Source organism: Panthera onca, chromosome D1, assembly GCF_046562875.1.
Source record: "Panthera onca isolate mPanOnc1 chromosome D1, mPanOnc1 haplotype 2, whole genome shotgun sequence".
Taxonomy (NCBI): Eukaryota; Metazoa; Chordata; class Mammalia; order Carnivora; family Felidae; genus Panthera; species Panthera onca.
Window position 1 is genome coordinate 73961670 of NC_138348.1, and position 1005662 is coordinate 74967331.

Sequence of the window (1005662 nt, forward strand, 5' to 3'; positions counted from 1 at the left end):
CTCAGGGTCTCTATACTTCCAGCTTTAGCATTTGCCTGGTTTTAAATTCCTTCTTTGTTTCTATCATGTAAGAATTTCCACTTCTTTTGAGCTCAGATACTTTTTTTTTTTTTTTTTTTGGTCATGTTGTCTATACCATTTGTATATATTTGTAGTAGGGGTCTCTCTTGACTCAATCCACCATAATGGAGTTAAAAGATAATTTATTCATAAAATATTAGTACAAATAAGTTCTAAAAGAACTTAAAAACCCAACCCTAGCATATCAAATTAAGAATCAAATATATATGTTCTGGAGATAGTCTATCTGACACTGAATCACAGCTTTGCTTCCACTTGTCTACTCACCTTGAGTAAATTACTTGACTATCTGTGCATCCCTTTCATCAAATTTAAAATAGGCATAATAATAGCACCTACATTTTAGGGTTTCCTGAACATTAAATGATTCTGATATTGTTAGAGAACTTAAAGTAGTGCCAGGAACACACAGTGAATGCTTGGTGAGACTTAGTTGGTATCATCATCCTCTTCATCACTATTGTATTAAATTCTGCACATGGAGTCCATCCCATATATTTTTCTAAACCATTTACAATCAGATGTCATATTCTTTTTGCCTACAAATATGTCTGGAAAATAATTAATATTCCTAAGATATTTGTTGAGTAAGAGATGTTTAAAAAAAAACATTTAATCTATTCAAACTGATGGCACATTTTTGAAACGCACATTAGTAAATACCAAGATATTAGGTGTTGTTTATCAGTTGCTCAAGTCAAACTATTACAGTTCCCAGTTTTAATCATAACGAAATAATACCCTCTGGGGCAGCTGGGTGGCTCAGTCAGTTAAGCATCCGATTCTTGGTTTTGGCTCAAGTCATGACCTCACAGTTTGTAAGCTCGACCACCACATTAGGCTCTATGCTGACCATGCAGAGCTTGCTTGGGATTCTCTCTCTCCTCCTCTCTCTGCCCCTCTGCTGCTCACACACACTCTCTCTCACAAAATAAATAAACTTAAAAAATAAATACATAAAATAAAATAATACCTTCCTCAATAAATTACTCTGAGAAGTTCTACAAAAAAACCTAAAGAAGTATATAATTTAAGAACAGAGTTTGGGAACAAAGAACTGGTGGTGTTTTAATCAATTAAGTATAACAGGAATATACATTTGATATAAATATGGTTACAAACAGAATATAGATGAAAAATAGAAAGATGTATCACATACAAATAACGTATTAGTAATAATCACTGTATCTAAAATCTCATGTTATACATAAAAACAAACTCAAAATGGATTAAAGACCTAAATATAAGACCTGAAACCATAAAACTCCTAAAAGAAAACAATGGCAGTAATCTCTCTGACTTCAGCCTTAGCAACATTTTTCTAGATATGTCTTCTCATACAAGGGAAACAAAAGCAAAAATAAACCATTGGGATTACACCAGTATAAAAGGCTTTTGCAGAGGGAAAGTAACCATCAGAATGAAAAGGTGATCTCCTGAATGGGAGAAGATATTCACCAATAATAGATCCAATATGGGGTTATTATCCAAAATATATAAAGAATTTATACAACTCAAACCACAGGAACCACACACATAGTCTGATTAAAAATAGGCAGAGAACCTGAATGGACATTTCTTCAAAGAAAACACACAAATGGCCAACAGACACATGACCAACATCACTAATCATCAGGGAAATGCAAATCAAAACCACAATGAGATATCACCTTACACCTGTCAGGATGGCTAGAATCAAAAAGACAAGAAATACCAAGTGTTGGAGAGAATGTGGAGAAAAAGGAATCCTTGAATGTAAATTGGTGCAGCCACTGTGGAGAACCTTATGAATGGTCCTCAAAAAATTAAAAATAGAAATACCATATGATTCAGTAATTCCACCAGTGGGTATTACCCAAAGAAAACAAAAACACTAAGTTTTTTTAATATAATTTATTGTCAAATTGGTTTCCATACAATACTCAGTGCTCATCCCAACAGGTGCCCTCCTCAATGCCCATCACCCACTTTCCCCTCTCCCCAGTGTCCCCATCAGCCCTCAGTTCGTTCTCAGTATTTAAGAGTCTCTTATGGTTTGCCTCCTTCCCTCTCCAAAAACACTAACTGAAAAAATATATACATCCATATATTGATTGCAACATTGCTTACAACAATCAAGATATGGTAACAACCCAAGTGTTCATCTACAGATAAATGGAATATTATTCAGCCATAGAAAAGAATTAGATTTTGCCATTTGCAACAGCATGGATAGGCCTAGAAGATATTATGCTAAGTGAAATGAGTCAGATAAAGATAAATATCATATGATTTCACTTTATATGTAGAATCTAAGAAACAAAACAAAGAAACAAATAAATTAACAAACAGAAACAGTCCCATAAATACAATAAACTGGTAGTTGCCACCAGAGGGGAGAGGAGGATGGACAGAATGGGTGAAGAGGGGTGGGAGGTATAGCCTTTCTGATACAGAATGAATAAGTCAAGTGAATAAGTGGTACAGCACAAGGAATATAGTCTATATATATAGTCTCTGTGTGTGTGTGTCTCTCTCTGTCTCTCTATATATATTTATATATAAAATCAACATTGTTAGTAAGAAAAATTAGGAAGTGGATAGAGGAATGGTGGCAAGACTAAGACATATCACTCTCCTCATTTTTTTATAGAGAAAACTTAAATAGACCAGACCAATATTTTTCAAGTTGTTCTGACTTTAATCCATAGATCATGCACATTTTTCATTACTCTCCAGCACAAACCTATGCAATTTTCTTATCCAACATCGTGATGTACATATATATTGATTATAAGATAAAATGAGTTTTTAATGTGGACCATGGCTAAAAAGACTTGAAACACACTGCACTAAATTGGTTTTATGTCCTAATGCGTGGGACACATAAAATGTGGCACACATTTTAAAAAGCAGTGACTTTAACCTTGTGTTTTCTTGATCTTGATAATTAAAGTTATGTTGGTTTAAGCATTACTTATAAACACATCTTTGAAGTAGAATTTTTTCTAAGGATGTGTAGGGTATATTTAGTAAAAGATAATAGTGAAGAAGGAAGCATAAATGGAAACCATAAATGAAAATGTAAAAATCAAATAAAACACATTTGTTCAAAATAGATGAAAGTAGGTTAAATGCCCTAAGACAAATAATCTGAAACTAGGTTCAAATGACCTGACCATGTGCTGCTAACAACAATAACAAAAAATCAACAAAAGTTTGTGATTATAAGGTCTAGTAAAGATATATTAAAAAAGAAAGAAAGAAAGAAAAAATGTTAATATATCAAAAATCAGCCCTGGTAGAATTTCAGAGAAAATTCAGTTAAAAAGACAAAGGGTATGTTGTATAAATAAAGAATATAATTCACATGAGGAAAAAAAATCTTTATAACATATATGATTTTAAGCTTTTATGACTTTTATATATCATTTATATGAAATGCTTTCATAAATCAATATTGTATTAGTTATCTATTGCTGATTATCATAAACTTAACAGCTAAAGCAACAAGTATTTATTATCTCACGGTTTCTGTGGGTCAGGAATTTAAGAGCAACTTAGCAAAGTGGATTTGGCTCAAGGTCTTTCATGAGGTTGCAGTCAAGATGTTGATTAGGGCTGTAGTCCTTTGAAGCCTTTATTGGGGCTGAGGACTGACTTACAAGATGGTGCATTCACATGATACTGACAGAAGACCTCAGTGCCTTACGCTGTGAGCCTTTCTGCATGTCTGCTTGAATGTACTCAGAACATGACAGCTGGCTTCACCTAAAGAGAGTGATCTTAGAAAGAAGACAAAATTGTTTTATGACCTAGCCTTAGAGATCATATACAAACATTTCTGCCATGTTCTATTAATTGCACAGAAAAATCCTGAAACCATGTAGAAGGACACTATGTAAAGGCATGATATTTGGAAGCAGAGATTATTGGAGCTCACCTTGGAGGCTGAGGGAAAAAAACCCACAAAATGCACAATGGCTGTAAAGTTCAAATCATAAAGTAAAATATACAAAATAAACAAAAAACTCACTAATAATTTTTAAAAGCAAATATTTTAAATAATGTCTGCTAGATTGTAAAAAAAAAATATGTATGAGAAGCCAAATGTTGGTGAGGTTTAGGAGTGATGGAACTCTTAAATTTCTTGTAGAAGTATAAGTGATTTCTGCCACAGTAAAATTCAGAATTATCTACTAAAGTTACATTTCTGAGTTTCCTAAGATCTATCAAGACACCAGAGTTCATTCAGCTCTTCTGATTGCTCCATGGAACTTCTTGCTCTATACTAGAGAACTTCTTACACCTGAGGACTTATTCAAGGATATTTTTAGCCACATGATTTGTAATGAAAGAAAGAAAGAAAGAAAGAAAGAAAGAAAAGAAAAAAACCCAAAAAACTAAAAATAAGATCAGTGGTATTTGTTTCTTTAACTTTATGTATTGAATTGTGATTGACTTTAAAATTTTCTTTTTATAGTTATTTCCCAAACTTATTATTATGGAGTTATATTACAAACAAACAAAAATCCAATGCCTAACACAATCACAGTCTAGAAATAACATGAGTAAAAGGAAGACAGAGTTAAAAATAAGGATTTTATATGAATACGTTCTGATACAATGCAGAAAACATTATCCCTTAGCTTTCTGATCACGTGTTGGAATGTAAGAATAAAGATCCTAGTTTAAATCCAAGTTAATAGTGCTCAGGTGGCTACAGTGACCTCGCTTAAGTGTCAGCTCTGGGTATAAAAAGGGCAAAATTGAAATGCAGTTTTGCAATCACCCTAGACCTAATAATGGGGTTGACACTAAAGAATGAAACCTTTCCCAGAAGATATAACATTTCCAAACCCAGTAGTTCTCAGGAGCCACTTTGACTCAGAATTCCTGGAATCTAGAATACATACAACCATTATGCCAAAAATAATTTTCAAACACCTCAATGGCTTATAAAGTGTGGTACCTTAAGGCATCACACATCTGTTGCTATGGTTATCAAGTGGCTGGATGGGAAACAGCAGAGTAGGTGAAATGTTTTCAGTGTCCTTCTTCCCTTCTCAGTACCCTCACTTCCCGAGCTTTCTCCTACACTCTCTGCCCAGTTCCACCTTTCCTTGTCAGGGGCTCAAAGGGACTTACGCAGTACAGTCTTCCTACTCTGGCTGGCTTTGGCCTGGTCACCCTTGATGCTCTTGGCATAGACCCAGCAACCCAAGGACTAACATCAGGCCTTGGGCATGGTTTGGTGTTAGAGCACATCAGGCTGGAGGCTCTTTGGTTGCTGCAGGCCACTTTCAAGATACGAAATGCTTCTTCCTTCTGAGGGATGATGGGCCTTCTCTACTACTTGATGAGTTTCTACTTTCCTACAATTTCCCTAAGGACATAAATTCTTGAGTTTGATATATTCTTAAAAATAAATCAGCTTAGAGTCTAACAGTGGGTATGGCTGTACATTGTGCTGATCATTTCAAGTAACAGCTAACACATCCAAAGCACATATTCTAGATACTGTGATAAGAGGCTTATATATATTAGTTCAGTTAGGCTACACAGAAATTCAGCATTTTTTAAGTCGAAAAACTGAAGAATAGAAAGGTCTAACATCTGAGTCTCTGTTCTTACATAGTACCTGATATTGCTATGAGTGCTGTGGAAGCTGAACTCATTCCTGGGTTTCCTTCAGAAGCTATAAGAAGAAAATACAAGCAGCAGAATTTGAACACCACCTTTCACTCCATAAAACACACGGATTCAGGGGCACCCAGGTGGCTAAGTCAGTTAAGCATCTGACTTCTGCTCAGGTCATGATCTCACAGTTCATGAGTTCAAGTCTCTCACTGGGCTCTGCACTGACAGTGTGGACCCTGCTTGGGATTCTCTCTCTCTCTCTCTCTCTCTCTCTCTCTCTGCCCCTCCCCTGCTTGTTCTCTCTCTCTCTCTCTTTCTTTCTCAAGACAAATAAATAAATACAAACACACACACACACACACACACACACACACACACACACACACCAGGATGCATTCATAAAACACCAGGAATCATTCACCAGGATTCTGACAGACTAGACACAGACCCCTCTGCTGATCTCACTCATGATAAGTTACCACCCCCACAGATGGAATCGCAAAGAAAATAATCTTCTCTTAGACAAAAAGGCTATTCTTATAGCACAAAGGTGGATGACCTAGTAGGCCCTCCAAATTAGCCCTCACTGTCCATTTATGGTAAAATGGGGGAGGCAGCTTTAAACAGAAGGATGTCCTACATGGTAACAGTTCAAATACCTCACTCTCAACCAATGCTGTCATTGTGGGACATAGATCTCTTGCCATCATGCACATATGAGAGTAACAACAACAACAACACAGCATCGGCAACAACATCAATAATTATATTCCTCAGTTACTGAGCACTTTCTGTGTGCCAAGTACCAAGAACTTTACATGGATGATATCTATAAATCCTCAGAACATACAATATAGAGGCCTTGGTTATTATAATTTTACAGATGAAGAATCTTAAAGAAGATTCTTAAGAAGATCCTTAAAGAAGAGGATACTTTTTAAAAAATCAGATAGTAAATAGCAGAGCTATGTAAAGAGGTCCATCTCCAAAGCCTGTACTCATTATACAATCCCTCCCTTTTGTCCTTCTACCAACTTGGGCACTCCTTGCTTGAGAATACTGCATCTGGGGGACAGGCCCCCGCTCCAAATAAGCCCATCATTCTTGCTCACATGAGCCCTTTGAGCTTCGTGGCACCAAATCTGATAAACTCAAATCCCAAAGGAAGACACAAATTTACTTTGTGTACATTGACTCCCAAGAACTTCCCAAATAGATGGTCATATGGTTTCACAGCTTTTGGGGGGCTTTTCACATAGAGACTTCCCAGTTTTCCAGAACTAACAAATTGCTCAAACAACTAAATAAGTGATTCAAAGAAAAGGAGTTAGTACACAAACACTGATAAGAAACTGTGTATCATTCCAGACATCTATTAACTAATGGCAGGAACCCTCAGCATTCCTTCTCTTACTCCAGGGCCGCTCTTGGCCTCCAAGCCCATGTGCCATATCCCCACTCACCTCACATAGCAGGATGTTTCTCTCTGCTGTAAGTTTTTCTTGCTGTGCCCTCTAACAGGACTGCCATTCTCCCTTTGTAGATATTTTCTCTCTGTCTGAACCAACCCATTTTTTTAAAAAAAATTCTTAACGTTTATTTATTTTTGAGACAGAGAGAGACAGAGCATGAACAGGGGCGGGTCACAGAGAGAGGGAGACACAGAATCCGAAACAGGCTCCAGGCTCTGAGCTGTCAGCACAGAGCCCAACGCGGGGCTGGAACTCACAGAGATCATGACCTGAGCTGAAGTCAGATGCTCAACCAACCAAGCCACCCAGGCACCACTGAACTAACTCATTTTTAAGGCCCAGTTTGAATTCATCCTTCTCTATGCTGCCAGTCCCAATGCTCCCAATCGGGAAACCATTGCTTTCAACTTCACACAACCACTGCATTTTCTGTAAGCTTCTTTATGAGCCCTGCCACAGTGTGATATGTATGCTGGTTTAGAGTTTTTTACAAATATGCCTGTTTCTTTTACTAAATTTTAATCTTATATAAATTTCTCAATGTGTGTGTGTGTGTGTGTGTGTGTGTGTGTGATTTTTATCCCAGGACCTTCCTTGTTCACAATTTCTAGCCCATAGCAGAGACTTAAAATAGATTTGCTAAGTAAGCAAAGAGTGAATGAATGAAATTTTCTCCCCAGTGACCTTTATTAAGATTAAGAATATAAATCTTGCCTAAGGAATTGGCTAAAAGACCAAAAATTTCATCTCAAGTACACATTAAAAAAAGTACACAGAGAGAGAAAGAGAGGGAGAGGTATAAATATAAGTAGATATATATGCTTTCTTGTCAGGTAACAATAATAATAATTAATACATGATGATCAACATATTCAAGGAACTGTTCTAAATGCTTTATCTATGTTAACTCATTTAATCCTTACAAAAACCCTAAGAGAGAGATACTATTATTATTTGAACTGGGAAGATAAGAAAGATGAGGTGCAAAGAGGTTAGTAATTTGTTCAAGATCTAAAAGCTATAAAATGGTAAATTGAGGCCTGCATTACGAGCTCCTCCAGGCTGACTGCCAGTGTTGATCCACAGAACACTGAATGTATAAGCATTTAGTTAATACACTGATGAACAGAAGAAAACCATCATTTATAGTACATTTGATTTCCCATACTTGTCATAGTAGACCAGCTTGAGACTCTTGGCTCTCTTGCTAATCCCTGTCATCCACCATCGCCCAAAACAAAATACTATAAACACTCATTATAATACTATAACAGAGAAAAATAACTGAAGAGTTGATAAGGAAGATACTTCAAGACACCTCTAGGTAAAACAGACTTGTGGACAGGCCTTAGACGCTATCATGTATGATTCAGCATTGCTAAAGCATGGTTGAACTTATTCAACTGATAAGGATATTTGCCTTAACAGTAGTAATTCTCAGGGCACCTGGGTGGCTCAGTTGGTTGAACATCCAACTCTTGATTTAGGCTCAGGTCATGATTCTAAGGTCATGGGATCAAGCCCCATGTCAGGCTCTGCACCGAGCATCATGGAGACTGCTTAAGATTCTTTCTCTCTCTCTCTCTCTCTCTCTCTCTCTCTCTCCCCCTCTGCCTTTCTCCCCAACTTGCGCTCTATCTCCAAAAATATTTTTAAAAATAATAAAAATATATTTTAAATGAAGTAATTCTCTTTTTATCCCTGTTGAAGGGAGCTTTAAAGAAATTATCAACCTTGGGGCACCTGGCTGGCTCAGTCGGTTAAGCTTCCAACTTCAGCTCAGGTCATGTTCTCACAGGTCACGAGTTTGAGCCCCATATCAGGCTCTGTGCTGAATGCTTAGAGACTGGAGCCTGCTTCCGATACTATCTCTCTCTCTCTCTCTCTCTCTCCCTCTCTCTCTCTCTGCCCTTCCCCTTCTCACACTCTGTCTCAAAAATAAACATTATAAAATATTTAAAAAATTATCAGCCTTTCCTTTTGAATTTTTTTTAATGTTTATTTTTGAGAGAGAGACACACAGAGAGTGTGAACAGGGGAGGGGCGGAGAGAGAGAGGGAGACACAGAATCGGAAGCAGACTCCAGGCTCTGAGCTGTCAGCACAGAGCCTGGTGCGGGGCTTGAACACACAAACCGCGATCACGACCTGAAGATCATGATCTTGTGTGTTTGTGAAGAACACACAAACCGCGATCATGATCCTTCATGAAGTTGGACGTGCAACAGACTGAGACACCCAGGTGCCCCCCAAAATTATCAGCCTTTCCTTTTGGATCTTTCAAGAAATGTTGCTTTTCAGGGGTGCCTGGATGGCTCAGTCAGTTAAGCATCCAACTTCAGCTCAGGTCACTATCTCATGGTTCATGGGTTGGAGCCCTGTGTTGGGCTCTGTGCTGACAGCTCAGAGCCTAGAGCCTGCTTCAGATCCTGTGCCTCCCTCTCTCTCTGCCCCTCCCCTGCTCACACTCTGTCTCTCTCTGTCTCTCAAAAATGAATAAAAGTTAAAAAAAAATTAATAAAAAGATATGTGGCTTTTCAGGCCAGGAATACCTGATTATTTAGCTCATGACATCAGCTACCCAAAGAGAACTAGAAACTAGAAACTAGTATTAAATACTAAATTCAGAATCAAAGAATTATGAAAGTTCAACTCCATCAATACGTATGAGAAGTGTGTTTTTCCCTCCTGCATTTTTCTTTGAGTCTCTCTTTATCATTGTCATACACAGTAGCTGTCAGACTCCCTTTCAGCCTTTTGAGCTAAGGGACATCCTGTTTTGGGAATAGTCTGAATACACTATACAAGATAGGTTCTCACTTTTCCCAAGTGTGGTAAACTTGGGAGTGATGACTCCCAATGATCCCTGCCTCATAGCATTCTTACTCTTATGTAGCCCTTTTCCTTCACACTGAGTGGGGCTGACTTTGTACATAATAGGATATCATGGAAATGAGGTAGAATGTGACTTCCAAAGCCAGGGCATAGAAGACATTGTGGCTAACATCTTGCTCTCTTTTGAATCACTTGCTCTGGAAGAAACCAGTTGCCATGTTGTGAGGACACTCAAGCCACCCTATGGGGAGGTCTATGTAGCAAAGAACTGAGGCCTCATGCCAACAGTCATGTGAATGAGCCATGTTGGGACTAGATTTTCTAGCCCCAGTCAAGTCTTCAGACACCTGCAACTCTGGCCAACGTCATAACTTCAACCTCATTACAGACCGAAGCCAAACCACCCAGGTAAGCTATTTCTGAATTCCTGATCTCAATGTTTATTATTTTAAGCCATTAAATTTTGAGATAATTTGTTATATGGCAATAGGTAACCAACATACAATTTTAGAATTAATGATTAATTTTGTCAATGCTTTTTTTCATGCATTATTACATCCTATCCTCTCAAGAACTTAAAAGTACTATTGTAGCAAATTAAGGCAAAAAGCAATGTCACAGCTATGAAGTGCCTCAATTGGCCTTAACCCCCTATCTGTCTGCTTCCAAAGTCTATTTTCTTAAGCATTATACTGAATCATTCAATGACCTATTTTTGTTAAATGACCAAAGTAATTCTGCCAGAATAGATGCTTATCAGTCCAGCTATTGGTCTACAAGGGTCTCTCATACCAGGAAATCTAAACTTCAGGCAGAGTGTTCAGTGTTTCAAAAGATTGCTTATGGTTTTTACTAGCTTATTAACTACTGTGAAAAAAATAAGTACTTAATACAGCCAACATAAAATTCATATGGCCTGTATTACGTAGCGGGTTACTCAATAACCTTCTCTCCCCATAGTCACTATGGGGCTGTTATCTGAGGAAGTCATTATTCCAATACCATACATTAAATTAGACTAGATTTACAAGTTGAGATTTGGCTACCAATAGGAGGGTTCTTTTCATCACTGCATTTTTTTTTAACTTAGGCCAAAAGCATTACCAACTGGTTAATCATCATAAGCACTGTAACATCATCCTAAGTTAGAGGGAGAATTATCTATCAGATTGGAGAGAATTCCAGAAAGAATAACTTCTAGGGTTTTCATTTTTAGCTGACTACCATTTGTCTACAGAGTTGAGAAGTCCAGAAAGGGCTGGATAACAGAGGAACAATTTGTCCATAACACAGGAGATGAACAAATGTGGCTTTAAAATAATAATGATAATGAGTAACCTTTCTTGCCCTTTTAAGTATATAAAGTCTCTTTACATATATTTGCTTTCAGGATACTTAATAATATTTTTTGAGGGGGGGTGCAAGTGAGTAAGGGGCAGAGAGAGAGAGAGATAGAATCCCATGAGAGGGGGAGGGGAAGGGAGGGGGGGAGAGAGAGAGAGAGAGAGAGAAAGCAGGGCTCACTCAAAGCAGGGCTCAAGCTCACCCGATAGAGGGCTCAAACTAATGAACTGAAGATCATGACCTGAGCCGAAGTCAGATGCTTAACTGACTGAGCCACCCAGGCACCCCAGGATGCTTAATATTCTATAAGAAATTGTAACAATGTCAAAGATGATTAAAATGTCAACTGTTTCATAGAGGAGAAAATTGAGGCTCGTGGAAATCAAATAAGTCACTCTCAGTCATGAAGCTAATCACAGAACCTGGAACTCAAATCCTGGGCTTGATTTCATACCCAATGCTCTTTCCAGAGCCCTACTTATGTGTCAATCATCTTTGTCCATGTCGCTCAGGTGGCATGCTCCCTTACCAACAGTAGACCCTCAGTGCATTTTAGCATGTCTGAAAATGAGATGTGGCTTATTTTGCAAGCGGAGGAGGAAGGGCAAATGGGTTTTCACTGAGTCAGTTCTAGGCTCGCTTTACGTCCCTTCTTCCTTCTGTGGATATTGAACAAGCAAACAAAAGATTAAAAAGTAAATGAACTGTCATGAAACTAGATTCCAGAATGATACCCCAAAAAGAGACACATTTTCTCATCTGCTGTATTTCATTTTCCTCCTTGCAAATGGTGTGATGGTTTCGTGGAGAATAGTATGCATAATAAATGGATCATGTATTATAGGCAGGAGGGTCATCTTGATACCCGTTCCCTGGTCACCTTCCTGCACAATTTCATTTGAATAATCAGAGTGAAAGGTGGGCGATGGCAGCAGGGACATCCCTGGCTGGGTCCTTCCTTGCCGACCACTCTCATTTCCGAGCAGTACAGCTTAGTAATAAACAGCTCACAAAAGGGTTTGCTTTCACTCAAATCAGCTATATCTGAGCCCATTAATTAAAGCCAGATTCCCAGATAATCTCATGATACTTACGTGAGGATTAGGTCAAATTCTATTTTAAGAGGTAGACTGCAATTTAAATGAAGGTGTGGGTTCCTTCTTTTTCTCTCCTCCTCCCGCCCTCCCCCCTCTCCCTCTCTGTCTCCCAGAAGTAGCACAGACATTGTTTAATGCCTCACTGCTAACAGTAAAACCATTTCATTCAGGATGCTTGCTCTGGGCTTTTCCTGACAATTTGTTTACACGGGTAAAGGCTTTCTGAAGAGCTAATAAACACTTTACCTGTGTTCCCTTCGTAGAAGAGTAACATCTGAGCCTAAACACAGGGATGGTCTCATGAGTTGTGTGTAAATGCACCAACACATGCATCCATTTTGTTAATAAGGTTACTTATAGAGAGTGTTGTTTCTTTTCATTCTGTCTCACTTTAGAAGGTAATATTTAAATACATGCCCTTTTTTTTGGGATGAGCACTGGGTGTTGTATGGAAACCAATTTGACAATAAATTTCATATATTAAAAAGAAAAGAAATAGCACTTTTAACATGGAAAAAAATAAAATTTAAAATAAAAATTAAAATAATAAAATAAAATAGATTAGAGTAAAAAAAAATAAAAATAAATAAATACATGCCTTTTCTCAAAAAAGGGGAAAAAAGCACGCTGTGAGAGAGACCTTTGATTTACATTTACTTTGTGTGGATGGAAACATACACTGATAAAGAAAAAAAACACATTTCCATGAAAATATAAGCCTAGAAGCTGGTCTGAATTGCCCAGTGTCAGTATTATCTCTTACTGACCCATTTCCTTAAGCTTGCTTGCTTGCTTGCTTTTTCTTTCATAAAGTTACCTTATTCTCGCTAAAACCAAATTATGCTTTTTCTCCAAGGGAATTAGGGTTGTAGAACTATGTGTTCAAACTATTAATATCCTAAGGACTCATGGTGAACTCCACAACAGGCAGTTCTGATATAAATTGTACTCGCCCTGTAAAAATACAGTCTTCAGCTATTAAGCACAACGGATGTGGTTTCTGAGTGCATGTTCAAAATGATTTAAATGCTTCCTAATATATAACTGAATTTAGATGAATACACTTAAAATACTACAAGCACATCCATTAATTAGAGTAACCTTTAGACTTCTATTGTTAACTAGAACCCCATTTTGAAATTTGGACTGAATTTTCCATGGCTTATTATAGTCATTATAGCTTATCACTGAGATGTGATATGCTGGGATTCCATAAGCACATGCAATTCGTACAGCCTTAATTTCCTCAAAGAAGACCAGCCTCCCTCAGCATTTTCATATATTATTATACAGCCATTATGAAAGTAGAGAATTATATCAAATTTGACAAATGGTTATTTTTTAACTATAGAACAAAAACAAGACCATAACAAATGTGTTCTGTTTGTAGACACTAGCCTACATATTCTGCCCTGATGGTAAAAAGAGTCAGATTACTGCTATCAGAGTTAACTGGCATTTGGAATTGCAATCAAATGATGTTATGACTATGGAATATTCCCCCATATTGTTTTTCTGAATTTCCATTGTGTGTCAACAAATGGGTATTTGAAGAGATTCTTATAGAATTAGACTTGATCATGAGAGATAAATAGAAACTGGGACCAGAGCTCATCACAACCAGTGTACTCCTTAATTAATCCTCATTGTTTCACCTACCTCCTCACCCTTCTCCCCTCTAGTGACCATCAGTTTGTTCTCAAGAGTATATTTCTTTGTTTCTCCCTCTTTTTTCCTTTGTTCATTTTTTTTTGTTTCTTAAATTCCACATATGAGTGAATTCATATGGTGTTTGTCTTTGACTGACTTACTTCACTTAACATTATACTCACTACCTCCATCCATGTCGTTGCAAATGGCAAGTTTTCATTTTTATAACTAAATAATATTCCTGTGTGTGTGTGTGTGTGTGTGTGTGTGTGTGTGTGTGTGTATGTGTGTGTGTATCTACTCATACATAAAATGTAACCCATATTTGCCTGATTGAAATATTGGGAGAAATAAATCAAAACTGTGAGAATTTAATGAAATTGAACAATGTATGTTAAGCACTATACCTTGTTTCTATTAAACATAATCATTTGAAATTTAACAAAAAAAAAAAAAAAAAAGGAAAGAAAGAGGGACACCTGGGTGGTTTAAGCATCTGACTCTTGATTTTGGCTCAGGTCATGATCTCACAGTTCATGAGTTTGAGCTTGGGGTCCTCCTTCTCCCTCTGTTGCTGCCCCTCCCCTGGTCCCTCCCTCCCTCACTCCCTCCCTCTCTCTTTCTCGCTCTCTCTCTCTCAAAATAAATAAATAAATAACTTGTAAAAAATAGAAAGAAAAGAAGAAAGAAGAGGAAAGAGAAGAAAAAAGAAGAAAAAGAAAAAGAAAAAATGGGACCAGAATCTGTGGCAGAGTTCCAATATGGCTGGTTCTGTGACTTCACAATTATTCTCACCAAGGAACAGTAAAGGCAAAATTCACAAAGGTAAGTTATTCAGGATTTTGAAAGAATATTTCAAAAGATTAAGGATCATTCATTTGCAATACTTTACTTGAGTTGATTGACTTGAAATCAATACAACAATTTTATAAAATTGTCTTTTCAAATCTTGGCATCACGTTTTTAGAAATAGCAAGACAACTTTTTAACTTTAATAAATTGGGCATCACTCAAACATTGTATGGGGATTTTGTTTACTTAGTTACGAGGCATCTGGGTTTCACAGTTAGCCAGACCTGGTTCACATTTGAACTCTACACAGAAGGCAATAAACCTGGAGCAGCTGTTTATTCTTCCGAAGCCTTCATTTCTTCATCAAATAGGGATACAATAAACTTCATAGACTTGTCTTGAGGCTTAAATGAGTGACAGTATACAAAGGTTCTACATACAGTTCTTGGCACATAGTAAAATACCAAATAATGCAAATTATTATAATGGCAGTGAGTCTACTTCCAATTTTCAAGTGCCAATCATTAACAAATATTTAAATATGTAAAATTTAATTTTATTTCTTTTTCTCTCCAATTTTTATTTAAATTCTAATTAGTTAACATACAGTGTAATATTGGTTTAAGGAGTAGAATTCAGTGCTGAAGCACTTACATACAACACCCAGTGCTCATCATAACAAGTGCCCTCCTTAATATTGATCACCCATCTAGCCCATCTCCCAACCACCCCCTTCCCTCCATCAATCCTCAGTTTGTTCTATATCCTTTAGAGTCTCTCATGGTTTGTTTCCCTCTCACTCTTCTCCCCACCCCCATATGTTCATCTAACATCACATCAAGTATCACGTGATCTGTCACAGAACTATGAAAAGGTAATATCTGACTCGTAGAGAAGTTATCCAAAATATAAAACTAAGCAACTTCTTTCTTAGAGCAGTGCACACACACACACACAAACACACACACTCCTGCAAATAGTAATCCCTAATTTCCTGTAAGTGCATAGCTATCCTCAAAAGAAAATCTTAAGAGCCTACAATCAGGTCTTCATGAGGGGGCTAACAATTGTAGATTCATGTTTCCTACCTGCAAAAATGTAATTCAGCTGATGCGGCACAACCAGCATTGATTTCTCTTCCACTCTAAAGCTACCTCAGAACTTAAGGTAGTTTGAGGTTATTTTCTATTGTTCTTGAATACAATAGTGTTCAGAGTCAGCTCTGACTTCTAATTTTAGTTTCCACACTAGCTTGATGTGTGACTTGGGCTAGTTATTTAAACCATCGAGGCTTTGTTTTCTTATTCATAAAATGGTAATAATATTTCAAGGATTTTGTGAAAGTTAAATAAAAAGAAATTCATTTTAAAATATGCCACTGTTCTACACACAGTGAATTATAGTCTTTAAAAAGAAATAACAGCAATGACTTTGTGGTGTGTCGACTGACCAAGCTAAACTATGTTCCCAGAATCCCTGTCTAGTATGTTTCCAGATAGGGTATGCTATAAGAGAGATTTTTTCAGGGGAGTCAAAGAATGGAAAGTAGTAGCCACTTTTGTAACATACATACATACATCTTCTCCCAATTATTTAATCAGACTCTAGGTCTGCTGTGAAAATGTTATACTGATGTAATTAAAGACTCTAATCAGTTGTCTTTAAATTAGATTATCTTGGTGGGCCTCACTTAATAACTTGGAAGCCCTTTAAGAGACTGCTTTCCTCTCTGAGAGAGAAATAGACAGACACTCCTACCTGTGGAGAACAAACTCCAGCTTGTGTCCATAGAGTTCCAGTCTATTCACAATCTTCCCTTCCTGACTGTCCTATGGACTTCAAATTTCCCCCAAATTAACTGCATAATATTAATTAGATGATATATAGATAGATAGATAGATAGATATAGATGATTGATAGATAAATAGATGACAGATAGATGATAGAATGATTCACTATATATCTATATACAAAGAGTGATAGGTTGTGTGTGTGTGTGTGTTTGTGTGTACACACCTACTCTGTTTCTCTAGTTGATCTTCGACTAATACAATACCCAATTTGATGACTATCTTTTTCATTTTATTTGGATACCACCACTGTTCCAGGTATAGAGGTGCAATGCTGAATAAAGGAAGGGAGAGGAAAGGAAAATAGATTTAGATTCCAAATAGGAGAATGTCCCAAGCCAATGCCTTAGCAGTATGCAAATGTCCCAATGTCCCAATGTCTAAGCAGTTTGCAAACATAGCCAATAATTTAATCTCACATATGCAAACGTGAGTGAAATTGTCACCACATTGTCTACTGCCTAATAAAGGCACAGCAAATGTTTTCCCTTTCCTTCTTTCCCTTCGGGTCCAAGATTTAAGAGGAATAAAATGAACTATGGCATGCATTTTATTTTATTAATCTAAGGAATACCTTTTTAGAGCTTACTGTGTGCCAAGGACTGTTAAAGTGATTTACAAACATTAACTCATTTAATCTAGATATCAATCCTGTGGAGTAGATATTGTAATCATTTTATAGATGAAGAAAGCTCAGTAGAGGAATTAGGTAACTTGCCTAAGGTCACATAGGTGGTAGATTAAAACCCAGGAGGTTTGGCTTCAGAGCCAATGTGTTTGGCCAGTATGCTATATTATGTATGTGAAAACAACATAAAATTGTTGGGAGTATAAATACAATATACACAATATAAATACAAAATAGTACTGTATTCGTTTGCTTGGGCTGCTATAATAAAATACCATAGACTAGGTGGCTTAAACAACAGAAATTTATTTTATCATGGTTTTGGTAGCTAGAAGTCCAGGATCTAGATACCCACAAGTACAGTTTTTCCTGAGGACTCCTTCCTTGGCTTGCCAATGGCCACCTTCTCACTGTGTCCTCACGTGGTCTTTCCTCTGTGCCTGTGTACCCCTGGTGTCTCTCTATGAGTGTCCGAATTTTCTCTTCTTAAAAGGACACCAGTCAGATTGGATTAGGGCCCATGCTAACAGCCTCATTTTAATTTAATTATCTCTTTAAAGGCTACATCTCCAAACACAGTCACATTCTGAAACAGTAAGGGTTAAGGCTTCAACATACGAATTTGGGGGGAACATAATTCAGCCCATAACAATTACTGTTATTACTGCTCTAATAATAACCTGCCTACATTAGGCATTCACTAACAGTACACTGAGAGATTGAGCAAATGAATAGATAAATGTGGAATAGCTCATCTGAGCTGCACGAAGGCCTCTGATAATTCATCTATGATCTGAATTCTGGAAAATTGTAGATCATTTTGTTATTTCCTACATAATCAATATCATATCTTGTTCAGGGAGAATTTAAGAAAGTGGATAACTGGTTATTTATTTATTTGACTTTAAATTCTGCTGCCATTACCAGTCAAAGTGCCTTTTAACCCAGTGAAAATGTGGTCTACATAAATCTACAATTTTCAAAGTTGTCATAAGAGAAATCAGTGCCTTGAGGACCCTGAGAAATTTCTCATAAGAGAGAAGTGAGGCAAAAAAGCACTAAGAAGAAAGATAGCACCCAGAGGGTTTCTCAAAATGTGTTTGAAGCTGGACTAATAGGAGATAGGCAGGGTTACTTGTGATTTCATCAACTAGAAGACTGTACCATTTGTTACCGCTTTAAAGAAAGGAGGCTCTCCTTCAGGTTGGTGTCCCCAAGCCTCATAGTCAAAGGACAGCACTAGCTAGTTCACCCAATTGTCCCCTGTTTTGTAGGTGAGCAGCACAGGTGTAAGGATTGTCTTCTCCAATATTCTAAGAATTGTTTTGCTTAACATATTGAAGAAAAACCCTGAAAGGTTATATAAGGACCTACATGAAGAAAATGAGAGAAGCTTCCATTTACTGAATACCTACTATGTAGTGATTGAAATAGCTAATATTCACTGCACATTTCATATTATTCAGTCACTCTGTTTTTCACGAATTTGTTCATTTATCATCACAAAGCTTATAAGGTAGGTACTATTATAATTCTCATATTATGGATGAGGGAAGGAATTTAGGGAAGCCAAATATCTTGACTAGAGTATAACCAGGGTGTGGGCCCATGGAACATAACTCTAGAATACCTCTTCTTAAAGACCTTAGGATAAATGTCACCATTATCTCACTTGATGATCCCACAATACTCTTAACAACAATCATTGCCATCATACCAATGAAGACACTAAACCCAAGAGAGACTGGACAACAATTTGGCTGTGGTCACACATGAAGTATATCACAGAGCTGGAATTCGAGGTATTCGTAACCACAGACTCCTTTTCTAAGAATGCCTTTCTCTATGGTTCTCTCAGGGTGGGTGATAGAAAAAAACAACAGCAACATTAAAGCATCATTTCATTCTTTGGCTAAGAAAGCACTGTATCCTAAATAAAAGGGTATTTCTGACTAGAATATTTATAAAGGTTAATGAGAAACAAAATGAACTGAAAACCAGCAGGGAAATAGTCCCAGCTGCAAATACCAAACTTATACATATCTAACTATAAAAGAAAATATCCCAGGTAGAAAGTCAAGTTTTTTCATCAGATGCAGGTGAGTCAGCTGAACAACATTTTTACCATTTTCTGTCTGCATTTTGGAGTTAAACTGACAGAACATTGGAACACAACTCTACCTAATCAAACGTTATTATGTTACGATGTAGGTGCTCAAAAGGGGAATTGAGGACTCAACTCCTACGATGAGGAACCTTTTACAAAATCAGGGAAGATAATCTGTGCTTCCTCTCATCTTCTCTATTAAAATTATAAGGGTGTTTTATATTTTTTTATGAGAAGACAAAAAAGGATTAAAAGGAATGAAGTCACTTATACTTTTAAGTGTTTTTTTTTTTTTTTTTTTTTTGAGAGAGAGAAAGAGATAGAGAGAGAGAGGCACAGCATGAGCAGAGGAGGGACAAAGAGCGAGAGAGAGAGAATCCCATGTAGGCTCCTCACTGTCAGCTCAGAGCCTGATATGGGGCCTGAACTCACAAACCGTGAGATCATGACCTGAGCCTAAACCAAGAGTCGGATGTTAACTGACTGACCCACCCAGGCAGCCCTACTTGTACCTTTTTTAAATGGAAGTAGGCTTTTGGAAAGCTGACAGCATGCATCTGTTAGAAACCTCCTTTTTACCACGTGTATTCATGATTCATAAGCAAAGGCCCTGGTGGCATCTGTGAGCATCAGCTTGGGCAGCCTTGATGATCACAGTAACAGCAAATCTCCAAGTTTGGGGAGGGACCATAGTCACACAACAGCATTGATCCAAAGTGAGTAGAGAATCCAGGGCAAATTCCCTTGGCACATGAGAAATCTCTCAACAGGTTCCACATCACTTCTTACCTGCCGTGGTTGTTGGGTTGCATCCATCTGTTAAGCTTTCTTTTATAAAGCCAGTTTACTCTTCTACTGGCAAGGAAAGTGAAGATCAGAGAGGGTTGAATAATAACCTGCCCTAGGTCACAGAGCTAACAATTAACAGGATTCTTTGTCTATCAGACTAATGGCATCTTCTTTGTTAGCCATATCTGCTCTAATTTATTACAGCTCCCTACTTTCCAGGCCCAAGAGATTTCAGGGTCCTAAACACCTAAAAACACTGACATCCAATGTCACTATCTTTCTCCCCTTGCCACCCTATGGCATTCATCATCCTGCCTTCCCCATTCTTGTTAATGTCACCCACTTTTTTCTAAGCCATGCAGGCTCAAAATCAGAGTCTGGTTCAACTCCCCTCCTTGTCAAGTCCTGCTAATTCTGCTTCCACAATATCTTCAAAAGTAGTTTCATTCTAAGCATCCCAATTGCCAATATTAAATTTAGGATACCATCATCTACCTGCATTTAAACTGTCACAGTGGCTTCCTAATCTCTCCCTTCTCTTCTAGCCACATTGCATTCAAACTCATCCTTCCTCAAATCCATCCTGATACCACATCTAAAGTCCTTCATATGTCAACCCTAACATAACGTATCCTCCCAATATGTCATCATGTCACTCTACTGATCAAAAACCTTTTATCCAAAGTTATTCCAAGTAATTTCCAAGATATCCCACCTCATTTTAGAAGCAATTAATCAAATCTTCCCTGAATATATTCCCTGTCATAACACTGGATACGATCCTTTTAAGTTCATTGGTTTTTTTTATCACTTGGAAGTGGCACATGTGATTTCCTTTAATTTTCTTATCTCGCACCCTAATATTGGTAGTTTGATATGAGGCCACATCACATTTTCCAAGCTTTTATGATATTTAATAGTTTCTTTACTCAATAGGTAATCCATAAATATTTATTTCATCTGGGTCCAACTTAATTGAAAAGCCTGGAATTAAAGTGTCAAGGCCTGCCTAGAGCTAAATCCTTAAATTTAACACATAACACATTATAGTACATCTGCTTACTGCTAGGCACCAAACGAGCTGCTTAGGAAGCAAAGGGAGTAGACACAATATGGGTCTTGCTCTTAACCACATCCATTCTAAGGGGAAATGAGTAAGGATAAAACTACTAAACCAGGTAGAAACAATAAGTCACACTTGAGGAAAGAAAACCAAGATTGGCCGGAAGAGAGAGACATTAATGTCTTGGGAAGTGCAAGCTGACTTTCTTTAAGCTAGCTCCCTGATGACTGCCTGATCTATTATGTTTTAGAGAGCTGGGAACACATAGTACCAGATTTGTGTCTGATATTCACTTTGGAGGAAGTACATGCAGCTTACATCATCTTCCTCTACATGTTTCCTTCATGTGAACAGGGTAAAAATGGCATTCCCCACTATCACGCTGGGCAACATGCCCTCATCATGTGGGCCCTAGCCAGGAGAAATCACAGGGGGCAGACCCATTTTCTAATGTAGGGAATCTCACCCTTAACAGGTTAATACAGTAAGAGCTCGTGTGAGAGGGATAAGAAAGGGAGCACATGACAAAGGCTACAGTATTGCAAGTAATTCAAATAGTTGTGTTAAAATGGAAATCACATAAATATTAGATGTGTGCTTTTCCTGGTAAGGCTCTGCAGACCAAATTGCCAACAGGAATGAATTTTAATGACTAGTTTATAACCTCTGAGATGCTTGAAAATCTAACACAGTTGTAGTTAAAATGTAATACTATTATAGCATCAGTGCAATTAACAATTCTGCAGGGAGCATTCCCTGCTGAAAATTTAAGTTTGCCTCACACTGGGAAACTAAGCTCTTTCTGGTCATTTAAGATAGAATGTGTCTAATTTATTGATCTGTAACTGTTACCAAAATATCTGACCCCAAATATTGAATCATATTACCGAACAATTCAGTCTCTCCGTGGGATAAATGTAAATATCAACATAAAAACTGACATTTATGCTGGTTTACAGTTTCCCGTTTTTATGAACGCAGTCATTTCTTTTTAAATCACTTGGGTCTTGAAAGCACAGTTAGGAAAACATTACAGACCCAAAATGCAGGTGCCAATAGAAGCGTTAGGTCACGGAATGGCTGCTTTGCAGCCTGAGTACAGCTTCATTTTCCATGTTCTAACATGAAGTCCCTCAGCAGCACCTCTATTAAAAAGTAGGGCTTTGGTAATGGTTTGCTTATTAGTAGGAGAGCAATTCCTGATATTCTATGGACTTGCAAAGAGGTAGTCATGACCGCTCATAGCTTTCACTAAGATCAAAAACTGTATCTCATAAACCTGTGGATGAGAGGGAGCGAAAAGGAAATGGCATTTAAATCCACACCTCAAAATATTCTTTTTCCTGTTCAAAGAACACAAAATCAATGCTCCATATAAAATCAAAACTAAATTTATCCCTGAGACCTAGGGCTGTCCATGTACAAAGGAAGCAATACAGAATTGTATATATATATTCCTGGAATCTCACATTCCCACTATTCAAGTTATCCTTTAGGTTAAAGCAGCTTGTCTGAAAACGTCTCTCTTAAGATAAAATTTTATTTTCTCTGATGAGTCACCCATGTACACCCTTCTATTAACATATTTTAATGCCAATTTGATTTCTCAGTCTTATAAGACAGGAGGGCTTGAAGAGATTGGCTGAAGAATAGGTAAGTCTTGTTTCAGAGCAAAAAGGCAGAAAGCAATGAGCTGGCACATGGCATGGGGGCAGACCAAGAAGAAAGGCAGTTAAAGATCAGGCTAGAACCATTAAGAACACAAGTCCTAAATGTGGGGGACTGCTTAAGGAAAAGTGATTGCCATAGAAATATGGGGTTCATAAACAAAATGTGCCCAGTTTGTTACATTGCCCAGAGGCAACCCTGCTAAATTCTCCATGAAACCTTAAGAAGCCATACGGAGTAAAATATACATAGAATATTAGCTATTTAGTGATCTACCAGTAAAAAATGCTCCAATTAAGGTGTTTGGCATTGGTCCTAGAACCCAATGTTGGGAGAGGCGATCTGCCATGAGCTGGGTATACTAAGAATACAAAACCTGAAAGCTCTTTAGCCAGCATTTCTCAGAGTTGTTTTGCAGTGAGCAAGCAAGAAGCATGAAAAAAAAAAAAAAAATGTCTCCCTCTGGAACTCAGAGTATGCTTGTTTACTTTTAGCCACAAAATGGTGAATTCCCCAAATCTGGTGATTCTTAGCTGCCATGAAATCTGTATATGGGCACAGAATCCATGTGGGCCCTTATCACACTGTCCTGATGGGACTCGAGGGACAGGGAGAGGTCAAGGAGAACTGTTCCACATGCTGATGCTCATGATGCTTGCTGTACCGAGAGCAATAAAAAGTTTTTTGTCTCTTATCTAGCACCCTTGTGTCTTCTCAGCATCCATTAAAACAAACTAACAGTAGAGTTAAATCCCAGACCTCCACCTAGGAACTACTCACCAAAAGTAGCCATTATTATTTTTAAAAGTATACATTTCAGCAACTCTACCAGGAAAAGATATAATATAGAAGAACTAGAGATACATTCCAAGAGCTGAAATTAAGGATGAAGGTTTTAAAATGCAATCTTTACGGTACAGTATAATAAAATTCAATTAAGCAATCAGTGACTAAGGATTATTTTCTTCCCAGCAGTCTAAAAGAAAAAAATCAAGTCCACCTTTACAGTACCTAGAGCCACTAGCTACTAACATTACATTTGTGCTCAATGCTTCTGCTTTATGTATTTAAATATGAGTGTGTTTGTGTACAGGCATATAATGTGTACATGTATATATGTATACAAATATTTTCTGCGCATGTACAGTCAATTCATGTTACTTGATATAAATACATTTTATAAAGTCACTGAAAACACTCAATGAATGAATATTGAGCCATTGCTCTAAGGGAAAATACAGGATTAGGTTCCTGTGCTCCCCTGGTCATAATATTTTCATCAACCAATCAATATATAACCTTGTTTCATTAATTTTTGTTTAAAGTAACCTTATTTAATATTATTGTAAATTCAGTAACAGTGAACTCAGAGCCAAGAGCACTATAACTCATGTCTGAAGGAAGTTTATCTAACACAGGCATTTTCTCCATGAGGCATATCACAGCTTTGTGCATTCAGGAACAATAGACAGCACGTTAGTACTATGCCAGGGGGCTATTTTAAAGGTGAGCAACAAAAAGCACAAAAAATATATATAAACAACGTGGCACTAAAAAGATGGTGAAAAGGACACGTATTTACAATATGAGAGCTGAAACAAGAAGGCACAGACCTGCCTCCTTGACCTCAGCCAGGCACAACCAACTTCAGAGATAACAAATTTTTCAGCACTTGGCGCCATGTCTGCAAAATGACCATGAAAGTCCTGTGAGTATTGGTCCTAGGGTTACAAATAAATTAACCAGTAGGCAAATTTCAAATACAGAATCCATGAATAATGAGGCTCAGCTGTATATATTTAAATTGAACCATTTAAATTAAGTAGCAAACCTCATGACATTTTACACTAAATACGTCAAAGCTGGTAGATTTTGAGTAGTGTCGATCTAAAGCAAAAGTTAAAATCAATACACAAAAATATTCTGGAAATTTGTACAGCCTGAGCATTCACAAATCTCAGTTTTGAGGAATCATAACCATCCTTTATAGGTCTCTCTGGCCCCCCATAAGGCACAGCAGACCATTCTCAAATTCATGACCTTCCTAATAGGTAGGGCCAACTATAGAACATGATCTCAGATATTCCTGGAATGATCAACAGAACAGTTTAGTATCTGAATTATCTCTATGTGCCTGTGGCAGAGTTATCCATCTGCCCATCTACCAATGGGCAATGTTCTTTTTATGTCAATTTTGGATTTCATCCTCATATACACTATTTCCCTGAACCAATAATCCCCAGTGTCCACAGACCTGACATTTTACACAATTGCTCTAAAGCATGTCCCAGACATTGCAGTGAAGCAGGAAGAAACCTTCCTCTGTACCTCAGTCCTGAGCATTGTGTTTCTATTTATGCTGTATTGCCTATGTGACCACATGTCTCAGAAGCTAGAGCCAAAAGCAGGTACAAAGCATGAGCTTTAGTTTCTAATCAAGGCTATCCTTTGGTTTGGCAAGGACTATTGACCATCCCTGGTTTCAGCAGGCTTCTGGATCCTCCCCCAGGCATCATGGTGGAGGAGCGAGGTTGCTGATGACTGTGTGGAAATAAAACAGGGAGATGAAGCATTGGTCTTGATCTAGTAAACCAGGTATTAGTGAGACAGAGAGGACTTTGGGATTTTAGGTTATCCAGATCCACTGTTGATGATAACAAAAGTCTCATGATACTTATATTCCTTGTGCTTGGTTTAACTGATGTGGAGGAAGTTGCTGAGGGCCACTTGCACCATAAATAAAAACTGTCTTTGGCCAAAGACTTTAACAAGGAAAACTTAAAACAAAGCAGTTAGCAGCTGCTCCTCCAGCATCCTCTCGTGCAGTTTCCCCATTACACCCTGAGCCCTTACACAGTCTGTTTTTGCACCTGGAAGTCCTTCGTGTACCTTCTTCAGCTGCCTTTCTCATGACTATTCCTCCAAGTGACTGAACTTTCTCTCCTTTGCTCACCAGTATTCCATGCCCTTGTGCTCCCCTCCGTCACAATATCCTTCACCCTGTGTTGTGATCCTTTGTCTACCTCTCATACTAGAATGTGAACCTTTTGAAACCTGGTAAAGTCTGTGTCTTGTTCATCATTTAATCCTCTGTGGCTAGCACAGTACCTAGTGCAGAAAAGAGGTCAAAGAATATTTGATGCATGAAAGATTGAATAAATGAATGAGTGAATGTGAACTTTCACTTGCTCTAATTAGAACTGCCATATGTCCCTTTGGAATGTGTAACCTCTTATTTTTTTTTTTTTAATGGGAATTCCTACAATTAACTCATAAACTTGGTTTTCTTTAAATGGGTCCATATTTCCCCTATCTTCTTCGTTTCCCTCAGTTGCCCCGATCAGGAAGGAGGCTAGATATTAACCTAAGCCAGTTTACTTTTAATTATCTGCAAAGTGCAACTTTTCCACATTGCCATAATCCTCCTGTAGGGAAGAGATGCTCCTAACAAGTACAGCCTCTGGGGCACACAGAAAGACGAGGCAAAGAAATGGCCACTAATCAACTCACACACCCTCATCGCTCCTCACAGCTGACTGGGGAGGAGAGTGCTGTATGCTGACTTCTCCTCCTGGGAGGTCATGTTAGTCCTCTCCATCCTCTGAGCATCTGACTGCATGTGTGCCTCTTGGGGGAAGTTGACACAGGTCCTAATGAATCAATTTGAGTGAGCGAGGTCTGGGACCCATCACTTGACTTCAGCCACACTTCATCTTTCATGAATCACAAGTGAGCTGCACCAGGCTTATTTCTTTTTTTCCAAAGGAATGAAATGCCTTTAACCATTCTGAACAAATCAGTCTTGCAAGGCTCCAAAGTGCTCAAACATTCAGCTCATTTCTCATAATCCATAATTAAGCCCCAGACCTAATTGGAATGATAAAGAATTGTATTTGTACATGCTCAGCAACATTAGCATGGGAAGAGTAAACAGGGAAATTGGACACAGCAAACTCAGCTTCTCAAGGTGAATAAACATATGGAATGATTTTTCTGACCAAGCATTTAGAGCCAAGGGCATTAAAAAAAAAAAAAAAAATTCTGGTGACATTTGCCTGGTTTTCAGAAACTTTTAGGTGAGAATTAGATGAACTAAATAAAAATCATGTTAAAAAATAAGTAAGTTAGACTCAGCAAATAGCTTCTCTGCCATTGGTTTCTCCATATATATTTTCACAGGATGGATTTCAATAAATAACTGAGGATAGTCATCATCCACTTCAACTAACATGTATTCGGTGACATCCAAGTGCCGGGTGCTATGCAAGGGAACTGTATAAATGCCATCTCATGTGATCCTTAAAACAACTCTACAAAGCAAGGGTTCTTATTAATTCTCACTTTACAAATGAAGAAACAAGCTCAGAAAGGTAATTGACTTGCCCCTGATTAAAACCATCTGTACTGCTCTGTCATAACCTGCACGTGCTTTGTCAACTTTGGTTATAAATCAATCATCTTATAATTTCTAAGGATGGGAAAAGATTCAGGATAGACAGACACCAAAACAGAGAGATCCCCGGGAGATGTCCACATCTGAATGTATTAATACATAATGAGCTCAACCATTCCCAAGCATCCACCAACACCTATACACTGACCTTGCCACCAGCTACATCTCCAGCTGAGTTCTAACTGCTCATAAAACACCTTTACTTGCATGTTTGCCCATTGCCTAGAGTCTGACATCCTCAGCCAGGTGATCTTCTTAACCTCCTCACCTTGGAGGAATAGGTAATCTGCATATATAAGGATTAACCCATGAGCCAGGGTCAGGTGAAGAAAAATAGAGCACAGGGAAACAAGGGTTTAAAATGTAAGGCCTGCTTTCCCAGGCTGTAGAAGTTCCTTTTCAAACTTCCTGTTTATGCCATGTGTCTTGAAAAAATGGCAAATTACCCATATTTCCATAGTCTGATCTCCAGTGCTTCTGACCCTGGAACTGACTGTTCTTTTGTGTATTGTAACCTCATTTCAGTCTGTGGTGTCAGTTCTCATGCTAACATGATGACCTGACCATAGTTCCTGATTGTTCCCTTCCCGAATAGTTTGTTTTAAAGTTCTTAACTTGGACTTCATCCACCTCCAATTAGAACCAACGGAGTATTTCTTCTTTGACAGTTGAGCTAAAATTGTTATATATATTAGAATATTTACATTTTATATAAGATGAAATCAGGATACAAATATGTCGAGTAATTTTCCCACTGTCCCCTCACCTATGTATGAATCCAGAAATTGAACCTACCCACTCATTCTGCTGCTAGGTCTCTTAACTATTATACCACAATGCCTCCTATTAAGTAGAAAGACACCAAACCGAACCCCTGAAAACTGTGGGCTATAATAATTATTCTTATGGTGTCTCAGGCCACAATTCCCTGAGAAACTTTTGAATCACATCTCTTGTTCATCCCCTAAAGCCATTTGTCACCCAGTATTATAATTCTTTCATCCCAAATGTCACTTTATTCTTCATTCTCTCTAGTCCTCTCTGACCATCATTATTGCGATTGCCTTCTAACTAGTCTCCCCAGATTTAGTTTTTTTTTCTTCCTTCTCTAATCTATCTTACATGTTTGCCAATCTAATCCTCTTAAAATATCATTTTTATCAGATTGAAGTCTGAAGATATGTAGCCTTTCAGGAGAAGATTTAAAGCTATAATAGTTATTTTTAATCACGTGAAGGACTGTCAAGTGAAAAAAGGATTAGTTTTATTTTGTGTTTCCAAAGAACAAACTCATGATGATCCACATGGGATGGGAAGGTGAAATTAAAAAGAAAGAAAATTAGTCTTGATATGATGAAGTAATTTTTTTAGTGGTTAAAGCCATTCAACAGTGGAATAATTTGGGTATTACACTGTGATTCCCCACTAATGTGTTCATCTATGCATAGAGTAAATGACCACTTGCCAGAGGTATTGGCATGCCAGAAGGTTGGATCCAATCAGCTCAAATCTCTCTTACAACTTTGTGTGTGTGTGTGTGTGTGTGTGTGTGTGTGTGTGCGCGTTTTAATTCTGTAATGAGTCCCTGTTCAAAGGACACCAGTGGCTCTCAAATCTATATCTCACTACCCATTAACCTTGCCTCTCAATACTCACCAGCATGAACCTCCATTTCAGGACAGGAAATTAGTACCCCCACACCAAGCTTATCACCCAACTCTATGCTTTTGTTTAAACAGGTTGACCCAGTCAGAATCCCTGTCTCCAAACCTTCTACCCCATCAAATCATCTTCTTTTTGTTAATAATGTAATATTCCTCTAGAATTTCACCAAGAATACATATTATGTAATTTTGTGCCTTTTCTCCCTCCCTTCATTCAAGTCCTAATTTATCCATATGGCCTGCCTTGGACAAAGTATTCAATATTGACACATGTTTTATTTAGACATGTATTATTGTATGAGCTCCTAACTTTGGTGTCACCAATAACTTTAGAAGTTTTCCTGAAACTATATTCAAATTTTTATGTATAAATGCTCATGTGCTATTTTCTAGTGGATGTAATTAACCTTACAATTTTTAAGAGTTTATTTATTTTGAGAGACAGAGAGAGAGAGAGAGAGAGAGCGAGCGAGCGAGCACACACATGACTGGGGGATGGGGAGAGGGAGAGAAAGAATCTTCAAGCAGGCTCCGTACCATCAGCACAGAGCCTGATGCAGGCTCAATCTCACAAACCATGAGATCATGACCTGAGCCAAAACCAAGAATTAGATGCTTAACTGGCTGAGCCATCCAGGCACCCCTAGTATTTTACTAGAGATTCAAAGAGATCTTTGTACCAAAAAGGTTAAGAAACTTTTTGTCTGAACTTTTAGGCACTCCTCAAAGTATATCATTTAGTTGTTCTCTTTCATATTGTTCCACTTTTATTCTGCCCTCGAGTATAACTCTTTTGAGGATACAGACCTTTTATTTTGCTTGTTAACCATAGGCTGTGAATTCTTTTATAACAGGAGAGTATCATGTCTGCAGCCCAGGTAGCTGGTACCTAAGCAGGTATTTTAGAAATGTTTGTGAATGAAGGCCTGAAAGAAAGAATGGTATATCCCCTACTATAGGAAATTTCATTTACCTCTGGGAGCTCTCAGAATATCCCAGATTGGAGCTGGCATCTTCAAAATAATCACTAAAAAGTAGGATTCTTAATTCCTAACGTACACCTGAGATATATAAACATCTCGTTGTGTTCTGTCAAATTCATCTGCCACAGATTATCTGTTTGGGACATTTTCATACTGGCACTAACTGCATTCACTTAATTTCCTGCTTAAGTGAAGTACCTTTGATATACTTCTGATAATTACATGTCTCCCCCTCTCCTATTCTTCAGCGAAAGATCCTAAATATGGAAATATATGAAGAAAGTCAAAGGGATCTACAGTGATCACCCATCAAGACCACAAAAAGAACATCCTGGAGGCACAGCCCTAGAAAAAAATTCATTTACCACACAACGGCCGATAGGTTCACCCTGGATCTATTCTGCTCTCTCATTTACTGGATTAAAAAAAATAATAATAATGAAATGCAATTTGGTTCTCTATTCTTACAATGGCAAATCAATTACTAGGCTTGCCCTTACAGCTCCTAGGAGACTTCTGGGCACCTATTAGTTTCATTTTTAATATGGATGATGAACTAAGTAGAAACTGGCTCCTTAACATTGTCAATGGAGCTCTGTGCTAAGTACACCATCCAACATTTTAAAGTGTGCTCTCTCTTCACAGAGAACATTTAAGGCAGTGAACTCATTTTTGTAGCAATTCTTTAATAATAGTGTCTGTATGTTAACAAGAAGAGAGAAGGGCTGACTTTGGTCAAAATTTTTCTGTTTACAATAGAAGCTGCTCTAAGTAATATTAACATTCACTGAGCACTAACAGCACTAACAGCTAAAAACTATAATGCATATAGACACATTGTCCTTCTCAGTTGCTGTACTATATTGGTCAACAATAGAATTATTAAGTGGCAGACTTGCAAATTGAATTAAATAAAAAGGCACAGACCTGGGTAAGCCTGGAAATGGTCTAAAGAAAAAGCAAACTGTCTAGCATCAAAATGTACATGTTTGAGCACTGAACCTATGCCTGGGAACCTCCTGAAATTTTCTTTCTTTTCATCTGATTTTCAGCTTTTAGTACTGACTTTGCAGGTAAGGAACAGATGCTTCAAAGCAATATATACTTATTGGTGACACACTCAAGTGTTGTCTGTTATTTCAGAATGGTGACAAGAATAACTGTCATTACCAGTGGTAAACTTTGCATTATGCTTCCCTATGTATTTCGTTAACTCAAACCTCTCAACTCTGATTTGAGTTAGACTTTGTTACAGATGAGGAATCTGAAGTCCATTAAGAAGTAACGTGCTGGGATCACCAAATGGCAGAGATGGAAATTCAATTTCAGTCATATGATTCCAAACCTTATCCATTTTCCATCATTTTAAGGACCCTCAGGAAGCACATATTTGTTTTGAGCCCTTGTATGAGCAACTCACCAGTCTTGTTCTTGGGAATGGAAGGGCATAAAATTGGATAATAAATAATGGCTCCTCTCAAGAACCTTAGAATTTAGTAGGAGTAGTAAGAGAAATAAGGCATGACTGTAAATAACTAGGACACAAGGCAGTGTGAAATAAATGACACATGAGCTATTTAAACCAGCAGTCATGTGCAATTAGAAGAAGGTAGCATGGGGCAAAGGCTTCCTGGAGAAAGTGATGGATAAACTGAACAAAATACAGGAAATGCACAAACAAGATGGAATGATAAAACAAATAAAGGAGAAATCTCAGAGTAATGGAAAAATTTTGCCTTCTACTGTGGAGAGATGTAAGAAACACAAAAGCTATAATCCCTGTGCTTAAGAACCTTACAATTAAATTAAGTAGAAAAGAACTTCAAGTTCAAAATAATTGAATAACAATCTAGGGCATCACACATAGAAACTGATTGGTGAATTACATGGCACAGGCAAGAGAATAGTGATGGTGCTCAGAACAAGCTTTTCAGATTTTAAGCCAAGTCTGTCCATGAAGACAAAAGGAAGGGAGCAAATATTACCAAAGACAAAGAGAAGAGAACATGAGAATAAGGACAAAAATGCTTCGGGGATTATTTGTTTTAATACTTGTCAGTTTCAGTGTACTCAGTGTGCATAGGGTTATGTGTTCATTCAGAAGTCTCAGAGTCATAAATGTGTGACTGAAAGAAAAATAGCTAAGAAACCTTGGTGACTGCTAAGCCTAGAAAAAGGAACCAACACATTTGAGCTGAATAAGGAAGCCCTAAAGAGGAGACAGAGCTCTTTCACTAGTTGAATGGCCATGAGTAACTCTTAATCTCTGGTTCTCAGTTTTATCATCTATGAAATGGAGCTAATAGTATCTTCCTTGCCTCGATATCAAGTGAGAATATCATAAGACTTCTTGATTCCAATGACCAACCACCAAAGAAACTCAAAGCACTGCCTACACTACAAATACAATGCCAGATGCCAGGTGAAAATGCAGAAATACTAAAACACTGCAACCTATGCCCACATAGTCTAACCACACATTCCAATACATCCCATCGCTAATTCAACCAACATGTTTCGAGAATCTACTACACATCATGCTTTGTGTGGGGGGATACTAAATCAAAAGAGACAAAGTTAACAGAATACATAGGTATAAATCCTAATGACTTCTTTCTTAGCTATAGTGCCTAAAGTACAAGCATAACATATGATATACAAGTACAAGATAAATAGATAAGGTAGATTTCATCAAAGTAAAAAACTTGTTTTTCAAAGAACTCTATCATAAAATAATAGACAACCAAAAGAATGGAAGGAAATATTTGGAAATCATATATCTGATAAAGCCTAATATTCAAATATATAGTGAACTATTACAACTTAACAATAAAATGAAAAATAATCCAATTAAAAATGAGAAATGGATTTGAATAGACATTTCTCCATAGAAGATCTATAAATAGACAACAGCATAGAAAGATATTCTCAGCACTATTAATCACAGAAATGGAAGTCAAATCTGAATGAAATTCATACCACTTCTTGCCCCCTAAGACAATTATTATCAAAAAGATGGACAATAAAAATTATTGGCAAAGGGTGCCTAGGTGGCTCAATTGATTAAGCATCTGGCTTCAGCTCGGGTCATGATCTCACGGTTCATAGTTTTGGACCCACATCAGGCTCTGTGCTGACATCTCAGAGCCTAGAGCCTGCTTCGAATTCTGTCTCTCTTTCTATGCCCCTCCCCTTCTTGTACTTTGTCTCTCTCAAAAAAAAAAAAAATTAAAAAAATTATTGGCAAGAATGTGGAGAAATTGAAACCCTCATAGATTGATGGTGGGAATGTACAGTGATCTAGCCATGTTAGAAAACAGTCTGGAAGTTTCTCCAAAAGTTAAACATAGAATTATCACATGACCCAGAAACGCCATTCCTAGATATATACCCAATAGAAATGAAAACACATATTTACACAAAACATGCACTCAAATATTCTTATGAGCATTATTTGTGATAGCCAAAAAAGTGGGGGGAGAAAAGGTTCACCAACTGATGAATAGATAAATAAAATGTGGAATATTATATAGCCATTAAAAGGAATGAGGTACTTATACATGTTATAATATGGAGGAGGCTTGAAAATATTATGCAGGTGGAAAAAGTCTGTCAAAAAGGGCCACATTTTATATCATTCTGTTTACATGAAACATCCAGAATAGTCAAATCCACAGACACAGATTCTAGATTAGCAGTTGCCAGGGGCTGGAAGGAGGGAAAGTACAAGAGGATTAGGTTTCTTTTGGAGGAGGGAAGGTAGTAAAAATGTTATGGAATTATATAGTAGTGAGGTTTGCATAACTTTGTGAATATATTAAAAGCCACAGAAGTGTATACTTTCAAAGAATTAATTTAATGATATGTGAATTTTATCTCAATTTCTTAAAAGGAGTTTACAACATGGTAGGAAAGATAAACAGCCACAATGCAAAAACCATATTTGTTGTTCAATATAACAAGCTTCAGTGAGTTTGTGTCATACATCTAGAGAGATACAAAAGATTAGTTAATATTTATTGAGCACCTGTTATATGCCAGGTATTGTTCGAAGCATTTCACATGTTACCAAGTAATTTAATCCTCATGACAAACCTCGAGTTACATACTATTATTTCTTCATTTTTCAGATAAGGAAACCAAGGTAAAGAGTTGTCAAGACACTTGCCCCAGGTTATACTACATAAAGATATCAGAGGTATGCCTTGATCCCAAGAAGTCAGGCTATAGCATCCATATTCCTAACCATGAGGCAATGCCACTTTAAAAAAAAATGGAAAAAAATATTATTAACAAGTCTCAATCATGGCCTCATTAAATCTTGAAGTTAAAGTTTACCTAGCACCTCCTCCTAGTTTATGCTTGAAATTCCTATACAACACTCTGCCCAAATGATCGTCGTACCCAGCCTGTATTGTATACTTCCTGAAAGACAAAACTCTAGTACTGACTCAAACAATTTATTCCATCTTTGAGTGGCTCTGGCTATTTTGAAAGTTCTTCCTTATATTAAGATTGTATGCTTCTTAGAAGAAGAAACTCCATTGCTCAGGTTGCCCAGAAACAGAACCTGAGATGGGCATTTAGGTGGACGTGATTTATTGACAGAATGCTCTTAAGGATGAACCTGTGAGAGAGGGAAGAGAATGGAACAGGAAGTGGAAAGTAGTCCCAGTGCAGCACATTCTTGGCAATAGGCTAAGGCTTTCTGGAGTAGAAACCACAGCACAGGGTTGCCCGCCTTGAAGTGTCAGTCTGTTATGAGCCGCACCACTGGGGAGGGATGAGTAACCCTAGGCATGGCACAGGAGAAGGGGATGGGGTGGCTACAAGCCATGAACAGGTAACACAGCAGCTAGGCCTAGGGAGGGTACATGGGCCAGTTAAAGGGGATCTACGTGGGTACCCCAGTATCTCCTACCCTCCTCTGGCCTACCAAAGTGGTTCAACACAGTGGTTGGGACACATGATAGAGCCAGTTTTAAAACCTAAATTTACTCTTAAGCCTCTGCTATCTACTGCCTACTAGCTGTGTGACCCAAGCCAAATCACTTGACATCTCTAAGCCTGGTTCATTATCCGGAAAATGGGCATAATAATACCAACTTCACAGGAGTGTAATGAGAATCGAGAGAAACGAGAAACAAAATGCCTTTAGCGTTCTGCTTTGCACACAGTCAAAGCCCAAGCAGCTATTACCTTAGCAAGTATATATTAAATACTCGTCGTTAGGAAATTTTGCCCATTTCTTTCCAAAGTGAAGTGAAAGAAGTTGAACTACTTGTTTAACCCAGCAGCAATTTCAAACCTTACAGTTTCCAGCCCCTACAATATAACAGCTTAGTATTTTCTCACCATGGTTTGAATCTGCACAGTGAAAATCTGCATTTTGCCCTACAATCCTCTTGCTATTCACTGAAGCCATCACCACCAGAGGAACAGTCTTTCTCTTGGCTTTGTCTTTTTGTCCTATTTGAATTAAGTGCTCATTCTGCACTATCAGAAATCCATCAGTGTCTGAATTTCTCCATTGTGATGTGAATACCAACGTCTGACTGTGAATCCGAATCCCGCTGTAATGATTTCAAATGTATTCTAGGTCCAAGGGTTGTCCCTGTTCAAGGCGTTTTTATAAGAATCTGGTATTTTGCCAGGAAAAGTCCTGTGGTCCAGCTGCCAAAACACATGAGAGCAGCATCTGACAGAAAGCCAGTGATGGATATGCTGTCTGCCAGACTGGCAGTTCTATCAGTGACAGTGGAACTGGACAGATTGGAATGTGACCCGGGCGAGGTGAAAAACTGGTGCTATATCACAACCAATACAGAACACTGAGGAGAAAGCCTTCTCAATCACTAAGGGTAGAAAGACCCATCCCAACAAGGAATCAGCTGTACTATGCACCAGCACTGGGAGTAAATGACCAGCCATGAAGCTCTGCACTCAGTAACTCTGCAGAAGCGAGGTCTAGCAAAGAAAGTCTTTCTGCCACAACATGTCCTGGGACTCCAAGGCATGTTAGGTAGCAAACTGATGTGCCATTTTACTATCCTACCATCCCCAGAATATTTCCAATCCATACACCTGCCAAGGCATACATTCTTCACTAGTATTCTTTCTATGGAGGCCAGCCATGTTCTTTTGTTCATGTATTCATTCATTCATGTATTCATTCAATGAATAGTCATTGAGTGCCCAGCAGGTACTAGGGACACCAGGTTGAAGATGGATATAGGATAAAGGTGACCAAAGGTAGGTAACTGAGTTTAACCTCGTACACTACAAACTCTGCCCCACTCCTGGAATATATGACTATTTAAAAGAGAAATTCTGGAGAAAAACCTCCTTACTTCAAATACTAAATTACTAATGGTGAAAATGCACATAGAGTCAATTTGGGGCCTTCCTGGCCCTTCTCAAGTCATGCCATGTAAACAGCTCGGCATTCAACCCAGAGAAAGGCTAGGCCTGTCTCTGCTTGCACAATATATAAAGCAGCTTGAAATCCCAGTGCCTTGAATGAACCCTTGGCAGTGCCCATCTACATCCAAGTCACCCCGTGGAGCCAGCATCCCGTGACTCCATTTTCCATTTTGTACAATGGGGATGCTGTCACACACAAGGCTGGCAGGCACCTGGGCAAAAGGAAATACTGCTATTTGCATATCTAATGGATTCATTTCAAACTGTGTTTTTCTTGTATGTTTGAAATACCCAGCCAATAATAATGAGATGGGATGTGACAACTAAAACTCTCCAATTTAGGAAGATTCATTTTGCAAAATCATCACAGAGCATTTGAATCACTGCCTAGCAGAGTAGAACAACATCTGGCAAACAAGCGGTGATGTATTATAATGTTTTTAGCACCATATGGCAATATGTCTTCAAAGTCACCTACAGGTTGAAATGAAAACCTACATTACAACTACCTCAGGAAAATAAGGGGACAAGGAATCAAGGGGTGCACTGGAATAATACTATATGGACACCCAAAACGTGCTGCTAAATATTAAAGTAAATGTTGAAAGAGCAACACGTTGTTAAGAAGTTAAAATAACAAGTTGTCTAAAGCCTTTAACTGCTGTAAGGTACAACAAACAAAAGGCTCATCTATTAAACCAGCAGAGAGTATTATCCAGCCCAATTAAAAATGATTAATAGTCTGTGGTCAGCCTTAATTAGGATTCCTGCCCTTTGATACGAGAAATGAAATTAAGAAGTCAGTGTCAAATATGAGCTTAAGTGTTCAGTGAGTTGATTTTTTTTTTCTTATTTCTGTTAGAGAAATAGACATAGCAACTCCAACATTTTCTTTCCTTCTGATAAAGAACAGTCTTGCCCACCCTCTGGGGTGGTGAGAACAGTGTGAAGTATTGGAGGAATGTCTCTGCTCCAGCTTCTCTCCTCAACCCATTCTACCGCATGCTACTGTCTTCCTAAGCAAAGTTCTGTTCCTCCTCATCTCAGTGTAACCAATGTTATCCTACATCACACCAGCTTGAGGGGTGGGAGAGGAGGTACAGAGGGTAAAGAGGCACAAAACAGTAACTAACTAATAGTTCATGGTCTCCTACCCTAGCTTCCTGAAATTCCTTCTTAGAGTTGTCAAGTCTTCAAAGAGGTAGTTCTACATCACTTCAAGTTCTACCCTCAGCAACATACCGCCTTCCACCATTTTCCTCCCCTTCTCTTCTGGATCCTTGAAGTGATGCTGCTGTTAGGAGCCACCTATGTCCATGACATTTTCCTTGCTCCAAATGTGGTATGTGTGATCAGTGGCTCTGTCCACTGGGTGACATGTTCAGTAGGCTCCAATGGACTCCATCCTCAAGTGCCCCATCAGTCTGTTCATGGACTACAACCCTGTGCTCCCTGGTGCTCCCCAAACCTCATGAATCCACTCTTTCAATTTTTACCCATTGTACTATTGTCACATCTTTCCCTAGGTCTCAGGAATGACCCTATGGAGTTGTAATTCATAAAACACAACTGACCCTTATCTTTGCACCCTGACCCTGGCCTACTACCCTTAAATCAAGCATAAAAATAATGATAATAATAATACTCATAATTTGTTAAACTTGTGATGGTTTCCAGGCACTCTATTAAGTACTTTACATCCATTATGTCAATCATTGTCTTGATCACTTAGAGACCTTGTATTTAGAACATGTTCTTTTCCAGATAAATCTTTAGGCACTCCTGGAACTATATTTCTGGAATCAAAATACAGCAAGAAATGCATGAATAAATCCTAGGTGAGTAACACAACTTAGTTTCTCAAGCTGAGACCCTCACTGCAGAGGGAATAATGATTTTTATATGTATATTTCCTCTTACTTTACAAAGTTTTACCTCATTGGTTCCTCACACCAGCTCTCAGCTCTGTGAAGAACAAAATAATTATTCAGAACATGCTGAGGGGCTAATATCATGTCAAAATGTTAAAGAAGAACTTGAGTCCAGGTCTTCTGAGTGCGAGCACATAGCTTTTTTCAGGTTCTACATTTGCCTCCCCTATGCCAGTTGGTGGGCAAGTTCATTCAAAACTAGGTTCTCAGACTTTATTTCTATCAGTTCCCTAAATGTATCCTCTGCTACAACCAGAGGAGACCCTGCTATTCCTTTCACCCCATACCTTCCACCTCTGGGCGTATGCTCCTGTTTAAGCCATGTTCCTAGAATGTTCCCTGCTTCACCACAGATCCCTGAGGCCACCTGCGATGTGTGAAGTCTCTCATTGGCTCTACTATTTGACATTCCGTTCTTCTACTTTTTAGGATTTGTGTGTACCCCTCAGATGATAATTCTAATTTTAGGGTCATTGTGGGTTATTTCAACACTTGTTTTCTCATTTCCACATTTTAAATTGTAAATTCTCTTAAGAAAAGTACTCAGCCTTATATCCTATACCCCTTGCAGTACCTAACAGAGGTCTACATTCCTAGAAAGAACACTTAATAGCCATTTGTTAGGTTAAAATAACCTTAATATGTACTCCTTATTAACAGATTATATTTATGATCAACTACTATACATTCCATTTCCACTTGAGAGTCTCTATATTATCCCCCCAAACAAGGGCACTTTCAAGTTTTTTTCTGAGCTTTTAATTTAATCTTCCCTTAATGGAGTTTGACTCCAAGTTGGTTCAATATATCCTCTAGAAGTCTGTTCCCTTATGTATTTATTGCCTTGAAAAACTTTATTTCTCCTACCTTAAAAAATCTCTTGGATTATTTATTGTGGCTGATTCATATCTAGTACATTTATATTGTTTTCTTATCAAAAGAGAATATCCTATTACACTTCAGCCAAAATATCTTCGTTTTCTTCAAGCTCCAAGTGATTTATGATGTATAATGTATATTTGGGAAAATTAAAAGTTTTTCTATAGATCTACCAAATATATTGGGCACGACTATTTCATAAGTCTTGCATATCAGAAATTTTCCTACCCAGTTTTTGCTTTCTGTGCTGTGTTCAGTAGCAGCAGACTATGGTTCACGGCCAGGATGACTAAAGTAGCCAAATGGCAGACACTTGCCCCTGTAGCAATATTTCACCACCAACAGATTCACTGGTTATTCTGTTGAGAGTTCTTTGTTGGCCAATACATACAAAGAATTTAGAGAAGACTGTGTGGGGTGGAGGGGGGTAGGGGGGAGTACCCCCCCCCCATTTCAAAACCATATGGCCTGAGTTTTTGTTTTTCTTTTTAATACTTTTTGCTTTTATTTACAAGTTAATACAGGAGCATGGTAAGTTATTTATACCAAAGGTATACAAAGAGAAATGTGCTTCCCCCACCCCACCACCTAGCTCTCTGTCCCACACTCCAAAGACAACCATTGTTAGTGTTGTTGATACATTCTACACTAGGGATTTTGAAGAGAAAGCAGAGGAATTACAATCAGACTCAACAATAGTCAACCAATAGTTATGCGCTGAGCACCTATTAGGCTCCAGGCACAGTGCTAGTGCTGCTAATGGGCCCCACCCTGTTTCATAAGGTTTATAGCTACGGGCAGCACAATAAGAGAGGCCTCAGTACATGGTGGAATCAGTGCCATAATTGTAGGAGTGCCAGGTGCTAGGGGAAATCACAGGCTTCCCAGAGGTGGTGAAATCCTTTATGAGGGCTCCAGTAGGGAGAATCTTGTCAGGCACAGAGAAAGGAAATGGTGATCTCCGAGAATAACCTGTGTGAAGCTAGGAGGCATAAGAATGCACCGCAAGCTTGACAAACAGGAAAAAAAAAAAAAAAAAAGGTCAATTTGGTTACAACCTATGTTTGAAGTAAGATGAGGGGAGAAAAAGAGCCTAGAAAGGAAAAGTAAGCCAGTGGCCATTGACCACTGTCTTTGCTATTGTATTACAGAAAGAGTACTCCACATAAAATAATAAGAAAACCTAATTTTAAATATTGGCTAATTATCTGAGCACCTAAGTTGCCTCATGTATAAAGCAAGAGAAAGAAAAGCCATTTCAGGGGCGCCTGGGTGGCTCAGTCGGTTGAGCGTCCGGCTTCGGCTCAGGTAATGATCTCACAGTCTGTGAGTTCGAGCCCCGCGTCGGGCTCTGGGCTGACAGCTCAGAGCCTGGAGCCTGCTTCTGATTCTGTGTCTCCCTCTCTCTCTGCCCCTCCCCTGCTCATGCTCTGCCTCTCTCTGTCTCAAAAATAAATAATAAAAAAAAAAATTTTTTTAAATAAAAAATAAAAAAAATAAAAAAAAAAAGAAAAGCCATTTCACAGGGTGATTGAGAAAATTAAAGTCAATTATATAGTTCATGCAAGGGTGCCTAACATGGTGCCAGGCAAATACTAATGATAAAACCCAACAAATGTTAAAATAAAAAAGAAAAAGAATAAAAAAAATAATTATTCTAAGCCATTGAAATTTCTTCTGGCACATCTTCATCTGGACAAGCCTCAAATGCAAAGTTCTGAACTGTCAGGGCACTAATCAAGAGGGAGAATGGCCCTCTCCATCCCACAGGGTGGGAAATCCCAGAGACCACATTCTCCTATCAGCAGCCTGGTTTCACCTTGAAGACTAGGCCACTTTGAAGAATTTTTAAAGTGTATTGTAAAGTGACACATTGCCTGCCTGATATTGCTTAAGATATTACTAATTGAACAAATAAATACACTTGTGGGGTGGGAAAAAAAGGTATTATTTGGGAAGCATACTAAGATCTGAGTCATTTTTATAAATCTGCTTTTCAAGCTACAATTGTAAAACTGGTAAAGGAGTTACTTTTTAAGATTGCTTGCATTCTTGTTTACTGGAATGTTTTTGTAGCCAGGGATAAACAAGGGTCCTAGCAGAAAGGTTATTCTAAAATGCAATACCCTCAGAATGGTAGAGCACTTACATTCTTTAAATGGTGGTACTCAGTTTGGCAACTTTTTGAGAATTTCTATGCAGCAACTGATATTGTGTAGAAAACTGAAGCATCGTGTAGTTGTGTACTTTTTATTCCTAATTACTGCTTAATTTGCACTTTAGTGCTTGCAAAATGGGTGTGAAAAATGAAAACGGAGTAACAATTAGAGGGTAAGAGACACACTTGTGTGATTCTGATATCCAGAACAGAGTTTCGATATTAAGGGCAAATTAGCTATGACAGTTCAGGCATTTAACCCACTTTGGGCCTATGGCTTGAGCACTTGAAATGCCAGGAGCTATAGTTCTCAAAGACTTGAAGAGATTAGACTTGACATCGAAACATACAAACCTATTGTCAAATGTACAGGCTTCCACTGGTAGAATTCTACATAACACCTTCAAAGAATTCTGTAGGCAATATCTCGGCATACAAAAAATTAAAAATGCAGACTTCTAGTAATGTGATATATAATCTCTAGAATGCTTAAAGTCACTTGGTAACCAGTTGTGGCCATGCTACAGATGATAATCCATTCATTCATTCATTCATTCATTCACTCAATTCATTTCTTGGAAACCTACTAAAAAATCAGACAAAATACTAGACTCTACAAATTCAAAGATAAGTAAGACATGGTCCCTAACTTCAAGGAACTCATGGTGTAGTGTACCAAGTACTACAGAAAATAATAATCACTACAGAAAAATAATCGTGATATACAGAGCAGGGGAGGGTTAAAAATTTATCTGCTTTAGGGGTCAAATGCTCCAGATATGCTATTGGTAGAGATATAAAAATAAACAAATAATTACAAATGCAAATCACATGATAAAAGTATAGTTAGTATAATTTTGACTCCTTTAATTAGAAAATCAAGGTTATTTCCTACTCACATTGACCAATAGAAAAGAAAGAGCTGACTGAGGTAAATTATGTATTTAGTAGTTGTTGCAGGTTCAACAGAACCAATCTAAATTAAAGAGGAAAAACGGTATTTATTCTTACAAGATGGGGTTTGGTGTTTAAGATCTACTTTTCAGCTATACAGAATCACTTCATATGCAAAGCTTTTGACCTCTGTGACCCATGGTTGAGTCCTTTATACATATGATCACTGCTGAGGGAGTATGCTGATTTTTCAAAATCTGAGATTAAAGGAAACGAAGAGCATTTGTCCTGGGTAAACACAGAATTATTAAAATAAATAAATAAATAAAAAGGCCAGTATGATGCAATGCATGTCATTGCTCATTACCCAGACCACCAACCTTTGGCCTTTCTTTGAAACTATAAAAATGTCTCTGACCACCAGTCAAAATTCCCGTCTGGTAAAATCTTTTATACTATGCAAACAGCACATTTTCCTTTAGATTAGCAAGAAGAAAAAAAAAAAAAAAAAAACAGTCATATTTTTTCTGATTTATTTTTGCTTAATTTTCTTGGCAAAATTTGGATTCCAAAAATTCCTCTGAAGCTCTTTTAGAGTCTCCTCAAGCTCTTTTTTCCACTTTGAATCAGAATACTTCTTTTCCCAAGATGGAAGGAAATTCCTACTTCAAAAAGAAGGTTTGCAGATTCAAATCTGCCTTTCCTTCTAAACGAAAGGCCTGGTTAGAAGGATGTATCCATGGTATACATTAACAATACACAACTCAGGAAGCAATAGAGAGATTTGAAGTTGCAAAAAATGATTTCATTAACCCTTTGTTACACCATATTTTCACACTTAATCTCCCACGGTGATGCTTAGAGTTTACTAAATGTTCATTTTATGTATCTACAGATGTGTAGTTAGTGGCACATGGACAAAAAAGAGACTACAACACAAGATATCCTTTGGATGCAGAAACTACAGTGCAACTGGAAAACTAATATACACAGATGTGACATGTAAAGGAATTAAAGTCATTAGTGGCATATAGCCTTTTAACAGGAAGCTATCTTATAGACTACACAGACCTCTCATTTTAAAAATAAGAAAATTTAAACCAAGGTGGGGAAAACAACACTTTTCCCAGAGCTACACATTTAGTTCATGGCAGAGCTAAAACTAGAATAAGGTCTTCTGACTCCTTTCCCAGGACACTCTATCCTACACTACATCGTATACTTAAAGAAGAGTGATGGTTTGGGGATGATATATTTCAAAGCAACCTCTAAATTAACATGTGATGCTAAAACCACACACTAGCAACGAAGAAATTCAAAGAGAAGATCATTAAATGATGGGTATAAGGAAGCAAGATTATATAAAGAGATTGTCTTTGTGGTTCATCTTAAGGAAACTATAAAGTATGTACTAGTTAAAGGGAGAGAGAAGAATATTCTAGATAGGAACAATTCAATGCCATTCAGCAAACATTTTACTGAGTTCTTCTTATATACCAGGTAATATGCTGTGAGCTGGAAATACATAGTTAATGAAGACAAGATCTTTACCTGCAAATAACCTAGAAAGTAAGTGTATAATGGATCAAAATTCTCTTGAGGAAAAGTGGGATGCAAGACCTATTTCAGGCTATTCTAGAATCAAAAAACAGGAATAAGTAAACCAGATAGACAATCAAAGAAGATGCCCTAGAAGTAGTAATATTTGAACAAAGTTTTGAAAGACAAGTGGTATTTTAGCTGGACAAAGATGGTAAGAAGGGAATTCCTAGCAGAGGGGATACAAAGTATGAAGGCACAGAGGCTAGAAAGAGCCACACATCATTGGGAACCTCTGTGCCTGGAGCCAAGTGTCCATGTGGAGAGATGGCAAGGAGTGAAGTTGGAGAGGAACCACAAATGTGGTGATCCATGAGGGTGGCAAGGAGGAGCTCCAGGAGCAAATGGTCGTTTGTTTGAAAATCGTTACCTATACACTTTTCTCTTTCCTTGGATTCTTAGATGAGTTCAAGTCCTAAAAAGGACCTGTACCCAGTGGGGAGAGGGCTAAGTGGGAACTAGTTCATGAGGAGATGTGTGTGCTACCATGCTACTTTTGAACTCAGTTCTGAAAAGCATGAGTTACTGAAGCATCTGAAGCAGGGAAATGGTATGATCAGATTTGTGTTTTAGAAACATGAGTTTGGCAGGAGAGTGGAAGATATATTGGTAGGGAAACAGACTGGAAACAGGGGTCTAATCCGTAAACTGCAACAATAATCCAAGTCACCAGAGATTGGGACCCAACGTAAAGCAGCCACAATGCTACAGAGATTCGGGAGACAGAAGGTACAGGACTTGGTGGATAAGGAAATGTGGAATATGAGGGAAAGGACAAGGAAGAGGGAAAAGAATGAAGAATGGCATTGCCATTAACTGTGAAATGAGAAGAACTTAGCAGACAGATGGTGTTAATGCCCCGGAAGTGCCTGTGATCTTCCAAGGACTATTTTGAGGGAGAAGAGAGCTGAGTGGGGTACCCTTCTGGAATTTTAAGAGACAGAGATGCTGTAAGGAGAGGTAAAAAAGGTGTTGAGAGGAAACCAGAAACAAAACAAAGAAACAAAGTCATAAAGGTGGGGAGGAGTAAATTGTGATGTGGAAAGGAATACTGTGAGAATAGTCTAGTCAGAGCAGAGTCCAGGTAAGGGATTTGTAAGCATACCTCATAAAGTGAAATCCAGTTGAGAAAAGGACTTGGAAGCCTGGGGTAGGAGTTTGTGCTTGATACAGAAAGCACTGCTATGCTAGTGAGTCCACTGATTTTTATTAGCAGCCATGATGATAATGTCTTTCTCTTGTGCTTTATACTATTTTGAAGTTCTTTCACATTCATTAATGTTCTCATTTGGTACTCATCATCTCTTTGAGAGAGATAGGGCAGGACTAATTATCTCTCCTTTACAGATAAGGAAACCAACTCCCAGAAAAGGCTGAGTGATTAGACCTTCCTTACATAGCAATTAAAGGCAGAGCTAGGACTGGAATCCTGATTTCTTGTTCCTTCATCAAGGACTCTTTATAATTTGCAATCCTGCCCAACCTCAGGCTTCTGAAGCTCAGAAGAATGCATGGGAGAGTGGTGGGTCCCAAGGAGAGGTACCTTCCCTCTGCCATTTTCCTAACTCTTCCATGGTAGTAAGAACTATGTGAAGCCATAACCCCCACTTGGCATCTTGAGAGAAATCTAATAGAATCTCCACCCTAACTCTGTGCTCCCTTCCAGCTGCTCTGGATCCCCTCCAGAAGGGCTGAGTTAGCAGCCACTGCTGCTGGTTTTCACATCCTGCCTTATAAATGGCAAACAGCCACTAAACTAGACATGTGGTGAGCAGGTCTGTTTTAGAGATCACTTCAGGCCGACTCACAATTCTGCCTAGTCCAATTAACAAGGTGAAAACAAAGCTTAATTCTTCAACACAATCTTGCATGGGCCAGTTATGATAGCTCTGCCCTATGGCTGCACTCTCAAGCCAACCCCTATTTGCTCAAATGCACACGCTTGGTCAGAAATGTTGATAGGTGAGGGACTGAGCAAAGGTTGTTATGCACGTGGAAATCCACTCCTACCACTTTAAAAAAAAGTGCATAACTTTTTTAAAGTGTCGGGACTGTTGGAAGGAATCCAGAGCTCTCTACTATCAAGTGTTTGAATCTGGAGCTAAAACTCTGAATTGTACCTTCTCTATGTTGAAACCACAATGAAGTAACTCAAAATCTGGACAAGAACTCTCCAGTATTCCGGTTTATGCTGTGTGTGATTCGGGGGCTAATAAATCTAGAGTACCAAATGGATTGCATTCTTGAGTCTCCAATTAAAACTTTTAATGACTTAAAACTACATCTACCACATCCAACTCAATTTTAAAAAATAACCAATAAAATACAACCACAGCTTTAGCTGCAAAGTAAATGAAAAATATAGAAAAATACTAGCTGGAAATGCAAGCAATCTTAATCTATGTCCCGCCTAACTAGAATTGGCCAGACGAGGAAAAGGTAGAATCTAGAGAGCAGGCTCACTGAAACAGGATGAATACAGATCTATTCTGAGACCCAAGAGCAAGCAGGGGGATGAAATTCAGAGCAACCGATAAGGCCTACTTGCAAGAAGATACAGGGAAGGATCTGATAGGAAAGTGAGGCTCATTCCTGCATGTGCCTTACAGGTCCATTGGAACAGGGTAGCTAACTTCGTTGTCTTTCTCAAAAGTGAGGGTAACTGCTACCTATAGCCTTGGTCCGAGCAGGTCCCTGAACCAAACTTAACTAGAAAAACAGCATTTTAGCAGTGTCAACCCTCCACCAAGGGGTGTCAGAAATTAATCTTGTAGTCATAGACTCACTGCTGTAAATCAGTTTGCCTGAAGGTAAAACCTGAACACAAAATTGCTAACTAATGCTCACAGCATTCACCAGTTACTGCTGGATTCGTTCAGTCTATATAACTGGGCTTCCAATTCAATTTCCTGTTTCTGATTCCAGCTTCTTGTAGAGTAGGGGTATGCAAACTATGGCCTTGGCCCAAATCCTGTTCTTAACCTACTTTTATAAATAAGGTTTTATAGGAACCCAGTCACATCATGTGTTTAGGGGTTGTCTATGGCTGCTTTTGCACTATGATGAGAGTTAAGTAATTGTGAGAAAGACCGTATAGCCTGCAAAATCTAAAATATTTATTATCTGGCACTTTGTGGAAAATTTGCCAGCCCATGCTATAGTGACTAAAACTGTCTCAAACTTGAGAACAGAGCAAATGCCTGAACACACTAGGGATTGCTCTTTGACACACTTTCCACCAGGAGTTGGCTCAACTTTCTATCCCTCTAGCCTCTCTCAAGGTGACAGCACTAAATGGATAGATTGCCAGGGTCAGGTTGCAGATTTATCATTTTTAGAAAGCAAGCCCAGCCCAAATCAAACTGGAATATACAAGGCACAAACTGAGACCTTCCATATCCACCCAAGAAAATTCCCTTGCACTCCAGAATGCTGACTTGTAAGGACCACATCACTGAACTCCTAGTCATCTTTTAGTTAAGTTTGCTTCCCGAGGAGCACCTATAGGAGGAGATCAAAGCAAGAGATGAACATGAGACAAGGATATGTATTTGCCTGCCTTTATCAGTAGTCCTGGCAGTCAGCTATGTCCCTGAACCAAAGGTCCCAGATTTGGTTAAATAGTCCTCTCCACAAAGCTCTCTGTCTCCAGGATCTGCTAATTGTTCCCTCTCCATACCCCTTCAGGCCTGGACATAGTAATGGCCTCTACTATTACCAGTTCTGTGAACTGCTTAATCCCTCATTTCCCCCACACTTTATTAGTAGTCCCCCCATATCTTTATTAGTAGTCTCTTTATCAAATTATTCTCAAACTAAATTTTAGGTAATTTACACTAGGGTACTATTTTAGGGTGGAAATTTTAGGGTGTCATTTATTTCCTCTTAGGATCCAACTGGTATAGTAATTGGGATCAGGGTCTCATGAAACAGACCAAAAATATGGTATTTGGGGATTGGGGTGCTTACATAATTCAGGAGAACATCGACAACCTCCAGCTGGAGCAACTGGGACTTGAATAATATACAACATTGGTGGCAAGAAAATTACTCATATTATCTCCAGTGGTGGCATGGGATGAAATGCAAATAGAGGGCAAGGCTTTGGGATATCAACAGGCCCCTAATTTAGTTACTATGGTGATCATAAAAATTATGGAGTCACCCATCTTCTGCTTGTCGCCCTAGACAGCCAAAGGAATAAATAGAGAAAGTAAGAAATTGAAAGCTATACAAATGTAACACGGTGAGGAAGATCATATAGCTTATGGTGGCATAGAAAGATTCTTTCTCCTCCTAAATGTGAACACAAAGGAGCTATGACTAATAATCCAGGGCTTAACTGTAAGAGGTACAAAATAGTATTCCAACTGAGAGCTGAATTCCACCAAATCTTATACTGGTTGGGGAAAAGTAGGATTCTGAGACTGAGAACTCAGGACTCTTAAATACATTTGAATCATTTTTACTGGCAAAAGAGCCCCCCCCCCCCCAATATACGAAGGAACCTGATTTGCCTACAAAAAAACCTGTTCAATGATGAAAGCTAAGACAGTGACTCACCAACTAATGCCAAATTTTTCTGAAGCCACTCCACACAGCATCCATTACTACCTCTAGGTCCATATTTAACCCCTAATTCCAATAGAGTTCAGACTGAGAAATACATGACTTTCTATGGGATAAGACAGCCATAAACAGAAAGATTTATAGAACCATGACATTCTGTATCACCTTAAGTGTGGAATTTGTGTTATGGTAGTGAATTCTAAGTTCATTAAATGGCAGACAAATTAAAGTCATAACTAGCCCAAATTCACTGAGATGTATCTATTAATCTAACATTGGCTGCTATTCACCTAACCTAACTGCTAGCTGGTCTGCTGTTAATGAGATCAAAACACCAGAACTTTGTTGGCATATTATAGAGGAAAATGACTGTATTAATCATGTTTTTAAATTTTTAATATTTTTTCATGCTTTGGCATCGTAGAGCCTTGCAGACCCAGGGAAAGACTATCCCCTCCCAAAGTTAAGTGATTCCTAGAGCAAACAAGTTGCTTTTCAAGCATAGCTTTGATAAAGAAGCCAACTAATACATAGGATCTACTCCAGACACCTTCTTTATCAAAATCATACAGCAAGTCACTATTGTCCCTGCCCTAAATCATCTGAGAGCTAGGTACCTGACAACTAGGAACCACCCAGATATCCCAGAGCCCACAGAAAGTATTCAAGCTATCCAAGCGTAAGCTTACTCAGCATACCTCCCCATGTTGCCCATTTCTTCCCTTAAAAAAAAATGCAGTAAAGGCTCTGTACAATGCTTTTCCTTTACTCCTTCTGCCTCTTGACTGAGCCAGGTCCTTCCTCATGTGGCCCTACATAGCATTGCATGCCCTTCCTCTTGTGAACTGTGAGTAATAAAGTCATCCTTTAATGCCGTTAAAGGATGTTTCATGTCTGTCATCTCATATTTGATTAAAACAAAATCCTGGGTCCATTTTAGAACAAAGACCAAATCTTCAGGGAAAAGGGGGGCAACAGAATGAATCAGTTTTGTGCTCATCCTCTCCCTAAACTATATCTCACTGGATGATCCAGAAGATACTTCTTTCCTATTATGAATATTATTGGTGGGAGGAGAGGGGAGTGCCTGGAAGAACTCTATGTAGTTGTGCTCTGAAGACTGGGGAAGATGATAGACAGTCCCTGACTTCAAAGGAAATGATGGGATGCTACAGCAGTAAACCAGATAGTGGCATTTAATTCTCAGAATGAAGGTTAAGTGTAATTACTAGAATAAGATGTGGAAAAGTGATAATCAGAGTGTTTTGACCTAAAGGGATCTGTGGCAATGGTTAATTGACCACAGGTGTCCCAGAAACAAAACAGATAAGCAGCCCTCTAAAATACAGCTTGACACATAGAGGTCTGGTGGACAGAAACCTAATTTCAGTATCAGTAGTGAGGATTCATAGTCTATAAAAAAACAACTTCCAGATACAAGCCAGTTCATACACCTAGGTACATCCAACTCAGGGAAAGCTGGATGCTTTACTCAAGAGGTTATGCCAATTACAGGTGTGTTTTTGAATGTTAAATTTTCATTGAGTAAATCAACACAATCTTTTAAATCCGATACGTAACTTTCAACTTAATGAATGCCATTTATCCTCATTCCCATCAGAGTTGTTAAAAATTCAAGTTCCCATCTGATTGTTAAAAAAAAATCAGAAACAATTCTCATTCACATGGCACGAATAACAGTACATGTCCATTATCTTGCCTCAGGGCTCTATCAACTTTCCTGTTTCCTGTCATGTAGGTTGAAGGGAACTTTATTATCTTAATAACCAACAAAACATCAAGCTGGTCAGCCACATCAATAGCATTATACTCATTGGACTCGTGGAAATGACTACATACTTTTTAGAGTGCAACTTGGCCATATATACCAAAAGCTAAAATACTAAAAGGTATTATAATCATAAGTAATCCTAATATTTTATATTCAATTTTACACAAATGCAATAATTGAGTACATGCTATTATATATACAACCAAAAATGTTTATTGTATCACTACTCATAAATGTGAAAAATAGTATTAACCTAAATATGCTAAAACATGAAGTCATTTAACCACAATATGGCATATTCATTGTCTGTAAAGCTATATAGGCATGATAAAAGAATAGAGAAAATACATACTTAATGACATGAAGAGGATTTCTCAATATACCAAATGGAAAAGTATGTTATCAAATAGTATCTGTATTATGATACTACTTTGTCATAAAATGCTTATTTTTTTTTAAGTTCATAAAGATATATACCAAAATGTTAACAAAGGTAATCTTCAGGTGGATATGGGGTGATTTTACTTCTTTCCTTCGCATTTTCTGTCTTATGTGATTTTTTTATAATAAATATATTTGACATTTATAATTAAAAAAACAAAACTAATTCCAATTTGGAAAAACTAAAGAGCTACCTTCCATAAGTTGAGTGATATCTGAGAAAGGCTTGCATCAAAGCTGAGCATGCTGAACCCCCAGAAAATCTGACCAAGCTTTATGTAATCTCCCTAGAAAAAGATGTAGGTCAGGTGCCTGGGTGGCTCAGTCGGTTAGGCATCCGACTTCAGCTCAGGTCATGATCTCATGGTCTGTGAGTTCAAGCCCTCTGTGCTGACAGCTCAGAGCCTGGAGTCTGCTTTGGATTCTGTCTTCCTCTCTCTCTGTCCCTCCCCTGCTCACACTCTGTCTCCCTCAGAAATAAATGTTAAAAATTAAAAAAAAAAGACGTAGGTCAACATCTAGGGGTGGACTGAACTGCAGGTAATGACCCAGGGGATCTGTCAGGGATGACTGGAGGCATGCAGGAGCAAGGATGGAGGAAGGCCATTGTAAGTCCTCCCTTTACAATCCCTAGAGTGTATACTTAGGCCAATGTACCAACAAAGTGAACAGAATCATGAGGAATTGAAAACTGTGGATAAAAATAAGGAGGAAAATAGATGTGTCTCTCTGATTTAATGACTCCTGGTTCCCAAAGAAATGAAATGTAAAGCTATTTGTACACACTTCATTAAGATTAATATGATCGTTCCATGTGACAGGCACCGTACTAGACATCAGGTATAAAAAGATGGACATGATAGAACTAGTCCTTGGCTCCATAAAGCTTGTAACCTCGTGGAGAAGAGTCTGACAAAAGGGCAATTACATGAAGGGAAAGTCAGATGGCTCTAAGAGGCATAAACAAACAATACTTTATTGGGATGAGTAGTTGAAGAACAATTCCAGGAAGGAGTAACATTTAGCTTGACATCTGAAAAGTAGGTAGGAGTAACGAACTGAAATGAGAAAGGGTGTGGAAGGTGATGTGGGGGAGGAGGAGGAAGTGAGGCTTCTCAGCAGAGGAAATTTACAGTTAACCAATCAAGGTCTTACTCTGCATTATGAATTTTTCTATAAGTACTTACGCTTGAGTATTTTTAGCCATAGGGAATTGCTTCTTCCCAAAGCAGTCAATTCCATTTTGGACAGCTCTACTTGTGCGAAAGTACTTCTTTAAATAGAGTCCCACATTGCCTTTCTATAAATTCCATCTATTGGTCTATTTCTGCACTTAGAAGTTGTGTAGAATGAGTCAAATCACTTTTCCCCATGATATTCCTTTCAGTGTTTGAAGGCCATTATCAAATCCTTTGCTGGCTAATACTCCAACAGTTCTTTCCTCTTGCTTTTTCATGATTTAATTCCAAATTCCTCAATATCCTAGTCATTCTCATCTAGACGTGCTGTAAGATGCCAAGGTCCTTTGTAAATATTAAAAAATAATAATAGTTTAATAAATATTTATTGATCACGTACTACATGACAGGCATTTTTCTAGGTCCAAGTAAAAGCACAGGGAGTTAAACAGAGTCCCCTGACCTTGCGGAGCTTATATTCTAGTGAGGAAGAGAAAGAGAGATTGAAATATGAATATATATATAATATTATATTGGAATGTGAATTCCAGTATATGTAACATTCTACTGGAATAAGTATAATATCTTAGGGTATATTCCTAAAAGTAAGATTCTCGGGTCAAATGGTAAGCAGGTTTTTAAGCCTTCCAGCACACTTTGCCAAATCACCTTCAAGAATTTTTTTCCAGTTCCAATCCTCACCAGCAATATACAGGATTTTTAATTTGCCACTACCTCAGCCTCCTACTTAATCATTTTAAAGTATTTCAATGTGGTTGATGAGTAATTATATCTCATTTCAATTTACAACTTTTATTACTAGTGAACCTAAATATCTTTTTTCCATTTTGCGAGCTGCTTATGTATATCCTTTGCCCATTATTCTAAAAGTAGTTTTCTTTCGGTCAAATACTTGTAAATACTTTATCATATAATTAAGATACTAACCTCTTCACTATCCTATATGGTAAAAATAGTTTACCATTATTTCATAATTTTCTTATTGGTATATTTTTGTCAGAAATGGTGCTTTTAAGTGTGAGTTGTTTAGTAATCAAATCCATCCATCATTTTCTTTGTGCTTTCTCATTCTGGCTTTGACAGAGTTCTTAGAGAAAGTTTTCCCACTCTGTCACGTAAATCTTCAATTATAATAATTCCGGGTCCAGGGAGCCTGTGTGGCTCACCCGATTAAGCATTGGACTCTTGATTTTGGTTCAGGTCATGATCTCACGGTTCGTGGGATTGAGTTTTACTTCAGGCTCTACGCTGAAAGCATGGAGCCTGCTTGGGAGGCCTCTCTATGCCCCTCCCCTGCTCACACTCAAGCTCTCTCAAAATAAATAAATAAACATTAAAAAAAAATTCCTGGGGCGCCTGGGTGGCTCAGTCGGTTAAACGTCCGACTTCAGCTCAGGTCATGATCTCACGGTCCGTGAGTTCAAGCCCCACATCGGGCTCTGTGCTGACAGCTCAGAGCCTGGAGCCTGTTTCAGATTCTGTGTCTCCCTCTCTCTCTGACCCTCCCCCGTTCATGCTCTGTCTCTGTCTCAAAAATAAATAAACGTTAAAAAAAATTATAAATTATAAAAAAAAATTCCTGATCCTTCTATGAATTTTAGAACCTAATATTTAATTATAATTTAATTAATAACAATATTTGGGTACCTATCATTATTTTGATGAAAATAAGAAGCTAGGAATCTTTACACTTTTCTCTTAGAAAAATCCAGGCATTTTAATAACATAACCCCATTTGTTTTTAAATGCCACTGATCCTTCTACCTAGCATTCCATATGAACAGATCACATGTAAATCCAAAGGACTGTCCATACTGGGTTCTCATTCCTCTACAGCTTCTCTGAGTAGCTGTTGCTGTGTTAGAGGAAGCACAGCTCTCTAATTTGCCAAGTGCTTCTCTTGCTGTATTCTGGCTCCATGTAAGCATATGAGTTTAGAATTCTGTCCTAGGACATTCTCTTAATTATCAAGTCTTGTAACTCTATTAAGTATCCATTTAGCACTCCCCCTTCCCCCAGTAACACCTGCATTTCCTAAATAGCTCACTGGTATTAGTAAGAGTGCCAACAGCTCTGACAACAGCAGCGGCAACATCTATAAATCTAGGGAAGAGCCCCTCAAGTCTCATGTCATACAGCTTGGTCTCATACAGAAGTGAATGCCCCAATGTTCAGAAGTCTTCTGAACCAAAGGGAGGAGTCCACAGCTTCTGAAATGCCGTGCAGGTGTCTAATTTGGTTTTACAGAACAAAATGGAGAATACCACTAGATAACAATTGCAAGTTGGCATTTTTTCTCCCTTATTTGTTTATGTATTTTCCCTGTGCATGTACCCAGAGGCTGTTGCTGTGATGCATTCTTCATCAGCCCAGTCAGAAAAGCGGCACACTGATGTACGCAAACATTTCCAAGTTATAGAGACCCAGAGAGCCATCAAAGAAAGTTAGATTGTGGCCCACACAATGATAGTCAGCTATCAATTATGGGGATTGAGGAAATAAACAAGGAAGTAAATGGAAAACTACCCTCTGTCTTCAGGATCAGCAGCCTAGGCACATCGCATATTTGCTAAGAGTCATGTGAACTTGGCACTGTTCCTTACATACCCACTTTAAGGATAAAATAAATGACACTTTTAGATTACAGATGCTTTAGAAAGATGCCTCCAAACAGCCAACTCTCATAAAATAGAAGCAAAGGCTTCTATTTTTGTACAGTAGATGAGTGGGAAGGAGTTACAGAAAATCCCTTACTCAAAAAACCCTCTTTTAACTTGCCAATAGGTCAACAATTATACTATTTAAATGCATTATCCAAGGGGCATCTGGGTGGCTCAGTCATTTAAGTGTCGGACTTCGGCTCAGGTCATGATCTCGCAGTTCATGGGTTCAAGCCCTGCATCGGGTTCTGTGCTGACAGCTCAGAGCCTGGAACCTGCTTCCGAATCTGTGTCTCCCTCTCTCTCTGCCCCTCCCCCACTCATTCATTCATTCATACACACTCTGTCTCTCAAATAAACATTAAAATTTTTTTAATGAATTATCTAAGAATATCTGGTAAAAGGATACAATGGTTACTATTATGAATCAACTTGGAGGGTGGTTTGGGATGAGATTAACATTTGTATCAGTAAACCTTGAGCAAACAGATTGCTCTTCTTAATGTAGGTGGTCCTCATCCAATCAGTTAAAGGCCTGAATCAAACAAAAAAGACCAGTCTCCCTGAGCAGGAGGAAATTCTCAAGCCAACTGCTTTCAGTCGTCATCTGCACCATTGGCTATCCTGGGTCTGTACCTGCAATCCTTCAGACTGGAAACTGCACCATTCACTCTCCTGGGTCTTTAGGCTGCCAGCCAACACTGCAGGTTTGGACTTTCCAGGCTCCATAATTTCATGAGCCAATTCTTTAGAACAAATCTCTTTATAGAGATTTTAAAATATATTCTATATTTTATATTTAAATACACACACACACACACACACACACACACGTATACACATCCCTTTGGTTCTATTTCTCTGGAGAACCATGACTAATATGGGCAATTTTTACTAGGAAAAGAAAAAATCCTTTTCATCATATTTCATTACCAAATTAGCTATTCATATCTCTAGGTTATGAAAAAATGGGACACAAGATAAATAAGTTTAATGGAGAAGACCAAAAACACAAACAAAAAATAAAATAAAACTGATTCGCCCTGAGTATAGATTTCTGAGCATCTGAAAGCCATCAAGGAAATGACGGTCATGGCCAACGAAAAGGAAGAGATGGACAAAAACAAGGACTTCAAAGGCAAGCTATTTTATATTATTTTTCCAGGAGCAAAGCCTTAAGGTGGTAAATAGAAAGCTGAAATGCCTCAGAGGCGAGCACTACTAGACTGTGCCCGGCCCAAAGATAAGAGTTGTATGAGTCACAGACCAGAAAATTCATAGATGTTTGGTCTGTGTTAGAGTGAGACCACTGGACAAGAACAGGTTGCCAAAGGAACCAGGGAGAATGCTCAATCTTCGTGAAATCTTGTTTTTTAAAAAACTAGAAAAGAAGAAGGTAGAGAAAAAATCAATGTTGGCCTCTTTGGTGCTCTAAAATGCACTGAAATTATAGTAAAAAGATGGTTCTGTCATTTACCATCCGTGTGGCCATGGGCAAAGGACTGCTTTCATCTATATATGATAACAGGAAAATGATTCTTCCTCAGGTAAATAAATACTATAAATTAAATAAATTTATTGAATACTATAGACTCTCAATAAACATCAGATTCCTTCCTAAGAAAAAAGTCATTTTGAGCCTTTCAATAATCAAATGCCTCGCACATTCTGCCCTTCCTGGAGAAAGTAGTCTGGCGTATGCCAACCCACACAAACTCAAAGGTACCAACTCAACTGGCTGGTAGAGATTAGTTTATAAATACAAATCCCTATTATTCTTTCAGTTCCCTAGGTTTAAAAGCCCAAGAAGAGTTGGTAACTGCCCCCACCTGTCACCCATATTTTGTTAGTTACCAAGTTCTACAGATGTTACTTACCTCCACAATGTTGCCCACATCTGTCCCCCTGCCCTCTACCTCATCCCAAACTCATTCAGACCTTTATTACCTTTTGTGCTGAATATGTGTTGACACTTGAGATCCAGATAAACCTTTCTGTAGCATAAATCACATAATGTCACTGTGCTGCTCAATTTCCTCCTCTGCAAGAAGGACATAATATTAGTGCTAGCTCATGGGGTTTTTGTGAGGATTAATTGAGATAATACATATAAGAGTTCTTAAGACATTGCCTACTTAGGACTCATGAACTCTTGGCTCTCATTTTTTTGGTGGTATCACCATCATCATCATTGTCATTATCATCATTATTGCTATTACGAAGTAAACAGTAAAATAGCAAAGCCCTTTATTTAAAAACTTCCAAAAGCTAGTCACAGCCCATCTTCTCACCTGGGAAACCAGAGGCAGGGACCCACACACCCATCTGTAGGAGCAGCATTGATAGAGATGCGAAGAGGAGTTCCAGGTACCCTAGAGACCCATGCAGAACAGTATCAGGTGTCCGGTAGGTCAGAAAGAAGGACACACAAGTGTCAAAATTTCTGCATTCAGAAAGAATCTGATCCCCCTTACCAGTCCAGTGAAATTGGTGTGCTGGTGCTGTTCTGATCATGGCTCCTATCATTAGATAGAAGAGGAGGTGGGGCAGCCTTCTGAGTGCCTGGACCCTTCAACACCATGACATTCTGCCTATTTGTACAAGAAGATAATAAAGGCGGGTACACATAAGTAGCTCTAGAGCCAAACTGCCAGGAGTTGAATCTGATTTCTGTAGCTCATTAGTAGTGTGGCCTTGGACAAATACTTAACCTCTCTATGACTCAATTTTCTCATGTTTACAAGCTGGATAACAACATAAACTAGCTTATAGAATTTTGTGAAAAGTAGATGACTTAGTGTCTGTAAAGGGTATAAAGTAGTATCTGGTACATGGTCAGAGCTCAAAAATATTAGGTATTACTGGGAGGATGATAAATAGCTAGAAGGAAGAACACTGGATCCAAGAGCATGTGTCATTGCCAAATTGATCCCAGTATTTCTCATTCCCTTTTTAGTACTAAATGACAGCAATTCTTGTAATTTTTGTAAATCTGATAAGAAAAAATGCAACATTGTTTTAGTCATTTGAGCTGGGCATTTTGGCATGTTTACAGATGCCTCCTTTTATGTGTGTGAATTTACTGTTCAAGTTTCTTATTTTTTAATTTATAAAATTTTTTGCTCTCAGTTGTGCGCATTTTCACTACACGAAAGTGGACTCCGTGTTCATGCCCCCTCTTGCACTTTCCCATCACTGCAGCCTGAGGAAAATGAAAGGACACACAGAGCATGCCATCAGACTATTTTCATGCTGGTAGAACAGAGAAGTCCTCTGGCCTATGCCAACTAAGGATTAAAGGCTGAGCTCTAGCCAGTGATGGAGTGTGTGTTTATCAGACCTGTGTGCAAGAATCAAGCAAGGCAGCAAGGCAGTAGTCGGAACCAGACAAGAATTCTAGGTCCTTGCCACCTTTTTCAGAAACACCAGCAACACCCAATAAATGTGTGGCACATGTGCCTAAGCAAATGAGTACTGAAGAAATAGATTGAGTTCATATGTTTATTTGGCCAGTTATCTGTTGATTTATTTCTTGAGCAAGCATTTACCAACTAAATACTGAAATAACAGTATAGTGTTGGGCATCATTCAAGAAATGAGAAAAGTATGCAAATAAATGCTCTCAAAGGAAATTACAATAGCAACCTGGACAGAAACAATCAGCATACAAGTCTCACTGTGACCTCCCATGATGGTAGCCATGATGGATCACAGAGCTTGCATTTTGCTCAACTCCAGGTCATGTGTGACAATCTTACTTTTATGGTATGCTGCCAAGGCCCCTTCAAAGGTCATGAACTCTATGGGCAGCGTTATTCGGAGGAGAATAAAGTAAAAAATAGCACAGATGTTTGGCTCCTGATCAGATGACAATGAAGAGGCAGGCTGGTGAACGTTTTGTGATGCCTTCCTTTCCTCTTAATTCCCCACTAGGGGTATCATCTATCATGTGACATTTCCTCCTGAGTATCTCCAACACGTTTTAGACTAACATGTCCCAAATCAGATCATTACCAGATCCCATCTTGGGATCCCAAGATCCCATTACCAGATCCCCCTGGCTGCCAGCCACTGTTTCCTACCACCTGGGATGACACCACCATCTGGCCAGTCATGATACAAACAAATCAAGAGTCAACTTTGATTCCACTCTCCCTCAGCCCCACATCTACTCCATCATCTAATTCACTTCTGGAATAATGTTTCTCCATCCCTGCCCCCATCACCCTCTGTTTCAAGGCAACTTCCTCTCTTGTCCCTCTGCTTCTCTTATCTTTAGAACATTCTAATTTGTATATCTGCATCCATTCAGGACTTTCTCAGATGTGTCTTCCACAAGATAGTCAGAATAACCTTTCCAAAAGGCAAATCATTCATACCTATGCTTTCAAGTGTCCAAAGCTTCCCACTGGAAGGCTTAAAACAAAACTTAGGTTGGACTTCCAGCCCCTGCACACCCATGGCTCACACCGACCTCTGAAACCATAATCCCCTTACTTGCCACACTCTAGCCACAGAGGCCTTCTCTTCCTCCATCATGCTCCCTGGGCCCCTCCCTCCACAGGCTCTCTGCACCCATCCTAATTCTCTCTTATGGGCTCTGTGGCTCTTGTGTTTATACTTTTTAATTTGTATGTGTAATTATAGTATTATGCATATCCCCAAAAAGACTGGAAGCTTCATTAAGGCAGGAACTGACTTTTTCTCCCCAGCCTACTGAGATATAATTGACATATAACATTGTATAAGTTTAAGGTATATAACATGTTGGTTTGATACACTTGTATATTGCAAAATTATTATCACCATAGCATTAGCACCTTCATCACATCACATAATTATCATTTCTTTTTCTGTGGTGAGAATGTTTAAGATGTACTCTCTTAGCAACTTTCAAGTATATAACACAGTATTAATAACTGCAATCACTATGCTGTACATTATATCCCCAAAGAGTACATACTTCTTTGTTCACTGTTGTATACTCAGTGCCTGACCCATAGTGGAACTCAGAAAATAATGCTACCAAAACAGATAAATGAATAAATGAGCAAATTATAAAAAGGAGATAATTCTAAAATGGGCTACACCCTTTCCTATTATTTTTTATTTAGAATATGCTCATATAATTGGAGTCTTTCTCCTTAATGCTTTCCTTAGAAAATATAGAATTTCTTGAACAGTTTTTTTGTTATTTTTTTAAACATTTATTCCATGTCGGTACATAAGTAGCATGTACTTTCATTGAAAAGGAAAAAAAGTGAGTATAAAAAATGTAAAAGCCAACTATAATCCAGTACTGAAAGATTATTAGTGGTATTTTGGTATTTTTCTTTTTATATGTGTTTTTAAACAAATGAAGATGTTCTGGTAATTTTTGTAACTTACTTGGTTTTTCCAATTAATTTATCAGAAATATCTCTTCACACCAACAAATGGTTTCTACATCATATTTAGTGACTATGTTACATTATTTTACATGGCTTAGTTATAGTTTGCCTTTAGAATATCACATAATTTTTTCTTTGACAACTCAAAATTCTTTGCTAACAATCCTTGAAGTTAAATCTTTATGTTATGACTTTCTTAGATTAACAATTGTTAAGTGGGCTCCATGGTGCTGGGTGGTGAGCGCTTTTTCAATGAAAGACTGTAGAGAAATTGAAACAGAGAAGATGACCACTCACAGATCCTGAAGGAAGCACATGGCCTTCTCAGTGGCCACATAAGAAGGCTGAGACAGGCTACAGGAAGAGTGAGAGGCAGGACCTGGGGTACCTGCCTTTATTAGGGTCCATGGGTGAGACCTTGGACTTCCCAGGCTAAGGCTGAATTGGTAAATTCAAACCCAAAAGAGCAAGGTTTTGGTAAGCTCCACAGGGAGCTGACCTAAGCAGAACTCAAGGAGAAGGCCTTGGGAGGTGGGAGGGACTGGTGATGAAAGGGCTCTTGGGGCAGTCTGTGGGGAACTTACATTTGCTCATGGCTCTGTGGGCTGCTACCTAGGGTACAAGCTTGCATATAGGGAGTAGTGTCAGTTGGAACCCCCCAACCCCCACCCTCACTCCACTTGGCCAAACAAAATGGATGCTGAAGCAGCAATAACACAGAGTTATCTCAGCTAAACTCTTGACATCTTATGAACACAATGTTTTCCTTGAAATGCTGGGTCAAAAGATGCACAAATTTTTAAAGCATCTTATATGTACTGCCAAAGCACCCGTTAAAAACTTGTACCAATTAATGTCCCCTCCCAAGACAGCTGCGGATGCCTGCTTCTTGCCCCTTGGCAACACTAGATATCACCTGGTTTTTAAATCTTTGCCAGTTTGACAGATAAATAAATATTGCTTTCATATTTCATTCACATTTCTTAATTACTTGTGGTTAAACATTTTTTTCATTTCTTCATTGGCTATTTGCAGTTCTTTTATGAATTAACTTGATTCTGTGATTCTGTTATTTTTTTATTTTTTAATGTTTATTTGAGAGGGAGAAAGAGAGCACAAGCAGGAGAGGAGCAGACACAAGAAGAGAGAGAAACCCAGGCAGGCTCCGAGCTGTTAGTGCAGAGTCTGGCATGGAGCTCCATCCGACCAACCGAGAGACCATGACTTGCGTCAAAATCAAGAGTCTGACACTTAACTGACTCAGCCACTCAGGCGTCCCTACACTTGTTAGAGTTTTGTCAAACAAACTATAAAACTAACTCTGGGCACCCATTTGGCTGCTCAGAGAACTTCAGGTTCTGCTCCTGGGTGTGGTCTGTGCTACACATAGTGGATATTCCCAGGTAAATTCATCTAAATGACTGAGAAATTGCTGCTTATGCAAATTTTTGTTTTGTTTTGTTTTGTTTTTTTCTTTGCCAATGGGAACTATCTGAGCTCTTAAGCACCACAAAACTCTGGGAAGTTTTGAGTCAACAATTGTTGGGCAACAGGCCCAATTAGAGCCAAGAAGTCCTGGGAATCCCCTGACAGCTTGTCCACCAGAACCATCTGGCCAAACCTGAGAAAATCAAAATAACTCCTCTCTGTCTTCATCATGAGCCCAGATTAGCAAAGAAGAAACAATTTCCTTCTCAGGAGGACTTACCACTAAATTTAGTCACTGACTTTCAGACACCTTCACTGCATAAATAGGCTAAGACAGATTGTTCTGAGAGCTTCCGAAAAAGTCAGATAAACTGTAACGAATTTGAAAACGAGCCAAAATAATTAATAGAAACTGTTTCATTGCTGTCTTGTTTCTCTTCCTAATTAATATTTATATGCACACATTCCAGAGACATTGCTGTTTGTTTAAGAATACACTATTGCAATATTGTTGGCCACAGCTGTTTTTGCAATAAGAATTCATTGAGCAGCCTAAAATTGACAGATTAATACCCTGGTAATTAAATTTCCTAAATGGGCGGAGCAGTTTCTCTCTCCCTAAAAAATAAACGAACCAAGTATAGTGGCAATTATAGGTGGAGAAATACCAAAGATCCTAAAATTGTCAAAGGAGTTTGGGGAATCAGAAAGTATGTTAAGCTGTACCCTTCAAAAAGCTGTCACAGGGTAAGGAATGACCAGACTGTGAGGTCTTGTTCCTAGGAGAAGGTAGGGCAGGTGTCTATGGGAAACTCAAGCCGTTTGCAGGAGGTAGCATTTGTGTTGGTAGTAAATGCTAGATGTCTTTACAATGATTTGTCATGACAGCTCTACACTAGAATCACATCTAGGGCAGCCCCTAATCAGGAAGTTTCATTCATACCAGTGGGTCATGTGAGCTTGTCCCTCAGCAGGCCAGTTTTAATGCAGTGGCAAAGAATCCAGAAGAGTCAGGAGTGCCCTCTGGACTGCAATACCCCTAAAACTGCACAGGTCAACTGTATCGGACCCCCACCACCACCCAACACCACTCCCGGCCACATATTCGGGGAATTCAGTTGTGGTTTGCAGTGAAGGTCCTAGAGTGACCCCAGATCCTTCTCCAAATGAATAAACTTCCCAGTTTTCTGCTGGCAAGCTAGATTTGGCTGCAATCCTGAACCAAATTCTAGCATTTTTGTTATTTAGCATTTATATAAAACTTACTACTTTCCAAGTGCTTTGCAATCATTGATTAGTTATTAGCCAGCTTGTGATAGATGAGTATGCAGTTCCTAAATTATACTCTGCACCAAATAAAGCAGTGCATATCTCTCTCCTTCCCTCCTCTCTCCCTTCCTGTCTTTCTCTCTCTTTCCCTCTCCCTTACCCTCTCCCTCTCACCCAACCCCCAACCCCGCCCCCCAACCAGTCCACCCTAATCATTCCAGTTGGGATCTCGCTCCTGTGAGAAGGTCTCCATCCTGCCAAAGTGGGAGCTCTGTGACCACCTCCCTTCTGCTGCTCCCTGATGCTACACAGTAAAGTCCCTTCTCATCACCAGGTCTGTCAGTCACACTAAATCCGTAAATCATTTCTCTTGTCTGAGGTTTCAGCTTGGCCTCCCCTGCCCTCCCAGACTGATAGTTGGGAACAAATAGTGCTCTAACCGCCTGTTTATTAATAAAACATTTGCCTCCTCTAACACAAGCAGTAAGTAATTTGAAGTGACATTGCTGTTATGTTCCCAGTTATTTTTCAGTGCTGCTGAGAAATGCACGCATTTCTCTCTGTTTTGGGAAGCTCTAATTTACACCTTCCCTTAAAGGCCCTTGCCTCCCCTTTGTAGTTTGCCTGCCTTTCTCAGCTGCCTCTTTTGGTTTGTGTAAAGTCTATAGGTACCTGTCACTGGGGAGACTTGAGGCAAGCCAGAGAGAAAACACTGGGCATTTTGAGATTCTGCCAAAGGCACTGAGCCATCTTTCACTCCCTGTTCAAACGGGATTTCTTAGTCACATAAAGGTGCCAAGTCCTAGTCAAGGCATTATTTTGTTATGTACCCTGAATGATCCTTGATCTAATTTTACTCTTTGTCTAAAAACTGGTTTAGTACCGATTACAGTTGCTCGTAGCAGTATCAAGGGAACCCACTGGCTTCAACCCCGTCCTCTGGGCTCAGAATGATTGGTCTTAGCACCGTGTCAGGTAACCCGCCCTCTCCTTCCTCATCCATCTCCTCCTCCGGGTTTCCTCCCTGCCCCCCGCCCAGCTGGGCCTAATACCAAAATTAATTACTTTTTACTAAATTGTCAGGCTTTAATTTTTCCCCTCCTTTGCTAGATAATGCCACGAGTTTAATTCAGGGAAGCATTCCTGCAGTATTCCCACTGACTCCAATTAACATGCAACCATAAGGGTCTTACTTTCTGGCATCCTGAGTAATTGCTTATACACAGTTTCCACTTGAACCAGGCCAAAGACACAAAACAAAGAATAAAACAGCAACGACCAAAAAAAAAAAAAAAAAAAAAAAAAAAGCCATATCATAAGGGAAACTTCATCAGTGCTTTCTGTTTGAAGATTTTAGCATATTGAAGCTTCTGAATGCTCTTTTCCCAGGATTCCAGACCAAAGGGAATCCGTTAAAGCAGAGGGCAGTTGCATCCATAATACTGCCAATAATACGTGCATTAGCAATGCTGCCCACTAATTAGCCAGGACTGTACAGCAAGAGCACATCTTGTCGCTTCAACTGCACACCAAATAAGCATCCCTCCTCCTCTGGGAAAACTGATTAACCTTTATCTCCCAATTTAAGAATCTAGAATGATGTTGCAAACAATTACCTCTTGAATCAATCATTATTAGTCCATTTGTGTGCAGTGCAACAACACCTCCAAATTCTGTTGTTTTTGTATATTTATTAATTTGCTAAAAAACATTTATTGAGTGTTCGCCATATTGAGGAATGGATCAGGTGCTGGAAATAACACAAAGTTCATGAGGCAAAACTATTACATGGCGTAACAATAAGTTTATGGAAACAGAATAAAAACGAGGGGCGTTAAGCAGAATAATACCCCCCAGATATTTATATCCTAATCCTAGGAACTTATGAATATGTATTTTACATGGCAAAAGGGACTCCACACTTCAAAGTTTGAAGTATAGAGTTTATCTTGGGTCCAATCTACTGACATGGGTCCTTAAAAACTGAGAACCTTTCTGAGATGTAGAGAGAAAGAGATGTGATTATGGAATCAGGGGAGGAGAGATGCTGTGTTGTTAGCTCTGAAGATGGTAGAAGGGGGCCACAGGCAAGGAATGCAGGTAGTCTCCAGAGAGTGGAAAAGGAGGGAAACTAATTCTCTGATAAAGCCTCCAGAAAGTTAAGAAGCTCTGTAGATAGCTTGGTTTTTAGCTCAAAGGAGTCCACGTTGCATTCCTGACCTATAGCACTGTGAGATAATAAATTGTGTTATTTTAAGCCACTAAGTTTGTGTTATTTGTTATGACAGCACTGGACGGTAATACAGGAGTTTGTCTGTGATGAAGTACAACTGTGCTACTCATTAGCTGTGTGACTTGAGCATATTACTTAACCTTCTTAGTGCCTTCGCTTCTTTATTGGCTTACTGAATATAAAAATGCCTACTTTACAGATTAATGATGAGAAAAAAAGATAAGATGAAGCAGGTAAAGCCTCTGCACCATGCCAGAAGCCAATGGGAATTCAGTAAATAGTTGCTAAATATACTGTTGATACGTAACTCTGAAATTCATCTATACCAAGTCATCAGGGTTTAATGTCACTTGCTGTTGGGTAGACTAAGAACCCCAAAGGGTCAAAGTAGGCAGGAGAGGGGAGGTAATACATAGGTAGGAGAAGAGAAACCTATGTGAGTCCAACAGAGATTATTATTTCAACATTCTGCCTCATTAATCCTGTTGTTGCTTTTCTCATTTTACTGAAGGTCCTAGGGTGCCCTGGTGCTTGAACTAGGGGTATGACTACCATGGGGGCTCCCAGTCCACATTCAGTGGCATTCTTGAGCACTCAGCATTGTTAAAGCATTTATCAAGCTACACTGTGATTAATGATTTCTTTCCACTCACATTAATTCTGAAAACCATAGAGATGTGATTGAGGCAGCATCCCAAACACAGAATCCCATAATAACAAAAGGGCTCTGGATCTCTCAATAGCCCATAACTACCTCCCAATATCACTTCATCTGCTCACATAGCTACAGCAGAGATATGGTGACACCAACGTTTGAGCCTGACTACAGACTACAGACTTCCAAATAACTAGAAAGCTTCTAAGCTGGCACAGATCTTAGAAGTCATGGGGTTGAACTTCTACGAAAAGGGGGAGGGGGTTCATAGTTGTTCAGAAGAAACTGGTGAATCTCTAAAGGGTGCAAGATAGTGGTAAAACTTTACCAGGACCTTCTCTGTGGGTAATTTGAAGGTTAACAGCTTAAACTTCAGAACGTTCATAACCTTTAGGTGGCTATGAAAGTTAAATTTTACTAAAGTTGTCCCAGATGGAATATATTACTTACAAGATATCAGAAGTGGAACATTTAAACAGGAGAAACATAAGAGATAATGCAGAAAATATTCCTGAATGGTTAAGGGGATCAGACTAAGATAACTTCCAAAGCTTAAATTTTATATGTATCTTCAGCCATTTCAGCTTCTATACTGAGAAGAGAGCCAATATAAATAAGAGGTTTAACATAGTGAGATATTTCTTTAAGGAACGATATGGAACTTTAACTTATCTTTGTAATTCTCTGATGGTTTAATGTTAAATCCTAGAAGTAAAAGGTGGCTAACATCCGATGCTTTTGCACATTCAAAAGTTCTAACAAAAATGTTTATTTCAAGCTCTGTTGGAAAGAGAGGAAAATAATCAATATTGGCCAAACAAAGCAGTACATACTTGCTGGAGAAATACTATCACATGGGCTGGAAAATAAACTGTTTAAGGGAGAATGAACAAATTTTGCTTTTCATAACTGATATTAATTATGCAGCTCAGATGCTTCAAGCATGTACTTTCTCTTCAGATCAAAAACCTTTGCAAACTGTTTTCTGTGACCTTCACCGAAGTACTGCTCTGGAATTTCCTCTCCCTAAAGTTCCCATGCTCCCTGTATAGAAATAAAAGTCTTATAATTCCATTTCTTCCATCTCTTCTTTTCACTCCAACTTTTTATCCAATTTCCTAATCTGGAAAATCATTTATTTTTCCTAATGGCAAGGTATTACAAATCTTTATAACCTTGCTTAAAATATGTCACTTCCAAGATTAACATAAAATTGCCTATAATTGAATTATTTGAGTTCTTAATTCTTTCCATAAATGTTAAAATGTTCATTCAAAATAGCCTATGAATAAATTATATTTAGCCAATGTATAATTCAAGCTCCAAAACTAAGAGCTTCCACTGCCTTCCTTGCCTATAATTAGACCCTCGAATATGTGTACAGTTTTGTCAGAGGGATTTCTAGGCCACCATCTTTAGAATAATTTCCCTGTGTTCTTCTGACCCAGATCTCCCCTTCTTGGTGGGCCACCACTGATTACCTTTGTTGCCAACAACCACTGAGGGCTCACCGCTTTGACGTGCCCAGCTGTCCTTGCTGGTTACCATAGCTGCCACTGTAGCCTCAGGACAGATGATGTAGCTCTTTCTTTTTATGCTATTCCAATGATAGAACATGACCTTCCCCTTAATCCCTCACAAAATAGGAAAGATCCTCCTGTAACTCTTAATGGTTAATGGATGGTCCAGGAATAATGGAAGAGCAACAAGACACAGAATGGTTTACAACAAACTACATGATTCCAGACAATCCCAGTGTTCCTTAAAGAACCTTATTCCTGCCCCACCATGGCTGCCTCCCTGCAGCCCAGTGCGTTTCCCATCCCCATGGCCAGAAAGGCTCAGGTCATCTCTATGGCTCAATATCTAGACCAAACTATCCCTCAGCCCTCGAGAAGGGAAAAAATCTTTCTCTCTTATTGGCTCTTATGTCTTTATTTCCCATACTAAAATTCACTTCCTTTTAGAATGATTAACAATAGTTTGCCTCTTTGGAACTCAAAAAAAAGTCACAATAATCTCAAACTTGCACATTTACTAAGGTACTTATTAAAATGATTTAAATTATTATTTGTATTATTAGCCTTGGGGCACCTGGATGGCTCAGTCTCTTGAGCGACTGACTCTTGATTTGGGCTCAGGTCATGAACCCAGGATCATGGGATCAAGACCCACATCAGGCTCTGTGATGAGCATGGAGCCTGCTTAAGATTCTCTCTCCCTTTCCCTCTGCGTCTCTCCCCTGCTCTCTCTCTGTCTCTCTCTCTCTATATATATATGTGTGTACATATATATGTGTGTGTGTACATATATATGTGTGTACATATATACATGTATATATACATATATGTGTGTGTGTATACACACACACACACATATATATATATACATGTACACATATAAATACACTTGCCATTAGGCAAATATGTGTGTGTGTATATGTATGTATATATATACATACATATATACATATATACATACACACATACATATATTTGCCTAATGGCAAGCGTGTTGCCCTACTATCCACCCATTTCTTTTCAGTCTCTCCTCTGGTCTCTCCACATAATCGATTTAAAAACACTGAACCTCTTGGGAATGCAAGCTGGTGCAGCCACTCTGAAAAACAGTATGGAGGTTCCTCAAAAACTCAAAATAGAACTACCCTATGACCCAGCAATTGCACTAACTAGCCATTTATCCACGGAATACAGGTGTGCTGTTTCAAAGGGACACATGCACCCCCATGTTTATAGCAGCACTATCAACAACGGCCAAAGTATGGAAAGAGCCCAAATGTCCCTCAATGGATGAATGGATAAAGAAGATGTGGTATATATATACAATGGAGTATTACTCGGCAATCAAAAAGAATGAAATCTTGCCATTTGCAACTATGTGGATGCAACTGGAGGGTATTATGCTAAGTGAAATTAGTCAGAGAAAGAAAAAAATCAAATGAATTCCCTCATATGAGGACTTTAAGAGACAAAACAGATGAAGATAAGGAAAGGGAAACAAAAATAATATAAAAACAGGGAGGGGGACAAAACAGAAGAGACTCATAAATATGGAGAACAAACAGGGTTACAAGAGGGGTTGTGGGAAGGGGGATGGGCTAAATGGGTAAGGGGAACTAAGAAATCTACTCCTGAAATCATTGTTATACTATATGCTAACTAATTTGGATGTAAATTTAAAAAAAAAATTAAAAATTTAAAAAAAATTAAAAAATTAAAAAAAAAACATTGAATCTCTAATGTCATGCATATCACACAGGGTCATCTTGGTACATGAGTAAAGATCTAGGTATGACATGGATTATCCCAGGTTTGTGACCAAACTGAGTGTAGAAATCATGTTGGGCTTCATAATGTTGCCAATGAAAGTATTCCCTTTAATAATATTAAGAGAGAGATGTCAAATGGTTTAAAATTATTCTATCTGCACAATTTCAATCACATGTATATTCTCTTTATTTCTGAGAAAACTCTTTAATGTAAAATTGAGATTCAGAAATTTTATGGCTTGTTAGACCAAAACAGGTGACCAAGTTACAAACTTGTGTTTCAATTATAAGATTGAATAATTTGGGGCACCTGGGTGGCTCAGTCGGTTAAGTGTCCAACTTTGGCTCAGGTCATGATCTCACGGACTGTGAGTTCGAGCCCAACATTGGGCTCTATTGCTGACAGCTCAGAGCCTGGAGCCTGCTTCGGATTCTGTGTCTCCCTCTCTCTCTGCCCCTCCCACACTCATACTCTGTCTCTCTTTCTCTCAAAAATAAACACTAAGTAAAAAAAAAAAAAAGACTGAATAAGTTGGCTTCTAAAATCCAGTAGATTTTAAAGTCATTATTCAGCAGCATATATCAGAGTCAAATGGAAAGGGAGTTAATAATTTGATGTCAACCAAAGGTGGACATTTTTATGAAAGCTATCTCATTTAATCATGACAAACAACCTAAAAGGTAAGTGTTGTTATTCCCATTTAATAAGAAAGATGAGACTCATTAAGCATATGCAACCTGAGCACTGTCATGCAGCTAGGAAGTAGAAACTTTGAAATTTTTATTCAGTTCTCTTTTGTTTCAGGGCCTGTGGTCTATCTTTAAAAATGGATTAACAAAAAAATAAAAATAAAATAAAATAAAAATTAAATGGATTAACAAAAACCTAGTAAGACATGAACTTTAAATGATATCTACAGCAGAGGGTAATGAATTTAAACTTTTTGCAAAACTATTTTCTTTTCCTCTGAGAAACATCCATTGTCAGGTGAGGCAAAAATAACTTATGCTCCCATGTGACTTGGTTCATATGGGACAGACTGCTGGCTCCAGGAGCCTAAAGGGTGGTGTGGGCTCTCAAGATGAGATGAATTAATTACAAAAAAAAACTTTAATTGTTTTATAAATTAACTCCAGTGAAAAAAGAACCCACTGCTTGCAGGTTTCCTGACAGTTAAGTGACTAGAATTTATATCAAATTAGAAACACTACACACTTACTAAGCACTCCTACTTCGGCCCATAAATCTTGCAAGATACCTACCTATGAGATACATCTAAATGATATTTATGATTTGAATTTTACATGTGATGAAGGTACGGTTCAGAGAGGTTGCACAGCTTCCAAGCAATGAAGCCAAGAATCAAATCAGGTTTATCTGATTCCATGTTCAGTGCACTTTCTACTGTACCTTACAGAATCAGAAATTTTAAGCACCATCTAAAAATTTGATACGACCAGGATATGGCTGAGGATAGGAGCTGTATACATGTATGAGAGAAAAATTTAGTTATACAGTGCTGAGTCAGTGTACCACGAATGGATTTTTTTCTAAGAATGTTTGAAGACAGAAAGGTTTACTGACAGGTTAGTTGGTGGACCCTAGCATCATTTATCTTCTAGAAATGGGGAAGAGGAGGACAACAGGTTGAATAGTATGCTAAGTAATCAGAGGCAAAAGAGTTATATTAAAAACGAGGGGTGCCTGGGTGGCTCAGTCGATTAAACGTCTGACTTCAGCTCAGGTCATGGTCTCGTGGTTTGTGAGTTTGAGCCCCACATCGGGCTCTGTGCTGTCATCTCAGAGCCTGGAGCCTACTTTGGATTCTGTGTCTCCCTCTCTCTCTGCCCCTGCCCCACTCACACTCTGTCTCTCTCTCTCAAAAAGAAATAAACATTAAAAAAAGAGTTATATTAAAAATGTTTTTAAAAATGCAAATTAGTGGGGCACCTGGGTGGCTCAATCTGTTAAGCGTCCGACTTCGGCTCATGTCATGATCTCGCAGTCCGTGAGTTCAAGCCCCGCGTCAGGCTCTGGGCTGACAGCTCAGAGCCTGGAGCCTGTTTCAGATTCTGTGTCTCCCTCTCTCTGACCCTGCCCCGTTCATGCTGTCTCTCCCTGTCTCAAAAATAAATAAACGTTAAAAAAAAATGCAAATTAGTAATTCATGACTTTTGCTTTTCAATGCTTCCTTGCCCAGAGATTTATGGGCAAAGATACAAAGAACTGGAATATGAAATAATAAATACTACACTCAAAAAGAGCAAAATTTTATGTAAATTATCAAAAGAAACAGACCAAAACGACAAATAGGTATCCTGTGCTATGCCTTGAAAGTCAATTGCATAGACTTGCTTGATTTAATATTTAAAAATACACAGACATTTTTCTTTTTTCGGGCACTGCTCTTCAAGATCTGATTTAGAGGCTTAACTAGATGGATCCTTCAAATAACTTGTCAGAAGGAAAAACATTTTACAGTTGATTTAGAAACTGATTCAGAAGCGTTAAAATTTCTTTAGTTATATCCGTTAGATATAAGGAATATAAAGCAAGGAGAAATAGAGCAAATTCTATGCCAGTGTGTTTCCCATGATTGATATTAAAGGTAGATCAAAAGAAAAATAAACACATATAACAAAGAGAAGAATTAAAGGGGAAGAATAGAGGTGAGGAAAGGATCAGTTCATACAGGTTGGAAGTTTAAAGTTTAAAACTAACATTTCTCTTTCTTATTTCTTTCCTTAATCACTCATAATGAGCACAATGAAGTAAGTTTTCCTATGACAGGTGACAAAAATGTAGTGGCCATTTCCTGGCTTGATCCTGAATTGTGTGTGTAAAAAATCTCTGTCATAGAATGAAGACAATTGTATAATGTGGAAATAAAAGAGAAAGGATCTGAATTTGAAAAAAATTCCTATCAACTATGAAAAAATCCATTCCGTTGGTCACAAATACTGTTGAGCACTGACTATGTGCCACAGACTCACATCTTTGCTTTTTACCTTGCTCAAGGCTCACATAAAACAAAGTGGCACATGAAGTGATGTTTATGTGAATTCCTATCATCACAAATAGTACTTACTTGAAGGATTTCCCTTTCCTGCTATGTACCTCCCTGCCATAAACAAACAAAAACTGGACAAAATATATAAGGCTACTGTTTTCAAGCATTGGATAATGGACAACTTAGTACCACGATTCTTGAGAGAAAGGAAACAAAAGAGGTAACCCCATGGTCTACACTGCTCTCTGCCCGGGGAGATACCATTTCCCAGCCATAGCACAGAGAAGCAGAGCCCAAGCACAGCCCAGTGGTTGCTCTACACTGAGGAGCTCAAGACCAGAGTGCAGGGCTTTGGAAGCACCTGGAAGGTCCAGCCCAGATTAGCACAGAGGAAGAAGCTCTGCCGGAGGGGAATACCACAGTTGGGTGAAGGTAGACGGACACAGCATTGCTACAGAGCCCTGGACGATGTTCAGTGTAAGACTCTGTAAGCCTATCAGAGAGTGGCTGCTATAAGCTTGATATGGTATGGAGCTAATTTAGGAGAGTTTGAAACACTGGTCCAGTCAGAGTGGAAACACCACAATGGCCACATTTCAGGAATAAGAGCAACGTTCTAGTGTAAAGCTACCTTAGACCTGTCCTAACAAATACTAAACAGAGCTTCAGTAGGATAAAGGAAACCAGAATTCCAGTAATCAGTTGCCTCTCAGAACAAAACTCAATGCTCTTTTAAGGAAGACAACATATCCAAACTCTGGACAATTATCCATGATGTCCAGCATACCATAAAAAAAAACAAAAAACTTCTATACATGCACGTAATTAGAGTATATATTCTTTAAAATTTTTTTAATGTTTATTTATTTTTGAGAGAGAAAGACACAGAACGTGAGTGGGAGAAGGGCAGAGAGAGAGGGAGACACAGAATCCGAAACAGGCTCTAGGCTCTGAGCTGTCAGCACAGAGCCTGATGTGGGGCTTGAACTCACAAACCGTAAGATCATGACCTGAGCCAAAGTCTGACGCTTAACCAACTGAGCCACCCAGGCACCCATGGAACTAGGGTATTTCATGCTAAGTGAAATAAGTCCATCAGGGAAAGACAAATATGATTTCACTCACATGTGGAATTTAAGAAACACAACAGATGAACATAGGGAAAGGGAAGGAAAAATAAGATAAAAAATGAAGGAGGAGGCAAATAATAAGAGACTCTTAAATACAGAGAACAAACTGAGAGTTGCTGGAGGGGGAGTTGGTGAAGGAATAGGCTAAATGGGTGATGGACCTTAAGAAGGGCACTTGTCAGGATGAGCACTGGGTGTTATATATACGTAATGAATCACTGGGTTCTACTCCTAAAACCAATACTACATTGTATGCTAACTAACTTGAATTTAAATAAATTTAAATTAAAAATTTTAAAAACCTTATCCATGCAAAAATGAAGGAAGATGTGATCTATAATTAAGAAAAATATCAATCAAAAGATAAAGACTTTGAAATATCCCAGATGTTATAATTAATAGACAATGACTTTAAAGTAGCCATTAAATATGTTGAAGGGTTAAAACAAAAAGAAGGCCTTAATAAAAGACCTGATAGGGAAATCTCAGCCAAGAAATAGAAATTATTTTTGAAAGCTGAATAGAAATACTAATGCTAAAAAATACAGTGTCTGAAATTTTAAAATATTCGCTTCTTGGCATTAATAAATTATTAGACATAGCAGTAGGAAGAGTCAATAAACTTTAAGACATATTCATAGACATTAATCATTCTGATTAAAAACAGAGAAACAGAAAAGAAAAAAGAGAGCCTCACTGATCTGTGGAAAGACATCAAGGAGTTTATATATGTGTAGAGTTTCATAATACAAGAAAAGAGAAAATGAGGCAGAAAAAATATTTAAAGGAGTTGTGGTACAATTTTTCCTAAATTTGGTAAAAAAAAAATCAGTGTATAAATTCAAAAAGCTTACCACCTAGCTTCCAGCGATATTCACATCACAGTCATATCACTGAAAATCAAAAATAAAGAGAAAAATCTTAAAAGCACCTAGAGGAAATGGCACACTACATACAAGAGTAAAAAAAAAATAGTAACAATGGACTCCTACTGGAAACAACGCAGGTCAGAAGACAAAGGAATGGTATCTTTAAAGAACTGGAATTTGGGGAAGGGGATAGAGAATGGAGGGAAGGATAGTCCACCCAGAATTATATGTCCAGTGAACATATCCCACAAAAGTGAGAATAAAATAAAGACATTTTCATATGAATGAAAGTTGAGAAAATGTATTGCCAACATATCTGTACCATAAGAAAGACCAAAGGAAGTTTTTTAGGCTGAAAGAAAATGACAGAAGATGGAAACTGATCTACATAAAGAAAAGAAGAACTCAGACAAGAGTAATTTGTGCCTAAATAAATGATCAGCATTTTTATTTTAATTTCTTTTAAAGGCAAATAGCTGTTTGAAATAAAAATAACATTGCATTATGTGTCTATAACGTATGAAGAACTAAAGTATAGGGAAATAATAGCACAAAGGATAGGATAAGTGGAATTAAACTGTTGCAAGATTTATACATTCATGAAATATGATTTTTGAAGAGTGAAGTGTAAAATATTTCAATGTAAATTTCCAAGGAGACTGTGAAAATTTAAGATTTTATATTGTGATCTTTAGAGAAACTAATTAAAAACCTAGAAACAATCCAAACATCCTTTGATAGGTGAATGGATAAACCATGATATATTCATATAATTGAATGCTAGTTTGAAATTAAAAATAAATGAATTTCTGGTACACAAAACAGCATGGATAACTTAATAAATACTATTCACCCAAAGAAGCCAAACACAAATTATGTAAAGTCTCTGGTGATAAAAATCAGATCTATATTTGCTTGGGGCAGAGAGGAACTTTAAAAGAACACAAGTGAATATTCTAGGATGCTGATACAAGTGGCCCTTTCATGGGTATATATGTTTGTCAAAACTGATTGAACTGTGCACCTAAACTCTCTGCACTTCATTATATGTAAACTGTATCTCAATAAAGTTTACTTTTTTTGAGAAACACTTTTTAAATATAGGGGAAACTAAGAGAATCATAGAGGAGAAGGAAAAATTACTCATAATCCCATCACCTACAGGTAATAATTCAAATTCGGACGTATAATATTTTTGTACCCCTTTTTTACACAAATTTTCACACTATACATAGCAGTCTGTGGCCTTCTTTTTATTTTAAACTTTAGCAATGGTAAAAGTTTTGTATCAATAAGTGTTCTGTTCTAATAACTTATAAATGATTACAGAGTATAAATTACAGCTGGATTAAAGGTTTATGCAAATGTACAAAAACATTAAATATAGCAATGAGTATCAGAAAGACTTCTATCCCACCACTGCCACCAAAAAAAAAAGACTTCCTTTAGTTTCCATTGCATATCACTTTGTATTGTTCAGTTCTCATTCCCACTGAAGATTAAACATTAAATCTGCGAAGTGCAAGTATTGTTGTCTTTCTGCTTAAAACACTCACTTCAAGGTAATTCCTTTGTCTCTCAGGGTTTCTTCCACCTTTCTGGTGTTCTCCTTCCTAAGATGGTGCCTCAGTGCGTTGATGGCATTCTTGTAGCATTACATGAGGGGCATCTGTGTTTCATGGTGTCTTTCAGATGCATGCAGTATTCATTCACTAGAGTGAAGCTTAGCCTGACTGGTCACTAGTTGTTCTTCACCTGTATCTGCTTGAGTGTGGCTGATGCCATCTGACCTTTTGGGAATCATGTTATGACCCACTGCCAGTAACTGTAGACCTTGCCCTTAGCTTCACTCTCAACCACATCATTGTGCCTTTCTCATCCTAAATCTCAAATTCTTAAATTCCATTGGTCTTCTTAGCAAAACTACATCTTGCTTAGAAAGCCTGAGAATTCTCAGCTGTTCATTCTACTTTATGCTAGAGTGTTCATGACACTGTGAGTTTCCTCAGCCCCACATGTCTAGGCACCTCCCATAGTCATTGTTGTTTTATCATTCTGATGGCATGTTGGAAAAGAACTGCAATGAACTGGGAACACCTCTGAGAAGTTTTCATCCTCCCCAGACTATGCCAGACGATTTAGGATACCAGCCCTGAAATTCTTCAAATTTTTTTTAAATTTGCAAGTGTTTCTTCCTCTACCACAAGGTGTCAACTACAAAGATTTAGAAAAAAAAAAAAAAAGCCATAACATTTGCTTCTCTATTTTTCACCTTCTCTATTTATACTCTTCTTCTCTCTTTTGGCTTTATCCTACCCACCTCCAATTCCAGGAAGCAGGTGGCAGAAGGATGCCTGGGTGGCTCAGTTGGTTAAGCATCTGACTCTTGATTTTGGCTCAGGTCATGATCTCATGGTATGTGAGATCGAGCCCTGCATCAGGCTCTGTGCTCACAGTGTGGAACCTGCTTGGGATTCATTCTCATTCTCATTCTCATTTTCATTCTCATTCTCATTCTCATTCTCTCTCCCTCTCCCTCTCCCTCCCTCTCTAAATGAGTGAATAAACTTAAAAAAAAAATACATGGCAGAAATCTCCTTTATATCGCATCCTCCTCTTAGCTTCTCTTTGAATTTCTTTAGAATCAACCTTATAGGCATTGGTTCTTCATATATAAAATTCTGAGTTGAAAGTCTAGCTAGTATTTTAAAAGAGAATTGTTTGAAACCCAAAGAAATGACTTATGTCTGTTTTAAGGATCCATAAGCTCAACCTGAAGGCAGAGTAGTAATGGAGAAAAGACAGGCAGAAAGAGCCAAGAAGAGACAATGTATTTGATCATATGTCAAAGAGCTTCTAGCTTGAAGTATTCCATTGTTTCCATGTACCAAAATGTGTTTAACCAATCTCCTATTGTTGGACATGTAAGCTTCTACCCATTTTTTAAATTATTATTTTTTAAGCTCAAAAAGGAAATTTTAAGAGGACTAGAAATCAGGGCTTATATAGAAGATACAAAGATACAGGTAGGAGAAAAAGTCTGTGATACTGCTCAGCCTCCTTTCTCTTCCAGATGACTCATTGTCCCTACTATTTGAGCCTTGATCTGCAGCATAATTAAGAATTCAGGGGAGAGAGGCACCTGGGTAACTCAGTTGAGCGTCTGACTTCGGCTCTGGTCATGATCTTGCAGTTCATGAGTTCGAGCCTCAAACCAGGATCGCTGCTATCAGCCTGCCAGTCTGTCAGCACAGAGCCTGCTTCAGTTCCTCTGTCCCCCTCTCTCTGCCCCTCCCCCGCCTACGCTCTTCCCGCCCCCCCCCCACACACACAAAATAAATATTGGGGTGCCTGGGTGGCTCAGTCAGTTAAGCATCTAACTCGACTTCAGCTCAGGTGATGATCTAACGGCTCATGGGTTTGAGCCCCACATCGAGTTCTACACTGATAGCATGGAGCCTGCTTGGGATTCTCTCTCCTCATCTCTCTGCCCCTTCCCTTCTTGCTATTTCCCTCTTGAAATAAATAAAAATAAACTTAAAAAAAAGAATTCAGGGTATAAATGCATTCTTTCTGGATTCCATCAGAATTTCCTCTAATGTGCTCATGAGTGTTCCTGGTATGTGCCCACTTCCTCAAACAATGCCTGAACTATCTTGCAGCTTAAGTCAGCAGTTTCCTATCTAGGAATAAATAAATAAATATGCTATCCATGATGACTTACTATTTTTAATAAACTAAATGTCAGGCATAGAACCAAGAGGTATTTTTTAAAGCATTTCAATCATTTATACCTCTTTTATTGAACATCTAATTCCTACTGAATACACTCTTCCCCTAATCACCACACCTAATCCATCACCAAGTCCTATAAGCTCCACTTTTAAACTCTTCAAATCTTGCCCAGTGCTCTTCATATACAATTGCATTACACTAAGGTCAGCCACATCCATTTTTTTCCTGAACTTCTGCAAAGCCTGATGTCAACTTTTATTCTTACCCTCTCCAACCTTTCACATAGCAGCCAGTCATCTTTTCAAACATAAAGTAGGTGACTCCCCTCTTCTGCTTAAACTTGTTGTACTCTGAATAAAATCCAAATGCCTTATAGTCTGTAAGACAGTAGGTGATCTTCCTCCTGCCCAACTCACTTTATCTTGTATTTCCTTTGCACATACTATCCTGAAGCCAAATAGGATTCCTTCATGTTTCTTGAACAATCCAGGCTCTTTTCCCTTCTAAGACTCTATACTTGCTTTCCTCTTTTCTACACTCTCATAGTAGATTCCTTCCTATCCACCTACTTAAGATAAGCCTATCCTCACCAATATCTAAAGACTACTCAAGAAGCTATCTTATCACTCTTATGTTGATCACCATTTGAGGTATTCTTGTTGGTTTTATTGTTCTATTTATTTATTGTTTTATTGTTTATTTATTGTTTTACATCTGTTTCCAACAGAGATTTTTAAGGTCCCTGAGGAAATAAACTTTGACTTATCCCTAATGCCTATCCACAACTCAAAATACAAAGATATTTAAGAAATATGTGTTTAATGAACATATGTATCACTTTGTTGTGAATCTCAAACCACCATGATTCGTACAGCCTGGGAAGGAATATATTAGAAATGTAATTCCTGGGTCGCCTGGGTGGCTTAGTTGGTTGAGTGCCTGACTCTTGGTTTTGGCTCAGGTTATGATCTCATGGTTCGTGAGTTTGAGCTCTACGTCAGGCTTTGCACTGACACCATGGAGCCTGCTTGGGATTCTCTCTCTCCTCTCTCTGGCTCAGTCTCTATTCTCTCTCTCTCTCTCTCTCTCTCTCTCTCTCTCTCTCTCTCAAAATAAATAAACTTAAAAGAATGTAATTCCTTTACCCCACCTCACCCAGATCTACTGAATCTGAAATTCTGGTGTGGCCCAGCTATTTGTGTTTTAATAAGCCCTCCAGTCACTATTTACTCTATTGTCCCATTTTACAGATAAAGAAATTAATAAAGGTTGTGTAATTTGCCCAAGTTAATAAGTGATAGATCTAGGTGCTAATTCTAAAGCCTTACACCTTAACCATTAAATCACACTTCCCCAGAGTCCAGGAAACTAAATAACAAGAAAATGAAGTTTTTGCCTTTAGGTTCAATACAATGAGTCAGAATTGTAGAATTGTATAGAAATAGATCTTATTTGAGTTATGTACAAGGTTCTAAAAGAACACAGGGGCAAGATACTAGGACTCGGCCTGGAGTGGGAGGGAAAGCTTCTACTGCAAGTTGCATTTCAGGTTTCCCTTTCATAATAAGTGAGAATGAGCTAAATAGAAAAGGAGTAGCATGGGTGAATCCAGCTATGAGGGAGTGGGGTTTTGGGTGAATAAGCGAGGGAAAGAGGATAAGTTTCAAAACTACAGAAGTAGCTAGATCCTGAATAGTCCCAATTTGTATTAGCCATCTCAGGTGGCTTAAACAAAAAGCAAAGAACAAAAAAAATTTTTTTCTCAGAAATGGAAGTTAGAATTCTGAGATCAAAGTGTTGGCATATAGGTTTTATTTGGAGCAATCTATGGTGTCTCTTCTTACAAGGACATGAATCTCACTAGATTAAGACTCCCCTTCCACCTTGTGACTTTATTTAATTTTAATAACCTATTAAGGATACTATCTTCAAATACTTTCACACTGGGAGTTAGAGCTTAAATATATGAATTTGGGGAGGATAAAATTCAGTCCATAACACCTCTGTATAGATTTTGTCTCTTAACCTAAAGGAAATAGGGGATTGTTGAAAGATGTTAATAAAAGGGCAATGACCAATGATCCTCTTCTTATTCCCACCAAGGATATAACATTTGAATATTTTGAAGGAGGGTTCAGTATAATTTCAAAGAAAAAAGGTAAGTCAGCAATGCAGCCAAGGGCATTCTTATCCAACTGGAGGGTGAAGCAAAATTCTCTCCACCTGTCAGCAGCATCTTCAGTCACTTGGATTTTGCTTTGACTCCTCTATAAATTTTTTATGGTGCCCTGCCCCTAATTGGGGTCTGTGTGTTATTTTGGCATTAAGGTTGAATTAAATATCATTTCACACACACACACAAATTGACAACTGTTGATAAAGGGAAAGCTACCATTGTAAATTATCTGGCACTTATAAGGTAAGATAGATCCTAGGAGTTGACTTTTCCAACTGGGTTGAGTACAGATTCAGAATTTTTGCCTTGCAGCTATGGAATGATATTGTGAAAGGTACATGCATACAGAATTACATGTTTTTTTGCAAATAATTTGACATATACTTAAGAGCTTGTACACAGAGCAAAACCTTGAAGTGCTTATTCCTATTTCTTAATATTCATTCTATATAAGAAGTTATCTCATCAGCATATGTTTTATGCTCCCTAAATTAAAGAAATATCACATTATCCATAAAATGGCTTGAAAAGAATCCAGAGAAACATTAAACATACAAAGGTTTTTAATATCAGGCATTTCTGTACTCAACATCATCTTCATAGATCACAGATCCCTTTGATGCACTATGATTATGGCTCTGTGCAAGTTGAGAAGAGGAATCATATCATTGGACACTATGAACATCTAATTTATGGATGGATATTTAATTCAGTTGTAGAGAGAAAGCAATGAAAGACATTAATGAGCTCTGATACTCAGGACTGCATTGCAAACTAGAACACAACCATGGAACTACATAAAATTAAAACCAGTTTAACCATGAAACACTGAAAAATGTGTGGTTTATCAAGGGCCATTCTCTTATAAGAAGAAGTTCTTCAGGTTCGTGCTGGGTTTCCATGAAGCATGCTCCCAAACTGAGTAGCATGAAGTTTAAATCAATTTGTGTGCAGACATTCTTAGGAATTTACTGTGAAAAACTGCTAGTCTCTTGCACTGATTTGTTGTGCCAGCTATACAGCTTGGTACATTGAGCACATATACACTTGCTAAAAAAAGACTGCGAGGGCAAATTATTGATTTTCAAATAGTTTTCACCTAATTGAGTGGGGATGTACTGAAGAAAATAGGCTTTTGCCCCACTAAAATTAAAATGAATGTAGCATTAGTTTAAAGAAGAAAAAAAAAAAAAAAATAAACGTGCTGAGACAGGCTTGAAAGACTGACAATGCCCAGGGTAGGAAATAAAGACAGTGCAATTTCAAGAATAAGCAGTCCCGCCTTTACTTTCCTATCAGGGTTTTTCATCAGTCCTGAAGCTTAATTTTCTTTCTTCTATCACCTTGCCTTAACTTTTTTTTTTTTTGTCTCCCTAAGTTTCTAATAATAAGAGCTATAATATTAGTAACATGAGTTAAAATTGAATAAGAACTTGCTATGTGCCAACTCCGTGCTAAACTCATTTAGTCCTTAAAACAATCTGAAGAAGTTGGTGCTAATATTTTGGTATTTAACTGAATCTAAGATGCCATAAATTAATGTACATGCCTCTATGCTGGACCCAGTCATGTTCTTCATCAGCTATGCTGAGTCTCACTGTTGCCCAAGCCTTGGCTGCTTGTCCTGCTTCCAGTCCAGTGACATCTCCAGCGGTGGCCTGGTTATAAAGATGTGACCACCTAAGCCTCGTGGGGTTTGCAGGCAGAAAAGCAAATCCACTCTCCAATGTGCAAACACCCAGGTTCAGCATGGCCTCCATCATGTTCACTGTGATGGGGCCTCCATAGCTCTAGCACTGAAGTCTGATCCACTCAGATAGATCCCTGCAAGCTCTCCTGCCCCCAGTGGAGACACCAGATAACACATCCCAGGCATGGTGGGAATCAAACCAAACTTAGACCAACAAAAAACAGGAGAAAGGAAGGAAATTGTTCACTCTTCCCTTCCACATATTGAAATGTAAGATGCAGTGGTTCCATATGGCTTTTCTAGTCACATCCTTTCTGATCTAGAACTTTCTGGGTGTTTTGTGAAGCTCTCCCAGTGTGGTAATGGATTCCCTATTTTTGTTTTTACTTCTTTCCTGACTGACTTTACTTTCTCTCACTCTTTGGGACCGCAAGCTACACGTCTCACCCCCACCCTACCCAAAAGAAAATGCATACTTTTGGCCTCACGCTCTGTTTTCTAAGATACTCCAGCTAATAGAACTGATCATGCTATTGATTATAAAGTGCATTCTGAGTTCAGAGATATTAATATACACTGATGCTTACACAGTGCCTGTCAAGCTCTGTTCTGAGCACATTATATATAATTGTTTTACTTCTCACAGTCTCCCACTGAGGTAGTTACCATTATCCCACTTAATAGGTGAAGTATCTGATGCTCAGAGAGTTTATGTAACTTCCCTGAGATCACACAGCAAGTAACTGATGGAGCCAAGGGAAGAACACAGTTCTTTCTGATGCCAAAGCACAGGCCTTTTAGTCACTATACTACATTTTCCACACCTGCCTTTTTCCTCTGCAAAGCTGCATTGGCTTATCCATGGAAGAAAGTGTCAATGTCTGGTCATTGGGGACCTCTCTTGTTTTAAAGATCTATTCCAAAAATGTATGATATTGAGGTCATCTTTCTCTTCTTAAAGTCCCATATCTTTAGCAAAGCTATTTCTCTATTTCATTACACTAAAACCTTTTCCTTCTGAGTAATTTTAACAATTACCACGTACTGTCACATAGTGTCATTTAAAGGAGAGAGGAGAGTTTAGATTTATGGAGTGCTTACTTGGTATAGGGCATTGCATGAGTATATAGACATATTGCAAAATTAATTGCAAGAAAAAAATCTTTTTTTTGGCCGACACTATTTTTCCATTTACAGATGAAGACGCTGAATCTTGGAGAGGTTAAATAATTTGCTACGGTCAGAGTGTTTAACAAACAGTAGCAATCCACTGGTGGGCACATCATTTTACCACTCTTTCTTTTTTCTTCCAGAGTATAAAAAATCCAGGTTTTATACTTTTCTATATTCAGCCCAGTGTCTAGTACATCAACATCACTTACGTGAAAGACACCCAACAAATGGAGCAATAAACGAATGCAATGTAAGTGTGCCATAAAACACAGCGAGAAGGGGAAGAAACGTTATTTTACTGCAAAGATGATTCCCCTACCAACATTTTTTGGGTTCTATTGTTTTTTTAAATTTTTTTAATGTTTATTTTATTTTTGAGAGAGAGAGAGACAGAGGGTAAGACAGAGAGGAGCACAGAGAGAGGGAAACATGGAACCCAAAGCCGGTTCCAGGCTCTGAGCTGTCAGCACAGAGCCCAATGCAGAGTCAAACCCATGAACTCTGAGATCATGACCTGAGCTGAAGATGGACGCTTAACCAACTGAGCCACCCAGGCGCCCCTCTATTGTTTTTTTAAAAGAACCCTTGAGATAAAGGGAGGCTTAGAGACTTTTTTTTTTTAGAGAGTAAGAGCACATGTGAGAGGGGAGGGGAGGAACAGGAGAGAGAGAATCATAAGCAGGCTCCATGTTCAGTGCAGAGCATAATGTGGGGCTCAATCCCACAACTCTGGGATCATGACCTCAGCTGAAATCAAGAGTCTGATGCTCAAGGGACTGAGCCACCCAGGCACCCTGTTTCTATTGTTTTTTAAATTATCTAAAACTCAATCTCTGCAGTCACTTTTCTTGAATAAATAGAAATCCTTTAAAAGATTCAGTATATAATTGCTTCATTACTTTTACCCTCCTATGGAAGCTTTGCTCAGAATTCTTATACTTAAATATAGTAGTCAATCATTTAGCCTTTGGAGAACAATTTCTACACTTATTACTGCACATATATACACTAGAAAGGGTCCAATAAAGAATCATTTATAAGCAATCCATTATCAAAAACAACATGTGGATGTCAGGGTACAGCAGACAAATGAATTACTTGGATCTTTTTAGTCAAATCAGAATTTGCACTTTCAACTTTTTAAATCCAGTCATTAATTCCTTAAGACAGGCAAGAGCACTAGATAAACCATTTAAATGCCCTTTGGTCTTGGCCACTAACACAAAATCCTAAACCTACTTTACCTGTCAACTGGCATTCAGATGTATGTGCAATGCTGGATGGGCTCATGTTGAGTCTTCTATAGAATTTGATCTTTTCTTACCCAGAATAAGGTAATCTCTTCTTATCTAATTAGTAAGGAAATGGAAATGACTTACTTTAGAAAAGATGGATCTGCTTCCTTTTATTTCATTTTCGTTACCTATGAAGCCATTTATACCACATTAAATGCTCTACGTAGCTGCGGAATGAGATGTCCCAGAAATAAAACCCCATGCTCTGTAGACCTGGCTCCCCTGCCAAGCTAGCAACATTTCCAACACTATAGAAAAATCCAGGGGAGGTGGGCTTCATAAATTAAGGAAAAGGGAATAGCAAGAAAGGAATAATCGTTTAAAAAAAAAAAAAAAGATACGAGATTTATGTCTCAAATAACATGGTATTTGACTTAGTCTCCATTGCCAACAATAGCATGAGCTTATTTTGCTTGCCCATTACAAATCCAAATCTAATTTATCATCCACTAGCAAGACTTCAAGGTCTTTTTCACCATTAGTACTTTCCAGGTTTTTCTAATCCATTGAATACCTGTACTGCACATTATTTCACCCCAGATGTATCAAATTGCATTTGCTACAACTGAATCCCATTCTGTTAATTCCTACTCCTGTTACTAACCTTTTTAGGTTCCTTTATAAGACTTTTCCATATAAAGCCCCCACCGCACTTCAGCACAAAGCCCTGTTCTTTTTGAGGCACTGCAATATATTTGATGAACACTGACCATGTATAATAGGAAATATAATAATCATTCAGCCTCCATACACTCAGTAGGTCCCTGGTCACACATCACACATACAGAAATCCATGCCAGGCTATTTCCTTCTGAAGGTATGTATGGGTATGCTCCCTGGAATGAATTCTCTGCCAAACCATGGGGATTATCAGAAATTGCAGCTCTCAATAACAATCATTGACCTTGCAGACACATTTAGCTGAAAAATAAAATGACTTTATTATAAGTTCCCAAATCCTGAAATTAAATATTCTACAAGCCTTCCAATTCAAGTCTCAATTAACACTCAATGTTCTGAGCTTGGGTACAAATAAGCATTGACTGAAATATTTTCTTCCCAACCCAAACCTCATATTAACTATATAATCCTATATAAACCAAATGATACACTGACTACAATAATTTGTAAGTGTAATAGAATTATTCAGGTGATCTGACAGACTGGTACTCTGCAAGAGCCCTCAACACAGTAAGTGATGCTGAATCTTCCAATTACAGAAATGTATACGTCCACTGTTAATTTTCTAGTTGCTAATAATTATATTAAGTATAGGACATATTTCATGACTAACAGGCATCTTGACAGATGGAGAAGAGACCATCACTTACATGAAAAAGAATAGTATCAGGGGGCGCCTGTGTGCCTCAGTTGGTTAAGTGTCTGACTTTAGCTCAACTCATGATCTCAGAGTTGGTGAGTACCAGCCCTGTGTCGGGCTCTGTGCTCACAGATTGGAGCCTGGAGGCTGCTTCGGATTCTGTGTCTCCCTCTCTATGTCCCTCCTCCACTCGTGCTCTGTCCCTGTCTCCCAAAAATGAATAAATGTTTAAAAATATTTAAAAAAAAAAAAAGGATAGCATCAGAATTCAGGAAATGTGGGCTATGTTCCCACCCCTAATATGAACTTTCCGACTTGCTGAGAAGATTAACATTTCTCTGGGCTGCATGTTTACTGCTAACTACAGAGTGGGGCTAGATCATTTTAAAAACAGACAATAGTGTGGCATTCTAAAATATACTTTGTATCTACTGATTTCCAGAATAACTCAGTAATACTGGATAATTAATTGTTCATGCATATAACCAATGAGAAAAGTAACTTCAGAAATGTAGGTCTATGCCTTTTTTAAAAGGTTTTTCGGGGGCGCTTGGGTGGCTCAGTCAGTTGGGCGTCCGACTTCAGCTCAGGTCATGATCTCGCGGTCCGTGAGTTCGAGCCCCGCGTCGGGCTCTGTGCTGACAGCTCAGAGCCTGTAGCCTGTTTCAGATTCTGTGTTTCCCTCTCTCTCTGACCTTCCCCCATTCATGCTCTGTCTCTGTCTCAAAAATGAATAAACGTTAAAAAAATTTTTTTTTAAGTTTTTTGGCTTTTTATAAATGAAATTTATAATGATAAATAATACTAATCTTATAACCACAGGGTAATGAGCCTGTGTTATATAGACATAAACCTTAAAAGTGAAATGTTTCTACTGAAATTTTTCATGTAAAACACTTACTACAGTTGATTCTATGTTCAAGAGTACATATACTGAGTAAATGTATCTGGCTCATTTTAGTTAATGACAACAAAAATACTCTAATTATGCTATCTGTGAATTGAATAAAATGAAATCAATTAACTTATAAGATTCATATTATATTCTAAATCTCTAGTATATTATATTAACAATTACGGCCTACCACATTTTAAATTGAGCCACTATATAGTCCTTTAACAGAATAATACTAAAAGAGACAAAATAATATTTGGTAGAGAGAGATGAAAACATCTTGCTGTTGTTCTGGATCTGCAAAGTGGACTCAATGGAAGCAGATCAACTTGGATGTGATCCATTTGTGTTTCCAGGATGTGTGGACAGACAGGCAAATCTAGTGGTTGATGTGTCGACATTCCATATTGCCAGTGGAGAACAGTGCTGCATCAGGGACAACCCTTTGTAGAGCAAACTCTTGGGGAGATTAGTCATCACCTTCCACAATAGGGGAAGGACAGGATATTCTCTTCCCACGGACTTCCTCCTGGAAAACTCTTCTACATCTGACCTCTGACTGGAGAACAGCATGGAGAATCAGAGCCTGTGCCAGCTGCTCCCCTGTGAAATGACAGGGTTGAATCAAAGGAAGCTGTTGAACTTCTGCCTCATGAGGAGCACGGAGACAAGCCCCACCTTTCTCTTGTGGAGGTCCTGCTAACTCAGGGTGAAGCTGGTCAGACTGGAGGCAGATGATGGATCCTGGGCACCGGACCCTTCATGTCCACACCATGTCAGCCTGATGCGCCTCCTTCCTTGGAGATCTGGTCATCCAGAAGATTCCTGATGTTTATTTCGGGCCTCTCCCAAATGTGCCATTTGGAACAGCAAGAATGGAAGAATATTTTTCAGTGCCTTTATGTTCTCCTTCAACCAGTTTTTGAATGATGTATATATCTTCTTTGGGTATGCCCTCAAATGTTTCTTAACTGATAGCTGTCATCCGAATATCATGATCTTTCCCTCTTGAGGAGTCAGAAGGATTTGATATTAATTACTGAGTTATTCTTCCCAATTTTCCTGAAACAATTTCAAGTGGAATTTTATAAGTGTGCAAGTCTTCACATGAACTTACTGATGTTTCATCTTTTTTGGAAACATCCTCCTTCCCTTTATAGGGTAAATTATCTGTAAATTGAGTATGAGATACATAATTGTTTTTCTGGATTCAGTAGGACTTGGTGTTTTTTCTGGAACTTTTACCTCTCCCTTTCTAACTGGGTGTTTTCTAACTGAAGCCAACATTCTTGGCTTGAAAACTTTTCATATGATGTTTCAGTACATAGATTATTTCAGCTACTCCAGTTAATTTCTTGTGCATTTGGTTACTTTTGTTTTCAAGATGATGTAAATAAATATGTAACTCTACCACATTCAAAAACTCCCTAGATTTAGATGCCTGCAATATATCCAGTTCCACATTCCCATGATTCATGTTGTATTCCCCCAAAATAGCAGCCCAGCTACTCATGTTTCACAAGGTTCACCTAGAAGCTTGATCTGACTTTATCTATTATTAGGAACTTGTTCCTCAGGCAGCGAAGGATTTTATGAAACTTTTTTTCCCCTCTTTAATAAGTTTTCCTGATCTTCCCTTCCATTTTTGAAGTTCTTATGAAAGCACCTTTATGCTTCTCTGAAGATTAGAAATTCCTTCCAAAGCTTCTGTTAGTGCTATCCAAATCACTTTGCCTTTTTCTTGATGGGTTTTAAGGGATATTTTGATTGCAAATACTTGATGTTGGTTTTGCTTTATTGAGTCTTCTGAGGACTGATTCTTACCTGTAATGTCGGTCACCAGCCAAACTTGTAAACATGTAGATTCCTCTTCTTTCCATGCTTTATATTAAGAATTTATTCTAAGACAAAGTAAAAAGGTTTTACTTTTAAGCTCTTTATCCATGATCTCTATGTTTGCTAGACCCGAGACTTGGTTCTCAGGCTAACTTCTAGTATCTGGATTTAATGTCTTCAAATTCTTTTTCAGTGTGGCTAAGCCTATCAAAAAATTGTTGTTTTTCCTTAAGGGCAGTTTCCAGTAGCCGGTTATTTGTCCTTCCTTGTATAGTAATAAAAAGCCTTAAGCACAAAACCTCCACTATGACTATAACAGCCACCATCTTCCAAAGTATTCTTTGCAGACCTGGGCCTGGATTAGGATACCTGGGCAGTGTCACTATCACCTAGCACAGGATCTCCAGGATTAGTATCTTAGCCCTCAGTTGGACCTCCTATGGCTTCCAAGGCCAATACTAAGTCATCTCATGTTTCCAGAATCCTGTGGCTAGCAATGACAACAGAGTGCTAAGGAGAATATTCTTCCCAGAGCCTCCCTAGTACCTAACTACCATGATAGATTTCAGTGGAGGTGAGTAAGGGGACAAGACAGACAAAAGCAGTACTTATCATGTCTTTTTCTCATCCAAATCCACAAAGACTGTGATCATATCCCATGACACAGGGATATGGACTAGACTCTGTGGGCCAGAGGGGATGGCCTGTGGCTCTGGCCATCTTAGGCCCTTCTTGGTTACCTCAAGAACAGAGGAAGTCAATGTCTTTATATACCTGTCACCGTACTGGGTCACTGGTTGGGAAGCTCCATGGTGGAGGATTTGCAGGCCTGCAACACTGGCCACTACTCTCTTTCTCTCCAATATACTTTTTACTCTGTGGCCTTGGAGACCTCACCTAGCCCATGAGATCAGAGAAGACTTCTTGGTTTGTGTCTGGCTTGCCTTGAATTTGTTTGGGCAAGAGTATAAGGGACTATAAGGAGCCCTGCATGAAGTTTCAACACACTTCACTAATTTTACCTTCAAAAGAAATAAGGAAGATATAATAAGAATTTTTTAATTTATTGCCTTTTTTCTCTAATAGACTATTTTTTAGAATACTTTCAGGTTTATAGCAATATTGAACAGAAGACACAGAAATTTCCCATAGACTCTCTGCTTCCACACACGCATTGCTTCCCTTGTCAACATCCCCCACCAGAGTAGTACATTTGTTACAGCTGATGAACTGACATTGACACACCATAATCATCCAAAGTCCACAGTGTACATTAAGGTCCACTCTTAGTATTGTCCATTCTATGTATTTGGACAAATGTAGAATGACATGTGCCATATAATTACAGAGTAGTTTCATTGCCCTAAAAATCCTCTGTGATCTACAGATTCATTCCTTCCCCTTACTAACCCATGGCTACTACTGATCTTTTCACTGTTGTCATAGTTTTGCTTTTTCTAGAATGTCTCATCATTGGAATCATCTAGTATGTAGCCTTTTCACATTGTTCTTTTGCTTAGTATTATGCATTTAAGTTTCCTCCATCTCTTTTCATGGTTTGATAACTCACTTCTTTTCAGTGAACAGTAATACTCCATTGTGTGAATGTATTACAGTTTGTTTATCCATTCACCTACTGAAGGACATCTTAGTTGCTTCTGAGTTTTGGCAGTTATGAACAAAGCTACTAATAAATATCTACACGCAGGGTTTTATTTGTAGTCTATTGCCTTTTTACAGATGAGGAATGGAAGGCTTAGAGATGGTATGTGGCTTGCCTAAGACCACCTGGGTGATGGGTAACAAGAACAGATTCTGTGTGCACATCTGGCTCCCAGGCCTCTGCTCAGTCAGGTGACTACCCTCTATCAACTGTAATATACTTCAGCTGTGTGATAATGGAGATAGAGCAATTAATGCTTTATAATGTTTACCTGGTTGCTTCTTGCAGGGCTTACTCCAGAACTTAACGAGAGAAGCAAATTCTGAACTGAATTCAAGCTCCAGGTCACAAAATTAGCTTAGAAAGGATGGAACCCAAGCTTAGAAGAAACTGCACTTACTAAAATTTAAAGTCCCTGCATCAGAATTCCAGCTCCATCATATACTACTCTAGACCCTTGAACCCCTCAGTTTGCTCACCGATAAAATGGGAATTGAAAGACACTGGGCATGTGATTGAACTAAAACAGCATTTAACTTCATTCCATCATTAATTTTTATCCAGAAAGAGTCTGCACAAGATAAAATTTTATGGGATAAAATACAGTTTCACAGTAGTTCTCATCCTTGGTCACACATTAGAATCACCAAGGGAGACTTTAAAAATTGCTGATACCCAACACAAGAGATTCATTATTGATCGACTTGGGGCTGTGGCCTGGGCACTGGCATTTTTAGAAGTTCCCCAGACAATTCTAACATGCAGCTCATGTTAAGACTATAGTATGTTAAAAAAAAGAAAGTATTAATGAGCACTTGTAGATGCTAAACATTGTCACATTATGAAGCATTTAATCCTCACAGTGCTACATGGTAAGTGCTATTATTTTACCCATGGAGAACTTGATACTCAAAAAGATAAGTAATTTCTCCAAAGTCATAAAGCTATAAAATGAGAATGTAGAGATTTGAATTTGGGTCTCTACCTTTAAAGACCAAGCTGGCACGAAGGCACAGGGTCCACAGTCCAGTCTCATCATACCATATGGCATTTCCACTGCTCTTATGAATTGTTAGCATCACACTCACACTACAATGTCAATGGTCATCCCACATTGTTCCTAAAAGGAGCTAAGCCAGATAAAAGAGATCAAAATCCCAGGTCAGCTAAGAGTTGGAGGTAACAAAATTCTCAGGCGTTTCACTAGCAGACACCCAAACAGACTAGATTTCCTCCTCCTCTTCTCAGACTGTGCTTGCTCATCACCTTTGACCACCACTTCATTCCTCTTTCAACCACACTGCCCAACGGATCACTAAAAAATTATCATTTGGAATCACTCAATGTCATTCCAAATATACTTGGCAGGAGGAAGGGCAAAGGGAAGGGAACTGGCAGCAAATGAGAGGGCATAAGAGTCTCCATGTCAGAGACACTCAGACCCTGGAGGCAACTGATTGATGTCCAACCCTGGCAAGAAGCTGAGGGTAGAAGACACATTGCCTGACAGCATGCAATAGATCCACATTATTTCTATCACCTGTCATTAAGCATCTGAGTCTCCTGCCTGGTGCACTCTAGTTCCTGTTTGTTGTCTAACACAGATATGGTCAGAGAAAAAAAGGTTAAGGACTCAGCTACATTGAGAAAACTTCTCTTTGAGCTTCGTCTCAGAAGGTTCTCTTTATATTTCTGTGTCTTTACTCCCCATCATAATGCTAAGTTAAAAACTTGCTGAGAGACAAAGGGCTACACATCAGAAACCTTGGAGTGGTCACATAGGAGAGGAAGCCCTACGTTACCCTGGCTTCCTGCTCATTAACATTTGTATCCATCAATGGGAGGGAGAAGGAAGACCCTGGTCCATCCAGAGTACTTAATCCACCAGAATACTGGCATTCTTCAGTAACTTTTATTGGGGAAGGGAGTGTAATTTGTGAAATAATCTTTATCTTTGTCATTAGGAAATACTGGTACGCATTCCAGCTATATGTTTAGTTCTATGAGCTTGGACAAGTCACTTAAACTTTCTGGGCCTCAGCTTCCACACATAAATTAAGGATAAAATAACCCTGTGACAGAATTACTGGTTGGAGCAAATAGACTAATGTACACGAAGGTTCATGTAACGCACTTGCCATCATACAGATTAGCTGGCTGTCTCCTGCTGCTGGAAAGACTCTTTTTAACTACCTGCAATTATATTAAAAATCCCTACTGCTAGTCACCCTGGAGAAAGCAACACAGAGATGCCCAAATGAGAAGCGGCCTCGACAGAAATCAATGCTGACTATTCAAAGCATCTACCCTAGTGACTTTCACTTTGGGGCTCTGTTTGAAAGCACTATATGTTTTCTCATGCATATGCCATGCCTCTCGGGGTCCAAAATCCTATGGGCTCTTCACTGTTTCTCAGTTTCAACCACTCGAGTGAATGACTCTTTGAGTTGTTTCCTGGGACTCCTCCAAAAATAAATCTTGCATGTGCTACTTATCTTTTTAAATTCCTATCATACAATTCTAAACACACTGGCAAAAACTGGCAATAATCCATCTAGCCATTTCTTACATGCTGTGGCAACTGTCAAAGATATAATAAAATTAACTTCCATTATGTAGATATTCACTTAGTTTTAATAAACTTTAATTGATTATCTATTCTGTGTCAGACACTCTGATATGTGCTAGGAATATCACAAGACATAGTTTCCATCTTCAGGTGCTCCTAATATAGTAGGGGACACTTACACAAAAAAGATGATTCCACGCACTATGATATATTCTGCACTGATACTTACCCGAGATGCTATGGGGACACTTTGGTAGATGGAAAACACAGGGATAGCCAAGGATTCATCCTGGATTAGTAGGTTTTGAGTAACCTAGCTTTGAATTCTAGAGTGAATCTAGGTACATAATATAAATAGTTGGGTACATCTAGATTCTGAGGAAGTCATCTCCTTACAAAATAGCAGTTTTTTTGTTTTTTTTTTTTTGCTATTTAATTCATTCATTTAATAAATAATCCTGAAGACTCACTAGGTGCCAGGCACTGTGCTAAGAATTGAAGATATAAAGAAACATAACACTTTCCTTGCCCTCAAAGGGCTTGCTGTCAAAGGGTAGAGTCTAACGTAGTATAGTAACAAATATGGTGACATCAGTGAAATAATAGAGAAATGTACAAAGTGCACAAGTGGCCCAAATAATTTTAAGATTAGGTCTACTTTAGGTAGTCAGGAAAAGAATCCCTGAGAAACAGACTTTTGACTTGATCTCCAGAGGCCTGGGGTGAAGTAGGGTGGAGGTTGGGGCAGAAAGCATAGAAAACAGCCCAGGCAGGACACAGAAATAAAGTCACAGTGTTTCTGAACTCCAACAAGGGAGCTTTCTTTCCCTCACCTCATTCTTGGGAGCACTTTCCACTCTGAGTGTGTAACAGTAGGTTCTTCTACAAAGCCGAGAAAATCATCACAAGCACTAAAACATGTGAGATGCCGTCCCTGTTTTAACCCACCCAGTTAAGTAGTATACCTAAGTCCCCTTCTGCTAAGTCTTACTGGCTAATGAACAACTTCTAAAGTTTTAAAAAGAATATGATTTTTTGAAAGATTGAAAAATGAAACCCAGAGATAACAAAGTTTATAGATAGCTGACGACAGAAAGGCTAGAATCCAAGTCTCCTTACTCTTGAGCCAATAAATTTTTGCCATCCTGAAGTGACCAAGCTGGAGTACAGATATTATGCTGGATATTTTCTGTTCATCCTTGTCCATCCTGTTGTGCTCCATACCCTCCAGGGAGGCTGATCTCTATGAATGGCATTAACCAGGCTGCCCTATTCCAACTGGGTTCAATGGGAGTCACAGAAGTAAGAAGAAATAGGGAAGCGGAGGCCTGGGTATTCACATCCCTGGCTCCTTCCAGTTGGGAATATGCCTCTTCCAAAGGCCACAGCACTTGTCAAGGGGCTCTCTGCTGGGGCTACAGCCAGGCCCACAGTACAGTTCTCCCGAAGTGCTGGTAGCCACTCCCTCCCCTGACAGTCCAGACCTAGTGATGCTCTATCACCACAACACTGGGTGGCTTAAAACAACAGAAATGTGTTTCCTCACAGTTTCAGAGGCTACAGTCTGAAGTCAAAGGTATCAGCAATTTTACACTCCAGAGGCTCTAGGGGAAAATAGGTTTTTTGCCTTATAGAGCTTTAGTTGACTGTCTACATTCCTTGGCTTACGGCCTCAGCACTCCAAGCTCTGCCTCCATCTTCACACTGCCTCTGCCTCTCCTGTCCAGTGTTATTTACCCCCCACTGCCTCTTTCTTATAAGCACACTTGTGAAGGCCTTTAGGGCCCACCTGAATAATCCCAGATAACATCCTCATCTCAACATCCCTGACATAACCACATATGTTACCTTACAAAGTATTATTCAGTCTTCTCTCTAAGACAATCTTTAGTTACAGGGATTAGGATACAATATTTGAAGGTACCATTCAACCCACTGTGGTGGGTTTGTTTTCCTTAACTCTGCCTGTCCTGGGTAAAAATAATGCCTTGTAAAAACTGAGAATAAACTGAGGGTTGATGGAGGGTGGGAGGGAGGGGAGCATGGGTGATGGGCATTGAGGAGGGCACCTGTTGGGATGAGCACTGGGTGTTGTATGGAAACCAATTTGACCATAAATTTCATATTAAAAAAAATAATAATGCCTTCAGCGCACATGGGTGGCTCAGTCAGTTGAGCATCCAGCTTCAGCTCAGGTCATGATCTCGCGATTAGTGAGTTTGAGCACCGCATCAGGCTCACTGTTGTTAGCATGGAGCCCACTTCTGATCCTCTGTCCCCCTCTCTCTGTCCTTCCCCTGCTTGTACTCTCTCAAAAATAAACAAACATTTTTAAAAAATAAAATAATGCCTTCACAAAAATAATAACACCTTTATTGGACTCTCAATTACTCTTCATGTCTCTGCCATCTTTTTGATCCAATCGAATACAAATGTGCTTTGGTAACTTTGCAGCATACATGGGATTATGTGTATAGGAAGCCACGAGACAAAAATAATACATAAATCTTACTTTATAGAAAATAATTTAAGATATAACTTTTCCATTTTAAAAAAGCATAGAAATAATGTGGAGTAGATACAAAATTCACATGCATTTTACAGACAACACATGATTTGGAGGAAGTTTATAAACCACCTTAGGTCATTTTTAGCTTCACTCCCTGATTCTTGTATCCAGCGACTGGGAGTAAGAGTTTTTAACACTAACTATCCTATAATAGCTCACGTTAATTTCTTAATTTGATTCTGTTTTTAATGATTAGCCTCTAGGTTTGAAGGATATTGTCCGTGGAAAAACCAGAGGTTTTGTGTTGCTCTGACCCTATTCCCTCAGGACCTAGAAAACTCATTTCAGCTCTGTCTCCAGTTTACCATCTGTGCCGTGGTAAGATGATCGGGTAGTGGAATGATGTTATGTTGATCAGGTTAATGCGATTTGCAGTATTGGACCATGAGTGCACCTTCATTAGAGACACTCCAAATGCGTACTCATTCTAATATTACAGCCATAGCTCTGGTCCCCATTGATGGCTCTGGGTGATGTGTGAAAGGCAAAAGTGAAGAACCTTCTACTTAGCTGACTACTGACAAACAATGGCATATCTTTGCAAAACCTGACTTCGGATCCACCTCCCTGCCAAGAAATCATTACAAAAGAATCACAGTGTGTGAGAACACTGCCTCAGAGAAGCTTAATGCCTAATTTTGCTATTCTTGACTAATGTTTTTTTTTTTTTTATCATTTGCACATGAAATTCATTAACAAATCTTGTTTCATCTATTATATACATATTATAACATATATACATACATATATATGTGTGTGTATATATATATATATATATATATATATATCCAGAATCCAACCCAGCTCCTTCTTACCAACACCTTGAGCTAGAGCCACCTTGGCTGATGGCAGAGCCTCCTAAGAAATCTCTGGCTTCTGCCCTTCCTCACTAGAGCCTATTTTCAACACAAGTATTCTTTTAAAACACGAGTTGGATATAATTCCTCTGATAAAAATCTTTCAGTGTCTTTGCATATCACTCCCTACTCAATGTCAAAAACTCTTAAAATAGATTTCAAGACCTTCGGTCAGTGTTTCTCCATGGGGGTGTTTGTGTACTGAAGAGGGCCTTTTATAAAATTCTCCAGGGGAATCTTACTGTTCCCACGAGTGGCACTCTTAACATCTAGTGAGCAGGGCAGCTGCTAGATGTTCCACCATGCACAGCACAGAGAGGAATCTCCCTGCCTCCTGCATGACTTTCTGGCATCCTCTCTGAACGTTATACATCGCTTCATTTGGAACTTTATCAAGAATTGTTCTTTTCACAAAGTCATGCCATCAATGACAATGTCACTCATTATACTTGAGTTACTCATGATATCCTATTTGTATCAATCTACAATTTTATGTCATGTTTATAGTGATTCTGACTATAGTTAAAGCATTTACTTCATTATATCTTCTGGTGCAATCATACACTAGGGTTTACATATATTTTTAGAATTTTCTCACCTAATTTTACTCTTAGGAAATTACATGAGTCTTTTAGAAATTATACGTATTAGTATATCCTATTATCTACGGATTTAGCTTCAGAAAAGTATAGAAAGCATTGCAGAACATTTTCTATTGTATGGGACACTGTGTCTGACAGGTTCACTTTACATGATCTGACCTATGTCACTTCTGATGTCCCAAAGCCCCATCATCTCCATCTCTAGGTGTATGTCAGTGTGAGGTGATCTGGTGGCCAGCTCCTTTCTCAACTGGGATGGCTACAGTTTGCTAGTCTTTTCTCTGTGGCAATACCAGTTTTCCAGGAAAGTGTCCTCTCAGCTCTTCCTGAGAAATATCATCCTGGCTACTAAGCTCTGGAACTGGGTGCTGTGCAACAAGAAGACCTGCACTTAGTCGATCTATTTGCTAGATCAGTCCCAGGTCCCCATTTCTCCAGGCCTGCCATTCCTTCTAGCCTCTCTGGTTCCCTTCCACCACAATCACTAGCTTATTCTATGTCAGGAGTAAACATCCAGGGATCTAAGATCTAGATAGATAAGATCTAGATAGATAAGATCTAGATAGATAAGATCTAGAGATCTAAGATATCTCCCCTAGAGAAGGAATGGGGAGGGAGAGTGATTCTGGGTAACAATGGAGAATTAGGCAGAGACCAGAGAATCTCTCAAACTGAATTAAAAACTTAAGACTTTGAGGGGCGCCTGGGTGGCGCAGTCGGTTAAGCGTCCGACTTCAGCCAGGTCACGATCTCACGGTCCGTGAGTTCGAGCCCCGCGTCAGGCTCTGGGCTGATGGCTCGGAGCCTGGAGCCTGTTTCCGATTCTGTGTCTCCCTCTCTCTCTGCCCCTCCCCCATTCATGCTCTGTCTCTCTCTGTCCCAAAAATAAATAAAAAAACGTTGAAAAAAAATTTAAAAAAAAAAAAAAAACAAAAAAACTTAAGACTTTGATCTAAGAGCAATGGGAAGTCATCTCTCTAACCAAAGAGTAAGTATTTGGTTATGTTTGTTATCTCTGTGTGTATTTAACATTTAAATCTTAATCCATAAGCATTTTTCCATGGGCTTTCAAAAGGAGATACATGTTAATTTCCTTTCAAAATAGCTAATTTCCTAACACAGTGTAATACAGAGTCTGTTCTTTTTGTATTAATTTGTGATGCCTTCTTTATTATATATAAAGTTTTTCTATAAACTGAAGTTGCCTCTGAATTATTTATTCTATTCATTGATCTAACTATTTTTCCACGAATATCTCAAGCTTTAAATTATATCTCTTCATACTGACAAAGCAAGTTCCCCTGAATTAGTCTCCCATACGGCTTTGAATTGAATTAGAAAATCCTGATTTGAAAAAAAAAATTACAAATTTCATACTATTGCCACAATACCTTGATCTAAATATAAAGTAAAATTCTATCACAGTCTGTACAATTACAGAAAATAGAGGTGCATTATACACTCCAAAGAATCATCTCATTATTAGATAACAGCAGCGATAGCAAATATTTACTCAACATTACCACTGTGCTATGTGTTCTACATTGCATTAGCTTATGTATCCAGTTCTCTTACTGCTTAGTGATCCTTCATATGGTTCCAGTCAACTCCATCCACAGAGACAAATACTTTAATGATCCCCATTTTGCAGTTGAGGAAATCAAGGCTTAGATAGGTTAATTCATCTACTTAAGATTACTTGGCCAAGAAGAAATAGAGCCAGATGATGTTTCTACTTTGCCATTTATCTAATACATAACAACTGTTAATTGTCCTTACTCTATATTCCCAAAGCAATCTGTATAAACTTATGTCACTGCCTTTATAGCACTCTCTTGCAATTTTGTTTGTCCATCTTTCCTGCCATACAAGAGAAGTTGGCCATTTCTTATTTATGTCTATGCCCCGTTGCCTAACATAGTGGCACCATCTTCCATGGAATAAGTAAACATTTGTTCATTAAATTAACTGTTTGCCTTTGCTTAAACTGTACCAGAAAACTAAGAAGATGTGGATGGAAGTCAAGGACAGGCATACTAAACAGCAAGAAAAAACCAAAATTTAAACTTTCTACACAATCTTATCATACTTAAAACTGATTGACCTAATACCAGCAATGTTGACCTCAACCCAACTTCCGCTTTATCTGAAGGAAGTTAAGGAATGAGCATTAGCACAGAGACAAGCTTTTTGGGGCTAATGCAGATGTGCCTCTAAGGACCAAACCCGAGGAGCAAAAGGAGAACTCAAGTGACAGCTCTGCTCTGACCAATACTAAGAATGTTCAGTGATTGGCGGCTGCACACTTGAAGTTTATCTAAGTTTAAATCCTGGGTAACTGTACACCCTTCATGAATTAGCTGGTGCCCTACACAGCTGTGACCCACAATGAAAAAGGAACTTATCTTCAGTTTAGATGTGTCGGTTATATTAGTTTCAGTGGCTTTTTATAAAATTTCCATCGCCTGGCAATCATAGACACTTTATCTTCTCCTCAGGGCCCATAATTGTCCTATTAAAACTAATTATGAGTTTTAATATCTCAGGAAATATCCATCAGCTCAATAAATGTTTAAGAGGAAACTCAAAGCTGACACCATACTTTTTATTTCTAAGGAGTGTCCAGACCAGAAAAACAATCCAACAAGCTGTCCTCTGGAAGAGATCTCAACCTCTCATGCTACAGAGAAATGAATGTGTTCATTTCTTATACAGTAAAGATATACTGAGCACTCACCATGTCCAGTTAATGTGTAGTGCATAATGAGTGATACCTACATAAATAGATAAGGCCCCTGCATGTGGGGGCTCATCATCTACAGGAAAATGAAAACACAAAAATACTTATTATAATGTGATAAGGGATTTTATAAAAGATTAATCAACTTCTACAAAAGAACAGAGGAAGAACAGATTCATATGCACTTGGTTGGGACGGATGAAGGCTTCACAGAGAAGATACTCTATGAGATGTGTATCAAGGATGGATAGGGGCGCCTGGGTGGCTCAGTCGGTTAAGTGTCCGACTTCGGCTCAGGTCATGATCTCACGGTCCATGAGTTTGAGCCCTGTGTCAGGCTCTGTGCTAACAGCTCTGAGCCTGGAGCCTGCTTTGGATTCTGTGTCTCTCTCTCTCTGACCCTCCCCTGTTCATGCTCTGTCTCTCTCTGTCTCAAAAATAAATAAACACTTAAAAAAAAAAATAAAAAAAAAAAAGGATGGATAAAAGTTTGGCCAGCAGACATGAAAAGAAAATGTCTATTGAATATGTTGTGTCCAGACACTATCTAATAACAGTAATGGCTAATTTTTTTGGAGAGATTCTATGTGCCATACACCGTGCTAAGGGCTTTACATGCATTATTTCATTCAACCTTCAAATCATCCCCTATGAAAAATACTTTGATTCATTTAATAAATGACTTTTGAATACCTTCTAATTATTAATATTATTCTCAAGATGAAGACGCTGAGGCTTAGGGAATCAGCAGAGGTGGTATTTGGACCCACATGCTCTCCAGTCTGATAGTAGAGTGCTATATAACTTCCCACAGTGTTCTAAAGTCAGGCTGTCCAATATGGTAGACATTAGCCACATGTGGCTACTGAGCACTTGAAGTCTGGCTTGTCGGAATGGAAATGTACCACGAATATAAATACATAGGAGATGTTAACTTCATATTTTTTAAAATATAAAATATATCTCATAATTTTTTATATCATTTATATATAAAAATGATAATTACTTGGGAGTAAGTAAATAATCCGGCTTAAATAATTATGTTATTAAAATTAATTTCATCTGGTTTTCTGATTTTAATGTGGCTACTAGAAAGCTACAAATTACAAATTTGTCTGGCATTAAGTTTTATTGGACTGCTCTGGAGATGACAAAGATGAGTACAAAGATGCTCTCAAGGTGACTGAATTGTAGTCTAATGGGGGAGATGGGACGGTATACACAAAGCAGTATGATGCAAGGCATGTGATAATTGCCAAAGTGGGGGGGGGGGGAGACAAATACTATTATTTAAGAGCTCACAGAAGACAAAAATTTCTTCTAAGATAATTGCGTGTATTTACTGGTTTAGTTAAAATTGACTTTTTACAAAATTTCAAATCTGAATATTTTCTCTCACCTATAGGCTGTCATGTAAATACAAAGAAGTGCTGAAGCCCAAAAGAAAACCTCTAAGTATGACTTTTGATGGTTCAATCAGCTACCTACATAGAAAGTGAGAATAAAAATGGATTAACAAAATCTATGGCAGCTCTGGAACTCAATTAGCTCAGAACTGTTTAATAAGTAGATTTCCTTCATCTAGTAAACATTTCTTAAGTGCCTATATAATGCTGAGATTAAGATAATAGATTCCACTCATAGTTAACCTATTGGATCCCTTTTGCCTTCTCACTCATACATTACAGAAGAAATGGCTAGGAAGAGAATTGACCATCAGGTAGATAATTTGGGTGGGTGTGAGTGGGGAAAGCAAGAGTCCTACAACATTCACAAATTAGGAAGTAGCCTCTGAATAAAGAGACTTAATTAGATCAACATAGTAGCTCCACTGGGATTTCACCTGTTTTTCATTTTTGAATAATTTGAAAAATCTCCATCTAATTTATGAACCAGCAGGATGTTGTGAAAGATAAACAAAGCTGTCTGCAATTTGAATTTCTCCTGACTTTGTCCAGCTCCAATTTCACATTTACCTCATTCTCTCAATTGTTATGGACTACTTGCTCTTTGACAACTCAAAGGACCAGATGTGCTTCAAACCAAGAGGCCAAATTCTTCTCCTGAGAATTCTTCTCCATGGGAATTCCTATAAAAAGTGCCATAAAAAGTGAATCTTCCTGGCAGCATTTTGAAGGCGAGCTCTTTGTTCCACATGGCATCATGTTACCTGGAGACCATTCAGCATTTGTAGTTCTGGAGCTGTAACTTTCAAATGCACATGTGATACAAGCAAGACTCCTTGAGACATGAGAACATATTGAGATGTCATTGTAATTACACAGGACGTAGACCTGGCCAGAAAGCCAGAACTATGTGTGTGTAGGGGTAGTTTGCTTCAAGCCAGTTCTTCTCTCTCCTCAACTCCCTGAGGCCCAGCCAAAAATCAAGACAAACCAAAATTATGTGAGCACCTTCCTAGAATTGCAAACACTGACAACAAACTCTCCAGTTTATGAGCCAATGCTGAGTCTCTACCATATAGTAGGCACACTACTGACTTTATTTCTTACAATGGTGCTAACTAGACATTATTCATTCCCATTTCAAAAATTAGGAAACCGGGGTATGTAGCAACTAGGATCAATGTTTAGCAACAATGATCAAAACCAGAAGAGTTAAGATGCTTTCCCATAGTAGAACAAAGTTTGAAAGACAGGCTTATCTGAACCTATTTCCATGCTCCCAACTACAGGACATAGTTCCTACCACAATATTTCTTATTTTAACAATGTATGAATGCATCCTGCCCATAAGTGTGTGAACTATTTGATATAATTGGGCAAATCAAGACATGACTGTTAGCCATGTTTTCTCATCTGTAAAATGGATTAATGATAAAAGTTCCATCATTACATCTGGCTGTGATGTGGTCGTTTCTGCATATGTTTTATTTTGCCTAACTATTCCCCATTTCGTTCAACAAAGTTTTTGAAATGGCTTGACAAATGCTCTAACTGCTCTAGGCCTCTATTTTCCATCTACAGATGGGAATAATAATACCAGCCTTGTGCTGGCACATAGGGTTGATGGAATGAAATAATGAATCTGAAAACACTTTATTGTTAGGTGCTATACCAATATGACTTTGCAGGTGACTACCGAAGCTGAGTAGGAGTTTAAGAATCTAGAGTTTTATTTTATTTCTTCTCTTCATGCATAAGAGAGTAAAGTGAAGGCTAATAAAACACTTCGTTTCCTTGTTTCTAACTTTTAGTTACCCACAAACTTGGGATGTGCTTATTTTAATTAATTCATCATGTTCCTAGTGCTCACAGCTTCAAGAGTCCAGAAAAATAAATAAATAAATAAATAGATAAATAAATAAATAAATAAGATAGCAGATTTCATCTGCTGTCAGAATCTGCTACCTGAAAGAAACTTTCTGGACAGATGGGTGAATACTGAGTGGTGTGCTTTGGGGATACTTAATAACAATCCCCAAGGTATCATTTTCTGGACAGCTCCATTCTGTGAATAAGGTCAGAGAGTAAAGTGAAGCCCTCACAGGTAAATATTGAACCAGGTGTTAAAACACCACCAGACACCATACATAAATAGCAGCTGCTGGAAGGAATGTGGAGATCTCATCACCTGGCAACAGCTCAGATTAAGGCTTCCTCGTGAGAGATGTTGGGAGAAGGAGAAGGAAAATCAAACATCCATGGTGTGTGGCCAGGCCTCCATGTCTGCACACAACAAACTTCCCTCAAAAATGCAAAAGAAATTACTCAGAGACTGTTAGAAAATAGAAAGACCAGGGAAAGGGATTCTTCTGGAACAGGAAGTGGGAATGGAGTCAGTCTAGACTCTTCTGTAACTCTGATCTTCCTATAAATGTTTGATGATCCAGAGATGTCCTATGGGGAACTTGGTGCTGACGTGGCCCAGTTTTTTACTCTGCACAGTTTGTGCCAGTCACCCCCATACAGAGAAGAGAAGGAAGCTGGCACTTATTGAGCACCATCCATAGAACCACGTTCTAGGTCATGTGCTGGGTAGTTAGTTCTCATTCTCACTCCATTCTCTCAAGAGCATCACAATTACTCCCAGGTTACAGAGGAGGAAACTGAAGCTCAGAATCATGCTTAAACTATGTAACTAATCATTGATCAAATTAGGATTCAGTTCAGGTATCTGTTATTCCAAATCCCATACTTTTTCTGCTTTATCAAGTCCAACACTGTCCCAGCTGTACTTACTCCTAATGGAACTTACCTCATAGTGCTACTCACCCACCATTAAGCACATGGTGCTCCACATGGACTTGGCTAGTTTAAACCTAATTAAGCCATGAACTATGCTCCCTAAAGATTTTCACTGGTGTTGCTCAATTCTCTACTCTTATTTTTTTCGTTTGGTACCTAAAGAGAATTTAAAGTAGAATTTCTTATACTTAAGCTTTATTTATTTAAAAATTTTTTTTTTTAATGTTTATTTATTTTTGAGAGATAGAGAGACAGAGCAAGAGTCGGGGAGGGGCAGAGAGAGCAGGAAACAAAGAATCCGAAGCAAGCTCCAGGCTCTGAACTGTCAGCACAGAGCCCGATGAAGGGCTCAAACCCACGAGATCATGACCTGAGCTGAAATCGGACACTTAACTGACTGACCCACCAAGGCTCCCCTATACTTAAGTTTTATTTATACACACTATTAGTGCTTGAAATGGTTACTAAAAGCAAATGGTCCAAGTCCTCTAATTTTACAGATTAGGAAAATGAGTCACTAAAGGGTTAAGAGTATTTGTTTAAAGTCACATAGCAGTGAAGATAATAAGAGTCTAAGCCTATGTCTGTATCAGGATATCTTGAGATTCTGGGTCCTGTAATGTAAGAGTTATAGAAACAAATAGAATAGGGCGCCTGGGTGGCTCAGTCAGTTAAGCGTCCAACTTCGGCTCAGGTCACGATCTCGCAGTATGTGAGTTCGAGCCCCGCGCCGGGCCTTGTGCTGCCAGCTCAGAGCCTGGAGCCTGCTTCTGATTCTGTGTCTCCCTCTCTCTCTGACCCTCCCCCACTCATGCTCTCTCTCTGCCTCAGAAATAAATAAACATTAAAAAAAATTAAAAAAAATAGAATATATATTCTATATTCTATATATATAGAGAGAGTGTATATATATAGAGAGAGAGAAAGAGTTCAATTAGATAATGTTATGTTTCCATCTAAAGGGATGACAAAATTAAGCAAACACCTATAATAACCTAAAATAACAAGCAAAGGCCTAGAATTTAAAGCCAGATGATCTGGATTTCAATCTTACCTTTGCTTACTTTGTGATCCTGAAAAATATTATTCAACTCCTTCAAACTTTGGTTTCCTTATTTACAAAATGGGAATGTTAATCCCTACCTTAATGATTTTGAGTATTTAATGAAACAACCTAGGCAAAATACCTGGCACAGCCAGGCATATAGTTTCTACGCAATAAGAATCCAATTTTTCCCTTCACTTCTTACAAATTTAAGAAAAAAAACACAAAAGAGGTAACATCACTGCTGCCATGTTTATTAGCTTATTTTTTCTCCTGCACACTTAAATCCTAGAATTGTGGGTCACGCTTGAAAGAAACAAAAGACTCAAAACAATGTTAGGCGTCTAAACACAATATACAACCTGGTTACTACTCTAGCATAAAAAATTCATATAAAAACATCCACAGTTACCACATTATTTATTCATGTTGTCATCTGCCCATCAGCACTGTGTCCCCCTATGAGTAAAGCTGTTTGCAGTCCTAATTATACTCATCACACACTCACAATATCATGTTTTAATGTGATTCAGTCAACACCACTCTTCCTTTGGCACAGCTTGGCTTCATACTCTTCCTCTTGCTTTTTTCTTACAAAAAATTCCACTTAATCCTATGCCATATTCCCTGACTCCCTAAAACAGTATATATAGTCAGGTGCAGCAAAAGTTAATGTGCATGAATTCAAATGTGGCAGTACATCTCTGAAAGCAACCTGGTACAGGCTATGACCAGACTGCTGTTGAGCTCAGTCTGCTGCTAGGATCCTTGCTCTTCCACTCCCAAATCCTGGAGTCTGTCTGAGTCCTAAGTACCCAGGCTGGAAGCCAAGAAATGCACCTCTTCCCACTTCCTAAAATGAATAATAATTTTCTGTATGATAAGAAAGTGTTCCAAGACTGAAGTCTTCTCAGGACACATGTTAGGAATTAAGACTTAATATTTATTTATTTATTATTATGTGGATTTTGTCTCCAATTTAACACTGTCCTCTTCAATCAGAATCACAGATTTTGACTCATAGAAAGTGGCAGGCCATTCTTTCCTTTCTAGAATATTAGTTCAAATCTGTCTGTGCTGATAATGACAGGCAATCGTCTCCAACTGTGTATGTTCTGTCTGTTGGTTTTAATTGAGTGTATACTGAGCAAATATTCATTGTCGCTAAACTAATTCTGCTCGGTCTTTCTGGAATTTTCAGCAGGGAGAATGAAGAGGAGACAGAGAGGAAGGGGGGAGGAGGGAAGGAAAGAAGAAAAGCAGGAAGAGAGAAAGAGGAAGGAAGGAATGAACGAAGGAAGGAAAGGAGAAAGGACAAATGACCTCACATATTAAGACCCACAAAATTCTGGATGCCATCAGAGAAGACAGTAAAGACAAAATGGAAATCATGCTCCCACACTTTATATGGGTGACTATAAGTCACTTTATAGGGACATGGTTTCTTAAGCTCTGCATCACCTGTGCCCACCCTCTTGTGGTCACTGGGTCAATCCTCAACAACTCTAGGCCAGGGAACTCAACAATAAGGTAGGTCACTATGAACCCTCTAATCTTATCATAGTTCTAATTATTGGGCTTCTTTCTTCTTCCCATGATGAACCTTCCCTCTTGCCTTCCTATCCTAGAATTTAAATTCATATCACTTTCCATAGTTAAATCCCTGCCCTTCCTTGATGACCACCCAATATACCATTTCCTTCTACCATAAAGTTATTATTATGAACTAAACATCATGTAAACCAAACCTTTCATATTTTACTTTAATCCTTACAAAATCCATTCAACACAGGTATAATTATAAACAAGGAAACTGAAGAGAGAGATAACTCATTAGAGGCACGCAGTGGTAAGGAAAGAATGGAATTTTATATCAGTTTTCCAGAACCTATTCTTTTGAACGAAGCACTAGTAATGTCTCTCTTATTCTTGCCTTGAAGAGACTCATAATCTAGCAGTATATGGAGACAAGAAAATAAGTATCTAGCAGTATATGGAGACAAGAAAATGACACATACTCGTAAACTGTTACATTCGCTGAGGAAGAAACAATCCATTCTTCCTGGGAAGGCTGTGCACAACTTTACTTTTATGATGAATTTAGAAAGACAAATGAGGAGGAAGCATGAGGATGAGCTTTCAAGACAAAAGAAATACACAAATGGCCAGTAGTAGTTTATGGTTAGAATTAAGGTGTGTGGTAGGAATGAGAAAACAGAAGAAGCTAAAAGGTTATTGGAGACTAATTAGAGAAGAACGTGAATTCACACTAGTAAGTTAGGACACAGACCTAGAACAATGCTTTCAATAAAAATTACCTTTTCCCATAGCTGGAGAATGAATGAGAGCTGAGAGAAACCAGAGGCAGAAAGGCCATAATTACAGCCCAGATTGAATGATGGAGCCTGATTCAGGTCTGTATGGCAGGTGGAAGAGAAACAATTTGGAGGCGGGATTAAAAGGTCTATAACTGATGGCCAATTCGGTTATGATGCTTGACAGTAAAGGATGAGTTGAAAATTCTAGTTAGGCAATAGTTCCAGAAAGCTCACTAACTGAAAACTAAGAGATACATCTTGAAGCACTAAAAAGTATAATTAAACCAATGTGAGAAAGTACTAAACCATACAGTATGTTTATAAAATGTGTAAGATCATGAGCAGGTAGTCTAAAAGAGTGCTTCTCAAATTTTAATGTGCATACAATTCACAGGAATTTTATTAAAATGTGGATTCTGGTTGAGTGGGCCTGGTTGAGGCCCAAGAACTTGCGTTTCTAACAAGCTCCAGGGATGCTGACACTGATGCTGGTCCACAGACCACACCTTGAATAGCAAGGGTATAAAATGCAAAATGGAGATCTTCAAGATGCTTCCAGGCAGATGGTGACTATGTAATAGATCAATAAACCAAACTGCCTGTGGAAGATTTGAGGGTGTGTGGGGTGGGGGGAGGGATAGGATGGATATATCTTATCTTTTGTGAGTGCTGAAGGAAAGCCAACCTTACCTTCCACAAAGTGTCCTGAGTGCTGCTTGCAGAGGCCACAGGGACCTGGATGTCTTGGCAGCTGTCCTGGGAGGTCTTTTCAATGTGTGAGATGGAAAGAATGAGGCCCATGAAACTGCCGGGTTACTTCCATCACAGCCAAGAACATTCACCTTCTACAGAGTAAAGGTTCCCCTGGCTTCTTCCTTTGCCAAGACTCAAAGACTTGTCCTGGAGATGAAGATGAAAACATTCTGCAGTCAGCTCCTTAAAGAATGCTAAAAACACACACAAGAGATCTTTGTCCAAAAGTAAATAATTATTGGTTGGCAAGTGCTTAAAACAGTGGATGGGACAATACATGCATTCTGTTCTCTCTTAACCAACAAATGCCTGCCAGCTTTTAACCTGCAGGTGTTGTTGTTGCTGGTTCCAGTTTTAATCTAGTTTCATAATGAAGGTATTCAACAAAATTACTTTTTAAGAAATGCATGCTAGCTTCCACCCAGTTAATTTACTGCTGTTTCTATAAAATTAAACTCCAGGAACTTGAAAAGTCAGCTGAGACTGCCAGCGATTCCATGCTGATAGCTATCTAAGTGATCGACTCCCCTCTGCTTGAACGCTTCCAGTGCTGGACAGCTCACCACCATTCCAAGATCTGAGTACACCTGCCAACTCTCCTGCAAAATACTAACTTATGTTATCCCAATCTGGCTTCGTGATTCTTTCATTTAGTAGTCCTAGTTCTACTTTGTAGAGTCACAAAGAAAAATGTAACCTCTCTTTCAGATAAGAGTTCTTCAAATGTTGAAGACAACCACCATGGGCCAACACCATCCACAGCTATCCAGGTCAAAAATCCTTAGTTCTTCTGACTACTCCTCATGTAAAATGAATTTAAAGCTCTATGATTGTCTGTACTCTAAAAGTACTTTAGCTTTCCTCTTAAACTGTAGTGTTCTTAAAGGGAAAAACCCAAATGTGACTTTGAATAGCGTGAATTAAAACGTGCCTAAAATCCTTTCTTTATGTTACTTATTTCTTTTCACCTTAGTGTATATTAAGATCATACTAACAACAAGGCAGAAACAGAAAAAGACTATGAATATTGTGAATGAAGGATCTGATATCAGTAATCTAGTTCCAACTCTTACTAGCTGTGTGACCAAGTTATTTAACCTAAGTTTAAATTTAAATTTATAAAATAGAAAAAAATCAAACTTAAAAATTAAAGATGGACATGATATTTATAGATAAATGTATGCTAAGTTCCTAACAATGCCTGGCACATAGTAGACATTCAATAAACTGTAGTAATTATTATTAATTTTGGCGTTTAGGTGAGACATGTCAATGGTTAATCTACACTCCATTTACAATCACCTTAAAATCCTTAAATCCTTTTATGTATCACATTTCATTAGCACAATTATTTTATGGTAAAACTGGTGACATAAATTTACCTTTACCTATTTAAAACCTTTATTTCTTCAAAACATTTATATGTTATTTCAATCATTTGAATTCTTTATGGATAATAATTCTAGCATCAAATATTTTAACTAATATTTTTCTCAACTTTGAACTGTATAAAATTATGATCATTAACTGAATGGCATGTCATGTTTAAAATGTTTTCAAAGAATGCAAGAACTTGTTTTAAACAACAACAACAACAACATGGCATTGTTTAAAATGTAAAAAAACAAACAAAAAAAAAAAACACAGAAACTATACAAACACACACTCACATACACAAGGTTGAAGGAAGCATCCTACGCCTCATAGAAATATCCTTCAGATAAACACTGACTCTTTGAATCTAGCCCTTATACCTCCCGTCAATCACTCTGTTTATACTAAATCATCCTATGATGTTCACAAAGATATCACAGGAGACTCTGACATCATAATAAAATCAAAACAGGTATCATATTATACCTAACCCACCAAAGAAGGAAATGATTCTACCTTGAATGATTTCTTCTTGGTGAACCCATGAAGTCTAATAAAAACCTCTCCTTCCACTTCTAAATGCTTACAACATTTCTCCTTTCCTTTTAAAGATTATATTTGTTTAGAGCAGTTTAGGTTCATAACAGAACTAAGAGGAAAGTACAGAGTTTTCCCACATACCTCCAGCCCTCACACAAGCATAGCCTGCCTTATTATCACTACCCCCCACCAGGGTGGTACACTTATTACAACTATTGTCTGTAACAACTTATAACTGACACATCCTAATAACCCAAAGTCCATAGTTTTTCTCAGGAATCACTCTTGCTGTTGTACATTCCATGAATGTGGACAATGTCACTGTACAGTGACATGTAACCACCATTATAGTGTCCTACAGAGTATTTTACTGCACTAAAAATCTTCCATGCTCTACCTGTTCATCCCTTCCCTCTCCCCAGCCCCTGGCAACCACTGACCTTTTTACTGCCTCCATAGTTTTGACATTTTCAGAATGTCATATGGTTGGAATTATACAGTATGTAGCCTTTTCACACTGGTTTCTTTCACTTAGTGATATGAATTTAAGTTTCCTCCAAGTCTTTTCATGACTTGATAGCTCATTTCTTTTTAGCACATAATACCCCATTGTCTGGATGTACCACAGTATTTTTGTCCGTTTACCTACATTTCTTCCTAATCATCCCTTTTCAAATCTTGACCAGAATCGTTAAAAAAAAGACAACAACAACAACAACAACAACAAAACAGTCTTTCTATCACTAACACGAAACTAAGGATGATAAGAAAAAATTACTTCACATACCCCTTCCACATAATGTCTGGTTAAAATAGAGAAGTATTTTTCAAACATATTTTACAGAGAAAATTATTCCAGGAAGATGCTCCATTAACAGCTTGGGAATGGCTAAAAACATGAGAATGTCTTTGAGATTTTACATTAAAAAAATTTTTTTAATGTTTTTATTTATTTATTTTGAGATAGAGACAGAGCATGAGCAGAGGAGGGGCAGAGAGAGGGGGAGACACAGAATCTGAAGCAGGCTCCAGGCTCTGAGCTGCCAGCACAGAACCCGACGCAGGGCTCAAACTCACATAGTGTGAGATCATCACCTGAGCTGAAGTCGGATGCTCAACAGACTGAGTCACCCAGGTGCCCCAAGATTTTACATTATAAAAGCTACTAGGGTGCCTGAATGGTCTACTTGGATGGGTGTCCAACCCTCAATTTCAGCTCAAGTCATGATCTCACAGTTACTGAGTTTGAGCCCCCTGTGGGACTCTGTACTGACAATGTGGAGTCTGCTTGAGATTCTCTCTCTTTCTCTCTCTCTCTGCCTATTCCCTGCTCACTCTCTCTCCAAAAATAGATAAACTTAGGAAAAACTGAGAGCTTTTTCCCTGAGATCAGGAACACCACACGGATGCCCACTCTCACTGCTGTTGTTTAACATAGTGCTGGAAGTTCTAGCATCAGCAATCAGACAACAAAAGGAAATCAAAGGCATCAAAATTGGCAAAGATGAACTCAAGCTTTCGCTTTTTGCAGATGACATGATATTATACATGGAAAATCCGATAGACTCCATCAAAAGTCTGCTAGAACTGCTACATGAATTCAGCAAAGTTGCAGGATACAAAATCAATGTACAGAAATCAGTTGCATTCTTATACACTAACAATGAAGCAACAGAACGACAAATAAAGAAACTGATCCCATTCACAATTGCACCAAGAAGCATAAAATACCTAGGAATACATCTAACCAAAGATGTAAAAGATCTGTATGCTGAAAACTATAGAAAGCTTATGAAGGTAATTGAAGAAGATATAAAGAAATGGAAAGACATTCCCTGCTCATGGATTGGAAGAATAAATATTGTCAAAACGTCAATACTATCCAAAGCTATCTACACATTCAATGCAATCCCAATCAAAATTGCACCAGCATTCTTCTCGAAACTAGAACAAGCAATCCTAAAATTCATATGGAACCACAAAAGGCCCCGAATAGCCAAAGTAATTTTGAAGAAGACCAAAGCAGGAGGCATCACAATCCCAGACTTTAGCCTCTACTACAAAGCTGTCATCATCAAGACAGCATGGTATTGGCACAAAAACAGACACATAGACCAATGGAATAGAATAGAAACCCCAGAACTAGACCCACAAACGTATGGCCAACTCATCTTTGACAAAGCAGGAAAGAACATCCAATGGAAAAAAGACAGTCTCTTTAACAAATGGTGCTGGGAGAACTGGACGGCAACATGCAGAAGGTTGAAACTAGACCACTTTCTCACACCATTCACAAAAATAAACTCAAAATGGATAAAGGACCTGAATGTGAGACAGGAAACCATCAAAACCTTAGAGGAGAAAGCAGGAAAAGACCTCTCTGACCTCAGCCGTAGCAATCTCTTACTCGACACATCCTCAAAGGCAAGGGAATTAAAAGCAAAAGTGAATTACTGGGACCTTATGAAGATAAAAAGCTTCTGCACAGCAAAGGAAACAACCAACAAAACTAAAAGGCAACCAACGGAATGGGAAAAGATATTTGCAAATGACATATCGGACAAAGGGCTAGTATCCAAAATCTATAAAGAGCTCACCAAACTCCACACCCGAAAAACAAATAACCCAGTGAAGAAATGGGCAGAAAACATGAATAGACACTTCTCTAAAGAAGACATCCGGATGGCCAACAGGCACATGAAAAGATGTTCAACGTCGCTCCTCATCAGGGAAATACAAATCAAAACCACACTCAGATATCACCTCACGCCAGTCAGAGTGGCCAAAATGAACAAATCAGGAGACTATAGATGCTGGAGAGGATGTGGAGAAACGGGAACCCTCTTGCACTGTTGGTGGGAATGCAAATTGGTGCAGCCGCTCTGGAAAGCAGTGTGGAGGTTCCTCAGAAAATTAAAAATAGACCTACCCTATGACCCAGCTAGGGTCATAGCACTGCTAGGAATTTACCCAAGGGATACAGGAGTACTGATGCATAGGGGCACTTGTACCCCAATGTTTATAGCAGCACTCTCAACAATAGCCAAATTATGGAAAGAGCCTAAATGTCCATCAACTGATGAATGGATAAAGACATTGTGGTTTATATACACAATGGAATACTACATGGCAATGAGAAAGAATGAAATATGGCCTTTTGTAGCAACGTGGATGGAACTGGAGAGTGTGATGCTAAGTGAAATAAGCCATACAGAGAAAGATAGATACCATATGGTTTCACTCTTATGTGGATCCTGAGAAACTTAACAGAAACCCATGGGGGAGGGGAAGGAAAAAAAAAAAAAGAGGTTAGAGTGGGAGAGAGCCAAAGCATAAGAGACTGTTAAAAACTGAGAACAAACTGAGGGTTGATGGGGGTGGGGGATGGGTATTGAGGAGGGCACCTTTTGGGATGAGCACTGGGTGTTGTATGGAAACCAATTTGACAATAAATTTCATATATTAAAAAAAATAAACTTAAAAAAATAATAATAATAAACCTACTAAATAAGAATTCCTATAGAAAAAAAATCCAATTTGTTGAAATTGAAAGTTCCTCAATATATTTGGTCACAAAATTATTCTCCTTAGACCACACATGGAAACATCCCTTATAAGTTTTTCAAATCTCTTTCTTTAATCAAAGGTATTGAGGAATAAACTTCCCTCATATAACAAGAGATAGCTGTTTTTTATTATAAAGTTTGATTAATTCTTTTTTTAAATTTTTAAATTTTTAATTTTTATTTTAGAAAGAGCACACAAGAAGGGGAGTGGGGCAGAGGGAGAGAGAGAATCTTAAGCAGGCTCTATGTGCTGAGAGCACAGAGCCCCATGAAGAGCTCAATCCAACAACCCAGGAATCATCACCTGAGCCAAGGTCAAGAGATGGACACTCAACCAGCGGAGCCACCCAAATGCACTAAAGTTTGATTAGTTCTTACAAATATATACACTCATGTGTAAACACCACCACAATAAAGACAGAATATTTGTATCACCTAAAAAATTTGTCTTGTGCCCCTTTATTATCAGTCCCTGAAAGAACTACAACTTTAGGCAACTATTGATTAGATTTCCCTTTTCTATAATTCCATGTAAATTATAACATATGGTATATACATTTTTGTTTCTTGTATCTTTGCTTAGCATAATGTTTTCAAGATTCAGTCATGATTTTACACTTATTGGTGGGTCATTCCTTCCTTTGCGGCTGAATAGTCTTTAGGAATCCATCGTACGGATATATCAGAATTTGTTTATCTGTTCCCCTCTAAATACACATTTGCATTGTCTTCATTTTCAGATTATTATTAATAAACCTGCTATGTATATTCGTGTATAAGATTTTGTGTAGACATATGCTTTCACTTTCTTGAGTAAATACCAGGGAGTAGAATTACTGAGTCATATATTAGGTGTGTTTAACTTCAAAGAAATTGTTGATTTGTTGTCTAAAGTGTGTTGAACCATTTAACACTCCTTTACATTTTACACAGATGAGTGTTCTAGTTGCTTCACATATTTACCAATGACTGGTGTTGCCCAGAATATGTGTTCCGTTCTCACTAGGTGGAATGTTCTCTGTCAAGTCCTATTGGTTAATAGTTACAGTTGATATTCTTCCTGAGTGTATCTCTACTTTTAATTTATCAGTTTCTGAGAGAGGATTTTGAAATCTTTAAATGTAATGTTAGCTCTAATTCATTTCTACTTTTACCTCTGTCCATTTTTGCATCATGCATTTTGAAGCTCTATTATTAGGTGCACTGAAATTTGTTAGGTCTGCATGATGATTTAACTTCTCAATCATTAGGAAAATTTCTCTCATTATCTTGAGTAATATTATCTGTTTTGGAGAATATTTTGTCTAATACTAATATGGCTATTCCTACTTTCTTTTGACAGCTTTTATTTACTTTTAAGCCATCTATGCATTCATATTTAAGTGTTATTGCAAATAGTATGTTTTTTTATGGTCTGATAATCTCTGCTTTTAAATGTTATGTTTACACAACATATAGTTAATATAATTATCAATACGGTTGATTTCAATATATTGTTATTTGTTTTCCATTTATCCCTTCTATTTTTATTCCTTTTATTCCCTTTCTGTCTTCTTTTGTATGAAGTGAACATTTTTATGATTTATTTTCTCTCTGCTGGTTTATTAGTTATATGTCCTTTTTTAGAGGATGTTGCAGACTTTACATTTATATCCTTAGTTTATCAAATATTATGCCATTTCACATATAATGTTAAAATGGTCATCTCCCCATCCTGCTATTCTTTGTGTTATTACCATCATATATTTTACTTTTGCTTTTCTTATAAACCCTATGATATATTTGTGTTTTTTTGTAGTAAACAATGAATTATCTTTTAAAAAAAGAAGCCCTAATATTTACTATTTCTGTTGTCCTTTTTTTTCTCTACATCTATGGTTCCATATGGTATTATTTTCCATCTGTCTGAAGAACTTCCTTTAATATTTTTTTATAGTGCAGGTCTGCCAACAATGGATTCTCTCAGCTTCAGTTGTCTAAAAAAGTTTTTATTTTGTGCTCATTTTTGAAATATAGTTTCATTGGATATAGATTTCTAGGTTGAAATTGTTTTCCCTTAATAGCTTTAAAAATAGCTTTTTATTATTTTCTGGCTTCCTTTGTTTGGGATAGGAAATATGAACACATTCTTATCTTTTTTTTCCTTTATGTAATTTTTCATTGGTTTTCTGGTATATATCCTGCTAGAAGTTCAATGAAATTTTTGGATTTGTGGTTTATAGTTTTCATCAGATATGGAAAACTTTTCAACTGTTTTTTACTAGATTTTTTTCTACACCCTCCTCCTTGAATTTCAATTACACATTGGCAAAGCTAAACTCCTTGGTATTGTCTATCAGATGACTGAGACTCTCTTAAAATTTGTAAATCTGGGGCACCTGGATGGCTCAGTCTGTTGCGTGTCCGATTTGGCTCAGGTCATGATCTCACTGTTGGTGAGTTTGAGCCCCACATGGGGCTCACTACTACCAGCACAAAGCTACTTCAGATCCTCTGCCCACCCCCTCTCTCTCTGCCCCTCTCTTGTTCATGCTTTCTTTCAAAAATAAATAAACATTTAAAAACAAGTTAAAAAAACATTTTTAATTCTTTTTTCTCACTATGCTACCTTTGGGGTTTTTTGTTACTGATTTCCAGTTCAGCAATCTTTTCTACTGTAGAATCTAATCTTTTAGTAAGTCCACCCAGTAAATTTCTCATTTCACAACTCAGCAAGATACCATGCTGTGCCTTACTTCTTTGCCCATGCCATGGCTCTTAAACGGCCTCCAGGCAGAAAACCAAAGCAATCACAGTATATACCTCATGTGTCTCCCTTTTCTTAGGGGTCGCAGCCTGCAAAGCCTCTTTCTTGTCCAATGTCTGAACACAATTGTTTCATGGATTTTGTCCAATGTTCTCATTGTTCACAGTCTCAGATTAGTTTCTCCTCCATGGCCAGCAGCAAAAATCTCATCCTGTGCAATTTTGGGAAATGCTAAACTAGAAAATTTATGTAGATACTTTAGACCTGTTTTTATATTTCTGAGTCATTACTTTCCAATAATTTATTAAGAGAATGATAATTAATTCATAAGAGTTTAAAAATGAGAAGTTTCTAACTTAAATTGGTATTTAATAGCCAGAAGACAAATTGCATGCATATCATTTGAGGAAGAAAAAGCTTAAATTAAGTCAGAATATTTTAAGTACAGTGATATAGGACACACAATGAGTTATATCATATTGTGTTTAATTTATCAGAAACTCTTACTTCTATATTAAAGAAATGGTTCTTTCCTAGTTCCCCAATTAAAACACTAAATTCAGGTATCAAAAAGATCATCCAATATTAGAACTAGAAGGAAAGTATGTACCATTCCTTCTACACCTCACATTTTGCAGCTTTGGAATGTAGAGTTAGAGAAGGTAAATAACTTTTTCATTCACCCAAAGCAATGTAGCTTGTTACTGAAAGAGCTGATGATACCTGATTCCCAGTCCCATGTGCCACACAAGCTTTGTTCCCTCCTCCCTCAGAATTTAGAGTATACTGAAAGTAATCAGTATAAACAAATAGTCTGTTATCTTTCTAAAAATTAGAATTATTTTTCAATTATCATTATGCTATATTATCATCAAACTTTTTTAATTACGCAAATACTAGATTAAATTCTGCCACATCCTGTATAGACAATTACTGCTTTTATAAAAATCAAGTAGCCATGGTCAGTTAAGCATCCAACTTCAGCTCAGGTTAAGATCTCATGGCCCGTGAGTTCAAGCCCCACGTTGGGCTCTGTGCTGACAGCTCAGAGCCCGGAGCCTGCTTCAGATTCTGTGTCTCCCTCTCTCTCTGACCCTCCCCCATTCATGCTCTGTCTCTCTCTGTCTCAAAAATAAATAAACATTAAAAAAAAAATTTTTTTTTAAATCAAGTAGCCAAATTATGGTCTAAAGGAAGTGAGAAAGATATATCTTTCAAAAACCATTTGTTTGCCCTGTACACTCTTTAGCACTACACAGTATTATACGGAGTTGAAGTCTTAGAAGATAGTTATTATTTGAGCCCACGGAGAATTTGCAAAGAATTACATTTTTATCAAGAATCTTAAGTCCTTATAAAATATCTGATCTCCTCAAGAGGTCCCTTAAGGTTTTATTTTTACAATCTTACTTAGCAAGCTAAGCAAATAATTCATCTGACTGAGTTGTCTACATAGTTGAATTAAATCTTTGGCAAGCTTGTGTTAGACAGATTAAATAATGACCTGAATGATGTTCAAACAGTTCGGAATTAGCTATCATAAAATAAGTTTATAATTCCCTTCGCTTTTTACTAACACTATATTACCTCATCTGCTTGAAAAAAAAAATGGACACTGAGTTCAAAAAGAAAAGGTGCCACAATAAATGTAAGCTAAAAGGTGACCCACAGCTTTTGATCCCCAAACAACTTCCCATTGGTTTTACCAATGCTCCATGTCAGTGTTTTTTTCTGGTCCAGAATTAACAATGACAACAACAAAAACATTATTAAAATGCATCTTTGAGATAAAACATATTAGCTCAAGATTGTTATCAGTTGAAAAAAGCAGAATATTAAACTCAGAGGAAATGATTTTTCAAATGTGCATTTACACATTTTAGTCAGCAGATAATTACTGAGAACCTACTAAATGCCAGACATTGTTTCAGGAAATATATTAATGTACCAGGTATAGTGATGATTAGTAATCTATAGTGTCTTGCCCATTTGTCTATTTGTTTGTTGCCTGTTGCCCCCACTCAGCACTAGCAAACACTGGAATGGAAACTCAATCAACACTCTGCAAATCTTGCTCATTGATGTATCCCTAGCCACGAGATTGGTTCCTGCCATACAGTGGGCACTAAATCAATATTTGTTGATTGATTACATGAGTGGCACTGCCCTGCCCTCATGAGAGTCTGATGTTAGGAGATGGTTGGGAAAGTTGATTACATGAGACAGAGTTCAAGTGAGAAAGTTGCTGGAAATTTTCAGAATGTTTTACTGCAGTCTATCTATATTTTATGATTCTGAATTTTCTGGGTCTTCAGGTAAGTACTAAAGGAGAAGTATTTATTTACATATATTAATCAATTTATATTTCAGTGGCTTCTGTAGATCTCTATTTCATCCTATTCTTCCAGTAATCCATATGCCAGAACAGATATAGAATCTCAGAACCCCCAAATTAGAAGGAATTAGTGCAATCTGGGTTGGAACCCAGACCCCTGGGCAATCTCTCCTCTTAATTACTGGTGCACATTGAAAGCAGACTCACTGGTGTGTTCCTTCTCAATCAAAAGAATTAGTGAATAATGGGGATGTTATGGGCTATTTCTTTGGAAATCAAGAGAAAGTTACACCACGTAGCAAAACGTTATTACCATCACTACTTAATACCTCTTCCCTCTCCCAAGTACATCCTCATTCAAGATCCTCATCTCCCTGACACTGCTCTCCACCCCTCACCCTTGCTCAGTCTCTAGAATATACCCTCTCTATTGTACCAAACCATCCATTTCTCACCCTCAATTTGCATGTCTCACTAAACAAAGCAGAGGTCACCAACAAACACCTGTGTTCCTTGGTCATGCCCTTGGAAGACATCCAAGTCATCCAGCCCACAAGCATACTCTGAGTGCAGGGACAGGTTCAATCTGTTTTTATGCTTCTTCCTCTAAACAACCTTTCACAATAATAGATAGTATGCTTATTTTACACCTAAGGATACTGAGGCTTAGAAAGCACATGCAACTTGACTAAAATGGGATAGCTGGCAAATAGTAGTAGAAATTAAAAACCACATGTGTCTGTCTCCAAATCCTGTGTTATTTACTAGTTTCTATATGCTTAATAATGGCTACTCTTAATTGAACACCTGCCTGTGTGAAGCATTTGTGCTACACATTTCATACAGATCACGGAATTATTCCTCACTCTGACCCAACTATGGGTGAAGTTATTATCGCCATTTTACAAATGAGAAATCTGAGGCTCAGCAAAGATAGGGCACTTGCCCAAGATCACAGAGCAAGAAAGTAATAGAGGGAAGATACAATCAGATCAATTTGGCTCTTTCATTTGTTACATTCCATCATACCACACTGTTGAAGGGGAACATAGTGATGCCCAGTTCAACATTCTACATCAATATATTAAGTTCCATGCAGGCATTAGTGAATTTCAACTTTCTGTGTAAACCTTTGCAGTGAAAAGATGTGCTATAGGTGTGCTCAATGCTGTGAATGTAATGGTGAGAACATAGATACAATCTCTTATAGCTTACTGATTTAAGCAGACACTAATAAAATAATTACACAAATTGATACATAACTGCAAAATATGATAAGTTTAAGGAAAATTACAGGAGCTTATGAAGGTGTATTCTAAGGGGATATTAGTCTAATTGGGTTGAAATGGGTGTTTTGGAAGCACTCCCTAAAAGGGGGATATTTAAAGAGTAAGCAGGAATTAACGAGGCAAAGATACTTAAGAAGTAAAGCAAGTCAGTAAGATTTAGTACAGAGAACAGTATACAAGTCACTGTGGCTGGAAGAAGCACTGGGCCTTCCAATAATGACAGGACGGCCAGTGAGGCTGAACCTAAGGATTAACAGAGAGGATCAATGAAGTTAAGGCTGGAGAGGAATATAAGATCCAGTTCACACACGAAAGTCCATACAAACGGCAGTAATAATTTTGTTCTTCAGTAGCAATAAGTATATTTAACACAGAGGTCTTAGTTTCAAATTCCATTCTCCAATAAAAGGAACCAGGGCTCCTTGGAGAAAGGATTGGGATAGGAAATATACTGGGTGAATCAGTAGCACAAGGTAGTGCCAGGAAGTAAGGAAATGCTCAAAACAAACAAACAAACCAACAAAAAATGATGGAGGTATGTCAAAGGGACATAGGAACCCACTGAAAGAGCTTCTAATAGCCAAAAGGGAAACAGTTTCAGCAAAACAACAAAGTGGTATTGGACTATAACTCAAAGAATAAAATAAATATCCATTAATTCATGCTGATATGAATAATAAATAATAAATAAATAAATAAATAAATAAATAAATAAATAAATAGGAGAGAATAGACACATATCCCTGTGCAGAATTCCAAGAGTGCCTGGGTGGCTCAGTCAGTTAAGCATCTAACTCTTGATTTCTGCTCAGGTCATGATCTCATGGTTAGTAAGTTCAAGCCCTGCATCAGGCTCTGTGCTGTTGGCACAGAGCCTGCCTGAGATTCTCTGTCTCCCCCTTCTCTCTGCCCCTAACCTGATTCCCCCTCTCTCTCTCTCAAAATAAATGAATAAACTTTAACAAAAAGGATTCCAGATAATTTATACAGATACTCTGCTCTCCCAGAAGTGGAACATAACTTCCATTACTTAAGAGTGAGCTGAGTTATTTCCTTCCAAAGAGTTGAGTGTGGAAACCGGGGCAGGGGGGGAATTTACAGAATAGAAACTTGACAAAAACTACCTCAGGATCAACCATGACACACATAGGACATACTGATAGCATGCACCTTTGATATGATGTGTTGACAATGGCACTTAAATTCTGTCGAATTCCTTGCAAAGCCCAAATCCTCACTCTCATAATGAAAAAAAAAAAAAAAAATCAGACAAATCCCAGTAGTGGGACAGTAGACAAAATACATGACCAGTAGCCTCCACAAATGTCAGGGTCATTAGAAACAAGGAAAGTCAGGGGCGCCTGGGTGGCGCAGTCGGTTAAGCGTCCGACTTCAGCCAGGTCACGATCTCGCGGTCCGTGAGTTCGAGCCCCGCGTCAGGCTCTGGGCTGACAGCTCGGAGCCTGGAGCCTCTTTCCGATTCTGTGTCTCCTTCTCTCTCTGCCCCTCCCCCGTTCATGCTCTGTCTCTCTCTGTCCCAAAAATAAATAAAAAAAAAATAAAATAAAATAAATAAAAAAAAAAAAAAAAGAAACATGGAAAGTCAGAGAAACTCACAGCCAAGAGGAACCTAAGGAAACAGGATGATTAAATGTAATGTATTATCCTGCATAGAATCCTGGAACAGGAAAAAAAAAAAGACATAAGATATGAGCTAAGAAAATTGGAATAAAGTATGGACTTTAGTTAATAATGATGTATCAAAATCAGATCAGAATTGTGACAAATATATTATGTAATGTAATATAAGATGTAAATTTGACATGAGTATATGAAAACTGCATCATCTTTTAAATTTTTCTGAAAATTTAAAAGTATTCAAAAATAAAACATTTTCAAAAAAACAGAAGAAGGAAGGAGGAAAGGAAGGGAGAGAGGGAGAGAGGGAGGGAGGGAAGAAAGGAATGAAGCAAAGGAAAAGAAAGCAAATAAAGGAGAAAAAAAAAAAGGCCTTTATCTGAAGTCACAGGCTTGGTCTATGGTACAATCAGGACTCTGGTTTAAAAGTGTTTCCACAAGATCACTCTGCAGTAGAAAGAAGATGTCCATTTGTCTCTTTATAATGCCAGCCACCTGAGCAACCTCAGCATCCCTGTAAATGATCCTCTAAAGGCACCCTAGGCTCACAATTCATGAACTTGCTGAACCTCAGAGATCTCCATATCCACGTCATGCCAGCACCCACACATGCCCCCTTCAGACAGGAAATGTCTGCTGTAAATCCCCCCAACATCCTGTTCTATTTCTCCTACTCTCTGAACCCAACCTCTACCATCATAGGAAATTCCTATTTCTTGTCACCTCCCTGTCATTTCACTCTACCAACTCTCTTCTCATACCATGCCTCTCCAGAACTTGGAGTTCCTGCAAATATTCCGCTTTACCCCAGATTCTCTTACACTCTTAGCATTAAGCAACTGTTCCTTCCCCAGGCCCCAGGCAGCTGACCTTCTAGTCCTTCTCCCAGAATGCTCAGGGTTGTTGACAAAACTCAAAGTACTCAGTTGATTGGCTTCAGAATAATAGCCCATCTCTGCTAGACTCCTAATGGGGTCCACTGATCCCTTTTCTTTTCCCTAAATGCTCGTGTACCAAGTCTGTCAACAAGCTTCCTAGACTGTGTCCGTTGGTTTTGAGTCCCTAGCCTACACCCTTCCTCCTTCATTTTCTCAAATAGAATTGCTTCTGGCCTGAGGAGATTGTGGCTATCTGACTCTAACCTCCTCAGTGTCCCTCTCCCTGCCCTAGGAGGAACACCCTCCCTAACTCCCATCCTTACCACTTCGTCACTCTCATCCTGACAACATGCTTCTCTCTCTCCACCATCTTCTCATTTTTCCCAAAGGATCACCTCTCAGAGATCTTTACTGTGCCACCTCCAACCATTGTATAGAATCCCCCTCATTTCCTGAGGGCTCTTATCTCCTTAAATACCCTTTCTCTCTCTCCTCATGACTTCACTGTCTTCCATGTCCACTTACTCTCCTTGGCCATCAAATATTCCCCCCATCCTATAAACAAGTTTTGCTTAGCTGTATTTGATTGCCAAGCAATGATACTGCATTCATTAATCATTTGTTAATTAATCTGCTTGATAGGCAAGTTTTTTTTTTTTTTTTAATGTGAGCTGAGGAAAAAAAATATAATAAAGTGCATCACTGGCAGTGAAAATATGGTCACTACTAATCAAAATGTTCTCTAGACATCAAGATGGTTTCCATTTTCTATGGCTCTCTAATTCATCTGTCATGTTTCTGTCTTTCTGGAGACTCTGGGAAGGGATTCTAACAAAACCTACTTCATCCTGTCTTCTATTGTACTAGTTTGCTGGCTTGCCTAAAACTTTCTTGTGGGAAGATTTCACATTTTATGTATCTGTAACATAGTGTTTTGTGAATAATAGGTATTAATTAATTTTTAATGCTCTAGTCCTGAAAGCATTTGAAGCTGCTGTTTTCATTGTTAAGTATAAAGAAACAAAAATAAGGAACAGAGCCTTAGGACCTAGATGATATGGAAAATGATCTCTGCAATTTATTTGATATAGATTCTACATGCTGCCAAGGTAGGTCCTTGAGAACAAGGTCCCATTTTGATGTATGTTTTGTATAGTGCCTATATCAATGGGAATTGATGGTGAATAAACTGAGGGTGAAAGCAATGTGGTTAATGGTGAGGAACTAGAGTCCTATAATCTATTATCAGCTCTAGAATTACATAGATAGCCTTTAGCCTCTAACATAGGGCTTTCAAAGTTAAATTCTTCAGCCTTAGAATCAGAAATAATACTTGTACACCTAGCTGGTTTCAAAAGGGTTTTGCTTAGGGTAATGGCCACAAAAGAACAAAGTATTGCTCTTCACTGAGTAGAATAAATCAATAGCCAGTACTCCAGAGAGGTCTGTATGATTATGACAAAATCACATTCTATCCATTCTCCTAGGTTCTTTCAATCCAAATCATTGCATTTGTACTCCTCCTTAATTAGAGTTGCTGGGATTTCATAGTTGCTTAATTAAATTGAAGGAATAGCAATTCTGTGATGCCTTTAGGAAAGTGATTCCAATTATAGGGCCAATCTGTCAGTAAAAGTTAAGAGGCCAAAACATTTTAATAGCAAAGTTTCAGGGAACAAATGATGAATATAATAAGTAGGAGGTATACTTAGTAATTAGTCTTGCTATTAGCTAAGTTTTATAGAAAATGCTCATAGTCTTTGACTTAAAAACTCTGAATGCAAGGCATAGGCATGTAATTCAGCACTCTCAACTCAAATGGCTTGAGTAGCTGTTTGGCGTCCCTTAGGGACAGTACCATATGAAGGCTCAGCTTCACCTCTGCTGTGACAGGTCAGACATCAAGCACCAGTAGTGTTAGGTGAGCTGTGATGAGAGAGAGCATATTCTCCATCTGTAGCACTCTATCACTGACCCATTGTGCACTTTTGGGTGGCTAAGGACAGAAGCTGGCTGGCATTACCAGGAAGAGTCATCCTATCCACACAGTTTTTCAATGTTTCAAGTGATATATGTTCTCTGTATTAGTTATTGATTGCTGTGTAACAAATTATCCCCCAAACTTCGCAATTTAAAACAATATACATTTATTATTTCAGCTTCTGTGAGTTAGGTATTTGGACACTGCTTACATGGGTCCTCCGCAACAAGGTCTCTGCCAGGGCAGGAAGCTCATGTGAAGGCACAAATAGGGAAGGGTATGTCTCCAAGCCCTAGTGGTTGTTGGTAGGACTCAATTCCTTGCAGTAGTCACACAGATGGTCTTGATTCCTTGTTGGCTGTTGGTGAGAGACTGCCTTCAGTTTCTTGCCACATGCCCCCCCCCCCCACTATGGTAGTTTGCTTTATCAAAACCAGCAAGATAGAGAGAAACTGCTAGTAAGATGGAAGTAATTTTCTTATGTGACATAATCTTTAAGTGACACTGTATCACCTTTGCCACAATATACTAGCTAGATATAGTAGCCAGGCCAGCCCACAGTAAAGACAAGGGGATTATACAGGACATTGATAACAGGAGACAGATATCACTGGGGCCATCTTAGAATCTGCCTGCACAATCTCCAATGGACATTTTCATGAAACACAAAGATCCACACATTTTGTGTCCACTCCTATAGGTCCATGCATTCACCTCTTCCCTAGATCTGCTTGACATGTATCTTCCTCTTTCTAGGCTGCTGACCAACTAGCTGAGTCATTTGCTACTTCCCATGAATATGTTATTATTTCCATACCTTGGACCATCCCTCAACAGAAAGGTGATGGCCAGGTAACTTCAATGCTCTGCCCACTAAGAGAAGTTCCCTTCACCATTGTTTTTCACATCTGAGTGGGTGCAGAGCACTCTGTTTCTCACTCGCATGTTCTCTCTCTCTTTTTTAACAAATTCTCTCTTTTTAATTAAAAAGAACTTTTAAAAGAAGTATACTTATTGCTTTATTCTTGATTCCAAATAATATGTCAATTGTGAAAATAAAATAAGACTAAAATGATGGAAATTAATACTTGTGACATTATAATCTAGAGATAATCATGTCTGTGTATATACATATATACAAATACTTATTACATATATTTGCAAATATGTAGGTACACATACACACATTACATATATATTATTATATATATTATATATTATAACATACATTATATAATATATTATATTATATATTATATATATTATTGGATCTAGTATTTGATTTGACTTCTGCTGCAGTTTCATAGATATAGGTAGAAGATCTAACTCCTGGGCCACAAATAAGGAAATTTATTGCACAAGGCAAGGAATAATGTGTAAAGCCCAGATTGTTTACTTTGCCTTCAGGCCATAGAGAGCCTGACAGGCTACAAACATAAGCTAAGGGAGAGATGTCAATGTAACAGATGCAGATAGCTATGGATTCTATGCTACCTATTCAAGTAAATCACCACATTTTCCGGACCTGCTTAGGCCTGAGCACTAATTATCACTTGTGTCAGACAATGGACTCTGCCTATCCAAACTCATGATTTGTTCTGACAATATTCTTAACAGGAAACTCCAGCTACAGAGTCACTTAACATTCAATGATCAAGTATTTGGTCTCTATTAAGACCCAACAGCACAACAGGAACCACATTTTGAACAGTGATTAGTTCTTGCCATAAATGACATGCTCTTGCTCTAGAACTCATCAGTGTGTGCTATGAATTTCCTCAGACATTGCCAAAAATTGCACTCAGCCTCCTCATCTGAGGCCAATACCTTTAGTACCATTGGATCTACTAGGTCTTGTGGTCCAAAAGGCAGAACTTCTCTTACCTTGTTGGAAAGCCATCTGTTGCTCTGGATAGGACTCAAAACTGACACTCTTCTGAGTTACTTCATAAATGAGCTGGAACAGTATTTTCAAGTATGACATGGGCTGTTTCTAAAATTCAAAAAATGCTATCAGCTTGACACTTCTGGGGAAGATGGCAAAGTAGAAGGCCCCTAAGCTCATATTATTCCATGGATATACTTAGATAACAGCCACATCCGTGTAAATAACCCAGAAAATGACCCAAAGACTGGCAGAAGAAACTCTCCACAGCTAAATGCAGACAAGAGGCTACATCCAAAAGAATAGGAAGGGTGGGTACACATCAGGAGCTAAATGGACCACCAGCACTGTTCCTGGGAGGAAGAAACACTGCAGGCATACAGATGGGAGAGAAACACACTCTCACACCAGGAAGCCTACACAGGGAGGATGAATCCTCATAACATTTCACTTTTAAAACCAGAGGGGCCAAGTTTCTTGAGTTCTTGCAATCATCAGGGCTTAAAATCTGACACTTGAAAAATCAGCAGGCTCATGGGAAAGCAGGGAGGGCAAGAGAAAACTGAGTCCCTTCACTTAAAGAGACAGCATAATAAACAGCCTCACAGAAACACAGCATAGAAACAGCAGTTTGAAAAATATCTGGGGAATACAGGAGGGAGATTTGTGTGCTAATCTCAGAGCTCATCTGGAGGGGCAGAGGTCATTGGGAGACTTCTCTAGGAAAAAGGAGCTTGTAGGTACTGTTTCCACCCTCCGCCTTCCAAGCCTACATACATGGACACCTGCAGGTACCAACACAGTGCCAAAACCCCCTACCAAACTTGCTAACAGCTCAAACCCACCCCCATGTTCTCCTGTGGACACATCCCCTCCAGTTGAGCCTCAGATCCAGTCCCATTCCATGGCAGACCCTGGTAAATCTTGTTAACATCCAGCCCCTGCGTGCTTCTGTGGATCCACCCCTCCAACGTAGCCTACCTTGGTCCCTGCAGCTACAGGTCCCCTCCCTCCACCTCAGACCTTGCTATAGCAGCATGCCTACCCACATATTCTCCTGCAGTTCTGTGATACCACAACTCTGGCAAAACACCTGGTCTAACTCAACTTAGCCCCAAGGTGGCTCCAGACTGACCTGCTAACAACACAGGAACCTCAAAACAGGTAAAGAGGGCCATTGCAGATGACTGCACTGAAGGAGAAAGTAGCTCAGGCACAACAACTGGACACATGGAACACACATAGACGACTCCCCTGAAGCATCAGGTTTTGATGAATAGAAGACATTGCACTATGGACACTACAGGACCTACTCTTCATAAAGCCACTACTTTCAAGAGCATGAAACATAGCTGACTTTCCTAACAAATAGAAAAGGGTGGGGGGTCCTGGGTGGCTTAGTCAGTTAAGTGTCTGACTCTTGATTTTGGCTCAGGTCATGATCTCATGGTTTTCACAGTTCTGCTTAGGATTTTCTCTCTCCCTCTCTCTCGGCCCCTTCTCCCAATTTCTCTCTCCCTCCGTCCCTCCCTCTTTCTCTCTCTCTCTCTCAAAATAAAATTTAAAACAAAAAAAGAAACTGACACAGAAAGTTAGATGAAGTGAGTACATAGAGAAATATGGCCCACATGAAAGAACAGAACAAAATTACAGCAGGAGAACTAAACAAAACAGTACAAGACAAGTAATATTCCTGACAGAGATTTAAAGTAATGGTCATAGGGCTGTCTGGGTAGTTCAGTTGGTTGAGCATCCAACTCTTGATTTTGGCTCAGGTCATTATCCCAGGATTGTGGAATTGAGCCCCACAATGGGCTCCATATTGAGCATGGAGCCTATTTGAGATTCTCTCTCCCTCCCTCTGTCCATCTCCCCGGCTTGCTCTCTCTCGCTCTCTCTCTCTCTCTCTCTCGCTCTCTCTCCCTCTCTCCCTAAAACAAAAGAAAAAAAAGTAATGGTCATATAGATACTCACTGGAACTAAGAAAAGAGTGGAGGACCTCACTGAGACTCTTAACAAAGAGAACACATAAAAATGAACCAGAGATGAAGAAGTCAATAAATGAAATTAAAAATACACTATATGAAATAAATACTAGACTAGAGAAAGCACAAGAACAGATCATTACCTGGGAACAAACTAATGGAAAGCAATCAGTCTGAAGAAGAGAGAGAAAAAATAATAATAAATGAAAATAGACTTAGAGAACTCAGCAACACCATCGAGCTTAATAACAGTTGCATCAAGGAATCACAGAAGAAATAGAGAGAGAAAAAGGGCCACAAAATATATTTAAAGACATAACCGAAAATTTCCTGAATCTTGGGAAGGAAACAGAAATCTAGATCCAAGAGGCACAGAGATCCTCTAACAAAATCAACCCAAAGAGGCCCACATTAAGACACGAAGTAATTAAAATTGCAAATGTAATGATAAAGAAAAATTTAAAAGCAGCAAGAGAAAAGAAAAGAGTTGGGGCACCTGGGTGGCTCAGTCTGTTGAGTGTCTGACTTCAGCTCAGGTCATGATCTCACGGTTCGTGAGTTCAAGCCTTGCATCAGGCTCTGTGCTGACAGCTTGGAGCCTGGAGCTGCTTCGGATTCTGTGTGTGTGGGTGTGTGTGTGTGTCTGCCCCTCCCTGTTCATGCTCTGCCTCTGTCTCTCAAAAAATAAACAATAAAACATTTTTTAAAAAGAAAAAAGAAAACAGTTACATACAAGGGAAACCTCATATGCCTATAAGCTGATTTTACAAAAGAAACTTTGTAGGCCAAAGGGAGTGGCATGATATATTCAAAGTGCCAAAAGTTTAAAAAAAAAAAAAAAAAGTGGAGCCAAGAATAGTATATCAAACAAGGCTATCTGTCAGAATAGATGGAGAGATAAATAGTTTTCCAGGCAAACAATATTTAAAGGAATTCATGACCATTAGGGCAACACTACAAGAAATGTTAATGGGGACTCTTTGAGTGGAAAGGGAAGATCATAAGTAGGAGTAAGAAAAGTAGGAAACACAAAACTGTGTATCTATAAAAATCAGTTAAGAGTTTCACAACATAAAAGGATATAAACTATGATAACATATGCCTAAAATGTGAGGGGAAGAGGAGTAAAGAATGGGTTCAAACCTAAGCAAACATCAACTTAACATAGACTGTTATATGCAGAAGATATTATATACAAACCTAATGGTAACCACAAATCAAAAACCAGCAATAGATATGCAAAGAATAAACAGAAAGGAATGGAAGTATATCATTAAAGAAATCCAGCAAACTGTGAGAGAAGAACAAGAAGGTACAGAAAAGAACTATAAAAACAATTATAAAACAAATAAAATGTCAATAAGGACATAACTATCAAATGATTACTGTCAATGTAAATGGACAAATCTTTCAATCAAAAGATAGGGTGATGGAAAGAATAAAAAAAAATAAAATAAGGCCAAGAACCATCGATATGCTGCCTACAAGAGACACATTTCATATCAAAAGACACAAGCAGATTGAAAGTAAAGGGATGGGAAAGCATTTATCATGCAAATAGATGTGAAAAGAAAGCCAGGGTAGCAACATTTATACGATATAAAATAGACTTTAAAACAAAGACTGTAATAAGAGATAAAGAAGGACACTATATAATCATAAAGGGAACAATCCAACAATAAGATATAATAATTGCAAATACTTATGCTGCCAACATGGGAGCACCCAAATACATAAAGCAGCTAATAACAAACATAAAGGCATTAATTGATAGTAATTCAATAATACTAGGGGACTTTAATACCCCACTTACATCAATAGATAGATCATCCAAACAGAAAATCAAGTAAGGGAAGAGTGGTTTTGAATGACACATTGAACCAGATGAATTTAACAGATATATTCAGAACATTCCATCTAAAAACAGCACTATACAAATTCTCCTCAAGTGCAAATGGAACATTCTCCGGGAAAGACCACATATTAGGCCACAAAACAAGTCTTAATAAATTCAAAAAGATTGAAGTCATCATTTCTTACCACAATTATGTGAAAATAGAAATCAACCACAAGACAGACTCTGGAAAACACACAAATACATGGAGGTTAAATAACATGCTACTAAACAATGAGTGGGTCAACTTAGAAATCAAAGAGGCAATCAAAAAATACATGAGGACATGGGCACCTGGGTGGCTCAGTTGGTTAAGCGGCCGACTTCGGCTCAGGTCATGATCTCGTGGTCCATGAGTTCAAGCCCCGTGTTGGGCTCTGTGCTGACAGCTCAGAGCCTGGAGCCTGATTCAGATTCTGTGCCTCCCTCTCTCTCTGTCCCTCCCCTGTTCATGCTCTGTCTCTCCCTGTCTCAAAAATAAATAAAACGTTAAAAAAAAATTTTTAAAAATACATGAGGACAAATGGAAATTAAAACATAGTGGTCCAAAACCTTTGAGATGCCACAAAAGTTGTTATAAGAGGGAAGTTTATAGCAATACAGGCCTACCTCAGGAAACAATACTCAAATAACCTAACTTTATGCCTAAGAAGCTAGAAAAAGAACAAACAAAACCCAAAAGCAGAAGAAGAAAGGAAATAATAATTGTGGGAGCAAAAATAAATGATACAGAAACTAAAATAATAGAACAAATCAATGAAACCAGGAACTGTTTCTTTGAAAAGATCACCAAAATTGATAGACATTTATTCAAACTCATCAAAGAGAGACAGAGAGACAGAGAGAAAGGACTCAATTAAACAATATCAGAAATGAAAGAGGAGAAATAACTAACACCACATAAATGCAAAAGATTCTAACTGAATATTAAGAAAAATTATATGCCAACAAATTGGACAACCTAGAAGAAACAGATAAATTTATAAAACTATATAACTTTACAAAACTAAGTTAGGAATAAGTAGAAAATTTGAACAGACTGATTACCAGCAATAAACTGAATCAGTAATCAAAAACTTCCCAACAAACAAAAGTCCAGGACCAGATGGCTTCACAAGTGAATTCTACTAAACTTTTAAAGAAGAATTAACATCTATTCTTCTCAAACTATTCCAAAAATATAAGAGGGATAAAAGCAACAGAAATCATTCTATGAGGACAGCATTACCCTATACCAAAACCAGAAGGACACTCCAACAAAAGGAAACTACAGGTCAGTATGTCTGATTAACACAGATGTAAAAATCCTCAACAAAATATTAGCAAACTAAATCCAACAACACATTAAAAAAAATCATTCACCACAATCAAGTGGGATTTATTCCTGGGATGCAAAAGTGGTTCAAAATTCATAAATCAATCAACGTGACACATTGTATCAACAAAAGAAAGGATAAAAACCATATCATCGTTTCAATAGATGCAGAAAAAGCATTTAACATCCATTCATGTTAAAAACTCTTAACAAAGTAGGAATACAGGGAACATACATCAACATTTTAGAGGCCATATACGAAAATCTCATGGCTATCATATACTCAATGGTGAAAAACTGAGAGCCTTTCTCCTAAGGTCAGGAACAAGACAAAGATGTTCACTCTCACCAGTTTCCTTTCAACACGGTACTGGAAGTCTTAGCCACAGGAATCAGACAACAAAAAGAAATAGAAGGCATCCAAATTGGTAATAAAGATGTAAAATATTCACTATTTGCAGATGATATGAAACTATATATAGAAAACCCTAAAGAGTCTATAAAAAAACTACTATAACATATCAATGAATTCAGTAATGTCATAAAATACAAAATCAATATACAGAAATCTGTTGCATTTCTATACACCAATAATCAAGCAGCAGAATGAGAAATTAAGAAAACAATTCCATTTATAATAGCACTAAAGATAATAAAATACCTAGGAATTAACTCAACCAAGGAGGTGAAAGACCTATCCTCTGTAAGCCATAGAACATTGATGAGGGATGCCTGGGTGGCTCAATAGGTTAAGCATCCAACTCTTGGTTTCAGCTCAGGTCATGATCTCACAGATCTCACTGGGCTCCGTGCTGACAGTGCAGAGCCTGCTTGGGATTCTCTCTCTCCCTCTCTCTCTCTCTCTGCCCCTCCTATGCTTGTGCTCTCTCTCTCATAATAATAAATAAATTAAAAAATTAAAAATAAAATAAAACATTGGTGAGAGAAATTGAAGGCAACACAAACAAATGTAAAGACATTCCATAGTCATGGATTGAAAAAGCAAATATTGTGAAAATGTCCATACTACTCAAAGCAACCTGTAGATTTAATGCAATCCTTATCAAAATAGCAACAACATTCTTCACATAACTAAAACAAACAATCCTAAAATTTGTATGGAACCACAAAAGACCTTGAAAAGCCAAAGGAATCTTGAGAAAGAAGAACAAAACTGAAGGGATCACACTCCCAGATTTCAAAATATACTACAAAGCTATAGTAAACAAAACAGTATGGAACTAGCACAAAAACAGATGCATAGATCAATGGAAGAGAACATAGACCCAGAAATAGATGCAAGATTATATGGTCAATTAATCTCCAACAAAGGAGGCAAAAATATGCAATGGGACTAAGAGAGTCTCTTCAACAAATGGTGCTAGGAAAACTGGACAGCAACATGCAAAAGAATAAAACTGGACCACTTTTTTACACCATACACAAAAACAAACAAATAAATAAATAAAACTCAAATAGATTAAAGAACTAAATGTGAGACCCAAAACTATAAAAATCCTAGAGGAGAGTACAGGTAGTAATTTCTCTGATATCAGCTATAGCAACATTTTTCTAGATATGTCCCCTGAGGGAAGGGAAACAAAAGCAAAATTAAACTACTTGAACTACATCAAAATAAAAAGCTTCTGTACACAATGGAAATAACCAGCAAATACAAAAGACAACCAACTGAACGGGAAAGGATATTTGGAAATGACATATCTGATAAAGGATTAGTATCCAACATACATAAAGAACTTACACACACACACACACACACACACACACACACACACACGAATAATAAAGAACTTACACAACTCAACACCCCCAAAAGTAAACAATGAAATTAAAAATGGGCAGAAAACATGAACAGACATGTCTCCAAAGAAGACATACAGTTGCCAACAGACACATGAAAATCTGGTCAATGTCACTCATCACCTGGGAAATGCAAATCAAAACTACCATGAGATATCACCTCACACCTATCGGAATGACTAAAATTAAAAAAAAAAAAAAGATAATAAACAACAAGTGTGGTAAGAATGTAGAGAAAAAGAAAAAGGTACCTTTGTGCACTGATGGTGGGAATCCAAATAGAAATAAACTGGTGCAGCCACTGTGGAAAACAGTAGAGATTCCTCAAAAAGTTAAAGATAGAACTACCCTATGATCCAGTAATTTAACTGCTGAGTATTTACCCAAGGAATACAAAAAAAGACTAATTTGAAAAGATATATGCACTCGTATGTTTACTGTAGCATTATTTACAATATCCAAATAATAGAAAGAGCCCAAGTGTTCACCAACAGATGAATAGATAAAGAAAACATGGTGTATATATTCAATGGAATACTACACAGCCATAAAAAAAGAATGGAATCTTGCCATTTGCAACAATATGGATGGAGCTACAGTGTACAATGCTAAGGGAATAAGTCAGTCAGAGGAAGACAAATACTATGTGACTTCACTCCTATGTGGAATTTAAGAAACAAAACAAGTGAACAAAGAAAGAGAAATCAAAAAACAGACTCTTAACTATAGAGAACAAACTCATGGTTACCAGTGGGGAGGTGGTGGAGGGATGGGTTAAATAGGTGAAAAGGAAAAGGATTAAGAGTACACTTGTCAGGATGAGTACTGTATAATGTATAGAACTGTTGAATCATTATATTGTACACCTGAAACTAATGTAATACTGTATACTGGGATTAAAGGTATAAGCTTTTATACCTCATTCCTAATGGCTGAAGGTAAAGAACAATAAGTTTATCTTTTAAAAGATGTTTTCATTTGTTCTAGACCACTTTATTATTGTACAGGTTTCTAAAAGATTATAAAGTGTACTCTCTACTCTCCAAGTCACGTTGACTTGATGTTCTCAATATAGTAGACCAGCATGATATTGGATGGAATGAACAGTAATGGTAAATGCCATAAGGCACTAGAGATAGTCTCTAGTCCTAAGTCACTTTGATTAGAGAGAAAAGAAATATAAAAATCAAATACCATCAGAAAATTGTATGTTGTACCTATCAACTTCACTGTAGGGGCAAAAAAAAAAAATGGAATACAAGTTTAGAGACAGGCAAGAGCATTGTAATTCAGACAGTTACTATATACCAACACATAAAGCCAGAATTATACACAGACTAAAACACAAATGAATGTGTTTATTATTCATGTATACTATGAATACAATCCAAAGAGTTTCCATATCAGCTGGAAGACTTGATACCACACAGCCATTTAGGAATCCAGACAAACAGATGCTTTGTCATCATCAACACATGCTTTCCTAGGTCTCCTCAGACTTTGATAAGCCATTAGGGGAAATTAATGTTTCATGTGTGCAAGTTCTATGAGTCTAAAGTGGCACACATCCCTTTCTCTCATATTGTATTGGCTGGGACTCAGTCACTTGCTATACCTATTATCAAGACTGAGAAATAAATTCTAGCCACAGGACTGATTACATAATTAACAGAACCCTGTTCAAAATGAAAATGGGGAATCCTTGTTTAAGAAGCAGGGAAAAAAGTGCTGTTAAAGAAACTAAAATATGAAGCGTTTACCCTTCTCTTATGGTCTCTGTCTCAATTTGCCATGGTGTTTTTTATTTGATTTTGAATGTCATTCTAAGTAAAGAATGAACATTTTCAATTATTAACATGAGTTTTGTCATTCATCCTTGTATTATGCATCTTGTGATGCAAATATGAGTATTTAAAATTCATATGTGAAATCACTAAATGCACTAAATTTGTTTTTTATAGCTTGTATAATTATATATATTTTGGTCTGAGCATAACAATGGAAATATTGTGCAAAACAAACTCAACTCCTTTTATTTCACTTCTTGATACATTCTGCCAACACTATCTTTAGCTTACTAGTGAGTAAGAAGAATCAAAAGGAAAAGTCATCCTGGGTCACCCTATCTTTCCCTTTCCTTTCACATCATCATTTTCAGTGTAAGTGGTTAGGTAATGTAAGGAAGTAACATGAGTAAGAAATGATATGGTAGTGTTTCTTTGCCATTTATGTTTCTTAGAACATCACTGCCTTCTGCTTTCAAAGCAAGTTCAGGTTCAAAGGGTACCCCAAGGTGGTCTCTTAAGGTTGTCAGTGACCCCATCCCTTCGTCATAGATGTAACCCATTTGCCTTGTACTTGCTCTGAGTCTCACTGAATTCCTACACATGGAGGATGCATTGGAATTCTGTGCTCATGAGGCAATGCAAACACTATATGCAAATGGTCAGTAAGGGACAGTGAATGTACATTATTGTGTATAGTTCTCCTGTACATCCTTGCTTTACCGTCCCACTGGACTTCAGCTATAAAACACATGGTCAAGAATAAAATTATTAAGAAATTTTAGGATGATGACAGCAGAGCATTAAACCAAGCACAGGGCCCTCTGAGGATGGTGTCCAATGAAACTGCACAGGTTGCACAGTCCTGAAGCCAGCCTTGTGTTGAGTACCCAGAAAAAAGAAGAATTTGGTTTTCTGAAAGGAAAGTTTTGTGAAAGAATTAATGCTTGAGAAAATCTAGGTCATAAGAAGTACGGTTTCTGTGGTTTATTTGTCATTTACAATTATGGTAATCATACACCAATATATATGCTAATATATACAATATATATGCCAGAGTTTTGTTTTGTTTTCCTAATCTGTATGAATCAAAGACAACCTCAGTAAACCTTATGGAAATGACCTATGGTCTAATCAAACCTAACTACAGACATGATACATTACTCCTTTCTATCACATCACTATGTGGTTACCTATCCATTGTTTGATTATTCCAAGCAGTGGGGAACTTGTTTATTCTCAAGCAGGCATTTCATTTGCAGAAAGTCCTCAACAAAGCAATCAGCATCAAATCCAGTGTTATAAAAGTGTTAGACTCATATTTTCATGGCATAAAGCACTATTCTCTGATAAAAATTAGACTAAGACATAAAAATATTGTCTTCCATTCATGATTACTGATACACAATTTAATAATTTCCCAATGAGGAGGTATCCTGGCCAGGAGACAGCTGGGGACAGGCGAATGAGCCTGCAAAGCCTGTGGTCTCTGGTATATCATGTCTTGCATTTTGATGGGCTGGTGAGAGACAATGTCAGCAAAAGAAAATGAACACTGTAGAGTTTAAAAACATCTAAATTCAAATCTCAGTTACACAGCTTGTTCCAGGCCACTAGCTACATGATGGTAAAGTAGAAACTTAAGCTCTCTGAGTCTCTATTTCCTCATCGGGAAACTAAGAACAATAGCTACTTCACAGGAATGTTAAAAGAATCAGACAAATCAGGTGAGTTGACATAGATCAATGTTCTTTATAAATACAAGGTGTTATACAAATATAAATATCATTGGACCTTCCAGTACTTAAAGTACACGAGTGAATATAAAATCAGCTGGAGATGAGAGAATAATTGACTAAAAGCAGTGCAAGATATACAAAGAATGAAGAAAACAGTGAAACAAACATCATGAGGAGAAAATGTTCTGCCGTCTACATTTATTAAGAGTAATATCTTTATACCCAATTTTATGCTACATGTTGTCAGAATTTAGAAAGTAATAATAAAACAATAGAAAAACTGATCCTAACCTTACCAAGTGCTTCCTATTACAATTTTGAGGCAGAAGACCTGGTGGCCTTATTATTTATGTGACTTGTTCTGTGATTTTGGTTAAGGATATGGCCAATTTGAGCCTCATTTTCCTCCTCTGTAAAATGGGAATGATAAATTTCTATCTTCCCAGACTTTCCGGACTAATGCAAATTAATTGAGGAAGCATCTATGAAAATATACTATGAACATGTGAGCTATTAGGGTGATTCTGTTCACAGATGGGCTGGTACAAATATCGATAGGGTAACAATTCATAGGCTCCATCCACCAGGAGTTGGAAAGCTGTGTTACTACCTATTGATGAATGAGGGAGCAGCAGAGCAATAATCAGGATAAAGTATCTTTGGGAAACCATATTTGTTTCCCTATAGAAATTACAATTTAGGCTTTAGCTCAAGAAGAGAGTCTGAGATCTGATGCCATCAGGCTACATTAGAGAGTTTCAGATCCCCCATAGAAGCTTGGAACTCATCATTTCTATTTGACAAATGCAGCCATAAACCTGAAACAGGAGAGGCAGACATAATTAAAGACTAAATGACTGTTCTTTAATGAGAAACAATTTCTGTTTTGACTCCAACAGCCTTGAATGTTGCCTTGAATGTTAAACTCCTTGAGTCGCCAAGGAGTTTAATTTGGAAATACAATTCAGGTAGAGAAATGGTGATTTCAATAGAAGCATTATCACCCTTTAGGTTCCTTTTAAATCTAATTCTTAAACCTCCCCCCAGTGAATGGGATGATGATAACAGCAAATTCACAGTACATGGACTCTTGGGTTGTTTGTTTGTTTGCTTGTTTACATGTTCATTGTGTTTGTTTGCTGCATAGCATGCTCCCTTTCCCTGGAAACACCACACCTATTTCCTTTAATAGAATTGCCTCTGTGCAGCCTTGGTGAATCTTATATAAATTATTATTTCTTTCATGAAGGGAAGGGTGGGCAGTTCATGATTCAAGCTTGGCCAATAAGACATTGAGTGTAAAGACAAAGGGTTCTTAAAGATGGCTGGACCTGACTCCTCCTGCAGTGTTATCTGATGAGACTGTGATTAACTCTTGCTACCTGATTTCCCAAAAGCTCTCGTTTATAAACTCTTCCCACTGTGGTTCCTCAAATGTTCCTTTGGTTCTGTGAGTCAACTCATACATTTTCATTAAACAACCTCTGTTTCAATTAACTAGAATGGGTTTCTGTTGCTGGAAACCAAAACCAAAACAAACACTCAAAAATAAACAAAAACAAAAATGCAATGATATCCCAACCTTGTAGAGCTCAGAGCGAATTATTTCATTCAACTATAAGACTTGTGGGAATAAGCAAGTTGTTCAGATTTATTTTCCATTGTGCCTTTAACAAAGGAGACAATTTGAAAGTAAATCTACCCACCTTTACAAGGCAGAAACTCCATCTCTTCTCAGTTTCACAAAGGAAAAAGCACTCCTTGATGGCATTTAGACCTGCCAAAAACAGGAATTTTGGTGTAGTCCATTTATCTATCTTTTTATTACTGTTTCATTGCTTGTGCTTTTAATGTCATATTGAATAAATCATTGCTAAATCGACTGATCCACTGTCATGAAGCTTTCTCTTTTTTCTTCTAAGATTTTTATAGTTTTAAGTCTTGCATTTAGGTCTTTGATTCACTTCAAGTTAGTTTCTGTACAGGATGTAAGGTCACAAACAGAAATTTAAACTTTATTATCCAAGAAATCTTGGCATCACTTGGTGGAAGTTCTAACCAAGGTAGTTTACAGAATCAGAATCTCTGAATGGGAGAGAAGAGTGTAAAGGAATAACTAAAGGCATAATGTAAGGAAAACTATGGGTTTGGTAAAGTGTGCTTTGGGTACCATCCCACTTTGTTTATGGCAACTCTTTCTGCCCATCTAGCACTCAAAGCCAGTCCTCATCCATATCCTTCAAGATACTACTCTTTTCAAACTTCCAACCAAATACCACCAAGGTATATGCTGGGAAAGAGAGCTGGCCTTTGTGGAGTACCTACTGCATGCCAGAAACTACTGTATGATCTCATTTCACAGCATCTGAACAAAGTTTGCTCATGTCTATCCTATATATGGTTCCATCTGCACTCAAATGAGGAATTCAAGACTAAAAACCTTTCAAATCCATTTATTCCTTCACTCATTCATTCATTTAGTCTTGCTTCCTGATAACTATTGAGCACCAACTATGCACCAGGCACCATGCTAAAATTTAGAAATATAGCTATTAACAAGCCCACAAAGAACTCAATACCTAATGTGGAAAGCTGAGATAATGCAAGTGATTCATTTAATAACTTCAAAGAAATCCTTGAGAACAGCAGGTTTGCAAATTGATATCTGGGAGTAAGCAACTCCTTAGCCAAAACACCTTGGGTCTATACCTCATAAGATCTTATTCATGAGGTCATTCCACATTCTTCTTAGGTCACTTATGATACATATAATGCGATTTGAAGCCATAGTGTTTTGAATTTTGATCAGATGAGAGACCAGCTGGTATAAGGACAGGAGAAATGATAGCACATTGTCCCCTCTGGTATCTAGCGGCAATTCAATTGTGTCTCATTCTCACCTCCTCTCTCTCATCAAAAGATAACTGTCCATTAAAGTCCAATAAAAACAAATACAAAAGTCCATTTTTTTGCTAACTTCAAACAGGGCCACAGATGTTACTTGCATGAATGCCTAATAAATTGCTGACTTTCCACAATTTTGCCACCCTGACTTTGTCCACACGTTTTCCAGTTGCAATCTCAGGCATTATAAGAACATGTCCTGATTCCCATATTTTAAAGCAATTGTATATTTACGATGTAGGTTGCATATGGTTTCATGAAAATTTTTGCCTGTGGTAGAGGATGAAAATTGCCCTTTATTGAGGTTTTAATTTTTTTTTAATTGAGATTTCTGTTGTTGTTGTTGTTGTTGTTGTTGTTGTTGTTGTTGTTGTTCCTGTTCCTCTGTTTCTTTCTGTTATGGTAAGTTTTTGATTAGGAGATTTGGTTTGGTTTGCTGAGGGCTTTTCTCAGAAATTTCACAGTCCACCTCCAGGAGGTGGTGTCTTTCAGCATTTCCCATATGTCAATCCTCTGTCAACTTAGGACAAAAAATTAAAATTGAACCAGATGACTCACTTTTATCAGAAAATGAGCTACACTTTAAGCCTAACTTCTGTTAACTCCACTGGGAAGGGGGAGGTAAAAGTCTGTGAAGAAAGGTTTCTTAGAGACAATGAAAGATATCTAAAGTGGATCAACAGGACAAGCACACCCATACCTCGTGTTTTCTGACACGAACAGACACTTTTGCAGCACAATAGCTTATATTCACAAGATGTCGGGCTATTGAAAGATTTCTTCAGACTTTTTGAAATCTCTCTCTAATGAGAAATTAAAGCTAAAAGAGTGATAGTATCAGAGAGATTTTTTTTCCCCTCATTTCTTTAGCTTGAGAAACAAAATCCCTGAATACTCTTTTGTGATTGGACTTATTGACCATTTCTGGAGGCTCAGGGGAATTTCTTTACATGGCTGTTTAGAAGACTCAATTCAGGTGGGGAAGGTTGAGACCTGTCAGCTAACCCATCCTCCCTCAGGGAGCGTTCAAAAGGAAGAAGAGAGTGAACACTGATACCCAGCACTTAGGAAGTGCTATTCACCTGGGTTCAGAGGTTGCTTTACCTCGACAATACCTATTTTCATTTATTGAGCAACTGCACTCCATGAGGCACCTGATCAAGCACTGACCCAACTGAGATTTCAGCTCCTAAATCATAAAAAGGAGGCAGAAAGCACAAAGGTAGAGATAGATGAGAACATGCAAATGTAATTCACCTAATCATCCAGGAGTCCTAGGTAAGCCATAGGGAGCCCACATTTTGTCTCCTTCTCAAAGATGCAAGTATAAATGACCCACTGTAGAAATTCAGCTTACTTTTCTTCCAAGTAGATAAGCAGGCAACCATGCAGCAGCCTGATTTGTGGAAATCTAACATATTACAACTCAAATTCATGCATGCCCTCAGAATACATTTACAATTCTAAGGCTTCTTGTCTTCGAATCAGTGATATGACCTAGTGTCTGGGGCCTACTGTGTGACCGGGAAAGACCCTGACTGTCTCATTCATCATTATGTCCCCATACCTGGCACTGTGCCTAAAACACAGTAGAGTCTTGATAAGTGGGTGATGAATGAAGGAAAGAAAAAGGGAAAGTAAATTAACCCCAAATTATTAACAATATGTGCTGTATGTCACTTTTTTCTACTTAATCAGGATTCTGTTGGTTTCTGTTTTGACTTACCATTTTGTCTAATATGATAAAATGGAAGTTTGGATGTTAAGGAGTGTTTCTCTGTTTTGATTTTTAGATTAGGGCTGAGGGCAGACATCATAAATGTGGTATTTTTGTCCCTCCCGCTGTTAGCCTCCAGCAGGACTTTCAGCTTCCCTCTATTCCTCTTCTCATGTTATCTCTTCTTTCTGCCCCAACAATGTAAACAGGCCCATTTTTTTCAGAAGGAAAAACCTTATATAAGAACACAGCTATCAGCACCTATTGGGCAAACACCTCCATGGGCCAAAGCAGTAACAGAACACAGGTGATGTTCTGGCCACCTCTCTTCTTCCACTGCTTCGGCACTCTGGGGACTCACCTGTTTATCTCAGGGGAGTAAGGCAACTACCAGAGCCTGCTTCCCCTTTTTCTCATTCCATGTCCCCTACCTTTCCCCTCCCTCCTCTACTTTTTCATGCTCTTTCCTTTCTTTCTCCTTCTTCCTCTTGGCCAGAGTGATTGCATCTGTTCTCAGGCATTCCTCTTCTCCCAGGAGGCTAGGTAGCACAGGCTGGTGCAGCTATCTTTCCTAATCTCTGTTGCTCACCTCCCCTAAGTTGTTTACCTCATTCACATCAAAGCATGAGAGACTTAGGTGGCTATCCTAAAGATGAAATTTAGATTTCCTTAAGCCTCTCCTTCACAAAAATCTCTGCCCATCAAGCTGCCATGATAGCATGCTCTCTTCTTAACTTGCTCAATATTCTATCATTTCTTCCCTGAAGCAACACTGTAGAAGCCGATTATAGAAAGGTCCATGCGATCTGTGATGGAAGGATGGACTGCTTAATAGATTACTTCAGTGTCAACCAATATAGTATACTGGTAAATAGAACAGACTATGGAGTCAGACTGCCTGACTTTTAATCTCAGATCTTTATTTATTAGTATTAATATTTTGAGCACATCCCTCTTTATTTATTAGCATTAAGACTTTGAGCACATTTCTAGGGGTGCCTTGATGGCTCAGTAGGTTAAGTGTCTGACTTAGCTCAGGTCATGATCTCAGGTCATGATCTCACAGTTTGTGCGTTTGAGCCCCGAGTCAGGTTCTGTGCTGACAGTTTGGAGCCTGGAGCCTGCTTCAGATTCTATGTCTCCCACTCTCTCTGCCTCTCCCCTGCCCCCACCTCTGAAAAATAAATAAACATTAAAAAAAAATTTAAAAAGGACTTTGAGCATATTTCTCAGGTTCATCATTTGTAAAAGGAAGATAACTATAATACCTATCCTAAAGAGTTGTTGTGATCATTAAATAAGCAGTTAGATAGAAGATAGATAGATAAATAGATACATAGATACACAGATAATAAAGAATAGTCCTTCACATTTGGAAGCTGACTTGGCACTCACAGGTAAGACCTGTTACTGTCCTGTTGGGCATAAAAAATCTCAAAGAATACTAACTTCAGACAAAGTTATTCTGAGACCATGAGAGAGTAAGACAGAGCATAGCCACTTCATAATTTTGTCTAAGAAAAGACAAAAACAAGGTCACTGTGCTGCTCATAAAATGCTAAATATCCCCTACACACACCACCCTTGGCTAAAATGAGTGACTGCTACTTCTTTACCAATGACAGCTTTACTCTGGCTCCAGTCTCCACTCCCCAAAGACAAGATTTAATGAGATACTCGATCATAAAATTGCCCCTGCTTTTTGACAGCATTCAATTTAGCAGAAATTCCAGCTTTCTTAGACCTTCTCCCAAATCTCTCAATTGGATCCTAAATTCTTTAAATTTTTTCTAACACCCTAGTGTTGAGACATCCTACCGTTCCCTTCTCATGTTCTCGCATGTTCTCCCTTTTTGGCAACTAGTAATAAACTCAACTTGTTCAGCTTCTGGTGTTCCTGTGGTCTTTGGCTGAAGGGCACTGATGATAGGTGGATGAGAGGCACAGAGAAGGATAGCGCCTGCTCGGCCTGGTAGGCATATCACACGAAGTGTTTTAAAGTCTTTCCTAGCACTATCATTATCCATACCTTGAGAATATTAAGTACAGGACAGGGAAATCATGTGCAACATAAGAACCAAGAAGGAGATTCGGAAGGTCAGGCCTATCAATCAAATAATAAGAATAAAGCATGTGTCTAGGACAGAAAGTCAGTACCAAGGCAATGAGACAACTGGGTAAGCACCGAAGAGCAGAGAGGCATTTTTGGTCAATAAACAGAGCATACTAGAAGTGGTAACACAATGCCTCGCACATAGAAAGCACACAGAAATGTAGCTATTTTTTTCATCATTTTCATCAAATGTTCAGGAAACCACTTGGAAATAAGATGATGCTGGCCCTCTGTTTATATGGTAGGAGTCCATAAAGGACAAGAACACTCTTTCTACCCGAAACAGTACATGACTAAGTACCTGGAGGTTCTCCTTTCAGAAAGCTCTTGGCATTTATGTCTGTAACTGGAAAGCACAAATATGTTTTTGCACAGCAACCATATCACTGTCATTTGGCATTCTGTGGTACGGCCCGTGACAGCCATTTGCAGTGTAAATTCGAGTCACATCCCAGCAATTTTGCTATCACTCTTACTGTAAAGTCACCTTGCAGGTTTCCTCTATGAGGCTCTGCTTATTTTTCAACTTTATTGCTAAGCTGATTTGTTTTCCATTTGCTTATTGATGAATTGCACTGTTAACCAGAAATATTTGTTCACTGGCTAGTAGCAAGCCCAGGGAATCTTTGCAGGACAAACCTTACCAGCTGGCAGGAGTAACAGGCAAAACTCATGTGGATCCAGCTCACATCGTTCATTCCACAGCCTGTGTTCCAGGCACTTATCAATTTATTCCACTGATAAGAATGGCAAGCTCACAACAGTCATGGGGAGAGGAAAACAATATATCTCTGTCCATTATTTATTCATGCCCAAGCCACATGGATGAAAAATACTAGCCATTAACACCAGAACAGCAATCTTTTATGATAATTGTGCCATTGCTTTCTGTACCATTCATTCCATAGTGTACTGCATACAGCAAAAAATGGTAGTTTGGTAATTAGTTCTCAGCGACTCCTCCAGAGCGTAGGAGTAGAGATCAGAGTTTCTGGCTTCTCATGTCAATATTGTTGGTCTCAAATAAACACATAGGGTAACTCACTTCACATTAGTTGCCAAGATTAACAGGAAAAAAAAATTCTATTGCTTTCGCATCCCTCCAAAAAATACTCACTGTTAATATCTTAATGTATTTTAAATATTTTTAACGTCCATGGTTTGTTTCACACGTAAACATTTTTTTTTCAACGTTTTTTTATTTATTTTTGGGACAGAGAGAGACAGAGCATGAACGGGGGAGGGGCAGAGAGAGAGGGAGACACAGAATCAGAAGCAGGCTCCAGGCTCTGAACCATCAGCCCAGAGCCTGACTCGGGGCTCGAACTCACGGACCGCGAAATCGTGACCTGGCTGAAGTCGGACGCTTAACCGACTGAGCCACCCAGGCGCCCCACACATAAACATTTATATATACATATGTGTGTATATGTACGTGTAGTTGTATTTTCATCATACATACAATTTTAAGAAAAACGTTTTCCCCATCTAATATATATATTCTGGCCATATCTTCCAAGTGTTTGGCTGGAAACTCAGGGATTTGCTTTTTCTTCATATGCTTATTCCTCTTTTGTATTAAAAATGCAAAAGAGGGGCACCTGGGTGGCTCAATCAGTTAAGCGTCCAACTCCAGCTTGGGTCATGATCTCATGGTTCACGGGTTTGAGCCCCACACCAGGCTCTCTGTTGTCAGCACAGAGCCAGCTTTGGATCCTCTCTCCTCCTCTCCCTATCCCTTCCCCACTTGTGAGCCTGTGCATGTGCTCTCTCTCTCTCTCTCTCTCTCTCAAAAATAAACATTAAAAATATATATTTTTTTAAAACGCAGAATTTTACTCTGCCCCTTTCATAATGTGTTATATCCCCAAAATACATGCAGTTTTGTTTCATTGTTTTTGTTTGTTTGCTTGTTTGTTTGTTTGGTTTGTTAGTAGATCTCATCCTTACATCAGCGATAGCTCCTGTTTCTCAAAAGACATTACTTAACGACATCCCGGAGAAAAATCACTCACATAATTGCCAACACAGCAGTAGCAATTTCAGTACTGAAATCTTGTATTTTTGTGTGTGCCATTGTTTAAAGGAGGATAGTGTTGGCTAAATTTCCACATGGGTAGGCAAGACCTGGAGAGATCCTGTAAGGGACACATGGAGAAACACTTATATCAAATAAGGTAGAGATCACAGTGGGAGATAATGTGCAAAGACTGGAGGGTTGGGGGGGATGTGCAAGGAAAAAGGTAGAACTGAAGAATAATTTATCAAAAAGAAATCTAACAACCCAAAGGAACACTGTAGCTTGTTACACAGGTTCCCATGACTGGAAAGGATTAGAAAAGTTCCTGTATAATGAAGGGGCAATTAGAGTGAGTTTAAGGCAGCCTTCTTATTTATGATTGAGCAAGGTCAACGTGATTAAGTCTCTTCCATTATTTATAAGTTTGTATGTAATTACTATAAATTCTAGGTGTTTTGTATATTATAATAGACCTCAAAGTAATGTTATTTTAGATCCTCTTGATGTGTGCATCTGTTCCCCCCAAAATTTCAGTCATTAAACCAAAAATACACACAGTATACTCTGACACTAATCAACAGAAAGAGCAAATAATTTTTGGCAGACTCAAATTTTTTCAAAAAGTGTATAGGATAATGAAAAGCATAGTCACTTTCATTCTCTATCCTTTGCTTATGGAAAACAATTTATATATTTATTTTTAGAGAGAAAGAAAGAGAAAGTGCAAGTGGGGGATGGGCAGAGGGAGAGAGAGAATCTCAAGCAGACTCCATGCCCACTGCAGAGCTAGATGCTGGCTCGAACTCACAACTGTTAGATCATGACCTGAGCCAAAATCAAGAGTCGAAAGTTCAAGCAACTGAGCCACCCAGGCGTCCCTGGAAAACAAATTTAAAAGCAGTTTACATCAAACTCTTGACTTGAATCTTTTTTGGAAATGTCTCTCTTGGTGGCCACTTATAATTTAACACACAACTCTTAAGATTATTGTCAATGTTTGTGACTAAATGAGTCAATTGTTCAATCAGCTACAGCACTGAAATGTAGGCATGAACAATGAAGGAGCGCTCTCCTCCAAATTTGCATGACTAACATTTCCACTTTGATGGGAGAGTTAGCTTATAGCATCTGTTTCAGACACATGAAAATTCAATTAAACTATCAGCTATCAGAACTGCCGTGGAGCAAATATCAACATAGGAAACCATGACCTAATTATATTATGAATTTTAAACCAGAGATTAAAGCTACATTCCAAGTTAAGTCACACTGACTGACTCATTTCCCAGAAAGCTAACAAATATTTTTGAAATAAAATATTCTCTGGAAATATAGGCAAAGGAGAATCTTCTGTAATATATTACTAGTTTTTTTACCAGTTTTTTACCAGATCCTTCTAAAAATACAATTTATTATTATTTATTACTATTATTATTTTGAGAGAGAGAGCGTGCAGGCAGGCATGAACGAGGTTGGGAGGAGGGTGGGGAGGGGCTGTGGAGCAGAGAAAGAAAAAGACTATTTTAAGAAGGCTCCAAGCCCAGCACAGAGCCCAAAGCAGGGTTTGATCCCACAACCCTGGGATCATGACCTGAGCTGAAATCATGAGTTGGACCCTCAAGCGACTGAGCCACCCAGGCACCTCTAAAATACAATTTATTATTAACAAATTTAAAGCTTTAGTAAAAGAAGCTCAGACATTGGAGCAAGAGACAAGAGGTTAAATTGGAAGACTGAGCAAAAATTTCTACAGTTTTGCCCTAGCTAATAAGAAGGACATTGAATCAAGACTTTGACAGCCTTGAAACTCTATTCACACTAGCTCTGACTACAAAGGAAAGCAGATGTGCTATGTGTGAGATCAGAGAAATGGTAGATCCTAGCATGAGGGAATCTACCCAGGCAGAGCTAAAACTAGACAGTCTGTGTGAAGACATGCCACCATACTGGGAGTTTCTTCCATTGGAACTTAGCTAAGGAGTTCAAAAGAGGTTACCTGTCACTCTTCCTATTTAAATTATACATGTAGTTTGGTCACAGAGGCATTCAGCCAACACCAGGAAGTGGAAGCCTTAGAACAAGACAGAGCACCAGAGGCCGGCCACCATGCTCACTGAATATACCAAGTAGAGTCTTGCCTACCAAGTCTCAGACGTGGAGTCCTCTCATCTTCCCTGACCTACAGTACTTATGAATTCTACCTTATTTACTGATTGATGTTCAAAATTGTTTAGTCTCTTCCTAAAACAAATGACTAAAATAGTTACCTAAGGACAAAAGATTTTATGAAGTGACAAGTCTCAACCAGACAGAGTCTTATTCAGTATTAATCAAGCAATAAGACCACGAGTGTCACTATTGTACATACTCATCTTATGTCCCCAGTGTTCCAGCCACACTGGACATTTTACATTGCTCAAGCACATATGTTTGTCTCCATCCCCAAGCCTTTGCTCATGCTGGCTGCTCGTCCTATGCCAGATATGCCCCTGTGCATCTTGTGTAGCCGGTCAATTCCCAATCTCGCTTTAATATCTAATTAAAATGTCTAACAGCACACTGTTACCTCACAAACTCTCTTATAGCCCCTCGTATACTGTATTTTGACATATATTTGTCCCTGTGCTTTTTTGATTGTGAACTCAGTGACAAAAGAGATCTAAGAAAGATGAATTAATTCATGTGATAAGGTCCTCTACAGAAGAATCTTTAATTGCTCTGGCCCTTAATTAGGGTAGGAGTATCTGGGGGAAGAAAAAGGACTTACTTCTATTTCCTTGCCTAGACCCTTTTCTTAAGAATGAGGAGATCAAGCTCCCATTCCACCAAGGAATAGGAGCAAATACACAGGACAGTCCATTATACAAACTGGATACATGTGAGGGGGAAAGCACAGTTAATACTCACAGAAGTACTCATGTGTTCAGTTTACTTCCAAGGACACAACACCATGGAAATGAAGACTGCAGACTAAATCCAGACTATTCACTCTGGGGAGTTTATCAGAGCTATAACAGACACCGGTTGATACCTATAACAATAACCTAAGGATGAAGTCTGAGCCCTGGGTCAAACAGAATCTTTAAACTTTGTGATCATGGCACACAGAACTGGATAATAAAAGTTGGTGCCTACTTCAGAACTGTTAACAAGAGCTAATGAAAACTTTTAGCATTTTTCCATTCCTGTATCATTCCATATTGTCCCATCTAGTATTTGTAAGTCATTAAAAGAGTTGAACTGACAGAACAAAGCAGTTACCAGATTTCAATGGAAATAGATTAGGGAAAGTGAGAGACCTACCATCTTCATAGAGACACTAATATTTTTTTCTGCCTACATGTTCATGGCAAATCCTATTTGAAATAAGATCCCTGTAGCCAGCAAGCTTGTAGGTGGGTTGTGGGAATCTTAGCAATCATTAAACTCCATATGCTTCCTCACTGCTGCTCATGTACATTGTATTTTTGTTACTAGGCAATTTTTTTTCATTGAAGGAAAAGTGACTCTAGCTCCATGCAATTTTTAATATGTAAAAACCCAGAAAAAAGATCATTAAGAATTTGATAAAAATTCTTGTAAATATATGATATCCTGGGGCACCTGGGTGGCTCAGTTGGTTAAGTGCCCGACTCTTGATTCTGGCTCAGGACATGATCTCAGAGTTCATGAGATCAAGCACTGACAGCACAGAGCCTGCTCGGAATTCTCACTCCCTTTCTCTCTACCCCTCCCCTGCTTGCTCTCTCTCAAAACTAAAATAAATAAACATTTAGAAAAAATAAATGAATAAACATATGATATCCTGGTTTTTTTCTTATATATCTTTGATTACAGAGAGTTGTCTACATTCTCAGTCTATTATCCCTTTCCTCCCAATCTCTCTTAAACCCCACTCTACTCAGGGTTTTGCTCTGTCTTCCTCCATTCTTCTCAAAGTAACCAATGTGACCTCCATGTTTCTATGGAGCTAGTGGGCAATTCTTAGTCTTTATCTTATGGATTTGCCAACAATGTTAGATACAGCTGATCCCTTTCTCCTCCTTGATATACTTCCCTCACCTTGCTTCCCGAATGCCACCCTTCCCTTGTGTTCCTTCTTTTTCTCCTTTGCTAGCTACTTTTCCTCACCAGCCTTTATCATTGGAGTGGTTCAGGTGTTTATCAGCCTTTGCTCCTCTTCCCCTCTCTATTTGCACTCATTCCTTTGGCGATCTTACCTAGTCTCTTGAGTTCTATGTACCCTCTGCATGCCAATGAGTCTCAAACATGCACAAACATTGCAATCATGGCACAAAATTCTTTCCCAAAGTCCAGACTCATTTATCCCCTGCCTATTCAACATCCCCCCTACATGTGTCTAATAAAAACGTCATGTTTAACATGTCTGCAGCTAAATCTTTGATCTTCTCCCCCAAATCTATTTTATCTTCAGCCTTCTCTCTCCCTGTTGTTAGCAATGCCATCTGTCCATCTGCTCAGGCCAGAACTTAGAGGCGTCTTTGACTGATTTCTTTCTCTGGCTCCCACATTCAATTAATCAGCCAATCTTTTTGGCTCTACCTTCAAAATATTAATCCAGAGAAACAATCATTCTAGAAATATCTACAGGGAACAAAAACATTGTTCATGGGACTGAAATATAATTTAAGAATCACTCCATGCCCATGCTTGCATGGATTTCTATGCCATGTAATGAACCTAGTAAACAAACTGCATATGGCACCTGAAACTATTGTTTTTGTTTCTTCTCTGAACATACTAAGCAAAAGAAAATTAAGTTTTGGTTTAATCTCTGCTTTATTTTTTTCTAAATATCTTTCTTCACTGATGCTAATGTACCACAGCTAGTTCATTATTAGAAATTGACTATTTTTTTCTCCCAGAAGAGCATAACACTATTCATTTGGAACTCCAGAGAGCCTATTAATACAATTTAAGGTATGTGAGGATAATCAAGGGCATATCATTTTTAGCTTAGTGTGCTTGCCAGGTAATTAGTAAGAAAGAAATCATTCGTTTCCATCTCTTACTACTGATGTATTTCTCCTTTCTCTCTTTCTTGTTTCCTGTTTTCCCTGTATATATAAAACACATTTTTCATCAGATAGGGGTACACAATTAAAAACAGTGGATAGTAACAAATTCACCTCCATGTTCTAATCTATTCAGCTAACATACACGATATGCCAGGCACTTTGCTAGGCACTGGAGATTCAACAGTGGTCAAGGCAGATGTAGCTTCAGTCTCTCAGTACAACTTAGTCTAGGGACAGCTACAGTCAGAGAAATAGTCTATTTACTACAATTGAAGATCTGCTGAGATAGGTGAGGACCAGAGTGTCACAGGAATGCTGACTTGAGCATTTCAGCAATGGCCTCTAAGAGAAAGCAACTTGCAAGGTATGGTCTGAAGGATGAGTAGGAAGAGTCCGTTTGTCAGGGAGGAGAGACTACTGTTTTAAGGAAAAGGAATGTCACATGCAAAGACCCAGAGGTGAAAGAACACTAAAACACACTGGAAGTTCAGAGTGTTCAAAGAAGCGGTAAGGAAAAGAAACAAACTTGGGCCAATTCTAAGAGAAGGCAAAGGGCCTGCACTTGATAGTAAGAACTGCAGAGAAACCATCTCAGTCTGCTCAGTCTGCTGTAACAAAACTACCAGAGACTGGGGGCTTAAACAACAAGCACTTACTTCTCATAGTTCTAGAAGCCAGGAAGTTCAAGATGGACGCACCTACAGATTTGGTGTTTGGTGAGGGCCCATTTCCCATTTCAGAGATGACCATCTTCCCTTTGTACTCTTACGTGGAAGAAGCTTCAGGGGAGCTCTCTCCCTTTTTATAAGGGCCCTCATTCTATTCATGTGGGTTCCACCCTCATGGCCTAATCACCTCCCAGAGGCCCTAGCTCCAAATATCACCACGTGGGGTCAGGATTTCAACATACGAATTTGGGGGACACACAAACACTCAGTCTCTGGAAGAAACCTTAAGCCTGAAAGTGAACAACCCAGTTGTGTTTCAGAAAGATAACTCTCACGTCACTGTGAAGAAGACACAAACAAAGGGGCAAGATTAGAAGTAGGAAAACAGGTAACAGCTAACATAATCTTGGAGAGAAATGATGGTGGTCCGAACAAAATGAATGAGAATACAGATAGAGATAACAAACAAGAGAGACCCCACAAATTTGGATCATTGCCAAATAAAAGTGTGGCTATCTAGGGGATTTTAAATTCTAGCACATTCCCTCAGCAGCACTTGTGGAGCACCTATTATCAAAACAGGCATACCATTATCTGGAAACTAAGACCCAAGGAAATTAATGAAATTAATTAAAGTCACACAGATAATTACTGGTATAATAGAGTCTAGTATAGGTCTTCCAGTCCAGTGATTACAGCTCAATGTTTTATATGTAACAATGCTCAAGCTATCTCAATAAAATGAATTCGTATCTATCCATCCAAAATGATACAAAAGCAAGGTTAGGAACTACAATGTTTAAAGTGAGTTTAATTCTGATCCTTATAATTCGCATTTTAGAAATGTAATTTGGTTGCACACCTTCCCTCAAACAGTTTAAGTCCCTTTGAATTAGGCTGTATGTACAACTGTATCTCCAACCAAGAAGAGCCTAATATTGTTTGCCAGAGACTGCCTCCAGCCATGCCACTCAATTTGGTACAGCCATCAGCAGACAAATTTATCACATACATTAACCTGCTGCCTTGAGTGGAAGGTTACTGAAATAATGACTAGGAGTATCAAAATCATGAATAAAATATGGGAATTGGGATTGCAAGTTATAAAGTTCTCTTATCAAGTCTGCAGACTAAATGTGCTCTCAGAGGTGGTGCTCCCACCTCGGGTGACATAGATGAATGATGACACTTATTTTAAAAAGAGAGAAGAGCAGATTCGCACCTTAGGTTGAATTTTGTTGGCGTTGTTATCAGTTGGATCCAAATAAAATGTGTTAATTTTTCTGTGTTTTCTCAGAGTTCACTTGTGAAAATGGAGATGTCTCATGGAGAAGAAAATAAGAAAAAAGTGAAGATAAAATAGGTCTTTTCAAGAGACAGAAGCATGGCAAGTAAAAAGAGAGGGTATTTGGGCTAAAATCAAATTCTTCTTTGGACCAAGATATAGTCTTAGTTTTCTTAGACAGAGTGAGGCATGGAAAATACAAGGTAATTTGTTGGGATTATAAGTGGTAGGTGGAGAAGAAACTGGAGTATTGCCCTGTACAAAGTGGTGGGGCGGGGGTGGGGGTGGGGGTTAAGTTTAACATATAGAATGTATGTTTAGACTCCTGGGTTGAATTACCTAGATAAGCTTTGACAAAGCTGTTAAGTATTTTTTAACAATTCTGCCAAATCTCTCCAAATTCAGTCATGATTTAAACACTACAGAGAAGCTAGCAATTTCATACGGCACCAAGTCTTACCGAAAGAGTCCAAAGTAAGCCAAATTTGACTGACCCTTGCCAAGAACCTCGCAGAGGTTTTAATCACAAGAAGGTCTACTGGAGATCAGCCCGACTTCCTGAGCAATTCTGTAGTGTTTCACCTGGGAATCGTCTTTTGTTTGCAAGTCAGTGCTGGGTAAATTTCTATTTGGGGGGGGGGGGAATTCACCAATCCTTACTTATTTTGAAAGTGTGATTATTCATCTTTGAATTTGGATCTTTGTACTTAGTAAAGAAAACAATCAGGCAGGTACAATAATCACGTGCATAAAATGAGAAAGAATGTTTGTATTTCTCTAGGGAACTAAATGCTTGCAAGCACTTTAAAAGCACCCCTTTGTACATTAACATAAGAATGTCAGAGTCAACTCAAAGAGAAATGTCCAGTTTTACTCCACATTACTCAGAACAGACTGTAAAAAGATACTTGCTCCTTCTGATATCTACCTCAAAGTTTATGGATTGAGAAAAAAGGTCCTAGCTCCTGTTTTTAATTCAGGAGGAATTTGTTTCATCCCTTTAACAGTCTTATTATATTTTCATCTATAACTCATCGTTTAATGTTTCATTTAATCCTTATAGAAACACTAAAAAATAGGGATTAACTTATCCTCAGGATGGAAAACCAGATAGCTTCATCTGGGAATTTATTCATTCAACAACTATTCATTTGTCTGGTTTTTTGGAGGTCATACAATGAATAGATGAAATTGTTGCCAGATCTAGTTTGGAAAGTTCTGGAGTCAGACTGACTTGTGTTACAGTCTCCCGGGTTTACTAACTTGGTGAATTGAACAATTTCCTAAATCCTTTGAGTCTCAGTTTAATAATCTATAAAATGGGTTTAATAATAGTACTCACTACCTACCTGGTGACAAAATGTTTATAAATTGTTCTAGTAATGGCCTTCAGGCGCCCTTCAATTCTAGGAGCCCTTCAATTAATTGCACCCCAAGAGGAAAGAGACCCACTGTTGTTAGATCAGTGTTTATAAGATTTTTTTGTTTGTTTGTTTTTGGCATTGAGCCATTGAAAGGAGTCATTTAGCATTAAATGATCCTTGTTCCTAGTTTGACCTCATTTTCTTCTTTATTTCTTCCTTTGGGGAAAATACCCAGGGTTTACTTGTTCTTATTATCATTCTCGCTTTGCCGTCTCTCCCTCTCTCCCACCACCACCACCGCATTCTCCTGAATGCTGCAACAGTGAGGGAATGAGCCTAGGCCAGTTCAGCTCTAAGATCAAGGGATGCCAACTCTCTTGGTTTGTCTCTAGCACCACTTCCTGTGCCTAATTTGTTTTTGGATGTTCTTTCCTCCCACTAGTGAGAAAGATAGAAAGCGCTGGTTTGGGCTTGGGGAAAGTATCAAGAACAAGTCTTGCATTGTTTTCTTTCTGGGCTACTTAATCTTAAGTAGTTTAGGGAAAAAACAGCCCTCTTTATGGTCCAGCTTAACTTATTGGACCAAAGTCCTAAATAATAAAGGGTTAGTGTGCCCTGCTTTGACTTCTTCGTGCATGGACCTCCCTCAAAGACTTCATTCATATCAAGGAAGCAAGGCTGCACCAAAGCTGAAGTCTTGTGATCCTTAGTGTTTAGCCTAAGAACACCATAACCTTCACTATTATTTCAATCCCTGCTACAATTATTAATCAACTATTTGTCTCCTATTCTTAAGTTCTGTGATATGGAGGGAAACTCAGGAATTTAGTTTGTCTACATGTTTTACGATTTTAATGACTACTCTCACTTATAGGAGCAATGTTGTATAAAAACAAATTAATTTTATTCTTTTAAAATTTGTTTTAAGTTTATTTATTTTGAGAGACAGAAAGAGCAGAGGAGGGGCAGAGAGAGAGGTAGAGAGAGAATCCAAAGCAGGCTCTGCGCTGTCAGTGCAGAGCCTGATGCAGGGTGCAAACTCACAAACCATGAGATCATGACCTAAGCCGAAACCATGAGTTAGACGCTTAACTGACTGAGCCACCCAGGCACCCCAAAACAAATTAATTTTAAATCCCTCTTTCTAATTATCAGATAATTTACAATGTCGAACATATTAAGAAAGACTTTTCTCTGTATAATTATATGTCATTGGAAATAATAATACTGTATTTTTATAATACATATTCAGACTTTTCACTTATTTACATGGGCCTTTCCCTAGTTAATCCTAAATAACATTGTATTGATTCATAGGCTTTTCTTTGACTTATACTCATTCTAATCTCAGCCTCAGTTTTCTTATCCCTAAAATAGGAATAACAGAAGAGTGCTTATTTCCTGGTCACTTGGAACTCACTAAATAAGAAAAAAAAAAATGCTGTGTTTGAATAAGATGCTTTACAGTAAGTTTAACGTGACTGAATGAGGCATGAAGTAACAGCCATACACTTAGACCTTGAGTAAACAAAATAATACAGACATTTCAGCTAAAATTACCTTCTCATTAAAGACACTCTGCTGACATAAGCCGTGTTCCAATTGTGGCAAACTTGATTTTATAATCAAGTATTAGCCTTATGGGTTTTCCCAGCAAGCTATAAGATTTCAGAGTATCACTTCTAGGTGTATAATCAAATGCTATAACCCAAGACAGTCAAGCGGTTTTAAAAGGCATTCATAATACAAAGTCTTTCTAAATTGCTGTTTTTAAAAGATAACAGCTCTGAAAATGAAAGAGGCTCAAGAGATAAGATCTAATCTGATGGTGAAGAGATCCAAATGTCTTTCTAAAGATCAAGTCATTGAGGTACCAGGCATATAGCAGTGGTATTCTGAGATTGAGATATCCTTTAATTTAACAAGCATTTATTGAATGCCTAAACACGGCAGGCCAGAACTGAACTAGACTCCAGGGATACAAGAACCAACTCACTGTGACTCCAGGCCTCAAGAACTCCTAGTCTGGTGGACAGGGTTGTGTACAGTACAGTGGGGTAGGGACAACTATTCACTGTCTATGCCTGAGGACGGAGAATAAACTGGGCCTAGTTCAGGAGAAGTTTTATAGCATGAGTCATATATTTCCAAATATGCTTTCCCAGGTAGTAAGAGAACTGATGTAAAATTGAGTGATTTCTTGAGGTGTGGGGAAACAAACATTCATATAATTTATCTCATTTAATTCTCCCAGCAAACCTCAGAGGCAGAATTGTTACCCCTTTCTATAGAGGAAGTGACAGAGATTCTGTGGCTAAAAGACTGTCCCTCACAATGTGCTAATATGTGGCAGGCCCAGGTGCTTACCCAGATACAGCTGATTTCAAAGCTTTGTTCCTTCTGTTGTACCACGTGGCTCCTCTGCAAGGGTGTGAATATCAAGCTGTGTCTGAATAGTGTCTGAGCTTCCAGAAAGGAAAACTCTGACTCCTGCTTCAGAGGACAGACCTAGTAAGTTGCTCAAATTGGCTACAGCAGAAAAGACAGTCAAAACCTTAACATAGGACGACACACTAAGAGGTGTATGAAAGAAGTTGGCTGCCAACAGATGGACCATGTGCACTAATTTGCCATCCTTCCTTGTCCAGAGTGTTGTAACACACTGGGGCAACTCTAATTACACAAAGGGGTAGAGCAATGGTGATCACAGTTATGCATAAGATTGTCCATCACATGAGTCACAACAGATGTAAAGGTGATGAAATACTGCATCTCAACTGTTAGCTATGTATATAAGCCCTGGGTCTGTGTCCCATTCACTGGTATAAGCTCAGCACCTATCACAGTGTCTTCATACAATAGAGTTTCAATACTTGTTGGAGGAATTAATGAATGAATGATAGTAGCAGACAAAACTCCATATACTTTAGTGCAAATTATAAGTCAGGTTTTTCTTTCTCAGTCTGATGATCTGAGGCCAGAAGGTGGGCCTCCAAGTAAGCCCTGGACTCTGATTGAGGAGCTCCTATTTACCTCCTGGGAATACCCACAATCTTCCAGGTGAATTCAGTGTCTTCATATAATTTCCCCAGAGCTCAGCTGCAGCACCTGTTCAAAGGGCAGCCTCGATGCCTGCCTCAGAATTTAAATACCTAGTGGCCCTGAGTATGCTCTGTAAGCTCATCTGTTTTTTTTTTTTTTACAAGGAGTCACTGCTTTCTGTCTATGCAACCTAGTCCGCAGATCAGCATAGGTGAATTAATGATGTAGTGCATTAGTGCAGAGATTCAGAATCTCCATCAGTACATGCTGTCTCTCTGCCTCATCAATTCCTAAAAAATAAATCTGTCATGGTGAAGAAGCAGAGGACTCATCATAGGACCCACCTGATGTAAAAGAGAAGCGGGGTAAGGGAAAGCTGACAGGCAGGGTGCACATGTGTGGGGAGAGGTTTATGTATGCATTAGGAAGTGTGAATCTCCATATATTTAGAAGAGGTAAAAATAAACATGTCAGTAAGGTAGTGTGTGATATGGGAGAAGCATGGACCTTGGTGACCAACAGGCTTAAGTTCAAATCTTACCTCTAACATTTACTTTGTCATGTGACCTTGGACAGGTTATTTCACATCTCTGGGCTTGAGTGAAGTTATCTTCACATCTCTGGGCTTAAGTGATCAACTGCATATACCTTCATGGGTTATGGTAAAATTTAATTGAGAGAATTATGTAAATCTAATGACAAAGTGCCTTGCACTTCACAAATACTAGTGACTTTCCTTATTCTCTCTCCTGAAAGGGGAAACATCCCTTACTAGTATGCTCCTTAATTTGGGAGCCTTCTCCTCTCCATTCATCCAGAGCCATTTTCACCATTACCTAGTCATTAAGAACCATATTAACAACCCCAACCACCAGAGTGACTTTTCTTGTTCGCTATTAGAGACATCACTCATCCTGTCTTGACTGTATCAGAGATACTGAAAAAGCCTCCACCATAAAGCAATGCCATTATTATTTAGATTGTCAGAGTACTTTCCTATGAGGCTGATCATGAGAGGAGTGGCTTCCATGTATGGAGTTCTGATGAGGGAGGTAGAATTTCACAGTAATTAGGAATGTGGAATTTGGGGTCAGAACCCCTCTAAAATTTCACTCTACCACATTCTAACCATATGACTCTGGAAAATTTATTTGACTTTTTTTTAAGACTTTTTATTTATTTAAGTAATCTCTACACCTAATGTGAGGCTCAAACTCACAAAACGCTGAGATCAAGAGTCACACGCTCCACCAACTGAGCCGCCTTCTTTAAGCTTAAGCTTAAGTTTCTTTTAAGCTTCTTTAAGCTTTATAATCTCTATAATATAGGAATAATGATAGTATCTATTTTGCAGAGTTGTTGTGACGATTAAATGAGATATTTATGTAAAATAGCATTAGAGTCATACCCAACCCATGTTCGTTTTTATTGTTATGTAGCTGATGCTCCATGGAGACTTTTCTAATGCAATCCTTTCAGCCCAGGGCAGTTGAGGCAACTGAAACTCAGAGAAGTTAAGGAAGTGTTCCAAATTCTCACACTCTTTTCATTTTATTGATTGCCCCTCCCTCCATAAGGCAATTCTGTCAAAGTTGCCTAGAGCAGGGAGGCTCCTGCAGCGTGGACAGAGAGCAGGTCTAGGAGCTGTGAGAGACCATTTAAGCAGTGGTTACTCCACTTATCAGCTGCACAAGGGGGCAATTCACTTCACCACTCTGTAAATGAGAAGGTTTGACAAGGTGTTTGCTAAGGTCACCCCTGGCTCTGACACACAGATTCCATGTGACAGGTTTGGAGACAAAGAAGCACACTCATCTCATGGGACCTCAGTGGGCCTAACCGATAGTGATGACATTACTGGGATCATCACCCTGCTTCCCTCACTATTCCATTCACCAGGATGGCCCTGTCATCCCTCTTCCCACAGGGAACTAAATGAGGTTCTCATTATAATTCAACTTCCTCATCTGGAAAAGTATATTCCCAAACACCAATCATGTTTCCATATGTACAAAGAATAATTCATTTCCTCTTTTTGCTTCCTTTGATTTGTCATCTTCAGTCTGGGTTGTCACAAGGTAGACTTCCTTGAATATTTTCAGGCCATATCCACTAAAAATGATCACAAGAGTCAGAGGTTGTAAATATTGAAATCATAAATAACATTTTGAATCCTAATTCTAAGGACAGACTTGAATTTCACTGTTTCTGGGAAAGGGTTCCCACATTTATACTGAAATGGCATGCATAAAAATAATATTCGATGGGGGATGGGCTAAATAAGTGAGGGGTTAAGGAGGGCACTTGTGATGAGCACTGGGTGTTGTATGTCAGTGATGAATCACTGAATTCTACTCCCAAAACCAATATTGCACTATATGTTAACTAACTAGAATTTAAATAAAAACTTGAAAAAAATAGCATTCAAGATATTTTGTTTAAATTAAAATGCTGATAATCTCATTACACTGGCACAAATATATCTATTCCTTTGCTATATTTAATATGTATCGATCCCTCACCATGTCAGGCACTGTGCTAAGAACTTCATAGGACCTATCTCATTTAATCCTTAGAGCATCCTGGGGATACTAGAACTATAATTAATTCCATTTTGCAAATAGGGAAACTGAGGCTTCAACTGGTTAAGGGAAAAAAAATACCCCAGATCACACAGAGATAACGGAGATAATTAGATTCCTAATTCCACGGAGATAACGTGGGCCAAGTTTTGAACGCAGGTGTGTCATATTCTAAAGACCGAGGTCTAAATGGTTAAGCTATTCTGCCCCCATCTGTAGTCTTTCATATTTTTATATAGTGTCAATAACAGTGGACATGAGGTTCTTTTCTGGAATCACTTGAATTAGTATTTAAAAATGAAAATAACAATGAACGTCAACATTGCCAGCACCGGGCTAAGTGCTTTACCATCACTCTTATTTGACCTTCAAAATACTGGTGTAAGGTAAAGAACTACGCATGTCTCCATTTTGTAGATAAAGGAACAAGCTCCAAGAGGTTATACACCCGACATGGTCACAGCACTTAGACATGGCAGAACCACAATTTAAACTCAGATCTGCCTGACTGTAAAGCCCAAGCTCTTAACTCGAGCAATACACTGAATAACATTCTGATAACACTAAAATATTCTCTGCTTTCTAAAAGGTGCAGAGATAGCAAGAAGTAGTGGGACTTCCTCCAGAAGTGGTATTTCTTTCCATTTTCACCTGTCATTATTCAGGGACTCTGAGCTTTCAATAAAGGCCTAGGACCTCTGCAAACCACAGACGAGATTACAAGAAGCTCTGGTGAGAAAGGGGCTTGCAATGGAAGCCACGCACAGCACTGCTTCAAATGACAAGGCCACCAAGAACTGTCCACATGGAAGCCCCATGGAACTCAAGAGGAAGGCACAGAAAGTGATTCCCTCAGTTTGGTTCCTCAGTGACATCTTCTACCACTAGGCAAGCCAGAAGCTGCCCCCTGTGGATTTCCATGTGGGCTCTCTATTCATACCAGTTCTCTCCATTGGCAGAGATGGTCTTCCAACTATTTTTTCCAGAAGTTTAGGAGAAGGAAAAATTCAACAAATGCCCACTGATAGAGTCTTGAGCTCCCGAGACAATGTTTGTGAAAGAAATGATAAAGAAAGTTGTAGATGTGGGCTTCCATCTCTGTTTTACCACTTTCTAAGCATGTCACTTCACCCTTTGAATAGCAGGTTTGTCATCTATAAATATGGGCAGTAATGTCCCTCTGAAGACCTTGTAGGGAATGAGATAACTGACACAAGACAGTTGGAGCACTCTTTTCCCACCTTAACAAAGAACACAAATTCTGGGCCCTCATGCAATGGCTACCTTTCCTCACGGACACACATCTCTGAAATCAGAAGACATTCTAGTCCGAAAGACCACAAAAGCTGACTCACAGCCATGAAAGCTGCCGAGCTATCCAGTGGTACTATACACTCTACATGATTTTATGGCAAGGAATATAGCCATATTCCTTGTAAAATCATCGGCTTAGAGCCTCCTGTCCAGCCCCTATTAATTTTCCTGCGCAGACGATAAAACGGAAGAGAGCTCGATAGTGCCAAGGCTTCAGACAGCAAAGGCAAACTCCCCCTCAGCTGAATTCACTTACACACAGATTATGCTTAAACACTGGTCATTATGCAGGCCTAGATAAGATTTCCAGATGTGCACATTTGGGAGACCAATCCTGTGTGTTGGAAGACTGAAGTGAACTGTGTTTTCACTGATGATAAATGATCTCTTCACCCATGGAATAACTCTCAGGAAGATAGGGACGAGCATGTCTGGCCACCACAGGGCTAATCCCCAGTTTTTAGGTACATGCGAGGCTCCTTTCTTGGCTAAGGCAAGACCCTCATCCATCAATGGAGGGAAATCTGTGTTTTTCAATACTTGAAGTTACTTCTGAAGCTTGGAATGCAGGATGGTGGGACTGCTAGAATTCTGCATCAGACCCTAGTGTTGCCTCTTGTTATGCAGGCTCTGAATCATTCAAGAAACAAAACACTACCCTTTATCTCCTCTGCTACTTTTTATCCCACTAATAAAACTGGAGTTGTAATAGTGATACCTGTGTCTAATTATAGCAAGGGCTAGGGTTATGGAGCACAGTTCAGCCAGGATGGTAAAAGCATTTTTCAAAATATAGTTCATCCATTCTCTCAACCTTCTTCCACTCTCATAAGCCAATTCCTGAATGCTCAAATTATTTGAACAGGCACAGAGCATGGTGCATTAATAAATGATCAAAGGGTGTGCATTTTCTAATGTCCCTTTGGCCTCAATAAAGAAACTGGCAAATATTCCATTAACCACAACCCATGAAGTCATTTTTTAAACTTGAAATATATTTCCCCAATCTCATGCTGGAGGTGGGTCACCAGGATTGCTTACTTTATGCACTTGAAAAGTGGATCCTTAAAGAAAAAGGTTGAGATGGATTATTTATGAACATGTGTAAATTATGTAGTGACTTCATTGAGATTTCTGGGACTTCTATGAAGTGGAATGTCCCCTGTGGTGGCCACATCTCATTTAAGCCATCCGTTTCATCTTTTCCTCCACTTCAGAGAGTTCTCATATTTTAAGGTTCACTTCGAAACAATAGCTCATTTTGAAATGTAATTTAGAAATATATTTATTATTATGTGTTTCTGTGTAGCATTAAATATTGCTATATATATATATATATATATATATATATATATATATATATATATATAAAAAGAATCCCACACAACAGGAACCAGGAAAAACGAAGTCATACCCAAGAGTCACCTTTCATTTACGATAAGATGGGCAGGGGTTGGGGGGTGGGGCATGGGGATAAGAATATCAAACGAAATCACAATACGGAAAAACAATGAGAAAATTTGGAAAATAATAGCCACGAAAACTATATGTGGCATCATTCTTCTCAGTGCTTTAAGGCACTTATTATCTTCCACAAAATCAGAGTATTACTAGTACTATAATACTAGTAAGTACTACTAGTATTACAGAGTATTACCATTTCTACTCATTAGCCATTTCATGAGTAGAACACTGAGGAACATAAACTCACACATCGTACCAATCTTACATAAGTGAATCACTTACAAATCAGCACTAGAGATCTGCAAAAAATAAACGTATTATTTTCATCTCAGCTGCAGAATTGGAAAACAGGAAGTCACTGTGGCCTTTGGTCAGTATTCCAAGGGACACAATCCACATAAACAAGAGAACATTCTAAAATCTATTTGTGTGGTTAAACTCCATACTTAATATATGCATATCGGTACCCTATTACACAAATAATATCTACATAGGTAATATATCAAAAATATTGTGTAAAATTAGTCATCACAATTTTTGGAAATGATTTTAATATTTAATAATAAAGGAGTATATCCATATAGTAAAATACCAAGTAGAAAATTAAAAATAGCATTAGAGGCAAATCTTTATTAACATGGAAAAATGTTTTTCTTATATTGCTAAGAGAAAAATAAAACAGGCCTCAAACAGTACTTAAATTGTAGTATTTTTATAAAGAAAAAGCATGGAAAACACTGACAGATCATACATCAAACTTTAACAGTAGTTACCTTTGGTGGTAGAATTATAGCTGATTTTTGTTTCCTTTGTAAATCTCCATGTTTTATAATATTATCATGTTGAGCTTTACTATAGTTGTAATTAGGGAAAATTTACAAACCACTTTTTAAAAGTAAAAATAAAAATACTTTGTAAAGAGACCACGCCCAGTAGTGATTAAATGAATTATACAGATTCTAGGTACTCTCTTCTTGAACCAGTCAAATTTTTCACCAAGTTAAATATGCATTTTGATGCCTTGATGGTCAAGTTCAAATTGGGAATATCATCATCTGAAGAAGCCTTTTCCTTAATTTTCAAAATGAACAGGGACTCTAATATGAACATTTAATGAAGGTTTATCTATAGTTCTATAACTCAAAAGAATTGAGATCTGAAACATATGAGGAGGCACAGCATAAGGTTTTGAGGTTATCACTCAATGTCTAAGTTGAATCAACAGTCTAGTTTAATCCAACCAATATTTGCTGAATACACAATATATGCCGGGTACTCTGCTATGTGAAAGGAAAACAAACATGAATAAGACATGGTCCTTGAAACTCACAGTCTAGTGTAGAAGGCTGTGTGTGCTACAGGAAAGAAGACAGTATATGAAATCAGAGAACAGGTATCCAAACCATACTAAGGACTGAGAGGCAATGAAGATTCCCTGAAGGACTTGACGTTGAAGTGAAGAATAAATACAAAATGAAGCACATAAAGAAAAAAGGGAAGATCACTCCAGGCATAGAGAACTGCACCAAAAAAAAAGGAGAGAGAAAGAGGGAATTAAAAAAAAGACAAATATTTGAGTTATGTTCTAGCAGGACTCGTGATGCAGGTAGTGGTGGGGATAAAGGCTGGACAAGTAGGCACAGGCCAGATCTTATACTTACTTGGTTATGAAGGAGAAGGAAGGGCTTGGGATGGAGGGTGAGATTTATGGTGACTTTCAATTTTTTTTTTAACGTTTATTTATTTTTGAGACAGAGAGAGACAGAGCATGAACAGGGGAGGGTCAGAGAGAGAGAGGGAGACACAGAATCTGAAACAGGCTCCAGGCTCTGAGCTGTCAGCACAGAGCCCGACGCAGGGCTTGAACTCACGAACCGCGAGATCATGACCTGAGCCGAAGTCGGACACTTAACTGACTGAGCCACCCAGGCGCCCCTATGATGACTTTCAATATGTTGGCTTGGATAGGTGGTTCCATGACACCTCTCACTGAGATAAGAATAATAATAGTGATAATAGTGTACACTTCTTGAGATCTAAAAACTTGATAGGACCTGTGCTAAACACGTTCACATATTGGCTCACTGAAACTTCCTAAGAAGCTTATGAGCCAGGGTGATGCTGAGATGCTGGGAGATAGTAAATAGAGGCAGGTGAACAGGCTGGGTGGGAGGAGCAGACATTGAAATCAGGTTTAAACACACTGAGGGGTGCCTGGGTGGCTCAGTCAGTTAAGCATCTGAATTCAGCTCAGGTCATAATCTCACAGACCATGATCTCAGAGATGGTCACCATCTGGCATCAGTAAGGAATGGCTGTAGAAAAAGGCAAAGGGCATTTATAAACAGTGCTGTGCTCTTACTAGTGACCTTAAATTGTTTCCACAAAGTACATAAGCTATTTTGAAGGATGTGTGCTTTAGAAATAGTACTTTGATGGGGCACTGGATGGCTCAGTCAGTTAAGCATTCAACTCTTGGTTTCAGCTCAGGTCATGATTCCTTGGTTCATGGATTCGAGCCCCACATCAGGCTCTGTGCTGATGGTGCAGAGCCTGCTTGGGATTCTCTCTCTCCCTCTCTCTGCTCCTCCCCCGCTCATGCTCTCTTTCTCAAAACAAACAAACTTAAAAAAAAAAAAAAAGAAATACTATTTTGTCAATTTTGTAGAGAACAGACTGGGGGAAAGCCTAAAATGTAGACAGGTAGACCCCTGTGAGTACCTAATGTAATAATTCAAGGTTGGCTAATGAGGCTTGACCTAAAGAGATGAAGATGACTTAAAGTGAAGGTAAAGATTGGGAGGAATGGACATTTTAACATTATATAAAATTAGCAAAAAAGGAGAGAAATATGGAGTGGGCAACATGGTTCCTAAACATCTGATAATACCATTCATTAAGAGAAGGGAAACAAAATAAAGAGAAGAAGTCAGGGTGGAGTTGGAACAAGAATCGAGTATTAGCTCATATATGATTAGTTTACATGTCTTTGGGTCATCTCACTGGAGATTTGCAATGAGAGGTATGCACAACTAGATTTCAGGAGACCATTATGGACAAAAGATGCTGGAAGCTATCAGAGTAATGGTTGATAAATCTACTGCTAGGCCTGTAAATGGTAGAACCGGAATTCAAAGACAGATGGATTTGACTCCAAATGTTCCATTCTTCCTTCCAAACACTCTCGCTCCCAGTCATGCTGTCATGACCAAGAGTAACTCTAAGCCTGATTTAATCATTTAAGAAATCTACACAAATGGGAAAAGAGAAGGCCTAAATGAGAATCCCGAAGAACATCAATATTTAAAGCTAAGTGGAGTAAGGAAATACAGAAAAGAAAAGAAGGAAGACCAGAAAATGTGGTTTCACAGCCACAAAGAGCTTAGGGTTTCAACAAGGACTACTGCCATAGAAAGCAGTAACATAAGGACTGATAAGTTTCCATTGGATGGAGTTAAATGAAGGCATTTGTGACCTGGGGATGGCCTTTTCCATGGAGAAAAGGGATGAAAGGCAGATTGCTTCCTGTTGAAGATTAAACATGTGAGGAGAAAAAAGATAGCTTAGAGGTGAAGAGAGGGCAAGAGACAATTAGCAAAATAAGGTAAAGGAAAGATTTTCTTATGATTTTGTTTTATACTCACAGAGGGACATGAGATTTTTACTGAGAGAAAAGGAATGGCAGAAGTTGGAGAAACAGTCCAGAGGAATTAACTGATGAGTTGAGTCTCTCAGGGAAAACAGGTGCCAGAACAAAAATGGTGGGATTAGTTTCCACTTCTTGGAGCCACCTTTCATCTACCAAGATGAGAATGAGACAAAGAAGGGGAAGAGGCAGATAAGACTCTTCCCCCATATACAAGTTAACCACCACTAATGCCACATGAATTATACTACACTCACCAGACCCCATGGGCTTAAAGATTACTTAAAAGAGAAAAAGGAAGAGACCTTAGGCATTATAATTTTCTAAAGCCCGTAACATGCATAAATAAACTTGTTAAATTATTTCCTAACCACAGCATATTATTCTAATTGCTAATAGTCTAAGGAAAGAATCAAGAAATCAACAAGTCAACATATCAACTCTCTCATGAACCCTGCTGATCTTTAAAAAAACAGACATTTTCTGAGGCCAAAACAATAATTAAAATCATAAATATGTATTGCTACATCAAGTCAAACAATTGGAAAAGGCAAACTCATTAAGAACATTTTAATCATCTCATTACTTCTGTGTCATAGTTGTATATAAATAATTTTAATTGTTCTACAGTTTAAGTGAAACATTTCAAAAACACAACTTGTTTTTTGTGTGTCTTTTTCCCCAAGGCAAAAGCAGAACTTCATTGAAACTGGGGTACTTTCTATGGGATAAACCTTTCACAAGGAAATAGGATATGGAAAGGCATATGGATGAAGTGACATTTTGGTTTAATTATTGAGACCACTGTACAAACAAATGCTGTGAATAACAAAACAAGTCTAATTCCAGGTTGCTATAAACAGAGAAATGAAAATCCCATCCACAGATGATACCTCTAATACATGATGCTGAAAGTGGCCTTGGAGATTCACTTCTCGTTACCTTCACCTCACAGAGTCACAGGCCTCTGAGAAAGGGATGGGAAATATACTCATTCATCCACAGTGCATCAGCAATCAAAGGAATGGATGGAGGCAGCCATACAAGGCATCCATACATCACCCCTCTCTCCATCTCTCTTCTCCCTCCTCATTGCCCCTCTCTAGGCCGGTCATCAGTCTTTGTTCCCGACCTCAGACACAGAAAAAAGGAGTGGTTTTCCAAAATGACAAATAAATATTCACACTGAGATTCAGTCTTTAGCTTTACAATGTACTGCATTATGTTGCACCACTGGCCTCCAGCCCGGTGCGACAAGATGTATTTTCAGAGGTGGTGGGCAGTGGGGATAATGGGAATGAGGCCTTGATTCACATTCACCAGAGAAACAAGCAAGACACTTCTCTTTCGGTGAACCCAAAAGGGTCACTGCCACAAATCAGCAGAACTCTCATCCCATGCAGAGCAAGGCAAGTATTCATAGGAGACGAGTAGTTGATATTTCTCTGTGCACACTGCAAGCCCAGATAAAGGCTTCTTGCTTTCATATATTTTTTAAAAAATTCCAGTCTTCTCAGCAGCCCAAGGACTGTTTAAGAAATATGCAGATTTTAAGTTTTCTTTTTATAGACTTAGAGAATAAATTCTATGTACATTAAAAACATATGTGGCCATCACTTCCCACCCCATCCCACCAACCATGCCTTTACTAATAAGCCAACACAAAGGCTAACCTAACCTATGACCAGACCAGGGAGTTATTTTGCATGGAAAAATATGTTCAAGAATTAAAATTCACTGCTTCCTAAGGCAAGAAACCCGAAGGTGACAAAGGAGTTTAGCTTCCGATGGCAAAACAAAACATGCTTGTGCCAGGTGGGGAACAAAGGAACAATTTTTTTATTCGGTAGCCAAAGTTGCTGAAGCGCCCTATGGAAGAGATGGCAGTTCTATTCAAACGTGCTAGTAGGCCCAACTTTGGCAGAAAGCTAGGCCATCCTGACCACCCTCTCAGAGCCATCTCACCCTCACACCTATGATCAGAGGACACTCACCCATTAACCTGAGACGACCTGCCCAGCAAGTGCTCTTCATTCCCAAGACAGGGCAGGGTCACTGTCAGCCCAGAATTGTTTACAACACCTAAGGAAAGCCAGAGGAAACCTGAACAGTGCCTTAACACTTGCTCATTCATTCAATCAGCCAGTTAGCAGACAATTCATCTGAAAACATTTACCAAATACTCATTACGTGCTTGTCACTGTACCGAAAACTGGTGAGAAGAAGAGGCACAACTGCTCCCCCCAAGGCTTACAGCTTAGTGAGATCAACAGGTTCTGATGTAGTAAAATAATTCAGGAGCTCTGCATGCTCAAGGCTGTGGGCTCTGCTTTTACCTGGGATGGAGTGTGGGGGTAGAGTGGTTTGTCAGCAAACATAGCTCTGAAAAAGTTAAATGTGAACTGAGATCTCAAAAAAGAAATAGGAGTGAAGTAGGATGAGTGTCCCAGGCAGACAAAAGAGAGCATGGAAAAGCCCTGAGATAGGAAGGAGCGTGGGATAGGCAAGGAACTGACCCAAGGGACTGGAGAGCAGAAAGGCAGAAAGGAATTCAGAGTGGACACTCAGTAAATGTTTCCAGTGAGCAAATAATGGATGAGAGAACACATGAATGAACAGGTGTCTGGTTACATAAGCATCCAGCATTCCAGCCATTCATTCACATAAGGATACTCAGGCAAATTCCACCTGCTTATTTTCTTTTGACTTCTCCCAGTCTACCTTTTCAAAATTCAAGTTTAACGAAAGTAGAAAAATTAGAGAAAGGAAAAAAGAAGTAAAGCAGAGTCATCCTTTCCAATATCTCCAAACCAAGATCTACCACCATCATACCACAGGAGAGAAGTGTGCCAGGCACCTTGTTAGGGGCTTTTAATGCACATTATATTATTTAATCTCTACAACAACCTCATAAGGTAGCTATTATTCCTCCTATTTTTTAAGATAAAGAACAGAAAGGTTTATCTACCTTGCCAAAGTCCTGAAACATAAGCATATGCTCTAACCTTTAGATCAGTGATTCTCATCCAGGGCCAATTTTGCCCTCAGGGGAATATTTGGCAATGTCTGAAGACACTTTCAGATACCATTGACATCTAGCAAGTAGGGGCCCAAGATGCTAATAAATGTTCCGTAATGCATATGGCACCCCTCACAACAAAGAATTATCAGACCCAAAGTATCAGTATCACTGAAACTGAAAAACTCGGCTTTACACCATTCTGTCTTTGAAAAAAAATATATACTTTTGCATCTCAATTCTTGCACTTACCAGCACACGTGGGGAACTGTAACATCATTAAATGGTGGTTTTATGTCAAACTGTTTACTCTCCCCAAGAGTAAGTACAGTACATGGCACAAAGTAGATGCCTAGTTATCATATGTTCTTATTGCTTTTGAAGTTAGGTAGTTCAAATATGGTAAAGGGAATTAGTGACTTCCACTGGAGAACGGGTATGGGCAATAATTTCAAGGCTGAGGGGCGCCTGGGTGGCGCAGTCGGTTAAGCGTCCGACTTCAGCCAGGTCACGATCTCGCGGTCCGTGAGTTCGAGCCCCGCGTCAGGCTCTGGGCTGATGGCTCGGAGCCTGGAGCCTGTTTCCGATTCTGTGTCTCCCTCTCTCTCTGCCCCTCCCCCGTTCATGCTCTGTCTCTCTCTGTCCCCAAAATAAATAAAAAATGTTGAAAAAAAAAAAAAATAATTTCAAGGCTGAGTGTCATGCAGTAGCCAAAGGCCTCGTCTCACCCTCTGGCACAGACCTTTCCTCCTTATGATCAGACTGCCTATAAACATTCACGAGAGGGACCTTGCCAAGACAGAAGGAAGAAAGCCAGGATGGTAAGATTTAATATCCTCAAAAGGTAATGGATTTTTCAAAAATACACCTATAGAGACAACATGGTCTCCAGGGCAGAATCAACTTCTTCATCTACACTGGAGATTAAAAAGACATTATGTAAAATGGCACAGACACTTGGAAAAGCAGTTTTTCAGTTGACCCAGTATATACCCAAGAGAATTGAAAAGATATGTCCACACGAAAACCTGTACATAAATTGTCACAGCAGAACTATTCAAATGGCCAAAAAGTGGGGGCGGATATTTTCAACTGATAGATGATTTTTTAATGTGGTATATCCATACAATGATATATTTTTCAGTGAAAATGTACTACATATGCAACAACATTGATGAACCTTGATATCATTATGCAAATTGAAAAAAGCCAGACATAAAAAGACATATATTGGATGATGCCATTTATATGAGATTTCCAGAATAGTAAGCCCACAGAGACAGAAAATAGATTCACAGGTGCTAAGGGCTGGGGCAGAGGAAATGGGGAATGACTATAAATAGATATATGTTTCTTTTGGGGGTAATGAAAAGGTCCTAAAATTAGATAGTGCTAATGGTTGCACAATTTTGTAAATATACCAGAAAACACTGAATTGTACACCTTAAAAGGGTGAATTTTGTGGCATGTGAATTATATCTCAGTAAAGCTATTACTAGCAAAAGGCATTTAAAGTATTTTACTTGCTTCAGTGATAGGATCCACCATTATTCATGCTATTCTTGGCACTGTATCTTAAAAAGTATTATTGTTTACCTTTGAATAGGTAATTGAGTGATTACAAATTCATTTGGAGATTTCGTGACTAAAGGGCACTGCTTCTGAAGGTGACTTTGCCTGCCCACTTAAGAATGCAATGTTCTTCAAGATTTCCCTTTCTGGTATTTACAAAGTTAGGTATTCATTTGCTTTCCTCAAGAGTCCACCTCTTCAGCAATATCACCCATTATAAACTTGGCCTGGAGATGTTACAGGATCAGATTAGACAGAACTGAAAGCTAAAAAGGGGGAACTTTATGTTATTTGATCAAATATCTCTAACATTTCCTTGCAATTTTTTAAACACTTTGCCTACAGTGAGAGTACCTGTTTTATTTTCTTTCTACATCAATGCTCAAATCCTTCAGGATTACCAGGAAAATTGTATTTTGAAAAAAACACATCTACTGTCAATTTCAAACTAATTCTAATCTCCTAATGTTACCATCCTAGTTTTCATTAACCACATCAGTGGGGAGAGCTTTAAAGATTAAAATTTGAAGGACACTAAGATCCTTCCAACCTTCACTCTTTCTCAGGAACCAGAGCCTTCCCTTCATCCTCCACCTCACACCCTCATCAGTCAAAACCCTCCAGGGAGGGAACAAAGAAGAAATAGACCATTTGATTTCCTTAAGGTCCTTTTCTGAGCACAAAATGTCCACTTCTTCCATCCATTCAGCAGAAAAAGGAAAGACTAGCACAGAGCAGGTAAGTGGATTCCAAGATTCTAATTTACTTCCATAGCCACAATAAGGACTACAGGCAGACACCAGGGCCAATGGATTTTGTGGACCCTTGGGCAGTTCCATGATACCACCTGGAGCTCTAGAGTGCTTATGGCATCTGTAGGCTCTGTGGTGCTTGAAGATGTAGGAGCTCATGGGGCATCTTTTCACGAAAATACAGAATCTCATAGTTGTGAAAAAACTAAATATGAAGTTTTGAATTTCTCCTCCAAAAGTAATTATCTAGCCCTCATTTGCACTGCACCATTAATGAGAAGCTCATGACATGGAAGATAATAATTTGAACTTCATTCCCTGTTTTGGGATTAATGAAACCAAAATGAAGAGCATATTCTGGTCTAGACTATAATTGTAGTTTTATCTTTTATCGTGTGATTATTATCACTATTATTTTCCCCCGACTGCCTTTCTGTCATTATTCCCATCTTCCCTCCCAGCAAAGCATCATGGATCAGACAAAAAGATAGAAATGCTGTGTTAGATCCTCTTTCCACCTCGAGCCCTGAATTTAAGTGCCCAAACAACAAAGCAGGGCAGCTGGTTAGCAAACACTAAAGAGTGCCACACATCCTTAAGGAAACTAAGCAGAGAGCTTGCTGCCCCCTAACATTTATCCAAGAAACAGAAAGCACCAAGCTATGATTGCCTGATGGTTTGAGTGCCACAACTCAGAAGCCTGAGTGCAATCCAGCCTCTCTCCTTGAGAGAAGGCCTTAAGTAGGTATGGGACAGAACACACATGAGCACATAGAGATGACCCTGAGCTATGGCGCCAATGCATGTTATCGTGTTTCAGGATTTCATTTAGATTTAGGGAGAGGGAGATTATTTAATTATACCTTATATTAAATGGCCCTAAACTGGATGAGTGGAAGGAAAGAAAAATCAATCTCATTTTTACTGAGAAACTACAATATGCCAGCCCTGGTGCGAGACATAGAACCATTCATTCCTCAGAAAAGCAATGACTACACCTAGAGATGGAACTGAAGCCTGGGAATTGAGCCAAAACCCAAGAACCTGCTTAGTTACTGAAGTGCTCTCCAGTGCTCATTGTCCCCAGAGGGAGCAGTCAGACCAACTGGTGTCAGCTGCCCCATGGCTCCCTGGAAGTCTCTTGTTTTAAAGCCCGTTGCAAGTAAAATGACTTATGTAAACATCCTAAAAAAAGCCCTAATTCTGAGATGAACAAATCCAAGAGGAATTCCTTCTACATGCTTCTAACACCAAAATGAAGCACAGAACCCCAAATTAGCCACTCCTTGAAACCAGTAAATTGAGCACCACATCAAGAGTCACTACTCTATCCCTGGGACAGTCTATGTTCTCTATATCCTTGAGTTAATATTTATTGAGTTTTACCATGTGTCACTCATTGTGATACAAATAGGGCATTTTATAATAGATAAAAATTAGTTTTGTGTCTTTAGGAATGTATACTCTTTTAAGGAGGTACGAACACACAGCCAGCTCTGCAGGTTAAGATGTTGCTGAGGGTTTTAATGGAATGCAAATGGCAACCTAAAGAATGGAAAGATTAATTACTATTTTGAAGCATCCAGAAAAGCTTCCCAGATCTGGACATTATTAAAAGCCCAAGATTTTTTTAAATCTTTTTCTTTTAAGTTTATTTATTCCAAGAAAGGAAAGTGGAAAAGAGAGAATCTCAAGCAGTCTCTGCTCTGTCAGCACAGAGCCTGATGCAGGCAGGGCTCGATCCCATGAACTGTGAGATCGTGACCTGAGTTGAAATCAAGAGTCAGACGTTTAACTGACTGAGCCACCAGGCACCCCAAAAGCCAAATATTTTAAGGCAGTGTAGTACATCCCCTGTAGACAACATAGCATAATAATGGCACAAAAGTATATTGTATGTTTGAAAAAATCATGTGGATGAGTTATTTAGGAAGGGAATGTCATCCTAAAATGTTCAGCCTTGATTTGTGAGGGGACAAAAAGCCAACAAAGCCCTTGAGCAGTGTGTTAACATAATCAACACTATATTCAAAGCTAATGAGCCAGGAGAACAAGGGAGGGCTTAACAGAGGAGGTGACTTTTCAGGTAGGTCTTGAATACTACTTCAGAAAATAAGAATACTGATCAAAAGAAAGGCAAAGACCCTTCCCTCGAAGATGAGTAAAGACACAAAGGCAGCAGAGCCCAGGGCACATTTTAACAACATCCTGGAATCTAGTTTATCCAGGTGTTAGACAGTACACATGACAGGAGAGTTAGAAGCAGATCATGAAACACCTTGAATACAAAAGCAAAGTTTTCAGAATTTTTCAAGAGATGCTGAAAAGCTACCAGTGTTTTTGCTTGGATTTTGTTCATTAAAGTTTTGCTTAATGAGACTGAAACTGACAGCCTGAGATAGAAAAATTTAGAGAAAGACAATGGAAGAGAGGCGATCAAAGGAATGTTGTAATAACAATGGCTAACTTTTATCGAACACATAATTACCTTTATGTGCATTATTTCATTCTTCACCTATGGGGGTCAAAGCTTATTTTATCTGAGTTAAGGGAACTAAGCATTTGAGAGACTGAATAACTTTTACTATGGCTCACAGATAGAAAATAGCAGAGCTGGAACACAATCCCATTCCATCTGAAACTGTATCTCCAGTACTTAGGACAGCTCCTGACATAACGGTAAGTAACAAAAAATGGGTGAACTACTTTTGTTGAACCATCTCAACTCTGAGGCCTAGATCCAATACCATCTATTAAAAAAAATATTTTCAGCTCAAAAACGATATATTTTTCGGCATCCCAACTCTATGGATTATACTAATTTGGGAGTATGTCCCACTCAAAGTTTGGGTAGGTAGGCAAGACATGTACTTCATTTATCCTTGCGGTTCTCACAAGATGTTCACCACACTGTCTACTATAGACAAGAGGCTTGATAAATATAGAATTAATGAAGGGATGGATGAATGAGTGAGTAGCATTTGCTAAGTGGTCTCCTCTCCATTTTAGCACAGGTAAATTTCAATGACGTTTCATGAAACACCCAAGGCATATAATTGACTCAGGATTCTCAATCAGATAATTCCTTCCATTTTCTTTTCTGATGAAAATCTTTATTGGTTGTGACTTAATTTAATCATTGCATTCATATTCTCTTTATAGAAGCCCAGGGGCTCTAAGGTGGTGGGTTCTGTTTAATTAAATTTAATCAAATAATAATGATCTTTAATTTCCTAAAATCAGGATCATTGAGCATATAAGAGGCCTTTATTTAATGCAATTTTATGACGATGTTCTCATTTCTGTGTTAACAGATACATGGATCAACTAGGTGTCCTCACTGTGAGATTTAGTGGAACTAGGAAGTCTCTTTATTTAAAAATAACTCTCATACTAGCCCGCTCCACTCACTAAAATTCCAGCACTGATATCTTATTTCTTTGGGTCAGCAAGGGATTCCTTTTAAAATGCAAATGATTCATGTCAGGGAAAGCAAAACCTTAAGTGACCCTTTGCATCTCTTTTATCTTTTCTGTGCAGGGACAAAGCAAACTAGTATTTATAGATGAACATCTACACACCAGGCACTGTACAAGGCACTTTACAGACATTACTTCATTTAGTATTCACATCTCTGTGAAATATTTCTTCATTTGCAGATGAGAAACCCAAAACTCAAATGGCGATGAGAAATTGGACAAAATCAAACAGAAAACAGTAGAACTGGGATTCTGGATTTGCTATTTCTAATTCAATAGTTCTTTCTTCTTTTTTATGCTGCCTCATCTTTGAGAGAATGAAGTTGTGAAAGGAAAAGGGGGGTATTATGTTGTAATGCAGTAATATGGTAGGGCTATACCAAGAGACTGAACTGCCAGTGGGCAACAGGAGAGATCAAGGGGATTCTAAGAGAAAGAGGAGTGGTTATAAAACTTATTGGCCATAGAATGCTCTAGGCCAACTGACTATAGAGGATGGCTTATAGGTAACTAATTTCAAAGAAAATACTTGCTGATAAATGTCAGCATTTGTCCAATAAATCATATATTAGAAATATACAAATAAAAAGGTACTATTTTCTTTCCATTTAACCTTTGCTTTTAAACCAATAAACTGAGAGATTTTCCCAAAATGTTAACATTTTTGCACACCATCCATTATGAACTAAGTGTTTATGAGGGGAAAAAAAAACTTTAGAAATCTACAGCGTGGATTATGAAGGCAGAATTGGAAAGTCTCCAGCCATATGAAAAATTCACCAGGCTTTTTATCTGATTCAGAATCACAGACCTCTTAACCTGTTTCTGAATGATATGTGACATTTGGTCTGAGTCTTATGGATCAAACATGCCCCAAAAAAGACTGGCCTGGGTAAAACACACACAATGTTACAGCTATATGTTCAACTTTAATGCCTTTATAGAGATGAATCAAATCAGTGTGCATTTCTGCCAACTGCAGTTTCTTGGCGGCTTTTCACCTTTAATTTTAGAAAAACTCACCTTGAAAAAAACTGTGATTTTTTTTATTTTTCACTGCAAATTAATTCTTCACTCTTAATTTTTATGCTCACTAATAATTGTTGTAGGATTTGGGGGAGGAGAGGGATTGTCAAGAAACTAGTGAAATCAACAAATTTAGAGAGAAAGAAAAACCTAGAATATAATTTCATCCCCGACTTGTATTTTACATCTGGATGAATTGCCTCAACTCAAGTCCTCCTGAAATGTACCCCAATGAGTGGGAGGTGGCTCTATTGAAACACATACATCTTTTTATGGCCAATGTACTGCGAGTTGTTGCTTATAGAGACACCACAGGATCAATATTGCAGGGTACCCCAGTGTACTATATTATTGTTAACATCCTGCTAGATTTCCATTTAATTGTGTTCTTATTTAAAATGTCTGCTGCACCTGCAGCTGACTTGATCAGTATTAGCTATTTGCCTGGTGTCGTGCACATTCATGAACAATGAAAACTTTAGAAAAAACGTCAGGAAAGATACACAGATCATAAATCACAAGATGATAACATCTCACATGAAAAGAAAGTCTCTGAGAAAACAGCTCCAGTGATGTAAATATTGAATTTACCAGCCATGCCATATCCCTATGGAGGCTGGACAATAGGCTGTTTCTTAAATGGCAAAAGGGATGAGCTCTCTCCTTTATCTGTATTCACTTTTCCTTTTATTTCATTCCTGGGAAAGAGAAATGCCAGAGGAGAAGCTTAAAACAGATTAGACTGTGAGTACTGTATATAGGCTATTACATCATAACTGTCTTTGAAAACTCTCAAACAGCTGACCTGTTTATATTACAAGACAGGGTCAATTTCCATTCTAGCGACTCTTTTGAAGTTTGTGAATACTAATGGTCTCCCCAGAATGCTGGCTTTAGAATAACAGCAATTGAACCATTCAGCCTTCTCTGATGCAATCTTTCTGCAGCTAGATAGGATTCTATACATGGATTTCATTGAGCCACACAGCTTGGCATGATCAAAAGCTTTGCTGGAGCCATCAGTAAATGATGTTTCAAATAATAAAGTCACAATGATGCCTACAGTTTCTACTCTAGTCACTGAGGCTGTACGTATGAGCATGGATGTGTGTATGTATGTAACAACAATGCTACAGTTTTGCTTCTGTTGGAATGCAGAATGATTAAACATCAAAATGAAATAACAGGGTCATTTTCATCGTAAATGTCTGAGAAAGAGAGAGCTCCACAGCCACACAGAATGCTAAAGAAACTGGTATAGCTGCGGTGTGAGCAGGACATGGATTTGACTTCCATTGCTACATCTTTCCAACAATGGGAACTCAAGCAATTTATTTGACCTAGGCCTCTGATGCCTTATTTCTAAAATGCAAATGACATCATCAACCTGAAAGGTCGTAATGTAGAAGGGATTTATATACAGCAGCAACAACAATAATAATAGTGATTAACACTCTTTGGGAAATTATCACATGCCAGGCACTCAACCCTTGACATACACCATCTCAAACCAGTCTTCACAAGAGCCTCATGAAGTAGGTACCATATTTATCCCCTTCCACATATGAAGAATCTGAGACTTAGAAGTAAGATTTGTAGAGATGAGTAAAAGGCCATGAATACACACTTCTTAAGACAAATCAAATAAGCAAGTTGGCGCATATTTTTAATGGAAAGGCTGTTCTAATCAACATTTTACCTTTGAATATTAGCAATAGAAGAGACCTTAAATTATGTGCAGTCCAACACTCTAAAGTAGGAATTCAGACATCCGCATCCCTTGTCACCATCCTGGTCAACACCTTTAGCACCACGAAGCCCAGCCCCACAAACCAGCCTATTCCACGTATGGACAGCATTCCCTGTTACAAAGAATTTTCATCTACTTCCCTTTATACTCCACCCAATGGCCCTGTAAAGCTAAACACTGACCCTTCAAATATTGAAAAGTAGCTTCTTATTTCTTCTAATCCTTCATCAGGCTGAGCATCCCCAGATTCTCAACTGTTTCTCCTTAATCTCCTCACAATCCTAAACTTCTCTGGTTTGTCAATGCCCCCCTGAAAACATGACAACCGAACTCTGGGCACTTTAAATTAGTTTGTAAGGGTAGTTAGTTTACAGTTTTATAAAGGAAAGATATCAACTCCTCTTATTTGCCACAATCTATACCGAAAATCAGATTCCAGATATTCGTCCCTTCATAACTCAGCCTTCTATTGAAGATTTTACCACCACTTCCATTTGCAATAGAGAGGCCTTGCTATTCAGAGGGCGGCAAATTATGAATTATTTAAATTTTATTTAAATACTTTCCGAGTTTAATCTCCTTCAGCCAGCTGGGCACCAAATGCTTGATAGCTTCAGTTTTGTACTGGCAGGTGAATCAGACACAGAGTCTTCCAATGGAAATACTGACTCTAAAAGCTTAATCACTGAAATTATAATTTTCTCCCTTTAGGGCAGGAAGGGGACCTGAATTAAAGACATTTCTTCCTGCAAAGTAAGGGATTCATTTTTTTATGGCAATGGTCTCAGGGTTCAAATTGATTAAAATTTTATAGCATTTTTTTCTTTCACTTTGATACAGTGAAATAATGCTCCAGCTCTATTGTTATCTGGCCACATTACTTTGGGCAATTCCTCTACATGTCAAGTCCTCACCTGTGAAATGGGTATAATATTTATCTAGCCAGGTGTGCTCTGATGATTAAATAAGAGAATACAAAGGTGTTAGTATGATTACCACTGAAAGGGAGAAGGGGCCATGGGGGGAAGAAATGGAGCAAGAGGAAGAGGAATAAATTAATACTCAGGAAGGGGAAAGCCTATCCCTTTCTGTGGGAAAAGTCATGAAGTTAATTTTTACTTAACAATGAATTATATCTGTATGGTTGTTTTGCTTTCACTTACTCCATTCAACCTCAAAACAATCCTATGATGTATATAGGTCAAGATCCATTGTTACCACACTTGACACTTAAGGAAAGAGAGGTTGAGGGCGGGTGAGTACCAAACCTCCAAGATCACGCAACCCAATGAGGCAGAGCTCAACTAGAAAGATTTTCTAACTCCAGAAAGAGCTGTGGAGTAGAAAGAGCATGCACAGTCTGTCTACAGACCTGGTCTGCCACATACCAGCTGCATGTCCTGAGATAAGCTATTTGCTAACCTTGTTTACTTTCATAAACTGCTGATAATTACTACCTTTCCCAGTCAGGCTACTTCAGAGAATCACAGTCAACAGGATAAGAAGATGCAGTGGGTAGGGAGGATACAGATGCACATGTTCAAAGAATGAAAGATTTATTTTAATGAATAGGCTCATACAACTGTGGGGGCCTGCAAATCCTAAATCCACAAGGGAGCCCAGTGGGCTGAAAAACCAGGTAGAATTTCTATGTCATTCTCTTGGGGCAGAATTCCTTCATCTCCAGGAAATCTCAGTTTTGCTCTTAAAGCATTCAGTTGATTGGATGAAGTCCACTCACATTACTGAGTGCATTCTCCTTTACTTAAAATTAACTGATTGTAGATGCTAAGCACATCTACAAAATAACTTCACAGTAACATCTAGACTGCTATCTGACCAAGCAATTGGGCACCAAATCCTAACCAAGCTGACACATAAAACTGATTATCATGCTATTTCACAGAGTTTTTGTAAGTTTTAAAAGATAAAACTACGCATCTCGTTCAAGGTGGTAAGCTCTATAGATCGGCACAGGGTGAATGGGAATCCAGGGGTTGCTTGATTCAGACACAGGATATCGAGACAGAATTCCCATAAGAAGTGAAGCTTCATTAGGTCCATTCACCTCTTCCCAACATCTACTCGGGAATGAATCCAGGTATGTGAGGTTTGAAGCTTCTACAATTTGGATGTCCTTCTTTAATGGCCATAAAAATAGTCACAATCATTACAAATTTAAAGTGTTAAAGCAAGTGAGAAATTATACACAATTTGGCCAACATGGAAGCATATCTTCTTTGTTGTCTTATGTCTACTTATTAAAGAATGGAGAAAATCAAATTAAAAGTTAATGAAATATAAAAGGAAAGCACACAAGATAAGCACTGAAATCAATAGAAACTGGTTTGACATGAAGAAAATTGAAACTGTATTTTTCAGATCATACCCAAGGCAATAATTTATTAAAAGGAAGAGATGAATTTTGAATAGCAACCATAAATAGACTTCTGGGTTGTTTGATAATCCAATTAATGAAAAGGAGTGAATCATATGAAAACATTGGCAAAAGATTTTAATTTCCTGCTGATTTGATACTTAAATAACAAAACTACCATGCTATTTTTTTTTCTGGATTTTGTAATGCTTCAGCTATTTTTCAGCTTTTAGTCATTTGTGTTTAAAACTGTATACACTGCAGGGGCGCCTGGGTGGCTCAGTCGGTTACGTGTCCAACTCTTGATTTTATCTCAGGCCATGATCTCTTGGTTTCGTGGGATAGAGCCCTGCGTCCACCTCTGCACTGGCAGAGAAGCCTGCTTAGGATTCTCTCTCTCTCTCTCTCTCTCTCTCTCTCTCTCTCTCTCTCTGCCCCTGCCTCGCTTGTTTGCATGCCCTCCCATTCTCTCAAAATAAACTTTAAAAAATAAAAATAAAAAAAAATTTGTATACGCTGCATTATTAAGAAACTTTCTGATAGTAAAGGACTTCTTTTTTGACCAGGTATCACTGAAAAATCCTCACATGGCTCATGTTTAGAAGGATTTTCCACAGACCACCTCTCAGCTCCACACATATGAAATCTTGCTTCTTTTCCACTACCCATGTATTTCTAGTGGGTGCTGGGTGTACAGGGTGTGCTTTTACCACAAGACCATTTGTAGTTCTGAACTTTGGTTTCATGACACCAGCTGGACCAGCACAGTGGGAAACAGGAGTGTTCCTGGAAACTGTTCCCACACCAGGGTGACTAGTAATTACTTAACTTTACAGAGAATTAACTGTGAGCCACATATATATGACCCACTAAATTGAAACCAAAAGCATCCTCAACTTAGCCTCCTCTTAGCTAGATACCAAAAATGCCATGGCCTCTCCAACATCTCTGGACAAGAGGGGAAGATGGGGGGTAGCTGGAGCAGAAATCCTTTTAGTTAAAATATCTTACCCTTCAAAATTATACTATATATAGTATAGTATATAAAAGATAGAACACCTGTGGAGTCCCAGGTGCTTTAATTAGAAGGCTGACATGACATTTAAGTGCTGCCTTTTTTTTTTTTTTCATTTTGTTTAAAACTTTTAAGCCTAACCGTTTTGTTACAAAAATAAAATATTTATTGGGCGCCTACTCATTGCTCAAAACTGATCTAGTTGCAAAGGGTACAGAGTGAGCAGTTAACAGTCCCTGACTTCATGAGGTTTATAAAAGGTGTGTTACAACCAGGTGATTGCAACCAGGCCATTGAAAGTAAAGGGCTCTGAAGCTTAAGCTTCATTAGCTTAATGTAAATCAGCCTCTGCCTAGTGCAAAAATAATTTTTCCCCAAATGGAGAAGATTTTTGAAAAAGTGTGTGACATCTCTGCAACACACATTAGCTGGACTCTTAGTCCCCTGTCCTTGCTTCTTTTCATATACAGGTAGCCCCCCAACCCTCAACTGAGCTCTAAACCTCATGAAGTCACGTACTGCTCACTCTGTACCTCTTACAGCTACATCAGTTTTGAGTAAGGAGTAGGTACCCAATAAATATCTTACTAACAACATGACTAGGTTTGAAAGTTTTAAACAAAATGAAAGGAAGGGCAACACTTGAAATGACTGTCATGACAGCCTTCTACTGAAACCTGGGGTTCCACAGATGCTGCAGTTTTTTATAACTGCAAACAAATTACTCTAAAACTTAGCAGCTTAAAACAATAATCATTTATTTTCACTCAAGGTTTCTATGGGCTGGGAATCTGGTGCAGTCAGATGGTTACTGGGGCTGGGTCATCTCAAAGACTTCTCCATTCATGTGTCTGGTACCTGGGCTGGAAGAACCCAACAGCTAGGGCTGACAGCTGCAGCAATTTGGGCATCTCTCTCCATCTCCCTCTCTCCTTCTCTCCACCCCCCTTCCTCTCTCTCCCCTCCCTTCCTTTCCCTCTCCCTCTCTCTCCCGTCCTTCCCTCCATCATTCCCTCTCTCTTTCTCTCCCTGCCTTAGTGTCTTCCCCGCTCTTCCTCACTCCCTCTCCCTCCCTTTCACAGGCAGACTCAAGTACTCACTCGTGTTCTCTGGTTTCTCTGCATAATCTCTCCAAGTAGGCAGCTGCTAGGGAGCTGGACTTAATGTTACCTTATGTTCTCAAGGTGTATGGCCCAAGGAGAAGGGCCAGGTGGAAGCTATTTTGCCTTTTATAAGCTTTTCCAAGACTGTGTCATACACAGTCTTGGAAAACATGCAGCCTCACTTCCATTCCATTCTATTGGCTGAGAGGGTTACCAAGATCCCCCCAGTTTCAAGGGGTAAGAACATAGACTCAACCTCCTTACAGAGGCATATTAATGTCAGGCATATTAATTGTAAGTAGATCATCTGGGATAAGATATATACTGGTATGGCTATTTTAGGAAATATAAACTGTCCTATAGGAGATAGAGGTTTCTAAATTTATAAGCATTTTTTAAATAATGGAAAATTTTTGGGCTCTTGCTACTAGCTACCAGCTATTGTTCCTTTGGGGCCAGATCACTGGGTGCCCCTGCTAAGGAAACAAAGCATTGCACATAAACATTGAAATGGCCTTCCTTTCAGGATGCACACTGGTAGATGATGTTACATCTCAGAGTAGATGAAACATGTGATTTACTCTGGTTTTCGAAGTGCCTTCTAGAGTTCCACACAGCAGCCCTCTCTCTCTCTCTGTTGCTACCGCTATTCAATACAGGGTGGCCAAAGTGAGTAACTAATATAAATACAACACAGCTGTATACTGTATTGTTTGTGTCTCCTCCAAATTCATTTGCTGGAATCCAATCTCCTATGTGATTAGGAGGTGTACTAGGAGGTGGGGCTGTTTGAAGGTGAATATGTCACAGGTTGAACCTTCATGAATGGAAATGGCACCCATTTGGAGACCCCAGAACACTCCCTTGACTCTCCTGCCATGTGAGCGCATAAGGAGAAGTCAGAAGTCTATGAACCAGGAAATAGGCCCTCACCAAATAACAAACCTATCAGACACTTGCTCTTGGACTTCTCAGCATCCAAAATGGTGAAAAATAAGTTTGTGTGGTTTATAAAACGTCCAGGCTGTTGGTGGCAGCTCAAACTAAGACAAGCCCTATATTCTATTTCACCCTCTGAGGATATAATAGGCACATCTTATGGACCTCCTCAGATTCCTGGACTCATCTCCTTTGTTGTCACCTTGCACTGCTGAGGCAAAAACAACTATGCAGATCTGGGAGGTTCTGCCTCCACAAGCTGACGAACCTCTTTCCTCTAGTTGCTAACACCTCCCACCACTTCTACTTCAGACTCCAATAAATGGCCACGCAACAGGATATGGGATCTGACTTTGGGAGCAGCTACCAGTTAATGCCCTGTGGGACAAACTGTGACCAACTGCAGACAGGATACAGAAGGGAACCAGCAGATAAATTCCCTCTTCTCTCTTCTCACTGATGGTCAGTCTGTAACCACAGTATTATTTGTCTGGAGAAATTCTGCAAGGCCAGACTGGTGCACCTGCCGTAGATCATGCTGTAGTGCCTGGCACAGTACTGCATTCTGTTACATAAATTCTCTTTCTTACCTGCTACACTTCCTTTTTCACTCTCAATGCTCTGGGATGACATCCCCCCCAAAAAACACAGCAACTAATCCTTTACTCAGGCTCTGTATTTTAAAGAACCTAGGCTAAGACTGAAACCATTCTCATTATCATCATTGTCTTCATTTTAAATACAAGAAAACTAAGACTCATAGAATTTTCTAACATCTTGCTGAGTGAAAAACAGTATTTGTAATAAGCATTTTTCCCCCAACTACAAAGTTCACATTTTATTTCCTTTTCCACCATGCTACTTTTTCAAGAAGTATAGCACATAGGAAAGCTGGAAAACAGGGTTGTAGTCATAACTGCAATGGTGGATCAAATAAACACTGGAAGTAATATAAGAATAATATTAATAATTAGTAAATAATAATAGCTAACAATTGTTAAGTCATTACTAAGTGCCAGACTCTGTTCTACCTAATTTATACATAATTCCTTTAATTATAGAAGTTACTTTATGATTTAAGTAGTATAATCATCACTACTTTATAGATGAAAAATCTGAGACACAGAGGTTTTCTACCAAAGGTTCCACAGGTACTAAGTGACGGAGTCTTTGTATGTCTGTCTGCCTATCTGTTAAATGTAGACATAACTCCTCTCATGCTTACCTCACAGCACTCTCATAAAGATTTGACAATGACATAAAAATGCTTAGAAAAGTACAAATATGAAGCCGCTTTAATATCTTATCTGTCCTTTTGATAAATGGAGTAAAATATCCATGTACATGCAGCATCAGAAAGCAGGTCTTCAGGCATGATCTTCAGCCAACAAAAGGCTCTACCTGGCATGCCATCTGGCTCAGTCAGTAGTGCATAGGACTCCTGATCTCAGGGTTTTAAGTTCAAGCCCCACGTTGGGTGCAGACATCACTTAAAAATAAAATCGTACACAAACAGGCTGTATCAAGTAGAACCACATTCCCCAGTAGGCATTAACCAGGCATCCATACTCCTGTGAGGAAAGGCACTCACTCTCTCTCCTATCTTAAGATCTCAAGTACACACAGAGAGCTTTCTGTTCCTCCTCTGAGTTCAGCATACCCATTTCCTTTTGATTTCTATGTATTCTAAAGATCACATTATATCAATAAAGATCACTTAGAAGGAATCATAAATCACCCTCAATGTCATCACCCTCTCAATACCTAGGAGATTAGGTATTTTCATACGTGTGATTTCCCTTTGTCCTTACGCATGAACATTTTTTACACAGTTGTAACTATAATGCAGGAAAAATAGTTTTATTCTACTTAATATTATAGGATAATTTTTAACCTATCTCTAAAGAATTGTTGTTACCAACATTGAGTAGTTAGTAGAAAAGAATTTCATCATTAATTAGTCTATTTTCACCATGAATCTGGCAACAGACAAAATCAAGGCAATGGGCAATCTCTTACCAACCCATTTTCTAACTCCACTGAATCTGACCTCACCACCATCTTAATTCCCAACCCTACAAGTGCATCACTGCCTAATCAAACCTCACCCTAATTTCTATGTGGGCAGGGACCATACCTGTGTCATTCATCTGTGCTTTAATAAATCACCTGAAAGTGTTAGACACTCAAAATTTCCCTTCCCTATACTTCAGAAATTGCTCAAAATCCCATTACCACAGCATTTTACATGGAATTTCCCTATCAGCTGCATCACCCAAAAGCACACAGCAGAATGCTCGATTCACATTAGAAGTACACATCATGGGCTGACTATATTTGAAAAGAAATTAACTTTGAGATCACTGTTTAATTATACCTGCAACCTCATGATCTGGCTTAGGTGGCAATCACTATAGTTTCCTTCTAAAAATTGAAAATGTAACATGCAAATAAAATGTAAATTGTTAAGCTCTCTGAGGGCAGAGACTGTTTCTTTGGTCTAAAATCTGATAGTAGTACTGCTCCTGCTTTTCTTTTTTTTCAGCAATGTTTTCATGGTGTAACTTTTCTTTCTTTCTCTTATAACATACCTATGTTATAATACTTGAAGTGAATTTCTTGTAGCCAGTGTATTGTTGGGTCATGTTTTTTATCCACTCTGGCAATTTCTGTCTTTTAAATTAATTAACTTTAAACTATTCACATCAATTAGTGATATGGTAGAGTTGAAGTCTGTCAGCCATTTTTTTCCTTGTTGTTGTCTATCTATTTCTTCCATTCTTCATTCCTGTCTTCATTTTCTTCTTTCCTGTGGGTTTCAAACTTTTTTTTTCAGGATTCCATCTTGACTCATATTTAGTGTTTTTGATATATCCCCTGGTTTAGTTTTCCTCGTGGCAGTTTTAGGTATCACAATATGCATACATAATTTCTCTTGGTCTACTGGTATCCACATTTTACCACTGCAGTGACACAGAAATCTATTTTCAAACTTCCTTCTTGTTAAATATAATTATTTTAAGTATTTCCCCTATATACATTGAGAACCACAACAGATGTTTATAATGTTTGCTTCAATCATTAAACACTATTTAAGAAAATCTCATGAAGATAGTCTATTATATTTTGGTTTATTTGTACCCATGCTGATGGTCTTTTTTTCCTTTCTGAAGCTCCCAGCCTTCTTTTGCTATCATTTTCTTTCTGTTTAGAGAACTCTCTTAACCATTCTTCAAAGACAGATTTTCTAGCAACAAATTCTGTTTTCCTTCACCCAAAATTTTCTTTCTTTCCCCTTCTTCCAGAGGACATTTTCACTGAATACAGCACTCACGCATGACTATTCTTTTCTTTCATTACTTGAAGACTGTTGCACTACTTCCTTCTGGCATTCAAGGCTCCAGATGAGTGACATACTGTCACTCTAATTTGTCCTCCCCTATAAGCAATGAATGCATCTTTTCTCTCTGCTGCTTTCATTTTTTCTTTATTTTTTAGAAGTTTAATCATGATGTGCCTTGGCATAGGTTTCTTTGCGTTTATCCTATTTGAGGGTTGTTCACCTTGAATCTATAGGTTTTTGTCTTTTGCCAAACCTGGGAAATTTTCATCCATTATTTATTTAAATTAATACCACTCTTGTCTCTCCTTCTGGAACTCCATAATATAAATGGATATTACACCACAGGTTCCCTGAGACTGTTCATTTTTATTCAGTCTACTTTCTGCCTTCAGATTGGGTAAATTCTATTGACCTGTCTTCAAACTCACTGATTCTGTCCTGTCATCTCCATTCTACTTTCTGATCTCATCCAGTGATTTTTTTTTTTCTTGATTATTTCAGTGTTGTATTTTTCAGTTCTCTAATTTCCATTTGGTTCTTTTTTAGAATATTTCTTTCTTTGCTAGGTTTTATATTTTCTTAATATGCTTCAAAATAATGATTGAGACTTTTTTTTAGTTGAAGTATGGCTGACACACAATGCTACATTATTATTATTTCTGAATGCACACTATAGTGATTCAACTCTATAAGTTATGTTGAGTTCAGCACACATGTAGCTACCATCTTCCAGCATACACTATTACAGGACCATTGACTATATTCCCTATGCTATACTTTCATCTCCATGACTTATGCATTCCGTAACTGGAAACCTGTACTTCCCACTCTCCTTCACTTGTCATACCTATCTCCCCTACAAGGCAACCCCTCTTGGAACCACCAGTTTGTTCTCTGTATTTATGGGTCTGTTTCTGCTTTTTGTTTGTTTGTTGAAGCATTTTTTGATGGCTGCTTTAAAATCCCTGTCAGGTAATTCTGACATCTGATTCACATTGGTATTGGTGTCTATTGGTTGTCTTTTCTCATTCATGCTGTGATTTTCCTGGTTCTTGGTATGACAAGTGATTTCCTATTCTGACATATTGGATATTATATTATGGGATTCTGGGTTCATTTAATCTTTTGTTTTAGTACTCAGTCCCTCTATTAAGGTGTAGCATGAGGACCAAATGGGCCCCACCATTACCATCTAGCAAAATAGGGGTACTGATTCACAATACCCCATAACAGAACAGTGGAGTGAACATTCAGCTCTCCCTTAGTCTCTGCTGACTCCTTTCCTTTAAAAATGAGGCACTAATAGTCAACTGCCTTATTGTTTCCAAGTGGAAGTGAAGATTAAGACCCCAATTGGGCCCAGCTTCCATCAAGTAGGAGTAGAGGGCTGACTCACACTTTGTTGCAGCAGAGTGGGGATGAGTCTCAGCTCCCCAGTGTATCCCACTGACATGGGGTGGGGGAAAAAGGGAGAATGAAGTCCTTACTACCCTCAATTTGCACCACCATGTTCATTGATGTCATATAGGGGTAGAGACTCAACTCAGCAATAGACCCAATGACACCAACCTGGTGGGAGAGCCAGAGTCCTACCTGGGTCTGCTGGATTGGGGATGGAAGACCAGTTCACCAATACCATCTGGCGCGGGGGAGGTGGAGTACTGACACCTGCTCCTTCCAAGTAAGGAATGGAAGAGAAGGTCTCTGCTCCACTCAGCTGATATCAGCCAGTGGGAAATTGGTGCACAATATTTGCTTCCATGGGGAAGGGACTGAGAGGTAGAAAGAAAGATCAGTTCCTCTCTGGCAGGCTGAAACTATGGAGAAGAAATAGTACGGTTTTTCTGCTAGCATTTGACTGGAGTAAGGTTAAGTACTGCCAAAAAGAGTTCCTATTGTTAGGCTACCCTTTTCTTGGTCCTTTAGCTAAGGGAAAGCTAAGGCCTTTCCTGGAGATTTTTGTCTGTGCTTATTGGTGGTTCTGGAATGGAGGTTTCTGCAGCACCCTGTTGAGGATATGTTGGAGGCAATAAGGAAACCCAGGGAACTTATCAAAGTTTTGTTCCTCAAGTCCTAATGTCCCAAGGCAGTCCACCTTCTTCTTTCCACTTTGAGAGTCTTCCTGACCTTCTTTGTCATGTTATAGTCAGGGCTTTTAGTTGTAAGAGGGAGTACCTGTGAGGAATAAGCTACTCCACCTTGACAGGACCCAAGAGACTATTTCTTATTCTGCAAGTATCTTTGTATGTTATGAAAGTGCCTGGCACACAGTAGATATTTTGACAAATATTTAGCCTACAATGAAGGAGTCACTAATGCAAAGATGGATATAGTACAGTCCTTCCCTATAGTAGTTTAGAGCTGGATTCTCTCGGTTCTAAGTTTATGTTTTACACCTGCCACTTACCAGTTTGGGCAAGGTCGTAAACTCTTTAAGATGTACTACCTCTAAAATGGATATTCTAATCATTTCTGTTGGAAGTAAATGGTTTTCCCCAATTCTTATGTTTCTTTCCATGTCAAAGTGGCTTCATTAACATGTCAGTCCTGGCCTCTCTTCCCAGTTTCTTTCTCTACCCCAAGCAAGTGGGGTGACTGCTTGATTGGTGAGTTTGGAAGGAGAGACTAAAAATATATACTGAACTTCTAAATTATTCTAACTTATCTACACAGGCATCAACAGCACTGGTTGGGGGCATGTCTCACAGGGAGGATCATAGAGGATTGTATGTCTCCACTGGGCATCTCATGTCCAGGGAGACAGAAGGATGTGCTCTGCATACCCAGTGTCATTAAAATGGATTATAAACTTCTGTCTCTCCTAATTCATTGTAAGGTTCTTGAAACTAGCAAGGAATATTCAATAAATACCTCTTAAGCAATGACCAAGGGCCAGAGATTGTGTCGCTAAACAAAGATGAATTATTTAAGGTGCCTGCCTTTGTGTAGCACATTGACTATTTGGGAAACTGAAAATATAAATAGTAACAAGCAAACAACCTCTTAAGTGCTACAACAGAATTATGAAAATATGGTGAATTGAAACAAAAGTGTGGAGAGCAGGTAAGCTTTCACAAACATGGTCTAATTAACCTAGCATCAGAAAAAAAAGAAAAAAACACCTGGGAAGTTAATCATAGTAATAATCACAATAGTAATAGTATTGGGCACTTACCATGATGAAGTGCTGAGTGCTTTACATGGACTATCTCCTTAATATCAAAGTAACCCTTTAAAGAACATACATCCCTACCCTCATTCAGGGAAGAGAAAACTAAAGCATAAAGGAGTGAACAAGCTTTCTTGAGATCACACAGGTAGTTAATGATGAGTCCACTCACCCCAAAGTCTATAATCCTAACCAACAGAAGACATTCTCCACTCTTAAAATGAAGAAATTAAGGCTTAATTTTATTTAGTTTTACATCTCCAGCACTTTACCGCATGCATGGCACTCAATAACTACCAAGCACTCAATAACTACCAGGGGATAAAAATAAGATAGGAAAGGAGAAAAGAAGGGAGGCTCTTTGACTTAGAAAAAAATCATCCATCAGAAAAACAGAATGATATATTATTGTGGCTCCTGGTAGTGGTACGACTGTTGTCACCAGGAAGCAGTCATTGAAGGACAATATATTTGTAAATATTTTGAGTTCTGATTTATTGTAAAAAGGGCAGGCTGAATACACAGCTGTGTGCACTCCTATATATTTGTTTGGTCTATAAATAATAGCAATGTGGTGACAGTCCAGAGGCTACTCAGAAAAAGCACTCCTGGGTGACTTATCTCACCCTAAACAGCCAGGCTTCTGAGACCAGTCTACATGACAAAGCAAGGGCTTTCCATTCTAGCTGACCTTAGCCAGAGAGTCAGGGCAACACAGACGACACAGGTCAGAGGAATGACCAAAGAGTTGGAAAATAGAAACAGTGGTCAGTATTTGATTACCGTTTTTTGTTTTTGTTTTAAACCATTTTAACTCTCTGGAGTTATATTCTCTATTTCTTCAGAAATATTTCTATTTCTTCTTCTATTCTAAATCTTCTTCTATTTCTTCAAATTCTACAAATTTGAATTGTTAACACCAATTAGAATTAATTCTACCTCTCAGAGAAAATGTAAAAATAGTTTCATTATTTCTCAGGGCATTTCTTCTGCCATGCACTATATAGGTGTATTCTGGCATGTGCCTGTCTGATGTTCTAAATACACACACGTTATAGGTAAAGGCATGTTGTTTTTTAAATTTTATTTATTTTCTTCACTCCTAGTTTCTTGCATAATAAAGATATAAAATGACACATGAAAACTCTCAGTAAATGACTGAGAAATTGGTAAGTAGTCATTAAGCAGTCCATTTTTCCTCATGCTACCAAATCTAGAGACTGAGTATTTTAGTCAGAAGAGAAAATAGGATTTAACCTGTTGGCAGCTTCCTCCCTGCTTCTCTCCTCCCAATCCATCCAATCTTCTCCACCTATTTCCTGTTTATCTTCTTAAAAGCACATTGGGCTGCTTATTTTCTAAAGCTGCGCTTTCCCATACAGTAGCCTCTGGTCACGAATGTCTGTTTACATTTAAACCAGTTAACATTAAATTAAAAATTCAACACTTCCTCCCCACTTGCTGCATTTCAGTGGCCAAAAGTCCCAAGGGGCTAGTGGCCACTCTACAGACAACACAGAGAACATTTGCATCTTCCCAGATAGTTCCCTTGGATAACACTGCTTGAAAGACTTCCTTCTGCCCCCAGCTCTTAAGGTAACACCTTTATTAAGAGTCTGACTCCTGCTTCCCCCGGCATACATCTATGTTTTAAAATGCACACACATATCTGCTGTGATTTCTCAGAATAATCTCGAGGCAGGCACAGAGCTGGTAGGAAATATCTAGAGGACTGTTGGTAAAGGGGTTGACTGATGTAAGTGTCTAAAATGTGACTACGCCCCACATGAGAATAGGCTCCCCAGGACTTGTGCTATTTGAGCAATTACATGTCCAGGGTTAGATGATTTGCATTCTGATGGGGTTGAGGGGTCAGGTCAAAAAAACAGTGCATCTCTCAATTCTTCTCCTAGGATGTGAGGGATTGTGTGTGAATCATTTATATGCTCCCCATAAATATTTATAGAAGATAATATATATGTATAGATATATGTATATATTTACTCTATGCATATGGTTAAAATTCATCTACATTAGACTTGAAAGACCTAATGTTTGCCATACTAGAACAACTGTTATGCAACTAGAAATCATTCTGCAGGAATGAGAGCAGGGAGGATGCCTTTGCCGAGGCAGAGCAGCCAGGGGTGTGCATCTAGTGAACAATATGGCTTTTCTCCAGCCATTTTTTTTTTTTTTTCCATCCAGCCACTGCTGATGCAGAGATTCATTGCTGTGACACTGTAAGTCTTGCTGTCTACTTCATCGGGGGGATCTCTCTGATTGTCAGGCTGTTCCATCCTCTCCATTCCCATTGTAGGAATGAACCACACCATTGTTTTTATCAACCCACTTAAATACCAGTGTAATGACAAGAAAAAAAATCCTCATTGAAATAGGTTGATTTTCAATGTGCTTTTATCCGCCTGAAATGGAAATCTTGCTTCATTATTATTAATTTGTTGAATGCTTACTGTATACGAGACTCACTCTATCCTTTACCTTATCTGATCATGACAATGCCCTACAAGAGCAGCACCAGTAACATATCCATTTTAGAGATGAAGATATTAAAGCTGAACTAAGTTAAGCTCTTTTCAAAGATCACACAGCAGGTAAGTCTTAAGATTCTGGCTCAATATGAAGCACATCATTCTAAGAAGCTGGGAACGTGGGTGAATTAGGATGGAGGGAAGGGAACCTGATGTTGTACATCTTAGTGATTTATGTTTGCAGCAGAACTGCCACTGTCTTGGGATACTTGTCTATGTGGAAAGGCCATTCGTGCTCTAAACTTGACACTCACTCAGGAGCACACATTCCTGCTCTGTTATTTCCCCACGGACATGTTCATTTCCCAACTAGTCTTCCTTTTTGGCTCCAAAACTAGGATTGCGCACAGTAGCAGGGCTGGACACTAGGTTTTTAGATTGGTGAATTCCCTGTGTGCTTCCCTTAATTTCTTCAGCTTTCATTTTCACACCCTTTGAAAGAGGCACTCACAAATACTCAAACAGAGCAACCAAGAATTGAACCATCTATGGCTTCAGATAAGATTATTCACAAAGACAAAAGCCTGGAACAGTTAACAAATGCAAGTGTAAGCAGCCAGTTCAGTCTACGAGGGGCGGAGAAAATAGATTGCAGTGTCAACTTAATCAATGGTTCATCGCTGTACTTTTTCAGTGCTTGAACCTTATTAGGATTGAGGCTGCATTGCTCAGTTGAAAATCAATCTGGAATTTTTCAAACAGCTACAAACTGTAGAAATAAAATTGCAAATAATTTGGTGACTTCTCCCAGTACCTTGGGAAAATCCATGCAGAACTAAGTGGGCGTGGTACATGGATGTGCCTCTGGCTGAGGCTCAAGGGCAGGAAAAGGATGAGGAAGCCAGTGGAATCCATGTTGGGGTTCCAAATCCAGGGCAAATTGACTGAACTCCTGTCTGAGCTCAGTTTTGAAGATGCAGTGACTAAACATAGTGGTATGAATATTAGACTCTCTCAATACAAAAACTGACTTCAGGCTAAGGTCAGAACAACAGAACATACACAAGATCATAGAGTTTCTCTTTGGAACCTGACCTAGCATTTAGAAAGGCTTCAGGGATGATATGGATTGCCAGGACCAAGGGAAAGAAGAGAAGAGACACTGAGAGATGAAAGGTGAGATAGTCTTAGTGAACCTAAGCAGGACACAGTGTATATAGACTTATATGTCTGGCCCCAATTAGCTTGTGGCTGAATATATGATAGAATGATGCTCAATGCAGACATTAGAAAATAATTTCTAAAGTTTTAAGATACAGGGAATCCCAAAATGGCTAATAGGCTCATAAGTATAAAAATAGACATACTTGCATTGTGGCTAAGAAAATGAACCTTCATATAAGTGAAATCTGGATTAAATCCTGCTCCACCATTTAGTATAGGACCTGGCAAGAAGTACTCAACCTCTCTGAGTCTCAATTTCATAGTTAACAATGCTAGCACTTCCCACCTCTAAGGCTTGATAAGAAGATAAAACGAAATCATTAAATGTCTAGGACCATGATTGGCATGTAATGCATGGTTCCAAAGGGTACAAGTTGATGCTATTACTGTGAGGAAAAGAAAAAATACAATTTTAGACTAGGTCATTGTTATGAGTTGAATTGTACCCCTCCCCCCAAAAAATATGCTGAAGTCCTAACCCCTTATATTTGTGAATGTGATCTTAATTCTAAATAGAGTATTTGCAGATATAATCAAGTTAACATGAGATCATTAAGGGAGGCCCTAATCCACTATAGCTGGAGTCCTTATGAGAAGAAACAGACATGCACAAAGGGAAGATAGAAGAGACACACAGAGAAAATGACCGTGTGAACCCAGAGACAGAGATTGGAATTATGAAGTCCTTGAGGATTCCAGCAGCTAGAAGAGGCAAAGTTTCACCCCACAGAGGTTTCAGAGGGAGCGCAATCCAGCTAACATATTGATTTCAGACACCTGGCCTCTAGAATTATGAAAGAGTAAGTTTCTCTTACCTTAAGTTACCTGTTTTGTGGCACTTAGTTATGGCAGCTACAAGAAACTAATACTGTCATAATTCATACCCAAAGAAAGTCTGTTTAGAGGACATTTAATTAACTCTCAGTCTTAACTAACTAGAGTCACTTTGGTGCAGTAGGAAAGCTCACAGAAATACAGAAAGACTGCAAAGTTTTGAATGCTGTAATTTTGAAAAAAATTGTGATTTTTAATATAGTTATAAGTTTAAAAATATGGTACAGTTTATTGCATTAGTTAGCTCAGGCTACCAAAACAAAATACAAAAGATTGGGTGGCTTAAACAACAGAAATTTATTTTCTCACAGTTGTGGAGACTGGAAGTCTGAGATCAGGGAACCAATAAGGTCAGGTTCTGGTGGAGACTCTTCCTGGCTTATAGATGGCCACCTTCTTCTTTTTTTTTTTTTTTAATTTAAATTCTAGTTAGTTAACATATGGTGTAGTACTGGTTTCAGGAGTCGAATTTAGTTATTCATCACTTACATATAACACCCAGTGCTTGGGGCACATGGGTGGCTCAGTCGGTTAAGTATCCAACTCTCAATTTTGCTCAGGTCATGATCTCACGGTTCATGGGATCAAGCTCCTCATCAGGCTCCTTGCTGAAAGCATGGAGACTGCTTGAGATTCTCTCTCCCCCTCTCTCTCTGCCTCTGCCCTGCTCTTTCTCTCCCTCTCTCAAAATAAACATTAAAAAAAATAATTAACACCCAGTGCTCATTCCAACAAGTGCCTTCTTTAATCCCCATCACCCATTTAGCCCATCCCTCCACCTACTTCCCCTCCAACAACCCCTTCTTGCTGTGTCCTCACATGGCTTTTTCTTGATGCCATGTGAGAGAGGAAGAGCAAGCTCTCTGTTGTTTCTTCTTATAAAGCCGTTAATACCATCAGACCAGGGCCTCATCCTCATGACCTTACCTAATCCTAATTGCCTCCTAATGGCCCTATCTCCAAATAAATATCATCACATTAGGACTTAGGGCTTCAACATATGAATTTGGGAAGGGATGCAATTATTTACTTCATAACATAAGTGTTGAACCAGCATGCTATATATTATTCACTTTCTCCCTCAAATATATCATGAGATCAGGTTCACATACCACTTTGGGTGAGAGGGGACAGAATATGCCCAGTGGTTAATAAGACATGGTCTCTGCCCTCAAGCATCTTACAGACTAATGGAAAAGATAGTTTCTTAATAGAACACTACAATCTAATATGGAAGATACAGTGCTGGAGGTGAGCCTGTGGGACAGCAGAAGAGGTTCAGGGAAATGTTCCTGCAGTGGACCCCTAAGTCCAGGGAAGGGGTATGCCTCATTCCTTCTCATCCATTCAGAGCACAGCATATTGCAAGTGATATGACTAGTGTTTAATAAATACTCATTGAAGAATAAAGAATAAATGAAGCATATTGCCATTAACTAGAATACAAAAATTCCTTACCACCAAGGATGGTATGTTAGAATTTCATTATAAATTCTAAAATGTAAGTTGAGTTGTCGTATAGGAAAAAACATAGAACTAGGAATCTAAAGAATAGGTTTTATTCCTCACTGCCTTAAACTAGCCCAGGAACCTTGGGTAAGAGACTGGAAAGGATACATTGGAGAACAAAGGGATTCATTCAGCTCCTGTTAGCTCTAAAACTATAATTCTGGGATTCTCTTCTTAGATTTCATCTGAGGAACATTATGAATAACATCAGGATTTCTAAAAGTAACTCATTACTCTCTGTATGGTAAGAAAGGACTCAACGATCCAGATAATAGCCACAGACATCTGCTGAATAACAAACATTCAAATGTTGGTTGAATGTTTGTAAGTAGTATAATGCAGAGGTGCCAATGGATTTTATTCATTCATTTGAAAGTATTTATTCAACTACTACTAAGCATCACTCTAGGTACCAGGTAATGGTATATGAAATATATGTAAGTATATGTATATATTATATTTATATATATATATATATATATATAAATTTTCAAAAATACTAAAATATATTTCTCCTGAGCAACTTTCTAAAAGGCTTTTTAAACTTTTCAACCTGACTGCTCTGTTGCCACAATCTCACGTTAGCAGTGCTCTGTGGAAAGGAATTTCCTCTAATGCTTTTAGTGTTTGGCTCTTATATCTGAACCATGAGGTTATTGTAGTTGATAAAAGCCAAAAATAGTTTTATAAAATGCAGCCTCTTTATTCCCCTTATAAGTTGAAAATTCTTAATAAAGTTTCATTCATTTCCAGTTTTTTGGGAAGAATATTTTTAAATTCTTCCTGAAGTCAAGTCCATCCCAGTATCAATGAAGGATCGCTTCCCAGCCTTTCCTACACCCTAAAGAGATAATGAAGTTTAAATATACAAAGAAAATGACAGCCCGAGTCTTGCTCCTCTCTGCCCTTGCCTTAGGTTCCAAAGAATCATAGAATGTTAGTGGTAGAGTGACCAGAGGGCTGATTTAATCTGACTCCTTCATTCTGCAGATAAAGAATACCTAGAGGAATGAATTGATTACCCAAGGTCTTTCAGCTAACTACTTTGTGAGGTTGAGACCATCTCCCAAGTCTCCTTATTTTAAGTTACAGTCGCTCCACTAAACCATGCAGCCCCATTGCCCAGTTTCCTTTTTGTCCTTCACATGGCTTAGCTCATAAATGTGGGCATTCTGACATCTTTGTCATGCATTCAACTGGTTCATATCTGTTTAGATCAAGGGCCAGAAAACTTTTTCTATAAAAGGCCAGATAGCAAATACTTTAGGCTTTGAAGGCCATATGGTCTCAGTTGACATTCTCAGCTGTCAGTGTAGTGAAAAAGCAGCCATAGACAAAATGTAAACAAATAACAGTACCTGTGTTCCAATAAAACTGTATTTACAAAAACAGGCAGTGAGCTGCATTTGGCCAGTGGGCCATAGTTTTCCAAACTCTGGTTTAGATAGATTTGTCTTCCCTACTCCTGATCCTAGAAGGCTACTTGTCAGGATGAGAATGAAAGATACCATCTTTCTTCCCTTATTGTAAAAACAAGATCTTATGAATTTTATACATTAGCTCTACAGAAATCTATTGAATACCTACTTTATGGGAAAAGAACAAGTGGTAAAATACACTGCAATAATAATAATAAGGTATGATATCTGTTGAGCACTTACTATGTCCCAGCTGCCAGGCAAAGTACTTTATGCACATGCTTCTCATTATCCTTACAAAACCCCATGTTACTGCTAAGGAAAGTAAGGCCTAGCAGGAGTAGGAAACTCATCCACAGGCATACAACTAGAGAGTTGTAGAAGTAGGATTTGGGTCCAGATATGCATGGCTCTTATCACTGTCACTGTCTGACTTCCTGAGATGTTGGGGAACCTGGTCTCATGTAACAAAGGCGGCATAGCTCTAACCTGGGGTCCATTACTTAGGAGCAGGAATCCCCTCCCCCATCTATTCTTCCACCTCTGCTCTCATTTGGCAATAATTTGTGTTCCCAGAGATAGCTGTGAATGGCGTGAGTTGTTGAATCAAAAGAACAACAGCAAACTATGGTGATATATTAGTCTAGGTTTCAAAAAAAAAAAATGGTTAAAAGCCTAATTATAGACCTTTTATTTTTTTAAAGGTTTATTTTTCTTCTGACAGTTTATTTATTTTGAGAGAGAGAGAGCAAGCGAGTGAGCAAGGGAGGGACAGAGAGGGAAAGAAAGAATCCCAAACAAGCTCCATGCTATCCGTGTGGAGCCCAATGTGGGGCTTGAACCCATGAACCAGGAGATCATAACCTGAGCCGAAATCAAAAGTCAGATGCTTAACCAACTGAGCCACCCAACCAACCCCAAATTATAGACCTTTTATAAATATATATCAATCAGTCTTTCAGTTTCTCCATATGTATGATTTGTCCACTCACTCTGCCGCACACAGTGCTAGGCACGGCTAGTCCCTCACACAAGCAAGACTTTGAAGTCCTAAGGTTTAGCCCTTACTCTTCAGCTATTTAGTCAAGAGAACTTGGTCCAATACCTGTGATCCTTACATTCCCCTTAAGTAAAATGAGGGAGTTTTATTTAACACTGACCAAGGCTCAGATCGTCTTCTTACTGAGTCTACAAAGAAGGTAAAGTGCCACACATGCAGCCCTCCGGATTTGACTGTTCTTCAAAGAACTATCTTTGCTCCATAAGGTTCATGTGAAGGATGTTTCTAGGGACCAAAATTTAACTAGGAGCACCGACTTAATACAAATGCAACTGCATTTGTGTGAGCACACATCTGCATGTGTTTGCCCAACACTGTAATGCGATAGTTAAGAACCCTGGCTTGGGCGTCAAACACCCCTGGTATCATGTCTTGATTTTACTGCTTTTTGATTGCATGGGCCCCTGCAAAGGGAGGGTTAAAGTGGACTGGACAACAGGTCTTCTCTAGCTAAGACATGAGAAGGGAAAGAAATGGAGGTGAGGGCACTGGAAGCTTCACAGTGTAATAAATTGAAACACTGGTGACTATAGGGGAGATGTCAGATCCAGATAAATAAAAAAAGGAAATGAAATGAGTAGGAAGGCTGTGAGCTCTCTGTCCATGGGAGGACTCAAATAGCAGCTGGACAATCACTTTTTGAAAATTATAAAAAAGGAATTGAGTTACCAGATAAGAGTACAGCCCAATAGACTCCAAGATCCCTTCTCTGAAATTCTGTGACACTAGGGTGTATGAAATGGATTTGTTTGCTTATCCTCTGTCAAATATATAAGTAGTCCAAGGATCATTTGGGTTTAGTTTCCATTCTCTTGGAGTATCATGAAGAGCACTCAGCAGACATAGCCTTTCAGCATGCCCAAAGGGCATTTTCTTCCTTCCTTAGAACCCAAATGACCCCTCAAGTTATTTGTCCAGCATGTATGCAGTGACCTTGAATTCACTCTTTTCAGGCAAAACAGACTGACTGAGAGCTGTCTAAGTGGCTCCATGGAGTTCTCAGTTCAATGTTCCCTAACTTCATGGTCACAATTGACAAAAGTTTACATTGCTATTTAGAGCTTTCCAGTCACTAATCAGAACCCTCAGTGGAATGAGCTGCCTCTACAAGGTGTGGGCCCTCCTCACTGCAATGTAGTAGTTGGATAAATACTCTTTCATTCAATTAACAAATCATACTGTTGCACTTTCTAAATGACAGGCACCATACAAACCACTGGAAATACAGGAGCCACTTGCCATTAGCCCTTTGTACCCCTAGTTCCCAGCATTAGTGCTGTGATTGATAATACCTTGTGTCTGGATCTCTGTGTAGGCAATGCCAGCACTGAATGCAACAGAGAGAAGCATCACTATTGGAGCCAAGTGTGATGTGATGAAATGGGATGCAGGGTCAGCAGTAAAAGTACATGAGATGATGTTCTCTCCAACAGGCGCATCTCTATTTCTGACTTTTTTTAGCTGCTTTGAGAGGCTTAGCAATAAATTGTCCAAGAACGTATGTGTCCAAGCTTTTGCCATGTCCTTATCAAAGTCTGCCATTTGAGCTCTGTTTTGGAATTTGTCCATTCCTCCCTACAGATCATCCAACTAAGTAACTCAAAATTCTTGAGGAAGTGTGTGGGGCTCACCTCCAGCTATCGTATCCTCTGACTTCCTTCTCAGATTTCCCTTTACATGATTCCTAACAGAACAGAGCTGGAATAGCAATCATAATAATAGCAACAATAGTAACTGTGGCGTATGTTGCTGACTGATACTCAGTACCATCCCTGCATTTCTCAAGGACCGAAAGCCTAGAACCTGTATTTTTGATATTCTTCTTCCTCCAAGATGTATGCTTAACCAATAAGGCACTTTCACAAGATCTATAAAACATAAAAAAAGAAATACGGGCATGGACAACACAGCCCTTCTCCAAATGCTTTCTAGAAAATCCCTGATCATCACCCATTTCCATGATGCTGGCAGCTGAGATCACAGGTAGTGGCTTCTCTGTGAATCCTGAATATCAGTGTGTTCTGAAACCCAACAGCAGCCGTCCTAATCTTCTTGCCCCAGTTCCTCCAAGTCATGTAAACCTCTCTCTGGACCAAAACTATAGATCCTAGTGGGGCTCATCTAAACTTTGACAAGTCTCAGTCTTGAAGGAACCTAAGTGCCAGAAAGGACAGCATAGCAGGAACTCAAGTATGGGCAATAAGACTGGGATACAGTGACCATTTGAAGTGGTCAGAGTAGAACAATGACTGATAGAAAGTAAGAACCCTCAAAATATGAAATGTGATGGCATGCTCTAGCAGCTTCTTGGCTACCCCTTTTCACACCGTCCTAGAATCACACTGGGATTGTTCTCAGAGACTAGTGAGGAGATAAACTTTGATGTGGGTGTCAGGAGGCCTCAGTTTTAGAATTTGAAAAAGTGAGAAGACAGAATTTAGACAGTTTATCATTAACATGCCATGCTTTATTCTTTTCCCTTATCATTGAGCCATTGTGTTGTACAAAGAACCACAGGCTACAAAAAAAATAAGCAATAAAAGCTATAGGGTGTGTTAGGTAGGGTTCCCTAAAAATTTATTCAAGCGATTTATTCAGGATGCATTCTTAGGAGAAGGATTAAAAACTGAGGATTAAGGATCAAGGATTAAGTCCTTTCTGATGTCACAGGGAAGCTCTGGAGAAGAAACTGCACCACATAGTTAGCCCCACCTTAAAGCAAGTGAGATGGCCTCTTAAATGACCATGCCAATGAGATTTCTGCCCCAAAAGAGGGAAGGAGGGATAGCCTCCAAGGTGAAGTGCTCCATGTTAGTCTAAGGTGATTCTTTAAAGAAGGGGATAGCCGTGAACTATTGCCAGCCAACACTCTCAGCAGGTGGGTTATGGGTACCCATGGTGATTAAAAATATCTGGGCAAGGCCCCAACAGCATCCACTTCAGTTCACTGCTTACAGCACTTCGATCCATTTGTTTCCTACATTAAGTTCACTCCTTCTGAGTATAGATTCTTGAATTCTCTTGTGTCTCAATTTCTTAGAGAACTTACAGGAAGATGGTGAATTGAGATGAACAACATCTGCTGCTGCTGCTGCTAAGGCATAACTGATACTCATTATCTCTAATTTCTGATGTCTGTGTTAGATTTTGCTCCCCTTGGGCCACAGTTCTACTGGTCTAGGTGACTTGTCTGATGCCTTACCATGAATTCTCATCCCTAGGGCTCTAAAATCCTGGTTACTATGCTCTGATTAGACAATGGTTGCTCTATTTGTTAATTTGAAATTACAAGTGGGCATAAAGTACCAAGAGATGCCTAAGTGGATTAGCTCTGTTAGGCATATTCCTCCTTGCCTTCATTATGTATAAGGAATCCTACCACCTCATGATAATCAGGGTTAAACACCTCTGCCACTATGGTAGCTCCTTTCTTTGGCTGATGGTCAGCTGGCTTGAGGATCCCAAGGTGACCATGAGGCCGCCATAACTTTAGATTAGGAGTACTCTTACTATGTCTCCTGGTAGAAACAATCCCTTCTGGGACTTAAGACCTTTAAACCCACAGAGCCTAAATTTGCAGGAAAAGTTTGCAAAAATTCCACAAATCGTTTACAGGGAGTAAAAATGAATGGTGCCATTTTTTTAAGCTTATTTATTCATTTTGAGAGACACACACACACAGCGGGGGAGGGGGGGATGAAGGGAGAGCACGCACAAGTGGAAGAGGGTCAGAGAGAGAGGAAGAGAATTCCAAGCAGGCGACAGCACAGAGCCTGATGCAGGGCTCAAACCCACAAACTGTGAGATCATGACCTGAGCCGAAACTGAGTCAGATGCTTAACCAACTGAGCCACCCAGGTGCCCCAAGAATGGTGCCATTTCTACTTCAACTCTTTGCTTCTCAGTCCCATGTATTCTACCTATTGGGAACATAATAACATATAATACCATTAAGGTATATACTGATAACACTCCATCTTTGCAGGTGTCTTCTCAAAGCTGATGTTCCAGCTATGACATTAGGAGCTTATTTTCATTGTTCTCCCAAGCTGTAATCTTCTGGATGCTATAGTACAAGGTAGGAGCAGTGGATGCCACAGCCATGGGCTGCTTATGTCCAAGCTTTTGCAAGCCATCCCAGCACTCAAGGTCCTATGCCAAGGTGCTAAGTGCTATGTCACAAGAGAGTGCCCCCAGTACAGATAGACTCTCCTTATCTAGCTTTATATTCTATTCCCCATGATCTAGCATTGATTCATTCACAGGTATACTCTCCAGTTCCTGCCAGTACATGTGAGCCTAGTCCTACAGCTATTTCAGCATACAGTCCTGTCCTGTCTTAGTAGGATGGTTAGGTTATGCTGCAATTTGACTTTAATTATGCATATGGAACCAGAGGAGGTAGGACAGATCCCAAAGTGTCTTATAAGCCTCCTGCTTCCTTTGAAGTCTCTCATAGTCTTCATTCAAGGGGGTTAGGGGGGCAGGATTCCATTTCTAGAAGCTACTTCTGCCAGCCCAGATGGTTCCAAGGAATTTGGTGATTCCAGGTTCTCAAGTGCATCTACCAGCTATCCCCATCCCAAGGCTCAGAGTCTGACTCATTCCCTAAGAGGGCCTTGTCTTTTTCATAAAAGACTTGCCTAGGCTGAGGTTTCAGGCCTCTTTCAAGTTCTGCTCTCTTTTGATAAGTCTTATTCCTGACCCTCAGCTGTGGTTCCCCTCTAGCTGTTGGAGATGAGGGCTTTTTTTGAAAACTTCCAATAACATTCCCTGTCTCTCACTTGGCTTTAAATTGCTGATAACTACATCCAAGACTGTCACTTCTCTCTTGAATGAACTGATGATGCTAAGAACAACTACCTACTTCCATAGTCTTTGGACTGCTATTTCCCTGCACATCTCAAATGCCTAATATAATGCATCAGCTAAAGCAACTCTTCCAACCCCAGCTCACCTCAGGCAACCTATACCAACCTATACCAACGCCAGCTCACTTCAGGCAAAGGTGAGCTACCTTTGTCAGAGGTTATCCTAGCTACCTCATGCCAGAGATTATCAAGACCCCACTTACTACCAGTGACAGGAGTCCTCATTGCCATCCAGCCAGTGAGTGATCCAACTCCAGAAGCCCAACCCAGGACCATCTGCGGTGCAAACTGACTCAGGTCTAGAAGCAGAGCCCAAGAACAAAAATTGGAGCGCTCTCAAGAGAAGTGCCAGGGAAGCAGGGTCAGGAACAGGACAATTTCTAAGCAAGAATGTTATCGCATCTAAAGATTAGCATAGATTTGATCCCACAGGCACACTCTGGAACACGAACTGTACCACAGAATCAATCCTATCCTGGGGCAAGTGGACCAGCCTCTTAAGCACCTATGCCAGTCTATCCCTGTCTGCAGTTTGCAGCAGGTGAGCAGGGGAGCACAAAGCAATTGCAGCTTACATTTAGCCAATGGTACTTCTCTAGAGGGAGAAGAGCTGTAAACAGTGATCAGCCAACCCTCACAGCAGTTGGGGAATGAGGTAAAGGGGATCTAGGCTGGGCCCAACAGCATCCACTACACAGGAAAGGATCCTGCTCAAGAAAATGTAAAAGCTTATAACTGAATTAGTTATTGTTTCTAAATTTTAATAAGCAGTCACCAGTATAGGGTGAATTCCTTATCACTAGAGAGGTATGATCTGAGCTGGCTGGCCATTTGGAACTGGTAAGGAATCAGTCCACTGGGCTCTGAGGTCCCTTCCACATCTGAGATGCTATTATTGCACTTCAGTGGGGAGAAAAGGAGTTGGAAAAATGAATGAGGAAAAAAGGGAGGTTAGAAGAAAAAAAAAGAAAGCAGAATCAAAGCCCTAGAAAAGAGGTCATTTAGCTGGAGCCATTGAGCATGGACAATTTAGGATTGCTCAGGAACCCCTGAATTTGTATGCAAACTTCTGTGTGAATGGGAGTGTGCTTTTTGCTAGGAAAATAGTCTATAGCTTTCATCATATTCTCCAAAGGGTCTGTGCTATAAACAGAATTAAGTGAGAGAGAAAGGCTCCTTCTTAGAGAAGCAGAAATCCCTCACTGGAACTCCCTACATACTCCATGGCTGAGTTTTCCTTGTACTGTTTTGAAAATGCATTAATTGAATTTCTACAAGAGGAGATTGAAATCAAAACACCAGAGAGTAAAGACTGTACCTGATGTTCTGCCGCATAGCTTACAAGTTTTGGACCGATATTTTTTCAGGACTAGTCTTCCAGTGGAGAAAAGGAAACCAAAGTAACTAAAGACATTTCATTTGTGCTGAACTAAAACAAGGCCCTTCCTGGTGAGTGTCACAACCCTACCATAACCCGTGCCTTTGCCACATATATTTTGATTCTGACTCTAGTGAGAGAAAGTTCAAGTTTGGGAAGAAAATTACAAGAGGAATAAGGAGGAATCGCCTCAGAGGACAGAAAAGTCCTACTGTAGAGATAACATATTTCTCCGGAATCCAATAAACCTCAGCTCTGTGTCAACAGCTCACAAAACCGGGAAAAGACACGTAGTCCCTGTTACTCAGTGAGCAGCCCCCCCCCCCTCATGATTCAGCGGTGAGGATGGGTCTGACCTGCAGGACTTGCCCTTATGAGATTTTTATTATGACAGCATTGATTCGCTCTACTGGATAGACTCATGGAAGGGATTTTATGGTTTATCTCAACGACTTCCTCATTTTACCAATTAACAAGCTGAGGCCCAGAGCAGAGAAGTGTCATGCTTGAGAGTGGCAAAGGTGAACCTAGCCCCAGATAATATTGTACAGAGAAGACAGCTGAGATTCTTAAACTAAGTTGCCTCAGGCCAAATCCTGACTCTGCTGCTTATTTGCTGACCTGCAGCAAGCCAGGTAACCTCAGTCTACTTGCCTATAAAATGGGGACCAGGTTATTGCAGATGGAACGAATTAGTTCTTGAAATTACTTAGCACAGATCTGGTATATGGTGAAGGCATAATTAACATTAGCTCTAGTATTGTCATTTAAACAAAAGTCACCTGACTCTGAATCCAGTTTTCTGTTCAATAAAGAACAACAGGATTCAAATTTGGAATATTTCACCTATGAAATGGGACTTTTTGGACACGTGACTTAATCTCTCTATAGACTCATTCCCTTATCTGGAAGGTGACAATAATAACATGCATATTGCATGCAACTGTGTGAGGACAAAACAAAATAATGAGTGTAAAGCACTTCACATTTAAGAAACACGTCACTTCCCTGAAAGCCTTTGATTTAGGACTTCATATTGTGAGAGAGAAGAGGGTCAATGGTAGAGAACTCAGAGACAATTAATGATTGTATCATTTTTATGCAGTGGGTTTGCTTTTACCTGTATCATCTTCATTACCTTCAATCCAAAACCGTGTCTACTATTAACCCAACTTTACAGATGAGGACAAGAGCGTCAGGAAGCTTAAGGAACTTACTGGTAAGTCTGCAGTGTTAATGTGCACCAGCGTCGGGAGTCCTGCTGAGGTGCCAGGTCACAGAGTTTGTCCACCCCACTCACCAACGCTGGGGAAATGGGGAGTTACCACCACACCCCCAAGCCCCTTCCATATGCACTGCTCTGTGCTAGGCTCTGAGGGGAATACAGACACAGGAGGAGTGAGAACTACCATTGTCAGGTGCTCCTAGATCCAGGTTTTAACAATGTTATTCCATTTAGGAAGACATGACATCCTGTGAGCCTGGAAACCAGTTCCAAGAGGACAGCACAGCATCTCACTGTCTTGTGTTTCAAGTCAGCACTGTCTGATTTTTTTTTTTTTTTTTTTTTTTTAAATACTAAGGTAAGCAACAGTGGTGAAGAGGCTCCTGGGTCTGTCCACACAAATGTTGACTCAGTCACCATCCCTCAAACAATTGTATTAAGTAAACTTCGAGGTGAGGAATGAACAGCCAAAATCAATTGGAGTTGCACAGTCCACATAGGTTATCTGCACAAATATTAAAATGCCTTCCATGGATTTGGAATTAACTTCTAATCCTATGAAGAGTGATGTCTGGAATTCATTGGCCACCAGTCCAGAAGCCATGAGCTGGATGTACCAGCACCAACCCGGATCTGGCTGTGGACAAGTTGGGCTTAGAAAATCAGCTTATCTGAGCTGTGAAAGCATTGTTAATTTAGCCATTTCTTGAAGAAACCACAGTTGTTATAACTGTGATGATTAGGCTGATGTGCTCCTAGCGAGCTCCTTTCATATCATTGTCTACGTATTGCCAACACATCATTTTAAAGAGTAAAAAAATAATTATACCCACATCATTGGTGATTATTTTAGCTACACACATCCATATAAATGGCTTATTACCATATTAATAATAATCAGTACATGCATGTTACTTTTCCAAAGGACATTGAAATGTTTTCTTTTATCCTGACAACTCTGGAAATTGCACTTGAGTTGTTATTCCCAATTAACAGATGAGAATGGAGAGAAATTCAGTGATTTTACCCAATATTACACAGCTGAAAATTCAGACATACTTAAGGTGGTCCTGAGTGTTTTTACCTAAAAGCTACTGCTATGCTAAGATACCAGATGTTAATGTTCAAATATCAGTTTGCTCATCTGTAAAATGGGGACATAATACTATTAAATCATAATATTATGAGGATTAAATGAGATCATTCAACTAAATCACTTAGAACAGTGCTGGAAACATTATAAGGACTCAGAAATTCTAAATGCATTATTAACAGTTCACAGATGTAGCAATGGACTCAAAAAGCACGAAGGTTCAGGTCCTGACCTAATACTTTATAACTGCATGAGTTGCAGATATGCCTAAATATAATATATTAAATAGGATTAGGTTATTCTTGCACTACTAATTTCACAAGGTGTGTGACATTAAGTGGAAACGCTTTGAAATTTGCAAGGTCCTATGAAAATATCAGAAGTTATTATATTAGTGCAATAAAAGCTCATCAGGCAGCAGAAATAATACTAGTTAACAAATACTGGCTCCTTGCACACATGCGAGACACTGTGCTCAGTGCTTTATAAGCTGACTCCTTTGTCATTCTCACGAAGACCTCAAAGGGCAGATACTAACATCCCCATCCAATGGATGAACATGCCAAGGCTCAAAGCAATTAAGTAATTTGCCCAAAGTCACTCAACAATAAGTGATGGATGGGATAAGACCTAAAATGAAATCCAAATCTTAAGTTTAAGCTCTTAAGCACTATACTATAAAGATGAGCTGGTGAACTTTATAATGGTGAAGAAAGGCTCAACAATAAAAGAATAGCATTCTTTTATAAATGCAAGGATCATTTACAACATACCAGTGAGACTGAGTAGATAGGCTTTGTCTGGCCCTGAATGCATTGTCAGAAAACAATAAATTACATTTAGCTAAATAGCTTTGTCATCTTCACATATGGACATTCTCCCCACTTGGGGGTTCTACTGGGGAATCCCAAACTGATTTCTTTAAAAAACCTACCTAAGTATTTGTACCTCTTTCAACTAGAACCCACCACTTTAAAATGAAAACAAGAAAGTATTTAAACAGTGCCTCTCTCCCTCTCTGACCAGGGTATTCTAGAGAAGGAAATTAAAATGCCATTTCAATGGGGAAAAAATTTGAATATTTAATCTTGGGTATTTCAATCTGTTCTTTTGGAGCTTGGCAGTATTACAAACTTATTGGCATGTTTTTTAAGGAAAATACTGTGGGAGGTCCGATTGGATTTATTTTTACATAGCCATACCCCATCACCCCTATTTAGATGAGGTCATTTTGGAGGGATATTTATCTTTTAAAACTCAAAAACAAATCAGAATATTTTTTCTTTAAAAAAAAAGTTTTCAGTACATTTTAATAAGGCTCAAACTGTCTCCCTGTGAGTTTCCCTCAAGTTATCCATTTTTAATTGTCTTTAGATCTTGGCATCTTGACGCCATGGATAGGAATTGTGGCTCTGTTCTGCCAGTCTCTCCCACCCCCTTCCTTGTATGCTCACTGAAATAAGCTTAGCAGCCATCTGCATCTCCGTGTGGAGGCAGACTGAATGTCAGCCCTCCCGCAGGCTCCGCACATAAGAGAGCTTCAGAGGACCTGCTGGTCTTGCACCCAAACTGCCGTCCCCTTGCCTCGCTGTCTTTTCCTATGAATATTTCAGCGCTTGGGTTGCCTGGGCTTCGGAAGCCCTTTTGTCTCAGTAGGGAGCAGAAGACAAGCTCCATAGAGGGTCTTTTTCTTGCAGTTTGAGAACTAGTATTTAGATCTGACTAAAGAGCAGGCTCCATTATTGTCTCCTTGTAGGCTAGAGAAACTAGATATTCATGCTAACCTTTAGGAAAAGCAGAGGAGAAAAGTACAGGTTGGGCTGAATGTTAAGTAGAAGAGAAGGATAGAAAAGGGAGAGAGGACAGGGTGAAGAAGGAGGCTTATGGAGAAACGGTTCAGAAAAAGGGGAGAATCTGAAGGAGGAATGAAAGTAGACAAAAAGAATGTAGGCACTGTGCCTAGTGTTGAGATTGCAGTTGTAGGTATATCTACAGTCAGGAGAAGAGAAGTCTCTGAGAAGAGACATGGAGGAAGGAGAAGAAAAATAAAGATACCTGTAATGCCTACTATGTACATACCAAGCAGGTGTTTGGGCTTTTATATCCTCTCTCATTTAATCTTTACTGCAGTCCTATCTGGTAGGTATAAAGAAAATTAGGTTCAGAGTAATTTTGAAAGTTGCTTAAATTTTCAAAGCTAATAATAGAATCCAATCCTTACTGGTCATTATGTCATCAAGCAAATATTTGTTGAGTACCTTATGAAGAGATTCCCTAGGCTATGACAGTTGTCCAAGAAAGTGATGTACAGTTTCTGCTCTCCAGAACCTCACAACAAATTGTAACAGACTTATCTGACAATAGGATGAAGCCTAGCCTCAGGTTGACTTGGCAGGGCTCACAGTCTGAAGAAGTCCATATAATAGAAACCAGTCTCTGTGTTTCAGAATCAAGTTAGGAGCTTGTTCTAGGTTGGCTAGAATGTCTCTCTTTAGATTGTTGATGGAAGTTGCTTGGATGTAGGGCTCACGTGTTACTCAGTTTTCTCTTAATCTAGAGATATTTTATTGAGGTCAATGTGTCCCACACATACGAGGGCAAACATCAGCAAGATGATGGGCCAGGATGCCCTAATTCTTATCTCCCCTACAAAAACAACAAAAACAATAAATAAACTACAAACTGACAAAAAAAAAAAAAGGCTTTGGCAAAGCTCTGGACTATGAAAGAGTAGGAGAAATCCTGCAAAGCTCAAAAACTTAGGATAGCTGCATAGACAAGTATGGGAAATGGTTTACCTGAACCACGGCAGCCCTGAGTCCAGAGCAGCTCAGTATCCAGAAGGATTTCCACGGGGAGATTTAACCCCAAAAGGAAAAAGGAAAGCAGGAGAAACACAGCAAACCTCATCACCACTATGAATGCTTGTAGCCCTTGCTACTGAGGACCTCCATGGTCTTTACCAATGCAGAATCCAACTGATGGAGCCACCCAGAGTCCCCATCACTGCATTCCCACCCCAAGGCTGGAGTTGTTGTTACAGTGAGACCTGCTCCCAGAGACTCTAGTCGCTGTTGTGAACCACTTGTCAGGTTCAGGACACCACAGCACCTCGCCATCTATAGGACCAGAGTGGCCACTGCTTGGCACCCCACCCTTTGAGCCCTAAGTCAAGGCTTTAACCTGCCCAAACTGGGTCCAAGCTGCCAATGCTCTGTATCTTGCCCTCTGGCTCCAGACATGAGGCTTCAATGGACCATTGCTAGGGCCATGCTGCTGCTATTCTATGACTGCCTCCTGGGTCCTAAGTCACAGCTTGGACACAACATCACCAAGCTGCACTGCCGCAGTTCAGTGCCCCACCCCCAGAGGTGTAAGTTGCAGCTTTGACCCGTCATCACCAGGGAAAGCCGACATTGCCCTGTGCCCCACCCCCTGGGTGTAGCTTTGACCCTCCAGCTTAAAGACTGTGCTGCTTTGCTGGTGCCCTGTCCCCAACTCACTGGGTTTTAAGTTCTGGCACTGACCCACTCTCACTGATCTGTGCTATTCCATCTTTGTGTTCATCTTCCTGGGTCCTGAAGTGAAGCTGGGCCTAGCAACAATGGCCTGTGTTGTTGCTGCTCTGAGACTTACTTTCTGAGTCCTGAGCTGGGGCTTTGTCCAGTATCACTAGGGCCATACTGCTGATGCTCTGCACCCTGCCCATAGGCCTAAGCCACCACCACACTCTGTCATTCCAGGGTCCACGCTGCTGCTGCACCTCTCGTCCCCAGCCTGAATCACTGCAGAAAGCCCCAAAGACCCAGACCCCAGCTCCGAGGAGATGTGCGCATGCCTGCACTTCTGGCACCAGCACCACCACTGCAGCACATGTACATGTACCCCTTCTCCAGACACCATGGTAGTTCCACATGTTCCTGATGCCAGGCCACTGGCTCCACTGCTACCTTGAGTACCAGCACACTAGACCTGGCACCAAGAGAGATGTCCTCATCCAGAACTTCCTCCCATGGACAATAAAGAAGAAGAGGCTAACCCACAAGCCTTTACCACTGAAGACACCGATACCCTTAAGCTACCACTGCCATTCACAGGACCTCCACAGTCTTGGACACTGAAAAGACCCATCGTCTTTGCCAACACTGACCTAAGCTGACAGAGCTACATGAAGACTCTGATGCTATACTCTCCCCAGAACCAGAAACACTGCACTCCAGCCAGCCAGCACCCTCTCAGCCACTTTCAGGTGAAAATCTTTCCCCACTGAAGCCAGTCCAAAAACACTGCACTCAAATGTGCAGACATCAACACAAAGTCACTAGGAACATAAAAAAAAAGTAAAAAAAAAAAAATGACAGCCCCAAAATGCCAAAACAATTTTCCAGTTAATTGACCCCAAAGAAATTGAGGCCCGTGAGTTACCAGAAAAAGAATTCAAAATACTTATGTTATGGAAGCTCAGTGACATTCAAGAGAACACAGACAATTCAATGAACTCAAGAAAATAATGTATTAAAAATTTGAAAATTTCAAAATACAGAGAAATTATAAAGAAGAATTAAACATATCCTGCACATGAAGAATACAATAAATGAAATTTAAAATGCAATGCAGAGCTTTAATAGTAGGCTCAATCAAGCATTAGAAAAACTCTGCAAACTTGAACACAGGTATCTTGAGATTACCCAGAGGGGGATGGAGAGAAAGAACAATGAAAAAGAGTGAAGAAGGGGAGCCTGGGTGACTCAGTTGGTTAAATATCTGACTTTGGCTCAAGTCATAATCTCACAATTTGTGAGTTCAAGCCCTGCATGAGGCTCTGTGCTGACAACTCAGAGCCTGGAGACTGCTTTGCATTCTGTGTCTCCCTCTTTATCTGCCCCTCCCCTAATCACACTCTGTCTCTCTCTCTCTCTCAAAAATAAATAAACATTAAAAAAAAAAAAAAGGAAAAGAGTGAAGAAAGCCTACATGAGTTATGGGACACCATCAAAAGAAATGATATTTGCATCATGGAAGTCCCCAAAGGAGAAAACAGAGAAGGGAACAGAAAACTTATTTAAAAAAATAATGGCTGAAAACTTTTCAAAGCTGGGGATAGATATGGCCTTCCAGATACAGGAAGCTTGGAGAATCCCCAAAAACATTCAACCCAAAGAATTTTTCACTGAGACACATCATAATTAAACTCAAAAATCAAAGACTAAGAGATTTTTGAAAGCAGTAAGAGAAAAAAAAAATACTTATCATGTACTAGAAACCTGAGTAAGACTATCAGCAGACTTCTTAGCAGAAACCTTACAGGCCAAGAGAGAGTAGGATAATATATTCCAAGTGCTCAAAGAAAAAACTGCCAACATAAAATATTTTACCCAGCAAAGCTGTCCTTTAGAATCAAAAGAGAGTTAAAGACTTGCCCAAAGTTGAGGGAATTTATCACTACTAGACCTGCCTTACAAGAAACAGAATTTCTTCAAGCTGAAATGAAGGGACACTAATTAGTAACATAAAAATATATGAGAGTATAAAATTTGCTGGTAAAGGTAAGTAGTGATATTCAAAATACTCTGGTACTGCAGTGGTAATGTACAAAACACTTTGAACTCTAGCATAAGTTAAATGACAGAATAGTTAAAAATAACTACAACTGCTATATTTTATTCATAGGCACACAATATAAAAAGATGTAAATTGTGACATCAACAACATAAGTGTGGAGAGTGGGGCAAGTAATGTGCAGAACTTCTGGTTGTTTTCTGCTTAAAATATGCTCATGACTATAAGATGTATTATGAAATCCTCATGATAACTACAAAGAAAAAAATCTATATGAGACACACAAATGAAAAACAAAAAAGAACAAAAGCCTACCACCACTACAAAAAAAATCATCAATACATAAATACAGCAAAAGAGGAAGAAAGACCCAAAAGACTACAAAACAATCAGAAAACAATAAAATAGTATAGTAAGTCCTTACCTAGCAAAATTACTCTAAATGAAAATTGTTTAATTTCTCCAATTAAAAGATATAGAGTGGCTGTTTTTTGTTTTTGTTTTTGTTTTTTTTTTTTAAAAAAAAGACCCAACTATATGCTGCCTACAAAAGACTTGCTTAAGCTTTAAGGATATTCATAGGCTGAAAGTGAAGAGATGGAAAAATACAGTTTGTTCAAATGGAAACCAAAAGAGAGCATGCATAGCTACAGTTATATCAGACAAAATAGTCTCCAAGTCAAAAGCTGTAACAAGAGACAAACTTCACTATAAAATGACAACGGGGTCAATTCATCAAAAGTATATAACAAAAATATAAATATATACATACCCAATATCACAGCACATAAAGATATTAAACAGATCTGAAGGCAGAAAGAGACAGCAATAAAATAATAGTAGAGGACTTCAATACCACACTCTCAACAATAGGCAGATTGTCCAGACAGAAAATCAATACAGAAACAATGGACTTGAATAACACCATAGGCCAAACGGACCTCACAGACATACAGAATATTCCAACCAAGAGTAGCAAAATACACACTCTTCTCAAGCATACCCAAAACATTCTCAAGGACATCACAAAATAAGTCTTAACAAATTTCTGAAGATTGGAATCAGATCTAGTATCTTTTTCTGACCACCTGCATGGCACTAGAAATCAATAACAGGAAGAAAGCTTAAAAAATCATGGATATGTGGAAATTAAACAACATGGTTCTGAACAAAACGGGCCAAAAAAGGTATAAAAACGGACATCAAAAATAACTTGAGGCAGACAAAATTAGAAACACAACATACTAAAATTTATGGAATGCAGCAAAAGAAGTTCTAAGATGAAAATTTATAGTAGTAAATGCCTACATTAAGAAAAAAGAAAGACCTCAAACAATCTAACCTTAAACCTCAAGGAACTAGAAAAAAAGAAGAACTAAGCCCAAAGTTAACAAAAGGGAGGAAAAATAAAGATCAGAGTAGAAGTAAATTAAATGGGTACTAGAAAGACAATAAGAAAGGTCAAGAAAACTAGGAGTTTTTTTAAAAGTTAAACAAGTATGATAAACTTTTAGCTAAACTGAGAAAGAGAGATGAGGCAAATTACTAAAATTATAAGCAAAAGTCAAGACAACTGATATCACAGAAATACAAGGGGTCATAAAATACTGCTATAAAAATGATATGCCAAAAAATTAGCTAATTTGTAGAAGTAGATAAATTCCTGGAGGCATAAAACTTAGCAAGACTGAATCATGAAGTAATAGAAAATCTGAACAGACCAATAACTAGCAAAGAAATTGAATCAGTAATCAAAACTTTCCCAAAAAATAAAAGCCCGGGACCAGATGCCTTCACTGACGAATTGTACCAAATATTAATATGAAATGAATTGTACCAAAGAATGAATATTAATCCTTCTCAAACTCTCCCAAAAACTTGAAGAGGAAGGAACACTTCCAAACTCCTTTTTAGAGGATCAGCATTACTCTGATACCAAAGCCAGACAAGGGCACTACAAGAAAAGAAAATTATGAGCCAATATCCCTGATGAACACACATGCAAAAATACTCAATGAAATGCCAAGAAACTAAATGCAAGAACTTCAAGAGCACATTAAAAGGATCATACACCATGATCAAGTGGGATTTATCCCTGGTATGCAAGAGTGGTTTCAATCAATAAATATGATTTACCACATTAACAGAATGAAGGATAAAAATCATATAATCATTTTAATAGATGCAGCATTTGACCAAAACAAATTTAAATAAAAAAAAAAAGCATTTGACAAAATTGAACATCCTTTCATGTTAAAAACCCTGAACAAATTAGGTATGGAAGGAATGTACCTCACTCTAATGAAGGCCATACATGACAAGCTCATAGATAACATCATACTCTATGGCAAAAAGATAAAGCCTTTCCTCTAAAATCAGGAAAAGACAGGGATGTCCACTCTTGCCACTTCTATTTAACAGAGTACTCGAAGTTCTAGACACAGAAATTATGCAAGGAAAAGAAATAAAAGATATCCAAAGTAGAAAGAAAGAAAGAAAGAAAGAAAAGAAAGAAAGAAAGAAAGAAAGAAAGAAAGAAAGAAAGAAAATTATCTGTTTGCAGATGACATGATCCCATACATAGAAAACCGTAATGTCTCCACCAAAAAAAGAAAAAAAAACACCTGTTAGAATAATTCAGTAGAGTTGCAGATACAAAATTAACATACAAAAATCAGTTGTGTTTCTATACACTAACAATGAACTATCCAAAAGAGAAATTCAGAAAGTAATCACATTTACAATAGCATCAAAAACAATAAAATACTTAGGAATAGATTTAACCATGGAGGTAAAATTGACTTCAAACTGTATTACAAAGCTATAATACCCAAGACAGTATTATACAGGCATAAAAACAGAACCATGGACCTGTAAAACAAAATACATACACCAGAAATTAACCCACTCATATATGGTCAACTAATCTTTCACAAGGGCACCAGGAACACACAATGGGGAAAGGATAGTCTTATATAAATGGTATTAGGGAAACTGAAAATCCACATGCAAAAAAATAAAGCTGGACTTCTGTCTTACACCACTCACAGAAACTAACTCAAATGGATCAAAAAATTTAAATGTAACACCTAAAGCCATAAAAGTTCTAGAAGAAAACATAGGGGAAAAGCTCCTTGATATTGGTCTTGACAATTATTTCCTAGGTAAAAACACCAAAAGCACAGGCAACAAAGTTAAAGTAGGACTACTTCAAACTGAGGAGCTTCTGGGGCGCCTGGGTGGCTCAGTCGGTTGAGCGTCCGACTTCCGCTCAGGTCATGATCTCGTGGTCCGTGGGTTCAAGCCCCGCGTCAGGCTCTGTGCTGACAGCTCAGAGCCTGGAGCCTGTTTCAGATTCTGTGTCTCCCTCTTTCTCTGACCCTCCCCTGTTCATGCTCTCTCTCTGTCTCAAAAATAAATAAATGTTAAAAATAAAATAAAAAATAAAATAAATAAATAAATAAATAAATAAACTAAAGAGCTTCTGTACAGCAAAACCTGAGAAGAGGTTAATGTCCAAAATACATAAAGAATCCATACAACTCTTGAAGGGATACATGCACCCCAACATTTGTAGCAGCATTATCAACAATAGCCATAGCCATATTATGGAAACAGCCCAAATGTCCATAAACTGATGAATAAAGATGTGGAATGGAATATTACTCAGTCATCAAAAAAGAATGAAATCTTGCCATTTGCAATGACGTGAATGGAGTTATGGTGTATCATGCTAAGTAAAATAAGTCAGTCAGGGAGAGACAAATATCGTATGATTTCGCTCACATGTGGAATTTAAGAAACAAAAGAAATGAATATAGGAGAAATAAAAAAACAAGAGACAAACCATGAAAACAGTCTCTTAACCACAGAGAACAAACTGATGGTTATCAGAGGGGAGGTGTGTGGGGGCTGGGTTAAACAGCTGATAAGGATTAAGGAGGGCACATGTTATGATGAGCACCAGGTGTTGTATGTAAGTGATGAATTACTAAATTCTACATCTAAATTCTACTAAATTCTACACTAAATTCTACAACCAATATCACACTGTATGTGAAATAACTGGAATTAAAGTTAAAACTTAATTAAAAGGGCACCTGGGTGGCTCAGTCACTTAAGCATCTGACTCTTGGTATCAGCTCAGGCCATGATCTCAAGGTTCAGGAGTTCAAGCCACGCATCAGGCTCTGCACTGACAGTGTGGAACCTGCTTGGGATTCTTTCTTTCTTTCTTTCTTTCTTTCTTTCTTTCTTTCTTTCTTTCTTTCTCTCTCTCTCTCTGCCCCTCCCACATGCACATACTCTTTCAAAGTAAATAAACAAACTTTTAAAAAATGTAATTAAAAAAAAGAACTCATACATCTCAATAGCAAAAAAAGCAAATAATTCATTTTTTTAATGGGCAAAGACCTGAATAGACATTTTTCCAAAGACATACAAATGGCCAATAGGTACATGAAAAATTGCTCAACATCACTAACCATCAGGTAAATCCAAATCAAAACCATATAAGATATTACCTGTTAGTATGACTATCATCAAAAATACAAGAGCTAACCAATGTTGACAAAGATGTGAGGAAAGTGGTAGTATTACACACTATTGCTGGGAATGTAAATTGGGATAGCATTATGGAAAACAATATGACAGTTCTTTCAAAAATTAAAAATAGAACTACCATATGACCCAGCCACCCCACTCCCCGGTATGTATCTGAAGGAAATGAAATTGGTATCCAAATGACATCTGCACTCCCATGTTCATTGCAGCATTATTCACAATAGTCAAAATATGGAAACGACCTTAATGCCCTTCGACAGATGAGTGGATAAAGAAAAAAATGGATAAAAGAATAGATAAAATGAAATACTCTTTAGCTACTAGAAAGAAAGAAATTTTGACGCTTGCAACAACAGGGGTGAAAGTGGAGGGGATTACACTAGGTGAGATAAGCTGGGCAGAGAAAGACAAACAAATGCATGGTATCACTTATAAGTGGGATCTACCAGAAAAAAAAAGTCAATTTCATAGAGACAGAGAATAGAATGGAAATTGTCAGGGGCTGGGGGGACAGGGAAGTCAGAGATGTGAGCTAAAAGTTATAAACTTACAGTTATAAGAATGAATTCTGAGGCTCTAATGTACAACATGGTGACTATAGTTAATAATATTGTGTTGTATATTTGAAAACCGCTGAGAGAAGATATTTAGTGTTCTCACTGTAAAATAAAAAAAAAAGTGAACCATGTGAGGTCATGGATGTATTAATTATCTTTTTTTAAAGTGTATTTATTTGTTTTGAGGCAGAGAGAGGGAGCGAGTGGGAAAGGGGCAGAGAGAGGGAGAGAAAGAGAATTCCAAGCAGGCTTCGCACTGTCAGCGCAGAGCCTGATTCAGGGCTCAAACTCACGAACTGCGAGAGATCATGATCTGAGCCAAAACCAGGAGTTAGAGGCTTAACTGACTGAACCACCCAAGAGCCCCAATTATCTTAATCTTGGTAACCATCACAACAGATATGTACATCAAATCATGATGTTGTACACCTTAAATACATAAAATTATTACTCAAATATGCCCCCATAAAATTGGAAAAACAGAAATTTTAAAAAAGAATAGGAACTGAGTTTAGCTACAAAAAAATAAAGAGATCTATTTCATGCAAAAATGAAGAAAAGAGAGGTACCTGGGTGGCTCAGTCAGTTAAGCAACCAACTCCTGGTTTCAGCTCAGGTCATGATCTCACGGTTCATGGGATCGAGCCCCGTGTCCGGCTCTGTGCAGAACCTGCTTGTGATTATCTCTCTGTTCTTCTCCTTACCCTTCCACTCGTGCTCTCTGTCTCAAATAAATAAACTAAAAAAAAAAAAAAAAAAAAAAAAAAAACGAAGAAGAAAAGCCAAGGGCTTTGGTATGCAGAAAGAAGAGCCACAAGCTCGACACTCTAGCACTTGTCATGTGCTAGCAAAGACAGAGGTCTGCAATGGCTGAATCTAAGAAAAGGGAAGAATCAGAAGGAAAATTATAGTAAGGATTTTAGATTTTTATCCTAAAAAGAAGCCTTGCGGAGTTGTAAGCAGGAGAATTATGTGATCTCATCATTCATAGGTGTTCAAAGGATGATCTAGGCAGGTGGGGAGAAGGGTAGACAGAGGAGGCGAGAGACTAGTTAGTTGACCAAGTCAGTAGTCCAGGTGATAAAAAATGACAGCTGGGACTGGTGGTGGCAATGGAGATGAGGAGAAGCTCAGATAAAGAACGTATTGTAGTGGCATAGTTAGTGGAACTGTCTCATCAATTAGATATGGCAGGGTGGGCAGAACAGAGAAATAGATGATTGCTCAGTCTCTGGTTTGAACAATATAGCGGAAAGTGTTGTATTCACTAAGACCAGGAGGAGAGGTAAGAAACACAATTTTTCATTAAGTTATTGGCATGTAGAAACAATAGTTCTTTTTGGGATTTTTTACTTTGAGATACATTAATTAAATACACTAGTGGAGACGTCTAATAGACAGGTGGGTATATAAGTTAAAATTTAATGGAGAAACTGGGGCAAGAAGCACAAGTTTTCAGCACATACAGCGAGAAGCGTAAATAGATGAAAGAAGTCATCCAAGAACTAAGCCATGATGTATTTCAACATATAATAGGCCAAACAGAGAAGAGGGAGCAAGCTCAAAAGTCAGGAAGGAATGACCTATAAGGTAAGAAGAAAATTAGGAGAGTGTGATGTCAGGAAAGCCAAGAAAAGAGAGCATCTCTATTGGAAGGGTCAGATGAGTGATCTACTGCTGAGAATTTGTGGAAAATGAGATCAAGAGGTAGAGCTATTGAATTTGGCCAGATAGAGGTCACTGGTGATATTGAAAAGAGCAGTTTCCATGGAGTGTTAGGTATAGAGGACTAATTAGAATAGTTTGAGGAAGGAAACAGAGAAGAATGAGAGGCACAACATGACTCTTTTGAGACATTCTGCTTTGAAAGGGGGCAGAGAAATGGGGCAGTTTTTAGAGATGGACCTCAGTCAAGAGTAGGCTTTTCTCCCCCCTCATAATGTGGCAAGTCTGAAGTTAGGTTTCCCTGACACGAGAATTCATGCGCAAGGACATTATGAAGGAAGTGTCCCCAAAGATAATAGTAAGGGAGTCAGGGAAACGAAATGGGGAGGAGAGGAGGCCCAGCAAAGGTGGGATCTCTGACACAGTCCTGCTGAGTACAGCTTCAGCCTAAGGCACCAGGGGAGCTGTGTGGTGTAAGGTACCTTCAGAGCTCTCCATACCAGAAGCAGGGAATGCTGGACTCTCACAATCATTCCCCACCATCTGCCCCCTCACATTGCTAATAACTTCTAAGTACTTTGGATTTCTGAGAAGACATTAGAAATGAACGAACAGGGAAGTGAGTAAGGAGCTTACTGAAGAAAAAGGAAAGAAAGGTGGAAGGGAGGAAGGGAGGAAGGGAGGGAGGGAGGGAGGAAGGAGAGGAAGGAAGGGAAGGAGAGGAAGGAAGGGAAGGAGAGGAAGGAAGGGAAGGAGAGGAAGCAGAGCTGAGAAGTGTACCATCTAAGAGATGGCTGTTCTCTCTTGAAAGAAGTTAAGTGGAGACCTGACATAGACTCTGTGGGAACCTGTCTCCGTTTTGCAGCATGAAATTTCATTCCAAAGATATTTACTGACCACCTACTTACTACCTGCTTGTCATGAATCCTCAGTGTTGATTTGTAAGCAAGGATGGAGCCTGGGCCTTTCTGCAATAAGCTGTGTGGTTTCCATAACGGACAGAAACTTATTATATACCATCCAAAGACAAAAACCTGTAAGTATTGAAGGGCTTTAATTATGCTTTCAATATCCATTCAACAGTTATTTTTTTCAACCTCATCCCCTGAGTACTTGCCTGGAGTTCACTAGAAAGTAAATTGTTTTCTTCCCGCCTCTGACCGGAAATAAAGATTTTGCAATGCAGACTCTGATGACAGCTTAGTTGTTGGCATGAGCGAGATAATGGATTTCTCTGCTCCCACTGTTCTATTGATGGAAGAAGAATATAGCTAACACTCACAACTTGCAGGAAGAAGACAAAGGCATTACGTAGGCTGATTTCATATACTCCCCAGCTCTAAACACATATTCAGTCCCCAGAATTGTCCATCCTGCTTGGTGCTGAGAATACAGAGATGAATAAGACAGCCCCTACCTTTGGTAGGCTGGACAAAATCCAAAAGTAATACAGAAACATAGAGCACCAGCAAACATCAATCTAAAATTATGTGAATTCATCCCCATTTCTCTTCCATCCTGACAGAATTGCTCAGCCCAGTAAATTAGCATTTACTCTGAGCCATATTGTGACATAAAAATTCCTTAGTGTCAGTTTTTGATACCTTCTTCCTTCTCCATAGCCAGGACTGTTGTTATATTTTAAAATCCCATTTCCTTAAACAGGCCTGTCAAGCTGACAATGCACGAGCAGTATAAGGCCCAGAACAGTTCGAGCCTACCTTGAGACCCAGCTCCGTAAATATACATGGTTTCTAAGGCACCTAAGATTCAGTGTTTTCTGAGCACGTGCAGATCCCTCTTTCTTTGTCAGTTTCTGGACACAGCCTCAGGCAGCTTTACAGGACCAGACATTTCATCACAGTGATATGTGGACATCATGAGAGGGAAGGACAAGTCCATTGCCTACTTCATAGAACTCTTTCAGTGAGAAACATGGCCCCACATTGGTCAAAGCTGGAACAGGAAGGCTCCTTCATCCCACAAACATCATGGAGTTCTGTTAGTAACACTGTGATGTGCACGCCCTCCCCCCCCCCACTTCAGAACTCAGGTATACACAGTCCCGCTGTCAGAGCACTGGCAACTACAATTGTTTCCCAGGACTCTTGTGACACAGTGTACCACAAACAACAGAATTGCCTTGTCTCAGAGCTCTGGAGTTTGGGAGTCCAAAATCAAGATGTGTGTGGATTGGTTCCTTCTGAGGGCTGTGAAGGAAAATCTGGTCCTGGCCTCTCCCCCGATTTGCAGATGGCAATCTGGCTGGGTGTTCACATGGCCTTCCCTCTACACCTGTCTGTGTAAAAATGTCCCCCTTTTTATAAGGACGTAGTCATACTGGATTAGGACCCACCCTAATCATATCTTAACTTGATCATCTTGACCTCTGCAAAGACCGTATTTCCAAATAAGGTCACATTTACAGGTATCAGGGGTTAGGACTTTGACAACTTTTGGAGGGACACAATTCTAACCATAACAGCAACTGAGCACCTGCCGCTAAAACGCCTCCTGAGATTGCCCTCAGCTAAAGACAGGGACCTCTCCTCCCAAGTCACTCTCCCTTCCCTGCTTCAAGCCCACATCCTATGACTGATCAATGCAGAGAGTAAAAAGGCCTGAATCCCCTGCCCCAATTCAGGGCAACTGCAGGGTCATCCCAGCTCCAAGACTCCCTGTAGTGGTGGCAGAGATCTCTGCCTGGCCCTTCTTCCTTCATTTCTCCTACAGGCAGTAAACTGGAAAATACACCCCACTAAATTTCCTGCATGCAAATAACCAAATCAGTGCCCACTTCCCAGGTCATACCTCTTGTAGCAGGGACTCTCTGAGCCTGCCCTGGGCCAGTGATGCTGTCGAATCAAAGGCAACAAGACAAATCGCCGCCCTCCAAGACTTTCCTCGATGGCAGAAAATGTTATAAGGTACAGAACCAAAGGCTTACCTCAAACACGTCCTGCCTTTGGGACCTCCATTCTCTGTTTTGTGATTTGTCTCCCTTATCTGCTCCTCTCCCAAATCTCAAACAATGGTCACATTCTTCTCTTCATGAACTGTGCTTCTATAAGAAAAAAATAAAGAGGAAAAATAATTGTTAATTAAGTAGGATTCAAAGCTAGGTATTTTGCATATGTGATTCCATTTAACTCTTTCAACAACCCTGCACCTTGACATTACAAATGGAGAAGGTGAGATTCTTGGAGGACCAGTGACGACCAGCTCTTCTGCCTTGTAGTAGAACTAGAAGGAAGGAAATTCAGGGACTTCCAATGTCAAAGCTTGTGCTCTTTCTACCACACTAGTGGTTCCCAAACTTGCATTACACAGGTCAGTAAATTAAAAACAAAAAATTGGCAAACAGAAATAGAGCTGGCAACTTTGGATGATGCCAAAAACATTTATTAAATGTAGAAACTACCGTTTCATAATCAAAGGGACATTCCAACACAGAAACTTTTGCAAAGACTGAATCACAAAATAGAGGATAAGCACTTATAATTAAATGAATTTAGCTTCATGCAAAATACACCACATTACCCTTCATTTTCATTTAGCTAAAGATTCGTGAAAATTTTCTCAAGAACCAGTACAAATCCTGAACAAAGAAAAAAAGGGATTAGAAATCACTTCTAATAGATTTGGAATTTGTTTACACTTAAGTGAAAATGACTGCTCTGGGTTACTTAGCAAAATATTTTGAGTGTTTCAGAAGATGTATCTAACCTAGCTTTGATGTGATCAAACATAACTAAGGACTACATGGGAATGTTACATTTGAAGAAACAAAGTGAAAGCAAAAGGAAATGATATTTTATAACTTGGCTATTTTTCCCCAGGTCTCAGAGCTCCATCAGAACTCAAGAGCTGGCAAGGGTCCAGTTTTCAATCAGATTTTCTTTCGGCTCTGTCCATTCACATTTGAATGCTGAAGTTACATTCGACAATTTTTATTCTGCCATCAGTTATCTCTGACAGGGAACAATAGTTAAAATTCACATGTTAGTAACTGAAAGCTTGTAACATGACAGCTTGGGTTTGAAATGTATACATTCTATAATGCTTGCTGCACATTCTTTCTAATTATTTGGAGGCAGTGTAATGAGCTAATATATTTAGCAGCAGCAACAAACATGTCGTGTGTAGAAACACCACGGGCTTGCATTCACGAGTGTCCTTCATTCTGGGTGCTCTCGAAGCACCTCATAGATGTCGTAAGGATCAGCCTCCCACCAGCAGATGCCTCAAGGGTAAAAACCCTTGTGTCTGAGGTTTTAGCAGCGCAGAGAGCACACTGCAGCATTACATGGGATGAGGCCCTAATTCCCCAAGTATTACAGATTTAGAACTGACGTGAGGTATTTCGTTTGAAGAACAGAAGTATTTTAAGAAGGCTGAGTGCAATTCTGAAGTGGCAATCATTCCTTACAGGCAGCTTGTCATAGCAGAAAGAATGAAGTCTCAGGAGTTCATCAGAACGAAGCATGCATCCCAGCTTCACTCCTTATCCAGCAGAGTGACCCTGAATATAACCTGCTTCCTCTTCGTAAAAGTGGGAGTGATAATGATACCTTCCCACAAACTTGCTGTAAATATCGAATGAAAGACTGCACCCAATACATGATAGTCATTGTATTTTATCTATAAAATGGAGGTATCCTCAATCTCAGATATTGTGAAAATAAAAATAATAAAGAACAGGTAGTGAGGAGGTACAATGTGCTGGGAAATGTGCACGGCGCTTTACACACATTATCTCACCGAATCTTGACGATAAACATATCATTTTAACAGGCGAAAAAAGTGAAATCTCCGAGAGAAAGTGACACATCCAAAGTCACTGTGCAGTGAGGGTCAGGTGGTACCCAAATTTGTATTAAGTGCATAGATGGACCAAACAAATGGTATTCAGCTGATCTCTTTAGAGAATCTCATCTCATCTCCCTACACCCATTCATGTCTCTGGCAAATTATTCTGAAGGGATTCAAAGTCCAAGTACACACTGCACCCTTAAATTTGCCCTCTCCAGAATAGCTCCAATTCCATACAATAGCTCCACCAAATCATCATGGAGCTCGGGCAGAGTGCAAACACTGTTGCAGGCACCACAGGCGTACCAATGTTTTTGAGAAGCGGGTCCAGTGCTGTCTTGTACCAAGGCTATAATCACAGCTAATTAACACACAGGTTAGACTGAGCTAAACATGATAAAAGAAGTATTACCAAAATTTTATGGACTCAAAGGAAAAGCAATTAATTCTGCTTGGGAAGAGAGGGAAATCTACAGAGTGGGAGGAGCATTTCAGCAAGCCTCAGATAGTACCCTCTCTAAGCCATCCCTGATTGCGGGTGAGGAGTTCATTCCTTCAGCTAAGCAGTGCCCTCTTCTAAAATGTAAACGCCTCTTCCTGGAAGAGGAAGGTATTACATCTCTTACACAGGCACTTTTTTTAGATCATTTTCAGCTGTGTCAGCAGGCTCTGGGAAGGTCAGCACACAGGGCCCTGAGAGAAAAGGAGCACCAGGGCAGGAAGGAAACAGGAAACCACACACAGGTGAGAGGCACAGTGGGCAACCTTCAGTGAGTTCGCCAACGTGCAGGACTATTAACGTGGAGCAGTGACCGCTGCTTTCTTGGCAGAGGCACAACACCCTTCCCAAAAGTCATGGGCTGGAATATCAGAAGCAGAAGTGTATGTTAGAAATGTGATGGGACATTTCCAAACGGCATCTAAGTTTTCAGTTCCAGAGTCCATTTACAGGAGTTTAACTGGAGTCATCTGATTTCTGCACAGGATGCAAGAAACTGGGGCAATGCCCTGTTCGGGGTCTTCTCAGCTCTCCTTAGCATCTTGTTGCATAAAGGCTGTACTCTAGGAAATTTACTTCATTTTCAGAGGGTAACCAACATATCCAGGGGGAGGGAGGTCATTTTTTATAAAAAAATCTGCCTGAAGCTACAATAATGTCATAAAAAAATATGAGTTTGGAAGCCAAACAGGTGTGGGAATCTATTTCCTTTCTACAGCTAAACCTTGCAGATTCCTAGCCGTCTGGTCTCTCGCAAATTAACTTTTCCAAGCTCCAGTTTCTTATCTGTAAAGTGTGAATTGTACTGTCTACCTAATAAGGCTAAATACAAGATATAAAATAACATGCAACACTAGAATATAAGTCACATGAGGGCAGAGATTTTTTTTTTTTCTTTAGTGCTGCATTCCTGGTGTCTAGAACATTGCCTAACATTTACTAAATGAATGAATCAATAATAACATCCACTCAAAACCCACTTGTGCTAGGTTTTGTTCTAGTAACTGGATTCCTGTAAACAATAAATGAGATGGTACCTACAAAGCATTAGGTAGGCTAAATAAATGTTGTTTCTCTTTACATCTCGAACAAGAGCAGTGGATAGGGAAGGGAGAATCAACCCAAACTTTATTAGTGCCTGCCCTACACTCTCACTAATGTTCTGAATTGATCTGGAGGAGGTTCTCACCCTGATCCCAACCCTTTGATTCCACCAGCTGCTGTCCCTTTATCAACAACTGAAAATCCTTAGATCCTGATTCGAGCACCGCCCCACTTGCAAATCAAAGTGAGCCTTACTTAAAGCAAATTCTAAACGTCTTTCCCATAAAAGGCTCACCTTGAAATAGAACTGATTTCCTGCCAATGCCTATTTTGAACAGACATATATTTTAAGCTCCTCAGGTATGTCTTTAAGTCTCCAGCATTCAGCAAGGCATTTAGCAGTGTTTTGTACACAGCGAGTGCTCAGTGAGTGGATTTTTTCTTAGGAAAGAAAGAGGGGAGGAGGAGGAGCAAAACATGGAGAGTGAGGAGAGATGGGGAGAAAGAAAAGAAGATGAGGGGGAAGGAAAGGCAGGAAGGAAGGATCTTACCCTTGCTTGTGTGCCTATCTGTCCATTTAAGTTGCTCAGGGCAGTAGTTCTTGAACCTCAGTGCACAGAATCACTCAGGTAACCTGTTGAAAATGCAGATTCCTGGGGCGCCTGGGTGGCGCAGTCGGTTAAGCGTCCGACTTCAGCCAGGTCACGATCTCGCGGTCCGTGAGTTCGAGCCCCGCGTCAGGCTCTGGGCTGATGGCTCGGAGCCTGGAGCCTGTTTCCGATTCTGTGTCTCCCTCTCTCTCTGCCCCTCCCCCGTTCATGCTCTGTCTCTCTCTGTCCCAAAAATAAATAAAAAACGTTGAAAAAAAAAATTAAAAAAAAAAAAAAAAAAAAAAAAAGAAAATGCAGATTCCTGCCCCCGCTCCCAAATATTCTAATTCAGCAAGGCAAATCTCCCCAGTCATTTCTGATGCAGGTAGCCTGGGGACATTCTTTTGAGAAGCATTGCCCTAGGAAAGGCATGATAAAGGCTGCTGCAAAGAAAGGAAGTCGTTAAGGAATAGACACCCCATAGACTGAATTCAAAAACCTCAGGGACAAGGAAGGGAGTGGCTATTTTCTTTGAAATTTCACCACTGCAAAGAACAGAGTTAAAACATTGCTATTATTACCACACTATATTCTTGCTAAACATTACAAAGTGTTCTCCACTGCCAGTAAGATAATTTTAGGAAGACACTCCATAATCTGGGTGCCACTACTTTGCTAGCTGATCCCTTTCCTCATGCATTGTTCATTGCAGGCAGAAGGATTCATGCATTATCCCTAGCATACTACAAACACCCCCTCTACATCTACGGTAGAATATTAAAGAGTTGACAAATAATTTCCACAATTGGGAGTGACTTAACACTTAGAATTTCTTCAAATCCAAGGACTGATGGCACCTCAGACTTTTGGACAGCTCCTGATATCCTGTCTCCTAAGGCCTCTGAGCCAGACTCTCAGGACTTCCCGGCAAGCCTATGAGTCCTAAAAGTCTTCAAATAAATTCTCCTTTGCTCAAGTGATTGAGAGTATTATTGTTGATTTCAATCAAAGAACCCTGACTCATACATATTCTTCCCTTTAACCTTTATTTTCTGTACCTTTCACTGGGCACCTTACATATACTGCGTTATCCCATTAATTTTTCATACACCTCTGAATTCTTCTGCAACTAAATGCAAGCTCTTTTGGAACAGAGGCTGTATGTTATAATTCTTTATGTGCCCCCACGAAAGGCCTAGGATAGTGTGTTGAATAAAACATCTGTGGTTTGGTTGGGTAATTGACTACCCCCAGAGGTACAAAGTCACCTTTCTGGCCTCAGCATAAAGTGTCCCTAATATTCTGACATCAAACTAGTTCTGGAATTTTCCAAGTCATTAGTAATCCTTTGCCAAGCCAATCTAAACTGTGATGGACAGAAAGCATTCCTGTCTGTAACATTTCCCTGGTGCTGTTGCTTAATAAAGATTGCAGCCCTGTGAACATCTGCTTAAAAACAAAAACAAAATGCCTCTAGGGTAACTTGATTTCTGATCTTCATCAAGATGTCTTGGATTCCAGCACTCAAGGGAGCATTAGCAAACCCCACACTATAATTACAGAATGCTAAGCTACCCTTTTCCCTCTGTTTGGGAGGTAAAGGGTGGGTTTTCAGTGACACACCCTCTTGGCAGTTCTCCAGGCTCCATTCTCTTGCCCTTTTCTAATTACCCAAAATATGTACTCTTCTGTACCCAGAGTACAGAATGCGTACCAAGGCTGCTTTTCATGAGTGAAAGGACACTGTTAAGTCAAATGGATTTACTGTGAACGTTGCCTTTCTAATTTCCACATGGAAAGCCCACAAAAACACAGTCTATAACTAAAATACTGTTAGTTTGCCCTTGGCAATACAGACAGTCCCCAACGTACATTGGTTTCACTTAGAAACTTTTCAACTTTACAATGATGCAAAGTGATACGCATTCAGTAGAAACGGTATTTCTAGTTCTGAATTTTTATCTTTTCTCAGGCTGGCAATATGCTGGGCAGTGGCAGCTAGATCCAGTGCACCGTCAGCCCCATGACCAGGACGGCCAACACCTGATACACTTAGAACCATTCTGCACCCATACAGTTTTTCACTTTCTCTATGGTATTCAATAAATTACATGAGACAGTCAACACTTTATTACAAAGTTGACTTTTTGTCCAATGATTTAAAGTACTGTGAGTGTTCCGAGCACATTTAAGGTAAGCTAGGTGAAGCTGTGCTGTTTGGTAAGTTAGATGTACTAAATGTATGTTCGACTTATGGTATTTTATTGGAGTATAACCCCACCGTAAGTCAAGGAAGATCTGTAATTTCAGGTATTACGTAAAAAGCTATTTCTTAAGTAATTTCATGTGTACTTTAAAAGTACCCATTTTGGGGGTGCCTAGGTGGCTCAGTCAGTTAAGCATCTGACTCATGATTTTGGCTCAGGTCATGATCTTGCAGTTTGTGGGACTGAGCCCCATGTTAGGTCTCTGCACTGATAGCATGGAGCCTGCTTGGGATATTCATTCTCTCTCTCTCTCTCTCTCTCTCTCTCTCTCTCTCTCTCTCTCTCTCCCCCCCCCTCCCCTGCTTGCACACACACTCTCAAAATAAATATTTTTTTTAAATGTACCCATTCCTTAATATAAACTGATATTTGGGGAGGAAATGGTGAAAAGATTTGGATATAAGCAATTGCTTTGGAATCCTGTTCATACACCCAAACGCTTACACCCTTTCTTTGCAGAGACTCAGGGATATAACAAGAAGATACATAGATATCTTTGCTATATTCAGTCTTGGAATATACTTTCAAACATTTTTTAGTATTTTTCAGTGTAAGAATAATCCCCTTTCCTCCCACTTCTCGTCATTTTGTCCTTTAATCCCTGGGAACCCAAAAGAAGGGAGTCTATATGCTATACTAATAACTTTCAAGATTGGATTTAATTTTTTGACAAGAAAAATTAGCCTGAAGAAAAAAAGCCTGAAGCAATCTCAGGGATATTTTCCACTTTCAGGTGACATTTCTTCTATGATAACCTAAGAGAATTCAGCCTGGGGTTACATTAAGAATAAACAAAATATCTTCTAAAGATCTTAATGCTAAAACTCAGACAGTGACACAATTTAGACTTCATAAGAAATCTGTCTCTATCAAGAATTCCTTAGACAACCAAGTACTACATTTAGAGCTCTTATTCTCTCAACACAATGGAAAGTGTCACATGCACAAGAAAGCCAAAGTTTTTTAAAATCCTAAGAAAACAATGTGACAATGTCTTGCCTTCTACTTCTCCTCACTGCTTATTACTACTATTAATAAGCATTTCTGTTCCACTAAAATATTCACATTACCCCTTACAGTCATTCTATCTATAAGCTGCCATTCAACCCCTACATGAGGTGAATTAGTTTTATCCTGATTTTATTAACAATAAAACAAAGACCTCAAGTAAATAAGTAAGCTGCTCCTTCTGAAATGCTTTTACTTAGAAGAAATCAAAATTCATATTTTTATCATATATTAATACTCTAAAAACACGATGTAGATAAAAGCACAAAAAATTCCACTGATAGTGGGATAATGATTTTTCTGCAAATATCCTCAAAGGTAGTCTCATAAATCTAGAGCTTTAATTTCTTTGCAATTGTATTCAAGGAAACAAATATTAAGCTTGTATCCAGGCTTAATTTAACCTTCTTCAAGCAATTGTCAGAAACCTCCTTGGAAATGCTGGGGTTTATTTCTAGAAATTATGACAGCCGAAGTCATGTGTGACAGAAACTTTGTTTTACTAAGAACAAGGTAGAATTCTAACTATGAAGTCAACTGTCCCACCAACGTATCACCAAAACACAGCCACTAGCCACAGATGGTAGGTCAGTAATATATGGGGTGCAATTTTCAAACCTGTATATTTATTAATACATATTCCTAATGAAGCCCCTAATGCTAAGAGCAGAGCTACTGGGTTATACCCTCCCCCCTCCCCACCTTTTCAATGTCAGTTCATAATTGAGTGAAATACAAACCTTTGGAGAGGAGCTGGGGAAGAGGGCAGAACAGGAGGACCCAAAGATCAACCCACACCCATGTTAAACTAGATATCACTCATATCTATGAAAAAAACAAAAACAGAGAGCAATCCGAAGACTGACACAATAAATTCCACAACTAAATGTACAGAAGAATCTACATTCGGAGAGGTTAGGAAGGGCAGAGACAGTGGTTAGGAGCTGCCTGGAGGTGGGAAGGAGCTGAAAGCATAGAGAAAGGAAGGAAACGGTCCCTTGTGCCAGGGAGATCACAGAGGGAAGACAAACCCCCGTAACACCTGGCTTTGAAAATCAGAGGGGCTGAATTCCATGAGGAAATGCATAAGGAGCAGGACAAGGAGCTTGGAGATTTAAAAGTCAGCTGACTCTGCACTGGGTAAGCTAGTAAGGCAAGTGATAGCTAAGTTTCCACCCTTAAAAGGACAGCAAACCACAGAGATGCAACACAGAAGGGATAGTTTGCACGCCTGGGGCAAATGGAAGGAAGATCTATTTATACTGATTTTGGAGCATGTTGGGGGACTTCTCTCAGAACAGAGGAACTAGTTGGCAGGTGCTGTTTTCCTGCCCCACCCCACAACATAAATACAGAGCCACCAGCAGGAGGCAGCACTACACAGACACTTGCTATCCGAACTGCTCACAGTGCATCCAATCCATGCATTCTCCTGGAGACCCTCTCACTCCAAGCCTGCTGGCCTTGGCCCTGGGCTAAGCACAGAATTTGCTAATGCCATGTTTCCAAGCACCCTGCCCAGCCACTGTGCACAGAGACACCACGGGACCCCACCTGCCAATGCTGTGACTCCAGCTTCAATGTTTCCCAGGAACCCAGACTAGGACTAGTAGCTCAATGTAAGTTTTGCTAACACCACTGCCCTGCTCCCGAGTCCTCTTGTGGTCACACCCTCTCAGAGCTGACCTGCCTGGATCTCACTAACACCACAGACAAAGCACAACCCACAACAGGCAGAGAGTCAATGAACACATCTGGACTGAAAGAAATAGTGAATCAGACAACAGCAGGACACAAGCAACACACACTACTCAAGTGCCAGGTTCTGGCGAACAGGGGGTACTACACTGCAAAGCACTACAGGACCTCTTCTTCATAAAGCCACTACTTTCTAAAGCAGAAGATATAGCTGATTTCCCTAACGCACAGACAGACAGAGAGAGACAAAATGAGACAGAGAAACATATCCCAAATGAAAGGACAGGACAAAATCACAGCAGGAGATCTAAGCAAAACCAGTAATAAGTAATATGCCCAGTAGAGATTTTAAAGTAATGAACTTAAAGATACTCGCTGGACATCAGAAAATGGTGGAGCACATCAGTGAGATCCTTACAAAGAAATATTAAAAAAAAAAAAAAAAAAAAAAAAAAAAACACATCAGAGATGAAAACTCAATAAAAGAAATTAAAAATATAATAGATGGAATAAATGTATGCTACAAGAAGCAGAGGAACATATATGGGACCTGGAAGATAGAGTAATGGAAAGCAATCAAACTGAACAGGTAAGAGACAAACACTATATAATGAGAACAGACTTAGAGAACTGAGCAACACCATCAAGCATAATAACATTCACATTATAGGGATCCCAGAAAGAGAAGAGAAACAGGAACAGAAAATTAAATAATTACAATTAATTAAATTAAAAATACAAAAGTAAATTAAATATAAATATAAGATGGCAAAAAAAATTGTGATAAAGCAAGAATTTTAAAGGTTGCAAGAGAAAAGAAGGCAGTTACATACGAAAGAAACTCTATAAGCCTATCAGCTGCTTTTTCAGCATAAACCTTGCAGGCCAGAAGGCAGTAGTAAGGTATATTCAAAGTACTGAAAAGGAAAAATCCACAGCCAAGAATAATATATCCAGCAAGGCTACCATTCAGAATAGAAGGACAGCTAAAGAGTTTCCCAGGCAAAAAAAAAAAAAAAAAAAAAGAAAAAAGTTAAAAGAATTCACGACCACTAAGCCAGCCACATAAGAAAGGGGAACTCAGGAGTGGAAAACAAAAACCATAAGTACGAAAAAGAAAAAAACGTGAAGCAAAAAAGGGGAAAAAGTAAGTATTTCTGTAAAAATCAGCTAAAATAAGCACACAATAAAATGATGTCAAAGATGTTCTCAAATGGTGAGGGCACAGGAGTAAAGAATGGGTTCAAAATCAAGCAACTATCAGCTTTATGTAGGTGGCTACATGCAGAAGATAATATAAATAAACTTTATGGTAACCACAAATTAAAAACCAGTAATAGATACACAAAAAAATAGGGGCACCTGGGTGGTTCAGTCTGTTAAGTGACCAGCTCTTGGTTTCAGCTAGTTTATAAGTTTGAGCCCTATGTCAAGTTCTGTGCTGACAGTGTGGGGCCTGCTTGGAATTCTCTCTCCTCCCCTCTTTTTTTTTTTTTTTTTTTTTTGCCCCTCCCCCATCTCTCTCTTCCTCAAAATAAATAAACAACTTCAAAAAATATGTGCAAAAAATAAAGAGTAAGAAATCCAAGTATTTCATTAAATAAAGTCAACTTATGACACAAGAGAACAAGAAAGGAACAGAGATGAAATAAAAAAACAACCATAAAAAAGTAACAAAACGGCAATAAGGACACACATATCAATAATTACTTTGAATGTAAATGGACTAAATGGTGCAATCAAAAGATACATACAGAATGGATTAAAGAAAAAAAAAAAAAAAACAATACCCATCTCTATGTTGCCTACAAGCGACTTATTCCGGAACTAAAGATACATGCAGACTGAAAGTCAAGGGATGGAGAAATATTTATCATGCAAATGGAAGTGAAAAGAAAGCCAGAGTAGCAATACTTACATTAGACAAAATAGACCTTAAAACAAAGACTATAACAAGGAACAAAAAAGGACACTATACAATCATAAAGGGAACTATCCAACAAGAGAATATAGCAATTGTAAATGTACATGTGCCCAAAATGGGAGCATCCAAATACATAAAGCAGCTAATAACAAACAAAAAGGCACTAACTGATAGCAATACAATAACATTAGAGGACTTTAACACCCCATTTACATCAATGGATAAATTGTGCAAACAGAAAATCAACAAGGAGAGAGTGGCTTTGAATGACATATTGGACTAGGTGGATTTAAAAGATATATTCAGGACATTCCATCCTAAAACAGCAGAATACACATTCTTTTCAAAGGTACATGGAATATTCACCAGAACAGATCATGTATTAGGCCACAAAACAAACCTCAACAAATTCAAGAAGATCAAAGTCATACCATGCATTTTTCTGACCACAAAACTAACAAACTAGAAGCTAACCACAAGAAAAAACCTGGAAAGCACACAACTACATGGAGGTTAAATAACATGCTACTAAACAATGAGTGGGTCAACCAAGAAATCAAAGACAAAATCAAAAAATGCATGGAGACCAATGAACATGAAAACACAGTGGTCCAAAATCTTTGGTTTACAGCAAAAGCTGTTCTAAGATGGAAGTTTATACAGGCCTACCTTATGCAGCAGGAATATTCTCAAATAAACAATCTAAACTTAAATCTAAAGGAAATAGAAAAAGGACAACAAACAAAATCCAAAAACATTAGAAGGAAAAAAGAAATACTAGAAAGAGAAACCAAAAAACACAAAAAACAAAAAACAACAGAATGGATCAATGAAAACAGAAGCTGGTTCTTTGAAAAGATCAACAAAATTGATAAACCCTTAGCCAGACTCATCAGAAGAAAGAAAGAAAGAAAGAAAGAAAGAAAGAAAGAAAGAAAGAAAGAAAGGAAGGAAGGAAGGAGAGGTCTCATATGAACAAAATCAGAAGTGAAAAGGGAGAAGTAACAACCAACACTACAGAAATACAAAAGATTATAAGAGATTATGAAAAATTATATGCCAACAAATTGGATAACCTAGAAGAAATGGATAAATTCCTAGAAACAAATAACCTCTCAAAACTGAATAGCCTAAACAATCTTGAAAAAGAAAAACATAGAGGAGGTATTACAAATCCAGATTTCAGATTATAAAACAAAGTTATAATAATCAAAGCAGTATGGGACTGACACAAAAATGGGTAGATCAATGGAATAGAATAGAAAGCCCAGAAATAAACTCATGTTTACATGATCAATTAATCTTTGACAAGGGAAGAAAGAATATGCAATGGGGAAAATACAGCCTCTTCAACATATGGTGTTGGGAAAATTGGGCAGCAATATGCAAAAAAATGAAATTGGGCCACTGCTTACACCATACACAAAGATAAATTCAAAATGATTAAGCACCTAAATGTGAAATCTGAAGCCATAAAAATCCTAGAAGAGAACATAGGCAGTAATCGCTCCTACATTGGATGTAGCCACTTTTCTCTAGATAATGTCTCCTAAGGCAAGAGAAACAAAAGCAAAAATAAACTATTAGGACTACATCAAAATAAAAAGCTTCTGCACAGCAAAGGAAACAATGAATAAAACTAAAAGATAGCCTATGGAATGAGAGGAGATATTTGCAAATGACATATCCCGTAAAGGGTTAGTACCCAAACTATATAAAAAACTTAAAACACTCAACACCCAAAAACAAATAATTCACTGAAAAAAATGGACAGAAGACATGAACATATATTTCTCCAAAGAAGAAGTATAGATGGCCACCAGACACATGAAAAGAATGGTCAACATCACTCATCAGGGAGATGCAAACAAAACTACAATGAGATATCGCCTCACAACTGTCAGAATGACTAAAATTGAAAACACAAGAAACAACAGTTGTTGGAAAGGATGTGAAGAAATAGGAACACTCATGCACTGTTGGAAGGAGTGCAAACTGGTGCAGCCACTGTGAAAAACAGTATGTAGTTACCTAAAAAAGTTAAAAGTGAAACTAGCCTATGATTGCAGTAATCACACTACTGGGTATTTATCCAAAAACATACAAAAACACGGATTCAAAGGAATACATGCACCCTGAAGTTTATAGCACCATTATTTACAACAGCCAAGATATGGAAGCAGCCCAATTGTCCATTGACAGATGACTGGATAAAGAAGATGTGGTATATAAATGCAATGGAATATTATTTAGCCACAAACACACACATACACAAAAATTAAATCTTGCCATTTGCATTGACATGGATGGAGTTAGAAAATATAATACTAAATAAGTCAGAGTAAGACAAATACCATATGATTTCACTCAAATGTGAAATTTAAGAAACAAAACAAACAAGCAAAGAAAAAAAAGAGAGACAAACTAAAATACAGATTCTTAAATATAGAGAGCAAACTGATGGTTACCAGAGGGCAGGTGGGTGAGGGGACAGGTGAAATAGGTGAAGGGGATTAAGAGTCCACTTATCTTGATGGGTACTGAGTAATGTATGTAATATATGGAATTGTTGAATCACTATATTGTACATGTGAAACTAATATAACAGTATACGTTAACTATACTGGAATTAAAATCAAAAACTTAGGCAAAGTAAAAAAGAATAAAATAAAGACAAAACTTTGAGAGAGAAAGAAGTGGTGAAGCAAGCTTTGTTCTGGATATCTCTTGTAGTGATGGTGAGCACTTTCCACTAGCAAGAGGTAATATATTAAGCATTTACACAGTGCATGACTTAAAGAGAGTACTAAATAATTGATAGGTAATTGAAATAAAGTTGAATAGAATCTCAGAAAGTCTACTGTACCAGATTGAGTTATTTACAGTCTTTTCTGTTGTCTCTACCTGTTTCATGTCATGTAATCATTATACCAAGTATATTTGCATTTGTGAACAAAGAGAGGAGTCATACCACCTCTGCAGCCCCCATGTATCTAGTCCTATTTCCAGTATAGACGACCAGGGCCACCCCATGACCACACTGCTCACTGCACAACTCCAGGCAACCCTCCAATGGTCACCAATAGGAGTGGCCCTTCCTGGAGGCTCACCACATGATAACCCTACAAAATTCCTTTCAAGCATGAGGCCCTCAGGACAGATGCAGCTTTGATGACTCCTTCTGGACTAGGGTTCAGAGTCTGTCTGGCTTTTCCTGTCCTGAGGAGAAAAGGAGATGTAGTGTTAGGTCTTTGCGGATCATCTGAATGAATGTAGTGACAAATGTGAATGTCAGTCCCAGGCTGTGACAAGGGCTTAAAGCTTCATAGAGGACTCACTGACCACTTCCTGACTTAACTGGTCCCTTTCCCCGAGGCTATTATGCCTGCCATAGGGGTCTTCCCCTTACTGTTATCTCCTCCAAAACCTAGGGCAAAAGGTTAAGTAGGATCTTACTACTATTAGCTTAACTGCTCAGTCTTAAGAAATACAATAAGCTAATCATCATTTTGGTTAGGTCATGCTGTCCAACATGAACAAATCTGGGGGGGGGGGGGGGCGGGGTGGTGGTGTTCTATTCATCTGAAGTGAAGACACACTATTTGAACCCTAAATACAGTGTTTATGACTTCTGTTACTCTGTTACTAAGGAAAGATCATAAGAATACTGTATGAGAACATTCTCAATATATAGACTGATACTTATATTACTTTTTCTCATCCTCTAAGTTTAAATTCTTGCAAATAGAATTTTAAAAATATCTTTAAAAAAATGTTTTTATATAACACCATACAGGAAACATTTGCTCACTCCACAAATAATGAATACTTTCATAAGTGCCAAGGAAATAAAGATGAACAAGACAGACACAGCCACTGCCTCAAGCTGATAATAGTTTGTCTCCAGGATCTTGAAAGGAATAAAAGATTTTTCCAACCTGCATACTTCCTGTAAGGAAAACCATCTCATCCAGTGTTAATCCCATAGTAGGAGCTCAGCAATGGTTCATTTATGATAAAGAATAATCAGTCCCTCATGAAACTGATTCAGTACTCCAGAAATGTCACTATTTAAACGTGTCCTCCATTTTTCCATCTCTTCATATCAAAGTGACAATTGGTCTCAGCACCTGCAAGGTGCACACAGGTCACTTACTAAAAGTGTAAACATGCACTGATCAGCATGCAGAAGATCTAGATGCTGACATTTATTTTGTCTCTTCTTTCTGGGTGGCATTAAAGTCCCATAGAGAAGGAAAAGCAAAAGTCTGGGTTGGATTATAGACAAATGGGAGCCTAAAAGTCATGAGCAAGCAATTGATCTCTCATCTACAACATTAACCCTAGCACTTAAGTTACTTAAGTAAAAACTAGGGACGTCTTTTAGGCTTCACTGTGGAGCCCCAGCACTCTAAGATCCCAGATATTTGAGATTCAGAGGTCTGTTGTAGCTTAAAATATTTCTCAGTAAAGGGATGCCTGGGTGACTCAGTCAGTTAAACGTCTGACTCTTGGTTTTGGCTCAGATCATAATCTCATGGTTCATGAGTTCGAGCCCCACTTCAGGCTCTGTGCTGCACTCTCTCTCCCTCCCTCCCTCCCTCCCTCTCCCCTCCAAAGCATTCTCTTTCTCTCTCTCAAAATGAAGAAACTTAAAAAAATAATATTGCTCAGTAAGTTATAACCCCACATATAGGAAATTACCCTAGGCCTTCCAGTAGGACTCCAAGAGTTGAAATTCATTGAGGTCCAACTGTTCTGTTAAACTTAACAAGGGTGGCCTGTTTCTATGGCCAAATACCCTTTGTTCCAATAGGACTTATCTTCTCAATATATCATGCCCTTTTGTAATTCAGGATACATTTGAGATTTATCAAACCCGATTCCATCACCACCACCATGAATACAAACATATGCACACACACCCCACACACACATTTTTCTTCCTATAGGAAATCCTTAATTATCCGTAAGGGCTCAGACCAAATATTCCTTCTTCTGTATCAGTGTCCTACAGGCAGAGCTCCAATATAATGCTGTTCATATTTCCAGTTTGAAATTTAACACATGATATTGTAAGATAAATATTTACATCCAGGTTCCCCAACTAATCAATGAATTCCTTAAGGATAGAGACTGAGACCTATTTATCTTCTTGCCACAAAGCCTAGAACACAGTAAGTGCTTAATAAATACTGAATAAATAAAAACATGGTTGAATGCGACAAACCTACCCTATCCTAGAATATTTCATAGGCCCACCACCACAAGGGTCACCTGTCAGGACAACCATCCTCAAGTGGAGCAGTTTACTTTGGATCTAAAGTTAATCCTTAAAGGGTCACTCTGAGAACATCTAACTCTCTATGGGTTTAGGGATATTAGTAGAAAGTGTAATTTTTTTTTTTAATTATGATAGATGAAAGATAGATAGATAGATAGATAGATGATAGATATTCCAAGAAGCTCTGGGGCTTTGCAGAGAAATATGTGGATTTAAAGGAAAAGAAATATTCCATCTTCGGCACAACCTCAAGTACCAAGAGCTGATTTTTCTTAATGAAGTGTTAACAAAGTGTCAGCACAGACCAGAACACTGCTGATTTGCATACTCCTTGGTTAATAGTATTAAACTAGGATTGCATGGATGTTAAATCCTGTTTATGTTAAAGAACTAAAATGCCTGTTAAGATTATTGATTCTTTTTGGAGACTCTTCGTGCAGAGTAGACTAGTAAATTAAAGGTGGATTCATTTGATTGCTCTGGAATGGTTACAATTCTAATTTTCCTTTTTTTTTTTTTTTTAATTTTTTAATGTTTATTCATTTTTGAGAGAAAGAGAAACAGAGTATGAGCGGGGGAGGGGCAGAGAGAGAGGGAGACACAGAATCTGAAGCAGGTTCCAGGCTCTGAGCTGTCAGCACAGAGCCCCACATGGGGCTTGAACTCGTTAACTGCAAGATCATGACCTGAGCCAAAGTCAGACGCGTAACCGACTGAGCCACCCAGGCAGGCGCCCCTGCAATTCTAATTTTCAAATAATATTTCTTCATTGTATCTTCATTGGATACATTTCTTCATTGTATCCAGAAACTAAAAGGTTGACTGGCCTTGAATTTTACAGACAACCTCTTGGTCCTGAAAATTTGAGATTTTGTGTACACCAGAGAAAGAGTTAATAAGCACTGGACCCAAAGTCACTGAACCCAGCCATTCACTCTTGACCACAGAAGTACTGGGAGGCATAAGTGCTAATGAACATACTGCATCACTGTTTTTTAAAATACAGTGTAATTACCTTCTGGAACATGCCGTATCAGCAAAGTACCTTAAACAGAAATGCAAATGTACAAATAGTTATATATATTAATTTAATACATATTTACATAATATTATATAAAATCATATAATATATTTATTTAATATTGATATCTGACATTTAAATATGTAAACATATTTATATAACTTATAAATAATATATATAAGTTATATATTAGCTTAATATAAGTATATATTAAATTATATATTGTATATAAATATTTATAATACATATAAATATATAAATACTTGATACATGCATTTAACACAATGTACAATGAGGTTTCAAGCTATACTGATGATAAATACAAATTCCTATGTGCATTTTATTTTCCACCTATTAGTATTACACCCATATATTCATCTGGAACTTCAAACTTATCAACTCAACAGCCACAAAAGTTACTTTTCATCTTCTTTTTCCTTCTCCCATAGCCCTCTCCCTGTTCGGATCAATAGCTACCCAGTGAACCTGCAAAAGTCATCCATACTTCTCTACGTCCCTCATTTCCCCACACTGCAATGAATTACTAAGTAATTCCAACTTGACTTCTTTAATGTTTCCCAGAAGATACCTTTTGTTCTGTTCCTACAACTACTTCCCTGGTTTAAACCCTCCTCGTATCTCCTGAACATCACTTTCTCTCCAGAATCTGTCCTCCAACTAGTTACCACCATGGTTCATCCAAAATCCTGATGTTTCCTTGGTTTAAAACCCTTCAAGGGGCCCCTGGGTGGCTCAGTCCAGTTAAGCACCCTCCTCTTGGTTTTGGCTCGGATCGTGATCTCCAGGTTGGTGAAATTCAGCCCCTGTCAGGCTCCATCCACACTGAGTGGGGAGCCTGCTTGGGATTCTCTCTCTCCTTCCCTCCCTCCCTCACGCACAGGTGCTCTCTCTAAAATAAAACGAAATAGAGTAAAATAAAATAAAATAAAATAACCACACAGAACCTTCAATGACAGCACATTACTTACATGACAGGTTCAAGCTCCCTAACAAACCAGGAAAGAAGCGTCTCTGCTCACCTTTCAATCTCATCTCCAGGAACCGCATGCCTTGCTCTTTACATTCCAAAACACCTAAGTATTTATACTCCTTTACACAGAGCATGACGGTTTTTGTTTGTTTTACTTTTCTGGATTTTTTTTTTTTTTTTTTTTTAATTCTGAGCTGTTCCTCGGCGTTCTTTCCTCATCTTGGCCTTGGGGATTTCAAGACGGAACTCAGATGTGTTCTCTATCAAGCCTTCTCTTACCTCTCAGGTTTCCCTTCTAGGTATTCTTTTCCTCTTCGTGCTTGGGTCTGGCGTCGTTCTTCTCCCTTACTGCTTCCTGGCGTGGTGAGGGGGAGGTCAGACCCCGGATCAGGATGAGCCCTCGGAGGCCCCTCTCCCACCCCTCTGCCCTCGGGGTGACCTTTCCGCTCACGTGTCGCACAGCCAGAGCCATTCTCCAGGAGGCGGCCGGGAGCCTGGGGACTGCAGCTTGCTATTGACACCACCTGGACAGGACACGTGACTCAGCCCCCTTAAGGCCTCCTTATAAGCGTTGAAGACTCTGGCGCGCAGGCGCAGAGGTTTACGCAAGTTGCGTCGGCCCAAGACAAGCCCGCAGGTAAGTTCCCTTAGTAAACCTGCCACGGGCCTATCCAGGAGCAGCCTCTTTCCTTAGCGTGTCCTCGCCCTGTGGGTACGTGTCCAGTTTGCAAACCAGCAATTGGTGAGCCAGCCGGGGTCGGCGGAAACGAGTCTTGGGGAAGAGGCCTCTGTGGGGGGAAATCCCGAGCTGGCCACCCACCTCTGTGTGGGGAGAGGTGGCCCGTACGCTAGAAGCTGTGGACCACCCTGGGACACCCTCAAAAACGCGCTTGTCTGAGGAACTGGGCCGAGCCCACTGCCGCAGAGAAGGGAAGCGCGTGGCGGCCACGGTGGGCTGGCCTCTAAGGGGGCAGCTTTGCGGTCTCTAGGTGCCCCACTCGGGGCTGGAGCTCGCGTTAGAAAGGAGTAAGCGCTGAGGTTGGAGTAGGGCGGGTGCCCCCTACTCCGCTGGCTTTGGGGCCAGCAGACAAGGTGGGAGAGCAAGATAATCATCTGGGCAATTTAGCGTGCAGTTTTGCAAAGCTCGGCGGGCCCACGGTGGATTAAAGCCTGTGCATTTGGGACAAAGCCTGATTGAGCGGCCAAGACGAAGATCCCAGGCAAAGTGAAGAGAACCAAAGGAAGGATGTTGTGTTGATTGACAGCGAAAGGGAGGAAGTACCCTGTGCTATCGGACCCCTACTGCAAAGAAAATGTTTAAATAGGCATTATCCTTGACTTCTGACAACAGAGAAACATACCCCAAAACTCCTAGAAGACTTGCATTCTTTCTCTGTCCCTTGAAGATATAAATCTTACCAGGTCTTTGAAAGGTAAATACTCCAGGAGATAACTAAAAACACTGCCCACTGTTGCCTGAGACTAGACCATGAGCTTCATGAAAGTAAGAACTATATTTGTTTGTTGATCACATCCCCTAAACCTAACATGTGGCCTGGGAGACACTTGTTGAATGAATGAATGAAGCCATTCTTGTTCACTTCTAACTTCCCTTAAGAATTTTTTTCAGGTCTTGAGGCACCTGGGTGGCACAGTCTATTAAGTCTCTGACTCTAGATCTTGGCTCAGATGAGGATCTCACGGTTGGTGAGTTCGAGCCCCGCCTGGGGCTCTGAGCTGAAGGTGCAGAATTGGGAGTCTATCTCTCCTTCTCTGCCCCTCCCCTGCTTTTGTGTGTACACGCACGCTCGCTCGTTCTCACACACTCTGAAAAATAAATATTTTAAAAAAAAATAATTTTTTCAATTCTTAGGTAGGAGTGACCAAAGTTCTCAGAGCTGTTCTTGCCTCATTCTTTTCTACACTATTCATCTACTTCACAAATGCTTCTCTTATACCTTTCCCCTCCCTGCTATTTTATGGTTTTTAAAACTAATTTCAGAAATTAACTTCAGGATGGTCTCTATTCCCTCTATTTCATTAGCTCTAAACATGGCTGCACTTAATTTCCTACTGGATAGGTCTGTGCAATCCTAGAATATACTGCTCACCTCTCTCACACGTACATGGTGAAACTACTTGCTTTAATTTTCTCTCTCTCTGCTTAGTTGTGGAGGAAAAGGACCAAAAAAACATTCTTGGCTTCCTGATCTTTCTGACATGACTTCCAACTTGAGTACATCCTGAGAAACTCCCCCACAAAGCAGAAATAATTACCTCCTCCTTAATTCTTGTATTGCATTATGTGACACAACAATGAACAAGATACAATCCTGCCTTCAAAGGGTATAGATGTGTGAAGACATAAGACAAGAAACCAGACAACTGCAGCCCAGTTGTGGAAAACATTGTAACTCTCACCGGGGAGTTACTTTGAGAACTGGAGCCCCAAGGACAGGGAGTTGAGGTGCAGGAGACCTGCCCATCTCCCCCAGAAGTGGAATTCTGCCCCTGCAGTGCTGTTCTCCGCCTTGTGCCCAGCGCAGGGGTGTCTGCAGGTGCTCTGGCAGTGACCAGCAGGTGTGTTTCAGCCCTTCAACCACAAAGCAAAATAAGCAAGTTGCAGGCACTGCCTTAACGAGATTGCCAGTTAGGAGGGTGGTTAGTTCTTGGGATAGAATTTTAGGCTACTCAAAAGGGATGCACGTCCTCAAACTCCTAAATGTACTTGTTTGGGAGAGTGTCAAAGTTATCAGACCTTGGTTCAACTCAGTGCCCGGCTCAGAACAATAGCTCTCTTCTCTAAGAATCGTAAAAGCGGTCACAACTGAGCCATGCCTCAGAAAAGAGCAGGCTCACTTTCTTAAGTGTGTTAACCAACTAGTGTTGCAGTTAATAAAACCTTGAAGCTGTTGCTTAGAAGCCTTTGATGGGAATGGAGAATTTAGTAAACATTAATACCTTTATGTATTCATGCATTCGATAAACACTTATGGAGAAACCACTGTGTGTCAGGAAATGTACTAGGACATAGGGAGACAATCATGAATAAAACATAACCCCTACCACCAAAGGGTTTACCGTTTAGAAATTCGGGTAACCTTCAATTATAATATGCACATGGAACATGTGGGAGGGTTTGAGAGATCCCCAGGTTTGAGAGATCATGGAAAGCTTCCCAGTCAAGTCAGCTTCCACACCCAATCTTGAAGAGATTAAAAAAGGGGCTTAGGACCCAACCTCGCATTTGCTCTCAGTTAACTCAGACTTGTGGGACACACCCCTCTGCCTTAACTCTGTACTGCAGAAGTTCTGGCCATCCTCTCCTGAGATGAATGGAGACGTGTGGTAGAGGCACAGGACAGGGCTGGATTCGTTGGCTCACATGTGTGATAGTCTTGCTAAAGGAGTCCCAACTGCAGTGTTTACTGAACATATTCTTCATTGAGACAACAAACGTCTTCTCTAAACTTGAGGCATAAAAGTCTTTGTTTCACCTCTGGAAATCTGGGTCTACTTGTGCATGATTGAGTGAACCCAGAACAACAGAGAATAAAAGTACTTATCAATAATCTTACTGATTGGTTCTGAAATGGAGACTATTCTATGTTCTGGAATGAATATACTTCATGTTTTTCTTTAAAAAAATTTTTTTTAATGTTTTTACTTATTTTTGAGAGAGAGACAGAGCAAGGGACAGAGAGTGAGAGGGAGACACAGAATCTGAAGCAGGCTCCAGGCTCTGAGCTGTCAACACAGAGCCCGATGCGGGGCTTCAACTCACAAACTGCAAGATCATGACCTGAGTCGCAGTTGGACGCTCAACCGACCAAGCCACCCAGGCGTACCTATGTTTTTCCATAGGAGGGTTTCAGTGTTGTTTTATTTGATCTGTTTCATTGGCTTTAAGTCACAGCTTAAAAACCAGACATGTACATTTAAAAGTACTTCACCAAACAGCTGCCTTCTTTCCCAGCACAAAATCTTTCTGTAACCATTTGAGTCAATACAATTATGGATATATTTTGTTTGTGATGGAACTTTAAATTGTTGAGACTAGAGGAGCCCAGGTGGCTCAGTCGGTTAAGCCTCTGACTTTGGATCAGGTCATGATCTAGAGGTTCCACCCCATGTCCTGCTCTGTGCTGACAGCTCAGCTCCTTTGGGTTTTGTCTCCCTCTATCTCTGCCCCTCCCCCACTGTACCCTGTGTGTCTCTCTCTTAAAAATAAATATTAAGTTGTTGAGACTAAACATTAACCAAAATTCTTCAAAACGGATGCCTCACAGGGTGCCTGGGTGGCTCCACTGGTTAAGTGGCCAACTTTTGTCTGCTCAGGTCATGATCTCATGGTGGTGAGATTGAGCCCAACATTGGGCTCTGTGCTGAGAGTGGAGCCTACTTAAGATTCTCGCCCTCTCCCTCCCTCTGTCCCTACCCCACTTGCATGTGCGCGCATTCTCTCTCTCTCTCTCTCTCTCTCTCTCTCTCTCTCTCCCCTTGCTCTCAAAAAAAAAGGGGGGAGGGGAGATGCCCCACAAAGTGATTACTTGGGTTATCCCCAAGGGAATAGTATTGAGGTAAGGGCGAGCTCTGTTTTTTACTTTGAACATTTCAGAAGTGAGGGTTTCATTTTTGTAATACAAAATACAGTAAAGATGGAGGCTATAACTGCCAAATTTTGATTCTGTGATGAGACCAGGAGAAAATAATATATTTCTCATGCCTGGGAACATTTCTCTTACAAAAGATAGAATGATAAAGATATTCTACATTAACTAAGATTCCAGGTGCAACATTGGATTAAAAATTAAGCTCATGTTATTATCATAATCCCCCTTCGCCATGGGTGTCAGAGGGATAGCACATGGAAGCTGCTACATCGTCAGCAAGACAATCTTAAAAATAAGTGAGCAGATATTGTACAAACATCAATTTAATCTCCCAAGCAAATGCCACCTGCACAGACATCACTCCATTTATGAGTCAAATAGGTGAACCTACAAAGTACATTCTGTTCTCCAAATCTTGGAACTATGGGCTCTTAAAAGAAGAACCATAAAAATTCATGGAAATATTTGTAAGAGCAACATAAATCATGTGACATAGGTATTGTTTTTAAATCAAGTCTACTCTCCATGACTGGGCCAAAGTCCTTGAAAACCTATATTGATATCAGGGAAACCAGCTGAGTTTGTGGAAACAGACATCCAAAATGGGACTTTGTGACAGCAACAAGATTATTGATAATTTAATCTGTAATGGATTGAACCGGAAGGAATGGCAGAAGCAACATGCTGAAATAGAATCATGATTAGGTTGGTTAGGGGCTTAGGCAGTGCATACTACCATAAACAATGCTGGTCCAGGGAATCCAAGAGTGAAAGTTCTAGTAGTGCCTTTGTCGCTAACTACAGACTCAGGAAAGACCCTTCACTCTGTTATAGGAGGATGTGCTTGTCCTTGTTTTTATAAGGCACAGAACTTGAGGGATTCAACCAAGGAGTTCTTGGCAAGCACTTGAGAAAAGTCAGAGCTCTGTTGGAAGGGAAATAGCATCCCAACCTAAAAATACTCCTGCTTCCCAAGCCTCTGCTGAAATGGGTTGGCCCTCTGACTTGGCAAACGTATAAGTGAAGCTCTTTACTTCCGTAACATAATGATGACTCTGCCTCTTTCATGTCTAGTGTCTAAAGCATAAGGGTTTCACATTAGCCAATATCGTGGAATAGTTGTTAGGGAGGTCAATCATGAATGGTCTATGAGCCAGCACCTGCCTGCCGACAGCTGGCTTAAGCCATCTGATATTTGAAAAAGATGGTCTAATGGGTATGCTAAATACCCTTTCTCCTAGATTCTCCAAGCTCGCTGCATTTTAAGTTAGACCACCAAGAAACAATGTGCTTGGACCAAATTATCTCAGTTCTCCATAGAAATGCCTTTGCTGATTGATGATGTAAGATTTTGCCCTGAGCCTTTACAGAGGGTCGATATGAAAACTGTCTCATCAGTATTTCTGTTGTTTTTGTAAAGCTGTAGCCAGGCAATGTCCTCTGTGCTTGCAAATATCAGTTTTTAAAGGCCCCACAGAAATTCACCTCATTTAACTTAATTCCAAGAAAAGATTTGTTTCTGTCTGTAAATGTGTATGCTTTCATTTGTCTGTAGTGAACATTGGGTAACTAATGAGGTTTCTTTTTAGAGCTACATTCAGACTTACTTTAGAGATTAACTCACCCTAGGTTTATGGCACTATCTATTTTTGGGGGGAGGGCAGGGTTTAGATAGCATTTCTTCTGTTGCAGTCACCAACTATCCATTTTACATGATGTTTAACTTGGGAGCTGCTTTCTATCTTTTTCAAATTTTGGAGGCATATAGCTGAGAGGGTAAATACAAAAAGAACCACAATGCGCTGAACACTTACCCCGTGCCGGGTAGTTACATATATAACCTTGGGTGATATTAAGTAACACCATAATCTTTTTTTTTTTTTTAACTTTTTTTTAACGTTTATTTATTTTTGAGGCAGAGAGAGACAGAGCATGAACGGGGGAGGGTCAGAGAGAGGGAGACACAGAATCCGAAACAGGCTCCAGGCTCTGACCGTCAGCACAGAGCCCGACGCGGGGCTTGAACTCACGGACCACGAGATCGTGACCTGAGCCGAAGTCGGCCGCTTAACCGACTGAGCCACCCAGGCGCCCCACCATAATCTTTTTTAAAGATAAAGTTAGGGTATGTCAAATAACATAATCAATGTTAGAAAGCTAGTAAGAGTAGAGCTGATATTTAGACCCAGATCTTTTCTAGGTTTGTTCAAAGTATGTGCTCCTATTGAAGACTCTACTGTATATTTATTAAATATAAATTCTTAAGCTTATTTTGAGCATGATTATTAAATTAAGTATCTAGTCTCCTTTGCAGTACTGTTGTGAGAGTAAAATAAAATTTAAGTATGAAAGTACTTTGAAAGAATTTTAAAATGGTACACAAATGTGAAATGTTTTATTGTCTGTTACTCCATTATACATATCATTGTAAGATTTGAATTTCTATATTAAAATCTAAGGGTCACGTGTGAGTATGCAACTCTTCATCGTGAAGCTCCCCATTTCATTACAGTTGACCCTTGGACAGCACAGATTTGAATCAAGCAGATCATCTTATACATGGATTTTTTTCAATAAATACAGTACCGTAAATGGATTTCTTCTTCCTTATGATTTTCGTAAGGACATTTTCTTTAGCTAACTTTATCGTAAGACTATAGCACATAATATATATGACTTACAAACTATGTGTTAACCGATTATTTATGTTATAGGCAAGGCTTCTAGTCGACAGTAAGCTATTAGTAGCTAAGTTTGGGGGGCCAAAAGTTATGTGTGGATTTTCAGCTGCACTGGGGTTGGCATTCCTAATTCCCACATTGTTCAAAAGTCAACTTAACATTCAACAATGATTTTTAATCAAGGGGAAAGCCAAAAAGTGCTTTGATAAAAGTCCCTCAGATGTAAAACACTTTACCGAAATTCATTAACAAATGACATTCTAAATTAAACTTGAGCTCATAACATTCCTATCCTAGTATAAGAAATTATTCTTATACCATACATATAGCACCTTCCTGTTAGCTATGTGAAACCATCCATTTGGAGATCCTACAGTGGTCTTGTGGTGTTGTGACCTGCAAACAGGTATTTCAAAGAAGACACATAGAGAAAATAGTTTTTTCCTATGTCTTTTTTATTTATTTATTTTTTAATGTTTATTTATTTTTGAGACAGAGACATAGCATGAATGGGGGAGGGTCAGAGAGAAAGGGAGACACAGAATCCAAAACAGGCTCCAGGCTCTGAGCGGTCAGCACAGAGCCCGACGTGGGGCTCGAACTCACGGACCGCGAGATCATGACCTGAGCTGAAGTCGGACGCCCAACCGACTGAGCCACCCAGGCACCCAGGTTTTTTCCTATGTCTTAAGAAACAGCCTCAGACTTTATGAATTGATCAGCCACCTCCAAACACAGATAAGAACAGTCCCTTCATTCGTTACCCCAGCCTGAATCCTCAGCCAATAAAGTACAGCCTCATCATGCTTGATCCTATTTCATTAATGCCTCTCTCTCCGTCTCTCTCTCTCCTCATTTCAGCACTTTATCCTTCCAGAAAATGACTTTTGCTATTTCAACACTTGATACTAATTATATTTTTCATGTTGTGTTAGTTCTACTTCCTCTGGCTTGTCAGTGAGAAACTATTTTAAAACATACTGCGTTATAAACCATGAATATTTTTCTAAGCATCAACTGCCAGTATAGCACAATGAAAACATCACTATAATGGGAAGAGTCTAGTACTCTTTCATTATTAAGAAGGTAAACAACTCAGGAAGTCGAATGCAGTACTGAGGAATATTTAAGTAAAGCTTAATTCCTTCAGTAGGATGTTTAGCAAACTGCAGACAAATTATCTTCTCTATCTTATTTTTAACTTAATGATTTGCAAGGATATTCTCACCTAACTCTTGCCCATACTTTGTCCTCACTGGTGGTTGGGGTGTTCATCTTACTTTTGTTTGTATTTTTAGAGGTGCTTGGACACCTGCAGAGCCTTTTTTATTTATTTATTTATTTTATTACATGGTGAGATGTGTCATGGAGGCTTCTGGTGCTCTATAAATTATAAATACAAAGGAAATAATAATAATATGTGACCCTTATATCAGAATAACAAAGGCAGTTCTCTTGCTGACACTCTGTTAAAGTGGTAGAAACAAAGTTGGGGTTGCAGAGATGAGAAGTGCCACCTCTTTCTGAGGAGTATGTCTAATCCAAAAGACCTATTGAGGGACTACCTGTTGAGCAATGTTGGCATATTGGTCTGGGAAACTTCACGACTCCCTTGAAGCCAATGCAAATGCAGAAAAATAGCAAAGAAAAATAAGGGAAAACGTGACTATACCTGACAGTTCTCTTGTCAGGAAGTAGAGCCTGAGGCACAGATTTGGATGCAATCTGTAAGTCAGAGAAGGAAGCAGAATGGAAGAGAGAAGCAAGCAAGGACACGGTGTCAAGTGAAGTCTAGCAATGGCCTGATGTGTTAGGGTTAGGCGAGACTCTAGAACAAAACCTGGCAGGATTTTTCAGTAAAGGGCCAGTTAGCCTTTCTTGCAACTACTCAGCTCTGCCATTGTAGCATGAGAGCAGCCACAGACAATAAAACAAATGAGCCTGGCTTTGTTCTAATAAAACTTTATTTACAAAAACAGTCAGTGGGCCAGATTTGGCCCCAGAGACCATAGTTTGATGATTCATTCTCTGAAGTATAAATCACACCACAGAATTGTCTGACCACCCCAGAGGAAGGAGTGTGGCCCTTACTACTCTGTACCCACCGGTCATCAGCTGTGGAGCCAGGGCAGGGGTGCTGCCTCACCCCCCAAGGTGGTTATCTCAACTAGGATAGTAGTTCCCAAACTTCACTCTGAATCAGAATCACATGCAGTTCTTTAGAAAACACATTTCTGGGCCTCACACATTAGAGTGATTCAGCAGTTCTGGATGAGAGTCTGAGAATTTGCATTCTGTAGCAAGTTTCCCAGGGAGGTTAATGCTACTTTTTGGGAACCACTGAGATCACCAAGTTCAGACAGTTCTCCAGACAAGGGGCAGTTGTGAGCTGTTTTCAACCAATACTCAAAACAGCTAGAGGCCTGATGCACTGAGAGTAGCACAGTAGGACATCAACAGCATCTGGAACAACACTTTGACAACTTCGCATCAGGAAAGATACAGGCCTTTTAAAATGTACCTCTGATAAGGAAATGTTTATTCATGTCCGTTCTCTTTTTGATGAGGCTGCTCACTCTCAAGCTGCCTTTGCCTAGCCTATTCTGACCCAGTTATTTCTTACTACTAAGTTATATCCGTCTGACTATGTTACTTATTTATGTGTGTTTTCCACCATGTGTTTACTGATGCACTCACTGATATTGGTTGGCATACTGATCTTTGTTAAATTCTAATCTCCTTGAGAGCACAGACCATGTTTTCTCCTAATTTTATAGCTATCAAGGGAAAAGAATTCTATGCACTTCACGGCTGCTTTGAATCAATATTTCCCTAGGGAAAATGAAACTCGTAGCACATAGAAAATAAGAATTTCTCTATTTAATTCGTCTCCAAACTTCTTATTCTTAACCTATATTTCTGTTATCATAAAATATTTTCCCAGGGGTGCCTGGGTAGCTCAGTCGGTTACGTGCCTGACTCTTGATTTCTGCTCAGGTCATGATAATCATGGTCATGAGATTGAGCCCCATGTCAGATTCCACACTGAGCATAGAGCCTGCTGAAGATTTTTTCCCTCCTTGTCCCTCCACCCCTCCCCTACTGGCATGAGCATGCATGCTTACTGGCTCAAAAAATTAAAATTAAAATAAATTAAAATATATTACCAGACAATTTACATGAAGATTATAAACATTGACTCTCTCACTAAATTTGTCCTTATACGTAATATGGCCCAAGGACTAATGCCTGCCTGTGAGTACTCTAAGTGGCTCATGGTTTCATTGTTAGAAGACCAAAGCAGAAAAAAAAAAAACAAAAAAAAAAAACTCTTAATTTGTGCCTTATGAAGTCAGTTGTCTGAAACACATGATTTTGAGGGCAAAGAATAGATCACTGTGTGGTGAACTGTGTATCTAAATCTCGATTTTATCTTTCTTGCTATCCTTGAAGACAAAGTCGAGAAATGAGGCTTGCAGTTCTGACTAGTTAACTACTTACCCAGTTTCTAGAGTGAAGTTAAGTCTACCTAAAGGATAATGATTGATGGAGTTATTTCAACCTTAAGTGTTCAAATAATAACACACAAACACAGTAGGCCAAGAAGTAAATACTGAGGCAGGATGCTGGCTCATTTGGCCAGAGCAAGAGATGGGGAGTTGAGGGGCTAAATAAAATGTGGAATATTATATTCTATCAATCAAAGCAATAAAAACTACAGTAGCAGATCCAAACCAAAATGGTTTGAGAAGCACTGAGGGTCAAAAATCAGGCAAATGAACTAAAAACATCAAGTGAGTAAGAGCTATATCATAAGCCACAGGTGAAGCCAAGATTCAAATAAAAAACCAGTAGAATTAGAACTCAAGAGGTCATAAAGAAAGGAAGGTTAGACATAAGGAGGTCATAAAGAAAGGAAGGTCAAAAATCAGGCAAATGAACTAAAAGCATCAAGTGAGTAAGAGCTAGATCATAAGCCACAGGTGAAGCCAAGATTCAAATAAAAAACCAATAGAATTAGAACTCAAGAGGTTGTAAAGAAAGGAAGGCTAGACATAAGTGATGACCAAAAGAAAATAAGATAAGTACTTGTGACATGTGCAGCTTTTCTTCAGGTGTGAAGGCCTAAATGAAAAGCCAAGCCAAAGGCATTATTTGTAATGCTGAACATCAGCATATATACTTTACAATCCAGCAATACCACTTACAGATGTATAAGCTAGAGAAACTTACCAAGGTGCACCAACAGGTATGATTAAGAGTGTTCAAAGCAAGGTTATTCGTAAAAATAAATAACTAGAAACAACCTGAATGCCTATTTACAGGAAAATGGATAAATGATGCTATATTCACATAACAGAATATTATACATCAGGGGAAATAAATGAACTGCAGCTACATGCAATAATATAAATGAATCTTAAAAATATAATGCTGAGTAAAGAAAGCATATAAATCCTGCTTCCACTTAAGCTGTTGTTCCTGTCCTGATGACAATAACAAAAACCAGATAGTATACAAAATCATAACTTTTCTTGAACCCTTCAGGGAGCTGAGGTCACGAGGCAACCACAAGAACTGAATTTCAGAAAGAGACAAGCCCTTCCAAGGAGAAATAAGACATGGAAATTATTTTACCTTTGCCAGAGCACAAGCAAAACACAGAGCTGCTACAAAAAAAGGTAAGAAGAAATTAGCTAAAGTATTAACAAATTTCTAAAGGCCACATATGGGCAGCATATAAATTTAGAATAAGTAATTAAAAGAAAGTAATCTGCTTGGATTAAGGCACAAAGCACCATCCATTTCCCTTGACCTGTCTTTTATAAAAAGTAAAAGCCTGGGACACCTGGATGGCTGAGTTGGTTAAGGGTCCAATTCTTGATTTTGACTCAGGTCACAATCTCAATGGTTTGTGAGATCGAGCCCCATGTTGGGTTGACAGCGTGGTGCCTGCTTGGGATTCTCTCTCTCCCTCTGTCTCTGCCCCTCCCAATTCATGCGCTCGCTCTCTCTCTCTCTCTCTCTCTCTCTCTCAATAAATAAATAAACATTTTAAAAAAGGTAAAAACTTTAAACCACTTGGGGAAGGGCAGCAAACCCTCTGTTCCTTGGGGTCACAAGGGAAGAGATAGAAGCAAAACCCATCCTTCTTTGAAGGAAGAATATAACACTTCCCTTCCTGCCACCAGAAACCTGCTTGGGGAAGAGGAGAAACAAGTTGTCTTCCCAGGAGAGAGAAAGGAAAATCTTTATGTCCAGGGTCCTGCACCAATATATAGCAGAGGTCTGCTACCCTAGGGAAAGGTCAGGAAACCCTTCTGCCTAAAACCTGCCACAGACACAAGACAGAGTGTAGTTGCCACAAGTGGAATTGGCAGGCACACTATACACACCCCATCCTCAAGGTCCAGGCACATAGATCCTGGCTAAAGATGAGACTGGCCCAAGAAAACCAAAATATCCCCCAGTCCCACAGCAAACCTAGCAACAAGTAACAAGCAACAGCAATCTACCCCTAAGGAAGGGAAAAGAGAGTAGAAAGAGAACTTTGTAATATAAGCATACAGGGACTGCTAAAAGGTGAGAGTAGAGATGAGGCACAGGAAATAACCCTCCAGTACTCCAGGCCACACAGTAAGATGAAGGTAATGGCTGTTCACTACTGGAGGAACTCAAAGCCTATGGTGTGCTAATAGTAACTATAGCAGCCATGGCACAGAAACCCAATTGAACTAGTGACTAGATTGACTCAACCCCCAACACTAATAGTCTGAGAAGATCCAAGTCCATTTCCAGGAATAAATGCTATTGACTCCAGTCTCTGCTGTCTACAAATGATGTAGCACATTCAATCAAAAATTATTGGCTGGCTGTGGGTAGAGCATGCGACTACTCTCGATCTTGGGGTTGTGACTTCGAGCCCCACATTGGCTATAGAGATTACTTAAAAAGAAAATATATATATATTAAAAAAATTATGAGACAGACCAAAACAACAACAAAAAAGAACTATTGTCAAGAGATAAAGTAATAAATAGGATCAGAGAAAATTCAGGTGTGAGAACTCCTAGACAACAACTTTGATTAATATGCTAAAAAATCTAACAGGTTGAGAACATAGATTTAAAAATGAGGGATTGTAGGGGCACCTGGGTAGCTCAGTCAGTTAGGTGTCTGACTAAGGCTCAGGTCATGGTCTCGCAGTTTGTGAGTTTGAGCCCCACGTCAGGCTCTGTGCTGATAGCTCAGATCCTGGAGTCTGCTTTGGATTCTGTGTCTCCCTCTCTCTCTGCCCCCGCCTCCCCACCTTGTGCTCTGTCTCTCACTCAAAAATAAATAAATGTTAGAAATGGGGGATTGTATGTACCAGAGAGATGGAACTATTAAAAATGTCAAATATAAAAGCTATAAATAAAATTTTGATATCAGAGATAATTCTTTCAACAGACATATCAGGACATGGTATATGGCTGAGGGAAGAACCAGTGAACTTGGAGATAAGTCAAGAGAAATTAGCCAAACTTAAGACAAAGATGAGAGGGAGAGAATCAGAGCAGAATATCTAAGAGCACTGGTAGAATATCAAATAGTCTAACATATATGTAGTTGGAGTTCTGAATGACGATTGCAAACTTCTCTTCAGAAATATTGTGACCTAGAGAATATTGAGACCTATAATAGAATATCATAATTAAAGTGCTGAAAGAAAACAATCTGTCAGCCCAGAATTCTACACTCAGCAAAGTACCCATCAAAAAGGAAGGTGCCTGGCTGGCTCAGTCAGAAGAGCATGACACTCTTGATCTCAGGGTCATGAGGTCAAGCCCCACATTGGGTTTAGAGATCACTTAAATAAAAACTTTAAAAAAAAGGAAGGCAATGGGGCGCCTGGGTGGCGCAGTCGGTTAAGCGTCCGACTTCAGCCAGGTCACAATCTCGCAGTCCGTGAGTTCGAGCTCTGCGTCAGGCTCTGGGCTGATGGCTCGGAGCCTGGAGCCTGTTTCCGATTCTGTGTCTCCCTCTCTCTCTGCCCCTCCCCCGTTCATGCTCTGTCTCTCTCTGTCCCAAAATAAATAAAAAACGTTGAAAAAAAAAAAAAAAAAGGAAGACAAAACAAAGACTTTTCCAGAAAACCAAAAGCTAAAATAACGCCAGTAGATTTGGATGGCAGTAATTTTAAACAAAGTTCTTTAGGCAGAAGGAAGATGGTATCGGATGCAAATTTGGATCTGTGTGAAGAAATGTAAAGCATCAGAAATGGTAAAAATGAGAGTAAATATAAAGACTTTTTTCCTTATTTTTAATAACTTTACATATATATTGTTTAAAGCATGAAAAGTAGCAATATACTGAAGGGTTTGCAGCACATGAGAACTAAAATGTATGACAACAATAGTGCAAAGAGTGGGAGGGAAGAAATTGTTACACGGTTCATACACTCAATGTGAAGTAATATAATATTATGTAAAGATACACTATAATGAGTTAAAGACTTATATTTTAAACCTTACAATTATCACCAAACACATTATAAAGGTGACTTAACTAAAAAAAAGTGGAAGGGAAGTACAATCCAAAAAATGTTTGATTAATCCAAAAGAAGTCAGGAAAATGAATGGATAAAGAAGATGTGGTTTATATATACAATGGAATACTACTTGACAATGAGAAGGAATGAAATCTGGCCATTCGCAGCAACATGGATGGAACTGGACGGTATTATGCTAAATGAAGTAAGCCAGGCAGAGAAAGACAGATACCATATGTTTTCACTCATGTGGATCTTGAGAACCATAACAGAAGACATCGTGGGAGGGGAAGGGGAAAAAAAAAGTTACAAAGAGGGAGGGAGGCAAACCATAAGAGACTCTTAAGGACTGAAAACAAACCAAGGGTAGATGGGGGTGGGGGAGAGGGGAAAGTCAGTGATGGGCAGGGAGGAGGGCACTTGTTGGGATGAGGACTGGGTGTTGTATGGAAACCAATTTGACAATAATATTAAAAAAAAAAAAAGTGAGGAAAAGCAGAAAAAAAAAAGAACAAAGAACAGATCAGACAAATAGAAAGTAAGATAGTTTATTTAAGTCAAACCATACCAGTAATTACATAATGTAAATTGAATGCTATAAGAATAATGTACAGAAATTTAACTCTAACATGATAGCATTTTTATAAACCTCAAAAATGAGCCAAACTAAATAATACCATTTCTAAGGATATATTTATATGTATAAGTATTTATTTATTTATTTTAATTTTTTTAACGTTTATTTATTATTGAGACAGAGAGAGGCAGAGCATGAACGGGGGAGGGGCAGAGAGAGAGGGAGACACAGAATCAGAAGCAGGCTCCAGGCTCTGAGCCATCAGCCCAGAGCCTGACGTGGGGCTCAAACTCACGGACCCTGTATAAGTATTTAAAATATAGGGTCAACTGAGTGGCTCAGTCAGTTAAGCATCCAACTCTTGATTTTGGCACAGGTCATGATCCCACAGTTTTGGGATTAGGCCCATAACCGAGCTCTGTGCTGAGCATGGAGTCTGTTTAAGATATTCTCTCTCTCTCTCTCTCTCTCTCTCTCTCTCTCTCTCTCCCCCTCTCTCCCCCCCTCCCTCCCTCCCTCCCCCTCCCTCTCTCCTTCTGCCTCTCTCCCCAGCTTATGCTCTCTCTCTAAAAAAATAAAATAAAATAAAATAAAATAAAATAAAATAAAATAAAATAAAATAAAATAAGAATAACAAAATTCACAGCAGAGATTACTTACAGAAAGAGACCAAGAACACAGAATTTGAAGGAATAATAGCAGCTTCAGTGTTACGATAAAATTCTGGTTCTTAAATTCGGTGTTGAGTATAGATTACATTATTATGCTTTGATACTCATATGCTTTCTTATATTTTGTAATGTGTATTAAATAAAATATTTTCAAACAGAAGATTGCATAAACTAAATATAGGAAGGGACCTCAAAGTAAGGTAGACTGATTTTCAAAAAGTAAAAAAAGAAAGTGTTTTTAAAACTATACTAAAGTGACAGGTCCCATAAGAATTTAGTTCAACAAAAAAATTTTTGAACATATATTCTGTCTGCAGGATGCTGAGCTATGCAGTGGATATAAAATTATGAGTAAGACAGCATTCCCAATTTGGACCGCTTACAGCATAGTGAACAGTTTGTTGTCAAATCTCTATCTGAATATAATATGTGGTTTGAACATACCTTAAAATGCCCCAGTGGTGGGAGCACAAAGAGGGAGTCAGTGAAGATACAGATGAGATAAATTGGCCATGAGTTGATAATTTTTGAAACTCTGTAATAGGTATGAGGTGTTAATCTATTTTTCCACATCTATATATTTTTGAAATTTTTCCTAAAAAATGGTTTTATTTTGTTTGTTTTACAAAACTATCTGGTTCCATACTTCTAAACTAAAAATAAGATGAGGAATTGGTGAACTTTTTGATCAACAAAGAAAAAACGAGGTGACAGTTTCATGATTCCAAAGTTCTTGACAGGCTAGAACAATAGGCTAAATAAAAAAAGAAGAAACGTAATAGAGATGCAAGAAAAAGAAACAAAAGACATACTCATTGGAAAGGAAGACATAAAACTGTCTCTACTTGCAAATTACATGATTATCTATGTAAAAAATCTCAAAGAAGCCTCAAAAAAGCTATTAATTAGAGAGTAGCAAAGTTGAAGAATACAGTGTTAACATAAAATGTAATCATTTCTGCATACTAGCAGTGAATAATCAGAAATTTAAGTGTTTTGAATTACCATTTTCAATAACACCCCAAAAATGAAATATTTATGTACAAATCTTGCAAAATAAGTGCAAGATCTATTTGCTGAAAACTGCAAAAGATTGTTGAAAGAAATCAGAGAAGATCTAAATAAATGGAGAGATACACCAGTTCACAGATTGAAAGATTTGAAATTGTTAATAAGCCAATCCTCCACAATCTGATCTGTAGATTCAAACATAATCCTAGACAAAATCCCATAATTTTTTTTTTTTTTTTAGAAATTGACAAACTCATTCTAAAACTTTTATAGATAGGCAAATAAACTAGAATACTCAAAAACAGTTTTGAGAAAAGAGAACAAAGTTGGAAGTTTCATGTTACCCGAATTCCAAACTTACTATAAGAGTATATCTTTAGGTTCCGGTACCAATTCCAATGTGGGTGTCGAGGGTCCCCACACATACAGCTAGCAGTGTTCTAACACCAGCTGAGTAGCCTACAATTTAACCCAACTCTGACAGTCTCTACCCAGAGATAGCATCAGACCCCACAGATTGAGAGGTCAGTCCTACAAGACTGCCCCACACATGCACTTCAGACACCAGTCACAAGCCCAGATTGCTACCTATACTTCTGACTAACTGGCTATAAATAAGAGAGTCTCAAGACCCCCTCCTAAGGTTTGATTAATTTACTGGAATGGTTTACAGAATTCAAAGAAACATTTTTCTTACTAGAAATATCAGAGAGACATTTTACTTATGTCTTACTTTACTAGATCATTAGATCAGATGCATAGGGCAAGGTGTGGGGAAAGGGTATGGAGCTGGAGGTGTGACACTATCCCAGCTCCACGTGTTCACCAACTCAGAACATCTCCAAGTCCAGTCCTTTGGGCTTTTTTGAAGGTTTCATTACATAGGCATGATTGATTGAATAATTGGCCATTGGCAACTAATTGAACTTCCAGCCTCTCCCCTCCCTGGAGGTGTCTGGGGCGGGACTGAAAATTCTAACTCTCTAAATGATATGATTGGTTTCTGTGGTGACCAGCCTTCATCCTCAGGTGACCTAGGGGCATTCCACAAGCCACCTCATTAACATAACAAAAGACACCTTTATCATTCCCAACACTTAGGAAATTCCAAGGATTTGGGAAGCTGTGAGCCAAGAACTATGGAGGAAAACAAAACATGCATAAGAAATATGTTTTAGTCCTCTAAATGACCAAATATATGTTTTTATAAATCAAAATATCACACTATCAAAGTCAAGAGAGTCTGATGAGAGAGTACAGACATAGTATAAATAAATGGAACAGAAGAGTCCAGAAATAGAAGCACACACATAGTATCAATTTTTTATGAAGGTGTAAAGACAATTCAGTGGAGAAGGGAAAGTCATTTCAACAAATGGTGCTCACGAGACAATTGGATAATAATGGGGAAAAATTGGATAAAAATGCGTTATGTTTTAAATGAACCTCAATCCATACTTCTCACTCTACATAAAAATTAACTCAAAATGGATCATGACCTAAATGTCAAACCTAAAACTATAAAATTTCTACAGGAACACATAAAGGAAAAGCTTTGCATTCTTGAAGTTAAACATGAATTTCTTAGATATCACACCCCAAGCACAGCTCATAAAAGAAAACATTTGAAAAATTGGAACTTCATCAAAATTAAGAACATTTACTCTTCAAAAGAAAATATCAGGAGAATGAAAAGATAAGCCACAGAAAGGGAGAAACTGTTTATAAATCACATTTCTAATAAAGAGCATATCCAAATTATGTAAAGAACTTTTAAAATCCAATAATAAATGGAGGAGATATTTGAACAGGCACTTCATCAAAGAAGAGATAAAGATTTCAAATAAATACATGAAAAGATGCTCAATATCAGTAGTCACTAGAGACAAAATAAAAACCATAGTAAGATACAACTATATACCTATTAGAATCAAATTGAATTTTTTAAAAAATCTGAAAATACCAAGTGCTGACATGGATGTAGATAGACTAACAGGAACTCTCATACATTGCAGAGAGGAATGCAAAAGAGTTCAGCCACTTTCTGGAAACATTTTGGCAATTCCTTGCAAATTCAACATACACTTAACAAGTAACATAGAAATCCCACTACAAGATATTTCTCCAAGTGAATGAAAACCTATGTTCAAACAAAAAGAAGGGCAAAAATGGTTATAACAGCTTTATCTGTAATTGCCAAAATCTAGAAATAGCACAAGTGTCTCTCTACTGGGGAATGGATACACTTGATTATAGTATATCTGTATGATGGGATAATAGCAATGAAAAGGAACAAACACTGGGTACATTCAACAAGCTGTAACTGAGTGTCCAATGCATTATACTGAATGAGAGAAGCCATAGTCAAAAGCCTTTATACTAAATGATTTCACTGAAATGACATTCTTGCAAAGGCAAAACTATAGGGGCAGAAAACAGCAGTGGTTGCCAGAGGTGGGAGTGGGAGGCTGGTTGGCTACATAACTGTGGTGGGGAATGTTTTGGAGCAATTAAAGTTTTCTTTATCTAGATTGTGGTAGTGGTTACATGGCTACATAAATTTGTCAAAACGTGCAGAACTGTACCATAAAAACAGCAACCTTTACTATAATGAAATTATGCCTAATTTTTTTTCTGTAAAAAAATCCCCCTCCCAAAATATAGTAGGGATAACTATAAAATATTTAGATTCACAAAATTCATAAATACAACATGAAGAAGATATGATTTAATGTACATCCATGTAGAAAAGCACAAGAAATAATTGTAAAATCTATATGGATAAACACCTGGCATGGTTGACCAAGAGTCAGTTAACTCTTAAGAGATACACAGATTTCAAAATAAGGCAGGGACAAGTACCCTATTATTCTGTACTACTGAGACTCATCTGAGGCATTAATTCAAATCTAGGCCCAGGTGGTAGGAGGGATATGAACCAAATACCACTATCTACAATAGAATGGCCTTTTTCCAGCCAGTGTGAATTCACCATCACTGTGTTCAAGTAGAGAACACTGAAATCAATTTCCAAGTGACTTAATAAGCCAGAACTTTAGGAATTGTTTGCTCCCTCCTCCCCAAAAAGTATCAATAAAGCACCTACTGTGGGCCAAGGACTGTATAGTCATGGTAATACGACAGTAAACAGATAGATGTGTTTCCATCTTAGCAAAGACCTAGTTAAAGTTATGAAACTAAGTACTCTTTTCTCCAAACTGCAAAACCTATAGCTAGGAAAGTAGAAATGCAGAGAACAATGCTTCCTATTTTATTTTAATTATGTCCAGGAAATTCTCAGGTGTTTTTGGTGGGAGGTGTAGGAGAACCACTAGGGATAGTGCCAGATACTACTCAGGATTAGTAATTTCAGAGCTGTTACCACTCCTAAGCTCAGAGAAAAGGAAAGACAGGATCACCAGGGAGTCCTGCAGAAGACCATCTTAAGAGCAGCAGTGACTTGTGTTTGAGAGGGATAATGAGCCCAAAGAGACTCCTCAGACAGACCTGGGGGAATAAACACCCTGAGCCCACCCTTCTGCCTGCTTCCCATCTCTAACTAGGACTCTCATTGGCCAAACCAACTCAAAGGCCCAGGGAATGGGGAGCAGATGATATTATCTATCTTAGAAAATGGTAAATGGCGGAGAGTTAAGGTAGAGAGCAAAGAAAAGGTAGCCAGCACACCAACTATGATGCTTTTCATTTCTCTTGGTTAACACTGCATGAGCTCTTTCCATCAAAAGACTTGATGCATCTCAGCTCTGGGAAGTTTTATTCTATTTCTTTTATACCTTCCTCCCTTTCTTACTTTTCCCTTTGCTTTCTGAATGCTTTATTTTCTCATTCTGCAGCACTTCACTTGTTATCTTCACCAAACTGTAAACGTCTTGAGGGCAGAATCCACAAATTACTTACCTTTCTGTCTCCTACAGTACCCAGCACAATAGCTTGAACATGAATGATACTGGGAAAATGAGTTCTAAATTGAATTAAGTCTAAGCAATTTTCAGTTTCAGTGTTGGTTGCTGTACAATATTTTATCATGAGACTTTAGAAGAGAAAGGCTTGCAACAGCATTTACTTTTCTCTCTCTTCTGCAGTTTTGCTTTGATATCTGCACTGATACAGGGAAAAAAAACAAACGGAGTTTTGTTAGATTTTTAATTAGGATTAGGAATGAATGTATATTCCCTTTATTCACTTAAAATGTACAATACATTAAAACATCTAGCTCTTTAATAAGAAAGTAGTAAACAAACAGTAATGACTAACAAGGTATTGAATTTACACCTAATTTTCAATATACTGGAATTTTTTTAAAAGACACTGCTGAGATTCTGTGTTACAATTTTAGGTTATCATGGTGCAATCCATGGGTAGAACCCTTCATCATCATTTTGTTGCTGTTGTTTACAATTTTGAGTTTTTCAATGCCAAGATATATTTAGTCGAGTTATTTCTATCAGAGGAAAATGGAACATGTAAATTCCCATACTGCTTGGAGTCAGAAAGACCAACTCCAACCCAAGCTGTGCATTCTAACTCTACCAACCACCAGCTGATTGAATATAGGCACAATATTACCCACAAACTTTACATTCCTTACCCACAAAATAATACCTTAGATTATTATGACAATTAATTGAGATAATTTTGAAAATACCTTACTAACAGTCACCATGCCAGGAAGACCTATCCTCACATATTTTACAGACTAATGGAGAAGATAGCCAATTAAAAAAGGAATTAAACTAAAATCTATAGAACATGCTAGATTGGGGAAGTCTATGGATGTATGGGAGCAGAAAGTAAGAGAATATTATTTCAATGGAGATAGAATGTATAATAATGAATATAACAAGTAGCCTAGGTCAGGAAAAGTATATTGGAGGCAGATGGAATCTAATGTGTCTGGCACTTGGTGGGTGCTCAAAAAATGGTAGTAAATATTATTCAAACACTTGATGCACTACTGGGTGCCAATGCAACCAGTAGATTGGCTAAATGATACTCAGAAGCAATGAAGGAGCCCCTGTCCTCCAACTGGGCATTCAAAGCCATTCTGTGGGGGGTTGTTCTTCCCCTGCCCATTAGATGAAATCTAGGCAGTCTCCATAACTTGTTCATTCCCTCTTAAATGATATGTACATACATACATACGTACATACTACATGCACTGGTTACTATAATCTCAAAAAATAGTCTTATTTCAGTAATTAATATGTCTGTTTCACTATAATAAAGTCATCCAAAGTCAAAACTTCTCTCTTCCTCATTCAGAAGGATGGGTGTTGGTTCACAACCTAGGGAGTTCCAGGGTAAAATTGGAAACCAAGCAACCCCTGTGTACTTAGGGCAAGGAAACACCAAAGAAAACCGTAGGCCACTCCAGACTGGTAGGTGGCAGGGTTGGCAATTGGGAGAACTTACTTAAGAGACTTGTCCTGGGTGGCTGCAAGATGAGTAGATGTTCACACCCACCAGCCAGAATCTGAAAAGTTTATATAAAGACCTCAGTGGGGTTCAGTCAGGTATACCATCCAGAGGGTCTCAATAGCACATTGCTCTCTCAAGTCCTTCAAAATGGCTCCAGTGGAATGGTGGGTGGAGCATACATGCCAGGGACATGGGAGGGAGGAGGAGCCTCCAGTTGCCAGGGCCACTCGAGGGTCTGGCAGTCATGTCCTCTTAATAAGCGACAATGAGGGGAGCACTTTTTACCCCTCCCCCCCCCCCCCCCCCCCCCCCCCCGCCTTCTACCAACCCTGGGCTGCACATGCTTTTCCAAGTTAGAAGCCAAGGAAGAGAAAAGAGGTAGGGAGTAGGAAAGGTGTTACTTTCTCACATTACTAATCTACTTTTGGTTTGCTCTGGACTTGTTGCAAGTCTAAAATTAAGTCTCTTTGGGGTTGGCAGACATTTAGACTGGATTCCTTGCAGACAGTGTCATTGCTGGGATCTTTCACTTCAGTTCTCACAACTGAGGCAACGCTTCATCTGCTTGTTCCCATAAAATCCCCCATCTGCATGATCTATGCCACGCAGACTCTCCCTTTTGAGGACACATCACTCTTCCTTCTTCAAGTCATTTCAGAACATCTCTGGGTGGATTTTGTCTCATATTGTCCCACATCTGCTCATCAAGCAGTCATCACGCATCCTTTTGCCAAAGGATCCTTTTGACAAACTGAGAGTTCAGGCTTCCCTAACACAGCTGCCTCTCCTCTGCTGTGAACGCAACTAACCAGCTACAACCTCATAACTGTGGGCCTCTCTACGCTTGGCCCAGGGCCTACAGAAGACTCAGGTCAGTTAGTCTGCATGGTTTCCTCAAAGCAATTCTCACTCAACGTGGGGTGAGTGTGTACAGAGTGGGGGTGTCCCAGCCTCGGTGCTGCCATAGCCTTTCTACCTACATTCTCTAATTGCTACCTTATTATTCTTCTTCTAAAGGTGGGTGTTGATTCAAGGGCTATATAGCTGGAGTTGGAAAACTCTTTTGTGGATCTTGAATAGGTGGCCTGGTACTTCACTCCATTATAGAAATAGAACGCAGCTGTTTGCCTCTGCCAATTTGGGGCCTCAGCCAAAACCAAGGCAGGAATTCTCCTTTGTAAAAGTCCTGCAAACCATAGTAGGGACTCAGTTAAATGATTGTCCAGCAGCAGTTTGTGTGGGCAAAATCCTCAGAGCAAGATAAGCAGATACTATGAAATAAAGTGACAAGAAGATAAAAATCTAACAAGCACAGAAAATAAGTATTTCAACAAACCCTACTGGGGAAGACTTGAGATAATAACGGGATGATGAACCTGACCCTAGTAAATAAAATAATAATAGTTACTAGTTATTAAGGGTTTAGTCCTTTCCAAGCATGGTGAAAAATACTTTATAAACAGGATCTCTCTTACTGCTCAAGCAACCCTATATATTAAGTATTATTGTCTTTACAATTCATGTAAGCAAATCAAGGCTGAGTAACCTTTCCAAGGACAAACATCTATGATATTATGTGTAGTTTGTTGTTGACAAGTATGTATTTAAGCTTATGTATTGGATGCCCTCCTGAGGTTCCCATAAAGAATATTTTAAGATATTTTTAGAGGGAAGATTGCATTTGTGAGACCCAAATGGCACTTACAATCCAGGTTCTGGAGCTCAGAGAGCACAGGTCAGGTTAGAGGCACAGTAACCAGAGAGTAACTAAATCAGGTCTATCCATATTTGAGGTGTCCCATTGCAAAAGGACTTTTATTTTTAGAAAAGAAACTGAAAGTTATCTTTACAACTTATTCAGAGGTCTCATAACTCAGATCATCTAAGATATAACTTCAATATAAGCTAAATCACTTATAACCAGGTTTTTCCCCATTTATAACACTATTTAACCCCTAGCCTCATTCATGGTTTAAGCAAAAGCCATTTTTAATAAGTAGGGGGAAAAATCACATACAGGAAACTTATAAGCTTCTAATAATTTTATGCCAATAACTAGCTAGTCCTTGAAGAATTTCATAACGTGGTGTTTCCAATGATTCCTTGTGACTTGTCAGAAACCCTGAATTTTCCTTCTTTCCTCCCTCTAGTACTTTCCAAGTCTCTTTTGATTTTCACGTATCATGCTGGCTATCAGATATATTCTTTAATTTGCTCTCTGAGATTTCAAATTTGCTTTTTATGTTAGTTACCAGAAAATATGCAGAGAGATTCACCTCATCTTACCACACTTTGAAGTACTGAATATGTATAAACAAATTAAAAACAAAAACAGAAACAAAACCCGACATCCTGAAGCCTAGTCCTCCAAGGCCAAGCACCTGCCAGTCCCTCCAGTGAATGCATCCTCTTTGAAGAAGGAAGAGCTCCATCCACCTAATGGTTCAAGTCATTCCATCCACACCAAAGGACACCTCAGATATCTCCACCTACCTCTATCATCACAGAAAACACCCCGGTTCAAACCACCAGCGTCTTCCCAATCCTCAAAGTGATCCCTTCACTTGTGTCCCTGCCCCGTCCAACCCTTTCTGCAAATAACAGCCACACAAGGGCTATTAAAAATATAAATGGCATTCCATGCACCCCTATTTGGAACCTTCAAAGGCTTCTCATTACAATCAGAATAAAATCTAATCTTCTTAAAATTGCCTATAAAATCGTACATGGACCTGCCTCTGCTAATCCCTCCAATCATATGCTGACCATTCCACCCAGCTTTTATCCCAATTTTCAGTGTTTTCTGTGTAATGTTTCTCTCTCCCACTAGACTATGTGTTGCATGAAGGGGGCCCATGATGGTTTTATGCACCACTGATCATTTGACTGTCCCAAAATACCACATGTAGGTTCTCCATAACTTTTTGTTAAATAAATAAATAAACTTAAGTAAAAATTGCTATAATCAGTAGGAAGTATTCTATTACATGCAGCCAGTAAAATGGAAATTACAAACACAATAGAGAAATGTTTACAATGATATTATGTGGGGAAAGCAGAATAGGAAACATTATGTAAAATACAGTTGCACATACCATTTACAGTATGACTAACATAATATTTACAACATGTATATGTTGTAGATATGTATCATATTTATAATACAATTGAGCCCATTAGAACATAGAGTACACTTGCATAGTTTTTAAACTAATCCTGCTTTTAAAGAGAGGGAGATCTATTTAAACAATTATAAGAAGGGTCTGCATTCTGAGGTGGAAACTAGAGTTTATCTTTAGAGCAGATGATTCCTTTTTGGAAGGAAATATTTTGGTGGCCCTTTTGGTTACACTCAATGAGGCAAAAGTCCTCTGAAATAAGAAGGTGTGTGGAACGTAACTGCTCTGCATAATAATGAGTTTGCCTTTGATGTAGGTAGAGGTGTATCTCTGTGGATTGCCTTTCCTTTTTGAAAAACCTCCTGAGCCTACGCTCCCCTCCTCCCCTGTGGGTAGCAGTGAGTGGAGGGGGGCAGTCTTTCGAAGATGCTGGAACATGAAACTGTGTAGAAACACGGCCTAGGAAATAGTATGCTAAGGCAGCTCATGACAGCTTCTAAGACCCAGCTGTTTAATTTTCAGGGATTTTGTGAGATCATTGTAAAGTGCAGACGTTATTAAAAACTCATTATAAAAGCTTACAATTAAAAAAATTTTACTAACAATGAAGGTAACAAATATTCAAAACCCACCACTTCCTGTTTTATTATATTGTACTTATGCTTTTCAAGTTACTTACACCTCTTGTATCAGGAGGGTGGAAATATTGTACAATGTTTGTTTTCGTTGTTTCACTTTTGCTATATTCCTTTATGCAAACCAAAATATCAACCAACATTTATGTCAGGACCACACGTTTTGTCAGTCACAACCATATGTGTTCTATGGGCACAAAAGTTCTGCAAAAAACAGTGAAATCAGGGGCACTTGGGTGTCTCAGCTGGTTGAGCATTCGACTCTTGATTTCAGCTCAGGTCATGATCCCAGGGTCGTGGGATCAAGCCCTGAGTTGGGCTCTGCACTGAGCATGGAGCCTGCTTGGGATTGTCTCCCTCTGCCCCCTCCCCCACTCACACACTCTGTCTCTAAAAATAAAATAAAATAAATAATAAATCAGTGACATCCTTATGTAAGAATCAATTGCTATTTGGAATTTACTATAAAAACAATTATATATTTCACTATAATGGTAAATTGTATTACACATCCTTTATATCAGTAAATTTAATGATAAACTTGATATATGAGTTTATATATATGCACATCCTTTTTTTTTCCTGGAGAGCCAGTTGTTGAACCAGCTGGGTCGAAGCCACTTCTGTCACAGAATGGAATATGTGAAAGACTAAGCCTTCTTTGGGATACATAGAAACTTTTTAGAAGGGGACCAAAACAACACACTGCCCTCCCGACAACAGGGGTGAGAACTCCAACTATTGATATTTGGGGATTAAAGGTGAAATTAAGTCCTGAAGCCTGAGACTATCTGGTTCACTTGTATTACTTATACATAACACGTATGTGCATATAGACAGGGACTAGGCTATGATTGGAATCATGGCCTATAGCATGGTGGGCTGGTGAGTGATTCTGTCTTATTTGAAAGTTTGTTTAATTATCTTGAAAATATATGAAACACAGTCACATGATTTTCAGAGAATCATTTGTCTCAAATCAAAATCTCAAAGATTTAAGAGATATGCAAATTAAGATTTGAAGTCTAGCTTCCCACTTATAACTAATATGGGTTAAATAGTTGGCCACACTGATCCTGTGGCCCATCTCCAAGGAGTAAAATCACAGCCTGGCTCACCAGGTAATTATGGGGAATAAGCAATGCAGTAGCTTCGTACCATAACTTCTTAAAAGAATGACATATGGGGCAAAGAACACTCTACATTATAGAAATAACTAGAGGTAAAGCTAAAGTGTACTTAAATCTATTATGTTTCCTTGTGCTCAGTTGACATTCTTTATCAAACCTGATGCTTTGAAATATCTATGATCTGTCTCTGGACAATCCTTCACTAATTCTCCCAAGTGTAATCTCTGCCATTAACTTTGAAAGTAAGAAATGTATTCTAATGAGAGTGTTAATTATAGAAAGTGCCTTATGTCCTAACGTGGCAACCTTATAAATCAAATGCTTTGTACTCTATGGCAACAAAGCTACAAATTTGCTCATTTCACAAGGCCAAAATTAGCAAGCAAAATCTCCAGAAGTGACACCAGGGGATGTGGGTCCTATCACTGCTCTGAGAAATCCGGAAGAGCTCTCCTAGCGTAATGACACTTGATTTCTCATATACAATTTTTACAGAAAATAAATTTGTGGCAATGTTTTAAAATAATTGCATTTTCTAGATGAAGATAGTGTCAAATTGACATTCCTATAGGTAAAGGAAGGTTACAACTCACCAGGGAAACTGTTATTTCTTTTAATAAGTGGCCTTTTACCCTCTCATTATTTTTGTTACCTCTAACTGGTGTCAAAATGAGATCAGTAGCACATCCTTACCTCATAGGACTCTTGTAACTATTAAGTGGTATATGGAGTGCTTAGTATAGGCACACAATACATACTATAGAGATGTTGCTATATTATTATTATTATTATCATTATTACTATTATGATAGTAGGAGGAGGAGGAGGAGTATACATGTTGGCTATGAAAATTTGATGTCAGCTCTATACTGCCTGATGTTTTCCCAAAGTACATTTTTACTATCCATCTCATAACTTTATGGCAGGCCATCTTCCCTAGCTGTGTTCTCTTGTCTGACTTCTTTCTTTTTTTTTTTTTTTAATTTTTTTAATGTTTATTATTTATTTTAGAGAGAGAGAGAGACAGAGACAGACAGAGTGAGGGTGGGGGAGGGGTAGACAGAGAGGGAGACACAGAATCTGAAGCAGGATCCAGGCTCTGAGCTGTCACCACAGAGCCCGACATGGGGCTCAAACCCATGAACTATGAGATCATGACCTTAGCTGAAATCAGATGCTTAACTGACTGAACCACCCAGGTGCCCCTGACTTCTTTCTTGTTACTTCATCTAGACTTCTCCAGGATTCACTGGGCACCTCATAGAAATTAGAAATAGATATTGAGGGGCCCCTGGGTGGCTCAGTCAGTTGAGCAGCTGACTCTTGATTTTGGCTCAGGTCATCATCCCAGGGTCGTGGGATCAAGCCCCTCATGGGGCTCTGTGCTGAGCATGGTGCCTGCTTGGGATTTCCTCACTCTCTGTCTCTCTCTCCCTCTCTCTCTTTCCACCCTCCCCACCCTTCCTTGTGCTCTCTATTTCTAAATTAAAAAAAAAAAGAGAGCGTTTGAGTTCACTAGTGGTATCCAGGTAGCAGATCTTCCAGGATTTTGTGCAGTTAGATTTTTCTAAAGCTCTATAGTATGCACCTGATTGTTTCTCAGGTTATTGTGTAATGGCCACCTAGAGAATGTTATTTTTGATAATTTTCTTTCCCTTATTTTGTTTCTTTATTCATTCTTCTTAACTCTAAATATATATTACTGTTTTTACTTGGTGTAATTTTAGAACAAACGGCAAATTGTTTTAGAATTGTGGAATGAAATGAGAAGAACCTGACACATTGAGATGTCAAGACTCTCACTGTGGCATTGCAAAGCTTCCATTGTGAATCTCTCCCAGCTCTCCACCACTTTATGTCATTTATACTCAAGTAATGGCCACATCTGTATCGTTGCTATTTTTATCTGTCTACTCTTCCCACTTGCAAAGGGTCAAGTGGCATAAGCTGTTGAACTATCCCATCACTCTGGATGCTGTCATGGTCTGAGGGTGGACATGTGACCCAAACAGAGCTGATCTGTGTTCTCTGAAGATTGAAATTGATGCTAAGGGAGATTGTCTTCTTATCTATGGGATCACTAGCAGTGAGAATAGTTCAGGTCTAGAGTCCTCTTCCTCCATGCAAAGAAAGCCTTGCCAGGGAATTCAGTAACTTTTAATTAAATGAAGAAATTATCATTTGTTGTATTGGTAGGATATGCCAGGCACTGTGCCTGGTACTTCAGTCTTATTCAATCTTTGCAGCAATCTTTTGAAATGAATAATATCTTTTCACTGGTAGATGAGATATTCTGGATTCAGAGAAGTTGCTTGCCCCACACCGAATTATGCTAACTGTCCATCACATCACATGATGATAAACAATCTCCATGAAAGTGAAAATTACCCAGTGGCTGGAGCAGCCTTCTTTCCCCCAGCAAAGAAGATGGGTGTTCCTACGGTGAGAGCAGCACTGGGAAGAGACCAAGTCTAGCCCTGTTGTTGCCTGGAAGAGATGGAGTACTGCCTTGAAATGTGCCCACTCCACAGCTGTGACGAGAGCTGCCACAGTCTAATTGCTAGGCTGTGTCACCAGATATGCTAGTAGGGGGAAGAGAGCCTGAATGTTGCATACAAGGATTTAAAGCAAATCCAGGCCAGCGCATAACCCCTGTATTCTTCAGTCCTCTAGAGCTACCAACACCATGGTCAAGACAGTCCTGTGGATAAAAAAAGCAGTGACGCAAGGAACCTGACAGATGCTGTGAATGAGTTACAATATGCTATGGGTTTCCCATGAAGTTGAAAACTGCCTCCTATTCTGATTTCTGTAATGTCATTCTCTTGGTTTGGGTTTTCCTGAGATAAAATGAGTGAATTCTCTTTTAATGAATTCTTCAAAATATAAAAATAAAACATCTTCCCCTCTAAACATGTACACGTGCTATGTGTGTGTATACACTACCCCCCTACATACACATACCTCTATTTCTCCTTTGTTCCTCTTTCATTGCTTGGTAATTGAAATTCTTCCAGACATTGCTTTGGATTCTACATTGCTAAGATTCTACTTGTTGTGCTTCCTTGCCTGACTTGGAGCATTGCTGAAGGCACAACTGGAGTAAACCAGTGGAAAACTTTGCCTGTCCCTTTCCTCAGCTCCATGCAAGCCCTGACCATAGAGCATGGCAGTGGTTTACGCTAGATAGTTCTTCCAAAGGGAAGGGTCATTCCTTTTCCCCTGCTCAGAATTCTCCTTTCAAAAGCGCTTTCCGCTGGGAGTTTCTCTAAACATCTCTCACCTACTTCAATTTTGTCCCATTTCAAGAGGACTCATTCTAAAGGTCTCTTCCTTACCTCTCATTTTCTTCATCTGCTGCCTCACCGTACTGAAGCCTTCTTTCTATTGCCATTCAAGTTTCAGTGAGGAATATGCAAACAAAATGTATCCTCACTTGCAATGCTGTTAGCAGGCTGCCCATGGTGGCTCTGGAAGAATGCTGCCCCTGAACTAATCTTTCCTAGAAAATCCTTACCTTACAGCATTCATCATAGGCCAGCTGCTGTGCTAAGTACAGCAGGCCAACTAGGGTGAACCTCAAATGATCCTATCTGATAGTTATCATTTGCAGATTAAGGACCCATGGTTATAAAAGAGAAGCATCTTAATCAAGGTCACAGAACAAATGACTTTGTTTGGATCCTAACCTCAGTCTGTCTGATTCCAAAGCCCACATTGGGGTGTATGTGTGTGTGTGTGTGTGTGTGTGTGTGTTTCTTTTATCTCTTTGTTAACCTGGGCATCTTGTGACTTCCCAAGGGAAATACTGGAAATTTGATATCGGAAGGCCTGAGTTAAAATCTCTGGTTTGCACTGTGGACTTGGATTTCATTCACCCTTTCTGAGTCACCATTAACCTCCTATACCACCTACAGTTCTCTGAGTCTGCCATGTCCTCTTTGTCTTTGCTCCTTCTCCCTGGAATGCCCTCCCACACATTCCATGCTTAGCTAAGGACTACTGCCCTTCAGCCTTCCACCCTGATTTCCTCTAGGCTAGATTATCTCCACCTCAAAGAAGCTCTGTATGCCTCTATGCTCACCTCTGTCAGGTGCCCCATCAAAATGCACTGTAAGCCTCTCCTCCCTTGCATCATGTCCACATTTATTTGGTACCAGCATCTTATCAGTAAACCATGTTTTGATGTAGATCAAATGTGTTCTACCAATATATGTACATATATATGTATTGTATTTATATATATGTATTTATAAATCATTTGCAGTATTATCTTTCTGACATTTAATGCATATTGTAAATTCATACAGAAAATACAAACTTTAATATGAGAAAAATGTTAATGATGTGTTCAATATTTTGGTAATTATAATGTCTTCAGACTACCAATTTGCTAATAGTTTAGGACACAATTTATACTTGGGGCAAAGTTCATCATTAAGAGAGTGGAAATAAATCAGTATTTCAAATAGTCATCTTGGTATTGTATTTTTATGTGGCTTCTCAACACATCAGAATAGTTTGGCATTATTTTTAGCTCCTAATGTGGCTGACAAGAAAAAATGTCTGCCTTGCCATTTTTTACTCTTTGCTTATGTTTGTGTTATTAGTACTGTCTTCAATCCATTCTTTCTTTGAAGGGATCTTTTTAATCCAGTCATAAATCCACTTGGCAACACCCATTTGACACAGTAAATGGAAGCAATAGTAAATAAGTAAGGAAAGAACCTCTCCTGGCTCCTTACAGGTGTAGAACTACTACTCTTCCCACAGCACACTCCCACCTATCCATGGAACAGACTGAGGGCCCAGGAAGAGTCCCCACAGCAACTGGGACAACCTGATGCATGTCCTTCTTTAGACAAAAAATAACAATAAACGGCACCTGGTGGGTCAGTGGGTTAAGTGTCTTGACTTCAGTTTAGGTCATAATCTCATGGTTCATGAGTTCAAGCCTGGCACTGGGTTCTGTGCTGTCAGTGCAGAGCCTGCTTCAGATCCTCTGACCCCTGTCTCTTTTCCCCTTCCCCCCCTCCTCTCTCTCTTTCAAAAATAAATAAACATTAATAATAATAATAAGCACCTGCCTCCACCTTCAGAAGACCACTGCTCTGGACAAGGTCCTAGAGGGCAAGAGCCGTGTTTTCTTCAATCAGAGTTATTATTATTATGATAATCATAAATAGCCAAATTCTGTTACCCTTATTAGTTAATCTGTACAAGAAAACTACCACTTGGATATTGTTATGACTCCCAATTTACAGATGAAGAATGTGAGGTATTGAAAAGTTAATTAACTCGGCTAAGGTCACACTGCTAGCAAGTGATAGATTTGGAATCTGAACCCAGTTATGAGGCCTTCCAATCCCCTTTTATTCTTTTTTTTTTGTAATGTTTATTTATTTATTTTGAGAGAGTGAGAGTGAACAAGCAGGGGAGGAGCAGAGAGTGAAGGAGAGAGAGAATCCCAAGCAGGCTCCACACCACCAGCACAGAGCCCAGTGTGGGGCTGTATCCCATGAACCATGAGATCATGACCTGAGCTGAAATCAAGAGTTGGACACTTAACTGACTGAGCCACCAAGGCACCCTCGAACCCATTTTATTCTTAATGATTTTATTCTGCGTCATCTGTGTGTGTGTGTTATAATGCCTTACATATATAATGTATATAATGTCTTACATATTATATGTGTGTGTGTGTGTGTGTGTGTATCCATCCATCCAATCTTCCATCCATCTATCCATACATCTACTCATTTATTCACATATTCAACAAATAATTATTCAGAACCAAGCAGGGACAAGGTGTTGTTCTAGGCACCGAGGATACACCAGTGAATAAAGCAGACAAACATTCCTGCCCTTAGTGGGGAGAGACAACACATTTAATAGATAATTAACTATATTATGTTCAAAGGTGACAAATGCTATAGGGGGAAAAATCAGGAAAATAGGGATTTTGGAATATTATGGAGGTATAATTTTAAGTAAGATAGGTAAGGAAGGCCTTGCAGACAAGGAACATTTGAACAAAGACTAGGAACGAGTTGAGTGAGTGAGTCACAGGATATTTCACAGGAAAGCATTCTGAGTAGAAGGAATAGCCAAAAGTGACAAGGCAGGAGCATGACCAGAATGTCTGAGGAAGAGTAAGAAGTCCACATGGTTGCAGCATGGTGAGTGTGGAAGACAGAATCATGAACCCCTAAAGACGTCCACATTCTAATCCCAGGAACTTGTAAATATGTTAATTTACACAGCAAAAGTGGTTTTGCAGATGTGATTAAGTATTTTGAGATTGGGAAATTATCCTGGATTAGCTGAGTGGGTCCAATGTAATAATAAGGGTCCTTGAAAGGGAAAGAGGGAGGCGGGAAAGTCAAGAAGGAGCTGTGGAGGGGCATGATTTAAGATACATGGGCAGCCTCAGAAGCTCAAAAAGGTGAAGAATGGATTCTAGAGCCTCTAGAAGGATGTTGGCTCTGCCCAGAGAGACCTCAGATGCCCAGAACTATAAAATAATTTGTATTGCTGAAGCCACTAAGTTTGTGGTAATTTGCTAGAGCAGCAATAGGAAACTAATACAGTGAAGAAGAGGGAGTACAGTAGATGAGATCAAGGACATCACTAGGGTCAGATCCTGTAGGGCCAGTTGGGCCATTTTAGAAACTTTAAGTTTTATTCCAGGTGAGAAGATGACCATTGGAGGCTTTCCACGCAGAAGGTATGTGATCTGAGTTACATCTTAAAGGATTCTTATGCCTGGCTTTGTAAGAAAGTCTAAGGGGAAAAGAGCCTAAGAGACTAAGGGCAGTGAGGGAGGAAGGATGTCTAATTTGGAAGCAGGAAACCAATTGGGAAACCATTGAAATAATCCAGACAACAAATGATGGTAGCTTGTCCCAAGGTGGTAACAATGAAGAGGATGAGAAGTAATCACATATTGGAAATATTTTTAACATAGAGCCCAAAGGATTTGCTAATGCATTGGATATGGAATATGGGATATAAGAAGGAATCAAAGATGATTTTAAGGTTTGGATCGAGCAACTGGAAGGATGGAGTTGCCATAAATAAGCTGAAGAACACCTTAGGTATAGGTTTAGAGTGGGAGTAGGAAGGTGCAGTGAAGATCAGGAATCCATTTTTGGATATAAAAAATTTCTCATTTGCAGTAGGCAGGTGGAACATTATACATTTATATTTACGGTGATTCCTGATACGATTGAAACTATTCCTATCATCTTCTGGTTTTGATAATTTTCACTTACTGTATTTTTCCTTTGTTGTTCTTGTTGTTTAGCCATTCTGCCTTCCATTTGAAGTGATACTTTTTCTACATCCTTTTTAAAATTCTCCTGTTGTTATGGATAGTGTAGAAGACTTTTTTTCTTTTTTCTTTTATTAGACTTTTATTGTTTACTGTCTACCCTCAAAATTTTAGCATGTGTTTCTAAATACTTCTAAGAATGTCTTACTATTTCTTTCTCCCAGCCAACTTGGGGACCTCGGTATGTTTTCTGTTTTAACTATATACTGAAGATCTTCTCTCATCTTGGCACTGCTCACCTTTCTTATTGTAGTTATCTAGAGTTTTCATTTCAATGTAAAAAAATTCAGTTATATTATAACTTCTAAATTTCCCAACAGTTTATCAGTCTGTGTTTGTCAGTGTTTCTGGCTTTTCATTTCTTCCTTCTAGTTTCATTTTTCTTCTTTCTGGGATGTCGTTTTGATGAAAGTCTTAGAGTAATAAACCCAGAGTCTTTTTATATTCGGACGTATCTCTTTTTTGCTTTTATTCTGAAGTGGTAGTTTATCTGGGTATATAAATCAGGGTAGATAGTTATTTTCCTTTAGAACTTTGGGTTAATGTTCCATTAGACTTTTGGCAAATAATTTAGCTGATGAAAAGTATTTTTTCAATTTGGTTATTGTTCCTTCTAGGTAATCTGTCTTCTTCTTGGATAGCTTTACAGATATTCTCCTCATCCTTAAAATTGTGCTGAGGTGCATATTTTAATTTTTATTCATCCTTGTCATCATTCAAAGTATACTTCAAATCTGAGGACTCCTGTAATTTTTCTGACACAGGAAATTTCTCCCCATCATCTTTCCAAATACTGCCTGTAAGGCACACCCCCAGGGTCTCCTTTCCTCTCTGGCTCCATTCCATTACACAACAGGAATTGATTACCTGGAATTACAGAACATAGACAATTTCCTTCCGTTCTCTTTAGTCTCTTCTTCTGCAATTTCTATTAGGCATATTTTTGTTAAAGATTTAATTTTTAAGTAATCTCTATACCCTATGTGGGGCTTAAACTCACAACCCTGAGATCGAAAGTCACCTGCTCCTCTGACTGAGCCAGCCACCAACCATTAGACACAGTTTGGAGCTTTGTGATCTATCCTCTATCTTCCTTACATGTTTTCTTTCATTCACTTATTTTTATTATGAATGTCATACATACAAACGAATATTACTATGGTACATAATTTATAATATATTGGTACTCATGTATTAAATAATCTGCTTCAAAATATAAGAAATAGGGGTGCCTGGATGGTTCAGTGGGTTCAGCATCCAACTCTTGATTTTGGCTCAGGTCGTGATCCCAGGGTCATGAGATTGAGTCCTGCGTCAGACTCTGTACTGAGCATGGAGCCTGCTTAACATTCTCTCTTCCCCTGCTCTGCCCCTTTCCCCTGCCTGTACTCTGTCTCTGTCTTTCAAACAAAAATAACTAATTAATTAACTACTTAATTAATTAAAAAATAAGTCATAAACCTTTAAAACCTTCTATTACAATATTTTCCAGTTTTATTGCATCTCCCACAAGAAGTTAACTCGTATTATGAATTTTGTATGTATAAGTTCTTGGTTTTTCTTTACAATTTTACTGTAGATTTATATATCCCTAAAATAGTTTTGCACATTTCAAAAATGCATACAAATGGTATACCCTGTGTAGTAGTCTTCTGTATCTTGCTTTTTTTTTTTTACTTAATATAATTATTTGTGACATGTATTCACATTGATGAGTGTATCTTTAGTTTATTCATTCTCACTGCTGTATAATATTTCATTATGTAAACATATCACAATTTATTCATTTTCCCATCAATGTACATTTGGTCATATGCTATTGCAAACAGTGCTGCTGTAAGTATTATTGTATAAGCCACCTAGTGAACATGTGCAGGAGTTTTTCTAAGGGGTATACCTTAGAATTGAAGTATCTCTTAGTGTATTAGAATTTCCAGTGATCTATATCCTCACCCACACTTCGTATCATAAGCCATTTTAATTATTACTAATACGATAGGTCTGAAATCACATATTTTTCATTTTCCTGAATTACTGCTAATGTTGACGTCTCTTTGTATACATGCCCCTCATAGGTTTCTTCTTCTGTGAAGCCTATTATGACTTTTGTTTATGTTCTGTTGATTTGTTGCAGTTTTCTTGTTTATTTGTACAAGTTCCTTTAATAGTGTCAGTTTTAGACCTTTGTGGATTTGTTGCTCATACTTCCTCCCAGTTCATGATTTCTCTTTTCACTTTTTAAATATTGCCTTTGAATTTTAAAAGGAAGCTTTTAATTTCAATATTTGTTTAATCTCATTTCACTGGCTACTCTCTTCAATAAAATATCGAAGAGAATTCATGACAGTGGCACCTTTTTCTATTCCATATGTTTAAAAGAATGCCTATTTTACTATAAAGTATGGTATTTTCTGTAAATTATTTTTATATCCACTTAGTTTTGTTTTATTTCTACTGTGCTTTAAAAATATCATCCTGGCGGTGCCTGGGTGGCTCAGTCGGTTAAGTGTCCAACTTCAGCTTAGGTCATCATCTCACGGTTCGTGGGTTCGAGACCCGCTTTGGACTCTGTGCTGACAGCTCAGAGCCTGGAGCCTCGTTCAGATTCTGTGTCTCCCTCTCTTTGTCCCTCCCCAGCTTGTGCTCTCTCTCTCTCTCTCCCCCAAATATAAACATTAATTCTTTTTTTAAAAATATCATCCTGATCTTTTCTTCATAATAGGGATTTTTTTTTTCATTTTCTCCTTTAAAAACCATGAGCACACTTATTATATAATCTTTATTCAAATTCTTTATTCAAATTCTTATTCCTATTTATCCTGTGGTAAATCCCTCCTCCATTTGTAAACTTTTGGATGTCCTTGTTAATTGTTCTGTTTGTTTTAAGTGTATTTTAGATTTGGGGTTGCAGCTTAATCTCAGTAGAGATGTTTCTGTTACTCTCTCCCTCTCTTTCTCCCTCTCATTCTTCTACTCCCTTTCTTGTTCCTTCTCCCTTCTCCTTTTCCTACCCTACCCTGTCAAACCTTTGAGTTTGCTTTCTGCCAACCCTTTGGCAGGACTGGTAGCCAGCTTGACTCCCTTCTTGGTCCTGAGGCTGCGACAATGTCTTCCAGCTTCCATAGCTGTGTAGCTACATATAAACTCCATCTTAGAAGACAGATGACATACTTTTTCAACATTATTTCACCAGTGGCAGAGGCACCTCTGCCACTAGTTTTAAGCAGTGAGCTTGGGGGCACCTGAACCACTCAGTCAGTTAAGTGTCAGACTCTTGATTTCAGATCAAGTCATGATCTCACAATTTATGAGTTCGAACCCTGCTTTGGGCTCCATGCTGATAGTGGGCGGAGACTTCTTCTAATTCTCTCTCTCCCTATCTCTCTCTCTGCCTCTCCCCCCTCAAGCTGCTTTCTCTCAAAATAAATAAGTAAACTTAAAAAAAAAAAAAAAAAAAAAAAAAAAAAGGCACTGAGCCTGGCTTAGGTCTCCACTTCTCTGAGAAACATTTTCAGTACAGCTTCCTGCATAAACTGGATTCCTGACTGACTCTGCCTATTTCTGAACCAGAGGCTGGGAGGCCAACAGGACACCCTCTCCGCTTTACTTTTCATTTATTTTGCTTATTTCATTTGTGGCTATGGGCTTACCTTGTTTTCAAGCACAAAAATCTCTTTAAAAATTTCTCATTATATGTGGGTTGTTTTTGTTTTTATTCCTCTCTGGGGGAGAAGGTAGTATTTAAGTGCACAAATTACAACATTATATTGACATAAGTTCTCTTATCTTTGTCTTCCTAGTAATGAGCACAATTCTCCACAAATGATTGATGCATCAACACAGACATGCAGGATTCCCTTCAAGGAGAAAATAATGCCTATCTTACAACACTGTCTTGAGGCTTAGAAGTAGTCGGCTCTGACTCTTGCCTTTGGTTTTTGTATTTTTCAGCTAGCTTTATACTATCTGAGTTAGTACTCTGAGGAATGTCTGATTGTTAGACAGGAGTTTGTGGGAGGAAAAAGATTGCACAAAACCTTCCTAATCTGAGCTGGCTTCTGCCTGAGGGCAGATTTTGGGAGAGGAGTCAAGTGACTTCATAATTGGAAGAGAGGCGTGAATACCAGACTTATAAAGGAAGCCTCCTGGCTCTGGAAATGGGAGAAGGCTGTGTGGGAAGGTTAAAGCCAGATCTTCTGGGCTAGAATAAAGTGACATGTACTGTGTAAAAGAATTTGAAAAAGTATAACCCTAACCCTGTAATATGGGGATTAACAATCTGGAGACTTCCCTAACCTCTCTGTGGTCTGGTCTACTCATACTCAAATCAGGGGGAGAAAGTTTGTGCCGTCCACAACCCCATAGCGCATGTTAAAGAGTGGCTGAGAGTACCTGCAAAGCATTCTCAGCTTCCTGGAGGGAAAAAGGGCAGCAGAGGGTATATTAATTTTTAAGTGTTTTTATATTAATATTATTAGTAAAAGGTTCAAAATATTCTTTTTATGAGCCCTCCTGATTTAGAGGTGTTTATTACACGTGCTCTACAATTCGGTTATTTATATTGCTTTTCTCTAATTTTATTTTTCTCATATGTAACTTAAAGAATTTAATAGGAGAACTTGGTTAGGAAAGGCACTAAAACTCACATTCTCTTTTTTACACATAGTAAAACTTAATCCTCCGGGGGTAAATATATTTTAAATATATTTGTATTCACCATAAGGCAAAGCTCTGTATTTGTCTCTACTCACTCTTTGAGCCTGCGAGGAATCCCCATCTATGAGGTGTCTTTGGGGTGTTCTGAGCAGAGGCTGACCCAAGGCTGTAAGGACAGCCATGTCGAGCACCTGGCGTACCTGCCAACCTGTTGCTAAACCTATGTTTGGCTGCCAGAACCCTCTTCCAATAAATAAAAATAAATGCATACATGGAGGAACCAGACACTGTGGAAATAATCTTGCTCAGTTTGAAGGGGATTTTCATGAACTGCAATTTTCAAGAACAAGAATTTGCCTCTGAACCGGCTTTAATAATGGAAATTGAAATAGTTCTAAAGACGAGAGGAAGATTAGTGTGTTTGAATACTCACAGAAAGATGTATTTCCTAATGGGAGGTGACAGGTATGAAATGAGGCCACAAAATTGTTGGCATCTATAAATATATTATTTATATTCCTTCCTGAATCCAGGTACCATACTGTGATTTTTATCCAACAGTTAAAAAGCTGTGAACCCTGATAAATTTAACCAAGAGCTATTATACTTCTATCATTACAAAAAGAGACCCCTTTTATTGCTTGAGTTAAGGGTCTGTCCACTGTCATTTTCACCCTGATTTCTGTGAGGTTTTCATCTGTAAAACCATATAAAGGGTTGAACTTGACATATATTCTTCAGAGTTGTAGGCTTTGTACCATTTTTCTTTTCCCGCCCTTTAATCACTTTCATATATTTTACCGTGATTCCCGCAGAATAAGCCAGTATGATCTGAAGATCAGACTGTTCTAACCACTTGCTTGTGTTGCAGGAGAGGCAACATTCCCATTGTGGGTTGAATTGTTAGTTGATTGGGCCTAAAGCAGGGGAGCCGGCTGTTAGGAATGTCTAGCACACAGCACTCTTTCTCAGGTTGTGTGTATCATTTGATCTTTACCACGGCCTTAGGAAATGGGAAGCGTCATCTCCGTCTTAATAAATGAGGAACCACAGGCTCAGAGAGGTGAGAGAACTTGCCCAAGGTTGCACAGTAAACAAGTGGTACGAAGGAAATCCCAACCCACATCTTCTCGACTTCAAAGACCCCCCCCCCACCCAGCCGATATCTTCATTTTCCAGTATGAGGGCTCAGAGTGGGGCAGCTAGAAGGAGGCTTTCAGCTCTCTTTGTTCTTTTCCTTTCAAGTTCCTTGGACTTCCAAAGACAAAGAGCAGATGCTCAGTGTGTGGACTAGACCCAGAAGTGCACTTTAACTCACATCTTTGCCATGGGAAGAGTTGGACACTGCGAAAGAGCTTAAGTAGCCACTCTATCTCCTCCTGATGGTCCATTTCACCAGCCCTGTGAAATGCTCTCTCCCCACAACAGCAGTGCTCTCTTGCCACCATTCGGGTGTCCCGCTGGCCACCCCTCAGTTTTTTATTCTCAAAGAAAAGCCTCATCCTTTAAACCTCTATGGTCAGTCAACAGATACTTACCAAAGGCCTATACCAGCCAGAAACCGTAGCAGAAAAGGAAGATGTAAGGACAGATAAATAATACACAGTTCCTGTCCTCCAGAAGTTTACAGCCTTGGCGGTGGGGTGGGAGGGAAGTGTCCAAACAGGTAATCAACTACAATGTGACAAATACCTTAGGAGGGCCATGAAACAGGGAAGATGAGAACACGGTACAGTGAGAAATGCACTCTCCCTATGGTATTTGGATCAGGCTTCTCAGAGGAGGCGAGATTTCTATTGAGGTTGGAGGGTTGTATAAGAAGTTAAATCACTGAGAAAGGGAAAGGAGAGAATTCCAAACAGAGGAGTTGTATAAATAAGGGGAGAGAGGAGTAAACGGGCATGGGAGTGGCGTGGCTGAGGTAGAGAGTGAGGAGCAGAGCAGAGGGCTGGATTGGTTTCTAATGACCCTTGTAACTGAGCACCAAACACTGGGGCAGCCCACATAGCAGAAATGCACCGTCTCACAGCTCTGAAGGCTAGAAGTCTAAAATCGAGGGGTTGCCAGGGCTACACCCTGTATAGTCTCTAGGGAGGATCTCTCCTTGCATCTTCCTAGCTTTTGATGGTTGCAGGTAACCTTTGGTGTTCCTTAACTTGTAGTTTCTTCAGCCCAGTGACATGGCCACCTTCCTTGTTGTGTCTTCAGATCATTTCCCTCTGTGTGCGTCTGTCTCTGTGTCCAAACTCCCCCTTTTTATTAGGACGTCAGTCATACTGGGTTACAATCTACCCTAATGATTTTATTTTAACTTGATCACTATTGCAAAGACCCTTTTTCTGAATAAGTTTATGTTCTGAAGTACTAGGGGGTTGGTTAGGACTTCAACATATCTTTTGCGGGGGTATCCAGTTTAACCTATAACATAGATTTAAGACTGGAAAGGGAGGTTGGGAATCATTCATTCAGTAAACATTACCAGTCACAGACCATGTGCTAAATATTTTTCTGGAGAAAAAATAGTTCCTGTAAACAAGATGCTCAAACTTATTTGAGCTATGATACAATGAACTTATAGAAATTCAAAGAGCATTGTGTCACTCAGCTATGTAATTGATCACTCCAAACTTGGCGGTTTAAAATAGGAATCATTAGGGGCACCTGGTTGGCTCATTCGGTTGAGCATCTGACTCTTGATTTCAGCTCAGGTCATGATCTCATGGTTCATGAGTTCAAGCTGACAGCACAGAGCCTGCTTGGAATTCTGTCTCCCCCTCTCTGCCCCTCCCTCACTTGTGCTTTCTTTCTCTTTCTCAAAAATAAATAAATATTTTTTAATTAAAAATAAATAAACATTTTAAAACAAAAACAAAAAATGGAGATTTCTAAAAAATAAACATAAAATAGGAATCATTAATTATTGATTATGCATCTGGAGCTCTCCTGGGGGTCAGCTGATCTAGTCTGCATTCATTTGGGGAAGCTGTTTCAAGTATCTCCCATCTTCCTTGGATCAGTGGGCCAGTTGGGACTTGCTCTTCTCCTGACAATGGTGTGGAACAAATGGAAATAAGCAGGGGCTTCACTTCTATTCATACGCCATTGGTCTAAGTAAGACTTGTAGCTGAGCTCAAAGCTTAGAGGGGACAACTGTAAAGTCACATGGCAAAGGAAACAAATAGAGAAAAGGTGAAGAATCGGGGGTGATTTACCATATGGACTCTGCAGTCAAATAGACCCGAAGTCATGTTTGATAAATGGAGATTAGGTAGATGGATAGACAGAGAGATAGGAAGGTAGGTGGATAGATATTAAATCCTTATTTTGGTAGCTGGTACATATCCATTTTAACTTCCTTTATACTAGGCAGTAACTTGCTTTTGTAGAGTGTTTGATGTCAAATTCTGTCCTTTCTTTACTCCTTGTCCTCTTAATCTGTTGTTAATTTGTTGTCAAAGAAGTAAAAATATGACATTTAATTTAAATGATAAGGACTGATAATGGTATAATATTTTCCCAGGAGTATGCTGAGGGACTCTGCCTAACCTGGTGGTGGGTATCACTTAATCCATCACAGTGAGGTAATAATGGTGGAATTTCAGGCATGTCTGACAGACTGGGGGCTAGCCATAATCTTCTCACTAACCTAGATAGGCAGTCACCTACTGCTCCTGTATATAAAGCAATTATGATGCTAAGGATACAAAAAACTCTCTGTGCTTATTTCTCCTTATCAATCATCACCCATTGAGGGTGATGCTAAGGGCTGCCAGGATGCCTTACAGAAATGGAGATTAAATCTAGGCTTTGGGGCCATGTCTACCTCTGTGCTCTGACAACAGCTTTATGTATGCTGTTAGGACTCACTCAGTGTTCTTCCCCCATCATAATAGTCATTAATGTCATCCTCCCACCAGGTGAATGTGTGCTCAGCCTCACTGCCATGGCACCTCCCACAGACCCAAAGTATGAAGACATCTCTGGGCTTCTATTGGCAATTGAATTACGGCATAAAACATACCAATTCTTGATCTGTGAAAAAGGTGAGGATCTGGATGCCACTGTGCTTCATCAGGCAGAAAAACACTTTTGCTTTTATGGAGAAAAAAATTTAAAAGAAGGAATAAATGACTCTTTGTGTTCGCTTCTAATAACTGGCAATTTTTTCCTTTAACTTTAAAAGTAAAGTATGGTCATAGACAATTAGGAAAACTCCAGAAAGATATATAAAAAGAATAAAGACCATCCATAATACCACCACCTGGAGATAATCACAATTAACATGTTAGTGGGTGGGGCACCTGGGTGGCTCAGTCAGTTGAGCATCTGACTTCAGCTCAGGTCATGATCTCACAGCTCATGAGTTCGAACCCCGCGTCCGGCTCTGTGCTGACAGCTCGGAGCCTGGAGCGTGCTTCAGATTCTGTGTCTCCCTCTCTCTCTGCCCCGAACCCACTTGCATTCTGTCTCTGTCCCTCTCAAAAATAAATAAACATTAAAAACAAAAACATTTAAAGGGTTTTTTTCATGTCACCCTTACATGTACATAAATACACATTTTACATAAAATTAGTTCACAGAGAATAAATGGATTATTTTTATTCATCTTTAATATTGTGGACATGAACCCAGGTCATTTTCATTAAATATCTTTGAAGAATGTGATTTTTAAGTGTGTAGGCTAGTCCAACAAATAAATTGATGCCTTTTCACTTTATATTTCAGGTTATGACATTTGCTATCCATGAGTCAAAACTCAAGGCCTAATTTTAAGGATATTCATTGCTAAGATGTTAAGCTTCCACTTTCAATGTTTGCCATAACCTATGTCCCTCAGGAAGTGGAGCCTGTGGCAGAGGGTATGTGTGCTATTAATTTATTGGGAACACAATTCAAGGAAGCAAGAGTTGGGGGGGGGGGCAGGGACGGGGACAAGGAGAGAGAAGCAGAGAAGGAAGGAGAGCCCACACAAATGCATTATCAGGCTGATCCCCACAGTACTGTCCAGGAAGCTGTATAACCAGACCCTCAAGATCATCCGTAGGAAGATGGGAAAGAAGAGACTTTATCCACAGGTACCCATCTCCCGTTGGACAAAGATTCACAAGAGAGTGTTCATTCTCCTGTACGTCGGGGCTGCACCCACATGGACACCAGGTGGAGTGTCTTGTCTCTGGCCTGAGGCAGTCTGCATGAAGTCGTGGGAGCTGGTACAGAGTGGCAGCTGGAAAACACACAGGCAGATCTCAAGTGGTGTAGAAGAGGTGTCTGCCATAATGCCTCATCTACTCTGCACTTGCAAATTTATAACTATTTAACACACAAAACAAGATATAAAAAAAAACAATAAATGTTATTTAAAAGAAATATTTTACTGTTAGTCTTATGATGTTAGGAGACCAAGGGAAGAGGGAAGAAAACCAGAGGAGAGGGCTGGTGTATCATATCCTGGTAGGGCATTTACAGCCACCTGCCATTTCTTTCCTTGAAAATCCTCCCCAGAATAACCTCTCTGGGATGCCTTTCTCTATTTATTCTCCCTGAATGAGCACTGTCTGCTTGGTGCTCCCCTGGCATTTTTGCACTGTCTTCATACCGTAGTCATGACAGTATTGTAGGGTAGAAATTCCCTAGGATGTTTAACAGGGTAGAAATTTAACAGGGTAGAAATTCCCAAGGATGACTGTTTAGTCTTTTACATATCTGTGTGCACTTAAAATTGTGAAGTGATCGAAAAACAGAAGTTTAGAGCTAAGGGTACTTCATTTCAATACGTAAATCGTATCAAATCCCCATCCTGTAAATAGCAACAGTTGGGACAGTTCCGTGGTCATGGAGATAAATTTGATGTGGCAGTAGGGCCGGGAATAAGGTAGCACAGGTATACAAATGTTTTATCCAATAAATGCTGCTTGATCACCTGCTCATTCATGCTAAGCATGAGCAAGGTATACACAAGAATCAGATACAACTCTTTGTTTCAAAGGTTTAACAGTGGAAAAAGTATTCTCTACATTTGTTAAGAACTCAGAGTGCTCTTTAATAGATACTAATTAGATGTTTACAATAATTTTTTTTTTAATGTTCAGGTATTTTTGAGAAAGAGAGAGAAAGAGAGAAAGTGAGAGGCACACGTAGGGGAGGGGCAGAGAGAGAGGGAGACACAGAACTCAAAGCAGGCTCCGAGCTGTTAGCACAGAGCCTGAGGTGGGGCTTGAACCCGCGAACCGTGAGACCGTGACCTGAGCCCAAGTTGGGTGCTTAAACAACTGAACCACCCAGGCACCCCAATTAGGTGTTTATAATAAACAACTCTGGGGAATGAAGGCTAAGCCTCAGGGCTCCAGAGTAAGATGTAGCTTCAACTTTGGTTTTTCCAGCAGCGGTAGTGGGGTGGGGGGCATTCCAAGCTTCACTTCACTTACATAAAAAGGAGAATAGTGATAAAATGAACAACATTCACTGGGTTGCTCTGAGGATAAAATAATATATGTAAAGCACTTAGCACATTGCCAAACATATAGTAACTCCATGAATGTTAACTGTTTTTATATTGTTCTGGTTTCCCATTGAATTTAAATGCATTGTTCAGGATCATATGCCACAGCCAAGACTGGAACTCCTGTTTTCTGCTTCCTAGTCTAGTGATATTTCCTCTGATATATAACAGGGAGGAGCATGGATGCTGGCTCCAGACTTTCAGCCCTAACATCTAGCACAGCATTTTGCGTGTAATGGATAGTCAGTAAATACTGGTGAATAAGGGACTGGCAGCAGTCTCCAAGTAAAGATTACAGAGTTGCTAATGTATAAATAAAAATAAAATGTATTTCAGTGCTTTGCTTGGCATTGCTTGGGAGCATATTAAAGACACCAAACATAGTTTGTTCTCTTGGTCAGCCATCTGGTGACAAAAAATGTAGGTGCTCAGATCACGAACAATTCCTTCAAGGACACATTTTGCTTGAGCAGAGTGGACCTGTGCACAGAAGTGTTGAGGACATAATTCTAGTTCTCATCATCTAATCAGGTAGAAAGCATGAGGTGATGGGAGTGGCTAAAGGAAGAAAAGGCTTTTTGCTTTGGGCTAAGGAGAGACCTATGGCTGACTCTGGAGCCCAGGCATCTGGGGAGGAGAAGTGGTTCCTGGATCACCAGGGTCTGACTCATGCAGGCAGGAAAGGTGCAAGTTATTGAAGTCCAGCCCAACTGGAACAGAGGGACAGATGCTTCTCTGAGAAAGAGCCAGTGGGATGGAATCCACATCCTGAAAGGTTTACCTGTGCTTATTTTCTGGAAAATAATGGTTCTGGAAAAGCACATTGTTGGAATTTTTTTCTATTTCATAACCTAAGTATGAAATAGAAATATAAGTATAGAATATAAATACCTACAGGGGACTTTCTAGTCACCATTTATTATCTGCTGTATGCCGTGGACTGTATATATATTACCTCATTTAATCCTCAATTCTCTTACTTTCTTGGGGCATTGGAGCTCAGGGTAGGGGATTTGTTTGTTTTGCTCACCACTATATCCCTGGTGCCTAAAACAGTGCCTGGAAGAGAAGGTTCTCAACAGTTTTTGCTGAATGTCTGAAAAGAATAGAGAACACCATCCAAACCTAGAGCTCAGAAGGGTTAAGTGACTCACACGTGCTTGACAGTAGGGGGCGGAGGCTGGAACCCAGATCCACCAGCAAGTCCTGCCCTCTCAGCCACTGCCCAGTGTTGCCCAGCCTTCCCGTTTCAAAGCGGATCACACACCGCCACCATTGGTGCCCTCAACACTACCTTCATCTTGTCACTTCTGAATTAAAAATCCTCAATGTCTCTCAGCTGCCTTAATGTGACATTCAGACTCCCTTGCCTAGCATCTTGCCCAGGACCTTGAAAATCTGGCTATCTGTCACAGAAAAGTAGCCCAATAGTCTCGCTACCCCTGGAACACGGTTTATGCATTTCTTCTCAATCTTACTCCCTTTATATATGTCATTGGACATTACCAATTCCTCCTGCCCACCTCTCTGGATCCCCTCCTGTCCTTCAGGGTTCAGCAAAAGTTGAACCTCTTCCATGAAGCTTTTCTGACTATCTCCGTGTGCAGTAATTTCTCATTTCCCAGAAATTAAAAATTGCTCATCATGCGCCCTACTCTCTGGGCAGTTGGATAATGTTCCTTATGATTCTGGTCTTGGTTGTGTTCCTAACTGGTCTTTGTTATACTGCTATGTCACTACAACTCAAGTGTAAGCATACTGAGAGCAAGGAACTTGGCCAGAAGCAAGCAAAGCAAATACTATATCTAACATATAAGAATTATAGGTTGAATGGTTAATGCAACTAAATATTTTAGGTTATGCTAGCTAGATGGCATATGTTTATATATACTTATATATATATATGTAATATATATGTTATGTATGCTATGATATGTTTTATCATGTTACATGTATGTTATATGTGTGTAAGGTTATTGATTTAGAACAAAAAAGGGCTCTCTTATCCTGATACTGTAAAATATCCCTTCCCTTTCCCGTTCCTTTGCTTCCTCATCCTTTTTGGTTGGGAGGGTCCTTATGGGTCCCTGTCACAAGGCAGAGACTGCCAATGTTGGACGATAGCATGCAGGGTCAGAGACTTTGTGAGACAAATGCAGGTTTGAGGCTGGACTGGAGTTCAAAGATTCTGGCCAAGATTTCAGGCGGGCTCCCTTAAGAACTATGGACATTTGAGTAGCAGATTATGCTGCAAGATGACTGCTGATGCAGTTTCTCAGTGACTTCAACAGGGACATGAAGGAGTGCCACTCAACATGCCAAGCCAAATTAGGGATTGGCACTGTGAAAAGCAAGGGTTAGAAAAGATTGTTATTTCTCAACCCTTGTTAATGCAAAACCACAATGATATGCTTCTTATACTTAAGATGGAAGGACCATTCAGACTAAATACGACTGTTTCTTCCAAGTTAATCAATTGCTAGGCAAATGCTAATAAATCTGACGAAATACATGCTGTGTTAGAGGGGTGGTAGGGAGAAGCCATCTCATTCCTGCACTGGTGCAGGCTGCCACAATATGTAAAAAGCCTGCCCAAGTCTGTTCTCAGAAGGGCCATTTCTAACCCCTTTGGGGTAAGAGAATGATTTGTGCTGAGCAATCGCTCAGCAGCTCTTTCTATTCCCAGAGGAATCCAGTTGCTAGCACCAAGGGAAAACACATACCACGGGGAAAAAAAAAAAAACCCTGAAGACTGCTCAGGAAGCAGACTGGGGCCCCTACACCCTGAGAGACAGAGACAAACTCCTGAGATCCTAGGCTGTTCTGGAAAGGTCCTTTATTAGTTGTTCACTTAAAAAAAAATGGTCCCCCTTTCTCTGAACAACAAAGGCAAGTTAGGGACCTAGAGACTCTCTGACAGGGAAAGCCCCTCTGGAAAGGCAGCAGGGTAAGTATTCGGCTACATCAAATTACTGCTGACTTGTGTTCTCCAGCACGGTAGAGGTGACTAGATACAAATAGCGCGGGTGTAGGCTCTTTGAGGCAGGACTGTGTTGCATTAACCTGTATGCCCTCTGCTTCTGGAACATAATAGGCACTCATGAGTGTTTATGGAATGCATTTATGCTTGCGCAAGTCAACAAATGGGCTAATAAATGAACAAAGGTAGTTGTCTTTTTCTATCTTGGATCTTATTGAGTATTAGTCCAAGATTATCAGAATGTTGTTACAAATCCTCTACTGTAGCACTCAAATTTACAGTAATTAAAGACTAATGCTTCCAGAATTCTCTATAGCTTCCAAATATTCTAACCATAATGGACTAAAAGCATGCATGTTTACTCAAAGTTTTAGAATAAAACACTGCACTCCCTGCTAAAAAAAAAAAAAAAAAAAAAAAAAAAAAGAAAAAAAAAACAACTATGCAATTATGATGTGACCTCTAAGTGTTATTTGTCAATATCGAGACCGGGCCAGCTTCCTTGACTGTGACCACTAATAAAAACACACTGTGTGCTACTACCTCTGGGAGCTGAAGGATGTTCAACAGATTTGCAGGAGATTTTCACACTGCTGTGGCCTCTCTGCTAGCTTCCAGGAGCAGCGCTCCAATACCTTGTAATGCCATTACTGTCACTCCCAGACAAGCTCAGAAATATGTACTGAGAAATGAAATTTTCTTCAGACATTCCTTCACCGAAGCCTTCCAACTCAGAGAGATAGAAGGTTCTATCAGGCGAGTCGATTTTGTCTTAAAGGCAAATAAAAAGTTATTGGCACGAGGTTTCAAATATCGCAGGGAAAGTAATACTTGTAGCATGGCTTAAAAAAAAAAAGGTTACTAGTTTGTTTTAGGCGAAACCTGGAGAAAATGAAAATACTTTCTGTGTAACTCCTTAAGCATTCTTTCATTTTTGGAGATGCCTAATCCATGTAAGTAATCTGATTACTTCTTAAAACCCAAAGGATTACTTGTAATCACTTGCCTCAAAATTCCCGTCTGAAGGTTTCAGAAATTGTGTGCCCCGGTGACTCCGACGGCAACAATATACGTGAAAGCAACACACTTAAATCGTGCACAACTGCACTTGATGTTGACAGGAAAATCAAAGGTGCTGAGGTGACCTGCCCCACATCCCCTGCTGTGATTCCAACAATGGGGAAAGACACCCAAAGTGGACCCAATGCTGGGCTGGAAAGCACTTCCTTCTCTCACTCACATGCCACGTCATAGTAGCATCAATTGTAGTAATGAGGGTGTAGGAAAGAACCCTGTGAAAGGGCCAAGTAGATGCAGGTACCGATTCTGTTTCCTTCCTGAGTGGTTCATTTCCCCTCCCTGGCAGGTCTCTGGTTGGCTTCAACCTGAGGGGAACAGACTAGAATGCTTTTAGGATACTTTGGATGGTTTTGCCACCAGCTGTGCTTACCTAAGCAAAATGAATTGGTTAATTGAAGCAATTACCTGGCAATTCAAGTCCAAACACCTCCCCATGAGAAGCAAAGGAGGATAATTTGGAGTATTTGCCAAATTAGGCTAACTGAATACATCCTGAGCACCCATTTAAAGGTTGAGTTAAAGAAGTGTGGCATTTCTGTCTTTGGGGACACAAAATCAGGCTTCACATGGGCTTACTCAGAACTGTGAGCACACGTGTATATGTTAAGAGTAATACAGGAATTAAAATTCAAAAACTTTTAAAAAGTACACCTGAAACTAATATAACACTATATGTTCACTATAGTGGAATTAATTTTTTTTTAATTAAAAAAACAAAAAAAAGAGGCGCGCCTGGGTGACTCCATCAGCTGAGGTCTGACTCTTGATTTCGACTGAGGTCATGATCCCAGGTCGTGGGATTGAGCCCCATGTTGGGCTCTGTGCTGAGCATGGAGTCTGCTTGGGATATTCTCTCTCTCTCTCTCTCTCTCTCTCTCTCTGTCTCTCTCTGCCCCCCTCCCTGCCCCTCTCCTCTCCCTCACTCTCACTCTCTCTCTCTCAAATTAAAAAAAATAATGAAATAAAATGTTTTTTGAAAAAAGAAAGAGTGAGGAAGATCTAGGCTAATGGCTCTCAAATTTTAGTGAGCATCAGAGTCACCAGAAGAATTTGTGAAAACTCAAATTGCTGGGCTCCACCTCCAGAATTTCTGAGTCACCAGGTCTCGTGTAAGGCCTGGGACTGTGCATTTCTAAAAAGTTCCCAATTGATGCAAATACAGTAGGTTCAGGGACCACATTTTGAGAACCACTGAATTAGGCTTCTCTCTTTCTCTCTCTCTCTCCCCCACTGCTCAATAAGATGAAAGCAATGTGAGCCTTCCTATGGAAATTCCATTCTCTCCCATCTCTTGAAAATCCAAACTACTACTAAGATGTAATTATTCATTCAACAAGTAAGTGTTTTGTTGAACATCCATCCTAGGATGCTTGGTGATAAAGAATTAAAGACCAGTCTGTATCCTTAAGAGGTTTCCAGTCTGGTGGAGAGAGGGACAACACCAGATGAAGATAAGAATGAAGTAGTGTGAAAAGTGATACAGAAGTAAAGACCGGGTACCACTGGGAACACAGAGCTCCACTTGGACTGGAGGTCATCTGCCTCTCTGCACATAGTAGGCTTTCAGTGTATGAACGAATTATGTGTCAATTCAGCAATTGTACAAATACTATATAGTGACCCAATCTGCACAGTGGGAAATGTACTGAAGAAGTAGCTTGTTTCAAATTGACTCCTGAATCAGAGCCAAAAGCAAAGAACTTTTAATCACTGCAAATCTGGTTTGAATTGAGGCTGGTAGATTTTGAAATGAAAAAAAAACTGAATCCTATTATCGACTCCTTGAACCTGCTACTTCCTGATAATCAGTATTTTTTTTTCACTTTACTGAAAAGCAACTGTATTTGGTAAGTAGTTGTTTTTGGGTGAACAAAGTTATCAGGTATGAAAATAGATGATGTTCTTCCAGCTTCCTTTGACAAAAGCCCTGGGCAGGAGAGAGGCTGGTTCTCAGTGGCATTTTTGTTATGCAAATAGTCTGATGCAGCTCATTTCTTAAAAACTACACTGACATTCATGGCTAACATTTGGCCTGGTGAAATGGAACAGGCACTAGCTTGCTTAGCTGAAGTATTCAAAAAATAAGGGTAAATAGACCTTTTTGTGAATTCAAAATGAAAAGGGGGGGGTCTGTGTTCCTTAATTTAAGGCAGTATGACAATATTTATATTTAATAATACTTAGCTGATTCAATTAAGATCAAGTTAAAAAAAATCAATTGCTACTATTTGTTCATCGGCCTCTTAGAAAGGCTTTTTTCCTTTTCTTTGGTTTTGGGGCTCCTTAGTTTAGGTGGATTTCTTTTTAACTTTCCTTTCTGCATTAGTCAATGAGTAAGTTAGAAGACCATGTATTTCTTCCTTTTAGCAAGTAGAGAAAAGTCTCCATGTTGTGCCCAGATGATTTTTTGAAGGTATACTAGGGAAGTAAATAAAGACTGAAATAATAAGGAGCTGTGACATGTAGGCAAATTAAAAGACAGTGAGGCAGATAAATTCTACTTTTCTAAGATTTTATGGAACTTACAATAAATGATTACCTCATTTTTATATTACATAGCAACTTTCCCTTTTCCTTAAATTAAGACGTAAAGGAATGTCTTAATTTACAAACAAATAATGTTCCAAATGTCTGTAAGCCAGTTGTTTTAAACTTGGAATGCTTTTCCCAACAGAAATATGTTATAAATTGTGGTTAACTTGATTAGCCACATAAGCATATTTCATTCATAACCTATCTAATGTACTGAAATATAGGGGCAGATAATAAGTACCCATAACTAATAATTTTAAAAGCAGTGATTTGTAAAACATTTTTCAAAATTGTATTTTAGAGAGAGAGCTTGTGCAGTGAAGAGAGAGAGAGAGAGAGAGAGAGAGAATCATAAGCAGGCTCCACGCTCAGTGCATAGCCAGATGTGGGTCTCGATCTCACAACCATGAGATCATAACCTGAGCAGAAATCAGGAGTCTGATGGTCAAATGACTAAGCCATCCAGGTGCCCCTAAAAACAGTGATTTTGAATAAAAAACTCTAAAGTTTCCTCAGGATATTTGAGGAAAAGGTTTAATGAGAGGTCAAAAGGATAGATGAAAGGATGTTGAAGTGAGATCCTGAAACTATTAATAGCTTAGTATTTGATGACATTCGTCATTTATAGGATTATGTCAAAACATGTATCAGGTGTAGCATTAGATATCCTGTTTACATATTGACCATGGTTAGTGTTGAACTTCAGTTTAGTATAGTTTATAAGTATAGCTTATAGAGAGAGGAATGGGAAGTCCTCCTTTCTGAAGTGGTGGTAATCATTAAACAAACAACTTGAAGGGTGCCATGGTGACTTAGTCCATTAAGCATCCGACTTTGGCTCAGGTCATGATCTTGCAGTTTGTGAGTTTGAGCCCTGCATCGGACTCTGTGCTGACAGCTTGGAGCCTGGAGCCTGCTTCAGATTCTATGTCTCCCTCTCTCTGCCCCTCTCCCGCTCACACTCTGTCTCTCTGTCTCTCAAAATAATAATAAAAACATTAAAAAAATTTAAGCAAACATCTTGAAGCATTCATTTGTAGCCCTGTGTCTGTTACGTTTCTTTATATGATCATTTAATAAATGGTGATTCCCATTGGTTTCAAGATCCAAGAGAGCAGATATCTTCTACATTTTTGATAACCAATATGTCCCCAGCACATAGCAAAAAGCCAATTACATAGCTATTTGAGAGTATTTTTTGAGTGAATGAATGAATGAATTGAAAAGAAAAAAACGATTGGCCTAAAGAATATACAATTGTGTTAAAAATATAGATGTGTTGGGGGCGCTAGATGGCTCAGTTGGTTAAGCGTCTGACTTCGGCTCAGGTCATGATCTCGCGGTTCCTGAGACAGCCCTGCGTGGGGCTCTGTACTGAGCATGGAGCCAGCACTGCTTGGGATTCTTTGTCTCTCCCTCATTCTCTGCCTGTTCCTTGCTCACTCGCTCTCTCTCCCTCAAATAAATAAATAAACATTTTAAAAATATAGATGTGTTAAAAGTGAGTGTCTGAAACTACATTTATTATTACTCTCTCTGTTGTCAAAGAGGGGAGAATCATAGGGCCAAAGATAGGGATATAAAAATAAATTTCCCCAAGGATGAGAACAGTTGGTAAGACAGTTTTATTTGGTGAAAATCAAGTAGTTACGTCTGTCCAATTATGTTTGGTTGTTGTTTTAAAATAAGGGGGATTGGGATGGATCAGCCTTAGGATAGTTCAGGAGCAAAGAAGGCCCCATGCAGCGGTGTGCCTACCAACGGCAGGACAGCAGGAGAATTCTGTATGGTATGCAGGTGATAGGTGGGGTGGAAACATTAACTGTAGAGAATTAAAAGAGAAAATTTAAAGAGAAAAGTCAGTCTGCTTCTTGGTATGACTATATTCCTGCAATTCTAAAAGATGTCCGTGATAAAATATTCCTCTGCAACAAGATATTTTTTTGGTGTAATTACTAAAAAATCCTGAAGTTACTGTTGTTTTAATTTGGTTACTGTTGAGTTTTAGTTTGGAGTCTGTAAGCTCCAAATTAGCACATTTTAATTACTTATCTTTTAATAAGCTTTGTAATCTAAGTGGAAGTTAATTCAAAGTACTTCTGGTTGTATACTGGGTCCCCCACAAAGGTGGCCTTGCCGGCAAATGCTTGTTTTAACAGTGAGTTCTTAAGAGTTTGGAATTATCCAAGTTCATTTCAGGTACAATTTGTACTCCTAACCCCGGAGGTACTCCATATTCCTTCCTTTAAATAGCAGACTTAAAAAAGCAATGTTAACTCAGTAAGTAAAAACTTGAGGAAACAGAATTTGAGCTCTGGACTAAATTTTTTCATGCACAACATTTTCCTTAATCTGGATTTTATGGAGGGACTTTGGAGGGACTTGAAACCTACTGAAACAGATGCAAAAACGTATGCATATGTGTGTGTGTATTTTTAAAACAAGGTTCCGTAAGTTTAATCAAAGAGATCTGTGACCCCCCCCACAAAATAAGAGCCACTGGGATAAAGGGTATCCAATCTATCTTTTAGATTCTTCCATGTTTTATAAGGAGGAGGAATAAGCATAGTCAAATGAAGAAACATTTTTCTATAAAAGTATTTAAGTTACAATTATGGCTATATATGAAGTATATGGTATATGTTATCTTAATTATATGGTGTAATTTTGAAGGTGAATTTGAAATCTAAGGAGACTTATTTATTAAGGAAGAGCAGAAAAAGGACAAATAAATGTTCCCATCCAGTTAATATACAGATATAATGGATTGCATGAGGCTGAATATCTAGAACATCGTTATTTTGCTGTATTTGAATAAAAGTCTGCCCTGCAGCTATGTGGATAAGAAGATGTCATATCACAATCATAAAATTTTAGCATGGAAGGTATAGTGATAGACTCTGAACTTTTTTCTGGCTTCTAGCACTGACTTTAAGCTCAGAAAAAACAAAACAAAACAAAAAAAACCCAGGTGGTTTCTTTGTCTCTAAAAGAATAATAATAGCTAAAATTTGTTGGGTGCTTAGTATATGTTGAGCACATGCTTTTATGAATTATCTCATTTATTCTATTGTTATTTTTTTAATGTTTATTTTATTTTTTTATTTTTTAATGTTTTATTTATTTTTGAGACAGAGAGACAGAGCATGAGCAGGGGAGGGGCAGAGAGAGAGGGAGACATAGAATCCGAAGCAGTCTCCAGGCTCTGAGCTGTCAGCACAGAGCCTGACGCGGGGCCGGAACTCACAAACCGCGAGATCATGACCTGAGCAAAAGTCAGATGCTTAACCAACTGAGCCACCCAGGAGCCCCTTTAATGTTTATTTTTGAGAGAGAGAGAGAGAGTGTGTGTGTGTGGGGGGGGGGGTAGGGGCAGAGAGAGGGAGACACAGAATCTGAAGCAGGCTCCAGGTTCTGAGCTGTCAGCACAAAGCCCCACGTGGGGATTGAACCCATAAACTGTGAGATCATGACCTGAGCTGAAGTCAGACCCTTAACTGACTGAGCCACCCAGGCACCCCCTTGTTTATTCTTATAATACTGTTACCGGATAGATACAGTTATAGGTCCTAGATTACATTTAAGGAACTGAAACTTAGGGAAGGTGACTTATCCAAGACAATGCAGGCTGAAGGTGTAAAATGAGAATTCTAACTCAGTCTCCCTCCCTCCAGGGCCTGCTCACTTAATGATCACCCTAAACTGACTCCTTGTTATGATATAACTCGAGTTTATCTGTTTTCAGAAAATTGTATTACCAGAGTTTTTTGACAGAAGCACTCAAGTTGATAAACACCTATCCTTTCACTGAATACTTCCAGGGAAGGAAATTCTACCACTTTCCTCAGTGGACCACTGTGGTAACAAACTCGTCTGTGAAGGAAACCAGTATTGAATGTTTGTAGAAAGTTAACAATAAAGTGGGCATTGCCTCAGATATCCTGCTGGACAATTACTTCCCAGATCATTGATTTTATGAACACAAAAACAAAATGATTGGGATTAATAAGAAGAAATCTGGGCAGAATGTAAGTGATCACCAAGAGGAGCCAGTGTGTGTGTGTGTGTGTGTGTGTGTGTGTGTGTGTGTGTGTGTGTTTGCACGCGCTATGGGGCATTTTGAAAAATCATTTGACTATCCCTTGATATAAATATTTCAATTGGTGGCAGATGTTTAGCTTGGGATTGCCAGAAAATAGAGCCTGCCTGATACAAAGACTTACTGAACATACTTTCTTGGGGGGGTGTGATCCCAGGGATGGAACCAGCAAAGGATAAAGAACCGATACAAGGTTGTGTTACCACGCTGGCCACTGCCTTAGGTGACTGGCTGCTTAATTCAGCAAGACCATTTGAGAAGATCTATGTAACACACTTCAGGATCCTTTGTCAGAGGATAAAAGGGGGAGCATTTATCCATGGGCCCCCATCTCCCATTAGTCAAAGATTTACCATAGGGTGTTTAGTCTCTCATGCTTCTTTCTGGATTTTAGTCTACACCAAAGCTTCAATCAAGAAGCCTCTGGGTGGGAGGAGAGATGTAAGAGAGGTCTAGGGCGAGGCACTGTCAGACTGTATTTGTGTGAAGCTGGCTGGAACCCACTTAGAACTGACTGCTTTTGCAGTGCCTAAAATAGACAGGTAGACTCAGGATTTGAAATGGTACATACGAGGTGTGATCTAGAAAGTAACATTATTTTTTCAAAGATTCACAGTTTTTCACTTGCTGGCCTCCTTTCCACATCTGATATGTCATACTCATTGGGCCTAGCAGAAGAGTCTCAAGCTTTCTTTCTGTGTTCATTCTTATAATATTTACTCATGTTGATTGTGTCAGAGCTTGTGTAGGGAACTGGCAATAGAAATGTAATTATGATCAAGAGATTCTCTGCTATCATAAAGCCTACTGTATTCTCAAGTCTGTGCCTACCACAGTACTAGCACCCAGTAGGCATTTTTTAAGGAAATAAAAGAGTCTCCTAATACAATCAGTATTAAATGAGTATTAAGTACTATGGAAGTCTTAAAGGACCGGAGGGATGGCCCACTAGATAAACCACTCTATCATCCTGGTAGGAAATCTCTTACCCACTGGCTATAATGGCTTATGTCTGCCCTGGGAGTAAAGACTGTTTACTTTATTATCAATGTACTGCCTTGGGATAGGGAGGCTGAAATTTAGACAGATTTCTGTAGTTATCTGTAAGGTGCCTCCTAGGCATAAGAGAACATTCTGAGGAGCTGGAATCCGGGAGCATCACCAGCAGCAGCAGCAGCAGCAGAAAGCGGTGGCGCCCACACCTACACATACCTGGCAGTGTTCCCAGGCAGAAGGTGGAAGATGTCCTGTCTCGTTGCCAGATCTCCTTCAACATCCCACTGGCCAAAGAACCAGCTGACTCCTACCCAAGATGCCTGGTTTCGGGAGCCAACATGTCCTCGCATTCCACAGAAGCACTCAGGTGGGAAAGACACCGATTCATTAAAATTTCTGCTACACAGTTAGCTGCATTCTGTGGTCCAGGGGAAAATGCCATGCCAGAGACATATTTGTATGATAATGAAGTTTTCAATGCCTTAGGAAGATGCTGCAATAAAAATAAAATCAGAATAAAATTATTCAAATGATAACATTTGGGAGGGCAGGTAAGTCCTTCTGGCCTTGGAAGTGGTTCCCCTTCACTGCAGACCCATCTTCTGGCCCTCTGTGACAATGAAGCCCGAGGTTACATCATGCCGATTACCTCCGCGAATTAGCTGATGTATGGGGACCTGTCAGTGTTCTTTAGTATTCACATTAAACTCTCAGGGCAGAGTGACCAGAGCATGCCAGTGCTTTATGGAGCAGTCAAGGCAGCGAGGCTGCTGGAGGCTTTCAAGAGGAACTTTCCACCTGTGGGGAGTAGCGGGGCCATTGTGTAGTGGCATCAGGGCAGAGGCCCCAGGCTGGGAGCTGGAAGGAAGGACAGATAAACTCAATTGGCTCTTCAAATGAAAGGGCTCACTCTAGTGACTGAGCACAAAGCGCCCCCCCCCCCACAACCCCTACCTCGCTCCCCAAAGGGAATTTCATGGTTCAAAAGGAGTAAGGATATCTTGTGGAGAATGGATCTGCAGGCCCAGCGCGCCTCTCCCCCAGGTACCAATGGTAGTGGAGTCGAAGAGAAATCGCCTGGGAGAGAGCATCTGAGGCAACTCGCCTGCTGGTGTGCTGCTTTAGGGACAGATGTGCATTGCTGTGTGTGTGGGGGAGTAGGTGGGGAGGGGAGGCTGGTGCTAAGACTGCCTCTCTGCTTTCAGGGGAAGAAAGGCAGAAGTGCGAGGATACACAGAGCGGGAGAGCTTGGGCTCCAGGGCAGCCGCGCGTGGACGTGTGGATGTGGTCTGGGAGTACTAGGAGAGGTGCGGGCGCAGAAGTTACTGGAACAGGCGTACTGGCAGGTTGAGTTGCAACTCAAGCCCCAGATCAATCACTCATTCTCTTCAAAGTACTTTTTCTGTTCGACAAAAATGTTGATAAACGCTTTGGAGTCAGAGAAGGAGGTTAAAGAATGCTCCTCGTTACCTTTTTAGTCCAATCCTACTCGCTTCTCCACAGGGAATCAGAGGACCCCAGGATTCAAAAAGGTGCAAAGTAGTAAGTAGGAGCCCTGTCTGGGAAGCACATTTGGAATCAAGAGGCACAACCTTTGATGGTTTAATCCTCACGTTACAAACTAACCTTGGGATCTTAGATAAGCCATTGTAACCTCCTTGTGCCTCAGTTTCCCCATCTGCCCTCTGAGTATGGTGAGCTCCATCCCCGCGCCTGGCTGGGCCACTGATTGGGCTGAAAGCGGTGTGTGTGCTCTCCCCGAAGCCGGCACCACGCTCCAGGCGAAGCAGGGAGGCACGTTGGTGTTCTCCTCGAGCCCCGAGAGACTGGTGGGGAAGACTCGAGCTCTAAAATTAGTCCAGCTTCCAGGCCCTGCGCCGGGAGCGCCCTCCAGCTCGCCGCGCCTCTCCCACAGCCCCCTCCCCGCCCGCCCCCTCTCCCCCCTGCGCGGCGCTCCGAGATCGCGAGTCAGCCCGGACGCCGAGGCTTCTCTCCCCTTCGCCCTTTTCGCTCGCGGTTTGGGAGGAGGAGACAGCGAGAGAAAAGCGAGAGGGGGCGACGAGAGAGGGGCTTGGCTGTGCGTCGGCGTCGGCCGTGATGGGGAGCTGGGAGCAGCGAGGCGGCGAGCAGTAGCGGCGGCGGGGCGGCGGCGGCGGCGGCGGCACGGAGCAGACAGGAGAGCCCGCACTGCTCCCGGCAGGCTGCGCTGTGATCTGGGCTTCGGATTGGGAACTCGCGCCCCGTCCCCCTCCTCCCGCTGCCGCTCTCCTCCTCCCGGCTCCCCTCCTCCGCCAGCGAGCCCCCCGAACGCCTAGCGCCTCTGCCCGCGGCTCCAGTCCCAGAGCGCGCGCGGCGGGCACTGCGGCGGCGGCGGCGGCGGCAGCCGGGTGGCCGGCTCGCTCTGGGCTGGAGCGCTCGGAGCGGAAGACCACGGAGGCAGCGCCTAGTGGAGCCGTGGATCGCCGGCGCAGGCAAGGGTGCGTGGGGATTTTAGTGTGATTATTTGGCTGCCGGGTGCACCGGCTGAAGCGCGCCTCCGGGAGCAAGCTCCAACTACAGGGTGCAAATGGGCTGCGAGGTGGGCTCGGGGAGGCGAGAGCCGGCGGAGCGCGTGGGGGAAACTTTTCACCTTGTAAAGTTCCTGCCTCGGCACGGCTCCGAGCCGCCGCCGCTGCCGCCGCCAGGAGGGAAGAGAGGTTCGGTCCTGCGGCAGTAGCCGGGAGGTTGGCATGGAGAGTTGGCTAAGTTTGGGGGTGAGGATTTGGGGAGGGCCGCGAGGGGGCTTGCGGATCGGTGCACCTATCCCTGAGTCCCCCAAGCCCCGGCTGCCGGTTGCAGGTGGATGGATGAGAGGATCCAGGCGGCTAGCCTATTAGTTAGCCGGTAGCTTTCGGGCGCAGTGGGGAGGTTCAGATGCCGATGGATGTACTTGGGCGACCCGGAGGCCAAGTTGGGTCGTTGCTTGGCAAGGTGCAGTGCGGAGCCGGGGGGCGGGGTGTGTGTGTGTGTGTGTGTGTGTGTGTGTGTGTGCGCGCGCGCTCAGACTCCACTTTCTCCGGGGAGAGGAAGGGGTTTCTTGGACAGTTCACAGGTCGGCTCCACGCTTGACTCCGGCTTGCGGGGGGTAGTGGGCAGGGTGAAATGTTACGAAAGGCAGCGGCTTTCGGACTAGGGCGACAGCTTTTTAACAGAGTGGCTGGGTGGGAGGATTTTTCCTGCTACCTTCACAGGGAGAGGGAAACAGAGCGCCTGGGGAGAGTGCATGCTTTTTGGCGGGCGGGCGGGCTTGCACGCGTGAAGGTTGCTTGTCTTTGAAAAGAAAGCTGCGCGGGTCTGAGGGTACTGGGGGTGCGTTGCCTCCTTCCCTGGGTCGGCAGGCGGGAACGCGACGGCGCGCCAGCTCCGCGCTGGGGGCCCCTTGCCGGGCTGGTGTGGACGGCCCCCTAAACCAGGACGAGAGTGGGTGAGGGGGCCGGCGTAGGGGCGGAGGGGAGCGGCCGCGAGGCGGCGGAGACGACGGCCGGGACTGTCTTCGCGCGGCGAGCCATGCGCGCCAGGATTCCGCCAGTGGGGGTCGCTGAGCTAAAGTGCATCAGGCCCCCGGGCGTGCGCAGGGCTGCGAGCCCGGGTATTTTTAGCGGTGCCGTGGGCTAGTCCTCCCTCCTCTCTCCCGCTGACTTTTGTCGCGCGTGTTTTCCGAAATGGTTAAACATTGACCTCGATTAGGCTTCGCGGAAAGCAACTTTTATTGTGCAGTTTCCCCTGCTCCGCTGTCGTGGGCGGCGGCGCGCTTGGGGCTGAGATGCGGGGGTGGCGGGAGTTTGTCTGAGAGCTGGGGGAGCCTCTAGGGGAGCCTGCGACAAGAGGAAAGGGGGACGCCCCGGACGTGTGTGTGGTGGTGGTGGCGGCATTCTGCGGCTGCAGCTCCTCGCAATAATGGGGGCCAACTAGGCAGTGGAAGGGTTCCCTGAATGGATATGAGGAGAGAGCGAGGCTGCGGTGACCGGGTGAGGTCGCCTTTGGGGGGGCTACGAGAGGCTTCCCGGCGGGAGAGGCGCCTGCGGCCCGGAGCGTGGGCGGTCGGCGGCGGTGGTCGGTAGTGGCGGCGGCGGCCGGCGCCTGGCGAACTCGGCCCGCCTTGGTCCCCAGCCCGGTCTCCCGCCGCCGCGCGCCGACCGGGACTCCGCTTCTGGTTTGGGCGAACCTGCAGCAGCCCCGGCGGGAGGAAGGGAAGCGCGGACCGCGCAAATGATTGAAGACTCTTTTCTCCTCCCCGGCCCTCCTCCGGCTCCTCCCCGCCCCCAGACTCCGGCGCGTTTGTTTTCCAAGTTGGATCCCACTTCCATTTACAAGTGTCAGACGAACCCGCGCGAACCTCCCCCACTCACCCCGGCCCCAGCCAGACGGGAGAAGGGGCGGGGGGCGAGCTGTCTCCTCAGCGCTGGGGGCTGCTCGGTTCTCCTACCGAGGGCTTGACCAGCCCGGGTTCACATCGGAGGGTCCTTGGTTAAGAAAATACACATAAACACGAAACCCAGACCGTTCCTGGCCACTTTGTATTCCGTCGCTTTTCTCTTCCTAGCTTCGGACGTATTAATTTTCTGGCCCCAACGCTTGTTTTTTCAAAGGCGAGTCGCGGGCGGTGGGAGGAAGGGGGCGGGGGAGCAGGCCGACCAGTTCATCACGGTGGATTTGTGCTTCTGGCTTTGTTGCTAGGATTAGATTCTCTGATTGCGCCCAGGCCGAGTTAAAATAGATGCGGAGACTGAGAACCGGCCAGAAAGACTGCAGACGACTTTGCCTGTGATCCAGGCGGCAAGTTCAGGTGGTGGAACGGGGAAGCCCGCCATCTAGGAATTGAGGACTGAGGTGCCCCCTTACCGGTGTCGATCAAAGAGAGCCCAGATTTTGGCCCTACCTTCAGGCACTGAACTTCTCTTAACGTTTACCAAATGCTTGAATGATGTTATGGTTTGTGACGTGAAGATTTGAATCTGAGAAGCGTAGGAAGGGAGGGAGGGGCTGGAGGTGAAAGAAAGGGGGAGAAGAGATTGAGAGATGGAGATTCTGCAGAATCCTGGAAATTGCACAGAGCCAACTGCTTCTGCTTGCCTTTCTTTTCTTTCTTTTCTTTTCTTTTCTTTTCTTTCTTTTCTTTCTTTCTTTCTTTCTTTCTTTCTTTCTTTCTTTCTTTCTCTTTCCTTTTCTCTTATTCCTAAATTGGAGCAGTTAAGCATCGAGAGAATAAAGAACAGCCAAGAAAACCAGGGCGCCAAGAGACAAAGACAAAAAATGCATAATAACTTTAGCTTTGATGTGTCTTTTTCCCCCCTAATAGGATTCCGGTGGGGGAAGGGTTTTTTAACATTTTACAAGGAGAAAAGTTGTCTCTTAGAATTAAACCGAATGCTGATATTTAATCATGAATCCTTGTGGTTGTCTTTTTGTAACTTAGACAATGAATAGTGCTGGGGCCAGTTTCTATGCACAGTGCACTGGGATGAGAAAGTTCCCAGAACTGTCCAGTTATAATGTCTTCATATCTTAACCACACAGAGAACTCCACGTGAACGGCAGGCAGCTGGCTCAGAGATCAGAAATCAGTCGCTGCTGGGCTGGGTCCATCTCTTGTAGCTGCAGGATTTTCACAGCCAGTGTTTGTTGACCAGTGACTGGCTGTCAGCCCCCCACCCCGCTTTTTTCTCCCACATTTTATTTATTTTGGTTCTTGGCGGAGTCATTTTGGGAATTCTTTTAAATAGGACCCAGTGTATCTGTTAACTAGCAATTACAGTTATGCTGAGCTCCTCAGAAATGAAATGAGTAGCAATAAGCAGGGTGGATGCCCACTGACCTGTATGCTCTATGGTTATTTTGCCAGCTCACAGCTTTTTGTAAAGCGGCAGCTCTTCAGGCTGCTCACAGAAGAACATTTTGATGTGTCAGGTTATGTTATCCTTGCTTTCTTCATATGCTGCAGAATGACCTGCTGTAATCTGGCTGATGAATTATGTCAAATAGAAAGAAGTAGGCAATTATTGGTGAGGAGAGGAAATTTAGTCATTACCAGCTGGTCCTAGGAGTGCTCCCAGTGGCTCTTGTTGTGTTGTGCTGCTATATTTATAGCTCACAATGCAAATAGGACCATTTGTGGAGTTGGGTGTGGCATTCGATGATACCCCACATCTGTCCGGTTAACTAGTGGGTGGGCTTTACCTCTGGGCCAAGAGGGAAAGGATAGTATTTGGGGTGTTTGATTTCTTCCATTGTGGGTCATTCTTAGGCTCCTTCCTTGGGCAGGAGCTTTGAGTGGGGATCATCTGATGGGATCAGGTGGGCTGGGCCATTTGGATTGATTTCCTTTGATTGCTGGGGAAGGGCTATTGATGAATCTTTGTCTTTGCTGATTGTGAGAAACACCAAGGAGGAATAGAAATTTAAAAGAAGGGATGTGACAGACCTAGAAGGAGGGGCTTGTCTCCTGTCCAGTCCTTCCTGCAGAGAAGAGAGCCCCTGATTTCCACTAATGTTAAAAGTGTTAAAGGAAGAAACATGTGTATATTGCTTTGCGTATTGATTAAATTTTCTGAAATAGTTTTCAGTCTCTAAATGTTGAAGATATCATTATGAGCATTTTTCTGCCCAGTTATGGGGGTTGGGTCTTTGTTTTGTGTTTGTCCTTTTGATAGATACTTGCTGCTTAGGTGACTTCCTGGGCAAAGACCTTGAGGGTACATATCTTTTCTAGGTTTGGCCAATTTCATTCTACAAGCTTCTTAAACTCACTGATTTTCAGTCAGTTGAAGAATATCTACTTCTTTAATAAAGCTCTTCTCTTTCTTTGTTTACATTGCCTCCTTTTCCCCAAATTTCTTTCTTTCTTCCTAAAATTTCTAATAATTTTAGGACAGCTTGCCTTTCCTTAAAGAAATAAAAATAAAAAGATTCAGTGTAATGCCACAAGTTGAATTTACTGAGAACATATTTGACACTTGTCTAGTGGCTTCCAGCCAGTTTCTGGTCTACCAAAATAGTCTGTCAGTTACGTGTAACAGTGACAAATGACCATTCTAGTGGCTCTGGATTGGAATGGCACTCCCAGGTTAGTCTTCATTTTAGCTTGTTCTAGGATTGAGATATATTTGTATGAAATAGAAGGGTCGGAATTTGAGAATGGATTTACTGGCATGATGCTGGTCAGAGAAAATAGAGAACACATTTCAAGACGGAATGATCCAACTCCTTGTATAATCAAAGTGTGTTACTTCCCTCACTGGGTGGATGTGTGTGATTTTACAGGCCTGGGAGGAGGCCTGGGGAGGGTTGCGGGGTTGTCCTCCCTTAGATTATGTTTTATGAGAGTGTTGCCTTGTCTGGGCAGAAAAGTCTTGCAGGGGACATTGAGAGGGACCTAGAAGAGATTTTGGTATTTCACCTTTTTGAACTTTCAGGCTTCCCAGACTGGATGACAGCCTCTATTTAATAAAGGAAATTTGTTTAATTAACTTTTGCTCTTATATATCTTATATTTTACCCCTTTGTGTTTATTCTGTGAAGTCACATAGAATTTAAAGTCCTTTCCTTTATTTTTCCTTCACTTTTCTTTTTTCTTTTTCCTATTTTCTTTTTCTTTTTTTCTTTTCTCTCTTCAAAAAGTTCATTTCTTTTGCGTCTGAGTCTTGATTTTGGTTCAGGTCATGATCTGAGGATCCTGAAGTTCCTGAGATCAGCCCCATGTTTGTGGGGGCTCGTGCTGACAGTGGGCAGCCTGCTTGGCATTCTCTCTCTCTCTCTCTCTCTCTTTCTCTTTCTTTGCCCCTCCCCCGCTTGAACTCTGTCTCAAAATAAATAAATAAACATTAAAAAATACATTTGTTTTAACTTTCTTTTCAGTATATTTACTCAATCTACCTCCCTTTACAAGGCAGTGGGCAGGATTCAGATATATCCTTCGTAAAAGTAAAATATATCCTTTGCCTCCAAAGGATAGATACCCATGTATGCAAACTAGAAATCAACACATGGCCATGTTTGTTAATTGACAAAAGAGTGTCACTGAACAGGGTCCTAGAGGACGAGGGAGAGATTAATATGAGCTGAAGTAAACTTTTAGGAGGAATATAAAATGAATATAATCCAATTTAGTAATTCTTAGTGAAGCCTAATATGGGCAAGATATTACAAAATTAATTCTTTCATTTCTTTAGGACAGGGCTCCTTCTCTGGAAGAGCATACTAACAGAATAGGTCAAATAGGCTGTTGGAATGTTATTCAGTATTTTGGGAAGGTACCGGGAATTTATTCAGGCCCTTTTCTTCATTATCCTTTTGTGCCCCCCCCTCAACTTCAAAGAGGACCCTTAGGTGTTTTAATTGTGTCTGGGAACCTGCCTGCAGGTGCATGGGCATGCCCCCACTTCCTCTCCTGCATATACACACACGGGCTCTCTAGTGGTTATATCACCAATTCTGGGATTTTTAGTGGACTATTGGCAGTATCTAAAAAGTATCCATGTAAATAAGCTACCTTTTAGGAGACCCTTTAAAGAAGCATTCATTTTTGCTGTTTTCATAAAATTTAATGGGTTGTTTATGGCACTACCTATTATTATTCATAGGTGACTCCTTGAGGCCTCTCACACCACCCAGCGCTCCCCAAAGTAGTCCTAAAGCAGTTCTCAGCCTTGACTGCACTTTAGAATCCCCCAAAAGCTCTGACAACCACTGTGCACAAGCTGCATGCAGGCCATTTAAATCAGAATCTTTAGGGGTAGGGTCCAGGCATCAGTATCTTTTACAGCCTCCCAGCAGATTTCATGGGGTAGCCTCCCTGGAGAAACTCCACTCTAAAGGTTGTGTCTCAGGTATGGAGTTCGACTCTTGGCCAGAGCTCCTGGACCTCAGGGAATTTGAATGAAAACCAAGAACACTTGTGGTCTTCATTCTCCTGCTGGGAATGTAGCCCCTGAGAATCTATGCTGAGCAGAAGTGGAGCAGGCCTGGCCCTGAAGGAAGTAGCTAGAGGTTCAGGGCCTCCACCCTCCACAATGTTTTGGTTCCCAGTTTGCCCGTGGGTAACACTCCTGTTGCTAATGTGGGTTTATCCTCCATTTCACTCTGCTTTGTCTCAGTTCCTTCTCCGGATGGTAATCACAGCTGGTCCAGGAGCTGATAAATGACATTTTGAAGGCTTCACACATCTCCAGGAATAAAAATTCTTCCTCCTTCCATATTGGACTCTGGCTCTGGGGTCTGCTTTTATGTACTTCTGAATTCAGGGAATGAATTTAATGTAATCCATTGATGTTTGCTCAATTCTCTTTTTATTTGTAGGGATTACAAGAGATGCGTTGCATTAAAATAAAAAAAATGAATCCTGTCCTCCAGGAACTTACAGTCTACTTGTGGCTAAAGATGTGTACACCTAAGGAACAAACATTTTTAATGTGGGAGGTTGAAGGAAACCTACCAAGTTTAGCAGGCATGCTCCTGGCACATGCTCGGAAGAAACTTCATTCCTACAGGCTGATGTACTTGGCATATTCTTAGTTCTCTGTTTTCCTCTGAGGCTTCGTTAGGAATCTCAGAGTTAGCTTTGGCACAGAGAACTCTGAGGTGTTCTGTTCTTTAGGAATTCAGCATTCAGCTCTGTTACTCACTTTATAACATTAAAAAAAAAAAAAAAAAAGGTAAATAGTATGCATGCTAATGCTGGCTTCCAGAACGTGAGTGAAAAGGCTAGAGCCTTGGATGTTCAGCATGACTTGCTGATATCTGTACTTCGCAGGGCAGTTGCAGATAATATTTCGGTTATTCTTTATTTCTTTTCTTTTGTTGAGATGTCAGAGATAAGCCCAGCCGTTGAATGAGGCACAGATATGAAAGGTTAACTGGAAGTTTAATTGTAACTTCAGGACTTCAACTAGATGAAATTCCAAATAATCTGATAAAAATTATAGCCTTTCAGGACCGGGGAAGGTTAAAAAGTGAGCACGATGGAGCAGAGATTATGTTTCACATTTTGAAAGAAACCCCAAATTATTAATGCTACTAAATATCGTTGAACATTACTTAACACTTATGAACATCTGAAAGCATGCCAGATAATACAGATTAAATCTAGTGGCAAATGTGCTTAATGACAGTGTAAATATCATTTTTTTTCTACCAGATAAACATGGCGTGTGTGTGCCCACGTGTGTGTGTGTTGTTCTTCAAAGGCAGAATGAGACTGTATCTTTTTTTTTTTTAAGTTTACTTATTTATTTTGAGAGAGACAAAGATAGTGCAAGTTGGAGAAGGGCAGAGAGAGAGAGAGAACCCCAAGCAAGCTCTGCACCACCAGCACAGAGCCTGACGTGGGGCTCACACCCATGAAGCCATGAGATGATGACCCCGGCTGAAAACAAGGGTCGGACACTCAACCGACTGAGCCACCTAGGCACCCCAGTAGATTATATCTTGGAAGAAGTGGTAGAGGGGTACGTTGATCTTTTCTGAAACCTAGACCATCTATTACAAATGACATTTTGTTGATTTTTTTAAGTCTCTAAGTGTATGATTAATAGTTTGGACATCTGAAAAAAACTATTTTGGGCATCTGAAATCTGTTTCTAAAGCTGCAGTTTAAAATGTTGTGTTTGGCTCTAAGTGGTGGCCAAATGATAGCAGTTGGTTCTGTGATTGGTTGAGGAGAGTGTTGTGTGATTCATGTGGTTATAGTTCCATGCCAGGCCAGGGTTTATGGCTACGGTTTCATAAGATTGGCCTGGGTGTAGAGACTCTTAGTGGAAAGAAATGTACACAGGAAAGTGAGCCACATACAGATAGATGACCTTAATGTTGCTAGAGTTATGGACACAGTGGGGTGTGCATGTTTCTACATTTCCAAAAAAAAAAAAGTTTCATAATAACAGTTTCAATCAGATGAATCAGAATTCAGAAGTGTGTAGTAATCTCCTTTGAGAATTTGGTACCTATCTGATAGGACTGTAAAGGCATTTCAGAATGTCAATTAAATGGAAAAATATGCCTGGAATTGAATATAATTAAGAAATGTTGAAGTCTGGTGTCTACATATTCAGACACTGTAGTAGATGGTTTAATTAGTGAACCAGGATTTGGATTTATTGACAGAAGGTCTCTTTCTCATGGCATGTTTCACTCATTAAAAGCTCATAATGTCTTGGATCTTTTTAGCTGTTGGAACTTGATCATTTGCCATTTTGTGCTTCTTGACTTCAGTGATGTGTGCTTTTTTTTGACTTTGCAACTGATTAGGATGATTTCGCTTCTCCCATTGATACCCATCCCCATGGAGTGAGCCCATGATATTTTCTAACGTTATGAAGTGTCACCAAAACATCAGGCAGGGCTTTGTACCTATGAAAAACAAGGAATGGGAAGTGAAACTAATAGTGGAATTTTTGCTCTAGCAGTTTAAAAGTAGTTTGTGAGATTAATTTCTTCTTTGTAACTGTTAGTCCTTCATTGTATTTATCTGATTGCAGAGTTTACAACCTACATTTCTCAGTGTGCTTTTCAGTTTTATGGTTGATGGGTTACTGGTAAAATGATTTTTACTCCAGATTGTTGGCATGGAAAAGTTTCTAATCATATAAGAGATTGGGAATTGTTTTTTTTTATTTACTTTTTTATTATGAGAGGGAGAGAGAGTACACACGCAAGCGGGGGAGTGGGGTAGAGAGAGAGAGAGAGAGAGAGAGAGAGACAGAGGGAGAGAGAGTCTCAAACAGGCTCCATGCTCAGGTGGGGCCTGATGTGGGGCTCAATCCCATGATGCTGGGATCATGACCTGAGCCGAAATCAGGAGTAAGACACTCAACTGACTGAGCCACCCTGGTGCCCCATTTCTTTTTAAATATACTTGTAGGATATATTTCTTTTGGAACTGCATTTGATAATTATAAATGCTTGCAAGTACCACAATTAGTAAAGAAATAACTTGGGAATGTTAACAAGGGAAGATGCGAGAAACACAGCTCACCAAATCCTTGAGGATTTGTCACTACCTGTTTACAATTTTAATTTTAGCTGTCTCTTGTAATGGTCTTAATGTGAACAGCTAGTTTCATAAGATTGCTTAATTCCTTGTCTTCCTAGGTACATTTCCGTAACTAGGAGCTTAAAAATACCCTGTCATTCCATCTTTCTTGTAGATGTAGCAGCACATTAGTTGTCTGGGTGATCTAAGTACACGTTACGCTGTTAGTCTTTCTGAAGGCCTATGTCAGTTCTTCAAGTCCACAATGTTGTTGGCAAGAATGTATTGAGTGCTCTAATGACCTGGGACTGATTTTGTCTGAAGCATATTTAAAAAAGTGTGGTGCCTGACCCTTGAAAAGTTGGCTTTCTCAACTGGATGATGTTTACCCAGGTAGGCCCAGAAATGGACAGAACACATGGGTGCTCTAAGTCAGAAAGACCACACAGCATCTTTTATTAGGTTGAAGTGACCTCATCTGCTTGGAACAGCCTGGATTAACAATGAGACATAATCCCTCATTTACATTCAGAAGGCAACTCCCACAATGAGGAAATTATGCAATGTAGGCAATTGATTGGGAAGTGTAAGATGAAAACATATTATATTGCCAAATCAATTTCCTAGATCTTCCTGAATTATCCAATAATTGGATAATCTTCTTTTCCTTTGGAAGGTGTAGATTTCTGTCTGGGTAATTATTTATGTTCGTCACTTTATAGCCAAGTTTTATTCAGTAGTGCACACAGTCTGTTCAGTTTATACTCTCTATATTTCTGTTAAGTAGGTAGGATTAATAACATATTATACTCCCTCTACAAAGAGAGAGAGGGAGATACAGGTATTTTATGAGATATGCCATTTTCCTACAGCTCATCAGTGGTTATTATAATAATCAAGGTGAATAAGCCTAGATTGCTCTTATACAATAGATACATTTTTAAACATGAGTGCAAATCATATTTTTCAAAGCAAATCACATTTTAAATGCATTCAATTAGGGAAAACTCACTATTTAAGCAGATCCCGGGGCACATTATCTTATATGAACATTTTGTTTCTCCTTAATTTGCCTTTTTTTTTACTTTAAATTTTTGTATATCAAATTCCTTGGAGGCAGGAGTGTCCACGTATGAGAAGTATATTTTATTTCAAATATGTGACGGTCTGAAAATTATAGTGTGACCTTTTCCTTCAACACTACTTTGAGGTGAGGGATCCAATGAGAAGCCAGAGGGACAAGAGAGGAATGGGACAGAGTTAGGATAGAAAAGCCCACCTCATTTATGGAGAGGTTGAGGAAATGGTAAGCTGAAGAGTTCTGGGGCCATTCCTACCCAGTATTACACTTCTGATAGTATCAGCTGTTTCATGAAGATACGAAATAAGGATCACTCCTTGTCCCAGACTTTGCAACGTCCAGAAAAGTATCCCCTTGTTGCTCAGGGCTTGTAACTTTCTACTGTCCGCCTTCTTACCTTGTGCTCTCCTTGGTGCTTGTCGGCCCCTTTATATGTGCCCACCCTGCCCAACCTGTGTAGTCACTAGTCGGAGCCCTGTGAGCCCACTGCCATCTTGCAGATTGGATTAAACCTTACCTCCTGTATTGCTTTTCCACATCTCTGCACTCAGGTCCCCACTACAGTTTGTATTACTGTTGTGGCACCTAATACCGTCTGCCTTGTGATGAAATTACCTGTGGTGGTATCTCTTCCCAACTATATACCATCATTCCCTGGGCTGAGGAGCATAACATAGTCTTTAACCCCCACTCTTATTATTGCTGGATGTTTGAGGTCCATATGTTTGAGGTCCACATTTTCTACTGAAAAGAAAGATCGTCCAGGCATAGACACCCAGGTTCTTGGTTGGCTGACCTGTCAAAGCTGTGGCTCTTTCCTGTGTCTGTCTCTCTTGTCTCTCTTCCCTTCCCTTCCCTCCCCTCCTCTCCTTTCCTCTCCTCCCCTCCCCTCTCCTGTCTTTATATTGAGAGAGAGAGAGTGTACACAGCAGTGGCAGAGAGAGAGAGAGGGTGAGAGAGCACTGTGAGCATGGAGACTGATATGGTGCTCGAACCCACAAACTGTGAGATCATTACCTGAGCTGAAACCAAGAATCTGCTGCTCAACTGCCCAAGCCACCCAGGTGCCCCTCTTTCCTGTACGTTTTTAATGAGTGTGGCAAATACACCAAAAAGGCATGTTAGATACATCCAGATACTGGTCACCTTTCAGTAGCACCACTTTGTTTTCAAGGAGGTCTTGATAGAGGAATTTTTACGTAATGATACATACGCATGGAAATTAATGTTCACAAAGGTAAAATACACTGGGAGGTGTGAGCACATTTCAGTTTTGAGCCTTTTCTGTCTTAGAAAAGCATAAAATACATACATATATAAGAATGTTGTTATTACAGGGATCCTTGGAGTCTTTCTAATTTATATTTAAAAAATCAAGTCATTTGCTATATCAAGTCATGTGCTATAAATATTGTGCTAAAAAATCAAGTCATGTGCTATAAATATCGTTATACTAAACTACAGTTAACACACTATTCTGGTGTATACTGAGACATGAAGGTTCCCAAGGGTACTGTTTACTCAGTTCTGACCTTTGTGGGCAAGAGAATCTTGCTTTAAAGCATTGGATTTACAGTGTCAGGCACATAGTGTGTATAAATGAATGTATGAAATTACCTGGCACATAGTAATAAAATAGATTAAAATGCAAGTCTTGTTAAATTTCAAATACCGGGGCACCTGGGTGTCTCAGTCAGTTGAGCGTCTGACTTTGGCTCAGGTCATGATCTCACAGTTCATGAGTTTGAGCCCCGCGTAGGGCTCTGTGCTTACAGCTCAGAGCCTGGAGACTGTTTCAGATTCTGTGTCTCTGTCTCTCTCTGCCCCTCCCCCACTCGTGCTCTGTCTCCCTCTGTCTTAAAAATAAATAAACATTAAAAAAAATTACATTAAAATAAATAAATAAATAAATAAATAAATAAATAAATAAATAAATAAATTCCAAATACCTACTTTTTGTTTTTGTTTTTTCCCCCTGTTATATTGCAGTAAAGCATTATTTGAGGGGCAGGCTGGTAAAATCAGCAGGTGAACAGGTGTGTGTTTTGGGATTGTCACATATAAAAAATGCTCAATTACTATTTCTTGAATGAATGGAAATTGGAAAAGGCCGTGTCTGTCTTTTAGACACTTTGTCATTCTGTGAGCTTAACAAACAAAATCTCATTAACACCAAATCCACGGGAGCATGAGAAGTGTGTAATGCTCTTAATTTCTTATTAAGTGATTTGTGTTTATTGAAAATTGGCTTGAAGGTACACTGAACATAATTCATAATATTGCATATAGGTGGGCCTAGATTCTTGAATCTTTTCCACACTTAGAATGTGCTCTCACAGTTCAGTATTGAAATAGAGGGTGAGAAGAGTGATATCTTATTTCTGGAAGGATTTACTGAAATGAGAAGGTGACGAGTTAGACTTTGGAGACCCTTTTCTTATGCTCCTGTGTCTTTTAGGTTTGTGTGATTATTCCAGGCCTTTATTTCTCCAGGCACACTTTGTACGTACGTGTCTACAAGCAGATGAGAGAGAGCGAGGGCACTCAGGGGCTGGTGGAGGCAAATGTGAATCCCGTTTTTTCCCTATTAACTCATGAGGCCTGCTGGGTAGCAGCAGGCATTACCAGACATTTAATTGTGTGCTAGGTAAGGCTGGCGCAACTCCAGCATCATGGTGGAGCAAGAATTACACTAATCAGCTGGGATATACTGCATATATTGATTAGAGTTGGATTTTGTTATGCAAAAAAAAAAAAAAAAAATCCTTACAAATAGTGGGAAAGTAATTGAGAGTAATTAAAAAGGCAGAGAGTTAATTCACAGTTCTTTAGTTGAAAAGGCATTTTGATCCTTTGCTTCCATGCAGATTTCTGGGCAGGCCGGAGCAGTCTGAGCGCTGAGTCTAAATGGTGTGATCGCTGTCACCACTGAACTGGAAAGAGAGTAAATGGGCAGGCTGCAGAGATGAATCACTGGCGACCAGGTTCCAGCAGTTTCTTCGTGGTGGCTCTTTGCTGCTGGAAGCCTTCTTCTTTGTGTGGGTCTGGGGGCTTTTCATTTCCTTTTCTTGGCCTCACTAATAGCTTTTGGTTATTATTAATATCCCTGATGGGAACTGAATTGGGACCCCAGTATCCTTGTGAACACTGGTGAGAACATTAAACCGTGCTGGAATTACCTGGGACACCAGCATGTTTTGTCAGTGGCTTCTGTCCTTCCCCCAACTGAGAAGGCTTTGTAGCCATTTGCTGTCATGGAAAACGCTTCATCTGTGAAATGATGACCTAGATGGAACGGTATATTTTCACACTCTTTCTTGCCTCCTGGACCCTTGAACTCATGGACAGTGCCTGCCACACAACATTTGCTTCATGTATATTTGCTGAATGGATAAATGAATGAGATGCGTAGATTTTCGATGCTGGACTGATTTAGCATCTTTGGGTGAAGTTCTAGGTGGTGGCTGGTAGAGTTCCAAGAATCATTATGATCTGAGATCCTAAATAACCCATAGGAAAGGGGAAATGTCAGGGGGAGAAGAAAATGGCTAAGATCTAGTAAACATCTACTGCATCAGGCTTTTTGTGTATATACTTTTATCCCAGCGTTGACTGTGTCCTAACAGGTGGATGTTAGCATCAATATTTCATAGGCGACAAAGATATGGTTAGGAATTGAACCAAGGTCATGGAGCTTAATTGGCAAGACCGGGATTGGAACCCACAGCTCTTGTCCTCAACCAGGGTTCCTCAAATGTAGCCACACAAATCCTTGTACTAAAAGAGGAGGATGGTCTCCTACTCTCAGAGCTTGGTAGTAGGGTGCAAAGATAGACCATAGATATCAGTCAGATTTCTTTGAGGGCGAGTATTTTTTCTAACAATTTATGTGACTTTTACAGTCTGTTCATAATGTCTTTATTTCAACGTGAAATAATATTTTAAATCACTTAGTTATCAATATACTTAAATTTTCTACCCCAAATCTTTAATCAAAATTGATACACCTAAAAGTTGCTCCAAGTATATCCTCTGGGACATCCTTAGAATTTCCATGTAGAGAGAACCAGAGGTGGTAAGTGTATTGGAAGAGGGACTGGGGAACCTATTGTGAAGTTTTGTTTCCATAGCAAGTAGAGATTTTACTTCCATTGCATGCTTATTTGCCAGGGCCTAGGCTGTTAGAGATGGGAAGGTGCTAAAACTCCCCGTTTATTCAGGAACTTGAGGACCAGTGATGTAACTGCTCTTAATCCAAGTTTGAGGAGAAGCCCAGAGCCTTATTGCCCTGCATTATTTGGGTAATAATACGGATGACAATGACAAATACTATGCATATGGTTAACTACAAAGGGCTGTTTTATGATCCCAGTTTTACTGTAGGGATAATCAAGTGTATGGGAGAAACTTGAAAAAAGGAAAATGTGGATAAAGAATCCTGAAAAACAGAACACTTCCAGGCTTCCTGGTGGTCAGTAAGCATTGAGTCGATAGAGTATTGAAAAGAAGTTCTTGACAATGTTAGTAACTTACATTTGTTTATTTACAGTTCCTTCATGCGTTTTTGTATTTGTTAATAACTAACATTGAGGAGAGGCTTATGCATATTACCTCATTTATCCCCAACAACTCTATGAGGCAAGAGCCATTATTATTATTATTTTTTTAAATAAAGTTTACTTATTTATTTTGAGAGGGAGAGAGCAAGTGGGGGAGGGACAGAGAGAGAGAGAGAGAGGGAGAGCGAGAATCCCAAGCAGGCTCCTCACTGTCTGTGCAGAGCCTGATGCGGGGCTCGAAGTCCTGAATCCTGAGCTCATGACAGGAGCAAAAATCTAGAGTCAGACGCTTAACCAGCTGAGCCACCCAGGCACCCCAAGGCAAGTACTATTATTATCTCTATAGATGAAGAAATTGAGGCACAGAGCTGGTAAGTGACTTGACCAAGGTGACATGGCTTTTACAACATGTGCTCTTTACTCCTCTGCTGACCCGACAGCTGTTTCTCTCCCTGGTGGAACTCTGAGTTCCTGGCCTGTCCCAGCCTTACTCAAAGTTACAGTGACCCCATAGTGATCCTGCTGGAAGCTTGGAGTCTTCTCAAGACTACGCTGCCCCTGAAAACACCTGCCAGTCCATGGCAAATATGGTTTCATTTTTTAAAAGTTGAGTGTGTACCCAGGTCAGCAGGAAGCAAATTGAATGCATCCAGAGAGTCATGGCAACGATATGGATTCTCCTTCTTAGAAATGACTTTTCCCTTCCAGGCAAGTCTGATAACACAAAAGAAGATGGAAATGTTAACCAATGCTCAGTAAATGCGGGTTATTACGATGCTCTGCCTGAGTCATTTGCCACTTGCTGGAACTAACTTCAGAATAGTCGTCGGGATGTCCTAAGTTCTGTTACGTTATTTCTTGGAGTGGGCTGTCAGATTTCCAGTGACTGCCAGTCAGGCGGGTTTCCAGCGCTGTTCTTGAACAGGACAGGTTGGATCAAAAAGCCGGAAATCTGCTCTTTTCTGATTTTGGCTTCTCAGCTGAATGTAAATACAAAGATGGAAGATAAAATGTAGAAAATTGCATTAGCATGATTAGGGGTCTTATTTGCATAAAAGAGTCTTTGAATCACAATTACCCTCTGGCTTTGGACCCTGCTTTTCTCTCCTTTCCTATTATCCCGTCCAAGGTCATTACTAAAAGGCTTCCTATTTCATGGAAGAAGACTCACTGAAATATTAATTTCATTGCCTGAAGTAGATTCATATGGTTTGGTGAACAACTTGAGGTTCTCTTAAAATCACAAAATAAGAGAGTTATCTTTTATGCCTTTGGAAAGGTGGTTCAGGAGTTTGAGTAACAGGCAGCTAAAACTTTATTTTGCCTGTCTTTGTGATAGAAATGAGTAAAAATGTCTATGTTCTTTGGCAATTAATGCAGGTAAACAACCATAACTGGGTAACTTGCATGTTCAAGGCATCAGGGAGGAGGTTTTTTGTTTTATTTTGTTTTTGTTTAATTGCACTGTGACTGGGTTTGAATTTGGTGTGTAGCACTCTGGGAGAGAAATGAACTGGTGACACGTGTCCCCCCCCCCCCCCCTTTTTTTAAAAAAATATAGATAGAGCTTGAGTCTTCAAGATTTTGTTGAATGCCTTTTTCATTTTGTAAATCCTTTAACACAAACGCTTGATTTCAATTCTGTTTCATTGTTTTCTTTGCAGCCTCAGCTGTATGTGTAATTTAATCCAGTATATTAAGAAGTTGCATTCCTTCAATGGTAGAGGGAAAAAGCCCCCAATTTCTCTTAGTGTTAGCTAGCGATAATAATACTTGCAAGCACAATTCCTTAAAACAAAATAAGACAAAACAAAAACAGACCCCAAACTGTAACTGAAGGCTTTTGCATCATTATAGGCAACAGCCTAAGGCTGTTGTAACAGATACACTTTGATGAGAGAGTTTGGCTCATTTTATTGATGTTTTGTCTGTTGTGAGTAGACATGCATTATTCTTGGCCCAAGTAACATCTGTCAGTTGACAAAAACCAGCAACCTACTTACCTGGTCTCACTTTGGAAATATCCTTGAAAGTTGTTATTTTACTGTTGTTGTTGTTGTTGTTGTTGTTGTTTTCAGATGGTTTTGTTCCCAGAGTGACTTAGTAGCTCTTTGCACAGCTACTTTCCAGTCTGTTTTATAATCTATACTTGTTCCCCCTTCCCCGCGCCCTCCCCCACGCCTGAATTGCTGGAATCGTTTCTGTTTTACTTTAAAACGCAGTTTGCTTAATGTCACAACAACATAAAGCATGGATTAGAAACAGCATTGCAGTTTCAGACTTAATGCCTTTGTGACATCTCATTGCTATGCAAATGAGATTCAAGGAGGTCATCCCTTTAGCAGTAGCTCTAGCCCTGGTATCTACTTGATATTCGTTGGCCAAACTTACTAAGCATTCATTACAGAACTAGCCTAGGTGTTTAACTCCTTGCTGGCTTTGAACCTGCTATTCTGAGGCCACTGAGCTGAACAGCTCCTCCCTCCGGGTGTGTTTTCATTTCAGGGACCTCCTTGCTTCTCCCCTCTGCACTGTGGGTACCTCAGGAAATCTAGTAACTCATATTTGCAAGATACGCTTGTTTGTATGCCAAGACGTGTTGGAAAAGCTCGTTTGTGATGTTTCCCTTGCTGTCTCAAGTATTTTTATCACTGTTAAATGTTGTATTTTTAGTTAGATGTTTTATTCACTTGCATCTGGGACAAGTTCCTGCAGGTATTTCGTAGAAAATGGGGGTCTGTGCTGCTAAGTGTTCATGTAATACTTATTTTAAAATTAATTGTCTGCAATTCAAATTTGATTTCATCTGATTTAACAGCTGTGTTAATAGTAAGTAGTTACTGAAGGTGGAGGAACCTGATTTTAATTCAGTAAGAACCAGCTATCTCTAATGAGTACAGATTATTGCTGGTGTTTCATTTGCTCAGGTAAAAGATTTTTTTTTAACTCACTAGTTTGCTAGGTTGTTTTTTTTTTTAATGTGGTTATAAAAATATCCATTTCTTTTATAATGGCAGTTATGAATGAGCCTTTTGTGGTTTGAGCAACTGGCCATATATATTTTTTAATGTTTATTTATTTATTTTGAGACAGTGAGAGAGCAAGAGAGAGTGCGTGCAAGCCAGGGAGGGGCCGATGGGGGGGGCAGAGAGAGAGAGAGAGAGAGAGAGAGAGAGAGAGGGAGAGAGGATCCCAAGCAGGTTGTGTGCTGCCAGATTATGACCCGAGCCAAAATCAAGAGTTGGACAATTAGCTTAATGAGTCACCTAGGCGCCCCACAACTGGCCATATTTAAATGGTTAACTCATTACATAATTATTCTTTTAGTGATTATTTCAGTACAGTGGATTTTCTTTACACACCTGCATATGCAGTGCTCTTTAGACACTGAGTTTGTTCTGAGATTTTGGCTAAAATAACCACTGACTTAAAGAGAAACACGTTACACTTGGGGTAGAGGCTTAGGAACTATGGAGAAGAATATTGATCGTACTCATTAAGGAAGATCTCCTCCACATTAAGAATTGAAACGATGGCATTGCTGGAAGGGATGATTCGAGCAACTTTGTGTTTTGGTACTGAGAATTCTAGAATGAGGTTTGACCCTTTTCAAGGATTAAGAAGGTGTCTCTGGATTAAGGTATTGCATCAAATACAGATATTTTTAAAAGATGCTCCTTTGGCCTTTTATAAACCAGCACCTGACTAGAAGTGCCTTATCTGACTGCCTACTGGTGTGAAGGACTGCTCAGACATCTGATAATGACAGGTTATCTTGAATTGTGCTGAGAGAGGCATTACTCCTTATGATTTTGATCAAGGGCAGTAGAAAACTATGAGTGTTAAAATAGTGGAACAGTATTTGCAGGGCCAGTTAAGTGCAACTTCAAAGGGAAGGCTTAGAACCACCCTTTTATGTGGTTTCCCACCTCTTGTCCTTTTCTTTACTGGCTCTTAAGTATTCACGGAGACCCTGTTATCCCGTGACCTCTTGCTGGCTGCTGGGAGGGTCAAGGAGATAAATACAACACTGTTCTTGACCTCAGGGAATTTAAGGTGTGAGGATGAGGTAAGGCCTACTGACAACCGTTGAGGAGTAGAGAGTGATTTTGCTGTAGTGGGTGTGTTCTGCTGGTTTGGGCACAGAAGTGTCCTCTCTGAAGTCACCAGGGACTTGGTTTGTGACCTGAGTCTTCCAGTCAGCTCCCGGAAAGCAGGACTCTCCGTTCACAGTAGCACATCCCGGTACAGGAGCCGAGGGTGGCTTGTTATCCAGTAATTACTACTTCAAGAGCCAAGGTTCTCAACTTTATGCTTCTGATATATGCTGGCAATTCTTATTTATTCACAGAACAAGTAGTAGAAGGAAATCTTATTGTATTTAGTAGATGTGTTCTGAGAAACAATGTGTGGTTTGTGATGAAGTCTTTTCACTTAAAAAAGCCTTACAGGTTATACTTTTGCAGAGAAGCAAATATAATTTCTGAGTTGTAAATTTGGATTTACTGAAACAATGCTGGAATTTAAAGTCAAGGGTAGTTAGTGGTATTCGATTTGCAGATTATCTTGGTACCTGGCAGCTGCCTTTTTGCTCTTGTCTTCCTTTTTCCACCTCAGCCAGATGTTGAGTGCAGGACTGGTTGAATTGAAATCAACCAGTATTGATTAAAACGAGGAGAGGAGACAGAGGTAGAGTATGTATTAACAAACATGAGAGAAAGTCTGAATTTCATTTGTCTCTGCTGTCATTGTTTCCGTCACCACAGTTGATTCCATGGACTGTGTTCAAGCGTGGGTGAATTATAATAGCAGTAAGTTTTCTTTGGGCGATTTTGGAGAAAGTTTTAAAAATGAGTTTGCTCAGAGTTAGATGGAAATGTTCTCTGATGGAAGTCTTGATAAAAAAATGTTCATGCTCTATGTCTTAAGAAATTGTCTTCTTCTTTTTTTTTTCTTTTTCCTAATTAGTAAGCTGTTAGAATTTTTTTTGTTTTTAATTGGTAGGTCAGACATTTTGCATCCTACCCAACTCATTGTTTTAAAAGACTACTTTCTTGTTACAAAGGTTGCTGGTTAATAGAATACTCTACACTCACTTTTGTCATCAGAGTTCACAGACTCAACGTGGAAGAGTTCTTCCTGGAATCTTGGCTGGCTAATGGGGTAAAATACTACCAGATGAGCCTCAGTGCTTTGGTTTGTGGTCTGGACCATGAGCCAAGGACGTTAATTTTAGGTCCAGATTCCAAACCATGAACTTTTTTACTACGTATCGTTTTTTAAAAAATGGACCCAATTTTTATTAAAATACCTTTCAATAGTAAACTTCAACCATGTTACTGCTCAGTGTATATAAAGGTTGATAAAGATCACAGTTTAAAGAAATGAGCATCCATGTATATTTAATGTTTTTCTTATTCTATTGTGATTCATATCGCAGACTGTTTCTTATACACACACTAGATTAGAATGTTCCTGTCTGCCTTACAACTTTTCCCTCGGTTCCACGCCAGGGTCAGAATCCCCTTTTCTGGGTACTTAGAAGAGGCTTTTGAAGTAGCTCAGCCCCCAAAGACTTTGCAGCTGTTAACTGACATGAGAGGAGGGAGAGAGATTTTTGAAATGTGAGATTTTGAGGTGATCATATTGTTTTTCACTGTGTTTATACCATTGGCTTCCTGAATGAACTCTGCTACTTCTGGGTAAAAACTCCTTCGTGTTCACTATATGGCGTGCATAGCATTGCTAGATTGAATAAATAAATACAGATCTCTAGTTAAATTTGAATTTCAGATAAACAGTGAACAATTCTTTAGTATAAATGTGTCCCAAATATTGCATAATATACATTTTTATCTGGCACCTTGACTCCTGTACAGATCATAGCTTATCCTATAATATAGAGAAAGGGTTTGTTGACTGAACAGGAAGGGGCCTCCAGGTGGAGGTATCAGGTAGTTGAAAATGCTAATTTCGAACACAGTAGAGCTTGCTTCAAGAGTCACCATCTCATGCATGGGTGGTACTTGAAGCCCTGGAGATTGTCCAGTGTCATCATGTGGACCGGTGGTTCTTAAACGGGAGTTCAGCATCAGTCACTTGGAGGGTTTGTAAAACATATATTCCTTTGCCTCCCTCCATTATTTCTCATTTATTAAGCTTCAGGTGGAACTCAAGGACTATATTTCTAACACGTTCCCAGCTAATGTCAGTGCTGCTGGTCTGGGACCACACTTTGGGAGTCCCTATGTAGACTGTCTAGAGAGGTATCGGCAGATGTTTTATGTAAAGGACGGGATGGTACGTATTTGAGGCTGTGGAGGGCATACCGTCTCTGTTACCACTACTCACCTCTGCCTTGGTAGCTTGAAAACAGCCATAGGAGATATGTAAATGAATGGGGTGCAGCTCTGTTTCAACAAAACTTTATAAAAACATGCTACTGGCCCCATTTGGCCCATAAGCCAGCGATGGTTTGCAGTCCCTGCTCTAGGGTGAGAATTGGTGAGAGTTGAGGTCGTTCAATTTTAAGATTGGGGCAGAGGAAAAGGAACCAGAGAAAGAGCAATCTGAGTACTGGTGGGATACCCAGGGGAGGGGAGCCACAAAGCCAAGGAATCCGATTTTCAAGAATGAAAGCACGAGTCACTCTCATCTTCTGTTGCGGGGCAATCGCGGATGCAGCAGTGGCTGGCTGCTGAAAAAGGCCCTTAGATTTGGCAGTTAGGATGTGATGCTGACTGCTGAATGGAGTGGTGTAGGGGGGATGCCTGCCAGATGGCAGTGGGCTGAAGTGAGGGAAGAGGTGGAGGCCACATATTGGGAATATTCTTTCAACAAGTGTGGCAGTGGAGGAAAGGAAGGAGTTGGAGCTGAATGAAGCCTAAGAAGAAAGCTGGGTCTGGGAAGGTGTGTGTCTTTTTTTGTTGTTGTTTTTTTTTTCTTTTTAGTATGAACATAAGTGGAAAATGAGTACAGTAAAACCTTGGATTGCGGGTAACTTATTCTGCGAGTGTTCTGCAAGATGAACAAACATTTCTAATAAATTTTAACTTGATAGATGAGCAGTATCTTGCAATATGAGTAGTTCGTGATGCTGAATGTCACATGATCACAACTGAGCCCATGGTTCCTCTCTCTCTCTCACTGTGGGATTGTGAGCGATCATCTCCCGTGCCCAGATGCTCAGTCTCAAGCTGCGGTGTTTGACAGAAATCAGTGATTTTTCAGAACGTTGGAAGGTGCCCACAATTGGCACTAGTGTATTTTTTTTTGTCACTTTAAAGCACCTATGGACAGTCCTTTGCTTTTCCATACAAGGGTAAGCTTAGGAATGCTTTGATTCATTCTAGGTGAGACTGCCTGTAGATATAGACCGTTTCCTCTGCTGCCTTATTGCCAGTTACATTAAATACAGTATATGACAAGAGTTTATTAATACTGTGCTGCAGTCAACATCTGTGCAGGCATGTACAATGGTCCCCATGCAGAAATAGAGTCCACTGAGCCAAATAGTAGTGGTTCTGTCAATGATAGTCAAAGTCGTCCTACCCAATAACCCTTTTCTCTCTGGTCTTCCTCGTAGCAGCTACAAAGGTTTTCAAAGGTAACTGCAGGTTAGTTTGTTTATTTTTCTTTATATTTTATATTTTCTTTATTTGTATTATGCTACAGTGTTATAATCTTTTTTATATGAATATTTTTGGGTTGTGGAACAAATCATGAGAAATTTCCCCATAAATAAATAAGAAATAATGGAATCTTATTATTTCTTATGGGGAAATTCGCTTTGATACACAAATGCTTTGGATTACAAGCATGTTTGCAGAATGAATTATGCTCACAAACCAAGGTTTTGCTGTGTATTTAGAGGTAGAGAGGAAAGAGCCAGTAGAAACAGAAGCCTGGGCACCTGCTGTCTTCTAAGAAAATGGTGCCCCAGGAGTTGTGCAGGGTGCATTGAAAAGGGAACAGATGAAAATACAGGAGAGTGGGGAGAATTAATGAAGAAAAGTTCTCAAAAGACACAAGATGGGAAGGGATTAAGCCAGCCTTGCAGGGATTGCACCTTGGACTGCAAAAGGGGAAGTTCTTCTAAGACAAGAGAGGGTGAGGATCACTCCATGCAGAGGAAGGAAACTAAGAGCGTTCCCAGAGGACTACCTCTGTTCCTTTGGGGAAGTTGGAAGGCTAGAGTAAAGAGATCATGGGAAAAGTAGGGATCTTAAGGAAATTAGTGAAGTAGACAATGAGGCAGAGTGTGCCAAATCGAAGTATCAAGTTTGCCAGGTAGCATTGAGGGCTCTACTGGGGTTGAAGCTCATTGATCAGTGCACGTACATCACCCTGTTATACAAAACTCTCCTCTGAAGCTCTCCTCTGGTCAGTGGCAGCCTAGGAGGCCGTAGAAAACAAAATGGATGGAGGGGTTATTCAGAATGGCAGGTTGGCTAAAGATATGGGTCAGAATGACATGGAGTGAAGAATTTTAGATGCTCGTGAATGGGAATATTAAGAAAAACTAGGGGTACAAGGGAATGAAAGTAAGAGTGGCTCCTGTGTCACAGGCTGAAGTCCTGATAGAGATGAAGGACAGGTTTAGAGAGAGATGTGAGGGGGTTGGAGAAGATTGGAAATTATGAGAGATGTTGGGATTTCTTACTGGTTTCAGAGATGGGGCATCTCCAAGGAATGACAGAGACCAGGCTGTGGCTGTGGAGTTAGACTTTGAAGGAGAGTTGAAGGCTGTGTTGTTTGGAATTGAGGTGAGTATGTTGGGTAGTTTAGCAGAGTGACCTCGAAATCATGGAAGGTGAAAGTAGGAGAGGAGAAAGCTCTTGCCACAGTAGAGAGACCTACTCCTCCACCTGCCTTAACCTTTGCTACCTAGTTGAGCCTCGAAACCTTATCTTGTATTTTGATTTTTTAAAAAAATATTTGTAATGGTTATTTTTGAGAGAGCAAGTGAGGGAGGGGCAGAGAGAGGGGGACAGTGGTTCCGAAGTGGGCTCCACACTGACAACAGAGAGCCCGATGTGGGACTCCGATCCACGAACCATGAGATCATGACCTGAGTCGAAGTTGGATGCTTAACTGACTGAGCCACCCAGGCACCCCTTCTCTTGTGATTGTTATAAGGCTCCTAATTTTTGCACGATTTTGTCTGCTTTCGCCATTGCTTGGTGTGACCTACCTCTTTCTGTGACTACCGAAGCAATTCGCCACACATTTTCACTCTCTCTTCATTGTTTCTACCTGGCAGAAGCATGAAGAAATAGTTAGACATATAGGGGACCCTTCTGTTGGTAACTTGAACTTCTGTGACTGTCCTTTCCAGATCAGAAGGGAGTCATTTTCCAGTCACCGCTATAGAAGAGAGAGTAAGTCTTCCTGTCTACCAACGGTTACTGGTTATTAGGTGTTGCTGAACATTTGCTATCAACTTCGAGTCCGTTATTATAGCTGACTTCTTTGAAGAAGTCTTTCTGTCCTAAAGTATTTGGACTCTTCTGTCTTTATATTCAAGCTTCTGATTTCAGATTACCTTCTAAAAACGAGATGGATCCCATTCCATGAAAAAATTCAAGCTCATGTAGATGACAACTTTAATAAATGAAATAAGAATAGCATTCAAATGAACATTTAAGAAGAGTTTACAACAAATGGTTAAAATGGTTTCACCCAAGAGGACCCATGCTTCAAAAGAATTGGATTCTCCCCATTGCTCTGGTCCTTTCTTCTTTTCCTCTCTCTCTTACCATACAACCATTTTCTTTTTACCTACAGGAAAGGGGACTAGGTTTTAAATTTGTCTTTGTCTTTGAAGCTTTCCTTTTTTTACAAGAATGGCTTGATTTATATCTGATATGCTGCTGTATCAGTTGGAAAATCACAGAAAACGAATTGGAAGAGTGTATCATTTTTTTGTATTTGAATCAACACATCTCACGCTAGATTTCATATCTCATGCAGATGGCATTACCCTCCGCATATATTCCTTCCAGTTTGGAATTGCCAAAGGAGAGATGTAAATATGAAAGGTAATGGATGTTGGAGAAAGATTATTAGAATAGCTGTCAGATGTTATGAATACCCTATCTGTTTTGCTGGAATATATACAAGTTTACCTTTTGACTAAATCTGTGCAGAAAAGTTTACCATGTGCTTGACATCCATCATTATTTTTGAGAGCTAAAACATTAAAAACAAACCTAAACTTAAAGAAGAAAAAGCCCCAAAAACCTCTAGTCAACTTTGTTTTTTAAATTGTCATTGTGGGAACTGATAGATATTGGTAAGAGAGGCACAGCGCATGGGGTAGTACTTGGCAGTCTGATGTAAGATCTCAAACCCTACTGTGTGCAAGGACATTTCCATGTACATTTTGGTAAGGCGTAGAGTTTGGTATTTAAATAACCTGTCATAGATAGTTTCTAAGGGGCAGAATGAATTTCAATAATATAACTACATTAATGATCCTGAAAAGATACAAGAATCATGGAGTGTTAGGGCTGGAAGAAACTTTAGAGTGAATCTGATTTAAGCCCTTGCTTTACAGATGAGCTGAGGTTCAGAAAGGGCAGATGAATCGCCCAGGATCAACATAGCTAACTAGGGACCTAGCGAGGGGCTAGAATTCAATATTCTAAAATCCGAATTCTGTGCTCCATCACCAAATGGCTACCTGGATTTAAACATATCCGGCGTTTTCAGCATCTAAGGCTGGATTTTAAGGTTGTGGCGGGCATTTTGGAAGACTTGTTTGTGGTTTAAAAGTAAGTTAAAATACTTGCATTTTGCTTGTGAAACATGGAAACATTTTGGCAGCTGCGTCACTTTGGAAACAAACATTATCACCTCGGGTGAACTTGCAGGGAGTAATTTAGATAAAAATGATGAGCTGAGGGGGGGAATGGGAGGTCGTAACAAGGCAGCCTGTGTGTGTAAGTACAGACACACCACCTGTGACTCAGAAGTGAAAGCGCAGAGGCACATGCAATCTGAAATGTGTCTCTCACTCATCAATCAGTGTTTATCAGAATTGGAGGTCTTAGTAAGTGAACTGAATGCTTTCAATCCAGGCATGTCAGTAATTGCCATCGACCAAGCGTTCTGTCACACCTGCCTGCTTTTCTTTCTTTTTCTCTTTACTTCATTACATATTGATTGACTTCTTGGGTTTTACAAGTTCATAAATCACCTTCTTTTAAGAGGCTTTTTGGCTTTTGTGTGTGTAGACTGAGAGTGCTGGAAAAGATGGATACTCGAATTGCAGTAACAAAGAACTTCATCTTCCCTCCTTCAGATTCATATGCAAGAGTAAAGCATCAAAAGATAGTGTCATTATGATGAAACCGATTTAAAAGCGGTGCAAACACCTTGCAAAAACCTGGGGCACTGGCAGCAGCTCTCCTGTCCTCTTGCCTTGCACGCATGGAAGCCATTGGAGAGGGCTGGAGAGACTTTACAACCAAGAAGAGGTTTTAATATTCATTACATAATGAGAGGCCACCCTTGCTAATAATGGCAGATTATTACCCAATTGCAAATCTATAATCCCGGTACAGAATAGAATAGATTTTCATCTGTTTTGGGGGTTTACGTTTTATATTGCCTGCAAAAGAATAATACGTGAGTTGGTACCTATGATCTCTTTTCCTAAAATTTTCTGAATGCATAAATCCTAGGAAATGAAGTTTTGTTATCATCATTTTCATGAAAAAGTTCATTATTTTCTCTGCTTATAAACATTTTAAATTCCTGGTTCCTGGAACATTCCTTACTTGCTGTTTTGGGATACAAACTGATATACGAATCCTATTTTTAGTATCTAAGTGTTTTTGGTTATAATATAAACCAGTTGTAGGGCATTTTAAATTCTTGTTTTATAGATGAATCCTAAAACATTTGTTTTTTTCCTGTTTACAAAGCAGACTTATATATGAACATTGAAGGGATGGTTTTCTATTTTCGACATCTAAGCATTTTTATTATAATATAAACCAGTTATATGAGACTTTTTTCTGGCAAGACCTATGCAGTTATACAATATTAATGCCCATTGTCCTCTTAAATAACAAGGAAGTCAACTTTGTAGGTTGGTAAGTCTAGTATTAGCAACAAAAAAAATCATATTCCAGGCAGTTTATAACAGTTGATTTAATTTGGAGATATTCAGTCATTCCTTTCTGAATTAATTTAATTTCTGACAGCCAGTTTAATACATCAAAAGGGAAAAAAGAAAGAAAAACTGCATTTGAGGATGTCTGTAATTAATAGAGCTGACTTCTGAAGAATGCCAGACTGTTAAACCCTTACATGTGAGAAGTGGCTTATTCTGAAGGGAGAGTGCTTTGAAAGAACAAAACAATCGAAGCTTGAGGAGAGGGTCTCTGAACCGATTTCCACTTTGGTGATTCAGAGTCATTGCTTCTATGTTCTCTGTGGGGATGAGGCAGGGAGGAGGCCAGGAGAGGCTCTGAGAATAGCTGTCATTTCTTAACAGAGTTTGCAAACAGAATTTATGGGCATAAGTGTGTCTTTTGCACTAGTTTAGTAGAGTGACATTAACTTTCACAATGTTGCTACATAAAGTCAAATCAAACAAAGTGATGTGATAAAGCTAGCCATATTTACTGTGTATCAGTCAATTTCTACAGTACATGTGGTGTTTTCTTGAGACAGTTTTAGTAAACACACAGATCCAGAGAAATTCCATTTTATTAAAAAAAAAGTTTTTTTATGTTTATTTTTGAGAGAGAGACACACACACAGAGCAGGAGCAGGGAAGGGGCAGAGAAAGAGGGAGACACAGAATCCGAAGTAGGTTCCAGGCTCCAAGCTGTCAGCACAGAGCCCGATGCGGGGCTCAAACTCACAAACCTTGAGATCATGACCTGAATTGAAGTGGGACGCTCAACCGACTGAGCCACCTAGGCACTCCAGAGAAATTCCCTTTAAAGCACAATCTAAACAAACCCAAATGAAATATATTTCAAATACTTAATTTTAGTTTACTTATTTATTGAGAGAGAACATGAACGGGGAAGGGGCAGAGGGAGAGGGAGAGAGAGAATCCTAAGCAGGCTCCACGCTGATGTGGGGCTCGATCCCACAACCCTGGGATCATGACCTGAGATGATATCAAGAGTCAGATGCTCAACCAACTGAGCTACCCAGGTGCCCATTTTTCCAGTACGTTAGTTAGTAGCAGGCAGCATGAGTGTTTACTGAGCGCCACTACTGTGCTAAGTGCTGCATAGATGGTCTCATGTAAGCTTCCTCACCTCTGGCTTCTGAGGTAGGTACAGACGAGCAACCTGAGCCTCAGGGAGGCTAAGTAACTTGTTGATGGTTGCACACACAATTAGTAATAGAACTCAAGTATGTCAGAGACAATAGCTTTCCTTTACCAACTGTGCTGTATGTCATATTACACTAATTGAATTCATCCAGGTATTTTTCTTAATTTCTTCAGGAACATTTAGAATGGTACATTTAGACAAAAAAGCAGGTGCTTAGTTCCTACATCAATGAAAGTTAGTTGATGAAATTATTGAACTAAAATGACCTCGTGGTGATCTGATTGTAGATCTTCCACAACCAGGTATTTTTCCTATCCTAGTTACCTTACCTCTTACTTCTCCAGTAACGTGCTGAAGGAATTCATATTTATAGTAGTATTAATTGAAATCTAACTTAACAAAGATAAGTCTGCTGGATTAAGGCCCACAAGTTATATTTAATAATTGCAAATTACTTTTTTCATTAATTTGTTGAATAAATAAGCAAGGAGTGCCTGTTCTGTGTCAGACTTTTTGAAGAAGCAGGAGATACGTGGGAGACAAAGACAGGCAAGGTCCTGCCCTCATGAAACTTATATTTTTTGCAGGGGAAAGATAGCTAATAAACAAGATCTGATTTGCTTTTATCCATTTTTGAATTCTCGATGACCTAGAAAGACCCTATGAACAAACTTAGGCATCGAAAGTGCTGTTGGTGTACTTGTCCTCACCCATTTTGCTTTAACAAACTTGAAAGTTCCACACAAAGAACTCACTGATCACTTTCAACGATGTGGCTAGGTTATCTGGGGTTTTATATTATTCCATTTTTAACGTTTATCACCTTATGAAATATGAAGGCTCTCAGGGCCTTGACCTGATCAGAAACGTGTAAAGGGATCAGAAGCCACTTGGCTGGAGGAAGCTTCCAGAGAGGCCCCAAGGAGTCCAGAACCACAGATCTGGGGAGAATGAAGTGCCAGAAGGAAGAATGAAGAAAAACATTTATTGACTTTGCCTAAAACCAGTTTTCATGTGCCATCCTTGGGACTGAGAGCTCGATCTACTACGTTGTATATCTGAGTTGGTGTTGGGTAAGTGAAATGGCATCAGATGGGCTGAAATCCTTTAGGCTCAGCTGCCCTTGTGACCATTTCAACCACATTAGCCAACCGTGTTGCCCCAAAGTGACATCATTAAACAGCAGCAGAGTGAGGACTAGAACTTTATGACCATTTTTCAGGAATCCTGTGCTTGTGGATGTCTCTCCTTTGAGGTGACATCAAGGAGAGAACAGTCTACCTCTAAATCATGTCAGCTGAACACCTCGATGAATTTACTTGGCCGCAAGCACTGCATTGGGACCATGTATCATTTTCTTTCCTTCCTGCTGATGTTTCTGGACTCCATCCACTTTAGTCTCTACCAGTCTCATGCTGTGAAAGCCGTTTCCTAAGCCATGGCTCCCAAACCTGGCTGTGCCTTAGGACCAGGGGAGTTTTTATACACAGATTTCTGGGTCCTGCTGACTTAGGCCACTCATTTGGCTGAGAAGAAGCAAGTAAGTGCTGATAAACCTTCCTCCAGTAGCTATCTGTAGTAATTTTCTCTGAACTCCCCACCAAGAATCTGCCGGGAACACCTCTCTTCACCAGCCCCCTTCCTCCCCTCCTGTCCTGTAGAACTTTAGGTGGGGAGGAGTAAGTTAACAATATTCCATTGTGCTTTTCTCAGGGACTTGACTGTCACCCAGACATCAGCAGTCAAGCCTGAGTATCTCCTGCTCTTTCTGTAATTGTTGCCACACTTTTCTTCTACCACTGCTTTTTTGTCTGGGTCAAGCAGTGGTTTTGCAGGAACCTGGGCTCCTTGTAGACTCTCACCTCTCCCCCATTGCCCAGGGAACAGCCTTGCAGTGTATCTTTTATTCTCTTTAGGCAGTGTGGGGAGGCCCTGAGCAAGACCTTCATAAGTTTGGCCAAGCTTCTCTCTGTAATGCTGAAGCTGGTCCTCCCTGTCCCCTGTTGCTAAGTGATCTGAGTAATGTATACACACTCAGTGGGGAGCACAGTTGGTCCTTCACACAAGTATAGGGCTGTATTCCTTCCTATCCTCTCTCACCCTCTGGACAGCTTCTGCTTCCCTGTCTCCTACTAAAGCACTTCAGATTTGGTCTCTCCTCTTTTTTTCGGTTGGTCTCGTTAGTTGATCTATCTTCTCCTTGGTACATTTAAACATGTCATGCAAAACACTGACTTCATGGTTGACAGCATTGTCCTTCATTCTTATTCATTCTTCCTGCTTATTTCCTTGGTTTCTGCTCTGAGTTTTTCCTCTTTGGAATGGGCCTCATTTGCCAAGGGCACCTAGGACATATTTATTGGCTCTTTGGAAAGGAAACCAACTGGAAAGCTTAAGCATAATTATCAGTACTTGGGATTTATAGAGAGTTATTTCTTCACAGTAACTCACGTTTCTTTTAATGTGAGGTAATTCTGTTCTTAGACACAATTGTAACCATGATTTAGCCATATTTTTTTCCTCCCAGTTCTTGTTTAAGAGGTAAGTCTTAACAATTCCTTTGTGAGGAATTTGTTTACTGCACAGATGTCCAGGTGGTGGTCCAGGCTGACAGCAGATTCACTGAATTATAGAATCTCAAGTTGGAAGAGATTTAGAAAAGATTTCCAGTCTTTAATATCGATGAAGTCTGGACTGAAAAAGATCACATTGCAGATTTCTAGATCGCTCTGAGAGTTAATTCATTTGGGTTTGGATACTTAGACTGATTCAAATCAGGTATTAGTGATTCTCTAACCTTTAAAGCAGTGGCATCTTTTCTTGACATTGAAATCCCCCATGGAAGGTCCAGATTTGAAATAGATAAAAAAATGAAGCTTCTCTGGTTGCAGGGGGAACGGGCTTCGTACCCTGGTGGGCTCTGGGTTAAAGGTTTTTACATTATCTCCTCATCCTTTTATCTGGCATACTGCGCTTCTTTCTGAGAGATAGAAGGTGGGGGAGGCAAAGTAGAAATCCATTGACTCTGCCCTCTCTCTGTCATCTCTTAAAACTATACTGCGTTGTCCACACCCAGGGCCCTATTCTCCACATCCAAACATGGACAATGCAATGAAACAAGATTAAAGAAATGTTAATATCCTGAGAAATCTCACAGAAGGATCCAAGAGCCTGAATTTTATTTTATTTGCCAGACTGTTACTAAGATAAAACATTGTATTAATGCATTTTAGAAAGATTTTAAAGGACAAAGTATAAAAAAAGAAATTTCAAATAATTAAGTTCCTGTTGGCTGGAAATACTAACCCCTGCCACTGAGCATTTGAGAAAAATAAGGCATTCCTTTATATTAGAAATTCATATATGAAAACTTTTAAATTATTAGGCAAGGAGGAGTCTTAGGTAAACTCCAAGGCAATGTTGGATGCCAGGTTAGAAGATAGCTGTTTAAAATTTGGGGGCCAGGGAAAGCATTTTATGACATGTTACCCTATTAAAATTTTGTAGGAACTTATCTAATTTCTAGACATACAGAGACAGCCAGGGAGAGGTAGAAGGAAGGTTGGCATTTTGAAACTTTATTGGCAGCCATCTTGAATATTAAAAATGCGGGCAGTTGGCTGAACAGTTTCACTGGGCAGGACTTGGGAATCCAAATGTTATAGAAACAAATCCAGTGACCACTTTGTGTTTATAATTTTTTTTCAATGTTTATTTATTTTTTATTTTTGAGAGAAAGACAGAGTGCAAGTGGGGGAGTCACTTTGTGTTTATAGATGCCACGGCTAAAGTTAACCCTGGCTAATAGCCCTGTTAGCAACACCAGAGATCTGTGTTTCCTTGCCCTCCAGATCAGGATGGGTCCCTTGCTGTATCCTTTCACAGGTTCCTTCAAGAGGTTGCAGCACTAATCCTGACTTTATTTAACTAATTATTCATATAATTTAAAATTTTAGGATTTCTTTGGTAAACTTTATTTAATTATGTGGATAATTTTTAATTTTGGATTTTTTAAAGTATATTTGTTTATTTTTGAGACAGAGAGAGGGAGGGAGGGGACAGAAAGAGAGACAGAGGGAGAATCCCAAGCAGGCTCTATACTGTCAACACAAAACCTGATGCAGGGCCTGAACCCATGATCCGTGAGATCATGACATGAGCTCAAACCAAGAGTTGGACACTTAACCAACTGAGCCACCCAGGCACCCCAACTTTAGGGTTTTTTAAATAAAAATTTCTCATTAGCTTATAAACATCTTGTGGGCAGATACAATGTCTTCATGACTGAATTCCTACTACCTAGCACAGTCCTTGCCAATTAAAAAGGATATTGAATGAATGAATGAATGAATGAATGCTGAAACAATCAGATTTTTACATTTTCATTAGTGAAGAGGAGCTATTTTGGGCACTTTGGATATTAAGGAGGAAGTTTAGTGGAGTAATTAAGTATATGCTGCTCTGGGTTGAGTGAGGCTCTGCAACTCCCCGAATCTTAGGAGACTGGGAATTTACTTAACCTTTCTGTGCTTTAATGTCCTTTTCTGTAAAGAGGTGATAATAATAGCACCTACCTTTTAGACTTTTATGATTATGGGGCGCCTGGGTGGCTCAGTCAGTTAAGCGTCTGACTTCGACTTCAGCTCAGGTCATGATCTCACAACTCGTGAGTTCGAGCCCCGCTTCGGACTCCATACTGACAGTTCAGAGCCTGGAGCTTGCTTCAGATTCTGTGTCTACCCGCTGTCTCTGCCCCTCCCCCACTCACACTTGGTCTCAGTCTCTCAAAAATAAATAAACATTAAAATTTTTTTTAAATAAAGAAGGAATTTTTTTGACTATGAATGAGGGATCTGGCATATAGTGGGTGTTCAACATTTGAGGAGTGGGTTTAAGTATGAATGAACCTCCTTTAAAACTAGCTCTTGTCAAACACTGATCTAAAAAAATATAAAAATCTATTATTTTTTTCCTAGATACTGATGTGTGATAATGGATATATTTTTGTTGTTGAGCCTAAATGACACTGAGTATCTTTGGTGGTTTTGTTTTACCTTCTTTCGTCATTCTGCTTTGAAAAGATTTGGCATCTGTTGGTGTAGCAAATAATTCCTTTGTGGAGTAGGGTGTGTTGCTTCAGGAGGAATGTGGGTATCTGGTAGAGACTACTCTAGGATGAGTGTATGTTTAATTCACACTTAGTGTTAAAATGGTCATGGTTTCCCTTAGCTACAGAGGCAATGCCTTAAATATTTGGAATTTATAGTCAGGAAATTTATAAGCGAGCAAGATTATATATGACTCATTTGTAAGCTTTATATAAAGCATTTGGGGTCATAAGATAAAAGATGTCCTCCAAATTTATGGTTGTTAACATTATAAACAAGTGAGGAGATAAATAAAAAAGGAATAGAGAATAAGAAAACTCAGTATAAAATTAAAACAAAACAAAACAAAAGTCAAAAAAAACAGCAACTAGGGCATCACTTGGCATGTGTGAATTGAGCCTTTTCTAAATACAAGGTACTGTGGCTCTATTAGGTTTAATAGTAATTTAAGTGCATTTAATACCATTAACATTTACTATGGATTTACTCTGGGCTACAGGATGTTTTGTGCTAAGTATTTTGAAAACAAATTTTTAAAGCTTTTTAAAATTTTTAATTGAAAAACTTTTTAAAGTTTATTTATTTTTACATTTTATTTATTTTTAAAAAAAATTTTTTTTTTTTTAACGTTTATTTATTTTTGGGACAGAGAGAGACAGAGCATGAATGGGGGAGGGGCAGAGAGAGAGGGAGACACAGAATCGGAAGCAGGCTCCAGGCTCTGAGCCATCAGCCCAGAGCCTGACGCGGGGCTCGAACTCACGGACCGCGAGATCGTGACCTGAGCTGAAGTCGGACACTTAACCGACGGAGCCACCCAGGCGCCCCTATTTTTACATTTTAAAAAAATCTTTATTTATTTTTGAGAGAGAGAGAGAGAAAGAGAGAGACAGAGCATGAACAGGGGAGGGTCAGAGAGAGAGGGAGACACAGAATCCGAAGCAGGCTCCAGGCTGTCAACACAGAGCCTGACACGGGGCTCTAACTCACGGACCGCCAGATCATGACCTGAGCCGAAGTCAGACGCCCAACTGACTCAGCCACCCAGGCGCCCTTTTTTAAGTTTATTTATTTATTTTGAGAGAGATAGAGAGCACACAAATGAGGGAGGGGCAGAGACAGAGAGACAGAGAGAGAGAGAATCCCAAGAAGGCTCTGCACTAACAGGAATGCAGGAACTGAACTTGGGAACCTTGAGATCATGACCTGAGTCGAAGTCAGATGCTTAAACGACTGAGCCACCCAGGCGCCCCGTGCTAAGTATTTTTTGTATGTGTTGTGTCAAGATCATCAGAGTTCTATGAGGTAGGTATTATGATGCCTGTTTTATGGTTCAGAAACAGGTTTACAGACATCACTTAATTTGTCTGAGATTATAAAGCTAATAAGTTGTGGGGCCAGAATTGGAACCCAGATCTGCCCTGATTCCAGTGCTGTTCTCTTGACTACAGTTAAGCTCTAAATCACACAGTCTCAAACTTTGGGCAATTTGGATTCTTTGTAACACTAGCAGTAGGTTACCTAGGTTGCTGATCAAACCTTGCTCTTTTACCTTACTAATTTGTTGAGAATTTTAGAAGTTGGCAGCCTGCTTTTGAGCATTCTGGTGGTGAAGAGAAATTCCAAATGAAAATCTCAGGCCCTAGCTCAGAAGTTGTGACTTCTGAGAACGACGATACCAAAATTCGTGCGTGTTGAGGCTTGCTGGGGGAGAACAGCTCTGGCAAGGTTCACTCAGAAATGCATACAAACCTGATGTGCTCTTTTCCATTTGTGCCTAGGATTATTTTACCCCATTGCAAAAAGCAGAGATCCTGGTTTTCATAGCTGTTTGCAATTTCAGCTCAGGTCTTGTTATAAAGTTTACATTTAAAGCTTTACAGTGGTACCAGGTTCAGGCTAAATTTGAAAGTAGCTGTGGAGGAGGCCACTTTAACATTTCCCCAGGGAAGTGGACTGGAAAATTGCTGGAGAGTGAACTGTAGGGAACAGCCTTGAATTGGTCTCTTGGGTTGGTCATAATTACCTAATGGATTTTCCATCTCTCAAAATTTTAGGAAGGAAAAAAATTCCCTTTAAAAAGTAACAACAAGAAAGTGAAACCTACATGCTCATCCATTTCTCCTTAGAACTGTGAACTTCTGCCCTCCTGACTAGCCTTTGAAGAATGAGTGTGTACAGGGATAGACAAGTCAGGAAGGACAGGTGGAAGAGAAATCAGATTGATATGATTGAAAACTCACGAATACGTAGCCCCATTTCCCCCCTCTGAATCATTGTTGAATGCTAAGATTCAGCTCCTTTCAGGCTTGCTTTGGGTGTAGCTGGAACTGTATTTTAATGAACAATATAACCTAATTATGACTGAGCATTTTATTTTTCCATGGTCTCTAAAGGTATCGGTTGAGTGACTTAACTGTTTGCATATCAGGGTTTCCTGGTCAAAGGGGCCTATTATGTAATCAGTTTTCACCCAGAGCACTCCCCTCTCTCTACCCCCATCTCGCTTAGAAATTGTATATGGAACCAGGAACAGTGAAGCCAGCCCCCTCCACCTGTCCCGGATATGTCCCAATACCTTTTCTATTTTAGTGTGGTTTTTCTTTTCTATTATTATTCAGACTGCCCCAGGATGACAAAGTATCTCCTCCCTCTTCTGCTTCTCTGACTTTCATTATTATCGGCTCGTGTGTGTATGTCTGTGCTTGGTGCCAGGAATAAATATACTCCTATGGAGGAAGCCAGCCTCTGGGATCCCAGATGCATCCATTGGAATGGTGCATGTGAGTGCTTGCTGTGTGCCTGATGTTTTGTTAAGTCTGAGATGGACCCACAGTGAAACAAACACTGACTCGCTGCTTTCCTGATTGGGGGAAGTAAGTGAGTTAGAGAAGAAATGAAAACACCAGGTATACTATGGTAAGAGCTGTAAGGGATCAAAATGCTATGAAGTTCAGACAAGGGAGATTTCACCCTGGCTTGAAGGGTCTTGGGTGAGATCATTTCAATTAGCTCCGGTCCTGGTTGTGCCAAGAGATGTCCCAGCTGGGCACCACAGCGTGAGCAGAGGCCCAGGACTGGGGAGCACAGAGGTGACTGGCAGGGAGCAGGCATGGTTTCATTCGATTAGACTATTGGTTGCATGGAGGATGGCATGGGGGAGAAAATTGGAGCCAGATTTTGAAGAGTCCTGGATGTCAGAGAGGGAGCCTGGACTTTATTCATTAGACAGTAGAGCTTCACTGAAAGAATGTGAGCATTTTGGCATCATTATGAGAACCATGATCAGTGTAGAGTTATCTGGAGGTAGTGCGGTGTAAACAGTGTATTTGAGGGACATGGGGGTAGAAGGAAACAGACACAGAAGAGGCAGGTGTGTTTTGATGAGGAGTATAAGGAATGGACCTAGATCAGGTGAGATGGAGATGGGGATCAGAGTACCAAGGACATTTGGAGGGAGAGTGAACAGTTGAGCCACTGATGAGGTGTAGGGGAGGAGGATTAGAGTTTGGATGTCAAAGAGAACAATGGTGGTGTTAACAGAATTAGGTGAGAAAAGAGGAATGCAGTTGGGATGTGTGTGTGTGTGTGTGTGTGTGTGTGTGTGTGTGGCGTTGGGCGATGTTGGGCAGGAAAGAACTGTGGCCGTGTGATCTGACTTTCCCTTAGCTGGTGTCATCTTGGGCAAGCAGTGTCACCCTTCCTAGCATTCTCCTGCATCTTTAATTCATATGACTCACTATTCCAAATAGTATCTGTTTGAGGAAAGTAGAGAATGGAATTGTTCAAGTAGTTCTCAGAAAGTAAGAAAAGGGAAGAACAGGAAATACAGTATGGAAATCTTCTGAACTTTCTGCTGCTGCGTAAGATTTAGACTCTTGACATTTAAAGCGGAAAAATACAATTTAAATGAATGACAGAAGGGTCTGTTAATTAGTGAAGAGGAAGTTTTCCCCTTTGACGCTGAAGATGGCAATAATTGGGGGTAGCACCTATACTGGCCATATTTATAATCAAGGCTAATTGTTCAGTGGGTAATAAATAGAAGATGGGTTGAAATTTCTAAAGAGACCACACCGATGGCCATGTAGTGAACATTACAAACTATAAAAAGAGAACTATAGGTCGTGTTCCTGTCTTACCTTTACATATGGTAGATGACACAAGAAGTCTACCTTGCAGTGGTGGGATAGGTGTATTTGGTTCTCAGAACTCGGCACTTCAGGAAGAACCAAAATCTTTCTCTACATCTCATAGCTTGCAAATTATCTTACGGTGTCTACATTACTTGAAATTTTGTTGATTTGAAATGAATTGGAAAGGAACCAGACCTATCATTGAAAACTAATGGACTGAGCCTTCCTAAATGCTGGAGGAGACCGGAATGGCCTGCCCAGTCTTTAAAGGAGAAGGTTTTCAGCGTGCTTTCATCTCTTCTTCCTTAGGCTATTTTTCTTTTTTCTTTTCTTTTTGTTCCTTGGGCTATTTTTCATGTACGGGATGGAGAGCAGAAGATGTGGTCAGGGTGTTTTTAAGGTGGACTTCAGTTTGCCCTCAAGTTTTTCAAGCATAAGACAGTTTTCCTTAACCAGGGATAGGATCTATTACACCCCGAGCTGCTACTATTTTTGAGTCAGGAAAGTGAAGCTGAAGTTGAAGAGGTTTGTACAGCTGTCATGCAGAATTCTAAGCACTCATTTTATAAAACCTGTCAGTGTCACCCGGTTTCTTGGGCAGATGCAGCCTTGGGCTATGGCCTCTTTTCCTGCTACCCCTCTTCCATCAGTTTTGTTTTGTTTCCTGTTAGGAATGTTTCAGATTTAGCTTAGAAGCCGTGTGTGTGTGTGTGTGTGTGTGTGTGTGTGTGTGTGTGTGTGTGTATTTTAAACATATTCATTTATGTGCTTGGACTTTGACTCCTATTTGTCTTCCAGGAGTCAAATACCAAAAAACAAAACAAAACAAAACAAAAAAGATCCAGGGCTCTGGAAATTTTGTCCTACAGGGAAAAGGAAGAGCAAAAATCCTTATCAGCTTTCGTATTTGGTTATAAAAGTGGTAAGGCATGAAATTGGAACAGATGGCATAAAAATAGCTAGACTTCTCTCCTTTAGTTGAGTTTTGCTGACAATTAAAGAAAAAAATCTTTGTAAACTCCCACTTGCAATGGTTCTTTTAAGGGCCTTTAAGGCCCTGTGGGTAAATGCATCAGTGTAACACGCTCTTATCCAGGTATGTTACAAGAAGAAGGCCATAAACTCCTTCAGGACCCAAGATCTACACTGGAAAGGATTTTTTATGTATCTGTAATAAACAGATGGTAAAGGTAATGTATCACCTGGTCCCTTATCTGTCCCAAATTTGAGACAGTATAGTTCCCATCTTAGGTTGTACCTGAGGGAGTAGAGGCAATAAATGGCCTATCTTTGATGAGTTAAAGTGGACACTAGAATATCCTTTAACAGAAGAGGAGAGAAGATTTGCGAATTGCAGGCTGAGTGTGCCAGCATATAGGACATCAGATAGACAGCAAAATAACTTAAGTAGTGGGTATCCTATTTGCTTTTTGTCTGCACATATTAAGTAGTATGAATAGCTGGGAAAAATTGTTATATCATTATCTGTGGGTAGTGTGGTGATAGTTTATTATAGGGCCGAGTTACTGAAAGAGAAAGAGCTGTATCATTACTCATATTAAAAAATGCTGTGACAGTGTACTACTTCAGATGAGTGTTGTTTCCATAAATCATTTCAAATCCCCATACTCAGGGGATTTTTGAAAAGATAGTATTTTCAGAGACAAAATTACTTCACTTTCATCATGGGAGGAATTTCAGAATGTAAGGAGGAATTCACCCAAGCAAGAAAGCCATTTAATGAGTTCATATCATTAAATAGGAAAGGTAAGGAGGAATATGTCCTGTTTAAAGATGTCTTTTTTTTTTTAAATTTTTTTTTTTTACATTTATTTATTTTTGAGAGACAGTGTGAGACAAAGTGAGAGAGGGGGAGAGGCAGAGAGAGGGAGACACAACCTGAAGCAGGCTCTGAGCTGTCAGCACAGAGCCCGACGCAGGGCTCGAACCCACAGACAGTGAGATCATGACCTGAGCCGAAGTCGGACGCTCAACCGACTGAGCCACTCAGGCGCCCCTAAAGATGTCTTAAAGTAACTCTCCCCAACCTGGATCCTCAGACCTCTGAGTAATTGGAATGTGTGACAGACCTGCTTATTTGTAGACTGAAGGCATAAAAACTGGATTCTTCTCTATTTTTTTTTTTAGTTTATTTTCGAGAGAGAGAGAGAGAGAGAGAGAAAGCACGAGTTGAGGAGGGGCAGAGAGAGAGGGAAACACAGAACCCGAAGCAGTCTCCAGGCTCTGAGTTGTCAGCACAGAGCCCAACATGGGGCTTGAACCCAGGAACTGTAAGATCATGACCTGAGCTGAAGTCAGACACTTAACTGACAGAGCCACCCAGGCACCCCAATATTTTGGCTGTTAAAATGACCTCATACCCACAGGGTTGAGAATTGTTCTCTAAGGTGAGGTATTTTAAGAACAAAGCTTTTGTTCGTTCTCACTCTGTTTGTCTTTTAATTTGGCTGTTTTCTTATTTGTGGAATTTACCTTCAAGAATCTTACGACGTGACATTCCAGTCCAGCTGAGCATAGCACGGCCAAATTACAGCCACTGATTGGACCCAGTTCAGTGCAACATATAACCTAAGAGCCTTGTAACTTCCAAGTGTTTGTGTTATTCCAACACCTTGGTGGCTTACACATTAATACTTGATTCCTCAGGATATTTCTTTCTAAAAGTGGAAACGCCACAACTAAGAGTTAAGTGCAGTGTACTTTGAATCTCCAAACCATTAGCTCTTTGACCTGCTCATGCTGGCTGGATGCCAAGATATCTTAGCCATTCCTTTTATTAAGGATTCTTCAAATTAATGCCTTCTAATTAATATCCTGTTAAATTTATTTTTTCCTTTCCCCCCTGAATCCCAGGTTTTCTTATTCCTATATTGCTTCTTTTTAATGTATATTGACTTTTTTTTCCTTTGCCTTTTTTAAATTAAAAAAAAAAAAACTTTTTAAATGCCTAAGTCTCTGGAAGGCTAAATGGACTCAGGCATTAATTTGCTTCTGTGTAACCGGAAGAAACTTGGACAAAGGCCACCATGTTAGATTAGCTTTTGCTTACCAGAGGCATCTGAAATGATGGAATAGTGATAAGAACCTTCTGAGAAGGAGCATTTAATTGGAAATTCTACTACTGAACAGATTATAAAATAGGAGACCTCTTTAGCTGCCTTCTATAGGTAATAACTGCTCATGGGTGGTTTTAATAGCCTTCAGAATTCCTTGTCTCTCCTTCTCTTGTATTTTTCTGAAAGTAGGCAGTCTAGAAGTAGTTTCAATGGAAGAACAAGTATACACCCACTTTTACCTGAGTTTAGAGACGTCTCTTCACATATCAAGCTCTTTCTATCAGCTGATGAAACCTTAGCTCAGAATTTGGGGAATCAAGCCCTAAATGGTTATGAGATACTTTTTTTTTTTTTTTTTTTTTTCAACGTTTTTTATTTATTTTTGGGACAGAGAGAGACAGAGCATGAACGGGGGAGGGACAGAGAGAGAGGGAGACACAGAATCGGAAACAGGCTCCAGGCTCCGAGCCATCAGCCCAGAGCCTGACGCGGGGCTCGAACTCACAGACCGCGAGATCGTGACCTGGCTGAAGTCGGACGCTTAACCGACTGCGCCACCCAGGCGCCCCGGTTATGAGATACTTTTAAGGCATTCTTGGTGTGGCCCTTGTCAGAGCTCAGAAAAGGTCATCAGACCCTTTAATGATACATGGAGAATCTCAGGAAATCAAACAAACCTCTTTTTCCATCTAGTGGAATTTTTGCTGGTCCTAAATGAGTAGGGCAGAGCATGATATGTTTGAAATAATTTAAATGTTAAATAATTTAGTGAAATAATTGAAACAAATTTTATTTTTATAATTATTTGGGAATTTAGTACATAACCCTTCTTGAGAAAATTATAGATGATTCCACATGGGACTGTGATAAGACCAGGATTAGAAAACATCTCCATAAAAAGGGTTTGGGTGGTGATATCCGTGTCTCTGAAGCTACAATACCTGGCCAAAAGGCAAATTATGTAAATGCTTCTGAAGGAGGACTGCCATTTCTGTCCCATAAGCAACAGAATAATAGAGGTATAGAGAAGTAGGGACAGTCACTGTGGTCAGAGTAGCTACTAAAATGCAAGTATTCCTCTTTGAGCCCTTCTACGCCCATAGCAATGTCTTTTATCTTCCTCTTCTTTTCCTTCTTTATTCCTCCTTACTTCGTAGCTGGTTGCTATGCCCCACATTGTCTATTGTGATAAATGGAATATTAGTCACATGCACCTGGGAATCCTTGGTGGCCTTGTTCCCAGTATTCCCAGTGCAGTGCTGAGGGGCTGATCATTTGTGTGGTGGATGGAGCACCTCTGTGTTAACTCTGCCAGGTTTCCTGTGCTCCACCTTTCCCCAGGTTCTGTCCATCATTTTCTTTTTAATTCATTTAACTTGGTCTTTCTCAGGGTTTTGGGGTCATATAAGAGCCTGGAATTTTATATATCTTTATCTATACACATACATACATAGACACACACACTGTGTGTGTGTGTGTGTGTGTGTGTGTATATATGTATATATACATATATATATTTATATGTATGTATATATGTATATATATACATATATATAATTAATTTGTTGAAAAATATTTCATATCACCAATACTGTGGTAGTAGTAACCATATCACTGCATATAAAGCTTTTAAACTATTTAGCCTTCCTCTAAAATTTCCTTCCTCATGTCTGCACAAGATATGAAGTTTGGATCTGCTAAATCAAATTCCATTTATTCTAAAATGTTGTGTGATAAGAGTGGTTGGTATTTGAATATAAGTCTATACACATGTTATAATTTTAATTTTTAATTCTAAATGCTTGAAAGTGAACAAATCATGAAACATTTCCCCAGTGTGTCACCTATTAGTATTGATCATTTCCTACTTTGTATTGCTTTTAATCTTCTCTCTCTCTCTCTCTCTCTTTTTTTTTTCATCTTGACTTAACTTTTCTAATGACATTTCTCAAGCTCCCAAGAGCAGGGGTCTGCGTTTGATATTAGCTTTTAGAATGAAAGGAAGCTGACATATACTGACTGAACAGCCACTGTCTTCTGGGCATTGTGCTAGGAGGCAGTGTTCAGGGAAGTGCTGCAAGGCTGGTATCATTACCTCCATTTTACAGATAGAGAAGCTGACCAGCAGAGTAATTAAGTACCAGAGACACATAGTTGTGTTTGAGCTACTGACCAGTCACTGCCAAGCCCACAGTCTCATTTTACCATTATGAGATTTTACCATTATGCCACTTTATCTTGTGTGTTCTAGGTGTCATTTTGTTGACTTTAGCTAATTTAATTATACAAATGATAAGTAATAGAAACTTAGGTGTCATTTAATTATACAAATGATAAGTAATAGAAACCAGGGTACTTTGACATTTACCCCTGTCTCATGACAAGCCGAGGGACATTATATTAATGCAGGTATTTACTTTAGATTTGAACGTGGAACAACTTGAGACTTATATTTTGAGCCTTGTTTTCTTTTTTAAAATTGAAGGGTAATTGACATAGAGTATTATGTTAGTTTCAGGTGGGAAACATAGTGGTTTGACATTTACATACGTTATGAAATGACCACTATAATTTTAGTTACTATTTGTCACTATACAAAGTTAGTACAGTGTTATTTGCCCATATTCCCTGTGCTGTGCATTACATCCATGACTTACTCATTTTATAACTGGAAGTTTACACCTCTTGATCCGCTTCACCCTTTCACCTACCCCCCAATACCTCTCTTCTCTGGCAACTACCAGTCTGTTCTCTGTATCTGTGAGTCTGGTTTTGTTTTGCTGGTTTCTTTTGTTTTTTTAGATTCTACAAAGAAGTGAAATCACATAGTATTTGCATTTCTCTGTCTGATTTATTTTACTTACCCTCAAGGTCCATCCATGGTGTCGCAAATAGCAAGATTTCATTCTTTTTTATGGCTGACCAATATTCCATTGCATATATATGCCGCATCCTTATCCAGTCATCTCTTGATGGATACTTAAGTTATTTCCATGTCTTGGGTATTGTATATAATGCTGCAGTGTATGTAAGGATGCATATGTATCTTTTTGCATTAGTGTTTTGTTTTCTTGGGGAGAAAAAAATATCCATAAGTGGAATTTCTGGATTGTATGTGGTTCTGTTTAAGATTTTGAGGAATCGCCATGCTGTTTCACATAATGCTGCACCACTCACTTTACATTCCCACCGAGAGCGCATGAGAGTTTTCTTTTCTTCATGGTCTCGCCAACAGTTATTTCCAAACCTTGTTTTCTTTTTGTATGTGTTCCAGGAATTCCACATATGAATACAACATGAAATATGGTTATTTATAGCATAAGTAAAATGTGTATTGAAATGGTTAAATTGTAGAAACCAATCTTGGGTTGTTTTAAGGACATTAAAGTGCTTTCTGCCCCTTGCCCTATGGAACAAATTGTACCTTTAGAAGGAGCTTAACCAGTAATTCAGCAGACCCTATCACATACCATACACTTACTGTGGGTGAATCCAGGTTGCTATGACAATGGAAATATTTTTCATTTTCTTTTTTTCAGAATATAAACACATGAAACTTGAATATTGCTTAAGTTTGCAATTTTATATTTATCTTTTCTGACTTCGTGTGACAAAGACAAAGAAATGAGGAAGACACAAGCCATTCATCTTCAGAGTTATGCAATTGTCTCTCCCTCCCACTCCCAGCTCCTAGTGGAGGTCCTGGCACTAAATGTGGCTGTCACTAGGCTATGCTGACATCTTAAGGGCAGTTATGGAGAGAGATCAGATGTCTTTCCTTACTGTTATTATTCAGAGATTAACGTGTGTTTATTTCAACTTCGATTTGAAACCCCACTCTCCTTGAGTAAAGAGGGTTCAGAGTCAGAGATGTTCCATGACCCTTTTAGATTGTTGGGACTTAATTCTGTGAGTATTCTGTGGAGAAGAAAAAGTAGAAGACAGGAGAAACAAAACAATTGCTAAGCCGAGAGTCTAGAAATTACCACTGGCTCCCTGGAGGTTTTGGTCTTGGGATCCCTTCTTGGGGACCCACAATGCTACTGAAGATGACCACTCAGGAGTCAGAGAACTATAGATGGCTCAGCATGTTTTGGGGTGTCCAGGAGCTGAAACCCCATATTTACTTAAAAGATAGAAAACTTAGTGCCTTCTCCTTCACTAGGCTAACAACAAAAACTGTTGGAGATTTTAAAAAGAAACAACTCTGCCTTGTGCTTTCATGCATCCTCTCCCTCCAGTACACCCTCTCTTCTTTTCCTCCTTCCTTCTCCACCCTCCTGTTTTAACTGAGAGCCAGGCACTGTACTGGGCACCACAGATACAATGGTGAATGGGGTTGGCCTTTTTCTCTGTCTTCATAGGGCCCCAGTCTCATGGGGAAGACACATGAGTAAACAGGAGGTTACAACCTGAGACCGAGATTTGTTGGAGAGGGCAAGGGGTGCACCACCTCTGGGGAACACCTATGGTCCTGAGAAGACTTCCCAAGGGATGGCTAAGGTCTTGGGAAAGGGCAGGAGGCTCCAGCGTCTCTTCCCTCCTTCTTTCCCCTTTCCCTCCATCAATTCTCCCTGTTTGGGGGCATTAACTTTAGCAGTTGTCCCAGCTGAAATTATGGCTTTAATAACTACTTTTTATTATTAAACATAAGACATGGTTTGTAATATTCTCCTCCAAATCTTTAACTTGGAAGGAGATTTATCTCCGGTTCTAAACGTCTCTTTTAAGGAAATACTGACTAGTTTTTCATTAAGAGAAAGGGGTAATAAATAAGGTACATTTCTTTTCAAAATTTATCAAAGTAGCTCCCTGAGCAATTCATGCTGTTTATTTCATTCTCTAGTTTGGGAATCTGGCCTCATAATGAAAAATTATGTCCAAATATCCTTGAAACTGTATTTTCTCTTTAGTATGGGCAGCAGCTAAAGAAGTGTCTTCAGAACCAAAATGCTATTTATTCCCTGTTTGACACGTACAAATCCTCCTTGTTAAAATGTCATTAGGGAGGCATATGGAGCTGTATGGTCTTGGTTGATAGATATTTTTCAGCTTTTATCACTGTCTCTGTCAGAAAATTAAGTGCAATCGAGGGTGCTTTCATTTCTTTTTAACTCTAGTGGGTATATTTTGTATTAGGGAATATAGTACAACTTTTTGCCGTGGAGAAATGCATGTCCCTTTCCACTCCAACAACTTCAGCTCTCTGGTGGTTGTGGCTGAAAAAGCCTCTTTTGCCCGCCCTCTGGTTGAAAGCAAGAATTGTCTCAAAGACTCACCTCATTTCTGTTGTACAGAGATACTGTATCTTCTATTAGTCGGGTGGTTATTTCCAAGAAGGTTTATGGAAACCCCATTTGAAAATTTGGGGATGCTTTTTGGGTGCCTCTTCCTGATTTCACCCTGATGATTTTCATTCTCTGTGATTCATGCTCATAATTCTCTGTTAATGCTGGCACCCACAGAGCTGTATGCCAATGGCAAATGGCCCATCAGCACGGTCTGTGTGCCGCCCTATGCTGATATAAAGCTGCTGGGAGGACCTTGGACCTTGCCAGTGCCCCAATCTGGTGTGGAAGGGCATGGAAAGGCTGCCTGCCTACAATGCCATACCTGTCACCCGCCACTGCTCCCTGAATTCCCACCGTGCTGATTCTTTATATGACTCATTTATTGAAAACATCTACTGGAGAGGAGATCTACTTGGCACCTGTGAGTTTATCATAATATTTGTTACTCAAGAAGGAAGAACTGGGACAGAAAACAAATCCTATTTTATTTATTTATTTTTTGTATGTGCCTACACTTCTCAAAGATGAAAATGGTGTAGAGGTTGCTCATTGTAGGGACATTCCTTCAGGTGTGTAAAAAATTTCTAATCACATACCAGAAATCTAAATAGTTAATTAGTTCTAATGAGTTAACCTTAAGTATAAAAAAGAAATGGTAGGTTTCTTTGGACTGGGGACCGGGGAGAGAACACAGAGCTGGAGGTCTCCTTAGCAGCTCAGAACGTGCACAGAGTTTGGGGAGGGTCCTTGGGCTGAGAGTGGCAGCTTGGGAGCCATCATCACTTTGAGGAATGAACAGCCAAAGGGTTTGAATGTAGGGAAGAAAGCAGTGATGGTGATGGGGAGGGAAATGATCCCAAAGAAATAGATGTACCAGTTAGCCCTCTCACTTGCTGCCCATTTCTTATATCTTCTGATTAAGTGGCTAAAACATAGTTTTACCTAGAACTATATTAAAAGAAAGTAAAAAAGTCATGTACAATTCTGACACTTCTCAACAGAAGCCATTGGTTAACATTACTTATTTGGAGATATTCCTTTTTTAGGCTAGCATCCTGAAATTCTTAAGGAATCTGAATCTGTGAAAATCCTTTTTGGGACTGCACAAGTGTATGTGCCTTGCAGAATGACACATATGGGCATTTCTTTGTTAGGCTCTGGGGAGCTAGGTCTTCAGATGTTGTGCAGTTGCTTAGATGACTGAAAATTGTGGTCCTTCCCCCTTCCGTGTACATTACCACCGGTATAGGCTTTTAGAGTATAAAGAGAATTTAGTTGTCTGCCCTAAATCCCTCATTTCAAAAAAAAAAAAAAAAAAAAAAAAAAAGAATCAGTTCAGAGAAAGAAAGGGACCAGGAAGAAACCCTGGTAATAAGCTCTGTTCAGGTCATTAATTTACTTAATCCTAGCCCTGAGGGATACCTGGTATCCCCATTTCACATGTGGGGACACATATTCACAGAGTTAAGGAGCTTGCCTGGGGAGATGTGGAACTAGGCAGAGCAGTGTTTAAGTTTAGATCTTCCTTGGGGTGCCTGGGTGGCTCAGTCAGTTAAGCAGCCAACTGTGGCTCAGGTCATGATCTCATGGTTCCTGGGTTCGAGCCCTGTGTCAAGCTCTGTGCTGACAGCTCGGAGTCTGGAGCCTGCTTCAGATTCTGTGTCTCCCTCTCTCTCTGCCCCTCCCCCACATGCACTGTTTCTTTCTCAAAAACAAGTAAACATTAAAAAAAAAATTCAATTTAGATCTGCCTAGTGCTAACGTTCCTGCTCTTTCCACTACCAAAATTAAGGCCATTCTGCTAATTAGTGATCAAGAGAACGGACTGGAACCCAGGCATCTTAATCCCCTAAGCAGTGATCTTTTCAATACTTTGTAATACTTACTTGTAATACTTGGAAGAGTTTGAACATACATGCCAATTGTCAAAGAGATTCGTATGGAATTCCTTTTCTTAATTTTATAAAAAACAAAAAATAATTTCCTTGAGACTGTTAATTCCACAATTCCCTCTCCTCTTTTTAAAAAAGTTTGGTTCTTTGCATAGAAGCTAATTGAACTTTCAGACGCATCAGGAACTCAATTTTAATCTCTGGTCACTCTTCAGTGTATATTTCTTTTCCGTTCAGATGGTAAGTATGCAATTGCGGTTACCCTGATTAATGTTTTACATATTTCCCCAGGCATTCATAGAGAATTGACTAAAATATAAGTTACCCTTGGCTTCAGAAACTTCTGGCATTTAGAAGCATGCACAAACTATACCCCTTGGTGAACAGTGTTCCAACTTACAATTTTCTTCCTTTTAAGGAAGAGTTGGGGGGCGGAGAAAGAGAAGACATTTTCAGGGGAGATTTTGGTTACAATAAAGAGAGACTGTGGTTTAAAACCATTACTTTTTTTCCACCTCAGCCTTTTACTCTGTGTGGGAAAAATAAAAACTGGTTGTGTTCAGGTGTTTTTAACATGACGAGCTGGAAGGGGAAGCAGAATCAGCTCTTTTCTCCTCTTCATCTCACAGCAAAAATATCACCATATCTTAAATTGCCTTGGGTCAGAACACTGTTTGTTGAATTATTCAACAGTTGGAACTGGTAGAATTAGAAGATTCATTAGACTGAAGGTCAGAAGTTAAGTTAAAAACATTTCCTTATCGTTATGATATGACTCGCAATGTTGACAGATTCCAGAAGGGCCGCGGGAGCTGAGAGATGTGTGGTCTTAATGAGCAGGAAATACTCTCTTGCCTGGCCAGTTAGCCCCCATCCATGAGAAGGTGCCCTGAATTCAAATCATTTCAGTCGGTGTTCGGATCTGCAGTCAAGTGTGTGCTGGGTGAGGTTCCTCCTGGTTCTTTTCATGGAACATTAGTTAAGAGTGAAAATATCCCATTGATTTATTTTCATTTTCTTGATTTTATCCACATCCCATGAAAACATGAATCTGGGTCATATAATTTGGACAAACAGAGCTTGTTGCTGTTCAGTTAATCTTCAGGTTATTTTTCAGAAGAGCCTATGGCTTGAAGTCATCAGATGGGAATTAGATTGAGTGGGATTTATCCTTAGAAGTGACGGCAGGGTCGCCTGGGTGGCTCAGTTGGTTAAGTGTCTGACTCTTGATTTCGACTCAGGTCACGATCACACAGTTTGTGGGATTGAGCCATGTGTCAGGCTCTGTGCTCATAGCACAGAGCCTGCTTGAGATTCTCTCTTTCCCTCTCTCTCTGCCCTTCTTGTGTGCTCTCTCTCTCTCTCTCAAAATAAATAAACTTAAAAAAAAAAGTTCTGGCAAAAGAAAGGATATCAGTTCTGTGCACGTGCAGAGTACCAGGAGCTCTTGGGTAATGAAATATTTACCTACCTTCTTCCTCATTCATGTGTATGTAGTCGGTACTTAGTGTTGAGTATCCTCATATGGGCAATGGAGAAGATGATTTTCAGAAAAGAACACATGCACTCTGCTCTCTTGACTTGTCTATCCATGGTACCCCACTTTCCCTTCCCATTTGGCAGCCCACCAGGGAGGTTGGGCTTTGGGGGGCATTCTACCCCACAGCCTCTAGTGCCACCCGAGTATTCACTTCTTGCGGTTTGTTGACATCACTTCTTTTTAACATGTTAAATTATTAGTTTGAACGCTTCAGAAATAATTGATGGTGAAGCCATCTGAGGAGCAAGATGTTCACTTACCACTTTGGCTGTGGCCACTTTTTTCTCCATTAAGACTCTTTTTCCACAGATGATTGATGACATCTTGTTGATTCTAAGCTGCCAGAGGGGGTGAGATTTCTCGGCAGCATTTGGTATAGATGACCGCTTCCTTCATCTTAAAACACTTTGATTTCCGGTCTTCACTTACTTTATCCTCCCCTGGTTTTTCTCCCACCTTACTGGCCATTCTGAGAAGGCCTTTATTGAGTTCTTTTTTGACCCTCCTCCCCATCTGTAAATATTGAGAGTATCTCAGGACTTGAACTTGGATCTTGTTCTCTTTTTATCTACATTCTTTTTCTTTACCCTTAGTGACATCATTTATTCCACTGGTTTTAATACCATCTATAGGTTAATTACTCTTAAGTTTATATATCAAATTGACCTCCCATTTGGATGTCTAAGGGGTATCATCTACATACATGTCTACAGAGAACTAATGTTCTCTCCGTCACCGTCCTGAAACCTGCTTTCACCCGTCTTTCCAATCTCCATAAATGGTACCGCTATCCATGCAGTTGTTCAGGCTAAAACCCTAGGAGTCATCCTTGGTTTCTCTCATTTCCTTATTTCCCATATCTAACCCATTAGCAAGTCCTGTAAGTTTTACTTTCAAAATATATCCCAAACCTAACCACTTCTCACTGTCTCTGTTGTAACAACCCTTGTTCAAGCCATCTGTATCTCTCTCCTAGACTATTGCAGTGGCTCCAGTCCAGATGTGCACCACCTGCCTCCAGTCTTGCACTTTTGTAGCCCATCTTCCACCCCGAGCCAGAATGCCTATCAGGCCGCATCACTATCTTGCTTAAAGCGTTTCGGTGGCTTCCTGTTGCTATCAGCCTAAGATTTAAATTGTTACCATAGCCATGAGGTCTCACATGACCCGGTTCCTGTGTGTCTCTCTGATTTCATTTCTCTCCACTGTCCTACTGGTTATTGTGACACACTGGTCTTCTCTCTGTACCTTAAACCTCTGGAATGGCCTGCCCCCTGACCTTTGGCTCTGTTATTTCTGCTTCCTTTTCCTTAGCATGATCCTATTCCATTTTCTTCATATACATTTCAGTACTTTAAGTGATCATGTTTATGCACTCTACCTTCAGTCTTCCATCACAAGAACTTCCTGTCCTTGGGGGCAGGGAATCTGTCTGTTGGATTCACTGCTGTACTCTTAGTGTCTGCAACAGTGCCTGGAAAATAGTTGCTGCTCAATAAACAGTGGCTGACTATATTTGCCTCTGTAAATTCTGGAACTCTTTTGACTTATCCTTTAAAGAGAGAGGTAACGATTCCTTTGATATGCTGGACTGAGTGAATTGGATTTGCCCCATTCATCTGAATAAACTATCTTGCCAGATCCCATTAATCTTTTCAATGTGAGTTGGCTCTTTCTGTCTTCCTCTAGGTACCCATTTTGGAAGTAGATTTACTTTGATGTTGCAAAACTCTTGTCCCATTTTTAACCCTTGAGTGACAACTCTTGGAAGAAGTGTATACTGATTCCTTGCACTTCTTTCTTGGATTGGGAGTGGTTTGTCATGAGGCTGTGTTTTTTTGTTTGTTTTTGTTTTTGTTTTTGTTTTTTGTTTTTTCTTTTTTCACTATATGGCTGTATGAGAATTAAGAACAGCTCTCCCAAGCAATAATTGGTCTCCACCTTACTTCTGCAGGGTTACAGAAGGAAAAATCCGTGGCTTATTCATCAAAGAGAGACCTCTTTTGATGTTTTTCTAAATTCCTGCCCGTGTCAGATGTGTAGGTAATGATGGGAAGGAATAGCGAAGCCACTGAAACGGCATTAGAGGAGAAATTGGTGGGGCGATTAGTGTTGTACATTGTGCCCTGCGAAGTTTATGCTCCCATAGAAATGAGAGTCTCACCTGGTTGCAGATCACCAGGCAGTGTAGAAATCAAGTAAGTAAGTCTGTGCCAACTTTCTGGTTAAGGATTCTCTGTTCCAGCATAAACTTCGCATTCCCATGGCATGATTAAACTACTTTCCAAGTCCCTAATACGTGTGTGACATTTTGTGAGTTATTGAGTAGTGGTGGAAACAGTGACTGGGAAGATGAATGAGATGTGGATCATGTGCTCAGGGAGCTCTTAATAAATATGAAGATAGCTAGCATAAAAATCAGAATACAGTTTGGGCCAGAAGAAGAAGAAAGAAATGCAGTGGCCACAGTGCAGCGGGTTTTTAAGGTGTGTGTGTGTGTGTGTGTGTGTGTGTGTGTGATCACATGTAGGTTGGAGGGGGATGGGAGAGAATGAAGAAGGAGAGCTGCATGGAAGACGGGTTATTAGAAAAGCACATGTCATATGGGGTTGGATAACCCAGGGAAAATGTGCTCCAGATGACTGAAATGTTAAAGGAAGGGTAATCCCCAGGCCTCCTTCACTTCTGTTCTTGTCCATGACCTTGGACAACCTTGTTAAGGAAAGGATCGCCAAGGAAGCCTGCTTAGACTTTTTGTAGAAGTAAGGTCTGTTGAGCCGAATGAGATATTCATCTGCAAACCTGCTGTCCGACTGCCAGATGGAGATCTGACCCTGTATCTTGTCCAGTGTTGTGTTTATCCCAGGGAAACTGGAGGAAGCCCACCCCGTGGGACCTGGGGGGCTGGTTTCCTGTACATCAGATTTTCACATCTCACTTTCTATCAACATGCCATCGCTTGGATCCCCCTGTACCACAATTATCTCATACCTATTTTTTAATGTTAATTTATTTTTGAGAGAGAGAGACAGAGAGAGGGAGGGGGAAGAGAGAGGGAGACAGGATCCAAAGTGGGCTCTGGGCTGATAGCAGAGAACCCGATGTGGGGCCTGAACTCACAAATTGTGAGCTCATCACCTGAGCTGAAGTCACACGCTCACCTGAGTGAGCCATCTAGGTGCCCCATCATACATATTTTTTAAATTGATCCTCTGTTTTACTTAAACAAATCAATTCCCATCCCAAACAGTAGTATCTGTGAAATCACAAGTCTGATGTCTAGTGTTATGTTTTCCCAAATTATATACTACCTCTATTTACCTCATGTATTTTATGCTGTTGCATTATACTAACGTGTTGTGTTTGTTTATAGAGAACTTGTGTCTTCTGCCTTTTGAAACCATTTCAGTTTTTGGAGAAAAATAAAATTACTTCTTCAACATCTTTGTAGCAATCCTATTAAGACCTTCTCCTTCATCTCCCTCCCAGCTCATCCCCCGCCCCAGCTTCCAGATTCTGTAACATTCTGAGCCTGCAGGGATTGTAGAGGACATAATAAAAAAAGATCTTGGGTATTTTAGGATTTGAAGTGCAATGAAAGGAAATTACCGACACACTGAATCACCATTTAATGGGAGATGGTGATATCGATCTGGTAATGTTTCTTGCGGTCGTAGTTGTAATAACTGTATAATATCGTACACTTTATCAAAATAATTTAAAAGCCGGCAAATGAAGTTGTTATGGAGCCTCTGTGTAAAATGAAATGCAAGTCAGAGGGTCTAGAAGTTGGTGCAGGAGGAAGAACAGAAAGGCCTAGTGGACAAAATTAGGAGAAGACTAAAGCTCTGTAGCCAGATTATATTTCTGAGGATTCAGTAAATGCTTACATGGGGCTTGGAGTCAAGGACCCTGTTATTCTACAGAGGGCAAAAAACAATGCCTTCATCCCCTCATTTGTTTTAACCATTATTATTCTTTTGAGCTGACGGAAGTTAGCACACAAAGTTGCTTGATTTGTAGGATATGATTATGTTTATTAGAACATTTCTGGTATAATAAACCGACTTTATGAGGGGTCTGCTATCAGCAGGTTGCAAGTTAGTGCGTAGCTCGACACATTGGTTTTTATAGCCCATAATGAAATGTCTACTGTTATCAAAATTTTAATGAAAATTATGATGGTATTTCTCAGCTTCCTTATTAAAAAATCAGGTCTCAGTATTTCTAAAACTTTCATTATTACTTTAATCAGTTTGTACTCCCATTATCTTTCTTGGGCACTAAAATTCTTGAAATTTCAAATCTCTTTTAATATCCTTTCTTCACATGCATAATCTAGATCATGATTATAGATAGAGAAATGGTTGGGCATAATTAAAATTTGTCTTTCTTTTTTTGGAAAATTAGCATAAGTTGGAGAAAACACTCTCCCTGTGTTCCTTTACTCACACACGACTGCCCTGCCACCCTTCACTTTGTTTCTGACACCAGATGTGTGGGTTTTCTGCACACCAAGCAATTCTGACACCAGTTGGGTGGCCTCCAATTCAATTCCTGTAGGTTAAGGGCTCAGTCCCACAAGACAGCCCCCACTTGCCAATTACAAGTCTCGGATTGTCATCTGTCACCTTGGGTTCAATAATTTGTTAGAATGACTCAAAGAACACAGGGAAATATTTACTTATGTTTGTTTATGGGTTTATTCTATCATAAAGGATACAGATGAACATCCAGATGGGAGAGATGCATGGGCAGGTATGTGGGAAGGGATGTGGAGCTTCCTTGCCCTCTCTGGGTATGCCACCTTCTCAGCACCTCCACATGTTCACCAAGCTGGGGGCTCTCTGCACCCCATACTTGCGGGGGGGGCGGTTTATGGAGGCTTAATAACGTAATCAGTTATTAACTCAGTTTCTAATCCTTCTCTCCTTCCTTGAGTGTGGGAAGGGGGGTTGTGAATTGCAAGCTTCTAATCACGGCTTGGTTTTTCTGGTGACCAGCCAGAAGCTATCCAGGAACCCACCAAGATTTGCCTCATTAGAACAAAAAACACCCCATCACCTAGGAAATTATAAGGGATTTAGGGATTCTGTGTCAGGAACTGGGGCCAAAGACCAGATATTAGAACAAAAGATATTCTTAGTGCTCTTATCACTTAGGAAAATTACAAGGGTTTTAGGGGCTCTGTGCTAGGGACCAGCGACAGAGACCAATATATATATTTTCTATTATTTCACAAAGCAGCTACTCTTGTTATTACTGTAACAATACTGCACAATCTTGATTTGGGACACCTAAGTGGCTCATTCTGTTGAGCTCCCGACTCCTGATTTCAGCTCAGGTCATAATCCCAGGGTTGTGGGATGGAGCCCAGTGTCAGGCTCCACGCTCAGTGTAGAGCCTGCCTAAGATTCTCTCTCTCTCCCTCTGTCCCTCTCCCTGGCTCACGCTCTCTCTCTCTCTCTCTCTCAAAGCAAAGCAAAACAAAACAAAACAAAACAAAACAAAAAACCCTTGACAAAACCCTTGATTTGGTTTCCAATTAAAATTTTCTGATAACTTGGAGGTCCACTAATGTTTGATTTTGAATTATTGATACAAAGGGGGGGGGGATTTGTCAGAATTGCTTGGTGTGCAGAAAACCCACTTCAGGTTTGACCACTTCAGGTTTGCTTTCAAATCTTAGCTTTTGTGAATGTGATACATTTGTTACAAAGTATTCTTAAATAATTAAGCTATCGAGGATTTATTCTTCTAGAAAACATTTTGGCCAAAAGTGGACATACATTTTTAAATTTTAAAAAACATTTTACACTTAGTGGAAAGCTTTATGTTATTTCATTAGATCTCTGTGCTTTTTTTTTCCCCCAGTTTAGGGACAGAGCTATGTAGTATATTGATCTTAATATTACCTTACCAGTCTAATTTTACTCATGTTTTTAAACCCAGAGGAAAACAGAATGCTGAGTTCTTGACCTTTCCTGTGACTCTGTCAGTACCCACATTTTTCTAGCCTTTCTTATACATTTATTTTGCTGTGCTATTTGCTTTTATGAATGTTTAATAGAGCTTTTCACAGCTGTTGGAAGCCCTTACCTCGATATGAAAGAACAGCGACTTTGTAATTGGGATTGTTAGGAGACATTTTTCCAACAGGGGCCCATTTGCACACGAACGTGATGGTTACTTGCATATTTTAGTGTGTATGTCAAGTATTTAATGCAATATACATAAAGACAGCAACAATAACAGGAAATTGTGCTGCAGTATGGGCCATGATTTCTTTAAAAAAAAAATTATTTTGAGACACAGAGAGAAAACGAGCAGGGGAGGGGCAGAGAGGGAATCCATCCTAAGCAGGCTCCACACCATTAGTGCAGAGCCCGACGCGAGGCTCAGTCCCACAAACTGTGAGATCATGACCTGAGCTGAAATCAAGATTCAGACACTTAACTGACCGAGCCACACAGGCGCCCCAGATGGGCCATGATTTCTAAGCCCTTGCTGCTCCAGTCTTCCTTCCGGGCGCCACCCTGCAAACAAGAGCCTCTCCACTCTCCATCTGTCCATGCGGCGTGCTGTAATCCGGTACCAGACCCTCTTTCCTTGTCTCATACTGCACTGGGGCCATCACCCTCCCCAAGATTTACCTTCTTTCTTTCTCCCTAGCAATCCTTCCAAGTAACTTTTCAGTTTCAGCCACTTTCAATATTTAACTTTCTCACCATATCAAATTCAAACTTTTGTGTATGGATTTCAAATGATGCCATAATGCTCAATCTCCTTTTCAACCTTTTTTTTTTTTTTTTTTTTTTTTTTTTCTAAATACCTACAAGCCTCCCTGTTCATCTCTGGTTCCACTGATTGGCAAACATGCTATGCTTCTTCTTTTCATGCCATTTAGTTATGACTCCCTTTCCCCAGCTTTTCCAGAGTGTGTTTCTTTATTGTTCTTCATTTCATCAAAACCTGTGTATTTTCCAAAGTCTGACTTGATTCCTCTCTTCATCATGTATCCTAAATCACTGCTTTTCCTCACTTTGGAAGACAGCATGTCTGTGCCACCAATTTAACATTTATCTACTAATTGATTACTTTTCGGGAGTACACATGCTGTGTAAAATAACTAATACCTCTGAATGTTCATTTTGATGATAATGATTCTTAAAATTGAGACTTAAGTACATTTATGCTTATGAATCACAGCCTTTTATAAAGTTTCCTAATTCCACTTTTCCAGTAACCTTCCTAACTTGTAAAATGAAGGAGTTGGATTGGGTGCCTCATCTTTAGAATATTTTCATAATTAAAATTTGAACCAAAACGGGGCACCTGGGTGGCTCAGTCGGTTGGGCCTCCAACTTCGGCTCAGGTCATGATCTCATGTCTCATGGGTTCAAGCCCTGCATCAGGCTCTGTGCTGACAGCTCAGAGCCTGGAGTCTGCTTTGAATTCTGTGCCTCCCTCTCTCTCTCTGCCTCTCCTGCTTGCACTTTGCCTCTCTCTCTCTCAAAAATAAATAAACATTAAAATATAAAAAAATGAATCAAATTTAAGAGTGCATTGTTTGTCATATGTTTATGATATCATATGTATAATAATACCTATAAAATAGCAGTATTTTCAAAAAGAACCCATATGTCATTAAATCAAGTTTTAAATGCTAAAAGAAGGCTACTTTGCTGTCATACTTCTTCTGCTAAATTGTAGTTCTCCGTGCTCAAATCTGCAGGGGCAGTAGTCCTGAGCAAAAATGTTTTCTTTAGCGCAATCTGTTCAACAAAACAATATCTGAAACACTAATCATTTTTATTTCTATTAACATTCTCATAGTCTGCCAATACATTTTTATCAAAGTAGTCACAAAATTGTAATGCCATAGAAAGAGCTGAAAGTGACTTTGAATATCAGTTTTAACCAGAATTTTGACATATTCAAGACCCTAAGTAAGCATTTTGCTTTGGTCTGTGTGGTATAGCAGATTATTGCTGAAAATATTCACTCCCTTCCCTCATCTCCACAGTAGTGTATTTTCTCATTTTGGGATCTTGGAATTGGCCATTTGACTTGCTTTGACCTCAAGGTTGGTGAAGTTGGCTACCTGTCCTTGAGGACTGGTATGGTCATGTGACTCCCTTTGACCAGTGGGACATTAGCATTCATGACACAAGAAAGGGCTTGGATGCTGTCTTATGCTTTGCCGTGGCCATGAGCAGAACTTCCCCTTGGATAGCTAATTCCTCTTGGTGCTTGGATGCCTGAATATGTATGCGTAGAGCAGACACAGCCCAATCTACAATGAGGAATGAAGCTTAGTTGACCCACAGCTTAAACCAGAGGTGCTCACCTGCGTCGATCAGAGCTGACTTGGGGACTCATGAGCACGAGAATAAGATGCTTATTAAGTGTCACTGGATTTGGGTGGTTTGTTATGTAGCATTATTGCAGCCATAATTAATATAGTCTCATAGGACAACCATATTTGTTATTAAATAATTTCTATTTGTGACAGAAACTTTCTTAACTAACCCACTGAAATTCCTTTCTGGGTTCATAGACACTCCCTTCCCAATATGAAATATTCAGACTGGTGCCCGTGACTCACTGATTGCCTGCAGCTGGTAGCTTACTCTTTGGTGTGCCCACCAGCTGTTAGGTGCTTGTAAGAATAGGTTTTAATTGTGCTCAAACTGGCTGATACCATTTGGACTTAAATGTTTTAATTAAATATAATGTAAATTAGTGTACTGCATCTTCATAAAGAAGTTGTTTCTGGGAAACTAAGTGAAATGCTGGGAAAAAGATAGTTTCCAAAATATTTCTGTCAAATTAGACAGGTGAGATAACTGTATGAGAAGGGAAAAGACTGTAACATTTAGAAGTTGCTGTATAAGTTCAATTTACATTAAAGAATGGCTATGGGGTGTCTGGGTGGCTGAGTTGTCTGAACATCTGACTTTTGATTTCAGCTCGGATTATGATCTCACGATTGGTAAGATTGAGCCCCATGTTGGGCTTTGTGCCTGCTTCGGATTCTGTCTCCCTCTCTCTCTGCTCCTCCCCAACTCTCTCTCTCAAAATAAATAAAGAAGCTTAATAAAAAGAAAAAAAGAGAAAAAAAAGAATGCCTAACTGGGAATCATAAGGAATGACCTATGTGTGTCATTTAACAGCTGAAACAGGTCTTGGTTCTTGTCAAATGATTGGTGAATAGAGATATTTATGTATTTTATGTTAGAATTGTATGTTAAAGACATTATTTTTTACTTTAATCACTTTTTTGGATTAATTGACCAACTATTGAATTAGAGAGCATCTTTGGGATATTCCCTTAGAGTTTCTTCCATGTGAAAAAATGTTGGTACATTCATGAAATGTTTTGACTATATTCCTCATGTTTGTGCTTCACTGTTTTCCTGGTAGGTCTTACAGGTCAACATATATTAGGATGTTCTGCACATTTAGAATTTGCTGATTCTCTTTGGATTTCTCATATTCAGTATTAAGGGTCATATTTTTTTGATTGTCAAATCTAACAATGCTCATATCATCTGACTAATGGAAACTGTTAGGGGTGGACAACTTTATAAATATATTCTCTGTATATTCTTCATGAAGTACATAGTATGTGTATGAATGTATACATGGTATATATATATATGTTATGTAATATATATGTATATATGTTAACATATATACACTTAAACACATACTATGTACTTCATAAATTTCATTTGTCTATTTATATATACATATGCACATTTTCCCTATATAAGCAAATTATAAGCAATGGTGAAAATAAATGGAAGAATAAAAACAAAATGTGACTCAACTCTTTAGTTTTGAATCCTGCTTGCACAGAGTTTATTTGTAACATGCAATGATTCATGTTAGGTCCATCCACCCCTTCTCCCTCCACCCCCACACCTCACCACAAGTGCCAATTAGAAAAGAGGGGCGCCTGGGTGGCTCAGTTGGTTAAGCGGCCGACTTCGGCTCAGGTCATGATCTCGTGGTCTGTGAGTTTGAGCCCCGCGTCGGGCTCTGTGCTGACAGCTCAGAGCCTGGAGCCTGTTTCAGATTCTGTGTCTCCCTCTCTCTGACCCTCCCCTGTTCATGCTCTGTTTCTCCCTGTCTCAAAAATAAATAAAAAGTTAAAAAAAAATTAAAAAAAAAAAAAAAAGAAAAGATGGAGAGAGTTGCCTGGGTAGCTCAGTCTGTTGAGTGTCTGACTCTTGATTTTGGCTCAGGTCATGATCTTATGGTTCATGAGATCGAGCCCCTCGTCAAGCTCATGCTGACAGCACGGAGACTGCTTGGGATTATTTCTCTCCTTCTCTCTCTGCCCCTCTCCCCTGCAAAAAGATATGGAGATAGAATGAGGGACTTTTTCTGGAGAACAGCCCATCTCAAAAGATAGTCTATCTCAAATAGGATAAATATCGTGTTTGTTGATTCAGTGTTCCCTTTTTACTCCTGTGTATTCACACTGTGGATGGCTTCCTGTCCTCTGGTGGGTACTATTGGATGCTAAGAACAACGGGAATGCTTGGAGAAGAGGTCTGAATTCAGAAATGTGCTTACCAGGCAGATGAAATCCTAGCATGAGTGGTGTAGAGGTGGGTCCAAGGAAAAGTAATATCATTTAAAATCATACTACTGGGGCGCCTGGGTGGCTCAGTTGGTTAAGCATCTGACTTCGGCTCAGGTCATGATCTCACAGTCTGTGAGTTCGAGCCCTGCGTCGGGCTCTGTGCTGACAGCTCAGAGCCTGGAGCCTGTTTCAGATTCTGTGTCTCCCTCTCTCTCTGACCCTCCCCTGTTTGTGCTCTGTCTCTCTCTGTCTCAAAAATAAATAAACGTTAAAAAAAAAAATTAAAAAAAAAATAAAATCATACTACTGTATCCTTTACCTGAGACTTTATAAGCCCTTTATACTGTGGATAAGATGACCTTAGGGCGTGCAGGGCCCATCTGCCTGCTGTCCAGGTATGACCCGTCCCAGTGTGTGGCTCAGGCTCTCCCTTTACTGACTGCTGGTGAGGCCATCATGGCCTCCATAGGTACAAGGGAGGATGTACATTCATTCAGAGAAAAATCTTTAAGGTACTGAAGACATTTATTCTGTCAGAAGTAAGTGGGAGCGTTGATAATTGTTGACATTTTTGGAGAGAACCTGAAGAGCGTATTTGACATGAAGGACATGTATATTCCCCCTATAACTTACATCAATCCATCTCAAATGGAAAGGGTCAATTATACTTCTCCCTGATAGGAGTACTTCACTGTCTTTGAAATCAGTGATCACAGTTTGTACATTCCAACAGTTTAATATCCTTTGTGTGTATCCCTTTTTGTACATTACCATTGCCTTGCTTTGGGCCATTCTTAGTATGCTCCTTGATTATTACAGAAACTCTCAAGGGCGTCTTTTCTGCTTCAGTGTATCCCCATCTGTCATTGCCATAAATGTGGCCTCTTTATATCACAGATATGATCATGTCCTTCTTTTCCTTAAAGTATTTCAGTTTCTCATAACTTACCCCATGATGGAGTCAAATCCCCACAACACTGATTTCAAGACTATTTATGTTTATGATTTGGTTCTTGTCCATCTCTTGAGCCTCATCTCTGTTCAGCCACTCCCTTACCCTAACGTACACACCTCTTTGATCTACCTTTACTAAATTACTTGACGTTCCTGGAGGCTGTCATGCTGTTTCATGACCATGAATCTTCATACACACTATTCCTTATGCCAACACTGCCCTCCCTTTCCATTACTTTACTTCTTTTGGTTCTTCAAAACTCAAGCCTATTTGAAATAAGCATGTTCTCTTTGACCTAATAACTCCACTTGTACGAGTTTCTTTTAATGAAACAATTTATGTGTAAATATGTTTATTGTAACTAGCAATAATTGTACTAGCAAAAATACTGTATTTGGAGTAACTTAAATTCCAATAGTAGGGCAATGGCTTAGTAAATACTATTCAATATTGCATAGCCATTAGAGTGATACTTCTGTAGATTATTGATAACATAAGAGAAGATCTATAAAATAATATTAAATTAAAAGCATATGAAGCACAAACATGTATATGTATTCTCATTTATATGTTTTAGTATATATTTCATGAGGAAGACAAGAGAGAGATTTTAAAATATCATTGGCAGGAGGGGTGCCTGGCTGGCTCAGTTAGTAGAGCATATGGCTTTTTATCTCACGGTTGTGAGTTCAAGCTCCACATTGGGACTAGAGATTACTTAAAAAAAAAAAAGAAAAGAAAAAAATCACTGGAAGGAAATACCTTAAAAATGATAGAAGCTCTTCGGGTGGTAGGATTATTTTATTTTGTCTTTATATTATAAGTTTTTTGTATTCTAAGTTTCTATAAGTGTATGTGTAGTTTACAGTCAAGAGAACATTTCTGATTAAACACATGCAAGTGGATTCACGGATCCACCCACCTGGGAAGTCTTCCATGAACTACTGATTGGGATGCCTCTCTTCATATTCTGAGGGCAAGGATAAGTCTTAAATGACTTTTTCTCAGTGCCAAGCACAGTAATTGCTTTGTGGTAAGTGCTCAGTCAAAGGTAAATGAATCAATAAACAAGAAATGAAGCCTCTTCTGGAGTTAGGCAGACACCCTAATCACTCACTGGCCCCCTGTGTGATAATAGGAGCCCTGGAGAGCACAGAGACCTGTGGAAAGTGCTTGCTTGTCTGGATTACTCCTTTTCCTAGAATTTAAACTAGAGTCTTTATATTCAAGGGTCCTACCGTTCTTTTTTTTTTTTTTAATTTAAAATGTTTTATTTATTTTAGAGAGAGAGAGAGACAGAGAGACAGAGCACAAGCATGGGGAGGGACAGAGGTGGAGACAGAATCTGAAGCAGGCTCCAGGCTCTGAGCTGTCAGCACAGACTGATGTGGGACTCGAACCCAGGGACTGTGAGATCATGAGCTGAAGTTGGTTGCCTAACCACACAGGTGCCCCAATGGTCCTACCGTTGTAGTCCCTATCCCCCACCCTCTGACCCGTCCAAACTGCCCCTTTTCTCAGGTCTGTTTCAAATGCCGTCAGCTCCTTGAAGTTCTTCCTGATATCTCTCTTCTAGTGAGAGATTTTAAGTCTCTTTGGTTTGTCTCCTACCCTGTATCAGTTGTTTTTGTCTGCACCTTCTATGTCAGAAGTCTGGAAGGATCCTAAGGATAGGAAGCATGCTTTGTTTAGATTTCAGCATTTTACAGTGCCTAATGATATTTTTGCATACAGCTGATGCTCTGTAAATGATGGTTACCTTGTGTCACCAATTCTGCCTTATGAATTTTTCTCACTTGGGCTTTCCCTGACCAGTCAATGTAAAATTGAACACTTTGCCCTGGAACTGCACATGTCTCAGATCTGGTTTTTATTTTATTTTGCTGTATAGTGATCATCACCATCAGATACACCAAGTAGTTTACTTACTGATTTCTTTGTTGCCTCCAATCGATAATAGAGATGAATATTAGTTTTGTTCACACTGTATCCTGAAAGCCTATGATTGTGTCTGGCCCATAGAAGGTATCCAGTAAATATTTGTGGAATGAATAGTTGAAGGATAAATAAGTTCAGTTCCATTAACTTCAACAAGCAGGTACCAAATGCTTACTGTTTTGTAAAGCGCGACAAAAAGAGCTGCGGATAAATCAAAGATGCTTCCGTCCACAGAATTATTTTTCAGTCTCATATGAGAGAAGGTTTCAGAGACATGATACAGCATGAACTTTGATAAGTGCGATGATAAAAATGTTGATGGTGTCCAGGGGGAGTCTGAGGAATAGGAGACCTGATTCCCACTAACTCTACGTATAGAGACTTATTGAAAGCTGTAAAACACGAGTTGAGTCTTGAAACATGGGTAAGATCTGAAGAGTAGTAGAGAAGATTGTGGACATGTGCATGGCTGGAGTGAGAAACAAAAGAAGGAGCTGGCAAAATGAATTCTGAAGACAGTAAAGGGGTCATTTGTCTTCCTTATAAAGAAGGGGATGGCAAAGAAAACAGTTTGAAATTTTACTTAAACTCAGGCACATCCTTGTGGATATTGAGCAAGGCAATGTTGTAAAGCCTTGGGAAAGGTACTCTGTAGTGAGGGAAGAACCAGGGATAGGAAGAAGTACAGAAAGTAGAGATCCCTTGGGAAGCTACTGAAATCCGCCTCATGTTCCTTAGTAAAGGGCTGGATTCCGTGGTGGTGGGTATTGTATCTGTGAAGCTTGAGAGTTTACGATGTGAAGTGCTGCAAACACACGTTTTGAGGATAGAACCAGTACAACTCAGCTTCTTACTCTGTTTCTTCATTTATAGAACAAGAATAGTAATTCTGTTTGGCTGACTCTAATGAGGCTGTTTAGAAAATATAAATTAAACCTTGTTCAATATTAACTTTTGCTATGAATGTAGGTAATCTCAGCACTGGACAGGACTTCAATAACCAGCTGTACCTTTTACCCGCTGCATTTACCTGAAATTTACAATCCTGTTTAACTTCTACAAGTTAAGCCTTTGAGGTCAACATGCCTATTCCTGTTTTATAGATGAGAAAACTAAGGTATAGAGGTTGAATGATTTCTCCATAGTCACATACCAGTGAAGTTATAGGGCTGGTACTCGAACATGATCTTTGGAAACCTACTCCTGTGGAAATCCCAGCTCAGTGCTCTGTCTGTACAACCCAGACCAATTCTCTGGAAAATCTTGGTGTTATCTCCCCAGAAAATATCACACCGCTCATCATTTTATTTCCATTAAAGCAAAGTCACATCTGAGACCTCCTTATCAGTGGCAAGTTTGCCCCCTGAGTTGGGAGGCGGTCAGGTTTTCTACTTGACTTGTAGTTTGGAGTATTATAAAGTTCATCAGTCAAAAGTTTGGACATGAAACCACCACCTCAAGCATTAAATCTTAAATCATTCTCTAAAGCATCCTCGGTGCTGTGACAGTCAGGGAAGCCTGTTTCTATCAGGACACTGGCTCTGTTAACACCTCCTAGATTCTCCAGTCATTAGTTTTCACGGGTTTGGGTTTCAGAGAGTTTTTAGCCAGCAGTCAGTGAATGCCCCAAAGAGTTGAATACAGTTTCTTTTGCGGCTTTTACACTTAATGATGGCCTATTCACTTGAATAAGCTTCTGGTCTCACCTTCAATTCAGGAACAGCTAAGTGATATACTTCTCCTATCCCTTCTTACTGAGATCGGAATCCTGGTGCTTTCTGGAAGTTTTTGTTGAAATGGGCTTGCATAAAGTGAGAGCCGCAGGGTGAGTTTGATATGTCATTCATTCATCCATGCCTTCATTCCTTTATTTCACGGACTGCTTTTTGGGCTAGTCCTCCTTGAGGGGCAGGAACTAGATACTGACCTTGCCTTAAAGTAGCTTAAAGACCAGAAGGGGTGCTAAGACCTCTTCCTTGAAGCCGTTGCTGACCCATCGAAGCAGATGATATTCTTTCTTTTGTGTCTTGGGACACAAAAGGGTTTTTGGGACTTTAATAAATCTCTCACCCTATTGTATTGCATTACTCTACTTCCATGTCTCTGTGAGTGTCCTGAGGGCTTGGAGCAAAGTCTATCCATTTATCTCTACCTCCCTAGTATCAGACACAGCACAGGATAGGTTTTTAATAACTGTGTGGTGGATAAATAAATAAATAGGAAGTTTAGGTGCAGAATAACCCTGGGAGGATGGGAAGGAGGTGGCAGTTTGGCTTTCAGGGATAGATATATAGAAAAGGGGCGGGGGGGGAAGTCTTCACAGCAATGGGTGCAGTGTATCAACGATATGGAGACGGAGGTTAAGGCCTCTGTGATTCCAGAAGTGATTCCTTTCGGATGGACTGTGGGGTTCACAAAAGCGGGGACATGGAAATAATGTTGGAAAAGGAATATCTCATTTGTTTCTATTTCTAGATAGATTTCATTGCAAGGACAAACTATAATTTGTGTATCCACTCACATGACAGTGGACATTATTTGGTTGTTTATAGTTTTTTTTTTTTTTTTTCAACATTTATTTTTATTTTTGGGACAGAGAGAGACAGAGCATGAACGGGGGAGGGGCAGAGAGAGAGGGAGACACAGAATCGGAAACAGGCTCCAGGCTCCGAGCCATCAGCCCAGAGCCTGACGCGGGGCTCGAACTCACGGACCGCGAGATCGTGACCCGGCTGAAGTCAGACGCCCAACCGACTGCGCCACCCAGGCGCCCCAATATAGTTTTGACTGTTACAAATAAAGCTGCTATGAACATCAAAAGAAAAAAACGTAGGAAATAATGCTGGAGAAGGTGGTTGGGGTCCAATATGGGTTTTGCAGAGGAGGCAATGAATAGCCAATAATGTTACTGCTCACAGGCCTTTGTGCCACTTCTAAAGATTCCATCTCTTGGGTTTTAAGGGAAAGAAAGGTAAGGGGAAGAATGAGAATATCATGTTATGAGGATTCAGGCCTGAAAAAATTTGACGGAGCTCGGGGCTGGGGATGGCTAAGATGGAAAGGTAGCCAGGGCTCTTGGAATGGGCCCATCTTACCCTGGGGTTGTGTGTGTTGTTTTCAGTTGTCAGTCTTTAGGCATGCTATGTTTGGACAAACCTGTATTGGATGTTTTTTAGCTGAACTTTGCAGAGGATGAGTGCTAGGAGGACGTCACTGCTCTACCCCTTATTAGCTCTTTGCACATGCCCCCAGCATAGTACCTCAGCTGTTGTCCCAGGAATGACTGCAGGTCAGTCTTGGTGGCAGACGGCTGCCACTGGCTGATACTTCTTCGTTTCCCCACTTGGAGTGCATTGTTGGCACATGGAAGAGCCTCTACAAATATCCCCTGAGTGGAATTGAACTGCTGAAGTAGAGCCAAAGATAGTTTTACTCAACCTCGGGGACATCAGAAACAGGAGATTTGTCTAGACTCGAGTTAAATGCACACGGCTCATGGGTGATAGAATTTTCTGTTAGGAAAATAACATTACAGGTATTATCTTCCTGGTTTCTTTATGCAACGGGAATGGGATGGAGCAGAAATAGGAGGGTAGCGGACTCTCATCAAATTAGTAGTTATCTCTGGGACATGAATTAAGGAGTGTCCAGGAAAGTTGAGGTTGTCTGGTGGAGTCAGAGACTGATGTCTTCCATTTTTAATAGAGTAGGAATGGGAGAGTGCAGAGTATTCAAGTCAGCTCTGTGGGCTCTGCTGGGAATTGCATGTGCACAGCTGAGATTACAACTTCTGAAAACACATGCAGTCTGTTTGTCTTTCCAATTAGGCACACACTTGTATGCATGCCCAGCTTTTAGGAAGGAGAAGCTGCTATCTATTAACAAGGTGGTATTATTGTTATTGTTATTGTTATTATTATCATTATTATTATTTTGCCAAATGGTTAGGCTTCCTAGAGTGGAAGTAAATTGACTATGCTGCCTGAGCTTTTATGTGTGGTGGGATGTGAAGGGGCTAGGAGACTGGGTAGAAATAGTACACCTTACAGATTGAGAAGGGCTGGCCATGTTCTGTTCAGAGGCTTCGCCCTTTTCTTGCCACTGCACTGCAGCTCATTTGAGGTATCTAGTCAAGTGGCTGATCATCTGTGTGACATCTGGGGACCGGCAGTTAGGTCTCCTCTGTTTTTATGAAATTATCTATCTTAGCCAAATTTGAAATTATTTCCTTTATACTTAGAGGAAAGCAGTCATCTTGGCAGAAGACTCCTATCTGGTTCCGTTGTGCGTGTCAGTGTTTTGTCTCCTAGAGGAGGCATTTGCATAGTTATAATTCAGTGCCAAAATTAAGAAAAAAATCTTTTTAACCAGTTATATATTTGTGTATGTGTGTTTAATTGAGGCAGTTGAGGATGGAAATGGCAGTGTCACTTATTTGGGTGCTTCTATGTTTTGTTTTCTAGAATGTTCCACCTTGCTTCTCCCTGCCCCTTCTCAGAAGATAATGGGTGTGGTGGGCAGGGTGGCAGGCAGTGGGTAAACAGCTTGGCAGCACTCTTGAGTGCCACTGCTAATGCTCTTCCCCGAGATGAGAGTGTTGGCAAAAATTGCTGCTTAACAACAGCGTGACTCCCCTCTTCTCCCTGGAGACTGACTGCTTCCCTTTGCTGTTGGCTCGGGGCTTTAGATCAGAGACGGTTCCTAATGGGAAACTCTCCCCAGTTTTGGCAGCGGGGATACACATCGCTGGTGATGCTTTGTCATTCTAGCAGCTGATTTATTGTAGAGATTCAGTATGCGGTGCCTGTGGATTGGAAAAATTCAGAGTTCAAGTCTGTTTTATTGACTCCTAGGCAGGCAATCACTGCCAGTGACAGGATCAGTCCAGGGTTTTTGATTATTCTAAATCTCATGTCGCAGAAGCCTGGATAATCTAGCAGTGAGTAATGGATGTGAGTGCCCAGATCCTGGAAATAGCTTTGAGAAGCCTTCCCTTATACACACGGAGGGAACTTATTACTCCATTTGCTCATGGAGTCCTTTGAGTAATCAGCAAATAGTTACTGGAGTGGAATGGGTCATGTTATTCAAATATAGAATGTGTTTGGGGGTAGCCGTTTTCCTGAATGACCACACTTGAATTAGCGATAGTCTCTGAAAACTAGTTCATTTAGAAAAGCCTCCCTATGCCTTTGTCTTAATAATACATAAAACACTTAGGACACGGTGATGAGCGTTTTGGTATCGTCATAGCATAGAAGAAAAAAATCAGTCACTTTTTGGTTCTGCTCTAAGAGCTCATTTGCCATTTGCTATTAAGGCTTGTGGCATCTGTTAGAGAGAAGAAGCTGCTTCGTGGTTTGGGCTGTACGAGGGATGTCGCCTCAAGTACTCAATGCATCAGACTGTGACTTCCAGTTGCCTTGTTACTCCCTCTTGAGCGAGAGACAATATGTGAAGAATTCTGATTACAGCTCAGATCTTCAGCTTTAAGAAGTTGCCCTTTGAGCTTGCTCAGTAAATACTGATTAGTTGCAAACCTTCAATTTTGGCCCTTCATCACCCAGAATGGTGCCTAGGTAGTGAAGAAAAGTGCTTTTCCCACCGCAGAAGCACTTTAAACAGTAGATTCTTTTGCGGGGAGACGAAAATAGGTTTCCTATTGTTCAAATGGGTGTTTTAAGTGCTTTGCAGGTGTATCTTAGAGAATGGAGGTATTTATTTTTAATGAGAAGAACTGAAGAATAAAAACAATCACAGCCTTGGAGAATTGCAGATCAAAGCTTTTTTCATTATAAAACAAATGAGGGCCTCCGTCCTAGGAGCTAGTAAATTCATTAATTTTTAATAGAGGAATAGGCTATAAATGGTAATTTAATTCTTGTGGGAGAAGATCATTTAAGTGGTGTTTAAAAATCTACATACTTAGGTGGTCTAGAGTGAAAACCTGCTGTGATATCGAAGGTAGTAAATGTATGGTGCAGCTAAGCAACTTGTTCAGAAACACTAAGGGTCCTTTCTAACTGTTCTCTTCCTACTCTGTGTACAGTATAATATGGTGTACTATAAGTCATATTTAGCTCTTGTTTTGGACCTGGGTTTCCTGTCTTGCTGTTTGAATCAGAAATGCCTCTATCAAGAAGTAGAATGGTGTGCAGAAATAATAAGCAAATCCCAAACCTTCCAAATCTTACGCATTTTTTTTTTTTTTTTTTTTTTGCAATTGGGCGAGATCCCTCCTCACCCTTCCGATACTTGCGCTCCTCTCTGAGTGATCCACATGCATTCTTTCTTTTAATCTTCAACTAACTAACAGCCATGATATTTATTTAAGAAGCAAGCCCTGCTCTCCACGAGTGGCCTTGTTGAGTTGAATTCTGTAAGCTGCTTGTTTTTGCGACCATGGACTCACCTCCTTATCTTCGTCAACGTTGTGATGCTGACTTGGAAAGAGTCTGTTGGCTCCGAAGTCCCACATGTGCCAGGGGGCAGTGGTATTTGGGGACAGTTGTTAAAGTGAACTGACTTTGGAGCCATCTGGCAGGCACAGAAAAGTTGCAGAGCAAAGGAGCTGTCTATGATATAGACATGTTCATGGAGGCATGCATTGTAAGACTGAAGGCGCTGCTGGTCTGAGAAAGGACTTTGGGGAGATAAGATGAATTGCGAAGTCATTCCTCTGTCGAGGCAGAGGAAGCCCTGAGATCCTCTGGTTCGGTACCCTGTTTTGGAGATGAGGAGACTGTGGCTCGGAGTGTGTCAGAGCATCCCCGGAGCCTACGGCTAATCAGTACCCAAGTCTCCTGTCCTTTAGCTTTGCTGCTGGCTTATTTATGCATTTCCTCATCTAAAGTCTTCCCCGGAACAAGGCAGCACATAAAGAAGTGAATGAATTCATACGTTGTGTGTTTTAACATGCTCATCCTTATCAATCTGTTTGTTTATCCGTATTATAGACCTGCACGTGTTTGCCTATCCCGTTTGCCTTTCCTTTTCTACCCCTCAGATGTGGAGTTGCAGGAAGACGAGAACCTTGTTTAAACTAAAACAAACTTACAGCATTGGCGATGCCATCATGTGCCCAAGAATTCTCAAAAAGTGTTCCTAAGGGATGAGTCTCATCCGTCAAATATTTGCATGTTTTATTTTCTAGGTTTGCTGGACCACACCGGGCTAGCTCTTTGGTGAGGGGTAGTTGGTGTCCTAGGTTACTGCCTTCTTTTCTGTTCTTGCGAATGTACTGACAACTCCACCTCAGAACCGCTGAAGCCTGAACAATTATCTGCAGTTAGCTTCAGCTGTGCTCGCAGGGCTCAGGAGTCAGAGGGCAAGGTCAGGCCCCAACACAGAGGTGCAGGGTTGTGGAAACGATCATCGATAACCCTTCTGGCGTCCATCCGAGAGCCTGTGTTCTCTAAATGATCTCTATGGCCGTTTTAGTCACACATGTTGGATGGCAGTCTGGAAACTTCCACTGTTTGAAGGGTTAATCCTGCAGGTCTGACTCCTAGGTTTGTCCAGGTGGGGGCAGTCAGTTTTCCCTGCCTCTTACCTGTGTTTGGCTCCAGGCTCAGGTTTGGGGGCCCATTTCTGACTCTCTTAAATCTTAGTAGAAACTTCTATTGCACTGTCTCCCTCCTGCATTCTTCTCTGCTTTCTCTTACTTCCTAATGGCATGCACATGTGTTGTAATCCCTCTTATCATTAAAAAACATCTTTCATTTGATTTTACGTCTCCCTGCAGACATTGTACCATTTTATACACCCCTTTTCAGCAAAACTGCTTGAAAGAATTGCTTATCCTTAATTCTTTCACTTCCTTTCCATCCAGTTTCTCCTAGCTCCCAGCCAATCAGATTTGTAGCCTTGTCACTCCACTGGAACTGTCCTTGGCTGTGTCCTCAGTGACCCTCATTGCCATATCCAGTGGTCAGAATGCAGCCCTCTTCATTTGAGCCGTCAGTAGCATTTGGCACAACTGACCATTCCTTCCCTCTTCCACAAGACACATTCTTCATTGGAAGACATACTGGTTTCCTTTTTGACATTCTGCAGGGACCTTCTTGGCCTACTTGGCTGGTGTCTCCTGGTCCCCTTATCATTGACCATTGGAGTGCCCTGGGATCAGTCCTCTAACCCCTTCTCTTCTAAAACAAGACACACTCACATAGTGATCTCTTCCAGTCTCATGTGTTTTTTTTTAAAGACGATTATTATTTTTTAAGTTTATTTATTTATTTTGAGGGGCAGAGACAGCACAAGTGGGGGAGGGGCAGAGAGTGAGGGAGAGGGAGAGAGAATCCCAAGCTGACTCCGAGCTGCCAGTACAGAGCCCGATGTGGGACTCGAACCCACAAAAATGTGAGATCATGACCCGAGTCAAAACCAGGAGTTGGATGCTTAACCCAGGCACCCCAGTCTCATGGCTTTTAATCTCATCTGTGCATCCTAAATGTAGAGCTCCAGCCTGACTCTCTCATGCTCTAGACTCCTGTACTCAGTAGTTTATTCAACATTCAAATAGGATCCCTAAAGAGCATCTGAATCTTCACATACCAGTATGGGTCTCCAGGTCTTTACCCCAAATGCTTGACTTTTTCTGCCACCTTCTTTGTCTCATCTCAACAATGGAAGTGCTAGCTTTCTTCCAACTCAGCGTCTCCATGATATAGACATACTATAATACATTGTAAATTTCTAATCATATAATAGTTAACTGTATACGATTGTAATATATTGCAAATATAATTAACTGGTTTTCTTGCTTCATCACTTCTTTGCTGTGGTCTATTTTTAACACTTCACTCAGTAATATTGCTAAACACTGGTTCGATTGTATCTTCCCTCTGCTCCAAACACTAATGGCTTCCTATCTAACTTCACAAGGCCTCTGCAGAATCTGGTCCCTTGTTTTTCGCAGATTTTACCTTTGCCGTTCTGTAGCTCATTGACTCTCGCCACACTGCCCTTCTTCTTATTCCTTGAGTGCACCAGCCTGTTCCCACTGGAGGGCCGTTTGCTAAATCAGCCTGATGTGTTCTTCCCTCACATGTGTACATGCTCACTCCCTTACCTCCTTCATATATTGATTCCATGTGGCTTTCTCCATGACGACTTATCTGAATGGCCTGTTGAAAATTGTTACCTGCCCACAGTGCTGCCTATCGCTTTTTACTGCCCTCTTTCCATGCTCCTTATTAGCATATATTTTTGGTTATTATCTTCCTTTTCATTCTCCCTCTACTAGAATGGAAACACCTTGGGGACAAAGATTATCATCTATTGTTTGTCTGATCCTGTATCACTAGCTCCTTAATGGTGCTTGACCCATAATAAGCCATCAGTATATTCAATAAATGAACCAATACTTTCCAGCAAAATCTGCCTTTTCGTGGCCCAAAGGTTCTGTTTTCTGTGGCGTTAGTATTTAATGGGAGATACTCTAAGCTTACCAGCACAAGGAATGGATTTAGTTTATATGGCTTTCTTTAGCTGCACACCAGCCACGTTGGAACACCAATGTGATTTCTCTCGTGCAACTTATCAGAGAATTTTCACATAATTACTGTAGTGACGTTATAAATGCTCACTTGAAAGGCTTGGACTTGCAAAGATATATGAGAAGCTGAACCCCCTCAGCTGTCTTTTTAAGGGACCCGAGAAAAAATATCTAACATCTACTGAGAATTTACTCTGGGTTATGCTTTGCTAAATGCTTTTTATTATCTCTGTCTGTGTCTGTCTTTCTGTCTCTGTTTCTGCCTCTCTCTCTCTCACACCACACACCTGTGAGGTAGGTGAATATTTTCTCCATTTTGTACATGAAGACCCTGAAGTTCAAAGGTTTAAGTAACTCGTCAAGTTCAAAGGTTAGTAGGTAGCAAAGTCAGGAGGCATCCGAACCACTCTGCTCTGTTGGAGGGATTGACTTTTCAGGTGTTCACTGAGGGGAGCTTTCCTTTCTTGTCAGGCGTGTGCTTCTGTGTTTTTAGGGAAGCCTGATGCTTGCACTTGGGAAATCAGACCCAGCCAGAAGAGTAGAGAGATGGCAAGGAGAGAATAGTGTGTCCTTAAGTTAAGTTAGAATGTCATCCAATCTGTACCCTCAGTCTTGGGGCCTACCTGTGTGCTTCAGGCTGGGGAGGGGAGGAACATTAGCTAGTTAGAAACCCAGATGGAAAAAGGAACGCAGAGTCTCTGTGTTTCCTGGACAGGGATATAGCGTGTGCAGACTACCTCTGTCTGGACAAAGAAATCTGGTCTAAATGCATATTCTACTCTGATGGCCAAAAATTATTTCTGCGTTCCTGGTCTGAGCCACAGAGAAAACCCCAGTGTATTCAGGTCTCCGAAATCACAGGAATTCAGAGCTGAAATGCATTTTAGAGATTGCGTAGCACTTCTCTTACCATGAGTGCTCCTGCCATGAAGAAGACATATGAATTCTCTACCACATTGTTCTCTTCCTCTCCCTGGACCTTTGCATGCTCTGCCGTCTCTCCCGTTAAACTTTCCCTCCGTGCTCCATGGCAAAGTCTATTTGCACTCTAAGATTCAGGCCTAGCAGAGGGGCTCCTGGGTGACTCAGTTGGTTAAGCATCTGACTTCGTTTCAGGCCGTGATCTCGCAGTTTGTGGGTTTGAGCCCCATGTAGGGCTCTGTGCTGACAGCTCAGAGCCTGCTGCATGCTTTGGATTCTGTGACTCCCTCTCTCTGCCCCTCCCCTGCTCATGCTCTCTCTGTCTCTCAAAAATAAATAAACATTAAAAAATTTAAAAAAACAAAACAAAAGAATCAGCCCAGCAGAGAGAATACAATTGAAAATTTGCAGTTATTTTTTTCAAGAGAAAGGAAGGACAGTTAAACATTAGCATGGTTTGGGCTCAGGTCATGATCTTGCGGTTTGTTAGTTCGAGCTCCATGTCAGGCTCTGTACTGACAGCTCGGAGCCTGGAGCCTGCTTAGGATTCTGTGTCTCCCTCTCTCTCTGTCCCTCCCTCACTTGCACTCTGTCTCTCTCTCTCTCAAAAATAAACACTAAAAACAACAACAACAAACCAGAAGCATGGTTTGCTTTTATGTTTACGGCTTATTCCCTGAAGCAAAATGTTAATTTATGTAAGTAATAGTTTATGTGGATGCTGTCATACAAAAGTTTGGTCCAACTTTTAATCCCTTTTGTTTATTACAAGGCAGAATTTAACCAGGGATGTGAAACCCAAACAAGTGTATTTATGAATAGATATCGATGGCCTGTAATCAAAGCAGAGCCTGTTGGTTAAACATATTTTTAGATTAATAATAAACAGAATAATAGTTGTTAAATATGCTAAGTGTGTATGTTTAGCATAAGTGTGTGACTATATCGTATGGGTTTATCAATATTATCCTTAGGGAGAGAGGGGATTAGGTTATTTTTTAATGAATCCAGATGTCCAGCAGTGTATTTTCCCTCAAATTTTAAACATACCTCCAGTGGTAGGACTAAAGCCAGGGCTGTTGAACATGACCATGGGGATGGTAAGTGAGGTGAAACAGCTGCTTTTGTCTGTGAGGAAACTTAATTTGTGTGACACTTATTTTCTGCCTTCTAGAAAATTAGCATGCATAGTTTTAAAACACAGTGTGGAGATGCTACAGTATTTATTAAGCAAACCTAGTTTATGTCCATGCATATCTGTGTGTATAAGAGATTTTAGACTGTACTACATATGGCAAACATTTATGCACTTGAGATGACACTTTTATTTAAAAGGGACATGTAGGGGCACCTGGGTGGTTCATTCAGTTGAGTGTTCAACTCTTGATATCAGCTCAAGTCATGGTCTCATGGTTCATGGGATCGAGCCCCTCATCAGGCTCTGTGCTGATAGCAGAGACTGCTTGGGATTCTCTCTCCCTCTCTCTGTGTCTGTCTACTGCTTGCCCTCACTTTCTCTCTCAAAATAAATAAGTAAACATTTAAAAGGGACCTGTAAGTGGTAGGGAGGCGGTAGGGAGGAAGGGCACTGGCATTTATGGTATCCATTGTGTACCTGGCAATGGATTAGATGCATGCTTTGTGCACAGGCCAGCATTTCCTACTGTGCTCTGAAATCAGAGGTATTTTAAGAAGGGCACAGTGATGGGCCTGGGATGTCCTCAACTCTTCTCAGTTAAATCAGTTTCCAGTGACCTGAACTGATGGAAGAGAGAAACACTTTGGGAACTGTGGCAGGTGATTTCTCAGGACCTTTCTGGTTTTCTGAGAGAGGGGATGGAGAGCAGAGATGAAGGGAAGGCCTTGGAGGAGGGATGAGGGCTTCCACTTGCACTGTGGCCCACCCTCCTCTCTGTTCTTGCCTCTGGGAGGTTGCTGGGCAGGATTTCAGCCTTTTCTTTTGGAATGGCAAGAGTCTTTACCCTGTGTGTTTTTTTTTTCTTTCTTTGAATTCAAAAGTAATGCAATTATTTGTTGAAAATTCAGAGTAGATGAAGCAGATTTTAATTATACACATAACCACCTGACCCTCATATCACCCTGTTACCATTTTGAATTGGAGACTGAGATGTTACAGAATTCTTTCCTTATCAAATTTGAAAATACGGTACATACCCTTTTACTTAACATATTAGCTATCAGTTTTCTTAATTGAGTAATTGAAAAATAATGGCCAGAGGGGCGCCTGGGTGGCTCGGTCGGTTAAGCATCCGACTTCGGCTCAGGTCATGATCTCACGGTCTGTGAGTTCGAGCCCCGCGTCAGGCTCTGTGCTGACCGCTCAGAGCCTGGAGCCTGTTTCAGATTCTGTGTCTCCCTCTCTCTCTGCCCCTCCCCTGTTCATGCTCTGTCTCTCTCTGTCTCAAAAATAAAAAAATAAAAACATTAAAAAAAAAAAAAAAAGAAAAATAATGGCCAGAGAGTGATGTCACCAAAATGGTGAACTACATTGTTCCTGACTTCATTCCCCATCTTACGAACAACTAACAAGAACAACTTTCGAACAAGTTCCTGTTCAGGAACAGGATGTCATGGAAAGAATCCTAGGGCACGGGGTCAGTCTGCAGCATTCTCTGCACTACTGAGACCCAGACAGAGTGCATTAGAAGGGTAAGAGAAGCAGCTTCACATTGATCTCTTCCTCCCCAGACCAGTGCAGCACCTTGCAAAGAGATGTCCCCTGAATCTCCAGCTCCTCCAGTAAGAAAAGAGAACCCAGGGGGACAACCAACCCCTGTCCCCAAGTATTGGGTTTGCTTTGTGGGAGCCACTACTCTGATCTAGCACCATGGGGATTGCAGGGGAATCTCTAGGAACCACCACTGGGCATCTGACTGTGACAGAGAGGTGGGGAGAGGCTTATAACAACCAGCACTTGGATCTTGGCAAACTGAGTTCATGCCTGAAGTACTCAAGTAGGAATTCCAACCAGTGGCTTTGCTCATTTGCAGAACCAAATTGGGGGCTCACTCTGACCAGGGAACTTGGCGGGGTGCAGATCTGCCTGATTCTGATCCTTAATAAGATGAGTTTTACAAGCCCTATATCTTGGTGTGTCCACACCCAGACAAGGAACTGAATCACAGCCCTACTCCCTGTAGAGAGTGCCTTCCAGCCCCATCTGACAAGAAGGACTGGTGACAACTTCTTGCAGCTGTGGAGTCTGGCAGTTTTTGAGCCCAGAGAAGGGCAGGCAGAATTGATAACTTGCAAAGCAACCCAGTGACCCTGTTCAGCCCAGGAACTTGGGGTATGGATTGGCTTGACCTTTACTGGCTTCAGAGTGGCTTCTCCCAACTGCACGAGGGCAGGGATTCTAATTCATAGCTCCACTCATTGCTGAACACAGCCTCTCTGACCATAGAACCTAACCAGACCACCTGGGAAGCTGCTCATTCATCGCCTGATGTACAGTGGCACTTGAACAGAGAGCAAAACTTATGACTTCCCTCATCTGGAAAGCAAAATCAGTGGCCTCATCTGTACTTAATTCCCTAATTAAGTGCACTCCCTGGCCTGATTTGGGCTCCCAAACAGGCTTTGGGTCCCATCATGTTGCCTGCCAGGGCAGAGAAGCTAATGCACAGACCTAACTATTACTAAATATAGTACCCAGTTCTGACCATCTAGTAAGCCTGACCAGAGAATCCATCCTACTGTAGAGCCCATCCTACAGCCTCACTTGGGTAGGGAACCAAGCCAGCATCCAACCAGCTGTTCTCAGCCAGATGTGCACTCCACCATCCCCAACCTCAGAGTTCAAACCGTTGTCTCACCCCAAAATAGACCATAGTGGCATGTCCCAAAGATATTACCAACAGACACACTGAGAAACCCAAACTGAATTGACTGGTAGAAAGTTGTCTCTGCCAAAGCAAACCTACAAAGACTGAAAGAGGAGGCCAATTACTCAAATGTGCATGTATCAATGCAAGGAATCAATGATCACAAAAAATTAGGTAAATGTGACAGCACCAAAAGAAGCGAATGAAACTCCAATAACCTTTAAGAAATGGAGATCAGACAGAGAATTCAAAATAATCCCCTAAAGGACGTTTAAGGAACTATAAGAAAACACAGATAATTAAAAGAAATCAGGAAAACAATGCATGAACAAAACAGGAAGTTTGACAAGGAAATAGCAACCATCCATCAAACAAACACTAAAAAGGAAATCCTAGAGTTGAAAAATACAATAAATGAACTGAAGAATTCAATAGAGTTTCAAAGGTAGAGTCAACTCTGCAGAAAAAGAATTGGTGACTTGGAGGATAAGACATGAGAAATAACCCTTGGAGGACTCCATACACTCAGAGAAACAAACAGAGAAAACAACAACAACAAAAAGAGTGAAGAGGGGCTCCTGAGTGGCTCAGTCAGTTAAGGGTCTAGCTCTTGACTTTGGCTCAGGTTGTGATCTCACAGTTCGTGGGTTCAAGCCCCACACTGGGCTCCGTGCTGACAGCACAGAGCCTGATCAGGATTCTCTCTCTCTCCCCTCTTCTCTCTGTCTCTTCCCTGCTTGTGCCCTCTCTCTCTCTCTCTCTCTCTCTCTCTCTCTCTCAGAATAAGTAAACAAACAAAAAAAAAGGTGAAGAAAGCCTACAAGAATTATGGGCCAAAATAAAAAGAAACAATATTTGTGTTATGGGAATTGCAGAAAGAGAAGAGGAAGAAAAGGGACAGAAATTCTATGTGAAGCATATGGACATGGAAATCCATATCCTTGAGGCCCAAAGGATGCCAAATAGATTGAACCTGAATAAGGCTACACCAAACACATTATAATTCAGTCATGAAAAGTCAAAGACAAAGAGTTTTAAGACCAGGAAGACAAAAGAGAGAAGTTATATATGAGAGAATCCCCATAAGAAATTGGCAGATTTCTCAACAGAAACTTTTCAGGCCAGGAGAAAATGGGATGACATATTCAAAATATTGAAAGAAAATAATTGCAACCAAGAATTCAATTTCTGGCAAAGCTGTCCTTCAGAAATGGAGGGATAAAGACTTTCGTAAATGATGGAAGCTGAGGGAGTTTATTACCACAGACTTGCCTTACAAGAAATGCTAAAGCTAATTCTTTGAGTGGAAGTAAAGAGCACCAGCTAACGTCATAAAAATATTTCAAAAAGTAGTGTAAGTCTCATTGGTGATGGTAAATATATAGTCATAGTTAGATTCTGAAATATGGCAGTAGTGGTGCAAAATTTACTTACAAGTCTAGCTTAAAAGTAAAAAAAAAAAAAGCAAAAATAATCATAAATACAATAATCTGTTATTAGATGTACAATGTAAAAACATGTAAAATTTAGAAACATGAGGAAGAGGAGAAGTAAAAGTATAAAGTATATGAATTCTATTGAAGTTGCTACCAGTTTAAAATAGGGTGTTATAAGTTATTTTATGTAAGCCTATTTTATGTAAGATATTTCCCACAAGGGAGAATCCTGTAGTAATCACAGAAAAGAACATGATAAAGAAGTCAGTGCATACTGATACCCAAAGACATCAAAACACACAAAAAAGACAATAGGATAAGAAACAAGGAACAAGGAGTCTACAAAACAACCAGAAAAAAAAAAAAAATAACAAATGGCAATAGTAAGTGCTTACCTATCAATAATTACTTTAAACATAAACAAATTAGGGACGCCTGGGTGGCTCAGTTGGTTAGGCATCCACCTTCGGCTCAGGTCATCTCGTGCTTCTTGAGTTCGAGCCCCCTGTCAGGCTGTGTGCTGATAGCTCAGAGCCTGGAGGCTGCTTCAGAACTGTGTCTCCCTCTCTCTCTGCCCCTCCCCTGCTTATGCTCTGTCTCTCCCTCTTTCAAAAATAAACAAACATTAAAAAAATTTAAAAAAATAAGCAGATTAAATTATCTAATTAAAAGATGGTTGAATGGATATAAAAATCAAGATCCAACAGTATTCAGCTTACAAGATACTCACTTTAGCCTTAAAGACACGCATTGACTTAGAGTAAAGGGATGGAAAAAAAAAAAACATTTCAAACAAATGGTAACTAAAGAAAAGCAGGGGTAGCTATACTTATATCACACAAAATAGACATTAAAAATGGTGGGAAAAAAAGGGACAACAAAGGTTATTATGTAATGATATAGAAGTCAATACATCAAGAAGATATAATAGTTGTAAATATTTATGCACTCACCACCAGAGCACCTGAATATATAAAGCAGAAACTCCAAAAAGAGAAATAAGCAGTAATACAATAATAGTTTGGAACTTTAATACCCTGCTCTCAACAGTGGATAGATAATCCAGACAGTGAATTAATAAGAAACAGTGGATTTGAACAACAGTATAGACCAAATGGACCTAATAGACATTTCCAGAACATTCTGTCTAGCAACAGAATATACATTCTTCTCAAATGCACATGGAACATTTTCTAGGATATCATGTTAGGCACAAAATAAGTTTTAGCAAATTCCAGAAAATTGAAATCATACGAAGCATCTTCTCTGACTACAGTGGCGTGAAACTAGAAATCAACAAGAGAAAAACTGGAAAATTCACCCATGCATGGAAATTAAACAATATTCTACTGAACAGCCCATAGATCAGAGAAGAAGCTAGCATAGAAATAAAAATGTTTCTTGAAATAAAAATGGAGACACAAGATACCAGAACTTAAGGGATCCAGCAAAAGCAGTTATTAAAGGGATGTTCATAACCTACATTAAGAAGCAAGAAAAGATCCCAATTAAACAGTTTAACTGTATGCTTTAGGAACTAGAGAAAGAACAAACTGAGTAGAAGAAAGGAAATAATACAAAGTAGAGCAGAAATAAATGGACTAGAGAACAAAAAGACGTTAGAACAGTTTAACCAAACTAAGAGTTGATTCTTTGAATTAAAAAAAAAAAATTTAATGTTTATTTTTGAGAGAGACAGAGAGAGAGTCAGAGTGTGAGGATGGGAGGGGCAGAGAGAGAGGGAGACACAAGAATCTAAAGCAGGCTCAAGGTTCCAAGATGTCAGCACAGAGCCCAGCACGGGGCTCAAACTCATGAGCTGTGAGATCATGACTTGAGCCCAATTTGATGCTTAACCCATTGAACCACCCAGGTGCCCCTAGGGTTGATTCTTTGAAATGATAAACAAAATTGACAAACCCTTAGGTAGGCTAGCCACAGAAAAAGGAGAAAGGGCCCAAATTAACAAAATTATAAATGAAAAAGGAGACATTACAACTGATATCACAGATATTCAAAGGATCATAAGAGGCTACTATGAACAACTATATGACAACAAACTAGACAACCTAGAAGAAATGGAAATTCTTTTAGAAATATACAACTACCAAGACTAAATCAGGAACAAATAGAAAATATGATTAGATTGATCACTGGTAAGGAGATTGAGTCAGTAAAAATCTCCCAATAAAGAAAAGCCCGGGACCAGATGGTTTCATTGATAAATTTTACCAAACATTTAAAGAATTAACATCAGTCTTAAATCAAGGAGAAAGGAACATTCCCAAACTCATTTTACAAGGCCAGCATTATCCTGACAGTAAAGTCAGTAAAGGACATTACTAGAAGAGAAAACTACACGCCAATATTCCTGATGAATATAGATGCAAATTTCTCAATAAAATACTAGGAAACTGAATACAGCACGTTAAAAAGATCACTCACTGTGGTTAAGTAGGATTTATTCTGGGGATGCGAAGATGGTTCAACATACAAAAATCAATCAATATCACATTAATAGAATGAAAGAAAGGAACCATATGATCATCCTAATAGATATAGAAAAAGCATTTGATAAAATTCAACATCCATTCATGATAAAAACTCAAATTAGGTATTAAAAGAATACATGTCAACATAAAAAAGGCATATGTGACAAGCCCACAGCTAACATCATACTCATTGTTGAAAGGTTGCAAGCTTTTCCTCTACAATCAGGAAGAAAGCATAGGTACGTACCCATTCTCACCACTCCTATTCAACATAGTACTGGAAGTCCTAGCTAGAGCAATCAGGCAAGAACAAAAAATAAAAGGTATCAAAACTGGAAAGGAAGAAATAAAATTGTCTATATTTGTAGATGGCATGATTTCATATAGAGAAAATCTTAAAGACTCAACCAAAAACTGTTAAATCTATTCAATGAATTGAATTGTTTTAGGGTACAAAATTAACATACAAAAATCAGTAGTTTTTCTGTACACTAACAATGAATTTTCTGAAAGAGAAATAAAGAACTTGATCCCATTTACAGTAGCATCAAAAACAACAAAATACTTAGGAATGAATTGAAGTAAGTAAGTGAAAGATCTCTATTCTAAAAACTATAAGACAATGATGAAGGAAAGCAAAGAAGACACATATAAATGAATGATATCTTTTGTTCAGGGATTTGAAGAGTTTATATTGTTTTAATGTCAACACTACGAAAAGCCATCTATAGAATCAATTGTATAGATATAATCCCTATTAAGATTCCAATGGCAGTTTTTATAGAAGTAGGAAAAACACTCCAAAAATTTATATGGAACCACAAAAGACCCTGAATAGCCAAAGAAATCCTGAGAAAGAAGAACAAGGAAGGAGGCATCATACTCCCTGATTTCAAGCTAGTACTATAAAGCTTTAGTCATCAAACAATATGGCACTGGCATAAAAACAGACACATAGGCCAATGGAACAGAATGTAGGGCCCAGAAATAAACTGAAGCATGTAAGGTCAACTAATTTTGACAAGAGAGATAAGAATAATCAATGGAGAAAAGACAGTCTCTTTATGAATAATGATGGAATAGTTGGATATTCATATGTAAAAGAATGAAACTGGAACAATATCTTATACCACTAACAAAATTAATGCAAAATGGATTAAAGACTTAAATGTAAGACCTGAAACCATGAAGTTTTTAGAAGAAAATGAAGGAATAAAGCTCCTTGACATGGGTCTTAGTAATGATTTTTTGGATATAACCCCTAAAGTCCAAGCAACAAAATAAAAAATTAACCAATGGGATAATTTGACAGCGGGTTAAGATCCAAAACATAGAAAGAGTACATACAATTCAACATCAAAATAAAACAATTAAAAAATGGGCAGGTTGTCTGGCTGGCTCAGTTGGTAGAACATGTGACTCTTAATCTCAGGGTTGTGAGTTCAAGCCCCACATTGGACATGGAGCCTACTTAAAATTAAAAGAAAAGTAAAGAAAAGGAAAAGGAAAAAAAAAAGGCAAAGGACTTGAACAGACATTTCTCCAAAGTAGATATACGAAAGGCCAATAGGTGCATGAAAAGATGCTGAACATCACTAGTCATTATGGAAATTGAAATTAAAATCATAATGATATACTACCTCACACCTGTTAGAACAGCCATCACCAAAAAGTCAAGAGATAACAAATGCTGGTGTGGATATGGAGAAAAGGGAACCTTGTGCATTGTTGGTGGATTTATAAATTGGGATAGCCACTGTGGAAAACAGTATGGAGGATCCTCAAAAAATTAAAAATGGAACTACCATATTCTCTAGGATTTCCACTTCTGGGACTATATCCAGAGGAAATGAAACACTGACTTTATTATTTTTTTTCAATATATCAAGTTTATTGTCAAATTGGTTTCCATACAACACCCAGTGCTCATCCCAACAGGTGCCCTCCTCAATACCCATCAGCCACCCTCCCCTCCCTCCCACCCTCCATCAACCCTCAGTTTGTTCTCAGTTTTTAAGAGTCTCTTATGCTTTGGCTCTCTCCCACTCTAACCTCTTTTTTTTTCCCTTCCCTTCCCCCATGGGTTTCTGTTAAGTTTCTCAGGATCCACATAAGAGTGAAAATATATGGTATCTGTCTTTCTGTATGGCTTATTTCACTTAGCATCACACTCTCCAGTTCCATCCACGTTGCTACAAAGGGCCATATTTCATTCTTTCTCATTGCCATGTAGTATTCCATTGTGTATATAAACCACAATTTCTTTATCCATTCATCAGTTGATGGACATTTAGGCTCTTTCCATAATTGGGCTATTGTTGAAAGTGCTGCTATAAACATTGGGGTACAAGTGCCCCTATGCATCAGCACCCCTGTATCCCTTGGGTAAATTCCTAGCAGTGCTATTGCTGGGTCATAGGGTAGGTCTATTTTTAATTTTTTGAGGAACCTCCACACTGTTTTCCAGAGCGGCTGCACCAATTTGCATTCCCCCCAACAGTGCAAGAGGGTTCCCGTTTTTCCACATCCTCTCCAGCATCTATAGTCTCCTGATTTGTTCATTTTGGCCACTCTGACTGGCGTGACGTGATATCTGAGTGTGGTTTTGATTTGTATTTCCCTGATGAGGCACTACGTTGAACATCTTTTCATGTGCCTGTTGGCCATCCGGATGTCTTCTTTAGAGAAGTGTCTATTCATGTTTTCTGCCCATTTCTTCACTGGGTTATTTGTTTTTCAGGTGTGGAGTTTGATGAGCTCTTTATAGATTTTGGATACTAGCCGTTTGTCTGATATGTCATTTGCAAATATCTTTTCCCATTCCGTTGGTTGCCTTTTAGTTTTGTTGGTTGTTTCCTTTGCTGAAACACTGACTTTAAAAGATGTCTGTACCCCCAAGTTCATAGCAGCATTATTTACAGTAGCCAAGACATGAAAACAGCCTAGGTGTCCATCAGTAGATGAATGGATAAAGAAATTGATACACACACACACACACACACACACACGCACGCACGCACACACACTGGAATGCTATTTAGCCATAAAGAAAGGATTTTGTGACAATATGGATGGACCCCAAAGGCATTATGCTAAGTGAAGTAAGTCAGACAAAGACAAATACTATATGATCTTACTTGTATGTAGAATCTAAAAAAGGAAAGGACCAAACTCATAGACAAAAATAGATCAGACTCTGATTGCTAGAGGTAGAGAGTGGGGAGGAGGGTCAAATGATACAAACTTCCACTTTTACAATAAATAAGTACAAGAGATGTAATGTACAATATGATGACTATAGTTAACAGAGCTATAGGATATATAGGGAAGTTAAGAGAGTAAATACTGTGAGTTCTTATCACATGGAAAAATTTCTTTTTTTCTTCTTAATTTTCTTTTTATTTTATATGTATGAGAATATGGATGTTAGCTGAACCTATTGTGACAATTGGACAATATATGTACATCAAATCTTCATGTTTTGAGGCATCTTTATGCCTTAAATTTATAAAGCGATTTATGTCAACTATTTCTCAAAAGTGTGGAAAAATGAAGAACCTTGTTATTAAACATTTATAGTTCTTAGGAAAGAAATAATGACTATGTGGGTAGAGAGAAGCCTCAAGAAGAGGATTGGGAGCCATTCTAGTGCTCACAGCCACTGGAGACCGAGTATCAGAGCATGTAGGAGAGAACCCCAGCTCTTTTGATAACAATAGTGCCACACAGCCCTGTGTTCATATAGCTGTTTAATCCTTCAGAAAGTCCCTGATTCTTGTAGTGTTACTAACAGTATATAAAGGAGATTCTCTCTTGTCCATGTTAGAGATGAGGAAATGAGGCACTGGACTATAACCACTTATTTTTAAATTTAGTTATTTATTTTGAGGGGGCTCTCAGAGAGGGAGAGAGAGAATCCCAAGCAGACTCCGTGCTGTCGGTGCAGAGCTGACTCTGGGCTCGAACTTACAAACCATGAGATCATGACCTGAGCCGAAATCAAGAGTTGGACACTGAACCAACTTAACCACAGCCCCTTACTTCAAAGTACCTAGTTGGATAGAGATCCATATTTCTAATGAAGTAGCTTTTCTATGACATTATTACGTTCATCAGTTTCTTGCTGTCTTAGCTTGAGCTGTCATAACAGAATACCATAGACAACAGAAATTAATTCTGTCACATGTCTAGAGAGCTAGAAGTCAAGATAAAGGTTTTGATAAATCAGTTTCTGGTGAGAGCCGTTTTCCTTGCTTGCAGATGGTTGTTTCTTCCTTGGTTCTCCCGGGGGCCTTTTCTTGATGAGTGTACATGGAGAGGACAGAAGGGTGAGGGAAGAGAAATCGTGAGTTCTCTGGTGTTTCTTACAAGGACACTAATTCTACTGGACTAGGGCCCCACACTTATGATATCATTTAACCTTATTTACTTACTTATAGACTCCATCTCCAAATATGACCACACTGAGGATTAGGGCTTCAGCATATGAATTTGAGGAAATACAACATTCAGTCCATAACGCCTGTTGAACAAACATTATTAGGTATCTACTGCTGTTGTGCTAAGTGGTCTAAGGGATGACACAATATCCACAAGCAATTGCCACATCATGCTATAGTGGAATTAAGTGTGAACCCACATAGGACTATATATTAGGTAGAATATCCATTGGGAAGAGATGTGTGAATTACACCTTGAGAGATGAGTATATCTCAGGCAAAAGAGGGTATCGTAATCGAGCGTTGATTCTATGTTGCTGTCTACCGCTAGCACAAAGAAACAGAACTTTGTTTTGTCTTTGCCTCTTTTTTATTTTGTTCTATTTAACATCATTTTGCTGGATTATATGAAATTTTGCGAATCATACAGATGCTCTACATTGTCCCCCCCCACCCGTTTTGGAAAGGTGAAATATGAATAAATAAAATGCAGAGCCTGGAGTCCGGTGGTCATGATGATGTTAATTCCAGGCATGTACTCCTGTCTGTATCTCTCTTCTAAATTCAAGTATTTAGTAGAGTTTGCATAATCTCTGTCAATCCCTATTGATCCCTCGTACTTTAGTTTGCTTGCTTTATTCAGGGGCCATAAGCATGGCTTCTTCTCTCAAGGTCTTTCTGATCACCTTGTGAGAGCAAACCTGAAATCTTAGCTTGCTAAGAAAAGAACATCACAGTGCCAGAGATTTTCTGTAAAATGCATTTCTTGGGTCACTGTCTCATTTACTCATTCAACTCACATTTACTGAGCATTTACTACTTGACATAAACTCTTCTAGGTGGAAATAGTGGGTACAAGGTAGAATGAAATAATTCTTCACTTGGAGATGTGTGTAAGCTAGCACAGGGATGGAAAATACTGTTCAGCTCATACACAAACTTGGTTCTAAGGCTGTTAGGAGTACCTCCATTAAAGGTTTCTACGGCTGCCTTCAGACTTAGCCGGGAGGCTGTACTAGATTAGTGGTGTCACTGTGGGCCAGGGGCAGGAGTTGAGCAATGGACAGTAGTGTTATATGTTTGCCATCCCGGGCTGGGCAGTATGTAAAAACAGTTTTTTCACTGTATTATGGATGCAGAGTCAAGCAAAATGCATCTTCTCAGTTGGAAAAAGCATCTCCCAACATGACCAGTTATTTTAGTCTTCTGAAAAGAAGACTCTTTGTCTCCTTCCTGTTTAAATTTTGGGTTACAGTTGGGAAATTGTTCTCGTCTTGAGAGAGCAATCCATTGTCAGCGGAGATATATATTAATATGTTCCACAAAAGTAGGAGATGAAGCCAGCTGTTGTGCTGCCTGTGGAAAGAAGGGGCCTCTCAAACCCTTGACTTTGTTTCTTTCAACACAATAATTACCATTCTTGGATGCACAAGAGAATTACGTTAGATATTTTTAAAAACCCAGGTCCCACCCTGGACTGGTAGACTTTCTGAGGCATGAGATTCTAATGGGCAGTCACGGTTGAGAGCTACCAACCTATCAGATCAAGTTCAGGTTTGGTTGCTTGGATGTTGGTCTGGTGCAGTTGCTCCTGGCAAATGTGGGGTTAGGAAGGAAGGAGTAGAGGGAGAAGGCCATGTCAGTGGAAGGAAGGAGTAGAGGGAGAAGGCCATGTCAGTGGTTCTCCTGGTTCAGTGGTCAGAGGCAGATGCAGAGTATATAGATGTAATCGAGATATTTTTGTTCAGCTCTAGACCCACAGTTTTGACAGTATCTGCTGAGTTAAAAATTCAGAATTGTAGTCTTTGGGAAGTAGCACAGAGCTGTGGTTAAGACCATAGGCTGTGGATTGGAAAGAAGTGAATTCAGATCCTGACTTTTATACTTAGCAGGTGCATGGCCTAAGCAAGCTACTAAATGTTATCCTGGCTTAGTTTCTACCTCTAAGAAATGGTGGAATAAGATATGCATTTAAGGATTGCATAATGGTTACAATGAGACTGTGCCTAAAGCACTTTATCCTACCAAGTACACAGAGAGGGCTCACTAAACATTGGTTTTTGTGGTAGCTGCATATCTAGTGGAGGGTCAATCAGAGATCTTGGTCCCTGAGTATCTCCACAGCACCAGCAATGCTGGGGTGCACAATCTATCTAATGACCAAGGGACGGGAAGCAAGTTTAAGAACGTGCTATTGGTTGACTGCTATCAGGCCCAACTTGTCATAGCCCATGTATTTCATGGGCCTTTAACAATCAGTGGTGTAAATGGATGAAATAGTTAATAGATGTTTTGAAGCCCAGCATGAAATGGAGGTGATCTCAGTGGTTAGCGTGCTTTCTGTACTTTGTCAGTGACCTCCTTGTTTGTTAGGATGGTGTGCAAAGGGATAGCTCCATTACACATACTGTCCTGAATAATGACAGTCCCAAGGCCATAGGATTCTCCAGGTTCAGAACCTAGAAAGAAGGTTCTGACTTCTTTCTTGGATTTGAATGTGCTTCCTATGCTAAATATTTAGACCACTCAATGATCCAGAGCAGTGCATACTAAGTGGTCCCTCGCTTTTGTTTTAGTAATGGAATATTCTGTATGCATCAAAATTACCCAGACTTCAAATGGGCAACAAAATTGGAGCTTGAATTTTAGTGATCTTGTTTCTGACCTGTTCTCCAGAAACAAGCAACACCAAGTATGAGGAGCAACCAAAGACTGGATGGTCTACAGCACTGGAAGAGTAGTTGACCAAATGTAGTTTACCAGTGGCAAATCCTTCTCCTCCATGAAGCTCTCCTTGAATCCCTGTCCCTTCTTCAGGCAGATGCAACATCTTGTCCCTGAAGTCTCATGATATTTTGCTGATATTTTGATGCCAGTTTTTTCTTTTATTGAAAGTATTTATGTACATATCTCTACAAACGTTTTATAGGAGAGGAGTTGTATTATTTTTGTATCCCCCTTAGCATGTAATACAGAGCCTTTTACATTGTAAGTATTCAGTGTTTATCAACTAAAGTATATGCTTTGGGTGCAATCACAAGAAATGAATTTGTACCATCAAGACTCATCACTATAATCCTGACCATTGAATGACAACTCTCACTTATTCTCTGTCACTTATTCTTCACGTGTGTGTGTTGTGTGTGTTTAAGTAGGCTTCATGCACAGTGTGGAGCCCAGTGCAGGCTTGACCCAATGATCCTGAGATCAAGACCTGAGCTGAGATCAAAAGTCGGACACTTAACCAACTGAGCCACCCAAGTGCCCCTATTCTTCAGATATTTAATGGCATTACTGATGATGAGACATTTTAGATTCTTAGAGTCTTTGATACTTTACTTTTTAAATGTCCACTCTCTAGACAAAACCTGTGGCTAAGAGCAGTGGAGAGCATCCACCATTATTTTTTTTCCTTCCAAATTCGCAACGGGTATGTAAGCATGCATTTGCAAACATACTGTTTTCTGTGTTCTGCTGGCATTGGAGTGTAGTTATCATTTAGAATTCTCCCACCTGCTTCCAGATGTCAAAGGGGGGAGGTGGATTGCTCTTGAGAGCTCATCAATTCTGCTTCAGTGGACGCTGGAAAGATGCATGATGTAAATTTTCTTTTGAAATCTTAAATTGTTCACAATCTGTGGTAACGCTTGCTTTATTTGAATATGTTGGAATGATGGGATGGCAGTGATTTGAGTTAGAAATTCTGTCCAGCAGAAGCTGGACATAAAAAATGAGCATATGCCTGCCTGGTGGTAAGCTCTTTTTGGAAGAGTAAGCTTGTTTTTGTGTGCACAACAAGGAAATGGGGGTGGTGAAGACATCCAGGATAAGACAAGTGGTGATTGACAGCCCAGCTGGTGGAGATGGGTAATTGGAAATTCATGGCACATAAATCTCCCAACACTTATCTTGAAGCACAGGAAGAGAGGAGATCTGAGCATGGGAACGTTTAACTCTTTCAAAAGGATCTAATAATGTAGCAGATCTTTAAGTTTTTCATTTTAACTTTAATTAAATTATGGTTTTCTGTCTTACAGAGATAAATGCATTCTGCTTAAGGAAATGACTCTGGGTGCAGTAAATGGAAATCTGTAGAAATGTTGGAGAACTTCTTCATTTGTTAGTTTCCCAAGAATATGCAGCCTTGTCCCATGGGTCCCCTTCCTTTAGAGAGCTGTGGCTTCCCCTCTCTTGATGGGTTTCTGATTTCTCTGTGTACAGTGATGTCTTTTTTATGTGTCTTAGCTCTCTGATTTCCAAACTAGTGTTTTATGAAATGAGGTGGTATTAAATCATTAGCAAATAACATGAATTAAAAATAGCATAGTGTAAGGGACCTTTGCTATGCTTGTTGACGTCTCTTGCTTTTTCTGATGATTTAATTTTTGGTTTGACATCTTTGAGCTGGACAACTACTTTTCATTATCTTCCTCATGATAACCCATTAGACTATTAAAGATGGTGATTAAGTTACCTCTTCTAATTTTCTTTTTCAAAGGGGGACAACCCCTTATAGCATACATAATTAAACTTTGTAAATCCAACAAAGTTGAGTGCTTTGGATTTATCAGGATATGACTGAGATTGGCAATCTCAAGAATGTCCAGTTCATATCTGAACTTACTCCTTTCTGTACTTGGGATGGATCTTTTAAACGAATGGATCTATTTTATTGGCTGGGCTTCCACTGTCTCTGCTCCATTTTTGTTAATATAAAGACACTTATCTAATCTCAGTGTCTTGTATGCTTAAAGTTGTGTGGCCACATCTGTGTTATTTCTGGCTGCCAAAGTGTTGCATCTGTTGCAATGCCAGAGTTCCTGCTGGTGAACAGAGCTCCTCTGTAGGGGGCTGGCTCTCTAGATGGCTTCCACGCTTCCATGAACATACTGCCCTGACATCTGGCTGAGGCCTGAAAAGGGAGTAAAGATTGGAGAGGTACACTTGGGTACACAAACAGAAATGAAAGTAGTTACAATGGTGGGGTATAGAATGGGTTAATTAATCTGAAGGAATGGATTGAGTTTTAGAAGTGTTGGATACTTGTGTTAGGCATCCTTGGAAATAAGGACGAAGTATGGTAGCCTGATGACCTGAAGCCAGGAAACCCAGGTTATCATCTGAGCGCTTCCAGCAGCAACCTCGTTACCTGGATTGAACTAGGTTTTTAAGATGAGTTGAGAAAAAGTTGGACTAGATAATAAAGTATAGTAGGGACAAAAATGCCATAAACTTTCTTCCCCTATTCAAAGCGACTTTATGATTCTGATGTGTGAAGAATATGTTATCTCACACAATGCTCCTTGCTGTGCACAGAGGAAGAAGACAATAGATACATATGGATTGACTGATTCAATGTGGAAGAGGTAATGGCAGGGGGGTGGGTAACAAGGAATGGGTGAAGACTTATATTTGACAATCACAGCAGGAAACCTTTAGTAGAAGTGATTATCAAGCTTTTAAAACCGTGTTTCATGTCTTAAAAAGCACTGTAATTAATATATGTCTCCTCAGCGAAGGAAACAAAAAGCCACATCTTCATTTAAACAACATCAGCAGCAGCTGTCAGCGCTACCAATATAGGCTTTATATGGGAAGGCTTCCGGGTTCAATGGTAGGTTAAGTTCATTTTTGTCATCCTTAAGGTTTGTTGTGAATTGTAAAACCTTTGATGGTCCCCATACCTACAGAAATAAGTCCAGTTCCATAGCCTTGTCCATTCCAACCTTCACAAACTGTCATTAACCTGTCTGTCTACTCCTCATCCCATTCATTCAACAGATATTAATGGGCTCTATGTGCCAGGCCTTGTACAAGAAGCTCAAGATTCAGATTCAAACAGATTAAGTTTCCTGTTGTCAATGAATGAACGTTCTAACCATGGATGAAAACATGAAACAAATATGTGCAATTAAGTGCTTAGATGTGATGAGAGTAATTTCTGCAGGGTGCAAATGTGAATCATGGATGTGTCAGACATTTTCTTATTCCGTCGCTTATTATATGTCCTGTCCCCAGAACGTTGCTTCCCACACTCAAGTACGAAGGGGACTTTATAGAAATCGTCATGGACTCTTCCCATCGGTGTTTGCGTGGGTGTTTGGGGGTGCCCTTGCTGTGTCACCATGTCGGTGCTGCCTGCTACACGTGGAAGTTTAAAGGCAGAGGATTTGTGTTGTTGGCTTTTGTGAAGAGTGGGAGCTTAATGAGAGTTTACAGGAATGCGGGCAGGCTGTTATGGCAGACTCTTCAAGTGTCCTGCCCTCTGTCTTGATTCTTCGCAAATCTTTGAATTAATGACTCAGTCTCAGAGAGGCCTCCGACTATGTTATCTAAAATAGAGACTTCTCCTTATCCAAGTGTCTATTTATCACTCTGTCATGTTGGTGCATAGCACACATCACTCTATGAAACCATCTCTTATTTGCTTTTTTTTTTTTTTTTTGCAACTAAACTTCAGCTTTCTAAGAGTGGAGATCTTGTTACTCTGGTTCCTCTGCTGGATTATGTGCACCCAGAACAGTGTCTGACCCAGAGAAAGGCTTCAGTATGTATTTGTCTAATACGTGAAAGACATTTTGTTTCCTTTTTTACCTGGTTTGTGTTTCTGATAAAGCACATGTTTTTATTATTAAAAAATAAGCTGTTTATAGTTTTTCACAGTGTTTTCTTCTCTCTCTGGGCTTGAGTTCTTCTGCTTCCTTATAGATAACGGTGGCCAGATGACACATTTGGCATGTTCAGCTCTGTGTCGCTCACCTTTCGTGGAGTTTTCCTCAACAGGTGCCACACAAAAATGAGTTTTTTCTGAATCATGGAGTCCCTAACCCTCTCTTCCTGTGCTTTGGGTGTCAGGGCTGGGCTTCTGATTGCATTTGTCTTTCTTGACTGTTTGTCTCCATCAAGGCAGCTGGCTAACCCTGATATATGAATTATATTTGAGAGGGAAGAGAGTGAGTTTCTTCTTTCCTCAAGAACTGCTGACCATTCCTTAAGGAAAAAGGACTTGGAATTGAAGGGAGTAGATTGGGTAGATGGCAAAGGAGAGAATGCTGTAGTGGATAAGCATGTGACTGAGAAATTCTGAGGTTCTAACCACTTGAGCGTCATGAGTACCAAGGGCCCTGCTCACCTGACTGGAGTTCTCTCCTGACCCCTGTAGAACCTGCTTCTCCTCACATAAGGAGGAAGCAACATAGGAACAGAATGCCCCACTTCTGGGCCTGCAACTCTCTGCCAACCTGTCACCCTACTTTGATAGACTACATCTAGGGATGGACAGTGGGGTAAGGGTGAAGAACTAGCTTTGCTAGATGCTGAGTCCAGCACCATTCTCAGTGTGGTCAGTTGTACCTACTGTTCTCAGCTTTGGGACTCACAACAAGCAGTTAAGCTATTATTATTTTGTCTCCCTCTGCTGAGTGAGCTTATAGTGTGTTGCACAGTTCTTACACTGGAACAGGAAATCACAATGATTAAAATGTCAGATGTCATGACCGGATCATCTTTTTAGGCCTCATATTATGTGTGTGTGTGTGTGTGTGTGTGTGTGTGTGTGTGTGTGTGTACGCACGTATTTTAGGTTAACATGAAAGTACGAGAATACACAAAATCTCCCACCTCTTTCCATAGAGCCCAAAGAAGCGCTGAATCATTCAGTGTACAGCCTAACTCTGTAGAACCTCCTAGAATTCCACTGGCACATCCTAATGAAATGTCAGTGTTAACCTTTCTAGTCTGCTCCTGGGATGGAGATGCATGCAAACACACACACACACACACACACACACACACACACACACACACACATCTATACCATAATCCCCTTACATAAGAAAATATCTTTGCCTTAGTTTTCACTGGTGATCATTAGCATAAGTGGTACAGACTTCCAGACACAAGATGAAAGTATTTTTCTACAAAGTTTTAAAATACTATTGGATAACATTCAAATCTCCTGGTGGTTTTATGTCACAGAAACTGAAATTCTGAGGAAAAAAAATGGCCTTTGTCTGTAGCATGGCTATATAATGAACTAGAGTAGCATTTAGTCGGCTGAAAAACTCTGGCAGTTTATTGTGCAGATGTAAATTGTAATTATCCACCTAGCCTTTTCCCATGTTAAGCTTGGTATTGAAAAGGTTGTTTTGTTTCCTAAGTTTTTTTTTTTCTTTCAGTCTTGGCACCATTTATGTGTATATTAAGTTTAATTTAGGGAAAAGATGGAAAAAATGGAAAAACCAATTGGTAGAAATCACTCCTTTGTGGAATATTATCTAACCTCTATAGTAGAATAGAAGGTACTGCATTTATAAACAGTCTCTACATTTATAAACATTTTTTTTTATGCTGGCAGGAAAATCCAAACAGAACTCATAGACCTGTTTTGAATGAGAAATAGTCTCAAGTTGGAATTTATTATTATGATCACTGTTTTTATTAATCATTTAACAAATGTATAGTGTTGATTAATTTTCTGGCAGCGTTATGTTAATAAGATTTCAGGGAAGGAAAAGAAGTCATTTCAAGAATGTGGGTTTAGTTTAATTTTATTCACCAAAATGGTATTTACTTAGTAACAACTATGGAAATCAGTACAGACTCGGGCGTTGTTGTCTTCTGTTTTAGTGCAGAGCTAATGAACAGAGCGGGTGCTTGTGGAAAAATAGGTTGGTAGAGCTATCCGGGGTGTGAGTCACAGGGGTGCGTTCCGACCTCATTAGAGTGTTTGCAGTTTGGATCAAAGATGTTTAGTTTCTACCGTAGTGTGATGTGTCCATGGATGCTTGGTCGAAGTGAATTAATGAGGAGGATTGAGAGCCCCTGTATAATTTCAAATTTGTGCTGATTCTTAATGCACAGATGAGGAAACCCCTTTAAGTGGAAATCGGTTTACTGAGGAGTTTCTTTATAAATTTGGAGGTAAACATTTACTTTAAATTCGGAGTAGTCTGTTGGTACCAGTTTTTAAATTCTGTTGTGTTGTTTTCTCTTCCTGTCTTTACTACATGATGATGGGGATTTTCTTTTACCTGTTGGTAAGAATGCAGATCTAGATATCTTATACCAGCCCTTGGGGTTATGTCTTGTGAGTATCTTGAAATAAATACCATTTGGATATTTAATGCTTTGAGGGCCTAACATAGTCTTGATCACTCTAAGATTTGAAGAATTGAGTCCTACACGTTGACATTGCTTAAGTATTTTGCTCTTGTAGAGTCTAGACAGGCTTTGAAATTCTGGTCATAAAAATGAATTTAAGAATAATAAATTTATTGCTTAGCTCAGAGTTCCAGTAACAGAGCTTAGGTGCTGAACTACCTTTCTAATTACTTTCTTTTATGAAATATTTATAGTTTGGGTTGGATAGTCAGAGGAACAATGGTGTCATATCAGGGAGTGGGTTGGATTCACCTCATCACACAATCATTTCATTTTGGATGTAAGTTTCACACCTGGTGGTGCAAACCTTGAGTAAATGTTGACAGCCCATTGAAGTGTAATTTAGAGGGTTTCAGATTCCAATAATAAATAATACATATAGACTTCTTTTTAGTGATTGTATAGTTAAGTAAAGATTTCAATTGGAAGCCCATGGGATTTGACGTTATACTCTGGTGTTTCAGTGATTTTAAAGACCGTTTGTAGAGTATATACCTGGGAAGTAAGGGAGCTGTGTAATGTGGTTTTCCAGCCACTTTCTGACCTTTTCCTCTGAAGACTTTTTCCTTCCTTAATCCTCTCCAGGTGGTTTTCTGGTCCTCTGAGGCATGCCTGCTTGAGGAGTGCGCCTCAGTACACCTCTCCATCCCATCGGTGCTCAGAAGGGGTCTAGGTAGCTCCTTTGTCAGCCTCCAGTTTTCTTCCCGCATAATAAATCAGGATTCCTCCTGGGTTGGGATGTCAATGCCAGAGTGATTTATCTGGGAAGTGATTAACCATTGTTTTGCTTCTTACCCTTTCCAGCAGAGTGTGATATAGGCCCAAACTTCTGCTTAGCACATGCGGGAGAAAGGATTGGTGAGGACTTGTGTACTGGGTGAGAGCATGCCCTGATTTCGGTAACAGCTTGGTCATCTCTTCCTAGAATGAATATCTACCCTTTGCTTTCACAGAATTTCCTCTTGGCTGTTTATCTTTCTTCACGTGGTTTGCATGACTGAAGTTTCCATCTAAAGCTAGTATGTTAGATCAGCTCTGCAGTTGTCTCTGTTGTGTGTAGATGTGAAGGGGCGAAGATGGCTGGTACCTGGCTCCTGTCTGCGATCTGGACACACTACAGTGGGAAAGAGGAGGTCTGTCCTGTTCTAACTGGGAGGACATGATTTGAAGAATGAAAGTTAAGAGGACAGCCTCAGTCTGGGACTAGAGAAATTAGATCTTCCACTGACCTGGAGGGGGTGAGGTGAGGCAGGGCCAGGGCCGAAAAGATGTAAAGGCACGGAGGAGGTCCAGTATAGGTATGGAGGTCCCTGCGCAGGGAGATCTGATTATCAGATACAAGGTGTCAGTGGTGGCCAGCCTGTGGGGCCTTTTGTCAGGCAGTTGCATCATGCTGATCCTTTCAGTGGGTCAGACCAACCCGGACATGACAACTAAATGCAGTGTGCATTGCTGAATTCAATTCTGGACCAGAAAAAGACATGAATGGGACAGGTTGGCCAAGTTTGGTTAACAGACATTTGTAAGAAAAGTTACCCATTTGTTTCAAAGTTCTCTCATTATAAACCACAGTTGCTAAAGGGAAACTGATGACATTTCTCTGTGCTGTGTTTTGCTCATGCCCTCTTCTTTACTGCAGTGGAGCTGCTGAAGAATCTTGAAATGCCACCAGAAAGTTGAAAGAGAAAGGATCAGAATTTTCACATCATCAAAAAATTGGTTGGCACAGAGAGGTGCTATTTTATAGATACATCAACTGTGTCGGTTTGGGGGTAATTCAATTTTTATATTTTTTTTTCTTTTATTTTTTTTTTAATTTTTTTTAATGTTTATTTATTTTTGAGACAGAAAGAGACAGAGCATGAACGGGGGAGGGGCAGAGAGAGAGGGAGACACAGAATCGGAAGCAGGCTCCAGGCTCTGAGCCATCAGCCCAGAGCCCGACGCGGGGCTCGAACCCATGGACCGCGAGATCGTGACCTGAGCTGAAGTCGGACGCTTAACCAACTGAGCCACCCAGGCGCCCCTATTTTTTTTTTTCTTTTAAAAGTCTCTATTCTAGAAGGGACAGTTCATTCTTACCGTAGTATTCAAATTGATAAATGTAGACAGAATAATGGAAATAGAAAATCACCATTTGGCCAACACCACAGCAGTAATTATCTACAGGCAAGACTCATCAATAGGTATTAAAGGTAGTGGGTGAAAGCATGATGAGAAATTGTATGTGTGCAGAGTCCCAAAGGGTTTCCCCACAAGGAATGTATAAGTTTAAATGGGAAAATGGTAATTTTACAGCGGAGAAACCTAACAACTGTCACTTTAAATGATCAGCCAATAATAAGACATATCAATATCATATACCTCTTGATATGATGCAGGAGAAAGGGAACATCATTTCTATGACTTTCTTTCCGGAAATACACATCCTGAATTAATCATGAGAAGATATTGATAAACCCAAATTGAGAGCCATTCTACAAAGTAACTCGCTAGTACTCTCCAATAACAAGATCATGAAAGACAAAGGAAGACTGAGGAAATGTCACGGATAACAGGACACTAGGAGACCTGACAAGTAAATGCATTGTGGGTTCCTAAATTGCATTCTGGACCTGTGACCTGTGACAGTTGGCAAAAAAATGAGTAGTCTGTCGATCAAGTAATAGTATAGCATCAATGTTAATTTCCTAGAATTGCTATATGGTCAACATGCTAGATGTCAACATCAGGAAAAACTGAGTGACAAGTATATGCAAACTCTTTGAACTAGTTTTTCTCCTGTTTTGTAAACTTGAAATTATTAAATAAGTAAGAAAAAAATGCAAAACCGTCCTTTCTTTAAGAGACATTAAGCTTCACTGAATGACTGGATTCATTAACTCCCTCCTATCTTGTCTCTGCACACACCCTCACCTTGCTAAGAAAATAAAAGCCCATGGAGTCTTCCCTTTGATGTTATCATTTTGAATATTCAGACTGTATTTTTCTAGCTGCTCAAAGCACTCTCTCCTCTTATCACCACCAGTAAGAAAAGGTGTAGAAAAAGTGTAGAAAGAAGGAAGTGCCTGCTTTCTCCAGGAGCTGGGTCTTTCCACCCTCGAGGTGCCTATGGAAGAAGGCATTGATAGGAGAGGCATATTTACTGTGAAGTCATTGAAGCTTCAGCTTTACAACCCTTCATTCTCAGGGGCTTCTTCCAAGCTTCCTACTTAGTTTTGAATTCATAATTTCATACCTTTTCTTAAAGAGAGACCTCCAAATGGTATAAGCCTCAGACCCCACAATACCTGGAATGCTCCTACTTAACGGGAATCTTTTGCCTGGGGCAGCTCCATAGAAGACCACACAGCCCATTTACATCCTGGCAGCAGAGAAGAAAACAACATCAAGCGGAAGCTAATAGAACATTTCAAAAGTTTTCCTTTGTTTGATTTGGCTCACTACCTGGCTAGGCAAAATTACAATCAAGTAAAGCAAAAATACATGCAAATGGAAAGCATCCTCGTAAGCAGGCTGAAGTGGAGCACGTTTCATCAGAAGCTCAGCTGTGCCACAGCTGAGAGATCACTGTGCAGAGCAGTGCACTTTGGGACACTTGGAAACAACATTGCTTAGACCATGACTCGGAGTTGCACCTGTAAACACCCGCTAATACTTGCAAGCTGGCACTCCCCAGTGAGGCCGCCAGTTCACCCCTCTTCATTGCATCTCTCAGATTCTCTAACAGCCCAAGGTTCTTTAGCCTTAGATTTTGAAGTACCAGACCTCACAAGAAGAGTCAAATTATTCATATGCAGAAATCTGTGTTAAATAAAATACAGGATCAAGCCAAGGAGCATGAAATTTGGAGTTGGTGTTGACAGCCCCTCATTCCTATCACTTATTAATTTTATTTCCCTCCTCAGCTTGTGTCATTGCCTATAAATTATTTAAACACAGGTTTTCATAGTCTGTGCTTTAACTCTTTTAAGACCTTTTGTAACACATGGGAATTAAAGACCTCTTTCTCTATGAACAGTTTAAATTGAGCTTATTCTTATGGAAATGTGATCTTTAGTAATTTTATCAGAAATATATATATATATATATATATATAGTGTTTCTTTTCTTTTTTTTTTTTTTTTGCTTGCTGTAAATCTAGCTGTTCCAGCCCTGACTTTATCATGGGCATTTTATTTTTCTGGTCACGCACTTCTGAAATCAGAAGGTTGGGAATTACAACACCAGAAACAAGGCACTCATTTTGAAGTTGCCCTCTTGTCTCCTGACTTTCACAGTTTTTCTTCTGTGTGTGTGTGTGTGTGTGTGTGTGTGTGTGTATTTTTGGAAAGTTTTACCACCATCTCTTTCTTTCACAGGGTTGGTTAAGTACATTTCCAGAGTAAGCAGAGATAAAAAATTAAACTAGTTGAGCTAGAAGCGAAGCATTGTTTTTTAAAATCTTTTAATGTTTATTTATTTTTGAGAGAGAGAGAGAGAGAGAGGGAGAGAGAGCGCGAGCCACAGATTGCGAGTGGAGGAGGGTCAGAGAGAGAGGGAGACACAGAATCCAAAACAGGCTCCGGGCTGCTATCTGCTAGCTATTAGCACAGAGCCCAACGCGGGGCTCAAACTCATAAGCTGTGAGATCATGACCTGAGCCAAAGTGGGACACTTAACTGACTGAACCATCCAGGTGCCCCAGAAATGAAATATTGTTAAAGGAAGAGCTTTGGGGTTGGACGTCCCTCTTGAAAATGGTTTCTTGTTTCTTTCTTTTTCTTTCTCTTTCTTTCTTTCTTTCTTTCTTTCTTTCTTTCTTTCTTTCTTTCCTTCCTTCCTTCCTTCCTTCCTTCCTTCTATGAAATAATTAAATCCAGCAATGTTGTTTTTGATATTGTTTTATCTCTGGGCTTTGGAAAAAAAACAGTGGTTTGATAACAAAATGAAAGCAGAAAAAAAGAGAATGCCATTAAAAATTTTTTTTAATGTTTATTTATTTTTGAGACAGAGACAGAGACAGAGCGTGAGCAGGGGAGGAACAGAGAGAAAGGGAGACAGAATCTGAAGCAGGTTCCAGGTTCTGAGCTGTCAGCACAGGGCCTGATGCAGGGCTCAAACCCACAAACCATGAGATCTTGACCCAAGCCGGTCGGATGTTTAACCGACTGAGCCACCCAGGTGCCCCAGAGAGAATGCCATTTTTAAGGGAGACTTATGAAAGTTATCGGGGGAAACCAAGTCAGGTTTACAAGACAAGGTTCTCTAAAATGTATGAGTGAATCATTTGCCAGAACATCAGAATTATGTTATGAAGAACCCAGTAGCCATTGGAGTCGCTTGTGAGTTAAAGCTTAGAAAACCTCACAGAAGAAACAGCGTGCAGGCCATCAAAGACTTGAGAAGGATACAGGAGAGATGATTACATTGACTTCAGAATTCTGTTATACTTAAGGGTTTTTTTTTTTTTTTCAAGTTTATTTATTTTCAGAGAGAGAGAGAGAAAGTGGGGGAGAGGCAGAGAGACAGGGAGAGAGAGAGAATCCCAAGCAGGCTCCTCACTGCCAACACAGAGCCCAACACAGGGCTTGAACTCGGGAACGCTGTGATCATGACCTGAGCCGAAGTTCGATGTTTAACTGACTGAGGTGCCCCTATACTTAAGGTTTTAAAATATGTTCAACCGACTCATAGTGCCCGTATCTGTTCTCACTTCATGTCTGAGATGTGTGTGACTGTCTCCACCCCCAGCCTCCCCAGTTTGGCTGTCACTCTACAGAGGAAATAAAAAAGCAGCAGACCCAGTTTCCAGGCTGTTTTATTTTATGGAGATGCTAAAAGGCAGCTTATTTATATTGACCATACCAGGGAGCTAGCCAAGTATGGTGTTAATTGGGTCCTCTGGAATTCTAAACCCCTGGGACCAAAAGCTTTCTAGGAAGGAGAGGAAAAAACCCACTAGCTGTATAAAAATGAAATCCAGGAGCCCACGGTGTCCCAATCGCTGGTGATTTGGCCAGCTCCTTTTGTATCCAGTTGCTTATTTCAATTAGCTTGTTTTGTGTCATGTTTCCCCACACCCCCCTTTCCTGCAAAGCTATGAAGCCTTGTTTTGAAAACTGCTGCCCCAGAGTGCACTGGTTTGGCTGTCCTGTCCTGTCCTCATTGTTCTAATGCTCATTCCATATGTGGGTCACATACTAGTGCTTTCCCCCACCCCCCCACCCCTCCACCTCCCTCAGATCCCTCCAGCCACCTCCTTTTCTGTTTCCCTCCTAGTCCATGCACTAGCTCTCTGGCTCTCCTTCTCCTACTCTCCCCCCACCCCCCAGTCCTCTCTCTCTCTCTCTCTCTCTCTCTCTCTCTCTCTCACACACACACACACACACACACACACACACACACACACACACACAACTTTTCTCCTCTCAAGAGGCAGAGGTACAGGCCAGATCCTTTCAGGAGCTTGCAGACAGAGCCATTCAAACCGAAAAAGCTGGCTGCTGTGCATTTAGTTTACGGCAAACACCACTTCACTGTCATGAAAGTAATTATTCTGTTCCTCTCCCTTTTTCCCTCTTCCCACCCCTTGCTCTTTTCCCCTCTCTTTTTCCAGGACAAAGGTTTTTAAGAAACTAAGATTGCTGCTTCCTTCTGCCCTCTCATGTTACCGTGGTAGCGAGAATCTCAGACAGTGAAGGATGGAGCAGGCAGGCTGGGGTTTTGTGCACAGTTCTTTGGGGGCTGCAAAAGGAGTCCACCGAGAGATGTGCATTGCAAGCATGCCTGCCGAGTTTCTTATGCTGGTTACCTGTCACTTACTCTGACGACTAAAATGTAAGGACTTCTGTAATCTGCTGCCGCAGAGAATTGGTACCTTGTTCTATTTCTAAGGCCTTCAACTAATTGGCTCTAGAGAGATGATTGGAATGAGAGTTTTTGCTTGACTTCTGTAGCTTATCCTATTAGATCTCTCTGATTCTTTGAACATCTGAAGGAAAAATAAGTTTGGCAATCTTATGGTTATTGACGGAATGTCTGTTTACATGTCTTTGAGGAAAAAAACAACTTTTGATTCTGTGATGTTTCTTTTTTTCATTTAAAACTTTTCATTTGCCAGTGAAGAGATGTGGTATATATGTGGTCAACATTTTCAATGATTTCTGTAAACTTTGGGTGTAGGAGTTATCTCAAACAACATAAGAATATTTTAGTTCAACAGATTGTATTTTTATGAATTAAAAATTATAGTGCATTTGATTAGTCAAAGTAATGAAAGTCTGAGATTGTTTAAATGAGTAGTAACGTTTACAATGATTGGTCAGTTACTCTGGCATGGATAGATATTAATAAACCTAAATCACTATTGATGCCTCTTTTGTTTTACATATGTTTAGAGGACATTTTCTTTTTTTTTTTTTAATTTTTTTTTAACATTTATTTATTTTTGAGACAGACAGAGAGAGAGCATGAACGGGGCGGGGGTGGGGGTCAGAGAAAGAGGGAGTCACAGAATCTGAAAGAGGCTCCAGGCTCTGAGCTGTCAGCACAGAGCCCGATGCGGGGCTCGAACCCACGGACCGCGAGATCATGACCTGAGCCAAAGTCGGATGCTTAACCGACTGAGCCACCCAGGCACCCTGCCCTTAGAGGAAGTTTTCTGAGAATTCAGACTGAACTACAGGCCAAAGAATCTTATGAATAAGAACTATTATAAAAGTGTATAGACCTTAAGTTTATTCTATTAAAGTTAAAGTAGATGAAACTAGAATATCAATTGCCTGTTATCTCTGGGAAAATTTTACCTTTGGTTAAGAAGCATAATTCCAAAAACAGATTATACATCACTATGGAATTTGTACAGTTGGAAACCAGCTGAGCTTTATTGAACGAAATGATTACACCTTATTTTCTTTAGTGGTGGTAATTTATGGAGACTCTTTGGTAGAAGTGTAGGATGTATTTTATTGGAGATGGAGATCCCTTTAATGATATTTTCTTTTATGGCTGCTACTCAGGGCATGGGATGTATGTTGCGATCAGGCTCTGTTTATCAGTCTGTCGCATGAGCCATAAATGAAGGAAAGGTATATGTTTGGATACCCAACTTAAGTCAGCTTATTTTATTTATTACTTTATAAAATTTGGGTCGAAGAGCATGTGGGAAATGTTTCCTTCCAAAGGGCATGCTGATGCATCTGCTTAAACCTGGTGATACTAACAAAACAAACTGGATTTTTTTTGTTAGTGATTGATTACTTTGAGAAGAGACAACTAATGTGGATACTGAGGAAAGATGGTGTCTGTGAAGGAGAAAGGTTTTATTTTTTTGACCTTGACTCAGAGGTTCTTACTGGAACTACCAGAGATTGAGTAGGTAGAGTAAGGCCTAGATTTTAAAGTTTCTCTCCCACAGATACTCACCCTGATTCCTTATTGTCCAGGGTCTTTGTCAGTAAGTCCCTCTCCTTTGTTTGTGTGTCAGCGGGATGGCTTTACATTTCGTGCAAAATCAATAGACTGTAACTCAGATGAACACATACTCATGGAGACCTTAAAAGTTTTCCTTTTCATATTTTGTCCCAAATATCTCCTTCTTAATACAAAGAAAGAAAATGAACAAGAGAAAAAACCCCACACTAGATACTTCTTCATAGGCAATTTTTCTTCTCTTCCAACTTTTCAAACTTTCTAAAATTCTAACTGGATTTATCCCTTCCATGAAAGGTGATACCTTTTCATGTGTTAAATCAGTGACTATCAACCAGGGGGTGTTCAAAGGACTCACCTGTGAAGTATTTAAATAGTGCAGGCTCTAGTTGCTACCCCCAGGGAGTTTGTTCTGGAAGTCTCTATCCATGCCTGATACATGGTACGTGTTCAGTAATAGTCACTGAATGTTGATTACTGAAATGTTTTCCAGGTAGATTCTAACAGGCCTCATTGGATAAGATACTGCAAAATCTTTCTCTCTTCCTCTTTAGTTGAAATTGGAGAGGAGCACTTTCTAGCTTCTGTGCTTCCTACTGAGAAAAGCAGGCCTCTTCTTTTACGGACGTTTTTGAAACTCTGAAAGTAAATGAATCACCCTTAAAAGGCTAGTAGGGCCCTCTGATCATTTCCCACTACCCAGACAAAAAGGATTAATGTGTACCCAGTCCCATGACTCTTAGGAATCTCAAAATAATATCATGGAGAGAACCCAATAGATTGAAAACATTGTCTTTACATATGTATGTTTTTGAGTTACATGTATTTTCTTACTTGGACAGTAGGAATGTGCTTCTTGGATGCTAATTATTGTGTGTCTCCTATATAACTCTTAAGGCACCCAGGTTGACAGTGTTCCCCATATCAGATGAGGGACTGGAATTGGTCTGTGTCCTGAGCATTTGATTTTCTAATCAAAGCTTCTCTCTTCCAGTATTTTCTCTTAGACTGAGTCTTGAAAGATTATTAGTCCCTAAGCTATAGGAGCAAGACCTTTAAAAAAAGACAGTTCAACACCCCTATGTTTATTTATAATTTATTTGTAAAGCATTATTTATAATAACCAAGAAACAGAAGCAACCCAAGTGTCCATTGATACATGAATGGATAAAGACAATATGGTATTATATACAATAGAATATTACACAGATGTAAAAGAAGGAGATCTTGCCATTTGTGACAACATGAATGGACCTAGAGAATATTATGCTAAATGAAATAAGTCAGGTAGTGAAAGACAAATGCCATATGATATTATAAAACACACACACACACACACACACACACACACACACACACACCAGAAAGAGATTCATAAATACAGAGAACAAACTGGTAGTTGCCAGAAAGAAGTAGAATTGGGGGATGGACAAAATAGGTGAAGGGTGTTAAGAGGTATAAACTTCCAGTTATAAAATAAGTAAGTCACAGGGATGAAGAGTACAACTTAGGGAGTATAATCAATAATATTATAATAACATTGTATGGTGACAGATGGTAACTATACTTACCATGGTGAGTATTGTGTAATGTATAAATTGATCACTGTATTGTACACATGAAACTAATATATTGTATGTCAAGTATACTTCATTAATATATATTTAAAAATGATGGATTTTTAAAAGAGAAAGTTCAAACAAGATACTAATATCTTAATATTATATGTAATATCAGGACTTGAATTAGAATAGATGATCCTTAAATCATTCCTAGATTTCTAATCTTTGAATTTTAGTCTTCATTTCTTTTACAAGTTTAATCAACTCTCAGTAGAGTCAAGTCTGCTATAACACTTGTTTTTAAAATGAGAATTTGTCACAAAGTTAATATATTAGAGAACAAACATAAAGCAAATGGTTTGCTTACGTGACATTTCTTTCTAGAGAAACATTAGATGAATGCAGGAAAGTGCAGCTTGTTGAAACCCACTAAGGACTACCCAAAATGCACAGGTGTGCACATCCCAGTCATCTGTAGCCTTAATTGACCTGTGTATTATGAGCCTCACCACACCCACATTTGGTGTTACAACTTTCTGTTTGGTATCAGATGATCCTTGTACCATGCTTCAGAGTAACTCACAAGATGCACCCCTTTCTGCACCCAATTCTTGGTGCAAACTCTAGGTTTTTTAGTGAGGTAAAGTGCCAGTTTGATATGTGTTAGATGGTTAAGAAATACATCAAATACAAAACATTGTAGTTTTGATGTGTTTCTTAACCACTTAACACGTATAAAATAGCTACCATTTTTATTAAGATCCTGTTTTAAAAAAATGTTACCCGTATCCTTTTGGACTGCTTTACCCCTAACCACATGTTCCCCATAAACCTTACAGTCTTTATTGCACAATTTGCATAGCACAGAGATTTTTAGGAACACATATGTTTTGCTGTAGCAGAATTGGCTATAATGGGTTTTGGCATGATACAATTCTTGGAAGCAAGGTGCTGAGGACATTTAGCATATCCTAGCTTTGTTTTCTGTGAATGTGGTCAACTTAACATGCTTTTACCTACTTTGCATTTTTTTTCCAGTGGCTGTAGGATGGCCTCAGAATAAACATTTTTGAAACCTCCAAACCTTAGGGAAAGTTGTATGACATTCTCAAAACTGAAGACCACTGCAAGATGATTAGATATCTGGTCCAACCCTAGAAATAAGAATTTTGTTGTCTTGGCTAATTAGAAATTAAGATCATTGGATCATATCATTTTTCACAGATTCTCAGGTTCAGGTTAAAAAATGGAGATGGTGGGGTACCTGGCTGGCTCATTCGGTAGAGCATGTGACTCTTGATCTCGGGGTTGTGACTTCAACCCCCAGGTATGGTGTGGAGTTTACTTAAGAAAATTAAATTAAAAATTAAAAAAACAAACAAACATGGAAATGGTATCATACTTTTTTGGTAAAAAACTTTATCAAATGTAATCATTTTTACATTTACCAAAAAAATCACTAACTCTTCATTGTGTGAAACCAGGAAGAACACTGGTGTGGTTTGGTAGAAGGGAAAGGAGATTTTAGCCTTCCGAAGTGAGAGAGAGGGAGTATATACTGCAAGCTTGTTTCTTTGTTTTTAGCGTCTGCTTATTGTGGGCCTGGGAATTGGAATTTGGGCTTTAGTTTCTGATTCTCCTCAGGGTTCTGACTTTTGGCCAAAGCAGTTACAGCCTGATGCTGTTCTGAGTATTCTCTTGCCACTCTCTGCCTGTTGATGTTTGTTTCTCCCCCTGAATTTGCCCTCCAGCACGCCGCTGAAGTTCTCCAGGGAGCTGAACCGGATTGGGGCTGAGCTGTCCTGGGTGCCCTGCTGGTTTCTGGCTGTGTCATCTGTCAGGCCACAAGGCCAGGCTCTTTTGTCCGGAGTTGTAAAATGGAGCTTCTCTCCACCTCCTCTGTGAGAACTTTTTCGTTTCAAGTGCAGCCATTTGAAAGCTTCTGGGCACATCAGGTAGTTAGGGAAGGTCAGAGGATCATGCCCAGAATTTATTCACTTGGCTGGTATCTTGAGCATTATATACTTAAAACATGTTTATTATTATTATTATTTTTAATGTTTATTCATCTGGAGAGAGAGAGAGTGAGTGTGAGCGGGGGAGAGGCAGAGAGAGAGAGAGAGGGAGGGAGAAACCCAAGCAGACTCCTCAGTGTCAGAGCAGAGCCCAACACTGAGCTCCATCTCACAAACCAAAGTGCGAGATCATAAGCTGAGCCGAAGTCAAGAGTCGGAGGCTTAACTGACTGAGCCACCCAGGAGCCCCATCTCATGTTTATTCTTAAACATACAGTTAGGGGTTGTGTACTCCCCCAATTCATATGTTCAGAAGTTCTGACCCCGGATGTGACTGTTTGTGGAGATAGGGCTTGTGAAGGGATTGGTAAGAGTTAATGAGCTCATAAGGAAGGAGCTCTAATTTGGCCTGGCTGGCGTCCTTTTGAAAAGAGGGAGAGACACCAGAGCTCTCTTTCCCCTCTTGTGAGGACACCATGAAGAGCTGGTTGTGGTCTGCAATCTCAGAGGAGAGTTCTCGCTAGGAATGCCAAGGGCCGGCATTTTGATCTTGAACTTCCCGTCATCCAGAACCATGCGAAATAAATTTCTACTGTTCAAGCCACCCAGCCTGTGTTTTTTTGCTAGCGTAGCCCATGCAGAGTGAGACACATACACACACACAGTTTCATTTGTAACCTTAATGGACTTCCGGTTGAAGAGAGGAAACCTACGAAACATTGATGTTGGAAATACAAATATTTGACAAGGAGCATGAAAATGAAAATCCAGCTAATAACCTTGAGATTGTCCTGGGCAGATGGATCCTCAAGCTGAGTGGATCAGGGTTCTTAAGTTGCATATCATATCAGTTACTAAAAATAGAAAACACAGTGTCTACTCCATCCCTTTGCTCATTTGTTTTGTTTCTTAAAGTCCACATATGAGTGATATCATATGGTATTTGTCTTTCTCTGACTGACTTATTTCACTTAGCATTATACTCTAGCTCCATCCGTGTCGTCACTAATGGCAAGATTTCATTATTTTTTTATGGCTGAATCATATTCCACATTTTCTTTATCCATTCATCTATCGATGGACAGTTGGGCTGCTTCCATATGTTGGCTTGAGTATTGTAAATAGTGCTGCTGTAAACATAGAGATACATGTATCCCTTTGAATTGGTATTTTTGTATTCTTGAGTAAATACTCCATAGTGCAATTGCTGGGTTGTAGGGTAGCTCTATTTTAACTTTTTGAAGAAACTCCATACTCTTTCCTAGAGTGACTGCACAAATTTGCATTCCCTCCAACAGAGCACAAGAGTTCCTTCTTGTCCACATCCTCACCAACACCTTTTATTTCTTGTGTTGTTGATTTCAGCCATCTGACAGGTGTGAGGTGACATTTCATTGTAGTTTTCATTTGCATTTCCCTGATGTAAGTGATGGTGAACATCTTTTCATGTGTCTGTTGGCCATCTGGATGTCTTTGGAGAAATGTCCATCTTCTGTCCATTGTTTAATTGCATTATTTGTTTTTTTGGGTGGTGAGATATGTAAGTTCTTTATATATTTTGGATGCTAAACCTTTATCCAATATGTCATTTGCAGATATCTTCTTCCATTCAGTAGGTTGTCTTTTAATTTTGTTGTTGTTTCCCTTGCTGTGCAGAAGCTTTTTATTTTGATGTAGGTCCAATAGTTTGTTTTTGCTTTTGTTTCTCTGTCTCAGGGGACATATGTAGAGAAAAGTTACTGCAGCTGATTTCAAAGAGATTACCGCCTATGCCTTCTTCTAGGATTTATATGGTTTCAGGTCTTATATTTAGGTCTTTAATCCATTTTGAATTTATTTTTGTGTTTGGTATAAGGAAGTGGTCCAGTTTCTTTCTTTTGTATTTTGCTGTCCGGTTTTCCCAACACTATCTGTTAAAGACACGGTTCTTTTCTCCTTGAATCCTCTTTCCTGCTTTGTTGAATATTACTTGACTATATATTTGTGGGTTAATTCCTGGGTTTTCTATTCTGCACTGTTGATCTGTGTGTGTATATTCGTGCCAGTACCATACTGTTTTGATTACTACAGCTTTGCAATATATATAATGCCATTTAAATTTAAATTATAAGCATATCATTATTTTTCTTATACACTTAAAGGAAATTAAACCCCATATATTACTTATTAAATGGGGAAAGGTCAAAATTTGTCTTCATATGTAATGAATATTATTAAGATTGTATTAAGTGAACTTTTATGATAAAATCTTTAATGATGTATTGATCTCAGATGAATGCTTGATTTTAAATCCCTTATCATATACCATGCAAAAAGGATAAAATGATTAAAAGATTTCCTAAGGGGGTTCCAGTGATTATACACTATGGTGAAAACACAAAAAGAGTTTCTGAATAAAAAATGAATAGACAATGCTAAACTGAAAGAGTCCCACAGGCCTCTGTAGAGGCTTCAGTTTTCAGATATGTCTTGAACAAAGCAGATTTAGGAATATGAAAATGGAGAGGAAGAAGAGATTACTTAGGAAGTGTAAACAAGACACTCCACTTGGAGCTCAGTAAGTACAGAAGGTCTCATTCAGCTGAAAAAGAGAGAGGTTTCAGTTCTCAGACACAGTCTGCATCCTAAGATAACAGACTTGTTGGTAGAAGGGTAACTGTTGGATTTTGAAGAACTATGTACAGAATACATATTTATTCGTTGCTTTGATTAAAAACAAAACTAATCTACATGTCTGTTTTTCTATTCACAATGGTCCTCTTAATGTCATGCCAAAAATATGCCCCAGCTAGCCATGCTTAACAAGTTGAATTGGGGATAGTTTACCTCTTGAGTACTTCACAATTAACTGCTTTGGTTAGTCTTGGCAAATTATGTAACCAAATTGTTGATCTGTTTTCTAATGTCTCTACAAAATTATGCTGAAAAAAAGGCATGCAAAGTAAATTGCAGCTGGAATTGCATGATATCCACGTTATCTTTGTGTTGAAGGGGGAATGATTACATCACTGTTTGGAATCATTCTATTTCAGTCAACATTTTGACCATGGGTCTTGGTTAGGGGTTAGTATGTGGGACCTATATGCTGCTGTGTGCTAGGCTGAGTAAACTCTTTATTAGTCTCATTGGAGCTTTCAGGCAATGATTTCCCACATTTAATCTTTCTCCACTGCGGAGCCAGGCTTCTTAGGAAAAGAGATACCCAGGGTTTAATTTGAAGAAAGAAGGAATTAACCAGTCATTGTTCCAAGTAATTCTAGTGATAGGACATATGGAAGGTAGAGCTGTGCTACCAAAAAGGTGGCACTTCTTGGTAGGAATTGGAGGAATTGGAACTTTAGGAATGATGATTCTGAAGGTGAGTAGGTGGGTGGGTAGGTAGGTAGGAAGGAATGAAGGAGGGGAGGAGGGAAAAAAGGAGAGAAGGAAGGAAGGAAGGAAGGAAGGAAGGAAGGAAGGAAGGTGGAAGGAAGGAGGAAGGAAGGATTAAGAAAACTAAAAGCATGCAAGTTTAAAATGTTTCCCTCTTCCTCCAAACACAAAGCATAGAGATCCAGGCAAACTCTTCCTCTCCTTTAGTTGTATCTTTTTGTTCTAAGGAATATAATCGTTATTTATTTATTTTTAATGGAAGTTCTTTTCATTTTGGCTGCTATTACTGAGTGACCTTTGGCAATTTTGCTTGAAAAAAACTAAGGGGTTTGGTTGTTTGAAAAGGAGGTTGCCTGGTGTGTGGGCTAAGGTAACCTTGCCTAGAGAGGCTGGGTGGGTGGTGAGGTAAGATACTGTGTGGAATTTCAGAATGCAAGTGAGTGTTTGTTGAGCAACAAATAAATAAAGCCTTGCTCTCAGGTACTGGTGATGATCGAGTTCTCTTTACTGAGGTGGATGAAGTGTGTTGCAAGTGTCTGCGGCTCCTTCATGGCTGTTAGTAGCTGTATGCTCAAGACTGACCAGTGAGGCCTTACACTTTTTTAGGAATCACAACTTTTTCAAATCTTTTCCTGTCCTCAGACTTCAAGAATTACTTGATGTATAGGGGATGTGGTGGAATAAAGAGTTCTGGCCCGAGTCAGGAGACTGGCCTTTGGGTGCAATCACTACTCTTAATGGACTGCTCTTGAGTAGCTCCCTTTCCCTACGTGGCCTCAGCCTCATTAAGCTTTAAAATATGGTGCCTTGATTCTAGTAGTCCTTGCTATTCTGTTTGCATTTATGAAGCACAAAAGCTCCTGCCTGTGATGGAAGTTGGCCCGAAGTGACTGGAGTGAAAGAGTTATTCCAAGCCATCTGCCATGGCTGGAGTGGTTTTTCTGTAACAGCAATTGGCTGCCTTTACCTGGAAAATACTTTGCAAACCCCAACTCTTATAACATCCTATAGTATAGAGGAATCACCATATCGGGTGCTGATTTCTAGAAATGGGCAAACCGAGATGGAGAGGGGTAGTGTGGCAGCCTTCATGATGTCCCATCCTGTAGTGCCCTGCTGGTGAAGCAGGAAGCAGTCTCCTCTTTGAGGTTGCCTAAGAGAAGTTAGCATTTCCCTAGGAACTACATGGCCTTTTGTGCCTTCCCTTCTCCTCTCCCTCCTTCTCCCCTCCTCTTTGTCCTTTCACTTAGTCATTTCCAAGCATTCTCCCAATTTTGCAGCTCTAACCTTATGTCCTTAGCCATGGTTGTGTATTTTGAAAATAAAGGATATATGGAGAGAGGAAGACATGGAGAGAGTTTTAACCCAGTGAGATTTGTCTTTTAGGGTGTATATAGTTCTAAGAGAAGATCCCTCCTTTTTTTTTCAGGTTGTTTATTTTAGCTCTAATTATCTGTTTCCCCTCTGCTCCTCGGACTCCTGGTAGACAGGTTCTTTGAAGAAAAAGTCCAGCTTATGGAGAAACGTTCCTTTGTTCGGAGAATGAACACATTGCAGTTTCTTGGAGTTGAAAGATCCATAAAGTAAAAGCACTATTTTTGCTAGAGGTATTCGACACCAGTGACCAATGCAAAGGTCTTTCCTGAATTAATACAAGCTCTGGGAGGTCTCTGTGGAGCTTCAATGTTTGGGGACACTGTCGGGGGACACTGGTAGTTTTGAATCTTGATTAGCCAGGAAAAGAGGATTGTGCTGAAAGCAGGCCAAGGAGGTACACACTGGTCCTGTAACCACATCCCCAGCAAGAGCATGTGATCAATGTGGCATTCATTAATTCACTCATCTGTTCCCTGTGGTTCATGGAGCAGTGCCCTGGCACTCTCCTGGAGCTGAGGCTGCTGTGTCAGTAAACAAAAGGAACCCCCACCTCTTCTCCTCTCCTGGGACCTTCATTCTAATGGGGGAACTTTGGTCACTTGCTTGTATGTACACAGACACACAATCTAAAACAGGATGTACTCTAAATGGTTTCTGAAAAGAGCTGGGCAAAGGACACAGGATCTCTGCTCCCACATAATCAGCATGTTTCACAAACAAGGGGTAGACCATCAAAAAAGTCTTCCCCTGGGTAGGTGTTAACGGTCTTCTCTAACTCTAAACTCTTCCTTGATAGGGTATAATTGGTTAATAACCTGGAATGGGTCAGGATGGCAAGTAGTGAAACATACACATTCAACAGGTGACCTGAAATAATTGGAAACTTGCCAAGTTGTAGACCTCGAAGAGATTTTTGTTGTCTGAGATTTTAGGCAACAATGAACCGTTTTTGCTTTAACTCATGTTGTTTCAAAAAATTTCTTGTAAACTGCTTTAATCCCTTCTTGGGTTCAGTCTGTGTAGTACTGTGAATCTTCATTTGAACAGCTCCAGCAACAAACATGGATTCATTTCATACCCTGTGCAAAGTGTTGCTGATACAAAAATAAATAAGAAATGATCCCCACCTTTAAGGGCTTATAAAAATGAGGATTTGGAAGTATTGTGGAAATCTGCTTCTGAAAGTCATTTTTTTTTTTTTGCACAATTCTGCAGGTGTATGTGTAGGAGACAGGGAAACAACTCTGTGTATATCCAGGGAGCCCTCTTGCAATAAGCTTGTACTATAAACATGTCTGCTGGTGCCACTTACCAAATCTAATCAAGTATATATAAAAATGAGATTCTAAGAATATGAGGGTTATGGAAACACTGGATTTGCTTATATTAGTGTTTTTTGAACTTTATTCAGTGGGAAAATGTTAATAGTTATGGGGGAGGGGGAGAAAGTGGGAAGACAGAAGGATTTTCCATCAATTGAGTTTGGCAAACATTGGGCTGAAGAAAGGAAGCACTTTTTTTTTTTAATGTGTGATTTTCCCTAACTTTTAATTTGCTGATATGCCTTGCGAATCTCCAATATGTGTGACAGCGGTAGTTTCCAAATCTTGCCTTGTAATCACAAATTCCCAGGCTGCATAGACTCACTGAATCAAAATTTGGGGAGGTGGGACCTGGGGATTTTCATTTAAAATACATTTGGGAGGCTACCTTTAGGTGGGGAATTAGTCTGTTCCTGCAGTGGTCTGAGGTACCTTTGAAGTGCAGAATGCAGTATTATGCCCCAGCTTATTTAATAGAACTGCTTTTATCCAAGAAATACATGTTGACATTTATGAACTAACAGTTTAGAAAATGCTGGCCCATGCATTCTCTTACTAAAGCCTGAAAGAAAAAATGGTCCCTAGAAAATTTATTGGTTTGGGACTTTGCTTGAGTTGTGTATTTTACTTGTAGTGGTTGTTCAGATAACGTTAAAGATCAAGCCCATTTTCTGAACCCACACTGATGTTTTATTTATTATTTTTTAAAGTGATACTTATTTAATTATATTATCCTTAGATTTTTTTGTTTTTTTACAACAGACATTCCTACAGAGGTTGAATGGAATATGCAGTAAACTTTGTTTTGTTCTCTTACTTTGCTAGGGAATAATACTTAAAGTTTTTTCGCGTTTAAAACCCAAATCCCGAGAGATAGGAAATTTTGTAATTAAGGCGTATTTGCTTAAGTCTGGGCATGAAATAGATGCGTCTTCAAGGAGAGGAGAGAGTGGAGGATCTTATTTAAAAAAATGCTTGATCATTTTTAGGACTGGATTCTAGAGTTTTCATTTATTTTGCCAGGGGATTACAGTGGCATAATTAGTTAGTGATAAAAGGAGGCAAATAGAATATAAAAAATACTAGTCCTGAAAAGATAATTTTTCTAGGGAAAAAAAAAAAAAACTGGGAAAGCCCTCCACAGAGGTTTAATTTTCTCTTCATAAACACCTGCTGCCACATGTGAGAGCACGGCTGTGGAAAGGCCTCAGCTCACTGTAGATGGACATCCCGGTGTGTGTGGACAGCCACCACAGCACAGGGGTGTGGCCGTATCTTGAATGGTGATGATAAACTGTGATGGTAACCCTGGTCACGACAGCCATTAGCATCAGACGAAATCTAAATACAACCTTCTTTTCATTTTGAGTGTTCTTCGGTGTGGGAATGTTTTTAGTAAACCCACATTTGAGTTTCTGCTCACTTCCTTCCAAGAGAGTGGAAACCAGATTACCGCTTTAGTTCAAGCGGCTGGACCTTTGAGATTATAGGTGCATGAAAAGGCTGTGGACATTTTTGTACGGCCATCATCAGAAACCTTAATTGGTAAAGTGCAGATTCAGGCTAAATGTAGGCTTTGTCTTAAGGCCCAAGGAAACCATGTGAATGTTAGATAACAAAGTGCCATAACCATACATGAATGGTGCCCTCTAACCCATTTTGTGATGATTGTAATGGATCTAAAGATCCTCTGAAGAGAAGATCAGTTATTTCCGACAGTCCTGCAAGCTGGATCTCTCCATAGGTTAGACGGGGGCCCTTACTGAAGACAGCCACCAGGAGTTTGAAGATGATTCTTGCAGAGATATTTTAGAAACCAGGGCCTTTAATCTGATGACATTTAAAGCCCATTTCAAGCATGTTAGGTGTATCATGTCAAGGCTCTGGGGAGGTATCTCCGGAATCTAAACAGTCTCTGGGGATTGTTGTTTGACATTTTGGGGCAGGTGGGAGTCCTACACCTTGTGAAGTCATTAAGGTGCAGTTATGACAAGCTTGACTTGATCCTTTGTGATTTGCCTGCCAGCCTTGACAGCCCCAAACAGTTTTAGGGACCTGGAGACACTTCTTCTCTGGCTCCTTGTAACACAAACAGTGGAGATATTCTGCTCCCTGTGGCTCACGCTGCACAAAATAAATTTTTGCTGAGGAAAGGTAAAAGGCCCTCAGGTTGACAACCGCTGTTAAGTTAGAAACCTATTATCCTATTAACTGCTGTTAAGTTAGGCCCTATTATCGATGATTCCCTAGGTGCACAGAATGGGGATAATTCCTTTTCTTCTTCTTCTTCTTCTTCTTCTTCTTCTTCTTCTTCTTCTTCTTCTTCTTCTTCTTCTTCTTCTTTTTCTTTCTTTACTTGTGCTTTAATTGAAGGCAGACATTTTCCTCATGCTGACAGGTCACTCCTTAGCTCCCATTTGACATGTGGCTGCAATGGTGCTTTTGGAAATGCAGGACTATGGCATGTCTGAAGCAGCTTGAGCGACATAGATGAAGGATCATTCATTATTTGTGGGCATGTGTACATTTCTTTTGTGCATGCCGGAGCCCTTGTAACTTAGGGTCTGGCTCTGAAGCCATATCCATTGTTGGCAAAATAGTTTAAAATGGGCACTGTTTTTTGAATCGGGAACATAATATTACTATGATCACTGAGCACCAGGGTCATACAGGGTCCATCATAACTAACTATGTGATCCAGAACAAGTCATTCAACTTCTAAACCCCATTTTCCCCAGCTGCCCATCTGAGAAAACTGGCTAATTAAACCTACCCCATAAGGTTAACTTAAGGTGAAATGAGACAGTGATTTAAAACACCAGCCTCAGGTACATAATAAGTACTTTATAAATGATACTATAATTGTTGCTTCAAGTTAACGGCACTAACTCACATAAAATATATGCATTTTTTATCTTCTTGGAGAACAGGGGTCTTTTATTGACAGTCTTTGTGATAAATGATATGGATATGAACGTTGGCTAGAATTTCTGAATTAATGCATCTGCTCTCAGGAAATTATCTTATGTTGCTGGCAATGATTGAAAACAATAAAGAGATTGGCACTTGTCAGATAAGCAAGGTTTAAATTACTGGAGGGCTCATTTCTTAAGTCTTTGGCTGTTCCTTAACTTCTCTTTTTTACCTTGGTTATTGTTAGAGTTCTTTTCCTCCTTACTTATATATAAATACATTTTATCTAATGCCTCATTTTGTAAGAAGATAGAAAATGTTTTTATTGTTTAGAAATGCATTTGGCAGCCAGTAATAGAAAACCCAACTACAGCATCTTAAACAGATAGAGGGTTATCATTCTAATTTAACAATAGTCCAGAGATGGGTGGTTGCTAGCTTTAGTTCAAGACCTCGACAGTGTTAGGGTGAATGTTTCTTTGATTGTTGTAGATTTCCCTCATTTTTGTCTCCATCTGGTTGCAAAATGGCTGTTGCATTCTAGATATCACATCCCCATTCAAGGCAAGAAAAAAGAAAGCAGAGGGAAGGGTCATGCTTTCTGAAAAACAAAAAATTTCACACCCTCGAAGGAGTTCTTCCATATATCTGCTCGTTTCATTGGCCTAAACGGCATCATTTCCTAGCTGCAAAGGAGAACAACAGTTATCATCACCTGGGGTTGGGAATAGGCTCTCAAAAGATTTATGGTATTATTTAAGCAGTAATAGGATAATGAATATTGGGTAGGCAAAAATAGTAATATTGCAGACCCCAGTTTAGTTTTTATGCAAACTGTCTTATGAATTAGAGGAAGTAAACATCAGGGGAAGTGGCTGAGCCCAGTCCTTCCAACCTCCTTCCTGTGAGTTGAACATGCTTAATGTCTGTATTATTTATTTGGTGTGATGGGCAAAGAAGGAAATGTTTGAACCAGCCACTTGCCCGCCCCAGTCTCCATCCTTGGCCTCAGGACAGTTTGTCTTCTCCTTATCACATCTATCAGGATGATTGTAGTTGATCGTAGATATAATGGATGTGATGTTGTGGCATGTTTGATAATGGTTGGGTGATCACCAAAAGGCATCTGAACAAATAAATAAGCATGAAACTTGTTTTCCTGACCCAAACTCTTGGGACCAGGCACAGTCCCTGGTGTGTTCTCCTCGTACCATCTGTAGTCATCAAGCAAGAGCCCACCCATCCCCATCCCTACTCCCTCCCCTCCATCACCACTCCCCTTTCTGCTCCCATCCCCACTCCTTTCCCACCTCTACCCCTCCCTACATTCCACCCCTACCCTTACATCATCAGAAACTGGGACTTTATTTCCTTTTGGCTTATTTACTTCCAAGACTCACTTAGAAATAGGGACTGGGGGACCTGGGTGGTTCAGTCTATTAAGTGCCCAACTTCAGCTCAGGTCATGATCTTGTGGTTCACTAGTTCTAGCCCTGCACTGGGCTATCAGCAAGGAGCCTGCTCTGGATCCTCTGTGCTCCTCTCTCTCTGCCCCTCCCCCGGTTGTATACACACACACACACACACACACACACACACACACTCTCTCTCTCTCTCTCTCTCTCTCTCTCTCTCAAAAAAATAAACTTAAAAAAAATAAACAGGGACCTATATTGACTCAATATCTAGATTCATGAATCAAAGTTGAATAATTCTGTAATATTTTTAAGGGCTAAAGCCTTCCTGGAATCAGCATTGAGTAGCCTAGGACAAAGTGGCTGCTTTCTTTGCCTGATACTGCATTTGAAAAGCAAACTTGAAGTTCACTTTCCTTTACTCAGTTATTGTTCAGGGCGAAATAGGCATAACGGAAATTTTCAGATATCCCTTGCGCAGTGCAGATAGCTTTCCAATAATATTTGTGAAAAGATATACAGTTGCTTTTGCTTATCATGCAGCTTGCTACTGACTTTTTCTTTTCTGCATAGAAAGAAAAAAAATAAGACTTCTGTAGGCTTCCTATTAAAAGGCACCTGAGCTGAATGGAAGATTTCCTTTTATTATTATTTTTTTCTACTTGCAAAGCCAGGAGTCAAAACCATAGAATCAGAGAATTCAAGTTTCTTTATAGTTCAAGCAGAGGGAAGCAGAGAATGGACAGAGATAGGTCACATTGTGTTTGCAAGCCCAGGACGATGAGGAATTTCTTGGAGTGGTCAGACTCTGATGGGTTCTTCTTTTGGGGAAGAATGTTTCAGAAAATTCAGAAGACAAGATTTATGATGTAGGGCAGCCTGCAAAATACTTAAAAAAAACACCAGTCCGTGGTTTTTGTGCTTTCGTAGTAAAAGGAAATTACTTGGCAATTTTCTTTAATCATTTGTCAAAAAAAAAGACAAGTGCCTTTTCCCAAGATTATTAGAAGGTGGATTAAACATGTCTGTGTGGTTGTTTGCAGCCTTTAAGTGGCATTCAGCCATCACTAACTCTCACACGCTTAGGACAGGGAGAGGCAGCATTGCCCTTGGCTGAGAGCTGCGCCTCTAGCTGCCAGTTTTGCCAGTTGCTTACTAGCCATTTGGCAGTACTTGGAGGAAGCCACTTAACCTGAGAAGGTTTTCACCAATAAAACAAATGGGGCTGTTTGGCCTCTTCAACTTCTAAAATCAGGGTGTCGCCCTCACTTTGGGGGGTGCAGTTTCAAGATAATCTCGAATTCTTGGGTTATTGCTCGGGTCCTAAACAGATACAGTTAAACCTTAGTTTGCAAGCAGAATGCATTCCAGAAACATGCTTGTCATCCAAAGCACTCGTATATCAAAGCAAATCTCAAGAACCATTGGCTCAGCTGTGATCATGTGACGTTCAGCATCACGTACTATTCATATTGCAAGACATCGCTTGTGTATCAAGTTAAAATGTATTAGAAATGTTTGTTTGTCTTGTGGGACACTTGCAGAACAAGTTCCTCTCAATCCAAGGTTTTATGTAGTAAAAATGAGGAGAGGAGAGGTGGTGGCTTCCATGGGTCCCTGTATCTCCCTGTCTTTCCCACAGGAGGACAGGCTGGTACCCGTGAAGGCTATGCTTCCCAGTCTTTCATGGTCTCAGTGTTCCATGGACTCTCCTTCTGGTTCTTACTCCTCCTCCTCGTGGGATTTAGGGACATTGTCCCCTTTCCCTTTCTTCTCAGTTCTGCCCAGAGATGACATGCTTTGAACTCCTCTAACCAGCCGGGCATGCCCTCCTGCTGTAAAATGCCACTCCCTCCCCTGGCAGCTTCTCCACTCCCTGGACACAAAACCAAACTCAGCTAGTTGCCGGGTGATCTGATTAAAGTGTTGGACGTTAGGTTGTCAGATGGTGCTGAACTTCAGCAGGGGTTTCTGCCTTTATGAAGAGCATCGTGTCCCCCTGAAAAGGATCTCCAGTTGGTGGGATATGGGGAGGAGATAAGAACAACACCCTATAGACTCCTGCTAAGTGAAATAAGCCAGTCAGAGAAAGACAAATACCATATAATTTCATTCATGTGTGGAATTTAAGAAACAAAAGAGGGGGGGGGGAGGGAAGAGACAAATCAAAAAACAGAGTCTTATGTATAGAGAACAAACTGATGGTTACCAGAGGGGAGGTGGGTGGTGTGTGGGTGAATGGGGGAAGGGGATTAAGAATGTACTTACAGAGATCAGCTCTGAGTGATGTATAGAGTTGTTGAATCACTATATTGTACACCTGAAACTGATAGAACACTGTACGTTAATTATGCTTGAATTAAAAAAAAAAAAAAAGAACACCATATATGATGCTTTGTCCATTGCAAAGGCTTTCATGTTCAAAATCACATTTATCACAGTCAGCCCGTTTTATCTATTCCATTTTAACCATCAAGACTCAGAGAAGCTGAGCTAAAATTTAGTTAAAAGTCATCTGCCTAAAAAGTGAGAAACCTAGAACTTGCACCAAGTCTCCCCACCTAGGGTGCTGGCCTCTGTAAGAGCCAACTCAACACAAGTTCTTCATCTTCCTCTTCCTCTTCTTTGTCCCTGTTGAGTCAAGTGTATTGGCCACGGGACCACCATAAATTTCACAGACTTGCTGACCTTAGAATATGATTCCTGAGTTAGCCGCAGCTCAAGTATGTGTAGGCTCAGCTTTGCAGCCATAAAATATCTGCGACCATGTGCTTTTTTGGCTTTCCCCATCTTTAAAAAGTGGATTCAGTGAAGACAGGTGTTGAACCGTGTGGCGTAGAGAAACGAGGATATCTTATACCGTGACCTGGGCAGTTGTCCACTGGGTGACAGAATGTAACATGACAAAGAAGGACAGTTCAGTGGGGTGATACAGGACCAGCACCTGTTTTCATGCTCTAGAAGACTTTGTTTAAATCACCAGGTAATAAATGACAATTCTTCCTTCTTCAAATAGCATTCTTCAAACGATTCTTTATTCTTCAAACGACAGACAATATGAAATACAACGTAAAATCTCTCTTTTACCCGATTCTAATCTCTCTCTTGGGTTACTTTGGAGTGCATAACCTTCCAGATCTTTTCCTCTACCATGCCAATGTCTTTATGTGTACATTTTAAATAATAAATCCCAGTTGCTTTAAAAAAATCTTTCTCTTGTGGTAAAAAGAGACTTACTTGATTTCTCTTAATGAGTACCTGATATTCACTGCATAGACTCACCAGAAGGTATTTACTTTTTCTTTACTGGAAAACATTTAGGCTGTCTTCAGTTCACCACTATTATAAATGATTCTTGCTAAAAATATCATGAAGGTATTTCTGTGGACTCAAAGAAGTGACATTGCAAGGCCAAAGACTATTTAAAATTTAAATTTTAAAATTTAAAAACTTATTTTATTTTGCTTATTTTTATTTTACTTTATTATTTTTTAAAGTTTATTTTTATTTATTTTGAGAGAGATAGAGAGCAAGCATGGGAGGGGTAGATAGAGGGAGAAAGCAAGAGAGGATCCCAAGCAGGCTCCATGCTGTCAGCACAGAGCCTGACATGGGGCTCGAACCCACGAACCGTGGAGATTATGACCTGAGCCGAAATCAAGAGTTGGACCCTTAACTGACTAAACCACCTGGGTGCCCAAGACCATTTAAAATTTTAATAAGATCTGTTCAATTATCTTTCAAAACTATCATTGCAAATTATCCTTCTACTAGCATTGTTTGAGAATCTACTAGAATCTTCTTTTGCCAACACTGAGGAAATTTTATATTCATTTTTGCCAATTTCATGAACAAAAATAGGATCTTCTTCTTAAATTTATGTTTTTCTGGTCCTGTGAAGGTTGTACATTTTTTTTAATAGTTTTTGTTTCGTTTTTTTAAGTAATTGTTTTCCTCTTAGTGGTAAGTAATGTTCTTTCTGGTCTGCTGTTAGTCTTCATTTAGTTTACAGCATCTTTTGCCGCTCATAGCTTTTTAATTTGCATGTGGTCAAATATATTAGCCTTTTTCTTTATGACTTCTAAGCATTGTGTCATCTTTAAGGAGGACTTCTCCCTGCCAAGATTATAGAAATATTATAAAATATTTTTTCTAGTACTTTTAGAGTTTTTGTTTTTTAAACTTTTGTTTGTTTGTTAAATTCCTGATTCATATCTGACTCCAGGGAGACATCTAATTTAACTTCGAAGTTCTCAAACTGGACTATTTTAGGGAAGAAAACAAGATACAAAATTCACCAGAAAACTAAGTAAACTTTCTGGTGGCCCAGGATTGGGAGAACCATTCAGGGTGGAGTTGGGGATCCAAATCACCCACAAAGTGCTGGAGTCCCCTGAAGTCACTTCCCTACTGAGCTCTCAAGTAGCTGTAGACCATCTCCTGCCCCTATTTTAAATTCATCAAAGCATATTTTTGGACTGGTCCACGGGTTTATTGATTCATGAGAGATACTGAGCCAGTCACTGGAGTTGGTTCCTCTGAAGACAGTGTACAAGAACAGCAGCCTTGAGGACCAAGAAGATGCTTGCTAGGGGAAGCACTTTGAGACGAAGGAGAAAGTTGAATGGAGTACAGCAAAGACCCTCATTTCGGCTGGATTGCAGAACGTATATTCCATTTCACGTGGATAAAACCCACCAGTAAGTCGATGTGTTGTTGACGATGCAGAATGGGAAGCCAGCAGAATTCATGGAAGATGTGTACAAGTAAAGTGAGTGCCTGAGTGGCTTAGGGATCATCCATAGATGATTGGCTTAGAGGACTGCTTGTGGAGGTAATGGGGTCAGGAAGAAGTGCATGTGGCGGGAATTTATCCTCAGCAAGTCTTGCTTAAAAAAACAGAAAGCAGCGGTGAAGTTTTGATCTATTTTGAGTCTCCTTCTCCTCGAGTTGCCTTTAGATCCATGAAAGGAAGCAGAAAAGGATATCAGGATGTGCTAGACGTGGCCATCCCAAAGGTCAGAGGTGAGCAGGGAGGAAACCATGAGTGTCGCCTTCTGTCAGAGTGGAACAGCCATACACAGATGTGTGTTACATCACAAGAAAGGCATTCAAAATTTGTCTTAAGAGAAATTTCCCAAGATTGAATTTTCACTAAAACATAAAATTATAATGTAAACTAAAATCTACTCAAGAGAAAGTAAACTTCTTCATGAATTACTGCGTGTCTTTTCTGTCTTGAAGCATAACAGGTTATTTTGTTTGGTGTCTGTAATAATTGGTGGCCATTCTGAGGCAAGATGTTGTGGGATGTTGTGTCCTTGCTTAGGGCCCTATGGGTTCATTGATTTGCCCAGGTCATTTAACCTTTCCTGAGTCTCAGCTTTCCCACCTTAAAATGAGAAATAATGTCAGCTTCTGAAAGAAATAATGTCAGCTGTGGAGAAAAAGCTAGCTAGTACATATAAAAATTAACCTGAATAATTTGGACATCCCTGTGCAGATGGAGAGGTTATAAAACATACTAGAGCTATAAATGGATGTGAACTTTTTTAGGACATCTTTCTGATACAGGTCAAGTTGCTTCTGATAGGAGTAAAATATTTATCTTGACTCATTGTGCCCTGAAGTATTTGACATTATAAATACATTTTATGTTTTTTGAAGTTTATTTATTTGAGAGACAGAGAGAAAATGCAGTGGGGAGGGACAGAAAGACAGAGGGAGAGCGAAAGAATCCCATCCCAAGCAGGCTCTGCACTGTTAGCACAGAACCCCACGCAGGGGCTTGAACCCACAAACCGTGAGATCATGACCTGAGCCGAAGTTGGACGCTCAACCAACTGAGCCACGCAGGCGCCCTATTATAAATACAATTTGAATTGTATTTTCTGTGCTATAAAGGAGGGTGTGGCAAATTAAGCTTTCCAGGGCAAAGATCCCATTGTCTCCTTTTGTTTATCCCTCGGTGTTTAGATAACATAGTGCTTGTGTACATAGAAGACACTAAAGAGAGATTTGGTGATGGTCACAGGTCATCATCACTGAACTATGCTCCAAATTTATTTGCAAGAGGAGAGTTGAGGTATTGGTACCCCTCATAGTGCTGGTTGGAATCTCCTAGTGCTTCTGTATTGCTTCTGCACCAGCTCAAATTAAAATACTTGAATATCAGGGGCTCCTGGGTGGCTCAGTCAGTTAAGTGTCCAGCTTCGGCTCAAGTCATGATCTCATGGCATGTGCCCACGTTGAGCCTGGAGCCTGCTTCAGACTCTGTGTCTCCCTCTATCTCTGCCCCTCCTCCGCTCACACTTTGACTCTCTGTCTCAAAAATAAACATTTTAAAAAAATGCTAGAATTCCAGATGGATTGTCAAAAAGTTTCCCTCCCCCTCTCATTTGGGGAGATGAAGGGCTGTTTAGAGACCCACACTAGAGCACCTATCCAGCTTCTGGTATATTCTCAGTTACCTGCCACAAAGGCCTGCGACTCCTCATTTGTTCCAGAGCTCACATTTCTAAAAACTAGACCTTGGGGAACGGGAAATGGATCTTGACAGGCAATTTCTGAATGAGTACTAGGCTTTTGGCTTTCTGCTTTCATACATCCTTAAGAATTATTTGTGCCTAACACAATCTTGACAGTTAAAACCTCAAGCCATCCGAGTCCTGAGCATGTTGCTGGGGGTGGAATACTGCCTCTGAAAGTTGGGGGCCAACTGAAATTCTTCCTGCTGTGCTTCCGTTGCTGGGCACCTATCTTTCTTTGTTTCCTGTCTGGGATAGTAAACAGAGGGTAATGGTTGCACAAGCATCCAGTCTTTTGTGATAGCCTGGGAGCTTCATGCAAGGAGTTCTGAACAGTTTGCAAAAGGGAAACTATTGTTGAATGTCCAACAACAGCAACAACAAACAACAAAACAAAACAAAACCCATGAAAAACAAAAACCTTTCCTGTTCTAGCTTGTTAGTTTTTTCCAAGCCTTTGTGAGTCTTGCCTATCTGTGAGTCAGAACCTTGATAGTTTCTGCAGTCATAAACTGCCAGGTAGTATTGAATCTTACATACTGGGTGATTTTGTAGGAGGTTCTCACCTGTGCTTAATAAACTTCAGCCTCATCTGAACACGTTTCTCGCAGTTGGTAGAAATCAGGCATGTTCTGAAAGTCACACATTGAGGTAGCTTAGTACGTTTAATGTTTTAAAGGAAAGGTTGAAAATTCCCAGCATGAGCAAACTAACAGACTAACCCCAAAGCAGCTGTAGTGTGGAGGAAAGAGAACTGAAGGACAAAGTAGACCTGAATTATTTTCCTAGAGACCATTTATGACCTTCAGCTGCCCCAAATATAGAAAGATTTATGGCATATTTCCTGTCTATAAATCGAAGATTTTTTGGAAATCTCACAAGACTCCATGTATGCTGAAATTAAAATAAGTATATTAAAATCAGCATTTCTAGATCGTATAATTGCAGAATTCCGCATGCACTTATGGAAACCGCTCTCTCCCCTTGTCTGCTTTGTTGATGTCCTAACAGTTGCCGTGTCAGCCTGTAGGGGAATCAAGCACAACTATCTTGGCTCTGTTGCCCTCTGGCTTTTGACACTGGGCAAGACATTTCTCTTATCCTTGTCTTCCTTATCAATATAATGAGAGATAGTCTATGCATTAAATTTTAGGGTGTTTTCAGATACACGATTTCATAATAACTCCATGAGATAGATGAAGAACAGGATCAGGTAGTAGGAAAAAAACATTTTTTTTTTTAAATTGAGGTATGATTGACATATAGCATTATATTAGTTTCAGGTGTACAACATGACTATTTGTATACACTGTGAGATGATCACCACCATATGTCTAGTTACCATCAGTCACTGTACAGTTACAATTTTTTTTGGCAACTTTCAGGTATACACTACAGTGTTTTTGGCTGTAGTCGTCATGCTACTACATCCCATGACTTACTTATTTTATAATTGGAAGTTTGTACCTCTCGATCCCCCTTCCCTGTTTTTCCCAACCCCCATCCTTCCTCTGCTGTAGCAACCACCGTTCTGTTCTCTGTACCTGTGAGTTTTGTTTTAGGTTGCTATTGATTGGCTTTGTTCTTTAGATTCCACACGTATGGTATTTGTCTTTGTCTGACTCCTTTCACTTAATATAATTCCCTCAACTTCCATCTAGGTTGTCACAAATGGCAAGATTTCATTCTTTTTTATGGCTGAGTAATATTCCATAGTATGTGTGTGTATCACATCTTCTTTATCCATTTATTCATCAAGGGACACTTTGTTTCAATATCTTGGCTATTATGATAATGAAGCAGTGAACATAGTGAACATATCTTTTTGAATTAGTGTTGTCATTTTCTTTAGACAAATACCTAGTAGTGGAGTTGCTGGGTTATATGGTAGTACTATTTTAAATTTTTTGAAGAACTGCCTTGCTGTTTTCCATTGTGGCTGTACCAATTTACATTCCCACCAACAGTGCTCTATTCTCCACATCCTCCCCAATCCTTGTTATTTCTTGTGTTGTTGTTGTTGTTGTTGTTGTTGTTGTTGTTGTTGTTTTGATAGCCTTTCTAACAGGTGGTATCTCATTGTGGTTTTGTGTTGCATTTCCTTAGTGATGTTGAACATTTTTTTATGTGCCTGTTGGGCAACTGTAGGTTTGCTTTGGAAAAATGTTTAGTTAGGTCCTCTGCCTGTTTTTTGATCTAATTTTTGTTATTGAGTTTTATGAATCCTTTACATATTTTGGTTATTAACCCCTTATCATATATATGATTTGCAAATGTTTTCTTTTAATCAGTAGGTTGCTTTTTAATTTTGTTGATGGTTTTCTTTGCTGTGCAGAAGCTTTTCAGTTTGATGTAGAAAACATAGGCAATAAACTTGACATTGGTCTTGGTGATGATTTTTTTGGACCTGGCTCCAAAAACAAAGGCAACAAAAGCAAAAATAAACAAACGAGAGTTAAAATGTGTTGTCCAGGGTCATAAGGCGAGCAGGATACAAGTCACATTTACTTTCCAAATTCAGTTTCTTCAGCTCCTGCTTTTCTGAGGTTTATGATAAACTGTAAGGACATGACATTGGGTATTGGACAAAAATATGCAAATAAATGGAATACTTTATTGCTTCATTGTTCTTTATTTCAGTAAATATTCATTTGAATGTTGCTATTATGCCTCCAAAAATGTGTAATTGTTTTATTATTGAGAACATTAGCACTTTTGGAAGAAGGCTTTAAATATCTGATAAACATAGCAAATATTGAATAATGTGAAGTATATTAATGAGTTTCCATTGACTTTAGTTTGCAAATTATTGTAATGTAGTAAAGTAAGGAATTTCTTGTTAGTGGGACTGACAGGAGAGTGTGTGTGTGTGTGTGTGTGTGTGTGTGTGTGTGTGTGTGTGTGTTTAAACATCTCCAACTATATTTACAGCTTCTCAGATGCTGTTATTGAATGCTATACACACTTGTGTAAATAAATGTTAAACTAAAGCCTATAATAAAATACTTTATCGTGTCAGATAAAATGTATACTTAGGAGTGCTATTTGAGATAAGTTTTCAGCTTATCTCTAGATGTAGTAGATCATGAGTAATTTAACATTATTTAGCACTCCTGTTGCCCAGTTAAACATTATCTATGGTTGAATGGATAATGAAATGCAGTGCACATAAGGTATGTTTTCTTTCTTCTCTTTTTTTCTAAATGAGAGTTCCATCGAAACCTCTCTCAGATATTAAAAGTCCTTCTCTGATCTGAATAAATATTTTCTTTTCAGGCAGGTCATATATTCTAGTTTGTTTAACAAAATAAAAGCTTGTGGCAGAGGCATATGAAATGCAGATAATGGTAAAATAGCAGTGGACATTGCCCCCCAGGGCAGGTGCAGAGTGTTATTTTAGCAGTAAACCCCTCCTTATTAAAGTCTCTGTCACAAGGCTTTAGAAGCAGCTGATGTTCTTTTGAACCAAAGTGGCTATAAAAATGGCATCCTCACGTTTTTGCCTTGATCATGGGCTGAGATACTCCAGTAGTGAGATGCTAACCTTCTTGTTTTGGCTTTGTAAAATTAACAATACAGTGAAAACTAAGTGAATAAAAAAGTGAATTTGAACAGCGCCTTAATAAAATGGAGTTTTCTCTCCTGTGTTTCTCAGATTCAGTCATTCCTTAATTTGTTGAACAAAGATAGTATTGAAATATAACAAGGGGGATGGGTAAATGGAAAAATAATACATTAAACAATAACGCATATTTAAAATACTAAAGGTGAGATGAATTAACTTGACGAAAGGCCATTCTGTTTTCTTAAGCTAGTCTGTTCCTAACTTGTTGTTCCTTATCAGACCTCTTTGCCCCTTATCTATCTATTCCCTCAATTATATCCCTCAAGCACTAGCTACAAAGCTATAATTTTCCTGAAGCGGTTCTTCCATCATGAGTCTTCCATGGTCAAAAAAACAGGGCAGGGAGCGGGTTCCACAATTGCCTGTGAGTTAAAGTTCATGGTCTTTAGGTTGATTTAAGGTTTGGAGACCTGCCTTTGAATATATATATATATATTTTTTTTTCTTTCCTCATATATATATTTCTTTCCTCATTATCTCTTCATGATGCCTTCAGCCCTGCTAACCTGGGTCAGTGATTCAGTGGCCACACACTTTCCCACATCTGTGTCATCTGTGTTTTGCTTCTTTCGTTTCGTCTGGAGTTGGAGCCAAAAAGATTCCAATCAGTCATTCGAATTTTTTCTGCCTCCTCAGATGAGTGTATAATGCTGTGACGGGTGACAGCCTGGGCATTGAAGTCAGACACACTCAGTTTGGAAATTGTAGCTGTGCCATAAGTGAGAACATGGGCAAGAACCTTGAATTCTTCAAACCTCGGTTACCCCATCTGTAAAATGGACATGGTGATACTTCATGAATTTATTGTAAGAATTAAATAAAATAATATAGGTGAGGCATACATGACCATAATGCCTGGCATTTATTAGGCACTCAGTAAAATATTATTAAATGCCTCCTTGTCCGTGATGTTTCTCTGTTTTCCTACACCTGCACGGCAATTAGCAGCCTCTCTGCATCCCCCTAATCCATTTTATCCTTACTCTGTATTACTTGCCATGTTCTGTTCCCTGTTTTCCTTGAAGTTGATCTCTGCTAGGTGGTTCACAAATGTTGAATTAAGTTGAGTTGCTGCACCAGTATACTTAATAACGGTGAGGTTTAAATGATTTCATTATAAAAGAAATGGGAGTTTTAGCTAATTAATGGTTCTTAGGTCATGCCCCAAACTCAAGAGTCATATTTTTATAGTATAATAACTGGAAATTGAGCTGAAAATAAGCAAAATTGAAGGATAGATACTTAAAGTATAAATAGCGGGGAGGTCTGAAGAGGTCCAATAGCTGATGGAAAGTCATTCGATGCAGAAACCTGTCAAGGGTGTTTGGACTTCGGCACCGCTGGTTGAGCTGCGGCCTTTGTAGAGTTATAAATATTTACTGTAACAGTGATTTCTTTGCGTTTTAGGTTCTCATTAGATCATATAAGCAATGTTATGTTTCTGTTAATCAGCAGTTGACTTACCTGAATCATTGAAGTTCTATTAAAAGAGTGAAGCCATCCAGTGAGGCAGCAGCTGTCACTGGTGGCCAGTGGCCAGGAGAGAGGGGTAGTGAGTGCTCAGTGTTTGGCTGTCACCTCTATACCTCTCCTCCTCCTCTTTATATGGATGTGTTTTTTCTCCCAATCCCCTTATCTGGTGGGGAGTTTGGAGCCACAAGTCCTGGAACATAATGAGAATTCTCCAGATTCTCATCTTGGAGTATCAAAGATGAGGGGAACCATGAAAGTTTCTTTCCAACTTTGTGTTCAGATTATCAGCCTCCTTACTTCTACCTGTAAATATATGTCTTAATGTAGTGGTATTTTTTTTCTCCACTGAGGCACCAGAGAGACATTTTTTGACGACAGGGCAAGATGTCTGGAGTGCTCTCCAGTTAGGTTCTACACATTTGAGCCATAGAGCATTAATAATACTCCTCCTAAAGATCTCGTTTTTAAATTTTTTTCTAATGTTTACTTTTGAGAGAGAGAGAGAGACAGAGAGAGAGAAGGGGAGGGGCAAAGAGAGAGGGAGACAGAGGATCCAAACAGGCTTCGCACTGTCAGCACAGAATCTGATGCTGGGCTCAAACACCACCTGAGCCAAAGTCAGATCCTTAACCGACTGAGTCACCCAGGTGCTGTGTAAAAGATCTCTTTAATCATGACCCTTCCCTTATCCCTTTTCCCCCCTCAAAAACAGTGAAAAGAGAGAAAAACCTTTTTTTTTTTTTAATGTTTATTTATTTTTGAGAGAGAGAGACAGAGCATGAGCGGGGTAGGGGCCGAGAGAGAAGGAGACACAGAGTCAGAAGCAGGCTCCAGCCTCTGACTTGTCAGCACAGAGCCCCACACGGGGCTCGTACCCATGACCGGTGAGATCATAACCTGAGCAGAAGTCACTTAACTGACTGAACTACTAAGGATGCCCTGAGAAAAACTTTTAATTTTGCCCCCAGTTAATTGGTAAGACATTAAGGTTGAAAGTTGAGTCGCTAAGCCAAGTAGTTGACCAGTATTCCAGTATTTATATATTGCCTTTTCTTCTCATTCAGAGTTACTTCATGAACCCAGGAGAGTAATAACTTAAGGAAGTAACACTGGTATACTTGGTAGATTATGAGAACTGTTTTGCAAATGCCACGTGACTTTGTCGACCCCCCACTTTTATCAGGACTCATTTTATACCCCCACTTAAGAGGCTCATCTGTTGCCTATGATTTTCTTTCTTTCTTCATTTTTTAATTTCCGTCATCTGTAGAGGGATTCCAGAGAGTGCTGTTGATAAAGGTGTGATTCTTTCTATGAGTTTGGAGGGCACAGCCTCTGTTCAAATAATACCATTCATATCTAGCTTATAATTCTTTCCCTGGTAGAATATGAAAACACCACCTTGAGGAGAAAAGATAGCTGGTTCAATTATGGGAAGACTTTGAAACAGCCCCAGGCGAGCATTTGTGAAACCTGTTCAGAGCTCTCCTCTTCTGTCAGTGAAGAGCTGACTCAGATAAGAATTGGTCACAATTAAATTAGGCTTATGTGAGGGGATGTCAAGCTGGAGGGACTGCCCTGTATGTTCACCATTGATTAGACCTGGTGGAAATTCTTATCCTGAAGGGACCGTGTGCCAGGATCTTGATGAACTCTGCATATATTAGAAAGGAGAAGCGCTTACCACGTTGGAAGTCTGAGGACGGCGCGGCAGGAACATTAGACACAAAGCCATCTCTGTCACCTGCTTACTTTGAATATCCCCGAGAGTTACTCTTAGCCTATTTCCTCCCATCCCATGTGCTGGATCCATCTTCTGTTGATCTACACGCTTGTTTTTGTTAAAAAAAAAAAAAAAAAAAAAGGCAAAAAGTCCCCAGATGTCTCCTTCCCCGCTCAGACACTGAATGTATGCAAAAATCCCAAACAACTTGAAATTGAAGGTTTTACTCCTTGAACTTTTTATTGAGGTTTCAGTAGTTGATTATGGTTTGCTTGACAGGCAGGGGAGTTTTGAAATTGATCGGATGATGGACGGAAGGTGATGTATTGGAGTTATTGTGTGCTTCCTGGGGTTTGAGTAAGGTAATTGTTTGCAGTTGTGTAGTTTACAGTAACTGCTCCTCCCACCCCTCCAAAAAGACTGTGGCTTGGCTGAAAATCCAAGATGTTCTGCATTGTATGGCTGAATGTAAAATCGGATGTAAAAAAAAAAAAAAAAAAAAAAAAAAACGTAAAAGCCATGACCTTGAAGAAGACTAATGTTTTATTAAGAAAGATTATTTTAGGGGCGCCTGGGTGGCTCAGTCGGTTGAGCGTCCGACTTCGGCTCAGGTCATGATCTCACGGTCTGTGAGTTCGAGCCCCACATCGGGCTCTGTGCTGACAGCTCAGAGCCTGGAGCCTGTTTCAGATTCTGTGTCTCCCTCTCTCTGACCCTCCCCTGTTCATGCTCTGTCTCTCTCTGTCTCAAAAATAAATAAACATTAAAAAAAATTTAAAAAAAAGAAAAAATATTTTAAATTGTGATAAAAAACATGTAACATAAAATTTACCATCTTACTTAAGTGTAGAGTTCAGTAGCGTTAAGTATATTCCCATTGTTTTCCAGTTGTAGACTAATGGTTTTGGCATGGTCCTAGTGCACAATCAAGTGGGCACACTGTGCCACCGAAACTGTGACTATGTGATGGAGAAAAGTTGTGAGGAACTGAAACTAACGTTGAATCAGTGGAGAAGGAAGAGGTAGCTAAGCAAGGTCATTCTAAAATCTCCAAAATGAGGGGCACCTGGGTGGCTGCAGTCAGTTAAGCATCCGACTTCGGCTCAGGTCATGATCTCAAGGTTTATGAGTTCGAGCCCTGCATCTAGCTCTCTGCTGTCAGCACATAGCCCGCTTCAGATCTTCTGTCTCCCTCTCTCTCTGCCCCTCCCCTGCTCACGCTCTTTCTTAAAAATAGTAAGTAAGCATTAAAGTAAATAAATAAATAAATAAAATCTCCAAAATGAGGTAGACCCCATGTTTCAAAAGAAGATCGATCTGATACAGTACCTATATGGTGTTATGCCTACATGATCTGTACATGAACTGTGAAGGGCAAAATTATACAAATAATTTTTTCATTAGCTTCACATTTACTTAGTGGAGGGATTATGATGATCTATACCAGAGCTGATTTTTTTTTTTGCCGTTTTTTATAAAAACAAATAAACAGTATCTATTCGGTTGTGAAGCCAAATAATCTTAAACTACCAAATAATATTTCCTGACTGCTTCTTAGTTAGCGGCGTTTTGAATCCAAATAAACACTTGAGTGGGAAAGGTAGGGTCATAAACTCTATGGCTTACATCTAAGATTCTAGGAGAGTATGATACATAAGCATTCTCTCTGTACTTCTAGAAACTTGTTTTAAATGTTTTTTAATGTTTCTTTCTTTCTTTCTTTCCTATTTATTTATTTATTTATTTATTGAGAGAAAGGGAGAGACAGAGTGCCAGCAGAGGAGGGGCAGAGAGAGAGGAAAACACAGAATCTGAAGCAGGCTCCAGGCTCTGAGCTGTCAGCACAGAGCTCGATGCGGGGCTCAAACTCACGGACCGTGAGATCATGACCTGGGCTGAAGTCGGACACTTAACCCACTGAGCCATCCAGGTGCCCCTAAAGACTCATTTTAAAATATAATAGTATTATAACTGTTGATTTTGGTCTGGAGCTTGTGTTCTCATCCTGGCCGTGCCATCAGCTAACCCATGGGATGAGTACTGAATTCTGAGCACCAACATTTCACCCCCCGTAGCAAGGCGGCTGAACTGAACTACTTCTGAAATTCCCTCCTCTTAACGTCCCTAAGTCTGAAAACACCAGCTGTCAACTTATCTTAGATAACACAGCAATGCACAAGGTCTGGCAACGTGGTGCGTACTCATTCTGTGTTGGCTATCATTCCTCTTTCCCAAGTCACCAAGTATCTATTGAATGCAGATTATATGGGAGGTCTTTTGTTGCCTAAAATTTTGGTTAGGGATATTTAATCCAAGTAATTTTTCACTAATCATATCGTTTGTTCTTTCACCTGAAAACACAGAAGAAATAGGAGGATGGTATGGTTACTCTCATGAGGCCGAGAACTAGCATATTTCTTTCTGACGTGGAAGAAGGAAGTTCTTGAGGACAATAGTGTAGCCTAGTGGATTCTTGGCATCAAGAATTTATTTATTTATTTATTTATTTATTTATTTATTTATTTATTTACTTATTTATAAGTGCTTGGCATACAGACTTTTCTGTGGCTAAACTCTTTGTTAATAATATTTACTCTTGTCTGTTGGCATTTGCTAATAACACATGGACATTGAAATGCAAACTTCTGGGCTTACATTTGTATTGGTGAAATGACATTTGCTCATAGTGGTCAAACCACTAGGGCTTCTTTCTTTAGTTAAAAAAAGGGGGAGGGGGTAGTGGGACAGGCATGTTAAACACAGCGACAGAAATCTGTTCTAAAGGAAAATTCAGATCTGAACCCCTTAGGTGCAATGGTTTGGTAAAGGTTAAACAAACCTTCTCTCACTCATGTGGGACTTTAAAATAAATTTCATCTAAATTCTTGTCAGCTTCCCTGTACAGCTGTCCCTAAACATCTGCTGTGGATGCTCAGAATGTCTGCTTCCCCCTTTCACAGTTTACTTAGGCTTGTGTAAACTCTTTATTTGTAATACATAATTAGTGGCAAAGTATACTTGGTTCTTAACTACATATACTCAGGGGGTGGACTAGAGAGAGCCCTGTTTATGTGGATTGAGAGCATGTGTTTGGTTTAAGGCTTGTTGGGGGGTAACAATCACATTTACTTTCCAGTAGTTTCCAGCTGTTGATATTAAGGGGTGTTCAAAAATCTATTCAGGGTCTTGTAGCTTGGGGTACAACTGTGGGAGGTGTGTTTGGTCTTTCCATTCAGGGCAGGGTTTGATAGCCCTGCCTGTACACTGTGCTGCCGGGTAAAATGGTCCCCCCACCAAAGCCGTGGAAAAGTGAGGCTGCTCAGATGCTTGGGAGGCTGTGGTCTTAGTAGTCATGCAGAGAAAATTATGTAAACCTCTAGAGAGGTGGCCCTCTATTGACCTGGAAAGATCCATCTTGCAGGGTCTTGATTTTGTTGGCAGAATAAATGCTTCTGTAAAGAGTGAGATCCAAGTCGGGTTGGTGGAAAACTGGAGGACATTAGTCCTTGGGAGCAAACAGGGATTCTAGCTGTCAAGGTGACTGATGGCCTTGCCACACGTGAATACTTCCTGGAGAAATCAGGTCAAATGGTTCCACCACTGAAAAGTGAAGGTTTCTTCATTCTGTGTTGTGGATGGGAGCTCAGAAAGCAGCCAGGTTCATATTGTGGGAATGGAAGCCATCCCAGCCCTAGCAGAGGGGAGCCCAGTTCTCAGCACCAATACCCAGAGCTGATCTCCCTGGGGCTTATCTGGGGATCATCTCAATGGCAGCAGAACAACTCTGTGCAGTGTCTCTGCTGTGAACCATGCTCCTTGGGAAAGGTTTCTTTCTATATACTTGGCTCTACCCTTCTTCATATAGTTGCCCTAGTTCCTATAATCCAGTTGCAACATCAGCGTCATGGGCATTTTATTTTATTTTATTATATTTACTTATTTTGAGAATGAGAAAGAGAGAGAGAGAGAGAGTGTGCGTGTGTGTGTGTGCATGTGTGAGAGAGAGTGGGGAGAGGCAGCGGGAGGGAAAGAGAGAGAATCCCAAGCAGGCTCCACACTACCAGCATGGAGCCCGATGCGGGGCTCAAACTCACAAATTTTGAGATCAGGACCTGAGCCGAAACCAAGAGTTGGATGCTTAGCCGACTGAGCCACCCAGACACCCCATTATTGGCTTTTTAGACCAGATAATTCTTTGCTTGGGAGGCTCTCTTGTGCCTTGTAGGATGTTTATCAGCATTCCTAGCCTGTAGCCACTAGACAACAAGCAACCTGTCCTTATTGTGACAACAAAACATATCTATTGAGGACAATTGAGAATCACTGCTCTAATTCTACATTTTCTGGGGTTTCCTAAGACATTTATAGTATATCCAATAACAAATATTTATGGGGTACTTATTACATGCCAACCAATACATTTGGTGTGGAGCAACAAGGGTGACCGTAAGAGACAGTCCCTTCCTTCAGATAGTTTATGGTCCATTTGGAATAACAGATATTAATCAAATAGTCTTACTAAAATAATTAAAATGGTAGTAAGTGTATGAAGGAATGTTCTGGGTGCTGTGAGGACATACAAGAGGCCATAGCTGATCTTGCGGATCAGAAAGGTGAGTCCTGAAGGGTATTGCAACTGAGATAATTGGGTGCGTGTGTTTCCATGATGGGAACCAAGATGGGAAAAGAGCGGAACTCAGGTGTAACAACGTGAAGAAAACACCTGAGGCAGGAGGTGGGGTGCCAGGAACTGAGGAAAGGCCACTGCGGCTGGAAAGGAGAGTGATGAGAGATGATAGAAAAGAACTCAGGGCCAAATATGGCAGAACCTTCTCAAAATGTTGACGGTTTGGTCCTTTGTTATCCTGAAGGAACAGGGAAGATGTTGTAGTGTCTCATCAGGAATAGGACCTACTCAGGTTTTAAGTATGTCACTGGTTGGTTGTACTGGAACACCGTGGAAGGGCAGGAGTGATGTGTCAGGCTGGTCAGGAGGTTGAGGCTGTAGGATTACTGTCCTCTTGTCCCAGACAGCACCTGGACCTTAGTGACACTCTCCTTTTCCTCATGGGCCATGAACTTTGATCTACTCTGCCTCCAAAGCCCTGGATTTGAACTCACTGAGTTCTTACATATTTATTTTCTTTTTGAACTTAGTACATTTGACTGCTTTCTCATGTCTGGCTTTTAGTTTCAAAAATGATACTGGGATTCCAAGAAGGGGGTTGAGGGAGTGTCTCAGGAAGCCATGTCATTAGCCACACCCACTCCACGGGATCTTAATTCTTTCACAGTTGCAGTGTGTGGTAGCATTTGCAGAGATGCTGAGAGTACTTTAGTAGGTCTTAGCCTGAGCTCACCTGGTCAGCCTTGGCTGTGTGTACGTGCAGGTATTCTCCAAAGATAGGCTCTGCCCGTGGCCTTTGCCTTTCCTTTGTGGCAGCGCCTCTGGAGGGCAGAGTTCTTGTTGGGCCAGCTGTGATGTGCTGAGTAGTCTCCCACTTGATCCACTTGTGGCTTCCTTGGGAGAGCAAGCCTGTCCTGGACCTAGTATATGAGGCTCGGGTTGGCCATGCTGAGAATTACTAACTAGGTCCTCGGAGGTTCTCTGATAACTCCTTCATCTCATATCTACAGAAATGTCTGCAAATGTCTTGCCCCTCTAAAGAAATAAGTTTTCTTAAGTGAACCTCAGGACCCCACTGATGCCTGATCCTGTAGCCTTGACTTTTTAGTTGAGATGGAGAATCATTGGTGCTCACTTGTTCTTGTTTGACCTGTTCTAAGGAGTGGACCTGTGTGTCGTCCCCTGTGGGATTGAACCTGTGACCCTGGTCTCATTAGCACAGAGTACTAATCCAGGCCACGTCATCATAAACCATCAGTCAGTAATAAATAGCCTTAATGGGGAGTGCGGGAGAGCTGAAGGGACCAAATTTGCATTTCGCCTCGCTTGCTAAGGCATGGTTGTCGGAGATGGCAACATGAGGAGACGTGACTGACAAGACTTCTGGACTGTCAACAAACTTCCAGACGGCATTTCTTAACCCACACGTGAGCTCTTTGAAATCCCGGCAACGTTTCTTGTTGCCTGGTTCCAGATAATCTTTGCTTCCTCCTATAATGTAATTCCTACCTCTCTCCATAGTGTGTTCCTTTCCCATGTGTCAAGCTGTTTGGTTATCTCTTCTCCCTTTTGAGTTTATCAGGATCGCTGCCTGAGATACCTTTTCCAATTCTCACCCATTTCCTGATATATTGTTTCCTTATTTCCTGCACACGTATTCCTTGTATTCTTTTTCTCCCTCCTTATCTGCCTGTTCCCCAGCTTTTGTGACGTGACACACAGAGTGTTAGCCTGTTGTTCAGAGTTGCGTGTGTATCTCTCTTCTCATTATGTCCATTTAGCAATTCTATATTGTGTATAATATACATAGAGCTCAGTGCTGCTGCCTTACATTCTGGGGAGACATTTAGCCAGACACACAGACATTTCCAGAACTGCCCTTTGGATCCTGTGATGTGCTTTGTCCAGAGTAAGAGCTGGTCCCATGTGTAACCTTGGAAAAATTAGGAATGGAATCATATTCTCCGAAAAGTCATCCACAGTCTTGAGGATGTTTTGTCATTTATCACATCTTTTGGCAGTTCATATGTTTTGGGAAAGGGAAGCCTGATACCCCCATGACCTTATTTAGGTCCTGACGCTCTGTGTACATCACCCCCGACCACAGCCTTTGCACAGATTCTTTTGCTTCCTTCTTGCCCTAATACTGCCATCACTTATCACAGTAGGAAAGGGGGGTCCTGAGGGAAGCTCTTCCATGTTATGATTTCCTGATTCCTGTTTTTTCCTTGAAGGAGAATAACTTTTAAAGGAGAATGGCAGTTGGGATGGCTAAAAGGATGTTAACTCTTGGAGGCAGGACAGACCACAGGGACTTAGCACAGCAGTAAATGAGGATTGTGTCAGAATGTAGCAAGCGGAGGGCATCTTTTTCCTTCACCTGCATTTTGCCCCCCGTAACTACTGGAATGGACACTGCTTAAAGACATTGTTCCATCTGAAACTATCTGGGTTCTTTTCTCTTTCAGGAAGTTATTCCATAGTAAACGGTGTTATTTGGAAAAGGTGTTTTCCCCCTTGCTTTACTTCTTCTTTTTTTTTTTTTTTAATCTTGAGCATAAACGAATACTAATGTATTTACCCTTTGCTTTCTGTCAGCAAGGCCCACCAGAGAAAAATTGAAATCGTGCATTTTTCTGGAACATTTTCTCAGACAGCCAAGCATAGGAGCAAATTATATCCTCTCCATACGTTTTTTTTCTTTTACCCTGTGACGAATTTCTTTCTCCAGAGGGAGAAATGATTTTTTAAAAGGCTTGAACAACATGCTAATCTTTCCTTCTGATAGCCCCTGGTTGAATTACCCCTGAATTTGAAGCATTTACTGATGAAATGATACTTGACATTAACCAGTGTTGTATGGAAATATTTCTCGCACCTGGGGAGAAAATAAAGGAGGGTATTCATAACACTGCCGCTGCGTGGCTGAATCTCCCATTTCCCTCAGAGCCACCTTGAATTACACTTGTTTCATGCTGATTGACTTTTCTCCTGAGACACTTTCAGACAATAGAAAGATTTGCACCACTGGAAAAAATTAGAATTTACGGTATTATAATAATGGAAAAGATTGGGTTTGGGTAATGGTCTGCTTGGCTGGCTGGCAGAACCAACTGGAGGCTTTGGTGTGGGATTTTGTCCTTGTTTAGACTGACAGAAGGTGATGTATCGTGTCCCTGTTCATGTAATACTCTTTCTGCTTGAGGAACTCTGCTTAGACTTAGGACTCAAATAGACAAGCAGGATTTTCCAGGGAGGAGCAAAATATGAACGTGGTTTTAGGTTTTGCATCTCAAGAGTATTTTGGATTTGGCAAACTGCTTTTCAGCGTTGACTTTGGTGACAATAGATAACAAAAACTATGAAGCTATGTGGTTCATTGTTTAACGTTAAAAAGGTTCTTCCCCTCATGCCAGTCTTTGTTGTTTATAGGACTATGAAAATTCTGTGTGTGTGTGTGTTTTTTAAAGATTTCATTTTTGAGTAATCCCTGCATACACCGTGGGGCTTGAACTCTCGACCCTGAGATCAAGGGTCCCACGCTCCACTGACTGAGCCAGCCGGGCGGCCCTGGTTTTTTTTGTTGTTGTTGTTGTTTTTTTTAATGAGAAAAGAAAAGTGCATAGCAAACCACGGAACAGTTGTCTCATTCTTCAGTTGGAACACGGAGATGTGTTTGTATAACAAGTATTGAAACCATTTCTTCAGGGATAACTCCCAGCTTATTTGAAATGAGAATCCATACCCTGTGATATGGTGTAGGAAGAATAATGAACTAGTCTGAAGAATCCCCAGATTGCATCCCACCTCCCAAGCTTTGCAGGCAGCCGTTTGACCTGTCTGGGCTACAGTATCTAGCTTGGACTGTGTCTCCCCAGATGTATTCCAGAAAACACTCTTTTTTCTCCTGCAGGTGGCTGTTGTGGGGGTGGGGGGAGGAGATTCATGATGAAATAGATTTTAGAAGTTGTGTATGTTATATCCCTTGCAATCCCAGTTTACATAGTATATTTGTGTGTGCACCATGAATCCTGACCATGTGCCAGGACGCTTTCCTTCTGCTAGTGCAAATAGACAACACACACTATGCTTTCATAAGGATACAGCAAAGCAGGGGAAGTTATTAGAGGTGACTAAGGATGGGGGACGGGGAACATTTATTTTGGACCTTACAAAAGACTCCAAGGAGTTCTAAATTAACAAATCTGTTTACCTTTGCTCAAAATGCATTTCCTAAACTGTTTTTTTTAGTTGCACACCTATTCACATGTCATGAAGTAATGTATCATGGGACACAGTTTGGGAAATGGTGGACCAGGTATTCACCCAGGGTCTGTGAGCTTTATAATCATAATTCCTGATTTGTCCAATGCTCATTTTGATCTTCTCCCTGGAGCATGTTGTGAAGTTACAGTGTATGCTGACCAGACACATTTCACTCCACATTGATCCAATTTTTGCCTTTTTCAAAGCATTTTGTTAGACAGATACTGTAAGAAGGAGATGGAATGAGGGAGCTAACTGCCCAGTATGTAATTTAAAGACACACGTAAGTAACTTTAATACAAGGAAGAAAGTGCCATCAGAGAGGTACAGTTAGGTAAAATACAGGCAAAGTTCAGAGCAGTGGTTCTCAGAGTACGGTTGTCCCGGGACCAGCATCTCCAGGGAACTTGCTAGAATTAGAAATTCTTCACCAGCTGGTCCAGAAACTCTGAAGTGGAGCCTAGCCCTACCATGATTCTGATGTTTGCTAAAGTTTAAGAAACACCCCTTTGAACTGGAGCTCACTTTTGAATGGGAATCTCTGGGATTGCTTCATAGAGTAGGCAGCATTTTAGTTTCCTCTAAGAAGATGAGTAAAATGTGTAGACATGAGCAAATAGAGACCTGTATTCTTGGAGGAGGAAGATAGCAGTGAGTCACATTCACGGTAGAGACCTGAGGTCCAATTTAAGCTTTTTTACTGGCAAGCTGTGTGACCCTGTCCAAATCACTTAACCCCTCGCAGTGTGTTTCCTCCACTTTAAAACCAGGGTGTTGGACGAGACAATTTTATGACCCTTTTGACTGTAAAGCTCAGTGAGTTTACATGGCCCTGGTTCCATATATCATGATATAATCTGAATAATGGCATGACATGCATTATTTGTGACCTGAATGCCTAGTATATGCTCTTCTGCACTCTCCAGCCACAATGGTTTGTATTAAGAGAACTACAGAGTAAACATTTTTTCTTCTCTTCAGGCAGCCATTAGCATCAGCCAGAGAGTAAAACTTTATTCCCAAATGTGTCATACAGGCAGTCTATAACTGATTTCAGGAGCAAGGACCCAGAACATCAAGTAGTGCCATGAGGACGGTAATTTGAGCAGTGTCAGAATAGGCTGCTCTGGAAGACAGGGTTTAGCAGTATCTGGCTGTTCTGGGACTCGTCACAGCAAGGAGAAATCCTGCTAGAACTCCTCAGGAATTAAATGCCAGGTCTGAGGAGGAGCTCACTAATGCAGCTGTAGTTTCCTGACTTTTAAAATATACACGCAGGCATTGGATATGTTACAGAGCTGTGGCAACAGCCCTTGACCCGTGCCACCAGGCACAGGCCTTTTCTGGCACTGACCCCAACACAGGGTGGGAGTCTAGGGTCTGTGAAAGGGTGGCTTTCATATGAGGGTTGGGCTACCCCAGGGGTAGTCTCCCTCTTGACCCTTTATCCTTAACCCCGTTTTCATTTGTTTTCTGTTTTGTATCCCTGCTTCTGAACACCTTAATAATTGTAATGTCAGTTAATGTTTATGGAGCATTTACTCTGTCTGAGACATACTTGCAAGCCTGTTACATGACTGTGGAAACTCTTATAATCACTATTTTATTTTATTTTTTTTTAATTTAATGTTTATTTATTTTTGAAAGACAGAGACACGGAGCATGAGCAGGGGAGGGGCAGAGAGAGAGGGAGACACAGAATCCAAAGCAGGCTCCAGGCTCTGTGCTGTTAGCACAGAGCCTGCTGTGGGGCTCAAACTCATGAACCGTGAGATCATGACCTGAGCTGAAGTCGGATGCTTAACTGAGTCACCCAGGTGCCCCAATTTTATTTTTTTTAATGTTTATTTATTTTTGAGAGAGAGAGAGACAGAGAGACAGAGAGACAGAGGTGGGGGAGGGCTGAGCGAGAGGGAGACATAGAATCTGAAACAGGCTGCAGGCTCCAGGCTCTGAGCTGTCTGCATGGAGCCCAAAGTGGGGCTCAGACCCACAAACCATGAGATCATGACCTGAGCCGAAGTTGGACACTTAACGACTGAGCCGCCCAGGTGCCGCTATAGTCGATATTTTAAAGGTAAGGAAGCTGAGACTTAAAAAGGTTTAAGTATCACCCCAATGTCCCCCAGCAGTAAGTGACAAAGCCTGGATTCAAGTCCGGTTTCTCTGACCTTTGGGTCTACTATAGCAATCATTTGTTTTTAGTAAAGAAAAGACATCTTTACCTTTGGTGTGGCTTTTGCTATTGGAAAAGAAAATGTCTGAGGAGATTGTAAACTCCTCCCCATCCCTATCTTGTGACTTACAGATTTTGTCTTTTCTAAAAACCGCCTTAGTTAATGATCTTAATAGCTAACCGTTGTATACTTAACCATGTGATGTGAACTGTTTTTTAGATGCTTTATATTTATTAACTCAAATCTTATTTGGTAGGCACTATCATTCCCATTTTAGGGTAGAAGAAACCGAGGCACAGAGAGGTTAAAGAACTTGCCCAACGTTACACAGCTAGTAAATGGTAGAGCTGGGATTCAAACCCAGGCAGTCAGGTGTCAGAGTGTGTGCTCTGGACTCACCGTGCATACAGCCCTTGTGTGGGTGTCACGGGCTCTAACACAGATCATCTTCATGCAGGACGCAGTGAAGGGGAAGCCCAGCAGATACGGACTTTGCTCTTTGTTTTACAGCCCATCCTAGCACATTTCCTAAGCACTATCTCTGTCTGCCAGTAAAACCCTTTCAAAATATGCAAGATAAGAAGAGATGGAGTGAAAATAGAATGTTTTTGTAAGGTGCCTTTTCTGCTGTTCAGAAATCTCAGCTATTTAAGGAGGCCAGTTTAATGCTGGAGGAAAACAGCCTCACCAGGTGACCAAAGCAATCAGTGGCCCGTGCTGAGTCAAGGCGCTCCCAGAGGCGTGGCCCTTGTAAGAGCTTTCTTGGCCCTTGGGGTCACTTGCATTTATTCACCCCTGGAAAGAAAAATCTGCATGCCCTTCCGAGTCTCGAGTCTCAGTGCTAAGATCCTTCTCTCAGAGCTCACTGGGCAGGGGGGGCACATCTGACTGCTCTGAAAAATAAATGTCTCCAAGATTGATGGCCTGATGATTTCTTTGGAGATGATATCAAAAAATATTGATTATGTTACTAAGTTGTACAAAATAGGCTCTGAGGTTGGGAACTAAGTGCTTTGTTTAAAATAATCCAGAAGCAGGATAAATCAATGTGCAGAGCATCTAAAACACCATAACTATCATATTGGCTTTGCAAATAGCTTGGCTTCAGTGTGGAAAGTGTACTATTTTTTTTTTGAAACAGTTTAACAGTTGTCTTAGCATGCTAAAAAAAAAAAGCCAGAATCTTATTCTGGTGTTTACTTTGCAGAATTTTACAGAATCCCCCACTATCAGGCTTCATTTATTGTCTAAATCAATGGGTAAAACTGCAGGGTTTTTGTTTTTTTTTTTAATGTTTATTTATTTATTTTTGAGACAGAGAGCATGAGTGGGGGAGGGGCAAAGAGAGAGGGAGAGAGAGAGAATCCCAAGCAGGCTCCACTCTGTCCGAGCAGAGCCAGACACGGGGCTTGATCCCACGAACTGTGAGATTATGACCTGAACTGAAATCAAGAGTTGGATGCTTAATTGACTGAGCCACCCAGGCTCCCCAGAAAACTGCAGGGTTTTTTAAAATTAGTTGGTGCCAGATAGGACTATTTTTTTTCCCCAAGACTAAAGATCCAAAACCTGATGACCTATTTTGGTTTCAACAACTGAATCTGACAAGCTTAGTCCTGCTCAGGTTTTTGGAGTTCGGTACAGATTTATGCACGCAGTGATACTGTTCCACTTCAGTGTGGTTTGTAGTATTTCCTATTCACATTGAAGACCACTGATTCTATTTTATAAGGAAAACATTGCAGCAGCGTATTTTGCTGAAAGAAAAACTCGGTCTGCAAAAGTACCACTTTTCGAATAGTGAAATCGAATGATGTTTTTTTCATGTTATGACAGCATTCTGTGCTTTGAAGGATTTACCAGAATGGTTTGTAGAAGTAACTGTCCCCCAGGGCACTTAAAGGTTTATTTACAGTTAACTACTTAGAGGAGGGAGTAGCACCAGGAAAATTAATAAGGTGTCAGAAGACAGCCATCGCTGCCATGTGATGATAAACCTCGTCACTAAGATTGTTACATAACTCAAAGAAAAACTAATTCAATTGACACACGTTTCCATTTGGGATGAGTTCTGAACCTGGGAGTCCTGAGACCTGGTATGAGTGAATCTCTTCATCTTTCTGGGTCTTAGTGTCCTCATCTCTTAACTCAGGAGATCAAATCAGATGATCTTTAAGGCTTCTTTGAGTTCATATAATTTCTTGATTCTGTTTCCTGAGGTAAGACGTGCGTATTTTCTGGGATTTGGAAACGGACCATGTTAAAGGCCTCTGGGCCTCTGGGCCTCTGGTTACATCAGTACCTTAGTGCTCTGTTCAGCAAACCAGTATGGTGCCCTCCTGCATGACATGTACTATGCTGGGTGCTGTGAATAGATTGGTGCACAAATGCAGCTCCACTCTTCAGTCAGGGTTTAAAATGGGGGTGGGGAGTGGACGAAGAAAAGTTGATTTGAGCTGAATTTACCATCAGGGCTGTTTTCTTCCCTGATGACCATGGAGTCCAGACTCCATGGGCAAAGCATCAGCAAAAGCTGTGCCCTCGGCACAGACCAGCGAGTGAGAGGTGAGGCAGAAACAGAATTTGTATTTCCCTGGACATACTGGGAGTAACCCCAGTTTTCTAGTTTGCGAGACTATACATGGCCTTAGATCATTCCCTAGAAGGGCCTTATCTCCTTCTGTTATGTCCCTAGTGAACCTAAAAATACCTCCTCTACTTTGGAGCGTTCTCCAATGATGAAATAGAGAATCTATTGAGTGATATGGGGTATTAATAAAGCTTCTCCTGGTTTGTATCTGTGAGCCCTAAAGAGGGCTCTGTCACCCCAGGTGTCAGATGAGTGTGCTCCACGAAGAGGAAGCTCTAATTGCACTGGTCCCAGGGGGCTCTCCATTTCTCCTGGGTACCACATTTGAGCCTTGTGCATCCAAGCTGCTGCTTCTCACACTTAGCATGTGAACCATTTCCTAAGGACGGACAGCCAAAGCCATTGCATGTGAAATTAACTTCTCTCCTTTTATAAAAAGTTATCTCGTCTTTCTACTTTTCATTTGTACTGTCTGTTCTGCTTATGAAACCCCTATATTAAACTGCACTCTTTCTACTTGCGACTCTATTTCCCGACTTGCTTCAGCAGGTGATAGCAGCAAATCATATCTCATTCTCAGTCAGAACCAAGAAAATACATGCCAAGGAATTTGCTTTAGAGTCTTCTGTAAGGCAGGGTTGGAAAAAAAGAGATGAGAAAGCCTTGTGAGGGTCTGGGGAGGGCTTAGGTTCTAATCCAGACTCTGCTACCAGAAGAGTGAAGTCGGATATTCTCATCTACTAAAAGGGTGTTATAACGTGTGCCTTGCCAACCCTGGGTAGGAAAGTGTTCTATAAACTACACAAATAATTTATAATAGTTTAAGATGTTAAATTTCTGTGGGCTATTTTTCAGTCGATAGCCAGATGGTAATTGTAACTAGTTTAGAAAGGAGATAACCAAATAGAGTCGTTAGATGGGTTTCATGCTTTTTTATCAATGCTGAATGGTGACTAGTTCAACAGATTTAAATTATGTCATAAGTGCTTCTAGAGGGCCTTAATTCTTGGTTACAGGTTATTTAGAGAGAATGATGATGTGATGGGGAAACGCGTACATTTTAGGAGTAAGAAAAACCAGCGTTTGGGACCCTGCTCTGCTCCTTACCTGCCGGGAAACATTGATGGAGCCAGTGCTCCCACCGTGCAGGTTAACTTCTCTAACCTGCAGTTTCCTAACACGTAGGTGGGTGAAACCATTTAGGGCTGTTGTAAGGATTAAACACAACAAAGGGGAGATATCGTATACAGTGCCTGAGTGAGAGAGTGGACAGAAGCGTTCGTTTCCCGTCCCCTCTTATCTCCACATTCCCTGCAGAAGAGAATGTGAGGGTCCCACAGTGGCTGTTTCTTGGTGGAAGAACTCCAAATTGGGGGATTCTAGAAACCAGAGCTGTGAGAGTGTCAATAGACTTAGCTGTTCCTTGTTAAATTAGCCCTTTTATCCACCCTCTGTTTTAAATACTGGACAGATTTTATTGATTAAAATAGGAAAGTGTTTTTATTTCTTAATCTATGTAGTCATGGGGCTGTGGCAACTATGAAAATTTAATAGTGACTGTTGAAATGAATTGGAAGCAATTTTTAAAATTAGTTTTAAGAAATAAATCTCATATAATTTAGATTTTTCTGGCACTGAATCTTTCTTACCTCCTATGTTCTGGGTAGCATGGTCCACACATGGCTATCACTCAGATTATGTACCTCCTTAGGGATTGTCATCTCTGCTTTCTTTATTCAGCCTCATGGTACTGGATTATGCATAAATCTTGATCAGTTTTGAAGTCAGCACAACAAAAGATGATAATGCCTTATAAGAATTCTTTTAAAAGTTCAGTTATAAAGGTAATTGTGTAACCATTGATGACCAACATTAATTGGAAAAATATTAGAAAATACAAAAACCCCTAGCTCCCACAACTCAGTTAGTCCTTTTTATTTTTACTTCTTTAAAGTTTGTTTATTTTGAAAGAGAGAAAGAGCGTGAGCAGGGGAAGGGCAGAGAGAGGGAGAGAGAGAATCCCAAGCAGACTCTGCACTTAGTGTGGAGCCCGATTCGGGGCTCAGTCCCACGACCCTGGGATCATGACCTGAGCTGAGATCAAGAGTTGAATGCTTAGCTGAGTCACCCACGTGTCTCAAGTTCTTTTTAAATGTAAATTTGAAATTGTGCATTTAGATATTTAAGTAATAATAGAATCATAACCACACATACTGATTTTTAAAATGTTTTATTTATTTATTTTGAGAGAGAGAGAGAGAGAGTGAGAGCAAGGCGGGGGGGCAGAGAGAGAGGGAGAGAGAGAATCCCAGGCAAGCCCCACTCTGCCAGCACAGAGCCTGACAAGGGGTTTTAACTCAAACCACGAGATCGTGACCTGAGCCGAAATCAAGAGTCAGACACTTACTGACTGAGAAGCCCAGATACCCCCACATGTATTGTTTTATATTTTTTTCCACTTAGCATTATATCTTACCATATTTGAAAATATACATTTTAAAAAGAATTATTTTTAGTAGCTGTGTAGTATTTCACTATATGAATGCACTAGAAACTATTTGATAAGCAGTTAGTGTTTTTTCAATCCCTTTGTCTTTTAAACTTTACTGTACTTTTTTATTGTTTATTTATTTTGAGAGAGATAGGGAGACAGAGAGAGCATGTGCGAGTGGGGAAGGGCAGAGAGAGAGGGAGAGAGAGAATCTCAAGCAGGCTCCATGCTGTCAGCACAGAACGTGACATGGGGCTCAATCCCATGAAACATGAGATCATGACTTGAGCCGAAACCAAGAGTTGGAGCCACCCGGGCTCCCCTAAACTGTACTTTAAATGTACACTTGTCTATTTCCACTGGATAATTGCCTAGCAGGTAATTCTAAGTGACAGGTAAATGCATTTTTTAAGGCTTCTAGTACATTTCTCAATTGACCTTCGGAATGCAAGAAATCTTGTCTCAACGAACAATTGCGGCAGCAGCGTAAAAGTGGGATTTAAAAACCCAAACAACATCAGGTTAAACCCTAGTGACTCTGAATTTCTTGCCGTCTAGTACGATGAGGTTTCTAACTTTTTCTTGTATTGATGTTTTGGTAAAAAAAAAAAAATTATAATGAAGTTTTTAAAAAGCACTGTTTCTTCACGGTGCATTCCTATACCTTCTCCCACTTTTCTGTAGGTTAATTTATCTTTTCTCTCTCTTTCTCCCCCCCCCCCCACCCCATTCCAGGATGGAGGTATGATACGATGGATATAACTATGGGATACTGTGTGGGTACACGGCCTCCTCCTTCTTGCCTCATTCTCCTGCTTCTCAAGCTTTTGGCCACAGTCTCCCAGGGGCTTCCGGGGACTGGGCCCCTGGGCTTCCACTTCACACACTCCGTTTACAATGCTACCGTGTATGAGAACTCAGCAGCAAGGACCTACGTCCACAGCCAGGGTAGAATGGGCATCACCTTAATAGATCTGTCCTGGGATGTCAAATACAGAATTGTATCTGGAGACGAGGAAGGCTTCTTCAAAGCAGAGGAAGTCATCATTGCAGACTTCTGTTTCCTCAGAATAAGAACTAAAGGTGGCAATTCGGCCATATTGAATAGGGAAATTCAGGACAATTATTTATTGATAGTAAAAGGTTCTGTCAGAGGAGAGGATCTGGAAGCATGGACCAAAGTGAACATACAGGTTTTAGATATGAACGATCTGCGACCTTTGTTTTCACCCACAACATACTCTGTTACAATCGCAGAAAGCACACCTTTAAGGACTAGCGTTGCCCAGGTGACAGCAACAGATGCCGATATCGGCTCCAATGGAGAATTCTACTACTACTTTAAAAACAAAGTTGATCTCTTTTCAGTTCACCCCACAAGTGGCGTCATCTCTTTAAGTGGGCGGTTAAATTATGACGAAAAGAATAGGTATGACCTGGAAATTTTGGCTGTGGACCGGGGGATGAAGCTCTATGGAAACAACGGAGTGAGCAGTACTGCGAAGCTTTATGTTCACATTGAACGTATAAATGAACACGCCCCAACTATCCACGTGGTCACTCACGTTCCTTCCTCACTGGACAGAGAGCCGACATACGCTGTGGTGACAGTCGATGACCTTGATGAAGGGGCCAATGGAGAGATTGAGTCTGTTTCCATTGTCGCTGGGGATCCTTTAGATCAGTTCTTCCTGGCTAAGGAAGGCAAGTGGATGAATGAGTACAAGATTAAGGAGAGAAAGAAGGTTGACTGGGAGAGCTTTCCTTATGGCTACAATCTCACTCTTCAAGCAAAAGATAAGGGGTCACCTCAGAAATTTTCAGCAGTAAGGATAGTCCACATTGCCAACCCCCAAAGAGACAGTGTCCCAGTTAGATTTGAAAAAGAAATGTATGATGTGAGCATTAGTGAATTTTCCCCTCCTGGTGTTGTGGTTGCTATAGTAAAATTAAGTCCCGAACCGCTAGATGTGGAATACAAATTATCTCCTGGTGAGGATGCACAGTACTTCAAAATTAATCCTCGGTCAGGTCTGATTGTCACAGCACAGCCACTGAATACTGTTAAGAAGGAGGTTTATAAACTGGACGTGACAAACAAGGAAGGAGATTTAAAAGCACAAGTTACCATCGGCATAGAAGATGCGAATGACCACACCCCAGAATTTCAGCAGCCGCTGTATGATGCTTTTGTGAATGAAAGTGTTCCGGTGGGCACAAGCGTTCTGATGGTTTCAGCTTCTGATAAGGATAAAGGGGAAAATGGGTACATCACCTACAGTATTGCCAGTCTTAATCTGTTACCATTTGCCATTAACCAGTTTACAGGTGTTATTAGCACAACTGAAGAATTGGATTTTGAATCCTCTCCAGAAACTTACAGGTTCATCGTAAGAGCCTCTGACTGGGGTTCGCCATACCGCCATGAAAGTGAAGTCAATGTGACTATTCGAATAGGAAATGTCAATGACAACAGCCCTCTTTTTGAAAAAGTGGCTTGCCAGGGAGTTATTTCCTATGACTTTCCAGTTGGGGGTCACATCACAGCTGTCTCAGCAATTGATATTGATGAACTTGAACTTGTAAAGTACAAAATCATCTCCGGAAATGAACTTGGTTTCTTTTATTTAAACCCAGACTCTGGTGTTTTACAGCTTAAAAAGTCACTGATGAATTCTGGCATCAAAAATGGTAATTTTGCCCTCAGGATTACAGCAACCGATGGAGAGAATTTTGCGGACCCCATGTCTGTTAATATTTCAGTCCTGCATGGGAAGGTGTCTTCAAAGAGCTTCAGTTGCCGAGAAACTCGTGTGGCTCAGAAGCTGGCAGAGAAGCTACTCATTAAGGCAAAAGCAAATGGGAAACTGAATCTGGAAGATGGATTTCTCGACTTTTATTCAGTTAATAGGCAAGGGCCGCATTTTGACAAGTCATTTCCTTCTGACGTGGCTGTGAAGGAGAATCTGCCCGTTGGTGCTAACATCCTGAAGATCAAAGCCTATGATGCCGACTCTGGCTTTAATGGAAAGGTGCTATTCACAATATCTGATGGGAATACGGATAGTTGTTTTAATATCGATATGGAGACTGGGCAACTTAAAGTCCTTCTGCCTATGGACCGAGAACACACAGACCTCTATCTCCTTAATATCACCATCTACGATTTAGGTAATCCACAAAAATCTTCGTGGAGGTTGCTGACCATCAATGTGGAGGATGCTAATGACAATAGCCCAGTCTTTCTTCAGGACAGCTACTCAGTTAACATTCTTGAAAGTTCAAGTATTGGTACTGAGATTATTCAGGTGGAAGCCAGAGACAAAGACTTGGGTTCTAATGGTGAAGTGACTTATTCAGTCTTGACAGATACTCAGCAGTTTGCTATCAACAGCTCAACTGGAATCATTTATGTAGCCGACCAATTGGACCGGGAATCTAAAGCAAACTACTCCTTAAAAATAGAAGCTAGAGACAAGGCAGAAAGTGGCCAGCAGCTGTTTTCGGTTGTCACTCTTAAGGTTTTTTTGGATGATGTCAATGACTGTTCCCCGGCTTTCATTCCCAGTAGCTATAGTGTGAAGGTTCTTGAAGATCTCCCTGTTGGCACTGTCATTGCTTGGCTGGAGACCCATGATCCAGATCTTGGGCTAGGGGGTCAAGTGCGCTATTCTTTGGTCAATGACTATAATGGGAGATTTGAAATAGATAAAGCCAGTGGTGCCATTCGCTTGAGCAAAGAGCTGGACTATGAAAAGCAGCAGTTCTACAACCTCACGGTTCGGGCCAAAGACAAAGGACGACCGGTCTCTCTGTCATCTGTTTCCTTTGTTGAGGTGGAGGTGGTGGATGTCAACGAAAACCTCCATACTCCCTACTTCCCAGACTTTGCTGTCGTTGGATCTGTAAAAGAAAACTCACGCATTGGAACAAGCGTACTGCAGGTGGCTGCCCAAGATGAGGACTCTGGGAGGGATGGAGAGATCCAGTACTCCATCAGGGATGGCAGTGGTCTTGGAAGGTTCAATATAGATGATGAGAGCGGTAAGTTTAATATTTTGTGCCACAAGTATTGTTTCACCTCTCGCGAATTGTATGTAACATTGGAGAAGAGAAGGAATATTCTCACACTGAAATAGAACGACAAATGAGGTTGCATTCGGTGCAGAGATGACACAAGTAAAAGCTTTATCTCAGAATGCATCGGTTTGTGAGAAGACATGTTTATACAGTGGTGCTAACCATGGTTTTCAATGGGAATCCCTGTGTTTTGTTTCTCTTGTTCTGCACTATTACCAGCTTATCTTTTGATAAGCGTAAGTAATTTTCACCTCTGTTGATTGCACTTCTGACCTTCACTCAATTAAAGGCCCTGATAAAGTAAATTACATTTGAATTGGCTTTAAATTAGAAGTGTGAAATGGATTTTCAGATGGATCTTATACACCAGTCTTTCCCTTTCTAGTAAAGCTTTGCTGGAGTGATATTGCAGTAGTTGCTTTCATGTTTCACAGGCACATCTGGCCTTTGAACGACAGGCATTCACACTGTGGATACTCAATTAATATATGGCAGTATGCTTCCGCCAGTGTTTTCGTGATCGGCTAGAGGGGGCATGTTGTGGATTTTGCTGATAAAAATTGATTTTAAGATTTTATTTATAAGACTTGATTGTTGTATGGAGACATTTTAAAATATGGGGCAACTTTACCTCAATATTTTCATTGTCCCCCACCCATTATATTCACACACACACACACACACACACACACACACACACATTTTCTGTTCTTATTATTGTCATTATTTATCTTTAAATGTACATGTGCCCAGACATGTGCATATGTGTGTGTGTTTCATGATTAGCACTGTGCATTTTCTAGTGGTCTTCAGATTGTAGTCATCTCATGACAGGGGTTGTGTCTTCTCTATTCTTGTGTAAATGGTAATATTAGCACTTCACAGCTTTCGGGGTACATTAATATATATTAACACACTGCAACACTCACTGGGTGCTTTGCTCCCAGTAAGGATAATGGTGATTAAAACAGGTAGTGATGATTAAAACAGGTGTTATTATAGTGATAGAAAAAGAATTTGAGGAATTGTATTAAATATTGGATAGAAGTTGCAAAACTGTACCATCACAAATTTAAACTGTAATTTTTATATACATGGACTGTAATTATGGCCAGTGTAAATTGTAAAATTGGTCTCCATAGCCATAATGAAGGTAAATATCAAGAAAATTGTGTTCTGATTTAGCCACACACTCTATTTTATTATATATCACTTTTCATTCCACTGGAACGTATTTTCATTTTTGAAATACAAAATGAGAAGGGAAGGGCAGTATCTTTACCGAGCGTCTACTTTCTAGTAATACTTTGCACTGCTACCAGTGACTTCATGAATACTGAAGGTGGGCACAACATTTTATGAAGACTTTTATAGTAAGGTCTTATTTAATTCTCCCAACCGCCCCATGAGGTACAACTAATAATCATCAATTCATGAACTGATACGCAGAGAAGACAGATGATTTGGAGCCTCATTTCAAACTCAGCTCTAAGTAACTGCAGTATTCTATGCTGTCTTCCATTTAAAGACATGTATGGACTTCCTCATGTTTCTAGGTACACTTGAATTTGGTGTTGATCTAAAATCTATTAGGTAATAAGTGTTAAACTGTTTTCAAAGTCCTTACAGCCCTGGGTTCATTGACTGATGGCACTGGCCCTTAGTCCCCCTTTCTTTTTCAAAACTCTCAGTCTCATTGTTGGTGGCTCTCCAGTGAGAGAAGCTTATCGTTGGGACTCAGGTGGATGTGTGTAAGGTAGGTCAAACAGGAAGGCATCAGGTGGAATCATTAACTGCTGCTCCCTACAAGACTACATCAGCCACGTTGAGTTGTTTGTATTTGGAAGTTTCGTCTTGGTGTAGCTTGATGCAGGGAAGAGCAGCAGCAATATGGTGAGAGTAGCCTAGATTTTCCCTACTGGTACCATGTTATTTTGTTCTCATCTTGCGTGTGATTTCAGAAAATACATGTATTGTTTCATCTGATGATATAGCTTCCCTTGTAATTCTTGACTCCAAGAGTTTGGTATCCTTTGCCTCTATTTAAAATAAACAAACAAACAAAAACAACAACGCACTGCTCTTTGTTCCGTTAGATTCTGGATTGTATAAAATAAATTTTGCCATGGATGATAATGTCACTACTTATATTTTGACATTGCTTTGTTACTTAAAATGCTCTCACTGGTAAACATTAACTCCTTTGGGTGAAAGACTAGCTAAATGAGTTGTGGGAGGTCACAGACCCGTTAGTAGGATATAGATGGACCTAGAACCCACTTGTCTCCTCTGTCCTAACTCGGTGTTCCTTTCTTTGCATTCCTACACATTCTGATTTACTTCCCCAGAGAATTTTTAATTTTTAAAACTATTGCAGCAGTTTGTATTTATTTATTAAAAAAATTTTTTTAATGTTTATTTTTGAGAGAGAGAGAGAGACAGAGACAGAGACAGAGCATGAGCGGGGGAGGGGCAGAGAGAGCAAGAGAGACACAGAATCTGAAGCAGGCTCCAGGCTGTCAGCACACAGCCTGACGCGGGGCTTGAACTCACAAACTGTGAGATCATGACCTGAGCCAAAGTCGGACACTTAACCGACTGAGCCACCAAGGTGCCCCTATTGTAGCAGTTTTTTACCCCCTTTACGGATTTCCCCCTCTCTTAGAAAGTATAACTATGTTTTTCTTTCTGTTATAGAAAAAAATACATTATGGGACTGGGTGTTGAAATTTTTTATGAATTTCAGAATTTCCATGTGATAATATCCTTAACCATCTTACTTTCTCCCCTCTCCCCTTCTGTTTATTTTAAAATGCAAGCCCAGAAAACTGACGAGGAGTGATTGCCAGGACGTGTGCCAGGGGGATGCTGGGGTTGAGGAGAATTTTGGCCAATGTATGTCCAACAGGAGAAGTCATCACCATGGTGCTGTTGGGTTTGCATTACCGTTGAAGCTTCCATCAGCTCTTTGCCTCCAAGTGCTAAAAATCACGGCCTGCACTCCTGGCAGAATGAATGGCTGTTTAGCCCTGCAGCTGTTACTGAGTCTCAAGTCCAGACTCTATTGTCTTCCTTTGGTCCTTTTGGCATGGAGTGGGCTAAACTTGTTTGGGTTTTTGTCTTTCAAGAACCTTTAAGTTAGCTGCCAAAGGTTATTTAATGGCTTGCATTGTCTAGTGGTTATCAAACTTAGGAGTACACATGAATCAGCTGGAGAATTTGGTAACAAATACAGATTCCTGGGCCCTTTCCCCCAAGATTCTGATTCAGTAGGTGTGGGGTAGTAGCCCGGGGATCTTCATTTAAGCCCTCCAAGCATTCCTTCTATGGGTGCCTTGGAAACCCTACCCTGGATTTACTTGGACTCCTTAGAGACTGTCTCCCAGATTGTATCTTTTCTGCAAAGTCCTTTTCCGTATTCTTTTGAAAGGCAGGAAATTGAGCTCATATTTTAGATAAATTTCCTTCCTAGTCAAGTTTTACAATCTGAATAAATCTTCTATTATTCATTAGTGGTGATAGTTTTCTGAATGCCTTCCCGATGGATCAAAAATCTATTTCTGTGCTTCGGTAATTGCTGTGCTCCTGTTTTGTGAAACTGCATATGCCGGGATTAGTTGATCCATTTAGTAGTTTTATGTTCTTGACTTTTTTTTTTTTTTTTTTTTTTTTTTTTTTGGTGCTCAGCGAACAAAACCATACCTTTGAAATTTTTTTACCACGCACAGGCATTTAATAAATGTTTAATAATGTTCACAGTAAATGGATTAACTGGGAGGCCCCCAGCTACAGTGGATTTGATCACAATTTAAATTACTAGTCTGGAAGATGCAATTTAATCATTTTTCCTTCACAAAGAATGCATTCTTATTCTTTGACACAACAGGAATTCATATTCTTGACGACTCAGAAGTTTTAGAAGGTTTAGAAAGAGCACATTGTATTTTTTTTCAACTGTGCTTTTCTATTAGATTCTTTTGTAAGCTGCAAACTAGAGCAATGATTTCATTGTTTTATTTATCTGAGGTTAAGGAAATATTTTAATTGGGATCAACACTTTCTAGTTCAGCGCATTAGTCATGGATGATTGGGGAGATATTTTTGCCGTCCATTATTGCTCATTATATATATTTTTTTCATTTACCAAGTATCTATTATGTGCCGGCATCATGCTAGGGGCTTTGTGGGTGCTGTTTCTAATTGTCACAGGAATCCAGCAAGGTGGGGGTTCATGAGACTCATTCAGTCAGGGTGACATATCTAGGAGTTTGTCAGAGCTGGGACTGGCAGACTCTAAATCTCTTGTGAGCTCCTCTCTTTGCCACATTAGCATGCTAGAGTAACTTTGTTAAGCATGCGTATTAGGTTTTTTTTGTATTATTTCTGTGTAACAAACAACCACAGAATCTAATGGTTTCTGGAAACAGACAGCTCTTCTCCTTGCTCCCAAGTCTGACAGAACAGTTGAAGTAGCAACTGTGGATTGAATTCTAGCCTGCCCCACATGCCTGCTGATGCCAGCACCCGGGTGAAGGAGTACCCACATTGTCTGGGATGTGCTGTTTTCCTCAGGGTGGAGGTCAGGGCTCAGGAGGGCTGTTGGAAGCTTGTGGTGCCTCTTGAAGCCACTGCTCAAAACTGACCCACATTCTGTTAGCCGAAGCAGGCCATGGGGCCAGGCTTGACACTGGGGTGGGGCACAGAATGTTTCTTTTACAGAGGGATGGAGAGGAGGGAAGAATTACTACATACTAATGCAGCCTGCATCCTGGCATGAGATACAGCAGTTCTCACCACTGTCTCATAATCTAACATTAATCATGTGCTTACTTATGTGTAAGGACAGGGACAGGCACCTAGTGACACAGAGCTACAAGTGTAAGACTTCGGTCTTCTGTGGTGGGAAGTTTCCCAGGCCGTCTGAGAGGTCAGAATGCAGCTGCAGGTGGTGATGCTGGTGGCCATGGCCGCAGTGGTTGATATTTACTGAGCACCATCTATGTGCCAACTTCTGTGCAGAATGCTTTATGATACTCCTGTCTCGTTCAGCCATGCCACGAGGTAGGCACGGTTGTTTCCTTATTTTCATACATCTGGTGTCTTAGGAGAGGGACTCACATGCACAACACATGTGCATCTATATTTACCTTTCTTTAATTTGAAACTCCAGCCAGCATTTCTCCAACGTATGTGAGCATAGAATGCTCTCTTTATTCCAAATGTTTGCGTAGAATCGGCTGAGGCTTAGGAAACCTAATGCGTGGTTGGATTCAATCGGACACCCAAAAGAGGCTTCTCACACTTCTCGAACACTGTAAAGTTAATTATCATTTATTCCAGCAGTAAGTAAACATAACTTTGTAATTGCCTTCTGTGTCTGTACTAGCTGTCTCCCGTTTACCTCTCCAGACCCATTTTCCACCCTTCTTTCTGCTTTGTGTCCGGGTGCCTCAGTTCCTTGGCCAGTGGGCTCTTTGTTCCCTGACATCTGTTGGTTCTGCCCCTGGGAACATAGAGAAGAAGAGAGTCAGGGCAGGGGATATATCCCTCTGATTCTTTCCACCCCGGCTACTGTGGCCTGGCTGCATCTCTGTTGGGGGTAGACACAGCTCCCTGCTGTTCCTGACCCTAGAGACCGCATCATTGCCCCTAAACCCTGCCCACACCTTGGTAAATAGTCTGTTTACTAAACGCTTCCCAATTACCCTGTTGGAGTGTGTGCCTTCTGTTCTCTGTTAGGACCTGACTGCTGCAATATTTTTTTATGTAAAGATTTCTAAAACAGATTGTATGTTTAAAAATATTTCTGAGGCTGGTGTTTTCCAGCAAATCCCGTCCACCCCGGTTTCTGCGGTGCTGTGTGTCGGCACATTCCACCGGAGGCCTGGAGAAACGGTAGAGAGAGAGTAATTACCCACTGCTTTCATTTTGCGAGGAAAGAAAGTGAAACCAGAGGACTTCGGGTCCCCATCTAGTTATGCTTTCCATCTATTGTCTACAATGAGCAGACGGTTTTTGCTTTGCTGAAGACCATCTCCCAACAGACAGAGGAAGAAGGGATATGGCTGGATGGTGTGCTACCAGGATCTTTCAGGCTCTCAAATGTTGTGATGCTGTACCTTGATCTTCTCCAGTGAGAAGGACACATTTCAGCTGGTGCCCCGGGAAGAATAATACAATACAGTAATAGGGCAATACAACTGAGTAGCTTTTGTTTACTTAGTTCAACTGAAGGGTTGTTTGCCAGTACCAGTGCTGAGCCCAGTACTCTTTTATCTGCAGTCTCTAATCATCAGATAGTCCACAGGGGGTGAATGAAAACTGGGAAGGAGAAAATCTGTGTTGTGTGAAAAATGAGGAGCTTTTTGTCACTGAAGAAACCATTAGCCCTAGCCCACATATTTAAAGGGGTGGGTAATTCCCATAGTAGCATGTCTCTTACATAATGTAATAAAATATAAGCTTCCTTTTGCTTACATCCAGAGGTGCCAGAAATCCTATTTCATCTTCTGGATGGCTATTAATCTTTCCAGCTTCTTTCCCCCAAACTTGCATGTTAACTCCTCTTTGACAAGCTGAGCAGTAATAAGGATGTTATTTGCTGACTTTGGTGCAATTCCTGATCATTCCAGACCAAATGGCATTCTCCGTCCTCATTCTTTTTTCAAGGCGATATTTTTACCTCCACCCACCAAAATCTAAAGAGATTCCCTGAATTCTGGCCCAAGCTTGCCCTGAAAATTTCCCCTTGGGATCAGAGCAAGCAAAGGAGGGGAATGAAGTTATAATCAGTGACAGCAGAAACTTTTCTTGGCTCTGGAGTTTTAACCTCAGCTCTAGACTTTTGATCATAATTATTTAAGAGAAAAAAAATGTTTCCCGGAGGATCCCTGAAGACTGTGCAACATTCAGATGAACTTAGTAGCTATCATATAAGCCAGGTGGGAGAGAGGATTAGAAGCTTCTGGAAAATAATGAACAGCATGTTTTTATGACTCTTCAGCAGGGGCCTTCTTCTTGACCTTTTCTTAACTGTTGGCTGAAGGCAATTTAGGTTTTAATGGAGGATTGTTGGTCCAAATCTGTAATTATGTCTGTGTTGCGTATCAAGTTTGAGCTGCTGTTATTCCTGGGCAACTAGTAAATGATAAAAATAATGACCACGATGAAGAGGAAATACAAATAGTGTGGCAAACCAACGACCTGAAAATCTGTGTGGTTCTTTTCTCTGAAATCGGTCTTCCTTTTATATCAATAATGGAAGTTTTCAGTGGCTTACCTGGCCCTTCATGTCAGGGTCCCCGGCGCCAAGTGATGCTGAATTATTTTTATTTCTTTTTTTTTTTTAATTTTTAAATGTTTATTTATTCTTGAGAGAGAGTGAGACAGAGAGACAGAGCATGAGTAGGGGAGGGGCAGAGCAAGAGAGGGACACAGAATCCAAAGCAGGCTCCAGGCTCTGAGTTGTCAGCACAGAGCCCGATGTGGGGCTCGAACCCACAAACCATGATATCATGACCTGAGTCGAAGTTGGACGCTTAAGCAACTAAGCCATCCAGGTGCCCCTTATTTTTATTTCTTAAATTAACAGAGAGTAAAACTTGAGACGCCTGGTAAGCAGAGGTTACGAAAACTATCAAACGATGACTTCATCTATTAGTGGTTCTGATTTCAGATAGCTTGCCTTTCATATCAGTCTTCTGAAAATGTTTTTTGCAGGTGTTTTGTATGCACGTGAAAGATACTTTCATTTATCATTACATTTGGAAGAATTATAGAGTTTGATAAATATTTATGTGATGCCACTACATTCACAATGTTTCATTGAAAGGAAAATGAAATGAAAACGAAAATGGGCTGTAGTCTGTATTTTTAGCTCGCCAGTTTTTCTGAAAGCATGTCTTATCAACAGACAGAATCTACAAAGAGTTCTGTGTAGGATTCAATTCAATTTATATTAAATTCTGGGCACCGGTATATGACTTACTGAATATAATAGGAGTCTCCAATTTTCTCTTTGGACGTTGGAGGATTTAGTGGCTCCTCTAGGGCCACTCTTTGTGATTAAATTCACATTTTCATTTGCATAACATAGTTAATATTCTAGTTGCTTTTAAAAAGCAGTATGGTGGTGAGAATAATACTGAGCTAAAATAGCGTACCGTTATGAAATGTCTTGAGTCAGAGTGAATAAAAGTGGGAGCAATTAAGCTAAAAAATTGAGGTGTACAAACACACACGCAAAGATACTGTGGTAAAAACATAAAGCCTTTGTGGTTTACCCCCAATATCTATAAAATACAGCTTAAACAACTTTTATAGTTTTTTTTTTCTCCACTTGCTTCCTTAAAAATCTGCCTTTTCCCCATTTCCCTTCTTCCTTTTTTCTTGCCACCTGTTTTTTTTTTTTTTTTTCCCTCATTCCTACATTTGTAGTTCCCTGGTTCCCTGTGGATACTGGTGCTTTGCACTAAAAAAGGATGCTGAGATGATTAAGTCAAGGGCTAGCTGTACAGACAGAAAAGCATGTAATTGCAAACCGTGTGATGCGTAAGTGACACAAAGTAAGTGAGTGCCTTGTGTTAGCCATCCATCATGTTTATTGTGGCCTCAGCGTCACCCTTTGGCATTGTGGGATGATTTTTAAAAATTCCAATTGGAGACAAGACAGTATGAGAGATAACCAGAGCATTACAGTGAGAGTTGATGATGATATATAAGCAAGGCTTAATTGTCAAGGAATGCCTGACCCCAGAAACGGATCCAGGTTTTGTAAGGCTTGAAGTGCCTACCTTGTATCATTTGTTGGTTGCCTGCTTTGAGAAAAAGTATAAACATTCATGACTATAAAATTACTGCATTTGGGGGCGCCTGGGTGGCTCAGTCAGTTAAGCGGCCGACTTCGGCTCAGGTCATGATCTCGCGGTCCGTGAGTTCGAGCCCCGCGTCGGACTCTGTGCTGACAGCTCAGAGCCTGGAGCCTGTTTCAGATTCTGTGTCTCCCTCTCTCTGACCCTCCCCCGTTCATGCTCTGTCTCTCTCTGTCTCAAAAATAAATAAACGTTAAAAAAAAATTAAAAAAAAAATTACTGCATTTGTTTGAACCGAGGAAAGAAGTCACATCAGCTCTTAAGTTTAAAACTCAACAAATACCACAAATGTCACAAAACTCGGAAAAATAATATTATATTTTGTTGATTAAACTCCTGACATACCTCTCTAATACTTCCTTTCCCCTACATTTTTTGGTTGCATGTTTGGCTTGATTGCCTCTTCATGAGCTAACAATTCTGTAATTGTTTCTATAGAAAGTGAAGAAAGATTATTTAGTTTTCCTCCAGTGCTAGTTGATTGAAATTTGTTTTTTCTTGTTGAGAGTTTAGACATGTTACTCTGTGGTCATGACTTGTTACTGTTAATGCTATGTAAATTTTCTACATTGGTGTCAAATTTGAAAAAAAAAATCTCGATCGAGTTTCTTTTTCGTATGAGCTATAACAGACACATTTGCTGTTAATACTGCTACATTTCTGTGCTCGGTAAACAAAGAGTCCAGTAATTTCCATTTCTGGGAATCTAATCAACAAAAGAAAAAGATCATGGTGTGTTTATAATTTGTGTGCTGCATTTCAGGAGAGAATTCTCATTATGACTCTGTAGGCAAGAACCAAATATTCCAGTTACAAGCATACATATCTAATGACTGGGGAATTTTCCACAAGCTAGCTCTGGCTCCATACATTTGAGCTTGGCTTCTCCTCCCCCCACCAGAATTGTAGTCCCAATTCTGTCCACCACAAGATGTGTTCATATAGTGATGCAAGTTCTAGTCCTTCATGTCCATGCTAGACTGCCAGGTCTCTTGGTTCAGTAGGTGGTAGGAGTGTTTTTGGAAGCCATTCCTGCACTGGACGGCTAGCGACAATTTATCTATAGCTGGGACTGATGGGGAACCACATAAATGTATGCCACTGAATGCAAACCTAATGTATGTTTAACTCCATTTTCTCTTATGCCTGCAGCCACTCTCCTTGATGATGCAGAATGTAATAGAGGAGTTGGAGGGGAAAGAGAAAGAAATTTTAAATTGTTGTGGTTAAAATATATTACTTTTGCAAAAAATGAATAAAAATGTATAACCATGTGAATATTGCTAGGGTCCTCCCTGGGGCTTAAGGTTTGCCTCAGATAGCTACATGTTAAATGGACATCTGCCTAACAATGCTCGTAAATGAACATTTTTCTGAAAGAAGTAAATCTTCAAGGTCAATGGAGGGAGTGACTGAGCTGGACCAGGCTGCAAAGGCTAGTCCTGACTTGAAGATTGGTGCCAGTGACACCCGGGCCAGGTTTAAGGTCTTTATCCCTCTTGGCTATTATTGAGGCAGTAGATAGACCACGCAAAGGATATAAGATCAAGGTTGCATATGAGTGGATCTGACTCCCTGGTGTGTCCCAGTATCTCAAGGAAGTGCTCTGGAAGTTCTGTAGCCAAAGCAGCCCTTGAAGAGTAAGAAATCTGCAAGGTCAAGAAGTTTAGAGTCTTGGGCTCACTGCCTTTTTGGAACAGTTGGCTGGCGAAACAATTGCATTGTTCCTTGGGCCTACTCTGTTTCATAAGACACGTTTGGGAATTAAATAGTAAGATACATCGGGATCCGGAAACAAATGAAAGGGGCCTTTGAGACCTGTCCTAGTAACTGTTGGAGTTCTTTCATTTAGACTCATTATCTATACCCTAAAAGCATGACTTGGAGGTTTCCCCTAAATCACGAGGGATTTTGCTGAGCCATAATGTCCACTTCATTATTAAAATTGATTATGGATCATCGAATTTATGACTGTTATAATGTATACATTGGTAGCATATCTCACAAGTGGATAATTTTCATCCCCATGGGCTGCTGACTTTGGTAGTATGCTTCTGATTTCATTGACTAGAACGTTGATAAAGCCCTGCAATTATTTAAAAAACACATTGACTTAAGGTCAGTTTTGATAAGGAATTCATACTTGGGATATCATATCAGACTTGAGGCAGTATGAGGCCCTGAGATCCTGAATGAGTTCATGGAAATGGAACACAAAGTTAAAAGTTTTCTCCTAAAAATCCACCCTTGCCCTCATGCATATCCTACAGCTCTCCCCAGATCTGGGCAGTGTTCATGTATTTCTTTCTCAACACTTGAGGATATTTCTAAAGGAGTGTTTACCACATGGTTAAACTGAATGAGCTTGGAGGGTTGCCTGGGTGCCTCAGTCGGGTGAGCACTTGACTCTTGATTTTGACTCAGGTCATGATCCCAGGGTTGTAGGACTGAGCCCCGTGTCAGAGTCCATACTGAGCATAGATAAGCATGGAGCCTATTTGAGATTCTCTTTTTCTCTGTATCTCTCTCAAATAAAAACAAAACAAAACCCATGAAATTGGAAATGAAAACACGGTGATATGTTTTTGGACAACAACTTCATAAAACATTGTTGTAGTTGCTAAAAGTGTAGGTATAGTCTTATTTGTCTGTGGTTTTAGCCTAGAGGGCAAATAATCAGAATTGGAGTGAGTGAGAATTCCATTTATAATGACTAAATTCTTGTGTTTCTTAAGTAGGATGGTGTAGGCACTCAAGGGTGCTAATGCTAAGTCATAATTCTGTATTCCACACTCATATAGCATGACTGCAAAACGTATAATAATACCTTGCTAATTGAGAACTTCAGAATTTGGCAGGATACACTCAAGAACTAGGATGTAAGCAAAAAAAAAAAAAATTGCTGTTGGGGACCTTGTAAATAGCCTATTGAATAATAATTTGCACTGACATACCTGAACTCCTGTTTTTTGCCCAGACCTTATTTACTTTTACTTTGCACATAATTCTAATAAGCTAGACTTCCTGATATCTATCCTACTGTATTTTAGAAATTGCAAGGGGGATATTGCTGTAGAAAGGCTTAATAATAACAGTGAGAAGTAACCCTGGTAATCAGACAACAAGAGAAATAAGTAGCTAGCCCCTATTGTGTGTTTGTTATATGCTAGCCATTAAATAAGTGTTAACTCATTTACTTTTCACAAGGATTCCATGAGGTGGGTACTCTCGCTATCCACATCTTACAGATGAGGAATCAAAAGCTTGATTTTAAATGACTGTCTGAGTTTTCCCAGCCCTGGTAGAGCTGGGATTTAAATGAGGCAGGCCAGTACCAGAGTCTGAGCTCTTAATCACTACACTTCAGACACTCTCTGGATAAACAGCCCTAAGTGTCTCCTTAAGGGCTGAAACCCAGAGGGGGCCCTTCGCTTCATTACTATGCGGTGTAATAGTTGATCATTACTGAATAGCCCCAGTCATTGTAGAGGCCCTGGTTCCCTAGAAAACAGACCCTGGGGCGAAAGTTACAGTGGAAGCTAATGTTTTATTAAGGGTGTAATCCCAAGGGAACACGGGTGATTGTGGAAAAGGAAGCCAGGTCTGAAGGAAGGGACACCAAATACAAATTGATACATTATTAAATTGGTTACAGCTTCCCAACAACATCCAGCACGTTTCTCAGTCTCCCCGTGTGTGTCCAGGGAGGCCACGTAGAACTTTTGCATCTTGGACCGCTCGGCCTGGGCTCGGAGGGGAGGACAAGCGGTTCTTCTGTTATCTCTTTCCCATTTTTGACCTCTTACGGATCAGCTTCACCACCCTGGGCATTAAGTCCTCAGCTCTTCTGGGTTGTGCTTGGTGTGCCTGGGCAGTTGGGGAGCTGTGTTTGTTGGCAGGTCTCCCTTACCAGTCAGTGCCTTGGGGGAGCTCATTTCTCTGCTGTAGTAGTGGGAGTTCCTGTCAGGAGGCTAGGGAACAAGTGGGGGCCTGGAGGGTGGTAGAGAATCACCACCCGAGCTGAGTGAATCTCGGCACCATGCAAATTGGGCTCAGGCAGCGAAGTTCAGTGCGTTTGGAAGTTTTCATCAAAACAACACGTAAGCAGAACAAAACTCAACCCATGAGATTGTGATGGCTACCTGGGCACATGCTCTTAGAACATGCAACTGCATGGAAGGATACATGTCCCAAAGGCTCTGATTTGTCAAGGCATTACGATTCCCGTTTTTCTGGACCCTGGCGTGCTTAGATCTACAAGAGAAAAGTGCCAGCACTTTGTACTCTTCGATTGATGTGGGCAAAACATCTTTTTAGTATCTCTCCTTTCTTGTGAGCATGTGACAGCTGAGTGCTATTCTATCAAATGTGCCTGCATGAATTCATGGGCTGGAAGTGCAGAGGGAGGCAGAGAGGGAACCAGATGTGGGAGATTTCTGAGTTTTGTCTGCTGAACTGACTGTCCTTTCTTCATTCCTCGTCACAGTGTAATGATCACCTTCTTTATCCTCCTCATCAGCATCGCCACCATCATCGAGTCCTTACGGAGAGTCTTTCTGCTAGATAGATACTCTGCAGGCTGTCTCACATACTTGAGCTCACTCAATCCTCACATTAAACTTATGAGGCAGGTGCTCTTACTATCGCAGATTTATGGATATGGGAACTGAAGTTTAGAGAGGTTGAATAACTTGCCCGATTGCACAGAGCTAGGAAGTAACAGAGCCAAAACTTCAGCTCATGTTGTCTGACTCCACAGCCCTTGTGCTTGTCCTGACACTGCTCCTGTGGTCTGCATGTCTGGGCCCTCCTAGAAAAATGCCACCTTCACCCCGCTCAGTGCATCCCATTTTCTCACGGGCCTTCGTTGCTAGGAGCTTAAAGGGAATATCTGCAATATCCAATCATTTATTGTGATATATGTTGTACATTGTATATATGTGTGTGTGTATATATATATATATATATATATATATATATATATATAATACATTGTATATTATATAACATATAAGGTATATACATATATAATATAATGTATATACATATAATACATTGTATATTGTATAACATATAATATAATGAACATGTAATATAGACTAAAGTGTTTTCAGCATAATAAATACATGATATACTATAATAATATAAAGTACATCATGCGAAATAACATAACATATCATAGTAGTATATATATTCTACATAATTTATGGTATATATTTGATATTACAATATATGATGTCATATGTTATGACATATCATGTACAGTAAAATCTTGGATTGTGGGTAACTTGTACTGTGAGTGTTCCATAAGGCAGGCAAACATTTCTAATAAATTTTAATTTGATAAATGAGCGATGCCTTGCAATGTCAGTAGTACATGATGCCGAACATCACGTCACCACAACTGAGCCAATCGTTCTTGAAATTCGCTTTGATATACAAGTGCTTTGAATTACAAGCCAAGCCTGTTTCCAGAATGAATTATATTCACACACCAAGGTTTTATGTATGTTATATATGTTGAGCACCAACTATATGCCAGGCAGTGTTCAAGGCACTGAGTTAGACCAGTGAGCCAAATGGACAAAATCCTTTTCCTTGAAACATTCTAATGGGGAAGTAGATCATAGTCAAGATAAGTATAATGTGTAATATGTTACATGGGTTTAAGTGCTAAGCAGAAAAATAATGAAAGTAAGGGAGAAAGAAAGTATACAGGTGGTAGTGGATTCCAAAGAATGCATCACCAAGGAGATGACCTCTGGATCACGTCCTGAAGGAATTTTATATTTGTAAGCTGGTTATTTCAACTTGGGGGAAGACAACAAAAATGGTGAGCAAACTTGGTTGATTGCTTCAGACACACTCAGCCAAGTACTCTTAGTGATTAACAAAAAAACTATTGTGAACTACCTGTAGAAGAATACAATATCAAAGCCAGAATTATTATAAATGCAGATTATTGAAACACAGAAGTATCCTGTTTAAAAGTATTTTCCAGTTAGTCAAAAGTCTTAACGTCAATGACGCTGTCTCAAATTCCCTTTCACTCCAGCTCGTCTGCCCCATAAGAGAAACAAGTTTTTCACTCCCCCCTCTCTTGTTAATTACGCTTATTTCCTGTCTTCCTTCTGGAGTCCCATTTTTCTGAGTACTGTTTTGTAGCAATTATACTTTTGTTATTGTCAGCTGTATTGTCTTTAAACCTATTGGAATGAACTTCTGGTGTGTCAGGTGTGATGTCCCAGCTGCCGAAGCACGGAGACTTCCATCTTCATCAGGAGGGTAAGAAAAGTGCAAGTGTGTTGTCCTATTTAAAAATATATACACATACACGTACTCTATGTAAATTACTGACTGTCAAGGAATTACAGTAATTTAGTTTGCTTTCTGCTAAGATTATAATTGAACCGGATTCTTTTTTAGAAGTCCAGTTACCTTGGAGTTTATTTAAACTAAGAGGAAAAGGACAATCTTTTCATGAAACACATACTTGATTCTTTAACAGTTGTGACAAATAAGAAAGAATTGTGGAATGCTGCACTTGGGATCCACACAAAACACCAACATTTTGGATTGTACATAGTTTAAAGAAATGTGACAAATACTTTTTGAAATACTGTAATAGCTGATACATGGAGGCATGCCTTAGGTGGGCACATGAATGTAATTTATCAAAGAAAGATAAATATGACACTGAAACTACTTAATTTCTTTAAAATCACTGAGCAAGAAAAGCGACATTGAACTTCCATACTGATTATACATCTCCTATATGATACCTTGACTTAAATCCAAGGGTAAAAGCTATGATTCTCCTCCTCTGTTTTTGGTAAACAACTGCATGGTATGCTTGGATGACTTTCCCCCTGGATTTTACCTGGGAGGAGCCTTTTCAATTTTTTATTTGAAAGGACTAGGTTTGACACTTTTGTAATGAGACCACGAATGTTCATAATTCTCGGGATCTCAGGAAGATTCATATTCTTTTTTTTTAAAGTTTATTTATTTTTGAGAGAGAGTGAGAGAGCGGGAGAGGGGCAGTGAGAGAGGAAAAGAGAGGATCCCAAGCAGACTCCACACTGTCAGCACGGAGCCCGACTTTGGGGGTCGAACTCATGACCGTGAGATCATGACCTGAGCTGAAATCAAGAGTTGGACTCTTAACCGACTGAGCCACCCAGGTGCCCCAGGAAGATTCATGTTCTTTACAGCACAGACTGTAGCTCCCGTTAAGCCAGCCTGAGAAAAATGTTGACTAATACAAAATAGGCCAGTGGAAACTGTTACCTCAGATTTCTCCAGTTAATTTTGTGCATCAACTTGTGTAACCATCTTCTTCATGTTGGTTTCCAGTGCCATTACCCCCAGTCACCATTTCTGCAAGAATACTGTGAACCTCGTTTACGTGGAAAATTAAATCCAGGTCATGGACATTTTCAAAAAACTTGTCTAATGTTTCCATAAACACCTTGAGTTCCAGGGACATTATGAAAGGTTTTCAGTAAGCGGGAAGAGATGGGTTTGGGGGTCAGGTCTGGATACACGTGGTTAGGAAATCCGTGAATCATGGGCTTCTTGCATGATTGCATTAGATCTCAAATGTCAAGTTCACTCTGAAGAATCTACACAGGAGACAAACTATAATGTTGCATAGAGTCTATCCATCAGTTTGTTGTCTGATCCTCCAATTGACAGTCCTCCTTCTATGAGATCACAAACATGTTCATCTCTCTGAAATATCACATGGAATGTTTCCCTGGAGATTTTCTCTTGCATGTCTTCACTGTAGGGCTGGTAGAACTTGGAGAGCTGTGTTTCCCTTAGTTGTTGAAGGTGAGGATCACCTTGGCCTTGAACTGGATTTTTAAAAACTCTTTGATGATTCTTTAGAGAATGGTTAGCCCAGTGCCCTGCGTTGACAGTTGAGGAAGGTGAGACTTACTGAGATACATGGCTTTTCCATGGTCCACGGCTGGTCAGGGAGCTTTGAACTCAGAACTTGTAAACAGGAGTACTGTTCACTGTTGATGGTTCAGAAGATGTTTTTAATGCCTTCGGTTGTCATCATTAACCATATTTATTACTGGGAGGTATGATTACTGGCTTGGCTCTGAGAAACACCACCTCTTACTAGAATGGCCGATGTCAAAGTTGACTATTTGTGCACCTTATACATGAGAGGTTTTTAGATGATTGTCCTTTATGGTATTTTACAGCTTAATATTTTACATTCTATTGTTTACTGACCTAAAAACATCATATATAACATTTGAAACAAAGATGAAAGCACACTTTTTTTTTTAATCACACATCCTCAGTTTTTATTCACAGAACTATTTAAATTAAATCATTAGCATGTGCAAACACTCCTTTTCCCAAAGTGGTTTTTCTGCTCTGCAATTATTATGTTGTTTTGGGTAAGATAAATAAACCCAACATTAAAACATTAGACACTGAAATGAGAAACAGTAGCATTGTCGTTATAAATTATTAGGGAGCCATTAAAAACATGAACGAACACAAACCATCTCCCTGTGGCTCCTGGCAGGGTGTGCTGAGCAAAGCTATGCCCCGTGGTACTTTAGCATCTGCGCGTGAACTCTGGGTGTGAAAAATTCTCTGCTGGGATCAACTGGCCGCCTCTTAGCTTGAGGTGGGTGGGGAAAGAGAGGCTTTTGCTTTCTTTTGTTCTGATCAAAACAATGCACTTTCTCCAGCTGTGAGGTCAAATTTGTAGCCCTTTCATAAAATTAAATTGTCTGCTTTGTCTAATACTATTTCAGGCAGTTCTGTTTTCAGGCAGACAGAGTTGCCTTGGGAAAGCCACCCGTTTGGGGAGCATGCATGTGGGGTTGGCTCTTGGGCAAGTGGTCAGTCATTCTGGGGACCTCAAATGCTAAGTTAACATGCAGAGCTTGCCCACCAGGTTTGAGTAGATGGCTTGTCACTCTCAAGAAGATTCATCTCTGTAGCAGAGGAATATTTCCTAGTCAGCACATGGGATTCTTAATAAAGAGGTCGGAAACACCAGCCTTGCTGTGTTTTGGCTTCTCAACAGAAGGTGAAGGAAGATCAGGAGTTATCTGTCTTTCTCAGATGGATCTTAAAATCTCTCATTTTGGGAAGTGAAGTGCATTTTTGTTTGCTTGGGTGTTCGTTGTTATTGTTTTCTGTCTTTTAGCAGTTGCTCTGACTTGGCAACTCTTGAATAGACATATGAACCCCAAATAATCGTACTGAGAAATGCAGAAATTATGGAGCAAGAGGCTATTGGATTTCCATAAGTAAGCAAATATATCCTAAGAGCTCATGGGTGAAAATTGCTTTTTATTTAATGAGTCATTTTTATTGGAAGGTAATGATTATGTCCAGGCCATAAATACAGTGTAAATTCCCTTCAGTGGACATTAAAAAGATGACTTTCAATTGGAAGCAGCTCTAAAGGCTTAAGAATATTGAGGCTACAAAATTTCAAACCTATGCCTTCTGCACTGTATGTGTATGAAGAAATGCATGAAACCCAGCAAGAGCTCATGTGCAGGAACAGATGTTTGTGACCGGGCAGCAGCAACTTGAAGAGAACACACAGTGGTGTAATGGTGAAGAGTTGTTTTTTTTTTAATTTTTTTAATGTTTATTTATTTTTTAAGAGACAGAGAGACAGAGTGTGAGTGGGGGAGGGGCAGAGAGAGAGGGCAGCGGTTGCGGGGGAGGGGGGGTGGGCGCGGACACAGAATCCGAAGCAGGCTCCAGGCTCTGAGCTGTCAGCACAGAGCCCGATGTGGGGCTCAAACCCATCAGCTGTGAGATCATGACCTGAGCCAAAATTGGACGCCCAACCGACTGAGCCACCCAGGCATCCCAGTGGTGAAGAGTTTTAAAAGGATTATTGCATGTGTCATCTTATTTTGTTATGGGCACCCTGTGAGTGATCTCTCTCTCCCCATTTTATAAATGAGAAAACTGAGCTACAGGGGGTGGGGGCTAGTGACTTGCCCAAATACCTTCTTGACATGTCATGCTGCCTCTTGTGTTTACGAAGGTGTGAATTTTAGCGCTGGCAATTTGAGCAATTTGTCGTTAAAGTCTGAATATATTTTCTCTCAGGAGCATTCATCCAGGCGCAAGAGTTATTGCTGGTGGTTAAACTTACTCATTTGTATAGGATAATTTTTAAAAATTCTGCTGTGTTCCTGCTATACATGGGAAATAAAAAATGTCGTCCGGTTATTTTAGACCCTATTTAGACTATGCATCTGCGTACTGTCTGCGTTAAGATTCTGTTCAGCTGCTCAGAGAGCAAATGGTAGAACTTTTCCAGTTGTGTTAGCTGAGTATTTGTCTTATTTCTTCTTGATCGTAAGCTCCTTGAAGGCAGGATTTATTTATCTAAATAAGTACGCACCATTGTGTCTTGTGCCTTTCCCAGTCAGAGCTTGGTGCATGATCACTGCTCAGTAGGTACTTTGTTTTTTGTTTGTTTGTTTGTTTGTTTTTGGTACTTTGTTTTTTTAATGTAAAGGGGAGAAGTCTTTTTTTTTTTTTAAGTTTATTTATTTTGAGAGAGGCAGAGACAGCATGAGTTGGGGAGGGGCAGAGAGAGAATGAGAGAGAGAAACCTAAGCAGGCTGTGTGCTGGCAGCTCAGAATGCAGGACTGAAACTCACGAAACCAGGAGTTCATGACCTGAGCTGAAACCAGGAGTTGGAGGCTTAACTGACTGAGCCACTCAGGTGCCTCTTCAGTAGGTACTTTTGAAAGGAGCAAGAGTAGGAAGGGCTGGCTGTGTATATCTAGCTGCCGCTCTTTGTCTCTGTCTCATTCCTTTCCAAAGGTCGGATTAGATGGAGACATGTTTCCCAGCCATCAGCTTCGCCTCTGAGCATGTGGGGATTTGTTCCATTACCTTCTTTGTTCTTGTGTGGTTCAAAGCTTTGAATAATGTATGTGTAGATAAAGGAAATTGAGACACAGATGACCCAGTCCAATACTGGAGTTTGAGGTTTATTTTTTTTCCCAGCCATTTAAGGTAATGACAAAAATAATGATCACAGCTTACATTTAAAAAATATATTTGATTTTCAGTGATTTGCAGTACATCTCATTGAGCCCCTAGTAAGTAACTTATGGCTTCTTCCTTCCTGCCCTAATAGAGCCAACAAAATGTCCTCAGAGCTGCCCCTCACTTTCTTGTAAACTCAGTGATCTCAGATTTCCAGTGCTTTCTGGTCACCTGGCTTGTTCTTCTCTTACAGTGTGTTTAATGCTCTCTTGGCCAGTTCTTAGGCTGACTCTTTATATTTCTATTTTTGGACATACTGTGTCCTCAACATGCTTTTTCTTATTATCTTTCTTCTCTTCTATCTTTCAACCAGTCCCCATAAACCGGTTATTGGTAAGTTCTGCTCACAAGCAGGTCCCCCTTCAGCAGGTGCTACCTCCCAGATCCTGTTTGGAACTTTGGGTTCATTTCAGGCAACAGTTTTTCATATAAGATGTTCCATGCTCTTTTGACTGTGCCAAGGACCTCGAATTTCACTACTCTCTTAAAGATTTTGCGAATATATTCATCTTCAAGTCCTTCATTTTCTATTTTATATGCATTGACCTCTTTTGGTATTTCTTTGCAAAAGTACTTTGGTGTTTTTCCAAGTTAGGTCTTTGGACTTGTCACTTCCCTCCTGCCCTCCCATCCATATGCTGTCCGTGGCCAATGCTTTTCTGACTTCCTTAAAAATATTCTACCTTCTTGGGACACCTGGATGGTTCAGTCAGTTGGGGATCTGTCTTTGGCTCAGGTCATGATCTCGCAGTTTGTGAGTTCGAGCCTTGCGTCGGTCTCTGTGCTGACAGCTCAGAGCCTGGAGCCTGCTTCGGATTCTGTCTCTCTCTCTCTCTCTCTCTCTCTCAAAAATAAATAAACATTAAAAATTTTTTAAAAATATATTCAGTCTTCTCTTTCATTCAGTCTTCTTGTTCACTAAGAAATATTCTTTCTTCTTGAAAAAGCATAGTGTTTAGCTTATTGCACAACTGGTTAATTTGTACTAAATGAGTTATTTTATATACAGCACAGAGCACAGTGTTTCTATTCCTTGTATATTTATTCCAGGTTTCCTCATTCCAAAAAGAATGTAATGGGCATTACTGATTCTCGCAGCAACTGCCCCAATACCGTCAGACACTCATAAATTTAAACACAAAAGTATTCAGTTATCCAACGTGGCCTCATTTACCAAGCCGTGGCTTCATTTTTCTTCTGGCACGTAGCACACATCACTTCTGATGGAGTTACCCTGTTGGATGGGGTGAGGAACATAGTCCCCATGAGCAAGAAATCATCTCTTTTGTACACATCAGGCAATTCGAAGACTGTTTGGTGGTAATCCAGACCAAGGGGGATTATTCTGTCTTTGCCTTTGTCAAGATCACTTCACTGGACTGTGGATGAGAAAAAAAAAGCCTGAAACTTTGGGTTAAGACTGTTTATTTTCTGATCGCTGGGAGACTTTTATGGATAAATAACAGAAAGATTTGCAGGTCAGCTCTTGGCTTTGGTGTCCATATCTATCTGTAGTCAGGGCCAGAATCTTCACAGATGTGACTGGAACTATCCTAAGTACTAATGAAGAAGAATCAAGCTTTTTTCCTTTAGGTTTGACCTTCATGTTTGCTACCATTCCAGAATTGCTAACATGACTAGAATAGGGTCTTTGGAGTGGAAGCATGTAGGCGTCTTCATTCTATCCACATGAGGAAGAAGCTCAACAAGAATCAGACTAGGTTCTAGAAAATTGATGTCCTAGAGTGGGGCTATGAGGTTAGGTGAGGTTGAAGGCCAGCTGGTTAGGTCATTAACTGGAAGAACATTTAGAGGAAGTAACTATGAGAGACAAGATGAATAGTGCTATTGCTTGGTAATGTCGTTGGGTTGGAATGCCATCATGTAATCAGATTCTGTGTGTGTGTGTGTGTGTGTGTGTGTGTGTGTGTGTGTGTAGGTGTGTATGTTTAAGGAGGCTGGCTACAGGTGAGGTTCTGTTCTCAAGATAATTGGTGTTAAATTTTATACCAGAGATTATGTGTAGGAAACATTAAATTTAAAAACAAAAGTCAATGCACCTGTCGCATAACAGTGTCTCACCTTCAAAATCCCCATTTGTGGTTAACTTTTGATATTTATGGTGCATCTCACTAATGCCTGGAGCAAACAGTTTGGAGCTGGTACGTGAACATTCCACTTGCTCTGTGGCCCTCGGCATTTTGTGGTCCTTAATGGGTTCTGTATGCCCGTCATCCTCTTCCAGCGAAACTTGGCCGTCTGCTTGATCTGTCAACTGTAGTTTACACAGCTGTTTCTTTTCTTGAGCAGCCCAAAGGAAATCATGTTGTGTATGCCCCATCATGTGAGGTGGTGCCCATGTGACCTTCACAGCCACCCTGTGAGGCATAAGTATTCCCACTTCAGAGACAAGGATACACAACAGCATAGTTGAGCTCTCTTCATAGAGCTGAGACCAAACCCAGATCCCTTCACCCTTAGGCTGGCTCTCTTTGGATGGAGAGCCTCTTGGTGGTGCTTCAGTCTTTGGTTTAGTAGCTAGAATTCTTCTGTAGGTTGGAAAAGGTACAGAGTCACATTTTCACGAGTGGATGGTGTAAAACAATCCCACTGCATGCCCTCCTTTCCTAGCTGACTTCTCACTGTCAGTGAGCTGCTGATGAAATGTTGTCTTTAGGGCAACCTTGGGATTTTCCTGCTTTTGCATTTGTTTTTGTTTTGTTTAGGTGAAATTCACATAACATAAAATTAGCCATTTTAAGTTTTATTTATTTATTTATTTTGAGAAGGAGAAGGAAAGAGTGTACGTGCATGGGGAGAGACAGAGAGGGGGAAGAAAGGAGAGAGAGAGAGAAGCCCAAGCAGGTGCCACACTGCCAGCACAGAGCCCGGTGTGGGGCTCGAACCCACAAACCATGAGATCGTGACCTGAGCTGAAATCAAGAGTTGGATACCCAACCAAATGTGCCACCCAGGCGCCCCTAAAATTAACCATTTTAATGTTCTCAGTTCATTGGCATTTATTACATTAATAATGTTAGACAGCTGCTGCTTCAGTCTAGTTCTGAACTCCCCATTCCCCACTTTCTCCAGAACCTGGCAACCACCGGTGTGTTTTCTATCTTCTGTTTTCGTTTTTTGTAAGCATGGAGTGTAGCCATATTAAAGCACAGCGTGCAACATGATACAATTACCCCAGTGTTAACAGAGAAGGTGGGATCTTAGGGACTGGGATTTCTTTTATGTTATCATAAATCGAGGAGGTGAGTTTGAAGAATAAATCCTCATCTTGATTTATCTTCCCTTTAGTGATAAAAGAAAGATGTTGATTTTCTAAAGCACCTTTGATCTGACTTTTAAAGAAGTAAACCCATATATTTTTGTTCAAGCGGATAGGCAGCTAGCTGAAAGATAATTAATTGATGAACATTTTTTTTTTTTCATTTTAAACTGTAAATTTCCTTTGGTGAATCCTAGTGGCAGTCTGGGAAATTTATGGATTGATCTTTCATTTGAAGTACCCTGTTCCATTTTTTTTTTCTTTAAGGGAAATATTTTTGAAATATTGAATATTCATTATGGTAAGATGAAGTTATCAGGTATCAAAAAGAGAAGGAAGGAAACCTGAGATGTTGTCTTTTTCTCAAAACATAGGAGGTTGTGTCCTTTCAACAGAATTTTTGCTTTATGAGTTTTTGTTGCTTCATTGTAGTATTAGTTACATTCAGAGGCCCTGATCTCATAAAATGCCAGAATATCAAGGAGGAAATTGAACTCTTTGGCTCAAATCAATTGCAAATTATGTTAGGAGACAGCAGACTTCCCCAAAGTGCCGCATGTAAAGTGGCAGGAGGTGGGTTTTCTCTGATTCCCGATTTTAACATCAGCTTCCAGTATTTAATAGTAGAAAGAGGTGGCTTCCCACTTAGTTTTAATTTCCTCAAGTTTAAAAGTTGCCCAAGTCTTATCTGGCCCTTACAAGGGGATTTCAGAACTGGTATTTAAAATATAAAAATGACTGAAATTCTTCATGGGGGGTGGTGTCCGCTGGCGTGTCATTTTCTGGAAGAAGCAGTATTTTATCCAGTTTTCATTTGGTAAATCTGGTTGTTACTAAAGTGATCAAGCTCATGTAGTTACCTTTTCAGGTGCTCTTTCCCAGAAGGACATCTTTCATTTACGGAGGGGAGACCAGTATGAGCTCCTGCCTCACAACCGGGACCCAGAAAAGTCGAACTGCCAAGTGTTTCCTTTCCACCCAAGTGTCATTTGGCTTTAATCCTTCTGCCACCACCCCCAGAATTGCCACCAATTCTGTCAGCCTCCAGCTTGAATTCATTTCCAGAGCTACTGCTTGTTTTTTTGTTTTTTTCCTTTTCGAAACCATAACAATAACAACAACAGCAGTAGCAGCAAACTGCTTTCTGGTTTCTTTTCCTTCAGGTTTTGCTAATCTTGAGATAGCCATAGTTTGATGGCCTTTTGTGTGTATGTATCCAGAAGGATGTTTGGGGACACACCAGACTGCAGGTCGGATCTACTGTTTCAAATGACTGTGCTGGTTCAGTGTTTCTTAGAGTAGTCTGCCATGAGTCAGCAGGTGGGGGGGCGGGGGGCAAGCATTTGCACTGTAAACCAGACGACTCACTTTAAGTCAGATGAACCTGATCTAGGTGATGTGCACACCACACGTTGAGAAACACCATCCTAGCCTATTGAAGTCATTTAGGGCCTCGCTTTGTCATCTGGCATATTTCTTGTCCCTCCCAGTTCTGAGTCATGTGAAAATTTGGTGAGATGTCCATGACCTAATCCCAGTCATTAGGAAAAATGTTGACAGATACAAGACTGAATTCAGAGCCCTGAGGCAAGCCACTGGAGACTTCTCTCCAGGTTGACATTGCCTTGTGTGTACTGAAATTCAATCAGTTTTAAACCCCCTTTTCCCGGCTTGTCATTCAGCCCACATTTTCTCTGTCTTGTCCTCTGGGATCTCATGAGAGATTTTGTCAAATACCTTGCTGACAGCCAGCTAGGCTAGATCTACAGAATTTCCCCCACCCAATCAGTTTACCAAACACATTTTTTTTTTTTTTTAAAAGGAAAGAAGTAAAGAGAAGGGAAAATAATATTTTTAAACAGGAGAAGAAAAATAAGATTAATTTGGCCAGCTATCCCTTTTCCTCTTGATCCAAAGATACAAATTTGAACCAGAACTTTGTTTTGGGTATTTTCCCTGGAACACTCAGTTTATCAGATACTTCCCAGGGGTCACTACAGCCTGACAAAGGAACACACATGCACTTTACGGAGAGGTTTCCCCTCCCCACAGGAACATGTGCAGACATAAGTGTGACAAGTCATTAATACCAGCCTCCCTCTTTGTGTGACAGGAAGTGGGGGGTGGACATCTTTAACCTTGCAGCAGTTATTCTGGGGAAGGGTACAGAGGTGGGCATTTTCCAGCAAAAATTTTGGAATGCTTGAAACTGGTCATCCCTCTCTTTCTCTCTCTCTCTCTCTCTCTCTCTCTCTCTCTTTCTTTCTTTCTTGTTGTATTATTTATTTTTAAGAGAGAGAGAGCATGCATAATCAGAGGAGGGGCAAAGGGAGAGGGGGACAGGGGATCCAAAGCGGGCTCCATGCTGGCAGCAGAGAGCCCGATGTGGGACTCGAACTCTCAAACCACCAGGTCATCACCAGAGCTGAAGTTGGAGGCTCAACTGACTGAGCCATCCAGGTGGTCCCATCCTCACTTTCTTACCTGAATGCTTCCTCCTTCCATTATTGCTAAGTGGCCCTGATACTTTATCTGTCTCCCTTGTGCATCAGGGAGGAAACAGAGAGTTACTGCCTGAATGAGAAAGGGAAATCCTGTAGCACATTTCAGTGACAAAATTGTATTTCTCAAAGAGTTTGTTCCTAGAAAAAGGAAAGAGGGCAGTGGGAATATGTGTGTCTCTGGATTTTGAGCGTGAAATCGCAGAAAAGAACTTTGACTCACGACTGGTTTAAGCTATTCCTCCCCGAGCCCTGACCCCTTGATGTGGTGATTCATTGTGAATATCTGAAGCAAGCTGGATTTAAGCACACACAGAAGCTGGACTCTGAGGCACTGGGGAGATCAGGCACTGCCATCATCCCTCGAACATCGAGAGTTCAAAAGCACTGCCCTTCTGATGTATAGATAAAGAGTGGGGGAAGCAAATTAACGATATTCAAAAGGAATTTAAAGTGGAATTAATCAGCGCGTTGGAAGACACCGGGAACTGTTTATGGATGTGCTGATGTAGACAAAGCAGCATTGGCTTTGTCTGGAAGAAGGAGTGGCGGGGGGTGGGGTGGGGGTCTTCTCTAGCTAATTAAAACGGACTTATCTGTAAATTTAGTTATTCATAAAGCTTGCTTCCACAGAGCTGCTGTTTCTCTAATAGGATGGGAAGGCTGGGTTTCTGTCAATGTGGGTCAGCCATGTGATTGAGTGACCCAGATTTCTACACACACCCAGAAGACAGAGCAGAGAGAGGAACCGCGAGCTCCAGGCTGCACAGCACAGCGTGGGGGTGCACCTAGCGCCTACTTCGTGTGCTGGCAGCAGACCTTGAACCTGAATGTTCTCACTGAGAAATCATGTAGTTTCCGCCTAAGAAAGCAGCACCGACCACCAGGTCTTCCTGTTTATTCTTGATCACGTTTCCGTCTAAATTCATGAAGGATCTTGTGAGCATTTAAATTATGGTAGCATCTTTATTGGCTGTGGCTGTAGCTGGGATAGCTGGCAGCAGGGGGAGTGAGCTTGTGTCCCCGAGTGTCCAACAGTGGAGAGTCTGGAAGTAGACTCCTGCTGATTGCAGACAGCGCATTGCATTAGCATTTTATTATCTCTCTGCACATTTTCTCTATAATGTAGCAACTGTTTTCACTGCGTAATCAGCCAGATTTTTTTGTTGTTGTTATAAATTAACTTCAAGATTATGTGGCTCAATGTGGAAAAACTAGAAAACATGAATAAGCAAAAAAAAAAAAAAAAAAAAAGGAAAAGTAGAAAGTGAGAAAAGAAAACGCATTCTTACTGCTACCACTCAGAGATAAACATTCTCGTTATTCTGAGGCAATGAGCAAGAAGATGGTTTTGTTTAGTGGTTAAAAGAAGGGGTTCTGCACCAGGTGTTACATGGCAGTGTTGAGTTACTGTATTGTACAGCTCTAACTAATACCACACTGTATGTTAACTAACTGGAGTTTAAATACAAAGTTTTAAAAGGTGTGTGGGGAGGTGCCTCTGGAACCAGCTACCTGGATTTAAATCCTTTTTGCCGCTTCTCAGCTGTGGGACTTGGGAAAATTAATTGATGTCTCTGTAGCTCAGTTTCTTCTTTGATAAAATAGGGATGCCTTCCTCAAGAAAATGCCTTGATACACTTAAAAGACTTTGAACATAGTGAGCATTGAATACATGTCGCAAAAGACGCTGAATGATTGTTTAGGCAGGATATTTCCCGTGCTGTACGTGGTTGTTTATGTATCTGGTCCCTAGTCGATTGCCTACAGCAACACTGAAAACATAATGCGGCTTGCTGAACCCAGAGCATGCAGAGTAAGTACCATATAAGAATTAGTTATTATTATTGAATGGCACATTATTGGTATTCATTAGATGTTTGTTGAATGAATGGATGCCAGTCACTGCCCTTGGGTAGTTTAAACTTGGGAGAGAAGAAAGTGAAGATTCATGAAGCAATAGTGAGCCACTTGGTATCCAATTGGAGGGGAGAGCTCTTGGGGAGCTGTTCCTTTTGGGAAGTTTCTTTGTTGTGTTCATTGGATTAAACTGTTCCCAGTATATCCGGACTGTTAGATCAGAAACCAGAGCTGGAACAAGATCATTAAATCACAGAGTGGGAAATTCGCTATGGTGTTATTCATTTAACCTTTTCATTTTTTTCTCCAGGCATTTCCTGAGTGCTTATGGAGTGGCAGGAACTGTGTCAGATTGAGCAGATCCAAAGCCATTAGCAAGAGGACACACTTTTGTTAGCGAAACTCAAAGGGGATTTATAATGTGCTGTGAGCCAACAGTGCCCAGGATGTGGGAGCTCATGTGTGTATGTGTGCATGTGCTCACACGCATGTGTGTGTGTTGGAGGCAGGGCTATCAGAGCATTTGTCCCTCCCCTTACCCCAGAAGGTCCGGTTGGAGCCAAGTCCGAATAAGGGACTAGGTGTTAGCTTTGCATGGTAGGTGGGGCTCATTATAAACCAAAGACACAAGATTAGCATTTGCAAAGATTGAGGAGAAGAGAAAACTAGGAAGATGAGTTCCCATCCTTAGTTCAGTATGAACAGACATTTAAAGTGAGGAGGGGTATGGGTCTTTAAGTTCAATGCTGACTGGGGTTGGTAGCCATTGAATGATTATTAAGCAGAGTATGACATGATTAGAGCTGCATTTTAGAAAACTAGCCAAAAACCATGTATGTGTGGAGTAGGGGGATGGGGTGGAGCCAGGAAGACGAATAGGAAATCCAGAAAGAAGGGGCTGGAGTAAGGGTGGGGTGAAGGAACTGATTTGCTAGGTATGACACAACCAATGGATGTGTGTGTGTTGGGGGAGGGAGGGTGGGGAGGGGTGATTAAAAAGGAACTACTAATGGTTCTCAACCTTTGGCTTGTCCTGATGTGCACAGAATGGTGAGACTTTATTTAGATTAACACTAGAGGAGAAGGGTCAAGGCTAAGGTGGGAAGATGATGTCCCAGTGGATTGTGACAAGCCTCTGACATACCGGAAGGAGCTTCTGAACACGAATGGCAATAGAGGAGCAGCTAGTGTGGAGGCGGTGCTACAGAGCGAGGATTTCTTCATGCCGATGATCTTCTTTTAGTTGGATCAGTATATTATCTCTTGATTTTTCCTCATTAAGTAGCTTCGGGAGTTACCAGCTTACATTAAGTTCTGTCTTCTTAGAGTAATTGCCCTGTCAATAAAGAACCATGGTACGCTGTCCTTGTTTTAAATACCGTACAAAGATCTTCTCTGGTGAAGGGAATTAATCTGAACAACTAATTTTCATTTTTGGGCTTTTTGCCAGGCTATTTGAGGCAGCTTTGGGAAGCAGAGAGAAATAGATGAGCACTGACTGTAGGTTTTGATGCTTTGGCTCCAAGCTGATAAGGTAATGAAATTTTTATGATTTCAGCGTGGTTTTGCGGACATGTCACAATTATTTATCTATTTTTTTTGAAAGTAAAGGAAATACCAGTTCTGAGAGTGAACTGTGCTCTCACCTTGTAGCTGCTGGATCTGGTGCTGCCCTTTAGACCCCAACACTTGGTCAGGTCATTTTAATACACTCTTCAGGGGAGATGCCTCCTGATGTCCTGACCATCACTGAGCAGGTGGAAGGTAATGCTTACTGCCCATTTGTTCTAGACTGCTCAGTGCCTCCGTTCAAGTTATTTCCTGGAAGAGAAATGGTGGGTAAGCAAAATTCAGAAAAATGAAGACGGGACTATAACTTACTTCTTAACTATCACCAAGTTACAGATTTCAGATATGGCAGGATAGAGAATTGAGCTCATGTTTCAAAACAACATTTATTTAGGACTTATTCTTGTGTACCAGCTATCGTGGGAAGTTTCCTGCTGGGGGGATAAGAGGCTGCATATGTAAAATAAGAGGGGTTAGTAGTCCTGGAATGACTGGAAGGATTAATAGGCTGAAGAAGCCTATTAATTTTCTGTGTAAGGTGGGTTTCCAAACAAAAAATGCAAAGCAATGAAAAAGTATTGTAATAGAAGGATATCCAGAATAGTTTGGGGGTTCAGAGCATAACTGCCTGGAAAGTGCTAAGAAATTCTTTTCGGCAGGAATTGGGGCAGTCTACATGCTCCTTTACCTTGTTTGAACCAGATGGCGAACTTGTTGAAGGTCATGTCCCTTTCCCTGAACTGGACTTCCTTTGTATTTTATCTGTGCTTCTTCGAATGCCTTTGCTGCTTTGGCTTTGTATTGTATTTTTCAGTTAGGTATCTTTTCTCCTACACTCTCCTGGAACCTCTTCAGGGCAAGATTCCTATCTTTCAACTTTCTGTTCCCTGCCATGCCCAGCAAGTGCATACTAACCCAGGAAAGTTTTCATTTTATTCTCCAATTGCCATAGATGTTTTTATTAGTCCCACTTTTATAGATAAGCAAATTAAAATTCAGAGCATTGGAAACTTTTCCCAGGGTGTCTTAGTTTGGGCTCTCATATCAGAATACTGTAGACTGGGTGGCTTAAACAACGGAAATTTATTTTCTTACCATTCTGGAAGCTGGAAATCTGAGATCAGGGCGTCAGTATGATCAGGTCCTGGTGTGAGCCCCATTTCTGGGTTGTCTTCTCTGTATGTTCTCACATGGCAGGGTGAGGAAGGGTGAGAGAGAGGAAGCAAGTTTTCTCCCGTCTCTCGTCTAGCACCTGTTCCCATGGGGCTCTGCTCTCCTGACCTAATTATCTCTAAAAGTCCCATCTCCAAATACCATCCCACTGGGGATTAGGGTATCCACATGTGAATTTTGAAAGGACACAGTCAGTCCATAGCACAAAGGTCATGCAGCTAGTTAAGTAAAACCCAAGACCAAACCCAGAGCTGGCTTTAACTCTTAGACTCTTTTCACTAAACTGTCCCATTCACTAGCATCACCATACTTGGAGAGAGGTATGGGACTATCCTTGTGGAAGCTCTATGAACAGTGGGCCAATACACATAGGAGCCCCTATATTTTAGCTTGCGTTTCCCAGAAGCTGAAGTCAGGGAGGTTATTTGAGGGGAGCAAAGAGTGTTGGTATGGGGAGAGAGGAAGAAATTCAAGAAAGGAAGGCAACCAGTAAAGGACATTACTAGCCGTTGACCACACTGAAAAAACTAGAGCTCATTCTGAAGGTTACTCTGGGAAATGGTATAAAACACATTTCAGAATTATTCTGTTCAAGGGTGAAGGAGTTGAGGTATTGAGGTGCCATGTTCATTGAGTTAGTTAAGGGCTGCTGGGGCATGGGAGAGATTGATTGCCTAGCACACTGAATCTGCTATGAGGTGGGCACAGTGGCTTAATTAGTTCCGGAAAAACCCTCAGACCCAGAGACGTAGCGGGAAGTCATCCAAAGAATTCTGAGATGGCCAGGTCACTAGGTTATCAGTGGGGGTACTGACAGTATATCCTAGGCCTGCCACTTTCCTTGCATGGATCCAAGCTCGTAGATGTGTTCTTTAGGCACTTGGTTTTTGCCATAAGGATGTAACAGTAAAGGCTACTGTTCCCTGGCCTGAAATTGGACTGAAATTATACTACCCCCATGAATGCCCACAACTTCACCAAGCAAGTTATTCCTGTTCTTGTTTTACAAATGAGAAAAGAGTGGACCAACTTAAGGTCTAGCTTGGGAGAGAAGGCTTACATGCAGGGAAAGTGAAATAAATACAGATTTAAATAATAAAGATTCCTGGTATTAGATATACTTCAAGGCAGAACATGCTAAATTGTCAAGTGCGTGGTATGTAATAAAAACTAGTATTTAGTGAGTGTTATGCATGTGATAGTCTTGATGAAGCATTTTATAATAATTTAATCTGCACAGTCACAGTTAGAAGTGACTACTATTACCTCTCCCTTTTCCTGATGATGAAATCAGCACAGAGACATTAAATGCCAATGATCACATAGTAGTAAGCGTCAGAGTAAATGTCAGGACTGTTTGTTTCCAGTACTTAGTCTCCTAAATCCTATGGAATTACAGCAGTGTAACACCCTGAGATATAAAAATTTGGAGTTTTTCTCTTTCTCTCTGTCTAATGTATGGTCTTTCTGACCAGCTGATGGTTTTCACATTGCCGTGTGGAAAATTAGGGACATTCTAGGCAGGGAGCAGAGGAAGCAGGAGGCATGTCCATAGAAAAGCAAAGAAAGCAAGGGGGGGAAAAAAGCTGTTTTTTAAATTTTATTTCCAAAATAGGCTTTTGAAGTCCACATCAAAAATGAGAGTTTTAAAAGAAACATTTTTAACCTTAAGAGCTAACTTTTGTTGGCAGAAGAAAAGACTCCTGAGAATAAAAAATGAAGGTTTCTGAAAAAGCTGGCCCTAAGATTATGCCATGAAAATAGATTGGAAAGGGGCTGGATGGAGGTTTAGGGGCTTTCCTCTCCCCTCTCGGTCCTCCCAAGACTTGTAGAGGAGGAGCATGAGTCAGGACTTGAGCAAGGAGGAGGGGTCTGGAGCCTGCAGTGATGGGGCTGGACCCCCAAAGAAAGACGTGCAGCCAAGTGTAGAGAGTGTGGCAAGCACCAGCCATGGCCATCCCTGGGAACCAAGCCCAAACCTACTCTCTTTCACCTTTGGAATGGGCGCCATATGTCATGTACGTCAAGGAGCCATGGGGGGCTGCTCACTACTGCTTCTCGGGCCTTCACTAATGGCTTGAATGCATGTTGCTTCTGGGTCCTCCACTAGAGCCAGTATTTCTTGCCCTATGTCCTGAGAGTCCCCTGAGCCTTGATTTGAACCACCCATTTGGACATTGCCCTTTTCAAGACCCAGGATACTTAACACTTCACAAGAGACGCATAGTTCTTACCTGTTTAGCACTGATTATATTTCAAAGGAGAAGTGAAGGATATTCTAAGATGGCCCCTGGATGCAGATGGGATCAAAGCAGCACTTTGAAGGATGGATAAGAGCCAGGGGAGACTAGGGGGGAAGAGGGGCTTTTGAGGAGGTGGAACATAGTGAGCAAAGGCATGGCCATGGGAAAGCAGGATTAGTGCTATGGAAGTATTTACATCCTGTAGTTACAGGTTGGGGCTAGAATCTGGCATGGGGTCTTGAATGTGAGGTTATGGTTTAGATTTTAGCTTCTGGACACTGGGGAGCCATTGAGGCTAGATTTTGCTTATTTGTTGATAATGGCCTGGTGAAATCCTTTATGAAGCATTTTACACAGACCTATATTCAGTTAATATTCAAAAACAACTCCAGAGTCTAAGTAACTGGCCTAAGGCTGCATTTCTAGGAAGAGGTAGAACCCAGATTCGAATTCTGGGTTTGTCTACATGAGACAAAATCTTGTGCCTTTCCAGTTCTACCAAGCGTCCCTCAACCACTCCACCACCCTTGGTAATGCTTGACCCACAAGTAGTCAGACTCCAGACTCTCCTCTAAGGGGACAAATTGCTGAAGATCCCAGTGTGTTCCTGCAGCCTTGCCAATGAATGTAATTCCCAGCACCACCGTGAAGTTGTTTTAGCCTGGTTATTCTCAGGTGGTGTGGACCCTCATTCTCCTCATTTCAGTTTTGACCGAAAAGTGAAATCTGTGTCGGTTATCCATAAGTTTTGGCCCCGAGGCTGTGGGCATATAGTTCTTTATCTCGATATCTTAGTTTCTGGATCTGTGCTTTAAAACAGAACTGAATGTGTTATTTTCTCTTCTCACTTCTTCAGAGTAACTTAGTTCCAATGGAGGACAATTTGTATGCTTAACTGTAAGTTCTTATTATTTATATGTGGTTTAGATCTGTATTCTGTCAGCTCATTAATTTGTCTACTTCCCGTTCAGTTAATGACAAATGTGGACTATGAAAATGTTTGACATTCAAAACAGACAGCTCGGCAGTTTTGTGCTTTTGGATCATTTATTCACTCCATCTTGGAGATTTATCTAAATTAGCATGACAGTGACTGCATTTTCTTTCACTTGTACCTGTCCTTTCTGGAATTTTCCTTGGCATCTCAGAGATAGGAATGGGATCCATGAACATCAACAGGCTTTGCGATCCACAGGACAAGTGTGCTAGTACTCTTCTTCATCGATGAAGAAAAACACAGCATACGGAAGGTACATTGCTGTCTAGTGGAATGGGGGTGCTTGCTTGGAACGTCCAACTGTGTCCATTCCATTGGCATTCGGCATCATGCTCAAGTTGGAAGTAACTCAGACTTCTACCATCAGATAATCCTACTCTTCTCCCTCCTCCCTTCTCCTCTCTCTTATCTCTTCCTTCCTCCCACCTCCCACACACTATATTCCAGTCAAATTGAACCATGTTAATTTTCCAGAATGTTCCGTGTATTGTTTTTACCTCTACACATCTGCACATGTTGCTATTCTTGTTGTTATTAATAATAATAACTATAGTAATGACAATAATGACTATCACATATTGAGTCCTAAGTTCTTTACTCACATTTTCCCACTGAGTGTTAGTATTTTCCCATTTAAGAACAAAATTTCTGGCAGACTCTAAAGCTGTTCTCCCTGCCTCCGCTGTATTTCTCCCTAGTCACCTGGGTGATCACAGTTTATCTTTGGGACTCAGTGTGCTGCCTTTCACACACAGTCTTGCCACACACACACACAGTCTTTACACCAGCCTATACCTTATTGTAGCGTGATGCACACTGTGTCGTGTTGGCCGGCTTATCTTGCTAACTGCTTTACTAGAGTCAGGGTCTGCATCTCTCTTGTTTGGTATTATGCTTCCAGGTTCAGCATAGTGCCAGGTCATCACTGCTCAGTAAAGGTGGAGTGAATGACTGAAAGTGATTCAGCACGTATGGAAGGAGAATGCGCCACAGCTATTTTGAGGTTGTGACTCTTGAAGTTTCCTCCCCTCCTATCCCATAGAGGGTGATCAATAAATATTTGTTGACCAGCTGAATGAGTCTGATGAAGATGAATCTGAGCAATCTGTGACAGGAGCTTTTGGGACCTGGCAGTGCTAGAGGCTGCCGGGGAGATGCAGGGGGCTCTGATTCCATCTCTCAGTTGCTAACAGGCCATCTTTTCTTTAGCTGTGAGTTCGGTGGGGGGCTGGTGGTGACTTCCTGTTGTCTGAATGGGACCTAAATATCAGAATTATGCCAGCAAAGAACAAAATAGTTCTGCATTTGCTACTCCCTTTCTAGCTGAGTTTATACCATTAGCTGAGTTTATACCAAGGTAGACATCTGATTTGGTGTGTGCACGTATGCATGTGTAGGCACACTGGCACACGCGTGTGTGTACGTTCACGTTCATATGTTTGTCTGTGGGAATCGGCAAGGGGTTCTGTTTTGCCACCAGCCTCTCAGGGAAAGGCATTGCTGTCATCACAGTGAAACATGTGGCATCAAAGCAGCAGCGGCAATTATGCCACCATTTGGATGTCTGTGCTATGGCAGCATCTGCTGATGCTTTGAGACTCTTCCGCCAGGGTTTCGCCTGCCAAACCACCCAAACCATATGTTCTCATCAGCAGTAACACCCCCGTCCCCAAGTCTTTTAAGGGTGAGGCATCATAGATCAATGGCCGACATCTCGGTCGGGATAAGCACAGTTTGTACTTTGCTTGGCTTTGATAACTGAGGGGAGGGGATGGGATGCCTTGCAATTTTGGCTTCAGAAATAATAGGTAGTAAAAAATAATGTTGAATTTACTTCGGCTCCACAATAATTGATAGTGTAATTTATGGATTAATTAATGCCAAAGACTACAGTATTTTTCCAAGACCCAATCTACTGGCTTGTTGTGGTGAGAAGCATCACTAAAGCAGAATAACATTGAAGGACTTCACTTAGAAGTAGTTGTTTTCCCTATAGGGCAGAAGAGAATTTCTTAACTTCTGGTCGGGGAGGATTCTACTTTCCATGGGCACCTGCACATGAGTTTTATATGCTACTGATTTGTTATCTTGCAGTATTTCAGGAATTGCTCTTGGTTGCTTTCTAGTTGTTTAAGATGTGTATGTTTTATTTACCACCCCATCTTCCTCCTAAAAAAGTGATAGGCCTGTTAAGGTAAGGACTACATGTTTTCTTCCTTTCCACTCCTAGGAACTCGTACAGAGTTGGGCTGAGGAGGTACCCAGTAAGTCACTCATTCAATGGAAGAATAACATTGACAAATAAAATGCATTTAGGAGGCGATACAGTGGGGTCAGGTCACCAACAGATTATAAACATTTAAGCTTTTATTGAACTACATGTAAAACGAATTAAAGCAGAAAACTCTTTTATTTAGATTCAGTTAACAATCCTTCCGGAGTTTCTTGGATGATCTGCAATTAGTAGGAAAGTAAGTATTTTGTTTTTTGGTTTTTTTAAAATTAAAGTTCTTTAATATATATGCCATGGAGTATTTGTACCTACCTGTACTGATGAAGGCTACTGGAATCTTTAAAAGGGGTAAAAAGTTTTTAGTACTTTTCCCCAATTTTTTAAATTAAAACACAATAAATACATCTCTAGAATTCAGCTCTCATCAGGACACGGATGTTGTGTTTTGTTTTTCTGGCACCCTCATTGGCTAGAAGGGTGCTGCCTGGCGCATAGTAGGTATTGAGTATTTGCTGGATGAGTGACTGAACCCCGAATCCTTTCTAAAATTAGTTGAGAGTGGTATAAATAACAGTTTTGGTACTTAGTTTAATGCTATTAATCACAATATTTTCAAAAGTACTAAATATTTTTTCTCTATAGTTTCCCTACGTATATACCCTTTATATTCTTTACCAACTTCCTGTTTTGTCTCTCTGTAAAACTAAGACTAAGAGTTTAAGGAGGCATTTGAACCATATATATTGATATATTGGCATTAGCCAGAACTTAGAGTCCCACCTATCACCTTGTGGGTACTCAGTAAATATTTGTTAAAATATCGCAGCCTGTCTGATTGACTGTCACTTCTCTTGTATACATGGACACCTTTTTGTTTATTAGTATTTAGAAAATAAGACTCCACATGTAGGCCCAGGCCTTTGACACTAGCTTTACATCTTACCAATGCTCGCTAAGAGTCCTGGATTCTAGCTTTACCTTATTTCTCACTGTTCTCCAAAGACGCTTTTTTTTTTTTTTTCATGCCTTCTCTTTCCTTCCTACTTTGCATCCTTATGGCCCAGATTCAATGTCACCTTCTCTGGTCCTGGGCATCCATGACTCTTTGTTTCTCCTTCAGTGGGAATATTTAACCAACCACACTGTCGTGTATACTCACCTGGGTGTCTCTCCCTTTAGTTGTCGAGCCTGGGCAGCCCAAGGAAACTAGCTTTTTCACCTTTGTATCCATTCCTTTCTCCCTTCCCTGACAGCGGTTGCACACTGACACATAGTCAGTCCCCGGCACATTTGAGACACTGTAAATGTTTATAGAAGGAGGGGGTGACAGCTTCCCTCAGATACAAGGGTAAGTTTAAATCTGGGTTGCATGTAATACATCCGAGGGGAACGGAGCACATCCATGAGCCAGGCGTTTTACAGTTACCATCTCATTTAATTCTCAAAAACTCTGTGCCATGAATCCACTTTATTTCTGAGGAATTGGAGATGTTGGACTACTGAGTATAGTGTTGGAGTGTGAATGCTTTGTTTACTTACCTAAACCCTTGTCACCCCACAGGTATTTTATATGGGTGAGAGGGCAGAATTTAAGAGCCTGTCTGCATATTCTCATTCATCCTGGCAAGGGGAGATCCAGTTCACATGTAGGGATAGAGCCTGGAGTGGTTTGTTGCCAGTGAGTATTGGGTATTGGGGTGTGGTAGGAGTTGGCCCCCTCTCCTAGCCCAGAATGAACAGCCAGGGGCCCTGTGGAAGTCCTGTGCTTAGATGGAAAGCTGCAGCATGAATAAATCATGCTGGCATATCTCATCTCAACATCCTGTTCTTATAACAGAATAAGTCATTAGGTTTCTCTTTTTTTTTAAGTTTTTATTTTTGAGAAAGAGAAAGGGGGGAGGGGTAGAGGGAGACAGAGGATAAGAAGCAGGCTCTGCGCTAACAGCAGAGAGCCCTGTGTGGGGCTTGAACTCATGTACCGTGAGATCATGACCTGAGCCTATCCAACTGAGCCACCCAGACACCCCTCTTTTTTTTAAAGTTTATTTATTTTGGAGAGAGAGCATGCTCACGCGCACACACACACACACACACACACACACACACACACACGAGCAGTGGGGGAGGGGCAGAGAGATAGAATCCCAAGCAGGCTTCACACTGTCAGAGCCCGAGGTGGGGCTGTATCTCACACACTGCGAGATCATGACCTGAGCTGAAATCAAGAGTCTGATGCTTAACTGACCGAGCCACCCAGGTGACCCAAGTTTCATTTTGTTGCCCCTTTGACACATTTCTTGGCTACCTACATTTACAAATACCTGAGATTGGGTAATAATACAAGTTTCCTTAGTTAATGATATAATATAACCTTGTATTGTAGGAATTTTGTGCCACTTAACTTGTGTCACAATATGCATTACAATAACAAGGCTGAAACTGTTTACAAAGTACTCTTTGATTTGGCCCCTGTAAAAATAAAAAAAAAAAAAATCAACTGGGATTTTTGGGATTTGGGCATTAAACAATACATTTGCCCAGATGTTCAAAGTTAATTTCTAAGGGATGGGGAGATCTTGTTTACGGTATGTGAAGGAAGCTTAAAGGGAATTAGTTTAATTGTGTAAGAATATTAAGCAATCTTCTGCCGTCTGCTGTCAACAGCGCATGGGTCCCTTAAGGTCTGCTTTTCCATTACTCTGATTTTCTCCCTGTCTGGATGGAGTTCCCAATATCATTAACACGCCTCACATAGTTTCTTTTGAAGCTTGGGCTGGGTTAAATCATCTTACTTATGCAAAGTGGATTGGCTAAAACCTTTTCCCAAATACCTGCCAAAACCAGCTTTTTTTTTGTTTCTCTTGCAAGAGACACATGGCTGGTCTCACACAGTAAATTATCAGATCGTCAGCTTAGTCTATTTAATTGTGCCGCTCTTTTCACCCACCTTTCCAGAAAAGCTCATTTTGTTCAGGAACCGACCTCCATCCCCCACCCTGCAAACACTCCACCTCTCTTCCCTTTTCCCAGAATATTTCCTTTTGCCTGCTTCCTGTTTTAAGGGGATCGCCGGGCTAGATTTCAATGGCAGTAGATTTGCTTGTGTTATGGAATGCTGTTTTACAGACTTCTTTTGACCACAATCCATGGTAGGAATTAAATTTACGTTGTGGCCCAGAATACACACCCACATCCACACCCACACACGCTCCACAGAGGCTTTCATGAAACAGTATTGTATTAGTTTGCTAGGGCCATTGCCACAGTGTACCAAAAACTGTGTGGCTTAAAGTAATAGAAATCTATTGTGTCGAGGTTCTGGAGATCAAGGTTGGCCTGAGCTGTGTTCTGTCTGATGACTCCAGGAGATTCTTGGCTTTGCCCCCACCCAGCTTCTGGTGATCTGTGGCTTGTAGATGCATCAGGCGGGTTGCATGGTGGACTTTTCCCTCTGTGTATTCTCATCGTGTTCCCTCTGTGCTTATCTGTCTCTGTGTCAGATTCTGCACCCCCCCCCTTTTTTTTAGAATGACACCAGTCATATTAGATTAAGACTCATCTTAATAACTTCATTGTTACTTGACTACCTCTGTAGTGACATTAAATCCAAATACGGTCACATTCTGACGTTCTCAGTGGGGGATGCCCCCAATTAGGGTGCCCCCATACCACTTTGGGGGGGTCACAATCTAACTCCTAACAACAGCCAACCTTTAAATAATGCCTCAATGTATATTCCGTTCTCTCATTAAAAAATGTTGGCTGCTGGGGTGCCTGGGTGGCTCAGTCGGTTAAGCATCCGACTTCGGCTCAGGTCATGATCTCACGGTCCGTGAGTTCGAGCCCTGCGTCGGGCTCTGTGCTGTCAGTTCAGAGCCTGGAGCCTGCTATGGATTCTGTGTCTCCTTCTGCCTCTGCCCCTTTCCCACTCACGTTCTGTCTCTATCAAAAAATGAATGAATGTTAAAGAAAATTTTTAAAAAATGGTGGCTGCTTCTCACTAAATTGATTTCATGTCAGTTTGAAGATACCAGTTAGAGTACTTCTGAATTTGAACCATTTCTTCTCTGATTTTCCGTTTTCTCTTTAAAAACTGGAGGTTTAAATCCTTACTTTCCAGGCTTATGGTGAGAATTAAGAAGAATATATGAAAAGGTACTGGGTAAGTGAAAGATAGTAAAAACAAAGTAAAAATGAATAGGAAATTGCCAGCAGTACCTTTCAATCTGTTCAGTGAAGCCACATACAATTTGTCGTATCTAAATGAAATGGACAGAATTCTTGAAAATATATAGGTGACTAAAATTGACCCAAGAAGAAATAGAAAACATGATAAGATAAAAACCAGAAAAAGATTTCTAGCTCGAGCTGTGACATGGGGGAAGAGGCTGGAAGCTGTTACTCCCAACATTATAACAACAACAAAACCCTGGACAGACTGGAAATTGATATTCTTGAGATTTGGTTATCTGGCACAGAAACCACCAGATGACATAACTTGGAGGAAATTTTTAATGGTAATTTTGACAAATTGCTGGAAACCGAATGCAGACAAGTGGGAGACTGAAAAGCTCCTAGGGCACATGGTCTAAGTGGGTTACTATACTTTGACAAGTATGTCTGGAACCCCACCAGGTGCTCAGGGAAAGGATCCAAGTAAACTTCCCACATGGCGCTGGTCATGAAACCTTCTCAGACTCTTCTCCCTAACAAAGTTCTCATCTCCAGGGGAAGTTACTTCTCCAGAGGGCAATTCTGAAACCTTATTCCAGCCAAAGGAACAGAAAATAGGCCCCACTTCAGCTGCCTCCAGCCTTCCTGTTTTACCTAAGGGAAAAATCAATAATGGAAGTCATGGTCAATAGAGGAGAGAGTTTCAAGGAAGCATATTGGGAATGTTTTAGCCAGGAAAGGGACTGGGGAGGGGGGCAGGATAGAAGTAAAGTTCTGCTCTGGAGAGGAAGAAAATACTGAAAGTCACATCCTGAGACATAGTCATAGTCCACTAAGATGGAGACTTAGAATTTGAGAATACCCCCTCCCCCACACCAGTCCACGACACTAACAAACCTCCAATAATAACAGCACAGTGCAGCTAAAAAAAAACTGCACAACACAGCCTGTCTCTCAGAAGCAGAAAAAAAGGAATCCCCAAAGCCAAGAAGGGAGGAACAAAGAAGCCCACTATTGGAATTTGAAGCCTCAGGAACCAGTAGCCACAACAGGCATTAACACAGGCCATCTTCCAGCCAGATTAATATAAATTCTCACACTAAAGATGCCTGTTTACTTCAGTTCTTATTATCCTGTACAACATGTCTGGCTTTCAGTAAGAAATTATAAGGCATTCCAAAAGGCAGGTAAAAGAATTTCTCTCTCTCTCTCTCTCTCTCTCTCTCTCTCTCTCTCACACACACACACACACACACACACACACACACACACACAGTCTGAAGAGACAAAGCAATCCTCAGAGTCATACCCAGATGTGATACAGATTCTGCAATGAACAGAGAATTTGAAATAATTATGGTTAATATGTTAAAGGTTCTGATGAAAAAGTAGGCAACATGTAAGCTCATGTGTGGAATATAAGCAGAGAGGTATAAACTCTAAGGAAGAATAAAAAAGAAATGATAGGAATAAAAGCAGTAACAGAAATAAAGGATGCCTTTGATAGTCTCAGGTAGATGTAACATAGCCAAAAAAAAAAAAAAAAAGGAATCAGTGAAACTGAAAAGTCAATAAAACTTAAACATAAAGAGAAAAAAGAATAATGTCCAAAAACTGTGGGACAGTGTAAAAGATGTAACATATCTTTTAAGAGAAAATGAGAGAACAAGACAGAAATATTTGAAATAATAATGATTGAAAAGTCAAAACTCTTACACTCTCTTCCCACCTACAACCTTGCCTCCTTCATTAACAAGTTGCCATACCCATGTTTTACATGTAAATTTACCTAACTTTCAAGATGTACATGATCCATACACACACACACACACACACACACACACACACACACGTACACGTATTTTAAGTTTATTTATTTATTTTGAGAGGGGGCCAGAGAGAGAGAGAGAGGGACAATATCACAAGCAGGCTCCACATTGTCAGTACAGAGCCTGATGTGGGGCTCAAACTCACAAACCGTGAGATCATGATCTGAGTCGAAGATAGACGCTTAATCGACTGACCACCCAGGCACCCCAGAGCAAGATGTCTTATTACATTGATCTTCTATTTGGGTTTTTGTTTCTTTGTTTTATTTTACCCAGTCTCTAAATTTCCATCCTCAGTGTTTTCTTAAATTATTCCATTCCTAAATTCCTCACTGATTAGCTGGGTTTCCCTGAGCCAGTCTTACTCCCTCTTATTCCATAAAAAGGAAGATTGCCCTTTGGAACACAGAGAAGGCTTCCAGAAAAAGCAAGTTAAATACAAAGCATTGCAACATGTGATTGTCATGTGGATATTATAGACCATAAATACAGAGATGAAAGCCAGGGGATAAGGTCTAGGAAATAAAATAAAGGAGTTAGATTTGAACTAGACCTTAAAATTTAGGGTTTCCGTTTGCAGAGGTAGAACTGATTTCTGAGGGTGCTTTAGGTCAGGACCACAGCATTGTTAAAAACGTAGAGGTGGGAATTTGTAGGTCCTGGTCAGTTTGCTCCTGATGCAGGGAAAAATTTGTATTGAGGAGCTGTGTAAAATAAGTTTGTTACGGATTTTATACTCTAAAGAAAAACAAGTAACAGTATTAGAACTTTCATCTATGAATTTATTCATTCATTCCTTTATTCAACAAATATCGATCATCTCTTCTATGCCAGTCCCTGTGCTACCAGCCAGAATACAAGTATTAAAAGGACATGTTGCTTGTTTTAGGGAGCTTTGCAACTAGAAAGACAGATGCGTCTATAATAATACACACTGTGACAGGTGCTATATGGTGGAATGTATGACTATGTATAGGAGACCCAGAAGAAGGAGTGATTAATTCTGTCAGGCAAGAGGAAGAATAACAAAGAGCTGAGAGAATGTAATCCCACATAAACTACCCTGGATAACGGAGTAGATGATCCATCTTTGTTAAATCCCCAGCACTGTTTCTCACTGAGAGCTCAGGGGGCGTAGGAGGTCTTCCATCTGTGTTTGGTCAAAGCCTGACCCCACTGTGTGTGGGTCATGGCCTCAGAAGCCATGGCAGGTGCATGAAGCTGGCTGACTGGCAGTTGCTCCATTTACTGCCTCTTTCTGTTTTGCTTCATGGCCATTTCTCTCCAGGCAGAACTTTCCTGTTTGACAGACAGGTGTAAAGGTTCCTCATGTGTATGTTTGTATCACTCTTATGGTGGGAGCCTTCCTGTTGCCTTCCCATGATGCTCTAGAGAAGCAAAAGGTCGAACATTGTTGAACAGTAACTGCTGTGCTGTGAAGTACACTGAGGCATGGCCTCTCGCAAGACTGTATGCAACCAAAGAGGTTTATTCGTTGGCAAGAACTTGCTCTATAATGTGGTCTCATCAGATACTCTTTTGAGTGGTATCTGAGGATGACATGAGAATGATGCTCCCATTCATACATTAAGATCCACTAATCAGGGGGGTCTGGGTGGCTCAGTTGGTTAAGCCTCTGACCCTTGATTTCAGCTCAGGTCATGATCTCATGGTTGGTGAGTTCGAGCCCCATGCTGGGGCTCTATCAGCACAGAACCTGCTTAGGATTCTCCCTTTCCCTCTCTCTCTGTCCCTCCCCCACTCATTCACACCCCCCCCCCCCAAATAAATAAACTTTTAAGAAAATATCCACCAACCAATTGGAGAACTCTTAGAAAAACATGTTTGAGGGGTAGTGAAAGTAGGGAAAGGAAGTGGCTAGGAATGTTTTATCCTTAGGTAATTTGCAGAGATTTAAAATTTTTCTCTGACCAGTGACAGTTTGCTCTTTTTCGTTTTGGACATTCCCTAGTTTCCTAGTTAAACATATTAACATTTTGGAAACTTTGAATATTTCAAGAAATATTCTTGAAATTTGAAATATGCCTTGTTATTGCAAAAGCTAAAAAAAGAAAGGTTCATGAGTACCTGATGCTTGATTTATATAATTCTGCTTATATATTCTTCTTAGTCTCTGCTAAGAATTCCATTTTTGGTTTTTAATCTGGCAGCAGTAAAATTATAAAAGGACTCTTAACCGTTTGAGCCATGCATTCTATGACTTTTTCTTAATGTTTCTACAGAGATTGTCTCGTTCCTTGAGAAATAAACTGCTTTAGGAGTTAGTAGTGTAGAAAACAGGAACTATTTTATTTCTGGTTCCTTTTGTTACCCCAGTCCCTGAGAAAAGCATATTTGAGTAGCACGTTATACACTTCCTTTCTAATTGTACTTTGAGCACCTAAGGGATCCTTAAAAATTCCTTCGTAACTAATTGTTCCCTTTCTCAAATAAGTACCCTAGTGCCTCCAACATTAGAGTAAGCAAGAGAATAGCATCTCATTTCCCCAAACAGTATGATTTCCTTGCTTCGTGAACCCCATTAGTTTGCTGGCCTGAAAGCTGTACAGGCTGCAGTGGACTTCCAGAATTATTTCCAACGGGAAAGATAACTTACGTGTCATCCTTCCAAGCATACGCTCCTCTGTGTGAGCCTAGCCTGGAGGAGCACTTTGATTTCAGCCCCTTTTCCAAGAACCAGGAACAGCACATCATAGTACATCCCCAGCGTGCAGGTTCCAGAGGCCTCTAGAGTCTAAGCGACTGAGATATCAAGTGTGGTTTACGTAGATGCATCCATATAGGCGATGACAGACTTCTCCAGGTATGTGCCTTTTACCCGAGTGGCCAAGGAATCCACCCTTCAGAGACTGAAGAGGCCCTGTGTCTTCCTCACGTTATCACGTGACTTTTAAAAGTTTCTTTTAATATCTTAGAAGGCTCAACTCCTGGACAGAGGCAGAGAAAAGGGCTACGGAAGGCTAAACTTTCTGAAGTTGAAAATTCTTCTAGCTGCCAGAGACCAGTCTCATGGGTGCTATCTCTGCTCAGGCTTACACCGGGTGATTTTATTTGATAGAAAAATTACTTGGGAGATGTTGCAAGAGAGCGAGAGAGGCAGATTGTGTGTTTAAGAGAAAGATAGGGAGATAGAGGTTGACTAGTAACACTTAAGGGGTACTTTGTGAGAAAATGCGTTCATCCGTCCCCCTTTGGTGAGGGATCAGATACCAACCACTTGCGGCTGTCGTGCTGGGAGATGGGGGTATAGTGGAGAGAAGAAATAATGCTCACATGTTATTACTTTGTAGGTCTCCAAAACATCTAGAACTCTGCCTAGCACATAGTAGGTATTTAATAAATATTTATTGAGGGAAAGCGTGAATAAATATTGAGAATATATTTCTCTGATGTCGACAGTGTGTTATTTTTTTTTCTCAGTTTTTCAGGGATTTGTACCTTAGCTTTCATTCCTCTGTTTAGTGTCGTTTGCCTGCATAATCCTTGGTTGATTTGAGAGGAAATGCCCTTGATTAGAGGCCTATAATAAGTCAGGACTGATCAGATTGAAATCTAATGTAGGCACCTAATTTAATGAGGAGAGAAAAAATTACCCAAACAAGAGCATGTGTAATTATGCTAAATTTCATGACTTCGGGGTCATAAATGGATTTTTCTTGATGTTCATCTGACACGAATTAATTCCAGTTGTTGCTGACTGTTAAGCAGCGACTTGTAGGGTCCTTTATAGTAAGAGGACATTAATTCCTGTTAAATTATGATGAGCCTCCTGCGGAATCATACATTTTATTCACATGGATGCAGCTAATAAGGAGACAACGAAAGACCAGGAGGATCAGAAGGAGGCTGTTGCTGCAGAAATCGAGGGGGAACGAACCTTTTTAACCCATGAGGCAAGGTGGCGGCAAGGGGCTTTAGGATGCTTGTCTTAGTCGGCTTGGGCTGCCAGAACGAAATGTCACAGATTGCAGGGCTTAAGCATCAGACATTTATTTCTCACAGTTCTGGAGGCCAGAAAGTCAAGATCAAGGTTTCAGCAGGATTCAGTTTCTGGGGAGAGCCGTCTTCCTGGTTTGTACATTGTTGCTTAGCCCTCACATGGCCTTTCTTCTAAGCATGGACCGGGGGGGGGGGGGAGGGGAGAGGGGGAGAGAGAGAGAGAGAGAGATCTCATTTTAGAAGGATATCAGTACTATTAGATAAGGGTCCCACAGTTACTGACCTCATTTAATCTGAATTATTGCATTAGAGGCCCCATCTCCAAATAGAGTCACACTGGCTATTAGGGCTTCAGCATAGGAATTTGGGGGACACAACTCAGTCCACGGCAGTGGGATAGCTTCAAGTTTTGAACTCCAGTTCTTTTCTGCTTAGCTGTTTGGACTCTGGCCAGTTGCAAAGGCTCTAGGAATCTCGGTTCCTCTACAAATGCCATTGGAGTAATAATCACAGCTTGAGTTGGGAGAATACAAGTGAATTAAATAAGTGTGTGGAAGATCTCGCCCAGGGCAGGACCCATAGTGGCCACTTGCCACATGCCAGCCCTCCACATTCTTTCGCCCCATGATGCCCACTCACATGTTGTCCTTCTTTGTCTGGTGAGGCTGGGTTCCAGGTTCACATGCACATTGTGGTGTTGAGGTCCCTCTCGGTGATTGGTGGATCATATTCTGGGAGGGCAGACAAATCTTCAGAAGCATGGTTTAAATACAGAATGTGTGACTGACTCTGTGTAAGTTGTGGTGTTGAGAAAATGGGAGGATTAGCAAGCACATTAACTCCAGCGGAAATTATGGAAGGAGTGGCATTACGGAAGGCATTTTTAATGATTTGAGTAAATGAGAGAGTGACCTTAATTCCATTCTTTCAAACTATGGGATTAGGTTAAGGGCTCTCTTTGATGAGAAAATAAAATGGAATAATTTTCAGCAGAATTCCATTTTAAAATTCTGCTCTTTAAATATTTTTCTTTAATAATCCTGTCAACTGTTAATGAATTAAACATTATGTGTAGAAGTGTTGTTTTTATTTCCTTCACTGCAGATAAGTCTCATGAGAAACGATTCTGCATCTTCTCTGGGCTTTCTTCTTGTGGCATTTCAAATTAAATTCCTGACCAAGTATATAATTCTCCTTATTCAGGATTTGAGGGTGGATGTTCATAAATGTCACTACAGTATATTTCCTTTCTTTATTAACTGGAACTAATGAAGTTTTTGTATATATAATATATATACATCACTTCAGTCTGAACATTGACACTTTTAAAGAGATAAAGCATTTTTTCCCTCCATTTCTTTGTGTTGAAGAAAAGAATTTCATCATGTGTTATTCCAGCTGCCTTCTAATAAATACCTATGTAGATTTCCGTTAACTATGCTGTTTGCGTCCCATGTATTAAGCCCTCTAATGAGCTAATATCAGTCCTCCACAACAGTTTATCTGGGGCATTTCCTCAGCTCAGCAAATGCATCTTCTTTCCTTCATTCAACCTCTGGAGTAGGTTGTCACTTGCTATTTAGTGTGTCAGGAGGGTGGAAAGTAAGCTGTGCTTTAAAGTGCTATCAAATTATTATCATTTTTTTTTTTTTTTGGTCCTGGTTCTTGTATTTGGTATTCAAAAGAAACCCTTTATTTAGGGCACTGAGTACAAAATTAGATCAGTTCCGTAAGATAATGACCATATTTCACAGTTATGAGCCAGTGTGATTGCTGGGTAGTGCTTACGGCATAGAGTCATATTTTTTATTTTCTTCTGTGTTTTGCCAGCCTCAGACAGCATTTTTTTTTTTTTTAACTGGCGGTTGGGATAACAGATCTTTTAATTTTCCTGAATAGAGTGTAGTGGAATGGACATAATCTTTCTGACTGCTAAATCATGCTGGAGCATTGGTTCATCTATTCATTTGTGAGAAGAGGTAACAAAGAGCATGCATTATTTGATTCTAGGAAAAGGAAAATAAAAATGGCACAGAATAAACAAGGGTGAAGAAGTAAGGAGTGATAATTTTAAAAGCCCACTCTTTAGATTTCTCTTACTTAAGGATCTTTTAAAGATTGTGACCATATCTGCTTTGTGGAGAGTGATCAGTGATTTCTTTTTTTAATCATCAGATGTACCACAGGTGTGGGATTCCACAAATCCAGAAATCCTTTGTACGTTTTACTGCCCTGGCTTTCTCACCTGCATGCAGATTGCGTTATGTGGCTGTTTAAAAGTTCACTGTACTTGATTTTTTTTAATGGTGTGTGTGCGAATAATCACTCTGGGACTTGTCTGTTTGGGGGGGGAGAGTGGAGCACTCACTGTGCTTTTGAGGCACCTGAGGGATTATGATGTCCCAGAGCCGGGCATACAATCTGACACTTACCTTTGCTGGGTCGCCTTGAGTTAACCTGAAGCCCAAGAGGCTTCCCCTGTTTTTCTTTTTCATTAGAGGTTTCTTGTTTTTGCTATTGTGTAAATTCTTGTGTCATATTTTGCTTTTAGTTCTTAGCCAATAAGTAAGCTTAGTAGCTGATGGGAGGGAGGGGTGAGTTTGCTGAATAATTTTCCAGATCAGTTTCTGGCCCAGACTTGAGCTGCACCCAGCGTGATTTCAGACATGCCAGGTCCTTATTTGCTCATTGACCTCCCTGGCCTCCCTGCCAGAACCAGGCAAAATAAACAATAAATAAAAAATATGGCTCTTTTCCTGCCATTTTCTTGGAATATAGTCTTGGGGACATAAGCCAAAAGTCTATTCTAATGAGGAAAAATAAACCTTGTGAGAAGGAAGTTTTCATACATCACACTAGATTTTTTTTTCTTCATTTTGAACGTGAGGTACAGTTGGTATATGTGACAATTTCATATGCATAAACCGGCGGGTCTTAAAGCTGTGGAGTCACTTAGGCAAGGAAACAGGATAAAGAAATACATGAGAAATGATAAAGGCAGTGAAGATGTGTAGTCGAGTTAGAATGACCCACTTTTAAAGGAACATGTTAAAGATGGTCTTTCATAAGCCCGCCGTGTTACTGGCATCGTGCTAGGACCGTAGAGACATCAAAGTTGAATCAGACCAAAGTCTAGTAGGAAAGTACATGAAATTCTGAGTTATAGGAACAATGACCAATGGCTTGGGAAGTACAGATGCATTTTTATGAGAAGGAAGAGTAAGGAGCGATTGTGTCGAGGTTGTTTCTTCTGCAAATGGGTCTATGGGCCTGCTCCTTGCTGGAAATGCGATTTCCCAGGCCCCACATGAACCTCTTCTGGGCTGGGGCCCAGGAATCTGTATTTTGATAAGCCCTTCAGGACATATCGATGCTCCCTCAGATTTGAGAAATATTGGTTCTATTCCATGTAGAAAGAATAAAGAGGTTGTTGGGGGAGGTGGCATCTACATTGGGCAAGGGAAGCCAAAAGAATATGAATCGGCTTTGCCAGAAGGCGAAGTTTGCACAGTCCTTAAACTGCCTCCGAGTTTATTGTCTCCAACTCTTAGAATGAAAGATCTATCTTATATGTAATCTAAATTCAGCATGCTTTCCCATCATGCTGTTTCCTCTGTTTTCATTCTCAGTGGAATAGTGAATCATGGTGATCATATTTTGTGTAATAGTCTTTCCTATATATCAAGGAGAATATTAAGTTCCTCACTGTCTTTTCTTCCTCAGGCTAATTAATCCTCATTCTTCAGCCTTTTTTTCTTACCTTTGAACCCTTTTATCATTTTCACTGCTCTTGTCTGGGCTTTCCCCCAATTTTCCATCTTTCTCCAGAGTTACAAAGACCCAAACCAAAGTGGTGCTATGTTGATGTCTTTGCTTCTGCAGGAGGGTGAATGGATATTTTAGTCCCCACATGTCATTTTCCTTCATGAGAATTTACCTAGAGAAGTAGCAGAGTATAGGGTACCATTTTTAACGTATCGTCCTTGGGCTCGTGGGGGACTGGAGATTGTTCACATGGGATACTTAGATCCACATCAGTACCAGCCATTGTTTGGAGACTCAGTAACTATAATGGTTCCCACATAAATACACTCCTTTTTGTATCTTAATGTACTTTGCTGTAATGGAGACTAGTAAAACTCAAAATGTGTTGTTTCATCTTGTTGGATTTTAATTTTTTTTAATGTTTATTTATTTTTGAGAGAGAGAGATAGATAGAGCATGAGTGGGGGAGGGACAAAGAAAGAAGGAGACACAGAATCTGAAGCAGGCTCCAGGCTCCGAGCTGCCAGCACAGAGCCCTACACGGGCTCAAACCCATGAACCGTGAGATCATGACCTGAGCTGAAGTCGAATGCTTAACCGACTGAGCTACCCAGGCACCCCTGGATTTTCTTAAAAGAGTAAGAGTCCAACTATTCTGATGGGAACCTATGCAATTTAAAAAAAAATGTTTATTTATTTATTTTGAGAGAAAGAGAGGGAGAGTGCACAGGGGTGGGACAGAGAGAGAGGGAGAGAGAGGATTCCAAGTAGGCTCCACACCATCAGCATAGAGGCCAACATGGGGCTTGAACTCATAAGCTGTGAGATCATAGCCTGAGCTGAAATCAGGAGTTGGACAGTTAACTGACTGGGCCACCCAGGTGCCCCAGAATCTATGCAATTTTTAATGTCAACAGAGGAGCCTTTGTGTTTGAGAACGCATTTATTGGGGCGGTAGGTCAGACATTGAGCATGGTGGCCTGTCCTCATCTGTACAATAGGGAGAAAAGTATCTGCCTTTCATGATACTGATTGTGATGGTAAAGTGGTTACTGTATGTAAAAGAACACAGTAGGTGTTCAGCAAATGGTACTTTATTAAGTATGTGTATTGACTGGTCTCAAATGTGACTTTTAATCCACCATGAGTAATTGTTTGGCTAGAGTATGTAGATAGTAACTGTCAAATGGGGCCACATTTTTCTCTAACTACGTGTCTGTGTTCTCATCACATTCTTGTGTTTAGGTTTCTGTGGGTAGGGGATGGAGGAAGGGTTCCTTTCTGAGAGTTTTCTCAGTCTGAGTTGGCCTTCCTCATACTGTATCTTGCCACCAGAGGCCCCTTCATACTCTACTGGATGCCTAGAATTTCTGCTTTTCCTGCTTGAACTAAAAGCAATAAAAGAGAAATAGATAGTATGAGATGGGTTTGCTGAACAGCACAAAGTTGAAAATTTGAATTTTCTATATAATCATTGGAATTGTTGCCAAGAACATTATTTCCATACATGTTGACAGGCAGTAGAGGAAAATTTCTGACCCAGGAGTCTTTAGTGTGTTGAAGGCTAGATAAATAAATGTTCTTAGTAGACGGAGGTGAAGGTGTGGTTCGTCTCAGTAGGGCCTCCTGTGAAGGAGATGCCGTTTTCTTGGCCCAATATCCCTGTCACCGTGGGATCTGTGAGTACATGCTGGTAACATTGGCATTGGTTGTCTTTTCAGCTGTTGCTGTAGACGCAGATGACGCCACACCTGTCTTCTTGGTTTGCCTTACATTCTGTGCGAGGAGGTCTGAGAATGCCCTGGCATGTATGCTTCTTTGATGAGTGACTGCTCAGTTAGTGAGGCTCAGCTCTTATGATTTCCCCCCCTGTTCTGCATGTCGGCATACCATTGTTGATCTTTGCCGTTTCTCTTTGCCTTCTATCCTTAGGCTTTGAGTTAAGTCATTTTGCTTACAACAGAATTCACCTGTCTAAACACAAGCTGGGTGAGAGCACGGTCATTCCCCATGCCCTCGATTCATGAGCAGGGAACGAAAACCTCTTAGGCAACCAATACTGCCCCAGAAAACTAGTGAACAAGTGACAGTCTGGTGTTTGAGAAGAGACTCAGAGAGATGCTTCTTGGTTTGGTGATCCAGCTAATACAGGATACTTGAAGTTGATTAGAAAGTTAGACCTTCTAGGTGATTTTGCTTTTGTCCAGCCCCAGCACTGGTGGTTTTCCATTGCAAAATAAAATGTAGTTACTTTCATAGAATCTTATTCCAACTTTAGTCTGTCTTTTCTAATTTCTCCTTTTTAAAGCATTACATCAGTTTTGTATTTCTCTGCTACCTCTTGGCCCATGAGAAATACAACACATGGGCTTAGATGGTTTTCTTGGAAACGCGCTTGACAGAGCTGCATGTAATAAAAGCACAATTTTCTCCGCAAGAGAACAAAATACACTACCCTCTCGCATCTGGGCTTTAAAAATATCTAAAGAATACACTTACTTAGATAAATTTGGCTTGTGTTTTAATATTTTTGTGGTGACATCTTTGCTTCAGAACATTCCCAATTGAAAAATACAAAACTTTCTTTTCCTGACGCTCTGGGGCAAAAATAGATTCTTCTGCCAGTTTCAGTGTGAATAACTGTGGTGTCTATTTAACTCGTTTTCTTTGTGAGTTACAAGCCTAGAATAGTTCTGCCATTTCACATTTTAAAATGCATTCTCATCGGACTTAATTTATTCAGCAAAGAGTGCTGATGGCATTCCACGGACTGGTCAGCCGTTTGGCTGGTTATATGCCTTGAGTCCTGCATTCCTAGATGGTTGTGTGTTCTTGGCATGTCCAAATCAGAGTGGGTATAGAATCAGAATCTTTAGAGTGGGAACAGATGCCCCATGCCGTTAGCTAATCTGTCCTCTTGCATCATCACCAGGGCAGCAGAATTTCATTTTATTTATCTCCTGTTGGCCACAGTTTCGGGAGAGTGAAGTCTCACTACACCATATTTTGCCTCCATGCTTCAAATATCAATGGCTATGGTTTAGGAAGATGCTATCATAGTTGAAAAAAAGACATCTGTAATGTCAGAAAGGAACAAAAGTATCACCGGGAATTAAGTCCATGTACCGGCAGGTGGTTCGAAGCATCTGGAGTCTAGTAGTGACTTTGGGGGTCTCCCTGGTACCATTGGCTTTGCAAGGTCGAAATTGGTCCCTGAACTGTGCTTTGTTTTAGCCTCTACCACCTTGAAGGTGAGAAAGAATGTGAATAACTGTATGGGTAAATGTACTTATCTTCTAGTATAGAGTTTTTGCTTTGTTTTGAATCTTGTTCCTTAAAATTCAGAGCAAACCGTCTCTACTCAGACAGGATCCCTTGAAGCTTTATTTTTAAAACTTTCTATGTTAATGTTAATGATAATTTATGCAAATAAATAATTCAATTCGTGTTTCTTATACATTTTTCTCTAATTAGGAAAATGGATAAGCTGTGTTTACTTCAGGTTATGTAAGAAGAGCAAGGCCACCTGGATCCGATTATTTCTCAATTTTGTTAGTGCTTTATCCACTGCACAAGACTGCTGGAGATGCAAACAGTTCACATAAACAGTTGTCACCGGTCCCTTGAAGGCAGTTAACATTTTAGCAACCCACCCAGAAATTTTGCCTAATGGGTGAGATTTTAGTGAGGCATGAGGTCGCCTGTGAGATGCTCTTCTTATTAGGTCCCAGTTCAGAGGGCAAACACCCAGAAGATAAGACTCTCTCTTGCCCACTCCTCTAGCACCCTTCGCAGGTGCAGATCTGTCTACATCCTGCTGAGAAAGATTGATGTGTCTGAGCTTCGGTTGGAGCAGAGGATGGGACCAGGACAGATGCTGGAGGTTAGGCAGTGTCCTGGGGAACTTGGCCAAGGCCGCTTGGATGTGTGCCTTGGAAAATACCAGCCATGCAGAACAATCTCGGGGCTAAGCAAAGGAATGGAGGGTAAAAAGATATTGAGGCAATTGTTGGGTTCTCTAGGTTTAGAAATGACTTCCTAGTCATTATTGCTTTTGTCTGACCTACTGTTTTGATAGTTCTTAAGAATGTCATGATTTTTTTGTTGTTGTTCAGTTCCTGCTTTAAAAATGCTAACATATTGGGGCACCTGGATGGCTCCATCGGTTGGGTGGCCAACTTCAGCTCAGGTCATGATCTCACGGTTCCTGAGTTCAAGCTCCGCATTGGGCTCTGTGCTGACAGCTCAGAGCCTGGAGCCTGCTTCAGATTCTGTGTCTCCCTCTCTCTCTGCCCCTCCCCTGCTCACACTTTGTCTCTGTCTCTCTCAAAAATAAGCAAAAATGTTTTTAAAAAATTTAAAAATGCTAATATATTATGAAAGCTATTTCTAAGTCACAGCTGTGGGGAACAGTTCACTGTCAGCTAATGACAGGGTTGTGTTTCTCATTAGATAATTAAACCCATTGTAGGGATTCAATTTTGAATTGTACACACTCAAATTCATCATAAAAAATATTTAAACATCGTGTACCTCTTAGGTATCACACTGATTCTGGAAATACCAAAATGGGAAGAAATGGACTCTGTTCTCCCAGAAGTACCAGGAAGTAGGAAGACAGATAGGTAAACCAACAAGTACACTCCTACAGTAAAATAATACAGTGCAATAAAATACAAAAGCGTGGTGAGCGAGGGTAGCCTCAGAAATGTACAAGGTAAACAATTAGCATGCAAGAGGTCATGGTTGACTTTCCTGAGGGAGTGTGTGAACCAGAGACATCTTCAGAGAGGAACTGATATCTGAAGGGATTTGACAGGTGGACAGGAACTCACCGGAAGGGGAAGAGGAGATACACAAGAGAAAACATGCTGGTCAGACCCACAGCATGAGCAAAGTTGCATAGATGGGCTCTTCATGTACCCCATTCTTAAATCACTCTTGATGGGGAAGAATGGACTAACAGAATATTTAGAAATAACATTATTAAAAAAAACAAACAGAAGTGATAGAATGACTTTAGTGATAATGGTGGATTATTTACTGCTCCCTGTGGATCTTTAAGAGATATCTGTCCTTAAACTTAGGTGAGAACCATTTTTTTTTTAATTTAGGAGAGAAAACAATAGCAGGTTTAGCAGGTGCACAGTGAATACCTATTGCGTGAGTGCCTGGGGAATTCTGAAGTGGGAATTGTGGCTTTCTGTCAGTCAGTCACTGACTGGGGTCGTAGCCTTAAGCATGTCACTTAGTGGAGTCTTGCCTTTCTCTTGATCAAAATGAGCTGTTTGTATGTATAAGTATCAAATTCTCTTCCAAATCTGATTTCTTCACCTATCAAAACGCCTCCTAATAAATGTTGACACATCAGAGAGAATAATTCATGTGTCTAGAAAATTCCCTCATACTGGATAACTGAGGTATTATTCCATACCACTTAGTAAACTCATCACTTAGTCAATGTGTTGTACATAATGGTAAACTCCTACCCCCAAAAAGCCAGTTTTCCCTAGGCTAGCAGAGACATTGATTTAAAAAATAATAGAAATAATTGCAACAACAACGGCAGCAACAAACTTCCGTGAATGAGTTCAACAACTTCCTCTCCCTCAAAAGGAGAAAGCAAACCTTTCCTTCCTAATAGCATCAGGCATCTCGTAGCCTCTGTGCCTTGCTCCAGTCCTCACTCCCTTTCCAAGCATGATTCTGCATGCCAAGTCATCAGAAGGCGATGAGCATCTTTGGCAAAAACACAACTTAGACCAAGTCAGCCTCCCTGTGCCTGAAGAAGGTGCCCCAGGACTCGTCTGAAGTGCTCATTGACCCCACTGCCCTGGGGAGCTCACCAGCCAAGAGTGCTCATCTCTGCCTGTCCTGACAGGTGCATAATATGGGTTTGCAGAGGGAATTTGTTTGGATTTTGTTTTGAATCCAAGTTCTTTTTCAAATAAACTGTTTTTGTTTTTTTTTGTTTTTTTTTTTTTTTAATTTTAATTGACCTAACTTTGCTGAGAAATGCCCTGCTGGTGTGGGTGACTAACAAAGATAGAGCCTCTGCCCTCACAATACTTTTGGTCTGCAGAACACAGACATGCCTGCTATAGTTTTAGGACACCGTTGGGCCTGGAGAGAAGAATGTTTTTATAATATCTGGACCTAATTGGCCAAACATCCATCTAGTTTTTAAAAATTATGAACAAAACAAAGGAGGTTTTAGAAGAGACTTTGGCCTTACTCACCAGACTCCTGATGTATTCACTGAATGAAAGAAAGCCCTTGAATGCAGGCTTCTTGTTCCCCTATCTCCAATTAATATTCGATCTTAATTTTATTAATGTTTATTTAGTTTTGAGAGAGAGACAGAGTACGAGCAGGGAGGAGCGGGGAGAGAGGGAGACACAGAATCCGAAGCAGGCTCCAGGCTCTGAGCTGTCAGCACAGAACCCGACGCAGGGCTCAAACTCATGGACAGTGAGATCATAACCTGAGCCGAAGTTGGACACTCAACCGACTGAGCCACCCAGGTGCCCCATATTCTGTCTTAAATTCTTAGTGCTTTCTATGGGAACTCCCTTGGAAATCAGAACCGTTATTGTGACCACTGGATTTTATTTTCCTTATGTACGCATTGTAATTAAAAAACAGCTTTCCTGATAATGTCATCTTTTTAATCCTGTTAAATTTTCTTATGTTTCATGGTGGTGTGCCCAGGTGTTATTTTCATCTCTATGTAGCATTTTTTTGTTTGTTTGTTTTGAGGAGGGAGATCATCTTGTTTATGTTTTTGTTTTTTTAATGCTTATTTCTTTACTTTTGAGAAAGAGACTGAGAACGTGAGCAGAGGAGAGACAGAGAGAAAGGGGAGTAGGGAATCCCAAACAAGTTCCATGCTGTCAGTGCAGAGCTTGATGTGGGACTCAAACTCACAAACCATGAGATCATGGCCAGACCTAAAATCAAGAGTCGGATGCTTAATTGACTGAGCCACCCACGTGCCCCTCCGTGTAGCACTCTTAAAAGGTTAAGGGACTTTCACAAAAGACCTGGCTTCCAGGAAAACCTTGTAATCGGTTGCAGGTGATGGGTATTTATATTGACCTACAAAGATCCAGGAAATTCATAAGACCCCAGATTTTTAAACCCCATTTGTAAGGGTGCCTGAAGGAGAGAGTGTGGGGCTTAAAAACACTGAAGATCCCTATGAAGATTAATTATAAGATATAAAGCAGAGATAGGAGAGTATATTATATTTCTTCTGGACTTTGAATTTCTTTAATCCCCAGGAGTGTTGGGATGGTGCTTATCTTCATATTTGGATTAGCCAACCAATGGAGGAATTTTGAATTTCTATTTTCTGCCTTTCAAATAACTCTATGTTTATGATTGGTGTTACTGGTGTATATTTGTTTATCTCCAGCTGTGTACCTGTCACTACAGCCAGGGTCCCTGATTTGCCGTAAATGAAGTAAGTGACAATCCGGAGCTAGTGAGTCAATTTGAGTTGTACTCTCTTTAATTTATTTGAAAGACTTCCTGCCATCCCTCTGGCTAAATGACAACATCACATGTAGACCCAAGGAGTACTCACCTCTTCGAGTCTTTAAGGAAGGGGGAAAGAAGCTTGGTTTACATGAAAGACCATTCTGTTTATGGTGGATGAAGCAGGACAAACTCGCAAAGTTCATTTAGATTTTGAGCCCATTCTGATTTCTGTAGTTGATTGTAAGCACAGGGATGAGCAGAGTCTAGTGTGTAGGCTGGCCACCTGATTTTGTAAATAAAGTTGTAATGGGACACAGCTTTTGCCATACAAGCGCAGAGATGAGTAGTTTCCACAGAAACTATGTGAATCATAAAACCTCAAATACTTATTATTTGGGATGCCCGGGTGGCTCAGTCGGTTGAGCATCTGACTCTTGATTTCAGCTCAGGTTGTAGTCTCACGGTTCGTGGGTTTGAGCCCCAGGTCGGGCTCTGCACTGACAGCATGGAGCCTTCTTGGGTTTCTCTCTCTCCTTCTCTCTGTCCCTCCCCCACCCCCCACTCCCAGATAAAGACATAAACTTAAAATAAATACATAATTTTTAAAAATTAAAAATAATAAAATACTTCTTATTTGACCTTTAACAAAGAGGTTGACAAATCCATCGTAGAGCCCCTGCTCTCGTCTCCCACCCAGTTTTATTACCTAGTGGGATTTCACATCCAAGTTCTGGCCCTGGAGGATTCAGCAGTTCCATAGGCTGAAGGCTCTGGTGGGCCTTTCCACCCTTGGATGGGGCGTGGGGGCAGAGCGAACTGTTCGTCTTAACTAAATCCTTACTAATAATTTAAATTCTACCAATTCCAGGACTTTGGCAGCCTGATTCAGTAAATCTTTCCTGTCTTTCCTTTTTTTAAACAAGAGGAAAATACACTAACAGATTAAAGTACACTTAGAAACCCAGCTGCCTTGTTTCTGTGCTCCCAGAGGAGCACTTGATTTCCAATTACACTATTTTTTCCTTTTGATCAAATTGCTAAGAAACAGTAACTCAATTGATTTAAATGATTTCTATCACACATAGCCTTTAAGACAAGTAATCGGTTTTATTATGCTCAGTCATAACGATGGTATTTTACTTCTATGAATCGTATTTTCAGCAGAGCTCATAAAATACCCAGTTTGACTTCGTTTATTAACTTTCTCATTTTCTATGAACTGATGTTTTCCTGTCTCAGATCATTTTCATGCCTGTTGATATTGCATAACTCAACAGAAATGTGTCTTTCAAAAGAACAAACAAAATCTTCTTTCAGGTTTGGATAACTAATTTTATCTTAGTATATCTTGAAGAATAATTTTTTCAGGTTTTTGTTTGTCAGAGTTCACTTATGTTGTAACTTGAATATCATTTTGAATTTAATTGTATCAATTCCTGTGATTTGCTATTTAATGGTTTCTAACTGCTGAGAGCCTAGACATTTAAAAACATTTTCTATATTTTAGAACAGAAGATATGGTTCAGTTTTCATTCACTTGACTCTTGTTGTCAACAAAATTAACTAGAAAAAAATGTCTGGTCCTATATTAATTAGTTTCAATTTGATGTATAATTCTCTGTTGAGCCCCTTCCAGTCTGTTGCTGAAGCAGTGTAAGCCTGCATAAGGCATCTGAATTATATTTTTTTTTTTGCTTCCTCCTGTTTTATTGGCAAGTGACCGTGTGTATGGTAATTGAGCAATTGTGTGCTTACATGGGTTTATGGAATTTGCATCAGCAACTTTTGGAGGTCTTAGATTTTTGTCTCTAAACAGACTTGAAGGGAAAGCTTTCGGGAAACACTGTCTTTTGGTTAAAAATATAGCTTGCATTTTATTGAGTGACAGTCTACCTCAAAACATTGGAGATGCATTTCTCTTTTCTCTTGGCCATATCTTGTGTTTTTGTTCTCTTGAAGCTGAGGCAACTCGCCATTTATAAGGGGGTGGTGGGTGAAATACAGATGAGAGGGAAAGTGTTAACCCACTCCCCAGGCGGAGGGCCCACGGCAAGCCAAGCCTGTGCGATCATCATTAGAGCTTCTCTTTTCCCATAGCTGCTGTTTTCTCCTCCCTGTTGGACAAATGAAGATACTGAGTTAAGAGGGTGAATCAACCTTTGTCTGACCCAGCAAGTGCGACAGGTCAGAATTTTGAAAGCGGATCTAACAGACCTTGCAACTCGAGAGCTGTTCCTATGCTCTTCACCCACCTGTAGCAAATCTTTATATCACATTTTCTTTGGGCTCGCTGGTCAAATTGGATTGTGCCATCAGGAAGGCCACCTAGTTCTCCTCCATGGGAGCCTCTTTTCACACTGATATTTCCTCCTTGTGTGAGTACCAGCCCATTCATTTGTGAACTCAACCGTGCTCCTGAACTCCTGCTCCCTGCTTCTTGCCTGTTCCACCTTGACTTTCCTTCACTTTTTCAATAAGAACAACACTTGATGGGAAAGTGCCTGTATCAAACTTGGGCCCCTCTGGCTTGAGCCAAATCTATCCTGAAGCTTTTGGGACCTGTTTGCAATACAAACATGGGATTTGGAGTTTATTCTGTTTGCAGCTGAGAGCTGCAGGGACTTGGCGACAGGGGAAGTCATGTCTTGCCTGTGCCTGGCACAGGCAGACAGGAGATATTTACTTAGTGGCTAGTGATCAGAACTGGACTTTATGGGTCCTCCTGCCAGGGAATTAAATGGGGCAGGAGGAGAGTGAAGTTAGAGGCAGTGCAGCCCAATGGGATGCTGGTATCGCCCATTCTCCCTCCTCTCTGTATGTAGGACTCAGGAAGCTGGAGATGCACTCCCGGAAAACACTCTAGAATTGTATTCCTACATGATGCCTCATGTTTCCTTCATTTACGTTTAGGGGAAACAAAACCAAAGACTGTGTGGAGTACAGACAGAGTAAAATCTCTGATACGCATACTTCCCTCTTTCCCCTCCCTCTCACCAGTGTGTCCTGAGACAGGAATGAACACTGCAAGCCGGTCAGCCCTGCATTCCTCTAAGTCAGTGCTTTCCAAACTGAGTCATGCTCCCATCCATGGATCATGCAGTGAAATTACTGGGTTGCAGAGAGCATTTGAAATGGCACATTATACAATAGAAAACAGCCCATGAAGGTCAGTTTTGTTTCGTGATATGAAGTATATTTCTTATTGTGTGTCTCTAAGAAGTTTGAAAAACAGAATTGTAATTGAAAGGAGCTCATTACTTTGGAATACCATAAATCTGTCTTTAACTCTGCTTGTAAAGTGATCGTGTAATTTTTCATCCCAGCCAGGACACATTTCAGAGGGAAAGAGGTGGCTCTTAATTACATGAAACAACAGGTGTAAACCAGGACTGCCTTAAACTACTAAGAAATATGGTTACTCTTCCTGTGTTAGCCAGGGTTCCCTAGAGAAATGGAACCAATGATGTATATACGTAGAGAGATAGAGAGATATCTCCCACTGAGGTAGAGAGAACGATAATAATTTTAAGGAATTGACTCACATGAATGTAGTGGCTGGCAAGTCTGAAATCCATACTTCAGGCCAGCAGCAGGCTAGAGATGTAGGTTAAGAGTTGGCGCTCCTCTCTGGAATCCACATTCCGCTGCAGGGCAGCAGGCTGGAAACTCAGGCATGGTTTCTATGTTGCAGACTTGAAGAAAATTCCTTCTTGAGGAAACCTCGGTCTTTGCTTAAAAAGCTTTCAACTGATTAAATGAGGGCCACACATATATGGAAGATAATCTGCTTTCCTCAAAGGTTATTGATTTAACTCTTTATCACATATAAAAAATGCCTTCCCAGCAACATTTCGACTGGTGTTTGGCCAAAGAACTGCCCACCATAGCTTGGCCAAATTGTCATATGAAATGAACCATCATACCACTTAAGCAGGACAGGCAATGGATGAACACACATACAAAGCTTTCTTTAGTGTCCAGAGGCTGTGCTGAGGCTGGGCACCTTTCCAGGACTTTTGTTGTGCTATTTACTTTCATTCCTAGTTATTAGCAATGAAACTGTTGGATATTGCCGTTGTGACCTTGTGGCTTCCTAAAATGATTAAAAGAAGGTTTCATATCTCACTTGGTCAATTTAGATAGCTTTTTAACTAGATGTGAACTATATGTAAATGCATTTAATTTTTTTAATGTTTACTTTTGAGAGCGAGAGAGAGACAGAGCATGAATGAGGGGGAGGGGGGAAGGGCAGTGAGAGAAGGAGACACAGAATCTGAAGCAGGCTCCAGACTCTGAGCTGTCAGAACAGGGCCCAAAGTGGGGCTTGGACCCATGAACCGTGAGATCATGATCTTAGCCGAAGTCGGATGCTCACTGACTGAGCCACCTAGGTGCCCCTATGTAAATGTATTTAAAGTTATTTGAGTATTTCATAAAATGTTTTTATGAAATATTTCATGAAATATTTGGAGAAAAATGTTCCTGAATGGCTTGCCTTCTGGGGACACAGTTTATCCTACAGAAATTGCCACAAGAATACTTTATAAGTAAGTATTCAGCAACTTGCCATTTCTCTTGTTCCATGTTAAACTGTGAAGGGTCTGTGAAGGGTCCAGAGAGTTGTGAAAGCTTTGATTCTTATGTAGTGGCAGGAACTAACAATTAGGCATCTTTTCCTTACATTTGACTGCCAACAGAGTAGCTGGTAAACGCTCAGCCGAAATTTGGCCTTCGTAAGATCTTTGAAGAAGGAGAAAGAGTTCCTCAAAGTTCCATAGCAAAAATGTCAAAGCAAAACTCTTGTCCTTTCCTCGTTGCTGACCTGACAGTCAACCTAGGGCTGAATGCCATAAATTTTGCATTTTTTTCTAGTGTTAGAAGGATTGCTTGCCAAGTATAGAAAATTTGGGAGCTATTGAAGAAGTATGAAGACAGAGAAGAAGTTGAAAGTGATAATTCTGATCCTATTGCAGTGTGATCATGCACTTTTGTTTTTTCCCTTCCATCTTTTTTCTGAGAATTTATTTATGATCGCATTGGTATGTGATGGTATACTTCTATGCCTTGTGTTTGTCAGGTGACTTCATAAGGTAACACTTTCCAATGACAATAAGTGCTTTATAAACATTACGTTTATGGTCTGTATAATACTGTGACATATGGGCATGTCACACTTAAGTTGTGTAGAGTTCTTCCCTGTTGGACCTTCACATTGTTTTCTTTCTTTTTTTATTTTTTATTTTTTTATTTTTTTGAGAGAGTGCGTGAGCAGGGGAGAAGGGCAGAGAGAGAGGATCTTAAGTGGGCTCTATGTTCAGTGCAGAGCCTGACATAGGACTTGATCCCACAGACCTGAATATCATGACCTGAGCCAAAATCAAGAGTCAGATGCTCAGCCCACTGAGCCCCCCAGGTGCCCTCTTCACATTGTTTTCTAAGTATTTCCCATGGTTGTAAATAATGCTGCAGCAAACAGTTTGTGAATGAAGCTTTTCTGTTTTGTTTTGTTTTTTGGGGGGGAGGTATGGGGGGTTTAAAAGATCTCTTTCTGGTTGCTTTCAAATATTAGGGATATGGCATTACTACGGGGCCCTGCTTGCTTTGGGTCCTGACACTGGCCAGAGAAGGCCCAATCCTCAGCATCCTTGGAGACCTTCAAGGAAGGCTGAGCTACTTGTAAGTGGCAACGAAAAGCTACTTCATAGGGGAAGCCGTTAACTTGGGTTGAGAAGGTTGAACTTCAGAGGATGCTGGTCAGAGGAGAGGCACTATCAGTCTTGGGGTGGCTCCCCTCACAATGGAGTAATGGAGGCTGCTGAGTCCGGAACTCAGAGAACCCATAGTCCAGGAAAGTAAGGTAGAGTGCAGTGGAATTGCCTTACTGGGCTTCTCATGGACCCCACTGGCAGTGTGTCACAAATGTGATGTTTAACCAGGAGGACGAAGGGGATCTGTAGCTCCCTTAGAATCTCGTGCACATGTATGTTTATATCATCTCTGCTGACAGCCAAAGTACAGTAAGGGCTCATGTCCTATGTGGTTCTTTCTACTCTTTATGAATGAGTGGTGAATGTAATCTTCAGCAGCAGCTAGTCTGAAGGACCCTCAGTTTGCCCTATTTCTATATCATGTGGTCAGGCAAGCTTGTATTACCACTCTAGAAGCCCTTGATCATGATGCAATTTGGAAAGACCTTGAGTAGGATTCAAGGACATGGAATCCTGCCCACCTCTTCCTGCTGCTGCTGCTTTTTCTTGAGGTATAACTGACATATAACATTCTATTAGTTTTAGGTGTGCAACACAATGATTCTATGTTTATATATATTGTGAACGAATTACCACAATAGGTTTAGTTGACGTGAATCCCTCCTGCTTCTGCCAATCTAGAGGCTTTGTCCCATTCTGGAGACTTTGATGCTGGTTCATAGCACTGGTTCTAGAACCAGATAGATTTCGACTTAAGATCAGTCTCCACTACTGCCTAGCTGTGTAACACAAGCTGCCTGATGCCCTGGGACTCCTCCTCTGTCGCATAGATATGTAACATCTACTTGTCAAAGTTGTTTCAGGGATTGTATAAACATAGTGTACTTCGAGCAGTTCACACATTGCTTGGAATATGCTGAGTATTTGTTAAGTGAAGCTATTTGTATTCTTATTAATGGATGACTCAAATGATTTCTTTCTTTTTTTTAAGTTTATTTATTTCTGAGAGAGAGAGAGAGAGAGAGAGAGAGAGAGAGAGAGAGAGAGATGGGGAAGAATGCAAGCAGGGAAGGGGCAGAGAGAGAGGGAGACAGAGAATCCCAAGCAGGTGCCTTGCTGTCAGCACAGAGCCCTATGTGGGTCTCGATCCCATGAACTGGGAGATTACGACCTGAGCTGAAACCGAGAGTTGGACGGTTAATCGACCGAGCTACCCAGGCGCCCCTGGCCCAAATGATTTCTAAATCAGTGCCACAGTGAGTGCTGTTCCCCAGTGTCTGTGCTGTGACTGGTACTAACTGACATTAGAATCATAACAAACAGCCAAAGGTGAAAACACAGTTCTTGAGGACTTTATTCTTTAAAATTTTCTCTCCCTTAATATTTTATTTGTATTTTCATGATCTACTCTGTGTTTAGTACTGTGGTACGTGCTGGGGATTTAAAGTTGAATAAAATACCATTTCTGACCTCCTGTCATTTTTGCAGTTCAGTGGTTGCCAGATTACTAACATATAAATGTGTAAATTAAAGCAATCTGATGATGCTCTCCTTCACTTGTGACACACCCTAGCTATTCACGGTTCTGAAAGGCTCTTTGTCCTCTGTTTAATACTCCAAGTTATCTCAGCTTTGACAAGCATCCCTTCTTGAAGGAGTGGGTTCCCACCTTTCAGAGTTCAGACACTGACTGACAGCTTCGCATAACTTCAAGGACTTGGCTCTTCAGAGCCCGGTTCCTTGTCACCTGAGTGATTGGACTGGCGTTAGGCACCCACTCTTCTAATGGGCAAAGAGGACCATCTGCTTCTCAGATCCTTGAGCAACGTCCCATCAAGAGAAGCTTCTGGCTTGATGCCCCGAGCCAGCTTTGAGGTCCATCTGTTCCATTTTGGCCTCTGAGTTCCCAATTTCTGACAGTCCCACTTTGATATTCAGGTTCCTGTTCTGTGTTGCTTTGCTTCCTGAGCACAGCAGCCCTCAAATGAAAAAATCACGAGGAGGCATATTTTTGCAATTGCTATGGAAGCCTCTGAAAACTTCAGTCTTGCATGAAAAGTAGTTTTATGACACTAATTCCCCTATGCTATTTTCAGTGCTGTCTTTGCATTTTGGGTTAATATTTATGCTGCCATTGTTGTCATTGGATTGATCATTGAGAAGTAGTAAGAGCAACCGCACTTATCCAGTGTGTTGTTTGTGATTTTTCATCCTGTCTCCAGTGAACTTCGAGAACAAAATCTTATTTACTTAAGTAATGTTCTGAGTAGGCAGCAAATAAACCCTCATCCTTATTTTGAGGGATGCAAAAGGCTTGAACTCAGATGCATGAAATATTTAAAAAACTCTTAAAATCTCATAGCGTATTAGAGTTGAAAATATGTTCACGGTTATTTAACCTACCTTCACTCATTTTACCAGTGAGAACACTTAAAGCTAAGCTGAAGTTTTGCCTACTTGTGAAGTACATAGTGACTGGGGGCAGAAGGACTGGGTTTGAATCCAGCTCCCCCTCTTATTAACTATGTGACCTTGGGCAAGTTTTTTAACCTCTCCAAACTTCATATTCCTCATCTGTATGAAAGGGGAAATTATCTCAGTGTAGCTTACAGAGCTGCTTTAAAGTTAAGTGAGATATGCTTGCCCTTGGTTAGTGCACTTTGGTAATCGTTAGCTATTATTGTGATGGAGTATGGAGAAGGGCAGGCACAAATCCACTCTGAGCCGCAGGGCGAAAAAGGAACACGTTTTCAACAGGTGTTAGTGGTGGGTGATGATATTCCAGGAAGGAAGGACGTACACAGAGGCAGGGAATTGAGGGTCTTAATGGGAACATTGGGAGTAATCCAGCTTGGCTCGGCTGTGTGGGGTCTGAATGCAAGAAAGGAGAGGTAAACTCTGAGAAAATAGTGGAAACCTGATCATGGACGGTCCTGAATGCCAGGACGTGGAATTTAAACTTCAATTATTAGTCTGGGGGAAAGAGGAGGGGTTGCTAGCTGGCTTTAATGGCTGTGTGTGAGACAGACAGACAGAAAGGCAATTAGACTGAGGCTAAGGGTGAGTAATAGGGTGATGATATATGCGGGGGTGCAGGGGCAGGTTCTTTTTAAAAAGTGGAATTATGATTAATCTGGCAGTGTATGTTGAAAACTTAAAAGTTTTTTAATTGCCTTCCTCTGTCCTGGAAATTCTAGTTTTAGTAAAGTATACAGAAACAATGGTTTAAAATTAATAACCTAATATCCGATAATGGGGATTTGGTTAAATAATGATACATTTATATAATTTAATATTACCTAGCCATTAAAAATGGTATTATTGATCAGCGTCAGTCACTAAGATAGTGCTAAAATAATTTGGAAGGTATAAAATATTATGTTATTGTGATCTCATTTTAAAAATATATGTATGTGTGTAAAGGCCTATACTTTCATTCAGGCATCCAGAAAGGGTCTAAACCCAAATGGAAACAGTGGTGTTATCTCTGCGTGGTTGTGTCATAGTTGATTTTTTTTTTTATTATAGTAAAATGTACGTAACAGGAAGTTTACCATTTAACCATTTTTCTCCAGGTCTTTCTTTCTTTTTAATGAAAAAAACCTTTTTTAATGTTTTTATTTATTTTTGAGACAGAGAGAGACAGAGCACGAGCAAGGGAGGGGCAGAGAGAGAGGGAGACAGAATCCGAAGCAGGCTCCAGGCTCTGAGCTGTCAGCACAGAGCCCGACTCGGGGGCTTGAACCCACGAACTGTGAGATCGTGACCTGAGCCAAAGTCGGACACTCAACCGCCTGAGCCACCCAGGCGCCCCTACCATTTAACCATTTTTCAGTGTGCACCATTGTGGCACTAAGTGCATTCATGTTTCTGTGCCATCGTCTCCATTCTCCATCTCTCGAACATAGGCTGGTTTTTGTGTGTGTTCTTAATATTTTTATGTGTTGTTTGAATTTTTAAATTTTGTAGCCGAAACACAATTTTAGCTTAAAAATACGAAGTGAGGACTTGAGACTAGCTAGGATACTATTGCCTTGATGCAGAAATCATATCCTGACTCAAGATTACACAGTTGGAATGTAAAGGAAGTGCAGGAGCTGAGAAGGCCAAGTTGTCCTAATGTTTTCATTTACGGTATTTTATCAGCCTAGATTAGACGGTGCTTTTCCCTGAGATAAGTTTGGGCTGCCAAGTTTATGGGGGTAGGGTGAGACCGAGGAGCTACTGGGGTGAGCCAGGAGATTGTAGCACGATGAAAAATGTGGCTAAACTGCCAGATCCATAACCAAGCTGGTTGGGTGCACAGTTGTACCAACTTCAGGAACCTGAGGGACCCAGACCTGGGTAAGGTTACATCTATGATAGAGACATAGATAGAGGGAGAAGTCCTTGTGTTGGTGTATGGCTGACTGTGGGAGAGCCTTTCTTGGTGTTAGCATCAAGAATCTCACTGTGGATTTCATGCTGTATAATTAGATTCTCTGATGTCTAAATTCCTTCACCGAAGGACCCTTTGTTGCACAAACATATACAAAAAGTCTCAAAGTAACAAAACATAAAACTATTTTATTTTTAGGCTCCATTTCTCCCCAGAAACCCAGTCCTACTCCTTTGTATCTAAATGGAGTCTGCATGATGTGCATGTAGGAGGAGGTAGGAGGAGATATGATCTCTGTCCAGATGCACCAGGAATAAATCCTCCTGCATGCCTTTCTTATCCCCTTTTCTTCTCACACATCCCTAGCACATTATCTCAGACAGAGAACAGTTGGGAATTGGCTGGACCACTGGAGAGTTGTAAAAGTCATGTTATGGAGGAGCATAGACAAGGGTCTCATGTGAGTCTCAGTTGGCATCTCGGAATGCAGCAAACACTCATGAGATTCCTATAGGATGCCAGATAGATTTTGTATACATGATGTGATTATTTTTAAAAAAGAATAAGCCAATGTATTTCAACTAAGAAAAATTGCCAAAAAACATTTCACATATTTCTCCCACCCCCTACCTCCTGCTGCTAGCAACCACCGCTCTGTTCTCCATATCTATTAGCTTGGTTATTTATTTATTTATTTACTTATTTAGTTAGTTAGTTAGTTAGTTAGTTACTTAGTTACTTAATTAGTTATATTTTGGTTCCACATTAAGAAAGATCATACAGTATTTGTCTTCCTCTGTCTGACTTATTTCATTTATCATAATGCCCTCCAGGCCCATCTATGTTGTTGCAAGTGGCAAGAGTTCATTCGTTTTTATGACTGAGTAATATTCCATTATATAACTATGCCACAATTCATTAACTCATTCATCTGTCATTGGGCACTTACGTTGTTTTTGTACTGTGGCTATTGGAAATAAGGCTGCAGTGAACATGACGGTACATATATCTTTTTGAGTTAGTGTTTTCATTTTTGTTTTTCAAATAAATACCTAGAAGTGGAACTGCTAGATCATGTAGTAGTTCTATTTTTAATTTCTTGAGGAACCTCCATACTGTTTTGCATTATAGCTGCACTAATTTACATTACTGCCAACATTGTACTAGGGTTCCCTTTTCTCTACATCTTCACTAACCTTTTTTGTTGTCTTTTCAATAATAGCCATTCTAACTGGTGTGAAGTGGTATCTCAATGTGGTTTCGATTTGCATTTCCCTGATGATTAGGAATGTAGAGCATCTTTTCACGTACTTGTCATCTGTATGTCTTCTTTGGAAAAAATGTATATTCAGGTCTTCTGCCCACTTTTAAATTGGTTTATCTTTTTTTGCTATTGAGTTATATGAACTATTTATATATGTTGGATATTAGCTCCTTATCAGAAATATGATTTGCAATATTTTCTCCCACCCATTAAGTTGCCTTTTAACTTTGTTGATGGCTTCTTTTGCTGTGCAGAAGCTTTTGAGGTTGATGTAGTCCCATTTGTTTATTTTTGAGTTTATTGCTTTTGGTTCTGGTGTCAGATTTTTAAAAAATTACCACCAAGACCTCTGTCAAGCAGCTTATTACTGCCTATAGTTTTGTGTAGGAGTTTTACACTTTCAGGTCTTACATTCAAATTTTTAACCTATTTTCAGCTCATTTTTGTGTGTGGTATAAGATAATAGTTCAGTTTCATTCTTTTGCATGTGGCTGTTTAATTTTCCTAATACTATTTATTGAAGAGACTATCCTTTCATTATTGTATACTCTTGGCTCTTTTCTCTTTTTAATTGACCATATATATGTGTGGGTTTATTTCTGGGCTGTCGATTCTGTTCCAATGATCTGTGTGTTGTCTTCTATAAGCCAATATCATGCTCTTTGAATTACTACAGCTTTATGATATAGTTTGAAATCAGGAAGCATGATGCTTCCGGCTTTGTTCTTTCTCAAGATTATTTTGGCTTTTCAGAGTCTTTTATGGTTCCATACAAATTTTAATATTATTTGTTCTATGTCTTTGAAAAGAAGGGAATGTTGAGAAGGGTTGCATTGAATCTTTGGCTACCTTGGGTAGTATGGACATTTTAACAATATTAATTCTTATACTTCATGAATATGGAATTTATTTGTGTCTTCTTCAGTTTATTTCTTTACTATCTTATAGTTTCAATATAGTTTTTTTTTATCTCCTTGGTTAAATTTATTCCTAGTAGTTTTATTATTTTTTATGAAATTGTAAACAAGATTGTTTTCTTCATTTCTTTTTCTGATAGTTCATTATTGGCATATAGAAGTGCAACAGAATTTTGTATGTATTGATTTTGTATCCTGAAACTTTACTAAATTTGTTTATTAGTTCTAACAGCTTTGTGGTGGTGTCTTTAGGGTATATATATATAATATCAGGTCATCTGCAAATAATGATAGTTTTATTGCTTCCATTCCAATTTGGATGCTATTTATTTCTCTTTCTTGACTAATTGCTCTGGATAGCATTTCTAATACTATGTTTAATACAAGTGGCAAGAGTGGGTATCCTTGTCTTGTCCCTGATCTTGGGGGAACAGTTTTCAACATTTTACCATTGAGTTTGTCATCAGTTATAAGCTTATCATATATGGCCTTTATTATGTCGAGATATGTTCCCTCTATACCTACTTTGTTGAGAGTTTTTATTATAAATGGTGTTGAATTTTGACAAATGCTTTTTATGCATCTATTGAGATGCCTAAAAGATTATATGATTTATATCCTTCATTTTGTTAATGTGGTGTATCACATTTACTGATTTTCAGATGTTGAATCATATTTGCATTGTTGGACTGAATCCCAGTTGACCTTGGTGAATGAGCCTTTTAATGTATTGTTAAATGCAGTTTGCATCCATTTAAGGATTTTTCTAAATCTATGTTTATCACAGATGGTGGCCTGTAATTTTCTTTTCTGGTAGCATTCTTGTCTGGTTTTGTTATCAGAGTAATGCTGGCATTGTAAAATGAGTTTGGAAGTCTTCCATCTCTTCTATTTTTTGGAAGAGTTTGAGAAGTGTTGGTATTAATAATTGTTTAATATTTTTTAGTGTTTGATAGAATTCACTAGTGAAACTGTCTGTTCTGTTTGTTGGGAAATTTTTTATTACTGATTCAATTCCATTACCAGTAATCAGTCTGTTCAGATTTTTCTATTGCATCATGATTCAGTCTTGGTAGGTTGTATGTTTCTAGGAATTTATTAATATCTTCTGGGTTGTCCAATTTGTTGGCATAGAATTCTTCATAGTAGTCTTGTATGATCCTTTGTGCTCTCGTGCTATCAATTACAACATCTCTTTTAATTTTAATTTTATTTATTTGAGTCCTCTCTCCTTTTTTCTTGATTGAGTCTAGCTAGAGGTTTATCAATTTTATCTTTCCAAAGAACCAGCTGTTAGTTTCATTCATCTTTTCTGTTATTTTTAGTCTCTATTTCATTTATTTATGCTCTAATGTTTTGATACTTCCTTCCTTCTGTTAACTTTGGGCTTTGTTTGCTCTTCCTTTCCTAGCTCCTTGAAGTGTGAAGTTGGGTTGTTTATTTGAGGCTTTCCTTGTTTCTAGGTATGGATCACTATGAACTTCCCTCTTAGAACTACTTTTGCTGCATCCCATACATTTTGGTATGTTACATTTCCATTTTTATTTTTCTCAAGGTATTTCTTAAATTTCTCTTTTGATATGTTATTTGACCCATTGGCTGTTCAGTAGCATGTTGTTTAATCTCTATGTATTTGTGAATTTACCAAATTTCTTCTTGTAACTAGTTTCTAGTTTCATATCATCGTGGTCAGAAAAAAAATGCTCAATATGATTTCAGTCCTCTTAAATATATGATCTGTCTTGGAAAATTTTCCATGTGCACTTGAAGAGTGTGTATTCTCTTGTTTTAGGATAGAATGTTTTGTAAATATCTTTTAAGTCCATTTGGTCTAACATGTCATTTAAGGCCAATGTTTCCTTATTGGTTTTCTGTCTGGATGATCTATCCATTGATGTGAGTATATATGTTTTTAAATTCTTTGTAACAGGCAGGCTCTAGTGCCTCTGATCTAAAACTAAGAGAATGGAGAGCATTTCAGCATTTTTCTTTCATCTACTCTTCCTTATTAGGTGTATTCATTATCATTCCACATTGTGAAAGCCAGGGCTCTCTGTAAGATAAAAAAATAACTCTGTAAGGAAGAATCTTTCAGTAAGAAACACATGGTTTTATTTAGGGATATTTCTTTTTTGGGGGGAATTTTATTTTATTTATTTATTTTTTTGATTTATTTCTTATTTTTTAAAATTTACATCCAAATTAGTTAGTATATAGTAAAGCAATGATTTCAGTAGATTCCTTAATGCCCCTTACCCATTTAGCCCATCCCCCCTCCCACAACCCCTCCAGCAATAGGGATATTTCTAAAGTTCACCTGTGTTAACAGATAGTTAATGAATGCTTACCACATAGAAGTACATTTGCTCTGTTGGAGGTGAGAACAGAGATGACAGGGTGTCTGCCCTCCCAGAGCTCATAATTTAGACCCTGGATTATAGTCAAAGTAAATATACATGTAAACTTTATATATGAGATGTGCTGGACTGTACTGTTGAGAGGCACACATTTCTATGGTTGGTGCAACTCTTCCTGGGTGATTGCCTAAGGAATATTGGTAGAGGTGAGCCTGGTCTTGAGCCCTGAAGGGTAGGTAACTTTGATAAGGTGGATGTGCATAAAAGGTTTTCTGGATGGAGAGAATGGCCCCAGTCAAAGTGCAGAACTGAAGATGCACAACATGGCGTTTAGATAACGTTGTATCTTGGGTTCCCCCAGAAGCTCTGGGAAATAGCTTGCAACAGCCTCAGATTTATCTCACCTGAGGGTCAAGGAACCTGTGTCGACAGCTCTTACTGGTTGAGAATGACTTTCAGGGGCTGGCTCTTCCAGTTTGCCCTGCATAGGTGGAGGGTGCTTCTGTGACTAGAATAAAAATTCTCAGGTGGTGTGTGGTGTTTGTAATTATAACCTTTAGCGGGTACATTAGAAAGAGAATAGAATATTGAAGTGCCACCATTACCTTAGTAGTCGATGGTGGAGGTGTCAACCGAAGAAACGGAGGGCAGAGACCAAGTAGAATTCCATTAGTGACTTGGGAGTCAATAATGGGGAGAATTTCAATAAGGAGAGAAAGTCAAAAGGACAGTAATATTTTACCAAAGGATAGTAATAATTGTGCTTTCAGACCCCAAACTATCTAAATATGTGTTAACCTGAGTGGTGTAATGGAACAGGCTTGCTCTGTAGGTTGGTTCCAGTTCTGGCTCTGCTCTTACCAAGCCATGTGATCTAACCCCTTCTGCATCCCAGAGAGGTCCCTTCACCTTTCCGGGTCTCAGGCTCCTGTTGTGTACAGTGAGGTGGTTGTTTCCAATCTCTCCTGGCGCTAAGATGAAATTTGTATGGGTTCAAAGATGTGGTGTGACTCCTACCTCACTACTTGTCGTTTATTAAGTTCCTAAGTTTATTGCATGTTAAACAGAGAAGTAATCTAATTTCACAGTTAAATAAGAGCTAATTTAAATTACTTTTGAAATTAAAATGTTCATAGAATGAATTTGCTGGGTCTAATAAATGAACTCTCAAGCGTTTCCTCCCCACCCCCACCCACCCTGCCATCCTCCACTTTGTATCTTCTCTCTCGGTCTGCTCCTGTTTTTCTACCTCATTTTGGACTCTAGAACTATTTTTATTTAGTGTTGCTTTACTTTTATCTATGGCTGTTTTGGCAGCGGGAATTATATCCATTTTCCTGACAGAGTTTTACGTGGAACATGTGTTTGAAAGATTAATATAAACAGTTGCTTCTGAAACAATTTAATCTTGCTTTCCATAGTAATGAAAAATGAATAATCAAAAGCAGTAAATTGTGTCCGGAAGATAATAAATACTTCTTCAAGCATTTGAGCAGTGACTGTGAATTATTGCTGACCCCCAGTTCGGGAGGGGTGAGTATGACCAATTGGGACTCCACAGTGGGTGCCAGCCTTTAATATCGGTCTTCAGCTGCTTGATTCATTTCATTGCTCCCCATGAGGAGCCGGGGAATCTGCTGTCTGTCCCACTGATTTAAAAGTGAAAGTGGCATCTCAGGCCAATTAGGGCCGTCTGTGTTTAAACTGCCATGAATGAAACAGTCTTTGACTTTTTCTGTCCCTTGACAGAAGTGGACCTGGGTTAGGATTTGAAATACAGATAGTAACAAGCAAATTAATTGTAGATCCAGACACTACAGGCAGGTAAACTCCTCTGCCTGTAGGGGGAAAAACCTCATCAATTTCTGGGGTATGGGTTCAAAACTTGACCAAACTCTAGAAAGATCCCTCAGAAGCTTACTTTACTTATAACTTTCCCATCTTCTGCCTGCACATTCATGACCCGGGGTTACTTTACAAATGAGATGTTTTACAAGTTAGCATACCTCTTTAATTAGGCATTCTGTGAGGTATCGAAGTCCTGGCTTTTTTTTTTTTTTTTTTTTTTTTTTTTTTTTTTTTTTTTGATGCAAAACCTAGGAAACATATTTTCACATTGCTATGTGCAATGCATATATTCAGATTGCTATGTGTAATGCTACCCTAAATAATAAATAAATAAAACAAATGCATCTAGATTCTCTCTGTCTTGAAGAAACTTAAAATTTACTTGGCAAATAAGGATAATGTACTTCACAGAGCAGCCGTGAGGCAGAGACACCTAGAGTTTCCTGCAAAGCTGATGGCACAGGAAAAGGAGACATGACCATGGCCAAGCTTCTTCACTACTGAACCAAAAAGCAGGATGCATCCTCCTTGTCTGAGGAAACTCGTCATGCAATGGTCCGTGTCTCGTGTAGTAAAAAGAAACCCAAGTTGCGTCAGGTTCAGTTGTTTCTGAATGCTACCTATTAGTTGAGATACTTGAACTGAGGTGTTTGATCTGAGCCTCAGCAGCCTTTAATATGGAGATAAAACTTCCTTTCTTTTCTGTTTTCAAAAATTATTTCTAATAAATGAAACAGTGTGATAAATATAAATGCCTTTTGAAAACTGTATAGTGATAGGCAAACACAAATAAGGGTCTGTCTCTTGATTGACCTGCCAGAAGTTGATTCCTCTTCTATGTCTGTTTTGGTCTTATTGTAATTGTAAACATTACTACTTAAAAGGTTTAGGCAAAGGGTGCCTGCGTGGCTCAGTTGGTTGGGCGTCCGAGTCTTGATTCATCAGGCTTTGCTGAGTGTGGAGCCTGCTTGAGATTCTCTCTCTCTCTCTCTCTCTCTCTCTCTCTCTCTCTCTCTGTCTTTCTCTGTCTCTCTTTCTCTCCCCCTTCCTCTGCCCCTAACTTTCTCTCAAAGAATAAAATAAAATAGAAGGTTTAGTCAAGAAATATTTTCATGTCTTGTACATTTGCACGAGTTGGTGTTTCAAACCTACAGATGTAATTCTGAGACCTCCTTCATCAGTGAGAGGCAAATCAAGTTAGCAAACCAGTCTTTTGACAGAGGAGAGGTTCTTCCTAGTTTATTGTTTCTAAAAATAAGCTTTGCTAATTTGGCACAGCTGTTGGGGAGCAGAGATGGGATGTCGGTAGCCGAAAGTCCCCAAGTGCCTGCTATATGCACCGTATTGTCAAATGTTTGCAGAGCTACTGAGAAAATTCCTGGCATATGTGTTTTGTGCTAACAACTTAACACAGCATGCTTTTTTTTTTTTTATTTTGTTTTTATAGAAATGTTCAGGTTCTCCTGGAGTCTTTTGAACTGTTGCCAGTATATGATTTAAGCCCTTGACTTGGCCCTGAGAAAAGAAGTTGAAAACCAAAGATGAATAGCCATGTGGTCTCTTACACATGAGAATTGTCCAGTTAATATTTCAGATCACCAAGGCCAGTCTAGCAGGAAGCACGTATTTTATTTTCATTCTAAAACATTACATTTTGAGATATTTCCTGAAGGGCTTTTGCAAGAAATCAATCCATCGTATGTGGGAAGATGCTATTTCTCAATGAGTTCCTTATTTTTAATCACTTGTTCCGAAGTGTCATACTGATACTGGTCGTATAACAATAAGAAGAAGAAAAAGAAGAAAGAGCAGAAGGAGAAAAAGGAGGAGTTAGGAGTTGCTTATTTTATTATATTTTACAAAGTGATTTTATGTGTTAGTAGCTAATTTAACACTTAAAGCATCTCAGTGCGATCATTGATTTCACACATGAGGAAACTTAGCTTTCTTTAAAGACACAGTTTCTGAGGCACCTGGGTGTCTCAGTCGCTTAGGCGTCCGACTTCGGCTCAGGTCGTGATCTCAAAGCTTGTGAGTTTGAGACTTGTGTTAGGCTCTGTGCTCACAGCTCAGAGCCTGGAGCTTGCTTCAGATTCTGTGCTCCCTCTCTCTCTGCCTCTCCCCAGTGCTCGCTCTCTCTCTCTCTCTCTCTCTCTCTCAAAAATAAATAAATGAACTTTAAAAAAGAAAAAGATAATGCAAAATATAGTTTGTGTTAGTTATTAGAATCACACTGATTTTTAAGAATGTATGACGCAGTTTACAGAGGTCAGAGAAGAGTGCTCAGTGTATCTGTGGCAGTCATCAGCAAACAAGCCCTTTCCTTTCTCAAAGATACATCTTCAGGAAATTAGCAGAATGTGTGTAATTGAAATGTAATGACTGCACCCTTTCAATGCTTTCTGTCTTAGGAGGAAAGTGTTCTATCGGTTTAACGTACACAATAAAAATTCTAAAGTCACAGACTGGTATGGGTTGAATTCTGCCCCCCACCCCTGCCCCATGTGTATGCTGAAGTCCTGATCTCTGGTATCTCAGAATATAACTGTATTTGGACATAGGATCTTTGGAGCGAATTAAATTAAAATGAGACCCTTGGGATGGTCCCTCATGCAAACTGACGGTGTCTTTATAAAAAGGGGAAATTTAGCCTCAGACCCACATAAAGGGAAGACGGTGTGAAGACACAGGGAGGAGATGGCCATCTGCAAGTTAAGGAGAAAGGCTTCAAAAGAAACCAGCAATGGTCTTGGACTTCCCAGCTTCCAGAACTGTGAGAAAATAAAATGTGCTGTGGAAGCCAGCCTGTGATACTTTGTTGTAGCAGCTCTATGAAGCTAACACACTGTTTTAAGTCAGTAGCTCTCAAATATGGGTGCATTTTAGAATTACTTTCCTCCTTTCAACGAGACTGATGCTCAGGACACCATTTCAGAGAAGTAGGGTCAGCATGATTAGGGATGGGACCCGGATGGCTGTGTTTTTCAAAACTCTGCAGGAGATTCTAATAAAGTTTAAGTTGAGAATCACTGATGTACACTGTCCTTCCAGAAGAGTTTCCAACCGGTTCCTTTCAGGAAAGGAAAACGAATCTTTCGTTGGCTCCTTATTCACAGAGCAAAGGAAGACCCCTCACACAGGTCAGTAATGGTCCAACCTGGCTGATCTTTAGAATCATCTGAGGATCTAGGGTTGATGGGGGGTGAGAGGGAGGGGAGGGGGGTGATGGGCATTGAGGAGGGCACCTGTTGGGATGAGCACTGGGTGTTGTATGGAAACCAATTTGACAATAAATTTCATATTAAAAAATACAGATTCATAGAAATTCTGGTTCATAAGTCTTTGGAGCTCTGGAACAGGGGATAGGAGTTTGTATGTTTGAGATGATTTATATGTGATTTTTCAAATTGAGAATGGCCTAATATTTGTTTTTATGCATGCACACATGATACACACCTAAATGTGTGCATGTATGCACACACTGTCTTCAACAAGGAAAAATTACCTATAATGCCACCAGCAAGGAGCTGGTTCACACTTCTGGTCTGTGATTGTTTCCTTTGGTCTTTGTTTTGTTTTGTTTTGTTTTTCATTAGACATTTCAGAGATGAGAGTGTTAAGGACACTGGGAGTGATTTTCACAAGTAGATGTGGAATTTCATGGTTTGGTGTTTTGTAGTAATGACCTCAGGTTAATCAGTATTTTCTCTTTTCAAAACCTGCTGTTAGGGCAAAAGGTCTGATGCTAACAAATTATGTGGTTCACAACTGAAGTGTAAATTGAACTACTAATTCATTTGTTTGCTAATCATTCCTCCTTATGAATATAGTAATCAGCCTCTTTGGGGAATACACCTGTGCAGTCATATGTACGTGCAACAATTCATTGACCTGAAAAAACTGATCCCCAGCCAAAGAAGTTAAGATCATATTGGAAGAAAAAAAAATATGGAAAGTTAAAATAAATGTTAAAATAATAACTGACCCGTGGCAGGAATGATACTGAATGCTATTATTCATAATCTCAAAACAACTCTGTGTGATATGCTACTCTCCCCACTTCACAGATGAAGAAATTGAGGCCAGGTCCGAGTGCCTGGGCTGGGAAGTGGCCGTCAGTTTGATTCCAGAGCCCATGCTCTTAACAGTTATTCTTCTCTACTGACCCAAACCTTACCCAGCAACTCCTCCCTGGGCCCTTATCTAAATCTTTTTTTATACTCTTTTAGACCTAATTCTAGCAAGCTTGATTTTTAGGTTTCCTAACCAATCTCAGGTTAGAACAAACTTCCTGATCAACATACTAAAGGCCAGCAAGTATGAAATAAATACTTTTAGGGTAATTGGCCCCTTTATACAGTTCTCTTGTCTTCACCTACAAAAAAGTTAATAATTATGATTTCCTGGTATATAGTAGATTTTTTAATAAACTTCTCATGTATTAAATTATAAAGATATCCATATGTCCATAGACTATATCCATAATCTCATCCCGACACAAAAGCTATTTTTCTTTTGCTTACTGTCTTCTAGTCTTTGACTGCCTGGTGTTTTTATCTCATTGCAAATTGGCATATATGTTTTCCATAATCAGTTTTTTATATAGTTCCAAGTAGTTGTAGGTAGCCATCAAAGTAAATATCTGCACATGGTCCCTTGATATATCTGGATTTATGATCTTATGTCTTAGCATTGGTAATGCTTTCTGTTGCCTAAAATCACCTAGAGTGCAAGCTTTCTGAAGCTGACTACCCTTTCTAAAATTCTTCTGTAAATCTGCAGAACGTGGCATACTGCAAAACAAATTTGGTAGCCAGTAAACATTGAATGTAACCCAATAATTGTCACTAAAATATCCTTCAACCAACTGGAAATGCTACACACATACACACACATGCTTGATATATGTATATGTATAGATGTATACAGGCAGTGGTTTCCAGCACACGTTTCAGAATTACGCTCATTTGTAGGAATAACCTTGTTCCAGTGTTCACTCCCTGAGTCACCCGGGGAAGCGACTTAATTTTGTTGAGTCTCAGTTTTCTTTTCTCTGAAGTGGGGACAAGAATATCTATCTACCTGCAGGTAGAGATTAGATGAAGAATAAAGGTAGTGGCAGGCTAGCCCACTGGAACGCCCAGGAACAGCTGAACAGTGTTACACCGAAAATTTGATTTACCCCAATCTGAAACTGTATGAAGCGAGAATGCATGTTTTTATGGGCGTCTCCCAGCGAGAGTGTGACACAGAGAAAAGTTTCTCCGGTCCTGCCTGGAAAGTGACAGAGACACACTTCTGGTGAGTCTGGGTGAGGTTTCCCTGTGTAATGTCACCAGAACAAGGGTCTTCATGTATGTGGGTCCACCTACTGCCGTGAGCCAGGACCACTACTCAGGGCTGTGGAAATGTTTCTGGAGGAAAAGTCGAAAGAAAAACACCAGAATGGTTTCTTTCACCCAAGGCTAATCCCATGAGCAGTAGGAGGGAAGGGTCTTCAGGCCTACCCAGAGCAGTTTTAGCTTTGCCTTATAAAACCTTGCAAACACAGTGACCAGAAGGCAGGATTCGGAAATAGGTTCATGTCAACTTGAATCTGTATGAGTTCATTCTAGAGCTGAGGGAGGGCTTGTGGAAGGTGGTCAAACAAAGTCATTCTGGGACCACGTGGCCTGGGTTCGACTTCTGGTTTAGCCACTTAGTTATATGACCTTGGACAAGTTTTTGCTTTTCTGTGTCTGATTCCTTGAATTGTAAAGTGGGGATAAGAATAGCACTTACCTTCTCGGGTTGTTGTGAAGATTAAGTAAATTAATTTGAAACTGTTTAGGACAATATATGGGAAAAAAAATACATTCAGTAAATGTTAGCTATCATAATCTATCCACCTCTGGAGGGCTGAATGGCCAACAGTTTTTCTTTCCCCTCTTTTTTTCATGATTGCACCTGGGTTTATGTGCATTTTTATTTGAGAGGTTTCTAATTTCCTGGGGGCAGATAAATATATGACATTATGAATGATAAGTCTTGGACCTGTTCTGTTATTAAATGAGAGTTGTAGGAGGACCTGGGTGGCTCAGTTGGTGAAGTGTCCAACTTCAGCTCAGGTCATGATCTCACTATTCGTGATTTTGAGCCCTCCATCGGTCTCTCTGCTGACAGCTCAGAACCTGCTTCAGATTCTGTGTCTCCCTCTCTCTCTGCCCCTCATCCCCTCTCAAAAATAAACATTAAAAATGAGAGTTGTAGGAATAGTTACTTTATATATTAAGAATTGTTTATCGTCCTTACTAATCTTTAAGATGCAAAATCTGCACCCTATTGTCATGAGTAGCAACAAACAGATTTGCAGGCAGAATAAAATTCTAAACAGGCACACATTTCTGAGATTAGAACGGGAGTTAGTTTTTAGCAAAGGTGTTTGCTCAGGATTCCAATTGCATCTCTCGTTCTCTGTGATAAATTCATCTAACCACAGCTGGGGTTTTGGGTAGGTCTGGACTCCCTCCACCTTCATTAATTTATTGTCCTTGTTGCCTGCTGAAAGTGTGCTGGAGGAACACAACTGTGCTTTCACGCTTCCTTTCTCTCTGCTCTTTTGCATTCTGAGTCTCGGGGATTTGACTTGTCACTAAGCCCAGTTTAGAGCCACTGATCTCTGAATTCTGCTAAGTTTTGCCTGCTGTTACTTGAAAATGTACTACAAGGCGCACAGATGTTGCTACCCAGGTAGTTCCCAGGGGCAGCGTGCCGCCCTCTGTCTTGAGTCTGGAGGCGTGTGTGCCTGGCTGGCAATGTGGTGCCAGCCTGCTCCGGTCACCGGTGCAGTGGGGAGTATGAGATTTCATTCAGCCAACATTTAGTGCGGTTTTACGCTGGGTGGGGCTTAATGCTAGGCGGCTTCACGTGCCTCTTCATTTAGCCTTGCAACATCCAGTCCCTATTTTCCAGATTGTTGGGGGTGCTTGAGGGAGATCCACAAAGAGAATCAATCTTCTCAGCCTGAGTTCTGGACAATTTGAGAAGCAAAGCAAAAGAGCAAACATGGAGGCCAAAACATCATCTTTATTGTAGAGACACTACGTTGGCAGGTGTAAGTTAGTGTCAGAGCCAAACGAGCTTGCAAAGGTTGAATCCCAGAATTAGATAGATGTACACACCAGTTACAACATCAGTGGAAGCCTTCTCGCCTCTACCCCTGACCCCAGCCGCACCTGAGCTCTGGGATGGGCAGTTGGAAGGGGCTTCACTGTGGGCAGCTCAGCCCCAAGAGGAAGAGGGGTAGGTCTGGTTGGAGAGCATCTAGTTATTCTCCCCAAATGTGCTAAGCCAGTGAATCCCCCCTCCTAGAGATGAATGGAATGAGTCAAGGGTTGGAGAGAGGCCAGGAGTTTATTTACAGAAAATATGTCTTTATGAAAACCAATGTGGAGTAAAGTTCAGATGCAGGAACTGGGGCACACGGAGACCTGATAACTTGCAAAAATCTTCAACAGCTGTGCAGCTGTGGAGCTGACATTTGAATATGGTTTTTGTACTCTTCCACCTTCGGCGGAGTTAGAGATTTTCTCCAAAGTGAAACATTAGAATTTTGACAGAGGACAGAACTGTGAGTCGTCATTTATTCTCTGGAATCCAAAACAAGATTTTACATAAACTATCCAAGAATGATAGGTGGGGATTTTCTCCCTTAGGTATGCTGAAACCACTGTGCTTTTTGTTAACTCTCTGTTGAAAGTTCTAGTGGCCTTATCTTTCACAGTATAGGCCACTTGCTTCTCAGGAAGGTATCCCGACCACTGGACCTTTTCCTCCAGAAACGGACTCCGACCTGGTGGTACACCAAAGCCCATGTCCCGAAAGACTTGTTTTCGGACCCCTGACTGTTTGGAAACCAGCTTCCTCCCCCACGCCTTGTCTTGCCCAGTTATAACTATCTCCTTAGCCCCAGGCAAATGCTGCCCCAATACCAGTGGGCTGGGACAACTGTCTGTGCACGGTGCCCCTGACCCGATGTGCTCAGCATCGGCACATCAGCTGAGGGCATACTCTCCATCATCAGACCTTATTTTTAAAACAAACTTCTCCTTTACAATGTGATTATCATGATGTTTAGTATTTGAAAATTTTAATGGAATGTTTAAAGTTTTGGAATTGGATGACTGAATGACATTTTCTTTAAGGGTGGCTCTCAAGGCTTCCTGCAGGGTGGGACCCTGCTCTTCAATTGTGTTCATATTAAGAGTTTGGCTTCCTTGTGGCTGTGTGTGTGTGTGTGTGTGTGTGTGTTTGGGAGGGTGTGTGTGTGGAGGGATTTATGGGTGCGATTCTGCTAGGAGGCTTCCTGGAATATCATTATGTGTGAGCTACATAGAGGCCCTGAAGGAGACAAACTCTCACAGCCTCTGGATCCCATACAGGTCTTATGAACCATACGCGGCTGGAAACAATTAGCGCCTGTGAGATTTGGAAAGTAAGGAGGAAAGAGGTAAATCTTGTACCCAGAGTTAGACACGGGAACTTGGAATTGTGTCTTCTTCCTGTGAATCCAAAGTTATATTCCAGAAGCCATGAATCCCAAAGTCTGCCTACGTCTTAGGTAATGATTTTAGGAACCTAAACTGCCCTTTGCCTTTATGGCTATGCTGAATTGGTAATACAAATCTTACAGGTTATATTCTCAAAATACTATTTTTTATTAATTTTTAATTTTTTTTTAATTTTGTGTAGGCTCCACACCCGGTGTGGGGCTTGAACTCATGACCCTGCGATCAAGAGTCCTATGCTCTACTGGCTGAGCCAGCCAGGCACACCCCCGTTCTCAAAATATTATTAAATAGATAGATTTACATTGTTTAGAAACCAGTCGTTCAGGATGGCCGGCTTTAGTTGCAATATTGAGAATCCTGTAAACTTGGGCTTCCAGACATGTATTCCTCAAGAAGCCAAGAAGTTTTAAAATAGAATCGTGATCCCTGCTGGTCAGTCTCTTGAAATTTGCCCTACAAACAGTTTTCCCAGAAGTTGTCGAACAGCTTTTATTTAAAATTCTACAAAACACTTTCTTTCGTACTTTTTCCTCTTTCTTGTCCTCATGGGTGAAACAGTGGATAAGCAGGAAGGTTTAAGTGGTTTTGAAAGAGACTGTAAGCACTTGCCTGTCTGGCAGAAGCTGTGGCTTTGAGGGACTCGGGAAAGAGAGTTGACCTCCCCTAATGTGGCGAAGACATGTTTCCTATTTACAGCCAGGTTCATTGTCCGGTCACTCTGGGGGAGCTTGTCCTAAGCAATTTAATTCAGGTTGTGAAGCTAGTGAACCTTCAGCAGAGCTTCGTGGATAAGGTTGTAACCAGCCTTCCATAACAAGTCCTGTCTCTGATTCCCTTGAGCTAGCGTTATTCTTTGGACTGTCAAACTAGCACCTTTGGATATTTCTATGACCTTGAAAATTAGAATAATTAAGTTTCCTCTGGCACAGCGGGACTAGATATGTGTAATTAACAGCAGCCAGCAGTCTCTGGAGACCAAATTTATGAACGACATTAAAGAAGGAAGAAGCAAACCTTTTTGAATGAGGGGAAGTGAACGTTAGTTATGTCAGCACGGCAGTATTTGGATGTTACTTCTATGCACGTAGATGTTTCTCTGAAATTTTGTAATGCATTTTTCCCGTTATTTTTCTGGTAGCACATGTCATATGAAACAGAGGGAAAGTGAATAATTGGCAACTGAATTAATGAACAGAGGCAGGAACTGAGAAACTCCTTTATAGAGGAGAAAAAAGTCAGTTGCGGGCTACATTAACTTTTTTTGCAACAAAAACGATTTTTAGACCATGGTAATTGTGTATTTGCATTTTATGTTCCTAACCTGGGACCGTGTTTAGCATGGACTGGTCACAAGTACATGCCTAAAAAATGTGCAACAAATGTGTTTGAGTCTATGTCTTTTTAAAGATTTTTTTCAGACAACTCTGATTCTTTACAGCACTGTTTTCTCTGAAAATTTCTTTGAGGATTCATAGAGAGAGAGAGGGAAGGGTGGAAGGGAAGGAGAGAGAGGCAGGACAACCAATTAAGATACAGTTCTTTTTACCTATTGGTTGCTCTGAGTATGGGTGTTTGCTTTTAGCCAATGGGAGTTGAAAGATTAGATAGTAGCTACACTCTCACCCAGTGAACATTAGCATTCCATCTGTAAATGCTGTCTGCCGATAAGCTCCTGTAATGATGAATTCTTCCTCTGGATTCACTCTAGCCTTTATTTCATGTTAGAACTAATACCAAAACGTATGCAAGTGATAGTGTCTGACTGTTCATGAAGATTAAAAAAAAAGAGTATCATTGTGACTGGAAAACCATGGATTTTACAGTGACTTCGGACACCTTCAAGGAAATGATCAGGTCTCCAGTAGTAAGACCAACAGGTGATTAGAGATTACTAAAAGTCCTTGGCCATTTGTTGCTCAAGTGCTGCTTTTCATATGTTCACTAAAAAAACCGAATGCTCTAAGTTAAATATTGATCATGTACTATTATGTACAGTGTACGATGTCCTCCCTGTTCTTGGGGTCTTTTTTGTTATGCTAGTCACACTCCAAATTCTCTGCTCCTAAAAGGAAGACTCATCTTTTTGTACCTCTCCAGATTCCAAATTAAGAGTAGAACCATTTCCCAAACTTTTTCTGGGAAAAAAAAAGAGTTCTACAAGCAGCTCAACTAACTAACTACCCAAATAACTAACTAAATGAAAATAGTATGATCTAGTGAGTCTGAGAATCACTGACCGCTAATCTTTGAGAATCAGAATCCACATAGAATAGTAGTTCTGTGAAGTCCTGGGTAAAGAAATTTGCTTTATTTAAACTTAAGTTTTGACTAACCGTATTCAATATGATAAAAGCTGTGTATATAAATAGCTAACATTTATTGAGGGAGTTTATTGGCCAAGGCATTATTTTATTGCCTCTTCCTGCTTTTTAATGTAACACCTATTAACCATAAGTAACATGTGAAGCCATCAAATGCCCATTTAAGGAAAACAAACTGTTGTACTCTTGGGCATGACTGTGGACCTCATGGTCTAAATCCACATTACCCAATAGATATATAACTGCATATGTAATTTTAAATTTTCCAGTGAAAACAGCAAAAGAAAAACCCATGTGAAAATAATTTTAATAATAAAATATATCCAAATTATAAAAGTAGTTTTATACATGCTCTGTAAGAGCATGGAATTCCTATGTGCCTCTGCATCCAGGAATCTGCAACCTTCTGGGATCAGCTGACACTGGGCACAGTCGGAGGGGGATGGCTGTAGACTAACCATTAAAGGAGAATGGGCCCTTTTGGGGGAATATCTCTGAATAATATCTTTGACACCAGGATGGTGTTCAAATGCTTTCTTCTTCTTGTGAATGTGAAGATTATAGCATTTCTATTTTAAAATTGGGAGATAGTTTGAACCTAGTCCTAGAGAGTCAAAATGATTCTCTGAGTGTAGTTTCAGTGTATCCACGCCTTGCAGCTTCAACATGATGACTTTCTCTGTTCCCTGAAATTGTGGCTCTGACAGGCTCCTGCTGCAGTCACTTCATTAATCTGCCTCTAGCAGGACACCTGTTCACTCCTGCGCTGTGTCAGCTGCGGTATCATGCGGTAGTTATGCTGTTAATTCATGGGCTGGTGTCTTCCAGGCTGAAGCAAGTCTTCCTGTAGGTAGTGATCTGGGAAATCAAATCAAGGAGACAGGGAAAACATTGACAATTATCTGCTTCTGCTAGCTTGCTTATATGATATGATTTTGGGGAGGAAAGAATACCGTATGGTGAATATGGTCTCTTTCACTGGGCCACTACTCAGCAGAAATTTTGTTACTTGAATGGTAGTGTAAAATATGAACTCTTTTTTTTTTAATTTTTAATGTTTATTTTTTTGAGAGAGACAGAGAGTGAGCAGGGGCAGAGGGAGAGGGAGACACAAAATCTGAAGCAGGCTCCGAGCTGTCAGCACAGAGCCTGACGCAGGGCTCGAACCCACAAACCGTGAGATCATGACCTGGGCCGAAGTCAGACACTTAACTGACTGAGCCACCTAGGCATCCCTAAAATGTGAACTCTTGAGTGAGATTTAACATGACTTAAATCTAGCCCCACTCCTTACTTAGGGATCTTGATGTTACTTAACCTCTCAGAGTCCTTCCCTGTGTGATGGAATAATTATAGAGCAGCATCATAAGATGTAAACTCTTAACCCAGTACTCAATAAATGTATTCACTGCTCTGTTATTTAGTAAATATGTATCAATGCCTGCTTTTTACTTAAAAATATGGAAAAGCTTCTTGAAGAAAATGGTGTTCTAGTTCAGCTTTGTGTGACAGGAATAATGAAGTAAATACAAATAATATAGAAGGGTGCTCCGGATGGGGGAGAATGCTCCATGTGTGGAGTGGTGTGGTTTGAACCCTAGAGCTCTGAGAATCTGCAAATGAAGATTTTTGGTTTTGAGTTCTTTTTAAAAAAAATTATTTATTTTAAGAGAGAGAGAGAGAGATCAGAGGGGCTGGGAGATGGAGAGGGAGAGAATCCCAAGGAGGCTTCTCACTTTCAGTGCAGAGCCCAACACAGGGCTTCATCTCATGAACCGTGAGATCATGACCTGAGCTGAAATCAAGATTCAGACACTTAATCGACTGAGCTACAGAGGTGCTCCACTTTTCAGTTCTATGTGATATTGTGATTTCTGAAGGAATTAGACTAGAATCTTGGCTCTAGTACTTCTTAACTGAGCAACTTTGGGCAAATACTTGACCACCTGGCTTCTTCACCTATGAAAGTGCAGATAACAGTAGTATCTGTTTCATCAGTCACTGTGAGGAATAAATAAATATAGCATATCAAGTACCTAAAATGGTACCTGGCTGATGGTAAATACTCAGCACTAATTAGCTACTGTCTATAATAGTCATGTTATTACTTCGGGAATTTATAGTTTCACTGGGGAAGCATACTTTGCACATGAAATAATAAGTAAACTGTGACTTATTGCCACATGTGTGGTGTAACTAGCCCAAACCAGTAATTTCCAACCTTTTCACCTTCAGATATCTTCTCATCATTTTTTCCCCTAATAGCAGTTAAAAAACAAAAACACAAATGCTTTAATTTTTTTCTTATTATTAAAGCAGTAAGGGGCGCCTGGGTGGCTGAAGTTGGTTAAGCGTCTGACTCTTGATTTCAGCTCAGGTCATGATCTCACGAGCCCCGCATTGGGCTCTGTGTTGGTAACATGGAGTCCACTTGGGATTCTCTCTCCCTCTCTCTCTGCCCATCCCCCACTCACATGGTGCTCTCTCTAAAAATAAATACACATTAAAAAACAATGAAAGAACATTGTAGATAAATTATAAAATATGGATAAGCAAAGTGGGGAAAAATGAGGCCCATAGTGATACCACTCAGAGATAACTGTGGTTAATATCTTGATGTATATAGCTTTTCATATCTTTGTCTTTGTGTATGCGTATATGGATTTTCTAAAAATGGAATTATACTATCCATATTGTTTGTAACTATTATTCTAGTTCAATTTGTGAATGTTTTATGTGAATACATGTCTCTGAACAACAATTTTTTTAATGACTAAATACTACTCTATTGTATGGATGTTCACTCACCAGTTCCCACTGCTGGATGTGTAGGTGGTTTTGTGTGTGTGTGTGTGTGTGTGTGTGTGTGTGTGTGTGTGTGTGTGTATTTGTCACGGCAAGCAGCTGTATGATGAGACTATCTTATACCTAAATGGATGCGACTTGTTATAGTGCTTTGCTTGACCTACACTTCTGAAAAAAGACGATGGCCATGGGTCTGTCGTTGGGAGATAAGGGCCAAGATGGAGTTGTCATCCACTTCTTGGGCAGGGGAGGGAGAACTCAGGAGCAAGGCAATCCCAAGCAGCAAATGTAAGAGTGGAGGGCAGGTGGAATATAAAATATATTATAGGAGAGAGCAGGCAGGACAAGCAAAACAGAGCCTGTAGTTCCTGTAGATGCAGACTAGAAAGAACCTCCATTAGCAGTCAGACCTATTCTCCAGTGCCAGTTCCCTGAGCCCTTTCCCTTTGGGTCTATGAACACCCTCTGTGAGCTGGGCTATCTAGAGAGCAAGTATTGTGAGTGATAAATACAGATAGGTCAAGAGGAAATGGGAGAGTCCCGGACAGGAGAATAGCATGTATGATCTGCCATGGCTTGGACCCATGAGTTCTGAGAAGCTGATAGTGCATCTTCAAGGTTGCGATCACTCTGAAGAGCTTCTGGTGGCTGCCTGTGAGTTGGTTTGCAAAGAGGACCCTTGCCCACCAAGGTTGCCCAGAGAAATGGGGCAGAAAAGCTGATCAGCAAACATCAGTGGATATCCTTACCTTAAAAAAAGTTCATCTAAAATTGTCTTATCCAAATCAGTCTAATCTCCTAGAATAAGACTCAATTTAATGTAATTATACATTAAAATGAGCAGCTGAAACATCTTAGGCCATTGGGCCAGAATTAACCCAATAGTCTACCTCTCTCTCACCTGGCTAGTGGCTAAGAAAAAAGTCTCACCTTCTTCTTCAAAACCTCCCACTGATGACTAGAAGAACATCTCTTGTTTTTCCCAACACGGGACCCACTCCTAGGTGGCTTCCATTTTTTTTTTCTTCTATCATAAACAGTGCTATGATGAGCCTGTAGTATTCCAGATCAGTTGTTTTTAAATATTTTAACTAATGGAATTTTACTGTATTTTTAACCTGGGGACTTGAAGCACTATGTAGAACCATGCAGGACTAACTGATAAATAATAAATGCCATAATGCCCATTAAGTTATATTTAGAAGCAGTGTTTCCCTTGCTCTTTCCAGGTTCTGACATTTACTTGTACTCTTTGCCTCTATGTACATTGGTTTATTCAACAGCATTTTCCATGGAAACATTTTCTTTAAATTTCCAGACTCATAACATGTATTTTTCTCTACCATTTACTCAGTAGGGAAGAATGCTCACTCAAGAATGAGGTCCTGCTTGTTTTCTGTAATTTGTCATGAAACTTTGAGAAACCCAGTGCTGTTATCTGCACCCCTTATTTCTGCCATCCTCCTTCCCAGCCACAGCAGAGTGACCTTTGTCTTCATTTATGTCCCTTACCTGCTATGTTTCCAAAGTGGTGTCAGCCATCGTGACTGTCATTTTAAGGATGGATGGCTTTGCATTGGCTTCTCTAAAGATGTTTTATGTGGTAGGCTTTTATAGTGTGTGATATACTAGTGAGAGAAATGACAAGAGGCAACACCGTTTTTGCATGGTCTTGAGCCTGTGAGGCTGAGCTGCACCCAGTCCCATAGAGAACACAGGAATCCTGGCTACGATACCATCAGTGTTTAGCGTGTAGCCTTCATTCAACAAGATTCATCAGGTGACAGTGTATTCGCCTTCCAGAGGTCAAACGCAGGCACTTGACTATGGTTTGCTAAATTTGAATGTGGACAAAATCTACATCTATTTTTGACAATGTGCGAAGACCATGGATTCTGTTTCCCCATATCAAAAAGGCATGCACAGACAACTTCGAAATGCAGACAGTCCTGTGTTGCAATCCTTTGACCCTTTCTGCAGCCTGGTCTGCTGGCATACGGCCCTTTGGCCGTACAAGGACTGTGTTTGAGCACAGGTGCCTGAATGAGGCAGCCCTAGGGCTTGTGAGCAGGTAGGATGTATATTCAACCTTCAGAGAGCCTGTTGGAGCCGTTTGAGACACCTGGGGAGCTTGGTGCGTCCCCTCACCCTGGAGCATTGCAGGGGGCCAGAGAGCTGCTCTTACAGTGCCCATGGGGCAAAAGAGCATGGAATGATGAAAAGTGAGGAGTGGCTTTCCATGCCTGGCTCAGCTCCTTGCTAGCTTTTTGCAGCTTGGTTAAATCTGACCATGTCTCGGAGCCTTAGAGTATTCTGGTAGTCTCTTATTATGGTGGCAACGCTCTCTGCTTGCCCGTGTTCCCGGGCTATTGTCAGGTTCCGTTAAGCAAGCTCCTCACGTTCTCCAAAACTTTCTCTGACTTCACCGTCTATGCCTGGAGCAGATGAGGTGCTCGAAAGCAGTTGACAATTGAATGAATGTAAACTCCTACACGGGTAATTTTGGTCAAACCTCTTCGAATCAGAGCAGATGTAGTCTCATTCACTTCCTGCCCCTTTGAGGGTAGAGCTGTCGCCTCACTTGCTTAATTGGGGGAACAGCCAACAGTGTTTTGATGTCACCATGCCTCTATCTGGCCAAACATCAAACCCACATTTCCCTGGGGATCAAATGGGAATCTAGCTGTTGCAGGACATGACGTGTTTCTGCCATCGCTTCAAATGCTGGTTGATCTTTAACTTTGCGTGCCTCGTCTGCATGCCTGGAGCTCCTTCAAAGTGTGATATTGAGCAAAGAGGGGCTATGGCTAGTGCAAGGCAGAGAAAAAATATGTTTTCCTTTGTTTTGTCTTTAGCCCAGGCTTTATTGCTGCCAGAGACCTATTTATTAGCCAGCTTTAAAAAGCAGCTGTTCTCGGTTCTTCTTTTTTCCTCCAGTGATGCCTGCTTTGGATAGTTGGGCACAGCTTAATTTTAGCAATGCCCTGTAAAACGAGTTCTGGGAAATAGATTTTGTATCTCTATCAGAGGTTAGAGAAATGGAAGCATAAATATTGAATCCACATATTAAAGAGAGGGCAGATAATTAAGCTCCTGCCTGGTCCCTGGCAGCTTGTTGATGTGTTTTTATTTTCTAGTGAATGAGTGATGTTTTTCAAAGGGAGGTGCCATTTGGGAAATCAGATCTCTGCTGAAGCATAGCAGTGATCCCTGCATTGTCATGTTTCCATACAGGTCCGGCTCTAACCCACAGGCAGGCGGCGGCGAGGCCGGACTAATTACACAGCTGTCAGAATCCCACAAATGAATGGACCCGGAGTACTGCTTCCTTATCTGTGACAGTGTTTGTTGATTTGGATTCACTTTTTTAACCATGGTATTTTAACAGGCAACAGAGCATTCACATGCTGTTGAAGATCTTCTGAAAACCGCATTAGGCAGTATATTTGTACCTGCTTGTGGCCCCATGATACAGAGCTTGCGACCAGCCTAAAACCACCATTGCTTGTAAGACAAATAGATGACATTTAGAATCATGCTGAAGGGCAGTGACCTTAATACCCTGCAGAAACGTACTTGTTTCAACACATACACCAACACATACTCAACAACACATACACCCAGTACCTCTATGCTCATTAGATGTATGTTACGGGTGTCATCTGGCTAAAGTACAGTTACGGTGTAGACATATAATGGGAAGCTTTATGATATAAGACGTTTTTCTGTGAGTAGGGAAGGGCACTCCTCTCTTGATAAACCATCCTCACTGCCCTGCAGATGTGTTGTGAAGTCATCCAGAAACCTTTTGGTTCTGAGCTGTATGAACCAGAGAATTGTTTGAAGGGCCATCTTTCATTTAGCCATATAGGAGCCTGTGGCTATAGGAAAAACTAGTAATACTGACCCTATCTTTGTTTTTATATATATATTTTTAATATTTATTTATTTTGAGAGAGGGAGCATGTGAGCACAAGTATGGGAGGGGCAGAGAGAGAGAGAGACAGACAGAATCCTCAGTAGGCCCACACTGCCAGTGTAGAGCCTGACACAGGGCTTCATCTCTTGAACCGTGAGATCGTGGCCAGAGCCAAAAGAAAGAGTTGGATGCTTAACTGACTGAGCCACCCAGGTGCCCCCGGTCCTATCTTTAGTTAAAATTTGGTCTTTTGTTTATCGTGCATTGCAAAAATTTTTAAATATTACATTAGGACATTATCCATCTATGGATGATCATGCAATTATGGGTTTTTTGGGGCACCCTCTTCAGTTTAGCACCTGGGATAGATACCTTTCTTGCCTCATGCTTCCTGGCCCCTAGGAGGGCCTCTGCATTTGTCTGTGAGGTAAGAGGACAGAGATAGAAGCTTTACCCACCTGTCCCTGCTGCACACTCTCTTTTGCTCCCCACTAAGCCTGGTCATGTAATGTAACGAAATCACATAGTCCCCACAGTCATGGAGTTAATGGTCTGGAAGTAATGATAGGCAAAATCAGATTAAACATATTTATAAAATCAGAGTAAACACATTTGTAAGAAATAGTGTAAACACTTTTATATATATATATATATATTTTTTTTTTTTTTTTTTTACAAAATGCAAAGCACCATGAAAAAACAAGCACATTATGGTGAAGTGAAAAAGCATGGCAGGTGTAGGGATGGAGAACCCAATTCAGAGGGGTTAAAAAAAGCCTCATGGGGGCACCTTGGTGGCTTAGTTGGTTGAGCATCTGATTCTTGACTTTGGCTCAGGTCATGATCTCACAGTTTGTGGATTTGAACCCCACATCGGGCTGTGCACTGGCAGTGTGCAGCCTGTTTGGGGTTCTCTCTCTCTCTGCCCCTCCCCTGCTTGTTCTCTCTCTCTCTCTCTCTCAAAGTAAATAAATAAACTTTTTAAAAAATAATAAAAAAAGAAACAGCCTCATGAAGAAGCTGACATTTACCTTGATACCTGATGGAAAGACGCCATCACAATACGGGATAAGGGAGAGAACTCCAAGCAAAGGACACTGTATGGTGTCTGGCTGAAGAGCCAAAGTTAGAAAAAACAAAAGGTTGGCTGTTTCAGTGAGCAAATGAGTGGCAAGTGGGACAGGGGTATAGTGAAGGAGGTGGTGCAGGAGAGAGGAGGCAGAGTCAGAGCCAGAGCCAGGGGCCAGGTTATGGAGGTCTCTGAAGGTTAAGATCAGAAGTCTGTCTAGGGGAGTGATGGAGTATGGGAGTCATCTCTGAGCAGCTTTCGCTCGCTCTCTCTCTCTCCCCATCTCAGCTTCTCCTCTTGCGGTACTGATCATTTACAGTAGAATAAATGCTTGTTTATGTGCTGGAATCCCCTTCTAGTTTGAAGAGTCCACAAGGACAAAGAACAGGTCTTGACTCTTCACTTGTGTTTCCTGTGCCTGGCATGGGGGTTCTGTCAATATTGTGACATAAGCTAATCTTTAGTGACGTGTGGTAGGCAGAAACCAACCTGGCTGGGAAAAAAAAAAAAGAAGAAGAAGAAGAAGGGGATGACCTGGTGATACCCTCTCACCCTTTGGAACTGAGGCAATCTGTCCGAAAAGAGATTTGGGGCTCAGGAAAGCTCCTTGCTGTATCGCCGGGAGTGTTGGGACCAGAATCCCATACCCTGCATAGCACGTGTTTTTTATACTGTATATGTTTTCTCAGTTAATCTTCTTTGCCCTGGCTTATAAAGAAAATGCCAGCTCATCTCAGCTTTAGGGAGATTTTATCTGGAGTGTTAAGGCAGATTCATCATCCTTCTGTGTTTAGAAATGGCAGAGGAAGGTGAAAGCAAATGAGCAAACACCAAGGGGAAGACAGAACCCGGAGGAAAGTGGAGGGCCACTTAGAGAACTCCCGCACCCTTTTTATTCTCTGAGAAAACCCAGGATGCTTTGGGAACATTTTGCCAGTCACGCCTTTGCTCATGCTGCAGAATTCAAAATCTAAATTATTCATTAGCTTTCAAGTTTTAACATCCTGACGCAGTGACTGATTCCCCTTGGTTAATGCTTTTCATTAGGAATTGTGTTTTATAGCCAAGACATGGAAACAACCTAAGTGTCTGTGGATTGGAAAAGACCAATGAATAAGAAATTGTGTATGTGTAGATATCTAAAGAAAATACATATATAGAATGGAGTAGTATTCATCCACAAAAAAAGGAAATGCTGCCATTTGCAACAATGTGGGTGGACCTTAGGGCATTCTGCATAAGTGAAATAAGCCAAGCATAGGAAAACAAATATATAGAATCTTATATATAGAATCATCTATGTCAACTTTAAAAAAAAAAAAAAAACTCATAGAAACAGAGAGGTGATTGGTGGTTGCCAGGGGCTGTGGGGTTGGGGAAATGGGGAGATGTTGGTCAAAGGGTACAAATTTCTAGTTATAAAATCAACAGGTTTTGAGGATGTAATGTACAGCATGGTAACTCTAGTTAACGATACTGTATTGTATATTTGAAAGTTGCAAAGGGAGTATATCTTAAACTTCTCACCACAGACACACACACACACACACACACACACACATACACACACACACACACACACACACAAAGGTAAATATATGAAGTATGGATGTGTTAACCAACCTTCTTGTGGTAATCATTTCATAATATATAATGTATATCAAATCATCATGTTGTACACCTTAAACTTCCATAATGTTAACTTTGTAATTATATCTCAGCAAAGCTGCAAGAAGAAAGAATTGTGCTTTAGGAATTGAAATTGTGACAGATTATAAAAGGTTAAAAGGGTATTTGTCTCATTCCCTGTCCAACATTTCATGTTCTCTTTTGTCTCAGAAAGAAATACTACTTTCCTGCAGCCAAATCTTTTGTCCATTTGGCACCTTTTGTGCCCATTATTTTTTCGTTCCACAAGCACATGTTGGTGTCTTCTGTGGGCTGAGAACTGTGCTAAGCACCAAGATCCACAAATCGCATGGCGTTCATGGAGAGGCCCCATCCTTGCTGGTTCATGGGGTGACAGAGGGGGTTTCGATGTGCTTGAATGCATATGGTAGAGTGGGAAGTCTGTTTTTCATGAGTATTTTGGGAAGCTTCACAGAGGAGCAAATATCTGTGCCAGCACTTAAAAATCCCTAACAAATGTGTACGACTGGCCAAACTTACGTACTCTTTGCTAATATAGTCTCTGGAATAATGTAGCACAATGGTTAGGAGCCCTAGTTCTGGGGGAAAAAAATGGCCCATGTACAGTTTCCAGCTCTGTTAGCTGACAGCATGGGTAACCTTGTGGAAGATTCTGAAATCCGGATTCAGGTTCCTTCTCTTTAAAATGGAGGTAATGCTAGTACTGTTCCTGCGAAAAGAAATGAAATGACCCATGTAAAGCACTTAGGGTAGTAACTGGCAATTAATGTCTTCAATAAATGGTAGTTATCTTTATTAGGATCAAAAGTGACCTGGGAATTTTGTTAAAATATACCAGCTCTTGGGTCCCACAGAGACTCACTCCATCAGCCTCTCTAGGTAATTTCTAGAATCTCTGTTTCCAACAAGCACCCCAGGTTCCTCTTACACAGGCACTTGGCACCCAAATCTATACTGGGGCTTGTCAACACTGGGACTTTACAGTTAGCAGAACAGGGGCTTGAATTGCATTTCTCAACCCCTTCCTGTTTGTGTGGCTTTGGACAATGGCCTAAATTCTCTGGTCTTCATTTTCTAACTTGTAAAAAAGAAATAATACATACTGAGGTTTTGGTCATGACACAATGAATGTCATGACACAATGTCATGACACAATGTCATGACACAATGAATGTCACATACTTAGCACATAGTAAATGTTCAATAAAGCTTGGCTGCTGGTCTCATAAGTGTGTGCCATCCACTGTGTTAGAAGCTTGGGATATGAAGACAATAGTCATCTTCAAGTTTGCCATTACAAGAGCAAAGGATGACTAGTGCTTTAATGAATAATGGCACCCAATAGTTGGAAAGGTGTAATAATTGGAGGGGCATTTAAAAATCACCTAGTCCGGGGGTACCTGGGTGGCTCAGCTGGTTAAGCATGTGACTCTCTATCTCAGCTCAGGCCTTGATCGCAGGGTCATGAGTTCAGGCCCTACACTGGGCTCTGTGCTGGGCATGAAGTCTACTTTTAAAAAAAACCACAAAAATCACCTAGTCCTATGTGGTGGAAGGATGACTCCTTTAACACTCCCTGCAGGTGCTGGTTATCTAAAAGGCACACAGCACTGTCACAGGTGCTCGCTCTTAAAGCAAGTCATAGCCTGCCTCATTGTGTATTGTAATTATTGTTTCTTGTGTTTCTTGTGTATAGATTCCTCTGGGTCCCTGTAGAGTGAGTCTCATCTTGGTTGAAGTTGCCATCTTGAGATATCTGAAGAAAGATGTCATATTCCCTTGAATTTTAATTTTCCAAGTCAGTATCCCCAGCTACATCATTTTTCTTTCTCATATAGGATGATTGGGGCTTCCTCCATGCCTACCTTCTTTCATTAGCAGGAAACCCTTTACCCATGAGGGAGAGTCAGGGAACAGCTTTCGTGGCATGGATGCCTCCGCAGAAGTACATGAGGCCCACATGGGAACTGTTTCTCACTAGAAATAATACCATGGCATCTGATGATCATGGATCGACCAGTAGTGCTAAAGTGGGTGAATCTGATGATTGTGGAAGAACATTGAAAAGATGAACAGGAAAAATAAGTGCTTCTGAACGGTCCATAGAATATCCCCAAGACTTAATCTAAGGCTCCGATTTCTGTTTAAAGTTATTTCTTTGGGATGTTGAAATATGTCCGGCATATAAAGCTCGTCTGACTTTGTTCTACTCACAACAAATAAAGAGTGCTCTGGGACCTGTTTGAGAGGACAATGCCATTTAAACCCTGGGAGCTAATGAGAAGGCCAAAGCATGTATTTGATAAGCTTTGTCATCTTTTTGTCTGCAGATCATAGACCTTGCATTTTAATTTACTATACATAATGCTTTCTTAATGAGTTCCATTGGATGGCCATTGAAACATACCAGAGCAGCTGCCGACGTGATTAAGGGGAGGGAGAGGATGGGGGGGAGCATTTATTTGATTTACGTGATATGCAGTTAGGGTAACTAATATTTGCAGCCAGGGTACAATAACAGCAGGGAAAAAAAAATCTTCAGTATTACTGTGGACAGGAGAAAGGTGCTAAATCAATTTATTTTTCCTATACGTGTGAAAACTACTAATTGCAAGCTAATGGAATTGCATTTTAAATGTTGAGTGTCTTGCTAGAATATGGTTTGCTTTATGCCAGGAAGTTCATAGTAAGCCAATGCAATTATCAGAATTATTTTTAAAGTGAAAATTGAGTTGAAGCATCCTAGTACTGATTTTGGCCATGTTATAAAGCACTGTCTTCAAAAAACAAGCGTGGCTTTGATGGAAGAGTAGAGAAAAGATTGGAGATAATTCCTGAGAGTAAACCATGAGCAAGGTCACAGATCTAATCGCCATAGTCACAAGCACTTGTTATGGGGCTTTAGTTTTAATAAGTGTTGAAAAGCACTTTAATGTGTATCACCTCATTTGATTCTGTTAACAAATCTATACAGTAGATATTATTGTTCTCATCTTCCAGATGAGAAAACTGAGGCTTTACTAGCTTAATTAATATCCAGCGTAGGGATCATCAAACGATGATTTGAACTCACTTTCTGAGTCTAAATTTCTTTTTAAGAGATAATAATACCTGTCCTTGGAATATTGTTGTCTCAAAAAAAAAAAAGTTAGGCTATGAAAGTATTTGTTAAACTGTAGAGTACTATCTATATGATTATTACTGTCATCAATTACTCGGTTAAGCCAGAAAATAAGAAAGGAAAAGTGGAAAACAAGCAATCAAAAAGCGGAAATTGAGTGGTGTATATAAATAAGAAGAAAATGTTTCTGGATCTTGAGGTTTTAGAGTTTTATCTCTGGGTTCTGATGATTCAAATCCATCACTTCTGCCCCTGGCATCTCTCAGCGTCCCTCCCATTGTGCCTGTCCACTTGGTCTGGCCAGATTGCCATGTCTTTGACTTCTTCCTTAATACCTTTTGACATGTAGAGTCTAATGCATAGTATAACTCTTCTCTTTCACGAACACACACACAGACACGCACACCCATGCACACTGGGGACCCTGTAATTATTATCCTGTTTCTTCCATTAATCCTTCCCTTCCTTGGGTTAAACAGAAAAGTCATGATCCCAGCTTCAGTCCCTACTCTGTGTAAAGATGCAAACTCATGACAGCCCACTCACGCATCCTCAGTGCCCTTATCCCTTCATCTGTAAATAATTTAGTTAAACACGCCTGTTTCATGTGCCCAGAATGAGCCATTCACTTGACGAGTGTTGGTGAGGGCCAACCTTACCACCGTGCCCTCTAGTCTGGAGTCAATGGCGTCGCAGTTTTTAACATTTGCCTGGGATCTCACTGTTTCTCCAGCCTTAGGACTGCAGCATTTTCTTTCTCTTCCCCTGTTAAAAGAAAAGAATATACAAATGTTAACATAGGTTCATTGCCCTCTATCAAAATCCTTGGGGTCAGAATTCAGAATACTCCAGAATTTTTAAAAGGCAATATGGAGGGGGCATATACTGTGACATATGCGTGACATCCTCAGCAGAGTCTAGGGCAGCAGTTTGTAATCAAATACTTTAATATTTCAGTGGCAAAACATATGGAGAGCCACTCTGGTGAACTGAGTATAATAGCCTCACATTGGATCAGGTTGGGTTTAATCATTAAATGGTTTCTGGTTGGATCAGGTTTTGCAGTTAAATGAGTTTTCAGAGCTTTTGGGATTTTAGAACTGTGGCTAGAACAGGGATTGTAGCCCTGTAATAACAGAAGAATCACTATATATAGTAATTGTCCATACCGTTGTGCCTTGTTATAGAAATTTGACCTTCCATTTTCTTTTTCATTTTTTTAAGTGTATTCATTTATTTTGAGAGAGAGAGAGAGAGAGAGAGAGAGAGAGAGAGAGAGGAAGTGTGTGCACAAGTTGGGGAGGGGCAGAGAGAGGGAGAGAGAGAGAATCCCAAGCAGGCTCCACACTGTCAGTGGAGAGCCTGATAAGGGGCTCAGACTCAGGAACTGTGAGATCATGACTTGAACCGAAGCCGGATGCTTAACCGACTGAGCCACCCAGGCATCCCAACCTTCCATTTTCTAATTAGAAAACAGTATATATTTTATTATAATAAAATGTACCAAATTGGAATATGGTTGGCCTAATTTGGTGCTTTATGAACTTGACAGAAGTCCTAGAGAGTTCTGTCTATATACCCTTTCTTATAGAATCTATAATGCACTGGCTTTTGGTAGATTCAAGTAGAGAGGTGTAGCATAATACTCTACCCCTTTCTCTCTGAGAGACTGAGGAAGGGTCAGCACAAAGTCAAAAATGTTGGAGGTTGTGAGGGGTGTTAGACGTTTTGTGCCAATCTTTATAAATCATTTTTCTCCCCTGATCATTTCTTTCTCCTGGATGTGAGGCCACAGCCAAACTACCAAGGTGTCTTATCATTCCAAAGTCATTTTCAAATATATTCCGAGTTTTAAAGCTGAATAGTAATTTCTCAGCATGGTTTCATTGTCTATCAGGGTCATAGCTTAACGGACCAGAGGACCGATCAAGGTCATTGTATATGTTAGTGATGATTAAAAGAGAAAAAGCAGGCATGTGGGATCTTGATTGTTTCATTGAAAAACCCCAAATTGTTCAGGAACTCATAAATTAGCCCCATTTAATGTTTATAAAGATAATTAGGGAAAGATTGCTTCAAAGTAATAACTGTTATAAAAATGAGCCCTTTTTAAAACCCTGATTTATAAAGCACTTATTTGCCTTCAAGAATTTTGGGGGCTGATTTATAAGCTGATTCGCCATCTGTCTCTTCTTGGCAAAACCAGAGAAATGGTTGGATACTATTTTAGGAGCTAGATTAAAATATTAATTGTGTATTCTACATGAGCAAGAAACAGGAGGAGGTAGCATTTTTGCCTTTGACTATGGGTGACTCCTTTTTATAAAGTAGCTTTTAAATTGTCCTACTTTGTGATTGGTTAAGATGAAAAATATATTCTAAATAGAAAAAATAAAGCTTGAAAACAAGTGGTGGTGTTAGTAAGCTAGCAACCAAAGCTTTAGAAGTTTCACTCAGTTTACATACTGTAGCAATTAAATGTCTGGGGCATATTATCTGTTGATGCTCCAGTTCTAAGTGCAGAAGAAACTGCTGTGTTCCCGGGATTAATATTTTCCATTGATTGAGTGCCTCCACCATGCCACACATAAGGGTTATTTTCACGATCACTAAAGGTCTAGTAGCCATGCAGGGTTGATACTGTCCTATATCACCATTCTGATGAGGGGGAAATTGAGGGCAAAGGGGCTGAGGATTGTGCCCAAGACTGCCCTCAGCTCTGTCTGACTATGAAGGATATTCTCTCTCTTCTGTTCCACACTTGACCTTGATTCTTTGAAAATTTTGGATAACTATAAGCAAATATTTTATAAACTAAAAACAGTTATACCAATGATCCAGACCATCAGACTTTGGGATCCGGGTATTTTAAAATTGGTGTTCTCGGGGCACTTGGGTGGCTCAGTTGGTTAAGCGTCTGACTCTTGGTTTCGGCTCAGGTCCTGCTCTCACAGTTCATGAGTTTGAGCCCTGCATCTGGCTCTGTGCTGACTGCAGGGAGCCTGCTTGGGATTCTCTCTCTCTCCCTCTCTCCACCTCTTTCTTCCACCTCCCTCTCTCTCTCCCTTTCAAAAATAAACATTTTTTAAAAATTAAGGGGCGCCTGGGTGGCTCAGTCGGTTAAGCATCCGACTTCAGCTCAGGTCACGATCTCGCGGTCCATGAGTTCGAGCCCCGCGTCGGGCTCTGGGCTGATGGCTCAGAGCCTGGAGCCTGCTTCCGATTCTGTGTCTCCCTCTCTCTCTGCCCCTCCCCTATTCATGCTCTGTCTCTCTCTGTCTCAAAAATAAATAAACATTAAAAAAAAAATTAAAAATTAAAAAAAAAATAAAGTTGGTGTTCTCATTCTGAGTTGATGTCTTTTTACCATCAGCCACATAAAATATGTTCATTTTCTAACCCTCAGAATTCAGTTCTAGCTGTATTTTCTGCTCAACTCTGTCTTGACTCTCCTTAAACTGTCCTGAAATGTAAGCATAGACATAGAAACCATATGTCTCCTCCATGACTGGGGTACAAATTGCCTTTCCCATTCCTTGTCTGTTTGTCTTAATTGTCTCATCTGTCTTACTTAGATTGTAAGCCCTTTGGGATGCACCGAGGCCTGCTGTATATGGAACCCACAGAACTTCTCAGGTTATTATTTTCCATTAGGTGAGACAGCAGTGATCTGAGGGTGATCATTTTCTGTGGGTTTTGCTGAAATATGTGGCCTGGGGATATGCATCGTGTACACACTGGTCTTATCTGGTGCCTCCACTGTTCCTTGTAATCTGGTGCTTTTCAAAATTGTCTCATAGGTTAATTTTCCTCCTGATAGTCTAATTCTGAAAGAATCTCCCTATTATGTTTATGTGCATAGCTCTAAAGTATTTCATATTTGTATAAATGTTAAAGAAAATATAGGAATAAAAAGAAGGAAATATACTTTTACCTATGAACTAACAGTAATTTCACTTGCTGTCATATTTTTCCTTGAGAATTTTTGCAACCTGCTTTTTTCATTTTATGTATTTTTAACATTCTTGTATACATTACACGTTTTCATATAAATGCTGGTTTTAATATCTGCATAAGCAATGTATGGATACGTCAGTCCCTTTTCTCTGCTGGAGAATTTCATGTTTTTCTTTTTATGGTTATTATTTTAGTATACTGCTTGTAATATTTGTTTTTATAAACAATACTTTGATGAACATCTTTGGAGCCTAAATCTTTTAACATAGCTTTTATTCCTTTCTTAGTTTTAATGCATTAAGTGTGATTTTTTTGATCAAGGAGTATAAGAGTGGTTTAAAAGTGTTAATACATAGCCCTAATATGTTTTCTATATTTTTTTAAGCAAAGGATCAGGATCAACATGCAAAAAGAATTCTACAAAAAAACAGTCCAATGGAAAAATGGACAAATGTCTTGACTAAGCATTTTACAGAACAATAAACCAAAATGGTCTGTAACCATGAAAAGGTGCTCACCTTTAGTAGTAATCAGGGCAACAAATTAAAATTTCACATCCATAAGATTGGCAGAAATGAAATTTGGCTCTCACTAAGTGGTTTTGAGGTTATAAAGAAACTCACGCACTACTGGGGAAGGTGTAAATTGTTTCAGCTTTGGAGAACAGTTAACCTACATATCTCCTGAAGGAGATTAGAAGATGCACTTAGCTAATCAGTGCTGGAGAAAACTCTCCTGGAAGCTCATGCAAGTGTATTACAATGTTGCATCTCATAGCAAAAGGCTAGAAACATCTTATAAGTCCACCTCTGGACGAATGAAGAAGCATAGTGCAGTATATTAGTGCAGTCGAATACTATCTGTGTTTATGTGAAGTGAATAAACCAAAGCTACATTTATCAGTACAAATAAATCTTTTTTTGTTTGTTTGTTTACTTGTTTGTCTATTGATTTATTTTGAGAGAGAGAGACAGAGCAAGCATGAGTGGGGGAGGGGCAGAGAGAGGGAGAGAGAGAGAATCCCAAGCAGGCTCCACACTGTCGGCCCAGAGCCCGCTGCGGGGCTCAAACCCATGAACCCACAACCGTGAGATCATGACCTGAGCCAAAATCAAGAGTTGGATGCTTAATTGACTGAGCCACCTGGGCACCCCTCAGTACAAATGAATCTGAAAAAAACGTGTTGTTGAGAGAAAAAGGAGGCTTCAAAAAAAGCCTGCTTTTTGTAGTTTATTTATATCATTTAAATAACATTTAAAACATACAGAAATTATTTTGTATTATTTTTGGAGATATTCACATTGAATAAATATATCAATATGCGTGCATGAAAATGAGAAATTCGTGGTGGTGATGTATGGAGGGAAATGGTGTGGAACGTCTGCACACGGCTTTCAATTATGTCTGTGAAGTTTTAGCTCTTTCTTAAGCGAAATGAGCAGTACAGAGTGTATGTTATATTACTCCTCTACATTTTTTGGTGTTCTGAAATATAAATGAACAACTTTACTTCCCCCAGCACTAAAATGATTCTCCATTCCTCCTACCCTTCCCGGCACCGACCACCCCATTTCTGACAACAGCTTGGTAACTTGGTCTCCATAGCTTAACTTGGAATATTTTCTACCTGTCTTGACAGGTTTGACCTGATGGATGGATCCACACTCCCTGGTTTAGACCGCCTTATGGTAACCACCAAGCATTTTGAAGATACTGGCAAGAGCCAAGGGTATTTTCTCAGACCATAGAACATATTTTCCACTCTAAAAACTCCCTGGCCCTTGTAGACTCCCTAAGTGTTTCCGGCTAAGATAATACAAGTCAATGCATGTTGTTGAGTGTCTATCATGGGCAATGTACAGGGCCCTGAAGCCCTTGTGCCACTGAATTTTCTGCGTAAAAACTGAACTGACACCTTTGTAGAGTCTGAATCCACTCTTCAGTATAAACGGAATGTAACCATCATGACCTCCAGACTGCCTGCCACCTCTGTTTGCTTCCCCTTTGTCTGTGACCGGAGGCATCTTGGTAAAGCTCTTATCCAAGCATGCCAATGCCGCAGATAAACCCTTCTAAAGATTCTCGATGATGTTCTGCTACTTAGCTTGGTATTGGAGGCAGTCCCGATCTAAGCCCTCCCTGTGCTCCTACCCAGCTCCTGTACTCTGTAGGCCATATTGTGCAATTTTGAGAAGGCTGCTTCCTCTCCCATTTGTCAATGACTTCCAGTTGGTTCTTCTGCACGTTTGAATTTTTTTTTTCTTTTATCTATTTGGCAAACCCCACTTATCCTTCAAGATTTAGCTTCAGTGTAAATTCCTGGGGAAAGTCTTCCCTGTTGCTCAGTGTTTCTCCCTGGTGTTCCTGAGTCCCTGTGCATATCAACATCTGCACACTTTGCCCCTCACTTGTGACTCTTTGTGTGTGTATCTGTCTCGCTAATTAGGATTATGAGCTTCTTAGAGTCACGGACTATGTTCTTCATGTTTGTACACTTAATTGGTGCAGTACTTACCATGGAGCAGGTGCTCAGTAAATGTTTGTTAACTTAATTGGAATTAGCAATAATCTCAGTTGTGTGTGTGTGTGTGTATGTATGTGTGTGTGTGTGAGAGAGAGAGAGAGAGAGAGAGAGAGAGAGAGGGAGGATGTGCAGAGGAGGCAGGTGGGTATGGGAGAGACAGAGAAAAGAAAATGAGGAAGAGATGAAATGAGTCAGCATTTCATCTTTTTCCTCTGGGAAAAAGATCTTTCTTAGTTGATGACAATTATTTTCAAGTTCTTTCCACTCATTTGTCCTATTGGAATGTCGCCTACACATTTAATAAATACATCTTTGATTCCTTCGTCTTAGGCATCAATACAGGCAGAAGCAGATTGCATTTTAGGACTTCTTCCCGCATCTCCAAGTGCCTGGGAGACACTTGCTTTCATTGGTTTTGATTGAGGTGAAATACTAACTCCTGTAGCCAGGATCCTAGTCATCATGTATTTTCTGTCCCATGAAGGAGATCGAGAGGGCTTTGGTCAGCAAGCCCTGCCACAGAGGAAACACCATGTGAACATTTTCTGGCAAGAAATTCACATAAGATAGAGAATGTAGGCCGTTTCTGCTGTCCTAGTCCCGAATGCTGTGAGTTCTTCATGGGCCTCATGTATAGAAAGACTGTTAAAGAGCCCCTCAGGCACCCGTAGGATTTTCTGTACCTGCTGTCACTTAAGGACGCTTCTGATGCCAGCATGCTCACGAGTGGGAATCCCGAACATGGCACAGATACCATGCTGTTAGGTGATGTTAAATCTAACTGGAGAATATAATGTTTGATTGTCAGAAGTGAAAGGAACAGCCTTTTCCTTTGGGCTGAAAGAGGTTCTCCTGGATTACTCCAACGGTCTCTTAAAAACTCTGCCCTGAGGCTCACTAGTGGTTGTTCCCACACAAGTACAGTGTCATTTTGCATCGGGGAGGCTCCTAGCCCGGGAAATAGCCCAGGAAATAGCCCTCAGCTAAGGAGGAGTGGCTGTGCCAGGGACATGTTTCTTTATTGGAAATTTATTAACGGGAGGAGACACAGTAGAGGAGATTCACAAACATGATCCCTAAAAAGGGTATGTATAAAATATAAAGAATGATGAAGGATAGATTAACTCCTGTGAAATCCTGGAGTCACTACGGCTGACTCTGGGTCTGAGAGTCGTGCAACGGCACAAATACTACCTGAACTCGGCACAACTCATGAGTGAATGTGTTCTCTGTGCTGGGAACACGGGGCCGGCGGGATGGGCATCGTCGCCCCTGCCCTGCAGGTGTTCAGAGTGTGGCCGAGGCCAGAGGCCTCAGACACGGGATCAAGATATGATGAGCGTCCATCTCAGTGGCAACAGGAGACTCTGGATGTCTAGCACAGCATGGCTGCTATAAGCCAGAGGCCTTCAGAAGGCTTTCTAAGGCAGAAATCAGAACTCAGAGTTAAAACTCCAGGTCTGAGTGGGAGTTGTCAACGGAAAAGGTAAAGAGAAGAGTGTTCCTTTTGAGTTATAGGTATTGCCAAGGGTATGGCTATCAGATGACTCCTAGGCTGGTGACAAAAGACGGTTAAGAAGCTGAAAGGTGGGTGAAATACCGGACATACCTGAAAATGTGCTTTGCTGTCTTTATAAGGTGTTATTCCTCACTAGTTCCATTCATTGTTGGTTCTATTTAGAGAAGTACAACTAGTCATGTCATTCCTATGACCTGCACCAGGAGCACTGCCCTTCCTGTGTGCCCACTGGTCTTAAATAACTCTTCCTTTTCCAGCCCCACTTGGAATGGATGGCCGTTTTAGGCCCCATCTTTGTGAGTCTTGCTTGATTCAAAGGCTATTTTTGTATGTGTACGTCTCCCCATTTTCATGGTGCGGTCTTTGAATGTGGGGATTGTGTCTCTCTAGTCTCTGAGATGCTTATGCCTGTCTCTATGGAGATTCTGGGATTCTCTGCATCTTTTCTTATCCTTGTGATGTTTCTAGTGACCCCTCCCAAGTCACTTTGTTCATCTCCTGGCAGAGAACTCCATATCCCAGCAGCACACTGCTGGCTATTTTGTGTGGGCTGTCTATTTTTTGTCTTTGGGTCACTGATGAACAATGGACATGGACACAGCCTAGGATGCCTCTCTGGACTCTTCTTCTTTGTGGGAAGCCCAAGGTCAGGGCGATGGTGAAAGAGCTCAGAGAAAACCTACATTTATATGAGTGAAAAGCTGGCTATATGCCCCATACAGAGACAAAGCCTTACAGTTTTTAGTTCCTAACTTTACAAAATACTGACATTCTTTGTTACTTTTTCAGCAGTCATTTGTTGACCAGAGGAAGATAAAACAAGAAAACAAAAAGCTTTAGCATAACAAAGAATACATGACAATATCCCAGTTCTTAAAAGTTTTGATTATTATGAGTTCACTTATTTCTGTCAATGCCTTTGAAGTGTGTTATGTAAAATCTAAAGATATGAGCTAGAATCATCATTGTCAAATACAAAATGAAATTTATTTTTAGGGAGGCATCTCCATAAAATCCTTATAAAAAGGCCTTTATTGAGAGAGCAGGTCATAAAATCAAGTGAAAAGGAAAAAATGAAAGACCAAAGGTTAATGTGAAGCAAAGAAGGAAGGTTAAGTGATTTATGAGACAACTCAAGTGAGAAATCAACTCCCTTTCAAGGTTCACATGTCCAATGGAGACACCAGGCCATCAGGAGCGATTAGTGAGTGTGTGTATACAAATGTGTATGTGTGCACTCTGGGGGAGGGGAGAGGGTTCCAAGATTGGAACAGTGACTGGACTGGGCAGTAAAGAGGTATCTATGGAGTACTGAGCATATGACCTGGAAGACAGGTGAAAAAGAGGACAGTCTTTACCCTCTTTTGTGTAGGCTCCATCACCATTGTTTTTTTGAAGTTACCTGACCAGTTCAGCTGAAAGGAGTTGATCAGATGGAAACGTCAGACTGATGATATCTCTCATTTATGTAAACCCCATTTCATTTTTTTAAAATATAATTTGTTGACCAGTTGGTTTCCATACAACACCCAGTGCTCATCCCAACAAGTGCCCTCCTCAATGCCCATCACCCACTTTCCTCTCTCCCCAACCCGCCATCAACCCTCAGTTTGTTCTCAGTATCCAAGAGTCTCTTATGGTGTCAACCCTGTTTCAAACCCGTTCATCAAAACCATCTGAATACATTTGGGTCGTGAGAAGAATTACATAAAAGTCAAATCTGCCTGTGTGCTCCAGGGGCTATCTCTTCCTACACAGGCAGAATGACTTAACCACACACTGCACCCCTGTAAGCCTACAGAACGCACAGAATGAGGCGGTACAGGAGATGCTGTAGAAAGTGGGGACGGATGATTCCCTTAGAGTGTATTTAAATGGAAGACATTTAAATACACAGACTCTGTCAAAACACATTGAGTGGGCTGTGTGGTAGGTACACAGCTCTGTGAGAAGGAAAACCTAAGCCCTGCCCTCATGAAGTCCACAGACTTCATAAACTAGGACACCAGAAGAGCATGGGGTCTGGAGAAGGAAGTCACATTTGCTAAAATGTGCCAGGTGTTACAGGTACTCCGCACTGGAAGGTCAAGTTGAAGAAAGTAGTACGGCAGTGCTAAAAACTAATTATGTTTGCTCTGGAAACCCGTAGGAATTTGCCCACTTCAAGTATATTTGCTGTGACATTCTCCTCTACTTGTTTATTTCTTCTGCCGCCTGGACCACCACTTGAGGCCTTTTGTGTAACCAGTTACTTCATATTTTTCAGACTGCCAGCAGCCGGAAGTACTAATGTAAAATGTAAATGGCATACTTTAATTGCACTGAAAATTCCTCCATATGCTACCTTTTTTTGTTTCCAAATACCTGATGGAAAGTTCATTGATGAACTTTATTAGTGAATCCAAAGGGACCATAATTGGTCTTTCGTTTATTATTTTTAATTGAGACTGTCTGACAGCTTTATTTAAAATACTTTCCCACAGAAGAGCGCTGGGATTTCTGTGGTAACTTGAGACTGTTGGTTCTGTATAGCAGATGACAATGTAGATTTCACTGTTTGGGGGTTTCTGGTGTGAAGTGTGTTTTTGTTCATGCTCGATGTAAGTGGCAAACACGACATTCTAAAAATACAAACCATCAGACTTTAGGGCATTGAATAAAAAGGTACAAGATGAGATAGGCGACCTAATCCCCAACAGACTGTGGCTCCCCTCTCTTTCCTGGATGATTCTTGTACCTATCCTTTTGTAACCACTTGCTCTTATAGATACGTCTTTACTTTAAATGTTCTACTTCGGTTTCAATGTTCTTTCCCTAAGCTTATTTATTATCTTGCTGGAATCAACTGCTTCCTCAGTCCTTAAATCTGCATTCCCTGTAGCACTTAATGTGTGTTAGCGTACTTACTTCTTTTCTTGTCGATGTGCAGGCTTGGATGGGAGTTTCCTGAAGGGAGAAAATGTGTTATTCAGCTTTGTAGCTCTTATACTTAACACAGCTGGTGCCAGACCCCAGAGCAGATGCCCAGTGAATGTATAGGTTGAATTTGTTCAAGGTTCACTGAGTTCTTCTCTGTCTGTATTAGAACACGAGGTCAGTTAGACGGCTCAGGGTATGCAGGTCACGATCAGCGTCGCCCTTCGGTAACTTACAAGAGAATGCTCGGGAGGTCCTAATAGCAGCGTGGCATGGGTTTACGAAACCATGTGGCTCATTAGAAGTCAGTGGTACGGTCCCTGGTAATAGCCTTTAGTACAGAAGCTAGAAGGCCTCATATACCTATGAATAATCTAGCCAGGCACATTTCTTTCCTGAAGTGTCCTTGGGGGAAAAATTACCTTATAGAAAAGTTGTTTAAGGCAACTAGCTATAGGTTAAGCACTGGCTATGTGAAGCCAGGCAAACATTTTAAAACTAAAATGCTTTCTTAGGCCTGGAAAATACTATTCAAGATATTTACATATTCAAGATACTTACTTCGAAGAGAACATTTTGAGCTGGTGACTGAATTCATCACTTGGGCTCTCTCTTGAAGCAGCTTTACTCTTGACTCTAAAGTTTCTATAGATGATAGCATCATTTTCCCCATTACCCAGACTTGACATACTGGAGTCCTTGTTTTCTCTTTAAAAAAGAAAAAACAAACATTACTAAAATTCTTTATTTAGTCAGGTACCATGTTCTGTAGGTTTGAGTTCAGCATGTTGCTTGGTATTTAGCTCTTTCTTCCAATTCCACCATTGTTGTCCTTTGGCTCAGCTGGTCCTAGTTGACTATCTGTTATTGCCTACACCATGAATCCTAACCCCCTTGCTTAGGTTGTAGCCTGTATGCCTGGAGTGTTACCACATACCAGCTGAGGGTTCATGGGGGTGTCTGTGAACATCTTTGAAACCCAGATTTTTTCCAACAAAAAATGAGATCAATAGTAATATCTAACTTTTGGAAATGTTGGGAGTATTCAATGAGATAATGTTGGAAAAGCAATGGTAACAGGACTGGCTCAAGTTTAGTAATTGGAAGTGATTGGAATTGACTCAACCATGTCATTAAGACTCAAGAGATGGTGATTTGTTAGGACATAGTCAAAAATAGTTATTCATGGGGTGCCTGGGTGGCTCAGTCGGTTAAGCGTCCAACTTCAGCTCGGGTCATGACCTCACAGTCTGTGAGCTTGAACCCCATGTCGGGCTCTGTGCTGACAGTTCAGAGCCTGGAGCCTGCTTTGGATTCTGTGTTTCCCTCTCTCTCTCTGCCCCTTCCCTGCCCATGCTCTGTCTCCCTCTGTCTCAAAAATAAATAAAAACATTAAAAAAACAGTTATTCAAAAAAACATATCATTTTTATTTATATACTTCACTGACCTTTAAGTGTATGACATTACGTCTGTAACAATGCTATACAGTTTGGCTCAACCTACCCCTTTTACTGCCCTGGATTGCTAGTTTTCTTTTTTATAGATCTTTTACTTTTTCCCAAGAAAATACAAAGTGCTTGTAGGCAGAAACTGGATGTTCTACTTCCATTCACACGTAGCACATGAACTGGATGAACTTGGTAATATTACGTTGACACTAGACCTCCCAATATGGCAGTTTGGGTGGCTCAACCTAATAATGAAAAACCTGTATAAGCTGGTTGCTTGCTCAATAATTAAATCTGTATGTTTTAAGTATTTCCCACTCATTTAATTTCAGTAGGAAGAACTTACCTTGTTTTTTTTATTGTTTTTTTTTTTTTAAATGCAGAATCTGTTTCTGATGAATCTGGTGATGGGTCTGAGGGGCAGCCTGAGATTTGCACTTCTTTTTATCTTATTGTATGATTTTTGTAATGTTTACTTACTTATTTTTGAGAGAGTGTGCACCTAGTGGGGGAGGGGAAGAGAAAGAGAGGGAGAAAGAGAATCTCAAGCAGGCTCTGCACTGTCAGCACAGAACCCCAAACAGGGCTCGGCTCACAAACATTGAGATCATGACCTGAGCCAAAATCAAGAGCCAGATGCTTAACCAACTGAGCTACCCAGGCACCCCTTTTATTTTTAATTTGAGAGAGAGAGAGAGAGAGAGAGAGAGAGAGAGAGAGAGAGAGAAGGAGAGGGGCAAAGGGAAAGACAGAGAGAGAAAGAGAGAGAGAGAGAGAGAGAGAGAGGGAGAGAATCTTAAGCAGGCTCCACACTTACCTTTGGAACCCACCAACATGGAGCTCTATTCCATGACCCTTGGATCATGACCTGAGCCAAAATAAAAAATCATTTGTTCGACGAACTGAGCCACCCAGGTGCCCTGGGACTTCCCCTGTTAAAAAGGTTTTACCTTATTTGGAGGCAAAAATACCTGCAAACATTTGTAAGAATGTATACATTGTTTAACTCCTATCAGTCCAGTTTGAAAAAATTATGTTAACCTTGCTTCTGGTCAGTATGGGAACCTGCCCACTTTAGTATTCACACACATACACACACAGACACACACACAGAAAAGAACACTGAAGGAAATGCATGAAAGGACCTATACATCTAGAGACTTGAATTTGACTCCAGCTGACTAATGATATAACTTTGGTCAAGTCATTTCTAGGCATCTATTTATTCATCTTATAAACAGAATGTTTAGACCAGATGACTTTCACAGCATCTCCACCAATGAGATTCCTCAATTTGTGTAGGACTCTTAAAAATACTGAGAAATTTTCATGGTAATCTGTATCTATAACAGTTGGGAGAACTGGTTTCTTATGGACTTTTGTGGCTGTGTTAAATTTCTCTTTCATTGGAGAAGAATAGTCATCTGTTAATACTGAAAGTTTCCCTCTTGCTATATGGGTGGTTCATATGGCTGCTGTGGCAGAAGCCAGCTCTTGGACAGAGAAAGGTAAAAAGGCATGAGTTCTGCCACCCACAGATCAGGTTTTCCCCCGCCTGGAAGGCTGACACCCCCACAGTTGTGAGGCTTGGCCAGGGGAGACAGACTGAAAGAGGGGGTAGTGGGCTCTTCCCATAATTAAAGGCAGCGGCAGGGGGTGCCTGGGTGGCTCAGTCGGTTAAGCGGCCGACTTTGGCTCAGGTCATGATCTCATGGTTTGTGAGTTCGAGCCCCGCGTCGGGATTTGTGCTGATAGTTTGGAGGCTGGAGCCTGCTTCGGATTGTGTGTGTGTCTCTCTCTCTGACCCATCCCCTGCTCATGCTGTGTGTGTGTGTGTGTGTGTGTGTGTGTGTGTGTCTCCCAAATATAAATAAACACCAAAAAAAAAAATTTAAAGGTGGAGGCAAAAGTCATCTGATTTTTCAATTGTGTGTAGTGCTTTTAACTTCTGAGTATGCTTTTAGTTGTTATCACATTCTATTCACTTACTCCACTCCCAGACATTTGTTGAGCACTTACGTGTGCCAGGCATTTGGGAAATATACAATAAACTAACAATTTCAGATGAGTTGTAGAAGAAATTTGGGGTGCTCTGGAAGCATGTAAAGACTGGATCTTGGGATGCCTGGGTGACTCAGTCACTTAAGCATCCTGATTTTGGCTTAGGTCATGATCTCATGGTTTTGAGATCAAGCCCCATGTCAGGCCCCATGCTGACAGTGTGGAACCTGCTTGGGATTCTCTCTCCTTCTCTCTCTTTTACCCTCCTCCACACGTGCATGTGCACTCTCTTTCTCTCGCTCTCTCTCTCTCAAAAAATACAACAGTATATCTTAGCTTATGTTGTTCCTGTACAAAGGCTGCAAAGCTGCCTATTGAAAGAAGGCCAGTGTCCCTGGAATACGAAGGAGATGGCTACAGGGTGTGACCGGTACTCAGTAGAGGGTCTATTAGGTCTTTTGATGGAACTGGGATGTTACCCACGTATGTTAGTGATTTTATTCCCTCAGGCAACCTCCTGAGATAAACAGAAAAGATATTACAACTCCAGGGGTGCCTGGGTGGCTCAGTTGGTTGAGCATCAGACTTCGGCTCAGGTCATGATCTCGCAGTTGACGAATTCGAGCCCCGCATCACTCTCTGTGCTGACAGCTCAGAGCCTGGAGCCTACTGCAGATTCTGTCTCCCTCTCTCTCTGCCCCTTCCCTGCTCATGCTCTGTCTCTCTCTGCCTTAAAAATAAATAAGCATTAAAAAAATTAGAAGAAAAGATATTGCAACTCCCATTTTAGAGGTTTTATAAATGACTGTCGTACAGCTAACATGTTCAGTGTCTTGCTCAAGGTCATGGTATACCCCAAAGATTTAGAATGCTCTCACTCTCAACTCGTTCATTCATTCACTCTCCTTTAGTTAATATTTATGAGTGCTAAGACCTCTGGCGGAAGGCCTGCGATGAAGGCTGAGTATTATATGCTGCATTCACAGAATCTAGTAAACATGGGAAGGCCTCGAATGGCCTAACTGGAAGTTCCTCTCCTACTCTGTTCATGCAGATAAGGTCCCCTGGTCAAACACTCCCCCTCACCCCCCTTATCAGAGGGACCCGGCACAGTTCCTGCTAATCCCGGCGAGCCTACAGAATTGCTCAGATAAGCCAGTCACATTGTACTGTGAGAAACCAGGCATTCCACTCCCCTTGGTACTACGAAGCTTGCCTTCCATGGCTGCTGGTTGTTCCCTGTGTTCACAAGTACAGCCCCCAGGAGGCTCTGCATGGCATCCAGTATCCTCCTCCCCTGACTCTGAGTTTATGTGACTAATGAAATGTTGTCTATCTTGTCTGTCCACTGTTGAGTGTCATGTACCAGCCACGTCCATGACCCAAAGATAGGAATTCTTCCCTTACCAACACGGTGAATAGGAGGCCATTCAAACAGTGCCAGAAACAGACTTTAAAGCGAGTAAGTTTAAGGAGTTGATACATGTTGGTGTCAGCTGCCTCTGTATACCTGGAATTATGAAGTGAAGTAATAGTAGAAGTTTTGTCTAGAATTAAGGGAAGCGTTTGCCTCAGAGGACTCCCACTACCAAAACTACACTGGCGAGTTGTGTTGTTGGTGTTATTTGAATGCAGCCCACAAGGTGAAAGGCAAGAGGCACAACTGACTTTATGTTCTGTGTCTGTGCTTAGTTCACATGAAACAAATTTTCTCGTTTCTTCCAACATTACCAGCAAAAGGTAGCTAATCTGCTGTGCATTCTCTTTCAATAGCATGATATGCTGTAGGTTGGATTTTCTTAGATCAGAAGGGCTCCAGGGTCATGTAAATGGAAGTAAAGCACATTTTATTATGACTCTAAGTGAATGTAAATGCTTAGTTATAGGCACAAGGGGAGGCAACCAGTTGTTGATTTTGACTTTAATAAATACTTTCATTAACCAATACTTTGTGTAACCAAAACATACAAATAAATAAACCATGTGGAGTGAAATCATTACTTCATAGATGAGGTGCTAAGAGAATATGTTTAAGGAGTTGCTGAAAACATTTGCTGTGGAGTGAAGTTTAGGGAAGCTGCTAAACTATTATACTCAGTCCCTTTTGTTCATCCAGACCAGTGACAAGCTGCTATTGTACATGTAGGAGTTTCTTCCTCGAAATGGATACTGAGAGTGCGTCGTGGATAAGAAACTGAACTGGTGATCAGGAAGGAAGACCGGGATTGTCAATGTAATCCTGGCTTCATTGTAACATTTGTTAAATTGATGTCCCATCTGTGAGTATGCACTGCAAAGAAAACACTAAATTATTCCAATCAGTTAAACTGGAGTCCTGCTGTTTTCATCCCTTGCTCATCTAAATAAAGTATCTGGGCACTCATGATATTTAAATTATGTATAGTCAGGAAAATTATGTTTGTGTAGACTGTTTGCCTCTTTATATTATATATTGGGATCCCGTGATGTTTTTAGTTTTTCATTATTGCTTTAGAAATCAAATCCCAAGCCTTAAAAAAAACACAAAAAACAAGCAGAGCATAAGCTATGAGGTTATAGGAAGTTATAAATTCAAGGGAAGGGTGTATTACTTATTTTAGTACATTTGTGCACGAGTCCAGTTTATTTTATTTAAAAAATGTTTTGAAGAGCATTTATAGTTGAAGGTGGATTTTGGTTTATTCATTTGGGATTGTTCTAGGAACACTGAAGAGTAATGTTATCTTGGTTCTGAAAATTTCTCAGGATTTTTAAGTGGCAAATTGACTTATGAATGAATTGAGCCAACATCTAAAATATGTGTCTCATACTTGCAGCTCTTGTGCAGATTACTGTACCTTTTTGATTTCTCTCCTTCGTGAGATTGCAGAGCACGGGAGGCTTTAAGTTGCTGGCCAGGAAGTAGAAAAACACCAGATATTTGATTCTAGCACCCAGTGGGACATGTAGGAATCGGACTCTTGGGAATAAGACTGTTAAGAAAACCTCAGCATCTCAAAATCTGCGACTTAAAATAATAGTAAAAAAAATCATTACAAATAATTTGTTAAAACACACAAATATGCAAAGCATAATTTTCACTTTATTTCATTCCACAGAGATAACAACTTTTAATTACTTTGACACTTACATTGTTCAGATTTTTACAAAATGAATTTTACTTAGAGAAATGGGGTGATACTACTATGAGTATTGTTGAACTTGGTCTTTTTACTTAATTATACATTTGGACATCTGCCATGGCCGTGCACAAAGATAGATCTCATTCATTTAAAAACAGTAAGGATACCATAAGCCCTGCTTTTGTTAGTGAACATTTGGATTGTTTTCCATTTTTCATCATTTTCCACATTATTACAGTAGGTAGTCTTTTCACTTATGCATGTATCTCTGTGCATTAAAATTCTTATAGTGGAGGGGCATCTGGGTGGCTCAGTTAAGCGTGGGACTTCGGCTCAGGTCATGATCTCACGGTTCGTGAGTTCAAGTCCCGCATTGGCCTCTGTGCTGACAACTCAGAGCCTGGAGCCTGCTTCGGTTTCTGTGTCCCCCTCTCTCTCTGCCCCTCCCCTGCTCACGTTCGGTGTCTCTCTCTCTCTCTCAAAAATAAATAAACATTTAAAAAAATTAAAAACAATTCTTATAGTGGATATTATAAATTTAATAATAACAGCAGTAGCTGTTGGCAACTTTTGGGTCCTTACCAATGCGACAAGGATCCTGCTGGGAATGTATATATAGTATTCCCTTCTAATCCTTATGACAACATTATTAAGCAAGTTCTTTTTTTTTTAAAGTTTATTTATTTAGTTTGGGGGTGGGGGGGAAGGGGCAGAGAGAGAGAGGGAGAGAGAGAATCCCAGCACAGAGTACAAGGTGCGCTCGACCCCATAAACCATGAGATCATGATCTGAGCTGAAATCAAGGGTTGGACGTTTAACTGACTGAGCCACCCAGATGCCCCTTAAGCAGGTTCTTTGAGTTTCCCCATTTTACAGCTGAGGAAACCAAGTCTTAGGGAAATTCAGTAACTCCCCAAAGTTATGTAACAAGTAAGAAACAGAATCGAGACTGAAACCAAGGTCTTTCTGATTTTATAGCCATCGCTGCCCTTCTGGCTCCCATCACCACGTCTGTATCAGTATTTAACTTGTTTTGTACAAATGCATCCTCTTTTCTCAGCTGGGGCTTCTGTTTCACATTCCTCTCTGCTCTGCCATTCTGGCAGCCTGTATAGAAGTCGCCATAAACCTCTTCTTTAGCCCTCCGATCTGGAGACAAGCCAGAGCAGTCAGTTTTCTCGTTTGCCCCTTCTTCAACTCCGTATCGGGCTCTGTTGCTGAGGCTGCATTCCTGGTAGAAGGCAGAGCCTACCTAGGTCTGAGAGAGGGAGAGGGAGAGGGAGAGTTCCCTGCAGGTTTCTTGGATTTATAATGCCTTTGCTGTGAGCCAACAGATTCCAGCTGACCAGCAATATCTGAAGCAGTCGCAAAGAGCAGCTGTCATCATAAAACGGGAGGGGGGGAGGAGTAAAGAAAAATTGCTTCATGTACAATATGGAAAGAGTCATAGATACTCTTTGATGATTAGAATTATACTGGTATAACTGGGTGGTGGGGGCAGTCACGTAAATGAATTGGGAGACGCTAGCACGTCATTTGGTAAAATTTATATGGCAGAAATAACCACCATGCTGTGCCGACGTTTGGATGAGCTACGTGAACTACAGTATGCAGAAAATACAGTATTTGAATGACTTCTGGGCATCCTGTGGGAGGAGTGCATTTGTCTGGAAATTTTCTGTGTGTGCATCATGATCCAGCTCCTTCTTGATCTTCCCCGCTTTCCACAGCAAATACTACTTCTACCTTTTATTTTCTTGTATTACTTCTAAACAGACTTGTTTTCTAACATTTATTTTTTTGGCTGACTGTTGGTTAGACTGTGAGGTCTGTGCGGGTATGAATCCTGTCTCATCCATGTTTTAGCCTCACCTATATTTTCCTCCACAATTTTTGCTTCCTTTCTTCCATTTATACCCGTAGAGGTACAGTGATGCGTGTGGAAGATACATCTGCTTCTCTCACCAACTCATACTCTGATAGAAATTTTTCTTCCAGAAACACCTAGACTCTTGCATATAATCCGACACACGGATAATGTTTATTTATTTGTCAAATGTTTACAGATGAGGTAACGGATGCTCACAGTAGTTCAATAACTGACTTGTCCGCTCAGTCGTAGAACTCAAGTTGCGATCGTCTGTCGCCATGATGCAATTCCCAACTCCTTTGCCGAGTGGAGGCAGGTACTACTATTCCCATATACTAAGATGAGGGGGGGTATGCCACATGTCGTCATCCATGTTAGTGATCCTAGTCATTAGCTAGCGAGACAGATAGGTAGTCAGGGGCATACAGAGTTCTGTCACCTCTTCAACGTGAACAACTGCATCAATTTTCTACAAGATTATCTTTTGTCCCAAGGCATGTCTTCTTGGCATAGAGCCCCCAAGCTGGCCTTATGTCTAGGCTACATGAATTATACAAAGAATTCTTGTTATTTACCAGGCTCCATTGTGATATTTTCTCCCTAAGCAGTTTTATTTTTTCTTTGGTTTTATATTTTATTTCCTTTCTTAGGCTAGAACTGTTATCATAAAGTAGATTCTCAGATTGGGCAACATTTACCCATGTCTAGAAGTTTCACTAGTATTTGACCAGTATAAGAAAGAGAGAGGGGTGTCTGGGTGGCTCAATTAAGGTTAAGCGTCAGACTCTCGATTTTGGCTCAGATCATGATCTCACTGTTGGTGGGTTTGAGCACCATGTCGGATTCTGCATTGACAGCACGGAGCCTGCTTGGGCTTTGCTTCCTCTCTTTCTCCCTGCCCCTCCCCCACTTGTGCACTCACATGCACGCGTGCTCTCTCTCTTTCAAAATAAATTAAAAAAACTTGAAGAAAGAAAGAAAGAAAGAAAGAAAGAAAGAAAGGGAAGGAGGGAGGAAGGAAAGAAAGAAAGAAAGAAAGAAAGAAAGAAAGAAAGAAAGAAAGAAACCTCTGGAAGATACCGCTTAAAAGATGTTGTTGATGAGAGCTCCTGTTAGCACCGGGTGCATAAATACAGGGATTGCGTGCAACTCAAAAGGGAATAGACCTGAAAGAAAAGGAAAATTACTGGGGAACAATGGAATATAGCCTTCATTAGGCATCCTCAGAGAAGGAAAAACAAAGATTTAAAATGTTGGATGATGAAAGCTGATAATGAAAATGCATTCATTTTATCTTATGTAAATTACTGAGCTACAGGAAAAAAAAAATCAAATCATTTAATCTAAACCCTACAGCTTATTGGATGTAAATTCTATTAGAAGACGGAGTCATTCTTGCTATCTCTTTGCAGAGCAATAACTGTAAATTTCACCCTATATGTTTGCTTCTACATTGCTTTCCCGGCTAATAACCACCGTTAATAATATTCTGAAATCAGACACCCAGGTTGCTAGACTGTAGTTTGTCTATAGGTGAACAGAATTTATTTGTTCATAAAGAAGTTAATTGGACAAGTAATTTTTGAGAAATGCCTTTGGAAGTATGTGTTCATTGAAAGGGAATGAGCAAGTTTTCACATATATATTTATACAACCTAACAGTTTATCCTGTATGCAATTTTTGGAAAATAAGATATACAGGTCAAAGAATGTGGACGTAAGCTTATACGTGAGCTCCTGTAAGGGAAAAAAACCCAAAACGGATCATTTAAAATATCCCTTGACTCCAACTAAAGCAATTCTTCAAATTAAAAAGAATCTTGTAGGTGCCATGTGTAGTCAATAGTGTAATGCAGATGGGGTATTTTAACTCCTTGGAATCCTAGTGTTGGGTTATATGTAGGCTCACTACTTACTCTCTGGAAACTGTGGCATGTAGTAATTTTTTAAATAAATCTTGAGGACTGAAGAAGTTGACTTGTCTCCCCTACACCCCAGCTGCTTATTGGCAGATTTCACTTTGGAAGACATAAGGGAGGTTGGAGCATCCCAAGTGTCCTGAGAAAAGCCCAGAGAAGTCATCTCTGAAGTAATGCTGCTCTAGAGACAGAAAAGGACCACACTACAGTTGTAGTTAGACATTTGAAATAATTGAACCACATATTGACAGACGGGCTTATGTTCATCATCTTAATGGGGACACCAAATCCAATAAACTGCACAAAAATGAAAGGGCCCAAACACCAAATTAGCATCTTAACAGCTAATTCTATGGTCATGTATATATTATGGGGATGAAAACATTTGTCCCCATCCTGCCACCCCCCACACACAAGCACACAAATTCATACGTGCTAAACAACCACAGGTCCCGTGGGAATTCTTGTCCGCTGCTGGAGCACATCAGAAAGGCATGGAAACGGTTCTCGGTTATGAAGAATAAAATCGCAGCTTTCATGTACCCTAAGAAGTGTACTGTTTTAAAATAATCATTAATGAGTTGATGAAAGGGCTTCTGATTGCATAACTGGCTAATTGCAACCTTATCAAAACTGTGGATCTTTTCGTAGATTCATACCGGTAGCTCATGAATAATTAATTCTGAACATATTCTGCATGCAGGGAATAGAAGGTAAGGCTCGTAACACTGTAGCTGTTGAACAAAGGGATTTTTAGGTTGACACTATAACTGTAGTAGGTAGGAGATATGGGAAAGATATGGATAATTTCCATGAATTCCTCTAAGGACTCGTATGTGAAATAGAGGAGAGTCTGCTGTTTTTTTGGTAGACTCATCTTTGTTTTGCTTTAATTTGCTCTCGGAATAAAACACTCCAGAATTGTCCTTTGGGGGGCTGTTACTACGGATTGGTTAGTTACTTTATTGACTGTGTATTAACATTCTCTGAACTACGTGTTCTGCCTGTTTCTTTACTAAATTATACTTTCCAACCTAGGCAGATGGCGGTGCCTGATTCGGAAGGACATTTTGCTGTGCTTTTGTTTTACACACGAGTCTGCCAGTTTTGGAGGCCATGTCCTTCTCCTGTGTCAATAATCAGTAATGAGAGATCAAAGTACCAAGTAGAAGAGAAATAATACAGAATTTGGTTTCATTCATTCTTTAGTTTATTCTCTAAGCATTTGGTAAGTGCTTTCTTTGTGCCAGATTCTATAATCAAGTGCAATAAAGAAGCCCAGATGTTGTGTCTTTCATCTTTGCCCTCCCCAAATAACATGACCCAGGACTCTATAACCGATAACTGTAAGCTTGCTGTCCTCTAGAAGTTTCATCATGTCTTCATCCCTGTTCCCTGAGTCTTTGTTCTGCCTTTGCAAAACTCATTCAAGGGATTTCCCTAGACAAAACAGTTTTCTTTACACAAAGATGAACCCTGACCTTTACCTTTAGGAGCACAGAGACCTGGAGGGGAAGTTAAAATTAGTTTTCCTGTATATTCTACCAAGATCTTGCCCTAGTGTCCAGCTCCCTTCTGATTCCTCCCGGCAGGTGTTCTCTTAAGTGCAGAGCTCTTTCCAAATGTTGGGGGAGTGTGACCTTGATTGGAGAAGAGGAAGGGGACAGGACAGAACAGAGGAGAGAGAAGGGCAGGGAATAAAAGAGTCATTCATTGCCTCTTTCCAGAAGAAGTTTCTTCTCCCCTTCCCCAGTACAGTGATATATGGCCTCTGTCCCCAAGGAGTTTTTAGTCCAGTAAGGAAGATAGAAAATTAAGTGGACAATTACAGTATTGTGTGATAAGTGCCAAAAACCTAAGTTTCCACAGATTAGGATCCCCACTTAATAATTGTTTAGAAACTTCCCTCAGGGTGTTTGTATGGCTCAGTTTAATCTGCTTTATATATATATATATATATATATATATATATATATATATATATATATATATAGGCAAGTATAGTTACTGAGCCCTGGAGGGTATACCAACCATTCAGGAAGTTCCATATGGAAGATGTTTTTCTAGCAAACAAAAGGAGCCTGGTGGTGGCTCATTTCCAGTACCAAAGGAGATTAAAAACACAACAACAATTAAACAGCAAAAAAAGCAACTCATAATTTAGTGTTGCCATTGCTATTCTAGGTAATGGAGAAAAAAATACACCCTTCTCAAGAGCAGGATTTTTTTAATCTATAATATTTGAATTCTTGAATCAGGAGTCATTTATATTATATGGTCTAATCTCATTTTACAGAAGAAACTGAATCCCACAGATGTTCGTAACAGTAGCCTACATTTACTGAGCACATCCTTTGTGTCAGACATCCAGACATAGTTTACACTGATGATCATTTAACTCTTATAAAACCCTAAATTCTAAGAAGTGGTTTCTATGGGAATGCCGTGATATATGGAAGAAAGCCGAAGCTGGGGCACCTGGGTGGCTCAGTAGGTTAAATGTCCAACTCTTGATTTCAGTTCAGATCATGATCTCATGCTGTCAGCGCAGAGCCTGCTTGGGTTTCTCTCTCTCCCTGTCTCTCTGCCCCTCCTCCCTCTCTCTCTCTCTCTCTCTCTCTCTCTTTCTCTCTTTCTCAAAATAAATAAATAAAAATTAAAAAAAAAAAAAAAAAGCTGAAGCTGTGTGAGGTTCAATAACTTGCCTGAGGCCACACAATCTAGAAAGTGGCTGAGACTTGAACCTGGATCTTACTGGCTCCAAAGCCTATGCTCATGACCATACTGTTAAACTGCACATGTAAGACAGCTACTAGAGCTCCTGGTTCTTTTGGTCTTGCCTTCTAAATGTCTCTCAAATCCATAATCTGGACTAGTGGTTCTTTTCTTTTATTTTTTTAATCTTTATTTATTTTTAAGAGAGAGAGACCGAGCATGAGCAGGGGAGGGGCAGAGAGACAGGGGGGCACAGAATCTGAAGCAGGCTCCAGGCTCTGAGCTGTTAGTACAGAGCCCCAGGAAGGGCTCGAACTCACGAACTGTGAGATCATGACCTGAGCTGAAGTCAGACACTTAACTGACTGAGCTACCCAGGTAACCCTGGACTAGTGGTTCTTAAGCTTGAGTATGCTGCACAATTATCTGGAAGACTTGTTAAAACACAGAGTACAGGGTCTGTGTGGACTGACTCTAAGGTGATCCCCCACAGTCCTTGCTTCCTGGTGTTCATATCTTGATATAATCCCCTCCTTTTGTGTAAGGGATCTGTGACTTGCTTCTAACCAGTAGAATATAGCAAACATGATAGGGTGCCCCTCCCATGATTATGGTACATTATATAAGACTGTTTTGCTAACAGATTTGCTCTGGAGACACTGCAGGCCTGATGAGGTATGCATCCATGTGGAGCAAGCTCATGTGACAAGGAACTGTGGGCAGCCTCTAGGAGCTGCAGGTGGCCTCCAGGACCTGAGAGTAGCCTCCAGATAACAACTAGCAAGAAGTTGGGGCCCTCAGTTCTACAATAACAAGTAAATTAATTCTGCTAACAAACTCAATGAGCTTGGAGGCAGATTTTCCCCACTTGAGCCTCCAGATGAGAACACAGACTGTCCAACACCTTGATTGACACCTTATGAGACCCTGAGCAGAGGACCCACCTGGCAGTGCCTGGGACTCCTGACCCACAGGAATGACGAAATAATAAATATAGGCTGTGTTAAGCTGCTAAGTTTATAGTAATTTTTTACACAGCAGTAGATGACTAACACATCCCCAGAGTTTCTGATTCAGTAGGTTTGGGGTAGGTCCCAAGAATTTGAATTTATAAGAACCTCTGTGGGGTCAGTAATGCTGCTGGTTCAGAGACCACACTTGGAGAGCCATTGGCCTAGACCCTTGACAATTACACTGTATCCTACTTGTTTTCTCATATACCCTCTGAACCTCTCTGCTCCATTTTCCACACTGCAGCCAGAGGAGTTCTTACACACAAATCATATTACTGCTACCTAAGAGTCTTTCTGTAACTTCCCACTGCTGTAAGATGAAGACCCAAATGCTCTGATCCTGCAGCCACTCAAGCCCATCTCCCTTCATTCCCTTATTCTCTCCCCAAGCACAGGAGCCTCCTTTCCTTTGTTCACTTTCCCTTCTCTGCCTACAACCCCTCCTTCCCTACAGATGAACTCTGTGCTCCTTTGATGGACTCATACTCACTTCCAGCTCTAGTGTTACCTCCTTAGCAAATCCTTCTCTGGCATCAGTCTGGGTGACGAGTTTTGGTAATACGTTGACTTGGGGGTTAAAAGTGTGGCCTCTGCACTCCATCTGTCTGGGTTTGGATCTCAGCTCCACCATTTATTATCTCTGGAACTTGGGACAAAGCAACCTCTTTCTGTCTCCATTTTCTCAACACTAAAGCATAACACTGTGTGTAGTTACTTCATCAAAGGAGGAAAATTAATACCTTCTACATTAAAATGAAGTTGTGGTAGTAGACTACCTCATTAAGTTAGAAAAATAAAATGGTTTTTTAAATGTTTTTAATTTTTTTTACTTTTAATTTATTTATTTTGAGAGAGAAGAGAGAAATATGAAACAGAACCCCAAGCAGTCTCCACACCACCAGCACAGAGCCCAACTCGGGGCTCAAACTCACGAACTGCAGAATTATGACCTGAGCCAAAAGCAAAAGTCAGACATTTAACCAACTGAGCCACCCAGGTGTCCCTAAAGTTTATTTATTTTGAGAAAGAGAGAGAGAGAGAGAGAGCCCCATGCCTGCACGTGGGTGGGGGAGGGGCAGAGAAGGAGAGAGAGGATCCCACGCAGGCACTGTACTGTCAGAGCCCAACGCAGGGTTCGATCCCACAAACTGTGAGATCATGACCCAAGCCGAAATCAAGAGTCAGATGCTCAACTGACTGAGTCACCAGACACCCCAAAAATCAAATAATTTAAATGCATAGAACCTGTCAGGTACCTAGTATACTCTCGGTAGATGGTGATAGTAGCTGCTTTTTGTGTTGTTATTACTGTCATGATTCTTATAGAACCATATTCCTTTACTTGAAATGTTGCATTTGTTAGTGTGAATGTCCATCTCCCCTTGTAGATTATAAACTCCATGAGAGTAGGAACCACTCTTGCTTCTCATTTCAGCCCTGGTGCTTTCTGCAGTATCTGCACAGCATGGACAGTCAGAAGATATAGTGTATATTTGATGAGTGAATGAATAAATGAATGAATGAATGAATGAATGAATGGTAATAGAGTCAGGACCCCATTCCAGGAGGCCTATTCCTGGATAAATGTGTATTTTTTCCACTTGGGTGGAATGTACTTTGCAATGTATCTCAGTCCCGAATTGTGCCAGTCCTTGAGCCTCACCCTTTGCCCGCTACGTTGTGGTAAGATCATACAGAGAGTGTATTAGGCTTGTCCTTGAACTTGGGTTCCAGTGGGCTCTGTGCCATCAGATATAATTTGCTTTTATCACGGAGCTTAGAGAAGAGGTAGTCTTGAGTAATTTTACTTAGGTCAAATATGTGAGCATCTTCCCTTCTTGAGATTTTCCTTCTCACTTCAGTGCCTTCCAAAGTAGTAACATGTACTGGATGCTAATAGGACATCATTGCTCTAAACCAAACTATATTAGCGTCTCTCTGAGGTCAAGTACTGTGTGTCCCAAGCTCGGCTTCTGTTCATCAGGGCAGGTCGAAGTGCCGGAACATACATTATACCACAGCTCACTTTGCAGTGTGTTGGAGCATAGCTCCATTCTGTTCTTCATTCCAGACAGAGAAATGCATTTTGTAGATTTTTTTTTTACTTTATCCTGAGAGCAACAAAAGAACTGGCCCAGAAAACCAAAGTCTACAAGGTTCTCTGGAGACTTTCTCCCTCCCTACTTCATTTCATTAACCTTTCTTCTGAAACTACTTTTGCATGTCTGGGTTTAATTAAGAGTTTTTGCATGCAGAACTGGAAAGAGCCCATCTCTCCCCTTGGTTTATTCCTTCATCTGATTTGGGTTGAATGTACACATTTTTTGAGAATTAATTATAATTGCTTTTGACAAAAGAAATAGCTCTTTTTTATGCCTACAGATCCTTAACGCTGGCTTATATGCAACTAATGATGATAGCCGTCGACATAATCAGTTCTAATGGTCTCTACTGTCTACCTAGTTTTGCATATAGGAATGTAATTCAAATTTCAGAAAGCCTGGGCTGAATGGCTCTTTGTTCTGTGTTTAAAGCATTACTTCAGTGTTCATTGGAAAGGGGTCTGTAATTGCAAACTGGATTTGAGTCTCTACTTTCCAGCTCTGGGAAGATGGGGAGAGTCTTTAGGTCTCTTAGGCTGTCTCTTCGCCTTTTCGGTAACACTGCCCTGAGCAGTGGGGACCACTGAACTATATCATGTGTGTGAGAGGAATTTATAAACTGTGAAGTGTTCTTTACCTGTGATTATTATTCTAATTCATATTGTCCTCACAGGGATTTTCTGAATTTGCTTGAATGCTACATTCAGAAGAGAAAGCTTAATTTTTATTCCTGATTTTTAAAATTCCGATGGTAACACTTTACAACCGTTTAGCTCTTACAATTTACAAAGCATATTCTCACACATTAATCCATTCCTAACCTTTGGGTGGAAGGAGAAAGGGGTTCTTGCTAGGCAGCTTGATGTGTATATCTCACTTAAACCTTATAAGAAAGTCAAAATTAGCTCCGTGAGAGTAGGAACATTGTAGATAAGAAAACTTAAGATCAGGTTATACAGCTTGAACTCGGGTCTTTATAATTAATCGTTCTCTTGTCCTTAGGCATAGTTCTCTTCTGTGAAGAAGATTGTAAATAATAAAGTACGAGGCCTTGAGTTTGCCAGAGTGGAGCACTCACTGTACAAATTTTACTTTTTAGATCGTAACCTTCATTTATATTAGCAGAGAAACATGGAACTAGAAAGTACCTTCAAGAATTTGTTGCTCTAGGGGTGCCTGGCTGGCTCAGTTGGTAGAGCGTGTGACTTGTGATCTTGGGGTTGTAAGTTTGAGCCCCATGTTGGATATAGAGATTACTTAAAAATAAAAATAAAAATCTTTGAAAAAACAAACAAATAATAATTTATTGCTCTACTTAAGATTTAAGGCTGGGCCACTGTAACCAAGATACAGAACTAGCCCAAGGATAGTCTAGCTCAGTGGTTCTTAACTGGTGATGACTGCCCCTGCCCCTGCTTCAACATTTGACTCTATCTGGAGACAGCTTTTATTGTTGTGACTGGCCAGGTGCTATTGACAGCTAAGTGGCTAGAGAGTAGGGATGTCACCAAACACTACAATATATATAGACTGTCCTACCTTTCACAACAAAGAATTATATGGCCCAAATGTCAATAGTGCCGAGGTTGAGAAAACTTACTGTAGCTGGTGGAGTCGGGGAAGACTTCCTGGAAGAACTGGGGTTTATTTTTTAATTGTTTTAAAAAAAATGTTTGTTTATTTTAAGAAAGAGAAGAGAGAGAGAGAGAGAGAAAGCATGAGCGGGAGAGGGGCAGAGAGAGAGAGAGGGAGAGAGATGACTCCAAGCAGGCTCCATGCTGAAAGCTCCATCTCATGAATCACGAGATCATGACCTGAGCTGAAATCAGAGTCAGACACTGAATAAGAGTCAGACACTTAACCGACTGAACCACGCAGGTGCCCCCAGAACTGGGGGTTAAAAGACCATGAAAAATTCTCCAGGCAGACAAGGGAAGGAAAGGACATTCCAGATAAAGGGCGTGGCATTTGCATAAGGAGGGAGGCCTGAAGTTTACCTCCCAAGTAGGAATTTTTTATCTCTTTGGCATTTTTGTAGCATTTCTGGGAGGAGAAGTAGCAGGATGACACGAAGAGCAATGTGCTAAGATCTTTTTTTTTTTTCCGACAGTAATTCACATTGGGAGTTGGATTGTAAACTTATCTTGTTCCCCGGAATAATTCTCTCTGCCAGACAGCCTGTGAATATCATCACCAGTTCTTAAGAGGATCATGTGGAGATTACTCTACAGTAATGATACAGACAGATAATCAAGCCCAATGTCAGGTCTTTGAGGACCTGTGCTTGTTTCCCCTCGGTGGGTGTCAGTACGAATTGAATCACATGTAGGTGAACACTCGAACACCTGAGCTGAACACTCTTTCCTTGCCCCCATTAGTGTCTCCTGCGTGGTCTAAGTGCCAGAGAAATTTGATGGAGCAGTGTGAGTGTGCAGAAGTGGTACTCAGCGTGTTCTTATGTAGTAATCCAGGGCTGTGGGTCTCTAGCCAGTGCACTTTGCTAGCCTATGTGCCTTTGAACAATATACATATATATATGTATATACACATATCACGGGTGATTTCCCTCCTTTGTATTATACCACAGCTTCAATTCGGGTAAAATAAATTACTTTCAATGTATTGATTAACTCTGTGTGTGTGTGTGTGCGTGTGTGTGTGTGTGCACGCACGCGTGTACATACGTGCGCTGGCAGACCTTGGTTCGAATCCTGGCTTTAGCTTTTCCTTGCTGTGTGACTTCTGGCCAATGCCTTCATCTCTCTGGGCTCCAATTTCCACATCTCTAAAATGGAGATCATAACACTCAGCAAGGTTGTATTCACGATTAGATGGGGTGCAAAGAATCTAAAACAGTGAGAGTAGATATGCTCAATAAATATCAGCTTTATTATTACTGCTGTTGTGGTGGTGACAGTGTCACAGCATTGGAATCTCTGCTGTGGAGGATATGAAGGTTGACAAGATGCATTCCTACCCTTTGGTGCTCATGGTGAAGACACCCCCTCACCAGCCCACCATGACAGTTGTTAATGCATAATCCTGCCATCTCAGTCTGGTAACAACCCTGCAGCAGCAGTGGCTAAGACTGAGCTTTGTGACCGTGGGTAAGTTACTTAACTTCTCTGAGCATCACCTAAGGATTTTCAAGAACTAAATGAAATAAAACATGTAGAATTCTTGGCACACGGTAGACACTGAACAAATGCTGGTTCCCCTCTCCCTCAGGCAGTCATCACCAAGATGTTCTGTGGATTTTACTGCTGGCAAAAACAAAGGAGGTTAAGTAAAAGTCAGGGGTGAAAATAAGGGGAATTACACAGTTTTTGTTTTGTTTGGCTTTGTTTTCTTTAAGTTTTGCAAAATATTCAGAGATCCTTCCGTCCCTTAAGCTTCAGTGATTTCAGATGACTTGTCATTCTCCAAGGTGAAATTTATTTTTCTGCTTTGACCTCTAGACATCTCCAGACATTTCTCAGAGATGGTTTTGACCGTGGATGGAGATGTCTCAGCCCCATCTGCACCAATCCTGATTATGTCCCCTCCAATCCCAGCTTGAGCACTGAGAATTTCTTCTCTGGCTCAGTCACTTCTGCCGTGGCCTGTGGGTGTCTGCTTGCACTAGACCCCCAGAGATGGACAGAATTTTCCTGTTTATGCCCAGAGTTCCTGCCCTTTGGCTCCTGGCCTTATTCCTGAGCACCTTGTACTGGTTACTGTCCCTTGAATATGTGAATGCTCCATTCGTTCTGAGTGGATTACCCTTCCACCCACAAGAATGTCATTTCCAAGCCTCAACCCAGAGAACTTTGCTCCCTCCTCTAATTATAGCGTGTGTGATCATTTTTATTGTAATACTCATATTGCATGGTTAGTTTCATGCATGTCCCCAGCAAGGTTTTGAGGTCTTAGGGCATAGGGGCCATGAAAAATGAATCTTCCTTGAATCCACAGCAACTGGTACAATGTAAGTGTGGAGTGGGTGTGTCCTGATGCATCAAATTAAGGAGACTGGGAGTGAAGCAAAAAAGCCACAGAAACATGCTGAAGGATAATGGCAGGAATGGAACTGTGAGAAGATCCCTTAGACTTCATGCTCCTCTCAGTGCCAGTGGGAACTGACCACATAGGAAGTGAAGATACCAGGGATTCCAGGGTTTTCAGAGGCGGAGCCAGAACCCATGGTGGGCTGGGAGAGTGGTCTAGGGGAATGAATAGGAGCCACACAGGCCTGGGGGCAACCTTCATCCCATCACTTAATAGCTCTGTGACCTCATACAGATTGTTTTCATTCTCTGATGCTAAATTTCAGTTTGGGTAGCGGTGTGGTTCGTATCTTCTACTTAGAGATCGGGCATTTGGCTCGTAGTAGACACTCCATGAACTTTCATGAATATCCGATGTGGGAGTGACTTCCGGTGTCCCGTGCCTGTATCTGTTGCGTTGTCCCCGTATACTGTATCTACCCTGTTGTTGCCATTAGCGTCAAGCACTGTGGTGAGCACTTTCCATACATTTGCTCGTTTCAGTTTGCCCTCAATAATCTTGTAAGATGAGAGCTTCTGTCGTCATACATATTATACTGAGGAAGAAACTTGGGGATTGGAGGAAGTACACGACTTGCCCAGAATTTCCCATAAGTAATGAAGATTTAAAACCAACTAGTCCTGGGGCACCTGGGTGGCTCAGTCGGTTAAGCATCCGACTCTTGTTTTCCGCCCAGGTCATCATTTTGAGATTCATGAGTTGGAGCCCTGCGTCAGGACTTACAGTGTGGAGCCTGCTTGGGATTCTCTCTCTCCCTCTCAGCCCCTCCCCTGCTCATGCTCTCTGTCTCTCTTTCTCTCTCTCAAAATAAATAAATAAACTTAAAAAAAAAAAGCAACTAGTCCTACTGTAGCACCTGTGTTTCTTGCCATTATCCTGCATCTTCTATTCCAGAGTTGTCAGGAAATACCTGTGTGTTTTTGTGAAGCTGTCCGGACTCTGCAAGCCTTCACAGAACATGTGGAAAATACAGTTTCTATCTTTAAAAAACTCTGTATTTCAGGTCCCCAAATCTAGTCCGGAATGGACCACAGGGTTTGGTAATTCTAATACATTAATAATCCTAATACATTAATTATTTGCTTAAATGATGAGACATCATTGAGCATAATTTCAGGGCAGCATGAAAACTGGTTTAGGAGATGGATTTTTGATGTTGTTCTTTGAAGTTCTCAGGTTAAAAGAAATCTATGCCATTTTGCAATGTAAAAAAATCAACAATCTAGTATGTTTTTTTTTTTTTTCCTACTGATCCATAACCTCCTCAAGGATAGGTCCTTTCTTCCATTTAATAATAAATCATTGTATTTGTCTAGCAAATTATACTTTCCAAAGTGCTTTTGTAAACTCATCTCATTTGCTTCTCCTAGCAACCCAGCAAGGTAGGCAGGGCAGAGGATATTCTTCATGAATAGGTGAAGTGGCTGAGGCTCTTAGTGAGGGGAGCTATCCAAGGTCACAGGAGTAATTGGTGACAGAGCTGGGGACAGAATCCAGGTCTCTTGGCTCAGTGTGCATCTTCTCCCAAATGCCTATTTCAGTAAGATCAGACAGCTGCAACAATTTGTACACAATGAAATCTTCAACAAATGTTGACTGGCTGATTTGGCTCAAAACAATTGAAGAGATTTTTCACCATGATTTCCATTGTTTCTCTAAAGTAGCTTAGGAATGCATTATCTGTAGTTTGCCCGTGTGCAGAAAAGAAGCAGAAAGCAAACCACTGATCAGTCTTGAAAGTTGTTTCCTCAGACATCTGAAAAGTTTTCAGAGCAGGGAAGTTTGTGGTTTCTGTTCAATGGCACTTTCCTCATGCCATTTATATCACAGGCTCTCCTCTCTTCAGTCATCACTGGAGATAATCTCCCTGTAGCTAGTGCAGTGGAGTCCAGCCTCATATTGGAGAGTATGTCCATTTGACCCCAGGGACTTCTGAGACATAATGTCCACTAGAAGGTTCTGAGAGAGTAGTAAAACTAGACATCCAGTACACTATTTTTTTCAGACTCTTGGATAGAGTAATTTAACAGAGTTCTTTGTAGTACGAGCCACATGAACTAGGGATGATTCACTCATTAGTGCTTAGCTATCTGAACCAAATTAGCTGGTTTAAATCAGAGTTCAAGAGACATTTCCAAGTTTTTTTTTTTTTGGTTTCTATTTTGGTAATATAAAATCTTCATTAGACATCTATTTTCTCTGGTGTTGCCCCATACACAAGATGAACACTGACAATTTTCAATGCAAAAATTTGGGGATTGTAGATCAATTAAGTCTGTTGTGCAGAGTATTGGTGAAGGTTTGGATTAGGGCACTCTGCCAACATATAACCATGCTGTCCAGCTGTCCCATCTGACAAATGGATATTTAATAAAAGCCAATGGATTATACATGTGTAGCCTTTTGCTTAAAGAATATTGAGGCTGAATGAAGATTTTGCTCATGATTCTATCCCCAGTGCCCGGCACACAGTCAATAAATTTTTGTTGCATGAATGTACGTTGTGTTGTCGACCTTTGCCTTCTGCTCCCCCTGCTTCTCCACCTCACTGGTGCTGCCCTGTGCCCAGTTTTTAACCCTGGTTTTCTCCATTACAAACATATCATCCTTTCTATTGCTTCTTGGAAAATCTCTTCTCCTGCCGCCCATCTCCTACTTGGTGATCTTATTTACCCTATGAACCCAGATCACATGTTCTTCCTCTGTGATACCTTCTGTGACACCTACTCAAGTCAGTTCGTAACGTGCCTCTCTTTGCTAGATGCACACTCCCATGGCCATGGCTATGACTGACTCACCTCATTGTCATATATCTGTGGCAGTGTTACTGGGTGGACTGGGGAGACCTTGCACCCGGTAGCCTCAATCCAGCTCATCCAAAAGATGTTGCCAGAGGCTCTTGGTCTGGTCATGAGAAAGAATTCAAGGACAGACACAACACAGTGGGTAAGTAGCACAAGCAGGAAAGTTTATTAAAGTGAAAGTATACTCTTGAGATATGACGGCAGCTGAGTTCAAGGGAGAGATGTGCCCCTAGGGTTTGGGTTTCTATCTTTAATGGACAGTTGTTAACAAGGGGGTGGAATATTCATTAGCTGAGGCAGGGATTTTTTGGAAGTAAGGTTACAAGCTTTCTTTTCCTTATTTGGTCAAGGGTTTCCTGTCAGGGCACACTTGGGGAGATTTTACTATGTTTATATAGTATGATGTAGGAATAATATGAACTTGCATATACTTTGTCAGCCATCTTGGGCCTGTCTGATTTGATCTGGTTTCTTGTGGAGTGCTTCCAGGACAGGCCTCTGACTTCCTCATAGTTGGCCATGACTTCCCATTGCTGGCCTTCAGGTCTCTGATTAGAACCCAGCTAACTGTCTACTCTAACAGTGACTGTAAGTTCTGCTAGGCTGTCCCCACAAGTGCAGGACCTCTGTTCTACTCACAATGGAGTTCTAATTCAGGTAGTGGTGGGCACACAGTAGACACTTGCTAACTCCTGATTGGGTTGAAGGAAGGAAGGAACGTATTAGACTTGCAAACAACTTTATGAATGGAGGAAGGGATTTAGTCTTTTAAATTCTGAGAGTTGAATTTGAAGAGACCCTCCTGGGCCGTTGGGGAGAGTCTTAAGAGAGCACTGAAGGCAACACTCCAGAGCTGGGAGATGGTCAAGATTAGCAGTGATAATCATAAAAATGATTCACATCTATTCCATATTCCATACACTTCACAGTGATTATGTTAACACTTAGAATGCCACAGCCTGGCCCATGTTCAGCTCCTTGCTTGGTTTGAGCATGTTTTACACTGAACCTGACTTTGCTGATAGAATTCAGTAGCATTTGCCTAGACTTGATCTGGAATTCTATAGCCTAGTTTGGGTCTCTCTCGTGCTTGTTTCCATAGGACCCTGGGCTGCTTCTTCCATAATGAAATAAGTGTGTTTCTAGGGTCACACTTCATTGCACTTTGCCACAGCAGCATGCTAAGTTTCTGCATCCCTCTCCCCAGCCTTCTCACAGCATCAGAGAAGGGACCATGGCAGGCTCTGTGCTGCCTGGACCCTAAGCCTGAGAGCATTTTTGTTAGATAAATGAATCTGTATCGGGAGGGTTATTTTTACAGAGGGAATGCAAATCAATGCTAATGTCCATGCATTTTAAATACTACCAGGGGGTGCCTAGAGCAGGGCTTTGGCTGGAAAAAAAAATTTTAGCATGGAAAATTTTACCCAAATAAAAACTAAAGTGGATGCAGTTTTTGCACATACATTTCTGTCTTAACTCCCCTGTGAGGTGGGTGTCGTTCTCATCTCAGTGTTATGAAGGAGGAAACTGAGGAGGCTCTTGAGAAATTTGGTTGTTGGCTGGAGGTCACACAGCTGGTCAATGACAGCGGCAGACCTTGACCCAAGTCTATCTCTGGATTTTATGATCTGACATCATTTGGTAATTATTGAGGTGACACGGCTTCAATTGGTCAGACACCATGGATCAATAGGACAAGGATGCTCTGTAAAGGAATCCAGGTTGTGGTCATTTTTGAAAGGTCTTACTTAAAAGCAAAAGGTGGACTAAAGGACTTTTTTAAGTTTCTTCTCTCTCTCCTGCTCTGCAATTCGATGCAGCTTTGTATGACTTGCAATCTTGAATACAGCTAGTGTGCCTACAATGGAGACTCTTCTACAGGTAAAACACACATGAGCACAAGAGAATCTGGTTCTGACATCCCTTTTAATACTTTTAAGTTCATTGCACAGCTGTTTAGGAAGGGCCTTTGTTGTGTGGGGAGCAGTCTGCAATGCCCTTGGGAGCACAGCTGTGCAGCAGGAAGGGGCAGACAGACCTGCTTCTGCCCCCAAAGAACTTTCCCTCTAGCATTTTACTTACTATAGCTGGAAAATCTACTGTTAAAAAATAACATTAAACTTCCCATGTTTATAGAGTAGTAGTCATCGGTGCTATTCTTTTTATATTCACTTTGTCTTTTTCTTTTTGTGCTATTTCAGTATCATTTAATTAGGAAACATTTGTTGAAGATCCACTGTCTTCTTGACACACAGAATTGATGACTACATGACCTGTGGCCTCGAATAGATATGTACAAAGGGAAAGTGGCTGTATAGTCTGTGAGTGCTGTATGAGTGGTTTGCAGAATTTACTTTGGAGGTCTAGTGGATGGAATTACTAAACCTGCTGGGGCGGGGGGTGGGGGGTGAGCAGGGAAGGAGGATAAGAACTGGGAAAGTCCCAAAATGGTGTGAGCCGACCTAGTCATTTTTGGAGTGGTAGCTCAAGATCATATATTTTATCACGTAATATAAGGTGCAAATGTCACTTAACTATTCAGATGTTAATTTTACATGACACTGAATAAAGTTTTGCTAAAGAGTACCCAGCAGAGTATACCTTCAGTATCTGTGGATTTAACATCAATGATTTTGATTAATCAAGAACTATTTTATGGGTTCCTGATAGGAACAGTTCCTAATCTTGCTGGGAATCCATGCATAATTACCTGGCTTTGGAATGCTTCATGGAGGCAAAGGACTTGGGGAGTGAGTGTGTCCAGCTGACTGTGCAGCTGTCACATCTGAACTTGTCTCTGTTGTTCCCCATGTCATCCTGAGTCATCTTGTGCATGAGCAGAGCTGCGATTGCTTTGTTGAAAATGACCATCATTTGAAATATTAAATGCTGAAAAATTTAGGAAGTTAGTTAACTTGTGTTCGAAGAGAATGCACAAGGGATGTCTTTCCTCAGAAGAGTGTTAGCATAGAACTAAAAGAGCCTGTAAAATCATCTGAAACTTGGGGTATTAATGTAGAGTATCCATTCTTCTTACATTGTGTCAGGGGGCCGATGGACGTAGAAATTTTTGGTGTTAGATTGGGACTGTACTGAAGCATAAGGAATTTGCTGTAATAGAGTAAATAATGTTGTGAAATTCAAAATGCCTTTAAGCTTCCTTGGGCTTTCATATTCCACATTATATCCACAGACTGATACAGTGCCTATAATGTAATAAATGCTCAATATACATTTGTTGTCTGGAATTAAAAGGTCTTATGGACATTAAAATGCTAACACTCATCACACACATTACATATTTATTTTTCATTAAAGGATCAATTCCCAAAGATTTTTGGGGGGCTAGATAGCATGTCTTTAGATTAAATGGTTATATAATTTAGTTTAGTTTGAGATATCTTATTATTTAGAAGGTATCTGTTTTCTTCTAGGAACATATTTGTGTTGGAGATTAAAAATATCTGTATCTATTAGGACAGCATTGACGGTCTAAAATGCTGGCCACCATGATTAGGCGGATTGTAAAAGAAATTTGGAGGAAAAAAATACAATGAAATGTTTCAAAATAGTGACATCTGTTAACTCACATTCAGTGCCTAATGTACATTTTTCCTTTATGTTTCTCTCTCTCTCTCTTTTCCTGAAAATATCCTTCCCTCAAGTTTCCCCCTTATCAGAACAAAGTAGTAAGAGGTAATTTTTTCAAGCCAAATGTGACAGAACACACATCAGCATTCAGGAATGAGGTTTTTGCACTAGGTAATAGTGTAATCGGTTTTGCCAGCAGCAGAATGTACAATCCTATTAGAGATGGGGAAAAGGAAAAGTATCACCTTAATTTACCTCTAGGCAATAGAGCAATAACTTGGGGTGCCTAAGGCTGCCTGTGTAAAGATACTTTAATCATGCAGTAAAAACATTTTTAGTCTGCTGCCTGCTTTAGATGAGGGAAGACTCTCCTAAGTTAATAAATGAAATTCATTCAGCATACAGTCTGGCAATGATGATATGCTATTCTTAATCTTTGTCAACATTAAATCTGTTAAAGAAATTTAGCAGGCTAGAATGAGATCAGTTTCCCCCACCACATTCCCTTTAAAAATTGGACTGTGGTCTTTGGATTGGGCTGATACTGCTCAGGAAGGAATTTCTCCAAAAGGAAGGGAAGCCAGGGTTTCATTCCACAACCTTCAGACAGAAGCTGCTTTCTATTGTCTTGTACCTTTGGGACTGAACTCATTATAGTAACCATCAAAGTAGAAAGTCTTCAGCTGGGGGTATTTCTCATGTTTGCTTTCTGGCTGTATGGGGAATGTGATCTTTAATTAGTTCAGGATATAAAATATTGCAGAGAATTTCCCAGGCACACTCTGCTTTGTCGTCTAGGTCAGCAAATGCAATTCTGTTTTAATTGTGGCTGAGCTATTGTCTTAGACTGGTATTCCTAGAGTGCCTTTTACCAATTAATGGTAATATACTACTGGGAAATCATGTTGCTTTGTGGAAACTCGTAAATAGCAATACCCTAATAGGCTGTCTATTAATAGTAATACAAAGTCAAGGACCTAATGCCATTAAATGGTGGTATTCATGTGTGAAAGCCTTCTAGCAACTACTTTAAGGAATTTCACCAGTCAATTGTGAGTGTGAGTGTGTGTGTGTGTGTGTGTGTGTGTATCCATGTGCACATGCGTGTTTTCTTCCTGTCTCTTTCTCTCTTCTTTGTCTGTCTGTGGGGCTCTTTTCTACTATGAATTTCCATTTTCTGTCAACTCCATGATTGATTGGGTTCAGGGAAGCAACACGTGCCAGTTGTTGCCTTTGAACCTGCACTTCAGATGTGTGGCGTTTTATTTCCTCTCCTGCCTCTTGGCTTATCATCAATTCTAGCAGTGGATTTTGACATGTGCAAATTAATAATCATTCAGTCAAAATGAATATGGTGACCTTTGTGCCCACACAGTGTACTAAAAGGAGAAGGATGTGGTGCTCATGAACTCGAGGAGTTTACAATTTAATGAGAGAAGCAAAAATGGATGCTTTTGTGTGTATCTATATATTTTTCCATCCGTCTCTAATAGTCTGTCAACTTATTATAGTCTAATGTAACCACATGCTTTTTACATTCGCATGTGATATACTCCTGAGAATAATAGTTAATTTTATGGAAGACAGAATTAAGAATTGAAGTGACCTCTCTAGGCTGGAAAGCTGAGCCGAGAGCAAGGCAAGAAAATATTACAGGGATAAAAATAAAATTTTAATTGAGGCTCAAAAATGTGATTATACAAATGCAGGATGGAAAGATGGCCCAGCGGTTCATATGAAAAACACTTGGATATTTTAGTGACCAGAGCCTGGAGATGAAGCAGAGTGTGAGATGGTTTCTTTCCAAGAAGCCTAATGCAGCCTCTGAGGACAGTGATAGACAATTGTGGGTTTTAAATGAACCGGTTTTCCACGGCTTTGTCCAAACAGGCCACATGTGTCAGGGGTATTGCATTAAGGGAGATTTTCAGACTCAGTACCATCTAGGAGAAGATCGATAGTATAGGAAGAAATGGATAACAGCTATCTCACGAGAGTGAAGTTCAAAGACAACTCAGAATGTTGACTCCAAAAGGGAAAAGGTAGAAAGGAAATAAATTCATTTATTGTTTTAGGACTTGTGGAGTAGAAGAGGCTTAGTGCATAAGCTGTGTTGTTTCAAGGAGTGAGAGTGAAGACCGGCAAATATATGAACCCAGTAATCACAACTGCCTATTGGTAGCACGCAAAGCCTTGGGAAGTAGGGAGCTCATGGGTAGTGAGCCTTCAGATGAGACCGAAAGGATACTAAAAGTTGAGTCCTGCCATCCATCAGTGGATGCTTGCATTTGATGATCGTGATACACTTAACTGTGTTAAGGTTCTCAAGACATGCCACACTCAAAAAAGAAATAAACTTAAAAAAAGAAAACCCTCCCCCACTCTCTCACTCTCAAAAAATAAACTTAAAAAAAAAAAAAAAGACATGCCAAATGGACATGAGAGCAAAGCCTGATTCTATTGCTTACTAATAACGTGATCATGAAAAAGCTACTTCAACTTCACACCGGTTTCCTCATCTTTAAAATAGATTGCCTTGGGGCGCCTGGGTGGCTCAGCCGGTTAAGCATCCGACTTCAGGTCATGTCATGATCTCGTGGTCTGTGGGTTCAAGCCTTGTGTCGGGCTCTGTGCTGACAGCTCAGTTCCTAGAGCCTGCTTCCGATTCTGTGTCTCCCTCTCTCTCTCTCTCTGCCCCTCCCTTGCTTGGACTCTGTCCCTCTCTCTCAAAAATAAACAACATTAAAAAAAAATAAAATATCCTCTCCAGCATCTATAGTCCCCTGATTTGTTCATTTTAGCCACTCTGACTGGCTGAGGTGATATCTCAGTGTGGTTTTGATTTGTATTTCTCTGATGAGGAGTGACGTTGAGCATCTTTTCATGTGCCTGTTGACCATCTGGATGTCTTCTTTAGAGAAGTGTCTATTAATGTTTTCTGCCTATTTCTTTACTGGATTATTTATTTTTCAGGTGTGGAGTTTGGTGTGTTCTTTATAGACTTTGGATACTAGCCCTTTGTCTGATATGTCATTTGCAAATATCTTTTTCCCATTCTGTCAGTTGCCTTTTAGTTTTGTTGATTGTTTCCTTTGCACTGCAGAAGCTTTTCATGTTCATGAGGTCCCAGTAGCTCATTTTTGCTTTTAATTCCCTTGCCTTGTACCCCGATGTTTATAGCAGCACTTCCAACAATAGCCAAATTATGGAAAGATCCTAAATGTCTATCATCTGATAGATGGATAAAGAAATTGTGGTTTATATATACAATAGAATACTACTTGGCAACGAGAAAGAATGAAATATGGCCTTTTGTAGCAACGTGGATGAACTGGAGAGTGTTATGCTAAGTGAAATAAGTCATACAGAGAAAGACAGATACAATATGTTTCCACTTGTATGTGGATCCTCAGAAACTTAACAGAAGACCATGGGGGAGGGGAAAGAAAAAACAAAAGTTAGAGAGGGAGAGAGCCAAACCATAAGAGACTCTTAAAAACTGAGAACAAACTGAGGGGTTGATTGGAGGTGGGAGGGAGGGGAGGATGGGTGAGGGGCATTGAGGAGGGCACCTGTTGGGATGAGCACTGGGTGTTGTATGGAAACCAGTTTGACAATAAATTTCATATTAACAATAAATAAAATAAAATTAAAATAAAATAAAATAAAATAAAATAAAATAAAATAAAATAAAATAAAATAAAATAAAATAGATTGTCTTAAGTACAGTGTAATAAGCACTCAATAAGAGGTAGCTATTATCACTCTAACCTTTTGTACCAACTCGTCCTACTTTACTTTAACCTGAGAAGTCAGCTGAAGATCAGCTGGTGAAATCCTGATGTAGTGCTCAGTTCACATTCCCTTGGTAGTGTTAGCCAGGATTCAGTTTGTCAGCTGAATGTCAAGAAGTTTGAATCAGAAAGTGTGGCAACAACAACAAAGTTCCAATCTGCTTTCATTCATTCATTCTACCCACGGGACGTGGAAAGTGATATTGGAATCTTGCAACTTCATGAAAATTCCTGATTATAATACTCACATTGCCTTATAAAACAATAGTAACGATTTTAAAACAATAATGTTAACAGCCGTAATTGCTAACATCTAATGAGTGCTTATTGTGTACCAGGCACTGTGCTAAACCGTTTAAATGCTAAACAATTAGTGTTCCCTACTACTTGCATTATAGTAGGTGGGTTAAACATATTATATATATTCTTTAAGACTCACGTACCTTCAGGAGGTGTCATCCCCACTTCATAGATAAGGTGGAGAAGTTATTACTTGCACAAGGGGACATCACTAATAAATGTCAGAGATAAAATTAGAATTTTCACCTGTATTTTCACTGTACTTCCTGACTCCAGAATCAGGTCTTTCTAGTCAATTCATCAGCTGTTTTCCACCTGTTTTGGCCATGACCCTCAGTAAGAAATATATTTAAATACATTTTGTATCACAACACACTATGCTTGCTCCCTCACATTCTGTCACACTTATAAAGCACCGTTCATCCTTTTTACACACGACACATTCCAATGTTTCCTATTCTGTTGCATTTCATTTTAAAAAATACACAAGTCAGACCTATTAAATTGATTTTGCATCTTACTAAGTGATCTTTACTAACTGTAATTTTCAAAATAATGCACATGTGTTCTTTGTCTTCCTGTAGGAATAAAAATTCTCTGCATTGGGTAAATTATAGTACTCATATATGTAAAAGGATTTACTTCTTACTCTTTTAGATGGTCCAATGAAACGGTGTCATTTCTTAACGGCAGAGGTTATGGTGAAGGAGAAGCACATTATATGAATCATGTTGTCCAAATGAATTACTGCTGTCATCTGAATTAAAACAGATACGTTGTTCCAAATCAGAGTCCTAAGTGACTTGAACATTTCCATTGGAGATGGTGAATTATTATGTAATGGAAGCTAAATAGTTGTAGTTTTTCATTTTAAAACACCCATAGCTGTCAGGTTCAGATCACACACAAAAGCCAAGTTGTGCCATGAAAAATACCGTGTGAGGGCCAGAGAGCATACCGATTCTGCCAATGAGCCAGACATCTTGTGAGGTCAGTGCTCAGACGCAGGCATGGAGGGAACAAGTTTAACTTACTTTTGTGATTTTTTTCCATTCATCTCTTTTGGATGCTTCCCAGCGACTACGCCTATTTGTTTAAGGGGCATTTGAAACCTTTCTGGTCTCTGCTCGGGGCTCAGCTCTGAGAGCAGAAACAGAAGGAAGGTATTCCAAAGGTCCGTTGGGTGTGAACAACTGTTACTTTGGAGTTTAATATTCATTCTCTGTGGGAAATCAGGCAAATGGCTGATGAGCTCTGCCCAATAAAATAAAGCTTTTTTATAGCTGATGTTAAAATCGTATGTTGGCCGTGTCTTTGAAGCATTCCCTTAACTGGCTAGGAATACATATATTACACTTTTCCCTCTTCTTCCTTGCTCTAATTTCTTTTTGTACAAGGACAGTTATCCTGGTGGGCTCGAAAGTCTTCCTGACAAGATTTACTTGTTAGCATGTTCCCTGGCAGGACATTTCTGTGAATGGCTGCAGTTCAGGAACATTTATTTCCCTTTCATCCAGTACACATTTGCTGAGTGATTACATGTGTCCGAGGCAGAAAGCACAGAAGATGCATAAGACATTGCCCCCCTTTAAGACACTCGCGGAGGGACGCCTGGCTGGCTCAGTCGGTGGACCATGCAGCGCTTGATCTTGGGGTTGTGAGTTCAAGCCTCACGTTGGGTATAGATTATTTAAAAAAAAAAAAAAAAGACTCACAGAGGTATCCAATTTATAAAGAAAATTGCAAAGTAGTGTGTTAAATGCCATAATAATGGTAGATATAAATATACCGGTGTGAAATAATGGCCATGTCTGTTTGGGAGGTTGATGGCTTCAGGAAGCAGGAAGTGCTCAATTTCTGTCTTAGAGGTGGGGGAGGGTGGTTCTTCCAGGCAGAGGGAACAACATAGAGCAATTGCATGCTCTGTGAGGCAGGGAGAGGAAGGGGACAAGGGTGGAGAGAGGAGTGAAAGCCTCGTGGAAATGGCCGTGGCCGTCCAGTGGAGGTTGTCCACGTTCACTTGCTACCTTGTTTGAATTGGCTCTGGACGCTGGAGCACCCGTCTGATCACTTCCAGGCCAGGTTTTTCTGCAGAGACTGACTCTGGCTGGCGCTCCCTTTTATGGTTGTCCTTGGACTTGCTGAGACTTGCTGTTGGAGACTGAGCAGATGGTACACAGATTCGTGACTTTGGGTGTCCGTTTACATCTCTGGTCCCAGCTCCCGTTTGTGCAGCAGATGCATTTTTGAGGAGCCGAAGCTGAAAGTGCCAGTGTGCTGCTGCTGTGCCGCATTGCCTTCTCTGTGCCGCCTCTGCCGCGAGGCCAGGTTACAGACCCACGACTGCTGCAGCTTTGTATGGCTTATGTGAATACGGTGCCAGTTGGTGACAAGCTTAGATTCTCTCAGCTGGGCCTCATGCTAATTTAATTAAACTTTGCTTTTAGCAGCTCTTCCTGTTTCCACTCTCCTGAGAACTAGGTGTATTTTTTTTTTTTTTTTTTTTTTGGTTTTCAACTCGTTGCCACATGTTGCACACTGTTGATGGATATAACAAATTATAATAATTCTTGGCTGGGCTCTTTGCGCACAATCATCCAAACTCCATTGGTGATAGAAACACCATGCACTCATTCAACAAATATTTATTGTTCATGTACTGTGTGCACAAGCTGCCAGGTGCCCTGTAGGTGCTGGAGTCTGTGTTGAGTAAGGCAGGCAGAATCCTCTCTGCGCTGGCGGGGGGCGGGGGGGGGGGGGGTATTACAGTCCAGTGGGGAGATAGACATTAATCCCATAATCAAGAAAGATCACATGTGATGAAACCCACTCCTCAAGGAATACTTCTATGACTAGAGAACATGCCTAAGTTTTGAGCAGGCAGCTGGTCAGAAGTGGCCCTTAATTCAAGAATTCCTTCATGCAACCTACAATCCAGAGTGATCTCCCAAAACTCCAGGCTACATCTGCAATCTCTTTTAATACCACCTTTCCTGTGTTGTTCCTTTCTGTTGCAATTTTCCATAGGGACCTGGAATTTCATCTCTGTTGGACTCTGAAGAGTTAGATGCACGAAAGAAGGAAGGGTGGCTATAGCAATGTCCCGTGAGAATCCAGGAGCCATCGTTTTTTGGGCACCTTCCGTCTTTTCTCTTTGATCTTAGTTTATCCGTATTATCTGACCAAGAAGCTATCCTAAGTTTAACCTAGAACTGCTTGGGTTGAATGAGACCCTGTGGATACCAGTCTCAGACATCTTTATTTTAGTGAAGCAACTTTCCTTTAGATATTGGATATTTATCAATAATGTACATACACTGTCTGTACCTAGCCTCAGAACCCTTCATTCGACTATTTGCACACATTTTTAAAAATTTTTGTGTTTTTATTTTATTTTGAAAGAGAGACAGAGTGTGAGCAGGGAAGCGGCAGAGAGAGAGAGGGAGCCACAGAATCTGAAGCAGGCTTCAGGCTCTGAGCTGTCGGCACAGAGCCTGACACGGGGCTCGAACTTACGGACTGTGAGATCATGACCTGAGCTGAAGCCGGACGCTCAACCGACTGAGCCACCCAGGTGCCCCTGTTTGCACATATTTTTAAACAGCATGCTAATATAATATCATACTATAATTTTTATATTATCTTGAATTTCAACAGTAATACAGATACCACATTGTTACTCCCTTTATTTTGGAGTTCCTAAAAGAGTGGTTTCTGATTCTGTGCATATTACTTGCCTCACATTGTGGGCCGTGTCTCAATTAATGTTCTTACCAACAGGAGAAAAATCAACATGATTTTTCAACTCCGTCTTGAGGAAACTGCATAGCAATTTGTTCACAAATCTCAATAATTTGTTCTAAAACTAACATTTACCTGTATTGCTATTTACACAGCTTGGAATTGCTAAGCACATTTAAACCTAGACATTCAGAAAGAGCTATCCTATCTGCAGCATAAAAGTAGCAACAGACTCATCACACAGTTTTCCCCTCCTCTTTTACTTTCCTAGTGCAAGTCAACATATTTACCCAAAATGCAGGCCTTGTGCATAAGCAACCTTAGCTGAAGGGCTATAACTACTGGAGGAGTTGTCTTTTGTTTTCTTGGCAAAGCCGGGCTAACAGAGTGAGTAAGTCTTTGCCTGTGTCTTGTCAGTGCCTCTGGTACTGTCCGCAGAGCCAGTGGGCACATTTCGTCTCAATTACAAATAGAAGATGAATGCAGGGTGGTGTGTGTGTGTCAGAGGTTAGAACCATTTAATAGGATGAAATGTGAATGAAAATTGGAAAACAATCCAACATATCTATAGAAGATGAGAAAGGGAGAAACTCAATTAGAGAAAACCATACACTTTCCTCCTTCTGGGCCTGGGTTTCTTTGCACTATTGTAGTTGCTTATTTGGTTTTAAATAGGAAAGCGAAGAGTTTATTGTTTCCATTGTGCAGAAAGGTAAGGTGGTTTCAAGGATTTCATTCATGTGCTCTAATGCTTATGTATAGTCTCTATAACCTAATCAGCCTGACTTAATTACCTACGTATGGCATTGTCTGTGCAATTTTGACAACACTGGCCAAAGGAAAAAGCAATTTTGTGAGATTCAACCTTGAAAGGGTGAAAGAGAACAGAAGTTCTGTGGGGTGCTTTTCCCATGATAAGCTTTTATAAACTTGTCATAATAAAATGCGATTGTGGGTTTTTAGCCCACAAATAGGAAGAACAACAACAATGCTAAACTTAGACCTGGATCCATCTTCTTTGTTTGGTGTGTGTTTCCCTTCCATTACCTAGAATGTGTTTTTGCCAAGGGAATAAATTCAGCTATTTTGGTATCAGATGTGCAGTTATCTGTGCAACCTCAGTAAAAATATTTTCTTGGTAAACATCAAATCAGCTGTGAAAGTCAAGAGTGCATTCACTTGAGAAAAGAATAAGTGAGCTGTATGCTTTCATTATTTTATTAGGAGGTTACTGAAGGCTGTGCTTCTTCTGGGGTAGTAGGAATGAGATTTCTGTCTGGATGGATGGATGCCCCTTACTTACTTTTTATATTCTGATATAAGAGACACAAAAAAATAATATGAAAGCGTTCTCTCTGACTTGGAGACAGAGATCCCCCAAAAGGAAAATTTCCACAAAGCTTCAGCATGAAAGGAGAGAAATTCCAGTGGATCATACCCATTTTAAAAAGTGGACTTTGGACCAGCCTACATTGCTTACGCATAGTCTTTTGTGGACACGTGAGTGTGCACACAGACTCCAAAGTTTTTACCTTGGTCACCTTGATTTAGGGAATCTTTCTTGGAGTCTTATTTTCTTGAAGGTGAAAAGCCTTTTCCAAGCAAAACTCAAATTCCCAGTCCAAATGAAGACTCATGGTAGCTAGTCTTCTAGAGACCCCAAATGTTCTTTGTGCTGAGTTAGAGTAAATAAGAGTAAATAGAGTAAATAAGTCTAAATATTGGATTAAAGTATGACTAATATCTGACAGCACATCCACCTGAAAATATTCTTACTTGAGGAGCTAAAGGTTATGTTCTGACACTTCATTGAAAAATCCCACAGCACTTTTCAAGGCTGAAGACTTTGATTTTGTGGACAAATTTTAATTTAATTAAGGTTGTGCCTTATGTACAATCTGTCTTGTCAACAACATTTTCAGCACCATCTCTCTGTCAGCAGTGTTTTGTCTTACCACAAAAACATGGCCTTTTGTTGTTGAGTCAAATCATTAAAATACAATGAGGAATGGTTTAAAGATTTTTATTTACAAGGTCTGCTGCTATCTCCATAGATGATAAACTTGTGTATTGTTTTTTACTTTTTCATTTTCCCCAACAATAATACAGATCTTGTAAAAATTTAGTCAAAGATAGGGATGAGAAACCACCGGTGGGTATATAGTTGGTAGAAACTTTGTGGACGGCAGTTGATTCAAACGCTTTAAAAACGTTTATTCACTTTGACCCACCAACTCTACTTTTAGGAATTTATCCTAAAAGATAATTTAAAAAAAGATGTAGTTACAAGGTTATTCATCTGTACATGAATTATAATAGTGAAAAATAAAATACGACCTAACAAATGACCTAACAACAGGGGCTTCCTTGAGTAAATGATTAGCATTATGCATTTCAGCATTAGCATACTTTTAGGAATTTGTCCTAAAAGATAATTTAAAAAAAGATGTAGTTACAAGGTTATTCATCTGTACATGAATTATAATAGTGAAAAATAAAATACGACCTAACAAATGACCTAACAACAGGGGCTTCCTTGAGTAAATGATTAGCATCATGCATTTCAGCTCAAGCAATATTGTTTGAGCATCTGGTGTATACGAGGTATGCCACAGTGCTGTAACAGGGAAAATCCTTGCACACAGAGAGCTTACATTTCCTTGTGTTTGTGGGTTAGTGGCAAGTGGACATCACTACTAAACAGTCATTAAAAGGCAATCTCATGGAACTGTAGCTATTGATGTGGAAGGATGTTCAGTAAGCAATGGTGAACGAGGATCTACAATTACAGAGAAATAATGCTGCTTTAAGGTGACAATAATATAGAACTAAGGCAATGCACTAAGGATATTAACAGTTATTATCTCGAGGCCACAAGTGAATGAGTGCTTTTTTAAAAAAAAAAAAAATATTTATAGTGTATAATTTCTTCTTTAATGGAGTCTTAAACATTTTTTAAACACAAAGATTTACCTAATTACCAATGTGAATGCTACAAAACTTCCTGCGAGGCCAAAGATCATTCCTTTGTTCTTTGTTCCTTCTTTCCTTTCTTTGTGACTATCTCTGTTTTCCTTCCTTCTTCCTCCCTTCTTTTCTTCCACCTTTCTGCCTCCCTTCTCTCTCTCTCTCTCTCTCATCGATAACTGAAACATGGAAACAGAAAATAAGTTCAGTTTCGCTCAGATAGCTATTCCTTTGTTTGTCTACCATTGCTAAAAGAAAATCTTTCTAGGAGCACCTGGATGGCCCAATCGGTTAAGTGACTGACTCATGATTTCAGCTCAGGTCATGGTTTGTGGGATCAAGCCCTGCATTGAGCTCTGTGCTGATAGTGCAGACCCTGCTTGGGATTCTCTTTTTCCCTCTCTCTCTCTCTGCCCCTATCCTACTTGCATGGTCTCTCTCTCTCTCTCTCTCTCTCTGAATATAAATATATAAATGTTTTTTAAAAAAGAAAATATTTCTAGATATCTAACCCAAATCCTTTGTAGTGAAGGTTGTGCTTATTTCTTCTTCTAAAGAAATAGAATCTAGCTAATTGCTGCCCTTCATGTAAATGTAATAAACCTCCATCTTTTCAGACCCTTAACAAAACCACTTTTCTTGACTTTATTTTTTTATATTGTTTGAGAGCATTTTCCACTGCTTTAGATTTCACCCTTCTATTCTAGTCAGCTGTGAGGATCTCTATCCTTGCGCTGTGTATGGTACTTATGCTAATTAGCACAGACCACAGACAGGGTTTGAGGCTGGGAATAATCTGGGTTACAGGAAAGGAAAAAAAACAACAACAACACTGAATGCAAGCTGATGTATTGCTCACAGTCTGGTATGCTGTCTGCTTCCTGTTTCCAGGCTGTTGGTGCTTGGTGGCCCACTACACAGACTAGAATTACTGTACAGAGAGAATAGGTATGCATTTTGAGTCTGTTAAAAACTGGTCCCGAAAAGTTCATTTTTTAAAAAAATCAAGTACCAAATATATGTTTACCAAGCCCCTAGAACTTCCTGGCCAGGGAGGCTATCAGGCATGCAGCTAAGATTTAGAATTCCTGAGTTCCAAACAGACAAGGAGAGCTGTCCATTTTCATTAACTCCAAAGAAAAGCTTGAATTCAGCCCACAGCCCTTTGCCTTAATCATAGGAGCAGCCCTCCAGCTTCCAGTCTTGGGAAATAACATGGAATGAAGGCGGCTTGCATTTCAGTACATAATTGTTCCCAACAACTGGGTTGTGGGTCTTTCTTCTCCTCCTGCAAAGATGAAAGATGTCTAATCAATAAGAGTTGGCGTGAAGAGGAGGGAGCAGAGTAGAACAAAAGTGTCCAGGGTGGATGCCAATCCATGGATGAGAGCCCGCGGAGAGGGAGCGCCTTGCTGATGTTTTATCTGGGAGCCTGAGGCTTTGATTCTGACTGCCTACAGTGTGTACCTGGGAGCAGTGCAGCATTTATGTGCATGATAAAATCAACTGATGTCTTCATCAAGCTTTGTTTTTGCTTCAAGTCTTGGGGATATTACCATGACACCATCTGCATTCTAGGTAGCAAAGGGACAACCCCAAACTAGATGTAGTTTTTAAGAAAAATTTGTCTTTTAAATGGGATAATTCACAGATGGAGCATTGAATTTCAGAGCAAGTTAACTATCAATTCTGCGTATACATTCAAGAAGTCTAAAACCAATGACAGACACAACCTATTCCCATTTTATTTTGCCTATGGATCACAAGGTAGCAAAAATCTAGTTGACTTAGGTTTTTTTTTGTTGTTGTTTTTGCAATGTAGGTATTTTTCAGCCTGCTTATCTAGAAAAACTCCAATATCCCAACTTACCCGCCATTTGCCAAATGTTATGATGCTATCCTTCATTTACTTACTCAATGTTTATAGCGTTCCCTAGGATAAAGGGACAAAAAGAAAGTGCTAAGGAAGAGGCAGAAGAGCTAAGTCCCAGCCCTGGCTGTCTGGGTGGCGGGGGTTTCTCGGAACCTGAAACCTCCTTGAAGCGTGAGGAAGAGAGAGGTCATTTGTGGAGGCATGGACGGAAAGAGCAGCATGTGCAGGTGTACACAGAAGCAAAGGAGGAGTGGACATTCAAGGAAGACTCGGTCCTCCAGTGCGTTCTATCTCAAACCAATCCAACATCTGAGAATCTTCTGAGAAGATCTAAAAATGAATTCTGAATAACGCATCACAGCAACTTTTGGAAATTGAGGAAAGCAATGAAACTATTGAAGTTCTTATCATCAAAGAGCTGATACCATCCCACTGTGAGGAGCACATGGGCATGGAATTGCCTTCTTTTTTCATGATAATGGACACATGTGGATAGATCAGCGGGCAACTCCTGTAATGAAAAGAGTGCGTGACTCCTTTTCAGTGCTCTAGATTCCAGGGCTGACTTTGCCACTTGATTAGCTGGACGATTCACTGAAAAGCCCCAATTTAAAAAGTGCATTGAAGTGTATGTTTACATATGTTATATGCCAAGTATGTGATGTAGAAGGTATATAATATATATAAGATATATGCATGTATTATATGTCCACACTAAGTGTATTTGAAACATTTTAAATATCTGAGATTCTCTCCAGTCACAATTTCTCTGTTCATCTTGCCTCATCCCATTTCAACTCATTTCAGTTGTGCCGTATATTTCAGACTGGTGGCAATTATAGATACAACCACAGGAGTGCATTGAGTGACCCTGGTTGGGCCTATGAGGATAAAATCCCCATTCTTCCTTAATTGTTACCACCCTCTGCTCAGAACAATGATGCCTGTTAAGGCATTAAGAGCCTTATGCCAGTCCAGGGGTGAATCAGAACAGAAAGAACAATATAGTGTCGGTATGATCCTGCTGCGGGCAAGCAAGGGTTGGATAAAAATGGTTATGGATTCCATGAAGAAATCCCATGTGTTCTCAGAAATGAGTCTAGCAAGAGTTTCATTCTGGAAGGAATAATCAGTTTAAAAATGCCCTTAGATGCTAACCATGGGAGTAGCTGGGTAAAGGGTGTGCAGGAACTCCCTGTACATTCCCTTGCACCATCCTGCGATAATCAATCATTATTGCAAAATAAAACAAAAAGTTAACAAAATTTTTAAGTGCACTGAGAATTGGAAGTTAGTGTTTTGACTAATCAGAAATGATAATTAAATGTATAGGCACAAATAAACAGACTCTATGAAGGACATCTACAGTGAATACGCCATCGGGTTGTTGTTTTTTTTTTTTTTAAGTTGCTTTCTCTGTTCTTGTTTTTGGTTTTTTTTTTGTTTGTTTGTTTGTTTGTTCTTTGTTTTTTAACTGTCTCAGAATCTACGTTACTTACCTTGGTAAGGGGTTTTTCATCATGTGATAAGCTCCCCACACCCAAAGCATCCCCTGAACCATTTTTGACAGAACTGTTGGGGGCTTGGGGGTGTGATTTGTTTGGAGCAAGATGTCATGTGAGACCTAGGATGTGGCCTATGGGGATATGGCTGGAAAGTAGATAAGGTGAGTAACCTAGCATGTAATGGTCACCTGATTATGAACAGCTCCATACAATTGTTCTTTCATATCAAATATTTAGAGCTTATTCAATGAGAACAATGTGTATATGTGTGTGTGTGTGTGTGTGTGTGTGTATACATACATATATATATGTATGTGTATATATATATATATGTATATATATGTATATATATTTTCGAATATTTTTGAACGAAAAGGAACAATTATAACTAGCATGTGATTCACGCTGGGGTCAACTAATTCCAGTTTAAGCTGTGCATGGTTCTGTAGCAATTAATTAATTACTGTTTGTGTATCTGCTTCTACAACTAAACAAACTAAATATTAAGATGCCCAAAGAATTCCAGTCCTCCATTGCCCTTATTATACATCAAAGAAAGATGAAATAGGAAGAGAAAAAAATGTATAAACATGAGCATATCTCAAAAATTAAAAAAAATATTTAAAAACCCCAATTGTATTTTTAAAGAATTTTTTAAATGACATTTTCATACGTATCAGCATAAATTCAAGCATCTCCATTGAATCTGCTTTTAGCATTTACGTGGTAGATGCACATGGGAGGGTAGGATGTATCCCCATCTGGAATATTCCACCTGAGCCCTTGCCACTGAACTGCACTATCTGGAACATGCTAAAAGCTCACTGTGGATGATTTATCTTTTTTTATTTAAAGTTTATTTATTTTTTTTGAGAGAGAGAGAGAGACAGAGATAACACAAGTGGCAGAGGTGCAGAGAGAGAGGGAGAGAGAGAAAATCCCAAACAGGTTCTACACCACCAACACAGAACCTGATGTTGGGCTGGAACTCAGGAGCTGTTATGATCATGACCCGAGCAGAAATCAAGGGTTGGATGCTTAGCCAACTGAGCCACCTGGGTGGCCCTGGTTTATCTTTTAAGTAAGATTTATTAACCACCCATTTCTACCCCCCCCCCCCTTTGGACACACTTGTGAATGGACAGATATTCATGTCCTATTGATTTCAGAGGCAGAGATGGGGAGGCAGAAAGGACTAGAAGCCTACATGGCACATGAGGACAGAACTCATAGATTGGAGAAGAAAAACCCTGGAAAGAGAGGATCATCTTCTGATATTTGAAGACCTATCACAGGTGAATGGTGGTTTGCAGACCTGTTTTGGTTTATTTGAGATCTGAGCAGGGGTACAGGTAGAAATAGCATTCAGAACTAGAGAGAGAGTGGCCTCAGTTTGAAGAACTTCCTGTTAGCTGAAACTCCCTAGTAAATAATTAGGGCCCTGTCACCAGATTCAGAGCAGAGGCTGGGTGTCCCATCAGAGATGTTGTGGGAAGGATGCTTTCACTAGCGGTCAGTAATACCTACCGGTCTTTGAAGTCCCTTTCAGGTCTGATCAAGTGAGACTGATTTATCTCATAAGTGAATTAAACTAACCTACTTTTGATTGGATGTCAGGAGCTAAAATGCCTTCATGAAAACAGATTTATTGGGGTGCTTGGGTGTCTCAGCTGGTTAAGCTTCCACTCTTGATTTGGGCTCAGGACATGATCTCCTGGTTTGTAAGTTCGAGCCCCGCATCTGGCTCTGCATTTATTTATTTATTTATTTATTTATTTTTTAACGTTTATTTATTTTTGGGACAGAGAGAGACAGAGCATGAACGGGGGAGGGGCAGAGAGAGAGAGGGAGGCACAGAATCGGAAGCAGGCTCCAGGCTCTGAGCCATCAGCCCAGAGCCCGACGCGGGGCTCGAACTCACGGTCCGTGAGATCGTGACCTGAGCTGAAGTTGGACGCTCAGCCGACTGAGCCACCCAGGCGCCCCTGCATTGACAGTACTGACAGTGTGGAGCCTGCGTAAATTCTCTCTCTCTCCCTCTGCTTCTGCCCCTGTCCCCCTATCTCTCACAATAGATAAACAAATTTAAAAATAAATAAAAAAGAAAAAAAACAAATTTATTGCATGCCTGCTCTATGCCAGGCACCAGATAGAAACTCTCCTTATAGAGCCCATTTTCTGTAATGGGCAGATGAAAGGAGGCTCCTTTGTGGAGATCAATACTGCTATCTGTATTGAGATCAATTAGCTAACAATACTGTGTTAGCTAATGGACTAAGAATATGCATTTTTTTATACATCAAAACAAACAGACTCTCTTTGCAGAGAATTGATACTTTTTTAATATTCTATAAGGATAGACCAAGAAGAACCTTTTTAAATAATTTTTTATAGTCAATATGGAGGGAGACCTCAAACAGGAAGGTATAATATTAACTTAATATGGTTTGCTCAATTAATAACTCTGTCAGTGGGAAAAATATCTTTGGACATGAAATACTATGTGTATTTGATATGTTTATGAATTAAGAAGACAATATAATGTTTTGGTTGACAACTGGTCTCGAATTTGACAGACCAAAGTTTGAGAACTAGATTTTCTATTTACTGGCTGAGTGATCACTGGCAAGTTTCTTAACCTAAATCTGTTTTCTCATCTGTAATAAGGAAATAGAAATAGTAACTACTTTATGAGTGTTTGGCACCAATAAGTACTCGCTGAATGAATGAACAGCTAAGACATTTTAATGAAGAATGCATTTATTGTACCTTTTATAGTTCCAGGCACACAATGATCAAACAGTGATCGGTACAGAGGTATTGGTAGTGATGACAGGGGTTGTAAAATCGTTCCTTTTTGGGGGTAATATGATCATCTATATAGAAAATGACATGGAATTTGTAACAACTCCTTACAACTAATAAGTGAGTTTAACAAGGCTGCAGGATATAAGATAACATAACAAAAATCAATCATATTTAATATACAAACAACAAACAATTAAAATTAAAATTAAAATAATAACATCATTACAATAGCAATAAAAATATGAAATTCCAGGGGATAAATTTGGCAAAAGATGTACAAGGTCTGTGTACTAGAGCTCTAAAGCATTGTTTAGAGAAATAAAAGAAGACATAAATAAATGGAGAGATACACCATTTTCCTGGATCAATGGACTCAAAGTTGTTAAGATGTCAATTCTTTCCAAAATGATCTATAGAGTTAACACAATCCCAGTTAAAATGCTAATAGGTTTTCTTAAATTTTATATGGACTCTAAAGCTGATTCTACACTCCATATGGAAACACTAAGGATCTGGAATAGCCCAAACAACTTTGTAAGAGATGAGCAAAATTGAAAGAGTTAACACTTCCTAATTTCAAGACTTAATATGAAGCTACATTAATTAAGACAATGTGATACTGATGCAAACATAGCAAAATAGATCAATGGAACAGAATGGAGAGTCCAGAAATAGACTCATATATACATGATCAATTGATTTTTGACAAAGATGCAAAGGCAATTCAGTGGAGGAAAGATCATCTTTTCAATAAATATGGCTGGAACCATGAATATCTACATACATTAAAAGAAAAAAAAGAACTTAGACCCATATATTGCACCATATATAAACATTAACTCAAAATTGAGCATAGATATAAAACCTAGGACTATTAAATTATAGAAGAAAATGTAGGAGAAAATCTTTATGACCTCTTAGGTGATTTCTTAGATGCACCAAAAGCATGATCTATAAAAGAAAAAAAATTTCGATTGGATATCATTAAAATTAAAATTTTCTGTGCTTCAAAAGCTATTATTAAGAGAATGAAAAGATAAGCAGCAGCCTGGAGGAAAATATTTGAATATCACATATCTGATAAAACACTTTTAGCCACATATAAAGGACTCTTAAATCTCAGTAATAAGAAAACAAACACCCTAATCTAAAAAATGGATAAACAATCTGAACATTTATCCAAACAAGACATACACATTGAAAATAATCACTTTTAGGGAGGGGTGCCTGGGTGGCTCAGTCGGTTAAGAGTCCAACTTCTGCTCAGGTCATGATCTTGCGGTCCGTGGGTTTGAGCCCAGCGTCAGGCTCTGTGCTGACAGCTCAGAGCTGGAAACCTGCCTCAGATTCTGTGTCCCCCTTCTCACTGCCCCTCCCCCACCCATGCTCTGTCTTTCTCTGTCTCTCAAAAGTAAAATAAATGTTAAAAAAAAAAAAAAGAAAAGAAAAGAAGCACTTTTAAAGATGCTCAATATCAGCAGGAGGATGCAAATTAAAATTACAAGCCACCACTGCATAGCACTGGAATGTCAGAACTTAAGGAAACTTACCATGCAAAGTATGCCAAAAGTGAGAATGTATAACAACTGCTATGTTCCATATTTACTGCTAGTGAAGTACTTGCACATAAAGCTTGCATAGGAATGTTCTTAGCAGTTTTATTTGTAGTATCTAAAAACTGAAAGCAACCGAAATGCCCATCAATAAGTCAATGATTGAAACGAATCTTGGTATACTCATACAATGGAATACTTTATTATTTGTCAGTTATACCTCAGTTTTAAGAAATTAATGCATGGTGGTTATCACAAAACTAAGGGCTCATTACATGGTTTGGGTGATCTTTGGGCAATCTCAAAAGTGAGTTTTTGCTTAATAGGAAAGGTCATGTGGGCTTACATTTTTTAGTTCTGACCATGTCATAATTAGCTATGAGAACATAATAGAAAGCAAGAAAATGCTGTCACTGGGCATTTGTTGTATTAGATTAATGTGGAGCCTTGGATGAATCTGAGAATAATGATTAACACATTTCAGGATCATTCTTGTCATTTTTTCCTCAAAATTTTAGAGCATTGGCCTGATCTCTGAACATTTAAGTTCCAAGATACTCATCCCCACTTCTAGTTAGTGACTAAATATAGCTGTAAATATTGTATTTTAATCGGAAAGAATTCTAATTTCTAGAGGATATATCTGATCCTTTATTAAAAAAATGAAGTAAAGTTCCACTCATATTTTAATTGGCATTAGTGGATGTCTTTCACCCAAGGACTTATCAAAATCATTTTGTAAAATATTTTTTAATGGTTATTTATTTTTGAGAGAGATAGCATGTGTGAGCAAGGAAGGGGCAGAGAGACAGGGAGAAAGAATCCCAAGCAGGCTCTGGCTGTCAGTGCACAGCCTTCCGTGAGGCTCAGTCACATGAACTGTGAGATCATGACCTGAGCCAAAATCAAGAGTCGCACGCTTAACCAATTGAGCCACCCAGGCGCCCCTCAAAACCATTTAATGTCCAAAGCCTGTGATATACTATCTTCCAGTTTGACAGGTGCTAGAAAAGGGAATTAAGTGACTTCCAGAGATCACAAAGCAGGTCTGTGTGTGCGTGTGTGTGTGTGTGTGTGTGTTTGTGTGCGCGCCCGCGCGCGTGTGCATGTGCTTATACGTGCATGTGAGTGTTTGAGTGCATGCGTGGTAGGTAGTCAGCCAAGATACAAACAAAACTGACCCAACTTCTTTGATTTTGTTGTGTTGTGTTCTCTTTTTAGTGGTCTTATTTTACTATTTCCCAAATAGGCCAGTTATTTTCACAAAAAGGTATGTCATGGGCAAGTCACAAAGACTATGAAAGAATGCCACATGAACAGAGAAGAGAGAAATATCTAAGACAACAGTCCATGCCAGAAGTCTCTCCTCTCAACATTGTCCCTTGCTTTTGAATGTGGTTACTGTTTATAAGGCTTCCAGTACTGCTTTTGATTCACATTTACATAACATATTCTCAGCATCTACTGTGTTACAAGTATTTTGCCGGTTTCTTGACATACATTTAATTACATGATCACTGGTTACATGTAATCATGATTACATGATTAAGCTAGACTTCCTTGGTTTAAACACCTTGTCCATGGCCAAACAGGTAGTACTCTACCAAACAGGTAGATTTACAAAACAGTAAATCCAGGAGTCTGGATTTGAAATTAGAGCATTTGAAACAAACAGACCTGAGTTCTACAATTAGCCCTTCAACCTTGCACAAGTTACCTACTCACACTTGAGACTTCCTGACCCATCCATAGAAGACAATTATAAAGCTCATATTACAGAGAAGCTGTGTTGCAAGCTTCACAGCACATTATAAATGCTCAGTAAGTGCTATTTCACTTGCCTCCTACCCTCTTCTGGTGCCAGGTTTTTTGCCCTTCCTAGTATATCAGTCCAAACCAGTACAAAACCAGAGAAGACAGAGTCCTCCTGGCTGTTGGCTGTGCAATTTTCCCCTTAGAGCATATCTCCTCATCAGAGATCTGTCTTCTCAGCAAAATTATGAGTGCTCTGAAGACAGAGATCTTCTCTCAGTTATCACTGTTCTTCCAGTGTCCAGCACAGGGTCCGGTAGATGCTTATGAATTGAATTGACAGATCTCATGCCCAGCTTCTCAGTGCTTCCCATGCTTCCCATGCATCTTTAGAGCATTCTTTGCAACCCATGTCCTGTATCCCAGGTCCTGCCAGCCTACTCTTTGTCTCCATTCCAGAGACTGCTTGCTTTCTTGTCACCTGACCATCCTCTGACTTGAAAAGCTCTAATCCCCCTGGGTGCCAGTGAAACCCATGTGTGCACAGTGTCTCATGGCTCTGACTGCTGTGAGTGTTCCAGAAAGCTGGCCACGGTGTCTGTGGTAGGCCTGAGCCTTATAGAGGTGCTCATGTCTGACCCAGTCTCCGGCCCTCTAGCCTCTCTGGACCTTAATGTCATGTTGACGTTCTACACTGTCTCAGCCCCTTTTATAAGGCTGCCTGTCACTCATTTAGTCAATGGACACATAGCATTATGTTTATACTCATTGTGTTTTACTCTTCCTGCTTTTCTCCCTACCCTGTTATCTGCTATCTGTCCTCCTAATGCCATATTGGCATTTCTATTTTGACATTGAGATAACACCCATGAATCTATAGGAACCCATATGTCTTATATATTTCCATTGAGAATATTTAAGATTATCTAGTACTGGGGTGCCTGGCTGGCTCAGTTGAGAGAGCGTGTAACTCTTGATCTTGGAGTTGTAAATTCGAATTCCATGGTGGATGTAGAGATTACTTAACAATAAAATCTTAAAAAAAAAAAAGATTATCTTTTGTCCTGTTGCATAACAGTATGCAAGGTTCTTAGCTGGATAACTTTGGAGCTGAATCTTCACCATCAGTTAGGTTCTCTCCTTTTGAATAGTTTAGTTATTCTGAGTTTTGGGCAACTTTGAGAATTCCAGCCCCACTGTTTCTGGACAGATTCCCTCCTCTCTTCCAATTGCCGTACTTGGCGTTTTGCTTACGTAGGGTCTGTAGGTCAAACTATGTGCCTAATACACATAGTCTGAACTTTGATGAGAATACAGAGGACAGAGGATTCAGATCTATTAGAGATTAGAGAACGATTTCTTGACTTTTTCCATGGCTTTCTTTTTGGGTATAAGGATTTACATGAATTGCATGCCTTCCACAAGTATCCTGACTGCTGTTAGAGATTTTATAAGCCAAGCCCAAGTTTTCCCACCACAGTGAAAATGCTTAGGCACTCCTCTATTAAGTTTCTGTAGCCTGGTGATTTGAGTGAGGGCTGTGAAGATATTCAAGAGCACTGTGTTTTCTCTCCAGCTTTTCTGGCGGACATCTGATTTCCTGGTTGGCACTTGTTTCCACCATGAAATGGGAAAGGTGAAGGGAGCAGATCGGGCATTTTTCTGCTTCTAATTTAAAATGATTGTCCATGAGTATCTCTCAGAGTAGCTCAGAATTTATTTAGCACCCTCTGTAGAGTTCTTGAGGGGGTAAAGATCATTCAGAAAGTGTGCTCATATGGCTTCTTCTCTCATTCTTTTGGAATAACTGTGACATTTGGTTTTCAGGGAAACCGTGTGAAGGAGGCTTATATCTTTGCATGCAAAATATTTTCCATCCTTACTGGCAAAAGAACATTTGAAAGGTCTTTTTCATTTTTGTGAATGAACAGATAAAATAATTTACCCTGGGAGAGCTTTCCCTTGCATGGAAAATAAACTCAGTATCAGGTCAAATGGAGATACTGACCTGATATTGCCCTGATTTCCCATGCATCACGGGAAGTGTTCTGACCTCTGGCCTCCTCCCTTCCCATTGCCCCCTATTGTCTTCTCTGTGTGTGTCTTTGCAGTGCATTGAGATATGTCTATTCCCCCAAATTCAAATACAGTATTTGTGAATGTAATTAGACTTTTCAAATGGAAGAGGAGCTATTTACTTAATAAGGTTTTGTGGAAACTAATTTTCTTCTGTAAAGAAAAACATCTTAATTGAATCTTGTGTTAAGGACTTTTTTTTTTTTGTATGCCAAGATTACTTACTACCTCCTCCCCCCGCCCCTAAATTTGGGACAGTTTACTTCATCTCTTCCAGTTTACTGTAGCAGTCTTATTCTCTCTACTTTCTTTTAGGAGTCATCTCTACAGCAGACATTCTTGATCGAGAGACAACAGGGTCATACTGGCTGACCGTGTATGCCACAGATCGGGGCGTGGTTCCACTTTATTCCACCATTGAGGTCTACATTGAAATTGAAGATGTGAATGACAATGCCCCACTGACCTCAGAACCTATCTATTATCCTGTTGTCATGGAAAATTCTCCAAAGGATGTATCTGTCATTCAGATCCAAGCTGAGGATCCAGACTCCAGTTCCAACGAGAAACTGACATACAGGATTACAAGTGGGAATCCCCAGAATTTTTTTGCCATCAATACCAAAACAGGTAAGGAAATGCTCATCTGACTTTTTTTTCATTGGTTGTCCAACTTTTAAATCCATCAGCCTGACACTTGCTTATTTATATTATTTTTCCCCTTAACTTATTTTATTGTGTGGAGAACAACATTCTCTTTTTTTTCTGGAGGTAGTTTCTGAAAAGGTGTGCATTCTACTTGGTATGTTCTGGCTGGTATGTGTTAACTTTAGCTGATACCAAGGAGAAGTGATCTAATGGAAGTTAGAGGCTTTCACATAAAGCTTTAGATTTGCTTTACTCATAATAATAAAAAGGAGTTCCCAGGCCACTCAGTAGACCAATTGCCCCCTTTGTCCTTCTTGGGAGATTATGTGGCCCATGCTGGGTTCTGTGGGTAAGCTGGCCTTGTGACACCTCTACTTCTAAGAACTTCTTTTTTGTTGGACCTAGCTTGCTGTAAATTAAAGCCCCAGATTTTTTGCAATTCCTAGACTACCCAAGAGTGAAGTATCAAAGTTTAGAAAAACTTCCAGCGTCTCAATCTTTACATAAAATGTACCACCTTTAAATTTTCAGGTCTTTTGATTAAAAAATTGTACTGACAACTTAGTTTGTTGGCTAAGGCTCAGAAGGGGCAGGTGTGTGCATTCTGAGACAAGTACATATACCGGAAAGGTCTCAGACGTTCCTTGTTTCTCTTGTGATTTGCCTTGTTGAGATCTGAGTGGGAGAGTCAAACACTCGGTGAGAGTTGTGATGGGTAGAGTTTGAGTTAATTGAAACTTAGAAGATTGTAAAGCAGGTGCTATTACTGCCTTATGCTGGGCAAGTGCATTGACAGTGGTCATAAGTTAGGCTAATTGACGTTTGCCGGTGTGGATGGACATACTCAGCGTTCCTAACAAACCACTGATGGAGCTGATGGTTATTTCTCCTGCTTCTGTTCGTTCAAGTAGGAACATACAGCTGACCCCATGCATTTTATAAATGTCAGCTTCCCATGAACATAATTTGGAGAGAATGCCAAGTTTCTTGGAAATAATTGATTTTCTCTAATTATGAGTGGGTCGGTCCTCTCATTAGGCAGAGCCTCGCATTCTAATGGTGTTGAGTCACTGTTTGACCTGCATTTCATTATTAGACCAAGAGTGGTCATCAGCTATCTGTGTCTGATTGAAGTCCACTGGAACTTGAAAGAGAAGACACAGAGGCTAGTCCAACCTTTATGAGCCATGTTAAGTAGGGGAAACTGCCTGGGCATCTGAGGGACCCCTGAGCTGTGCTGGGAAGCTTCTCCTGATTCACTTTCTCACTGTAGGTAAGGGCTGTGTGGAGTGTGTTGACAGAGAAGGGAATGCAGATACTTTAGAAGGTCAAGAGAGAGTGAGCACATTGACAAGGTGTGACAGTAAACATGTTGAGGACACAGAAATCTTCACAATTCACAACCCCTGTGGAATCTGAAACACCCCCAGTCACATTCTGTCTTCCCTCTGATTCCATTGCTACTTGAGTCCCTCATGGTGAGTGACCACCCTCTTTTTGATAGGTTAAAAGACACAGTAGAAGGGAGGATTCAACTGTTCTCCTCCACTTACTGTTAAAAATATTCTAGAATAAAGTCACAGGGAAGAATGTGGGTTGGATGTGAAGAACATAGGCCACATTATATATAGAGAAGAGCATATAGACTTATGTAACTAAAGTTGTCTTCTGTGCAGCTTTTAGAAGTTTACATGAATTGTCAGAAACCCCTGTATTATCACAGTTTAACCTATAATGTGTAAGAAGGCCCTTTATCATATTTATAATTTATCTGTCCCTGCCATAGATTAAAAAAAAAAAATTTGTGCCAGGAATGACATTTTAGACTAACGTCTAATTGTTTAAATCTGTAGCATTACTTTGTAATTCTCAAACACATGATAAGAAAATACTGGATTTTTTTACTTCTTCATCCACCAAACATTTATGGTGTCTTCTAGTCTCCAAATATAGTCTAATAACTAGAGATATAAACTTAGGATATGGTCCAAGCCTTTCCAGGACCCAAAGATGTAAAAAATTGAAAAAATAACAAATATTTACTATATAGTGAAGGAGTACAATAATTGATTATGTTGGAGGAATTTCACTCAACACGGTGTTGGCAAGAGTGATGGTCAGGGAGTGCTTCATGGAGGAGGTAGCATTCGGGAGTAGAAGTCCTGGTTTTTAAATTGTGGTGCTGCATTCGCTAGCTGGGAAACACCATCAACCACAGCAGGGGAAACAAACCAAATCAGACACTCCTGACCTCACCAGCTTTTGTGAACTTGGGAAAATTATGGAACCTCTCTGAACTTCAGTTTTCAGTAAGAAAGGATTGTTACCAGGAATCCTCTGTGAAGTGCTTATCACAGTGCCTGGAACATTGAAACTCTGCAAAGAAGGTGGTACCCCATCCAGTCCTCCTTAACTCTGATTACAGACACACCGTTTACTCTCCCTGGATCTCTGGTTCTTATCTGTAAAAGGAAAATGGCATTGCTTACTTCATTTTTTCGCCTTTTTTTTTTAAACATTTTTTATTTTATTTTTGAGACAGAGAGAGACAGAGCATGAACAGGGGAGGGTCAGAGAGAGAGGGAGACACAGAATCTGAAACAGGTTCCAGGCTCTGAGCTGTCAGCACAGAGCCCGATGCGGGGCTTGAACTCATGGACCGCGAGATCATGACCTGAGCTGAAGTTGGCTGCTTAACCGACTGAGCCACCCAGGTGCCCTGGCATTGCTTACTTCATAGAGCTTGCTCGTGAAGACTGAAAGTCGTGGTATGTGTGAAGGTTGCTGGTAAACTACCGAGCTCTGTGAGAGTCATGTTGTTACTATCCTTATTTCTATTAAGATTCTCAGAACTGCAAGCCTGGTGAAGCTTCTATGTCTACTGAGCAATCTTTAACCAACTCAACAAACTCTCTACAGAGACATTTTATTCTTTAGCATTTCTTCCTGTCTTTCTAAAGCCATTTGTCAGAGATAGTTATTTCTCCAGTATATTTAGTAAGGATCTTTGCTTTAGATTTTTGCAACTGGATGTAGACTGACCTTTTATTCCTTCCTTTTGTGGTAGAGCTGAAATTTATATAGAGTTTCATTTTATTTTGTCAATGTGCTACATAATAAATAAGATTTAAATGATTAATGCACACGCAGATACTGTCAATACTTTCGGTCCATAGCTTGCAGTAGATAACAGATGTCCACCCAGGAAGGGAGAGAGATTTCTCTGTTGAACACTGTTCTCTAACCCAAAAAGCCTTTTTTTTCCCCCTATCATACTAAACCATGTAAAAATCAGTGGTCTGTGGAACTTCTTCAGTAATTTCTGTGGCTTAAGAGGAGAAACAAAAGCAGTAATACTCTGAGGTCCTTTCTGAGCTGTACAGAAAACCCTTGATTAACTCAAGGCTGAGCAACTGAGTTCAATCTAATGCTGCTTCCTTGTATATGTATGCCTTATCTAGTAGCTGGAGCCCTACCAACATGTTCTGAGAGGGAGACCCACCCATCAGGCTGTTGTTCCCTTGCCTCTTTGGGCAAGTAGGAACTCAAATGCTTCCTTCCAACCCTTGTAAAAAAAAAAATCCAGGCTGGCCATTGACTAATCTTCCAGGCTCAATTGGGAAACAGGTGTGAGAAGTTCCTCTATGGTTTTACAATGTTTACTTTAGTTGTATCTATAGTATGGAAACCATTCATGCCAGGATTTAGTAGAGCACTCAGTAGATGTTAGTTGTTATTGTTACTGTTAATAATCATCCTGTATTCCCCACTAGAATAAAGTTTGTGTAAGTTGCACACATACTGCTTTACAGCTCCACTGGATTTTGAGGAAGGCATACTTGAAAGGCAGTGGTGTTTTTCCTTACTACGTGGTGTGTAGCACTGGAACCTTCCATTCATGTTTATTAAAGTGTATTATTGTCTACTGCTGCTGCTGTTTTATTTCAGTTTTTTTTTTTTAACGTATTTACTTCCTAATACAAAGTCACTTTTTAAAAAAATTTTAATTTATTTATTTTTGAGAGACAGAGAGAGATAGAACGTCAGTGGGGGAGGAGCAGAGAGAGAGGGAGACACAGAATCCAAAACAGGCTCCAGGCTCAGAGCTGTCAGCACAGAGCCCAACATGGGGCTCAAACTCACGGACCGCGAGATCACGACCTGAGCTGAAGTCAAATGCTTAACCAACTGAACCACCCAGGCATCCCATTTTTCACAGTTTTTTTTTAAATTTTTTTAACGTTTATTTATTTTTGAGACAGAGAGAGACAGAGCATGAACAGGGGAGGGTCAGAGAGAGAGAGGGAGACACAGAATCTGAAACAGGCTCCAGGCTCTGAGCTGTCAGCACAGAGCCGGATGTGGGGCATGAACTCACGGACCGCGAGATCACGACCTGAGCTGAAGTCGGCTGCTTAACCGACTGAGCCACCCAGGCACCCCCACAGTTTTTTTAATGTTTATTCACTTTTTAAAAAAAATTTTTTTTAACGTTTTATTTATTTTTGAGACAGAGAAAGACAGAGCATGAACGGGGGAGGGGCAGAGAGAGAGGGAGACCCAGAATCGGAAGCAGGCTCCAGGCTCCCAGCCATCAGCCCAGAGCCCGACGCGGGGCTCGAACTCACGGACCACGAGATCGTGACCTGAGCTGAAGTCGGACACTTAACCAACTGAGCCACCCAGGCGCCCCAATGTTTATTCACTTTTGAGAGAGAGAGCGAGAGAAAGAGCACGCAAGTGGGGGAGGGGCAGAGAGAGAGGGAGACACAGAATCTAAAGCAGGCTCCAGGCTCTGAGCTGTCAGCACAGAGCCTGATCCAGGGCTTGAACTCATGAACTGTGAGATCATGACCTGAGCTGAAGTCACTTAACCGACTGAGCCACCCAGGCGCCCCTCTATTGACCCTAGGTGTTGCAGGATGGGAGATATAACAGAAGCATAAGATAGTTTCTCAGAGATTTTATTCTTATGGGAAAAACAGGACCGTCACACCTACTATGTACTTTAGCAAGAATATAAGGCAGTTTGTAAGAAATAAAGGGTCAGACTCCGTGGAATATAAGGTGTGAATAGGGTACCATGTCAGAGGGGGCCTGGAGCAAGGACTTCGCAGACCTGAAGTGAGCCCTGAAGAATTGGTCCACCTGCAGAGAGAGAAGCCAGAAAACTACCAAGGGAATATAAACAAGTTAAGCTGACCTTGAGAGCCCATCTGCTGCTTCTTGAGCTGGCTTGAGAGGCATTAAACCATTAGAAAAAGATTTTTGAAAAACTCATAAATGTCTGGAGTGTCTAAGATATTAGAAGTAACAAACACGTGTATCTCTTCTGGTTTTTAGTTTGATGATACTTGGATTTTTAAAAACCTTGGGTTGTGTATCTTTCCTTTGAGAGACTGACTTAAAATAATACTTTCAGAGGGGAAAAAACATAAGAAAGACCCCTTTATTGTCTTCCTTTGCCTCTGTTAAACATGCATGCAGGATTAGGATATGCTGCTGTGAGCCTGTGTCTGAAAATGATCCTTGCTTCCTCCAGATCTTCTGCTGGTTGATTATCCATGGCATTGGCTTTCTGAATTCCCTCTTGTGCTTGTGATGTCTGTCTCCTTTTGACCCGTGCTTTGATCACTGGCATCGCCACCTATGTTTCAGTGGTGAGGGAGCGGAACTCTGATTTCATTTTGAGCATCTTGGGATAAACCTGACCGAAATGCACTTTATGTGTAGGTACACATACCTACACATAGGTACCAGGGCACCCACCAGGTGGGTGGAGAGGAAGAGCTCCTCTTCAAAAGTGTGTCTGCTATAGGAATACCTCAAATTCTACTTTCATCCATCGGTATCTTTGGATCTAGACATTTTTCTCCTATTAAAATGGGAGGGGTAGCTTATTAAAATACTGGATGTCCTCCGTTTTTTCGTCAACCTCAAATTTATCAGCCTGCCTTTTGGCATATGGTATTAAGACATGGTGGGTAAGTAAGCAGGAAGGATAATAGAGGGAAAAGTCTAGACCACACTTCGGCTTGATAATAATCATCTGGCAGTCTTGTTAGGCTGCAGATTCCTGAGGTGGAGCCTGATAACTTGCATTTCCAACAAGTTCCCGGGTGAGGCTGATGTTCATTCCCTGGAGAGCCTGGTTAGCAGGACTCTAGTCTTTAGTATCCCAAAAGAAACAAAAGAGAGCGGTAACACAGTGCTGAGACATACAACTGAGGACAAGGGAGCCCATCTTATAATTTATCCATACACTCTTGCCTCATAGTGCTGGAGTTTTGAGGTGTGACTATGAATCCAAAGTGCTCTCTTTACGCACCCCCAAAATCAACTCCCATAGCCTTGCTTATCCCTTGTGTTTTATGAAGTGGAGATAAATGAAAATCCAGTCTTTTTAATCATCCATGGGGAAAACATCACTGATTCCTAAGACTTATGGTTAATGAAAATCTGGGTTGTATAATGTCTGGATACACTTGTATTTTTTCCAAATATACAGAATGCAAGCAGCAGTTGTTACTAAGTGGAAGTCAGACCTACTTTAATGAATAAACAAACATTTGATGTTAGTATGTTGTTAGTTCCTAAAATAGTGATACTCAGAAATAATTTATTGTCTTAAGTAACCTAATCCTTACGTTTATACACAGCCCTGATTGGTGGTAATCTGCTTACAAAGCTACCTTTTCCTGGAAAGCAGGACCCTTGCTTTATGTACAAAACCAGGGACTAAAAAGAAAAATCACAGAAGGTGAGGGACAAGGGTACAAATATTAGTGCCTTTTCTTCAGAGTGAACAGTGTAAAAATCTCTTGTTGCCATCTCTTATTCCTTATTCCTTCCTAATGGAAAACTAAATTCTTCTGAATGGGTAGAAATGGCCTCTAGATGAGGAGTTGATATTCACAAGTACAGGCACAAAGCAGATAATGTAGCGAATGAGTATGTATGAAACTGTAAATCACCCTCGCTCCTTCTTTCAGCCATGAAAGGAGGCCTTGTCCTATAGAACATTAAATTGTGTTCATTTAATCCAACAAGTCCAGTAGAACAAATCGGGCTCATGCAGATTTATCACAGGGGGTTATTTAAATTCAGCGGTGACCTTTGCATCCCTGTGAATGTGCTCCAAATGAACAAGGACAAAGGGAACTTTTCTGCACTGTCATTATGTTCCCTGGGAGGCTGTGGGTTTCCCATTTTGATCAACTCACCACTGTGGGCTGAAGGGTCGGGGTGGGGGTTCTGAGGGTGCAGAGGGCTTGGTCAGGGCTGGCCATCGCACCGGAGAATATGTTCTTTCCTGTTGTGGACTCTGCCTCTCCTTCCTCTGGCTTGATTTTGTTTGCATGCTTGGCTGTGAGTGTAAGTGCTAATTTCAGAGTTTCTCAACCTCAATACTGTCAACATTTTGGACTGGACTAGTCTCTTGTGGTCTGGGCTGCCCTATGCATGACTGAGCAGGACAATAGCTGTGACAGTCAAAATACCTCCTGGCATTGTTGAATGTCTCCTTGGAGTAAAATTGCCCTCTTTGAGAACCACTGAATGAATGCAGAATATTTTGCAGGACTCTTCTCCATGTGACCCTTACCAAAGCATCCTGTACAAAATGAATGACTGGTTAAAAAAATAGTGTGTACATCTATACCTATACCTATATATAGACATATATATATACATACATATATCTCATTAATAGTAAAATGAAGTAATGTAAATATGGGAAAAACCGAAAGCTGCCTCTTACTTCCCTCTGACTCCAGGTTCTTTGTGTCTTAAAGGCTCTGAATATTTGAAATCAACTCCATTAGAAAAAGAAGAACAAAACAATAACAAAACTTCAAACAGATTGAATGCGGATAAAGTTATCCTTTTCTCTCCTCTAAGTCTTTGGAGAGGATTTGACTGAAACAAAATTGTCATCAGAGTCAGTTTTGAACAGCATTCTTCAGAAGACAGCATGAAGAGATTATTTTGAGGGTTCCAGGGTTTATTCCCTTGAAATGCTTAAACAGCTCCAAATCCTGTTTCTGCTTAATGTCAGCCTTCAGATGGATAAATATGGGGATAGTTCCTTCCCTGGAATAAAGGTGGATGAAAAAGAAAAGAAAAAAAAAAAACCTTTAGACTTCCGTTGAGGATTCTGTAGTCACGTGTGTAGATTAGGGCTTTTAGAGGTGTCTGGCATCCCTCGTAAGTATGCAGTGTTCATTCACAAGCCCCCCAAAACTGGTACATTTGTGGGGACTCAGACCAGTATCCCAGATCACCATCTTTGGATACATCATAGGACTGGAAAGACTTAGCTAAATAGGAACTGGTGCCCCCATCAGTAATAAAGAAGGAAATCTTTGACCTCCACCTCCCCCCAAATTAAGTCAAGTTTCAATGGACGGTATTGGTACTTGGGCAACAGTACGCATTTTTTCCCACTTAGGACATTCACATCTTTGAGTTAATGCAACTGTTACTTGGGAAAAGGACTTCATAAAACCTAATGACAGTGAGGGATGGGGAAATTTGGTAAAAGGGTGAGAGGCTTGAGCAGGCAGACCTGGAGGGAAGAGGATGATGCTGCTGCCTGGTTGGGGACCCACCAGCTGTGTAGGTGGCTCAGAGGTGCCCCCCACCCCCAGGGGGCAGGGTGGTGATCATTCAGTGTGGCTGGTAGTGTTGCTCAGTCTTCCAGGCTGCTCCCCTGTCCTGCTAACCCACGGAGGAGGGGTGCGGAGGAGGAGTGGGGCAAGGGGCAGGGAGGAGAGGTGGGGCTCCTAGATATCCAGCCTGCCCCTGGGGCTCAGCTGTTGGCATAGCTGCACTGAAAATTACAGGGGATTATTTGGGAGGGAGTAAATAAAGCAGATGATAGAGTTGTATATATATGTATTAAAAAAAGAGATTGATTAAGGTCATAAATTTCTCTTTTATTTCTTCTATCTGGGCATTAATTCCACAGCACTAATTTACAGCATTGGTTTATTACTTTCTTCTGTTCTGAGAGAAACAGTGAATTTTAATTGAAACCACTGTTTGCTTCTCTGCATTCTTCCCCGCCACTGTTTGGGAGACTCTTGGATACTACTCCTTGGGCATGTGCCTCTCTCTCCCAGGTATGATGGGATGGTGCAGGAAGAGGAACCTTCACCCAGGGCAGAGGTCTGCTCTGTGCCCCCAGCCATGCTGTGTTTGTAGCTTCCGCCACAATCCTGGAAAGAAACTGGGGCTCCGGACTCCTGGGCAACTTGCCAGGGTCACCCAGCTGGTCAGCGCACAAGGGTTTGTCTGATTAATGATCCATAATGCTAAAGACAAAGGCTATGTAATTTGAAAAAATGGGAGCAAATTCAAGAAACACTTTAATGACCCTAGAACCTTGGGGGCAAGGGAAGTCTTTCAGATGAGTGTACGCACACTGTAAAAACAGGTGTATTACGGGTTGAATTGTGTCCCCACCCCCACCCCCCCCACACACAAGATGTTGAAATCCTAATTCCCCTGTGTTTATGAATATGATTTGATTTGGAAAGACGGTCTGGGCAGATATAATTAACTTAAAATTTGGTCACACTGAATTAGGGTGGATCCTAATTCAGTACCCAGGATCCTTATTGGGAGAGGAAAATCCGGACACAGAGACACAAACACAGGGAGACATTGTGAAGATGGAGACGTTGGCATCATACTGCCACAAACCAGGTAATGCCAAGGATTGCCAGCAACCGCTGGAACCTAGCAAAAGGCAAAAGGCAAGGAAGGATCCCCTGCCCCCAGAGACTTCAGAGGGAGCATGATCCTGCCTGGGCCCTAAGTTTGGACTTCTAGCTTCCACCGCTGTAGCTTGTGGTTCTTTGTTACAGCAGCCGTAGCAAACTGCTACAAACTGCTGCAAGGTGCCGTCTTGGGGAACAGATGGGAAGATTGAGCTCTCCTCAGGGGGTGAGGGTGGTGGGCAGAGCCAAGGATCCCTGATCCCCAGTGCAGCGCTCTGCAGCGCCCTGCTTACTAGACCAGATGTTAACACTATTAGCAATTTTTACACTGGTCAAGCCTGACTTTAGTCAGACAGTCCGTTTTTGGTTTGTTTTGCAGTTGTGATCTAGTTAAGTTTATTTATTTGGTGATTCTAAATGGGATGAGGATTTTTTTTTTTGAATGTTTATTTTTGAGACAGAGAGAGACAGAGCTTGAGCGGGGGAGGGAGAGAGAGAGAGAGGGAGACACAGAATCCGAAGCAGGCTCCAGGCTCCGAGCTGTCAGCACAGAGCCCGATGCGGGGCTCAAACTCACAGACTGAGAGATCATGACCTGAGCCGAAGTCGGACGCTTAACCGACTGAGCCACCCAGGCGCCCCAGGATGAGGGTTTTGATGAGGGACTGGTGTGACATCACATCACTCTAAAAACTTCCAGGTCTTCTGGGAGATCATCCTCCGGTGGCACTTTCATGCTCCTCAGGGCCTGTGAGGCCACCTGGAAGCTACTGTTGACTGGCACCTGGTGTCCCAGTGGTGAGTCAGGAGCTCATCAGTCTTGCTCATTTTGTCTTTTCTCAGTCTTTTCAAAAAAAAATGCTTATTTATTTATTTTGAGAGAGAGAGAGTGCATGCACATAGGAGCAGGGGAGGGGCAGAGGGGGAGAAAGAGAGAATCCCAAGCAGGCTCCACACTGTTAGCAAAGAGTCCCACGCAGGGCTCGATCTCACGGCCGTGAGATCTTGACCTGAGCTGAAACCAAGAGTCGGACGCTTAGCCGCACTAAGGCATTACCTTAGTCGGACGCGGGGACCCAGCGCCCCACATTTCTCAGTCTTTTAAAGCAAATTCTCTGGAAGCGCTGTTCTTTCAAAGCACTGGAAGTTTCTACCCGAAAAGCTAATACAGGACAAAACATAGTTTCACCATTAACCTTGAGAGCCTAAAGTCCAGTTCTAGTATTGTTACCACTTTGTATTCTATTCTTGTCATTTCCTTGTCATCTTTGAATGACTTTGTTCCTAGCTTCTGGACATCCTTACAAAAATGTTGAAGTGTTTCAGAAATCTATACATTTTATTCACATAGAGGTAGATCGTTCTAGGAAAGCACATGGACCTCAAACAAAATTATAAACCCAGCATGTAGTGAATTATTGATCGCAGTCTGATTCTGTTGTGGCAAACTGACAAATGTTTGTTTCGCGCTTTGCTATGCATAGTCGTAGTTAGGGTTCACAAGAATGCAGGGGAGGAGACAAGCCAAACGGAGTCGTGCTCAAGAGCCTGGACACTAGAATCAGATGTCTTTGCATCTGAATGCAAGCTCTACCATTTCTTAGCTGTGCGATGTTCGGCACGTTACATAACCTCTCTGAGCTTCAGTTTCCTCCTCTGTGAAAATGGAATAATTCTAGTAACTAACCAATTGGCTTGCAAGCAAGATTAAATGAGTTAATATATATAAAGTAGTTTAAAAAGTACGCAGCATGTAGTAAGCTCTCAATAAATGTTAAATGACGTCATTTTCATGTATAGAGTTTGTTTTACTGAAGTCAATGTCCACATTGTATGATTAAGGCCTTAGAAAGTTGATGTTTTCAACACTTTACCTATGGATTCATTAAATTTCATCTTGTTAGATTGTGTCCTTCTGCCCTGTTAACTTCTGTATATGTGACTGTCTAAGATGTAGCTGAAAAGTGAACTGTGATGGGGCTAAATAGAGAGCACTCTCTTAGGTTTCTAGAAGCCTCTCTCCCTATTTTAGATATGTCTACTTACCAAGAATAAACTAGCAAATGCCTTGGAAAGAGCACAAGTAGCAGTAGTTAGGTTATCCAGATTTATTTTTTTTTTAATGATTATTCATTTTTGAGAGAGAGAGACAGAGTTCGAGTGGGGAAGGAAGGGGCAGAGAGAGAGGGAGACAGAATCCAAAGCAGGCTCCAGGCTCTGAGCTGTCAACACAGAGCCTGACACAGGGCTCAAACCCATGAACTGTGAGATCACGACCTGAGCCAAAGTTGGATGTTTAACTGACTGACCCACCCAAGCGCCCCTGGGTTATCCAGATTTAAAAATAAATAAATACATTTTAAAAAAATTATTTATTTATTTTGAGAGAGACAGAGACAGCGCAAGTGGGGCAGGGGCAGAGAGAGAGGGAGAGAGGAGAGAGAGAGAGAGAGAGAGAGAGAGAGAGAGAGAGAGAATCCCAAGCAGGCTCTGCAGTGCCAGTTGCAGAGCCGGATGTGGGCTTAAACCCAGGAACTATGAGATCATGACCTGAGGCGAAACCAAGAGTGGGACGCTTAACTGACTGAGCCACCCAGCCACCCCCCTTGGGCCCAGCCTCTGCCACTAACTCCTTTTATAACAGTGGACAAGTTTACTTCATTCCTATAGGCCTCGGAATCCTCACCTGTAAATCAAAGAATTAGAACAAGAATCGAAAGTATCAGTACCTGACTCACGTACCGATACTCCGTTTTTTCCTGTCCACAGACATCATTAATTGATTATAACAGCCTTTCATATAATGCTCGCACTTGGCATCCATTTCAACCTAACACCGATGGGAAGCCAGTATGAGGAAGGGTATTTATTTGCTGTTGAGGGCTCTGAGACCCTCTCTACCTCTGATAGTCCTGGTGTCTATAAAGGACCATGGCACTGAAGAGAAGGAAAGGGGTGCTGATGCCAGGGACGGAGTAGAAGTAATTACCCAGGACTTGGTGGCTCTGAAAAGAGGTGAACGTGAGAGGTGCAGACAGCCTTCACAGAGAGGATACCTTATTGTAAATAACTTTGGAGATATTTGACCAGCCCATATCATCACCCTTTTCTCAATTCCCTCAATCCTTCCTTCCCTGACACTGGATCAAGATTCTCTCTTCTGAGAATCTGTTATGGGCATTCAGAGATAATCTCTTGAGGAGCTGTAAACCTGAGAATTACAGGTGCATGTTTGTGCCTCTCCAAAATTCATACGTTGAAACCTGGTGCATGAAGGTGGGGCCTCTGGGAAATAATTAAGTCCTGAGGGTGGAGCCCTCAGGAATAGGCTTAACGCCCTTGTAAAAGGGACTCCAGAGAGATTCCTCTCCCTTTCTGCCCTGTAAGGACACAGCTAGAAGATGCAGTCTTCAAGGAAGCGGGCCTTTACTAGATACCGAACCGCTGGCATTTTGACCTGGACTTGTAGGCTCCAGAGCTATGAGGAATAAATTTCTGTTGTTTATGAGCCAGCCAGCCTATGATATTTTGTTAAAACAGCCTGAATAGACTAATACAGTGGCTGTGTGCAGCAAACAGCTGAGGCACAGACAGGCAGACAGACAGGCTCTGATAGGCTTGATCCTGAAGACTTTTTGATGACTGGTTCTAGTGTTGGTGAAACTCAGCTGTGCTCTTTGCCGTTAGGTTCTCTAACATACCTTATAGTAATAGCACAAACTTTGCTATCAAAGCTTGAAATGGGTTTCTCTTTATGCAAAGGAAAGGGCCATGAGAGACTGTTGCTGTAGAAACCAAGTCAGGAGAGAGGCTCAGAAAAAAGGAATGTTCTCTAATGTTGGTTGCTGCACAAAGGTTAAAAACTGTAAGAGCCCTGTAGTTTTGGTAATTAGGGGTGAGATCAGTGAAAGGTATTTGTCTTTATAAGTCACGTTATTTCTGGGATTTTTCATCTACATTAGTTTGAACGTTGACCAGCACTTTTATCTTTCGTTTATGAAATTCTGTGAGTCAGGACCTAAAATATGTGTGATCTCCATCATGTGCTTGAATTAAGCCCTGCCTCTATCAATAATTCTTAGATAGATATGTACTGTTTTAAATTGTATCTATAGGATTCCATAGGAAAAGTAACCAACAATTCTGTTAAAAGTGAATTAGGCTATTTTAGACAACTTTACTTATCCTTAACCTGTCTAGGAATTCACCCTGTGAAATTCTCCCAGTACAGCCATGAGAAGCATAGATTACTTCTCATTTGGAGCCCCTATCTCACTCACCGACCAGCCATCTGACAGTGGACAAGTTTTTGACTTCTTATGGCTCAGGTTCCCCGTCAGTAAAATGAGATACTAACTGAGTTGTGAGGATTAAATGGGCTCATGTATTTTATAAAGCATTTAGCTCAGCCTTGTACATATGAAGTGTTCAACAGATACTATTATAGTTAATATTAAATGCATTCAAAATTCTTGCCTCTCAACAGAATTTGCTCGTAAAGAAACCTTTCTTGAATTTTGATGAAGAATATATCTGAAGAAATGTGTGAAGGGTCAGATATATATTACATGTTTATGTTTCATGAATGCCTTCTGGATACCAGGTACCATGCTAAGCAGGGAGGGTCCGAGGATGGTAACGCGAGGACCCTATCCTGTAAGATCTCATGGTCCAGAGTCATTTCACCATGAACGGTTATTTATTGCTATTGTCACACAGCTTTAAAATGAAGAGATTAAGTAAATAATATCAAGGTTCTTTATGGGACTTTTTTCTGGCAATAATAAATGGTGATAATATTTATTGGTTGTTTCAGGAAGGAAAACATCTGAGAACATGAGCGAGGAGATGTAAAATAAATCCATCACGTTAGAAACAGACTGTTACATGCCGCCAGTGCTGAGCCTTTGCCAATGCACCATTTTTAAATATGGTGCCATTGCCGGTTCTTCAGTTAAGCAAGACAAATCCAATTTTACCTCCTACCACTTAAGTTAATTTCTCTTCTCAGTAAAATTTCCCATTTTATAAAGACATACTTCATCTTGGCTATGTACATACTAAATTGTTCATTTTTTACTTAGTTAAATTGTTTTCTGTCATAGTGAGAAATGCTTTCCTCTTGAAGAAATGATGTTCATGCCCGGGAAATAGGGGTATTTATTAAAATGGTTTATTACAAAACTAGATTTAGACATATTTCTATAATTTTAGTATTTAAGTAGTTTTAGTGCCCAATGAAATGACTTTCGGTGTACCATGGGCTTTGATAATCAGAGTCTCCAAAGTCTCGCTCTTAGACTTTAATCAAATGCAGTTGGTGGATTTATATTTGCATGCGTGTGTTTAGAAATATTAGAGATGTTTTCAGTGGATCTCCATTAATGCTTTGCTGGGTTGTAATGACTAGTGGGTGACTTAAATTATCTTGTGCTTCATCTCTCTGATCTAATAAGCTTTTATGGATTTTGGATTCTGTGCATAGGCATGGGAGGGACGTAAGGAAATAGAAAACTTCTGGGACCTAAAAGAACAAACAGGCTTTTTACAAGACAAAAACACTTCAACAAGTCAAAACCTGGGTGGAGGGTGCATCGTGGGCTTGTCACTGAAGTTGAGTGTTGGAATTTTAATGGTATCTGGTAGCTCCTGAGATGGAGGAAATATACATAAATGGTTTTCTCAGATAACTGAAAGTCAACATTTTCAGTGCCAAAACAACAATTTAAGAAAGCAACTATATTTCTGTACCACTTTCCAAAGTGTAGTAAATGTGTCTTCCACTTTTCCAGAGTAGCATACTGAGCATGATGGTAAAAGCAGGTCTGGCTTCATAGGCCTGATACCTTTGCAAACATAATAGGACCCACGCCCAGAAGGGCCACATGCTTGGTTTAATGCTCTGCTGTCATTGTCTGGAAATTTTTAATAATTTTTTGAACAAGGAGGCTGGCATTTTCATTTTGCACTGGGCTCTGCAAATTATGTAGCTTATCATGGATACCGAGTTTCCATTTGGACTGTTAATTACTGTGGGGGGCCATCAAATGCAGGAGTGTTTGGGTCCCTCACTTGAGCTCTCAGCTTCCCAAGCACTCACTTCTGTTATCAGTATGCTTCTCTCTTCCAGGCTCTGCCTTCTAATTTGCTGCTTCTCATCTGCGGAGACATCATATAAATAAGGTATTAGAATAGTAAGTAGGCTGAGAACCACTAGGCTCTGGAAGGTGACCTTGAAGGCTCCTCCCACAAAGAGAAAGTACCACACCATCAGTACCCAGGCTCTGTGGCATTTATTTCAGGGGTCACACGCTATTTTTCTCCTCTCCTGCATTGACTGCATTGGTGAAGAGGCTGTGTCTGTATAAAAACCGGGTGGGACCATACAGTTCTGGTGCATTTCCATGAAAGGAAATGTTGTTATAATAGTTGTTAAGAAACTATTTTAAATTTTTTTTTTCAACGTTTTTTATTTATTTTTGGGACAGAGAGAGACAGAGCATGAACGGGGGAGGGGCAGAGAGAGAGGGAGACACAGAACCGGAAACAGGCTCCAGGCTCCGAGCCATCAGCCCAGAGCCCGACGCGGGGCTCAAACTCACAGACCGCGAGATCGTGACCTGAAATGAAGTCGGACGCCCAACCGACTGAGCCACCCAGGCGCCCCTAGATCCTTTATTTTCGAGGAAGGCCAGTCATTGTATTGATAGTTAAAATAAAGAAAGGAGTGGTGGTTTAAGTGGGACCAGATTTCTATAAAGCTTTTGAAGAACCAAATTTTACAGTAGTGGATTGGGGCGCCTAGGTGGCTCAGTCAGTTAAGCGTCTGACTTAGACTCACGTCATGATGTCATCGTTCATGCGTTCGAGCCCTGCATCGAGCTCTGCACTGTCAGCTCAAAGATTCTTTCTCTCTCTCTCTCTCTCTCTCTCTCTCTCTCTCTCTCTGTCTCCCTCTTCCTATGCCCCTCCACCAATTGTGCACACACACGCTCTCTTTCTCTCTCTCAAAATAAATACATAAACATAAAAAAAATGTAGTGGATGGTGTGCTTAAGAATTCAGTATGATGAACTCATAAATAAATTCAACATGTTCTGGCCTTTAATGAGTTGATGAGAGTGTGCCTTGTCTTTTGTATTAATTATGAATTAATTCAACAAACACATATGAAAAACTCTACATCAGGTACTGTGCTAGGTCCTGGGAATACAGGAGGAGTAGTATGTCATATCTCAAGGTAGGCAGGGTCTGTCTGTCACAGCTCACTTCCTGTGGCCTTTTGGTTCAATTTTTGAGGTACTTCATTTCATTTTTATTGATTCATACTGAACAAATGGCTCCTTACCCTTTATGGCTTTAATTTCCCCTGCATCCTAGGTTCTTTGTTAAGACAAGCATGATTGTAAGTCCACACCGTGATGCACTCGGGGAGCTTCTCTATGTGTGAACCCCATTAGCCCTTTTGCAGAGAGAGGAATCTCAGATGGGTCTGTTTCGGTGCTCAATGAAAATTTAAAATGTCCTCGTTTCTGAAAGGCTGTTGGTAGGGAGACCCTGGCTTCTTTTTAAAAAATGCCGAGCCATCAGTCTGTTATAACTGCCAGTCATACATGACAGGGACAGACTGTGCTATCATCATCTGACCCGCCCCTTCCCAACTTAAGAAGTAAATTGCATTGTGAGAGCTGGACTTTGAACAGGCTTGCCCTTAGTAGAGGTGCTCAGCGCCCTGTCCCCAGCCAGGAAAGCTCTCAGGATTGGCAAAGACTCCTGGCATTTCCAGAACACAGAGCCCTCCTCTGAGTGCAAGAGGGACTCCCCAGCTGTGTCAGCCCTCAGGGAGCTCCTGCTAGAGTGTGGGTGGCCATTCACGTGGTTAGGCTCTCCTAACTGGTCTTCAGACAGATACGTGCCAGACGCTGGGCCGAGGTCGTAACAAATCTTCACGGTGTCAGAGGCATGCACTGTAATTCATGTTCGGTGTTCTGCAGATGCTCCAAGAAGTTCAGTCTCACTCTGGCAAAGCCCAGGTTCTTCTCTCAACTGCTGTGGGCGGGTCTGATCTGCCCTCTCTTCGCCCCCTTCACATCTCACTCTTCACTGCCCTCCTTAGGTCACCTGAGCACTGAGGCACATTCTTGGCCGTGGCTCCTGCTGGCTCTGCTGCTTGGAATGCTTTTCTCCTTGACCCCACATGACTGGAGCGCTAGCTGCCTTCAGGGCCTTCCTTGTATGTTACCCTCTAACACAGCCTTTCTTGGTCACCCCACATGCTATTGCAATTCTTGTTCTTCAGTGCCCCTCCCTTGCTTTATTTCTCTCTTTAGCGCTTACCACTAGCTAACAAAGTCTGTATGTAATCTCTTTAGTTTGCTTGTTCTTTATTTCTCCCGCCAGAATGGAATCTCCACGAAGACAGGGCTTTTGTCTTTTTTTGACTGTTGTATATTCTGTCTTGAACAGGGACTGGCAAATAGTAGGAATTTAGTAAATATTTGTTGAATGGATGCATGAATGGATGGATGAACTAGTCAAAGAGTAAATTTGCCAGAATTCTCACTCAGAGATTACAAGTAATGAGGTCAAATTTGACTCACTCTGTCTAGAAGCTATGCATTAACTTTCCAAACCAAGAGGCCAAGGAATAGATAAGATTTTAAACTGGAACTCAATCTTTTTTTTTTCTGTTTTTTTTTTGTTTTTTTTTTTTTTTAAATTTTTTTTTTTCAACGTTTTTTATTTATTTTTGGGACAGAGAGAGACAGAGCATGAACGGGGGAGGGGCAGAGAGAGAGGGAGACACAGAATCGGAAACAGGCTCCAGGCTCAGAGCCATCAGCCCAGAGCCTGACGCGGGGCTCGAACTCACGGACCGCGAGATCGTGACCTGGCTGAAGTCGGACGCTTAACCGACTGCGCCACCCAGGCGCCCCTTTTTCTGTTATTTTTAAAAATTTATTTTCACAGAGAGTGTGCAAGCAGGGAAGGGGCCGAGAGAGAGGGAGGGAGAGAATCCCAAGCAGGCTCTGCACTATCAGTGCAGACCCCGATGCGGGACTAAAAACTCATGAACCATGAGATTATGACATGAGCTGAAATCAAGAGCCGGACGCTTAACCCACTGAGCCACCCAGGCACTCTTGAAACTCAGTCTTTAAAAATGTGTATGGGGCACCTGGGTGGCTCAGTCGGTTAAACATCCGACTTCAGCTCAGGTCATGATCTCACAGCTCGTGAGTTCGAGCCCTGTGTCAGACTCTGTGCTGACAGCTCAGACCCTGGAGCCTGCTTTGGATTCTGTGTCTCCCTGTCTCTCTGCCCCTTCCCTACTTGCGCTCTGTCTCTCTCAAAAATAAATAAACATTGAAAAAAAATTAAAAATGTGTAGATGTTGGCAAGTTGATCAGGGAGAGAAAATACAAGGTACATATGAAGGTGTGGAAGAAGAGGCCGCCAGGTGCATTCCTTTCTCCACTGTCTTCGATTGGTTTAGGAATTTGCTTTGCCAAGCATCTATTTAAAGACAGCATTTTCCCTGCTCAGTCATGGGTGCTCCATTGCTATATACCCAAGTCATTTCAGAGCCAGCTCTGGACGTGTTGTTGCTTAGAAAATAACCTTTCCATCTTGAGATTATAACTGATAGTTGAATGTGACCAGGCATTTCTAAAATTAAGCGTTTGATCCTGGAAACATTCACAACTCTACTTAGAGAAATTGTTACTTTTTTTTTCACTCCTCTTTCCACGTGCCTGTTAGATTTTTCCATACGTTGTTTATAATAACTTTTCCCTGTGGTTGAAGATAACAGATTTTTGCTTTTAATTCAAGAAATGTCATCTGCTGTAATGTTTTGCAACAAGATACTTTCCAAGTTTCAAAGCGAGAGTGTGTTGTCGGTTTGTGTTTTTGCATGTGAAACTCCAGCAGTGGTGAAAATTCCCTGGGACTGCAGTGTGAGGCAGGTCTGCCCTTTCCATCCTTGTCAGTGTGTATAAGTGAATGTAAAGAGGTTTTTTTTGGCATTTTAATTTAAATTCAGAAGGAGTCTATTTGTATGATAATCATAAGCAAAGGAAAACAGTGTTTCATTCCTCTCTGGGATTTGTTTTCTGACATCTCCACATTCCCTAGTACTTTAACCTGGCAACAGCATATTAACAGCGATTCATTCTCCGTATTTTACCATGTAGAACAGTACCCAGAAGATTAATACATGATGAAGAGAAGGAACTAAGAAGGGATGGTGAGGCCATAATTAATTTTGCTTTCATACACCATATGCTAGTGCTTCCTGATCTAAACTGAAATTAGAGTCACTGTAGAGTTTTCGATATCAAGGAAAAAAGGATCGTACACAGTGAAGCATAAATAACATTGACCTTTTTTTAATGTTTATTTATTTAGTTTGGGGGGGGGGGCATGCTCAGACTTGGGCGCAAGTGGGGGAGGGGCAAAGAGAGGAGAGCAAGAATCCCGAGTCCATGGTGCCAGCGCAAAGCCTGACTCGGGGCTCAATCCCACAAACAGCGAGGTCACGACCTGAGCCAAAATCAAGAGTCAGACGCTCACCCACCTGAGCCACCCGGGTGCCGAGTAACATTGCCCTTCTTTCAGAGATTAAAGTTTCAAAAGGAGGGTGTAAATGATATTCTCATTGTTTGGATTCATTATTTTTCAACAAGGATTTTTCAGGGGGTAATTTTCTTTCTGTGAGCATAATCAGGAAGGAACCCCCCTCACTAACTGCTTGTCTGGCATGCCCTGAACTGAAGGAAGACAGACAATTAACGAGACTTATCTCCCAGTTCAGTTGTTACTGCATGTTCTTGTCTTAAGTGAGAGAGTCCCGAGGACATGGGTTGTATCTTCAGTCACACCGAATGACACTTATTTGTTCACAAAACCAGCTCAATTAGATTAATTTCCCTGGATGATCCACTAATACCTAAAGGTTTTCTCAGATCAGGGGGCTGGTGCTCAGATGCCTCCACGGGCAGAGAACTGACGTAAAGGAGTGATATGGATCCTGGTCAAAGAGCGGTGTGGAAAACAGGGTATGGGCTCTGCAGTTCTAGTGGAAGCTTTACGTTCAACCACTGAAGGTGGCCAAGTGGACGTTCCCTCCCTGTTTGAAAGGAGGCTACTGCTGTTTAATCCCAAAGGGTGACTGAGTCTAGGATGCTGTCCTGGAATGGCCAGATGTCTTCCTTTAAGAGATGCTACAAATTACTGTTTTCATGCAAAATCCCTTGATTGATATAGTGTTACTTCAAACCTAAAAAGAAGTAGTCCTTTGCACCAACCTGATGAATAATGCCTATGGCATTAACATTCACAGGTCTGAGATGGAGAACAAATAGAAGCCACGTACAAGTATAAATAATAAAAAATAAATAAAACTGTTAGTAAAGTATGTTCCATCCTCCACTTTGACAAATATTCAAATCTGAAAGGCAAGATTTGAAACTAGAGTTCTCTAAGTCCTGTAATCACCAGATGAGGCAGCATGGAGAAAGCAGACCCTGCCTACTTTCTCTTCTCTTCTGTCTCCCAGTGCATGTGTGTGGACAACCCAGGCCACATGTCCAAGCTCTGGTCTCCTACCCTCTAACTCTCTAACCTCATATGAATGGCTTTCTCTCTCTCTCTCTTTTTTTTTAAGTGTATTTATTTTGAGAGAGACAGAGAGCAAGCATGAGTCGGGGGTGGGGGGGAGGGCAGAGAGGCAGGGAGAGAAAGAGAATCCCAAGCAGGCTCCTCACTGTTAGCACAGAGCCCAATGCAGGGCTTGGTCCCACAAACTATGAGATAATGACCTGAGCCGAAATCAAGAGACAGTTGCTTAACCAATTCAGCCACTCGGGTGTCCTTAAATGGCTTCTTCTTAACCAGTCCTGGGCACTGAGTAAGTATGGCCTGCCCAACGAGAGTGGATTCAGCAAAGAGAGTCACTCAGGCCCTAGAAACAGGCCAGGTAGTCATCTGGGCAGAGAATTCCAGAACACTTAGAGTTAGTGCTCAGTCTAGGATCTAGACTTTAGAATATGAGTGGATGGCCATGCACAGACACCAGGTGGGCACATCTCCTTGGCTCCTCGGTCTCCTGGTTTTGTGGAGAGAGGCATAGCCAGAGGACCAGAGATGTCTTCTGCATTGTGGAGGCAGAGGCTTTGGTGGCTGGGATCAATGGGCAGTGTCTGAGCCCTTGATTTATAGAATATTTGCTCCTGATGAGATCTTAGACATCATCTTATGAGTCCCGAGCTATGAGAGGCAGTACAAATTCCTCTGGAATCCCAGGCTTTTTAGTCAGACATATTAGATATATCTGAATCTAATCCCATTTCCAAACAGTTGCAGGTCAGTGACATGTAACTTAGCCTTGGTTTGTTCCTTAGAAAAATGGAGATGAAGTACATTTTATTCTGGCATATCAAGGGTTTTTCTGATCAATGGTGGTTACTACTTTTGCGTAATGGTTCATCCTAATGGAACATATACCCTGGGGAACATATATTTCATGTAACTCTCTCTCAGCTACAGTTGTTTGCTTACGCTCTTCTGGTTAAATTCAAGGACAAGCTTAGCTTGCCTTTCTACTTCTTGTACTTATCTTTCTTGTACTTTCTACTTATCGTTCACTTTTCCATAAGAAAAAGAATGACAGAGAAAGGAAATTACCAGGACAATGTTGTTAAACATGAAAAATTTCGTGGCTTTTCTCTGAATCTGATGGTGATAACTTCAACTTTTAGAATCTTTATTTTCAGAGCTATGTGTAATTTCTAAAATTAATTTGCTCATAAGACCTGGCACATAGATTCTTGCCTAAGTTTCCCTGGAAACTTGTATGCATGTAACTTTTTTGAATCACTTCAATAAGAGATTTTTTTCAAAGATAGCTTCTTGTTTTTGTTTTAGAAAGGAAGGAGAGAAGAGACGGAGAAAGGATTTCTTTACTAAAAGGAAAATATTTTAAACACAATTTAAACCAAAGGTCTTCATAAATTATAAGACTGGCTATTTCAGTGTGTGGTTTAGAATGTAATTCTGAAATAAGAGAAGTTGGCCTTCACAGCTTCCATTGGCCATCAGCAATGGCCATTGAGTGTTGGCATCAAGCATATATTCATTTTATGTAGTATATTAAGTCCTTAAAAAGGAAAGTCTGGCTAATTAGCCTGCCAAGATCGTAATGCTAGCTGTCTGGTTCTAAGGCTGTACACTCCTGAAAACCCCATTATAGAATACTTCTTTTATGTGCAGAATAGTTGTAAATGCCTAAAAATGTCTTAATTGCCTTTTCATCTTGGAAAGGTAATAGATATTATTGGATACCCACTTCCTCATAGACTAATTTACGTTTTTCTTATCTTAGGCATTGTTCCCCTCCGGGACATCTTGATTTTAAGACAAGCAATAACCCATATTTTGGTACAAGCAAGAGATATAGTTGTATGTAAAGATATTTCAAAATAAAAAGCCTGTTAAAAATATTTTTTACTGCTTTAATTGTAGAGGAACCATTTAGTTTTATTATATTAGAGATTAAGATTTTATTTTCATTCACTATCAGCCTGTCATTGAAGTACTTTTCTCTCTTCATAAGTTGCATGGCTCCAGTGGGTTGGAAGATAGATTATGTAGTGGATCTCAGATAATGGTAGGAGAAGATATATGAGAATGTTATGATTTAGGCATTTCATGAAGGTATAGGTTGATGATGATGATGATGATGATGATGATGATGATGATGATATGGTAATTTTTTAAATGAGTTTTTAAAAAAATTTTTTAACATTCATTCATTTTTTTTTTTTTTTAATTTTTTTTTTTTCAACGTTTATTTATTTTTGGGACAGAGAGAGACAGAGCATGAACGGGGGAGGGACAGAGAGAGAGGGAGACACAGAATCGGAAACAGGCTCCAGGCTCTGAGCCATCAGCCCAGAGCCTGACGCGGGGCTCGAACTCACGGACCGTGAGATCGTGACCTGGCTGAAGTCGGACGCTTAACCGACTGCGCCACCCAGGCGCCCCAACATTCATTCATTTTTGAGAGAGAGACAGAGCTTGAACGGGGGAGGGTCAGAGAGAGAGGGTGACACAGAATCTGAAGCAGGCTCCAGGCTCTGAGCTGTCAGCACAGGGCCTGATGAGTGGCTCGAACTCACGGACTGCGAGATCATGACCTGAGCTGAAGTCGGACGCCTAACCGACTGAGCCACCAAGGCGCCCTATGATGGTATGGTAATTTTTATTCTAGTATATCTTTGCCAAGTATTCTTAACAACAGCTATTTTATACTCTGAATAACACACCAAAGTTTTTGATGTTAGTATTATTGTGCCCAGTCTATCACCAAAGAAAATGATGTTCAGGAATCTAACTTGCCAGAGTCACTGAGTTAGTAAATATCAGCATCAGGACTCAAGGTCAGATTCACGGACTCCAGAGCCTGTGTTTTTGTCCAGCATACCACGGACAGAAAGATAAGTGACAGCCAACATATTTTAGTAATAGGAACTGCTTTACACATATGCTCTCATTTCATTTCATTCCAACAAGCCAGAGAAGGGTTTTATGATTAGCTGCATTTTATAGATTAGGACACTGAAGCTCAGAGAGTTTTACAAATGTGCCCAAGTCATACAGCTTGTAAATTCAAGTGCTGGGACATACTCCAGAGCCTCTAGATTGCTTTGCCTTTTGACCAGAAAGTAGAAAAACCTTCAAGAATTAAAAGCCAATTTTTGTTTTAAATCACTTCCTATGCTATTTAGCGGATAACACTAGAGAATTAAGCCATAAAAGAGATGCCAAAGTGTCTGTATTTGAGCTCACCAAACCAAAATTTCCCAGTGGTTCCTTTTATCTGGTTGTGTGAGCTGTGGTGCGGTGTATTACCACCCAGCTTACATGTATAGACTTCCCGCCAAACAAGAACCATCAGATCGCAAGCTGTGCTTTCTAAATGTTGAGTGATGAGAGTGGATAATTATTAATATTATTTTGTGATTGATTTTTCAGAGGATCTATCTATCTATCTATCTGTCTATCTAAACACACACATACTGTCTGAAAATTCAGGAACTTTTTCAGGGAAATTTTCATAGGTGTTCTCTTTCTCAGGTTTCTCTCTTGTGACTTCTCTGCATTAAGCAGTGATGGCCACTGGGAGTGTTGGCCAAATCTGCTTCCCTGCTGACCTGAGTAGCCTCTCTGCAGAGTCCCTGCTAAGACAGAAATTCACAAACAATAGGTGGCCATTGCCAGCAATTTTGAACACAGCAGTCCTGGTCCTTGGCAGCAGTAACCAGCAATTGGCAAGCTATTACCCAAATCCCCTGCCAAGAGAAAGCTAGGACTTTTGAAATTACCTTGTTCCTTTCACCTGGTTGCCACATTTCTCTCTTTTAAAAAAAATAGGCTTTGTGTGTGCAAGTATGTTACTTTATATCTTTCATGCTCAAACTGTCCTTGGCACAAGTATATTTGGGTCTTTATGGTTGCTTAGAAAAATGAGTGCCCTTCTATTCAGAAATGCAATTCTTTACTTGGGTATGGGATTTGATTTGCGAGTCCTTGCGTTTTGATATTTTATTGGTGCCTTAATTGAAAATTATAAGAAGATAGATTGTATATGTGGGTCTGTGCTGTATACCAACATGTTAAGTGGTAAATCATACTTGATTTTTCCTTTTAGTGCAAGCATCGAGTCAAAGGTATTTAGAGCTTATGCAACATAGCCTTTCCATGTTACAGAGAAGAAAACTGAGATATACAAAGTTTAATTGACCCACCAAAAGTCATGAACCTATTTTAATTCATTGGGTGTTCATTGACCCCCTGCTATGTGTGGAAGGGGGTGACACTGAGGTAACAAAAAATTAAAAATATTTTGAATATGGATGGTATACCTATATATGTTCAGTACATAAAAAGTAGCATAACTCTGGGTGTAATTAACAAATAAAATAGTAGAGGTAATAGTTAATTTAGTTGAGCAAAGGAGAGCTCAACATGGTCCAAGACATCATGGAAGATATAGAACCTGAACTCATTCAGTCATTTATTAACTCACCATGGATATACTCATTGTTTACCATGTACCAGGCACTTCCCAGATTTGGAGGATAGTCCAGCAAAAAGGTGCATGTGGTTGCTACCATTGTGGAGCTCAAGGTCCAGTGGGGCACACAGGTAGATGGGGAGAAATAGTGATGAGTACTCGGGTGAGACAGGCTTTTGTGAAACTACAGAATTGGGGAGCGATGAACCCAGATTCCAAGAGGCTGGGGATGGGTTATGTATAAGCCGATGGAGGTGGGATGAAAGGTATTCTGGAGGGAGCCAGCATAAAGAGAAAGAAAACATGAAATGTCTGGGGAAGAGCCATGTGTTGGGCACTGTGCTAAATACTTGCTATGCGGCGTCTGTTTTAATTCATACAACAGTGTGAAGTGGTGTGTGTATTGTTAACTAAAGTCAACTGACTTGCCCAAGGTTACATAGCCAGCAGATGGAGGAGCAAGATTCTGAGTTAGGTCTGTATGATGTAGGGGTGCACCTTTAAGAAACCACATACGGAGAGGCACCTGCGTGACTCAGTCACTTAAGCATCCAGTTCTTGATTTTGGCTCAGGTCATGATCTCCAGGTTCCTGAGTTTGAGCCCTGCATGGAGCTCCATACTGACAGTGCAAAGCCTGCTTTGGATTCTCTCTCCCCTACTTTATATGCTCCTATACCTTGTGCCCATGAGCACACTTTCTCTCTCTTTCTCTCTCTCTCTCTCTCTCTCTCTCTCTCTCTCAAAATAAATAAATAAACTTTAAAAAAAAACACTTACAGAAAAGGATTTTAGTGAACATATGAAATGAGGTTTTCAACATGGCTTGATGTGATGATGTGTCTAAGACAGTGGACCACTGGAGTATCCAGGACCTTAGATGTTCCAGGAGACAGTCTTTTTGGCCCCAACTGGGAAGTGCCCTTGAGTGCTGGTACATCTTGCTTCCCTCTCTGACCTCTTTCAGGGGAATTCCAACTAAGTCACTTCTGTAGTGCTAAGGTCCCTACCCACCCTCATTTATTGCTTGTCACCTGCTCTATGAGCCAGCACTTGTTTTCTGCTCTTTTTCTCCTGAGCTACCACTTTGATCTGATCTCTGCTCCCTCCCCCTCTGAGAGTTCACCAGCCTCAATCTCTGAACACGGCCTGGACTCCAGATTCTTAAACTCTGTGGCCCAGATGGGGCTGAACATCAGACAAAGTGTGTTTACCTGTCCACCTGTTACCTTCTATGTGTGTCTCCGTCTGATTCATTGGGGGCAGGGGTCGGCCCCGGTGGTTTCTACAGACCAATTGGAGGCCAGCAAATACCTGCAGCTTCAGCAGATGTCTGGGTTCTGTCTGGGGGTCACCTCTGAAAGAACCTGTCGTTGAAATACAAGGTTTAAATCTGTGTGCTTTGAGACTTTCCAAATCTCTCTACTGTAGGAAAACTGTTCTGTCGGTGCCAACCCTTTAAAACGTGGGATCAAATTCTCCCCTGCCATAGTATTTAAAACAGGGAGACCTGTTCCTTTGGTTTCCTCACCCCGATCTGTTTTATTACTGCAACTGGTCTAGGTGATTGTGGCCCCTATCCAGTGGTGTGTGTGTGTGTGTGTGTGTGTGTGTGTGTGTGTGTGTGTTTTCTCAACAGCAAACTTTTCTTTAACCTCTCTTCTATAATTTGGATAAACATAGTTTTGAAAGCCCTTGCAGTCTAGGCTCCCATATTTTTCCATATTTTACAGTGACTGCTTGATATTGCAGAAACAGAAGGCAGGCAGGGCATTTTTCTTTTACAATTTTGTATTATGTTGGAACACTCAAGGAAGCCATTTCTTAGTGAAACTGCTACACTTGGTCATGTTATTACAGGAAGTACATTATGGGCTTGTTGTCTTGACAGTGAAGCATCTTTAGACTCAAATTTGAAATTACTCATGCAGGTAGGGTTTGTTGCTGTTCAATAATAGTTCTCAGGTATTGTTTCAAATTTTAGGATTTTTCCTAAACTCTTACCAAGTCAGAGTAGAATGTGACAAATTTAGGGAGGTGTAAGATACACCAGTTTTCATGTCTCAGGGCAAATCATATTTTGTCTAAGTGCAGCCTTCTTGCCTTGGTATGCTCAAAGAAATTAATTTGACTGTTTACGATGTTATTTAATTTTCAATAATTATTCAAGCATATATAACTACAGACATCTATGTAGTAGGCAGATGGATCAGCAATTGTGCATGTAATTAGAAATAACCCTTGAAATACAAAAGTAGATTTTAATATTCAGCATCTAAAGAATTGCTAACATTACAAATTGCCCATACCCTGGGGTTGCAGCCAGTGATGTAAAAATTTAAATGTAAAAATTTAAATGAAAATTTCAGCCTTCTCAGCACTAAACAGTTATTGAATTACAGTGGAAAATCATGGAGAAACCACTTAAAGGGACACTCATTCTTTAACATAAAAATGTGATGTGTTTGTAACTAATTAAAACAAGTAATTTTAAATAACTTAGATTTGAGTGTCTCTTTTCATAACAAGTCACACACTCAAATGAAAGAAGTCAAATTTAAGAATCATATTAGTAAATACCAGCTTACTTGAAGATTCTTACAGGGAGAAAAACAAAATAATTCTGTTTTCTGTTTTTAAAATGAAGGCTAGTGCTCTGATTTACTATTGCCAATAAATATAAGGAGTGTACTTCATTTCTTGTTGAAAGAGAGAGAGAGACAGAATCATCTGGTGAAATAAGTTCTGGTTTTAGATTAGTGGGTTCTGGATTCAAGTCCATGGTCTTCTGTTTATAAGATGAATAACTTGAAGCAAATCCCTTAATCATAAAGTCTTAGGATTTGTTGGTATTTTTGCCATACTGGCTATTGTTTTCTTTTAATAATATCTAACATGGTACTTAACACCCTCATAAGGTACTAATAAAAATTTAGTGAAGAACGGGAAGAGGAACTAGAAACCTGGAGGGGCATGAAAAAAAGAGACAGAAAGAGAAAGAAATAGAAAAAAAAAAAAAAACACACCCCAGTCTTCAAGGAATTAATACTACCACTTTATGGCTTTGTTTAATATTGTAGCTAAAAATTAATATTCCAGTTGTATTTTTGCAACTATAAGCATCACCCCTTTATACTTCAGTCAAAGGCTAGATCTTGCTCTTTTACCAGATGTTTTCCACTTTCTCTTCTCGAAGTAGTTTGTGGACTTCCTACTTTGTGCCAAGAGCTTTGTGAATTAACAAAGATGAGACACAAATACTGACTTCAAAGAACTTAGAGTTTGAAGAGGTTGTTTCTTCCAGAAAGAAATTCAGAGCAGGAATACTCTGATGTTGGGGTGACCAGGCATCTGTTAAACTTTAGAATGTGGGAAAACCAGAGGTTTATGTGCAATATACTGAATGAAGCTGGGCTTTTTCCACCCTAGGAACAGATCTAAGCCCTAGGGGCACTGATGGAGACATTGAGAGCATAAATTCTAGAATCCACTATTTCTTTATCATTGTGCGAGGCCGGGTATGATTTGTTTCAGGAAAGAAAGAAAATGGAGGACTTCGCAGCATTGTCTGTTTCAAATCCTTAACTAGAAGAGGCAGCGGTACAATGCAAGTAGAAGGAAGCCACCACTGGCTTAGTGGATGATGTCAACGCTTGTAACATCTACAACCTAACTCTAATCTTACCTCCACTAAGCATAACCTGTAAGTCCAGAAGTATGTCCTGCTAGGCCCTGCTTTTGTCCCAGACCTTGTGTTTTCTGTGGCCCTCATGTGCTGGCTACAAGGCAAAGAAGTCCCCTTTCCTTTGGAGGAACCATGTGCTGCCATGTGTCATGGTGTGCTGATGCCAGTCTCTTTGCTGGCTTTGTGCACTTACATGACCATCACTGGAGAAACATCTCTGTGCCTTCTGATCTGGCGTGTCTCTTGCACAGAGGCTCATAACTTGGGGGAGTGTTACCACTGGAAATTGTAGACCTGGAACACCGTTTTATTCATTCATCTGTCTATGCTAATGCACCAGTATCTTAGAAAGAGAATATCTAAAATTACAGAGGCATGTTTTCAATCCTGTAGTCATAATAAAAGCTGTGAGACTAAAAAAAAATCATCATTTTAAATTTTTCCTATGATACCTAGAACCAGTTGTTTCTTTAGACTGAAAATTTGTAGGGATTCCACCAATCCAGATACATTTTCTCTACCTGGAAAACAAGATGGTTTGGTGAGATACTTTTGAGATTCTGTGATTGTCACTACCTCGATGAAATAGGGGTGGTGTTGCAGCATTAAAGATTTAAGTAGCTGAGAGTGTGATGAAAAAAAATAGGTTTCCTTTGCTTATGGTTAGGAGTAATATTCTTGTGCAACTTTACATTGGAAATAACTTGAGCTGCATGCCATAAAATTAGTTTTAAATGGAAATGGGAAGCTCTGGTTGTTTGAAGACGTTTTCCTTTTTTATTAAGCCAAGTGCCGTCTGGGATAACAGTTTGTGCACCTTTAACTCCTGGGACAAATTTGTTTTTTCTTTAAGGCTTGTATTGCTTTGTTCATTCGGGCATGTCCAGGCCACCTGCTGGTCAGTTCATTCGCAGCTAACACCCACAGCCCAGTGGAGCAGGAAGCTGCTCCCTTATCGCTACCCCTTTGTGCCTTGTGTTCTGAGCAGAAAGGGAGAGCAGTGGCCTGTGTTGACTAATCCTGGCAGCCTCTTGTCCTCCTCAAGGCTAGTCCAGAGCGAGACTCAGCTCAGTCATTGGCAGAGTCAGCAGTATTCACAGATTCATTTGAGAAGTTTATGTCATTTTATGTCTCTAATCAAAAGCTCACAAATACACATAAATTACCTCACTCACCCCAAACCCTACATTTTATCATCCTTTTCTGTAGCCTGTTGGTTAAGAATTTGCACTTTGTGTTGACAACCTGGCTCTGCTACTATGGCTTTGGACCAGGCAAGTTAAACATAAACCCTGAAAGCCTCAGTCAGTCTGCTTATTTAAAACTGAGACCAAAAATAGTATTGTCCATGCTGGGTTATGGTGAGGATTAGGTGGGGCAATGCATCATAGTGATTAATTCAGGATATAGTAAGGACTCAACAAATTTTATCTGTGATTATTGTTGTCTTTCTGAGTTTAGCCATAGCCAGCTCAGCCCACTGTAGAGGACTTCACTTTTCTGGAAACCATCTCAAAAGGAGGTTATTCTATTCTGCATAACATGGAGGAAGAGGATTCAAGGTTAACTTGTACTCAGTCTTTTGACCTAAATTACCTCCTTTTTTTTAGTGGTTATCTATCAGTCTCTCAGATGTTTTCTCACAAAGTGTGCTCGCTGTACCTAGCTTATCATCATTTTCTCTATACTTGCCCTCATCATTACTCTCAGGGCCTACATTATTTTCATCAATGATTATCAAAAGTTCATCATTTCAAATGAAACCATTTCTCCACTCTTTAATTCATTTACATGTCAAAGCTAGTGTGTTTTCATCAAGTCCTACCCCTGAAGCTGAATTCTCACAATCCTTCCATTCACATGCCTCCCCAACCCCGGCCCCCACCCACCGCCCCCCCTCCCCTCCCAAAGTATTAAGGTCTTACACAGAGCCTGGCGCTCTCCAAGGTGCTGAAACACAACAAAAAACAATACCATCATTTTATGAACATACTGTTTCCGACATATCAATCCATAACTCTGATTGACTGAAGTCATCAGCTTTGTCTGCTACTTTTAGGCTTCCAACCCCATTAGGGGAAGGAAAAGGCCACAGAGTTGGTAATAAGCTCTATTACAGATCATTATTCATAAATGTCCGATGTTTGGCACCATCAGAGCATTCACCTTGCATTGGATTGTAACTTTCTATTTATTTATCTGTCTGCCAACTAAACGCAGAGCTCCATATACTGTTTCATATGTTTCTGTGCCCCTGAGCCAAATTTGCCTTAAAGTAGGGATTTAATTAATATTTGTTGAATTCATGCCAATTAATGCATTTTCCACTTTCAACTTTGTAACTAGTTTCTGACTGCTGCTTAGCAGACTCATTTTTTATATTTTTTAATTTTTATTTTACCCTCTATCGTATTTCTTCTAGTTTTACTTTCAAGCTTTTCCACTGCCCTGCACTCTTTGCCTCTCCATCTCAATTTCTGTGGAAGAATTGGCTCATATTTATCAAGGGTGTTTATATCACTTATGTGAGTTCCCTCACCCTCCCTTTAAGTTGGTTCTACCTTTACGTCACCCCACTACCACACATTATGAGAGGCACTGATAGGGATCACAGGGTCCCTCTTCCTCCCAGTACTATCCTTCTTCCTGATGCTTCCTGCTGTGCTTAATCAAAGACCTGCCAAATAGCACAGGTGCAAAGAAATTTGTTGCATTTAACTTTTTAATTTCCTTCCCGAGTTGCTGTCCGGAGTACTGACCTTTAAAGCAACTAAAAGTTTGCATTTTGAATCTCTGCATCTTCACTGCCTGGTTTCGGCCTTTTGGACTGTAACCAACCCTCAAGCCAGACGTCAGTCCTGATTTCTCTCCTATTTAACCTCAGCTTCCTTATTTCCACAACCCTATACTTGACTTTCCAAGATGGGTTTGGTTCATTCTTGATCAACTTGGTGTTAATGTCAGGCCTACCCTGAACCTAGCTATGGTGTGCTGGCAGTCTGCAGTTCTCTGCCCCAGTCAGACTGCAGGAAGCCTTTATAAGTTCTGGAGCAGCAGAGGGGGTGATAAAACTTGTGCTTTGGTAAGGCTGTCCTGTTTTGGAAGGGAAGAAAATAGAATCAGATGATGCCTTGAGAGGTCTTGAAATCTTGGTCTCTGATGTGCTAAGAACCTAGAAATGTTCTGAATTTAATGCAGAAAATTAAAAAAAAGCTTATCCTCTGTTCCTGAGGGGTGACTTATTTTGGGGTGAAGATTCACCAGGATTGCCTTTACAAAATGTGAAAGTTTCATTGGCCTGAAGGCTCTTACCACATATTTTATGGGCCTTGTTTTGGAACGGCTTCTTTTATTTGGCCAGAGTATATGTGTCATGCTATCATATCAAGCACTTGCTGCCAGCCTCCGACTTGTGAGAAATTGTTCAAGATATGGAGCATTCCATAAAGTGCTATCATTCTCTAAGACAGGCCTGGGCTTGTCTGGTGTGCAGAAGACTCAGATCTCTGGAAGAGACCAGGGTATTTTCTGTCCTCCTAAAGTACTTGGTGGTCAGCATGCTTATTCCAGGAAGTAGAATATTCCTAACCACTGGTGGGAATTTATTGTAATAACTCCAGAAAATGTTTGTTTAGGTAAGAGGAAATTTTATTTTCCTGGAGATAAGCTCTTGACTAACCAGCATTAAATTACATTTCAAATGGTCTCTCAGAAGCCAAATTGTGAATGTAGTGTGATGTGTTCATATGTATAAGAGCGTGTGTGTGTGTGTGTGTGTGTGTGTGTGTGTGTGTGTGTATCTAAGCTGCTGAGTGTTTAAACCTGCTTTTGTATTTTGAGGGTTATTTCTAGTAGGAGATGAGCCTGTCCAATTTATCTCTGGCACTGAACAAGCCCTATTTGTCTCTGGCATGAAACAGGCTTAGCTCATCTGGTGCCGTCTCTGGTTATCACGCTACTCAGCAGGGGTAATTTGTTTTGTTTTATTTCTGTCCCAAAAGGTAATTAATAATACAGGGACAAAATTGTTTGTATGGTGCTTTTATATTTTTGATTACCCAAAGAAGAATTTTTTAGGAGGCTTTCCAAATAGCTGCTTTGCACCTGACTGGAAAACTACTCTCCTCGATGACAAAGAGCTCACTTTTGGAAACCTCCCAGGGTCTATTCCTTCACCTTCACACATTTCTAAGCCCCATTTAATGTGGGTCAAGGAGGATTTCAGAGAGTATTAAAACACATATCAGTGAGTAGTCTTTGGTGCATAGTAACACTGGACCAGAGTCTTCATTTTCCAGCACAGTTTTCTGGCTTCCACCAGTGATTTGAAGAAATCCTTCAGAATGCTATTACCCACTAGGTAATTGTGCCCTATTCTTTCCATACATCTGATTTAATCTTTCTAACAAAACCAGGAAAGTTACTAGTGTTATTCTCCATTCCAGAGGTGGGGACAGCTGGATGTTGTAATATAGTGGTTAAAACTGCTTTGGGGGTGCCTGGGTGGCTCAGTTGTTAAGCATCTGACTTTGGCTCAGGTCATGATTTCACGGTTCATGAATTCATCATGTGAGTTCAAGTCCCGCTTCAGGTAAGGAAACATGAGCCCTGCTTCAGGTGAGCCTCACTTCTCTCTGTCTCTGTCTCTGTCTCTGTCTCTGTCTCTGTCTCTCTCCCTCCCTTCCCCCGCTGCCATTCACTCCTTTGTGCCCTCTCTATCTCTCTCTCAAAATAAATAAAACCTGCTTTTGCATTTTAAGAGTCTTTTCACCCAATCATAACATCTTAATCACTATTCCAGGAGCAGCAGACTCCACGGTCTGTGGGACCTATAAGTTGGGGTTGTAGTTGATTGGAGAGCGTCTACTTCTCCGTTAGGGGGTGCCTGGTGGCTCATTTGGTTAAGTGTCTTACTCTTGGTTTCAGCTCAGGTCATGATCTCGCTGTTGTGAGTTCGAGCCTTGCGTTGGGTTCTTGTTGACAGTGTGGAGCCTGCTTGGGATTCTCTCTCTGCCCCTCCCCCACTCACACTGTCTTTCTCTCTCTCAAATAAATAAAATAAAACTCAAAAAAAAGCTGTTAGTATTCTGTACTTGCTGGTAGTTGCAAGGGAACAGTGTGGACCACTGAAATCAGATAGTTCTGAGTTTTCAATACAAACTGGAAATCAGGTACTCTTCATTATAATTCTGTAAGTTTGTTATAATTGTTACTCCCTTTTTTCCAGAAGAGATAAACTGAAGCTTAGAAGGAATAAGGAACTTCCCCAAATATTCAGTCAATAAGTATTATAATGGAGGGCACCTGGGTAGCTCAGTCAGTTGAGTGTTTGACTTTTGATTTCAGCTCAGGTCATGATCCCCAGGCCGTGGGATCAAGTTCCATGTTGGGCTCTATGCTGAGTATGGAGCCTGCTTAAGATTCTCTCTCCCTCTGCCCCTCTCCCCACTTGTGTTCTTTCTCTAAAGTAAAATTTAAAAACAAGTATTATAATTGGAATTCAAACCTATGTTTGTCAAGTTCAGAACCCTATTATGTACTTTATTGTATCCATCTCTGTGATGTCATGTATGTTTTCACCCTCACCCACTGGCAACCTCTAGCTTACTTGTTTTTGGATAAAAACTTTATGAAGATATAATTCACAAACCTGACAATTCACCTATTTAAAGTTGTGTAGTCAGCGTGTTTGTATTCACAGTCACACAACAATCACCACGATTTAAGAACATTTCCATCACCTCAAGAAGAAACCCTGTAGCTTATAGCTATCACCTTGCTGTCCCTTTGTGCCACCAGCTCTATGCAACAACTAACCTACTTTCTGTCTCTATATATTTGTGTATTGTGGATATTTCATATAAGTTAAATCGTATAATATATGGCCTTTTGTGATGGACTTCTTTCTTGAACATAATGTTTTCAAAGTTCATTAATGTTGCTACATGTACCAGCACTTTCTTTCTTTTTTTGGCTGAATATTATATGCATGTACCACATGTTGCATATACATCAGCTGATGAACGTTTCTGTTGATATGGTCATTATGAACAATGCTACTACTGATGTCAAGTTTTTGCATGAATATATATTTTCATTCTCTTAAGAACATACCTAGGAGTGGAATTGCCAGATCATATGGGTACTCTATATATAACTCTTTGAAGAATGCCCTCTTCTTTTCCAAAATGGGAAATGCCCTCTTCTCTTCCAAAATGACCATTTCACATTCCCACCAGCAGTGTATTATGTAAGTTCCAATTTCTCCACATCCTTGTCAGCACTTACTATTATCTGACTTTCTGTTTTCAGTTATCCAACTGGGTATTATGTGGTGTCTCATTGTGGTTTTGATTTAAATTTGCTTAATGCCTAGTGGCGTTGAGTATTTTCTCATATGCTTCTTGCCTATTTGCATATCTTCTTTAGAGAAATGTTTACTTAAGTCCTTTGCTCGTGGTATTGGTGTCATATCTAAGACAAATTGCCAAATCCAAAGCCACAAGAACGTACTCCTGTGTTTTTTTTACTTACTTGTCCTAAAGCATATATTTTGATGGGTATATCCCATGATTCTAGAATACTGAACTATCTTTTAGAGTGCTGTTCTGTTACACATAAATCATAGAAACTTAGGTCATCCAGTTTTAGCCGTGGAGTTTTAAAGGTGTCTTTACTTCCCATCAGACATCACTTTTGTTCATTAGTGCACTGAGTGTCTCTGCTGGGGCTTTGCTGTTGTTCATTGGGTAAATTTTAAATGAGTTCTACATTTTACCTCTGTGTTTTATCTAACGTTTATTTTTTTACATTTGTTTCTGTGTTTGGTATTTCTATTGTTCTCACAGAGTGGCCTTCTAAAAACTTTTGCAGAAATACAGAAGTATTTACTGCAAAAACTTTTCATGTTTTAAAACTTCTGAAAGAGGCTTTTAGAAAAGGAAGAATACCTATCAATGCACTACCTTCTCATAGTATCAACTTTTTTGACAGAATCTTTAAAAGGTGATTTCAGACTGATTAGAAAGCACTTATCAGTAGGAAAGAAAATTTCTCTTTCAGTTACTTAATAGCCAATCTGAGGCATTTGTAAGGAAAAATCTCCTAGTTTCACAGATGTTTTTGCCACTGCAGTACCCTAGAATGTACAGTGTGGCTGACACTTTTGTAGCTATACTCCTTCAGTGTTCACAGTTTTCCCGATCCTTCTACTTTTTGTGTGTATGCATGTGTGTTTCCATCATGATGCTTTTATCTGCTTTATCTGCCTTATGTGTTACTAATGTCCCGAGAGCTCTTTGAAGCAAAGTATGGCATTGACTAGGATAAAGAGTCAACTTTTATTTGTTTAATAGCCATAAAATTTCCACCAAACTCCATGCAGTTCAAAGTATCTTAGAGTGTTGGCCTGTATCTTCACGTGTAGGACTTTATCCAAACCCATACAAGATTGCCTTTCAGAGTTCCCACAAATTTGTTCTTTTGTTCTCTCAGAGAGGGTAGTAAATTTGTTTCCATTTGGCATCAAACCATTGGACAATTTTACATGTCTCTTGCCCATGAAGAAAGAGTATTTGGGGATGTTGATTTAATTGTGTCTATATTCATTCACTAAGTTGGGTAATTAAATCCCCTGTCCAGGGCAGTCATCACCTTCTATTCCTCTGCCCTGTTATCTGCATGCTTTGACCTCCCCCCAGCAGTATCAACTGAGCCCTACCTGGCTCTGTTTAACTCTGATTCCCACTTTTCAGCCTTTCACCAGCTAACATTAAGCTCTTACAAATATGAGTTAGTCCTTGGGTATTTATATTCTTATGTAATGTGTGTATATGACTACATCCTATACAAGATAAATATTTGCTTCTTATTTTAATTAATGTTCTCCCAATTACTCCAGTGCTATCCTGAGTATAAATTGAGAGAATTTCTATGAACAGCTTTGATGCCTGAACTATATTTGGAAAGAGCTGGAGAATGGGGCTTCTGTCTCTTTTTTTATTGCAGGTTCTGCCTCTGCTGTCTTCCACCCATAGATGCTTCTCCCCCAGTTCCAATGGCATCTGCAGAATAATTGCTCAGGAAATGTCTTCTAATGGGTTTCTGGGAGCTTACTTTATTCTTTGAATATAAAAATAATCCTCTGTACATAATACTGGCTATAGAGACGCAACAGAAAATCTGTGAGATGGAGGGACTGGAGGTAATCATCATGATTTATGAACGTGACAGTCTCCTAACTTTTGATCACGTACTCCTCTCAGTGAAACGTTTTCGAGCAGGCACCCCAGTATTTTGTGATTGGTTGAAAATATCTGTCAACCAACCTCGAAAACTAAAGGGGTAACCAAATACATTGTTTATTATTATTAACAGTAATAGAAGTCCCAGTTTTCCCTAAGTTTCAGCCAAGAGATATGAATAGGGATAGGCATCATGATAAATTACTCATTTGAACTGAGAAACTAAAGAAATTTTTAAGACTAACTTTCCCTCAACCTAACCTACTTTGAAACGCAACTTAAAACTGAGCCTATTCAGTCAATACAAGATATTACTGAGTGTCTGATTGGCCATTTGTCACTATTCTTAGCACGGAGAATACAGCAAAGAACAACTAAATACAGTATCTGTCCTTAGGCAAATCATCCAGTTAGTACGGGAGCAGCAGAGTGGAGCAAGCAAAATGCATTTTGTAATTTCCAAATATGTGTATTTAACATCCCCAACATCAGAAGAATATAAATTTTACTGATACTTAATATGCAGATTAACATTGGCACCAACTCCAATCCATGAGTTAAGAGGTGATCTGCCAGGAGTTGTATTTACAGTATCCTGAAAGCATCACCAGACACTGAGGAAGTGGACTATTGAGCGATTTTTATATTGTGCATATGCTTCAGAGTGAGCCCAAAATGTATGTGATGATACATAGTTGTGGTTAATGCCAGCAGTGCAAAGAACAGAAAATGTGTCCCTATCAGGCCCCCATACACAAAACTGTAACAGAATCCTAGGCCGCAGTTAGATCATTGTGACCAGACTGATTATAACGTGGTCATTAAAACCTTGAGTAGCTGTCTGTTGTTAACAGGATAAAGTCTATACTCCCTGGCCTGGTGTAAAGGAAACTTTGTCCTCTGGCCTTAGCCTGCTTTCTAGTTTGTTAGCTACTTTTTTACACTTGCACATGGCTTAAATGTCATCCTCACCCTGTTTCCTGATGGTTTCCAACTTGTCCTTCAAAACTCTGCTGAAAGATTGTCTCCTCTGTGAAGTGATCCTGGGCATTTCCAGACAGTTACTCACACTGTGCTCTGACCTTCAGTGATATCTCCACCTAGATGCCTGTCAACCTTCCAGTCAGTGTATTTCAGTGGTCTTTTCTCTTTTGTGAGCTGGTGGCACCACCCTCTTCACATGAAACAAAAGTAGTTTTGCTTTGGGAGGCATTGTGGATAGAGCCTGACTTTCTCTTTCTTTCTTTCTTTCTTTCTTTCTTTCTTTCTTTCTTTCTTTCTTTTCAAGTTTATTTATTTATTTTGAGAGAGGGAGAGAGCACACAGGTGAGAGTGGAGGAGGGGCAGAGAGAGAATCCCAAGCAGGCCCCTCACCTGGCAGCACAGAGCCCCATGCAGGGGCTTGAACTCACAAACTGTGAGATCATGACCTGAGCCGAAACCAAGAGGTGGATGCTTAAGGCTGAGCCACCCAGACTCCTCTGGATATATCCTGATTTTCAAGAGTTAAAAGGTCTTTTTACCCCAATGTGTCTACCCCACAGCTGTCACTTGGCTGAAATTCACTGAGCAGATATCCAAGCCCTCTGTTTACAAACAGTGGATAAAGAAGATGTGGTATATATATACAATGGAGTATTACTCGGCAATCAAAAAGAATGAAATCTTGCCATTTGCAACTACATGGATGGAACTGGAGGGTATTATGCTAAGTGAAATTAGTCAGAGAAAGACAAATATCATATGACTTCACTCATATGAGGACTTTAAGAGACAAAACAGGTGAACATAGAGAAGGGAAACAAAAATAATATAAAAAGAGAGAAGGGGACAAAGCATAAGAGACTCATAAATATGGAGAACAAACAGAAGGTCACTGGAGGGGGTGTGGGAGGGGGGATGGGCTAAATGGGTAAGGGGCATTAGGAACCTACTCCTGAAATCATTGTTGCACTGTATGCTAATTTGTATATAAATTTAAAAAATAAAATAAGATAAAAAACAAATAATGTAGAAGCTTCTGATGGATGCGGTGTGACCCAGGCGCTAAGGGAGGGGTGGTGTCAGTCAGCCTGGGAACAATCCTAGCTCTACCGCACACTACTCCATAATTATGTTACTTAATTGCTGTGTGCCTCAGTTTCCCTTTCTGTAAAATGAAGATAACAGACACACCTATCATACAGTGTTTTTACGTGGTAGGAGGAATATGATATTAAAGGCAAAGCTCTTAGAACATTCAAGAAATGTAACTACTATTGTATTGTTACAATGCAGAGTCTATGCAAGTGTACCTAAGTATACTTAGCCTTCAGTCACAGTACAAGGGATATGGCATTTATGTCATTATGTTCTTGCTTGTTTTGAATAAGGAGGGAGAGAAGTGTCAACCATAGGAAGAAGAGTAAAGAAATGTGAGACTGGGACACCAAAAACACTATTGCCCCCATTTTCCTGTTGTACCAGTGGGAAGTTTAGCTAAAACACTGCTTTTCATGTAACTTTTGTGGTGACAATTCTTGTTTTATCCTACAGAAGTGGTTCACTTTGCTCTTGTCTTCGTGAGAAATGTAGTGGACACATCCCTGCTCAATTAAAGCCCCCCCCCCACTTTTGTTTGATCATTTTGCGTATTTAATAAAACTAGAATGCTTGCTGCTTCATTAGGAGCCTGGTATATGCTGTGGGAATTGTAAGCCTTTACCATCTCAGTGGCTCATCTCAATAATTGGTTGGAAAAGTGATTTCCAACAGCTCATGCTTTCTGGAGCCACGACTGAGCATTTCATCTCACCACAGGCCTCTTCGGCAACCTGTGATGTGTTATTGCTCTCTTTTGTCTGACTATATGAATCCTTTAATGTCGCCGACAAGGTATCTGAAATCCATCATTTCTGTTGGAGATGGACGTTGTGGCTCGTGCATCCTTAACAGTTGTTTTGGCACCATGTGGTAAAATTGGTTATGGACTGTTGAGTAAAGGACAAAGTGAATTTGCAATAGTTGTCTAGAGTTAAAGACTGTAATTGATTTACGTTGAATTCCTCTGTATTCAATGGCAGCGCTTTTCAGCTTCTGCCGTGTAATACTAATAATAGATGCACATGTTGTTTCTCTCCTCTAGACTGTAAGCTCCCTGTAGGCAGGCCTGGTCCTTGATCATCCTTATGCTTGAACACAAAACAGTTTCAGCATATATTACTCCTCCATAAATGTCTGATGGTGGACATGAGTGAGAATCTAAGCATGGTGTTGGATGGTAGTTAGTGTTGTTACCTTGGGAAATTTTCATAAAGTTTGATTATGCAAATTGGCAAACATGTACAAAAGGAAAGATAATGGGTAATGAACTCCTATATACCCATCATCCAGCTTCAGCAGCCATCATTGGCTAATCTTGTTTTATCTGTACCCCTGGCATTCCTTTCTCCCATCAGACTATTTTGCAGAAAACATACAGGAAAGATTTTGACACTTATGTGCAGATAATTTAGTAAATTAAATAAATACACAGCTTATTTTGCATTGTCAGCTTTCCAGAGATATTTCCTAAGAGCAAGCTGTGCGTTGGCATTTTAATGCTGCTGATTCAAAGAGGCACTGTCCCTCTCTATTTGGTCCCTGTTTGACCACACAGAACCAGTCTTTTCTAAGGTTTCTCAAGATTCTCATGGTTGAATAGCTAGCAGAACTAAACGACCAGCAAGGTGTAATTTCAGTGTCAGAGCCTGGAAGCTTGTTCAGTTGTTCATTCCTTCATTCTCTGAGCATGAAATCCCTGTCTTCTATAGAGTGCTTGATAAAGGTTGTTGATTTGTAATTATTCTATGCCCAGGGCTGTCCTGGGTGCTCAGATTAAAAAGCAAACTTCTTAGCTCTTTTTGAAACTCTGTAACTAGAAGCATTAAGATCTTTTAGATTCTAGCAAGAGAACCTTGAAGGAAAAACTGAAAGGAGGGGAAAGAGATAAAGACGTAGAGCATAGAAAAGGGAACAGGATGAACAAGCTAGGTGTGGTTGAAGGGAGGCTCCCGAAGCATTCCCTCTGCTGTTCCTTAAGGATGAGGCCTCTTCCTCCAGGCCTGTGCTGCTCAGTTCTGGGACACAGGCAGTCATGGCTAAAAAGCACAGGTGGCCAGTGGCTGCTTTGGGGGCTCTGACAGTCTGTGACAAGGGCCAGCCATGGCCCACAGGACCTGTACCCCAATCCTAGCCCACAGCAAGTGCCTTTATACTACAGTGGAGTTCAGCTCAGCCTGTGGAGCCTGAACATAAAGGTTGCCCTTCCTTCCTTCCTTCCTTCCTCCCTTTCTTCCTTCGAGAGAAAGAGAGCAAGAGTGCAAACATGAGCGGGTGAGAGGGGCAGAGAGAGAGAGAGAATCTTAAGCAGGCTCTACGCTGAGCATGGAGCCCAAAGAGGGGCTCGATCTCCCAACCTTGAGATCATGACCTGAGCCAAAATCAAGAGTCAGCCGATTAACCGACTGAGCCACCCAGGCGCCCCATGGGTTGCTCTTTCATAGAGTGAATGCCACTACCGTTCAGTAGCATCTTGTTTCTCTTTGCAATTTTCACCCTGACTTAAGATAAATTTTGTAAAATGTCACATTTGAAATTTGAATATGTGATACTGTTGCCAACTCACTGTGTCTTTTGCACAAGCCCGGTAAGACGAGCAGGCGGCTGTCACTTTTCCCACCTCCATTTCTCTTTCCTTCTCCTTCGGTATTTAGCTCCTCTTTTCTGGTTCTTGGTTTCCTTTCCCTGACTCTCACTTTTCTTTTGTTGTTCCTTCCCCGCATTGAACTTGCTCCCACATTGAATTTTGTTCTTTTCTCTTCCTGTCCCTCTTTGTGTTTTCTCCTGGCTTTTTTGTTGGGTGACTCTCTAAAAGCATTACGGGGATGGAGCATTTATGCATGTCTGAAAATGTCTGAGAACTTCAGCATCGCCTGTCATATATTTGCATTGGAAGGAGAGCTTAAATTGTTGCTTGGCTCTTAGGGCCCTAATAGGTACCTGACCATAAATTCCCTTGTTCATTCAGTGTTGGCTGAGTGTCTCCTATGTCCCCAGCACTGGAGATTCATATGGGCGTGAAGGAAACACAGCCCCTACCCTTACAGGGCTCACCACCTACTGTGTCTGATGGTGAAACATAATGCCCCTAAAAGATACCATTCACTGTAAAATTTAAATTGAATGATCATACTAGAGGTATGCAATTTTAAGGATATTATTTACTTAAGTTACTGTATCATTCCATCAACAAGTTTCATGGGTAATTTTTATGGGCCAAAAGCTGATAGATTCTGAAATGAGATTCAGCCTGAAGCCAGTCAGGATGAAATGATAACCCTGAGCATCTGACGATGAAAATAAAATGAAATAAGCACTACAGAGAGTTCAGCATTTTCTCATGCACGCACTAAATGTCAAGGGATATTTTCAGGAATATGGCTGTCTGTGCTACTCGAGCGGAGTATTAATATCTGACCATGGTTTTTAAAAATCTGTCAATACTGCAACCTTAATAATATAGTTAAATGAAAGACAGCATGTGGCGGTGCCTCATCATAACCACTGACGTGTCAGGAGAGGTCTAAAGATTAAAGACCTCATAGGAATAAAAGAAATAAAATGACTGTGTACATTGAGGCACTTTTAACTAGTTAACTAGTAATTGAAGTAGCTAATTGCTGAATGGGTGAGTTGTCCTTGTTCAGCCCGTTCTGTTACCATGACAACGGAACCCTTCATCTTCCTTGATATACGTTGAATTCTCAGTACTTATAATGTACGCATTTGATTTTCTTGTGAGTTAACCGATAAGCATGCAGTATCTTGCTAACCTAATTAAGAAACTGATGCCATGTAAAAGTGCCTAGAATACAGTGAAAAAGAAAAGGCAGATTGTTGGAAATCGATTCATGTCAAAATTGAGAAATGCCATGACTTGGTTTTGGCAACCATGAATCGTACAAAATTGAGCTGGTTTTATCTTCTATCTTCTCTTCCAGTTCCTGTAACTTTTCCCCACCTTCCCTGTAGATTAACTGTGTTAATTATTGTGTTCCAGAACCTATGCAGGTAGGAAAGTTACAAAGATGAAAAAGAAGGCCCCTGTTTCTCATAAGTCAACAGACAGTGGGGAAACGTCAGCTCCATTACTGTCTTGGGTTATTGATGTTTAAACACATGTGTCGCATGCGCTGCAGAGCAGCAACCTCTGCCTCTCCTCCCTGGCCCCTAGGAGTGACTATGTTGGTGGTGAATAGAAGTTTCCCAAAGAGATTACATGGTATCCCAGTGGGAAGATTCTCCAGGACTCCTGGAAACATCCCTCTGCTTTCTGTTTTGTTGGAAGGGAAGATGGGCAGCCAGTCATTACTGGTACATGTCCAAGTCCTAACCCCGCTGCCTGTGAATGTGACCGTATTTGGAAATAGAGTCTTTGCAGATAATTGAAGTAAGGACTTTGAGGTGAGATCATTGTGGATGTAGGGTGGCCTCTAAGTCCAATAGAATGTTCTTACGAGAGAGAGAAAAAGAGAAAACATAGAAACATCCAGAGAGAAGAAGGTCATGTGAAGACAGAGCCAGAGACTGAAGTTAATGCAGCGCCCAGCCAATGAATGCCAAGGGATGCCATCCGCCGGAGGAAGCCAGGACAGAGGTACAGAACAAATTGCCCCTCACAGCCCCCCACGGAAACCACCCCTGCCGACGTCTTGACTTGGGAATTTAGCCTCCGGATCTGCAAGAGAATACACTTCTGTTGTTTTAAGCCTCCCAGTTTGTGATAATATGTTGCACAGGCCAATTAGAAAAACTAATAAAGAAAATTGAAATCATCTACAATGGAAGTTCTCCATTTAGCCACGACATAGAACTGGCACATTCCTCTCAAGGCAATTTTAATAAAAGAGCAAAGGTTTTCCTGAGGCTGACATTCCTTGAACCGTCCCAGGGGCCTTCAGAAGAAAGAGGAATTTAATTTATGTCTCCATGCCCGTTGAAAATAGTGCGGCAATGGGTGAGGCTGGTCATCACACAGCAGTGCCACACTCCTGTTTACAAGTGTTATGGTCTCTCAAGACCAAAGATACACAAGTATCTGAGATGACACTGTATTCAGAGAGAAACAGGAAATACAGATTGTACTCCGAACTCCCCATTCCCACCTCAGACTTGGAAAAGAGTTAGTTTGCAGTGTGTTCATGGTGCATGCAAGAGATGACAGAAGTTTCCGCTCCTGTGAGGGTGGGCCCCTGAGTCTCTCACTGGACTAAGTGGCTTATGTTGGAAATGAAACGAGTCCTGTGTCTTGCTCAGCCTCTAATTTGCACCTCTGAACCTGGGGTTTAACTTGGCAGGACTTTGTTGCTTTGTCAATAAAATGGGGATAATAATGCCCACCGCAGGAAATATTGCTCACTGGCCTACTTCACAGGAGGGGAAAGCAGCTGTATTTCTTTCTTCTCCACGGTTGACTTGTTTTTCTCTAATACGACCTGTAAATCTTGAAGCGGATCTTTTTTCCTCTTACTTTTAATGGGTTTGAGACTGTGCCAAATTGTGGTGAGCTCATAGCAAATGCCCTGGGTCTTTGGCATACCTCTGTATGTCCTGTGCGTCGTGTACTATTTTTAGTGTTGATGGCTAGCATTTGGGGAGCATGGCTTCATTTTAGGCACTATGCTAAGTATTTAATGTTTATTTTTTATTTTCTATCTTACAGCAACCCTGTGGGGAGGGGGGAGTGATGCACTCATTGTCCTCTCTACTTGGCAGAAAAGGAAACAGGCTTTGAGCGGTTCTGTCATTAACTCTAGATCCCACCCCCATGAAAGGAATGAAGTTGCTGGCCTGCCCTTGGGCTCAAACCTGCTGGGTGGTTCCAGAGCCCAAGCTTGAGCCACAGAAAACAGATTATTATTATAATGCCTACAACTTACTTTTTTATTTTTTTTATTTTTGAATTTTATTTTGGGAAAGAGATAGAGAGCAAGCAGGGGAGGGGCAGAGAGACGGGGAGACGGAATCCCAGGCAGGCTCTGCACTGTCATCACAGAGTCCAGTGCGTGGCTCGAGCTCACAAATATAAGACCAAGACCTGAACTGAAGTGGAGAGTCAGATGCTTAACCGACTGAACCACCCAGGCGCCCCTACGACTTGCTTTTTAAAAGTGGCCTATCACTGCTATCTTTTTACCTTGATTTTTCTCCTCTATTAATTATTTCTACTGTGATTTTCCATGTATATCTTTCAGCTCCTTCATGAATTCTGAAGGACAACATGTAAGACTAACACAGGTGATATAAAGATTACTTGAGGATAATATAGAGAAACTCTAACCCAGCGTCTGACCCATGAAAGGCACAGAATAAACCCTATCCTTTTGGTTTTCCATTTGGTGCCACCCCCTCCCCCCACTCCTGTTCAGTTTCTTCTTCATGTCTCAGGCAACATGATAAATTGATTGCAAATAATGTGGCAGAAACAATAATAATAATAATAATGATACATTGTGTGTGAGTCTGTAATTAGATGTTCTAAAATGAATCAAATCTACATTTAACACTGTTTCTGTATTTTGTCTCTCCTACAATTTAATTATCTAAATATAAAATATATAGAAGTCCCTTCTAAAGACCTTGCAAAGATTTTTTTTTTGTTTTTTTTTGGAGGATGGGTGAAGGGGTTTTCTCTTTGGCAATGTTAATGTTTCTCTTCCATCGTTAAGCCTGTTTCCTATCTGTAAAATGGGGTTGATAATAATTACTCCACAGGGTTGTCATCACAGTCTAGCGATAAGAACGTATGCTAATAGCTCCATGCTTGGCACTTGTAAACAGTACAGTTTTATAAACAACGTGGATAAATCTTACTTGCCTCTCTCCTCTTCTTCCCTGGGAGGGTCTCCTGCCCTCCTCCTCCTCTTCAACAATTAAATGAGGCAACTAAACAAACAATTAAAAAGAATTAATTGGTTTTTAATTCAAATGTGTTCATAAGCAGAAGGAAGAGGCTTTTCTCCAGGACTGTTAGCAGTTTTTTGAGACTAGAAATGAAAAGCTAAAAGTTGGGAAGAAAAGATACTAAAAGAAAGATACTTGTAAGAATCGGAGATCTTGCCTTTTAGGTTGTACTAAAATGTGCCACACTTAGTTTGAGGTTTACATACTAATTACTTAGTCTAATAATTGGTTGTCATAAAATGAATTATTAATTGGGAGTTTAAAAATGTGCGCTGTTCCTAAGTACATCTCTGCCAATGTAGGTAATTGCTTAGACCTGGCATTAGATCCAAAGGCACATGCAAATTATCAGGAGTAGTTTCTAAAGGGAGGACTTGAGGTCCTCGAGTAGTGACTGAGACTGTAGCACCCTTCCCTGGTAGGCAGCTTTGTCACAGAGTTGCAGCCACTTGTCTGTGACTGGGGACTCCTTACAGTTAATTCCTAGCGAATATTTAGTTACCTGGCTAGGATTCAGTTACTTGTTGGTCTCGACCTTAACATAACCTTGCCTGTGTTACTAAATAGCCTCTTGTGGTGAATTTTGGGGGATGGTTCATACAAACAGGTGGATTGTATCACAAGTAAATTTATAAATATTCAGCCTGAGAGTAGAGGTCATATTTCTGTGTCATAGATCATGTGTTCATTCTCTAGAAGGATGTACACACTGTTCTTATTTCAGTAAGTACAGTTTGTGAAACACTTCTATGCCATTGGGATAATCCATTCAAATTCTAGCCTCTGTGATCAAATGCTAAAAATTTGGGCAAACGCAGATTTGGGCAAAGCACCACTCTAAGTTTGCATACTCTGAAGACTGTCTTCTCTGAAAGTTGGCAGCAACTTCAAGGCAAAAGTTCTAATCATTTGAGCCCTTGTCACATGGAGAAGGGAGCAAAATAGGAAGAACTACCCCCTTCCTGCACTTGGTAAAAGAACAGCTTTAAAAAAATACCAACATAAAAGCTTTTTTCTACAACTTAGATCTTGCTTTTGATAACCACCAAGAAGTGAAAGAAGGAAGAAACAGGACACTGATTACAATAACAATTTTTAGCTTTCTCAAGAAAGAGAAGATGCTTTAGAAAAAAACTTAATATTGTGGCACAAAAATTAATGTTCCTGCAGGCAGGCTCGCTCGAGCTCCACAAAGAAATTCATAGGGCATCAGAATGTTGGGAAGTAACCAGCCACTTACGAAGGAGAATGCAGATCTATTTGTGATACACATTTTTTTCTTCTTGCAATATAATTTTTTGATTGTTTCATTTCCTTCAGTAGTGTCTTCTGGGAAAGCTGGGAGAGAAAGGAATTGAGATTTAGAGAGAGAAAAGAAAGAATACTGAACTAGAGAACACACTGAAAATTAAATCACTTGCAAGTAATATATATGTGTGCATATATATATATATATATATATATATATATAATAAGTCAACAGATACTGATGGTATACCTATAGTATGCACAGCATGATGGGACACATAGGACATAGGTAGTTTGCAAACTCTAAGATTTGCATTTAAAAATTATATGCAAGCTAATAAACTGTTGACTCAAACAGATACTGAAATAGTTGCCAGAAAATATCTATTTGAATATTAAATGTCAATGATAAGAAAAAAAGAAAAAAAATGGTAATTTGACCAACACTGACTAGTAGCCATTGTTCACAGGATTATCTCACCAATACTGCCTAATAGTATTCATAGGATTACTTCTCTTTATTTAAAAATTTTTTTTTAACGTTTATTTATTTTTGAGATAGAGAGAGAGACAGAGCATGAATGGGGGAGGAGCAGAGAGAGAGGGAGACACAGAATCGGAAGCAGGCTCCAGGCTCTGAGCCATCAGCCCAGAGCCCGACGCAGGGCTCGAACTCACAGACCGCGAGATCGCAAGATCGTGACCTGAGCTGAAGTCGGACGCTCAACCGACTGAGCCACCCAGGCGCCCCTACTTCTCTTTATTAACAGATTTTATCTGTGCTAAGTAATTTTATTTTTTAAATTTATTTATTTGGAGAGAGAGAAAGACACAGCGAGCAGGGGAGGGGCAGAGAGAGAGGGAGAGGGAGAATGCCAAGCAGGCCCCAGGCTGTTAGTGCAGAGCCCAGTGTGGGGCTCGATCTCACAAACCATGAGATCATGACCTGAGCCAAGATCAAGAGTCAGATACTTAACCATCTGAGCCACGCAGGTGCCCCTATGTGCTAAGTAATTTTAAATAATTATATAGTGCATTAAAAATTCAAGGGCATCATGGTGGTTTGCTCATTCATAGTGATACCTTCCGTACCCAGTTGGGAAGTGTTGACTTACCCCATGAGTCACATATTGTTATCAAGACTATTTTGCAAAACAAAAACCCAAAGAATATAAGTGATCAAAGTCACACATCTAAGAAGTGGTGAACAGTGTCTTTAGATTACAGACCACATGGGCTTTCCACCAAGCAATGTCGCCTGCAATACAGTTACACAGTAGTTCCTATTTTGATAATGGACTGAAAATTTGAGAAAGTTATTACATAGCACTATCCCCCAGCTGCATTAGGTAACAAACAGCCTGGGATATGTACCCCAATTCTTGCCCCTGTGTTAGCAGTCTGTCAAACCTTAATCATGTTATCTTTAGAGGCCTCACTTCCCCTGTTTATAAAATAAGGAATAATAAAACCTTCCATCTCTCAGGGATGAGTGTAATAAGGATACATTAGATCACTTATGAGAGAAGCTTGATATTCTTTAGAAGAAAAGTACATGGTGAAGTAACATTTTTCACCATAATCATCCAATATGTCATAAAAACCAATGCTGGAGATGTAATTAAGTATGTGGCTTTGACAGAGGAGTTGAAAGGAATGAAAAACTGATGAAAATAAAAATAGTTATCTTGGTGACTGGAATGGTTATTACCTTATAAGGGCATTTCTGAGCCCTTCGTTCACTAAGACAGTTCTTTATTAAAAACCCGATGAGTATCTGTAGCTCCATTAATTGCGTTGCAAGCTAAAATCCAGACTAATCTGGGAGTCAGATTTGTAACATAAATATCAGTGCTCTGTTCTTATTAAATTGCTATGTCAGGACCCTACAACAAATGAAATATTTGGAAAAGGTCAGGAATGGATCAGTGAAAATGATTCAAGAACAAGGAGGCAGAAGATTCTTCGGGGAAGGTTGGAAAGAGAGAATAAAATAGAAGACAAGGCTGAAGGATGAGAGAGAAAGATAGGAGAGGAGGATGGTGATGGGAGGACAGAATGAAAAGTAATTGGTTTAAATTATGACCAGAGGATTATAGCTAGTGCCCAAGGGAGAGTCTGATGCATGTGAAGGTTGTAAGCTAACTGGAAAGTACTATTGATTGAATTCATGAAATCTCTTTTTTTTCCCCTGGATATATATTTAATAATAGGCCACCTTTCCATCTCAGCAAATTGCTAGAGGCTGTGGATAAGAGGATACATAGTTATGCCCTAAGATAATTAAATTTGGAGACAGAGCTCTTCAGTATGTGGACTCTGTCACTAGAAGAGCTGTGGTGTTTCAGGACCCCAGTCAAATACTATTTGGCATTAATTAAGGAAAGATGTATGTTCCATTTTCAAGAAAAAAATAACACAGTTACTCTTTCTCATAGCTACAGAATTCTGACTATTTTAGCAATGGCTCCAGACAATCCCACCTATAATAAGCACCATTATAGAAAGATATTGGAAGTTATGGGATTGTTTATATGGTATCACCTTATGAAACAGCTTTGTCCGTCAAATGGCAAAGAGTATTGGATGCCTTCTTTGAAAATCATCAAAAGTTTCTAAAAAGTAGTAATTATATAATCTCTGAATATTTCCATATAATTAATAGGCTTTAAATGCACCAGTAGAGTTAGGGTAAACAAATAATTTGGCATGGACTAGAGTATTACATAAGCATAGTTACTCAGGGTACATTATATGCCTAATAACTGCTTGAATTGCTTAAGGCATGTAAAGCAGCCTTTAATCTTGTTTTTGTCATTTTTGATAAGTTGGCATGGAAAAAACATAGAAGCTTTTTGTTTGTCTGAAGAAAAAGATTAGGTCAGGCTGAATCGTGACTCATATCTCTTAGTGAGGTCTGCTTCTCCTCTCACCTCTGGTTTTGTTTTTCCAGCAAGTTCCACAGCATTCTTACTTAGATGCCTTGGTACATTCTGGAAACAGTGTGCCGTTTCATCCACTGACACTACGCTGACTTTTTGATGTCACCTTTGTTTGAAACGCTCTTCCCCCAGCACTAGCTACGTCTATTAAAATCCTACTCTTTAAGATCCAATTCAAAAAACCCATCTCCAGTTTCCTCCTCACCCCCAGTTTGGTTAAGACAGTTTCCTGCCTTGAGTGTATCCATAATGCCTAGCTCATGCCCTCTCCTGGCCTTATCAGAATCTGGCTGTTTATCGTTCTCCATCTTTTGGGGTTTTTTAAGCATTTTTTAAAATGTTTATTTATTTTTGAGAGAGACAGAGCACGAGTGGGGGAGGGGCAGAGAGAGCGAGAGACAGACAGACAGACAGAATCTGAAGTAGGCTCCAAGCTCTGATCTGTCAGCAAAGAGCCTGACATGGGGCTCAAGCTCAAGAACCATGAGATCATGACCTAAGCCAAAGTCAACTGCTTAACTGACTGAACCACCCAGGTGCCCTTGTTGTTCTGTGTTTTATCCTCAGTCTTCCTCCTTTTGATAAGGAGCATTTTGATGTCTTACTTATATTTGCCTTCTTTGCGAAGCCAGGAATATTATATTGAACATAATTAGGTGCTCACTAAATATCTGTTGAATCTACTTCTCTCCTGTCTGCTCTATACCCACTGTATCTACAGTCCTGTTTTTTTTTTTAACGTTTTATTTTTATTTTTGAGACAGGGAGAGACAGAGCATGAATGGGGGAGGGTCAGAGAGAGAGGGAGACACAGAATCTGAAACAGGCTCCAGGCTCTGAGCTGTCAGCACAGAGCCTGACGCGGGGCTCGAACTCACGGACCACGAAATCATGACCTGAGCTGAAGTCGGACGCTTAACCGACTGAGCCACCCAGGCGCCCCTACAATCCTGTTTTTTTATGCCTTTAAACTGGATGTCTTCTGGCTGTTCTCACTTTCATTATGATGGTCTGGGCTTCTTTTGGTGCTTCATAGCTCAATTCCTACCCCCAGCTACCTCAGTTGAGCCTGTTTGGATTCCTTGGCAGTCTTGCCCTGCTGCTAAGCTTTGGTAGCCCATCAAAACCCCACAGCTGCAATTTGGTCTCTCAGAGAACTTGTCCAACCATTGCCTTCTCCATTCTATTCCATCTTCCCATGTTTGCTTTGAGGTTCCTAGTTTCTAACTTGTTTCCACATGCTTAGGTTTGGCCTCACCAGCTGATTCCATCACGTCTTTGCTGCTGCTGGACATCTCTCGGCTTTGTCTTCCATTTCAGTTCTGCCCAGCAGCTGCTCTTGGCTCTACTTTGCCTGCATTTGTTTCAGCCCAAATGCAAGTCACCATCTAGCACTCCCCAGATCCTAGCAGGTCCCAGAAGTTGGCTGTCCTTATAAGAAAGGGGATTATGGCCCCTTGGGACGTAGGAAGTCAGCTTCTACATTGGCATCCAACACCCAGTATAATCTGCCCTCGTCCTATCTGGGAAATCTGCTTTGCCACATCCTGTCAAATAGGCCTCTTGTCTCAGCTGGGCTGTTCTTGATGACCCTTGAGGATGGCAGGCTCATTCCCCCTTGGGGCAGCTGCTTACACATCTAGAACACTCTCCTCCTTACTCTCACTTTTTCAGCAGTTCCATTAGGACTCAATTCAAGATCTGTTCTATGATTGTTTTTGTCCAGCAATTCAGGCCATCTGATTTTTCCCCCATTCTCACCCACGCATTGCGTTTATGATTTGGGCCTTGACTGAATTGCCATCCTATGTTTGTTCCAGGAATGGGTGTCTCATCTCACCAGCTGGTTTATAAAGTGCAGGAGGAGATGCACTGAACTTCTCGTTTGCCATTGTAGCTTCTTCATGATTCTAGATGTTCTATATGCATTATCTAACTTAATCTACACAACTAGGGTTGCCAGATAAAATATACGATACAAATATCAAATTCTGTAATATACTAAGTGACTATCCTAAATATTATTTGGCGTTTATCTGATATTCAAATTTAACTGAGCATCCTGTGTTTTAGTTTGCTAGATCTAGTAACCCTTTACACACATACCTAAAAGATCAGTATTTACCACATCCATTATTTTGTAAATGAGGAACACAAGGCTCAGTGACATTTAGTGATTTGCCCAGAGCTAGATTTCAGATGAAATTGGTTGGCTACAAAGACATGTGTTCCTTAAGTGTTATTCGTAGCTTAATAAATGGAAAACAATATGATGGAGCATAAAATGACATGACACCCTTCAAGATAACCTAAGTTCCACTTTGTTTTAAAGGAATGAATTATATAAGCTCTGAATCATCTTCAGGTCTTCTGTTGCAAGGATAAAAGGCCTATTCAGTAGCTGGAAAATTCATTTCTCTAAATATTATTTTAACATTGGAATGAACCTCTTCTGAGCATAAAAGCAAAACCTAGGTCCAAAACTTAGCCACAATAGGTGCTGTAGAAAGCAGTGGAGATAAAATGTATTGTATATGACAAGGCACCTTTTAAATACTCTTTAACAATTTTGTGTTTCACTTAATATATTTCCTGTAAATACTGGTTTCCTTATTGGACTGTTATTACAGTGAAATCACATTAGCGCTTTGCAGATTTTTTTTTTTTTTAAACCACCCATCTCCTACAATTACATTAAATTAAATTTAATTCTGGCTCCCTGTCTAAAAGAAAATACCTTTGCATTTAGTGGATCTAATTAGCATTACATAGACCTTTCCCATTCATGGAGACAACTTGGAATATTCCCTTTGAATAGAGAAACTCTTCTCTATTAATGAAGGACAGGGAAAAGTCCAGGGAGCTTTACAAGATAGGCTTCTCCTTTCTTTGTCTTTCTTTCTTGCTGGGTGAAGGCAGGTATTGGGTGGAATAGGTCTATGGAAACCAGAGTAAATGCAGGAAAATGGAGATCTGGAGCCTCTCAAACTAAGGTACTAATATGTTAGCTCAGATATGACCAAGCTAAGATAACATTCATCTGACACATAGCCTGCCTTTAGGATCTTTAACAAAACCACAGAGTGTAAATGATACATCTTTTCAGCCTTCTTGCCTCTTCGAGTCTTTCCCTCTTTTTGCCCACAGCTCTGATGATGACCTTTGGTTTGGAATGTTACTCAATTTACCCAATCCTATCTCTAAAGCTTCCAAAGGACCTCATGTACTGTTCAAACTCAGACCACGCCCCCACTGTCATTGTCATCACCCTTATCTGAAGCCAATGTTCTGCCTAATTTGTCCAAAATTTTTTTTATTTTTGTTTTTTTTTTAATGTTTTATTTATTTTTGAGACAGGGAGAGACAGAGCATGAACGGGGGAGGGTCAGAGAGAGGGAGACACAGAATCTGAAACAGGCTCCAGGCTCTGAGCTGTCAGCACAGAGCCCGATGTGGGGCTCGAACTCACGGACCGTGAGATCATGACCTGAGCCGAAGTTGGCCGCTTAACCAACTGAGCCACCCAGGCGCCCCCCAAAATTTTTTTTTAAATGTTACTTATTTTTGAGAGAGACAGAGCACAGGACAGGGAGGGGCAGAGAGAAAGAGGGAGACACAGAATCTGAAGCAGGCTCCCGGCTCCAAGCTGTCAGCACAGAGCCCGACATGGGGTTCAAACTCATGAACCACGAGATCATGACCCAAGCTGAAGTTGGACGTTTAACTGACTGAGCCATCAGATGCTCCAATTTGTCTAAAATTGTAATTAATCCCAGGCATTTCATCATCTGAAGATTTTCCTTCCTTCCTTTCTTCCTTCCTTCCTTCCTTCCTTCCCTTCTTCCTTCCTTCCTTCCTTCCTTCCTTCCTTCCATCCTTCCTTCTTTCCTTCCTTCCTTTCTTCTTTCTTTCCTCCCTTTCTTCTTTCCTTCTTTCACTAGTTGGAAGGAATTTTAGAACTGAGGTTACCTGACTCTACTTGCCTACAGAATGTGGTTTCAACAGCATACTGAAAATCAGACCATCAGTAGATGAAATATTTTAATTGAGACATTGAGGTTAGACAAAGTTCTTACCGATACTAGGCAAAGAAAAATGCATTTCTTATAAGGATCACCCTCAGATAGAAAAGGGTTTGAATTCCAGCTCTGCTTGGTGCTATCTGGGTGGCCTCAGACAATTTTCATGAACTCTTTCTTTGATTCTCCCTTTCCTTGTCTAAAAAATTGTGATACAATACAGCTGCATTTCTGTATTTCTGAGACTATTAGAGGAAATTATGTGGCTTGGTTAGTTTTAAATCTCCATAGATAATAGCTATCATTATTGTATTTATTATGTGTGATGCTTGGGATCAGATGTACTGTTGCCTTCAGCAGCCATATGGCTATAGCTTCATCACCTCCCTCCCAGGACACAGCCACGTTACTTTCACAACATTGTTCATCATAGTGGTGGTCCTTGGGTGACCCAATCTCTTTATGTTCAATCACTTTTAAAAATTATTTTAACTGCCGGGCGCCTGGGTGGCTCAGTCGGTTAAGTGTCCGACTCTAAGTTTCAGCTCAGGTTATGGCTCATGGTTCTCAAGCTTGAGCCCTGAGTTAGACTCCAAGCTGACAGCACAGATCCTGCTTGGGATTTTCTCTCCCTCTCTCTCCCTCTCTCTCTCCCTGTCTCTAAAAATAAATAAATATACTTTTTTAAAAAATTGGTTTAACTGGGATTCGTGGAATTTATTGATGTGGTTTTTATGGTACGGAAAGCTTCTTTTGCCCCTTGACATGTAACTAAGTCAGCTTCTGAAGGCTAAGCAATGCATTTGGGGCAGCTTTTTTGCCTTATCATTTTATCACCTGAATGTGCTTGTCTTAGTCTGCTCGGGCTGCTGTAACAGAACCCCATGAACTGGGTGACTTATAAACAACAGGTATTTATTTCTCACAGTTTGGAGAAAAGAAATATGGGAATCCCAGGATCATGGTGCCTGCAGATTCAATGTCTGGTGAGAGCTCACTTCCCCTTAGCCACCTTCTTACCGTAAACTCACAGGGCAAAAGGGCAAGGTGTCTCTCATGTCTGTTCCTGTTAAGTCACTAATCCTCTTCATGAGACTCTGCCCTCATAACCTAATCTCCAACCAAAGTAAACATCAGCACGTGGGGGAAGTAGGTTTCAACGTACAGATTTTGCGGGTACACCAACATTGAGTCAGCAGTACCTCCTGTGCCCATTTGTGTGGCAAAGGTGAGAGCGTCTGCTGAGTGAGTATTCCACTCTGTGGCCATGCTGTTGCCATCAATTAATGAAAGTTTTTTCCAGGAATATGAAATAGAGGCTGTCAAACAGGTCTTCAACAGGCTGCTGGCATCGTGGTGATGATGGTAAAAAGAGAAATGTTACAAAGGAGTAAGAATGCTTGTATTTTGATTCTTTGATAGTTCCTGATCCTCACAGAGGGGTGTGTGGTAACTATTTATAAATTATAATATGTCTTTAGGGACCACTTTATTTTTTAGGCACGCTGAGGAATAGTTTCAGTAAATTGGGGAGGGAAAAAAGACTGATTGGAAGATTAAGTCATTATCTCAGCTGGAGGATAGTATTTTGCCTTGAGCTGTGTTGTGAAAGTCTGTGGAATTTACTTAGATTATTTAAGCTAGAGATTTGTAATTTAAAATGATACCCCTTTGTATTTATATAACGGTTTTCATTTTAGGAAAGCTAACTGCTGAAAGAATACCTTATTTCTAGGAAAGAAAATAATGAAAATGATAATAGCAGTCATTGACAATGAAGTTATAAGTAAGAATAATTAATATTTGCAAATCTTTGATAACCAGGAAAGCCTAGCTTTTTGCTAACAGCGTGGACACTCTACAGAAATGAGAGAGAGGTTTGAGAACAAGGAGTTAGGGATGGATGGGATGATGAGTCTCATTCCCAGTGTTTCAAATTCTGGTGACTGTAAATTTAATTTTTGCACGATCTTTCTATACTTTCCAGCAGCTGCACTCTTGCCAGGACATCGAAAGGTAGAAAGCTTGGTTGAACTGATTTGTGTCTTAAAATGGTTGTCTCAACAGTGACATCTTTTATAGTTGTGCCTTAAGGAGAGAAATTATGAACTTATATAGATAAGTAATAAAATAGTTAGTGTTCAGTTGTTCTGACAAAGTGCCAGATGCTGTTCTAAATGCTTTACATATATAACATATTAGTCCTGTAAAATAGGTGCATGATTTGTGTTTTAAGGATAAGGGAAAACAGAGGCTCAAAGAGGCAGAGTCAGTTTCCACATTTTTGTAGCTAGTAAGTAGCAGAATCAAGACTCAAACCCAGGAAAGTTGATTCCCAAACCCATACTCTTAGTCATTATTCTCTGCCGTCTCTTTTCTCTTCCTCACCTTCTTCTTTTTTCCTTTCCTACCCGCCACCAATTAAATGCATCTACTGCTACAAATTTTTCCTCCCTCCCTCCCTTCCTTCTTCCTTCCTTCCTTCCTTCCTTCCTTCCTTCCTTCCTTCCTTCCTCCCTCTTTTCCTGCCATCTATTTCAGTGGAAAACAAGCAGGCCTACCTGAAGTGAGGTGACTGGGTGGGACTGGACTAACTCAAGGAAGGTTCCTGATCAAGATACCCGACTTGGATCAGAGATGGAGGGAGGAAGGAGCTGAGAAAATCAGTGTCTGGTCAGGTCAGTAGATGAGATTGGTGGCATATAGGGTTATTGAACAAATAAGTAAGTGGATAATGGGAGCCTGTTTTGTCTTGTTTTGTTTTGTGTTTTGGGGGTTGTTTCTGTTTTTGTTTTTGTTTCACTATGAAAGGAGACGAGATGATAGTGCAAATAAGAAAAGTGGAAGGCTACACTGACTCTATGATGTTGGATTGTAACCAGAGGTATCAGTACATTTTCAAGGTATATACTGGCAATAGGCATACCTGAGCCCAGTCTGCATCATCAAAAATGATAAGGTCATGGGACACCTGGGTGGCTCAGTTTGTTAACTGTCCAACTTCAGCTCAGGTCATGGCCTCATGGTTTGTGAGTTCGAGCCCCACATCAGGCTCTGTGCTGATTGTTCAGAGCCTGGAGCCTACTTTGGATTCTGTGTCTCCCACTCTCTTTACCCCTCCACCGCTCACTCTCTATCTCTCTCTCTCTTTCAAAAATAAATAAACATTTAAAAAATGATAAGGTTGTGAAGGTCAAGAAGGACTGAAGAATGTCTTCCTGATTGAAGAAGAGGAAGGAGTTGTGACCACTAAGTGCCACATGTGATCCTGGATTGGATCCTTTTACTGTAAAGGAAATCATTAGAACAATTAGTCAAATTTGAATGGGGTCTCTAAGTGAAGGATGTAAGAGAGTTCTTTGTACTCTTGTTGCAGGTTTTCTGTAAATTAGAAATTATTTTGAAATAAAAATTGAAAGAAGGAAAGAAAGAATAATAGCCAGGATAATAGTTGTTACTTGCTAGTTCTTTTTGTCAGTAAATTTAAAATTTTGGAACTTAACCAAGTCCCCAGAATCAGATATTATTAAATTCCACTGACTGTGGATTAAAATGAGTTTCTGTTAATTACAAATAATGAGTCTGAAAATAGCAATATTTTTATATCCTTTCTTTTGGGAACATACTTTGACTCAGTGAAATACCATGCTTTTAAGAGATGGGCTGCATTTCAGCAACTTCTTTCCCTGAATTGCTTTTGTAAAACCATGTTTCTGAATGATACTAACTGGAGAGATTTTTAGAACAGAAGCTCTAGGTAATTAAGGGAAAGGTGTTTTCCTGGTCTTAGAATAATTTCAAATATTAAAGGTATGGCAGAAGTAAATTGTACCAAGCTATACAACTGATTTTCTATTAGTATATATTTATCTGGATGTAGCCATGAGAATTTCTACAGCTGATTTTCTTTTCATCACTTTCTTCCAGAGATGGGAAAATGCCAATATGATATTTTCTAAGGCTTTTTTAAAAGTGTTAAATTGGGCTCACTTTTGCAATCCTCTTAAATTCAAATGAATTCATTAAATTATATTTAGGATCCTCAAGACAGGGACCCTGATCTGCAGAAAGTGAAATATTTAATCACACTAAATTGGTTATTAGTATAATTTTATTACAGCAGATCCCATGTACCTCCTTTTCTGTTGTGTCCAACAGCCAGTGATTCTGTTTTTTTGTTTTTTTGTTTTTTTGTGTTTTCATTTTTTACTATTATTAAAAAGATGCTGTGGGGTGCCTGGGTGGCTCATTCGATTAAGCATCTGACTTCAGCTCATGTCATGATCTCACCGTTCCCAAGTTCGAGCCCCATAGCGGGCTCTGTGCTGACAGCTCAGGGCCTAGAGTCTGTTTTGGATTCTGTGTCTCCCTCTCTGTCTCTGCCCTCTCCTCCTTGTGCTCTGTCTCTCTCTCTCTCAAAAATAAATAAACGTAAAAAGAAAATTAAAAAACAAAGATGCTGTGATCATCATCTCTGTAAACAAACCTTTTTATTTTCCCTTTAGAATAAATTCCTAGAGACAGACTTGCAGGTCAAAGAAAGGCACGTTTTTGAGGCTTTTGATAAATAATGAAAATTTATTTGTAGTCACACAAACTAAAATGTCCCCTACTGAGGTTAGCTATTTGTATTATTTTCAATATTAAAAATATTTAAGTGTGGGGCGCCTGGGTGGCTCAGTCAGTTAAGCGTCCGACTTCAGTTCAGGTCACGATCTCGCGGTCCGCGAGTTCGAGCCCCACGTCGGGCTCTGGGCTGATGGCTCAGAGCCTGGAGCCTGCTTCCGATTCTGTGTCTCCCTCTCTCTCTGCCCCTCCCCCGTTCATGCTCTGTCTCTCTCTGTCTCAAAAATAAATAAAAAAACGTTAAAAAAAATAAAAAATAAATATTTAAGTGTAGCCTATTTAACTTACCAAAATAAAACCTTGATTTTGAATATTTCGTTGTGTTTTTAGAATGGTGAGTCTGTTGACCGAGACCCCATCATGGTACCTGAGAGCCTAGAACTCCTCATTCGTGGGAAGGCTTCACAGAAGTTGGAGTGCAAACTCTGACCCCTGAAGAGGGCCCTGGAGGGCTAATGTGGGATTTGATTCTCCTTCCTTTAATAACACTTGGCACTTCTTGCCAATTCTTTACTTATTTGCTCTTTTAGGTGTAGGCCTAAAATTAGAGACCAAATCTCCCCCTTTCCATTTTAAGCCTTTACCTAGCTCTATCTAAAGCCCAATCTCAACAAGGAACAAATGTTTATTTTTCCCCAACAGTGGAACTGTAGCAAAGCTGGCCAGGAGCATTGCCTAACAGCCATCCACTTACTCAAAGTCTGGTGTAAAATCCCTCATCACTTCTGAGTCACCTAAAGACTTCCAGGACTTTGGCAGTCGGCTACCCACTTTGCTTCATCCTCAAGAGGATGACCATTTGGGTATAAGAATCTCTGTGTTCTGATCTTTTCCAGTAGATTTGTGCCCAAGACTTAGAGAAAAAAAATATTTTCAACAGTAGTTGAAAACTATTTACCTTGCGTCCATTTTTAGAACAAGAATGTTTCTAAGGATGGCCTCTGTTGCTAATTTTTTATGTCATTTTAGAACAAGTGTCTTAACCCTTATTAAGACTCACAGATTTTTCATTTGCTTTTTGCAATAAGCTGCTGTTCCAGGACAGAGATGAAATGTTTTCTTTTTCCAGTAACTTGCTAGTGCGGTACATCCATTAAATCCAGTTACACATGTACTATTGTTATTGGCAGTGACCTCATTGATTAATTACAGGCTGACCCTCCTGACAAGTTCCTACTGATTTTACTTCCTGAGTCATTAGTTCCAATGTTTCTTATGCAGTTGGAGTAAAGGAGGCTTACAATAATAGTCCTGCTTTGGAACACTCTGTTCTACCAACATTAATTAACAAAGCACTTCATTGAGGAAAATGGGTATGTATTCTGTCACAGATGAAAAGGTTTAAGAGACTGGTTCCAGACCATTCAGCAAGTCACTAGTACCCATCAGAGGGAGGAGAAGGAAATCAGTTATTCTTTTTTAACACATCAGCCAGATGAATTTGAGTGAAGGTAGACAAAGATCTACAGAAGAGTAAATAATATGTGGCACATTTCCCATAAAATATGATCATAGCTTTGTCCCCATTCGGAGGCTAGACAGAAAGGCTAAATGCAGCTACCTTCCTTCCAATAGTTTGAGGGCGATTTATATTAGGGAGTTAATGAGGAATTATATTAGTTAGGATAAAAGTTAAGCTGACATAACAAAGAAACTCTCAGGTACAGTGGCATAATGAAGACAGAGGATTTGTTTCTTTAATGTAACAGGTATGAGGTGACAGCCCAGGTAGATGGGGTGGCTCTATTCCATGTAATAAATCATGCACTAAGAATTTTCCGTCCTATGACCCACTGTCTCCTTGGGAGTATTCTTTAATCCATGTTTGAAGCTAAGTCATAGGCATGTCCATGTTCTAGCTCACAGAAAAAAAAGAAAGTCAGGAACTTCAGGGCATATGACTGGGCTTTTACGATGGAGATGACCTGGAATTTGAATTCCATTGGCCTGAACTGCATCCCCAGCTGTAAAGGAGGCTAAGAAATGCATGTGTTTTTGGGCTGAGTGGCCGTGATTTTCCATTACTGTGGAGGAAGAGAAGAGATAGTGGAAAAGTGGCAGTCCCCACCATAGGTTCGTTTCCTAGAGCACTTCTCCTGGACTATGGAAAGTTTTGTCAAACGTCATATCACCAGCGCGTGTAAGCACTCAGTGTATTTTCACTGAATGAGTTGATTCAGGTATGAAGACATATGGAAAGTTCTAATCTACAGTTACCAAGCCCTGGCCATCCCCCTATGTGGGAATACACATCATCTAAGTACAACTGTCTCCTCATTTATTTGCGTTGCTTTCTTAAGCCTAAATCTGCTCACTTGCTCAGCAAAGTGGATATATCTTATTTTCTGTACTCGAGTAAGCTTATCTTTTTGAATGACTTTTGGTGGTCTCTCTCTCTCTCTCTTTGGTCACATAAACGGTGTTCCTTCTCCTCAGATCTCGGTAACAGAGATGTGACACCTATAACTGAGGCCTAATTGAGGCTATTCATATTGTGAGGCTGCTGTCTACTTCTATATCAACCACCGTTTGTCATAGAAAGGATGCTTAAATACAGGAAATCAATCTTGTACCATCAGCAAGCACATGGAATACAAGCCTGCTACATAAGACCAATATAAATGGATGCCTAGATGCCCCTGCTTCTCCCAAATTCAATTTCAGAAGATTTTCTAAGTGAGAACAAATGTCTCTCCCTATAGAACCTCACCTTTTCCTTTACTGTGTTGTTCTGGTGTCATTTCACATCTCCTAGGAAGTATTCTTCAAGCAGCTGCTGTGATTCACGTGCTATGTATGGTTCAAGTGCTCAGTGCATGAAAGCTGACACACACAGAATTTATTTTTAGTCCAGGGAACTTACTCATAAGTGATATAATTGCCGTATACACAATATGCTTTAGGAGCATGGAGGAGACACAGGTTAATTCAAAGTGAGAAAGTGGCAGAGGCTTCTTGGGAGGAAGAGTTGAACTTGACCTTTAAACCTTAGAGGAGCACATATAGTAGGAAAGTTGTTACTGGTTCAAGAGCCCAGCTACAGAGATGCAGAAAGTTCGGAGAGAGTGTGTGAGCATGTTTGGAGGTGGTGGAGGGTAAGTGAGACAAACTGTATTAAGTAGGTAGAAGCCAAGTCATAAGTGGACATGTGTCTGGAAAGTTATATAACAGAAAGTGGTCAGGTTCATAAAAGTACAATTTCTCATCATAAAATCAAATTCAGATTTTAACTGGCCATCGCTCCTTCTGCAATACCCTAAACATAGCCTATATGTAAAAAGGTTAGATGAAAGAGTGCTCAAAAACCGACGTTTATTTATCCATAGAATAGTCCTCTGTGTTGTGCAGTAATCTTCTAGTTTGGTCAGTGCAAATGTTTCTTTCTTTCTTTCTTTCTTTGTCTTTTTTTTTTAAGTTTATTTATTTTGATAGGGAGCACGCATGAGGGAGGGGCAGAGAGAGCGAAGGAGAGAGAGAATCCCAAGCAGGCTCCTTACTGACAGCACAGAGCCCAACAGGGGGCTCGAACTCACGAACTTCAAGAACATGACCTGAGCCTAAGTTGGACATTTAACCGACTGAGGTACCCAGGTGCCCCTGCAAATGTTTCAAAAGCATTTGCTTATTGAGCATTCACTACAATAGCTTATTTGCATTCAGTGTATGCTGGGCATGGTATGCTGATAATTGAGATAAAAAACAAGGGGTGCCTAGATGGCTCAATCAGTTGAGTGTCAGACTTCAGCTCAGGTCATGATCTCACGGTTCACGAGTTCAAGCCCTGCGTCAGGCTCTGTGCTGACAGCTCAGAACCTGGAACCTACTTTGGATTCTGTGTCTCCCTCTCTCTCTGCCCTTCCCCTACTCATGCTGGCTCTCTCTCTCAAAAATAAGCATTAAAAAAAGAGGTTTGTTTGTTTACTTTTTCCCTATGACCTTTCTTTTCCTCTATGTCCTTTCTTTTCCTTAATCTTTTAATAACAATCTTCCTCTCCATCTCTGCTTCTGTGGTCAGAGGAGCTAGGATTTTGACACAGACCTAAGTGTGCTAAGTTCGTTACAAGGGAGAATGGGCTAGAAATCGGAAGAAGTCAACACAACCCATTTCCACTACTAGTAATTCAACCGTAAGCCCAACTGGGTTGACCTCTGTTTGAGTTCTAAATTGAATACAAAAGAGGGGAAGCTAAAGGCCTGGACTTTTTAGGGTGGAGTCTCCAAACTGCTAATTCAAATTCAAGACCTTTTGAAAGAATTCTATTACCAACCAAATGTAAATTTACCTGCCTTAAGAACAAAACAATAAAACCCACTTAAGTACTTGGGATGGCCTGCTGGCTTTGACAATGTGGTTTTGGTGACCTCAGATCCTCTTAGGCTGAAGTTCAGTATTCCCTCATCTCTGAAATAAGTGCCAGAATAATTTACGTTTCCTAACAGGCCCTCGTGTTTTCACAATTGGCTTCTGCGTAGGGTTGGCTTCCACAGCACAGGCCTTCCATACATGGGGCACTATAATAGAGGAACATTCTGGGAGACGTGATTTTGGAAACATTCAGGAACACCATGGAATCTATTCATGTATTTCTGTCAATCTGAAGAATCCATTAGCTTAACATCAACAACCACATCACAACAACAGAAGCATAGCAGTGAAGACAGTGTGTTATTGACTTCACTCTTAATCTCCTTATTTCACCTATAATGTTATCTTCTCGGAAAGTTTTTTAAATGCCTAATGCAGTTTTGCTGTTGCAGAGGCTAGTAGGGATACCAAGGCAAATTTGGCTGCCCTGTAAGCATATCAGCTGTTTTACAAAGCTCATGACAGGGGCTTAAAATATTCTCACTCCTAGAAAGGTATAGAATTTTATCATTTTGGCTGGAGGCACAGAAGCGAGCATCTAGCTTCTGACGTGTGAATTGTTACAAAGGAAAATGAACGTTTTCTATTTTTCTTTGGACTTGTCTTGTTTCAACAGTAGTTAAAAGGAGAGCACACTATCTGGCCGTTATTCAGCACACTTTCTTAGGCTTTGGGCAGGCAGAGTAAGACAGACATAGTCCCTGCCTTCAAGTCCTTCATAGTCTTGTGGTCAAGGAACATATATAATTTTTAAACTTGTCTAGTCACTAATTCTTTCGTAGACAACAATATTGCCTGGAATAGATCAGGAATCTTATTCGTATTTTTAAAGAGTAGCTATATTTAAAACATTCATTATATTTTTGGGACAGTTGGACATTTGGCTACTGACAGATATTTGATGACATTAAGGAATTATATTTCTTTGGGTATAAAAGAAATTGGTTTTGTTTCTATGGGCTTTATGTTTTTAATTGTGGCAAAATACAGTAACATAAATGTCACCACCTTAACCATTTTTAAGTGTATAGGACAGTAGTGCATTCACATCATTTGGCACAGACATTTAGAACTCTTTCTGTCTTGAAAAATCGAAACTTTATACCTACGAAGCAGCTCTCCATTGCCTTCCCCCACAGGCCCTCAGCAACCAGTATTTTACTTTCTGTGTCTATAAATGTAGCTATTCTAGGTATCCCATGTAAGTGGAATCATACAGTGTTTGCCTTTTTAGGACAGGTTTATTTAACTTAACATTATGTACTCGAAATTTATCCGTGTTGTAACATGTATCAGAATTGCCCTCCTTTTTAAGGCTGTATAATATTCCATCATATGGATATAGGCCATTTTCTTCATCCGTTCATAACGTATGCTGACACCTGGGCTGTTTCCACCCTTTGGCCATTATGAATAATGCTGCTCTGAACATAGGTATACAAATGTCTCTTCCAGACCCTCCTGTCAACTATTTACCCAGAAATGGGACTTGTGGATCATAAGGCAATCCTATTTTCAGTTTTTGTGAGGAACTACCATACTGTTTTCTATAGCAAGTTTACCATTTTATATTTCCACTAGCAGTTTTTCCACATCCTTGCCAACTGTTATTATTTTCTAGGTTTTTTTTTTTTTTTATAGGAGCCACTCTAATGGGTGTGAGGTGGTCTAATTTGATTTTAATTAGCCATTTAGCAAATGTTTATGGAGTGCCTACTGGATAAAAGAACCCGGGCTAGGTTGTGTGGAGCTCTGAGAATGTTTCCTTTATAGTCAGTTGACTGACCGTTGTCTAGTGGCTTCTGCCAATAGTCAGGTACATTCTGTACCTTCTACGTCCTAGAAGGGTAACTAACATAAGGTTAAGGATCTGCAACGCTGACCATGTTGCAAGAACTAGCCCCCTGTCTCAAGACTTGATGAGAAAAGTACAGTATAAAGTATACAGTATAAAGTATACAGTATACTTTTAGTATACAGTATACAGTATATATTTCTCATGTTATATACATGAGAAAAGAGTCCTAAGCCTAGGAGGAGATTATATTTAAAATGTATTTACTTATCTCTTACTGGAACACATGTTCCAGTTATATAACAGTGTATATAACTGTTATATACAGTTCTGTATAGGCCAGAAAAGCCAACTGCCACAAAAAATGATGACCAGGTTTGATAGGTTTTCTTATAAAGCACTGTTTCAGCCACATGTGTCTCCACTTGTTGGTCGTGATGTCAGACACACAAGGTCCCTACTCTACACTGCATGCACACCCTTAACAAAAACAGGAGGAATGGGAACGCCTTTCCCTGACTCTCCTTTCACCTCTCTTTAAGCAGTGGGATGTATCACAGTGAGGGATCAGCACTTAGAACCAGAATGGGTGTAGAGGCAGGAGTCAGGGACCTGAGGGTGGGTGCACACTCTGGGAACTTCTAGATGTCAATCATTAAACTTGTATATCTGCATAAGAAAATGATTTAATAGTCTTCCTTGTTCCCTACGTGTTCAGAACGTGAAACCAAGGTCACTTTTCACCTCTGGGTACTAACTCCCCTCATCCCTTAGTCACCCTTCACTTTGTCAGTGAGCCAGGCTTGTACTGAACACATCTCTGCTGACAGTTGGTATGGGTCAGGCACTGTGCTGGGCACGGAAGATACGGTGGTGAAAAAGATAATAGCATCTGAACTCATGGTGGCACTTAGGGTACGCTGGTGTTTATGGATTATTTATAAGGAAGAGCCTCTTAGTTGAACGACAGCCTATACATTTTGCGGTAGTATCCCAGATTGCTTTACCATAAAACTCAGCCCCCCTTTCCCCATCCTTGATATTTGTTGCCAAAATCCACAGTATGCTTCAGAACTCTTTCTATTTTGGTAGTGCTTCTAAATGGGTATGAGGAGAATTGCTAACAGGAAAAAAAATACATATATACATGTATATACAAATACAGATATATATCTGTATATGATAGGGTCCACTTTCTAATATACCATTAGAAAAATCACGCATATTAAAGTACTCATTCATATATTTATTATTTCTTTGGAGCTAGGAATAAGGATCATCTTGAGGTCCACATATACTCCACATAAACCTTGTGGGCTCCTTAATTTCACTCCCCCATTCCCCTGTAAGATGAACGCTTCTCTTCGGTAGGAAGGATGGGACTTGACAGGGATGTGAACCTCTTGGTTGAATCTGATTTTAACAGCACATGAGCTCAGAAGGGCTCAGAACAGGGTGGTGGAGGCAGTCTGTGGTGAAGCAAGTATTGAGGAGCCACTGTCCCCACTGAGGCTCCTCTGAGAAGCTTCCACTCCCCAGCCTGTGTGTCCTCTTTGGCTTCACCTTAGATTGAATTTCTGAGAAGGCTGGAATCTGTTGAATTGAGTACAGGGATGTGGGCAACTGAACAAAAAGTGTTTTATTTATTTCCTGACAGACTTTTAACAGGCTGTGGTTATAATGGGAGAGAAATGCATTCTGTCTACAACACAAATTGCTTTTCTTCCCGAACATTATAGTGGTACTTCCTGGCCCAGGATTTCCATGGTTGTCGAATTTGGTCTCTCTTTTGTTGGTTTGTGAACGAAGAAAGAAAAGAACAAGACCTTTGTAACCCAAATAACGAAGTAATAATTAAGTCCTTTATAAAGGCAAGCTTATTCCCACATCTGATTCCAAGGTACAGGACATACTTTCTCATTAGGAGGCATTTTAAGTACTTAGTGTAGTGTATCAGGCATTAGAAAGATTAAATAAGTATGATCTCATTCATAGGAAGCTTCACCCCCAAGACAGACACCTTATGCACATACAAGCATATTCTCAAATGCTGTTAATGTTAAACAGTAACGGTGCTGGTCAGACCCCTTAGACTAACTGCCCCACCCCCACTATCATGTTCTCATGTTTGAGATGCACTTCCCGGGGCCTGGAGAGGGAATTGACACTCACCTTTTATTGATGAACCTAGAAAAAGAGAGAACTTTGAGCAGAGTTTGTGTGTGTGCCCCAGGAAAGATTTGGGAGTCAGGGTGGTGAGGAGCTCATTGGTGTGAGAAGGCTCAGGAGAATGATGTTTCCCAGGTCATCCTTACAGGGTGACCAGTTTTTGATAAGAAATATGCTATATTTTAACTTATATTCCTCCTTAAAACTTTATGGGGCACACCTACCCATGTCAGGTCTGCCCCCACGAATGTTCTGAAAAAGAACCTAACTCCTTCTCCAACCCCACCTCCCACCACCAAATCTCACTTTCTGAGGAACACCAGCAGCAACTCTAGAACTTTGGTATAGGTTGGGTTTGTGAGAGCATTCAGATTGGTAAGGACTCTAGGGACTTGCCTTGGTCCATAGTTTTAGAAGCCAACACAACATTTTATTCAGATGGCAGTACATTCAAGGCGACTCATGAGGCTGATGGAGGTTGTGGGCACCATGCTTTGGTGAAGTGTTCTCCTGAACTGGGTGGCCTGCAGACATTATGCTTTAGCACACTGGGCCAGCACCTATTTCCTCTCTGACGGGAAAGGTAGCCATCTTGTTTCTGACCCTCTTGTGCAGAGTGCAAGAGAGTGAGCCCTGGGTACAGTAAGAATGAGCTTCTTTCTCTATTCTTTTGAGTCCGATACCATGCTCTTTGGTATCCAATTATGAGAACAACAAACTTTCTTTCCTCCCAACTTCTAAGCGATCATGATTATCAAAAAGTTTTGATGAACAACCGACATCAGGCCTCAGTTCTGTCAGACATCTAGCCCTCACAGTACCACTGGCTGCTGGTGCTCTGTTCCCCCAGTCAGGCCATCTGGGTTCTCATGAGTCTGATCACAATTACCGTGTAGTTCTTTCTTCGTGTGCCTATCCTGTATTACTAAGATTTTGTGAGTTTCTTTCCCAACACTCCTCCTCTTTGTCACTTGAATGACCAACCTTGACATCTGTGTGAATTTTGTGCCCTTCACTTCTTAGCTTAGTTCTTCTTTTTTTCTCTGTGCCTTTTCCTTACTTTGCTCTGTCCCCTCTGTCACCTCCTACAACCTCCTCAATATTCTTTCTCCTTATACCTGTCTCATTGCATCTTTTTGGATGTACTGATGGTTTATAGAGTGTTTTCATATATTAGCTCGATTGCTAAAAATTTGTGTGATGTCACATATAACTGGGTCATTTATGGGTAGTGTTCTGGTTAGAAATAGACTCAAGAGAGGTCTTATAGCTGCTTCAAACTGAAGCTTAACTGACAGACTTTACATGATGATCCATAAGATCTTTTCAAAGTAAACAAACACCCCATTTTTTCTTGTTAACCTTTTATTGAGCACCTACAAGTAACAGACAATTTATAGGATATCATTTTTCCCATTTTATAGCTGATGAAACTGGGACTCAGAATTTAAATTGTTTCTCTAGACTTATACTACTGGTGAAGGGACAGTGCCAGGATTTAAACTCTGGTCTTTGTGGCTTTAGCTAAGTCCTACCATCTGTGTTATGGAGGCCTGTTCATGGATAGAGAATTCTTGGTTTTTAGAAGCCCATTTGACTATTTCTCAAGCAATCTTCCTTAACTGTGTAGATGCATGAAAAATAGGAGTAAAGAGTTTAAATATCCCTTGCCTCCCTGGGAGATTGCTGAAGATGTTGACTCAAAGTATATTCTGGGAAATGTAGGCTATTCCTCTGAAGTAGTACATGTTATTGATAACGGGTTACAAAACTAAATGACTCAGGGATGCATGACTAGTCTTAAGTTTATAACTAAGTCTAACATGCCAGACCAATATGAATCAAAAGGAGAAAGGCCTTTGGGAAATTGTTTGAATTATTAAAGCAAAAAGGAAAAAAAAAATGCATCAGTAACCCATGGGAGTAAAAATGGCCTCATTCATTTAAAAGATTTGTATTTTATTTGGGAGTTTCCTAAGAGAACCATCTCTGCAGGAGAACTTTTTCTTAGAAGCTCATGGTTGGAGAACAACTTTGAAAATCCATATTGAAGAATCAGATAGGGGGAAAATAATCAAGCATGTGAACTTGCAGTATAAAGGCTAGATAGCACTTTTCTTTTTAAATGGGTTTCTGCCATTTCAGAGAAGCATGTTTTTTCTATGCTGTGAAGATGTTCACATAGAATTCATCTGCATAATCAAATATGTAGAGCTTACTTTGGTGCACCCTGTGTAAGTTTCCACAGGGATTTGAGGCATTATTTGAGCTTCACAAAACTCTGTGAGGGAGAGAGTGCATATATGTATTTTCACCTAATAGCTGAGAAAACTGAGGCCCAGGAAGTTTATGTGATTTGTAAAACATCCAATTAGAAAGAGGCAGGAACAATAGAAGCCAGACTTTGTGAGATATCATGGTGCAATGAAGAGGCTGAAGGACTTCGGATTTACACAGTCTGCAGTTGAGGCCTGGCTCCTCTGTTTACTGTTGGCTCACCTTAGATGATGATGATGATAATGATGATGATGATAGAAAAGACCTAATGGAACGATTATTAGGTGAAGGAATGATCAAAAAATACACAACACAGTTCCTAGCCCAAAATAAATGTCAGCTCTTCCTACAGTGGTTTTGACTTCTAACCCTGTGCTCTATCCTCCATACTATCTTGCACCTGTACTGGCCGGAACAGATGCTTCCAAGAATAAGACATGCCCTCCGGACTACTTCATATCCAGAGACAAGAATAGTCCTCTGCTATTTCTCACCTCTCTGTTTGGTGTTACTATCCAGGAAGTTAATTTCTTTCCCAAGAGAATGGTCTTGATATCCCAAGAAGAAGTATTAGTATAACTAAAGTTCACACTTCCCAATCACCAAGCATCACCCCATCACTATCCCAGTAAATATCAGACCAAACTGTTGTCCCTTAGCAACATGACCCAGTGATTGCAGAAATTAAATTACATATCCTAGGCTGGTTTACCAAATAAATAGTACCATCAGTAAAATTACATGTCCAGCCCTGTGCTAAGCATACAGTGTAAGAATGACTTATTTATTTGACCTCATTAGGAAAGAGGTGCCTTACCAAAAGAGGGGAAATCTAGACAGCTGAAATCTCTACCTTTAAGCGCATATACCTCAAAGAACTATCTTTGATTGTAACCTTTTCCAGGGTATATGATACTTTCCTGGGCCTTTAAAAAAAAAAAACTTAAAAAAAATTTTTTTTTTTAACATTTATTTATTTTTGAGACAGAGAGAAAGCATGAACATGGGAGGGTCAGAGAAAGAGGGAGACACAGAATCTGAAACAGGCTCCAGGCTCTGAGCTGTCAGCACAGAGCCTGACACGGGGCTCGGGCCCACGGACCGCGAGATCATGACCTGAGCTGAAGTTGGACGCTTAACCGACTGAGCCACCCAGGCGCCCCTCCTGGGCCTTTTAAAACTAATCATGTTCTTGTCAGAATGTGCCAAGTTGCTGGAATTGTTCCTAAAATAAGAGTATGCAGATGCTTAGTGAGGCCCAAGAAGCCTCTCTTCCAGGCTAAGTGCATGAACGTCTGATTCCTCCTGTCTTGCACAGCTTAGAGATGGTCAAGGTTGCTGCTCTCAAGGGATTTAAAAGCCAGCTGGGGAGAAAAGACATATTTCTACAGCTGAAACAGGACAAATATGTTTATATTTTGATAGTAAGTATATTAGGAGTTCAGATTAGGTGAAGCCATTGGAGAAGGCTTCATAGAATAGGGGCTAGCTAAGCTAGACTCCAAAGAACTACCTAGAGTTATATATTCACTCACATGCTCACTCATTCATTCATTCCTTCAATAACCATGGAGTATCTGTTAGGGATGAGGTGATGTTGCAGAAGACATAATAAGGAAGCCAAGCAAGGTTTCTGTTCTCGTGGAATGTGTATGTGAGGATAGAAAGACAATAGACACATAGACAAAAAAGAAACAGGAGCATATCAGAGGGTCATAGTTGCTGGAAACAAATGGGGTAGGCAACTAGGACAGAGAATGATAGACCAGGTGAGGGCATCATGGGCTACACTAGGGAAGGTGGCTGGGAAAGGCCACAGCAGAAGTGAGGTTTTAGCTGAAACTTGAATGGTCAAAGGAGAAGGCTATGGGAAAACAGAGAAACAGAATGCCAGTAAAGGGAACACAAACGCAAAAGATTTGCACTGGAGTGAAAGCTGCTGAGACAGGAGCCGGGGAGGGGAGGGATCTCCAGAGCACATGGGAGTTTAGATTTTATTGTCAGTGCAACAGGAAGCCAGAAGGTTTTAAGTGGGGAGTGATGCAAACCAACTGCTTTTTTTTTAATGTTTATTTATTTATTTTGAGAGACAGAGAGTGAGCAGGGAAAGGGCAGAGAGAGAGGGAGAGACAATCCCAAGCAGGCTGGCGCTGTCAGCCCAGAGTCAGATGCAGCACTGGATCTTGCAACCGTGAGATTATGACCTGAGCCAAAATCGAGAGTCACACGCTTCACTGACTGGGCCACCCAGGCACCCCAAAAACCAACTGTTTTTTTTAAAGGTTGCCTGGTAGCTATGAGGAGAAGAAGGTGGGGGTGGGGGCAGGAGTGGAGATGTATGTAAAGACCAGCAGAGCCATTCCAAGCAGGCATCTTCAAAGAAAAAAAAAAAAAAAAAACAGAGAGAGAAAGAGAGAGAGTTGTGGGGAGATAGTCTGAGAAGAATGGCAAGGGATATGAAGTTGGAGGGAGGGACATAAATAAGTGTGTAGAATCTTAGAATGGAATCTGGTCCATGTAGAATAAACTTCTGTAGTTTACAGGGCTACATTTCCCTGTTTATCCTTCTGCAAAACAGCTTAGGGTTGGTATTCACACCGTTAGTGCCAAGACTTGATTGCCTCTGAAAGTTCACATAAAAGAAATTACACTGCACCCAGTTTTTCATTCCAAAACAGCCAGCTATTAAACTCTCCTGGCCTGTGAATATCGGGCTTTGGAAGACAAATCTGGGCTGATTCCAACCAGGTATTTAGAACACATTTGATTCTGCTTCTCTCTCAGCAAGAATAATAGCTTACATCTATTGAGTTTATACTGTGTACAAGGCACAGTCCTCCATGCTTATGTGTATTATTTTATTTAATGTTCACATCTCCTTCATCCTGCTTTTGCAGATGAGGAGACGAGACGGACACAGTCGGCTGGTTAGCCTGTTCAAGGTGATAGATAATGAGAGGAGGTGTCAGGAGTTGAACCCAGGGTGCTTGGCTACTGAGTTGGTACTATTCACCACTCTCCCTCCCTCAGGCCTCATTGGCTGATGCCATGTTTCTGTGATAATATTTAGGGATATAAGTGTGTATAAAGCCTGTGGCAAATCAAAGAGATGGACATGAACTGCCACTCAGTGCCCCTGGAAAGGGCTTGCCATTCAGCTCAGCCCCCATCTGCTTATTTTTCTCGTTGTTAAACAGCTACTGTAATCCATTCCGGCCCCAAAGTGGCTACTTCCTTAATAGAAGTATGGCAGATGTTTATTAAAAAAAATAAATAAGGAAAAAAAAAAGAATATAGAGCAAGCTTTCTCAAACAAAAGACTCATTGGACCCAGTGTCGGGGAATTTTCATCTCATTTGTTGGCACTGACAAGGTATCAGCCAAAAAATAAAAGTAATCATCCTGGCAGCTTCTACATGCTTTTCAACAAAGATTTAATAGCCTTGTGCTATCAGGAAGGTTCATATTGCAAAGACTTCATTACTTTCAGTGTGCACACTGTGAGATGGGGTGATAAATCATTAACCCAAACTTTGCTAATCAGACGAAATGTACAGAAGTCATGTTGCAATGGCTTGTGTTGTCTCAGTAATTCCCAAAGTTAAGGTAAGCTTCACTGGGCTTCCAGGTCATTAGTGAGAATTGCAGGCTCGCTCCAGCTCTCTGCCCCTGCCAGTCTGCCCCTGCAGTGGCTATACGCTCGTCACATGCTGCCCTGGGAAAAGCATTGCCAGGACCACGCAATTCCGTTGTAACTTCTGCTTGCTTCCGGATGACTAGACTGTATGTGAGTGAATTAGGCCAAGAGCCCTCAACTCATCAAACTCGAAATGACAGGAGAATAATGAACTGTGTTTGTTCATCTGCAGTTGTCAAGGTTAATTCCTTGGTCATTTCACTAAAAGGTTTTTCCTTTTTATTAGAGCCCCATGAAAGAAAACTGGGCCTCTATTTCAACAAGGAGTTGGAATTTCAGAAGGGCCGTGTTTCTCATAAAGGTATAAATTGAGGGGGCGCCCGGGTGGCTAAATTGGTTAAGCATCTGATTTTGGCTCAAGCCTTGATCTCACGGTTTGTGAGTTCAAGTCCCGCTTGGGATTCTCTGTCTATCCCTCTCTCTCTCTCCCCCCCTCCTCTGCTCGTGCTGTCTGTCTCTCTCTCAAGATAAATAAGTAAACTTAAAAACAAAAAACAGGTATAGATTGAATGTAAATCATTAGACATTTGGTTCGAAAGCTTCTTATTTCTCCCCTCAGAGCCCTCACTGGGATCTGCTACTGTCCCGCTGATCTCTCCGTGCACCCAGGTCTTACTTCATCTTTGGGTTGTGACAACAGCTAACACCAAGCTTTGGACGTAGTCCATGTGTACCGCATGTTTGTGAAATTGAACACTTTTGAGCAGCTCGTCAGATTGCACTTCAGTAACTAGCATTGGATGTAGAGTACCAAAGAGAGGCACGGTTTATGCTTTTAGCATCCATTTTTTCTTCTAGACTTGCAGCTATTTCTAGATCTCTCTTTTCACATGGACTAGATTCTCGCGTTCTGCATCCTGAAAACAATTTTTTTCTCAATGCTTAGTCTCAAGGTACCCTCCCACCCACTGATATTTAAAAGGCCGTGATATGCCTCATATGTGGCATTTAAGAAACAAAACAGATGAACATAAGGTAAGGGAAGGAAAAATAAGATAAACACAGAGGGGGAGGTAAACCGTAAGAGACTCCTAATGATAGAGAGCAAACTGAGGGTTGATGGAGGGGAGGTAGGCGGGGAGATGGGCTAGATGGGTGAGGGGCTTTAAGGAAGGCATGTTTGGGGATGAGCATTGGGTGTTGTCTGTAAGTGAATCACTGAATTCTACTCCTGAAACCAGTACATACTATGTGTTAACTAACTTGAATGTAAATTTTTTAAAAAGGAAAAAAAAAAAAGAAAATGCTGTGATAGGCATCAGAATTCTCTTATGTGGAGGAGCCCAACACGGTTTTCACTGACAATGAAATGGATATCGTATACATATTTCCTTGAGGTCCCCCTCAGTATTTGCATGTGCTCAAGGGTTCTGTTTAGTTCTGTGTGTGTGTGCCCATCCGCTGTCCTGATGAGCTTTCAGTATTCCAACCAGAATATATCTCCCACAGGAACACTGCTGAATAGAGAGTAAAATGTTAAAAAAAAAATGCTTTGTTAAAAAGTGAATGGTAGTACATAGCGGCCAATTTGCTGGTTAAGGACTATTTTCTTCCTTTTTATTATGACTTTGTGCTTGAGGAGTACAGGTTAACCTTACCAATTACATTATATTTAATTATACTTTAATATCTTCTGCATCTCCCGTTCTAGGCTGGGAATCATGAAGAAATCCATGCCACAAGAATGGTTCTTTCTGTGGGTGATTAGCTTAGAATCCTCCCTGGGTGGCCTCCAGTCCCACAGTCTTTCCCCCAAGTTAAACCATGCTGTACTTCATAACCACATCACTGTTCCCAGAAGGATGTTTCCTTCCATGACTTAAGCTGTATGTGGGGATTTTGGCATTCACTGCCCTGTGGTAACTGGCCCTGTGCGTATACCCATCCTATATCATCTCACCCTGCCCCCAGCAGTGGCATGGGGCTTCAGGAGGACTGATCTCTGCTCCCTTGCACCCCTTACTGGCAAGACACCCCCATTCCTCAGACAAGCTGAGGAAATGCTCAGGTCCCATATGGTTGGAGCAGAGGTCTCATTGGGAGGCAGTCGGGGTTCAAATTTGGGCTCTGTTATTATGAACTGAGTGCCCATGAACAAGCTATTTAAACATTTTGAACTTGGTTTTCCTCATCTGTAAATGCAGTGCTTCCTACAAGATGTTGATGAAGATGGAAAGGAGGTGAGCATGTAAAGTGTCAAACACAGTGCCTGGCCCACAGTACCTGCTTGGCGTGTAAAACTTCCAATTTGTGAAGCTTTCCCCAGTGCCTCCAGCATTGTTAATGCGTTCTCCCACCAACTCCCACTCTCAGATGTGAGTCATGAACTTCCTAACAGGCAGAAGCCTGAATTTTGTCTTCTTTTGAACTCCCGCATGCCACCTAGTCTGATAGACAAGAGGGACCTGACAAATACTTACTGACTCTTATCTAAGTGACAAAAGCAATCCTGCCTCTTCCTGCCATGGGTATAAATCAGCAGCCTGTGCTTCAAAGGAGGCCATCCGGGAGTACCCATGACCGTGCTTCTCTAACCTCTGGGGTAGGCTCTGCTGTGGCTGGGGTCATGGGACTTCCTCCCACTGTATTTACCAGGCACTGACTCTTACCAGCTGTGGGCATGGCCCTGCAGAGCAGTGAGGAGCCTAACAGGCGCGACATCTGCCTTCTGACAGGTTAGCATCTGGAGAAAGGGTGCTTTAGTGTATACACATTAGTGTATGTATTGAGGAAAAGGAAGGGGTGCCATGGGAAAGAAAGAGGGCAGAGGGGACTAATATGGTTTGGAAATTTAGAGAAACCCCCTCTCTGAATGGTTCAGATGGCATACTGATAGTTAAAATGACTTTGAGGTTACTCTGTGTACTCTGAACACATCACAGAAATTAAACCTCATGCAATAAAATTGCTACTATTACCGTTTTGCAAATGAGAAAACTAACACTTCTGGAGAGTAATTCTTACCGAAGGCAACCCCTGTGAAGAGGCCGAGCCTGGGCCTAAGCCTGAGTGACCCCAGCCCCGGGCCCACAGTTCAGGGATCAATCAGTTTGTAATGCTCTTTGCCAAGGCCTGCAAGCACAGGTTTTGGAACAGGTGACCTGCTGGGGAAGCCCGCTGGAGGGGGACACACTGGAAATTCAGTGAGTGCAGAACGTCATCGTTTTAACCAACCACCCCTGTTCTCTCCCTGTTTCCAAGCTGAATGAGTTAGCCACGTGACGAGGCTTCTGCTTTCTCCCTTCATTAGGCTGTCAACCACTGGTGACTGCTTCCCCGTCCTGAACTCCGTTCCTGTTTACTTACTTCTGTTAACGTCAAGACAGCATCAGGGTGTTTTCTCGTTAAACCAGTAGTGCGAGTTCTGTTACTGTGCCTCCTAATTCCATCCAAGGAGCTTCCTAATGAGGTTTTTTATCTTTAAAAAATTACCAAGCAGAAAAGTCTGTTCTAGTTTGGGATGGATACGCATCATCCCTTCCAGGCTCATCCAGTGTGCCATCATTCCTCCTCCGACCTGGACTGGAGTGCCACCCGTGTGTCTTGCACGAGAATGGAAACGTCTCTAGGTCAGAGACCTGGCACCCCATAGAGCCCAGTAGTTGGGCATCGCCCGGAACTCTGCCAGGCAGAGGTGGTCTGCTCTGGGCTGCTCCTGCCTCCCACCTCTCCCTTCCAGCTCACCAGTGAGCAAATATTTGCTGAAGATGATAATAGCAATAATGAAAGCACGTCCGTTTGTTGAGTGCTTCCTCTGTGTCAGTCATTCCATTACCTGCTTTATATGCATGGTCTAATTGAATCCTCGCCACACTTTTCTGAAGTCGCTATTACTAAATCACATTTTAGAGTTGAGGGAACTCAGGGAACTTAGAGTTGAGGGAACTGAGACTCAAGGTGGTCAACCAGTTGGCTCACGACTCAGACCTGGCTCTATCTGAATCCCAAGGCTGGTTCTCAATCAGTTTTTGTGGGCTTTGGAGCAGATGGGAGTGGGAAGGACCCATGCATACCTCACTTCGATTTCTTATCGTTTGGTTCACTGTGGGTACCCCTTCCCAAGTGAATGATGAAGCCGGGAGAATGGAGGAAATAACAGTGACCCTACCACGTTGCTATTACAGAGAATCTCTAGGAGCTTCCTAGGTCTTCATTCTGTCCCCTCCAATCCATCCCACCATTAGCAATGGAGAGGCGGAACCTATAATCACATCCCACTGATGTCCTTCATTTTCACCTGTGTAGTCTTTGGTAATGTTTCGTGTCTCTTGGTTGAAAAGATTTCAGTGAGAGCCCCATTTGTGTTTTTGGTAGAAGTGAATTTTTCTGTGATGTTAAGGGTTTTTGTTGGTGATCAGTGAAAGTACTCACTGAAATTTACCATGCGCTATTTTCCCACAGAAACCCATTATTTCTCTTGTAGTCTCTCCCCTCTTCCTGCTCCACCCTCGTGAGTGGGGCAGGGTGGCTGCTGAAGTGGAGACTCAGAAAGACAGGGAAAATGGCTCTAACTCAGGCAACCAGCTAACTTCATCTGTTACCTGTTTGACCCAAGAAACATGGCAGCAACTCCACTGATTAATTTTAGTATTAAAATTCACTTTTAGAGAAACTTAATATACCATTTGGTTAATAACAGAATATTTTATCTTCTTACGGAGGTTTATCTGTTCCCCCCCACCCCGCACTGTTTCCAAGCCAGCTTTGAAGCAATTGTTTAGGAATTTCTTGCATATATGAAGGGATAATTATTGCTTTGCTGTTCAGTCTTAAAACAAATTAACCAAGCAGAACTATATTTTAAACATGTATTTAACTGTGAGATAAACAATTCAAATGTCGAGAATCCTTTTGAATACCACGTGATTAAAACTGCCCTCATATTTTATGTAGTATATGTTATTATAATCTTGTCTTCATACGTGAGTCACATTATTTAATCAAAAAATGATTTACTGGTTTTTCATTTACCTTTAAAATGGAAAAGGCAACAGTTTGCTTTTCTTGCTGATTCATTTTTGAGGCAAGTTTTCTGTATACCCATGACTAAACATGAGTATGTGTTTGGTCACCCTTAATATTACTGGTTTCCCTTTTCTGTAGCTCTGTCCAATTTCCTTTATCCTGATAAGACTTGGGACCAACATCTCTCATATCTACCTAAATTTCCTTAGATATGTTGGTCAAGTAAACAGAGTGCCATCCATTTTTGAACGCTTATTTTTTTTTTTACCTTGAAATGAAATACCATGACATCTAACATTGTGGTTGAGGTTTTAAGTACGCTCAGGAAATTAAAAGCTGGGATCCCTGCAAGAACCATGAGATAATGATACACGGATGATAAGTATTACAAATTTCCACATATATCTGAAAGAGCTGAATCATCACTGCCTTTTAGCTGTGAACAAATACCAATTCCCTGACCTTAAAATCTTCAAACGTTAAGTGAATGCATTTTATTTCCATTTCCAGTGAGTTGTTTGAGGCAGTATTACACACATGGGTTCTGATGGGTTTTATATTACCAGGATATTGATACTTGCCAACATTCAGTTAATTTACTTTTCATTTTCTACTCCTTACGGAATGATATGCTGTTAGTTGTTACTTTTCAATCTTGTGTTCATGCTTTCATATTGCAATTACTCAGCTTTTAATAGAAAACTAAATGGAAAAATCCTGCCTGGGTGTGAAATATGTGAATTTGCAGGTAACATATTTTCTGCCTGTTTCTTCTTCTTTTATCATACCTCAAAACTTCTCCAGTCTATCTCCTCTCTTCTGACAGCACAAAGACAGCTTTTCGAATGGGCTACTGATTGCATAGTTTTCCTGGGTAATTATGCCTGTAACAGGGGCCCCTCTGTGGCTCAGTCAGTTAAGCATCCGACTTCCGCCCCAGTCGTGATCTCACAGTTTGTGAGTTCCAGCCCCGCATCTGGCTCTGTGCTGACAGCTCAGAGCTTGGAGCCCGCTTCGGATTCTGTGTCTTTTTCTCTCTGCCCCTCCCCACTCGTGCTCTGTCTGTGTCTCTCAAAAATGAATAATGTTAAAAAAAAAAATTAAAACAAATTGTGCCTGTAACAATCAGAGAATTAAAAAGGGTGCCTGGTGGCTCAGTTGGTCGAGCGTCCAATTTCGGCTCAGGTCATGATCTTCCAGTATACGGGTTCAGGCCCTGAGTCAGGCTCTGTGCTGACAGTTCAGAGCCTGGAGCCTGCTTCTGATTCCGTGTCTCCCTTTCTCTCTGCCCTTCCGCTGCTCAAGCTCTGTCCCTCTGTCTTTCAAAAATAAATAAGTATTAAAAAAAATAATAAAAGTATAAAAAGAACCTGATAGTGCAATAATGTTCTCCATGAAAATAGAGTCCTGAGTTCTGCAATTAAAAAAGCCTCACAGCCAGGGCACCTGGGTGGTTCAGTCTGCTGAGCACCCGACTCTTGCTTTCAGCTCAGCTCACAATTCATGAGTTTAAGCCCCCTCATCTGTGCTCTGCTCTGACAGCATAGAGCCTGCTTGGATTCTCTCTCTTTCTCTCTGTCTGCCCCTCCCCTGCTGTCTCTCTCTCTCTCTCTCAAAATAAATAAATAAACTTAAAAAAAAAAAGTCTCATATCCACCCCGGAAGTGTTTAGTGCAGCAATCAATGCCTAGGATTCGAATAGCATCATGGCCAGGGAGGTGGTAGTAACAGGGAGCCAGCCAGCCAGGGAGTCCTGAGACCCTCCCCTTTGCAAGAGCCTGGTGGAAAGATGGGAAGCAAACTGTTGCCATGGCCCCGGCTTCATGGCACAGAGCAAGGAAGGGAGACTATTAAGATAAATGGGAAAATTTCCCGGAGGTACCTCCTGATTTTTCATTTTTGTGTCTGCGGTTTATGAATGCCACTGTTTATGAACACAGCTGTTTTGTTTTGCATACATTTTGAATGATGTATCCTTGAGCACTGACTGAGCAAAGAGGTCCTTTCTTTCCCACTGATATCTATCCGTGATTGCTGAATAATTAACTGTGGGCCATTCAGCTCCCAGAACTCTAAGTATGCCTCTTGCTCCATGGTGTTTCTCTGCTTCTTCCAGAGCAGAACTTTTAATACCTTCATAGTAGCCAAGCACTTACAGGGGCACAAAATGGGGATGGGAGAGTTTCTAGCTAATAATCAGCATAAAAGTAGGTTACAGCTTGCTTGGAACTTGCACATGGCTGCACGTACGTGCTTTTTAGGAGTGAGAGTTGCGTGTATGTTTGCTGTGATGCACATGCGTTTGTAAACTGTTTCAAATGTGTACTTCACAAATCCCTGGTTGAGTCTCAGTTTGGATTTGCTTTATGAATTCATGAAAAACAAGTGCACCAAAAGCTCATTATAGCTCACGTTACTGTCTAAGCTGAAATAAGCAGTGAGCAAAACAATGTATTTTGGTATCAAAGCTTATTTGGGGATTTAAAAAAATAACAACTAGATATCAGATGCACAAGTGAAAAGCAACAATTATCAGGGCTGAAAGTCAAACATTGCTCATCTTGGGAATAAAAGACACACCAGAAAGACACACACACACACACACACACACACACACACACACACGTGTGTGTGTGTGTGTGTGTGTGCGTGCACATGCGTGGAGAGAGAGAGAGAGACAGTGTGTGTGTGTCTGCAATTTAAGCACATCGTCCCCTAGTGATACCATTTCATTTGCACTGTACAAAAGGGCCCAGAAACTATTTCATTTGTTACCAATTTGTAGCTTCAGACATTGGATAATTGACATTGAACTAGTTAAGACTGGCAGACTAAAGTTATCCCTTCTTGTTAGTAAGTGAAACAAAGGAATATTTGTTAAGTTTGAAACTGTTCATAATTCTAGAAATAAATTCCCATTCAGGCTTTTTTTTTTTTTTCTACTAATGGTGCACAAAGCATTTTTAAGCAGAATCCTTTTGAAATTTTTTTCCTTCATTCAATGTAAACTCTAGCAAGTCAATGTTAAGTGAAAATTTGAGGCAATTTAATTGTGATTGAGCTGACACTTACTGTTGCACTGGTGTGAAGGATTGCTCACTAAATTAAACTATTATACTATGTTAGTAGTAAAAACCGTGTAAGAAGCGGTGTTTCCATCATCCTCTCAGGAAGTGTTTATTGAGCATCTAGTTTATGCACAGTTTTTTGTCAGGCATAGATTCTCTCTAAGGATGTTATCTTTTTAAATTTTGTTTTAGATACTAATGGGATTCTGTAGAGTAATTCTAATGAGTTCTGTCTAGTCTTTAAAATAAGTTTGTGTGATCTCTGATAACATTTATTTATGCTGTAATATATATTTAAAAAACATGCACCTATGCTTTTTAAAAAATATTCTGAAGTTCAATCATTTCTATAATTCAGACCAATATTTAGGCCTAACTTCTCTTTGTTGGTCTATTGAGCGTCTTTAAATGTTTTTTTCTTCCTTTTAAGATACAGGCTTCATATCTTCCTCTTTTTTTATTTAAACTTTTTTTTTTTAGTTTATTTATTTTGAGAGAGAGAGAGAGAGGGAGGGAGAGGGAGGGCAAGCGAGCAGAGGAGGGGAAGAGAGAGGGAGAGAGAGAATCCCAAGCAGACTCCATACTGTCTTTGCAGAGCCTGCTGCAGGGCTCGAACCCACGAACCCATAAGATCATGGTCAAAATCAAGAGTTGGACGGTTAATGGACAGAGCTAACCAGGGGCCCCAGATCTTCCTCTTTTTATATGCAAAATCTCAATGTAAGTATCTCACCCTCAGGGAAGTTTTCTTTGGCATCTCAGGTCAGGTTGGGTTTCCCTCTTTATGATCTCACAGCACCCTAGATTTCTTTATAGCACTTACCATAATGGAAATTACATAATTAAAGATGTTTGTTCAGTGCTGTCTCCCCCTCTATCCTAAAAGCGTCATAGGACAAAGACCATGTTTATTTTGCTCACTGACAGTGCCTGGCACATAGTAGGCACTTAATGGATATTTATGGAGGGAATAAGCTCATGAGCAAATGTGCAAAGACCCTAGTGGGCTTCAGTCCTCTGCCTCCTTCACATGAGATGTTCTTGTCTGAACATATTGAATAGGAGAATATTTCAAAATCCAGATTTAAGAATAGGTTAAGCCAAGTTTACTTTCTTTATTGACTTTAAATCTCCAACATGTCCTATCCTGATGGCCTTTTTTTTTTTTTTCCGCTTCTGATCTTTAATAGGCTTTTTCTTAATTCAAGGAAAAGTTAGTGACCATCCAAACAAGACAAAGTGACTGCCGTCTTTCTGCTATTTGATATATTCCTGTGCGGTAGGAATAATTAGGTGGGGAGAGAGACCACACTTCAATGGTCTCAACAGAGGTTATTCAGAAAATATCATGAGGGGGCCCCAAAAGCCAAACATCAGTACGCCTCCTAACAAGAGTTGAGATTATACCTGAGACTGTGTAAGAAAGACTCACGAGTACATTTGCTCTCTCTGTGTGACCGTCAGCATGTTTCTTAACTTGCTTGTGCCTCAGTTTCCTCATCTCAAAAATGGGGAAAAACGTTAGGACTTACTTAGTACAGTTTAGGTTGTAGTAAGTTGTAAAGATGAAAAGAGAGAATATATTAAAAGTGCTTAATTAACACAATGGAAAACCAGAGAGTTCATTTCAAAATTGCTTTGCTGAGGATGAAAACAGCAGTCCAAAAGTAATGAGGAGTCCAAAAGTAATGAAGTGTGAACAAATGAACTGAGTTTACAAATATTGCAGTTAACTTCTAAGCCAACTTTGGATTGATTTTAAAAGCAATGAGAAAAAAAAGGAAACACCTGTAACTCTTAATCACTATTTTTTATTATTCATTTTTTAAAATCCCATGAACATGCACGTGTATGAGAGCGTGCACACACATACATCTAAGTACGTACCAACTCTTCTCTTTCTTTACTCCTTGGGGTTACTCTTCAAACCACATCTTTCAGCCTCTATCTGGGAACTGGCCAACAAAAATGAGGTAGCTGATTCCCTAAGAATTTTCTTCATTGAACGTGTCAGACAACTTGATTAAGAAGCTTATAATTGGTACTCTGGGCATAAAATGAGTGAAGGAGTATGCCTCTTGTTTGTTTTTTTAAATTGTGCAGTTTGATTGTTTTGAGTATATTCACAGAGCTGTGCACCTGTCACCATAATCAGTTTGAAAACATCACCCACAAAAGGAACATTGTACCCATCGTCGGTCACTCCCCATTTCCATCAAATCCCCTCAGTCTTCGGCAACCAGATATCTACTTGCTATCTTTATATTTTTACCTGCTCTGAACATTTCATATAAATGGAATCATACAATATATGGTTTATTATGACTGGCTTTTTTCAGTTAGCATAGTGTTTTTAAGGGTCATCCATGTTGTAGCAGGTATCAGTTCTTAATTTCTTTTTATTGCAGAACAATATTTCATTGTGTGGAATATTGTATTTATCTATTCATCAGTAGATGGACATTTGGATTGTTTCCATGTTTTTGTTAAAATGACTAGTCCCTGTAAAACTTTTTGTGTGAATGTATATTCTCACATCTCTTAACGTCTATACCTAGGAGTGCATGTGGTCATACGGTTACGCTATGTTTACCCATTTTGAGTAACTGCTAGACTCTTTTCCAAAGGTGCTATGCCGTTTTACGTCCCTATAAGAAATGTGAGGCAAGGGGCGCCTGGGTGGCTCAGTCGGTTAAGCGTCCGACTTCAGCTCAGGTCACGATCTCACTGTCCGTGAGTTCAAGCCCCGCGTCGGGCTATGGGCTGATGGCCCAGAGCCTGGAGCCTGCTTCCGATTCTGTGTCTCCCTCTCTCTCTGCTCCTCCCTGGTTCATGCTCTGTCTCTCTCTGTCTCAAAAATAAATAAACGTTAAAAAAAAATTAAAAAAAAAAAAAAAAGAAATGTGAGGCGAGTTCCAGTTTTCCCACATCCTCACCAACACTTGTCATTATCTGTTTATTCTGATTCTAGCCACACTGAATTTGAAGTGGTATCTCATTGTAGTTTTTATTTGCATTTCCCTAATGGCTAATGCTGTTAAGTATCTTTGCATATGCTCATTGACCATATGTAGTTCTTTCTTGGGGAAATGTCGATTTAGATTCTTTGCCATTTTTAATTGAATTGTCTGTTATTTTATTATTGAGTTGTAAGAGTTCTTTAGGTATTTCAGATACAAGTGTTTTTTTTAATCATATATGACGTGCAAACATTTTCGCCTAATCTATGGGTTATATTTTCACTTCCTTGATTGTGTTCTTTGAAGAACAAAGGTTTAAAATTTTTATGATTTCGAATTTATTTTTTGTTTTGTTTTGTCACATATGTTTTTGATGTCATATCTAAGAAGTGTTCACCTAATCCAAGGTCACAACGATTGAACCTGTATTTTATTCTAAGATTCCATTTGAGTCTTTTTCTTTTTTAGATAGTCTTAGTAGAGATCAACTTTATTCATTTGCATGTAGAGATACTTGCCCCAGAACCATTTGTTATATAGATTGTTCTGTTTCCACTACATTATCTTAGTACATTTTCTTTCCTGATATGGAGATTAATTGTATTTACTTATTTATTTTATTTTAAATCTAGTATAGTTAACATACAGTGTTATATTAGTTTCAGGTGTACATCATAGTGACTCAACAATTCTATATATTACTCAGTGCTCATCATAAGTGTACTCTTAATCTCCATCACCAATTTCACTCATGTCCCCACCCACCTCCCCTCTGGTCACCATCAGTTTATTCTCTATAGTTAAGAGTCTCTTTTTTGGGTTGTCTTTTTTCTTGGTTCATTTGTTTTGTTTCTTAAATTCCACGTATGAGTGAAATCATATAGTATGTGTCTGTTTCTGACTGACTTATTTCACTTATCATCATACTTTCTAGATTCATCCATGTTGTTGCAAATGCCAAGATTCATTCTTTTTTTATGGCCGAGTACTATTCCAGTGTGTGTGTGTGTGTGTGTGTGTGTGTGTGCACATATATACCTTTTTTATCCATTTATCTACCAATGGACAGTTGGGCTGCTTCTATATATTGTCTATTATAAACAATGCTGAATAAACATAGGGGTTTTTGAATTAGTGCTTTTGTATTCTTTGCGTATACCCAGTAGTGGAATTACTGGATCATATGGTAGTTCTATTTTTAAATTTTTGAGGAACCTCCATACGGTCTTCCTCAGTGGCTGCACCAGTTTACATTTCTACCAACAGCACACTAATTTTTTTTTTCCACATTCTCACCAACACCTGTTGTTTCTTGTGTTGTTTTTAGGTATGAAGTGGTATCTCATAGTTTTGATTTGCATTTCCCCGATGATGAGTGATGTTGAACATCTTTTCATGTGTCTTTTGACCATCTGTATGTCTTCTTTGGAAAAATATCTGTTCATGTCTTCTGCCCATTTTTAACTGGATTATTTGTTTTTGGGTGTTGAGTTGTTTGTTTTATGTATTTTAGATACTAACCTTACCAAATATGTTATTTGCAGATATTTTCTCCCATTCACTAAGTTGTCTTTTAGTTTTGTTATCTGTTTGTTTTGCTGTGCCAACACTTTTTATTTTGTAGTCCCAATAGTTTATCTTTGCTATTGTTTCCCTTCCCTCAGGAGACATGTCTAGAAAGATGTTGCTATAGCCAATGTCAGAGAAATTACTGCCTGTGCTTTCTTCTAGGATTTTTATGGTTTCAGATCTCACATTGGGTCTTTAGTTCATTTTGAGTTTATTATTTTTGTGTTTGGTGTTAAAAACTGGTCAGTTTCATTCTTTTGCATGTAGCTTCAACACCATTTGTTGAAGAAATTATCTTTTTCCCATTGCATATTCTTGCCTGCTTTGTCAAAGATTAATTATCCATAGAATTGTGGGTTCATTTCTGAACTCTTTTCTGTTCTATTGATCTAGGCATCTGTTTTTGTGCCAGTACCATACTGTTTTGATTGCTACAACTTTGTAGAGTATCTTGAAATCTGGGATTGTGATATCTCCAGTTTTGTTGTTCTTTTTCAAGATTGCTTTGGCTATTTGAGGTCTTTTGTGGTTCCATACAAATTTTAGGACTGTTTGTTCTAGTTCTGTGAAAAATGTTGTTATTTTGATAGAGATTCCATTAAATATGTAGGTTGTTTTGGGTAGTAGGGATATTTTCACAATGTTTGTTTTTCCAATCCATGACCATGGAATGTCTTTCCACTTGTTTGTGTCATTGTGAATACCTTTCATCAATGTTTTATATTTTACAGAGTATAGGCCTTTTAACTCCTTGGTTAAGTTTACTTCTAGGTATTTTATTATTTTTGGTGCAATTGCAAATGGGATTGTTTTCTTAATTTCTTTCTGCTGCTTGACTATTGGTATATAGAAATGGAATAGATTTCTGTGTGTTGATTTTCTATCCTGTGACCTTATTGAATTCATTAATCAGTTCTAGTTGTTTTTTTATTTTTTTGGTGGACTCTTTAGTGTTTTCTATATATAGTATCATGCCATCTGCAAATAGTGAAAGTATTTCTTCTTACTTACCAATTTGGATGCCATTTATTTCTTTTTGTTGTCTGATTGCTGTGGCTATGACTTACAATACTATGTTGAATAAACTAATGAGAGTGGACATCTTTATCTTGTTCCTGACCTTAGGGGAAAGACTCTCAGTTTTTCACCACTGGATATGATGTTAGCTATGGGTTTTTCATATATGGCCTTTATTATGTGCAGGTATGTTCCCTCAAAACCTACTTTGTTCAGAATTTTTATCATGAATGGATGTTGTACTTTGTCAAATGCTTTTTCTGCATCTGTTGAAATGTTTTTTAATCCTTTCTCTTGTTGATGTAATGTATCATGTTGATTGATTTGTGAATATTGAACAAACTTGCATCTCAGGAATAAATCCCACGTGATTGTGGTGAATGATTTTTTTTAATGTATTGTTGGATTCAGTTTGCTAATATTTTGTTGAGGATTTTTACATCTATGTTCATCAGAGATATTGGCCTGTAGTTTCCTTTTTATGGAGTGTTGTTTCAGTGTTATGGAATGGTTTCAGTATCAGGGTAGTGCTGATAGGCCTCATAGAATGCATTCTGATGTGTTTATCCCTCTTCTATTTTTTGGACTAGTTTGAGAAAAATAGGTATGAGCTGTTCTTTAAATGTTTGACAGAATTCACTTGTGAAGCTGTCTGGTCCTGGACTTTTGTTTGTTGGGAGTTTTTTGATTAATGATTCAGTTTTTTGCTGGCAATAGGTCTGTTCAAATTTTCTATTTCTTCCTAATTTAGTTTTGGAAGTTTATATGTTGCTAGAAATTTCTTCTAGATTTTCCAGTTTGTTGGCACATACTTTTTCATAATATTCTCTTATAATCCTTTGTATTTCTGTGGTGTTGATTATTATTTCTCCTCTTTCATTTCTGATTTTGTTTGAGTCCTCTCTTTTTTTTCTTCTTTCTCTTTTTGAAGAATTTGGCCAGAGGCTTATCATTTTGTTGATCTTTTCAAAGAACCAGCTCTGTTTCATTGATCTGTTCTAGTGGGGTTTTTGTTTGTTTGTTTATTCCATTTGAGACATATTCCTCTCTTTTTCCTCATTTTGTCTGACTCTCTCTGTTTCTGCGTGTTAGGGTAGTCAGCCACATGGCCTTATGAAAGAGAGGTCCTGTAGTGCCCTGTGGTATGGTGTCCCCTGCTCCCCAGAACCTGGCACTTCGGGGGTGTCTCCTATGTGTGATGCATGCATCTTGCTGTTGTGGCTGGGTCACTTTGCCTTTAGTCCAGTCATCTGCAGTGGCTCTCTTTGCCTGCAGGGGCAGGGTTTGGTCCCTGTACTGTTAGTTGACCAGTCTGAGGTCCCCTGGGGCTTCATTTGAGTAAGAGCAGACGTTTGACAGACATGCCATAACACTGAATGCAAGGTGCTTTTCTTATTTTGTCCCTTGAGAAGCTGTCATTTATGGACAGGACCTGCAGTCAGACCAGTTTCGTGTCCCCAGCCCACTGCTGGGACCGCAGTCTGACTGGTATTTGTGGTTATCTTTCCCTCTTCGTGGGGCAGGAGTCACTCTGGCATGAGGCTGCCCCTGTTGGAGCTCCTTGAACACTGCCAGGCTTGTGGTACCACTTTGGATGGGCTCTGGGCAAGAGTGTGTTGGAGGAGATGGGTCAACAGAAGCACGCAGGATGAGGGTGGATCACAGAATGTTAGGAAGGTTGAGTCAGTCCTCTGAGGGAGGAGACCTGGAGCTGAGGCCTGGCCAGATCGGACAGGTCCACAGGGGAATGTGAGGGTGTGGCTGTGGTTTAGCAAGTTAGGTAGGGAGTGTCATCAAGGGCCTCTTTGGGCTGGGGGGTTGGGGAAAAGAAATAGTGCTGACAAGGTCCTTTGTTCCTAGAGAAGTCTCTTAAAGATCCCTGCCCCTCTAGCACGTGTTTGAGATTAGTAAACAAATCTCCCTCCTGTATGCTCAAGGCATTTTTCTGAGTGCTGCTTCTATGTTGTATTTCCCAGTAGCTGTTTGTTGTGCTGTCTCTTTAAGTGTGGGGACTCAATTTTCCCTGCCCCTCTTGGCTGTCCCAGAGCCAATTAGCAGGTTTTAAGTTTGTTGGTTGTAAGAACTCATGAAATTCAGCTTCTCTGGTTTTCAAAGCCAAATGTTATGGGGATTTGTCTTTCCTGTGTGGCCTCCCCAGTATATGAAGCTATTTCTCTTCCTCTCTCCTTGCCTGAGGTGTCCCTCCCTGCCCTGGATAGTCCCACAGGTGGAGGTGCTAGTCTCTACCCTTCCTGCCCTCCTCGTTGCTGCCTCTTTTCTACATTTAGCTGTGGAGGGTGTGCTTGATGGTCTTCAGGTATTTTTCTGGATTATTTACACTAATGTGAGTGTCATGTGAGAAGGTGAGGTTAGGATCCTCCTACTCTGCCAGAAGCCCCCTGTCTTGGCACTTTTGCTGCCAATCAGTTGGTCATTAATGTAAGGGTTTATTTCTGGACTCTCAATTCTGTTCCATAGCACTGTAAATCTATCCTAATGCTAGCGAGTTTCAAGGTCAATTTGTTAATTTCTGGGGTTTTTTTAAATGTATTCTTTTTTTTTGTTTATTTAGTTTTGAGAGAGAGAGAGAGAGAGAGAGAGAGAGACAGACAGACAGACAGACCGTGAGCAGGAGGAGAGGAAGAGAGAGAGGGAGACACAGAATCCCAAGCAGGCTCTAGGCTCTGAGCTGTCAGTACAGAGCCCTACATGGGGCTCGAACCCATGAACTGTGAGATCATGACCTGAGCTGAAGTTGATGCTTAACCAACTGAGCCACCCAGGTGCTCCTCAACTTGTTAATTTCTTAAAAAAAAAAAAAAAGAAAAAAAAAAAGGAAAAGAAAAGAAAAGAAAAAAAAAGAAAAAAGAAAGAAAAAAGAAAAGAAAAGAAAAAAAAAGAAAAGAAAAGAAAAGAAAAAAAAAGAAAAGAAAAGAAAAGAAAAAAAAAGAAAAAAGAAAGAAAACAAACCAGCTGGTATGTATTATTTAAATCTTTAGGTAATTTGGGGGAGTATTGGCATCTTAACAATATTTAGTCTTCTGATCTATGAACAATGTATATCTTTCTATGTCTTTAATTTATTTCAACAGTATTTTGTAGTTTTTAGAGTACATGTCTTACACTTATTTGTTAAACTAATTCCTAATTATTTCATTCTTTTTGATGCTACTGTGGCTGGAATTACTTTTTTAATTTCATTGTTGGGTTGTTTAATTGTAGTATATATAGATAATTGATTTTTTTTTTTTTTGATATATCGATCTTGCACCCTGGGGCCTTGCTGAATTCATTAAACTCATTAGCTCTAATGTTTCTTTGTGGATCCCTTCAGGTTATCTGTATATAAGAATATGTCATTTACAAATAGAGATAGTTTTACTTCTTCTTTTCCAACCTTAATGTCTTTTATTTCTTTTTCTTGCTAATTACTCTGGCTAGAATCTCCAATAAAATGTTGAGTTGAAGTGGCAAGAGCATATGTCCTTATCTTGCTTCTGAACTTAGAGGGAAAGCATCCAGTCTTTCACCATGAATTTTTATGTTAGTTGTGTTTATGTTTTTTATAGATGCCCTTTATCAAGTAGAAGTCTTCTCTTCCTAATTTGTTTAGTATTTTAATTATGAAAGGGTCATTGGATTTTGTCAAACCTTTTCTCTTCTTTTTAGTCTATTGAGATGATCATGTGATTTTTTTTTTCTTTAATCTATTGAAATAGGGTATTTTATTGATTGATTATTGGATGTTAAACCAACCTTGTATTCCTGGGATAAATCTCAATTGGACATGTTGCATAATCCCTTTTATACTTTGCTAGATTCAATTTGCTAGCTTATTGTTGAGAAATTTTACATATATATTCATAAAAGATATAATTTTGTAGTTTCTTAATGATGGTTGGTGTCAGGGTAATACTACCCTCATAGAACGATTTGGGAAGTGTTCCCTTCTCCCATAATTTTTGAAAAAATTTGTGAAGAATTGGTATTAAGTCATTTTTAAATGTTCAGTAGAATTCATCAGTGAAGCAATTGGAACTTGGGCTTTTATTTAATGGGAGGTTTTTAAAAAAAGTATTAGTACTATTAATTCAATCTTTATACCTGTAGGTGTATTTGGGTTGCCTCTTTCCTCATCTGTCAGTTTTGGTAGTTTTCTTCAAGGAATTTTTTGTTTATTCTAAGTTATCTATTTTTTGAAATATATTTTTAATTTTGGAAATGCCTTGGAAATCTTTATAATTCTCCATTATAACCCTTTTTGTTTTTGTAAGGTCAATAGCAATGTCCCCTCACCCCACCCCCCACCCCTGCCTTTCATTCCTGAATTTTGTAATTTGAGTCTTCTCTGTTCTTGTTCTTGGTCACTCTAGCTAAAGGTTTGCCCATTTTGTTGATCTTTTCAAAAAACCAGCTTTTGTTTTGTTTTCCTTATTTTATTAATTTACACTATTATCTCTATTGTTTCCTTCCATATGGTTTTAGGTTTAGGTTTTAGGTCTTCTTTTCCAGCTCCTTAAGGTAGCAAGTTTAGGTTTGATCTGAAATTTTTCTTTTTCTTTTTTATTTATTTTTTTAAAATGTATTTATTTATTTTGAGAGAGAGAGAAAATGCGAGCTTGAGAGAGAGTGGGGGAGGGGCAGAAAGAGAGGGAGAGAATCCCAAGCAGGCTGTCAGCTCAGTGTCTGTCTCAGGGCTTGATCTCACAAACCATGAGATCGTGACCTGAGCCAAAATCAAGAGCTGGATACTTAACTGACTGAGCTACCTAGGTGCCCCTGAAATTTTTCTTAAAGCACTTTTTAGCTGCATCTCACACATTTAGTCTGTTATACATTTGTTCTCATTTATCTCAACGTACTTCTAATCTCCTCTGCGATTTTCCACTTACATAAGGAACTCCAAAATTCCCTTCTATTTTTTTTTTTCTAATTTCATTCCTCTTTGGTGAGAGAACATATTTTGCATGATTTTAATATTTGTAAATTTATTGAATGTTGTATCGCCTATCCCAAAGAATGTTCTTTGTGTTGTAGAGAAGATTGTGTAATCTGTTGCTGAGTGTTATGTAGGTGTCTCTCTTTTTTTTTTAATGTTTATTTATTTATTTTGAGAGATAAACAGATAGAGAGCAAGCAGGGGAGGGGCAGAGAGAGAGACAGAGAGACAGAGAATCCCAGCAGGCTCCAGGATGTCAGTGCAGAGCTCAATGCAGGGCTCAAACTCACAAACTGTGACATCATGTCCTGAGCTGAAAGCAAGAGTCTGATGCCTAACCGAATGAGCCACCCAGGCACCCCAATTTCTCTGTCAGTCTCCAGCAGTGAACTGTGTGTCAGACCCAGCACCAGGCTCTCATGTGTCTCTTTTTATAAGGGCACTAATCCCATCATGAGGATTCTACCCTCATAACCTAATAGCCTCCCAAAGACGCCACCCCCAAATATCACATTGGGCATTAGGGTTTCAACATACAAATTGGGGGGGAGGGGGGCTGGGGTAGATACAAACATGCAGTCGATTACAATTACCATCCTAAATCAAGGCTGTATCTTGAAAACTACTCCCTGATATGATCCCAAAATTTCATTCTGCCTTTTATCCCTATCAGAACGCCTCCTTCCCAGTCAACCAGAGAATGCATTTACGTATGTGGTAGGTTCATCTGGGAATCAAGAGTACCCCAAAAAAAGAGACATAGAGCAAAAGAATTCTTTGTCTTGTGCAAGAAGTCAGAAGTAAAGAAAAATTAGTGTTAAGATCTTTGGGAAATACCTGTTTTTCCCAAGGGATTAAGTCACCAACCTCATACAAACACTTCTTCTTTGTATTTCATTCCCAAATCCTCCTCCCTGAGATGTGGAAGCTCATTCAGCCAGATCAATTCTTTTGTGGAGGTAGAGAGAATCGAGTGTCCCACAAAGACTTTCGGCAGAAGCTTCACTGTGTGATCTGGCTCACTCCTCCAGATGCCGCTGCAACATCATTAGTTTCCACAGCACATGTAGCTCCTGACCATCTTCTTTCCTTTACCCTTACTGATCAGCATTGTTCCTCTGCTTGTTTTTGTGGGTTTTTTGTTTTCGTTTTTTTGGGGGGCTTTTTTGGTTTTGTTTTTGTTTTTTAACTGTGAAGATGTATCCTTCTAATCCATGCTGTTCTGTGAGTGTTGTGATTCCTAAAGTCTGTGCTCTGAGTTGCTCGAGTTCACCTGATAAGAATGGCATGAAATTTGTCGGAGCATATAAGAAAAACCAGCCTGAATGAACATTCAGTGTTGTTTCTCATGGCTTGATCTGCAGAGACATTCTATCAGAAGCCCCTTGGGTGCATATTTAAAAATCAGATTTTGGGGGCGCCTGGGTGGCTCAGTCAGTTAAGCGTCCGACTTCGGCTCAGGTCACGATCTCGCGGTATGTGAGTTCGAGCCCCGCGTCAGGCTCTGTGCTGACTGCTCAGAGCCTGGAACCTGTTTCAGATTCTGTGTCTCCCTCTCTCTCTGACCCTCCCCTGTTCATGCTCTGTCTCTCTCTGTCTCAAAAATAAATAAACATTAAAAAAAATTTTAAAATAAAAATCAGATTTTGGGGGCACCTGGGTGGCTCAGTCTAAGCGTCCGACTCCGGCTCAGGTCATGATCTCACATTCCATGGGTTCAAGCCCCACATGGGGCTCTGTGCTGACAGCTCAGAGTCTGGAGCCTCCTTCAGATTCTGTCTGTCTGTCTCTCTCTCTCTAGGCCCCTCCCCCACTCACTCTGTTTCTCTCTCTCTCTCAAGAATAAATAAACATTAAAAAAATTAAAAATCAGATTTTGGCACAGTAGCTTTGGGTTGCATGCCACCCACGAATCTGCATTTCAACAACCCACATAATTCCAAGGTATTGAAATTTTATTTTTTTTAAGTTTATTTGATGTATTTTGAGAGAAAGAGAGAGAGCATGCTTCCACAAGTGAGGAAGGAGCAGACAGAGAGAGAATCCCAAGCAGGCTCCACACTCAGTGCAGAGCCTCACACGGGGCTCTATCCTACAAACTGTGACATCATGTCCCGAGCTGAAATCAAGAGTCAGATGTTAACCGACTGAGCCACCCAAATGCCCCAAAGGTATTGAAATTTTAGACCCACAGATTTAGGGGCTTGTTGAATGGGTACTCCGTTGTAAGTAACAATTCAGCCCTTATCATTAGCCCCTGGTTAGTTTTCTCCTAGCACCTTAAAAAATTTGGTAGAACATAAGCATGAAAGAGTTCCTGAAATTGGCCTCTCGTATTAATGCAGTTATCTTTTGGAGTAAATATTATTTATTGGTCATAGACAGTATTCCCAAAACTTTCTTGCCGAGCAGTTCTTTGTAGGCAGTAGAGTGTATATAACGCCAGGTGTTTACACAGGCAGAGAGACGGAGGGTGAGACCATTGTTTGAGTGAGATTTGATTGCGAATCCATCTCGCTGCTTCCTCAGCCTTGACTCCTGGGAGCATTTGAGGTTTTGCTTTGTGATAAGAACCACGCATGCTGTGTGTATTTATATATCAACCTTCAAGTGGAAGCATCAGACATCAGAAGTTACGCGTGACCTGTTTTCGTGAGATTTAGGAAGAGGTAGAGAACAATCAGCTAAAAGAAGAGGAAGGAGGGCTTCTCAAGTGCAGGGTCACGTAGAGTTCTTGTCTGAGTCCTAGTAGTTTCAGAGTGAAGCCACAGAGGTTAATAAAAAGGAGTTTAAATCTTCTGCCTGAAATTATAGTCTTCTTCCCCAGTACTCCCCGTAAGAAACTTGGCTGCAAAAGTAGCCTCACGTTTGCTTCTGCTGTGTGAACCAGCTTCCTCCTAAAGACTTAAAGGCCCTGTTCCTGGGTGGTTTCCATGATCTGTGGGACCCTGACCAAGTGCTGATCCCCAGTGGACTCCCAGCAAGTTTGGATTCAAAGCACCTCCCCTAACAAGATGGTCCCCAGGGATGTCTGGGTTTCTCTCATTACTCGCTCTGGAAAGCCTTGGCGTGCAGCCCTGACATCATCTTCAACATTTAGAAAAGAACCTGAACACAGTCTGTCTCTGTCACGCCGACCCTCCTCAGTTCCATGTAGCAGCCTAATTAAATATCGCAGAGAAGGAAGTGTGCTTCCCTCAGTGATCTGTGAGCTTACTGAACAGGGGGATCTTTCTTATTCACTTTCATAATTTTCATCTTCCCCCTACTACCTGCCTTCGTCACCCCCACCCCCTCCAATGCACACCATACCGCAGGACTCGCAGTACATACGTGCTTCTTAGAATTACATGGAGTTGACTTGAACCCGATTGGTCCTAATTAGTCTGAAGTCAGATGGATCCACAGAGGATATGTGAACTCATGTTTTTTGTTATGTGTACTGTAAGAGAATGAGAACATGCCACATCCGTGTTGTATGAGGGCAAAATAATCTATCACTTGCTTACTGCTTTCTAAAGCATCCTAAACTGTGGCCGAGGGGAGAAAGATACTGTGATTATTTTTGAACTATAACATTTTGAGTGTTACAGAATTAGTATTGCCTGCTTTTAAATATTACAGCTTTTTAGTGTGTGGAACAGATATGTGTGAGGCTCTTACCATGTGCCCAGCGCTGTCCTAGATACCAAAACAAACAGGGATACATAGATGCACAAGTCACAGCCCCTGCTCCTAAATTGTTCACAAGCAAGACACGATCACAGTGCAGTCTAGTAAGTCTCTTGACAGAGCTGTGCACAGATGCTGTGGGGGCATTTGGAGATAATAACTAAGCCCAACTGGGGTCAGAGAAAGCTTCATAAAGAAGCCCTTGAAAGTGATGACCGCTGGCTGGGTGTGGGCAGTATTTTGCTTGGTGAAGAACAACAGGGAGGGTGTTCTCTGTAGAGAGAGGAACATAAATGAGTGCACGCAGGTAGATGAGCCTGGCAGCCTTAGAAAACCATGTACGGATGGAACCTTGGATTTGAGGGAGGGAAAATTACCCGGATGAAAGTCTAGGAGAAGTTGTCCAAATCAGATCCTGAACGGTCTAGCATGCAGAGTCTAGGCCAAGCACACTGCCTCGATCCTGATGCCAGGAGGTACACATTGAAGGCTTAGAAACAGGTCTGCATTGTAGAAAGACCACCTGGGCAACAGGGAGAAGTGGAAGATGGAGAGATGCGAGGCCAGCTAACCCGAGGCAGGCCTGTGGTGGTGATCCACATGAAAGATGATGTGGTCTGAACCAAAGTCTGACAGTGGGGTAGAGAAAAGTGAACAGAGTCTAAAAATCTCTTTCTCTCTCTGTTTCTCTCCCCACTCTCACACCCCTACCTCTTGAGAGAGACAAATTGAGAGAGGAAATGCCACTGTCTGGCTTGGTGGGTGTTCTAGTTTTCTAGGGCTGCTGTAAAAAGTACCACAAACTGGACGATTTGAACAGAAATTTATTGTCTGGCAGTTCTTGAGGCTAAAAGTCTAAAAGTCTAAAATCAAGGAGTCAGGAGGATCATGAGGGAAAAAGCCTCTCTGCTTGGTGTGCAGTTGGCCAGCTTCCCTTTTCGTCCCTTCATGTGCTTGTTCCTCTACGTATATCTGTCTCTGTTTCCAAATTTCTTTTTTAAGAACATCAGTCTATGGGGCACCTGGGTGGCTTAGTCGGTTAAGCGTCTGACTTCAGCTCAGGTCATGATCTCACAGCTCATGGGTTTGAGCCCCGTGTCGGCTCTGTGCTGACAGCTCAGATCCTGGAGCCTGGTTGGGATTCTGTGTCTCCCTCTCTCTCTGCCCCTCCCCTGTTCTTGTGCTCAATTTCTCTCTCTCTTTTTCTCTCTCTGTCTCAAAAATGAATAAACATTTTAAAATTTTTAAAAAAAGAACATCAATCTTATTGGATGAAGGCCTACCCTACCGACCTCATTTTAACTTGATAACCTCTGCAAAGACCCTCCGTCTCAATAAGATCACATTTTGAGGTACTAGGTGTCAGAACTCCCAACATAGTTGTTTAGGTGGATATAGTTCAGCCCATAACAGTGGATGTGGGGCCATGCACTGAGAACGCAGGAGAAGGAGATTTGATAGATGAAAATCAGTTTCATGCTATGCTGCCCATGCCACATTTTGCTTAAATATATTATAGTATCATAGTCACATAAGCTGCTTGCTTTTATGACTTTTACTTTATGCCTTTGCAGCACCTTCGTTTCTGTGTTTATCTGGCTTTATTGGCTTAGTCTTATTACAGTGCCTGAGGGGGTGGTGCTGTGGAGAAACCATGGGCTGTCCAGCTTACATATGGGCTGTCACATTCTATGGCATTGGAGACATTCTTCTTGGATGACATTAATCCATGTTTCAAGTCCCACCACCACCACCTCCCCCCCCCCAGGATAGTGACTGTCATTGCTGAGAATGACACCTGAGGCCAGCAAAACCAGCTTCTAGAAGCTCTCCACAATCGTATTGTCAGCTGGAGCCCCCAACAAAATGTAGCCCAAGAGCCCTGAGAGCAAAGATGTTGCTGTCAAATTTAGCAGCTAAATATACTCAGACACCACATTGATTCTTTAGTTTCCCCAGTTGTCATTGGCTATGGTCATTCGATGCTCTTTGGGGCCAGGTAGGGTGGGTAGATTGTCAGCCCCTAAGTCAGTAAACCAAGTATCTGTCCTTCACCTGTTTTTGGTGTTTCGTTTTGTTTTGTTTTGTTTTGTTTTGTTTTGTTTTGCTTTGTGGTAAAGCCAGATACTCAGTATTGCCCAAACCTGGAGACATACTTAGCTTCACCCCAGGCCTGAGATTCCTCTCCTCTCTCACTTTGAAACATTGGGTCCTGCTGAAGGCAGAGATGAATTGTGACCCAAAGAGAAGAATCACATCAGGTAGAGGGACTGCCTGGCTTTAATTAAAGCCCTGAAATTGATGAACACTGAGCGACTTGCCAAATTACCTGACAAAATGATTTCCACAGGAAACTCGTTGTTTTCAGAAAAATGCAAGAAAGTAGTCAGAGCTTTGAAGCGAACCAAACAAATGACATCCTAATGGAGGATTAGCTGGAAGATGCCTGAGGTTTGGAAAACGACCAAGTATTACTCTGGAAAACTCCTTTTATTCTAGCTCCTGGAGCAGCCCCAAGGCCTGAATTGAACTTATCTATGGTAGTTTTTCTCCACAACTGAAAAAAAGTGCTGGAGTTGAATTTGCCTAAATTATTGTTATTGAGAGTTAATTTTAAAGAAAGAAAATTGAGATTGTAGTTTCAAAAGTTGGGATTGAACTTGGTAGCCTGATGTGATCGGGGAATTAAAAACAAAAACAAAACAAAACAAATCCTGGGGCTTTTTGGGTTAGAGAGGTGCCAAAACAGAATGTGTGTATATCAGTTTTCTGGTTAAGCAGAAAGATTTTTTAGATCAAGGGAAAGGGAGTTTGTCGTATATCCCAGTTTTTTTGTTCTTCCAAAAAAGAACCTTGTGTTTTCCTTAATGAGTTCATTTGCCAAATGACTCCATGGCTTCTTTTTCCAATACTTGCTTCGATTCTTTATTGGGCTGATTATTACATCCCATAAGACACTAAAGTTTCTCGTACATGGCACCTTCAGAATGAATGGGAAGTCGTTCAGGAACTTGGTCCTGATGGAGACGACCTGGAATGATGGTGAAGAGGTTTGGATTTTTCTCCCCAGCGCAACAAAGCATTAAGGAGCGTGTGGAGGAAATGAGATTGTGGTCACGGGACTGGCATAGCAGGTCTCCTCCACTCCGTTGGCTCTGCCACCTGTTAAGGTTGCTTATTTTATTTCTCCCGGTCTATGTTCATGGTACGTGTTCTGATATGGAGGGTGCCCCATCAGTAACGCTCTCCATGCCAGTAAGAGTTACTTGATGCAACTACACTTTTAATTCGTCCGGTGACATATACTTAAGAAGAAAATGAGTAAATTTTACTAATGAAGCTGCTGCATTGCTGAGATAGGCATGGACCTCCTCACCCTGTGAATTTTAATCAGTCTGTAAATCCCCATTTATTAGTGATAGGTAATCTACGGATGTCTTACTTTTTAATGGCCCTCCGAGAAAATTGAATGTTGTTGAATCATTGGGGTCTTCTTTGATATGCATGTAACTCATGTTCCCATTAATCACTGCTCGTCACAGATTAATGAGAGAGACCTCTTTATACAAAGATTGGTAAGGAAGACACACACAGTGATTTCAGTGGCCCTCAAACAGCAAAAAAAGTCAGTGGCTTGAGTCCGAGGGGAAGGTTCTGTTGCATCCAAAAGATAAATACAGCCTGAGAAGTACAACTTTGAGATGGGCTGGGGAGGGGTGGGAAGAGGGAGGTGCCTCCTCTACAAGTGTCACTATATGGCAGTTAACAGCAGGGAATCCTTTAGGAAACTGTTCCCTGGGATTTAAAACTTTTATCATGTACAGGCATCTGGGTGTTTCAGTTGGTTGAGCATCCAACTTTGGCTCAGGTCATGATCTCCCTGTTCATGAGTTCAAACCCCATGTTGGGCTCTGTGCTGACACTCCAGAGCCTGGGACCCGCTTCAGATTCTGTGTCTCCCTCTCTCTCTGCCCCTGTCCCATTCACACTCTGTCTCTCTCTCTCTCAAAATTGAATAAACGTTACAAAAATTTTTTTTAAACTTTGATCATGTAAAATGGCCCTTAAATCTTGAGGGATTTATAGCTGAAAGATGTGAAAAGAGGGGTAAGGAAGAAGGGATAGAGAGCCCACTTACGAAAATAATTTGTCAACAATAAATAACAAAGATTATAGGTCACAGAGGGTGTGGAGTGGGAAGAAGCTGTGGTTTGAGAGCCAGACCAGCATGTGATTCAATTCTCATTTCTGTGGGTGGAATTTACTCTCTTTGGACTTTGGTTTTCCCAGCAATAAAATGACTTACCTGGACAGGTTTTCTTGAAGTCTTCCCTTCCTCTAACAGTCAGTGCTGATAATGTAGAGAACAAAATGCACATGGCATTGATAAATAGGGTGACAGCATTATGAGGATGAGTTGACATTAATCATGAAAGGATTATGGGAAGAGGTCCGGTATGAACATCTTCATAAGTGGACAGGCCTGTGCAGGAGGATGACAGAGCCCAGTGAAGAGAGCGAGGGCTTTGGAGTCAGAGAATGGGTCTGAATCAATACTTGCACCTACTGTGTGTCCTGGGGAGTGTTTTTTGCATAGTCACCATTTCTTCATTTGACCCACAGGACAAATACAGCCTCCGTATTTGGTTGTTGACCAGGATAGCTCAGATATTGGATGTCCGGGGCACAGCACGGTGTCTGCACATAGTGGGCCATCAGCAGTGGGGCTTTAACTTCTGAGTAATGCATATGTGCCCTGTGTCATTGTCACATTTAGCAAATATTTCCTAAAATTGTTGTTGTTTCTTTTTGAGAGAGAGCTCGCGAGCAGGGCAAAGGGGCAGAGGAAGAGAAGAAGAATCCCAAGCAGACTCCCTGCTCAGCTCAGAGCCCGACACGGGGCTCAATCTCACCACCCTGGGATCATGACAGAGCCGAAAACCCAGAGTTGGATGCTCAACTGACTGAACCACTCAGGCGCCCCTAAAATCGTTGTTTAAATAACTCTTAGAATGTAAATTTTATCACACGTTCACTAGGGAGCTTACTATTTCAAAGGAATCTAGCCCGATTCTCTTCATAAGGGGATTTTTATAATGCTAATTACCTATTCATAATTTTATCTGGCTTATTAAGTTTGGCTTCTGTTCTTTGGCATTTTTTTAAGTGGAGCGAGCCTGAAAGCTCACTAATATCTTGCTTCATTCACATTTGCCCTCTATTGTGAGCAGCTGTGATGATATGTGATGACTGACTTCAAGAAAAATGCCTTTGCCCTCCTCTCTTGAAACATTAAACTGGGGGAAGCTTTTCTTCCAGCGATTATTCTCACAGGTTGAATGTTCTTTAAATTGCAACTGACAGAGTGCTTAGCGAAATGCTATATTTAGGAACTATTGTGTACCTATGTCTATTATCTGTGTTTCCATTTCTTTTCCACAAGGTGGGTGTTTCCATGGAAAAAGTGCATTTGTTGCTTAGGAGATTGTCCACTCTTGTCTTCTTGCTTATCTTTCCCATTTAATCCCAGACAGGTTTGTAATATCATTCACAGTTGCTGTGGAGACTATTATGATGTCATGTGTGTGGAGCTATCATTTAAGGTGGTGACTTTGCAGCCAGATCTTCCAAAACAAGAAGGGTGAATGCACGTGCGTGTGTACACACACATACACACACGCACTGCTCTCCGGAAGTCTTCCTTGAAATGATAGTACCGTAGACTTTTTGAAGGGAAAAGTGCATCAGATTTTCTTTTCATACTGTAGTCGAACTTCTATTCTGTTCTCAGACAGCTTGGCTTCTCAATCATTCAGGATTAAAATAGTGACAAGAGAAAGGATGTACAACTTTTCTAACATAAGATACTTCTAAAACTGCAGCACTCTATAGCAGACCCAATTAATTTGTAGCATGCACCCAGATCTTTCCCTACAAGCTGGTCATTCTTTATTAATCAGTTTAACTGGAAATGAATCAAGATGTGGATTCAGTGAGAGAATTCAATTACTCATAACTGTGCTAGAAATTTCATTCTCCTAAAGGGAAAATGAAAGGAGAAAAAAGACTAACATTTTACTGAGTTCTTACTATGTGACAAGTAGTTAACATGCCCAAGATCTTCTGCCTTTTCTCTCCTGACACCATGACCTCCCCTTTAGCTCCCGCCTGACACCAGCCTATAAATAAGCTTGAGTGTCTCCCATGCTGATCCCTGCTTTCCACTCCCATCTAAATCAGATTCCTGCCCCATCTCGCTCCTTCTGTTTGTTGCCATGTGTCTTGAGACAATAGTCTGTTCCCAACCAACCTTTACATCAGAGTCACGAGGGGAGCCTGAGAAAGTATGGATTCCTAGGCTCCCCTTCAGAGGTTTTTGATTCAGAAGATTCAGAGTGTGGCTAAGATATCTGGTTTCTTTTTTAGCAAGCACCCTGGGTAATTCTGCTGGGCTGTTAAGTATTGGAACGCTAATCTTTACTCATTCTCTCTTATTTCCTCTCTTCCTATTCACTCATCAGCCCTCCTCAGTCTGGCTTCCATCACTCTCCTGTCAGTGACAGTGTTTTTGCCAGGGTCACCATGGTCCTTCCCAGCTGCTGAGTACAATGGCATGTTGGCCCGCTGTAGAGCATTGGACATGGTGGACCACTCCCACTTTGGAACTCTCTCCCCATTTGGTGCTTGTGACACTGTTCTTGCCCAATCATCTCTCCAGCCTCTTTGTTGTCAGTTCCTTCTTGGTATCCTTTGTGGATTCTAATTCTTCATCCTATCTTTAAATGTTGGGTTTCCCCCTGCCACTCCAGGATATTATGCTCCGCCTTCTAATCTTATTTCCCTACAGATGCTGAGCAGTTTCATCTATTCTTATGGCTCAACTACCAGATACGTTGACCCACATGTACCTACAACCCCACCATCTCTTGCCTAAACTTCATAGATACCTTTGTGTTCTAGACACATGTGTTCCAATGCCCTGTAAGCTCCTCACATTCAGCTTGTTCAAACCTGAGCTTATTGTCTTCCTCACTAAACCTTCCACGGCATGTTTTCTCCCAGGAGAGATCCCACTGTCAGTCAAGCCAAAAACTTGAACTCACCCTGCTATAATTTTTCTGACCCCCAATATTAAATATTACCAAATTCTCCCAGTTTTTCTCCAAATATATGTATATGTATGTATGTACACACACACACACACACACACACACACACACACACACACACACAGTGGTTTCCTCCAGACTTCTGCACTTTATTACCCCTTGCGAGAGTCTTCCTCCAGGTTCTCCCAGATATCTAGTAGGAATTTATGTTCTCGGTACCCTTGTTAGATGGTTAGCTCCATGAAGTTAGAAATATGGTTTCTTCATGCTCTATTCTCAGCATCTAGCTGAATGCCTGGCAGGTGATCAATAGAGTTAGATAAATGAAAGCATGAGCCTTCCAGCACACAGCCTCTTTGGAAATTCTTACTTACAGATCAAACCTATAAAGCAATGAGCTTGAGGGCTAGAGTGTTTAAACCCCAAATTGCCAGCAACCATGTTGGTATTGGTATTAAGTTGAGAATTTTGCAATTTATTTCCCTCCTTCGGGTCCTCAGCACCAAACTAGGTCAGCTGGAAACTTTTCCTCACACTGAAAGAGCCAGCTATTTTGTCTCGAAGTGACAAAGTTCACTTTAGAGAAAGTGTGGATTCATTGCCACGACTCTCATCTTTACAGTGAGTTGCTCAGATTTGTATATTCTCTCCTGATCTATTCAGATTAGCAGTGAATTACAGGCATGGTCAGTGTGGCTTGAGTCTTCTCTGTCACAAAGGGTCACTATGGCAGTCTTGTCAGTGAGCCTCTGATTTCCCCGTTGGATCTTTCACAAAGTAGGAATACTTCTGTAATAAAATATCATTAAAAATTAAAACCTGTCATTCCGTTTCCCCCCCGGGTATATCACACACAGGCAGAAAGCAGAGCTCAGGACAGTGGGCACTTATCCAATCAGCTGATGACTTGGGAGCACTGAGAGCCTCCATTTTCTTTTTTGACATTATGGAAGCCACTCAGCTTCCCTCTGACTCTGTGACACCATTGGTAAAACCTGCTGAGTTTTCTGGCCCTTCCCTGGATATCTGCATTATGTATAAAAGCATTTGTAGTTACTTGGAGGAAATATGTCAACCTGAATAAGTGGTGATTAGTATAGCCATGGGTGATAGGTGTGACATTTGAAAGTCTGTGTTTACAGTTACTGTTTTTAGGATTCCATTTGCAGTGTTTTTCTGTGCTTCAGCCACTCCCTGTGAAAGATCATGGACATGGAACATGTGGGAAGACTTGTAGGCTAGTTTGCTGCATAGCCTGCCATGTAGTAAATATAACCATCCTAGCAAGACCTTGACTAGCCATGCTAATGAGGACTAGGCATGGTATGGATAATTTAAACCTACAGATAATGTAAAAATCTCAAGTCACTCGGTCTTATCTATCTTTTCCTGCTGTCAAATCGGCAGTCATTTGAATTTTACATTCTATTCCTTCCCAGTACGCTTTCATGAAAGGCACTAATGAGAGGCAAAATGGCCAAGAGGCAGGCGGGTTACTGGAGAAGGAGCTGTAGCTGGGGGATGAGCTGAGGCAACCACTGGATAATCAGCTCCTGAAAATCAGCTTCAAAAAGCATTATTAAACTCGTCTTGACTGCTCCTGAAAGTTAGACAGTCATTCTGTTCTGCAAGGCATTAACTGAGGCCTCCTCAGAGTCAGGTTCTATTCAGGGGTATGCAGGAAGAGAGAAGTCGAGAAGGTAAACGAGACCTACACAAAAGTGTACATCAATTCCTACAATAGAACACAGCCCCTGCTCAGTGTCATAAGGGAAGTTCCATGTGTTGGGGGCTCAGAGGCAGGATCCTGGCAGAGTAATATTGACGGATTTCACCTCCTGGCCTGTAAATTTATCCTTCCAGATTTCACTATGGATGTGTAATCAGAGGTTAATTCCTATTCTGGGCCTAAGGTCAGAAAGCAAACACCTCTCTTATTCCTCAGTCTTTGGAGAAACACATGTCTTAGAGCACATGGTAGCAGGGGTCCAGTAAGTATGTACAGTTTTTCTTCACTGCCTCTGAAAAAACATGTTTTAATTTTTTTTAATATGTATTCATTTTTGAGAGATGGAGAGGTAGAGAAAGAGAGAGACAGACAGAGACAGAGCACAAGATAGGGAAGGGCAGAGAGAGAGGGAGACAGAATCCAAAGCAGGCTCCAGCCTCTGAGCTGTCAGCACAAAGTCCAACGCAGGGCTTGAACCTACAGACCACAAGATCATGACCTGAGCTGAAGTTGGACGCTTAACGGACTAAGCCACCCAGGTGCCCCAAAACATTTCCTGTTTTAAGGGACATTACCAGCTATGCTTATTCTTTCCACATTTTTCCTAATTTTGCACCTGCTGCCTTCACTGATAGTAATTAACCAAAATCTTTGTTTTACAATTTACTGGGTTTACTTAATAAAGTAAGTAATGTTCCTTACAGTTGTATGTTCCTGGTTATTTTCCTTCCTTGTCTGATACTTTATGACACATTTGTGGGTTGACTAAATGTCACCAACTCTATCCATAAGTAGCTTCACAAACAAAAGGAACTTTTCACTCATAAGAGGATTACAATTGAGGGGGTTTTAGTCTCTTGTGGGTCAGTGGTTTTTAATATAAAAGAGAGAGTTTTCCCAGTTTGGTATAAGAGAGTCCTGGCTCCATATGGTCTTAGCCATTTTTTTGTCTGCTGAAAATTTCTAGATAATAGTTTGATGGTTATATTTTCCAGGCCAAGATAAGCCAAATATGTTTTCAGAGAGTGACTTTAACTGCATTCTTCATTTTCCAGCATTCTAAAAATCAGGATAATGCTCCTGTGAACTCTACAAATGTCAGTGATTGAGTGGAGGGTCAAGGTAGCCAATAGAACGATGAATAATTTCACAGGGTATCATTCCTCCTCTCTATCCTCAAATTCGAGAGACTGACATGGGGAAAGGAGAACAAAAGGTTTAGGCCTAAGGATGAAAGGCAATGAACTCCCCCTTTTAAACACGACATTGGTCAGCAAACCATCTTCTATCAGGCTTTTTGTTCATCCTGCTGATGAGCCTTGGAGGTAAAGGAGGAAATACATCACTTGATAAATATGAATTTGATCTGCTGATCTCCTTTCCAGTGATGTTCTTCCAAAGAAATCGTCAATGGGTGAAATTTAAAAAATAGAGTAAAATTGAACATGTCAGGGTTCAGTTGGGTTCATCATCTGCCTGTGGAGGTCACTATTTTTACTCCCAGAAAGAAAGATTGACTTATCTTTGTCTGTGTAGATGGGGTACTATGCCAGGTGCTGTGAAATGAACCATTCTTTCTCTCAAGGAGCTTGGACTAAAACAGATGGGTACAAGAGCATGTAATGATCATGGTATACCCATAACTTTTTATCCCTTCTGCCAAGGAATTGAGGCCCTCTGTCCCCTGCTTGCTGGAACATTATGTTGTAAACAGCCATCTTCATGACCTTGGGAACCCTGCACAGCCCAGGACAGATTTGGAAATGCACAGATGCTAACAGTAAAGTCTGAAATGTGTAGCATTTCAATACAGCAAAGCCCTAGATAAGGACTGGTGTGACAGACACTGTGTTTCTAACCTACCACTATTTCTTCCTGCCATTTTGGACCCCTGCCTATTTCTTATACCTGCTGAGAGCTCAAGTCCCCCTTTATGATCTGTTTTCCTATCTCATAACCCTCACAGTCAGGCAACAAACTTGTACTGTCAGGAGTCTATCCATTATATCTCATTTAAATCTCTATCAGTGTTGCAGCTTAATCCTGTTTCCTACTGGCTGACCTCCAGTAGCATAGACAATTGCCAGTCAGAATTCTGTGCATTGGTATCTTTTCCTGTGTTGAAGATTATTAATCACCACCATCTTCTATCAGCTATACAATTCATGTTCCTTTGATTTTTCCTCATAAATTTTATTTTCTAATCCTTGAATTGTGTCCTGCTCATCTACTCCAGTGGGTAGAGTGTAGTGCTGTACAGGGCCTCAGCAAACCACGTGAGATCTTTCCTAGGCCCCCTTCAGCCGGTGCCAGTCATGCACTCTGAGGACCTGGCAGCCCGCACAGAGCGGGAATGACATAATATGAGCAGTGTTAAGGACTGGATGTTTGTGCCATGCCAAAATCCTAATCGCCAATGTGACAGAATTTGGAGATGGGGCCTCTAAGAAGGTAATTAGGTTAGATGAGGTCATAAGGTAGGGCCCTAACCTGGTAGGATTAATGCCTTATGAGAGGAAACACCAGAGAGGTCACTGTCCACTCACGTGCACTGAGGAAAGACCATGTGAAGACACAGCAAGAAGACAGCCATCCACAAGCCAAAAAAGAGAGTCCTCACTAGAAACCAACCATGCAAGCACCGTAATCTCAGACTTCCAGGCTCCAGAACTGTGAAAAAATAAACTTCTGTTCTCTTTCCCTTTTTTTTTTTTTTAATTTACATCCAAGTCAGTTAGCATATGGTGCAACAATGATTTCAGGAGTAGATTCCTTAATGCCTGTTACCCATTTAGCCCATCCTCCATCCCACAACCCTTCCAGTAACCCTCTGTTTCTTCTCCATATTTAAGAGTGTTTCATGTTTTGTCCCCCTCCTTGTTTTTATATTATTTTTGCTTCCTTTCCCTTATGTTCATCTGTTCTGTGTCTTAAAGTTCTCATGTGAGTGAAGTCATATGAAAATTATCTTTCTCTGACTAATTTCACTTAACATAATACCCTCTAGTTCTATCCACATAGTTGGAAATGGCAAGATTTCATTCTTTTTGATTGCTGAGTAATACTCCATTGTGTGTGTGTGTGTGTATATATATATATATATATATATATATATATATACCACATCCTCTTTATCCATTCATCCATCGATGGACATTTGGGCTCTTTCCATACTTTGGCCATTGCTGATAGTGCTGCTATAAACATGGGGGTGCATGTGCCCCTTCGAAACAGCACACCTGTATCCCTTGGATAAATACCTAGTAGTGCAATTGCTGGGTTGTAGGGTAGTTCTATTTTTAATTTTTTGAAGAACCTCCATATTGTTTTCCAGAGTGGCTGCACCAGTTTGCATTCCCACCACCAGTGCAAAAGAGATCCTCTTTCTCCGCATCCTCACCAACATCTGTTGTTGCCTGAGTTGTTCATGTTAGCCGTTCTGAGAGGTGTGAGGTGGTATCTCATTGTGGTTTTGATTTGTATTTCTCTGATGATGAGTGATATTGAGCATTTTTTCATGTGTCGGTTGGCCATCTGGATGTCTTCTTTGGAGAAATATCTATTCATATATTTTGCCTGTTTCTTCACTGGATTATTTGTCTTTTGGGTGCTGAGTTTGATAAGTTCTTTATAGATTTTGGATACTAACTCTTTATCTGATATGTTGTTTGCAAATATCTTCTCCCATTCTGTCGGTTGCCTTTCAGTTTTGTGGATTGTTTCCTTTGCTGTGCAGAAGCTTTTTGTTTTGATGAGGTCCCGATAGTTCATTTTTGCTTTTGAAAATAAACTTCTGTTCTTTAAGCTACCCAGCCTGCAGCCCTTTTTGGCAGCCTGAGCAGACAAATGTAAGCATTTCTTGGACAGTCTGCACTGCTTCTCTGTGACTCAACCCTTACAGAGTTTGTTCCCAAGCAAGCCTACCATGATGCTTAGATTTCTTCTCCCTATCATTCTGACCTACTTCTCTGGCAGACTGTTTAAGACAAAATTTTCAACAGGACATCTTCTGGTCACTGATATTGAGGAATCCATCATATGCAAGAGTTTGTTGAACCAGGCTTTTACTCTGTGGTGTCATTAGCCTTCCACTGGAGTTGGTTTAATCTGTAGTACCTTTGAATGTATTTCAGAGTAAGCCATATCATGAGGGCATTCTACTTTATTATTAAAATATCAAGAATCACTGTCTGATGAGGTCTTCAGCATTATGTTTTAATTATATATAGAGAAAAAAGAGTCAGGGTGTAATTTAAAAAATGTATTTAAATTGACTTTGAAGCACCTTCCAGCCATTTGTTCAACAGTTAAACTCCCTAGAATGCCTGCTGTTTTTGCTCTAATTTTTGACATTATTATCTTTCTGGAAACAGAGCTGCTATTTAACTCAGCTAGTACTGAACAGAAACTGATTATTCTCTTTTGATGTAACTGGAGTGACTTAAATGCTCAGTCTTTTGTGTTAAGGGAAAATTAAAGCAGAGGAGAAAAGTGTTCTGTCTTACAGCTCAAAATAAATATTTCAATATGAAGTGGCTATAATTTCGTTAGGAAAAGTGTATTGGGTCATTGGGTGTTCTGTAACAAAGCCTTAGAGACAGATGTTAAGCAGTTCCTACCGGGCTCTTTGTTCTTCAGAGATGCAAAGGCATACTTTGACTTTGGTCGGGATACATGATGGAGCAGAAGGTGAAGCGAAGTTATACTGAAGACTCTTCTTATAAATCAGAGACTTGTCATTACCTTATCCATAATCCATATTCCTGTCAAAGTTCTTCAGAAATTACAATGCTTTTCAGTCATCACATCTTAAAGTACTTACTATATCAGGGACAACTGTGGATTCAGAGATTCAGGTAGAATTCAGACAATTAGATCATCCTGAGTTTTGGGCAGTGAGTTGTAGCCTCTCTCAAGAACATCCTTGGGTGTTTACTCGTTTCTGAGGAGCAAAGATCCAAGAATAAAGATGAAATCAATGAGTTATAAAAAAAAATGATAAAGTCAGCAAGATTCACAGAGCCCCTTGGGCTTTCTCTTGATAGCACGGTTTGGAATTCACTGAAGACTAGGCTTCAGAACTCTTACTTTTGTTTAGATGAAGGGTGCAAACTGGGTTGCTCATAAGCCTGTTTCATTCAAAAGAACCACAGTGACAGTCCAGCTGTATCCTTTTCATTCTTCAGATGACTTAATGACCATTCCTAATTAAATTGAGTTATGTTGGCTACAAATATCAATATCACCCAGGACTTCAATGCCAGTCCCATCTAGCCTCTCTACTTCGACATCTGGCTGTTGCAGCAAACTCAACACGCACCGAACCATTCATGTTTTCTTCTCAGAGTGATCCCTCCAACCTGGCCATTTCTGTCAGCATTCAAAGGATCTCTCACTCAACTACAGCGAACCTTTACTGAGTACATATTCAGTGTCAGGTATTACATCAGGAGAGTCAGGACCAAAGTGAGAAAAGGGATGGGGCACGAAGATACATGAAAAGGAAAAGACAGGCCCTGATCTGATGAAGCTGACAACCTGTCGAGTAGGTGGTGTGAGGCATGGAATGGATAATTGAACAACCAGTGTTCCACTGAATATTGGTTTATGACAAAATACCAAACTTCTTACACATCCTTTCTTCTTAAAGCCCCATCCAAATCTATTGTCTTGTCATCTTAGGATAAAGACATTTGCTTTACTAACAACAAAATAAAGACCATGTACCCTGCCTCCTATCTTGCCGGAAAGATTGTTGCTTTCTCTCACTTTTACAATGAATCATGACAAAGAATAATGATAACTATATGATATCTCTGTCATTAATGGCACTGAAGTCACCGATGCTTTCCTGACAGCAGGCCTTGACAAATAACAACACAATTTTCATTTTCACTGGGTAGCCAAGCAACTTACAGTCTGGCATCAGCATATGTTGTTAAGAGCTGTAAGAGCTGTAGGCATTTTGTGAGTGTTCACCTCCATGTGGTTATGAAAATCTCTCAAGAAAACAAGAGCAAGGTAACTGTGAATAATGGGGTTTATCTTACCTTGCTGAGCTCCTGAATATTTTCTGTACTCTGGAAATAATTCAAACTCTATTATATGTCTGGGTAATGATACCTCCTTATTGTACATGGAGCTTTTGTTTTTAATATAAACTAGCATGTCAGGAATATGAAGCAACTGGAAATAAATGTGACTGTCCGCAACAGCTGTGAGTTGTAAGAATATTCCCTTTTTTACCTTAATATATTGGAAGTTCCTCCTTCAGTTGACAGGTACTATTGAGGTTTGGGAAGCCCATGTCCTTCATGTTATGTTTGGCACATTTAGTGGTATGGATCACAGTCCAGTGAAAATATGAATCTTATCACATGGATTTTATTGACCTCAATTTGCAATAGATGTTACTAAAATGCTTTTCTGAAAAGGCTGAGAGATACTCATTTGATTGGGTAACAGGGTGAGCATTTGCATATTAAATTTAAGCTACATTAAATACTATGGACAACTGGGGCGCCTCGGTGGCTCAGTCGGTTGGGCAGCTGACTTCGGCTCAGGTCATGATCTCACGGTCTGTGAGTTTGAGCCCCACGTCGGGCTCTGTGCTGACAGCTCAGAGCCTGGAGCCTATTTCAGATTCTGTGTCTCCCTCTCTCCGATCATCCCCTGTTCATGCTCTGTCTCTCTCTGTCTCAAAAATAAATAAACAGTAAAAAAAAATTTTTTTTAATAAATAAATACTATGGACAACAAATGGGCATGTGTATGCAAGTATATACATAACCCTGAACTCAGTGCAATAAAGTAGTCAGAGTCCTAACCTAGAACTTTTTTTTTGAGCATTCTTTACTCTTGTTTCCATGTCAGTTTGGCTGTTCTAAGATCTCAAGTGTGTCCCGTTGTGACTGTCCATCTTTTTTTTTTTTTTTTTTTTTTTTTTTCAACGTTTTTATTTATTTTTGGGACAGAGAGAGACAGAGCATGAACGGGGGAGGGGCAGAGAGAGAGAGGGAGACACAGAATCGGAAACAGGCTCCAGGCTCCGAGCCATCAGCCCAGAGCCCGACGCGGGGCTCGAACTCACGGACCGCGAGATCGTGACCTGGCTGAAGTCGGACGCTTAACCGACTGCGCCACCCAGGCGCCCCTCAGTGACTGTCCATCTTGATAACATCTCTGTGATTCTCCCTTTACCTCTAATCGAATTGAGTAAGTTATGCTGTGTCATAAGTTTGGATTTCATGAAGTTCGTATTTTATAAGTAGGGAAAGCAATGTTCTGCATTGTGGTGTGTAAATCTAAGTGAACAAGAGTTCTGAAGTCTGGTTTCTTCTACCTCTTTCTACGCATTTGGACCCACCGTTGACTTTGCAGTTGAATTGGAAACTTATTTAGCATGCATCCCATGCTAAATAAGTGTCAGTAACAGTTTTAAGAAGTCATGAAGACATTCTGATGTGAATTTTGCTTTTCTGGACTATACATATGAAGGAGTAAGTGAAACTGGACCAATTGTGTACAGCTTATCTGGTTTCTAATATTCATTAATCCTTCATCCAAATGGTCATCCTGATACAATAAAGCAACTCAATGATCATTGGTCTGGGGGTGACCAGTTTATTTCAGACTATAAGGGCACTCGTTCATTGATTCATTATTAACCTCTTAGAGCCCCTACTAGTAGGATATAAGCCATGTCTAACTAAGAAGGTGCAGATCTCATACTCCCAAGCACAATCAGCAAATCTTCTTCCCCATGTACCCACATTTCTTCAGATGATCCCATTATAGTTATTATAACATGATAAGTGTATTCATACTAATAGCCCGAGGCACAGACACAAATGAATGAAGCCAGGCTGCCTTCCAGATCAAATCCCCTCTTGTCCTGGAATCAACTCTCTAGCCCTTTCCTAATATGTGAATCAGCATCTGGATGTGAGGGGGGGAAATGGTAACAGCAGTGCCATCACAGGATCCTGAGAGCTTCAGATTTAATATCTACTACTCTAGAGCAAAATTCCCTGACACTGTCTTTAACATCTCCCCCCTTCTCCTTGTGTTGGGGAACAAATGAGCCTAATTGCTCTGATCTAATAAATTATACTTTAAGGATCATGAATACCCACAATACTGGATGCCTCTTCCTTCAGATCAGATAGCATGATAGCATCCTGTAGTTCTCAGCAGATAGCTCTGCAGTGTGGTTGTGGAAAACCCAGTATCACATCTCAGTGTTTGGAAAACTGGACAGCAACATGCAAAAGAAAGAAATCGGACCACTTTATTACACCATACACAAGAAATTCAAAATGGATTAAAGACCTAAATGTGAGACCTGAAACCGTAAGAATCCTAGAAGAGAACACAGGCAGTAACCTCTTTGACATTAGCCATCGAACTTTTTTCTAGATCTGTCTCCTGAGGCAAAGGGAATAAAAGCAAAAATAAACTAGTGGAACTACATCAAAATAAAAAGCTTCTGCATAGCAAAGGAAACAATCAACAAAACTAAAAGGCAACCTACAGAATGGGAGAGGATATTTTCAAATGACATATCTGATAAAGGGTTAGTATTCAAAATATATAAACAGCTTATACACTTCAAGAACCAAAAAACAAATAATCCAATTAAAAATAGACAGAAGACATGAACAGATATTTCTCCAAAGAAGACATACAGATGGCCAACAGACACCTGAGAAGATGCTCAACATCACTCATTATCAGGGAAATGCAAATCCAAACTACAACAAAGTATCACCTCACTCCTGTCAGAATGGCTTAAAAACACAAGAAACAACAAGTATTGGCAAGGATGTGGAGAAAATGGAAGCCTAGTACACTGTTGGTGGGAATGCAAACTTTGCAACCACTGTGGAAACAGAATGGAGCTTCCTCAAAAAGTTAAAGAGAGTTCCAACCTATCATCCAACAATATACTACTCTTTACCCAAAGAATGTAAAAATACTAATTGAAAAAGATATATGCATCCCTGTGTTTATAGCAGCATTATTTACAATAGTCAAGATATGGAAGTAACCCAAGTGTCCATCCATTGATGAATGGGTAAAGAAAGATGTGAGATACACACACACACACACACACACACACACACACACACACACACACACATACAGGCACACACATACACACATAGAATATGCGATATATACAATGGAGTATTACTCAGCCATAAAAAAGAATGAAATCCTGCCATGTACAACAACATGGATGAAGTTAGTATAATGCAAAACAAAATAAGTCAGAGATAATTACCATATAATTTCAGTCATATGTAGAATTTAAAAAACAAAATAAACAAGCAAAGGGACAAAAAAAAGAGAGAGGGAGGCAAACCAAGAAACAGACTCTTGTGTGTAAAGAGATAAACAAACTGATGGTTTACCAGAGGGCAGGTAGGGCAGGGAAATGGGTGAAATGGGTGATGGGGATTAAGAAGTGCTCTTGTGAGCACCGGGTGATTTACAGAAGTGTTGATCACTATATTGTACACCTGAAACTAATATAACACTGTATATTAACTAACTGGAATTTAAAACAAAATATATATATTTTAAATCAGTATCACTTCCAGGGCACCTGGGTGGCTCAGTCAGTTAAGCATCTGACTCTTGATTTCTGCTCAGGTTGAGATCTCACGGGTTCATAGATTTGAGCCCCTCACAGAGCCTACTTCCTCTCTCTGCCCCTTCCCTGCTCGTATGTCCTCTCTCTCTCTCTCTCTCTCTCTCTCTCTCTCTATCTCTATCTCTTTCTATCTCTGAAAACAGATAAAAATTTTTAAAAATTAGCATCACTTTTTTCTCTCTTTCACCCTCCCCTCCCCCTCCCTCCCCTCCTCCTCCTCCCCCACCCCTCAGGCTGACCCTTCTCTTCCCTCTCTGTCTCCCTCCCTAACCCACCTGTCCTCCCCACTCTGCTGAGAGCCATTTGATATCAGAGCATGGTGCCTGAGGATATACTTGGGTATAGAAATACCTCTGCAACATAAATGTCTTAAGAGTTGTGTGAATCTACTTAGCCAGAAAGGAGCATGAGTTTGAGGGCCTCAGACGTAGAAGGTTGGGGGAAACTTCTGCTTCTGAATGTATTTAGTCTTTCGTTCTTTACCAGCCAGTTGTGGTATAGAGGTAGACTCTGTTATTGTTGAGAATTACCACGTTGTCTTATGAGCTACATGGGTTGTATGTACTCACACTTAACCACTTTACAAGTGTGTTTTCTAGAGTGGAAGTTTAATCATCTTTAGGAAAGGGCTTGGCTATCCTCAGACTCATGACCTTGACATTGGAGTCTTTCATGGTCAATACCAGAACACATTCCTCCCACGCCTACACATTCCTCCTTGCAATGCCCATTCTGTCACTCCCCCTGTGCAAACCTTACTCACTTCTTTAATACCTCCCAGTTCCCGGAAGTCTTCATTTTAGTATCGTTGATTGTTTTTGTCATTTTCTGTCTTCAAATAAATTAGGGCAGGGAGTTTGGAGAGGCCACACCAGGAGTCCTGTCACCGACTATGAGTACACAGGAGAATTCCACAACAGATTTCAGGTTCTCCCTGCCCCCAGGGCTACTATGTACTTGTTAGGGTCAGGAGCTTGGAGCCTAACAGCTGAGGGGCTAAGGCCAATCACTCCTGTTTATTGTAACAAATGCCAGCTTGGATGAGTCTCTTCATCTCACTGAACATGACATTTGCTTCTGTATCTGAAAAATAGATACAATGATACATTCCTGCCGGGGAATTCTATATGGACTTGTTAAATGAGATAGTGCATGTAAATAGTTTCTCCTGGTCCAGAATCATAGTAAATGCTCAGTAATTATTAATTATAAACATTATGGCTTGTTTATTTTTTTGTTATTGATAGAACAGATTAGAAATATATAAGAAAGTTTTACTCTAAATTCATATGAATATAAAATAAGGACATGGAATTGCAAAACAGATTATATGAACCATTACTCTGTGTCCCATCCCACATCTTTTTGTATATTTAAAAAAAATTTTTTTTAACATTTAATTTTTGAGAGACAGAGACAGAGCGTGAGTGGGGGAAGGGCAGAGAGAGGGAGACACAGAATCCAAAGCAGGCTCCAGGCTCCCAGCTGTCAGCACAGAGCCTGACACAGGGTTCAAACCCACAAACTGTGAGATCATGACCTGAGCCGAAGTCAGACGCTTAACTGACTGAGCCACCCAGGCGCCCCTATCTTTTTGTATATTGAGCATGCTACACCTTTACATTAGAATGTATATTTTATTAATATAGCTAGCTCAAATTCTTTTAGGTAACCTAGGCTAATTTAGTATTTAATGATTCTTCCTGAATAAAAGATAGCCCTGTCTTATTGTCATTCTACTCAATTCGCATGTTAGGGGCCCAGTGTAATTATTTCTTTCCCCCACATAAGCCGCAGTTGTTGAATGCGGTTGATGAATGGGTCACAACCTCTTATTTTTCAGTCCCACTTGGAAGCCAAGAGGATGAAGGAATTTATGTCCCTTGTGATAAACCAACGCATTCACCATGTAACCCACACATTATACTAGACAGACAGATGGATAGATAAAGATAGAGACATAAATACAGATTAAAAAGGTACATGTTATTAACATACTTGGGGCACCTGGGTGGCTCAGTCAGTTAAGTGTCTGAATTCTGCTCAGGTCATGATCTCGCAATTTGCGAGTTCAAGCCCCACATCAGGCTCTGTGCTGACAACTCAGAGCTTACAGCCTGCTTCAAATTCTGTGTGTGTCTCTCTCTCTGCCTCTACCCCACTCATGTTCTTTCTCTCTCTCTCAAAAATAAATAAACATTAAACACACACACACACACACACACACACACTGCATTAGTTTCTTAGGACTGCTGTATTAAATGACTGCATATCTGATGGCTTAAAATACCAGAAATGTATTCTCTCACAGTTTTAGAGGGCAGAGATCTAAACTCAGGGTATGGTAGGACTCTGTTCTCTCTCAAGGCTCTAGGAGAGAATTCTCCCTTGCTTCCTTCAGCTTCTGGTGGTTCTGAGTTCCTTGGATTGTGGCTCATAACTCCAATTTATGCCTCTGTTTCCAGATGGCTTTCCCCTTGGTGTTTCACATCCCCCCTCTGACTTTTTCCTATAAGGACACTTGCCATTGGATTTAGGGTTCAGATAATCCAGGATGATCTCATCTCAAGATCCTTAACTTAATTATATATACAGAGATTCTTTCCCCAAATAAGGTCCCCTGGACAGGTTCTGAGGAGTAGGATATGGACCCATCTTTTGGGGAGCCAGCCTGCTATACACAAATTCTAACCATTCTGCATACCTGTCATAACCACTCTGATATTCTATCATTTATGTTAAGTTTGGAAGTGAAGTGTATTACTATTACTTTTAAGCACAAACACAATGACAGCTGTTCGGGTGGCTGAAAAGTTGCTTCAACATACTGATTACAACTAAGATGCTTAGACGTAAAACACCTGGGGTTGAAGAAGATCGCAAAGCACATCCTGGGAGTATTTGGAGGAAGGCTGGATTCTTATGAAAAGCACTGGTCCACCTGGGATCGCATGACTGTCCTCCCAAAGGCGGACGGCTATAGAAAGTCATGAGATGCATCTGTCTGCAACAGGGGCCTGTGAATCTTCCTTTGTGATTTGCCCCTGTGAGACCTCAGGAACTGATCTGAGACAGCCCTAGGTGCAGTGGAGAAAAGGTTTCCTGCTAGATCTGCCCTGGCCCTAAGCCTCATCCTCTTTCCCATCTTCACCCGCACCGTCATTGCCTTCGGGCCTCTGAGTCCTGTGACTCAAAGATGCCCTCACGCAGGGGCAGGGGCAGGGCCAGCCTTTCGTGGTTACCTGCAAATCCCAACAAGTTGACAGGTTGAGTCACCATGAGGACACAGAGCTGATACAATTTGATATTTGAACCTCTGTGCAAAACTGAACTGTCATGTCAATTATTGCCCGGCCCGACACACCAGCTCGACGGGCAGGAAGCCCACTCTGCTAGGCAATGTTAGAAGGTTATGTGGATTTCCTTCTAACCAGAGAATTGAGACTACATTTAAATCAGCAAGAAATGCTTATCATATTGCAGGCCTGGTTGCTATTGTTTTTCCCCTTTCATTTGCGACTTTACACAAGGGCCCACAGTGACACAGTACTGCCTATTAGAGGATGGGTTCAACATGTCCGTATGGCACGGTGACATGGCTTCTCCTACCTCACTCTTGGGAGGCAGCAGACTATCTCATGCCTGGCACGTCCTCCTGGATTCCTCCCTGACAATTAGCCAGAATAAGGCTTTCCCTAGATGCCTGGAGTTCTGGAGTTATTCCCATGGGGGAAACTCATAAGAACACTCTCCTTCTCCTTTATAGAATAGAACAAAACCCAGCTGGAGAGGGGAACAAAACTAACCCTTACCCTGGGCCAGGCTTTGCACCTGTGTGTTAATCCATTCCATCCTCATAGTGACCCTGTGAGGAGCTATGAATCAGTAAACGAAGTAGAATACGTGATATCAGCGTCAGGGTGCTTCTGACTTACTATCAATTGTTACATAGCCTCAGGTATGATTACCTGTGAGGGAGCCAAGTCCCAAAGAGATTAAGTTACCTGGTGAAGCTTTTCTGGGCCAGGCTGAGACTTGAACCTATGCTTGCCAACTCTTTGCTCTTTCTCCTGCATCAGGTTGCAGGTTAATTAATGCAAATACGTTGGTCCTGCCTGGATTCAAATTCCTGAGCTCTGGACCTGCAACGTCAGAAGCAAGAGGGACATTCGAGATGTCAAGCAGCTTCAGTCAGCCAGAATACCCTGCAGTGAGCTGCCTTGGCACCCAAGCTTCTGTTCAGAGGCTTTGGCACAAGCCCCTATTAGACAGTGCAGTGTCTGGAAAGTCTGAGTTTGTAGGGTGAAGACCGGGTGTGAGTCCTGCTTAGGCTTCTTACTTGCTGTATGGCTTTGGGCAAGTCCCTCAATGCCTCTGATAAGTCTTGTGCATCTGTAAAATTAGAATAATACACCCATCCCATGCTTCCAACAGGAGGCATGATGGTGGCATAGATACAATGTAAGAATTGCGCTCCATGGGGCGCCTGGGTGGCTCAGTCGGTTAAGCATCCAACTCTTGATCTCAGCTCATGGATCTCAGCTCATCCATGCACGATCTCACGTTCCTGAGTTCGAACCCCACATGGGGATTCTCTCTCTCTCTCTCTCTCTCTCTGCTCCTCCCTCTCTCTCTCTGTCTCAAAATAAATAATAAAAAAAAAATTGTGGTCCAAATGTTCAAGTGCTATTATTACAAGGAGCTGCGTGGACTCATAGACTCTCTTGCATTAGAAACCCCCAGCCATGATCACAACTGTGAACGTGTCAGGCGGGCACAGAAGCCCAAGATGCAAAGACTACACCACAGCGGTGCGCACGCCCTCCAGGCCATCAGCACTGCTCTGTGCACTCTGACTCTGGCCTAGTCTGCATCTCTAATGCCTTTTAACAATGACAACAGTGTTTGTAAGGCCGGTGTTTTATTGACACCTGAGCTTGCATAAATCGCCTTCCACGGTGCATAGCACTAAGTCGATGCCTCGGAAATATTTGTTGAATGAATAGAAGAATGAATGCATGCCTCCGAGATTCTTTTCAGTGAGCTGCGAGGTTACAGCTATCATATCACGGAGGCCAATGTGCTGACCTAGCAGCCCTCCTTGTCAACGCCTGGGTGCCTGAGCTGCTGCCTGCCAGGTCAGCCCAGGGCGGTCTCCGGGCTGGAGGGCCAAAGTGGCAGTCTTAGAGCCATCCTTCTGTCAGGCGCGCCAGGGGGGGCACCTCTGAAGCCTGCGTTGACATTTAGCCCCCCTCCGTAGTAAAGTGCCTCCCTGGTGCCAAGCACCCACTCAGTGGCAGTCCATCATCTGGATTTTTCCCTCTGTCAACTATTTTTGGATTTTGCCCTCTGGACCAGTAATCATGATGCTACGTTTTGAGATGTCAGCCAGACATTCTGAATATTCCTGACCCTCCTCACTGGGAGCTGTTGCAGGAGAGGTGCTTCCGGATACCTGTCACCATCCATGTTTCGTCCTGTCACGGAAGACACACGTACCCCCTGACAACCTCTAATCCTTGGCCTTGCGCCTGAAATAAAAATGATTGCTTCCTAACACTCCTTCTCACGGACCTCTCGCTGGAGATAGATTTTGATGAATTCTCTATTATGAGTTCACTGGCACACGATTACGTCTCCTGCGCCTTGCAGTACAGAGATGTTGTTACCATGTGACTTGACTGTCCCGAGGCCAAAAATCCAATAAAGAGGGCACGCGAGCCTTGTTACGTGCACTGCTGCTTTCCCACAGCCCGTCGCCAGCCCAGGTATTGCACTTTGGGGGCCGGGTCAGAAGCTAATTGAAATGGCTACCACATTGCACCTTGCAGAAAATCCTTTCTCTAACGTGTGTGACTGGTTATGCCTCCGTGTAGAAGTCCTTCTCTTTTGCTGTGCAAAGCATAAGTGGAAATATAAAGTCTCAGGGGACGGGGACTTTATTCTTGACTGGAGTGAAAATGTGACAGAAACAGGACTCTCACGAAGAGAGTGCGTCAGTGGATGTCAGCACTTTCCTCTAACAGAGTGATCCGTTTTTAAAAAATGTTTTTTGTAATCCTCCTTCACTTTATTTACTTCAGTCCGTGTGAAGAAGTTTTCGGAGTAGATGGCAAAGAACAATTCTTAAAATGTGTGAATACCAAATGTAAGATAAAAAAACATAATTGCAGTTTAGACTTCAGATTTATTTGAAAAGGGGATAATGATAGTAATTACCCAGTTTGAGTTTTGTAGAAGGCTAATTAGATCCCCAAAGCATTTGTATGCACAAGGAAAACCATAAATACAAAAGACCATCTGGTCCTTATCAGCTTACAACACTAACACTGTCTGTAATTATTTTTTCTATATTGTTTTGATGTTGACATTTTATGAAGCAATACATTTTACCCTGGTTAGGGGTAACCTACATTTTTGAAAACCTGGGGGGCTGCCCCCTTTGTCCTAATAAAATTTCAGGACTCCGCAAGAAAAAGAGATACTGTTTTTGAGAAACAGGTAAACATCCTTTCATCACAACCATTGTTCCTGAGACGTGTTGTTTATAAATTTCTCTGGCTTATCTGACTTGTCTTGTTAGTAACTAAGTCTTCCAAATACTTGGATTCAGTTAAGTTCTTCGGCTGTTGTTTTGTTTTAGGTGAAATTGAGAATGACACATTTAGCTGTGTTGTACGAGAACAGAAATGCAACATTCATTAGTCACTTTCTATAGTTAGCACTGTTCCTGGCAATTTGAATATTACAGAAGTAATGTTATTTGTTTTCATATTCATTGTCTGCCCCTCCCACTAGAATGGTAGCTTTAAAAGGGCAGAGACTTTTATCTTGCTCGTCTTATTGTGTCTCTGGCTCCTACATGGTAGGTACTGCATGGTTATTTGTTGAAGTGCAGGAGTGAATGAAATAGACTACATGATTTCAGCCCCAGGATGATATGATTTGCTATCAGCTGTTATGTAATAAACCACCTCCAAAATTCAGTGGCTTAACAACTAACATTTCATTAGGTCTCAGGATTTTGTTGGCCAGGAATTTGGACACGACTCATCTGGGAATGAGTGTTGATGGAGCTCACTTGGTGTTCAGTTGGCAGATAAACCGATCTAGAGGGTCTGAGAAAGCTTCGTCATATGGCTAGTCCTTGAGAGAGATGGGTAGAAGGTTGGGATCACCTGGGACTGTTGATCAGAGCACCAACCTGACCTCCCCATGTGGCTGAGGCTTCCCACAGCATGGTAACCCTGAGTTCCAAGAGGGCAAGAAGTTGCCAGCTGTGTGCGAGGATGGGCCTGGAATAGGCGTAACATCATTTCCACCATAATTCATTATTTAAGCAAGTCACAAAGGCCAGCTCAGATTCAGTGAGAGGGTAATTTAACCCCTCCTCTCAGTGGGGGAAGTAGCAAAAATAACCGCAGCCACCTTTAACGTACCATACCGTCTAACTGATGAGAAAGGCATGCTAACTGAACAACCTTAAAACAATAGTTAGACAAGAATGGGAAGTCCCACATATATAAACTGTCCCGTGGATGCAGAGTAAGAAAATCTGCATGATGAAGGGAGGCTTTGTGGAAGCGACACATGAGTTTTGAACTGAGCCTCGAAGAAACCATGAGATTTCAAACCCTGAAGATAGTAGAGGGGGGGCATTCTCAGAAAAGCATGTTTTGCTCAACTCTGGGTGTAGAACCAGGATTGTCAACACTGATGACATTTGTGGTTCTGGCAACTGTCGGTTTGCAGTAGAGATAAAAGCACGTGATCGTCACCATTTATTTTGGAAAGGCACTGTTGGAAGCAGAATATCCAATTTCCCATTGCAGTTCTCTAAAATGCTGGTTACATTTCTCCCTACACAATCCTTTGTTGAGAGTTACCTTTCGGAATCATGCTAAGAATAGATTTTTGTTAGATCTGTTCTGCCTTCTTCTTTCCGATATGAACTAGGACAATTCCTCTTTTCTTTTTCCTATTGGTTTCTAGGAGGCTTAGACCCCAAATTGAAACTCAGGCAATTATGTCGAACCATCCATTTGACATTTTTGCAGTATCTCCTTGACTTTGATCCTAATGTTTTAATTCTCCTCCTGCTTTGCTAGTTCATTGTATGAAGTTTTGGCTTTTAATCTGCCTCAAAAATTGCCCACAAAATAAATTCAGCAAACGTTTACTGAGAGCTTATGCTAATCCTTAGAGTTAGAAAAAAATGATATATAAATAATTATGAACAAATGACATAGATCCTTACTTAAAAAGAATTACATAGTTTCACTGGGGATCCATGTAGAGGAGGATGGGAGGAACAGCAGCAGATTTGAGGAATGGACTTCAGATGAGGTCATTTCTTTTTTCTTTTTTTGTTTTTCTTCCAATTTTTATTTAAATTCTGGTTTGTTAACATATAGTGTCATATTGGTTTCAGGGGTAGAATTTAGTGGTTCATCACTTAGAATAGGACACCCGGTGCTCATCACAAGTGCCCTCCTTCATGCCCATCACCCCTTTAGCCAATCCCCTGCCCCCTCCCTCTGTCAACCCTGTTTGTTCTCTATCATTGAGTCCAAATGAGGTCATTTCTTAAAATAAGATGAACAAGGTGAGTTGTGCTCACCTGACTGAGTTCTTTCATGCTAGAATAAAGACTCTTTTCCTAATTGGAAAACTTAAAAAGTCCTGGCATCAATATGATGAAGTATTTCAAGCTCCTACAATGTGCACTTTTTTTCTAAAGAGTTGAATTTTTCATGGATATTCTCTTCTAAATTGTTTCCTCACTTAGAGAGTAGGTCAGAATTCTTATGACATTTTTCAGTTCATCAGCATTGAGGGCCCAACATGAACAGCAACTTCTGCTCGGGGTCTGGGAGGTATCAGGACCAGTAAAATACATTTTGTACTTCCAGCAAGCTTACTGTAGAGTTGGAAAGACAGTTCTTTAGCTTATTAGCAACCAGGAGCTCATCAAACTGTATTTCCCCTATCATATTTCTGCATCTTAATTCCCCTGGCTTTCTAAACAAGGAACACAGGAAATAGTAGACATTCGTCTTATGTTTGATGAGGGAAATAGACTGCTCCAGCATGAGCAGGGCTTCTTAATAAATGTTAAATGTACACAACAGGAAATTACTGAACGAAATGATAATATGCTTATTTCCCATGATATACATTCACCCTGTGAAAAAGTATGCCCAGTGTCATTTCATTGGTACACCTGGATTTCAGTAGGTTACTTTCACCTCCCAGGGGTAGAAATGGCCTGAACAGAGATTTCAGTAGAAAATTTGCTTGGCCATGTCTCAGGAAGAGAAAAGTGGTCAAGAGACCAAGGGGGATATTAGAGGTAGAGAAGACATTTCTGTCTTCATTCTGGTGGTTTGGTTGGCCATACTATGTTCTGGTGAGTGGGGGGTAGAGAAATCAGAAAATTCTTTCTGGGTTGTAGAGCAAATAGCAGATGAATCAAGTAGCCATATATTAGTTTGGAGGCATGTTGCTTTCTGCAAAGAAGGTACATGAGGATGGTTACTTGAAGGGTAACTATAGTCATTGACACTACTGAAAACCAGACAAGGCACTATAAAAAGCATTGCACATGGGTGACGTCTTTGACTGCTCGGAACTATGGTCTATAGCTGATGCTACGATGTGCTGTGCAGCCCCCATTTCTTCTGCTTCTGGGAGTGCTGGCAGCTGATGACTCCCTGTTGACTCCAGCCCTAGGAATTGCTTTAGCTAAAGAGACTGCCTCATCCTCTCCAGGGACAGTCCACATCCAGGGGTACACAAAGGCCTGCCCCCGCCTCAAGGATAAACAACTCCATAGGGTCATCCTAGCTCCCAAGAGCTCTTTGGATCAGCAGAGGCTTCTGCTGCATTTCTCTTCTCCCACCTGCCTAATCCCGCTCCCGTCACGGCCCCAGGACTGTTTGACCCCACAATGCCCTCCAGTGAACTTCCTACCCACGGATCCTTATCTTGGTCTGCTTCCTGGGGTAGCTGAGTCCAAAACATAGGCTATCTTCCAAACTGTGTCCCATGACCAGGATCCAGCAAACAATGATAAAGTCTATGCTTTTTGCCAGGGAATCACGGCAAGGGTGCAGATACACCTTTCAATAAAGCCTGTGGCTTCAGACTCCACTGTCTGAAGCTCTCAAGAAACAACAGGGATCAGCCAGGAATGCTGCAAGCATCTCTGGATTACTTCCTCTGGAAATGAAGGATGGCTCTCCTTTCCTTCTGTTCCCATCCCTTTTCTCCACAGTCCTGTTCTGAGTGTCTCCACCTCTATTTGTCTTTATAACTCAGCTTCATGTACCTGCCCAGTGAGGCAGAAATGATGATATTTGTCTTTTATATCTAGTGTGCGGAAAAGTGTCTGGACACATGATGAAACAGGTCCCACTCTGGGTTGTGACGAGGACCGGCATTTCTCACTAATTATAAAGAATATAGGATCGCTGGATCTATTGATTTCCATTAACTTGTGCAGAGTTATGAATTTCAAAATAGAAATCCACAGCTATAGATACCTTAGGACACTGTTCTGTAGCAAGCAAGACTCTAGAGAGCACCATAAAAATCAGCTTTTGATGCTCGTCGGAGGGTTTATGACTTAAAAAATTGCTTGTGCTCTCTGCAAGTGTTCCCCAGTCGTACTTTGCAATACTGGGCTGATTGAGGCAGAGGCTACTACTGAGTTTAATGCAGAGCTCTAGAACTCTCCTAAGGTAGGCTACTTTCTTCCTTTACTCCTCTTTTCTTTTAGCTGTTGTTGAGGAATGATCTCCTTGTCATATTGCCAGGAGGTTCCTGTTCTGGACATCCATCACCCATGTTTTGGAAGGATCCTTTCCAAAGCTACACAGCAGGTATTGGCATCTTGGCTGAGTGCTTTGTTTGACCCTCATCTCAGAGGGCTACACAACTTGCCTGTAATGCAAGGAATATCCAAAAGAAAGGAAAATGGGCCTAGAAATGTCCCAATGACACTAGGTTGGTGTGTCTTAGATATGTTTTGATGCCAGAGATCTAGATATTAGATGGCTAGAGATCAAATTACAATCATGGGTTCTTTCTTCATTATCATATCTCATCTAGTCAGAAAGTATTTGTTGAACACTCACTTTGTATCATCATATATATGTGCCTCCTTTCCTTTCCTTTCCTTTCCCCTTTTCTTTCTCCCTTTTTGCTTCATTTCCGCAGCAAATAAATGAGGAAGAAGTCAGCCCCATCCAAGGAGACTGCTGGGTTCTTATCTTTGTGCATGGAGAAGGGCAGTTTTATTAGTACACCGAGGAGAGATCAGACATTAGAGACCTAGTGGCAGGTCCACAAGGAGCTGGTAAGAGTCATTCTCTGTCATTACAATTGAGTATATTCCTTTCTAATGACCAGAAAGCTGGGGTCTGTCCTTCCAGTCAGGTATGAGAATGCTGCTAGAAAACAGAGAAGGGGCACCGGATGGTCTTGAGAGATATTTGTTCCAGCCTCTGGTGAAAACTAACGACCCATTCCTTGTGCTTTATGAGAATATACCTTTCTGTTGGCTTGGGCCTTCCAGACACTGTGTTTGTCTGCTGTGTGCTGACAAAAGTTCATACTCAGTGTTCTTTTTCCTAGGCTCCCCACATACTTCCGTCCTTCTGTTTGCACTCATGACACATTGCCCTTCTCATCTCAATGGATAGCTGTCGCCAAGTCCATGTACTATCATTTATCAATTAGGTATGTAATAGTGGTTATTAGCACAGACACTTTAGAATCAGACAGCCGTAGGTAGTTGGCATGGCCACATTTGTGCTACTCAAGCAAAATCACTGAACACAGAGTAGGCGAAAAATGAGAGCAGTTGGTTCTCATGAGCTGGTAGCAGACATCATCGGCCCTCGGACTGAGCCCGGGATCCATCCCTTGCCAACCCTGGGGAACATTACTTATCCTCTCTCTCTCTCAGCTTCCTCATATGTGGCATGGGGTTGATATGAAAATAATTGCCCTAAAGGGTTAGTGTGAGGATTCGATGATAATTCATATATAGAATTTCACTTCGCAGGGGGAACATCCTAACCGTTCAGTGAGGGATACTCAGTTGCCCAGGCACACTGGGCACCTTATCCGCATCAGTAATCCAGCTTTCTCCCTGGAATAGGCATTCCTTCCGGTGAATTTCCAGTGTAAACCAACCCAGTTCATGATGTTGGTTCCAGATGAGTAAAGGGACTGACCTCCTTTGACTTAGGGGAGACACTTGGCTGTCAGCCCTGCTCATGTCCTGTAGCTCCCTCATCCCATTTAGTTATTAGCCAAGAATTGGTTGTTAAATGACTGCTGTTCATAAAAGAGTATGTTGTGCTAGATAATGTGAGGAGAAATACCTGAGCGGGTGTAGACCTTGCTCAAACAATACAGCCTAGTGGAGGGGGGCAGATGTGTACAAGTAGCACAGCATTGGGATGCTGGCTGGGCCGAGGTAAGTCAGGGCAGCCCTGTTTGTGCTACAGGGTGATTCCTCCCAAGAGGGCCCCTAGGCTTGGTCAATGCACCCATCTTCAGAGACAGGCAAAACGTGGAATATTTGCTGGTGTGTGAGCCCTGCCTCAGTGTGGAGTGCAAAAGGCCTACTGCTCTCCTAATTCCTTCCAGAGCTGTCTGTTACTTTAGACTAGGGACTCCATGGTGTCTTTTAATGTGAGTGGAAACTGTTGTTTTTGTTTCAGAATCAAACTGCATGCCCTGACTCCACAGAGTTCCAGCCCAGCTGGTTAGGAGTCGAGAGGTGCACACAGAATCCTTTGAAATGATGCTGACAGTGAGAGCAGATGTATCTGAAGAAAGAGCGGTGGCTCCCTGCCCACTTCTGGGTTTCCCAGGTTCTCCTCTGGTCTGTTCACCTGGTCTGTGTTGTATGGGGAAGAATATCTAGAAGTCCAGCATTTATCTCCTTAGGCCATGCCAAAGCTGTCCTTGCCAACTTTTTTCTACCCAAACTCTTGAATTTCTTTCTTTTTTAAAAAAGTTTATTTATTTTGAGAGAGAGAAATTGAGAGCATTGGAGGGGCAGAGAGAGAGGGAGAGAGAGAGAATCCCAAACAGGCTCTACACTGACAGCATAGAGCCCAACACAGGGCTTAATGACCTGAGCTGAAACCAAGAGTCAGATGCTTAACTGACTTAGCCACCGAGGTGCCCCCATACTTTTGAATTCTAGGAGAATAAATACTGTTACCTGACATTCAGGGGAGGCTTTGGTTGAAAGGAATGAAAGTTGATTTTCATCATTTTAATGGTTTGTCTTCCTGTCCAGACTGTAAACACTTTGAGAATAAGGGAAGTCACTCTTGTCTGCCCACCCCTAAGGAGCCATTATTGAGCACAGGGACTCACTATAGCCATTGCAGCAGTCCTGTGAGGGAGGTATTGTTAAGATGCCTCTTCCATGCCTGCTGAGACACAGGCTCTCTAACCTCGCCGACTCTCCACGGTTCCGTCAGGGCTGAAGCCAGGGTGGCCTGACTGCAAAGCCCTGTTCCCAAGGCCTGTGCTCTGACCACCCCCCCTACCCCGCCGCTGGACAGCAGCCACTGCCTCTGACTGCTCAGATCCAGCCTGAAAGGACCTTGGCTCTCATCAAAGCTATAATCCAATCACAGACATTTGCCTGTCTAGGTAAGGAGGTCAGATATTCAAATTAACTTAATTTTAAAATATTTAATTTCACTACGCTTTTAAAGCTATCAAACTGATTTTGCTTTCGAGAATTTACTAAGCCACTTTGAAGAGAGAAACGTATGCAAAACTCTGGTCCACATTTTCCAATAAAACTCGTCCCGTGTCCCTCAGAGCTACGAACAAGGCTTTGATTAAAACTCAGAAGCGAGTAGCTTACCTGGGATAAAGAATCTCCCAACGCTATAGCTTCTCCTATTCTCTCCTGGTTCCCCAAGAGCCTGTCTTCTTCACATGAATGTTTCCTTTCACTTTAATTGCTCCTCTGAAACAGAAAAGGAAAAATGGGGGTGGGGATCTGAAAGCACTTGGCTGGGAAATGATAGCTCTTCTCTGGTATGTATGTGTATTGGTGTAACAATTTTGCATCTTCCATTGAAACGTTAACATTGGGAAAAATTCTCCCCGAAGTGCTTGTCCTATCTCTTCTGTCCCTGGCTCCTGCCTCTCATTTCCTCTGCTTATGTCCTGTGTTTGGCTCATAGGCTGCTGAAAATCTCCTTCTCTGTTTGTCATCAAGTGTGGGTTGTGTACATGTCTTTCAGGATCCTATTAATATGTCCTCCTTCATGAAACTTATTCTCATCCCCAAGCCAGAATTTATTCAACCTGCTACTGTCCCAATGGCCCTGTCTGCCACTTCAGTGGCCCTCATCTGCTATCTTGTGGTATTACCAGTTGGAGGTACTTCCTGAACACCACTCTGAATGGATGGGTAGGCTCCTTGGAGGCTGGAGTCCTGAATCATCTACACAGCTCACCTCCCTACCCATATGATGCTTTTTTGAATATTTTAGTGCTCGGTAAAGCTATCAGATCAGATCTCTGCTTTCCAAAAATGTTTTAAAGTATAAACATGTTGGGGAACATCCAGAACTCCCTCTCCTAAAGCCATTGGGTGCTCTTGCAGTGTTAAGAGACAACAGGGTCTGGTTCACAATAGATCTTAAATCATTACATTGATCAGTGTTTCTGTATATTGTGGTTGGAAAGTCTGGTTCCTTGTTATTCCTTCTTGCTGGGAACAAACCTAACAAATTGCATCTCTTCTTGGCTGCCAAAGTATGGGCCTAATTAGCATTAATTCCTCAGTGAATTTTAAGTATAACCACTTTCTTTTTTTATTTGTCACTAAAATAGATTATTTGTGCTGCCTCTAAAACAGGCCTCTCGTGGCTTTAGAAAAAAGGACTCCTACGCATATTGCCCACCACTACTCAAAGCTTTCCATAAATCTCATGGAGATATTGCAAAATTTCTAAACCTTTTGATATTTTGTCTTAAAACTGCTTATAAATTACTGAATTATTCCACTTTAAGCCATTGTTTCTTTCTTTTCCTGTGGCATATTTTCAGATTAGTTTGAATATCTTTCTTTGCCAGTGATGGCAGAAATCCACTTACTTAAGGAACTTTAGATATTATACCCTCTGCAGCATTCAGGAGATAAATTGATGAGGAATGAACTCATTATACATTTCCTTGGGAATTCCAACCCACTGGAAAGGCAGCAACAGTATCAGTTTTGTTAAGCTACTTATACCCAGCACCTGGAACAATTTCTGGTACTTTGTAGACACTCAGTAAATATTGGATGAATGAATCAATGAATGAATGAGTGAGCCAGTGATGACTGACTTTATCACTTTGCGCCCATGGATAGATTGCTTACTTCTTTCTTCTACATTTATTTCTTTATCTATGAATGGGGTTGTTGTCAGGACAAGTGTAATAGTTGTGCAAACCTCTTAGCACAATAAGAAATAATAAATGTTTGTTATTTCTGTTGTTATTTCTCTCTGCATTTTTTTCCTCATCATTCCATCTGTCTGCTCCAGTTCATTTATGCTCAGCTGTCATGTTAAATGGGAAATGCCCTCACCTGTCTCTGACTTTCCAGAGTGTTTGCCTTGAACATGGCATTTACCGCTCTCTGCCTTGCATTCAGCTATTCAGCATTCTTTTAGTGCCCACAAGATACTGGGCATTGCTCTGGGTGCAAAGGTATTTAATTTTGTAAGTTATTATTGCTTTGTTTCTGAAGCTTGACTGGAAGCTTCTTGAAACTAGTGCCGATGCAGCATTGTAACCTCACATTGTCCAGCAGGACACCTTGCATTTATTCCTATTTCATATATGTTGAATTAATAGGTGGATGAGTGAATTACCATAACTGAATCTTAAGGAACTAGATGCACTAAATCTATCCCATTCTGTCCGTCACTGCATTTCTTGGGGCCTCAGGACGGACTGGGCTGTGAGATGCTTGAAATCTTTGCCTACACAACAGCAAAGGCCTGCACACCTCTGAATTATGGGTGTATGAACCCCTGGAGTTGAGTTGCTTGACCCCACATTTGATTCAAGCCATTTACTCTGCTCTCCTTGACAAATGTTTCTACTGGAACATGTGATCACTAGATAATCTTAGGTATAGAAACAAAATTATAGTGTTCAATGGTATGAAGATAGAGCTGGGTTGTTCTATTTCCCTTTGTCTCAACTGTAGTATACAGAGAACCCACTGCTGATGATTTCAATCTGTTCCATTAAAGTCCACTCTATTGCTGGTCTCATGACCTGGTGGCTCCAAAGTGGTTCCTTGCCCTGAGCTAGGTCCATCAGCCTCCAACATATAGATGTCTTCTTTTTTGCTTTATTCTTTGCACCTTGCAGGCATGCACTTTTTCGCTTCATATTTGTTTTTATATCCCAAGCCACATGCTCATTGGAGATAGCCTATCTTTTTGATGTAATGACACAACCCAACCACCAGATACGGACATAAAACTCCCACTGTGATGGCTTAGACCACCATTAGTTCTGCTATTTTGCCATCCCAATAATGGATTTTCAAGTTTAAATTTACTTTCTAATTCAGAGCAATCATAGTTTTGCTAATTACTTTAAATGGTTTCTGTGTAAGAAATACTTAGCATTAATGGCATTCTTTAGATTTTTAAGAGTGAGTTACAGTCATTAATTAGCCAATTAATACAACGTCCCTGGGTGGGAGACTTTATCAGCCTGGATTCCATTTTATAGATGGAAGAACCGAAACAGATTGACTCAGGCTTGCCCATTGGAGCTCCATCATTTACCATTTATTTCTCTTCCCCTCCTCCACTGCTTATTTTACCACATGTTCCTTCCTCCTAAACACCTGGCTTGCAGATTGTACTGTGTGTGTTTCTGTGTGCGTGTGCATGCATGTGTGTGCGTGTGCGTGCGTGTGCGCACATAGTGGGGTGGGGCAAAAGGTAGGGAATAGCTATGGCACAAAAGAAAACCTGATGACCACCACCAAGAATTAAGTTAGAAAAGATCATACCCTAGGAGAGAAGATGGGTTGAAACAAGAACTTATATTGCCACAGGGAAGTCACATTGTTAAGCATTTTTCAGATCTCTTTGTATAAGACATGCCTGTTTTCCCGTGGCATTGCCAAAAGACCCACTACCACCTCCAGAATGAGATTGGGCTGATCCTCTATTTGGCCATCCCCAAAATACATCTCCTGTAGTGCATCCAGTCATGTGCCTGATAAACAGAGTGAGAAAATTTTGCTGAATGAAGCACGAAAGGGTAAATTTATCCATTTGATGTTTCTTGAGTAATAATTTTGCTGGCAAAAGCTCAGTAGGCAGCATTTGATTATTATTTGCATAGTGGGTACATAGAAAAGGAAATAGTGGGGGCAGCCCTGGACTTAGAGGCTTCTGTTGAGTTTATGGTGAGGGCTGTGCAGTCAACATCTCGAGTATAGAAAAGCCCCTTCAAGGCACCTGGGTGGCTCAGTCCATTGAGCATGCCTTGATTTCAGCTCAGGTCATGATCCCGGGGTCACGGGATCAAGCCCTGGGTCAAGCTCCGTGCTCAGCATGGAGCATGCTTAAGATTCTCTCTCTATCCCTCTGCCCCTTTCCCCAGCTCGTGCTCTCTCTCTCTCTCTCTCTCTCTCTAAAATATAAACAAACAAACAAGTCCCTTCAGTGAGACTGTGAGAGGAGATGTCTTCATTACAAATGATGGCAGGAAGTTGGAATGTGGTGTGGAATTTACACGTCTTCTTTGAAGCCTTCCCAGATGCATTTCATAGCATTTTGTCAATTTTGTCATTCAACCAAATAGTAGAAGACATATTTATCAAACTTTCAGAGGGTACAAAGATAAAAGGGAAAGCAAATACTTTGGAATACTGCATCAGGGTTCAGAGAGACCTTAGACAGCAAAAATAGGCTGATGATATCTAAATTAGTAGAAGCCAGATTCAGATTCAGCTCTTGGCTCCAAAGCATGTACCCTGTTAGACCTGAGAAATCCATCACAAAGGACCTGATATTCCCAGTACATTTTTAGTGGCCAGATAATATCTGAAATTCTATGTCCATTTCTGGAGCATATAGACCAGTGCTGTCAAATGGAAATATAATATGAGCGCACTCTATATATTTTAAAATTTTCTACTAACTACATTAAAAAGGTAAAAATGAGAGTGCCTGGTGGCTCAGTTAGTTAAATGTCTGACTTTGGCTCAGGTCATGACCTCATGGTTTGTGATTTTGAGGCCCACATCAGGCTCTCTGCTATCAGCACAGAGCCTGCTTTGGATCCTCTGTCTCCCTCTCTCTCTCTGCCCTTTCCCCACTAGCACTCGTTCTCTCTCTCTCTCTCTCTCTCTCCCCCCCCCTCAAAAATAAACAAACATTGAAAGAAGGTAAAAATGAACAGAAAATATTTATTTAATAATAAATTAATAATTAGTTAGCAATTTTATTTAGCTTAATGCACAAAACATAATTTTATGTATAATGATTATAAAAGTACTAATGAGATGTTTTATATTCTTTTTCATGCTAAAAATTGTGTCATACATTAAGTTTCTACCCCCAAATGAGGGTACGTACAGTCATTAGTCAAAATTCAGTGTGCATTTTACATTAATGGCACATCTCAATTTCAGTGCTGTTTTCATCAGAAATACTTCATCTGTATTAGGATTTCATAAAATTTATAGTTGAAAAAATGGATTCATGTATCCAAGTTGTTCCAAACATATTTAAAAGTTTTCCCAAAATGGAATCAAATGACAGTTTTTAAATTTATGTTGAAACTACTTAAAACTAAGTAGAATTGAAAAGACCACTGCTGAACCGGCTACACATCGCATGCTTAGTAGCCACGTGTGGACGGTGGCCGGCATATTGGATGCCGAGGGCTGGATTCAGAAGCATTCCCAGTGTGGGTGTTCGACTGAGGCAAGGTCTTAATCAGGAACACAAGGCAGAGCAGAAGGAGTTGGTTGGCATCTGTCAGGGACACAGTGGAAGGAAACTGAACTGAATGACCGCTACCTTGATCTGAGTTCATCCAGTTTGGCAGAAACCCCATCCGGTGGTCTTGATGTGCTCCCTTCCTAGAGGCCTTTGCCCCAGTGCTAAGTTAATAAAACAGGGCCTGAACATCTCACTATGCCACTTGTTTTCTCAAGTTCTTCTCTAAAAGTAGACATGATTATCACTCCTCAAGGACCCATTCCATTTTCTGAATAGATAAACCCTCTTTTGGAGAGACAGATGGCTAGACCTGTTCCATCCGCTGAGCCTATCTACCTTGTTAAATGAGTTGTGAGTGCCTTGCAGGCAAAGTGCTGGAAGCAGTTCTTGCCTTCATTGTCTTGGCCATTGTCCTCATCCTCCTCCTCCTCATCCATGTCTCTATCTTCCCTTTCTCCCTATCAGTCTGTCAGGCCCTCACTATCCAAATGGAACTCCTGTTCTGGGGTAGAGGAAACAGAATTCTCACCTATCTAGCTATGGAGTTTATGGAAAAGGAAAAAGAAACTAAACATACCAGGCATTTTTACCTAACCCTCATGGAGGGAAGGCTGGTAGCTCTCCCTTCCCTCTTTTAGAACAGTCAAGAAAACTGAGATTCACAGAGGTGAAATAGCCCAGGACTGCACGGCAGGGCTCAGATGTAACTCTAGGCGGAGCCTGACTCCCAAGTCCATGCTATTTCTGCTATACATTTCTATTGGAATATAGCTCTCAGGGAAGGTAATGACACATCATGTCCTCATTGTCATATGATTGTGTCATACATTAAGTTTCTACCCCCAAATGAGGGTACGTACAGTCATTAGACAAAGCAGCTGGTACCAAAAGTACTTTCTTGTTCCTTGGTTATAACATCATATCCCTGAACATCAAATAAGAATTCTGCCTTCACCTTCTCTTCCTAAGAACGCTCACCAATATTATCTCCTAGTTTTCCTCGTTGTTTCCTCATAATTACCCCTATTTGGCTGATGAAAATTTCAGGAAGTTTCTGAGAGGACGAATAGTCCAGTGTTGGTGTCGGAACATTGGTTTCCTGAGGAATAATAACTCAGGAGGGCTGCTTGCTGCCTAGGTTCAGGCTCCCTGTTGTAAAGTCAAGAGCATAACAGGAAAAAAAAAAGTGTGAAGCTGATGGTAAAAGATGGCCTCGTTCCCAAAACGTGAGTGACGAGTGCTGATTGACAGTGATGAAGACACATTGCAGGGAGTAGCCAAGCGGGAGAGATGATGGAGCTCCTGCCAAGTGCACTCAGAAATCTCAGACTGGACCTCCTGCATGTGTGGACACCAACCCTGGGCACATGCTGCTCTTACATAGTAACTGAGGAACTGGGAACGTACGAAGGAAAAAAAATAGAAGCAGCTGCCAAGACTTAGACCAAGAAATGGGGCTTTCATTCAGCCACACGTTGAGAGTATGGTTGTAATCTCCAGGTGGCATATCGAAAAAACATGAGAGGAAAATGAGGCAAGACTTAGTGTAACAGTGATATGCACCACTTAAGGATTTCTTTTGGGGGGAGGGGTCTGAAAAACTGTAGGGAGCTCCATATGGGTATAGCATATAATAATAAAAACCCAAATAATTCATTGGATTTCTACTGCTGTTTATTTATACAAAGCGTTTTAGCATCTAACCTAAGAGTAAATTGCTGATTTGAAATAGATGAACATTTGTGCTGAGGGGCAGGTTTTATAAAGGTGTCCTTAAATTTTGTTTTTAATTTTATTCATTTATTTTGAGAGAGAAAGTGCACACAAGTGGGGAAGAGGCAGAGAGAGAAGGAGAGAGAGGGAGTCCTAAGCAGCTCCATGCCATCAGCACAGAGCCTGATACAGGGCTCGAACCCATGACCCATGAGATCACGACCAGAGCCAAAACCAAGAATCGGATGCTTAGCCGACGGAGCCACCCAGGCGCCCCTATAAAGGTGTCATTAAATCATGAAAGAGATGATTTCCTAGATTAATGTTAGACTGGATAAAGATACCAAGAGCATTTAATTTTCTTTGACATCTTACCACGTGGTGGGGGCTGGGGTAGCAGTGGCAGCAGCCGGCAGGGGTGGGTAATGAGATAAGCAGGCCTTATGCTTTTGAGGTTCAGAGCAGAGGTGTGTCCCCTAAGATATCCAAAAGTGATAACCAGTCCTATAGCCAACAGCAGTCATGGTTACCCCAGACTCCATCCCACTTGCTAATGGTAGTCACTTTTTGAGAGTGATGGTAATTTTTGTGAGTTCGTGTTATGCCAGAGGAGAATGGGGAATGAGAAGTTTGGGTCTCTCATGCTGTGATTTAAATTGTGGTCTTAAACTGTGGACTTGGCCCTTCCCTCCTCTGTGTTTCACAGCTTTGAGGCACAGGTAAGTAATAAATTCAACTGTCACTGACCTCATGGGGTGAAAGGCTTTCGTCATATAGGTTTCACCCAAAATTTGCTCCGAAACATCATAAAATATATCTTGTTCGAGATTATGTCTTAAACAGCAATAGCTGTCTTCACCGTGGGGCTTCTTTAATATTTAGATCCAGTGACAATAAGAGTAGTATCAACAGACTTAGTAAAAGTTAATCTTTTAAATAATGTTATTCTTGGGGCACCTCGGTGGCTCAAGCTGACACGGTTCGGGTTCGTGAGTTTGAGCCCCACCTTGTGCTCTGCATTGAGAGCGCGAAGCCTGCTTGGGATCCTCTCTCTCTCCCTCCCTCTCTGCCCCTCCTCCACTCATGCTTTCCCTCTCAGCCCTCAAAGTAAATAAAAATTAAAAATAAATAAAGCTAACTAATTTGGATGTAAATTTAAAAAAATAAAATTGAAAATAAATACATAAAAATAAAACGTTATTCTACTTTTCTTTCTATGTTCACATATATATTTTAAGCTGGGCACTTCATTATATAAGTACATGATAATGAAGCAGAACTAGTCATGGGATTGAGCTGAAGAAATGTGCTGAGTGATATTGGAAGTGGCTCAGAACCCAAGAGGAGCTGCTTGGAGTTAGGACAGGAGGCAGAGGTGAATAAGGGTAAGGAGAGGTAGGTCTTTAGGGAGGGCCTATGTGGTAAGCTGTTCAGGCACAGATTGTCCAGGTTCACATTCAACGCCCAATTACATCTGAGTCAAAAGTATGAAGAAATATTAATGGAATAAATTTGATAAATTGTGGCCGCATGAAGGGGATAGAAAGGTGTGTGGTCTTTTGAACCTTGGTCGTAGTCCATAATGTGTCCGGAACTGTCCCACAGCTCTGAGGGGAGATGTTGTTCCCATATGTGGTGAAAGCCTTGAAATGAATGCAATTCCAAGATCCACATCCTGCCTGCAAGGACCCCCTAGAGTCATGAAGACAGTTTCACACATGGATTCCGAGGCATAATGGATAGGCATTAAAAGTGTGTGGTTGGCAATGCTCCTATATTGCACTGGTGGTTTGTGGGTTTTTTTTTTTCCTTTTTCTTTTTTCTGTTAGAGCATGTTGACACATGTCCACTCAAATAAATAAACGTTCCCATCTCCACCGATCTGTTTGGAAGCGTCAAGAAATTCACATGGGGGGGAACTCATTTGTCTTTAGAAATTGAAAAAGCAAATGTTTCAGAAAGAACTGGAGAGACAGGAGGGGCATTTTACAAATGGTCAATAAATCAGCATCTAATTTTTTACTAAAATAAGCACCGGCTCTTTCTATAGTCCAATCAGAGATTGTGAGAAAGGAATTATAAGATGGAGAGACACAAAGAATCTTTGTGCTTTGTTTGACAGCCGGGAGATCTTCAAGCAGATGTAAGATGCGTGCCCTACACATCTGTGAATGTGGGTGATTATTATACAGAAAAGTGGCTCTCCTTGTAGCCAGGCAGATGATCTGTGTTTCTCTTACCTCTGTACCGATATTATTACTGCTATTACTGTAATTATTAGAATGCCGTTAAGAGGACTGACCAATATAAATATGGAAGGAGCTATATTTTATGAGCATAATCCAACGACATATCTATTCATGTTGACACTCTGCTTCTAAGTTGCTAGTGTCTTGTCAACTAATGTGGTGTGCGGAGGGCATCTGATACCCGGAACCATTATCAGGAGCAGACACAGGTGTGGTATGAACCTTGCACAAGCAGAAACTAGGCATAAACAGTTGGGGGCATAGAGTGCGTCTTCCTACCTGTTTCCACCTCCCTCACTCTTAGGTGGTGAGAGAATTTACAAAGAAAAAGCTGCCTCTACTCTGAGGTCCACTCCTGTTTAACCTGATCCCTTTAGAATTAGAGGCCGAGTTACGTTGTTTTCTGGAAACGATAGTAAACTATTGACAGCTGAGGTGACAGCCTGAATTTAGCTGTCCGTGGTCAGGGTCGCAAGTGCTTGGGCTTTCATGCAAGGAGCAGTAATCGTTTTTAAAACATTTAATGAGTACACAAACACAAAATCCTCATGATTAAGTTGCCACAGAACACACATTTCCCCTCTTCATGTGCCCTGCACACGGAAGTCTTGATCCTCGAGTGTGGCAGGAGGGGTCGGGACCAGGAGAGAAGCCTGATGAGACCAGAAAAGAAGGAAGGTCTAATCTGTGCAATTTTGTCACTTCACTAAGTCATTTGTCATGTTTCATCACGTCACCCGGAGTTCTCTGTTCCTTACGGGGCCCGAGTGATCAGCCCTGAAGCTTTTAGCTTCCAAGGTGATAGCAAGACTCTGTGTAGCCAGGAGCAGAACACAGGTGTCATATGCTCTAAGCCCAAGGAGAGAGCCATTTCCACTCAGCATGCCTTTATATAGCATGTCCTATAGGGATGGTCCCGCTTCCGATAAACCCCCAGTCCAGCACAGGACTGTGACTTATGAAGACGGCGGTAGGGCAGGCTGGAGAGGGTAACGTGCATCAGAGGCGTGACCTCCGTGTTCTGGGAACCCAGAGGAGGACGTCGTTTATCACTGAGGGGTGTCATTGGGGGAACACATTAGGCCAAGATGGGATTTGGGATGAGACCTGTAATGGGTCAGATTTCAATCAACGGAGTGAATGCGGGCAGGAAGGGAATGTTACGCGGAGGAAGTGGCAGCCACTACCTAAGGATGTGTTCAGGAAGCGACGAGTGGTTTACGTGGCTCGAGAATCCAGGTTGAAGGCGCTAGGCTGGAAAGAGGTGGAGACTAGACCACGGTGGCCTTTGAAGGCCTAGATGAGGAGTCTGTGCTGGATTCTCTGGGCGGTGGAGGAGCCAAAGGGGGTTACTGCAAGGAAAGTGACAGACCTGCAGCTCGGGAAGAGAGCAGCTGCTGGTGGACTCTGGACCCACCGCCACCACCACCACCTGCTCTCCTGAGCTGGAGACCTGAATATCTAACTGCCTCTGGAGTAGCTTGATCGGGATTTCCCATGGAAAATCTTGTGTCCACCATATCCCAAAGGTTTTACCACTCTAAACTTAATCCTCCTTTTCGGAAAATAGCACATCTACCCACCCAGTTGGTCAAACTAAAAGAAAAAAAAAATCTCTTGGGGTGCCTGGGTGGGTGGCTCAGTTGGTTAAGCGTCCGACTTCAGCTCAGGTCAGGATCTCACGGTTCGTGGGTTTGAGCCCTGTTTCAGGCTCTGTACTGTCAATGCAGAGCCTGCTCGGATCCTTTGTCTCCCTCTCTCTCTGCCTCTCCCCTGCTCATGCTTTCTCTCTCAAAAATAAATAAAAACATTTTTTTTTAATTTTAAAAAAAGAAAAAAAATCTCATCATCCTTCAGTTCCCGTCTCCCACTTCCCACATCAAACCAGTCATCACATCAGTTAGATTCTCACTCCCACTTCATGAATCTGTTTAATTCCTCTTACTTGAGCCCACCCCGTTGCCTCAAAGCGGGCCTGCATCAGCCAATTCAGTTTTGGTTTTTTTGGTTTTTTGTTTTTTGGTTTTTGTCCTCCCCAGTTCAGGCTTCATGAGGCTGCTAGTCTGAAGACAGATAAGCTCATTCACCACTGGCTCTAAAATCACCACTGGCTCTCCATTACCAAAGGATAAAATCTTGCTGTTTAGGGTCTCAAAAACAGCCAATTCAGTTTGACCTCCTCTACCTTTTCTCCTTTCAAGCCTGATACCTCTAATCAACTCACCCGCGACCCACGCGTGCGTGCGCACGCGCACACACACACGTCTGGCCTTGTGTTTTCCATTTGCACGTGCCTGTTTGTGTCTTCATGCTTTCATATAAAATGCATGCTCAGTATGACATGCCCTTTCCCTGCTTGGCAAACTCTTATGCATCCTTCATAACCCAACTGGATTCTTTCCCTGTTTCCTCTTGTTAGTAGTTCACTGCTGTATGCTCCAGCAGTACACGGTGCAGAGTGGGTAGGTTAGCATTCTAAAGCTGTTGCATTTTAACAAACTAATTCTTCGTGTCTGTCTCTCCCACCAGGCTATGAACTGCTTTATGGTAGTGATTCAGTCTGAGTGATATTAGTTCTTTTGTCGTCTAACCCACGGGAGACACTAATAAATGTATGTGGAATGAATGAAGGATGGGGGTGACCACAATCAGAGTCTTGGCGTGTCATTGAATATTGATGTCCCATTTCTTAACTAGGCTCTCAAGTCTCCTATAAGTTTACTTCTTAATTTTTTCTAAAATGAATCAGAGATAAAATATCTAACACATTGCACTTGGTGACTGTGTCATTTCCACCAATACTCACACACACACACACACACACACACACACACACACACACATTTTTAAGAGGTAATTTACATTTCTTTAAAGACTAATAATGACTGGGGGTGCCTGGATGGCTCAGTTGGTTAAGCGTCCAACTTCAGCTCAGGTCGTGATCTCATGGTTCATGAGTACAGGCCCCACGTCAGGCTCTGTGCTGACAGTGCAAAGCCTGCTTAGGATTCTCTCTGTCCCTCTCACTCTTCCCCTCCCCGACTTGTGCTTTCTATCTCTCTCTCAAAATAATAAAATAAAATAAAATAAAATAAAATAAAATAAAATAAGATACAACGTAGCTTACCTATCAGGAAATATGTAATTAACTTGATATATATTTCCATCCCAGAATTTAAGAAAAAAAAATTTTTAATGTTTGTTTATTTTTTGAGAGAGAGAGAGAGAGCATGAGCAGGGGAGGGGCAGAGAGAGAGGGGGGCACAGAATCTGAAGCAGGCTCCAGGCTCTGAGCTGTCAGCACGGAGCCAGACAAGGCTCGAACCCATGGACCATGAGATCATGACCTGAGCCAAAGTCGGATGCTTAACCTACTGAGCCACCCAGGCGCCCTTCCATCCCGGAATTTTAAACACTAGGTTGACTTTTGAGCCTTTAAGAAAATATCTTTCTTATACAAAATATTCAAATATTAGAATGTTTACTTATTTGCTTGCCATTTGAAGTGGGTATTTTTATTCATTTCTGTTAGTGCCTTCCCCATGCCTACCCTCCATCACCTACACTCCCAACAAGGGTAGATGGCTTATTTGTTTTGAATCTGTTTTGCAGATTTTGATTTAATGAAGAAAGAACAGTATCAATTCGGTCATATTTTTGGTCTGAAATTTCTACTCTACAGATCCCCACCAAGGAGTCACATTTGCCTCATTTGTCACCCATGACAGTTGCCATGCTGAGTTGTACTCAGACTCCTCCAATACCTCGTTAGGTCATTTTTATCCAATTACGTTCTACAGTGAAAATCACTTTAATGCTGTGACACAGGAGAGCTTAGAAGAGTCTCTGTTTGCCTCAGAAGTAGATGAAGATCCCCCGAACCTCCCACAAATGTACGCAGGCACTTGTTTTGACTGCCATGGCCCCACCGTACCTGACCTCACGTTATCACTACTGTGCTGTTGCCAGAGAGGAATGGTTGACCAGATGCATCTCACACCATGACGTTGTCAAGTACAAAAGAATGATTCAAGTAAAAATCACAGATTTTTGAAAATTTAACAAGTACCAGCTATAGTTACATTCATCTGGTTCAACTGACAGCAAGGTTTCTCTTTTTAATTAATGAAAAGAGGAAAGAAAATACCCAAAGTAGGAAAGGCTAGTGATAGCAATGGATACATTTCCCAGAGAGCCCCTGAGAGAGTTCTAGGGTTTCTGTCACTTGCCCGAACTGAGTTGTGGCGGAAGTGATGTCACCTCAGTTGCTGGTCCCCGAAGCCCTAAAAATTAAGAGAATGACCAGAGATCGGTCAAGTGTGAACTCAGTTGTCCTCACGTCCTGGTGTGAGCTCCAAAGTCCTGGGGGATGGTCTGTATGCACATATTCTCCTTTCTGACTCAGTATGGCCCTCCCTTCTCTGTTCTTCTCCACCATGCCACCCTGAGAACCTCCCATTCGTACTGTTGTGTAGCCCCGATCTCTTGAGGATGCTCGCATTTGCTGTGGTGGGGAGATGCAGGTTGCTGTAACTGGGTCTTTCTTTTCTTCCACTTCAAAATCACTTGTACTTCAAGCTGATCTTTTACCTTTTAGCACTGTATTCTGAAACACCACGTCTGCTTCATTTGATGCGAATTTTATGACATTGCCTGTTGGCAGGTTGCTGCTTTAAAAAGAGGCTCAAGAATAGTTGAGTTTTAAAAATAGTAAAAATAGTGAACCAGGAACATCAAGGTCGAGAGGAGTCTAGGTAAAACATCCGTGTGTGAAATGGAATTGATAAGCACATTAATTTGGCAAGATATAGATAATGCTTGGTAGATTGATTTATCCATATTTCGTTTCTAAACAGATAAATCCTAAGGGCATTCAAGATATATCCTTTAGGGGGCAGGTGGCTGGTGCAAAATGTTCTGTAAGGTAAGAGATGGCAGTATGACACAGCACTTGGGGGGGAGGTAGGAGTGCTGAGAGGTAGTAGTCCAGCCTTGTCATTGACTGCAGGAAGCCTGCAGAAGGGGCAAGTGCCTGAAGCCGAAGCACAAAGGTTATCCTGGGTCAGCCCGAAAGTGGCCCAGACCCCAACTGCTCACGTTCCGTGGCCACCTAGAACTGCACAGGAAGCTCAGGTGCCTAGCATAGTTCTGTGCCCAGGAAGAAGAGGGAACCGGCTATGGTGAGCGGCCGACTATTGCCAATGCAGGACCAGGGGCCAAGACGCATCATCTCTGGGCCTCTGTTCACTCACCTGTAAGACGAAGGGGTCATATCCAAGGTTCTGTTTGTAACTCTGATGTCTGCAATTCCAGCTCAGTGGCAGATCTGATTCTGCTTCGCCATTTGCAGTTCCTTCTTAGAGGAATTTTCCAACACTTACATTTAAAACATCAACTAAAAGCTGCTGAGAAGCGGGCTACAGGGCTTGTGTTCCGTCCGACCTCTTCCCTATTCCCATCACGTGGGATGAGGTGGGCTTTTCTTGCTCTCCCCTCCAACCCCTTTGCCCTTTCCCCTCTTCTACTTAACTCCAGCAGCCTTGTAAACAAACACGACAGAAACAGAAAACCAAGAGGACATCAGCACATCGCCATCACCCCTCCCCTCCAAGGTAGTTTTGAATACGGGCCAACCCCCTTTAGGATGGAGGCCAGTCATTCTGGCAGATCCCTTTGGAATTTTGAAGCCACAGTGCTGACAGTTGAGCCTGTGGTGAATGGGCCTGCAGAGGAGCCAGTGCTGATTAACGACATACACACAAGCTGCCCAAAGAATGTTGGCTCTTGCTGGGGCGGTGATGTCATCCCTAGCAACAGGTGGCAGCCCTCTTTCTCTGAGCGCTCCTTGAGAAGGTCCTAGTGTTCCCAGTCATGAATGAGGAACAATAAGGCGACCACAGGGTTAACTGCCACTTTCACTTGCTCTTTTGTGGAGCTGGGGCCTTTCCCATAGAAATGTCATTGGCTTGAACTGATTTCTTTTTTTTCTGCTGCCCAAATGTCAGACGCTCATATAAAAGTGGATCATGAGCAACTTTCACCACCGAGGCCTTTTCAAAAGCAGCATAGTGATGTGTGTGCTTTCCTTGTGCAAATAGAAGTGAAGCCGCCTCTGGGAAGGGTAGTGGGACGTGAGCCTGCCTCAGGCTCCCCGTTAGAAAAGATCATCAGGGCAGCATGAAACCTGCATTGATTGCTAGGCCGGGATTTTGCCTTTCTGTCTCTTCTGGTTTGGGAGCACAGCATGTCTCCATGACTGGGTGGCAGAACAACAGAGTTAAAAGAATTCCCTTGGAGTTCTTACAGACAGTCGCCAAATGGGGCTTCCTCATAGTAACCTGTGTTAAGATTGAGGTTGGCCAGGGGCGCCTGGGTGGCTCAGTCGGTAAAGCGGCCGACTTCGGCTCAGGTCATGATCTCGCGGTCCGTGAGTTCAAGCCCCGCGTCGGGCTCTGTGCTGACAGCTCAGAGCCTGGAGCCTGTTTCAGATGCTGTGTCTCCCTCTCTCTGACCCTCCCCCGTTCATGCTCTGTCTCTCTGTGTCTCAAAAATAAATAAACGTTAAAAAAAATTAAAAAAAAAAAAAAGATTGAGGTTGGCTGAACGTGACCTAAATTGATAGCTCTCAATCCTTTTACAAATGTGCACATCTCTGGTACCTTCCACATACTCAGGAAGACACAAGGGAGAATGAGACATGATCCTTCCCCACAGAAGATTTCGTATGTCAGGGATTTGGTGTGTAGGCCTGGGAATCTCTGTTTATGGCGATCTGGGTGGTTCTCCTTCACACTGGCCTCAGAAAGTGGTCTGGGCCTTCTCGGCAGAAACAGAGATTACAGTCAGGGTGGAAAATAGCATGGGCCTTAGACTCGCACAATGAGGGTTTGAATCTGGATTCTACTGTCTGCAAGCTGTGTGACCTTCTCAAGACATCTGAGTTTCCTGAACATGGCTTTCCATTATCTGTAAACAAGGAAAATAGTTTCTTCCTCGGGGATCATTGTGAGGTTTAGAATAGATGTGTGTCACACTCCTCGCCTGTGCCTAATGGAGGGTAAATGTCTTAGCAAGTAGGTCTGTCTTTACACGAGGCCTGTTTCTTCAGTGTCTTATCTGTAAAATGTGAGGGTTCGACCACATGACTTCTGGGCACCTTCTAAGCTTTAACATTCCGTGGCGCTACCCTGGCATTGGCGTCGGTTTTCAGAGGGGGTTGTGTCCAACACGTTCCCCAGCCTGGGAAGGAGTCCCTTGGCTACACTGAAATGTGGAAGGCATAAACCAAGTAGCGCAATGACGCACCAACACCGAAGGCCGTCCGTGTGCGGACATAACTGTCTTCCGTGACTTTCATTTATAAGATAACCGGGGGTTCTGTAAAACCTCCCTGGATTTCCAAGACACCTTTTACAATACCAACAACCATGATTTATCTGGATCCTTTTTCAGCTTTTTTATGGTTTTACTCTATTCAGTGCCCTGGGATAAAGAGTCGAAGTTGACTCTTGCCATCTCAAGTAATACTTTCTTTTACTTGTCGTAGGACCCGTTCTTTCCTCTCTCAGAGCTCGAGCTTGGTTTCAAACACACAGATCCCGGCTCCAAAGCTTTCTGGCTTTGTGATCTCACACAGTCACTCAGTAAGCTGAGCCTCTAGAGTGGTGACCACAAAATCTACATTGGGCAATTGCTGTGCAGATTAAATGAAATAACTTGTGTCCTGTGCTCTGCAAGGGAGCTCAACACACGAGAGTCCCCTTCTTAATTTCATGTCCATTGTGAATCTACAGGTTTTCACCACATCCCTTCTTGTGCCTGTTTCTCCCAGACCTAGTCTGTCTTACACAGAATTTACACTTTGGACCCATTGATCACCAGTTCCTCAGTACTTAGCCTGTCTTTGTTATGGCCCACATGAGCCAATAGCCCATTTGCCCGTTCTGGTTAGGATAAGATGATTAGCCCTCTTAATCAGAGGCTGGGTGGCAGTATGACGATATAAAGAACATGTGCTGTGAAGGCAAGCAACCCTGGCTTCCAAGGTTACTGGCTACCAGCCTTAGGGAAAATCATTTAACTCTGTCCCTGATCCATAACATGGGAACAATCATGCCAGCCTTGCAGTGTGATTGTGGAGATTACATAAGAGCATGTAAATGAATTAGCAAGGCAGCTGGTATTAATGCCATTCAAAACAGGCAGCATGGGCTATAGATGGAAAATAGATCAGAAGTCAAAGACACAATTTAAAAAAATTGTTTCAATGTTTTTGTATTTTGAGAGAGAGACAGAGAGACAGACAGAGCGTGAGCAGGGGAGGGGCAGAGAGAGAGGGAGACACAGAGTCCCAAGAAGGCTCCAGGCTCAGAGCTGTCAGCACAGAGCCCGACACAGGTCTTAAACCCACAAGTGAGATCATGACCTGAGCCGAAGTCAGAGGCTTAACTGACTAAGCCACCCAGGTGCCCCTCAAAGACTCAGTGTTACCAACATCCGGCCACGTGACTGGAGAAGAACCATTTAACCGTTCTGTATCTGTTTTCTTGGCTGGCAAAAGGCATAATAATTCTTCTCATATGGGTACCATAGTGGGGTTTTCTGGCTAAAAGGAGATAACATAAAAGTGGTGTCAGAATTTTTATTAATGCTCTAATTCTTCTTTTTGGCACTTCCCAGAGGTGGCTTTTCTTCCTAATGACTTAGCATCTGCTTTAGAGACTTGCTTTTGAGGCATGGGAGGTCTCCAGTATATCTTCAATGAATATGTTTGTGGTAGGCATTTTGGTTGAAATTACTGCTTTTCATTCTGGAGCATTCCTTCAAAGTAGAGTTTCCATTCACAAATTTCCTTTGACTCGATGTTAATCAGTATGAAAACCAGTTAGACAAAAACACTGTGCAGCCTTTGCTAGATATGGATCTGCAAACGCCTTACATGTTTCTTTATTAATGAAACACAGCAAATCGCATCCTTTTAGAGGATACTCGAATTACCTCTGGGAGGAAGTACTTTGTTAATGAGCTGAACTGCCTTGCTTAGGAGGATGAGTTGTGTTGACATATCAGATATCCTTTTGAGCCAACGTGCCTGAGTGCCTGGTTATTGAGGCCAGACAGTGTTTCATGACACAAGTTTCCTGAATTCCATCGCCTGAAAGTATCTGTAGCAAAGCGGGAACTAGATTATTTACACTGTGATAACATCTGCTGAAGAAATGGCTTGAATTTCAAAAGAGAAAAAGCGTTTTATAAATGGGTCACACCTGTGGCAGGAAAGCGAGACAGGTTGGGGTGGAAAAGTGTCTGGACGCAGAAACACTCTGTGTCTAGTCAGAGCTTACTCATTGGACAACAGGAAGTATCAGGAAGCCTCCAGATCCCATGCTGATAATCAGTCACGTCACTCCCTTCCTCAAAAACCCTTAAGTAGCTTTCCATTGCTGTAAAAATAAATTAAAAATAAAAAAACCCTAAACTCAGCATACAAAGCCCCCGCCTGCCCCTCCAAGCCTCATCCCAACCCATTACTCACTGGCTTGCTCTTCTGAAGCCACATTGGCCGTCTTGAATTTCCACTGATTCAGCAAGCTCTTTCCAACCCCAGCTCGTTGCCACACGCTGGTTCCTACCTACGATGTTTTCTCCCCACTCAGTTTGACTAAACTGTGGCCCAGCCTCCAGAACTCACCTGTAAGGCCTCTTACTCAAAGTGGCCTTCGTTGTACACTCCAACTTATATGAGGTCCTCTTTTATCCATTTTAACTCATTCGCTGGTTTTCCTTCCAAGCACTTACTGTACTGTCCAATCCTATATTTGTGTGCTTATTTGTTTCTGACTAGACTGTATTTTCTGTGAGGGCAGGGATCGTATCTGTTTTGCTCCTCATTATATCCTTTTTATCTGAGTAAAATGCTTATAGCAGCAGTGGCTTATTAGTAACTCTTAGAACGAATAATGAATGAATGAGATATTTGGCAAACAGGACAAAACATACAGTGGGTGCCCTCTTATCCCCAGACATATCAGCCATCTAATCATGGTTCACTTGACCTGGTATCACCATATTTGAGAGACCCCTTTAGGGTCAGTCATCCTGCCCATTGTTAGATGGAAAGTCTAACAGAAGCATCTTGATAGCAGAAATGGATTTTGCAATGTTTCCAATCATTGGAAACCCTGAAGTAAATAACTGCAAAGACTGCCCTTTGCTTCAAATGGTTGTGGTTTCTGATGGATCGAAAGTCTCGGGCAACCATATTGTTGTTTAGTCCCCAGTAACCTACATAACCTGGAAGAATGAGGGCAGGTCTCAGTACTTAATTAGAATTGCAAACAAACAGGGGTGCCTGGGTGGCTCAGTCGGTTAAGCAACCGACTTCGGCCCAGGTCATGATCTCATGGTTCGTGAGTTCAAGCCCCGTGCCGGGCTCTGTGCTGACAGCTTGGAGCCTGGAGCCTGCTTCAGATTCTGTGTCTCCCTCTCTGTCTCTGCACCTCCCCAGCTCATGCTCACACTCTGTCTCTGTCAAAAATAAATAAAATTAAAAATTAAAAAAAAAAATTTCAAACAAACAAAAAATGCCAGTTGTTCCCACATCTTATACAGATTGGAGACCTTGTTAAGAGGAGAATGGCCACAATGGAACATGGTCTGAAATCCTTGAATCAAAGTGAGGAACTGGAACACAAGGATTATTCTTGAAAGACAAAGGAGAAATCTAGTGTTTGCCATTAAGTATTCAAAGAGGTACTGTGTAGAACAGAAGATTTCTTTGTGTTTTGCTGAGGGACACACTAGGAGGACATTACAGGGATATGCATTTCAATCACTACAAGGAGGAACTGGTGGTCCCTTTTGGGATTCAGAAGTGAAGGATGATCTGTCTTGAAGCTGAGAGAAGAATTCAAGTAGAGACTGGTTGACCATCTGGTAGGAATATTGCAAAGAATATTCAGGTATTGATTCCAAGATACGCTCTAAAGTTCTTTCCAGCTCTAAGAGTTGGTAATTCTTATTCTGCTTGGGGTTATTGTTAAAAACCATTTGTTAGTTTGATTTGGCTTTGGATTTAGGTAAATTTAGGACTTGGGATTAGAAGGTCAGGCTAATTTTCTAAATTTAGTTAAAAGGGGACTTAGACTGAAATTAGGGGCACCTGGGTGACTCATTTGGTTGTGCAGTCAACTCTTGATTTTGGCTCCATGATCCCAGGGACGTGGGATAGAGCCCCATGTCAGGCTCTGCACGGAGTGTGGAATCTGCTTGGGATTCTCTCTCTCTCTCTCTCTCTCTCTCTCTCTCTCTCTCTCTCTATCTCTCTCTCTCTCCCTCCCTCCCTCCCTCCTTCCCTCTGCCCCCTCCCCTATTCATGCTCACTCTTGCTCGCTCTCTCTCTCTCTCTCAAATATTTTTTATTTAAAAAGAAAGAAATAAATAAAATGAAATTAGATTATTTCCTCAATTTTACATAAACAACTCATACTCAGTACTCTACAAATAAGTCATAACCTAGAAAGCTTTTTCCAAGTGTTGTTTTTATTTGTATTTTTACTGTTAAGTAGTCAATTATGTTCAGTTAAGCAAACACTGATGAATGCCTACTGTGTGTATTCATCTTACAAATCTTTATTGCATATTGACTCTGGGCCAGACTGTGTTAGACAATGAGAACATAGGCCTTGTCATTAGGAACTCATGGTCAAGTTCTGACAAGTATGTCAGCAGTAATAATTCCTGCAGTAAGCGCTGTGATAGATGTTTGCATATAGCAGTATGTGAGTGCAAAGAACATTATAGAAGTCACCCTGTGTGAGAATATGGGATTAGGAAGCCTTCCCACTGTAGGTGAATTTCTAGGAACCCAGATGAAAAGAAGGATGAGACTTTTTTTTCTCTTCCATAAGTTTGCAATTAAATTGGTATTTTGTCCAGATGATGCCTAAATGTTCACAAGGTGTTATGTTAGTTCTTTGTGTTAGACTGTCACCTTATTTTCTTAGCTCTGATGAGATCACTACATATTATCTTTCTACCTAGTCTGGACTCTAGTCCTAGAGCACTCCACAGCTCCCAAGGACTCTAAGTTCCTGACATTTAGGACAAGAAGAGAAAGGAAGAGATTTATTGGTGTGTGCTGTAGTGCATGGGGAAGCATGCATCTTAGTGCAAAAACACTGCAAATATGGGGTCAATATGTGACTACTCTCTTTTCTCCCTTACCCACCCCAGTGCTGCCTCTTGGTTCTGAATTGTGCTACTTTACCTTGTTTCTTAAAGGTACCAAAGGATCTTTAAAAATATATAATCAAGGGTTTTGGAAAGAGCAAGATAAATAAGTTATGTTCATTAAGATGTCTTTATAATTAGCACCTTTTCTGGGAATGAGATCTGCTAGGTTTTATTCCTTTTTCCTCTTCTGAAACTGATCTTCTGACTCAAGTTTTCTTATCATTTTAATGGTGTAAAAATGTTACCCTGACAGTGTAAAGAGGTGACCTGAGAATTTATTTCCTACAACTTGAGTAATTGAGAAATGTAATTCTCAAGCAGGAAGCATGAATGTTACTCTCTTTGTGATCCTTGAGAAACACTTATCTTCCATTTGCTCTACTGAGAAGCCAAACGAGCAGTACGAAAAACCCTTCTCCTTAGGTTCAGAGAGAGTCTCATTCGTTCAACTGGAGAAAGGAAAGAGTTCCTAAATGCACAGCTAGGTCATTCAAGAATGTACTCTTTGTGTTTGTATAGTGGTGAACTTCTTGGTACAGAATAATAAGGACCTTAAGTCCATCTCCGCAGAGCACTTAAACTTACAACTCAATGGGTACCAATTAGGAGAAATTTAAAGCATACCTGGGAGGCTCCAAAAGTAAATATTTCTCTGGGCAGATGTGTTATAGCTGAATTAACTGGGTGTTTGTGCAACAGCAATGAATCGGAGAGATAACAGTCTTTATTGCCTGTAGATGTAGCCTGTGATTTCAAAATACAAGTGGTGTTAAATGTTCCCAGTAGAGGTTCAAGCAGTTTTCTGAGCAAACCATTGCCAATGCCAGGTTATAATCATACTGCCTTGGGTTATTTGTCCAATTCTAAGTAATGAGGTTCCCATCACCCTCCATTTGAGGTGTGTTTATCTTACAAGAACTTGGGTCAAGTTGAACTTAATTTTCACTTGACCGTTCTCCACTAAGAACCATTCCTAGAGGAGTAAAACAAGATTCATTTCCCTCATATTATTCCTTGTTTAAAGTTTTTGCAGGAGAAAAACAAATGATCTCCACCTTTAGGTTGATTGGGTAATTTGGGGTCATGCCTTCAGCCTCTTACTGATGAGAAAGCTATAAGCAGGGTGCTGCTGTCTGGATGCTCTGATCTTTTCTGCTTTCATCCGGAGACCACTTGATGGGAGCAGCCTTTTGTGAGATGCCTTTCAGGGTATAGTAATGGGAGAGGGGGGCAATGAGTGTAGAGCTTGAGACTACAGGGGCCAGAGAAAAGAAATAGTGAATGCCTGTAAAGCAGTGAGCAGCAAATGTATGTACTAGTTTCCAAGAACTGCTACCTTTGCCGTAATACAATGCATTTCAGCAAGATAAAGGCTCTATTGTAACTGGAAGCGGTTTAGTTGTGGTCCGACCGAGGCCAGGATAAGGCAGGTATTCACATGGGCTCATCACTGACTATGCTCCAACCTTCATGCTATGTATGGTCGTGATTGATATTTCTAATAATCCTATAAGGTTGATATTTTAGGAACAGATGAGGAAACACGGTGTGTCCAATGTCACATAGAAAGTAAGTAGCAGACCTTGGGCTGGAATCGTCTCTCTGATTCTGGTCATCCTAATGTAGATATGGCTGAGGTCAACATGATTGCCATGAGGGCATTTCACACTCTGGCACATAAAATAGCAGGCATTATACCCAAAGGGTCACGCATGAAAAATTCCTGATGGTGATGATCCCTGGTGCATAGCCTGGAAGCATTCACTGCATTTTTGTGGAGTGAATCAGTGAATGGGATGAAATTTAAACCAGGTTTTGAAATGGGGAAGGCTGAGAAGTATGTGTTAATCAAATCATGACTATTTCACAGATTGTGAAAAGGTTGGAGAGTTTATCATTACATATCCTTTTTTATTTACATCTCTATACTGAGACCTGAAGTATACGAGACTCTAATCACTATCCTATTCTTGTTAAAGTACCACTTTTTATTTGAAATAGCTTTTTTAAAGTTGTCTTACTTGGTTCCTCCCATATTTATTACTTCTCTCAACTGGTATCTGTGAAAGCACTGTGCCCAGGCACAGTGCACAGGAAAGTCAGGGCTAGTAAAAGGCTGAGCTCTGATCACAAAAGACCCGGAACATCAGATTGAACCGGGGTTTTACCCAGTAGGCTACTAAGTAATGGTGGTAGGACAGTCATGGATGATGATAAATTGATGAGCTGTGTGGTTAGATAGCTATTATTATACTGTTACAGATGCAGACATTGAGTCACATAGTGGTTGTATCACTTACATCAGAGTGTAGAGTATCGACAGGGCAAACTGACATAGAGCCTTGTTCTCTGCACTCTGGAGCTTTCTCCACCGCCTTCAGCTGCCATCTTTCTTACCAAATGCCACAAACACCTTACCGCAAAATAAGGATAGGGCAAAAGAAAAGAGATAGTTGGAAACTTCTGCCTATTGAGTTGCTGCAAAAGACCCTCGTTTATCCAGGTGGAAGAATACAACTGAGTAAAAGGGGTATGGAAGCAAGAGATGCTTCCCCTGAGGAACAGAGAGCTGTTCTAATGATCTCATGTGCAAGAGGTTGAAATGAACTCTGAGATTTGAATTCCATCGTTTAACTCTAATAAGATCAGATTTCTTACCCTTCACAGTAACCTCTTTGGTGTGATGCTAGAAGTTACACCCATCTCCCTCAAATTTCCTGCCCAGCAGGGTGCTGACCTCCATGCACTGCTATGCAACCAAACTTCTAACTGACCTTCTCTGTCCTGGTTCCTGGGTTTTTGAAAGAGGATAGAAAATTCTTAGGTTTTCCTGAACTTCCATACATCCCAAGCTCTCTATTTTCGAACTAACAAGTTCATTGCTTAGCAGTTACAGGTAATTAGGTAAAATTCTAAAAGTGAAATATACTTAATAGCAACATGAGAGAATACTTGGCAGGTGCCTTTGTCCACATCTCATTTCATATTCACAGTGGTCCCATGACACAGATAGGAGCATTCCCATTTTTTGGGCAAAGAAACTGAAGTTCAAGGTGACTTGAGTCACCTGCTCAAGATCATTTAGCTGGAAACTAGGAAGGCTTGGAAACAAACCTGGATATTTCTGGACTTCTGTCCACTGTCCTTCAGACTAGTTCCCAGATGGAAGGCTTCTTTTAGTCATAGACTCAAAACCAATACTTAAAACATTTACTATGAAAATTATAAAAGAACAAACAGCATGCAAAATATTTAAGTGCAAGGACAGGACTTCAGCAATGTATTTTGCACCAAGTCATTCCTTCTTCCATTCAACAGTCATTTATTAAGGACCTACTATGTGCCAGGCACTTTTCGAGGAACAGCAGGTATGGCGGGGCATAAGACAGGGGCTCCTATTTTTTGTAAGACTGGCCTTCCAACAGAAGGAGATAGACAATAGATAAGTGAACAGGGGTGCAAACAGAATAAATTCAGACAGAATACTGTCAGAAGAAAATAAAACCAGAGGGGAGAGATTTTTGTCAGGGTGACCAGAGAAGAGAAGTGTTCTCTCACTGAAGAGGGGATATTTGAACTGAGGTCCATGTGATTGATAAAGAAGATATCAGCCATGCAGACATGGGCGTTGGGTACATGGAGAAGGATGCTGCTAAGGAAAGGCCAAGGTTAAAGGCCTAAAGCAGGAATAAGCTTTCCATGCTCAAGGAACAGAAGAAATTGCAGAGTAGCTGGAACCTGGTGATAAATATCAATATTTTGGTGCATTGAGTTGAATTTGTTAAGTATGAAGACTTTATTTCCAAAAGAGTAGCAAGAGGGGAGCTGATGGAGGACCTAACCTAAGGAGAGAAAAACTCAGAGAAGAACTAGAAATCCAAATGGTGAAGGTCTTGGCAGAGTTTTTAGGAGAAGCATGACATTTGGATTCCTTTAGGATCTCCTTCGACTGATGGGGGCCGGGGCGGGGTGGGGGTGAGGCATTGACATTTAATTGGTTTGATCCTACAACAACAGTTCAGTGGCTTAGGACAAAAACACTGTCCACACATCAAATTTGCATTTTTCTGAAGCACTATTTTAGTGGAAAGGTTGGATGTGGCCCCAGACCCACTGGGAACTAAAAAGCAAGTGTAGACTCTGTATCTGTAGATACTTTTCCAGTAAGTGAAATAATGAATGGGAGATAGAATAAAATATGGAGATGAGAAAAACATTCTGTGCTTTTTCAAATATTTTTGTTAAATGACCAAGTAATTTTTAAAATTTTTAAAAAATTTTTAATGTTTATTTATTCTTGAAAGACAGAGAGAGAGCGTGAGCAGGGGAGGGTCAGAGAGAGAGGGAGACACCGAATCCAAAGCAGGCTCCAGGCTCAGAGCTGTCAGCACAGAGCCCAATGTGGGGCTCGAACTCACAAACCACAATATCATGACCTAAGCCAAATTCAAACGCTCAACCGACTGAGCCACCCAGGCACCCCAATGACGGAGTAATTTTAAATGAAATAGCAGAAGATCAAATCGAATAGGAAGAGGAGTCTCGTATCCTCATAGTTAAGGATAAGAATTCTGGAATCAGATAGCTTGATCAAGTTTCAAATCTTTCTCACTAACTGTGTAACCTCTAGCAGGTTTTCTTGGTTTTGCTAAGACTCAATCTCTTCCATCTGAAAAACGGGGGTGGTAACAGTGTTGAGCAATTTAGTAATGGACATTTAGAATTGTATTATAAGTATTGCCTATAAAGTGTTAAACGTATCCTGGTCACATAGAGAGTAATCAGACAGTGCTATCAGTTGTTAGCTAGATCACGGAGAAGCTGACAGGAGTTTTTAGAAATGTGTGATTATGTGAGGAAGACAAAAAGAAGCCATAAAGCAGTTTCGAATGTTTTTGACCAGTTATTACCTCGTCAGAGCTAAGCATTATGGAATCTGGTAAGTCGCTGCCTCTCTCTGCACCTTAGTTTCCCCATCTACCAGCCAAAGCAGATGCCAGGGCAAGAGAGCAAATGCTCTCATATGCATCCTGCCTTAACAATCTGTTTGATAAGTTAGTCCCATAGACCTGGCACTCGGGTGTGATCTAAAACTAGGGTGACCAGTCCTCCTGGTTTGCCCAACACTGAGGATTTTTGTGGAATGTAGAACTCGAATTTTTAAGGCTAAAATGGGACAATCTCTGCCAAACTGGGATGGTTGTTCCCTGTACAAAAGTATTGCTTCCAAGAGGAAGCAAAGGGAGTGGTGAGGAAAGACTCTATTTCAGTGGTGCATGACTGGCGTTCTCCTAGCATCCCCTACCCATTTCTTTGTTAGACTCAGGTACTGGCTTATAATGTGGTCTTGGCCTCTTTATTATGAGCCTTACAGGGAAGGAGAGGAGACTTTTGCCATTGGCATCTGCAGTGCTGTTTCATGACATGTAAAAATATAAAACACTTCCATGTTAACAGTTAAGAGAACACCTTGCAGCGCTGACTGAGTGACCATAAGGTATTACTTTCCTTCTGTTCCCAATCATAAGTAACATAAAATTCCAGAGTTTCCCCTAAGGCTTCTTGAAGTAACTCTGGGACATAACTAGGGTCCCTCTTGCCTGTATGTTTTCCCAGTCCCACCAGAATATGGTGAAAGGCTCACCTATCTTTGTCCACCTGACAAACTTCTCATTCCAACCCAAGAGACCCCATCCTAGGAGGCCTCTCCCTGTACCTCCCAGGTTGAGTTCAAGGCAGACCCCTCTGTGTCCATGTTACCTTTTCTCATAATTCTACCTGAGCCTTCAGTGCCTTGGCTATAATTATGTGTTCGCTGCCTGCTCCCCATGACTCCCAGCCTTCTCTGAACGCGGGTGCCCTGGTGCAAACTCAGCAGTGGGACTAGACTATACGTGCTTCGTGTTATGTTACAAACCCAGAGCCCAGAATGGCTATTGAGACTGTGGAATGCATCCTGCGCTCTTTCCCATCCACCACTTTGGTTTGTTAATGCAAAGCCTTCTAACAATTTTCTTTTCCATGGGAAAAATGAAACCCATTAATATAATTTCAAACCGTAGTCTCTCCAGCTTGTGCCCCAGGTTTCCAGGTTTTCTACTGCCAGGGCACCAATGTGGCTCAAAAGAATTAAAATTGCAGCAAAATTAAATAATCTTGTTGAATGGATGCTAAACCAGGCGCCAGTTCCGTGACATGTAGCATCGAAATGTACAAGTAGTAATTATCCACTAATTACAACCACAGTAGAATTGAGCTCATTTTCACTGAGAAAGGACTGACACGGTGTTGTGAATGGTTTAAAAATCCAATCTCAGACTCTGTCTGCACAGCCATTTGTTCAAAAGATACTGAATTTCTCCGAGTACCAACAAAGAAGATGACATTTTCTTTTCATCTGGGTGGCATGTTTATTTGGCTAGTTGGTCTTTAAATGGGTCCCTCTTGTATACCCACCCATTACAAGCTGTTAGCCCCAAAGGGGGAAGATGTAGAAGAAACATTTGCAACTGTGCTTCTGGCCCCTCTGCTGACTTCATGGGAACGGATGGCAATCAACTTTGGCATGACAAGGAAAGGAGGAAGGAAAGAGAGACAGAGGAGCCTGAACCTAAGTGCCCAGCAGACCCACCAGCAGTGACAGCCCTTAATTTTCAGTTTGCCAGGTCAGGTGCCCCACTTCAGGTCAGCCATCTCTGTTCTCATCCCTGAAATAGGAGGAAAACCTCAATAAGCTTTTGCCCCCTGTACTAAGGGAACCTGTAAAAGGAAACCAAGCAAATAATTATGGGATATGCTAGTGAAGGACACAAAATTAGGAGTCACACACAGCTAGCCACTTAGTAATGGAGCTCTCAATAAATGACATATATTTATGTTGGCTTTCTGGATAAATATGGAATAAACAAGCTCTAGGGACAGATTCTGTGACAGTCTTCAAGACCGCCCACCTCCCCCACCTCCCTTCCCCAACCTCCATCCCCCAAGCCATCATTTGCTGCCCTTTGATTTTTTCCCAACCTTACTCTTTCAATGATTCTCCCTTTCTTCTTTTCATTTACTGAACAAGGAGCTAAAATTGCCACCCAAGTCACCCTTTGGATAAGACAGGGCTGAGGTAGCCTCTTAGCACACTCCTTACTAGATTAATGGTTGCATTCTCAAAGAATTAATTCATCAGATTCTAGCTGGGAGTGTGATCCTACAAGAACCTTTGACTTGTCCTCCATTTTGATATTCACTATGGACCTAGAGAAGTCAGGGTCTGGCTGCTTTTTGCAACCTCCCCCTCTCTGTTTCTCCCTCCCCCCCCCCCCACCCCACACCACACTTTCAATGTTATTTGGGAAGTGAAACATGGGCTGAGCCCTCTCTGACAGACAGGTTAGCAGCCCTACTTATATGTGACAGGTTCTTGGATACATAATATAATTTAGTTAAACAAAAAGTAAAGGCAAAAGAGAAATAAAATACATATTAGAAAGAGTCAAGAAAAACTCATTAGCATTGGCAATCTGCCATTTCCCCCCATTAACCTCAATTAACCGCACAGACTCCAGACGCTGACATATGATACAAAAAAACATGGCTTTATGAACTTGTAACATTTTATGTTAAAAACCCAAAATAATAATTATCACAGCACGTAATTCCATTTTGAATTTATTTTTTTAAGGTTTCTCCAAAAGACATGGGAGCTTTTACAAGCTATATAATATAAATGCTGAGTGATCATTCCCATGTATATAGACCGTTACCTGCTTGGGGTGGTGTTACATGTGCATACACTCACACATTCCCATACACATTTTCAGTAGTATGGTTTATTCATCCAATAGACTGATATTGACTGATCACCATCCATATACCAGGCACTGTGCTAAGCATGGAAGATACAAAGATTAGCGTAGGTTCCTATATTCTTTTAATGAACATTAAATGAGTAAACACATAGTTGCCCTGGAAAAGCCACAGTCTACCGAAGGAGACAAACATGTAAACAGAATACAAAGTGATAAAGCTATAATCAATTATTTACAAAGTCCTCTAGAAAAGACCATAAGGAGTATACAAGTCTTCACTGAATAGATATAGCATGTTTCCCAAAGAGTTCTAACAGATTCTAACCCCTCCTTTATTTCCACTTATATTTATAAAGGAAAAAAATATTGTACATTGCTCCTAGTGAGAAAAAGGCAGTTGCCCACCCCGTTAAGTTTTGCTGTTACAGAGGAAGAAACTGAGGCACACGACATTTTTAGACTTGCACAAAGTTGCTGTACTGATGAACGATTACACACAAATTTCAGCATTCTTGTAGGAGTTGGGATTCTTTTAAGTTTGTTTGTTTGTTTGTTTGTTTGTTTGTTTATGTGAGAGACAGAGCATGAGCCAGGGAAGGGGCAGAGAGAGAGAGGGACAGAGAGTCTCAAGCACTGAGAGACAGATTCTGTGATGTGCTAACAGCACGGAGCCCAACATAATCTCAGTCTCACCAACTGAGAGATCATGACCTGAGCCAAAACCAAGTCAGATGCTTAACTGACTGAGCCACCCAGGCGCCCCAATTGCACGAGGTGGTACTTCTTCCCAAAGCACAGGAAAAAAAAAATGAAAGTCCATTAATTCATATTCTCATTGAGAAGGATTTTACAGCATTTGAAAATGCAGATTCTAGAATATTTCAGGAAACAAGCATTTACTGTTTGCAAATAAACACATAAGGTTAATGCAACTATTAAAGTGTTGCCAAACAAAAGACCTGGTTGGACAGACTCTAATGAACAGTTACATAGGCTATTTGCAATTAGAACATCAAAATGGTGGCTGTTAAAATTAACTTGCTCTGCAAATGGTTTGTCTCAAGTATATTAAATATTCCCCTGGGACCTTTCCACCCTATTAGTTTACCTAGGTAATACAAAGCTAAACTTCAACCAGCCCCAGAACTATTACAAATTTCATATAGGTGGAATGAAAAACAGTGAGGTTTTACAGTGTATTTGTAAATTTAGGACAAAAAGAAAAGATTGAGTTACGTGGAAATTAACTGAAAAATGTGTGATATAAAAAGGGAGGGGGTGTGTCAGTCTTCTGATAACATTCAAAGCTCTCCATGACAAGTGATATTTTTCCCGGATTTTTAAAAATTGGATTTCAAAACATTGCTCCTACCCAAGACCTTGTATAAATCACAGAGCAAAGAGGATCTTAAAGAATGCATGCCTACAAAGCACGTGTGTGTTTTCAAGACTTTGCACATCCTCTGAGTAATTTGCACTTTATCCAACCTTCTGATTTTATCTGTCATGTGAAAACAGATGTGGAAACAAATTATTTGCAGTGAAATCATTTCTAAGGGAAGTGCAGTGGTTGTTTTCACACCTCTAGAGTGAGTAAGAATTAAAGAACTTTATGGTGTTTGTTTGAATAACTGGAAGGGAACTTCAACTTCCACGGACTTGGTTATGAAATTTCCAGACGTTGTCAGAGGTGACCAATCCGAAGATAATAAGGTCTCCCTCTTGAATATAATTATTAATAGCATCCCGGTGCTATGAGGACTTTTAATAAAAATGAGAGATAATTCACTGCTTTTTTATAGAGTTACTTCAGTTTTGTAAACAGCCCGCTAAGTGCAAGGCGCTGTGCCAAGAATTTCATCTGTATTGCTTGCTACCCAGACTGTGATGGAGTTAAACCTATCCCCGTTTCAGAGACCACAAGACTTAGATCAGAGAAGTTGTATGACTTGTCCTTGGTCACACAGCTGAAAAATGGGAGAGCCAGGATTTAAAACCAGATTTACCTTTTCTGTTAATCTGTCATCATGCTCCCCTACAGATTTGCTGCTTTAACTTTTTCTCTAGCTTTAGAGTCTTATTCTCCATTTAAGGCTCAATACAAATTCAGCATTCAGTTTCTTCCCTTATCTTTTCCAATCCCACAATTCAGCATTAATCTTTCCTTTTTCAGGGCACCCCGACTTGTCCAGGGTATTAGCTCACACCATGTATCTCGTAGTTATTTATACATGCGTTTCTCGCCCTCACTGGATGCCATGGGGGCCAACATAAAGGCTAATTGCTGTATCCTCTGGTTCCTTCCCAATGTGCCTTCTGTCCAAACATGCTTTTGTGGTGAAGAAGTGGCCTTCCCACAGAGGAAGTGTTTACCTCTGCTACCTGAGGGCCGGATGGAGCTGGGAGAGGTGTAATGCGGCACAAGAAGTTGCCAGAACAAAGAAGTCGAAACTGTAGCTGAGATAAACCATTGTATTGAGGGAAGAGACAAGGCATGCATCCAGTATAAATCAGAATAAACCTGGAAGTCATGTGGTTTATCCTTCACTGGGTGGATTCAGAATAGAACTCGTAGGATTCACTTGAGGACACACAGGAGACTAGGTGTCAGGGGCCCCATTTTATTGGCCTTTAAGTTCTTTTATATTTTAAAATTGAGTATTTTTCATTGTGGGGGAAAACTAGACAATTTAGATAAGCCAAAAAAAAATTAATTACCTTAACCCCATCATCCAGCAATAGCAACTACATATACAGTGATCCTCACCTTTGGCTGAATGTTAGAATTGCCTGGAGCTTTCAAAAAATCTCTGTGCTAGACCTCTGCCCATCCTGAATCACTCAGAACCTCTGGATGTGGGACCCTGGCATCTGTGTATCTTCATGCTCCCCGCATGATTCCAGAGCACAGCCGAGTGTGAAAACCGGCAGCAGTCTAGGGCCAGGCTTCTCAAAATGTCGCGTCCGTACAAATCACGTAGATCTGGGAGGAGCCAGCATCTTTGCACTTTCAGCCAGCTCCTCCGTGACGCTGATGCTGCTACTCCTTGCCATACTTTGAGCTGCAAGTATATATAATATCTTCTTGATAAAATTTAATAACGTGTGGATGAAGGATTTCTGATAAGTAAGTTTTTGAACAAGATACGGAAACTGTAAGCATCAGTTTCTTCCACTGTCGGGTGACGGGGTAAATGGTAGACATTGTACAATTTCTGTTTCCCAAATGTTTAGACACCTTTGAGGAGAAATCTCAAGATGGGAAGGAAGCACAGTTAGACCTTTGAACACATACGAGGCTACGGGCGTTATTTCTGGAGATAATAAGAGTAACATTATTTGGGCATTTAATATGTGCCAGGAACCAAAGTAAGCATTTTAAACCAATCATTTAACTTAATAAGCCTCATTTTACCAATGAGGAAGCTGATATTTAGAGAAGCTAATAAGTAACGTGCTGAATACCGTGGAGTTGACTAGGAGTGGGACTGAGATGCAAAGCCGGAGGGTCTGATGCCAAAGCCTGAGCACTGGTTAGAGTCCTGCTCTGCACCATGATGCTTCCCAGACTGGACAATCCCTAAGACCCATCCAGATAGTGTCATTTAGATTTCCAGCCACTACTTCTTCCATGTTTTGATCATCTAATATTCAGAATTCTTAAAAAAAAAAAAAACTCTTGGCAGAAAGAGAAAGGGGGAGATGTGCACCATATTGCACATCTGAGCACACACATCAGTGGTATGTTAATGGCACCTAAATATGGCATCATTTTATACAACATCCCTAATATTGGTTCACCATCTGTAGCTTAATTTCTCTGAAGAAATCCAATATGGCATTCAAGGTTTAGCTAAAGCGTCTAGAGACTTCTTCAGGTGCATAAATAACTTCTTCATCTAGGCCAAACCAGAAGGCAGAGCCAGAGGGCTGTGTGAGGTTGGGAGGGAGAGCCTTGAGGACTGGTGATGAGGAGAGACACTGAGGGAAGAACAGATGGGACTGGGAAGTATCCAGGTATCCTGGCAAAGAGTAGACTCCCACACAACGCCTCTGGTCCTGTGTGTGTGTACATGTGTGCATGTGCATATGTGGGTGTGCGTGGCAGAACCACTTGGTACAAGAGAAAATTAGAGAAGATGCCTTTGGAATATTCTCCACCATACAACATCTTCATTATTCCTCCCTTGTTGGCCACTGTCTTATCCTTCGCCCCGATGACAAGTTGCCTTGACCCAGATCCCCTAATCGACCTTGTCTGTAACGAGCGGTACAACAAGGGGACAGGGCTTCCCTGAACCCCAAAACTCTCCCTCTGGGCTATGGGCAACAATATCTGTCAACTAGGCCTGAGGTAAAGGTGCAAGATGTGTGCCCACATCGATACTTTTCCTGCACAAGCTGGATTTTTCCCCTTTGCTACCTGTAGCTGCTATAGTGTCCTGTATCCAAGGAGGAAGTATTTCTGGCAGAAGATTCCTGCCTGCAATTTCCCTGCTGCTCAGGCAGAATTGAGAAATGCCATCCATTGGCTTACAAAGAAAATGAAACTTACCTGTTAACAGAAAATCAAGAGCTAGGAACCACGTTTGACCCACAGGGCCTTCATACTTGAGATGCACCCTCATTTACACAGTTTAAAAGCTTATGTTGGCATGTCAGAAACCACTATTTATAAAGAAGAGTTCAAGTTGCAGACGAAGGCCCCATCAGTGATTTCCCTGTCAGATTTTCTTAAGAAAATTTAATAGTAGCGCTGTGCGCTCAATCAAGCAACTCCAAATCTTTACACCTCATGAAACCGCTCTTACTTAAGAAGGTTGTCTGATGGAGCCAGTTTCCAGATTATTTTTTTAACCCCCTCATAGCTGATGTTTGAGCTCTTATCTATTCTTCATTTCTGGTGGTTCTTTTTAAAGAAATACTGTTTAGTCTAAGAACACATATTATCTAGTTGTCTTTTTTTTTATGTGTGTGTGTGTTCTATATTTTAGAAGGGGGAAAGGCAGAGGGAGAGAGCAAGAGAATCTTAAGCAGGCTCCAAGCATAGCGCCAAGCCCGGTGCAGGTCTCAGTCCTGTGACCGTGAGATCATGACCTGAGTGGAAATCAAGAGTCAACCATTCAACTGACTGAGCCCCCGGGGCGCCCCCTAGTTATCTTTTTAAAACAAACTTAATAGCTGTCTTCACTCCAACTTTAATTTTTCCCATAAAAATTTTTGTGTTTGAATTTGCACTTGCCCTGAAATTTGCACTTATTGTGTGTGCATTTCATTCTCTCCAAATTCAGTGCTTGGCCTTATGTCCATGTGTAAATACTGCAGGCCACATTTTAAGGCTTCCTGATAAGCTGAATTGAACAGTAGAAGTGAAACAGAAGTTTTAGATTTTGGAATCTTATGGAAAAGACAATACACGTGTGGATAACTAAAAGGTTTTTTTTTTTTTTTTTTTTCACTTGAAAACATACACTCAGAGTTAACTGCATTTTTATTTTCCTCCCTTTGAGAGATATGTGGATGCTTCAGTGCTGATTTTGGGCAGTGAACAAAAACCATCAACAAAACAAAAAGACAATCTATTGAATGAGAGAAGATATTTGCAAATGCTGTATCCAATAAGGGGATCATTTTCTAAAGATGTAAAGACTTTGTGGATCAATAAAAATCAGAATCTTGCCTGGCTGACTTGTCCATGTCCTGCTCAGCTGGGCTCAGGCCCACCGAGAAGAAAGTGGGGTCAACGAAGATCAGAAAATGATCTCCTTTTAATGTTTTTGTGTTACAGAATCCTCATGCTGAAAACAGACTTAGGACATTCCCAGATGAGGAGAACGGGACCTAGAGAAAATATGTGATTGCCAGGAATCTCATATCCAGTAACTGACAGAGCTGAGACTAGGGCCCAGATCCCCTGGTCCCCAGGCAGGTAGCTTTGCCACCACTGCACAGACTCATCTGCTGTGGAGCCAGTGAGAAAGCTTCAGAGTTAGCATCACTGGGTGGGGAATGATGGCTCAGTCATTGACGACCTTGCTCAAATTATTTAACTCCATTTCCTTCTAAGTGAAGTCAGAATAGTTCTTGTTTCTTGTAACTGTGAGATTAAATGAGAGCATGTATATGAAGTATTTAGTACAGTGGCTGACACATAGTACTCAACAAATGTGGGATACTGTGATACTATTATTTGTCTATCTCTCTCCATAAACTCGATAGAAGCCAGGATGTGGGAAGACCATGGAAATGGCCACAAAGCCCCTGTGTATAATACTGAAGATTAAACATCTTTAATCAGCAGCTAAAAAATAAAAAACTAAAAGGCTGTCAGGAATTGTTCTCTAAATACCTCCAACTGTCAGTATGAAAGAGGGTTCCAAATATTGGGAAAACATTGAAATTATTCAAAGAATGAAATAGAGCGTTCAGGTAATTTTAACTCCCTTGATTTAGGACCATTATGTCCCTTCTGTATAAAACAGTATTGAGAGTTCTAGATGCATTCAAACAACTTTTGCTTGGTACCTACAATGTGCTAGCTTCTATGTTAAATACCAAGAACACAAGGCAAATAAAATCTGTTTTTAACCCCTTTACTTGTATTGTGTTAGGAAAAATGCCCTAACAAATGGAGCTTGGTAGTATTGGGTGCTGTGATAGTAGTATTTCTATGTTGAACAACTGTGATCAGTACTAATCTAGGTTCCTGAGCTCACCTGGTGAACAACCCAAAATCTCTGCCTTCTTGCAACTGTGGTCTAGAGGGGGATCCTGACCACAGATGGGTCACACAAAACACGCGAGAGGAAAAATCAGACAAGGCTTCACCAAGAAGGCGATGTGCAAACTGTCTGGAAGGATGGCGAGGGGTTTATCAGAGAGCTGGGGGTAGACACGGGGAAACAGAAAGCAGAGGAAATGCAGATGAAAAAGACACACTAGGCACTAATTGTGGCTCACGGGGCTGATCATTCTAGTTGTATTTTTAATACGAAACTCAGCTTCCAACAGTCCTGGAAAATTATGCTGAAGCAGCTAAGACCTGCACTGCTTCAAGTAGCACTTAAAGAAAATGTGAATGTCACGGCAATAGATTGCACAGCTGTGACCCAGGACACCCACAGGGAGAGAAAGCCGGGGAAAGATGTCATCTTACAAGTATCACTCCTCTGACCATAACTACTTAGAACACTGTTAGTTCTCTTTGGAACAGGCAGCGACATTTTTGTGCTCAGGCTGTTTCTCAGAGAGCTTGTGAGAGTCCCCTGTCTCCACAACAAAAAATCAGAACTAGTCATTTTTAAAGTAATTGCATGGTTGCAGCCATATGCTCTCCCCCCTCTTTGGTGAGTATCATTCATTTAGGACTGGCGTAATTCCCCTCCTAAATTGGAGGTTTGCATATGTAATTATATCAAATGATGTGTTTGTTTATATCTCCAAACCACATTCAAAAGCTCGCCTATGATTTATCTTTGAAATTCAATTTCTTCATGTCAGTCCCCAATTTACTGTGCCCAATGGGTCTGTAGTTACATGTGTGATGTACACGCCTCTCTCCTGCAGAGATTACACAATGGGGTTGCCTTCCACGGTGATGAATCAGAAGAGCTGAAGAGAGGGGGTGCTCTGTTCTATTTTAAGGCCCAGTTGGGGCGCCTGGGTGGCGCAGTCGGTTAAGCGTCCGACTTCAGCCAGGTCACGATCTCGCGGTCCGTGAGTTCGAGCCCCGCGTCAGGCTCTGGGCTGATGGCTCGGAGCCTGGAGCCTGTTTCCGATTCTGTGTCTCCCTCTCTCTCTGACCCTCCCCCGTTCATGCTCTGTCTCTCTCTGTCCCAAAAATAAATAAAAAACGTTGAAAAAAAAAATTAAAAAAAAAAAAAAAAAGGCCCAGCTACGTTCAACTACAACCGTTGACCATTTTGATGAATTCCTCTGGACTGTGAGGATGGCTCAGTGCAGTCCTTTCTGACTATGAGAAACAGTGCCGCTAAGGACCATGGCTCATCCAAATGTGTACCTTTTTTTTTTTTTTTTTTTTTTTAATTTTTTTTTTTCAACGTTTTTTATTTTATTTTTGGGACAGAGAGAGACAGAGCATGAACGGGGGAGGGGCAGAGAGAGAGGGAGACACAGAATCGGAAACAGGCTCCAGGCTCCGAGCCATCAGCCCAGAGCCTGACGCGGGGCTCGAACTCACGGACCGCGAGATCGTGACCTGGCTGAAGTCGGACGCTTAACCGACTGCGCCACCCAGGCGCCCCCAAATGTGTACCTTTTAAGAGAAGAGAGATTTTGCCGCTTCTTGCCGTAGGTGGTCCTGTCTTGATAACAGGGGTTATTTCTCAGTACAAGTAACTACCAGTTGTGGCTTTGACCTAAAAGTGTTCTGTTCATTATTGTTATGTTCCTGACTCCCCAGGGCCAAACCTGATTGCTTCATTCATTCCAGCCCCTCTTCATGCCTGATTCCTAAAGTAACTTATCCATCCATCCCTTCATTTTTAAGTGTCTGTCTTCTCCAAACATGAGAGGCTTGTTAAACTCTAAAAGGCAGAGCTTGTGATTTTGAAACAGCTTTACTGACATGTAATTTACATGCAATGACACTTACCCATTTAAAGTATACAAGTCAGTGGTTTTGAGAATACTTTGGGGACTGTGCAACCATCACCGTAACCTGTCATGGTAGAGCATTTTCATAACCCCCAGAAGAAACCTCGTACCCTCTAACAGTGTTCCCTGTCCCCCACCCCACCTCATCGGATTTCCTACTGATTTTCACTTTTGACTTAGATTTTCTTTTACCTGCCTCTTACCTTATATTTGTGAGAATAGAGATGAGATAATGGAAACACAGAGCACTAAAGCCTACAGAGGTTTTCCTGCCTTTCTTCCAGGAACAGAAACTGCTTGGCTTTCTCAGAGCTCCAGGTTTACTGTTGTGTATACTTTAGACTTTTCAGGAAGCCCATCTCCTTCTCTGTCAGCTGATAAATAGGTGAAAAACACATCCTCCTGCTGGCAGGCAGATGACAGGAGAGCCACACTGCTCTCTCAGTTCCACACATGCATTGTGCAAATAAGTGGCTTTCCTTAAAAAAAAAATCACCCTAAGAATAATCAGGAGAGGAAGCTGACCTCTTCCCCGCACATAGCACATCACAATGGGCTGTGGCTGAAATGACACAAGTGTCCTCAGGGGAACAGAGGGCAAAGGGCTCCTGGTCTTTTGTGCCTGGAAGAGCAGCAGGCAACCAGCACTGCCAAGGCTGACAGCCCTTTCATCCATTTATAGCCTCCATATAACAAGTGTTTCTCATTCCCATTGTGACCTCTAACAGAGGATGCCCCCTGAGGAGGTAGTGAGGTTCCTGAAAGCCTCCTTTCCCTTTCCGAGAAGACACTTACTTCTCACTTGGAAAGAGCCTTCGTGACATATGACCTTGTCGGATAGGATGGTCTGAAAATGAAGGCATCACATTTGTGTGTTAGACCCCCACTGGTCTGACCACATCGACCCTTAGTCAATACAAATCAGAGAGCCGTGCCCCCTTTATTCCTCCTTTATCACCTCACCCACCAGTTCACTCTCACACCATCTCCGCCTCCCTCTGGTTCACCCCTTACCCCCTGCGCACACTGATTCAGATGCTAAAGCATTTCAGTATATTTCATTTTTGGATGTGGCTTGGCAGAAAAATTAATGTCAATAAAAATTCATAGTGAGATTCAACAAAGGATAGTGAAATTCTGTAGAGCCATCTTTTAGAATTAGAGAATCATCTCAGGCATCATCCCAAGAGACGTGGACACGGTAAAGGAGGGATAGAGTGGGGCACAGAATCTGAGTTTTTTAATTTCTCAGGAGGTTCTGATAGGCAGCTAGGGAAGAGAAGTTACTGATTCTCCCATTTAAAACTTTTGATATCAGTCTTCTCTCCATAATCTCGGACAGTAGCTCATCTTTGTATCCCAAGAGTGCCCAGCACTGTGTCATTCACATGGAGGCACTCAGTAAGTCGTTTCAAATGAATACTAAAGGCCTACACCCCCAGTCCACCTACAAATACTCTCCCTACACACAAAACAATACCTTCCTGGGGCACCTGGGTGGCCTAGCTGGTTGAGCGTCCAACTTTGGCTCAAGTCATGATCTCACAGTTCGTGGGTTCAAGCCCCATGTTGGGCTCTGTGCTGACAGCTCAGAGCCTGGAGGCTGCTTCGGATTCTGTGTCTCCCTCTTTCTCTGCCCCTCCACTGCTTGCACTCTGTCTCCTTCTCTCTCTCTCTCTCTCTCTCTCAAAATAAATAAACATGAAAAAATTAAAAAAACAAAACCAAACAATTCCTTCCTAAACAAACACATTCTGAGTCAGCAGCAAAACTGAAGATTAGTATATAAGTAATCTCTTCCACAGCAACTTTTGTTAACTGAGCATTAATGAAATTCCTATTCTTTGTTTTAGATCAGGGGTAGGTGGGCACCAAGGCTTCAGAATAAAAAGGGAGACCCTTCTCATGAAGGAACTCTGTCCACTTGTCTAGTGGGAAACACACACACACACACACACACACACACACACACACGTGAGCAATGGATTATAGCATGGAACAAAGAACAATGATGGAGGAACATACTGGTTGTGTTGGGACATAGCAAATGGGCACCTAACCCTGGAAGACAGGTCATCTCTCTAACATCTGAGCTAAATTGGAAAAAACTAGAGGTGAAGCAGTGGGGTGGGACATGCTCTAGAAAGAATTTATGGAAAGCCCACTCATCAGGGCCGTGCAAACACAGGTTTCCTTCCCATGAGGAGCGTGGACAGATGAGAGTAAAGGGGAGTGGGGCCATTTTGTAAAGAGCCATGCCACCCCCAATGGGATTTTATTTGGAGGGTCCTTTAGCCTCCTGTGACCTCTCCTTAGCTTTCTCTAAAATCCACATGCTCCCACCACCACATGTGTTAGAACAAAAGCTGGTGGTTACAGCTTTATAGTGGAGACTGAAGTCTAGGATTGTGATGCCTCCTGCTTTGGTTTTCTTCTCCAATATTACTTTGGCTATTTGGGGTCTTTTGTGGTTCCATACAAATTTTAGGATTGTTTGTTCTAGCTTTGAGAAGAATGCCAGTGCAATTTTGATCGGGATTGCATTGAATGTGTAGATTGCTTTGGGTAGTATTGACATTTTAACAATGTGTATTCTTCCAATCCATGAGCATGGAATGCTTTTCCATTTCTTTGTGTCTTCTTCAGTTTCCTTCATAAGCTTTCTATAGTTGTCAGCATACAGATCTTTTACATCTTTGGTTAGGTTTATTCCTAGGTATTCTGTGCTTCTGGGTGCAATTGTAAATGGGATCAGTTTCTTTATTTCTCTTTCTGTTGCTTCATTTTTGATGTATAAAAATGCAACCGATGTCTCTACATTGATTTTGTACCCTGTGACTTTGATGTGGTGTATATATACAATGGAATACTGCTTGGCAATGAGAAAGAATGAAATCTTTCCATTTGCAGCAATGTGGATGGAACTGGAGGGTATTATGCTAAGTGAAATAAGTTAGTCAGAGAAAGACAGATACCATATGTTTTCACTCATATGTGGGTCTTGAGAAACTTAACAGAAGACCATGGGGGAAAGGTAGGGGGAAAAAGTTACAAATAGAGAGGGAGGGAGGAAAACCATAAGAGACTCTTAAACATAGAGAACAAACTGAGGCTTGATGGCGAGGGGGGAGGAGAGGGGGAAATGGGTGATGGGCATTGAGGAGGGCACTTGTTGGGATGAGCACTGGGTATTGTATGGAAGCCAATTTGACAATAAATTATATAAAAATAAATAAATAAAAGTAATAGTAGCAAGGTTAAAAAAAAAAAAAGCTGGAGGTCATGAGCTCCTCAGCAGATCTTGGCAAAATGTCTTTTCCATACTTCACGTACCTCACCAGTGTTGGGAGTGACCTTTTCACGTGATTTTCTCTGCTCTTTTCTGTCCATTGGCTTAGGTCATGAAGCCAGCCCAATCCATAGTTTCTTGTCTTCAGGGACAGTGTAGAGTCAAGAAATGGAATATAAATTTGACCTCCTAATTGCCATTTGACAATAATAATAATAAAACCTGCAAAAGACAAATTGATGCAATAAGCTGGGCAGCCTTGAAGATTCTGTCTTCTCATTGCCTTTTCTTTGTCTTTATACTCAAAGGGCTGATTCATTTATTGGAAACTCCATTTGAAGGAAAGATACAGAGATATTTCCCATGTGGATCTTATTTTGTGTAAAGATTTAAACACATAAAACACAATGATAAAATTACGGTGTGAGGTCTTCCATATATAAGAGTTATTAAATTTGAAATAACTATGTGTACAAGGAGCTATTACGGAAGTAACCTTCTTTGTCAAGTGTAACAAAAAATTATATAAGCATAAAAACGTTAAATAAGAAAGTGCTGTTTCACAGACTGATTCTAATCAGCATCAACAGCCTATTAATGTTCAAGAACTCTGAAATCTTTAATGAGGTTCTTACTGTAGAATTTCAGTCATATGCAAATGAATCATTGAAATTCCTCATTATCAGAAAAACAATGGTTCTTTAGTGAGTTTTTACATCCCCAGAGTGATTACAGTACCTCACTGAGGTAAGCAGAGCCAGAACAAATTTTGCAGGTTTTCTTTGTGAATTTTATTTTGTTTTAAGAATAATTTGGAAACATCTCGATTGTCACTGGGGATTGGAGAGTTACTGTTCCCCATCATTTTTGCTTTTCCTTTAACTGAATTTGCTTCCCATGCTCAGTAAACTACTTGCCCCAGATATTTAAAAGTCAAATATTCTCATTTCTACGCAGGTCTGATTACAACAACTTCAAGGAAATTGGATCGAGAACAGCAGGCAGAACATTTTCTGGAGGTAAGTGCGTAGAGGGAACTGGCATTCATTAAAACTGACTTTCACTAAACTTCTTTAACCTTCAACATAAACTAGAACTTTAATACATTTGAACAGTGGGTTCCAAAATGAAGAGGTCTCTGTTGGGCTGATTGGTTTTGAATGTGGAGATTTGGGGTGCATCCCTCTGAACGCACTCGTGAGTGCCAAGCAGGGGTGGCAGACTGGCCTTCTCCTAACTCTGAAAACAAGCAGATGCACCAACATCTCTGCCTTGACTTCAGCCCTTTTGTCAGCCACCATAAAGGAAAGTTCAGGAGCAAAGCCCCATGAGCCTCCGGGGCCTCGGATGTGAAGAGAGAAAGAGCAAAAGTGCTGTGATCAGAGTGAAGTACATCATTTGTGAAGACGCGAGTTGCTTTGCTCCTCGTTTCTTTTCTGGGGAGAGGGTTGAGGAGGGGAAGTCTGCTAGTTGATTCACTGCCCGAGACTACTGTTTCTGAAACCATAAAATGTACTCCTATAATTCATTAAGACAGAAACAGCAGCAATATAAACTGTAAGAGCGTTATTTCTGGAGGAAAAAAAAAAAACGCCATAAGGCAAGAGATGAGAAAATAGATATGAAAGCGCTTCATGGAACATTCTTTCTGTACGATTCGAGTATTTTTATTGGGAAGCTTGAAGTCTGGGTAGTGTGTGGCACTGTGATTTAGGTGTGACGGTCTGGTACAGAATGGATGACAATGCTTGGAAGTTAGGGGTTTGTTAAGGTTTTAGCACAAATCTGTGCTTCTAAAATGATCTGTTAGTCCCTAAGAATCATTTACTGGAGTCCACAGATCCTACACACACACACACACACACACACACACACACACACACACACACTCACACTCATACCTTTCTCTCCTGTTGTTTTCCTTTAAATCAGTTAACCAGCAATGATTTATTCAACAAGTACTGGACTAAGAATGGGTGCCTGTGGATGCTGGAACTGCCTTGCCATGATCACGATTAGCGTGAATGGATAAAAACTGTTTAATTGCGCTGGACCTCAGTTTCCCCTACTGTGAAGTGTGACAATTACTGTTCCGTATACCTCAAAGGATCGCTAGTGAGATCAGTCCTTATGTTTTATGCCAAAGTACTTTTATCTTAAAGCATTACACATAATAAAGGATTATTATGATGATCATCAGCACTGTGATAATCCTTTTAAAACATTGCCATCATCTCGTAAAGATGAAAGACTCCGTGCTGCCAAAAAATAATTATTATAATTCTTTTTTCAAAATCATACCGCTGGGCTGCGGTTCGTTTCTGGTCCAGAATTAGAGAACATTTGCCAAAATAATAACACCTTATGTTGTATTTATGCGCTCCTTTTCTTTGCAACAGAGTCCAGGACTCCTGGGGAGGTTGTGTTCTCAGATAGTTGAACCCATTACCTCCCAGCAGGGAAAAGGAGGGCGTCTCATTAGCTGGGGCCTCTGCCCGAGGTCACTTGCTGCCTTGTCCCTGGAAAGGTGGTGTCTTCAGGAAGATGTGGTGCAGAGTGTGACAGGAGGGAAAAGTGCTCTCCAGGCATCTGAATTTACTTCCCAGAAGAATCCTTAACAGTTGTGCATCCTTTACAGACCTGCGTAAATACTGACCAAACATTTCCGTTCTTTAGATTAACACAGATGGATCTGGAACATCATTTCTCAGTACCTGGTATTAATCATCCTAGGGAGGCAGTGCAGCATAGCAGTTGGCAACCTCTTAGGGTCGTTGGGGAAAATAAGCGTACAACATCCCATCTGGTATCTGCGCTAAGAAGGTGCTCAGTAAAGTGGAGCTGTGACCATTGTGGTTTTAGTTATTATCGTATGTTGTCATGACACCTAAACCTCCTGAACATTCTGTTTCATCTCTACACTCCAGGATAGTAGCTCCAAGGCAGCTGACATGCAGAAAAGAACCCCAGACCATAGCTACTTGATTTGGCCCAGGTCTCAGGGTCTGCCCTATGTGCTGGGGATACAGAGTAAACAGGAAGGGACAGGGGGCACATAATAAATGAATAAAGGCTATAACTCCAAATACAAGCTTTCTGAGGCCACTCAAGGAAGGTCCCATGGTAGTGCCTGAAAGTGGGAGTGGGAGGCAACATCCTATAGACTGGTTAGGAGAGCCTCTTGAGTAGGTGACATTTAGTGACAGGAAGCCAAGATTCTGTTCAAGGCCAGTATGAACACCTAGGCCGGTGCGATCAAGAGTTTAAAGATGGAGGTGGGTAAAGGTGATAGGAAATGGAAGTTGCAGAAAGCAAACAGGGCTGTAGGAAGGATTATGCATATTTTCCTGAGCACAGTGGAAACACATTAGCTGGGAGTAATAAGATATGCTTGCCTGCATAGCTACTCAGCTGAACAGAGATGGTCTGGGGCAGGGCACAAGTAGCAGGGAGGTTCTGGGGGTGCTTCTGGAGGGATCCACATGAAAGATGATGATGTGTTTGGATGAGGGTTATTAAAAAATAACTAGAGAAGACGGAAACAAACGTAGAAACAAACTTTGACACCTCTCAAAGCAGACTGTGTCCACTCAGGTAACTGCAAAATGGGGTGGAAGGCAGGAAGCTTTTACAAAGTGAAGGATAAAGAACAAGGAAGAGAAAACTTAAAAATAACTGACTAGCAGGGGCCACATGGCCAACCTTGTTTGGGATAAGAAAGAACAAAGAAGTAAGGAGAGAGCCCAGCATTGGCTTGGCTTTTGGGGATCGAGTGGCTGGATATACTTGGATTCTGGTCAAGCAAAGCGTTTACAGGGGCACACAAGTTATCTAAATTTCAGTTTGCTGATGTGGCACCTCGAACAACAGTGGTTCCATCTTGGGCCCAGAAATTTATTTCAACCAGCGTGAAGGCAGTGGCTCAAAGCAGCAAACTGGCTTGTCTGAAGTTTCAGGGTGGAGATTTGAAAACTGTAGGTCAGCTGAACCATTTCAACTTGCCCTCAAGCACCCACCATTGCTCTGCCCATCACCCAGGATCCTCATCATTTGTGCCTTTTCTTTTAGTCACCCCTCCCACTGAGGTTTTCAAACACTAGGTAATCTGTCTTCCTCTCTCTCCGTCTCTCTCTCTCTCTCTCTCTCTCTCTCTCTTTCTCTCTATTTCTCTCTCTCTCTCATGCACACTCTCCTGCTCTCACTTTCTAAATTGTACAATTCTTGGTCACAGTATTTTTTACATTACTTTGCTGTGATGGTTTCAGTGACATTCATTTCTTTTTTCTGAATGGATCATGGAAAAGATATTGCTTTAACTCAGTCCTCCAAAAACTGAGTAAAATAACATCATTCAGAGTGCAGAATAGAGTTCTCTGCTGTACACAGATTTTTGTAACTGCTGATCCATTGTGTGAGTTGTAAGTGCTGGGTGTGGGTAATTAACCTCCTGGAGAGCCTTTAATTGCCAAGATAACCCTATGCTCCTCTTAAACTCATATTAACCTTCTGGCTCTATTTCATATCTCTCCTTCCCAATAAAATAAAATTGACTCTTCCTGAAAAGGACCCATTTAGAGGCCGACCTGGCAGGTACACTTCTGAATAGGTAACCAGGAGGACATTAGTGATTTGTTTCTAGTTTGCATTCCCCATGATAGAAGGGACTTTAATTGGATACTGCTGGTACTCTGCCTGTACATTGATTTAAGATTTTAGCTTGTCCATCTATAGGCTGTCAGGGTTTTTTGAGTCTGTAAGCATTCATCTTACATCTCTGACTATAAGAGGACAGTTGCCATGATCAGAATCCAAGGGATTTGCTAAAGAAACAAGACCAGCAAAGAACGGTAGAAAGATTCACAAGTGCAATTTCCTCTTCTTTGGTGAATTCTCCACATTAGATCTTGCCTAATTTCAGGTCTGTTATGTGTAAACATTGGAGTGATCTTCTCTCCTGACCATAAAATATGGAATTTTTACCCCACTTGTTCAAAGGAATATACATTCCTTCATAGCCTTTTATGATTGTAACAGAGATAGAAGGCTAATTCCAGCAAATAGGTGCAGAAAGTTGATAATGGATGCATAAACTAAACGGTGAATTAATGTTTTAGCTTAGTGGTTACAACTTTAGCCCTGATTACCTCATTATTAGAGAAGGCAGCTGCAAAAAGGAATAAATGCACTAATTTCTCTTACGTTATAATCATTTATATATATGACCTACTAGGTTTAAGCCCTTTGTGGGCGTGACACTTGATTTACCAAGATGGTGAATAGATGTAGTGTGGGAGAGCAGAGATGTTAAATTCAGGCAGGCCTGAGATTATAGTTTGGGACTGCTCACAAGGCTTAGACACCTTCACCTCACGAGCAAAGTGGGGATAATAGTCCCTAACACAGGTGTGTGTTAGTCCCTAACTCTTCTTGGTATGAAGAGTTAATAAATGTCTGGTGGAAAGGCTCAGGATGCTGACTGTCAGATAGCAATTGGTCCGTAATTGTCAGTCCCAAGTACCTTACTTACTTCTCTCTGTATTCAGAGTATCTGGTCTAGCACCTGGGAAACAGGGAGTACTCAATAAATGCCCTATGAATGAATGATGATTACTCTAAGAGGCGTTTGTTTCACCCTACATGAGGTGATGGACAGCAGTTTAGCACACGATGACGTCCATGGGCTTGGAGACAGAAACAATGGAACACGCTGTGTCTTCCCGTCTGCCTTACCAAGTTAACTTTGATCCCCCGTTTCCTTATCTGTAAAGCGGGGGTCAATGATCCCTACTTCGTCCGATGAACTAACTACACAGAGGGCCTGGCACGCATAGACACTGCTGAACCATTGTCTGTCCCTCCCTCTTTCCCATCCCCTCCCTTCTCGCCTAGTCCTCAACAAACACCTTGTCAATTCCCTTTCTTTTTCAGTCCTGGCCCCAGTATTTTGAATAGCTTCTCACAGTTCAATTATTCTTAAAAGATATATCCACTTAAATAATCCTATAGTCCCGGCTTAATTATGTGTGAATCTTTATCTTGCTTGCTAAAAGAGTATTATTTTCCTCCCTTTTGATCTTAAAATGCTTCTCTGTTCAGGGCTGGATGGTTCTGATAAAAGTCTTCCAAAGAGAACAGAGAGCGTATTTTATTTGCAAATCAAAAAAGATGACAAGGCCCAGTCAGCAGTATAAAGACACAGGATGGGAAATTATGTTGTGTGTGTGCATATGGCTTGAAGTAGCCCAGAGAAGGTGGTGAGATTTTAGAGTGCAGTCGGTATTAATAACAAAACACATTACAGACTGATACACTAGATCTATAGGAACGTAAATTATTTAGTACCTGTCCCTGTAGCATACTCATCCGTTGTCCTCTGTGAGGTACACCTCACGTGACCATTTTTTTCTTCCTGTTTGAAATTCTCATCCCTTTTTGTGGCTGTATCTTCTGAGAAAAAAAAATCATGTTTTTTGCTAAGTTTTTGTAACATTTCCTCTTGCCTTAGGATGCAGATTGATTTTTTTGTCGGTGACTACGCATCCTTACAGGTTTCTTCCTTTGCAAGCTTCTGCTCTGGAGATGATGGCCATTTCTGGTGGTGAAGGATTGCAGGCCTGTTTCAACGCATTAAGCAGTCCGCAGCTGGGTAATTTACCTATGAGAGAAATGGAAGTTTCTCTCAGTAGGTCCTTCTTTCTGCTTCCTTCATGAAACTTTGCAGGAAGTACCGGGCGGTCCTTCAAAAGAGGTGGTGTGTCCAACCACGGACACAGCACCTGTAGCACACACTGGCCTCAGAGGGAGGGTTGGTTTCTTCTCGTAGCCACTTCGAAAAGTAATGAAAAGTCACTGGTTTCCTCCTGTCTGGCAAGCTTTATCCCATGCTTGTTCGGGGCCCGGCACTGGGCTGGGCACAGCTTCTGTTACTGGACCTCGCATGTTTTGCCCCCTGAGCATTTTTTCTTCACCTTTCACAGCGAGGTCACTAGAGTCTAACCTGCTGATTATTCGTGAGCTGCTGGCTTGGAATTAAGGGGCTGTTTTCCATTCGTATCATCCAGACACTTCTCCCGCATTCTACAGATGCAGAAACTGAGACAAAGGATGAGAGATCCGGGATCAATCACTTCATGGTGGCGTCCAGAACATTTCTTCCTCGCTTTGTAGAACAGTGTGGCCCTAAACATCCATCAGCACATTGAAACGTGGCGAATCAAATCATCTTTTCCCACTCTTGTTTTATTTTTTAGAGTTTATCTGTTTATCTTGAGAGAGACAGCGATGGTGTGAGTGGGGGAGGGGCAGAGAGGGGAGTGGGGTGGGAGGGGAGAGAGAGAGAGAGAGAGAGAGAGAGAGAGAGAGAATCCAAGCAGGCTCCGTGCTGCCAGTGCAGAGCCCGATGTGAGGCTCGAACCCATGAACTGTGAGACCATGACCTGAGTTGAAACCAAGAGCCGGTCGCTCAACTGACTGTGCCACCCAGGCATCCCTCCCACTCTTGTTTCACACCAGATTTACCCAGGTGTCGGGTCAGCCCACCCTCAGGCATCAGCATTTTATGAGCATGAGAAGAGAAGGTTTTCTCTTCTGCTCTTCAGGTATCCATTGGCTCCTCCCTCAGCTGCTCCTCCGTGCCTGCGGAGCTCTGGACAGGGGCTGTCCCTGCGGGGCACTGCCCCAAGCCCCAGGACAAAGTCCGCCTGAGAGGATGCTGTGCCCGCACTGTGCGAACCAGCTTGGACTCCAGCAGAAAAAGAGACCGAGGGTTACAGGCTGAATTGCCTATGTTGAAAGTCATACATTGAAGTCCCAAACCCTGCCACCTCAGAATGTGACTGTATTTGGAGTCTTTAAACAGGAAATTAGTTTAAAATGAGGTCATTAGGGGAGGATCCAGTATGACTGGTGTCCTCATCAGAAGAGGAAATTTGGACACGGGCACATTCAGAGGGGAAATCATGTGAAGACGCAGGGAGAAGACAGCCATCTACAAGCTGAGGAGAGAGGCCTCATAAGAGACCAGCCCTGTCAGCACCTTGACCTCAGATCTCTAGCTTCCAGAACGGTGAGAAAATAAATTTCTGTTGTGTAAGCCGTTCAGCCTGTTGTCATTTGTTACAGCTGCCTGAACACCCTACTACAGCAGGCAGACTCCAGTTACTGGCCCACTCCTGCCCCTTTCTCCTCATACTGCCCCCTCACAAGCCTACTTGATTTACCGAGGCACTGGGGCAACTACAAACCCAGTATAGGAAGAAAAAACCTCCACCTAACTGTGGTTATCTCCACGTTCCACACTCCGTAACTATGATCACAAAGCAGCCCCAAGTGAAAATTCCTCACAGAAAGCTCCCTCACGGCATACATTGGTTTCTACCTGCTTCCCTGCCCTCAGGTACCTAGCTTTCTGAGTGCCTGCTTACTCCACCGTCTGCAGTGAGGGTTTCTGGCCCATCTTTCCCAGAAATCCTGTCTCTTAGCTCAGGAACAGACGTGCCCCTTTCGATTTTGCTAAACCACCGTCGTTCTTATGTTTCAAATAATGCCCCAAGAGGGTGTAAGCAGGCTAGTCAGGGGTGGCCTTTGGCACTGCAACTCCAGTTAAATAAGGAGTACTGGTGGCGGCAGTGATGCTGATGGGTGGTAGTGTGCTGGGGGTAGTGGTCCTGGGGCGGTGGCGATGGTGACGTGATGGCAGTCAAGGCAATGGTGATGGTGGTGGTGCGTGTGCGCATGTACTTGGTGCGGGAACACGTGCAGTTGAGGTGGGAGCGAGGGTTGCCATTCCAATTCCTGCGGGACAGTCCAGGTCGGTACCAGCCCTGAAGAACGATCTTACGTGAGATCTTCCTGGAAGTGTGAATTGCATCTATATCAATGTGTTTTCCCAGCTGACCAAAGAGTACATATTGAATGAGACACACACACATTTTTCAAAGCAAATATCAGTGCTCAGAGGTGGTTTGCTCAAAATGGAAATTGCAGGCTAGCCCCACGACTGGTAACTGAGAGGCACAGCATGTATACGGGTGGGGGTGGAGAGGGGAAATGTGGCAGGTCTAGCCTGCCCCTTCTGAAGAGGCTCAGCCGGTGACAAAACAGAAGCAGGCAAGTCCGGTTTCATCAGAAATTCTGATTTTTCCCAAAACAAAACAAAGATAGACCCCCAAATCAGATTTATATGTCAAATCTCCCTATGCTAAAGTTGACACCTCCATTTTATTTAACACCGTGTAAGGCAATGAGCTCCTGTTTTACAACATTTGATATAAGGGAGGATTTCTTTTCTTACTGCCTCATAATTTGTAATCCTCTCACAATAGAGTAAATAATTCACATATATTGTAGAATGCAGTTTGTGTCTTATCCTCTCTTTGCTCCACATTTTTTTTTCACAATGTGCCCTTTTGAAGCCATAGAAATACAAGAAATGAGCCCAGGGCTCTGTCTGAAGAGATCCTGTTGAGGTTGGGAATGACAGCATGTGAGGACTTGGTTAGGATCTCGGTGGAGGGCCACCTTCCCACCCTGTCTTCATCCGAACCGGGGAAGGGAAGCATTGCTTTGGCTCCTTGGATTACACAGAGTCGCGAGGGCATCATGCCGGCTTTGTCCGCCGCTGGCAGTTTTTTCCTTCTTAGCTTCGTTTGTCTGTGTCCCTGGTTAGCCTCCAAGTTAATAATCTGCAGTCACTTTTGTACGCTAGGAGACTTGTCTGGAATGAGTCCTTCATTCTATAAATAGCCACCTCTAATTTATCTGGTTTTGAAAGCTTGGATTTGTTTTGTTTCTCCTCAAATCTGAACACTAATTGGTCGATCAACAGTAAATGAAACCTGTTCCCCTGGACCTGGGAAGGTCTGTCCATCCAGTGGTCCTGCCTGGAAATGGAAATGAGCCTGCTTTTTGCTCCCAGCTCGCTGGTGGTGCTGGCGGGCAGATAACTGCTCCAGGCGGGTCACAGCTTGTTGTGCTGGGCCCACAGGCCACCGGGAGCTGGGGCTCTGCTTTTGTTTTCCCTTGTGAATGGTTTCTGAGTGTGATGCTATGCTGCTGCTTCCTTCCTGGGCAAGCACTGATTGGGTCCTGGCAGGGGAGGGGGCAGGAGGGGGGGCAGGGGAGGGGTAGGTGAGGGAAGAGGGGTGGTGGAGAACCTCTAGCCCTGCAGATCTGGTGTCACACAGATCCTTATCCCTTCCTCGCACGGCTCTGAACAATCATGATGACTCCCCACGTGAATCACACATCCCAGAAGCCCGGGCTGACTTCTCCCCCTAGTGCAGTGATGATAAATTGACCCTCTGCCCTGTACTTCCAAAGCTCCTTTTCTCTCTTTTTCCCTTGTGTTGCTTTCCTAGTTTGTTTTGTGCAGCACACTCTCTGAGCTACAGAATGATCTGTCCAGTCTGATTTCATTTGGGCCCTTCAGAAATCATCCAAGCTTGTGCCTAACGCCAGATGTGTATGACCCAGTTGGGCACGTTAAGTCTGTCTGCGGGAAAATAAAAATATAATGGCGGTAGGTTCAGAACATGAGATTCCAACTCAAGTGCCTCTATTAATAAAACGGAAAAACTACTTTGGCTTGCTGCAGACAGCTTTGTTCAAGTGAGCTGTGGTTTCAGGACCTTCCAAATGACTTGCTTCTGTGACAAACCAGGGGCTACCAATCTCATCTATTGTGTGGCAACATTGTTTTAGCAAAATGCGGAGAGGGCTGTCAGCAGGATGCAGATCACCGTAAGGAAGATAAGTCAGGACAGTCCTGGATGTCAGAACCAAGGAAAATAGGTCGATGTGTTAGGGCAAATACCATCAGTTCCTTTGAAAGTGAGAAAACCTATAATAAATTCGGTTATTTCATCTTCAGGGATGTAGCACTGTATGTATTTTACAATTATTCAACCTGACTTAGAAATAAAACATCTCATAAAACAATGCCCTTTGTACTACAAATGTGGATAGAGACAGTTAAAGCATAGGATTTGAAGACAGACCTCACCACTCACTCACCTTTCTTTATCTAGCCTCAGTTTCCTCACCCGTAAAATTGGGAGGACGGTGATGATGATGATGCTAATAATAATAATAATAATAAAACAGGGGCACCTGGGTGACTCAGTTGGTTAAGCATCCAGTTCTTGATTTTGGCTCAGTTCGTGATCTCATGGTTCATGAAATCAAGACCTACGTACGTCTCTGTGTTGACAGTGCAGGGCCTACTTGGGATTGTCTCTCTACCTCTCTCTCTGCCCCTCCCCCGAGTCATGCACTCACTCGCTCTCGCTCTCTCTCTCCCTCAAAAATAAATAAACTTAAAATTTTTTTAAATTTTTTTAACATTTTTATTTATTTTTGAGAGACAGAGAGAGACAGAGCACGAGCAGGGGAGGGCCAGAGAGAGGAAGACACAGAACCCAAAGCAGGCTCCAGGCTCCGAGCTGTCAACACAGAGCCCGATGCGGGGCTCAGATCCACAAATCGTGAGATCATGAGATCATGACCTGAGCCGAAGTCGGACGTCCAACCGACTGAGCCACCCAGGCACCCCTAAACTTAAAATCTTTAAAAATAATAAACAACAACTTCCTAGGATTTTGTGAGGATTGGCATGTTGCATGTATACTGCACTTGTTAAGTGTTTAACGTACAGTAGCTCTTATGATTAGAAGCTTAAAATTTTTCCTGGTGATTCCTGAAACAGTCTTCTTGTGGCAGAATCCCGAACACATGCTACACTATGTGAGGCCTTGTATCTTGAATTTGTCTCATGGTTGTTGAATATACTTAAGGTTCTTTAATGAGACGGCCTCTGTAAATGTACCTAGCATAGTTCCTGGTGCATGGTATGCACGTAAAAGAGTATTAACTCCTTCCTTCCTTTTCTGAAGAGGAGCCCAAAGTTTCGGAGCCTTCTGTGTGCCAGTATCCGTTTAACTGGATCAGGACCAAGTAAGTTGGAACAGCTCATTCTCCTAAGATAGGCTGTATGAGCAGTCAACCGTGGGTCTGGCCCAGCTGTGAAGAAGGTCACTGGGCCTCTCGTCTCCAGGAAGGAGAGTCTCGCTGGCTTTCTGAGTCAGAATCTGAGAGGAAATGAAGGCACCCAAGCTGAGAGCTCTAGCGTTCCTGGAATCCAGGGACTCCATAAAGTAGTTATTCTTGAGATTATCTTGGGACAGATAGCTAATTTCTCTGGTTAGCTGTCTCTAGGCCCACCCGGTCTTCCCACTAACTCCCATGCTTTCTGTGGAATTATAATCCTTTTAAGGCTTTAAATTGTGTTTAGTTGTTAAGAGGGTAAGTGTGTGTTTAATGTTGAAACACACACTGAGATTTTTTTTCTGCTTTATTCAGATGTCAACACGTCAGCTGTGAGGAAATCGTAAACCGGTCAAGAGTAGTCAGGAGAATACCCGGTGACAGATACCGTAATTCCAGATTTATTGCCCTTAGGCATTTCAAGCTGTGTCCCTTCTGCAGGCTGTCCTCATCTCTCTTAGCAGGCTGCAGGATGAGCTCCCCAGAGATTCCGCATCATCTACCTGCCTGGCCCTACCTTTGACGAAGGTCCATGGTAGGCTGGAGGGCCAGAGCTGAGGAGAATGCTCTTTGTAGTCCCATCACCTAGAACAATACCCGGGACATCACAGGCACTCTGTGTCTGCATGGTGGTTGAACCTTCAGTTTCGGGCTATAGGTACCCCCCAACCCGGATAATCCACGCCTGCCAGGTTACAGTGATTGGTACTGCCCAGAATGTTCCTTGGTGAGAGGTTTGCAGGCCTCCTGTGGAGCCAGCTGACATGCGGAAAGGGGAAGGGCCTCACCCCAGGGCCACTTGCCAACCCTGGTGTGCTTGGAGCCTAAAAGCAGTTCCTAAATCACATTTACCTCCCTGAAATCTATCATCCTCAGTAGGTCGTAAATATATAATTCAGAAGGAAGATCATAGATTTTTCATAAGGCACCCTGTTATAATTCCTGGCATGCCACTGGACACTTTTAAAGACGCTGATAAATCTTAAAATTGGACGTGGGGCTAAGCTCCGTGTTAATGTATACTTTGCTGTGATGTGATTGAGATACACCCTACTTCTAGGATACTACTTTCCAATAAAATTTTAAAAGTTCAATATTTTAAAAAATGTATGAGTTCTCATTAATAGCCCTCTTAAGAAGCTTTATGAAGACATTCTGAAGTAGGCAGCGAGGACCCACGGAGCAAGGGCCTTCTGACCAATCGAGCCCTGTGTTCTGAAAAAGCAGAATGTCCTCTTTCTCCACATAGACAGGGTCTTAATTTGTTCTTGTCCTGTTTTTCAATTGAATGTGGTGAGAAAAACTTTTGGTATCCCTTAGCTTACGAAATAAATGACTGTGTTTTTCTCTCCTCGGTGTGGGGAACAGCCTCTTTGCCAATTGAGAATAAGTTCGGGGAAGTTTCACCTTTACATATTCCATCCGAAGGCCTTAGATCTGTCGTTAGGTGCAAGAGAGGTCAGAAGGTCTACAGGTAAATTTAGGGCAACATGACAGCCTTTTCAGCAGAGGGACAGGGCTGCAGCAGATGCTCTTGTGGAATGTGGGAATTAGAGATGCGCTCATTTGGTTTCAGCTAGAGAAGATGATGGGGTTTTTATGTAGCGTTTTTACAACAGGAGATGTTCTGTCTCTATCAGCAGTAGCCAGGACATGCTTGTGCCACGTTGGGATGAAGAATTACAAATCTCTCTGTGCGAGGCCGTGACAGACCCATGATGTGTGCTTTGATACATGCACAAAACCATTTACCCATCTTCAAAAATGATGCTTCCAGGAGCAACTTATTTGAAAGTTCCTGTCATATCACAAGGACATCAGTATGTAAGGAAGAATGAACTCAGTGTCCAATGGTTTAAAGCACGTGTATGTACAGCTCAGCGAAAGGAAAAAAATTAGGGTCTCTTTTAAAACTCTTCTTTCAGAAGTTACATAGGGCCTGCAATAGAATTATTAAAATATAGGTATTTCTAATTATACATTGATTAGAAACATGTAACTATGATGTGCTAGAAGCATGTAATACATCATACATGTTCACTGTAAACCACAGAGGCAGGGAGAGAGGAAGAGAGAGATACAAGCCAGAAGAAAATTTTAATGCTCATAATTTCCCCATGCAGTGATGATCACTTTTTACATTTTGGGGTGTGAACTTTTAGAACATGTTTTGCATTTATGGATATATAAGACAATACTGCAGAAAATTTGTCAAAAAGATTGAAATAATATTACACATATTATTTGTAACCTTGCTTTTGCATTTTCCAATTTATTATGGGCATTTTTCTTTTATTTATTTTGAGAAAGAGAGAGCAGGGGAGGGGCAGAGAAAGGGAGAGAGAGAGAGAGAGAGAGAGAGCCTGATGTGGGGCTTCAACTCATGAACCATGAGATCATGACCTGAGCCAAAATACAGAGTCACATGCTTAACTAACTGAGCCACTCAGGTGCACCTCTTGTGGGCATTTTTCTATATTCCATGTGTTATTATTAATTTCTTTTGTGCTTGTGTGAGATCACATTAAACAGCAGTCTGTGGTTGCTTTCTAGTGACCTTAAGGAAACGGACCACCCATCACTTTTTCTGGAAGACTGCATAGGTACAGCCCAGCCCCTAGCTCCCCTGTTCATACTTCTGTAAGTTGATTTGGTGCCCGCTTACAGACAGGCATTTGCTTACCTCCCTCTGCTTATAGACTAGCTAAAAGAAAAACCCTGTACGTGATCTAATATCATTTAACAGATGTTTTCATACACTTGACCAGACTACATACAAATATGAGCAAAAGTCCTTCCCGTGGCTAGAGTTGTGATATTCTACCTCATAGCATTCACTTATGGAAGGAAAAATTATACAATGTAAGACAATTTTTACAAAAATATCTCTGAAACACTTGAAGAAAGACTACTGCCTATTAACCCATGCCGTTTAGAAAATTATATCAGAAACCTGATCACAAAACCTAAATATGGAACCTTAGACATCTGAACACCTTACCCATACATGCGATCTGCTTTCCTCTCTTCCACTCTAGATGCATATTCTACCTTACAATACTTTCTCACTGAAAGCAAAATGGTACCCTGTAAGCAACTTTCCACAAAAGTGCAGTAAATCCCACAGAAGCATGAAATTTCAGCATTAAACAGTACCTTGGAAAACATCTAATACACGATGGACTATTTACATCCCAAACTAAAGATCTGGGCAAACATTTGCCAAACGGCGGCAGGCAAGCAGCATTCACATTTGGCATAGCTGTCTGCATTCTCTGCTGGTGACAAGTTGTGCCGTAAAAAGAGGGAAAATATCCCAAACAAACTGTAGCCGAGGCTTGACATGTCTCCGAGAGGGCACATATGCCTTCCCACGTGGAAAAGCAAACTCCCATCAGATGTGCACGCAGACCCAGTAGCAAGAAGGGCCGCCTGCTTACACATACCACATCACTTCCAACTTGGAGCTGTTCAGTAAAAGGGACTCTGGAAAGGCTCTGGTGCGCATGCCAAGAGTAAGCCATCTCTGTACTTAGAGACACTCCACGTTCAGATACCCCCAAAACGTGGTTGCTGGTAAGAAAGGGCAGGAAAAATAATATGCTTCAATGAAATATCCCATTCCTAGGGTAAGTATGTAAATAAATATGTAGCTAATGAATATGCATCTGTTGTGAGACCGTGGATTATAGGGTCCTTAATGACTATTTTTGTTTTCCCCCTGACACTTAGGTTATACTTATTAGACTCACAGTAAGTACTGGCTGGATTGTATTGGAAAAAAATGTTCTTGCCCCTCCTCTTTGTTGTGGTTACACAGAGGAAGGAGAAAATGAATCTCAACTCAGTTACAGTGAGTTCTTATTCAGGAGGAGCTTTAGTGGTTATATAAGGCCTGTGTCTGGCCATTTCCAGCAGTCTAATATGTAACATTAGACATCTGACAAGTGGCAAGTCTAGTCCAAAACCTGTAGGAGGATGGACCATATATGAGGCTGCCCGCCGGGAAGACAAATGTATCTTGCTCCTCTGTCTATACAGTTCAACTTCATTATGTCATTCACGCTAGTGTCACTTGGCCCCAGAAGGACAGAGGACATTGGACTCTGGTTGCTTCATTAATGATATTATCTGGAGATGCCTACATTTCCAAAGGCCAGACATAGCATACGAGGTTGACATCAGCACTCTGACCCCGTTTGCATGTGACACTGAATGCTGCTTATTTCACACAGGTGTGCAGGAGTAGGGTCTAAGAGCAGATAAGGAAGGCAAGCCAGTGAAAAGTGCAGCTGTGGGCAGGATAAATAGGCCCAGAGATGGACTCCTAGGATCAGGAATAAAAGGTGAATCTTTGAGAAGGGTGCTGCCCTTGACTGCCACAACGGAGGTTTGAAGCAAGAGTTCAAAACCACAAAGAATTTAAGCAGAGGAAAAGCATTGTTCCCACTGCTTTTCTGTTCTCTCCTTGATTGTCATACATTTCAATGGCATCCAGATGTTCCATTATTTTAGCTACCAACTTGGGAAATTACGTTGTAGTTACTTTCAAAGTTGTCAGAACACTAAACTCAACAATGACAGTTTATAACCCATTTTCTCTAAAGTGCTTAATTTTTTTTTCTTATAACCCTGATGGGCTGGCATTTAAATAAAGAAAGTCAGGATTCTGAAATTCAATTAGTTTCTGTATATGCAAAGTTATTCTTTGAGCTCATCCACATGTATATTGGTTCTTGCACACACATATTGGGTATATCGTACTTTGACTCTTCCTCCATTTGGGTTTAGATTCGATAAAGATAGGAAATTTGCTTCATGCTTTAACTTCGGCTAGTTACGCTCTTTAATTTTAGACTAAACTATTTAAATTCTTTTGGTATTCAAATGTATGCATTTTTTTTTCAGAAAACTGAAGGCTAGTTAAAAAGCGGTATTATTAATTTTGAAAATGCATATTCCCCATTTGAATAAAAAACATACTGATATGTATATAATATTTTACAACTGATTTATTTAAGATTTCTCAGAAAACTCCATGTGTAATTTCCAGTTGCAAAGGGACGAAGTTCTTCAGTTTAGTGCCTGCAGCATTCTTATGGTAATTTTGAAATTGGGAGACTTGGCCACATTCATAAATGGTAACTGTAGAAAATCGGCCACTTTCAAATCAAACAAAAGCATAGAGGACCTTGCGGATACTTTTGAAAAGAGGAGACTATTTCTAACAAGTCTAGTTACACTGTCTATTCCTGAAGCAGATGAATGAGAGAGTTCTTATAAGAGTATTGCTGTTGCTTTTTTGTATAGACCGCTTGTATTATCCGTCTGCACCGTACTTAGCACCCTGTTGAACTCAATAAATATGCAGTGGTGATAATATTATTGCTCAGAATTCATTTAGCACTTTCACGTCTTTTAAGTGTCACAATGTTCTGCCTACTAGGTGCAGGGAATTTTAATTTAATGCTCATTCTGAGGCTCAAAGCTTGGAAGTGTAATGACCCATGTGACATAATCCTCCGTTCCGGCAGGACAGTTTTGGAGCAAAGCCATTGGGTTGTCCAAGGATTCATTACAAAGCAGAGAAATCTTACTTCCCACACTACAGTTCAGGGGCTCAGTGTACTGGCTTTCCCAATCTCTACCTTCCAAGCCATGCACATTGTAATTCTTCAACAGACACACACAAAAAAGAGAAATCGAGAAAATTTACATATAACTTTGACATTAAATAGCTCTGACCTGGGGCGCCTGGGTGGCTCAGTTGGTTGAGCGTCTGACTTCAGCTCAAGTCATGATCTTGTGGTCTGTGAGTTCTAGCCCCACGTCAGGCTCTGTACTGACAGCTTAGAGCCTGGAGCCTGTTTCAGATTCTGTGTCTCCCTCTTTCTCTCTCCTCCCCTGCTCATTCTCTGTCTCTCTCTTCTCAAAAATAAATAAACGTTAAAAAAAATTTTTTTAATAGCTCTGACCAGCTTCAATCAAGCTGTGCCCATGGTAGAGGTTGAAATCAAAATCAAATGGAACTAGAATGAGTTTGTTTGTTTTTTATGTGTATTTGTTTATTTTGCAAGAGTATACACATATAGGAGCAGGGGAGGGGCAGAGAGAGAGGGAGAGAGAATCCTAAGCAGGCTCTGCACTGTCAGCACAGAGCCCAACACAGGGCTCAATTCCACAAACCATGAGCCAAAATCAAGAGTCAGACATTTAACCGACTGAACCACCCAGGAGCCCCTGGAATGAGTTTTTTTTTTAATTTTTTAATGTTTATTTATTTTTCAGAGAGAGAGAGAGCGTGAGTAGGAGAGGGGCATAGAGAGAGGGAGACATAGAATCCAAAGCAGGCTCCAGGCTCCAAGCTGTCAGCACAGAGCCCAAAGTGGGGCTCAAACTCACAGACCACAAGATCATGACCTGAGCCAAAGTCGGACGCTCAACCGACTGCACCACCCAGGCACCCCATGAAATAAGTTTATTTTTTATCAGGACAACCAAGTTTGCCTAATTCAACTGTTCTGAGACTTTTGACAATCTGACAGTTTTCACCTATTTTTTCCAATTAAATTGCATTTCCTTTTGGCATAATACAAACTATCCACAAATAGTTTTGGTACCAATAATGTCCTTGATACCTGACACAGTACTTGGTATCTAATAGGCATCCTGGAACTCTTTAGTTGAATGAATGAATGAATGAATCAATCAATCAATCAATCATCCATACGGGGAAATTCCCAACTGTTCTAGAAACCCTGGTCTTGGTTATTTTATTGCTTCTTTGAAAAGAGAAAACTGTCAGGGTTTCCTGACAAAATCCTTAACTTTTCCTTGTATCTCATTTGAGGCTCATAGGACAACTGGCCTACTTTTGAGAAATCTAATTTAGCAATAAATATAATAAAATTCTCTGAGAATATCTAAGTTGATAATAAATCTATGTATATTATCATTGGTGAAAATACGCAAACATTTTGTGTGAGATTTAACAGCCCACGGTCAATGCAATAAATAAATAACTATGGACACATATGTGTGCCTATGTACACACACATGTGAGTACTTACAACACATAAAACATAGTAATGACACTCAAGGTTACCCAAAATCAGTTGGGGACACCAGAATAGCACAGTGAAGCAGTGATTAACTGTAGGGCAATACATAATGAAATTACATGCCAATTGTGAGAGACAACCTGTATGTCCAATAAGAGTTAAGGGTGGGCTGTATCAGGGAGGACTTATCTGGAAAGACGAGAGACTTGACCTGGGCTTTGGATAAGAGGAGGACCAATGTAAAAGAAGAGAACACGCATGATTCAAGTGCAGACCTAGAGAGAGATTCACATGGCACCTTTGGCCGACTGTGATAGAGCACCCTAACTGCCAAGGGAAGTAAGATCTGGAGAGGAGTGGGGGGCCGGGGGAGACTGAGGTTATAGTTTGGGCTAGAAACATGAAGTGCAGAGAAATGAAAGGTTTTTCAGCAGAGTGTCGACATGATGTAAATCTCCTATACAGAGATCATTTATCTGGTGAAAGAGGTCTTTGGAATAACAAAGAGACTAGGATCAGACCAGCCAACTGGGAGGCAGATCCAGATGTAAGGGAACTTCAGGTACCGGTGTATACAGGTGATACTATCCAGTCACAGGAGGGGGTATCTGTAAGATAAGAGACATGGGAACATGGGCAAAGCTTGGGGACTGGATGGAAGACTTAAGGGAGGAACAAGGGTAGTTATTTTCCACAGATGTCAAAAGCTGGTATTTAGTTGTGGGCCTGTAGAGATACCGTAAGTGTGGTTGGCTTCATCTGGTTTCTTCTCCCTTTAAGTAAAGTGACGTGCCATCACGCCAGCCGCTACTTGCTTATTTAGCTGCTTCTCATTCACCATCAGAATATGACCTCAGGGTTGATCTACTCTTGTGCAAAAAAGAAGACTTTCGTAAGCATTATAATTGTCTTCTTTTTTATTGCAAGTTTACACGATTTTAGCTTTACTCATTTCTGTAAGATTCTTGACTCTGCCTGTTGTGACCACTCTGGCAACTGCAGTGTTTCTAGCACAGATGAGTTTGACTTAGGGTCCGTGTGTTATAATTTTCTTCTTCACTGCATGTGTACTTGGGACTTGACCCTGAGGTGGAGACAATTCACTCACCACAGCCACTCTGTCTGATGAACCCATCATCCCAACTGAATCGCAGTCCTGTAGAGATGGAATCTAAAGAGAGATTCATTGAGGGGAGGGAAGGGAGGGAAGTTTCCCTTTTATAACTCTAGGAGTGGTCTAACAGAGAAGAGAAGCCAGTGGTACATTTGCATAGCTGGAAGAAGCCCTTTGTTCTCAATTGGAAAGAGCCTGGGTGTAAGTTCAGGCTGGCCAGGGTCTGAACCAAGATTCCTGCCATCTATTTGCTGAATGACCTGGAACAAATTCATATTCTATGACAGTTTCTGTATCCTCGGCTGTAAAGTAAGGGATAATAGCAGCCACCTCATCGGCTTGTTGTAAGTGCTATGTAAAAAGCATATGTAGACAGAATAGCAGAATGCCTTGCATATAGGAATATATCAACTATTATTAGTTTCCTTCTTCTTTAAGGCAAAATCCCTGCCTGTTTCATTGTCCCTCACACCTAGCACAGTCCTAGCATAGTCAATAAGCATTTTTCTTCAGCGGATGCAAAAGCAGAAGGGCATTTTGAGAACTACACAGAGCAGCAACATCCGTAGTCAAATACACCTATTTGCCTTCCAATGAGGAAACCCGATGCCACACTTCAGCTAACATGCATCCCTATAATTGTGGGCGTACGCATCGCGCTTCTAAAGGTGAGCCGTCTTATCCCATCTCACAAGTCTGTCAGGACGTTCATGATGACTCACCCTCCTACAGATCTGGGGGCTAATTATGTTATTAGAATGTCAGAATTATCTGCAATGGCTCTGTCACCCACCTAACAAGAGAACTAAGTTGATACTGCTGTGTTCAAAACGACTATAAAAAATGTGAGTGATGTATGAGATGATGTATGAACATATATGGAAGATTTTTTTCAAAATGTTTTATGACAGACTTTTTTTTTCTTTTATCCCTGTGCTTTAGCTATTGCATTGTTCTTCACTTAAAATTGGGTTCAGTTCACTTCTACAATAATTCCTTCAGTGCCAAGGATAGATGGGTTCTGTGCTCTGTGTGATAGGGACAGAAGGTGGATAGGACTTGGCCCATTGGGACTGCTGGCTCTCACTTCTTATACGGTAGAGGAGCCCTTTCTCAGGACACAGTTGGCAATCATAATATTCATCCAAAGATTTTTTACTTACATTATAATGAAGGGGGTAAACTAGGCAGTGCAAAAATGGATTCAGCCTGATAGTCATGGTGGATTGTAAAAATGGCCACAAATGTTGGCAGTCCCTCTTCATCAAGAGGTGGAGACTTGGCTTGGTGACTTTTGCCGGGACCAAAAGCATCCAGCAGAAGTGATGTGAAGTTTCTGAGCCTAGTCCCAAGAGACTTTGCTTCTGTTCTTACTGTGTTTGTGTATGTTGAGACTGTGCCCTATTTTCATGATGTGATCACTCCTCGAGGCAAGATGGACCTTCCATCCAAACTTTGGTTTGAATGCCAACTCGTGATGCCACGCACGCACCAAGATAGTATGAAAGGGTTTACTACTCGAGTAATGCGCTTTCTGGAGACAGAAGGTTGAACTGCCAAGCTGGTTCAAAAATGGCTTGAGAAAGTGGGGAAAGGAGACTGGTTCAGGGTTATATGGTGGTTGGGCCTGGGGTGAGGTCTTCTGCCCTGGCTAGACAAACAGGATTTGAACTTCTTACATGCACCAAAGGTAGGAGTACCTGAGCTTTCTCATTAGCTTGCCTAGAGGGGAAGACAGTGTGGTGGGGCCTGCAAGCTGTCAGCAGTCAAACTGAAAAATGCAATCAAGTTCTTTATTACTCTTTATTGCAGGTGAATTCATAGCCCTTCTCACCTGAAGTTATCTTGTTTTATCTTATTTTTATTTATTTGAAGAGAGAGACAAAGCACATGCAAGCAGGGAGAGGCAGATAGAAAGAGAGAGAGTGAGAGAAAGAGAGAATCCCAAGCAGGCTCCCAACTGTGGAGCCCTATGCGGGGCTCAAACTCACAAGCTGTGCAATCATGACATGATCCGAAATCAAGAGTCGGATGCTTAATTAACCGACTGAGCCACCCAGGAGCCCCTGAAATTATCTTTTCTTTCTAATTTATTTTTATTATTCATATGTGTACCCTCTACAGAGTATAAACTGAGTAATGGCTGGAACCAAGTCTATATTGTTCTCCACTGAATCTTACAGCCTCTGGATTAGTGCTGGATAACATAGTAGATGCTCATTAAATACTTGTGTCTGAATGAACTTCTATAAGTGAACATTACTTTCTCTGTATCCAGTCTTGATGCCCAGGGGCTTATTAAAGAACAGTTGCATGGCAGGTGATTCTAATACTCTTAAGTTTGAATGTCCTGCTCTGCATCTCTTGTAAGCTGATACCCCAAACGAATGGTTGAGAAATACTAGCCTTGGGTTCTTCTGTATGCTTTGAGCTATATCCTTACATGGAATCAGATTGCCAGAACACCATATACCTGGACCCGGTTGCTCCAGCTTCCCATGGAACTATGTGTACAGCATTATGTTTTTTGGTTTTTATTGTTGTTGTATTACACAGCCATGTCCAACTGTCACTGGATATTTTGTAAAAGTGCCCTCCAAGTTATTTACCATCTCCTAGAAAAGACCCTTGCAGCAGAATCTCACAGATTAGAGTTGGGGCTAAGGGGCTTCTCCTCTATTCCATGAGGAAGTTGGCCTTCTATTATAATGTTTATTTTATTTTTGAGAGAGAGCAAGCATGAGCAGAGGAGGGACAGAGAGAGGAAGACAGAGGATCCAAAGCAGGCTCTGTGCTGTGAATGCAGAGCCCGATGCAGGGCTCCAACTCACAAACCGTGAGATCATGACCTGAGTCTAAATCAAGAGTTGGCTGCTTAACTGACTGGGCCACACAGGCCCATCTAATGGCCATCCAATATAAAACTCACTGCTATGCTAAGTGGTAATAGCTTCCCTTAACCTAGATGTATGCCTTCATATTATCATCCCTACCACACTCACACCCCCAGCTCTTGTCATTGTACTTTTCTTTCATTATATACACATTATATACATATATACATATATATATATATATATATATATATATATATATATACACACACACACACATATACGTATACATATGCATATATACCCATATATGTATGTTTGTGTGTGTGTGTGTGCGTATATATATATATATATATATATATATATAATAAATAGATGCTTTCTCCAGAGACATATTGGAAAAAAGTCCAAGGAAGACTTTCCTTTCCTTTGCCCTTCCCCTGTTTAAGGGAAAGCTGGTGCCTGGGGAAAAGCTGAGAACAATGCTGTTAGGTGACTCCATCAGAGAAAGAAGTGTTATTCACCCTTATGTCTCCCGTAGCAAGTTTTCAAGTGGTCAATAAATATTTGTTACAGTACTCTCCCTTGAGGTTTTTTCCATACCATAGGGGCTTAATTAATGTCATTTAGGGCCAGAATGTATAGAATTTATGGATCTAGAATTTAAAATACATCCATGTTCCAGAGATATTTCAGCGCTATCTTTTGAGAACAATAGAGGTTGATTTTCTTTTTTGAGTGTTTTTCATTTATTTTTGAGAGAGAGAAAGAGAGAGAGAGAGAGAGACAGCGAGCATGAGTGGGGGAGGGGCAAAGAGAGAGGAGGACAGAGGAGCCTAAGCAGACTTTGTACTGACAGCAGAGAGCCTGATGTGGGGCTTGAACTCAACAAACCGCGAGATCATGACTTGAGCCAAAGTCGGACGCTCAGCCGACTGAGCCACCCAGATACCCCCCCACTTTGTTTTTAATGTTTTTTTTTTAAAAGAGAAGTTAATTTTCATCTGTATCCTCTCACTACTTAACATAGTGCCTGACTTTTAGGTTCCTAAAAACTTCTGGAGTCATTATCTGCTGACCTTCAGGAGTACTTTAATATCTCTGAAACTATGGGATTGGTTCTCTTCTTGGTGGTACATGGAAAATGACATAAGAACTCACTGCGAATGTAGTTGTTTTAACCTATGATTTAAAATGTGTTAAAATGGAGCACCTCGGTGGCTCAGTCAGTTAAGCATCCAACTTCAACTCAGGTCATGGTCTCACGGTTTGTGGGTTCGAGCCCTACTTCAAGGTCTGTGCTGACAGCTCAGAGCCTGGAGCCTGCTTCGGATTTTGTGTCTCCCTCTTTCTCTGCCCCTCCCCTGCTTGCACTGTGTGTGTCCCTCTCTCTCTCTCTCATAAATAAATAAACCTTAAAAAAAAAAAACTTTAAATGTGTTAAAATGCAATCCAGTTGACCTTTTCTTTAGGAAACAGGTGGGTACCCATACAGTGAGCTATTGAGAGAGCTTCCATAAAATGAATCTATTGGCCTGATTTTTCATTCCATATAGTGGGAGCTATGTTTTCTTTTGAGATGTTGGGACTGTGAAGCATTTATGAAGAAGGACTTGCATTTTGGCAGGGGTGCAGCCTGGTGTGGGGGGAGCAGAAGTGTTCCCCGACACCTTGAGAATCCGCAGCACATCCCCTGCTCTGCTCCTGTGTCCCGTTTTCTTCATCCCCATTTCTAGAGTCCACACGCCAGCTTCTGGACCTTAACTCCTCTCTACCTTAACAGCAACTTGAAGCGTCTTGATAGCCATCTAAATTTGCTTAACTTTGTTTTGTAGTCAGTAGAAATGAATTATTATTAAACTATACTGGGGCTTCAAATTTGAAATCTGCTAAATAAGCTCTTTTTTGAGAGACAGAAGGAGAGCGTGTCCGGATGCGCAGGGGGAAGGGCAGAGGGAGAGAGGAGTCTTGAGCAGGCTCCACGCTCAGAGCAGAGCCCTGCCGGAGGCTCTTTCGTACGACCCTGAGATCATGGCCTGCGCTGAAATCAAGAGTCATATGCTCAACTCACTGAGACATCCAGGTGCCCCAAAACAAGTTTTCTAAGGCAAATACTGCTTAATCTCAGCATTTGTTATCCTCTTAGGATTTCTGGGTGAGAGTCCAGGATTCTCAATGCCATGGGATTGCTTAGTAACAAGACAGCACGTGTGTTGCAACATGGGCTAATTGGGCTAATGCAGGAAATATGTTATTATCAATGAAATAGGATGTTCAAGTATCTTACCAGGTACTGATGACAGAAAAATAGGAAGCAAAAAGCGAAGTCTTTTTGTGGGGGATGAAAATATTCAAAATTAGATTTTGGTGATTGCACAACTCTGTAAATATACTAAAAACCATTTAATTGCACCGTTGAAACAAAGGAACTCAATGGCATACAAATTCTATTTCGATTTCTATCTGATTTTTTTAAAAAACTGTATTCTGCTAAAGGAATAAAATAATGCTTTAATTTATATTTACTTATAAAGTCATCAGTGATCCCAATAAACCTTCAGTTGAAACAACTAGTAATTGTATCATTAGAGGTATAAACATCAACCGCCTAAGGAACTTGCTTAAAGTTGTGGCTTGTCTTTGGCTGTGGCCGCATCTCATGACATACAAATACTTCACCCTTGATGTTCATGCCAAAGGCAGGTGTTTACCGAGAGCCATTGTGATAGGAGCCGCTCCTAGTATAAAATGTAAAGCACAATTGCATCAGTTGACCTATTTCCCTGTAACAAAACTTAGTAGCTTAAAACAAGAACCAACTTATTTGGCTCACAATGTTTTGCTTTTTGTTTTGTATTTTTTTTTTTCTTTTTCCAATGCTCACCAACTGGGCCACCCAGGGACCCCCTGGCAGTTTTATTTTTAAGATTAACAATGGGAAACAAAAAGCACCCCTATCAAATGTCCTCAGATATTGAAAAATTAAGTTTTTATTAATTAAAAGCAAAATCCCCATATTTCCCAAACAGCATCTATTTTACACACCCCATTCATTATCCAAACTTGACATAAAACATTAAGAAATAGAAAACAAAAACAATGCTTAGAATAGCCCATATTTCTCAGGGCGCCTGGGTGGCTCAGAGAGTTAAGCATCAGACTCTTAATTTTTTTTTTATTGTTTATTTATTTTTGAGAGAGAGACAGAGCACGAGTAGCAGAGGGGCAGAGAGAGAGCAGGAGACACAGAATCTGAAGCAGGCTCCAGGCTCGGAGCTGTCAGCACAGAGCCCTCTGAGGGGCTCCAACTCGGAAACAGCAAGACAGTGACCTAGGCCGAAGTCGGACACTTAACCAACTGAACTACCCAGACACCCTGAACATCAGACTCTTGACTTTGGCTCAGGTCATGATCTCACAGTTTGTGAGTTTGAGCCCCACATCGAGCTCTGTCAGGGCAGAGACTGCTGGGAATTCTCTCTCCCCTCTCTTTCTGCCTCTACCCCACTCAAGCTCCCTCTCTCTCTCAAAATAAATAAACATAAAACATTTTTATAAAGATGATTTGCCCTTGAGTGTTATTCAAATACAGTCATAATATTACACATGTATTAAATTTTGGATTAATCACCCCACTGGAAGTGGCAGCAATAACAGCAGCTATTGCTAAAATTGTTTACATATTGCTTTTGAGTTTTGCCACAGATTTATCTAACAAAATTTCTTTGTTCTCCTAAATTGCGCATCATTAAAGGGGAGCCTAAAACTACAGGAGCAGGGCGAACTCAAGATGGGATTACAATTATGCTGTGTTTAGTACCCATTGGGCTATTGAGGATTGACTCCATTATGATTTGTGTTCTGATTACGGTCATTTGCCAGCTAGAACTCTTCTCACAGCAATGGGAAAAGTTAAGGAGTAATTCCAAAGCATTCACATGAATATAACAAGAAACATAAGTCAAGAATGGGAAATAACACCCTAAGCCCTATTGACTCATGTCAGGAAAGAAATTAATAAAATCCACAGTATTGGGTAAGCTGCCCATCAAAAGGAAAATCAGCAGCAGGAAATTGTCAAATATGATCTCACAACCTTTATTAAAGATAGGAAACCATCATCCCACTGCCAATTGTCCCTAAGAGAGGACAGTCTATAGGTTGAGAGCAGAATGCCCAGGTCTAGGCAGAAAAACCACTCAATTCCACAAACATTTGACTTTAGCTACATCAAAACTAAAGACCTGTGTCCATAGCCATTGACATTTTCTATACTCAACTCTGAAAATCCTCTTCAGGTTCAAGCTTGAGTCTCAGAAAAATCCATCCTCTAACTGCTTATAGTGTTGAGTTTGATTTTCTGTCCCTAGGCATCCATTTTCGTTAAACACAGCTCCCACTGTGATGGTGTTAAATTAAATGCCTGCTTCCAAGCTCTCTGATAAAGGAAGATAAAAAACAAAAAGTACCTTCTTATTTTAGAAGTGTTTTGTGGGGCAGTGGGGCTGGTGGTGACTAGGTGGCTCAGTTACTTGAGACATGGACCCTAGATTGCCGCTCATCATGACCCCAAGGTTGTGGGATCGAGCCCTGCATCAGGGTCTATGCTGAGCATGGAGTCTGCTTAAGATTCTCTCTCTCTCTCTCTCTCTCTCTCTCTCTCTCTCTCTCTCTCTCTCTCTCTTTCTCTCTCCCCCAGTCTGCCCCTCTCCCCCACTAGTGTTCTCTGTCTCTAAAATAAATACGAACAAAGGAAAAAAGAAGTGTTTTTTAAGTGATTCTATAGCTATAGAAGTCTTGTATCTTAAAAAGTATCTTAAAGGCCACTTTCTGTGTGTAATTTTACCTCAGATATAGTTGTGATGTTTCTAATAAAAGCAGTAGGCAAGTTGCTTAGAAGTATGTTAGGTTAGGATTATCAAATGCTTTTATTTTTTCTTCAAAACAGAGATTGCTTTTCTATGCTGTAATCTTCAGGTTAATAGATTTATAGAGAGACTCCGTTTCAACATTTCTGTCTCCTGAGCCATGAGTGCAACAGTGACAAAAGCCTTGCCAGGGTACCACACTGAAGATATGTGCTATCCCTCCATTATCCCACTACAAGCAGACATTTTTTTTTAATTTTAAAAATTTCTATTTAAAAATTTTTAAATTAATTACCAAAATAACTGGTATCTAGAGCTTTCACTCACTTCACCAAATTTACTAAAATGCTCGCTATAAAGTTTACAGAACTTCACATTGGATGGAATTGTTATAACAGCTTTGACAATTTCTAAGAAGTTCTAGTTCAGAGATTTTCTTTTCTGTATCTAGCATTTTAAGGATAATTTACCTTCTCAAAACCTAGGGGTTACAGGCTGTTTGATTTCCTTATCAATGTGCTTAGTCTTCAGAAACATACACTATAGTCAACAACCACAATTTCAAGGTAACTTCCCATATATTTGTCCTATTTAGGAATTTGCTGAGGAAAGATCCAGAGCAACCATATCAATAGGAAATGGTGACATTTTGATTACCCATTGTTAGAAATGCAAATCTTTAGCTGATTTACCCTTTGAATAATTGGTAAAAGAATAATAAAGTGCCTAATTTGAAATATTTTTAATGACAGAGGAAGGAAGACACTCAGATGCCCAGAACAACCTCTTGACACATGATATGATCAAATTTAACAAGTGAGTTGCCAGAAGCACCAAATTAGGGCCGATAAGTCATTCCGGTTGAGAATATAAGAATCGTTAAACTCTGAAATAATAGAAAATGACATTCAAAAACAACTAAAGAAATCTAGAATGTCTAAAGCCATTTCATCTCAAATGAGAAGCTCATTTGTTATTATCTAGCAACCGGGGTATAAAATAAATGGGATATGTCAACTTGGTAACAGTGGGTAGACAAGATTCAACATGAAAAGTAAAAAGTGCCCAATGCAATAGAAAGGAAATAAGGATGGGATTGCTCAAAATATCAGGACACTATCAAATTTATCTTAATATTAAGTCTATTCAGTAGAAGTCTAAATCACTCTGGTTCTTAACTCTCAGTGAAATGAACATTCACTAAAATGCTGCTCAAGGCAAAATGTTAAAAACAGTCATCTCATCAAATAAACGTTACACACTTATTTATCTAGAGTTGTAATAAGTACTTTTTAAAAAATAAAAAGTGTGGTGTGAAATGAGAGGGTTATTTATAGAAGAGGCCCTCATAACTAGAACTTTTTTTTTTTTTTTTTTTGAGAGAGAGATAGAGGACGAGTGGGAGAGAGGCAAAGAGACAATCCCAAGCAGGCTCTGTGCTATTGGCGTGGAACCTGACTTGGGACTCGATCTCATGAACCGTGAGATCATGACCTGAGCCAAAGCCAAGTTGGTCACTTAATCGACTGAGCCCCAGTCACCCCACTAGAACTTTTTATGTTCAGTTGGTTTGCAATTGGAAATTCTGTAAAATAGGAAATGAGGTCTCTGCCTGCTGAAACAGACCAGAAGCCAGGAGTCCAGTGTCATCGCCACACCAGGTGTTACAGGTGGCAGGTTGGGCAGGGGCAGGCACAGACCAACGGCCAAGAGGGCACTGACAGAGGACCAAGGGTGGCCTTCTTTAAAGTCTCTAGTGTTCACCTTGTGCAGGAGCCCTTTCTGGTTTTCTCACATGCCCGAGAGATAATCTTTGTCCGTAAAGTGACACCCTAGACATCCCACATGTACCCCATCTGTGGCTCCTAGCTTCTCTCTGCCTGCCACTTGCTGTTCTGTGACCACTTGCCAACCCCCTACCCCTGATCCTATTATCCTACTTCCCTTTTCTTGTCCTCTTGATTTTTATCCCTGTTCTCTGTCACCTGCCACACTTCTTTGGGTTTTCAGCCTTTGAGAAAATTTGCTGGCCAGTCACAACATTGCTATGCCTCTATAGGGGAGGACCAAACCCCTAAAATTCATTAGATATTAGCCTTTGGGTCTCTGACACTTTTAAGGGAGCATCTTCATGTTACTACAGTGTTCTAGAGCTTTTATCCCCAGGTAATCTTTTTTAGAAATGTAAGGATTGTCAGAGTGTAGATTTGAGGACACCAACGTTTGACCTTAATTAATACTAGAAGACAGATTATCTGTATTATTAAAAGGCGCCTTGAATATTTAGGGTTTGTTAGGAGAAAAGATAAATGAAAAACCAGAGATAAAATCATGTATACAATGTGAATAAGACATATCTATATCTATATCATCTATATCTATATCTATATCTATATCTATATCTATATCTATATCCATATCTATATATACTCTGTAAATAGCTATGTTAAAAAAAAAACTCCTGATCAAAGTCATTGAGAGGAAAATTATTTTTATTGAATATGGAAATATGTATGAGAAAACTAATTGATGGCTTGCTTTCCAGTTGTTCTCAAGCATAGAACTATTTCCAAAGCATGGCGTAGATCACTGGTTCTCAACCAGGGTCAGTTTTGTCCCCAGGAGACATTTGAGAATGTCTACATTTTTTGACTGTCATCAGATTAAAGGGTGGGGTGGCTCTGGAGAGGATGGATATCTAGTGGTTAGAGGCTGAAAATGATGCTTAAACAACCCCAAATGCACAGAATAACCCCCTAACAACAAAGAATTATGTGAGCTCAGATGTCAATACTGCCCATGTTAAAAAATGCAGGCATAGGTAAGGATGGCTGGGTGGGTCAGCCGGTTGAGCGTCCGACTCTTGATTTTGGCTCAGGTCATGATCTCACAGTCGTGGAATCAAGCCCTGCATCAGGCTCTTTGTTGAGCGTGGAGTCTGCTTAGGATCCTCTCTTCTCTCCCTCTGCCCCACCCACACTGTTGCGCACATGCACTCTCTTTCTGTCAAAATAAAAAAATAACCTTTAAAAAAAATAGAAAAAATTGCAGGCATAGGTCAACAGCACCCATCTTTCATCTCTATCTTGTAGATATTCCCAGCTTTTTTCTCACTGAGGGGCACAGAGATATGCAGGCTTTACAACATGTACATTTAACCCAGGAGGTCCAGCATTATTCCAGTGACCCAGTTTCACTCTTACTTCTTGGTAACCTTCACAAGGCAAATGGCTTTCATATCATCTCAAATCTAGGGTAATGAAAGCAGCTTGCTCTCTCTCTGGTGGCTCAAGGATTTCTATGAACCCTTAGCTTCAATCTTCTGGGAGAAAAAAAAAAGGATTACGGACTGTAAGAGGACCCTCAAGGGAACAGTTGGTGTTCCTTCATCTGTATCCTCTTTTTATATCTCTAGCTGAATAGGAGTTTGCTTTTTTATAAATATAATTTAAGGGTGGTATTTTTGTCTCCTCAATAAATTAAATTAGGGCATAATGCCAGTACCTAACATAATGGCCACACATAAAAATCAGGTAATAAATGTTTGTTGAATGAATGACTTTAATTGTATTGTCCAGAGTTTTGTATACAAGATATAGATCATAAATTCCAGTTGCCTGTAGTTTCTTGTCACCTTCCTCAGAATTATTCTGTCATCTGAATTCAATTTTACTTCTCCCATTGTTTTTATCTTTATCATCTGGGGATCTGTTTTTCACCCAGTTAGTCCATTCATCCATTTACTAATGGATGAATTAGTAATTCATTCTGGTAGCCTTGCCAGAAACATGCAAGAGACCTGTCTTTCAGGAATGTGGAAGTAAGACTTGAGTAAAGACAATATCTATTTCAAGTATACAGAGAATATGTGGATGTTAGAGGAATCTATTCGTTGAAAGATTGAAATAGAATTTGAATCATAGAGGAGGAGCTTGTGGAAGAGAAATGGCTCTGGGTACGCTCCTGAAAGTTGGGTGGGGTTGAAACAGGTAATTTTTCGTCCATCATTCACTCATTCAGTCATTCAGTAAGCATATCTTGAGTGTCTTCCATGTGTCTAGAGATACATAGATGAGTAAAAGAGCTCCTGATTTAATGAGGGAAAAAATGGACAGTCAACAAACCTCCCAGGATAGTTTGATAAGTTCCATCCAGAGGATTATAGAGCAGGCTTGCTTAACTGGTGGAGAGGTGAAGGACAGCTTCCCCGAGGAGAAAACCACTGAATTTATTATCTAAAATGATTGGAGTCCATCCCAGGAAGAAACTGAGCAGAGTGTCCCAGCCATAAAAATCAGCAGGTTCGTTGAGGGGGAGGTAGATGAATGGAACCTAGACGAAGGAGAGACATGAGGTCCAGAAAAGGGCAGGGACAGAGGGAACACTAGAGTGGCAAAGAGAGGAGCAAAGCTGTATGTCAACAGGCTTCATGTGCCAATGAGAGAGTTAGATTACAACTGGGAGCCACTGGAAGAAACAGACTGCTTGGTAAACTCTTGGTAGATGAATAAATAATCCTGCATTCCAAAAAGTTCGGGATGAAGACTCAAGTGAACTTGGTATATTCTGGGGTTGTTGCACCAGGCTCATGTTTCGAAGTTCAGGAAACCAATCTGAATAGGTAGCAGAGATACGACTATAATGTAATTTGGTAATCATGGTGGCCTTTTACCTGCAACCTGATAGAGCATTTTAGCACCGTGTGTACAGTGTCCTAAATGAGGAACAGACTTGAAGCTTGAACACCAGATATGTGAGTGTTATTTACTTACCAAACCATAGACCAGGTCTAGGGGAGAGCAATAGGCACAAATGAAGGGATGGATAGCAGTCTTCTCTGGAAGGAAGAACTGACAGAATGAAAAGGAGGAGGGAGAACTTACAAGGGGCTGTCAGCTTAGGTGAATGAGAGTGTGGTGGTTCCTGGGTGAAATAAGCAGACGTGGTTTGAGAGAGAGTAGAGTAAGTTGAGTTTGATGCATTATGTGTTGATTCAAGGGAGCCAAACAAGTGGAACTTCCCATTTGGACCTTGGAGGTGTGTAGCAAGATTACATGTAAGACATTGAAGCTGGGGCTACAGATTAGGAATTACCAAAACGTAGATGATTCTTTTAAGAGCAAGTAAATGCTTCCCTGTCTTCTTTATGTCAGTTTTTGAAAGTTTTTGTAGTGTTCAAGAGCTGCTTTAGTCTGACATTTGATTAACAGAGCAGCACTTGTAAGTATCTTTTTTTTTTTAAGTTTATTCATTTTTGAGAGAGAAAAAGAGAATGGGGCAGGGGCAGAGAGAAAGGGAAAGAGAGAGAGTCCCAAGCAGTCTCCATGCTGTCAGCGCAGAGCCCGATGTAGGATTGAACTCACAAACTGTGAGATCGTGACCTGAGCTGAAACCAAGAGTTGGATGCTTAACCGACCGAGCCACCCAAGCACCCATCCTGTTTCACTGGTGCTACTACCTCATAAGCCAGCATGTTCTTAGCCCCATTTTGATAAATTGACACCTTTGGAAGCTGCGTGAAATTTCCTAATCTCCGAAGCCCTCCATGAGTGTCTGATGTTTTCATGCACAGGGGAGCATCAATAGTTTAATTATGGTGGGAGATCTTAATACTGATCCCTGTGTGGGGAATCAACCTGCCTCTTCTGGAGAAAGAACAATCTCTAGTGGGGAGAGAGGAGCAAGCTGAGGTTCAGTATGGTGTCACTTATGTCAGTGAGACCCTCACATATTTGAGAGCCTTACATGTTTTAGACACTGGATTAATCACTGAGGACACAGTGAGTTCTTAAGGGGCCAAGTCAAGCAAGTAATCACATGGGCATGGATAAGGGCTCAAAGAAAGGTCTGTGCCAAAGGCTATAAAAGCACCAGAGGAAGCAGAGGCCAACCTCATCCAGGGAATTAGTGTAGAAAAACCAATCATCTGAACTGAACCCTGAAAGCTGAGTAATATATGCTTCAACAGTTAAATGAGATACTGTCAGTTGGCACCAAGTGTGTATACTGAACATCTAGTCTGTGTCAGGCACTGTTTGGGCACTGAGGGTATAGCAGAGATGAGACCGTCACAGTGCCGGTCCTCATGTAGCTTGGGTTGAAGTGGGATGAGGTGGACAGGATACACGTTGAGAAGTAGAAAAATGTCGTGGAGTGACTGAGGCTGTTGCTTTAGCAAATGTTGTCAGCAAATGGCCCCTTTGAAGAGGTGTATTTGAGGTAAGATCGAAATGAGAAGAAGAGGCCAGGTAGGGGATGAGATTTACAAGTTGAAGCAACAGTAAGTACAAAGGCCCAACCAGGACTGAACTTGGTATGTTTCAGGGAAAGAAAGGTGGCCACTGTGAGTGGCTGGAACCAAGTTAATGGGTAAGATGGCAGCAAGTGATAGAGTTGGGGGAGTGGTAGAGGACTGGCAGTTTATGTAGGGGCCGTACAAGACATAGTTAAGAAAAACTCTGTATGGTACTCCAAATGAAATGGGGAGGTATTAAAGGATTTTACACTCAGAATTGGCACTCTATCAAAAACTCCCAGGCTGGAAGTCGAAAGCTGGGAGTCACTACTCCATGGATAGTTTTTGAAGCCACAAGACAGAGTATGTACACAGAATAGAGAAAAGAGCTAAAAGCTTTGGGTGGTCCAACATCCTAATAAGACTGCAGAGGTGGAGGTAGTGAAGGCAGGGGCAAAACATGCAAGTGATGGTGGGAAGACGGTGTTTCAAAATGGCGGTAGTCAGAGGTGTCAGACCTCTGACTTGAGAAGCCAAGTAAGATGAAGACAGAATGGATCATTGGCTTTGGCTAGTATAGGGCATAGACGACGTTGATAAGGTCTGTGAACATGGACCTGTGGAGGCAAAAGCCCAGTTAAATAGTGGAGGATGAGGTAGAGGAGTTAGGAAGTAGAGATAACAAGTAGCCCAACTCTTTTGAAGGGTTTTGCCATGAAGGAGAGTGAGGAAATGAGGCAAACTCAACAAAGGTTTGAGTTAACAGCCAAAGGTTTGAATTAAGGAAGCTTTTCATTTTTTGTTTTTTTGTTTTTTTGGCTTTTTTTGAGGTAACTACTATGAAGGCACATTTTTGTTTCTAAACGAAGGATCCAGTACTGAAGGAGTTACATTGGTGATCCAGGAGAAACAAGGAAATTGCAGGAGCAAAGCCCTTGAGTGGGTTGGAGGGGAGTCCAAGCTGAGTCGGGAGGGGCTGAATGAGGGGTGTGGCAGGTGGTGAATGTGTGCAGAGAACCAATGCATGTGGGCTCATGAGTAATGGGGCTGTTTGAGCAGGAGTACACAGGAGGTTGGCTGGGGTAGGAGATGATAATCACACAGGGTTATGTTTGAAACAGATTCAGAAGTGTTGCAGTTATTGGTGACATCCAATCTTGGTTTTTATGTTATAAATAACATCTAGGCTACATCTACATTTATATCACAAACTTATTCACCTAACTTGTCATGATTAACAAAATATTCATTCAGCATATAAATGGTAGTTGCATTGCATGCAAATTTCTGAAAATTATAGTAGTTGTAGAGGTTATGGTTCAGGAATGTCAACACTTGGTATAAGAGAGTTCTAAGGACCTTACAAAGGCAGAACCCTTGAGCTGGAAAAAAGAGGAAGTAAACAACAATGAGATATACACTACACACCTATCAGAATGACTAAAATCCGAAGCACTGACAATGGTGTTTGTTGGTGAGGATATGGAGCAACAGGAGCTCTCATTCGTTGCTGGTGGGAATACAATATAGAAGAGCCACTTTGGAAGACAGTTTGGAAGTTTCTTACAAAATTAAACATAGGATCCAGCAATCATACTTCTGAGTATTTACCCAAATGAGGTGAAAACTTATGGCCACATAACAACCTGTACATGGATGTTTATAGTGGCTTCATTCATAATCACCAAAACTTCAAAGCAATCAATATGTCCTTCAATAGACGAATGGATAAACACACTGTAGTACATCCAGACAATGGAATGTTGTTCAGAGATAAAAAGAAATGAGCTAGAAAGTCACAAAAAACACAGGGAGGAAACTTGAGAGCACATTGCAAGGTGAAGGAAGCCAATCTGAAGAGGCTATATATGCTGTATGCTTCCAACTATATGACATTCTAGAAAAGGCAAAGCTTTGCAGACAGTAAGATGTTCAGTAGTTGCCAAGATCTTGCAGGGAGGGAGAGAGGGATGGGTAGGTAGAGCACAGGGAATTTTTAGGGCAGTGAAACTAATCTATAGAACACTGGAACTGTGGACACATCAATATTCATCTCTCAATCCATGAAATATACAACACAAAGAACTCTAATGTAAACTAGGGACTTTAGTTAACAGCAACATACCAATATCGTTTCATCAATTGTAGCAAAGGCACCACACTAATAAAGGATATAAATAATAGGGGAAACTGGGAAGAGGAGGGAGTATGTGAAAACCGCACTTTTCAAACAACTTTTCTGTAAACCTAACATTACTGTGAAAAAATAAAGACTGCTATTTAAAAAAGAAGAAGAAGAAGAAGAAGAAGAAGAAGAAGAAGAAGCAACACGCTTGTTTCCTTAGAATATAGTAAGTACTCAGAAATGAAAAAAAAAAAAGAAAAAAGATGACCGGTAGGCAAGGAGAAAAAAAGAATAAAGTGTGTTTATTCCACAAAGAAGGAGTAAGTGATGTGTACAAAAACAGAGAGGAGGAGTGGGCATGGTGTGCAGGTTTGTTGGGCAATCGTGCTGAAAATGTTGGCAAGCAAACGATCATATTTGCTTCACAAAATGCTCCCTGAGCCTGCAGTGAGGAATATGGATTACAGCCAGAGCAAGACCACATGAAAAGAGACACGTCAAGAAGCTATTGCCCTGGTCTAGAAGAGAATGAATGGGATCTGAACTAAGGTGGGAAGGGAGAGAGAAGCGGAGGTGCCTTTTAGGTTGGTTTGGATGGTAGAGTTCAAAGAACTTGATGGCTGATTGAATGTGTGAATAAGCGGGCACAGATTCTAGAATGCAGCATTTAGGCACTCCCAGCGGAGTCTGAGCAAATCATGTCTGACTCGGGGCATGCATTTCTCACCCCACCTACTGCTGAAGGATGAGCCTGATTTTTCCAGCACCAAAATGCCCTCCGAGATTGTTTGCTTGACACTTTGGGAAGTAGCATTAACACTTTCAGGTCACTAGGGGGCTAATCATAGCCATTTTTATGATTGTAAAATGGAATTGCAGTTCTGAGAGAATCATCCCTGCAGTTCACACAGGGTTCTTTCTTGGAAGAGGATTTTGCTATCTTATAAGGACAAAGCCATTTACGTTAAGACCATTCCATGAGGCCAGTATCATCAAAAACATTATTTTTATGCAGCTTTTGCTCTCAAATTCTGAGCCACCCAGCCCAGAAGTCCTCTGAATACTAAATCCCCTATTCATTGTAGAGGTTATGTGTTAAACTAGTGGCCGTATGAATGAATGATTAGAAAGATTATGGATGGACATAGATAGATAGACAGATAAATAGAGATGGATAGAAATTAATGATAGCAATTAATGTTCTGTTTCCATAAACATGTTAATAATTTTAAATTTTTTTAATGTTTATTTTTGAGAGAGAGAGAGACAGAGAGCGTGCGAGCATGAGTGGGGGAGGGGCAGAGAGAGAGAGGGAGACACAGAATCCGAAGCAGGTTCCAGTCTCTGAGCTGTCAGCACAGAGCCTGACGCAGGGTTTGAACTCACAAGCCTTGAGATCATGACCTGAGCCAAAGTGGGACGCTTAACCAACTGAGCCATGCAGGTGCCCCAAACATGTTAATAATTTTAAAGGAAAATTACAAAAACAATTAATATAATTTAAAAACCACTTTTAAATTATTTTTTAACTGTTAAAGGAAAATGATTCAGTAACAAGCAAACTTAAATTTATTAAACATCAGCTACATGCAGGGTACTGTTTTAGATACTTACGTACACTACAGACTCACAGTTCTTGGCTGTGCCAATTTACATTCCCACCAACAGCGCACGAGTGTTCCCTTCTCTCCACACCCTTGCCAACAATTGTTACCTCTTGTCTTTTTGATGGTAGCCATTCCAAAACACATGGGGTGATAGCTCATTTTGGCTCTAATTTGTATTTTCCTGATGATTAGGGAACATCTTTTCATGTACCTGTTGGCCATTTGAGGTTCTTCTTTGGAAATAGTATATCATATACTTGGAAGTCGCTGAGAGAGTAAATCTTAAATATTCGCACCACAAAAAAGAAAGGGCAGTTATGTGACATGATGGAGGTGGGGGTTTAAGCTATGGTGGTAGTCACTTTGCATGTCGGAGGGGAAACAAGCTCTCTCCTGGGAGCAGAGCTGGGGGATCTTTTCCCTTTGTATCCCCAGTGCCTACCGGGGAGGTAGTTGGTGCTCTAAAAATGTTTGCTGAATAATTAACACAGTATTTCATTAATTCTAGTAAAATCTCTGTGAGATGATATTGCTCTTCCCATTTCACAGCCATAGATATTGAGGCATAATTTAAATAACTTGCTGAAGGTTAGTGCAGCTCAGAAACAGTGGAAGAACTTGGACTGGAACCCCAGCCTATGTGATCCAGAAGCATGGTTTTTCTCTCCACCATCATGGAGACGGCTCTTTGAGTGACACAGTGATCCTACTTAACTTCGGCACAGTTCCCTAGTTGGGGACCAAGTTACTCTTTCAGACCATGGAAAAGTCTCATTATTTTGGCAGCCGACTTGTATGTGCTGGCTCTGACAATTTCATATCTCCATCTGGAGCTGCCATTTGAGAAGAATAAGCAGAGAGCCTGAGCCCAGGTGGCCCCAGCCTACCAGCTTCATGAAATGAACGAGATAGTGATTTTCATGACCCCTGCTTGGCAAGATGCTCACCAAGTCCAGATGTGCACCCTCCGCAGGGCACACTGTAATTCCTCACCCACTGGCCACCAGACTGCGTTCAGATAACCATGAAAATGATTCCCATTGATTCAGTAGAACCCAATTACACTGCTAAAGAGTGAAATGGAGTAGAAGAATGGCATTTGGAGGCAGAATTGTTAAGTAATAGAAAATAAATAATGCCAATTGACCCTTTAGGTGTTTGGTCAGACCCTCATACGACTGCTAAAAGAACGAATTCATTTCAGAGACTTGCACCTTCATCTCTGAATCACTGCCAGAGGTTATTAGCATTGTCCCACCAAGCTCTCCAGGAAGCACCCAGGCTTCATTTAGCTACTGACACTGTAGAAATTTGGGCTTCATAGAGAAAGTCATAAATATAGCAACACCCTACCCTTTTGAAAGGAAAAGATTCCTACTATTTGAACTATAAAGTCCATTTATTTAAAAGATCTGTCACTCAGATGCAATTTCAGTCACTTTAGGGTGGTCTTTTATGTTTTCCTCCTTTCGTACACGTAGAGAGGAGCTACGACCCTCCCACCCTTACCCATCTCATTGATGCCTTTAGAAAGCTGGAACCAGGCTCTGATTACAGACCTTTGTTGCCATAAAGAGACAACAAAATGTGGTTAAGGAAGAAGAAAGAGCCTTAACTATGAATTCTTTTCCGCTGATGGCTAATTTTTTTTCCTCTTATACCTTTCCAAAAAGGTGGCAAAATGACATCCACTTACAGTGTATTTAATTGCAACTTTCAAAAGACTGAAACAGTACTACCTCACCGACTTCTCAGTCACAATTCAAAATGTTTGGAAAAGCAGAAGATGAAGTGTACTGTCAGCAGAAGGGGAAGACACTGGAATTTTGAGTAATCTGCCAGGTCCACTGATTATACTCCATCACAAAGAGGATATACCAGCCCTTGATTTTAGCGTCTGATTTCTATTCGGCTGGGGCCCTTTCATTGCAAACAGGATTTCTCTCTGGGTAGCCACAGTATTTATGGGCTGAAGAATAGCAAAGAGCATTTTGTTCTTTTATAATGTGGTGATGTCAGAGGCAAGTCATTTGATCCTAATCCCTACGTCCAGAAATCCAAAGGCACATTAAGGGTGTCACCCAAAGCTTCTTCCCAAACCACTGGGTATGTGCATGTCTACACCACTGTGTGTGCCTGGAAGCATATTCATAAAGGAACACATGGTATAGTCATGTGAATAACAAAAACTGATGACCCAGCCATTAGATGAGAATTTACCTGCTTAGTTTAATTTTTATACAGACTTACTAAAAACGGGCACTCAGAATTCTCAAGTCTATTTCAGGAAGCTTTTTAAAATTCAGCGGAGTCAATTACTGAAGTTTGGGAAGCATAAACTCGAAGTCAGAATATGCATTACTCACATAACTCACATAACTGAAGTCCAAGAGCCATGCCATATTAGGGATAGCTCAGCTGTGTAACAAGGCTGAAAAACCTAGTCTTCTGCCCTGATGTCCTCAGTGTCAGGTCACCCAGACACTGGCACCCCTCTTGATTCTAAGAAGTGAAAGAGAAACAACTAGAAGTACGTTCACGTCGACCCAGAGATTGAGGGTCAAGGGTGCTGAGAATAAATGGCAAATAAAACTGTTTTCCTATAAACCCATTAAAAAGGTGTGCAAAACCTATGATTTTTTCTTCTATAGCATTTTGTGAGAAATACAGGTCTTAAGAATAAGCAGAACCTTGAGAAATCCTCTGGGCAGCCCTCCAAAATGATACAAATACATCACTCCAGATAGATTTGAAAACATCCCATTTTATGAAGAAGAATTCCATAATCATCCTATAAAAAGAGAAATCAATGATACGTATTCCTTTTCCAAGACTTTGATTTTCTAAAAGTAGAGGGCATTCTTTTTTTTTTTCAATTTTTTAAAATACATTCTTTTTTTTTAATTGTTTTTAATGTTTATTTTTGAGAGAGAGAGAGAGACAGAGAACGAGCAGGGGAGGGGCAGAGAGAGAGGGAGACCCAGAATCCGAAGCAGGTTCCAGGCTCCGAGCTGTCAGCACAGAGCCCAATGCAGGGCTCAAACCCACGAATTGTGAGATGATGACCTGAGCCAAGTCAGACGTTTAGCCAACTGATCCACCCAGGTGCCCTAAGGGCATTCCTTTAAAATACTTGGATGGCATTTAAAATGACATCATAGCATAGACTGAGTACTTTTGTACACAGCCCACATAAAGAGCTGTCCCCACTTCTGTTATCCCTTCCTTATTTGTCAACGTGCCTATTATCTATCTCTTCTAGGCAGCAAGCTCATGTAGGGGCTGAGACCATGTTTTCAGTCATGTTCATCTCTCTCTCCCCCACAATGCTTTCACATTGCAGGTCCCCAAGAAATAATTGTTGAGTATACAATATGTATTTCAGATTGAGACTAGTGAATTCAAAGTATTCTGATACAAACAATATAATACTTTCATATATGAAGACACGGTACTTCCTCACTGTTCACTGGTTTTTCCTAGGAGTGTTGATGAATCTGAGCTCATGCCCTATGAGTCTATGAGGGTGTGGTAGCGTTAGCCTGGATTTCACAAAGTGCTAGTTCTTCTGAGACCACACTGTCACCTACGAGCAGAGTGACTTTAGGGAAAGCTTTTGACCTTGCTGCGTCTTCCATCGGCTGTCAGATGGGATTAATACTGCCTGAACAACTTCCCTCGCCAATTTGTTGGGAGAAGCCAATGAGATCACAGGTATGAAAGTTCTGGGAAGGCGTGGCATGAATGAGGTGATGGTTAGGCTGGTTAGGGGCCCAGGATATGAAGAATCCCTGCCACCCTGTACTTTTCAAAGATAAATCACCTTGATGGCAGACCCACAAACTCAAAAGCACTGAGAAAGGGCATTAAGGCGTGAGCTGGCCTGAGGATCTGAGGGGGCAGTTGTATGAGAGCACACATCATCCACACTCAGCCTGCCCTGACTGCAGTGATGTGTCCTGGGCCCCTGACCATCGGATTTCCAAACTAAAGGACCAGAACCCAGATAACAGTCCTACATCATGCCCGGTAGCCTTCAGCTGCTGCCAACACAATCACCTGATGCCTCTTGTGATTTCTTGTTTGTATAATTTCTAGAGATTTCTGGGCAAGGCTGTGAGCCTGTATGTTTTGGTAATGGGCCTATTCATTGGAGCATGGAAACCAATAACTCTTTATGATCAGTAGAAATCCTCATCGCCTTTAAGTCTATTCAAAAATCATTTTTATCGTAAGCTTTCTGCAGAGTTTCTCATTCTAGTAAAAACCTACTCCGTTTGGGAGCTTTATAAACTTGTTCCTATTACTGCCATAGAAGGCTTCCTAGGACATTTTCCATATGTTTTAGTGAATTATTTTTTCTTACATTGGTCGAGTATTGGGATCCCCGACGTACTCCTTTGACAAAGCCAAAAGGAAAAGAAAGCTGCTCATTCACAAAGTTACAGGAGAGTTTTTAGAATCAGAGCAACTAACTCAACCTTCCGTGAGTGTGCATTGCAGTGGTAAATCTTGCCAAGTGCCAAGTGCCTAGTGATCTCTGCTGCCTCTCACACATTGTGAAACGTGATTTGGGAATATTTCTCCCCAAGAGCTTTTGCCATAAAGTAAAAATAGTCTCAGCTGCCCGCTAAGTAGAATCTTACGAAGAGATATTCATTATTCATGACTCACTTTTCTCTAGTGCTGCCCACCAGGGATCTCTTTCACACATAGGTACTTGTGGACCTGATCTTCTGAGAAGAAAGTTTTGGGAGAAAATAGAAAAAGAAAGAAAGAAAAGAGCTATCCTCACAATGTTATGCCCTGCTTCATAAAATGATTGGGGAGGGTAGATCTGTTAAGCTACAGGAACGACTCTGGCCTGTGTGAGTGTAGCACATAGTGGGGAGTCATATTTGATCATCATAATAATACTCTGAGAATAAAAATCAAGATAGTAGAGTGACGTCTATAAAAACCACTGTATTATATTTTCACCCAGCAGAGAAATTGAGTGCTTGTGGAAAGTCTTTCATTTCAAAGGACTTTTCAACATTTTTGTCTGGGCGAAATGACGATTTCTCGAGTTTACAAATGCACAACTTGAGTTATACATTTTTAATTGACTCTGGGGGTAGTGTGATGATCATTTATCTTCCACGATTTAACACATTTCATCTGTTTTGCTATTGACATGGGCAGAATGTCCACCAGCCACTGTTTTTACATTACTTAGGCTTGGTGGTAAGGGCTGCCTCTGGGGCATAATGATGAGAATATGCTTGCTTAGCCCTCTGCCTCCAATGTTGAAAAAGAAAAAATGGAGAATCTTTTTAAATAGAATTTAAACCCATGAGTGTTGACTGGGAGCAGAGTGCAAGCTTTAGGCTTTTATTTTTTTTTTAATTATTCTTTCAGGTGATTATTCAATGTCTTAAGTTATTGGATTTCTGGGTCTATTTGATTTCATGGCCAAAAGATAATTTGGCTTTTTTTCTTCCTTATCTCTGGGGGAAGGGACTTAAAACACACACACACACACACACACACACACACACACACACACACACACTGGGGTGCCTGGGTGGCTCAGTCAGTTGAGTGTCCGACTTTGGCTCAGGTCATGATCTCATGGCTCATGGGTTCTAGCCCCACTGTCGGGCTCTGTGCTGACAGCTCAGAACCTGGAGCCTGCTTCGGATTCTGTGTCTCCCACTCTCTCTGCCCGTCCCCCACTCACAGTCTCTGCCTCTCAAAAAATGCATGAAAACATTTTAAAAATTTAAATACACACACAAATGTAAATACTTAAAAAGAAAATGTTGCATTTTTTTATTTTGTACTAGTCATTCAAATATTCAAGGATTTATAACAAAAGGGGTACTAGACCACCCATACCACTGTTTCTAATTCCTTACCACATTATTAACATTTCCAGGCTTTTCATTCAATGGATAGGATTCATATTTTATATTTGTGGTAGGTTTCCTTTTCTGGACACAGTATGGAATTATGTCATGGCTAATGTTTGTCATATCTGAGTTTTCATATCTGCCAAAGGGTAGTTTACTTGTCCCCTACATTGCTTTCATTTATCCGTTCTAGGTACGGAGAATGAAAAGTTCCTGCCCTCAGGAAACTCACAGACAATCAGTTTTCAAGTGGTTTGATAGAAATGAGCATAAATTCTGAAGACGACTATAGTTTAGACCGGGCACTGGGTATATGCATCTTACACTCTCCTGGAAGGCAAGAACTGGCCTTCTGAAAAATGTGCTGAATACACACACATTATAAATACTTCCTAAATATTGCACATTAACCATTATGCTCATTCTCAAGTTTGTCCTTGTGAATCTATTTAAACCTACTGAACTGATCTTTATTTAAAACGTACATATACTCCCTTTTGTCTCGTGAAAGTAATTAAGATACTTTAAGTATCTAAGATGACCCATCTTTCTCTTTTAATAGCCTTTATCCCAAGACATGTTTCCCCAAGGATTTTAATTTTATTATGTGTAAAGAACAAACCCTACCTGTTGTGTGATTAATATAAGAGTGCACAGGACTTTTAATAGCTCTGTTAATGGGATAATGAATAATGTTTGTTTCTAACCAACAGGATATCTGCCTAATTCATCCTAATTTATTAGCAATCTAAGATCCTTGCTATGACTCAAAATTAAAATAACATGCTGTTAAAAGTAGGAAAACAAAGCAAGATAAGTAATTCCTTTACCAGTTAAGAGCCACATTCCTGATGCCTCTTATGAAAACCTAAAGGAACTGATGTTAGTTAAGCATATATTATGTATCAGGACATCACGCCTGATGCTGCCAATATAGTGACTGATGTGGCATTGTCTTTCCCCCCGGGGAGCTTCCAGGCTAGTTCAATGTGAGAGTGTTAAAGAGGACAAACATAATAATTAGATATGTGATCAGTGAGATGCCAGTATATGAATAAAGTCAGTGAATCATGAAAAGGAGGGATTCTCCCAGAATGTGGTCTCTGCAAAGGTGTCATAAAGGACCAGATATTTGCATCTGGCCTTGGAGGATTTTATAAGATCTATAAGAATAAGGGAATAAAGGGGATCTTGTGCAGTGGGAACCTCAACTGAAGGTGGACAGGCATTGAAGTGCATGTCCCATGTTGGAAGCAAGTAGACTGTGAGCTTCCTGAGGGAAGGAGGCCCATCTTGCTCACCACTCTACACCCAGTGTCTAAAACACTGCACAGTGTAAGTGCCAGTATATGTGTGTTGAATTAAGGGATCTGATTGTGTTGTGATTGAAGCTTCAGATATAGAGGCTGAGAGTAGCCCAGTGAACAGGCTGTCTCAATACTAAAGAATCTTGCAGGTTGATACTGAAGAGTGTGGGTTTTATTTTGTAATGAATTCAGCACCTCCCAAAGTATACTCCTTGAAATATCAAATCTAAAGGATGTTAATGAGCATCACTCAACAAAAAGGTGTTGTTGTCAAATCAGCTTGGGAGATACTGGTTTAAACAAAGTGAGATCAGCTTCTTCGCTTTTACTTTACTCTGATCGACATGCAGTGTAAAGCTCCAAGAAAGTTGTATGGTGCCCTTCAGACTCCAAGGATCCTGGACTCTCTCTTTTAAGGCAAGCGCATTGCAGGACTGATGTTCTCCATGACACATTTTATAAAATTTGCTTGCAGCAGTGAGCAACCATTGAAGTCCTCTCAGCAAGGGGCTGACATCATCTAAATTTCATATTAGAAGCTTTTCTGGACTTCTGCAATATGGACGGTGATGAGACAAGACCAGAGACAGGGAGACCAGGTTGAAGACCAGGGCAACAGTTTGGGCTGAGGTGCTGAGAGCTTGACCCCAAGAAGAGAGAAGAAAGAGCTAAGAGATACAATTGACGTTTCAGAGGCAGAATTGTCTGGGCTGCTATTCGAACTGGATAGGATGTAGCCTGCTCAGGGACACCTGGCAGAGTAGATCACAGGGCACTGAATGGGGCCCACGGTCTTTGTTACCAAGCTGGGCCTCCAGGCATATCCTGAGGAGGGACACCTATTTCTGATTCACAGCCAGCAGTGTCCCTCATTAATGGCTGATGAGCTATGGGAGGAAAGCAAGAGAAGGGTTCAAGATGATTCATATTTGTTGTTTAGATGATTATAGGGCTAAAGATGCCTTAATTTTTTTTGAAACTTCTTTTTGATTTTTATAAAATGATAGTACCTGAAATCAGAGTACCCGGAGAAAGGAATGATATATGTGTCACTCTTCTTACTCCGAACGGTCTCTGCCAAGAGCAATGGCTTTACCTGTGCCACACATTGAAATATGCATCCTAGCGTTACAGAGAGATTTTTACCAAGACCTTGAACCAAGGGTTACAAGCTCAAATGTCTGCAGAGCCTACTCTGACATCATAAATGAGTATGGTAGAGCAGGCTGAGCTTTTGCATATGAAGCCTACTGGAATCTACTTCACTTACAAAAAGAAATATGGTCTCTTCCATTTGTCTTTGAATACGAACTTCTCCATCTATCTTTTAGAGCCATTTTTGATAAGAATGTGGATTGTGAGGGCACCTGGGTGGCTCAGTCGGTTAGCCATCCGACTTCGGCTCAGGTCATGATCTCACAGCTTGTGGGTTCGAGCCCCGTGTCGGGCTCTGTGCTGACAGCTCAGAGCCTGGAGCCTGCTTTGGATTCTGTGCCTCTCTCTCTCTCTGCCCCTCCCCGTCTTGTGCTCTGTCTCTCTCTGTCTCTCAAAAATGAAAAAATGTAAAACATAAAAATAAAAAAAAAAAGAATGTGGATTGTGAGAAGTATTTCTCTATTCCAAGAAAAATCTCTGCACAATATTGATGATGAATGACAGCTCACATGTTGAAGCATCAGGAACACAATAAAGAGCGGTGGGCCGTCCTGATTTTTCAGGAGAAGCTGGGAATTTGGATTTTTATATGAAACCTCTCTCTTTATAAATGTTGGCAGAAATGTCTAAAATACACTGCATGGGCCCCCCAAAAGCCTATCTCTGGGCCGCCAGTTTTCATGATTTTTACCTTGGTCCATATGTGCTCTTGTCCATACACATGGGCCTATTTTTTTTAGGCTGATAGATTTACAATTCATTTTTTTTTGAGGCAGATAAGGTGCTAAATGACCTGCTAAGTTGCCAGGCAAACCCGTGTTGAATTGCTGAGAGAGGTAACGCCGTTTTCCGGAGCTAGTAATTAGAACAATGTCTTCATTTATTTATTTATTTGCATTAAGTCTTTATTGTGGGAAGAAAGACAAAAAACCTGGTGTCGGGTGGAAGTGTTAGTGCTGAAATTCAAAAAGCATCATCAGTGGAGCTAAAGGTATGAGCGTCCGCCACGATAAAAGTGTGAGGTCCGGTGCCAGGAAATAGGGAGGCTACCAATACACCATATTGTAATTCGTACCTGGGGGATTCTTTCACGGAGAGGGGAATGTGGAATCCTATATCGACTAAGGCCTGGATGTCAGGGGAATTACGAAACAGTACAGGGGTATTTAGTCCTGGGGCTCATGTGATGTCACCTCTGAGTTCATAGCAGAACTTTCTTAATGGCCCACATGTGAGCACATAGATTGGACCCATCTGTTTGAAAGGGTGAGTTAGCACATGTGTGGTAATCACCATCATTCTAAAGAAACTTTGAGGAGGTGTTTAGTTCCTGCTGATAGGAAAGATTAGAATCAAGCAAGTTTTATGAATAGAAAATGATGAGCAGATGAGCCTGGAAGGAAATGGAAATGCGATGAGATTAGTAGCTGATGTATACCTCTCTGCAGGCAAAAAAGCTTTAAGAGATGTCAGGCTGTGAAATACTTTATTTCCTGAAGCGCAAAGAAGAGATTTGGACAAAGCTATAATCTTAGCAGCCACTACCAAAGTGAATTGGTCAAGGATCTTTCTAAAAAAGCTGCCATTTAGAAATTGCTGGGTCTAAACATGGCAATGAAAAGGTACCTTCGTTGTCTTGAGATGCGAGGGTTACACATGCCTCCAACCAACAAACATTTATTGAGGACCCACTATGTGATAGTGTAGACTAGCCCATGGAGTGGCTCACAGACTTGCGGGAATCCATGCCCTGCAGAAGACAGACCGCGAGTGCTCAGCAGGGATCTCTGGGTGGATCATGGGCAGACTTTGTCCTAAGATTCCCCGATAGTGGCAGCTTGGGCGAAGAGAGAGATGGCAATAATGAATGACACAGTTCAGTGGCCCCAAGACCTAGGTTCCATGGTTCCATAGATCACAGAGCACCTCTAGCTTGTGTTTTTAACTGTTTAGGACAAACGAACTTTCTGAAAGATAGTTCAGGGTAAACTCTCATCAGATTTATATCATCTGTTCCCCAAAGATTGCTAATTGTAGCATTTAGTGAATAAATTTTCTTGTTTCCATGCCTTTGTAAATGTCCTTCCATACACAGAAGGGAATGCACCCCAATTCTCTTCAAAAAGCTACCCCCCACCCCGTGCCTCCTAGATTCACCTCTTCCCATGATGTTGCCTCCACGCCTGCCTTTCTTTTTTTTTTTTTTTTTTTTAATTTTTTTAATGTTTATTTACTTTTGAGAGAGAGAGAGACAGAGTGTGAGTCTGGGAGGGTCAGAGAGAGAGAGAGGGAGACACAGAATCTGAAGCAGGTCCAGACTCTGAGCTGTCAGCACAGATCCGGACGCGGGGCTCAAACTCACGAACCAGGAGATCGTGACTTGAGCCAAAGTCGGATGCTTAACCGACTGAGACACCCAGGTACTGCATTTCCTTGTTTACTTTCATTCCTCATTGCTTCCTTTTTATTATTTCAAATGAAGTATGTAAAATAAGCCTGTCCACAAAGGTATTCAACCCAGTAAGCATACACGTCCTGAAATATCTAACTTCCTGAAACTGGAAATAGCAGAGACATGAATACTCCACCGCCCAGAGAATATGTCCCTCAACTGTACCTAGGGGACAGCAGCATGGGATGGGGAAGGCAGGATGGTAAGTGACTGGAGGACCTATCCATCTTCAGGTGATTTCTTAATGCCAAATTATGGGTCAAATAAGAGAAATCACATGGAATAAAGCCAAGGGCAGGTGGTTTAAACCTGGCTTTTTATTTCCTTCCCTCCATGGAAAATATGGGTGATAGTACAGGTTAATTTTAGTTCAGTGACTTCACCTTTCAGAAGGTTTATCTTTAAGAGTTGTTCCTCCTTAGAGACCTACCCTTTAATTTACTGTTTGTATGTAGTTTTCTTTCTAGAAATGGCAGGAAGCACTTGCCTTTCCAGCAATGCAGCCGTCTGAGCCCACCAGCAGACAGGTCTGAATTCCAGCCGCCACGTTAATATCAACCCCTGAGTATAACTTTGAGAAGGTCGTTTCTCTATTCTCCACTTGCGGAGAGGAGATAAAGTTGTTTTCAACTTCTCTGCTATCGTGGGAGGATTAAGTATTTAATGTTTGTGAAACATTTTGAAGATAAAAAGTAAACATAAAAACGAAACATAACATCTACTCTAGACACATTTCTTCCTTTTTTAAAGGGTTTAGCATTCTGAAAAATACCTAAATTAAAACCTGTGCAATATCGAAATCACACAGCTGAGAACGTATGAACAGTAGGCCTCATTTGAAGCTCAAAAGGCAGCTTGGAATCCTGGAACCAATGTCTTGGAAAGATTAAGGTTATTGCTGGTAATATGATGTTGGTCTAAGAAGCCCATCTGTCTAGACCTGTTTCTTCATCTGTAAAGCAAGTGGAATGAACCAGAATACTATCTAAATTCTCACTTACTCATGAGTTCTCTTCACATCTAGTGACTCTATACTTTCCCGATTATAATAGGGGCAAGTTTTCCCTTACTCTGAGGCTCTTTGGTGCATGTGAGAGTGTCATAAGGATAAGAAAATATTCAACACTCAGTCCCTTCATCTGTTTGCCTACCTGTGTGGTGACTAAGAATGGAGACATAAAGGGTAAGAACATTGCTACCCATAACTGGTCTTGTAAGAAAATAGTGAAAATAGGTGAGCATCCTCACTGGAATTAATTGTCAACAGCCATAGCATCTAAAATTGTATGCATAGAGGGGCGTCTGGATGGCTCAATCAGTTAAGCATCCAAGTCTTGATTTCAGCTCAGGTCATGATCTCACAGTTCATGAGTTCAAGCCCCACTTTCGGCTCTGGGGTGACAGCACAGAGCCTGCTTGGGATTCTCACTCTGTCCCTCTCTCTCTGCCCCTCCCCTGCTCACATGTGCTCTCTCTCTCTCAAAATAAATAAACTTTCTAAAAATAATAATAATAACATAAAATCCTATGCACAGAAAGTGTGTCGTCTGGATCCAGTGACCTCCCTAGGCATATTGCTTTAAAATACAATCAGATCCAAGAAAGGATAATGTTATTAGTAATTTGTTATGGGGCCTCATAACCTTTATCCCGTTATGGTGCACACAGAAAATGATTATATGTGTACAATACTTCTAGGTTAAGAGAAAGGCTAACCCCAGCCAGAGATCACCAGCCGTGGGGGTCCAGCTGTATGAGGTCACACTCATCTACCCAAGAGTTAGGAGGTTCAATATCACAGTATATCTGAAACTTATTTGTTACATGTGGTTGGAAGCTCTGCCTTAGTTTAAATGGCTTTACCTTTAGATTTCTTCCTTACACAAATCTATTAGGTAGGCCTTGAGACGTTTGATCATGAGATGGAGGAGGGAAAAATAAATACCTTTGAGCTTTGTCTTCTGCTTGAGAAGAGTATCAGGTGCAAAATAGCTCCTGGAAATCAGGAGACTCAGAAGAAGGAGCGTTGCCAGGATAGGGAGAAAGTATGCAGCAGCCAAGCGTGAATGCCGAAATACACCGCATTTGGGGTGTGATCAACCTAGACAATGGCAGATGGATCTGTAGTAACCGTGCCCCATCTCCGACGTGCTGAGGTCCCACCTGCAACATGAAGAGTAAACTGTTGGTGTCTTGCTAGGATGTGCTGAGAGCATTGATAGGGCATGTTTGAACTGTATTCAGAGGAAGAAGAATATGGCCACACCCACTAGTTGGGGCAAGCATTTAGGTAAGATGCAGCATAGGGTAATGGTTGGGGGCACAGACTGTGGATCAGGTTGAATCCACTTCCATCACCTTTTTGTGCCTGTTTCTAACCCATAGTATGGAAATAATCACCCCCTCCCTGCTTCCCCCAGGACTCATGTGAGGATAAATGGGTTAGTATCTGTTAAGCACTTAGAAGAGGGCCTGCCCAGAGTAATGACTTGAGCGCCTGATAAGAAGAGATAGCAGGGAAGTGAAAGCCCCCCCACTCCCTCCTGCCTCCCAGCTCCTTTATTAGGGAGAAGGGTAGAGCAGATTTTGAGCGGGGACTAAAGATGTAGAAGTGTAAGAAAATAGCAGAAGACGCAGCTGCACTACATAAGTTTGGGTGTTAAGTCAGAGAGCTGGAAGAAGTCGCAGCTGCCACCCAAGACCTCGTGGCAGTTTTTAAGCAATTGAGGAGAACAGGAAAGGTGCCAAAAGACCAGAGACAGTCAAAGATGGTCCCAGTTTTCAAAGGAGGGAAAAGCTTGACTCTCGAAGCACCGCTACAAGCTTGGTGTTGATCCACAGCCATGTTTGGGGAGGGAATTTTCAACAGATGGTTACCAGATGCTTCTACATAGGCTGTTTAGGTTAGGGAAAAGAGCATGAGCTGTGATGCCAAATTGACTTGGGTGAGAACCTGTGTTTTGTCACTTACTGGCTGAGTGGCCTTGCAAAAAGTTCCTTAACTTCTGAGCTTCACTGTCTCTAGCTGTGGAATAGAAGTGGCAATGTCTGCCAGGTTCCTGTAAAAAAAAAAAAAAAATGTAAATTACCATGCAAAGGACTGAGCAAAGCAGGCAAAAGAGGCAGCAGAACATAACGTAAGGTTTACAACAGAGGTCAGCAAGGGGCACTGGGTGGCTCCCCTTGGTTAAGTATCTGACTCTTGATTTCAGCTCAGATCATGATCCCATGGTCCTGAGATCGAGCCCCGCATTGGGCTCTGTGCTGACAGTGTGGAGCCTGTTTGGGATCTACTCTCTCTTTCTCTCTCTCTGCCCCTCCCCTGCTTTCTCTCTCTGTCTCTCTCTCTCAAAATAACTAAACATAAAAAAAAAAGAGGTCAGCAAATTTTTTTACATAGAGAGCTGAATAATAAGTATTTTAGACTTTGTGACTCTGTCACAACCACTCAACTATGCTTTCATAGCAGGAAAGCAACTATAGGTGATATGTTAATGAGTGGGCGTGGCTACATCCCAATAACACTTTATTTACAAAAACGAGTGGCCAGGTTTGACCCATGGGCTATAGTTTGCCCATCCCTGGTTTAGAGAAACAAACTGCCAGGTTTAAAACAAACTCTGCCACTTATGAGCACTGTGACCTAGGACAAATTCATAAATTCAGTTTCTTTATTGAATAGGTTTAATAATAGTACCTATCTCATGAGATTGTTTGAACAATTAAAGGAATTAAAGGAAACAATTAAAGGAACAATTAACGGAACAATTAAAGGAGCAAGAGGTGTGCCTCTCTCAGTTGGTCTTTGCTGCTTGGTGAGCTCCTGAATAATAACTTTTTAATGTTTATTTATTTTTGAGAGAGAGTACAAGCAGGGGAGAGGCAGAGAGAGAAGGGGTAGAGGATCTGAAGCAGGCTCTGAGCTGACAGCAGAGACCCGGATGCGGGCCTCAAACTCACAAACTGTGAGATCATGACCTGAGCCAAAGTCGGACATTCAACCGACTGAGCCACCCAGGCGCCCCTCCAGTAAGATGAAATTTAATAGGGACATTTAGAAAACTCTGCTCTTAGCTCCGCCCCAAAACAAACCACACACTTAATAGTTTATTGTTTTTGACAAGAAAAAGACCTAAATGGTTTAATTCGTTCATATCACAGAGCTGTGTGCTGCCCCCCACCCCCACAACTACACATGATCACAGATGGAATAAATAGAGGTGAGATTGTCTCTAGTACAGTGGAGGTAGTTTGCACAGGCCTGAGTAAGTGTGGTATGTTGTTGTTTCATTGTTTTGTCCTGGCCATTGTATTTCAAGAAGCAAGCTGATATCTAGGAAAACATACTGAAAGAGGTAACCAGTGTAGTGAATAACAACTCATTATATGCAATGAATGACCTGAGAGATGATTATATAAATTAGAGCTTTTCAGTCTGAAATGAGGATTCTGAAATAGCCCTATGGATTTTATGAGTATGGCAGTTTTAAAATGTGTCCCCCCCCCCAAATTAGGTAATTATTTAACCCTCCGTGCAGCTAGATGTGAGGTTTATGCCCCCACCGCCCATGCTGCTTAAATCTGGACTCTGGGACTGTTGGCCAATAGAATGTGGATCAAGTGGGGCACCTGGGTGGTTCAGTAGTTTCAGCATCCAACTTTGGCTCAGGTCATGATCTCATGGTTCATGAATTTGATCCCCACATTGGGCTCCAAGCTGACAGAGCGGAGCCCGCTTGGGATTCTCTCTCCCTCTCTCTGCCCCTCCCCCACTCATGCTTTTTCTCTCTCTGAAAATAAATAAATAAACTTAAAAGAAAAAAAAAAGTGGATCAAGTCATTCTGTGCCAGCTTCTGGGCCCAGGCCTTAAGAAACTGGCACTTGCCACTTTCTGTCCTTTAGCCTACTTACTCCTAGAATCCAGCCACCATGCTGCAAGGAAGCACTATTGTCCCAGCCAATGGCTACCATCACCCAACTGAAGTGTCCAATGACTTCAGGCCCAGTTAGCTGCGACTGTGATTGCACGAGCAACTCCAAGTAAGAACTTCCCCACTCAACCCCTGAAATCAGGAGAGATAATAAAAGCATTATGGTTATTTAAGCCACTTGGTTTTGCATTACATAGTAGTAGATAACTGGAAAAATGTGGAAGAGGAATTTGATTTTTCCTGTATAATTTTAAAAAAAGGAAAACTAGTCTATGGGAAGCTGCAAACGGTCTAGGCTAATGATTCAGGTAGATTCAGGTTCGCTATTAAAAAAGAGCTTTGAATAAAGCAAACCTATCAGACAACAAATGAGCTGCTTCATAAGGCATTGACTTGGTCTTACTGAAAATATCCAAACCGAGGCCAAATGATTGCAGGTATGGAATAGGATCTGGGGCCTGTGGGAAGGGTAAATTTAGTATGAATCCATGTTTTCTGTTGATTGGTTCGTTGGTTGGTTTATCTCCCAATGTACCTTGAAAAGAGTTTTGTAACTAGAAGGCACTGGATGAATATTTCATTTATTTAATAAATATCTGTTGAATACTTACTGTATCTGTTGTGGCAGGCACTAGGAATACATCTCTGAACAAAATAGATGAAAATCTATGCTTTATGTAGCTCATATGCTGATCGAGGAAGACATGCAATAAATAAGAATATGAATTAAATATACATCTGATGATAAAATGTCAAGAATAAATATAAAGTATAGGAAGGGGGATATGTAATCCCTGAAGAGAGGTGTACAACGCTAAGGGTAATGGCCTGGAAATAGCCATTTATGATGAATTAATAGGTAAGGAGAATGCCAGAATTGAACTCTCCATTTTAGAAATATTAAATATATTTTCAGATACTCTCAATAATCACTGGTGACAAAGCAGTGGACAAGACACAAGGTCTCCACACTCAGGCAGCTTCCATGCTTATATTCTACCATGGGGAGAGAGAGAGCAAATATAAATACATCAAGTAATTTCAGTGAGTAAGAAGCATGGCCTTCCACCAGCTGCCATAACTCCAGAATTCTCAATGTCCATCCATTTTTCGTTTTATAAAGCTTTGCATCTTCCAGAGATAGGCTTATAAACATGTTCCTCTTTATGGTTTTATTGTTATACTCCACTGGGTCCTGTTGATTTCCTCTGGTTCTGCCTGATAGACACAAACCCCAAGAGCATGAGAGAAAAATGAAATGGGCTGTACTGTACTTTTCAGTGGTAGTGAACTATTTGTGATTCCTTTTTTTAGGTGCTAGCCAGAAGCACCTAAAGAAATTAATCTTTCAGGTTTTTGATTAATTGCTGAACCACTGATTATTGATCAATGGTGAGAACAGAAAATCCAGGTTGAGATGACTCAGTATTCCCTGTCAGATTGTGGCAAGAAGGGATAGTTTCAAAACAATAGCTAATTAATGGAAAATGATGCAGAGGAGTAGATGGTGGGGATTTATCTCAGTTAGTTTTGCTTTAATCTCCAGTGCTGTTACTCCTTTTCCATATAGACGAATTCCACCTGGTGGGTTGAGGCCTAAGGCAACATCAAGTATGAAGCCTAAGAGACTGATTGAATCATTAACGATTCCTATTCCAGGTACAAACGTAGCTGGACACATGAGTGGGTCTAGAGAAATAAAAATGGAAATGAAGACTTTGAGGTCAGAAATGACGTAGTTCAGTTCAGCAAGCATTATCAAGAATACACCAGGTTCCAGCAAAGATGAAAAAGACAGACTCCCTGCCTCTGAGTGGCTCACAGCATACTGAAAGAGCCAAATACATGAGTAGATCACTTCAGTAGATTGTAGATAAGTGTTCGCAATGACCAGCATGATTTTGGAAGTGGCTAGAAATCATTATGGGTAATCATGGGATTGGTAGTGTTCTCAGTGATGCAGGTTGGGTATGAACCCCATGGTGCAGGGTTAAAATTGTGTCTAGTTCCACCCGACCTCCATTCACAGACTCAAAGCAAGAAGCACTTAGGAGATCATATGTTATCAGTCTCTTAATTTCCTTCAGATGAAGAAATGGACTCTTCAGTGTCTAAATGTTCTCTCCACTTATTATCTTAGGGACAAGTTTGGGGTAAATTAGTTCTTAATTTCATTTAACGATGTTTATTTGGCACTTAGGGCTGTACCAGGTGCCAGAACACAACAATGACTAAGAGTCCCTGACCCAGGGTTGTTCTAGAAGGATTGAGTGGAGACCAACAAGAAACAGAGACTTGAAAAATGCAGTTGATAGGGGTGCCTGGGTGGCTCAGTCAGTTGAGCATCTAACTCTAGGTTTCAGCTCAAGTCATAATCTCATGGCTTTGTGGGTTCGAGCTCCACATCAGACTCTACACTGGCAGCATGGAGCCTGCTTGGGATTCTCTCTCTCTCTCTTCTCTCTGTGCCTCCCCAACTCGTGCTGTCTCTGTCTCTCTCAAAATAAATAAGTAAACTTAAAAAAGAAGAAGAGGGAAGAGGAGGAGGGGGAGGAAGAGGAAAGGGGGGTGCCTGGGTTGTTCAGTCAATAAGTATCTGACTTTGGCTCAGGTCATGATCTTCTAGTTGGTGAGTTCAAGCCCTGTGCCATTCTCTGTGCTGACATCTCAGGGCCTGGAGCCTGCTTCAGATTCTGTGTCTCCCTCTATCTCTGTCCTTCCCCCCTCACACTCTGTCTCTCTCATGAATAAGCATTTAAAAAATATTTTTTTAAAGAAAAGAAAATGCAGATGATAATTAGTGTCCTAGAGTTATGCACTCAGTGTTTTGGGAACATGGCGGGAACGCCTCCATCTGTCTGCAGGAAGCAGGAATGACTTCACAGGAGGAGTATTTGAATTGCAGCTTCTAGAATGAGTCAGGTATATTCCCAAGACTGGGCATTCCGTGGGACAAACAGCTGTGAGTGGAATAGTGGTGTAGAAACATGACGTCCTCGGAACCTCCCAGGCTCACAGTGTAACTGGGTATAGAGGCTGAAAGGGGTGGATGATACAAGATGTTAATAAGTCTGGCCAGATCCTTGTCCTCAAGGAGCCCCTGAAGGGTGTCATACAAGGTCAGTGGCATGATCAAATTTTTAAGGTAGCAATAACACTTTACAACAAGGATGGAGGCAGGGAACCCAGCAGGCTACTGTGGTGATCCAAACAAGCTGCAGAGGAGGCCTGTCCTGGGGCAGCATGGCCAGGAACGTGCACGTGAGAGATACCTGCTTGCCTCCAAGCTTGGTTGGATGCTGATAGTTAGAGCAGAGACTCTAGGTGGATGCCCAGGGTTCTGGGACAGCCCAGGGTGTGAGTAGGTAGGAATATCATTCACTGAGAATGAAAATAGGAGAAGGGGAAGGTAGAGGGTAATGATTTCAGTCGGTGACTTTTGGGGTATTGGGGGTAAGAGGTCCAGAGAACAGATTGCTAGTAAGTAGTTGAACATGTTGGTTTGGTATGGGGAAGGAGACTAGGATACAAGAGTACATACTGGGGAAGGATCAGCTGTAGGCGGTGGAAGAAACTGTGGATAAGGAGATGGGGGAGTTACAGGATGCCTGCATGGGCTGAGGGAGCAAAACAGCTGGGTGCTTGAGGTGAGGCGGGGCCCACAGCTGTGTGGCTACCACCCTTCCAGGCCTGTAAGCAGACACCGGAGGGCCTGGGTTTGCAAATCCAGCTGTCCTCCAAAAGAAAGCGTTTTTACCGCAGCAGGATCCTCAAGTGAGTGTGAACACAGCCAAGAAGGTCTCTCTCCTTTCCTGGGCAGCCCCCTGGCCCCAGCATAGCCCCAGAGCCCCTCACAGAGCCTGCTGCAGGGCATTTATGGAAAAACAAGGAGGTGATTTTGTGCACAGTGAAGGCAGTGGGAGTTGTCTGGATTTGGAAAGAGGCTGTTCGAGGTGAAAAGAAAAGCAGAGAAGCTGAGAGGCCAAGAAATCAGTGTGTTTTGGTCAACATAACTCACCCGGGAGTATAATATTTTACTTCAGCAGCAACGGCAGAATGTGCCTCTTTAAGAGCTCAGTGTGTCCGGGAAAACCTCAAGAGTCAAAATTCAGCCCTGGCACATATTGGTCCTGACGTGTTTCTTTTGTGAAACATAACAAACCAATTGGGAAAATAACTTTAGAGGGAAACTTGATTGATTTTTCAAAGAAAGCAAGAACTCCTATGAAAATTTATCTTAAGTCTATTAAAGCCGTTCTCCTAGGCGGCTTGTAAGAGAAACTAAACTAGATTGCCGTCCCATTTTGCAAAAAGCCTTTAATTTGTTTTCCCACATTTTTGGCCTTTGTTTCCATTATTCCTGTCAGTTGCTTTATTAGGTGAAAAACTGGATGACCAGGTGCTGTGATTCACTGTTGTTTTTCTCTTATTGGTGCCGAGTACGTCTTTATGTTCCTTCTAGCCTCCCAATACATATTTTGATGTAGTAAGCTGTCTTATTCCAGGTAATGATTTAAAGACGAAATATAGGTTCTTCCAGGTTTGTGGTCACATGGAATATTAAGAATTGCAAAAAACTGAATAATATCTGGCTTGGCACTTAGTAGCAATGGGACATCTATTTACTCATCTGTACAGTGGGAACAAATAAACCTCCACTTCCTGAAGAGGGTGTTTGGGAAAGTGAATGATACAGCGCATGCAAGAGTGCTTTATTAACTGTGTCACCATCTACACATACAATTATTAATATGATAGTAACTATTACCACTATGCCCAAAAAGATTATTCACACTAAGACTCAAAGACTTTACATAGGCCATGTAAATTCTTTATATACCTGCTCTTCATTCGTTCCTCTTTCTTGGTCTTTCCAGATACTCATAAGAATAGCATCTCAGAGATGTGGGAAGAAGTGTCCATCCCCCTCGGGTTTCCCAGAGCCAAGAAAAAAAAAATTATTTTGCTACTGTTAAAAATATATTGTGACTGTCAAATGCACTTACAATGAGCCATCAAAATTATGAAGCGTATAGCTCAGTTTTCTTTTTGTACAGTGACAATGTAAAACTCACAAATTTTACATGACCATGGAAACGGAAAAAGAAAAGGAAGTGAATACTGAAAGAATTTAGATGGTGATACCATTGTCCAAGAATTAGAAGAAATACCCACTGGTTAACATATAATAATGATTATATATTGCTTTTTGTGTCTCTTAGGGGGGCATATTTTATGTCCACTAAGCTTATACAAGCGGTACATTTTGTAAAGTCAATCGTATTTTTCCCCCTCTCCACACCACAGCACAATGGGAGCTCTGCCTCCCTCCTGCCCTTTCAGCAATGATTTCCATTACTTGATGTAGGGCAATCCTTACTTTTACGGATGAACTATGAAAAGTTATGCATTGACCATGAACTACACAGGAATAAGAAAAGTTGAGATGCCCTAAGGCATAGGAGAGACCTTTTGTGGGGTGGGCAGAGGGAAGAGTGGCAAGAAAAGTTTTTCTCCGTTCTGATTGCAAACTGCTTTCTCTTTCAAAACTCAGGTGACTGTGACAGATGGCGGTTCCTCTCCAAAACAGTCCACCATTTGGGTGGTGGTTCAGGTTTTGGATGAAAATGATAATAAGCCCCAGTTCCCAGAGAAGGTCTACCAGATCAAGCTGCCAGAACGTGATCGAAAGAAGAGGGGAGAACCCATTTACAGGGCTTTTGCGTTTGATAGAGATGAGGGCCCCAATGCAGAAATCTCCTACAGTATCGTGGATGGGAATGATGATGGAAAGTTTTTTATTGACCCTAAAACTGGCATGGTTTCTTCCAGAAAGCAGTTTACAGCAGGGAGTTATGACATCCTAACGGTAAGATTTTTCTGAACCTCAATAACATGCATGGGGGGGTGGGAGTTACTTTCTTATTCATGTATATTCCTTTGAGTAATAAATCTTTAGAGTAATAGTTTAGAGTAACAAGTTTGGAAGGCTGCTTTCTGTCTCAGTGATATTTTTAAATAATGAGATCATTTCCTTTGGTTGTATCCTGTCAGCAAACCTCCCCCATTCCCAGTACACAGTCTGTACTCAACCACACTTCCTGTAGCCTTACATCATTTTAAGGTACTCAGCATAGATAGAAACTGAGGGTAGAAGAATAGCAGAGTGAAATATCACATCCACCACTCAACATATCAGTCACTCAATGTGTCCCCAACACTTCCCAAAGAGACAACTCTTGTAATTGTTGACAGTGTGATAGGACATGAATTTAGCTGTGTAAATTGTGAGACACAGACCACAGCTATGCTTGTTCTGCAAAAAAAATGAAAACGCTTAAGTTAAAAAATGACTACATTTTTTACCATTAGAAAATTAAAAGCAAAAACAAAAAACATGAGCACTATCTCAAATAGAGATTTAAATTCCTGTATCTAAAATGCCAGCCTGCTCCCGCCACCCCCAACCACTTTAGAAATATATCACCTATGCCAGAAAGGGGACTGGTCATCCTTACAAGTGATGGGCACTTTCCAGGGTCCCACCAAGAGTTGGTCAAGAGTTAGAACCATCTGCTGTCCTTCTCTTAGTTAGTTTACAGCCTTCTCTGCTGTATAAAGTCAGTCCTTGATGATTTTAAAGGATGGTCTGAATCCCTTGATTTGTCTGTTCATTCTTATGGTGTGGACTTGGTTTTCTTTCCCTACTCAATAACATACTCAGAACAGTGGGCAGAGAAAAGTGGATAATAAAATACTAGCTCTGTGTCTGCCATTAGTAGCTCTGATATAATGTGTGCTACTATAGTTGTGTGAGATTTGACAATGGGAGTCTTTAAGGACTGAATGGACTATAGTAGAAACTGTTGGTGCCTCACACAGATCCCCTTTACCAGGCTGGGGCAGCTATGCCCCAACTGCTGTGCATGCTGGCTGCTAAGGGCTCACAGATGTCCCCTTCTTGAGACGATCATCCTTGGCTAAACTTCTTGTCCCAGGAGATTCTCCACTCCTGCCCCAGCCCAGCAGCCCATTCCCAATGAATAACTGACACAAAAGTCTAGCCCCTTGCCTCCAGATGTCTCCAACACAGCAGTGGGATTGATGATTCAGAACTCCCCATGGGATCAGGCTGAGATTAAATTTCAACTGAGACCACGCCTTTACTTACCATCTTTCTCTGTCCATCTGCTTCATTCAGTCCCTTTCTCCTGAGAACACTTCCCCAACCCGCAAAATGACGTGTACTCAAATCCCTGTCTCAAGCTCTGTTCCCAGGAAACCTGACCTAAGACCTGTATCTTCAAGGGGTCTTCAATCTCACAGGAATTTTCTGGGGCAAAGTGATCATCCATGAACATATAGCATTTGGGTGCTGTGAGTAATTGCTGTTTTAAAGGCTGTAATGATTGGCCATGCACCTATACATGTTATTTTTAATATGTGATATTTAAAAACTCATTTTTAAATTTCCCATCAGTGGTTTTTGCTTGTTGGACTTGAACCCTCATTGAAGTCCAGGACACCATAGCAGTTGACCCTGCACAGCTGGGTGAGGAGACATGCTTTCTTCAGTTCTTAAATAAGATCACAGAGGAGGGTCATTGGTACCCCTCCTCCCTATCCTGCTGTCTCTGGGAGCCCATGCTTTCACCAAGAGAGTCCTTCACCCCTTCAGAGTTAGTGTAACTCAAAGGCTTCTGAGGCAGTTAGAGCAAGGCTGCTGCCTCTCTCACACCTAGCCCATCACCCTCCTGGGATTCTGAGTGAATAGAGTGCTTCTCCAGAATAAAGCAGAAGGAAGGAGCTGCACAACACAACCACACACACACACACACACACACACACACACACACACTCATCATTCACACATAAGGATTCACAGTACACTTTCTTCCCTTTCAAGAATCACCACCGGAGGTATAAGGAATCAAATTAGCTATTCTTGTCTATGTCACTATCATCTGTGCCCATAAAACACTAAAAATGATAAGCGCCGCTTTTGCTTTTCAAGTTGTCCACATCTGTAAAGTTGGCGTTGGTTCACATCACCTTCTGGTGAATGCGGTGTGGGATCCCCAGGTGACTGAGTTGTCTCCCCCAATTCCTGAGCTCATTCTCCCCAGATCCACTCTCCCTTCCCTTTGCTGACACTGATGAGGATGGATTCTTGGGCCAACAACAGATGTGTGACAGACCTAGATTTCCACAGGGATCTGACTGAGCTCTAAGACCTCTTTCTCTGTTCTCTCCATGTGAGTAGATAAAGGCAGTGGACAATGGGCGCCCACAGAAATCCTCCACGGCCCGCCTCCACATTGAATGGATTAAGAAACCACCCCCTTCACCTATACCACTGACTTTTGATGAGCCGTTTTATAACTTCACAGTAATGGAAAGCGATAGAGTCACCGAGATTGTGGGGGTGGTGTCTGTGCAGCCAGCTAACACCCCTCTGTGGTTTGACATAGTTGGTAAGTTCGAGTCCCCCAGAGCAGTACTGGCCAACGTAATCATTGACTGGAGTAACTAGCAAAAAAAAAAAAAAATCAGAAACAAAAACAAAAAAAAATACAAAAAATTTAAAAATTAAAAAAAAAAAAACCACTAACAATTAGTGCTAAGACGAAAAGATATATAGTGCTGGAATGCAAAAGAGCCAGTAAAATGAATAATCGACCTGTGCTTTCGTTCCAACTCTGTAGCTAAGCTGAACAGAAAGTGCTCTCTGGCTGGATTTTCCATAGTATGTTATTTACTGCAATCTTAATGTCTTTCTGTGTGTCATTTAAATTCTATTGTCACACTTGGCTAATCTCATTTCTAAATGTATTGATGGTACTAGACTTTGCTGTCCTTCATTTCTCTCTTTTTCTTCACCTTTTTTCTGCATTCTGTTCTTTTTTTTTTTTTCTGCTCCCGACTGCCCTGCTTCAAGGTGGCAAGCATGCTCGAGAGATGTTCTATATTCTACAGACAGCTTGTGGGCAGAACTGTTCAACAGAAGGTACCCTTAGTGCAAACACATTTGCTAAAATACAGCTATCCAATCTGCCTTTTACGGTTTTTTTTTTAAGCAAATTAAATTACATCTTTCATAACTGCCTGTGACAGGCTGAAGTGCAGCCCACAGATTTCATACATGCCTCTAACAACTATTGCATTACTCGTATCCACTGACTCCTTTGTTTGAGGTTTGATGGGGTTTGAATTTGGGGGGAGGGGTGGTTTCGATTTCTTTAAAAAGATTTTTTTCTCTTTGCTTTTGAGGTATATGGGCTTTTTGTTGTTTTGTTTTGATCATTTTGTAGGTTGGGTTTTTGGGCCTTTTCCGATTGAAAAATAAATTAAAATTTATCCCAACACCTCTGTTTTGCCGCGGTAGTGCCATTCATAGACCAAAAAGCTCCACCAAGAGGGGTCCCTGGCTGCCATCCACAAAAGTAAAGACAGGAAATGGAACCCAGATATATAGCCAGTGAGAGCTTCCTACGAGAACAGAATAGAGAAAGCAGACGGAAGCCTGCAGGACAGACCTTGGGAGCCAACCTTTAAATTCTTTGAAAGAAAATGAGCAAGCAGGCTGCAAAAGGAGAGGGCAGAACAGCAGCCCTGCCCTCCACACATAGGCAGGGAGAGGTGGTGCAGGGGAAACCAGTGCTGAGGATGGCGAAACAAAACAGCCCCTAGCCTGGAGGACAGAACGGGGAGACTGTGCCAGCCCTGGATCTGACACCGGGTTGAGCTGGGTCTGACTTCCCACGGTTCTTTGTGGGAGGCCGGGAATCCAGAAACCTGGTCTGTGGGAATCATTTCCCTCCATTTGTCATTGCCTGGATCGGATGGGCAGGAACCTACCTCTCTTCCCAGGAATGGCTGGATCTGGAGAAAGCATTTAGAACATTCCACATCTGTTTTCATGAGGCACAGGAAAAAGAATGCCCCGTGGCCTCCAACCAAACCTCAGTAGAAGGTCCTGTGAACTCCCCCAAAATGGGCGTGTTTTCTACATATTTCATCTTACGGAATGCTGGTAGAATGTCTTTGCTTTCCTTAGTTGGCATTAGTCACGCCATCCCTGTACATGACCATCCTCATTCTGAACTTTCAACTCCTTCTTCGTCTCCACTTAATGCATTAGAAGTGGAACCTCTTCTGATCCAGGAAAGATGTCTTAGATTCCGTATCTTCTCACTAGTTTTCAGCCCACAAAGTTATTATCTCGTGCAGCTTCTTCTTTCTTGGTGGCACACGTGCCTCACCTGGTTGTCTGCGCTGTCATCCTTCGTGGTTCCTTCACTGCCGCCCCCAGTCGGAGTTGTAGAAAATGCATCTTGGTTTGCACATGTGGCCCCTGATACCAAGCCTCTAGGGGCATGTGCAATAATGATCGATTTCTTTTAAATGTCCCAGAGACGAGTGCAGTCAACCCTCAACAGGCAACAGGGCTCCTGGTGTGCTGTCCTAAGCTGTGGGAGGGGTTGCTGTCTCTCATCAGCCACCAGCGTACCTCCTTCCTCCCCTGACGCACCAGTTCACAAGCACCTCTACACCCCACAGCACTGCTTCTCTCCCTCCTGTGATCCATGTCTGCAACCTCGTGCCCCACAACACAACCTGCTACCATCTCCACCCACCCAGGAACCCCTTATTTGTACACAGCACAAATCCTACAAATCCTACAAAGCATACCTTTCTCTGACGCTCTGACCCCAGATATCCAAGTCAGTTTGCAATTCCTTAGCATTTCTGTGTGTGTGTGTGTGTGTGTGTGTGTGTGATTGGGTGGAGGTAAGCATGCCTAGTAATGCTGCATGTAACATTACCTGCACGTTTTCATGTTCGCATTGTTAGTGCTATTGTGCATTTTCATTTCTGTTGATCAATGATCATTCTCTTTTTAATGTTTATTTATTTAGAGAGAGAGAGAGAGAGAGAGAGAGAATGAGTGTGTGTGTGTGTGTGTGTGTGTGCATGAGCTGGGACAAGGGTGCAGAGAGAGTGGGAGAGAGAGAATCCCAAGCAGGCTCTGTGCTGTCAGCTCACAGCCTGATGAGGGGGCTCGAACTCACAAATCATGAGATCACGACCTGAGTCTAAATCAAGAGTCAGCCACTTAACCGACTAAGCCACCCAGGCACCCCAATCCAATCTCATTCTTAACCCTTAGGTCAAGGTCTTTTTCTCCTCATTCCTTCCTCCTGCCAGCGCTTCTGTTGATTGCTTCAGGGTGAGTGGAATAAACCATGGTGATGGAGGAGATGCTCCAGCCAGCCAATGCATTAACCCTACTAATGCCTCTTGAGATGACCCCAGAGTCAGGGTGAACTTCCAGTGTCTTTCCAGCCATAGCAACCATAGCCCCTTGGACAAAATGAGAGCTAGTCCAAGAAGAGAGGGGCAGTTTACAGATGACAGCCCTCCCTGGAGTGAATCTCTTCAGGCTGCTCCAAATACACATCCAGAAATCATTATCAAAAACATAGCAGCAGTTTCCATGTTTCGCCACCTTCGTGCTTCTAAATGCTGTACTCTTCCTAAAGAATCCTCCCCGTATCAGTACATGGAGTAGTTCTCTACATGAAGACCTACAGGGTTGTCCCTCTAGTCTAGATGCTTCCACCACAGAGATTTCACTGTAGATCTGGTATCATCTAGCTGAGCTTCTCTTACAGATTGAGCTTACTGGGCCCAGTGCCCAAACAGAATGTGGTTTTATTTCCATCCCCACATCCAGCCAACAACATCTTGAAACACCAACTCTATGTCACCACCAAAGTTAAATCTTTCCTCCAGATGCTGGGGTTGCTTTCAGTATCAGTATGGTCCCCTTTGCACCAAATCCCCCTTTTGAGAATCCTTTCTAATCTAACAGAGTCATTTTTTTTTCAATCTGCTGACAGTGTCTTTCCCCTTCTCTAAAAACCTATTGTTTTCTTTATCGTATTCAGATGTTTCCTTCTCACTTTCGAGATTTCTTGCTTATTTATCCTGGGCCATCCAGACTTTCCACTCTCTTCCCTTTCTCCTTGCCTAAGCATCTTCCTTGGCCAAGCTAACACAAAGGGAAAGGAGAGGGAATCGTGCTTCCCAATGCTTGAGAAACTTGGCAGTATACTGTGGTTGAGTGTTGACATATACTGTCGGCATGGATCTGAGATGAGATGTCGGGTGTATTTATCGGCCTTGCCCAGGTAAATACTCTGTGACTCTTCCAGTGGAGTAAAGATTTGGTTCCATCATAGACCTAGTGTATTTAGACACCTATACAGACACTCAAGGTTACAGAGCATGCGACGTCCTGGCCTAGCACTTAACAGCTTACAAATGCTATAACGAATGAATTCTCATTAAGTAAGCAGAAAGAGTGTTTCTGCATGCTTTTTCCCCTGAGAGTATTGTCTCCTCATTTCCATATTTCCAGATCTACCTGAGTGTTGTTTAACTTCCTTCGTTTTCCTCCCACTGTAATAGGAATTCGCAAAAACTGTAGCAAGCAAGATTTTGTTCCCAAGTCTGGCCCCCCGTACCACTGATCTGCCAGTCACTTTTCTGTTCCTCCAAAGAGACCATTGCTTACAGTATTATGTAGCTAGACCCTCCTCAGCTTCCAGAAACAGAAGCTCCACTTGTAACCCAGTTAAGAAAGCTGTAATTAAAAGGAAACATAATAAAGTTCAGCTGTTCCGTGTTTAAACAGCCCAATGCACAGCATGTTCATTCTCTGTGTTAAAAGGGAAAGAAAACGAAGGGAACAAAAATAACCCATAATCCTCTGTGGCTTTGTCACATATCTTCACACTTCTCAGGAGACTATGATTCAACCCAGCGGCTCCTTGGTTTACATTCTTTGTAATGTGCACGCAATCTGGTTCACAGTTCATTCCCCGCATCTTTATCCCGATGGCAAATGTCTGTATGGAACGACCACCGCTATTACATACTTCAAACAATGCCTCTCGACCCACAGTTGATGGCGGACACTGCCACCCATTTTGCTAGCTTTTCACCTGATACTTCGATTAGAAAAATGGTTGTTCTTCTCGAGAGTAAACGTTTAAAATGTCTTTGCTTATTTTATTTGAAAACAACTCTCTGACAGTGCAAGCTAGCACATGGGTCCAACTCTAGCTGAAGTACTTACCTGTGTTGCAGGTATATAAAGATCACCTTGGCTCTTAGTCTGTCATAGGTTCTTTGGGTTCTGGGCTGCTTCTGTCTCCTAAGCTTACACCTGTCCTTCTTGAATCTTGTCCCCAGTGGAGCCATCCCTTAGGATTGGATCAAGTGGGCAAGTGAACTCTTTAGCAGCAGGCCTGTCCTCTGACTATAGATTGGGTCTTTCTTTATCACAAAACTCTTACCCATCCCTCCTGAGAGAAGCCATGTCTGTCTACCATTTCTAATACACCGGTTTATCCATTCGAGTAGCGTTTGCTCAAAATCATTCAATTAACATCAAATACTTCAGTTCTCCTATTCTGCCCTCTGTCCCTAATTTGCTCCCAAATGACCCTCTCTTTTCTCTGTCACAACAATATAGACCATGAAGCACATCTGAAGAGGTTTCAGGGAAATAATAAAAAGCCTAAACAACACTTTGTATATTCATTATTTTAAGAAAATGAATTTTAAACCAGATTCTAGAAGGCATTTTCCTTCCTACCACTGTTTCCTGACCTCCACCCAGCATCTCCTGCCTTCCATGTAAATATCCTTTTCGGCCCTATACTGTGCTTGCTTCATTCCAAGACAGAAAACTATTCATGATCAAACCGTAATCGGTGTTTAGCATTTTTCCTTAAGTTTGCTGTACATGCTGAACTTGAATGAACAGCTTGTGAACGACTCCCTTAATTCATTGACATTCAGCAGCTCAGTGTTTTGGAAGCTTCTCACATAACACTTCCCCCTTGGTGACTACTAGATTTTGGTTGGTGTTTTTATAATTACACACAGAGTGGAATGGAATCATGTGCTAGGGGAGGAGCCTGGAAATGTCTCTAAAGAGGACAGTGGCGTGATACCCACCATTGGATCTCATTATGGAGAGATGGTGGTACTTTGGACCCTTCTTTAAAGAAAGACTTGACCAAATCATGATCCAATGCCCTGCTGCCCAAAATATGCAAGTGGTAGCTGCTGGCTTAAAGTGTTTTCACTCTCGTCCCATTTTTGAAGCTTTTTAGGACATTATGACTTGGTGCATTTAACTTTAGAACCCAGTAGAAATCCAACCCTCCTCTTCTGCTCTCTGTTTACTCTGGTACACCAGTCTTTACCAAAAATGGCCACAGAGGAATGTCCCTGACACGAACTATCTGTTATGTGGGCTGTTCACAACCTTGCTTTTAACCATCTCTGCCGCACACCCCTGCAGCAACGCTCAGGCTGTGACTTTTCTACTTTCCCACTTTGTTGAAACTCAGACCAGCTCGGCGGTGTTCTCCCCTGCCCCCACCTTTTGTTTAGCCTAACGCTGCTGCACCAGCATACTCTGGCTTTGCATGTTGTGTTACTGGCTCTGAGGAAGCACATCTTGTTTAAACGGAATGCTGCTAGTGAAAATGGACTCCTACCATTTGATACTCTCACCCCAGATGAATTGGACATGGTTTCCTATGAAATGAAATCACCTTTCAGGCTAAAAGGGAGCCTGAGAAATGAGCCCTGGGGGAGAGATATGGCGTCGTTTATGAAATGGGATGCCTAAGTGGTAGGTTATTAAATTGCGTGAGGGTTGATGGTGAACTGCTGGTCTAGATTCTGTGTCCCTTGTCAGAAATTCATTTTAAAACTCAGGCAAGATTTTGGGAACCTTGTTTCCCGTGATATCTTGGTTTAACTGGGAGCACATGCCCTGGAAGTGACTACCAGAGGCTGCTCGCCATATTGATGGACTGAGAAACACTTCACAGACTCTCTCTCTCTCAAGTTCCCCTTGATATGCTTTCCATTTGTGTACCTCCCTACCCCTTTAGAGCTTTCTGGTCCAGAGCATTTGAAACTGTAGTAGTGGATGAGGAGACACGCACACACACACACACACACACACACACGTGTGCGCATGCACACATGCAGAGGAGTGAGAAGTATAAAAAATTACAACCATAAAACTAGCCAGAAATGCTTTTTGATATAAAAAATGAGTAATAAGAAAACACAATCTACATGTCATATGTAATTTATGTAAATTTTATGCCACTCAGCCCATGAAATGATTATGTCTTTCATCACGAGGCCCTGAGGAAAATGTGAGTCTCAGGCAGTGAGGGAGAGCACATAGGATTTCCCCATTTAAACAGGAACCGAAACTGGAAATCTTTGCTTGGGTGTTCTCTAAATTTTATTTTCATTCATCTTTAAACTGGAGCACACCAAAGTTTTATAGTTTGCATAATTTCTACTTTGCCTCTACCTACAAATTTCCACCTTCTAAAATAATTTCCTTATCCTCTATCCTTACCCTGCCCATCCCCCACCCCCCCACACACAAAAAAATGTGTTCTTCATATTTAAGAAAGCCAACAACCCGGTTAGGAAAACATTCTGAAGATGATTTTAAGTCTGATTTAAAATATGAAGTAGTCCCCACCCAAAACAGCACAAAAAGTGGCACTCTACGCTTCCTTCTACACAAGTCTGGCATATTTTATGTTGTTTCTTTGAAATTTTCCATGGCAAAGTGTTTTTGTTTTTTTTTTTCCTCAGAATGTACCAGTTGATAGCAAATTGTTTTCCTTTGCTCATTAGGATGGTTATTCAAAATCCCTGAATCAGCCTTACGCTTTATTTCATGTGGTTATCAACAGGAAGCACTCCCTTTGAAAGAGACACGGTGACCTGAGGCTTACTTCCCTGTTCAGCCCAGATTTCCTCCTTTTTCTCCTTCTCCTGTTCTTCAAAAGATTTTTTTTTTTTTGGAGTGCTCCTCAGTAAATCAATTAAAGATATTAATTGGAAGATGAGTCTCTTTTTAGATGAAATTTTTGAAAAATATATCATCTCCAAGCAATTCTGTGGTCCCCTGTATCTCCATAACTTTAATTAAATGTCAAGGGCAATTATGTTCTCTCTAGCAATTAAGTAATCCTAAGTGTATATGACAGCTGCAAGCAATAAGTATTGAAATATATATGACCAGGGTTTTTTTTTTAGTAAACCATGTGATTTATTCTGTGTCACTGTATATCAAATTCTACTAATTCAGGTAAAATTCTCCTTTCCCTTAACTCATCCACTCATTTGTAATTGTAATATCATAGATATTGTATACGGTATTGTTCACTGACCAGCAAAATGAAATGTAAAGTATGTTGAATGGAAGAGAACCCAAGATTTCTTTTCTAAAATATGAAATTCAGTAAGTGAATCGCCCCGTGTGCTATGGCTAAATAAAATTACTGTCCAAGAACAAAAGTAATTGACGTCATGGAATTTCAGACTAAAATAAATGGAGCTTGTGAACATATAGTGATATTTAATTAAAATCCACCCAATGTTTCTACCATTATCTTCTCTCCTCCTTAAAACAACAACAACAACAACAACTTTCATTTGGGGAAAAATCATAAACCACATTTTAGTTCACAGAGATGAAAACAGCTACAGTAATTTTAAAAAGGCCTGTGTTGTCTTAGCACATTATCAGGTATTCCTAGTCCAACAGAGAGGGAAGGAAAGTTTTTTAAACTTTCACACTGATTGTTTCATAAGTTGATGTCACATAAGCTGATGTTTTCTTCTACTTCCTTCCAGATTTCATTTTGTAAATCTCCCATAAACTTTCTACCTTTTGGGGAGAAAAATAATTTGCACTGTCAGGATGGCAAAAGACAATTTTTCTGTAAATATCCCAACTTACAGATATAGAATTTTTATATGAAACTCAATTTTTTGGCTTTTTCTTATTTTCTAGTATTTATAATTTTATTTCTGACATCTAATGGAGGGGATCTGAACTCTACCAACCAGAGTTTACCATCAATCCTAAAATAGATTCAAGAGTGTCTACGTAGTGTTGTTAATAATTGAACTATTTGTTTACTTAGAATTTAATCTACTTTAGAAAAGCAGAAAGGTCTACAAATCCTTAGCATAGAAGCCATAGCCACAGGGGGTTGGAAGGCCTGCAGTTTTCTAAATATTTTACTGACTCAGTTTATGCTTCACTTCTGTAACATTAGTGCTGAGGTTTTTCTTTGCAATACATTCTTTTTTGTGACATTTGTTATGCATTGAAGAGGCTGTGTTTTGTAATATAAATTAAGTTGGAAATAGAGGTCCCATTTAAGATGTACAAAACTGAGCCAGAGGGTTGCCTGTCAAAAAATATTTCTATATAAGAGTTCCCTTTAAAGCTATATGCTTCAATAGACGTAATAACTTCTCAGATATGCTAATTTCATGTTGTTTTTGTGAAATCATCAGGGGGGAATTTTGACAGCTCTTTTGACGCAGAGAAGGGTGTTGGGACCATTGTCATTGCCAAACCTTTGGATGCGGAGCAGAGGTCCATCTATAATATGAGTGTGGAAGTCACCGATGGGACAAATGTTGCTGTCACTCAGGTAAGATGTCAAATTACTAAATGGTGAGAATGCCAAACGATCTGCTAAAGTCAGTGGTGCAAGTGATTAGACAATGTGTTGAAAGTAGTAAATTATGTCCACGGATTTCTACCGTATTTAAAACAATCGTCTGAGAGAACAACCTAGCAAAAAGATTGTATCAATGGTATTGTATAACTTAGCCATCTCCTTCAAGAGATTGTGACTGTTCATGCATGGAAGAGGGATATGTATTTGCTTCCTGATCATTTACTGTAGATTTCTCTCTTTGACAACAAAGTCAGCTGTCCTTGAATTTACAAGAAAGAGGGCATGTATATTGTCTGAGTCAACACATCATTATATTCTTCACCTTTTCATGTGTCGGTCTCAGAGAGTTAGAGCTAGAGGCACCTAAGAGTCCAAATTCATTTCACAAACTAAGATGAGTGATATATCCACAGCCTAACTTGAGAACAAGGACTGAGAGTTAGATTCCCTGCCTCCCATCTCTTGTTCTAGCCTCTATGCCATTGGTCCCTTATCCTGGCCACACAGTAAGGTGCTCTGGTTGTGGGGGCCCCGGGTGTTGAAACCACTGAAGCCTGGGCTGCACCCTCAGAGACCCTGCATGATCCTGCTTGTTAGCAGCTGGGGATGAGGACCATTGCTTGAACTCTGGTATGTGAGTGTTTATGAAAGGGCCTTGAGAGCAAGGAGGAGGAGAACATATGTGGGTGAGACTAACACGATGTTAGATATCAATATGGGGCAGATTTACCCTAAATATGAGAGGATTTTTTTGTTTTCTGTTTTAGCATCAGAGACCTTAGGCCAGTTATGGCAGAGGACTGGCCCACACGCATATCCTAAAATCTTTCCATTCTCCTTACTTCTGTCTCCTGTTCTCATGACCCCAGAGGCCATCACTAGTTAATCAAGGTCCTTTTTCCTGCTCAGCCCAAATGTGCCCTGAGACTCCTCAACACAAAGGTTCAGGAAGTGAAGATGAAATTTTTGCCAACCCTAAAGTAAGCAAATGTTGATTGGTTTGAAACTTGTTGTAAGCTTGGGATGCCTGGGTGGCTCAATTGGTTAAATGGACAGCTCTTGATTTCGGCCCAGGTTATGATCACATGGTTCATGGGTTCAAGCCCCCCATCGGGCTCTGCACAGCCTGCTTGGGATTCTCTCTCTCTCTCTCTCTCTCCCTCTCTCTCCCTCTGCCCCTCCCCTACTCTCTTGCACACTCTCTTTCTCTCTCTCTCTCTCAAAATAAATTTAAAAAAACATGGTTTAAGTTCTTGTAACTATGTAGTTTTAAAAAGGAGAAAGGAGGATTATTTCATGCACTGCCTCTTAGTTTGAATTGGTTTCAAAAATACTATGAGACTTTCTCCTTTGACGCTGTTCATAATCATAAAATGGTGGAATTTTAAAGAAACATGAGAGTTCATCTTTACTTTTTACTTTTTTACTTTACCTTTTCCTTTTCCCTCAAATAAACTGAAACCCAGAAAGGGGACATGACATGCACATGACAGGGCAGCCATGTGTGGTGACTCCTAATCCTTCAACCTGTGTCTTTCCCTAGGATGACCATAAGACCCTAATTGCCTGAGAGAGACCCACTTACACCTGTTACACTGGTGTAACTCCCATTCACTCTTAAAGTGCCTCAGTTGGGACAATAAATTCTATGGCCACCTACTTAAATCTGTACTGCTTCAGAGTATTTTCTTTTTTTTTTTTTTTTTAATTTTTGGGGGAGGAGGGGGGAGACAGACACAGAGTGTGAATGGGGGAAGGGCAGAGAGAGAGGGAGACACAGAATCTGAAGCAGGTTCCAGGCTCTGAGCTGTCAGCACAGAGTCCAACACAGGGCTCGAGCCCATGAACCACGAGATCATGACCTGAGCCAAAGTCAGATGATCAACCTACTGAGCCACCCAGATGCCCCCAGAGTATTTTCAAGACTAAAATACAGATTCCTGGAAAGGACACCATGGTTGAGATCCTATGGGAATCACACAATCTAAAAGCAAGCCCCAAAGACTGATACAAAACAACCCACTTGCAATATTTCTAAGTCTTTATTGCTAATTCACTTTTTAAATTAGCCATTCCTTAGCAAAGCCAACCTCAACTTCTTGGCATCACTTAAAAATACAAGACCAAGTTGAGTAAAATACAAAGAAAGCATGGAACCATATTCATTTCCATACTTTTTTCCAGGGTTTTATAACAATTGGACTAAATGGCAATTCAGTGTGCCTAGAATGTTACAGATACACATTAAGTATGTTTAAAATGAGTGAATGGATAGCAGGTGGTAACATATTCAGCGGGGCCTACATGGCAGTTATGCTGGATCTTCAAAGCACAGAACTGATTCATGGTAACCAGAAAAACAAAAAAATTATCAGTGAGCCTCTTCTTGTAGAATTTTTTTAGGACCAGACCAGAAATCATTTAACAGTATGTATTCCGCAAATATTTCTTGGGTTCACACCATGTGCTAGGAGGTGTGCTAGATGCCTGAGGTCACGGTGACTCAGAGTTTTAAAACCAGATGACTGATGTGCACACCCTTTTTAAAAACTAACTTGAAAGCGTACATTATAAGATTCTGAATGTACACATTGTTCAAGTTCTGCTTTGGTTGATTTTCTATCAGCCTAATGTGGGATTAGACCTCTCTCCAGAGCAGTTGGGAAGAGGTGGAGAATCCAGGTGAACTTAGATGTTTCCCTTGGCAAGGCCAAACTAAGTAGGTCGACGAAGGGTATCAGGAGATTTTCTTTCAAAAGCTTCGAAGCCGCTCTGTGTCTCCAGGGCCATGACCTTCTCAGTAAGTGAGAACTAACCATTTCCAAGGTATAAACTTGTGCACGATCAGTATTACCACCAGAAAACCATTACTCTGTCCATAAGGCCGCGTTCAGGCCTAAGTACCAACCCCCCCAGAGCCCCTGTCAATCCAGGCCTCTGCTTCTCTTTGCCACAGCCCCTCCAACAATAGAGAGAAAAGAGGTTCTCTCAATTAATCCAAGCCCTCTGTATCAAGGACATGTTTACAAAAAGATTATTTTGGTAAAGAAAAGGCATTCTAGATCTCTTTTAGAAACCACCAAAGCGTGTTCCAACCCATGACCCTAGGCAACTTAATGATTCCACCATCAAACAGATACCCTTCACCATATAACTAAGTAAATGTTTTGTAGCCCCAAAACACCTGTCCAGTTTCCCTTTGGGAACTTTCCTCTACCTTGTTCCTTTGGAATCATAAAACATCTATGACAAGGGCTTCAAATCAGCCAGAAACAACATGTTGAATTTCACTTCACAAATGTCACACAAATCAGAGCCTCGGGGATCTCCGTGTCTACATGAAAACTCTTCCTTCATCTTCAGTTTTGTTCTGTTGTCCCAACTTGTAGGATTCTTGTGCCTCAGAGCTACAATATCTGGTGGCAAATAAACATCCTTTTCCTCACTGAGATCCCCTAGCGTGAGTACAGAATATAAAATATATAAAACGGTCCTGTGGATTTCACGTTGCAAAGATTCAGATGTCCTAAATGAGCCCGTAAGCAGGTGACTTTCTCCAGCTGGAATGGGAAGAGAGGCAGCCAGAGGGGATGTCAGAGATTCCAAATGTGAGATGATTGGAAACATCGTCACTAGTTCAGGTACGGAGGGGGCGGTGTGACAAGGAATGCAGGCAGCCTTGAGGTGCTAAGAGGTGCTCCAGCCGACAGCCCACAAGGAAACGGGGACCCCGGGCCTAGAACCTCAGGGAACTAAATTTCATTAACAATCTAAATGAGCCTGGAGCGGATTCACCCCCAGAGTTTCTGGAAAGGAACGCAGCCCTGCTGACCCCTTGATTTTGGCTTTGTGAGACTCTAAGTAGAAAACACAGGTGAGCCACACTATACTCCCAACTACTGACTTACAGAGCGAGGAGGTAATAAATGTGTGTCGTTTTAAGCCAAGTTTGTGGTAATTTGTTATGTTAGAAATAGGAAATAGAAATAGGAAACTATTTTGCAGGAAAGGCAAAGCAGGGTTTTGTAACTCGAGTAGGGCAGAGTTCAGACATAAGTAGTTGGATTCCAGAGCCTGCTTTCTCAACCACTGCCCTGTGCCACCTTCTCAAAGGCAAGGCTAAGTCTTTGCTACCTTTGCTAAATGTTTGCAGGAAGAGAACTTACCTGGCTCTGCTAATTATGAGGGGAATACTTTTTTTTAAATAGGTTTATTTATCTACCTTTGAGAGAGAGAGGGAGCATGTATACAAGTGGGGGAGAAGCAGAGAGAGAGCAGAGAGAGAGAATCCCAAGCAGGATCCATGCTATCGGCACCATCGGCGCCAAGCCCATCACAGGGCTCGATCCCATGAACCGTGAGATCACGACCTGAGCAGAAATCAAGATGTGGGTGCTTAACTGAGTGAGCCACCCAGGTACCCCTGAGGAGGACACTTCTTAAGATGGCTGCCTGGGGAACATAGTGCCATCTGCGGCCATTAGAATGTCTCAGAGCCAGCCATGCATCCTGGGCATGGAGCAAAATACCTCAACCTCCTTATAGCCTCCACTCAAGCGGCTGAGTTTATGGGCCACAGGGGCGCACATCACCAAGGAGGAGAAATTATGGGTTTTCACAACTTTCCCCATACCTCTATCCAACCCACATGAGCTACTGCATCTTCACAGCAAATTTAAGAAAGTCTAGAGCATGACTCTTCCAAAGGATCAATGGATAGAAATATGTAGTAATATATAATGCCTGCTATTTGCATAATAAGACTTAACAAGCTTCATTCTTAAGTTTCATTTCCTTGTCTTACTGGGAGTAGTTATATCAAATATTATCATTACATTTATTTTTCTAGTAAAAAACTCACACAGATTGCTTAGGTGGACACCCTTGGTGTACACAGGTAAAGAGGTCGAAACCCACTTTTTCCTTCTCAAGATCAGATATATCTTAGAAACTCCACCCTACACATCTATATATACACAATATACAATTCACTAGAGGAAGCATTTGGTATAAAGGAGGGAATGCTGACCTTGAATCAGGTGACCCAAGTTCAAGTCAGCACTTAACCAATTCCTGTCTATGTTACCAAATAGAAGGTAGTTCTCTCTTTGTGAGACTCAGTTTTTCTGTATAATGGGGATACTACTTTACATACTTCATGAGTTGGTGTAAGAATAAAATAAGATCTTTTGAGATATTTTCAGATCTGTGATGTGCTGGACTCATGCAAGTTTTATTATTAGTCTCATCCTCAACTTAAAATGGGAATACTATACCTGATAACTATAAAATATTGTGTATGTGGCTTTCATTGTTATTCATGAAAGACAGCAAAGATATTCATGCCCAAATAATCTAAAAATTACATTGATTTGATTCAGAGACTCATGATATGTGCTTTTGTGATTTTAATATGCTTTTCTTATTCAAGTCCTACTTTGATTTATAAACATATGAAAATCAGCTTGTATTCGTATGCTCCACAGCCAAACCTGAGATTAAAAATCTCTTTCAGATAATCTCCAAAATTCTTAGGCCCCACAAAGGCAGTTAATTGAGTTAATTAGCCACAAAGGCTTTCTGCCAAAGAGAGTGTATTCACTGGGGCTAAGAGGTCTGGGACCTGCATTCTTCAGGTTAACCTTGCCCTTCACAGCCTTGAGGAGTCCATTCTTCTTTTGTCTTTAAGCCATGTGCTGGGAATTCCTCACTGGCTTTCTTCTTCAAAAAGCAGACTTTATCTTTAAGATTTAGACTGTGTCTTCTCCTTTCCTTCCACCTTTGCACCTGCTTAAAGGCAGGTGAGGGTAAGAACAAATCACTTTTTTTTTTCTCTTAAAATTTTTCGAGAGAGAAGGTGACAGAATGCGAGGGGGGGAGGGGCAGAGAGAGAGGGAGACACAGAATCTGAAGCAGGCTCCAGACTCTGAGCTGTCAGCACAAAGCCCAACACAGGGCCCGAACCCATGAACCATGAGATCATGACCTGAGCTGAAGTCGTACACTTAACCGACTGAGCCACCCAGGTGTTCCAGAAGAAATCACTTTTGCTAAAGCTGTTCCATGATTCCCTAGTTCAAGGAACTCCCAAGGGACACTTGTTTGTCAGGAGTTTTTATCATCCTCAGCACCTTCTCCCTCTTAGCAGGTGAAAAAGAAAGCAACCCCAAACTTCCTTCTGTAGTTAGGTTAGGAAAATGCTGGAACTAATACAATTATATAGAGATAAAATAAAGCAGCAAACCAACTCTGAGATAGGATTTCCTATTAAAAAAACAATAATAATGGTAAAACTTCATTGTTGGTAATAGATCCATGCCTAACAATTTGTGAGTGAATCAATTTTTGAAAATGGATTCCAGTTTTAAAGGCAGCAGGGAACTTTCTGCTTAGAATAATGTTCCTGAAATGACAGCGGTCACGTCTGTTGTCTATTGTGTCAGTTAGGATTTCGGTATAACAAGGTATGTGCTATGTACACACGCATTTGTTCACGTATGTTAGGTGCATTTATAATTAATGTGTATATAATTTCAGTGCACATGGAGATGGCATAACGGAATGAATGTAGAACTTGGCTCCATATGACCTAGTTTGAGTTTGGCCTTGCCGTTGTGACTTTGGGCACACCCCTTAACTTCTCTGATTCACATTTTTCCCATCGATAAACTAGAGACGATAAAGGTTAAGAAACAAATATGATACAGGTTTATAAATTGTAAAATAAACATAAACTGACATGATTTTTTTTTTTACTTACACATCCAAAAATAAAACTTGTAAGCTTGGGGAGAATCCAAGGAGCATTACCCTTGAAATCACAACCATAGAATATTTTAAATATGGTTTCAAAATGCCAACAGAGGCGGAACAGAGTGTCAGTACTTTGGGACTTAATTGATTCTAATGAAAGACCGAGGCCTTCCCCTGTAACTCACCCCAAGGACACTTCATGCCATGAGCCTTTGTAAAGCCAGGCTTGGCACGTACCCAGACTTAGTTTAGATGAGCTTGCAAAACCCGAAGTGTTTGTGGTAGGCACCATTGGATCCAGCGCTGAAGAGACTTCCTACATTCAGGTTTCCTCCTGCTTTGATTCCATTATACTTCTTTAGGCCTTTCAATTACCATTTTGAGCACAACATCTTTGAGAGTTACTTTGCTTTGTTTGTTAGTTCAGGAGCTCACAAATGGCCCCAACTGTGGGAAATAAAAAGCAAACGAGGAGAAGGAAGTCTTTTACAGAGAAACACTTGTTCTGACTGTAGATTAGGCACAAGACAAAGCAAGCAGAAAGAGGCAAGCTTTTCAGGAGCACATCAACTTTGAAACTTCATGAAGGTCAGGGCAGCATTGCTGGCTGGAAGGGCTTTTTTATCCCGTTAATATAACTGCTTCTGTGCACACAAATATTTTAGCATCTTGACTAAGTTAACTTGAACTTTTTAAAGGAAAGAATTGGCATTCAAAGAATCTAGTATGACCTTCCAAATACAGTGGAGATAAAACAATACCTAAAACTCACAGGCACACTTCTTAGCCCTTTTTTTTAACCATAAACTGCAAGCAAATCTTGTTCCCATGTCAGGCTCACTCACTGGGCAAGTCTTCTGGGCACAGAGGCCGTAACACTGCCCTTTTCTCTTCCTCAGAAAAGAAAAAGCACATGTGCGTCAACGTGAGTGACAATGCAGCCGCTTATAAGAATAGCCGTGGTCTGACCACATTTTAAAAAGTAAATAATTTTCTAGAATGCAGCCAAGTACCTGCATATGTAAAAGCTTTCCCATTAGTCGGGAATAAGACAGGAATGTCACCGGCTCCAATACTATTTAACTTGTGCTAAAAGTATTAACCAATGCAAATAGGTAAGATAAAGCAAGTTGTGTTATAAAAAGGAAACGGTAGAACAAATGTAATGCTTCAACATGGACTCCTTGGCATTTGCGTATTTTGGATATATGCGTTCGGGTGCTTTTGATAATTAAGATGGTCCGCAAATTCAAGAAGACCCAACAAAGATAAAGAAGCTTTTTTAAAGTACTAGAAAAATATAAGGAAACATATGGTCATTGATCTAGTTATTGCTACTATTAACATTACTGCTATGTCCAGTGGTTTTACTGTTGTCATTGTTGTTATTGTTAAATTATGCTCTTAACATTATGATCATTATCTTTATAATCATCATTTTACCTGGATCATGGCCAAAGAGACTAAAATCTGTGGTATCACATATGTCTAAACTCTGTGTACAAAGATACTAAATATTTAACTATGACATTTATTGAGTACCTGCAATTCATTGTGTCCAGCCCTGAGCTAAATGCTGGGTATACCCTGATGATCTCTGATATTTATCTATAATCCCCAAGTCAATATTCTCAGCACCTTTGTGGTCATTCCTGGACATGCACAGAGCAGCAAAATATTTTCCCTGCTATGGTTGAACAGAGTGATGCTCTGCCTTCCTGTTTTAGCTCTTGTACTCTATACAAGTGTCCTTTTTGCAATCTATTTAGTGCCACATTTTTTGCATTCTTGTGTTCTTTGTCAGCAATCTCACTGTTTAAAAGATCCCTCAGTGTAGGACTGAAATGCAATTCAGTGTTCCCAAGTGCAAGAAGGACATGCTGATGTGCCTTATAGACAAAATATATGTGTTCCATGAGATTCATTCAGGCCTGAGTTATAGTGCTGTTGGCTATGAGTTAATGTTAATGAATCAACAGTATATATTAAAGTGTATTTAAACAGGAAAAAAAAAAGAAAAAAGTAAAACTATCTCTCCATTTGCATGTAGTATAATTATGCATCTGTAAAGTTCAAAGGAGTACATAGAAAAGCTGCAAATGATAGGAAACTTTAGTAAAATAACAGATTATAAATTCAGAATACAAATCAATAGCGTAAATAGCAAAAAAAATAAAAGGGAAAAGATAAAATAGAAACGAAGACCCCACTTAGGATATAGCACATGCATAAACTTTAAAAAGTGTGTTTTGTTTAATGTTTTATTCATTTTTGCCAGAGAGAGAGAGACAGAGTGTGAGTGGGGCAGGGGCAGAGAGAGAGGAAGACACAGAATCTGAAGCAGGTTCCGGGCTCTATGTTGTCAGCACAGAGCCCAACGCAGGGCTCACACTCACAGACTGTGAGATCATGACCTGAGTCCAAGTCAGATGCTTAACCCACTGAGCCACCCAGGCGCCCCAAAAAGTGTTTAAAATCTATTTGAGGAAAACTAAAACTCCCTGAAAAATAAAATGGTAGGTCTGAACAAATGGAAAAAGAAACTATGTCCTTGGATAGGACGACTCCATCAGAAAGGAATTAGTTCTCATGTAGTTAAACTATACTCTGACCGTAATCCAATCTAAAAGGCTGTCAGTTTTTTGTCAGTTGTTATACAAGCTGATTATAAAGTTCATTTTGAAGAACAGCAAACAAGCGTGGCCTGGAAACTCCTTGAAAAGAACAAAGGGGCTAATTTTTGCAATTAAAACACACTATAAAGCCTTTTTAATTAAAACATTTTTATATTGACATATGAAAAGACAAAGAAACCAATTGAACAAAATAAAAAATTCAGAAATATATCATGTGCGGATGTAAACTTAGCATACAATAAAGGTGGCCTCTCAAATCAGTGGAATTTGACAGTCTTGTAAAAAGTAGCATTGACGTAAATGGAGAGCCCTGTAGAAAAAAATGAAATTGAATCCATTTCTCACATAATATAGGAAAAATTCCAAATGGAGTAGAGATGTAAATGTAAGAAAAGGGTACGTGTAAATGCTATTTTTAAAAAATGAGTGTATTCACCTATAACCTGAAAAATATAAGTATTCTAAACTATGACTTAGCATCCGGTAACAATAAGAGAAAAGGCTGATGTTTTCAATTTCATAAAAATAAAAATAAAAGCTTTTGCATGGAAAAAAATCACCATAGCAAAATAAAGTTAAATAACAAAATTGAAATCATATTTGCAATTTATATCACCATGCTACCAAAAATAAAGAAGGAAAAGGCCATTTAACTCATAAGGAATGAGCTGATATAATTTTTACATAAAAAGAAACGCAAATGACTCTTAAGCATATGAAAAGATGCCCATCCTCCCTCATAATAAGTGAAAGGCAAATTAAAAGTATACTGAAATGCTATTTCTTATCTATCAGATTGGCAAAAGATTCAAAAGTTAGAGTACATACTTTGTTGGCAAAGCTGTGGAAGACATTCATTCGTATATATTGCTATGGGAATGCAAATTAATAAAACTTTTGGGAAGAGGAATAAGGAAATAATGAACAAAACTATATAAGCACTTATCCTTTGATCCAGCACTCAGAATTCTAGGGACTCAAATATATATGGTAGCAAAAAAATAAAAAGACCTGGACACAAGGCTCTTGATGGCGCATTTTTTCTAAGGGTGAAAATTGGAAACACCTGACATGAACATCGATAGAGGAATGGTTGACTTAACTGTGATCCATCTACCCATTGGAAGAGTATCTCTATATTGCTGTGGATTGTCTTTGGAATATGATGATTCAGAGTTTCTCAACAGCAACACTGTTGACATTTTGGTTCAGATACTTCTTTGTTGCAGGGGACAGTCCTGTGCATTGTAGGGTGTTTAGCATCATCCCTGCCCCCCTACCCACTAGATTCCAGGAACACCCCAACACCCAGTTGTAACAATGAAAAATATCTCCAGATAGTGCCAAATATCCCCTTAGGGACAAAGTTATCCTCAGTTGAGAATCATTGATATGATGTTAAGTTAAAGAGCATGGGGGGGGGGGGGGGGGTTGTATACAATAATGTTTATGTTAACAAAAGAGATGGATAAAATGTAACATTAATCTTTAAAAAATCATTACCTGTAGGAGAAGAAGGGAATAGGGTGAAGGGGAAAGAGAAGCTAAACTACTTTGACTATACCTTTTTTGTAAATTTGACAGTGGTACTCTTACATGTAATATAAAAACAAAATTAAATGTTAAGACAAGTTTTTTTTTTCAATATATGAAATTTATTGTCAAATTGGTTTCCATACAACACCCAGTGCTCATCCCGAAAGGTGCCCTCCTCAATACCCATCACCCACCCTCCCCTCCCTCCCACCCCCCATCAACCCTCAGTTTGTTCTCAGTTTTTAACAGTCTCTTATGCTTTGGCTCTCTCCCACTCTAACCTCTTTTTTTTTTTTTTTTTCCTTCCCCTCCCCCATGGGTTTCTGTTAAGTTTCTCAGGATCCACATAAGAGTGAAACCATATGGTATCTGTCTTTCTCTGTATGGCTTATTTCACTTAGCATCACACTCTCCAGTTCCATCCACGTTGCTACAAAAGGCCATATTTCATTCTTTCTCATTGCCATGTAGTATTCCATTGTGTATATAAACCACAATTTTGTTAAGACAAGTTTAAAATTTTAAAGTAAATGAAAGCCAATAAACTTAAATGTGTTGGTGGCATATCTACACAGAGAAGAACTCTTCTGTGGCTTTAAACATACTAATTTGACTGTATATCCTAATTTATCCTAGTGGGATAAATCTCAAAATCAAAGGAACTAAAAATAATATTAAGTTGTTTTTGAATGATCATAGTTGTAATAGAATTACAGCACCAAAGTTGTTATTGTTATTCTGAGACTTGTGTGCATGTATTTCATATAAAACTGAGTAATTGTGATGATGTCTTTGAGCATGAGAAATTTCAACATAGGGTCTTAGCCTGGGATACAGATATAAAAAGAATGAGATTAAGTAAAAACCTTGATGCCCTAATTTTGAATTGGATGTGGCAGTATGAACTCATGAAATAATTATCAACAGCAAAAAACTCTCGCTGACTCTTGTCCATTGAAGCAAACTAAACACAATAGTAAATCCAACAGCAATGATCATTCCTAGCACCACTTCTAACTAAAAAGATATCATTGTTTTTTGGAGAAATAGATATTACAAGACTGGGTCAGAAAATGTACAAGGTGACCCTGGAAAAAAATCACCAGTAGCAATTATTAGAAAGCAAAGAAGCTATCAAAGACTACTAGGATTGTGTCAAAAGATCTCATGAGCCAACTTGAAGAGGCTCCCATTGGCCAAGGAAGGGCCATTTGTGCATCAATAAGTATAATAACTGCAATGGACAGAAACATCAGCTGTGATTAAATTCATGAGCTCGTACTGACACTTGAGAAAAAATGCTTCGTTGGTCACTTTGGGAAGAGCTGAAGAACAAACTATCATTTTGAGATGATAAATAAAGGGAAAGAATTAAGTATTCATTATGACTTCACTATCTGAATTGTCCTTCAGAGTAACGAAATATTTGGAGAGAAGTTTCTTGTTAGAACTATTCTAGCTAATACATGAGGAATAAACCACAGAATTCAAACCTTACCATTTTGTATTTTTAATGAATAAATGTCATCTATGTAATGATCATCAGGGGTTTCCAATACCACTTAACAAGAGTGGGAACTAGGTATTGCAGACAGAACTACAATATATATCCAGATGTAAAAAAAAAAAAAAAGGAAAAGGAAATTGAGCATGAATCTTACCAAATCTCCTAGATCAAACTATCAGTTTATAAGAAATACAGGGAACAGAGGCACATGGAGAACAAAACCAAGGGGAAGCAATGAGCAAAATTCAACCTGTGGGAATTAAAGAGAAAATGGTGGAGTTTATTTACCACCACGAGCAATGATATAATATAAAACAATATAATATAAAAATTGCAAGGAAATAAAAGGAGACAGAAGGAGAATCTATACATTAAAAGATAATTAAGGGCACCTGCAGTTAAGTGGATCAATTCTTGATCTCAGCTCAGGTCATGATCTCATGGTTCGTGGGATCAAGCCCCGCATAGGGCTCTACACTGACGGTGCGGAGCCTATTTGGGATTCTCTGTCTCCCTCTCTCTCTGCCCCTCCCCCCGTGTATGCGCTCTCTCTAAATAAATAAATAAATAAATAAACTTAAAGAAAAAAGATAATTACAGGGCATATCAACCAACTGCAGTGTTTGGACCTTATTTGAATAGTCTGATGTTTTAAAATACGTTTGTAAACATACATGACACAGTAAAAAATTATAGAAGCATAAACACCCTGAATATTTAATATTAAGGAATCCTTGTTTTCTCTGTTTAAGGGCAGTGATGGTAGTGTGTGTGTTTATTTTAAGGATCCCTGTCTTTTGGAGTTACGTACTGAAATTATGGGATTTGCTTCCCACTAACAGGGGGAGCAGATGGAGGTGAACCACTATATATAGGAAACAAGATGAGCCATAAATTGATCACAGTCAAAGCCGAGCTATAAATATGTGAGGGTTCATTAATCTATGACCTAGCTCTTTTATTGCTGTTTCTTACTTATGTCTGCCCGAAATGTTTTATAATGAAATGCCTGACAAAAGAAAACAACCCGGGGACTGCCTGTTTCAGCCGCCATCCGTGCCATGTTCTTCGCGAGACCCCTCCCGTCTGAAGGAGAGCCACTGTGTGGGGCCCCTGCAGCTGAGGAGTTCTGACTGCTCTGAGGATGCCGCATCTGTGTCCATGCCTCCCCTTCTTCCGCCTCTTTGTTACTCTTCCCACCCTGTCACTGTTTCCACAGTACCTCCACCCGGAGGAGCTCATAACAGAACTTAAGACAACAGGAACTTAACAAACTAAGGTCACCTTGTGATCTCTTACATTGTGCCTCAAATAGGCCTGTGGAATTATCACCCCCAGGGGGCTGTCTCAGCTGCTCAATTAATAGTGAGAATATTGATTAGCTCATAGTTTATGTTCCTGCTAATGTGAACCACTGGTTTATTGTCAACCTCTAATTACAGAGTGTTTTCATACAAGATCTTCCTACATATTGAGAGAGCTGCTAGAAGCTGGGCTCCAAGGACACGGAGGGAGGGGGGTGGGAGGGGGCCTCTTTATTAGCAATGAGTGAATTGGCATTAGTCATCACTCCTGTCTTCTTTTAACTATAGGTATTTATCAAAGTGCTGGATAATAATGATAATGGCCCAGAATTCTCTCAGCCGAATTACGATGTGACAATTTCCGAGGACGTGCTTCCAGATACAGAGATATTGCAGATTGAAGCCACCGATAGAGACGAGAAACACAAGCTGAGCTACACTGTCCACAGCAGCATCGACTCTGTCAGTATGAGAAAATTCCGGATTGACCCCAGCACCGGTGTGCTCTACACGGCCGAGAGGCTGGACCATGAGGCCCAGGACAAGCACATCCTCAACATAATGGTAGGACCAAACTGCTGATTTGCTCTCCTAACAGAGTCGTTGACCGTTCAAGACACATTCCTTGGTCTTCAGGAGTACAGGGCCCTTACGTTTTGTAAGTAGTAGTACATTTGGTCTTTTCACAGCAGGGCTGCGTTCCTTTTTTGCTTTTTTTTTTTTTTTTTCCAGTGAGGAATTGGCTATTGTTACAGAGTGACTCGATACTTTTGCCAAACTGAAATATTAGATGAGTTCTTCAGACAGTGGCTTCCCAGGAAATGCTGCTGACAGGCTGACTTGGGAAGGAAGGAACAGGCCATGTTTCTGTAAATCTCCCAGGCTATGATGTTGGTTCGCATCCAGAAGATTTTTGTGGAAAAGTTTAACAGAAGTTCCTTGAGAAGTTAATCATCAGGGTGATCATTTACTCACCCTATGCAGTGCTCAGTCCTGGGAGGCATGTAGGGAACTGAGTCATTACCTACTGCACAGGCATTGGACCAGTGAATACTGGCACCCAAGAGAGATCTCAAAACACTCCGAAGCCTGCAGAGAGTGTTAGTTAGGTCTGAGGTGGGGCTCATGGGGCCTCCGAATTATGTGGATGGAAGTTGCTTTAATTTTAAAGTGGAGTTGCTCGAGTTCACGTAAGTGGGAAGTAGAGATGAAGAGAAACGCCTTTGATTAGCTTATGGCCTAAAATCTGTCCCTTTGACCACCCAAGTGCCTGTGGGCCATTGCATTGCACAGCTACTGCCTAACAGACCCCCTGAATTCCTTAAGACCAGTAGGAAGACACAGACTAAATTTTGTGTACTGACTGGCTTTCAAACACACTAAGACGCTACCAGTGTCCTAGCAGCTGAAGGTGATGTTCCACTGAGTGCTACTCTTCCTTCCCAAGTCTGGAAACCCTCTTGGGCAAGACGAAGCTGGAATGCCATGCCCTTGGCTGTGGTTTCCAGCTGTGACACCAGGGGCGGAAGAAGAGGGACTCATAGAGACCATCAGATCCACCCTCATTCATTCAACAGATATTTCTCCAGCACCTACTGTGTACCAAGCCCTGCTCTAGGCACTGAGGATACAAGAGACACATTCCACTGGATGTTCCACTGGAACAGACCTAGATTCCAATAATCTTCATATACAGAGCTCAGCTCTGTCCTTGGGTGTAGGGGGCCGGTCTACAGGCAGGAAAATTGAGCACATTCACTGGGGTGCTTCTGCATGTGTTTTACTCAGGGGCAGAAACCTTACGCCAACGACTAATTCCATTCTCACTAGTCAAGTCATTTCTGTTCATTCTTTCCTTAACAAACTCAAAATTCAGTTTGGTCACCCTGTATCATTTATCATTTCTGTAATTGATTATTTAGAGCAAACATGTCCTTTGTGCTGCCTTTCTCCCAGCAAAGCCATTTTAAGTCATTTTGCTCGTTCCTTCTAGGTACTATTTCTGAAAGGCCTTTCCCTTTGATGGCTCTCCTCGGTCTATTTTCTAATTTCTTCACATCCCTCTGAAGTTATGGAGTCTATAATTGAACAAATGGAAGGCACACATTTGATTAGTGCTACAGCAAATTATAGCAAAATCATGTGGTTAGGGCTAAAGAATTGATTATTTGCAAGCTCCTGGCATATGCAAAGCAGGGGAAACTTTCAAGCGGTCAGGCAAGTTTCCTTGGTGAAGTCACAAGGGGGGGGGGGGGGCTCTCACATTTTAGGAAGATTTAGTTCCTCTTCCTGGGAATCAGGGCTCCCCCTCGGTCTTGGGCCTTGGCATTGGTTGGCTCTTGCCTGAAATATGTGGTGGCCCACGCCCCCCTTTTACCACTTGTACTTGCTCTTGTTAACCTCTTCCAAGAAGCTGAATGCCACCTTAACTTCTTCTTACTCCTCACTCCCATTCTGGCACTTACCACCAGGCCTTACACCTGCTTACTTATTTCTATGATCCTGTTAGCTTCCTGAGGGCAAGGACCAAATCTGAATCGCTGCTGAAGTCAGGAGAGAGTGAAGCCAGGACTTGACAGATAATAGGTGACGATAAATGTTTGTTGAATGAATGAATAAATGGCAGTGCCTGCTTTGCATTTGTTAATTCTTTCATTAAACTTTTTTGTTTCCCTCTCAGAAGAGCCCCGTCTGCCATTCCATTAGCAGCTATATATACACAAATGAGGGGGTAGTGGCGGTGGGAGGTGGTACAGAGAAAAGTGCTGTGTCGGTGATGCCCAGGCATCAGCTCCACACACACACAGACTGAGGATGGACCGTAGGTCAGTCAGAATGCTGAGCGATAAAATGGATGGGGCCCTTACTCTCAATTTGTTCCCGGTTAGTGTCCTCACTTGATATACCATCATTTACTGAGCACCTACTGTGTGCCCGGGATTGCATCAAGCACTTGGTGTGAGTTACCTCCTTTGGTATTTACCACAGATATAGCCATGTGACTTCCTTGCAATTTAAGATTTTAGTCCTGCTGCTTCTTGTATTTTGCCTGAAGGTCAGAGATCAGGAGTTTCCTTATCGAAGAAACTTGGCCCGAGTCATTGTGAATGTGGAAGATGCTAATGATCACAGTCCTTATTTTACCAACCCACTGTATGAAGCATCTGTATTTGAATCGGCTGCTCTGGGATCAGCTGTTCTGCAGGTGACGGCTCTGGACAAAGACAAAGGGGAAAATGCAGAACTCATATATACCATAGAAGCAGGTGAGAGCTGTTGCACAGATTGTAACATAATGCATGGCATTTGCCCCTCCGTAGTGTTGATCACCATGTGAAATTCACATCGTTACCACTGGAATGTCTCCCAAAGAATTTCTTGGCCAAGCAACTGCCCGATTTGCGTGATGATGCTGTATAGAGTTCTTGGCATTCCTGTAATATGTTTTCCATCACTGACAGTGAGGAGAGAGTTCCCTCTTATTGTGTTATTCTCGGATTTTTCTGGAATGAAAGGGAGAGAAGAAATGGGTGGTGAACTCAGTGACTTTTACTGATGGGTCGACAAGCCATGGCCTTGGACTAAAATAACCAAAGCCTTCCACCTTTTGAGGGCTGCCAGGTTGTCCTATGAATTGGATCCCACAAGTCTTTGTTTACTTGTCAGTGGGCAAGCGGTGGGCTTCAAAAATACCTACACCCCCACTGTTTGCAAAAATTAACTTCACCTGAGGGGAATCAGAGTAGCGCAGTAGGTGGTAGGCACTGAAATGTCTACTTAACTGGACAGATAAATAAATACAGGCTCAAATTTTGTGAAATTTGAGATTTTTAACGTTTTTTAAAGTTTATTTATTTATTTATTTTGAGAGAGAGAGAGAGAGCGTGCGGGGGAGCAGGGGTGCAGAGAGAGTGAGAATCCCAAGCAGGCTTCGCTCTGTCAAGGCAGAGCCCAACACGGGGCTTGATCTCACGAACTGTGAAATCATGACCTGAGCTGAAATCAAGAGTTGGATGCTTAACCGGCTCAGCTACCTAGGCGCCCCTTAAATTTGAGATTTTTAAAATCAATTTGACCATCTATAAGGCAAGACCATAGTTCACTGATGGTTTGAAGATGGAGAAAGGAAGAAAACACTTCTGACAGAGGAGAGGAGAATCCAAGCAAGGGATAGGACTATGAACCTAAAAATTACAAATATCTCTTACCTGTTATATTTTCCTTTCCCCTCTTCTGTCGTTCTTTGAATATTCAAGCCACATATTTCCAAAATGTTCTACAACATTATGTCTGTCGTGCATAAATGCCAAATGCTATCTCTTTCTATGCCAGCGCTGGAAAAGCTTCTTTCCCGTGATTTAAATGTGGAGCATTTTTGTGAGTGGTTGAATTAAAATATGAATGCTAGGACGACAGTTTGGGGCTAAAAAATATTAGAAAAAGAAAAGCCAACAGTCTTCTTTTTTTAAAAAGCCACTGCATCCAATGCTAATCTAAAACGGTTTCCTGTATTAGGCACCCACATTTTATAGGAGTCTAAGCTAAGCTCTATACAAAAAAAATAATAAAATGAAGAAATAAAATACACAGGTTCACAACTCCAGGTGCCCCAAGCAACTTCACCAATAGTTTTTCTAGATTTTTATGGAATTTCCTGCTAATATAAAGCCTGACCAGCACTTTTCTTTTAGATGCTATGGTGCATCTGTTGTTTACCCCAAGAACGTTTAATTATTTGATTATATAATCTTTGTTCTCCTAGTTCCACAAATAATATAGGGCAACTTCTTTTCAAAGACCCAAATATTTAAATAACGTCACAGAAAGTGTCACCTGATCCAACAACTCTTTAGAGTCTTTCTACGGTTTTTTTTTCCTAATCTTATATATAGCTTCCTTTCCCCGGTATTCATCCATGCATATGCATCGTTTCATATCATTGTGATCATTTAGGTATGGAGTCCTACTTCTGTTTTTTTTACTTAACATTTTCTAAGTGTCGTCTATGGTGTCTACTTGCTTTTTGTATTTGTCATTAAGGCTACTACTTATACTGTCTTAGAGAGGCAGATAATTTCTAAACCAAGAGTCATTTCCCATCCAGCTGACAAGACTGCTTTTCTTATCTTTCAGCAGCCACACGCTACAGCCTGGTGCTGTGCATAGACAAGGGATTCCATCATTCCTATAACAGTAGGTTAAAAATAGAGAAGTTGTTTCCTTAAAACATCTTTTATAGAGAAAAGTTGAATTTTCCAAAAACCCATAGGAATGATTAGTATCTCAAAAAATGGAATCTCAAACAATGACCCCCGATTGTATGTGTAAGAAGCTGATGAGGATTTCAGTGTGTGCACAGTTAAGTCACAAGTGGTGATGGGGCTCCTTCATGGACAGACAGACCTCACTAGCCACTGACTGCTCCCGACCAAGCCAGTCCCTTCCCAGATCATGCTAGGAAAGAGGGAAAACCCAGATGCTTCCAACATTTTGAAGCAAACGACAAAGTGGTTATGGGAAGAGGACATTTTCCTTAAGTTCTCTTACAAACCTCAGATAAGCAAGATTTTACTCTGGTTACTGGTGGGCCATAAACTTCCTATCCCCTGTCTGGCTTCTAAAATAACTACTGAAGCTTTTATTTTGACCCAAAGGACTGAGGTGGACTTTGAGCGCAGAACTTCTAATTTAGCTCACGTTTCTATTTGGTGCAACAGTGGCTCATGGGTGGGCTTCGAAACAGGAGAGACAAAGACTAAGAATTGAGTTGTGATGGGGGCATATTGGATCCCAAGATGCATACAGATAGAGAATTAAAAATCTTTTGTAGCTCTACCTGTCCATTCAATCATTTAATACATATTTATTGAACACCTTCTTTGTGCCATGACTGTGCTATATGCTAGATAAATAATGGTAAGTAAGATAAGTTCAGCTTTTGCTCACTTGCCAGAAGTCTACAAGAAACTAACTATAGATTCCAAGAAAACAAGCAGAGGTTAGTTTCCAAGGATTCAAGGATAGCAGGAGAGAATAAGCAGGAAGTGGATTCTAAGAAAATGGGCAGGCAGTATATTAAAGAGGGTAAGAGACCGAGAGCCCACTTTGGACATGATCAATGAGCACAGCATCCAGGCAGGTGTGACAGGCGGGTCAGTAGCCCTGGGACAGCAGGGCTGTGAAGTTCTACTCGAGACCAGAAGCTAGCTCCCCATCATCCCTGCCATATATCTTTCTGGGCATGAAGGAATGTGCTGGGCCTACAGCGAGGGAGGACTTAGCTGGAGACTCCACAGAGGGGGTCCACAATCAAGGAGCACGGAGACATTTGGCTCTGTTGCATTCGTCATTTGGGGCTGAGTGTTGGTGACCATTATCTCTACAACCTCTACATCTTCCTCCTCTGAGATGCTGAAGCAAAATGATTCCCGCCTCCTTGTGAGGGTCTATGAATCAAGTGTCGGGCTCACGCTCAATGCCACTATTTACTGAACGTTTGCAAGCCTGCTCATGAGATCCTTGAACTTCATGCCGTCCTCACAAAGTGCTCATGTAGAGGTGACAAGGAAAAAAATCATGCTGACACCAAAGATGACATTGTTAAATACTCACATTTGGGGGGCTGGCATCAAATCCTTTACCTCTTTATTAAATTTCTTCTTTAAAAATAAGCAGATTTTTTATGAACATTACTGTTTTATTCTCAGACACAGAGAAGTTGATTGAATAAGTATGTAGTAAGAAGTACGTATACCACTGTATTTGCTGCATATTTCAGGAGACACATGTAAGTGCCTCCCAAGGCAGGAGTCTGTCTTAATAATAATGACATTGAAGCTGTCTCTATGCCTGCCATCCTTCAGTACTTCAAACAGAAAGAAAACTCCAGGTACAACTGAATAACCACGATTTTTAACTTTGTTTTTAAAGAATCTAGACACGCAGGCCTATGCGTTCTTTGAGAAGTATCAGAAAGCCTGATGAGAGAAACAAAAAGCAACTTGGTGAAGGATTCTTTTTTTGTTGTTAATTTTTTTTAATGTTTATTTATTTGTAAGAGAGAGAGCACACGCGGGTGAGGGGCAGAGAGAGAGGGAGACAGGATCCAAAGCGTGCTCTGCACTGACAACAGAGAACCCAACACAGGGCTCAGGCTCACGAACCGTGAGATCGTAACCTGAGCCAAAGCCGGACATTCAACCGACTGAACCACCCCGGCGCCCCTGAAGGATTCTGCTTCCCACTGTCCACTGCTTTTCAGCCAGCTTCTTGACATCCTTCAGTCTTGCGTTCCCCATTCTTTACTCCTCTCGTATCCTCATCCTCGGCAACCTCAGATTTCACACCACTCAATGTTTCAGAGGCAGGGCTCTCAACTTCTGGAGTGTCATGGGTCGCAGCCTTCCCACTCCAGACACATCAAAGTGGGGTGCCAGTTTCTCAGTTTCAGATGGGTGATGCCTCAGGTTTTCGGTTTTGATGCTGGTGCAGGTGATCAGCAGTTTGCTACTCCTCTGGAAGCCTCTCCAGTAGTTAGGATGGTTACAGATTGGAGGGACTGCCTTAAAATTTATGTCTAGTTTTAAGTCTGTGTGTGCATGTGTGTCTTTTGGGGTGTGTGGGAGTGAACGACAGAAGGGTAGTCAGAAAAAAGTCCTCCCAACTTACAAAACAAACAGGGACTTAGGAGGAATTCTTCAGGCCTGAACAAAAGACCCCCCCCCCCCCCCACCAAAGCAGTGTTTGGAGTGAAGTCGGTTTTGATGGGGTGAAACAATGCCAGTTCCATGTAGCAAAGCCTATCTTCGGGATAATCTGCAATCAAATGCCTGTGGTATACTGTTCTGAAACAACTCTCACAACTATCTTTCTCATTACATAGTACACAGAATATGGCACTGGTTTAGGTAAAAATGCCTTTCTCACAGTGGCATCGTACACAGTATTGTGTTGTTGTTGTTAACCTGGATTAAGAAGCTACCAACCCGAAATTTACAATTTTACTGAAAAACTTATTTCAGTCGCTTTTGAATTCCCCTAAAAGCAAAGTCTTTCATTCTATCTCAGAATGAGATGGAATGGATAGAAATAATTGCTTTCCCCTTGCCATGTTGCAGTAAAGTAGACTTTAGATGAAGAACTAATCTTCAAAACATGACATGTAACCCATTTCCCCATTGATTTCTATATTGTAGGGAACACTGGGAACACATTTAAGATTGAACCAGTCCTGGGCATCATCACCGTTTCCAAAGAACCAGACATGACAACGACGGGTCAGTTTGTACTGTCGGTCAAAGTCACGGATCAGGGTTCCCCACCAATGTCTGCCACTGCAATTGTGCGCATTTCCGTTACCATGTCTGATAATTCTCACCCCAAGTTCACTCACAAAGACTACCAAGCAGAAGTAAATGAAAATGTTGATATTGGAACGTCAGTCATTTTAATCTCTGCCATCAGTCAGTCTACCCTCATTTATGAAGTCAAAGATGGAAACATCGATGGGATCTTTACCATAAATCCGTATTCTGGAGTCATCACCACCCGGAAGGCACTGGATTACGAGCGTACTTCCTCTTATCAGCTCATCATTCAGGCCACTAACATGGCAGGAATGGCTTCCAATGCCACAGTCAATATTCAGATTGTTGATGAAAATGATAATGCCCCAGTGTTTCTCTTTTCTCAATATTCAGGCAGCCTAAGTGAGGCTGCCCCAGTCAATAGCATCGTCAGGAGCTTGGATAACAGCCCACTGGTGATTCGAGCCACCGATGCTGACAGCAACCGGAATGCTCTGCTGGTATATCAAATTGTGGAGTCCACAGCCAAGAAGTTCTTCACAGTGGATTCCAGTACAGGTGCAATCAGAACAATTGCCAACCTGGACCATGAAACTATTGCCCATTTCCATTTTCATGTGCATGTGAGAGACAGTGGCAGCCCCCAGCTGACTGCAGAGAGTCCTGTTGAAGTCAACATAGAGGTGACAGATGTGAACGATAACCCGCCTGTTTTTACTCAGGCTGTGTTTGAGACCATCTTACTTCTACCCACCTATGTTGGAGTAGAGGTTCTGAAAGTTAGTGCCACAGATCCTGACTCCGAGGTGCCCCCTGAACTGACATATAGCCTAATGGAAGGCAGCTTGGATCATTTTCTAATTGACTCCAACAGTGGAGTACTCACCATAAAAAACAACAACCTCTCCAAAGATCACTACATGTTGATAGTTAAAGTATCTGATGGAAAGTTCTACAGTACGGCCGTGGTCACCATCTTGGTTAAAGAAGCCATGGATAGTGGCCTCCACTTTACACAAAGCTTTTACTCGACCTCGATCTCAGAGAACAACACTAACATAACCAAAGTTGCTATTGTCAATGCCATTGGAAATCGCCTTAATGAGCCCTTAAAATATAGCATCCTAAACCCAGGAAATAAGTTCAAGATAAAATCTACCTCAGGGGTCATTCAGACCACCGGAGTCCCCTTTGACCGTGAAGAACAAGAGTTATATGAGCTGGTGGTGGAAGCCAGCCGCGAGCTAGACCATCTGCGTGTGGCTAGAGTGGTGGTGAGGGTTAACATTGAAGACATAAATGATAATTCCCCAGTCTTTGTGGGCCTCCCTTACTATGCTGCTGTGCAAGTTGATGCTGAGCCTGGGACTCTGATTTACCAGGTGACAGCCATTGACAAAGATAAAGGTGCAAATGGAGAAGTGACCTATGTCCTACAGGATGACTATGGCCACTTTGAGATCAACCCTAATTCAGGGAATGTTATTTTAAAAGAAGCATTCAACTCTGACTTGTCTAACATTGAGTATGGAGTCACCATCCTAGCCAAAGATGGTGGAAAACCCTCTTTATCCACATCTGTGGAACTTCCCATCACAATCGTCAACAAAGCAATGCCTGTGTTTGATAAGCCCTTTTATACAGCATCGATCAACGAAGACATCAGAATGGATACCCCCATTCTAAGCATCAATGCCACCAGTCCAGAAGGCCAAGGCATCATATATATCATTATTGATGGGGATCTTTACAAACAGTTTAACATTGACTTTGACACCGGGGTCCTGAAAGTTGTTAGTCCTTTGGATTATGAAATTACATCTGTTTACAGGTTGACGGTAAGAGCCAGTGATGCCCTTACTGGTGCCAGGGCTGAAGTCACCGTTGACTTGCTGGTTAATGATGTAAATGACAACCCCCCTATTTTCGATCAACCCACATATAATACAACATTATCAGAAGCATCTCTCATTGGAACACCTGTTTTGCAAGTTGTCTCTACTGATGCAGACTCGGAAAATAATAAATTGGTACATTATCAGATTGTCCAGGACACTTACAACAGCACAGATTATTTTCACATAGACAGCGCAAGTGGCTTAATCCTGACAGCACGGATGCTGGACCACGAGTTAGTGCAACACTGCACTTTGAAAGTCAGAGCAACAGATAATGGCTTCCCATCACTGAGCAGTGAGGTCCTGGTTCATATCTATATCTCAGACATAAATGACAACCCTCCCGTTTTTAATCAGCTCATTTATGAATCATACGTGAGTGAATTAGCCCCCCGGGGCCATTTTGTAACCTGTGTTCAAGCCTCTGATGCAGACAGCTCTGATTTTGACCGCTTGGAGTATAGCATTTTATCTGGGAATGACCGGACGAGCTTTCTGATGGATGGCAAGAGTGGCGTCATCACACTGTCCAACCACCGGAAACAGAGAATGGAGCCTCTGTACAGTCTCAACGTGTCAGTGTCTGATGGGTTGTTCACTAGCACTGCACAGGTGCATATCAGGGTACTTGGGGCTAACCTGTACAGCCCTGCCTTTTCCCAAAGCACCTATGTAGCTGAAGTGAGAGAGAACGCAGCCGCTGGGACAAAGGTGATTCATGTTCGAGCTACGGACGGGGATCCAGGGACATATGGACAGATCACTTATGCCATCATCAATGACTTTGCTAAGGATCGATTCCTCATAGACAGCAATGGACAAGTCATCACAACAGAAAGGCTTGACCGGGAGAACCCTCTGGAAGGAGACATTAGTATTTTTTTGAGGGCCCTTGATGGTGGAGGGAGAACGACTTTTTGCACTGTGAGAGTGATTGTTGTGGATGAAAATGACAATGCTCCCCAGTTCATGACAGTGGAATACAGAGCCAGTGTCAGGGCAGACGTTGGAAGGGGCCATTTGGTCACTCAGGTTCAAGCCATGGATCCAGATGACGGCGCTAATTCACGGATTACCTATTCTCTATATAGCGAGGCCTCAGTGTCGGTGGCTGACCTCCTAGAAATCGATCCTGACAATGGCTGGATGGTCACTAAGGGCAATTTTAACCAGCTGAAAAACACAGTGCTGTCATTCTTTGTCAAAGCAGTAGATGGGGGCATTCCAGTAAAGCACTCCCTCATTCCTGTCTATATCCACGTCCTGCCCCCTGAAACATTCTTGCCTTCATTCACCCAGTCTCAGTATTCTTTTACTGTTTCAGAAGATACAGCCATTGGGAGCACGGTGGATACGCTGCGAATTTTGCCCAGTCACAGTGTCAGATTCAGCACAGTTAATGGGGAACGGCTAGAAAATAACAAAGGGGGTGTCTTTGTCATAGAGCAGGAAACAGGCACAATCAAGCTTGACAAACGCCTTGATCATGAAGTCAGCCCAGCGTTCCACTTTAAGGTAGCAGCCACCATACCCCTGGACAAGGTAGACATTGTGTTTACTGTAGATGTAGATATCAAGGTACTGGATTTGAATGACAACAAACCAGTCTTTGAAACTTCCAGCTATGAGACGATTATAATGGAAGGGATGCCTGTCGGCACCAAACTCACACAGGTGAGAGCCATCGACATGGATTGGGGAGCCAATGGGCAGGTCACTTACTCCCTGCACTCGGATTCCCAGCCTGAAAAGGTAATGGAAGCCTTCAATATTGACAGCAACACAGGCTGGATCAGTACCTTGAAGGACCTGGATCACGAGACAGATCCCGCCTTCACCTTCTCTGTGGTGGCCTCCGACCTGGGAGAGGTCTTCTCTCTTTCATCCACGGCTTTGGTCTCTGTCAGGGTGACGGATATAAATGACAATGCACCAGTCTTTGCCCACGAGGTGTACCGAGGGAATGTGAAGGAGAGCGACCCTCCTGGAGAGGTGGTAGCCGTGCTCAGCACATGGGACAGAGACACTTCCGACATTAATCGCCAAGTGAGCTACCATATTACAGGTAAGTCAGCCACCTTGGCTTTCACTGGGTGCTCTGCTTTCTAAAGAAAGTAGGAAGAGGCAGAGGATAAGAGTAGGAGAGAAGAAGGAAGATGACGTGGGGGTTGAGAGTAATAAAACCTTTCTGGGGCTGAGTGAAAGATCTCCAAGTAGACTGTTTTTCAGTTTTGGGCGGTTGCTGGGTCAGCCCTAGCTTGGAGTTCATTGGTTGGCCTATGACGGATTACCCAGATTGGTATCCAGTCTTTGCATCCCCTTTTATCATTTAAAAAGGAGTCCAGCCAACTATCTCAGTTAAAAAATGAAAATTACAGTTTTTTGGGGGAGAAGGGAGATATATTTTAACTAAATTCCTACCTTTTGTATTGGTAAGGAAAATAAATCCCAGTAAGCTTCATTTATTTATTTTTTTTAAGATGAGATTTATTGTCAAATTGGTCCAGTAAGCTTCATTTACAAGTTCCTCCTGGTAGTGAAAACTCCTACGCACGCACACGTACCCACCTATACAAATTAAAGGGCACGGTTTGACCTTTTGCTAAAAATCTTAAGTCGTGATTCCGTAAATCAAAGAGTATTTCTCCAGAGAACTCCATTTTCTCAGATGTCTGTTTTTTCTTTCCAAATAGTAAGTAGCAGGTCGGTGGAAACGCCAAGGTAGACAAATGAGGTCCCCCAGAGTGGACAAAAAATGTCACCATTGCTCTGAGGGGCAGAGGATTTCATGTTGGTGTCACTGATCAGGGGTAGCTTTATGGGGGGGGGGGGGGGGGGTGACTGGCGTTAGACTGAAAATGGGAAGGTTGGTGGTATAAGAACAGTCTTCCTAAAAACTATTTAAGGGTTTTAAAGCTAATATTTTGATGTTGTGACATTCAAAGGCAGAACATAAGCAAAGTGCCAAAAGATTTTAAAGAATCCATCAATACTTGTAGTCAGGTGGCTTCCCTTTAGAAAAACTACATTATTCAAAGTGAAAAATGAATTAATTAGAATGCCCTCAGGACACAGAATCTGCTTAAGTACGTTACTGGGAAAGTTAATTAATCACTGCAGAATAAGATCCACAGGAGAGCATATGTGTCAATGCCTGGGATTGCCACTCTTCTCCATCACTCCTCTCCTTTTTCTTTATAGAACTGTTTTCTTGATGGTGTTTTCTGTTTAAACTATTTATGCATTCATGCTTTATCTGATACCTTCCTTTTTTTTTCATTAAAATGTACATTTCTGCTGAAAAGACATGAGCGATAGTCGTAAGGAAAGAAAAGTTGAGTAAAGCATCACTTACGTTTATTTGCATTCAGTTGCAGACAAAAAGCTTTTTAGGCATTCTGAGGTCTACTTTTCTATTGGGAAGAATTGCTCAATTTTCAGCTTTAATTATTTATACTTTGTCTCTGGATTGTCAGTGGATGATTTAAAGGGACCATCCCATCAACTTTACCGAAGTAATGAGAACAGAGTAGCTTAAAGCTACTGTTACGATTAGCAGTGCCAACCACCAACTGATTTTAATTAGGTTTAACTTTTGCTCTTGATGTAACACAACTTGGCTGCACTGCCGCAGATTAACAAAGGACCATTAATCATTTTATTTAACAAAAGATGTGGGCCCGCACTGAAAGCATTTAATGGAGAGGTGAAATTTGTGCATGCTAAAATAATATTCAACGGAAGCATAATTGAATCATAGCCAGTGGCAGAGGAAAGTGATATCCCAGGGAGGACCCTGAGCCTCAGCAGAAACAGGTTTCTCCACCTCAACGCGACTGACATTTGGGGCTGGAGAAGTCTCGTCTTGGCTGTAGGTGGCCGTGCTGTGCATTGTAGGGTGACAGGCAGCATCTCTGGCCTCAACCCAGGAGATTGCAGCAGCACCACCACCACCCTCAACGTGACATTCAAAAATATCTCTGACACTGACAAATGTCCTGGTGTGGGCGTGGTACACAGCCACTCCCGGCAGAAAACCACTGTCCTCGGGGAATGTGTGGCCCTCACAATTTCTGTGCTTTCTGTTCCCAATATGGTCCCTTTATCCCAGGCTTGTCCCCCACCGCTGAGGCCCCTGGACTGACCCCTCCCCATACCTTGAAAGTGCGTGTCCGGCACTAACATTCCCCTACTTCCCCCTCAGTCCCTCTGGCAGGACCACAGTCTTTGCCCTCCACTCTTTTAAAGAGTCACTTTTTCAACAGACCAGCAGCCAGTACGCAGTATGCTCTCCTTAAATAAGGAGATGGGTGTATCGTCGGTCTTCCCCACTGGGACCTGAGCTCCCCTGTGGGGGCAGGGGTTTCTGCCAGTTTTGTCTGCGGCTGTGGCCCCACTGTCCGGAACAGTGCCTGGCCCAGAGCGAGCAACAGATACTTATAGAATGCCCGAACCAACAAAACGGTGATGATCTAACCAGATTCCGGGCTTCTTGCCAGTTGTCTTGTCCAGTCTTCCTCCATGTTTGAAAGTGACAGTGTTTCCCTCTTCAGGACTAGAAGGTCAAGGCAGTTTTCTTCTCTCCTCCTCTTCCTGTCTCCTCCAAGATGCTTTTGTCTCCGTGTAATTTAATGATGTGGGAAAGCAATATTGCTGGGCCACTGTCGATGCTTCGGCCTCATAAAAACTGTTCCCCCTCATCTCTTCTCCTTTCCTTCCGCTATCCCCAGCTTCAGTCTGATAAATTCGACCTAATTGCAGTGCTTATCTTTGAACTGCTCCTGAAATGACCCCTCTTAGGGCTACTTAATACTAATGGGTCTTCCTCTGTCACGCCAACTTTTCTTCCCCAAACTCCGGTCCTTGTAAGATGAGCGCAGCTGTATGATGAAGCCTTCGTTAAAAGATTCCTTAATAGAACTGACTGCCTCTCCTTGATTGCATAATCAACAGCTAATGAAATTGTCTTGGTAACAAGAGCTATAGTGTACTACATCCTCTCTCGAGACCAAATGGGAAGACAATTGTATCATCCTGAGAAGAGGATTCATTGTTCACAGTTTGAATTTGATTATCCTTCAGGGGGACTAAACAAGAGATCATCCCCAGTTTCTCTAAGTGCATTTTATTCTCTTGGAAAGTTACTGTTTTACATTCCCCACAAGCCAAGCATATAAATATCTGCTTTTGTTGCAGGAGCATCAAAAGGAAGTAACTGTCAATTTTTTTCCAGTTTTGTAAACGATACAGTTGCAGGGGCAGCTGGATGACCCCACACGGGCCTCTCACTGGAGGTGTAGATCAAAGCTCTTCATTGCGCATCTTCAAAAAACACTTTTTTCTCTACAGGAGGGAACCCCCGAGGAAGGTTTGCTCTGGGCCTGGTGCAGAGTGAGTGGAAGGTCTATGTGAAAAGACCTTTAGATAGAGAAGAACAAGACATTTACTTCCTCAATATCACTGCTACCGATGGGCTTTTTGTCACACAGGCCATGGTAGAAGTGACTGTCAGTGATGTGAATGACAATAGCCCAGTGTGTGATCAGGTAAGATCTGTGGATATATCAGATATATTGCTGCTTTTTACTCTGTTTCTCAAAAATTAAATCAAAGCCCATTTCATTATTCTCCTGAAGGCCAGGTTACTTTCTGCTCTTGTCTCCTTAATTAGTGAGCTCCGATTGGATGCAAGAGGGTAGATGGTAGAGTTTAGGATGAAACATTATAAACAAAAAAAGGCATAGGTAGCAACTTCAGGTACCCAATTTTGCCCAACCCAAAAAAAACACAAAAAGAAAATCATGAGGTTTTTGTTTTGTTTTGTTTTGTTTTGTTTTGTTTTGTTTTAAGAGAGAGAGAGAGAGAGCTGGGGAGGGGCAAAAGGAGAAGGAGAGAGAGAATCTTAAGCAGGCTCCATGCCCAGCACAGACCCTGACATGGGTCAGTTGGTTCAGTCTCACCACTGTTAGATCATGACCTGAACTAAAATCAAGTGTCAGATGCTTAACTGACTGAGCCACTCAGGGGCCCCAAATTGTATTAATGCATTTTTTTGATTTTTTTTAAATGTTTATTTATTTTTGAGAGAGAGAGTGTGAACAGGGGAAGAGCAGAGAGAGAGGGAGACACAGAATCCAAAGCAGGCTCCAGGCTCTGAGCTGTCAGCACAGAGCCCGATGCAGGACTTGAACTCACAAACTGCGAGATCATGACCTGAACCGAAGTCAGATGGTTAACCGACTGAGCCACCCAGGCGCCCCAGTATTAATGCATTTTTAAAGAAATCATTTGTAATGCAAAATGTGGCAATTGCCTCACAAATACCAATGATTCAATTACCTTTCTTTACCTTTGCCAGGTTGCATACACAACATTATTTCCTGAAGATATTCCATCAAATAAAATCATCCTGAAAGTCCGTGCCAAGGATGCCGATATTGGATCCAATGGAGATATACGATACTCACTCTACGGATCTGGAAACAATGAATTTTTTCTAGATCCAGAAAGTGGTAAGGTGAAATTTATTTTTTTGGGTAAATGCCATTGTTAATCCATGAGGGAAGTTAAACTCTCATATGGCCTCGTCACTAGTGGGTAGTTAGCGTACAAGATCATCGATATGATGCCCTGCTATCTAGGACTCTAAAAAACACTAGCTGCACATGGTGTCTGATGATGGATGCCCTGGAGCGCACAAACTTTCTTTGGCCTACAAGATGTGCCCTGACTTTAGCTACATTCGTTAGCATCAAGTAATCAGATGTGTCTATTTGGTTCTTCTGTTTTTCATATCTGTGAGTTAAGGCACCTGCCCTATAAAGAATATAGAGTTACATCACAAATGCAAGTTGCAAACCGGAGAGCAATGCATAGTAAGGAAAGTTTTTTCTCTCTTGAAGTCCCTTTTGGGTCCCTTCCTGAAGCTTATTAACACACTTTTCTGGTTTTTATTAAAGATTCCCACCTAGTTTCTCCAAAGCTATGAGCCCTGAGATTAGTTTATATATTCAGGCAAAATTTATGAGGTCAAAGGTTATGTATGCTAAAGGCAGATGCCCGCATTGAAGGCCAGAGCTAATGGAAAAGACATTTTTATGGAGGTAAATTATTTCAGTGTTGTGTACCGGATGGTTCATCCAATGGCAATTTGTAAATGAAGTGTAAAGATTGAATAATTTGCATATTTCCAGTGTTGTGTTGGTCCTAATGAATAATGACTAACTATTGAGTCTCCAAAGATAATGGCTCCTCCCTGCCCCTCTCCCGTGTCAGCTGCGTCCTACTAGGAAGCACTTGGCTCCATAGAAATATACGACTTGGCGATATAGGTCTAGCAATTACTTATTCAGTAGCTAACATTCATTGAGTAACTAGTAGACATAAAAGAACTTTATGGGATATTAGCGGTGGGCTGCAAGAGGAGTAAAACAAGTCATGCCTGAGGGATATTGAACCCAGTAGGGGGAAAAATTTTTTTTAAATAATAATAAAAGGCAGAATGAAATAAGTGCCCAGGAAGGATATCAGGGGAGTAATATCTGAGCACAGAGGAAAAAGTAGCTAATATTCTGATGAAGGGGAAGAGCTGGTAATTGAACCGAGGCAGGATTCTAGTAGCTGAAGCAGGACACTTCAGGCCCTGGGGTCAACATGAGCAGAGAGCATGGCACATTCGAGGAAGGGCATGTACAACACTGTCACTGGTGAGAAGAGCTATAGGATGGCCTACGAGAAAAGCGGTGTGAGAAAGAACTTTAGGCTGATCATGGAAGGTCTTGAATGCCGAACTGAAAAACCACTGGAAGTTTCTGAGAAGGAGAAGGAAATAGTCCAAGCTGTGTTTGAGAACTGGCTTACAGCAAGGAAACCATAGAAGGAAATGCTTTATAAGTATAGATGGCTTGGTCTGAATAATGTCTACTAATTTTATTTAAGAATAATAGTATTTCATGAGTCATGCTTTTCAGCAAATAGCATTTATTCAGGTCTGTCACTGTGCTTGTTGCCATTGTCTGTTGAAATTTAAACAACTAACTCTCCACAGCGGCTGATACCTAGCACTGTTCCAGTGGTTAAAATAAAGATATATCTTAGCTCCTGACCTTGCTAAATTCCTGCTGATCCAAACCCTTCAAATATCCCCCCACTGGAACCCTCCCCAAGCAACCATAGGCCCTTCCACAGTCCAGCAAGTCGGGTTTACATTGGCACAATAGGATTCCTTCCAGTCCTCTTTCTGCTAAAGCCAGCCTCTGTTTTGATTGTTTTCCTCTAAAAGATGGGGTGAAACAATGTTGGAAGCAGCTCTGGAAGCAGCGAAGACTGCTCTTTCTGGGTCTGTGGATTATTGACATGACTGACTACCAGAGAACTAAGGATACTTTTGTCAATTCTCTATGCTTTTTCTGGAGATATAGCAGAAATCCAGAGACACACATAGCTGATGTGCAGAGCAGGTCTTGAGAGGTTTAAAGAGCTACGGAGCTCTCCAGGTAGCCAAAGGAGGGAAATCCTGATACCAGGAGTTTCACAGTGAGATTAATTAATTTGAAGGCCATGCAGTTGATTTGTCGTTGTATCCAGAAATTCCATAGATTTTTCCCTGATGCTTAAAATGGGATTTGCTCTGTTTTTCAAAGTAGGAAGCACTTGAGCCAAATGTCATTGGTCCTTCCCGTATTGGGGATTCTTTATATACGTGATTCTCTGCTCTTCAAAGAAAAGTGGTTTTTGAAATGTGAGGCCTTTTATTTTCACAGGTGAATTAAAAACATTGGCTCTTTTGGACCGGGAAAGGGTCCCCGTGTACAACCTGATTGCCAGGGCCACTGATGGTGGTGGCAGGTTCTGCCAATCTGACATCCACCTGATCCTGGAGGACGTGAACGATAACCCCCCTGTGTTTTCTTCCGAGCACTACAATGCCTGTGTCTATGAGAACACGGCCACCAAGGCTCTCTTGACCAGAGTTCAAGCCGTGGATCCTGATGTTGGTAAGTCAGTTGCACTGATGCAATGCCTCCTTGTTCATGCTCTTGACATATCTTCAGTGGTTACCTCTCCTTTGGTTTTACCAGCCCACCTTGGTTCCTTACCATGAGAACACATGTGTTAAACCAATGACCACGTGTCAGCTTTTCCACTGATATGCTTTACATGTATGAGAGAACACTACAGGGTTCCCCCCCCCCCCCCGCTCCTCCTCTTTCTAGGGTTTCAAAAAGCTATACTCTGAATTTCCTTGCCTTCTAACAAAGAGTTTGGGGCTTATTTGTTCTTTTTTAACCTTTAGAGTAAAAATAATAGCTTGCTTACTTGCCCATTCCTCCTGAACATAGTTAAAATGCTGTGTTGTGTGGCAGGGAGAATTCATTTCCATTTCTATAAAGAATTGCATCACATGCTTCAGCTGAAATATGACAATCTCGATTTATGGTAGTGCCCCACAGTGCAAAGAACAATTACTAAATGTGCTGCCAGTCCTATGTCAATTTTTTTTAACTGCCATTTTCCATAGCCTTTTGGTCACACATATACTGACGTTACTAGGCAGAATGAGGGTGGTGGAAATAAGACGGAATTCGAACTAAAAGTTGCTGCTGATAAAGTTTGTGTTCAGATCCACTTTGCATAATGAGATGGTGAGTTAGAAAAGCCTGGAGTTAATTGCTAGGTAGTCCTTTCAAGAATGCATAAGTTATTGAGGTGACTGTGTGATGGGATGTACATACAAAAGGGCATATAGACAGCCTCTTGGTTGTGCATTTTAAGAGCTGTAAATCAGAGGACTAGGGAATGATGGGGTGTGTCTGCTATGCTAAACAGGCCTTTATATAATTCAGTGTCTTATTGCTTAATTCTGAATTGAAAGAAAAATTATTGGACTAATGGAAAAGTAAATACATGATAATTAGTCAAAAACAAACGTAGAGCCCAGGGTCTCTGCATATTTCCCCTTCGAGAAATTAGTGGCTACTTTAAATTATTGCTCTTACCTCATTAGCATAATTTTCCAGGCTGAGCACCAACCCTTTAAAAGTCTGCATATTATGTGAAGCTTGGTAAAAAATGGTAAACAGGAAAAGACTCCTTTATTGATTTATAATTATGTAATACCTACGAATGTCCTTTTTTTTCTTTGTAATTGTATTTCAAGGTTTTTCCAAAACAAGGCCCAGGAACCCCCAGGTTCAAGTATGCCCCTGAGCTTGGTCCACTGCTGTCTTATACAAATACGCTTTTTTAAAGCAGCATTGGAAAACATCCTCTGGACTCTTATTAGCAGGCTTTTGGAGGGGAGAGCAGAAATCATGCAAATAAGTCTTTCAATTATTTAAATTTGAGAATGTGTAATGGAGCCATAGGGTGAAACTTAAAAAAATTTTTTTTTTCATGTTTATTTATTTATTTCGAGAGTGGGGAGGGGCAGGTAGAGAGGAAGAGAGAGAATCCTAAGCAGGCTCTGTGATGTCAGTGCAGAGCTCAGCAGGGGGCTCGGTCTCAGGAACCACAAGATCATGACCTAAGCCGAGATCAAGATTTGGAGCCACCCAGGTGCCCCGAGCCATAGATGAAATTTCATGATTTAATTTTTTGACTTAAATTAAAATCCTAATTTTAAAAAAATGAAATTTTTCTACTCCCTTCCTTCCTGAAGGAATTGGGTATGCTCTAGCTACCAGAGATTGAAGACAGAAAGAGGCTGCCTGGCGCTCATGATGTTGAGGACAGTGGAGGGATGTTACTGGCTCACGGATGTGGCCGTGGTGAAGAACATGCAGTTAGTTCCATCCTTCTTTTCACTTCTTCTGAGTCAGCTGTTCGTGTTGGGAGTTGGGGAAGAAAGATGACTAGAATCTGGGCCTTTAGCTGGCAGAGATGAGAAAGCCTTTAAAGGCCCCAAACCAGAATAATGACCCCGTCAGCACCTGCCTCTGCTCATTTGCACTAATTCTCCAAAGGCTTACATTCAGAGCTTCAAGCAGACACAGAGGTAGGCACAGAGGCTGTGAGTGTGGTACATATAAAGTGTATTCACCAGACCATTGTATCCGCCTCAGGAAAGCTCTAGCATAAGATACCAGATCCTGTCTCCTTTTCTCAGTTTCTGTACAACTCATTTAGCTTTTCTTAATTATTATTATTGTTCTGAAAGAGTGAGCAAGAGAGCACGCACATGAGAGCGGGGGAGGGGCAGAGAAAGAGAGAGAATATCTTAAGCAGGCTCCACGCCCAGCATGGAGCCCAACATGGGGCTCAATCCCACAGCCCTGGAATCATGACCTGAACCAAGATCAAGAGTTGGACGTTCGACCAACCGAGCCACCCAGGTGCTCCGCACTTAGCGTGAAAAAATAAAGGAACTCAGATAGCTGGCAAGAACAAACGAACACTTGTAAAAATGCAGACGAAGCACCCGACCGTGTCCGGGGCACAGGGTGAGGAGGTGGCTGTGAAGGTCCTGGCCAGAGCTTGCAGGGGGATACCAACAGCAGAGGCGTCAGTCGGAGCTGACATCAAAGCGACATCCTCCAGAGTCCCTGGGTGTCACTGAAATAGCTTACACCATCTTCATTAGCTGCCTGCTCAGAAAACTTACTTCCTCAAGGGGACCCAGCTCTCAGTCTTTCAGAAGGGACCACAGAGGAGCGTGAGATGCATATTGAGATTGCCAGGTCATCACGTGGGCAGTTCACCTAGGGCCCAGCTCACCTGGCCTGAAGCTGAGTTTGCATGTCATTAGACTGAATCTGGCCCTCATATCTTTAGTTTGGCCCATTATATAGTGTTCCAAAAAGGTAGAGTTCATTGTCAATAAAATTCAGGAGATTTTCTTTTCGAATTTTCAGTTCTGGGTATTTTATAAAAACAGAAGCAGCCCTCAGAAGTCAGCAAATTCAGACACACAGCCCCACCATGGTAGGAGCTTAAGACATAGCAGCTGCCTTTATGAGAACAGCCAGAGCTCACGCTTCCTGTTCCCAGCCACTTTTCTTATTTATGTTACTGCCTGACCTCATGAGCCCCTTTGTGACAAGAAAATAGTTGAGTTTTTAAAAAAAATTTTTTTGGAACTGATAATAGATTCCCAGGTAGCCGCAAAAAAATGCACAGATCACATGCGCCTTTCACTCGACACTTTCCTCCAATGACGACATCTTGTGTTAGCTGTAGTACACTGTCAGATTTGGCGTGTGTCACATGTGCGTGCGTGCGTGCGTGTGTGTGTGTGTGTGTAGTTCTCTACAATTTTCTCACCTGTGCAGCTTCATGTAACCACCATTACAGAGCTCCCTCCTGCTACCCCATCATAACCACACCATCCTGACACTTCCTTCCCAGTCTCTAACCCCTGGCAACCACTAATCCCCATATCTATAATTTGATTATTTCAAAAAACATTATTTGAAAGGAACTATGTGGTGTATAATTCTTTGAGACTGACTTTTTTCACTAAGCATCCCCTTGAGATCCATCCCACTTGTCCTTTCCCTTGGAGATTCACCTACATTGGTTTTTGATTCTAGTGAAGATCGTTGGCTCCATTTGTGTAGACAGCAGGGTGATTTCATTCGAAACTTCTTTCGTTAAGCATATTCCTTTACCTGAATTTACAAATTACTTCACCACCATTTTGCTACAGTATAAACAAAGTCACTATAAAATACAGAGAAAAGACCAGGATATATTCATCTGAAATCTGATTCCATAACTTCATGAATTCAAAGCTCTTATAAGGACTCACTGAACTTTCATATCCTGGTTTTCTAATTTTAAAAACTACTATTGCTTTTAGTCAAACACCTCTTTGCTATGCTGAATTCGTTATTCATAATAAAACCAACACTGTTAGAGTAACTGCCTAAGTTAGGAATAAAATCAAAACAGAGGAGGACAAGATAATTTCAACACCCAGTTTATGAGCTCTACGAAATAGCATGGCAACTGCCTAGATTTTAGCATTAAAGTCTTAGTCTTCCTGTAAAATGGAAATGTCCTCAATTCCATAAACTAATGACATGATTTTATGACCTAACATGTATAAAAAATGTAATCCTTTCAGTAAAGATCAGGGGACCTTTTGTTGTTACATTTCGGGGTTAATATCTTCCTAGTTAGTCTACCTCTCATAGGTAGGATTTGTGTCCGGCTTCCTAATTTTGAGGGTCTTCTAAGCTAGCAAAGGAAATATGCAGAGATGAAGATCAGAGCTGAAGTCTGTGACCATTTTAGGCAAAGTTATATGAAAATAAAATGTAAACACGCTCTGCAAAATATGCTGTAGCCCATGATTTATTGAGAGGCCAATTTTGAGATATCTGAGATGCAAAAGGACATATTTTTCCTCTTATGGACCAGGGACACAAGGCAAAGAAAGGTTCTAATAAGCAACTCACTTTCTCCTCTCCTATAAAATATTTCCTGCAAGGTATGGAACTTCTTTCAGGGATTTCAGAGAAGCTTGGGGACTCATAGCACACATTACAATTTTTTTCCATTCAATTTAACAGAAATTTAGTGAGTGGCTAGGTAGAAGGCATAAGAAGGGATCGCAAGATTCTCCAAGATGAGGACTGTGCAGTGACAGGCCTCAGGTCATGTGCAGCAGTGAAGAGCTTGAATCAGTAGCACACATACTTTTCACAAAAGGCGGAGCTCCCGGAATGAATAGGATTTCAACAGGCAGAGGGAGGAAGGTATTCAGGAAGACAGGAACCATGATGATAAAGTTGTAAAGCTGGGAATGTGTGGCTCCAACTCAATGATTGGGAGGACATCATGTCATCCAGGATGGAGAGAAGCAAATGAGATGAGAAAAGTAGTCTGGGCCTGACTGTGGCGGTTCACAAAAGCCAGGGATTATGTGCTTAAACCAATAAGTAGAAAACAGCCACAGAGCACTTGTGAGAAAAGAAATGATCAGTTCTGGGTTTGGGAAATGCTAATCTGATAGAAGCCTCCAAAATGAGGGTGAGGAAAGGTCCTAGAAGAGTATTGTAAAAGATTACAAGGGCCAAAATTAGAGTGGTGGCTTAGGGACTTTAAAAGAAAGAGCAGGGGCGCCTGGGTGGCCCAGTGGGTTGGGCGTGCGACTTTGGCTCAGGTCATGATCTCGCACTCCATGGGTTTGAGCCTCATGTCGAGCTCTGTGCTAACAGCTCGGAGCCTGGAGCCCACTTCAGATTTGGTGTCTCCCTCTCTCTGCCCCCTCTTCCCCTCTTGCACTCTGTCTTTCTCTCTCTCTCTCAAAAACAAATAAACATTAAAAAATAAAAAGAAGGAGCAAAACCATGTCTAATACCTGCCCAGAGTGACTCCCATGGAACAGGGGGGTGCAGGGAGAGGGTTGGGAGAAGGAGCCCTGCCCACCAGAACACCAGCAAAAGCCTCAGCTGAGCCTCTCAGCCAGCCACAGCAGTGCACCCACAATAGTTGTGACCCAGCCACACAGCCCACACAGGAGACAGCCCTGGAGTGCCTGGTCTGGACACCAGTGGGGATTGAGCTTCTGGGCCCTACAGGACCCTCTACATAAGGCCACTCCCTTGAGTCTGGGAGACACAACTGATCTGCCTAATACATAAAAACAAACACGGAGCCAGACAGAATGAGAAAGCATGGGAATATGTTCCAAATGAAAGAATAGAACCAAACCTCAGAAACAGAATAAAAGAAACAGAGGTAAGCAATCTACCTTATAAAGGGTCCAAAATAATGGTCATAAAGATCCTCACTGGACTGAAGAGTGGATGAACAGAGGTCGGAACTTCAACAAAGAGATAGATGATATAAAAAAGAACCAATCAGAGTTGAAGAATACAATAACTGAAATGAAAAATACTTTAGAGGGAATCAAGAGCAGATTAGATGATGTAGAGGAATTGATCAGTGATCTATAAGACAGGATAATGGAAAGCACCCAAGCTGAACAGCCAAAAAGAAAAAAGAATTTTAAAAAATGAGGATAGTTTAAGGGACCTCTTGCACATCACCAAGCATGCTAACATTTGCATTATAGCAGACAAAGAAGAAGAGACAGAGAAAGGGGTAGAAAACTTATTAGAAGAAATCATGGCTAAAAACTTCTTTAACCTGGGGAAGGAAACAGATATTCAGGTCCAGGACGCACAGAGAACCCCAAACAAGATGAACCCCAAGACGTCCACACCGTGACACATAATAATTAAAATGTACAGGGAATTTTCTTCAAGGGCTAGAGGAAATGTGAGAGGAAGTCACCAAGAAATGAGGAAAAATGCCTCACACATGGAGCGCTCTGTAGGTACTGCGTTACATTAATGAATGGACACAACTGGTAGAATGAATTACGTTAATAGAAAATACAGAGATTCTCTCTAAGACTCTTCCAAGATGATGCCTTCTGCTTTCAAGTGAATAGTTAGGTCCTCACATTAATCGAGAACAGGAAAGAGACAGAGAAGAGTTATCTTGTGGCAGAACTTTCCCATTTCTACTCAAATGTTTGTATTTGCACAGCCCTCAACATTCTTAATTTTGCACTGTCATTCACTGTAATAGTGTAAACTTGCTGTCCATGGTCAGGATTCATTTTCTGAGTATTTAATGAGGGAGTTGGTATCATGACCCGTGCTGTCCTCTCATGGAGCAGGACCTGCAGTGAACTTGCTTTTCCAAAGCACCGATCTTGTCAGAGGAAATAAATGGCTGGCCTAGTATTGTGGAGCATTGTTTGTTCTGAGAGGGTAGCTCCTTATGAAGGAGCAGGAGATTATTTATCTGAGAGTCATGTTCATTAAAATAACCCCTGAGGGTTGTTAAACAGAGATCTTTCTGACCAAACCACATTAAATGAGTCTATCCAGTTGTTTGTTATCTCCTTTGACTCATCCTAGGCTTGTGTATGTGTGCCACTTACTGAAAGCCATGAAAAGGGCCTTGGGAAGAAAAGTGAAGACAGGAGATAAGCTCTCAGCAAAGTGCTGTGGATTAGGTGCTGGAACTATGACAGAGAAGCATGTCAAGAGCTCTGGGTTAGCAGTTTCCTGCATCTTCATGGGACAAACTCTGTGGGAGTGTCAATCATACCAATCTATAAGGATCTCACTGCCTGCTCACATGGCCTTTCCTTGGTGTGTACAGCAGAGAGAGAGAGAGAGTTCTGTCTGTCTTCCTCTTCTTATAGGCTATGAGTCTTACTAGATTAGGACCCCATCCCTATGATCTCATTTAACTTAATATCTCCTAAAAGCCCCATCTCCAAATAGTCGCATCAGTGTTAGGGCTTCAACATGTGAATTTGGGGCTGGACACAATTTAGTGCTCAGTACCCTGGGGAGGAGAGCTATGATATCGTGAGGCAGGCCTGTTAGAGGCCCACATGGTGAGGGACTGAGTCCTATTAGCAGCTACATGAGTGTGCTTGAAAGTGGACACCCGCCTCCATTTGAGCCATCAAATGAAACTGCAGCCCTGCTCAACAGGACACCTTGGGCCACAGCCGACCAGCTAAGTCATGCCTGGATTCCCACCCCCACAGAAACCATGAAATACTACATATTTGTTGTTTCATGCTACGTTCTGGAGTAATTTCCCATGCAGCCGTAGAGAACTAGCACATCCATGCAGGTTTATGGGCGTTCTGAATTCTGTCCATGTATCCTTAAGAATCTCATGCCATAGCCGTTATCCACCCACAGACTCCACTGTGTGAGGAAGAAGGGCTGTCATGCAGGTCAGTGGCAATCAAAACAGGGCCCTCCCTGAAGGAGAAATAGTTCAGCCGAATTGGGAACACGCTGCTTTGATGTGGTGGAGTGAGTGCTGATTCAACAGCGTCAGCCGCTCCTTGTTGCTGCTCTTGTGGTTTCCTGAATTCTCCCTGGGGCAGCAGGCCCACTTTGTTGGTGCATCACGGTCCTAGTAGATGTTCGGATGTTACACTGGCAAGTCCCTGAAAAAAATCCAGTCAAAACCTTTCTTTTCCCAAGAAGGAAACGGAGGCCCATAGACGAGATGTACCCAAGACAACGTTGTGAGTGGCAGAGCGGGATCTAAAAGGAAGGTACCCTGATATCTCAGTCCAAGGCTCTTTTCTGTATTCTAATAATTTCCACCAGAAGGTGTTTCAAGAAGGATTTGATTCTGATTCAGCCGGCCTGCTCTTAGGTACCATATATTCTTCTCTTTCCTAATGCCTTGGAGCCTCTTGCCTCTAAGCTGCATAGGTCAGCGACTTAATGTGTTTTTTTTTCTCTCCCCCAAAGCTCTGTTATTCTCTAAAGTATTAAATCTTTAAAGGCGGCTGAGGAGCTGTTAAAATGTTCATAAAAATTAAATAATCCCCCTAAAGACTGAGACATGGGCCATTTCCGGAGCATGTTGTGGCTGAAACCCTTTGTCTGTTGTGGATATCAAAAAATACAATCTTAAGAGAACCCCAAACACTTACACAAGTAATCTTGCTGTGGCACAAGAGCTAGTGGTATTCTTGCCTGCAGATGGAGAAACTGAGGTTCAGAGAGCTAGCTTGCTCCCCTCCAGCCATCTGTCAGGTGGTCCTGAGCAAAGGTTTCCGTGGCCCCATAAACTCCTGAATTCTTGACTTGCCACCAGCACCAGGACGCTTTCTGCAGTGCACGCAGTACACGTGGCTAAATGGTGGACTGTGGCACCCCATCACCTCCTTGTCACATTTGCCTTTCGCTTTGGGAAGCAACAGCATGCAGGGTTTGGGGGGGGAGACCAGATCAAATACCTCTAGTCTAGCCTTTACTGACTGTCTAACCTGAAATAAGTTCCCCAGCCCTTTTCAATTCCACTTCCTGCCTATAAAAATGGAGATACTAATTCCTTGTTTTCCCATTAGACCATGAGCTCCTGGAGGTCTGGGACACCAATCTGTTCATCTCTGTGTCACCAGCACTGGCATGGCACCAGGCACCCAGTACATGTTCCATACATGTCTGCTGAGCTGTCGAGTGGTTGGGACAACGAAGTTAGACATTCCATGTTAACTCCTTGACATCTTGTCTTGTGCATAAATGGGTTCCTTCCGCCAGGGGCTTTCACCCTCAGAGCTGGGATCCCTCATGTAGGAAGCCTCAGAGGCTAAAAATTCCTTTCTCCAGGCCCATTGGACAGAACGTAAATGCCTTCTGTCACACAGGGCTTAATTTGGGAACATGAAATAATCCTCTATGCCTAAGAAGTTAGAACCCTTCAGTTGATTAGAGCACTACAAACTATCCCCTCACAAATTCCAGGATCCAACAGCAGAGGAAAAATAACGCACAAAAATCAGACAAGCTGGTTATCAGCCCTGGCTGTGCATCAGAATCCCTTTGGGAGCTTTTAAAAATAAACAGACAAAAATAAACACAAACAGGTGAAGGCTCCGTCTTCAAAATCTGATTCAGAAAGTCTGGGATAGGGCTCGACATACATTCTTTTCCTCTTTTTGACTGTGATGCCTTGCCTGGTTTAGAAGTGTCTGCGTTTGATACACAGAAGTTATTATCGTTATTATGCCTTTTAAAATCCAATTTCTTCCAAGCAGGGGGTCCAAACAAATGAAATAGCGAGTTCCTTCCAGGAAGGGATGTCTCAGTGAAGAGTTTTAGCACCACCACCCATGAGCAGGGAATTCTGATTTCTAACTGTTGATGGCAGTGACCCATTCACACACTGCTTCATTCCTGGATGCCACAAGGGTGGTTAACAGGCCTCTGTGCTCCTCCGTGGATCAGTCCTGATCCAACATGCAGCAACGCAGAGGACAGGTTTACAGGATATTATATTGTTTATAACAGCTTTGGTAATTTGCTAGTGGTTCTGAAAATAGACAGCTTTAGCTCCTGCCATTCTACACTTATAATTTAGCAACACTGAACCCCTTACCCTTCCCTGAGCACCCGGTTTCATCATTCTTAACTTCACATGTGTTCATGTCCCCCGAAATGCCCTTTCTTTTTGTCACTTTTCCACTTTGGTACTCCTGAGAACTCCTGTCTTTCCTTCATGACTCAATTCAATTGTTTTCTTCCCTGGGAAATGTCCCTTGGCCACCCCTCACCAATAATCCACTATATATATGCTTGTCTCCTGAGACATGGGAGATATCGAGGGGCTGTGATTCTTCTGTGCATCCTCAGTGCCTGCCAAGAGGTGGGAATCCCGTGAAGATTTATTGGATGGAGGTGATTTATTGGATAGATTAATGACTGATCCAATGGCATACATAGTGACCCACTTAGGAGACATATTTAGTATTATTGCCGGGTAGTCCAGTATAGAAGTTCTATACACCAATAAAGATGGAGTTTTAAATACTTTGATGAATTCATTTACTTACATTTGACTCTTCCGGGCTTAGCAAAGTGCCAAGCCATAGATGGGAAAGTTTATGTCCAGACGAGCTGCAGTCTTTGAGGTTTCGCGAAAGGTGGTTATCACCCACCAGCGGGGCCAACTCTACGGAAGGACAGCCTTTGCAGGTGTGCAGGTCCCTCACTTAGAAGGGCCCCTGTTGGTTTAATACTCTGCTCTGGCTATGTCCAACAGGGGGCCCTGCTTTCTTCTATGGCCTAGAACCTCACAATCATGTTGCCAGTGCTACCCAGCAGAGCTGGTGCCAGCCCAACTGGTGAGTCCCCAGGAAGTCTATGGTATTGCCAGGATCTCCCTGACTCTGTGACTGGGGCTGCCTTGTCTCCTTTTTAACTGTTCAAAAGGCCCCGGGATTCCTGACCCCAGAGTTGGTATTTTGCCCAGGGGAATGTGCCAGGGTTAGTCATCACCCAATGAAAAACTTGTAAGAGGCACTTAAAACAGAAATAATCAGAGAGTCTATTTAAAGTCTAACTTGAAAAGTAATTGCAATTCCATGGACCTCCTAATGGCAACTTTCTTTTATTTTACATCATCTGAAGGCCTATTTTAAAGATAGAAAAAAGTGGTCAGTTTGAGCTCTTTAGCTATAATGGGATTTTACTTGCCTCCCACAGACAATGAGATGAGGCTAACCATTTTCTTCTACAGCTTAATTTAAGGATATCAAATAGCTCAAAACAATTTATCACTTGAAATACCTTTATAATGAGACCTTGACAAAAAAATATTTTTTTTAATTTTTTTAATGTTTATTTTCGAGAGAGAGAAAGAGACAGAGCACGAGTGGGGGAAGGGCAGAGAGAGAGGGAGACAGAATCTGAAGCAGACTTCAGGCACCGAACTGTCAGCACAGAGCCCAGTGTGGGGCTCAAACCCGCGAACCGTGAGATCATGACCTGAGCTGAAGTCAGACACTTACTGACTGAGCCACCCAGGCACCCCCCCAAAAAATATTTTCTACGTAAAGTCAGTGTCTTTCTGAGCACACACACACACACACATACACACACACACACAAAATGAGGAATGGAAATATCCAGAAAAAGAATGCTAATATAATACATAAGTATCATTTTCTACAATTATTTCAAATGGTATGTATGTTGAGAATTAAACTGGCCTGGAAAATAACTCAGAAATTTGACTGCTCTCCAAAATTGGTGATAAATTCTCCATTACATGATGTTTGTAATAGTTCTTTTACTTACTAGAAACATGATCTGTGTCCACTGTAGAAAATCTAGAAAGACAGACAAAAGGAGAAACGAGTCAATTCTAACCACTGTTGCTATTTCGATGAAGTCCCTTCCACCATTTTTCTTTCCAGAAATGGACTCATAAACTAGATATTGTTTTGTAACCTGCTTTTTTCACTGGCTCACAAACATATTTCTGTCTCTATGTTCTCTTTTATACTTTTATATGGCAACGTATACAGTATTCTATGATTTGAGTGTCCTATAACTTATTCAGTCAGTTCTCATTCTTGACAAATTGGGTAGTTACCAATTTTATTCACAAATGCAAGCATCCAGTTAGCAATAGTTTTTTATATATGAATGTTTTCATATAGTTTTTATATATTGATGTTTTATGTACACTTTTGATAGTAAAGATTCCTGACTCCTCTGTGTTGCACCCTTTTTGGGGCCCTTCATTCTTTAACACATATACTTGTAGTGGCCCTTGGCCACCCCTCACCAATGTGTAGAGTGCTTATCACCTACATTTGTTGTCTTAGTAATACTCTCGTTTTGATCCCCTGGTCACTTCTGCAGTTCAGTGTTCATTACTCTCTGATGTGGGGCCTGGGACTCAGCATTGAACTACAGAAATAATAAGACACAGTCCCTCTGCGTAAAAGATACATTAATCTAGTAGGAGAGAGGCCATAAGTATAACTAACGATAATGTAAAAACAATATTAAGGGAGCACACAGAAAAGAATAACTGGGAAATTAAGGAAGCTGTGGAGAGGAGACCCTTCACAGAATAGGTAGGAATTTGACGAGGGAGGAGGGGAAGAGAACATTCTGAGCGGAAGGAAAAGCATGTGCGGAGGACTGGGGAGTAAGTGTGCATGGAGTCTTGAGGAGTAGCTGGAATAGAGAACACACAATGGAAGGAGAGCAGGGGATGACACTGAAAGGGTGGCTTGGGACCAGAGGGCAAAGGATTGGAAAGCCATTCTTAGAAGTCTCTACTTCTGACTCTAAGAAGTCAGAAGTCAGAGCCTGTCTTGAGCCACTGAGGCAAAACTGGATCCAGAGCTTTAGAAACCGGCCTCTGGTTAAGTTTGGCCAGGAGAAGAGAGAGTCTAAGGCAGCCTGCAGGTTGGAGTCTCTGGCAACAGTCTAGGTGAGAGAAGATGGGAGCCTCACCTGGTGGTGAGAGCTGGCCATAAGATAGCAAGGAGACATCTCCAAGGCAAAATCTAAAGAACTGATGGTTCTGATTCAGATGGGAGACAGAAATTGAGGGGAGATGTGCAGCAAACTCTGTTCAATTTAAATAATTCCTCATCGGGGCGCCTGGGTGGCTCATTCGTTTGGGCATCTGACTCAGGTCATGATCTCAGAGTTCGTGGGTTTCAGCCCCATGTTGGGCTCTGCACTAACAGCATGGAGCCTGCTTGGGATTGTCTCTCTCCCTCTTTCGCTGCCCCTTCTCCACTCATTCTCTCCCTCTCCCACTCTCTCTCTCTCTCTCAAAATAAATAAATAAAACTTTTCAAATAATAATAATTCCTCATCAAGTTGTCAAACTCCTAGGTTTGGAGATGGCGTCTTTCAGGCTCCACTTTCCCTCAGTGCAGTGCCTAGAGTAGTCAAACAGGTGGCACTTGGCAAGCCCTTATGAAATGGAAGGGTCATGTCCAGTGTCTCCTGTGAGAAAGACAGAACCCTTCCACTTCTCAGAAGTAACTACTGTCTTTGAAGGATGAGGCCGTAACCAAAGAATGCAATGACATAGTCAAGAACCGAAGCTTCATTGATCATTTTTCTTCAAAGGATAATCCTTATTGCTTAAATAAGAGTGTGCCTTAATCACCAAGCTTGGGTCATAGAAACTGAGATCTAAATATACTTGCAGGATTTCTGGTGCTGATGAATACATATGAATGAAAGCAGGAAGAGTATTGGTTCAAAAACAAGTTATTAGGGGCTCCTAGATGGCTCAGTTGGTTAAGCGACAGACTCTTGATTTCGGCTCAGGTCATGATCTCACAGTTTGTGAATTCAAGCCCCATGTCGGGCTCTGTGCTGACAGCTCAAAGCCTGGAGCCTGCTTCAGAGTCTGTGTCTCCCTCTCTCTCTGCCCCTCCCCTGTTCACGTGCACTCTCTCTCTCTCACTCTCTCTCTCGCTCTCGCTTTCACTCTCACTCTCTCAAAAATAAATAAATAAACAGTTTTTTAAAAGTTACTAGATTGCCTGGGTGTGGAATCAGGGTATTGACCTAAATGGAAAATGGAACATGAGGAACCTTTAAGCGGTGATTCAAATGTTCTATATGGCAGTGAGGGCCATGGTTCCCCGGGGGTATATGTACGTGTTTAGAATTTATGAGCTGGACACTTAAAATCTGTTCATGTTTTTGTACATAAATTATGACACCTCAGTATACCAATAAAGTTGATTAAAAAAAAATAAGTGAGAAGAACCAAAATTAAAAGGGTTACTAGAGTCTGATTGTTGAAATTGTTTCAGATCATTCCTTCCCCCGGATATCTATTCCATATGACTTCAAATCCCTTTATAAAAGCCAGTTTACAGGAATGTAGCACAGCCCCTATTTTTACTGTGTCACCTACAGACCAGACCTTGTACAGTTGCTGGAGGATATTCGTGTGAATGTCACAGACAAGGCCCTGCCCTGACAGAGTCACAGCAGCTGCTGACATAAAACCCCAAAGCCAGCCTAACAGAGCTCTCGCGGGTTCCTTAAGCTCAGAGAGCTCGATGTTAGGAGGAGGGCAGAAAACGTTTTCCAAAGACCACGTTAAAAAAAATCTCAAGGTGCTTCTGTGTTGACTGCTCACACCATTTGGTTTTGGTGCTGATTCTAACACCTGTAACAATCTCAAACATAAAGCTGAGTTCTTCTGACTCTGGGTTAGATCCCTGGGAATGATCCTAGCAGAGAGCATTATCTCTCACCGAGGTAATAATGCCTTGCTGTAAGCTGTATGTGTGAACTCTGAACACTTAACTGAATGGTATGAATCTGCTGCACTGAGCTTTCTTCCCATCCAGAAGATTCCAAGAGCTGTCAGGATAGGCTTAATTTGGACTTTGGTGTTATAGCCCACTTATGCCCAGGCATGGCAGCTTAATGAGCATTTTTGAAGGTGGGGAGATGATCCTTTGGAAATATAAATGAAATGAGCTCTATTAGTTTCATTTGGAAATAAAGTACAGTCTGAAAGATCATCTTGGACTTCACCTGATCTGGGTTCTGTCATTTTAAAATTAAAAAAATTTTTTTTACTTTATTTTTTGAGAGAGAGGGAGCAGGGGAAGGGCAGAAAGAGAGGGAGAGGGAGAGAGAACCCCAAGTAAACTCCACACTGTCAGTGCAGAGCTTGATGGCGGAGCTCAAACTCACAAACCATGAGATCATGACCTGAGATGAAATCAAGAGTCAGATGCTTAACCGACGGAGCCACCCAGGTGCCCGGTCATTTTATTTATTTATTTTTTTAATTTTTTTAATGTTTATTTATTTTTGAGACAGAGAGAGACAGAGCACAAGCAAGGGAGGGGCAGAGAGAAATGGAGACACAGAATCTGAAGCAGGCTCTGAGCTGTCAGCACAGAGCCCGATGTGGGGCTCACGAACCATGAGATCATGACCTGAGCCGAAGTTGAACAATTAACCAACTGAGCCACCCAGGTGCCCAGCCCCCTGTCATTTTAAAATTGAAGAGACCTGAGGCCCAGTGATGAGGTTAAATGACCTATCCAAGCACATGGGTATAGCTTGGGCAAACCATGGGCTAGAGGCAAGGTCTCCTGTCTTCCAGAACTGGACCATATTGCCTTCATTTGAAAGTACTCAAAACTTCAACTGTTATGTGCTATCCGATGTCTAAAAAGTTCATCTCTCTATTTGGCTGACTTGAGAGGAACCTAACCTCCATCTAGAAACCTTCCAAGAAGGGAAATATAGATACCCTTGGCAACCCACCTCAGAGTTTCACTGCCTTCCCATACTGGGAATTTTTCTGTGCTATTTCCTTCCTCCAACCCCACCCTCCAAAATGCCACTACCTATTGCTTCCTTTCAGCAAATAGGGATTTTAATCATTCTCTTTTTACTTGATTTTAATCCTCTGAAGACCTGCCTGCTCCATTTGCCACAATTATAGCATGCAGAAACTTCACTTGCAATGAAAGTCATATTTCTCTTGGTAGCCTGTCATTTCAGCATTTTGGGAAGCTAAGTAGCTCCGTCCTCATTAAATTAGGCTCAAATTGGAGAAAAGAATTACATACTTAAAAACACAGACGCAAAATGATAGATTAGTGTTATACCTTAATAGAACACATCGTGGCATGCAGTAAAAGCATTAGACCAATTAGCAAGCAAGTTTTTTACTCAGGTTCATCTTTTTTGCTGGGTGTGTAGCAAAGGGATGGTGATTTGAAGGATGGAATTTATCGTATGCCCTTGGATAGAAAGTTACCACTTTAGTGGCATGACCTGCATTCATTTAACAAAGATAGCACCCATCACCTGGTAACACAGCAAAGATCCAAGCGCTACACCAAATGTATTGCCTCCAAATTGGCATTTACCCGTCCGGCTTTATTTCTAGAAATCATTGAAATCCATGGCAATTGGGTCTAAATGGGAATGTTAATACACTCCAAAAATATATTCCGCTCTTTCCTTGAGAGCTACCAAATCATAAGTGATGGCATTTAACAGGGTTGGTGGTTTGAGTTTTTTTTTTTTGTTTTTTTTTCTCCCCTCCCCCTTTTCTGGTCTCGCTTCCCTATCAATCTGATTGGTTAACAGAAAGGAGAAGGAAACAATAAATCTCCCAGTTCCTCCTGGTGTGAATGCCCAAGATATTGTCAGAAGCAGAATGTATGGGAAGTGGGGGGGGGGGGGGGGGGGGGAGGGAGTTTGGGTCAGCAACTTGGTGGGGGGAGGGGATGCTTTTCTGCTGTGGTAAAGCAGAAAAACCCTGCCTCCGAATCTAAATTAACAGAATCTGCCCGGAGGGGAGCCGTGGTCTTTGTGTGGCTGATTAATGTCAGCCTTGTAAACGCAGTGCTCAGACAACAGGGCTAGCCCGCTGAGCAGGAAGCTCAGAGAACACAGCATCTCCTGCTCTGGGATGTGAGCAAAGCCGGGTACCTCTGAATAGGGCTGAAAGAGAGAGAGGCAGACCAGGAACATAGGTGATAGTTTTAATTAGATTTCAGCTGTCTGTCCTAGTGAAAGAAACACAGGCAGCCATTAGGGGCACCTTCCCTCCAGGCCTTGTGGCCACAGAGAACAGCAGCGTGCAAATCCGACCCCTGCCTCTCCTAACACTCAGCTCTCAGCCTGAAAGCCACCGCTTTCAGAACAGTCGGAAGTGCTCTTCTTCCCAAATGATCTTTAGGTCTGAAGGGGAAGCGTGTCCAAGAGCACATCTCCAGAAATCCTTAAAGGGAACACAGGAGCTTTTCCCTCATGCTTACCTAAAAACGCTAGTGGCAGCAGGCAAGCCATCAGTCCTTGGTTTATGCATCTGTGAAGTGGGTCTTGTCAGGAGATGCTCAGATGAAGGATCCTGCATGGATCTCCTGCCCCAATTTATTGTTCCTAAGAGTGGTGTTCCCTACACTGGGGGTGGAAGTCAAATCCACAGGCAATGTGTGTGCTTTGAAAACCTGCATGGTGTATTGATGTCAGTCGCTGATGTATTCCCATAAATCTGTTTCTGTGACTTTGAGCGGTGTCCTGAGAGCCTCTAATCAGTCACTGCAGCTTCTAGGCACAAGACCAGCTCTGCCCCCTTCCCGTCCCCCCCCCACCCCCCCGCAGGGTTATTGCAACACTATGTATATTCACCCCAGGAGTTGATGTTGAAGAATTTAATCTTGGAGAGCCAGAAGGCATCCTTAAAATGTCTGCTCTGGGGCCTTATTTTAAGGGGCAGCGAGGAAGAGGAGAACCTTCTTGTTTTTAATCCCAGCACCAATAAAATCAGAAGCTGATGTGTATATATCACAGGGTAGTTGTTTTGAAAGAGAAATAAAAGTAAATGATGAAACTCTGGAAAAAATGGACTCTCTGGAATGGAACCAAGAACAAGCTCTCAGTATTGACCTTTTGGTTAAAGCCACATAATGCAATTTATGTCATTCCCTCCAGATAGATGATTTTATTGGTTTGCTGGGAATTTTGGCTTAAGGGAAATTACATACTGGGGGAGCAAAGTGTTTAACTCTTATTACTGCTGAATGTCTGACCCCATGGCGAGGTGTTATAGTAGAAAACAACACAGAGTTAGGCCCTCCCCTCTAAGAGCTTACATTCTAAGTCTGTGATTTGTAAAAGGCATTTTTAGATCGTGGTCATAGCTAAAAACCCTTGATTAATGACTGTCTTCATTAAGGCATTTAGGATCAAAGTAATGCTTTTTCAGCCTACAAAGACGTTATATTTTGCTTCTTAGAAATCTTAACACCTAGTGAATTGGGGGTGCGTAAATCATTTTGAAGTCCTAAGATCCTCTGATGAAAACAGTTCAATCAGTCTTCAGAACCAGAAGTCAATCTGATCATCAACCACTAATTTGTTGGTTGTTGGTGGACGTCTCCTGGCTGGTATGTTTTAGCTTTCATGTATATGAAGGTAAAATGGCGTCTTGATAAATAAGTGCGTTTCTTTAAATCACAGAGCTGGAGGCCACCCTCTGAGTAGATCTTCCCCTTTTTTGATGGAGTGCTCCAGGCTCACTGGCCATTGGACTTCTTTTTCTCTTTGCATTCTCTTATGGCCCCAGCCATCCTCAGGGCTCCGCATGGCCCTGGAACCGGGAGGCGCTCACATTCATAGCTCCACGTGGACTCTCCTCTGGTCTCCAGCCTCCTGCACCGGCTCCCTACCTGAGTATCCGCTTACATATCAAATGCCCATCTTGAACTTAATCTGTCCAAAGTGGGGCTCCTAGTCTGTCATCCGAATCCTGGTCCTCCTGCAGTCCTTCATCCCAGCCGACGGCAGCTCCCTCTGAGTCATCCTGGGATCTTCTCTTTCTCTCACGGCAGAAAACAGTCTTTTCTCACCACCTCCAAGTTGACAACACACCCGGGATCGCTCCCTTCTCACCACCTACGTGTTCAGAACAAGCTGACCTCTTCTCACCACTCAGAGGCCACCGCCAGTGCAAGCCACCACTGTCACGTGCCTGCGTTCCTGCGGGCGTCAGCCAGCTGTCCCTGCTTCCTCGCTTGCCGCCCTTCCTTCTCTTCACAACCAGCAGCCTGAGTGATCCTGAGGCACACCCCATGACTGCCTGCCTCAGAGCCCTCGGCTGGCTTCCTGGCTCAGCACCGCAACCCCACGTGCGCTGCTCCCCAACCTGCTGTCACCCTGAAACCATCTTCTCTTTCTTGCTTCCTGACTGTAGTCACACCGGCCTTCTCGACAGTGCCCTCCAACACGCCAGAGGGGCGCTCTGCACTTGGGGGTCTCTCCGCCTGCCACGTTCTCTCCCCAGATTATCTGCCCTGTTCTCTGCCTCCCCTCCTTTGGGTTTTTATTCAAGGGCCAAGGCCTTCCCTGAGCACCTTATTTAAAATTACCACCCTCCCCTCCATCTCCCAAACTCTCTCTCCTCCAAGCACTCCTGGTCATCCCCCACGTGGCTTTTTCTTCCTTTTTACCCCCTGACCTGCCATTTGTTTTACAGATTCTTTATTCTTAATTTATTACTTACACCCACTAAGTGTAATAATTTCCTCAAGAAATGGTTGACTCTTGTCCATTGCTAAAATCTCTAGCACCTAGAGTAGTGACGGATAGATTCCAGATAAACATTTTTTGAAGTAATTAATTTGTATTTCTCTTTTGGTGGCACATCTTTACCCCCGTATTTATTGGCACCTTAGAGTTTTTCTTAAAGATGCGTGGGGTTCTCTAATATATGAAGAATACCCAACTATTTTTGATATCTGTTGCCAATATTTTATGTTTTTTTATTATTTAAGTTAATTGTATATGTTATTTACATACAATGTTGTTTTTTTTTAACGTTTATTTATTTTTGAGACAGAGACAAAGCATGAACGGGGGAGGGTCGGAGAGAGAGGGAGACACAGAATCTGAAACAGGCTCCGGGCTCTGAGCGGTCAGCACAGAGCCTGACGTGGGGCTTGAACTCACGGACCGCGAGATCATGACCTGAGCCGAAGTCGGACGCCTAACCGACTGAGCCACCCAGGCGCCCCACATACAATGTTTTTTTGAGAGAAAGAGAGAGGGCGCACATACACATTATGAGGGAGGGGCACAGGGCGAGAGAGAAAGAGAGAGAAGATCTTTTTGCTTTTCAGTTTTTAAGGCATTTATTTATTATTAATTTATTTTGAGAGAGAGACAGAGAAAGCGAGTTGGAGAGGGGCAGAGAGAGAGGGAGAGAGAGAATCCCAAACAGGCTCTGCACTATCAGCACAGAGCCCAACTCAGGGCTCAAATTCATGAACCGTGAGATTATGACCCTGAGCCAAAATCAAGAGTCGGATGCTTAGCTGACTGAGCCACCCAGGTGTCCCTGTACATTTTTATGTTTTTGTAGGACCAAAGCTGTTGGCTTCTGTCATTACTGAGCTTCTTTCTATGAGTAGCCATAATATTCTAGTGCAGACCGTCATCGAACAGCATTCTTCTCACTAACGTTCTTGCGTCTCCCACAGGCATCAACAGGAAGGTGGTGTATTCCCTGGCCGACTCTGCCGATGGGTTCTTCTCCATCGACAGCTCATCAGGCATCATTATCCTAGAGCAGCCGCTGGACCGAGAGCAGCAGCCCTCCTACAACATCAGCGTCCAGGCCACCGACCAGAGCCCCGGCCAGGCTCTCTCCTCTCTTGCCACGGTCACCATCACTGTCCTGGACATTAATGACAACCCCCCTGTGTTTGAGAGGAGGGACTACCTGGTGACGGTGCCTGAGGACACCTCCCCTGGCACCCAAGTGCTTGCTGTTTTTGCCACCAGCAAAGATATTGGCACAAATGCTGAGATTACGTATCAAATCCGGTCTGGGAATGAACAAGGGAGATTTAGAATCAACCCAAAGACAGGTGGGTAAACAGCAACCTGCTTAGAATTCACAGCTTCACTTTTCCCCTGCTTCTCCTAACCATCTAACTGCCCTCTGGGTGGCCTCTGCTTCTTCCTCTTCCTCCCTCCCAGTGGAAGCACATCACACAGACCCCAGGGTACCTTCTGACACTCTGCCTCTGCGCCTGCCCCCTGCCAAGTTGTAAGCTCCTCGCTGTGGGCTCACTGGGCAAATACGTGACCTCCAGGTGGGCTCCAGGATTTCTCGTAGGAAGCCTTGGGAGCAGTAAGGTGGTTCATAGATGGGGACAGGAGATAATATTTGTGCATCGAGCATAAGGGTTTGCTTCTTTCCCTCTCTTTTCTGTTTTTGCTCGATTTCATTTTGGGTTGTTTTACTTGGATCATGTGTTTATGTGTTTGGAAGTGCTCCTGGAGATGAGCATCCTAGTGCCCCTGTCCACGCTCAGGCTGCCACTCTCTGGTCACCTATCAAAGAAGACATTGCTAAGTGGTGTGCGTGGTGATATGCAGGCCTTCTCAACTGTGCACCCCAGTCAGCTGGAACTGGCTCTGTATGAGTCCTGTCCACAATTCCCAGTCAGGACACTGTCCTTTCTCACCACGCCCTTTTCAAACTCAGGGGCCATGTGGCGTCACCTAGGGAAAACACGCCTGGAAATAAATCAAGAGAACAAAAGGAGAACCCTAGGCCTTTCTTTCTATTAGGGAGTTAACTATTGGGGGCATTTCAGGTAATAAAGATGGTAATAAAATAAAGATGGTGATTCAAGAAACAAGTTGGGATATTCTTGGGAGAGTAAACATACTCACCCTTTACACTATGTATTTTCCCAGTGTTTGAATTCATATTTTCACAGCACTTTCATGGATAATCTCATTCGTTTACCTATTTCCCTATGAGTAGTCATAATCAAAGCCATCCCATTTTTCAGGTGAGAAAGATAAGTCTCTCCCACTTTGCGTCCATTGGACGCAACTCCCTCATCATCACACGAGAAAAATGCACTTGCTGAACAGGAAACTCATAATTAGCAACATCTGTTTAGCAGGTTGAATACGCCAGACTCTTATTAATTCATTGGTTATTTCTCGCATTTTCCATATGAGAAAAACAGAGCTTCGAAGAGGTTAAGTAAGTTCCCCACTGTCCACTGTGAATCAGTAGAGGACCCAGGATTGGAGCTCAGATCTTCCTGATTCTAGAATACGTGCTTTCACCTCTGTAGAGCACTGCTATGCTGGGGTCGGGGGAGGTGCAAAATAAGGAGATACCGTTCCTGCCCTTAGGTGTAGGGAGGTGGAAATAGCGATGGAAGAATTGCATTAGCAGCTTCTCCCAGCAGTACCTCTGTTTATTAAGGTCATTACTTCAAATTAAAATGTATGGGATTTTCCTCATTTAAATACGTGTTAGACTTAGTCTGTCTAGTTATGGCCATTGTATATGAACACCACGGGGAAATGGTTAAGTACTGTTTAAATTTGACACTACGTAATGAGGCTGGGATACAAAACAAAGCACTAAGGGTGGTAATTGCTAAGAAAACTTAATTATGGGGAGAAAGAGGCTCTTGTTATAGGTATGACTTCTGTTTCTCACCTTAAATAGAAGGGCAGCTTTAGCAGCTAGAGAAGGTGCCTGTCTGGAGATGTGAATGGATGTGACATACTGACCTTGGTCCTAATGATTGTTTTCCAGTTGGGAGAAATGCCCACGAATGCCCTTGAGATCTGCTCTGCAGGCAGTACAATGACCAGTTACCAAGTGCAGAATGCAGAATTGAGTCACCTCACCAGAAAGGGATAGCATGGGAAGGAAGAGCACTCATAGAGCCCCTCCTAGAGGTGGCACCCCGCCAGGGCCTTTCTACTTGTTCTACTGGCTTAACTTAAATAGCTTTAGGACGTGGACGTTCCCTCTGTTCTGTAGTTGTGGATGTTGAACTCACACTTATTCGTTGGCCACTAATCCCAGGTATTTCCTTTTCATTAGGTCACTGTACCTTGAGATTTCTGAGATCTTTGCCCTCTTTGTGCTGTCATGGTTTTAGATAAGCGCACTGTAACTTGGCAAAGGCACGTTCGTGGTTAATTGAATTCAGTGAAGTTTGCAGATATTCACTTGCTGACCTGGGACGGGACCGTGCAATCACATCCACACATCTCAGCTCATTTTCCATCTGCCTGGGTCCAGTTAAGGGATCATCAGGAGACGCTTATCAGGGATGCCGGTTTCTGGCCCTTCTCCCTAGAGGCATGTGGGTGAATAATGCCGAAGATTTTCAGGCTGCTTGAGGGAAGTTCAGAAAGTATTGTAGAAACATTCAAAGACTTTATTTCTTCAGTGTTGCATCTGATGGATAGCTATGTTTTAACGGAGAGCATTAATCAGACTCTGAGAAGCTTTCAGCAGGGCATTAAATAAACAAATTCCTGAATGTCTAAAATTCTTGGCTGGAGATGATGTGATAAATATTGTCATGATTAGGGAACCGCTGACCACTCTTTTTTTCCTAATCTCTCTTCAAAGGGGGTATTTCTGTCTCTGAAGTGCTGGACTATGAATTATGCAAAAAGTTTTACCTGGTGGTGGAAGCCAAAGATGGGGGCACCCCAGCTCTCAGTGCCGTGACCACCGTCAGCATCAACCTCACGGATGTGAATGACAACCCTCCCAGGTTCAGCCAAGATGTCTACAGTGCCGTCATAAGTGAAGATGCCTTGGTCGGGGACTCTGTCATTTTGGTAGGTGCCAGTGGGAGATCCAGATGTCTGGGACTAATAATTCTACTAAAGAGAGTGAAAAACGTGAGCAAAGTCTGTCTCGGATTCTTGTCACACTCTCTCTTTATGGGTCCTTTTGTCCCCGAGGACTCTAGTCAGTCACCAGTCTTTCAACTGTTCTTTCTCCTTCTGTACTTTGGAAGGGTCTGATAAATTCATTTATACCAAAGTTTAAGTGTCTGATAATTACTTTCTTCCTGAAAGTGTATGTTGTTCAAAAAAACAAAACAGACCACAGAATATATTTCTAATGATGGCTTCCACTGGTTTGTGACCTTAGAGAAGAAGGTATTAGGTGGCTAGGGATAAAAGAAAGTCTGCCTCCCACCCCGCACATGCGCACACACACACACACACACACGCATGCATGCACTCACGCACGCACACAGAGTAGGACAGCTGCATATGGGAGCAAGATTAAGATTGCTTGGCCACTCTTAGAGAAGCTCTTTCTGGAGGTCTTTCTGGAGGGAATTTTTTCTAATACCAGTAAGAGCAAGCCATGTAAAGAGTACATGGGCTCTCTCAGACTTACAAATTACGTTTTGGAAACAGTGAGTTCCATTCTTACCATCATCACCACCCCTACCGGACAGGTCCCTTCCATCCATCCTTATCTCTGGCTCCTGCAGCACCAGGTGTCGGTGTGCATTCTTTACACACCAGAGGTGGACTTCCCAGAACCACTTTCGTGCATATAAATCCCAGTATCACCAATACGGAGCAGCAGGGCAGTGTGTTTGCCACGTGAGAAAGGGAATTTTCTCAGGCTTCCTTAACACAGAGGCGCATGAATTTAGAGAATGTCTGTCTCAGTGGCAGAGACCACTGTTTGCAGAATTGGGGAAGAATCACCAAACTCCCCCTATGAGCTTTAGCTCTATCCTCAGTGGCTCTATCAGTGAGCTTTAGCTCTATCCTCAGTGGCTCAAGGCCCAAGGAAAATCATGCCTGACAAGCATCAGGCTGTAGGCAGACAAAAACTGCTGGAAAGGAAGTGGCTGCTCCAGTAGTGGTGCCTCCCTCCTCCAGCCAAGCCATCCGTTCTTCTGCCGGGGGCATGATGGCTAGCACGTGAGCATAGAGAGCTCTAAGAAAACTGCCAGAGCTGTGCCCAGTTATAAGACCCGGGACCCTTAGAATAAACCTTTTCTCTGTCTCTCATGTCATACCTTTTGTTGTTGTTGTTGTTGTTGTTGTGGTTTGTGTCCCATGAAGCTAATAGCAGAAGATGCAGATAGCCCACCCAATGGACAGATTCATTTTTCCATCGTGAACGGAGATCGGGACGATGAATTTGCTGTGGAGCCTGTCCTGGGACTTGTAAAGGTTAAGAAGAAATTAGACCGTGAACGGGTAAGCTAGTTTAGGCCAGCCCCCTCCCACCCATGCCCATCCTTTCACTGGAATCCACTCAGGCTCCATGAGTAAAAGTAGGAAGATTCTGCATTCCAAATAATGAGAGTAAATAGGATAGGCTGAAATGCAGCATGACATATTTGGGTTAGACCTTTGAAAGAATTTTCTGCCAATAGATGCTGGCAGCTTCTTATTTATGGGTGTCTTAAAGAAGAAAGCAAAGATGTATCTTTCTCTTTGTGTAATGTTTATTTTTTAGAGAGAGAGGGAGAGAGCGAGTGGGGGAGAGGCAGAGAGAGGGGACAGAGGACATGAAGTGGGCTCCATGTTGACTGCAAAGAGCTTGATGTAGGGCTCAAACTCACGAACCTATCAGACCATGACCTGAGCTGAAGTCGGACACTTAACCGACTGACCCACCCAGGCACCCCCAAAGGTGTAATTTTCTGGATGCTTTGAATTTTGGTCCTTCCCAGAGCAAGGAGGCAGGAAAGTACCTTCAGCATTGGGATCCTGTGGTCCTGGTTTCATCCACAGCTTTAGCACTAGGTGAGCAGATATAAAAGGAGCATCTGAAGGTATTTAGGTCAGAAAGAATGATCCAGAAAACTCCTCTGCCAAGTTTAAACAAAGTAAACATTGTGTTTTGTGACCCAAAATATATGTCTTCAAAGTGAAATTACAGGAAGAGATGTCATAGTGGTGGTACTCAAAAGCAGGAAAACCTCTTTAGGTGATATATCCCCATAACTCCTGCAGTTCAGAACTGATAAGGAAGATCAGGGTGACAGCTGTAGTGTTTGAACACAGGATGAGAACTGTAGTTGTAACCAGGGGTTGTTTTGTGCATCCCACCCCCGACTTCATACCCACCCACCCCCCCCCCCCCCATCCAGGGGACACTTGGCAATGTTTGGAAACATTTTTGGCTGCCACAAATGGGCAGAAAGTGATACTGGCTTCTAGTGGGTAGAGACCAGGGATGTTGCTAAATATCCTACAAAGGCACAAGTCAGCCCCCGGCAACCAAGAATTACCTTGGCCCCAGATGTCAGGGGTGCCGACGTTGCAAATCCCTGGTCTCGAGGACCAAGAGGGAAGGTGGCTGATCTTCAGCAAAGCACAGCCATTCCCGCAGCTCTTCTGAGTGTGTGCAGACTGAAGGAGATGCTGTCCGTCTTCACTGTCGGCCCTCTGTGCTTTGGCAGGTGTCTGGATACTCCCTGCTCGTCCAGGCAGTAGACAGTGGCATTCCTGCAATGTCATCAACTGCCACCGTCAACATTGATATTTCTGATGTGAACGACAACAGCCCGGTGTTCACCCCTGCTAACTACACTGCTGTGATTCAGGTGAGCCAAATCTTGCCTGCTAGTCACCTGTCCTTGCGTGCCCAGCCTTCTTCCTCTGCGATGGTTTACTTGTCTTTTTGTAAATTAGTCCTTTAAGTTTAATTTATTTTTTGAGAGAGAGAGAGAGAGAGAGCACAAGCAGGGGAGAGGTGGAGAGAGAGGGAAACAGAGTCAAAGCAGGATTTAGGCTCCAAACTATCAGCACAGAGCTTGATGTGGGGCTCAACCCCATAAACCATGAGATCGTGACCTGAACCAAAGTCAGATGTTTGACTGACTGAGCTGCCCAGGCACCTCATTTTATTCACAAATTAAAACAATGGTTTTTGGGTTTTTTTACCTGATATCAATTCATGCCATCATGAGACGGGTATGAAGAGAGCCTGATTCTTCCACAGCTACTGACTAATAAATAGTCATAAGCACTATTGCCGACGGGGCTCTCTCAAGTGTCGGGTGCTTTACATGAGCCACCTGTCCCCACCACAGCCTCGTGAAGTGGGAGGCTGGGGCAGCCCCCACTTTATGCTGAAGGAGCTAAGGGCCCGAGGGGCTAAGTAGCTCACCCAAGATCCTGCAGCTGCTAAGTGGTAGAATCAGGGTTTGAACTCAGGTCAGTGTTCTGCGAAAACCATCCTCTTCACAAGGACAGGCTGCCTTTCAGCTACTCTGTGCTATTCTGGCAACAGCGGGAGATTGATACAAACCGTCTCATTTCTCCAAAAGAGATTGGGCATCAGGATAGAGCTGCTACTCATTAAAATCAATCTTCCATAAGCAATTTGTTTAGCACTTTAAATCCACCTGCTCCTTAAAATTAGGTTGCAAGATGGGGCGCCTGGGTGGCTCAGTCGGTTAGGCGTCCAACTTCCGCTCAGGTCACAATCTCGCGGTCCTCGAGTTCGAGCCCTGCGTCGGGCTCTGGGCTGATGGCTCGGAGCCTGGAGCTTGCTTCCGATTCTGTGTCTCCCTCTCTCTCTGCCCCTCCCCCGTTCATGCTGTGTCTCTCTCTGTCTCAAAAATAAATAAACGTTAAAACAAAAAAATTTAAAAAAAAAAAAATTAGGTTGCAAGATGGAGTAGCTGGCATTCTATTCTCAGGGGGAATGACTCTTCTTCCCATCTATTTTTTTTTTTCAAAAGATGTTTCGGGGTTGCCTGGGTGGCTCAGTCAGTTAAGTGTCCAACTTTGGCTCAGGTCATGATCTCACGGTCTGTGAGTTCAAGCCCCGCATCAGACTCTGTGCTGACAGCTCAGAGCTTGGAGCCTGCTTCAGATTCTGTGTCTCCCTCTCTCTCTGCCTCTCCCCCGCTCATGTTCTGTTTCTATCAAAAATAAATAAACGTTTAAAAAAAAAAAAAGATGTTTCATGAACACAGTGCTGGGTGCCGAGCTATCTCCTCTTCCTGACCACTGGAGGCTCGGGGAATCCAGTCCAGGAATGTTGTCAGTGTGGAGGACATAGAGGAAACAGCGATTGATACACGTGTTGTGGGGGGCCTCAGAGAGTCCTGAGAACCGGCTCTTGCCTGATCCAGTTTGGCCTCAGAATCACCTCCCATGGAGTCTGAAGGCTTTGAGGGGAGAAGGTGAGATGAGAGTGAGCCAGGTCTTGAGAGACCCCTTTGGAACAACATCAGGACTTAGTCTGGCCGTCACGGCCAGCTCCCCACCTCTGAGATGTCCAGGAGTCAGGCGGAGCGGAGAGGCGCTCGCTCTTAAAGCAAGCAGCCCCGCCTCTTTCCTGCCACCTTGTCAACGAAATCGGATTCCTTCAGCAATGGTATTCAGGTCGTCCTCTCCTCTCTGATGGTCTTTCCAGCAGCTGTGCACTCTTGTCCCCCTCCTGCTTCCGCACAGCTTCACCTAGGGGCTGCCCCTTCCTCCATTTCTGTCTCTCTCAGATGGCCCTTCTCCAGGACCGCCTCCCACGGAGGCACTGTCAGCCTCGCACAGCCAGTGTGCTCGCCCCAAAACAAAATGGGCTTTGCCCACTCAACATTCGGTTTTATGACACACATCGATCAGCTTGACAGCCTGTTTTCACATGCACAACAGGAAGCCAGCAGTGAAAGAAACGAGAATCGCAGCCATGAGCAGTGACCGCGGCTCCTATCTGCAGCGCCGGGGCCTGTCCGTGTTCTCTTTCACCCTTCTTTCTCAGATGGTGACCCCTGGGCCACACATTCTGTCTCTCTCTCTGTGTCTCTCTCCTGTAGAGGAAATGGCCTTAATAAAGTGAGCAAACAAATCAATAACTCTTCTATTTTGTGTGGTGCTGAGTGTGCTGTCTCTGTGAAATAGTAAATCTACATGGGGCTGAGGCGGTGCCACGGCTGATTCCAGAGGGAAACAGGGTCTACTTCCTGATGACCAAAAGGCCACTTGAGAGAAGGAACAAAGTAAGACGTCTTTTGAGGTCCTTTTCTCTTTCTCCTTCAAAAACTGTTCCTCCCTTTTCCCAAGCCAGGACAATTTCATTTTTCCAACACATGGTTTTCATAAGACTAATTCAGCACAGCAAGCTGAAGCGTGCCCGCCCCATGCACGACTCCGTCCAAACTGCCGTGTATCACGGTCTCCATCTCTGTGACCCAAACTTATTTAATGCTAAATCAGTGTCATCAGAAGGCCTGAACTAATGAAACTGACTTCAGGCCCAACCTGTGGTAATGCCGAAGTCTAAACAGAATGGGGCAAGAAAACCAATGCCTGGGCTCCAGAGGAATTCAATTTGGCGTTTTTGGAGTGAGGAGAACCTTCAACCCAAGAAGAGCCTTTGTGTTTCTATTTTGGGGAACAGGCAGAAAGGTTCTGCGAAATAATCCTTGAATAAAAACATCAGGGTTTCCAGAAACTCTGATGACTTTAAGGGTTTTCTTTCTCTCCATTCTCAAGTCGAGAAATAGTGTGCTCGCTTTCCCTGTCCTCAAGAAAGACGGGAAAACTGTGTTCGGAGGGGTGAGGTGCAAAGCCCTAGTTCCACCTGGCGTATGCCTTTGTGTGTTTACCGGGAAGTTGCTAAGATGTGCCCCCGCCAAAGTCTGATGTTGTGACACTGCGTCACGGTGTTAGGGCTCAGCATGATTGTGTTGTGACAAGTGTGACGAAGTGCCTTCCTGTCCCAAAAGGTCGATGTTTCCTTGGCCCGAGAGGGTTTCCGACCTAGTCACAGAGGCTCGTGGGCACCACATGTTCCCAGAGCTGCTTAGGTGAACCCAGGGCCTTTCCAGCCTACAAAGGACAAGATGGAGGCGACACCATCCTGGGACCCTATGAACCTGTTCAATGCGAAGTTCCTGTGTTCTCTCCTGCAGCTCATTGTCTCACGGGGCGGTTGTGGGGAGACAGCCAAGGATGCGGAGCATGACGCTTACAGACTCCAGCATATTTTCAGAAGACAAGATAATATTACAGGGAATCCCTTCTGCTGAAAGCCCTGTTTTCTAGCCGGTAATGACGGGTTTGTTTGTTTTTTTTTTAATGTGAAGAGAGGTGTAATTTTATCTTCCTTTTTAATATACTCTTTTATGCAGGAAAACAAGCCAGTAGGCACCAGCATTCTGCAGCTGGTGGTGACAGACAGAGACTCCTTTCACAATGGGCCTCCCTTCTCCTTCTCTATTCTGTCGGGAAACGAAGAGGAGGAGTTCATATTGGACCCACATGGGGTCCTGCGGTCAGCTGTGGTCTTCGGGCACACGGAGTCTCCGGAATATGTGCTGTGTGTCCAGGTACGGCCCCATCCTCTGTCCACATCAGGCTGGCTTTCTCTTTTGCTGGTTTCCGTGCCCCGTGGATGGTTTTTCTTTGTTGAGCAAGTCAACATAATTCATTACCATGCAGGAATGTTCCCCTTTTAATCTCAAATTCAATTTCACACCAATAAAAGCGGCCTCTTTGTGTGAAATTGAACAGGAAGGAAGGGAAGCGTCATTGTTCAGAAGGGACTTTCCCATAGGGTGTACCAGGCAGACAGTCACTGGGCCCAAATCTGCATTCTCAAAATTCCTAGGGTTCTAATTGACCCACAAAGACAACTAATTGGTCGAGGCTTGCTGCTTTATACCGAGTAGACTTTGCCACATTACTCTACTTGGCAAAGCTTCCAATCTTTGTCCTAATATGATTGAGACGTAGCATGGCCTCTGCTTTTGAAGAGACCTTTGCTTGGTAAGTTTTCCCAGTGAGGCAGGAGGGGACCAAGCACTCAGATGGCAGTGGTCTCCCAACATTTTAGCTTCCTCAAGGTCAATGGCCTTGTAAAATGAAATGGGACAAAGGGACAAAAGTGGCAGGTATGCAAAGGGTGTGGATAAGAGCAGGAAATGAGTTCCCAGGAATTAATTTTGCCAGTATCAAGATTTGGGTCCCATTAGTGAAACCAAGTGACTTTTTACTCACTGTTGCCACAGAGGGCAACCTAAAGTCATTATTAGTGGTGGCAATAATAACAATAATAACCCTTTATATGTGTGTCACATTCCATTATGTTCATTATTTCTTCTGGTAAGTTATGGCTTACACTGCTCCATGTAACCTTCCAAATTAATGACTGTTGGCTCTGAGCATGCCAGTGAATGCTTTGGTTGCCGCTCACTCCTCCAACAATGTTGAGTGAATATTTTTTAATGTTTATTTAGTTCTTTATTTTTGAGACAGAGAGAGAGCACGAGCAAGGGAGGGGCAGAGAGAGAGGGAGAAAGAGAATCCCCAGCAGGTTCCACACTGTCAGTGCAGAGCGTGATGCAAGGCTCAAACCGTGACATCATGACTTGAGACAAGGTTGGACGCTTAACTGACTGAGTCACCCAGGCACCCTCGTAAATAATTTTATATCACAGTATAGGTACCAAGAGCAAGGAGAGACTTTCAGTGCCTTGTCACAGGAGCTGGTATAGTTCTTTACCCTCTCTGATTGTTAGAGAATAGATTTCACATCTCACACCTTAGAAACACCGTAGAGAGCTTTCTCCTCCTAGTCCCTAATGTTAAATTACCACCAAGTCCTGAGCTTCTGCCTTCATAAGGTCCCCATATGCGTCAGTTACATGTCCTTTGTCATCGCCCCACTTCATTCACTACCTCCCTGTTCACTCATTGTTGCAGGAGCCTCCTGGGTGACTCCTCTGGCTTCAGCCTCATTCTTTTCTGTTATATCCCTACACCCCTCCCTGAGTAATCATTCCACTTTGGTTATATCAGCCCCCCTGAACCAGGGCTCAACCAACTACAGCCCCAAACACATCATGCCCTTAGCCTGTTTTTATCAATAAAAGTTTATTGGAACATAGGCTTACCTATTCATTTACATATGCTCTGGCTGCTTCACACTGGAACCATAGTTGATTAGTTGATAGAGATCATATAACCCCCAAAGCCTAAAACTATTTCTATCTAGCCCTTTACAGAAAAAATATACCAACTCCTTCCCTAAACTAAAACCATCTGTGGCTCCCTAGTGCCTGAAGATGTGGGGTCTGCAGGCCGAACTCCAGCCCCATTCTCTCCAATTCTCAGTTTTGACGTCCTTCGGCAGACATGGTTTTCCAGTCCTGCTCAGTCCACAGGTCCTCTAATCTATCACCTTCCACCCAGCAGCTCCATGCCTTTCTGTCACCTCTCTGCTCTCTGACATTTAAGTGGGCAACCCCTAGCCTATGAAGTCTATACATATCCCTGTCCTTTAAGGCCCTCCACAGCCTGACTTCAAGTTGAATCTCATTTGCTAACTTATCTCTTCCTACCTGACTTTCCCATGTCAGCATCTCTGGTTCATGTGGTTGATCACATAAAGTATGTGGTGATTTTAATAGTAAAAATAACAATCACATTAACTCTGAGGTACAAAGTACTTCCATGGGTCAGGCCTGTGCTAAGCGCTTTGCCATCACGGTGTCTTTTCATCCCCACCTGTGAAGTAAGTTCTACTATTATAGTCATATTAAAGGCGCAGACATTTAAGTTCAGAAACGTTAAGTAACTTCCACAAGGCCAGACACGTAGTGAGTGCCTGAGTCGAGATTTGAACTCAGGTCCACGTGATGCCCAAGTCCCTGCTTTTACATTGCCTTCCACATACGAGGACATATCTCCTCAGATTTCACCTGACCTCCAAGGTCCACCGCATCCCTCCATCCTCAGACACCCTCCCTGGGGACCCCGTCCACAGGAATCTACCCGTGTCTGAAGTTCTACAGCACTGGCTACCCCCATGCTGCGCACAGAAGGGTTCAGGAAAGATGTGCCATCGGGTGCTTCTTCTGTCAATTCTTATACATAGAAAGAAGGCAAAGCTTTTCCAGGCTACCTATCTTTCCCTTCTGCATTCCATTTTTTATTCTGTACCTTAATTTATGCAATTCACACCTCATGTTATTTCTTCACTGTACAGAAAGATGTCCTCTGGCCCAATCCAAAGGAAAGAATTGCAAAGATTGTTCCTTCAAGTAAGAACACCACTTTATGTACGATGTCCCCTGTGGCTTCTGTTCAAAATGAAAACAAGGCCAGTGTGTGGTGGGCATGTGGATCTCATAGCAGCCTCCCTTCTCCTTCCCTGTTCACCCCCAACGGCTATACTGTGTGCACATATTTTATCGTCCATAACAGAGTGTGCATGTAAGGACCAAAGCTGATAAATCACTCCTCTTACTTCAATGCACGCTCTCAGCATTTTGCAGAACAGTAACAGGGGACGGAGGAAGAAGCAAACACAGGTAGAGGAATAGACGTCTTCTCTCTGAGTTTTGTTGTTCTTAAAAGTGTTGTGATTTTTCTTAGTTCCTTGCCTTTCTCCCTCTTGGTTGTTTTAGGCAAAAGACTCCGGCAAACCGCAGCAAGTTTCTCACTCCTACATCCGCGTGCGGGTCATCGAGGAAAGTATTCACAAGCCCACAGCCATTCCCCTGGAAATTTTCATTGTCACCATGGAGGATGATTTTCCTGGTGGGGTCATTGGGAAGATCCATGCCACAGATCAAGACATGTATGATGTGCTCACGTTTGCCCTGAAATCGGAGCAGAAAAGCTTGTTCAAAGTGAACAGTCACGATGGGAAGATCATCGCCCTGGGAGGCCTGGACAGCGGCAAGTACGTCCTGAACGTGTCAGTGAGTGACGGCCGCTTCCAGGTGCCCATCGATGTGGTCGTGCACGTGGAGCAGCTGGTGCATGAGATGCTGCAGAACACCGTCACCATCCGCTTCGAGAACGTGTCCCCTGAGGACTTCGTGGGGCTGCACATGCATGGCTTCCGGCGCACCCTGCGGAACGCGGTCCTCACCCAGAAGCAGGACAGCCTGCGCATCATCAGCATCCAGCCCGTGGCAGGGACCAACCAGCTGGACATGCTGTTTGCGGTGGAAATGCACAGCAGTGAGTTCTATAAGCCAGCCTACCTGATCCAAAAGCTGTCCAACGCCAGGAGGCATCTGGAGAACGTCATGCGCATCTCGGCCATCCTGGAGAAAAACTGCTCGGGGCTGGACTGTCAGGAGCAGCACTGTGAGCAAGGTTTGTCCCTGGACTCCCACGCACTCATGACCTACAGCACGGCTCGCATCAGCTTTGTGTGCCCACGTTTCTACAGGAATGTGCGCTGCACCTGCAACGGTGAGTGTGGCTTGCCGCTCCCTCCCACCTCCCATGATCTGAGTAGGCTGGGCCGCCATTCCTGGTAAGCATGCGTTCGTTCGTTCCCTCATCCAGCATAGTATTTCCTGACCACCTACGATGCATCAGGTCACCGTGAGAGATGCTGGGGCCGGGGGTAAATGGGACGAGCTCAGCCCCTACTTCCGCGGAGCGTACAGCCTACTGAGCTGCACAGGCGAGCAAGCCAGCAGGAGCCCGTGTGTTGAGTGTTGTTAGGGGAAGTACCAAATCCTGCCAGAGAACCCATCCGGAGGGAAGGTTTCCAAATGGGCTGGGATAAAGGAAAAGTAGGAATCAGACAGGTGGAAAGAGGTAGGGGAGGAAGAATATTCCAGGCCGGGAAGCAGCTCGTATGAGGAAGGTTCAGGGCAGGAGAGAAGCCCCCAGCAGGGGAGTGGGAGAGAGGTTCTGTCGCTGGAAGGCAGGGCACGATGACAAATGAGACCTGTGAGCAGGCTCAGGGTTCACATAAGAGCCATTAGCCGGGATGAACACTGTAGGAGTTGTCCCAAGGCAGGAGGAGCCATGGGCCGAGATGCAGGGAAGAAGTGACGTGCTCTGCACAAAGAGCACGACGGCTGCAGAGGGGACAGACCAGCCGGGGCCAGGCCAGTGGCAGGGCAACAAATTAGGAAGCTATTGCAGAGGGTGCGGGCAGTTAGATCTGCTTCAGTGAAAAACGGGCGCCACGTAGAGGAGCGCAGCCAGGGGATGGACTCTGCCGTCAGAGCAGCAGAGATGGAGTGGCTCAAGTTTGCTGATGTAACTAGAGTCCCTGAGCCTTGACCTTTCCTGGGCAGAGGCCATAGCTGCAGAGTCACGTGCCCACAGTGGTCAGTGAGAAGTATTGCTCTCTGCCTCTTTTCCTCTCGACATGTGGAGCCATAAATTCACTGCTCTCTTCTAAGAAAATTACACCCGGAATTTTTCTAGCCAGCGTGAACTTGGCCCAAAGGGACTGTGGCCAAAAGAGAGGCCATTTGTAAAACATCCCTTTAGGTAACTGGGGACAGGTAGGGCCCCTGGCCTTTTCTCTTAGAGAAAATTCTTCATTGCAGTTTGAAAAATAAGCTCATCAGAGGAGGGCTCTGGAGATCACAGCTCCTTCCAAGAGTCATTTTGACAGCTTCCAAGCAGCCCAAAAAGTGCCAGCCACTCACCGGGTGGTACCCGGTCAATTCTGTCTGTGTTTTCATCAGGTAGATGCAGGGACGTCTGACCTGTTGAGTATGTAAATTAGATCCAAAGTAACTCAAAGCATGCATGCTAGATGCAACGTATTTCTGGCAGATGCCACGAACATGCAGGATTTATGAATGCCAGCTGTCCCGGCTTTCCCTAAATTTCCTTTGTAGGCAAACTGATTTATGCACCAAAGCTCTGCTATGGCCTTCATGCAGAGATTCACGGCAGGGTTCAAAAGAGGTTTGAACAGGACAGGGCAGACCCTGCAGGAGAAACTAAACCAGCTAATTAATCCTTGTGCTCTGAGAACTCATTTCAGTCAGCAAAAATCTGTGGCGGCAGCAATGTGCTAGGCACTGAAGATTCAAGGTGGAGGGGTGCCTGGGTGGCTCAGTTGGTTAAGCGTCCTCCTTCAACTCAGGTTGTCATCTCACAGCTCGTGAGTTAAAGCCCCATGTCGGGCTCTGTGCAGACAGCTCAGAGCCTGGAGCCTGCTTCGGATTCTGTGTCTCCCTCTCTCACTCTCTGATACTCTCACTCGCGCGCGGCGGTCTCTCTCTCTCTCAAAAATATGTAAACATTAAAAAAAAAAAGTTATAAAGATCTAAAGTGGAAAAGACTCAGTCCCTGCCCTTAGGAGCTGACTACTACAAGGGCAGCTTGCAGGGACCTATTTGCAATAATGGTGTCATAATAAATGCTAGGAAGTAGAAAGGACAAAATCCCTGCTATGTATGGCCAGAGAAAAGCTTTCTGTGGACATTTCTGTACCACACACTGTCTATGTCCTGGGTCTTGAGGGATGAGTAGGAGTTAATCAAGAGAAGACAGAGAAGGGCAGACATGGCAGAATTTCTTGAAAGAAGGAATTTAGAGGGGTGATTTTTTTGGAGAGAAGGAGGTTTTTCATGAGACAATAATGTTTTAAATGCAGTAAGTTTTTAAGGTGGTGACCTTGCCCAGAACTCCTATTCTCTGATCCCCACAAACCTTTCCACTCCCAGTAAAGCCAGAGTGCCAAAAGGTTTTGTGATTTAACCCCCAGGCCTCCCACGAAGATGCCTTCTTGGTTTGAAAAGTGAGCTTTTCCAGGGCACCTGGGTGGCTCAGTCGGTTGAGCGTTCACTTCGGTTCAGGTCATGATCTCACAGTTCTTGAGTTCAAGCCCCACATCGAGCTCCCTGCTGTCAGGGCTAAGCCTGTTGGGATCCTGTATCTCCCTCTCTCTCTCTACCCCTCCTCTGCTTGCACTCTCAAACATAAACAAAAACCATTTTTAAAAAAGTGAGCATTTCCTCAAAGAGGACAGTACATAGTTTCAGGTTCACCTCAGAGCCTCTCCTTACCTTCAAGTCACTCTTACAATTAAGCTGTAAAATAAAATACTGGATTTTAGTAGTAAAAAGCCTTCAAAAGGTTATCTGGTCCAGTCCTATTTTCAGCAGGTGATGGACAATAATCTCCACTTGATAAATGTGGTAGCTCCGTGCCTTGCCCAGGGCCGTAAAGCTGGCGTACTGATACAATAAAGGCTCTTCTTGGACCCCGATTTTATTATCTGCATATTAAGAATAGAAACTCTTCCATTTCTTATGTGAATCATTACCCCAGAGCTATGTGCTCTGTAAGAATACTCAAGTGACCCCATTTTCCCTGGCAGGCTGATCACCAGCCTCATGGTACATCATGAGGGGCATGATACAGGTGCATCATACAGGACATCAGAGGGGCTCTCAGACACCAGCATGTGTGGGGCTTGCCAGAAATGCCCATTGCTGAGCCCCACACTCAGATGTAACAGTAGGTTTCAGTTGGAGCCTGGCAGTCTATATAGACGTAGCCTGGGTGATTCTAATGCTGGTGGTCAGGAAAGCAAACTTGGAGACATCTCACAGCAAGATAAAAGAGGAAAATTTTCCTGCAGGTTCAGGGGGCAAGCTCTTAGTTAGAAATAGAAATAGCTCTCACTTCTTCTAAAGTGTCCTCTAATAAAAATACAGCAAGAAACTGTTAAGGAAAGCATTAGACATTTGAGGTATTTTCTCATTTATTGGATGGAGAGGTAATTGAATTCAATAAATGCCCCCCCTTAAAACACATGCACACACGCATGCACACACACACACACACACACACACACACGCACAACTAGTATTGACTGTTCATCAGTTTACTCTGGAATCTTGGCAGATACAATAAATGGACTTTTCCACCCCTTGGCGGAATAATTATGATGATAAATAGAGGTAGCTGCCTATTCTGGACTGTGTAGCAATATTTATACAGATCTGGCCTCAATATGCTCCTTCCAACTTCCAACTCATCTTTCTCTCATGCATCTTTTTGGGGGTCCAATTAACAAAATTAGCATCTTGAACCAAAATGCTGAGTTGCTTTAACAAAATGAAAGCAGAGTTGAGGTTTAGTGCCAGAAAGGCTCATTAGATCCCAGCTACTATCTAGCATCACATTTGAACAGGACTTCAAGAGGTATGAAGTCCTGATGTCATGACACGGTTCCTGGTAAACTTTACAAGTTCACGAACAGGGAATGGATGGATGCCCTTGAGCCCCTAGAAGGGAAGCAAGTGGACAGAACACCGGGGACAGTCCACAGGGCTGTGCTGACTGTCTGTTTCTTAAAAATTGCATTGACGTTTCAAAAGTCTGATAGAAAAATCTATCAAAAAGGAGACACTTGTCCAGGAGAGTGGATTCCCTAGGAGAGCAGCAGAGTTTAAGAGCGGGGTGTTGATGGGAGTGACAGCCGGAGCTCCAGGTAAAGCGAAGGGAGCGTCGGCCACAGGGGAATCATGGTACCAGCTACACAGAGTGTGTGCAATGGCAGTCCTGCCCTCAGCCACGGGCTATGGCACTATCACAAGAGCTTGCTCGGCCAGGTGAGAGTGACACCGAAGCACATCATTAACGGTGATGCCCGCTGGGCTAGACCTGAAAGGATGCCTAAAATCAGGTGGGTGTTGGGTAGAGTGCTCCAGGCAGAGGAGCACGAGAGCCGAGGCATGGAGGTGACAAATGGCACAACTGAAGGCAGAGACAGGCGCAACAGCTAGCATTTATTGAGCTGTGACCAGTTACCATGCTGTTTTTCAAACATACATAATTGCATTTAACCCTTATGATAAAGGAAGGGTATTATTAACTTTCCTCAAAAGTGAAGGAAACTGGGGCATCTGGCTGGCTCACTTGGTTGAGCATCCGACTTCTTCAGCTCAGGTCATGCTCTCACGGTCTGTGAGTTTGAGCCCCCACCTGGGGCTCACTGCTGTCAACTCAGAGCCCACTTAGGATCCTCTGTCCCCCTTCTCTCTGCCCCTCCCCCACTTGCGCTCTCTCTCTCTCTCTCTCTCTCTCTCTCAAAAATAAGTAAACATTAAAAAAAAGTAAAAAGAAAAGTGGTATCTTGTTTTAAAAAAAAAACTTAAGGAAACTAAAACTTGGGAAGATCAGTTGACTTTCTCAAAGTCATGGAGCTAATTAAATGGCCATGCCAGGACTCACACCTGGCAGTCTCAAGCCCCGTGCCCTACTACGTCTCCACACTTTTGAAAGGAACTTGAAAGTTCCCAATTCACCCTCCCACCTGTGACAGACATCCTGTTAACTACATTCCTGGCACAGTGATTCAGCCGGCCTCACAAGATGGACCTGAGACAGTCTTTTCCCTTACAATGCACCAGAATCTACCTGCTGGTGATGTCCCCCAGCTTTGTCCATTAGAGCCACACAGAACCTGACCTGTCTGACGCCTCCTATACCAGCTGCCTTCCAGATATTAGAGGGCAGTTGTTATCACCTCCCAAATCCTCTTTTCCTAGACAAAATGCTGAAGTTCCTTTCCTCGCTGAGTGCAAACAAATAGACGCTATAGACAGTTGTAGGGAGTGTAGTTAGGGCCCAGAGGAGGCCCAGATGAGGGAGTCCCCGGTCCTCCTGGAGGAGTCTGTGAAAGGCACTGGAAGCAGTGAAGCTTCTCATGTTGAGTCTTTGCCAGGCAAGCGAGGCTGTGTAAGCAAAGACAGCAGTGAAGAGAAGGGCCCAGAGATTTGGGGCACCGCCCCCCTTTCATTTGCTCATCATTCAGAGAGCAGTAGATCCTTTGCCAGGCCCTGGGCAGGGTGCTGGAGGTATAGTGGTAAGTGAGCCTGGCGTGGTCCCCACCCTCACGGTGCATGGACCCGCAGCCTGCAGGGGACAGACCAGGAGCTCAGCTGGACAGGATGGTGAGGAGTCAGGACAGTCCAGGGGAGGAATGCCTGGTGACAGCCCAAGGAGCCTGTGATAGGCAGTCATAGTAATACGCATCTAATAAGCACAGTAAAATAAAATGACAGAGGCTTCTGTGATGCAATAAGACACTTAAAACATAGCCTTGAAGAGTTTTTAAAAGGCAGAGGAAAAAATCTGAGATTTGGGCTTACACTTGGGCTGGGGTTTGTCAAGGCTCGTTCTCAGAGGAGAAAGCCAGTAGTTCCACCCCAGTGGTTTCAAAGAACTTTCGGTGTAGCCTCTGAATCTTAACGAGGTTCCCCCTGCAAATGGGGAAGTTTCCATTTTCCACTCATAACAGCTGTGTCTCTGCAGAGCCCTCATCTCCAGGACCCTCAAGTTCCAACATGCCAAGAGAGGTTTAGAGGTGTCTACCCTGGTGATGACACCAGCTTCTCCGTGTGTGGATATTCTCTTATATATTCCACCCACACGCAACTGCCCCAGAGAGGATGTCATGAATGAAACTTTGCTCAGCCTTCAGCGAAATCATCCAGAAAACATGGCTGAGCCAAGCAAATGCCATTCCAGATGATTCTGTGCCTGTGGGAGAACCACAAGAGACCACTTTGCATCTAAGACCTCTGGAGAAGGTGTTTTAAAACTTCATGGGGGCCAGTAATTAAGAGGGAAGCTTACTGACTTATGTGGCATTTGCCAAGACATGGCATCTTGGCAAAGTGTGTGAATTCAGGGTGTAGGATGTTTACCATTAGTTACTGGACAGTATAATGAGGCAGAGATGTAAATCAAGAGGTTCAATCTGCTCAAAGTGATGGTGATAGAAATCACAGCTAGACACTGATGTATTAGCTAAAGGCAGAGACTTAACCCAGAGGGTTGTGGGAATACTGGGGAGGCAAGGAGAGAAGAGCCATAAATATGTAGCAAGACCCTCCTAAAACCTCAAGAGGGTCACCTCTCTCCTCTGTGCAGGTCCCAAAGCTCTAAAGCTTCTGCTCAAATGAATGGTATGTTGTCAGCTCTGTAGAAAGTGACCTAAATTTGCACCTGAGCAAGACTTCAGAACGTGGAAACCTCCTTTCAAAGAACAGTCACGTTGTGTGCACATTTCTCCTGCTGGAAAGGCTGTATAGAAAAAATACATCTGCCCACAACAATGTGGCCAAGGGGCTGACCCCACAGTAGCCAGGGACACTGATTAGTAAAAAGCTCCAGGCCTTATCTTATACGCTACTATGCACACAGGGTTTCATATCATCTATCAATTTACAAATCATGAATCTGACCCAAAAAAGACAGCAAGGAAAAGATGACACTTGAGTTCAGGTTTCTGGCATGTGGCTGAGTCAAAACAAGCATCTCCAGTTTTGAGACCTTATAGTAATTTGTTTTTACTTTAAGTTTTTCACAGGGGCACTTGGTTGGCTCAGACGATTGAGCATCTGAGTCTTGTTTTGGTTCAGGTCATGATTTCCTCGTTCATGAGCTGGAGTCCCATGTTGGGCTCTGTGCTGGCAATGCGGAGCCTGCTTGGGATTCTCTGTCTCCTTCTTTCTCTACCCCTCCCCTGCTCACACACACACACACACACACACACACACTCTCTCTCTCTCTCTCTCTCTCTCAAAATAAATACACAGTTTTTAAAAAATTGCTTTCACATACATAAGCCCATTTGAATCTCACAATTCTATGAACGAGTATTATCCTCATTTTTCAGAAAAGGAAATCAAGACTCAGAGAAGTCAAGTGACCTGTTCAGAGCCACACAGTAAATAAGTAGAATAACTGGTCAGAGCCAAAATCCAGGTCTCCTGCTTGTCAGCGCAGACCCTTTCCTGTTGCGCTACACCGGCTTCTTGAGGGGACGTGGGAATGAGGAACAGAGTTTTCTCTGCCTGCTTTATGTTCTCTGAGTTGCTGAAAACATCTGATCCTTCTATCCTGCCCTGACAAGCAACACATGGCATCAGTTGGTTTGATAAAGTGCAACCCTTCTCCCTTCGTGCTCACTCTGGCACGAAACTGATGGATGCCTCGAGATGCAGAACATGTGGGTCTACAGCCCCCACCCACCCAAGCTGTCACTGATCACAGCACGAGTTAATTAAACCTGGATTATTTAATGATAGTTAATAAGATAAACTTCCTACCAGAGGCCAGTGGGAACTGACACCGTTGTCTCTTAACTATTACTACGATAAGGCACTCTCTGCCACCAGAATGGGGGTCTTTAAGACTCTTAACAATAGTAGGTGTATGTACTTCCATGAAAGGGGGACGATATAAATGTATTTCTAAAAACAAGTTAACCACTCAGCATCCATCTAAAGTATATAGGATTTTATGTCACTAGAGAATTTAGGGCTTTGTCTGGAAAGAGGGTATTATCCCCAGGAAAGTGTCCCCAGGACCCAAACATACGGGTATACCTGAGGTCAAGGGACACACAACATTGTTCAGAGTTAGCATACAAAGGTCAAGTCCCTCTGACAATATATATGTCAGAAAGGACCTAATTTCTTATCCTTATTGATGGTGAAGAACTACAGTCATTGTACATGGAGAATATTTACTTTGGGGAAACCTCGTTCTCGTAGCTAGAAGTCTGTCTCTGTTTGGAATAGACTGCATTTTGCACACATGCTCACATCTGTCCCTAGCTAAGGAGTACCTTACATCTACACTGACCTCCAGACTCTAATCTGCCTTCCTGCTCTGTGGAGCCACGGGTGAGCAGACGTGCCCTGAGCAGAGGGAACTGACAGCAGCAGCTGGAGCCTGCGTGTTTATGGCTGGGACTTGGTGGGGGAGGCCCCCGAGGGTTTTTAATGCATCAGGAGACAGATCACTTGCCAAGAACTGTCCCTTTTGCCTTAAAAAGCCTACGAAAAATAAAAAGGATGAAAAAGAACCTATCGAAGGCAATGGCTGCTAGAATGAATGGAAATATACTTATTGTACATCTAATATTTATTAGTTTGAGAATGCACATATTATAATACTTAAACTAATGTATTTTTTTATATATCCTCCAGCTAGAGTTTTCATAACGGGCACCGGATCTAACATAACCCATTAATTTAGTGGATGCAGTCAGGTGGGTTCTATGGTTATGACACGAGGAAAGACAAAGAAGCTGTGAGTTTGAACCCCCAGCTGCTGGTCTGAATGGCTTTGTCTTTAACTCAAGATAAGAGATATGGTGACAGAGTAAGAAGCCTGTGCCAGCTACCAGGGCAGGGCTAATAATAGTAAGAGAAAAGGTAAAAAAAAAAAAAAAAAAGTGGAAAAGTACTCAAATGCTGTATTTACTCCAAAATACTGTGTTTAGTTTTTATTATATATGCTTATAGCTGTTTTTTAGAATCTTGGCATAATTCCTGTATTGTCATGGGTCTGAAATTATCTAGCTCTCTTTTGCCCTTTTGAAAGAGTGGCTTTTCATCTGGAGTTTTGATAATTCATGGTTTCTTAGCAATGTGGCCATTGCACTAGAGCAGAAAAGATACGAATGTAGCACAAGTAGCTGTACCTCATCAACATAGAAATTTAGAGGAAGGTTACCCTTTGACTGGCTAAAATAGGACACGGAAAAAGACGTGTCCATGGAATGGGAAGCAACCAATTTCTTAAATACCTAGATTACTGTTTCTATGTCTGATTGGAAGGTGATGCCCAGAGTTACATCTATTCGATGGGATGCATTTTATGTTTCATTTATGCACATTGCCACCTTCATGTGGCCAAGGTTAGCATTGGGCTGAGTTTGCATCTTAGAGCATATACGAACTAGTCAATCAACATTTAGGAGAGACCTGGAAGCGTGCAGGCCATCTGCAACTGAAATGAAGCCAGGCATGGAGACAGCAAAGAGTCAGCTGGCAGAGTTGTGAACTTTTCATGAATGAGCCTTAACGCATGCATGCAGTGAGCCACTAACCATGGCTGGCTCATTCCCTTGAAACACAGTCCCTTGTTACTCGAAGGATGTCATCCTTCAAGCCTGAGTTTAAAATGCTCCCTTCTTTTATTTTTCCTTTAAAGTTTATTTATATTTGAGAAAGAGAGAGAGAGAGAGAGAGAGAGAGAGAGAGAGAGCATGAGCAGAGTAGAGGGAGAGAGAGACACACACACACAAAATCCAAAGCAGGTTCCAGTCTCTGAGCTGTCAGTGCAGAGCTCACGCGGGGTTCAAATCCACAAACTGCAAGATCATGACCTGAGCCGAAGTCGGACGCTTAACAGACTGAGCCACCCAGGCACCCCTAAAATGCTCCCTTCCTTTGTGAGGATTTCTGACATTGTCCTAGGAAACACAATCGTCCCTTCTCTGGTTGCACTCACATGTCACTGTCTAACTGGTTACCTTATGGGATTGTAATCATGTGTTTGCTTGTTGTTTCCTGGAGGGAGGGAGGGGCGGTGTTGTTTCCTTTCATCTTTATATGTGCAGGCTTATCACTTGAATGGCCCTAAAAAATTATTTATTGAATGGATGCACCAAGAATTATAAATTATTTAAAAACTGGTTATCAAAAGCCCTATGAAACAGATCAGAAGGTGATAGGTTGCGTAAATATTGATGCCTATATGGCAGGAGTAAAGATTTCTTGGGACGAAAATAGGACGATGTATTTTGGGGCACTTGTGGCTTTTAGAACCATTTGTAGAGATCATTCCAAATTTTCAGTTAAAAATCCCTTCATCTTCCAAGACTTTGTAAGCTGGCTCGTTGCCACGAGTATGTTTTACGGCTGAGCTCTAAACCAGTGGAAAATAGGATTTATGAATTCTGCATTTGCTGGTGCTACTTTTACTGCTCTTCTGGAAGATTACAGTTTTTAAATGTTTATATGCAGTTAGCATTAAATTTCTGCTTTCTCCTAGACAAAGATAGGACTCTATAATGGGATAATATGCTTAATGATGAGGAAAGAGTTAGGATGGCAGGGAGTAATGGTAATGGGTCAGATCTTCCCGAGGAAAGAAGCTGCTGATGTCCGAACGTTCTTGGTTCGCAGAGGAGTGCTCCTTTTGGCCACTGCTAACCCAGCTGTGGGCGGGTGTTCATTTGTGTCTCCTTATCTAGGGTCCTTTTACCACTTAAACTCTCACTACGTTGAAAGTGGCCTAATGACATTTGAAATATACAAGATTTCTGAAACGTGGATCTTTCAGTGGATCCTTCAGTGGACCTGCACCTGCCATCACCACACTTCTGAAATGACTCACTTGGGTCCTGAATTTTGCCTTAATCAGTTAATCTGCTTTCCAGGATTTTCTTTCTGAGGGATTAACCTTTCATCTCACTGTGCTACGAACATCGAACAGGTAGAAAGCAAGCCTCCTTTGCCAAGGATAATGCAACTGTTTTCAATAGGCGGCAGGGCACATTTACAGCTAATCAATACAATAGCAGGTAGCAGAAGGGATTAGGAAACAATGTGAATTGTGCTTGCCCGGTTTGGAATTAGTCCTACTTTTCTTTAGGAAAGTCTTTTTCTTTCTCCTCTGAAAAGAACAACTAACATTTTCTGAAGTCTACCCCCTAAGTTTTTCAGAGCAGGGAAAGGGCATAGGAGAAATCTAAACTCAGGTGATGCATTCAAGTGGGCACCAGTGTGCAGGACCCGTTCCAGTCAATACTACCGGAGCCCATGTGGTGTGATCTTTTTTCAGCTAAAGTTGGCCCAATTACAACCTTAGCATATTGTAACCTGAAAGGAGGAGCTCTGTGTATTCTCTGCAGCCAGCCTACTTCAGTCTGCCAGTGTGCTTTTGACAGAGGCAGGGACGTTTGACAGGCACTCACACCAGGAAAAGCCCCTCAGGTGCTCCTGCCTCTGGATGGCCTCTTTGCCTCTCAGCTCAGAGCCTGCAGAGTGCAGCTCTTGAACTTTTTCTGCGCTCCCTGGAATGTAGCGTGAGTCCCCGTGTACTGATCATGTGTGTTCCCTTTTGTCACAGGAGGACTGTGCCCGGGGTCCAACGATCCTTGCATGGAGAAGCCATGTCCAGGGGACATGCAGTGTGTCGGTTATGAAGCCAGCAGGAGACCATACCTCTGCCAGTGTCCACCAGGGAAGCTCGGAGAGTGCTCAGGTGCAGAGTGGGGTGGAATGATGAGGGTCTAAATTCATATTCCTGAAGCACTTGCCCTTGAGTAAATTACACTGCCCTAGCCCTTCCTGAAGACATAGCTGTCTGCATGCAACATTTACCTTCAGAATGCACCACAGCTGACATCCACCCTCAAACATACTTGGGATTTATTATAGCTTTGGCCTGTGCTAAGGAAGCATGCAATGACCGTGGACTCCTTGCATAACAGGAAGACCACAACATGTGTTTTCAATCATGTCACATGGATATTAAGAGTGTACAGTGGAAAATAGAAGGCCGTTGGTTAGGCAAAGGAGTCAGAGTATCTGTGGCACGGCCTTCGATGTTCAGAGGGCTGCACAACCCATAGCCACAACACAGAGATCAACAGAAGGTACAGCTGAGCCAGTCCAGTAGATCTTCCATAGAGCAAGCCCAGCCTAGAGCACCAAGTAAGCAGACCTTCCACTGGAAATACATATGATCTACTACATGTCCCCAAAAGGAGAGGTGCTTGCCTCTGTGTCCTGAAGGAAAGAAAGAAAGAGGAAGAGAAAGAGAAAAGAGAGAAAGAAAGGAATGAAGGGAGGGAAGGATGGGCGGAAGGAAGGAAGTGGGGAGAAAGGAAGGAAGGAAGGAAGAGAAAGAAAAAAAGAAAGAGGAAGAGAAAGAGGAAAGAGAGAAAGAAAGGAATGAAAGGAGGGAAGGATGGGAGGAAGAAGGAAAGAAGGAAGTGGGGAGAAAGGGAGGGAGGAAGAAATGTATTTTGTTTCTGAATGACCAATAACCCTGTTACCGATTTTCACTCAATTGCAGTACTTTGTTTGATTCACATATTCTCTATCACTTCTAAACTCTATAAAGAACTCTTTTTGGTAGAGGATGTATTTAAAATACAGGCACACTGATACCCTTTTTGGAATCTGAGAAGTATTTATTAACAAACAATTATGCCTACTATGTGCAAAGCACTTTGCTAAGCATTGGGTTTTAGAAATTCATCCTTTGCAAAGAGAAGCACTATTTTCAAAACATGGAAGCCAAAGCTGTTTCACTGTTGATTTCAAGAAAAGAGCTGCCTGTGAATGAAGAGATCACCAGCCTACTTGCCTTTGAGGTCACCTAGGGCTTAGATTTAAAAGATACTTGTGCTGCCCCTCCCCCTGCACCCACCATGTGCACAGAGCAGGTGGGTATGTGGGGTGCCAACAAAGCCAACAAGTGTCCTAGCTTTGGATGTCACTTTCTACCCATATTCCTTCTCCTTTCTCTGTAGAAAACTTTTGACTGTCCATGCTTGTCATCCATCCAGTGTATTTTCACACTTTCCACCTTTCACCCCAGCAAGACAGCTTTTCAGCATTACTTTGCTTGTTAGAACATTAAATTGGAGTCGGTAAAATAGAGGGTGACTGCAGAATTGAGTGATGTGGGTAGGACTGAGGATTCTGAGAAGGGAAGCCTTGAAATTAATGGCCAAAAAGTAGAATTTTAACAGCACATGAATAAGACATCAACTCCCTTCTGTCAACATTAGTGCAAATTATGTAAGTTGGCTATTTGGCATTAGGGTACTCAGGGAATATGGATATTCTTTGAAAAGAATTGTCTTTCCTCTGTTTCATGGAGTGGAAAGTTTTTTGGTATCTAAGTGATTGGTGGTGGGAATGAAGGGGTATCGTTTAATGGTGCTCATTTTACAAAGCAGGAATTGGGACATTAAGAAAATTCAGGATATAGAATTTACCAAGTTTCCCTTGGCATGAGACAAGTAAGGTTTTAGGGTTTTTTTTTTTTTTTTGGTATCTGATGAATTAATATTTTTTTCACATTGGAATTAGAGTGGGGCCTGAAGTGGAGAACCAGTTTTTAATCAAAAAATGCCTTCTCCTCAATGCCTTCATCAACTTCCCATGGTCCTTAATCAACTTGCTTGGTAGTTGTTGGGTGAGTTCACGTTTCTGGATGTTAACAGTAGATATGTCTTCTCATAATGGTCTTTTCAGGGCACACTTCTCTCAGCTTTGCTGGAAACAGCTACATCAAATACCGGCTTTCTGAAAATAGCAAAGAAGAGGACTTTCGGCTAGCTCTGAGGCTGCGAACTCTGCAAAGCAACGGGATTATAATGTACACCAGAGCAAATCCCTGCATAATTCTGAAGGTAATTAAAATGGGTTATCTTTTCCTGCAGTGAGTTCTCATGGTAATGTTTTGGCTCTGGGATTGGGGACTGAAATCTTTTTTGTCTTTTAAGTTCAGAAGACCAGAAAGTGGCTTGAGGGCAAAGAGGAGCAGCAGCAGGACTGGGAAGTGTGCCAACACCCCATTTCCTTTTCTACACCCGGCTTCAGAATTGGCTCTTCGGATACTGGGGCATCTCTCTCTAGAGTGGGTTCAAGGGCTGCCCTTCTTTGAGCCGTAATCAGGCAATAGTTCGTTAGAATGCACTTCCTAATCAATCCCATGGCAGGGGTGGTTTTTTAAAGAGATCAGCTGTGTCCTTTTCTACCATATGGGCCTATCCCCACTGACCCCTGAAGGTGACTTCTGTTCTTACACAGGGAGGAAGTTGGAGATCTAGGGTCTAGAAGGTTCCATATGTCCTATTGTGGCCCAAGCGGCCCAATTTTTAAATCATTCCCAGCCTCAGAAACTCTCCAACGCAGCCAGATTTCCTTTAGAGCAAGTCTGGCATGTGTATGCAGCTCAGAACTTCTGGGGCCTTCATGAAACCGACGACAAGACTAATACTAACAGTGTTTTGTGCCTCATTTGTTTTGATTACAAAGTTAACATAATAATGTATTATATATGATCTTCCCCATCTGATCAAGGAGAGAACAGAGATTCAGAAAGGTTTGGTTCGTTACCCAAAGTTGTTCGGTTAACGAGCGCCGAGGCCTGGACTTGTGTTCCAGTTTCTCTCACCCGGTGCCGTTATTCCGCATGCTCTCTCCAGCTCTCAGTCTTACCGCTCTCATCATTTTATAAAAATTCCACTCTGGGCATCTGTAGATGAGATGGAGCCTTCCAGTATGGGAGGAGGAGGGAGAAGAAGGAGGGAGATGTTTAATCTAACATTGTTTTCACAAGGTCACTTACTAGACCAGCCCGTTGGAAGTACATTCAGAGGCAGATGCAGTCTGACCAGTATGAAGTGCCCATACAAGTGGAAATGGCTGGCATTTTTTTCCTTCCAAGGGTTCTACCAGTAGGCTTAATTGGGATCATGGTGGGCCCTTGTAGCTTCCGTCCTTTGATTGTTTGATAGGTCACATCCAAGTTGATTAGGTGACCCAGGCTTTACTCTGGAGGGAGAAAAGTATGTAGGACATTAAATGCCAGTGGCTTCTCCTGTTACATAGTCTTTTACTTACCTGCTTCTGGTATTGCCAGGCGCTACGTGGTGGCCAGAGGGAGTGAGCAGGGAGTTAGAGTTTAAAAGTTGGCTACTTTCATAGGGAATCCCCCATTATCTGTACACATTCAACTGAGAGAATGATTTCAGCTCTGGGAGAAAAAAAAAGCAGTGTTTTTAAAGAAAACAAGAGAAGCAAAGGATGCAGTTTTAGCAAACAGTGAATTCAAATCCGATATTCATGGTGGAAGAAGAAAAATTCAAAGACCTAAGTCCTATCTTTACAACCTTCTGGCCTCTGAAGCAAACTGCCTTGGGTCAGTAGATCATTGTCTTTATTTTATTTTACTTTACTTTATTTTATTTTATTTTATTTTATTTTATTTTATTTTATTTTATTTTGTTTTTTATTTTTATTTTATTTATTATTTTTACTGAGAAAGAGAGGGCACAAGTGAGTGAGGGTGGAGAGAGAGAGAATCCCACAAGGCACAGAGAGAAAGAGAGAGAGAGAGAAACGGGGCTCGAGCTCTCCGGATACAGGATGCAGGGCTCAAGTTCTCCGGATGCGAGACTCATGCTCACCATATGTGGGGCTCAAGTTCACGGGATATAGAGCTCAAGCTCACCAGGTGCAGAACTCGAACTCATGAATCACTGAAGTCAGATGCTAAACCAACTGAGCCACCCAGACACCCAGTAGATCACTTTCTAAATAGCCCTGAGAGGTGGGGTTTTGTATCATTGCTGGGAAAGTGCTCTGCCCATCCAGAGGTACCAACTACCAGGAGCTCAGCTTAGGTGCCTCTGACCTTCCTGTCCTCCTTCAAGCTCTAACAGGACTCGTGAATTCAGAACATCCTTATGAGGCAAATACTTTCTATTAGCAAATCTCTTATATAGCATTAAATTTGAGAGAGAACAAAAATATTGGGCCTGAATGGCTTGATCCTAAAATGGAGCTTGTCATTTGACACTTCACTGGCAAATGTCTAAAATGTGCAGATCCCTGGGGATGGGAAAGAAGAATAATTAAACCTTTTAGGCAGCTCTAGCTCCTAAGGTATATTGTATTTCATGAAACAAGCGTGTTTCTGAAAGTTGTGTAAATTGAATCTCTGTAAATGGAATTCTAATAAACTATGGATGGTTGCTATTTGAAGGAACCCTTCCATTAATCCCTTTGTGATGTGACTAATCACCCCCAATCTGTCTGTTCGGTAAGTTTGCTTTTCCTATGTCGAGTTTGCCTACAGCAGGACACAGCTGTACTGAACTATTGAAGATACTCTACAGTCGCCAGGAATATCCACTTAGGGGATTTGAATCTGTTTGCTTAACATTTCCAGCCTCATGCAAGATTTAATTTCATTGGCTTTAGGTACAGTATGTGCCTTGTACTTAGGTTCAACGACTACACTGAAAAGCTTTGTTTAAATTGTACCTCTTGGTTGTTTATATTTTCCCAGTTAGAGCACATTCTTTAAAAAGTACTTGAGACAATCAATAGGGGTGAAGGGCATCCCTTGAAGACAGTCAAAGAATTGCATTGGGATCTCAAGAATTGAAAATGTTCATGGACAAGGGGCACCACAGTCTCTTAGCAGCAATAAAGGTGCTCATTCTTCTGTTGACCAGTGATACCCTGTCTTCTTCCAAAAGAGATTCTAGGCTTACCATAAACACCAAAATGCAATAATCTCAGAGCACTATTAATATGAAAATGAAAGGTTAAGACCCAACCAATGAAGTGAGGAAGAGCAGAATATCATCACTGAAAACTCTAGACCAAGGGTTGCTATATCAGTTGAACACCAATCATGACTCTGAATTTTTTGACAGCCAAATAAAGAATAAAAATGGTGGGACAGGTTCTCTGACTCTCCTCAATCCTGTAAAGAAACATGTCAGATCACCAGGAGAGATTTGTAACTTTTTCCATATATCAGTCTTTCGGGTCCCATATTATAGCAAAGCACAAGAATCCTTGCTTGTTAATCTAAAAATGTCATTATTTCATTTTGTGGGGAAGAGATGACACATGGCTTTATTTTGATGGTTCTCAGACATGGCTAGCTTAAAACTCCAGGAATGAAAGGAAGATGGTCAGCTTAAAATTCCAGGAATAAGAGGAAGATAAAAAAGCTCATTTGGTTTGTAAAACAGCCCACTTGGAGTGACCAGATCTTTCCAACATAAAAAAGTAACAAAGAAGTTCCCACAAGATTCTCAAGTTTCAAGGATCTGTGTAACAGTATCACTGAGAAGTGAGTCAAGTTATAATAATTGCAGTATAATGGTAATAAAATACCTAAAAGTTTACCAAGTACTTTACAAAATACATACATGTGTTTTCATCCTCACTCTCTTGTGCCTAGATATGAATGCCTACTTTTTTTGCCTGTGAGGAAACAGGTTCAGAGAGAATCAGTGGCCTTGCCGGAACATAGCTGGTCAGCAGTGGATCTGGCCTTCTGAAGAGGCAAGCCACTCAGGAGTACGACAGGTGTTTATTAAAAGAAGAAATTTGGAGGGCTGGGATGATAATTTATTTATTCACCTAAGGTATAAATCTTGAGCTAGATAGCAATTGATGGCTATCAATAGATAGCCTTGAAAATAAGTTTTCAAAAAGTTCCCTTTACAAAGAATATTTAATAACCTTCTTACAAGTTTGGGGATGTTAGTGCATTTGCTAGAGCCACACCAAGGATCTGAAGCAGTAACACTTTGTGCCATTGTTTATACTTTTTTACTCAAAATCCTACTTTCCCACAAGATGACTTCTATTTTTTTTTTTTTTTGGTTGTTTTTTTTTTTTTTTTTTTTTTAATTTGAGAAAGAGAGAGAGTGTGGAAGCGGGGGAGAAGGGCAGAGGGAGGGAGAGAGAGAGAATCCCAGGCAGAAGGAGGGAGAGAGAGAATCCCAGGCAGAGGGAGGGAGAGAGAATCCCAGGCAGGCTCTATTCTCAGCAGAGCCCAATGCGGGACGCAATCCCATGACCCTGGGATCATGACCTGAGCCAAAATCAAGAGTCAGATGCTCACCCAATTAAGCCACCCAGGCACCCCCCTACAAGATGACTTCTTACAGCTCTGATATCTTGTCTTCTAAGCCCCAACCCCAAGCCACTCAAGATCCAGGTTAAAGCACATCACTGATTTCAGACAAAACTGAGAAGCTAAATATCTTTCCCTGCTCTCTGAATTATGCATTTCATTGAACAAATTGCCCACCTGCCTCCCCCAACTCAGCACATCATTTCAGATCATTTGTGTAGATTTTTTTTTTACAGTTTCATGCACAGTGCAATTTCTATTAAAATATCTTACTCTCTTCTGCCCTTCTCTTGCTTGCACGTGCACATGCTCTCTCTCGAAAAGAAATAAATGAAAAAAGAAAAAAAAAGCTTGCCCTCTGATTTGAAAAAGCTTTGTCCTCTTAAAAGAGAGATCCTTTCAAACTGGGTAAACCCTATTCTGAAGACAGAGAAAAACTAAATATGATGAGAGCATGAGTTTCCAGTATGAATGGACTCAGACATGAAAGTGTTCTCTTACAAAAAAAAAAAAAAAAAAAAAGAAAGAAAGTGTTTTCTTCTCTCCCCGGCATAATATGCCTGTGAGATAGGAAAAGATGAACTTTTGCAAGGTAGCCTTTGATTATCAGCACTCTAGTGTGTCGTCTAAACAAGGCTTATAATTCCAAACGCCTAGAATTTTGAGGCTACAAATCGCTTTTGTTTTCAAAAGGCTAAGGATGATGTAGGCACCTGGCTTTCTCTTCATTCAGCAGCTCGCTGCTGTTATTTTTTTTTCAACAGAAAAGAAAACTGTACTCAGTTTAGTACAGTTTAACTGTACTGTTAGTATGGGATCGTTTTCTGTTCCTTAGTTAAAGAACTTTGATGTACCTGAGTACATTAGAGCTATAATGCTTCTCCCAGATGAATTTGCAACCTGGTTATTATCCCAAGAGGTAGGGAGTAGGGTTGGGGAGGGGAATGGACTGAGTAACATATTAATTGAAGATATCCTTTTATAATATCTTAGATGAATTGCACCCTCACCACCAGATTTTCCTTGATAGTCTGGGGACACCACTTTGTAGCCACAGAGCATCACGGCAGCTGGACTGTGCCGGAAGAAGGAAGTCCCCAAAGTCGCATTTGATCATTTTATTACTTACATTGAAATAAAAATATGGATATTACCCAGGAGTTGTTACTGAGCAAGTATGCTGGTATGATTTACAATATCCATTCAGTCCATTTTGTTGAACCAAAAAAATGACCAAGGCAACAGCACAGATTACATATGAAAGCTCTCTGAAAAGAAATAAATATCTGTCTCCAGTCTTTTTCCACTTCTTTATCCACTTGTGTTTCTGAGTGGAGTACGCACGTATGTGTAGCTAACCATTCTAGAGTGGACATGGTCTCCTATCGCTGTTCTCCACAGAAGGGGTCCCAGGCCCAGAGAGGCCAGCTGGTTCTCGCCAGGCTACATGCCAAAGCCTGAGTTAGAGTCCTCATTCACAAATACCCAGGGCTCAGGGGATAAATTCACACTGCCCCCTGACTTCCACATACACATGGTTCCGTGGTGTAAACTTTCTATGCAGGAAGAGAGGGTGCCAGAGAGTCCACAGAGGCAGAAAGGAGAGTCCCTTAGAATCAGTTGTCTGTGGAACACAACGAAGCACAGGTAGAGAAATACCCATTTGTGAGAATGAGTGATACCGTGAAAACCCCCATCAGGCTGTCCTAGGTCAAACACACTTTGGAAAGAGTGGGTGAGTCTGTTTCTGTGCATCAGTTTGACACTTATGCCTCCTTAGCTCTTAGAGACCTGGAAGGTCTGTCTTCCCTTCCCTTCCCTTCCCTTCCCCTTCGCTCTCTCTACAAGTTTGTGTTCTCTGCCCGGGTTTTGGGAGAAGACCAACGTCAGCAGATCCTAAATAAAGGCCAGCTGCCTTTGCATGTCTCAGACGCCAGCCTCCACAAGACCTTTTTGCTGGGTCACACACAAAGGCCAGAAAAAGGACTTTTATTTCAGTCTCGGGAGGTGAATCCTTTCAGGGCGCAGTATCGGTTTGTCATGAGGACGGGGGTCCAGCATCATTCCCTGGATCCTCAAGCCACCTTGCATTTCTGAGAAATGCAGATGAGGGTGGACGACGGGGTTCACAGACTGGCCTGTGTCCTCAGCAACAGTGGAACCTGGGTCTCCATGGAGGACCAGTCCCTGGCCAACGGCTCTTCACCAGCCACCATATTCAATAACCCACACTTCCTCCCTGACTTTGATGTCCCCTTCCAGTTAGTTGGCCTCCCGGAACCGACTTGGATGCCCTCCCTGCACCAGTGCAATCAAAGAAGCAGGCAGGTCTCTGTTGTAGCTGACCCTAGACCAGGGGCTGGGAATAGTTAACCAGAAAATCCTTGTGGAAAGCCAGATGTCATTGAACACATGTAGCTATATTCTAAGCAAATGGCCAAACCCTGAGCACTTTGTGAGGTAATCTTAACTTAAATGATGAGCAGCAGTCCTAAAGAACTGTTTTAATGACAGGCAAGTGTGTAGGGGCTCCTGGGTGGCTCAGTCGGTTGAGTGTCTGACTTCAGCTCAGCTCACGATCTCACAGCCTGTGAGTTCGAGCCCCACGTCGGGCTTTGTGCTGACAGCTTGGAGCCTAGACCCTGCTTCAGATTCTGTGTCTCCCTCTCTCTCTGCCCCTCCCCCGCTCTCTCTCTCTCTCTCTCTCAGTAATAAATAAACAATAAAAAATGTTTAAAAAAAAGAGTATGCTAGTATTTAATATAGAAGGGTTTTAAAATCTTAATTATGGATGGAGCTGGGAAGTAGATCTTTAATTTCTACCTGGCCTCTTCCTCTCTCCTATAGCACACTCAGACTTACTTGTGGAATATATACATATTTCTATGCTTATTTGATTTATGGCAATCTGCCCCCTAAAACATAAGCCCCAAGAGGTCAGAGGTAGTAACTCTTTCTGCTCATGGTGGTCTCCAGAGCGCTTAGAATACTGCCTAGCAGATGTTCAATAAACATCTGTAAATAAATATAGAGTTTACAGAAATCATTCCTGTGGTGGTAATAACTAAGAAGGGTGCAGGGAATAAACAGACCCCTCAACAAGATATTGCTGTGAGATTCCGAAGGGCAGAGGTCCAAAGAATATGAACAGTCTGAAATATAATTGTGGATTTGTGCAGCTGTGCTCATGTTACTAGTTGCAAGATTTGTGACATTTCAGGCATGCATTTGCATGGCATATAATGGGTAGAGATCAGACCGTACTAGATTTATGAGTGGATCAAAAGCACTGTCCATCCTAGAGCCTTCCTGGGAACAGGGTGTGCGGGAATGTATTGCCAGATGCATACTAAAAAGCGCTCCCGTGCTCGTTCCCCACGCAGATCGTGGACGGCAAGCTGTGGTTCCAGCTGGACTGTGGCAATGGCCCGGGAATCTTGGGCATCTCGGGCCGCGCCGTCAACGATGGGAGCTGGCACTCGGTCTTCCTGGAGCTCAACCGCAACTTCACGAGCCTGTCCCTGGACGACAGCTACGTGGAGCGGCGTAGGGCGCCCCTCTACTTCCAGACGCTGAGCACCGAGAGCACCATCTACTTCGGGGCGCTGGTGCAGGCGGATAACATCCGCAGCCTGACCGACACGCGGGTCACGCAGGTGCTGAGCGGCTTCCAGGGCTGCCTGGACTCGGTGGTGCTGAACAACAACGAGCTGCCGCTACACAACAAGCGCAGCAGCTTTGCGGAGGTGGTGGGCCTGACCGAGCTAAAGCTGGGCTGCGTGCTCTACCCCGACGCCTGCGAGCGCAGCCCGTGCCAGCACGGGGGCACCTGTACCGGCCTGCCCTCCGGGGGTGAGTGCACTGCACCCAGGCACCTGCCGGGCGGGCAGAGGGGCTGGACGACCCGGGAGGGACTCCCTTTGACAGGCATAACCTACTCCTCAGTGACAGTATTCACCCAAGATGCTGGCCAACCTTCCTACTCCTCTTTCGGAAGGTCCGGGAGCTTGGCAATTATAGGAGCGTGCGGTTTAACGCTTTTGCAGCAACCCACAGACACCGGGCGGTGACCTCAGGAGTCCAGAGATGCTATCACGGCTGCCCCCTCCCCTGGGCCCTCCACACTCTTCCAGGCCTGGGGAGGACTAGGACCCCCTTTTAAGTATTTGCCCCCTGGAACCAGCTGTGTGTCACTGGAGAATGACTGGCTGCAGTCTGAGTCACTGACATCCCCACACAATCCTTTGTCGCTCAGACATACGACTTCACTAGAAACCAAAGGGAGGGAAGAGTGGAACCCACCACTCCAGAAATGGAAATACAGTGGCGATGTTTTGGAGCATGCCTTTAAAATATGTGTATTGAGGGGCACCTGGGTGGCTCAGTCGGTTAAGCATCTGGCTCTTGGTTTCGTTTCAGGTCATGATCTCACGGTTTCGTGGGTTCGAGACCCACATGGGGCTCTGCGCTGACAGCACAGAGCCAGCTTGGGATTCTCGTCTCCTCTCTCTCTCGCTCTCTGCCCCTTCCCCACTCGTGCTGTCTCTCTCTCAAAATAAACTTAAAAAATATATTTTTTAAATAAATTAAAAATGTGTATTAAAAATAAATCTAGTGGCACTTCTATAAAGGGGTAGAAAGGAATAAAGAAAGGGCACTTTACATGAACTCTCAGGGCAGAAAAACAGTCAGTGACGCCATGATGATTTACCCCAATAATTTTTCCCCCAAAACATATATCACGGAAAAGAAAGAACAGGGTAGGTCAAGAAGGCGGGGGAAGGGTACTGAATGTTTCTAACATTTCTAATGTTTCTCCAGGCCTGGGAGTCTGAAAATGAAAGCGTCCCTGACTTCCCCAGATGTGGTCTCTGTGCTAACATAAACTAGGTCAGGCACTCGGCGAGTCGAAGGCTCGCCTTCCAATAGCCCAGCCACCGATCACACTTCAGCTCCTTTGCAGAGTCTCTCAGCAGTAGTGTGATTAGCAAATTTAAACCTTCCTCACAAATCACTTAGAGATTCTGCTGTGTGCATTACCATCTAATGTTCGTGAAGCCCAACTCCAAATTTAGAGTCCATTTTATTATTAGAATGTTATAAACTGTCCATGAAATGATGCACTGCCGAAATACAGACACCAAAGTTATTTAGACTTGCATATGTTACTGCCACAATGAGGGCCAAGTGCCCTGGGGGGAAATTTCTGCCGTCTCGATTTAAGAAATCTATTTGCTGTTTTTACTGTCTCAGCAGTATATGTAAATAAAGGGTTGTTATGGTGCCATAATTCCCGAATGATGGGCAGTAACTATACTTCAGTGGTTCTATAAACCAGCCCATTATGACAAGTCATGGCCAGTTTTTCACCAGGCAAAACAATTCTGCTAGTATGAGCCATCCACGATATATAAAAGGAGCATATAATTAAATTGGGTTGAAATAGAACACCACTCCATGTCAAATGCTGGGTACATAGCCACAAATTGTAACATACTTTTAACGATGGCAGGACATTGTTTTTGCTGGCAAAGCTATGGGCTTCCACGATAGGTTATCTTTAAAATAATAATAATCACTGTATTAAGGAAAAAGACTAAGGAATCTTGCTCTTCAGCGTGCATTTTAATTGCCTCAAATCGGTGAGCTAAATATTCTGTGCAGGTATGTTAATTAAGTGAGTGTGACTCATACCAGCACAGATTTCCTCTACTTTTTTTTTAAAGGTTTACTTATTTTTGAGAGAGAGAGAGAGAGAGAGCACATGGGGGAGGGGCCGAGAGAGGGGAACAGAGGATCTGAAGTGGGCTCCTTGCTGACAGGCTGACAGCCACAAGCCCAACGGGAACCCACGAGATCATGACCTGAGCTGGAGTCTGATGTTCAACTGACTGAGCCACCCAGAAACCCCTCTTCTAGTTTTTAATCTCTTTTAGTTTAACCAGATTTCAGCACTGAGGACCCACCTGCTGTATACTTTTCACATGGCCTAAAGAACTTGCTTTCCTCTCCCCAGAAGCCCAACCTGGCCTACAGGTTACATTCTCTCTCATACTCCTCTTTGTCCCCTGCTCCCCACTTGGCCCATGACTGGGGTTGAGATTGCGATTCCACGACAGGTGCTCTTTCTTCCAAGGTGACAGAGCCGTTCAGCAGTGCAAGTCTCCTTTGAACATGGAAGCTCACGTTTTTCTAAAACAGAGAAAGTATCTTTCTTCATCTCCTCATCTAGGCACCTCTTCTCTCAAGCTTACTATACCCGTGGAGTTGTGGAGGCCCAGTGGCTCTTACCTCAGCAACCGCCAGGGCATGGTCCAAATGTAGCCATCCGGGGGGTCTCATGCAAAGCAGTACCGAACCTAGGGCCAACAAACTTCTCACCATTCACCGGGAAATCCAGGAAGTGGGTTTTTGTTGCTTCCCTGGGGAATCAAAGGCACAGAATTCCACCTCTGATGTGTGAGGAGGTATTTACCCGCTTCCTGGCTATTAGGATTGAGACCCTGGCTTCTAAGAAAAGAGGAGAGGGAATCCATTTTCTTGCCACCATTATCTGTTCATATCAGAGGAATTTTTGTCTAGGTTCTCGTATCCTCTGCAAATTCCTGAAATTGGTGCCAAATAGTAAGGGGGGATAAAAGCAAGAAAAGAAACAACCAGTAATTTGGCCTTTAACTCATCTGTGAGTCTGCAGCTAATTATAAGGTTATTTAAAAAAAGGGGGGGGGGAAGGGGGAATAATCATCCCAGTTGTGAGTGATGATATAAAAAGAATAAGACTTGAGTCAGAAAGAATATTCATCCCTTGAAGAATTCTCTCTGGCTGCAGGGGTATCTAATCACAGAGAGAATCTTGCTTCCCCAGATCAAAGGCTAAGATGCATGCAGTATTCAAAGAGGGAAATAGGGTTACAGAAAGTAGAGTGAGGTGCTTCAGGTATGCCTCTGTGCAAATGCTGATGACACATTTACTTGACTGGAAGTCTTGCTGCTGTTTGAAGCCCGTAGTCTATGTTGCTCTTAAACTCCGGAATGCATAGTTTATATAATCATCCTCTTGACTATTGAAGAGTGCTGGAGTATTGGTCATTGGCTCTCCTGGTGACAGACTTCGTTCTTCCACTGTGACTCCTCTAGCACATTGTTCCAGAGCCTTCCGAGGTTGTTGGTGTTTTTTTTTTTTTAAGTTTATTTATTTATTTAAGAGAGAGAGAGAGAGAGAGAACGTGCACCTGAGCAAGGCAGGGGCAGAGACAGGGAGAGAGAGAGAATCCCAAGCAGGCTCCATGCTGTCAGTGCAGAATCTGACGTGCGGCTCAATCTCACAAAGCGTGAGACCATGACCTGAGCCAAAATCAAGAGTCAGACGCTTAACTGAGCCACCCAGGCATGCCCAAGCCTTTAGAGTTTTTAAGCAGACAACCCACAGCAAGAGGCATTTTCTTTCAGAGAGGCAGGATTCTGTGCTAACCACCCCCAAACCCAACCAAACCCTCGGTATGAAGTGGCAAGGGAGCCGCGTCTGCTAGCTTGGAATGACATGGTCGGTGGCTTTGACCAGTGTTATAACTCTAGCTGTCCCAAGAGCAAGCCATGGGAACCACAGGGCACTTCGAGCCCAGAACACTAACTTGTAATAAGAGTGTAAATATGACTCTGTAAATCAACCACAGAGGGAAGGCTCTCTCTTGTTAAAGCCTTAAAATTATATGTATTTCATAAACATGAACTGGAAATAGCAACCACTGTGGAGAAGAAGTGGCCTCGTCCCTCTCTGACCCCTGCATTTCCAGACCCAGTGGGTAGGGAGCAACCCACTGAGGACCCACAGTCTGGATGAGGAGTCCTCAGTCCTCCATGCCTTATCCTGTTCAACTCAAGCCCCTTCCTGGAAAAACCTATTTGAAGCTAAGCTATAATTTGGCAAAGCAATGCAGCTAGCCAGGCAGTCACCAGGCCAGGAAGAATCATTCTGTCTGTTTTGCATGAGCTTAGAACCCTAACTCTTAAAGTAAGAAGTTGGTAAAATTTTAAATGGTAAGAGTTACCATTTAATAGACTCTTGCTATGTCTTGGTACTTGCCGACCTTGTAAGTGCTCATGCACTGTGACAATTCTCACAGTGCCCTGGGATCGGTACTGGTCTTCCCTCCTCTTATCCCCATTTTACAAAAACACAGGCCAGAGAAGTTAAGTACCTAGCCCAGCATCACACAGTAAAGTGAGGAAGCCAAGATTTGACCCAGGTTTATGGAACCACCCCTCCCCGCCCCCCGCCAGCCTGTGCTCTTAACCTTTGTTACTTAAAATGTGTTCCAAGAACCAGCAACATTGGCATCACTACAGATGTTAGAAGTGTAGCGTCTCTGATCCCAGCCCAAACCCACTGGATCAAAATCTGTATTTTAACAAGATCTCTAGGTGATGTACTGATATCTTTCTCTGTCTCTGAACTGCTCTTTTTTGTTTGCACGTATCATATATAGTCGTCCTCAAACCCTGAGATGCATCTGTATCACCTAAGGACCTTATTAAAATGAAACCTTGTTATAGAAGAGTCTCTTGATTGTTAAGGGAAAAGGAGAATTTCTGTACTTGCCTCCATCATTTGTTGCCCATGTCAGAGGAGCCTTCTGCTAGATCACTGAATCATATTCACAAGTTCCTAAACTTACTACCAGGAAAAGTTTCTCAGTGAAAGTTTTGGGGGGAAAACACACACACACACACACACACACACACACACACACAAATCTACAAATCAGAATCTCAGAATATGCAAGGGTAGAATTCAGACATCTCTGTGTTTAACAAGACTCCAAGGTACTTCTATGCACATCTGAGTTTGAGAACGACTGACATTTGGGAATCCCAATAACTCTGTATTTGCAGGAATGTGAGTTAGTGAATTCCAGAAGAGTTAAGCAGACATTGGATGTTTAGGAATCGAATGTCAGGTACACAGCCTGCATTTGTTATCATTGTTTTAGTGTAAAGATTGAATTTTGCTCCCCAGATAGTCAGGAGTTTGATGTTACCCTGTACTCCCCTTTGAAGAGAAAAGTGATAGTGTCTATCTACTCCCTCTAAAAAAGTTGCAAGCGACAAGTTCTTGGATGTTGCCAAAAGTTGGCCATAGAAGTGTTTTCAGCAGTAAAGCTGCCCAAGATCTTTTGGGTGGTGTCTTACTGAGTGTTTTGTGTCCTTAACTTGTAAGGGTCTAGATAAACTCAGGCCTTCAAACCTTAAGTAAATTCTGGGGTCCCATTGGTCTCTGTGACCAATGGATTCCCCTTGTGTGGCCACACAGCTGGCTTAAGGGAATTGAACAGGGTTCCTGGATGTGCTCAACCCACTGGCCCACTGAGCAGAGCGGGACAGACAAGGGAGAAGCCAGACTCCCAGTAAATAGACTGGATAAATCTTTTCTAAAGATTTTATTTTTAAGTAATTTCTGCACCCAATGTGAGGTTCAAACTCACAACCTTGAGAGCAAGAGTCACATGCTCTGGCAACTGAGCCAGCCAGGCACCCCTATTGTGGGCATAATTTGACTGAGCTTTGCAGCTGATGGGGAAAAAAATTTTTTTTCTGGGTGACTGTCTTCTAAATACTGAGGTACCTTTTTTTGGTACTTTGGAAAAAACCTTACAGTAACAACATTAATAATGTAGATACTGATAAAAAGGAAAAAAATACCATCAAAACCCTGAAACAGTCAGGTTATGGGCAAACACAAAAGAACATGCTGGAAGGTGAGAATTTACTGGGTGCCTAATGTTGTTAACACACTGCATGTTTCCAGATCCTCAAAGAAAATGTTACAGGCTCAGCCCAATATACAGTGTATGAGATGTGAGCAAGCTTTCCCAGGAAAAGTTACAGGTCTCCCTTCAAAGGTCATTATGTAGAAGAGAAAGAGAAAAGTCAGGTAACTAGAAGTTGAGATGGCAAAGTCCTGACAGAGGCCATGATCTACAACAGGGCTCACCCTGCTTATGATTAGCATCTCATGTGGTAATGCGTCCACCAGTCTTCTCAATACTTCTTGAGATTCACACAGACTAGAAGTTTCAGGACTTCCCAGTATTCAGCCTAAAAGTCAGAGTAAGACATTCCCATGGCTTTCAGTTGTTTGGTGGATGGGTGACACAGAAATGAAGCTGATTTCAGAATCCAGAGTAATTACAATAATTACAACAATGAAGCACCTAATGTTTGTGTGCTACATTGTGGTTGATGAATCCAAAAGCCTTATCATCCTCTATGAAGTGGGGATTAGTGAGGTTCAATTATCAGATAAAAATAGGGAGGTTCCTGGAGGCCAGGCGGCTCAGCTGTGATCATACCCCGCTGGTGGGTAACAGCCAGAACTTAAAAGGACGCAGGGCCTCACTGCCACCTCACAGCTGCCTCCCCAGATCATGGGAGCTCTTGGAGTTTCTAAATGAAATCCGTAATCCAGCAAGCATAGTGGTTGATGCCGACTTCAGATCCCAAAGGCCAGTTCACGTTTGTCATTACTTCCACCTTTGTGCACCAGGCAGATGTTTCCTTATCGAGGCAGCCAAACCCGATCAGAATCGTGTCACCAACACTGGAGAGGAGGGCTGAAGGTTGAGGCCATTACCTGGATGAATCAGGTTGGAAAATGACTACTAAGTCGAAGGAGTGAGATAGAAATGATCTTGATTATTTGCCTACACAGCCCAAATTTACTCTATAATTGCTTAAACCGTTTCTATTTTTTGCATTTAATAGGTTTTGCAGTGTTCTTTGCGCAAGGGAAGGAGGGGGCATGTTAAGTTTGTCCGGGTGCACATTTCAAAGCCATCTGCATCTGCTATAGCTAGAAGGATCGTAAACAAGAGCACAGCTTTGAGGCAAAGCTTAAAAATACACTTCTCCTTTTGCCAGGATTGGGGGGAGAGAAGCGATCACATTATCTTTTTTTCTTTTTAACATGCATCTCGATGCTGAGAATATGATTGTCTTTTTTTTAAATCTGGGAACTGGTTTTAAGTGGTGCCTGCCAATTATTGACTATGTAACTTTGAGTAAACCATCTTAGTTCCCTCATTTATAAAATAACTGTAATAATAGTACTTACAGGGTAGGGTTATTATCAAGAATTAAATGACATAATGCATTGACTGTCCTTAGCATTTTTCCTAGTGCATAATAAGCTATCGTTCTTGCTAATGATTTCCTTATGTGACAATTCTCCCCCGACCCAGAAAAAAAAAAGTACTCTTTTTAATAACACTGGGATGTTATCCACTGCATTTTATTTTTCTTTTACATCTACAAAGTGTTACAATATCATTTGTGGTCAGAGAATGCCTGGCTATCTCTTGAAAATCTGTTTCCTTGATTTGTGTTTTATACCAACAGACGGTAATCTTGGGAAGAGCAGTAACTTTATTATGACACTATTTTACTATTTAATGATTATTTGGCTCCCAGAGGGGGGTCTGATGTTGTCCATCATCCGTATCTCCTTAGCTGCCTGGCGAGTTGTGGGGACTAACCCCAAGCCCCTCCTCATTCCTAGCAAGTGATAAGTTCCTGCTCACTGTCAAGCTTCAGTGCCAATACCGTCTTACAGATGTATTTGAGGATCTGAAAGCCTGGACTTAAGCTAAAACTCTATCACTTACCAGCTATATGTACTTGAACAAGCCACTAACCTCTCCAGCACCCTCATGGTGTTGAAATGTTAATGGTGCTGCTTATTTTTCCTTCATAGGGTTATCGTGGCCCTTCATAAAGTGACTGAGAGTGATTTTAAACCACTATCGTATCACTATGGTAGGGTTATTGATATTATAAAATTATTAATAATAGGGCCTAGACTGGATAATGAGATGAGAAATAAAACCTTGTGATAACAGGTTACATTTGATCAACAAGCCTCTTTTGTTGCCTAACAATAGATATCACTCTTTATTTTTTTTTAAATGTTTATTTATTTTGAGAGAGAGTGGAAGCAGGGGGAGGGGCAGAGAGAGAGGGAGAGAAAGAGATTCCCAGGCAGACTCTGGGCTGTTGACATAGAGCCCCACACGGGGCTCAATCCCATGAACTGTGAGATCACGACCTGAGCCGAAATCAAGAGTTGGATGCTGAACCAACTGAGCCAGCCAGACACCCCTCATTCGTCTTTCATTAAAACAAAAATCTGACCACCTTAAAATAAAGTCCAATTGCTTTTCCCTCTCATTGTGTTAACATAAAAGCTGCAAATTTAAAGTTGTAAAAGCAATATTTTTCCAAACGTTCTCTACCTCCTTTGCCCCGGGGGTTTGAGATCGTGAGAGCAGGTACTAGACAGCTTCCCTCTGCTTTTGATAAACAGAAGATCCAGAGAGAGTGTGTCATGAAGCACAATTGTTAAAAATGCAATTCAGGACGATACTGGACAGCTTAGGTGTGGAGCCAGATCCGTAGTGGCATCGCGACCGCGAATAAGCCATCAGCTTCTTTGAACCCTAGTTTCCTCATCTAATCAGCTTCTCTGAAGCCCAGTTTCCTCATCTAGAAAACAGAAATAACAATCGCACCTTTGACGTAAGCTCGTTTTCAGAACGTATGCGTTAATACACAGAGAGTGCCTAGAACTGTCCCTGGCACAGAGGTTCACATGAGTGTTAGCTGCCGCCATCATCATCTTCATCCTCTTCTTCCAAATGGATAGCAAGTTTTCTCAGATGTCACACAGAGCTCCTCAGTCGGGCATGGTTTCCTCCAGCCTAGATCCAGTGTCCCCACTCTGTGCTCCCCTCACACCCTGTGCCTACTCGCAAGGTAGTTTTGTACTTGTCTCTGTTTATAGATGGTGTAGTTCTGTCTGTGTCTCCTCAGGGACTGCCACGGTCCTTATTCCAGGGTGTGCCGGTAATCAGCTCTCTAAAAATAAAAGCCCTGATTTGCAGTGTCTGTTGATTTCTGTGATGTAAATACTCCCACCACGGCTGATGTCAGGCTACCAGTGGTTTAATGAGTGGCCTGCCAAATTCCCGAATATTTTACGGTCTGTTCTCACATCCCTTTGAGCTGGCTCCGGCACACCACTGCCTATGGCTTAGGCACTCAGTCAGTGAATAGGTTAATCAGTCAGGCTGGCGGCTGCATCCAGTAGCACTAGATATCCCACAAAAGATAATGAAAATGACAAAATGCAGAAGGAAATGTGGGGGAGTAAAATAGTGCACTAGAGGTATTGCCTCATTTTAAATTCTGATTTTCCAAGGCACTGAGACATCAAATCAAAGAAATCAAACCCATGACCTTAGAATCCAGTTTCCATGATAGTAATTCAAATGTCCCTTATTCCCAGACACTCCCTCTTTGTGCCTCCCCTGCCGCCCGCCAACTGCCTCTGCTATGGCTTTATTTGGGAAATTGTCAGGAGCTTGCCAAATAGAAGCTGGAGAGGGAGGAGTTTTACCTGCACTGACCTACCTTGCCTTAGATTCCCCTTCCTGGCTTCCCTCCCACCTCATCATCGATGTGCTTTCGAGTCCTATCCTGTGGTTGTGTCGCCCCTCCCTTTAGTCAAGGAAGGAATCTAACTCAGCCTCACAAGTGCCTCTACCTCTAAGCAGCATGCTGTTCTGGCCAAGGACTAGCCAGGTGACACAAAGAAGCATTTTTCCCAGTTCTCACCGCTTTCATCAAGCCTATTCAATTCCATTATGGCGAGCGGCTTCCCAAATTGGAAAGAAAACAGCTTCTAAGTCAGCATAATGTAGCACAATCATACCTCAGACTACTACATCCTGTCCACAGACATCAGGCCGGCTGCCTTTGGACACAATAGTGGTCTTTCCTTAAGAGGTCATTCCCTGATGTTTCATTGGTATAGCATTCAAGAGTATTTGTGTCTCTCTGAGCCTCCATCTCTGGTCCTTTGTGTTTCTTGGTGAGACTACTCAGTCCTCCTCTTGTGAATGGAAAGATTTCTCTCTTGCCTCCTGCACCTGCCTCCTGAAGATGAGTCTTTCTTTCTCTGAACCTGCGAACACCCACACAATCCTAATGTTCTGCTGTACATGAGACTTCTCTGTAGTGTGGGTTGAGTAAACATAAATGAGCACATACACTCTTTCAATCTATCGATGTTTGACTGTCTTAAACCAATAGAAATCAATCTATCGGGGCATCTGGCTGGCTCAGTAGGAAGAGCATGTGACTCTTGATCTCCGGGGTCATGAGTTCAAGCCCACGTTGGGTGTAGAGATTACTAAAATAAATAAATAAACTTAAAAAAAGAGAAATCAATCTATAACATCCTAACATCAGTCACTGGGGAGCAGAGACGAGCCCAAGAACCCTTCAAATAAGAGTGAGAATGGTTATTTACAGCATTTACAAAAGATCTTAGCAATGAGGAAAGCCTTATTGATTACTTCCCAGTAATGGTGGCAGCTTGCTGTCACAACACCACTACCGCATGAGTAAAGACATTTTTTTATTTACTGTTTATTTATTTTGAGAGAGAGACAGAGCATGAGTGGGGGAGGGACAGAGAGAGAGGGAAACAGAATCCGAAGCAGGTTCCAAGCTCTGAGCTGTCAGCACAGAGCCTGACATGGGGCTCAAACTCACAAACTGTGACATAGGGACCTGAGCCGAAGTCGGACACTTAACCAACTGAGCCACCCAGAAGCCCCTGTGTAAAGGCATTTTAATAAGCCATAAGCTGGAGGAGGGAGGGGACCTGAGAAGGAGACAACACCAACACAAGCTTTGAGGGTGAGAGGCAAACAGAGAGGTGGTAAGGAAGAGGGAAGTGAAGCTTTGTTTTCTTTTTTTCAGCATTTATTTATTTTTGAGAGAGAGGGCATGTGTGTGAGCAGGGGAGGGGCAGAGAGAGGGAGACAGAGCATCTGAAGCAGGCTCTGCGCTGTGAGCACAGAGCCTGATGCGGGGCTAGAACTCAGAAACTGTGAGATCATGACCTGAGCCGAAATCAAGAGTCGGCCTCTTAATTGACTGAGCACCCAGGACCCCTAGGAAATGAAGTTCTGAGAAGCTGAAATGCTGACCAATAAAAGGGGATCTGGGAACTGAATCCCCAAAAGGCTCAGGAATTGGAGGCATTAGCCACTTCTAAAAGGGGAAGGGATAGGGAGAAGGGCTTAAAATAAGAATTGTTGAAAAGTGAGTTTAAGAGGCAGTCAGAGCCCCAGATTCCCAATCTCTCTGCATGGCCACAAAACCACTCTCCCCACATCCTGGCAGAGCCCACAGGTGATGGTGAAATGCAGGGGTGAGAAGATGCCGAGCAGCCAGCACTTGGGGGACAGGGAGGTAAAAGTAAATCTGATGTGTTCATTGGATGCTGAGACCCACAATCAGCCCTCCTCTACCACCACCCAGTCCCCTGAATGTGAGAAACCAGGCCTTCACTCTCCCTCTGAGCAGGTGATAAGGGTCATTACTGGCGAAATTTCCAAAACTAACGGTACTAATGTAGTATCACAGTTGACAAACCCCATTCATGTGCTCAGAGCTTCCCATCAGATTTCTGGTTTCCTACCACTCCCCTCTGCAATCTGAGCTGATAAGGAAGGATTGCCGGACAAGGTAGAAAATCCTCTAATTTGGAAGATACGGAATGTATCAAGCTTCTCCAGAAAAACAGAATAGGTAGGATGGATGGATGGATGGATGGATGGATAATAGATAGGTTTTAAGGAATTGACTCATACAATTGTGGGACTGGCAAGTCGGATATTTAAAGGGCAGGCCAGCAGGCTGGAAAATCATGTAAGAGTTGATTTTGCAGTCTTGAATTTGAAATCACAGAGCAGGCCAGCAGGCTGGAAACTCAGGCAAAATTTCTGTGCTGCAGTCTTGATGCAGAATTCCTCCTTCTTAAGGTCATCAACTGAATGAGTAAGGGTAATCTGCTTTACTTAAAGTCAGCTGATTGTGTTAATCACATCCACAAATACCCTCACAGCATCATCATAGATGGTGTTTGCCCAACATTTGGGCACCATAGCCTAGTCAAGTTGACCCATAAAATTTACCATCACAGAGACCAAAACAAAGAAACAGAAAAAAAGAACTGGGAGAAAACTATGCAGGAAGAAAACTTCATAAATATATTAATATCCTCAGAGAGATAAGAGAAGATATTATAACCACAAAACAGAAGCAGGATGCTCTTGTTTAAAAAACAGAAACACACACACAAAACCTCAGTGAACAACAACAACAAAGAAGCCCTTGGAAAACGACAGCATAAATGAAAATCTCAATAGAAGTTGTTTCAGAAGATGAGAATCTCTCAGAAACTACAGCAAAAACACACAGAGATGTAACATAAGAAAAATAATTAGAGGAAGATTCAGGAGATCTGAGATCCAAACCATAAAACTTCCATAAAGACAGAACAAGGAAAACAAAGGAAAATAAATCATCAGTGAAACGATGAAAGAAATGTCCCCAAAGTTAAAGAACAGGACTTCCCAAAGTGCCCAGTGTTGGTTGAAATAAACCCATACTAAAGTATATCATTGTGCAATCTCAGAAAGCTGGGGGCCAAGGGAAGAACCTCCACGTTGTCGGAGAGGAAAAGAAACCAGGCCATGTACAAACTTCAGGAACCGAAAGGGCCTGGGATTTCTCAAAGGCCACATGGAGGCAATTACTCAGAATTTTGTACTTTGCCTACCAGAGAGGGGAAAGAGTGGCGTAGTAATGTAGGGTTCAGCTATGCAGGGTCTCACAATATTGACCTCCTGTAAACCCTTTCTCGGGAAGCTACTGTGGAATGTGTCCTGATGAAATAGAGTCTGCCAAGAAATTAGGAAAACAGGTGATACCACAAACACTAGCTCCAGACCAGCAGAGGGCGTTCCCATGACAGCAGCCCCACAGCAGGACGAGGGGGCACTATTCAGGATGAAGCCAGTCAGACCTTGAGGAAAGACTTCTCCAGGAGATGAAAATATAGAACACCAGTGAAACAGAGATAACACAGAAAGACCTAGTCCATGAAGAGTTTGGTGGTGAATTAACGATAAGTACAGTTGACCATTGAAGAAAATGGGGCGAGGGGCGCCGAACCCCCACACAATTGAAAATCTGGGTATACCTTTTGACTCCCAAAACTTAACTCCTAATAGCCTACTGTTGACCAGAAGCCTTACCGATAACATGAACAGTTGATTAACACGTAATATGTATGTTATATGTATTATATCCTGCATTCTTACAATCAAGTAAGCTAGAGAAAAGAAAATGGTATTAAGTTCCTGCAGAAAATAAATTCACCGTACCGAACTGCAAAAGATTCACACATAAGTGAACCTTCGAAGTTCAAACCCATGTTGTTCAAAGGTCCACTTTTCTGTTCACTGGGATGCGGAGCTGCTGTTGTACAAAATAGAACTTGTAGAACTGACTCTTTACTATGTGGATACATAGCTTTAATTTAAAAAAAAAAAAAAAGGAATTTAAAATGTAAGTAGGGAGAAAGAAAGTCCTTACTAATTATTCATCCCTTCTATCTCTGAGAGGTAAATAATGCCATTGCCCTCTTAGAATCTTACCTACTCTGATATTTGATATTCTTTGCAGTAGGGATATTACTATCTCTTTCCTCATGATGGATTCAGGAGTGGAGAAAGTTGGCAAAGATGTGAAAATCGGGATCCAAATATGGGAGCTGGGTAAAGGCTGGGATTCTTCCATCTCCCTGTGCGTATGTCAAACTGAGGCTCAGTTGCTATATATTTAAGTTGCTATATATCCTCATTTTACCTGTGCTCTCCTCGTTTCCTCTCCAGGTGGGGGAGTGGGGTGGATTGCAAGTGCTCAGCCAAGGAGAAAGGGCACGGGGGTGAGAGAGGTCTTCCAGAAACGAACTAGCATTGTACCTATGGTAGACTTCTCCTCCCTGGAAAAATCCTGCCTTTTATGTAGTCGTGTGCTTGGCAAAGCATCTTCGTCCTGTCTTGGTCCCTGCTCTTGGAATCTTGGGTGTCTCTTACCATTCTCGCTAGCATTTAGGTATGTGGTTAATTCGGTGCAATTAGCTAGCGGGGGATCCAAACCGTTACTTGGCATTTTTGTGGCAAATGTGTCCCAAGTTCAAAGTAACAATTTGAGGGGTGCCAGGGTGGCTTAGTGGGTTAGGCATCTGACTCTTGATTTCAGCGCAGGTCATGATCTTACAGTTCGTGAGTTCGAGTCTCGCATCAGGCTCTGTGCTGACAGCACGAAGCCTGCTTGGGATTCTCTGCCTCCCTCTCTCTCAGCCTCTCTCTGTCTCTTCCTCTCAATTTCAAAAATAAATAAACTTTTAAAAAGTAACCAATTTGAAAATCATCTTTGGAACCCGGGCCATGCCAAAGATTTGGTTTAGGAGGAAGTAGGAGGGCGCACCGTGGCCGAGTCCCTGCACTCTGAGCACTGCCAGTGGCATCTGTGGCTCATGAGGTCCTCTGTCTCCCTAGGCTATCAGTGTACCTGTCTCTCACAGTTCACCGGGAGAAACTGTGAGTCTGAGATCACAGCCTGCTTCCCAAACCCCTGCCAGAATGGAGGCTCCTGCGACCCAATAGGGAACGCTTTCATCTGCAATTGCAAAGCTGGGCTCACTGGAGTCACGTAAGTGAGATTGTGCAACAGTCTTTCTCCCTGCCGCTTCTTGTCCCTAAGAAAGCAAAACAGTAAACAACTAACTGGGATAAAAGATTTACCACGAGCAGGCCAGGCAAAGGGTTAATATCTCTACGAAAAGAGTGCTTACAAATGGCTTAAATCTTAACTGGGATTATCTCTGGGTAATGGAGTTACTGGTAATTTACATTTTTTACTTTATACTTACCTATATTTGCAAATTTTTACATAATTGCCATGTGTTCTCTAATTAGGAAAACAATTCTTTTAAAGGGAATCATCCATGACCCCTAATAATTCCAGTGTCATTCTGAGGCAGACATGCTTACCCGTGTCCCCAGAAGTCATTAACTGGACTCTACTGCCTAACGTTTTATGACCATTCTGAGAAACTAAAACATACCTCTCCTTTGCATACCTTTTTTTTCCCCCAAGAAATGAGGGAAATGTTAGCCAAATGGAAAGGGAATGGTTTAAGCTCTTAGTAAAATGCCACTTCCAACCATCCTTGCTCGTTTGAGAAGTATATATATGTAATCTCAAGCAAGTGATATTCTAATTACAGATCAGTCTTATGTATTCATTAAAGCAAATCTCCCGAGGACTTTACCAGGAAATACTTAGCTGGCTTTGAATCGTTGGATGTAATTTAAAGTAATAAAGCTGCATTTATTTTTAAATACTCTGTGATTCTAATTTCCAAATGACCTGGCCTCAATCTGTTCAAATTAGGGACGTTTGACTACATTTTAAAAGGTGGATTACCAGAGATATAAGTGATCGTGCCTTTTAAATGAACACATCAGATCAATTGCTGAAGTAGAGAAAAATGAAGAAGGAGAAAGAAGGTCCATGTTCTCACATAATGTTAAACTAAGAAAGAGTAAGACTCAGACGTTTTTGCCTTGTAATTATACTTGAAGTGAGTCGTGGATTGCTTTAAAGAGAATAAAATTGATTTAATTGTTTTTCATTAGAATGCTTTAATCATTCTTTCCTGATAATCTGTATTAGCATTAACCTTTATCGTAAGCACAGAATCTGTAAAATACATAGATATGTAGCCCTGTACCTACCCACCTGCTCCCTATTTTTGCCCAAGCCCTCTAATGCACCTGTGTGTGGGTGCACACACACACACACACAAACACACACACACAGTTCCCAGAGAGACCAAAAATTACAGTAACTGTTGAAGGAACATGTCAGAACCAAAGATTTCTTCCTCTTGGGAAACTCTACATAAGGTATATAGGTTCACTGCTCTTTCTCTGCAATTCTACAATCCCAAAAGCTCAAAGAAATAAAAGGGTTAAGGATAAATTAGTGGCAAACTAATCCGGTGGCAAAACCAGCCAAAACTGCTCTGAGACTATTTCTAGTCTTTATTTCTCTCACTGAGAATGAATATCCGTATGTTTTATTGTGGAAACACTGGCATATTTGGTTATGGGTCCCGTGCCAGCGCCATGGTTCCAGCAGTGGGGCGGGTATCTGCCAGAGCATGAAAGCCATGTACTGTATGACGTTTCTAAGACTGCAAAAATTTAAATTCTGAAACGCACCTGGCCCCGAGGATTTGAAAACCAGTACCTCTCCAACAGCATCTGTTCTTTCTTTCTGCTCCTTCTCTCCTCTCCCCCACCCCCACCAGTCTTTGCCCTGCTCCCATCTGGCTAGGGTCTGGGAGCCATCCCCTTGGGAGAAATCCCTTAACTTCCCATGACAACTCAGGTCACCCCCTCCCCCCCTGCCCCCCACACAGAGGTGCCCAGCCACCTCCCACGCACTCGCACACCCTCACTCTGTTTTTGTCACGCTCCACGTGCCCTTTGCGCTCTGTGCTTTCTGATAAGGAAGGCGGTTGGGAATGGAGCCGCGCGCCTTGCTGTCTGAGAAGGACTCTGTGTTTTCTCCCAAGGTGTGAGGAGGACGTGGACGAGTGCGAGCGGGAGGAGTGTGAGAACGGGGGCGCCTGCGTCAACGTGTTCGGCTCCTTTGTCTGCAACTGCACGCCTGGCTACGTGGGCCAGTACTGCGGGCTGCGCCCCGTGGTCGTGCCCAACATCCAGGCCGGCCACTCGTATGTGGGCAAGGAGGAGCTCATCGGCATCGCGGTGGTCCTCTTCGTCATCTTCATCCTGGTCATTCTCTTCATCGTCTTCCGCAAGAAGGTCTTCCGCAAGAACTACTCGCGCAACAACATCACGCTGGTGCAGGACCCCGCCACGGCCGCCCTGCTCAACAAGAGCAACGGCATCCCGTTCCGCAACCTGCGGGGCGGCGGGGACGGCCGCAACATCTACCAGGAGGTGGGGCCCCCGCAGGTGCCCGTGCGCCCCATGGCCTACACGCCGTGCTTCCAGAGCGACTCCAGGAGCAACCTGGATAAGATCGTGGACGGGCTGGGCGGCGAGCACCAGGAGATGACTACGTTCCACCCTGAGTCGCCGCGCATCCTGACCGCCAGGCGCGGTGTGGTCGTGTGCAGCGTGGCCCCCAACCTCCCCGCCGTGTCGCCCTGCCGCTCCGACTGCGATTCCATCCGCAAGAATGGCTGGGACGCAGGAACCGACAGTGAGTAGGAAGCCATAGTGCGTCTGTTCATCCCGCTAGGGTCACTGGGGAAGCTGTGGTCTGGCACTGTGCAAGGAAAGCAGGGAAAGGAGAGAGAACCCGCCTGCACAGAGCACTCGTTGTGACCTGTCCTGGAATTGACTGTTCAGAAAAACTGATCTGGTTCTTACCGCATTTACAGATGGGGAAAATGAGGCTCGGAGAGCATGCATAAGGTCCCCAAGGTCACACAGCTAGCAAGAGGCAGCAGAGCGGGTGGGCCAGCCCAGAGCTGTCAGCTCTAAAACCCATGCTCTACTCATAATGGCACACCATTGTTGGTAAAGCAAGCTGTGTAATGACCTAAGTGATAAACAGAAAGCGTGTTCCTCCAGGTCAGAAGAAGAGAGTATTTCTCAGCTTAGGGTGAAGACTTGAGAGGAACAGAGGGATATTTGAAATGGACCATGGTACATTAAAGGTCCGGGGAAAGGTGGAGGGACCCAGACAATGAGAAGACAAGCAAACCGTCTGTTCGGCTGGAATGCACGGTCCATGAAATAAGAGGGTGAACCGCAAGGCAGGAAAAGTCCGCTCCAGATAGTGGTATTTCCCTCTCCTTTAGGCCTCATGCAGCAGTATTGTAGCCAAAGGAAAGAGCCACAGGTGCAAAGCCCCTGTGGTGGGAAAGACCTTGACATGTTGAAGAACAGAGAGGAGATCAAGGTAGTTGGGGATTGGTGAGCAACAAGGGAAAGTGAATGCATTTTAATGGCAACATCAGTGCAGGTCTTTAAGCAGGTGAGTGACATGATCGAACTTACATTTTTAAAAGATGGCTCTGGCTGATCCATGGAGACCAGACTAAGAAGGACCAAAGAGGAAAGAAAACAGAGTCAGTTAGCTAGCTTCTGTGAACATCTAATTGAGCGATGGTGATTGTTTCCCCTGCCCTAACACCGGTCAGGATGAAGCTAACGCAAGCTCTGTTGTAACCTATGACTTTTCATCAGGCCAAATGGCCGTATATTTCAGCAGCAGAGATGCCCTGGGAGTAGGAATTTCCAAAGGCTGGGGTTTTAGTACTATGATGCATGTTGGGGTAGAGGGTACAGGGGAGGCTGCTTTCAAATGGAGCTGGAGAGCATATGCAGCCCCAGAGGTAAGGGCATCTTTGTAGAGAAAGGGGGAATTTCTGCTGTGTCTTCAAGCATAAGTAAGATTTGGGTAGGAAACTATTGGAGAGGGCCTTCCAGAAGCAGGAAGCAGCTTGATGAGTATAAAGGGCACATGAGGGTTACCTGACAGGTGTCTGGCTGTGTTGTTCAGGAGAAAGGTGAGGCTAGAGATGAAAGTTTGGACATCATCTGCATGCAGGGTGGTTGAATCTCTAGGAGGGGTGAACTCACTGAGGGAACAAGAACAAAGAAAGGATGGTCAAAATGGGCCTCCAAAAGAATTTGGAGATGCCTACGTGTGGGAGGTGACAGAAGCGAGAGGCCAGGAAGGGACAGAAAACAGAGCAGAGGAAGACGACAGGGCAGCTGTGTGGAAGCCAAGACCATCAATAAGGTTAGCAGGGTTGAGTACTGTGAAACCATCAGGAAAGACACAGCCTTGAAAACACAATATATTGTACCTGACACCTGGAAGATTCTTAGACATCAGAAGATATTTCAGCAAGTCATCAGGACAGAATCCAGAATGCAGACGTTAAGGACGAAGAGATTTGTTGAGAAGACAGAGGCAGCCCACGCCACCATCAATGTATATTGGGTCTCCTTAAAGCCTCACACATGCCCACATGGGCACCCAAGGGGAGGAGCGGAGGGGTGAAATGAGCAGCTTGAGGACAAGGAGCTAGTAAAAAGAGGGGTGAGGACTAGGACCTGGCGCATCCGGACACACAGCCTGTGCTCTTACCAACACCGCTCCTGGGAGCTTTAGCAAGAAAGAGGGAGAGAGACTCTTGATGATCGAGGAGGGGGCTTCTATTCTTTTTAGGGCTGCCCCAACCACACTATCTGCTGATTCTGCCTCTCTGTGAGACACTCCTATATTGTCAGTCACTGCCCTTGGATTTTAGTCATTCCCTGTCAAATGATCTGTAGAGTTAGTCTTTAAGAAAACCTCACCAATCCACCAGCTATTAGAAAGGCTCTTTTTTAATTTAACAATGAAGAAAGAGGAGGTTGAATAAAGGAAGTGGAGAAAGAAGTTGCATACACGGCCTTCACCAGGGTGGATCATTTGTTGTTTCCTTCCTAGTGTCCGGGGATAAGCTGAAGGGCCTCACTCTGTGCTTTTCTGAGGCACACCTTCATATGTTTTTGCGGTGTGGCTGTTGGGAGGCAGATTCTCTCAGGCGTCTCTCTCCACTCACATCAGCTGTTTATCCACCTCATCGTTCTGCTGTGGCTTCAGCGTCTGACAGCAGGTGTGGAGCCCCAGTGCCCGATACTGACATCACCTTTTGTGGAAGAAACAGTGATTTCTGCACTCACAAAGAGGGACAACTGCTCCCTCAATCACAAGTCACCGTCTCTTCTTCCCATCGTGTTACGCGATGATTTGAAGGTTTTCCTGGTGACCATTTTTCCTCCACTCGCTTCATAACGTGACAGCTTTATTTACAGAATCTACCTCAGGCCAAAACTCACATTTCCCCCCGAAGTATTGTTGTGTTTTTATTGAGTAGATTCCCTTCTTTGTTAAGCAAGGCAGGGTTAGCCAGCGAGACAATCTCTAGGCTACTAATTCATTTTTTACTTGACAACTTCAAAATATGGGTTGTTTTTATTGCTTCCTTTAGTCCATCAAATAAGAAAATAGCCCTGTAGTGTGTGTGTGTGTGTGTGTGTGTGTGTGTGTGTGTGTGTTGTTCAGGCTGTCTTTGCATAGCCAAAAGGAGGAAGTGTGTAGATAAGAGCATGTCCACACTGCTGGCTGCCCCTCTACCACACACAGTGCAGAACTGCCGTCATTCCCAAAACCGATGTGACGCTGCCCTCTAGGAGGCGAAGCTGAGAAAGCCACTTGCTCCCCAGAGATGGAAGTTTGGATGAATGGAATGGCATTCTTGCCTATAAAATATTTATACCCCTATTTTATAAGTAATCTCATTTAACCTGGTGTTGACACCACGTCGGTTCATGTAAATGATTTAAATTAACTCTGAATGGCAAAGAGCAACACAGCCACTTCATCCTGCCTTCAACTCTTCACTTAGTCGCCTCACTTTGAGGAGGGAACAGCCACTTTCAGCTGTCAGCTCTTTGCAAGCTCATTTACCACGGGTTAAGGGTTCCGAATCCATAATGTAAATCACTTGATTGACAGACCTTTGCCCCCAGTGGCACAATCAGTTTTCTATTGTGGAGCTAAATTATTTTCTCGAAGCAAATGAAAGAGCTCTGAGAAGTGAACTCTGGGGGTGGGAAGGCCAGAAATACGCACAGGGTAACCAGTGTCATTTCTGCTTTCTCTCCGGCTGTCCGCAAAGACAAAGGGGTTGATGATCCGGGAGAAGTGACCTGCTTTGCAGGCAGTAATAAAGGCAGCAACTCTGAAGTTCAGTCTCTCAGCTCCTTCCAGTCAGATTCTGGCGACGACAATGGTAAGCAGTCTGTAGATGTGTTCCCCTAGGTGGGTTCTGCCTTCTGTGTGGGCGGTCAGTGGTGACCCGATCATGGACTCGTGAGCGCGTTCATCAGCGTTTTGGTTGACCCCGCTGTTAGAGGTCATTGCTGAGGGAGGACCTATTGAGCTGCAGCTGTGGGCAGGCCAGGGGTCCATATCAGAGGGTGACAAAATTCCCTGACCTCTGATAATGCATCCTCTGACTTCTATTTTTCATAATGGAGCCACCTCATCCCAGATGACACTCTCTAGAAAACTGTGACTTTTTTTTTTTTTTTTTAATTTTACTACTGGTGATCTCTTCACTCTTCACTGTCCAAACTCCCCATCATGAGAAATTAGTTTAGGAGTAAGACCTCCTTCCCACACACCCTCATTCCATGGAAGTGGCATCCTATTTCACTTGAATTCTCCTGATAATCATCTAGGGTCATGGGTCTTCAGAGTATCTGTGAATACTGTGACTATGGACCAGCTCCTTAGAAAAATGCACATACACCCAATACACCCAATATGTTGCATGAAATTCCACGTGGTGCCTGGACCTCACTGACACTCCAGAGCTGCTACCACTACCTGTTGTGAACTTACATTCACGGAGAGGGTACCACTGGGTTTTCTGAGACGAGGAACCAGCTTTGGAGGATGGCTTGGCCTCTCCGGGCCAGGAGATGAAGCAGAAATGGTCAAAAAGCAGTGAGAGCTCACTATATAGCGGTGAATCAAGAACAATTTCAAATGGTCGTCCTCAGAGACAGTTAGCATTACCGTAGTCTACACCTCACTTCATTTTCCCATAAATAAGCAATTGGCAAAAATTTAATATTTATTAATTAATGTAATCATACAACCCATAAACCCATGCTGAGTTTCTCTTATGTGCTGCACCCTATGCTGGGTATTTTGTACCCAGAAGTACAAGATGAAAACAACATAGTGTTTACCCGCCCTCCCACGCAGGTAGATATAGGAACAGGTGAGCTCCAAGGCTATAGAAGCAATCTTAGAAGTAAAATAGTCTACCTCCATCACCCTCATCCCCAAATGTCTTCCACTCTAATACCCGGCACTCCTTAGAGGTGCAGAAGCCTAATGTATGTGACTGCTGAGGTAACAAACCATAGAACAGTGGATCTCTTCTGACCATCTTCAGAAAGTCAAGGGCACGCCTCCAGATCTTTTTGCCTTTATGCTTACTCTTTCCCTCATCCCAACCAGAAGATAAGTTATTGTTGGTTTGCATTTTTTAAATGTTTATTTTTGAGAAAGGGACAGAGCATGAGTCGGGGAGGGGCAGAGAGAGAGAGGGAGACACAGAATCCAAAGCAGGCTCCAGGCTCTGAGCTGTCGGCACATGAACCGTGAGGTAATGACCTGAGCCAAAATCAGACGCTTAACCAAATCCAGGGGCCCCTGGTTTGCATTTTAGAGAGAAGCACCCAAGAACATACAGTTTCCAAACTCCAGGCAGAGCTCCAGCATGATACCTGGTTGACTATGCTCACAGGCTCTGCTACGTGTGCCCTTAAGCTCACACATTGGGCCTTCCTGCTAACATTCTGGGTTGGTCCTGACTAAAGGGTGTGACGTTAGGAATTGTCAACAAGTTAATTTTAAGCAGGATCACCTCTCCACGAGCTGCTGCTGTCAGGTGCTAAATCAACCCGTGCAGATCACAGAATTCCCCTTCCCAGATTCTAACTATTTTGGAGGCCAGATACTGACTTCTGTTCATGCTTCACTGGTAGAAGCTGGGCTCTGGGTTGTTCTAGGCTATCAGTGGCATCATGTACAGCGTGAAGCCTTCAGTCCTGCAAAGGTTGTCCTCCGTCACTGGCATTTGCTTTGGAGCAGCATGGCTAACCAACAAATAATTATCCGTGGGAATAGAGAGGTCTTCCCTGGAGAGCCTTGGGGAGTTATTAATGAGAAATTACCATGAGCTTGACGAGCCACTGCCTTCCTAGATTGATTTCGCCGGGCCATGGGGTGTGAATTTATGATCCAGCAATCCCTGCCGATCATGCCTTTCAAAGGACTAGCCCCGGATTTGCTGCTGTTTCCCTTCTGTTCCAAGTAGCCCCAGGACTCCCAGATAAAAGTGTCCACTGGAGCACTGCCTAATGGACAGACTGGGGAGCCTTTGGGTGTTTGCATGCCACGTCTTTGTTGTTGCCGTTGTTGTGAAGAGAAGTTCACTTGTATCTGAAATACGTGACTAACCTGAAACTGTCCTTCCCTTCCCCCCATCTTCTTTTCCTGGCCACAAGCATCCATTGTGACTGTCATTCAGCTTGTCAACAATGTAGTTGACACTATAGAGAATGAAGGTATTTACTTTTTTCTTCAATGGCATTTCTTTGTGTAGAGTTATCCTTTTGGAAATAGGGCTTCCTTGTTACTTGGATCTAGGGGTGATTTTAATCAGCTGGTAACTGAGGGGACACCGGATGTTTCTTTAGAGATTGGAGTGAGTTTTACAATTTTGAAGGAAAAAAAAAATCTAGTTCATAAGTTTTTAAATAGTTGGGGTAGTCTTTTTTTTTTTTTTTTTTTTAATAAAATCCCTTCTAAGAGAAGAGCACCCAATCATCTGGAATCCAGATTGCTACTAAATTCCTTCTTATATTCAACATGTATCCAGTGAGCACCTATTATGAGCTGGAAATACTTAAGGTATCATTCAAAGCTATAATCCTAGGGGGATTGGTTTCAATCAGGTAACTTTTATCAGTGACTTAATACAATTGGGGCCAGGTATAGATGGGATTTATCTTTTTGTTTCCTAAATAACAATGAGGAGAAACAGGAGCATGTTTTTTTGTTTTGTTTTTTTTTAAGTCATCTAAGATGTTCTGTTTTACCCTCTTCACATGGCTTGGATTACCAGGTTTACCTCTTACTTTGTATTTAAACAGTGTCTGTCATGGATCAAGGACAAAACTACAACCGAGGTGACTCTGCCATGACCCCAGCATCACATTTACTTAATGCCTTTTGAATTGCCGAGTTTGTTCTTACTGTGTCCCTTTGCCTCCGTCTTTCCTGTGTTTCTTTGATCTGAATTTTGCATGTTCCAGGTGTCTTGTGTGCTTGGCATCGGGAGGTGAAAGCCCCTCCAGCATCCCACCCCCAGCCTCCCCACTGCGCGTGCGGTTCATCGATGTGCAATGCATCTCCCTGCCTTCTGTGGACCACAGTATGGCCCATGTACCCCTCTCTCTGGGAGCATGCTGCCAGCCTCGCTCTGCATTTAGAATGTGGAAAGGAAGAGGGAACAGAGGGAGGGGGTGCTGGAACTATGTTTCCTCAGCATGCCCTGGCTGGCCGTCCCTTCTGGCATGGCTGAGTGTGAGGTCTTGCAAAACCAGGCACCATCTCTTACAGTCGCCATCCCCTCATTGCCCCAGGGCCAGAGCATGGCTGGTCCCTCATAGAACCCTTGTAAGGAGCATGCACTTGACCCCCGGCATCTCAGGGTCTCTTGGATGTCAATTGCATGTCAGGTCCCCCCTCTGCTCCTTTCCGAGCCCTGCCCCGGCTCCAGACTGGAGGATATTAACTGTCACCGCTTTTGTCCCACAGCCTACCACTGGGACACCTCTGACTGGATGCCCGGGGCCCGCCTGTCGGACATAGAGGAAGTGCCCAACTATGAGAACCAGGAGGGAGGGTCTGCACACCAGGGCAGCACTCGGGAGTTGGAGAGCGATTACTACCTGGGCGGCTATGACATCGACAGCGAGTACCCACCCCCCCATGAAGAGGAGTTCCTGAATCAGGACCAGCTGCCCCCTCCCCTGCCAGAGGATTTCCCAGACCAGTACGAGGCCCTGCCCCCTTCCCAGCCCGTCTCACTGGCCAGCACCCTGAGCCCGGACTGCAGGAGACGGCCTCAGTTCCACCCCAGCCAGTATCTCCCTCCCCACCCATTCCCCAACGACACGGATTTGGTGGGCCCGCCTGCCGCCTGTGAATTCAGTACTTTTGCCGTGAGCATGAACCAGGGCGCAGAGACGGCCGGCCCAGCAGACAGCGTGTCTCTATCCTTGCACAATTCCAGAGGCACCTCGTCCTCGGATGTGTCGGCCAGCTGCGGCTTCGACGATTCCGAAGCAGCCATGAGTGACTACGAGAGCGTGGGCGAGCTCAGCCTCGCCAGCCTGCACATTCCTTTTATGGAGACTCAGCACCAGACCCAGGTGTAGACAGCCGCGGGCGCCGTAGCTCTGTCTGTGGCTGAACTGCGGAAGGAGGCTGGCCGGGCTCGGGTCTCCACGGCCTGCAGCCGGAAAGAAACACATTGTTTGCCGCTGGGAACTTCTTCACAAGTCCTGCTGCCACGGGCAAGCTCCACTCCAGCTAGGCAGAAAGAAAGGCTCTGATTGTTTCTTGGGGGTGATGGAGAGCCTTGCAGTAGGTACCTGTGTTCACAGCCAAGACCGGGCACCAAGTTTCTACAGGGCGAATCAACTCCACCCATTGGGTTATACAGCCTATCTTGTATGGCTTTGTGCAGTATTTGGGACCTGGAAAGGGTTATGGCAGAGCCGGCAGTATTAACGACTGGCAAGCAGAAAGAGGCATTGTTGCATGTAATTTTGAGCCAATGGGGGGTGGGGGGTTAAAACAGTAGTTATGATGGTCAGAAAAGTTAGTCTCTTAGGCAAAAGAAAAGAGAAACAAATATTAAATAAATAAAAAAACAGACAAGAAAATGGGCTGAAGCCTTTAAAATCAACTCTATTTTTCTTTAATAAGCTGTCCAATTTTCAGCTATAAAATTAGGTTTGGGTAATATGGTTTGTATGCTTAGTTATTTTTGTTTGTTTGTGTTAAGCATCCAATATAATATAGTTGGGCTTTATGATCTTTGAGAAGGGTATCAGTGGAGGGAAATATGAGGATATGTGGGCTCGCTTTTGTGGGTTGGGGAGAAGGTTAACAGTGTTCACACATTAGAAAGAATGTGATTATCTGTTTTGTGTTTTCCAGAAATATTCCTGGCTCTCGCTACAATTTTAATATTGCTGCAGACATTGGCCTTTGTTCTGAGAATCAGGGAAGAAAAAGAAAAAACAAAAGACAAAACACAAACAAAAGGTGTACTTTAGCGCATTGTTCTCTAGAATGAGAGGTATTCAGAGGTTTAAGCAGAATTCAAATTCAGGAGGAAAAAGGGAAACATCCTTCCAAAGTTTTCAGCTGGATAATCACAATTCTTGCTAATGCAGACAAAAATCTAAGTGTTATCCTAAATTGGTAGCATCCTCACTATAAATGCAATTACGTTTGGAAAAGGAGAAAGTAGATTAGCTCTTGTGTACAAATTATAATAGTGCGTGTGTCTGGGCCTATGTACAAATATGTGCTTGCACTCAATAAGGCTGCTCTTGAGGAAAGCGGACGCGAAGAGTTTAGGATACAGATCGTGTTGAACACCCTGCCAGCAAGGCAGGTCTTTCACTTTCTCCGATCTCTCCAGTGTCAGAGAAACACAAAATGCCATATTTTGCTCCGGTTCAGTTAACTTTATTTTGGTACCGCCATTTATATTAACTTAAAACAAAACTGTGCTTTTTAAAGAATAATATTTTGTTATCGTTTTCCAGAACTAAACTCTTATTTGAAAAATGTGTAATGCTTGATCACACCCTGGGGTTCTCCTCTCTTCTGACACGTGGGCTTGAGCCATATGAGTTTCCAAAATTGACAGGAGAATCATTCCACCAGAAATAGAATAACCCAGTACTCGAAGCTTAAAGTTACCAAGTTGACGGACTTTCCTCTTTCGCTTCAATCGGATTATGGCCACGTGCACAGTGGCCATGGTAAATAAATGCACATTTGCACTAGCTGCTTCATGAGCAAATCTCTGTGTCCACAGTTTCTGGTGACATATGGCATTGGTGTGTCAATTGTACTGTCCTGAATCCGCGTATCATCCACTCAGACACATCTTTAGTGGCTTCAGTTGTGTTTAGTAGGAGTCAGTGTTGCTGAAGTTCGTTGTAAAAAAAAAAAAAAAAAAAATTCCTTTCCATTCCCAAGCTTCCTGAGTACATGAGACACTTCACAGATTCCTCGGCTTTTCTCCTCTTCCCGTCTCTTGGTCAGTCCTACTCGTGGAGGCATTATCCACACTGTGGTCTTGAAATAAATGAATTTCACTGAGGCTGCTTTGGAGAATAAAGTCTTTGGTATTTTTCTTATAGAAGAAGCACATTTGCAAGAATCGCGGAGAAAACGATGAACTAATGGTCTAGAATAGAATCACCGCTACACTGTTAATAACGCAATGACATAAAAACCATCAAAGTAAAACCAACAATTCATTTCGTGCCCCCAGGAAACATTACAGCGACATTAATGCCGACGGCTCACTACTGCTTACCCAGCATCTCCTCCAGGGAGAATGCCTGACTGACACGGTAATGAAGGAGTAAATAGATCTTAATGCAGTCGTGAAGTCACCCAAGAAAATTGTGCCCACTCTTTGCTCTGGCCTATATAAAATACCTCTTTCTTCAGCATATCTTCCCCTGATTCTCTGCAGCTAAATGTATACCAGACGAGCATGTGTTATGTTGTGATTCATTACCTTTAAACACATGGCATCTTTTCCCTTTGGGGATAACTGGATTTCCCTGTAGGTTACAAAATGGTTTGTAGTTAGGCCAATGTGGAATTAGGTGGGGTGACTGCTGATTCAAAGAGCTGGAAGGGTCCTTAAAATCCCCTTGCCTAACCCCCTTGTTTTATAAAAGAGGAAACATGGCTGGAGAGGCGACGAGACTTGACCGAGCTCACGCAGGAAGTTAAGTAGCTGAACAGGGACTAGAACGCATCATTCTGCCAAGATGCTTTCTATAGAACACTGCTCACCACTAACTTTCCTGGGATATGGTATCTGCCTGCTTCTGTTGACCTCCCACAATCCTGCTTTGGAATACGCTAGAAAAGAGAGTTCATGGAAGCCTTAGGATCTCCTGCTTGCTTGCAGCCCCCCTAGGAAGGATGCAGTTACAGAATTCACACTTTTCTTTGGACATTTATCAAAATGCTGCTTTTACCAAATGAATGTTTTCTAAAGTGAAGCTGGAATGATAATTACAGAATGGAGCTCAGACCAGGCATCAATTATAGTGAAACTTTGATTATAATGTTACCTACTGGATGCATTTTTGTTTTTCTTTTTTCTTCCCCCCTACCAGTCCTGATGTTTGTTCCTGCCCCTTCCACCATGATGAACCACATGGAAAATATGTAAGCCAGGAAATGTCTTTCCCTTTTTTCTAACATGTATGTGCTACCTCCTAGAAGCCATTTTCCATAGCCTGTTGTAGGCACTTTATCTGTATTGCACACATTCTGGTTAGGTTGAAAGCAGCTAATGTCATAGCATTGTCGTAGCAGAAGCGATGGGGCTGTAAAAGATGAGTAATGTACGTGTTCATTTGCTTTCTTCTGCAAGTATTTTGCTGCTGAGTTCCATACCGTGCCAGCTTTCCATTTACTCACGTCCTGCCCATTCGTGAAATGCCATTGTCGAAGACCCAGTAGTAGCAGTAAGAGCAGGTCAAGTCTATGCATTTGAGGTTTACCCTGTCAGACAATCAGTTTGAAGGCCTGGAAAGGGAATTTATGATGCATTCCTGGAACGTGTCTGGAGCCGCCCTTGGGAGTCACCAGCGCAGACTGGGACAAAGCTAGTAAAAGATCTATACCACTGGCCAACTCCTACTTCTTCCCACCCCCACCCCACCCACTGCCCCTACTAATGCCGTGTCTACGTAATCAAAGTCAGGGGACTTGAGAAAAGAGATCACCACAGTGAATCGCACAAGATGCAGAACTCACCTCCCTGGGAACGAATTCAGGAAGATGTAGCATTCGTTTTGCAGGGGCTGTCCAGGTAATTGTCTGTTTTTTCCCCACTTCTGCCCTCCCAGTGCACGGATACTGCTAACGTGGTTAGGCTTTTATGTTTCGTGTTTCTAGTTTCACACCATGAGAAATGGAGGTTCGAAGAGGCCCTACTCCAGAGTCCTCATTTTGTGTGGTCTGTGAGAAGGCGGTTACGTGTTTATGCTGGTTTTTGTCCCGCGACCTTCAACTGCACATTATTCTGGTGGAAATCCACAATGGCTTTAAGCTTCTGGCTGCTTAATTCTAGGGTTTAGAGTCACCATTTGTGGATTTGGCATCAGTTACTATTTAGCCAGCTGGCTAAGAGGTAGGAAAAGAGTAAGATTTTCTTTCCTTATGTAATAATGAAAAGCAATAATTACAAGTATGTAATAATACACAAAGGCCATAATTAGTCTCTTCCAGTGTTGGAGATGCACTGGAGAATCGTACAGTCATTCGAAGCGTGTTGGGACCCATTGGTATGGACCACAGCACCCTTCCGGCAAACAAATACCTGAATTGCTACTACGTAACAACTCTGAGCCCATACTACTGCATTTGGGGAGGTGACAAACATGTTCAGGAAATGGAAGCAGTTCTTTTTAAGCACTGTATCAGAGAGATTGTCTTGTAAATTTACCTGTTACAAACAGGCTGGTTTGTAAAAGATGTATGTTTTGGTGTTTCAAATGTTTATAAAATTGTATATAATGGTTTCAATTTTCCAGGCTTTTGTAGATACTGTATTTGATGCCTATCAGGATGCTTTAATTGCGGGGGGTCGAATATAATTCTAAGTCACCCATGCTGTTGGTCTGCCACTTTTGAGATAACCACACACACACACACACACACACACACAGGATTTTAGATTTGCAAATGATGTTTTTTAATCATTTCAAAATGTACTGTAACCTTTCTTTGGTTCTACTGTTTTCATTTAACTTTCTCTGTTTCCAAGAAGATGTTTGTAATTGACATTTTTTAAAACAAGTGTGTTTTGCCCAGTTACTAAATACCTGATTTTTACGTCATTTCAAATTCAGATGAAGTATGTCATTTCTTTACATACACGCACGCGCACTCCCCTGAACTTGCACACACATCACATACCAAACCTTATGCAAAGGGGGAAGCTAGCACTTCAAGTGAATCTTGTCCCTTATGGAAATGGATTGTTTCTGCATATATTGCTGTTGGCAGTATTCAGTCTTGTGTTCTTTTTCTAAAAAAAAAATTAAAAAAAAAAAGAAGAAGAAGAAAGAAAGAAAGCAAAACAAACATCAGCAACAACAAAAAGACGGCCAAAAACAAAAACCACAAAAAAACAACCCAACAGTGTACAGGTTTGTAATTGCCAAAATTTGATGGTTAAAACACGTTTTCAAGTAAAAAAACAAAAAAATGAAACTAGCAATTGTGTTGACCCTTTTTAAGTGCTTCCTTTTATTCGCCTCCAGTTAATTACTCATGTGGAAACTAGTCATATTTTGCAGGGGATGGTGTTTTCTTCAGACACTTCTTATCTCCAGAGAGACTTCCACTGGTTCTGGGGCACATGTGTTGGGATCCTCTGTAGCGACTTACTGGACACATACCCTGTAGGGATTTTCCCTGGTGAGAAAGAACACAGCCCTGGAGGCTTGGAAAACAAGGGCCATTGAGCCCCACTTCTGCAGAAATACCTCCTAAACACCTCCCCACACCTTCTAGACAGCTTCTCCAGTACTTGTCTCCTTAAACAAAAAAGTCAAAAACTTTGGAGCACAATTAGTACTTGAGTTTTCCTCCAAAAAGCTCTTGAAAATTTTCCATACAGAGTAAACATCAAAATATATACAGAAGTTGGGGGATTGGGCAATGAGTTTTTGTTTCTGTTTTGTTTTGTTTTGTTTTTTAGAGCGAGAGACTGGGGGGACAAGAGTGCATGGGCAGGGGGAGGCACAGAGAGAGAGAAAGAGAGAGAGGAAGAACGAATCTTAATGAGGCTCCACGCCCAGACCCAGTGCTGAGTCTGTCATGGGGGGCTCAATCTCAAACGTGAGATCATGACCTGAGCCAAAATCAAGTCGGATGCTTAACGGACTAAGCTGCCCAGGTGCCCCTACAAATTGATACTTTGAAGAGGAAGTGACATTACAAGAAGTTAGCTTGTGAGCAGGAAGGACTCCAGAAGGGGAAGGGCACTCTCTGCCTTGTGTTGGTGGGGCAGGGCTGGGGCCTCCTGGCAGAAGGCCCTGGCTGAACCCCAGCAGCAAAAAGGCCCCTTCCCCAGCCCCAGGGGCTCTCGCTAGATGCTAGAGTGGGTCCTGCCTACACCTGCAGCAAAGTGCCCACCCCGCCCCTACCAGAATCCTGGAGCCACTCTGCAGGGTGGGTCCCAGCTAGGCATCCAGTGTCTCCTTACTGGAAATCCTTACTGTGCTGGCAGAGTTAGGTGTACTGAGATCCTCTGGTTCTTCGTGCACCCCACAGTGGTGCCCAGGAAATACTGAACCACTAACTGGGTAAAAGAAGGGGTGCGGCAGTTTGGTGCACTGGCCACTTCCTCGTTACAAATGCTCCAATCATGGCTAATTTGAAACTACTAAGGTAATGTGAACAGGCTTACAAATTCCCGGGAGGCTAACCAATAGTGGCTCTCACAAGCCAGTATGAGCCAGTCCCAGTTTTTACCTCCCGCTCCCGGACTAGACCATAAGCTTCTTGAGAGCAGAGTCCTGTCTTCACTCTCTTTGTTTCCCAGGTTCCCAGTACAATACTGGCCTTCGCTATTATGTTCTTGCTTGAGAATTTAATCGATGATGTTCCCAGCTGAATCCCCTTGACCTCATAAATCCTCCCTCATTCTGCTGAATTTAGCAACTGCAGTGAGAAGGATTTCAAGACAGACAAGCGTTGAAAATACTCCAAGTCTCCTGCCTTTCAACCCAACAGCACAGTGACATGATCATGACTTGAGCAACAGGAAAATATTCACCTCCTTGCCTTTCATGTGGCTGCCCTTAGCACATGGAGAATCTGTTTACATCCCCATCCATGCCTCAAACAGGACAGAGCAATCCAGACCTGTCTGTTAAGAAATAGCACTGGTCTGTTGGGGAAACGGGAAAAGAAAGACTTTTCATTTCTGTCTTCGTTCTCTGCTGGTTCTTTTTCTGTGGCTGGGTCAGGAGTCCCTAAGACCACTCCCAGTTGTGATGATCCCCAGGACTCAGGACTCAGCATATAGTTGTGCTCACATCTATGAAATATTGCCAACCAGGGGAGCTCATTAGACAGTCTGCCGGCAGTTTTATTGGAGGTTGATGTCACCTGCAGCCTCTGCTGGGATTTGCCAAAATTCCAGACTCCGAGAAGGAATCATACTGAAATAGTGGGGGCCCCGCCAAAAGTTCCAATCCCAGACACCAGCCAAGGGCCAACCTCGTAAGAAGGCCTTTCAGACCATAGCATCAGACCTGCCAGTCCCTGCAGACTCCCTGTGAAATTTCTACCACATGGACACTCCTCTGTGATTTGAGCAAGAGTTATCTTCACCAATCACTAGCTTTGGATAACTGCTAGTTTGGGTCCACAGCAGGGCAGTTTTCCAACCTAGATCTTCATCTTAAAGCATTTGGCCCATTTCTCAAAATTCTTCCATTTATGTCTCCATTCTTTTTTTTTTTTTTTTTAAGTAAGCTCCACATGCCCACATGGGGCTCGAACTCATGACCCTAAAATCAAGAGTCACATGTTCTACTGACTAAGCCATCCAGGCACCCCTTGTCTTCATCTTTTTGCTTGTTAAATTCTAATTAATTTTTATCCAATTATGCCTGTTTCATACTGTTTTTAATAAAGAAGATTTGGAACAGCCTAAATATCAAACAATAAATGATAACTTGGAACAAACTGGCATAAAAACTAAAACAGCCTAACAAACCAAGCAGGAACAAGTGGCTTAAAAATAGAAAATTTTAGAACAAATTTTTAGTGTTTCTTTCATTGTTTGCACTGCCCTTCCTTCCTTCATTCCTTCCCTCTTTCCTTCCTTCCTTCCTCTTGCTCCAAACCAGTGCAAGTTCATTACATAAACAAGAAAATGAAGACAGGGAAAGAAGGGCATGAAGAGCCCCTCTAGATGTCCCCAAAAATAATCACTTGTATTTTATCAGAGTATATTCTTTCAGGCCATTTTCGATCTAGATACACATCGACATGCTTTTTTAAAGGGGAATTTTTATAAATACACTTTTGGGAATTTTTTAAAATACTACCCTATGTAATACATGACTACTTTCTCACGAAAAGACAGACACAATCCAAAGGCATCCCAAACAAAGCATGGAAGGTCTCTTTCACTTTGCAACTGACAATCCTACATCTCTTCTACCTTCAAAATACCATTTCTTTAAATATATAGGGGGCATTTTTTAACACTTTATATTCAAATCATTCCCGATTGAGTGCTCTTTTGTGATGCTCCTTGATGATCGCTTTTTTACATTTTATGATCTAGCTGCCCTTCTTTGGCCCTTGGAATTCTATAAGATTCCAACACCTCTCCCCTGTCACTTTCTCCGGCTTCAGGAAATCCTGCCCTGTTTGCCAAAGGCACCTGTCATTTAGTGCCCTCAGTACCTTGCACAGAATTGGCACGACATTTCGGGAACCCACAATCAGCTAGAACCAGAACAGCACAGATATGGACTCCAGGGCTAGGCAGGAAGAGACGTTGCGCTAGAGAATATTTTTACAGGTTTTCAGTTCCTTGGTGAATACTTTCTTAGTGTGAATACTTTCTCTCGCTGCCCAGCCTAACAGTAAAGGGTTCAGATGATGAAGACTCTCTGTATATGTACAAAAACATATATGTAGATGGGAGGGAGTTATACAATGGGATCCGATTGCCCTGAAACTTGCTGTGTTTGCTTTACAATCTGTCTTAGACATCTTCACAGGCTAGTGCTGTATTTTCTTAATGGCTACATTGTTCCCATATGATGTTCATTCCATAATTTATTTAATCATGCCCTTATTGATGGACTATTTTACTGTTCAGGTATTACAGATAATGCTCCCATATACATCCTTATGCCAGTGTACACATGTGTTAGTGTTTCTGAAGGATAGATGTCTGGAAGCAGAATAATTATTTATAATTTTTTTAAGTTTATTTTTTGAGAGAGAGAGACAGAGAGAGTGAGCAGGGGAGGGGCAGAGAGAGAGAGAGAGAGAGAGAGAATCCCAAGGAGGCTTCACACTGTCAGCACAGAGTCTGATGCAGGGCTTGAACTCACTAACTGTGAGATCATGACGTGAGCTGAGACCAAGAGTCTGATGTTTAACAGACCAAGCCACCCAGGTTCTCCTCTGGAAGCAGAAGTTTGAAGTCAAAGAGTATGTCCATTTTTAAGTCTGAGCATTTGTCCTATTTTTAATTGCCTCCAAAGTAGTTTCACCAAATAATAATCCTATCAATAGTTACACATAGTGTGCAGAAAACTATAGAACTCTCTCTGTCAAACAAGTCTGTGGAGCTGGCTCAGCATTCCAGAAGCCACGCTGCTACTCCCTAGATTCTCAGGAGATCCTAGGTTGGAGACTGCTAGGCAACTTACCACCACCATGAGAACCAACCCTGGAAGTCTCCACTTCTATAGGTACTGTCACTTGTGCTACCTGTGGACAGGGCTCACAGAGGAGGGCTGGACTACCGGCTAAGAGCACCGAGAACTCATTCTTTCTGAGACACTAACCGTCCAGCTCTCAGACCCTACGTTAGGACATTTCCTTCTACCAAGGAAAACATAAGCAGTTTCTATAGAGACTGAATGCTGATGTCCTTATAACATCAGGCCATGTCTGAACCATCATTATTCCACAACTTTTAGCTTTGAAAATGTCTAATCTCTGTGCTATAGAAAAGCTCAAAGGAATCCTTAAAAGGTGACTCTCCATATGAGCTTGCATCAGTTGAAAGCAAAGAAGCTTGCATCAGTTGAAAGCAAAGAAAGCACATTCAGAGGAACCATAATGTGTCCCTCTGGAGGCTGTTAGGGTCTACCGCCTTGCTCCTCAAATTGTGGTCCACAGACCAGCAGCACCGTTCTCACCAGTGATCTCACCAGAGATCTCCCCAGCGTGTTAGAATACGGAGTCCCAGACCCATTAATGCACATTAATGTCTGGGAAGCACAGCAAGACTTTTGACTTAGACTCTAATACACTAGCCTAGTGTGAACTTGAGTGAGTTACTTAATCGCTATGTACTTTAGTTGCCTACTCTATAAGATAGGTAGGTTATAAGAAACAGGAATGCAATTCATGCAAAGAGCTTAGTGCAGTGTCTGGAAAATAACAAGCGCTCAAATGGTAGCCACATATTATTTTTCCTATTTTCATTCAGGTTCCACTGCGCAGAAGGGGCTTTAATCATTTCCGGGGGCCCATCTCATCTGGCTACTAGAGAAACAGTTCAGCTCAGAATGATTAAAACTATTAATAAAAAAGAAAAATCATTTGCGTTCAAGCTCAGGTGTTCTCTGGAGTCATGCTTTCTGAGAACACTCTTCGGCACATTATCAGGCATCTTGTTTAAATAAATGTGTTTTGCACAGATGGGGGCTTTGATGCGGACACCTATCGGTACGGAGGTTCTTCATCTTTCCCGTCTGGTCCGGTCATTTCCTAGTGAAGTTGAGTCCCTGATCAATCCCGGGCCCTACTTCTTGAGGCAGAGATTTTAAGGCTGTATCATTTTTGTGACCCAGAAAGAAATAGCATTTAACTGGGTCGCAAAGGAATTCGGTGACAGGTGACAAGACCTTGGTGTGTGGGAAGACTAACGGTGGGCATGCTAGTTCTAAGTGGTCAGAAATTGGCTCTGAGAGGAATGAGATTAAAATGACCAAAAGGGCAACAACTTTGGGGACAAAACTGAAAGGCCATGATAAGATTTACCGTGTAAATAAGTCACCTAACACAGAAAAAAGCTTGGGCTCTCAGCACACAGGGACTTTTTGCAGGTCTCAGAATATAATTAATCAAGAATTCAGGGTACAAGGGAATTAGAGAAACCATAACCTGGAGGCATGCTGCTGAATTATTCTGATTATTTTTTAACAATGAGAAAATTTAATTTTCCCATCGTGTGGCATAGATTTGAAATTTGGGTAATGTGGCAAGCAACGTTCCTACAGTGCAGTCAGCAAATTAAACTGTTTCTTTTGATTTGGATTTTCCAGCAAAAATCAGGATCACGTGATTGAATCTGAATCACGGAAATGATTGTCAGAGCTGGAAAATACTTGAGAGAAAAATGTACAGATTACAATTGATTCTTGAGTCTTAACACTAAGCTGCCCTTTGTAATTAGTGTGAGTGTGTGTATGTGTGTGTGTGTGTGTGTGTGTGTGTGTGAATCTATTGAATTATTTGATGTTATGTACTGGGATCAGGGAGATGAATAAATTATTCCTATATATATAATGGAGGCAAGGTCAAATTACCAACACATTACATTTTCTTTGACAGGAAAAGGCTGTCAACACTTTCTAGTCTCCAATTAGTACTCATAGAGTTAAAAATGAAGAGCTGAATTCACTTTTTGATGAACCCAGCATTCACAGAAGACAGGCTGCAACCCACTGCTCTTGAATTACCCATTTTTCACATTATTTCAGGCATTGCTTATTTAAATATTTCCAAGTGTACTTTTCATGCTTTTTATTAGCACATCAGTTATTCAATACGCATTTGCAGACCATTACGGTAATTTTCCAAATATCTATTGCCTCATTTTGTACCTGTAATATCCCTACTTTAATTGTGCTCTCAAAATTTCTGAGGGCCTCACCCAAAGCATAGTTTTGGTTTCAGAGAGACTTGGTGTGACTTCCTCTGTTGTGGGTTGAATTGTGTTCCCTAAAAAGCTATGTTAAAGTCCTAGCTTTGGGAGCCTGTGAAAGTGACCTTATTTGTAAATAGGCTCATGGCAGATATAAGCAAGTTAAAATGAAGCGATACTGGATTCGGTGGCCCCTATTCCGATATAACAATTGTCTTCATAAGAAGAGGAAAACAGACACAGACACACACACAAGGGAACATGCATCTGAAGGTGGGGAGAGACTGAAGTGCCAGGTCTCAAGCCAAGAAGCCCAAGGATTGTCAGAACGACCAGAAACTAGAAGAGAGGGTCAGAACAGATTTTCCCTCAGAAATTCCAGGACAAGGGGCACCTGGGTGGCTCAGTCAGTTAAGCCTTCGACACTTGATCTCAGCTCAGGTCTTTGTCTCAGGGTCGTGAGTTCAAGCCCAGAGTTGGACTCTGTGCTGGGCATGAAGCCTACTTAGAAAGAAAGAAAGGAAAGAAAAGAAAAAAGAAAAGAAAAGAAAAGAAAAAGAAACTCCAGAAGAAACTAACTCTGCTGACCCTTAGATTTTGAAAACTCATGTTAACAAACCATATCTGCCTTGCAGAACTGGGGCAGCATTTAAATGAGATCCCTCTACTAGGTGCCGATACAAGTGTTGTGCACACTGATTCTAGCTTCAGTTCAAGGAAGCCTAGACAAGGGGCACCTGGGTGACTCGGTTAAGCGTCAGACTTCGGCTCAGGTCATGATCTCACGGTTGGTGGGTTCGAACCCCATGTTGAGCTCTGTGCTGACAGCTCAGAGCCTGGAGCCTGCTTTGGATTCTGTGTCTCCCTCTCTCTCTGCCCCTCCCCTACTGGTGCACATGTGCACACGTGCTCTCTCTCTCTCTCAAAAATACACATTTAGAAAAACAAAAATTTAAGGAGGCCTAGACGTTAAGAAACAAGCCCAGCAAAGATAAACAACTCTGTCTTCTTCAGAAAAAAAGATCTCACCTGTTTTTCCATTTTGATTGACATTTTTTTGACTGACAAGCAGCAAAAGCAATACTAAGTAAGCTTTTGTTGGGGGAGAGGAGAACTCCCCATACTTCTACAACCCTCGTGATTTCTGTTTTTATTTTCCATTTATTTTCTTTTCCATTATTACTTTACAGTAATACAGTAATTCAGCCATTCATTTGCATAATTTTTTGCAGCTGTAATCACAGTGTTGACATCATTTTTATATTCATATCCTATTCTTTCGTTCTGTGTATTTAGATATTTTTCTTGCTTTTACAAAGTTATCGTATTTAACTTTTCATGATTTGCTTTCTTTTTTATTTTTCTTTTTGACTTGCTTTCTGTATATTTGAGGGCCATTGATGAGTTCAAGGAAGATAGAGCTTCTAAGTTTGGAGACCAAATGGGGGAGGAGATGGGGATCCTTCACGTGCACCCCCTTCCCCTGGACATCCCTAGATGGTGGGCCTGTCCACTAGGGTGGGAGGGTCTTATATTAGAGAATGAGAGGCCTTGGGAGACCTGGAGACTAGGGCCTAGCCCCTGTTGGTCACAAGGAATGGATGCTTTCCAAATCTACATACCTTTTCTCCAGAGGAATTGGCTCATGTGGCCGTGGAGGTTTGGTGGGTCCAAAGTCTTATGAGGTGGGGTAGGATAGGCCAGGAGCCTGAAGACTCAGGGAAGAGTTGCTGTGCAAGTCCAAATGCAATTGGCTGGCAGAATTCCTTCTTGCTCTGGGGAGGTAAGTCTTTGTTCTATTAAGGCTTTCTACTGGTTAGATGAGACCCACCCATGTTATGGATTGTAATCTACTTTAGTCAAAGTCCACTGATTTAAATGTTAATCTTATCCAAAAACACCTTCAGTAAATAGTATTTGAAGGGTGCCTAGCTGGCTCAGTCAGTAGAACATGCAACTCTTGATCTTGGGGTTGTGAGTTCAAGCCCCACATTGAGTGCAGAGATCACTTAAAAACAAAATCTCTAAAGGGGTGCCTGGGTGGTTCAGTCAGTTAAGCATCTGACTCGATTTCAGCTCAGGTCATGATCTCACAGTTCATGGGTTTGAGCACCACATGAGGCTTTGCGCTGGCAGTGTGGAGCCTGCTGGGGATTCTCAATCTCTCTCTCTCTCTCTCTCTCTACTCCTTCCCCCATTTGTGTGCTCTGTCTCTGTCAAAATAAATGAATAAATTAAAAAAAATAAAAATAAAATCGGGGCACCTGGGTGGCTCAGAGCCTGGAGCCTGCTTCTGATTCTGTGTCTCCCTCTCTCTCTACCCCTCCCCTGCTCACACTCTCTCTCTGTCTTTCAAAAATAAATGAATGTAAAAAAAAAAATTTTTTTTAATGTAAAAAAATAATAAAATCTTTAAAATAGAAAAGAATATTTTGCCAAAATAATGTTTGACCAAAAATATTTTTATTTTAAGTAATCTATACATGTTTTAAATCAGAAGATGAAGAAAGCTAAACTCTTTCTTATTCCCAACATAACTTCCCCGATATATAATAATATACAATAATGATCTCAAATGCAATCGTTTGGTGCATATCCTTCCAGCCTTTCTTCTATAATGAAGTGTAAATATAAATGTGTGAAATTTGTTATACAAATATGGGATCCAACTGTTCTGAAACTCGCCTTTTCTACTTCACGGGACTCCCTGGATTCCTTCCTGTAATCAATACATTGTTTTAGCAGCTGCGTAATATCCCGCTGTATGGAAGCACCTTAATTTACTCTTATTGATGGTCCTCTTATTGATGGATATGTGGCATAATTTGCAGTTTGGAACTGTCACAAACAACACTGTAGTGTATGTTGTGGAACATATCTTAGCAACCCTGTGCAAGTATATTGTACAATAGAGATCTAATAGTGAAATTATCATATCAAAGCATATACCCATTTTAGATATTGCTGGATATTGTCAAATAGATGCTTAAGAAGTGTTTGTGGAGTTGAAAGACTCAGAGTTCTAAAGCAAAGACAGCAGAGAAGGAAAGGAGAGAGGAAAGGAAGGGGAAGAAAAGAAGAGAGATTAGAAGAGACACAGACAATGTTTTGATACCGACTACATTTGGCCAAGCTGGTGCTGTAGACAGTACATTGTGTCCATGAGGTAGACTCTAAGAAGACAGGGCTCTTTTGTCATTGAGCCAACAGAGCCTGATAAAAAGAAGATGCTGGATAGATAAATATTTGTTGAATAAATGGTACAAAGAAAATCAAGACCCACTGAGTTTAAGTGAAATAAGACATGAAAAGTATGTTGTATGTCTTACGCCCTCAGTACATGGTGGCTGCCTCTATAATAGCAGATACTAAATTATGCTGTCACTAAGCATTGGAAGAGTAAGTGTTTTTCTAAATATTTTATCTAGTTTTGAAGGAGTGCAAGTGGGGGAGGGGCAGTGAGAAAGGGATACAGAGGATCTAAAGTGGGCTCTGTGCTGACAGCAGCATGCCCCATGCAGGGCTTGAACTCACGAACCGTGAGATCATGACCTGAGTCAAAGTCAGACATTCAACCGACTGAGCCACCCAGGTGCCCCTACGTATTGGAATGGTGAGTAAACCCCAGTGTGATGCCTGCGGAGCAAGTGACTTCCCATTGCCTCATAGAGGGTGTCCTTGGCTGAGGGACATCATCTAGAAAAAGTAGGATTCAGCCTCTATGCTTGGATTGAAAGTCACACAAGGACAGGCTCAAATACCCGAGAGCAGCCTATTTGGGAGTAAGCAAGGCAAGGGGTCCTCAAAGACTTGAGTGTGGTCTCAGCCTCCATTTTTCACTGAGGCTCTGGTTGCCAGCTTTATGTGGCGTAAAGGGAGGAACACAAATGTTTTCTTGTGTACGATCTCCTCTTACAATGAACACCCCAGCGTTCGTCACAATATAAGAAAGTGGCACAGCCGCTGTGCGGGGTGTGCCCCACACCCAGGAGCTGTGGCAATTACACCATTTCGGATAATTGTCTTGTAATTGCTGCTGTGATTTAAAATCTAACGCTATCCTCCAATTGTTCTGATGTCTTCTCATGAATAATGCAATCGTCTCGGGAGCCCTCCGCCAGTTTCTCATTTAGATTGGCCCTGTGTTTGAGTTATGCACCATTGTCTCACACACCATTGTCTCTCAAAACTAATGTGGCAGAGACAATACAGGGAATAATTAGGACTTGGCTAATTACGGGAAATGGGAATGTAAGTGAGGAAGGTATGAAGTTCTTCCTCTGAAAATATTTTCCACCCCCACTTGGCCTCTGGGTAAATAAGAGGAGGGCAGATTTCTCTTTGAAGGCCTACTGCTATTTCCGAATGCTGGCCATGCTCCTTCTGTCTGATATGGTAAGAGCTTTCTTTTTGGAACGGAAGGAAAACAGATTTCTCCGTAGGGTGACTTCTCTCCGTGGCACTGTGTTGTCATCAAATGCAAACAGCTCTGTAAACATGAGCCGGCACATCTCCCTACAATGCCAAAATACCAATTGTTTCAATGAATGGGCAATGACAGCTTGGATTTCTGTTTCTGGAACCTGGGCCTTGGTTTAATAGAACCAGAAGAAATCAATTGTGTTCAGACAAATGACAATTGGGTCATTTTAGAATTTCAATTTAGCTTCTACCAAGGGAAGGGACCATCTCAGTCTGGTAGAGTCTTGATCACTTATTTCCATGTCAATGACATGATGCCCTCACTATGAGGCCCTCTCAGCCCTAATGAAAGTGGCGGGGTACCTCGACCACCTCCCAGCAAATGGAAGTAATCAGGTCATGTGTAGTCACTGTGGGACTTCTCATGTTAGGGCCCAACGTGAGTATCTCAGTCAGTTCAAAGCCTGCATTTCTCATTTAGAAGAAAAGCATTCACATGAGCACTTTATGGCTTCTCTCTGCCTTCATCACATCAAGGCCTGCCCACCTTAGCATTCCCAATCTGCACACCGGCATACTGCCCTCCTGCTCCCCTCTGGGCCTTTGTACATGCTGTTTTGTTTTTTCAAATCAGTACAGTATTTTCAAGGTTTTTTTTTTTTTTTTTGATTCCCCAATCTCTGTTGTTGCCCTTATGTTCTTCCATAGCCTCCCGAAGTTAGCCATATCATAGATTTCTCGCATCATATTATAGTTTTCTATTTACTTATTCTCCTTGCCAGACTATGACATGTGGGTGGGCAGGACTAAGTGTTCCATCCAGCTCGGCCATGTTTGTCTTCATTGAACATCTGGTAAAAGACAAGATGAGTAAAGAAATACGTGGGCTGGGCTAGGCAGCATGCCCTCCAGGAAAGGGGGTGCCCAAGGACTTCAGAGTGTTCTGATGTGATTTGTGGTCTGTAGGATAGTTTTATTCTACAGAGTAGAGGTGGCTGTTTAATGTCTGAAGGAACCTAATTGGGGCTGCACATGCTAGAAATGGTTATTTAATGTTTGATCAGTACTCCGAAGCCCCTGCGGCAGGTGGAAGTGGTTGGAGGGCAGGGGAAATGGTTCTTACCAGGAGCCTCAGGCAAGTCAGGCTCACCCTTATCTATCTCCAGTTAACACCAGAGTTTGTTGTTTGTCGTAAAGGAGTTTAGTGAAGATTTTTCGGTGGTGAAACCGGTAGAGCTGATGTAGAAGTTGACAGGAGCTATTACCTAGGCACCTTCCTGGATGAACAGGTGAGCCCAACAGCCTCTACCCTTTGAAGTGACAGCCACGGCCTAGGAACTCTATCCTATATTGAGTCATTTTCGGGGCATTCTGTCCCCCACTAAAAGCCTAGCTGAAGCCTACTGCCTGCGTGCAAGGTGCTTGTCAGGAAAGACAAGGACAGATTGCTGGCGCTTCACTGTAAGGCAGGCGCGCATGCCTGTTCGATGTCTGCTAACAGGTGTATGTGCGGGACAATTCCGTGCGAGGCCTGCTCCATTATACCAACCTGTCTCAAGACCAGGTGGGGGGAAATCCAACAAGGGGAGGCCCCCCATACCTGCCAACAAAGAACCGAATAACTGTGACTGACCAATTATTAGATCCATTTGCAACTTTGTGTTGAGGACTAAATGAGGGGGTCCTAGACCAGGAGGCTTACTCTGCAGGTAAAACACCGGAGCTCTCACATACTGGTGCACTGCTACAGCCAGGGTCAGGCGCAAAGCCTCAGCCAGCTCTGGCAGTGCTCACAGAAGCGCTCTTGGGGTTTCTAGCAGGACAAGGTTCCCTCTACGACCAGCGGCATTTCCTGCCACCTCGGTGAGGAATTACTGAGTAGCGAACATAACATAGTACTTGGGAGGGTTCATCATGATATTTTTAGTTTTCTTTTCAAACTGATTTTTTAAGGCATTCTTGAGAAACAAGCATGATTATTCTTGAGAACTGAGAGTAAATTGGCATCCACAGTCATTCACTTCTTTCAACAGACATGTTGACACTCATTCATTCACTATTCAACAAGTACTTCTTGAGTACGTATCAGGGACCCACACGATGCAAAGTTGCAACTTGAGCTCCCTGATCACTTGAAGCAAAGCTGCGGTTGTGATTCGTAGAATTCTTAATAAGGACTTCGAAGGACAGAAAGGACTGGCCATTTTGCACAGGCAGCAGGAGGGGGTGGGCGATCTGCATTCTATCTCCATAGCAGCTTCTGAACACGTCTGCTTCCCCAAGCCAGGCGGGGTGGTCTTTGATGACACTGACAGGCTTGAGGTGCTCCAAAGCTTGGTCCAGGTCCCATTAAGCAGATTTGTGCTGACAACAGCTGGCATTTGACAGGTTTCTCAGCCTGCAGACAGGTGACTTTCTTGATGCCTGATGCGGTGACAGCTCTGATAGGCCATCCTGTTATTTCCAGGTTTGTGCCAGGCCTGGGGTTTCCCTGGGTATTTGCACTTGAGAGGGAACCAACCTGACAGGCATGGACAGGTAATGTTATTGATCGGTGAGAAGAGGCCACTACACTCTTAGTCTAAATCTTGGACATCAAAGTCTCAGGGAAGGACAGGAAGTAATATTCCCAACCTGGCTTCAGAAAGGGCTCCATAGGAAGAAGTAAAACTTTCACTGTTTGCAGGTGACATGACACTATATATAGAAAACCCTCAAGACTCCACCAAAAACTACTAGAACCGATCGATGAATTCAGTAAGGTCACAGGATACAAAGTTAATACGTGGAAATCTGTTGCGTTTCTATACACTAATAATGAAGCAGCAGAAAGAGAAATCAAGAGCAGAATCCCATTTACAATTGCAACAAAAATAATAAAATACTTAGGAATAAACTTAACCAAAGAGGTGAAAGGTCTGTACTCTGAAAACTATAAAATACTGATGAAAGAAATTGAAGATGACACTAACAAATGGAAAGATATTCCATGCTCATGGATTAGAAGAACAAATATCATTAAAATGTCCATACGACCCAAAGCAATCTACGTATTTAATGCAATCTCTATCAAAACACCAGCAGCATTTTTTTTCCCACAGAGCTAGAACAAACAATCCTAAAATGTGTATGGAACAAAAGACTCTAAATAGCCAAAGCAATCTTGAAAAAGAAGAACACTGGAAATATCACAATCCCAGATTTCAAGATATACTCCTCAGCAAATGGTGTTGGGAAAACTGGACAGCGACATGCAGAAAAATGAACCCAGACCACTTTTTTTTTTTTTTTTTTTTTTTAAATTTTTTTTTTCAACGTTTTTAATTTATTTTTGGGACAGAGAGAGACAGAGCATGAACGGGGGAGGGGCAGAGAGAGAGGGAGACACAGAATCGGAAACAGGCTCCAGGCTCCGAGCCATCAGCCCAGAGCCTGACGCGGGGCTCGAACTCACGGACCGCGAGATCGTGACCTGGCTGAAGTCGGACGCTTAACCGACTGCGCCACCCAGGCGCCCCCAGACCACTTTCTTACACCACACACAAAAATAAGCTCAAAATGGATTAAAGACCTAAATGTGAGACCTAAAACCATAAAAGTATTAGAAGAGAGCACAGGCAGTAATTTCTCATATCATCCAAAGCAACTTCTTTCCATAGCTGTCTCCTGAGGAAGGGAAACAAAAGCAAAAGTAAACTATTGAGAATAGCTATATGTATAGATGGACATCTATGGCTTCTGAGCAGCAAAGGAAACAATCAACAACACTAAAAGACAACCTACTGAATGGGAGAAGGGGAGAAGATGTTTGCAAATGACATCTCTGATAAGGAGTTAGTATCCAAAATCTATAAAGAACTTTTATAACTCAACACCCAAAAACACAAATAATGCAATTTAAAAAGTGGGCAGAAGACATAGATATTTCATTTCTCTAAAGATGACATCCAGATAGATGGCCAACAGACACGTGAAAAGATGCTCAACATCACTCATCATCAGGGAAATGCAAGTCAAAACCACAATGAGATATCACCTCACACCCGTCAGAGTGACTAAAATCAAAAACACAAGAAACAACCGGTATTGGCGAGGATGTGGAGAAAAAGGAACTCTTGTGCACGGTTGGTGGGAATGCAAACTGGTGCAGCCACTGTGGAAGACAGTATAGAGATTCCTCAAAAAGTTAAAAATAGAACTGCCATGCGATCCAGTAATTCTATACTGGGTATTTACTCAAGTATGAAAACACTAATTCAAAAAGATACATGTACCCCTGTTTATAGCAACATCATTTACAATAGCCAAGTTATGAAAGCAGCCCAACTATCCATTGATAGATAAATAGATAAAGATGTGGTATTTATATGCAATAGAATACTACTCAGTCATAAAAAAAAAAAAAAAGAATGAAATCTTGCCACTTGTAACAACATGGATGGATCTAGAGTTTAATGCTACGTGAAGAAAGTCAATCAGAGAAGGTATTAAATCTCAATCATATATGAAATTTAAGAAACAAAATGAACCAAGAAAAGGGAAAAACCGAGAAACAGCCTGTAAACTATAGAGAACAAACCAATGGCTACCAGAGGGGAGGTAGGTGGGTAGATGGGTGAAACAGGTGAAGGGGATTAAGAACACCCTTACTGAGTACTGAGTACCATCGAGTAATGTATAGAATTGTTGAATCATGACATTGTACACCTGAAATATAACACTGTATGTTAACTATACTGTAATTTAAGCTGTTAAAAAAAAAAAAAAAAGGACTCTACAGTCCTTCCAGGCCCTGACACGTTTTACGAGCACTCTCCACATTTGTAAGACTAATGGTTTTTCCGATAAAGAATTGATTGCAATCACACAGTTGATTATTTCCTTCTAGCAGGCAGGGTCCACATGCCTGTCCTGGAACCTCCAAGTAGATGCTTATGGGCAAGGAGTTGTACTTCCATGTCTGGAGGACTCCCCCCCGACTATCTTAGCCTCTCCCTTCTCTTCACACCAGCATCTTAGCTGCCAATCCACCTCTACTTCTCATAGAAGTTCTACCATTCTAATCCCTCGGGCCAAAAACCCAGATGTCAACTGACTTCCCTTCTGCATACCGTCCACTCAATTTTTAGAAATGCATCAGCTTGTAAGTACTTTTAGAACCTTTACAAAATACTTCCAGAACTTACTACTTAACCCCATGATTACCAGCCTGGTCCAAGTCACCACCTTGTTTGCATTGTTGGAATATAGCCTTTACTGTGTGTCTTTCGTGGTCTACTCCCCAGCTCTACCATTCACCATTTGATAGTTGCCTCTGCCTCTAACTAGGTCAAGTCCATGGGGTGAGAGCAGCATCTCACATACGGGAAGGGCCAGTATTTAATAAATGGATAAAGAACATACCACTGGCAGACCTTGGGGACCTGACTCCCAGCAAATGTTGAAAGAACACATAATTTAGCTTAAGGTCCATGAGATGTTATCCTGTTGCGTTCATGAAGTTAGGAAGCAAAGACCACAGAACTATATCCCTTCACTCCTTGCCCTCTAGGCATATTAATATTGACCTGACCCAGACTAATGTGTTGGGCAGCAGCTTGAGCCCAAGCTTCCAAGGGAGTGGCTTGGGGGTTTCCACCCCATTCTTGGCCGAGTGATCTTGATGTTTACTCTTCTATCTGGATTCTGGGTAATAAAGCCACTAGTACCAGGAACCACACAGCAGTGCTGGACTGACCCACTGGCACTGAGATCCTGTCCTATGCCATTGTAAGTGTACTTTTCACATCCCAGAACAATTCAACTTCCCCACAGGGAGAACAGGTCAGAAGCAATTAAGTTTGAGGGAAATGAGAAAGGACAGGATGGAACCCTGCCTGAGAATGAGGGACAGGACCCTGAATCGTCTTCACAACCCAGGGCGTAAGTGCTTTGAAGCCAGTGGGCACTATCTTTTTTTACTGTTTGAGAGAGAGAGAGAGAACAAGTTGGGGAGGGGCAGAGAGGGAGAGAGGATCCCAAGCAGCTGAGAATCCGCGCTTGTCAGTGAGCCCAACACGGGGCTCCGATCTCATGAACTGTGAGCTGAAACAGTCAAACGCTTAACCGACTGAGCCTCTCAGGTGTCCTGGAAGTCAATGGGCTTTAAACTATAGTTCATTCGTGTACCTAGAGCTTCCTTGTTTACCTCCTCAGAAGAAACCAGGAACCAGGACAGCTACTTCAGTTTTATTAATCTCATTCGGTAAATACATAGAATTTTCAGTAGCTTTGATAGTGGAAGATTGCTGAGGAAACCGCATGCCTCACTTCTTGCTGGCCTTTGCTGCTGACTTGGTGACCTTGCCAGCAGATGACTTCTTATCCACAGCCTTAATAACTCCCACAGCCACTGTTTGTCTCATGTCCCGCACGGCAAAACGGCCTGGAAGAGGGATGAAGAATGAGGTTTCTGGAAAGTGATATGTAAGGAAATGCTCTTTAGTCTGTACCCTGCCCACAGGAGATAAAAGCTTTCTTCCTAAGACTCCGTAGCAATCCCTGGCTCACCTAGAGGTGGGTACTCCGAGAAGGTCTCCACGCACATAGCCTTGCTGGGGACCATCTGAACAATGGCTGCGTCACCCGACTTCAGGGCCTTGGGGTTGTCCTCGAGCTTCTTGCCTGAGCGCCGGTCAATCTTTTCCTTCAGTTCAGCAAACTTGCAGGAGACGTGAACTGTATGGCAGTCCAGCACTGGGGTATAGCCAGCATGGATCTGCCCGGGGTGATTCAAGATAATCACCTGGCACGAGAGCAGGACAGAATTTGTAAGAAACATGGCACGTGATCTGGGGCCACATCTTCATGAACCTGGGGCCTAAGAAACCAGAGCTGATCCTAAGGTAAGAAGTATTCCCACCAATGCCAGTGCTCTTAAGGTTCTTGGCGTCCTGGGCACTCACCTGTGCCACAAAGCTGGCAGCCTCCATGGGGGGGTCATTTTTGCTGTCTCCAGCCACATACCCACGGCGTATGTCCTTTACGGACACATTCTTCACGTTGAAGCCCACGTTGTCACCAGGCAGGGCCTCAGACAGGGCCTCATGATGCATCTCCACAGACTTGACCTCTGTGGTGAGGTTTGTGGGGGCAAAGGTGACCACCATCCCAGGTTTCAGGAAGCCAGTCTCTACACGGCCCACAGGCACAGTGCCAATGCCTATCCAAGGGAAGGGAAATCAGAGCTGTCCCACACACCTCTCCCTGCCTTGAACAGGCTTCTTGGGGGGTCCCTTGGTTCTGTATTCGAGGACAAAGGGCCACCTGTGGAACTAGAATGACACACTGCATGGATCATGAGCTATTTAAACTACCTATCGCATTAGCTGGAAAGGCTGGGTGCCTTTGCACGTTGTCCTAGCTCAGAAGTTGTGGATTAAGTCAGGATTTGAACCCTGGCAGTCAGACACCAGAGCTCATTCCTAACTTCCGAATTGCAGAGTGAAAGGTCTCCTCTCCGCCCCACCCAGCCCCTTCACCTCCAATCTTGTACACATCCTGCAGAGGGAGCCTCAGGGGCTTGTTGACTGGGCGAGTGGGTGGGAGGATGGCATCCAGAGCTTCCAGCAGAGTCACCCCGGTGGCATTTCCCTCCTTCCGTTCCACCTTCCAGCCCTTGAACCAGGGCATCTGCCGAGAGGTAGAGCGCACGTGAGTCTGGGGCACAGGTCCCGGAGCGCCCCCTCCAGGACCGACTGCACCTTGCTCCGCCCCCCACCTCCCCCCCCCCCCCCCCCCCGCAAAACCCCGCACTCACGTTGCCGCTGGGCTCCAGCATGTTGTCGCCGTGCCAGCCGGAGATGGGCACGAAGGCCACGGTGGCCGGGTTGTAGCCGATCTTCTTGATGTAGGCGCTCACTTCCTTGGTGATCTCCTGGAAGCGTGTGGCGCTGTAGGCGGGCTCGGTGGAGTCCATCTTGTTGACCGCCACGATGAGCTGCTTCACGCCCAGCGTGTAGGCCAGCAGCGCGTGCTCGCGGGTCTGCCCGTTCTTGGAGATGCCAGCTTCAAACTCGCCCACGCCGCCCGCCACGATGAGCACGGCGCAGTCGGCCTGCAGGCGGGACAAGGGGCTGGGGCAGGGGGCCTCAGATGGGGCCGGGAAGCCGGCTGGCGCTCGGCAGGCCCAGATCCTTTTGTAAAGCTGAGGGGCGTGCCCCCAGAAACTTACAAAAAAAGGCCCACAGGGATTCATGGACTTTCCTGCACCACCCCAGGTCCTGCCTCCCAGTGAAACTCTCATCTACTCCCACAAATGAGCTTTTAGTTCCTCCTTCCAGGAGCCCACGTAGGCGCCTGAGGGCGTACGGCTTTACCTGGGATGTGCCAGTTATCATGTTCTTGATGAAGTCCCTGTGGCCTGGGGCATCGATGATGGTGATGTAGAACTTGTTAGTCTCAAACTTCCACAGGGAGATGTCGATGGTGATGCCACGCTCTCTCTCCGCCTTCAGCTTGTCCAGCACCCAAGCATATTTGAAGGAGCCCTTGCCCATCTGGGGAAGGGGAGGGGAGGATAGTGCATTAATGGTGAGCAGAACGGTTTATTACAGCCAACTTCAGGGCACCTTAGACCACGGAGTGCACCCTGCTTTCTGCACTCTGAAACCTAGACGCCCCCCCCCCCCCACCGCGAAGGGGGACAGCCACTCCTACACACAATAGGCACCTTACCTCAGCTGCCTCTTTCTCGAACTTCTCGATGGTTCTCTTATCGATACCCCCACACTTGTAGATGAGGTGCCCGGTAGTGGTGGACTTGCCAGAGTCCACGTGGCCGATGACAACAATATTGACATGGGTCTTCTCTTTGCCCATGGTGCGGCTTCACTAGTCACTACTGGACAGACCGTGGGAGTGGGTGAGGCCAAGGTATTCCGAGCCTGCCTCCTTCCTTTATTTCCCTCCATTCTGCTTGGGTCCAACACCCCTTTCCACGTCAGTGCCTACTAGTCCAGAGTTTAAGACATGGCAGGCATAAACTGCAAAGTAAAACTAACCTACCCAGGCTCACATGCTGGGACTAGTCCCAGGGCCCTGGTGGGCACTTCCAAGAAGTCCTAGCTCATCCTTCCTCCTCAGTGAGCCTTCCCCAAATGGCCAGGGCTCAACCAACCCCTCCTCCACAACTCCCTCCTCCATCTGATTCACTTCTAACATAAAAGACCCCGACGTTCTGTAGTTTGCTTGTTCCTTACAAGAACTCACCTCTAAAGAAAAAGAAGCAAACTAGATCCAAAGACCAGCAAGAGCTACAGCAGCTGTGACGATACCCAACGTCTTGCCTCTTGCTTTTATAAAGCTAGCACTGGACCCTCCTCCTTCTGGTTCCCACCAAATCCAAAACCAGAGCCAAGGGTTTAAAAAATGCCACTCCCTAACCCCAGTCCCAATTTAGAAGACTCCTATCTTGATTGATTGGATTTTTGGGTGAAGAGAGGGTAGACCAGGCCCACTAATCCTTTTTTAAGTAGGATTACTGGGCGTGGGGTGTGGGAGAAGGGAAAGACTGGATAAGATATAGAATACGTGTGCACGTTACCGGACTTTGTGCAGATGTTCCCTCAAGACTAAGGTACGGAATGGTTGTGGCTCTTCATCCATTCAGCATTTACTGAATACAGCACCCAACACCATACGGGAGGATGAAGACGCGCAAATTAGGAAATAGTCAAGACCTCTCTTCTGAGAAGCTCTCAGGCCCCTGGAGACATGGCAGTCGCTTCTGGGTCTCCTCCAAGTCAGCCATCTAAGATCTCTTAAAGAGACTGCTGCTTGGACTGAATGGGGACTGACTGTGGCTGTTTGGAGCCTTCTCTGAGGCCAAGTATGTCCTCATCCTTTCCCTAGAAAGTCCTTGGCAGAGCTCAGTCATGCACAGTAAGCGCTCACTCCTTCCCCCAGCTCCTACTTGGGCCCAGGAGAACAGGAAGCCTTTGAGGAGTCTGCCCTTCCAGGGGTCCTGGTCCCACAAGGGCCACATCCCTGCTTCGCTCATTTTTTAAGTCATTATTTTCCACCTTTACTCCTAAAGTACCAAGAAACTAAAATGTCAGAGAAGTGAGGTCCTTAGGAAACATCAAATTCCTCCCTTTCCCCGTTTTGCAGAATTATCTGAGGTCTCAGGTGACAAAATACTTCTCCAAAAGGTTCAGCAAGTCCTTGTTCCCCACTATCAGTATACTTTCCTCACCCAGTCACCTTCTAGAAGGAACGAGGCAGACCTGTTGAGCCCATTTATCCATTCCACTTACACCTAGGAGTAACCACTGCTTGTCTCTGCCCAGGGAACGATAGATGCAACTAGGAGTAATACAGCCCGTCTTTGAGGGGTTCACACTCCAGTAAGGGAGAGAGACCACAAGAAACATTTCGATGTGAGGATACAGAACTAGGAACGCTATCAGTGGGGCTGGTTCAGGAGAGCCTCAGGCGTGTGGGGAGGTGAGGACTGCTTCATAGAGAAGCTTCATGGGGTCTTAGACAGTGAGCATGTCAGGGTCCACAGGTGATGGGGGGCGGGGGCTTGCCAGGCAGAGGAATCAGCTGAGCACAGTCCTACACTCAACTTGCCAAGAGGTCAGGGAATGGATTAGAGAAAATGGTGGCTAAAGGGATGAAGAGGAAAGATCATTATGCATTAACTCCTCAGCATTTAATTTTCCCCAACTGTAAATCTAATTATGTAATCCCCCACTTAAATCTCTTGATTACTCTTTATTGCCCTCAGGGGGAAAATTACTCGTTCATTACATGGTGAGAAGCTCTGGAGACTGAGACTGGAGGGGGCGGCCCTTAGGAGGCTAATAATGTAGCAGTCGTGGAGGGAGGTGGGGGGGCCCCAGCCAAGCAGTGCAGTTGATGTGCATTTGATGTCAGTGGAAAGGGGATCAAAAGAGAGGGAGGGAGACCATGAGTGCTCATGGGAGCCCTTGGGAACACAACTTGGTCAACATCTTCTCCCTCATCCCAAAGACAGGCTCCAGCCTTCGAAGGAGCTCCCAAAGGACTATGCCATGAGCTCTGAGGAGTCAGAGTCTGGGCCCCTCCCTGACTCTGCAGCCCGTCCACCAGGTGCAATTGAACTGATCACCGCCTGTGCTGTTTTAACATGCCACCGTAATGACATTTCATTCAGCCTCTTTGAAGAAGCACAGAGGCAAATTAAGCACATAAGACAGTTCCACTGCGGGATCAGCCTTGAGTCTAAATCCTGCCTTGCCTACTTATACTGCTACGTGAACTAGTCTTTCTGAGCTTCAGTTTCGCTCTCTGTAAAGTGGGGGGAAATACCTACCTCCTGCGTCTAGTGAGGATAAAATGAGATCATCCTGTACAGGGCCTGGCACGTGGCAAGTCGTAAATAACTGGGACCTCCTAGCCCTACCTTCCTCTCCCTGTCTTGCGTTGCCAGACTCATATTACTGAGAGGTGAGGCACCTCCACAGAGACAAAATGATTTGCCCAAGGTCACAGAATACATTAATGAAGAAACAGGATGGTACCTCTCAGTCTCTGGGTTTCCAGGCCTCTTCTGAGCCAGACTGTCTCCTCATTAAGAATTATGGTTACCCTTCTTCCATTTGAGCCATTTACATAGTATCTCTGTGGTCTTGGCTGACTCAGGACTGAAGGAATAATCAGAATTAAGAGGTTTTCTGACATTGAAATAAGCTGAAGGGTAAGTGTTCCTGACAGAATGACTTTTCCTGCCTCGTGTAATTGGCTGTTGCTAGCGAAATATCCCCATTATTTACAAATTTGGAGGGATCTGGCAATTCATTATCAGCTTATTGGAAATAGTATTTACAATTCATAAACATAAAGTCATCAGAGTTTCTGGAATGGGACAGTTAAGGATTAGAAATGAATCTATAATGACGATAATGCAGGCTTCAGACAGGATGAAATAAAATCATTTAGACCGACAAGCACACTGCAGTGAGGAGTTGCTGAGATAAATGAGGTTATATGGTCAAGAGGTGTTTGCCAGGCAACTGTGTAAACACAGGGAGAGGTGACCTTGGAGAACACCACCTGGGAGGGTTCATTAATTCCTAAAAGATTAAAAGAGGTCTCCAATTTTGGGGTATGAAGCAAATACGTTTATCCATTAGTTTATCTATCTACATAACTATTAATCAAAGCCCCTTGGTCTCCGTAGGTGGTGAGTAGAGGTAGATGTATTTTTAAAAGTTTACTTATTTTGAGAGAGAGAGAGAGAGAGAGAGAGAGAGAACAAGAGTGGGGGAAGGGCAGGGAGAGAGGGAATCTCAACTAGGCTCCACATTGTCAGCGCAGAACCCAATGTGGGGCTCGATCTCATGAACCGTGAGATCATGAGCTGAGCTGACATTAAGAGCCAGACACCTAACTGGCCGAGCCATCCAGGCACTCCGAACCAGTATATTTTAAAAGGGACAAATGAAACAAACTGGAGTTAGCGATGGGGAACTTTAAAGATAAAAGTTTAACACCTAATATCAACAAATCAGAAGAGCCACCTGCAGTCTCTTTGGTAGGCGGTGGAATTAGACCTAATTTGAACAAAGTGGATTTACTGCATCTGTCTTCCATGTCCCGGGTAGGTATAAAGCCATTCTCTTTGGGGGGAGTTTAGGTTAGATTATGGGTGTCTTCCACGAGGGGTCAGGCTTAGGCGGGTATGTGGAAGATTCCTTTTCTGGTTCCTTCTACTGACCCAGCTCCTTGTATTCTAATTTATAAAATGGAATTTTTCCAACTAAACAAGTGTTTTGACATAGTTCATCCCAGTTTCAAGTGTGTAAACAAGTAGTAGCTAAAGGAAACTTTTCCCCAGGGTCTGATCACCTGAATAAAGAGATACCCAGTTTGCAGACATGCAGAAATAGGAAATCAAATTCTAAGTAGAAAGGAGTCATTTCTTTGCAGCGAATATTCATAGAACACGTTTTATGTGGCTGTCCTGAAAGAGGAGACAACCTCTGATATCTGCTCCCGCTGAGCCAATAGCCAAAGGGGGAGACAAGGACGGACTCAGCCCCCACCCCACCCAGGAGCTGGAGTCAAAGCCCCAGAGGAAACAAAGGACTTAATGTTGTAGTGACTCTGAATTAGTGACCTTTCTGCTCAAATAACTCTGGCTCTGGTTGGGAACAGAGACAAAAGAAGAAGGTCCTTTCCTTTATGTTCCGGAGCTTGACAACTTTAGGGGAAAATGGCAGTGTGGGATGTTCTGGCCAAACCCCATGAAAATGGAAAGCTTTTCCTGTGAACTATCCAAGCATCATTCATTAAAGAAAAATTTCTTGAGCACTTTGTGTTATTGAACCCCTACCCTGATGCTGTGGATGAGTATTTTTGCCTCACCTACCTTTTAAGGGTCGCTCAGAGAAGTAAAACAAATTGTTCAAACCACACATCTAGTATGTAGGTGGGAGTGTGGGGGGTGGGGTGGCATGAAATTTTAACGAAGATGCGTTCCTTTTTAAAAACACCATTCTTACCCCAGCCAGAACATGTTGCCTCTTTAGAAGTTCCCTAGGCATTATTCTAGTACAGCACCTTCATCTGAGATGTGGAAACTGAGGCTTAGGTGTGATTCAATCTGATTTGAGTCCATAAACATTTATGTGCCAGGCACCTTGCAAAAGTGACCTACACTTCCAGGAAATCCCAGGTCAGCTAAAGGGATGCACTCCCACCTACACGTGATAGGCTTTTGCATACAGAGGTCTGTCCACAGGCAGGAGGAGCACAATCCCTCAGGAGCCCCTGCTGGTTCACTTGACTGTAGGTGCCTCTGCTGAGCAAGCATCCATCCACCAATGGAAGCCCCTGGTAAGATTTACGTGATTACTTTTCCTCTTCTGGTACTCTAAAGGTAGCTTAACTTCTCTTTCTGCCAGGACTGCAGTTAATTTTAAATCTCCCAATCTCTATTCACTTTGGATCACAGGCCAGATTCAACAGTGAGTGGATTTTGAACTTCAGCCCAGAGGCAGGGTGGGGCACGGGATGGTGACTAAAATTGTCAAGGCTGCCCTCCTCCAGCCTCAGGGCCTGCTCAGAGAAGTGTCTGTCAGGGGAAGAAGTGGGGGGAAGCAGGGGCTCCTTTCCTCTGTGTTTCCAGGGGAGAGAGAAGGGAGTTGGATGAGGTGAGGGTGCTAGTCGAGGTAAGAAGAGGATGCTAAGGACGTAGCTAAAGTTCAATGTCCCAGGGGGTTTCCTTTTGAAAACAGCAAGTGTCGGGGCGCCTGGGTGGCTCGGCCGGTTAAGCGTCCGACTTCGGCTCAGGTCATGATCTCACGGTCCGTGAGTTCGAGCCCCACATCGGGCTCTGTGCTGACAGCTCAGAGCCTGGAGCCTGTTTCAGATTCTGTGTCTCCCTCTCTCTCTGCCCCTCCCCTGTTCATGTTCTGTCTCTCTCTGTCTCAAAAATAAATAAACGTTAAAAAAATTAAAAAAAAGAAAAGAAAAAGAAAACAGCAAGTGTCTGGGAAGTGAGTAGAGGGAAGTCAGCATTATAATTGCTCATTCATTCATTCAATTCATTCATTCATTCATTCAGCAATGGGAAAGTACCTATTTCCAATTCTAACTTTTTTCATTGTGAAACATGTAATGTAGGGAAAATCAGTACGTAGATGTCCCATATCTTTGAGCACCCTTCCTTCCTTTGATTCTGGAAATTTTAGTTGAGTTTCTGCCTCTCGTTTGTCACTGTGTGACTTTCCAGAAGCCACTGATACTCTGGTGGGCTCTTCACCTGTAGAATAGGACTGATAACCATTCCTGCCCTGCCCTCTACCAGTCCTTAGGAGAATCAGATAAGGAGTTGGAAGCAAACCCATGACGGATCCACACACAACTACAGTCAGTGAGTAGAGACCGAGGGCTTAAAATTTAACTCGGCTGTGCTGGCAAGAACAGACATAACACCCAGAGCACTGGAGGAGAAAAGTGATTATGTAAATATGGCCGAGGGCTTCCTTTACTTGATGGATGTTCAGGGATCATGACAGACTTATTCATTGCTGTTTCCAAGATGTCATTCACAGTGATTTGCACCAAGTCCATTAATGAAGGATCAATGAAGTACTCAGGATGTCTATTCAGTGTCCATACATTAGTCAATATTTAAAGCACCTATATATCTTGAACTCATGCTGTTAGCCCGTGAACACATACGTGTGTTGTGAATACTTTGGCTTGCTTTCGAAATAACTTTATTTGGTCTACCGAGAGATAGGAAGACACAGAAAAAAAATTGTAAGATAAAACAAGGTTCTCCTTCCTCTGGGATGCTTCTAAGGCAAGTACACTCTCTACTCCCACCCCACCCCACTCACATATCTATCCTAATCCAGATGTCATTGCTCCAGGGTTGACAGTACATCAGGTGAACAATTAAAATATTATCCCGAGAAATGTCAGATCCCACTGAGTATGTTGATCATTTAGCTGTTATTTAGCATTTATGGATAACACACATACTTGCAAATTGTTTTACAATCATTTTATGGTTGCTCTGTGTGAGGTAATTAAAGCAAAACAACTTTAACTGAAGCGACTCAAAGGGACAAAGTTGTTGTGCCAATAATGTGCTATATAAATGCAAATTATCAGGACTTGTATTATAGTGAAAACAGGCTTCTATCGTTTTTTCATGGGACCAGCGTGTAAATACTTTAACAGTTCCCTGATTTATAGATCACTTTTCTCCTTAAAAGATAAGAGTACCTAGCCATGCATTATTTAACAGATCTCCCCAACTCCCAGAGATGAGTAAATCCATTCATTCATTGATCCCTTCAATCAGATCTCACAACAATGCCCAGCTCCTGATAGGTCCTCAGTGTTTAACAACTGAATGAATGAGGTGGCATTTTAACAAGGCCCATAAATGTTTGTAGCAGAGAGTGAGTGTTGAGAGGGATGGTCATGAAGTAGAAAAGGTCAAGGTCACAACATTTGGTGATGCACTGAAAAGTCAGAAGACTTGGCAGGGGCTAAGGTTAGGGAGGTGAGTTAAGGCTACCATCAGCGCATGGAGAAAAATCTATTTTTCTAACCCTCAGAAAGGGAAACTGAAAGAGAGGAAGGGATGAGAAAATTCACTAGTAATTGGTGAGGTTAATGTTCTGGAGAAGTAACCCCAACTGAGCAATAATCTGTACATTTTAAGTGCCCGAGAAGCCAATAAAAATGTAATCTTGGGAGAATTGTGTCTTCATTAGTATGGATAGAATAGCGGCCTCATCAGTGGTGTGTAGAGAGCAATCCATGCTTTAGATTCTACAAGAATCTGGTTTTATGCAAAGAAAACCGATCTTGGAGTTCACCACATACATTTGATTGGGGAACCCTTTTTGGAAGCACGCTATTAACCACTTGTGGAATAATGTACTGAGGAATATGCTTTGGAAAATACTGGAGCATAGAAAAAATAGGACAGAACAGCAGTCCCATGGTGGTAATCTCTCCCATAAAGAAACAAATCACACTCCTGTTTATATTTTGGCGCTTAATCACAAGAGATGTCCCCAAACCTTAAATCCCCAGATTTCTAAATACCGCCTATAGCATACCATTTCTTCCATAGCGGGAAGTAAGAATATAACTGGAATATTTAAATGACCCCTTTCATCCTTGTTGATTTTATCAACAGGAGAATAAGGTTTTTTTAGTAGAGTTATTGCTGTCAAGTTTATTTATTTATTTATTTTTAACTTTACTTATTTATTTTGAGAGAGGAAGAGGGAGTGCAAGCAGGGAAGGGGCAGAGAGACAGGGAGGGAGAGAGAATCCAAAGCAGGCTCCCACACTGCCAGTGCAGAGCCTGATGTGGGACTCAAACCCACAAGCCCTGAGATCATGACCTGAGCCCAAATCAAGAGTCAGACACTTAACCAATTGAGCCACCCAGGCGCGAACACCATTAAAACATGAAACTGCGCCCTTCTCTGTTGGACTCACATGGGCTAAGGCTAGGCAGATCTATGAGTCCTACACACAGGCACTACACAGTCTCCTTGGGTTTGGACTGGGAAAATAAAAGACCCACAATTCCCACCGATTGTGATGGTGATTAAACAGAGCAAGACCCTGCAAAGCAAAAGCCTATAAACTGCAAAGATCATCACTATAGTTCCCACCCCAAAGACTTGGTTATCTGTAAAATAACAAGAGTCATTACGAATACGTGCTGATCTTCTGACACAGTTTTGAGCACTTTCCATGTACTGTTTCGTTCTGTCCTCACTATAGCCCTACAAGCTGGGTACGACCATAATCCCTATTTCACAGCTGGAACCACTGAGATACAGGAGTTCCATTGGAATACTGGTTTCCAGATACAGGGTAAGTGCATCTCGTTATCCCCATGTCTTTAAAGTAGAAGAGGAATTTCTTCTTGGCCTGGGAGAGAACATTGGATAGTTTTGATCTTAGTAAATAGGCCAGGACTCTAAGCAAAAGGAGTTTAAAAGGCCCTTGAGCCTAAAATGAATGTCACCAAGTCAACTTTGGAAACTTTCTCAATAGTCCTCTGCCCTCTAATACCTTTATCAATTTGTGGCACAGACCTGATAAAACAATTTCAAGTTCAAACTCATAACACAAGATGGAGAAAACACCTTGGTGATGGTGGAAAGAAAAAGGAGGTTTTAATTGAATAGCAGTATTTTAAAACCATAAAGGAAAGGAAGGAGGGACTTAGTACTTTATAATGACGGTGAAAAAATGGTGAGGTACACTTGTGACTGCAAGATTGTGGGGCAGGATTGTTAGAAGTTAGGAGGAGGCTCTGGAGTCAGACCGCCTGGGTCAAGACCTCACTCTACTGGGGCACCTGGGTGTCTCAGTCAGTTGAGCATCAGGCTCTTGATTTTGCCTCAGGTCATGATCTCAGGGTCATGGCTCTGCACTGAGCACAGAGCCTGCTTAAGTTTTTTCTCTCTCTCTGTCTCTCTCAAGTAAAAAAAATGAAAACAGAAAATAAAACAAAACAAAAAAAACCAACCCCCCAAAATGTCACTCTATTACTTCCCAACTAAATGACTTTGAACCAGTTAAAATTTCATAAGCACCCTAGTGTGAACCACAAAATGGAAATAATACTGTCATCTACCTACCCCCTTACCTTTGCTTTGATGCTTTCATGGGAGAGTCCATAGAATGATGCCTGGTATATATTAAGCTCTCAGCAAATGATAGTCTTATTATGCCTCCCTTCTCAACAAATCCAAGAACAAATATGAGGCCAGGTGTCTGTCCTGAGGAGTAGATCAGATTCAGTCATGGAAACAAACACTAAGAGTGGAAATTCAAAATGTTTCCTGGTGCAGGACAAATGTGACTTGTGAATGATACATGAGAATGTAGGCAATTTCTTTATGGATTTGAAGTTACTCTTCTGAGAACTTTGTGCTGTTTGTATGCCAAAGCCTGGATTTTATTACCTGCTTTGAAATCATTGGGAATATCCCAAGTTTGCGATCTGGTTTATTTCTATCACTCCAGTTTGGAAGCCTGGAAAGGGAGGGTGTCATCCTCTTACGTTTAGCCATTTTCTAACCATTTTTAAAAAAATGTTTATATATATGTATATAGGTAGTTTTATTTATTTTTAATGTTTATTTATTTTGAAAGAGAGAGAGAGAGAGAGAGTGAGCACGGGAGGGGCAGAGAGAGAGGGAGAAAGAGAGTCCCAAGCAGGCTCCGTGCTGTCAGTGCAGAGCCTGATGTGGGACTCAGACTCACAAACTTAGAGATCATGAGTCAGATGCTTAACCCACTGAGCCACCCAGGTGCCCCTCCAACCATTTTTGATTTGTTTTTTGTTTTGTTTTGTTTTGTTTCAGCAAACATGTTAAATGTTTACCCATGTGTTAGAAATTTTTACATTATGTCATTTCACTAAATCGTCGTTACTAGTAAATGGCAATTGTGTTGAAGGAATAAATGCTTTATCTTGTTTTATTCACATATCAACCCTGTGAAATATGGATTTGTCAATTTCAAAATGGAAGAGCAGGATGAGAGTGGAAGAGGAAAAGAAAATTGACATTAGTTGAGTGCCAATGAAATGCCCAGAGTCTAAGAGACCCCCAAAAACGAACCACCAGAGTCCAGAGTCAAAGCTAAGCAGCAAGGGTCATTTATTGCAGGTTCGAACCTGGACCTCTGCGCCCTTGTTGCCGGTGACGCCGAGAGGTCCTGAGAGAGGTTTTTACACCCCTTTTATAGACAGGTACAAACAAGTCATGGGGAAATCAGGAATTTTCCACAGTTACAGAGCTGCGATTGGTTGGTGTTTAAAGTTGGACACTTAACAGTATTCGATTGGTTCCTGCCTTTAGGTCAGACCACAACCGGGGGTACGGGTATCACAATGATTGATCAGGAATACACGGATGTGCCAAGCAACAATGATTGATCAGGAGTACACGGATGTGCCAAGTAACAATGGTTGATCAGGAATATACGGATGTGCCAGGCAACAATGATTGATCAGGAATACATGGGCGCGCCAAGCAATTGTACAGAAGCGGAACAAGCTGGTTAAGTTTGGTTAGGTTTCAGTTTCCCGTAACTTAAGCTTTTAAGTTTTAATTTTCTCAGGCCTCTCACCAGTTACAGAATTCAAAAGGTGTTTCCCATTTTTTTTCTATTATGAAATATGTTGCAGAGATTAACACTGAAATAAAAACATCTTGCCATGCAAAAATATTCATCTAACTAAACTGTTGATTAACACAGACACTGTTTGAAACTACTCTGGGGGCGCCTGGGTGGCACAGTCGGTTAAGCGTCCGACTTCAGCCAGGTCACGATCTCGCGGTCCGTGAGTTCGAGCCCCGCGTCAGGCTCTGGGCTGATGGCTCAGAGCCTGGAGCCTGCTTCCGATTCTGTGTCTCCCTCTCTCTCTGCCCCTCCCCCGTTCATGCTCTGTCTTTCTCTGTCCCAAAAATAAATAAAAAACGTTGAGAAAAAAAAAATTTTTTAAAAAATAAAAAAAAAAAGAAACTACTCTGTATTCCTCTAGTGGCTTCTAAATGTCCCGTGGGGAGGGCGTATATCAATCTGACACTGAGCCTGACCTTGATAATGCCCCGTTTTCCTCCCCCACAGAGGAGACTGTGAGCATCTATTGAAAACAGGTACTTGGAGATGTAATACTCTGGGAGCTCCGTAGCCTGCAGGTCTGAGCTCCATCCTTCCTCCCTTCTCTTGCCCCCATCCCAGTTCTCACACTCCCCACCCCTGACCTGGGTTAGCCTGGCTCTTGGGGTCCTTGGAGCTGCTGCTGGCAATTCTCTGGCTTGAGAGCAGGAAGGGGATCCTCTTTGGGATTTGGGCTTTCCAAGTGTAACAGTGGAAATCTACCCAGCTGGGACTAGAGCATTTACAGAGAGTCAATATTCTTAGTAATGGAAGTTTACACCATGTGAAAAATTCACCTTTAAGGAGCTATGATTTATTTTACCAGCCAAGCCCTTGATGTCATGATTAGCAAGTGAAAATCCAATAACCTTCTTTACCTCGAGATGGTCTTTGTCTTATCTCTGCATTCCTCTAGGCTACAAGAGGAGATAGTGAATGTAGAAATTGGACAGAATGCTTCCCTGTGAGATGAGTCGTCCTACTGACAAAACTCCAAATTTAATTCTTATCATTTCTCACCCATTGCAAAGGTGACTCAGCATTAGGGAGTGTGGCCCTGACACCATAGATCCAGGCTCAGACTCCAAGAGCCCCCAGGGATTAATAACGATGGGGCATAGGAGGGGGCATAGGAGGACCTGGGCTTCTGCACACAACATAACACAACATACTGAGCACAGGCTGCCTGAGAACCTACCACTAGCTTTGCTGCTTACTAGCTGTGTGACCTCAGGCAAGTCCCTTAACTTTTCTGAGTCTCAATTTCCTCATCTGTAAAATGAGGATGATAATTACTTAATTCTTAGGATTTTGAATATTAAATGAATTAATCCACATAAAGGGCTTAACACAGTGCCTGAACATAAGTGCCAAATAAATGTTAGCTCTTGTGTTTACTTACACTCGTGATTGGAAAGAAGCATCCAAGTCAGAGCTTCCCTGAGAAAAACGATCTCACCCTTCATGGACCAATTTTACTTGGCATCTGGGTCCTCACTTTAAGTAAATAAAATGCATTTGCTATTGAGGGGATGGATTTGCATGAACCATCCATGTATTTTTCATCTAGTGACTCCATGTGGTAAATGCTGAGATCCCAGGATAAAATCTGTTCATGTATTTGTTCTTTCGATAAATACTCGTTATCAGGCTCTGGGCTAAAGTAAAAATGGCCCATATAGCCCATATAGTGGCCCATATAGCATGTGTCTAAACATTTAACAATTGTAAGTAAAGGTAATAAATCATTATATGAAATGTTTTTTCCTGTTTTGACAAATAGGCTTTCTTTTTCTTTTTAAGTTTATTTATTTATTTTGAGAGAGAGAGAGAGGGAGAGTAAACAAGCAGGAAAGAGAGGGAGGGGAAGAGAGAATCCCAAGCAGGTTCCACACCATCAGCGCAGAGTCCAACTCAGGGCTTCATCCCAAAAACCATGAAATCATGACCTAAGCCGAAGTCAAGAGTCTGTCCGTTCATGAGACCCAGGAAAGAAGTGCATGTAGGCAGTGGAAGTGGATTCCGGGCCGTTGGGGTAGATAATTCCAGGGTCCTGGGCATCTGCAAGGAGGACACCATCCTGGGTAAACAATTCCCTTGGCTCTGCAGACTTCTTACCCTGTGGGAAGAGGCACCCCTGGAGGAGGGCAGGAGCACAAGCCAGGCAGGGGCCTCTTGTTTTCATCTAAGGACAGTACCACTTAGCAAAGTCCCTGTTGTCTCCATTGTCCCTGACACTGGAGATACCACAGTGAGAAGACAGACACAGCATGAAACAGATAATATGAATAAACGTTAAGCAATTACTTAAATAAATAATGACTCCAGGTGTGACAAGGCCATAAAAGAGAAATCCAAGGTATTGTGAGCATGTGGAAAGAGAGCTCTGACCTCCTCTGGGGTTTGTGGGAGATTTTCCTGTGAAAGCTCCACGAGCAGGGAACTGGAGGATGTGGAATGTATAGAGGGTATGAGAGAGTCTTCTAGGTGAAAGAAGGATCATGCACAAAGGCCCTGAGGTGGGAAGGAATTGAAGAAGTTAATACATCTGGAGTGCAGAGAAAGACGGAGAAGGAACAGGAAAAGACTGGAGATGTAGGGAGGGCTGAGGTACTTCAGAGTTTGAGGGGATTTTTTTTTTTTTTTTGGTTAGGACTTATCTAGGAACAACAGGAAGGCATTTAAGGATTTTAAGCAGGGTATGATTTGATGAGAAGGGATGGGGCGGGAGGTGCAGGGGTGCATGTGGTGAACCATTTGGGAGGCTAGAGCAAACACACTACTAGCTTCAAGAGCATGTGGAGAGAAGTGGACAGCTCCAGGGCATGGAGCTAAGTGAATGTGGAGGTGAAACAGGGGAAGTATCCAAGATGAATTTCCAAGGGTCTAGTTTAGCAACTGGGTGGGCAGTGCATGTCTAGTGGGGCAAGCCATGTCGAGCTTGAGGCAACTGTGAGAAACCAGTTGGAGACATGGAGAGGGAGCTCAGAGAAGATGCCTGGGTTGGACCTGTCAGTGGATAGAAGGCAGTGGAGCCATAGGAGGAGATGGGGTTACTTAAGTGACATCTCACTCCAGGGCTCTCTACTCAGGGAGAGAGGTCAGGGTTGGCTGAGCCCTGGAAACTTCCACAGTGCCCTGTTGGACTCCATGACTTCTCATCCTTTTACCTAAATCATCCTCGTCCAAGCCACCATCATCCCTCTTCCCCACAAGACAGTCAGATTGATTCTTTTGGAACACAGCAGATCATGTCTCTCCTTGGCTCAAAATCCCCCATTAGCCCTCAGCTCATTCAGAGGGAAAGCCAAGGTCTTCATGGTGGACCACAGGGCCCTGCACAATTCAGCACACACGCTTCCTCCACCCCATCACTACTCTCACCTGATGGTCAAATGCTTACCCTCTCGTTCTGCATCAGAGCATTTGCACTGGATATTCCCTCTGTCTGAAATGCTCTTCTCTCAGGTGCCTCCATATTAGTTCCATGTCACCTTCTCCGGGAAGCAACTCTGATCACCCTATATAACCCTGACTCACACCTAGCACTCTCCATGTGCCTTCCTCCTCGAGTGTAAGCTTTGTGAGGGCAGAGATTTGTATCTTTTTATTTATTACTGTAATTTCCCAGCACCTAAAAGCCTCTGGCACACACTTGGTCCTTAGTAAAATTTATTGAATTAAAAAAATGAATGAAAAAATTAAAAAGTCAAAGGAAGCTGGGGCACCTGGGTGGATCAGTCGGTTAAGCGTCCGACTTCGGCTCAGGTCATGATCTCACGGTTCGTGGTTCGTGGGTTCCAGCCCCGCGTCAGGCTCTGTGCTGACAGCTCAGAGCCTGAAGCCTGCTTCGGATTCTGTGTCTCATTCTCTCTCTGCCCCTCCCCATCTCATGCTGTCTCGCTCTCTCTCTCAAGATTAAATAAACATTAAAAAAAAAGCCAAAGGAAAATGAGATGTATCAGCCATTTGAGAAAAATCATGCCCAGTACAAGGTATTTCAAAAGTAAGTGAGTGACCCTGCCTCCACTGAAGCTGAAATAAAGCGAAGCCTGACATGTGATCTCTACACTCCCTACATGACCAGCTGGTAAACCACATGAAGACAGAGATCTTTGCTATTTGTTTACAGTGTGGTGCCAGTGCCGGGCACCGTGTCTGCGGCACAGTAGATATTTCAATGCATACTTTGAATTTAGGAATAAATTGACACAGAGGTCACTCGTTGATGACCTTGGTGATGGCCACGTTGACTGTGTAGTGAGGGTGGGAGGCAGACTGAGGGAGTTGTGGGGGATGAGAGGTGAAGACATGGAGTGCTGTGAACTTGAGCAACCCTGGAGACAACTGGCTTCAAGGGGGAAGAGAAGGATTAAGGGAGTAACTGGAGGGAAGTGTGAGATTCAGGAAGGTTTCCATTGGCTTTTAAGATGGGAGAGACAGAACCATGTGCAAGTGCTGAGTAGAGGGAGAGGGACATGTGCAGTTTCATGAGAGAGCAAGGAAAATCAACATGGAGTACATTCCTAAGGAGGCAGCACGGCATGGCCCCCAGACATGGCGCTGGGAGAGACCCCTCTTCTCCAGGGCCAGACAAGGAGATGGGGGGTTGGTGCAATGGTAGATATGTCTATGGAAGTTATGGTGTCTCCATTCATGGCTTCCATTTTCTCTGCATAGTAAGTAAATGGGAGGTCATGGGCTAGGACACAGCAGCAGGGAGGGCAGGTTGGAGCTTTGCAGTAAAAGAAGACCTGACATTTTGGACACAGAATGGCAGATGTTGGGAGGTGGTGGTGTTAATAGTGGGGAGAGCATGTTCGGTGAGGCCCAAATGAGGAAGTCTCTGTTTACTACATGGAATAGATTAACAAGAGGTCAGGGGCCTAAGTTCCGAATCCATGATCTTTTTCTGCATTTACATTTTGTAACTCTTTTTGGCCCGTGCAGGTACCAGAACAATGAGGTTGACTCCCAATAGCATCTTAAGGTAACTGAGAGACTCGTTCAGTTCCAGAGAGAGATTTCATTAGACACAGGGCTTTTGTCTATTCCCCAACCTCTCTAGGAAGCAACAACGCATTATTTTATGAACTGGAAAAAACCAGCCCGAGAGTCTTTGCTGTTTATATTTGGGAATACTGTGTGGGTATTGAGCTCCAGGGGTCACCCCAGGGATTCAAAGCTTCCAGTGGAGGATAAATTACTGTGAAATGCATAGCCCCTGCTCCCAGGAGACCTTGTTGGAGCACAGTGAAAAGATTACTGGATCTGAAGTCAAAATCTGGTTTCAAGTCCTAGATCTTCCACCTGGGGAAGAGAAGTCATGCTGATGGAGGGAACCTTCTCTGAGTCTCTGCTTCCCTAACAGAGGAGGACAATAACATGGCCAGCCAACTATACGAGGATACTTACTGGGATCCTTAATATTCTATGAGTCAGTCACTACCGTGAGCATGTCTTATATTAAGTCATCGTATCTTCACAATCCTCCGAGAGCCTGCTATTTTCATCCTTCTTTGACAGATGAGGCAACTGAGACACAAGGATGTTAAATAAGTTGCCCAAGGCCACCTAGCTAGTAAGCACTGAACCAGTCTGAATGCAGAACTGGTGTGTTCACCCACCCACTGCAGAAGCCTCCAGCCACCAGGGAGATTTACCACTTATTGTGTCTTGCCCTCCTTACAGACGGATTATACTTAATTATCCCAATAACCTTCAGCATCATTATCACATCTCTTTCTTGCATGAGCCTGTGGATGCTCTCAAAGGCTAAGTCACTTGTTCAAGAGCACAGAGCCACTCGGTGGCAGAGCTGGGTGTATGTTGAGGTTCATGGCTCCCAAAGCCCGCTCTCTTCCTTTCACATCAAGGTGCCTGTCAAAATAAAGTAGCACAAGGAAATTCTTGGCAACTTGCAAAACACTCTGCAGACAATGACAATGGTATTACCTTTCTCAGAGGTCCTGGCTCTCTCCAGATTTTGCAGGTTCACAACTGCTTTTACTGGTAAGACAACTGTTTCAGAGCAGTGAGTTAATTTGCCAACATCACTCGGGAAACAGGAGAGCTGGGATTGGAAGCAGTGAGCCCCGCCCCACTGTGGTCACCATGGTCTCTGTGCCCTTCTCACTGGGAACCCTGAGGCTCAGGGGTAATGGCTAAGGTGCTCTGCGTAAAGAATGGTGTATCCTTCTACAGAGTTGATTTTATTCAGAGATTTGGGTGAAATACCATTTTTATGTTAAACATAGCAATATTGGTGCACTGGAATGCAACATTCACATAGGTGTTTATAATAAAACGTGAAACTTCGGGGCGCCTGGGTGGCGCAGTCGGTTAAGCGTCCGACTTCAGCCAGGTCACGATCTCGCGGTCTGTGAGTTCGAGCCCCGCGTCAGGCTCTGGGCTGATGGCTCGGAGCCTGGAGCCTGTTTCCGATTCTGTGTCTCCCTCTCTCTCTGCCCCTCCCCCGTTCATGCTCTGTCTCTCTCTGTCCCAAAAATAAATAAAAAACGTTGAAAAAAAAAAAAATTAAAAAAAAAAAAATAGAAAAAAAAAAATAAATAAATAAAAAATAAAATAAAACGTGAAACTTCAAAATAGTTTTGCCTTTGCTCCCGAAGCTTAGGACCCCAGACCCCCAGGGACGTATATTAGTCCTCTCAGCCAGCGCGGGTACTCGGGAAGCTCGAGAAGCAACTCCTACATCATGCACCAGAATACTGGGGACAAAATAGAGACAGAGCAGGGACATTGGTATCTTACACTGGTCGGTTTTATACTGGTGGAGGAGCTGATTGCTTAGATGTGATTAAAACTGCTCGGAACATGAGGTGAGATGGAGAGGTATTTTATCATTGTATACTCTGTGTTGCTTTCGCTTGCTGTACCGCTGTGTAAGCGGTGCCTCTGGGACTCGATGAGAGCCTCTTCCTTCCCGCCTCTCAGACCTCCCTGCATGTATTTCCCTTCTCTACCACTGGGGGTCACAAGTACCCACAGTAATTCTCCGTCTCTTTTTTAAGGAAGCAGAGAAGCTACCTTTTCCCTGAAGCAAGGGAGTCCTGCCTCTTCGATAATGGAAGGGGTAAGGGCTGGGGACGGTGCGGGTTGGGTGGGTGGAGAGGGATTGGGGAAGGGGAAATAAGGAGCAGGCGGAGCTTGAAGCCACCGGGTTGGAGGGCTGGAGCTTGGGTCTCCTCCCGAGGAAGCTGCCTGCTGCTGACCACCTGGGGGTAGTAAAAAAGCAGGTGGAAAGTGGTGGAAAGAACTACAGGATGTTAACCACACCTCCTTCACCTGCAGGCTAAATAGTCTGCCTGTGTGCTGCTAATGGGCAGGCAGGATTAAGAACTGGTTTAGGATGAGGTCATGTTTTACAGGCAAATAGACAGGAAAAACATGGAGTAAGAAAAGAAAGCTAAGGAAATCCGTGCATGTGGCCAAAGGGTAAGTGACTAAAGCTTGGGAAACATTTTGTTGGGTCTTTCTCCTCCAAGGGGCTGGAAACTCAGTGTTCTCAGGCTTTGTATTCCCAGCTCCTGGTGTAGCTCACAGGGAGTGCTAGAAAGAAGTAAGGAGGGAGTAGAGGAAGGACAGGAAAAAGAGAGGGAAAAAAGAGTGGAAAGCATGTGTGGTAAGACAGGGTTTGTGGTAGATGGCCCCCAGTGATTTCCATCTTCTGGTGTCCAGGCCTTTGTGTCACCTCCTCCCCTTGAGTGTGGGCTAGTCCCTAGTGACTCACTTCTAATAAACAGAATGTGGAAAAAGTGATGGGGTGGCGCTTCCAAGATTAGGTACCAAGAAGGCCGTACCTTCTGTCTTG

At 41.1% G+C, this 1005662-nt stretch overlaps 2 protein-coding genes and 1 long non-coding RNA gene across 8 annotated transcripts; 2 read left to right on the forward strand and 1 right to left on the reverse strand.

Moving 5' to 3' along the window:
* The first annotated feature begins 250670 nt into the window (after nucleotides 1-250670).
* Nucleotides 250671-284124, forward strand: LOC132661158 (uncharacterized). 2 transcript variants are annotated; one of them, XR_009602089.3, is made up of 5 exons: nucleotides 250671-250959; nucleotides 251259-251392; nucleotides 282730-282855; nucleotides 283538-283671; nucleotides 283888-284124. It is a non-coding gene; the product is annotated as an uncharacterized LOC132661158 (long non-coding RNA). The 2 variants fall into 2 exon arrangements; XR_009602088.3 differs by lacking the exons at nucleotides 283538-283671; nucleotides 283888-284124 and having other exon boundaries at nucleotides 282730-282944.
* A 14826-nt stretch (nucleotides 284125-298950) lies between these two features.
* On the forward strand, nucleotides 298951-967167 carry FAT3 (FAT atypical cadherin 3). Of its 5 annotated transcripts, XM_078433002.2 has the most exons (29): nucleotides 298951-299475; nucleotides 446897-450205; nucleotides 607384-607698; nucleotides 778130-778191; nucleotides 836353-836667; nucleotides 839062-839272; nucleotides 839737-839805; nucleotides 848229-848368; nucleotides 862423-862698; nucleotides 865190-865400; nucleotides 870330-874403; nucleotides 877688-877884; nucleotides 878697-878850; nucleotides 881101-881334; nucleotides 901632-902021; nucleotides 904556-904770; nucleotides 906028-906165; nucleotides 907377-907520; nucleotides 911058-911255; nucleotides 914337-915135; nucleotides 926587-926721; nucleotides 928728-928885; nucleotides 936525-936993; nucleotides 951615-951768; nucleotides 953702-954357; nucleotides 957839-957952; nucleotides 960246-960305; nucleotides 960894-960929; nucleotides 961561-967167. In XM_078433002.2, the coding sequence occupies exons 2-29, from the start codon at nucleotides 446914-446916 to the stop codon at nucleotides 962181-962183; spliced, it is 13839 nt and encodes a 4612-aa protein (XP_078289128.2). In that variant the 5' UTR covers nucleotides 298951-299475; nucleotides 446897-446913; the 3' UTR covers nucleotides 962184-967167. The 5 variants fall into 5 exon arrangements, with proteins under 5 accessions (XP_078289128.2, XP_078289129.2, XP_078289130.2 ...); XM_078433003.2 differs by lacking the exon at nucleotides 839737-839805; XM_078433004.2 differs by lacking the exons at nucleotides 960246-960305; nucleotides 960894-960929.
* A 17233-nt stretch (nucleotides 967168-984400) lies between these two features.
* On the reverse strand, nucleotides 984401-987001 carry LOC132662336 (elongation factor 1-alpha, oocyte form-like). Its single transcript, XM_060607814.3, has 7 exons — nucleotides 986858-987001; nucleotides 986500-986679; nucleotides 985941-986237; nucleotides 985663-985813; nucleotides 985087-985343; nucleotides 984692-984926; nucleotides 984401-984566 (listed from the first exon to the last, which is right to left on the reverse strand). The coding sequence occupies exons 1-7, from the start codon at nucleotides 986999-987001 to the stop codon at nucleotides 984448-984450; spliced, it is 1383 nt and encodes a 460-aa protein (XP_060463797.1). The 3' UTR covers nucleotides 984401-984447.
* Nucleotides 987002-1005662: the final 18661 nt, after the last annotated feature.

Bases quoted from the DNA above. Each gene is read 5' to 3' on its own strand.
- FAT3 (XM_078433002.2), top strand. From the start codon at position 446,914: ATGGATATAACTATGGGATACTGTGTGGGTACACGGCCTCCTCCTTCT. The intron at 881,335-901,631 runs GTAAGTCAGTTG...CGTCTCCCACAG, and splicing joins AGCCGTGGATCCTGATGTTG to GCATCAACAGGAAGGTGGTG. The intron at 928,886-936,524 runs GTAATTAAAATG...TTCCCCACGCAG, and splicing joins ATCCCTGCATAATTCTGAAG to ATCGTGGACGGCAAGCTGTG.
- LOC132662336 (XM_060607814.3), bottom strand. From the start codon at position 987,001: ATGGGCAAAGAGAAGACCCATGTCAATATTGTTGTCATCGGCCACGTG. The intron at 984,927-985,086 runs GTGAGTGCCCAG...CTCTCGTGCCAG, and splicing joins CTGCCAGCTTTGTGGCACAG to GTGATTATCTTGAATCACCC. The intron at 984,567-984,691 runs GTGAGCCAGGGA...TCCCTCTTCCAG, and splicing joins CTCGGAGTACCCACCTCTAG to GCCGTTTTGCCGTGCGGGAC.